Source organism: Ambystoma mexicanum, chromosome 8 (genome assembly GCF_040938575.1).
Source record: "Ambystoma mexicanum isolate Mex_15411 chromosome 8, UKY_AmexF1_1, whole genome shotgun sequence".
Classification (NCBI taxonomy): domain Eukaryota; kingdom Metazoa; phylum Chordata; class Amphibia; order Caudata; family Ambystomatidae; genus Ambystoma; species Ambystoma mexicanum.
The window spans coordinates 971,768,250-972,921,682 of NC_090929.1; the positions used below are offsets into that span (position 1 = coordinate 971,768,250).

Consider the following 1,153,433-nt stretch of genomic DNA (forward strand, 5'->3'; position numbering starts at 1 on the left):
ATGGTTACAAACATTTTAATGTTAGGTTGGGTGTTGTGAACAGTGATGTGAGTACCAAGCAAAGTGTCTGTTCTGCATTTATAAATTCACACATACAATCCTTTTATCAAAGACTGGTTTATCAAATAGAAATCTCTGATCACCGTTCTATTCCTGAAATGCTTTGATGTAATGTAAAGCAGACAGGAACACTCATTGGTGCTATTTGTCCCCATTCCCACTCAGAGAGGTATGTTGAAAGAGTACAATATGAGTGCACCAGACTGTCCATCTTGGAATGATAACCTATCAGAAAATAATTCATATGGTTAGTTTAGTAAACCCCTTTTCGAAACACCCGTGAAGTGTACTGCCCCTTGTGAAATACCGCTGAAGTGATATGAACAGAAGGCCTGCAACACAGTATCAGTTTGCTCTCAGATCCGGGCAGGCTGGCTACACCACAGTGTGCAAATACAGACAGTTGGAAACTGCGTTCAGGCCAGGCCTTCCTTAAGAGGAGGTGACAGAAGAATGATTTACAATGTAATGAAACCAGATTAATGTGTAGAACAATGATTTATTGATATTGAGGAGGGGTTTTGTCGCATGACACACAGGTGTCGTTTGGGAGTGAATTGTGCAAGTCGGAGGTGAGGGAGCATTCTAATGTTTTGCCCTGGGCACCAAGTTGGCTAGAGGCGGTCCTTTCAATGGAACCCTGTTGTCCGTCTGCTCGGCCCCTGCAAAGGAGATGCTGACGTTTGGCAACACTGTAACCAAAGCATTTCTAGTTCCGATGCATTGCCAAAGAACAGTGAATTATTAACATTCGTATATTAAATCCAGCTTTCTAGCGCTTGTGTGGCATGCCACTTTCACGCCTATATTCACCCACTGAGAGGGCCGCGATGCTCGTTATGAACAGCAACCTTAGGGCCCTGCAACAAATGGAAACAAGACAAAATGAGTCTAATTTCCTAATGGGAGGCAATGAATTATCCTCTTCCTGAACTAAGAATCAGTAAGGAGTTTAGATACGAAAAGGGAGACTATGCTTTGCTTTATCCCTGAATAAAGAGCCAGTAAGGAGACACCCAAAGAAGTCTCATTTGAGGCACCAACCATTGTTAGTTACATGAAGGGAGGTGACCATCTAGCTTAAGTCCTGACAAAGACGGTTTACGTTGTTAAACATGGTCATGGTCCATGTACTTGTGTTTGCTCTTTTCACCCTCTAGTTGACCATATGCCACTACTAATAGTCTGTCATTAGGCTGTGTATGTAGTGTATGGTACAACATGTGCACTGTTATATTTAGTATGGTATCTAACATTGTTAATAAGTTACAGGTTTATACAGATATGGTGCTGTAAGTCATTAAGTACCTTTGAGCTTTATATTCTTGTAACTTTGTATTTTCGCACTGTTTGCATTCCTGCAATCGTGTCCATTAATTTTTGTTTCACAGGTGGTTACTTCGTCCACATCTCTGCTTTTTATCCAGGAGGACTCTGCGACTTGCTTGAATATGTATTAAACACATCAATTGTGATAGATATATATATATGGGATACATTACTCACCGTAATCGTATTTCTGATGCTTGTATCTGCTTAGATTCACATGCTGTGCATAGGCCGCCATCTAGTGGAAGCTGCGGAGTATTACAGTTTGTTTTTCGAAACTTGAAAATGGGCGTCGACACAGGCGTGCCAGTAATACTATCCCTAGTGTGACGTCCACTGTACCCAAGATCCCTCACGCGTCTAGGATCCTCAGATTGTATTTTTTCTGACATGAGGAAGCATGAGGAGTAGCGTGAGTACAGATAATCCAAACAGATAGACAGAAAGGTAAGACTACAAGCAATCATGCGCCTTCTCTCGGAGGGGAGGAAGGGTGGGTCGCATGTGAATCTAAGCAGATACAAGCATCAGAAATACGATTACGGTGAGTAATGTATCCCTTCTGAGGCTTGTGGAATCTGCTTAGATCACATGCTGTGCATAGATTAGCGAGCAGTACCAGAAGAAGGAGGTGGGATGTGAGAAGAGTCATGAGCAAACAGGTGTCTTAGAACCGCTTGTCCCACTTGTGTATCTGTCTTGGAATGAGTGTCAATGCAGTAATGCTGAGTAAAAGTGTGAATAGAGCTCCAAGTAGCTGCTTTGCAAATGGTGTCGAGGGGAACATTTGCAATGAAAGCCAGAGTGGCCCCAATGCCTCTAGTAGAGTGGGCTCTTGGCGTAAAAGGCAGAGTTTTTTCAGAAAGAGAGTAACACAGCTGTATACAGTTGATAATCCACTTCGAGATAGCGCCTTTAGAGACGCGATCTCCCTCTCTGCCTGTAGCTACGGAGACAAACAGTTGATCTGTTTTCCTTAGCGGTCTGGTTTATTTACATAGTAGAGGACCGCCCTACGCACATCTAGGGTGTGTAGTTTCACCTCAGCCGAGCTTCGCGGGTTCTGGAAGAAAGCCGGAAGCTCGATGGACTGGTTTACATGGAATTTAGATATAAATTTAGGTGAGAACCTAGGGTGTGTGCGTAAAACCAGTTTGTCTTTGTGGATAGTAAAGAAAGGATCCTGCACTGACAGAGCCTGAATTTCACTGAACCTTCTTATAGAGGTAATGGCTACTAAGAAGGCAGTTTTATAAGTCAGGTGTTTGAGACTACTTTTATGCATGGGTTCGAAAGGGGGGCCCATGAGCTTAGCTAGCACCACATTAAGGTCCCATCCTGGCGGTGGGTTAGAAATAGGAGGGTGAAGTCTCTTTACTCCTTCCATGAAGGCTTTAACTACTGGTACTTTCCACCACGACACCTTGTTATGGGATGTGGTGTAAGCCAAGAGGGCAGCCAGGTGTACTTTCAGAGAGTTAAAAACCAATCCTGCATCCAGCAGGTGGAGCATGTATGTCACAATGTTGGAAGGAGTGCAATCAACTGGGTTGATTTGTTTATTCTGGCACCAAATAACGAATCTCTTCCACTTGTCAAAGTAACAGTGCCTTGTGTTTGGTTTCCTGGATTCTTTTAGGATGTCCATACACCTCTGTGGTAAATTGAGATGTCCAAACTCTATGACCTCAGGAGCCATGCTGCCAGGTTCATTGAGTTGGGTTGCTGGTGCACTGTTTGACCTTGTTGCTGGGACAGTAGGTTGTACCAGGCTGGAAGTTTGATGGGCTCGCACACCGCCATCCTGCGTAGGTGTGGAAACCATGGTTGTCTTGCCCACATGGGAGCAACTAGGATGAGCGTCATCGATTCCTTGTTCATCTTGTACACTACCTCCCTGATGAGAGGAGTTGGTGGAAAAGCGTACGCAAACATCCCTGACCAGTTCATCCACAGGGCGTTCCCTTGGGAGTCTGGCTGGGGGAACCTGGATGCAAATCCTGGGCATTGTTTGTTTTCGCTTGTGGCGAATAAGTCTATAGTGGGGAAACCCCACTGAGAGAAGAGATCTTCTACGATCTCTCTGTGAAGGACCCATTCGTGTTCTTCTGGGAGGGAGTCTCTGCTTAGAGCATCCGCTAGGGAATTGAGCTCCCCTGGAACATGTTGCGATGACAGGAAGATGTTCCGTCTGAGTGCCCATATCCAGATTTTCTGGGCAAGCTTGGACAGATTTGGCGAACGAGTCCCTCCTTGCTTGTTCAGATAGAACATGGCTGTCGTGCTGTCCGTCCGGATCTGCACCGACAAGTTTATTAGATGGGGCTCGAACGCCCGAAGCGCTCTGAATCCTGCCAGAAGCTCTAGCAGGTTGATGTGGTTCTTGGCTACTGAGTGAGACCAGAGACCCTGAGCTGTGTGGTGGAGATGGTGAGCTCCCCACCCAGTCAGGCATGCATCTGTAGTCACCACTGCCTGTACTTCGGGATCGTAAAGGGTTTTCCCCTTGCGAGATTCTCTCTCGTCCACCAGTGTAGGCTCTGTACAAGTGTTGGCGAAACGACCACTAGATCGTCCCACTGACCACTTGCCTGAGACCACTGTTTCACCAACCATTCCTGCATAGGACGCATGCACAGTCGCGCGTGGGGGACCAGGTAAATGCATGACGCCATCATGCCCAGTAACCGCATTGCTTTGCGTACCGTTATTTGTTGACCGGACTGATAATGTGGAATTTGCAGTAGTGTATTCCGAATTCTCTCTTCCGAAGGGAAGGTCAACCCTTTCTGAGTATCTAGGATTTCTCCTAGGAACTGTTTTGAGGTGCTTGGCACTAGGCTTGACTTCTTCTCATTGATTGAGAAGCCTAATTCGTGGAGGAGGTCGATAGTCCTTTGAATGTTTGTCCTGCAAATTCCTGGGGTTTCCCCCGTTATGAGCCAGTCGTCCAGATAAGGGTACACTGGGATTGCCTCCCTGCGTAGGTGTGCAGCCGCCACCGCCAGTACCTTGGTGAATACCCTTGGTGCTGAAGCTATCCCGAAGGGCAGTACCTTGAATTGGTAGTGGCGACTGTCCACTTTGAAGCGCAAGTACTTTCTGTGCGCCGGGAGCATGGAAATATGAAAATAAGCATCTTTCATATCCAAGGTTGCCATGTAATCCCCCTTTTTTAGGAGGGGGATTACCTCTTGTAGCGTGGTCATACGGAATTTTTGGGGCTTGACATACTTGTTGGCAGGCCATAAGTCCAGTACTGGGCGCATTGTCAAATCTTTCTTTGGCACGAGGAAGTAAGTTGAATAGATACCCTTGTTTACCTGGTGTCCTGGGACGAGTTCTATTGCGTCCTTTTCTAGCAGAATGGCAATCTCCTCGAGAAGGATTTTCTGATGTTCTAGGGAGTGTACTCTTTGTCGTGGAGGATGGTTCCGGGGACGCTGCAGTCATTCTATACAATATCCTGTGGACACTGTTGACAGCACCCATCTGTCTGAGGTGATCCCTTCCCAAGCCTGGGTGAAGTTGGAAATGCGTCCCCCTACTGGGGTTGCGTGAGAAGGGACCCTGAACTGAGCGTCACTGCTTTGGTGGAGGCGTGCCACCTCCCTTGTTGGGGCTGCCTCTGCCTCTTCCACGCCCTCTTTTGTTACCCCTGCCGTAACTTTGGGTAGACTGCTGGCTGTTGTTCCACTGTGTACCCTGTCCCTGGGCATAGTTGCCTCTTTGTGAATTTTGGCCGCGTGGGCGACGAAAACTACTATTCCCCCTCTGGTTAGGGGGTTTGTTGGTTAGTTGGCCAAGGGATTTCAGTGTCTCGTATTCGTCCTTGGCGTTTTTCAGTGCGTCTTCGACCGCTTTCCCAAACAATAGATCGGGTTCCACCGGTTTGTCTATTAATGAAGCCTGAGTTTCTGTTTTGAACCCCGACTGCCGTAACCACGCATGTCTTTTGATAACAGTACCTTCTGCTATCAATCTTCCTGCGTTGTCCGCGGCGTCGAAAGTTGCTTTTAATATGCAACCAGACACGGCTCTCCCTTCTGCCGAGATCCGAGCCAATTGGCCCTTTAACGGTTCAGGAGCAGAGGCTATGAGCGCCGCGACCCCTTCCCATTGATGGCAGTTGTAGCTGGCCAACAGGGTGGTGGAGTTAGCAATCCTTGCTTGGTAGGCGGACGTTGAGGACGTTGAGGCTACCTTCCTGCCAAACCCGTAAAGTTTCTTGCTCTCCTTGTCGGGAGGAGCTTCTGATGAAGATAAGGGTGTTCCAGCCCTCTTCCGAGTGTTGGTAACAACTAGGGAGTCTGGTTTAAGATGTCCTCTTATATAGAGAGGGTCAGACTGGGCTGCCCGGAAAAGCTTTTCGACCCTGGGGTTCGGCTCTGGTGAGGCTCTGGTGAGGTTTGGGTTCACCAGGGACGGATCTATTCTACGTTGGATGGATTTAAGGATAGGGATGGTCTGAGCGACCGGCCTCCTCTCTCCCACCAACTCTTCTGCGAAGTCCCTTTCCTCCTGTACACCGTGGGTGTCGATGTGAAAATGTTCTGCCGCGCGAGCGAGAACCTCATTAAGGAGGGGCTGGTTATCGACTGGCGAGTCGGTAACTGGGGCTTCGTTCTCTACCGGGGAATCTACTCTGTAAATTTCCTGCTCATCTTCTCCCTCCTCCTGATCCTCATCATCCACATAGTATTCCGTCCCGGTTTGTTCCTCCATAATTTCAAACTCCTGGTCCCCCTCAGGGAATGGAGTAGAGTAAGGCTGCACCTCGAAGGGTTCAGGTCTTTCGAACCGGGCCTTTTTACTTAGGGGGATAGGATCAGTGGAACCTGAGGGTGTGGCCCCCTGAGGGTCATACGAGAGGAAATGCTCTGGATTCTTGTCGTAGAAATCAGCCAAGGAAGACATCCTTGACATGACCCTGTCTATGTCTTCACTGGACCATTCTTTGGAACAGGGGATGACTTTAGTAGGCAATTTAGGGGACTTATCAAGGGTACCCTTGCTGGATGTTGATCTCTCAGTAGACTTGTATTTGTCTGTCTGCTTAGGGGGGAAGGATGGTCGTACAGGGGTGGAAGAATGTGCTTTCCACTGTTTCCCCCCCCTCCCCGTGCGTGGAAAAATATTTTCCCTGTCCCTTGGAGGCCCCGGAGACTTTCGACGCCTGGCGTCGAGGATCGCCTGGGGGTGGAAGTCGTCTTCGTCATCGAACTTCCGTTAGTCTAGGGAGCGAGGCACTCTTGGCAAGAGTGGATGATTGCCTTGCGTCATGAGGCGATCTCGATCGAGAGCGCCCAGAGGACACCGAGTCGGACCGTTCTATCTGTGCCTCTTTCCGAGAAGTCGACGAGGTTCGGTTGGACTTAGTGTGCTTAGTGTGTGTAGGGTGTGTAGCGCTTGCGTCGCCGGGGGTCTTCCCCATAGCCGCCCTGCTGGACGACCTTCCGAGGTCGGGGACCTGCGCTCGGCTGTCTTTCGACGCCGTAATGCCCTCGCCGTCCGAAAGTATGGCGTCGCTGCCATCGCTGAAGGTGCCCTCCGCTGCCATGGCCGCCTGCCTGGCGTGGTGGGCCCAACGCTTAGTCGAACGGTCCTTAAGTGTCTTAGGTTTAAACCTACTACACGCTCTGCAGTTCGCTTCGGGGTGGTCCCTCGGCAAGCAGAGATTTTACGAGGCGTGCCTGTCGACCCAAGGGTATTTGCGGTTGCACTTGGGGCAGAATTGGAAAGGGGTACCCTCCATACGCACCTAAAGGCAGCGGGCTGGTAAGTGTAGGAAATATATAAGATAAGGTGTACCTATATACCAAGAGTGAAGAGTATGTACCACCCCCCACTCTCCCTACTTGCAGGGCCGAGGCCAGCGGCCTACCAGGCCCGGGCCGAGGCCAGCGGCCTTCCGAGGCCCAGATCCGTCGTGCGGCAGCCGACGGTCGATGTCTTCTCCAGCCGTCGTCGAGTGTCGAGGGTCGACGTTGGGGTGGGGAAGGATGTCAATAACGAATTATACATTTCAATTATTAGCAAAAGTATGGCTAAGGCCAGGGGACTCTGCAAGATGCTTCCGACCAGTATGGTGGAAAAAATCAATCTGAGGATCCTAGACGCGTGAGGGATCTTGGGTACAGTGGACGTCACACTAGGGATAGTATTACTGGCACGCCTGTGTCGACGCCCATTTTCAAGTTTCGAAAAACAAACTGTAATACTCCGCAGCTTCCACTAGATGTCGGCCTATGCACAGCATGTGATCTAAGCAGATTCCACAAGCCTCAGAAATATATATATCTATCAATTGCGATGTATTGTAGTTGTTTCTAGGTTGCTGTCGCTTGCTCAATTTGATGAGTGCGTTGTGATTAAATGTGTTTATGTTTTACATATTCTACTTTGTCATTGTGAGACACCATTCTCTGTTCAATTTAGAAACTGCCCTAAACAGTGAGCATGCCCTTGGCATGGGCTTCACCCTGTCATCAATTAAGGGCTCAGATCACGCGGACAGCACCTCCTAGGAGGGCATCCTGCTTAACTGTGTGCTCAGCAGTGGGTACAACCTTGGCACAGGCTTCACCCTGGCATAAATTAAGTGTTTAGATCATTTAATCTGCCAGTAGCTCCTAGGTCCTAGCGCATCCTTCTCAGCTAGGCGCTCAACAGTTCCCCTTTCATCAGCTCCATGGCTGGCACGAGTATCTGGGTTTGGTGACCTCCAGAAGGGCTTTTAAGTAGGGAAAGCATCAACAGGTGTCTGATGTATTGGATAATCGACCAGTGGCGTTTAATGCCTTAATCGTCATTTGTAATAGGCGGGAGGAGTTGCAACTAGGAGGCCACGTGTGCTGGAAATTAAATACCATGACTTGATGTGCCTAGATGGGCTGTGAGGGGCATTTAAGGGAGTCTGAAGAGGAATATGTGACGGCATGTAGCTGCAGACAGCCTATTGTGGGGTACGTTCTGTGGCTACTCCGTTCAACTGGAGCACAGGCATGGTGATGAAGAGGAAGCCAGTGGACCACTGCTGTAGCTATATTGAAATTTGGAGGGCCCCAGGTCTGAGGGCACTGAGGGGCCCAAAGGACACCCAAGCAGAGATTAGCCTGCACCAGCCACTAGAGCTCATTGTGCTGCCATGAGGTATGTTTGGAGCAGAGCGAATTGAGGGTCTCCATAATGGCAGACTGGAGGAGTTGGTGGGAGGATTTCATTGCTCCAGGAACCAAGTTGTCAAAGAGAGGCAAGACTGCACCACATGAGGCATTATCGAAAAACACATAAAAGACGTTCTTGCATTCATATCAACCATTCAATCCATAACTAATGAGTTGGAGAACTGTTTTGCAGCTGCAGCTTTGCGGGACATCTTCAGCGCAAGGAGCAGGAGGTGCAAAGGGAGGGATTACCATTTGACTTCCTTGACAAAAGTACAGATTAGTGACATGCAGATCCCTGAAAGTAAGGAGATAAGAGAATATGTTCATGTCTATGGGTCTGCTTGACTAGATGTTGAAGGCAAGAGAAACTTATAGGAAAGATTCAAACATCACAATCCTGGCGGCAATGCAACAGTGTTTCCTAGACATTTTTATGAATGGATACAAACCTTTATATTCATTAAGATTTTATCACTCTTTTACGGTACTCCTTTTCCAAGATCAAAATGAGGCACCAATGTTACTGCTCATCAGAGAAATGCTGATACACTACTCGATACCAGTAGAAACGCTTGTGGGTGGGGAGCGGAAGAAAGGTATAATAATGTATGACTGCAATCCATCACGAGAATGTGCTTGTACTGGGATAGACTGGGACACAATAGGTCCGCTCTATGTGCTGCTTCTCATTTTATTGTGGCTGATCTAGCAAAAATTGGAATATTATGAGTCTTTCAAAGGTTATTGAGTATCCACGATTTTGACTCTTCTTCCGAGTGCGGGTTCAATTCTTGCCTCCCTTAGATATTCTCTCCCCGGTTTTTCATGACTATGTTCCTGCTTGTTTTCTTTTTCTTCTTCTCTCATACAATTCTCTTGCTCTGAATTGCCCCCTACTATCTTCTTCCAACCCCCTTCCCCCCGTCCATTGTCTTTCTACCCTATCGGGACAGTTGTGGGTTATGTTTCTTTTTCTAAACTATTATTTGAGTTTTGCTGGACTTCACTTCTAAAATATGGAGGCACATGTGGGGTTATTTTTGTCATTTTTCTCATTGGTTAAAACCAATAAAAACAAATCCCTGAGGATCTACACAGTGGCGTATTGAGGCTTTCTGCTGCCACAGGTCCAAATAAGTGCATGCACTCCTCCAACTTTACTCCAGCTCTGCCAGACTCTGCGCCTTCACATGATACCGCCCCTTCCACAACCTCTGGCCGTGTTGTCCAAACTATGCCCCTTCGCCCCCACGTTGTCCCCCGTTTTGGCCCCATAACATAAGGACGTTTTTAAGGTTGCAGGGCTTAGAAAGTTATTGCTTACTCTCTAGTAATTCAAGTCCGTCATCTTCTATGCTATTTCAGTTGAAAGATTGTTTTCCGATCTCTGCTGCCCAAGATTTGGAGAAGAAAGCGTGTTGTACAGTTGGGTGAACTAGAATTGTTACAGCTAATTGTTTACTTTTGGTTAGGTCCAAAAACAATCTTTTGATAAGAACATAAGCGGTCTGCCAACTGGACACAAGTGAGAGAAGGTTGGAATGAGGAATTTTGGCTTCAATGCTAATATGTGGTTTTTCACAAATTGCCTATTGTCACTCTGAGAAGCACCTCGACTGGTCTGTAATATTAATGCAACATAACTAAATGTCTACACCCGGTGTTGTCAAATAGCAAAGTTCACATTTGAACTATATGCAAATACTACAGGCACATCTTATAAAAATTACGGAATAAAAATAACAACCACCTTTTCATGGTTACAGGTCTGGTGTTAGCAGGGGGCAAAATAGAAATAAGGCAAGTTACCTGCTGCAGCCGATGTACATCCAATCCCTGGTTTGGGTCTATTTGACCTAAAACATTTGACCTAATCACATTTGATCAAATTTATTTGACCTTTTTTCAGTCTAAAATGTAGGGGGGGAGGGGACACCCCCACACAAACCCCCCTCAACCTAATCTATACCCTTACCCACCCCATATATATATATTTAATTTGACAAAAAAAGGTCAAATAAATTCGATCAAATGTTTTAAGTCAATTATGCTAATACCCAATCCCTTGGTCTGGACAACCATTAAAATATGGCATAATCACAAGTGAAATTTGTAAACTCTACTGAGTTGGAGAAGGTTCTTTGAATCCTTCGCTGTGCATTCGTATAGTGCAGTAATGGATAAGGTTGACCCTGAACATTCATGTGTGGTAAGAAACAGCATTCCTCGTAAATGCACAATGCGGTCACCTCTTATAACAAATGAAGTGGTACATACTGTATACATCATTGCTGTTTGTGCAGTTCTAAGTACCCGACACTCCAAGAGTAAAATTGAGCAATGGATCGGGCGTTCCAGCACAATATTACATTTGTGGGTGTGGTTTAGCCTATGGGTCTTGCCAGCTTGCCTTAAAAGGTCTTTTAAAAGTGTTGTTAACTCCGTAGTGTTGGACTGTACAATACATAGGAACATTTTGAGATGTGTGGGTGTAGATATGTGTCTTGCTGTCGTTCGAAGTACTGTTTCACATACAAGTCCTAACCTGTATTTAAAATATGATTAATGTAAAGATTACTTATAAGCAGAGTTATGCACTGTGACACATACTTTGCAGTTGCTTGTCCTGGTAGTACAGAGCGTGCAGCAGAACACATGATAAACCCAGCAGGAAGCCATTTGCCTGCTTAGCACTGAGCAGCTTCTGTAAAGATGGATGAATAGATATCTTTACGGGACACCTTTACAGCTGTGAAACAGTGTGCATCTTTAGCACCGTTTTTGTTCTCACCCATCTATGGCTTTGGGTATCCATTCACAGGCTTCTTGATGCACTTGCACATTCAGATTTACTCTTCACGATTTTAACTTCTCCGATCTCTTTCATGCTTGCACCTTTTAGGCAGCCAACGACCTCCGAAATGTGGTTCCAGGGAGGAAAATGATTGCTTGTTTCTGAACATCATTTTAGTGCCACCTGTGGGGAACTCAGTGCTGGACTTAAGCATAGGCATGCGTTTAATATTGTAAAACGATACATCATTTTAACCTTTACTTTTCTGAAGGGAAAATCCTCATTTTTAAAAAATGCATGTCATGTATTTGAATATAAAAGTGATTGCTTAACACAGTGTATGTGTTTATTGATTAGAAATAACTCCAAGTTAATGTGTAGTGGCACCACTAAAACCAATGAGGTTGTGGCTATTTTGCATATTAAAGAGCATTTTGGGAAGATAAGAATGCCCAAAGAGCTTTATATCGGTCATAAATGTCTGTGAGAGCTGTATGTCAATCACTAAATATCGAAAGCATGATGGGTTTGGTACGCGTTTCCCTTTTTTTTTTTTATTTAAATGTCACCCTAACAATAATGCTTTTGCAAATACCATGTACATATGCAAGTTTGGCCATCAAACACTTTAGCTGTCAGAGTGGAATTAATCACAGGTTTGTCGATCAGCAAGACTAAAACACAATTGGCTTAATATTTAAAAAACGACCAGTAAATTAAAACTAAACTGCTGCAAAATACTGCTCCTTTGGTGATCTGCTGGCCTTGTAGTAAACACGTCTAAGGATATACATTTAAAACCAATGCAAGGGGTCAAAATGTCTTTTTCAGCACTTAAATAGGTGTTAAATTACCCCACTCTTAGCATCCTCTAAATGATTCAAGGATGAATTGGCCGTCAAATAATGTAAACCTGTGCTTTGTAGGTTAAACTAAAAACAGTGGATTCTGGGTGTGCTAAAGATCTTGTCATAAGAGGGAACAACAGGGTTGGTCAAATTAACTACAACAATAAAGCAAATATCAGGTTATGCAAGTGCTGGCATTAGTTTTCAGAAGCGAAAAATAATGTTCATAATCACTGTATGGAGTTCCAATGGGTATTACATATATTGGAAGCTACTAAGACTGCCCAAGTAAAATTGTCAGGGGCTATCATTCTGGGTCATCGCAATTGGTTTGACATTCAAATAAATGAGAGAAAGAAATCCTTGCAGCAATATTTTAAGGCATTGGCAGGTTGCTATCCAACCCTATCAAGGGCCAAACTAAAAAAATAAAACCAAGTTGGGCAGATTGGCATATGGTAGATGGCTTGGATTTCATAAAATGGAATCACTTATTGAGGAAAATCAGGCAATCTTTAAGTATGTTATTAGGGAAGATTTGCGCTCAATCTGGCAAACCGTACATGGTATCAATGACCAGCAGTCAAGCCTGCAAAGTTGCTATGTGTCGAAGAGTGCATGGGTTGAGCATTTGACCTGAACACTTAAGATGACCTTAACACTTAAGAGGGACTCTGGATATATGACATCTAGTGTTGAGAATAATGTGAATGATAATGGGGGGAAAGATCAATTTGACAGAATTGATAGAGATGATCATAGGGAACCTAAACCGCTCTCGAGCTAGTGGTCTGATATCCTATTCAGGTTGTTTGTTCAAATTGCTAAAGGTACTGTGTGTCTGAGTTCCTGGCAGAAGGCTGTCATTGTTCCTGTTTATAATAGAGGCGATCGAGCTAAGCCAGTGAGTTACCGCCCCATAGCTTGCTCTGACTCCTCTGGAAAATGTTTGCCAAACTAATACTGAGGGACCCGACTAGAGGGGCTAAAACTAATAATATACTTAGCCCGTTGCAAACAGGTTTTCGTAAAGGGGGTTCGAACCACCATGAGTGCCTTATCTCTATGTGCCTGCGCTTCAAATATAGGAGGGAAATTTGGGAAATGTGTGCATATTGCAGTCATTGATATTGAGGCCGCATTTGATAATATTGATATTAGCAATCTGTGACACAAACTACAAAAGTGGAAAATTGATAAGGGCTTCTTAAGAATGATTCAGCCATTGTATTCAGATAATACAATTATGGTGCAATTGAATAGGGATGGGGAGTTATCCATCGCCATCCCTGTTGCCAAAGAAGTGTGTCAGGGCCATGCACTGGCAGCCATGGTTTTTAATCTCTACCATGCCGTTTTATGGGCTTAGAGTTAAGAGTGGAAAAGTGATCAACCTAAGTAGAGAGGATTTGAGGGTGACTATGCTGGCATATGCCGATGATTTAATATTGTTGGACTACATGCAGGGTGGTCTACAGAGGGCCCTTGACAGGGTCAAGAGATAGTTGGGTAAAGGGAGCTGTCAATATTTCAAAATCCTTCGTTATGACTTTTACTAAGAAACGTAAAGCAAAATCTTACTCCTGGAGACCAAATGATTTACCGGTTACCAGGGTAAACACAGTAAGTTACCTAGGCTTTTCGATTTCAACTACTTCTTCCACCCAAACTCAAAAAGAAGAAATGAGGGAACAATTATAGCCATGCATCTCTATGATGAAGCTGGTTAAACGTAAGCTGTGTATGGTTCTCCCTGGCACCTCTAATTGAGTTGTACAAACTAAAAAGAACAGCAATTTTATTATATGACTGTGAATAGACCATTTCAAAATCAGAAGTTCCTCGACTCCCTAGAGGGAAACATCTGCAGGGCAGTCTTGGGACTTACGAAGACCACGCCCATCAGTGCAATTTGTCTTTAGTTGGGGTTTATATCTTGGTGGGCCCAGTATATAAAGCGAAGCCTGACATTTTCTATAAACTAACCATGGCAGAGGGGACTAGTCTGGGGTCGCACCTGTATGAATGTCAAACAGATAGGTTGATATCGGTCCCGTTCTTGAAGGTTTGAGGAACGGTGTATGGCCTTTGACGAATTGACAACGATTAAAATAACTGATTCAGATTATGTAAAGAAGAGAAAGATTTGGCAATGGGACAATATTTCGGAATGACAGACCTGGACAGACTGAAGCTGTATAGTGGAAAATAATTATACTATATTCCTATGTCAACTCATGGTCCCACCTCCTCAAATTTCCGTCTCAGAAATTGAGGGACTAGTACTTTAAATTCTGGTTGAACGTCTTACCAACAATGGGAGGTCATTGGGCCCAAGTTGAAATTGCCCAGAACCCTGCAGGGTTGCCGGGCGTGTGGTGACCCGGAAACAGAATCCTTGGATCATTTGGTTCTAAGCTATCCCTCTTTTAGGGAAGATAGGATAACTCTACTGGGCCACTTCATACACTCCAATGATCAAGTAATCACTCCTCCGTCATGGAATAGGCATATGACTACCTCCTGTCAGGGCTTGAAATTGGCTTTATGTAAACTTTTGGAAAAAGTAGTTTTGAAATTGAATCTGATTGTGCAACGGGGGAGAAGGAATGGCGGGCCATTTGGGATTAACTATGTTTTTCATGATGTCATTAATGGTGTAATCAATATGGTTGAGAAACGATGGATTATTATCTATGTTGGATATTGATTTGTGTATGGCCTGCATTCCGATTTAATTGAGATTCATAAATAGTGTAAAAATGTAAACTAAAAATACTTTCTAAATAAAAAAATAAACTCAGATAATTGCAAGCAAAGTAAAAATACTGTTTGTTCTTAAACATGGACGCTTTTGTTTGAGGTAAACTTGGACTTTAGTTCTATTAAATTATAATCATAAGTTTAACAAACTAATCAACCAACACTTAAAAGTCTCATTACATGCTGGAATAATTCTTGCCTAATGTGTTAGAAAGAGGATTCCTGCTAAAATATTTGCTAATTTTGATAATCTTTGAGGGTACAGTAGTACTTTTTATGCATAAATGTGTCATGTTTGCAAGTTTTCTGTGGAAGAAAACAGAAGCATAAATAAAGTTTTCAGAATTGCTAATTATTGAACAATAAATCTCAAATGAGTTTGTGCAAGTATCAACCCAAAAGGCTGGGTCTTCCCATTCATGAACAGTAAGCGCTACGTTCTACTAGTGGTTGCAACGCGATGCCCCATTTCTGAAATAAAATAAAGTACAAGGCAAAGAGATAACTGATTGTAAAAAGAGACTAGAAACAATTTGGTTTTCAGTAAATCAAAAATATATTTTTCACATAAAATGCTCACTTGGATTTTTATTTTTCATATATATATATTTCAATCATTATCAACTTCTAGATGCTAGTAAAGCATTTTAATGCACAATTTAGTATTTATTCATTATGTTTTCTTTCTGACCCAATACCCACATCGCCTTCCCTGTCCCTCCCTCTCTTTTTCTTCATCATACTTTGCATCAATTTCTCAATTCAACTTAGAACCTAAGCCGTGGCATATGAATATTCATCCATGATTCACATTTCCAAAGAAATTTATTTAGATATAATTAATGTTAAAAAAAGTGCTTTTGTGAAAACCTTAATAGTACCTCTCCTGGTTCACCTAACAAAGAGCCTTGATGTAATAAAATATGCTAGTGTCAGAAATGTGGCAGTCAGAGGAGCAAGCATCTGTTGTCATAACGAACATAAAAATTTGCCCACAGTTAACAAACACATTTTTTTAAACAAAGAGAAGGAAATAGTGGTTGAAGGAGACATCATTAAAGTTAATTAATGAAGAGGTGTTTGGTGAACATATTTGTGACTCAGCCATTGCATGTCAAACTTCAAGAAAATAGAGGAAAGTCTGCACATGGGATCCCCGGAACAGTGAGAAGGAGCTTTACTGTCCATAAACCCACTGCATTTAGTGTTCAAAATACAAGGTAGGAGAAGTTAGATTGCAGCTTTATCATCCAGGTTATAATATCCTTTTTAATAGGTATAGAGGTCAAGTCCCAAGATTGATGTCTTGTTACATAGATCCAGTCCCGTGGTAAAGTGGACTTCATCACATGTTGTATGCTCTACTGTGCCTCTCATAACATGCGATAGTGCAAGAGATGTGTAATTCCGTAGTTATGCTCTAGCAGTAAGTAGTTTGTTAAAGTTGGAACCATGAACACAAAAGGTTTTGAGGTGCAGATGTCCATGTTGGTGGGTAAATGCAAACATCCTACTGTGCCCCATTTTCGTTGCAGTAAGATTTATAGTGAGCACACCAGGTGCATATTTGATATCTGGCGTATAGCTGCCGGATTGCTAGTAGTAATATTGCTAGTTTAGGAATTGGAAAGTTTAATAGGTAAATTAAGTGAAAATAAAGTTAGGTAAAAGCAAGGGGAACGTGGATGATGAAAGAGAAAACACGTATTTGTTGAGATTGTTGGCTCATATCAAAGTGTATACATCTTACGAGTCAAGCAGATTGCAACTCAATTTGGTGTGGGCAGTGTTGGAATGTGCTGGCTGATAGACCCCAATCCTGCAATGTTGAGAGAGAAGCCAGGGTAAGTTAGGGAGCATTTGTTTGTAGGCTGAGTAAGTATCCCAGCTGGAACAACTGTTTGCAAAGTCATTACAAGAAGGTGTTGCTCATCCTATCTCATACGTTGAATGCCCAGGCATAGAGGCACTCTTATCCAAAGCACAAATCAAAACCTGGCAAGGTCTAGGACATACTTTCTAAAGCCAGTGTGGCCTCAATGGTGTAGAGAGATAAATCAGTGATATGGGATGCCCAAGTGGGCTATGTTAGCATGCATAGTAGGGAAAAAACAAGAGTTTAAAAGAAAGTAGTTTCTACTTATTAATTATGTGTATGGACTGCATTAGTGTACCCATTGTCGTGCTGGGACAAGAAAACTCTTCTCACCTTTGTGGAAAACATGTTTGTACTTTCAACTAATCTCTAAACGGTACTAATCCTTAAGAATGCAGGTATCCCCTAGTGTTTATAAAAGTTCAAAATCCTACAGCTGCTTATTGGAGCAATCGTCATCTCAGACTATCCAATGGGTTTCGTCCACACCTGTTACTGCTATCAGGAGGAGAGGGCAGCTGCTTAAAGGAATAACAAAAACATGAAATCTCAGACGCTATAGCTAACAGTGACAATTGCAGAGCTGCTTCCGATTGCTAGCTTCCACCCGATGCCCCTGCTCTACAAGGACAGTTCAGCATCAACTGCACATAACGACTATAGCTGTTTACCACGAGTATGGCCTCCAGGATGAAAGATCATCAATGGAAAACCTTATCTACAACCAGTATAGTGTGAAACAAACTATTTGACCAGTAATGAGCCAAAAGCAGCCTGCACCAACCATCTGCTTCCATGATCAGCACACTTTATGTATGTAGCTAAGACCACTTTAGAAAAATGCCTTTCTTCTGCTTACCATTACTCAGACAAAAAAAAATGTTTTACCATGTTTTCAGGGCAGATTACTGGTTTTCAGCCAGGCTCAAATCTTTGAGGCACACATTTAAGAGTGTAGGTTCTGAACATGAGTTAGGCATCATTCTGCATCTCTCTAGATCATTAACATACAACTATATTGGAGTAGAGCTTGTTTCAGAACAATGCAAAACGTGATAAGTTTACAAGCAGTTTTAATTCATGTTTGCTTGATTGCCTTTGAGACAAATGTAGAAGATTAAAATCTCCTATATAAAATAACCTCAATATATGCAAATAGAATGGAGGAGTTTGGTGTTGCAAAGAGCCTGTTTATATTTTGGCATACAATGGTGAGGTATTTATCCAATATAAACAGGGGAACATTTAGAAACATTTTATATTGCACCATGTTAGCAAAACCACTGGTGAAATGTTAGACAGTAATCTTAGCTCATTTTAGGAAGTTAATGCAAGTCTTTGTAAGATGATGATTCTGTCAATTCATTCACTGAGGGATCAAATTGACGTTACCGAGAACACTTAAATGGCAAAACTGACAAGTAGATTTGTGTGCCCATCCTATGTTCACTCTGTGCAGGCTGCATACTGGTGCCCCATAGTAGAATTCTAACCACTTCCTTGGTAATTCAAACACACCCCAGGATATTGTACAGAAGCGTTTGGACAAAATCAGTTATCTAGAAATTGCAACTAGGTATAATGTTTCTTCCAAAATATTAAACCTTTAAATTAGGAATGGATGTAGCCTTGGAGGTTTGCATTGATTTGAAAATTGTACGCTCTAAAAAAAAGAAAAAGCGAAAGACATGGCTTTTTGTGAAATCATTCTCCTCTAAGCAGATCATTTAAGTATTATTAACTGTGGTAACAGTCTCCTTGATTTCTGAGGACCATGGAACTTCTTTATGTTCAGTGGTGAATATAATTTTAAATGGACTTAGCAAGTCTCAGATCACCCCAATGAAGACCAACAGCACGTCATAACATTCTAAAACATCACTTCTAATTTGCAATAACAGACCCGAGATGGAGGTGTAATATGGTGTAAATGTCCAAGACTTAAGGCCAATGAGAACAATGTTTATGCCAATTTTTCCCTTTTTGAAGCTGTATTTGACAAGGCCCAAACATGTTCCTCTTTTTCCATTTATGCATATGGAGCGACTTAAATGAAATTTGTTCAAATGAAGTATGACACAAAACTGGAATTTGGTTAATGCTATTTCACTCAACCATTACCACAGAATGATTTAAAAAGAACATGACTGCGTCCCAAGTTATTCAAATTCCCAGCAGTTTGCATTTCACCTGTGGAATCTGAGTTTCAAGTATTCTGGATACTTTTATTATTTCCTAGCACTAAACTGTTCTTCCATTTACCTTTCAAATACGTAAGGGAACAATTTCTCCGCTTTACCCAGATTGTTTGCCCTGCCATTGCCAACTGTATAAATCTGTAATACTATGATGGCTTCACCTCTCAAAGGATCAGCCAAAACCTCGAATAACACAATAAATGCCAGAAACTGGCCCGGATTACTTTGAAACCATCCTCCTGCTTTTTGAAAATATAAAAAGCAGTAAGATTAGGAATGAAAGAAAATATGTCTGGTCCAGGAAAACATCTGATAAAATAATGTGTGGAAGAAGAAATCCCACAGAACCCTGACTCAATTTAGAAGTTGTTTTTCCTTTAAAACTGTACAATAATTTACAGAGGGGGTTGGGCAGGACCGAGTAACGACTGAATAGATTCATGTTGAAGGTTGTTCTGAGGAGCATTAACAAATTTTAAAGAAAGATAAGTAGAGGCCTGCGTGAACTCCCACACCTATATTTCAAGGCAGAGAAATCCTTTTGACAACGCTTAGAAGATATAAACCATGGTTGGTGGCCCTGTTAAGCATGAAAGAATTAAAGGCATTTTAGAAAACGTAACATGCGTCATTCTACCCACAAAGCGAGCGGTTTCTGTCTGCTTCTGTGAAGCAAAAGCTATTAAAAATCAAAGCATAGACATTCTTCTACCCTTATGACATACTGAAATGAATGCTGGGGACATTTTGCCACATTTTCCTCTGCATTTCTTTTTTTAATGGTGGGGGCAGGCCCCACCTCACTAGCCTTAAAATGAAGGAAAAATGTACCCTAGTCCGGCCTGCCCCATAAAATAAATGTAAGTGTGTGCGTGTGTGTAAACCCTTTTCGTTTTAAAGATTCGGCATTCACACTAACTTTTGCAGGGAGAACCAATATGCACCTATCAGTACAGGGCCAGCCAACATTGATAACAGTTTATAGTGAGAAATACAAAAATAAACCTATGTGCAGTGTTAACACCTTTGAGCCAACAATTTTTCTCTGATAGTTTCCCTTTGAACCGAGATTCTTTTATTGACCAACAAGTCTCAAGTTTTTTTCTAATACATTAGCTCTTCTTGCAAACCATGAGTTTCTGCTCTTTTGAATTTAGAATCCATCTTGGTCTCAAATTTCGATTACAGCCGGTCTGCGATTTGTCTTCGCTTTTGTCATTCAAGCTTCATTTAGCCATCACATGTTCATTGTTTGGATCCGTGGAGGAGACGCAAACATAAGAGAAATGTTTCCCTTAAAACGAGAGCACATGTGTGGTTTCGAATATCCATGCAAACCAAAAGCGCAATTGAAAAATTCCACTAGTTAATACAAACTTACAGGAATGCGTTTCTTCGGTATACTGGAACTCTAACCACAAAATGTTTTAGGCTTGTTTTACGCTTCTGTACGAAAAGGTAATTGTAGAGACAAGGTCCTTTTCCTCTACAGCAGGGAGGCACCATTAATATCCCAAAATATTGAACACAGTATGCTGCTCCGACTGTCACTTGTGGTCTCTGCAAATGAGTGCGACTGTGCCATCCAGCAAATCTTTCATGCTAACAGCTACTATCTCTGAACTAGCCTGGCTTCCGTGAGAATCTGGCACAGCTACTATGAGCTGGGACTCCGCCAAATGGGACTCCTCCAAGGTGATCATCTGCTCTGAAGATTCCACATCCTCTGTCGTGTGAACCGCCTGAAAAAAATTAAGTTATATTCAATTAAATCAAATATTTCCCAAAAAGTATGCTTGCTGATGGGGCTTGGAGACACGGCAAAAGATTAAATACAGTGGATAGTTTATTGTGCTTTTTGTTATGCTGTTGAATGCCAGAAAGCATCAATTACAACTAGCCTTTGCTTTATCATGCCCAGCAACAGGAATGTCTGATTTCACTGAATCCACTTCACCTAAAGGAGAAATCTTCTAATGTTTTTTTCTTCATTTTTTTGATTATGCGGGGGAAGACCCTGCATCCCAACCCCACTCCCTCTACCTTATCCTATCTCCGTACCCCACCTCCATCTATGTTTTAAAATGTACCTACTTACCTAAACATTTCGAAGAAAAAAAGAATTCAAAGATTTCTGAGTAGGTGAAATTGGATTCAGTGAAATCTACGTTATCGCAGAAACAGCAGGCAGATGGTGTTAAAAGCAATACACATGACCCCCCCTTTGTGGTCCCTCTTAAAACTCCTGGATCATCATTTATATGGTTTGTACTCCAGGTTCTAACAGAAAGCAGAACAATGTATTTGTAATAACATGGTCAGGACTCATTGGGCCTCATTACAAATCAGGCGGTCCGGAAATAACGGTGGCAGTAAACGTGCCGCCACCGTTGTTTCCGGACTGCCTGATCCCGACTCCTGCAGGCGGGAGGTGATGTTCCCGCCAGGTTTGACCTGGCGGGTTTAACACCACCCGCCTGCAGGCGGACAAGGAAACACCGGCAGCATTACGAGATGCTGCCGGTGTTTCCATGATCCCCATTCCGATTGAGTCCCATAGGACTCAATGAGAATGGAGATTAACACCATTCCGCCTCCGTGATTCCCGGAAAACCGGGGTTGTAATGCCCCGGTAATTCCGGGAATCATGAAGGCGGAATGGTAATATGAGTCCGGCGGTAACCAGGCGGTTTTACCCCCTCGGTTACCGCCGGACTCGTAATGAGGCCCATTGTGTTTTTTTTTTTTTAAATATAGCACCTGCTATCACACCATTTTTTAGCGCTGCAAATACCAGTTGTTTCTATTATCCAATTAGATGATACTCAATGTCTCTAATTCAGAAAGAAGAAAGGTTGAGTAGGCCCTAACAAAATTGAAACATATGACCTAAGTACTGCTTGACCACAAACAGAGATCTCACGGGGAATACTGAAAGAACTTGAAACAATTGCAATTGAGAGCTTCTCTTAGAAAGCCTATTAATTTGGAATATTCTTAGCATCCTACGTGGACCCTCAATACTGTTAACAGTTGGTGCATCTGTGATCCTCTTTTGGACTATCAAAGCACAGTCAAAAAAGGACATCTTTATTTCTGTTCACGTAGCAATAAAAGGGTTTACAATCTTGGAAGATTAACAGGAATTGTTCGTAGGTAGGTTCCAAAATGAGAAAAGGACCAAAGGCAACTTTGCGCTTACAGTGTTTGTCAAGGAGTTCTCTCCTATGTTTTATTTGTTGGTAATGTGAAGGTACATTCAGTAAATACAAGTAGCACTGTGTCAGTGTCCAACTTCTCCTTGTGACATGATACAATTATAATCGTAGACGTAGTAGTGCATTGGAGAAGGAACAGAACAGCCAACATGTGTTTCGACCTAGAAAAGAAAAGAGGCTAGTAGGTAGAGACATTTCAATGGGTGGGAAAACTATGCATGTGCTCTGGCCCCAGCCCCTCACCCTGATTAAAAGACATCAAAGCACATTTTTTACCAAACAAATAACATGTCGTGTGACTTATTTTAATCTGCTAGGGGGAAATCTTCAGGATTTTTGAACCTTCAGGAGTTCAAGTGAATGTATTCTGTCATGAAAGTCGTCCCTGTTTAATATTCTCATGTTCAGACTTCTGTTTTTTAAAAGCTGGTGCTAGTGTTTCTCTATTGAGATGGGCATGCTGGCCAGTCGAGAACAATTGAACTTACCAACATCTATATAGAAGACATCCCACATACACCTTCTGCTGGGCATCAGTAATTGTCATGCTCGCACCGGTTAGTCCACCCAACTGGACACCCAACATACAAAGTCTGCACAGAAATAACTGTGCACGTGCAGAAGCGAAGTAACAGTTTCTCATGTAGGTTGCCTTTTAAAAGCGAAAATGGCCCTAAGGGAATCCCTTCACACTCTTCGGCGGTCTTCCGACATATCTGACGTTATTAATCCAATATTATATGGTGATGTCAAGTATGGTGTGGAATTACAGTCTGCTGAAACTAAATTTATTTCAGCAGGAAAGGGGCTACACTTTCAAAAAGGGCATCAACCGATTGTTAATCTACAAAAAGCAAACCCCATTTTTGGTTCCATACTGACTAGAAATGTGCCAGTCTACAAATTTGAAGGAATATTCTTGACAACTTCTGGAAGGTGTCCTGCAGAGCACTTATTGCTACGTTGTATACAAAAGAAGATATTCTAAATTTCGTATTGGCGTCTTTTGGAAGAAAAACGGGAATGGACTGGAGGGTAAACAAACTACATTGTTAAATTGCACCTTATGAATCTGGCGGCAGAGCGTGACAGGACTAAACAAAATGTAATGTTGCATCTTGCTAAAAGATAGAATAAGCCATTTGAGCCATGTCACATGCCATAGCGCCACCAAGTAGCCACCACTGGAAGATAACATCCAGTTCATTATCATATGAGCAAAGCACTGTAGGTATGTAAATTAACTAATGTAATCCTCTAACTACAGAAAAATGTCTGTCTTTTACAGGGCAGTGCTGCTTTAAACATAGCTCCTTCAACCCAAGACAGACCGTTCAAGATTACAAAAAACTGCATACCATGTTCACCCTTATTAGTAATAGTCGGTGTAAAGACCGGAGAGGGGCATCTGTAATTCTCACTCTATATGGTCGGGTAAAGTCACAGAAAACCCCAGCCAAAGCTCTCAATTTGGTAGCATTGGACGAGCAGCCAGGCTTAAGCTTTCAGGAGGTGATGCAGGCTGGCCCTAAAGTACAGCGAGTTCCCAAAGCCCCACAAAGTCCACACACTAGGTTAGGTGATAACACCGTTTTTGTATATAAAATAAGATTCAGGACTATATACATACACATTTAAATAACAACACTTTGTACTTGGAAATACTTATTCAAAGAATGGCAAATATATACACTATGTGGTACCACACAATACTTAAATTCAATAACAGATGCACTAACTGCAGACAGTCTTAAATAGGCATGTGAATTCTTAAGTGAAGTGTATCGGTTTAGAATAGGGAAGAAAGACAGGTTAGTTGTGAACCGTGGCAGAATGCTTTCTTTAGACTAGATATACAATTATGTGTGAAGATTCCCTCCCCCACCCCCACCTGGGCAACTTGTAATGGAAAAGTTAGGGAGTAACTTATCTTGTTTTTTACACCCCAGTCCAATAATGTTCAATAACCTTATGCTTTCTTTAAAAGGTTCTACCACCCCAAAGTACCCGAGAGGCAAAAGGAGAACATGATACAAGACAAATATGGGACCCCTGGACAACTCCTTAGGTTAGACAATGCTCTTCCTCGCCCCAGTACCTTTGGTGCCTTGGCAAGCGAAGTGGAAGATTTTCTCGGTTTGACTTGACGATTCCCTCCGAGGATGCACCCCCACCACCCTTGGGAGAAGGAGCCATTGGGATGTTGAGTCCACGAGAAAAATAGAACCAAAGTCTTCATGAAGTGAAGCAGTTTTACTCCTTGTGGTGCTCTCGTTTGGTTGACGATTTCTCTGACTGTAGAAGTCCTGTGACGATGAAACTTGCTGTGGGCTCCTTAAAGGCTTGGCAGATGAGAGTAAGACCCTGGGACCCTTAGATGACTTCTGGCGGTGACGGGTGCCTAGGTCACTTTTCGTGTGGGGTTTTGGAATATCGCTGTCTCCCACCTTTCGGTTCTTTGGTGCTGCAGCTGCAGCATTGACCTCTGGACGGCGTCTGCCGACCTGGGCTCGATCACAGGGGTGGACCTCAGACTCTGACCAAGTCTGGAACCTCGGCACATCGTCATTAGCTTATGGTGGCGGGAACCCACCGGCAGACATTCCTCTGCACTCTGCGACTCTGGACTCATTTCAGTGAGAAAAAGTGGTCAGTGATGATGGCAAGGATGTCCCTTAAAATGTTCTTAGGAAGTTTGGAACTTTCGCAGCTCCGTATGTCCAGCAGCACTGTGCCAGGGTACCCACTCTTCTGGCCGGTAGACAGCAATGGCTTCCAGGGGTCACAAAACACAATTCTGGATACTGGGAGACACCAATGGACTTCTTCTACTCGAGATGTCTGGCCACTCCTCTTCAGGACTCACGGAGACCCCTTCTCCGGACAGCAAGCACACAGGACTGGCTTCCAGGGTACTAACGATGAAGTGTAGCACGTTGCACGATGGTCCCTCGTAGGCGGGTAGAGGTCTCCTTTGCAGGTCCCCTCTGAATCAGTCCTTGGAAGAACACGGCAGCTTTTGGATTGCACAAAGAAAATACAGTAGCATACTTCCCCACCAGCTGGGCTTCAAAGAACAGCTCCTTCTTGCTTCAGCTTCTGAACAAATTGGTAAGTGAGAGGTTCACAGATATACACATCTGTTACCCATTCACTCTGGCTGAGCCAGGTTCAGCCAGCCAATCACGCAGAAGAACAAGTTACTTACCAACTGTAACATTCTTTCAATTGGATGTTCCTCCCACATATTCCTCATCTTAGATATATTAGTATATTCGTATCAGCTTTGCTGCTTCGGAAAAATAATTTCCACCAGGGGGCGCTGTCAATGTCGCAGCGTCGATGTCCCTCGAGGGCTGCCGTCAAGTGTCAACATCATTCCCAGTATAAAGGGCTCGAGCCGCGCCCGTAGGCTTCAGTTCCATTTTTTTTATATACCCAGCTGAGTAGTTGACCAGGCGTTCTTTAGACCTCAAGCTTTCAAGGAATTCAGAGTGCAATTGATGTAAACTATACGGCGGGGTAGGCTGGGAGGGTTGATGAGCAATTTGCCGGAGGAACATCCAATCGAAAGAACGTTACAGTTGTTAAGTAACTTGTTCTTCGAATGGATTGTGTTCTCCCACGTATTCCTCATTTTAGATAGACTCCAAAGCAGTATACATTTGGAGAAGGGAGTACTAGATAATACTAATCATGGACCGTATGAAGAACGGCCTTAGCAAATAGGCCTCCTTGTGATGAGGTGGAATCTAGAGAATAGTGTTTCACAAAAGTGTGCATAGACGACCAGGTGGCTGCTGCATAAATATCTTGCATCAGGACAACCCTCTGGAGGCTGCCCAAGTTGCCATGCCCCTTAGTTGAGTGAACCCTTAGCCCATCTGGAGGCTCCATTCCAGCTAATTTTTAGCATTCGGTAATTGCCAAAATTATCCATCTGGATAATGTCTGTTTCGTTACTGCTAGGCCCAATTTAAGTGCAGTATATCCAACAAAAAGTTGGTCACTTTGCCGAAATTTTTCCAATCTAACGATATAAAAACTGAGTGCCCTTTTGGGGTTCAGTCTGTGTAGTCTTTCTTCCTCCTTACTTGCATGAGGAGGTGGATAAAAAGAAAGCAGAGTGATTTTTTGCGACAGATGAAAGTCAGAAACTATTTTATGCAAAAACGAGGGTTTGACTCCAAGAATAACCTTGTCTTTATGAAAGATGGTGTGAGGAGGCTTACAAGAGAGCCTGCAACTCACTCACCCTGCGGGCTGATATAATTGCCACTAGAAGGATTGTCTTTAAAGTAAGGAGCCTTAGCGGACAAGAGTGCAAGGGCTCAAAAGGAATGCATGTAAGGAACTTTAAAACTAAATTTAAATCCCACACGGGTACCTGAAATGGGACTGGAGGGTACACATTAGTGAGACCTTTCAGGAACTGTACAATCCAAGGCATTTTGAAGTAAGAAACGTCTTCTGAGCAGCGCTTAACAATAGACCGCGCTGCAAGGTATCCTTTTATTATGCCAACCTGAAGCCCCAGATTGGCCAAGTGTAAAAGGAAAGAAAGTACCATAGGTGTATTACATAGGAATGGGTCCACATTCTTGACCTTGCACCAGTTACTGAACTTGTTCCAACGACACTGGTACAAGGATTTTGTTGCTGGCCTTCTTGCCGAAAGCAAAATCTCCATTATGTCATCCTGTAGGTCCCAATCCTTATATCTCTTATATCTCAGCCTCACAGTAACCATGCGTGAAGGCTGAGTTTTTTGACCTCGGCATGGAGAATCTGAGCTTCCACATGCCAGAGGAGATCCGCTCTTTGTCGAAGACGTATTGGAGGGCAGATGGACATGTCCAGAAGGTCCCGGTACCATGTCCTCCTGGCCCAATCCGGGGCAATTAGGATCATGGTTTTCCTGAACTTTCTCAACCTCCTAATTACGTGAGGAATCATGGGCATGGGAGGAAACACGTATGGAAGTGAAAATTCCGAGCCCACTACGAACGCAGGGCACTGTGCTCTGCCTTCTCAAAGCGTCCGCTGCCATGTTCTGCTCTCCGGCTAGGTGAACTGCCGACAAAGAGATTCCTTCTTGTATTGCCCAGAACCAGAGCTGCATTGCCTCTCTGCACAGTGGTAGTGACCCTACGCCTCCTCGCTTGTTGAGGTAGTACATGGCCACTGTGTTGTCCGTCATTATCAGGAAATTCTTTCCCCATACAGAGGGCAGAAAGGCCTCCAGCACTAGTCTGATTGCCCTCAGCTCCAAAAGGTTGATGTGTAGTTTGGACTCCGATGGAGACCAACGACTGCTGATTGTCAGATCGTTGGTGTGAGCTCCCCACCCTGTGAGTGAGGCATCCGTCACTACTGTTATCTCCGGCCATGGTTGCCAAAAAGATTCTCCTTTGAGACTATTGTCCTTACAAGACCACCATAGCAGATCTTGAGCCACTCTGGCCGGAACTTGCAAAAGATCTGACATATTCCCCGAAAATTGGTACCATTGAGTCCTGAGGGCCCATTGAAGGGATCTAATTCTCAATCTAGCTTCTGGCACCAGAAAAATGCAGGATTCCATGAGGCCGAGCAACCTCAGAAAATCGAAGGCCGGCAGATGCTGGGCATTCTGGAATTTTTTACCATCTACAGAATGTGTAGAGCTCTCACCTTGGGAGGCAAGGCATTCCCCGAGGAAGTATCCAGGACTGCTCCGATGAACTTGAGCTTTTGGAATGGTATCATTTGTGACTGCTTGGAATTGAGGGGGAAGCTCAGTCTGTGTAAGAAGTGGCAGGTCATGGTCAGATGTTCCTGGGCCTGTTTGGGTGAACTTGCCCCGATTAACCAGTCGTCCAGGTAAGGGTAGATGTGAATCCCCCCACCCCCTCTCCTGAGACTCGCTGCCACTACAGCCATCAGCTTGGTGAAAACCCTTGGGGCGGAGGTCAGCCCGAATGGCAGAAGTCGAAACTGATAGTGAAAACTGCCAACCGCGATCCTCAGGTACTTCCTGTGCTTGAGATGGATCGGCACATGAAAGTAAGCATCCTGAAGGTCCAATGATACCAACCAATCTTGGAGTTGGAGAGCCTGAAGGATCTGAGAAAGGGTTACCATCTTGAACTTGTCCTTCCTGAGGAACTTGTTCAAGTGACGTAAGTCCAAGATGGGTCTCAATCCTCTGTCCTTCTTTGGGATGAGAAAGTAAGGGGAGTACCAACCCTTGTTCCTCTCTGCTACAGGTACATGTTCTATTGCACCTTTCTGTAGCAGGGTTAAAATCCCCTGCACAAGGAGTGGGTCTGGAATTTTGGCAGAGTTGGCTCCTGGTGGATGGTGCTGAGGCCTTTGTTGAAAAGGAAGGCAGTAACCCGGAGCTAATGTCTCCAGTGCCCAAGCATTTGAAGTAATGCCCCACCATTCTTTCAGATGCTGAGAGATCCTGCTTCCCACTGGGGTCTTGTGGGTCAAAGCCTCAGAGTGGCTTTGCAGCGGCTGCAGCAGCGGCTGAGGGGACAGCTGCCGCGGCTGGGGCTGATTTAGAACTCTTCCCCTTCCACCACAAGGATATTTTCTTTGCTGTCCTCTTTGACTAGCCTGCCCTCTTCCTCTTCCAAATGAGGAGTAGAATCGAAAAAAGGACGACCCCTTCAGGAAGATGAGCCTGAGTAGGAGTGTTGTTGAGGTTGTCGTATGGAGGCGATACTTAGCTGCCGCCTTAGAGGTCTGCAGTTTCTCCAAACTTTCATCCGCCTTGCTGCCAACAACCTCAAGCCATCAAAAGGCATATTGAGTAGTCTGGCCTGCACGTCCAGTGCGAAGCCCAACTTTCTTAGCCACGCAAACCTGCATAGCACTGTGCTAGATACCATGGACCTGCTTATGCTATCAGCAGTGTCTAGTCCTGATTGAAGGCATTCCCCCATAGCCTCCTTTCCATCTTTTACAATTGCGAGGAAAACCTCTCTCTCCTCACCCTCAGGAATGTGTTCAGCCGCTGCAGTAATACAATCCCACACGGTGTATGTGAATCTTGCAAGGGTGCAAGTCACATTTTTTTACTTTAAGGCCATGCTGCTCGAAGAGAAAATCTTGCAAGACCACGCATCAATTCTCTCATCGTCCCTATCTGGGGGAATTGAAGGGTATGCCGATTGTCTAGTGGATGTGGCTGCCTGGACTTCTAAGCTCTCAGGTGTAATTTTTTTATTTGCCGCTGGTCAAGAATCTGGGGTTTCCCTTGCGGCCATAACCTTCTTTTGAAGGGCAGTGTGAACCGGAAGGACAGGATCCTTTTGAGGACCTCCACTGAGAATGTCTGTCATGTCGTCTTACTCATAAACGGGGGAATTTCTATTCCACCCCATGAATTCTACCACCCTATTAATAAGATTCCTATATCCCAAGTCTGCATGGTCAGCAAGGTCGGGTTTATCAATTTCCAATACAGGAGATGTGTCTAGACCACTAGCTGTTTGCAGACATTCCTAGAGGCCAGCCATTTTGGAGTGAGGATCAATTAGTTCCTCAGGAACATCCCGTGTACCATATTTTAGCCCAGCAGGGGAAATCTCCTCTGCAGAAGATTGTTCTTCGTAAATAGAAGCCAAAGACTTGAAAAAGTCTCGTCTAGGCACACAGTGAAAAATGTTACCCATGGATTGTGAAGGCATAGACCTTGGTTTTGACAAAGGCATCGATATTCGTGCCGGAATCGGCGTCAATGGCGTCGACGCAGGCTTCAACACAGTCGAAGGAACTTTGGATGTAAGCGCCGTTGAGAAAGCGGTCAGTGTTGTCCTCGACACGGACGTCGAGGAGACCTTCGACACCAACTTCGATGGCGGTGTGGTACACAACACCATTTTGTCTGGTGTTGCCTCCGGTATATGCACTGGTAGGCCTGTCTTGCTCTTTTTATGAGGTGTCAGAGAGGTTTCTCTCAACGACACCATTGACAATTTTTCACCAGATTCTGAGTGTCTAGTCTCTGACCTCCTTCGGTCACTCTTCGAATGAGCAAGGGCATGGCCTTCACATGATCTCTTCGAGGGGGTCTGGGCCACGTTCTCAAAGATTTGCATCATTGAGGCTCTGAAGGCATTTCCTAAGGGAATCGTGCTTTGATGGACATTCAATAACCCCTGTATCGGACGATGATGAAGAACAAGAGGGAGATCGGTGACACCTCTTCATCACCTTCTTCGAAGAAGATGAAGATTTTCAAGACCGACTCCTCGACCTATATTTCTTCAATTTATGTCAGGATTTTCCACTAGACTCAGAGGACTTTGAGGATTACTCCGCAACCGCCAATTTACCTCTTCATTCCTTGAGAGCTTTGTTGGTCATACCTTGACAGGAACCGCATTTGTAAACTTGATGGTCTGGACCCAAGCACCAGAGGCAAACTCGATGGGGGTCAGTAATAGACATGTTCTTCCTGAATTTCTGGCACTTTTTAAAACGAGTTTTGGAGGTAGAAGGATTTGATGATGAAGACATTGTCGAAAGACTGAAGCACCGTTTTTGTACACACGAAGCAAAAGCTTTGTCGGAAAAACAGAACTGAAGCCAATGGGCGCTTCTCGAGCCCTTTATACCGCGGACGACGTTGACGCTCGACGGCAGCCCTCGAGGGACATCGACGCTGCGACCTCGAGCGCAGCACCCCCTGGTTGACATTGTTTTCCGAAGCAGCAAAGCTGAAGATACGAATATACGAATACATCTAAGATGAGGAATACGTGGGAGGACACAATCCATTCGAAAGGCATTCATGCAGGCAAGCAGCCAATCGGGCTCACAGGCATTCATCTGGCCATTCACTCCACCCAGGCTCCCATAACGAAGAATGTGGATTGGGGTAAATACCCAGACTTTCAGCACACTACACTGCATTCATGTCAGTTTCAGTCAGGGCCGTCTCATTCATTGCGTCACACACACACAGACACCAGACACCAACAACACAGAATGAGTTCACTTCAAACTCCATTCATGCAGGTCCCACCCCTAGGGTGTACCCACAATACAGCCTCTGGGAAGGCTCCAGTCAATCTGACAGGAGGCAACCCCAGAGCCATATATGGAATTTCCACCCAACAGCCAGTCAGGAGGAAGAGAAAAGAGTCAGGGCTTTCCAGGACTTTGGGAAACAAGGTAAAAGGCAATAGAAACCAAGAGGCCACAGGGGACATATTGCCTTCCTGCAGTAATCCATTGATTCCTATGGCAGGGCTTGGGTGTCACAAAATGGAGGACACTCTGAGCCACTGCCAAGGCAGCATGTAGCTGCCACCAGCCCTTACCCTGCACTGTGGGTAACACACAGGTGCCCAAACACACACATAAGGATTACAAGAGTGTACCGCCACCCATGGGTGCCATAAGGATATCCCATGGGTGTTGTTTACCAAAAGGAAAACATGAAGCGCTGCACTGCCAGAGGTCCAGGCTGGATCTAAAACACACAGAAGTGGCAGGACAAGGAGGCCCTGTCCCTCCATAAGGCACTTCCAGCATCACAGCCAGTACGGTATGATCTGGAATACTGGTGACTGGAGCATGCATGAAAAAGATAGTGATTCATGAATGGAAAATTAAAAAGCCAAAACCAAATTTGCTGATATCCCCTTAGCCCCCTCTTTGAATTTCTTTGTTTTGTCGAGATTTGTAAGTGTTCTGTGGCGAATGTCTGTTGAATAAAGGCCATATGATGATGATGATTTCTTATTTTGCCTAACAATGAAAGGGAAATCTGCTGTAGGCTTCAATATGTGAAGCTGACCCACAACATATGGGCTCAGCTGCTCACAGTAAACATATTATGCTCGGAGTGGGAATTTCATACCTCTCACAGGTAGGGAGACGGACTTCCCCAGGTGGATAGGTAGAGGACAGACACTACAGGGAAATCTTTAAAACACAAGGGGAAGACTTAAGTTAAATAACATAGGAGACCCTTTGAAGCGAGACTAACAGGGATGGGCGAGGTCTAGGAAACCAAGATGCCACTACAGGGATGCAAATTGGCCATCTTGATCTGATAGTACATCAATTTGTTTTTAACACCCTGGACTGCCTGCAAACCAAGAATTCTGGTAATGATATTTCAAATGTGGCAAAATCTCACAGATTTGCATTTAACAGAAGGCTTGAAAAAGCACCAATCTCCTGTCAGGATTTGACTATATATCTGGTTGAACCCCCCATTCTTGTGAATATCCTGGAACCATTCTTAAGTATCAACCAGAACTCTTGTTGGACCGACAGCTACTCAATGTCCCTACCACAGCGTGAAGACAAGATTTCCAGGGGAGCTGGCAGCCCCCTCCATAACCACTTCTGGTGACAGGGCAAGTGACTGCTGTAAGGAAAACATTCCTGCCATTGACGATTGCTGGTAACCAGATGGCGTGCCCAGGACTGCACAAGATCCTGCAAGCACTTCTGAAGTAATGACCCTGGACTGGAAAACGGAGGGCAAGCATCTTTTTCCTTCAAAAGGTCCTGGTGTAAAGACCCAAGATGATACCTTTTTAAATGCTGGTTGTTGAACCCAGATTTGTTTGATTTGTGCAGATATAGAAATGCCATTGCGCTGTTGATGCAAACTACTTTCTTGCATCGCCTGTGCTTCGAAGTTTGTTGCGCTGCATTGGGCCGCTTAGAGAATCCAGGTGAGCCACAAAATGGATATCGTTGATCCTGTGCATTTTGGACCAACTCACAGCACCGAACCATAACTACTGAATCACTGCTTATTCAACTTCAAGTCACCAGTCCAGTGTTTGAGCACTACGACTTGAACCACCACCATTACCTGCATCTGGACACTTGAGCAAGCTCCGTGAACCACATGTGAACAGTGCTAAAATCCAGTTGATCTTGCTGCTTCAAGCAAGAACTCAAGCCACTGAAAAAGCACCAAGAACACTGGATTGATTAGAACTGCTGCAAGAGACTAAGGTAGCATCTTACATGTACTAGAAGTCCCTAAAAGGCTTTGAGGTTCTGCCTATCTGGCCTTAACACACTGGGTGTCAAGACTTGATCTTGTCGTGAAGTGTATAGGGGCCTTTGTCCCCAAGCTCCCCAGAGAGAGGTATAAATATACTCTCTGTGCGGTCCTTGAGGCCACAGGTGTGGATGAAGAATTGCTGGAACCACGCTGCGCCGATATCCCAAAGGCCGCTGTAACAAAACCAGGTATTAGCACAGGCAAGCACAGTTAGTATCAACAGGCAGAAACAAAAGGGAGTACCCTTATCAAAAGAAGGATTACCCAATACTGTAATCTGGCCCGGGGATGCTTGTGAGGAGGGAGCGTGAGCAGCAGCTGTAGCCGAACTGAAGAAAAGCCGACCGCACACACCTGAGTGCAAGGAGTAGTTCGTGATTCAAGGACAGTCAATAGGGTTGAGCAGAAGAAGTCCGTGAAACAAGCCGTAGTCCGATGAAGCCGGGAGGACGTGACGACGAGATGACAGTGCCAAGGAATGTCCAATAAGAAGTCACGTGACCCGGAAGTCGGTGTAACCGCCTGACTCTGCCTGACTGTAGTCTCCACGGCAGCTGCCAATGCCAGAAATGAGACAAACTAGGCCGAAAGCGATTGTTCCTTTGCTGTAGAAACTGATCACACAACCCCCGCAACACAAGCGAGTTGCCATTACCAGCTGATGGGGAAGCACTAGCGGGAGTAGTGGAATGACTTAATGAAATGGGAGAAAGTGAGGCTGGGGAACCAATAAGAGGCCGGGTATTGGGCATGACACTGGGCCTTAGAGACAGCTCCGACACCTTTTCCTACCATAAAACACATTCTTAAATTACTTATTTTAAATCTTTTGCAATTTTGTTGTTTTTCCTCCCTCCTGTGATTAATACCAAGAGTCATCAGCATATATATATATACACACACACACACACATTTGCCACAATCTGGCATTTGCTTTACAACAGTGGGATTGTTGTGTTTTGGAGCACTATTATACTATAAGAACCCTGTGCAGGCATATTTTATTTTGGTACCAGAAAGCAATTGTTTGGATGTTTCTGTACTGGATCACGCATCCACAGAGTATAGCCTGCCCGTGGCCCATGCTATCTTTAGAGTCGAAGAAGGCGTACAACTTATTTTCACTTTTATGGCCAGATGATTCTTGCACTAATTGTAATGTAGGGTGTAGTATAGTGTACTATTTCTTGGCAACATTAATAGCCTTGTTACGACATGCAGCCCTTCTTTAAATAGCATTTCAGGAACAGCGATACAGTGTGAAAAATCTTTTTTTGAAATGGACACTCCCCTGTCAGGCTGTTTGGTTTTTGTAACTTGGAAAGCAGGGCAGTTCAGCCCTTTCATCCTCAGAGCTCTTTCAGCAACGACACATCCAAGTATCCATTAGACATTAGAAAACAGATCTTTTGTAGGCTGTTGGGATACTTTCTAGCAACAACATGCAACAGTGTAATCACTCTTGGGACAGTAACCTTTCAGAGGAGAATGAGACTGCTTTCTGTGTAATCAGGTGTTAAATATGCTTCAATTTGACATTAGTAATAACAGCTGAAGGTAAGGCTGTACTTTCTTCAGTGATACACTTTCCATAAGTGAGGTCATGCATAACTGTTAATTTCTATGCATTCTGGGATTTATAGCCCTGCATTTAAACTTTGAAAAGTAAGTCTCAGATTACAAAAAAAAGGCTTGGGTGACCTCTTCTGGCCTGGATTTTAAGAAACGAACAAGGTCTTTAAGGACAACACCCATGTATGGATATGTCTTTGGGCATGTGAGTAGTGACCCTTTAAATCCGTATCTGGACTTCCACCGACTGTATTTTCTCCTTTCTGGTACAGTTAGAATGTTCACTCCCTCCATCAAAAAGCCACCATCTTACATACAGAATGATCCCAATGAGCATGGAAGTACTGGACCTTTAAATGTGAGTCTGGACTTGCACTGTCTTCTACACACACGTAGGATTAGAATCTTGCCACTCTCTATCCACCCCACAGCCACCATTTTGAAGCCTGGATGCTCCCCCCACAAAACTTCGTGCAGCTCCTTACTTCCATCCTGCAATACTGAGCTAAGGGTGGGAGTCTATATCTATTGCTGTCCTGTTTGCCACCAAGAGGCACAAACATGACAAAGCACACAAATACTAACGTACAGATAAAAATCCAGCATTCAGCTCCACTAAGACAACTATTTACATACACATGCATTCTCAAATGCCACTATGCACCAGCACGCACACGTGAAAATAACCTCATCACCACATACCTGACATACTCTCTCACAAGACATGGTTGAAGCCCCACAGCACACCCATCATCCCCGCCATGATCCCATTCACATCACCTCGCCCACCACAGATACCACCCACAAAAAACAGGTGGTGGCATTGCTATCATGTCCAAAGACTCACTCAAATCCCATGCAAACAGAGCAAGACAAAGGCAAGGCAACAGAGCGGGACAAACAAATCAGCTTATGCAAGCCAATAGCTTTCCCTGTTGCTGTGTCAACCAAAAGGTTTACTTCTCAACGCCATTTCTCTTCTCGCTGCTCTTTGCAGCAATGTTTTGGCTACAGGGTGAAATTAAATGCCACCAAAGATATTTAAAAACCGAAATGAACTATTCAGCGTCACCAGTCTGGCTGCTTTTATTTTCTGCCTTCCCAGGTGTGCAAAGCACCCACATGGAGAAAGATTATGACAAATGACTAGGAGGAAGGAGAAAGTGTAGTACAAAGGAGAAGACAATGATAAAGGCGAAGGACCAGGACAAAAAAAAACTGGAAAACGAAAAGTAGTAGGGGAAGTGTTGGGACATAGGAGAAGGACCAGGACAAAGAATAAAGACCGGGGCAAAAATTAAGGACCAGGACAAAAAATGAGGACTATTAAAAAAATCTCAATGAAGGAGAACTATGGTGAAGGATTACAATGAACAAGAAGGACTAAAACAAAGGGCCATGATAAAGGAGAAGGACTATTATAGAGCTGGAGATGGACTAAGGCAAAGGATCAGAGGAGACAGGACACAAACTATTCAGATGGAGCCAATAAATGGAAATAGCTTTTTCAGTTGTAATGTCAATCATATATTGTGCTGGTCAACACCATCTTCTCTTCACAGCAATGGCCACATGTTAACGAAGTGCCACACTATATAAGCCCCAAAAAAATAAAAAAAATAAAGTATGGCGCCATTGGTAAACCTGCATTTATTTTCCCTCATCTCCTGGACTGCGATGCCCCTATATCATTGAGGAAGAGAGTGGAAACAGAGAGGGGGCTTAAAGAACAGGACTGTAATATTCCTCTTTTTTCCATGAGATAATATGTTCGAAAAGCCATCAGGATGGATAGAAAAACTTCTCCCCCAAGCTGTCTCAGTTCCAAACAAACCTATATATACTTGCACACAGTATGTCATTTTATATGGGAAAAATTGTAGCATCAAGTGTGAGGGGTAATTGTGGACAATGAGGGACTCTCGGGAACTGTCATGCCTATTGAACTACTTACAATCATAACAAGCATTGGCAATTTGGGCTCTTGTGTGTAGGCACTGAACTGGGGTAACCGACCTAGCCCTTTAAGATGAGATAGCAATACTTTGAGATGGATGGGGATGCAGAAGATACTCAAACAATAATAAAACTAACCTCAGGAAGTTGGCAAATCACATGTTTTATTAACAATAGTCTAAAACAGGGAGTTACAACAAATAGACGATTTGCTCGATCTTGTCACTCAACAAGTTTCATTAAAAAAGCAGGTGATGTAGTAAAGGCTCGTCATTATTGATGTCATCCTACGTGGCAAACTTTAAAAACCTATTTGGAAAAGTAATAGGCTTAAAGGGAACATCTAGGTATGCGTTCCATACTGGTCAGGGAAAGTGATTGGGTCTTTAACATCAGGTGGAGCAACTAAGCCCCCCACTCATACAGGTCACTATGAATGTCATCAAATACACAACGTCGCATTGGTTACATAAACTATAGGGTTCTCCATTACATGGCCCTCTATAATTGGTTGGCACCCTCGTACCTCACTGTACTTTTCCACATACACCAGCAGCATGCAGGCTGGCCTCCAGGTGCTGGTGGGCTGGTCTTGACCATAGCTTCCCACCATTTAGCCTGTCATCTATCTTCACCCTTGCAATCTACCTGTCAATTAAGGCTTTGAACTTGGCCTCGCAAATGTTCTTTGCTCTGGAGAATGCGAGGGAGTATAGCATACTCTGTCTCCTGGAGTTGGCGTAGCATGTCATGATTATCTATTTTCACTCATCCACGTGACTGAAGACCATGTTTTAGATTTCTGCTGCATTTAAAATACTCTTATTTAATGAACCTCTGACGTCTTTATTGTTCTCATGCCCATCTTCTGGACAGGAGTTTGTTCTTTTCACACATTGTAACTACTGTTTGATCCTTCAGGCCCAGAGCGGCCTTGACTCCTTGGTGTTGGTCTAGCCTCGCCTTTCTTTGATTCACCTCTAATTTAATTGATTTTCAGCTGCGACACACTAGAAAAGTCTTTCCTTTTCTGGGTCCAGCTCTGCTAAAGTGTGAGAATATATATATATATATATATATATATATATATATATATATATATAATATATATATTTTTTTTTTTTCAGTGAAAAAACTTTGTTAAAGGGACGTTATGGTTAAGTTGCACTACGAAAAACCTATGAAATTGAGTAAAAAAACGTTGTTAAAGTGACGTTATGGTTCAAAGTAAAACCGAAACAGTTTTTTCACTGAATTTCATAGGTTTTTAGTAGCGCAACTTAACCATAACGTCCCTTTAACAACGTTTTTTTACTGAATTTCATAGTTTTTTAGTAGCACAACAAACAATAATAACTTTGACTTTATGTACATATAATATGGAACATACTGAACCCTTTCTACTGAATTTGACGTTCCGCAGACATGTTCGGACAACAGTACCACCACCTAAAAACTCTGGGATGGAATGTGTAATAGTTATATCATAACATAGGAACATTTAACAAATTCACAAAACAGAACACATACAAAGTATATGTAGTAATACTTAAAAAATGTAACCCATATATGTAACACACTAACCATGCATTTAAATACAATATGTTTTAAAATGGAATATACCAAAAGAAGATAAAATGGCTTCCACCATAATTACCTCACAGACGCTCCACAACCAACAGCAAGACCAGACGTATACACTACTGATTACATATATCACCAGACATAGTAAGTGCACTTCTTTTTAGTCATATATTTATAAACTTTCTATATTAGAAAAAAAAAACATATTACTTTTTTGTTTTCTCACAGAAATGTGTAGTACTCGCGACTGGCTAGAGGAGCATTTCCCACGAGAGGAAATGTTAGAAGATAGTCCACCTAATGGTACACACTTTACTATATAAACCAATTAATAAATATTATTTTGTATACATTTAACATATACATTTATTTTATTACAGACCATACAAAAATTCCAAGCATCTCACAACAACAATCAGAGGATATCACTCTACAACAGATTAATCAAAAAATGGACGACCTTATGCAAAATTTTATGGATTTGAAAAACTTTGTGGAAAATCATGTGAAACCACCAACAGCACACCATTGTCCAACCTGCACTTGTCCCCCCTCACCCTATCCCACTCAGTTAACCCCAAACCCTGTCTATGGACCAAAGCGTTTCAATGAGCTTTCCTTCCCTTCTTCACCTGATCCCAGTTATCTAGAAATCCCTAATTCTCCTGTTTTTGTTTCCGTTTCTGCCCCACCTTCCCAGTCATAATTATATATATATGATACATTACTCACCGTAATCGTATTTCTGATGCTTGTATCTGCTTAGATTCACATGCTGTGCATAGGCCGACATCTAGTGGAAGCTGCGGAGTATTACAGTTTGTTTTTCGAAACTCGAAAATGGGCGTCGACACAGGTCGTGCCAGTAATACTATCCCTAGTGTGACGTCCACTGTACCCAAGATCCCTCACGCGTCTAGGATCCTCAGATTGTATTTTTTCTGACATGAGGTAGCATGAGGAGTAGCGCGAGTACAGATAATCCAAGCAGATAGACAGAAAGGTAAGACTACAAGCAATCATGCGCCTTCTCTCGGAGGGGAGGAAGGGTGGGTCGCATGTGAATCTAAGCAGATACAAGCATCAGAAATACGATTACGGTGAGTAATGTATCCCTTCTGAGGCTTGTGGAATCTGCTTAGATCACATGCTGTGCATAGATTAGCGAGCAGTACCAGAAGAAGGAGGTGGGATGTGAGAAGGGTCATGAGCAAATAAGTGTCTTAGAACCGCTTGTCCCACTTGTGTATCTGCCTTGGAATGGGTGTCAATGCAGTAATGCTGAGTAAAAGTGTGAATAGAGCTCCAAGTAGCTGCTTTGCAAATGGTGTCAAGGGGTACATTTGCAATGAAAGCCAGAGTGGCCCCAACGCCTCTAGTAGAGTGGGCCCTTGGCGTAAAAGGCAGAGTCTTTTCAGAGAGTGAGTAACACAGCTGGATACAGTTAATAATCCACTTCGAGATGGCACCTTTAGAGACGCGATCCCCCTCTCTGCCTGTAGCTACGGAGACAAACAGTTGATCTGTTTTCCTTAGCGGTCTGGTTTTATTTACATAGTAGAGGACCGCCCTACGCACATCTAGGGTGTGTAGTTTCACCTCAGCCGAGCTTTGCGGGTTCTGGAAGAAAGCTGGAAGCTCGATGGACTGGTTTACATGGAATTTTGATATAAATTTAGGCGAGAACCTAGGGTGTGTGCGTAAAACCAGTTTGTCTTTATGGACAGTAAAGAAGGGATCCTGTACTGACAGAGCCTGAATTTCACTGAGCCTTCTTATAGAAGTAATAGCTACTAAGAAGGCGGTTTTATAAGTCAGGTGTTTGAGACTGCTTTTATGCATGGGTTCGAAAGGGGGGCCCATGAGCTTGGCTAGCACCACATTAAGGTCCCACCCTGGTGGTGGGTTTGAAACAGGAGGGTGAAGTCTCTTTACTCCTTCCATGAAGGCTTTAACTACTGGTACTTTCCACCACGAAACCTTGCTATGGGAAGTGGTGTAAGCCGAGAGGGCTGCCAGGTGTACTTTCAGTGAGTTAAAAACCAATCCTGCATCAGCAGGTGGAGCATGTATGTAACAATAGTGGAAGGAGTGCAATCAACTGGGTTGATTTGTCTACTCTGGCACCAGATAACGAACCTCTTCCACTTGTCAAAGTAACAGTGCCTTGTGTTTGGTTTCCTAGATTCCTTTAGGATGTCCATACACCTCTGTGGTAAATTGAGGTGTCCAAACACTATGACCTCAGGAGCCATGCTGCCAGGTTCATTGAGTTGGGTTGCTGGTGCACTGTTTGACCTTGGTGCTGGGACAGTAGGTTGTACTAGGCTGGAAGTTTGATGGGCTCGCACACCGCCATCCTGCGTAGGTGTGGGAACCACGGTTGTCTTGCCCACCTGGGAGCAACTAGGACGAGCGTCATCGACTCCCTGTTCATCTTGTTCACCACTTTCCTGATGAGGAGTTGGTGGTAAAGCGGACGCAAACATCCCTGACCAGTTCATCCACAGGGCGTTCCCCTGGGAGTCTGGTTGGGGGAACCTGGATGCAAATCCTGGGCATTGTCTGTTTTCGCTTGTGGCGAATAAGTCTATAGTGGGGAAACCCCACTGAGAGAAGAGATCTTCTAAGACCTCTCTGTGAAGAACCCATTCGTGTTCCTCTGGGAGGGAGTCTCTGCTCAGAGCATCCGCAAGGGAATTGAGCTCCCCTGGAACATGTTGTGATGACAGGAAGATGTTCCGTCTGAGTGCCCATATCCAGATTTTCTGGGCAAGCTTGGACAGATTTGGCGAGCGAGTCCCTCCTTGCTTGTTCAGGTAGAACTTGGCTGTAGTGCTGTCCGTCCGGATTTGCACTGACTGGTTTAGTAGGTGGGGCTCGAACGCCTGAAGCGCTCTGAATACTGCCAGAAGCTCTAGCAGGTTGATGTGGTTCTTGGCCACTGAGTGAGACCAGAGACCCTGAGCTGTGTGGTGGAGATGGTGAGCTCCCCACCCCGTCAGACATGCATCTGTAGTGACTACTGCCTGTACTTCGGGATCGTAAAAGGGTTTCCCCTGTGCGATATTTTCTCTTGTCCACCAGTGAAGGCTTTGTACCAGTGTTGGCGAAACGACCACTAGATCGTCCCACTGACCACTTGCCTGAGACCACTGTTTTGCCAACCATTCTTGCATGGGACGCATGCGCAGGCGCGCGTGGGGGACCAGGTAAATGCATGACGCCATCATGCCCAGTAAACGCATTGCTTTGCGTACCGTTATTTGTTGACCGGACTGATAATGCGGAATTTGCAGTAGTATATTCCGAATTCTTTCTTCTGAAGGAAAGGTCAACCCCTCCTGGGTATCCAGGATTGCTCCTAGGAATTGTTTTGAGGTGCTTGGCACCAGGCTTGACTTCTTCTCGTTGATTGAGAAGCCTAACTCGTGGAGGAGGTCGATAGTCCTTTGAATGTTTGTCCTGCAAATTCCTGGGGTTTCCCCCGTTATGAGCCAGTCGTCCAGATAAGGGTACACTGGGATTGCCTCCCTGCGTAGGTGTGCAGCCGCCACCGCCAGTACCTTGGTGAATACCCTTGGTGCTGAAGCTATCCCGAAGGGCAGTACCTTGAATTGGTAGTGCCGACTGTCCACCTTGAAGCGCAAGTACTTTCTGTGCGCTGGGAACATGGAAATATGAAAATAAGCATCTTTCATATCCAAGGTTGCCATGTAATCCCCCTTTTTTAGGAGGGGGATTACCTCTTGTAGGGTGGTCATACAAAAATTTTGGGGCTTGACATACTTGTTGGCAGGCCGTAAGTCCAATACTGGGCGCATTGTCAAGTCTTTCTTTGGCACAAGGAAGTAAGTTGAATAAATACCCTTGTTTACCTGGTGTCCCGGGACGAGTTCTATCGCGTCCTTTTGTAGAAGAATGGTGATCTCCTCGAGGAGAATCTTCTGATGTTCTAAGGAGTGTACTCTTTGTCGTGGAGGATGGTTCCGGGGACGCTGCAGTAGCTCTATACAATATCCCGTGGATACTGTTGACAGCACCCATCTGTCTGATGTGATCCCTTCCCAAGCCTGGGTGAAGTTTGAAATGCGTCCCCCTACTGGGGTTGCGTGAGAAGGGACCCTGAACTGAGCGTCACTGCTTTGGTGGAGGCGTGCCGGCTCCCTTGCTGGGGCTGCCTCTGCCTTTACCATAACCTCTCCTATTCCCTCTGCCGTAACCCTGGGTAGACTGTTGGTTGTTGTTCCACTGTGTACCCTACCCCTGGGAATAGTTCGATCCTCTCTGGGAATTTTGGCCGCGTGGGCGACGAAAATTACTATTCCCTCTCCAGTTAGGGGGTTTATTGGTTAACTGACCAAGGGATTTGAGAGTCTCGTATTCGTCCTTGGCATTTTTCAGTGCGTCTTCGACCGCCTTACCAAACAACAGATCGGCTTCCACCGGTTTGTCTAACAATGATGCCTGTGTTTCTGCCTTAAAACCAGACTGCCGTAACCACGCATGTCTCTTGATAACAGTACCTTCTGCTATCAATCTGCCTGCGTTGTCCGCGGCGTCGAAGGTTGCTTTCAAAATGCAACCAGACACGGCTCTACCCTCTGCGGAAATCCGAGCTAATTGGCCCTTTAACGGTTCAGGAGCAGAGGCTATGAGAGCCGCGACTTCTTCCCACTGATGGCAGTTGTAGCTGGCCAACAGGGTGGTGGAGTTAGCAATCCTTGCTTGATAGGCGGACGTTGAGGCTACCTTCCTGCCGAAACCGTATAGTTTTTTGCTCTCCTTGTCGGGAGGAGCTTCTGACGAAGACAAGGGTGTCCCAGCCCTCTTACGAGTGTTGGTGACAACTAGGGAGTCTGGCTTCAGATGTCCTCTTATATAGAGAGGGTCAGACCGAGCTGCCCTGAAAAGTTTTTCAACCCTGGGATTGACTGCTCTGGTGAGGTTTGGGTTCACCAGGGACGGATCTATTCTCCGCTGAATGGATTTAAGTATAGGGATGGTCTGGGCAACAGGCCTCCTTTCTCCCACTAACTCTTCTGCGAAGTCCCTTTCCCTCCTGTACACCGTGGGTGTCAGTGTGGAAATGTTCTGCTGCGCGAGCGAGAACCTCATTTAGGAGGGGTTGGTTATCGACCGGGGAGTCGGTAACCGGGGCTTCGTTCTCTACCGGGGAATCTACTCTGTATGTTTCCGGGTCATCCTCTTCTTCCTCCTGGTCCTCATCATCCCCATAGTAGGCCGTCCCGGTTTGCTCTTCTATCAACCCAAAATCATGGTCTTCACAAAAGGAATCCTCTCCTTGATACCGTGAGTATGGTCTTGCGTAAGGTTGTACCTCGAAGGGTTCGGACCTCACTGGAGTTTCAAGCCGGGCCTTCTTACTTGGGAGGATAGGATCAGTAGAGCCTGAGGGTGTGGCCCCTTGTGGATCATACGAGAGGAAATGTTCTGGATTTTTATCATAAAAATCAGCCAAAGACATTCTTGACATGACCCTATCTATGTCTTCACTGGACCATTTTTTGGAACTGGGAATGACTCTCTCAGCAAGTCTATGGGATTTATCTTGAGTAGCTTTGCTGGTTGTGGACCTATCAGCAGACCTGGTCTTGTCTGTCTGTTTAGGGGGAGTGGAGTGTTTCACAGGCGTGGAAGAATGTACAGGTAGTTTCTTGTGCTGTTTTCCCCCCTCCCCGTGCGTAGAAAAATGTTTTCCCTGTCCCTTAATGGCTCCAGAGTTTTTCGACGCATGGCGTCGAGGATTGGGAGAGGTGTCCCTGTCCTTCGAGCGTGGGGCCTCGCTGGATGTAATTGCGGGCTCCGACTCCTGAAGCGCGGCCTGGGGGTGGAAGTCGTCTTCGTCTTCCGACGATCGAACTTCTGTTAGCCTAGGGAGCGAGGCACTCTTGGCAAGAGTGGATGATTGCCTGGAGTCATGCGGCGATCTTGATCGAGAGCGCCCAGAGGACACCGAATCGGACCGTTCTGTCTGTGCCTCTTTCCGAGAACTCGACGTCGTCAAGTCTCGGTTGGACTTAGTGTGTTTAGTGTGTGTAGTATGTGAAGCGCTTGTGTCGTCGGGGGTCTTCCCCATAGCCGCCCTGCCGGACGACCTTCCGAGGTCGGGGACCTGCGCTCGGCTGTCTTTCGACGCCGTAATGCCATCACCGTCCGAAAGTACGGCGTCGCTGCCATCGCTGAAGGCGCCCTCCGCTGCCATGGCCGCCTGCCTGGCGTGGTGGGCCCAACGCTTCGAACGGTCCTTAAGTGTCTTAGGTTTAAACCTACTACACGCTCTGCAGTTCGCTTCGGGGTGGTCCCTCGGCAAGCAGAGATTGCACGTGGCGTGCCTGTCGACCCAAGGGTATTTGCTATTGCACTTGGGGCAGAATTGAAAAGGGTTCCCTCCATACGCACCTTGAGGCAGCGGGCTGTTAAGTGTAGGAAATGTATAAGGTGTACCTATATACCAAGAGTGTAGAGTATGTACCACCCCCCACTCTCCCTACTTGCAGGGCCGAGGCCAGCGGCCTACCAGGCCCGGGCCGAGGCCAGCGGCCTTCCGAGGCCCAAATCCGTCGTGCAGCAGCCGACGGTCGATTTCTTCTCCAGCCGGCGTCGAGTGTCGAAGTTCGACATTGGGTGGGAAAGGATGTCAATAGATTATTATTTTAAATTCTAGCAAAAGTATGGCTAAGGCCAGGGGACTCCGCAAAATGCTTCCGACCAGTATGGCGGAAAAAAACAATCTGAGGATCCTAGACGCGTGAGGGATCTTGGGTACAGTGGACGTCACACTAGGGATAGTATTACTGGCACGCCCTGTGTCGACGCCCATTTTCGAGTTTCGAAAAACAAACTGTAATACTCCGCAGCTTCCACTAGATGTCGGCCTATGCACAGCATATGATCTAAGCAGATTCCACAAGCCTCAGAAATATATATATATATATAGTTACTTTTCTTATATTCTGTTGTAATTACTTTCAGTTCTTTGTGATGAAACCAATTTAGGTGTCCACGGACAGCGCGGTTGTTCGGAAATGTTCGTAAAGAAACGAAAATGTAACTGTCCTGAGGACACTACATCTGTCCGTAATGTTCTCATGCAAGTTGAAAATGTTCTAAGAACACTCGTAGTGTCCTGAAATGTTCATAAATAAACGAAAATGGAGGTGTCCTTAAGAACACTATGCCTGGTCGTAGTGTTCGCTAGCAAGCAGAAACTGTTCTAAGAACACTCGTGGTGTCCTGAATTGTTCGTAAATAAACAAAAATGGAGGTGTGCTTGAAACGCTATGTCTGTCTGTATAGTTAGCAAATAAATTAAACTGTGCTAAGAACAAACGGCTGTCCGTAACTGTTCGTTTTACATGTGACGCACTTTTAATTAGTTCAGGACCCGAACACTGTCCGTAGAACATCAACACGCATGCGCAAAACAATGTCCGTACATTGGGTGTCCTGCGGACGGCCGCTACCTTAGCGAACATGCTCACAAAACAATCATGTGACCGCGCCCACGCTCATCTCGTGCTCTAAATGCGGACACTGTTTGTGTCCCCGAACAGTTTAAAAGTACATTTCCAAGTAATCCACAATATTTCTCATTAAAAAATCACCATACCACAAATCCCACATACTAATCCTAACTTTCCACATAGTTTTTGTGACTTTTTGAACCTTTTTTGTTGTTTGATCTGTCTTGCGGACAGCGCGCATGTCCGCGACCCGCACACAAGCACCCCTATATAAGACCACGCCCTAGAGCGCATTCTCATTGTGTTTCTGACTATTCCACAGAGCACACTGCATTTTGCTGCATACTTTGCAGATTTTGAGATTTCCATCTCCAAGCCTATGACATCCATGGCTCGACTATTACCACATGGTGCTACATCTGCCTCAGCACCACCCCCACCCCCTCCACCACCATTTCCCCAAGGGCCTGAAGAGGGGAACAGGAGTGAGGATACAGAGGAGGAAGAAGAGGATGACGAGAATGAGGTAGAGGAAATCCCTACTAGCCGCCCGCGGCGTGATTCTTGGGTGTGGCGCTTGTTTACCGTTCATGGGAATGGTCCTAAGGCTTGTGCGAACCGTGTCACCTGCAACGAGTGCAAAATGGTACTCAGTCGCGGGAGGCATGGTTCGTATAGCTTTGGGACTACGACCATTAAGCGACACCTGAACTCATTCCACACTGGGGCCATTCGCAAGGTTGTACCTTGCAAAGAGCCTAGTAGGTTGATTGCCTCTACTTCATCCTCCGTTTCTGATCCTGTCACCACAAGGAACACCTCTGTGGGACAGCGTCTTCCTCAAGCTGCCTCACAGGCCATACAGAATTCTGATGACCCTTACCTTTCGAGGGTCACAGTTGTATGTATGTACTGTGACACAGTACTCTGTAGGGGGGAGCGACTTAGGAGTGCTTTTGAGACTATCGTCTCAGAGCACGAGAACACCTGCTCACTAACCAAATAAAACCCACTCTACATCTTCCTCTCTCAGCTCGCCCTTTCTTATCCCTGTGGTTGGTGTCCCCCCCCCCTTCACCCTCCTTTTCCCTCCTCTCCTAGAGTGTCGTGTGTAAAAAACCAAAAAAATACAAAATAACAAAAATAAAAAAAAAAATAGGGCTCTTTTCAGAGCCGCCTTTCACAGTTAAAAAATAGAAGTAACGATAAAGAATGCAGGGCCCTTTCTATTTCTTGAAAGTCCGCGGAAATAAAATAAATTGGGGTGCAGCCCTATTGTATCCATTGCCTTTTTCTCTGGGAGGAAGTGGTGGCTCTGAAAAGAGCCTTTGGGAGGTGTTTGTATGTCAAAAATTATAAATACTTAACACTAACTCCTACTTCAAAATAGATGCTGCATTTCTAAAAAAGGTCGCAATGCATTTTGTACATTTCTCAGAAAAATCAGATTGCCAGCATAAGTAAGATGGACTCCATCTCTGCGAAAAATGTATGTACTACGAAACATAATATTTTCATTGTGAAAAGAGAACATGCCAAAATCTCTTAGGAAAGCACAAACAGCCTTATTGACATTACGCCTTGCTTTCTCAATTTGTGGACCACATGAGAAAGAACGAAGCCACATTTGTCCCTGCGCAATCCGTGAAAAAATTACTTTGGAGTTTGGAAACATATCCATGATCTTCTGAAGTCCTTCTTTCATTGCAAATTGCAAAGAAATTCCAGACACATGTCCTAAACTGTTCCCTCCACAATGAATTACAATTATGTCTGGATGTTCCTCTATCTTCAAAGTTGCACCGAGAGGTAGCAAGTCCAGCCACTTCATTCCACGCACTCCATGCCAGTGCACTTCCACATGTGGGAATCCAAGATCTATAGATACTCCACAGCTTTCTGCATGCACCTTCAACCAATGTATCCACGAGTCTCCCAAAATCTACACAATCTGTTTTTTGAAACACTCAGCCATAGCTATCTGTTCTTCTCTCACCAAAAAGAATATCACTGAAAACCTCTCCTAGCACAACACACTCACTAAACTTTACTGACCAATCCCTTGCTACATTCAATCTCATTTGCATGCCTCCCCACCCCAAATTCCCCGGATGTAATACGCGGTGTCCTGGAACTACCTCCATGTCCGCGAACGTATCGTAACATGGACAGCCCTTCTACCATTTCCACTACACTCTCTGTGCCATTCCCTCATTGGATGTAGCTAAGAAATCACATGACCATCCACCAATCAAATCCACGACCTCTACATGTAACTGCATCATCATAGATCAGCACTGCAAATGTACGGTGAATCTCTCGGACTACAAGTCTCATACCATTGGCAACCACGATCTACGAGAAATACTAGACAAATCGCCAAGATTTCTACTTGCAGCTTCGTCCATATCCATATGCATGAACACGAACTACAGGTATGCATATTTTCTATACAGTACATGAACACATTTTCTAACCGACCTTTACCTTGTATAATCTGTAAAATGAATCTACGATCATTTTTTCATTATCCTAAAATGAACCGTGACTTACAAACCTTTATACCGTTTAATTTCTACGTACACACACACATACACACATGCAAATAATGTTAAACTAATCTTTTTCAAATAAAATATATAGACTACATATAATCAAACAAAATTACATGCACACTCTATGATCAAATCTCAAAGAATAATATTTGTACAAACACATATTTGGTTTTACTTTTTTTAGTTTATATAGGACAAGCAGGCTATGACATTCACTCACTATTACGTGGAAAAGCAGGCTATGACATGGACTCACTATTACGTGGAAAAGCTTAGTTGCTGCAATAGTGGTATACAGTGGTACATTTTGAATTTAACAAGACAGTTAGTCATAAAATAGTTTTAATGGTTTTAAGGAAGGCGCTGAGCATTTCAATTTAAAAAATCTATGTCTAAATTAAAAAGAGTGCTATATACAAACCAAATTACTAATTTCTTTCTTTTACAATTGCAGTGAAGACCATTCTCCTGAAAAGAAGCAGCCGAATTGGAACTACAAAGAAATACAAAGAACTACTAAGAAGCAAACTGCTCATTTTAGAAAAAAAGTAAGTAGAATGTCACCATAATATTTGAATTATTACTCACACTGTAAGCTTAATTCATGCTATTTCTGTGCCTAAAAATAGAGATTGTGCACCATTCTGACCAAAAATACCCCCGTCTTAAACAGTGATTTACAACAGTGATTTACTGGCAGAATGGCCCACAAATTCCTATTTTTCGACACACAAATTACCCAACTCAGCTGCTAGAATTTAGATGTTGTAGAAAAAACAACTGTTTTAATTGTATAGCTTTAGATATATTATTTATACTTCTCCACACCACTAGCTTACTTTTTTCTGTCATCTGAACCCCAGTTTAGTAACATATTAATTCAAGAATAGCCATCCCTACTAGTTGTACTTCACAATGCACAATCACACACCATTACATACATCTTTATCACCTTACTCAAACACTCATGCACACACCACACATGCATTGCAGAACACCCCAACCCATACCTTCTGTATTTTTTTCAACAGACCCTAAAGAATGCCTACCAAAAAGCAACTCCGTAGAAAGGGACGCAGAAGTAGAGCAAATGAAAAGAAAAGTCTCCAACATAAACATCCATCTATAGCAGAATTTGTAAAAAAAAGTTTAAACACAACAGCTAATACAGTCATGTAGTGAAACAGAAGAAGTTTCTAGTACAAAAACTTTCCCTCCTCCATCAAAAAGTAAAACAACCCAAAAAACAATTAACAGAAAATCAACTATCACTACAAATAAAACTTCTTCTATAAATCTTGATATAGTACAAAGTAAGCATACCAAGAAAAGTATTTTAGCCAAAATGTTCCGTCACAAAGTCCTTCAAAATCTTATGAAAACAGGAGAGAAACCAGGTTCAAGACTTCAAACCTATCGTAGGAAAGTAATCTTAGAAGTGTTGATAGACAGTGCACTTCTTCTCAAAACAAAGTTATTTATTTTAGTGTTAAACAGAACGAAACCACTAACAAAACTAATAACTAAATTACAATAAAGACTTCTCAATAAACGAAATGTCAACAGAAATAACTTCTTAAATATTTGTGGAGGTGAATGGAGTCACACTACAACCACAGAACCATACTTTAATGAAGAAGCCTACAAACAAAAGCAAACAAATACAATTGCCATACATAGTAGTGGTCGAGGTTATGAAAAAGTTAATAATACCATAATGGAACAAGAAGAACTCCTTACAAATATATGCCCTGAAAACGTAGATTTACCCCTTCATTCAACTGAATCAGAACATCTAGTGTACAAATGGCCATGCACGTCAATGTGTAACATTCCCAAAAAAATGTTCAAGTCTTTACGCCAATTCCTCAATCAATATGTGAAAAGCAAAGACAAAATCAAAATTAAACTACTGCAAAATATGGATGCTTGTCCAATACGCAAGTACACAGGACAACAAGGACATTCCTTGGCCTGCATTACAGGACCTACTTGCAAAATACCCTTCCATGATGTCAAAAGGATATCAACACATCATGCAAGTATAAGAAATCTAGTTTATAAACTGTACTATGCTAAAAGTCCTGCTTTAGTACTAGCCAATTCAAATAACATTCTTCTACATGGTACAGCAAAAGACCTCCTCGAAGAAATCGACTATATCCAGACAAAATATTTTGGAAGTGAAACCCACTTACAAGATTAATTAGCTGTCAACCAACTTCGTAACAATTCTGCACATGGCAACCTTTCACTACAGACATAAAAAAAAGAAATACTAAAATTTGAAAGTACTTCAGCTGAAGTAACAAACCACCTGTGTGTATGTTGCCGCAGAACTTTATATAAAAGTAGCACAAAAACTATAGACCTATCATAAAAAATAGAAGACAATGAAGATTCTAAATGGTTTGAATTAGCTCTCTACCTTATAGCAGAAAACAAATACGGAATAACTGACCCCATAATACTTTGCACTTACTGCACTACAAAACTTGACAACAACCAAACTCCTTCACGTGCTATCACAAATAACTTGGAATTGTATCCACTACCAAAACCCCTTCAACAACTTAATTTATATGAGAGCATCATAATTCAAACAGTGCACCCATTTCAAGCAATAACACGCCTTCAACCAAAAACTGCAAAATTACCTCCCTCTGAATTAGTGAAAGGTATTCGTGGAAAAGTAGTGTATTTACCATTAGATCTAAAAGAAAATGTGCACACTCTCGGAGTGCAACGTCCAATGCAGCAATCATTAATTATCTTGGTAAATGGAGTACCTACAAAAGACAAAAAAAATTGGCAACAACTGGTAGATTTACATAAAGTTAGAGAAGCCCTACAATATCTTAAAGAGAACAATGAATATTACAAAGAAGTTAATATTGAAGAAAACTTGCAAGATACAAGTGAAATAATTGAACAGACAAGAAGCTGGTCAATTTGAGCTCCTAGATCCTGCTACAATATCAAACACTTTAGACCATTATACAATTCATCCATTGCACTCTAATGACACCATAGAAGATGCACCAGAAACGTATCAAATGCGTCAAACAAAAGAATCACCAATCAGCATATGGGAAAAAAGTATAGAAGCACGTGCTTTTCCTCTACTCTTTCCTACTGGCAAAGGAGGAAGATACGATGATAGACCTATTCAAATATCAGCATCAGAATATCGCTCATTACGAATGTATTCTGAAGATCCACATTTTGTTGAAATCTGGGAATACATATTCCACCTGCTCTTTGAAAGTGAACTAGCAACTTATTGTTACGGAGTTGCACACATTAAAATCAGGATCACACTTTCAAAATATGACAGCTACACAATTATTACAAAAGTTCAACAAAAGGATGAGGTTTTACAAGCAAATCTTACAAATCTATTAGCAAATACGCGTGGTACTAAAGAGTACTGGTTTCGGCATCATGGAGATGTACGTTGTATGATCAGAAACCTTGGCCCACCCACTTGGTTTCTTACATTAAGTTGCGCAGAATATGCATGGGAAGATTTACATGCTTTCCTACGCATAACAAACGAAAACAAAACAAACAGTTATACTAACACCTGGAGAACTTTGTTCACAGGATCCTGTTAATGTTTCACGATATTTTCACCATCGCTTCATTGCTATGCTACATTTTATTTGTAACAAAACTGTTCCTCCCCTTGGAGAAGTGCAACACTTCTTTTGGAGAAAAGAATACCAAGCCAGAGGAGCACCACATATCCACATGCTTTTATGGATTAAAGATGCTCCTAAATTTAGTCAAGACAGTGATGCCACTGTTTTACAGTTTATTGAAAAATATGTCACTTGTGAAATTCCATCAGAATCCACAAATAGTGATCTTCATGCAAAAATTTTACAATTCCAAAGACACAAATGTGGCAAATATTGTTGTCGCAAATACAAAAACAAAGGGAAATACTACACCAAATGCCGATTTGGTTTCCCTAGACCAGTTACAAATACAGGTCAAGTGAACAACCTCAAGTCTTCAGTTAGACATAGTGTTAAAGGTAAGTCACCTAAAAATACATATTGCATAAAAAGAAAAGAAGAAGAAAAATATATCAATGATTACAATACAATCATTGCCTACTTATGGAATGCAAACATAGACGTGCAGTACATTTATACAACTCTACTGCAGTTGCACGATATGTCACAGCATACTTAACCAAATCAGAAAAGACAGAGCTCCAAGACCTCTGGAATGACCTGTCATCAGATAAAACAGTGTCTCAGAAATTATACAGCTTGGGCATAAAAATGCTGTCCCATAGAGAATGTGGATCCTATGAAGCAGCTGATCGATTAACTGGTACTGCATTGTATGGTAAATCTGCAAATATAGTATGGCTAAGACTTGGTCCACCTAAATCTAGAAAAAGAGTTCTAAAATCATACGAAGATATAGAAACAATAGCCAAACATGATCCCAACAGCCAAGACATTTTAAAAACAATTTATTGGCCACATACTACCCAAACAGGAGTACCACTTTGGAAACCATGAGTCTATACCACATAGCCCAAAACTACACATACAAAAATAATATAAAACCTGATGAAATAAACCGTACATACAAAGTGACAAACTGTGAAGGCAGCTTAGTAAAACTCCCCAAACCAAATTTAATTAATCATATCAAATTGTCATTAAAGACTCCTCAACATAAAGAAGTATATTACATGTCCCTGCTACAACTCTTTAAACCATGGAAAAAAGAAGAAGAAATACTAGATAACCATCACTCATATGAAGACGCTTTCAAAGCAAATGAAAGCAGTATAACTGATGTAAACATTGCACAGTACAAAACAATGTTGCACAATGAACAGCAACACGAAGAAGAACTCCAGGCCCAACTAGACAATGACACTCCTGACAGTAGTCAACCATCTGTCACAGGATGCCAAGAACCATTGGAAGACCCACTAATAACAAATGAGGCAGAATTAGCTATGATAGAAGTACAAAGCACCATGTGTCAGTATGAAGATAAAGAAGACTTAACTATACTAGAATCAAAGCTAAACAATGAGCAACGTAGCATTTTTCAAGAAGTAACAAAAGAAATTGCACATGGTGTACAACATGAAAACAAAGAATGCACCTGTCAAAATTACAAACCTATACTATTGTATGAGTGAAGCTGGTTCTGGCAAAACATTCCTAATAAAAATCATCAGTAAGTTCCTTCAACAATTCACAAACAACAAACTGTCAGCTATTGTCACTGCCCCCACAGGTTTAGCCGCCTACAACATAGGTGGTGTCACTTTACACCGATTACTACTCCGGCCAGTAGAGCACCAAAACAAATTAGATTATTACAAACTTTCTGCAGAATCTGCAATGGAACTACGCAGGGTATTAAAACAAATGAAAATGCTACTAATAGATGAAGTGAGCATGGTGTCCAACCTAATGTTGGCTTTGATTCACCTCAGATTACAGGAAGTACTCAAAACAAACTATGAAGAGCTCTTTGCAGGAAAACACATTATTGTTTTCGGAGATCTTCTTCAATTGACACCTGTAAAAGGTGAGCCTATTTTTAAAACATTAGGACACAAACGCTGTCGTAAAACTGTTGGCAGCATTGGAAATGTCAACCTTTGGCAACATTTCCAATACAGAGAATTAACACAAAACATGCGCCAATCTGCAGATCTCACTTATGCCAACATCTTAAAAAGTATCAGAGTTGGTATAATTTCTAGAGAAGCAGAAGCAATATTGAAAACCTGGCACATTCATGCACTTTATGGTGATAATACATGTGCTACAGATGTTATGGAACAATTAGCCCACAACAATGTCAATTGTATGGCCTTAATGCCAACTCTTGCAAGCTGTTTCAAATTCAATGAAATCATGTTAAGTAAAGAAATGCAACCAATAATGGAAATTAGCGCCACAGACAAACTAGATGTACATGGAATGACACTACCCATGTGTGACCAAGCCACAGCAAGACTAAACAGTTTAGAAAAATCAATCTCAAACACAGCAGGCTTGGAAAAGATATTAAAATTATCCTTAAACTGCAGAGTAATGCTGAAACGTAACCTTGACGTAGACCAAGGACTAGTTAATGGAGCACTAGGTACAGTTGTTGGCTTTCAAACATACCCACGTGACAACAAAATTCAGTTTGTCATTATTCTCTTTGACAAACTTTCAGAAGTTAAAAGAATGGGATGCTCAACAGCTCGATTCCTTCTCTTCAAAGACATGTATGTACGCAGAGAACAATTTTCTCTAACTCTTGCATACGCAGTCATCATTCATAAATCACAAGGTCTTACCTTAGACAAAGCAATGATAGACATTGGTAACAGTCTTTAAAGAAGGCATGAGCTACGTAGCACTAACACGCTTACGTACACTCTATTTCTTTGATGCAAGTAAAATAAACGCTGATATTCCTTGCATTTTAGAATACAATAGACTTCGTTAACTATACACCCCCCAACTACAAACATATCCTGTTCCACAAAAAGGAAAATGTTTTAAAAGAAAACTAAATCAAACAGAAATGCAACAGGAGGTCACTGCAAATCCTCCAAAAAGAGTAAAAGAAACTAAAACTTCATCAAGTACCACAATCAAAAAAGAATCAATTCGGGAAAGTAAACCAGGTACTTCTTCAAAGAAGGAAACAAACTCCAAAAATAGCAGTCAGATACAGAACTACATGGTCCATTTAAACTCTCAAATATAGTTGGTGTAAGTTGCTACGCAAATGTAGCAATGAATATTCTATTTCAATTACCACCAATTGTTGAGAACATTTACTTACACAGTGCAGACCCATTGTGTTTGCAAATGTTAGTACTTCACAGAAATGCAGCAAACAATCCTGACAACACGTATAGTGTTTATGGAATAAGACAACAATCGGACTACTGTGCTGGAATGGTGAAATTCACTATAAACTCACAGGAAGATCCACAAGAATTTCTAATGTACTTACTACAAGTACTGGAAAACAAAAACATACCTATAAATGAAATCTTCCAGATTTCATACATGCACTCTCTGCAACAATGTGACACAAGAACAAATCCCCAATGACGCTTTGTGTATATATCAATACCTAATTGTGAATCCGTTCCATTTCAGCAACTTGTACAAAATGCAAACCACGGTAGATTATGTTCCACCTGCAATTCAGATAATCGCTCCACGTTAGTAATACAATCACATTGTAAATACGTAATACTAATGCTTCTACGTTACAATGCAGATGGTACCAAAAACAACTGCAAGCTGACTGGATTCACACATGGTCAAATATCACTTGGTAGGAAAACCTTCACAACAATAGGTATCATCTAACACGCAGGAGCCACAACCAACTCAGGATACTACACTGCATATATAAAAAAGAAATGTGGATGGTTTGAATGTAATGATAGTACCATTACTCTAAAGCAGAGATTACCAGCAAATCTTACAAACGCTTATTTAATGTTCTTAAAACCAAAATTTGATAACTAAACTGTACTTAAACCTCAAGTACACTTGTAGTAAAAAAATATAAACTGTCACAATATTCCAAAAGCTATCTAACTGCCCAAAGATGCTACAACAACTAGAATACGCCAATTGGTATCTAACTGTCCCAAAATTTAGAAATATTCAAACAGATAAATTAATACCACGAAATTATATAAAAAAATAAACAGTTAGAATACGACTACTGGTATCTAACTGCTCCAAAACTGTACAATATCCAAACAAATACCTAATATCTTACTGCTCCCAAAAACTGGAACAATCCAATGTATAAAGCATTAGCCAGAAACAACAAGTAAACACTGAAAACAAACAAACAAATAAACTGTAGCATAACAGAAAAAGGTTTTTTTTTAAATCCAACATGGATTTTTTTTTCTCCCACAGACCCAATGATTTTAGCAACAAACACAGAAACTGAGCAAATTGCACAGTACTCTGGTTTGTCATCGACTAAATATGAGGGTAAAAAAAGAAAAAATGTTGATTGTACAATGTAATATAAAATTACGAATACTAACATGCTATTTTCTTTTATCACAGAAATGAACAAGAAAAACATGGACTACCGTTACTAAACCAAATAGTAAGTATAACATCATAAATACAACCATCGCAGCATATCACACCCATACTGGCTTATAACATTGTTCCTTATAAATTTGTTTTTGACCCAAAGTTATAAGCCACTCTGAGTGTGATATGGTGCGGTGCTTCTGGCCAGGGCATACACTCTTGGGTGCATGGCATATGACTATGTCACACCCATAGATTCAAGCATTGCAACCATTTTAATGTCCGCGAACACAAGGAAGGTCCTAGAACACATTCAACTTGCCAGAGGACAATACGGACAGCGTCCTCAGGACACCCCCATTTTCTTTGTGTACGAACATTTCAGTACACCGCGACTGTTCTTAGAACACTTTCAGCTTGCCAACGAACAATACAGACAACGTCTCCAGGACACCCCACAAGTGTTCTTAGCCACTATGAGTGTGATATGCTGCTATACTTGTGGCCAGGGCATAGACTCTTGGGTGCATGGCATATGACTGATATGTAGCGGTGGTTGTGGCCAGGCCATAGAGTGTTGGGTACATGGCCAAATGGCCATGCACCCAACATTCTATACCCTGGCCACAACCACCGCAGCATATGACACCCATAGATTCAAGCATTGCAACCATTTTAATGTCCTCGGACACAACGAAGGTCCTAGAACACATTCAACTTGCCAGAGAACAATACGGACAGCGCCCTCAAGACACCCCCATTTTCTTTGTGTACGAACATTTCAGGACACCGCAAGTGTTCTTAGAACACTTTCAGCTTGCCAACGAACAATACACAGAACGTCTCCAGGACACCCCCAGCTAACATTCCAAGACCCCACAAGTGTTCTTAGAACACTTTCAACTTGACACAGAATCCATTCTGTTTATTTACGAACATTCCAGAACAGCCGTGTTGTCCGCAAACACTCTTACACACCAACACACGCCACTAAATACAATTTATAATTCAAGTTTCACTGCGCTGTCCGAGGTCGGCGGCGAATGCAAGATGGCGGGCGCGACAGAAAATCTGACGCGCATCACGCATCACACCGCCCAATCAGCGAACACGTCGCATGTCCGCGGACATGACGCAAGCCCATGGGCCAATCGGGGTGCTGTCCGTGGAGCGAACAGGGAAGTCCGTCCGCGAAGCGAACACAGATATCACTAATTTTTTTGCCTTACATTTTGGTCATTTTTTAAAAAACTACTGGACGGATTTACACCAAATTTGCAAAAGCATGCTTTCTGGACCAAGCCGCCGCTCCTGCCGCAAATTTGGTGTAAATCCGTCCAGCGGTTCGGGCTGTAGCCGTGCGCAAAATTTTTTCCCATTATGTCTATGGGAAAAAACAAAAGTTTTGGGACCCCCCCTATAACTTTGCCCCCCCTGGACCAAACCTCTCCAAACTTTGCAAAGAAATTCAGAGTGGGCCATATACTTGCAAAGTTTGGTGAGGATTCGTCCAGAGGGAGCGAAGTTATAAGCCACCCAAAAAGTGCTCTTACTATGGAAACACCAACTTAACCATAACTACATGGACGCTACCGCGTCCATATATATATATATATGTGTTTGGCACATGCCGCAATCTATTCACTACATAGCTAGCCTTAAGAATAGTTTGTCTGCTTGAGTTTCTTGCATCTGTACACGTGTAAAAGGACTTCATATCTTCATCGTTTCTGTAGCATAAACATCTTCATCTTGAACTCAAAAGGTTGCTCATCTTGGACACTTTCTCTGCGCCTATAGAATGTTCATGTTCTCCTGCTTCTGTATCTCTTCAGGGTGCATCAGCCCTGCTTGGTGTGACATCACCAATCTTCCCTTTTGCTCATTTCTCCCACTTCTTCAGGAATTTCATTCAGATGACCATCAAACTGTTGTGTATGCAGGTATGGTTTTCTCAATTGGAACCTGGCTTCCAGGATTCCCCTTGGTATTGGTATTTTCAAAGGCACTGCACGTGTCTCACACTCTGGTTCCCACCATATAGGCAACATGAGAGTGGTGCTTGAGGTGTGTGCTCCTTCTCTACACTCCCCCATCTGGGCGATTCATCGACCACCCTCCCATCATCCTTCACATCTAGACATCCTTGTCTGAAGAAATGCTTCTTAGGGACCCATATGTTTATGACTCCCTTCAGGCAAACAGCTGATTGTGCATGCTCATCCTTGTTCCAAGTCATAAGCATGCACTGTCCGCTTCTAATGCAGTAGATCCACTTCCCCACGTACTTCTTGTGGTTCTTGGGTACAGGAACTTCGTCATCTCAGGTTCATGGATGCTGGCCTTCACATAGTCTCTGATCTCTTCATCTGTCAGCTAATTTGGTTTTCCATCCTGATTCAACATCAATCATGATCTTTATTCCTATTGCTTTCTTTGCAGTCTTCCTACATTGTGAGATAGCCAATCTGATTACACAGAATCCAAGCCAAAGCATCACTATCCAGGCTCCAAGGAATTTGAACACATCTGCCATCCACTGTGGAACCCACAAGAAGTGAGCCCAACCATCTATCATCAGCAATGTCTTCTACCATTTGGACGTGTAGCTTCATCAGCATCCCTATGTCCTGTGTCAAGGTGCCATTTCCGTCATCAAGAGATGGTATGAACGTGCAACATGATTCTCCAATTTTGGCACAAACACCTCCATCCATGGCTGTGATCATGCCCAAGACATATCTATTCTGAAGAGTCAATCGCATGGCTCTCAGCTCTTCCTCAATGGCATTGAATCCCTTGATAGTCGTGTTGAATGTAGAAGTTTCCAACTGGTTATCTGTAACCACTTGGTATTCGCTGCAGTCTGGATCCTTGGCATGAAGATTATCGTGAATATCGATGAAGTCTGACTGAATAATCTGTGCTCATACGGAATGGAGTCAAAAGCTTATATTAACTTGGCTGAGAAATAATTATATCTTTTCTTTCGATTCAGGAGCTCAACAGATCTCTTCTTGCTCAAATGAGCATCTGCTTTTGGAAACACCCATGTTCAGATCACTCTTAGGTATCACCAATGCTGGAACATGAACATTCACTATAGAACACAGTCCTCCCCAAACCTTGGGCAGCTTCATATAAGCTCTTGATCCACAAGCACAGTAGTGATCCATTATCACTGCTGCTCCAATGTGCATTCCTGGTGCCTCATAAATCCAACCACAATTCTTATTTTCTCCCAGCTTCCTTTGCACTTTCCAAAGGCACTATCTGCAAAGGCCCACCTTGGTCTTCGACTCAGGTTAATAGTTTAGCAAGCTTTGACCATACTGTTTTACAGTCTTTCCACATTTTCAACAGTTGGCTGGTAATGACCAACCAATACCCAATCTCTACAGATTACCACACCTCCTTCCTAGCCATCTGTTGAGAACTGAACCCCAAATCTGCATTTGTCTCTTTCCTTCCAGCTTCAAATTACTTCTGCTCATTTTCCTTGACTCTCAAGTCTTCGGTTTACTTTCCATCTGATTCCAGCTCCTTTCACTCCAGGCTGTTCATATCTTATCACATGATTTTTGGTATGCGGTCTTAGTCTTGTCTTTGTGTCTTGAACATATTCATCTTCATCTGGTTCCGTCCATTCAGTTGCCCATTTTAGATAGGCTGTTCGGCCCATGAACTGACCTCTTGTTCGACAGAGTGCAATGTGAGAGACAATGTGCCGTCTGGACATCTATTTCAATAGCTATGAACATCTTAGACTTCCAACATACTATAAGGCAGGAGTGCACATACATAGCATTCCTGCTTTGAGGTTCTCGTTCCCACTTCTTTCATGTGCTGATACCACATGTTTCCCAAATGTGCTGTTCTATCCAAGTAATCATTTAAGTCATGATCATCCTCCCTAGTACTTCTCTTAGGTCTACCTCTTGTCTCATGAGCTTTTTTAATCTTTTCATGAAGTATATAAGCATAATTCCTTCTCACAGGGGGAATCATAGGAACATTTTTCAGTGAACTGGTGTCTTTACATGTGCTATTGGTGTAGGGATAGTCAACAAAAGATCTCTTCCTTTGCCTTTCTTTGAGAATCTGTATCTGGCGTTTGGCAACAATATCTAAAAGACTCTTCCCTCCATAAGGATGTCTAGTGACACTTGCCACAGAATCAGGCGCTCTCACATAAGTCACTGGAGTAGGGACAATTACATAAGGTCTCGGTTGTCTTGTAGTTGCCACATCTGTACCCTCCAGCTGCATAGGAAGATACACTGGGACCCTTACTTTATTTGGAGCCACATAATAAACAGTAAGTATTGTGAGTGAGAGAAGAATCACAATGAATAGGATACATGTGTAAATATACCAGTAGGCCCACTTCACACAGAATAGCTTCCTGCACGTCGTGATGGTCTCTCGTTGTTGGCCACGTTAATATTACGGTCTATGTTGCCCATTCCCTATCTTGTTTTTTAAGGAAGGCAAACTGAACTTTAATCAGGCAACATCATAAAATACTCTGGTAGTAGCTGGATCTGCTCCACAAGCAACTGGCTGATTGCAGGAGGATGAACAGGGTTCCTAATGAACACAAAGAAGTTGTCCTTACGTCAAACAAAATGAGGATGCGTTTCCAGTAAATAATAGAAGACCAAAGACGGTAAGTTCTGAATGTCTTCACTCAAAAGCCTCATTCAAGATGCTCTCTGTGTTGCCTCAGAAAATAGATGGACTTCCTCTATAATGTCACGTAGCAATTGATTGATTGCCACTGGATTCCTAGGATCTCTCAGGAAAGTAGGAGGGTCAGTTTGTCTTCCAACAAGATGAGGACGTTCCTCAATCAAGAAATAAAAGACCATTCCAACTAGCCTATTAGCGTTTTCATCACATAGAGGCATTTGTGTTTTCCAAACAGTACTCAGGAAACAGGAGAACTTGCTCTATTATGGCTGTGAGCAATCTCCTCACGATTGGACCATTTTTAGGATCTTGCAGGAACAGATGAACGCCAACAATTCTCCCCACAAGCGCAGGGTATGCACGAAGAATGAAGAGAAAAACAGTGAGAGCGATCCGGTTAACGTTGCCATCAGGCACTACCATGGGTGCCTCCAAAAAGAAACTTGGTGATAAAGGAAGAGGCGAACTGCTCCCTCTTCCAATCACAAAGATGAGTTCTAAGTCTGGCATTTCTTTTCAAGACTTCAATATGTCTTAGTCCAATGTTACATAATGTTTTCCCTACACCTTGTTTAACAGCTCCAAAGAGTGTCCCGGAGGAACCACAGTCCAATGCACTCTTTATCTATCTATTGGACAGTCTCTGCGTCCTTCCTCCTCGTGATCGTTCTAGTCTGTCCGTGCAGTACTTCTTCTCCGTTGCTTGCTTCCGACTGGGGTGGGGGTGAAGGGGACTCTCCGGTGTAGACTTTCACAGCGCTGAGGAATATCCAAGCTCATCTTCCCAGGACTTACTGCCGATGGCGTGACATTTCCACAATGAAAGGTCCATTAAATCGTGGCTCATGCCACTTGCGGGCAAAGTTCCTGATCAACACCCAATCTCCTGGAAAAATCTTTGGCAGCAATTGTTTTTTGTCCGGTTGCTGTATGGTCTTCATCTGTGTTCTGAGCCTGACCCCGTCCATTTGAGCTGCTCTGAAATGGCAGAGACACTTGTAGTCATACACGTTTAGTAGGCATGTAACTAATTTCCTAAAAGTTCTGCTGTCATGTGGGCATCACTTCTAGTTCTTTATGGAGGAGTGAGGGGTGTCCTTATTCACCTCCCTGTCACTATTTCATGGGGTGTAAGATGATGGTCAGAGCCTGGCTGATTCCTCAACGCATATAATGCAAGAGGCAGGCAGTGTAACCATCCCATTTTCAATGTAAGCTTCAGCTTAGCTATCCTTTCCTTAAGCAGGCCGTTGAGATTCTCGCATATTCTGGTGGCCTGTGGGTGATAAACTGAAGATAACTACTGTTTTATACTAAGCAACAAGCTGATTTGCTTGAATACTTTATTTACAAAATGTGGGCCATTATCTGATCTTAATACTTCACATATTCCCCATCTAGGAAATACTTCTCGTACTAAACATTTTGCAGTGGAAGTGATGTCAGGGTGTGTGCAACAACCTGCTTCAATCCACCTTGAAAAGGGACAGATCAATATCTATTACAGATCTGCAACATATCTGAAAAGACCATTAGGTCGCAGGAGAACTCCCCTGACTGTTCGCAGTGTGTGCCCAGCAGTAAACTTTTGACATACGATGCAATTTACTACAAAAAATGCAACATGTTCTAGCAGTTTTGGTACAAACCAGTCCTCTGCAATAGTCGCTGCAAGGCTTTCTCTAGTGACTTGCGCAGGGTAGTGAAGCTGTTCCAATGCCACCCTTAATAAGGCTATAGGCATCACCGATTTGCCACAATCCTTCGGAAGGGGATAAAGAACACCCCCACTGTGTCCACAGGTCGTTCCCATCCTGTGGTGCTTCACCTTGAACCTCCATTAATTGAGTTTGTGAAGTTTTACAACTTTCATCACACTCATCATCACCACCATTCTCTCATTCACATTGGGTGTGTCAAAGCTTATTATTTCCAAAGAATAGGCAGTGCGTTTTGCTTCTTTGTCTGCGGCTTGATTTCCGTGTGAGATAAAGTCTGTTCCTTTAGTGTGCACTGCACACTTGACAATCGCGATGCTTACTGGGAGCTGTAGTGCTCTAATAAGTCTGTCCAATAATGCAGCATGTTGTACTGGAGTACCGTCTGCTCGGAAACCGCCCCTCCTTTTCCAACGTGCTAGCCCTGCGTCTACTGTTGACGTCACGTAGGCAGAGTCACTGTACATGGTTACTTCCTGGTCTGCGTGTTTTCAGAGCGTCACAATCAGCACCACTAATTCTGCAGCCTGTGCTGAAAAGAGAGACGGTAGTCATGCACTTATCAATACTTCGAACTCCCCATTAGCCCGGTGTTTTACCACAGCAGCACCTGTATATCGCTGCCTCTCATTTTGATCAATTTTTGAAGAACCGTCAATAAAGATAATTTTCTCCAGCTGCTAAAGCATTTTCTTTCATCCTCGGGATCTCATAGAATTCCTCATAATTTGAGCAATCATACACATGCTCGTCTTCTGCCAGTTCTGCTATAAACATGGCAGGGTTCACTATTTTGCATCTGACTATTTTTGATTGCTGGATTCGATATGACCACCTCATAAGCAGAAGCCCTTTGAGACATCAAAGTAATTTTAGGTTTCTCCAAAATAGCAAATAAAGCATGCTCAACAAATAACGTCATAGAACAACACACCATCACTATGCTGGCAGCTTTATCACTGGCCAACACGGCAGGTGTCAAAGATTGTTCGCAAGGGAAGTGGCCCCTTATTACTGGACAAAAACAAAAAGGTGATGGCATTGCTCTGGAGACCCCTCCAGACCATCGTTCTTCGCCTGCCAAGCCATCACAGAAGGGAAAAGACCATATGCAAATCAGGCTTGGTTCCACCCCATAAGGGGGAGCCCAGCTCTAACTGCTAGGCCACATCCCCTCTGCACGAGAATCCCAATGTAATATGCTAAAGGCTTGTACCCCAGTGTGGTTCTCTGTGCGAGTACTGCTGTCATGACTGTGCCATTCGTGTGCAAAAACAAAAAGAATTCCTCAGCATAATTGGGAATCCCTAAAACTGGAGCTGTACAAATTGCCTTTTTGCAACTCGACAAATTCCTCCATTTCCTCAGTCCAGACAATCTTTTCCTGCATTGCCTGTGCCCTTTTCAGAGCCTGTAACAGGGATCTTATATATGAACTATAATCAAATACCCATGCTCCAACATGATAACATAATCCAAAAATTGTTGCATGTGCTTTAGCGTGTCCGGCTTTGACGTTTTCAAAATTGCCTCAGCCCTTTCAGGTGTAACATTCTTTCCTTCATGCGAGATAAACTGACCTATATATAACACCTCTTCTTGGCAATACGGCAATTTCTCCTTGTCCACTTAATATCCTTTCTCTGCTAGAATAATCATTAGCTCAACTGAGTCACATCTACACTCTTCCTCTGATGTGCTGCAGACTAAAATGTCATCCACCTATTGCAACACAACACTTGGCAAATCAATAATGCTCAAGTCCATTAGTAAAACTTGAAAATCGATGGGGACTCACAGTACCTATGAGGTAATCTTGTGCTTTTTCACTTAGTATGTCTGAACGTAAATGTCAGATCTTAAGAATCTTTATGCAATGGGATTGAGAAAAACGCATTTTTCAATTCAATCAACTGGGATACTACATAGGATTGTTGCTGGATTATGAACTAGGGGGAACTCGGCCTCTACAATCTGATTAATTGGGCGCATGTCTTGCACTAAACGGCAACCCCCCCCCTTCGATTTTTTCACAGGATACACCGCGGTATTGCATGGTGACTCTGATGTCACTAAGATGCATTGATCCATCATGGCAGACATTGTCTTTAAAATACCCTTGTCTGCCTCTCGAGACATATGTTACTGTTGTGCTTGAGGCAAAATTGCGCCTAACTTCAGTTTAATCTTAGCTTCTCCAACCCCTTTTAATAGGCCTACGTCATAAGGGCCTGTAGTCTATAATGAAACTGGCACTTTTCCATGTCTTCATCAAAAAATGTGGGACGCTGCCGCGCTATCATCATTCTCTGGGGAACTTTGCGTCTTATTGTCCTAATCCAATAAGTGATGTGATACTTCAAATACTACATCGTCATCTGATGGGTGGACTCTAAACATATCAGTGACGTCAGTCAATCTGCAACCCACTCCAATGGCAATCACTGTGTTCCATGTCCTGTCATCAATATCAACTCCTCCAAGCATAGCTAATTCTCCTTGCACTGTAGCTGCTTGTTATTAAGGGAATGACTCACCCCCCCCCTTCCTCGTCCATAGGTATCCTCTGCCTAAATAAAAATTCATCAGGTATTCTCACAGTCTTGCCCACTAAATCAGGTAGCCATGTTAACAAAATGCCTACACCATAGTGAATGACCTCTGGCTCTAACAGCAGCCCTCGTATGGCCATTTGCCCTGCAAATGCCATGATAAATTCACGCACGTTTAAATAATGCATTCCTGGCGTTGAACAACCTATGCCTTCATCAGTAAAATAAATCATCATATTTAACTTTGTCATTAAATCTCTGCCCAGTACATTAACTGGTGTCTGCCTCGAATACAATAATGGCACATACATATCACATATCAAATTCTCCTATAGAAACTGTCAATCTTTCAGTAAAAAGAACTCTACTTGTAGCTCCTGTGAAACTGTAAGCGATATTCAATCAACACTACAGCTAAGTCAATGCCTAGTCTGGGATGCTGAGGAAAACCCTTATTGATGTATTTTTATATCCAGTTCAGTACTCTGGATGACAACCCCTGTATAACACCACCCTCTTAGAATCCCCCTGACCCCACTGAGCCAAGAAGTAGGTTTGTTTTGCCAATTATTAAGGTTTATTTGAAAATGTAAACAATATATATATCACACTTCTATAAATAAATTGATAATGGATATTACACTTGTGAATATGAGCAGTAATCAGCAAGAGGTAACTATGAATAGAAACAGAAGAACAAGGTGGGAAAGAATGCTTTATATGGTTCAAGGAAACGCAAGGTGGAATAAAATGCAGTACAGAAATAACTTATGATTTTAGCAAAAGGTAATATGATCACTTTTTCTTTTGACAATTCACTCCCCCCCCTATGCAATACCAGAAATGGAAGGAGAGCACACAGTCTTCAAGAATCCCAACAAATCACACTTTATAATGCAATACACAGTTCCAGTTCTCCCAGCAAGCTTAGGGAAAACCGGGATGAGTTTTAAACACAGGCAAATTACTTTAATGTGGTTTGCAAGGAAGTGAAAAGGTGCTAAAATTGCTTTTAATTCCCTCTAGAGGTTCAGGGCAGGTGATGGCTACTTTATATTAGTGCAGGCTCACTTTAACAATACTCTATGCATGATTAGCAGATTGGAAACCAATTTTAGCAACGAGAAGCAGAGAAGCAAAAAGCTGCTGATTTCTACAGATGAAGAAATCGGGCCAAATCGCAAATCACGGTAAATTTCGCGAGTGCGTGTCTCGCGATTACGGGAAAAGTATAGGGAGTAGGAAGTCGGTTCTAGGTTCGTTGGAAAGCCTAGATTCTAAGCTTTGTCACTACCCAACTGCAACATGTAAGCGATATTCAATCAACACTACAGCTAACTCAATGCCTAGTCTGGGATGCTGAGGAAAACCCTTATTGATGTATTTTTATATCCAGTTCAGTTTTCTGGATGACAACCCTTGTATAACACCCCCCTCTTAGAATCCCCCTGACCCCACTGAGCCAAGAAGTAGGTTTGTTTTGCAAATTAAAAGGTTTATTTGAGAATTTAAACAATATATATATATCACACTTTATAATAAATTAATATCTGATAGTACCATTAGACATATGATGTTGATCAACAATGGGTAATCTGGCACTAGCACACTTCTTTACAATCAATGAGGAGTTAGTATAGGATGGATAAAGTAGCAAAAATACTTTTATGGTTTCAAGGGAAAAGCAATGAGGAATAAAATGCAGTACAGAAATACTTGATATGATTTTAGCAAAAGATAAGATAATCACTTTTTCTCTGGCAATTCACCCCCCTCCCCTATGCAATGTAAGAAATGGAAGGAGATGGAAAGAGGAGCACACAGTTCTCAGGAATGCAATCAAATACAATACAAAATTCAGTTCCCCCCCAGCAAGCTTAGAGGAAACAGGTAGGAGTTTGAAACACAGGCCCAAAATGCTTTTTAAATGTGATGGCAATGGATGGGAAAATGTGGCAACTGATTTTAATTCCCTCTAGAGATTCAGGGTGAGTGGGAGATGCGCATTGGTATTAGTTCAGGCTCACTTTAGCAATGCTCTATGAGTTATTACCAAGTTGCAAACGGATTTTAACAAAAGAAAGAATGGAGCTGCTATTTTGACAAGTGGAGAAATTGAGCCAAAATCGCAAATCGCGGTAAATTTCGCGAGTGCGTAAATCGTGATTGCGGAAAAAGTATAAGGATTAGGTTCTAGGCTTGTTGGAAAGCTTAGATTGGAAATCTCGTTCCTAGCCCAAACGGTTCCAGAGATACGGGCGATTAAATAAAGGTAGTTTTTCGGATTTCAAGTAAACTCAAAATGACAGGTGACAGCTTGCAGCTGCAGAATTGACAGGTGACAGTTGTGCAGCTTTAAAAATGACAGATGACACCATTTCTAGGAGGCAGTTCTACTTAGTTAAAATAATCTAATCCAAACTATTTTAACCTAAGAGATTGGTGCTGCACAGTTCTGCTAGGTACTCACAATATAAATTTGAACTAGGCCTCGTCACGGATCTGGTCAACACGTCCGGCTGCGGTTCTGTCTGCTCGGCGGGTCAATCGGGCACCGGTTCTGCTCACAGCGATCTGGGTCAGCTCTGCTCTGCTGGTCTAGCCTCTCTGGATTCTGGATGTAACACTGCTTTCTGGGTACTGCTACAGGTTCTTGCAAAAATTCTCGGCAAAACTTCAAACAGCTCGCCCGGCTGTTGAATAGTTTGGTTAGTTTTGAGGCCTGCTGAAGAGGATTCAGCTGGTGGATTCAGGCCTCTCTCAAATTCTGGAGTTGATTTCTGCTACAGGTTCTGGATCTCTGGATGTGAAGTCGTCGGTCAGCATGCTCCGCAGCAAATGGAATTGAATGTCTCTACCTGTCCCAGCAGTCTCTTTTATGTGTTTTGAAAATGGGTGTGTGCCTGGGCCTAGCTAAGCCTGCCCCTCTCTACTTGTCATTGGCCCAATTCTCCCCTCTGCCATGATTGGGGGAACTGAGTTGTGAGTCAGAGTGATGAGGTAGATTTTATGGCCAGAGGGCCCTCCCCTGTCATCTTTATACACAAATCTATATTTGATCCAAATACATATTTCCCAAATACACAGTTGTTTTTACATCACCTACACACATCATATATCACATGAGGTAGGCACTGTTCCGACTCTGGCGTTTCTAGGAGCTTGGGTAAAGAAATGGCAACTTATTTTCGATTTTAGTGGGTTATGCAACATTGGTTTTTCATTAAAAATTATACACATATACACGGCCTGTCCATACATACTCCAGTAAATTCCCATGTCTCTAGCTTAAACACAGAGTCTGTAGTATCAGTAAATAGCGGGGTTTTGCCCCAGAACATCACACAAATTGGAGTTTGGGCTTGAATTGTGGGCAAAGTTTTCATTTTAAGGATCCCCAAATTTCACATTTCTGTCATCTGGTTACCAAGAGTTATCAGTGTTTCTGTAAAATATATATTGGCTTTCAATTCAAAGTACTTCAGTGTTTGAGTCCGCCCCCAAAGTTTGGGGATGACAGTGATCACATGTCTCTCCTGGCTGGCAGATCTTTGTTGACAGGAAACAGTCAAAATCACCATATGCTATTCAAGGGAAAAGGTCTTTTGTGTGGGCTCCAGCAAGCTGAGGTCAACAGACCAGGGGGCCACTTTGCATTTGGTTAGCATGACCATGTGATATCCTGGGCTTTCTGAGGTGAGAAGGTTTCCCAGCCTTTTGGCCTGTTAATCAAATCAGATTGTCTCTGGGAACAGCAGGTGGTTAGATTTTTAATTAACCCACAGTCTTTTGAAGTCCCAATTGTCACAGGAGGCTGATTAGCTTCTGAAGTAGCAGTTCTCCTGTCAGAGTTTAGACTGCTAGCGCCGCCTTGAGTCCAAAGCGGGTACTGCATGCATTTTTTTTGGATCAGTCTTGAATGAATGCATTTCAAACAAGAGATTTTACATGGAAGTATATTATCCAGGTTCAGCACATGGCACTAGTGTGGTTCTGCAGTAAAATAATTTTGCGCCCATAATTTAGCCATATTTGACCTGAAGAAAATGAATTCCCAATAGTTATGGATTGCTTTTGGCAATCAGCATTGCCCCTTTTGCAATGGTTTCAGGCTACTGTGTGTAGCCCAATGGTGGTTTTAGGCAGTGCCCTTCTGTGCCCACAACATAGGCAAAAATAGGTGGCAGCCTATGCTTCATGTTTTCCCTCTGCACTCTCTGGGGAGTTCTGGCCATCATGATGTTTTCCATGCCAGTACTGCACAGTTTTATGGTAGGGCTTGGATGCATGGGTAAAAACATCCCACAAAACCTTGAGCATTCATGGTATTTCCCGATAATGTAAATTTCCCCTCTCGTATACATGAGCGTGTTGCACCCAAGTCTACCAAAAAAGAAAAGGATTTGCCTCCTATAGTGAAGTCAACCCTTGGTTCCTCTTGAGGATTCAGCGTTACAGATAGTACTGAACACATGAAGTTACCCAGTGAGCTGTCCTATTGTGGGTAGATATTTATTCCTCCCTCGACGGTGACACCCCCTATCCTTGGAGTCAGTAACAGCCCAGTGTTTGGGCCCTGTTGTATCTGCATGGGTCTGTGCTGTGACCGATTCATTGGAGCTTGCTGTGGTTGCAAAGCCTGTTGTATTTTCGGTGCTTGTGCTCGCTGCACTGTCTGATTTTGAGCAAACCCGTCCCTACTTTGTTGGCTATTTGCAGGTGGATAAGCGGTCCCCCTCTTGAGAACTGCCCATTCTGCACAAACCCTTGGCTTCCACATGTTCGCGCTATGTGCCCTGTCATTCCACATAACCAACATATAGGAGGGAGTATCCTAATTTGCCCTCCCTGCATGCCCCGATTGTCATTCTACATATCTTGAAACCCACCTTGGTTACTATGTACATTTCCCTGATTATTCTGGAAGCCTCTTCCTCGGAAGCCTCCCCTAACCCTTGGTATAAATCCATTGTTACCTTGGTCAAACTGCCGTTGGTTATTGAACTGCGGCATGCCTGCTGCTTGCTATGATCCTGGCCCTTCTCCACTAGTACATCGCCCCTTCTATGGTGTATTTTGACAATTTCTTCTGGGATCTATGTGATCACTGCGACCACACATAATTGCGATGGCCGAAAATGGCGACTTTCTTTTATTTTATTTTTTTAATTAAACCCCCTTTACACCACATGGATATGCGGTGGGAGAGCCCTGCAGCCCAATCATGTAACTATAAAATCCCATACCCCCCCTACATATATATGTGGTGTAAAGCGGGAATTTCGGCCATCGCAATTGTGAGGGTGTCATTTTGGGCCATTACCTTTCTTCTGCACTAACTTTGCTTCTTCAACTTTCCTAACATCAGATTTTTCTCCTGCACAATCGGCAATAAGGCGCAATGGTCAGCTGTATTTCTGACCATGGTTTTGCCTCCATACCCACCAGTTTCTTGAGCTGTCTCTGCCCTTGATCTGGCAGCCCTTGACATAATATATGGTAAAATGCAGGTACAGATTTGCCCCACGGTTCCCGCGTTTCCAAACTCTGAATGTAAACAAGAGGATCCTCCTCTTCCTGCAACTTTCGTGCCAATATAGCTCCCATATCTGATGTATTTGGATTTGCACTCTAAGCGCTTTCCAGACTTCTGCTCTGCAATTATTAAACAGTGCTCCATTGTGAGCAGTGTTCTCTGCAGTGACACTCGTGTTTCCAGCTCTTGACCAATTGCCAGCTCTCTCCCCAAGGATAGGAGTTTTTTTTACAACTTTTGGCACTTACTGCCTATTGTTGCTGGGTTGCCCTTGTGGCTCCCCTTTTAACTTTCTCTGGCCAACCTTTTGAGAACTGTAGTTCTCACGGGTAGAAAGGATCTTTGGATCCCTTTTACATTTTTATTATTAGGTGAAACCAGCAGCACCCCCAGCCCCGCCCCTCTTATGTGAATTGCTAGGGAGATACAATGTATCCCCATTCTCCTTTAAACTGTAACTTGTATGTTACAGGGACAAGCTTACATTTAATGGCTGGTGCTAGTGAACCTTTTTTATTAATTCGGTGCACCTTTACCGCAGGCTGTTTCCACAGCCCCGGTAAAGGCAACCATGGGTGCTCAATTTTACCAAAATGGCCCGTTTCTTATTTTGCCATATCAGTGTTCCTTGTCCTTTCTTGTTCCTTCCCCTGACATTCAGGGCGGGAACATCCTTTGTTTTAATTTATCTTCGGTGGGAATCCTGTGTAGCCCTTTGTCTTCCAGCCCGACTGTGAGAATCCAGTTCAAACTGGGCAGCTGGCTGTCCTGAAAGGACTGCCAACCCCCCCAAGTTTGAATGTTGCATGGTAGTTTGATTGGCTGGGTTCCTGCATAAAAGTCCGATCCTGGAAGCTGAGGAGGTAGTCGACCACTAACTGAAACCGAAGAGGATGATGAAGAAAAGGCGGCTGAAATGATTTCAAGCGACTGCATAGCCTGCTGTGTAACCAGAGCCTGCTGTTACCCTTCCTTCCAATTGACCTCGAGATCCGAAAACGGACAACCCCGACGCATAGCTTGGTGCGACCTTGCGGGGCTGCAATACCCTGGCACCTCGAGCCATTGTGCGGTGCAGGGTGTTGCGAATTCTGAATCTTGCAGAAACTTTGTTGGCACCCTGCTGGACCTCCAGAAACGTGAATTGAGTCTGAAAAGTGCCTTCACCGGAGTGCTATCCCTTGTAAAATGATGAGAATCTGACCTCTGTGCTCCTGAGAAGGCACCACATCCACATAGCCGCGTCCAATCGTGAAGAAACCCTTGCCTCAAGCCTTCTGTGTCGATCCTTGCTGAAAAAGCCCATCCAGGTTCTCCTGTCTTCTGTCCACCTGACAAGGAATGCAGTGCCTGTGTTTTTGGCTACACATCCTGAAGTCCTCCTGCTGAAAAATATTCTTCTGTGCTGAGGTACTGTGCTGGCTTGAGTTTTTACTTACCTTAAGTCTCTTGGGATTCCTGAGTAGTTTTTGGTGGGGGGGGGGGGTCGGGGGGGGAGGGCTCTGTGATTGGGAGGCCTCTCATCCAGTTCATCCAGACCCACTGCTGGAATCATCCTAGGGCGTCTCCTCCAAAGTCCCTGTGTTAGGAAAGATTTCGTAATTGTAGGTAATTTTCCTTCCATGTGGCAACCCCTAAACTTTTTGCTGTTGTTTTTCACCTTGTTCTCGACTTTGCCAGAGAAGTGCAGCCTTCTGCCGCACTCCTCTGGGCCTTCGCTCCTTTCTTACGGGGAAACTGACATGCCCTTAAGACAGTCAGTACCGGGAAACGCTGTTTTCCGTAGTTTCTTTTATCATGTTGCGGCTTTCGTGCAACATGACACAAGAGGGCACTGTAAGCTAAGTTACAGCTCTCTTGGGTCTCTAGCCTTCTACGGGCCCTAGATACTCGTTTAGGATTGTAACTGATCGGTGCAAGTGATTCACGGACGGGAATGGTGGCAGCGATCGTTTCTTGTGTTTTGAGCTCCTTTTGGCGTTCTAAGCGCGTTTCTCGCGCTTAACCCAAAATGGTGGCCTGGCTCCCAAAATGACCAGACCACGAGGCTCCTTTGTCCTGTCCGCTGACCGTCTTGCTCCCGTCACCTTCCCCAGGTCAAGCCGACCCGGGGCCTTCCTTATTTGGGCATGTACTTTCCCGCGAAACACAGATGCTTTCGCGGGCTTCTACATGTCTTGTGTGTGCCTCCAGGATGTGGGCTGGGATGTCTGGTCCCAATACACATCCTGGGTGCCAGAGAGTCTAGGGTGGTGTGAATGCCTGGGACCACCGTGGTCCGTGATTGGTCCACGAATGGTGTGAGTGTTGATGAGCGGATCTCCCATTGGGTCCCCTCCGTTTTGGCGCGAAGGGAACCGTGGATAAGAGGGGGCTGGAAACACCACTACCATGTCGATCTCCTGAGTTCTCACGAACGAAGGAATACAGGAGCCAAGTATCCTGCAACCAAGAGGCTGAACCGAGGAATCGCTGGTGACCCGCTGAAGGACTTCTCCTCTGCACTGCTGTCGCCTTGTGAAACCCTTTTTACCTTTGATCGAACCAGAAGGCCTGTACTGGTACTTCGACCCTTGGAATAGCGGGAACAGCTATTCTCGGCATCTTCACCATCTCCTGCTCGTAAGCCTTCGGAAGCGTCTCTGGGCCATCCAGTAGACTGACCAGCTTACACGGGAGTCTTGCTCTGTAACCGCCGCCAGGTTGTGTAGTATTTCGTGTCCTTGTCACTCTCGCACGCTTCGTACACTTGGCGTTCCCAGGTCTGAAGTGAGTAGTGTACATTTGGCTCAGATACACAGGGCCGCTCCGTTGCCCGGCTGGTGTAACAAACTGTGCGGGTTTCTTCGATTGGGACGTCTTTTACTCAACTCTGCTGCTGCAAACTCAACACGACGACGAGACGTTCCCTGCTCTTCTGAACCTGCCAGCGACTGAAACGGACGCGGAGAAGCCTGGGGCTGCTTGCATCGGGGACCGGCGAGTAGCATAGCTAGGAACTGGTCGCCCTCCTGCAGGAGCCCATAGCTTTTCCCCGCTGTGTCAAAACAGCACCCTTTTTCGTACTCACACTCTGCTTCTGCCCACAGTGGAGGCTGCGCTTGAGTCGCGGAACTTGTCCTTCTTCATTTATGCACTAAACTGAACTGCCTGATTTCCCTCGAAGAGACTCCCCTTTTGCCCGTTGGCACCAGCGTGTGCAGGTACTTTAGAGCACAAGGCTCCACTCTTCGCAGGGCTCGGACTTCCTTTTAGTTAGGTGCCTCTGAAGGCGAACTGGGTCTAAGCATTATTTCGCACTGCCTGTTTTCCCTCCCTTTTAGGTGGACTACACATTTCGTGCATCTAACGCTTGAGACTTGTTGTATTTGTACATATATTGTATTGGTATGGTATGCGTTGGTTTACTATTGTTATATTGTGATTTTCTCGCTACGGTCATTGTTTTAAAGGCCTTGGAATAAATGTGTATATATTTTTAATATAACAGCTGTTTGGAGTAGTTTGTAAGTGTCCTTGCTTTGTGTGCTCATTGCGGGCTTTCAGTCACCCTCACCCCTCTTGAGACCTAGTCTTGACCGCCGCGATCGCTAACTTGATTGGTCTGGCTCGTCCAGAGGTTACCCTGTTCCAAGTAATTAGGTTGGCCTTCTGAACTTCTGCGCCACCAGGACAGAGTTCAGAAATCCGTCTTAACAAATTGGTGTACAGCGGTGGGATACGACTGAAGGTATCCAGTGTTGCGCACGAACCAAGGCATTTCAGGTTATTCCAACCAGGACACGTAGTGAATTGATGTAGTATAACTTTAAAAAGGCCATAGTCCTATCTAACAGTATGGAAACAAATACCTTGTTAACTTTAAATGCTTCCAAATCAGAAACATTGAAAAAGATATATGCGGAGAGAGGTGTTTCCCCTCAAGGCACGAAATTGGATATGATCCAAAGAATCGTGGCGTGGCAAGAAGCGCAGCTTGACACTATAACTTCCGAGGACAGTGCGGAAGGAGGTGGGGCTGCTCTCACTGGTAGAACCGACGGTTCTGCCGCTGCACTGATCCACCGCGACCACGAGGACAGGGAGGATGAGATGTCTAATGTTTCCTCTGCCAGTGCTGATGGGGAGGCTATGCTTGAATTCAAGAAGCAAGAGCTGCGGTTTAGGCAGCAGGAGCTTGAATTCAGCATAGCCAAACTAAAAATCGAACAGGCAGAAAACCAAAAAGACAGGGATCACCAGTTGGAACTGGCCAACCTTCAGGTTGCAAATGGGTCCAAGGGTCCTGGACATGGGTCTGGGGCCTCCTCTCATCCACGGTTTCCGAAAGATCTGCTCAGTGTGTATGAGGAAAGGAATGACATTATGGACTGGCTGAATGCGTTTGAGTATGCATGCGAAGTTCAACAAGTTGACAATGCTGATAAGATTGCCTGGTTACTCAGCAGACTGCCCCATTCTGGCTGTAGTGCCATTATGGAAATGTGGAAGGCTGAGCGAGCTGATTTCGCAATGTTAAAGCAGACTCTCATTTTAAAGTTTGGGAAGACTCTGGCCCAATATTTGAAACGATTCAGAGAGTATAAGAAAAAGGAAGGTGGTACTTGGGTATCTTATGTCACTGAATCCTTGAAAAACTTAACTGGCTGGGTCGAAGGTTATAAGGTTTCTACCTTCGAAGGCATGATAAATCTCGTCATGCTGGAACACATTTTAGCATCTTCTTCCCCGGAGCTTAAGCAGCATTTGGCCGATTCGAAGGAGATAGATCCTAAGAAGCTGGCCATTGCAGCAGACTTATGGGTGTCACATCGAGTGTCCCATAAGGACAAAACTCATCCTGGTAAGCAGGAGGAAGGAAAAAAGTCCAAAGATAAGGAGGGTGGAGAATCTGATAAATCTTCTTCCCAAAAGGGCCACAAAAAGAAAAATAAGGGTAAGACACAAGAGAACTCACAGGGTAGTGGAGGTCAGCCTCCGAAACAGAACTCTGGTTACAATAAGCCTCCCTATGTAAACCGACCCAATGGATCTTGTTTTGCTTGTGGAGCAACTGACCATGTGAAGGGGGATCCCCGGTGTAAGGTTAGACCTTTGGAGGCCCACTCCGCTAATCTGGCCTTCTCCTCCTACGAGGAAGAAGAGATTACAGGAGCATCCTTCTCCTCAGACTCATTTCCCAGCGGGATAGAGGCTGAAGTAGTTTTAGTTTCCCTGGGTTCCTGGGAGCCTAAAGTCGCAGAGGCTTATGCTAGGATTCCAGATAACACCAAGCACTACTTTAAAGACAGTGTGCTGATCAATGGAGTAGATACTCCAGCTCTTAGGGATAGTGGGTGCAGTCGCACTGTAGTGGATTCTACATTGGTAGATTCAGAGGAAGTTGCCAGAGATACTCTGATGCCCACTAAGTTGGCTGACGGCCCACTCCGTATGTTCCCAGTAATACCTGTAAATCTTACTTTAAATGGTACAGCAGTCAGGATTCCAGTGAGCATTCAGAGAAACGTCCCAGGAAAGGTCTTGTTAGGTAATGATCTCAGAGCTTTAGGGCTCGTAGGAGACACTGCCGAAAGACCCTACACAAGGTCTCAAGCATGGGCAGCATTGGCCAAGACCAATATGCCGCCCCAGCCGAAGGGGAAACCCAAGGCGAAAGGAGTCAACAAGTCAAGACGAGGGAAAGAGAATATTCCCCCGAGCTTGCCTACCACTGCGGTGGAGGAAGTTGGTCAATCGCCCGGCCCTGACGAGCAGGTGGCGATGCCTGAAGTATTTGACCCCAACGACCATCCTGAACTAAAAGACTTGTTAGTTGAAGGAGGTCCTGATAGGGACGAATTCAGTAAAGGCCAACGTGAGTGCCCATCTCTGGAAGGCCTAAGGAGACAGGCCTGCTCCCAGCTTAAGGGTGAACCTCCTGGGACGCATAGGATTTATTGGGAAGGTGGACTCCTGTATAGTGAGCCCACAGAGTCTACAGAAGGAGACCATAGGAGGTTGGTGGTTCCCCTTGCTGTTAGGCCCTTCCTCCTGCCGTTGGCGCATGAAGTTCCCCTTGCTGGTCACCTTGGTATTAAGAGGACCAAGCAAAGGTTATCCATGCACTTCTACTGGCCCAAGATGGGGGTGCAAGTAGAAAGTCACTGCAGGAGTTGTGCCTCCTGCCAGTTATCTGGTAAGGTTGGCGCGACAATCCAAGCTCCGTTGGTACCGCTCCCAGTTGTGGGGGTACCATTTGAAAGGGTAGGGATCGACATCGTTGGTCCCCTTGACCCGCAAACATCCTCGGGCAATAGGTTTATCCTGGTGCTGGTCGACCATGCAACCAGATATCCTGAGGCCATCCCATTGAAAACTGTAACTGCCAAGTCAGTTGCAAAAGCTTTACTTGGCATATTTACTAGGGTTGGCTTCCCTAAAGAAGTTGTGTCGGATCGTGGCAGCAACTTTATGTCGAAGTATATGCAGGCTATGTGGAAAGAATGTGGGGTCACCTACAAGTTCTCTTCTGCATACCACCCCCAGACCAATGGTCTGGTGGAACGTTTCAACAGAACGTTAAAGAGCATGATTGGGGCTCTGGAGGAACCTCAGAGAAGAAAATGGGATCTTCTTTTACCATGCTTACTGTTTGCCTACCGAGAGGTACCACAGGAGGGTGTTGGCTTCAGCCCCTTCGAAATTCTGTTCGGTCATCCTGTACGGGGACCCTTAGCCATCGTCAAAGAGGGATGGGAGATGCCCACTCCCCCTGTTACTACCAACGTAGTTGATTATGTGCTAGGGCTCAGAAAACGGATGGTACTTCTGATGGGCTTGGCTAGTGATAAATTGAAGGCAGGACATCTTTCCTTCTGACTTGCCCTGTGTTGTGGGGCTTGTGCTATGTTAGTAGGGATTGTGTATTAGATTACACTCAGTGTTTAGGGGCTTGTGTTATTTTACTTTAGGGTTTAGGGTTTAGGTAGGGGTTGTGTGTCAGCCTACACCTATTTCAATGTGGTGCAACCCTGATTATATTTAACTTTGCTCCCTTTAGGTTTACTCCTTACTGGCGGCCCCGCCTGCCTGCGCTGCGCGACGCCCAGGAAGCCAGGATAAAGGCTCAGCCCTCGGCGCACCCGCGCCGCGCACCCAGCCAAGTACATGCAAAGTACTGTTGGCTGTTCGCTGTTCGCGGTTTGCGGGGTGCGAGGTGTGGGGGATTAAGGTCTAGCTTCCCTCTCTTAACGCTGCCGTCTCAAAAGGAGGGTCGCGGATATCCTCTGAGTATTGGCCTAGCATTAATTGCTTTGTGTCTCTTTTCTGTTGCTGAACGGGCATCAGCCTTGGCTGTCTGACTGTACGCTGTGTGACGCTCTAAAGTTTAAGGCACTGGGTGTGGCCCCGGTCATGGTGTGAACAACGTGCTCTCTTTTGGTCTTTGAAAGTGGTTCTAGCCAAGGGAGAGTGGCTTTGCAGCTGGTTTGGTTGCGGGATAAACGGTGGGGAATGGGTCCCATCCTAAGAAGTGGGAAATCCGGTTCTGCCTCTAAAGAAACTGCCCCGCAACCGTCCACTATCCCAGATAACGTGCTGCTCCCTCTGTCGTCTCCTTTCAATAATACGACATTTCTCATGAGCGGCCTACAGGAGGAAATGGTGGAGGGGGCAATGTGCGAGGGCAAACTTGAATACGATAACGAGACTGCCCTTTGCTCGCCCAAGCCTCCAATTTCGGCTGGAAAGGTCTTGGCCACATTGAGGTCTTCCTTTTCCTTACAGGAGGCGAATGATATTGTAGGGGAGGAGGGGTTTGGGGTTTGTTCTGGGCAGCCTGTTGATTGTTCTCATCCTCAAATCCAGCAAGGGTTTTCTTGCAACTCGGATACTTCGATCTTGGCCCCCACGATTAATAATAATAAATAATAATTTGGCATTTATATAGCGCTACGAACCCTCAGGTATGAGAGTTAACATGTTAACGAATTGGGTCGAAGAATGCGGCTCTCGTTGGGCCCTTCGTCTCCAGCCGCTTCCTCTTTCCCATTTCGCGAACAAGTACACCTACACCAGCCTCCATTATATAGCTGTGCAAAATCGGGAGGCAACATGAGTAATCTGGTGTTGACGCCATGTAGAGATGTTGTCAGGTTGGCCGCCTGCTCTCATGAGGACCACAAGGCTGGGGTAGCTTCTCCTACGGGCTTTGCTCAATCAGCTAGCGTTAGCCCTTTCGATTCGGGATCAGAGGGTTCTGATCCTGCTGCTACAAAGGGAGAGGGTGGTTTGGCTTCAACCCCGGAGGAGTTACGGCTACCAGCCCATAGCTCTGATCCAGTTAATTTTCCCGTAATTTCAAGTCTACTTAATTTACTGGATAGAGGTCACGAGCTTACGCATTACTCCCTTAGGGAGATGCAGGGTTCGCTTTCCTTAATGAAAGACAAAATGGCAAAAGTGGAAGGCTTTATTATGGCGGAGGAACGATCTAGATCGTCCCACCTGGCCCAAGTAGAAACACTTCTGGAAAGGTTAGCAGTTTCCCACTTCCAGCCTCCCAAAGGAGTTATGACTTTCTCCCAAAGTACTCAAACAGACAGGGTTGTCTCTGTTATAGAAGCTCCACAGAGATTGTACTCCCAGGTGGTGAGTGGTGGAAAGGGTGATAGAGTGGAACAAGTGGGGGTAGACGACATCAACCTGGTTGAGGCTTTGAAACTCCAACATGCACGTCTGTTGCAGATGGAGCAGCTTGTATATAAGCTTGTCGACGTACAGCGTACGCCGGACCTTCAAGGTGGCGAAGGAGAGGCTATTTTGGCGGATGATAGGCAAGCCCCCCCCGCCTGATAGCCCCTCCATTCTGGTGGATTTAGTTAATGCTCAGTCTAGGCCCTCTGACATGGCCGCTATATCGCCATCAGATTTCGAAGACGACCCTGTTGAACACGAGGGTAGGAACTTTGTTTCGCGGAAAGCTAGGAAATCTTTCCTAAGAGCTCAGAAGCGATTGAAACAGACCAAAGCGCGACTTAAGAAAGTTGACATGGCTACCTCCGGCCCTGAAAACGCTTTGGCGACGGAGATGAGGCCATGTCTGAATAATGGGACCTGCCACGACGACTTGGGAATGGCCCTATATGATCTAGACGATGAAAGTAGGCGGCATCTGCAGATTGCTGCCTTGAAGAGCGGAAACACGCAGATTGTGCCTCGCCCCCCGGTAAGGGCAGGCTCTGATAAATTACAACCTAAGCTGCACTGCTTTTTCCCCCAACACTGTCTCTAAAAAAGTGGCTATAGGGTCGTCAGCGGTTAAGTTAGAAGCAGCAATGGCGCCTCTACAAAGTCCCCCTGCTATCCAGGAGATACCTATTACGGTTAAGCCGAATGTTCAGCGGACCTTGGGCCCCGCTGCCTTACAGGAGGGACCTCTTGTGGAGATAAGCAGTTCCGCTAGGCCAACACTTATTACTTCAACTTCAGTGTCGCCGGCGCTTGCTCCTTGTGTTGAAGTTGAGCCCCCCCCCTTTAGTAACTCTGGGAGGGTCTGATCTGGACGCGCCATCTTTTGTGCAAACCCCAAAGGAAATGAAACTAATATTAGGCTGGACTAGTAATCTAGAGATAAATGGGCCTGCTCGTATAAACAGATCCTTCTTAATGAATTCATTTTTTCAAATTCCAGCACTAAGAAATCTTTCATCCAAAGACCTGGATTGGGTCAAACTAGCGACCCACAATAACAACAGAGTACTCTGCAGAGTTCAGTCTCAAATTATTACCAAAATGCTGCTTGAATTTGCTGAAGACTTTCATTCCATTGGTCTTACCCCTAGATTGTTCTATGATATGGATTCTGCATGGGCATTCCTTGAATGGGTCCAACCTCCCCCCCCCAGATTGTCCTAATGCTCTCGTGGGAGACCTGCCCGAGTCACAAGTTAACAAATTATCTATCCAATTGGCGTCGCTTTCCCAAGCCTTAAGTGGGCTAGCCTGGTTAGAACCTTTGATAAAAGCGACTGCCGCCAACATAGAGCCTAATCCAGGCTCATAACTTCCATTCTTGAATGTGGCCTCTTGGAATTGTTGTGGGTTAGGCAATCTCACAGCATGGCACAAGCAAGCTGAGCCTGACAAGAGGCCCGATATTTTGTTTCTTCAAGAAACTATGTCATTAAATGACTTTAGCCTGGATGGCTACTCTTGTTTTTCCGTGGTGGCTGAAAGGCTTACCACAGGTCGCCCCTCAGGAGGCATAGCAGTTCTTATAAATAACAGACTGAAAGCCATAGCTGCTATAGTGGATTTATCGGCCTCTTGTGTGTTAGTAAAATTGACGCTTAAGGGCTGCAAAGATTTGAAAATGCTCTTATTATCCATATATTGGAATCCTAAAGCTGTCCCGCTGGATCTGCTAGTAGAGGATCTGGAACGGATCCTATCTTATGCTGCTAGGGTCTACCCCGACTATGAAATCATGATCGGAGGCGACTTGAATTGCTATTTATACTTAAAGAGCGTAATACGCCCCTTTTCTTGCTGTTCAGCCTATACGCAACAGGCCAAGGACAGAGGGCAGACATTACTAGCTTTTTTCCAATCATGGGGGATATATCCAATTCAATTGGCTTCACATTCCATTCAGTTCTCTTGGCAGCGAGGTTTATCCTCCTCTCTTATTGATTATTTATTCGCCTCTAAAGCATGCTCTGGGCTGCTTGAACCTATACTGATATTAGATCTGGGTATGAGTGATCATCATATGCTGTATTCTCGTTTGCATATAGGGGGTGAATGCTATGCAGCTTCTGCCCCTGCAGCCTTAGTGGCATGTGACAGAAATAATATATCTATAAACTGGCATCCTGCCGTGTGCAGAAAGGTCACATTCTTGGTAAATAGGGACATCTTAGTGAGCTGGGACGCTAGGACGTCTACAGAGAACGGGACTAAAATTAATGAAATAAATGCCAAAATGATCAATATGCATTTGGTAGGCGTGGCGAAAGATCACTTGGGGAAGGCTAAAATTGGGGTCGCCCAGGTTAATGCTTCTCAGGTCGCATGCTTAAAAAAGCAAAGAAACTGCGATCTTCGGCTACTAAGGAAGTGCATTATATGTCAGTTTGAATACATTCGCCAAAAAAACATGATTGTGGCGCATTATAAGCACCAATTAAGCCTGTTGCGTCGGGCAGCCCATATTCTAGCCAACCAATATATGATTGGTCTGTTGTGTAAAAAAAAAGTTCGGGACATATGGGCCATATTAAGAAATCCAACAGGAAAAGTCGATCTTCGCATGGTGGCTGTTATTTTAGGCCCTGAATGGGAGAGGTTCTTTAGTTTAAAATTCTCTCTACCTGATAGGTATACCGAGTCTGAGAGTATTCCCGTGTGCTTGTCCCTTCCGGTGATCTGTCCATGGGGAGTAAAGGATATTATATGGGCAATTGAGCAATTGAATCCATCTAAAGCTGCCGGCCCAGATGGGCTGCCCCCTTGTGTGTTTAAGTCCGACCCTCACTTTTGGGCCAGGTACTTACTTTCATGTTACCAATCAATTTATCATACCGGGATCATTCCGGCATCATGGCTAAGAGCCATTATTATTCCCATACATAAAAAGGGGGTGTTAAGCAATCCTGCGAATTTTAGACCTATTGCTTTGATTGACACAGCGGCGAAAATTTTTACACGACTTATTTTGGTTGACTTAGAAACTCATATAAGAACCCTCAATATTTTGTCCAAAGCTCAGGTAGGTTTTCGTAGGGCTATGGGCACTCAATTAAATGCCTCAATTTTAGCACATTTAAGGAGATCTGTGCAAGGAGAATCAAAGGGCGCCATTTATATGGCTTCCGTGGATCTCACATGTGCCTTCGACAATGTTCTTCGAGCTCGTCTTTGGCAGAAGATGTTGGCTTATGGCATTCCATCCACCTTGGTGGCCCTAATTGCTGCCCTCCACACGAACACCTCATGTCAGATTCGGATCAATGCCAAGGGGCTTCTTTCTGCTAATATTCCTACGAGGATAGGGGTCAAACAGGGATGCAATCTAGCTGCGGTTTTATTCAATCTATATCTCGCAGATATTGAGAATCTCTGTAAAGAGACTAACTCATTTCCCGTAACATTGGGTCCTATGCGATTGCACTGGTTAGCCTTTGCCGATGACATTATCCTATTTGACAGAGTGCCATTCGGTCTCCAGAACAAATTAAATACATTCTACGAATATTGTCTACAGAACAACATGACCGTTAACCCGGCGAAATCCCATATCATGATTTTCACAGCAAAAAAAAAACTGCCTAGATTTAATTTTTCTATCAATCAGCAGCCTATTGTTAGGAAGGATGCGATTATTTATCTGGGTTATCACTTGTCAAATGGGAATTCAATTGTTGGATGGCGGAATTTGTTGAACGCGAAGCTTAGCCCTCTAATGGGCCAAATGCGAATAATTTACGCTAAATACTGCAGCTTTTCTCTTTTGCCCCTCATCCAATTTTACACAATGAAAGTAGAGCCCATTTTGCTTTACACGCTCGATATATGTTTGTTGAAGATGGGGCCCTTGTTAAATTTGATCCAAGGGCGACTCTGGAAGAGCATTTTAGGGTTACCAGGCTATGTACCAAATTCCATCATATTACACGAGTTGGGGCTCTATTCTCTAGCTGACAAATATCTTTGGAGGAAGGTAAATGCTTTTTGCCACCTCCGAATTCACTCTACGAGGAGTTTCAGATAATGTTGGATAAAAACTGCCTGGCATCGGTTCTGGAAGCGAAAGAAGTCATAATGGAGACTCTAACTTCCCTTAATATGACTCTAACAGACTTGACTAATACCCCAATTAAAGTTAAAACTCGATTCTTTCGCAACTCCTGGGCTCAAAACTCTGACAAGGTTGGGGGATACTCTTCCTTTTCGACCTATGCTATGTTTAGACATGCAGTTACTCCAAGGTTGCCCTATATCCTATGTTTTCCTGAAAAAAGAGCTAGACAGACTTATATGCGTTTCCGTTTGGATCTTATCCACACAGGAGCACGTATTCGGTCTTGGGCCGGGTATAGGGAGTTGGCAAGGGGATATGAGTGTCGATTTTGTCTGAATAAGTCTGAAAACGAAACGCTGGAACACCTTTTTATTTACTGTGAATTCTTCACGAAACAAAGGTTATGCTGTCTGGATTCTGTGTTCTTTTCTTATTCGAGTTTTGAAGCCAATTTAGTATGGCTAAGATGCATGCAGGGCTCCTCGAATGCCATTATTTTAGCAACTGTCGGACTTGTTTCATTGATTGAAGAACAGCTGTTACCATTGAATTGTGCAATTTTTAATAGGAAGGGTTTGCCCTTCCCGCATAGGTCATAAGGGATTTGGGCGCTATAACTAGGTTGGTATCTGGGCTTATTGCTGTACTTTACTCTGTTTAGTTGTGTTGCTGAATCTTGACTGATTGTTTGCTGTGTCTTTTGCCTTTGCGCTATCATTCGTAAGGGAGCTTTTGGGTGGAGGGTAGTTTGCTATGATGTATACGCCTACAGTGTATTGTAGGTGTCTCATGATAGCGCTTACAGCGTCTTTGCACATTTAAAGGGTTCTCCCTTAAGGTATTTTAGACGAAATGAAATTTTGGGTGAGGTGATGCAAATTGGTTGTATTTGTTTTATGTATATAAAAGGTTTTAAATGTATTTATATTTATATGATGATCAAATTTTGTAAAGGTGTAAAGTAAATTTACTACCAACACAATAAAAAAAAATAAAAAAAAAAGAAGGCAGGACAAGCGCTGGTTAAACATTGGTACGACCAGAAAGCTTCCCTCATCAACTTTACACCTGGTCAGGAAGTCCTGATCATGAATCCTATAAGGCCTCGAGCTTTACAGGACAAATGGTCAGGCCCTTACACAGTGGTGGAGCCCCTGGGTGAGGTTAACTATTTAGTGGACCTTGGAAGGCCTGGACAGGCTCCAAAAGTGTTTCACGTGAATAGGCTGAAGGCTTTCGTCCCAAGAGTCGAAATCGCAGCACTGCTACTGGCTTCAGATGTTGAGGAAGAGGAGTCTGAACCTCTCCCTGACCTGTTCCAAAGCGGTCCTTCAGATAGCTCCTTTGAGGGTGTCCAAGTGGCCCCTCACCTGACTTCTGATCAGCAGGCTGAGGTGAAAAGTTTGCTTAGGCAGTTTTCCCCCCTGTTTTTACAGTCGCCTGGTTTGACACCTTGGTGCAAACATAACAGACACAGGAGACAGTGTACCTACCAAAAGTAGGGGATACAGGATGTCAGACAAAGTACGGTCTTATATTAAGACCGAGGTCAACAAGATGTTAGACCTTGGGGTGATTGAACCCTCTAGTAGTCCTTGGTCCAGCTCTGTGGTTTTGGTTCCAAAGGCAGGCACTTCTGAATTCAGGTTCTGCGTGGATTAGAGGGCTCTGAATGCTGTCACCAAGACAGATGCACATCCCTTGCCTCGAACAGATGAGCTGGTGGATACTTTGGGTGCCTCCAAGTACCTCAGCACGTTTGACCTCACTGCTGGCTATTGGCAAATAGCTTAAGCAGAACATGCCAAGGAGAAGGCAGCATTTTCTACTCCAGACGGCCTTTACCAATTCCGGGTAATGCCGTTCGGGTTGAAGAATGCACCTGCCACTTTCCAGAGGCTTGTGAATCATGTTTTGAATGGGTTGGACGAATTCTGGCTTGCATATCTGGACGATATAGCAGTTTTCAGTGCCACCTGGGAAGACCATGTGAAACACCTCGGGATTGTGCTCCAGGCTCTTCAGAAAGCACACTTGACCATAAAGGCTAGTAAATGCCAGATTGGACAAGGCTCAGTGGTTTACCTTGGACATGAAGTAGGTGGAGGGAGGATACAGCCTCTACCCAGTAAAGTACAAGCAGTACAAGACTGGCCTACCCCCACTCCACAAACCCAAGTGAGAGCCTTCTTAGGACTCACGGGGTATTACCGCAATTTTGTGGCAGACTATGGCACCATAGCTGCCCCTCTGACTGCCCTCACAACTCCGAAGAAACCCAAGAAGGTAACTTGGACCGACGAGTGTGAGAAGGCCTTCAATGGCTTAAAAGACTCCTTGCGCCAGGCCCCTGTCCTCAGGGCCCCTGATTATCAAAGACCTTTTATCGTGCAGACGGACGCCTCTGACACTGGGATAGGCGCTGTACTATCACAAGTAGATGAGAAGGGTAAGCTGAGGCCCTACCTCTATGGGACCCACTTCACTGTGCAAACTGACCATAAGCCCTTAAAATGGCTAATGAACATGAAGGGGGAGAATCCAAAGTTGCTTAGGTGGTCCATAAGTCTACAAGGCTTCGACTTCACTATTGAGCATAGGCCAGGTGTCCAACATAGCAATGCTGATGGGTTGTCCAGAATGTTTAACCGACCTGAACAAGAGACTCATCCAGGGGTGGATTAGTTCCCCCTGTCCATAGTCTGGGAAGGGCGAGTGTTAGGAAAGATTTCGTAATTGTAGGTAATTTTCCTTCCATGTGGCAACCCCTAAACATTTTGCTGTTGTTTTTCACCTTGTTCTCGACTTTGCCAGAGAAGTGCAGCCTTCTGCCGCACTCCTCTGGGCTTTCGCTCCTTTCTTACGGGGAAACTGACATGCCCTTAAGACAGTCAGTACCGGGAAACGCTGTTTTCCGTAGTTTATTTTATCATGTTGCGGCTTTCGTGCAACATGACACAAGAGGGCACTGTAAGCTAAGTTACAGCTCTTTTGGGTCTCTAGCCTTCTACGGGCCCTAGATACTAGTTTAGGATTGTAACTGATCGGTGCAAGTGATTCACGGACAGGAATGGTGGCAGCGATCGTTTCTTGTGTTTTGAGCTCCTTTTGGCGTTCTAAGCGCGTTTCTCGCGCTTAACCCAAAATGGTGGCCTGGCTCCCAAAATGGCCAGACCACGAGGCTCCTTTGTCCTGTCCGCTGACCGTCTTGCTCCCGTCACCTTCCCCAGGTCGAGCCGACCCGGGGCCTTCCTTATTTGGGCATGTACTTTCCCGCGAAACACAGATGCTTTCGCGGGCTTCTACATGTCTTGTGTGTGCCTCCAGGATGTGGGCTGGGATGTCTGGTCCCAATACACATCCTGGGTGCCAGAGAGTCTAGGGTGGTGTGAATGCCTGGGACCACCGTGGTCCGTGATTGGTCCACGAATGGTGTGAGTGTTGATGAGCGGATCTCCCATTGGGTCCCCTCCGTTTTGGCGCGAAGGGAACCGTGGATAAGAGGGGGCTGGAAACACCACTACCATGTCGATCTCCTGAGTTCTCACGAACGAAGGAATACAGGAGCCAAGTATCCTGCAACCAAGAGGCTGAACCGAGGAATCGCTGGTGACCCGCTGAAGGACTTCTCCTCTGCACTGCTGTCGCCTTGTGAAACCCTTTTTACCTTTGATCGAACCAGAAGGCCTGTACTGGTACTTCGACCCTTGGAATAGCGGGAACAGCTATTCTCGGCATCTTCACCATCTCCTGCTCGTAAGCCTTCGGAAGCGTCTCTGGGCCATCCAGTAGACTGACCAGCTTACACGGGAGCCTTGCTCTGTAACCGCCGCCAGGTTGTGTAGTATTTCGAGTCCTTGTCACTCTCACACGCTTCGTACACTTGGCGTTCCCAGGTCTGAAGTGAGTAGTGTACATTTGGCTCAGATACACACGGCCGCTCTGTTGCCCGGCTGGGGTAACAAACTGTGCAGGTTTCTTCGATTGGGACGTCTTTTACTCAACTCTGCTGCTGCAGACTCAACACGACGACGAGACGTTCCCTGCTCTTCTGAACCTGCCAGCGACTGAAACGGACGCGGAGAAGCCTGGGTCTGCTTGCATCGGGGACCGGCGAGTAGCATAGCTAGGAACTGGTCGCCCTCCTGCAGGAGCCCATAGCTTTTCCCCGCTGTGTCAAAACAGCACCCTTTTCCGTACTCGCGCTCTGCTTCTGCCCACAGTGGAGGCTGCGCTTGAGTCGCGGAACTTGTTCTTCATTTATGCACTAAACTGAACTGCCTGACTTCCCTCGAAGAGACTCCCCTTTTGCCTGTTGGCACCAGCGTGTGCAGGTACTTTTGAGCACAAGGCTCCACTCTTCGCAGGGCTCGGACTTCCTTTTAGTTAGGTGCCTCTGAAGGCGAACTGGGTCTAAGCATTATTTCGCACTGCCTGTTTTCCCTCCCTTTTAGGTGGACTACACATTTCGTGCATCTAACGCTTGAGACTTTTTGTATTTGTTCCGTCTTAACACCCTGGACCCTCAACTAACTCTGAAGTAGAATATTTACTTGTTTGAACAGTCTTCCTCTGGAACTCTGAACTTTGCCTGGAACTGAGCCCTATCTCACTACCTACAGCTGACCCCCTAGACTACTAGGGTCCCTCTTCTGCCTCTGAGAGAAGTAATGTACTAGAATTGGGAAGGGATGGATACTTTAAGGGGCCTGCCTTGAAAAGTAAATCAAGTGTTGAATAGTGTACTTACTTGTAAATGAGTTAGTTGGTAACTTTAATCTCTCAGGGTGAATAGTTACAAAACGTGAGACTCTTTTCCTCCCACTCTTAGGCATTATTTGAGGTAGGTCTTTGACTTTGTATGTGTTTAGGGGCTATGGGGTCTTTTACTCCATAGGGTATCATCTGTTTTTGTATGCGTGTTACACAGCACCCTCAGTGCAGTAACACAGGGGTGTCATAGTGACCCCCAAACATAGACTCCATACCCTGGGACTGACTACGGTCTCCCAGGGCATGTAAAGTCACCATTGGCTTTATTAGTCCAAATTTGTGAACAGAACCAGTACAAACCATCATATTGTGGAAGTACTGGAAGGGGTTAATTAGATTGCCCCTGGGTTTGTTTTCAAGGGGGCACTGTCCAGTCCCCCCTTGTCAAGTTTCTGGCTGGTGGCAGTGGTTATCACTCGAAATATTCCACCGGAATATTTCCTATGGGATTTTCCCATTCTTTTTAAACGCACCACTTTTTGGTGCAATGTTAAAGATACCGCCGGTTTATTTATTTAACCGGTTGGGTATTTTCGCCAGAACTCGGTTTTAAAATGGCGTTTGTGTTAGTCTTTGAAACTGTAACCCAAGTCGAGCCCTTTGATTCCACTATTTTGGCAGGCTTCTCCACAGAAGCCCTCCAAATGGTGCCACTCTGTCTGGGGTCAACAGGATGTGTGGGAGGTGGAATAGGCACCTGGACTGCGTTGCCTCGGCAACTCAAGTCGCACTCTAGTCTGATTGGCCCAGTGGTGAGCCGCCCGGCTCACCACTTAGCATGTTTGAGTGACAGCTAGGCTGTTGAATGGGGATTTTTCTGCATAAAAGCAGGGCTTTGGGGACTGGAACTTCAGAAGTCGCCACAGGACCTAAGAATCCGAAGAGGGAAGAAGCTGAGCCATCTGCAACGACGACACCACCGGTGAAGCCCTGCTGCAACTACCTCACCACTTTCACGATGACAAGAGAAGATCTTCTGCTGGACGAGTCTTCTTCCTTTGAGCTGGTGGGACCAACCAGTTCACCCCTTTCGTCTTCCAAAGACGTCTCTTGGTCGAATCGCCCGTGCCAAGCACCCCGGCGGCCGGATAGCCAAGCTTCACCACTTTGACCGCGAATGAAAGGAACGCACCTTTTATCGACGAACTCCGCGGCTGGTTTCATCCCTGTGCAGTGCAACGACTCCATGTTTCCTCCTCGACGAGATCCTCTCTTCCCCTGGTCGAAACAACGAACTGCAACCACTGCCAGGAACAACTGCCACCGCTGGAGCTTCCTCTCTCTTTAAGGTACTGTGTCCTGCCTGGCCTCCCTTTATGATATGATATAAGGCATTTGTAACGCGCCTATACACAAGTGTTTCAAGGCGCGACGAGGCAGGAAGGAAGGAGAGGAAAGGAAGGATACCTCTGAGGAGGTGTAGCTGGTAGCGTGACTTCTTAGAGACGTCATATGTGAGGAGAGAAAGAGTGTGGAGTCGAAGATGACCCCGAGGTTTTTTGCCTTGCAGGTAGGAGCAGGAAGAGGGCCAAAGGAGGCCGGCCAGAGAGCTGCAGGGAAGGAGGGAGTGGGTGTGCCGATAAGTAAAATCTCAGTCTTACTGGCATTAAGGCAGAGGTCGTTGGCGGCACACCATTCCTGGATAGCAGAAAGACAGTCAGAGATGAGGGAAGGGGAAGAGGAGGCCGAGGGTAGCCTGTAAATGAGCTGGGTATCATCTGCATAGCACTGAAAGTTGGGACAGAGTGCACCGATGCGGTGAGCAAGAAGTGCCAGATACTGGTTGAACAGCCAGGGGGAGAGGTTAGATCCCTGGGGGATACCACAGGTAGAGAAAAAGATGTCAGAGAGGAAGGAACCCAGTTGGACCTGGGAGGGTCGATTGGAGAGGAAGGAGGTCAGCCACGCCAGAGCTTGACCAGTGATACCCAGGTTATCACGGAGACGATTGAGCAGGATGGTGTGGTTGACAGTGTCAAAGGCAGAAGAGAGGTCGAGCAAAATGAGAACACAAGGGGTGTTAGAGTCAAGGTTTGAGAGCAGGTCCTCACGGATGTTCAGGAGAGCAGTTTCCGTGCTTCTGGCAGCTCTGAAGCCAGACTGATGGTCATGAAGACTACCAACAGATTCAGCATGGAGATTAAGCTGGGAGATGGCCAGTTTCTCCAGGAGCTTGCCCAGGAAGGGAGTTATAGAGATTGGGCGATAGTTAGCTGGGCAGGAGGGGTCGGAAGAGGGTTTCTTAAGAAGGGGGTGCACAAGGGAGTGCTTGAGGGGGGATGGGAAGACTCCAGAGGCGAAGAAGTTTTTGCAGAAGTCAGCCAGGGCAGGCGCCAGGGAGTCGATGTGGTGCTTTCTTCGGTTTGTCCAAGGTGACCCTTAAATCCTTGGCTTTCCAACTGGGTTGGCCCCAGACCTAACTTTACCTTCCTGAAGCGCCCCAACCTCTTTTGAACATTCTGAAAGGGGCCCCTAGGGGTCCCTTACGTCTATAGAAACAAGGCAAGTCACCATACACGATAGATACGCCAGACACGAGGTTGTATTCCCAAAGCTAGGGTTTATTGCAAAGCAAATAGTCTCAGTTGGCCAACTCTGTCTCACGCCCCGCGACGTGTATCTTTAGACCTCGAGGGACGCAAGAGAGTGAATTACGTACATCAGTTACATATATACAAAATGCATATCATACAATCAGCTATGACATGTTTAACACCCCCTTTATTGGGTTTCTTTGAACTCGGTGTGATGGACACTTCTGACAATTATGACACCTTCAAATATCTATTCTAGTAACAATATGCAATATGCAATTTGCAAGTGCGGAGGCATCTTTTAGTTGTTGAACAGAACACAGTGCTTCTGTTCTTGGAAGCGAGCTATATACGGGGGAAGAGTCACATTCCAGACCTTGCTATATATGAGGTGCTATTCGTGTCCTGGGAGCCTACACGCTCTACAGGGCTCAGAAAAGGGGGGCCGTAAAAAGAGCATAATCCAAGCTTTTAGCTGCTTTATTCTAACATATTCTACCATATAACGAGACTGGCTGGCAGCTGTGAAATTATTAAATGCCCTGCAGCTCTGCTTCAAGGCTACATTCGGGAGGGAGCCGGGCATTCCTTCCTGGCGCTGCCTACGATGTGTTTCAACAAACTCTTGTTAGCCTTGCGGCCTTGTCCTTTCACTTTCAGTCAACTATGTTCAACAGTCGAGCAGTGTAAGCAGAAAATGTGCTGCGAAGCTATAAGAACAGAAAGCAATGAGCAATTGTTAGAAAACAAAATGGCGATCCTTGTTACATCAAAATGGTCATTCATTGGTAAACTCGGAAACCTATATGTCAATCATATCGTGCATGAGACAGTTGGCCCACGGCCACCAAAATACATTTGCCGTCAATCATGAGAGGTATCAATTTTTCTAGACTGACAAACCCTCCTTTGGCCGTATGCCAAACGTCTCATTCATTCATTGTATTCTCCTCTGATGACGATAAGTCTGAAGTACTTATGTCTGAATTTTGCATGCTATTGTAAGCATTATCTTCATTAATATCTATAGCCATTAATTCTTTCACTGTTTTCATCTCATTTGTGTCTTGGTTAGCCCGGCCATAAGTTTGTTTTCTTCTCGTCATCATATGCATACATCCCTTCTTACATCCCTCAGTTACCTCAGTTCAAACTAACGGTAGGCATTGTATACAACAGCACGTTATGAATATTCCAAACACCATTACTAATATCGAGATCAACTTCCATCCCCAAGAACGCAATATTCCCCAAAACCAGGACTCTATTCCCCAGCCTCCTTCTCCAGTAGGGAGTTTGGAGCTTAGGACATGCATTTTCTTTATCGCTTCAAAAATCCTAGGGGAATAGTCATCTACAAATACACAACACGCTGATCCCACAATCTTGCAAATTCCCCCACGATCAACCAGGATCACATCGAGAGCCATTCTATTTTGCAGCGTCATTAACAAGATTCCTTTTTCTTCCAACGTCATGTTAAATAGTGTATCTGTCATTGTGTTTATGGTATTTTTTATGGTATTTTTTAGTATTCTGGACAGCTGCCTTATGTTATAGGAGTTCACTATTTGGGACAAAAATGGAATGAATGTTTTTGCTACGTCAGTCGCAAAATGCCTTTGCTACTCATTTTGGCTCTAGATCTGGATAGTGTGGCCATGTCTGCTGTTTCTAAGAGGAACACTCCTGGGAACAGTAGACCTAGGTAACATGTACCTCCCCAGTTTCTGGGCAAGCAAGGATATGCTTTCTCTCCACATTTAAAATAAACTGGATATCCCACATATACTGGTTCTATTTCCCATTTTAATACCACTGTATTCATGCATCCAATAAATGTTCCGACTGAATAGGAGCCTTTCTTTTTTAGACAAAAAGAGACAGTTCTTGGGTTATAATTCACCGTGTAAGAAGGGGGAACTGCATCTTTGTTCCTGTCTGTTCGTACACGAAACGTCATCACAGATGTTTTAACTGGTGGGGACAATCTATCTTGTCTATTTTGTCATGTTATTTTTCGCATACTTTTCCTCATAGGCTCTGGGGTCATCACTTGTGCTTTATGGAATATGGAACAACCCACAGGCCTCAATTATTTCCTCAAACTCATTCATGTTTGTTCTGTCTAATTGACCCGTACCACTCTTATTCCATTTCCCATAAAACATTGCACTTAAAGATGCACTACATGCAGAACTTAATGGTAATGGCTGTACATACCAACCTATTACTTTCCCAGCATGCTGCGGTAAACGGGCACATACCCAGCAATTTGTTTTCTTTGGAAATGCATGTGTCATATTCATGATCAATAACAACGTATTGTTTCCATACCCTTCCCTGTGTCTTTCTTCCATTGGGGACAAGGTATAAGTAATCACCTGAACCGGGCTTTCAGTAGTGGATATATTAACTATTGGTAAAAACATTCCTAATGGGTGTATCGATTCCACATACCATAATACTAGGGCTGTCGTTATTGGTGCTACCACACTCATAAAACACATAATTATTGTCAGTGCCAGCATACAATTCTTTTTACCATGCTTTTTTAACCTTACAGTCTTTACAATTTACTCATTCTCAGCAGCGGTGCAGGAGGCTGAAACCGGTCCCGACACGTTTCTCATCGTCCTTCTTCCTTATTAGCGTTCGTCTTGGATATCTCTCTTCGATGCACTTACAAAGGCTTTTAGTGCATTTTAAACCGTGTGATCCTGGGCACATTTTGCTTTGCTCCATTTAAAGTGGGCCTGGCCTATGAACTTTGGCTCTACAGTATATACTGCCTTTATTCCCTTGTTGAGAACGCCTAAAAGTGTTGGGACCTGTTTTATTGCTATGCTCTGCCTTTTTCTCTCCCTTTAACTGAACTATTGGAGTGCCATCAGGTTACGTGCTCACATCTGTTTTAACAAATCGTGGTGTTTTAACTCTGACTTGTCTGATAGTTATCAAGGGAGGTGTGTATACTTTACCTGACTGTGTTTTAACTTGCTTTTGATTTAGAGTGCTAGTATATTGCCTAAAGTGTGTTTTAAATAAATAATTATATACTTTTTATACAAAGCTCTGGTCAGTGTTTGTTTGCTCTACTGTGTTTTAGCCCTATTGTGTATACTCTATATACTGCCCTACTCTTCTTGAGAGAAGTCTGACTGCTCAGCCACAGCTACCAGGTAAATCTGGGTGGTGCAGACTGCTACCAATTGGGTTTACTGCTTACTCCTGTAGTCTTAATCTTTTTGCAGTGTTCCCTAGGGGAACTGCACAGAATTCTGCCTAACACTTGCCATTCTAACAGAAAGTAGATAGATTAACTTACCTGTGAATTGGGCCCCCCTCTTCCAAAAAGTAATGCAGTTGGGTTCACTCTATTATTTCTGTTAGGATAATTGCACAAGTGTCCCCAACTGCGTCTTGCTTCACCTGACTTCTTGTTAGCCTGTCCAGAAAAAGTCTGTCTAGGTCATACTTCCCTTTTAGGTTGCAGGTAGCTCCTTACAAAAGTATATAGGTTTTACTCACTTCCCATAGCTGGATGCCATCCAAAAAAAAAAAATAGTCTGAACTGAAAAGAAACTTTTAATTGAATTTTACACAAAAAGGGTCTTATTAACCTGGTAGAAGAACTGTTATCCAAAACTTAGTTAAAGGTTGATACTGTTCCTAGAATCTATGTTTCAGTAGATCAGAAAAGTATATTGTCCAGTTGAATTACCATGTGATTTCTTGCTGAGCGTCACGGTACCACTGCTAGGGTCTACAACCTTGTATTACTGAAAGAAATCCAAAAGTCACTATTTGTTTCGACTTCTCCAGAACTACAGCGGAGTGCGGTGATCGAGTGTGGTTTGCCGTGAAATCCTTGGCAGTCTTTCTTTGCTGGCACCTGAATTTGGAGGCTGACCTTTGCTGTAGCCCTACCTGCAGTCACCTTAAAATCAGCCTCTGGCGCAATAGCTCACCGCAGAATGCAGTGATCGAGTGTGGTTTGCTGTGGTTCGCCGTCGGAGACAAGGAGTCGTTGTAGAGGTGTCAGTATTAATAGGTATTGAACTTGAAAACCTCCAACTCTCTCCTTTCATTGTTAAGTCCTGTTAGCGCGGGTAAACTTTGAGCCGTGGTTGGTGGGGCTGCCACTGTGCAGCTTTGTGGGTGTTTGGTGGGTGTCGAAATTGCCCTCTGCTAGCTCAGGCAAAAAGCAGCGATGATGGGCTCGTTGTAGCCTTTGAGCTGCCAGCCTTGGTCTGCTCATTTCGATCGAACAGTTATTACCAATGGCAAGGGATTGAAGCAGTGCCTGCGGGCTCATTGAAGCCTTTGAGCTGCTTCATTGGATATATCTAAACAATTTGCGAGTCAATCGCTTGCCCTGCAACATAGGGAAATTAACTGCATCTCCTTATAAGTCACTCCCAAGCTGTCCCGCCTGTACAATCTGAGAAGCAGGGCGCTAGGACATGACCTAAGGGCCCCTGAATCAGATGACACTACATGGCCAGGAACAAATGCAGAAAATCCCATTAAATCTATTTTTAAACCTCACCCCACAGATTGCTACAGGTTTAATCCATCCAAGAGTCTCTTTGTGGTTGACATTCAAGTTCCTGCAGGATCTGGAAATGAAGGAACCAACGGCAAATGGAACTGCAGTTATAACTGTTTCCACACCGAACCATATATCTTTGATGGATGCATTAACAACAACCACTGAATATACCCTCACTGCTACTACTCTAAAAAATACTATATCCGAGTTCTTTCCTACATGAAGGTCTCGCAGTCTGAATGAAGTTTCACAGGTTAAAATTGAGGCGCCTTTCCATTCCTGGAGGAAGGGAGATAATTCAAATATGACCCATTGTGAGAATTCAAAGGGGAGGGGAGAGGAGAGGGAATGCAACATGCCCCCCCCCCTCATATTTCCCTGAGCTCCTCGTTCAAACTTAATGCCATTCCAGGATTTAGGGAGGCCTCAAAAGAGGGAATCCGAAATCTCAAAACGAGAAGAGTAAGGGAGTATTGTCGATCCATCCAACCTAAGGAAACCAAGGAGAGCAATGTACCGACTGATTCAACACCCACGTTGTCTGCTTTGAACTTGCTTTGTATTGACCGCTTTGGTCAAAGTATTCGAGTCTCGAAAAATTAAAGTTCAGCAACACAGGAATTCTTTTAGAAATAACCACATGGATGAAAGTGAAACTACATTGGTAGCTCTAAAATCTGCAATAAACTTTACAATCCAGGACGCCTTGGCAGAGATTAGAACGGACACACAACAGCAATCCGAAAAGCTATCATCTATGCAGGGGCAGTGGGTGGGAGTCAAGGTTGAACTTAATTCACCGAGCGCGACAGTTAGGGAAGAGATCCTAGGTGGCCACTGCTTACATTATACTGGGTGTTCCCTAGATTTTGACAAAGGCCCCCCGGAAGTCAATGTCAATTTTATGGAAGACACACCCCTATCAGCTTCCACCATGGAGGAATTTGTGCGTTTGGTGCAGATCTCAGAGGAAGTTTATTTAAGAAATCAAAACTTAGGCTCCACTCCAACTAAGGCGCAAGCTTCAGTGAAGAAATCAAGTGAGTTAATTCCTAAGCCAAATGAGAAAACCAAAAAGAAGCAGAAAAGACAGCAGAAGGATCAGACCGGGGGCCTGGAGCCCTCAGACATATAGGAAAAGAAAACAAAACACCAAATTAGTAAAAAAAAGACTAGGAAATCTGAGGTCAATCAGTTCATTCGAAAGCTCAAACTAATCCCGCAGAAAAAGGGGCAACAATCAAGACTATTGATAGTGTAGTAGAAGAAGTAACAAAAAACCTGGTTAAAAAAAAGAAAAAAAGGTAAAGAACCAACTTATTCCCAAATCCCCTGCTCTTGAAGCAGAGATTACAGTGATAACCGTGGCAGTACAAACGGAAATACAATGTGAACTTAGAAAGATTGCACCAATTTTCCTAAGATCAACTCTTGAAGTCTGGAAATTTGCCTATAGATTCAAAGGACTTGAACTTTAATAGTACTGATGGCGCAAAGCCTCAGTCAGAAAACAGAAAAGAAAAACTCTTCAGAATCTAACAAAAGGAAATCTGTTCAGCTTCTGTAACTTCTATCGAGCAAAATAAGATCAAATCTGCTGTGACTGCTGGGAATGTAACGGCAGTATTGAAGCAAGGGCTTGCCCACTGTAACTGCTCCCTGAATCAGACGGACCACCACCCTATTTTCCAAATAAAAATCTGCGGTGTGTGCAACAAAGTGTCGGTGCCTAAAGTGTAAATGCAACGGGTGGTAGATGCAAGTTCAAGAATTAAGCTCTTAAACCGCAGCACGATCCTATCAGTATTTAAAGGCGTTTCAGACTTACATTATTTTGCTTCGGTTGATATCGAGTACATTTGATTCCCCTATAATCCATCCACAGATACTGTTGAAGTTGGGGTTAAATCAAGGCTGGGTGTTAATGCAATTTTGGCAGCAAGTATTGAATTATTGGCATTGGGTTATGAAGGTTCCTCTGAGTTGCCCCACAAAGATAACCCTAGTATGAATTTGATAAGGAAAGATAGTCAAACGAGGGGGTCTGATTTATTAAAATTGAGGTGAATCCAAATGTGAGGGCTCTAGTGTTATGTTAAAGGTACTTATATAGTGCACCGTCACCAACGGAATTGGTCCCCAGGCGCTCTGGCGGATCTGTAAACAGGAAGGACGGGTACGGTTAGTCTGGAGGAGGGGAGCAGGAGAGTAGAAGTGATGTGCTGTTGGCAGCTTCAGCTCGGTATACACCGAGTGCTGGGCTTTGGTGCTAGTATCAGATCGGGCGAGACCTCGAGTGCTGTAGGTGATGTTTATGTGTTGTTGATGCGGTGTGGTAAAGTGCGTGTGAATTGCTGGGCGAGAGATGGTTGTGTGGTTTAAGTATGCAGAAGATTGAGAGTTGGGTTAGTAGGGCCTGTGTCCTGATTCAGGTACTTTCTGATTCCGTTAGTTGTATCCCTGTCGGTTTGGTTGATGCCGGTTCCTCTCGGGCCGACTCGCTTTGTTGGTGCTGCGCTGACCCCGCTGTATCATAGTGAGTATTGTTTGATAGGTGCGTCTGAACCTTTCTTCGGGTGTGGGACTGGGTTGGTAATATCTCTATTATCTTGTTATCTGGTGCGACACTGGTCAGTTGAGGTTTTGAAATGGTTCAGGGTGGGAGTGGTGTTGATGTAGCGTTCTAGTGCTTCCGTCTTGGTGAGCCTGTGTATTCAGTCGTTCGTTTCCTCCTGTCGTGAATGTCCTTCCGTTGGTTCATTGGTTTCTGGGGTGGGCATCTTTGGGGATGTTGTTAGTTGTAGTTTTTGTGTGATGGGGCATTGTGCTTCCCGCTGTGTGGTAGGTGGACAGTGTGTAATGATGAAACATTCTGTTTCTTACCTACTGGATTGGGACTCGTGGTGTAGTCCTTCCTTTCCCTCTGTGTCTATTGTCCTTAGGTCTGTGGGAATGGCTATAGTTTAAGGTCACAGTCCTCTTGGTGATTCGTCCTAGTGTTTCTGTCTTTGTCTTGCTATGTATATAGTTTTTGGTCGTATTGCGGTTGTCTCCCAGTTAGTCGTTTAGTATGTTGTAGGATATTTTCCTGAGGGTTTTCCCCCCATTGATTGCTTGGTGTGGATCCGAGTCTCTCTCTATGTTCATAGATGTTTTGGTTGTGTGCGTGCCCCTTTGGCTGGTCTTTCTAGTTACAACGTGAAGAGCCAGGTTTTGAGTAGTTTTCTGAATACTAGGTGGTTTCTTGTGTTACGTATGTACTTCAGAAGGTTGTTCCAGGTTTTGGGGGCTTAGTGAGAGAAGGAGGATCCTCCAAGTTTTCTTATGTTGTAGGGTTTCGGTTCCAGGCGGATGTCAATGCTTGATCTGAGCGTTCTTGTTGGTTGATGAAGATGCAGTTTGTCTCTCAGGAACTCAGCGCCTTCCTTGTGTACCGCTCTGTGTGTGATGCACATTGTTTTGAATTTTATTTGTTTTATTGGTAGCCAATGTATTGCTTTCAGCGCTGGTGTGGTGTGTTCTCTTCGGGGTAGTTTCAGAAGGAGTCTGGCTGCTGCGTTTTGAATGCGTTGTAGTTTTTTTAATAGTCGTTCCGGCATGCCTAAGTAAAGGCTGTTGGCGTAGTCTACTTGTGACATGACTAGGGCGATGATGGTGGTTGTTTTGTTCGCGAACTATAGGAATGGTAGGATCCTCTTTGCCACTCGCAGGAGAAAGAAGCTTTTCTTGAGAAGGGCGTTTACTTGTGGTTCTAGCGTGAGATTAAAGTCTATCAGGACCCCCAGGTTTTTTACAATCGGCGAGGGTGCTGGGGTTGTCCCGAGTTCCCTTGTCCAAGGGATGAAGTGGTTTTCTCCTCCATTTTTTGTGACGATCATTATTTCTGTTTTGCCTGGGTTGATTTTGAGGCAGTTGGAGTTCATCCAGAGGAATACATCCCAGAGGCAGTTTTCTAGCGTCAAGTTTATTTCAGTGTCGTCTTGTATTTTGAAGATTATTTGTGGATCGTCGACGTAGTTGTAGCAGGTGAGGCCGTGGCTTTTTGATGATTCCGTTGAGTAGATACATGTAGATGTTGAATAGTAGCGGGGAGAAGGAGGATCCTTGTGGTACTCCACAGGTTGAAACTCTCGGGCTAGATTTGAAGGGTTTCATCCATACGGTTCCCGTTCTGTTTGGTAGGAAAGATTAAGGCGGTGTCTGTTATTAGCAGTCCTTCTAATCTCGCTATGAGGGTGTCTTGGTTAACTGTGTCGAATGCTGCTGATAGGTCTAGGAGTATCAAGGCAATGCTCTTGTCCGTGTCTGCGTTCATTTTTAGATCACCCCATATTGAGAGTAGAGCTGATTCCGTTCCTCTCATTGGTCTGAAGCCAACTTGTGCTTGGTCTAGTAGGCCGTGCTCTTCTATGAAGTCTTGGGTCGTTTTGTATATGTATGTTTCGAGCAGTTTGGCTGTGTACATGATGTTGGAGATGGGTCTGTAGTTGGCGAGGTCCTCTACTTTTCCTACTGTATCTGAGTAGTGGCCTGATGTATGCAGTTTTGAAGGCTTGTGGTACTTTCCCAGTTGCGGTGGAAAGGTTGAAGACGGTCCTGTGATATTTCAGGGGCGTTCCTTGTTTGAGAATCGATTTGTATATATCTGGTGAGCAGGGGTCTTCAGGAGACCCTGAGTTGTTGCTTTCATTCAACAGTTTGACGAATGTCTCCACTGATATTTCTGGAAAGCCTCGTAGTCTGTTTGGATGTTCCTCCTGGGTGTAGGTGGGGATCATGGTCAGATCAGGCAGTCTGCTTTGTATGGTTTGTTGGATGCTGGTGATTTTGTTTTTGAAGTGGTCGGCAAGGTCATTGCATAGTTTTGTGGATGGAGTTGGTGTGTTGTTACATCCCGGAGGGTTTTTTATTTAGTTTATGATTTTGAAGAGTTCTTTTTGGGCGTTTGACGCTTCGAAGATTCGGTTGTCGTAGTGTTTCCTCTTTGCTTTTTGTATTTCCTTTTTGTATGCGCGGTTGTGTTGTAGGAATTTCAGTTTTTTCGCATCGTCGTTTTGTTTTCTCCAATCTAGTTCTAGTCTTCGGTTTTTCCTTTTCATGGTGCCAAGTAGTGGGGTGAACCATTTTGCCATTGCGCGTTTATGAGAAGGAGTGAAGGGTTCTTCTTTGGCAATGTCGTCTATAGTAGTTATAATCCAAGAAGGCAGCAGGGCTACTTTTTTGTCCAGGTCATCTTCTTCCATGAATGTTTGGTGTGGTTTGCTAAGCTCCAGGAGTTCAATTAAGTTGGAGTTTTTGATGGTTATCCAATTTCTTTTCATGGTGTTCGGTGTTTTGTCCGGTTGACTGTTTGTTGGGGTGGTCATTTTCTTTACAAAGGGGATGATGAGATGGTCGCTCCAGGGTATTTGAATTGGGGGTGCCGTGGTGAGGAGTAGTTTGTTTGCGAATATTGCGTCAAGTGTGTGCCCTGTCGAGTGGGTTGCTCCTTTGATTAGTTGCTGCATGTTTATTGCTGCTAGTTGGCTGGTTAGCGATTTTTGTATGGTCGTGGTTTCTTCTTCCGAGGACTATCAGGTGATTGTGTTTGATGGCTAGGACGGTATCTACGAAGGTTGCATCGTAGGTTGGTGGTCTATATATTACTATGAATTTCAGGTTTGTTTTAGGGCTTACTGTTGCAAGGTTTAGGCCGATTGCATCACTTGATACTGGGGACAACATGGCCAGTGTCTGTCCCCAGCATGCAGGGATCTGTTTCACGAACATGGGGACCTTCAAAAAGAGCACCGGGCCCTGCACCCCGATATTGAAACACGCGGTCTTATCCAGTGCAGTCCATGAAAGGCATTTACATTGGGGGAAGGCATGTTACTGCGAACCCGCAATTCACACATAAATGTTCTTTTTTGGGTTCCCAGACAGGCAGGGGTGGGTGACATATCCAAGCCGTTGTGGGGGTAGGAATGGGGTGATCTGTAAGGAAGCTGGGTGATTTCCACATGGGATGGCACGGCATGACGCGGACCTGTGGCTGGCTCTTCTAGCCCCCTCGTCGCCAGTCTGTGGGAAAAATCCTGGCCTGGAATTTGACCCACCCACCCCCAACCCAACCGCAGTGACATGGCACCTATCTATTACCCCACAGGACGTGTCGCACTCATTCCAGGACCTTGCATCTGGCGGTTAGCGGGGCATCCTCCCCATACACAGTGGAGGAGCTTTTTCTTGCTCTGGTTGTTATTGAAGTGTGGGTGCTCCAGTCTTGGGGGTGCACTTAGGGTGTCTCGTTTTCAACGGTATCGCACACGTGGCTCCTGAATTGGGAAACCAATTTCAAAGTGAGTTTAGCAATAACAAACACCACTCTGACTAATTTTTCCTTTTCTCGTGTATACTTCTTCCTTTTCTTTTTCTATTTCACATAGATACTATATATTTTTATAAGTTTTCCTCTTTTTGCCCCATCAAGAATTCCTCTTCTTAAATTTAAAATAATTAAGTTTACTCTTAAAATGACATAGCTTTAGCTATTTCCTCTTCTTTCCACTTCATTTTTAACTTAAAAACAATTTGCCCAGGACTGCTTGAAAAAAGACTATTTCAGCGCGAGGAAGCCATCGCGCATGCGTGATGAAGTCCTTACGCTGTGCCGCAAACGTGCGGTGACGTAAAACATCACGCGTGCTTTTTGACGCATATATAAAGCGTCAAGATTCACTCTAAATTCATGCGTCCCACAGGAAGCATCAGGCGGACGCAGAGCCTTTAAACTCACCATTAAGGATCAAGGCGGATCTTTTGAGCCCCACAATATATATTTTCCACTTCTATTTTTTCAGGTAAGACTAGATCTCTTGATATATGTTCCCACATGTTTCCTCTAATATGTTAAAATACTTCAATTTAAAAAAAAAAAACAATACTCCCCTCTTACTCCTGCTTTGTTTATTCTTTCTTCCCCTTTCTCTTCACACTCTTTGTCTACTATAGGCAAACTGAACAAAACACAATGGAAAGAAACTGCTAGCTCAGCAAAGAAAAGTGAATTTTAAAATGATTTGGATATTTTCTTCCTAAATTAAGGAGTAACCCCTTTTTTTGATAATGGTAAGCATTTATTTAACCTTGTTTTTATGTGCTTTACCTTTGTTTGTGTGACAAGCGTAATCAACTAGATTTTGCTTTGCAAAATTTCCAAATGCTAACTTTAAATAGATTTCATTTTGTTTGCAGGTACTTTTAAATGAATATGTCTGTCTAAAACCAAAACTCTCCTGAAGATCCGTTATAAACTGAATAGGAATGGCGAAACACGTGTAGAGAGGCAAATTGAGAGATACATTTGATACAGAAATAATAAATACATGAAATAAACTTCAATATGCAATATCTCTTTCTTTCAAGTCCAAACCTAACAAACAAGGAACCAAAATAATTCAAGTTTGCGCAAAAACCATTTCTCCCAAACCTATACCATTTTCAATCAAAAAGGCCTATAATGAGTGCATTGGTTAATATACCAATAGTACTACAAGTCCCTAGTTTTAAAATAGTAAACAAAGGTAGTCCAATCAAAAAAATCAAGTTGTTTTATAGTCGTCAAAACAAAACAACAATGCGGACACGTGTTTCGACCATAACAGGTCTTCATCAGGGCTTAATGTTAGGTCTACACAATTACACATATGAAACCCATAATCGCAACAAGCAAGTGGGCATACCCCACCACAATCAGCATTACAGGGGTCAATTTGTCAAACTAGCAAATAATAAATAAATAATAATTGAAGCACAATAAGTAAAACCTGAACCACATAAATGAACCAAAGTTCATTGTACAAAAAGTAATAACAGAAGGAGACGGTAATTTAAAGAGACTGATTGCCGCACGGCGGCTCCCTTTCATAGCTTCGCGCCACTGGGACGCGGTACCCGATCACGGAAGGCGTGAAGACCCAGCCGTATTTCAATGTACATAAGTTGTCAGGGTGCCGTACCCGTTGTTGGTTATCCATTTGATACTGAAGGGGATTAGGAGGTTTTGATTTTGTGCAGAACAAAAGTAATGTTAATCCTCTATTACGACTTGAGGAGTTGTTTGGATAGAACTGGGTAGTGATTACGTTGCAGCAATTAGTTGCTTTACGCACTTTGGAATCACTTGACATGCAGCGAAGAATCATTACCCGTTTACATTTGTGAGTGCTTTTCGAATAGGATGAGCACTTAGCGCTGTACTTTTGTTATTCTTTAATTTATCTGCAGGTCCAATCAAGCAAAGACCCTGTATGTACAGCGGCTTGCTGCTGAAACACTAATGGGAGTGCAGTGCATCACTTTAATAATACAGTAACAATTTACAGGTAATGGAGGTGATGTTTGGTACTGCATATAATATGACCCAAGCACAGAGTTTGTTTTCTGTTTTCCATCTTATTTCTTGAGAACTCGTGGATTTTGTTTCAATCTGCAGATGTTTGGAGCCTTCAAATATTGTGTTATTCTTTAACCAAGCCTAATGGGGATACAGCGTGAAACTGGCAGGTATATTGTTGTTTTTGTTGGTATTAGAGCAAGCGATGTGGGTGTACTGTCCTATTGGAAGCAACTGGTGGTTTTCTTTATTGCTGTACTTATACAAATGTATCTAGACTGTTCATTAGAACAGTGACCGGTCAGGTCAAGGAGTGCATAGACAGATTGCCATCTGTTGGTGATTAGGATTCGATTTTCCTTCAAAATTACTTTAATTTGATTGGATCTAACAGAGCTAGCATATTTGCTGACAAGCACAGTGTATTTTTGCTAATCGGGTTTGCACTAGATCGCCACTTCACATTCAGAGAGTGAGGTTATTATGAGGTGGTGTAATCAGCATGGCTTTCCTGCATGCAAAATGCTTAATTTGACTTTTGGAAGGTTGTTTAGTATTGTTGGCACAACTATGAAAGCATGCATCAATATTGGGATTACCATATATAAATGTAACTATGTATGACAGCATAACAAACGTAGTGTGTGCGTTATCTGTTCTGTTTTCTCTCTTCCATCCCCCCCCCTTCCTTTGGTATGTTGGTTTGTCTACCTATCCTTATATTAGGACTTTTGTACAATGACCTTTGGTTCATTTATGTGGTTCGGGTTTTACTTATTGTGCTTCAATTGTTTTTTATTTGTTATGTTGCGTTACTTGGCATTTATATAGCGCCTTATGTATTATTGGTATGACTTCAAAGCGATGGTGGGTTGAACGCCCTCGGGAACTGTAGTTCAAGTCATTAGAGAGAAGGAGTGTTGTATGGTGCGTGGGTGCACCAGATGTTTGCAGCTGGTATGGTTGTTGGATGATAGCTGCTTTATAGCGATAGGTGCTGTGTTGATGAAATCAGTTGGATGTGTTCAGCCTGGTGGGTGGACACCTAGACTGGGTTCTGGCTGTGTTAGGCCTGGGGAACGCTTAAGCTTGCCGGAATGTGCTCAGCTAGCTGTGTTTTATTAGGGTGATGAGGTGTTCGTGGGGTTGTGTTCGTATGAGAACAGCTAGGCCAAATTATCAGGGTGTAGCTGTGTTCTAGTTGAATTATGGTGTATAGAAGAGAGTAAGCATAGTGGTGTGAATGGTGGATATCAGTACCAGTGCCTGAGACTGGGCACGTGAGCAGGACAGTGGGGACTTATAGCGACATTCATATATATATAGCGTCAGTTCCATCCACTTCTTCCGTTCCATCCACTGGGTCAGTTTCATCCACTCCGTCTGTTAGATCATTCCATGGGTTCCATCTTTTCCATCCACTCCATCCACACTTCCACCTGTACCAACCATTTTGTCCGCATCTGCCATTTCATCAGTTGCATCCGTGTTACCGTTCCATCCGCACAGCCCTTCCATCAGCGCCTTCCATCCGCAACAACCGTTCCATCAACTCATTAATTTTCATCCACTCCTTCGGTGCCATCCACTCCATCTGTTGCATCCACTCCATCCGTTCCATTCTCATTAGACTGTTCCATCCACTCCGTCCGTTCATCCATTCAGTCCATTCTATCCACACTGCATCCGTTCCATCCAGTCAGTGTGTTCGATACATTTCATACGTTGTATTCACTTCATCCATTCTTCCATCCGCACCGGTCGTACCATCCGCATCAACCGTTCCATCCGCCCCAACCGTTCCATCTGCTCCTTCCGTTTCATCCGCTCCTTCCGTTCCATCTACTCCCATTGTTTCATCCGCTCCCTCCGTTTCATCCGCTCCTTCCGTTCCATCTACTCCCATTGTTTCATCCGCTCCCTCCGTTTCATCCGCTCCTTCCGTTCCATCTACTCCCATTGTTTCATCCGTTCCCTCCGTTCCATCGGTTCAATCCGCTCCTTCTGCTTCATCCGTTCCATTCACTCATTCTGTTACATCCACTCCATCCATTCCAGCCGCTCCATCCGTCCCATCCACTCCACTCCACTCCACTCCATCCACTCATTCCGTTCCAGCCACTCATTCTGTTCCAGCCACTCATTCATTCCGGTCCGTTCCATCCTTTCATTTATTCATTCATTCATTCATTCCGGTCCGTTACATTCATTCGTTCCATCCACTCATTCCGTTCCATCCACTCATTCTGTTCCATTGAGTCCCTGCGTGCTATCGACTCCCTCGGTTCGGTCCACTCACTCGTTCCATTCATTCTCTCCATTCCATCCACCCCGACCGTATCATCCCCTCCCACTGTTTGCTCCCCCTTATCAGTTCTGTCCGCTTTGTGGGAGCACAGTGAGCGGGAATAAGGAGATGAGCGTCCATCCCATCCGTTCAGTCCATCAGCTTCATACCAACCATTGGTTGGGGGCTGAGGATTGACTGTCCGGTCGTTCGTTTCGTGTGCATCATTAAGTGATCATTGGGGTTATGGGAAGAGCCATGTTTTTAGTAGTTTGCAGAATGTTAAGTAGTCTTCGGTGTGTCGTATGCGAGGGGGAAATGAGTTCCAAAGAGTGGGGGCCAAGATTGAGAATGAAGATCCTCCAATCCTGACCGAGTTGGTGGTTGGGTTCACCAAGAGGAGTGCTGAGCTTGATTTTAGGGTGTGGCGAGGTTGGTACGGTTTAAGCTCGTCTTGCAGGTAGGTCGGACCAGTCTTGTGCACAGCTGGGTGACCGATGCAGAGTCTTGAAAGTCACCCTTCGTCCAATTGGGAGCCAGTGCAGAGTTCTGAGAGCCGGAGAGGTGTGGTCTCGTGGGCCCAGTGCTAGTAGTAATTTGGCGGCAGCGTTTTGCGCTCTTTGTAATTTAGTAAAGTGGTATGCCTGGACTCCAAGGTAAAAGGAGTTCGCATAGTCCAGTCTTGGCATTACAATGGACCTAACAGCAGCAACTCTGTTCGGAAATGAGAGGTAGGGAAAAATGCATCTGAGAATCTTGAGATGGTAATCCCAAGATTTGGAGACGTTGATTTGGCGAGAGAGGGATAGGCCTGAATCTAGGGTGCATCCAAGGTTTTTTTTACTGTTGGGGAGGGGGTTGGAGCTTGGGCCATGGATGGGGGCCAGGGTAGGGGGCATGGGAGGAGCTCAGTGTTGCCACACACCATGATTTCAATTTTAGTTGGGTTTAGGAGGCAGTGTTTTGTAGTCATCCAGCGGTATATGTCAAGGAGGCAAGCTGTAAGGTCGGGATGGTTGGGTTTGAGTTGAGGAGTTTCAGGAGGATTTGTGTATCATCCGCATAGTTATAGCACAGGATAGTGTGTGGGCGGATGATTCCAGGGAGGGTGGACATATAGGAGGGCTGATGGACATGCTCCTTGTGGTACTCCAGTATTGACATTGCGCGTGGCCGAGGCAAAAGTGGACAGTTGGGTTATTTGTTTCCTGTTGCTGAGGAAGGAGGCAATCCATTTGAGAGCGGTTCCACGGATTCCTAGGGAGTGGAGGCGATCAAGTAGGATTGAATGGTTGACTGTGTCGAACGCAGCAGAGAGGTCTAGGAGGATTAGTGCAGCACATCCTGCAGAGTCAGCAGTGATCTTAAGATCGTCCCAGATTGAGGCCAGACTGGTCTCTGTTACGTGTCGTGGTCTGAACCCAGATTGGGCGGGATCCAGGAGGTTGTTGGATTCCACAAAGGCGTTTAGTTGGGAGTAAGCAGTTAGATCGATGAGTTTTGCAAGGAATCTGGTGTTCGAGATGGGCGGTAGTTTTTGGGGTCGAGGGGGTCATGGGATTAGTTTTAGGAGAGGTTTGACATGAGCAATTTTGAAGGTGTCAGTGAAGATTCCAGAGGTGAGGGAGTCGTTTAGAATGGTTCTTGCATATTCTCCTGTGCAGGTGGAAGAGAATATTTCTAATTTGCTTGTTAGTGTAGACTTAACATTAAACCCTGATGAAGGCCCGTTATAGGTTGAAACACTTGTTGGCAATGTTGTTTTGAAGATTATCCAACAACTATAATTTTATGATTGGATTACCTTTGTTTACTTTTTTAAACTAAGGAATTGTAATACTATTGGTATATTAACCAACTTACTCATTACAGGCCTTTGATTGTATTTGAGTGTTGAGGAGCACATGGGGTTGAGTCTCACTGGTCATAGTTTTTCATGCATGACCTAGGGCTTAGGTCATTGATTTCAACCATGCTTGCACTCTCTCACCTTTGAAATTTGGAGAGTAAAACATTTTTCTGTGCACCAATTAAAAATTCAGAGGTAGCTCAACACGATAATAGCCCACTGCAATGTGATATTCTTATATTCATTGGTAACTTGTTCAAAAGCAAGTGTGCATAGCAAAAGAAAAATAAAACAGTTTCCTGGTATATTTCACTACTGTAGGTTTATAGTTCCAGCCTAGCAATGTTATGGCTTCTGGTGGTGCGCTGGCCTCTAGAGATTGTGACTTTTTCGGTCGAGTAGATGTATTTTTGTGGCACCTGCTCTGTAGATGATGTAGGCCGTCATGAGCATGAGGCCAGAGCAGCCACATGGGAATGGGGGTGATGTGGTCAAATATATTTAGTCCTTTGAGGAGGCGTACTGTAGCATGCTGAATAGCTTTCAGAGGCGCTAATGTGGCAGCTAGGATTCAAGTAAGACATTGCCACTGATCATGTGGGAGATGACCAGGTATCAGACAACTGTGCTGAAACTCGGGGCAGATTAAATACTTGACTTTGCAGAGCAGTTTAAGCTAGTATCATGCTGTTTGGGTCTTCTTGGCGATTAAGGTTTTGAATGAGAAGTGACAGTCAATAGAAAAAACAGATTTTTCAATAGGTAAGAGCCGAGGTATGAATTCATGGACCTTCCCGTCAGTCAGCCAATTCTGCACTTGAGCACGCTTAGTGGTGTTTCCTAGGAGACAGAATTTGGTTTTGTGAGAGTGAACCTTTGGCAAGAGGATGGCATCCAGGGGGTTCTAGAGGGACAGCCAGTGCTTGAATCAATGGATGTCATTGATGCAACCGATATTTAGATAAAGTTGTGCGTCATCTGTGTATTGGTACAGTCCGATGTCTATGTTAGCTAGGAGTTTCCGCACAGGCTACAAGTAAATGTTGGCGATGACAGGGGATAGGATGGAGCCTTGTGGAGTGCCAGAGATTACTTGCAGGTGCTGAGCTCTGTTGGTGCCCATATGAAGGCCTGGTCTCTGTTGGAGAGGTATGAGGTGAACACTACAAGACTTTTACATTGAAGCCCATGTGTCTGTTGAGAATGTTGAAGAGGGCTTCAGGGGTAACAGAATCAAAAGCAGCAGAGGGGTCAAGGATGAGTAAGCAGTGTTCCGCTTTGTCCTGGATGTATAGTACATCATTGCTAACTTAGATGGTGTGGTGTCTTTCTGCTACATTATGGTGGGAAAACTGGTTGGAGTCCTGTAGGAAACTTTGCTGGGTGATCCTTTCATTCAACTGGATGGGAATGATCTTCCAAATCCCTTTGCCAAGGGAATGAGGTGATAGGTGGCCAGGTCATCGGGTTGAGTGCAGGTTTCTTCAGCACGGCTTGGATCCGTCCTGTTTTCAGTGTAACTGGGAAGTTGTCTTGTGCGACGTTGAAAATTGGCATCATGGCTCCATCTTTGAGGACCATCACAATGAGATGGGGAGAACGTCAACTTATCAACTAAGATCAATTATGTTAAGAAAATGTGGAAAGTGCACGGTCACCCGAAGGTATCATGGCGCTGAGGGGGGGAGAATAGTCTGGCAGTAGCATCTAAAACAGGTAGGTCTTCAGGGCCTTTGTGAACGCAAAATGGTTAGACACATTTTTTAATGGAAGCGGCAGGTCATTCCACAATTGGGCCGCTGCCACCGAAAAGGCCCGGCCTCCAAAGCGAGAGCGGCAGATAGACGAAAACACAACAGGCCAGCCGAAGCCGATCGTAGTGTCCGATTAGGGAGATAGCGGGTGAATTTAGTCCACAAATATTCAGAAACTAGACTGTGCAAGGCCCGATGGACTAGACAGAGTGCCTTGAACTTAATGCGCTGGGCTACAGGCATCCAATGCAAGGAGCGCAAAACTGGCGAGATATGTGCCCCATACGGGGATCACGCTTCCACTCAAGTGGTCAGATTTTGCAGGCGCTGTATCCGCTGGTCAATGCCCTTAGGCTGGGCCAAATAAAGTGAGTTTACAGTAGTCCAGGCGACTCAAGACCATAGCCGCCACCACAGGCGGCCTGAGATTCGGGGGTAAGAAGGGAAGCACCTTTCTCAGTATCTTCAGATGAGAATGGCCAGCTTTTCGCACAGCCGACACTTGGGCATCCATGGAAACAGTAGCAGAAATGACCACTGCTAGATTCATTACTGTAACAACCGGGAAAGGGAGTGGACCCAGAAAAGATGGCCAAAAGGAGAACACCCATAGTGTAGGGTCAGGGGGAGAGTCCACCACCAACACCTCTGTCTTGTCTCCATTTAACTTCAGCAAACTGTGGTTCATCCAATTGCCCACGGCTTACAGGCACTGATGCAAGCACAATGACACCTCAGCCTGCTCAAGATCTAAACAAATCAGGATCATCTGCATATGAGTAGAACCGGATACCGAAGGAGCGGATGAGAGACACAAATGGCCAAATATATATATTAAAAAGAATAGGAGACAAAGCGGAGCCTTGCAGAACCCCACAACCAAGGAGACCGGGACAAGAGAAAAAAGGAGGGAGTGAGAGTATTTGAGTTCTCTCATCTAGAAAAGAGGCAAACCAAGCCAATACTTGACCAGAGATTCCCACCTGAGCTATGCGGGTCAGCAGGGTAGGGTGATCCATGGTATCAAAAGCCACAGATAGATGAAGTAAAATCAGGGCACCAACCCCTCCTGCATCCAGCAGCCTAGCCATATCATCCTGAACTGCCACCAAAACACTCTGTACCATGACCAGGCCTAAAGCCCAACTGAGAGGGGTCAAAAAGTTCGGAGGACTCCATAAATGATTAGATTAGTGGTGAAATCAGGGTTTCCAAGAGTTTAACAAAGAAAGGTAAGGGTGAAATAGGGCGAAAGTTTAAAGAAGTGTAGGGTCTAACAAAGGCTTTTTAAGAAGGGAAATCACTGTCACAACCTTCAGTTCCTCAGGGATAAAACCCATCTGACAGGAAGTATTAACAGCTACTGTGATCTCACTCAGAAGCTCTAGGGAGATATCCTTCATTACTGCCAGAGGAACTGAATCAGACGGGGCCGCTGACTTAAGTGGGCCGCAGAGATCTCAGCCTCTGCAAATTTAGGAAAAAGAGACCACCCTGTGGGTACAGCCAGGCAATTTGGGACTGGCAGTTCCCTGACAGGGGCAGATGCCATTGCTGCCACTGATATACTGGTACAAATGGTCACATTTTTGGTGGTAAAGAACTGAGACAGAGTCACAGAGTTCCTGGGGTGGATTCACCGTAGGCACAAGATTAGTTGTAGATGTCAGTGATTTCACCACGGAAAAAAGTGCTCTGGGTTTACAAAAGGCTTGCTCAATTTTCTGTGTCAATCATGACTTCTTCGCAGCCACAATCGCTGCGGAATAGGCAGCTGCACAGACTTTATATTGAGATCAAAGACAGGGATCATAGAGTTTCCGCCATTTCCGCTCAGCCTGTCTTAGCTCAAGTCGGGTCGATTTAAGCTGTTCAGAAAACTAGGGTTCAGACTGGAGCCCCTGCGGCTGAATTCGCCTTAGGGGGGGCCACCTCGTCAGCTGCGTGAACAGGAAAGCACGGCCCTCGGGGGCCACATCGCATTTGGCTCTGACTGAGGATACAAGGGCCTGAAGATTAGCCGAACGCCAGCTGCACTGCCAGACTCTAGGGGGAAGATTCTTCGGTTTCGTCCGTGCTGCTTTAAGAGTAAAGGTCACACAGTAATGGTCAGACCACAGCATGGGCTCAGCCGGAAGAATAGTTAATTGTACTTTTTTGGCAAAAACCAGGTCAAGCGTATTTCCCAATTTATGAGTAGGTTCTGAGACAAATTGCTGAAGGCCCAAGTCGGCCATGCTGTCAAAAAAAGAGGTCCATTGCTGGAGCCAGAGGACCATTAAATTTCACAACAAGGTGTGCACATTTTATTTGTAACTCAGCCGCTAAGTCTAAAAAGGGTTCGAGGAACCCAGCATACAATCCTGGAGGATGATGAATAATTAAGAAGTGACAGGTGTAATGTGGTGAAATGACATGTCAGCAGTAGCGCTTCCATAGCCATAGAGAATGAAAACACCAGCTGAGTAACCCTTAAATTCGATTAAATTAGATAAAGATCAAAACCACCCCACCCCCAATCTCGGAAGAGGCCCGATCAAGGTGAATAATTTTAAAGTCAGCAGGAATGGCATGGACCAATGCAGGCGCCAAGCACTCATGTAACCAGGTCTCGGCTGAACACAGCAGATCCGGTTTACAATCAAACCAAAGGATGGCGTGCGCTCATATCGAGCGGGTATTAAGAAGCATTGCAGACAGTCCCGTCATGCTCTAAGGCTGAAGGGGCGCCGAATAGGAGCTGGATGGCATACTGAGAGCAGGACAAGATCTGCAACCACATGGAAATTGTGTGTCAGGAGGTGCCAAGTTCAAAAGATCCTGCCTAGAGAAATGTACAGCTCCATCCAGCATGTCCGTAGCACAGATGGGCTTGCCTTTGGCACGCTGTAGGCGTGCCCGCTGCGCCCGTCCACTGCAGCACGTTTATGCAGAGAGAGAGAAGCAGCAGCTGGGCGCACGCGAGCGCAATGATCATAAAAATGGTTGTGGTTGGTAGCTTTCGGGGCTGCAAGAGGGTTGGGTCAGGTCTTCAGGAGTAATTGTCCTGAATTTGACTCTTGACATGTTGCAGGCAGTATGGTTGGGATGTTTGTAGTGTGTTTAGAGTGGTCAATGTGTTGCAATTACTTGGATGATACTGTTGATGGTGTTTCATTTATCAGTGGATTGTGGTACTGCAGGGGAGATGCAGCGCTTTATGGCTGGAATGATAGCTATGCACTTGTTGGATGATTCCATGATGGATGCTCTGTAGCAGTTTGCTTTGGCTATGGTGACGAGTATCCTGCATGTTGATGGAGGGTACTCAGTGTGGTCAGGACATTAGTTTGTGGAATTTTCACCATAACCTTCTTTTCTGCAGATGGTGTGCTTGCTGTGCTTACCAAGTATGGAGGCCTTAGTTTTGTTGAGTCCAGGTTTCAGTGGTGGTCAAGTTTTAGCAGGCTCAGTTAGGGTGTGGTTTAGTGCACTGAGCTTGACATTAATAATGCGCATTGATGTTGACTGGCATGAACATCATGCTTCAAAACTGACTGTCAATCAGAACTAGAGAGGCAAAGAGCTGTATGCTGAACAAAATGACAAGTTACTTCCTTTTGGCCCAAAAATAATTAATTGTTCATCATAAATAGGTCTTTTTCTTTTCATTTGGTTTTTGGGTGCCTCTATGCAATGGAAACCTGTGTGGGTCTTTAATATGTTCATCGCTACCCCCATCTAAAATAGAGCAGATTTTCTTTCCCAACTTACACCACTAAGTCTTTTTCGTTCACAATATGATTTCTTCTACCCCCACTCGGCTCACAGGCTAGGGAATTTCACTTCCACGATAGATCTGCGTTTGTTATGCCCAGTCTTACCGGTGGGGTCACTCGCTTGCAAGATCTGCGCCCCCGAGAACGGCTGCTGCACAACACAATCCATGTCCTCAGGGACTGTAGCAGCTTTCTCCGTTGTCACGGCCCCGGACCATAGTTGGTCACATCGCGCATGTGCGCTGGCTTGGTCCGTTGCCCATGGCAGCACGTCATTCGACGTCCGGCTTCAGATCCCATAGAGAACGCTGGGCACTCAGCTGCTCGCGTTGCAACCTTTTTTGGAGGGGCCGCTAGTGTTCGGATCATCTTGCTCCTGATCCCTTTATCTAGCTCCTTGGTTCTTACTCATGGATCCTGATCTCTTGTCTTTCTCTCCTGCATCTGCAGGTCTCATCATCTTTAATACCTATTTTCCTTGTTATTTTGATCTTGCCTCCTGGGTCAGTCTCCTGTCAATTCTCTCCCCTTTTGGGAGTGTGGGGGGGTCTTTATTACCTTGGGCTTCCCACATCCAGTGCTCTGCGCTACATGGCACCACAATAATCCATGCGTGGTCTTTCCCTTTGGTGTTGGGAGATGGCTCCCGGTTTCTAGCTGTGTTACCATTTACAGTCCAGGGACGGGGGGAGGACGGGAGGTCAGCTTTCCTCACTGCACAACTATGGACCGAGTTAGACGACAGGCTCTCTCCTACCCTGGATCGGCCAAGGGACAGAACAATAGATACACGGTAATCTCAGTGGAGCATTTTTTTGGCAGCGTTCATCTGGTTTGTGTTTGACCGAATTTTTTTTATTGCGGCAAACTGACCGCAATTTATCTGCTCGGGGCCCAATTTAAATGCACATGCATTTTTTGGGGTTTTTGTCCCCCCCCCCCCGACTCCAATTTTAAGGAAGTAGGGGACACCCCTGTACCCCCAAAATTGCAAAATGGAAAACATGGGGAGCCGGGGACACCCCCGTTAGGTCAAATGGGCTAGTACAGTTCTTCTAAGGAGAAGAATGATTTTGCAGTCTTTTACTTTCTATTTTGTTTGATTTCCGTGTATTCTGTTCGAGGGGGTGTACATATTGAGGCACCCTTACCTTGTCGGCGTAATTCACATCAGCTGCCTTTTGAATTTCTAAGCCTTCTTTCTCCCAGTCTTCCAACAATGTGCCAAACTCCATGTCCAAATTACTTCCGATCGGGCAAATGATGGAATCGCATATCAGTTACTAATACAGTTTGATGGCAATTCAGCTTAAGCCTCACTCAGTTTGACTTCCCTTTCTCACTTTTTATATACCATAGGTATACATTTACTGAACTTATTTAAAATTAGTTTTTTAGTAACGTTTTTTTCAACAGTCGTACCAAACTTTGGACAAAAGACTTGCACTAACTGAAGGCACTAGATGAAAGGGCTAGTCAACTAAACACCATCTTCATACAAATCTAAAACATTCCCAGCTTGTGCCTTACTCGAACATCTACAGCACTCTGGAGAGAGACATCCTAAAAGATTAACTTCGATAAGCTTAAATGTTGAAATTCTAGGAATATATGTTATTGTGCTTTTGAAAATGCGATTTGTTCTCTTAGGTAACTGCAAAATACTGAAAATTCCGCAGCGACACCTCTCACGTGTCAAACAGCTTTAAATACAGACACAGACAAAAGAAACGGTTATTTTCTACTGTGATATGACAGATATTCATACACAGTTGTCGCTGTGACAAGTTCATAATACAGATTTCCAAAGAAAAAACTAAAACCTAAAGCATAGAATACACGCTTACCCAAAGCATATACATATTCTATTTAACACATTATGTGTCCGTAAAGGCCAACCAGGGTCATCTTTAATTAATGAAAATGAAAGCTGTTGTACAAAAATGTATGAAAATTAAACACTAAAAAACGGTACTTACACAGGACTAAACACTATATTTATAAAAACACAATGAGACAGTTTGACAAAGCCCTAGGCTACAGGTGCAAAGTGTGGCTTGAATCGAGTGCCCGGATTTAGGTGCTGGCAAACGTTTGATTCAGAATCGGGATTTGTGTGCAGGGAGAAGGACCAGCTTGCAAAGGGTCTACAGCACCCGTGCAGGAATAGCTAAGTGTTGGCCGTGTGAGCGACATCTATTTATGTATTCTGTTACCCGGGACTCAAGGGGTTAACGCTCGGGAGCCCCCTCCGTTGGAAAGGCGGAGTCTGACTGTGCAAGGGGGTTATGGGGCACGTGCGCTGCGAATGCCACTTCCTTTTAGTTGTGAAAGAATAAAGAAGTTCCTCCTATCTCTCCGTGTGTGCGTCCTTCATTTGGGCCTAGATCCCTAGGCAACATTTGGCGACGAGGATCTCTCCCGCGCACCGGAGTCCTCCTCCGACGGCAGTCCGCCTGTGGTGGCCGATCCAGCGAGCCTCCTCCTCCTGCTCCACCTCCGCGCAGCACGGCACTCCGCCGAATCCGCCTTGTCGGACCTCCTCCGTCGGACCTCCGCGACGGCGACCCCGCCCGCGCAAGGACGGGCCTTCTCTCCCAGGGGCCATGAGCACCTCCAACCCGGGGTCCAGCCAAGGCTCGCCTCAACTGCCGCGGGCGGCGAAGTCGATTCAACTACGACTGCCCCCGCCGTTCACTATGACTCCGCAGGCCACCAAAGGCCCCAGATGGACCGACTGGATGGACGATTTTCGACACTTTGTGAGAGGATCCGGCGACGGGGACTCCCCCAATATGAGGGACATTTTCCTTAACCTGGTAGGGGGAGAAATAAAAACGGTCGTTAAGGCCATTCCACCCGCAGACCAGGACACTTTTCCCAAGCTGATCGGCGCGCTGGACAAACTGCTTATTATCGAAGTCAATCGGGACTATGAAAGATACTTGTTCAATCAATGCACCCAACTCCCGCAAGAGACCGTCGACGAATTCATCACACGTCTACGGGTGAAAGGGGCGAACTGCCAATTTGATGCGTTCTCGTTAGAAGAAGCTATCCGGCTGAGGGTGATCGAAGGGTGCCTCTCCCCTGCACTCAAGAAACAGCTCCTCAAGAAACCGCTCACCATGCCCGAGGTCAGTGAACTCGCCCGCATCCACGAGAGGGTGGATGCGCAGGCCTCGGCCATGGGTCACTCCAACAACGCGAAGGTGGGCTCAGGGGAATTTGTGGCCGCCATACTGCCCCCCCGTCAAGGCCCCCAGCCGTATGGACCATCCACTGCCCCGCCGATGTCAACCCCGCGGCTGCAAAGACAGTGCTACCGCTGCGGGATGTCTTTCCCCCACTCAGGGTCCTGTCCAGCCCTGTCCCAGCGATGTACCAACTGCGGAAGAGAAGGACACTTTCACTCCGTCTGCAGGGAGGGCGTCCCATTTCCACCGATGCGGCCCCAGGCGGCCCCCAGAATGCCGTTCCGCCCGCAACCCCTGCAATACAGCCAGCCGAGACCATATCAACAGGGCCTCGGCCAGAGGCGTTACGTTCGTGCGATGGACGAATACCTAGCGGCAGGATATGCCCCTCCGTATGACCAGGCCGAACAGCCCAGACATTTCACGGATGAATACGACAACCCGCCTGCAGAATACAGGCCGGAAACCCTCTGCCATGACGACCAGGCGGCGGCCTACTATGCGCCGCAGGACCACTACGACCAGGATGAGTTCGTAAACCTTATCCTCGACAACAAAGAGGCCAGGGAGGCCCCGCAGATCCCGCTCAAGATGGCGAACTGCCAATTTCAGTTTATGATTGACTCTGGGGCCACAGTGAACATCATGGGCGAACAAGACTACGTCAGGATACCATGCCCGCCACAGCTCAGTCCGTCTCGCTCCAGAATTTTCCAGTGGGGTGCCGCCACCCCGCTCCAAACGTTGGGTCAATTCACCCAGTGCCTTCTCCTGAATGGGCGGCAAGTTGATGCGACCAGTCACGTGATACGGTCCCTCGCCAAAAGCCGATGCCTCCTTAGCTACCTCACGGCGTCGCACCTCGGACTGATTGAAATTCACGTGAATGTGGGTGACGTGATCACTGCCGCAGCGGCCAAACCCGGCCAGGGGTACACGGAAGATGTGATTGCCTACCATCAAACTCAATCGCTCGTCTCACAAGAAGACATCGCGGGGGCCTTCCCCAAGCTCTGCGTGGGGCTAGGAAAACTACGGGGACCCCCAATCCGGCTCCATATTGACCCCAACGTGCGTCCAGTGCCGCAGCATCCCAGAAGGGTCGGATTCCACCTTCAGGAGACAGTTTCGGAGGCGCTCCAGCAACTGCTCCGCGACGACATCATTGAGCCGGCGACGGGTCCGACGCCGTGGGTGTCCCCCCTTGTGGTGGTACCCAAGGAAGGGGGCAAGATCCGTTTGTGCGTGGACATGCGGGTGGCCAACACGGCGATCCAACGGGAACGACACCCGGGACCATGTATTGAGGACATGATTGTGATGCTGAACAGTGCCCAAATGTTCTCTAAACTGGACTTAAATCAGGGATACCATCAGCTGGAGCTCCACCCTGACTCCCGGCCCATAACCACGTTTGCGACACACGATGGACTCTTTAGATACCGGAGGCTGAACTTTGGAATCTCATCTGCCGCTGAGATCTTCCAGGAAACTATACGCCAGATCATCCGACCTATCAAAGGGGCCCTCAATTACAGTGACGATATTCTCGTCTTTGGATCGTCCAAGGAATCCCATGACAGGGCTCTACACGACACCTGCGAGGCCCTTCAGGGTGCCGGCCTCACGCTCAACATATCGAAATGCCGGTTCGGCAAAACAAAACTCAAGTTCTTTGGACATATCTTCTCCAAGGACGGCATGCTGCCTGACCCCGAGAAGGTCGAGACGATCACCAACCTCGCCGAGCCCCGACAAGTGGCGGATGTCCGTTCGTTCCTTGGCATGGCAGGATACTGCGCAAGGTACATCCCCCACTATGCCTCCATCACAGACCCACTGAGGAAACTGCTACAGAAGGAGTCGCCGTTTGAATGGACACAGGCCTGTCAACAGGCTTTTGCGGACATCAAGCAAGCTCTCGCCGAGGCCCATCGCCTCGCATATTTCAACCCACAGTGGCACACCGAGGTGGTAGTCGATGCCAGCCCAGTAGGCCTCGGCGCCATTCTGGCCCAAACCAGTGGCGCAGATGTTAACCCCAGACACGTGATTGCATACGCGAGCCGAGCGCTATCAACGCCTGAACTAGCCTACTCCCAGGCCGAGAAGGAGAGCTTGGCAGCGGTCTGGGCGTGTGAGCATTTTCATAACTTTATAATCGGAAAGAAGTTTACGCTGATCACCGATCATCAGGCGCTTCTCTCATTGTTTGGGAACCCGCATACCAAGATGCCACCGAGGATTGAAAGGTGGGGCATCCGCCTCCAGGAATACGATTACGATATCGTACATCGCCCGGGGGGCGACCTTAACCCCGCCGACTACCTCTCCCGACACCCAGTAGGGGCCCCGCTGGCACGGAAGGGGGACGTTGCGTATGTGCAATATGTGGCGGCTCAGGCGCTGCCCCCGGCACTGTCACTCGAAAGGGTAGCGGCCGCGTCGGCAGCCGATCCGACGACAGCCCTGGCGATCAGCCTCACGACCGCCAACAAGTGGAAAGATCACCACAGAGCCACTCTAGCTCACCCGGGGGTGAACAAGCAAGAAATCGAACGGCTAGCCAGGGTCCATGGTGAACTGGCGGTAAAGGACGATAACATTCTGCTCAGAGGGTGTAGGATCGTCATCCCTGCCACACTCAGGAGCGAGGTGGTTAGCATAGCTCATGAAGGTCACAGGGGAGCCGAGAACACAAAGAAGCAGCTCAGATGCCATGTGTGGTTCCCCCTCCTGGACGCAGCTGTGGACGAGTGGGTGAGGAACTGCCACGCCTGTCAGTGCACAGCCCCTGCAGAACATCCGCCCCCGCTCCAACACACTCAAATACCTGAGCACCCTTGGGAACGAGTAGCCATGGATTTTTACGGGCCCACTGAAGCGGGCGACTATATTCTGCTCTTCGTGGATGAACACTCAAGATTTCCGATTGCCAAGAGAGTCAGCTCCACAGCGTTCTCTCAAGTTGCGGCAACGATAGAAGAGGTCTTCAGTGAGTGGGGGATCCCCAAGTGGGTCAAGTCCGACAACGGACCACCGTTCGGTGGGCACGAATTTGGGACACTGGCAGAGCACCTGGGGTTCAGGCACATGAAGATCACACCACGCCACCCCCAGGCGAATGGAATGGCGGAGCGATTTATGGCATCGATTAAGAAGGCCATTCAGAGGGCACGGCTGGACGCCGTTGATACACACCAAGCCCTATGCCGCCTGTTAAGAGACTACAGAAACACTCCCCATGAGGTCACAAACAAGACGCCTGCTGAGCTCATGTTTAGATATGAAGTGCGAACTCGCATCCCGAGGAGTACGGTGCAGGCTGAGCCGGCCGACCAAGATCTCCTCCAGAGAGATGCGGTGGCAAAAGAGAATGCGAGGCGTCGCACCGATGCTCGAAGAGGAGCGGTACTGCCGGGGCTCCAGGTGGGAGATGAAGTCCTGGTACAGCAGCCGGCAAGCAGGAAGACAGACCCGAGGTTTGCTCCAAGCCCCCTGAGGATTGTTGCCATGAAAGGCACGATGGTGACGGCGGAAGATGAGAACAGGACCGTCACCAGAAACTGTCAACAGTTCAGGCCATATGCAAGGAGAGAGCCCACGGAAGGAGCTCAAAGGGCACTCTCACCGGAACCACTAATGCAGAGGGATGATGAGTGGTTTCCCCCGGAAGGGGACCCCCGGGATGTGGCCCCGAGTGAAGTAATTGAAGAGGAGCCCGATCTGGGGACTCGAGGTGAGAGGCCGAGACGGCTCATAAAGAAGCCGATGAGACTTGTTGAGGAGTGTTAAGTCATGTGTTGAGACACAGGGTGTCAAGTTGATGTTTGGACATATTGTCCGGGGGTAGTGTTACCCGGGACTCAAGGGGTTAACGCTCGGGAGCCCCCTCCGTTGGAAAGGCGGAGTCTGACTGTGCAAGGGGGTTATGGGGCACGTGCGCTGCGAATGCCACTTCCTTTTAGTTGTGAAAGAATAAAGAAGTTCCTCCTATCTCTCCGTGTGTGCGTCCTTCATTTGGGCCTAGATCCCTAGGCAACATATTCAGCAACTGAACCCGGAAGGGTTTGGGGCAGTAGCCCGTTTCGGGGGTGGAAAGATGGAAATGCTCATGCTTTTCATGAGCCCATCCATCTGGAGCTTGTAAACACTGCTAGAGTTCTGGAAAATAACCATACAGGCATTATCCTTTCGCCTGCGTCTGGCCTTTGACAGGAAGTGGACTAGAAGCATGGGAAATGGTCACATGAACGGCTTTACAAAAAAGCCCATCCGTTTGTAAATTAGAGATGGGCTTGAAGTCAATGAGGTATGTGCAGTGGAGTGCAGCAGTCACTCTCCCGGCACACGCTCTACCTGTAGATTCTAGATATGGCATAATTCCACATCAGAAAGGCCACTTTTTGTGGTGAATCAACTAGCCTACTAAAAGTTGGGGTTTGTTCACTTTTGCACGTACATGTCACACAGAAGTAAACAAAAACCTATGCAAATAGGTCCCAATATATTTTACCACATGCCAAAAACGGAGCAATTGTGGAGCACGTTCAACGCAGCGTCAAGCTCTTAAAGTGTTAAATGCAGGCGATATTCAAGTTCTTTAACACTTCATGACCACTTACAGAATTACAGTATTTTCCAAAATGAGATTAGAAATGCAACACACAGATGTTCACCATTGCATACACACCTGCATAGCCTCTCCTTCAGGGGTGGCTACCTCTGGATGCTCGGACTCGTAATGCTTCTGAAGCTGTGTACTGGACGTGAAGAGCTCCCCGCACAGCTGGCAACCAAATGAGTTTTCTGTCTGGCTGAAATGCTCGGTTGCAACGTGGTGCTGCAGAGCACCAGGGAAGCGGAAGGCTTCGGTACAGTACAAACATCGAAATGGCTGTGACCCTGATGGGGCAAAAGAGGAAGACACTGATGGATGACATTTCTTTGGGCAAACACAACAGGTATAACAAGAAATAGAAATCGTCTAGCTTTAAGGTTAGCAGCACGAACTGAAATGACTTATGAACAAGCCAAGAAAACTGAATACCAGGGATGCAAAGCAGGTGAAAAACAGACCAGAAATTGTTTATTATAAAGCAGGACTGCCTTCTTTGGTAGTTGTCTTTGTCAATGCAAAATATAAATATACATTTGACAAGCTGTCGGCACTCGTTAACAAATGCAAGCAAGTAGTTATTACCAAAACAAACATGTACCAGCCCAGTTTCCAAAGAAATTACATTTTGCCTCATGTTTCATTCAACAGTGGGTTAGCCAGAAGCTGCAGTGAACCATGTCCAGCTTCCCCATTTTCCTTGACTATTCAGTGTAAGTAAACGCTTTTAAAGTGAGGCTAGCCTGAAAGGCTGCATTAAGATACAGTATACACACAAGTTTATAAACTTTTCGCCACCAATTTAACATCAACATTGATGTGAACATCAAAAGGGAGGTAGCTACAGAAACCTATTGGAAGGATGGGGTCCTATCTTGGATCTAATTTTCGGTGCAGATGAGACCATCGCAGACTACCCCCATTCCCCACTCTTCTTACACCAGACAGAACACTATACCATGCACCATCCGGCTCGGTCCACAAATCAAACCCCAGTTTCCCCAAAGTCATAACTGGAAATATCTTTCAATTGAACACCTGCTAGAAAGGCCAACAACTTCCCGCTCGAAATAATGCAGATAGACACTATGGCGTCATTCTTCAATGAATGGCTAACCAGAAGACAAGATTAGCCGCTACCTCTGGCAGCTATTCTTGACATTTATCCAAAGGGTACGCCCGAGAACTGAAAGAACAAAAGCAAAAGAAAAGATTCAGGGGCAAATGGCTCCATCATTACCTAGTAGAGAATATAACCTCAGCAGGATTAAAAGATTATATAAAAATATAACTGAAATAAAAAATAAGTAAGCATCAATAAAGTTCAAGCTCATCCAACTTTATTAATAAAGAATAATACAAAATCTTTCAAGAGCTACAGGGAATATTAGAACACCTGAAGTATTGCATGTGCAACAGCATTTCAAAATAATACTTTACTAGTAAGACATCAGCAATTCATGACGAAACCGAGATCAAATTTACAGCTTTCAATTTTACCATAACACGAGACTCCAGATCCCCAGAGAAATGCACACCTCACCATTGCAAAACACTTTTGAACCACTTTTGAACCACTCTACCTTTACAGTGCAGTTCCCTGGTGAATAATGGTACAAAGGTAGGGCACCTGCTGACAACTGTCCACCAAACATCTTTAAGGAATTAGCCAGCCAGTCCCCAGAATTGAGCAGCCTTCAAGCAATCTTTAATCTTGCCCTTACAGCTGGGTCGGTGCCGGAAACCTTTAGGACTGCTTGCCGATTCCCCCTTTTGAAGAAACCCCAATCAGATTTTACAATTTCTATTTGTGCAAACTGTAATACAAGTATGCTTCGTGGAGTGCAACCAGGAAGCTGAAGCAAGGAAAATACAAAAGGTGAGAAGGTAAAAAAGCCAAAGTTCCAGTGGGAGGGCCTAGCCAGTGATTTAAAAGGGTGAGAGCCAGAAGAGGGAAAGTCATAATCAGAGCTCTTAACCATGTAGGGGGTAAGTAGAGGGCAGATGAATAGACCGAGGGATCCAAGCCCCAGTTTGGGGGTTGGAGGGGGGAGGATTATAGCAAGATGAATTTCGGTAATGGTGCATAAATTAAACGTTAGCCACATTTTTGAACTGTAAAATGAATCTCCCTGGGTCTACAACACGTAGGACCCTCTGTAACTCATGCCTACAAGTTTGGAAGCCATCTAGAGCATTCGGATAGGCTCCCAAAGTGTCATTTGACACACTGCCTCCCTTGATATTGAGTTTCCCAATGGCATACATCCCAGGCATCTGCAGCTAGTGGCCAAAAGTAGCCAAACGCAACTTGTTGTTTGGGTCAGAAAGGACCTAGGGCCAGAGCCCCTGCTCATGCCAAGACTGTGCTTGCCCTTTGCCGGACTCCTGCTTCCACACATCCTTCGACTTAGTGACTCTCCATTCCTTACAGAGCTGCCGTTTTCTCTCAGAACCACTCAACATTAATGTTTAAGCTGGTTAACTGTCTTGGTGACTTAAAGTCTGATTCTAGCCCAACGCAGAACTTCAAAGTGCTTCTTCCCCTTCTTTTCTTTCGGCTCACTCCTTTTCTACCAGGAACTCCAACCTCCTCTAACATTCCTCACATTATCTGCTCCTCTACCCCACCTCCTATCACTTTTTTTGCGTGGCTCCTTGAATGCACAATCCCTCTGCAATAAGTCTTGCTTCCTACATCAAACTACTTCAACTGTTATCAGCCTCAGCATTCACTTTTTGCTTTCACAGAAACCTGGACCTCCCCCAATGACTGCTACCTTCTCCCACACTATCCAATTATAATTAATTGTACTTTTATAAATGCGCTTAATGCCAACAAGTGGGTTCTAAGCGCGGGATCAGGATTCAAACCTGTGTTGCGTTGTCTTGCTTCCAAGACAAACGCTTTGCCCCCGAGCTATCCTTCCTTCCCAACCTGTTGGCAAGGGTGATGGTGAGAGTATCCTTATCAAGAAGGCTCTCCCACCTGCTCCCCCTCTGACATCGCCTCTTCCTCTTTTGAATATGTCACTATTCAGCTACCTTTCATATGCCTCTCACTGTTACGCTACATATTGGCACACTGGCCCTCTCCTCCTACCCAGACCTGAACCTTCTTCTCTAGTCACTTCCCATTGCCTTTCGCACTGTCATGCTGGGGGCGTTTAACATTTCCAAGCCCTCAGCAGTTACCCACCTTGAAGTTAACTCCCTCCGATCTGACCACTCCCTCTAGCTACTCGATGACCAGCCTACCCACTCTGGCAGGAACTCTTGACCCGGTCTTTCTATTTACTTTAATCTCCTCCTTTGACTTCTCCATTGACCCCTTCCCCTTTTTGCACTTGAATATCTTGGCCCCTCCATCTTATACGCCCCCTCTCACCTCTTCATTGACCAAGCGAGAATTAATGTAGGACTCTCTTGCCGCTTTTACCATGAGGATGCGAGGACATCTATATTCTCGCCTCTTCCAATAACTGCACCTTTTCTGACTTCCACTATGCATTTATGAATCCCCTTGATCACGCTATCATTCATGTGCATTACCACCCCTGGCGAGGGACAGATTGTTACAAACTATCTGACTGGCCCTCGCCGGGTCGTTAACTGGTCGGGAAGGACTCACCTGGTCCTTCCCTTTCTTCCGCAGCCACCATGGGAAGGGAGAAGGGAGTATGAGTAATCCCTTCTCCCTGTTACATTGTGGATATTTTGTTGGTCTACGTTAAAAAAAAAAAATGTAATGGCCGGCATGGAAAAGGGAGAAGGAACCAAGTGTTCTTCCCGACAGCTTTTTATTTTGCATTTTTTATTCACATCGAGTTGAGAAACTGATTCAACGCTGTTTCTCAACTCGAGAAAAAATTCTATCAGTAGACCGGTATGTCGTTCCGGGGAACTAATAGCAATAGAACACTTGGAGGGGGGCATTACCAGTCTGGTAACACCCGCGGGGCAATGTTAAGCCCTGGCTTTGCACAGGCTTGTAACTATTGCCCCATGGGCATTACCAAACAAGTAATGCCCCGCCCACCTCGAGTTCTATAGCTTCCTTCATATCTGCCTGTTCACAACTCTGGATCACCCTCAAAACAAACATGAGTTGTGACCTGCCCTTCTGGCCCAAATTATGGACCCCCCCACCCTACCCCTAGCGTAGAAAAATGATCTTGCAGTCCTCACCTATGCCCTGTAGTCTGCCAAGCCCTCCTACTTCAGAAACCTAATTGCCTCCCTTCTCAATAACCCCTGTAAACTTCAACCTATCGTTCAACCTTTGCTCACACCTCCCAAGCCAATTACCAGCATTATCATTCGCTTTTATTTGACAATTGTTTCGTACACATACACTGCATTACTATATACAAATTATAACAAGAAACATCTAACAGTGCAGTACAGGTATAGTACAAAAATGGATATCATTCCTGGAATAGAAGCTTGAGATCTAACCATCAACGATATAAAAACAGAGACATCAAAAACAACGTTAGGAAATTGTGTTGTCTTACAAAAATCTTCAGCAAACAATGAAATCCTTACATTAAAATCATTTAGCATAGGTTTCAGGTAAATTTCCTTCCTTCCTTCCAGGCAACCCAGGTCAGGGTTTGTGCCCCCCAGCTGCTCTGTAACTTTGCCAAAAATAAATATCTGAGCCCCCACCGGCCCACGTGCAGCCCGCTCTCCCGCAGCCCAATACAGCGCTCCATTTGCCTTCCCCACCCTCCTCCCAGCCCTCCCACGTCCCCCGATTGGCTAGTCTCCCCTTTCCATGTTGTGTTGTCCCTCCACAGTCCCCGAGTGCGCCTCTTCCTTCCAGACAACCCAGGTCAGTGTGTGTGCCCACCAGCCCCTCTGTAACTTTGCCAAAAATTTGTATCCGATTCCCCCACTAGCCTGTGTGCATACCCGCTCTCCCCCAGCCCAATACAGCACTCCATTCTCCTTCCCCACCTCCCCTGATTGGCTAGTCTCCCCCTTCTGTGTTGTGTTGTCCCTCAACGGTCCCCGAGTGCACCCTTCCTTGCAGTCGACCGAAGTCAGTGTTTGTGCTGCCCAGCTCCACTGTAACTTTGCCAAAAATTAAATATCTGAGCCCCCACCGGCCCGCGTGCAGACCTGCACTCCCCCGGCAGAATCCAGCACTCCATTTCCATCCGCACCCGCATCCCCCGATTGGCTAGATCACAGGCCATAGTTGACGCTCCCAGGCAGCCCTCTGCCCGTTGCAGCCCCTGCAGCTAAGGACCCCAAAGCAAAGGCGTCTCCAACGGAGGTGGCTCAACATCGTGTCTGCAGGTGTCCTCAGGGGAAGCCAGTGGCCAGCTGACAACCAGCAGCAACGAACAAGGTAGGAGAGGCCAGGGTGGGGAGTAGGGCAATCACTCTACTCTGGAAGCCCTGCCGTACAACAAATCCACATACCTTGGAACAATAGTAAGATTATTAGCTTGTGCCTCTGAAATAATACTGTGATTATTAGACTGCACCACACCTCTAGTCGTGTTTAGTCTTGCACTCATACCTAGCTGGGTTTAGTCTTGTACTCATACCTAGCTGTGCTTAGTCTTGTACTCACCTTGCAATGTTAGGCGTAGGCCTCTCTCCCACTATACAGGATTCTCAAATCTAGCTGTGCCTAGTCTTGCACTAAAATCTAGCCGTGTTTAGTCGTGCACCCAAATCTAGCTGTGTTAAGTCTTGTACTCATCCTGCCTTGTTAGGGGTAGGCCTCTCTGCCACTATACAGGCCTCTCAAACCTAGCCGTGTTTAGTCTTGCACCCAAATCTAGCTGCGTTTAGTCTTGTGCCCTAACCTAGCTGCGTTGTCTTTTACTCATCTTACACTGTTAGGTGTAGGCCTCTCCCCCCACTATATAGGATTCTCGAATCTAGCTGTGCTTAGTCTTGTGCTCAAACCCTGTTTAGACTAACCTGACACACATCTGGAGGGGTACAGACTGTGATAGTATCATACAAACCCCCACCAATAACCTCAGAAAACAATATAGACAGCTAGTGAATTGAGTCCTAGACCACCCGACAACCATATGCCCAGTACCCCAACCCCTTCGGACAGCGCTCCCTAGGATACATACCCAACCTACCTGAAGAACAGATAGCACCAATAAAGCACCCAAGCCAACCAGCAACAGACGAATCACCAGTACTGCCCTAGCACAAGACATTACAGACGACCACTTGACCCATTGTCTCGGAACAGAGCACTGAAATGCCCCAGAACATGAATGGGCACAGTGAAAGAACACAAGATCATTCCAGAATGGACATGGACACGCAAATCCAACTTACCCCAGCAGTAGCAGCCTCAAATGCAGGAAACACCCCGCCAAAAACCAATAGGATCAGAACAAACTTTGAAAGAGAAAAATCCATATATCTCACACCATACCTCGCAACAACCCCAGGACCTGGATACCTCAACGACACCACGACATCGAACCATGCGAAGAATAGTCAGAGACAGTCAGGAAAAAGACGAGAGCACCCAAGAAGAGGGTGGGAAAACTCCTACCCCCATTACCTCATACATCACAAGAACAGAAGGGCACCACCAACACCCACGGCACGGCAGAGAAAACGACAAAGTACTAATAACCAACAACCCAACCATTAACCTAACAGACGGATTCAATGAAGAAGCCTTCGCTGATCTTCTACCAATCGGCAGGAATAGGGAAGCACTGCTATTGAACAGCCAAGCTTTCAATCTAGCAGACCGCTTCAATGAAGATGCAGACCTCGCTGATCCTCATCCAATCAACGCCAATACAGATGCACTGCAACCAAACAAGTGCCAACCAAAACAAGGAACTACTAATAAACAAAACCACACCAAAAAGATCCACTGCAAATTAATCAATGCAAGGACAATGTCCAAACATGCCACCGAAATATACGATCTCCTTTGCAACGGAGGGATCGACATCCTATTTGTAACAGAGACATGGCTAGACAACAACTACAAGATCACCCTCAACAACTGCCTGCAAACTTCAAAAGTGTCTAAACAAACAGAAAAACCAGAAGAGGGGTGGGACTGGCAATCATTGACAAGGAACACCTGGCTATCAAATTGGAAGACCCACTAAACATTGATAAATGCAATCACACGCCTGTCAGTAAGCCCCAAAACAAACCTGAAATTCATACTGATATACAGACTACAAACCTACGATGCAACCTTAGTAGACGCCCTCACGGAAGCAATCACGATCCGAGCCATCAAACACAACCATCAGATACTCCTCCGAGATCTCAACATCTGGTTCGCAGAAGAAGCCACAACCACACAACAATCTTTAACCAGCCAACTAGCAGCAACAAATCTACAACAACTAGTCAAAGGAGCAACCCACTCGGCAGGGCATACACTGGATGCAATCTTTGCAAACAAAGAACTCCTTGTCACAGCACCCCCAATTCAAATCCTCTGGAGCAACCACCTCATCATTCCCTTCGTAATCAAAATGACCACTTCAGTAAATGGGCAACAAGACAAACCAACGACCACCATGAAAAGAAACTGGAGAACCATCAAAAACTCCAACCTAATTGAACTCCTGGGGCTCAGCAAACCACAACCAACATTTTTGGAAGAAGCAGACCTTGACAAAAAAGTAGCCCTGCTCCACTCCTGGATTGTAACAACGATCGAAAATATCGCCAAAGAAAAACCTTTCACTCCTTCTCATAAAAGAGCAATGGCAAAATGGTTCACCCCACTACTCAGCACCATGAAAAGAAAAAAACCAAAGACTAGAACTAGATTAGAGAATAGAAAACAACACTGCCAAGAAGCTGAAATTTCTGCAACACAACCGGGCATACAAAAGGGAAATACAAAAAGTGAAGAGGAAACATTACGACAACCGAATCTTCGAAGCACCAAACACCCAAACAGAGCTCTTCAAAATCATAAATGAAATCTAAAATCCACTGGTCTGCAACAACACACCAACTCCTTCGACGAAACTAGGCAATGACCTAGCAGACCACTTAAAAAACAAAATCATCAACATCCAGCGAACCATACAAATCAGAAACTGATCATACTACGATCCCCTCCTACCCTCAGAAGGAACATCCGAACAAACTGCAAAGCTTTGCCGAAATTCCTTTCTGGGGATAATAAGGAATTGCAACCATTGAGGAACAAAAGGACGTTTCTATAAGAATTTGCAGCGTGGGTTAATCTGCCCTGAGCATTTTGGGCCTGTTCAGGTTTCTCCACCAGGCCTACGTGTCATGATGCCCGCTCCCGGGGAGCCGGTACAAGCCCTGCGTCCCCAAAAGCGGTCATCCAGTCCCCAGGGAAGGAACCAGCAGCCTATGGCGCCAGGCTCATTATGGGAGTGCTTGGGTGCACTTACCCGATGCAGACCATGCTGCAGGATCCCGGCCTCCTTGAGGCCTGAAAGGAACTACTTTACCTGTGGGACTAATTTACCATCCGGGTGTGGTCGGGGAAGGATACATACCTGATTGGGGGAAGGATACATATCTGGAACTTCTTCCAAGGCTATTTAAACCCCACCCGAACAGCCACACGTGCTTCGCGTTGTTCTGCATCTAGCAGCTGGACACTCACCGTGTCTGCTCCTGCATCCTGACTTCTGCCACGCCTGCCAGCATCCTGGATCACCTGCAAAGGAAGGGAAGAAGAGAACAGAAGAAGGAAAAGTCCTTACCTGCTAAATCCGCATCCCGGAGACATCTCGCCGACAATCCTGAAAAGGAAGACTTTTATTTAAAAGCTCATCGCGTCGATCGCTGCAGCGCCGCATTCCACTCACCTTTACAGGGCGCCTCCATGTTCAGCAGCGATCATCCGGATTCGCAGTCACGCCCCAGGGCCTAGGGAGAAAAAGACAAGAACAAAAGGTGAGAGAGAGAAGGGAATAAGGAAAGCTAAATCTCCATGTTAAGACTTACCTGTTGATTCATTCCCTCTTCATTTCGGGTCCGCGCCGCATCCTGGCATTTCCGGACCCCGGCCCCTAAGGGGAAAAAGAGACATCAGCGTTAATGAGCGAATGAAAAGACATTACCAAAAAACGCTCATTAAAGATTTACTTGATTTCTACAAGGATTTCACCTCTCATCTCGGGTCGGTGCCTGTTCCCCGGCATTCCGTACCCCGGCCCCTATGGGGAAAAAGACACTAGCATTAGTACATTAATGCATGGACACAAGGGGAACCTCTTATCAAAAAACTTACCTGGAAGCCAAGCAAGTTTGGTTCTCACCAATCCGAAAATCCAGTGAAGTAACTGGATACCAACGCGCCCCTGCATCAGAAGCAGGATGGAGAGCTCGTCCTTCCAGACCCTAAGGTGAGACGCTACGGGGAATCACAGAAGGGTTTCGAGGAGGGTGAGAGGGGAAAGTGGGAGGCCGATTGCATTACCCCGCAGACAGTTAATCCCCTATTTTCGCCTACAGAAGGATACTTCTGCGAGCTAGACAAGCCAGATTTGGGGGCCCGGTCCAGTCCATCTTCCGAACCCTGCGCATCACCTTAGAAGAGGTCACAGCAGCGCGAACCAGGCCAGCGCCTCCGTGGGAGTCAGGTGAGCGTTACACTACGTTTACTGCACAGTCATGTAAGACTGAATGTACCTACCGTAACTATAAAAATAGAGTTGCTTTATATGCGCGCACTAAGTCTATGCATCTATAATTCCTACAATATTGTATTTATGACGGGTTTCTTAACGTGGCTCTCTCCCTCTGGTACATTGCACGTCTGTCTATGGAACTCGGCACACTCTAAAGCTCCTAGGTGGGTGGCAAAGGTTAATTCCTTTCCCAACATTCCCCCTTTCGTTACTTCTACAGTAAAACATTCCTCTGCATGTTTGCGCTCATTTTCCCTCCTCACCGCAGCTTCAAATGAGAGCATTCCCTTTATTGGCATCCATGCCCTACTTACATTTTGCATGCTTTCTCCCGCTTGCAGGAGTATATGTCATAAGAGTAGTTTCTTACCTGTAACTCCATTCCTCCAGCGTTGGTATCTTTCATGGATTCACATGCTGTGAATATTCCCCGTCAGGCTGGGAATCCCTGGTTACTTTGATTTAGTACTTTTCCTATGGAACAATTGTGACACCTTGCTTTTGGTCCCCACCAATAGGACGTTGAGTGTATAGCTCCGCTCCAGCAGCTTCCCCTCAGATTTTAACCACACAGCTGGAGGATAACGCCCTTCCAGAGGATGTTTGCCTGGAGGGGAAGGCTGGAGGGCTCATGTGAATCCATGAAAGATACCAACGTTGTAGGTTACTCCCTTCTCCAGCATTGGATCTTTCATGGATTCATATGCTGTGAATAGATTTTATAGCAGTATACAGGTCTGGAGGAGAAAAACCAGGCAATCAAAGATTAGAAACCTTTGGTTTTTTTTGTGCTCATGCGAGAAGTATACATACGCAAGTACAAGAAACACCCCGGAAGCTGCAGGGATTACCTTACTGGAACAGCCGTTGAAGGACTGCTTGTCCTATCTGCATCTCTTCCACGTGCTTTTGTTTTAGGCAGTAGTGCCTAGTAAATGTATGAGCCAATGCCCATGTTGCCGCCTGGCAAATGTCTTTGATGGGCATTCCTGACCAGAGAGCCTGCGAGGCCGCCATGGCCCTAGTAGAATGTGCCCTGGCTGCAGTGGCCTGTTGGCCTTTGCGTGGCAGAAGGAAATCACCAGGGATATTTGCTATGCATTGCTTTGAGATGGCTTTCTCCTTGTTGGAGGGGCCAAAGGAGATAAAGAGCTGTCTCGCTGCGCTAAATGATTTTGTCCTGTCCAAATAATATTTTAACGCCTCTTTACATCCAGGGAGTGCAATGCTCACTCTGCTGGGGAGGTGTCGTTCTGAAAGAATGTAGGTAGGGTGATGTGTTGCATTCTTCTGAAATTCATATGGTACGTTTGGGATAAAGTGAGGATTGGTGGAGAGGATTACTTTGTCCTTTACAAATCGGAGGTACGTAGGGTCCACCACTAAGGCTTGCAGTTCAGAGACTCGTCTGGAGGACATAATGGCAATTAAGAATTCCATTTTCCAGGTCACAAACTTAATGTGCGTCGAAGATAGTTCAAAAGGGGTTTTCATGAGACTGGCCAGGACTAGATTTAGCTCCAGGACTAGATTTAGACTCCATACCGGTGGAATTATTTTCTTTGGTGGAAAAGTGTGAAAAAGCTCCTTTAGGAAGTGTTTGAGCAGCATGAAGCTTTAGAGAGCAGGTGTTCCCCTTTTTCTGGTGAACCTGAAGATTGCAACCAGGTGTACTTTTATGGAGGAGATCGGAAGATTGGCAGCTTCAGTAGGTGGGGAAGAACCTGTTGTGGTCATATGGCCAGTGGTGGAAGGTTGCATTGCTGTGCACACCATGCACAGAACCTTTTCAATTTCTGGTTGCAGGAATTGTTAGTGAAAGGTGCCCTTGCTGCCGGCAGTATGCGCTGGCAGTCCTGCGGGATGTTTAGGTGGCCAAATTCAGCGTGACCAGGAGCCACACTGTCAGCTTGAGGGAGCCCGGATTGTGATTTAGAATGGCACTGTTCTGCGATAAGAGATTGCCGTGAGACCCCAGATGGATTGGATTATCTGCAGACAGTTGAAGGAGGTCCGAGAAGGTTTGTCTGGGCCAGTCCGGTGCCAACACAATTATCTTGCAATATCATCCGCGGATCATCTGGATTGTCTTCCTGATCAGAGGGAATGGTGGGAATGCATATGCGATGATGCCAATCCATGGAACGAGAATGCGTCCCGTGCGAGATGGGTTGTGGAATCCTGCTTGCAAACTCCTTGCACTGCTTGTTGCTTTGTGTGGCGAAGAGGTTGAGAGGAGGCTGGCCCAACGCTGAGAAAATTCTGCATATTTGGTTGTTGTGCAGTCGCCATTTGTGGATCTGCGTCAAGTCCCTGCTGAGGGTGTCTGCTTGTTTGTTGGTTGTTTATCCCCCAGAAGGTGGAATGCTTGCAACACAATGTTGTTGTGAATGAATCAGTGCCAAATGGTGTGTGCTTCTTGAGACAGGGTGTTTGACCTTGTGCGGCCCCGTTTGCGCATGTAAGACATTGTGGTGGTATTGTCTGTGAGGATTTGCACTATTGAATTCCTGATCAGAGGAAGGAAAGACTTTAGGGGCCAATGGACAGCATGCAGCTCCAGGACATTTATGTTGAGGGTCGATTCTTTCTGGAGTCCACATGCCTTTGACTTGGTGCTTGCCAAGGTGAGCTCCCAACCCGCCAATGAAGCATCAGTGACGATAGTGAGTGGGCTCTACTAGTGGAATGCCTTTCGAGATGTTGTCGAGGATTGCCTACCATTTCGGTGACTATGAGAGGCTTGGGGTGATGTTTTTTTTTGTCCGCCCAGGAACTGTGTGTCTGGGTAGCTAGAAATCTTTGTACTGGTCACATGTTTAATCTGCAATTGGGTATTAGTGCAATGCAGGACGACATGGTCCCCAGTAGAGCCATGTATTTGTGCACCGTGATTTGTTTGTTTGGAGTGAAGTAATTTGTTAGGGTTATTAATTTTTTCACTGGCGGCTGAGGGCTTGATGAAGCCTTATTCCGTGAGAAATTGTGCGCCCAGGAACACCAAACCTTGCAAGATTTGGCATAATTCATTGCAAATCCCAATTGTTGGAGAAGAGCTTCGGTTTGTTTCAGTGAAACAGAGGTTTCTTGATATGTTGGACCTCGAACCAACTAGTCGTCTAGGTATGGGTAGACGTGGTGGCCCTGTTTTCTGAGGAAAGCTGCTACTGGTACTAGGCATTTAGTGAAAGTCCTTGGGGCTGATTTGAGGCCGAATGGAAGGACTCTAAACTGGTAATGACTTTCGCCAACCTTGAATCTGAGATAATGTCAGTGTCTCTGATGTATTGGGAAGTGAATGTGGACGTCTTTCAGGTTTAAAGCCGCCAGATGCTCGTAGGGTTGTACAGCCTTTATGACATCTTGTAGTGACCATTTTGAACTTTTTTCTGTTTTTGTTTAATTTCATAATTCCAAAATTGGACACCACTTCCTGTCCAGCTTCTTTACTACGTAGTATCTTGAGTATACCACTTTTCCCCTCGAAGGAGGAACTCTTTCTATTGCCCGTTTTTTAAAACATTTGGCGTACTTCTTGTAGGAGAATTGGAAAGTGTGGGTGTGACACCGTTACAGGAGGTACGGGTTTCTGCACGTGCTTGAACGCCAACAGGTGGCCGTGCTGGATGGCATCTAGCACCCATCTGTCTTTTGTAATTCCTTGCCACCTGTCGAAATGAAACGCCACATTTCCTCCTACCAGTGTGCCCCTGAGGCAGTCATTGTTGGGCCTTGTTCGGTCTACCTCTTTTGCAGGTGGCTGATCCGCATTTACGTTGTACATGGTGGTAATCCCTGTTGCGCTGTGAGGACTGGTAGTTCCTGCTATATCTCTGGGAGTAGTAGCCGGATCTGCCGTAGTTCTTGTGCCTTGAGGACAAGAACCTGGATGACCTGACGCACCTCGAAAGAAACGAAAAGACCTTCTGCCCTGTAGGATGTTCGTGATCTAGCAGTATCGAAGACTGCTTTCATTGTCTTAAGGGCCTCAAAAATCTTGTCGCTGACAACGTTCTCTCCCTCAAACGGCATGTCGACAACTTTATGTTGTACCTCCTGTCTAAAATCGGTACACTGTAGCCATCCTTGCCTTCTCAGGGCGACACCATTACCAATTTGCTTGTATCCCATCTCTGTGAGATCTACTGCAATGTTGATACTATGGTTTGAGGCCTCCTCACCTTCAAGTACCAGTGTCATGGCTTCTTTTTCGCTGTTGTTCTGGCAAACGCTCCAATATGGGAGCAAACTGGTGCCACATTTCGTGGTTGCAGCGAACCACTATTGCAAGGGCATCGGCCGCTTTAACTGTTGCCCCGATGATGAGCACTTTTTTGCCAAAGGCATCCATTTTCCTGACCTCATTGTCCGGGGGAGAGGCGCATTTGTGTTGTGTACGCACCTTGCGTCCTGCTGACACTACCGACTCTGGAGAGGGCTGTGAGTTTGGACATTTTGGTGTTGTATCCGGTGCCTTAAATTACTCGTTTATTCTCCCTTTTAGGGCCAGTTCAGAGAAAGGATGTGTCAGGGTTCGTAGCCCCTCTTGCCAAACATGATCTAGGATGGGTATAGAAAACACAACCTTTTTGCGCTTACCCATGTGATCAGAAAGGAAACAATTCCAGGCATGCCTTGGATACCATGGCCTGGAAAGCACCGATGTAGTCTGGTGGAGAGGGTTGTGCTGGACTACCCTGTGTATCCTGATCGTCTGTATTCCATATATCGTCTTGGCGGTAGAGGTTGTGTCCCTTGGAACCGTGTCTTGATCTGTATCCTCCCCCTTCTATTCGCGGGCTAGCTCTTCTTGGAGGTGGAGGTCTAGGTGGAGATTGTACTTTGTGTGCCGGTCGTGGACGTTTGGCACAGTCCCTGGACTAATGCCCTTGATCTCTTTCTTCTTGCTGACCTGGTGTATCCTGGTCATTTCTACATAGATGAGTCCCCTGTGGCTGAGGAGGTGGGGAGCCTGGCATTGAATTCTCCTATCAGTGTTTCCAGAGTGGAAAGTACCTGCTCGGAGAGTAGAGATTGCGGGTTCAAAAGGGGATAGGATGGGTCATACCTCCTGTCCCCGATGGTGTACAGGGAACACCAAATGGTACATTATGTAGCCTTAGAGGTGTTTCTTCCCCTCTTGATTGGAGGCGACAGGATGACTTGTCCTGTACATGGGGTTGGACCCTGCATTCTTCGAAATCGGAATGCGTGACCCCTGGGCACTTCTCTCTTGGAGGCTCAAAAACAGATGTTATCTCATGTTGTAAGATTTCATCTGGCATGATTTTGGTGTCGTTTATGGGAGACATGCCTAGAGGAAGTTGCCTGGACTCCACAGGATCCTTTGTTGGAGTTTTTAGTATTCCTTTACTGCAGGATACTATAGTGTCCTGTTGTAGTTGTTGGATAGGTAGTTCTGTATGAGCCGTGGCTTGAGCCGCAGAAGAAATGGTTGAAAGGGTGGGAGCCACAGCCTCACTCCCGGGAGATTTGTGTTTTTTTGTCGTTGACGAGAGGGTAGTCGACGAGTGATGTCACGATTTCGTCATTGATTTTGTGGCCGAAGTATGTATCGTCGACGATTTTGTTGTCTGAGGATGTTGTGTACGATTCTTGTCCAGAGGAGGATCTTGACGATGAGTGGCATTTCTTATTAGAGGACGAAGATGGGGTCTTCCTGGATGGTTTAAAGTTGTGTTTCTCCTTCGTGGGAGAGGATGTTCGCGACGAGCAGGAGGTCAATGGGCGTGAATCCTTATCAGTCTGTTTTGAAAATGTTTGTCAATGGAACTGTCGACAACAGTTTACGATGAGGATGCTTCAATGCTAACCGGTGTCTTTTAAACAGGAGACTGGGGGTGTGATGCAGTCTTATTGTGGCTCGCCAACGATTTTGGCTCACATGTTTCTTTTTGTTACTTCGCAGGCCGTTCTTTCAACCTGGACCTGTGGCTGTCAGAGGGGGTGGTAGCTCTTGCACTCCTTGATGAGCCCGCTTCCGATTCAGAGTATGCTCCTTTCTTAAGCCAACAAATCAGTCTACTGTTTCTGTCTTTGAGGGTTTTCTGAGAAGAACCCTGACAGATTTCACATTTCTCCGGAGAGGCAGTATAAGCAGTCTAAATGCCTGTCACCTTGTAGAGGTTCTTTAGGCCGCAAGTCCCACACGGCCTGAATAAGGATTTTTTTAGGTCCAACGGTCTCCATGTTCTTAAACGACACCGTAGATGAGTCGTCGGTTGCTCCGATTGGAGAATAAAGTTGAAAAATAGATATTTTATGTGGAAAGAAGAGAAGAACTCGAGGAAACCCACCAGCTAGAAAGACAGTGGACATGAGGGGAAGCTGCTGAGGCAGAGCTATACACACTCTACGTCCTATTGGTGGGGACTAAAAGCACCCACAACGACGTTGATGGGATACTGAAGGTGTCAAACCTTTTCCCTAGGAAAAGCACTAAATCAAAGTAATCAGGAATTCACAGCCTGACGATGGGGAATATTCCCAGATGCGTGTGGTAGCAATAAGCATACATAGCAACTACTATTGGTTGTTCATCTACCCACTGCTACTATTAACCGAGTACCAACTATTCGAGTGCTCGGGGTTATGGATATCTTCAAACGCATCCATGCATCATATTTGAGCCTGCGAGCTTGTCTTTTCATCCCATTCATGGCGCAATATATACCTCCTTAGTGATATACTCCTGCTAACAGTGGTGCTACTACTACTATTTGTGCTACACAAGGCTTTTGATAGTGGGAAGCAATATTTCAAACGAGGAGCGATTGCTCTGTGGTACTGTACTTGGCTCCTACAACAAAGCAGCGCCAGTAAAGACAGCAGAGCCAGTGAGTCGGAGAGACCGATACCAAACTAGCTTGTGTTTCAACCAAGTTTGCAAGTGGCAACATTGTAAAGAATTCCAACCAGTGTGTGAAATGCATGTGATGAGCGATGCAAATATAATTGAAGACAAATGAGTGAATGAAATCTGGAAGGACAAGTGAGATATTGTATACAGAGTGGTCCGGTGTCACGTGGGTGCTCATTCGAAAGGTCTTTGTTAGGTATCCAACTGAATGGCAACTGTATTGTAAAACGGAAGTTTGTATCAAAGTGGTCCTGCAATGGGTCAAGCTAAATCCTGTGCACATTCGAAAGTCTTAAGTAAACCAAGGTGAAGGAACAAGTTACTTACCTGTAACTGTTGTTCTCCAGCATGGGTCTGGCATGGATTAACATTCTCATGAATATTCCCAGTCAGGCCGGGAATCCTTGTTAAAAGAAAAAACAGTTTTACTTTCACTTACAAACTGTCTTTCTCCTAAAAACCAACCACTGAGTTCTGGGTCATACTGCCCGAGCCAAGGACTGCCACTCTCCCCAAGCCCCTCCTCTGTCATCCACCTCCAGGATTTTTACAGCACGTTCAAGTGTTTTGCTCTGAGAGCTTTTGTACGTTTTTGCACTTTCTCGTCAAAAAGTTCAATTTTTTGTCAAATGGGGCCTGTGGGCTCTTTCGTTCCTTTGACGGCAAGCAGGGATCCGTTTGTCAGCGTCTTTCATCGCCCCTCAATAGCAAGAATCTTAGAGTCAAACAAAGATTCCAGAAGGTCATCGGGCCTACACCGCACACCGGACCATGTCGGAGGAGAAGGACGGAGGTACTCTCTTCAAGCTTTGCTCCAGCTGCGGATTGGGGAATGTTTGTGGAGGGCAAACACTCCCAGTGTCTCTACTGTCGTTCCAAGGCTTTCGGAGATGGCCACTGCCGTGTCGTTCCCAAGGCGGCACGCAGGCCCCGAAGCAGGATTGAGCAGGCCAGGAGGTCGGGCCCCCAACCATGCACCCTGGTGGGAGGCCAGCTGGCGGGCTTCGTCAGAGAGTGGCAAAAGATCTCTTCCGACCGACGGGTGCTGGACACTCTCGCCCACGAACACACTCTAGAGTTCCAGCAGAAGTGTCCGCGGATACCACCTGTGGCCCGGCAGGAGCAGCACATCCCTCAGCTCCTGCAGAAGTACTTGCCATGTTAAGAAAAGGGGCAATAGAGCTGGTTCCATGTTTCCAGTTGGGAAGCCCTAAAAAAACTGTTGCACTGGGAATCAGTGAAACAACCCAGAGTTCGCCCATACAGTATTATATGACCTTGATATGACACAGGAATCCTTATCTGGCATAATGATGGTAGAAATGTTCAAAGTCTTTCTTAATCAAGGTTGCATTGGCAAATTTGCCTCTTTAAATAAGAATAATACTTTTAATTTGTTTTTCGCACTTGCGAACCAGAATAAAATGTGAACATGACACATCTACATTGAACAATTTCATTATAAAGACAGAGTGCATATTTTGTGAAACATCACTGATTTCTTTCTTTACACACTCAAACTCACCTGAGTGTTTGCATTTCATATGAACCTGAAGAGCAGCAGGAGATGGAAAGATCTGTTGACATTTGTCACATTCAGGGAGTTTCAAATCTGCAATTGAATCCAGTGCAACAGTGAAAAAAGAATGCAACACATTGCCAGATAAAATGTGGCACTAGTTGAAGAGAAGGCACACATTAAACATATATTTATTTGAATTAAAACATAACTTGTAAGAAAATAGGGTTTTGTTCCATTTTAAATTCAGAACAATTTTGGAAAAGAAAACAGACATGGAAACTGGACAAATCATATTTTTAATTACAAGTCATAGGAACATATTTAGTATGCCAGAAAAGGCTAGATAGGGCATTAAAAGCAACTAAGAAAATGTTTTTATAATCTGCTTTAAAATACAAAGACTACACAAATAATTAAGCTTCTTTTCGGTCAAAAAACATTGTTTTTCTAACAGTGCAAGAAATGCAATACAATATCTAATGGTAAAACATATCTCCTACTATTGGGATACCGTGGAGTGCTCTCCGTATGTGACTCTTAATGTGTCTGTGCCACTGTGTTGCGTTTGTATGCCGAGATGTTTTCTACTCTGCTCCTTGCAAGGCCAACATTGCCTTTATTGGTTTAGGGATACTTTGGGTAGTATTTTGTGACACCATTTGTGGCCAAACCCACTGCAACAGAGTAGACCGAGTGATAGAGGGTGAAGGAAGGGGGTGTTGGAAAGCAAAATATATGGGTTGCATTACAACTGGAAACGCTTGTGGCATGAATTGGAAAAAGCACAATTTGTTATTTTAAGTGGCTTTCTGTCATGTAAAACAATGAGCATGGGTTTTACATTAATTGTGCAAATCCGTAGTTGAATTTTAAAGCATGTTCTTTCATTCCAGGTGGTGCGCAGTGTTCTTGCCTTTTTTCACTGCTCAGCACCCACGTGCATCTATGCGTCTGCCAACAGCCATTCCACTGTCAAGTTAACATAAAACACTATCAAATACCACAGTGTTTGAAGACCAATAGAAGGTATCATTTGGTGCTGCAACACACTTATAATAATTGTTATAAGTGTACACACCCCTTTGATGAGGTCGTAGTATTATGTAGGGTAACTGTGCTTCAAGTTCATGAGGTGAATCTGAAAATGGAACTGCACAATGGCCTCAGTCAGTCTTGTTAATTCACTACAATGTGATATGTTTGCAAAAACAAAAGATGAGTAATGTATCTAACAAAACAGACACACACAGCCATGTCCTGCAACTCTTCCATGTCATCTTTAAGATTTAACAGAGCTCCTTATCTTAAAACCTCACATCTAACCCATAATATGACCCAAAACACATTTGAAATGGGAACCCTGGGAGAAAAACTAATTTCTCCATCACACCTAGTGTGTACCTGAATTTGCATGGTAGGTCCTCTATGTGTTCTGTATTATTTAATACAGAACTGACTCAAAGAAGTGGGTGAATGCTTAGTGTTGTATGGATTTTAACCTTCACATCCACCACGTGAAGTGTATGTGGGTAAGATGATATCAGATTAAATGGACTTCCTGAAGACCATGCAAATGGCAGTAGAGCGCTGTACAAATCCCAGTAACGGGTTTGCACTTTGCTAAAACAGTTACACAAGGGGGTAATGAGTAATATGTGCTTATCTGTAGCCATCACAGAGGCATTTAGATCATCCTCAGGTCATTTAGGTGTCTTATTTGCTGTGCAAGCCCTCCACTCTGCCAGAAAGTGGGCCCTTCATGATGCATTATTTCTATATAGGTTTGCCCATAAATATAACTTGCGCTCATGCTTCCAGGGTTAATTGGTCCCTATCTAGCCTACCACCACAAGAATAACAATCAGATGCAGTTCCTTTTCTGGGCATTTCGGTTGTGCATTCAAGAGAGCAACAAGATAACATAATAGCCTTTCCAGGCCATGCAGCAATCTGTCTGCTCGCTTAAAGTGGAAAGGTCCTAGAGCATTGACGGGATTACCCAGTGGTTTACAAGAAAGACTATTGCTTAAATGTTAGGATGAATCAAACCTAGCTCACAGCTTAGTAACTTATGAACCTGACAATGTCGTTCCTTCTCCCCTGGGGGTGGGGAGATGGCTTTCCCATGGAACCAGGGTGGTGCATCCACAGTACAATGTGCCCCGGGAGAGGATCACATGGGGAAGGAAGCCCCCTTTGGGTTTGGCGACAATTATTCTCAGGAGACACCACCAATAAACCCTCCACTAGCAAGTCCCCCACCCCCCTTTACCAAGGGGCAATATGTTCTATTGTCAAAGAAGGACTGCTAATATATTGGACAGAACTGAAAGAACAGCTAAGTACTTTGCAGCTGGTTTTAAAAGAAGTACTGTCAAGAGGTAGATGACAGAGCCCGAGGACCACTTTGGAGAAACATGAGCAGTCTAGCTTCTCTCACAATCGTATTGGTGAAAACAAAAGCAGCAAACTAGCGCTGGAATTGAAAAGGAACTCAGCTGGGACGCAAGAGGAGAACGATCTTCCGAGGAGGAGCTGTGGGAGCCGTGCATTGTGCAAGCTGATGAGTGGAGCTCCGGCACACTGGCCAGGGCTTCGGAGAGTTGAACAGCCCACCCACTTGCAACATGACAGCACATAGGTAAAAGGGGGTGGGCCCTGCCCTTGTGATGCATGCCAGGAGCGGCAATGAGACTGGAGGTGAAGCGGTCATGGAAACGGAAACGCAGGTGTAGCTACAGGCTCCATGTGGTGGACATAGCTACTAAAGATTATCCTGATGCTGTGGGAGTGCAGCCGGGAGTCTGGCAGGCCCCCTCCGGGCATGGGGGCTGTCACAGAAATAACTAAAAGGCACGGGTAATGCAACAGGGATGCGGCCGTCCCACAGAGGCAACGCTAAGAATGGCAATTACCACAGGACCACCCAGCCTTAAGGCTGTGCCGCATGTGGTGAATGGGGCAACGGCAGAGAGGAACAGTGTCTGTGGGTGGGCCAGCACCTCCGAATCAGCAAGTGGGGGCAGGTTCAACCCCCATCCCATCAAGCCATCAAGACTGAAGGTATTGTCATGAGCCCCAAGGTGTGACCGACTGCAGCAGCCACACCTATGTAACTAATGTAAAAGCGTATTAGTGTATGTAAAGTATTTAAATATGTATTTAATATATTTATGCATGTGTGTAAGTTTAGATTTATAAAGTTATTGATGTATGTAGTGGTCAGAGAAGGATGGGTGTAAGCAAGTACCCTGGAGTGAGACAGGAAAGGGAAGTGGCAGCCTACCAAAGTCCACGTATCAATGCGTTGGCTTAGCCATGACTGGTTTTCTAGTAGAATCGAACATGTGTATACAGTAAGATTGGAGAAGAACAAGTTACTTTCTTACCTGGCAACGTTCTTTCGATGGGATGGTCTGACGACGTATTCCATATCTATGACATGTAATCACCACAGCTGTGCTGGTTCGGAAACTTTTTTCGGCGTCTGCGTCCTGCGTCGATGACGTCGATGCGCCGTCGTCGAGGGCCTCCTCCGACGTCCGACGTCATCCGATGTGATAAGTAGGACGCACGACGCCCGTAGCCTCAGTTGTAGTTTTTTCCCCCAGAACGTGTGACACTAGTCAACTGCCAGTCAGACACAAAGCCTTGCGGAACGTAAGCTGCAATCGCAAAAGAAATTCTGCAGCGGGGAAGGCAGGGCGGGAGCGATATGGAATACGTCGTCGGACCATCCCATCGAAAGAACGTTACCAGGTAAGAAAGTAACTTGTTCTTCGAGGGGATTGGGTCCTCCGACGTATTCCATATCTATGACAGACTCCCAAAGCAGTACCAGAGCAAGGAGGAGGGAAAGAATTTAGAATCAAAATTTAGAATAGCCAATCAAATAGCAGAGCAAAGGACCGCCTTGCCAAAGGCCAGATCCTGTGCTCGGATGGAATCGAGGGAATAGTGACGTACAAATGTATGTACTGAAGCCCAGGTGGCTGCATCACAGATGTTGCGAATAGGCACACCCCTCTGCAGGGCAGTAGACGCAGCCATACCCCTGGTAGAATGGGCCCGCAAGCCAGCCGGTGGGTCCTTACCCGCCAAGCGGTAGCACTCCCAGATGGCCAAAATAATCCAGCGAGACAAAGTCTGTTTCGTCACAGCTTGCCCCAAACGCTTTCCAGCGTAACCAATAAAGAGTTGATCGTCCACTCTGACCCGGGACATGCGTGAAACATAAAAGCTTAAAGCTCTCCTAGGATCAAGCCTATGGAGCCTCTCCTCTTCCTTACCAGGATGCGGAGGAGAATAGAATGCCGGAAGAACAACCTTCTGGGCCAAATAAAATTCCGTCACTACCTTCGGAAGAAAAGAAGGACGAACTCTAAGGACAACCCTGTCCTTGTGAAATACAGTGAAGGGTGGCTTAACTGAAAGTGCCTGTAACTCACTCACTCTGCGAGCGGAAGTAACCGCAACTAAAAACACAGTTTTCAGAGTTAACAGCCTCAAAGGGCAAGAATGTAAAGGCTCAAACGGAGCACCCATAAGAAACTTAAGAACAAGGTTTAAATCCCAACCGGGCACCAGGAAAGGTGACGGAGGGAACACATTAGTGAGCCCTTTCAGAAACTGTGAAATTAAAGGGATTTTAAAGTAAGAACACTCTTCAGACGAGCGCTTAAAGATGGACAGCGCCGCCAGGTAACCTTTAATGGTACCCACTTGCAAGCCCCTGTGGGCCAAAGAAAGTAAAAAGGACAGAACCATGGGGATGTCACATGCAAAAGGATCCACATTCTGAACTCTGCACCAGTCGCAGAACTTACGCCAACGGCAACGGTACAGAGACTTTGTTGCTGGCCTTCGGGCCGAAAGCAACACCTCCATCACGTCTTCAGGGAGGTCCCAATCCCTATACCTCAACCTTTCAGAAGCCAAGCGTGAAGGTTGAGGGATCTGACCTCTGGATGGAGAACCTGACCCCCCTCCCGTGAGAGCAGATCGTCTCGGTAGGGAAGACGACGCGGAGGGCAGATGGACAAGTCGAGAAGGTCCGGGTACCACGTCCTCCGAGCCCACGCCGGAGCAATGAGGATCATCCGGGAACCGAACTTCCGTAACCTCCGCAGCACTTGCGGGATGACGGGGACTGGAGGAAACGCGTACAGCAGCGGGAATGACCACTCCACCACGAACGTGTCTCCTAAGGCTCTTTTGGAGGAAATTCCCGCGAGCAAAGCCTTTCGCACTTCCGGTTGACACTGGAGGCGAAGAGATCCACTTGAGGGGTCCCCCAAAGGGCGAAGATCTCCAGGAGAATCTCCTGAGCCAACTCCCACTCGTGAGAGATCGTGCTCTGCCTGCTCAGAGCGTCCGCCGTCACGTTTTCGTCTCCAGCCAGATGAACTGCCGAGATCGAAACTTCCTGCTGGATGGCCCAGAACTCGAGCTGCATCGCCTCCCTGCACAGAGGAAGTGACCCTGCCCTACCCCCCCCCCTTTTTGTTGAGGTAGTGCATGGCCACTGTGTTGTCCGTCAGGATCAGGACACTCTTTCCTGACGGCCCTCAGCTCCAACAGATTGATATGGAGTCTGGACTCCGACGGAGACCAACGACCGCTGACTGTCAGCCCGTTGGCATGAGCTCCCCAACCCGTGAGGGATGCATCCGTCACGATCGTCACCTCTGGCCAGGGAAGCCAAAATGGAGCCCCCTTCATCAAGTTGCCTTCGACGGCCCACCACAGAAGGTCCCGGGCGACCGAGGGCGGCACCTGAACCGGGTCCGACATCCTGCCGGAGGACTGCGACCATTGCGTCTTGAGCGCCCACTGCAAAGATCTCATCCGCAGGCGAGCCTCTGGCACCAGAAGAATGCAGGATGCCATGAGGCCGAGCAACCTCAAGAACTCGAACGCTGGGAGCGTCTGGGCATGCTGAAACTTGTGCACCATCTGCTGAATGTGAAGAGCCCTCACCTGGGGAGGAAAACAACGCCCCAGGGAAGTGTCGAGCACTGCTCCGATGTACTGGAGTCGCTGTGTTAGCGTCAAATGGGACTTCTTTAAATTGAGGGAGAAGCCCAGCCTGTGAAGGGAGTGGCAGGTGACGGACAGATGATCCAGGACTTGCTCGCGAGAGCTCCCCCTGATCAACCAATCGTCCAGGTAGGGGTAGACGTGACCCCCCCCCCCTTGCCTGAGATGCGCTGCCACCACCACCATGAGCTTGGTGAAAACCCTCGGGGCGGAGGTCAATCCGAACGGCAGGACCCGAAATTGAAAGTGCGAGTCGCCAACCGCGAACCTCAGGTACTTCTTGTGCTTGGGCTGGATCGGCACATGGAAGTAAGCATCCTTGAGGTCGAGTGACACCAACCAGTCCTGAAGCTGAAGGGCCTGGAGGACTTGAGAGAGAGTAACCATCTTGAACTTGTCCTTCCTGAGGAGTTTGTTCAAACCGCGCAAGTCCATGATGGGTCTCAATCCCCCGTCTTTCTTCGAAATCAAAAAATAAGGGGAATACCATCCCTTGTTCCTCTCCGCTACAGGCACCAGTTCTATGGCGCCTTTCTCCAGCAGGGCTTGAATTTCCTGCGCAAGGAGCGGATCCGTACTCTGCAAAGAGAGGTTCCCCGGTGGATTGTCGCGAGGCCTGTGCCGAAAGGGAAGACAGTAGCCGTGGGTTATGATCTCCAGAACCCACACATCTGAAGTAATGGCTTGCCACTCTACAAGATGCTGCGCCAGCCTTCCCCCAACCGGCGAACCATGGGACATGGCCTCATGACTGAATGGGAGCGGCTGCGGCGTTACCTGAGGGCAAAGAGGCAACTGCCCGAGCGGCCTTGGCACCACGGGTACCCTGTCGTCCACCTCTGATACCCCTGCGTTGGCCTCTTTGACTACCAGCTCCTCTCACTTTACTGAAGGAGTAATAGCGAAAGGAACCACCCCTCCACTGCTGCCCCCTAGGATGAAAAGGCAGAGGTTGGCGAACTGCAGCGCCCAACGACTTTGCTGCAGCTTTTGAGGTCTGCAACCTCTCAAGGCTCTCGTCAGCCTTGCTGCCAAAAAGGTGTTCACCGTCAAAGGGCATGTTGAGGAGCCGGGACTGCACATCAGGAGCAAACCCCGACTTCCGCAACCAGGCAAACCTGCGTATTACGGTGCTCGCCGCCATGGACCTACTGACGCATTCAGCTAAGTCCAAGCCCGACTGAACGGACTCACACATGGCATCCTTACCATCCTGGACCATAGCAAGGAAACCATCCCGTTCGTCCCCTTCGGGAATATGTTCAGCCGCTAATGCAACACAGTTCCACAGAGTGTGTGTGAAATGAGACAAGGCACAAATGGAGTTGGCCGCCTGAAGCCCCATACCACCAGAAGAAAACACTTTCTTCGCCCAGCCATCAAAACGTTTGTCGTCCCCATCAGGAGGGATGGTAGGGTACGACGCCTGCTTTGCCGGGGCCGTGGCCGCCTGCACCACCAAACTCTCCGGAGTGGGGTGCCTGGTCAAGTAGCAGGGGTCGCTACTGGCTGGACGGTATTTTCGCGACAAGGATCTGCCCACTGCCGGGAGACTCTCCGGAGCAGTCCAAGCCGCCGCCACCCTTCTCTGTAAAGCCATATGGAACGGCAGTACCGGATCAGTTGGGGGACCAACATCAAGGATGTCGGTCAGATCATCCTGCACAAACTCCCCTGGGGGAGCAGACCATCCCAAGTACTCAGAAACCCTAACCATAAGGCGCCGGTACGAGGAATCGGCATGAGAGCCAGGCTCAGGCCTACAAAACTCCACCTCCGGAGAGGTGTCCAGTCCACTGGCATCATGCAGTGACTGTCTGAAATCGTCAAACTGACTATGGCCCGAGACAATTTCATCTGGAACCTGACTAGGAACCAGGCCATCAGAATCCTCATCCGCCTCTGAAATATAGTCCAGGTGGCGAAAAGAAGGCACCCGAGAGTGCTTGCTCTTAACCAGAGCCTTCTTAGGGGGTTCTCCCGTGCCACGGGGTACCTCCGACACGAAAGGCGTTTGATGGCGTCGAGCGAATCGGCGCTGGCGTCGAGAGAACCGGCATCGGCGCCGAGAGGATCGGCGTCGAGGAAATCGGCGTCAACGTCAGATGCAGCGCCTCCAGCATCGGTGACGTCGACACAGCCATCGAAGCCGGAGCCCTGAGCGTGTCCCTCGACGACGGCTTCGACGACTTCCTCGGAGCCGGAGCCTCGAGAAAGCCTGTCGACGCCCTCGACGCCTCAGACATCGATGTCTTCCTCAAAGACCTCACAGGTGCATGCGGTCTCGAACGCGTCGAGGACCGGGTCCTGGAACGGGTACGTCGAGAACGAGTCTCCTTGTCCGAACGGGACCTCTCCCGTGACTCGTGCCAACCACTCTTGCGAGCGGTGTCTCTCGACCTTCCACGACCGACCCCACTCGGAGGCGCGGACGGCTTAGTACCCTGCGACTCAAGAATCGCCAGCATTTTCTTCCCGAAGGAAGCCCATTCCTCTGGCGTCGCACGGCTGGTGGGGTAAGCGACGTGCCGGGCAGAGTCCTCCGAAGAGGACCTGGAAGACGACCGGTGTCGGCGCTTCCGAGAATGCCTCGAAGAGGCTGAGGAGTGGCGAGACCGACTCCTATAAGGAGACCCACGAGACTTCCGACGATGACGCGGAGAGTCACCCCTCGAATCATCCGTCGAAAGCCCCGCAGACTTCGAGTTCCTGGGCTTGGACACCCGACCTACCGACAACTTCTTCTTACGTTCGCGTAAGGCTTTGGATGTGAGCGACTGGCAGTCGATACAGTCATCCGTGTCGTGGGCCTCCCCGAGGCACCAGAGGCAGGCGTCGTGCGAGTCCGTCACCGACATCTTGGACCCACACTCCCCGCACTTCTTGAAACCCGGACGCGGGGTCGAAGACGAAGTAGAAGACATCTTCACACGAAGGATTTTCACAAAACGAACAGGTTCGAAGAACCGAGAAGAACAGAACTCCAAAGAGTCAAGGCGTTAACCGAGATTCACGAAGCAACACGTTCGTGGAAAAAACGGAACTGAGGCTACGGGCGTCGTGCGTCCTACTTATCACATCGGATGACGTCGGACGTCGGAGGAGGCCCTCGACGACGGCGCATCGACGTCAAACAACGCAGGACGCAGACGCCGAAAAAAGTTTCCGAAGCAGCACAGCTGTGGTGATTACATGTCATAGATATGGAATACGTCGGAGGACCCAATCCCCTCGAAGTGCTCTCTTTAGACTTGTGTGACCGCATGAAATGGTCAGGTGCAGTATGAACAAAAGATTGGTTAGAGAACGCAAATGACACAGTGGAAGGGGTGTCAATGCCCCTTAGTGGGACGCATCTGAGGACTCATGTAACACAGTAACCGAAATCTGTTCTCGTGAAAGGGCTAAATGTGAATAAAAGGATGTTTTATTATAGCTGGGAGGAGCCTCAGCTAATCATCTATAAGCTCTAAATGGCCATCCATTCCTATAAACCTTCCTGGGCTGACATGAACTAACTCAAGAAGATAATTATGCCTCTGGAGGTTTGACAGACTTGCACCCTGCAGACCCAATGGCCAGCTGCAGACTCTGGAATAGGAGACCAATAAGATTAGGTCTAGAGTAGAATTGGTTGGCATTCCTGAAGTGCCCCAGAAAAATAGACCGGGCAAGAAAAGCAAGTGTATGGAAAATAAGGGTAAATCCCGGGCTGATTACTTAGTTGAATTGAAAGCAGTGTTCACTCAGCATTCCGGTATCACAAAACCACCAAAACTCCAAGCTAATTTGTGTAGAGCGTTAAAAAACAAAACCTTTCTCGGAATTAGCCATGATAGAGAATCACTGCAGCATGCCAAAAGCAGAATTTAAGAAGACCATAAAAGTAAACTTATGACATTACAGTTACAGAGACTGTAGGGACAGGAAATCTAGGTGGATGGGTTCAGAGGTGTCTTTGAGGGAAAAGGGATAGGGAGGAGAGGAGGAGCACCAACAGGGAATCAACCGGTTCAGTTTGGGGAGTACATAGATTCTATGGCCTGTAACTATTGTAAGCAGGTAGCACCCTTTGGAGAATGAGAGCCCATACAGACCCTGCATGTTAAACCTTCACTTGCTTCTCGACAATCCAAATGTGACAAAATTCACACTGAATAAAACGTCCTAGACCAAACAAGGAGAAGAACAATACTGAGGCACCCCAAGAGAAGACCACACTACACACCCTTTTTACGATTAGATCAGGAAGGGCCATATGTACAGTGCACAGTCGAGGGACAAGCACTCCATTGTTGATAGGTACAGGAGCCAATGCTATCTGACCATGTCAAGAAGAGATGGGGCACCCACTCACCCTGGGGTGGTAGGCTTACCATGTAGGTTCCCAGAGGTGGGGTTCAGGGGTTGGAAGGGCTTCTGCCCCTTCTCTTTGTAGCATTCTTGATAAAAGTTCCACTTTCTCTGGCCCAATACAGACGTTGCAAGATGCGGTCTGTCTCCCTAAGGAAAATACAAGAACTGGCAGGATAAGAGTAAGCAAATGGCCCGAAAGGGGGAATGAGTGGCAGAGACCTCAGCAAGCAGAATGACCGATGTGCAGAGAGCCCTACCGGTGGCAGCTTTTAAGAGCCGAGCACAGAGTGCTCCATACCACAGAACAACGTGGACACCCACAGAAGTGGGTTACCTTTCAACGAGCTGCGGAGCAGTCCGGTTGTGAACCTGGCATCTGTGCACAAATACAGTGTATTTATCCCTTCTTCCCAAGTGGAAGCCACCCCCCTATTGAGACTAGGGAGGTGAGTGTTAAGCAAGACCCCCCACCCCCGCAGTGGTTTGGGCAATAGGGATCTCAGTGAGAGTGACTCCAACCCCCCCCCCCCAGGGGACAATGACTCCCAGTGATTATGATCACACCCCAATCCCGCATTTTCAACCTTTATGTGAGCTAAAGAGGTTGCCAAATTGATAAACGCCTGTTGTGTGTAACTTTAATGCTGACCCAAACTCATTTCAGAAACCCTTTAAAAAAAAAAAAAAACGATCTCCACCTGGAGAAAGGAGAAACCAGCTGATGTACTGATGTAGAGTCAATGAGCTGGGACGGAAATGTGTGGAACGGACATAGCCTTTTGCCACACTGAACCAGCACTGCATGGAGGCGGGACCACAGAGTGTACATGGTGGGTGAGCAGCCTGCAGAACACCACCGAGCCCAAGAGTGCTGACCAAACAAGGTTCCCCACTCGCATCCTGAGAGACGCTGGCAGTAGAAGAGAAACCAGCGATAAGGTTGCTGGCGAAGGAAGCTAGAGAGAGATACACTGGCAACACCATGGATGGCTGCTGACAGAAAACTACAGGACCTAGGTTAGAAAGCCGATGAAGAGGGCTGCACTCCCTTAGTCTAGCTTAACAGCTAGAAGACATTATTTGAATGTTTGTACACTCAGTGTTTTACAGTAAGAAAAGAAGCTACATCAAATACCTGTTACCAGGCCTCCTCCGTCTTCAGTGCCTCCATTGTCGCCAGTGTTTCCCGCAGTGCAGCGGTGGTTAGCTGAGTGAGAAACTCTCGCCCTGCAAGTATGGCTGCAGCTTTTTTTGTTAGCTTTCCTGAGGCTACAAATATGAGTAATTGCAAAGTGGCGTAGTGTGCAAACAGTATGCTTGTACGGGATCTGCCATAAATACGCTTGGCTTGGGAGCGTGAGCCTTGAATCTTAGCTCATAGCCCTTCCACCCTTGCATGCAGTTTGTTAAAGCATATATGGTCTGGGAGTGTGAGCACTGGTCTTCAGCTCATATCCCTTCCACCTTTTTTATGCACCTTCTTAAAATATAGGTGGTTTGGGAGTGTGAGCATGGGAGATTGGCTCAGGCCCTTCCATCTTTTTTTTTTTTGGCCTTACATTTTTGTGTCCTTTCACGGAAGCATTTTATTTGGTTTTCCTGTGCTCCCTCTTTCAGCTCTAACATTCACCATCTCACCACGTCTGATAAAAGTGGGAGTGACGAACACCAACATGTGTGAAATGTGTGAAATGCACCGGAATGAAAATCCAATACATTTTGGATGCAGACATATTGGTGGCCGTACATTTGCCTCTACCCCACTCTCCAGACGGGGTCTATGGCAACCCAGAACCATGGTCCAACTCCGGCTCTGAAATGACTGCACATATTGATGCTCTGGAAGATGCATCCTGCTTTATTAAACAGCAAACCCCAACTCTTAACACAAACAAACTGAGAAAATCCTTTTTCCCCTCAATAGGTGGTCCAGCCTGGACACAATTCGTTGCCTCTAGTATTACCATCTTCATTACTTTCTTTATCAATATCTCAGGGAAATTTGCAAATCCCAATGGGGAAGGTGCCAGACATGGGTGACAATGTGGACTCTGTGGAGATTAGCTTTGTTTACACTCCTCCAGACTATGTAACGAATTCAACTTAGGGTACAGATTCCTTTTTTGATTCTCCGCCTGCATCAGTTCAACCAAGAGGACTCAACAACAACTCCAGGAACAAATTTCAGATGGAATATTCCATCTAATCAAACTTTACTTGAGATAAGTCAACTTTTATGCTTTCTGGTATCTCTTTATGAAAGCCTAAAGGCAGAAGTTAAAGCCAACTCTGTGGACTTGGAATCCCGTTTGTTCAAATTTGATAATTTATTTTATTTGTATTTAGTTCATACAATGAACTTTTACAAAATCAATAAATTCACATATTCATTCTAAAATAACTACAATTCATACATCCATATCTAGCATCATACTTCATACTTAAAATGGAAAAAGGGAACACAAAAATAAGTTAACATACACTTTAAAAAAAAATGTTATTTGGTTTAATTGTATAACAATTTTTACAAAAACAGCCAGTTTAAAGCAAATTTAAAGCAAACGCTTTTTGTCCTCCGTTCCTAGATCAAGCCACTCGGTCCTGAAACTGCTCCAAGGTCATTTGTTTCATAAATGAAGCCACTCCAATCACCCAGTGTGTTTTTTCTCCACTCGTTAATAGGGACCACCAGGTCTCGTCGTCGTTTATTGAGGAAGAGTTCAGTATTGTCCCCAAATATCTGGCTCTTTCCGCCTGTCTTCCTGTACAAGTTAATAACAGGTGTCTACTGGTTTCTACTTTTTCCATGTCGTTACAAAACCGGCATTTGTTCGAGTTTGATTGTCCTCTTATTGCCATTATTTTGTTCATCTTCAACACGTTTAAACGAAATCCGAGAAACAATCTGGCCAAGGTTTTGTCTGGAAATGTTCCCAGGTATCCTCTAACTTCGTTGACTCATTGGGACTGCTTGAAAGTTTTTGATCAAATTGTATGTCTCTGCAGTCTCCAAGGTCTTTATCCATTCCAATTCTTTCAACTTCTTGATAACTTTGTTTGGGTTTGTGATAAGGTTTCTCTTCGGTGGTGTTCAGGTCTACTGAAAATTTGCTGTTTTTCGCTGCCCAGCTTGTCAACATCTGGTTCATACCGCTGTCCATTTCTTTCTTTATTATATCCAGAATTTTTGTTTGGTTGTGGTTGGAGAATGACCTTTCTGTATAGCACCAATGAGTTTCGGGCGTTTGTTGAGTTCATTGGAGTTGATTGGGGTAGGCCAAGGACTCTTCTCCATAAATATCACTCAAGTTTCGGCCATATGTTTCCAGGGATTTGTGGCATTGCTCCTGTGCCATATAGTAAGCTTGTCACCACTTTCGCCTTAAAGAAGTCTATTACCGGAATCAAGGAAAAGCGACTAAATTTCCTGTTTACAACCATTGCTTTCCTAGTCAATGTTTTCAATTTCTTAAATAGCTGATCTTGCATCAATGTTTCCAGTTTGTTGTTGTTTAGCATTACACCTAGATATTTAAAGCAGGTCACTTTCTTTCGCTGTACCATTTTGATGTTTGTTTTTTTTCGTGTTTTTCTCAAAAGCCATGATTTTTGTTTTTGACTTATTGAGTTCAAGGTTATTATTCTTTAAATATTTCAGAAGGTTGTTCAATTGTCTTTGAAGACCGACCGGTGTATAGTCTAAGAGAATGATATTGTCTGCGTAAAGGATTCTCGATATCTTTGAGCCTCCTAATATCGTGGAAAGCTTCTTACATCCTTTTCAGAATCTGCAAAATCGGCTGTATAAGCGTTGTACAGGGCCGGTGCCAGAGAACATCCTTGTTTAACGCCTCGAGCCTGGTCGAAAGCCTGGACGAGGTCGACAAAGGTCATGTATTTCGTGGGTCCACCCTGTAGAACTTTAGCCTTTAAGCTGCTTAGCAGGATGTTCGTTGAGGTTCCTATATTTTTAACGAATCCTGTCTGGAATGGATCGATATAATCTGTGTCGTTCAACCAGGACTGAAAAGCGTCTAAGGCAAAGGAGGCAAAAACTTTGCCAATTACGTCCAGAAGTGCTATGGGCGGTATTGTTGCATGTCTTCTTTAGAGCCTCTTTTAAAGATCGAGATGATTTTTGCTACCTTCCACGACGATGGAATTACTTTGCCCAAATTGCAGTTGTAGAAGTTTTTCCTGATAAGAACCGCCCAATCCGCTGGGTGTTTTAAATCCGCGTTGCTAATCCCGTCTGGACGGGGGCTCTAGAGTTGTTTAGTTTTGTGATTTTGGTCTTGAAGGACTCAGGGTCGCATGGGATTTCCCAGACATCTTCTGTTAAAATATCTTCTTGAGGCGATTGAATTACTCTCGCCGGCAATTGGTATAGTTTTGAAAAATGATCCACCCATTGGGATTCGCCCACGTTGTTTTGGAGATGAAGTAACATACACTAAAATTCATAAAAGATATACATACTAACACCAGCAATTACAATAACCACCCATTATATCTCACACCATACTTATATAAATGCCAGCCTTTCAGCATCTGCTGTAATTATTTTACAGTGTTCAATAAGGATTAACACCAATACCAAGATTTTCTAAAAGTATCCAAACAATGTCATGACTATTAAGAGGAGTCTTTGATGGGCATCACCCAAAAGTTTTTCCAAATAGAACCAAACTTTGTATAGCGCCATGTGGGTGGCTTCACATTCGGTATTTAGACAATAGGTCCAAAACTCAACGGTATTGATGGAGTTGTAGTCATAAGTCGGATGACCCAACGTTGTCATATAAATGAGGCCCAGTTTGGGGCAGTCAGCACATGTTTAGGAGTTTCTGTATAATCAGCCAATTCGCAAACTCTGCAAAATCTACTTTGTTTTGTATTTGCCATTGGCCACCCTGTATAGATCTCACAGGAAGTTGGTGTTTCCTTAGTAGTAGTCTAAACCTTCGAACTGCAGGGTCAGGACAACAGAGTAAATAGCGTTGTGGTTTCATGAATCTATTACAAACTCACTGTTAAATTACAACTCTGCAGATTCTGTAAATGGTCATAATTCTTTATCCAGTCCGACTTATTTAACGACTGAATGCACCTTTCAATGTTTTAAAGTTACGGCAGCATTGACAATTGGGCACCCAACCAAGATTGTCAAACAACTTCCTTTGCAGTTTCATAAACCCACATTCTTTTTTGACGTTGTGTGTTAAACAATAGCTGGCTCCCAATTTTCCAAGCAGTGGACATAGTGCAGATGTTTTCACTTTCAAAAACAACTCACCCCTACGCTTAAGCAACAATGAACTTAAAGACAAGAGTCCCAATTCCAAGCGTATGATTTCGATGGAAGTGGAGGGGGCAGTCGTAACACGCACTGCCAATAAAAAAACTAATGTTTTCAATCAGTCCAAGTCATTAAAGTGCCTCAAGACCATACAGCACTACTGGACAAAACCATTGCTTTTATAAGTTAAGGATTACTCCTAGAGAAAATCCTGCATAGAGGTATATAAACCTTCTCACCATCAGTGATATACGTTTAGCTTTTTGCGTCTCCAGAGTTACCAATTCACGATAACCGTTTGCAGCCGACATTTCAGTCCCAAGATACATATTCAATATCACCCAGTACTTTGGTCATGGGTCATTTCTTGATGTGGCGTGCACTGATTAGCATTGATTATGCCTATTGGCAAGGCTCTGTTACAGTTGTCACAGCATGCAGTGGTGGTGGTAGGTAATCCACAGGGTTTATCTAGCTCGTATCCAAGAACCTCTAATAATTCTGCCTGATTTCTAATGAGACACTGTCATGGGCAACACACAATGAATATTAGCCATCCCGCCATCTCCCACTCGCACCGGTGTATAAAGTCAAAATCACAGGAGTTTAGTATACGGAGGCAGGAACATTTTTCAAAAGTGTTGAGGAGGTTTGGTCTGTTTATGTGCTTCCTTATTCCAGCAATACTATATTTTATGATCAGTGTATGTGCATCTAGGGACGCTTCAGTATTACCCGGACCTCTACCAACAGGGTGCCTAGAATTGAGGCAGGGTATGTCCCCCCCACAATACCCTGCCCCCAGAAGTAACAACTTGGTTCAAAGGGGATGGATATGTAACATTTACTTCCACTGGAGACGCAAATTTGATAATATAAAACTGCATATGGCAGCCAATGAGTTTCTCTTCCAACAGAAATTTTGTCCATTGATGTCAGAGGTTGAGCAAGTGCCTAATGTGGGTAACTTAAGGTGGGGAGATGAGGTTAAGGATGTTAGCTTCTCGGATGAATGTCTGAATATGGGGAAACTTCGAGTGAATGGTTGCGTTATGGAACAACCTCCCATCCAACCCCACAGGAAAAACACATGCCACTCTGGCATTGAGTAAAGAACTTGCATATGGAGCAATATCTTATTCATCTACAGACTTGTCTGATGAAGAGGTAATCTGCTTAACACCAACGCATCCTCCAATTATTGTTAATATTGACTGACACAGAGGATTCCTGTTCTGTTGCACATGTTTGCTCCATACCCATTGTAACTACCAACCTACACGAGAAAAAATCTAATGCAGAAACAAATCAGCAACAAAGGAAAACTAATAATATACCTTCACAAAAGTTCAAGACACTTTATTTCTACCTTTTTGGATCAGCCCCTTGTAAAAGCTGCCTTGTCAAAATCGGATCCAGCTACAATTAGGACAAAATCCACACATGTCAAAATACCAGAGATTAACGTAGTATCCAAATCTACAAATGGGCCCATCAACATTGGACCGGGGAAAACGTGCTTAATGAGGGATGGCAATACCGACAACATGAATATAGTTATCAAACATGGCACAGTTAAATCTTGCTCTGTATTGAGTGGGCCAAGCATGGGGCATGCATCTCAAACTATGAGAATGGTGTTGGGTACAAAACCTGATCGGTCACTTCCCATTGTAGAGGGGGGTGAAGCTAAAATAGCATCCAAAACTAAATCTGAACAAATCTCTTTGTTACAAGGCCAGAGTATCCCTCATTGTTCTTCCCTAGTAAGGACTGGTGCTTCGATGGAGCCTCAATACGCAGAACGTGACCCACAGTTCATCTGAAACTGGGTTACTAAATCAGGTGAACTTTACTACACCAAAAGACAACACTAGCAACATGACATCCCTAAAATCATTTAAACTAGAGCAGCCCGATTTATTAATTGTTTGATGAGTGGGGCTATGGTTAAATTCCAGATGGTGAATGGCGTGTCTATTGACTCAAGCCAGAACTTAGCCATTCAAACTCCATTGGGTCCTGATGTCTTAAGAATGTGTGAGTCACACCGAAAAAAAACACAGCTCGTCGAGTGGGGTTACATTGCAAAAGGGCCAGTTACTCTGACTGGGTTTTCCAACTCGTCTCTGATGCACTGTGATGTGCTAAAAGGCACATGATAGACCACCTCAGTCAACCCATGTGTCTGCTACCTTGCAGATGAAAGACATTGTTTTCTTTAATGGGTTTTCTCTGTGTTGGCAGGTGCAGGTTTTACTAAAAACAAGGAAGAAAACAAGGAACAACTGGACCTTCTCGAGTGGGAACTCTGGAAGCGGATCCAACACATCAGGCTCCAGCAACTCTGAATAACATGGCCACATCCAATACCAACTTTCCAGCAAAACCTTTTTTTCCAAGAGGGCAAGGAAAAGCAAAGAATAAAGGCAGAGGCAACCGCAGGTGCACTGGCAGAATCAGTCACCACGTGTAACCTGCAGCAAAGGCCGTGGCCAAGGTCAGACAGGACCACTAGTCGAATAAACACCCATAATCCAACACAACTTGGGGAGCAAAGACCTGTGACTGAAAGCCTAGTGATGAACCTGTCGCAATACACCCTATCTCCAGAAGAAGGAAACCTATTTGAAAAGGGACTCTCATTTGTACCATCGGCAGACCATGACCCATTTCAGACTCGGATAGAAATAGCTCAACTCATAAGAAAAATCAGACTGAAACAATATTTCGGGCAGATCACCACATGAGGGGAAAAGAGTGCCACCAACCTAAGAGGAAAATCCACCTTTTACCCCCCACCCCATGGCATCTCCCCTAAATCCATCACGTTCGAGAAAGCATTACTGAAGAAACTCTAGGAACTAGAATCCGAGACACTTCCGGGATATAAGAACTTCTCCAAGAAAAATAGACAGGCACTACAATCTCTAGCCAATAATGCAGCCATTACCATCAAGCCTGCTGATAAAGGGGGAGCGATTGTCATCATGGATACTTCAGCGTACAACCAAATGGTCATGGATCTCCTGCGCGACCACTCGAGCTACAGACAACTTGGCACGGACCCTATCGAATCTATCAGACAGTTGATAGTGCCTATCCTAGAAGAAGCCAGCGCTGATGAACTAATCAGCAACAAGGAATATAACTTCCTTAACCCTAAAACCCAGAGGAAGCCAGCCTTCTGCGCACTCCCCAAAACGCACAAAGGGAGAAATCCCCCTTCCGGTAGAGCGATATTGTCCGGGATAGGCTCTATCCTGGAACCACTCTCGCAGTGCGTGGATTTCTTTCTGAAACCAGAAGTCACCAAGATGCGATCTTATCTCAAAGATACAACTGCAGTCCTAGAACTCATCAAGGACCGTCCTTTCGATTCCACCCAGAACCTCCTAGTGACATTAGACATTGAATCACTGTACACAAAAATTCCCCAGATGGCCACATTAAGAGTTATCGACAAGATACTACGAGAGAGAGACCCACCAATGCAAACCCCAGTCACGCTGGTAATGCAACTGGCTGAAATCGCCGTGACCAGGAACTTTTTCATCTACGACATCTACTATGAACAAGTGTCGGGACGGCGATGGGAGCCACTTTCGCCCCAAGCCTCGCCAATCTCTATGTCCCAAACTTTGAAGAAGAAATGATCTACAGCCAACACAAGCGATGGCTAGCCAAAATGGAACTTTGGTCAAGGTATATCGACGACTTTCTCCTGATATTCATAGGCAACGAACCAGATCTGGCTCTCTTCATGGAGTGGCTCAACAATCAAAACCCGTTACTCAATTTCTCAGAAACGCACAGCAAAAGCTCAGTCCACTTTCTAGATCTCACCCTGGAGATAAAAAATGAAACAGTTGTCAGTACAGTACTCAACAAACCCACAGATAGAAATTCATTACTCACCTACGAAAGCTTCCATGCGACAATCCTGAGAAGAAACCTACCTTTTGGACAATTTCTCAGGTATCGGAGAAACTGTACAACACTGCCTGATTACAACCTTCAATCAGCACATTTGGCCACAAAATTGACGAACAGGGGTTACCCGAAACACATAGTCAAACAGGCACGAAAACGAGCCACGAACATTCTGCGAGAAGTCACTTTAGAACACCATGCCAAGCAGAATGAAACTCACGAGAAGATCACAGAGGTCCTAAGTTTCTCGCCACTGACCAACAGAATCAAGAAAGAGGTCCTGAAGTTGTGGCCCATTCTGAATGTTGGCACCCAGAGCATGGATGCCCTGAGGTTTGCCATCAAAAGAAGGAATAACCTTAGCGACTCCCTTGTGCACTCCTACAAAGACACAGAGCCCAAGCTCAACACTCTCTGGGGACAAAACCAAGCGACAGGCCACACCCAGTGTGGTACATGTAGCGCCTGCTCCAGCACTAAGAGATCCACCTCCATCGACATAGGTTGCCACTTCCCGTGGACCCAAAAGACTCTAACCAACTGCAACAGCTGTAACGCGATCTACATCACCACATGTCCATGCAACAAGCGGTATGTGGGCATGATGACACACCCCATCAAAACACATCTTGCGGAACACAGATCGTGCATACGCACAAAGAAAATCACAGCACCCATGGTAGAGCACTTCATAGCGCAGAAACACACCCCGGCAGACTTCACGTGGACAATCATTGAAAGAATGGCAACACCCACAAGGGGAGGGAACATCCACAATCTGCTGTTCAGACGAGAACAGCTATGGATTTTTCGTCTACAGAGAGACAAGTTCGGGCTCAATGAAGCCACCAGTTGGCAAACCTTGGCCATCATCTGATAACATTAACACTTGTTGCTCAGAAGCCATAGCAGCTGAAGGTTGTGTCCTGTGTTTTGTGGACCTGTTGCAACCACCCACGGTGTACCAGTGTGCCCACCGAGGTGCATGGTTCTGCCTGTTGACCATCTCCATCTAAATGAGACCTGCAAATGTGGGGCCTCACGTGTGCATTAACGTTGGAGCATGCGTCCACACTCTGAGTTTGTTAGTTGCCACACATGCCATGTAGACTTTGTCATTACATGCCTCCCCCGGATGGATGTAGTTTCTCCCCTACCTTTGGGGTTCAGGCCACGCGCCTGACTCCAAGATGGCCGCCGGCAATCCCATGCAGAGCGCCCATCTTGAAACCGCAGCCACGTGAAACATGACGCCATGGTTACCATAAACAGTGGTCTTGCGAGCCGCAGCGAAGAAACATCTTGCGCGCGGCCTGCAAGACCATTACTGACTTTCGCAGAAGGTAAGCGCGCTATACTGGCCCGGCGTGCGGCTAGTCACTCCCCCACACGTGGGGTTGAGAGACACGCACGCAGGCTCCTCGCATGAGCGAAGTGATTAAAGTACTGTAGCATACTTGCAAAGATCTGAACTGCAACGCATTGCGCGTGCAGCTCAACAGTGTTAAAGGCTCAATTTAGTTTAAGCTGTAGACAATTGTAATAGTGTTTTCCTTACTCAATGTAATTGAGCATTGAGCTTGACAGTAATTACTATTGTTTGGCCCCTAGGTCCCAGGCTGCCTCACCCCCCGTGGAGAGAGCCATCCCACCACCCGGAGAGGGTAAGCCTTTACCCCTCTCATTGTTAAACGAAAGTAACAATGCAGTGTTTTGTAACATACCTATGATAGAGGTTGTAAAATGGATACTTACCCCTGTCCCATCTCTCACCTCTCCCTCCTGTCATCCCTACAGGGAGAGGCACAGATTTATTGCAGACAACGCTGCTTTTTGTGAATAAAGAAGGCGCACACAGCGGTGCCCTGATGCTAGCCCCGAGGAATGTGGCCTACCCACATAGCACCACAGAAACCGGTCGGCTGTAGAACGACCTGACCTAGTGCAAATTGCCATCCGCACAAGTTCAGGTTGTTCCAAAAAAGGATCCCCACAGTAATAAACCAGGGATCCATTCTAGAAAGAAACCTCTTGAGAGGAACCTATCGAAGAACGTTATCTTCCTTGTTTTTAGTAAAACCTGCACCTGCCAACACAGAAAACCCATTAAAGAAAACAATGTCTTTCATCTGCAAGGCAGCAGACACATGCATAGACTGAGGTGGTCTAGCATGTGCCTTTTAGCATATCACAGTGCATCAGAGACAAGTTGGAAAACCCAGTCAGAGTAACTGGCCCTTTTGCTATCTATCCCCACTAGACAATCTATGTGTTTTTTCAGTGTGACTATGACTTTGGGCAACGCACAGTTGGCAATCCCATAAACAGTCCTTTGTGTTTTGTTAAGAATGTGTGAGCTATATCTTAACCCGACAGAGGGATTTTGCCTAGTGAAAAACACACTTTAGTGGAACATTCATATGCAATATTATTTGAAGGTCTATTGCCTGAAAATAAGGCTGTAATAATTAGACAAAACAATTGTATTGCAGCTACTCTCTGTAATACGGAATCACTCTGAAATTACATTGAATGATTTGCAAAGAGTGTACTTCATAACCCGCTCCAGAACAAGCTCCTCCATTGTCTTTCTCAAATCAAAATTTGTGTTTGAACACATAATGAAGGGAAGGGAGAATTTCAGAGTATTTGGATTTGATATTTCTCAATATGAATGGCCATGTGAGAATAGCACCAAAACTCCTGACATGGGAATTGAGTCTGTTCAGAGGGCTGAAATACAAGGTCTAAGAAACATGATGCATATCTCTGAGCAGACAAGTAATTGATCACGGTTCTTAAAAGCTTCACAGCATAAGTGAATTCCTTGTGTTCCTGACAAATCTTCTACATCAGAGTTTAATTTACTTTCATGGAACACAAGAAGTCATGACCACTTATTAATCAATGCTGAACTTGGATGTAAATTACAAACTTTTACTGATTGCTCTCCAGGAGACCTGGTTGTTGGAACAGATTGTAATGGATGGATCTTTCATGTCAACTTGCCAGGCGATGAGCTTTTGGTCGGCCCTACGGTGGCCTAATTACAGGTGTTTTGTTCTTCCCCTACCATATCAATAACTGGGTCATAGGAGCTGTGTTTTGGAATACTGGCAACCCACATTCAGTATATCAGTAAGGGCTGAATGAGTTTCATGAGCTTAAATGTTTATTGGAATGACAAAATGGGGTATTTGGATTCTATACTGAGCCGTCTTACTAGTTTCCTGTTGAAATGGTATACCAATTTCTGGGGGCCACAGTGCTGGTTGGAGATCTAAACTCTGACTGTATCAACCCAGAATTGCTGGGAGAGGTTGGTATCACAGGAGCCTGGACCTCGAACAAAAGGGGAAATGGCAGGCGGTGGTTGAATTGTTTGGGCTTGGATATTTTGAATGACTGTTTCTCCTCCCCAGCTGCTGTAGCACCTACATGGACAGACAGTAACAAATCCTCTATTTTGGACTATACCTTTGTCAACACATGGATGTATGGACTATGCACAATGTTTATAGTCACATTCACCAATTACAGTGATCATGTAATGCTAGAGGCTGTGTTTGACATTAAAATGGATAATGAATACAAATCCATATGGAAACCCTGTGATGTGGTGGTTAATGAGGCCGATTAAAGGATCTCTTGGAATGCAGGCCTTACTGCCTGGGTAAATTATCATCTATCACACTTCCTGGGTCTCTCGACAGAGGAAGAGAAGTCCATCACCCTTGTCTCTGACAAATTTGGCACCTTTGTTACTTCATTAATGACGATGTCCTGTGCCATAAGTAAAGGTGAGAAGATGAGTAAATTGTCAAAACAAGGTATTATTGATCAATATGCCCATACCTTCTAATGAGGAAATGGTATTGAGAAAAAGTGATGGTCTCAGATCTCAAATGCGCACGTCATCTGAGGAGGCTCAACTGCTCATCCCAAAAATTCACCAGTCCTATAAAAATTGGATGCAAAATTCACGGGCAAAAAGACTTCAGGTTCATTCCGAAGTGATGCTAGAATAGGCCTCTAAAGCATTCCGGAGATTGTTCAACAGCAATGATCTGTCACAATCTAGCATGCAAACTAATGCAGTGACGGCATCAGTATGGGTTGCTCATTTCAAAACGGTTTACTTCGTTAGAGATAACCATGAGTTAGGTACCAAGCGTTTAGCAGGCAATAACTTTAAATGCCTGAACCCGGAAGATTTTGCGCTATGGCCATTTTGCATCTTGGCTCTTTTCGTGCCCGGGTCCCAGTGGTGTGTCTAACTTTTTCATTAGTAATAACCCAAATCTTTGGGCTGATGCGTTATGTCCATTTCAAAACATAGTTATCACTGGTGAGCTTCCATTTTCATGGTCCTCTGCCTTGGTAATACCGATCTACAAAAGAAGTGAGAGAACATGCCCCTAAATTACCAACCAATTGCATTCCAAAATGCAGAAAGCAAGGTATTTGCCTCGATATTACTGAATCATCTTGAGTTGTGGATTGCGGACTCTCAGGTATTTGGCAAACGGGATTCAGCCACCACTTATAAATGTCTCTAAATCGTCATATGGTGAATTGCTTACCTAGCCTGGGGAGGGAAGTATGAATCAATTTGTGTTGCTTCTCTCTATCTTAGCTCTGCGTTTGACACAGTTGATAGCAACAAACTCTGGCTCAAGCTTCAGACCTGGGGTATTCCTCCTGGTCTCCTCAGGCTCATCGTGGGATTTAACTCTGATACCAATATACAAGTTTGCCTCAATCACACTGGTGGTCTTTCTAGAACAATTCTCACTGCATGCAGGGTTAGGCATGGATGGTTCTTGGCCGCCTGCCTATTTAATTTGTATTTAGCCAACACTGATGATTGCTTTAAATCTGCTATATTTGTTTCACCCAAACTGTGTCACCTAAGACCGCAATCCTTGGCGTATGCCGATGATTTCTTATTATTTGATTGTACTGCAGTTGGAGTTCAGTGCCTTATAACCTCTTGTTAGTTATATTGAAGCTAACCCCTTGCGGGTTAATCCTGAAAAGACAAAAGTTATTCAATTTGCCAGATTTAAGATTAAGAGCTCATATCGCTGGGAGATACGAGATGCATAAATACTCCGACTTCCATGACCTATCTAGGTATTGTGATCAACTCAAAGCCTTGTATGGGAAACTTGAGATAGTGGTTTAAGGATCATGCTCATGCTCGTTCTTCCCAATTAGTAAGAGATGATCAAAAATACTGCAAATTCTCTCTGAAACCGGCAATAACATTTTATGAGGGAAAACTTGTGCCAAAGTTACTTTATGGCATTAAAACTTGTGTGATGAAATGCGTATCAGCTCTTGAGGCACTCTTTTGGATAAGAGCACTAAGACTCCCGAAATCTCTGCCAATTGATGCCATAAGGCATGAACTTGGTATAGTCTCATTACAAGCAAGAGCAGAATGGAGAATCCTATTGTTATTCCAGAAGATTTTGGGCCAAATTCACAGAAGTGTTTTATGATGGCAAAACCCCATTGGAAAATGATCTGTGAATAAGGACCTTTGTGCCTGAGGCTGGAAATGCCTTGGAGGGACAGGGCCTCGCTCTCCTTGTTCTGTAGTCCTTTTTCATGGGTGTTCTGTCTGATTTTCTGCCCAGGAGTCCATGTGGGACTCCTGGCAGTGCAGCTCTTCCTCTTTTTGGTTTGGTGTACAGACCCTTGGGATACCTCTATGGCACACATGGGTGGAGGTGCTACCCTGTACCCCTAGTGTATGTTTCTTCGGCACCTGTGTGTGGCCCACAGAGCAGGGTATGGGCTGGTGGCAGCTCCATGCTGAATTTGACAGGTGCTCTCCCTATCCTCCATTTTGGGATACCCAGGCCCTGCCATTGGAATCAGTTGATTCCTGATGGAAGACAAGGTGGCCCGTGGGGCCTCTTGCTTTCTATCGCCTGTTACCTTGTTTTTCCCAAAGTCCTGGGAAGCCCGGACTCTCCCTTCCCCCTGACTTGCTGTTGGGTGGAAGTTCCATATATGGCATTGTTGGGAAGGCCAGGCCAGACTGGCTGGAGCCTTCCCAGTGACTATGTTGTGGGTACGCCCTTGGGATGGGACCTGGGTGAATGGAGTGTGTGACCAATATGGACATCTTGTTATGGGTGTCTGGTTTCTGTATCCTCAGAGGTATTCTTCCTTTCCTCTCCTTCCCCCCAGAAGCTCACTGTCTCCCGAGCTCTGGTTCTCTCTAGGCTGGACTATTGCAACAGCCTCTTTCTAAATCTGCCTGCTTCTACACTCCACCCTCTGCAACTTATTCATAACAAGACTGCAAGACTTGTCCTTGGCCTCAAACCCAGGGATTGTATCACTACAGGACTGAAAACTCTCCGCACTGGCTTCCAGTGGCTGCGAGGATTAAGTTCAAAACTGTCTGCATCGTCCACAAGACCTTCTGGGGCGTGGGGCATCAATACCTTCAACTGTCTCTTCCTAAATATCTTCCTTGGCGAGCTCTTTGCTCATCCACCTCCAACTCCCTCACGGTCAGTCACTTCTCCAAGCAACGAGTTGGTGGTCGATCTCTTTCATCGGCTGGTGCCTCCCTCTGAACAGCCTCCCTGCCTCTTTTAAACTTGAGGAGAACCATCTCCGGTTCCGGAAGTACCTCAAAACCCTTCTCTTCGCTTCTGCCTTTTCACCTCCTCTCCTCTGCTCTGCTGACCTCCTGGCTGTAACCGGAACTGCACTGGCTACCTGGTCACCTTCTGCTCTCAGGCCCAGGTCCCTCCCCCGCCTGCATCACACACCTGCACTGCCCACCTGGCATCCCCCACACTTGGGGACTGTTTCTGTATCCCTACAGTCCCCCTACCAGCCCTTAACACCTGATATACGCACTTACCCTTGCACTTGCCACTTGTTGGCCGTTACTTACTATTGTTATCTTTCTCATGTACTGCACTGTCGCTGCCCCCTTCCCATGCACTTGCGTGATCTGAATGACACCTGGCCTAGTAGGATCGCTGTCCGTCTTCCCTTTGTTCCCCTCCCTTGCCTTGTCGTGCCTTGAAACACTTGTGTATAGGCGTGTTATAAATGCCATATCATATAATATCATGTGACACAAATACTGAGACAGCCCTGCCCGAAACTGTTATGAATACACAGTGTGGAGTGCTGAATGGCTGGCTACTTGTCCCACTACACATTTCTTGTTGCGAGTGTCTGGAGGGAGGAGAATGGCCTGAATGCACTGTGAGCCTGATTGGCTGCCTGCCTGCTGAATGCCCTTCTGAATGATTGGTTGCCCGAGTGTGACCCAGTAGAGTGAATGAGAGACCAAACAGTATATCTGGGGACCTCTCACTTATGGAAATAGTTCAGAAGCTGAAGTCGAAACTGATGCTTAATCTCAAAGCCGAGCCTGAAGAAGAAGGTTGACTGCTGTTACCTTCACCGCAATCCAAAAGCTGCCGTGCCGTTGAAACTTATCAAATAAAGGACCTGGCAAGGAGACCTCTTCCTGAGCTACGAGGGACCATTGTGCACCGCTAACCTTTGCCGAAGCGCTGGGGGAGCGTGGCTAACTAGCCATGGACTAGGACGTGCTTCGTGCTGGGCTCCTGCTGATCCGACATCAATTTGCAGAATTACGCTTTGGAAACTGACACAAGCGCTTAGAAATCAAAGGATCAACCGTCGGAAACACATATGCTGTGGGAATACTGGAGAAGGAGTCAGATGCGCTTGCGGATCACGAGATAATGAGACTTCATTAGGTGCGGCCGTGCGGACACTTTGTTGCCAAGATGGCGGCGAACAAAGGAAGGGCTGGCGAAGTCGAGATACGAAACTGACTTCTATGGATCACACGCAGCGGCTGCAGACGACTGCCTAGGAAAGAGCATTGCGCTCCTCGATGAAACTGTGTTACGAGATTAACATTCCCAGGCAGAATGGCGGTGGTGACTGGATAATGTTGAGACATCGCTAGAAGAGGCTCTGAGAACCGGAGCGGCTTGCATCTGTGTGCATAGGCGGCCGGACTTAGCCGCTCAAGTGAAACGGAGGAAAATAACTGCCGGCAGACAATATCATAAGCTTTCTCTGCGGTGCTCCGGGGACTCGCTGCAAAGATTACTTCGGACTTGATACAATGAAGCAGACGGGAGCGGCTGCATGCGGGGAAGCCGCGCCTGCGATGTGAGACCACGAGATGATAGCAACGGACAGCGGCACTGGGTAGAGCTGTGTGTGCTCACGAGCAGGAAGCCCTTACAATACTGATGGCGGAGGCCTTCCTTGGCGCGGGCTATGCTAAAGACACTGAGAACTGCTGGGCTCTGCAGTACAAGAGCCACCGCAGCCGAAGACATGTGATCCGGGGAGCGGAAGTGCTCGTGGAGGGCACCCCAAGCCGCGGTAGCGGTGAGCTCTTTGGGACGTACTGCACACAGAGAGCTGCTGCCAAGCTGGCATACTTATACCAGACCCACATGTGCAAACAAACAGTTGATTAAGCAGTATAAGTGCAGAGTGTAAGGTTAAAATGCTGCCTTAGAGGGTGGGGATGCCAGTGGAGTGTGACACCAATGTTCTCCTTAAAGCGGCACTTAGTGACACTAAGGGCAAGCATAAATCAATAAGTGAGAGTGCCCAGTACAACCTCAAAGGACGCCCAACCCGGCTTACACTGCTTGAGCCTAGGTAACCTGACCACAGGGGGAGGTGTCGACGAACACGTGTGTCACGAGAATTATGTGAAGAAAATAATACGTGGGAGGCTACAATCCACCCGAAGAACAATTTCATGTGCCATAACAGATGTAGGTTGGTAGACAGAGACCCCACCGACTGGAATAACAACAATACAGCATTGAGCCGGAGCCAGACACGAGTGCAGGGTTGCATTATGTCGGTGAAAGGTCTAAGAGCCAACATCAAACCAACCCACAATGGAGGTCTTCGCAAAAGCGCAGAGGACCCCTACAACATTGGCGCAGAGCACAGCCGCGACTTCTGCGGAAGAAGCCCCAGAAGGAGACAAGCACCAGATCCTGGAGGCTATAACAGAGCTGAGCACTAAATGGGGCGCGGCAATGGCAGACCTACGAACAGCCCTAGAGAACAAAATCGATGCGATGGGAACTGAACTTACCTTGTTAAGGCAAGATGTCAGGGTGCTGGCAGAGAGAACGAGTGGTCTGGAAAGTGCAGTAAAGACCAACACAGATGTCAGCACAAATAATGCAAGGCAAGTTCATGTGCTCAAACAGCAGGTTGCCAACCTTGAAAATCGGGTGGAAGAAGCGGAAGGGAGAACGAGAAGAGATAACATACGGGTGGTCGGCCTCCCGGAGGGGGAGGAGGGCCAAGACCCTACAAACTACATGGAGAACATGATCCTCCAGGTGATAGGAGCAGACAAGCTTTCGCAAGGGTTCACGGTGGAGCGAGCGCACCGCGCCTTAATGAGGAAACCACGACCTGGGGCTCCGCCGAGACCGATTATCGCAAGGATCTTGAATTACAGAGACAGAGAGAAGATCCTGGAATATTTTCGTAAAGGCGGAACAATACAGAGAGCATCCACCAACATTACGATGTACCCAGATTACACAATGTTGGTGCAGAGACAGAGATACAGCTACGTGGCCGTTAAGAGGAGGCTGCGAGCAGCAGGTATCAAGTACATGCTTCTGTACCCGGCGAGGCTCAAGGTGCTACATAAGAGCCGAGCACTTTTCTTTGACACTCCTGAGGAGGTGGTGACGTGGCTGGACCTGCAAGGCTGCCCAGAACAAGAAGTGGACCGTGACCGGCAGGAACAGGACAACTGAAGGACTGGTGCCACGGACATTGAGGGGTTAAGTGGGAGGGTGATCCGGATTATACCAGGAAAGTGGGACCTGTTGAACACTGGGTAGCATTCGGGCCTTGTGCTCGGCATGGACTGGAATATAGTGGGTAAAATGCAATTGGAAGCTGCATAGCGTTAACATAAAAGCGTAATAAACTCGAAAATAGGAGCAACAGGAGGGAAGCAACCCACCCCAAAATACTAATAGTTAAGTGGCCATTAGGGCGACTTCACCCTACCGAGCCCTGGGCATAGGCTTGTGCTGGACAGGGCTAGATGTGGGGGCGCCCGAGATCCAGGAATGGAGCTGGGAAACAGTTGGGGAGGGTGTTGTTGGGGAAGGGATGGGTGGAAGGAGGGCAAGGAGGTGGGAAGTTTGGTGTGTATATGGTTATGGGGAGTTCAAGCTCAAACATGAGCCTACATAGAAGAGCCAAAGGGTTGTATCTGCATTGCGTGAATGGGAGGGATTGGCTGGAAGTAAGGGAGGAAGGTATTAATGAGCTATGGGAGATCTCAAGATAATAACGTGGAATGTCAGGGGATTTAACAGTTATATGAAGAGGAATAAGGTCATGCTGTATTTGAGAAGCCAAAAGATAGATATTGCACTGTTACAGGAGACGCATCGGACGCAGGAGAAGTTGTAGCTAGTTGGGAAACAATGGAAAGGGATTGTGGTGGGTGCGTCATACTCTGCCTATGCTAGGGGAGTGCCTGTCTGGGTGGCGCCACACGTCCTGTTTCAGCTACTACGGCAAGTGGCGGAAGCTGATGGGAGGATGGTTATATTAAGAGGGCTGGTGGAGAATAAAGAGGTATGCATCATAAATACGTATTCCCCCAATCAAAACACGGCGGCATACTTCAGAACTCTGTGCACCAACCTCAGTATGTGTGTGGGCAGTGCGGTTATTTGGGGCGGGGATTTCAATTGTTTAATGAACCCCAAGATAGACAGATCTGATGGCAGGATCGACAAGCCCGCCCCAGCGGCTAAAGCATTGCAGGTGCTACTAGATGATTTTGGCTTGGTAGACGTGTGGGGAACAAAACATCCTAATAGAAAGCAATATTCGCACTACTCAGCTCCGCATCAGCTACACACGAGACTGGATTATGTCTTTGCCACGCCGGATGTAATGACAGATTACTCAAATAGAATATAAGGCTAGGGTCCTCTCGGATCACTCGCCCCTGGTCCTCGGGTGGCAATACAGCCCCCCGAGCGCGCGGATTCCGACATGGCGCCTCCGAGCAGAGGCACTCAAAGATCTGGTCTTTAGAGAGGATATAAGAGATGAGATCACTAACTATTTCGAAGTGAATACTGGTAGAGTTGACTCGGCGGGTACACTATGGAAAGCCTTTAAGTTGGTGATGCGGGGGGTTGCCATAGCTAAGTCAAAGGGCCTGCAGGGTGTTAGGGAGAATTCTCTGTAAAGGCTAATTTCCCAAACCTAGCGAGTCCCCCCAGCAGCTTTGCTGGATTTTTGGGGTTTATTTTTTTTTCTCCTGCTAAGAGAGACTCTTTTCCTCCCACTCTTAGACATGATTTGAGGTGTTCCTTTGACCTTGTATGTGTTCTATGGGCTATGGGGTCCTTTTCCCCATAGGGTTCCATGTGTTTTTGATATGTGGGTTACACAGCACCCTCCGTGCAGTAACCCAGGGGTGTCGTTGCGACCCCCAAACATAGTCTCCATACCCTGGGACTGACTACTGTCTCCAAGGGCATGTAAAGTCACCATTGGCTTTACTAGTCTCAAATTGTGAACAGAACCAGTACAAACCATCATATTGTGGACATACTGGTCGGGGCAATTCGATTGCCCAGGGGTCTGTTGTTCGAGGGGGCACTGTCCAGTCCCCCCCGACTGAGTTTTGGCTGGTGGCAGTGGATACTACTTTTTATATTCGACCGCGAATATATTCCTATGGGATTTTCCCATTGTTCGAGGCTACCACTTTTTAAAATAGCCTCGAACATACCGCCGGTTTATTAAATTAATATAAATTCACTGGTTGGTATTTTTTGCTGAAACTTGGTTCCAAAATGGCGTTTGTGTTCGCTTCTGTGACTCCAACCCAAGTCGAGCCCTTTGTCCCACGTTTTGGCAGGCTTCTCCACGGAAGCCTCCAAAAGTAGTGCCACTCTGTCTGGGTACCACAGGGGGTATAGGAGGGGGTTTAGGCACCCTGGACTGAGTTGCCTCAGCAACTCAAGTCAGACTCTTGTGTGATTGGCCCAAGTGGTGAGCCGCCCGGCTCACCACTTAGCATGTTTGAGTGACAGCTAGGCTGAATGAATGGGGGTTTTCTGCATAAAAGCAGGGCTTTGGGGACTGGAACTTCAGAAATTGCCACAGGACCTAAAGAATCAGAGGAGGGAGAAGCTGAGCTGACCTGCAACGACGACACCACCGGTGGAGCCCTGCTGAACCGTCTCACCACTTTTCCCGACGACAGAGGAGATCTCCAGCCCGGAGAGTCTTCTTCCTTTGACTGGTGGGGATAACCAGTTTGCCCGTCTTTTCGCCTTCCTGGACCATCTCGTAGCCGCCTTGCCCGTGGCAAGCACCCCGGCAACCGGAATACCACAGTTTACCACTACCCCGAAGAAAAGGGTGGCACCTTGTAACCGGGAAACTCCGCAGCTGGTTTCTTCCCTGGCAGTGCAACGACCTTCAGCTTTCCTCCACGTCGAGACCTCCTCTTCCTCTGGACAAAACACCGACTTGCACCCGCTGCCAGGAACTGCCCCCGCTGGATCATTCTTCCCATTTTCAGGTACTGTGTCCCGCCTGGCTTCCCTTGCAACAGATCGTTCGGGGTGACATTAGATCCTTGACTTTCTAACCTGGGTTAGCCTGGGCCTGTTAACTAACTTTTCCTGACTTGATCTCAACCTTTTGTGAACAATTTACAAAGACTCTTTGGGCATAACCCCACTGTGTGATCCTGGACACATTTCGCTTGCTCTCTCTAAGAGTGGGCCTGGCATTTGAACTTCCTTGCTCTCCAGTAGACTTTGCCTAACCTTCCTCACTGTGGTTCTTTGAAAAGTATTGAGATCTGTGTGCTTTCATAACTCTGCCTTTTTCCCTCCATTTTTAAATAACTTATTAGAGTGCCATTTTATGTTAAGCGCTCACCTCTGTCTGAAAATAAGTGGTGTTTCTCACGAAGACTTGTCTAATAAGTAATTAGGGTTGTATGTATATAATAGTGACTGTGTGTTGAATTTACTTACCTCTTTTTCTGCTAGTGTAATTTACAAGTGTGTCTTTAAATAAATAATTATATACCTTTACACCAAACCTCTGGTCAGTGTTTGCTTGTGCTACTGTATCTCTGTACCTATTGTGTATACTCTATATACTGCCTAACTCATCTTGAGAGAAGTCTGACTGCTCAGCCACAGCTACCAGGTAAATCTGGGTGGTACAGACTGCTACCAATTGGGTTTACTGCCAACCACCTGTAGTCCTAAATCTTTTGCAGTGGTCCCTAAGGGAACTGCACAGGTTTCTGCCTAACACAGGGAGGGGTCCTGGCTGACCTACAAAGAGCAGAAGATGAACTAGAAAGAGCATTAGAAAATGGCAGTGTGGATATGGAACTAGTACTTAAATTACAGCAGCAGTGTGCGGAACACTGGGAAAGGCTCTGCAACCTCAATTATAAAAATTATGTAGAGACATCATGCGGGAGGAGATAAAACGGGTAGGCTTTTAGCATGGCTGTACAAGAGCGAAACCCTTAGGCCCCCGATTAGGACAATAACTAGAGAAGATGGTGAGGTAGTGGACACCCAAGAAGGTGTCAACAAGGAATTTGCGGATTATTACAGGGTGCTATACGGGGACAAGGAGGGGGGCAGTCTAGAGGAGCTAACCGAAACACTAGAAGATATAGGACTGCCCAAGATAAGTATGAGGAAAGAGAAGAGCTTGATGCACCAATTACCTTGGAGGAGTTGGAGGAGGTTGTAAGACAGTTGCCCACCAGCAAGACCCCAGGAGCAGATGGGTTCCCTAGTGAATTTTATAAAGTATATAGAGAATAAGTGCTCCCCCCAATGCTTGAAATGCTTAACGAAGCATTTGAGATGGGAAGGTTGCCGGAGTCACTCAGAGAAGCAATCATAATACCGCTCCCTAAACCCAACAAACCAGGGCATAGCTGTGGCTCCTACAGGCTTTTGTCGATGCTGAATCAGGACAGCAAGATATTGACGGCTGTCCTGGCAAGCAGATTGCGAAGAGTAATTGGCAAATTAATCCACCCAGACCAAACGGGCTATGTTCCGAATAGGAATATAACTCACAACCATAGGCGACTCCACCGGGTGGTCGAATGGGCGGGTAGGAATGAAGGCGAAATGGCAATTGTATCTTTAGACGCAGTAAAAGTTTTTGACTCGGTCAAGTGGCCATGGCCGTTGGCGGCCCTGGGAGGATATGGAGTGGGGCCGGGTTACATCAGGTGGGCGAAAATGCTATACAGTGAGCGGCTGGCCAGAGTTCGAACGGGATCAGTGATATCAGAGAGATGGCAACTTAGTAGAGGCACCAGGCAGGGGTGCCCCTGGTCCCCGATGCTTTACATTCTAGCCCTGGAGCCCCTAGCAATATACCTCAGGCAGCAATATGATACGATAGGTATTGAGGTAGGGGGGGGAACAGCACCTAATATCCTTATATGCAGATGATTTGTTATTATACTTGAAATACCCGGAAGAAAATCTTCAATATATTCTGGAAGTGATGGAGAGGTATGCAGGGTTGTCAGGTATAGCGGTGAATCCTCAAAAATCTAGCATATTCCCGCTGTGGAAGAGGGAATATGCTAGGGGACCCCTGTGGAAAGGTTACTGGTGTTACAGATACCATGGGTGGTTAGTTCTTTCCGTTACCTTGGAATAGACATGTATCACACAGCAGAAGAGGAACATAAGCACAACACCGAGATAGCTATTGAGAAAATCCGAAAATGCATGAAGTTTTGGGAGAAGTTATCTCTAGCAATGATGGGACGGGGGGCAATGCTTAAGATGGTGGTCCTACCTAGGCTTCTACATTATTTTAGTAATATCCCACATATGATACCCAAGAAGTTTTTTGCTAAACTGAACAGTATGTGCAGGGACTTCCTATGGCATGGTACCCGGAATAGAGTGGCGCTATGGAAGTTGCAGAACTTCTATGAAAAAGGGGGTATTAAACTGCCTAATTTTGAGGTTTACTATGTAGCAGGTCAACTACAATATGTGGCCAAGTGGCTTTCCAACGAAGCGACCCCTGAACTTAGGTTGTTTGGGCAGGGCTGTACCCCATTTTACTTAAGGGAAATTATATGGTTGCCTGAGTCAGAAATTAAGGAGCGCCCTGGGATGATGATGCTTGGGTGGAAAATGTGGAGTTGGGCATGCCGGATGGTGGAGGACCCATACCCATGCTCCCCGCAGGTACAGCTGGTGGCTCTAGCAGGAGGAGATAAGCAGCTGAGGGTGGTTATCAGAACCTACTGGGAATCGGTGGGGCTGGTAACGTTAGGGGACATGTGGCAAGAGGGGACCATTAGGGATTTTGTAGAACTTGGAGGAGGCGGGACTACATACGGGCCAATATGTTACGTACCATAGGATGGTTCAGAAAATTCGGAAAAAAACGTGGCCTGAAAGTGTTGACAGAGGAACCAGACGTTATTATGGGGGTAATATATGACATATCAGAGGGAGGGCATAACATTTCTAGATTGTATGAGATGGTGATGACTAAGGTTGGGAAGGAATTGACACATTTGAGACTGGTTTGGTAAGCGGAGGTGGGAGCCCCGATGGAAGATGGGATGTGGGAACATGCCCTGGGATATCACAAGAAGGTGTCAAGAAATGCAAGACTAAAACAAATACAGCTGTATATAACGCATAGAGCATACATGACCCCTCTGAGGATATCCAAGTTCGGAAACGCTGGGCGACAGGCGTGCCCTAAGTGCGATATGGAAAACGCTGACATGACACACATGTTTTGGTCATGCCCAGTAATTGAGTGTTTCTGGGGTGAAGTGACACAAAAATTAGTAGAGAAGGGGGTCACGCTTGTCACAGGCACGGCCTGGGCCTGCTTGCTGGGAGGGTTCCTCAGACCACGGAAACTTAAACATTTTGGGAAATTGAAAGATTTGGCATACGTGCTAGCAAAACGGAGGATTGCCATGGGATGGAAGAAGTGCCACAAGCCACTGGTGGAGGTATGGTGGAAAGAGTTGCAGAAATGGGCGGAGGCTGAAACGATGGTATGGCAGGAGGCGAGCGGTATGAGCAGGGAGGGGGAAGTGGGTACCCTGATGGCATGGAAGTTATTAATAGCGGAACTGTTCGGATCTATATCGGACCCAACGGAATCCGAGGGAAGTGAGACCCTGCCACATGTAGCAGATACTGAATGTGAAGTACAAATAGGCTCATAATGGAGGGTGGGACTGGGGGAGCAGTGGCAAAAAAGAAAAAAACGAAAGGGTGTTTTAATGGAACTGTTGTAAATTGCACTGCGTGTTGGGTTTGTTTGTATTGTGGCTTGGTTTAAATAAAATCAATAAAAAAAGGGTTAAAAAAAAAAACCTTTGCCGAAGCACCCTGGAAGTCAGCCTTCAGGACCCCCCCCCCCCCCCCCCGAGGAGAAAGAAGAGAAGCACCAGACAGCCGTACACCAGGGTTCGCAGGTTAGCTATAACCACTGGAGGCCTTTTTAGAGGGAAATAAGACTCACAATCAATATAAGGACTGGGCTTGTATTATATCTTTATTTACAGGTTGCCCATTTGGGGGGATCCTCACACAGAACTGTGTCTAGGTAACAGGGCCAGTATTCTGCCTATTGTTTAACCAACTGCTTCTCCTCCCAATTCTATTGTTGGTTCCCATTATTTACTGATTTGTATGACATTTTAACTGAATACAGTTAATGCATTTTAATGGAATCAAAGAGTAATTGTGGTACCACATAGAAACTGTATATATTTACCATTTTAGATTATCTTGAGCACAAAGTGTGTTACTGTGATTGTGTACATAACTTAAGCCAATTTATAAAAAGAACTGTGTTCTCATTAACATAGTGTGTGGACATTCCTTTGTGGGTGCTTGGGGACTACACTGTGCTTAAGAACCAGCCTGCCTCACCTCCTGAGAGCTTAAGCCTTGGTTGCTCGTCCACAGCTATCCAATAGAGAACCTTGGCTGGGGTGCTATGTGCTTTTAATCTGCCATATAGAGAGCAGGAGTACAGATACCACCCCCCCCTCCAGTCTTTACAGTGTCCAACTCAGGGATCTTTGTTTGTAGATTTAAACAAACTCATTCAGGTTCAAAGTGATGCCTGGTTTTCTTCCATTTCAGAAAGATGTACACTATTCATTTAAATGCCATCAATTGTTCCATTGACAATTTGGTGCATAATCCACAGAAGGTTAAATTATCCCTGTACAATCATGATTGGATTAAAAAAATGGATTCTATGGACTCTTACTCTTCCACTGAATAATTTGTGCACCAACTATAAGAAGTTGGGCGTCTTAGTACCTTTTTTGAGCATTTACCCGGATAAACTAACAAGGGCCATTTTTCTATGATTTCGATGGAACTTGTTGCTCACCAAACAAATTATTGCCAGATATGGATTTTTATCCTCCAAACAGGTTACATGTCGCTTCTGTAATGCACCAGGTTCATTTGAATCTCTTCTGCACTGGGTAACTGAATGCATGCCTTTGGAGAGTGCTCGGCTGCTCCGGTTTGACACATTTCTGTCAACAACTTTGTTGGAACTGAGCAATTATGGCTTTCATGTTTGGCTGGGCAGACAACTTCCATTATAATTGCAGTAGAAGGTTTTTATAGAATCATTCAACCTACAAAACACTGTATAATGGTCCTTTAGATAATGAAATTCTAACTTTCTTTTGTTTTTGTTCTTTATTTTTAAGATTTTAAGATGGGATTTGATCTGTATTCACATGAATGTCATTGTCATTCTATGTGTTGTTTTATTTATTGTATTATTATTAAAGGTTAAATACAGTTATTTCAGGGGCAGTATCAGAGGCTTTCGAGAACACCAATGTCTTTGCTCCTCCTTAGCCCGACCACTCTGATAAATAACCCCTCTCCTTTTCTTCTACTTTCTTAAGCCTGTGTGTTGTGGTTTCCTGAACCCCTTTTCACACTTCCATGCCTTTCACACTTGCTTCCTGCTTTACTGGGCAACTGTGTACACTTGCACCTATTTTTTTGCTCCTGTTCACTTTACTGTGCCTCTTACACTCACTCCTTTTTATCAGTCTCACTTGTACCCTTTTTCTTGCTTTCGGGTTGTTTGCCCCCTGTCTTGCTTTTGGGTCGCTTGCACCCTCTCCGTTTCTTTTGCTTTTCTTGTCTCCGCGCCTCTAGCGCCTATCACTTTTAAAGTTAATTTCTTCTTTTAACTCTGCACGTCTAGCACATTAAACCTTGTTTCTTTCTTCTTTCCATTTGCAACACGCGTTCCTTTAAACTTTCTTTACTTCCATGGCGCTTGCAACGTTTCAATAATGCTCCAGCCACCCGCACGCTAACAAGTTTCTCTCTTCCTTTCTTGTGAAACTCACTGGTAAGCGCAGCGCTGGCAAGCAATCTTCCTCCTGTTGCTTGGTAGAGGACAGGCTCTCACCAACGGCCCCTCTGACACCCTTGGGATCAGAACACGTCCCAATGGAACAAGCAGTTCTTTAAAGACAGGCAGCAGTTTGCAGTCGAGTAGCTCGCTCCGGCTCCTTGGAGACACGGCTCCCTAGCCACGCTGCACCCCCTCTGGCATACCGGGTCAGCGTCTTGGGACTCAAGTTCTTTTCCAGGTTCTCCCAGTCTTCCTCAATGCTTGCTAATGTTGCTTGGCTCCCGTGCTCCACACTGCATTTTCCACTCGTTCTTTCAACTGTGCAGTACCACACATTTTATAGTCCTCAGTGGAGTCAAGTGGCGTCTGGTGTGCACAGTTTGAGAAAAGCGCCTTACCTTGCCTGACTATTAGTGGGACAATTTAAAGGTGTTAGATGGTGGCCGTCACTTTGTATTCCTATGTTGTTTCTGTGGGTAATCCTCATTGCTCCTGATCATGTCTTCTTCCTGCCAGTACTTATTTGAAATGTGGAGGGGGAGATGTGGTATGATTGGAAATACCCCATTAAAACTGAAGGATAGTGAGTTGGTGTATAATTGGGAAAGGGGAGGTTGCGCCCTTGGGTATATTCCTCCAAATCCCCTGTGACCCTCCACTCAGGTGATCCTGCCTTGCTTGTGTCCCCCTACGCCCCCAGGGTCAGGATCCAAAAGAGTTGGCCCCTTCCTGGCCACCTAAATGGAAGATCCTAGGGGAGTAGGTGGGAGAATATCATCAGGTTTCTCAAAGCTGCCATTGGAGAATGACAGGCAGCTGTCAGACGTGAGGGAGACAGCCGCCGCCAGAGTCACAGACCTTCCCTGGAAAGAATACCACTGAGTATCAGGTACGGGGTTTGTTCATGAGAAAGGGAGGTGGGTGGTCAAGCTCTGCAACAAACCCGGGGAAAGACAAGACGCAGGGGCGAAGAAAGAAGGCGAAGCTTATGCGAGTGCTAACCGCTGAACCCATAAAAACCAGGCCGAACATTTAGACTGGACAGAATAAACCGAGGGAAATAACCAAGCAGGGGAAATAACCAAGCAGGGTATACATGAAGGGGCTAAAAGGCCCAGTAAGGAACAAGTTACTTCTGTAACTGTTCTCCAGCATGGGTTTGGCATGGACTCACATGCTCAAGAATATTCCCTGTCAGGCCGGGAATCCTCATTAAAAAAGAAAGCAGTCTTGCTTTAAAAGCTTGCAAACTGCCTTCCTCCCGTTAACCAATCACTGGAGTCTAGTCCATACTGCACCCATCCAATGACGACCGTCTCCCTAAATCCCACCCCCGGCGGCCATCTTCAGATTTGAAAGTATGAGAAGGGACAGTATGAACCCAGAAGAGGGAAAGGAGGAGTTCCATGTGTTAATATCCCCACAAAAATATTGCCATACAAGAATGGTGACATTCTTGCAGCCATATTAACCCATTAAACCTGAAGGGGACACCCCTGCAATCCCCATATTATTTAAAGGGAGCAGGGGACACCCCTGCTACCCCTGGTCCCATTTACCCCAAAAATGATCGCCTATGGACGTGCCCGACAACCATATATATGGCGATATTATTGGTGGGGATAATATTACCTGATACCAAACCAGGGAGGGCTTGCATGTGAATCCATGCCAGACCCATGCTGAACAACAACAGTTACTGGCAAGTAACTTGTTCCTTCTCCAGCATGCGGTCTGGCATGGATTCACATGCTCATGAATACGAATACACAGCACACAACCACCGCAGGTGGCAAGGCTCAACAGAAGTACAACCCCTTACCCCTGGCACAGACTCACCTCAAAGAAACAGGGTGCATAGCCCAGCCTGGCCGGCTCTCAACTCCTCCCTGGAATCCCTGTCGACACAGTACAATTTTGTGAAGGTGTGCGTAGACCTCCACGTAGCGGCCTTGCAAATGTCCAGCAGGGGAACACCAGAGAGAAACACATTAGTTGCTGCAATGGCTCAGGTGGAACGGGCTCTCGGCCTACCTGGAAGAGGTCTGTTGGCCAGACTGATGGTGCATGATGCAGCCAGAGAGCCACCTGGATATGGAAGCCTTCGACAGGGCCTTCCCCTGATTCACAGGTCCAAAATTCACAAAAAGTTGAGACGTCATCTGAAAATCCTTTGTGCGTGCCACAAAGAACTTCATAGCACAAGCAAAATCCAGCATATCCAGCGACCTCAGCGGGCGAAGAAGGATTCAGAAAGATTAATGGAAGGGTTAGTTGAGAAGGAATTCAGAAGGAAACATCTGCATAAAGGTGGGGTGGGTCTGAAGCACCACCCTTGCAGCAAAAAGGACAAGTATGGGTGCTTGCAGGAAAGGGCATGAATCTCCCAACCCGCCTGGCCGAGGGCATGGCCACTAGGAAAGTTGTCTTCCATCAGATAAATATCAGCGGAGCCTGATGCAATGGTTCGAATGGAGGCCCCATGAGTTAAGTAAGAATGACATTAAGCTCACAAGTCGGAGTAGGGGGTCTTCACTGGCGGCAAAAAAATGGAGAGCCCTTTCAGAAACTCCTTGACTAGTCTGTGTGACTACAACGATGGCCTGCCCGCTAGGTGCCCCTTGATGGTGGCATGGGCCTATCCGGCCTTGGCTAAAGACAACCGGTACGGCAGGAGCTAGGAGGCTGTGACTTGCAGGAGGTGTAATCCTTTGCGCCCTGCACCACACCGTGAAGCGGTTCCATTTGTGGCCGTAGCGTGATAGTGTAGTGGATGCCCTAGCCTTGGCCAGGTCCTTTCTACATTCTAGGGGAATGTCATAATGCCCAAACTCTAGAGCTGCAGGAGCCAAGCCATGAGGTTCAGTGATGCTGGGTCGTGATGCAGTATTGTTCAGTCTTTTCTGAAGAGTATGTCGGGAAGAGGAGACAGGCGGAGGGCCGGCACTATCGCCTTGCAGAACAGTTATAGGTACCAGATCTATGGAGGCCACGCTGGGGCGATGAGTATCATCTTGCTGCAACAGCGATTGAGTGGGTTGATCACAAGAAGCAGTAGAGGGATTGGAGGGAATGCGTACAGAAACAGGTCCTCCTATGTGAACGAGAACGCATCTCCCAGGCCCCTGGCTGGGGAAACCTGCTGGCAAAGGCCTAGCACTTCGAGTTTGCTGCCGTTGCAAAAAGCTTGATCCAGGGTCGGCCCACATGCTGAAGAGAAGTGACGTCTGTGCATGCTGGATTTCCCACTTGTGGCAGGATCGCAGGTCCCTGCTGAGGGAGTCCGCAATGGTGTTCCTGATGCCCACCAGATGAAATGGGATGAGAAACATTTCCTGAAGAATGGCCCAGTGCCACAGGGCCCAAGCCTCCAGGGAAAGGTTGGGGGAGCGATTGTCACCCTGCTGCCGGATGTAAAACAGTGGTGGTGTTGCCCATGAAGATTCTCAGCCCCCTGCAGAAGATGTAGGAAAGACTTGAGGGCCCAAAACACAGCCCGCAGCTCCTGAACATGGATGTGTAAAGCCTTCTCTTCCGGAAGCCACAGGCCTTTGGCGTGGGACTGTCTGGTGCGAGCCCCCCCTCCGTCCAGAGAGGTGTCAGTGGTGACCGTAGCCTGCAACAGCGGATCTGAAGGGGGCTCCCTGGGTAAGGTGCTTGCGCAAACCCCACCACTGAATAGCTTGCCTGAAATCCTGGTTGAGGGCAATCTTGTCTGTACATTTGGCCGTAATCTGTAGCCACCTGGCGTCAAGAAATTCCTGCAGAGGTCTCATCTGTAGCCTGCAAAACAAATCAGGTGAAAGCAGCGACTTGATGGTGAGCACTGCCATGGATTGAGCCGTAGCTAGTCGATGCCTCTTTCCCAACATAGCCCCCACTCTCTCTTCCGATGGGAACGCCGGGGACATCATTGTGTTGAGACGGGCACCCAGAAACAGAGCGTTCTGCAATGGCACCACGCAGGACTTTGGATAGTTGATGGAGAATCTGAGTTCCGTCAGAAGGCGTATGGTTTCCCTGATGTGTTGCACAGCCAGGGCCTGAGAGGCGCACCAGATGAGCCAGTCATCCAGGTACGGATAGATGTGTATCCCCCTTAGACATAAGTGTGCTGCAACCAGAGCCAGGCAATTCATGAATACCCCTGCCGCTGATTTCAGGCCAAAGGGCAGAGCCATGAACAGATAGTGGTGTCTGTAAGGAAGGTATGGCAACAACAGTAGACACAGACAATAGATGCAAGTTTCGAAAACCTTTATTTTGTAGTTTGCTAGGGTTGGTGAAATGCCTAACTGGCCACAACTCTAAAACGGGAGTAATCGACCATAAACAAACGATTCCAAGTCATTCTAGTCAAAATAAAAGGTCTATACTTAGAAAACCTAACCTTGCCCTCCTTCTTAAATGACAAATGTGTAAAGGAAATACAAAAAGGAAAAATAGTGTCTTAAAAAAAATGTCAGAATGGCTTGGGTAACAACTCCCTTCCCCATGTTCAGAAGCACATGGTCTCGAGATTTTATAAAAAAGGGTAGGTGGATGGCACAGCGCTAACAGTCTTGCACACTCTGGCTTGCTTGTACAATTTAACAGTTCAGGCTTGTACTTCAAGCTTTCGACAGTCTACTAAATTCTTTAGGTGTCATCCGCCTTACCACAAATATATAGTTCTGCTCTTGGCTTTCACTTTGCCACTATTCAACACAGCCAGGCTCGAGCTTGCCTCACTTTTCACATTCAATTCTACATTTCATCACAGTTCAGCACAGGCGTCCCTCTGCCGAGTTCAAGTGCCTTTCCTTTTTGCTGTCAAAGACTTTCGAAACTGCAAGGCTTTTACATAGACCTCTGCATGAAGACTTCGACCAACTTTCAAACGATTTAACAATCAACAATCGTCACAGCACCAATGCTCTTAGTATTTGTAGTTTTACGTTTGCCCTGTTGGCGGTTTTCAAACTTCATATAGATTGCTTTTCATTCAATCAAATTTTGTTTGTGATCGTGTTACTTTCTTGCCTTAGTTTTCTGCTTTTCATTACTCAGCCCATTTCACAAAGACTTTCGAACATGCGACTCCGCTTTGCAGGACCACTGTGTTACTTTGTATACTTTTCTCCGTTTCAATCATTGTTCTCTTCATTACGCGTTTTATTGGCACAAAAGCATTCTTCAACTCATCTTATATGCCTCCTTCGCTCTTAACACAAACCAGGCTTTTGTTTGCCTTTGATAACTCACTGGTCATGTTAATAGGGCTTCCATCTTCAATGCTTTTCCCGTAGCAGTCAAGGCCGTTACCAACGCCTCCTCTGCTCCTCACCAACTTTGTCATTCACCCGGCAGGGAAGCAGGCTGCCTGGAAGCACTCTGAAGGTTACTCTTTTCCACCCACTCTTTTTCGAATGCCGAACGCTCACAGCTTCTCGAAAGGATGGAATTCTCACCTGGCTCTCTCTCATTCTCTGCAGCAGCCGTTCAGCCCCTTGGTCTTCCAACTTCCATGGCCTAGTTCCCATCAGCCCGGAAAGAGCTGTTCCTTCTTGCAACCAGCCATGTTCAGAGTGTGCCAGTGCGTGGCACCTTTTATCCTGACTGGGAATGTTAACAAGTGGCAGGTGTATGTAATTCGTATAACGTGCCTGACTCTGCCTGATATCAATAGAGGGACAGAGCCATTGCAAGTCAGTAGAGGTAATCCTCCTGGCCTCATTCCTCACCTTCCTCGGTTTAGCAGTGTGTCAATGTGAAGCGAGGAGGAATTGTGGGAGTTGTAGTTTCCCAAAATATTAGCAGGCATAGGGGTTAGATGGGTTAAGGAAAAAGGCGGATACCATGTCTCACCATCAGGTGCTTCAACCCCACTCCCCTAATGATCCTCCCTCGCTTGTCCACCCCAAGAGTCGGGATCCAAAAGCAATGGCCTTTCCCTGGCCACCCGAGTAAGGGATCCCGGGGACTAGGCTGCAAAATACACTCTGGTTTTTCACACGTCCAAGAACCACAAAGCGTAAGAAGATTAGAAGCTTTGGATGTATCGGGATGTGGAAGTAGGCATCCTCTAGATCCAACATCAGCAGGAAATTCCATTCCTTCAGCTGGCCAAGCACTTGCTGCAACGTGACCATCCTAAATATTTTGGGACCCAAGGTATTTGTTGAGGTGGCGCAAGTCCAGTATTGTGTGCCACCCACCCCCTGTCCAACCTGATTTCTTTTAGACCAGAAAATATCTGTAGTACACTCCGGAGCCCCGGAAGGACGGGTTCTATTGCCCTTTTATTTTACATGGCTTGTACTTTCCCTAGCTGCTGGGCCATGTGCAGCTGTGCAGCTTCTTTCTTGTCACGGAGGAGGGCGCGAGGGCACCTGTGCTTGAATTCCAGGGTGTGTTTTTGACGAAGTATGTCCAGCACCCACTCATCAGTGGGTGTGGATGATTTTCCACTCGTTTATGAAGTGCGTCAGATGTCCCCCCCCCACCGAGGTGAGGAAGTGGGGTTCTAGTCCCTGGGTCGGATCACGGCCGCTTGGGCATCTGCGTCCTGCTTTGCAGATGTCGGTGCTTTGCCCCCTCCACCAAAGGAATGCGACTAGCCCCTGTATGCCTCATGGGAGCTGGAGCTGGGGGGGTTGGTGGTGAAAGGTTGATGAGTAGCCCTTAGAGGATCTGCTGAACATCCCTCTAGAGGATCGAAAGGATGAAGACCGTCGCTGTTGCAAGGTCCCCAGCAATCTAGCTCTCTACGTGTCAGTCTTTATAGCTTGCATCTTTTCATCCACCAGCTTGCCAATGATGTTATCCCCATCAAAGGGCATATCTACCACCTTGGACGGGACATCTTGTCCGAAATGTGTGCCCTTCAGCCAGCCTTGACATCTGAGTACCACTCTGTGTCCCATTTGGCAGAAACCCGAGTTTGCGATGTCCAACGCCACCATGATGGCATGGTCTGAGGCCACCTCACCCTCCTGAAACAAAGCAAACGCCTCCGTCGTTTTTGTCATCCGGCAAGAAATCCAGGATCAGGCCCAGCTTAAACCACAACTCCCTGTCATAACGTCAAGGATGGGCAGGGCATTAGCAGCTTTCACTGTTGAGGCACTGATATAGATGACAAGCTTGCCCATCGCGTCCAGCTTCTTCCCCTCAGGGGGGACCATGGATTTGGAAGAGGGTTTTGCTGACTGCTTGCTGGCGGCAGCTGAAACCAGGGAGTTCGGGGACGGCTGCGATACGAGACATTTAGGGGACGAGTCTGGCACCCTGTACTTCTTCTCAAGTCTATCCCGTTTAGCCGGTGTAGAACTCAGTGTTTTCATGAGAGCCAGGCCTTTGTTCCACACATTGTCTATCAGAGAAATAGATGTTAGTCTTCTTGTACGATGCACGTCTCTGGTAAAGAAATCCCTCCTTTTCCTCTGGCACTACGTTTAAAAAAAAAAAAAAAAAACATTTTTATTGGCAAGGCTGCTATATTAAGAATCACATAGGCTTTTCTTTCCCAGAATAGCCTCCTCTGGGACCCTTTGAATATGGGAGCCAAATACACTCCTCATTGCTAAGTTCATTGAGTTCTAAAAGGTCTGTATTCCAGCGCATCCCCACCAAATATGTTCCCAGGTCCCAACTGCGAAGCAATCCCCTCCAGCATAGTTATGATACAAGGGTAGTATTTGTGAAGTTTCTCAGGGGGGCGGGGGGAGATGCCACTGTACCATTACCTTGATCCACATCGTCTTCATCTGAATAGCTTTTGTGAGTTTGGTCAGGACTGTCCATTGTCGAGACCAATGTTCCCCCTCTATAGGAATACCTAGGGTGTTTTCCCATGGTTTCATATAGAGCAATTTCGGATTCCTTGGGCCATCAGAGAATAATTTGTATAGTGCCGCTATAACGTACATGTCCCCTGAATTGGTCATTACATATTTTACGAAAGGGATAAGCTCAATGGTCGCGACAGACTTGATCTGCCGATTCATAAACCAGTGCCTCACCTGCAAGTACCAGAACTGCTTCCCCTCTCCCAAACAGAATTACTGTTTCCACTGGTCATAGGATTTAATGTCTTGGGCCTCCACCATATGCTGCATACTGTAACACCTCGACACTTCCCAGCAGGCGAATGCCCCTCTACTGGCGTAAACTGGGGATTTTTAAAGGTTTTAAAGGGGAGGGGAAGGTTGTCAGGCCTACCTAGATGACCAAAGAGTCCCATGCCCCCCGCCCCCCACAAGGGCTGTAATCTGACTCAAACATATTCTTGAGCCTGTCTTCTTTTTGCGTACCAGAGCACTTCCTCCAGTTCCCTTTCACCGCTCTGCCCAAAACCACCCTAACTGGGGACCTGAGGTAGAAAAGTCAGAAATGAGGTACCCCCTATACCCTCCTATGTTTATGGCCACTAATATCTTCATAGATAACCTTGGCTTTTTGTGGTCCCATATAAAGGCCCCATCTGCTTTTGAAGAGTCCTAAAGAACTTCTGTGGGACAGCTATGGGCAGAGCCTGGAAGTAATACAGCACCTTAGGGAGGTTCGCCATTTTGAGAACCTTAATCCTCCCCAACCATGATATGGATAAGGGGACCAGAGCGCTTGTAACCTGTACTACCAAATACATTATATTCTCTGCTGCCCACCTGCAGGGGTAGAGTTCTTCAGCCCAAGGACCTCTGAAATTGGGATGGTCAGATTTAATAATTCTGACTTGTGGGCATTAATTTTCAATCCTGCCACTACTCCTAACTCTCCCAGCTCCCTCGAGACTGCCGGAAGCGTTGTGTCCGGGTCTGTTATGAAGAGCATATCGTTTGCTAAGGCCACAACTTTGTTCTCTGACTTCGCCCCCAAATCTGATCCCCCTGATGTCTTGGGTTGATCTGAGCCATGATGGTTATGGCTCCAAATGAATCGTGCAAAGTTTAGTCCTCCGAAGGAACAAGTTACTCTCTTACCTGGTAACGTTCTTTCGATGGGATGGTCCGACAACATATTCCATATCTATGACAGTAATCACCACAGCTGTGTTGCTTCGGAAAATCTTCGGCGTCTGCGTCCTGCGTTGATGACGTCGATACGCCGCCCTCGAGGACCTCCTCCGACGGCAGACGTCACTGGATGTTATAAGTAGGACGCATGACGCCTGTAGCCTCAGTTGTAGTTTTTTCCCCCAGAACGTGTGGCACCAGTCTTCTGCCAGTCTGACACACAAAGCCTTGCGGAAACGTAAGCTGTAATCGCATAAGAAATTCTGTAACGGGGAAGGCAGGGAGGGAGCGATATGGAATACGTCATCGGACCATCCCATCGAAAGAACGTTACCAGGTAAGAGAGTAACTTGTTCTTCGAGGGGATTGGGTTCTCCGACGTATTCCATATCTATGACAGACTCCCAAAGCAGTACCAATGCAAGGAGGTGGGAAAAGAATTTAGAAAACAGAAATTTAGAATGCCCAATCAAACTGCGGAGTAAAGGACCGCCTTGCCAAAGGCCAAATCCTGCCCACGGATGGAATCGAGGGAGTAGTGACGTACAAAAGTATGTACAGAAGCCTAGGTGGCTGCATCACAGATGTTACGAATAGGAACCCCCCTCTGTAGGGCAGTAGAGGCAGCCATACCCCTGGTAGAATGGGCCCGTAAGCCGACCGGTGGGTCCTTACCCGCCAAGCGATAACACTCAGCGATAGCCAATATAATCCAACGAGACAAAGTCTGTTTCGTCACAGCTTGTCCCAAACGCTTTCCAGCGTAACCAATGAAGAGTTGATCGTCCACTCTGACCCGGGACATGCGTGAAATATAAAAGCTTAACGTTCTCCTAGGATCAAGCCTATTGAGCCTCTCCTCTTCCTTACCAGGTTGTGGAGGAGGATAAAACGCCAGAAGAACAACCTTCTGGCTTAAATGAAATTCCGACACCACCTTCGGAAGAAAGAAAGGACGAACTCTAAGGACAACCCTGTCCTTATGAAACACAGTGAAGGGTGGCTTAACTGAAAGTGCCTGTAACTCACTCACTCTGCGAGCAGAAGTGACGGCAACCAAAAATACAGTTTTAAGAGTTAACAATCTCAAAGGGCATGAATGCAAAGGCTCAAATGGAGCACCCACCAAAAACTTGAGAACAAGGTTCAAATCCCAACCAGGCACCAGGAAAGGTGACGGAGGGAACACAATAGTGAGCCCTTTCCGAAACTGGGAAATTAAAGGAATTTTAAAATAGGAACACTCTTCAGACGGGCGCTTAAATATGGACAGCGCCGCCAGGTAACCTTTAACGGTACCCACTTGCAGGACCCTGTGGGCCAAAGAAAGCAAAAAAGACAGAACCATGGGAATGTCACATGCAAAAGGATCCACATTCTTAACCCTGCAGTAAAAGGATCCACATTCTTAACCCTGCACCAATCGCTGAACTTACGCCAACGGTACAGGGACTTTGTTGCTGGCCGTCTGGCCGAGAGCAACACCTCCATCACGTCTTCAGGGAGTTCACAATCCATATACCTCAACCTTTCAGAAACCAAGGGTGAAGGTTGAGGGATCTGACCTCTGGATGGAGAACATGACCCCCTCCCGTGAGAGCAGATCGTCTCAGTAGGGAAGACGACGCGGAGGGCAGATGGACAAGTCGAGAAGGTCCGGATACCACGTCCTCCGGGCCCACGCCGGAGCAATGAGGATCATCAGGGAACCGAACCTCCGTAAGCTCCGCAGTACTTGCGGGATGACGGGGACTGGAGGAAACTCGTACAGCAGTGGGAATGACCACGAACCCGTCTCCTAAGGCTTCTTTTAGAGGAAATTCCTGCGAGCAGAACCTCTCGCACTTCCGGTTGAAACTGGAGGCGAAGAGATCCACTTGAGGGGTCCCCCACATGGCGAAGATCTCAGGAGAATCTCCTGAGCCAACTCCCACTCGTGAGAGATCGCGCTCTGCCTGCTCAGAGAGTCTGCCGTCTCGTTTTCGTCTCCGGCCAGATGAGCTGCCGAGATCGAAACTTCCTACTGGATTACCCAGAACCAGAGCTGCATCGCCTCCCTGCACAGAGGAAGTGTCCCTGCCCCCCCCTTTTTGTTGAGGTAGTGCTTGGCCACTGTGTTGTCCGTCCGGATCAGGACATTCTTCCCTCGCACAGTCGGCAGAAAAGCCTTCAGGGCTAGCCTGACGGCCCTCAGCTCCAACAGATTGATATGGAGTCTGGACTCCGACGGAGACCAACGACCGCTGACTGTCAACTCGATGGTATGAGCTCCCCATCCCGTGAGGGATGCGTCCGTCACACAATCGTCACCTCCGGCCAGGGTAGCCAAAATGGAGCCCCCTTCATCAGATTGTCTTCGATGGCCCACCACGGAAGGTCCTGGGTGACCGAGGACGGCACCTGAACAGGGTCCGACATCCTGCCTGAGGACTGAGACCACTGGAGCTTGGTGCCCGTTGCAAAGATCTCATCCGCAACCTGGCCTCTGGCACCAGAAGAATGCAGGATGCCATGAGGCCGAGCAATCTCAAGAACTCGAACGATGGGAGGCTCTGGGCAAGCTGAAACTTGTGCACCATCTGCTGAATGTGATGAGCCCTCACCTGGGGAGGAAAACACTGCCCCAGGGACGTGTCTAGCACTGCTCCGATGTACTGGAGCCTCTGAGTTGGTGTCAGATGGGACTTCTTTAAGTTGAGGGAGAAGCCCAGCTTGTGGAGGGAGTGGCAGGTGACCGACAGATGATCCAGGACTTGCTCGGGAGAACGCGCCCTGATCAACCAATCGTCCAGGTAGGGGTAGACGTGAATCACCCCTTTCCTGAGGTGCGCTGCCACCACTACCATGAGCTTGGTGAAGACCCTCGGGGCAGAGGTCAATCCGGACGGCAGGACAAGAAACTGAAAGTGCGAGTCGCCAACCGCGAACCTCAAGTACTTTTTGTGCTTTGGATGTATCGGCACATGAAAATAAGCGTCCTTGAGGTCGAGAGACACCAACCGGTCCTGAAGTTGAAGGGCCTGGAGGACTTGAGAGAGAGTAACCATCTTGAACTTGTCCTTCCTGAGGAGTTTGTTCAAACCGCGCAAGTCCATGATAGGTCTCAATCCCCCGTCTTTCTTGGAAATCAAAAAATAAGGGGAATACCATCCCTTGTTCCTCTCCGTTACAGGCACCAGTTCTATGGTGCCTTTCTCCAGCAGGGATTGAATTTCCTGCGCAAGGAGCGGATTCGGACTCAAAGAGAGATTCCCCGGTGGATTGTCTTGAGGCCTCTGCCGGAAAGGAAGACAGTAGCCATGGGTTATGATCTCCAGAACCCACACATCTGAAGTAATGGTGCGCCATTCTGCAAGATGCTGGCCAGCCTTCCCCCAACTGGCGAACCATGGGAAATGGCCTCATGACTGAGCTGAAGCGGCGGCGGCGTTGCCTAAGGGCAAAGAAGCAACAGCCCGAGCGGCTTTGGCACCTCGAGTACCTTGTTTTTCACCTCTGGCACTCCTATGGTGGCCCCTTTGACTAGCAGCTCCTCTCGCTTTACCAAAGGAGGAGTAATAACGAAAGGAACCTCCCCTCCATTGCTGTCCCCTAGGACGAAAAGGTTGAGGTTGGCGAAGTGCAGCGCCCAACGACTTCGCTGCAGCTTTGGAGGTCTGCAACCTCTCAAGGCTCTCGTCAGCCTTGCTGCCAAAAAAGATGTTCACCGTCAAAGGGCATGTTGAGGAGCCAGGCCTGCACATCAGGAGCAAACCCCGACTTCCGCAACCACGCAAACCTGCGTATCACGGTGCTCGCTGCCATGGACCAGCTGACGCAATCCGCCATGTCCAAATCCGACTGAACGGCCTCACACATGGCGTCCTTACCATCCTGAACCATGGCAAGGAAACCATCCCGTTCATCCCCTTCGGGAATATGTTCAGCCGCTAAGGAAACAGTTCCACAGAGTGTGCGTGAAACGTGACAAGGCACATATGGAGTTGACCGCCTGAAGCGCCATACCCCCCTGAAGAAAACACTTTCTTTGCCCAGCCGTCAAAACGCTTGTCGTCCCCATCAGGAGGGATGGTAGGATACAACGCCTGCTTTGCCGGGGCCGTAGCCGCCTGCACCACCAAACTCTCCGGGGTGGGGTGCTTGGTCAAGTAGCAAGGCTTGCTACTGGCTGGGTGGTATTTTCACAGCAAAGACTTGCCCACTGCCGGGAGACTCTCTGGAGCAGTCCAAGCCGCCACCACCCTCCTCTGTAGAGCCATATGGAACGGCAGTACCGGATCAGTTGGTGGACCTTGGTCGAGGATATCCGTAAGGTCATCCTGTAGAAAATCCCCTGGAGGAGCAGACCATCCCAAAGACTCGGTGACCCTGGACATAAGGAGCCGGTACGAGGAGTTGGCATGAGTGCCAGGCTCAGGCCTACAAAACTCCACCTCCGGAGAGGTGTCCAGCCCACTGGCATCGTGCAGGGATTGCCGCAGGTCTTCAATTTGGCTATGGCCCGAGAAAATCTCGTCCGGTAGCGTATCCGGAACCATGCCATCATCAGAGCCCTCATCCACCTCCAAAATAAACTCAAGCTGACGGAAAGAAGGTACAGAATGCAGAACAAAGCCATGCTTGGCCTTTACCAGAGCCTTTCTAGGTGGTTCCACCAAGCCCCGGGGAACCCCCGTCGAAACAGCTCCGAAAGGTGTCTAGTGAATCGGCGTCAATGCCGAACGCGGCGCTGACAGCATCGATGGCGCCGACACAGTCCTCAAGGCTGGGGCCCCAGAGTGTGTCCCTCGACAGCCGCGGTGCTGATGTCGTCGACGACTTCTTCGAAGGCGGGGCCTCGAAAGAGTCCGTCGACAACCTCGGTGCCACCGGCATCTACATCTTCCTTGAAGACACTACAGGTTCACACGGTCACGAGCGCGTCGAGGACCGGGACATGTAATGGGCATGCCGAGAACAATTCCCCTTGTCCGAGCGGGACCTCTCCCGCGAATCGTGAGGACCACCCGAGACCGAAGGCGTGCGAGCGGTGTCTCTCGACCAATCACGACCGACCCCACTCAGAGGCGCGGACGGACCAGTGCCCTGTGATTCGAGAATCGCCAACATTTTCTTCCCGAAGGAAGCCCATTCCTCCGGCGTCGCATGCTTGGTGGGGTAAGCGACCTGCCGACAGCCGGAGTCCTCGGCAGAGGACGGGGTAGGTGACCGATGACGGCACTTCCGGGAGTGCCTCGAAGAGGCAGAGGAGTGGCGGGACCAAGACCCACTGGACTTCTGACGACGACGCAGAGAGTCGCCTCTCGAATCGTCCGTCGAAAGCCCCGCAGACCTCGGCTTCCGTGGCTTAGACACCTTACCTACCGATTAACTTCTTCTTGCGCTCCCACAAGGCTTTAGACGTGAGCGACTGGCAGTCGACACAGTCATCCGTGTCATGGGCCTCCCCGAGGGACCAGAGGCAGGCGTTGTGCAGGTCTGTAACCGACATCTTGGACCCACAGTCCCCGCACTTCTTAAAGCCCAGACGAGGTGTGGAAGATGAGGTAGACATCTTCACGAAGAAAGACTTCACAAAACGAAACCGGTTTGAAGAACCGAGAAAGAACAGGACCGCCAAAGAATCAAGGCGCGCCGAGATCTCCGAAGCAAACACGTTCGCAGAAAAAACGGAACTGAGGCTACGGGCGTTGTGCGTCCTACATATAACATCCAGTGACGACGGCCGTCGGAGGAGGTCCTCGAGGGCGGCATATCGACGTCATCGACGCAGGACGCAGAAGATTTTCCAAAGCAGCACAGCTGTGGCGATTACTGTCAAAGATATGGAATACGTCAGAGGACCCAATCCCCTCGAAACATGCATTACTCACCAGAATAGCATATCTGATGATTGTATCTGCTTAGATTCACATGCTGTGCATATAGTCCGACATCTAGTGGAAATCGCAGAGTATTGCATCTTTCTTTCGAAGATCGAAAGGGGACGTCAACATGGGCATGACTAAAACTATCCCTAACTTGACGTGTAGTGTACCCAAAATCCCTCACGGGTCGAGGTACCTCTTGTGTTTTTTGTGCCATGAGGGAGCCTTATAGTCAGTGTGAGCGAGTACAGAGAGAAGGTGTACGAGTTCTATGTTCCTTCTACTCCACATGGGGAGGAAGAGTGGGAGCATCTGAATATATGCAGATGCAGGCATCAGAAATGCTATTACAGTGAGTAGCGAGCAGTACCGAGAGATGGTGGTGGGATGTGTGAAAGAACAGTAGCAAAGATATGTCTTAGCACCACTTGTTCCACCTGAGAATCAGACCTAGAGTATGTATCTAGGCAGTAGTGTTGTGTAAAGGTGTGTACAGAACTCCAGCTTGCTGCCTTGCACATGGAATCTAGGGGAACATTTGCAATGAATGTTATGGTAGCCCCTGTTCCCAGAGTTGAGTGAGCTCTAGGCATGAAGGGTAGATCTCTCTTGGCAAGAGTGTAACACAATGTGATGCAGTTTACGATCCACTTGGAAATTGCTGATTTAGAGACAGTGCCCCTTCTCTACCAGATGCCACTGATACGAAGAACTGGTTTGTTTTCCTTAGTGGCTATGTCCTTTCCAGATAGTAAATTACCGCTCTCCTCACATCTAGTGTGTGGAGGCTTATTTCCGTCACATTAGTGGGGTTTTGGAAAAAGGTGGGTAGTTCTATGGATTGGTTTACATGGAATTTTCAGATAAATGTAGGCGCAAAGCGAGGGTGTGTGCGCAAAACCACCTTATCTTTGTGAATCGTGATGAATGGATCCTGAACTGGGCCTGCAGTTCTCCAACTCTCCTTATAGAGGTGATCACCACCAGGAAGGCAGTCTTGTAGGTGTGTGCTTTAAGGCTAGCCTTGTGCATGGGTTCAAAGGGAGGTCCCATTAGTCTGGTAAGAACAACATTCAGGCCCCACCCGGGAGCTGGTTTGGAAATGGGGGGAGCGGGGTCAAGGTCTCTTTACCCCTGCCATAAAGGCCTTAATTACTGGAATTGTTCACCACAAAACCTTGCTCTGGGACGTGGTGTACGCTGAAAGCACGGCTAAGTGGACTTTAAGAGAATTGAAAACCAGCCCTGAATCTAACAGGCGAGTTAGGTAAAGGACAATATCTTTAGGTGAGCATTCAATAGGATTGATGCCCTTGCCATGACACCAGATGACAAAGCGCTTCCATTTGTTGGAGTAGCAATCCCTGGTGGTAGATTTCTGTGCCTCTCTGAGCAGGTCCATGCATCTTTGAGGGATCTGGAGGGGCCTGAACTCTACAACCTCAGGAGCCAGGCTGCCAAGTTGAGAGTTTGAGGCCATGGATGTAGCGTTTCCCCCAGGCCTTGAGTCAGCATGTTGTACGGGCACGGCATCTTCCTGGGAGGGGAGACTGACAGTGCCATGAAATGGGAGAAATAAGGTTGGCGGGCCCACATGGGGGCACGCAGGAAGCCATCATCCCCAACAGGCGCATAGCTTTGTGTACAGTCACCCGGTGACTGGCTACATAGTGAGGGATCTGGAACAGCAGGTTTTGAAACTTCTTGTTGGAGGGAAAGACAAGGCCATCTTTGGTCCGGATTAGAGCCCCCAGAAACTGGTTGACTTTATTGGGGATAGACTGGATTTTTTCTTCTTGATAGAGAATCCTAGGTTGAAGAAGAAATCTACTGTCTTTTGGGTATTTGTCTGGCATGTTCCATACGAAGCCCCCGTTATGAGAAATTTGTTGAGGTAAGGATAGATTGGAATGGACTGCGGGCGCAGATGAGCAGCCACTACCGCCACTACCTTCGTGAATACCCTTGGTGCTGAGGCAATGCCGAAGGGGAGAACCTTGAACTGATAAGGGGTGTTCTCTATCATGAACCTGAGATACTTTATGTGCGCTGGCAACATTGAAATATGAAAGAATGCATCTTTCATGTCCAATGTGGCCATATAATCCCCCTGCTGTAGCAGTGGGATTACCTCCTGCAGTGTTGTCATCCTGAACTTTTGAGGTTTGACATATTTGTTTGCTGGGCGCAGGTCTAGAAAATGGTGCATGGTGAGATCCTTTTTGGGTACAAGGAAGTACACTGCATAAATACCTTTGTTTACCTGGAGAAGGGGACGACTTCTATGGCAGCCTTTTCCGCAGGACCTAAAATTCTTCTAGCAGTATACGCATGTGTTCTGGTAACAGGCATCTACTTATCGAAATGTGGTATTGAGATGGCCGGAGAAACTCCATGCAGTACCCGTGGGCAGCGGTCTCTCGTATACACTGGTCTGAAGTGATCCGCCTCCCAGGCATGGATCAATGATGACAAGGGACCCCCGACCGGGGAAGCGTGGGAGGGGACCTGAACGGGTGAGTCACTAAGGTGGAGGCCGGGGTGCCTCTAGGAGTAGAGTTCCTGCCTCTACACTTGCCCCTACGAGGGATTCTTTGTTGGTATTGGTTGTTACTAGATGAGCCTTGAGCAGAGGACCAGTGGGTATTCCCTGAGCCATTTTGTCCTTGGGGAGGGCAGGAAAAGGATTAGCCACAAAAGGACTGGCGTGAGTTAGAGCCTCCACGCTGGTGGAAGGGTTTAGCAGTGATCTGGCTAAGAGACCTTTGTGTTGTGTTCTTTCTTTGCCGTCTCCAAGGCATCATCAACAGCCTTCCCAAAAAGGTTGGAGTCCTACACTGGCTTGTCGATCAGAAGCCTGAGTTTCGGGTTTAAAGCCAGAGTTTTTTTTAGTGAGGTCCCCCTGGGCTAGGGTGCGTCCAGCAGTCTCAGCAGAATCCAGAGTGTTCTTCAATATGTTATGGGTTACTTGTCTGCCTTCAGCCACGACAGCCAGCAGGCGTGATCGGGTGGATCTCTGGAACATCTTAAAGACCATCCTGAACTAGGCCCCATTGGGCATCACTAACTTGCCAGGAGAGTGGTATTATTTGCGATCACTGTGGAGTAGGCCGCAGAGGTGGTGACTAGTTTACCCATGGCATAAAGCTTTTTACAGTCTTTGTACGGAGGGTCTCCCGTCAAAGACAGTAGAACCACCGCCCTCTTCCGATTGGTAGTGACCACCAAGCAATTTGGTGTAGCAAGACCCCTTACGTAGAGTGAGTGAGAAGGTGATGGGCAGAATAATTTGAGCGCTTGTGTGAGAGAAGGGGACAGCAAGGATGGGGTCAGCCCCCTCTTTATAGAGTTTAGTAGGGGGATGGCTTGACTCATCGGAGCCTTCTCCTTGACAATATCCTCTATGAAGGCGGAGTCTGGAGCTGCCTCATGTGTTTGGAAATGTGGAAATGATTGTCTTCTCTTTAAAATGGCATTAAACATCTGATCGTCAAACAGGTGACGAATCCCTCTTTGGGGGAGAAGGGGGATCTAGGCAGATGACGTCTGGGGCAGGGGGTATGCGTTGGTGATAGCCAAGGGCCCTGATCCTGATCCCAGTCTCGGTCTTGATCAGCGGTGTCTTGTGCAAAAGGATTAAGGTCTTCATAAGAATCCTCCTGTGTTGGTTCCTCTGGGACATTCAAGGTATCCTCCTGGTGTCCCTGTGCAGATATGGATAATTTCTGCAGTTTGTAAGGAAACGGGCAGGAGTCCTCTTCCCTGGGTCTTTTTGGTGTAATGTACCTGCCCGAAAAGTCAATAAACTGGGACATTTTGGCCATGTATTGCTCAAACCTCTCACTACTCCATAGGTAAGAAGCAGAAGGGTCTGGAGGTGGAAAAGGTTGCTCAGGAGGAGGGGGGGGTTATCCCAATAGGGCCTTAGAGAGGCTGTGGGGCTTCAGAATACTTCTCTCGACGAGAGGAGTGTGCACTAGAGCTCTGTGGCCACCGAAATGATAGCTGGAAGGCTTTCACAAATTTTCAGCGATTGTATTGAAGGTCTCGACGCGCCTGAAGGTGCAGTTGCGGTCGGTGACTCCAGGGTGAACGCCCGTTCCAGAGGGATGCCCAGTTGCATGCCGCAAAAACGGTTGTGTGGAGGGTGCTGAACCGCAAGGTTCTGAAGGTGCTGCAGTAACTTGCCAGACCTGTTGGCGTTGTGCGTGTCTTCGACAATTCCGTCTTAGTAGCCATAGGGGTTGTGTGCTTTTGTACCTACGGTGCGTGGGTGCCCTTGTCGCCGGGGTGTGATCTCCCCATAACAGAGCCGGTGGCCTGTGTCAGGGCCGGGGACGGGCATTTGAGAACCTGCAGGCTCTGCTGAAAGGTCAATGGTTTCCAATTCGGAGCCATGGCTGCCGACTGATTACTCATCCGAAGCGACGGTGCCAAGGGGGAAGGGGAGGCTTTCGCCCATCGTTTAGTCCGCCTGTCTTTCAACATGTTCAGTCGAAAGAGCTTTCAGGCCTTGCACGAGCGCTCGTCATGGTCTCGAAGAAGACACCGATTGCATCAGTGATGGGTGTCCTTCCAAGGAAACTTGCCAATAGACAATGGGCAAACTTTAAAGGGTGTCCTCTCCATAGCAGAGGGTAGTGGCAGCCAGACCAAAAAGAGAAAGAGGGGTAAAAGAAATCCATTCTTGGAGATAAATAAACCCAGGGCCCCTTTCTACCTACTGTAAGGGCCTGGCTGGAGGGCCGAGGCCACGCAGTCGACAGTCGTCGAGCAGTTGTAGAGGTCATTGGTATGATATGATAGGTTATTTATAACGCGGCTAATACCCAGAGGTTTCTAAGCGTGGACCCAGGGATCGAACCTGTGGTGCTCCGTATCGTCTTGCTTCCAAGGCGAGCACGTTGCCTACTGAGCTATCCTCCTGGCAGGAAACCCACGAGGCAGTCGTCGAGAAGATTAGTCAGGAGACTAGACAACCATAGGTTGTGGGGACAAAGTTAGCAATATAAAACTCTTGCGGGCTCTGCACCGGCGACCAACTAGGTTGGAGGAAAAAACTATCTGAGGGACCTCGACACGTGAGGGATTTTAGGTACACTACATGTCACAGATAGTGTTACGGTCACGCCCATGTCGACGTCCCCTTTCGATCTTCGAAAGAAAGATGCACTACTCCACGATTTCCACTAGATGTCGGACTATGTGCACAGAATGTGATTGTAAGCAGATCCACAAGTATCAGAAATACTCTTATCCCCTGGGAGAGGTGGCCAATGATTGCTAGGCGTAAGGTGGGCGAGTGATAGTTGGCCCGGACCATCGGCAGAAACTTCGACCCGAAACCCATGACATCCATTGAGTGGAATAGAAATGACTACTCCATGCGGTCAAATGCCTTCTCAGTGTCTAAGGCGAGCATCATTGCCGGGGTCTTGGTTTTGGCAAGTTTTTCGATTAGATGACGACTTGTCGTAGGTTGTCGAAGGTCTGCCTGTGTCTGATGAACCCGGACTGATCTAGGTTGATTAGCTTGGGGAGTAATTTGTCCAGCCTGGATGCCAATAACTTAGTGTAGATTTTTGCATCCAGATTGATAAGGGCGATAGGGCGGTAAGACACGCACAGAGTGCTATCTTTAACAGGTTTAAGAAGCAACAGTACCTTCGCTGCCTCCATCGTCTGGGTAATTCGCCCAGCCATCCCGAATGAGTTATATAGGGGTACCTGCACGGGGATCAACACCTCCCTGAACGTCTTATAAAAAGATGCCTGGTAACCGTCCTGCCCGGGGCCTTATTGGATGGCAATGAGACTCACTGCCCTCACTTCATCAGCCGAAATATCCCTTTCTAGCTTCTTCCTCTCCCCTGGGGTAATCTTTGTGATGGGGCAGTGGGACGGATATTCACTCTGCGCCTGATCGCGTGGAATTTTAGGGAGAATTCTCTGTTAAGGCTAATTTCCCAAACCTAGTGAGTCCCCCAGCAGCTTTGCTTATTTTTTTTTTTCTCCTGCTAAGAGTGAGACTCTCTTTCTCCCACTCTTGGACATGATTTGAGATATCCTTTGACTTTGTGATGTGTTTTATGGGCTATGGGGTCTTTTACTCCATAGGGTTTCATGTATTTTTGGTAAGTGTGTTACACAGCACCCTCAGTGCAGTAACACAGGGGTGTCGTAGTGACCCCCAAACACAGACTCCATACCCTGGGACGGACTACTGTCTCCCAGGGCATGTAAAGTCACCATTGTCTTTACTAGTCTTAAATTGTGAACAGAACCAGTACAAACCATCATATTGTGGAAGTACTGGTAAGGGTAATTAGATTGCCCCTGGGTCTGTTTTTCGAGGGGGAACTGTGCAGTTCCCCCTCTTCGAGTTTCTGGCTGGTGGCAGTGGTTACCACACGAAATATTCCACCAGAATATTTCCTATGGGATTTTCCCATTCATTTTAAACGCACCACTTTTTGGCGCAATGTTAAAGATACCGCCGGGTTATTTATTCAATATTTATTCCCCGGTTGGGTCTTTTTGCCAGGACTCGGTTTTAAAATGGCGTTTGTGTTCGCCTGTGTAACTCCAACCCAAGTCGAGCCCTTTGTTCCACTTTTTGGCAGGCTTCTCCACAGAAGCCTCCAGAAGTAGTGCCACTCTGTCTGGGTATACAGGATGTATGGGACGGGGGTTTAGGCACCCTGGACTGAGTTGCCTTGGCAACTCAAGTCGCACTCTTGTGTGATTGGCCCAGCGGTGAGCCGCCCGGCTCACCACTTAGCATGTTTGAGTGACAGCTAGTCCTGATGAATGGGGGTTTTCTGCATAAAAGCAGGGCTTTGGGGACTGGAACTTGAGAAGTCGCCATAGGACCAAAGAATCCGAAGAGGGAGAAGCTGAGCCGACCTGCAACGATGACACCACCGGTGGAGCCCTGCTGAACCGTCTCACCACTTCCCAACGACAGAGAAGATCTTCATCCCAGAGAGTCTTCTTCCTCTGAACTGGTGGGGATAACCAGTTTGCCCTCTTTTCGCCTTCCTGGATCGTCTCGTGGTCGAATCACCCATGCCAAGCATCCCGGCGGCCGGATAGCCACGCTTGATCACTACCGCGAATAAAAGGGTAGTACCTTTTAACCGGGAAACTCTGCGGCTGGTTTCTTCCCTGGCAGTGCAACGACCTCCAGCTTTCCTCCACGTCGAGATCTTCTCTTCCCCTGGACGAAGCACCGACTTGCAACCGCTGCCAGGAACAACTGCCCCCACTGGAGCTTTCTCACCATTTCAGGTACTGAGTCCCGCCTGGTCTCCCTTGCAACAGACTGTTCAAGGTGTCACGTAAATCCATGACTTTCTATCCTGGGGTGACTTGGGACCTACTAACTAACTTTTCCTGACTTGATCCAACCCTTTTTGAACTCTTTGCAAAGACTCTTTAAAAGTACTATTCAACTGTGTGATCTTGGACACATTCCGCCTTGCTCTCACCAAGAGTGGGCCTGGCCTAAAACTTTCTTGCTCCTCAGTAGACTCTGCCTTTTCTGACTTGCTCTGGTTCTCCTAAAGTGTTGATATTGTGTATGTTCCTAATTCTGCCTTTTTCCCTCCCTTTTTAATTAACTTATTGGAGTGCCATCTTAGGTTAAGCGCTCACCTCTGTCTGAAAATAAGTGGTGTTTTAACTAAGACTTGTTCAATAAGTGATCAGTGATGTATTTATATTAATAGTGACTGTGTTTGAACTTGCTTGCCATATTAGTGTTAGTGTATTTTACAAAGTGTGTTTTTAAATAATTATATACTTTTATACCCAAGCTCTGGTCAGTGTTTGCTTGTGCTACTGTATTTTGGTACCTATCTTGTATACTCTATATACTGTCTAACTCTTCTTGAGACAAGTCTGGCTGCTCAGCCACAGCTACCAGGTAAATCTGGGTGGTACAGACTGCTACCAATTGGGTTTACTGCCAACACCTGTAGTCTTAAGCCTTTTGCAGTGGTCCCTAAGGGAACTGCACAGGTTTCTGCCTAACACATGGAGTGTCAGAGGAATATAGATTGGAGTAAAACCTTGTGAAAGCAGTTATAATGTCTTCAGATGAGAAACTTACACCACGCCTCTGCCCTGTGATAATTTTTAGAATTGTCCCGGATGCCTCCATTCTCACCTGCCGCGCCAAGAGCCTATCCGCTGTGTTCGCCTTTACATAGAACCTCTGCTGTAGGTAGAGCAAGGATCGCTCAGTTTTCCTGGATTGGAGAACCTACAGCTGTCCCCTGATCTGTCTGTACTCCTTTCAGAGCATATTCCCCCAGTCTTCTTCCATCTTGGCCATAACATGTTCAAGTTTAGTTTCTAACTACCTGTAGCCGGATCGGTTGTTTGTCCCTTTGTATTTATTTGGCAGTAAGCTCTCCCCTCATGGTAGCTTTAAATTTATCCCAAATTCGGTGTTCCTGAATGTTCTCTGATCTATTGGTTTTGAAGAATGCCCCTATTTTCTACTTTAATTCATTGCAGATCACCCTATTTTTGAGAAGGTAGTCCCAACCCTCTCTTCCCAGAGCGTATTGCAAGTGTGTAATGGGCGCATTGGTCCGAGATAGGACCTATGGACGTGGGAATAGAATGTATATCCCTCATCCTCCTCACCCCCCGCTTCGCCCTCCATCAGTCCACAAGGGGCATTTGGGTCATGCATTCCTTCAACTGTACCATGGGGGACCCTTGATTAAGGTAGATACTTGTGCTCCTGTCGGTTTGCGGGTCCCAGGCCAAGTTAACCCCCCCACCAGGATTAAATACCCTGTGGCAAACCTCTCAAATCTGGTCAATACTGTGCGCAAGAAACCATCCTGCCCTGTGTTAGGCACGTAAATCAATGCAAGAGTTTAATTTTAATTGTTTATTTGTAAAGCGCTTATTCACAAGTGAAGTGCTTCAAAGTGCTTCAAGGTGGAAAGGGAACAAGGGATTACAGTCATCGTTCTTAGGCCTTGAAGATTCTGAATGATCTAACAACAATAACTAGCATACTAGTCCAGAGGCTAATGTAAATGTAATGTAAACTAGTGTAAATGCGTGACAAAGAGTGAGGGGAGAAGAGGGTGGGGGGGACAAGGGAAAGGAACATATAGTACAATAAACTACAGTACTAGGCCTGGTGACAATTCCGATTGCTTGATGGTTGGTTGTCCAAAGTGCCTAAGCAGAAATATTACATGCATGACCAAGCTGGGGAGTGGAGGGGGGACAGAGGGAGGACCGGACAGACAGACTTGCTAGGTACATTCAAGGCAGTGCAAATTCCAGAGACAGAAAGTGTGAGGGACGGGGAGGGGGACAAGTGCGCCCAGTCCAGCAGGGGCCAGGGTTAAGTGCAGAGTGGTTGCCCCTTTCAAGGAGCATATTAAAGTAGTGCCAAACAAAGCTCAGAGGTCCGGAGCCAAGCGCAGCCTGGGACCTGTAGGGCTCTGGACCTGCACCAGGTGACCAGTCAGCGAGCTGAGCAGGTTGGGAGGAAAAGAAGGAGGGAAAGAGGCGAGGAGAGAGAATGTGAGGAAGAGAAAAGGAAGTCCTTAGGCCTTAAGGACTTTCTGGAACTTTAGGAGTATCGGCACAAGACGGAGCGAGGCAGGGGGGTGTTCTAGAGGGAGGCACCTGAAGAGGATAAGGATCTACCCCCAAATCTCTGTTTGGAAAAGGTGTTCACCCGCAGAGAGTTGGAGGAGACTGAGCGCAGGGTTCTAGGAGGAGAATATTTGTGAAAGAGAGCATTGTAGATAGTAAGAGACCGGCCCCAGAAAGCCTTTTGGACTATGCAGAGGGAATTGAAATTGATCCTTGCAGCCACGGGGAGCCAGTGGAGGGATTTCAGCGCCGGAGAGATGCAGTCACTGGGCTTGAGGCCAAGGATAAGTCTTGCGGATCTGTTGTGGATAAGTTGAAGGTCAGAGAGAAGAAGTAGGAAGATTTAGAAAGAGACTTGCAGTAGTTCAGTCTGGAGAGAACCAGGGCTCTGGAGACAGTGAGCCGGGGCGGGGGTTGGTGAGAAAAGGTAGAATACCTCTGAGGAGGTGCAGCTGGTAGTGAGATTTTTTTGGACCTGTCCGAGATGTGAGAAGGAGAGAGTAGAGTCGAAGATAACCCCCAGATTCTTTGCCTCACCGTGGATGTGGCCGCAGAACCAAGGGAGGCCAGCCAGAGTGAGAGTGGAAAAGTGGGAGTCCCAATGAGGATGATCTCTGTCTTGGTGGCATTAAGGCAGAGATCATTAGCCACACACCAGGACTGATTTGCAGACAGTCAGGAATGAGCGAATAGGAAGAAGAGGCAGAGGGTAGCCTGAAACCGAGCTGTGGGTCATCCGCATAACACTGAAAGTTGGAGGTGAAGGCAGACATCATGTGGGCCAAAGGGCCATGTAGATGTTAGAAAACCATGGGGATAGATTAGATCCCTGAGGGACACCACAAGTAGAGAGTGATAGCGGAGAGAAAAGACCAAGGTTCCACCTTGGAAGGAATATCAGTGACAAAGGATGCAAGCCACGCCGGGGCCTGATCTGTGATTCCCAGGGTATCACAGATCAGGATGTTGTGGTTTACTGTATCAAAAGCAGAGGAGAGGTCAAGGAGAATGCAGACAGAGGGAGAGTTGGATTCAAGGTTTGCGAGCAGGTCTTTACAGGTGCTCAGAAAAGCAGTTTCCATGCCTCTAGATGCTCAAAAGCCAGACCGATGGTCATGGAGACAGCCAACAGATTTGGTGTGGAGGGTAAACTGAGAGATAGCCAACTTCTCCAGGAGTTCGCCCAGGAAAGGAGTGATGGAGATCAGGTGATAGTTTGCTGGATTAGAAGGGTTGGCAGAAATGCTCAAGAGAAGTGGGGAAAACTCCAGTGACGAAGCAGAGGTTGCAGAGGTCTGCCAGGGCTGGAGCTAAAGAGTCAATGTTGTCCTTGATAGTTTTAGAGGGGCAAGGGGCCACCTGTTTGGAATAGGCTTTCATAGACCGGACTAGAAACCTCTTCAGGTGTGACAGGGGAGAGGGAGGAGAGAAGAGGGGGCGTGGTGGGGTGGCCGAAGGGGGCCCAGGAGATGTTGGTGCATTAGTGGGTGTGCAGGAGATGTCCTGTGTTGGGGCGGTGAAGTGTGCAGCCAAGGCCCCGCAGAGAGCCTAGGTGGGTGCAATAGAGGATGAGGCTGTAGTAGGGTTGGCCAACTCCTTACAGACTTTGAAAAGTTTGGACGGGTTGTTTGCTGCCACAGAGATGCAGGCTTGAAAATGGACTCTTTTCTTGACCTGGATGCAGACTCTATATTGCGTTTAAGGTCCACAAAGTCACAGCCGTACCAAGAGTTGCACTTTTTGGGAGGCTTCAGTCAGACCATCATGATAGGGGCAAGGATGTTGAGAGTATTGGAGAAAGAAAGGTGAAAGTTAGAGAGGGCTGTGTCAGAGTGCGAGTCAGCCGTAGGAGTAGGCGGAGGCAAAGGTACCCACTGACACTTTTTTCATGGGTCGGAAGACCTTGTAGGTGGGAGGCAGAGCAGGGTGTGCCGTGTTAGAGGAGAGGAAAGCTTCAAGTGAGAGGAGAGAAGAGAGTGAGGGATAGAGAGTGGGGTGTCTGTGGAGATGAGAGCATCTAAGGTGTGGCCGGTCGTATGAGTCAGATCAGAGGGTAGAATGGAGAGAGAGAGTTGCAGAAGAGTCAGAGTCGAGATCCCCCAGCAGGAGAGTTGGGAGGAGGAGGAAAGGAGAGAAGATGCTAGGTCAGCCCAATCTTAGAGGGAGAGGGTGGACTGGCCCGGCTGATAGTAGGGGAAAGAGAAAGAGAAAGAGAGGAGAGAGAAGAGACACACTGCAGAACAGGCATTCGAAAGAGGAATAGGCTTGAATGGGAATGGTAGGAACAGGGATCCCCCTCGTGGCCTTTTAAGCCTGGGCTTAGAGAGGATCTTGTAGCCTTCGAGGAGAAGTCGTCAAAACTCGTGACAACGCTGTCCTTAAACCAGGTCTCAGTGAAAGCAAGAACACCAAGGTCCAGGTGTTCAAGGAGGTGGCAGATGTCAAAGGTGTGTTTGACTGCAGAGCGAGAGTTAAGTGTGGCAAAGTGGAGCAGATTGCCATTTTTTAAGGACTTATGGGGGGAGTGCAGAGGCCAGAGGTCCCACCCGTAAGCGGCGTGGGTGTCAAAGAGATAGGGGCAAGAGAAGGCAGAGGGGCCGAAGGGAGTGCAGGCAAGGGAGCCAAGACAGTAATAAATGGCAAGGGTGCCAGAGAAGGAGGGGGCAAGGGAGTCCCAGATGTGCCGGAAGAGGGTGGCAAGGGCAGAGGCTGACAAGGATGTTGGTGTTGAGTGTGTGGGCAAGGGAGCCAGGATAGTATATGAAAGGAGCCATAGTAAGAGTGGAGGTGTGACCAGGGGGCTGGGGTGTGTCAGGTAGGCCATAGGTGCAGTTGTCAAGGGTGCCAGTTAGGAGGTAGGAGGAAAGTTGATGAGGCGAGGGAGGAGCCTATACACATTTTCTTTTAAAAGGAAGTTAGGTTGAGGCCCTTGTACCAAGACGGTACCATTACGATAAACATTTATGATGACCCTGGAGGTCGAGGAGGCAAGAAGGACCTCCCAACGAGTGCCACCATGGATGTGTGAGGGAGTTTAGGGAGAGAGCAGAGCAACACATGAAGAGCCCCATAGGTCGGGGGAAGGAACGATGAAGAGTATGTCGGTGAGAGTCTCTCTGGTGGAAGCACTGATGTAGGTGTCAGCGATAGGAAGGCCTTCGTTGGAGTCAAGTGTGTCCTTCTTAAGTTTCTTCCTGCCCAACTTGGTGACCAGTGAATGGTAGGAGATAGAGAAACAGTTGGAGAAGATAGGAGAGATGGAGAGCGCCATAATGAGGGGGCACGGAACATACCACACTTAACCAGGCGGAGCAGCTGAGGCACACAGGAGGGAGTTAACAAGAGGGCACAAAATTAAACACAATAGGAATGGGAACAAGGAAACACAATAGGAATGGGAAGAAACAGTGGGAGCAAAAGTGAAGGGGTTACAAGGGAACAGGGATAGAAAACCAGAGCAAGTGAGTACGTAGGATTTGAACTAGCGGAACTAGACAAATGTAGGATGAGAGCACACAAACGAAGCATGAAGAAGGCACACCTACATTCGATTTTTTTTTTTTAACTAAGTCCCATTTAAAGCAAGAAGGAAGCGCACCTAAATTCTATTTTTTAAACTAGCAGTCACTATCAGTGCATGAGGAAAAGCACACCAATTCAATTTTTTAAACTGTTACAATCAATGCATGAGGAAATGCACACCTAAAATCGATTTGAGACCGACAGTCACAATACAATTACAGCAAGAAGAAAGGACACCTAAATACAGCACAGCAGTACAGAGGTGTGGGCAAGAGCTCCGGAGGAAGGCATCACATTAAGAGGTAGATCGTCCCTAAAGGGAACATATGTCAACAGAGAAAAGGCAATGAAATGCCTAGGGGGAGGAAGGTAGAGTCAACGAGAGATGAAACAGTCCACTGAGCAACATCAGCACTCACGTGATGGGAGGAGGGATGCCACAGTCCAACGGCGCTAGGATGCAGTGCCCTGCATAATCCATGTCATTGCCAACAGTAACGAAGAGTGGGGCCTATGCCCAGCAAGGCCCGGACATTCCCAGACAGGGCCTTTGGTTGGTGGGCTGGCATCGTAGTTGGCTGGAAAACCAGGCAGGCAGGCCAATCAATGCAGCCTCAAGTTGCAACAAGGTAGGGCTGAGTGAGCTGGTAAACACGTGGCAGCCAAGTTGGAATTGCCACACATTGTGAACAGAAGCCCAAACTGAATGTAATAAGGAACACAACAGTGCGTTCACAAGGATGGTGCAATAAAAACAAATCGCATCTTGATGGTGTGCAGGAGCACTACATTAGAAGCATAAAGTGCCTCACGGAAATCTCAGCACATGTGCGGCCTACCTGATGCAATAAAGATGGTAGGGGTCATGGATGTTCACCGGAGTCTCGTGGTGTTGTGGAGACTCCCAGCAGACCAGAAGATGAGGAGCACAGCCTCTGATGCTGTGATGGAAAAGAAAGGCAGAGAGGGCACAGACAGGGTGGGCCGGTGTTCGCCTGCCGGCTTTGTGGTTGGCTGGAAAAACAGGCAGGCCAATCACTGCAGCCTCAAACTGCAACAAGATAGGACTGAGTGAGCTAGTAAAAAAGAGGAAGCCATGTTGGAAACGCCACACGTAGCTAACAGAAGCCCAAATTAAATGTAATAAGGAACACAACAGTACGCTCACAAGGATGGTGCAATAAAATCAAGTCACCAAGTGAAAGTCACCTGTCCCCATCTGATGGTCACCGCAATGTACCTGCCCTCATTATCCCCCTCAGTAGCCACAATACACAGACCAGGTATCTCCCAAATGGCTGTCAAAACATCCCTGCGTCTTCCCTTGGGCATTGGACTGCATTAAGTGAGCGTAGCCTTTTAATATCAGCTTGTGTTTGTCGCGCTAACTAATATGAGTTTCCTGCAGCACTACAAAGTCTGGATTCCCCCTCCCCAGTAATGGCTCCACCTTCTTCCTTTTGATCGGGAGTAAAGTCCCCTAACATTAAATGAGGTGAGGTGGATCACCTTCCCACTACACGTAGTCATCCCAGGTTGATCTCTCCCCTTGAGCTGGGTGGCCAATGTCTCCCTCCCCTCCCTGCTACACCTCCCCCCTCCCTATCCCCAAATGTCACCCCCCGCCGCCTCTGGTCAGGCTCAACCAAGCTATTCTTTCCCCCCTACTCCCCTGTAGTAATCCAGAGAAAATGCGTGCGGGTCCAACAAGACCCATCAAGATGGTACGCACTGTCTCTCCCTCCCGCAGCACCTCACAGCATATGCCCCTAGCCCAGATGGGACTACCTCCTAGCCATACTTTTTTAAACCTCTTTTTATTAAGTTTCAGTAAGTAAATGTACAGACAGTGAACACCCCCCCCACCCCAACTAACCCATCCCCCAGAAAACTGAGTAGAGTGCATCAAAAAAAACATAAAAGATAACAGTATGTTAGGTATGTCTTAGTTACTTACCTGTTAATGCATTTCTTCAGCATTGGTATCTTGCATAGATTCAAATGCGTGAATATTCCACGTCGTCAAACTGGGAATCCTTGGTGATAAAAACTAATTATTACATTTTTTTAATATACATCCCTTCTCCCCTAAAGAAGGCATGGAAATACTCCATTGTGGCCTATGAGCCATTGTATTGTGTAGTCCCTCCACCTCACTTTGGTCCTTTATGGCGCCAACCAATGAGGTGACAGGGTTTGAGCTCCGCCCCAGTCAGCCATCTTCAGATTTTGAACCGTAGAAACTACAGCATGATGGGTGCTGAGCGTAGGAGCAGCCGCTCAGGGGAGGCGGGTGGGCACATGTGAATCTATGAAATATACCAATGCTGGAGAAATACAGTTACAGGTAAGTAACTAAGACTTCTCCAGCATTGGATATTTCATAGATTCAGATGCTTGAATAGAATACCAAGCAGTTAAAGCATGCCACCATCATATACAAATGTGCATATACAAGCATAGATGCAGAAAAGTTATTTCTGACAAACCTTCACCATGCAGCAACACAACGGTTACCTACTCGGGTAAAGTCGGAAAAGGAGGCTGGTCCTACCTTATGCAAAGAGGTGGCGGAGCACTGCCTGTCCAACTGCAGATTCCTTGTTGGCATCTTCTGCTAGGCAGTAGTGTTTGCCGAACGTGTGCAGAGTGTTCCAGGTAGCGGCTCTGCAGATGTCCTTCAAGGGTACCCCTGCGTGAAACGCTACTGATGCCGCTCTCCCGCTGGTGGAGTGTGCTGAAGGCGGTCTGGAGAGGGGGTCGCCCTTCAATTGGTGACAATGGGTGATGCATAACGAGACCCATCTTGCCAGAATTGCTTGGAGATATGTTGCCCTTTTGTGTGGCCAGCGAAGGCAATGAACAGTCTGTTAGATAAGTGGAACTCCTTAGTTCTCTGCAAGTAGAATTTCAAAACCCTAGTCACATCTAGGGAATGTAAAGCTCTTTCCGCTTCAGAGGTATGGTTCTGGAAGAAAGATGGTAGAACAAAGCGCTCTGTGAGTGTCATTTCCGATAAGACCTTGGGCAGAAACTTTGGGTGTGTCCTCAAAATGACACGGTCTTGAAGAAATAAAGTAAAAGGAGATCTGAAGACAAGGCTTGTAATTCACTGCTCCTCCTGGCCGAAGTCATGGCTATCAAAAAAGCAGTTTTCCTAGAGAAGAATGTTATTTCACATCTGTGAATGGGTTCTAAAGGCGGTTCCGTGAGGGCCGTTAGTATAGTGTTTAGGCTCCAGGAAGGAACTGATGAGGGCGTAGGAGGGTAAGTACGCATCAACCCCTTCAGGAAGATCTTGATGGCTGGAAGAGAGAGTAATGACTGCGCTGCTGGAGTCGTGTATGCCGATATGGCCGACAGGTGAACTTTGATGGAGGATAGGGAGAGATCTGTCGTAGCCAAATGTAATAAATAAGGTAGTATCTGTTCTACCGAAGCTGTAAGTGGGTTAATCGTAGATGTTTCACACCACTTAGAGAAGCGGGTCCATTTCCGCACGTAGGAGATCCTTGTCGCAGGGGCTCTAGAGGCCCTGATTATGTCCCAGCAGTCCGCCGGAAGGTTCAAGTTCATGAGTTTGCGCTGCTCAGGAACCAGGCCTTGAGGGAGAGGCTCGCTGGGTCGTGTTGAAGGATTTTGTGGTCCTGCTGAGTCAAGAGGTACTGATGTGCCTGGAGGTGAATTGGAGGCCACCGGGATCTATGCTGCAGAGTCGGGTACCAGATCTGTTGCGCCCAGTCCGGTGCTATTAGGATCATGATCCTGTACCTTCATTCTGCACAGAACTTTGGCTATGAACAGAATGGGGGGAAAGGCATAAAGGAACTTCCCTGTCCAGTCCAGCGAGAATGCATCTCCTGCTGACTGATGTTCTGGGTACCTTGAGGCGAATATTTGACATTTTCTGTTGACTCTGGTGGCAAAGAGGTCAATCTGTGGATGGCCCCATATGAAGAAAATCAGCTGAACTTCCTTTGTCCGCTAAGACATTGTCCACTCCCGGGAGATGTTCCGCCCTGATCTGGACTTTGTGGTGCAAGGCCCATGAACATAGTAGTTGAGCTTCCTGTGATAAGATCTAACTTTGTGCCCCCTTGCTTGTTTGTGTACTGCGTGGAGGTTGTATTGTCTGTCTGGATGGTCAAGACTTGACCCGCCAATACTGGAAGGAAAGCTTTTAGAGCCCATCGTATCGCCCTGAGCTCTAGGACATTGATGTGGAGCTGTGATTCCTGGTTTGACCAAGCCCCTTTTGTCTGGAGGTCCACCAAGTGCGCTCCCCATCCCGAAAGGGACGCATCGGTCCTTAAGAGAAGAGTAGATGTTGGTGCCTGGAATGGCATCCCTTGGAGCAGGTTTCCTGGAGTATTCCACCATCGAAGTGCCTTGTGCACTGCCGTCGGTATCTAGACTACATCTTCCCATGAACCCATGGCTTGTTTCCATAGGTGGTCCAGGGCCTCCTGGATTGGTCTTGTGCGAAGTCTGCAATTTGGTATGAGAAATATACATGAGGACATCATGCCCAGGAGGGATTTGAAAGAGCGTACCGTGGTCGTCTCTTTTTCTAGGAACAATGATGTCGAACCGAGGATGGCTGTTACTCTGTCTGCCGATGGTCTTACCCTGGGAATGGTGGTGTCGAACTCGGCCCCCAGAAAGAGAACAGGCAGGATTTTATGTTCTTTATTGAAAAACCTAACCCTTTTAGGAGCTTTATCGTTTTCGATACTGCCAATTGAGCTTGACTGTAGAAGCATGCCCTCATCAACCAGTCGTCCAAATATGGAAAGACCTCCGTTCCCAACCTTCTGAGGTTCGCTGCTACAGGCCCCAGACATTTGGTAAATACCCTTGGTGCCGATTGAAGCCAGAAGGGGAGTACACTGAATTGGAAATGTATGTCTCCTATAGCGAACCTGAGGAACTGTCTGTGGGCAGGATGAATTGGAATGTGGAAATATACATCTTCTAAGTCCAGAGTGGCTAGGTAGTCGTTTCTGTTCAGCCATGGTAAGACGCCTTGCAGGAATATCATTTTGAATTTGATGCGTTTGATGTATTTGTTGAGTGCCCTTTAAGTCCAATGTGGGCCTCCATTGACCGGTTTTCTTTTTGATTAGAAAGAAGCGGGAATAGAAACCTTTTCCTTTCTGGGAACAAGGAACTTGCTCTATAGATGCTTTGTGCAGTCATTTTTGAACTTCTGCCATGATGTTCCACAGCATGTGAACATTTGCGAGGGGTGGGGGCGTGGGATGGAGGATGGTCTAGGAATTCTATGGTGTGACCCCTGCGGACCACCTGTAATACCCACTTGTCAGATGTTATGGAATTACAGCATTGAAAAAATTGGCTTACCCTTCCCCCCCACAGGTGTTTGACATAGAGGGGGAAGAATCAAATGGTCAATTTTGTTTGTTCTGGGCTTTACCTTGGGAAGAGCCGTGCATTCCTCTCTGGGAATACCTGTTGGCGGATTGATATCTGTTGCCTTGGAATGTGTTACCTTGTGACTTTTGATCATAGGAGGAGCGTGTATATCCTCGGTCTTTTGACACTGACCCTCCAAAGGGCTGAAAATACCTGCGGTCTTTATATTTATCCTTCAAGGAACTGATGGCTCGAGCTGTATCTGTTTCCGTTTTAATTCCTTTTAGGTGGTCATCTACTTTTTTGCCAAATAAGTCTTGCCCGTCGAAGGGCAAGTCCAAAAGTTGTGCCTGCATCTCAGGCCTGAAATTTGTGGCCTTCATTCATGCCTGTCATCTTAGCAACGTGCCGTGGGCCATTTGTCTGAAACCTGACTCGGACACATCGACAGCAGCGTCGATCATGTGGTCTGAAGTAGCTTCTCTGTCCGCAATAATGGACCTGGCTTCTTCCTGTAAATCTGCTGGTAGATGTTTGGTCAGCTTGGACAGGCGAACCCAAAGTTTGCGGTCAAACCTGGATGTCTAATTGTGAGAGATGCTGAGGAAGACGCCTTTCTACCCATGGCTTCCAGCTTACGACCTTCCTTGTCTGGCGGTGCTGACAGTGGTGATGTGTTGGCTAACTTCTTTCTGGCTGCTACTGTGATGACTGAGTCTGGCTTAGTATGACCCCTTAAACAAAGCGTGCCGAGTCAGGTGCCTTGTACTACTTTTCAGGTCTTGACACTAACGCAGGTGTGGATAAAGGTGTGGCCAGTATCTTCGATATGGTGTTGAGAAGAGGAATGGTGGTAACTGTTCTTCTGCGTTTGTCTCTGTGCTCATAAACCACGGACTTCTTCTCTTCCGATGAAACTTGTACTTTGAACAAGTCCGCAGCTTTACCAATTATAGTATGAAACTATACCAAATTGTCTAGAGGCGACAAATCACCTGGGAAGTCTTTCTTCCTGGGTTTCTCAACGATATAATCCTCCCATTCACTCGGAGCATCAGGCTCCTGCGTAATCTCCCCTTCCTCAGGATCTGAAAAATACCTGAACAGGGTCCTCTTGCCAATCAGATACTGACACAGATGACGGTACTGTAGTTGGATCTCGAACTGGCGATCGAGCTCTATGCAGTGATGCTGGAGAGGGGACTCTTGTCGGTGAAGCACTGAGTGTTCTGCTTCTGGATCTACGTTGACGCTCAGGTGACAGTGCTCTTTTCTGTGGTCTACTCCTGGAAGCGGAGTGTCTGGGTGTGCTATGCCTAGGTGAAGCATCCCTCAGGGGGGTTCTTGGCTCCTTCGGTACAGAAGACCTATTTGTTTGCTCTTGGCGCCTGTTAAATTCCTCGATGATTCTTTGCATCGATGCCATGAGCACCGGGTCATAAGGATCAGCCATGTCCTCTGAATCCGGTTGCCAAGGAGGGCTGTTTTCCTTAGGAATGAGGAAAGGTTGCTCACCAAAAATTTCTGTGTCGAGAACTCCTCATGAAGAATGACGTCCAGGGGTTCCGTCATCTCTTTTAAAAGGCAAATAACAAGAGGGGTCCTGGGAGACTCTCTGCCAGACATGAGTTCGGGTTACAAGAGCCTTGCCCAGAGTCTTTAGCTCACCATCTTTCACAGAGAAGAAATATCCCTGTCCTGCCCTGGGGCAGTCCAGCACCGAAATGCTAGGCAATTCTCCCGTGAACAAGAGTACCAACAGAAACCCCAGTCACGTGTTTCGGTCTGGTTGAACCTCATCAGTAGGGTGTAGCTGTGCCTCTCTAAGAATAGTGAGCAAGAGGACAGTTGTGTTCCAACTGGCTCAGGCGTATCTGAAATTGGAGACGTTGCTCCCAAAGACTTGTGCAGACTGCTCACATTGGATGGTTTATCCGTGATCGTCAGCGAATGGTACTGTGGGTTCTACTTCTTCAGAAGACACAGAAGAATTTTTGGGAGTCGTCGACGGTGGTTTCGTGGATGAAGACTTTTGAAGATGCTTGATCCGTGGACGAGAGTTTCGTCAATAGGTGATGAGCTTCCTTCGTCGACGACCGCTTCGTGGACGATGAATTCGACAACAAGGATTTGGTCGTGGACGATGAGGCTTGGAGTGTTGTCGTAGTTGATAGTGGCTTTGTGGACGGCTTGGTCGTCGGTGAGTCCCTGACCTTGCTGCCGCTCGTGGATGGCTTCTCCGTGGACGACTGCCCCACCGCCCCCTGTTTTTTTAAAACGCCTCCTTACCTTTGGAGGTGTTTTGTTCTTCAGGATGACGTGCCTTGTGGTGTCCCCAGTCCAAGGAAGGCATAGAAGAAGTGGCTTCCAACTTTCTTTTAGTCTTATGAGAGGGCGGGGAACTCCTTTCCACTGAAGAGGCCCTTCTCTTAGAAGTTTGCCTCTCAGATGCTTTAGTAGACGATAAAGGAGCAGTCTCCTGTGTCTGTCTTGCAGGGTTTTGGTGAAGAAAGTCCTGCAAATGTCACATTTGTGGTTGTCATGTGGATATAAGCAGTAAATACAGTGGTCATGTAGATCCTTCATGTAGACCAGTTTCTTCCTGCACCTCGTGCAGTCCCTAAACAGGGAAGGCTTCTTGGCAGACTGAAGCTCAGCCATGCTGTGGCGAACTTTCACTCTATGAAATAGTGCCAAGAAAAACATTTCTCAGAGCCCAAAGACTCAGAATAGAAAGCCGCTAAGAAGGGGAAACCAGTAGAATATATTACAAAAATATAAACTACACACAAAAGGTGAAACAAAAATCGAAAGCTCAGAGAGCTGCAGGATTCCTTCTGTCTGATAGATTGCAGTGAAAAATCTGAAGATGGCTGACTGGGGCAGAGCTTAAACCCTGTCACCTCATTGGCTGGGGCCATAAAGGATCAAAGTGAGGTGGAGGGACTACACAATAGAATGGCTCATAGGCCACAATGGAGTATTTACATGCATTCTCTAGGGGAGAAGGGATGTATATTAAAACATTTTAATAATTATTTTTTATCACCGAGGATTCCCAGTCTGGCGACAGGGAATATTCAAGCATCTGAATCTATGAAAGATCTAATGCTGGAGAATTATACGTTGGTACATTAACAGGATGGTACTTCATGTCGTGCCTATAAGATAGTGTTAGCAATTTTGGCTTCAGAGGGCGAAGCAGACTGGCTCGATCATGCGCAGATACATAACTCTGAAATGTGGACCAATATCCAGTGGTCTGCTGCTGGCCGGTAGGGAGGCCGGGTATTGTGTCTCTCTAAACTCGCACGCAGTCATGAAGGAGAGCCATTCACGGAAATTGGGAGCCGAGGACTCACCCCACCCGACCCCCAAGATTTAGCCACAATGTACCTAGCAACAACAGAGGCCATGCCCACCAGTCGTCTCTCGTCTTACAGCCAGAATCCATAGCCGCCAGTAGCCAGAATTCCGAGGAGTATTGCCACAAGGCCCCCAGCAATAGCCGCTTCAACCACAGACCAGAAGAACATAACCCGAGGGAAAGGCCAAGCGACGTGGAAAAAGTCGCAGTATATTGTGCACATCTGTTACACATAGGTAGCCTTTCAGGATAAAATCTGTGCAGCCGAGCTGGAGAATAATATACCTGATGGATAAACTTGTAATGGTCTATGCGCAGGCAATTATTCAAGGACACAGATTTTGTTTGTTGGGAAATACCCTTCCATTGGGCATCTGAGAAAACCTTTTCCAACCGATTCTGGGCCTGTTAACCAATAGGGGCCTGTGCAGTCATATATCTTTATATAATGTGGATACCAGTGCTTTAGCATTGGGGATGTTGTGATGTGCTGTAACAAAGAGGGGTTTTCAGGGGGGTGCGGGTAGTAAGGCCAGAGAGTTTTAAGCACCTCCCGAAAGGGGAAGTACAAAAACATTGTCACCAAATTCCAATTGCCTCTAGACTTCAGGGCCTCACAGGTGACCAAGCAGCCATCAACCACGAGGTCCCCTACAGAGTGGATCCCAAGGGCCTCGAAGTGTGTACAAAATATCTTCATCACAGGATACAAACAGCACAACGACTTTTGGTCAGGTGCTAGAAAACTGAACGTGCTGCCCACCTATCTCAGAATTTTCCCGAATTGGTTTCTCAGAACACAATACATGCATTTCCAACTAAACATATCGCCTACGCAAGAAGTACTACACAAAAGGAAGAAGCAGATTATGGCTTCACCATGCAGATTATTTCAGAGTAGCAGTGTAACTCAATCATTAAAACGTCTAACACTCACCTGGCCGGCTCTGAGAGACGAGAGAATCTTTTTCTTTGGAGAGATGATTAACAAGGACTCGATAAGGACAGTAGAAAATTGGTGTCATATACTGGTAGAAGGAGAAAAAACTGACATAACCATGGCACTGGTTAAATTTGTGTTGGCCATATTTAAGAAAATAGAAGAATGCGCGAACGTAGAAGAAAGGGGAATATGAAGTACAGGACAATGAGTGGGTTGCCTAAGGATATTGGACTAATGAATAGATTTTTGTATTTTAGTTGACGTTTTAACGTTGTTGTCCTATGTTGTAAACCATTTTGAGCAACAAAATAAAAAATAAATATATATATATATATATATATCTACACTGAAAAACTTTGTTAAAAGGAACGTTATGGTTACAAGTAAAACCGAAAAATCCCTGAAATACGCCAGTTATGGTAAGCTAAGCAACCATAACTCGCGCCACCACCGTGCACTACTAAGACTAACACCCAGGACATCAAAGATGACATCACAAATGTCATTGATGACATCACTGATGACATCACGTGTGAAACACATTTTGATGAAAAGTCCCTACAAGGAGTTGTGTTTATATTGTTGGTAACAAGATGTCGGGGGTGATCGGGAGACCTATCATGAAGTATTTAGTCCATTAAAGAATGTATTTCAAAAAAGGTAGCAGGTGCTCCTCTCCAGAATGAACATGGACTAAATACTTCATGATAGGTCTCCCGATCACCCCCGACATCTTGTTACCAACAATATAAGCACAACTCCTTGTAGGGACTTTTCATCAAAATGTGTTTCACATGTGATGTCATCAGTGATGTCATCAATGACATTTGTGATGTCATCTTTGATGTCCTGGGTGTTAGTCTTAGTAGTGCACGGTGGTGGCGCGAGTTATGGTTGCTTAGCTTACCATAACTGGTGAATTTCAGAGGTTTTTCGGTTTACTTGTAACCATAACTCCCTTTAACAAAGTTTTTTCATTGAATTTCATGGGTTTTTACCAGTGCGTGCTATTTTCCTACAACTTACTAATATCATACTTACCCAATATAGCAATATTTGTGTCCACTTTACAGAGTGTCACCTTAAAACTCTGCCATTTCCCACCTTCTAGAATCATTTTTTAACACTTCTATACATGCTTTGCAACTATTTCAACTAGTTTTGCATCTGTAGACGTCTACGAACATCTGACTTCATTGCAGACCTTCTGGGCAGTGCCACATGACCATACGCTGGCGCGCGGCATGATGATGTGTCCGAGAACCCATCCGCACTTTACGATAAGATCCGTGCTTTGCGGGCAGTTCGGAACTGCATTTTCTACTGATCTAGGGACTTTCAACTTCAAAATTTCCGATGACCAGCTCCAACACCTATTCCTACTCATTATCCATTAACAATCAGTACACAGTACATACTTTTAGCAAAACTGCTATTTATCTTAAAATGGAATCAGCTAATGCCATCCCTCCTCCCCAAGAGCCACCACCACTGCTGTAATCAAGGAGCATGAGAAATACTGCCCCCTACCTTAGAAATAACACACACGCAACATTTTCTCCTGTCCACCTACCCCTCTGAATTAGTGTTTGGTGCCTCTTCCCTCATTTCCTCCCCACCTTTCGTTATTAGCTCTCCTTCCAAAAAAAATAAATACATCCAAAAACTACAAAAGAAATGTTCCTTTAGGAACCACCTTTCACAGTTAAAAAATAGAACTAAAAAGAAAACTTTTAGACTCCATCTACTTTATATTTCTCAGTAAAGTACATAGACTCAAGATTTTCCAACATTTCCATTTGCATTTTGTGTTATGCTAATGGGAATATTGTGACGTTCATCCGTTTCAGGGACTGGAACGGTGGATAACGGCCCGGCAGCCCAAGTTATCACCCCAAGCGAAGCGAGGGCGGATAACAAGGTCTTTGGACTATTATCTCCTAATTCCAGCCCCTGTAATGGGCCAAAGTGGGAACCCGGGGGTGCTAAAAAAAATGTTGCTTCCTACACCGGGATGCCTAAGGGGTCCCGGTGTAGGAAGGAAAATCCTTTTCCAAGATGGCCACCATGGAAAGGGAAGGCGGGGTTCCATACAGGGCCCCTCTTTCCATGGAAGCCTGTAGAAGGCAAAGAGAGAATCCTATGACCTTATTACCACAAGCACATTTTTCTTCCCTTTCAAATCTATCCCAATTTCGAATACCTTTACCACAAAGCCAGTCCCAGGTGGACATGGCCACTTTAACCACATGCGTTTTCCCTCGTGTTAATGGCCAGTAGCCAGATTGTCCGGATCATGACCTTATTCCATGATCCGGACAATCTGTCCACTGCCCATGGCCACAGGCTACACCTCAGTCACCAAAGATAGATCACTACTTTATGTACCTACATTATGACATTATTTTTTGAAAAAAAGTGTCGAATGCATGCACATACAATCGTCATATAACCTAGCCCCTACTTGACAAAATCCATTCAGACTTTACAAAAACATTTATATCTAGATCTAGAATCTTTTTGCAAACCTTTGTGTAGATTCATCAAATGGCACCTTATTTATAAGCCTTTACATTATTTTGGGACCCCCCCTCTAATTTTGCCCCCTCTTGAGAGAATCCCACCAGACCTTGCAAACTCATTCAGAATTAGGTCAGGTATATAATAGCGGAATTTCATGCAGTTTCATTGAGTGGTGCCAAAGTTATATGCCATCCAAAAACTGCCCCCAAAACATCTGAAGTGTGCCTGAACTTCTCAGGACAAATCATGAACATCCGAACTGTTCGCGGACTTCCACGGCGAAAAACAGCCGTTTTTTGGCTTCTTGCAGCCATATCCCATCCCATCCTCATCATCCCTCACCTCCCCAGAGATCATTTGATAAGTTTGACAAGTGCAATGTTGTGTTTTTTAATATGTTTTTACTGCGATGTATGCGGACACCGGCCGCTGTCCACGAATCCAAGATGGCGGGCGTTTCCAAAAATCTGACGCACTTCACGCTTTTCACCATCCAATCAGCAGGCGAATCCGATGTCCACGGACACCATGTTGCCCTTTAAGCCAATCAGAGTTCTGTCCGCAGAGCGAACAGGGAAGTGAGGTATCACTCATTTTTTTGGACCTACTTTTTGGTCATTTTAAAAAAAAAACTACTGGACGGATTTTCACCAAATTAACAAAAGCACGCTTTCGGGACCAAGTCGCTTCCGCAAATTTGGTGAAAATCCGTCCAGCAGTTTGGGCTGTAGGCGCGACAAAAATGTTTTCTTTATTCAGTCTATGGAAAAAAAATAATTTTGGGACCCTCCCTATTACTTTGCCTCCCCGCCCCCCGGACCAAACCTCACCAAACTTTGCAGATAAGTTCAGAGTGGACTATATCCATTTTTTGCAACGTTTGGTTAGGATTCGTCCAGGGAGAGTGAAGTTATAAGCCGCTCACCTCTATTGGCTGTATTTCCTGCCGAATGCTTGCGATTGTGCCATGCCACAGCAGTACCCTGAAGTCCTCAGAGCATAATCACCGTTTCCAGGGAGGCATGGGGGAGGGTGGTGGAGGGAGATCAGCATCAGTATGAATACTGAAGTTGTGAAGCAAGGAAATACAAATACAAATCTTGATATTCCAGCCCACCCAACTCATACGGTGCCGTCAGCACTTTGTTGGAAATTCTAGATTGTTTCCTCACCCATATCAGGCGTATCATCAGTTTATGTACCCTGGACCAGAATTTGGACGTGGGCTACAGTGGGACGTTATTAAAAATGTAGAGGAACTTCGGGAGGGTAACCATTTTAGCCAGGGATATCCGGCCAGCTTGTGACAAGAGAAGAAGGATCCATGATTCAACTCTGCATTCGAGTTTCATTAGAACAGTCATAGTTCTCTTCAAGCAGGTCTAGTGGGGAGGTGGTGATGTGTATACCCAAACATCGAATGCCCAGTGGGCACAACCTGAAATCTGTTCCTACCTCATCTTGGGAGAATACAGGCTCAAGGGCACCACCTTAGATTTGGACCAATTTATCTTCAGGCCACAGACGTACCTGAATTGTTAGATGGCTCTCCCGACTGGAGCAAGGTTTTCCCTAGGGTGCGTGAGGTAAAATAACATGTCATCCGCGTACAGTGATATAATGGACACATAGGAGTGGATCCTGACCCGGGGTGGATATGGTGTTCCCAAAGAAAACATGCAAGAGGTTCAATACGAGGGTAAAGAGGGTTGCCGACAGTCGGCAACCCTGTCTCATGTCCCGGGATGGGATAATATTCTTCATATAGCAGTCGCACCCACCAGAGATAGTACAGGCCCAGAACGGAACATCTGAGGACTTCAAATAGGAAGCCCTTTTCGGCATCCAAGGCAGCCACCCTGATAGGGGTTTCCGGGTTCACATTGTGCATGAGCATGAATAGCCGCCTCCGGTTGTTTTGTGTGGACCTACCTGGGATTAAGCCCGTCTGGTCTGGTAATACCAGCGCAGGCATATACCGGAGGAGCCGATCGGCCATGACTTTGGCTAAAATTGTATTATACATATTGACTAAGGACAGGGGTCTGTATGAGGAGCACTTTATTGGGTCTTTACCCTGTTTCAGCAATACCATTACAATAGCCGTTCTGGTGGATTTGGGTAGAACTCCCTGGGACAATGCTTCATCATACATGCAGAGTAAGTGAGGAATTATTAATTCTGCATACTCTTTGATCCCCGTCCGTCAGTCCGAAAGCCTTCCCGTTGGGGGGAGAAGGATAGTTTTGCGAATTTCCGCCTCTGAGGCAGGTGTATTGAGCTGTTCCCCAAGTGCAGGATCTATCCATCCCAGGGTAACCTGGTCGAAATACTGTGTTATGGAGTCATGTCCTACTTGTAGTTGTGATGAATATAGGCATTTATAGTAGCGAGTGAATATCTCGTTAATTTGCAAGGGGTCCCTGCTTGTGGACCCATCAGAGCATCCAATCTCTCCGATATCCTCCGAGTGGCGTTCCCGTTTATTCGCCCATGCCAATTGCGGCTGGGACGGTCTCCCTCCCCGTGAGTAGTTGCCCTAATTGGGTACCCCAGGAATCTCTCCCCCTGGTCCATAAGGAGATGCATTTCAACACGCTTGAACCCAACAGCCTACAGAGTTGTTGGGGAATCCCCCAACCCCAGTTTCAGTTCCAGATCTTTCAATTCCTTATCTTTACTAGAGATGGATCTGCGGATAGATTTGAGTATCCCACCGAGAAGTGCCTGTTTCGCCTGGGGAGAGCCTGCCATGCTTGTGATCGCCGTGTCTCTGTGGACTTTCATGGACTGATATAAGCTTTTTCTGTTGCTAAGGAGACAAGTCCCGCCCACCAACCCAGAAACATTGACAAATAGGCACCGCCGCGTGCACCAGCGCGCGCCGAGAAGTTCCCGGAAGTGCCTGTTCGCCTGGGGAGAGCCTGCCATGCTTGTGATCACTGTGTCTCTGTGGACTTTCATGGAGAGATTTAAGCTTTTTCTGTTGCTAAGGGTGAGGCATTTAGTACCTGAATACATATACGCATATATACGTCCCAAGTATTCATTAAGTCCCCTAAATATCCACATATATCTCTTTTAGAGACAAGCCCCGCCCACCAACCCGGAAACGTTGACAAATAGGCACCAGCGCGCGCGCACCGAGAAGTGCCCGTTTCACCTGTTTGTCCTGGGGTCCGAGGCTCGGGGCCACGAAATGCTGTTCATGTAATTACGAGCATTGAGTGAGAGAGGTGAGAGAGGTTACAATTGGTCTTCGTCATAGAGGTAGAACGAAAGGTATTGCGATTGAAATATCATTTTGTATCACAGGCTCTGTCGGAGGGCTCGTTTACTTCGCTGCATAGTAGCAGGCGGCAAAAAAGTCCCGTGTTCTCTCTGGTGAATATGTTGCTACAGTAGCACAACGACGGGCACTTTGATAGTGATTTCCGATAATAAGGGCTGTGTTACATGTCCATCACACGTCCAGTAAATCCAGCTTCTGTACAAAGAAGTAAGCAAACTCCCTGTAGGTTGCCGTGGGACTGGAAAAGAAAGCCGGCAAGAAAGGGTTCGGCCGGGAATTCTATTGACTGAGGATTTTGCAAACCATGGTGCTCTTGGCGCATTGCACCTTGCATTTGTTCCCCGAAAAGGTTTGAGTCCGGGAGAAATAAGGGCATTGTGCTATTTTGATATGAAGGACTTTAAACGTGTTGCATTCTACAATGGCACTAAATAAACATCATTTGTAATCTGTGGTGGCAGAAAGGTTTTGATTTTGATTGTTAAATTCTGTTTGGGCGACATAAGTAAGTGAGATATTGTCAGTGTGGATTCTCCAATTTATGCATGCAAAATTAAGCGGATACCTTATAAATGACTCAATTGGGCTAAAAGAAAATGGCGGGAAGGCAAAAATTGTAAAAAAATTAAAACAAAAAAACAAAAAAAAAAACTGCCCCAGGGAGAGGGTGTTGCTGTAAGGGGAGTATGGTGGGAACCCTAAGGAGTGGCACAATACCAACGCAGTGTGGGGCTCATAAAAAAGTGGAGAAGCAAAACACAAGAGGCAAATTGACGAGGCAAAATACAATCATTTCAAGTGGGTCTTTTGTATTTACACAGACAACAAATCCCTTAGTGATAAATCCCCTCCCTACTAAAATGAATGATGAAGATACTAGGGGTGCCCTGGGGGTGGTTGAGATGGACAAATGGGAACTAAGTGGTATAGACTTTCCGCCGCTAACAAATGTAGTTAGTGATCGGATAATGGCACAAATGGAATCATTCAAGAAGACAGATCTTCTTGAACAGACAGCGCAGAAAAGTTTCTTAAGCATGCAAGAAATACCAGTAAGACCTTTGGTACTAAATATGGATGATTCCCTGCCCTCCACACCTCAGCCAGACACGTCCCTCCTGGCCCCAGCAGTAAGTGCGGAGTTAGATAGAAGGGTCAGGCTGTCTATTGGCGCTTCCACCCCTGCGAGGGCTAAGGGAGGTGGACTTGAAAATGTACACCTACACAAATCCACTATTGGAATAATGGAGGAGTATGAGATTCCAAAAAAACATGACCACTATGAGAACAAAATGGGTGAAACAATGGCCTTTTTTGGAGGTGGGGAAATGGGCGATGGCAAGTCAACTCCAAACAAATGTTCTAGCCCAACCAACTCCATTCCCCCTAGGAGTCAAGAGACTGAGGAACTGATGTATACCCAGTCCAGCAAGGAACTAGAAGGGGGCGAAAACATGTCAGAAATAGTATTTTCAGGTCCTAACCAGGATACTTAATCTCCTGGATAAGGGGCACGAAAGGACTCATGGTGAGATACAGGAGTTAAGATACATGATGGTAGAGTGTACAGAAAAAATGAGTAGGCTGGAGGGATTTGTACATGCCTTAAATATGAGCAAAAAAGAAATGTCTACAGACCCCCCCCCCCTAAGAGTAATAAGCTAATGCTTAATAAAGGCTCCCAAACAGAAAAGGAACCTTGTGAGAATGAATGTAATGGGAAAACAATTTGGGAAGATGCAAATGAACTGAAAAGAATGATACTAATGAATCAAGATAAAATGAAAACGGTGGAGCAACAAGTTGAGAGGCTGCGGGGGAAAGCAGAAATAAATACAGCAAATACCACAGAGCAGAAAGTAGGAAAAATGCTGGATAGTCCATCAGCATTACTGAAAGGTGATGGAGGATGAGGATGCCCAAATGCAAGTACAAAATCAGGAAAACGGAGGTGATCGGAATCGGGAAGAAGAGATCCTGTATGTGTATGTCATTTCACGCAGAGAAAAGAAAATGAGAGCAAGGGCCCTGAAGAGAAGAGTCAAGAGTGAGAAGGGGAGTACTGCAATGGAGTCTAAAAAATTGAAAAATCAACCTTCTCCTAAAATGAAAAATACCTCCTCTAACATTAAAGATATATGTAGCTTATCAGTAGAGGGAGGTCAACTAGACTTCACCCAGTTAAATGAAGAAAGCAAAATTGCTTTTGAGGTGAAGGAAATACGGGAAAAACAAGATTAATTCAGGAAGAATGAAATGAACACTATTGTGGGTACCAATCGGAGAACAACAGTAAGGAATATGGAGAAGCCACAAATACCCTATCAGAAGCTATGAATCAAAACGGAAAATGAGCAAAGCTAATTCTAAAAATAAAGGGTCCAAGGCAAATAAAAAAAATGATAATAAAAAAATACAAAAGAAACAGAACGGAAGTAAAGTCGAAATTATTAAAGGAGGAAAGGAGCATTCAGCAATTGTTTGGTGCAAAAAATAAGCAAAAGCCTATAGCAGATAGGGTCCCCGATAAGGTGGAAAAAGCAGAAGAAGTAATAATACCCTGTAAGGCAGTAGATAGCCAAAAATATCTTATTAGCTCTAAACAGCCTGAGGAGACGAAATCAGCGGGAGAGCAGGCTCGTGAGGATACAAATAGTAGTGAGCTGCAAATGACACCTAGTGAAGATATTAAAAAATTGGTACAAGAGGCTCTTATCAAAATTCTGCAGAACCCCACTACTTTGGGATCTACTCCACCATCTGGACCATCGTCATTTGTTCATAAAGGGCTTGAGAGACAACAGCAGAGATTTGTCTCGCAAGGAGTTGTGGAACAAAATAAAAATCAGGAGGAGCAGGGACACGGGGCCCAAATGAATGAAGCCGGTCCTGCTATACGAGAGATCGTACAGAAACAAGGGACGGTTCCGATAAACGGACAGGAAGGTGGGAGGGACCAGGGAGTAGAATGTAAGGACGGGGGGCCAATAGTAAATAAATCTAGAAATGAGGCTAAGGATTTTGAAGACCGGATTAGGGAGATAGCCGAAATGTGGAACATAAAGCAGGGCCATGAACAAGGCAGGGAGTACAATTGTGATAAGGAAGGGAAAAGGGACAATGAGAGAGGGGAGAATAGGGAGGGGGAAACTAGTAGAAACTCAAGGATAGAGGAGCAAGAGCAAACTCTATACACTGCTTGGCCAGAAGATCAAAGAGAATGGAGAGAGCTGAAATTTGTGGATGACCCTAGTGTCATATTAAATTTCATGTTCACAATAGGAGGTCTCTCCTCATTACACAGAGGGCGGATACTCTCCCTGTTCAATGAGATACCCCGGCTCTCCCCAATTACATCAAGTGATATTAAGCTCATTGATTACATACACCCTACACCATACGATTGTGTTAGGATTGTGTTCTACTCAAGAGCCACATATGAACTGGCACTTACGGAAGGAATGGCACTTCAAAGATTTGGGTACGACATAGTAGACTTCAGTCAGGGCTCCGGGAAAAAACAGGGAAGAGAGATGGGAGGATATCCCAGTGAGACGCAAGGGAGGAAACAATCGAGAAGGAGAAAGAAGCTCTACAGCAGAGACTCATTTAAATGAGATGGCTTAGTTAAGGCGGCTTGCATCGACTCTGCAAGAATCAATCTCCAAAATACAAGGCATGAAAGATTCGACCTAGAGTATGGCAAAACTCAGCTTCCTATCATGGAATTCTAGGGGATCGCGAGCCTTGCTATACTCTTATGATACATGTTTAGTGCTCTCTACCTATTCTGTCCTATGCATACAAGAAACGTGGGCGGTTACCCCGATAGTATTGGATGGCTTTACTGTATTTCAGGAACCAGCACAGAAAAAACTAAAGGGGGAGACCTTCGGGGGGTCTCTTAATTGCTTTGAAGAACAATATTGACTTTAAAACCTTAAAATGTTTTAATGTAAGTAAAGGATGCATAGCCACCCTCGTGAAAATACGTTGCAGGAAGCAACCCATACTCCTCTTAATTATAAATATAAACTGGCAACCTGAAGGTGATCTAAAGGCATTTATCGATGCCATAGACACTGTAATACAAGAATGTCAGGATATGAATGAGGAATTACACATAATCAAGTGTGGGGATTATAATTCTGAAATATGTTTGGAAGAAGGTAGAAATGAGTACACGTCTGGTCGGAAAATTGGTGAAAGAGTTGACTTGCGGAAATATCAACAGGGGGACATATGGACCTTCTTCTTGGGAGGTTGGAGCGTGCAAGGAGTAAATGATTTAATGGAAGATTCAATGGACAAAACAACATGGTCTAATGGTAAATGGTCATCCACTATAGATTATATCTTTGTTAGTACCAACATTTTTAATCTTGCCCAGGATTTTGCTTTCATTGGTACAAAGGAGAGTGATCATAAAATGTTAATCATTACATTGTGGGTAGATACGTATGAGGGGGGTGACAAATACTATCACATAAGATTGGAAACAAATACCAATTTGAACAGAATCTCCTGGCATAAAACGAACTTTGAAAAAGTAAACTATTCCAGGCAGATTTTGAAAATAATGTGTACGCCCAAAAAAAAAAAAAAAAAGTACTGTCAAGACTCCTTTGTATATTACATCGAATCTGTAATTAGAGATAAAGCGGGAATCAAATATAAGGTAAAAAGTACGGGAGGGCACAATGAGAACACTTAAGCAGGGAAGAAATCGTGAAGTCTCTGTTTTTGTAGTCATTGTGCAAGCCCTCCTACAATGGAGGAAGTTCAGGAACTTCACGAAATAAAAAATAAATGGAAATCGAAGTTAAGGTGTATGCGCGCAAAGCTCCTTCAGGGAGATGCAGAGGCTATGCTAAGAGCGTTGTACGATGTAAATACCCATAGATTCTGGGAACTGGTTAACAATGGAGGGCAAGCTGAAACAAAATTCTGACAACTTGTGTTAATGCAGAGAAGTGGGAAGAACACTTTAGTAGCCTGTACCAACTGTGGTATGGGTCCCGTTACCAGAGACTGAAGATGCCACATGGAATATTCCCTTTTGTGTTAAAGATATTGAATATATCATTGTGAAAAGCTCTCCATCCAGCGCCTCTGGGCCGAATTTGCTCTGCAACAGGGTTATGAAAGAAAAAGCTAACTTATGGGCCAAAATGCTATTTTTCTTTTTTAAAGACATCATAAAGAAACATCTAATTCCAAATAGCTGGAGAATGTCTTACGTAGTCCCAATTTATAAGAAAGGGGACAGGGCTTTACCGACTAGCTATAGGCTAATAGCCCTTTTGGATGTTGACTCCAAAATATTTGCAAGCCTAGTTTTAGAGCGTATTCGGAACTGGATGGATCTGTGTAATATTCTGTCGCCCTTTCAGTTTGGCTTTAGAAGGAATGTAGGCACAGATGCAGGAGGTCTTTTAATAAATATTATGCAAAGAGCGGCATCGACCCCCGGAAATCTTCCTATCCATTTGGCGTCAATTGATTAAACATCTGCTTTCGAATTTAGTCGATAGATCAATATTGTGGACAAAATTAACACACCTTGGGATGCCTGATTCTCTATTGTCAATTGTATATAACATGCACCAGGACTCTAGAATTAAGATCCGACTTAGTATAGAAGGAAATTTGTCCCAAGAAATAAGGGTTAAAAATGGATTTAGGCAGGGCTGCATATATGCTCCAACTTTATTCAACTTATACTTCTCCGATATAGGAGAGAGTTTCAAAAATGTGATTGTAAATTCACCTAAAGTGGAGGGAACTAAGATCCAGTGGACTGTCTATGCAGATGACGTGACTCTCTACGATCACACTCCCATAGGCGTCCAACGACTTTTAACTGCTTTTAAAGAATATATTATCAAAAATGCACTAAAAATGAATTACTCAAAAACAGCGATTGTTTGTCAAATAAGAAAAAACAAAAAATGAACACTATTTTTAAATCATGAAAAATTACCGACAAGGAACGTAATAAGATATCTAGGCTACCCAGTTTTTGGAAACAAGAACAAGGCAAACTTTAGGGCTTTATTGGAATCGAAAATCACTCCTATGGTTTCTCAACTACGTAAAGTCGACGGAAAATACGGTAAATTGTCTTTATTGCCCTGTATTCGCCTGTATAAAAACAGAATATTGCCTCAACTGTGCCATGGACTAGAACTTGCACCATTATGGTGCCGGATGGAAGTAACTGCATATGAATCCAAAATCGTAAAAACGATGGTACGATGGTACGATGCTTTTTCCGAAATGCGTGCCTTTGGTGGCATTAAGATATGAGCTTGGCTTGCATTCGATCAGAAGCACCATAGAATGGCGCAGAATGGCCCTATTCAGGAAGCTGTTAATTAGCAAAGATACTACTCTATATGATATAATGGGCAGAAGCATTAGGAGTGGCGCTCCTACATCAAAGTACCTCAGGGACATGTTGGAAGAAGCAAATTAAATTCTGGACAAACTAGGGATCCATAGAGATACACATATTACGAACCCAATAAAAATAAAAAAAACCTCTTGCTTCATTCCGATTGAAATTCAACTGTCCAAGAGGTTAAGATGACTCATTTATATAACCATATGGTCTCGCAATACAAAAAAATGGGGGAGCTTGCACCATATTTATTAAAATTTCCCGATAAAACCTGGAGACATGAGTATATGAGATTTTCTTTCAATGTGCTAGATACGGGACAAATAGTAGATATTAGAAGTGGTCAGAGTAAGGGCTATTCCTTTTGTAGATTTTGTAAACAAAAGGAAAATCTGGAGACCTTGGAGCATCTACTGACCAGGTGTAACGGACTTAGGAACTAACGTATTAGTCACTCTAGCATGTATGTACCAAATACAAAATGTGTTGATTTAGATCTCTTGTGGCTTGATATGTTACACAGTAAAAGAATCAAACTACAAATTGCCGTAGTCAGGTTCTTAAAGAACTATTGTTGTCTCTAAATAAAGGGTAAATGGCCTATTTTACAGGGCAAGTAATCAAGCAGTTAGTGCAACTTTTAAGAATGGAAATTATCAAGATTTGTTATACAGGACACTCAGAATTTGGGTAAATGAATTTTATCTTTTTTCTTTTAACTGTACAGTGTTGTAAAAACCGAATTGTAGGTGGTCAATATGAATTTCGTATGGAGGAAAATATGTTATGTAAAACTTGTATTTATTATACTGTTTTTAAACCACAAAAACAAATAAAAATAAATTTAAAAAAGTATCCCACCTTCTCTGGACATACAGCAGCCCCTAATCAACACTTTGAAGGCCTCCCACACTATCCTAGTGGTGGGGAAAGACCCTGCATTGGTCTCAAAATAGGTGTGGATATCCTGCCTGATGTTTTTCCGGAAGAGGGCATCCTCTAGAGCCTGGTCCCTAAAGTGCCAACCCATGCATTTCTGGGGCTCTGGAGGACAGCTGAATAGGATCTTCTATGGGGAGTGGTCTGATAGGGAGCGGGGAAGGATCTGGCCCTCAGTGGGAGGCCGTAGTAAGTTTAATGTGGCCATTACATAGTAATTTCTTGATGAGCTGCCATGCACCCAACGGTATTCGCCTCCGAAATACAGGAAGCAATCCATCGGGAGAGAGTTGCTATCGAGGCCGGCTTTCCTTTCGGGTCTCTGATGGTCACAAAGAGCTTGGAAGAGCTCCTCAGTTTAGATGTTCTGTCCAAATAAAACGTTAGGGCTCATCTGACATCCAAATTATGCAATACCCTCTCGGCATCTGAGGCCAGGTCTGGAAAGAAAACGGTTAAGGAAATAGACTGGTTCAGATGAAAAGCGGATACCACCTTTGGAAGGAAAGAAGGATTGGTCCGGAGGGCAACCTTATCCCTGTGAAAGGTGAGGAATGGATGTTCTACAGACAAGGCCTGAAGCTCGCTTACACGCCTTGCCGAAGTCACGGCAATCAGAAAAGCCATTTTCCACCAAAGGATCTTCAAGTCCACCGTAGCTATGGGCTCAAAAGATTTATGGCATAAGGCAGTGAGGACCACATTCAGTTCCCACTTTGGATGAGGGTTGCACACAGGTGGATAAAGATGCAATAGACCTGCAAAGTGTCTTAAAGACAGGGTTTGTCAATGAAAAAGAGGAAGGGTTTGTGGACAGGTAAGCAGCGATAGCTGACAAATAAGTCCTACAAGACATGTATGCCTGAAGTTGCCAGATGAGAAACCAATGACAGGACCATGTCGATGGTAGCTTCTCTGGGGTCTAGCTGCTTTGCTAAACACCAGTGACAGAAACGGATCCATTTGCTCCTATACTCAGACCTCATTTTCACGAGGTTTTCTAGCCGCCTGGATAATACACATATTATCTGCGGACAAGTTGAAACTTTTCAAAGATTTGAACTCAGGCACCAGGCCGCCCAGCTGAATGATTGCGGGGAGGGGTACACATCTGCTGGTCGCTCTGGTGAAGCAGCTTGGGAATCAGCAGAAGCTTGATCAGTGAGGAGACTGACAGATGCTGAAGCTTCGAAAACCAGAATCTGGCTGGCCACCACAGGGCTATGAACAGGAAAGTGCAATTCGTCAGGTTCCTGAGGTTGCATAGCGCCCAGTGAATCAGAGGAAGAGGCAGGAAGGCGTAGGCGCACATGTTGTGCCACAGAATCTCGACAGCATCCCCCAGGGAAGAAGTTCTGAGCCCGTTGTTGTAACGCTCACCTTGTATCTACAGGGACGCCACCCGACTGGTCTGGACTGCTTCTGGGACCGCTGCGCCTTCCCCGGGGTCTCGCGCTGCCCAGGGCTTGTTCTGGAAGACAGGAGTTTGGTTTTAGCTACAACACCTTCCCTCATAGCCCACCTTCCCTGTGCTCCCCTTGCGACCTCCCTTGGAGCCTTTTTCACCTTTTGTTTCGATAAGGTGCGCTCTCCGTCCTGCCGTGCTGGGCAGGGGCACGTCGGAGCTGGGCACCTTTCCACCGAGTTACTTCACTGGCGTGGCCTGGGAGTCCAGACCGGCTACGATTCCACTCTTGAGGCAAGTCTCTAGTCTGGTTAAGAATGTCCTTAATTGTAGTTGCCCCGGTTGACCTTCACCTTCTTTCTTATTGATGCAGAAGGGATGATGGAGACGTCGAGCTGATAGAGGGCTGAGCTCGAGAAGGTAAGAGAAAGCGCAGGGCGCGGCGCTATGAGCGTCCTTTGAATAAGGCAAACCTGTGCTGTCTTTCCTTGCAGGTTGCCGAAAGATTCCTGGAAGAATGTGGCCTGATGGAAACAGGGCGTTGGGTGGAAGAGGCCCATACGGCGGTAGACTTCCAGGAGAGCTTGGTAAGTAAGCAGAGCCCGAAGGTGATGGAGCAGATGGATGATCACTTACTAATTGTCCTCCTCTTGTCTCTCCTCTCTAGGATGTTGCTGGAGGAAGATAAATTCCAGGGAAGATTCCAGTGGACGGAGGAGCAGGATGCAGAGCAGGTAAGGATGAATAATGAGGTTCTTCTTCTTATCTCGCACATGCAGGCCCAAAGATGCTGCGCAGGACCCAGTGAACGTCACGCTGCAAAGCGCGTGCCTCAACTCGGACATGGTTTAAATAGCCAGCAGGTATCCCAGGTGCCTTAGGGGCGGGCCACGCCCTGGATGCTAGACTGCAGACTGGATGCTAGACTGCAGGCTGCAGTACCCAGTTGATCCTTGTGGGGGCAGCTATGTTGGTCCATTGTCCAATGGAAACTTCACCTCCCATATGAGCCTGGCACCAATGCCGCCAGGACTGGCTCCAGGGTACCCGAGAGGGGCACGATTGGGCCCTTGGGTCTTTGTAGAAATACTGTGGCGAGGGCCAGAGTCACGAATACCCTGATCAGGGTTCAAGGTCGTGACAGTTCTTGGAAGCATAAAGAGGAAGTTTCCTGTTTGATGATATCGCAAAGAGGTCCACTTCTGGAGTGCCCCAATGGTGAAAAAGGTTGGAGAGGATCTCCGTGTTCAGCTCCCGCTCATAGCAGACCACCGCTCGCCGGCTGAGAGAGTCTGCAGTCACATTCAACTGGCCCAGAATGTGCACAGCCAGCAGCCAAACACTGTGCTGAATGGCCCATTCCCAAATCTGAATGGCTAGATCTACAAGGGGAGGTGACCTGGTACCCCCTTGTTTGTTGATGTAAAACACGGATACCGCAATGTCTGTGCGGATGTGGATGACTTTGTTCACAATCAGTGGCTTGAAGGCTTTGAGCGCCAAGAAAATCGCCAGAAGCTCCAGATAAGTTATGTGAAATTGTCTGTCCTGTGGTGACCACAGGTCGAAAAGCTGAAGATGATCCATCGTCGCGCCCCACTCGATAAGGGAGGAGTCTGTCGTAATGGTCGTTTGAGGGGAGGGCTCCTGAAAAGGAGCACCCACCGACAGATTGCTGGAAGATGACACCATAGGAGATCTGTCATCATGCGGGCGGGACCGGAATCATTTTGGTGTCCGGGTCCACTGCCTGAAGCCAGGAACTCCGAAGAGCCACCTGCATGAGACGCATTGTGAGACGAGCAAGGGGAAGAGCAAGCACGCACGAGGCCATGAGGCCTAGAAACCTTTGAAACCACCAGGCCGACATGCTTTGTGACTGAATGAAAACTTGACATGTAGTTAACAGATCCGCCATCCTGTCCACAGTCAGGTACACCCTGCAGTCAATCGTGTTCCAACGGAAACCCAGGAAAATCGGGTCCTGAGAGATCTTCATGGAGGATTTCCGCCAGTTCACCGACAGCCCAAGCCCGAACAGGAGCTGAAGGAGAGACTTAAGATTGCTCGAGACTTTCACTGGACAGGGGCTGCGCAGAAGCCAGTAGTCCAAATATGGATACACATGAATACCGGGTAGCCGTAGAAAAGCTGCGATGACTGACATCTTCGTGAAGACATGCAGCGCTGAGCGAGACCAAAAGGGAGCACTCTGAATTGGAAGTGCTCCTCTCTCAAAGAGAACCGAAGATATTTCCGATGCGGGCTCCAGATCAGGATATGCATATATGCGTCCTGAAGGTCCACAATGCTGAGCCAGTCACCCTTCTGAAGAGAGGACTTTATTTGGCAGGGCGTGATCATCTTGAATTTCTCTTGGGGAAGAGAAAGGTTGAACTGGGAAAGGTCTAGAATGGTGTGCAGGCCAGCCTGGTTGGGTTTGGGCACCGTAAACAGACGAGAGTAGACGCCCTCCCCTCGTTACACTAGGGAAACAGGTTCCAACGCCTTGAGGTCTAGAAGCTTCTGGACCTCGGCTCTGAGGGAGGACGTCCCAGACTGCTGAAAAGGAGGATTGAAGGGTGGGGTAGGGGGGAGGGGCAAGCAGAAGCCTGCCCGAGCGATGGACAAAACCCACCGGTCTTCGGTGATGGTTTGCCATGCCTCCAGGTGAGACTAGATTCGTCCTCCCACCGGAGTCTTGTGCGAGCACCAAAAAATATAATTTTGCAGACTTTTTGGCGGAGAGACTACCTGTCCCTGAAGAGGAGGCTGAAGACAGAAAAACCAACCTCGTTGCTGTCTCCGACGGGCGTTACCTCTCGGCGGATCAGTCCTATGAGACCTGCGGTCTTGGAACCCTCTGAAGCCCGAGGAGGACCGAGACTGGGATCCAGATCTCTGAGGGTTGACTGGGGGCTTCATTAGCAGCGACAGAGACTTGGCAGTTTGCGTGCTCGCCTTAGTCTTTGAAAGCTCGTCATCCGTTGAAGAATGAAACAACTCTTTGCCATCAAAAGGCAGGTCCAGAACTTTATCTTGGACCTCCTTCGAAAATGTTGTTGCATGAAGCCAAGCTTGACGAGAGGTGTCCACCCCCCAACATGAGGCCTCGAGCTAAGGTGTCGACATGGTGCGCAGCAGCCTCCAGCATATCCTGCACCAATACCCTGGCGTCTAACAAACCGCCCTTAAAATATTCCAGCCAGTCCCCAGGAATGAACGGCAAGTCCCTCCAGAGTTTTATATTCGTCGCCGCCAAAATGAGCACCGCGTTAGCCTGACGCAGTTGCAGCGCCGAGTTGGCAAAAACTTTCTTGGCCAAGGAGTTTAGCAACTTGTCTTCCTTGGCCAGAACTTGAGCTGCGGCAGCAGAGGTTGCAGAGGCAGGCTTGGATTGCAGAGTGGCGGCCGCAACCACTGTTGAGGAAGGGAGCGGACATGACGCCAAGGCTACTTCCTCGGAGGTGTGAAGCCTGTAACAGGCGTCAATTCACTTATTTATATGTAGGCCAGTGTGGGGTTTATCCCAGACTTTGCAGGCCTCTGCCAGAACGTCCTTCTTAAGGAAAAGGCTGGTGCGCTCCTATGGAGACAAGGTGAGCGCCCACGAAAGCATCCCTTCCTGCAGGGCAGGTGCCTCAGGTACTGGTATGTCAAGGAGTGACATGCCCAGAACCCGGTTGTGGAATGCTGTGACAGAACGGGGCTGGTCCTCACTATCTTAGTCTGCCTGAGGGTCGTTCAGAAAGTCAGGATCCGCTGGTTACGATGCGACCGGCGTCAAATTGACGTCTCACTCTGCTGGAGTCTTGTCAACCGGAGACAACGGAGGCAGAGGTGGAGGCGGGCCGGGAGGTAGAGGTGGTACCGCTGCCGGAGGGACAGTTGCCGTGAATGGAACTGCCAGGGCAGGATGCGGCGCCAGAGGGCAGATCTCCCTAAAAAGGCCTTTAAAGTACTCCCTCAAGGGATCAGTGTTCATAAGAGTCTGAAACTTCCCGAAAAGGCATCCTCTGCCGAAACGTTAGGAACCGGGATGGGCAGAGGCCATTCATGACGGGCATACCCCCACAAACTTAGTGAGGAAGGCTGCCAAGAGGGCCCGCCACCAACAGGGTCTACATAGACCAGTGGGGCAGAAGCAGGAGGAAGCAAAACCATATGCAGTAGTGACATCCGAGCACGCCAGTCATAGGAAGGGCGGAACGGATTCACATCATCCCATGGACCAGGGTGTCCACCAAAAAGAAGGCTCCCAGCACCCACCGTCAATAGCGTGGGTGTGAGGGAAGAATCAAAAATGGCCACCATAGACCACGCCGGAAGGCTCGCCATTTTGTGAGCATCTGAGGAGAACTGCGTCACGTGTGGGTGAGGCAGGTGACTCCACAGACGGTCAGGGGACTTGATGGAAACTTTAGCCTTGACACAAGGATCATCGGCAGAGCCGGTACTATGGGGCCTGGGATGTTTACTGGACATCCTATCATAACCCTTTGAGTTAGCCTCCAAGAGAGGTACCTCGGCCAAGCTGGTAACAGAGGAGAAACGGCTGGCAACCTCTCCCTGTGCCCCCTCAACAGAACCAGAAACACAGTGAGCGTGGGAAAGTTGAGGAATCCACCTCACAGACAAGACCTTAACAGGTCTCTCAGTTCTGTTGGTACACACTTTAGTCCCGATAAGAGGAACCTAGGAACAGAGTCCGGTCTTTATAGCTCCCCGAGAGGGGCCTCGAACCGTGTTCGGTACAGAAAGCCTCAACTGAGGCCTCAGGGAACACCCTGGTGTCTGTGTGGGAAGCTCCAAACAAGGAGACCTCCGGGCGAACTCTGGTACCCAACGCCTCAGCACGACTAGGCTGTCTATTAGCACCTGATTGGTGAACCTTGGATCGTGATCCGGTATCAGCAGGCCCCTCACGGGAAACCGCGGAGTAAACCCTGGTACGCCTATTAGGCCTGCTAGGCACCTCAGGAGAAACCCTGGTGGCAGAACTTTTAAAGCCTTTCCTGGACCTGGATGTCCCCGCAATGGAGTCCCCGGGCTGGGGGGCCCTGAAAAGTAAGGAACTTGCCGGGAGTCTTTTCTTTCCGTCAAGGAAGAGTTGAAAATGCGATGGAAGAACTCTGGAAGATCTCCTCCCACCGACGAAGACGACGTTGAAGTGCCCGGACCGAAAGGGAATCGCAGTAGAAACACGAGTCCCAACAGTGATCCGGTGTCAGACACTCCAAACAGAGAGAATGGGAATCCGCCCTAGCGAAGCGACGTTGGCAAGAAAAACAAGCGACAAATCCCAAACAATCCGGCATAGACGGAGGAGTACGCGACCGCAGAACCGAAGCAGGAGAGAAGGACAACAGGAAAAGAAAAAGGTCTTCCCAGTGATGCAAGTGCGTCCAGCCCCGACCGCGCGGAGAAAAGGACTGAGGGGAGATGCGCGGGGTGGAGCCAAGGAGGGCTGGGTTATGGACGCGTGCGGTACCCCGCGTAAAAAGAGAAGGACGACACATTTTTCGATTCGATACTTTTTTTACAAAAAGTGCTCCGGTCCCGTCCCACAGGACAGAATGTCCCAAAAGTATGGAGGTAAGGGGATGGGACGTACGAGTAAAAGCTACCCATACCCCCACAACGACTACAGAAACCAGAACATACCGGCCTAAACACCCCCTTCCCCTAGTAACCCAACAGAACCTGAGAACTACAAGCCCTGCAGTTGCTTCGGGAGCGGGGTGCCGTCGGCAGCCGAGCAGCTCAGGCTCCAACCAACCATTATGATTCCTTCCTAGAGTGTTTGAGTTCAGCTATTGAGCCTGATCAATCTTAGCAAGTCTGGTCATGGGACTAAGAGGGACCATGGGAGTGGGATGGTGAGCCAACGTGATCCGGCAACTCCATAGCAAACCGTTCTGCCACCTCCGGTGTGGGACCAGGGGAGTGGGATGGTGAGCCAACATGATCCGGCAACTCCATAGCAAACCGTTCTGCCACCTCCGGTGTCGTGAAGAACGAGGCTTTGCCCATGTGGAGAACACGAAGCTTGGCTGGTTATATCATTGCATATCGAATATTCTTCCGCCTTAGGATATTCTTCACCGTCTGGAAGGTCCTCCGTTGCGCCTGTACCTGAGGACTGAAATTCGGGAATAGTCGGATTGTGACAGACCCCCAACAGAAGTCGCCCTTCTCCATGGCCGCCCTCAGCAGGACATCTGTCGTGGTAGTTGAAAATGCATCCGATAATGCGGGGGTTCAGGGACACCTGGTGGCTGTCTGGATTCCAAGGAGCGGCGCCCTCTCTTAGAGGAACATCTTGGACACTGGGGGGTTGGCCAGCACTTCCATGAGGGTTTTTTCAACAAATTGTTCCATGTTTGTGATAGGGGTGGACTCCAGAATGTCGAGTATGCAAGTATTGTTGCGCCGCAACCTCCCCTAGAGGTAATCATTTTCTGCTGTGATTTTCTTGACAGTTTGTTGTAGGAGGGAGCCTTTCTTTGTAGGCCAGCAACGTTGTCCTCACCCTCGCTAATTCTGTTTTCTGCCTCGGTTATGTGCCCGCATAGTTTATCTATTTGCACTGCGGATATCTCCACGTTGGAAGTCAGGGCATCTATTTTAGTGCCAAGGGAGTCTGTTATTTTTAAGAGCCATCAGTGTTGTTGAGGGCCGCAACATCCAGTTGCTAGGGGCACGGAGCAGGTGTTAAGGAGGCGGTGCCAAAATGACACAAAAGTAAGGAGATCAGCGACAGTACCTTATGATGGCAGCAGACTAGGCGGTGTATTGTTTAGTTCAGGCAGCCCACATGTTTTCAGAGCACACCCCACGCTGCACTAGCGCAAATTACACTACGTGTATTCCAATTATGACAGTCTCCAAGCTGTGCCCGGGCTATCGTGTCTTGTGGTTGTGACTCTGTCACCGGACAGTGTGCAGAGAGTCACGGCCCTGAAGCGGTGAGTCCAGGAGTCCAGTCGGCCAGGAGATGCATGAGATTGAGGACGGAGTGCAGGTCACCAGAAGGTTCTCCAGGCTTTCGCAGACAGACTGCAGGTGCCCAATTGCCAGCAGGGCGCAGAAGCCTGCAGGCAAAAGAGGGAGGCAACAGATGTCCTACAAGTAGCCCTGATGTCAGCAGGCCTCACAGCAGGAGGAAAGGAGGGTCGGACAGTGCCAACAACAATGTCGGGATCCTACACAATGGATGAGGCACAGCCCATGTGGCATATCGCCCCTCTGTGCAGGCAAGCACAGCGCGGCATCCCCCTCGGCAGCTGACGAGCACAGCGAGGGGGCAAGAAGCGGCTGGCCCAGACAGTTCTGTGCAGCGGTGGGCTGGATGTAAAGAGGGCTCCTCATTTCCTTCAGATGGGTGCGTGACAGCGAGAGAGTCCGGCGGCAATGGGACACAGGCGTACCCACTGTTCACTCCCCAGAGGCCGATAGGTGGGCAGCGACCCAGTCGGCCGACAATTCTGCAGGATACTCAGTCCGTTTGGTGCTCCAGTGACAGTGGCTCCCACCTGCGGTCCCAACAGGCAAATAGAGTGCAGGAAGGTGAGGATATTTAGAGGATGGTGTAGCCCCAGCCAGAACTCTTTCAGGTGGTACCCATCTTTAGAATTGCGCACCAGCTCCCCCACCTCCTAGCCATACTTGTGTGATTTGCCTCTCCCCTCAACACAGTGGGACTTTATTAAGGGCCGAGGAAGTCCCCTCCGCAACTGCCCCCTTCGCAGGTAGATTGATTGGACCGCTCTGCGCCCTCTTCTTGTTGCCACTCTCCGGGACCTTGGTCCATTCCCATAGCTTCTGTTTGATGGGCACTCTCGCGGAGTGGCTGCCCCTGGTTGGCGTTGCGTCTTCCTCTATCTTCAAAATCTGCAGGCCTTCTTCACAGGTGGTGATACAGTGTTGCTTCCCTTCCCATGAAACTAACAGTCCAAAAGTAAGGGTCTATTATTATCGCACTTGCGCCCGACCAAAAGCCCTCACCACCAGGCCCCCCATCCTCTTCAGAAGAGTGGATTCTGCCAAGTCCTGGAATTAGTGGAGTTCTGACCTGTTGAACTTTATCGGGCCTGCCTTCCTGGTAGCAGCCAATATCTGCCCTTTCTGCGTGCAATGCTGCAACGCCACTACCACATCTCTGGGCCTAGCACCCGGTTCTCCTCTCTTGGCACCACTCTATGGATATCATCAAACTGTATCCCAGACCAGTCCTCCAAGTCTAGCAGATCTGCGAACACATGTTGCACTGTCTCCCGCAGGTCCTTTTCCGCTACCACTTCTTCCAAGCCTTTTATCCTTATGTTGGTTCCCCTCAAGCGGTTTTCCAGATCTTCACTCTGGATTTCCAGATTGTGTGTGGCCCTCGCTAATTGGTCCACGAGCGCATCAATTTTTGTGGTGTCCCCAGCTATCTCCTGAAAGGTGTTTGCCGCAGCATCAGTCAGCTCCTCGAGGTTTGCTATATCCCCTTTTATTTCCTGCAGACAGTTCTGCCCGCATGCTACTCAGTTGCGACTGAACTGTTTCAGTGATTTGGTGCCAAAGTCTTGAAAACATTGCTTGAGCACCTCCTGAGTGACTGCCTGCCCCCTGATGATGCCCCAAGCCCCTCCGACTCCGATCTCTGGGAGATCCAGGTTCGCCCCCCTGAGCCAGCCTACCCATCCTTCCTCCAGAGCCTCTGCAAAACACTGTCCTGGGCCATTCGAGGACTTGGGCCCAGATCGCATATCCTTTTGTTTGCTTTTTGACATCAGGAGATCAAGCCGTTGTGTCCATGGAGACCCCGTCCCCCTTTCCCAGTGCTATGACTGCGAGTTGCTGGTTTCTTCCTCCCTTGCCCTCTTTGCAAGAGTCCTGGGACCCCTCACCAGTGTGGGAACACCTTGTCCATCCATTGTGGGCCCTTTCTCACTCGCTGCAGCCCAGCACCTATGCGTCCACTGTGGGTGTTCTACTCTCTCCACTGACACCCAGACATCCTTTCCCTGGGCTAGGGTGACTGGCTTCTCCTCTGTTCCCCTTGACACCAGATCTGCACCTCTTCAGCTTGCCTACCTTTGCACCACCATCTTTGGCCCAAGGCGTTTAATGTGATGTTCCTTGCGCAGCCGATCAGCACTGTAGCCCACCTCCACTGCACAGTCAGGCCTGAAGAGCCCATTATGTTCTCAGATCACCCCCCCCCCCCCCCTCCCGCATGTACCAGTCCTGGGAGGGAAGCAGGAGGAGGCACAATGAGTGTGCAGGTATGGGTCTCAATTCTGGCCCCAGAAGGCCCTTCAGCCAAACAACGCCCCTTGATCTTGGAGACTCAGTATATCCCACTGATTCACAGGGCTCCTGGTCTCTCACACTGTGTGGTCAGAGGATCCGACCCTTGCTGCCATTCTTCCTTTCCTGCAGGGAGCAGGGGTTCTCTCCTCACTTCTCTGCTCCTCCCCTCCACCTACAGCCCCGGGTCCACGCCTGGAGACAGATTTAGATTTATGCAGGGGCGTCCGCCCAGCCGCCGCCTCCTGTGCTACTGAGGGTCTAGGCCCGTAAGGGAGTGCGGCTCTACCACTGCGTCTCCCTCGCTTCACCTCGGGTGTGTAAAGCATTCCCCAGCCCTGCTCTTCTTCACCGCCACGGGCAAGGGGCAATCTGCACACACACAGCCTGGGAGCCTCCCCCACCAAGCTCCCTCTCACCACCAGCATGGTGTCCGGACCCCAGGGGAAGCCACCTCCATCAACCACTGTTGCTTGTTACTGCGGCCCACGTGGCTGCACTGGGAGGAAAATTCCTGCCGGCTGCTCGACATCAACCTGCGGCCAACACCCGCTACACAAATTTGCAAGTAGTTCCCCACTGCTTTTCCGATCGCCTTCACCTGCCTGGGGGGAGCTGAATTGCTATATCTTTATAAAATATATTGGGCACCAGGGAGCCAGAGCACATCGATTGTTGGGGAGAATTCCAAGTTCTGTGCAAATTCCCTTCAACCTTAGAGACCCCCCACCTCTTTTGCTAAACTTTAGGACTTTTTAATTTGAACCCTGGAGCGAGTGAGCCCTTTTTCTCACTCCCTCATGTGTTTTGATCTGATATGGATTATGTGTTTCCTTTGTTTTTGGAGTCTGACAAGCTACATAGGCTTCTACTTTTTGCATGCTGACACAGCAGCTTTAGTGCAGTGTCACAGTGAAATACTTTATATTTCTCTTAAGGTTTAAACACCTTTTCTTTGGTGAACTACAGTTCCCAAGAATAGTAAAGTGACAATTACTATACTTACCTTTTCTCTTTGTAGGTCGAGCACACATGTGTAGTGGTGGGGGGTTACTTAGTAGCCCCTTTTCCTACCTACTCATGTAACCATTTTTATGTTACCCTCACTACTTTAAATGGCAGTGGTTTAATGTTCCTACTATTGTGCTCTTCCACCGCAGGCTGAACCCTCAGCTGCAGTATAGGACCCATGTGTGACTATTTTGTCAAAATGGCCCCAGTCTTCTTTTGCTCAATTTTCTGTTTGGGAGGTCTTTCTAAGGTTTTATTCTGTGTGCCAAACCAGGTTTGAGCCCTTTGTTCGTTTTGCCTTTGGTGGGCTTCAGTACTGAATCCCGCCTCTGGCTCCAGTGTGTCTGCAAGGGCAAGAGGTGAGGGAGGTGCCTGAAACTCCCATCCTTAGTCTTCAGGGAAACCTGAATGCACCCAGTCTTGGACAGCCACCCTGCTGTGTGAGTGACAGCTAGGCTGTGCATGAATGGGAGAAACTTGCTTAAAAAGGCGAGGGTTCTTGGGCTGAAGATAGTCGACCACTGGGAAAAAAACCCGACGAAGAAACCGTGAGCGATGCTTGCTGCATCCTCCTGGACTGTTGTACTGACCGTGAAGCTGCTGTGCTGAAACTCCTTTTTCTAATCGACAAGAGAGGCTCGTAGAGACGACTTCTTCCCTTGGGTTAGTGGGACTAACTAACCCTGAGACGAACTTTGCTGTAAGATGTTCCCCGAATGGCTGTACTTCTTTGCTGCAGCAGGAAGAGAGTGCCACGGGTTGAGAAATCCGTAGTCGAGTGCAACGCCTGTAAGCCGGCCAAAAGCTCCAGTAGTCTCCCCAGGACCCTCTAGAAGCAGGACTTTCAGAGCTCGAGTCACCTCACCAGAGTGCAGGACTCAAGGAGTGAAGGAAGCCCAACTGGTCTCCAAGATCCGCGCTGGTGCGGTTTACCGAATACTGAAACCGTGAAGTGCTGCTGATCCGAAAAGAGCCCATAGCTGCCGCCGTCCATTGAATTGCTGCTGCAGAGTCCCTAGATGTCCTCCCTCTTGTCCCCACAACTGAGGCCCAGGAACACAGGATCTGCATTACTGCAACCAGCTGGACCCTCTTCTTCTAACCAAAGGTACTGTTCTGACTTTGTGGTACTTAACTCAATGTCTGTAGCTTGCTCTTCTCAGTTGAGACTTGCAGTAGCTGCTTTTCTAGAGTTGATCTCAGCTCTAACTTTCACAAGTCTAACAGCTTGTGACCTTACAGTGATTTTTCTACTAGAAACTCTCTAACTTTGTGGAAGACGTTTACTATCTAAGAAGTGCCTCAGCTCCAAAGACTTTGCTCTAATCGACTGTACTGTGGCTTTTCTGGCTCCCTGCAGACTTCCATTGACTGATTCTTACTGTCCCTCATAGGTGATGCATTGGTTTTAAACTAATATTGCTGGGACAGATTTTAATCTAGACTTCATTGGAAGCTTTAAAGTGCTCACATGCTCTGAGAACCTGTTTAACCTTTTTCCTTCAACATTTCCTTTCTGCCAACCTCAGAATCTACAAAGTATACAAGTGACATATAAATGCCATTACTGTCCTAGTTCGTGAAGTCACCTCGGGGTGTAGGAAGTGTGTATGAAGCATCTCAAAAGAGTATCAACTTGCTTTGTATTAATTCTGGAGAAGTATTTTGAAGTGCATTTGGATTGTTGCACATTGCCCTTTTTAAAGAATGCTTATTTAAAACTGGCCGTTAAATGAACAAGTTACTTTCTTACCTGGTAACGTTCTTTCGATGGGATGGTCCGGCGACGTATTCCATATCTATGACAGGTAATGTCCACAGCTCTGCTGCTTCGGAAAATCTTTGGCGTCTGTGTCCTGCGTCGATGCGCTGTCCCCGAGGACCTCCTCCGACGGCCAACGTCACCCAATGTGATAAGTAGGACGCACGACGCCCGTAGCCTCAGTTAGTTTTTTCCCAGAATGTGTGCCACCAGTTTTCTGCCAGTCAGACACACAAGGCCTTGCGGAACGCAAGCTGCAATCGCAAAAGAAATTCTGCAGCGGGGAAGGCAGGGAGAGAGCGATATGGAATACGTCGTCGGACCATCCCATCGAAAGAACGTTACCAGGTAAGAAAGTAACTTGTTCTTCGAGGGGATTGGGTCCTCCGGCGTATTCCACATCTATGACAGACTCCCAAAGCAGTACCAAGCAAGGAGGTGGGAAAGAATTTAGAATACAAATTTAGCATGCCCAATCAAATTGCGGAATAGAGAACTGCCTTGCCAAAGGCCATATCTTGCCCTCTGATGGAATCAAGAGAATAGTGACGTACAAAAGTATGTACTGAAGCCCAGATGGCTGCATCACAGATGTGACGAATAGGAACTCCCCTCTGCAGGGCAGTAGACGCAGCCACCCCTCTGGTAGAATGGGCCTGCAAGCCAGCCGGATGGTCCTTACCCGCCAAGCGGTAACACTTGGAGATAGCTAAAATAATCCAACGAGAAAGTCTGTTTCGTCACAGCTTGTCCCAAACGCTTTCCAGCGTAACCAATGAAAAGTTGATCGTCCACTCTGACCCGGAACATGCGCGAGATATAAAAGCTCAACGCTCTCCTAGGATCAAGCCTATGGAGCCTCTCCTCTTCCTTACCAGGATGTGGAGGAAGATAGAACGCCGGAAGAACAACCTTCTGGCTCAAATGAAATTCCGAAACCACCTTCGGAAGAAAAGAAGGACGAACTCTAAGGACAACCCTGTCCTTGTGAAACACAGTGAAGGGTGGCTTAACTGAAAGTGCCTGTAACTCACTCACTCACTCTGCGAGCGGAAGTAACCGCAACTAAAAACACAGTTTTCAGAGTTAACAGCCTCAAAGGACAAGAATGTAAAGGCTCAAACGGAGCACCCATAATAAACTTAAGAACAAGGTTCAAATCCCAACCTGGCACCAAAAAAGGTGACGGAGGGAACACATTAGAGAGCCCTTTCAAAAACTGCGAAATTAAAGGAATCTTAAAATAGGAACACTCTTCAGACGAGCGCTTAAATATGGACAGCGCCGCCAGGTAACCTTTGAAAAGACAAAACCAGGCGAATGTCGCATTCAAAAGGATCCACATTCTGAACTCTGCACCAGTCGCAGAACTTTCTCCAACGGCAACGGTACAGAGACTTAGTTGCCAGCCGCCTGGCCGAGAGCAACACCTCCATCACGTCGTCAGGGAGGTCCCAATCCTTATACCTCAACCTTTCAGAAGCCAAGCGTGAAGATTGAGGGATCTGACCTCTGGATGGAGAACCTGACCCCCCCCTCCCGTTAGAGCAGATCGTCTCGGTAGGGAAGACGACGTGGAGGGCAGATGGACAAGTCTAGAAGGTCCGGGTACCATGTCCTCCGAACCTCCGTAACCTCCGCAACACTTGCGGGATGACAGGGACTGGAGGAAACGCGTACAACAGTGGGAATGACCACTCCACCACGAACGCGTCCCCTAAGGCTCCTTTTGGAGGAAATTCCCGCGAGCAAAATCTTTCGCACTTCCGGTTGACACTGGAAGCGAAGAGATCCACTTGAGGGGTCCCCCAAAGGGCAAAGATCTCCAGGAGAATCTCCTGAGCCACCTCACACTCGTGAGAGATCGTGCTCTGCCTGCTCAGAGCGTCCGCCGTCTCGTTGTCGTCTCCAGCCAGATGAACCGCCGAGATCGAAACTTCCTGCTGGATGGCCCAGAACTCGAGCTGCATCGCCTCCCTGCACAGCGGAAGTGACCCTGCACCCCCCTTTTTGTTGAGGTAGTGCATGGCCACCATGTTGTCCGTCAGAATCAGGACACTTCCCGCGCACAGTCGGCAGAAAAGCCTTCAGGGCTAGCCTAACGGCCCTCAGCTCCAACAGATTGATATGGAGTCTGGACTCCGACAGAGACCAACGACCGCTGACTGTCAGCTCGTTGGCATGAGCTCCCCATCCCATGAGGGATGCATCCGTCACGATCGTCACCTCCGGCCAGGGCAGCCAAAATGGGGCACCCTTCATCAGATTACTCTCGACGGCCCACCACAGAAGGTCCTGGGCTACCGAGGGCGGCACCTGAACAGGGTCCGACAGCCTGCCGGAGGACTGAGACCACTGGAGCTTGAGTGCCCACTGCAAAGATCTCATCCGCAGATGAGCCTCTGGCACCAGAAGAATGCAGGATGCCATGAGGCCGAGCAGTCTCAAGAACTCAGACGCTGGGAGAGTCTGGGCAAACTGAAACTTGTGCACCATCTGCTGAATGTGAAGAGCCCTCACCTGCGGAGGAAAACACTGCCCCAGGGACGTGTCGAGCACTGCACCGATGTACTGGAGCCGCTGCGTTGGTGTCAAATGGGACTTCTTTAAATTGAGGGAGAAGCCCAGCCTGTGAAGGGAGTGGCAGGTGACGGACAGATGATCCAGGACTTGCTCGGGAGAGCTCACCCTGATCAACCAATCTTCCAGGTAGGGGTAGACTTGAATCCCCCTTTCCTGAAATGCGCTGCCTCCACCACCATGAGCTTGGTGAAAACCCTCGGGGCAGAGGTCAATCCGAACGGCAGGACCCGAAACTGAAAGTGCGAGTCACCAACCGCGAACCTCAGGTACTTCTTGTGCTTGGGATGGATCGGCACATGGAAGTAAGCATCCTTGAGGTCGAGAGACACCAACCAGTCCTGAAGTTGAAGGGCCTGGAGGACTTGAGAAAGGGTCACCATCTTGAACTTGTCCTTCCTGAGGAGTTTGTTCAAACCGCGCAAGTCCATAATGGGTCTCAATTCCCAGTCTTTCTTTGAAATCAAAAAATAAGGGGAATACCATCCCTTGTTCCTCTCCGCTACAGGCACCAGTTCTATGGCGCCTTTCTCCAGCAGGGCTTGAATTTCCTGCGCAAGGAGCGGATCCAGACTCTTCAAAGAGATTCCCTGGTGGATTGTCGTGAGGCCTCTGCCGAAAAGGAAGACAGTAGCCGTGGGTTATGATCTCCAGAACCCACACATCCGAAGTAATGGCTTGCCACTCTACAAGATGCTGCGCTACCCTTCCCCCAACTGGCGAACCATGGGACCTGGCCTCATGACTGAGTTGTAGCGGCTGCGGCGTTGTCTGAGGGCAAAGAGGCAACTGCCCGAGCGGCCTTGGCACCTCGAGTACCTTTGTGTCCACCTCTGGCACTCTTATGATGGCCTCTTTGACTGCTAGCTCCTCTCGCTTTACTGAAGGACGAGTAATAGCGAAAGGAGCCTCCCCTCCATTGCTGTCCCCTAGGATGAAAAGGCGGAGGTTGGCGAACTGCAGCGCCCAACGACTTTGCTGCAGCTTGGGAGGTCTGCAACCTCTCAAGGCTCTCGTCAGCCTTGCTGCCAAAAAGGTGTTCACCGTCAAAGGGCATGTTGAGGAGCCGGGACTGCACATCAGGAGCGAACCCAGACTTCCTCAACCACGCAAACCTGCGCATTACGGTGCTCGCCGCCATGGACCGGCTGACACAATCTGCCAAGTCCAAACCTGACTGAACGGCCTCACACATGGCATCTTTGCCATCCTGAACCATAGCAGGGAAACCATCCCGTTCGTCCCCTTCGGGAATATGATCAGCCGCTAATGCAACACAGTTCCACAGAGTGTGTGTGAAACGAGACAAGGCACATATGGAGTTGGCCGCCTGAAGCGCCATACCCCCAGAAGAAAACACTTTCTTCGCCCTGCCGTCAAAACGTTTGTGGTCCCTATCCGGAGGGATGGTAGGATACGACACCTGCTTTGCCGGGGCCATAGCCACCTGCACCACCAAACCCTCTGGGGTGGGGTGCCTAGACAAGTAGCAGGGGTCGCTACTGGCTGGACGGTATTTTCGCGACAAAGATTTGCCCACTGCCGGGAGACTCTCTGGAGCAGTCCAAGCCGCTGCCACCCTTCTCTGCAAAGCCATATGAAAAGGCAAAACCAGTCAGTGGGTTGACCGAGATCAAGGATGTCCGCGAGATCATCCTGAACGAACTCCCCTGGGCGAGCTGACCAACCCAAGTACTCGGTAACCTGAGACATAAGGCTCTGATATGATGAATCGGCATGAGTGCCAGGCTCCGGCCGACAAAACTCCACCTCCGGAGAGGTGTCCAGTCCACTGGCATCATGCAGTGACTGCCTCAGGTCATCAAACTGACTATGGCCCGAGATAAGGTCATCTGGAACCGTAACCGGAACCAGGCCACCATCAGAGCCTTCATCACCCTCTGAAATTCATTCCAGGCGGGGAGAGGAAGACCTCTGCGGACCAAAGCAGTGCCGGATCCTTAGCCATAGCCTTTTTAGGGGCAAATCCCGTGCCACGAGGCCCCTCCGACACCACCGCCTGGAAAGGCGTCGAGGGCGCCGAGCGAGTCGGCGTCGACAGAAAAGGCGTCGACGTCGAGCGAATCAGCGTCGACATCAGCTGCAACGCCTCCAGCATCTGCGGTGTCGACACAGTCCTCGAAGCCGGAACTCCGAGCGTGTCTCTCGACAACCTGGGGGCCGACGGCGTCGATGACCCCCCTCGAAGACGGAACCTCGAGAGAAATCGTCGACGACCTTGGCGCCACAGGCGTCAACGTCTTCTTTGAAGACGGCACAGGATCACGCGGTCTCGAGCGCGTCGAGGACCGGGACCTGGAACGGGCATGGCGAGAACGGCTACCCTTGTCCGAGCGGGACCTCTCCCGCGAGCTGTGCCGACCACCCGAGTCCGAAGGCGTACGGGCGGTGTCTCTCGACCGGTGCCGACCGACCCCGCTCGGAGGTGCAGACGGACCGGAGCCCTGCGATTCCAGAATCGCTAGCATCTGCTTCCCGAAGGAAGCCCATTCCTCCGGTGTCACTTGCATGGAGGGATAAGGAAGGGGACGGGGAAGGCGACCTATGCCGGCGCTTCCTGGAATGCCTAGAAGAGGCGGAGGAGTGGCGAGACCGACTCCTGGAAGGACACCCACCGGACTTCCGACGACGAAGAGAGTCACCCCTCGAGTCATCGGTCGAAAGCCCCGCAGACCTCGACTTCCGGGGCTTAGACACCCGACCTACCGACAGTTTCTTCTTGCATTCCCGCAAGGCCTTCGCAGTGAGTGACTGGCAGTCGACGCAGTCGTCCGTATCGTGGGCCTCCCCGAGGCACCAGAGGGAGGCGTCGTGCGAGTCTGTGACCGACACCTTGGACCCACAGTCCCCGCAGTTCTTGAAGCCCGGAAGCGGGATCGAAGATGAGAAAGACATCGCCACAAACAGGTCTTCACACCAACCGAACAGGTTCAACGAACCGAGAAAAGAAAACAGCAACTCCAACGAGTCGAGGCGTACCGAGATTCACGAAGCGAACACGTTCGCAGAAAAAACGGAACTGAGGCTATGGGCATCGTGCGTCCTACTTATCACATCGGGTGACGTCGGCCATCTGAGGAGGTCCTCGGGGACGGCGCATCGACGTCATCGACGCAGGACGCAGACGCCAAAGATTTTCCGAAGCAGCACAGCTGTGGACATTACCTGTCATAGATATGGAATACGTTGGAGGACCCAATCCCCTCAAAAAATAATTATTTTACTATAAAACCTGGAGTGTAAGTGTTATTTGGATTTTTGTATTCGTGGATTTCATTGCCACAGCTCTACAGCTCATATTTACCCCTCTTGATCCAAGTCTGGATGCTCAGTCACATACCAACTTGTGTAGTACAGACCTATACCAATCGGTGGGTTAACTGATACCAAGAGGACAAGTGTTGTGTAGTCTCCCACAGGGTTACTACATCAATGTCTGCCTAACGGCGAAAACAGTGCTCCCCTTCTCGGCAGCCATCTTGGAGCCTCCCTCAGGCACCAAGTTGAAGAGGGTAGATGCCCTTGCAAGCATGGAGTGGAATAAACCGACCTCATCAGGAGGAGATGCCCTGGGGGTGATCATCGGCACCCAGCGGTTCACCATCCAGAGGCACAAAATTATCAAACTCATGCGTCTCCCTAGTGTCTGTATTCGTGTCCGTTCCAGCATCTGTATGGAGTGGATCCTCTACTGGGACAGCCGGGTTGAGGGTTGGTGTTGGCCGCCTTGGTGTTGGTGTGCTTTGGACCTGCACTTCAATGTCTGCGTCATGGTCTTGGTGAGCTGTGCCTGGGGGGGTCCCCTCTGGGGCTGTGGGAGGAGGGAGCCACTGCTGAATCTCTGACACTAAAGTGAATATCCAGAGACATGTCCCTAGAGGAACCACTGGGGCTGGCACCGATGGAAGGCTAGTGTGTCATATCGGGATCGATGTCTGGTCCTGTTCCACTAGGGGGGGGTGAAGGGGGTCTCAACATCTACCAGGTCGCCCCACCCTGGTCCGAGAAGCAGCCTTCCTGAAAGGATTTTTCGTCAGAACTCGTGTAGATCGCCATGACAGGGTCCTTTGCTACCATATGCGTGGGGAGGAAATCCGTCGGTGGCCATGGCTCCTTCACTCTTCCAGCCTCATTAGGGAAAGAAGAAACGACTGGAGCCTTCACAGACTGGGTAGTCGTGGTGGTCGTAGTCGTGGGCCGGGTAGGCAGTGTAACCCTCAGTGCAGTTTTCACCATTCCTGTGGTCATTGATGGGATCGTCGACTGGGTCATAGATTGGGCAGTTGCGATGGTCGTCATTGGGGAAACCGTCGACGGGGTCCTGGATGCGGTAGACTAAGGTTTCACCGATGGACATTTCTGCTTGTGAGACGATGACGCCGCTGGCGAGGACTTGGACGTAGGTGTCAACGAGAGTCTTGGGGCATCATCCTTGCGAGTGTTTTTCCTACACCTCTTCTATGACGAAGGGCTATGCTTGGAAAGAGTCGGTCTCTCTGATGATGCACCACCCACCAGCAGGCTCACCGTGGATGGTGAAGGCAAAGGGGAGCGTACGTGCTCTGAACTGGGACCGGCAGCCGCGGCGGCCCATGACGGATTGCCAGCATGGCGCTTAGCCTTCCAGTGAAGGAGCATCCTCTGCTGATGTTGACCTCTTCCTAGAGGGAGAATGTTTCAAGGGTAGTCCGGACCTGGAGGGTGCCATAGCGTGCCCGGAGGCCGTGCCTGGAGCCGTCTCTTCCTTCAGCTATGCCACCAACCTGTGGTACTGGTCCCGATTTGCCTTAGTGGGGAAACCTCTGCAGGTCTTGCATTTGTCCTTGTGATCCAGATGCAAACAATAGAGGCACTTTGTGTTCCGGTTTTCCACGTAGATGTTCCTCTAGCCACATCGGTCTCAGAGCTTGAACAGTCTCCTCTTGCACTCTTCTGACATGGCGAGTCACGAAGCAGGCCCCAAATAGGCCTTCCGAACTTGAACACGAAGATCCGACGGTGTAGCGGTCGATCTTCGTCAGCAATGGATACCCAGCGAACGAGAATGTTTTGACAAAAATAGAATAATTTTTTCCCTGTGAAAAATTTGCAAAATAGGAAAATTAGCTCAAAGAGCAACTCGAGAGGACTCCCAGCACTGGTGTGCAGTAAAAATCTGAAGATGGCCGCCGGGGTGGGGCTTAGGGAGACGGTCCTAATTGGATGGGTGCAGAATGACCCAGACTCCAGTGATTGGCTAAGGGGAGAAAGGCAGTTTTCAAGCTTTTAATGCAAGACTGCTTTCTGATTTACTGAGGATTCACGGCCCGACGACTGAGAAGATTCATGAGCATGTAAATTCATGCCAGACCCCATGCTGGAGAAATGTCTGTGACCACGCCAAGATACAGACAACAAGCTGGGCCTGATGTCCAAGAGAGAAAGTTGAATATAGTAAGATTACGGACTACAACCTTGAGAGGAGGTGTAGTTGCCTTCAAAAAGCAAGCTGTCAAGACGTATCCCAAGTATTTGGAAGAGAGTGAAGAAAGTAACCTTTTTTCTGTTTCAGTGAAACTTCTACATTTATAGAAAACTCATAGGAAAAACAGCCGTTCTTAAAAGAATTGAGAAGTACATTGTGTTTTCAAGATTCACCATAAAACCGATTGACATTTGTACTTTTGTAAGAGACAGTTGGCAGAGATCAAAGACAGAAATGTTGTGAACATTTCTTTGCAAGGAACAATTATTTTCAAGAAATGAGTGAGGAGTGGGACAGCTATAAGATCCTAAGCCTAGCAGGTATTTACTCTAGTTATGATTGGGCCACTTAGATGATTTATCGGACTGAGGACAGACCTTTTTGTGTTGACAAAACGTCCTGACTAGCACATTAGTTTTTTCAGTTGTGGATCGGGAGCCATCTTAAGCAGATTTTAATTTTTAAGTTAATACAATTCTGTTTGAATCAGGTCCAGTGGTCCAACTCCTATTTCCGGCACACCACACATCCCATGTACGCCGGAAAGCCTTCACTCAAACTGCAACATTTAAACGGTTTGTTTCTATAGCGGGTCGCCACTGCCGAGACTCAGACCTATGCATCAGAAAGGTGTGTGACTTAAGCCCCCATTTATGCCTTTGCTCACCTGTAACTCCTCCCCAGGGGGGGGCAGTCCAAGTTGGAGATAAGGTCATGGTGTTACTCCCTACCATGCAGAACAAGCTGTCAAGATGGCACAGACCCTTTGTCATCACCAAAGTGTTCTCAAGTCTCACCTACAAAGTACAGACATGGCTGCTCCCTTAAACACTGCACAAACAACTTCTGAGAAGCTAGAAAATAAAAAAAATAAAAACTGTATTGTCATGCCAGACTTCACAAAAAAATAAAAATGCCTCCTCATTGCGGCTGAATGCAGTCTTATCACAACTACAGAATGGGGAAGAGAAGCCAATATTATTTATCAGTAGGAAACTCTTCCCTAAAAAGAAAAGTGTCTGGTGATAAAATGGCCCACCCATAGTCGCCTGTATTATCGGACAGGCCGCTAATTCAAACTTGTTTCAGGGCTGCCTGCTTGGTGTGGATGGTCAGGAACAAGGACAACAACCCTCATATGCTGAGTTGGTTTTAGGACATCCAGCCATATTCCTTGAACATTGAACACTGGACTGAGGCTAAACAACGTGGATTTTCTATCACAGTAACCCCAGCTAGACAGTTGTCCAGGGGAGGAGGAGGACTTGAGAGAAAGGGTGGAGGTGTGACAGTCTGCTATCTGACCCTGTCAAGAGGTGATGGGGACACCTCTTATTCTGAGGTGGCCTGCCAGGGAAGTTCCCAGAGCCTGCCTGCATTCTTGACAAAAGTAACACTTTCTCTTGCCCAATACAGAAACTGAACAATGCTCACCTGTCTGTCTCGCATAGAGAAATAAAATACCTGGCGGGAGAAGAATGAGCAAACGCCTGACCAGGCGGGCAAGAGCCAAAGAATTCAGCAAGCAGGATGACAATTCAAGCAACCTTCTGTCAGTTTGCGGCCTCGCTTTTCCTTTTTGTCCTGTTACAAACGGGTTGTGCCCTTCTCAACATGGCTTCCATAAGGTGCCAAGCGACCGTCCCAAGATGGCAGCAGCTTACTTCCGGTTCCGGTCGTGGTGCCCAGTGACTGCGGCACCAAGCAACATCAACAGAAGAAGCTGTAGTTTCGGTAAGGCTGTGCGTTGCAACTTCTCTCCCCCATTGCCTTGACGTTAGTTTCTTTCCTCTCATGATCCTTGTTCCTGGCTTACTCTCGCTCTCAGTCATCCCTCATTCTGCTCCTGTACTGGATTTTACCTTTCCTTACTTGCCTCCTCTATCTTCTGCTTGCAATAACTCAATGCTCTAACTGTGTCATCAGTTCTACGTGGGATTCATTCTGTGCTGCTAAACACCCTGAAGAACTGCCAAAAACCAACAAGCAAAGATTGTTTTTCCCCCCATTTCAGGCCTTCCCTGAGATGAGGCCACCTTGTCTTCCTGTGTGCAAAGGGGGCAGGGTGGCTTACCGACAGAACAGGCCCTACCTCTTCCCTGAGAGAAAACCACAGAAACCACAGGTAAGGTGCAGACCTGATAGTTTGCAACGCATTGAAAAATAAATGGTGCAGCTACAAGATCTAGTAGCTGCTGTACAGAACTTGTTGATGGAATTTAAACCTTTGAATGAGGAGAATGCCGTCCTAAGAGAAACTATGGGTAATCCAGATGTTTTCCCAGTAGGATCCTTAACAGGCATCACTCCAGTGGAGAAATTTGACAGAGACCCTAAGAAACTCCATGAGTACTTGGATGCTTGCACTGTGTTTTCCTTTTGACAAACCATGTTTCAAACCGATAAAGCCAAAACAGGGATTATGGTCACCCACATGACTTCAAGTGCATTAGCCTGGGCTCCCCCTTTGGTTGTTCGGAATGATCCATTACTAAACAACTAATATGGGTTAATCGCGTCATTAAAGGCTTATTTTGATAGGCCTGATTTGACCTATTCTAAACACAAACAGTTACTGGTTTTCAACAAGGAAATTTGGCCATACTAAGGTATATGACTAGATTTAAGCAATTGGCCATAGAGGCAGCTTGGTCCGAAGAAGCTTATTTTACACTCCAACGTTGAGGGCTGAACGACAAATTGAAAGATGAAATTGCTAGGACCCATCGACCTGCCTCTTTTGAACAATTGCTAGCCTTGGTCCTACAAATAGACTTTCATCTCCAAGAAAGAAAAGCTGAACAAAAGAAAAACAGAGCCTTCTCAACCCGTTCTTCACCTATCACCAGTTCTGAGGTGCCAAATGCATCAACTAGCAATTCTTCAGAACATATGCAAATAGGAGGAGTCAGGGGACTTTTGTCACCTGAGGAAAGGTCTGCGGACGTTCCAAAAGTCTTTGCATGTATTGCGGGTCTTGCTTGCATTTACCACGATCCTGCCCTTTGGTTCCACCCAGAAAACAGGGAAACGTCAGCTCCAACACCTCATAGGGACAGCGGTTCAGGAGGCTGAAAAAAGTCCCTCGGTGGAAGTTTCCTCTGATATTGCACCAACACCTCATACTATGTCATCCATGCTCTTGATACAGGTATCCCATTGGTGAACCTAAGACCAGGTCTGGGAGGTACCAGCTATGAAAGACTCTGGAGCTGCCCGTCTGTATATGGACTGTGTCTGGGCAGCCAGTATGGGCATACCATGTGTCACTAAAAAATATGCCTTACCTGTGGAAGGTCTTAATGGTCGCTCCACTGGAAAGCGGCCCGGTGACTGAGAACACTTGAGTTAACAATGCAGATTGCACAACACAAAGATATGGTTTCTCTCGATCTCAAAGGCTGCTCATCATCCCATCATTCTTGGAATACCATGGTTAACCCTGCACAACCCTTATATTAACTGGACAGCTAGAAACCTTTTTTTTAGTGTCAGAATACTGCATGGAATCTTGCTTATCAGCAGTAAAAAGTCCAATATGGAACAAGTTACTTACCTGTAACTGTTGCTCTCCAGCATGGGTCCGGCATGGATTCACATGCTCATGAATATTCCCTGTCGTCAGCCAGGGAATCCTCAGTAAAAGCAAAACAGTTTCAGTTTCGTTTACAAACTTTCTTTCTCCTATAAACCATCACTGAGTTCTTGGTCTGGCAGCCATCTTCAGATTTGGTCACACGTAAAGTGGAAGTAAAACCAAGAGAAGAGCCGCAGAGGGGCAGGAGGGAGGGGGTCCATGTGAATCCATGCCAAGCCCATGCTGGAGAACAACAATTACAGGTAAGAAACGTGTTCCTTCTACAGCATGGGGTCTGGCATGGATTCACATGCTCATGAATAAAGAATACATAGCAGTACATACATGCATAACCACAAGAGGTGGCAAGGCTCAACAGAAGCAATCTCTTACCTCCTCACCAGTCTCACCTTCAAGCAAACAGGTTGCACAGCACTACTTGACCCACTCTGGACTCCCAGTTGACGCAGTACAATTACGTGAAGGTGTGCATCGACCTCCAAGTACCAGCCCTGCAAATGTCCAGCAGGGGCACACCAGACAGTAACGCCCCTGTAGCAGCGATCGCTCTGATAGAATGTGCTCTCGGACGGCCAGGCAGCGGTCGGCCAACCGGTGATAAGTGATGCAGCTGAAGAGCCACCTGGACATGGAAGCCTTGGACAGGGCCTTCCCATGGTTCACAGGACCAAAGTTAACAAAAAGGGGAGAAATATTCCGGAAACTATTTGTGCGTGTCACATAAAACTTCAGCGCTCGGGCCACATTCAACGAGTGCAAAGTCCTTTCAGCAGGCGACAAAAGAGTGAGAAAAAACACAATTAACACCAAGGGCTTGTTGAGATGAAATTCCGATGGAACCTTGGGCATGAAGGCGGGGTGCGTCAGCAGCACGTGCATGACAGGTGCTGGATCTCACTACTCGTCTTGCAGAGGTGATGGCCACGTGGAACACCGTCTTTCACAACAGAAAATTGAGCAGGGCTGAATGCATAGGTTCAAATGGGGCTACCATGAGCCTAGTCAGTACCACATTGAGTTCCCACGCCGGGGCCGGAGCCTTCACCAGTGGGAACGAGCGGAACAGTCCCTTGATGATTTCCTTAACCAGACGGTGCGACCACAGCAAAAACCGTTCCAGAGACCTGGTGGCTATCTCCCACTACACCAGATGTACCTTGATGGAGGCGTGAGCCAATCCATATTTAGCCAATGACAGTAAATATGGGAGTACTTGAGGGGCCGTAACCTTCAGAGGGTTGATCTTCTGCGAAAGGCACCAAGTCGCAAATCGCTTCCATTTGTGTTCGTAGCACTTCCAAGTAGACGACGCCCTGGCCTTGGCGAGCACTTCCCTGCAGTCTGCCGGAAGATCGTAGCCACCGAAATCGAATGCTGCAGGAGCCAGGCCTTCAGGTTCAGAGACCCCGGGTCGTGGTGCAGAATTGCGCCTCCATCCCTGCCTAGAGGATCCAAGACCACTGGTAGCTTGACTGGAGGGGACGCTGACATGCTGAGAACATCTGGGCACCAGATCCGCCTCGGCCACACTTGTGCGACGAGGCTCATCCTGCACCGGTACTGTAGGAGTTGACTAATGACACGAAGAAGTAACGGCAACGGAGGGAACGCATACAGAAACAGGCCTTCCGAAGGGTATTGGAATGTGTCCCCCATGCTCCCCGGCTGGGGGAATTTGCTGGCGAACTTCCAGCACTTGGTGTTCGTTGCTGTCGCAAACAGGTCGATCTGGGGACTGTCCCACTTGAGGAAAAGGTTGTCCACTTGATCCTGCCAAAGCTCCCACTCGTGACAAGAGCGCAGCTCCCTACCGAGAGAGTTGGCGACGGTGTTCTTTACTCCTGCCAGGTGAAACGGAATGAGGAACATCCCCTGGGTGACGGTCCAGTGCCACAAGTCCATTGCATCTTTGTAGAGCGATGCAGATCTGTTGCCCCTCTGTTTCCGGATGTAAAACACTGTGGTGGTAATGTCTGTGAAAGCCCTCACCACTTTGCCTTGAGGGATGGTAGAAACGACTTGAGGGCCCAAAGCACTGCCCGTAGTACCAGAACGTTGATGTGTAACGTCTTTCCCTCCAGCAGCCACATGCCTCTGGCGTAAAGACGACCGGTGTGGGCGCCCCATCCTTCCAGGAAAGTGTCTGTTGTGACCGTTTCCTGATACGGGGGGCTCTGGAAATCCGTGCCTCCAGTGATATTGGAGCGCACACCCCACCACCTTATCACTCGTCGAGCACAATCTTGTCCAGGAAGCCTCCGGACACCTGGACCCAACGGGCGTCGAGGAATTCCTGTAAAGGGGGCAACAGCAACCTGCAGAGCCGAATCAGGTATATGCATGACGACATCATTCTGAGTAAAGACTTGATGGGCCTCACTGTGGCGACCACGAGTGCTAACAGCTGTTGCACTTTGCCCAAGATGGCCGATATCCTCTCCTCCAACAGTGATACCAGGCAGGACACTTTCAAGCCGGAATCCCAGGAACAGAGTGACCTGCGATGGAGTCAAGCAGGACTGTGCATAATTCGCTGAGAACCCCAGATCCGTAAGCAGTCGGACGGTCTTCACCGCGTGGTTGACATCGATGACCTTTGATCAGGCCCGGATGAGCGAAGTTTGACGGCCGGCCTCCCACTGGGGTGCAGCAATGGGGGCCCGATGTCTTGGCCAGTTCAGTCCTGCTTGGTGGTTGTCGCGCCGCCCTGGGAGCCTTGACAATGATGGCGGCCCCCTCCAAAGCCTTGGAGCGACCCCTGTTGGCCTCGTAGGTCAAGGAACGGGATGGTTGGTGGTACCCTTCAAAGACCTACTAGACTTTTCCCCTGAGAAACGAAGGTACGGCTGATGTTGCAGGGTGCCCAAGACACGTGCCCTCTCCGTGTCGGTCTTGATGGCTGGGAGGGATTTATCGATGGCCTTCCCAAACAGGTTGTCTCCGTTGAACGGCATGTCCAGGACCCTCGCCTGGACCTCCTGCCTGAAGTTGGCTGCCTTGAGTCAAACACAACGACAGAGGCAAACCATGGTGCCCATCTGGCGGAAACCAGTGTCCGCATGTACTCTGCAACATCCTCTGAATATCCAAAACCAGCGTGTGGAGCGACAAGAAGAAATCCTGCGACAAGTTTCTCGAGGACACACGGGGGGAGAGGGTCGCTGGGCCCAGCGCCTAGGTCGTCCCCGTCGACGGTATCTCCTCGACGTTCCCATTGTTGTCACCACCATGGATGGTGTGGATGGAAAGCATATCCTCCTCCGTGCCCTGTCAACCCCCCCCCCCCCCACCTCCTTCTTTGGGTCCTGAGGGGTTGGTCCCGGGCTAAGCTCTGGCATCCTCTTCTCCGGAGTCTTTTCTATAGGCTTGAACGAAGACTCTCGCCTGGAAGGGAGAGACACTCTGGCTGCCGCCGGGGCACCCTGGACGGGGTCCTCCCCTTTTGCCTTCAAAAAGGGAGGCCACCTCCATATCGATAGAGAAGGATGATTTGGCCTGGATCACCTGGGCCTTCACAGGCAGCTCGGACACCTTGTCCTGCTTGGCCTTCTCCTTCACAGGCGGTTCAGACACCTTGCCCTGCTTGGCCTTCTCCGGTGTCTCCCGCAGCCTCCCTGGGGTAGCCGACTTCCTCTTGGATGAAGAGCTGGAGCAGTGGCTGCAGACCGAGGCCGATGAACGCGCCCTGACAGTCCCGGGACCCGCTTGCGTGGCGACTGTTAGGCAGAAACCTGTGCAGTTCCCTTAGGGAACACTGCAAAAGATTTAAGACTACAGGTGTTGGCAGTAAACCCACTTGGTAGCAGTCTGCACCACCCAGATTTACATGGTAGCTGTGGCTGAGCAGTCAGACTTCCCTCAGAAGAGTTAGGCAGTATGCAAAGTATACACAATAGGCACTCAGATACAATAATACAAGCAAACACTGACCAGAGCTTTGGTATCAAAGTATATAATTATTTATTTAAAAACACACAGTTTGAAACACTCCAGCACTCTTATTGTAAAATATTCTAAACACAGTTACTATTGTAATATATACACCCTTTTTCCGTATCGGATAAGTCACAGTAAAACACCACTTATTTTCATACAGAGGTGAGCGCTTAACTAGATTGCTCTCCAATAAGTTTGTGAGAATGGGAGGGGAAAAAGACAGAATATGGAAAGGTACACCACTCTAAGATTCAGGAACACTATTAGCAAGGCAGAAGAGCAAAAGTCACTGGTGAGCCAAATACCAAAGCCTGGGCCCCCTCTTAGAGAGAGCAGAGCACAAATGCGCCCAAGATCACACAGTTACACTAGGCTTAGAAAGTCTTGCAGAGGGTTCAAAAAGAGTTTAGAGAGGCTTAGGAAAGTTTAGCCAGGGTGTCCCAGGCTAACCCAGGTTCGGAAGCCGGGGGCTAAATCTACCCCGTACAGTCGGTAGCAAGGGAAGCCAGGCGGGACATGGTACCTTAAGTGGGAAGGATCCTCCAGCGGTGGCAGTTGTTCCTGGTAGTGGGTGCAAGTTGCGTCGTCGTCCAGGGGAAGAGAAGATCTCGACTTGGAGGAAAGATGAAGGTCGTTGCACTACCAGGGCAGAAACCAGCCGTGGAGTTTTCCGGTTAAAGGTGGTACCTTTGTTTTGCGGTCGTGGTAAAAAGTGGTATCCCGGTTGCCGGGGTGCTTGGCACGGGCAAGGCGGCCACGAGGTACGTCGGGAAAGCGAAAAGACGGTGAAACTGGTTATCCCCACCAGTCAAAGGAAGAAGACTCTCCGGCGGGAGATCTCCTCTGTCGTTGGGAAAAGTGGTGAGGCAGTCCAGCAGGGCTCCACCGGTGGTGGTGTCGTGGCAGGTCGGCTCAGCTTCTCCCTTGTCGGATTCTTAGGTGCTGTGGCGACTTCTGAACCCAAAGCCTGCTTTTATGCAGCAAACCCCCATTCACTCAGCCTAGCTGTCACTCAAACATGCTAAGTGGTGAGGCCAATTAGGATGGAGTGCGACTTGAGTTGCCTAGGCAACTCAGTCCAGGGTGCCTAAATTTCCCTCCACCCCTCCTAAGTACCTCAGACAGAGTGGCACCACTTTGGAGGGCTTCTGTGGAGAAGCCCGCCAAAAAGTGGAACAAAGGGCTCGACTTGGGTTGGAGTCACAGAAGAGAACACAAACGCCATTTTAGAATCAAGTTTTGGCAAAAAATACCAACCGGAGAATTAATATTAAAGGATAGTTCCGGGACTTTTTTTTTTTATTGTCCCTACGGTTCGGCCATGTGTTTTTAAGCATAAATCGGTAGATCGTACAAAACTTTCCTATGGACCTTACCCGACTTTTCGTCCATTAACGCACTCGAAATCAGCCGCCATTTTGTGATAATCCTATCATTTCCCCCCATCGACCTGGCTCTCCTGCGTCTGCGGCACTAAATCATATCCCCCGCCCCTGAAACAGACTTTATCAAAACATTCATATTCCCCGCCTCTATCCGTGACGTGACTGTGCTGCGTAGGCAAACGCACCCAGGCGTCTTCTACGCGACTCCACACAGAACCCGGAAACCAACACAGATCAGCTCACAACACAGCGCGCCACAATTCGGAATATGAAACTGTACTTTTAAATCAAACCGCAAGATTGTAAATGTAAATTTGGTAAAGTACATTTATTTGACATCAAATGTTTATAGAATATTCAGCGATTTGCATTTTTCTTTGCTCTCGATCCAAAATAGTTCGTCTTGAGGCAAGCGATGTTCGTGTGCAGTACACAGGGTGTTGGTTTACGATAAAATAAGCTCTTCGGTCGCACTGATAATCGCATGGCTGTTCCAACAACGAGGCACTAGGCCACCACAACGGTATGTATGTTGCATCTAGCCATTAGTACCGCGTAAGGGCATACTTGTACTTGGCGATCGTCCCATAAAATGGTCAGGGTGGTAACGTTGTTCACGCGGAGAAGCAACTGGCGGTTGTAAAAGCCATCCGGCGGTGTCTGGTACTCGTGACACTGACAATAATGAAGGATGTACCTGTTTTAAAAACATAAAAAATGAAATTAGTCTCACCATCAGATCTTTATTAAAATTATTCATTTTATATATTAGGTCAGGAAATTATTTCATAGCTAGGACAGTGCAACTGGGTATTATACGTCATTTCTAGTAACCCACCCCCTCTCCTCTGCCTTTTTCAGAGCCGCCTGAGCGCCAGTGGACCACTTCGTCACTGATATGATATAATATGGCATTTGCAACGCGCCTATACACAAGTGTTTCAAGGCGTGGCGAGGCAGGGAGGGGGGGGACAAGGAGAAGACAGACAACGATCCTACTAGGCCAGGTGTCATTCAGATCGCACAAGTGTAGGGGGAAGGTAAAAGTGCAAGGGGAAGGGGAGGGGGGAAGTGGAGTACAAGGTAAGTAGCATAAAATAATAAATACATAGGGCCAGCTGGTGGCGAGTGCAAGGTAAGTGCAGAACAAGTGCTGGGAAGGGGGGGCTGTAGGATACTGAGACAGTCCCCCAGTGCAGGGGTTGACAGGGAGGCAGTGCAGGTGGAGAGTGGAAGGGCCCAGGACCGAGGTCGCAGACAGTGGACCAGTTGTAGCAGGGGAGCGGGAGAGAGAAAGCAGAAGCAAAGAGGAAGGTTTTGAGATGCTTCCGTAAAAGGAGATGGTTCTCCTCAAGATAGTGCGCGGTACAAAACAATATGCCACATAGAACGAACAAGTACAACTTAACCCGTCTTTAAAGCTACTGTATAGTAATTAAATTGCGGTATAAACTCATCTAAAGAGTTACTTACATTACATTTGCATTTTCCATTGTGTCTGTGCGTAGGGCAGCCCCGAAATACCACTCCTTCTATGCCGACGTTATTTCTTCTAATGAACGAACATTAAATGGCTTTCGTTTCAGAAATTATAATCATTATCGTTTACGTTATTGCACCACTCCCCCAAAAAGAAGTCTTTCAGGATGGTCCCGGCCTGTCAAGGTCAAATAACAATAGAACCTTATACTGAGTCGTGGACCATTCCGGCACCCGAGCAAAAAATCAAAGCAGCTGACCTTCACTTTGAACGAACACACATTCCTAGTTAGCTACATTCAGTGTAAGGCCATCTCACAGGACTTGAAATTTACACTGCATCTTTGCATTTTGTCTGCGTGCATTTGCAGCCCCAGAGAACCATAAATACGGAGACATTCTATATTTTTTGAAAAATGATTTATATTACGGTTTGGTTTAATTTAATGCGCAAATGAACAAGGTTGGATAGACACATTGCATGTACACTGAGCAATCACTTTTATTTACACATTACATAGCTACACATATTCAATGGGCCTGCGACATGAGGAGACTCCAGAGCAAAGTCACAGGTGACACCCGGGTGGTTCGCACAACTGCACGGTGAAGGGAGGGGCAAGGGTGGAGAGACACATTGCATGTACACTGAGCAATCACTTTTATTTACACATTACATAGATACACATATTCAATGGGCCTGCAACATGAGGAGACTCGAGAGAACAGACAATCAAATTACAATCATTTAAACCGTGATGTGTATTTCTCAATGAGCTCTGCTTTAGGTGGACATGGAACAGAGGCAATGTTGGGTGGCAATGCAGTTGCCCCCTGCACAGGTTCGTTCACAACTCCATGTATGTGCCTATCTAGGACATCAACAATAAGTCTCAATAAACTCATATTGTATATCCTCAAACACTGGTTTGATCACCCATTGTTTACTTCTTTTAGTGAAGGCCTTATTGTAGCGAAGCGTCCCTAAAGTTCCGGTCGTCCTACTTTGTTGACGGCCAACATTATGGTTATGTGCCAAGACCGCTAGAAGAGTCCGATTTATCATGCCCTCCATGCCAAAATGCAATCGTTTTGGCCTGTACTTTAGGCACATATTGTGGAACACCTCCAAATCTCCTGTGTGGCAGAATTCCGTGAGTCCCCTCAAATCTCTTGTTATAGTTTTATCAAATACAATCTTTTCAATGGCTTTGTGAGTGGGTGATGAAGGAATCAACCACTTCTTCTTCCGTGCCTCCTCTGTGGACAAATGGCCATGTTCACAATTGTGGAAATGTTGGTTTGTGGTCCAGCTGTGAACGTTGCTACAGTGTAGCATTACTGACCGCCATTTTTCCAGTAGAATTTCCAACGACCCTCCACATGTTTTTGAGCTCCACCAAAGATGGTTGCTGATTGACTTGGACCACTGTGAAATACCTTGCATATCTTTTTTTTTACCTGCAGCAGACATTTTTTTATTGATTGTTTTTGCAAGATGCCATACGTCAAATTGGTGATTTATATTTTTGTACTCTTCTCTCATTGTCTTGGCAATTGAAACGTGCCTGTCCGTGGCTATCAGGTCGATCACCATTCCCCGCGATTGTAGTTCTTGCAATGATGCTACAAAGCCAACTTTCTCCATGGCCACTGAGGATGTACTTTGTGACACCTGCACGACCACCGAACTCACAATTTTCTTACTTTCCATGTCCTGAAAGTGGTAGGTGCAGTACTTGGCTGAAAATCCTGGGCTGTCGCACTGTCCATCACCGGCTAGCCTGAACCGTTTGCCCGCAAATGTACTATCAATAGACATTTTTTCCATTCTCCAAGCTTCGCTAATGGCTGGAAATAGATAATCGATTTGGTATTTGTAGAACTGAGTTTTCGCAATGAAATGGATTCCCACAAACTGAAAGAAATACTCTAACTTTTTAAAACTTGAACCACTAAAAAGTGCGGCCGTTGCACAAAGTAGATTGCCTGCTGGCAGTTGCCCCAGCATGGGTTGTGCAGACCATGAGAAAGGATGATATTTTGTACAGGTGGCATGTATTTTAAGGTTAGTGCCTCGAATTGCACGAGTCACATTAATCAATGGCTCCCCACACACTTCCCCACCAACCGAATGCCCACATTTCATCCTACTAATAATATCAATCAAACAACTATCGAATACAATGAATTTGGCCTCTTTCCTTATACTGTCACTCTGCATCCCAGCTGGTTCGGCCTGTAACGTTGAGGACATGTCACTCACATGAAAGGTAGAATCGCTGATATCGTCTTCCGCTATGTTCAGTGATATTGATGGTGTTTCATTGTCGTCCACTTCATTCTCTTCCATTGCAACATCTGTTCCTTCTCCGGCGATGGGTGAATAAAACAATTTCTTCAACTTTCTCGCGGTCTTAGTTTTTGCGGGTGTGGATTCTGTGAATTGATCTCCGTCTGCATCCGAACTACCAGGAGGACATTCACTATCAATGGCTGGTGGTGGTATAGCTCCGTTGTCAATCACTTCATATTCTTCCCATTGGCACGATGCATCTCCAGTCTCAAGTCCCTGCCACAAGGTTTGACAAGCAACATCTCTCGTTCGCTTCACTGTCTGTGTAGATCTAGTTCGTACACCCACTCGCAACTAGAGGACAGATTGGAAAAGGGATGTTCAGTTTAAACACAACTTACAGTATTGAACTATTAACAGTGAAAAACAACATAATATAGTGACCAGGACACTAACCTTCTTTTGCTTTCTTTTCTTTGAAACTTTCTTGCCTCGAACTTCAACATCAGGACGCTGTTACTCCGACTCATGTGTGCATGTCTCCACTTCCTCTTCGCTGCAACGACTATATTTTCATGATAAGCACATCCATCACGCACTGACGCTCCATCGACTCCCTGAAACATAGAACTTTCATTAGTATGTATAATAATATTGAAAACACAAAATGTACTTGGGGACCAATACCCACGTACATCTCAATAGCAAAACACGAATGAACGCATTGTGTAGAACATTCAAACGACAATTATTCACGCATTGTTGATCTAGTTAGATGGAACTGTCAAGATCCATACCTCGGGCTCCGCATAGACTTCCATTGATGATATTATTGAAGATGACGCTTCAGCAACTCTCTAAAACACAGTAATTGCATTAGTATGGTTTTCTATTTTGTTAAAAAGAACATAAACTTTGTGCAGGCGTCAACGGCTCATCTAAATAGACCTGCACAAATGATCAGTTGTCTAAAATAAGTAATGGATATCGAAATATGATTCGATTTGCTCGATCGTTGGAAGTGTCACCACCCAGAGATCTGCATCAACTACTAGGGGTGATGTTCTTGTAGAAGAAGCTCTGTCATCTCCCTGAAACATAGTACTTGCGTTAATAAAGAAGGAAGTATAGCGGATGTAATCACGTCATATGATCTCGCTTGATCGAACTGTCAGTATCCATACCTCGAAATGCATAAGAACATCAAGGGACGCTGTAACTGCGGTGCACACTTCTGCAAGCTGTTGCGCCGACCCGTAACTGCATGCTCCCCCTTCTTCTTGGACTAATGCTCCATCGACTCCCTGAAACATAGGACTTTCATTAGTAATGAACACAATATTGAAAAAAGAAGACACATAGGAGGGCGACGACAGAAGGACATATCAATGGCTAAAAACGAAAGAAACATTGTGTGTAACAATCAGGCTACAAGAATGCAAGATCTGATGATCTCCATCGATGGAACTGTCCGGAAACGTACCTCGAGCATCTGAGTGACATCAACGGTTGTCATCAATGCGTTGGACTCCTCAGCATCTCCCTGAAAGACAGTACTTGCATTATTTTGGATAACAATAATTATAACTGAAAACAAAGACTAGAGGACGAGTACTAGGGTGTACCATTAGGTAAAATAATTACACAATAAATTAAAACTATTGATTTACATGCCTAAAACAAGTCAGTGGCAGAATAGCTAAGTAAGATTACCCGATAGGTGCTTGAAGTGGCTGATGACTGCAATAACGATACGGATGGAGAATCTTCCGCCTTCATATTGAGTGGATACATAAATGGGGAAATTGTTAGCTAATGCTACACACTACCGCAAGGCCGAGAGCTAAATCCGTAAACTTGACTCACCAGTGGAGGGATGTGGACGAATAGAGTGGGAATAGCGGTTGAGAGCAATTTTCGCTTCGCTCGCGGTGTGTTCTTCTTTATTAGCAATGATGTGGAGTACATGTCTGAGCTAAAGTGCCTGCTGCAGATGCGGTATCGATCACCCCTCTTGTCCGCAAAGGACTCTACTTTCAAGCTCAGACGGTGGATATCCGCAATATCGGACCCATTCTCTTATCTGATCTATTGTCTTAGGGAAAACATGCATTATAGTACCTTCAGATTCTTTATTGGTCTTTGAAGGGCAACCGCCAATAGAACAGGCAGGCATTGTGGAAAGTTCTGAAAAGTAAAGATCAACAATTCTCTATGAATACCAATGTGTTAAAAAATTAAATGACACATAAAAGGTTCAATGCAAGGTTCGTTTTGGTTCTTGGAACTATACACGTTATTCACAAGCGGATAAGTATTTGAATAACTTTAAAAAAATAGAAAAATAATTTGACTAAACTCAGAACATGTGACTAGTTCCTTGCATGTACTGTCTTAAACGAAAAGAAAACATGGATGCAATTTGATGACTACTAGCAAATAGATATAAATTAAAAAATTGGACGCACAATGATTATGGTACATGGCCTTACCTTGACGAACAAACAGTTAGATGCAGGGATCAGAGTAGTTTCTTGTCGTAGAGCAGGGAGCAGTTCACAGGTTGCAAACTGACGAGTTTGCTCGAAGTGGTCACGGAAGTTCACAGAGACGAAGAGCCGATAACCAGCACCTTCACGGGTTGACTAGCAAAGCGCAAAGAAGTTCTCATTAGAAATATGAAGTGGGTTATAAAGAATTCGAAACAGGGGTGTGTTTGTGAATGAATGACGTGAATATGTCGTGGCATTATGCGGTTTGCAGGGGGGCGTCCAGCGTGAGGGGGGATGCTTGGCAGGAGACACGGGGTCTGGAGGTAGACCTGGGAACAACAACCCATGCACTATAGACCACTTTGAAGTGTACATGGTCTTTGGCACCTCTTGGCCTTTATCGCTCCCTGACAGCTCCACTTGCCAGCGCAAGTACCCCGGTGCGAAATGCCTTTGATAGGGCGGGGGGTGGATTGGGGCGGTGGTCGTGCAGACAAGACACAGGAAGACTCGTGAATGGAGACACACTTATGTGGATTGCAGGGGGGCGTCCAGCGTGAGGGGGGATGCTTGGCAGGAGACACGGGGTCTGGAGGTAGACATGGGAACAACAACCCATGCTCTATAGACCACTTTGAAGTGTACATGGTCTTTGGCACCTCTTGGCCTTTATCGCTCCCTGACAGCTCCACTTGCCAGCGCAAGTACCCCGGTGCGAAATGCCTTTGATAGGGCGGGGGGTGGATTGGGGCGGTGGTCGTGCAGACAAGACACAGGAAGACTCGTGAATGGAGACACAATTATGTGGATTGCAGGAGGGCGTCCAGCGTGAGGGGGGATGCTTGGCAGGAGACACGGGGTCTGGAGGTAGACATGGGAACAACAACCCATGCTCTATAGACCACTTTGAAGTGTACATGGTCTTTGGCACCTCTTGGCCTTTATCGCTCCCTGACAGCTCCACTTGCCAGCGCAAGTACCCCGGTGCGAAATGCCTTTGATAGGGCGGGGGGTGGATTGGGGCGGTGGTCGTGCAGACAAGACTCGTTTGCCGCAGGGCCTCACCAAGGAGAGGCCATCTAACTGCATGTAAGAGGCAGGTTGCAGGATCTAGTACATGGAAGGCAGGGGGGTGAGTTTATAAATACCTCACCCTCCCAGGAGAATATATGGGTGCAGTTCACCCTGGAGACCCTGGATGCCTAGGCAGTTAGTCAGCAGCAGGCTGGCCTGTGGTGGCAAGGCGGCACGGGCCAGAGGGGGTCATCTCTGTACCCGGTGCCCAAAAGGATGATTTATTATGAGCAACCATATTGATTATTTACCTATAACCATGTTTTGTATCAATAAAATCCAACAGCCTTTTATTGCCAACGCTTGAACAAAGTGGTGTGGTAAGTATTTTTGTGGGAGGAGGCAAGGCCGGGAGGCTTGATGCCAACCCGCAAAATTAACATATGTATGTCTGCTGCATATGGGTTCAACGGTTATGTGGTTATGAAGGTGGGCGGCCAGCGTGAGGGAGGATGCTGGCCGGAGACATGTGGTGTGACAAGACAAGGCACAGGAAGACTATTCATTGGAGACACACTAGATTCATTTAAAAAAAAAAACACAACCATTGTTAAAATATATGTTGGGTTTTATTTTAGATCTTAATTTACATTGAACATAATTAATAAACATTACACATTGTAAAGTTCCGGTTGCAGCACATCCAGGGAAAATCCACGGTATTGTCCACTGTCGCTGGGGAAATGTTGTCTAATGGCAAGTACCGCACAGGCAGGTATTACTCTCCGAACGCGGTGTCCGAGCCTCCCGTGAAGCCACCAAGTGAAGCAACGATAGGCCACCAGCCTGTACCACCTGTGAAAAAAAAAAGATGCAAACTGTATTAAAATGACAAAACTTTCTTATAAATGTCGATTCAGGTAAAAAATGTCGTTCTGCTTTGAAAAAAATTCGATCTAGAAATTGCACAATATGGAACCAATTTACATGCGTTCGAATGATATGTAGATGTAATTTTATATGTGGGAGACGACCATGAAATAGTAGTGGCATCACTGACATCACAACCAGAGTATACTTACTCGTTACTCGGATTACGCGGACGAACAGTGCCGCGAAGTTCGTGCATAAGCACCATCATCATCCTCAACACGGTCCGTGAGAGGCAGGCTTCCCTGAACTCTGGCAGCTCGGTGATGCATTGCGGACTTGGCTCGCCTTCCGAAATGTAGGCCAAGCACCCGGAATTTTCATGGCAGCAGCAGTTCTCCTCCTCAGTTGGCATTAGCTTGCACCGATTGCACGTGCACCAGGTGGAGACGCCGTCCATGCGACATGGTCCAGGCTCTTCATCCGTTGACTGGTCCTCCCAACTGCCGTCCGAATCCCCATCGTTTTCGCGTGCTTGCCTTTCCAGTAGTTCCTCCTCGGTGTACTCTGGCTCGTCGTACATATACGGCATTATTGTAGCCATTGTGTGGTAAAGAAAGTAAAATAATTTACAGAGATGGTACAGGTGTTCACAAGGACTAGAAGCGGCGAAGGTAGCTGACCAGAGCACAGAAACGAGTCACAGAATACTCAAAGTAACACAGAGAGAGTAATGGAATCGAAAATCTGCTGCTGTGTGTTGTGAAATGGTGTGTTTATACTTATTGAGGAAAGAGGCGTCCTGCCATTTCCATGGCGACACGTCATTAGCTGAGGCGCAGCGATTGTTGACACAAAACGTGCTTTGGCGTTGGTAAATGGGCGGTACGCGTCTGCTGATGTCAGGCTCAGGGGCGGAGGATTTGATTTAGTGCCGCAAACGCAGGAGAGCCAGGTCGATGGGGGGAAATGATAGGATTTCGAGTGCGTTAATGGACGAAAAGTCGGGTATGGTCCATAGGAAAGTTTTCTACGATCTACCGATTTATGCTTAAAAACACATGGCCGAACCGTAGGGACAATAAAAAAAAAAAGTCCCGGAACTATCCTTTAATTAAATAAACGGCGGTATGTTCGAGGCTACCGTAAATAATTAAATAAAGGTAGTAGCCTAAAACAATGGGAAATCCCATAGGAAAATATTCGCGGTTGAATATAAAAAGTAGTATCCACTGCCACCAGCCAAAACTCGATCAGGGGGGACGGAGACGTGCCCCCTCGACTAACAGACCCTGGGGCAATTGAATTGCCCCAGCCAGTACGTCCACAATATGATGGTTTGTACTGGTTCTGTTCAGAATTTAAGACTAGTAAAGTCAATGGTGACTTTACATGCCCTGGGAGACAGTAGTCAGTCCTAGGGTATGGAGTCTATACTGGGGGTCACTATGACACCCCTGTGTCACTGCACTGAGGGTGCTGTGTAACACACATCACAAAAACAAATGAAGCCCTATGGAGTAAAAGACCCCATAGCCCATTAAACACATCTAGATTAAAAGAAACACACTCAACTCATGCCCAAGAGTGAGGGTAAAAGAGTCTCACTCTTGGCAGGAGAAAAAAATAAACCGCAAAAATCCAGCAAAGCTGCTGGGGGACTCACTAGGTTAGGAAATTCAGCCTAAACAGAGAATTCTCCCTAACAGCGACCCCGACGGAAGCAGACTTGTGGTGCTTGGCCTTGTGTTGGGCCCCCATGGATGGAGCGCCCTCAAAGGACTTAGAAGCCCGCTCAGGTGGGCTGGATCCACAAGAGAGATGCCCCTGTGAATCACCCGGGCTAGAGGCCCTAGTCTTGAACCACGCCGCCAACTAGGCGTGTCGATCCTGCACTGTGCGCTTGGTGAAGCCAGAGCAGATCTCACAATCTTCTTCTTTATGCGCTGAATTGTAGACAATACAGGCACTGGGAATGCTTGTCATCCGAAAAAACATTCTGCAAACCGCAGCTGGTGAACAGCTTGAAGAGTGACTTCTCCGACATGATCCGGCGCGGTGTAGCCATGACGACTTCTGTAAGCTTCCAAGAACACTCGATTTCTGCCCTTGAGGGGCGATGAAAGATGCTGAAGACGGGTCCCCGTTAATCGGAAGAGTAAGCGATGGAGCATACAGGCTCAATTGAACCGAAAACACTTTTCCTAGCAAAAAATGAGAAAAAAAGGCAGAAAGCTCGAAGAGCGAAATGCAAGGACTCAACACTTGAGCATGCTTTAAAAATGGCTGCGGAGGAGGGCCTTAGGTAGAGGGCAGTATCACCCAGACCTCAGTGATTGGTTTATAGGAGAAAGAGAGTTTAGAAATGAAACTGAAATTGTTTTTTCTTTTACCGAGGATTCCCAGCCTGACGCCAGGGAATATTCATGAGCATGTGAATCCATGCCAGGCCACATGCTGGAGAAATGAGAACAAGGACCCTTTACAGGATCCATCTACTCGGGTGTTAGAATTGTGTGTTGTTCCAGCTAAGTAATTGTCATACCTACAGGTATTCCAAAAAGAAACTGCAAAAACCTTGCCACCTCATCGCCCGGAGGATTGTGCCATCGAAGTCCTCCCAGACACCTTGCCGCCTTTCAGTAGGATGTTTATTCTTCTCTCTGTCAGAAAAGGATGCTCTTAGAGCCAACCTGGATGAAAACCTGGCCAACTGACTGATTAGGGACCCTACCTCTTCAGGAGGGGCCTCTTTTCTTTTTGGCTAAAAAGGATACCACAGAACTTCGTCCCTGCATCGATGATCGCAGATTGAATAAAATCACTCAGAAAGACAAGTACCCTCTACCATCGATTCCCGACATCCTAGAGGCCGGCCGTGGTGCATGCATCTTTACCAACTAGACCTCATGGGGGCATAACATTTAATTTTTGTTAAAAGTGGCGATGAGTGGAAACTGCCTTCAGGACTCCATTTGGGCATTTGGAGTACTGTGTTATCCCACTTGGACTCTCCAACGCCCCAGCAGTTTTCCAAAGATTTATGGACCATTTATTTTCTGATCTGTTACAATATTCTGTCATTGCCTACCTGGACAATATTTGGTCTACTAGAAAAACCCTGAAGAACATCAAAGACATTTAGCAGAAGTCCTACATTGACTGGAAGAGAACCAACTAAAAGGCAAAACCTGAGAAACGCTTGTTCGATGCCACCTCAGTCACTTATTTAGGAAATATTTTTTCCTCCAATGGCATTGCGATTGATCCTCGAAAAATACATGCAATACTACATTGGAAAGCTCCTACATCAGTTAAGGGCATACAACAGTTTCTAGGACTGGCAAATGTCTACAGAAAATGTATCCCCATATTTACCTCTAACCTCCCTGCTCAAAAAGAATCATCCTTTTATTTGGGTTAAGGACGTAGAGGGAGCTTTGCAATCCCTCAAACAGGCCTTTACTGAAGCCCTGATTCTAGCTCAGCCTGACATCTGGAAGCAATTTCTAATGGAGACAGACGCCTCTGATAGGGCAGTTGGAGCTGTTCTCAAACAACATCAAGATGACCAAGAAGAGCGTCCAGTCTTATTTTTCTAAAACGTTTCAGATTCTGAAAGAAACTACTCGGTTTTGGAAAAAGACAACAATTACGACTGCATAAACAGTCAACGGGCCCGCTGGGCCCATTTCTTTTCCCAGTACCGTTTCTTGCTGACTTGCATCTCAGGAACAAAAAATGTGGTGGCAGGTGCCTTGTCTCTCTGGGGCCAATTACATGGACCTTGCTTACAACTAGAAACAAATTTTACCAACTACCACCTTTGTTTTGTGCATCGAAAGGGCCTTACACAGAATACAACAGGAACTTCTGAAAAATTCCCCAACACGTTTTCTGTGACAGGTGGCTACAAGTCCGCAGAGACGGGCTGCTCCTTAAAGAAAACCGACTCTTTGTTCCCTTACATTATGTACGTTTTAAAACACTCCTGTTGCAGGTCATAGGGGCGTCAAAACCACTCTTGAAAACATGTCTAGATGATTCTGGTGGCCTGGAATATGAAAGGACATATCAGTATATGTCTACCTGTCCAGTATGTGCTAAAGTCAAAATACCAAGACAATAACCAGTGGGTTCTTTACTTCAAGGAGAAGCCTCAACAAGACCGTGGCAGTTGATCTCGGCTGACTTCATAGTGGAACTACCACCTTCTGATGGAAATACTGTGATTATGGCAATGATAGATCCATTCACCAAGATGGCTCATTTTACCCTGGTGCACAAATCGCCCTTGGCGCCGCAAATGGCCAACATTTTTGTGAAAGAGATCTTCAGGCTACATGGCATACCTGAATGTATCATACGAGGCAGATGCCCACATTATACCTCTAAATTCTGGTCCCCTCTCTCTCTGAACAAAATCGGTATACTGCAGTATCTTCAGGTTATCATATAACGGCCAAACGGAAAGGATTAACCAAACCCTTGTGCAGTACGTACCGTGTTTTGTGTCAGTTACGCAAGATGACTGGCTGCAATTGTTGCTGACCGCTGAATTTTCTTACAATGACTCCTACCACACTTCTATTGGGAGGAGTCCTTTCCAGTGTGCTTATGGCTTCCATCCTAAATGGATACCTGGTGTGTTACCTTCAGACACCGCCTCCCGCTCTATTGAGGCGTTTTTACTTCATCTACAGAAGATTCAGAAGTCGGCAATAGAACATTTTGCCCAGGCCAGAATGAAGATAAAGAAATACGCAGATTGAAAAAGATCAGCCACTGTCGACTACAAACCTGGGGATTAGGTCTGGCTATCGGACTGTAACATGCCTTCTCACCTAACTTCTGAAAAATGTTCTCCATGCTATTTTGGACCTTTTTCCATCCAGAAGGCCATCAATCCCATTGCCTTCCATCTCTTCCTACCCACATCTTGGAAGCGTATCCATCCTATATTCCAATCTTCTCAACTGATATACATTTCTGAGGATACCTTACATCCTACTTACAGTAAACCCCGTCCTGTGTTGAAAGAACAGGAGGAATAGGATCTGTCATTCTATGATGAGCCATGGTAAAGTGCAGTATTTCATTGATTGGAAGGGTTATGCTCCCTGCGATCGCACCCGGGAACTGGTTCGCCGTTTCCATTTTAACCATCCAAATAAGCCTGGTCCCTTGAGGCCTGGATAGGGGCATGATGCCAAATTGCATTTCCTTTTTGTACCATTACAAACTGTTTGCACCTTTCTCAACATGGCTTCCGCAGGTTGCCAAGCAACCTTCCAAGTTGCCCGCCACAAAATTCCGGTTCCGGTCATGACACACAGTGACTGCAGCACCAAGCGCCAAGCAACATCAACAGTACAAGAGGCTCCAAGTTCGGTAAGGCTGTGCGTTGCAACTTCTCTCCCTGTTGCCTTGAAGCTCAGTACTTCCCTCTCATGATCCTTGGTCCTTGTTCCTGCTGTTACTCCTTGTCTACTCTCGCTCTCAGTCATCCTTCTTTGTGCTTCGGTGCTGTAGCTTACCTTTCCTTACCCCCTTTCTTACCTGCCTCCTGTATCTTCTGCTTGCAATCCCGCCTTGCTCTAACCTTATCAGTTCTACGTGGGATGCATTCTGTGCTTTTAAACACCCTGAAGGATTGCCAAAAAGCTACAAGAAGAGGTTTTTTTCCCCATAAGGGATTTTCCCTCTATTTCAGGGCTGCCTTGAGGCAAGGCCACTGTTTCCTTCCTGTGGCCTCAGGGGGCAGGGTGGCTTCCCGACAGGACAGGCACTACCTCTTCCCTGAGAGAAAACCCCAGAAACCTCAGGTAAGGCGCAAACCTGAACACAGGTTCGATCCCCGGGTCCGCGCTTAGAAACCTCTGGGTATTAAGCGCGTTATAAATAACCTATCATATCATACATGCACAGACCCACACCAGCGACTGCATCCAAGAGTTGAGCATATAATTCACCACACTGAAGACACCCACGAGGATGAGACTGTTACCGGGCTGTGCAGTGGTCAGTTTGTGAACCTGGCTTCCCGTGTATGCTGGGAAGCCCCAACAACTAGAACATTAAAATGGTTTGTGGATATAGGGGACCGTTATCGCTGGGACCTGGAAGTCCCATGCCGTATAGCAGGCATGTCCCAACACAAGGGTCAGGCGGAGTCAGGCAATTACACACACCTGACTTCCCTTCCCTTTAACCATAGGGATAAAAGGTGTAGCGCGAAAGTGCACTCCGAGCAAGGTGAAACGCATGAAGAAGCAGTTATTCCAGGACAACAGTTCAAACGGAGGAAAAAGGAAGTGAAACCTGAAAGAACGAGGAGGGAATTGCCCTTGCCCTTTTCAACCTAGACGCACAGAGCATCCGAGAAGGGAAACTTAAGACTGGTAATTGCAGCTGGCGAATGGTGCGAAGGATGTCAGTGGTACATGGAACCCTCCCGCACTGATAGCCAGGGCGGGGAGAAGCGGTTGCCATCGTGGTACCGTCCTTTACTCCACAAGCAGGAGACGCCAACAGAGTTCGGTACAGTCGGTGAGTCGGAAAGTGCTGATAATAAATGGGACTGTGTTGGGCTTAAGGTGTGAAGAGCAACATTGTATGAAGAAAGAAGACTAAAGGATAAAGATCTTTTGTAAGCAAAATGGGTATCAGAGTGGTCTGGCGTCACGTGGGCGCTCATTCGAAGGACTCTGGCTGATGCCTCGCTCCTGAACAAGGAGGATATGTTGGACTGAGAAATCTAAGTGGTCATATGAGGGTCAAGCCCAACCCTTTGTACAGTCGAAAGTCTTCACTTATTGTTGCAACTACAAGTATCAAAAGGCCCTAGCAGAGGCCAGCGTGAGGTGTCGAGGTGGTCATACAAGGGTCGAGCCAAAACCCTTGTACAATCGAACATCCTTGGCACGTTGCAGGACTCTTTGAGGAATATGAAAGTGTAAACCGGATTAAGGGGAATGAATCCCGCATTGTGAGAAAACTAAGTGAACAGTGTTATTTTGGCAAATGTGTACCCGGGTGAGGGATGCCTGCAAATTAGGGTGAAGAGTAATACACCTGTGAACATTGTGACGACAAACGTGAACCTGACTGAGGTTCACAGCGAGTTGTTGGTCTGAGTCCGACTGGGGGAGGCGAAAGTTGGGAGAAGGATCAGAGCCCGGCTGTGGGTGAAGAGTAATCGCCCGATGTGAAGTTTAGCAGAAGGAACTTTTGTTTGATAATGGCATATCATGCCCTCTGAAGCAAGAGACTTTCATGAAAGAGACTTGGAAAAAGAAGTGTAGTGTAGGCTTGCGTTGCATAGGGCTGTGTAAGCCGTGGAATGCTGGTCAGCCTGGAACCATGTGTTCCCTCAGGGTTCCAGGGACTACAGTTGCAGATTCAGGATGGGAGATGCTGCTGGAAAGATGCCTATACTTTGACTCTTCCCATTATTTCCGGCCTATACCCTGTAACCATAATGAAGCACTTACGTTTTGTACTTACCAGCGCCTGCGTCTTCAATGCGTCCTGTCAATTTTCTTGGACTCCGACCCTACAAGAAGGTCCTGATATTGAGAAAAGGAACTGTAACTTTGTGCCGGGGAAGCCCAGGAGTGTGCTGTGCTCTAGAGTCCCACATTGTCCCGTGCTAAAAACGTGGGGAAGGGAGACCCCCGGCCATAACAACCTGACTGATCATTTTTTAAACGCTTCTTTCTTTTCTTGTGAACATTATCCCACACTTTTGTAGCATAGCGGTAAGGATTGGTAATAGTTTTTTTTAGTATAGGCCCCGTTTATTTGACTAGACTGCGCTAGGACAGTATTATTATGTGATGGTCGTAGCTTGCTCCCATCTTAGATTTAGGTTTAGATTAGGTGTTTCTCTCACCCATTTTTACAGTTTAATAAACACCCTTGAACTGTGATCACTTGTGTCTGTCTTACTTTGATACCATGCCTTCCTTACAACCCCCAGCTCACCCAAAGTGTGTCTCAGTGCTCCACCTTTTATAGTGACAGGGAGTGTTAATTGGATTGAGGTGTGGGTGGTTGAAAAGGGAGGCCTGAGCCTGCCTGTCCTTGTTAATGGGACAAGATGGAGATTGCCCATAGGAATCCATGCTACATTGGCCCCTAGAGGCAATCTTCATAGCTCTGCTCCTCTTCTTCTCTTCGTCCCAGTGGTTTTGGAAGAAGGCAATGGGGAGGAAGTATGGGATTTGTAGTTTTCCTGAATGATGGAGAGAAATTTCTTTAAGTTTTTGTCAGGGTGAAGGGGGTACATGTGTGGTTGTAGGTGAATGGGTTTCAGATGATAATGTCCCATAGTGACTGTGGGGGTGTCGGATAGGTATGTAATTCTTCTCCTACACCTCCCTTTAATGTTAATACCTGTTAGAATTGGGGAGTGGGGTCACGGGACAGGATTCATAACAACCTATAAAAAGGTGGAGGAAGTGTCAGGTAGGGGTTGATCGGAAAGGGGGGGAATACCACATTCCTCCTGAGGGCATTCCTCCAACTGTCCCCAAGGACCCCCTGGACAGGTGATCCTCCTGCACTGGCCCACCCATAGGGTCTGGTTCTGAAGGCGATGGCCAGCACAGGCCACCTGAACCCTGAGGTTCATAAGTGAGAAAGCCCTCCGGTTCCTCACAGGCTCCAGTCTGAAAGAGAAACAAAAGGATACAGTCCGAAGAAGGCACCTCACCACTGGCGCTCTGCTATTGACCTGCAGGCTGTAGTAATTTAGCAGTTTCTTCAATATGAATGCATAACATGATCGCAGCCAGAGCCGGGCCCTGTCACAATGACCAGTGGTGAAATCTAGGGGTGCTGGGAGGCAGCACCAGGCAAGTACCACCTGCCGCGTCCGTCCCCACACCTCTTCTGGTCCACTCTGCGTCCTCACCAGCAGTCATGGATGACCGCAGCAGGACCCTCAGTTTGCAGGCTCCAAGGTGGGGCAATTCCTCCTTATTCTTTCTCTCCACAGTGGTCACTTCAATTCACCTGGCCCGTCTCTATCTGGGTGAGAAATGTGCCTTCTACTGGGCCTGCGCTCTTGCCCCAAGTCTCCAACATCCTCCCACAGGAGACCCCCATGTAGGCAGAATGTCAGCTTCAATATGGCTGCAACAGCAATTAGCTGACTGTGCTATATGCCACAGTGTGCCTACCTGGTAAACCAACTTCGTGGCATGCAAAAAAAGTAGGGAAATGAAGGAGTTGTTGGGTTTTCACCAGAGCTCTGCTCCTTCGTGGCCGCATTGATCCAAACCTCCACCAAATTAAAATAAAATAGCCATTCCCGGCATAACATACGCCGTTCTAGCATATCTTAAAGGTCAATATCGGTCGGTAATGCATAGGGTCACTTCTGTCCCCATTCTTAAATATCGAGATTATCACCGATCACTTCCAGGAAGGGGGCGTCAATCCCAGTGACTTATTAATGATCATTGAAAAGGTCAAACGTATAGGTAACAGTCTTCTTTGGAAAGGCCTATTTCTATCAGATGGAATGAGAGGTATGCACGGTATAAGAACAGTATCTAAGTTCCATCGATTACTGGGCCTCTATGAGGTGTCTTTTTAGACACGTAATTGTCAACCCTGTTCCACTGCAGAGAGAGTCCCTGTGATGGCATAAGATTGTGCAGTAGCATAATTACAGCACCTACATTCAGTTTTAGGTCATGAGGAGGCATTCATCCTACAGCGTTTCGCTATTTAGAGATAAACGTTGAGCTGCTAATTAACTGTTCATTGACACTGCAACCCACTGTGCCCTGTGTGAAGAGAAGATGGTGTGGAACGCAGTAACTTGAAATTATTCTGAATATTTGCCATAGTGGCAGGTGAAGATGACCACGTAGAACCGTGCTCATTCTGTTTGTTGAAATGTTAGCTGTTGTTGAATTTGAAGGGCACACAGGTGAAGTTTGCCATTTGAACAGCAGAGGGCAACCTATCACTGATAAATTGCATCAGCTGAGTACAGAAACATACCTAAGCCTTTTATACATATAGAAAGATACAGAAGACATTTCTGCAAACCAATAAAATGAAGCATTCCTGTGCTTTGTTTCTCCCAAATGCCTCCGGCTTTTTAGGTTAGACTGTGCGCCTTACTAAAAACTGTATATTTTCCCCATAGGAAAACCAAAACAAAAAAAGTTTTAAAAGAACACCTTTTTTACACAATCTTTTGAATGGTTGGACGCATTTGCACCAAATATGTATTTTGGGCCCCGGGCCAAAACATTTTTTGTTAGCTGATGCACCCAACGGTTAAAGGTTATTAACCACAGGAGGTTTACAAATCCACTGGCTGAGACTTTTAACTTTAAGTAAAGGGCGACAACTATAGCGCTAGGCACAAAAAATGCATTGGCCATGTAAAAATATAAAAGTAACAACAGAGTCATTCCCCTCCAGGAATACTGCTGCATCATTAAGAGTCACAGCTAAAAAGGAGGGAGGCTCCATTGAAGTCTAATAGAATTTCAGAGACGATGATTTACCCGAGATGCTTGTATATACTACAGCCTCTCATGAAATGTGTATCTAGATGAATATGGAATTATTCCGACCATTTTCTTGAATTAAAAAGGTAGCTAACGGTATACGATTCTGCATATAATGTTCAGAGGAGAATTACCTAGCATTTCGGTGCTGGACAGACCTTGTGGGTGGGACCAGACTGATAAGCAAATGGCTATTTCTCCTCTCTGAAGGGTGCAGTGAGCTAAAACGTGGTTGTAGACCCTCATGAGCGGAAGAAATTCCATAGAACACGGTATTTGACCCATGTACGTTTTCAATCTAAGGGCTACAACCGTCTTGTTTAATACATTCTCTGTTAAGTAAATCCATTTGTGTATTCATAATACACTGGGTTACTGTTCATTCACTGAACAAATAGCTTGGGATGTAGCCTGAAACCAAGAATTTAGCCTTTGCATCTGCTCATTTAAAATTTGGTAACATTCGTTTTTCAGTTAAAGACAGAAATAACTTTTTTTTGTTCGACAAGTAATATTTTGATAATGAAAAAAAATGAAAGAAGCTTGGGTGCCCCACTTGGAAGAACATACAGTCCTGAATTATTCCACCAAGCTTTAGGTTACTTTAAAACGGTAGCTTCCAATGTGATGAAACATTACTAAGATATTGTAATGTACCTAGCTAGTAAAGATGCAATGTAAAAAAAAAAAAATGATACCATGAATTAAAACACCAAATCTACTGCCAGTATTGTATGGAGTTCCAGAAAGACCAGATAAAGAAAAAAAAGAAGAAAAAAACATTGTACCACTACTACCAATTCCTACATAACACTTGTTCACCAGTCTCATTTCAAATCAGTTTGGATGTAGAAGGCGTACATCTGTGGGGGTCAACATTCCTACTCACCTGCATGTTCTGCCTTGACATGTGTCTGAAGGGCTGTGGCGGTGGAAAAGCCTTTGTCGCAAGAGATGCATAGTAGGGAAGTGAACTTCGAGGACCTGCGATTTTGAGCAGCAAAAATATCTGGATGGTGGGTGCGATTGTGATACCATAAACCGGATAATTGCTGAAAGGATGCAAGAAAATTCATGAATAATCTCAGAGAAAAAAAATGGAAAATGCAAGGCTGTGCGAGAAAATACACGTGTGTTAAAATCCCTGAAACCCCACCCCACCGACCCCTCCGTGCCCCCCAAGTCGAAAGAGGTCACTTATGATGTTGCGCACGACACAGAAAAAACAATGGCCTTCTAGATTGCAATCAGATACCAAATGTTGGTTCATATTCTACTCTTCCCATTAAAGGCATCCTTGTGCCAAGCATTGATTTGATGTTGGCTCATATGAGCCAAAAACGAATGTCCTGACGTGTGGAGGGTATCAATGGCAATAGATATACATCCGGTCCACTGCTTTGCCTTTTCGTTACAGCCATTTCCACACTTATAGCAATGCACGTTGTTTGTGGGCACATGCATGCCATTTCATAACCTGTGTCTGACACTTTCGTCTGCCACTTTCTGGCACTTTCGACTGGGCGGTTTGGCTTTCAATCTTTTATGAGAAGTGATCCAGCTGCAGCTTCCACCCTTGCCGTAAAAAGTGACAGCATAAACTGCAAAAATAAAATGGCTCTAGCCACTAGTGGTCATTCCCTCCCGTTCAGGACTCTAAAATAATTAAAGAATTGCACACAATAAGCCTCATAGTTAAACAATACAAACATGTGTAAAAGGAGCAGGAATGTTACTGTGTACATAGAAATTGTGTCTTTATTTTCATGTACCTAATAAAATGTTTAAATACATGTGCACCAGTATTGCTATAATTATTTTGATACTTCTTTCACACTGGAAGCCCTCACTTGGATCTAGGAATCATAAAAAAATGTAATGACCTTCTCAATTCATTACAGATCGGACAGAAACATTGAAAATCTATCACAGAGGAAAGGGCCTTAAAACAATGTCTAGAGCCTCTGTAACCACTCCTCTAGAAGCCGCGAGGGCATACCCTACATATAGATACTATACAAGGCATATAATGGAATTATTGGGGCAATAGACTGCACTTAGCATGTGCTGGCTGGGCAGAGAGCTCATGTGCAGAGTTCTCGTCTTTGGAACAGGATGAACTATGCAAAAAGGGTTTGATACCCCGGTTGGCCCAAATCAGTCCATTAACCCAAGGTCGATAAAATGAGTACCACGAGTGAGTAACAACGGTGACACTGTGAATCAGGGAGAATTTGGTATGAACCACAGTCTAAATCACCAAAGAAGAAACATAAATGTCAGAACCTAGAGGTTTAGGAATAGACCTTACACAAGGTGATTAGATCAAGATGGAACAAGTTACTTACCTGTAACTGTTGTTCTCCAACATGGGTCTGGCATGGATTCACATCCTCATGAATATTCCGTCTTTAGGCTGGGAATCCTCGGTATAGAAAAAAAATCAGAATCAGTTTTGTTTCTGATCTGTCTTTGTTAGTAGTAACCAATCACTGGTCTCTGGGTCATACTGCCCCCAGCCAATGACTGCCCTCTCCCTAAACCCCGCCTCCGGCAGCCATCCTCAGATTTAGTAGCACGTAAAGTGGCAGTATGACCAAGTGAAGAGCCGCAGAGGGGTAGGCGGGAGGGTTTGCATGTGAATCCATGCCAGACCCATGCTGGAGAACAACAGTTACAGGTAAGTAACTTGTTCCTTCTCCAGCATGGGGTCTGGCATGGATTCACATGCTCATGAATAAGAGAATACATAGCAGTACATACATGCACAACCACGGGAGGTGGCAACAGGCTCAACATTAAGCAATACAACAACTCAACATTAAGCAACTCTTACCTCCTCACCAGGCTCACCTTAGGCGAACAGGTTGCGCAGCACTGCTTGGCTGACCCTGGACTCCTCCCTGGAGTCCCGATCGACGCAGTAGAATCTTGTGAAGGTGTGCGTTGACCTCCACGTCGCAGCCCTGCAGATGTCCAGCAGAGGCACACCGGACAGGAACGCCGTGGTAGCAGCGATCGCTCTGGTGGAATGGGCTCTCGGACGGCCGGGCAGCTGTCGATTTGCCAACCGGTGACAGTGCATGATGCAGCCGGACAGCCATCTGGAAATGGAAGTCTTCGAGAGAGCCTTCCCTTGATTCACAGTCCCAAAGTTCACAAACAGCTGTGACGTCTTCCGAAAACTCTTCGTGCGGTCCACGTAGAACCTCAGCACTCTAGCTACATCCAGCGAGTGCAAAGTCCTCTCGGCCGGCGACGAAGGCGACGGGAAGAAAACTGGCAACACCAAGGGCTTGTTGAGGTGGAAGTCCGACGGCACTTTGGGCATAAAGGATGGGTGTGTCCTCAGCACCACCCTCGTTTCATGAAAAGTCAAGTATGGAGGCTTGCAAGATAGGGCCTGATCTCTCCCACTCTTCCTGCAGAGGTGATGGCCACAAGGAAAGCTGTCTTCCATGACAGGAACTTCAAAGGCGCCGAATGCATAGGCTCGAATGGGGCCCCCATGAGCTTGGTCAGCACCACATTAAGCTCCCACGCCGGGGCAGGAGCCTTCACCGGCGGGAATGATCTGAATAGTCCCTTCATGAATTCTTTCACCAGGCGATGAGACCACAAGGACGACCGTCCCGTCGTCCTGGTATATCGGGAGATTGCAGCCAGATGTATTTTGATGGAGGCGTGAGCCAGTCCAGCTTTGGCCAGCGACAGTAGTTACGGCAGTACTTGAGGGGCCGTAATCCGCAGAGGGTTAATCTTCTGTGCACGGCACCAGACAGAGAACCTCTTCCATTTATGTCCGTAGCACTTGAGAGTTGAGGACGCCCTGGCCTTTGCAAGAACCTCTCTGCAGTCGGCCGGGATATTGTACCCTCCAAACTCTAGTGCTGCAGGAGCCAGGCCTGCAAGTTCAGCGACTCCGGGTTGTGGTGAAGAATGGCGCCTCCTTCTCTGGAGAGCAGGTCTGCGTCCGTGGGCAGCTTGACTGGTGGGGACGTTGACAAGTCCAGAAGGTCCGGGAACCAGATCTGTCTCGGCCACGCCGGTGCGACGAGGATCATCCTGCACCGGGACCTCTTGAGCTGGTTGATGAGCCGGAGCAGCAACGGCAGCGGAGGGAACGCATAAAGAAAAAGGCCATCCCAGGGGAACGAGAAAGCATCGCCCATGCTCCTCGGCTGGGGGAACCTGCTGGCGAACCTCCGGCACTTGGAATTCGTCGCCGTCGTGAAGAGATCGATTTGGGGTTCGCCCCATCGTCGGAAGAGTCGATCCACTTGATCCTGGTGTCGTTCCCACTCGTGGCACGAGCGCAGCTCCCTGCTGAGTGAGTCGGCGATCGTGTTTTTTATTCCTGCCAGATGAAGAGGCACCAGAAACATCCCTTGGGCGACGGCCAAATGCCACAGATCCTGGGCTTCCTTGGATAGGGCCGGGGACCGGGTTCCGCCCTGCTTCCGGATGTAGAACATTGTGGTGGTGTTGTCGGTGAAGATCCTCACCACCTTGCCCTTGAGGGATGGAAGAAAGGACCTTGGGGCCCAGAACACCGCGCGGAGCTCCAAGATATTGATGTGGAGAGACTTCTCCTCTGGGAGCCAAAGGCCTCTCGCATGAAGATCTCCAGAGTGTGCTCCCCAACCTTCCAGGGAGGCGTCCGTCGTCACCGTCACCTTGTGAGCTGGGGTCTGAAAGTCTGTGCCCGCCGACAGATGGGAGCGTGTACCCCACCACAGGATCGCCTGACGGAACGTCTCGTTGAGGGATCCTGTCCTTAAAGCTGCCCGTCGACTGGATCCAGTGGGCGTCGAGGAACTCCTGTAAGGGTCGCATCCGAAGCCTGCAAAGGTGCACCAGATAAATGCAGGAGGACATCATCCCGAGAAGGGATTTGATAGATCTTACCCTGGCCATGTCCGTGGCCAGCAGACGCTGCACCTTGCCCAGAATGGTCCTGGTCCTTTCCTCCGACGGCGAGGCCAGCCGCGCCACTGTGTCGAGCTTGGCTCCCAGAAACAGGGCGACTTGCGACGGAACCAGGTGGGATTTTGGAAAGTTGATGGAGAATCCCAGGTCCGTGAGCAGCTGGACGGTCTTCGTAGTGTGCTCCACGGTGAGCTCCCTTGTCCTTGCCCAGATGAGCCAGTCGTCCAGGTAGGGGTAGACGTGGATCCCCTGTAGGCGCAGCCACGCCGCCACCGGTGCAAGGCACTTGGTGAACACCCTGGGTGCCGACTTCAATCCGAACGGGAGGGCCTTGAACTGGTAGTGCCGCCCTTGGACCACGAACTTGAGGAACTTTCGGTGTCTTTTTAGAATGGGGATGTGGAAGTACGCATCCTCCAAGTCCAAAGAAGACAGGAAATCGCCCTCCTCCAGCTGTCCCAGCACATGCTGGAGGGTGACCATACGGAACTTTTGTGCCTTGATATACTTGTTCAGTCATCGTAGGTCCAGGATGGGGCGCCATCCTCCTGTCTTCTTTTTTACGAGGAAGTACCTTGAGTAAACTCTGGAGCCCCGAAGCCTCTTTGGGACGAGCTCGATAGCACCCTTCTTGAGCATCGCCCTTACTTCCAACAGTAGTTGAGGGACGTGATTTTCCTTCCTGGCCACGGGTGGAACGCGAGGGCACTTCTTCTGAAACTCGAGGGCGTGCCCTTGGGCCAGGCCGTCCAGCACCCAACGGTCGGTGGAGATTGACTCCCACACGCTGACGAACCTCGCCAGCCGGCCTCCCACCGGGGTGCTTCGGCAGGGGCCCGACCGCACAGTCGGTTCAATCTTGTTTGGAGGCCGCCTTGCCTCCTTGACCTCCCTGTCGACGACGACGGGCACCACCTGACTTGCCGCGTCCCCTGTAGGCTTCCTGGGACGAAGGTCTTGCCGCTTGGCGGTATGTGGAGGAGCCACCACCGGATCCCTTGGAGGCACCCTGTCTGCCTCCGGAGCTCCGAAAGGACGGCCATCGTTGTTGGAGCACTCCCAGTGCCTGGGCAGTCTCTGTCTGTCTTGATGGCCTGAAGGGACTCATCAACCGCCTTCCCAAACAGGTTGTTCCCGTCGAAGGGCATGTCCAAAACCTTGGTTTGTACGTCCTGGCGGAAATCCGTGGCCTTGAGCCATCCTCGTCGTCTCAAGCAAACGCTGTTGCCCAACTGACGGAAACCGGTGTCGGCGATGTCTGTTGCCACCGTGATGGCGTGGTCCGAAGAAATCTCCCCCTCCTGTAGGATTTCAAGGGCCTCAGCCCTTTTGGCGTCCGGAAGGAACTCTAACAGAGGGGCGATTTTGAACCACAACTCCCTGTCATAGCGGGCTACGATAGCCAGGGCGTTGGCCACCTTGATAGTCGTCGCTGCGGATGAGATGATCCGTTGTCCCATCGAGTCCAACTTCCTGCCCTCGCCGTCCGGCGGGGAAGCTGATGTCGAGGCCGATGCCCCCCCAGCCTTCTTCTTTGCCGCCGCCGAGACGACCGAATCCGGGGTAGGTTGTGCCCGAAGGCACAAGGGGGCCGCGTCGGGGACCCCGTACTTCTTCTCGTACCGGTCCCTCTTTGCCGGCGCCGTGGCAGGGTTCTTGAGGAGGGCGTGCCCCTCATCCCTGATGTCATCAAGAAGCGGTATGGCGAGGACCGTCTTCCTTTTAGCCTCGCGCCATTGGTAAAGGAACCCTTCTTTCTTCTTTTCTTCTGGGCAGAGCTGAAAAAGCTCGGATGCCCTGGAAATCATGGCATGAAAGGATCCAATCTCGTCGGGCGGGGATGCCCGAGCAGGGGGCGACGGGGACACGTCCCGTCGTCGCCTCCGTCGTCATCTGTACCTTTTGTAGCCGTGTCCGTGCCTGTATCATCCCTGTGGGTAGTAGACCGGGGGAAGGCAGAGCAGGCCGCAGAGGTGGGAGAGCTGGCGTAGGATGCGTCGTCCTCCTCTTATGCGGTGGACTCTCCGAAGGTCCTGGCTCCGGTTCCCCCGTCGGGTCTGGCTCAGGTACCTCCGTCGGGGGAAGGGGCAACCTTGTCCTTATCTCTGAGCATAAGGACTGAATCGCTGACAAAATGGCCACCAAGGTGTCCTGCGGCGCCGGAAACGACGGGCGCGAGGGCTCTTGAGGAGCCTTGTCGGCGACACGGTCGCTCTCGTCGTCGCCCTCGTCGGGATCCCTCCCGATGGGCTGGGCCTCTTCCACGACTTCGATGAGCTCTTCTTCAGAGGTCGTGTCCGTATCCACAATGGCCACCAGCCCCTCCCCCACCTTTTCCAACGAGGACTTCGTGGGGGTCTTCTCAATGGGCCTGAAAGACGACTCCCTCAGCGGTGGCAGGGAGACTCTGGGTCCTGAGGGCGCCTCCACAGGCTGAGCCAGGGCCCCGGAGACATCCTCAATCGAGGTCTTAGCAGGGTGAATTAAGGCCATCGCAACCTTCTGGACGCCTGGGGCCTTCACCTTGGGGGGAGGGTCTGAGCCTCGCTCCCCCTCTGCCAGAATCTTCGAGATCGACCGGGGCCTCTCCAGAAGCTTTGCCGGGTTCTCGGACTTCCTCTTACCCGAGCCAGAGCCAGAGCTGGCTCGTGGTTGATGGCGCCAGGGAGGATGCGCCCTGCCTGGCAGCTAAGGAGCCCGACCGTTCGGCGCTCCCGTTGCCCGCGGACATGCGGTGCTTAGCCTTTTGTTGGGCCCCTGTCGCCGGGGCGCCCTCACAGGACTTAGAAGACCGCTCAGACTTCTTTTTCTTCTTCTCGCCTGACGGGCTCTTCCCTTCCAGCCAGTTGGCGAGACGGAGGTGGCGATCCTTCATGGTCCGCTCCGACATTTTCCCACAAAACGCACAGTCCTTCTCCGTGTGCGTCTTGTCCTCATGGAGACAGTAGAGGCATAACGAATGCTCGTCCTCCTTGAAAACATTCTGAAGCTGGCATCCAGGGCAGGTCCTGAACAGCTTCCCGGGCGTCGAGCTTCCTTTCTCCTGGGCCATGTAGGCCTCAGAACTTCTGGAATCCTTCAAAAGCGTAACTCGACGAAATCTTCACCATTAAGGGGCGTAGAAAACTATGAAATGGATCCCCGTTGATCGGATATAGAAACGGTGGAGCTTGAGGCTCTATTTAACCGAAAAATGAGAAAAACCTCCTGAAAAAGCGCGAAAACGCAGCAAAAGCTCGAGAGCTACAGCACGAGGTCTCCCAACACTTGAACGTGTGGTAAAAATCTGAGGATGGCTGCCGGAGGTGGGGCTTAGGGAGAGGGCAGTCATTGGCTGGGGGCTGTCTGACCCAGAGACCAGTGATTGGTTACTACTAAGAAAGACAGATCAGAAACGATACTGATACTGATTTTTTTCTATACTGAGGATTCCTGGCCTGACGACGGGGAATATTCATGAGCATGTGAATCGATGCCAGACCCCATGCTGGAGAATGTCATGTAATTCATGAATTCGGGGCTGAAATTTGCAACCTGTGGCAGCATGTGGCTACAGCGTATATAGGGTGACGATCCCAGGAATACAAAGGAATTATTGGGCATTTGACTCTGAATGTAGAGGGCGATAGCAGAAAGTACACATGTATGGGTATACTTTACATATGTTGACGTACCGCCAAGGACATGTCAAGGATTGCACCATTTGCAAAGTTATGTGCACGGTTTAGGGCATGTGGTGCTGCACCTTTCCACTCACGACCTCGTATGGCAATAGCCGGAAAACCATTGCACTACCTGGCCATAAAATGTAAACGGAATACGAACAAAAGCGGATCAAAGGTTAACTGTGGCAATGAGACTGGTCACTCATATCCTGGAACACCCTGGATTTTTCGCATCTGTTATCACCCACTGGGTTACTCTCCTACATTACTCAGCACACTTGTTTCCTAATACAGGAAACATGGTTAACGTCACCTATCATAATGGACGGTTACACCATTCACCAATCAGTAGCTAAAAAGGGCAAAGGGAGACCCTTGGGGGGGCCTTGTAACAGGCGTGGTACATGGTCTCCCCTCACTCATAATTGTCACCAGGCAACATCTTTTAGCAATAGAGGTGACTACCTCTACAGAAGATAAATACAAGACATTGCTGGTCAACGTATATATCCCCTGGGGGCTCTGCACAGAGAACAACTTTGAGTGAGCTCTTTACAAAGTGGGATGTGGGCAAGGGGAGGAATGTATTATCATAGGAGGTGACCTTAATTGTCATTGTGCCATGGGTGCAGGAACACAAGTGAAAGACTGTTAGGCAAGATTGTGTGCAGTATCCTGTGGAAGACTACAGCAATCTTGACCTCCTGGCAATAGGAACCCAACCTTTGGTATAAGTCTGTACTACATATGTTGGTAGTGTGGCTGAGCAGCCAGGCTTATATCAAGGGGGTCAATGTGAGCTGTAAGGTTGTAACACAGAGTTTCACAGTGACAGTTATTTAAATAAATACTTACACTCAAGGTTTCTTGATTAAACAATTATTAATTTAACAGTCAGTTATATAAGCCTTCTTCAGAAGGGAGCAAAACATGCATCAGTTATAATACACTTTCTGTTTCTCTACATCAGATGATACCCATTGGGGATGGCACACAGCCACTTCCTACACCCTCAGGTGACTTAGATAGCAAGGACACTGTGGACATGGATCAATGGTACATTTAAAGCAATACTGTGTTTGGTGCAAAGGTTAGATTGGGGAATAAACAAAGGTTAACACATTATTCATAAACAGGTAAGTACTTTTTAAACCTTCCAATGTCAAGTAAATGTAACCCTTTCCTGGGAGAAAGGTAAAGGCAGAGTCAGAAGTAAGAAGAATCCCTCAGGGAGCCAGGACAGCCAATGTTAATTGAGCAAAGTCTAGGGGGACTGAAGATCATCTTTGCAGGTAAGTAAATGCCTTGCACAATGTTTTTAGCAAAGTTTGTAGAAATAAGATTCCCTTGAAGGGCCACAAGCTGGGAGGCTTGTGAGGGGCAAAGATGCAAGCAACTCTGCAGTGGCAACCAAGACCAGTCTCAACTGAGAACAAATAAGGCTACACAACAAGAGGTAAGTCTTCTTAGGTTTACAGTACCTTTGGCTAGAAGAAATGGCTCCAGCTGGCTTCCTTTCCTGTACAGCTCTGCAGATCTTAGTGTTCCTGGGCCTCAGTCGTGGGGGCAAGAAAGAGAACGTCTGGGGACTCCTGCACTGCAATGGGAAGGTAGGCGGCAGCAATGGGCAAACTTCAATTCAGCGGGCACTTCGCGGTTTCACCTCCTCGCGTCTGACAGCAAATAGCAACACCGCAGTTCTTGGATACCACTTCAGACTTTCCTCGCATCTGGTGTCCAGCACTCTGTAGGGGTGGCTCAGGTTTGGTCAGTCCTGCTTCAGGAAGTCCGGAGGATCTTCCTGGCGCTCAGGTCCGACTTAAAAGCGATCCACTTGGTTTTGTGTACCTCTCCCTGGCACTTCGGTTCCAGCAGCAGAGCAGTGGAAGTACAGCCAGCTCCGAGAGGATGTCCAAACGAGTTCACTTTGGGGTCGATTGGTCCCACCAACCCAATGGGAGAAGTCGTCTTTGCAGGCCTTCACTAGTCGAAACAAATTCAGAGCTTCAGCACAGCAGCAGGGCTTCACCGGGCAAACCAACGGCCCATGAGTTGCAGCAGACGTCTCTTCAAAGTTCTTCCGATTCCTTCGTCCAGTGGTTGACTCTGCCTTCCATGCCAAAAAGCCTCACCTTTTATGCATGCTTCTCCCAATCATTCCAGCCTAGCTGTCAATCACACAGGAGGGTGGCTGTCCTCTGAGGACAGCCAGCCGGCCAATCACCTTTGGGTGCATTCCTGTAACCAAGGGGATTAAGCACCTCCCTCACTTCCTAACCCTGCCAGACATACTGGAGCCAGAGGCAGGCTTCACCTGTGAATCCCGCCAAAGGCAAAATGAACAAAGGGACCAAACCTGGTTTGGCGGGCAAAGTGAATCTCAAGAAGGACATTTCCGACAAGAAATTGCAAAAAAAATAAGACCGGGCCATTTTGATAAAATGGGCACCCATGGGTGCCTTACTGCAGCTGCGAACGCAGTCTGTGGTAGAAACACACAATGGTAGTAAAAAGTAAACCACTGCCACCGGCCATTAATTGTAGAAAGGGTAACATAAAAATGTTACATGAGAAACTAGACAACGGGGATAATAAGTAACCCCTCCAGCACCCTATGTTAAGGTAGTGTGTGCTGGGTCTAGAAAATCACAAATTGTAAGTAAAGTCAATTTCACTTCACTGTACTTGGAAACAGTAGTTTCACCAAGAGAAGGTATTTAAACCTTTGGGAAATCTAAGATTTCCCTGCGACACTGCACTGAAGGTGCTGTGCATTACAATGCAAAGATGATGCCTATGGAGTTCGTCAGACTCCAAAGTCAAAAGAAACACAGAGTCCAAATCACAGAGAAAATACATGAGAGTGGGAAAAAGGTCTCTCTCTCTCCAGGTTAGAAATTAAAAGTCCAGCAAAAGAGCTCAGGGTCTCTAAGGTAGAGAGGAATTAGCACATTTCTGAGAATTCTCCATAACAAAGACATATCATTCCGCACTAGCATTATGAAGCAAAGCCACTCGGATAATGAGGGGCTATGTTCGCAGAGGTTCTACATGAGTTGGGAACTTGAAATCTTGAATGGGCGCACTAAAAGTGATACTCCTGGGGGGTACATTTGGAAGAGGAGAAGTACTTGTGCAACACTTGATTATGTCTTAGTAAATTGTGAAGCCGCTCTGAGGGTGATAGACCTACATATCAGTGTCAATACATGGAGTGATCACTAGGCCCTTATTTTGAAGCTCAGGGCTTCTTCTGTGCGGGCAAAAGCGCAACCCCCTGGGGACTAAGATTAATCACACTGGTAGTCGCATTAAATGGTCTGAGAATAATATCATCAAAGCCAAGCTTGCCACATTTCATATGAACTCTTCGGTCATGCGGTCTTTCAAGAAATGGACATGGATGGCATTGAGAGATGGATGGTCTCTTTCACCGGCCCACATGCAATGTCTAAAACATACTTGACATGGAGAGCAGAAACATCATTTGATTTACGATAAAAACATTAGAGATGCTAAATGAAAGTTGTGTAGGGACCTGCGCAGGGCAAAACTCACTGCTCCGTCTCGGGGCATACTTGCATGCGATAAAATCAATAAAAAAAAACTAATCGCAATTGGTTCAGATGGAGCCGCAGATATAATAAAGATGCCTTATGGTGACTGCCTTTTGTGGTGGCGATTCCTGCAGCATTTGGTCACTCCTGGGTGAGGCTAAAGGATGTAAGAAACCGGGCATGATTAACCCCATAAACGAGCACACATGGTGGCCTTTTTGTCTAAGCGTAATTGCCCTTTTAGGGCCTCGCCCCCCATTCAGGGAGATGTCTACTTGGAAATTAAGACGTTAAAATCTTCCAGGGCCCCTGGGCCGGACAGTCTGGCCAATGTTGTTATAAGACATAATCCCTATTTTTGGTACACGCGCCTAAAGATACTTTTTGATAAGGTACTCGAGGAGGGAAAGATCTGTCACTTGGCAAACGGCCATCCTTGTGCCCGTTTTAAAAAAGGGAACCCAAGAAATGCCAGTAACTATTGATTACTTTCAATGCTTGACTGTACCGAAAGCTCTTTACTTCATTACTTTTAAAGGAATTACAGAAGTGGGTTGAACATAAGGCATCCTAGATAGATACCACTGTGGATTTCGTCCTGACTACTCTACCTCTAACAATCTGCGTCTCATAAGGCATCCTAGATAGATACCACTGTGGATTTTGTCCTGACTACTCTACCTCTAACAATCTGCGTCTCATGGATTCCCTGTTGACACAAGCTCATGGCCTAAAAAATCCTCCACTTTAAGCTTTGTTTATAGATTTCAAAGCTGCCTTTGACACAGTCAGCAGGGAATTACTTTGGCACAAATTAGAACATATGGGCTGCCCATTGGGGATACTGTACTAGCTTAAATGATTCCATAAGAATAATACAGTCTGTCTGAGAGTTGATGCAAGGGTGTCCATGACCATGCCTATGCCACAGAATTGTGGGGTTAAACAGGGATGTGTTACAGCCCCTTTATTATATAATCTCTATGTCTCTGACCTTTCCCCTTTTCTGAGGCAGAGTAGAGGCTGTTCCACAAAAATTGACAATACTCTTTTTTTTAAAATTTTATTTTATTTAAAGTGCATGAGCCAACATATGACTTTTAACACATTTCATTGGACATATTAAACATAACAGTAAAATCAAGCATTTACATTTTTGAGTAAAAACATGTATCATGGTTCAAGGAAAAAACAAGGAAGAAGGTAAAAGAAATCTAACCAAATAATTTTAACAAAATGAAAATCAAATTGTTACTAACTTCAAGGCAATTAGAACTCTACCCACTTCAATTGATAAAGCCAACTCATTGCCAGAGGATAGTCTAGCCCAGAAATCATTGTTCAACCAAGATTCATCATGAACAAATCTGCCCTGATATTCCAGGTCCCAGAACACTTAGAAAGTAAGTGCTTAGTGGTCCGAACTTCCATAGTTGAGCACCTTTCACATATTGATACAGTACTCCCTTCTTTATCTCTTATGGCTAGTAATTCCAGGGTAGGAAGTAAATTTAGGCGGAATCTCAGAAAAGCCGATCTGAACCAGAAACTAGGGGACTTCTTTAGATAAGCCGGAAGAGACGATAAGGGCTTATCTAACAATGTCAGGGAATTGACAATACTCATTGTACAGTTCTGGCCGATGCGGATGATCTGGTGCTCCTTGACCATACTTTTAGTGGCATACAAAGCATAATAGAGGCCCTATGGCGGTATGCTGAAATGAATGGCCTGGCCATCAATAGGGAGAAGACACAGATCATGCTATTCACTTCAAAGTGCATAGCCAGACCTTGGCTAATGGTACTGGATATTGAAATGCCATATACCAAGCTTTCTAAATATCTGGGGGTTGAATTCGATGCAAGACCGGGCTTCAAAACCTGCTTAGAGTTCTGCACCAGAAAGTCATCACAATTGACATCTCTAATAGACCAATTTGCCAAAAGAAGAACAAGTTACTTACCATATCTGGTAACGTTCTTTCGATGGGATGTTCCTCCGACGTAATCCACATCTATGATGACGGGTAATATCCACAGCTGTGCTGCTTCGGAAAATTTTCGGTAGAGGGTGTCCTGCGTCAATGGCATCGATCCGCTGTCCCTCGAGGGCCTCCGTCGAGGGTCGACGTCACCGGAAGTTATATATAGGACGCACTACGTTTTTCCTAGAACGTGTGGCACCAATCACCTGCCAGTATCACTGCAGATAGCCTTGCGGAAATGTAAGCTGCAATCGCATAGGAAATTCAGCAGAGGGGCAGGTTGGGAGGGCGATGTGGAATACGTAGGAGGAACATCCCATCAAAAGAACATTACCAGATTTGGTAAGTAACTTGTTCTTCGAGGGGATTGTGTCCTCCGACGTATTCCACATCTATGACAGACTCCCAAAGCAGTACCAAATAATGGAGGTGGGAAAATAATTTACAAATTTTGAATATTAGAATGCCCAATCAAATGGCTGAATAAAGGACTGCCTTACCAAAAGCCAAATCCTGACCATGGATGGAGTCCAGGGAATAATGTTTCACAAAAGTATGTACCAAGGCCCATGTGGCTGCTTTGCAAATATTGCGAATAGGAACACCCCTCTGCAGAGCAGTGGAGGCAGCCACAAACCTGGTAGAATGAACCCGTAAGCCTACTGGAGGCTCCTTTCCCGCAAAACAGTAACACTCAGAGATCGTCAAAATGATCCATCTGGTTAAGGTCTGTTTAGAAACAGCCTGACCCAAGCGCCTTCCAGCATAACGAACAAAGAGCCGATCGTCCACTCTGACCCGGGACATCCGTGAGATATAGAAACTCAAATCTCTACTAGGATCCAACCAATGGAGCCTCTCCTCTTCCTTCCCAGGATGTGGAGGAGGATAAAACGCTGGACGAATCACCTTCTGGCTCAAATGGAAGTCCGACACAACCTTCGGAAGAAAAGAAAGCCGCACCCGCAGGACAACCCTATCCTTATGGAAGACAGTAAAGGGTGGCTTGGCGGAAAGTGCCTGCAATTCACTCTGCGTGCGGAAGGGACCGCAACTAAAAACACAGTTTTAAAGGACAACAGTCTCAACGGACAAGAATGTAAGGGCTCAAATGGCGCTCCCATTAGGAACTTTAAAACCAAATTCAAATCCCATCCTGGCACCTGGAAAGGTGACGGTGGAAACACATTAGTTAGCCCTTTTAGAAAGTGCAAAATCAAAGGAATCTTAAAATAAGAACATTCCTCAGACGAGCGCTTAAATATGGACAGCGCCGCCACGTAACCCTTAATGGTACCCGCTTGCAGGCCCTTGTGAGCCAAAGAAAGCAAAAAAGACAAAACCAAAGGAATGAAACATTGGAAAGGATCCACATTCTGTACCATGGACCACTAACAGAACTTTCTCCAACGGCAACGGTACAGGGATTTTGTTGCGGGCCTTCTGGCCGAAAGCAACACCTCCACCACGTCTTCGGGGAGGTCCCAATCCACATATCTCAACCTTTCAGATAACAAGCATGAAGGCTGAGAGACTTGACCTCTGGATGGAGAACCCGACCCCCCTCCTGTGAGAGCAGATCATCTCGGTAGGGAAGACAGCGTGGAGGACAGATGGACATCTCTAGAAGGTCCGGGTACCACGCTCTCCTAGTCCATGCCGGAGTAATGAGGATCATTCGGGAACCGAACCTCTGCAACACTTGCGGAATGACGGGGACTGGAGGAAACGCGTACAGCAGTGGGAAGGACCACTCCACTGTGAACGTGTCCCCTAAGGCTCCTCTTGGGGGAAATTCCCGCAATCAGAATCTCTCACACTTCTGGTTGACACTGGTGGCGAGGAGATCCACTTGTGGGGTTCCCCAAAGGGCAAAGATCTCCAAAAGAACTTCCTGAGGCAGCTCCCACTCGTGAGAGACCGTGCTCTGCCTGCTCAGAGCGTCCGCCGCCGCCGCGTTTTCGTTTCCGGCCAGATGGACTGCGGAGATCGAAATTTCCTGCTGGATGGCCCAGAACCAGAGCTGCATTGCCCCCCCTGCACAACGGGAGTGACCCTGCCCCCCCCTTTTTTGTTGAGGTAGCGCATGGCCACTGTATGGTCCGTCATAATCAGGACATTTTTCCCCCGCACAGACAGATGTTTTCTTTACTGATCAGTTTTCGCTTTCCTCCTTTTCACGTCAGCTCACCCGTCTTGAGCAAACTATTGTTTCACCCCTGCTTTCTTGGTTCAACAATTTGAAAAGGAATTGTGAATGTAAGGAAAAAGAAAATGTCTGGAGTCCTTTGCAAAGCAAATCCCACCTTTCACTCAAAAAGGAAGGGAAGCACTGGGCAAAAAAACAAGCATCTCAAACTTGCAGAAGCTCCGTCAGAAAAGAGCTTGGTCGCACAAGCAGTCTCTTCAGTCATAACTACTCCGTTCATTAAGTCTTTTCTTCCACAGCCCGTTTACAGCCACTTCTGGGAAAGAGAGTATCCATCTTTTCAAACTCAGTTTGGACAGTGTCCGCCACACCTGTTTTTGTCTCTGCTTTCCAAAATTGTTCATAAGGTCTGACAGTTGCACCGGTTGAGGCTGAGAGGGGCATGCAGCAACCCCATAGTGAATACCAAGTGCTGGGTATAAAGAAACTCCTTCTAAACTGTGTCACTACTCACGCTCGTCTTCAGTGAACTAGGGAGGGACCTGTCGTTAACTCCCTACAGCTTTCTGCAGTCTTCATCTCAGACTGCAATGGTCCGGTGGCAAAAGTGTGGGATCAATTCGTATTCATCTTTCCTCCTCTTGTTTCTTTATCTACATCTATGCTATGCACTTGTGCCTTCACCCTTCCATTCACAACAGTTTGGTGTTGGGAGTGCACCATCTCTCATCAGCACCTAAGATCTGTTCTTTTTGCTGAACCACCTACTTATTCTTGTGCCATCCTGACGCTCTCTAACGTACATCATCTTCTCAGCCATTCTTCCACCTCATTTCCACCTTCCACCACATAGAACTTCAATTGCCTTCTTGCTCCACCTCCTTGTCATCATGACTCTCTGCCTCCACCTGATCCGCAAACAATTTCCCCAAACCTCTGGGCACACACTTGTCTTCCTCTTCCTGTTCCTGTTCCTGTTCTTCTTTGTACCTCCTCCTGATCTTTCCCTCCTCACTACCCCCTGTGCTCTATTCTCCTCCACTTTCCCCTCCCTCCAATTCAACTCTTGCTAACAAACATTCCTGCTTTCAGCTTCTCAAGATTCCCGCTTTCCACTATCTTGCTTTTGATCAGTCTACAAAACAGTCTCGAACCCGGGCCCCTTTATTTCCAGGTAGGTCCAGTGATTGACCTGTACTATCGGGATGGTCTTTGCCTGCATTTTTTAGTGGGACCTGTACAGATTGATTAGTTTGGGTAGGAAAATATGAATCTCAGAGCTCAATGTAATCGGGCAGAGATTTGGAGTTGTAGACCCGTGGTTCACAGTATCAGAGACTAGATCTTCTACGTGAATTTACATGTTTCCGGCTACTTAATTGGCACGGCCTACTCTTACATCGTCCCAACTGATGCAGTGCTCTTTTGCATTTTCCCAGCAATCCACAATCAAATCCTTCTCGCTCCTAAGTATCTAGAAGGTATACATAGGATGAGCATGGGGTCGCTCCTGCTCCCAACTAACGTACGTGTCACAATCGATGGTTAGGACTTAGTATGCTTTAATGTTTGTGTGAGGGTTTATCACCACAGCAAAGCCATACCCCATGCCTCCCGCATGTAATTCTGGATCTCTTAAAGGGGTAGTACTGAACAAACTATACCTGGTGTGGTGGGCCTAAGCCAGGGGATTCTCTCATCCACCCCAAGCCCAGCACCAAACTGAGAAGTGAACCACCACACCACCACCCTCCTCCTACCCCCTCCAGCGCCTTGGGTTACAAAATGGCCCTTCTGTTACACCGTGGCGACACTGGTCTCTTTGGCAGCGCCGCCATGTGTACGGAGCGATACGATCCAATACGTCCAAGATGGCCACGGATGTCCGTGCCGTTGTTACAGACAACGCTATAGACGTTGCACGCTCCCCAGAGACCCGAATGGCTGTTCACGTGATCACATATAGTGAAGGAAGTACTGCTACCCGCCGCGTCGCTACTGCTGATTTCGGCGCTCCGTAAGTTCGCTGCTAGGAAATTCTTCCCTTACCTTGTGAATTTCTTGCTCTCCTTAACTGCTACCTATTGACTCTCTTCCATTTTAGACCCCACTCTTCTTTCTCATCTCGGCCCCATTCCGGGTCTGGTTTTTCACCGGCAAGTTATCGCTCCCAACATCCATTCAGGCTGTCTTCAATTTCTGCTTTCCCATCCAAAGTAAGTTAGCGTGTTTTCCCAAACACCGGTTCCTCGCGTTACTTGTTCCCATTTGACTGAAGTTTAACCTCTTTTTCTATAAGGGAGGGTTTATGTTTCTGTTCTTGGACTGCAATATTGGAAACTGGTATCCCCGGTCACTTTCCTGTTCTTTGTAATCTCAGCATAATCCTACAGTAAGTTCCAGCCTGTTACCTCTCCTGAGTCTTTTAGTCTGTCCTTCACTATTGCATACTTATCGGTCTGTTCTGCTCCTGTAGAGAGTTCATCTCCATTACGAGTTGTCAGCTACACCGAAGACCTCTACTACCTCAAGACCTCTTCACCTGTGAGCGACATCGTCCAGGGTTTTCTACCCCAGAGGGTTTCCCTGAGGGTTTTGCTCCTTCCCACACTGGTTCTGTATTGTTCCCGGCGTGGGGGGAGTAGAGCTGTCTGGGGGTACTTTCATTTCAGCATTCGTATCCTCCAAGGGAAGTCGCTGTTAAATCAGGTTAGTGATAATTTCAAGATTGCATGTTGTCAAAGAAGTTACCATCTAACACCTTCCCCAAGTTCGGGCAGGGAACTTTGTCACAGAGGACAGGGACAGATGTTTGATCAGGCATGGGGAATTTATGAAATACATCAATTTGGCAGGATGGATGAGTGCAATTTCCAAGTTGCTCCATAGTGCTTTTGTAGTAATATTAATTTCGTTTATGCAGGATGTAGGATCTGCCTCGATGAAGGTCTCTTGCAGACCCAAAGTTAAAAGTTACTATTGAAGGGGTTGTGAAATTAAGTTTCTCACACACCAACATATAAAACCTGTGTGCAGTTATATGCAATTTTGACTTGTTTACGATTAAGTGAATACATTTTCAGTGGATTTACAAGTTAAAGAGCATGCCCACAAACACATGCAGAACACATGCTAGGCAGATTGCCTACCCTCCAGCAAAGATTGACAGGGCACCTTAATAAAAAAAAACAGTGCAATATTCAAATCTATTAGTTCCAATATGAAAACTAAGCTACCAATGACCAGTAAAAGTGCCTTGAGAAAGTGCAGCAGGTGCAAAAGTGTTGGATCTGTCAAAGTTGTAAAAATAAAAGCAATCCCCCCCCTCCCCCATCACCTCATGAATCCACAGAAAACGAATGGCACAATCTAAAACAAATTACAGTGACCATGCTAACTAAACACGTTTTATTTGTTGGATTGTTTGATACACAATGATGCTAGAATCGGACAAATATTCTCCAAAAGGACAGTGACCAGAGGTGAAGAGGGGGGTCGGTTGGGGTATGGTCCGAGGGTGTAGAACTAGGGGAAGGCAATAAAACACATTCACGGCCGGTACGGCCCAAGCGCTTTTTGTGATGTGATATCACTTGTCAACAAATGGAGAAATCCCTTATTTCCCCCTCAACTGGAGTGCGATGTTTGAATTCTTTGGTGCAAGGGCTTCATAACTGGGGCTACAGAGGATACTGCAGAGGTGGCCATGTCCCCTCTCTGAGGTTCACAGCCTTTTTTCTAGAGATGGGGGAGGTGTAACTGTTGCTTGCCCAAGGGTGCTGGTCCCGTACCGCAGTGGGTATAGGAGGGGGAAAGATCAAAAAATCTAACTTGGTACCAGAGCTGGACAGCAAAGTTCAAGGATTTTGTCATGACCTCACATGGGCGCAATTTCTGGAAGGGAATCATCAGCTTTGGCTCCAAAAAGATTATGTCCAGCAAAAAGCATGACTAGGAATTTTGCCTGAACATCTAGAATTAACCCAGAGGTCCTCATCCAGGAGTTTTTCCTGAGGACTATCAACAGCCGTGGTATGTGTCAAAGAGTCAGCTGTCACGGCCTGACTGTGGGATTTGGTGTTCTGCCTCTACCATCCTGTACCAGGGCGTTGAAGCCCTCCCTCGTGTCAAAGACTGGGAGATTTTCAGCTTCCTCAGATACCAAAGAATATATGGCTGTTAAGATGGATTTCTAGAATCTGGCCTAGTGGACAGATTTTAGGAGGCCACCCTAATTATAGTGAAGAGGGAACTCTGGGAGATTAGCCAAAACCTGAACAAGGTAAAGGTGGAGAGCAGTCAAGGCTATTCTCATGAGATTCCACACAATATAATACACAAGAATACATTTTAGAAAGGAATGTATAAAAATACAAATGTTTATACCAGGTTTTCTACACCCGCAAAAATTAAACTAGCAGGTGATATCACACAATACTCACTAGTAAACATATAAACATATACTATAGGTTCATAAATGCATTAAAAGTCACTTATTCAACAAGCAAGTATGTAAAATACAGTACTGATGGAACCAAGTCACAAGTGCATTTTCCCAACTTCACTAGTCCAATCCATAAGAAGAATGGGGTCTTGTGCCAAAAAGTCAGAGGAGCCACAATGCTGCACGCAGAATTTAGTCTCTGTAGGTACGCTCTAATTTACTTGTGTTGGTGTTAGCTCAAAGAAGATATTCAACAAACTTACTAAGGTAAGTAATTGCGTTCTTATCTTTCAGAAAATACTACGCAGGTTTGACAACCAAAAGGCAGTGGAATGGAAGATTAGGATACAAAGGGACGTATTCACAATGTTAACTTACGGAGGACTGAGGGGGTCAAATGCTTTGCGTTTACTTCCCGACCTGACTCATTATCCAGATGACTTGATGGGTGGTCGTTGGAGGTGGGATTTCAGACCATTACTTCTGGTGAGCGGCGTCTAGGAGCTTTGTGTGCAAAAATTCTCCCAGTCGGGTCCAAATGCAAGATTCAACCCCTGGTGATGAAGAAATGCCTGATTAACTGATTCAGCCCTCTTCAGGAAACTTCACAGGACGGGGAAGGCGAGTTCCAGCAATGGTCACTGCACATAGGTGATGGCAGGCATACTTCAAGTCTCAGCCGAAGAAACTTCGCTAGGAAAGGATCCCTTGAAGCTGGGATGCTGACATTTGGAGGGGAGGCAACTTGTAACACAAGCTAGAGATGATCAAAGTTCAGCAGAATGGTGATGCTTCTGGGGAGGTAGCCCAAAAAAGAGCTCGTCAGTCCCCAGGGTGGTCCACAGACACTTCAGAAGCCTCAGGACAGCTCGATCTTCCAACTAGGCTTGACGCCTTCTCATCATACACGTCCAAGGGTTGAAGCACTGCTCATGGTCTTCGGAAATCATATAGTCCAACAGGGCTTCACCAGCAAGACACGTGGAGTCCCTCGGTTTTCAGTCAACTGTTCCTCTACGAGGGATTCTTGGCTCCAACACTGATCTGAAGAAATTACTGTAGGAGCCCTCCTCTTATCCAAAATGCAGCCTGAAAGCAAGTCCAAGCCCACCAATTGTAAGGATCTGCACCAAAAAGCCAGTAGTTGTCCAATCGGGGACAGCCACTTGTTTCACTCATGCCCCAGACCTAGACTCTCTGGCTCAAAGGATGTGAAATGGGACCAGATGGTCCCACCCCCTTCCTAAGACAAATAGACAGACAGACACCCCTAGCCCACAAAAGCAGCAGGTTGCCCAGGCAAGTGCATGACCTTATATGGGATTTCCTGACAAGACAACGCAGGAAGAAGTCAAACAACAAGCAAGCAACATTTAGTAACCATAAGTAGCAAGAGTGAATGGTCATACTATAAATAATGCAAAAAATGTCTGTTAGGGAGAATTTTCAGAAATGTGGCAATTCCCTTCTACCTTAGAGACCCCCAGCTCTTTTTGATGGACTTTAAGACTTTTAACTTCTATCCTTGAGAGAGGGAGACCTTTTTACAACTCTCTCAGGTATTTTCCTGTGATTTGGACTGTTTCTGACAAACTCCATAGGCTTCATCTTTACATTGTGACACACAGCACCTTCAGTGCAGTGACACAGAGAAGTCTCTTATATTTCCCAAAGGTTTAAATACCTTCCCTTGGTGAAACTACTGTTTTCAAGAGCAGTGAAGTGAAATTGACTTTACTTACATTTTGTAACTCTATAGACCCAGCACACACTATTTTACAATAGAGTGCTGGAGGGGTTACTTAGTATCCCCTTTGTCTAGTGTCTCATAACATTTCTATGTTACCCTTTCTACAATTAATGGCTGGTGGCAGTGGTTTACTTTTTCCTACCATTGTATGTTTCTACCGCGGGCTGCAATTGCAGCTGCAGTAAAGCACCCATGGGTGCCCATTTTCTCAAAATGGCCCGGTCTTCTTTTTACGCCATTTCTTGATGGAAAGGTCTTTTTTGAGATTTAGTCTGGGTGCCAAAACAGGTCTGGTCCCTTTGTTCGTTTTGTCTTTGGCAGGTTTCACTGCTGAAGCCTGCCTCTGGCTCAAGCAAGTCTGGCAAGGCAGAAAGTGAGGGAGGTGCCCGAATCTCCCTGTGCTTAATCCCCTTGGTCATAGGAATGCACCCAAAGGTGATGGGCCGGCTGGCTGTCCTTGGAGGACAGCCACCCTGCTGTGTGAGTGACAGCTAGTCTGCGAATGAAAGGGAGAAACCTGGCTAAAAGGTGAGGCTTTTGGATTGGAAGGCAGAGGCGACCACTGGACGAAGAAATCCGAAGAAAAACTTGGAAGATACGCTTGCTGCAACTCCTGGACCATTGGTTTGCCCGGTGAAGACCTGCTGCGTTGCTGAAGCTCTGAATTTGCCTCGACTAGAGAAGCCCTGCAATGACAACTTCTACCTTTGGGTAGGTAGGACCAATCAACCCCAAAGTGAACTCGTCTGGACATCTTCTCAGAGCTGGCTGTACTTCCACTGCTGCTGGAACTGAAGTGCCAGGGAGAGGAACACCAGATCGAGTGCATCGCTTTTAAGTCGGACCCGAGCGCCAGGAGGATCCTCCGGACTTCCCTGAAGCAGGACTGACCAAGCCTGAGCCACCTCAACAGAGTGCAGGACCCCAGATGCAAGGAAAGTCTGAAGTTGTATCCGAGAACCGTGGTGTTGCTAATTGCTGTCAGATGCAAGGAAGTGCCGCTGAATTGAAGTTTGCCCATTGCTGCCGCCGACCTTCCCATTGCATTGCAGGAGTCCCCAGATGTCCTCCGTCTTGTCCCCATGACTGAGGCCCAGGAACAACGGGATCTGCAGAGCTGTACAGGAAAAGACAGCTGGAACAATTCCTTCTAACCAAAGGTACTGTAAACCTAAGAGGACTTACCTCTTGTTGTGTTGCTTCACTTTTTCTCAGGTGAGACTTGTCTTGGTTGCCACTGCAAGAGTTGCTTGAAGCTTTGCCCTTCACAAGCCTCCCAGCTTGTGGCCCTTCAAGTGAATCTTATTTCTACAAACCTTTCTAAAAAGATTGTGCAAGCCTTTTCACTTACCTGCAAAGAAGATCTTCAGCTCCCCTAGACTTTGCATAACTAACATTGACGGTCCTGGCTCCCTGAGAGACTCTTCTTACCTCCGACTTTGTGCTTTTGCCTTGCCTCCAGGAAAGGGTTAATTTACTTTTCATTGGAAGGTTTAAAAAGCACTTACCAGTTTATTAATTATTTGTTAACCATTGTTTTATTCCTCTATCTAACCCTTTACACCCAAACTCTGATTTATAACTGGTACATTTAGAGCAATACAATGTCCACAGTGTCCTAGCTATTTAAGTCACCTGAGGGTGTAGGGAGTGTCTGTGTGCCATCCCCAATGGGTATCATCTGATTTAGAGAAACAAGAGTGTGTTTTGAAGTGTATTATAATTGTAACATGTTTTGCTCCCTTCTGAAGAAGGCTTATAGAATTGACTGTTAAATTAATAATGGTTTAATCAAGAAACCTTGAGTATAAGTGTTTATTTGAATAACTGTCACTGTGCAACTCTGTGTTACAACCTTACAGCTTACATTGACCCCTCTTGAGATATGCCTGGCTGCTCAGCCACACTACCAACCTGTGTAGTGCAAACTTAGACCAAAGGTTGGGTGCCCTATTGCCAGGAGGACAAGGTTGCTGTAGTCTCCCAAAGGGTACTGTTGCCTAACAGTGGCAAACTAAGAAAACCTACGTGGGATTGTGGTTGGTTCAAGGGGAACATCTAGGTATACTTTCTATAAGGGATTGGATCTCCATAGTCAGGTGGGCAATTTATGCCCTCCCTTAGTGCAAGTCATCTTCAACAGTTATTAGAAAAATGATACATCATTGGCTCTCAATAAGGCCCTTTGTTATACGGCCCTCTACAATTGGTTGGCACGCGTGTACCATTCTGGAACATTCGATTCTGTAGCAGCACATAAACTGGGACCCCAGGTGCTGGTGGGTGGATTTGACCGTACCAACTCACCCCATCAGCCCATCAACTCTCATGCCTTCTGATATTCAGATTGTCTTGGAACTTGGCCTTGTAGTCGCTTTTCTTTTCTGGGAATATAAGGGAGTGTGAGCATGTTCTTATCAAGGTTCAGTGTTAGGCAAGATTGTATGCAGTACCCTGTGGGAGACTGCACCAGCCTTGTCCTCTTGGCAATAGTTAACCCAACCTTTGGTATAAGCATGTACTACACAAGTTGGTAGAGTGACTGACCAGCCAGGCTTATCTCAAGAGGGGCCAATGTGAGATGAAGGGTTGTAACAGAATTTCATAGTGACAAGTACCCAAATAACACTTACACTCAAGGTTTCTTGATGAAACAATTATTTATTAATTTAACAGTCAGTTTGAATAAGCCTTCTTAAGAAGGGAGTAAATATGTAACACTGAAATATACTTAAAAAATACACACACTCAGTTTCAGTAAATCAGTAGATACCCATTTGGGATGGCACTCAGAAACTTCCTACACCCTGAGGTTACTTAAATAACTAGGACACTGTGGGCATTGATATATCACTGGTACAGTTAGAGCAATACTGAGTATGGTGTCAAAAGGAAAAGGTTACGGAATGAAACCATGGCCAACAAGTTTCTTAAACAGGTTAGTACCTTTGAACCCTCCAAGGCAATGCAGAATAACCCTTTCCCAGCTATATAAGTAGAATGTATGACTTTTTGGAGGGATAGTTAAAAGAAAGTCAGAGGTTAGAAGAGTCTTCGGGGAACCAGGACAGCCAATGTCACTTGAGCAAAGTCTAGAAAAGGGAGTAGTTTCTTACCTGTAACTCAATTTCTCCATCATTGGTATCTTTCATGGATTCACATGCTGTGAATATTTCCTGGAAAACTTTGACAGAGTGTCCCATCAACGTCCTTTTTGCGTGCTTTAGGCTGCACCAGTAGGACGTCTAGTATAAATAGCCCTGCCCCCACAGATTCCCTTCATATTTTAACCTCCCAAAATTAGAGGCAAACCGACGCCAAGTGTTGCCTGCAGGGAGACGCCAGCAGGCGATTGTGAATCCATGAAACATACCAACGCGGGAGAAATGGAGTTACAGGTAAGAAACTGCTCCCTTCTCCAGCATTGGATCTTTCATGGATTAGATAACATAGCAGTATGATGACTTGGTGGTGCATGACAGGCAACTAAAATCCCATGCCCCCAGGACACACGAAGCGATATAATGACACAATCTCACCATAAACATGAGAAACGCACCATAAAAACAACCCAAACTCCAGAAGCTGCAGGGCTTACCTTATTGGAACAGGCTTTTGAGGACCGCACATCCCACCTGCACATCCTCCACATGTTTCTGCCCCCGTCTGGTAAAAGCATGCAGCACTGCCCAAAATGCTGCTTGGCAAATGTCTGAGCAGTATGCCTGCCCACAGCGCCGCAGACGACGCCATGAATCTTGTAGAATGGGCCTTAGGCGTGGCCCGGAAAAGCTTGCCAGCCTTCCCGTGGCAAAAGGAAATTGTAGAGGAGACCCAACGGGAAAGGCCTTAGACTGCCCCTTGTTGGATGGACCAAACGCCACAAACTGCTTCCTCGACTTTCTGAAGACTTGAGTCCGGTCGAGATAAAACTTCAACGCCCTCTTAACGTCCAAGGAATGCAGCGCTTTCTCTGGTGTGGCAGCTTTAGCAAATAAAACAGGCAAGGCAACTGTAGTGTTTTTGTGAAACTCCAACAGCACTTTAGGGATAAAGTGCGGGCTAGTAGACAGGAGAACCTTGTCCTTCATGAACCTCATGTACGGCGGGTCGTGACCAGAGCTTGAAGCTCAGAGACCCTCCTGGCCGATGAATTAGCCACCAGAAATGCGACTTTCCACGTGAGGAACTTCATCGTCGCCGTCGAAATTGGTTCAAACGGTGGCTTCATGAGAGCTGAGAGAACCACATTGAGATTCCATACTAGAGCAAACTTCTTCTCTGGGGGAAATGTCCTGAAAAGACCCATTAGGAAGTGCTTGATCAACCTGTCACTGAACAGAGGCATAGAGTTGCCCGTCTCGTGAACCTGGAGATGGCCGCCAGATGGACCTTGACCGAAGACGACAGCCCACCCTTTGCCAGCAGTAGAAGATACGGCAGAAGCTGAGCTGGAGACACCTCCAAAGGCTGCAAGTCCGGTCGTTCTGCGCACCAAGCACAGAACCTGGTCCACTGTCGACTGTATGATACATTGGTAGATGGCGGCCTTGCCGCTGCCAAGATCCGACGGCAATCCTGCAGGATGTCTAAGTGTCCAAATTGGGAGTGGTCAGGAGCCACCCGCAAGACAGAGAACCCGGGTCGTGATGCCACACCCTTCCGTCGTCCTGTGATAGCAGATCCGGCTCTCATCGCAGATGAATCGGATTGTACACCGCAAGGTGAAGCAGATCTGAAAACCAAGTTGGGCGGGGCCGAAACGGGGCTACGAGGCTCACCCTGCACTGAGCCTTGCGTACCATCTGGATCGTTCTCCGGATCAGAGGAAACAGGAAATGCATACGCGAACAGTCCTGTCCATGGGAACAAGTCTGGACGAGCCATCCTGCGGGCATGGCTTGTTTTCCGGGCTGGCAAACAAGTCCAGAAGGGGGGAGACCCCCATTTCCTGAAAACTCTCGCCACCTCAGCATCCTTCAGTTTCCATTCGTGCTGCTGACCTGCGTCCCTGCTGAGAGAATCCGCCTGAACATTCTGCTCTCAGCAGTGATGTGTATATCCTGCACAATGGCCCAATGCCAGACCACCTGGGACTCCCGGGACAGGCGCCATGAGTGCGTGCTGCCCTGCTTCCGCAGGTAAAACATTGTGGTGGTCTTGTCTGTCAGAATGCGGACCACTGTACCCCGAATGAGGCAGAAAAGACTTCAGAGCCCAATGCACAGCCCTTAATTCCAGTTGATGTGTAAGGAGGCTTCCTCGCAAGTCCAAATGCCCTGAACCTGACACTGGTTGAGGTGCGCACACAAACCCACCTGGGACACGTCCGTCACAATCGTGTATCGAAATTCCGGCACCACCAGGGGCATGCCCCTTACAATGTTGTCAGCCTCTTCAAACTCCCGGGAGACGGCCACCTTGTCCAACCAGGAACTGAGGCTCTGCGACCACCTGCCAGCGAGAAACTCCTGTACTGGCCTCATAAACAGACGACAATTCGGGATGAGAGAAATGCAGGACGCTATGCATCTGAGAAGAGACATGTACCCTCGGACCGTGATCGACGTACCTGGCCCCCACAAGGCCGCCCTGGAGACCAGCTTCTGTATCCTTTCAACTTACGGCTTCACCAGATTGAGCTGCGTGTGAAACTGGGCCCCGAGGAAAACCAAGTCCCTGGATGGCGTCAGACAAGATTTCACGAAGTTGATCGAAAAGCCCAGCCGCTGTAACAGGAACATTGCAGCCTGGAGCGACTCCGATGTGCTTCGAGGAGACTCTCCCATGACCAACCAATCGCCCAGGTACGGGTAAACATGATGCCCTTCCCTGCGGAGGAAGGCCGCCACCGGAGCCAGGCACTTTGTGAAGGTCCTGGGAGCGGACTTGAGGCCAAACGGGAGAACCCAAAACTGGTAATGTTCGTCACCAACCATGACATTTTTTAACTTGCGATGTTTGGGAAGCATCGAGATGTGGAAATGGGTGTCCTCGAGGTCCAACAACGCCAATAATTCTCCTGGCTGGACCGAGCGTTTGATGTCCAGTAAAGTCAGCATTCATGAACTTTTGGTGCTGCAGATTCTTGTTCAACGGCCTACGGTCCAGAACAGGGCGCCATTTTCCATTTGGTTTTTTGATAAAAAAATACCAGGAGTACACCCCCGGTCCTTTCTGACAATGGGCAGGTTCGATTGCCCCTTTTTCCAACATCAGACGTACCGCCTGCCGCAAGATTGACAGATGCAGCTGCAACACCGCCACTGGAGGGATAGGGAGTTGTGGGCTCGGAAACTCCAATGAGTGGCCATAAAGTACTGTATCCAGCACCCATCTGTCAGTCGACGTGGCGCGCCACCCTGCCCCCTAGTTGACTGCCGAGATGGCAGTCATTGCTGAGGCTTCGACTGCCGGGCCTTACCACCTGAGGCCGCCGGACCCCTCTTCCATTGTGCTTGAAAGTCTTTGGTCCTCTGTGCAGACTGGAAAGAACGCTGGAACCCTTGGGGAGGAATACCCGGGGCGACCGTAGACCCTGTCACGGGAGCTGAAAACCTGGCATTCCCAGAGGCTCCTTGAAATGTACAAAAGGGGCGAAAAGAGCGTCCACTCTGCAGTGTGCCCAGAGACCTCTCTGTATCAGAGTCTTCCTTCATCCCTTTCAATGCCTCATAAATCTTTGCACCGAACAGTTGCTCCCCTTCACATGGCATGTCAACCACTTTGTGTTGCACCTCGGACTGGAAGTCAGTGCAGCGTAGCAGGCCTGCCGATGGAGCAACACACCATTGTTGATTTGCTTGAACCCTGACTCTGTCGATCCACCGCAATGTTAATGCGGTGGTTGGAGGGTTCCTCCCCCTCCCGAACCAGCAGCATGGCCTCCTTCCTCGGTTGCTCCGGCAGATAATCCAAGAGTGGGGCCAAACGGTGCCACATCGCCCCGTCATAGTGAGCCATACTGGCCAAAGAGTTGGCTGCCTTGACCATCGTAGCCCCAATCAGAAGCACTTTCTTGCCAAATGCATCCAGCTTCTGGGCCTCATTGGCCGGGGGTGTCGCACCCAGTGTGCTGACTTCTCGCCTTCCGACCCGCTGCCACCACCACAGACTCTGGCTGTGGTGCCTTAAACTTTCTTTAAGAGGCCCTTGACTGCCGGCTCTGACAGATGGCGCATCGTGTGCAGCCCCTCCTGCCACACGTGGTCCAAAATGGGGACAGAGAAGACCGCCTTCTGCCACTTCCCCATGTGATCGAACAGAAAACTGTTCTTGCTCTCCTCCTTTGGAGCAATGCCAAACTCCTGACAAGCCTTCGCCATCAGCGCATGAAAAGCGCCAACATCATCCTGTGGAGAGGGCTGAGCCAGGCTGCTCGGGGGATCCACCTCTGGATCGGTATCCCATGTATCCACCCAACTTGGGTTACGCCGTTGACAGAGTGTCCCGCGGAACACTCTCAGGATCCGAATCTACGAGCACCCCTTCTTCTGGATGCGTCATGGGAGGGGTGAAACCCACCGGAGATCCGACCCTCAACTGTGCTGCACCAACTTTGTGCCAGACGACTCCCCGCCGTTCCCCAGCCCCACCTCCGACGTCGGTCCTGTGTGCGCTGCTTCTCAGAGGGGGGTTCCGCCGATCGTTCCCTTGGGAGTAAGGGCGATACCTTCTCCGCTGTAGAACAGCACCTGCCCCCGCAGGTCGACCCAACCTCCGAGCCTGGGTAAGTCCCCTCATTTAGCCAGCAGATCAACCGCTGATTGCGGTTCTTCAGCGAGAAGCCTTGACCAACCTTGCAGTTGTCTGCAGAATGATTGGGATAAAGGCAATAAAGGCAGTCCCCATGCCCATCCCCATCGTAGAAGTTCTTCAGACCGCAGGTCACACACGGCCTACACAACGATATTTTCGGACCCACCGAAGACATACTGAGCCTGGAAGGATAAATTACCAGTGAAAGCATGTGTAGAACACGAAGAGCAATTTCTCAAGAGAAACACGAGGTGATCCCAACAGTTTGGAGACGGTTGAAATCTGAAAGGAAGCCATGGGGGCGGGGCTATTTACACTAGACGTCCTATTGGTGCAGCCTAAAGCACCCAAAAAGGTCATTGACGGGACACTGTGTCGAAGTTTTCCATAGGAAAATGCTATGTAAAGGTTACCGAGGTATCCCAGCCTGACGACAGGAAATATTCACAGAATGTGAATCCATGAAAGATCCAATACTGGAGAAGCTGAAGCACTTCTTGAAGTCTTCAGTCTTGCACAATGTTTTACAGATCTTTGTAGAAAATGAAATCACTGTTGGGCCACAAGCTGTGAGGCTTGTGATGGGCAAAGCTGCAAGCAACTCTGCAAAAGGCAGCAAAGGCAAGTCTCAACTGAGAGCTAGCAATGCTGCACAACAAGAGGTGCGTACCCCTTAGTTTACAGTACCTTAGGTCTGAAGAAATTGGTTCCAGCAGGCTTCTGTTCCTGCTGTAGTATGGCAGATCCTGTTCTTGGGCCTCAGTTGTGGGGACAAGAGGGGCAGCTTCTCTAGACGAGGCGAATTCGGCGCTTCAGCACAACAGCAGGGCTTCACTGGGCAAACCAACAGTCCAGAGTTGCAGCAGGCATCTCTTCCAAGTTCTTCTTCCAATTCCTTCGTCCAGTGGTCGACCCTGCCTTCTGTCCAAAAGACCTCACCTTTATGCAGGTTTCTCTCATTCAGTCGCAGCCTAGCTGTCACTCTCACAGCAGGGTGGCTGTCCTCCAAGGACAGCTAGCCTGCCAATCAGCTTTGGGTGCATTACTGTACCAAGGAGACTAAGCGCAGGGAGTTTCGGGCACATCCCACGCTTCCTGCCCTGCCAGACACTTTGGAGCCATAGGCAGGCTTCAGCAGTGAAACCCGGCAAAGACAAAACGCAGAGTAAACCTCAAGAAGGACCTTTCCAACAAGAAATGGCGAAAAAAGAAGACCGGGGTCATTTTGACAAAATGGGCACCCATGGGTGCTTTACTTCAGCTGCAATTGCAGCCGGTGGTAAAAACACACAATGGTAGGAAAAAGAAAACCATTTCCACCAGCCATTAATTGTAGAAAGGGTAACATGAAAATGTTACATGAAAAAGTAGAGACAGGGGATACTAAGTAACCCCTCCAGTACCCTATGGAAGATAGTGTGTGCTGGGTCTACAATGTTACAAAAAGGTAAGTAAAGTCAATTTCACTTTACTGCTCTTGGAAACAGTTTAACCAAGAGAAGGTATTTAAACCTGTGGGAAATCTAAAATAATTCCATGTGCCACTGCACTGTAGGTTCTGTGTGTCACAATGTAAAAAGATTATGCCTATGTAGTTTGTCAGACTCCAAAGTCCTAACGTCCAGCTGGGGTCTCTGAGATAGAAGGGAATTAGCACATTTCGGAGAACTCTCCTTAACATTCAGGTCTGCATGTTGTGGGATGTATTGACCCACTCGGATATACTATGCGGCATCACTCCACTATCTATGGTGCAAGAAACAGTAAAATGGCGGCAAAACCCTTGGACGTGCCAAAACCGTGTTTTTCAACACACAAAAAGATGGCTGCACAACCTGCCACCCATGGTGCATGTGTGGGGGAACAGAGCACAAGCTGCAGAAAAAGTGCCAGTGGGCTCCATGACGAGCAAACAAAGAGCTGAGGGAGCAGGAGCGCTTTGCAAGTCAAACTCCAAAATTTGCGTGTAAATGACATGTACTTTGCTGCTGAAAACCCCAAAATGCCTGTACATAACACTTCCCAACACTCGAAATCTTGCTTGGCGCTAAAATTAATTTAACCCAATGAAGCACTGTGAATGTACACAGTCCTAAAATGTTAAGAGCAAAACATTTTCTCAGCCAAACTGGATTGCCTGTGAATGACAGTTCCTGTCAAAAATCTGTGTGCAGCCACACTGGGCTACCTGTGAATGACAGCACCTGCCAAATAGGCTCTCCTGATTAAACTCTAAAGTTATCTAAACTAAAAGTCTGCCAGATTAGCAAATATAAAAGGACTGTGGCTGAAAGGAACACAAATTTGTTTGTTTTGATCCCACAGGTTTAAATCTAAGAATGTAATTTACAGGTGTCATCTGATGCAACAAGTTTGCTTTCTGCTGGATTTCAAGTAAAAAGAAAATTTAGGAATAAACTAGCCTGGCTGGGCCTGCCAGAAGTTGAAAAACAGGTTTCCACCCAAGGGGAGGGCATTCCTCTCAGCAGATACTCACTGACATATTATAATTGTGGGATAGGACAGACTTTTGTCTGCAGCCAGGGACTGCACAATAGCAGATTCTCCAGGCCAGGAAATGGACGTGTGAAGAGGTCGTAAACTTGGCTTGCTGAAGAAAATCCCAAGGGAGGGGGCTACTCCTTGAGCTCCTAAGAGAGACAAAAGGCGGACCATTTGCTGCTAAGAATGTGTAACGGACAATTTTTAGAGACTTATAACTCGCTATCAGAAATGGTGAAAAATATCAAAAGGGGAAAGTTGTCACTAATTTTTGGCCCTACATTTCAAAACGTGGGGGAACTATGTAGCATATTCTGAACAGGAATGGCAATATATGTGGTTTTATGGGAACAGTATTTATGCTAGAATTGTTAAACTTTGCACACACATTCCTATGGTAAACATGCATATTTGTGTCAATTTGGAGAAAGTTTGGAAAATGTTTTCATGGAGAAATGGACAAAATGCTGCAAAAAGGCAAAACAAGATCTCACAGCTGTGGGATTTTGAGGAACAGACACTCCATAATATATGTAATCTTTGTATGTGAATTTTGCAGAGGTTACAAATGTATAAATATGTATTTGGGACAAAATTCGATTTTGATACTAGTGGCTAGGGGAGGTTTCTAAGGATTGTAAAAACTAAACCATAAATTTGACATCATCTGTCCTTGAGCCAATCACTCAGATGCAAAGCGGAGATGAGGCTCTGATCCAATCCCAGTTCACAGGGGCAGCTTAGTTAAGCCGGCCCATACACCCATTTTTGTGATGTCATTGGAAAGGATAAAAAGAGACAGCTGACAACACAGACACCCTCTCTTCTGATTCCAGCGAAGCACTCTGATCCTGCATTCAACATCCAGCTTTCAACATCCTTCCAGATCCAGATGCCAAGGACCAGGCCAAGCAATAGCTGAACCATTTTCAGCAAGGCCTCAATCCTCAAACTAATCCTTACAACTGAGTGTAGCGCTGTAGTGTGGGAAAGCATCCTGAAACCAGCATCCTGAAACTATTTGGCTTGCTACCACAAATGCTTGCCTGATGAACTCGCCATCCCGCTGATTTGAATACCCAGAAACAAAAAGGGCAGATCCCGTGCAGTTCCGGTGAGCGGCCTAGCTGACCCTGTCCTGAGACTGATGTGCTGTCCTTCCTTGATAAAACCGGATCCACTGACCAGAATCTTGACGGGCCAAAAATCTTAAATCCCAGTGGATTGTGAGTATTAGCAGGACGCTAGAGAACTATTGTCTACCTTGCATTATCTTGTTCCACTCCAATCTCTGAACTATCCTTACTTTCATAACCAGTAAGAGTGTCAGAATCTTTAGTGCTATTTTATTCTGTCTATATTGCTAAACGTCATTTTCATAGTCATTTTTATTTATGTAACTCTAATCCATAAATCCCACTTCGAGTGTTTGGACTGGCTCCGCCGGGGAACGTGATGGGGATCTGTTACTGAAGTCATGAATCAGTCTCAGAGCTTACTTTGTCCCAACTTGGTTGTCTAGTCTGAACGCTCTAGTCTTGAGTAAAAGCATAAGCCATATTTTCTGATTTTAAACTGAAGTTCTTGTCCAAATTTGTGTCTTTATTTCCAAATAACACCCCTCACTAAAACTTCTATAACTCCCTCAGTTTTTAAGATAGAAATTTCAACTCCCACTTATACTTAACATCCTTAGATGCATCCACAACTCAAAATCGCATTGCGAAACAGTGCGGTTGACCCGTTTTTATCAAAACTTGCATAGTAAAAGTTTGTAGCGAATTACATTTTGAAAAGGTTTTACACGTGTGAATTGCCTTTAAATTATTTCCTACTTGGCCTTTGAGATTCCAAATGTGTTCTTTTGATTAAATCGCTGCTTTTGCTTGCTTGCATCTATTCAAATCGGCTTCCGTAGAAATTTATAATAATTTAAGCATTTTTTACCACATTTAGTGTTTTTGCTTAAGCCAGTTTCACAGCCATGCTGACAGTTGAAAAGTCAAATCCGTTTCTCTCTTGTGTTCTAGGGGGGAAGGTGGGAGTGATATTCTGTTTGATCTGTGTTATTCCCGAGTACCTGCTCTCTCCTCACATCTATTTACATTGCCTATTGGTGGGTTGAGGGGTGTTTCAGGGGGAACATCTAACCATAGTGCTATCTATTCCAAACCAAAAGTATTCTTTTCTTTGCTGCAGTCTTTTGGTGCTCATTACTTGATTCCCAGTGCATTAAAGATATTATTATTGTTCCTGTCACCCCATTGGTGAGTGTTGTTACCTATTAAAAATATATTCTGATTTTAAATTCTAAACAAATAAAATTACCTTTACAACTAGCCTGATTCCTGATTCAGTGTAACCTGGGGGGTATTTTGAGAAGGGTGTGAGATGAGTGGTATATCATTCACAATATTAAACTTTTAGACACAAATAAGTAAGGGTTTCATTTGCGCACTTCATGCTGGTCAAGACTTGGGTGTGTGCCTGATTGAAATCCCTTACAATGTCCACTTCTAGTTCCATCCTGGACTCACGTGACAGGAGACCGTGAATCCGCCCATTTTATAGCATTTAATTTTCTCTAATAAGGAAACTTGGCACTCATGGTGTTCTCTCTTTGCAACTTAACAGGGGATGCCTCAGTGTCTCACATTCACTGTTCTTCAAGGACTGATAACCAGTTTTGGCTGCCTTAGCCTTTGACACAAGGCCAAACAGACTTCCTTTGGTCCATCTTCAAGCTTCAGATTATTTCTTTGATGCGACACACACATAGCTATCAATCTTCCTTTCTGCACGGGTTGAACTTACTAAAGTTGTGACATCGAATATCCAGATTATATATATTTAACACTACTATATGGCTACCCAAATTCGAACTGCATGGGCGATCAAGATCGTTGGAGTTGGGCTGGAGGACATGGCACAAAGCGTGCCGAGTGATGGGAAACCCGACCCCATGTTCCCCACAGGCGATTAGCGGGGGGGGTGAGCAACTAAGGAAAGGGATCCGGAAACATTGGGAGCCGGTAGGCCGAGCGACTCTGGGAGATGTATAGCGGGGGGGGGGGGGGCTCAACTTCCAAACGATAGTGGATGAAACTGGGGTGCATGCGTGGCAATACATTACATATACCAGAATAATTAAACAGGTGAGGAAACCTGGCCCGAAATAGCATTAGCAGAACAACCTGACATCGCCATAGAATCGATGTATGATATCTCAGAGGGAGGGCACGAAATATCCTGAATTTATGGTGATGTCCAGAGTGAGAAGGCAGCTGCTTCAATTTAGACGGGACTGGGAGGAGGAAGCGGGAGAGCCCATGCTGGACGGGCAGTGGGAGAGGGCACAGAGATATCACAAAAAGGTGTCTAGGAATGCAAGGCTGCAACAGATCCAGTTGTATGTCACCCACAGGGCATACATGACCCCCAAAGGATTGCCAGATTCGGGAATAGAGAGGCACAAAAATGCCCCAAATGTGGAGAGGTGAACGCCGGGATGACTCACATGTTCTGGGCGTGCCCAGAGGTGGGGAAATTCAGGGAGGAAATCAGGCTACGATTATCTGAGAAGGGGATCAAGATGGAGGTCGAATCCGTATGGGCATGCATGCTGGGGGGATTCACCAGACCATGCAACCTAAAACATATTTGTAAACTTAAAGACCTGGCCTACATTTTGGCCAAAAGGAGAATAGCCATGGGCTGGAAAGAAGCATTTAAACCCAGAATGGAGTTATGGTGGAATGATCTTCTGAAGTGGGCGAATGCAGAGACAGTGGCATGGTACGAGGCAGCCAGTAGAGGGGAGGAGGAGGTGGGACCCCAGATAGCGTGGAGACAAACGGTGGCCATATTGTCAGGATATCCCAGACTAACTCCAGTGAACAAGAAACGTCCGAGGACAGCGCAGGAGATTAACCTCAAGGGAAAGGATACCCGAGGAACCACAGTGTAAGCTCGAGTTATAGTGTGGGGAGGGGAGGGAGAGAGAGAGATAGGATTGAAGACTATGCAAATATATACGAAAAAGCTTGTAATTGGAAATGTTGGGTGGGATGTTTATGGTTTGTGTGTTGTAAAAATCAATAAAACACATTTAAAAATATATATTTAACACTAATAAAGTAAAGTATTTTCAAGAAAGATACGGTATCCAGATGTTTTTGCCAACAACTATGGAGAGTGGCACTCACCCTGCCTGATGGTCATCAGAGCTTAACACGAATATATATATTATATATATATATATATATATATATATATATATATATATATATATATATATATATTTCAAATAAGAACGGCATCAGAAGAAACTGTTCAGGCGAGCAGCACTCCACATATAAAAGTGTTCCAAATAAGGAGTCATCACGGACAGCCAACAGCAAACACTGCAACACTGGTTGTATGTTATAAAACAACCTTTATTTTTCAAATAGCAGCAGTTAAAAAATCCATTCGAATCTCCCAGAGAGTTTTCTTGCCAGACGGCAGCCTGACGCGTTTCGCCACTACCCAGTGGCTTGTTCACAGTCACTCATCACCCACAGGAAGTTCGTTTTTGTAAAAAACACACACCTCAGTGAAAAACATAGAAAAGGTGACTTTCAGACTCAACATGATGGCTGTTAGCCATTTTGGCTTGGGCTACTAGTTCTCATTACTAATAACGTGGAGTAACTCCTGATTTAACCTGCTCAGTGTGTATTACACAGATAAAACCTGGATTTTAAACCGGAACAATGCAAACACAATTATTAGCCTTTAAATGTAAATGTTTTTTTAAACTAAGCAATTGCATGTTATACAATCCGTAATCGTGAAGGCAATGCCTAGTCGTGGGTGCTACAATATTGTAAGCAAAGTGTTACCGACGTGATTTTGTTCAAAAAAAGAGAAAAGGGAGGTTTGACATATTGCTCCCATTTAGTGTCCAAGAAAATATCCACCAAATCGCTTGTAATAAGTAAATTCATCATTGTTAGTTAATTTTTTTGAAAAAGAGAATATTTTTCAAGTGCATAGGCATGGAACAAACTCTACCCTTAGGCATAGCAAAGATAATATAATGCTTTGGAATCTGCCAAAAAATATTTGCAGACCGAGGTAGTCAATGTATATACGTATCACCATTTCAATGGAGATGTATGTGATTCAAATTAGTATCTCAGTAGGTAAGCAGTGTTGTAAAAATGTAAAGTGCATAGTGCATATCCAATGTATTCAGGGATATTTCAATATACATTGATGTTTGTATATATATATGTATATATATATATATATATATATATATATATAACTGCTTGCAGCCTATTCACTATGTATAGCCACCCTTTACGATTACTTAGTCTGCTTGCTTTACAGCATCTGTCCCGTTATAAAACGGCTTGCATTTTCTGCAGTTCTTCTTCACATGTGCAATCTTCATTCCGCACAAGAAAGTCTTCTCGATTCATTACTTCACCATCAGATTCTTTAAGGACAATGCATTCTCTTCTTTGGTCATCCTTCTCAGTGCATCACGCTCCTTTCTTGTGACATCACCAGCCTCTCCTTTTCACATCTTCACACTTCTTCGGGGTTCTCCCTCAGGTGACCATGATCGCTTTGGGGATACATCATATAACGCTTTCTCAGTGGATACCATGTCTCAAAGGCTCTTCGGATAATAGGCACCATTACTGGCATTGCACATGTGGCAATCTCTGGCTTCCAACATATAGGCAGAATAGGGGCAGGACTTCCTGCAGAGGCATTCAGCTGCTCCTCTTCGGTTTCACCAGTTATTTCTTAGCATCACCTCAAGCTTTGGACCGCTTGCCTTGGCCAATATATTTTCTCTACTCAGGAGGTCTTTGCTCCCTTCCTCTTGTCTTTTTTCTGACCCTTCTCAATTTCTAGAACCCTGCTGCCTCCAATGTGGTCCTACTTCTCTGCTTGCATCTCCAGAAACCTCCTACAGTGCCACCTTTCCTGCAACTCCCACAACCTTCAGGCCCTCCTAAAATGTTAACGCATCTAACAAGATTTTCTATTTTTCCCTACTCCACCTCCAGCCTTTGCCACGCACTCTTTCCCCCTTCCCCAGGAGTGGACGCTCCTGGGTTTTCCCTTCTCCAATGCCTTCCTTTCCATTCTCGGACCACCTTCCTCCCCCTACTCTCCTGCTTAATCTCACCACTTTTTTTGCCCTGTCTCATTGCCCGTCTACAAACACACACCTTCTGATGTAATCCCACGTCCTCTTATAATAGTATCATATTAGGAATTGAAGCAATAAATAGAGGAAGTCCAAATCTACAGAAATAAGCAGAAAACATAGTGAAAATCTGCAGTAATATCGGTTTTACTTCTGTGGAGCTGGACATTACATAGTTATAGAGGAGACATCTGCTGGAACTGCCCAAACATTTCAAATCCTGCAGGCGATTCCTAAAATCTGCAGAGAACTTTGAAAGTCTATGCTTATGATAAATATGCATTTTATGCACAGACAAAAAGACTGCCCCACAGATTTGGACTGTCTATAGTGATACGTATTTCATAAGGTGTAACTGTGCAGGTTTACTGGTCACTAGCTGTTGCCTGTGGCTCCGCACGCGTGGATTTTAAGATTTGGTACAATTCTTTTCAAAAGACATGAGGTTTTTTTGTTGTTAAAAGTGTACGAAATACCATTTAAATTACTTCAAATAATAAGCAATGTTTATTGAAGACGTTAGTCGGGGCATATCAGCTACAAAACAAAGATAGTTGTTCCATTGATGTGCATCCAGAAAGCTTTCCGTGTTGTAATTACAAACAGACAATTAAAATTACATATTTGGCATTTGCAACCTACAAAAGAAATATTTGAGTACTTCTTTGAAAACTACATTAGTGGTTCTCCCTTCAAGTGATAGGATTACCAGAGAGTTAGGTGAGCTCACTCTGGAACAGGCCACTTAAAACTGCCCATGCAAGAAGCAGTCTTCCCTTGGGTCAATCCCTGCTACCTTTATAGTCTGTCCCTGAGACGTTAGGAGCAAGAGATTTGGCATGTAAACTTACTTTATAATGAATATTTAAAATGTCAATTTCTGCTTTTCTACTATCTCTGGTTTATGATATATGGTTATCATTCAAATAAATTCACCCCCCTTTTCACCTCCTTAGTGACAGAATTAACAAAGATATTTCCTTAGTAGGTGCCTATGTCGTGAAAACAATGTATCTTCCAATTTTCACACTCCTAGGTTAAAGGGTTTGAGATGGGTGTTGATAAGTCAGTCAGGACGACTTCTTTTTTTTATATATAGATAGCTTTAGAGTAGGTATTCATTCTAGATCCCACACCCATAACCTGTGTGACTGCCAATGTTTGGCTTCCTTGTGGGCTGCGAGCAGCTGTGTGGGAGGATATAAACTGTAGGGAAGCCATCTTGAAATCAGGCAAACCTGTAGTGGCAGCTGCACGATTCCACCATGGCTCTTTATATTCAGCATTGGTGTGTGGATTTACTTAGACCGCTACTTGCAGATAGTCACAGTTTCAGCTTCCCTTCAAGCATCTGTGAGTGGCTTAGTTGATAGCAATCACACCCATACCTTCATCCTCTAACTGTCTTGCACTCGTGAGGGAAGTTTGTAGTCATCCAAACATACATCATTTTTGGTTGTCTGAATGTTGGTGACCTGACAAAAGTGGCCCTGGGGGATCATCTGTATTCAGCCCCCAGAGTTGGAATCAGAGTGGGTAGGCACCTTGGCCCAAGGGTCCTTGTCACTGTGTCCCTGACCTCAGAGATAGGACTTTGTCAAAGTTACTTGATATTTCTTTTGCTACTTGTCCAGCTATTGTATTGAATGGAAACCTTTGGAATATAGTTAACTATGCTAAATAATACTTTAGAATACATCAATTGGACTCTACAAATGATTTATGGTATCAAGTTTTGTAAAGCACAAACAAATATTCTCAATAACTAATGTACTGCATTGGAAGCTCCATTAATCCACACAAGTCATGTTTGAAGATAATCATTCACTTTTTGATCTATGTTCACTGCTGAACATTATTCTGCATAACATGCGTAAGTGTTTGGAATTCCATGACAGTATTTCACAACAATCATGTTTTCTGGACCCAGAAAGCAGTCTATCATTTTAGCTAGGAAGCTGTATACAATACAAATGTACATGTTACGGTGAGAAGGACATTTACTGTTTTACACTCACCTGATAAGCTTTGTCACAGATTTCACAATTATAAGGCTTGCCGCCAACATGAATGACCATATGGCGCTCAAGCAAAGATGGTGCACTGAATATTTTTCCACATGTGGGACAAGGGTGATATTCCCTGGAGTGGACCTCCTGAATGTGTTTTCGATGTTCATCCAAGGTGGGAAAACTCATTCTGCACTTTTGGCAGTCATATGGATCTTCAATATCTTATGGTACAGTGAATAGTTAGAGAGAAAGAAAAGAAATGTTAAAGAGAAGTAAACGCCTAGAAAAACATTATTTACATAGTTGTTGTAGATCAAGAGATAGGGGGCCTTAGGCCATGTAAGCACTAGAGAACGGAAGCAGGATATACATGGAATAGGCAACATGGTAGCATGGAGAACACCAAATCACTGACTATTGTAATAAGGAGAAATTGCCTTACCATAATTCTTTCTATGGATTCTTCTCCCACAGATTCCTCATCTGACAGATATTCCAAGCAGCGAAGCTGGAGAGAATATCTATCAGATGTGCAATCTGCAGGATTCTGACACTGTTCTGTATCGCACTACACTTGCATTGTTGTAAAAAACCACACGGTGGGGTTAAATGTGGAGAGTGGGCATGTACAGGCTATTTGGGATGACATTGTTTGGAGGAGGAAACAGAGCCACAGAAAGGGACTGAGGTATGTGTGGGTGCGGGGAGGCAGGTGAAGCAAGGTGTAATCCTCCCTTCAAGGAACCTTGAGGCAGGGGGTGGAGGGTGAAGGAGGAACCCCTCCCCTTCCAAGGCACAAGTCGCTGTGGGAACAGGGAGCAAGGGAAAGAGCTCTGCGGTATTTACTGCGCTGGAAATATCTGCATAGTGTGAGAAACCTGAAGGTGTCTCCCTGGCTAGTCCCCAGGGATCTGTCATCCAGGTGGCCAGGACACAGCCATCGCTATTGGATGCTGTTCCTGAGGGTGGACCAGTGAGGGAGGATCACCTGGATGGGGGGTCCTGGCGGAGTGTGAGGGGGACACCGACAGGTGAAACACGGTGTCCCCCTTCTTTCAACAACTTTTCCCCATCCTACCACAAAGGATATTCCAAAACACAACCCTCCCCCTTTTCCGACACAAACACTTTCACACAACACGAAAGACAACGGACTAACACCAGAGCCGTTTACCTGACATGTCCCAATACAAGTGTCAGGCAAAGTCAGGCACTTGACCAAAATCAAACCCACCCGACGGCCCTTTCCCTTCCCCACAGGGATAAAAGGTGGAATATGAGGGCACAGAACGAGGAAGGCAGACCGCACAACGTGAGAGCTAACTCAGCACGGCAGTTCAAGAGGAGGAGAAACAGTGCATATGGAGAGGGTGACAAGGATAGAAGCAGCCTTGCCCTTTCCGACCAAGGCCCGTGAAACCTATGCAGACGGAATCATAAGACCGCGAACCATAGCCAGCCTGCATTGCAGCAGATGTCAACGGTACATGAGACCCTCCTCCGCTGATTACCAAGCCGGGAGCAATACTTGTCTCTGTGGTACCAACCTTGACTCCAAAGAGAAAGAAAGCCAAGTGGTTCCTCATAGCCGGTGAGTCGAGGGGATAATCGATATGAACCCAAACAATGTTGAACGAAAAGTAGCAAACAGCTAATTTGAACTGTGAAAGGCTTAAAGAGCTATTGATGAAAAAGGGGGAAAAAAGAGCAACAGAGGAGTCTGGCACCACGTGGGTGCTCACACAGGAAACTTTGGGCAATTACCCGATAGTATAAACTATTGTCACCAGAAGGCATTGGGAAAAAGCGAAAAGAAGTCAAAGTGGTCATACAGGGTTCTTGTAAAATCCTCTGTACCGTCGAAAGTATTTGACCGACAAATGATTGTGAGGCAAAGGGAAATTAATCCTGCTTGGTGAAATTAGCGCTTGAACAGTGTGGGCAGGCGTGAACTGACCGAGGGATATCCACAATTAACTGTTTTGCAAAAGTTGGCAATAGTGACCCCGTTAGAGAGAAGCCGACAAAAAAGGCGCAAACCCTGAACAACTGTTTAAAAAGACATTAAGATCTGTGAATACAAGAAGTATTTAAAGACCAGTGGAAGTGGAAGTGGATTGTCCCCCTTGGCATTGGGATCCAAGCCGGGCAGAGGGAGATCCAGGGGGTGAAAAGTAATCACCTCAATGCTCATTAGGAAAGGAACTTTGTTTTGTTGAATACATCAGGCCCTCGAAGGCAAGAGACTTTTTATTGAAAAAACGACTTACCATCGAAGAACCTGATATCTGGTACGGAACGGTCGTGTCGTGCTGGGAAAGCTTGAGCGTGTACTGTGATCAGGAAATCCACCTTGTCCCGTGCTCAAAACGCGAGGAAGGTAGCCCCCTGGCAATCATATCCCGACTAATTATATGTGCTCAAAAATAAGCGGGAAGGTCCTGGGAGTCCCTCTGCCAGACATTAGTCCCAATTACGAGAGCCTTACCCAGAGTCTTTAGCTCACTATCTTTCACAGAGGAAACATATCCAAAACATATCAGTCTGAAATGCTGGGCAATTCTCGTCTGAACAAGAGTACCAACAGCAACCCCAGACACGTGTTTCGGTCTGGTTGGACCTCATCAGTAGGGTGGAGCTGTGCCTCTCTACGAATAGTGAGCACTTTTCTTTATTGAAAACCCTATCCCACACTCTTTGTTTAATTAGTTTTAAGGATTTGGCAATAGTTTTTTTGGATGTCCATGATTTCACCACATCCACTTCACCTAAAGGTGAAATATTTAAAAAAAATGTCTTTGAATTTGTTTTTTATTATGCAGGGGGAGACCCCTGCCCTCCCTCCCACTTCCCTCTACCTTATCCTATCCCCTTACTCCACCCACATCTATGTTTTAAAATGTACCCACTTACCTAAACAATGTGATTAAAAATAAATGAAGATTTCGGATTAGGTGAAAAAGGATTCAGTGAAATGTACAGTACTGTTTTTGTATAGGCTTTTTTTACTTTGATAAGACCCCACAAGGACTGCCTTATTTTTCATTGGATGGTCGAAGCTTGCTCCCCTCTGAGATTTATGTTAGGCGGTTTTCCACCCTGCATTTACAGTTTAATAAACACCCTTGAACTGTGATCACTCGTGTGTCTTTACTGTTGCCACCATGAGTTCCTTACAATAGTAAATACACATGTGGCAAAGACAATGAACCTTCAAATTCTTATCAAGAATGGTGGTAAAAGAGAAGGGAAGGTGCGACGCTAGCTTCCGATTAGTTTTATACCTAGAAAATTAACTCACATTTTGTATTGTAACTGAACCATAAAGGTACCATCTGTTCATGACATGGTCGTTTGATAGAAAATCATGAGAGTTCATGTAAACTACGTCACACTGAAAAGAAAAGGGTAATAATAATAATTATAACAATGATAGAAAAATAGCCAGAAACGGCTACTCTTATGTATACATATTTAGGAGTGAACTATGGAGTACAGTGTTTTGGAAACTTGTTCAAGAGGAGCTTGAGTGAGAAAACAAAAGAACTAGAGCTTAATATTAGGCAACCAATAACGTGGTTATTAATTGAAAACGCAGCCAGATAACTAGGGATACATGGATTCACTATACTAGATCTATAATTAAAAGATAAGCAGCTGAAATTATATACTCCCTTTAATCCATCATAAAAGAGACCACACAAAGTATTTTTCCACAAAAGACAGTGCTAAAAATGGTTTACTGTCAAAGATGAAGGTTCACAAAAGTCTGAACGCAAGTTTAAATATGAGCAATTGAATATGGAAGAGAAGAGTCCATAGGTGACAGTCAGGACTTACAAAATATTTGGATAATAACTAGCAATAAGTATTGTTCTAGTAACACAGCAAAGTATTGAATGGAAAAACACTGAATCATTCATGACTACAATGAATTTGATGGGGCAGTTTCCATTCTGCTGCTTTTATTTTTTTTTTATCAACTCCTACGCAAAAAAAAGAAAAAAAGTTGCCCAGCGGTATTCCCAGTGATTAGGATTTATTCACACATTCTTTTCCTTTGTGTATGGCACTATTATTGTTCTCTCTTTAATATACTCACTTGTCACTCTTTATACTGACTTGTTCCTCTTTGATACCACCATGCCCAATAATGGCCATAAGACCTTTTAATAGCAGAATTTAAGACAATTCAACTTCCTTCAATTCCCTTTGTCTTAAAGAATGAATATTAATAGGTACAGCTATTTAGTGGTTCCTCACAGAAACTTTAATCTTTGCAATTGCCTACCAAAAACTTTGTACTGCCCCTAAAATTACAATTCACTTATGCATGCTTTTCAAGCACTGCTTCAAAAAACTAAAATGAATATTTCAATGCAGGAATGCGATACAGTACATGTGTGATATGTATGCAATGCTATGTTGTGCAGGATTAAGGGTAAGGCGACAAGCAGCTGTTAAAACTGGGTTGGCAATGAAGATGATACAAAGAATAAGCTACTTAACTCGAAGCATGACTTTCCAGCAAGTGTGCATTCTGTACAGTTATAGGTTTGATATGAGTCTGTTGAATTTCCAATGTGGAAAAATCGCATATCTGTCATGATTCTTCTGCATCATGTGCATTTACATCATATGTGCAGGGGTACAGCAAGATGTCAATCACTTAAAATATAGAGCAAATATTACTTATCCAGTAATCTAGTGGTTGGTGCAAAGTGTTGCATCTTGTTTTTTTAATTTATCTGTTACAGAATTCCTATCCTAAGTGTACAGGTACCCATGATGCCTCACATGTCGACGTCCTCAGATTGTTTGCTTTTCTGGCATGTGTAAAGTAGTTGGTTGTTTTTGGTCAACACTTGCTTTACTTCTTTTCGGGGAGGATGGGCGAGAGCAACGCATTCCAAGCACAAAAAGAAGATTACTGGGAAAGTAATGTTTACATACTGAATCTTGTGAATCGTCTCAGATTCACATGCTTTGCAAATATTACAAATAAGTACCTGATGCCGATGGAGGGTGAGCTGAAGGAACAGTGTTGAATACATGTTTTAAAACTGCTTGTTCCACCTGAGAATCTGTTCTTGCTTGTGTCTCTACACAATGCTTTGGGAAAGTGTCAACATAATTCCACATTGTAGCTTTACAAATAGCTACTAGTAGTACATTAATGATGAAAACTAGTGTTGCTCTTATGCTACATGTAGAGGAGTGTGCTCTAGTGGTAGAAGGTAGCATTTTGTGTCAGAGTCACATTTTTCTATAGAGCTAACAAACTTGCAATGGTTTCTTTTGTAAGGTGCGGAGAGCAAGTGTCATCACTTCTGGTTTGTGGCTTCACGCCTCCTGCAGCCATTTTTAATCTGTGCCATCAATTCCTGCAGCCATCTTGAATCAGTTTGATCACTTCCTGCGGCAATCTTGGGTTGGTGACTTCACTGCCTGCGACCTTCTCGAGTCAGCTCACTCTCCAGCTGAAGGCCACAAGAGACTGCTCTGGGAACACCAATCAGGAAGTAATCGCATCATCCCAGCAACACCCGGGACAAAATTGGAGACACCAACCATGATGGACTAGGCGATCACGTGAGGCGAGAGTGTGTCATTACTTTTAAACTCCCTAGGAGCGTTTTGAGGGGTTGGTAATGCAAGGCAGACAACTACTTGTAGTTTTCTCAAAATTATATATTTTATTAAAGTATATGTTTGCAAATAAAGCTTTGCTTGCCCTACTATACCAGGGGATTCACTACCTATTCTAGGGAATAATCTCTAGCACGAGAAAACTGGTCCTCACTCTAAACAAGCAACATTCAAATAAAGTAACAAAGCAACACAAAATAATAAACAATAAGTGAACAATATTTGGATGTATTTCACCTTTCCTGGGTAAAATCCAGGTTCCCAGGTTTTAAAGTCAGCTTCAAATGTTCAAAGGAAGAGAAAAGTCTTGAACCAGTTCTTATCAGTTCCAAGTCAAAACAAAAGTACAAACAGAAATGTGGTAATAATTCTCTGGTTTTGGTTTAAAAGATCCTCTTCCAATTGCAGCCAGGTATACAGCACCAATGGTAATTCTGGATCTCTTCTCTTTGAAAAGATTTGCCACAGTTCAAAGGATAAGTATTCAACTTCCTTTACAACTTTACAAATGGTTAGGACTTCTGCAGTACATTTGGTATATTTGTCAGGATGCTTCTCTTTGGTTTGCTGCTTCCCTTTTAACAACCACCAGTCTACTACTGCTACTATGAGAACAGTCAATCTTGTCCCAGAGTATGCCACTTCTTCAAACTACCTCACTCTAACATCCACCGTCAACCTTATACACAACCACAGTTTAGGCCTTTCTACTTCGGTTTTGTATTTCAGAATTTTTAGGCATGCAACAACAAGACACTTTGACCTCTACAGGTAGGCAAGGCGCTCTTCCTTTCTACAAACTCCAAGAAAGGGGAAGCCTCTTTGCCTCTTCGGTCTGTCTGACTGCCATAAGTAACCTGCCTCTACCCACAAGACTGACTTCCTCTCAGCTGCAACAGTCTTCAGCATTACAGGTTATTTCCTTAATATCGTTTACAAGCACCCAGCTCCCCCTCCCCAACTTTACTTGCACCTCTGTTCAGGTATGTACCCAGAAGCAGTAGTGCCACTCTTTCAGCTTCAGGTAACAATGCCACACTTATATCTGAGGCCATTGGATCTTTAACAACTTCACAGACTAGGTCGATGGGCTTAAACAGTACTTGTTTCAATCTGGAAAGGCTTACCCTCTTGGCTTGTGTAATGCTTGTTATCTTCGTCAGTATAACAACTTCTTGAAATAAAGAATGTCAATTCAGATTTACTACAAAGTTTAGTCTTCAAAGGTAAAACATCATTAGGCATACGTAACCACTCTTTAAGGTAGTTCTTTAAAGTTAAAGGGTTGTAAGTAATTGTATTCCTGTAAAATATCAGCAGGATAACTCAAACTTCTCTCTGGAAACACATTTGGCCACACACAGCTTCTTCTGATTCTATATTCGTTTGTAACTCTTATAAGAAGTCAATGTTATGTTTTTGGAATAGTTTCAGCGAGCATTCCATTTTCAATTAAGGACACGCGACCACTCCGATAATAGAAAAAGTATTCAACAATGGATGTAGTGATCTTTACTTCTCACACAAACACCACAGCTTTCACAATTAAAGCATGTGCTACATTTCCATTGTAAAGAGTTAGTTTCAGAACAAAAAACTACTTCTACTCGCTTTTAACTATACACAAGTTACTTTGGAGCTAGATACAGTAACCGGCAAGGCTTATTGAGTGATTTCTGAATGCTGTGCTCACTCACCGGCTTCAGTAACACTGCAGTTGTGGGTTGCTTGGCTTTCCCCGACTTGCTCTGGTTCCTGCATGGTTATGGTTCTGCAAACAGCATCTCGGCTCACATGGGGAAAACTTAAATTCCAGCACGCCTTCCTCTGCAATACAGGGTTTGAGAACACAGGACCCTCTCAGAACTTGCAGGCGGAATCTGCTGTCTCCACGTTCTGGCATCCCTTCTGTGCTTCCATCTCCTCGTGAATTGCCAGCCTTGTGCTTCTGCTCTGCTACTACTGCCAGCCTTCAAACTCCTGGTCCAGCTTCCTCTTCCTCTTCCTCTTCCTCTTCCTCTTCCTCCTCTTCTTCTCCTCTTCTCCTCTTCTCCTTTCCTGCTCCTGACTTTTATGCTTCACAGGTATGGCAATTAGCTTTAGGTGTGAGCCATTAGATTCAATTGCCTGACTCCTTCAACAGCCATTAGGATTAATTTCCCAGACTACTACATCTACATGCTTTTTCAGCCCCCTCCCTCGCCTCAGTTCCTCTCAGATTCTGGGACATGTAGTTCTTTTTAACAAAGATAGGTTTTCTACTTCTTGATTGCTTTTAAGGGTAGATTTCATTCCCTTACTATTTTTAACAGAAGAGCTTTGGGTTTCGATTTGAGAAGGACATTTAGTTGTAGTTACCATAAAGTGTTTTTCTTTTGGTATATATTGCTTTGTTGTTACGTCCTTAGGCTTCACAACATTAGATCGAATAGAAGGCTGAGAGACATTAAAATGAAAATAAGCCATGACCTCTTTTGGCACAGTGGTAAGAATCTCTCTATAAGAGGAAAAATAAAGTGTCTCCTCCCACGGACTCTCCTTACTACCCTGCGCCCTGTTGCCACCCAGGTGAACCTCCAGCAGTACACAATCCCCAGGGTTGGGATCAGGAAGCATCTGCCTTCCCCTGGCCACCTGGGAGGAGACTTTAGGCAGGGTTTTCGAGAGGGATCTGCAGGATTCTTTATAGCGTTCAGCCAGAGGCGTCCCACTTAAGAGCGGTACAGTGAAGGGTGTAGAGCAGCCATCGACCAGCCATTGACCAGCCTCTTTGCCTCTTCACCTATGAGCATTTGTTTTTGCCTTCCCACCTGCTGCACCTGGGAGTACCCCTAGCTTCCCAATTCTCTCTATTGCGGTACTCAACTATAATCCATCCGCTCCTGCTCCTCCTACTCAACTCTCCCAATGCTTTCGCCAATCGCACTACAACGTCTTCCGTTCTTATCCCAATTATTAATTTCACATCTCACTACCCCAACTCTTTCACCTACTTCCAACAAACAAAGCAGATAAGCTAACTTTACCTACTAAGCCTCTCTTCCTTTAGAGACTCAACTGGTCTACTCTTCCTTACTGCAACAACTAAACATTGAGCTCTGAAATGCACAGTCTGTATGCAAAAAAGCTTCCTATATCACTGACTACTTTCACGCCAGCTGTCCTCGCCTAGACTTTCTCGCTATAACTGAAACCTGTATATCTCCATCTGACACAGCCACTCTGGCAGCCCTCCAGGACCCTAAACTATTCTTCATTCACTCTTGTCTGACTGGCAGAGCTGGAGGCGCCTGACACCTACCTTCTTCCTGCTCCAACGCTTCGCATATCTCCAGTGCCACGTCCTCTCCTCCTTTAGAATTCACTATCTCTAGTATTGCTCTGCATCATTTGGTTCACATCTCATTCTATCACCTTCCCGGTCCCACTGGACCCTTCTTTGATGAACTTTTGCAACTTCTTGATTTTCTTTCCACTAAACATCACCTCATTCTCTTAGGTAACTTCAATCTTCCCTCTCCAACCAATACTAAGAAATCTGAACTTCAGTCTTTTCTTAGTGGCCATGCTTTTCACTCTATCCATAACCTCCCAACACCCACAGAGGGTAAATCTTTGGATCTCTCATTCACCTCCACTCCTCTCTAAGCCACTAATACTACTGTCACACCATCCCCCTGTCTGATCACTCCATTGTTTCCACCACCATCTCCTTTCCACCTTCTGACCATTTACCTCACCTATTGCTCAAAGGAATAGTAAACTGTCTGCCATTCCAACCCTTTCAACTTTGACCTACAGTTCTCCCTCTCCTACTTCACACCTGATGCCTCTTCCACCAAACAATGCTAATTCTCTTCTCACTTCCCATTGCTAACTTTCACCACCGAGTCTCAGCATTCACAACCATAGGTCCCCACATTTATATGCTATCTCCAGACATGCATCGGCTGCTGCGCAAATGGAGGCATACCCACTCGCAAGAGGACCTGCAATTCCACCTCTCTGCCCTGAACTATCCGAAGTCCTCTCTTGAGAGTGAAAAGGGAATTCTATCTCGCCCTCGCTGACTCTCACTCCAACCATTCCCCCCAGCTACAGGGCAACCTAATCTCACTCCTCTCATCAAATCTATGACTATCAACTCTGCTCCCAAAGCTAATAACCTAGCTGAAAACGTGGCCACAGAAATAACCAAAATTAGGGACACTGATGACCTTTCTCACACTCCCTCCTCCTACATTCTATACTATGCCTACTCTACCATCATCCTCTGCCTCCATCTCCCACTTTAGTCACACTGATACTGAATAAGTCCTAGCTCTATGGATAACGTATAACCCCTCTTGTGCCCCATCAGACACTCTTGCTCCTCAGCTAGTCAAGCTTATTGTCCCTTTAGTGGCCTCTCATCTCGCTGAATTCTTCAACCTGTCCTACAAGTCTGCTTGCTTTCCCTCTATTTTCAAAACAGCCACAGTCATCCTTCTCCTAAAAAAAGCAAGGGGCTGCCCCAAAACTACTGGCTAACTTCAGTCTGCGCCTTTCCTTCTGAACTACTCTAAAGTGCTTGAAAAGGTTGTGTTCAACCGACTTACCAAATTCGTAGACATTCACAACCTTCGAGACGCCCTAGAAGGAGGCTTCCACTCCTGCCACTCCATGGAAACTGCCCTCATTAAGGTCTCCAACTTAATAGCCACTGCTAAGTACTTCAACCTAGCCTCTAACCCACTTTCCCTTGACCGGTTGGCTGCGTTTGATACTAGTCATTCTGAACTCCTTAGCACTCTCTTCTTGGGATTCTCGATTGAGCCCTTGCCTAGATAGAATCCTACCTGGCACCTTACCAATTCTCTGTCTCCTGGAGCAAAAACGCCTCAACTCACTCCTCTGTTGGTGTTCCACAAGGCTCTGCCTTTGGTCATCTCCTCTTTACACTCTGCACCTCTCTTCTTAGGCCACTTATATCCTCCTTTGGGTTTTCATTCCAACTCTTCACAGACAACTCCCAAATCATCTTCTCTTATCATGAACTCTCCTCTGATCTTTATCAAAATGTCCAACTGTCTCTCTGCCGGTAAATACTGAATAGCTTTGCACTCTCTGATATTAAACTCTACCAATACAGAGGTGCTATTCTTCCCTGCCAAATACCATCTCTCATCTGTTCCTCTGCCTATCCAGTTCCCACCTGACACTCTCCCCCCTACTATTCTTTGGCCAGAAACCTTGGCGTCACCTATGAGCCTTTGCAAGCCTTCTCTACTTTCATCTCCAAAAGTGCAACGGCGGTTCGCCTCAACCTCTTTAATATTAGGAAAATCAGACACTGCCTTCCCTTCAACAACGACAATCATTGCTTAACCACTCTTGTCTTAGCTAAACAGCAATCCTGTTGCAGCATCCTCTTTGGTCTCCCCAACTATCCTTTCTGCCCTCTCGACAAAATCATTAATTTTGCTATCAGGTCTCACTATGTACTCCCTCACTTCCCACCTACTTCCTCGTACTACCAACAGGCTGGATGGCTAACTATGCAAAACCGTGTCAGATTTAGATTTCTTCTCCCGGTTCACAAATCTATCCACAGTAAAGCACTACCATATCTATCCTCCTCTATCCAACTCTACAAGCCCTCTAGTAATCTCTGCTATGCCTCCTCGACAAACTTTCTTATCTACTGCATGTTCTTTTGTGGTGAAAAAAGCATTGTTCCATCTTCTATATATATATATTTATTAAGAGATAGCCTAGTGTCGAGCTGTATGAGCCCCAATACCAATACCATGGCCGACTCCTGGTTGAGTGGTAGAACTCCTGTTTTTTTATAGATGCGCAAAATGTAAGGCATGTGGATGTGCCACTAACACAACCAGTTATGGGCATCCTGTCTTAGCTACGAACATTCAGATCATGACGAGGATCACCTGCAGTACATTGTATGTGGTTTATTTCCTCACTTGTTCCCGTGGAAAGTGGAACGTAGGAAGCATGATCGGAAAACTAAAAGAGCTTAGAGAGGCTCAGCTTCACCTCACTGATGAGGCCCAACAAGGCTGAAACATGTGTATGGGGTTGCTGATAGTACTCTTGTTCAGAGAGGAATTGCCATAGCATTTCGGTGCTGGACTGCCCTTGTGGGCGGGACAAAGACTGATATGCAAATGCATATTTCCCATCTGTGAAGGTACAGTGAGCAAAAAGCAATGGTTGCGAACTCTCAATGTGGTTAATAACCACTGAACAGGTTATCATGCCTTGTTCTTTCGCGAGAGGGGCGCCTGCTACCTTTTTAGTATAAAGTCTATTGACTGAAGAACCAGGCAGACCAGAAGGGTCGATATCGTCGATACATGACAGCTAGGGACAGCTTAGACCAAGCGTTTGAACATTTTGAGGTTGAAGGTAGTCGGATAAGAAAGTTGCACCTAATGTAAAAACGCTCAGCACCTACATGGTCGCCAGCTTGGATACAGGGGCCCCATGTGGAAGCCATTGTAAAGAGTAAAAACTACTATTTAATAGTACTAAGGCAGGTAGCCCCCTTAGTTTCAAAAGACAACCGGACCAAATTAGTCAGGGCTGTAATACTCCTCCGCTTGGACTACTGCAATGCTCTATTGAGTGGTGCTAGTAAAGAAAACATTAAAAAATTGCAGAAGGTCCCAAATGCTGCAGTCTGGTTCATCTATCAAATGGGTTGAAATTAACCCACATCTGCTGCCCGGAGGGAGCTGCATTGGCTCCGAATCTCCGCAAGGATTTCCTTTAAATTATTGACAGTATGTCATAAATGCATCTCTGGACTCGCGCCCAAATACCTTAAAGAAAAGGTAGTTATTCATCACCCGAATATAAATCTTCGATAGGCACAGGCCTGCTACCTTAGGGTTAATCACATTAAAAAGGGCTTGGTGAAATGGTTGTGCATTCCCATTCCTGGCTCCAAGGACCTGTAACGAACTGCAGGAGAGTCTCCGTAAGGAAGAGGATCATCTGGTCTTCAGGAAATTGCTGAAAACCAGATTGTTCAAGTAAAAATATATGTTCTCGGCTTATCCCTTTGCTCTCTTCTCTCTGACAGCACCTGAATGCCTACGTACTTTGGCGCTTTAGAAATGCAATAACATAACACCATAACAACTTGAGTAAAATCCCTGGACCATTTCCTCTTGGGGAACCAATTCTATCGCTCCTAGAAGGAGTTTTTGAATCTCTTCCAAGAGCTCTGGGGATGATTTTTGGAGCTTTGGAGGAGAAGAAGGTGGAGTAGCCAGAAGGGCAAAGCAGTACCCATGTTGAATAATATTTAGAACCCACTCTCTTGAGTAACAGTTTTCCAAAAAGGGAGGATGTTGGAAAGCCTTCCCGCTACCAGGGATTTACGCTCCTGGATGATGGCTGGAGCGGAAGGTAAGTACACGCCTGTGGGAAAGTCAAATAGACTTCTTCTGTTCCTGAACAGAATTGGAGGCAGAGGAGGGGGCCGATTTATTCTTGGGTATATACTTTCTCTTCTTGGAAGAGTAGTACGATTTAGCAGAGTGGAGGAACCACTTGTGTACGTGGTTTAAATAGTTTTACGTTTTGGCGATATGGTTGTTTCACTGAGATGGAGCTGAGAGTTTTAGCTGCTCTGACACTGGCCTTACATTTCTCTAGGACCTCATCTGTAGATGGGTCAAACAATGTTTTGCCATCGAATGGAAGGTCAAGCACCTTCGCCTGGATATCCTGGTGAAGGGAGGAGGCAGACAGATACGCGTGTCTCCGCATGCAGACTGAACTAGTAACTGCCCTAACAGCTGTGTCAGTTAGGTCTTTAACGACTTGAAGCTGTTGCATAGCAGCTTCTCTGCCTTCAGAGGTCCAGAAAGGGAACTCGTCAACGGCTCCCTGAGGTAGCATGTTAGTGAAGCGCTGTAGATTGTCCCAGTTAAGGATATCAAATCCCGCCAGAACTGTAACAGTGTTAACCTGCCTAAGTTGTGAGGTAGAGGTGGTGTGAAACCTCTTACCTTGCATCGCCCATGCTTTTGCATTTTTGTCCAGAACTGAATCTGAAGAAGAAGGGCCTTTATCCTTTGTGCCCAGGGCAGCAGAGACTACCAACGATTAAGCTGGAAAATTTCACATGTGAATGAAGGGTACCTTGTATTTATTATCTAGGGCCTTGGAGGTGTGGGGATCGGGATGAGGTTTTCCCCAACGAGCTAGAGCTTGCTCCGTGACTGACAATTCCATGGGCAGAGGAACCTTAGACTGATTTGATGGCTGTATCCCAAAAACACCAGCCGTTTCCGGACTTCAAGAGCATGCATGGCTTTAGTGACAATATCATGGAACACTTTAGAGGGTGAATGAACTATGTCCTCCTCTGAATCTGAGTCCATGTCCTTAGACATTTTCGGTCTTTTGGGTGGAGGAGCAGGGTCCACATTGTCCACTGGTACCGGTAAATGGTCGGGAGTAGGGTCAACCGGAATCGATCCCTGCGGTAGTACTGGTGACATTCAACACCACCGGTCTAGGCACCTGAATGTTGGTTAGAACCAGTTGGGGTGCAGGTTGTGATGGCCCCAGTGCAGGTTGGCCGAAATCGCAAAATGTGAGTAGTCTGACCTCTCACAGGAGTGCTGAACAATTGTTCTAGTGGAACAGTAAAAAAAATGTTGATGCATCAAAGTCTTCCAAGTCAGAAATTAAAGTTGAATTGTTTTTCTGGATCTCCGGTACCGAGCCTGAGACAGAAGCCACAGGAGATTTCTTCTGTTTGTGTTTTCGCTGAGGATTCGGTACCAGACTAGCTCTTGAATTGGAGTATTTATGCCTTTTATCAGAGGACTTATGAGATTTCCTCGGTACCGAGGAGATGCAAGCTCAACTGCAGTAGTTGAGGATAAAACCTTTTCTTTCGGTACTGAAGTATCAGAAATTTTTGATGTGCAGAAACCGCCTTGGCTTTGTCTGGTACAGGGGAATCGGAATGGACCAAATCAACCCGGAGGCTTGAGTCCCTTTGTACGTACCCTTGCCTGTTCGGTGTACCGAGGCAATCAAGGGTTTTGTAAGTACCGTTGTTATTTTATCCAGAGTAAATAACTCTTCCAGTACCGGGTGGGTCTTCTGTGACCATTTCCCACCTGGAGGTACTAACACTTTCCCAGCTGGAGGTACAAGGGCTTCCCACTTGGAGGTACTTTCTGGTGAATAGGCCAAGGGTTTCCCCCTGAACTGTCTTGTGAATACTCCGGAACTGAGGAGGCAGTCTTCCCTTGGGTACCGACGGCCGGTGCCGAAACTAGTACCTCACTTGAAGGAATATTACTCCTTTTACTGATATCAGCCTCCCTCCTGTTCCGAACAAAGTCCTCAGTCACCTTCGGTACCGGTCCCAGCTCGGACATGGGGCGAAGGCGTGTCCTCAGAGACCTTGCGTGAATTCCACAGCATAAGGAACAAGTTACTTACCTGTAACTGTTGTTCTCCAGCATGGGTCTGGCATGGATTCACATGCTCATGAATATTCCCTGTCGTCAGGCTGGGAATCCTCGGTAAAGAAAAAACCAGTATCAGTTTCGTTTCTGATCTGTCTTTCGTAGTAACAACCAATCACTGGTCTCTGCGTCATACTGACCACAGCCAATGACTGCCCTCTACCTAAGCACCGCCTCTGGCAGCCATCTTCAGATTTGGAAGCACGTGAAGTGGCAGTATGACCAAGTGAAGAGCCACAGAGGGGTAGGCGGGAGGGTTCGCATGTGAATCCATGCCAGACCCATGCTGGAGAACAACAGTTACAGGTAAGTAACTTGTTCCTTCTCCAGCATGGGGTCTGGCATGGATTCACATGCTCATGAATAAAGAATACATAGCAGTACACACATGCACAACCACGGGAGGTGGCAAAGGCTCAACATTAAGCATTGCATCAAACTCAACATTAAGCATCTTACCTCCTCACCAGGCTCACCTCAGGCGAACAGGTTGCGCAGCACTGCTTGGCCGACCCTGGACTCCTCCCTGGAATCCCGATCGACGCAGTAGAACTTCGTGAAGGTGTGCGTCGACCTCCACGTAGCAGCCCTGCATATGTCCAGCAGGGGCACACCAGAAAGGAACGCCGTGGTAGCTGCGATCGCTCTGGTGGAATGGGCTCTCGGACGGCCGGGCAGCGGTCGGTTTGCCAACCGATGACAGTACATGATACAGCCGGAGAGCCATCTGGAAATGGAAGCCTTCGAGAGAGCCTTCCCCTGATTGACAGGTCCAAAGTTCACAAAGAGTTGTGACGTCTTCCGAAAACACTTCGTGCGGTCCACGTAGAACTTCAGCGCTCTAGCCACATCCAGCGAGTGCAAAGTCCTCTCAGCCGGCGACGAAGGCGACGGGAAGAATACAGGCAACACCAAGGGTTCGTTGAGATGGAAGTCCGACGGTACCTTGGGCATGAAGGAGGGGTGCGTCCTGAGCACCACCCTCGTGTCGTGAAAAGTCAAGTACGGGGCCTTGCAGGAAAGGGCCTGGATCTCTCCCACCCGTCGTGCGGAGGTGATGGCCACAAGAAACGCTGTCTTCCACGACAGAAACTTCAACGGGGCCGAGTGCAGAGGCTCGAACGGAGGTCCCATGAGCTTGGTCAGCACCACGTTGAGCTCCCACGCCGGGGCCGGAGCCTTCACCGGCGGGAACGATCTGAACAGTCCCTTCATGAACTCTTTCACCAGACGATGAGACCACAAGGACGTCTGTCCCGTGGTCCTGGTGTATCGGGAGATCGCAGCCAGATGAATCTTGAGGGACGCGTGTGCCAGTCCAGCTTTGGCCAGCGTCAGCAGGTACGGCAGAACTTGGGGAGCCGTAATCCGTAGAGGGTTAATCTTCTGTGCGTGGCACCAGACAGAGAACCTCTTCCATTTGTGTCCGTAGCATTTAAGAGTCGAGGACGCCCTGGCCTTTGCAAGAACCTCTCTGCAGTCGGCCGGTATGTCGTATCCTCCAAACTCTAGCGCTGCAGGAGCCAGGCCTGCAAGTTCAGCGATTTCGGGTCCTGGTGGAGGATGGCGCCTCCTTCCCTGGAGAGCAGATCCGCGTCCACCGGCAGCTTGATTGGCGGGGACGCTGACAAATCCAGAAGGTCCGGGAACCATATCTGCCTCGGCCACGCAGGTGCGACGAGGATCATCCTGCACCGTGACCTCTTGAGCTGGTTGACGAGCCGGATTAGCAGTGGCAAAGGAGGGAACGCGTAGAGGAACAGGCCCTCCCAGGGGAACGAGAAAGCATCGCCCATGCTCCTCGCCTGGGGAAACCTGCTGGCGAACCTCCGGCACTTGGAGTTCGTCGCCGTCGCGAACAGGTCGATCTGGGGAGTGCCCCACCGTCGGAAGAGGCGATCCACTAGATCCTGCCGTAGTTCCCACTCGTGGCACGAGCGCAGCTCCCTGCTGAGTGAGTCGGCGATGGTGTTTTTTATCCCTGCCAGATGAAACGGCACCAGAAACATCCCTTGGGCGACTGCCCAATGCCACAGGTCCTGCGCCTCCTTGGACAGTGCTGGGGACCTGGTTCCGCCCTGTTTTCTGATGTAAAACATGGTGGTGGTGTTGTCGGTAAAGATCCTCACCACCTTGCCCTTGAGGGACGGAAGGAAGGACCTGAGGGCCCAAAACACTGCACGGAGCTCCAGGACGTTGATATGTAAAGATTTCTCCGTCGGGAGCCAAAGGCCCCTTGCGTGTAGATTTTCGGTGTGCGCTCCCCACCCTTCCAGGGAGGCATCCGTGGTCACTGTCTCCTGGTGGGCTGGGGTCTGGAAGTCCATGCCCGCCGTCAGATGCGCGCGGGTGTCCCACCACCGGATCGCTCGTCGGAAACTCTCGTCGAGTGTGATCCTTTCCTCGAAGCTGCCCGTCGTTTGGATCCAGCGCGCGTCCAGGAACTCCTGCAACGGGCGCATCCGGAGCCTGCACATGGGAATGAGTTAGATGCAGGAAGACATCATTCCGAGGAGGGACTTGATGGACCTCACTCACCTTGGCCGCGTCGGCCACCAACATCCGTTGCACCTTGCCCAGGATGGTCCTGGTCCTCTCCTCCGACGGGGAGGCCAGAAGGGACACTGTGTTGAGCCTCGCTCCCAGAAACAGAGCGTCTTGCGCGGGTACCAGGTGGGATTTGGCGTAGTTCACGGAGAATCCCAGGTCCGTGAGAAGTTGGACGGTCCTTGCCGTGTGAACCACGGCGAGCTCCCTCGTCTTGGCTCGGATGAGCCAGTCGTCCAGGTAGGGGTAGACGTGGATCCCCTCGCGGCGCAGCTGCGCCGCCACCGGTGCGAGGCACTTGGTGAACACCCTGGGTGCCGACCGTAGACCGAAGGGGAGGGCTTTGAACTGGTAATGACGCCCTTGGACCACAAACCTGAGGAATTTTCGGTGCCCCTTTAGGATGGGAATATGGAAGTAGGCATCCTCCAAATCCAACGACGACAGGAAGTCTCCTTCCTCCAGCTGACCCAGGACGTGCTGGAGGGTGACCATCCGAAACTTTTGCGCCTTGATGAACTTGTTCAGACGTCGCAGGTCCAGGATGGGGCGCCATCCCCCCGTCTTCTTCTTCACGAGGAAATATCTCGAGTACACTCCGGAGCCCTGAAGCCTCTTTGGGACGAGTTCGATGGCGCCCTTCCTGAGCATCGCCTTTACCTCCAGGAGAAGTTGAGGGACGTGAAGTTCTTTCCTGGCCACGGGGGGGACGCGTGGACACCTTCTTTGAAACTCGAGCGCGTGGCCCCGGGCCAAGGCGTCCAGCACCCAACGGTCGGTGGAGATGGACTCCCACACGCTGACGAAGCTCGCCAGCCGGCCTCCCACCGGGGTGCTTCGGTGGGGGCCCGACCCCACGGTCGGTTCAATCCTGCTTGGACGAGGCTTTGCCGCCTCGACCTCCTTGGCGACGGCGGCGGAGTCCGCCAGACTTGCCTCGTCCTCCGTAGGCCTCCTGAGACGACAAGCGGGCCGCTTGACGGTAGGTGGAGAAACTGCCGCCGGAACCTTTGGAGGCGCCCTTGCCTCCGCTGCTCCGAAAGGGCGTCCGTCGTTGCTGCAGAACTCCCAGGGCCCGGGCCGTCTCAGTGTCCGCTTTAATGGCCTGAAGGGAATCGTCCACTGTTTTGCCAAACAGGTTGTTCCCATCGAAGGGCATGTCCAGGACTCTGGTCTGAACGTCTTGACGGAAGTCCGTAGCCTTGAGCCATCCACGCCGCCTAAGGCAAACGCCGTTGCCCAACTGGCGGAACCCAGTGTCGGCGATCCGTCGCAACGGTAATGGCGTGGTCCGAAGCCACCTCACCTTCCTGCAGGATCTCCAGGGCCTCTGTCCTCTTGTCGTCCGGCAGGAAGTCCAGCAGGGAAGCCAGTTTGTACCAGAGCTCCCTGTCGTAGCGGGCCACGATAGTCAAGGCGTTGGCCGCTTTAATCGTCGTCGCTGCCGACGAGATGACTCTGCGTCCCATAGCGTCCAATTTCTTTCCCTCACCGTCCGGTGGGGAAGTCGATGTGGAGGCCGCACCCCCCCCGCTTTCTTCCTGGCCGCCGCGGAGACGACGGAGTCCGGGGTAGGCTGCGCCCGGAGGCACAGGGGGGCCGTGTCCGGGACCCGGTACTTCTTCTCGTACCGGTCTCTTCTAGCTGGTGTCGTGGAAGGGTTCTTGAGGAGGGTGAGGCCCTCATCCCAAATGTCGTCCAATAGAGGCACTGAGAGGACCGTCTTCCTCTTGGCCTCGCGCCGCTGATAAAGGAAACCTTCCTTCTTCTTCTCCTCAGGGCAGAGTTGAAAAAGCTCGGATGCCCTGGAGATCATGGAGTGGAACGATCCAATCTCGTCGGGCGGAGAAGCCCTGGTGGGAGGCGGCGACGGTACATCCTCGTCGTATACCTCGTCGTCCGTACCCGTCGCTGCCGTGTCAGTCCCCGTATCATCCCCTCGGGTGGACGGGGAGGAGGGCTGGAAGGGGCGCTACGGCTGAAAAGGAGGCGGAGGGTGGATCCTTCTTTTCTTGGTAGGGGGAACACCAGAAGGTCCCGGTTCTGGGTCTCCCGACGGGAGAGGTTCCGTCGGCAACGGTAGTCTCGTCCTTATCTCTGAGCATAAGGACTGTATAGCCAACAAAATGGCCGCCGAGTTGTCTCGCGGCGCTGGCAGAGGGGAATCCGACGGGCGATCAGGGACCCCGTCGGTACCCTCGACGATGTCGTCGTCACCTGTGTCGGGATCCATCCCGACGGGTCGGTCTTCTTCCACGCCGAGGCCGTGGCTTAAGACTTCGACCAGCTCCTCCTCCGAGGTTGAGGCCGAATCTACGACGACGCCCTGCCCCCCCTTTTTCTTCCCCACGGGGGATTTCACGGGGGTCCTATCGATGGGCACAAAAGATGACTCCCTCCGAGGTGGCAGGGAGACTCTGAGCCCCGAGGTCGCCACCACTGGTGTAGCCTGCACAGGCTGAGCCAGGGCCGCCGCGACAGTTTCGATAGAGGGCTTGGCCGGATGGATTAAGGCCTTCACCACCTTAGGTGCGCTCACCGCCTTATCCTTGAGGGGGGGGGACACCGCCTCGCTCCCCCTCCGATGGGGCCTTCGAGCTCGACCGGGGCCTCTCCAGGAGCTTCGCCGGGTGCTCGGCCTTACTCTTACCCGACCCAGAGCGTTGGCTTGTGGTTGATGGTGCCGGGGAGGGTGCGCCCTGCCTGGCGACCGTAGAGCCCGACCGTTCGGCGCTCCCGGTGCCAGCGGACTCGCGGTGCTTGGCCTTATGTTGGACCCCCGTCGCCGGGGCGTCCTCAAAGGACTTAGAAGACCGCTCAGATTTCTTCTTCTTCTTCTCGCCGGACGGGCTCTTCCCTTCTAGCCAGTTGGCGAGACGTTGATGGCGGTCCTTCATGGTCCGCTCCGACATGTTGCCGCAAAACGCACAGTCCTTCTCCACGTGCGTCTTGTCCTCATGTAGGCAGTAGAGACAAAAGGAGTGTTCGTCCTCCTTGAAGACGTTCTGCAGCTGGCATCCAGGGCAGACCCTGAACAGCTTTCCGGGCGTCGAGCTTCCCTTCTCCTGGGCCATGACCGGGCCTGAGAAACTTCTGGAGTCCTCCAAAAGCGTAGCTCGACGAATCTTCACCCTTGAGGGGCGCAGACGAATCCGACACGGGTCCCCGTTGATCGGATAGTGAGTCGGTGGAGCTTGAGGCTCTTTTGACCGAAAAAACGAAGTTTTTGAGAAAAAAAACGTGAAAAAATAGCACTAACGCTCGAGAGCAATAGCACGAGGATCCCAACACATGAACGTGCGGTAAAAATCTGAAGATGGCTGCCAGAGGCGGTGCTTAGGTAGAGGGCAGTCATTGGCTGTGGTCAGTATGACGCAGAGACCAGTGATTGGTTGTTACTACGAAAGACAGATCAGAAACGAAACTGATACTGGTTTTTTCTTTACCGAGGATTCCCAGCCTGACGACGGGGAATATTCATGAGCATGTGAATCCATGCCAGACCCCATGCTGGAGAATATGCAGGTACTCACCGGGTGATGTATACCCAGACAGCGGACGCAGGCATGGTGGGGATCGGTCACTGAAAAATGCTTCCGGCAACGGGTGCACTGCTTGTAGCCTGTCGCATACGGCATGCGTAGAGGGAGGCACCACAAATAGAAAAAATAAAATAAAGAACCAATCACTAGGAAAAAGAGATGGACAGCCAAAGTAACACCCAGAAAAAGGGAGTCGCAGCGTAGCAAAAAGTATTCCGACCCGCTCAGCAGGCGGAAAAACAGGAACTGGGTGTGGACCGTTGGTGACGTGAGGGTAAGGTGTGGGCCCGGGGTGGAGGGACGCATGCATGATGTAGGCCTTTCTCCGTCTTAATCTCAGTGACAGTTACCTTTTTCAGCCAGCTTTTCTGGCATGCCTGTGCATGCAGGCCTTCCCAACCAGTTGGAAGGAGGGAGAGCCAGGACGACAGAGAAATGGCTTTATCTCCCATGGTGCTTTGTAGCAGAGAGGCTTTTCAGAAATGTTTGTTCGCCATGAGAGCGATCATCGCGATATCGGGGAAATGCGAAAACGAAAAGTGCCAAAAAAAGCTATTTGGAGGAGGAAAATCGGTAGAAATTGCATATGGCTAGCGGTGGAAAGTGGGGAAAGAGGACATCATGTGAAGTTGGGGGTGTTCTGTGGAGCCATTTACAGCTCCAACATTTACGCATTATCGGGAAGTGGGGGCACCGGGGGAAATTGGAAACGAAAATGCATGACACGAATTAAAGAAACTGAGTAATGGGAGGGGGCCAGGGAGGTAAACAAATCAACTGAGGTGTGTGGGGGACATAGGGAAAAAGGAGGCACATGGAAAGAGCCTGTGAAGGCCTTTTGAGCGTTACTGCAGTAATTGGAGCGAGATTGCTGCAGTAATTTTCAGGGGATTATCGGGGAGAATGGAAACGGAGTGACAAAAATAAATGGGGAGACATCAGTTGTGATCACATCTACTAGGCAGAGTGACATTAGTTTTTGTGCAAGTGGCCCTCGTCAATGGGCCCCCAAAAAACCTATTGGTGCAACATGTGCAGCGGAAAGGGCTGAAGGCCATGACGAGTGGAGTGTAAAAAAAACTAGCTTATTGAAATATACAGTGGGCATGGCCGAAGGCCGTGCTCACTGGCCAGGTTCGAAGACCATGGTGCAAACATGTAGAGTGGCCACGGCTGAAGGCCATGGCTATGGCCTTTGAATAAACTATGGTATAACAAAACCCTTTCAATTCATTGTAAATACTAAGGGACAATTAAGGTGATCAGATTCAACGCAACATTGACTTTCAGTGGATGTGGGAAATGAGGATCCTCTTCACTCGGCTTCGCTTTGCAAAGCCCATGAGCACAACAGATGGGATTCACAATGACAAAGACCATTAGAGGCTGGCAAGATAGATCAGTGGGTTGAGCGCTCGCTGCGGTAATCTGTGTGGGATCTGAAGGTTGCAGGTTTAAATTCTGGCAAAGGTCCACTCAACCTTTCATCCTTCCTAGGTCGATAAATAACTACAGACTACAGTTGGGTGATATTGTATGTATGTGTTCTATAAAAAGCGCTTAGGCATAAGCGCTATATAAATAACAAATCAGTGGATCTTAGGGGTCATCAACGAGGCATGACCAGTTTAGATGATCAACTCTCCCTCCAATTACACAGTGTAAGCCCACAGTGGGGGGAGGGGTGGAAACCCAGCAGTGTGGCTCTCCTGAGTGGGGCATGGTGTAACATGTACAGTGGCCACGGCTGAAGGCAATGGCTATGGCCTTTGAATAAACTATGGTTTAACAAATCTCTTTAAATTCATTGTAAAAACTTTGGTTAAGAGACACTTAAGGTGATCAGATTTAACGCATTATTAGATGGGATTCCCAATGACAAACAAAATTAGAGGCCGGCAAGATAGATCAGTGGGTTGAGCACTAGCTGCTGTGATGTGTGTGTGATCTGCAGGCCGCAGGTTTGAATCCCGGCAAAGGCCAACTCAACATTTCATCTGTCCTAGGTCGATAAATGAGTACAGACTACGGTTAGGTGATATTTATTGGATGTATGTGTTCTATGAAAAGCGCTTAGGTATAAGAGCTATAAAAATAACAAATCGTTAGATCCTGGGGTCCTCAACGGAGGGAAGCCAAGTTAAGATGATCATCACTTCCCACATCCGCTGAATTTCAAGGGGTTTGTTGTATTAAATATGATCACTTTAACTGTCCCTTAACTAAAGTTTTTCCAATAAATGAATATATATATATGATACATTACTCACCGTAATAGTATTTCTGATGATTGTATCTGCTTAGATTCACATGCTGTGCATATAGTCCGACATTTAGTGGTAATGGCGGAGTATTGCATCTTTTTTTCGAAGATCGTAAGGGACGGCGACATGGGCGTGACTAACACTATCCCTAACATGACGTGTAGTGTAGTGTACCCAAATTCCCTCACACGTAGAGGTCCAACCAGATTGTTTTTTTACCACCAACATAGTTGGTCGATTATGCAGAGCTTGTAAGAGTTTATATAGCTATATCTATTGCCACGGCCAAATATCATTTAGTCAACTTCGACCACCATCTCAATTACTGTATCGTGGGTTTCCTGCCGCAGACGCCTACATCTACAACTGCTCGGCCTTGGCCCTCAGGCCTGGCCTTTACAGTAGGGAGAGTGGGGCCCCATTTTCTTTCTTCTCTCTGAGAATGCATTTCTTTCACCCCTCTCTTTCTCTTCTCGGTCTGGCTGCCGCTAACCTCTGCTATGGAGAGGACTCCTTGTTACACTCACCTGGCTCCCACAGAGGTGTCGATCTGAACTGGACAGCTGCGGCCTCCACCAATGTGACGCGTAGTGCCGAGATGACGGGCTGGACTGGCCCACCTAGCTTCGTTTGCTTGTCCCGTAGGAATATTCTTCTGCAAATGGAGAAAGGGAATTAACCACCCGTGGAGTTGAGCATTAACCCTCCCCCACTCACGCTGTTCTCCCCACTGATCACCTTTGATGTCCCCTCTTATAGTCTCACCCGATGGTTTGGAAAGATGAGCTCTCCATCCTGCATTGAGCGCAGGGGCGCGTTGATGACCAGTTGCTTCACTGGCTCGAAGGAATTGGTGAGTTTCAGAACAATATTGACTCTGAGATTCCCGGCAAGACGCCGCAAGTATGTAGTTCGTAAGAGTTCAAATGTCTGACTTTCACTCTTGTCCGATTCCTTGCAGGTTGCAGCTTGACCCTAGCAAAGAGTTCCTCGTGGCAACCGTTAATATTCAGGTAAGGATTTGTATTATCCAACACAGTTCGATAAAATAATGTCAATATGTAACCTGTTGCTTTCTCCCTTATTCAGGTGCTGAGAGAAAATATGAAGTCTCGAGAAATAATGAAAATCAGATAAGTCTATTGTGGTGAGGGTTTATAGTGTCAGTTTCAAGACACTACGCCGCGACAGGCAAGGCCGAGGAGGAAAAAGCGGCACCTGGAAAGCGGTGGAGCCCGAGCAGAGGAGGGGAGGCTGGGCGTTTGTTGACGTTATTTGGGTTAACAGTTATAACAGTTGGGAAGTTAAGGCAAAGCCCGCAAAGAGAGGAGGAGAGCGGAAGAGGAAATAACAGTTGTCACACACAAAGAATCGGCAAGGAAAACAGATTCAGGGGACAGTACCCACAAACAAAAAGCTGGCGGGAAGCACGAGGCAAGACCGCCCACAACAAAGAGCGGCCAACAGAGAGAGAACCGACCCGAGAGAGAAAACGAACGGACGATTCAAAACTCAACAGCCAGAAGAAGGGACACAGATCCCCGGCAGGAACACACCGAGAGAATAAGACACCGAGCGAGCCCATGGGAAAGAACAGGCCGCAAGCGCTAGTCCCCACAAGGACCGAGATGTCTTAAGAATTGTCACGTGGAATGTCAGGGGGATGAACGCATACGTCAAGAGGCTAAGGATTTATACCTGGTTAAACAAAACAAGGACCCACATTGCACTGTTGCAAGAGACGCACCTGACGGCGGAAAAACAGGCCAAAATAAAGAAAAAATGGGGAGGCCAGATGTATAGTGCAACATACTCCAACTACGCCAGAGGAGTCATAACCTGGGTCGCCCCGGGCGTCCCATTCCAGCTCATCAACCAAGAGAAAGACACGGAAGGGAGAATCCTGGTAGTCCATGGGATGCTAGAAAATCGGGAGATATGCCTCGTGAACACCTATGCCCCTAATCACGACGCTACGGCCTTCTTCAGAACGCTCCCGCCCTGGCTGGCCCCGTACAGGAATGCAACGATGATCTGGGCAGGAAACCATAATTGCACACTGGACCCCCGGCTGGACAGGTCGGATAATAAGCACAAGAGAGCGGCGCCGCCAGCGAGAGCACTACAACAGATACTAGACCAGCTCGGACTCGAGGACGTCTGGAGGAAGGTACATGGGGAAGAGAGAGGATATACGCATTATAGTGCCCCACACAAGACATTCACACGGATAGACTACCTGTTTACGGGCAAGGAGACACTGGGGGAATTCACTGAGGCATACATACATGCGCGAACCCTATCTGACCACGCCCCCCAGACGATCACATGGGCGCACACACACAGGAGAGCCCCTATACCAACATGGAGGTTGAGGGCAGAGGCATTATTGGACGCGGGCTTCCAGGAACACATCCAAAGCGTAATAGAAGACTATTTTGAACATAATGAGGGTAGTGTGGAAAGCACAGGAACGGTCTGGGAGGCCTTCAAGGTGGTAGTCAGAGGGGAGGCGATGGGGAAAATGGGAGGTCTCAGACGAGAAACCCTAGCACAACTAGACGAGTTAGAAAGGAAAATCGAGAAGGCTGAGAGACAAGCGGGGGAGAAGGGGGCGGAACAAGAGAACCTCACCACCCTGCGACAACAGTGCGTGGAGACCTGGGAAAGATTGGGACGACTAGACTACGGGAAATATATACAGAAACTACATGCTGAGGGGGACAAGCCTAGCAGACTCCTGGCCTGGCTAACCAAGCAGGAGACTAAGCGGGAGCCAATTAATGAAATTCAGAACAGCAAAGGAGAGGTGATAAGGTCCCAAGAGGGAATAAACGAGGTGTTCTCGCAGTTTTACGAGGACTTATACTCCAGGGTCCAGGAGGCAGAGGAGGGGGACCTGAAGGAAGCCCTCGCGGAAATTAGACTCCCACAATTGACGGAGGAACAGGCCCAAATATTAGACGCCCCTCTCACTGTAGAGGAACTAACGGAGGTAATCGCCCAGCTCCCGACAGGGAAATCTCCGGGGCCAGATGGGCTCCCGGGGGAATTTTACAAACAATATAAAAATGACATAGCCCCGAGACTGCTAGAAACACTAGAGGAAGCATACGAGAAAGGAAGACTCCCGAGTAGTATGTCAGAATCTATAATAATCCCGATCCTTAAACCGGACAAGCCCCCCCTCGAATGCGGTTCCTATAGACCGATTTCCCTAATAAACCAGGACTCCAAGATCCTGACGGCGGCACTAGCCAACCGCCTGAAAAGAGTGCTACCCACCCTGATCCACACGGACCAGACAGGGTACGTGCCAGAACGGAACACGTCCTGGAACCTGCGCAGACTCCACTATGTTATAGAAAGGACAAACCAGGAGGGAGGGGAGTGTGCTGTAGCCTCACTGGATGCAATCAAAGCATTCGATTCGGTGGGATGGGACTGGCTCCTGGGAACGCTCACCCACTATGGGATTGGACAAGGGTTTACAAGATGGATAGAACTACTATACAAAGACCCGAGAGCGAGAGTCAAGACGGGTAGACAAGTTTCTAGGGAATGGGGCATAGAGCGAGGCACAAAGCAGGGATGCCCCCTGTCCCCAATGTTATATATCCTGGCCCTGGAGCCGTTCGCAGTATTCCTAAGAACAGATTACAAAGACACGGGCATAGAGATAGACGGGGAAACACACCAGATATCCATATACGCAGACGATATACTCCTTTACATACAGAACCCACGCACCCACCTGCAGGACTTACTAGAGGCGCTGCGCGCGTTTGGTAGGTTATCCGGAATAGTGGTCAACAGAGAAAAATCCGTGCTGTTTCCCCTGGCAGGCCTACGCGCAGTGCCGTCAGATCAATTACCCCCTCTGGGCATCACGTGGGCCCCGAACACCTTCAAATACCTAGGAGTGGAGATCTATCACGACACCAGGGAAACACACGCAGGTAACACACAAATAGCTTTAGACAAAATTGAAAAGGCTATGAAATTCTGGCAGACGCTACCGTTGGGCATGATAGGCCGGGCGGCACTACTAAAAATGACAGTCCTACCCCGACTCTTATATTACTTCACGAACATCCCATACAACATACCAAGGCCCTTCTTTAAGCGCCTACACACTATGGCGAGAACCTTCCTATGGGGAGGGGGACGAAACAGGGTGGCACTAAGCACACTACAGAGAAGCTATGAGTGGGGGGGCATCAAACTCCCAGATTTTGAATATTACTATTTGGCAGCACAACTCCAATTCGTGGTGCGATGGCTGGGCGAGGAGACCTCAATAGATGCAATAATTATTGGGCCAGCACTCCGGAGGTATCACCTGAGAGAATTATTATGGGTCAATGCCGCCCAAGCCAAAGACCTACCCAAAATAGCCCAACTAGGCCGAACACTATGGAAAAGAGCCTGGAAGACACAGGGCATACGAGACCCCTGCTCAAGACATATCCCACTGGCGGGGCTGGTGGACACCCGAGTGACCAGCCTGACCACGTACAGGGCACAATGGGAAGACAAAGGTGTGGCCCAAATTGGGGACCTGTGGCGTGACGGACAGTGGGTTGAATTCCAGACCCTGATGGACGAACAAGATGTACACAGGGGCCAATTCATCCTGCACAATAGCCTAGTTCAGACAATAAAGAAGAGGTGGAGCACTATGCCAGAGCCAGAGGACACCGAAGGGGAACTAGAGGCATGGTACGATATATCCGAAGGAGGTCATACGGTGTCCAGACTCTATGAGCAAATACTGGGACACACCAACAAAAAAACACTTACAGCACGGATGAAGTGGGAAGAGGAACTGCAACAACCCTTCGAAGACGAGGAATGGAACAAAGTCCTCATGTACACAAAAAAGGTGTCCAGAAACGCCAGGTTCAGACAACTGCAGATATACATAGTACATAGAGCATATCTAACCCCCAAGAGAATGTCAAAGATGGGAGAAGGACAACCCCGGAGCTGCCCGCGGTGCGGAGACGAACAGGCCGACATGGTGCACATGTTCTGGTCGTGCCCGCAAATAGCAGACTTCTGGAACACGGTGAGAGAAAAGGCGTTGACAGCAGACATACAGATGCCAGCAAGAACGCCAGCAACATACCTATTGGGCCTGTTCCCAAGGGGACACCGGCGGATGACACACGTGGCAAAAATGAAGGATTTAATGACAATACTAGCGAAACGCCGCATAGCGATGGCATGGAACAAGAGCGAAGGCCCCTCGAAGGAAGGATGGTGGGCCGACCTACAAAAATGGGCAATAGCAGAGACGGCAGTCTGGGCGAGAGCTACACAAGGGGGAGAGAGCGACAGTGGAGCCAGACTACAAGCATGGAACTCCCTGGTGCAAGACCGGTTTGGCAGCGGAGGCGAGGACGATACGACTGACATTACCGATCCAGGTGACTCAGGAAACGATGAAATTGAACCGCCCACGTCGGGAGGCACTACATAATTCAGAAGAAGAGAACTAACGGGAGGAGAGAGACGAGGTCGTGACCAGCGCGGACTCTGAACAGTGCAACTCCAACTGGGAAAGACCAGCAAACACATGCAAAGACAAGACCAAGGGAAATTCCCAGGGAAAGGAGGGAGGCCACCGGGAGACTGGCCCCTCCGCTACGAACTTGACAACGGCCGGCGCCGGCCCCGAGGCGGCAACGGACCACGAACATACTGCGGCAGCCTTTGGGGAGAGGGAGGGGGGGAGGAAGGGGGAAAGGAAAATGGGAGGGGGACTTTTGTTTCTGTTTTGTTTGTTCTCTCCCATTCCTTTTATGTTGTAAAACCAATAAAAAGAAGTTAAAAAAAAAAAAAAAAAGTCTATTGTGGTGAGGAGGTTTCCCCTTGTTTGTCCCTTTTTTCCACTTTGCTGTCCTTTTGTTTCCCCTTAGGGGCCGGGATTCGGCGAGGATGCAGTGGAAGCTGCGCCGACCTGTGAAGAGGAATAGTACCCCCGGTGGTAAAATCAGGTAAGTCTATGGGGGGTAACTAATATTGCCTCTGTGTATGTGTACTTCCTTGGCTCACCTTGCTGTTCTGGTCTTCCCCTTAGGTGCCGGAGTGCGACGGGAGCATGCAGAAGGATGCGGTGGAATGTGAAGATGCTGCGAAGGCCGGTGAGTTCAGCGCGGCGCTGCTGTAGGCGAGGCGACGCAAATAAAATAACTGCTTTCTTCCAGCTCGAAGGCGTGATGGATCGGGAATTCAGGTACGGATCAAAGGTATCTCTTGTTCTAACCTTTTCTCCTTCTCTCCCCTTTTTCTAGGAGCTCCGGACTCGAGGTGGGCATGGCAGAAGACTGGATGCAGACTTGCAGGCACGGTGAGCATTATGCTGCTGGAGGCAGAATAACGCGAAGTGTGTGCTGCTCTTCGGGCGTGGTTTAAATAGCCTCCAAAGTAGTCCCAGGTAGGTATTCCTCCACAGCCCCACCTGAGTAAAAAATAAATAGTCCCTTAGGTAAAGTAGTCCCTTCCAAGCCTCCTTTGGCTTGGAGCTCTTGCAGCATGTTCTGCATCAGGTAAGTTTTAATCTATGAGCCTGGTGCCTATGGCGCCAGGACTGACTCTCCATATGAGTCTGGAGCCATAGGCGCCAGGCTGCACCCAAATAGCCCCTAGCAGGGGTTGTTGGGTTTGCTGAGTATAACTTGATGCCTGCTTCCGGGGTTGCTGGACTTGGTCTGGGTCCTCAGGGGTAGGCATCATGACAGCACCCCACCCCCACCCCCAAGGCCCCTCCTAAAGTCGTTCTTCCCTGTGGTTTCGGTTTGTCTGGGAAGTTTCGTTGGAATCTTTTCACCAATCGGGGTGCATGAATGTGGTCACTAGGTTCCCATGATTTTTCCTGTGGTCCGTAACCTTTCCAGTCGAATAAATAAAGTTTTTTACTTCATCAGCTTGGAGTCCAGGATGTTCTTAACTTCAAATTCGGGTTCCCCCGTCTACAAGGATGGGGTCTGGTGGCTTGGTTAGTCTTGTCCCTGGTTGCACTGGCTTCAAAAGTGACACATGAAAGACGGGGTGAATTTGCATATTAGCAGGTAAGTCCAACTTGACAGCCACTGGGTTGATAATGGCCTTAATAGAGTAAGGTCCCAAATATCTGGGGTTAAAGGTCTGTGTTCCCTTTAGAGGGATATTGTTATTGTTATTTTGCACTTATATAGCGCCTTATATACCATTGGTATGGTCTGAAGGCGCTGGTAGGTTGAACGCCCTTGGGAACCGAAGTTCAGATCAGTAGAGAGAGTAGGGAGAGTCAAAAGGTGCGTGTGAGCACCGGATATGTGTGCAGCTTGTGCGGTACACGTGTAATAGCTGCTTCTTATCGGTAGGTGTGGTGGTTGAGAGATCAGGAGAATGTGTTCGTTCTGGCAGGATTTATCCGGAACGGATGTGGCTGCGTTAGGCCTGAGGAAAACGCCTGGCTGGGGATGTGGGACCAGCAGTGTTTACATAGAGTGATGTGGAGTAAGCGGTGGATGTTCGTATGAGAACAGTTATACCGAATGGTGTCATAGTATCTCTGTGTTCTAGTTGAGTGGTGATGTAAGGAGAGAGTAAGCGTGGGGTGTGGCGTGATGGGTTATATGCTCTTTCAGTGTGCAAACTTCTAAAAGCAACTTTCCCAGAGAGGGAACTGGGCGAACTTCTAAGTACAATTTTCCATACAGAGTCTATTGGGAACAGTTCTAAAATCATTTCATCAGAGAGGGTATTGGACTCGTATCCGCAGTCATCCGCCCTCCGCAGCCATCCGCGGCCATCCGCCCTCCGCAGCCGTCCGCCCTCCGCAGCCGTCCGCCCTCCGCAGCCGTCCGCCCTCCGCAGCCGTCCGCCCTCCGCAGCCGTCCGCCCGCCTTTCACGGTCAGCCGCCATCCACACTCATCTTCCAAAGGTATCCGCCCTCCACAGACAGCCGCCCACCACAGACAACCGCCCACCACAGACATCCGCCTTGGACAGTCATCCGCCTTGCACCGTCATCCGCCTTGCACCGTCATCTGCCCTCTATGGTCATCCGCCTTCCACACTCATCTTCCACAGGCATCCGCCCTCCACACACATCTTTCCCAGGCAACCGCTCTCCACAGTCTTCCTCCATCCATACCCCTTTTCCAAAGGCATTCGCCCTCCGCAGTCGTCCGCTTTCCCAGTTATCTGTCTTCCATGGTCATCCGCCCTCCACCGTCATCCGCCCTCCACCGTCATCCGCCCTCCACCGTCATCCGCCCTCCACCGTCATCCGCCCTCCACCGTCATCCGCCCTCCACCGTCATCCGCCTTCCACCGTGATCCGCCCTCCACCGTGATCCGCCCTCCACCGTCATCCGCTCTCCACAGATTACCGCTTTCCAGCGGACATCCGCCTTCCACAGGCATACACCCTCCACAGGCACACACCCTCCGCAGGCACACACCCTCCGCAGTCGTCCGCCCTACCCAGTCGTCCGCCCTCCGCAGTCGTCCGCCCTACCCAGTCGTCCGCCCTACCCAGTCGTCCGCCCTACCCAGTCGTCCGCCCTACCCAGTCGTCCGCCCTCCACGGTCATCCGCCCTCCACGGTCATCCGCCCTCCACGGTCATCCGCCCTCCACGGTCATCCGCCCTCCACGGTCATCCGCCTTCCACAGTCATCCGCCTTCCACAGTCATCCGCCTTCCACAGTCATCCGCCTTCCACAGTCATCCGCCTTCCACAGTCATCCGCCTTCCACAGTCATCCGCCATTCCATAGTCATCCGCCATTCCATAGTCATCCGCCATTCCATAGTCATCCGCCATTCCATAGTCATCTGTCAGCAGCGTTCATCTTCCACGCGCATTCCACTCGTCGGTGCTCAGTCGGTCTCCCACTTCCGGCCTCTCACCCTACACATTCCTGTGCTTTCGACATTCTTCCGCTCTTCCACACCCTGTCGCTCCCCCATTTAGTCGCCGATACTTTTCTCTATTCATTGTGCGCATCTGCTCTAGACGTTCTTCTGCTCTGTATGCTCTCTTCGATCAACAAGCTCTTTCGCTCTGTATGCTCTTCCAATTCTCCACCTTCCTCCACTTTCTACACATAGCCGCTCTTCATACTTGGACCGCTTTCTACAGTCAATTGGTTTACATACTCATCCGTCATCCCCATCGATTATGCTCGTATTATTTATCGGGTCTCTAGACCCAACCGTCTGCCAGACGTACCAGTCAACCGCTTTCATCCTACACATTCATTTATACTTGTCTAGAATCATCTTTATTCATTCGTCCTTCTCAATCATCTGTTCATCACACTCATCGTCTTTCCAAGCTCGTCCATGCTCTATTTTTCTTTTATCAGTGGTCAATTTGTGTTATTGACTTCACTGTTTGCATCTACATTACTCGCTTTCATTTCTTTTCTGAATATTTGATACAATACGTTTTTGCATTTGGTTTTGCTTTGGGTGCTTCACTGGGTCGGTGTTATTTTGATGATGCTAGAACGGAACCGGTAGGTTTTAGGGAAAGAGCCAGGTTTTCAGAAATTTGCGGAAAGCTGTTAGCTCCTCGGTTAGCCTGATGTGGGGTGGGAGAGAGTTCCACAGGGTTGGGGCTAGGGCTGAGAATGATGCTCCGCCCAACCTGACTGAGTTTGTCTTAGGAATTACTAGGAGGCCGGCTGTGCTTGATCTGAGGGTGCGAGTGGGGTGGTAAGCTATTAGTTTTTCTTGAAGATATTGTGGTCCAGTTTTATGTACTGCTCGATGGGTGAGGCATAAGGTTTTGAAAGCTACCCTACGGGCTACTGGTAGCCAGTGGAGAGTCTTGAGGGCTGGGGATACGTGGTCTCTTGGACCAAGCGCAAGTAGCACTTTGGCCGCCGCGTTTTGTGCTCTTTGAAGTTTGTTCATTTGGTAGGCATGGATTCCGAGGTATAGGGGGTTGCCGTAGTCCAGCCGTGAGATGATGATTGATTGTACCGCAGAGACTCTGTTAGGAAATGATAGATATGGAAAGATGCGCCTAAGGTTTTTGAAGTGGTAGTGGCAGGACTTTGAGACATTGTTGACTTGGCGCGAGAGTGTTAGGTCAGAGTCTAGGGTGCATCCAAGATTTTTCACTGTGTTGGAGGGTATCGGTGAGTTGCCCATGGCGGTTGGCCAGGGAAGAGGGTGCGGGAGAAGATCTGGGTTGCCGCACACCATGATTTCTGTTTTGGAGGGGTTTAGCAGGAGGTGGTTTTGGGTCATCAAGCGTTCAATGTTAAGGAGGCAGGATGCCAGGTCAGGTTGTGAGTTAGGATTCGTGTTCAAGAATTTTAGAATCAGTTGTGTGTCATCGGCGTAATTGTAACATAGGATGTTGTGTGCACGAATTATCGGTGGGAGGGTGGTCAGGTAGAGATTGAAGAGGAGGGCAGATAGACACGCTCCTTGTGGGACTCCTGTGTCAACTGGTCGGGCTTGGGAGGTAAAGTTGGAGAGTGTTGTTATTTGGTGCCTGTCCTTGAGGAATGAGGCTATCCATTTGAGGGCGGTTCCACGTATTCCTAGGGAGTGGAGGCGATCAAGGAGTATTGAGTGATTGATCGTGTCAAAGGCGGCTGATAGGTCGAGAAGGATTAGTGCGGCGCATCCCGCGGAGTCAGCAGTCATTTTAAGGTCGTCCCAGATAGAGGTTAGGGTGGTTTCAGTTCCGTGGCAAGTTCTGAAGCCTGATTGGGCGGGGTCTAGGAGTTTGTTGGCTTCAACAAAGGCGTTAAGTTGAGAGTAGGCGGTTCGGTCAATGAGTTTGGCGAGGAACCTGGTGTTTGATATGGGGCGGTAATTTTTGGGCTCAAGCGGGTCGAGCGAGGGTTTTTTAATCAGGGGTTTGACGTGCGCCAATTTGAATGCGTCTGGAAAGGTACCGGAGGAGAGGGAAGCATTTATGATAGATCTTGCGCGTTCTCCTGCACAGGTGGAGGCAAAGATTTCTTTAAGGGTAGTGGCAGGGCATGGGTCCAATGGTGATCCGGATGGTTTGCGGGCAGATAGGAGTTTGAGAAACTGTTCTGTTGTTAATGGACTGAAGGAGTCGAACGTTGGTTGCGTGGAGGGTGTAGCTGATGGGTTGGGTGGTAAGGGCTGAGGATTGTCTAGTGGCTGTAAGAGTGCTAGTTTGGAGGTTAGAGTATTTGTCCTTTCTATAGCAGTGGAGTAGAAGTGGAGAGAGAGTGAGTCACAGAGTGATTGCGATGCGGTCGGGATGGTTGTGTTACAAGCTGGGTTGGTGAATTCGGAGATAATTTTGTGGAGTTCTTTGCTTGGGTTTTTGCAGTTTAGGATTCGGGAGTTGTAGTGGGCCTTTTTTGTTTTCCGGATTTCGGCTTTGTACCGATACAGGTGTCGGGCTAAGGTGGTCTTGCTCTCATGGGTTTTCTCTTTATGCCATTTGCGTTCTAGGTGTTTGTATAGTCGTTTAGTGGTCTTCAGCTCAGGAGTGAACCATCTGGGGAAAGGGCCACGGCGGATTGATGGTTTGCAGGGGGGGGTGAGGCGCATCAGAGATGCGCTAAGCCATGAATCAAGGGCTTCAGGGGTGAGATGGTTGTTGAGAGGGCAGGCTGGTGGTGGAGACTGGAGGAGAACCTCGGCTAGGTCTGGGGTGATTATTAGTTTCTTCCAGCATTTGCCTATGTTCGGAGGTTCGGATACGAGTAGGGGGAGGGGTTCGGGTGAGTGGATGGTGAAAGAGAGAATGTAGTGATCAGACCAGATGATAGGGGTGGGCGGCATTAGCTGAATCAGGTTGTTGGAGCTAAAGATGGCATCGAGAGTGTGTCCTTTATAGTGGGTCGGTCCGTTTATGTGGGGTTGGAGGTTAATTGCATCTAATCCGTCAACCAGGGAGTATGTCATAGGGTTGGTGGGGATGTCGAGCCATATGTTGAAGTCTCCAAGAAGGGTGAGGTTGGGATGGTTTATTTGGAGGGTGGCGATAGAGTCGCACAGGTTATTTGCGAAGTGTCTATCGTAGCCTGGGGGCCTGTAGATTATTAGGAAGTTGTGTGAGAGCGATGGTGATAGGGATAGTTTAACAAGGAGAGATTCGCAGGATGGAATGGAGGGTTGGTTATTGATGATTGAGGCGCGAAAGAGAGATTTGAAGACGAATGCTAGCCCTCCTCCCCTGGACGGACGGTTCAGTGGGATGAGGGAGTAGTTGGGGGGGAAAAGCTTTGTGGGCGATTGGGCCGAAGTCGTCAGAGAGCCAGGTTTCAGTGATGAAAACTAGGTCTGGTTTGTCAGAGGTGAGGAGGTCAAAGATGGAGTGTCTGTTTTTTGCTATTGATCGGGCGTTAAATAGGATGCAGTTCACATCGGCAGTCGGGGATGATCTTGGTGGTGGGGGGTGAGGGTGCAGTGGTGGAGGGTTTGGGTGGGGGAGGGTGGGTTGGGTGATGATGGATGGGAATAGTGGGCGAGCAGAGAGATTGGCAGGCTTCGGGAGGGGTTGGGAGGCTGCGTGTGGTAGGATGATCGGGATTTGGAAGGGGGATTTAAAAGAGGGATGTTGACGGTAAGGGGTTTCAGTTGCAGCTGATGAGAAGTCGAGGGAGAGGGGTTTCAGGTGGGGGGAGGCCGCGGGGGATAGGGGGGATTGCGGGATAGATGTGGTTGGTCGAGATAGGGGGGGCGAGGAGTGCTGTGAGATTGAGGGGAACCAGGAACGTTTCCTCTTTAGTTTCCTTGCTGCGGCTGGTGTGTGGGAGAGAGTGGGGGGGTCGGAGGGTGAGTGAGAGGCAGCTTCGGTTCTTGCTAGGGCTAGCCGTGCAGTTTTTAGGGAGGGGAAGGGGTGAGGTCGAGTGGGGATGGTGGCAGGGGTATAAGGGGAGGGCGGGAGTTGGGTGGTTGCAGGGTGGGGTGAGACAGGTAGGATAGAGGGGGGAGCGGGTATGGGTAATGCTGGTGGGTCAGGGGTGGGGTTCAGAGGATGAGTGGTCTTGGGGTGGGTGGCTCGCCATCGTGCCCCCCTTGCTTGGTGTTTGGAGAGGGGAAGAGCAGGGGGTGCGAGATAGGGTGGGGGGGTTTGGGTGCGGCGGGAGGGGACGGGGGACAGATCGGAGAGTGGGGGTGGTCCATGGGTGGTGTTTCTGACTGATTCTGGTTGAGTGGGAGCGCTCATGATTGGTGTAACTTCTACATGCAACTTTCCTCAGGCTAATGGGCACAATACCTAAATGTGGGAACACAGCTAGATGCAATTGTGAATAATTCTACATGCGACTTTCCTCAGGGAGGCTAATGGGCACAGCACCTAAATGCAATTGGGAACACTTCTAGATGCAACTTTCTTCAGAGAGGCTGATGGGTATAATATCAGATGCAATTGGGATCACTTCTAAATGCAATTTGCCTCAGAGAGGCTATTGGGTGCAACTCCTGAATGCAATTGGGAACACTTCTAAATGCAATTTTCCTTAGAGAGGCTGATGGGTATAATATCAAATGCAATTGGGATTGCTTCTAAATGCAATTTGCCTCAGAGATGCTATTGGGCGCAACTCTTGAGTGCGGTTGGGAACACTTCTAGATGCAACTTTCTTCAGAGAGGCTATTGGGCACAACACCTAAATGCAATTGGGAACAATTCTAGATGTAACTTTCTTCAGAGAGGCTATTGGGCGCAACACCTAAATGCAATTGGGAACGGTTCAAAATGCAATTTTTCTTGGAGAGGCTAATGGGTACAATATCAAATGCTAATGGGCACAATATTAGATGCAATTGGGATCACTTCTAAATGCAATTTGCCTCAGAGAGGCTATTGGGTGCAACTCCTGAATGCAATTGGGAACACTTCTAAATGCAATATTCCTCGGAGAGGCTATTGGGCGCAGCGCGTAAATGTAATTGGGAACACTTCTAAATGCAATTTACCTTGGAGAGGCTAGTGGGCGCAACTCCTGTATGCAATTGGGAGCAGTATTAAATACGGTTGGGCACACTACTGAATGCACTTGATAACACTTCTAAATGCAATTTTTCTCAGAGAGGCTAGTGGGCACAGCACCTAAATGCAATTGGGAACACTTCTAGATGCAACTTTCTTCAGAGAGGCTAGTGGGCACAGCACCTAAATGCAATTGGGAACACTTCTAGATGCAACTTTCTTCAAAGAGGCTATTGGGCGCAACACCTAAATGCAATTGGGAACACTTCTAGATTCAACTTTCTTCAAAGAGGCTATTGGGCGCAACACCTAAATGCAATTGGGAACACTTCTAAATGTAATTTTCCTCAGAGAGGCTATTGGGCGCAACACCTAAATGCAATTGGGAACACTTCTAAATGTAATTTTCCTCAGAGAGGCTAGTGGGGACAGCACCTAAATGCAATTGGGAACACTTCTAGATGCAACTTTCTTCAAAGAGGCTATTGGGCGCAACACCTAGATGCAATTGGGAACACTTCTAGCTGCAACTTTCTTCAAAGAGGCTATTGGGCGCAACAGCAAAATGCAATTGGGAACACTTCTAGATTCAACTTTCTTCAAAGAGGCTATTGGGCGCAACACCTAAATGCAATTGGGAACACTTCTAAATGTAATTTTCCTCAGAGAGGCTATTGGGCGCAACACCTAAATGCAATTGGGAACACTTCTAAATGTAATTTTCCTCAGCGAGGCTAGTGGGCACAGCACCTAAATGCAATTGGGAACACTTCTAGATGCAACTTTCTTCAAAGAGGCACAGCACCTAAATGCAATTGGGAACACTTCTAGATGCAACTTTCTTCAAAGAGGCTATTGGGCGCAACACCTAAATGGAATTGGGAACACTTCTAGATTCAACTTTCTTCAAAGAGGCTATTGGGCGCAACACCTAAATGCAATTGGGAACACTTCTAAATGTAATTTTCCTCAGAGAGGCTAGTGGGGACAGCACCTAAATGCAATTGGGAACACTTCTAGATGCAACTTTCTTCAAAGAGGCTATTGGGCGCAACACCTAGATGCAATTGGGAACACTTCTAGATGCAACTTTCTTCAAAGAGGCTATTGGGCGCAACAGCAAAATGCAATTGGGAACACTTCTAGATTCAACTTTCTTCAAAGAGGCTATTGGGCGCAACACCTAAATGCAATTGGGAACACTTCTAAATGTAATTTTCCTCAGAGAGGCTATTGGGCGCAACACCTAAATGCAATTGGGAACACTTCTAAATGTAATTTTCCTCAGAGAGGCTAGTGGGCACAGCACCTAAATGCAATTGGGAACACTTCTAGATGCAACTTTCTTCAAAGAGGCTATTGGGCGCAACACCTAAATGCAATTGAGAACACTTCTAGATGCAACTTTCTTCAAAGAGGCTATTGGGCGCAACACCTAAATGCAATTGGGAACACTTCTAGATGCAACTTTCTTCAAAGAGGCTATTGGGCGCAACACCTAAATGCAGTTGGGAACACTTCTAGATGCAAGTTTCTTCAAAGAGGCTATTGGGCGCAACACCTAGATGCAATTGGGAACACTTCTAAATGTAATTTTCCTCAGAGAGGCTATTGGGCACAGCACCTAAATGCAATTGGGAACACTTCTAGATGCAACTTTCTTCAAAGAGGCTATTGGGCGCAACACCTAGATGCAATTGGGAACACTTATAGATGCAACTTTCTTCAAAGAGGCTATTGGGCGCAACAGCAAAATGCAATTGGGAACACTTCTAGATTCAACGTTCTTCAAAGAGGCTATTGGGCGCAACACCTAAATGCAATTGGGAACACTTCTAAATGTAATTTTCCTCAGAGAGGCTATTGGGCGCAACACCTAAATGCAATTGGGAACACTTCTAAATGTAATTTTCCTCAGAGAGGCTAGTGGGCACAGCACCTAAATGCAATTGGGAACACTTCTAGATGCAACTTTCTTCAAAGAGGCTATTGGGCGCAACACCTAAATGCAATTGAGAACACTTCTAGATGCAACTTTCTTCAAAGAGGCTATTGGGCGCAACACCTAAATGCAATTGGGAACACTTCTAGATGCAACTTTCTTCAAAGAGGCTATTGGGCGCAACACCTAAATGCAATTGGGAACACTTCTAGATGCAACTTTCTTCAAAGAGGCTATTGGGCGCAACACCTAGATGCAATTGGGAACACTTCTAAATGTAATTTTCCTCAGAGAGGCTATTGGGCACAGCACCTAAATGCAATTGGGAACACTTCTAGATGCAACTTTCTTCAAAGAGGCTATTGGGCGCAACACCTAAATGCAATTGGGAACACTTCTAAATGTTATTTTCCTCAGAGAGGCTATTGGGCACAGCACCTAAATGCAATTGGGAACACTTCTAGATGCAACTTTCTTCAAAGAGGCTATTGGGCGCAACACTTAATGCAATTGGGAACACTTCTATATGTAATTTTCCTCAGAGAGGCTAGTGGGGACAGCACCTAAATGCAATTGGGAACACTTAAGTAAAGTCCCCTGGGTTAGAGTCCGTCCGGCAGTGTCAGCAGAGTCCACTGCATTTTTAAAATTAGTACCCGGCGAGGGTGCAATCAGAATGGAACCAGCATTCTGATTGGCCCTCGCTGGGGCTTTACCTGGCTGAGAATCCCTCGATTCTTGGCCGGGATTCCAGCCGCCTATTCCATGGCAGGGGCGTGGCAACCCCTGAGCCAATGAGGAGGCTTGAAGCAGGGCCAACCCCACTCCGAGCCTCCCCACGGCTGAGAAGCGGCCTTCGTTCCCTGCCGGTGACTGTTTTTTGTTGTATTCCCTTCCCTCCCAGCTCCCTGCCCTCCCCACCCCACTTACCTTCAGCCTGCTTTGTTGTGGCTAACCATACTTGGTCCCCTATCTGGTATTGTGGAGTATCACTTCTATGCCGATCAGCATCTTTCTTGTATTTTTCTTTCACCTTTTTTAAATGTTCAGTTGCTCCCTTAAAGGCTTGTGTAATCATAGCGTGCATATGGTCCACTGCAGGCATTTCTAAGTGTTGGGGTGAGTGAAGGTCTGAGGTGCGAGGATGGTGCCCATATAAGGTATAAAAGGGGCTTTGTCCAGTTCCAGAATGTACTGAATTATTGTATGCATATTCGGCGATCCAAAGAATGTCTTTCCAATTACTCTCAGTCTGATGTAACATACAACGCAGGTATTGTTCGAAAGTCTGGTTGGTCCTTTCCGTTTGACCATCGGTTTGGGGGTGGTGACTGGTCGATAACCTCACATCGATTTGCGCCTATTGACATTTTTTCCAAAAATGTGAAATGAATTGACTGCCCCGGTCAGAGACCAATACGGATGGAAATCCGTGTATGCGAACAATGTTTGAGGAACTCTTTGGCCAGGATTGAAGCTGAAGGTAATCCCTTTAAAGGAATAAAGTGGGCCATCTTGGAAAAAAGATCCACAATGACTAGAATGGTGTTAAATCCATTGCATGGGGGTAGATCAGTAATAAAGTCTAATGGTAAGGTGTGCCATGGTGTAGGCGGAATGTCTAAAGGTTGTAAGAGTCGAGCTGTTTTTTTCTTTTGACTTTTGTTTGCCACAAGACATCACAAATGATTTAATATCTTTTCACTAGGTGGGCCACCAGAATTTTCTCTAAATCTTAGCTCAGTTTTTGCAATACCTGCACCCAAATAGCCCCTAGCAGGGGTTGTTGGGTTTGCCTAGTATAACTTGATGCCTGCTTCCGGGGTTGCTGGACTTGGTCAGTGTCCTCGGGGGTAGGCATCATGACACTCCTTTTAAGTTCTGCCCTTCTTGTAACGGCAAATTTCCCTGTAAAGACACCCATCGCCAATGCAACAAGTGTCTTCCTCGTGACCACGATGAGTGCTCATGTAAGGCCTGTAAACTCTTTTGGCCTAAGACGCTGAAAGACAGGCAGACTAAGCGGCCTATGCTATGTAGGGCGAAAACCTTTCCCCTGCCGGTGCTTCGGGCAAGGAATCAGTCGGCAGCCATAGCTCCGATTTGGAAGCCATCGACCTTTCCGCAGAGCCTACACGCTCCCATGTGCCCGTCCCAGGCCCAGATAGACCGTTGGCACTGTTATGTGAGGTCACAGCCCGGCGACAATGGCACCCACGCGCCACGTATACTTAAGAACACAACTCATAAGGCCTCTTCGACGGGGTCATCGAAGAAGACCTCAAAGCCCACGGTTCGGTGCTCTCCACTGCACCCGCGGCATACGAATGGGCATAAAACTTCCTCTGGAATAGGCAGTTCTCTTAAAACTCCCACTTCCATCGACCTGCCATCCAAAGGCGCTCCAACGCCGAAGGACTTGGGGGGGGGGGGGGGGGCGCCAACAGTGGCAGCACCTACAGGTGTGACAAAACCGTTTACGGCATCAATAGGGCTAACAAAGCTTCACGAGAAGCTTTCGGTTACCGTTTCGGTGGCCGAGCACATCAGAGAGACCCCTTCTCCCTGAGGGGACTATTCTGAGGCACCCCAAGCCTCTTTCTAAGGCATTAGATAAGGGTTCACCCCCTTTTAGGCAGCCCTTGCCTCCCAGACCCTTCAGCTTCCTCAGAATGGACCAGGCAGAGGTGAGGTTTGAAGAGTGTATGGCTAAGATGGCTGAGTTCATCAACTTTCAGACTAGTATGACAGTGCCTTGAAGAGACAAAGGGAAGTGGACTCATGCCCCATCATCTCGAAATCTCAGAAACTTCCCACCCCCGGTGCCCAGTTTTCCTCTTTAGAGGAACCACAGGAACACCATGATATCTTTGGGGATGACCCTGTAGCCCCGGCCCAGGATCCAGAGGGTGGACCGCCTTCCCCTTGATTTCTAAGTAGGATGGCAATTGTCCGTTTTACCAACAGTTCCTTTGTTTCTCTCCCTGATTCACAAGGTTGCTGTTTAGGAAAACATTTCTGCAACAGTCTTTCTTTAACACACATTTCTCCTTGGTTAAGAAAACAGACTTTCTTTGCCATTTCTGGAAGCTTTACAAAGTGCCTGGTATACTCCCCTGCCAGGACTTCTTATGTGATTCAATTGCCTGGTTGCTTTCCCTTGTCAGGACTCGTGTTTCACAGTTTCTCTGTATCGCCAATACTGTATGCATTGCTCTTGGCTTGGTATATATGTTTGCAGTAACGTTTGTTCCAGTTTTGCCCCACACGTCCATTTCATGCATCCATAGCTCATTGGGGTTGGTACTTTGCCTTTTCTGTATTCAAACAATCTTCTTGTAGTTTTAACAATGCTATCACATTCAAATTGCCGTTGGTGCAGTTGGCGGAACACCCCGGTGTCCCCAGAGGCTTTGGGTAGACTCACCAGTTTTCTTCAACGTCTGTGGTCCAGTTCATGCTCCTGTCTCGTGAGGCTTTCAGCCGCTTTCCACACTGGAGTGTGCAGATGTCCTTCTGGCTTCCTTCGCGGCTCTGCGGTCACACACCTGTTTCCCTTGTCCTGAAATGGAGAACGCTGCCTCATCGACCTGCCGAACAGCCAGGGCCTCCCTTACAGCTCCCAGCGTCTCCACGGTACTGCTGTCTCTCGCAGTGTCTCAACTTCTGACTTGGCAGCCCTCTATGCTCGGCCACACCAGTATGTGATTCCAGTGTTCGTGAGCCTCTGCATAGGAGCCAAAATCTTCTCCTGCAATGCACCCCCAGAAGTGCCCTGGCCATTTGGAAATGTCCCGTACACAGGTGATTTGGAAAAACAACTAGACTACACGTTGTGCTTTGAACTCTTGCTGCCTTGTACAAACTCCTTCATCCTCCTCACCTCATACTTAGGTGATTCTGGTAGTTGAATTCTATAGGTGTCATTAGACGCATTATGTTTAAATAGTTATTTTCAGTCATTTTACATAAAGGTACCTCAAAATCAAAAGGTTTTGTGTAGGACGGTCATAGGTGGGCGTTTGACCAGAAAAATATGAAGAGGTTTCTCTAGTTCTTCTAAAAGGACGAACAAGCAGCTGACAATAGGCCATTAAGGTCTTGGGTATTAGAGGGTCTTCCTCATGGGAAAGGGAGAGATACCCCATCCTGTCCAATGAAGTCATGACATCTCCCCAGTAGTCATCTCCTCCCATGTGATACTCCATCAAAGCCGATACCCGCGGTCAGGATCTGGTAGTGGCGGCCGTCCTCTGCTCACATGGGAGGAGGTCATTGCTGAGAAATCTGTGATAACTGCATTCGATTCATCACTTAATAGGAAAGAAAGGAAGGAGTTAGAAACACCATAGACAGCCTTATAAAAATACTGCACTAAACCTTATAATAAAGTCCTTCCTCTCTAGAAAAGATGTGGCCTAGTGCCCTTACAGTCACAGGTCCCAAAACAGAACTTTGGGAAGGCTATGATTCTTTAAAGAAGTTGCAAGTGTCTCAACTTTGAAGAACAATGAAAGTAATGTTCTTGGGAATCCCTCTCCCACTCCAACATCTAAGAGGAAGCACAGAAGGGGAACATTGACCAGAACTCAACCGATCACTGCTAGGCAAAAGAAAATTAGGGCAAGGAATTACTTAATGCCCATTAAACCCTGTAGAGGTAGGAGGGTAAAAACAGTTAGGTTTACTTACTCCATGTACGATTTACTTGAAATTGACGGTCCACAATGCTCTGTGTCTTGGTTTGGTGGAAGAAGGTCCAGGGGTCACGGGTGCAGAGGTCACTTTTGACATCCGGATTTAGGTCCGGCTAGTCTGCGGTTTTGCGCGCAGACAAGAACGTTTCTTGCACTGGACGACTGCGGCATGAAGAAAGGACCACCACATTGTCTGCCACAGAGGACGCCCAGGAAATTACTTCAAAGAAATAGTTCGACCCTTGTTAGGGAGAGAAAGAAGCTGGTCCTCCGTGCTGAAGAGCTGCAGGTAGAAGCTGCTTGTTCTACATGTCAAGGATCTGTGTAGTCCCAAGTCCGAACTTGGGACTGTAACCAATGCAATGAGATAGCCCACAAAGCTATCCTGGAACAGTCCTGGTCAGCCCAGAGGATGGTCCCAGGCCACTTCTGAAAGTTTCTGAGGGCAGGGTGCGCAAGCAGGGATCCAGACTAGTTATTCTCGCAGGTACCTGGGCCCAAGCACAGATGAAGGCCTTCTGGAGATCAGCAAAGGAGCAGGGCTTTGTCAGGACAGTGAAGACAATGCTGGTTGGCTGCAACAACAAATTTAGGGTATTCAAGCAGGATGCTTCTCTTTGCAGCCATTCTTCAGATCGTCTTTGTGGCTAAGACCCCTAACTAAGTCCCCCTTTTATCCAGGATTCGAGCTGAGTCGCCCCATGGCCAACCAATTTGAAAGATCTACACCATTCAAACTGGTAGGGGCTGTACAATCCTGGGCAGCCTCTGGCAACCAGCTGTGCCCAGCAACAGACACTTTGGCATGGATCTGTACTTCGACCAGACAGTCTCAGCCTGCACGTCTGGTGGTGACAAACCCACACAGACTTTGCCAGTGAAAAGTTCAGTGTTAGGCAAGATTGTATGCAGTACCCTGTGGGAGACTGCACTAGCCTTGTCCGCTTGACAATAGTAAGCCCAACCATTGGTATAAGCATATACTACACAAGTTGGTAGAGCGACTGAGCAGCCAGGGTTATCTCAAGAGGGGTCAATGTGAGCTGTAGGGTTGTAACAGAGTTTCACTGTGACAAGTATCCAAATAAACACTTGCACTCAAGGTTTCTTGATTAAACAATTATTTATTAATTTAACAGTCAGTTGAATAAGCCTTCTTTAGAAGGGAGCAAATATGTAACACTTTAAAATATACTTCAGAAATACACACTCAGTTTCAATAAATCAGTCAATGCCCATTTGGGATGGCACACAGACACTTACTACACCCAGAGGTGACTTAACTATGACACTGTGGACATTAATAGATCATTGGCACATTTAGAGCAATACTGAGTTCGGTGTCAAAAGGAAAAGGTTTAGGGAATAAAGCAATGGTTAACAAATATTCTTAAGCAGGGAAATAGTTTTGAACCCCCCAATGCAAAGTAAATTAACCCTTTCCCAGCTACACAAGTTATATAATGTGTGATTTTTTGGAGGGATAGTTAAAGCACAAAGTCAGAGGTTAGAAGAGTATTTCAGGGAGCCAGGACAGCAAATGTCAATTGAGCAAAACTCTAGGTGAGCTGAAGAGCTTCTTGAAGGTAAGTAAAAAGTCTTGCACAATGTTTGAGAAATCTTTGTAGAAAATGAAATCACTGTTTGTCCACAAGCTGGGAGGCTTGTGAGGGACAAAGCTGCAAGCAACTCTGCAAGTCTCAATTGAGCGCTAGCAAGACTACACAACAAGAGTTAAGTACCCCTTAGTTTACAGTACCTTAGGTCTGAAGAAATTGGTTCCAGCTGGCTTCTGTTCCAGTTGTAGTATGGCAGATCCTGCTGTTCCTGGACCTCAGTCATGGGGACAAGAGGCAGGATGTGTGGGGACTTAAGATCAGCAGCACTTCGCGGTTTCAGCTTGTCGCGAATAGCACCACTGCGTTCTCGGATACCTGGTGGGCTTTCATCGGATCTGGGGTCCAGCACTCTTGAGTCACGCTTGGTCAATCCTGCTTCATGGGAGTCCCGAGGATCTTCCTGGAGCTCGGGTTCGACTTAAAGACGACACACTTGATTCTGGTGTTCCTCTCCCTGGCAATCGGTTCCGGCAGCAGCAATGGAGGTACAGCTAGCTCTGAGAGGATTTGCAGATGAGTTCGTCTTGGGGTCGATTTGTCCCCCCAACCCAAGGGGAGACATCATCCTTTGCAGGGCTTCTCTAGTCGAGGTGAATTCGGAGCTTCGGCACTGCAGCAGGGCTTCACCGGGCAAACTAATGGTCGGGAGTTTCAGCAGGCGTCTCTTCCAAGTTCTTGTTTGGATTCCTTTGTCCAGTGGTCGACTCTGCCTTCCAAGCAAAAGACCTCGCCTTTTATGCAAGTTTCTCCCATTAATTCGCAGCCTAGTTGTCACTCACACAGCAGGGTGGTTGTCCTCCAAGGACAGCAAGCCAGCCAATCACCTTTGGGTGCATTCCCGTGACCTAGGAGATGAAGCACAGGGAGTTTCGGGCACCTCCCTCGCTTCCAGCACAGCCAGACACGCTGGAGCCAGAGGTGGGCTTCAGCAGTTAACCCTGCCAAAGACAAAATGAACAAAGGGACCAAACCTGGTTGGCACACACAGTAAATCTCAAGAAGGACCTTTCCAACAAGAAATGGCGCAAAAAGAAGACTGTGGCCATTTTGACAAAATGGCACCCATGGGTGCTTTACTGCAGCTGTAATTGCAGCCCGCGGTAGAAACACACAATGGTGGGGGAAAAAGTAAACCACTGCCACCAGCCATTAATTGTAGAAAAGAGTAACATAAAAATGTTACATGAGAAACTAGACAAAGGGGATGCTAAGTAACAAACAAGTTACTTACCTGTAACTGTTGTTCTCCAGCATGGGTCTGGCATGGATTCACATGCTCATGACTATTCCCCGTGGTCAGGCTGGGAATCCTCGGTAAAGAAAAAAAATCAGTTTCAGTTTCGTTTCTGAACGGTCTTTCTACTAATAACCAATCACTAGTCTCTGGGTCATACTGCCCCCAGCCAATGACTGACCTCTACCTAAGCCCCTCCTCTGGCAGCCATTTTCAGATTTGGTAGCGCGTAAAGTGGCAGTAGGACCAAGAGAAGAGCCGCAGAGGGGTTGGAAGGAGGGTTCGCATGTGAATCCATGCCAGACCCATGCTGGAGAACAATAGTTACAGGTAAGTAACTTGTTCCCTCTCCAGCATGGAGTCTGGCATGGATTCACATGCTCATGAATACAAGAATACATAGCAGTACAAATATGCACAACCACGGGAGGTGGCAAGGCTCAACATTAAGTATCTCTTACCTCCTCACCAGGCTCACCTTCAAGCGAACAGGTTGAGCAGCACTGCTTGGCTGACTCAGGACTCCTCCTCATTGGAATCCCGGTCGACACAGTAGAATTTTGTGAAGGTGTGCGTCGACCTCCACGTAGCTGCCCTGCAGATGTCCAGCAGGGGCACACCAGACAAGGACGACGTAGTAGCAGCGGTCGCTCTGGTCAAATGGGCTCTCGAACGGCTGGGCAACGGTCGGTTTGCCAACCGGTGACAGTGCATGATGCAGCAAGAGAACCATCTGGAAATGGAAGCCTTGGGGAGGGCCTTCCCTTGGTTCACAGGGCCAAAGTTCCCAAACAGCTGTTATGTCTTCCGAAAACTCTTTGTGCGGTCCACGAAGAACTTCAGTGCTCCAGCCACATCCATCAGCGCTCCAGCCACATCCAGCGAGTGCAAAGTCCTCTCAGCCGGCGACGAAGGCGACGGGAAGAACACAGGCAACACCAAAGGCTCGTTGAGATGGAAGTCGGACGGCACCTTGGGCATGAAGGAGGGGTGCGTCCTCAGCACTACCCTAGTTTGGTGGAATGTCAAGTACGGCAGCTTACAAAAGAGGACCTGGATCTCTCCCACTCATCGTGCGGAGGTGATGGCCACAAGAAATGCTGTCTTCCATGATAGGAATTTCAGTGGCGCCAAATGCAAAGGCTCGAATGGCAGGCCCATGAGCCTGGTCAGCACCACACTGAGCTCCCATGCCGTGCCGGAGCCTTCACTGGCGGGAACGAGCGGAAGAATCCTTTATGTACTCCTTAACCAGGCGGTGGGACCACAGCGACGACCGCCCCGGAGTTCTGGTGTAGCGGGAGATCGCTGCCAGATGAATTTTGATGGAGGCTTGAGCCACCCCCCCCCCCCCCTTGGCCAGCGACAGCAAGTGTGGCAGCACTTGAGGGGCCGTAATCCATATGGGGTTGCTCTTCTGTGCACGGCAACAGACAAATCCTCTTCCATTTATGTCCATAGCACTTAAGAGTTGCGGAAGCCCTGGCCTTGGCAAGTACCTCCTTGCAGTCCGCCGGGATGTCGTAGCCTCCGAACTCTAGTGCTGCAGGAGCCAGGCCTGCAGGTTCAGAGATCCTGGGTCGTGATGCAGGATTGCGCCTCCTTCCCTGGGAAGAAGATCTGCTTCCGTCGGTAGCTTGACTGGAGGGGACGCTGACATGTCAAGAAGGTCCGGGAACCATATTTGCCTCGGCCACGCCGGTGCGACGAGGATCATCTGAGTTGACTGATGAGTCGCAGGAGCAACGGCGGGAACCCATAGAAGAACAGGCCGTCCCAGGGGAAGGAGAATACATCCCCCATGCTCCGCAGCTGGGGAAACCTGCTGGCGAACCTCCGGCACTTGGTGTTCGTCGCCATCGCGCAACAGATCGATCTGGGGATTGCCCCATTGTCGGAATAGGAGATCTACTTGATCTTGCCGAAGCTCCCATTCGTGGCAAGAGCGCAGTTCCCTGCTGAGGGAGTCGGCGACAGTGTTCTTCACTCCTGCCAGGTGAAAGGGTACCAGGAACATTCCCTGGGCGACAGCCCAGTGCCACAGATCCTGTGCTTCCTTGGAGAGCGCTGGGGATCTGGTGCCCCCCTGCTTCCGGATGTAGAACATCGTGGTGGTGTTGTCGGTGAAGACCCTTACCACTTTCCCCCTGTGGGATGGAAGGACCCGAGGGCCCAAAACATGGCTCGGAGCTCCGGGACGTTGATGTGCAGTGACCTCTCATCCGGGAGCCAAATGCCTCTTGCATGGAGATCTCTGGTGTGCGCACCCCATCCCTCCAGGGAGGCGTCCGTCACCACCATCACCTGATGCGCTGGGGTCTGGATGGCCATTCCCACCGCGAGATGCGCGCGGGTGCCCCACCACTGGATCGCTTGATGGACAGTCCCGTTGAGGGAGAGCTGGTCTCCGAAGCTTCCTGCCACTTGTATCCACCAGGCGTCTAGGAACTACTGCAGCGGCCGCATCCGCAACCTGCACTGTCGCACGAGGTAGATGCATGACGACATCATGCCGAGCAGGGACTTGATGGACCTCACCCTGGCTATTTCCATGGCCAACAGCCGTTGTACCTCGCCCAGGATGGCCTTGATCCTCTCCTCCGACGGTGAAGCCAGCCACGCCACCGTGTTGAGCCTGGTTCCCAGGAACAGGGTGTCCTGCGATGGCACCAAGCAGGACTTCGCAAAGTTTATCGAGAACCCCAGTTCCGTGAGCAGGCGGACGGTCCTCGCTGTGTGGTTGAAAGCGACTTCCCTTGACTTTGCTCGGATGAGCCAATCATCCAGATAGGGGAAGACGTGGATCCCCTGCAGTCGCAGCCACCGGTGCCAGGCACTTGGTGAAGACCCTTAGCGCTGACTTCAAACCGAAGGGCAGTGCCTTGAACTGATAGTGCCGCCCCTGGACCATGAAGCGTAGAAACCTTCGATGTCCTTTGTGTATGGGGATGTGGAAGTAAGCATCCTCCAGGTCCAGCGACGACAGGCAGTCCCCTTCTTCCAGCTGTCCCAGCACGTGCTGAAGGGTGACCTTCCGGAATTTGGGGGATTTTATGTATTTGTTGAGACGGCGGAGGTCCAGGATAGGCTGCCAGCTCCGGGAAAGTACCACGAGTATGCTCGGAGCCCCAGAGTCTCTTCAGGACGAGTTCTATCGCGCCCTTTTGCCAGCATCGCCCGTACCTCTAGAAGTAGTTGTGGGATGTGGTTTTCTTTCCTGGCCACCAGTGGAAAGTTAGGGCACTTCCTTTGGAACACCAGAGTGTGCCCGGGGCCAGGGCATCCAGCACCCAATGGTCGGAGGAGATGGATTCCCACACGCTGACGAATTTCGCCAGCCGCCCTCCCACCGGGGTGCTCGGGTGGGGGGCCTTATGTAAAGGCCGGTTCAGTCCTGCTTCGCCGACGCCTTGCCACCTTGGGCCCCTTGGCGATGATGTCCACCGGCCTTGTTTGCGGCCTCTGTAGGCTTCCTGCGATGAAGAGCGGGTTGCCTGACGGTACGACAAAGAGCTGCCGCCAAATCCTTTGGAGGCACCTTGAGACTTGCCTCTGAAGGTCTGAAAGGACAGCCGTCACTGATGTAGCATGCCCAAGGCACGGGCTGTCTCGTGTTTGCCTTGATGGCCTGCAGTGACTCGTCCACTGCCTTGCCGAACAGGTTGTACCCGTAGAAGGGCATGTCCAGTACCTGTAATATCTATATTGGTTGTCTGCACTGGAGGCACACTGTGCAGGTAGTGGAATGTCATTAGGTAATCTAGAATCTTATGCGTCATCAAGGTTCTGAATCCTACAGTTTGAATCTTCAGGATGGGAGAGCTTACTGACTGGATGTATCTTGCCTAGCTTCTGTCCCAATCATCTAAGCTTACCCTGGAACTAATAATAAAGCTCATCTACTTTTATACAAATCAGCCTCCAGCATCTTACCCGTTTCTCCAGTAATGCGGATACTACAGTACCCTGGTCTGTACGTCCTGACGGAAGTCGGTGGCCCTACGCCAACCGCGCCGGCAAAGGCAAACACCATTGCACATCTGGCAAAAAGCGGTGTCGGCGATGTCCGTGGCTAACGTGATGGCGTGGTCCAACGCCACCTCACCCTCTTGCAGGATTTCAAGGGCTTGCGCCCTCTTGGCTGGAAGGAAGTCCAGGAGTGCGGCGATATTGAACCACAGCTCCCTATCGTAGCGGCCCACAATAGCGAGAGTGTTGGCCGCTTTAATGGTCGTCGAGGCCGATGAGATGACCCGGCGTCCCATGGCGTCTAGCTTTTTCCCCTCGGCGTCCGGCGGAGAAGTGGCAGTTGATGCCGTAGCCCCTGCCGATTTCTTCTTAGCTGCCGCAGAGACCACGGAGTCCGGGGACGGCTGCGCCCTGAGGCACATGGGCGCGGAGTCTGGGAACCGGTACTTCTTCTCGTACCGGTCTCTCTTCGCAGGGGCCGTGGATGGGTTCTTCAGAAAGAACAGCCCTTCGCCTCAATTGTCATCCAACAGCGGGACTGAGAGGACTGCCTTCCTCTTTGATAAAGGAACCCCTCCATATGTTCTTCAGGGAATAGCTGGAAAAGCTCTGATGCCCTGGTGATCATGGCGTGAAAGGAGCCCATTTCGTCAGGAGGGGAAGCCCGGGGAGGGGGCGATGGGAGTTCTGTTCTGTCGTTGCCACCGTCGTCCGTCCCTGTCGTCTCCGTCTCATCCCTCGCGGAAGGGATGGAGGTGAAGGATGGAAGAGCGGGGGAGGATGGACTCTCCTCCGCTTGGCTGGAGGGCTCCCGGACGGTCCAAGTGCCACTGGATCATCAGCCGGAGGTAAGGGCAATATTGTACTGATCTCTCTGCACAAGGTGTGCAGTGCCAGCAAAATGTCATCTGACCTGTCCATCAGCGGTGGCATCGGTTGCGACGGGAGCGTTGGCAGAGGTGTGGTGTTGAGTTCCTCGTCAATCTGCCGTTCTTCATCGGCTCGACCCTCGCTCTCCATGTCCGCCTCGTCGGGATCCTTCCCGTAGGCCCTGACCTCGACGAACCTCTTGTCGAGGACTGCCTTGAGACCAGACAGCTCGTCCTCGGAGGAGGAAGTAGCTGAGTCCGTTAGTTCTATCGTGCCCCCCCTTCCTTCTCGGCCCGGGGTTTCATAAGGGTCTTTTCGATAGGCTGGAAAGACTATTCCCACTAGGCCTGGAGGTCGTCTCCACTGGGGTCACCTCTGAGGGCTTCGCCAGAGCTGTCACGACTCCCTCAATCGAGGCCTTAGCCAGGTGAATCTGGGCCTTCACGACTTTAGGCGCGTCCGAGGCCTTCACTGTGGGAGGAGGATCACTGCCTCGTTCCCCCTTGGCTTTCTCTGTCAGGGCCGACCGGGGCTTCTCCCCAAGCTTACCCGGGTTGTCAGGCTTCCTCTTCGAGCCAGAGCATTTGCTCGTGGTTGATGGCATCGGCGATGTTGCGCCCGGTCTGGCAGCCGAGGAGCCTGAACCAACTGTGCTCCTGGTGCCCACGGACTCGCAGTGCTTTGCCTTTTCTTGGGCCCCCGTCGCCGCAGCGCCCTCAAAGATTTTACAAGACCGCTCAGATTTCTTATCACCTGTTGCTGGGCTCTTCGCCTCCAGCCAGTTAGCGAGTCGTGTACAACGGTCCTTCGTGGTCCGGACGGACATGTTCTTGCAGAACGCACAGTCCTCCTCCACGTGCGACTTGGAGTGCAGGCAGTAGAGGCACCGGGAGCGCTCATCCTCCTTGAAGACGTTCTGTAGTCCACATCCTGGGCAGATCCTAAACAGCTTGGATCCAACAGGCGTTGATTCTCCTTTGTCCTGGGCCATGGCCACGTGGGGGAGGCCTCAAAGATCTTCCGGAATCCTCCAAGAAGTGAAATTCGATGAAATTCCACCCTTGAGGGGCATAGATATTTCCGAAAGGGTCGCCATTAATCAGAAGATGAATCGGTGGAGCTTGAGGCTCGATTTGACCGAAAAAATAAGAGTAAACTCTTTGAAAAAACACAATACGCAGTAAAAGCTCGAGAGCTAAGCACGAGGACTCCCAACACTTGAACATGCGGTAAAAATCTGAAGATGGCTGCCAGAGGAGGGGCTTAGGTAGAGGGCAGTCATTGGCTGGGGACAGTATGACCCAGAGACCAGTGATTGGTTATTAGTAGAAAGACAGTTCAGAAACAAAACTGAAAATGATTTTTTCTTTACCAAGCATTCCCAGCCTGACGACGGGGAATATTCATGAGCATGTGAATCCATGCCAAACCCCATGCTGGACAACCCCTCCAGCACCCTACTGTAAGATAGTGTGTGCTGGGTCTACAAAGTTACAAATGTAACTAAAGTCAATTTCACTTCGCTGCTCTAACCAAGAGAAGGTATTTAAACATTGGGGAAATCTGGAAGACTTCCCTGTGTCACTGAACTGAAGGTGCTGTGTGACACAAGGTAAAAAGCTGATGCCTATGGACTGCAAAACCAAAAGAAACACAGTGTTCAAATCAATGAAAAATATATGAGAGAGTAGGAAAAAGGTCTCTCTCTCCAGGATAAATTAAAAGTCCTAAAGTCCAGCAAAAAGAGCTGGGGGTCTCTAAAGTAGAAGGGAATTAGCATATTTCTGAATTCTCCCTAACATTCAGCTTTTCCCAACGAAGGGCTTACGATATATGGCAAATACAGCTAGAAGATGGATAAAGTACAGGCAGAAATCTTGTGGCATGGTCAATTGAAAGTTTATGGTAATCTAAAAAGGCATTAAGCGGTAAACTGAGAGAATTAAAAGAAATCTGGACGAAATAGAGCTGGTGCCACCAGCCAGTGTTGGACAACTCTTGCAAGTAACCACAAAAAGGTATGAAAAAGACATTTTTGTGACACAAACTATTCCCACAACACCTTGCTGTTCTACATTGTGAAATTCTCTGTTTTACCCTGCACCCTTCACATTACAGCGTTCTCACGCACTGATAGCCATAGGGACTCATAGGTGCCCCCAAAAAAGATGCAATTAGCAAAGCAAGAAAAGTGAAAAAGGCTTCACTTGCCTCCAAATGTCAGGACAGGTACAGAACAGCATTAACAATTAGGGGGTAGCGTAGATAAAGGAGGAAAAGGGGCAAAAAGAAAATATTTCCCAACGGTTCCTTTCATGAAATTACGATATTGTGATAACACGCCCTTACTTACTGTGGAACGTGCGCAGATGTACGGAAAGACCATTTGCTTGGCTAAACCCTTTTCCACATTCCCTGCAGACATATGGCTTGTCACCAGTGTGCGTTCTTACATGCCGTGTGAGTTCAATTGACTGAGCAAAGACAGCATCGCAGTATTGGCAAGCATACATCTTCCCTGCAAAGGATTAAAATGTAAACGGTTGATGTACATCAAACAGGCATAACAAAAAGCCTAAGAGAATAGCTTAAGAATTACAGAGTATAGTGTGTAGAATCACTATTTCAATTTAGAATTATGATGGGCAACACATTTAGCAGAACTTTACATGAAGACCATAAAAGTAGTCTTGCTTAAACAAGCTATTTAGTCAATGGCGTATTTAGGATTTCTGCTGCCCTAGGCCCATCTGAGTGTATGTGCCACTTCCCTCTCCAATCTCACACCACCCCTGCAGGATTCTGCACCTTCATCAGAATCTGTCCCTTCAACAGACTCTGTCCACCTTGGCCAAACTACACCACCATTTTGGTCTCATTACAACAAATGCTTTTTTAAGGCTGAAAGGATTACAACATTATTGCTTCCACTCTAATTCAAGCCTGGCATCGTCTATGATATGTTAGTTGAGTGTTTCCTTGTCTCTACTGCCCAGGATCAGGAGAAGGCAGTGTGTTCCACAGTTCAATGCACTCAAGGTACTTGTTGACACCTAGCCCTACAGATAAGGGGTGCATTGGCCACTTTTACACCATAAAAATAAGAAAATACTCCCAAAAAATAAAAATAATGAGTAGAAATACTCCCAATAAAAAAATGGGAAGTGGACTGCCCCTGCTTTCACCCAACCAGATCCATGGATGTATTGGAAGAGCAGTTCATGTAGTACCACAGGAAGAAACAACTGGAATTATGGAAGACGTCAAATGTAGCTTTTACATTTTGTTTTTATAATTGACCATTTGAATGGCGCCTATACATCAAGTGTTTTCAGGCGCCACAAGACAAGGTGATGGGGTAGGGGGGGGGGGGACAGGGAGAAAATAACAGCAATGGTCCTACTAGGCCTTGACACATTCGGATCACGCAAGTGCAGTAACAGGAAGTGCAGGGGAAGGGGGAGAAGTGCAGGGAGAGGAGGGGCCAGGGGCTGGGCAAGTGCTAAGGGAGGCCCAGGAGAGTAAGTACTCAACAACCAAGATGGGGGTAAACCAGTGCGAAGGAAGGCGGTGGACCAGACTCATTACGCAAGTCGGGGAACGGTGCCCGAGGGCAAGAGCTGGTAAAATGGGTGAGGGGGATGACTGGCTGAAAGAGGGCCAGGCTACAGTAAGGCTCATGAGGGAACAGGCAACCAGACAGGGTCTGGTGGAAGCTAGCAGGGGAGAGGGAGGAGGAGGAGGAGAAGCTTCCGAAACTTAAGGAGATTCGGCTCCTTAATGGCAGAGATGGGCAGAGATGGGCCGGGAGGCAGTTCCAGAGGGAGGCTCCTGCCAAAGAGAGAGATCTACCCACCACTCTCTGCTTGGAGAAACATCTGACCTGCAGAGAGTTAGAGCTAGAAGACCGAAGGGCTCTGGGAAGGGAGGTATTTAGGGAGAGCGAGTTGGATGTAGCATGGTCCCAGGCCCCAGAAAGGCTTGTGGATGATGCATAGGGTCTAACATTAGATCTGTGCAGTCACAGCCAGCCAGTTGAGAGATTTTAGGGTGGGAGAGATACAGTCCATGTGCTTGAGGCCAAGGATAAGTCTGGCAGTCCTATTCTTTTAATGTGCATGAATAACTAGGTGCAAAGTAGTATTTCTCACAAAATTATTTCTGTTTAACAGTTGAATATATTTTTACTAGTTTATTAAATACTCCCATTGGGAACAGGGCACACGGTTTTACTCCCTAAAAATCAGTTTACTCCAAACTTCCAAAAATAGGGAGTAAAATACTATCTGGAGCACTGTTGACGCCAACTGCCTACTTTCAATTAGGTCAGATAACAATCTTTTAGAGGAAGACATCAGAGCATAAGCTGTCTGCCAACTGGATACAAGTGTGTGTGTATTTGGAAAGAGGAATTTTGTTTTCAATGCTAATATTTGGTTTTTGACGATTTGCCTGCTGTCGCACCTTGAGAAGCCCTTAGATTGGTGTATTATAAGAATGTATCAGGAAGCAAAACTACATTTCTTCATGCGGTCTTGCGAAATGTCAGAATTCACATATGAAATATATGCAAGTGGTTCAGGCATATTTTAAAAAAAAATTATTAAAAAGAACTAAACGTCCTTATGGTTATAGCTCTGGTATTAGCAGTGGGCATAAAGGAAAAAAAGCAATTTAACACCTGCTGCAGCCCATGTATCCCCAATCCCTAGTGCTGGACGACGATTACAAGATGGCAAAAACACAAGTGACATTTGTAAACTATGCCTGGGCTTAAACACCTGAGTGGAGTAAACAGTTGAAGGTTCTTGGAACCTTTGGCTTAGCATTCTCATGGTGGAGTTTTGTATAGGGGCAAACCTGAATGTTCATAGGTGGAAAACAAAAACATTCCACGTAGCTGTGAAGTAAAGGCGGGTTTCAAAACAAATTGAAATGGTACATACTGTTTACATCAATGCTGTTTTTGCCACTGTCCAAAACACCCAACACCCCAAGAGTGAAACTGAGTAATGGGTCGGGCTTTTCAGCACAACATTACCTTTGTGGGTGTGGTTTAGGCTCATGGTCTTGCCAGCTTGCATTTGTGGCAATTTCAACTTTTTGTTAAGTCCTTAGAGTTGGTTAGACTGTACAATGCAAAGGAACATTGTGAGATGTGTGATTTATAGATATAGATTTCCTGCTGTTGTTTAAGGTACTGTTTTTCAGTAAGAGTCATACCATGTATATAAAATATAATTACTGTAAAGTTAATTATAAAAGTAACGTATGTGTTGTGTTGCATGGCATACTTTGCAGTTCTTCTGGTAGTATGGAGTGTGCAGCTGAATGTCATAATAAACCCAGCAGGGATGTAATTTGCCTGCTTAGCACTGGGCAGCTTCTGTAAAAAAAAAACTGAATGGATATCTTGACAGGACCTCCGAGAGCCTTTTCTTTACAGCTGTGAAACCCTTGGCACACAGCTGTTTTCCTCCACCCTTCTATGGCTTTGTGCATCATTTCACAGGCTTCTTAATGAACTTGTGCTTTTAGATGTACTCTTCACTATTTTAACTTCTGTACAATCTCATATTTGCACCTTTTGGGCAGCCACAGACCTCTAATACATGGGGCCAGGGAGGAAAGTAGTGCTTCCTTCGTTCAGAACATCATTCCAGTGCCTACTTTTGGGATCTCTGTACTTGACTTAAGCATAGGTATGCATGTAATATTGTATAATGATGCATAATTTTTAACCTTTACTATTCTGGGGGAAAACCCTATTTATTTTACAATGATTTAAAATGTGCATGTCTTGAGCATTTGAACATAAAAGTGATTGCTTAACACAGTGTATGTATGTGCTAATTACAAAAAACTCGAAAGGTAACAAGGAGTGGCACCAATAAAACCAATGAGGTTCTGGCCGTTATGCATATTAAGGCAAATTCTGGTACCAAAAGAATGACCAAAGAGTTTTATATCGGTCATATACGTCTGTGAGACTTGTATGACTGAATCACTAAATACCTTTTGCACGATGGGTTTGGTACACAATTCCTTTATTTTTTTATTTTTAAACATAAGTCATCCTAGCAATAAAGCTTTCGTAAAAATCAAGCATATATGCACATTTCGCCAGAAAAACTTTGAGGTGCCAGTGTGAAATAACTGCCAACAGCTCCAAATCACAGACACATTGTTGTAGATTGTCCAGAATGAGAAAAAAACTAGATTGGGGGAGTCCACTTGAGGTAAGACTTCATAAAACTATCCATTGGCCTACAGGTCCCCAACTCTTTGTATAAGTCTGTACTACTCAAGGAACTTTGATATAGTGGCAGAGCAGTCAGGCTCATCATAGGAGGAAAATGTAAGCTGTAGGTAAATAATGTAACCAGGAAGTCCAATAGTTCAAAGAAACACAAATAAAATGATTTATTAAAATAAACATCTATTATATTTACACAAGGAAGGTAGATGAAAATTTAGTTCACTTCACCAACACACAAGAATTCTTAATAATAATTTTCCAAGTCCAATGCTTCAATGGTAGTTGCTCGCAGTACAGTTGTAGTTTGACACTAGTGACAGTTCTACCATATTATTGGTACTACCGCGCACTTGCATTAAGACAAAGATATACAGTAATTGTATTTAGTTAGCAAAACCACAACTTTTTTTTTAGGAAGGAAAAAGATTGGTTAATCACACAGCAGCAGAGCTTAACGTTCTAAGGAGACTTTTCTGACAAACTAACAGTATGAAAGTCCAATCCCTAAATAAATGAAAAAATCAGTATGGAACAAGTTACTTACCTTTAACTGTTCTCCAGCATGGGTCTGGCATGGATTCACATGCTCGTGAATATTCCCTGTCGTCAGGCTGGGAATTCTTGGTAAAATAAAATAGAGTTTCAGTTTCGTTTCCAAACTGTCTTTCTCCTACAAGCCAGTCACTGAGCTTTGGGTCATACTGCCCCCAGCCAATGACTGCCCTCTACCTAAATCCCTCCTCTGGCAGCCATCTTCAGATTTGGTAGCATGTAAAGTGGCAGTAGGACCAAGAGAAGAGCCGCAGAGGGGCAGACGGGAGGGTTCGCATGTGAATCCATGCCAGACCCATGCTGGAGAACAACAGTTACAGGTAGGTTACCTGTTCCTTCTCCAGCATGGGGTCTGGCATGGATTCACATGCTCATGAATCCTGGGTCGTGGCGCAGAATTGCGACTCCTTCCCTGGCGAGAAGATCGACAACTGGCAGCTTGACTGGAGGGGACGCCGACATGCTGAGAAGGTCCAGGTACCAGATCTGCCTCGGCCACGCTGGTGCGACAAGGCTCATCCTGCAACAGCACCGTCTGAGTTGATTGATGACTCGAAGAAGCAATGGAGGGAACGCATACAGAAACAGGCCGTCTCGGGGAAATGAGAATGTGTCCCCCCACGCTCCCCGGCTGGGGAAACCTGCTGGCGATCCTGCGGCACTTGAAGTTTGTCACTGTCGCAAACAGATCGTTCTGGGGATTGCCCCATTTGTCGAACAGGTTGTCCACTTGGTCGTGCCGAAGCTCCCACTCGTGGCAGAAGCGTAGCTCCCTGCTGAGAGAGTCGGTGACTGTTCTTTATGCCTGCCAGGTGGAATGGAAAGAGGAACATCCCCTCAACGACGGCCCAGTGCCCAAGTCCTGCGACTCCCTGGAGAGCGCCGGGATCTGGATGTAAAACATTGTGGTGGTATTGTCCGTGAAGACCCTCACCACTTTACCCTTGAGAGAGGGCTGAAACGACTTGAGGGCCCAAAACACCGCCCATAGTTCCAGTATGTTTATGTGCAGTGTTTTTTTATTCCAACAGCCACAGGCATCTGGTGGGAAGACGTCCGGTGTGGGCTTTGCATTCTTCCAGAAATGCATCTGTGGCGGTCTCTTGGTACGGGGGGGCTTTGGAAATCTGTGCCTCCGGCAATATTGGCACGCACGCCCCTCCATCTGATCGCTCGTCAGAACTCCTCGTCGAGCGCGATCCTGTCCGGGAAGCTTCCGGACACCTGGACCCAACGGGCGCCTTGGAACTTCTGGGACTTTATGTATTTGTTTAGCCGTTGTAGGTCGAGAAAGGGCCCCCATCCCCGGTCTTCTTTCTTACGAGGAAGTACTTTGAGTTTACTCCGGAGAACCGGAGTCGCCGTGGAACCAGCTCTATCGCCCCTTTTGTAACATGGCCCGAACCTCCAGCAGCAACTGAGGGATGTGGTTTTCCTGCCGGGCCACCGGCGGTATTCGCTGACACTTCTGTTGGAATTCTAAGGTGTGTCTGTGAGCGAGAGCATCTAGCACCCATCTGTCGCTGGAGATGGTCTCCCACACGCCGACGATGTTCGCCAGCCGGCCTCCCACCAGGGTGCACGGGTGGGGGCCCGAAGTCCCAGCGGGTTCAATCTTGCTTGGGGGTCGACGGGCTGCCTTGTGGTCCCCGACGTCTGCCCCTGAAGACCTTGGAACGACCCCTGTTGGCTTCCTGGGTCAAGGAACTGGAGGGCTGGAAGTAAGAGGATGAGCCCCCCCTGAAGTCCTTCGAGAGCGGATAGACTTCCCTCATGAGGAACAAAAGGACGGTTGTCATTGCTGTAGGGTGCCTAGGGCATGTGCCGTCTCCGTGTCTGCCTTGATGGTATGGAGGGATTTGTCGACAACCTTCTCAAAAAGGTTGTCCCCGCCAAAGGGAATGTCCAAAACCCTTGTCTGGACCTCCTTTCTAAAGTTTGTGGCCTTGAGCCAGCCACGATGGCGAAGACAAACTCCATTTCCCATCTGGCGGAAACCTGTATCTGCGATGTCCAGGGCCACTGTGATGGTGTGGTTTGACGCCTTCTCGCCTTCTTGAAGGATCTCCAGAGCCTCAACCCGCTTGTAATCAGGGAGGAAGTCCAGCAGCAAAGCCAGCTTAAACCACAGCTCCCGGTCGTATCTGGCCACGATCGCGAGGGCGTTGGCAGCCTCGACGGTCGTCGCCGCTGAGTAGCTAACCTTTCTACCCATAGAAACCAACCTCTTCCCCTCGTTATCCGGAGGGGTGGAGGAAGAAGAGGCAGCCGAGCCCGACAATTTCGTCCTGGTGGCCACCGAGTCAGTCGACGGTTAAGACTGCAAGCACTTGTGTGCAGAGTCTGGCACCCTGTACTTCTTCTCCAGCCGGACTATCTTTGCTGGGGCTGTAGAGGGGTTCTTCAGCAAAGCCAGCCCTTCGCCCCAAACATCGTCCAGGAGACGGACCGACAGGAGGGTCTTCCTCTTCACCTCCCGGTGCTGATATAAGAAGCTTCCTTCTTTTCCTCCGGCATGAGCTGGAAATGCTCTGACGCCCAGGCATTGATCGCAATGAAAGATCCCACCTCGACCGGCGGAGAGGCTCTGGGCGGAAGTGACGGGAAATCCCCCATCCCACCCTCATCGTCATCATCATCCGTGCCCGTTGATGCTGTGTCCGACTAAATCTCCCTTGGGGGGAGAGGCAGTGTAGAGGGGGGGGGGGGCGATGGGTGGCATGGAGGCGTAGGATGCCTCTTCTCTTCTTGGCTGGCAGCTCCCCTGGTCCCAATGGGGTGGCCGCTACTGGCGCCGCGGGAGGAGCGGCCAGAGAGGTCGTCGACATCCTCCTCTGTATCTCAGACACCAGCGTTTGGAGGGTCAAGAGGATATCCAGTGAAAGGTATCCAGGCGGTATCTGGGGTGTAGAGGTGCTAGTTTCCATGCCCTTGTCGTCCTGGGCCCCCTAATTGTCGCCTGCATAGATGGTAACCCTGTCGTCGTCCGACCCCCCCACTGGGGCGAGTGCCCAGCGTTTCCTCCGTCGTCATCACCCTCTTGGATGATGTGGACGGAAATGATCTCATCCTCATCAGCCAAAGAAATGTCCGTGCCCTGGAGGCCTTACGCGCCCCCCCCCCTTTTCATCTGGTCCAGAGGGGTCGGTCTCGGACTGAGGTCCGGCATCCTCTTCTCATGGGTTTTCTCAACTGGCTTACTTGAAGACTCCCTCCTAGGAGGAAGAGACACCCTGACTGTCATCAGGGGAACCCTGCGGGTCCGACCCTATGGTCTTTGAAATGACGCCACCACCACCTCGAGGGAGGGTGACAGTTTCACCTAGTGCACCTGGGGCTTTACAGAAAGGCTGGATCCGTTGTCTGCTTTGGCCTTTTCCTTCCTGGCCGTGTCGGACACCTTGTCCTGCTTGGCCTTCGCCGTGGGGCCTAGCCAGAACCCTTGGCCTTCTCTGTCGCGAGTGGGTCAGACACCGCACCCTGTCTGGCCTTCTCCGGATTCTCTCTCAGCTTCGCCAGGGTAGCTGACTTCCTCTTGCAGGACGATCTATTGTGGTGGCTGGAGATAGATTCAGCTGGGGATGATGATGATTGCGCCCTGACCGTTGCGGGACCCACAGTGAAGACCGTGCCGGAGACCTGGTGTAGCGGGCGATAGCCGCCAGATGTACCATGATGGAGGCGTGAGCCAGTCCCGATTTAGCCAATGACAGTAAATATGGGTGTACTTGAGGGGCCGTGATCCTCAGAGGGTTGATATTCTGCGACCGACACCAAGTGGCAAAGTTCTTTCATTTGTGTCCGTAGCACTTCAAAGTAGACAACGCCCTGGCTTTGGCGAACACTTCCCTGCAGTCCACCGGAAGATCGTAGCAACCGAACTCTAATGCTGCAGGAGCCAAGCCTTCATGTTCAGAGACCCCAGGTCGTGGTGCAGAATTGAGCCTCCTTCCCTGGCAAGAAGATCCGCAACCACTGGCAGCTTCACTAAAGGGGACACTGACATACTGAGAAGTTCTGGGTACCAGATCTGCCTTTGCCACGCTGGTGCGACAAGGATCATCCTGCACTGGTACCGTCTGAGTTCACGGATGACTCGAAGTAACGGCAACGAAGGAACGCATACAGAAACAGGCCTTCCCAAGGGAATGAGAATGTGTCCCCCATGCTCCCCGGCTGAGGGAATCTGCTGGCGAACCTCTGGCACTTGGTATTCGTCCCCGTCTCAAACAGGTCCATCTGGGGACTGCCCCACTTGAGGAAAAGGTTGTCCACTTGATCCTGCCGAAGCTCCCACTCGTGGCAAGAGCGCAGCTCCATGCTGAAAGAGTCGGCGATGGTGTTCTTTACTCCTGGCAGGTGAAACGGAAAGAGGAACATCCCCTGGGCAACAGCCCAGTGCCACAAGTCCTGCGCCTCTTTGGAGAGCGCTGCGGATCTGGTGCCCCCCTTTTTCCAGATGTATAACATTGTGGTGGTATTGTCTGTGAAGACCCTCACCACTTTGCCATTGAGGGATGTAGAAACGACTTGAGGGCCCAAAACACTGTCTTAATTCCAGAACGATGATGTGTACCACCTTTTCCTCCGGCAGTCACAGGCCTCTGGCGTGAAGACGTCTGGTGTGCGCTTCCCATGCTTCCAGTGAAGCGTCTGTCGTGACCGTCTTCTTACACTGGGGGCTCTGGAAATCTGTGCCTCTGGAGATATTGGAGCGCACTCCCCACCACCTTATCACTCGACGGAACTCCTCATCTAGCGTGATCCTGTCCTGGAAGCCTCCGGAGATCTGGACCCAACGGGCATCGATGAATTCCTAAAATGGCGCATTCGCAACCTGCAGAGCCGAATCAGGTATATGCATGACGACATCATGTTGAGTAGAGACTTGATGGTCCTCTTCGTAGCGACCCTGAGTGCTAACAGCCGTTGAACTTTTCCCAAGATGGCCGATATCCTCTCCTCCGATGGTGACGCCAGGCAGGACACTGTGCCAAGCCAGGATTCCAGGAACAGAGCGTCCTGCGATGGAGTCAAGCAGGACTTTGCATAATTCACTGAGAATCCCAGATCCGTAAGCAGTCAGATGGTTTTCGCGGTGTAGTCGACGGCAATGTCCTTTGATCTGACCCGGATGAGCCAGTCATCCAGGTAAGAGTACATGTGGATCCCTTGCAGTCGTAGATAGCCCACCACCGGAGCCAGGCACTTGGTGAAGACTCTGGGCGCTGACTTCAGTCCAAAGGGAAGAGCCTTGAACTGGTAATGCTTCCCTTGAACAATGAATCGCAGCGTTTGTCCTGTCGTATCTGGGTGGTACGGCTGTTGTCTGGGTCAACCCATTGCTGGAACAAAGGAGTCATTTACTCTATGACTGTGATGTATTAATCACTGCCATGTCACGTGTCTTTGATACTAGGTACAAGGCTCAGGCTACGGACCTGGAGTTGCTTGCTTTACAACAAGGGGATACATCCTTGTTAGCATTTCTAGCCAAGTTCAATCAACTGGTGGCCGAAACAGGCTGGCCGGAAGATAAGAAGGCTGCCTTGTTTTACAAGGGCCTCTCTGATGGATTGCAGGACGTTTTGGCTAGTGTACCCGTGGTCCCTGCCATGTTTCCGGAACTATTGGATTTGGTTCTCCAAATGGATGCCCGTAGGGTGGAAAGGAAAGGAGAAAAAGAGGACCGCTTCCTGCTCAGCCCGCTGTGGCTCTCCCACCCACAGGCAATAGGGAACCCATGCAGATAGGGGCTATTCGGGGTCCTCTATCTTCTGAAGAAAGAGAACATCGTAACAAAAGCAATTTGTGTTTCCAGTGCGGCTCTTCGGAGCATTTTAGACTTTGCCCTAAAAAACCCAAGAAGCAGGGAAATGCCAGGGCCTGGCAATAGAGGGAGCCCCTATGCCGAGTAACATGAACCAGGGCTCCTGTGTGTCAGTTCCATTTGTCTTGCATGCTTCGCTGGCCTACCCTTCTAGGGAACCGTGGCCCATTAAGGCGGTTCTGGTGTTAGGCAGCATCCAGTGCAGTTCCTTTAGGGAGCACTACACCAGATTAGGACTACAGGTGAGAGCAATAAATGCCCTTTGGTATCAGTCTGTATCACAAAGATTTAGTTGGTAGTTGTGGCTGAGCAGTCCGACTTATCTCAAGAGGGAGATGAGCAGTTGTCAGGGTTTACACACATTAGGCCTACAATACTATGGCACAAGAAAACACTGACCAATGCTTTGTAGTTAAAAGTAGATCTATATTTATTTTATACACTGCTAAGAAAGTACATGTATCACAAGTATCAAGCAAGTTAAATTAAGTCAAGGAAAAATATACACACTCCCTATATGAATTGTAGACCAAGTGAACCAGAGTGAAAACTGAGCAAAATGGCACAGTGAAAACTACCCACAAGGGATCCTCTAACAATTCCTAACAAGGGAGGGAAAGCACAAGTTATTCAGAAATATATCTTATACACCCTAGCAACACCTCCAATCAGTTGTGAACCAGTTCAACACGACAGTGCATCAGTGCAAGCAATACTTAGAATGAAAACTGAGCAAAATGGCATTTCCCAATGATTATGCAGTGGGAAGAAAGAGTGGTAATAAGAAAGGGGAGCACCACACAGTTCGAATGGAGAATCAATCTCGAGAAGGCAGGTCTAACAAATGTGACAAGAGTCAGTAGGCCTGTGCCAGAGTTAGCGGTACAGGGCAAGGGCCCAGGAGCAAAATGTTCTTGTCGCTGCAGTCAAGTCTTTGGTAAACAATATTTGAAGAGGTGGTTGCAAAGGTTGAAAAGACAATGTTAAGAGAGAGAGGCGGCCAACCCAACAGGTTGGTAAAGGATTTAAAACACCTTTAGCACTACCGCGAAGAAAGGGCGGCCTGGGGGAAGAATTTACCTTAAAATGAAGAAGTGGCTCCTGCGGTGGCGGTTGTTCCCGATAGTTCCTGCAGTTTGGGGGATCCAGCAGCGGAAGAGAGGCTCTCGTCGTGGTGGAAGGTTCGAGTTACTGCACTACCCAGGGATGAAACCAGCCGCGGTGCTGCCCGACGAACAAAAGGTACGCTCCTTTAAATAGCGGTCCGGGTGGACTGGTGCCTGGCTATCCGGCCTCCGAGTACAGGGTACGGGAGATTCGACCAAGGCCGGTCCGGGAATGCGATTGGCAAACTGGTTGGCCCCACCAGCTCAAGGGAAGAAGGCTTTTGCAGACGAAGATCTTCTCTCGTCGTGTGGAGAAAAGTGGTGAGACGCTGCAGCAGGGCTTCACCGGTGGATCAGTCGTTGCAGATGTCTTTGGCTTCTCTCCTCTTCGGCTTCATCGTTCCAGTGGCGACGTCTTGCTCTTCCAGTCCTCAGGACCCTGCTTTTATGCAAAAAGATCCCTATTCATACAGCCTAGCTGTCACACACAGTGGAGTGGTCATCTTGGCGGGAGACCCTCCAACCTATCAGGATAGAGTGTGACATGGGTTGCTGAGGCAACCGTGTCCAAGGGTCCCACTCCCCCTCCCACACAATGGACCCACCCCAGACTCAGTGGCGCCGGAAGGAGGGCTGCTGGGCAGAAGCCCGCCAAACGGACGAACAAAGGATCCCCGACCTGGGTTAGGATCGTAGAGAAAGACACGAGAAAGAAGTTATATTAAAGTTCTAGCAAATAAAACCTACCGGAGAAAAGTTAATATTAAAATGCACCGGCGGTATGTTAGAGGCTGTCAGAAAAAGTGGTAGCCTCGAACAATGGGAAAATACCATAGGGAAATATACGCGGTCAAATATTTATGGTAGTAACCACTGCCACCAGCCAGAAACTTTTGAGAGCGGTACTGTAGGGTACACTCTCGAAAATGAACATACGGGAAAAACTATTAACCCCTTCCAGTACCTCCATAGTAAGATGGTTTGTACTGGTTTAGTTCATCGGATTTGACTAGTAAAGTCAATGGGGACTTTACATGCCCTGGGAGACAGTAGTCAGTCCCAGGGTATGGAGTCTATGTTTGGGGGTCGCTACGACACCCCTGTGTCACTGCACTGAGGGTGCTGTGTAACACATGTGAATAAAGATGGTTTCTATGGGGTTGAGAAAATACCATAAGCATTAAACACAAAAAATAGCCTAGAACACACATAGCAAAAATGCCTAAGAGTGGGAAAAAGAGTTTCACTCTTAGCAGGTAAAAGAAACAAACCCTTCAAATCCAGCAAAACTGCTGGGGGACTCTATAGGTAAGGGAAATTAGCCATAGAATGAGAATTCTCTCTAACACCCCCCCCTTCCCCCAGACTAAGGGACAGGAGGACCTAATCCACTCCTGGATGAGTCTCTTACCTCTAGTCGGTTATAAACATCCTAGAGACACCATCAGCATTTTGGTGGCGACATTCTGACCTGTGCTCAACGGTAAAATCAAACCCTTGGAGGCAGATTGACCATCTTAACAGTTTTGGGTTTTCCCCCTTCATTTGCATCAACCATCTCAAGGGTTGGTGGTCTGTTTGAATGATGAAAGTAGATCCATACAAGTATGGTCTAAACTTCTTCAAAGCCCACACAATGGCAAAACATTCTCTCTGAATAGTTGCCCACCTTGTTTCAGGTTCCTTTAGTTTCCTGCTGATGAAGCAAATGGGGTGCTCCCTACCTTTCGCATCCAGTTGCCTGAGTACTGCACCTATACCTATATTGGAAGCATCTGTCTGTACAAGGGTTGGTGGTACTCAGGAGCTCTGAGAACTGGAGCTTAACAAAGGGCTTTCTTCAGGCTTTCAAAGGCCTGATTGCACTCATTCCATTTGACCTTTTTAGGGAATTTAGGGGAAGAGATTACATTCACTGGAGAAGCTATGGATCCATAGTTCTCAATGAAATTCCTGTAATACCCAGTGAGGCCTAGGAAGGCTCTCACCTTGGTTTGAGTAGAAGGGGTTGTCCAATTTTGCACAGCTTCAATCTTGCTGAGCAAAGGCCTTATTTAACCACCTCCTACCCCATGCCCAAGGTAGACCACTTTACTCTGACCAATTTGATATTTGCTTGTCTTTATGGTCAGATGGGCCTGTTGCAGAGCCTGCAAAACATATCCTAGGTGGTCAACATGTTCTTTCCAAGTAGGGCTGAACACTGCAATGTCATCCAAGTATGCCATGCAGAAGTCCTCCGTCCCATTCAGAACCTGATTAACCATCCTTTGGAATGTAGCGGGTGCATTCATTAATCCAAAAGGCATAACCTTAAAGTGGTATAAGCCAACTGGGGTGGAGGATGCAGTTTTCTCCTTGGCATGGTCCGTCAGGGCTATTTGCCAATGGCCTGACGTGAGATCAAATGTGCTGAGGAACTTGGCTGACCCAAGTCTATCCACCAGCTCATCTGTCCTTGGCAAAGGATGGGCATCAGTCTTAGTGACTGCATTTAGAGCTCTATAGTCCACACAGAATCTCAACTCCTTGGATCCTGCTTTTGGTACTAACACAACTGGGCTAGACCATGGACTAGTAGAGGGCTCTATTAACCCGAGATCAAGCATCTTGTTGACCTCTCCTTTGATGTGGGTTCTTACATTTCCTGACATCCTGTAGCCCCTGCTTTTAACAGGTAAACAGTCACCAGTTTGGATATCATGCTGGCCCCAAGTGGTCAAGCCTGGTGTCAGAGAAAACAAGGAGGCAAATTGATTCAACAAAACTTTGCACTCCTCCTGTTGCTCAGGTGTCAGATTAGAAGAGAGATTAACTCCTATTTTCTCGTCCAAAGGTTTGCCTCTGGGGAGGTCAGGTAGAGGTTCACTCTCCTTCACCCCTGGAGGTGAAGCTAGAAGCAAAGCTCCCAGTTCTGGTCTCGAGACATAAGCTTTTAGACGGATGATGTGAAAGACTCTAGGAGCCTCCTTAGGATTGCCTAAGTCCACCAGATAGTTTACCTCTCCAAGTTTTCCCACAACCTTGAAGGGTCCCATCCCTTTGTCCTGCAAGGCCCTCTGATTTGTTGGGACCATAACAAGAACTAGCTGGTCTTGAGCGAACTCAACCATGTTGGCCTTCTGGTCATGCCAATGCTTCACCAGAGCCAGACCTGCTTTCAATTTATCACTTGCCTCAGCCATCATGTGTGACATTCTCCTTCGGAGCCCTATCACATAGTCAATGACTCTGACTGGCGTGGGTGAAGGAGCACTCTCCAAACCCTCCTTGATCACGGCCAATGGACCGCTGACCGGATGGCCATAGTGAAGTTCAAAGGGACTGTAACCCACTTCCCTCATGAGGGACTTCTCTATATACAAAGAGAAGGCATGGCAGTAAAAGATCCCACTTTCTTTTTTAAGAGGGTCTTGTAAAGCTCCTATCATGCTCTTCATGGTTCTGTTAAACCTTTCTACCAACTCATTTGTCTGAGTGTGGTATGCTGTTGAGAACTTGTAGGTAACTCCACAGTTTTTCCACATGGCCTTCATGTAGTGGGACATAAAATTTGACCCCCTGTCGGATATTACCTCCTTAGGAAACCCAACACTGGTAAAAAATAACAAGGAGGGCCTTAGCCACAGCCAGAGCTGTAACAGTACTCATAGGAATTGATTCAGGGAACCTAGTAGCATGGTCTACTACAACAAGTATAAACCTGTTGCCTGAAGAAGTTGGAGGATCAAGGGGACCAACAATGTTGATTCCTACCCTCTCAAATGGTACTCCCACCACAGGGAGAGGCACTAAAAGGTGCCACGTTCTTGGAGCCACTTTTACCAGAGGTTGGCAAGTGTGGCAACTCTTGCAATACTTATCTACCCCAGCCCCCATATTAGGCCAATAAAAGTAGAGAGAGAGCCTTCCCTTGGTCTTCTTGAAGCTCAAGTGACCAGCCAAGGGTATCTCATGGGCTAGTTGCTAGAATTGGAGTTGGTTTGCTTGGGGCACTACAAGTCTTTTGTAGTCCCCAGGGATTGACTCTGTTGGTTCACTATAAAAGAGGCCATCTTCCCAGTGTAACCTATACTTCCCAGGCTCTTGCCCTTCAAGCTGAGAAGCTGCCTGGTGGCGAAGACCTTCCAGAGTTGGACATTCTCTTTGTCCCTTACTGAAGCCTGCCCTTTGGGGTCCACCTTCTGCCAGTAAAGACTGCAGCTCAGGATGGTCCACAGGGTCCAGATCTCAAATGCGTTCCTAGCCTCCTCCTAGGTCTGAATCTTCAGGCTCTAGTTAAACCACACAGGGTTGTACCTCACTCTCAGCCTCAACTGTAAGTAATTTTTGACAACCTAGGAGATTTCCGGGTTGGCAGCACTGGAGTGCTTTCTGCTGGCTTCTTCTTGGAAGTTTTGGGTTTCCCCATTGCTTCTGGTTGCTTTGAAATAGCAGTTAGTAACTCCAGTGGAGTAGGAGTGATTTCTTTTTCTATCATCTCCTCAGGAGAGCCCCTCAAGGTCCTCCCCCTTGCAGGTCTAGTAAGCTCCTGTAATCTCTTACTAGGAGGTCTGGGAGTACTTGAAACTACACCCAGGTCTTTCAGCTCATTGCCCAACAGCACCCTTCCTGGTACTTATGATTGTACACTCACAGGTATACTGACAGTCATTTCATTGCACTGGATGAGCGCTGGTAATTGGGGAAGCATCTGCACAGGCCCTCCAGCTAACTTGATGAGGTGTTCGGGTGCCTTAGCAACATCCTCCACCTTGAAAAAAGATTTGTCCACCAGTTATGCTGGCGCCAGTGTCTCTAATGGTAGGCGTTTCCTGACCATTGACTAGGACACTGGCTTTATAATACCCTTTACTATTAAGAGGGATAGAATTATATACATCTACATTCTGTTGTTCCCACAACCCTAGAGATACTAAAGATGCACTAGCTGAGACTCCAATGGGATCATCAGCTAGTAGTTGAAAGTTTCCACTGGCCATCTGTACTTCCTCCTCTGGAGCGAAGGCTAAGGAGACAGTGTGGACCCCTGAAGGTTTACCCTTACACCTGGGATCCCCTTTCACATGATCAGTAAAGCCACAAACATAACATTTTCCAAATGTCTTTATGAATGGTGGCTTGTTCTGACCCCCTTCTGGCCTGGGACCAGAAGTCTGATTAGGTTTCCCTTGTGGTCTTCCCTTAGAATTTTGTTTGTGGCCCCCTTTGGAATTGGAATTATTTGAATTCTATTTGTTAACCCTGAATCCTTGCGAGTGGCCCTGTTGGTAACCCACAAGTCAGCAGCCATAGCTAGTTTCTTAGAATCAAGTTCTTTTGAATCGGCCAAGTGCTGTCTGAGCTCAGGAGAGCAGGCATCATAGATAGACTCCATCATAACAAGATTTCTCATTCCTTCATAAGTGTTAATTCTGTAACCCTTAATCCATCCTTCTAGGTTCTTCAAACACTCATTCAACCAGGTAGCCCAAGAGGTACTATCATGCTTTTTGGGGGTCCTAAACCTCTTAAGGTACTGGGAAGGAGTCTTCCCAAATCTAGCTATGAAAGCTAGCTTTACACATTCATAATCCATCCAATCCACCACCTCCAACTCCATTACTACATCAGATGCAACAGGAGGGAGCCTAGAGAATAATCAGGGGATCAACTGATTCCCATACATATCCTGGAGCCCATTATTGTATTCAAACATAGCAAACCAATCTAATACATCCAACTTCGGTTCATACATACCCACAATCTCTTTAGGCATCCGGGGTCTTTTTGGACTGGAAGATCTAGAGGATTCGGGGAGAGAAGCATTTTCCAAAGACAATGTCTTCATCTCGAGCTCATGGTTGAGCTCCATTTCTTTGAGCCTTAATTCTTGATGTCTCTGTTCAGTTTGGGCACTAATTCTTTTCAATTCAAGTTCAATTCTCATTTTTTCTAGAGCGATAAATTCAGGACTTAATGTGGGACCTGTTAAAGGTCCAGTAGCTACAGGTTGAGACCTTTGATCAGGTAGAGGGCCAGAGGGGGTGACATTGTTATCCTCCACTTCCTCATCTGTTTCAACAATAGAATCTTCAACATTATCCTCATTACATTTTTCTACATTTGCTTGAGTAGTGGGCACTACAGCACCACTATCCAGACTTTGTTTCTCTAACAGTCTATCAATCATTTCTTGTTTCTTGCCTTTGACAGGAAGACCTTTCTGTCTACACAGATCCCTTAAATAATCAGCAGTATTTTTTTTTTTTTTTATTATTTTGTATTTAATCAATAAAAGATTTTTACAAAAGTCTTTTCTCACTTCGATAACAAGTTCATACAAGAGTACTTTGGACACTGCTAACGGCTGAATTTTTTCTTTCCCAAGTCATTTGCGCAATCTCATCGTCAGACTGGTCAATATCCGTTTTACGGTAAATGTTCCAGGATAGACATTAGATGTTAGAGGTTGACTGGGTTGGCTCGTTTCAGAGCAATATCCAAAAGTTTAGCTGCAGCCCTCGACCATCTGGCTGAGTCACCAGTAATTAGCCGACGCCACCAGTTTCTTCACTTAATGCTGATGGATGAGATAATAGCAGTGCCAAGTACGCCTCTCTTTCTTTGGACATTTCAGGACAGGACGTCAGTAGGTGTCTCACAGTTTCAAGCTGGTCCGGGTTTTCACATAGCCAACATGAAGCTATGGTAGAGTGTGATCTGTGAGCCAAGATTTCTCTTGTATGTAAGGTATTTAACCGAGCTCTCATAAATGTTCCTCTCAATTCCTTCTCAGGGAATTTTTCACAATATCTCAATGGTGTTTTTAGTTTATTGTGTCCCGGCGGGAGATCTTTGAGAAGTTTATATGACATGATTTTTTCATTAGTCAAAATCCAATCTTGCTGCTCTATTTTTTTCTTCACTCTGCCTGGGTTTAATATTAGGAGTTCTTCCGTACAGGCTATCTCTCCCAGTTTGTTTTTTAATTTCTTTACCCAGTCATTTAGAGGTTTACACTTCCCTCTTTGAATTTCTTCTGCTACAGCTTGGAAGATAGGGAGAGAGTCCGGCAAAAGAATTTTTCTGAAGAGTTGCAGCGCACCTTGCTCGACTGTTGATGCAAGAGACATAAGGCTCAGGTCCTGTTGAATCGCCGCCATAGGTGCTGACTTCGGCAGACCCAGCACCGCCTTCCACACAAAGCCTTCCAGCCTCAGCCACAGATCTTGCGGAAGGGTGAGGTTCGCACTCATTCCATATACCAACGCTGGGACTATTTTGGATTTGTAAAATTGAAGCGCTGGCATCCATGAAAACTTTCCAAATGTTTTATACACAGCTTACAATTGCGCTGTCAGATTTCTTGTTTTATCCCACAGGGCCTTCGTGATGGTATTTTCTTTCAGGGAATTATCAATCCACACCCCAATATATTTATATTCTTTCACCACTTCCAGTTTGGTATTTTCCAGGAACCAAGTTGACAAGATTTTGCGTTGGACTGTCGATTTTGTGAGGAGAAGGATTTTAGTTTTCTGCGTGTTTATTTCCAAGTTGTTATCTTTCATGTAAGCAGAGAGATTTGCTAGTTGACGTTGCAAACCTACTTTAGTCTGATCCATCAGGATCAGATCATCCGCATACCATAATCTAGACACCTTTGAAAGACCCACACTTGGCGGGAATGAACAAATGTTTTTTTCAGTATCCTGGAAGTCACTGATGAAAGCAATAAATAGTACCAGGGCCAAGGGGCAACAATGCTTTACCCCACGTTCCATATGGATTATGTTTGACAGGTGGCCTTGCTGACTCAGCCGGACACGCATCGTAGTTTTAGTGTGTAAGGCCATGATAGGATCCAATATTGCCGGCGGGCATTTCTAGGTTCTTAATTTCGCCCAAAGGTTCTCACTATCCACCATGTCAAAGGCCTTCGAGAGGTCGACAAAAGCCAAATGGACTTTCGGGGCACCTGATTTTACCCTTGCTTTTATGATATTAAGAATTAGGATGTTGATTGCCGTCCCTGTACCCTTTTGGAAACCAGTCTGGAAGATGTCTGTCGCGGGGCGACCCTCTTGCCCATTTTTGAAAATGTGAGAGGAGCAAGGACGCAAATATTTTTCCCAGGATGTCCAACAAGGCAATTGGTCTGTAGTTGGACGGGCTTTCTCTGGACCCTTTCTTAAAAATTGGAACAAGTACCGCTTCTGTCCAAGATGCGGGGATCTGTTTTGCTTTGTGGCAGTGGTTAAAGATTTCACTTATCACTGCGGCCCATTCTTCCAGATGTTTTTTGATGTCTATGTTGGTCAGTCCATCGGGGCCTGCCGCTCGTGGAGATTTCAGTTTTGCTATTATTCTTAGGATGTCTCCCACATCTGTCAGAGGAATCCAGTTCCACTAGACGGTTGAATTTACTTATCTACTGATGTTGCAGGCAGCTGAAAGAGGGTGCTGAAGTACGACACCCGGTTTTGTTACGAAACTGCATTGGAGATGGGGGAAGCTCTTTGCCCATTGGTCAATTTTAATAAGTTCCAGAAGTTTCTTGTATTTTTTGAGACCAGGGACTTCTGCATGGATTCGGTGTCGTTTTGATAAAGACACGCCGCGTGATGTCTGATCCAAGATTTGTAGTGGATTGCTTCCTTTCGGTATGCAGACCATGCCTCAGCTTTTTGATGCCCAATTGCAAAATTTTTCAGGTTTCTTGTTTGACGTCTCTTGATTACCACCATCCGATCATAAGTATGGTTGTGTGGAAGTTGTTTACCCTTTGATCCTGAAAAGCACACCCTATGTGGTAACAGTAGGGGCGTATAGTCTGGTCTTTTGACAAATGCAGTAGCTGTTCTGAACTCAGGGTCCACGCTTACCCTGTTCTTTAATGTTTCTGCATTGAGGCGAAGTCGAGTTTGTTGCTTGTTTGTCTCCAGGGTTGCTGCATATAGAAGCCTTTCCAGAAACTGTGCACACCAGGATAGTTGGAGCAAGTTGTGATCACTTTCTAGTGTTTTCAGTACCTTGAAGGACAAAATCAAAGGGATCAGACCTTCAGTTACGAAGATATAATCAAGGGTGGCAAAAGATTCATCTCTTTCCCACGTTGGAATCTGGGGTTTCCGATTTAGTTGCCAGTTCCACTCTTGATGAACAAAGCTCAAGGGGGCTCCGCGTTAGCTGCTATTTCTTTTGACTTTGTCCAAATGTGTCCGCCAGCCAACTCCATGGTCCCTCAAACTTTAGCCTTTTTCTGAGACATTTGATTTTGATTATTCGCCTCCCTTTTGTCTGTGGTGCAATAACTGTCTGTTAAACTCTGCAAAGTTTTTTGATTGTTTCGCTGACGGGTGCTCCGGGCCAGGGTTGATGAGGACTCTGATTTACCACCACCTTTTCTCCTGTAGGAGTCTTCTGGACCATTTTTCGGCGACTGGTGCCAGGTGGTTCGTCTCCTTGGGGAATCTTGCCATCGATTTTGGCTGTAAAGAACTTCCATTCTGGAGATGTAGCGGGACCTTGCCGGGGAAGCCCTCCTCCGAGTATCTTGATCGGATTGCTTTTGTGTGGATTTTGACACTAGGAGCAAATTGAATTCCAATTTGTGTAGGTCTTTAGACACTTCTGTCGGTATTTCCACTAGGGCTTCGTTTCTTATGTGAATGTTTGCTTTTACTCTGTGGTCCCGATGATGTGGCTCTACCAACTCAAAATCGTTGGTCGTCAGATGTTGTAGTTTGCTGATTTTTGCTAGGGTTTTAAGAACCGTTTTTCTATTCAGGACCATGTAGCCTTCTTTAGATGAAATTTGTTCGAGTTTGAAGATTGTGGTTCATGAAAGTTTTCCTTCAAGTTTCTTGGGTCCTTTCGGCAGCCGCAAGCCCGCTGCGTGCCTCCAAAACCTCTGGTTGTCTGGACGGTAGTCACTTTTATTTTCTGTACTAGACGGCCGACTGTGTCTTCGCACACCGGACTCACTTTGAGGTTTCTTTTGTCATTCGTAGCACCCCCAGCACCTTCCTCTCTCCTGAGCCTCCGTTTAGACGCCTCATTTCCTTCCTTCAGTTCTTCAATAACAGTCTGTGTGGTGCCTTTATTGGAGACTACTGGTAATGGTTTGTCTATTGAATGAGGTGATGTTATTATAATTTGGGATTCTTCTAAATTGTCGTAGTGCCGAGTTAGATTCATAAAGTCACTGTTTATCTCAGGTTCTTCAATGTTCTGGTGATCAGGTTTAACAGGTAAAGTAGTTTGGGGACGTTCTGTCACCCTTTTTTTATCCTCTTCTTTTTTCTTTCCATTTAATCCTGCGCCTAGGTCTAACAACAGTGGTTGGGAAGACTTTTCTTTTGTTTGAATAGCTGACTTTGCCGACCTAGGTTTAATTTGTTGGTTGGGTGTTTTGGTTGGTTTACTTTGGTGCTGCTCTAGCCCTATGTGCTCCTTTAAAGTCCTAAATTCCGATTTACCAGGCGTCTGAAGTGATGGAATTTTTGCAAAGATTGGAGCCAAGTCCTTTTGCAGAGGCCCTTCACTGATTTGGGTCGCAGTTGAAAATAAAGATGAAACTTAAGTGACGTGGTGCCTTTCCATCAGCTGGCCTTCCAGTTTGACAATTTTTGCTTCCAGGGATGCTTGCGATTTCGTAGTTTTTGAGTCAAAGGCTGTTAGGAATCCCTCAATGAAGGTCAATTTTGACAACATTGGGGAAGACATCGAGATGTTATCTTGGAGTGCTTCATTGATGGATTCGTAAAGTTTTGCAAAGGGATTTAAGGCGATTGTTATTGTTGACATTATTTGTATCACGTCAGCTTTTTTGTTGGGTGACTCCTTCTGGGCAGGAGCTTATATTTCACTAAGTCTTCTACTTTTGACCAGAGTATACAAACCCTTGTCACCACTATGGACAGAAGTTCTATCTTTGCTTCTTCCATCCGAAAATAGCGATGAATCTTGTGGATGCAGATCTTCTACTTGTCGCACTTTATAGGGGCGCGAAGAATCTTGAGTATGGACTTTGGTCCATGCGAGTTTGTCTTCTGTAGGTCCGGCTACAGATTTTGAAACGAACCGCTCATCCATTGGAGTAATTAAAGGTCGAGGGCCTGGTACCCCCTGCGTCGGGGGTACCACTGATGTTTTTTCAACTTCGTTATTAGATGGTAACTCACTGCTTCTATGGGGGCTGGAAGAAGCCGAAGGATCACAGGCATCTCTGCACGAAGGTCCAGGACTGATGTTTTTGGAATTTCTTCAGTAGTCGTTCCCTTTTGCACTGATAGTCTGGTGTTTAGGTCCGGCCTGGGGTTGAGTTGATCTGTTTTTCTCGCTTTATTTGCCGGATGGGGGTCTTGTACGGCCTCCAGAATCTCTGCGTCGGAAAGCTCTGAATCCTGATCCAGTTTCCTTTTGTGTTGTTTTAAGAAGTATTCTTTTAAGGAAGATGAAATCAGGGGGGTTGGGAAACACTTTGCGCTCCCCTGAGTTTTAAGTCCCACTTTTCTTTGCTTTTTTGTGTATATTTTGTTTGGTGTAGATTTTATTTTTGCCGTTCCTTTTACGTTTGTTTCCTTTACTGCGAGATCAGAGGCCTCGTCATCTGTTTGATAAGAGTCGCTCTGAGCTTTTGTAGAATCTGTTCCCGGGCTTGGATTTAAGTCCTTGAGAATGGCCACCTGCGAAGAGTCCTTAATTTTCTGATCCTGGTTTGCTTTCTCTGCCGGCACTAGTGTGAGGTCTTCGGTGCGGCTTGCTTCCAAAACTTCATCGTCGGAGCTCCTTATGTCATGTATAAGGGACTGCTCTTCTTGATCAGATATTAGTGAATCGGTTGAGGTAGGTCAGGCTTTTCTGAATCAGTATATGGTAGGTCAATATACAGGGCAGGGCAGGGCGAAGTGAAGTGAAGTGAACAGGCCGCCCCTACCCCCCTGGATGACACTGCTGCACCAAATAGCAACAATATAGCAGCCGGCGGCCACACTCAACCAAAAATTCGAGGGGCCGGTCTTCCAAATCTTCCGTTAGCTCCGGTTGTCAGCTCCGGTTGCTGGTTATTCTCGATTCTCGACTCTCGGCTCTCGCCCTTCGTGATAGAGGAAAGGACCTATCGCGCACGTCAAGCCGCACCACGTTCAGGGCTCGCAATCACAGAGCTGAGAACTGGCCGCTTCCGATCAGCAGTATTAGTAAGGAGGGTCTCCTGGCTGTAACTTTCCATAATTTTGACTTTTGTGTAAAGTAAACTTGTTGTGATAGTTAGCCTTGTGGTTATTTGAACCAAAGTACTAGCAGAACTCTGTAAATCCAATACTTTTATCCTCACCGCTGTACACCAGTGTTAGGCAGAATCCAGTGCAGTTCCCTTAGGGAGCACTACACCAGATTAGGACTACAGGTGAGAGCAATAAATCCCCTTTGGTATCAGTCCGTACCACAAAGATTTAGTTGGTAGCTGTGGCTGAGCAGTCAGACTTATCCCAAGAGGGAGATGAGCAGTAGTCAGGGTTTACACATTAGGCCTACAATACTATGGCACAAGAAAACACTGACCAATGCTTTGTAGTTAAAAAGTAGATCTATATTTATTTTATACACTGCTAAGAAAGTACATGTATCACAAGTATAAAGCAAGTTAAATTAAGTCAAGGAAAAATACACACACTCCCTATATGAATTGTAGACCAAGTGAACCAGCGTGAAAACTGAGCAAAATGGCACAGTGAAAACTACACACAAGGGATCCTCTAACAATTCCTAACAAGGGAGGGAAAGCACAAGTTATTCAGAAATAGGTTCTTATATACCCTAGTAACACCTCCAATCAGTTGTGAACCAGTTCAACACGACAGTGCATCAGTGTAAGCAATACTTAGAATGAAAACTGAGCAAAATGGCATTTCACAATGATTATGCAGTGGGAAGAAAGAGTGGTTATAAGAAAGGGGTGCACCACATTGTTCGAATGGAGAATCAATCTCAAGAAGGCAGGTCTAACAAATGTGAACAGAGTCAGTAGGCCTGTGCCAGAGTTAGTGGTACAGGGCAAGGGCCCAGGAGCAAAATGTTGTTATCGCTGCAGTCAAGTCTTTGGTTAACAATATTTGAAGAGGTGGTTGCAAAGGTTGAAAAGACAATGTTAAGAGAGAGGGGCGGCCAACCCAACAGGTAGGTAAAAGATTTAAAACACCTTTAGCACTACCGCGAAGAAAGGGCGGCCTGGCGGAACAATGTACCTTAAAATGAATAAGTGGCTCCTGCGGTGGCGGTTCTTCCTGGTAGTTCCTGCAGTTCGGGGGAACCAGCAGAGGAAGAGAGGCTCTCGTCGTGGAGGAAGGTTCGAGTTATTGCACTACCCAGGGATGAAACCAGCCGCGGTGCTGCCCGACGAATAAAAGGTACACTCCTTTAAATCGCGGTCCGGGTGAACTGGTGCCAGGCTATCCGGTCTCCGAGTACAGGGTACGGGAGATTCGACCAAGGCAGGTCCGCGAATGCAATTGTCCCTTCTGTGACCCTTTCACTCCCTCCTCACCCTTTGTTTCCACACTCTCCTCACCTGAGCTGCTCGAGTCGAAGCTTTCGGAGAACAGGTTTCGTCTGGCGAGGTAGTCTTTCTCCTTTTTTGAAGGTAAATGCTTGTCACAGAGGGAAGCCACAGTGAAATCTGATGGGACAGCAAGCCTGTGGCTCCCTTTCTGGGAACAAGCCAATAAACAAGGGAAAAAGCCAAGCGTCAGAAAAAACCTTTGGAAGGCACTGAGATGATCTTTGTCCGACTCCGAGTGGGAACCTCCGAATTGATGGTGCAGACGAGGAGGAGAAACGGTAACGGGAAGAGGCCCGGATCAAAACAGGGAGGAGGATCCGCAGCAAACGTTGAGCAGGTAGGTGTGGCTCGAGTCCAGTGTTGCCAGGCTGGACACAAGATGCACGGAACACAGGTAAGAGGAGAAAACGATGTAATGGGAAAGACGGGGACTCCGGCGGAAGTAGGGGACTGGAGACGGGGCGAAAGGGAGAGAAAGCAGAAAGAGCGCTGGGCTCCGTGTCTCGGAGGAAGAAAACGCGAGCCGGAAGTAGACCCAGGAACAGCAGAAAAGAGGAGGCACAGAAGGGGATAGAGGAAAAACTTTGTTCAGAGGACGAAGAGAGAGGAGGACAAGAAAACGCTGACGATCCGAGTGGAGAGTCAGCAGCAAGCGTAAACCCGGAAGCTGGGAAAACAATCCAGTGGGGTTGCAACACAGAGTCCGCCAGGAGGAGGAGGAATAAATACTTCCGGAAGGCTGCGCGCTGAGGAAACTGGAACGGCAGCTGGGGCCGTAAGAATAGAGGAAGGACTACAAACCTCTAAACCCATACTGCACACTGTAACGCGGAAGTAACCGCCAGTCTCGGCAACGGCGGATGACAGTATGCCCCCCCTCCACTGTGGAAAAACCCCAGTTTACCAGGGTGTAAGCGGTGGAACCTGGAAAGTAACCGAGGGGCATGTACCTGCGAAGCGGGTTCCTAAGAGTCCTCGGCCTCGGGGTAACTCTTCCAAGACAGTAAGTATTCCAAACGGCCTCTATAATATCTAGAGTCCCGTATGGAGGACACCTCATAATCCTTGTTCCTCTCAGGGAAGAGAACCTGACGGGGAACCGTTCGGCAGTGCGGGTCAGCAATGAAGGGTTTGAGAAGGGAAGAATGAAAAACCGGATGAATGCGACAGAGGGTAGAAGGGAGCTGCAGTCTATAGGTGACAGGATTAATTCTAGAGAGGACAGGGAAAGGACCCAAGAAGCAAGGAGATAGTTTAGAAGGATGTGTCAACCTGGGCAAGAACCTGGTGGACAACCACACCTTGTCGCCTGCCTTCAGTTTCGGGCATTCTTTGCGATGTTTGTCGGCCTGATCCTTATTGTGTCTTCTACTGTTCTCCAGACTTTGCAAAGCGTAGGCCTGAGCTGCTGCAATGTTCTGTATAACTTCTTCTGCTGCTGGAGAGTTGGTGAAACTGGGAACATTAAGCAGGAAAACTTTGGGGTGCACCCCATAGGTGCAGTAGAAAGGGGAAAGGCCCAGAGCAGAATTCTTGGAGTTGTTGTAGGTCATCTCCGCTGTGGGAAGCAGGGAAACCCAATTGTCTTGGTGTTGATTGACATAACACCTCAGATACTGCTCCAAAGTGGCATTGAGGCGTTCGATCTGGCCGTTCGTTTGAGGATGGAATCTCGTGGAAAGGGCTCTTTCAATGCCCAATCTGACACAAAGAGCCTTCCAAAACTTTGAGACGTACTGGCTCCCTCGATCCGAAATAATCTTATCCGGAAGTCCATGTAATTTGAAGACGTCTCTGGCAAAAACTTCAGCCATTCTCGCTGCGCTGGGAAGACCCGGAAGGGGAGAGAAATGTGCCATTTTAGAAAACGTATTCACCGTGACCATTATGCACGTACATGAGTCAGACAATGGAAGATCTGCTATGAAATCCGTGGATATAAGCCCCCATGGTCGAGTGGGGAGTTCCGCTTGAGTCAAGAGTCCAAGGGGTTTGCCTGTAGGGTATTTGGCTCTGGCGCAGGTGGGACATGCTGGTACGTATTCCAACATCTCCTTTCTCAGATTGGGCCAGAGAAACGTTCTTGAGATCAGTTCTATGGCACCTTCCGAGCCTCTGTGGCCTGCAGTGCGTGGATTGTGGCACCAGTTCAATATCTTCTTCCGTAGCAGACCTGCAGGGATGTAAAGTCGATTTTTGTAAAATATCCTGCCATCTTTCTCCTGATAGTGCGAATTGTGATGAAGCGGTAACCGGTAAACTCCGGAATGACCACAGCCTTCACCTCTTGAAGAAAAGAGCTTACTAATACCAGGATCTGATGCCTCTGAAAAAGTGGCTCAGTGTGCTTTGTCGTCTTCTCCCTACTCAAATCCTTGCGGGACAATGCGTCTGCCAAGCGGTTCGAAATTCCGGGAATGTAGGTGATGCGAAAATCATATTGAGAAAACAGATAAGCCCACCGGGACTGTCGGTATTCGAACACTCCATGTCTTGTAACACCCTCAGGTTCTTATGATCTGTCTGAATGGTAAACTGATGTCGCGCCCCCATGAGGAGGTGCCGCCATTCTTCACACGCTAACCTCATAGCCAATAGTTCTTTTTCAAGAACTGAGTAGTTAAGTTGGCTGGGAGAGAGGGTTTTAGACAAGTAAGCTATGGGATGTTCCACTCCATTCACCGCCTGTAATAAAACAGCTCCAATGGCAATGGCACAGGCATCGGTCTCCACGATAAAGGGCAATGTCTGGTCCGGATGCCATAGTATTGGGGCAGAAGAGACCTTCGAGAAGGAAAAAAACTCCTCTCAGCTTTGGTTGTCCAATGAAAAGGAAGAGCACTCTTTTTGAGAAGGCGGGTGATGGGATACACCACCTCAGAAAAGTCTGGTATGAATCGTCTATAGAAGTTGGATAATCCAAGGAATCTTTGTACCTCTCAAACGGAAGTAGGGGGAGGCCAATCAAGAATAGCTTGAACTTTGTTTCGATCCATGGCAATACCCTCCTTCGATAGGATATACCCTAGATATGGTACCGAAGGTACTGCAAAAATGCACTTCTCGGCCTTGACCAATAGTTGGTTACTTTGAAGAATTTCCAAAACCTGAGTGACATGAGGAATATGTTCTTCCATGTTGGGGGAAAAGATAAGAATGTCGTCCAGGTAGATAATTACGGAAATAGTGAGCATGTCGGAAAACATTCTGTCCATAAACCTTTGAAATACCGCGGGTACGTTTACCAGGCCAAATGGCATTACCCGGTATTCGTATAATCCGAATGGACTGCGAAAAGCGGTCTTCCACTCATCACCCTTGTCTATGCGGAGTAGGTGGTATGCATTCCTTAGGTCGAGTTTAGTGAACACTTTAGCCCCTTGGACTGCCTCAATGATATCGGTGATGAGAGGCATCGGGCAGCGATCTCGGATGGTGACTTTATTGAGACCCCTATAATCTATACAAGGCCTAAGCTCATTGGTACCTCTTTTCTTAATGAAGAACAAAGAAGCCCCTGCAGGGGATTTAGAGGGCTGAATGAGGCCATTCTTCAAGTTGGTATCCAGATAACCTCGTAACACTTGTTTCTCTGACAGTGTGAGGGAGAACATTCTTCCAAATGGCACAAGAGCGTTAGTCTCAATATCGATGGTACAGTCCTCTGGTCGATGTGGGGGTGATCTGGCGTGATGATTCTCTCGAAACACCTCTTCAAACCATGAACAGTATCGGGGTAACGCATGCACTCCAGGATGGGCATCCGGAATAATCGTTACCGACTGTAAGCCACACCGATCTTTCAAGGGAAGGCAATTGGTGGCACAGTAGGTGGGAGAGAAGCTCAACTGGTTGTTAGTCCAATCAATACAAGGATTGTGCCTCCGGAGCCAGGGAATCCCAAGAATAATGAGGAAATGGGCTGCTCGTATGATGTCGAATTTCAGCATTTCCATATGATGGTTGATGGTCATGAACAGGTCTTCGGTGGAATGTGTGATTAGACCGGAGGACAAAGGCGATCCGTCCACACCCTCGACCTGCTGGCCTTCTTGACGGGCGATCCGGCGTAGGCCTACTCCGTCAGCCCACAAGGTATCAACGAAGTTGCCCGCAGCTCCGCAGTCCAACAGAGCTAAAGACTACTTGCTTACCCTCCAGTTTGAGGGCCACGGACAGAACCTTGAGTCTCGAATCTTCTTTGGAATCCAAAGCTGAAACTGAAAGAGAAACGTAGGGACGAGAAATAGAACTTGATGACCCTCGGAGGCCTGTCCCTAATGGTGCCGAGGGTAGTCGTTTTCCGAGCTCCTGTTGGGTACCTCCAAGCAGTCCTTCAAGAGATGCTGATCCGAACCACAGTATGCGCATAGTCCTTTTTCTCTCCGTCTTCTCCTTTCTGCTGATGACAAGGGGGCTCTTGTAGCTCCAATTTACATAGGTTCGTCTGAGGACTTTGTAGGAGAGTGTGAAGGGGAAGACTGTGGAAGGGGGTCCGGCAAGAATCCTGAAGTGCGTTGTTTGCGACATTCTGATCTTCTTTTCTGGAGTCTAAACTCTATGTGGAGAGCAGCAGCGAGTACATCAGGAAAAGTGGGTGAACGAGGAGATCTGGCTAGCTCGTCTTTAATCTCCTCCCTCAAGCCCCTCCGAAAGATTGCGTACTGGGCCTGTTCTGGCCAACCAGCCCCAACCGCCAAGGTCTTGAGGAAGAAAAGTAGGATAGGACATCCAAAGAACCCTGTCTGACGTCCAACAGTTCCTCACAAGCTGTATATGATAGCTCAGGTCTTTCGAAGGTCTGCTTAAGCAGGTTCTGGAAACCTGCAAAGTCCTGTAGTATAGCACTGGCACTGGTTACCAATGGAGTTGCCCACGCCAACGCATTCCCTGTCATAATCGAAATTAGGAATCCAACCATAGCCTGGTCAGTAGCGAAAGTGCGGGGCCTGAAAGTGAAATGCACGGTACAAGCCTCCAGAAACTCTTTCACCCTTTTGGGAGAACCGTCAAACTTTCCCAAAGAGAGCGGCATGGGGGGTAATTCAACTGTAGAGAGTTCTCTGGCTGACACCATCTGTTTGAGAAGGGCATTCTCTGTCTTTAATCCTTGTAACTCTACGGACATAGCTTGAAAGGCTTTCCAAAGCTCTTGAACCTATTCTTCCGACGACATCTTGTTATGTTTGGGCATTGCAATCTGTCCCTTCTGTGACCCTTTCACTCCCTCCTCACCCTTTGTTTCCACACTCTCCTCACCTGAGCTGCTCGGGAACAAGCCGATAAACAAGGGAAAAAGCCAAGCGGCAGAAAAAACCATTGGAAGTGTGATGCTGGAAATGTATCAGAGGGACAGGGCCTCTGAATCCTTGTCCTCTTCTGCCTTTTATCGTGTGTTCTGTTATGTTTTCTGCCCAGGAATCCATTTGGGACTCCTGGCAGTGCAGCTCTCTCTTTTGGTTTGGTGAACAGACCCCTGGGATACCCTTATGGCACCCATGGGTGGGGGGGTACAACCCTGTGCCCCTAGTGTATGTTTTTGGGCACCTGTGGGTGGCCCACAGAGCAGGGTATGGGCTGGTGGCAGCTCCATGCTGAATTGGACAGGTGCTCTGGGTGTCCTCCATTTTGGGATACCCAGGCCCTGCCATTGGGATCAGTTGATTCCTGATAGAAACAAGATGGCCCCTGTGGCCTCTTGCTTTCTATTGCCTGTTGTCTTGTTTTCCCAAAGTCCTGGGATGCCCTGACTCTGTCCCTTCCCCCTGACTGGCTGTTGGGTGGAAGTTCCATATATGGTGTTGTTGTGAAGGCCCAGCTAGACTGACTGGAGCCTTCCCAGTGACTGTATGTTGTGGGTACCTCCTGTGGGTGGGACCTGGGTGAATGGAGTGTGTGACCAATATACACTCCTTGTTGTGGTTGTCTGGTTTCTGGCATGAGAGACAAAGACTGAGACAGCCCTGCCCGAAACTGGCCTGAATGCAGTGTGTAGTGTTGAATGGCTGGGTACTTGTCCCAATCCACATTCCTTGTTGTGAGTGTCTGAAAGGGAGGAGTGTGGCCTGAATGCACTGTGTGCCTGATTGGCTGACTGACTGCATGAATGCCCTTCTGTGTGATTGGCTGCTGTGTGTGTGCCAGCAGTGTGGATGAGAGACAGAATAGTATATCTGGGGACCTCTCACCACTGGAAGTTGTTCAGAAGCATTCAGAAGCTGAGTCTCCACTCAAGAGTAACTGGATTTGCTGATCCTCGACGTCCAGCTGGAAGAAGAAGACTTGCTGTGGCATTTGCTTCGACGGAACTGAAGGTTGTCGAAATCGTCGAGGACTGACCCGAGAGAGGACCTGGTAAGGCGCCCTCTTCCCGTGCTCCGAGGGACCATCGAGCACCGCTGAATCTTCGCCGAAGCGCCCTGGAAGTCAGACCCTCGAAAGGCTGCCGACCCGAGACGGGACCGCCGAGGAGATCGAAGTGAAGCACCCGGACATCGACGCTGTCGAAGTCCATTGCCGTCGACCAGGGTTCGCAGGTCTGTGTAACCGCTGGAGGCCCGTCGAAGTTGTGTTGCCCAGCCGTGGGAACCACTTGACGCCGTGCCGCCGACGATCGGAGCCGTCCGCTCCATTGCCTAAGAACATTCAATCGAAGGACTCTCTCGACCGCATCGTCGACCGCTTATCCTGCCGGAGAAAGTCGAGGACGACCAACGCGCCGAGGAGAAACCTGCCGGTGGGTTTCCCGCCACCCGACGACCCCAAAGACTCGGACGACTCGACGCCCTTGCTGGGCTCCCGTCTCTACAATCTTTGCGGTCCAGAACTATTGTCATCGAGGTGCCCCGCACACCTCCGCCTTGCAGGACGCCGACGCCCCGACGCCGACGAGCACCGCTCGGACGGAGCTGCCGCCTCTTCGACAACGTTCGGCCTCGTTCGTCGACGGACGTTCGACGCCCCGTGCCTCCCGCCTGAAAAGGAAGGCATTCAAGAAGGGCCGTCGATTCCCCGTCGCCGAACAGCGAGTCCCTCGACGCTTGTCGACGCCTTTTCGAGGAACTCGACTCCACCAGGTACATTGGGGGGGTAAAAACATTATAGGAGAAAAATAGACTATTGAACAATATCTGGACTGGGCTGGGGTTATATCTCTTTATTTTGCAGGTTGCCCAGGTGGGGGGATCTCCACACAGAACTGTGTCCAGTAGCAAGGGCCAGTATTCTGCCTATTGTTTCAACCCTCTGTTATCTCTCCTCTCTCTATTGCTGGTTTCCTTCTTATTGATCTGTGTGCCATTTCTACAGTATTGTGAATGCACTTTAATGAGGTCTAATATTAGTGGTACCACTTTAGAATTGTAGATATTTACCATTGCTGATTTTCCTGAGCACAAAGTGCGTTATTGTGATAAGTGTACATAACCCTTGAATATTAATTATATAAAGACTGTGTTTTCAGTAATACAGTGTGTGGACATTCCTTTGTGGGGGCTTGGGGATACACTGTACTTAAGAACCAGCCTGCATCACCTCCTGAGAAGCTAGGCCTTGATTGCTCGTCCATCGCTACCGTATTAGAGAATCTTGGCTGGGGTCCTCTGTGCCTCCCCTCTACCATATAGAGAGCAGAAGTACAGACCCCCCCACCGGTCTTCTTTACAAAGCTGGTGGCAGCGGTGGGATGCTTATGGTTTTAAGACTCAGTGTATAACCGTGCCACTTACAAAATATCCGCACTTTTATTAGATTAAGGTTTGGGTGTGTACCAAATAACTGCATTACAAGCAATGGAGGCCATTGCAAATGGTAAATTGACTCGGATGAGCTTAGAGGCTCTCCAGAGTGCTTGTGAAGCCAGGGAGTTAGACTTTGTGGATAAGTCTAGGGCCGAGCTGATAGCTGCCCTGGTGGATTACCAGACTGATGGTGAAACTCTTGAGGAAGGGGGGGATGCAACCAGTGAGGACTCTGCCCCTGGGGTTGTCGCTGAATCTGTTTCTGGGAATGCCACCATTCCTGCTGCCTCTGTTCCAAACCCCAGCAATTCCATGGAACTTGAGTTATTGAGGATGAAGTTAGCCTTTGAATATCGCAAGTTGGAAATAGAAGCTGAGCTTAAGAAAGAGGAGCTGGCACAGCAAGTGGAACTCAAGAATAGGGATCTTGAACTCAGAAATAAGGACCTTGAACTCAAAAGCCAGGACACTGAATGTCAGAGAATCCAGCTAGAGAAAGCCAGAGTGGAGACTTCAGCTAGATCCAGTGAGAGTGTCAGGTCCCCAGCCACCAAGTTTATGAAAGATTTGGTTGGTGTGTTTGTGGAGGGTTCAGATATCCTCCAATGGATTGAAGCGTTTGAAATGGCTTGTGCAATTCATGATGTAGATAAAAGAGATTGGGCTAAGTGTTTGTTAAGCAGAGTGCCTCAAACTGGATATGACTGTATTCTGAAGCTGAGTGTGGAAGAAAGGGGTCAGTATGAGTGTATGAAGTCTGCTTTGATTGCCAAGTTTGGCAAGACACCTGCCCAATACCTTAAAAGGTTCAGGGAATTTAAGAAAAGAGAGAATGTGTCTTGGGTTGACTGGGTGAGTACTGCGCACATGAACATGATGGGGTGGATTGATGGATACAAGGTGAAAACTTTTGTTGAGTTGTCCCACCTCTTGTTTTTTGAGCATTTTTCTGAAGCCTGTTCACCAGAGCTGCGTCAGTATGTGGCTGACCAGAACATTTTGGACCCCTTTAAGCTGGCTAGGTTGGCTGACAAGTGGGTCTCCCACCGGGTGTCCCCTAAGGACTCCAGTGGGAAGGACAAGGACAAAGAAAAGGGGGCCTCTCAGAAAGCTGAGGAGTCCCAAAAGCAGTCACAGTCGGGTAAACCAAAACCTTCCTCTCCTAAGACCCAAAAATCTAGTGGGGATAAGTCCTCTGTGGGTGGGAATAAGAGTAGTGGTCCACCTGCTGCAAAGCAGGCTCCCAGTGGTTCCAGTACCGTACCCCGCACTCCTGGCACTTGTTGGGATTGTGGGGCTCTGGATCACAAAAGGGGTGACCCCAAGTGTAAAGGTAAGGCACTTGGAGTACAGGCTGTCAGCCTGACCTACCCTTACCCCGTGTCTGAGGTGGAGGCCACTGTCCTCCCCTCCTCTACAGGAATCACATTTGGTGCTCCAGTAGAGATTTCCTTAGTGTCCCTTGGGGCCTGGGACCAGTACGCAGAAGTACTGGCGACTATCCCGCAGAACACCCGTAGGTTTTTGAGAAGTGTCCTCTTGAATGGCCAGCCTTCTACTGGTTTGAGAGACACTGGGGCAAGCATGACAGTGGTGGACAGGACCCTGCTCAAGCCAGAGGACTATGTAGGTGCTCCTCTGAGAACCACCAGGTTAGCTGGTGGGCCTCCCAAATTATCGCCTGTAACCCTAGTCACACTCATGATTGGAGACAAGACAGCAAAGCTTCCTGTCCTGGTTCAGGACAATGTCCCTGCTAACATTCTGTTAGGAAACGATCTAGTAGAGTTGGGGTTGATCTCGGATGGTCTTCCCATGACTGCTGCTGCAGTCACTAGGTCACAGGTGACACCGGGTCTGGCTGTGAGTCAGGTATCCGAGCCAAAGGCGAGGCCTAAGGCAAGAAGAAGGAAGACCAAGAAGGCCACCTCTGTGGAGGGAACACCTTCTCTTCCTGCTGTTCCGACAGCACCCAATGGGATCCATGCTCCGGACGGGCTGGGTCCAGCGGAAAACCCAAACTCAACTCCTGTGGGAGAAGAGACAGAAGACTCTCCTGTGGGAGAGGTTCTCAACCCGGAGGATCATCCCGACCTTCAATGCTTGTTAGCTGAAGGGGGACCCTCCCGGGCAGACTTCTGTAAGGGACAGAGAGAGTGCCACTCTCTCGAGGGCCTGAGGAAACAGGCCCTGTCCCAGGCACAAGGTGAAGTGCCTAGGACATTCAAGATTTATTGGGAGGGTGAGCTCCTTGTTAGTGAGCCCACTAAGCCCGAACCTGGTGCCCGCAAGAGGTTGGTGGTACCCCAGGTTTACAGGCCCTTCCTACTGCAGTTGGCGCATGAGGTGCCCTTGGCTGGTCATCTTGGGACCAAGAAGACTAAGCAGAGGCTCTCTGCCCATTTCTACTGGCCACGGATGGGAGTAGAGGTGGAGTCCCACTGCAGGACCTGCCCAACTTGTCAGTTGTCTGGCAAGACTGGAGGCAGGGTCATTGCCCCACTGCAGCCATTACCAGTGGTTGGCACCCCATTTGAGAGGGTGGGCATCGACATCGTCGGTCCCCTTGACCCTCCCACTTCAGGTGGACATCGGTTCATCCTGGTCTTGGTAGATCATGCCACCAGGTACCCTGAGGCAATACCCCTTCGGACTGTTACTGCCAAGGTGGTTGCCAGGGCTCTCCTGGGCATTTTCACCCGTGTTGGATTCCCCAAGGAGGTTGTCTCTGACCGAGGATCCAACTTCATGTCTAGTTACATGAAAACCATGTGGAAAGAGTGCGGGGTAACCTACAAGTTCTCCACCTCTTACCACCCCCAGACCAATGGTCTGGTTGAGAGATTTAACAAAACTCTCAAGGGCATGCTAGGTGCTTTGGAAGAGCCCCTAAGGAGGAAATGGGATCTCCTCCTGCCATGCCTGCTGTTTGCTTACAGAGAGGTACCTCAAGAGGGTGTTGGTTTCAGCCCCTTTGAGTTACTCTTTGGACATCCCGTGAGGGGGCCCCTCGCCTTGATCCGAGAAGGCTTGGAAGCCACCCCTCCAGGTCCCGCCAAGCAAGTGGGGGACTATGTGTTAGGCCTCAGGCGGAGGATGACACAAATGATGGGTCAGGCAACAGCAAATCTCAAGGCCAGCCAGGAATTGAATAAGTACTGGCATGACCTGAAAGCTTCGCAAGTGGATTGGACTCCGGGACAGGAAATCCTTGTGATGGAGCCTACCAAGCCTAGAGCTTTGGCAGACAAGTGGACTGGACCCTTCAGGATCATCTCCAAGATGGGCGAAGTCAATTATCTGGTGGACATGGGAGCCTCTGGGGTAGCCCCCCAGGTATTCCATGTCAACAGGCTCAAGCCTTTCCACAGGCGAGCAGAAGTCTCATGTCTCTTGCTAGCTTCAGGGCAAGAAGAGGATGAGAGTGAGCCCCTTCCTGATTTGCTGCATAGCAACCCTCAGGATGGCTCAGTGGAGGGAGTACAACTCTCTCCCGATTTGACAACAGAGCAGCAGAGGGCCTGCCGGGCTTTGCTCCAGCAGTATGCCCCTCTGTTTTCACTGACACCGGGCCTTACACCGTGGTGTAAGCACGAAATTGACACTGGTGACAGTGTGCCTGTCAAAAGCAGGAGCTATCGTATGTCAGATACCGTCAAAAACCACATCCAGGCTGAGGTCGCCAAGATGTTGGATCTGGGTGTTATTGAACCCTCCACCAGTCCCTGGTCCAGTCCAGTGGTCCTTGTCCCCAAGGCAAGTTCCCCGGCGGGTACCAAGGATTGGAGGTTCTGTGTGGACTACCGAGGAGTCAATGCCGTCACCAAAACTGACGCGCACCCATTGCCCAGGGCTGATGAGCTCGTGGACACTATAGGTGCTGCCAAATTTGTGAGCACCTTTGACCTTACCTCAGGCTATTGGCAAATAGCTCTGACGGACCATGCCAAGGAAAAGACGGCATTCTCCACACCTGAGGGACTCTACCAGTTTAGGGTCATGCCCTTTGGGTTGAAGAATGCCCCTGCCACCTTCCAGAGATTGGTCAACCATGCGCTCAGTGGGCTGGAAGCCTTTTGTGTGGCTTACTTAGACGACATTGCCGTCTACAGTTCCACCTGGGAAGAGCATTTGACACATCTGGATAAGGTGTTGCAGGCCTTGAAAAGGGCTAACCTCACTATCAAGGCCACCAAGTGCCAGATAGCTCAGGGGAAAGTTACCTATCTTGGTCATGAGGTAGGAGGGGGTCAAATCCAACCTCTCTCCAGTAAAGTACAGGACGTACAGAACTGGGAGACTCCCACTACTCAAACCCAGGTGAGAGCCTTTTTGGGCCTCACTGGGTACTATCGCAATTTCATGGCAGACTATGGAACCATAGCTGCACCCCTGACAGCTCTAACTTCACCCAAACAGCCTAGGAAGGTTAATTGGACTGAAGACTGTCAGAGGGCCTTTGATGGCTTGAAAGAAAGTCTGTGTAGGGCACCTGTGTTGAGTGCGCCTGACTACAGCCGACCCTTTATCGTCCAGACGGATGCCTGCGACACCGGAATTGGAGCTGTCTTGTCCCAGTTAGATGACAAAGGGAGAGAACATCCTATCATATTCATCAGTAGACAACTCAAGGGTAGAGAACTTAGGTGGGCTACTGTTGAAAAGGAATGTTTTAGTATAGTTTGGAGCCTTAGGCGTTTTAGGCCCTACCTTACGGGGTCCACCTTCAAGGTCCAAACAGATCATAAGCCCCTGAAGTGGCTTATGCAGATGAAGGGTGAGAATCCGAAATTGCTCAGGTGGTCGATTAGCCTACAAGGGCTAGACTTCACCATAGAGCACAGACCAGGGAAGAGTCACGATAATGCAGATGGCCTTTCCAGAAGGTATGTTGACCGTCTGGATGAGGGTGTCTATCCCGTGGGAGATTAGGCACCCTCCACCTCAGTCTGGGGGGGGCGACTGTGATGCTGGAAATGTATCAGAGGGACAGGGCCTCTGAATCCTTGTCCTCTTCTGCCTTTTATCGTGTGTTCTGTTATGTTTTCTGCCCAGGAATCCATTTGGGACTCCTGGCAGTGCAGCTCTCTCTTTTGGTTTGGTGAACAGACCCCTGGGATACCCTTATGGCACCCATGGGTGGGGGGGTACAACCCTGTGCCCCTAGTGTATGTTTTTGGGCACCTGTGGGTGGCCCACAGAGCAGGGTATGGGCTGGTGGCAGCTCCATGCTGAATTGGACAGGTGCTCTGGGTGTCCTCCATTTTGGGATACCCAGGCCCTGCCATTGGGATCAGTTGATTCCTGATAGAAACAAGATGGCCCCTGTGGCCTCTTGCTTTCTATTGCCTGTTGTCTTGTTTTCCCAAAGTCCTGGGATGCCCTGACTCTGTCCCTTCCCCCTGACTGGCTGTTGGGTGGAAGTTCCATATATGGTGTTGTTGTGAAGGCCCAGCTAGACTGACTGGAGCCTTCCCAGTGACTGTATGTTGTGGGTACCTCCTGTGGGTGGGACCTGGGTGAATGGAGTGTGTGACCAATATACACTCCTTGTTGTGGTTGTCTGGTTTCTGGCATGAGAGACAAAGACTGAGACAGCCCTGCCCGAAACTGGCCTGAATGCAGTGTGTAGTGTTGAATGGCTGGGTACTTGTCCCAATCCACATTCCTTGTTGTGAGTGTCTGAAAGGGAGGAGTGTGGCCTGAATGCACTGTGTGCCTGATTGGCTGACTGACTGCATGAATGCCCTTCTGTGTGATTGGCTGCTGTGTGTGTGCCAGCAGTGTGGATGAGAGACAGAATAGTATATCTGGGGACCTCTCACCACTGGAAGTTGTTCAGAAGCATTCAGAAGCTGAGTCTCCACTCAAGAGTAACTGGATTTGCTGATCCTCGACGTCCAGCTGGAAGAAGAAGACTTGCTGTGGCATTTGCTTCGACGGAACTGAAGGTTGTCGAAATCGTCGAGGACTGACCCGAGAGAGGACCTGGTAAGGCGCCCTCTTCCCGTGCTCCGAGGGACCATCGAGCACCGCTGAATCTTCGCCGAAGCGCCCTGGAAGTCAGACCCTCGAAAGGCTGCCGACCCGAGACGGGACCGCCGAGGAGATCGAAGTGAAGCACCCGGACATCGACGCTGTCGAAGTCCATTGCCGTCGACCAGGGTTCGCAGGTCTGTGTAACCGCTGGAGGCCCGTCGAAGTTGTGTTGCCCAGCCGTGGGAACCACTTGACGCCGTGCCGCCGACGATCGGAGCCGTCCGCTCCATTGCCTAAGAACATTCAATCGAAGGACTCTCTCGACCGCATCGTCGACCGCTTATCCTGCCGGAGAAAGTCGAGGACGACCAACGCGCCGAGGAGAAACCTGCCGGTGGGTTTCCCGCCACCCGACGACCCCAAAGACTCGGACGACTCGACGCCCTTGCTGGGCTCCCGTCTCTACAATCTTTGCGGTCCAGAACTATTGTCATCGAGGTGCCCCGCACACCTCCGCCTTGCAGGACGCCGACGCCCCGACGCCGACGAGCACCGCTCGGACGGAGCTGCCGCCTCTTCGACAACGTTCGGCCTCGTTCGTCGACGGACGTTCGACGCCCCGTGCCTCCCGCCTGAAAAGGAAGGCATTCAAGAAGGGCCGTCGATTCCCCGTCGCCGAACAGCGAGTCCCTCGACGCTTGTCGACGCCTTTTCGAGGAACTCGACTCCACCAGGTACATTGGGGGGGTAAAAACATTATAGGAGAAAAATAGACTATTGAACAATATCTGGACTGGGCTGGGGTTATATCTCTTTATTTTGCAGGTTGCCCAGGTGGGGGGATCTCCACACAGAACTGTGTCCAGTAGCAAGGGCCAGTATTCTGCCTATTGTTTCAACCCTCTGTTATCTCTCCTCTCTCTATTGCTGGTTTCCTTCTTATTGATCTGTGTGCCATTTCTACAGTATTGTGAATGCACTTTAATGAGGTCTAATATTAGTGGTACCACTTTAGAATTGTAGATATTTACCATTGCTGATTTTCCTGAGCACAAAGTGCGTTATTGTGATAAGTGTACATAACCCTTGAATATTAATTATATAAAGACTGTGTTTTCAGTAATACAGTGTGTGGACATTCCTTTGTGGGGGCTTGGGGATACACTGTACTTAAGAACCAGCCTGCATCACCTCCTGAGAAGCTAGGCCTTGATTGCTCGTCCATCGCTACCGTATTAGAGAATCTTGGCTGGGGTCCTCTGTGCCTCCCCTCTACCATATAGAGAGCAGAAGTACAGACCCCCCCACCGGTCTTCTTTACAGGAAGGCACTGAGATGATCTGTGTCCGACTCTGAGTGGGAACCTCCGAAGTGATGGTGCAGACGAGGAGGAGAAACGGTAACAGGAAGAGGCCCGGATCAAAACAGGGAGGAGGATCAGCAGTAAACGGTGAGCAGGTAGGTGTGGCTGAAGTCCAGTGTTGCCAGGATGGACACAAGATGCACGGAACACAAGTAAGAGGAGAAAACGATGTAATGGGAAAGACTGGGACTCCGGCGGGAGTAGGGAACTGGAGACGGGGAGAAAGGGAGAGAAAGCAGAAAGAGCGCTGGGCTCTGTGTCTCAGAGGAAGGAGACTCGAGCCAGAAGGAGAGCCAGGAACAGCAGAAAAGAGGAGGCACAGAAGGGAAAGAGGAAAAACTTTGTTCAGAGGACGAAGACAGAGGAGGACAAGAAAACGCTGACGATCTGAGTGGAGAGTCAGCAGCAAGCGTAAACCCGGAAGCTGGGAAAACAATCCAGTGGGGTTGCAACGCATGGTCCGCCAGGAGGAGGAGGAATAAATACTTCCGGCAGGCTGCGCGCTGAGGAAACTGGAACGACAGCTGGGGCTGTAAGAATAGAGGAAGGACTACAAACCTCTAAACCTATACTGCACACAGTAACACAGAAGTAACCGCCAGTCTCGGTGTCGGCGGATGACAGCGATTGGCAAACTGGTTGGCCGCACCAGCTCAAGGGAATAAGGCTCTTGCAGATGAAGATCTTCTCTCGTGTGGAGAAAAGTGGTGAGACGCTGCAGCAGGGCTTCACCAGTGGTTGAGTCATTGCAGATGTCTTTGGCTTCTCTCCTTTTCGGCTTCTTAGTTCCAATGGCGACGTCTTGCTCTTCCAGTCCTCAGGACCCTGATTTTATGCAAAAGGATCCCCATTCATACAGCCTAGCTGTCACTCATACAGTGGAGTGGTCATCTTGGCGGGAGACCCTCCAACCTATCAGGATAGAGTGCGATATGGGTTGTCGAGGCAACCCTGTCTATGGGTCCTACTCCCCCTCCCACACAATGGACCCACCCCAGACTCAGTGGCGCCGGAAGGAGGGCTTCTGGGCAGAAGCCCGCCAAACGGACGAACAAAGGATCCCTGACCTGGGTTAGGATCGTAGAGAAAGACACGAGAAAGAAGTTATATTAAAGTTCTGGCAAATAAAACCTACCAGAGCAAAGTTAATATTAAAATGCACCGGCGGTATGTTAGAGGCTGTCAGAAAAAGTGGTAGCCTCGAACAATGGGAAAATCCCATAGGGAAATATTCGTGGTCGAATATTTATGGTAGTAACCACTGCCCCAGCCAGAAACTTTTGAGAGAGGTACTGCAGGGTACACTCTCAAAAATGAACATAGGGGAAAAACTATTAACCCCTTCCAGTACCTCCATAGTAAGATGGTTTGTACTGGTTTAGTTCATCGGATTTGACTAGTAAAGTCAATGGGGACTTAACATGCCTTGGGAGACAGTAGTTAGTCCCAGGGTATGGAGTCTATGTTTGGGGGTTGCTACGACACCCCTGTGTCACTGCACTGAGGGTGCTGTGTAACACATGTGAATAAAGATGGTTCCTATGGGGTTGAGAAAATCCCATAAGCATTAAACACAAAAAATAGCCTAGAACACACATAGCAAAAATGCCTAAGAGTGGGAAAAAGAGTCTCACTCTTGGCAGGTAAAAGAAACAAACCCTTCAAATCCAGCAAAGCTGCTGGGGTACTCCATAGGTAAGGGAAATTAGCCATAGATTGAGAATTCTCCCTAACATCTGGATTCCGGGGCAAGACCGAACTACATTGATGCACAATTCGTGCAAGATTGGAGCATCCCAGTTACACCCAAAGAACATCCGGAGCTGGTCAACGCGGTAGATGGACCCACACTGTTATTAGGTTTGGTCACTGAACGCACTATAGCTCTTACTATGACACTAGACACTGGGCATACGGAGGATTAGTTTCGATATCATTGCTGCTCCTCAGTGCAAGGTCATATTGGGATTACCCATGGTTGGTTCTACATAACCATGGGGTGGTGCTGGTGGCCATCCATGCACCGAGACATTGCCTTTCACGTAGCCTCTTTCTCCATATGTACACAAAGCAAAAGCTCCATGACTAAACCAATGGGGTTTCTGCAACCGCTACCAGTTCCGGGGCGTCCATGGTTCATGATCTCTATGGATTTCATCGTTGAACTACCACCGGTCAAGGGTTACGATACGATCTGGGTGGTGGTTGACAACTTTTCAAAGTTAGCCTCGTTTGTCCACTGCAGGGGGCTACCCTCCGCCTCTGCTCTTGCTGATCTCTTCCTGAAAAATGTGTTCCATTTCTTTGGTCTCCCTGATATAATTGTCTCGGATCGGGGAACAGTTCACTTCTCGCTTTTGGAAGCACCTCATGACCACCATAGGTATTGACGATCGGTACTCCAGTGCCTATCATCCACAAACGGATGGACAGACCGAGCGGGTAAACGCCACGTTAGAGCAGTACTTGCACTGCCTCACCTTACAGTACTAGGAAACTTGGTTTTCAGTTCTCGTTCACGCAGAGTTCACCTAGAACAATTGTGTCCACGCTTCTACTGGTTCTACACCTTTTTTTGTTATGTATGGTCAGAACCCGCAAACGCTTCCTTTGGATCTGTCCCTTGAGACAGCAAACTCGGCAGTGCATGTTTGTCTTCATGATCTCTCTACTGTGCATGAGGCGGTGAAAACCCATTTAACGGAGGCACAAAAACGGTCCAACTTGGATGCGGACCAGCACCGGACTGCGGCGCCACTATACCAGCCTGGTGCTAGAATTTGGCTCTCTACCAAGAATCTCCATCTAACTGGTCATATGTCTTTGCTGCCTCGTTTTGTGGGTCCGTACCTAATTCAAGCCATCATTAACCCGGTTACGGTCAGACTGGAATTGCCTTTGTCATGGAAGGTACACCTGGTTTTTCATGTCTCCCTGATTAACCCGTGTGTGGATGGCACTCGACTCATGAATCACCCTCCTCCTCTCAGGATCTAGGGTTCCGAGGAGTAGTAGGTTAACGCAATTCAGGATACCAAGGTCTCTAGGGGTACTCGGATGTTCCTGGTTGACTGGAAGGGTTATGGTCCGGAAGAGCGTACCTGGGAACCTGCTTCGTACATCCATGGCCCATTGCTTTTGTCCCGTTTCCTAGCATCCAGGGGACGGGTGGCGCCATTGGAGGAGGATGCTGTCAGGAAACCACAGTGGTCTAGGGATTCTGGTTCTTTCCCTCGCATCCGGAAAATCACCATCCTCTACGCATGCTATGCACACTCCTTCTAGCATACGGAAACGGCTTGTGCACAAAACTATTAGCACTGCACCAGTGCGTTGCGGTTCATTTCGGGAGCGTTGGGAGTTGCCGTGGAAATGCTGGTGTTCCGTGGGTCACGTTAGACCCGTATGCAACCGGTCACAAGGTTGTTTTCATCTCCTTCATATGATCCACCCATGGTTTTGTTCGCTGCTGAATTTTGTTTCTGCAGCATTTCATACTTGTTCCCCTGATTTCCTGTTCTTGACCTCTGCTACGTTCTATGTTATTCTTGTGCCTAGCCCTTGTTGCCTTGGAAATTATTACCGGTTGCCGAATCTTTGGAACGCTCTCGACCTGTTTTTGCCTCACGATTTCAACCTGGTCTTTCTCGCACATTGCCGGAAACCTCAGAATGCTCTGGACTTGCTTTATCTCCAGCAACTCTGTTCTTGTCACTTACTGCACGTTACTGGACCTGATTCCACAACGAACTCTGTGCTACTAGTACCCCAATTGGTTATTTCCTTGGAGCCTCTCACATTCTGCATCACTGATCCCTCCTTTCGCTCTCAGATTACAAGGACCGTGCCTGTTTCCATCCTACAGTACCAAACTCCCATTGCAATGCCGGTATTCAGTGTTCTGGACTAGAGACTGCCTATTGGAACACTCTTAGGCGTCCTCGTGCCGGAGGGTCTTAGGGTTTTGGAACCTTGCTGTGACTAGAGACTGCATTTCTGGGGCTTCTAGGCGTCCTCGTGCCGGCGGGTGTAAGGAGGACTCTGTTGGATTATCATTTTTGGATATATCAAGACTTCCATTTACCCACTACTGCTCCGCACTACTGGCAAGACTTTTGGTACCTAAATAGTTATTTGTTAACGTCCTGCTAATCATTTGTTTAGGGAGACTCATTTTTGGTTTTTCTTTTTGTGTTGTCCTTGCTCTCAGGATAATGTCCACCTTGATTAAGAACAGAAGAATCTGCTGTTATTTCTGTTGGCTAAGGTATCCATAGTTCCATCTTGTCACCAATTCCACTTGTTGTTATTCTCTTGTAGTATAACTGTGTTTTCCTTTGCTGGTAAGCGGTATCCTGTGGCATTTTCCATCTTTGGGTCAATAGACTCCTCAGTTAGTCCTTACATACTCCTGATAAGTACATTAGTAGAAATAACTCATCGGCTACATGACTGGTTCAACTGCCTGAGCAGAACTACTCATTGGATAGCACAGGGTAGTTCTCACAGTGAAACTTGATACCACTTTTGGGAGAAAGGTGGGACGGAACCTGAAGACGACTTTCTCCTTGAAAGGTGGTAAATGGCGGTTTGCAGGACATAGCCTGCAATTCCCTCACTCTGCGTGCAGATGTAATTTCCTTAAGGAACAAGTTACTTACCTGTAACTATTGTTCTCCAGCATGGGTGTGGCATGGATTCAAATGCTCATGAATATTCCCAGTCGTCAGGCCGGGAATCCTTGCTAAAAGAAAAAACTGTTTCACTTTCAATTACAACTGTATTTCTCCTTTAAACCAATCACTGTCCTCCGGGTCATACTGCACCCATCCAATGACAGTCCTCTCCCCAAGCCCCTCCTCTGGCAGCCATCTTCAGATTTGGTAAGCACATAAAGTGGCATTGTGACCAAGAAGAACCGCAGAGGGGTCATAGGGAGGGTTTGCATGTAAATCCATGCCAGACCAATGCTGGAGAACAATAGTTACAGGTAATTAACTAGTTCCTTCTCCAGCATGGGGTCTGGCATGGATTCACATGCTCATGAATAACAAATACATGTACAACATTACACAACCACGGGAGGCAGCAAGGCTCAAACGAAGCGATTAACTCTTACCTCTAGAACAGACTCACCTGAAGCAAACAAGTTGCGTAGCACTGCTTGGCCGACTCTGGACTCCCTGCCGACACAGTAGAACTTCATGAAGGTGTGCATGGACCTCCACGTAGCTGCTCTGCAGATGTCCAGCAGGGGCAGACCAGACAGGAACGCGGTCATCGCAGCGATCGTTCGGGTGGAGTGGGCTCTCGGACGGCCGGGCAGCGGTCAGTTAGCTTACCGATGACAGTGTGTGATGCAGCCAGAGCACCACACCTTGTGTTGGAAGCTTTGGAAAAGGCCTTCCCATGGTTCACGGGACCAAAGTTCACAAACAGTTGAGAAGTCTTCCGAAAACTCTTTGTACGTGTCACGTAGAACTTCAGGGCACGAATAATATCAAGCGAGTGCAAGGCCATTTCAGCCGGTGACGAAGGGTTCGGGAAAAACACAGGTAACACGAAAGGCTCGATGAGGTGCATTTCCCATGGGACCTTCGGCATTAAAGAGGGGTGGGCCTGCAGCACCACCCTCGATTCGTGCAAAGTTTTGCAGGATAGGGCCTGGATCTCACCCACTTTACTGGCAGAGGTGATGGCCACAAGTAAAGCAGTTTTCAATGAGAGGAACCTGAGAGAGGCCTGCTGCATAGGCTCAAAGGCACTGTTAAGGTGAGAATCACGGGAATGTTGCGTACCTGAATTCCTGGTCGATCTCGACGGGGCAGCCAGGCTGACAAGAAGATTGGGTGACACAAGCAACCAGCCCCTCCTCCACCCTGAATGGGTACAGGGTAGAAGATGGACCGATTCCCAACGCCACAAGCTGGATTCAGTGACGACGGAACTGTGCAAGCACAGGCAGGTGAAGTAGAAGGAGATTATCCTTGAAAAGGCGAAGCTCCGGAGTTCAAAGATGAGAGTTGTTCTCCAGCAACTAGCACGGGATGTCTTGAGAAGTTGAGAGTCCCAAGTAGTGGGAGCGTACTCCCGTAGCTGGCAATGGGTGTTGTGGTGACGAGAGTCCGAAGGTGTGGGAGCCTACTCCCGTAACAGTCACTGGAGGCTGAGGTAATGAGTCCAAAGGTGTGGAAGCTGTACTCCCGTAGCTGGTACTGGAGGCTGTGAAGATGAGAGACCAAAGGTGTGGATTCCGTACTTCCGTAGCTGGTACTGGGGACTGAGATGATGAGAGTCCAAAAAATGGAGAAAGTCCCAAGAGAAGTACTGGAGGGAGCCACAGAGAAATGGCCTGGCCAGGAGGATAGGAGGGAGTAGGCAGGCAGGAAAACCAGGGCTGGCAAGGGAGAGGAACCAGGAAGAGAAGGGAAGCAGACTGGAACCAGGGGGGAGAGACCTGGGAACAACTTGCCCAAGGGGAGACCAAAAGGCAACAGGCAAAAGGAGAAGGGGAGCAGGTCAGGAAACTGGGGAAAAGGCTAAGCTGGCCTAAGCAAGGGTGAGCGAGGACACGATCCGGAACAGAACGCGTTGAGACGCGATCTGCTCCCGACCGCGTCTCTCCCTTTATGGGCCGCCGGCACCTGCGAGGCCCGGAGCGCAAGCCCGATGGTTGCCAGGCGCCGGTGGACCCAGAATGAGGCTTGAGCAGCAAGCTGCTCCAATCCTGGGTGACCGCCCCACGGCGCATGCGCGGGACTGTGACCGCGGTCCCTGACGCACGCGCCGAGGAGCCGCAGCCCATGTCCCCGGAGCTCTCCCCCCGGCGCCTCCCCAAGCGCGAAAGCGCGAATAGAGGCACCAGGGAGGAAGAGCACGAGCAATGAACCCCGGTCTCCCGGTAAGCGTGACACTATACCCCCTCCCAGGAAGGCCCGGAGCCCCAGGTTTCCAGGGAAACCGGTGATAGAACTCGCGCACAAGACGCAGAGCGTGCACATGCCGAGAGGGTTCCCAAGTGCGATCACAGGCCGGGTACCCCTTCCAATCCACCAGGAAATGGAGCACACCCCTGCGATAGCGGGCATCACAGATCTCCTGAACCTCGAATTCTGGAACTCCCTGTACCAGAACAGGGGCCGGACAAGCACCGGCACGACCATAGGGATCTACCACATAGGGCTTCAGGAGGGAAACATGGAAAACAGGATGAACATGCCACGAACGGGGCAGCTGGAGACGAAAAGCTACAGAGGACAGGCGTTTAACAATCCTAAATGGGCCAAAGTACCGAGGAGCCAATTTAACAGGTAGGTTGCGAAGAGGCAGATTCTTAGAGGACAGCCAAACCCTATCCCCAACCTGGAAATCAGGTTCCACCCTCCTCCTACGGTCAGCCTGAACCTTCATATGGTCACGAGCAGCCTTCAAAGAGTTACGTGCCAATTCATGCTGCCGTTGGATAGTTGAAACCAAGGCATCAGCGGAAGGAACCGTACTGGTCGGTGCAGGGTGGAAAGGAAACAACTTGGGATGTTGTCCCATAGAGCAATGAAAGGGGCTGGTCCCAATGGAAGAATAAAAAGAATTATTGTAGGACACCTCAGCTAAATCTAGATAGGTACTCCAATTGGTTTGCGTGGCATTTGCAAAACTACGGAGGTAGGTTTCCAGTGTCTGGTTCGTTCTTTCCGTGAGACCATTGGACTGCGGATGATAACCCGAGCTTAAGGCTATATGGATACCAAGATGACCACAAACTTTACTCCAAAAGGAAGAGAGAAACTGAGCCCCTCGGTCAGAGATGATTTTCTCAGGAAGACCATGTAAACGATAGATTTCGTGTAGAAAAGCTGTGGCCATCTGGACCGCGGTAGGTATCTTCACGAAAGGGATGAAATGGGCATATTTTGTAAAACAGTCCACAACGACCATAATACAAGTGTGCCCTGCAGAGGGAGGAAGGTCGACAATAAAGTCGGTAGCAATTGAGTGCCAAGGGTATGGCGGTAATTCAGTAGGAGAAAGCAACCCCAAAGGATGTTGTCTGGGAACTTTGGATTGAGCACAGATCGAACAGGCCTGTACATATCTCCGAACCTCTCCAGCCCAGCCAGGCCACCAAAATTGTCGTGATAGTAATTCTTGTGTTGCACGAATCCCTCGATGGCCTCCAATGGGGGAATCATGAACACCGTGCAAAACGCCATCATGTATCTCTCCTTCAGGGACGTACAGTCTTTTCCGAAAGAAAAAGAGGCCATGATTTTCAGATATTGAGGGCCGTCGAAGCAAAACTGACCTCCAAGAATCAGACCGGGTGGCGTCCGTTATTGACTGTAAGAGTGGTGATAAGGTCGATAGAAAATGATGAGAAGAGATCAGTGGTTGAATCTGACTGGAGTTGTCTTCTTTCTTTTCTATCTCCAAGGACCGAGACAAGGCATCTGCTCTTAAATTCGAGGACCTGGGGATGTAAGTAATATGAAACACAAACGGAGAAAAGAAGAAGGCCCACCGAGCTTGCCTGGGTGTCCGACATTGCAAGGAGCGCAAATACTGCAGGTTTCGGTGATCAGTACGGACCTCAACCGAGAAGCGGGCTCCCAATAGGTGGTGTCTCCATTCCTCAAACGCTATCTTGATAGCCAACAGTTCCTTCTCAATAACTGCATAATTCCTTTCGCTAGGATTCAACTTGCGAGAGAAGTAAGCCACGGGATGTTCAACCGATGTAGCGGGATCCTTCTGTACAAGTACTGCCCCAACAGCAAAGTCCGAAGCGTCTGCTTCAACAATGAAGGGCAAGTCATCCTGTGGGTGGCGTAGGATCGGAGCGGCCATAAAAGCTGACTTCAAGGCGTCAAAAGCTTGTGTGGCAGAAGAGTCCCATAGGAAAGCAATCTTGCTGCTCGTCAGTCTAGTGAGAGGTGCAGAGATCTCAGAGAAGCGTGGAATGAATTGCCTGTAAAAGTTGGCGAATCCCAAAAAGCGTTGCAAGGACCTTACATCATGAGGCTGTTGCCACTCTTGAATTGCTTGGACTTTCTTGAAATCCATCTCAATACCAGATTGACTTATTACGAAACCTAGGAATTCTATCCTGGATTGATGAAAGGAACACTTCTCCGCCTTAACAAACAGATGATTGTGGAAAAGTCGATTAAGGACCTCTCGTACATGACTTGTGTTCCTCCTTTGATCTGGAAAAGATTAAAATGTCATCCAGATAAATCCAGACTGAGATTCCAATTACGTCGCCAAAGATGTGATCCATGAGCCGTTGGAAAACCGCAGGGGCATTGCACTCGTTCCGCAGGTCCTGTGTGTCTTCCATTTCCAGATCGGAAGGTAGGCGTCTCAATCTGTTAAGGTGAGAATCACGGGAATGTTGCGTACCTGAATTCCTGGTCGATCTCGACGGGGCAGCCAGGCTGACAAGAAGATTGGGTGACACAAGCAACCAGCCCCTCCTCCACCCCGAATGGGTACTGGGTAGAAGATGGACCGATTCCCAACGCCACAAGCTGGATTCAGTGACGACGGAACTGTGCAAGCACAGGCAGGTGAAGTAGAAGGAGATTATCCTTGAAAAGGCGAAGCTCCGGAGTTCAAAGATGAGAGAGTTGTTCTCCAGAAACTAGCACGGGATGTCTTGAGAAGTTGAGAGTCCCAAGTAGTGGGAGCGTACTCCCGTAGCTGGCAATGGGTGTTGTGGTGACGAGAGTCCGAAGGTGTGGGAGCCTACTCCCGTAACAGTCACTGGAGGCTGAGGTAATGAGAGTCCAAAGGTGTGGAAGCTGTACTCCCGTAGCTGGTACTGGAGGCTGTGAAGATGAGACCAAAGGTGTGGATTCCGTACTTCCGTAGCTGGTACTGGGGACTGAGATGATGAGAGTCCAAAAAATGGAGAAAGTCCCAAGAGAAGTACTGGAGGGAGCCACAGAGAAATGGCCTGGCCAGGAGGATAGGAGGGAGTAGGCAGGCAGGAAAACCAGGGCTGGCAAGGGAGAGGAACCAGGAAAAGAAGGGAAGCAGACTGGAACCAGGGGGGAGAGACCTGGGAACAACTTTCCCAAGGGGAGACCAAAAGGCAACAGGCAAAAGGAGAAGGGGAGCAGGTCAGGAAACTGGGGAAAAGGCTAAGCTGGGCTAAGCAAGGGTGAGCGAGGACGTGATCCGGAACAGAACGCGTTGAGACGCGATCTGCTCCCGACCGCGTCTCTCCCTTTATGGGCCGCCGGCGCCTGCGAGGCCTGGAGCGCAAGCCCGATGGTTGCCAGGCGCCGGCAGACCCAGAATGAGGCTTGAGCAGCAAGCTGCTCCAATCCTGGGTGACCGCCCCACGGCGCATGCGCAGGACCGTGACCGCGGTCCCTGACGCACGCGCCGAGGAGCCGCAGCCCATGTCCCCGGAGCTCTCCCCCCGACGCCTCCCCAAGCGCGAAAGCGCGAATAGAGGCGCCAGGGAGGAAGAGCACGAGCAATGAACCCCGGTCTCCCGGTAAGCGTGACAGGCACCCCCGTACCCCACATGATCCTCGTCAGCACCACATGGAGTTCCCACGCCGGGCAGTAGTCTTCACTGGCAGGAAAGATCAAAACAGTCCATTGAGGAACTCCTTGACGAGTCAATGAGACCAAAGTGAAGATCTTCCTGGAGATCTGGTCTAGCGAGAGATAGCCGCCAGATGTACTTTGATGGAGGAGTGCCAGTCCGGCCTTGGCCAAGGATAGCAAGTATGTAAGAATCTGCGGGGCCGTGAAACCCCAGTGAGGTAATCTTCTGAGACTGGCACCACATTGCGAAATGCTTCCATTTGTGACCGTAGCATTCAAAGTCGATGACACCCTGGCCTTGGCAAGGACCTACCTAGAGTCCGCCAGCAACATCCTCCAAACTCTAGGGCTGCAGGAGCCAAGCCCTCAGTTTCAGCGATACAGGGTCGTGGTGAAGGACTGGGCCTCCTTCACTGGTGAGAAGATCCGGAACCACCGGCAGCTTGACCGGAGGAGTCGCTGCCAGCGCTGAGAAGGTCAGGATACCAAATCTGCCTCGGTCATGCTGGGGCGATGAGTATCATCCTGCATTGGCACTGTCTGAGTGCATTGATGACTCATAGCAGTAGAGGAAACAGAGGAAACGCGTATAGGACCAGGCCTTTCCACAGGTAGGAGATCTCGTCCCACAGGCTCCTTGGTTGGTGGAATCTGCTGGCAAACAGATCTGGGGCCCGCCACACTTGACAAAGATGTGGTCCACCTGGTTCTGCCGAAGTTCCCACTCGTGAAGGAGCGCAATTCCCTGTTGAGGGAGTTTGCAATGGTGTTCTGGACTCCCGCCAGGTGAAGAGGAACGAGGAACATCCCCTGTCCAACGGCACAGTGCCACAAGTCCTACGCCTCTTTGGAGAACGCTGGGGATCAAGTGCCCCCCTGCTGCTTGATGTAGAACATTGTGGTGGTGTTGTCTGAAGATCCTCACCAACTTGCCCTTCAGAGACGGAAGTAACGACTTGAGGGCCCAGAACACTGGCCGTAGCTCCAGGACATTTATATGGAGATCCTTCTCTTCTGGCAACCAGCTCTATCGCCCCTTTTCGTAGCATGGTCTGTACCTCCTCCAGGAGCTGGGGGATGTGCTGCTCCTGCTGGCCCACCGGAGAGATCCACGGATACCAGTGTTGAAACTCAAGGGTATGTCCTTGGGCGAGAGAGTCCAGCACCCATCTGTCGGTGGTGATCTTTTCCCACTCGCTGACGAACCTAGTAAGCCGGGCTCCCACCGGGGTGCACCGGTGGGGGCCTGACATCCTGGCCAGTCGAGGGCTGTTTTGGCGCTGGCGTCCTGCCTTGTGGGCGATGGCGCTGGTCTCCTCCACCCTGTGCCTGTGAATGGCCTCTGTAGGCTTCCCGAGTTGTGGATCTTAAAGGTTGGCGGTACAATGAGGAAAAACCTTTTGACAACCTGGTCGACTTCCCTCTGGAGGAGCGAAAGGAAGAGCGGTTCTGCCGGAGGGTGCCCAGGGAACGTACCATCTCTGTATCTGCCTTGGTGACCTGCAGGGACTAGTCAACGACAATCCCAAAAAGGTTAGCTCCATCGAGTCCAGCCCCCTCGCCTGGACCTCCTGGCGGAAATTTGTGTGGCCTTCAAACAGCCCAGACGACAAAGGCTGACACTGTTCCCCATCTGCCGTAACCCTGTGTCGCCAATGCCAAACGCCAATGCGATGGAGTGATTCGATGCTACCTTTCCGTCCCGGAAGAGGACAATCGCCTCCATCCTCTTGTCGGGAAGGAACTCCAGAATCAGGCCCAGTGTGTACCACAGCTCCCTGTCGTACCTGGCTAGGAATGCCAGTGCGTTGGCCATCTTGTTGGTGTACGCCGCAGTGTAAATGACCTTCCTTCCCATGTCGTCCATCTTCTCCCCTTCGCCGTCCGGAGGTACTAAAGACAATGAGGACGGGTTAGCCGACCATTTCCTTGCTGAAACCACCGATTCTGGTGATGGTTGCTACATCATGCACATGGGTGCGGATTTCGGCACCCAGTACTTCTTCACCAGCCTATCCTGTTTGGCCGGAGCCATGCAAGGGTTCTTCAAGAGGGCCAGTCCCTCCTACCACAAGTCGTCCAGAAGGGGCATCACCATGATGGTCTTCCTCTTGGCCTAGCGCCTCACAGGAAACCCTCCTTCTTGGTTTCCTCCGACACAAGCTGGATTAGCTTGGAGCCTTTGTCGACCATGGAATGGAACAAGCCCACCTCACCCGGTGGGGACGGCCTCGGATGCAGGGCCAGTCGCGACAATATTGTTGTCGGCGTGGCCGTATCCGTCCCCCCTGTCCACCAGGGGGGAGGGCGCACAGCACGGATGTGGAGGCTGAAACGGGGGGCATCTAATGACGCTTCCTCTTCTTTGCCAGAAAGCTGATTGGGGGATTGGGGGCGCCCATAGAGACCGGACCCTGTGGCATACTCTTCGGGATCTCCGACATCAAAGTGTGAAGGGTCGACAGGATATCCAGAGATACATCCTCGGCTGAGCTGGCGTGATCGGAACGCTAGGCCGTGTGCAGCTGTTGCCATCGTCGTCCTCCTCCACATCCTCGTGGACCGTGTGTATGGACAGCAAGCAGTAAAAACAAAAAAAACAAAAATGTGATGGCTGGGAGGTTTAGAATAAATCTTAACCTCTGGCACTGCTCTGGGCAACCCTCTAGACCATCGTTCTTCCAAGCTAATCCTCACTGAGGAGGCCCAACAAGGCTGAAACATGTTTGGGGATGCTTGTTGTCTCGTGCAGAAGGGATGTCACCTAGCAGTTCGGGTGGGACCAAGCCTGATTTGTATATGGTTTTTCCCTTCTGTAATGGCTTGGCAGGCGAAGAACGATGGTCTGGAGGGTTGCCAGAGGTTAAGATTCATTCCAAACTACCCTGGAAGGCCCCCCCCTTCTTTCCACCCTGAGGGGGTCTTAGCCGGGCTCAGCGACTGCATCCTCTTCCAACAGACTTTGCCAAAGTCACTGCAGTGGTTTCTCGCCTCAGGCAGGGACACCTTCTGCGCTGTGGGGGTTAACTTATGGGGTCAGCCCCCTTCGCCTTCGTGAGAGCAGCTGCCACCAGGTCTATGGTCAACAAAGACTTCTCCTGAGCCGATTGGGCCTTCTAGGGCAGTTTGGCTGTCTTCACCACCATACCTGGCTTCTCAGGCATCTCCTGCAGCTTAGCCAGGTTGGACGATTTCCTTTTCGAGGAGGAGCTCGGTCGCTGGCTGGCGATTGTGGCAGATGGTGATGTCAATCGCGCCCGGTCCATGGTGGGACCCGCTTGTGCGGCGACCCTGACGGAACCAGACTTGCGGTGTGCTTGGCCTGGTCTTGGGGCCCCATGGATGAGACGGCCTCAAAGCCCTTAGAAGCCTGCTTCTCGGACCGGCCGGTCCTGGGTGAGGCATGACCTTGCTCAGCGCACGGGGCAGAGGCCTTGGCGTTTCAGCCACGCCGCCAGTCTACTGTGCCTATCCTTCATCGTCTTCTTGGAGAAGCCGAGGCAGATCTCTCACTCTTCTTCCTTGTGGTCCAGATGAAGACAGAGGTATTGGAGGTGTTTGTCCACCACAAACACCTTCTGTAGCCGCACTTGGTGTAGCGCCTGAAGAGGGATCTTCCTTCCTTCTCCTCCGTCATGGTCCAGAGGGCAAGAAGTAGGCCCGATGGCCTTCTGGAAACTTCAAAGAAAAACTTCCTTGCCCCTTATGGGGCATTGAAATTCACCAACAACGGATCTCTGCTGTCGGCAGTGGGAGAAAAAGCACACATGCCCTTTTTAGAATAAAAACAACATTGAAGCATGCAGTAAAAATCTGAAGATGGCTACGAAAGGAGAGGCTTAGGGAGCGGACTGTCATTGGATGGGAGCAGTATGACCCAGAGGACAGTGAGGGTTGAAGGAAAAATACACTTTGTAAGAGAAGGTGAACCTTTTCTTTTACCAGGGATTCCCGGTCGGACGGGGAATATTCATGAGCATGTGAATCCATGCCAGCTCCCATGTTGGAGAAGTAAAACGGTCGACAAAGTTAACATTCATAAAGGACAAGAATGAAGTGACTCAAAAGGAGCACACAAGGTATTTCAGAATGAAGTCCAAATCATGAAATCGGAACAAAGGGGACCGGAGGGAACACATCAGTGAGCACTTTCAAGAATTGTACAGTAGGCATTTTGAAATAGAATACCTGCTCAGGTGTGCACTTAAAAATTGATAGCGCTGCCAAGTATCCTTTCACAGTGCCAACCTGGAGCCGCCGATTGGCAAAAATGCTGTAAAAAAAATAAAGAATTAACACCATAGGGGTGTCCCACACGAAAAGGATCTACATTCTTATCTCTGTACCAGCTGCAAAACATATTCCAATGGCAGCGATCCAGAGACTTTGCTACTGGTCTTGTGGACGAAAGCAACAAGTTCATTACATCTTCCGGGAGGTGCCATCTCAATCTTTCAGAAACCAGGGGTCAAAGTTTAGAGTCCTGACCTCTGGATTGAGATCCCGTCCCGCCTCTTGCAAATGGAGGTCCTCTCTTTGCGGAAGACAAATTGGAGGGCAGATGGGCATGTCTAGAAGGTCCGGGTACCATGTCGTCCTGGCCCAATCCAGATCATGGATTTCCCAAACTTACTCAACCTCCTGATGATGTGAGGAATGACAGGGACTGGAGGAAATGAATACAGTAGTGGAAACTCCCAGTCTACTACGAACGCATCCCCTAGCGCTCATCTGAGAAAATCCCTGGAGCATAACAGTTTGCACTTCCTGTTGACATTGGACGCGAACAGATCAACTTGAGGGGTTCCCCAAAGGGTGAAGAGCTAGTTCCCACTCATGGGAGACTGCTGTGCCTGCTCAGAGCATCCACTACAGTTTTCTCCTCTGCGGGCTAGGTGAACTGCTGCATTGCCTCTCTGCACAGTGGCCCTACACCTATTCTCTTGTTGAGGCAGTACACCGTGTTGTCAGTCTTTATCAAGACATTCTTTCCCAGTACAGAGGGCAGAAAGGCTATCAGAGCTAGTTTGATTGCCCTCAGCTCCAAAAGGTTGATGTGTAGTTTGGACTCTGATGGAGACCAACGACCATTGACTGTCAGATTGTTGGCGTGGACTCTCCGACCCGCAAGGGAGGCGTCCATAACTACGGTTATCTCTGGCCATGGTTGCCAGAAAGGTTCCCCTTCCAGAATATTGTCCTCCTAGGCCGACAACAGGAGATCCTGTGTGACCCTGCTCGGAACCTGTGTCACAGGTTTCCCCTTTCTCACCTGTTTTCGTTGTCTGATGACTTCTTTAGGAGGAGGAGTCTTTCGTATGATTCGGGTCTTATACAAGCCCGCTCGGCCGTCCTCGGCTTCCAGTGTTCGTTCAGCTTCGATGTCCGGGATCAAGGGAAAACTCGAGGAAATTCAGAAAAAGGATATGGAGCATGCAGAGGCGGTGCAGGGGTTCCGGGAAGGGCTGGATAAGAAGGAGGAAAGGTAGATTGGAAGAAGGCGTTCCAGGAACCAGGATACAACAGAATAATACAAGGGATAGTACGGAGCCCACGTCCAGTCACAGCTAACAGCAGCGTTGAGACGCGCAGGGCCGCGGGGGTGTGGGCTCTTTATAGAGTATGCTGCGTAGAACGTGAAGACTGGTAAGCAGCGTTCTGAGCTTGCAGCCATGTTGGTAGTATTATGGAGTGTAATCCCCGACGTGTCAGGGACCAGGAGGCCCAGAAAGGGCAAGTTTGATGGTTCATGACAGCATGCCTCCTCCGAAAACCCCTCCCGCCGGGTTTGCCCGGGTGTATGAGATGGAACCTTCTGAGTAACCTGGTGGTATTTAAGTTTGAGATACGTTCCCAAGTGCGTTCACTGGGGGGATATCCTTCCCATTCCACCAGGTACTGGAGTTGGCCACGTCTATATCTGGAATCACAAATTCTGGAGACCTCATACTCCAGTTGGTCATTGACGAGCACTGGGTTAGGCCGGAGGTTATTTCGAGAGGTCCGGACGTATGGCTTTATTAAGGATGTATGAAAGACTGGGTGGATTTTCTTCCAGGAGTCTGGTAATTTGAGTCGAAAGGCCACTGGGTTGATGATTTCCTTTATAGGGAAAGGCCCATAATATCGGGGAGCCAATTTATTTGGTCGTAGATGCCGTGGCAGTAGCTTCGAGGATAGCCATACTTTATCCCCTATTGTGTAGGAAGGGCTCGGTCTTCTTTAGAGTCCGCATACAGCTTGGTCTGGGTCCTGACCTTCTCTAATTGTTCTTTGGCCTCTCTTTGTACATTAATGAGTGTTTCAATCCAGGAGTCGACTGTGGGAACTGGTGTAGGATGTGCAAGGACAGAAGGTAGAACCGAAGGGTGGAATCCTTGGCTACAGAAAAAAAGGCTGGGTTTAACGGCCGAGTGATCCAAATTATTATAAGCGAATTCAGCCACTGGCATTAAAAAGGGACCAATCCTCCTGGACCTTGGTAGTGAAGCAACAGAGATATTGTTCCAAGGTTTGGTTAACACGCTCTGTAGCTCCGTTGGTTTGGGGATGATAACCTGAGGAGAGGGCACGTCGAATTCCTAGTATCCAGCAAAAGTGTTTCCAGAACTGAGAAATGTATTGAGTTCCTCTGTCCGATATGATCTTGGAAGGGAGTCCATGTAGTCGGAATATGTGTTCCAGGAAAATTCCAGCAAGTTCTGACGAGGATGGCAGTTTATACTGGGGTGTAAAATGAGCCATATGAGTGAACAAGTCAATGGTGACCATGATGGTTGTGTATCCCTTGGAAGGTGGTAACTCCACAATGAAGTCTGTAGCTATGAATTCCCAAGGCCTTGTTGGTAGTGGAGGTTGATGTAGTAGACCCGCCGGTCTTTTGTTGTCATGTTTGTTTTGATTACAGACAAGAGCATGCCTGAACGTACAGTTGTACGTCAGCTTTCATTCCGGGCCACCAACATTGCCTTTGTATTAGTCTAAGGGTGTTGGTAATACCACAATGTCTGGAGTAAAGGGTATCGTGACAGAGGTTTATTATCCTTTGTTGTAGTTTTTGTGTTGGAATGACCAAGGCGTTATCTTTGAACAAGTATACATGTTTAGTCTTCAAATCCCACTGGTTCTTGCTCGATTTGTCTTTCCAGAGTTCAGAGGATTGAGTTTGCATGCGAACTTCATCTAGGAGACTGATTGCCTGAGCTACAAATATTGTATGGGGAAACATCTTAGGAAATGTTCGGTCTTCAGGGGGTTCATAGTCAGGATGCCGAGACAGGGCGTCAGTGATTATATTTTGTGTTCCAGGAACATGGTGAATCTGGAACTGCTAATAGGCAAAGAAGAAGGCCTGACGGCTGTTCCTGCATTCCAGGGCCTGTAACACTTGGAGATTTCGATGTTCCGTGCGAACCTGGCGGAATGTTTAGCTCCTAGAAGTAAATGACGCCACTCGGTGGAGGCTTGGCGGATGGCTAGCAGTTCCTTTTCTAAAACCGAGTAATGAGTTTCACTGGGGGTCAATGTCCGTGAAAGATAGGCAATAGGATGTTCCAGTCCGTCATAGAGTTCCTGTTTCAAAACTGCTCCGATGGCATAGTTAGAGGCATCTGTTTCCACTAGGAAGGGTCGATTTATATCAAGTTGAGCCAGGATGGGGGCTTGTGTAAACTCTGTTTTCAAGCGTTGGAAGGCCTTCTCCTGGACTGATGTCCAATGAAAGGGAGTATCTTTCTTCAACAAGGCAATAATCGGTTGAACAATCTCGGAGAAGGATGGTATGAACTTCCGATAGAAATTAGCTAGGCCCAGGAAAGACTGGATCTGTTTTACGGTGGTCGGAGTTGGCCAGGATAGTATGGCCTTCACCTTGGATTGATCCATTCCTATGCCGTCTGGGCTAAGGACAAATCCTAGATAGTGAACAGTGGAAACATGAAAAAGATACTTCTCGGGTTTTGCTAGGAGCTTGTGTTCACAAAGCCGTTGTAATACTGCCTTAACATGTCCTTCATGCTTGAGAGGATCCTTAGAGAATATCAAAATATCGTCCAGGTAGACGATGACGAAAAGAAACAGCAGATCCGAAAACACCCGATCCATAAAGCGTTGGAAGATCGCCGGAGCATTAGCGAGTCCAAAGGCCATGATCAAGTATTCATAATGACCAAAGGGAGTTCTGAAGGCGGTCTTCCATTCGTCTCCTTCCATAATATGGATCAGATGGTAGGCACCCCTGAGATCCAATTTGGTGAATATTACGGCTCCTCTTACGGCTTCCAGGATATCTGAGATCAAGGGTAATGGATAACGATCTTCAAGGGTGCACTGAATTAGACCTCGATAATCAAGACAAGGTTTGAGCTCCTTGGTGTCTTTCTTAGGAACAAAAAATAGTGAAGCTCCGGCTGGAGACTTGGATGGGCGTATGGTGCTGTTTTCTAGGTTAGTATCTAGGTATTCACGAAGGGCCTTTTTCTCGGGTTCAGACAGAATAAACAACCTTCCAAAGGGAATCACAGCTGAAGGTTCAGTTTCAATAGCAGTCTTCCGGCCTATGGGGTGGTAAGGCTTGGACAATAGCAGAAGAGAACACATGTATGTATTCCTGGTAGGCTTCAGGAACCTGGACGAGTTTGCAGACCGTAAGAGGACCTTGCTGGGTTGTTGAACGTTCTTCCGATGGTGTCGGAGAAAGAGCCAGGAGTAGACAATGAGACATGCAAAATTCGGAACCTACGAACAGGGAACCTGCTGTCCAATTGATGTATGGATTGTGTTTTTGTAGCCAGGGCATTCCCAATACCATTGAGTAATGGGCAGATTTTATGATGTCAAGTTTATCTTCTCTCAATGATGGTTTATTGCAAGCTCGATTTCCTTGGTCTGAAGGGTTATAGGTCCAGAAGAGAGGGGCCTCCCATCAATTGCTTCTATGGGTTGCAAGGTGTTCCGGGATTCATAGGGAATATGATGTTTAAGGACCCATTCTTGATCTATGAATATTCCCATGGCCCCACAGTCCACTAATGCCAGAATTGGGTAGGTTTACTTCTTGGATGGCGATAGAAAGGCCTGTAAAATTACCAGAGAGTTTTGTCCAGGAGAGTTCAAGGATGGTATAGATGTGGAGCCTACATCTCTCTCCCGAAACTGAGCTCCATCTAGGATCGGGAGCTGGCGTTTCCCGAACGCCGCGGAGGGCCTATTGGACATTCTCTGACTAAATGCTTGTCCGAGGCACAGTAGATGCATAAGCCAGTATGGATCCTTCGCAACCTTTCTTGGGGGGATATGGGTCCACGGAAGGCCCCTAGTTGCATGGGTTCAGGTTTCGTTTGTAGGAACAGAAGTATATTCGGATTTCGAGGAGGTCTCTAAAGGGTTCTTCTGGAGGGGTGACTTGGTCTTCCTTTTCTCTGCCTTACTTTCCTGGATGCGGAAATTAATCTGTAGAGCAAGATCCATAAGTGCCTGGTAAGAACTTGGACATGCCACCCTGGCTAATGCATCCTTGATATCTTCATTTCGCCCTCTTCGAAAGAGAGTGAAGCAAGCTTCAGGAGGCCAACCTGCTTCTTTAGCCAGTTGCTTGAATCGAGTCACATAAGTGAGCATGTCCTGAGAGCCTTGCTGGAAATCAAGTAAACGTTCTTGAGCACTAAAAGACCTGTTCTGGGCGGTCAAACATGGTTTTAAGTGCTTGAATGAATCCGTCATAATCATCCAAGAGGGCATCTCCGGAATTAACTAATGGTGTGGCCCAGGCTAATGCATTCCCAGAAAGGTGTGAAATAATAAAGCCCACTTTAGCCCTGGGGGTGGAGAAATAATAAGGTTTAAAGGTAAAATGGACCAAACAAGAATCCAGGAATCCACAGAGGGTTTTAGCAGAGCCATCATATTTCTCAACAATGCCGCCCAATAGCACACTGTCTTTTGTGGCAGAGTCGCCAGATAGCACCAATTGCTTTAACGCGGCGTTCTCAGCTTTCTGGTTCTGCACTTCGGTCGTTAGTTCCTGCATGCCGCGCATAAGATCCTGGATGGTCGCCTCCATGTCTGTATCGACTTCGGTCAGGTGGCGTCTCAATCTGTCACAGGTTTCCCCCTTTCTCACCTGTTTTTGTTGTCCGATGACTTCTTTAGGGTGAGTCTTCTTTCGTATGGTTCGGGTCTTATACAAGCCCGCTCGGCCATCCCCGGCTTCCAGTGTTCGTTCAGCTTCGATGTCCGGGATCAAGGGAAAACTCCAGGAAATTCAGAAAAAGGATAGGGAGCACGCAGAGGCGGTGTAGGGTTCCGGGAAGGGCTGGATAAGAAGGAGGAAAGGTAGATTGGAAGAAGGGGTTCCAGGAACCAGGATACAACAGAATGATACAAGGGATAGTACGAAGCACACGTCCCGTCACAGCTAACAGCAGCGTTGAGATGCGCGGGGCCGCGGGGGTGTGGCCTCTTTATAGAGTACACTGCGTAGAACGTGAAGACTGGTGAGCAGCGTCCTGAGCTTGCATCCATGTTGGTAGTATTATGGAGTGTAATCCCCGACATGTCAGGGACCAGGAGGCCCAGAAAGGGCGAGTTCGATGGTTCATGACAACCTGAAGCACGTCCGACAGCCTGTGTAAAGTAACACTGGAGTGGGGTGTCTGCACAGAGGACCCCAGCCAAGATTATCTATTGTTGATAGCAATGGACGAGCAATCAAGGCCTAGCTTCTCAGGAGGTGATGCATGCTGGTTCTTAAGTACAGTGCAGTCCCCAAGCACCCACAAAGGAATGTCCACACACACTATTAGTTAAAACACAGCCTATCACAACAACTCATTTTGTGGTCAGTTATTCTACATTGGCAAATATATACAGTTCTACATGGTACCACAATTACTTTGATTCCATTAAAATGCATCAACTGTACTCAATTCAAATAGCATACAAATCAACACAGCAAAACTGTATCAACCATAGACTTTGGAGGAAGACAAGTTGGTTAGACAATGGGCAGAATACTGGCTCCGATACATACAGTTCTGTATGAGGATTCCCCCCACCTGGGCAACCTGTAAATGAAGATGCACTACAAGCCCAGTCCATATATTGTCTTATTAAAGTCTTATCTTCTTCTATAGTTCTGCAGCCCCAAATGTACCCAGTGTTGGTGAGTTCTTCGTCGGTGAATCGACGGGCCCTTCTTGAGTGCTGTCCATTTCAGGCAAGAGCCACGGGTCGCCGAACTTCCAAGATGAAGAAAAAGGTGAACGGTGGTCGTCGAGGGAGCAGCTTCGATCTTCGCAGTGCTTGTTGACGAAAGCTTGTGAATGTGCTGTGAAGAGGCGTGCGGTGCACCTCGACGAGTGTTCGTTGCCGCAAAGAGTTCTCCCTTTAAACAGCCTATTTCCATAGGTTCTTTACATTTTTAGGACAGATACCCAGTTCCTCTACATGAAAAGCAGATAGGGGGTTGGGGGAGGCGGGAAGGGGGTTGTCTGCTTCCTTTGGGGTCCTCCCTTTCGCTTTCTTCTCTACTTTTAGGGTCAGATCTTTTGGCTCCTATTCTTTCCTTTGGTATCCATTCTTGGATTTCATTTGACCCTCCTTTGTCTACTCCCCGAGGTTGGGATCGGTGAGTAGGTTTGTAATCTTTCCGTTACTCAACTCGATGTATCGAGTGGAAGTGTTTGGCTGCATCCACGGGTTTTGTGCAGTTCCAATGGCCATAGCTAGGGTAGGTCGATTTAATTATGTTATGGTGATTCATACCACGCACCGCTACCACCCATGGGCAGTTTCCAGGCCTTTAGAGTCTGAAAGGACGAGCTCTCCATCCTGCTTCTGATGCAGGGGCGCGTTGATTTCCAGTTACTTCACTGGATCTCGGGTTTGGTGAGTATTCAACTCCGCTTGACTTTTCCGATATGAGGCCGTAAGTATTCAGTTGCAAAAGTTCAAGCCTTAATTGTCCGTTGTCATTTTCTCTATTTCAGATGTAGGATGAAGAATCCGTGTAGAGGAATGGATTCGCCGAAGGTAACTCTGGTGAGTCTTTTTGATGGATGGTTCCCTTAGTGATCTTGCTTTCACCAACTAATGCGTGTGTCTTTTTCCCCTTAGGGGCCGGGGTACGGAAGTGCCAAAGAATCGGCGCCGACCCGAGGTGAGGAAAGATTGTCCCAACAATAATCAGGTAAGTCTTAAGGTGGAAGAATCAGGCCTTCCTCGATCTGTTCCTTCGCTCACCTTTGTTTTGTCTCTTTTTCTCCTTAGGCGCTGAAAGGCGATGGATGGTGCCAATGGTGGCTGAAGAGCCCAAGGGCGCCTCGTGAAGGTGAGTGGAACGCGGCGCTGCAGCGAGCGATGCGATGCGCTTCTAAAAATAATGTCTTTTTCTCAGGATCGTCGGAGTGATGGTTCCGGACTCCGGATGGAGGTAGGTAAAGTTCAATTATTCACCTTTCTTTCCTTTGCTTCCTTTTCAGGTGTTCCAGGTTGCAGGCGGGCGTGGCTGGAGCCAAGATGCAGGAGCAGACACGGTGAGCGTCCAGCTGCTAGATGCAGAACAACGCGAAGCGTGAGCTGCTGTCTGGGCGTGGTTTAAATAGCCCCAAAGTAGTTCCAGGTAAGTATTCTTCCTCAGCCACGCCCGAGTGGTAAAATAGTCCCATAGGTAAAATAGTCCCTTTCAGACCTCAAGGAGGTCTGGATCCGGCAGCATGGTCTGCATCAGGTAAGTCCATCCAAGCACTCCCATAATGAGCCTGGCACCTATGGTGCCAGGACTGATGCCTTCTATGAGCCTGGCGCCAAAGGCGCCAGGACAATGTCCAAAGAGCCCCTATAAGGGGTTGCTGGGTCCCTCCCTGGGGACATCATGTCTGCTTTCGGGGACGCTGGCCCTGAACTGGCTTCCCGGGAGTAGGCATCATGACAGCACTCTCCCCCAAGGCCCCTCCCAAGATTGTTCCTTCCGGGGGTTTTGGTTTGTTTGGGAAGATCCGGTGGAATTTCTTAATTAATCGAGGTGCATGTACATGGTCACTTGGTTCCCACGACCTCTCCTGAGGCCCGTATCCCTTCCAATCGATTAGATAGAAAAGTTTTGACCTTAACATCTTTGAATCTAAAATGTTCTTCACCTCGAATTCAGGTTCTCCATCTATTTGAATGGGTTCTGGAGGCTTGATTAGTCTGGTTCCAGGTTGCACTGGTTTCAAAAGTGACACATGAAAAACAGGGTGAATTCGCATGTTAGCTGGTAAATCAAGTTCAACGGCCGCTGGATTGATTATGGCCATAATGGAGTAAGGCCCCAGATATTTTGGATTAAAAGTTCGAGGTCCCTTGAGCGATAAGTGCCTGGTAGCCAGCCATACTTGGTCCCCAATCTGGTACTGAGGTGCTTCACTCCGATGCAGGTCAGCATTCTTCTTGTATTTTCTCTTGGCTTGTTGTAAATGTGTAGTTGCTTCTTTGAAGGCTTGGGTAATTGTAGAATGCAGATGGTCCACTGCGGGCATTCCGAGGTTCGAGGGTGATGCCCATGTAAAGTATAAAAAGGACTTTGCCCAGTTCCAGAGTGTATCGAATTATTGTATGCATATTCGGCTATCCAAAGAATGTCCAGTTACTTTCAGATTGCTGCAATATACACCGTAAATATTGCTCAGGGGTCTGATTCGTCCTCTCTGTTTGACCATCGGTCTGAGGGTGGTGACTAGTCGATAATCTTACATCGATTTGTGCCAATTGACAACATCTACGCCAAAAGTGGGTAATGAATTGGCTTCCCCGGTCTGAGATTAGTACAGACGGGAATCCATGTAAACGAACAATATTTTCAAGGAATTCTTTGGCTAGAACTGAAGCTGAAGGTAAACCTTTCAATGGAATGAAGTGGGCCATTTTGGAAAATAAATCCACAATAACAAGAATAGTGTTATATCCTGAACAAGGAGGAAAGTCCGTAATAAAATCCAATGACCGGGTGTGCCAAGGTGCTGGCGGAATGTCTAAAGGTTGAAGGAGACCAGCTGGTCTTTTCTTTTGGCCTTTATTTTGGGCGCAAACACCACAGGACATCACAAATCATTTAACATCTTTTCGCCAAGAAGGCCTTTTCTTCCGGCTTGGCAATACCGGGGTGCCCCTCTATTAGTGTATCATGATAACGAGAAATAACAAGCTCTTGTAATTCCTTGTGTGGCAGAAATAAGCGCCCTTGGAAATAAGGTAAATCATTATTTATAGTAAAGTCAGATCCCTTTTGTACCCAATCCTGTAAGTCTGTAGGGTCCAGGAGTTGTTTTACTCTAGCTTGAATGTCTTCAAGCGTTTGTAAAGAAGTCATGCCCAAAATTCTCTGTTCGGGAATTATCGGTACAGGTTCTGAGTTAGTATCAGTTTCTCCCATTCCTATTCGGGATAGAGCGTCCGCTTTGCCATTCTTACAGCCAGGACGGTAGGTGATTACAAAATCGAATTCCGCAAAAAACAAAGCCCAACGGAGCTGTCGAGATGACTGAGCCTTGGCTGTCTTTAAATACTGTAAATTCCGGTGGTCGGTGATCACCGTGATGGTATGTCTAGCGCCAAGTAGATAATGCCGCCAGGCTTTAAAGGCGGATTTAATGGCTAACAGTTCTTTGTCAGAGATTGTGTAGTTAACATCGGGTGCTGAGAATTTTCTGGACCAAAATGCAACGGGATGCAGTTGGTTAGTTTCGGGATCTCTGAGACAGGACAGCTCCCATGGCTAGGCTGGATGCGTCAGTTTCGACGACATAAGGGAGATCTGGGCGCGGGTGCTTCAATACAGGTGCGGAGGTAAATTTAGTTTTTAGTTCCTGAAAGGCCTGCTCGGCTTCTTCAGACCATTCGAAACGTTTATTTTTCCTTAAGAGCGCAGTGATGGGTTGAACAACACGAGAAAATTCCGGGATAAACCTGCGATAAAAATTGGCAAAGCCAAGCATGCTTTGAACACCTTTCACGGAGCTAGGCGATGGCCATTTGAGGATAGCATCCACTTTTCGTGAGTCCATGCGGACTCCTTTGGGTGTCAGGATGAAACCAAGAAACTCGACTTCCGTGGCATGGAAAACACATTTTTCAAGTTTAGCAAATAGTTTGTGTTGGCGCAATTTCTCGAGAACTGCCCTGACATGTTTTCTATGATCAGATTCCGAAGAGGAGTACACAAGAATGTCATCGATATATACGACAACACAAACGTCGATGAGTTCCCGAAAGACATCGTTCATGAAGTATTGGAAGGCAGCCGGTGCATTGCACAATCCGAAAGGCATCACATGGTACTCGAATAGCCCATATTTGGTGCGGAAGGCAGTTTTCCATTCATCGCCTTTCTTTATTCGCACCAGATGGTAGGCCCCCCGGAGATCTAACTTGGTGTATATGCAGGCATCCTTCACCTGGTCAAGGAGTTCAGGGATCAGAGGCAAAGGGTATCGGTTTTTAACAGTTATCTGGTTCAATGCGCGGTAGTCAATACAAGTTCTGAGGTCGCCTTCTTTTTTAGGCACGAAGAATAAAGCCAAGGATGCAGGAGACTTAGACGGGCGAATAAAACCATTGGCTAGGTACTGATCTAGATATTGTCGTAAATGAAGATTCTAGGGTTCGGTAAGGGCATAGATCCTGCTGCAAGGGGGTTGTGCACCGGGCAATAGATCGATCTGGCAATCGTACGACCTGTGAGGCGGTCGAGTGTTGGCCTGTTCCTTTTGGAAGACGTCTTGAAATTCTTGGTATTCTGGCGGTATTTGCTAAATGACAGGGGTTACTGTAGCTAGGCTAATCTTTGGATTTCTTGGATAACACGTTTGTGCACAATCTGGAAAGGTTATCCTCTTTGCTCGCCAGTCAATTCGAGGATTATGTGTTTCCAACCAAGGGATTCCTAGAATTACTTGAAATTGCAGAGCCTTGATTACATTAAACACAATTGCCTCCCGATGTCCGTCTTGACCCAACAATGTCACTTCAGTAGTGGAGTGTGTTACCGGCCCAGAGGCGATTTCGGTTCCATCCACTGTGATGATGACATCCTTACTGGTTTTAGCGCAAAGAGGGAGGTTGATCCTGAAAGCCAATTCACGATCCACATAGTTTCCTATAGCCCCACTATCGATGTATGCCTTAATGGCATGTAACCGCCTAGGCTGCTTCGGATTTACGAGGACCATTGGCATGATGAAATGCGAGGTCAGAGAGTTAGTTTTTAAGCTCGGCAAGCGGACCCCTCCGCTTGTCGGGCGTGGTCGTTTCCCGACTCAGATTCCATCAGGTTCTTATCAGCGACTCCTACCGCCTTCTTAGACGGTTTTATAGGGCAATCTCGTAAAAAGTGTCCAGAAGCCCCACAATAAAGGCATAATTGCATTTGCCGTCTTCGTTCATGCTCTTTTTGCGTTAAAGGTCCTTTAACCCCTCCAATTTGCATAGGTTCAGTAACATCGGCACCCTTGGGGTTAACATGGGTTTTGACCAAAACCCGGGTCTCAAACTTGGACCGACTGTCATGATCTCTGCTTCCAAAAGGTCAGGGTTTTCCCAACTCCCTTGGAAGCAGATCCATAACCCAGGTTCCGAGTGCCAACCAGTCCCAATTGGGACCTTTTGGACCCAGTCCTGGCGCCAGTGGCATCAGGCTCATAAATATGCCCAGTCCCAGCGCTGGAAGCGCCGGGCTCATAATGCTTGGGTGGACTTACCTGCAGCAGACTATGCTGCTTACTTGCCTGCCAGTTGAGCCTCTGATCCTCTTCTGTTTGGAACTACTTTTCCTGTTGGGTGGGGCAAGAGCCACTCCCTAGATTCAGAACACTGGAACTCTTCTGGAAAGCAGGAACTCTTTTCTTACCTAGGCGTGGCTGTGGAAGGAGACACCTAAGCACTACAGGAGGCTATTTAAACCACACCCGATGGATGAATCTTGCTTTGCGTTATTCTGCATCCTCTGCAGCAGAACGCTCATCGTGTCTTCTGCATCTGATCCTGGGCCTAAGGAAAAAGGCTTACCATCCTGAATCCAGTCTTCAGCAACACCTATAAAGACAAGAAAGAACAGGTTAGCATTACGGTCTTCAGTGACAGCTCTTCACTTACCTGGTCCATCGGCTGTCACCAACGCCTCGCGCTGCATTCTGGCATCTGAAAGACAAAGGCTTACCTACTCTTCGTGCGCTCCGGAGGTCTTCACACTGCATTCCGGCATCTGAAAGACAAAAGCTTACCAACTCTTCGCACGCTCCGGAGGCCTTCGGCGCTGCATCCCGCATCTGAAAGACAAAACAAGGTGCGTTTAAAGACATTGGGGAACTTTAATACTCACGTGCCATTACTCCTTTCCACATCTAACCCAGTGGGTATTCCGGCACCCTGCAGCCGCTCCGAACTTGTACCTGCAAAATAAAAAGACAGTTAGAGCGCATCGTGAAGCAGGCAACAAGCGCTTACTTACGTGCTTCCAGGCGCTTCTATTCATCACACGGGCTCCATCTTCAACTCACTCCAGCCCGTCATCCGCCATCGCCGGAACCCTGCAAAACAAGAAACATCATTACTAAAGACTTTAAAGACATTGGAATTACTCGAAACTTACCGTTCGTGCAGTAAACGACGGACAGCAGTCCTCTGAAGTCAAGAGGCCTGCTCCCCTTATCCAGTGAAGAAACTGGTTACAGCACCCTGCCCCGAGGCAGATGGAGAGCACGGTGTTCACTTACCTAAGGTGAGAGCGTTAACCTTTGGGGTTCTACAGGAGAAGAGAAAGGGAAGAAGAGAGAGACATTCAATAACCCAGTTCCTTAATCCCATATTTTCTATCTGTAGACATCTTACCCTTCAAGTCAGACATACAGTGCACAGAGGTCCAGCCCAAAGAGCCAGCCGTGTGTTACACATCACCTTTGAAGATACGGTATACGCCCAGTCAAGACCAGCGCCTCTACGGGAATCAGGTGAGCGTTACACCGACCTGCCTTTCCGTTTTGAAGCCTGTGATCTAATTGGACCACCAAGTCTATATATTCAGAGCAGTCTTGGGGTGGATTTACGACCTGGGCCAGGACATCCTTAAGTTCTCCACGTAGACCTCGATGGAATAACGTGATTCCTTTCTCCTCCGGCCATCCAGTCTCCACAATTAACCTATTGAAGGTCGCGATATAGGCTAAGAGGTCCTGGTTACCCTGTCGTAGGGATAGAAGCTCGTTGTCCAGGGCCTGTCCCTGAGAATGCCGCGCAAAAAGTCTTTCCATGCTTGTCTGGAAGGCTTGAAAGTTCCGAAGAATTGGGTCATCTTGAGTAACCAGTGGAACTGACCAATCCGCAGCACAGCCGCCGAGATATAGTACAAAAGCGACCTTGGTTTGGTCGTTAGGGAAGGCCCCAGGTCTGCAGAGGAAGTGCAATCGGCATTGATTCATGAATACGGCGAACCTTTTGGGGTCCCCGGCAAAACGTTCCGGTGGGGCCAGTGGCATATTTCCAGGTAGATTAATTTGCACGGGGTTATTAGAAACCACTGGGGCGGAATTACCCCCAGAACCTGGTAAGGGAGTTTGACCAGCGTGACCTTGTAATAGCTGTCTGGCAAGATCATCAGTTCGTTCTTTAGATACAATTAACTCTCTCCTGAGGGTATTCGTCTCCTGGCGAGCGGAATGAACTTCAGCCCGTAATTCCCCCAATAGCTGGGCCAGCTGGTCTGTCTCGGAAGTCTCCATAGCGCCCGGGTGGGAAATTGTAGGTAGGCTTTGCGTTCTGTAACGCTCACCTGATTCCCACGGAGGCGCCGATCTGTTCTGGACTGCTATGACCTCTTCTAAGGTGATGCGCAGGACTCGGAAGACGGACTGGACCAGACCCCCAAACCTCGCCTGTCTGGCCCGTAGAAGAATCCTTCTGTAGATGGAAAAGGGGATTAACTGTCTGCTGGATAATGTGTCGGATTCCCCCCCTTCCCCCCCTCACACTCCTCGAACCCCCTCCGTGATTCCCCGTAGAGTCTCACCTTAGAGTCTGAAGGACGAGATCTCCATCCTGCTTCCGATGCAGGGGCGCGTTGATTTCCATTTACTTCACTGGATCTCAGGTTTGGTGAGTATTCAACTCCGCTTGACTTTTCCAATATGAGGCCGTAAGTATTCAGTTGCAAAAGTTCAAGCCTTAATTGTCCGTTGTCCTTTTCTCTATTTCAGATGTAGGATGAAGAATCCGCGTAGAGGAATGGATTCGCCGAAGGTAACTCTGGTGAGTCTTTTTGATGGATGGTTCCCTTAGTGGTCTTGCTTTCACCCACTAATGCGTGTGTCTTTTTCCCCTTAGGGGCAGGGGTACGGAAGTGCCAAAGAAGCGGCGCCGACCCAAGGTGAGGAAAGATTGTCCCAACAATAATCAGGTAAATCTTAAGGTGGAAGAATCAGGCCTTCCTCAATCTGTTCCTTCGCTCACCTTTGTTTTGTCTCTTTTTCTCCTTAGGCGCTGAAAGGCGACGGATGGTGCCAATGGTGGCTGAAGAGCCCGAGGGCGCCTCGTGAAGGTGAGTGGAACGCGGCGCTGCTGCAAGCGATGCGATGCGCTTCTAAAAATAATATCTTTTTCTCAGGATCTTCGGAGTGATGGTTCCGGACTCCGGATGGAGGTAGTAAAGTTCAATTATTCACCTTTCTCTCCTTTCCTTCCTTTTCAGGTGTTCCTGGTTGCAGGCGGGCGTGGCTGGAGCCAGGATGCAGGAGCAGACACGGTGAGCGTCCAGCTGCTAGATGCAGAACAACGCGAAGCATGAGCTGCTGTCTGGGCGTGGTTAAAATACCCCCCAAAGTAGTTCCAGGTAAGGATTCTTCCTCAGCCACGCCCGAGTGGTAAAATAGTCCCATAGGTAAAATAGTCCCTTTCAGACCTCAAGGAGGTCTGGATCCGGCAGCATGGTCTGCATCAGGTAAGTCCATCCAAGCACTCCCATAATGAGCCTGGCGCCTATGGTGCCAGGACTGATGCCTTCTATGAGCCTGGCGCCAAAGGCGCCAGGACAATGTCCAAAGAGCCCCTATAAGGGGTTGCTGGGTCCCTCCCTGGGGACATGAGGTCTGCTTTCGGGGACGCTGGCCCTGAACTGGCTTAACGGGAGTAGGCATCATGACAAGGTCCAGAACCAGGAGAAACTGGCATCTGTGTGTATTGGCTTGCAGATGGTTGGTTGCGTGCACTGGCTTATTGTATCCGTATGGGTAAGGTCCAGGGCCCAGGTTTGTTGTTGTAAGGTTGTGTTACTTGTGTTGGGTGTGTGTTAAGTGTGTAGGTTGGCTAGCCCAGTGGGAGTGTATGGTTTGTGGTGGTGTGTAGGAGGGAACAGGAGTGGGGTGGGATGGTTAGTACATTGGCCCATCTCTAATTCTTCTATGTGGCTAATCTACACAATTCTATATAGTGATACACATGGTTAATTTCATAGTCTAAGTGTGACCTGTGGCTAATCTTCACAATTCTGTCTAGGTGTGACACAAGCTAGCATGACGCACGCTAGTATTCACAAATCTGTCTGGATGTGACGCAAGCCAATTGTAACGCTTACCTGGTCTCCAGATGAGCTGAATGATCCCAGAGCCTGTTGATCTGCGAAAACTGATGCCTTAAGGGTTTTTCCCTGTCATGAAAGAGAAAAAACAAGAAGGGAGGTCCTGTAATTGATAAGGACTGTGAATACTACTAGGACTCTATTCAGTCTTTCACCCAGAAAGAACTTCCCTTTTATTTCCAAGTCCACACTCTCCTCACCTGTATTTTATGTTTAGGGAGCTCTCCATCCTGCTATCACACAGGGCCGCGTAGATGCTGAGGTTCTGAAGACTAAGATGCTGTTGAACTTTGGAAACCTCTGAAGGCAAGTGTCTTAAAATGTAAATGAGTCTCTTAACAGAACCAAGGAGAAATAACAGATGTCTCTGAGGAATAAACGTTTTCTAAGTTGGAGAGAGCTCTCTTACTGACTAATTAATTCTTCTTTCCTTTTGTAGGTTCTCTGAGCTTTAACTGATGAGTTCGGGGTTGCAAGGAATGAATATGAAAACCTTTTCCTGAGGTAAGTTGGCACACTTGCTATAGATGAGGCGCGCAAAACATGGTGGGGTCTTCGGTATCCTGACAAGTGTTTTCACTGTGGTAAGTGTGAGCGCGTAATCGGGAAGAATAAACGCTGCACAGCGCAAGTTCGTCTGGTCTGAAAACGACATCCTCCCACTGTGAAGCACGGTTTTCAACTGTGAGGAAAAAAACTCAATGGGAGCGTTAGGTAGGTATATGCGTAGGAAATTATCTTCACGCTTAATTCTGTAATGTTTGTTTTTTAATGAAGGTACCTTTGTATTGCAGGTCTTCGGAAGCTGAGATAAACCTCGGAATGTTGCTGCGGCTGCGAACAAAGTCTGATGTGACTGAAGAGGAACTGGGACGAAAGAAAATTCTTCTACTAAAAGACTGCGGCAGCGGGAACTTTGGTCAGATAATTCTTGTCTGTGGTCGGTAGATATTCTGTGAGCTTTTCAAGTTAATATTACTTTTCTTTGCTTCTGCAGGTTCTGTGAGCAGAAGCGCCGGTAGCTTTACACCGCCGTCATCGGACTGAACGCGAAATGCGCGCTACTGCAGAGGCGGGGCTTAAATAGCCCACAATGTCCAATGTCTAGTTCTCTGCTCAAACTTATCCATGACCCACAGGGCGGCCATTTTAGGGGTATTGGGATGCTATGAATCCCTATGGAAGTCTATGGTTACTTAATGCTGTGAATTATGAGAATGCCATGTGTGCCAAGCTAACACTAACCTAAAGCCTATGGATCTACACAAAGAATCCCGCCTGGCCTGAACTCCTGAATCTAGACTAGGAACCCTGGATGTGATCATGACAGTTTTCCCCCTTAAGGCCTCTCCTAAGGATGGGCCCTCCGGCCGTGGCGTGGTTAGATGCTTCTGATTAAATCTTTTAAGTAATTGGGGAGCATGAATATTAGTACTGGGTTCCCAAGTTCTGTCCTTCGGACCAAAACCCTTCCAGTCCACTAAGTAAAACAATTTTGTTCTGACAATCTTGGAATCTAAAATTTCTTTCACTTAGAACTCTGGTTCCCCATCTACAATCATGGGTTTGGGAGATTTTTGAAGCCTGGTTCTTGGGTTCATTTATTTTATTAAGGAAATGTGAAATACGGGATGAATTAGCATGTGAGGTGGTAGTGTTAATCTTAACGCTACAGGATTGATGACTGCTTCCACTGAAAACGGGCCCAGAGATCTGGGTTGAAATGTACGCGGCCCCTTAAGAGTAATGCGTTTGAAAGATAGCCACACCTTGTCTCCCACTTGATAGTCTGGAGGATCTCTTCGAAGTTTGTCAGCGAATTTCTTTTGACTCTTTTGCAACAGTTACATGCTCCAACACTGCTTTCTGCACTTGGGAAATGTTCTCATGAAGACTCTGCACCACTGGCACCTCTAAAGGTTCTGGTGGATCAAAAGGCTGAGGTTCGTGGATGGCAACCATTAAGAATGTAAAAAGGAGTATGCCCTGTAGAAGAGTGCTCAGAATTGTTGTAAGCGTACTCTGCTACCCAGAGCACATCCACCCAAGGGTGATCTGTTTGGTGGAGAAGACAGAGGTATTGTTCTAAGGTTTGATTTTGTTCTCGCATTTTGACCATCAGTTTGTGGATGGTGACTGGTACACAAACACACTTCTAATTTAGCCATCTCACAACACCTTTTCCAGAATTGGGATACAAATTGGCTCCCTCTATCAGAGAGATCACTGCTGACGGAAATCCATGAAGACGTACAATGTGTTCCAGAAAAACTTTAGCCAAGACTGATGCAGATGGAAGTCATTTCAAGGCAATAAAATGGGCCATTTTGGAGAATAAATCCATCACCACCAAAATCGTATTATAACCCGAACAAGGGGGTAACTCTGATGAAATCCATTGATATGGTATGCCATGGTGCAGGTGGAATAGGTAAAGGTTGAAGGAGTCCTGCTGGTTTCTGCTTTGAACTTTTATTTTGGGCGCATATGCCGCAGGTTTGGATAAAATCTATGATATCTTTGCGCCAAGTAGGCCACCAAAAAGATCTTTTGATCTAAACTATCGTTTTAGCAATTCCAGAATGACCTTCTAGCATAGCTCCATGATAATCTATGACCTGTGTTTGTAATTCCCTTGTGGGTAAATAAAGACGACCCTGGAAGTATGATAGGCTCTCTTGGAACACTTAGATCCTTTTGACTCCCAGGCCTCTAACTCAGAAGTGGTCATACTAAGCCGAATCTTTGACTTCAGATCTTCTTTAGAAAACCCAGTTACTCCAAGCATCTTCTCTTCCGGAACAATACTCAAGGAATCCTGAATAACTTGAACATCCTCACTCTCCCAGATACGTGATAAGGCATCCGCTTTGCCATTACATACTCCAGGGCGGTAGATTACGACCAAATCGTATTCTGCGAAAAACAATGCCAAACGGAGTTGTCGTGAGGACTGAGCTTTTGCATTGCGTAAATATTGCAGGCTTCTAAGAACTGTGATGGTGTGATGGGCCCCTAATAAATGATGTCTCCATTTTTTAAAAGGCATTTTTTTATTGCGAGTAATTCTTTATCTGTGATAGTGTAATTTAACTCTGCTGCCGAGGATTTTTTAGAACAAAAAGCCACTGGGTGCAATTGTCCGATTTGCAATACTGCTCCAATAGTAGCACTGGAATCGTCGGTCTCTACCACAAATGGTAGTTCTGACTGTGGATGTCTTAACACCAGAGCGGTTGTAAATGTATTCTTTAAAGTCTGGAAAGCCTCTTCTGCTTCCTCAGTCCAAGCGAATATCTTATGCTTTCGTAGTAGTGAAGTTATTGGATGAACTAACTGAGAAAAGCCTGAAACAAAGTGCCGATAAAACTTGGCGAATCCCAGGAAACTTTGGACTCCTTTCACCGATGTGGGGGGTGGCCAAGTTAAAACTGTTCTACTTTTCTATTGTCTATCTGAATTCCCAATGGTGACAAAACGAAACCACTGAAGTTACGTAAAATTAGCATTTTTCAAAAATTGACGTACAACTGATGTTGCCGTACTTCATAAGTACTGCTCTAACATGGGCTATGTGTTCCTGGACAGAGGCTGAATAAATTAAGATGTCATCAATGTACACCATGGCACACACATCTAATAATTTGCGTAAAACATCGTTCATAAAATTCTGAAAAGCAGCTGGGGCATTGCATAAGCCAAAAGGCATCACTTGATACTCGTATAATCCATAGTTCGAACAAAAGGCGGTTTTCCATTCATCACCATCTTAAATTCTCACCAGATGATAAGCTCCCCGAAGATCTAGCTTTGTAAATTACTTTGCATCTTTGACTTGGTCCATGAACACTGGAATGAGTGGAAGTGGGTATCTGTTCTTTGCTGTGATCGGATTTAACACACGATAATCTATGCAAGTGCGAAGGTCTGCCTCATTCTAAGGCACAAAGAACAGAGGAGAGGCTACATGAGACTGATGGCCGAATGCACCCATTTGCAATGTACTTATCCAGATATGTCTTCAAATGTATATTCTCTTGCTCTGTTAAGGCATAGATCCTACTACATGGGGTTTGAGACCCTGGAATAAGGAACAAGTTACTTACCTGTAACTGTTGTTCTCCAGCATGGGGGTCTGGCATGGATTCACATGCTCATGAATATTCCCCGTCGTCAGGCTGGGAATCCTCGGTAAAGAAAAATCAGTATCAGTTTCGTTTCTGATCTGTCTTTCGTAGTAGTAACCAATCACTGATCTCTGCGTCATACTGACCACAGCCAATGACTGCCATCTCCCTAAGCCCCGCCTCTGGCAGCCATCTTCAGATTTGATAGCACGTGAAGAGGCAGTATGACCAAGTGAAGAGCCGCAGAGGGGTAGGCGGGAGGGTTCGCATGTGAATCCATGCCAGACCCATGATGGAGAACAACAGTTACAGGTAAGTAACTTGTTCCTTCTCCAGCATGGGGTCTGGCATGGATTCACATGCTCATGAATAAAAGAATACATAGCAGTGCACATATGCACAACCACGGGAGGTGGCAAAGGCTCAACATTAAGCATTACATCAAAACTCAACATTACATCTTACCTCCTCACCAGGCTCACCTTAGGCAAACAGGTTGCGCAGCACTGCTTGGCCGACCCTGGACTCCTCCCTGGAATCCCGATCGACGCAGTAGAATTTCGTGAAGGTGTGCATCGACCTCCACGTAGCAGCCCTGAAGATGTCCAGCAAGGGCACACCAGATAGGAACGCCGTGGTAGCTGCGATCGCTCTGGTGGAATGGGCTCTCGGACTGCCAGGCAGCGGTCGGTTTGCCAACCGATGGCAGTACATGATACAGCCGGAGAGCCATCTGGAAATGGAAGCCTTCGAGAGAGCCTTCCCCTGATTGACAGGTCCAAAGTTCACAAAAAGTTGTGACGTCTTCCGAAAACACTTTGTGCGGTCCACGTAGAACTTCAGCGCTCTAGCCACATCCAGCAAGTGCAAAGTCCTTTCAGCCGGCGACGAAGGCGACGGGAAGAAAACAGGCAACACCAAGGGTTCGTTGAGGTGGAAGTCCGACGGCACCTTGGGCATGAAGGAGGGGTGCGTCCTGAGCACTACCCTTGTGTCGTGAAAAGTCAAGTACGGGGGCTTGCAGGAAAGGGCCTGGATCTCTCCCACCCGTCGTGCGGAGGTGATGGCCACAAGAAACGCTGTTTTCCACGACAAGAACTTCAACGGAGCCGAGTGCAGAGGCTCGAACGGAGGTCCCATGAGCTTGGTCAGCACCACGTTGAGCTCCCACACCGGGGCCGGGGCCTTCACCGGCGGGAACGATCTGAACAGTCCCTTCATGAATTCTTTCACCAGACGATGAGACCACAAAGTCGACCGTCCCATGGTTCTGGTGTATCGGGAGATCGCAGCAAGATGAACCTTGATGGAAGCGTGCGCCAGTCCAGCCTTGGCCAGCGTCAGCAGGTACGGCAGTACTTGGGGAGCCGTAATCTGTAGAGGGTTAATCTTCTGTGCGTGGCACCAGACAGAGAACCTCTTCCATTTGTGTCCGTAGCATTTAAGAGCGGAGGACGCCCTGGCCTTTGCAAGAACCTCTCTGCATTCAGCCGGTATGTCGTAACCTCCAAACTCTAACGCTGCAGGAGCCAGGCCTGCAAGTTCAGCGACTTCGGGTCGTGATGGAGGATGGCGCCTCCTTCCCTGGAGAGAAGCTCCGCGTCCACTGGCAGTTTGATTGATAAGGACGCTGACAAGTCCAGAAGGTCCGGGAACCATATCTGCCTCGGCCACGCAGGTGCAACGAGGATCATCCTGCACCGTGACCTCTTGAGCTGGTTGATGAGCCAGACAGGCAGCGGCAATGGAGGAAACGCATATAGGAACAGGCCCTCTCAGGGGAACGAGAAAGCATCGCCCATGCTCCTCGGCTGGGGGAAACCTGCTGGCGAACCTCCGGCACTTGGAGCTCGTCGCCGTCGCGAACCGGTCGATCTGGGGTGTGCCCCACCGTCGGAAGAGGCGGTCCACTAGATCCTGTAGTAGTTCCCACTCGTGGCACGAGCGCAGCTCTCTGCTGAGCGAGTCGGCGATGGTGTTTTTTATTCCTGCCAGATGAAACTGCACCAGAAACATCCCTTGGGCGACGGCCCAATGCCACAGATCCTGTGCCTCCTTGGACAGGGCTGGGGATCTGGTACCGCCCTGCTTCCTGATGTAGAACATGGTGGTGGTGTTGTCGGTGAAGATCCTCACCACCTTGCCCTTGAGGGACGGAAGAAAGGACCGGAGGGCCCAAAATACTGCACGGAGTTCCAGGACGTTGATATGGAGGGACCTCTCCACCGGCCGCCAAAGACCCCTCGCGTGCAGGTTTTCTGTGTGCGCTCCCCACCCCTCCAGGGAGGCATCCGTGGTCACTGTCTTCTGGTGGCCCGGGGTCTGGAAGTCCATGCCCGCCGTCAGATGCGCGCGGGTGCCCCACCACCGGATCGCTCGTCGGGAACTCTCGTCGAGTGTGATCCTCTCCTCGAAGCTGCCCGTCGTCTGGATCCAGCACGCGTCCAGGAACTCCTGCAACGGGCGCATCCGGAGCCTGCACAGGCGGATGAGATAAATGCAAGAAGACATCATTCCGAGGAGGGACTTGATGGACCTCACCCTGGCCGCGTCCGCAACCAGCATTCGCTCCACCTTGCCCAAGATGGCCCTCGTCCTTTCCTCCGACGGAGAGGCCAGAAGCGACACTGTGTCGAGCTTCACTCCCAGAAACAGTGCGTCTTGCGCGGGCACCAGGTGGGACTTGGCGTAGTTTATGGAGAATCCCAGGTCCGTGAGTAGTTGGACGGTCCTTGCCGTGTGCTCCACGGCGAGCTCCTTTGTCTTTGCTCGGATGAGCCAGTCGTTCAGGTAGGGGTAGACGTGGATCTCCTCTAGGCGCAGCCGCGCCGCCACCGGTGCGAGGCACTTGGTGAACACCCTGGGTGCCGACCTCAATCCGAAGGGAAGGGCTCTGAACTGGTAGTGACGCCCTTGGACCACGAATCTGAGAAACTTTCGGCGCCCCTTTAGGATGGGTATATGGAAGTAGGCATCCTCCAAATCCAACGATGACAGGAAATCGCCCTCCTCCAGTTGACCCAGGACGTGGTGGAGGGTGACCATCCGGAACTTCTGTGCCTTGATGAATTTGTTCAGTCGTCGTAGGTCCAGGATGGGACGCCATGCTCCCGTCTTCTTCACGAGGAAGTATCTTGAGTAAACTCCGGAGCCCCGAAGCCTCTTTGGGACGAGCTCGATGGCTCCCTTCCTGAGCATCGCCTTTACCTCCAAGAGAAATTGAGGGACGTGATGTTCCTTCCTGGCCACAGGGGGGACGCGTGGGCACCTCTTTAGAAACTCGAGCGCGTGACCCTGAGCCAGGGCGTCCAGCACCCAACGGTCGGTGGAGATGGACTCCCACACGCTGACGAAGCTCGCCAGCCGGCCTCCCACCAGGGTGCTTCGGTGGGGGCCCGACCCCACGGCCGGTTCAGTCCTGCTTCGACGAGGCTCTGCCGCCTTGTCCTCCTTGGCGACGACGGCGGGGTCCGCCCGACTTGCCTCGTCCCCTGTAGGCTTCCTGTGACGACGAACGGGCCGCTTGACGATAGGTGGAAAATCCGCCGCTGGAACCTTTGGAGGCACCATGTTTGCCTCCGCCGCTCTGAAAGGGCGGCCATCGTTGCTGGAGAACACCAAGAGCCCGGGCCGTCTCCGTGCCCGCCTTGATGGCTTGTAGGGAATCGTCCACTGTTTTCCCAAACAGGTTGCTCCCGAACGGCATGTCCAAGACTCTGGTCTGCACGTCCTGACGGAAGTCAGTAGCCTTGAGCCATCCACGCCGCCTAAGGCACACGTTGTTGCCCAACTGGCGAAATCCAGTGTCAGCGATGTCCGTCGCTATCGTAATGGCGTGGTCCGACGCCACTTCTCCTTCCTGCAAGATCTCTAGGGCCTCCGCCTTCTTGTCGTCTGGTAGGAAGTCCAGCAGGGGGGGAGAGTTTGTACCACAACTCCCTGTCGTAGCGGGCTACGATAGCCAAGGCGTTGGCAGCCTTAATCGTCGTCGCTGCCGATGAGATGACTCTGCGTCCCATCGTGTCCAATTTCTTTCCCTCGCCGTCCGGCGGGGATGTTGACGTAGAGGCCGCGCCCCCCCGCTTTCTTCCTGGCCACCGCAGAGACGACCGAGTCCGGGGTCGGCTGTGCCCGAAGGCACAAGGGGGCCGCGTCCGGGACCCGGTACTTCTTTTCGTACCGATCCCTTCTAGCTGGCGTTGTGGATGGGTTCTTGAGGAGGGAGAGACCCTCATCCCAGATATCGTCCAGTAGAGGTGCAGCGAGGACCGTCTTCCTCTTGGTCTTGCGCCGTTGATAAAGGAAACCTTCATTCTTCTCTTCCGGGCAGAGCTGGAAAAGCTCGGATGCCCTGGCGATCATGGCGTGAAACGATCCAATCTCGTCGGGCGGGGAAGCCGGGTGGGAAGTGACGACAGGAGATCCTCGTCGTAAACCTCGTCGTCTGTACCCGTCGCGGCCGTGTCAGTCCACGTATCATCCCCAAGTGTCGTGGACGGGGAGGAGGGCTGAGCAGGGCACGATGGTTGAAAAGGAGGTGGAGGATGAATCCTTCTTCTCTTAAGAGGAGGGTTCCCAGAAGGGCCTGGCTCCGGGTCCCCCGTCGGGAGCGGTTCCTCCCTTGGTGGTAACAGCAGTCTCGTCCGTGCATAAGGACTGTATAGCCAACAAAATGGCCGCCGAGTTGTCTTGCGGAACTGGTTGAGGGGGTTCCGATGGGCGATCAGGAGCCCCATCGGCACCCTCGACGTTCTCGTCATCTCCCACGTCGGGGTCCCTCCCGACAGGATGGTCTTCTTCCACGCCAGCGCCGTGGCCTAAGACTTCGATCAGCTCCTCCTCAGAGGTTGAGGCCGAATCCACGACGACCTCCTGCCCCCCCTTTTTCTTCTCCGTCAGAGGTTTCACGGGGGTCCTGTTGATGGGCATGAAAGAGGACTCCCTCCGCGGTGGCAGGGAGATTCTGGGCCCCGAGGTCGCCACCACTGGTGTAGCCTCCACAGGCTGAGCCAGGGCCGCCGCGACTGTCTCGATAGAGGCCTTGGCCGGATGGATCAAGGCTTTCACCACCTTAGGTGCGCTCACCGCCTTCTCCTTGGGGGGAGGGTCACCACCTCGCTCCCCCTCCGATGGGGCCTTCGAGCACGACCGGGGTCTCTCCAGGAGCTTCGCCGGGTGCTCGGCCTTCCTCTTACCCGAGCCAGAGCATTGGCTCGTGGTTGATGGCGCTGGTGAGGATGCGCCCTGCCTGGCGCCCGTAGAGCCCGACCGTTCGGCGCTCCCGGTGCCAGCGGACTCGCGGTGCCTGGCCTTCTGTTGGACCCCCATCGCCGGGGCGCCCTCAAAGGTCTTAGAAGACCGCTCGGACTTCTTCTTCTTCTTCTTCTCGTCTGACGGGCTCTTCCCTTCCAGCCAGTTGGCAAGACGCTGATGGCGGTCCCTCATGGTCCACTCCGACATATTGCCGCAAAAACGCACAGTCCTTCTCCACGTGCGTCTTGTCTTCATGCAGGCAGTAAAGGCAAAGGGAGGGTTCGTCCTCCTTAAAGACATTCTGAAGCTGGCATCCAGGGCAGACCCTGAACAGCTTTCCGGGCGTCGAGCTTCCTTTCTCCTGGGCCATGCTTGAGATGGGCCTGAGAAACTTCTGGAGTCCTCCAAAAGCGTGGCTCGACGAAATCTTCACCCTTGAGGGGCGTAGAAGAATCCGACATGGGTGCCCGTTGATCGGATAAAGAAACGGTGGAGCTTGAGGCTCTTTTGACCGAAAAAGAGAACATTTTCCTATGAAAAAGCGCGAAAAAAGCACGAACGCTCGAGAGCAATAGCACAAGGATCCCAACACTTGAACGTGCGGTAAAAATCTGAAGATGGCTGCCAGAGGCGGGGCTTAGGGAGATGGCAGTCATTGGCTGTGGTCAGTATGACGCAGAGATCAGTGATTGGTTACTACTACGAAAGAGAGATCAGAAACGAAAGTGATACTGATTTTTCTTTACCGAGGATTCCCAGCCTGACGACGGGGAATATTCATGAGCATGTGAATCCATGCCAGACCCCATGCTGGAGAAAATTAATTCGACAGTCGTAGGGCCGATGTGGCGGCAGCACGTTGTCCTGTGCTTTGATCTGTGGTTTCCATTACGTTCAGGCAGAGTATTGCTCTGCATTCTGTAACGCTTATCTGGACTCCAAAGGAGCGTAATGATCCCAGAGCCTGTTGATCTGCTAAAACTGATGCCTTAAGGGGTTTTCCCTGTCATGAAAGAGGAAAGACCAAGAAGGGCGGTGCTGTAATTGGTGACGACTGAATACTACTAGGAATCTATTCAGTCTTTCACCCAGAAATAACTTCTCTTTTATTTCTAAGTCCACACTCTCCTCACCTGTGTTTTGTGTTTAGGGAGCTCTCCATCCTGCTATTCCACAGGGGCGCATAGATGTTGAGGTTCTGAAGACTAAGATGCTGTTGAACTCTGGAAGCCTCTGAAGGCAAGTGTCTTAAAATGTAAATGAGTCTCTTGACAGAACCAAGGAGAAATAACAGATGTCTCTGAGGAATCAACATATTCTAAGTTGGAGAGATCTCTCTTACTGACTAATTCTTCTTTTCTTTTGTAGGTTCTCAGAGGAAAAATCTTTAACTGATGAGTTTGGGGTTGCAAGGAATGAATATGAAAACCTTTACTTAAGGTAAGTTGGTGGACTTGTTATAGATGAGGCGCGCAAAACATGGTGGGGTATTCGGTCTCCTGACAAGCTGTTTTTACTGTGGTTAGTATGCACGTAGAATCAGGAAGAATAAACGCTGCACAGCGTAAGTTCGTCTGGTCTGAAAACGACATCGTCCCACTGTGAAGCGCGGTTTTCAACTGTGAGGAAAAAACTCAATGGGAGCTTCAGGTACGTATGCGCATAGGAAATTATCTTCACTCTGAATTCTGTAATGTTTGTTTTTTAACTAAGGTACCTTTGTATTGCAGGTCTTCGGAAGCTGAGATAAACCTCGGAATGTTGCTGCAGCTGCGAACAAAGGCTGATGACTGAAGAGGAACTGTGCTGGAAGAAAATTCTTCTACTGGAAGACTGCGGCAGCGGAAACTTCAGTCAGGTAATTCTTGTCTGTGGTCAGTAGGTATTCTGTGAGCTTTTCAAGTTATTAATATTCCTTTTATTTGGTTCCGTGTGTTCTGTGAGCAGAAGCACTGGTAGAGTTACACCGCTGTCAGCGGATCTAACGCAAAGCGTGCGTTACAGCAGAGGTGGGGCTTAAATAGCCCACAATGTCCAATGTCTAGTTCTCTGCTCAAACTTATCCATGACCCACAGGGCGGCCATTTTAGGGGTATTGGGATGCTATTAATCCCTATGAATTGTGAGAATGCCATGTGTGCCAAGCTGACACCCACCTAAAGCCTATTGATCCATACAAAGAATCCCGCCTGGCATGAACTCCTGCATCTAGACTAGGAACCCTGGATGTGATCATGACACTGATTTTCATAGTAGATGCAGTAATACTTTAACTGATGGCTTACAAAGCAATCAGGCTTAGTGGGAGGTATAGCTATTTAAACATGGTAAAGTAGGGCAAAGCAATAACTTTGATCTGGGACACCTGGGTAGATGGCCACAGCAGTAAATGCAGCAACCTTAGACCTGGCGCACCTGGATAGAGGGGAAATAAAACCTAAAGAGGGCACAACAGTCAATGCAATAACTCTTTGATTTGGATAGGGGTGCAACAGTGGATGCAGCAACCAATAACGCCATGCAATAACACTTTGAATCAAGACACCTGGGTAGGGGGCCACAGCAATGCTGCAGAAACCTTAGAACTGGGCCCCAGGAAAGAAGAAAGACCCAATGAGGGGGCTGAAGCATTCAATGGGATAATACTTTGAGATTCTGTGTTGCCAAGACCATTGGTCTAAATGGGAGATATGGCTGACTGCCACAATCTGTCTAAATGCGGGAATGCTGGCTAGCACTGTGTAAATGTGGGATATGGCTAACTTACTTAATCAGGCTAAATGTAAGGTATGGCTAACTTCCACAATCAGGCTAGATGTGAGGTGTGGCTATATTACACAATCGGGCTGAGTGGCAACACAGTTGACAACTCAACAGATTTATTTGGGGTAACAGTTGCTAAATAGAGATCGTAACATGCAGGCTACAAACTAATGGGTGGTGGGGGAAGATCAGATTAGAGAGGACAGCCATTTTAGTGGGGCGCATTGGTTGCTGTGCACCCTGTCCGCACTGTGTCACTGCTGGTGGACGGCTGCTTGCTTCCTGCTTCTCCTGCTGACACCTGCAGACACGGTCTGGAGCTGTTTCTTTGGGAGCTGCCCTTTGCCTCAGGGCCCTTAGCAGCAGGGGGCTGCCGGGCAGGGGACTGCACTGGATGGGTGGTTTAAGGAGCTGCCGGTCCCAATCAGAGGACGGGGGTGGGCTGGGAGGCGGGAGAAGGGGAAAGCAAACTAGGATGCGGCTCGGTGGATGCAGTCAGGGGGCTGTGTCCACCCAAGTTCAAAACAAATGCACAGGCCAAGATGGCTTCAGGGAAACACTCACCAGGGTAAGATGGCTACTCAAGGCGGCCGCAGATGGAAATGCTTGCCGGACCTCGGTCCTGGGAGTACTTTTACAACACAAAACGGAGGTGGCCAATCAGGGGACAGGGGCAGGCTGGGAGGCGGGAGATGGGGAAAGCAAACAAGGAAGCAGCTCGGTGGATGCAGCCAGGGGGCTGTGTGAACCAGAGTTCAAAACAAATGCACAGGCCAGGAAGGCTACAGAGAAACACTCACCAGGGGCAGATGGCTACTCAAGGCGGCCGCAGATGAAAATCCATGCCGGACCTCGGTCCTGGGAGTGCTTTTGCAACACAAGTGGAGCTGGCCAATCAGGGGACGGGGCAGGTTGGGAGGCGGGAGATGGGGAAAGGCCTTTTGCAGAAAGTGAGGTACGGAATTGGTGAACTGTTCGAACAGAATAACTATCAATTCTTCCAGGAATTGGTTATTGATCCAAAGGGATACAGTATTCTTAACACATTCATCCATTCTAAAGGGGTTCGTACAGGATTTAATGTAATGGCCCTTAATTTTCGCCAACAGAAATTACAAGTTTGACCCACTCTCTTCAATAGCCCTTCTTTTATGGATACAAAGGTGGCTCCCTGGGCAAAATGGAGTAGTTGGTAGGCGGTCTGTAGTTCACCCTTCAACAGGGGCCCCAAATAACACCTTTTTAGGTGTTTCTTTCTAACCTAACTGTTCGGCTAATAGTTTGAAAATCAATAAGAAGTTACCTAGATCTTCGCCTTATAGGTATGGTTGAAGTATCTCCTGTGGTAGGAGGGTCTGGCTTGCAACTCGACCAATGTCATCAAGTTTTCTTGAATCCTAGCTTCGGCCTGCATTTGATGGGCTGCCAACTGGCCTATGACAGCTGCTAGGTCGCCCATTTCTTCTGGTGCGGTAAGGGTTCCTTCAGTGTTTTTTTCTGAATCAGAAAAAAAAACAGGCATCAACCTCCTTCGGATAAAGTTTTGAAGTCATCTGATCTTTCTGAGTCTGATTGCACAGAAGGGAATGATTTAGGTAGGTTGGTCTCTAATCCTGATGGCCATGCAATTGATGGTAATTGGGTACCAAAAAAAAAAAGTTTGGGAGTGGGGTATTAGGGCACTAGGTCTAATGAAAATAAAGGCTGCTCAGATTTTCAATATTATTCGATCCTACTTTTGGATATTTTAATGAGAGAGGGGGAGGGTATCTAATAGTACTTGAGTTTTAAAAAATAGGTCTTGTTGACCAGTTTGGATATGTAGTTGAGGGATCAAAACATCTTTAAGAGAGGATATACAATTAGAGTTAGGGGTTCAACGATTCTATTTTCCCCTTCTGGTGGTATGACAATTATCAGCATGGATTCTCAATTTATATCAATTGGATCACATCCCACTCTTGACACCACATGTATGGTATGGAAGGCATGGTATCAACAGTAAGACAGACAAGTGACCACAGTTCAAGGGTGTTTATTGAAAACTCCTGTCTAACCCTAAATCTACAGATGGGGAGCAAGTTACGACCATCAAATAACAATGCAGTCCTAGTGGAGTCTCCTCAAAGTAAAAAGGCCTATACTAAATAACCTATTGCCAAACCTTACCGCTAAATACAAATAGTGTGGGGTAGTGTTCATGAAAAAGAAAGTGTTCACAAAATCATATGTCAGGATGTTCAGGCCGTTGGCCTCTCTTCCCCACATTTTCAGCACGGGACACGGCGGTTCACTCGAGCAAAGCACACACTCTGGCTTCTTCAGCACAATAATACAGTTCCGTTACGAACATCAGGGTCTACTGTACCCAAGTCTCTTTACCTCAAAGTCTCTTGATTCAGAGGGCTTGATGTACCAAAACAAAGTTCATTTTCGTGCAATTCACTCTGGATCTCCCTCAGCTGAGGTCAGATCCCCCTGGTTACAAGGTTCAGACAAAATTCTCGCTCAGGTGTCTCACAGTTCACCCTGGATCCCCCTGAGCTGGGCTCAGATCCTTCCTCTTACACAATTAGTCTCCCTCAGCCGGGATTGGGCCAGTTTCAATTTGCATTAAACTATCAAAGACTTTCGAATGTGCACAGGGTTTAGCTTGACCCGTTGCAGGACCACTTTAATCTTCAATTTCCCTTTTCACAGTTGCCAACCCGTTGGATATCTAACAGAGACCTTCCAATGAGCACCCACGTGGCGCCAGACCACTGTCTACAGTATCTTTCTTGGCTTGCAAAAGTTCAGTCACTCCTGTGGTTTTCTATTATATTCATGTCGCTCGTTACATACTGGGAAGTGTGATGGAAGTCAGATGTGCGTAATGATCAGTAATTGCCTGAAGTTGCCGGACCATTGTATCGGGACACGTCAGGTATATGGCTCGGATGTTAGTCTGTTTTCGTTCACTATGAGCGGTTTGTGAGAAAGTGTTTGTGTCAGGAAGGGGAGGGGACGGGGGTTGTCAAGTTCCTAACTATGCTACCAGGAGAAAAGGTGTAACAGGGAGGGGGATACTGCGTCTCACAAACCGGTGTCCCACTCCCCTAAAACCCCTCATCGAGGTGATCCTCGCGCACTGTTTCAACCCCAGGAACTGGATCCACCTAAATGACAGATCCCAGTGGACTAGTGGGTGAGACACCTTCAGGTTTCTCACAAACTCACTCATGTGTTTACTCTATCTTTTTGGGAACCTTTTGACCCTTTTTGGTTGCGTATACTTGGAGTCAGTCATGCTTTTCTACAAGTTTATGAAATCTGCAATTTATTATTGCAGCACACATCACTTTCTGTGCAGTGTTGCCGAGAGCCCCTTCAGCGTTTATTTTTTATTTGCCTTTATTTTCCTTGGGAGAACCCATGTTCACAAGGCTAGGGGGATAGTTTTTTTATCATACCTCACTTTTCTTTGTGAGATCAGTACACCCAACCTTATGTGGAGTGCTGAGGGGATACTTTGTAATGCTTTTCTCATTTAACTTTCTAGTTACAGTAACAAATCTGAGTGGTTTTTGACAGTGGATGATTTTCTAACAATTTTGTGAAACTTACCTTGCATGCTGTATTCACACCTGCGGTAAGGTACACTTTGTTTTTGTTTTTTTAGATGGCGCTTTAATCTAAAGCGCTTTACAATGAGTATTAATAATGTATGTGAATATGACCAATCGGAATTAGTACTCCGTTATCGACCTCAGAAGGATGAAAAGCTGAGTTGGGCTTGCCGGGATTTGGACCTGCGACCTGCAGATCCAACACAGATCACAGCAACAAGTGTTTAATCCACTGAACCATCTTACCAAAATGGTCCTGGTCTTCTTTGTTTGCCAACTCACAATGATTTGTCCTTTCTTGAGTCTTCTTCTGCAAACCAGGGTTGGGGAGGCAGAGCTTGTTCTTTAGTGTTCACCGTGGTCCCTTTCTGAAACCCACCCGAAGGTGCCAAATGTGTCTGGGAGGACAGGAAACTGGGAGGACACCAAAGGTCCTGGTCCTCCAGTGAGTCTGCTTGGATCCAGTTTAGACTGGGTGCCTGGCTGTCCCTTGGGGGCAGCCCCCACCCAAGTTTGAATGGAAGCATGTACAGTGAATGGCTGGGATCTGCTTGATGCTGAAGCCAGAGTCAACCAATGTAAGATCCATTCCAAAGAAGAATGATGTCTACAGCAACCTCCAAGTGCCCTTCAAGCCATCTAAGCGACTGCTGCTACTCGAGACTTCTTTCGCAAGGGAGAGGGAAGGTCCAGACCAAACAACTTCCTCCCTTAGATTAGTGGGACCAATAAGTCTGAAGAGCACATGCATTTTGGGCTAGCCCTGGGCGAGCTGCGACCCTCACCAGCTGCAAACTACCAACACACTGGGACCTGTGACCCTGGTGTAGTGCACAGTCTTCCAAAGATCGAATCCTCCTGAAACTTTGGTGGTCTCCTTCCGGACCTCCAGAGGGAAGATTACGCTAATTGATGTCCCTGCTTTTGAGTGCTTGACCAAGAGCGAGTTTTTTCTTTCTTAGTTTTTGTTTCTTATTGCCAAGTGTTTTTATTTTACTTACCTTGAATTGCTTCCAGCTTTTCTACAAGTGACCAGTATTACTATTTAGTAATTGTTGGTTGATGAATTGATCATTCTAAAAAGATTTACCATTGCATTGAGCATTGCTACAGCAGAGGTCCTACTGTACATATGTTTTTAATATTTCTACTTACCTGAATTGAAGAAGCGACTTTAACCATGCCTAGGGTATTGAACAAATAGACCTTATTTTTATATAACTACGGAAAAACGGAAACAAGGGAATCTAACCCATGACATAAAATGTATCACACGCATTCTTGAAAAAAATCATGGACTATGCCCTGTTTTGAAAAAGGCTGGAACCAGCCGAAACACGTGTCAGCTTGAGGGCATCAGAAAATAAAATTAAATCATGCTAACCAATTAGGTCTTTGGGCTAACCTTATTTGGCGCAGTCTTGAGAAGCCACTACTGTACACCTTGGGTTGTACCCAATAAAATCAGCTTGGGGAACTTACTTGAAAAATCCTCCTGTACGATTAGGAACGTGTAGCGTCTCATTTTAGGCATAGACGACTTAGACCTTGATGGCATTGAAGGGCAGGCCTTACCATAGGGCATGGAGTTGGTATCAGGGTTGTTGATTGGCACAAAAGGTCCTTGCCCGATGGTTAAGTGAAAATATATATATTTTTTAAAATAGAAAAGAAAAAGGGGTAGGATGCAGAAGAAGTAGCATGTTGCTGTGCATGCCCTTATGACTTGATTTATTCTATTTCATTTTTTAATATTATCTGAATGTTAAAGTGCACTCCACAGTAACAGACAACACATGATTGAGGAGATTGGGGGAGAAGGGAGGCCGATGGGTGCAGAACGTATGGATTATTCTTTTTTCTAAACCGAAGTGCTACCCAAGACATTTTAAAAATAATCCGGACAATAGAAACATAAAAGACTCAATTTCTGAAAACTATAGATGACAAGAAAATAATAATGCATGCTACATTTCTAATAGCTCCTCCTCTGCGATGCTCATACAATAATGAACATTTTACTGGGCTGCAGCACTATTAAAATCATGTACACAACCTAACTTTAAATACATCATAAATACTGCAATTCTCTGATGAGCATGCACTACAATGATTAACTATCATAGCACAGAGGCATTTTAATACAGTTAGGACTGTATTTTAACTGAGCACCGATATTTAGTTTTTTTTACACATGCTTACCTTCAGAGTGCTTCTTTTTAGTGTGGTAGGCTAGGGCAGCAGCCTGAGTAAAGGTCATCTGGCAGTGCTTACACATGTAAGGGCGCTCTCCTGTGTGGAGTCGCTGATGGTTTTTTAGCGTGGAGTTTGCAGCAAACTTGGCACCACACTCATTACAGGAGAAAGGTTTCTCATCAAAGTGTTCTGTCCGTTTATGGTACTGCATTCCTAGAGGAAGTTTGCAAAATGAACTGCAAATTATCATCAAATAAAACAAAAAGGAGGCACATTGTGAGGACTGTGGATTTAACACCCCACCCCCAGATAAATTGAAGGCCGCTAGCTGATGAAGAAATTACTTGCCGGTAATGTTTTTTCTAGGGATTCTTCTACCACAGATTCCTCATCTTGAAAGATCATCCATTCAGTGCCAGCTGCTTGGACAAGTTAGACAGGCGGTATAATACGGCTTCTCATGGTCTCTACGACCTCTGCATGCCTCGACTGTGCCACTTGTCAACTTCGGACATAACTGTCGTGGTACATGTATGTCACAAAGCTCCAATACCTCAGTTACCCACCTTTTCCCCCTTTGTGCTCAACAGCCAAGTGAAGAATTCCAAAATGCAGAATTAAAAAACGAGACACAAAACTATAAAATATACCAACACTCGTTTATTTGGCGATTAACAGGCATAAGAGACAATGTCAAAATAACCAGTGAATGTCTCTGCTTTATTTTTTCTCCACAAAGTGTTCACACATCTCCCCAAGTCTTACAGCAAAAAGAAGAGAAAGAAAAACACTATGAGCAGTGCAAGCCAGATCAGCTTTACCAGTAAGTAATTTCTCCATCAATGGATTACATTCGCCCACAAATTCCTCATCTTGATAGACTCCCAAAGCAATACAAATTCCAAGGAACATGATGAAAGCTTCGACCAATCTCACAAATCAGGCAGCTCTACCTCGGTCCAAATCCAGACAATGTTTGGAAAACATGTGGAGGGATGTCCATGTTGCAGCCGGACAGATCTATTTATCCGGCACTCCCCCACTGGAGCGTAGAGGAAGCCGCCACACTGCAAGTAGAGCGGGTCCCGATACCCAAGAGTTCTTCTCTCCCTGCTTTCTCGGAACATTCAGCAATGCACAAATGATCCAATGAGATAGGGTCTGTTTTATCACCAATTGTTCCATTGTGGATTGGGAATATGTCATGAACAGCCGATTGCCTCATGGAAAGTCAGCACTCCTCGCCACATAAAAACTCACTACCCTCTTGGGGTCGAGTCTATGGAACCCCTCTCCCTCCTTGGAAACCTGAAACCACCTTAGGTAAGAATTATGGTTGGACTTTCATTGAAACCTTCTCTGACTAATATCAGAAAAGGTGGCATACAAGAATGCACCTACAGGTGTGATGGCCACGAAAAAGTAGTCTTCAAAGTGAGCAGCCTAATAGAAGCAGAAGGCAAAGGCTCAAACAGAGCCACCCTTCAAAAATGTGGCAACCACCAGAATGGAGAAAAAGGATGCTTTTTCAAGGGACCTCTTAAACAAGGACAAGTTAGCCAAGAAGCCTTTGACTGTGTGAATTTGCAGACCAGAGAAAGCCAAAGATAAAAAATTCCATTACAGTGGATGCAGGGCATGAAATGTGGTCTGCCCTTAGTCTTCTACAACATGCCTCTAGCATCTCCACCTGCATGAAATATAGACCTTGAGGAAAGCCTGCGTGCAAACCAGCAGCACTTCTAATACCTCCTTAGTCAAATCCCAGTCCCAATATGTCAACCTGTCAAAAACTATGCATGCATATTGACAGACCCTAGGTTCGGGTGGTACACCCAACCTTCCGAATTGGACAGTCGTTCCGGCCTCAGAGGGAGCCAGCAAGGTGAGCAGACAGCCAAAGCCAGAAGATCCAGGTATAACGTTCTTCGACAATTCACGATATGGCCGGAATCGGAGGAAACGCATAGTGGAGGTTGAAGGCTCACTACACCAGAAATGCATCGCCCAATGCCTCACCCAGGGGTGCTATTTCCTCCAACAAAACTGTTTGAATTTTGCATTGCCCTTTGTGGCAAACAGATACACTGATGGGGTTGCCCACAGGGAGGAGATCCCCACAATGACCTCCAGGCATAGCTCCCATTCTTGGGAGGCTGTGCTCTGCCTGCTCACAGTGTCTGCCAACCTGTTCTCCGCCCTGCCAGATGGGCTACCCAGGCGAAGATCCTGTTCTTCAGAAGCTAGAATAACAGCCAGTGACTGAGCACCACCCTCCCCACTGTGTTGTCCATCAAAATCAAGATATTTTTGCCCTTAAGGGATGGTGCAAAAGAAGTTAGTGCTAACCTGATCACTTGCAACTACAGCAGGTGATATGCCAGTAATTTTCCACCGTGAACCAAAGACCAATCACTTGCAGATTCCTGCAGTGAGCGCACCAGCCCTTCAGGGACAAATTTGTGACAACGTGTGCCTCTAGCCAGAAGTGACAAAAGGCATCCCACGCCAGCATCATGCTCTCCCCGTCAGCCTACCAGGTGAGGTCGCTGGCCACAACACTCGATATCCAGAGGATATCCGTCATTTCACCAAAATACTGCAACCACTGACCCTTTAGAAGCCATTGAAGGGATCGCATCTACAGCCTGACCTCTGACACCAGAAAAATACAGGAGGAAGTGGGTCCTGTGCTTAAGACCCAAGCTACTCCTGATTGATGAGACCCAACAAGGCCAAAACATGTTTAAGGATGCTTGTGGTCACATGCAGAAGGGATGTGACCAAACAGTTGTGTCTAGACAGCCCCTTTTGGGGTGGGACCAAGCCTGATTTGCATATGGTCTTTCCCCTTTTGTAATGGCTTGGAAGGCAAAGAATGATGGTCTGGAGGGTTGCCCAGTGCAATGCCAGAGGTTAGGATTAATTCCAAACCTTTCAGACATCACCTTTCTTTTGCAAACGTTAGGAATCGCCATGTGAAAATCGGCATCCTGATGGTCCAGTGACACAAACCAGTGTTGGAGTTGCACATCCAGAGAACCTCCAACCTCAGAGTCCTATGCTTTCTCGGGCACCAGAATTTAGCAGGAGTACCAGACTGGTCCCCTCTCCTTTGCTCCAGAACACCCTTCAATAATAGAGCTTTCAGCTCTTTCTGGAGCTCCAGTTCTGGCTACAGAGGAAGGGATTGTGGTCTGTCCGGTGATCTTTTGAAGGACCCAGGTGTGGAGGGGATTTCCCTCCACCTGTCACAGTGCCCAGAGACTCTTCCTCCAACAGGGGAAACATGTGGGGAGAACTCAAAGTGGATTCGTGGACAACGCTTCCCCGGATGACGAAGCCGACGAAGATTGGCCCTTCAAGGCCTCTATGCCCCCACCGGGAGAAAGAACCTTCTCTGACCTTGCTTCGCCTGTGGAAGTGGACTCTTCCTTACGATAGGGGTAAAGCGCCTGTAGCATCTGGAGCCAAACGAAAAAGATTTTGGTGGGCTGCTGAAAACCGCCAGCCCAAACTACTATGCTGCGAGTTTCAACTACTTGACGCATTCCAATGACTGATCAGCTTTCTGTCTTAAGAGATGCTCTCCATCGAAAGGCCATATCTAGATGTTTGGCCTGTGCGTTCGGGGAGAACCCCAACCCTCTGAGGTATGACTCACTCTGGAGCATATCGACGTTCCCATCAACTAGCCGACACAATCTGTGTCATCTGGACCCCGCTTGGAGGGCTTGGCACGGCACTTCATTGCTGTTGTTGACAAGATTTACAAACTCATCTCTCACCTCCACTGCTGGAAGATAATCCGCCGACTCACATGGCATTAATGGACTTTAGCCCCATACTCCCCGACGTGAAGACTTTTTTCATGACGGCATCAGTCTTTTTCAACTCCCTGTACGTTGGAAGTTTGAGGTTGACGTCACCAACCTTGAGTTCACAGTGGCAGGCATGGACCACCAGTCCTTTGGGGGTCCGATGGGTTGTGAAAAACAGCAAATTGCCACTCGCAAGTTCATACTATTTTGTAAAGTTGGCATCAAGCACCAGCATCGAACATGGGCACTGCCATAAAGCAACGATCGGGTCCAATATGGCTGCTTTGAAAGGTAGGGCTCTCTCGGGGGTGCGATACCTTGTGCAAAATATGAATTAAGTTGTACGACTGTAGAGGCCTGGTGTCACGACTCGAGATACACGTAGACCAAGAATACCTCTGTCCCCAAGCACCAGTCAGATAGTGTATACTCGCTGATCAGTTATTAGGGCCACAGGTGACCGGAACAGGAAGCACCAGGATTACACGTGGCTGCAAGGGAAAGGCAGGTGATGTTATATATGCAGTGGCAAAACTCAGTGTACAAGCAAGGAATATAGAGATAGCATTATAGCACCTACCCCTGGGCTGACTGGTACATGTATACCAGCGGGGTGATGTATTGTTAGATATCCCTCTTACTTGGTGCTGGCCGGTCCCCCTTAGGATGGTGTAGCAGTGCGTGGAATGACAACTTTGGCTGGAGTCTCAAGGCACAGCAAGCGGGGTCGCCCGTAGGCAAAGTCCTATTCTTTGATGTTTAGTCGTACAGGCTTAACCTTTAGTCCTCCCTTGAAGCAGGTAATCACTCAGAACACGAAGCGGACACTATCAGCAATTGTTCGTAGCGGAGAGTGCAAGGTAACCAAATGGGTAGGCAGAAGTCAGTTATGGAAGTGCCGAGGTCCGTAGCTGAGTGAGCAAGACCGCGAGGCGTAGAAGTCCAACAAGGGTAATCCAAAAGAAGTCCAAAGTCTGTAAGCAAAGTTCCTGATAATTCCGGGAATCAAACAAGAGGAAACGCCCTTGCCGCAAACAACAGCTGAGAAGCGTTGGATGCGGCGAGAGGGCGTTGTTTATACTGTTGCCATGGAAGCACGCGGATGCGTTAGTGCTGACGCCCTATGCGAGCGGTGCCGCGTCATGAAGGAACACGCTCTGATTCTCCAAGGTAAACTCCAAAGCGGACCCAGTTGCCATGACAACCGCTTTTGAACGGATCGCAGAGCACACAAGTCCTGGTATGCCTGTTAACCAACGTGTTTGTCCTTGTTGGCGTGCCTAGGTTTAACGTGAAGATTAGGTGTGCATGGACATGTTCCTGATCTCGGTGTGCTGTGTGAATATGACTGAGGCCAGTAGGCTGAGAATGCGTGACACCTGGCAGGAGCACCAAGGACGAGAGCCACAACCACCCTTTCAACCATTTTCCTGTATTGGGCATTAGGGTGAGCATAAGGCAACGCCTGTTGCATCTCAACGTCGGGAGGAGGTGGTGTACAGCCCGCTTTTCTCATGCAATATCGCCTGCCAGTTCTAACAGGTCAGCCTGCTCTGTTAAGAAATCGGGTACATGGTGCAAATCTGCTTCTGCCATGGGCTCCATCCCGAAGGGGATAGGGTCTCCCTTCTTCATCAGAGATGGTTCTCAGATTCAAAGAACCCTAAATTTGACTCTGGCACGTTGCTTCAGTCCGGTATGGGTGGGGCAGACCTGCTGCAAGCTCTCGGCACTGATACCTCGAGGGTCGTCTGCGCTGCTTTCGAGTGAGTCATGGTCGAGGGCACAGGACTTAATGCCGGTGCAACTGGTGCTAATGATACCTGTGTTGTCGAGGCAGAAGCCGTACCCAGCAGGACCTTCTCAAAGAGTTGGGCCATCTGCTGTTTAAAATTTTTCCCACTCCTCCCTCAGGGCTTCCTCGGGTGGGAATGACTTATCCCTTTCCTCCAAACGAAGAGTCACAGTCGTGCCTATGCTTGCACTTCCTCTTTTGTGGGCGGATGTTAGGCAGAAACCTGTGCAGTTCCCTTAGGGAACACTGCAAAAGATTTAAGACTACAGGTGTTGGCAGTAAACCCACTTGGTAGCAGTCTGTACCACCCAGGTTTACCTGGTAGCTGTGGCTGAGCAGTCAGACTTCCCTCAAGAGAGTTAGGCAGTATGCAAAGTATACTCAATAGGCACTCAGATACAATAATACAAGCAAACACTGACCAGAGCTTTGGTATCAAAGTATATAATTATTTATTTAAGAACACACAGTTGAAACACTCCAGCACTCTTATTGTAAAATATTCTAAACACAGTTACTACTATGATATATACACCCCTTTTTCCCTATTAGAAAATCACAGTAAAACACCACTTATTTTCATGCAGAGGTGAGCGCTTAACTAGATTGCACTCTAATAAGTTTGTGAACAAGGGAGGGAAAAAGACAGAATAGGGGGAGGCACACCACTCTACGATTGCAGAACACTTAGCACGGCAGAGAGCGAAAAAGTCACTGGTGAGTCAAAGTCCAAAGGCTGGGCCCACTCTTAGAGGGAGCAGAGCACAAATGCGCCCAAGATCACACAGTTACACTAGGCTTAGAAAGTCTTGCAGAGGGTTCAGAAAAGCGTTGAGAGGTTTAGAAAAGTTTAGCCAAGGTGTCCCAGGCTAACCCAGGTTCGAAAGCCGGGGGCTAAATCTACCCCGTACAGTCGGTAGCAAGGGAAGCCAGGCGGGACACAGTACTTTAAGTGGGAAGGATCCTCCAGCGGTGGCAGTTGTTCCTGGTAGTGGGTGCAAGTTGCGTCGTCGTCCAGGGGAAGAGAAGATCTCGACTTGGAGGAAAGATGAAGGTCGTTGCACTACCAGGGCAGAAACCAGCCGCGGAGTTTTCCGGTTAAAGGTGGTACCTTTGTCTCGCGGTCGTGGTAAAACGTGGTATCCCAGTTGCCGGGGTGCTTGGCACGGGCAAGGCGGCCACGAGATACGTCGGGAAAGCGAAAAGACGGTGAAACTGGTTATCCCCACCAGTCAAAGGAAGAAGACTCTCCGGCGGGAGATCTCCTCTGTCGTTGGGAAAAGTGGTGAGGCAGTCCAGCAGGGCTCCAACGGTGGTGGTGTCGTGGCAGGTCGGCTCAGCTTCTCCCTTGTCGGATTCTTAGGTCCTGTGGCGACTTCTGAAGTTCCAGTCCCCAAAGCCCTGCTTTTATGCAGCAAACCCCCATTCACTCAGCCTAGCTGTTACTCAAACATGCTAACTGGTGAGCCGGCCGGCTCACCACTTGGGCCAATCAGGACGGAGTGCGACTTGAGTTGCCGAGGCAACTCAGTCCAGGGTGCCTAAATTCCCCTCCACCCCTCCTAAGTACCCCAGACAGAGTGGCACCACTTTGGAGGGCTTCTGTGGAGAAGCCCGCCAAAAAGTGGAACAAAGGGCTCGACTTGGGTTGGAGTCACAGAAGAGAACACAAACGCCATTTTAGAATCAAGTTTTGGAAAAAAATACCAACCGGAGAATTAATATTAATTAAATAAACCGGCGGTATGTACGAGGCTACCGTAAATAATTAAATAAAGATAGTAGCCTAAAACAATGGGAAATCCCATAGGAAAATATTCGCGGTTGAAAATAAAAAGTAGTATCCACTGTCACCAGCCAAAACTATCAGGGGAGACGGAGACGTGCCCCCTCGACTAACAGACCCTGGGGCAATCGAATTGCCCCAGCCAGTACGTCCACAATATGATGGTTTGTACTGGTTCTGTTCAGAATTTAAGACTAGTAAAGTCAATGGTGACTTTACATGCCCTGGGAGACAGTAGTCAGTCCCAGGGTATGGAGTCTATACTGGGGGGTCACTATGACACCCCTGTGTCACTGCACTGAGGGTGCTGTGTAACACACATCACAAAAACACATGAAGCCCTATGGAGTAAAAGACCCCATAGCCCATTAAACACTTCTAGATTCAAAGAAACACACTCAAATCATGCCCAAGAGTGAGGGTGAAAAGATTCTCACTCTTGGCAGGAGAAAACAAACCCCAAAAATCCAGCATAGCTGCTGGGGGACTCACTAGGTTAGGAAATTCAGCCTAAATAGAGAATTCTCCCTAACAGCGGAAGAGTGACGAGGTTCACTATAAGCGTGCAATCTCCGTCACCTTTTTACAATGCCTGCTTCTTTATATTTCTACTCGGGCGTAGGCCCTTCAGTGTCGCACCTGAGGATTTGGTGGCCAAATAGACCCCCTTGGAAGTCCCCGGAATATTAAGCACCAACTTCGCCAAGCATCCCCTGAGAGTCTTCGAGTTCATGTACTGACAGGAAACAATTGCTTGGTATCATGCTCCACCCAAAGACACCACACAGATGCTGTGCAGGACCGTGACAGACAGTGCCTGCAATGCGGGACACCAGACAGCAAAAAAGAAATATTTTGCGAAGCAGTGCTCTGAAACAGGTGGTAAAAAGGAACAGAGATATGAGGGCGTACTGATGTTGTACCACTGAATGCCATGGACAAGGCATGCAGAGATGACGCCAAGCACACTATGGCCACCAACGTAATGTTCTGAGCAGCTGGTGCTGAGGGGATGATCAATTAAGATTAGCAATCTGTGGGGAATGCAATCCATTGAAATAACATTCCAAAGTAGGACTCATTGGGCCTCATTTTGAGTCTACTGGTCCGGAATTAAGGGTGCTTCTAGCAACGCACCGGCACCCTTTCCGGACAGGCAGCGGAGAGTTGTCATGGAACTACCAACACCGTTAGCAGTAGTGTAGGAGCTATATGTACAATTGGACTACATTTATCGTGGACTCAACTGTGTTCTAAGGGGCGCAGCGCCAAAAGGAGAGATAGCTGGAGAAGAGAAGTTTACTGCGCCAGGGAGTTTGTCTGGAATGTACTCACTGCATGGTGAGCCTGGGTATGTTGAAGCCATGCCCAGGAAAACAGACAGCAAAGCCCGTCTTACTTTCCTAGGCCCCCAACAGCAATTGGGAGGGGTTGTATGTCAGAAATATGAATTAGCCAATTTTGCAACAACTCCCTGAAAAGCGAGCAAATGTAAAATGAAATTTTCTGCCTGTGTCATGGTTACCAAAACCCTACGCTTGTGCTTTTGTGCAAAGTGCTTAAGGACACACAACCTGTCTTTGTCTTAGCAGTGGTCAGACTTTTAATCCTTTGACAGTGTCATGGTGAGCCAAGGTTTTTAGAAACCATACCCAAGAATATGCAGCGTGCAAAGCCCCTCTACTAAGCACTGAACGGTCAGGTTATGCCTGCCTCTAGCTTTTCCTAAAGCAAAATAGCCTGTGATTGTTTACATCCCTACACATGTAAATCTGCATCATTAAATGGGAAAGGCTGAGCTTGAGTGATTTTGTAAAACATTCTTATTGGTACATATCCATTTTTCATGATCTACAGTATTGCTTTTCTCAATTTTTGTAAAATAAAATATTTGTATTAAGTTTGTAAAATACATTCATTAACCTACTCAACATCTGATCGTTCAATGAAGACACTCCGTGGGTAAACCTTATTAGAATGTATCTAGTGATTGCATCACTACACATGTACTTTAATGAAGGCAGGGGTGAACTGCCATGTGGGGAACTCTAGATATTTCCCAGTGGGCCTCTGCACCCTGGGCCTCTTGTGTGGTAACCTATTTCATTTCCATATTTTCCTCACCAGAAAGGGTTGGGCTTCCTGAAACTCTAATATGGGGGCAACTTTGAAAATTATTTCTAGGGCCTCTTTTGGTTCCGATCCATCACTAAATGAAGTGGCTCATATTGTTTGGTTCCCTCTTATCCCTTTTGCCCTTTATTCCTCCCATTTAATTTTTTATATTTAAACCTCTCCAGTGTTCCCTATAATGAATCTAATTAATCAGTGCTTCCTGTTCTAAAGTGGCTTTCTCTGTATGGAGATCAGGACAGATGACACTGGACTCCATAGTAGAAAGGCACATATCTTTATTTACATAGTTTACAGGTTCCAGCCGTGATGCTGGAAATGCATTGGAGGGACAGGGCCTCCCTGTCCTTGTTCTGTAGTCCTTTTTCATGTGTGTTCTGTACTGTTTTCTGCCCAGGAGTCCATGTGGGACTCCTGGCAATTCAGCTCTTCCTCTTTTTGGTTTGGTGAATTGACCCTTGGGATACCCTTATGGCACCCATGGGTGGGGGTACAACCCTCTATCCCTAGTGTATGTTTTTGGGCACCTGCGTGTGGCCCACAGAGCAAGGTATAGTCTGGTGGCAGCTCCATGCTGAATTTGACAGGTGCTCCGAGTATGCTCCATTTTGGGATACCTAGGCCATGCCATTGGAATCAGTGGATTCCTGACAGGAGACAAGGTGGCCCCTGTGGCCTCTTGATTTCTATTGCCTGTTACTTTGTTTTCCCAAAGTCCTGGGAAGCCCTGAATCTGTCCCTGTCCCCTGACTGGCTGTTGGGTGGAAGTTCCATATATGGTATTGTGGGGAAGTCCAGGCCAGACTGGCTGGAGCCTTCCCAGGTATATTGTGGGTACGCCCTTGGGGTGGGACCTGGGTGAATGGAGTGTGTGACCAATATGCACTTCTTGTTATGGGTGTCTGGTTTCTGGTATGCAACACAATGAATGAGACAGTCCTGCCCGAAACTGGTTTGAATGCAGTGTTTAGTGTTGAATTGCTGGGTACACATTCCTTGTTGCGAGTGTCTGGAGGGAGGAGAATGGCCTGAATGCCCGGTGAGCCCGATTGGCTGTCTGGCTGCATGAATGGCCTTCCGGATGATTGGTTGCTTGAGCGTGACCCAGCAGAGTGAACGAGAGACAAAACTGTATCTGGGACCTCCCACTCATGGAAATCATTCAGAAGCTGAAGTTGAAACTGATGCTTAACTTTGAAGCTCACTGGAAGAAGAATTGCTGCTGCTGTCCTTCGCAAATCTGAAAGCTGCATGACTGTCAAGGAACTGATCCAAGAGAGGACATGGCTAGGAGACCTCTGCCCGAGCTATGAGGGACCATTGCGGACCAGCTGATCTTTGCCAAAGCTCCCCAGACATCAGACCCTCTAAATGCTGCCAACCCGAGAAGGGGACCAACGCGGAATCACAAAGCGAAGCACCCAGACATTGAAGCAGTGCTCCTTTGCCTAAGAGATTTCATTCAAGGACTCCCTTGCTCATCACTGTCACCCGCTTTCATCCTACCGGAGAAAGTCAAGGTCGTCGACAACTGAGGAGAATCCGCCGGGGGGGTTTCCCCAACACCCGAAGACCTTTGAGACCCTGCGAAGCTACCGAAGCCAGCCGTGGTTGAGTGCCGTTCACCACTGCGGTTTCCACTGAGGAGGAGGCGCTTACCCTCCAAAAACCTAGCTGCAACGTTGGGCGTTTGCCGAGTTTTCACTGAGGTTTCACAAACTGACAGTTCATGACGAGGTGGGAGTCGACCATTGTATTCATCCAGAAAGGTACGGCCTCTGGAATCTACTCCATGCCACTGGAAGAATTGCCCGGGGCAGGAGCTCAAACAGAAGTGCCATCAATGATCTTGGCTCACGTGGAAGTGCACCCAAACACCTCTAAAAAAGGTGAGTGTTGGGAGTGAGCTCTTAAACGCCTCAAGCAATGACAGTGACATTGACACTTGTATAGAAGTGGGAGCAGAAGTAGAAATAGCTAAAGATGTAAACTATGGTGAAGATGTATACCCTTACAACAAACAAGTTGAAGTCACTGCAAATATGGCCCAATATATTGACAACCTGAAAGATGCGTCATTGCGCAGGAAGTGGAGGAGGTGTTGAATCTGATGGGTGAGGTGGGATGTGTGCCGCTTTAACAAAACAAACGTAATATCTTTAGCAATATTAAAGGCAGCCCCAGCAGCAACCCCAATTGTAGTAGAATCGACAGACGCCTCCTTTCACACCTGCCTGTAAAGCTAGCCTTACTGTCACCTCTGAAACAGTGTTGAACTACAAGTCTGAAATAACCCAGCAAGCTTACATTGTATCAGACGGCCAACAGCAAAATCGACGAGGCTCGGGGGGGCGTGGCTTGAAGCGCCCGCGATGTGGACGCTTCACTGTAAGCCTCTGTGTGAAGCTCGGAGAGTTGGCATGTAATCCACTGGCTGCAGACAGCGATTTCACCTCAAATCACTGGAAGTGGAAGGGGAGCCCGAGCTGCAGTGGAGAGGAAAACGGCGGAACGCAGAATGACCCAGGAGCAGAGAAATTCCCAGCAAAGTGCTCCCGCCGGACCCGCATCAGGGGTTGCCCAAAACAGCTGCCGTGACACCAGCTGGTGTGGGCCCAAGTCCCGTTGCCCTGTCCATACTGGAACAAGGAGGCGCCGCAACTGTAGAGCAGCGGGCAGCAAACCTGGTGACTGTGGCATCTGAGCTGGAGAAAAATGACCCATGGAACCGGGTGACCCTGCCGCTGTTGTCTGCCTCGATGCCTGGACCACGCTGGATCCATGAAGCAGGGAAGCAGGGTCCCCCCCCCTCAGAGCGGCGGACTGCTATTAGGAGCATGGGTGAGGTGCAACACTGGCTCTGGGAGAGGGAGGCAGAGCTACATCCCTCAGAGCAGGAACGCGGGTCCGGGAACTCCCAGCAAGCTCCCCCACTGTAAAGCCAGCATTACACTTGTGGAGGACCGGAGCCCCAAGGATCCATAAAGAGCTCCCTCTCAAGCCAGCATTACACTTGTGGAGGACCGGAGCCTCAGGAATCCATCAAGAGCTCCCTCACTATTTTGGAGCCACCAGAAGCAAAGCTGGGACCGCACTCCTCGGGAGACCCATAGCTACAGGGACTGTACCCATCTGTCCCTAGGTGAAAAGCGGCCACAGCGGGGCACAGAGGAATCCCGCCATGTGCAGACGACCCCAGCAGCAGCGACAGACGGAAGCGGACTTGCAGTGCTTGGCCTTGTGTTGGGCCCCCACAATTGGGGCGCCCTGAAAGGACTTAGAAGCCTGCTCAGCTTTCCCGGATCCGGGAGAGGTATGCCCCTGGGTGCCACCTGGAGCAGAGACCTTATCCTGCAGCCACGCTTCCAACCGTTGAGGTCGGTCCCTCAACGTGCACTTCGAGAAGCCATGGCAAAACGCACAATCTTCCTCCTTGTGCGTCGGGTGCAGACAATACAGGCACTGGCAATGCTTGTCGTCCATGTATATATTCTGCAAACCGCAGTCGGAGAACAGCTTGAAGAGGGAAGGGTTGTCCTTTTCGTCCAACATGATCCATGCAGTGTAGGCCTGAAGAATCTTCTGGAAGCCCAGGAGGGGTGTTGAAAAATCCGAAAAAACTGGTCCCCGTTAGTCGGAAAGGATGGAGCACACAGGCTTGATTGACCGAAAAATAGAGTTTAACTCTCAAAAAGCAAAAAACGCAGAAAAGGCTCTAAGACCAAAGCACAAGGACACCCAACACTTGAACGTGCAGTAAAAATCTGAAGATGGCTGCCTGAGGATGGGCTTAGGTAGAGGACAGTGATTAGCTGGGGGCAGTTTGACCCAGAGCTCAGTGATTGGTTGATAGGAGAAAGACCGTTCAGAAATGAAACAAACTTTTTTTCTTTTACCAAGGATTCCCAGCCTGACGATGGGGAATTTTCGTGAGCATGAAAATCCATGCTAGACCCCATGCAGGAGGATAACCTATATATGCACCTTTTCATCACACCCATGTGCGCCCCATTCCTTCCAAGGAGCTAAACACAACTACTTACACTTTAGTACACCACCCAGGACACAACTTCATTAACTCTTTCCCCCGCCCCCAAGAACTCCTCCTACATTCATAAATAACCTGGCTTACTAAAAGTACTACAGCATTACCACATATACCCACTAATTTGCTTTTACAATTACAGGAAGGAAGGAAGAAGATTGCCGAAAAAGAGAATACCCTTCACATCCTACAAATTAAGTACATTCATGTACTATGTAACACTTGTGTATATGCGCGTTATAAATGCCATATCATACATTTCTGTAATTGTAACAATATACTTCCACTTTATATTAGCCCAGAGTATTCTTTTCAAAACAAACATTTATTTCACTCCAACTCATTATATTGCACCATTCACACTCTATTCCCATCTAAACACCACCATACAACACCCACTGTTTTCCACAAAACATCATCATGTCCCTACTTATTCAATCCCACCACCATGCCCTTCATCACTAACGCAAGCCCATCACACCTCCTATACAGACGCTTACAACCTTCTCAACCACACCCATTATGCCACTTCACAATAAACCAGCTCTATATTAATCTCTACAATCACACCCAATCACACAGATATACAGTCCACAACTTTCAAACCCAAACTCCCCCCCACCCCCCACAGACAACAAAATGCATACTAAAAAGCAACTCTGTAGAAAAGGAAGGAAAAATAGAGCAGCTAAGAATAAAAGCAAGCCATATAAGTCATCCATTTCTAAAACAATTTATAGATTTTTTTTTAAGTTACTAACCTCAATCAACACTAAACCGGCCCCTCTTCCAAAAACTAAAAGTAAAAAATTAGGTACTAACAAAAGCAGACCTACTAATGACCCTAACACTACACATACCAATGTTAACGTAACCAGAGTAAAACAATCCAAAAGATGTATTCTACAAAAAAGGTTCCACTGTAGAGTTCTTCATAATATTTATAAAAACAGCTAAAAAGTCAGAATCTACCCATAAAAACTATTGCAGGAAACTAATCCTCGAAGCTCTAATTGACAGCGCATTTCTACTAAAGAGAAAATTGTTCATACAATTTTAAACAGAATGAAACTAAACTAACTAAACTAACTAAATGAATCAAATTACTAAAAAAGTACTTTTAAACATGCGCAATGTCAATATAGATACCTTTTTCAAACGTCTGTGAAGGTGAATGGATTCACACAAGCAGCACAGAACCATATTTCAATCAAGAGGCTTGTAAATATGAACAAAAAAAACAATTTCCATAGACAATAATGGTGAGGGCATGAAATGGTAGGAGACACCATTAGGTCATAAGAAACCCTCATAGAAAAAACATCCCCAAAACACTTTCAACCAAATGTTCCTATCGCCCAAACAAACCATCCAGTGTATAAATGGACATGCAGCACAATGTGTAACGTACGCCAACAATCCTTCAAATCTTTACGACAATTCCTACAATCATATGTGAAACTTAAAGACAAAAGTAAAAGGAAAACTTTACAAACCATGGACTTGTCCAGTGGACATTCATTAGCCTGCATTTTAGGAACTGCTTGCAAAAAAACCTTACACCACATCAAAATGTTAGCAACACAACATTCCACTATGCGGAATCTTGTGCATAGACTATACTAAGCAAAAAGTCTTACTCTACAACTGCAAAATTTAAATAACATTCTCCTACATTGAAAAGCCAAAGAACTCCTTTGAGAAATAGAGCACATCCAAAGTAAATTCTTTGGAACTGAAGTTGCCCTACAAAATTCTGTAACTTCAGAAAATATTAGCAAAACACCTCACAAACACCAACCTCCTAACACATACAAAAAAGAAATAGCTAACTTTCAGTACACATCTTCTGAAATACCAGAACAAGCGTGTGTCCGTTGTCGCAGAACTTCACAAAAAAAAGAACAAAAAATAGCAGATATGGCCTACAAAATGGAGGACAATGGGGAATCCCAATGGTTCCAATTAGCTTTATAACAGCAGAAAATAAATACTAAATAACTGACCCCCACAATAGTTTGCATGTACTGCAATACAAAGCTTGACAACAACCAAATGCCATCACGTCCTGTCAATCATAACTTTAAAAAATTCCCACTTCCAAAGGCTCTTCAAAAACAACTTGTATGAGAGCATTATAATCCAAACAGCAGACCCATTTCAAGCTACAATACGCCTTCAACCGAAAACGGCGAAATTGCCTCCATCTGAGTTACTAAAAGGCATCATGTCATAAATCACCAATGTATCAATTGAAAAGGATACGGTAACCAAAAAAGGATAGAATTGGTAGGGCTCTTCCGGATCCTTTTTCACACGAGTTGATTGTAGATAAGTCAAATCAGACCTTCCAAATGATACAACTCTCTGACTGATGAAACAGGCAGAGAGATGGATCACTGGAAAGGGCGTGGGTATTGTATCGGAAGTCAGCCTAGGATAGATAAAGTATCATAAGAAACTGTCCCAAACTCAACTCACTATGATAACACAGTATTAGAATTAATTCAAAACACTGACCTTATGGCAAAAACTGAAGTATTCAACGAAAGTCTCTTGAAGAAAACCAGGAGTTGAACCAACGACAAAGGAGGGGAAGATTAGTAAGGCAGACTTATCCCGAACGGCACGAGGCTCACGCTAGATACGGGGTTGGTGCACCACAGGATAGCGTCCAAAGTACTGTGCACAATCACCTTCCAATAGTTCATGAAATACTTCCTTTCCCACGAAGAACAAAAAATAGAAGTTCACCTGTTACCTGTCACAGGTACCAAAGGTTCAAAGTAGTTCAGAAAACCATGTGCAGGATTGCACGCGACAGTGTACACGCAGACAGAACAGCCGCGCTTGAAGACAGCGTTTCCGCGTGGAGATTTGGCACGCAAACAGGATACACGCAGCCCAGGACAGCCGCGCTTGAAGACAGCGTCCGCATGTGGAGATTTGGCACGCGAACAGGATACACGCAGCCCAGGACAGCCGCGCTTGGAGACAGCGTCCGCGTGGAGATTTGGTACGCGAACAGGATACACGGCTCCAGGAATTAGCGTGTGGAGGAAAACCCGCTACAAAAGGCCAAAGAAGTTGCTGAAAGGAATGCGAGTACGCAGGTCCAGAGTTCAGCTACAAAACGCCAAAAATGAATTAATCAGAAGCAGCGATCGACGTTTCCATGCTGCTTATGTACGTACTGTGACACACGTGACGGAACTAAGTCACGTGAATTTAACGACGTGAAAAATGCAGACGTCGTTTTCCTGGCAATACATCGAACAACCTCCATTTCGAATAGAACGGTCTAGCGGTTCTATGGGCGTAACTCATTTTGTATGGAGAGGTTGTTCCCGGTCCAGAGATATGTCCAGCAGGCATGACACATCAGTGGCAAAGTAGTATATTTGTCAATAAATCTTCAAGAAAATGTAGAAACTCTCAGAGTACAGCGGACAATATATCAATCTTTGATTATTCTAGTTAATGGTGTACAAACAAAAGACAAACAGAGGAAAACTTAAGAGAAATCACACAAATAATTCAAGATTCACCAGCAACTGGCCAATTTGAACATTTAGACCACGTTACTGCAGCCAACATTTTAGACCAGTATATAATTCACCCACTGTGATGCTGGAAATGATGCATGGAAATGCATTGGAGGCACAGGGCCTCCATGTCTTTGTCCTGTACTCTCTTATGTGTGTTCTGTGTTTTCTGCACAGGAGGCCAGTCGGGACCCCTGGCAGTGCAACTCTTCCTCTTTATTGGTTGTGGTGAACAGAGACCCTTGGGATACCCTTCTGGCACCGATGGGTGGAGGTACAACCCTGTACCCCAGTGTATGTTTTTGGGCACCTGTGTGTTGGCCACAGAGCAGGGCATGGGCTGGTGGCAGCTTCATGCTGATGTGACAGGAGCTCAGAGTATCCTCCATTTTGGAATACCCAGGCACTGCCATAGGAATCAGTGGAATCCTGATAGAAGGCAAGATGACCCCTGGGGCCTCTTGGTTTCTTTTGCCTGTTACCTTGTTTTCCAGTCCTGGGAAGCCCTCACTGTCCCTTCCCCTGACCGGCTGTTGGGTGGAAGAACCACTGGCTGGCTGTAGTCTTCCCAGTGACTTTATGCTGTGGGTACACTCTTGGGGTGGGACATTTGTGAAGATAGTGTGTGACGAATATTTATTTTATTTTATTGTTTTTTTATAACACGCCTAATACCGTACCCGAGTTCAGTTTCTCCGCGTGGATCCGAGATGCAAACCTCTGTTGCTCTGCGTGGTCTTGCTTTCAAGACCAGCGCGTACATGAATGCAGTGTAGTGTGCTGAAAGGCTGGGTGCTTGCCCCAATCCACATTCCTTGGTATGAGTGTCTGGGTGGAAGTGAATAACCTAAATGCCTGTGAGCCCGATTGGCTGCCTGCCTGCGTAAATGAACTTCTGTGCGATTGGCTGACTGAGTCTGGTTCAGCCACAGTGAATGACGGACAGATGTGTATATCTGGGGACGTCTCACTTACCAATTTGTTCAGAAGCTGAAGTTGAACCTGGAGCTCATCCTTTAAGTCCAGCTGGAAGAAGATCGCTGCTGCATTTCCTTCAAAGTAATTTAAAAGAGGTTGAGTCTGTCGAGGACTGATCCGAGAGAGGACCTGCCTAGGAGACTTCTTCCCGAGCAATGAGGGACTATTATGCAAAAACTGCTGTTCTTCATTGAGGCACCCTGGAAGACAGTTCTGCGAGTCTGACGTCCTCAGAAGGGGTCCAGCGGTAATACGTTAGAAAGCGCTTGGACATCTAGGCCATCAAAGTTCATTGCCATCGATCTGGGTTCAGAGGTTTTCCGTGATCGCTGGAGGCCAAGTTGAATCGTGCTGCCCAGAAGCGGGAACACCTGGACGCTGTGCTAGTTGATGACCGGAGTCGTGAAACGCTCCACTTTGCCTAAGAACATTGACAAAGGGCTCCTTTGCCATTACCGTCGACCACTTTGTCCTGCCGGAGAAGGAACAAGTTACTTACCTGTAACTGTTGTTCTCCAGCATGGGTCTGGCATGGATTCACATGCTCATGAATATTCCCCGTCGTCAGGCTGGGAATCCACGGTAAAGAAAAATCAGTATCAGTTTTGTTTCTGATCTGTCTTTCGTAGTAGTAACCAATCACTGATCTCTGCGTCATACTGACCAAAGCCAATGACTGCCATCTCCCTAAGCCCCGCCTCTGGCAGCCATCTTCAGATTTGGTAGCATGTGAAGAGGCAGTATGACCAAGTGAAGAGCCGCAGAGGGGTAGGCGGGAGGGTTCGCATGTGAATCCATGCCATACCCATGCTGGAGAACAACAGTTACAGGTAAGTAACTTGTTCCTTCTCCAGCATGGAGTCTGGCATGGATTCACATGCTCATGAATAAAAGAATACATAGCAGTACACACATGCACAACCACGGGAGGTGGCAAAGGCTCAACATTAAGCATTACATCAAAACTCAACATTAAGTAATTCTTACCTCCTCACCAGGCTCACCTTAGGCGAACAGGTTGCGCAGCACTGCTTGGCCGACCCTGGACTCCTCCCTGGAATCCCGATCGACGCAGTAGAATTTCATGAAGGTGTGCGTCGACCTCCACGTAGCAGCCCTGCAGATGTCCAGCAAGGGCACACCAGATAGGAACGCCGTGGTAGCTGTGATCGCTCTGGTGGAATGGGCTCTCGGACGGCCAGGCAGCGGTCGGTTTGCCAACCAATGGCAGTACATGATACAGCCGGAGAGCCATCTGGAAATGGAAGCCTTCGAGAGAGCCTTCCCCTGATTGACAGGTCCAAAGTTCACAAAAAGTTGTGACGTCTTCCGAAAACACTTTGTGCGGTCCACGTAGAACTTCAGCGCTCTAGCCACATCCAGCGAGTGCAAAGTCCTTTCAGCCGGCGACGAAGGCGACGGGAAGAAAACAGGCAACACCAAGGGTTCGTTGAGGTGGAAGTCCGACGGCACCTTGGGCATGAAGGAGGGCTTGCAGGAAAGGGCCTGGATCTCTCCCACCCGTCGTGCGGAGGTGATGGCCACAAGAAACGCTGTTTTCCACGACAAGAACTTCAACGGAGCCGAGTGCAGAGGCTCGAACGGAGGTCCATGAGCTTGGTCAGCACCATGTTGAGCTCCCACGCCGGGGCCGGGGCCTTCACCGGAGGGAACGATCTGAACAGTCCCTTCATGAATTCTTTCACCAGACGATGAGACCACAAAGACGACCGTCCCGTGGTTCTGGTGTATCGGGAGATCGCAGCAAGATGAATCTTGATGGAAGCGTGCGCCAGTCCAGCCTTGGCCAGCGTCAGCAGGTACGGCAGTACTTGGGGAGCCGTAATCCATAGAGGGTTAATCTTCTGTGCGTGGCACCAGACAGAGAACCTCTTCCATTTGTGTCCGTAGCATTTAAGAGTTGAGGACGCCCTGGCCTTTGCAAGAACCTCTCTGCAGTCGGCCGGTATGTCGTAACCTCCAAACTCTAACGCTGTAGGAGCCAGGCCTGCAAGTTCAGCTACTTCGGGTCGTGATGGAGGATGGCGCCTCCTTCCCTGGAGAGAAGATCCGCGTCCACTGGCAGTTTGATTGACGGGGACACTGACAAGTCCAGAAGGTCCGGGAACCATATCTGCCTCGGCCACGCAGGTGCGACGAGGATCATCCTGCACCGTGACCTCTTGAGCTGGTTGATGAGCCGGATCAGCAGCGGCAATGGAGGGAACGCATATAGGTACAGGCCCTCCCAGGGGAATGAGAAAGCATCGCCCATGCTCCTCGGCTGGGGAAACCTTCTGGCGAACCTCCGGCACTTGGAGCTCGTCGCCGTCGCAAACAGGTCGATCTGGGGTGTGCCCCACCGTCGGAAGAGGCGGTCCACTAGATCCTGTCGTAGTTCCCACTCGTGGCACGAGCACAGCTCTCTGCTGAGCGAGTCGGCGATGGTGTTTTTTATTCCTGCCAGATGAAACGGCACCAGAAACATCCCTTGGGCGACGGCCCAATGCCACAGATCCTGTGCCTCCTTGGACAGGGCTGGGGATCTGGTACCGCCCTGCTTCCTGATGTAGGACATGGTGGTGGTGTTGTCGGTGAAGATCCTCACCACCTTGCCCTTGAGGGACGGAAGAAAGGACCTGAGGGCCCAAAACACTGCACGGAGTTCCAGGACGTTAATATGGAGGGACCTCTCCGCCGGCAGCCAAAGACCCCTTGCGTGCAGGTTTTCGGTGTGCGCTCCCCACCCCTCCAGGGAGGCATCCGTGGTCACTGTCTTCTGGTGGCCCGGGGTCTGGAAGTCCATGCCCGCCGTCAGATGCACGCGGGTGCCCCACCACCGGATCGCTCGTCGGAAACTCTCGTCGAGTGTGATCCTCTCCTCGAAGCTGCCCGTCGTCTGGATCCAGCGCGCGTCCAGGAACTCCTGCAATGGGCGCATCCGGAGCCTGCACAGGCAGATGAGATAATGCAAGAAGACATCATTCCGAGGAGGGACTTGATGGACCTCAACCTGGCCGCGTCCGCAACCAGCATCCGCTGCACCTTGCCCAAGATGGCCTCGTCCTTTCCTCCGACGGAGAGGCCAGAAGCGACACTGTCGAGCTTCGCTCCCAGAAACAGTGCGTCCTGCACGGGCACCAGGTGGGACTTGGCGTAGTTTATGGAGAATCCCAGGTCCGTGAGTAGTTGGACGGTCCTTGCGTGTGCTCCACGGCGAGCTCCTTCGTCTTTGCTCGGATGAGCCAGTCGTCCAGGTAGGGGTAGACGTGGATCCCCTCTAGGCGCAGCCGTGCCGCCACCAGTGCGGGGCACTTGGTGAACACCCTGGGTGCTGACCTCAATCCGAAGGGAAGGGCTCTGAACTGGTAGTGACGCCCTTGGACCACGAATCTGAGAAACTTTCGGTGTCCCTTTAGGATGGGGATATGGAAGTAGGCATCCTCCAAATCCAACGACGACAGGAAATCGCCCTCCTCCAGTTCACCCAGGACGTGTTGGGGAACTTCTGTGCCTTGATGAATTTGTTCAGTCGTCGTAGGTCCAGGATGGGACGCCATCCTCCCGTCTTCTTCTTCACGAGGAAGTATCTTGAGTAAACTCCGGAGCCCCGAAGCCTCTTTGGGACGAGCTCGATGGCGCCCTTCCTTAGCATCGCCTCTACCTCCAAGAGAAGTTGAGGGACGTGATGTTCCTTCCTGGCCACAGGGGGACGCGCGGGCACCTCTTTAGAAACTTGAGCGCGTGACCCTGAGCCAGGGCGTCCAGCACCCAACGGTCGGTGGAGATGGACTCCCACACGCTGACAAAGCTCGCCAGCCGGCCTCCCACCGGGGTGCTTCGGTGGGGGCCCGACCCCACGGCCGGTTCAGTCCTGCTTCGACGAGGCTTTGCCGCCTTGTCCTCCTTGGCGACGACGGCGGGGTCCGCCCGACTTGCCTCGTCCCCTGTAGGGTTCCTGTGACGACGAACGGGCCGCTTGACGACAGGTGGAAAATCCGCCGCTGAAAGCTTTGGAGGCACCCTGTTTGCCTCCGCCGCTCCGAAAGGGCGGCCGTCGTTGCTGGAGAACACCAAGAGCCCAGGCCGTCTCCGTGTCCGCCTTGATGGCTTGTAGGGAATCGTCCACTGTTTTCCCAAACAGGTTGCTCCCGTCGAACGGCATGTCCAAGACTCTGGTCTGCACGTCCTGACGGAAGTCAGTAGCCTTGAGCCATCCACGCCGCCTAAGGCACACGCCGTTGCCCAACTGGCGAAATCCAGTGTCAGCGATGACCGTCGCTATCGTAATGGCGTGGTCCGACGCCACTTCTCCTTCCTGCAAGATCTCTAGGGCCTCCGCCCTCTTGTCGTCTGGTAGGAAGTCCAGCAGGGGGGCGAGTTTGTACCACAACTCCCTGTCGTAGCAGGCTACGATAGCCAAGGCTTTGGCAGCCTTAATCATCGTCGCTGCCGATGAGATGACTCTGCGTCCAATCGTGTCCAATTTCTTTCCCTCGCCGTCCGGCGGGGAGGTTGACATAGAGGCAGCGCCCCCCCCCCGCTTTCTTCCTGGCCGCCGCGGAGACGACCGAGTCCGGGGTCGGCTGTGCCCGAAGGCACAAGGGGGCCGCATCCGGGACCCAGTACTTCTTCTCGTACCGATCCCTTCTAGCCGGCGTTGTGGATGGGTTCTTGAGGAGGGAGAGACCCTCATCCCAGATATCGTCCAGTAGAGGTACAGCGAGGACCGTCTTCCTCTTGGTCTTGCGCCGTTGATAAAGGAAACCTTCCTTCTTCTTCTCTTCCGGGCAGAGCTGGAAAAGCTCGGATGCCCTGGTGATCATGGCGTGAAACGATCCAATCTCGTCGGGCGGGGAAGCCCGGGTGGGAGGCGACGACGGGAGATCCTCGTCCTAAACCTTGTCGTCTGTACCCGTCGCGGCCGTGTCAGTCCCCGTATCATTCCCACGTGTCGTGGACGGGGAGGAGGGCTGAGCAGGGCGCGATGGTTGAAAAGGAGGTGGAGGATGAATCCTTCTCTTAAGAGGAGGGCTCCCAGAAGGGCCTGGCTCCGGGTCCCCCGTCGGGAGCGGTTCCTCCGTTGGTGGTAACGGCAGTCTCATCCTTGTATCCGAGCATAAGGACTGTATAGCCAACAAAATGGCCGCCGAGTTGTCTTGCGGCACTGGTTGAGGGGGTTCCGATGGTGATCAGGAGCCCCGTCGGCACCCTCGACGTTCTCGTCGTCTCCCACGTCGGGGTCCCTCCCGACAGGATGGTCTTCTTCCACGCCAGCGCCGTGGCCTAAGTCTTCGATCAGCTCCTCCTCAGAGGTTGAGGCCGAATCCACGACGACCTCCTGCCCCCCCCTTTTTCTTCTCCGGAGATTTCACGGGGGTCCTGTCGATGGGCATGAAAGAGGACTCCCTCCGCGGTGGCAGGGAGATTTTCGGCCCCGAGGTCGCCACCACTGGTGTAGCCTCCACAGGCTGAGCCAGGGCCGCCGCGACTGTCTCAATAGAGGCCTTGGCCGGATGGATCAAGGCTTTCACCACCCTAGGTGCGCTCACCACCTTCTCCTTGGGGGGAGGGTCACCACCTCGCTCCCCCTCCGATGGGGCCTTCGAGCACGACCGGGGTCTCTCCAAGAGCTTCGCAGGGTGCTCGGCCTTCCTCTTTCCCGAGCCAGAGCGTTGGCTCGTGGTTGATGGCGCCGGGGAGGATGCACCCTGCCTGGCGCCCGTAGAGCCCGACCGTTCGGCGCTCCCGGTGCCAGCAGACTCGTGGTGCTTGGCCTTCTGTTGGACCCCCGTCGCCGGGGCGCCCTCAAAGGTCTTAGAAGACCACTCGGACTTCTTCTCGCCTGACGGGCTCTTCCTTTCCAGCCAGTTGGCGAGACGCTGATGGCGGTCCTTCATGGTCCGCTCCGACATATTGCCGCAAAACGCACAGTCCTTCTCCACGTGCGTCTTGTCTTCATGCAGGCAGTAAAGGCAAAGGGAGGGTTCGTCCTCCTTAAAGACATTCTGAAGCTGGCATCCAGGGCAGACCCTGAACAGCTTTACGGGCGTCGAGCTTCCCTTCTCCTGGGCCATGCTCGAGAAGGGCCTGAGAAACATCTGGAGTCCTCCAAAAGCGTGGCTCGACGAAATCTTCACCCTTGAGGGGCGTAGAAGAATCCGACACGGGTCCCCGTTGATCGGATAAAGAAACGGTGGAGCTTGAGGCTCTTTTGACCGAAAAAGAGAACATTTTCCTAAGAAAAAGCGCGAAAAAAGCACCAACGCTCGAGAGCAATAGCACGAGGATCCCAACACTTGAACGTGCGGTAAAAATCTGAAGATGGCTGCCAGAGGCGGGGCTTAGGGAGTTGGCAGTCATTGGCTGTGGTCAGTATGACGCAGAGATCAGTGATTGGTTACTACTACGAAAGACCGATCAGAAACGAAACTGATACTGATTTTTCTTTACCGAGGATTCCCAGCCTGACGACGGGGAATATTCATAAGCATGTGAATCCATGCCAGACCCCATGCTGGAGAAAGTCGAGACCGGCAGCTACAGAGGAAAGTCTGCTGGTGGGTTTCCCGCCACCAGAAGCCTGACAAAGACATCCCGAGGTACGTGCTGCGGCTTATTTGTGGCACCAAACCCTTTGCATCGAGGTGGACCGCACGCCAGGACTTCCCCGATCAATCGTCGAAGAGCACCGCGAAGATCGAAGCTGCAGCATCACTGCAAGTGTTCCACTTTTCCTCTAGGTTCTCAACGCCCGTGGCTCCCGCTTTTTGAAGTGAGTCCATCCTCGAAGGATACAGTAGACGAATCATCAAAGAAACTCTTCGACTTCAGGTACATTGGGGTGTTGAACTCTAACCAAGAAGCAAGGCTTGTTAAGCATTTAAGGACTGTGCTCGTTAATTCTCTTATTACCGGTTGCCCAGGTCGTCGGATCCTTATTCAGAATTGTGTATCTATATCCAAAGAAGGAATTCTGCCGTTGTTTAACTTTTACCTGGCTTCCTTTTTGTCTATGTTGATACACCTTACTGAAAGATGTGTATGCTCCAATAGAACAGTCAGCAGTTGATGCATTTTAAAGCAATCTAACAGTTAAGTTTGGTACCACCTAGCATTGTAAAGATTTGCCAATATAGAATTATCAGAGTACAAAGTGTTATTCAATTGTGTATACATCTCTCAACCTTATTTTTATATAAAGAACAGTGTTGGCACATAACAGTGTGTGGACATTCCTTTGTGGAGGCTTTGGGTCTAACTATACTTAAGAACCAGCCTGCATCACCTCCTGAGAGCTTAAGGCTTGGTTGCTCGTCCATAGGTACCATATAGAGAACCTTGGCGGGGTGTCTCTGTGCTTCTACTCTGCCATATAGAGGGCAGAAGTACAGATAACCCCCTTCAGTCTTTACACCCACTAGAATCCAAAGACAACTTTGAAGATCATGGTCAGACTTCGCCATGAAATTGTGTCGGGCACAAATGAAAAAGTGGCACACAGTTGCAAATGGCTATTCATTCCTTTTGTGACACTGTTTGAATAGTGCCCCTGGGGTTTTATCTTGATAAACGTGATGCAAATTGTGCACTTCAAAGAATATGTATTCAGCAACACTGGTGAAAACTAATAACCACAGTGCAGTAACTCAAACTGGCCCACATTGGGCAAAAAATTGCCCACACGAGCATTTTGCATATTTGGTTTGGCCATAGGCCTATTGCCCTATAGGCCAGTCCGAGCCTGTTGAAGATGCATTAGAAACATATCCAATGCGTCAAGACAAAGGATCCCCAATGAGCATATGAGAAAAAAGTGTAGAAGCACGCTCTTTTCCTCTACTCATTCCTACTGGAAAAGGAGGAAGATATGCTGAAAGGTCCACACAAATTAATGCATCAGAATATCGCTTTTTACGAATCTATTTTGAAGACCAGAGATTCAGACAAAAATGTGGAATAAATGTTCCACCTCTTGTTAGAAAGTGAACTATGTTATGGAGTTGCACACACATTAAAAACAGGCTCAATTTTTTTAAGATGTCCGCTACCCAACTACTTAAAAAAATAAAAGAAAGACTTTCAGTCAAGTATTAAATATCTCTTGTCAAACATGCGTTGTACAAAAGAATACTGATTCTAATGTCACGCTGATGTACGTTGTATACCAAGGAACCTGGGCCCACCCACATGGTTTGTTACTTTAAGCTGTGCAGTGTGCATGGGATGACTTGCACGACCACGCACTGCAAACCAAAATAAAGATTGAATAAATATAAAAACACCAGGCCAATGTTGTTCTCTTGACCCAGTCCATGTATCACAGTACTTTCACCATTGCTTAATTGCCATGCTGCACTTCTTCTGCAATAAACGACCCCTCCGCGGTGCAACTCTTCTTTTGGACAAAAGAATATCAATCTAGAAGAGCACCACACCTACACATGCTTTTGTGGATAAAAGATTCTCTCAAATTTGGCCATGACCGTGATGCCACTGTTCTACAGTTTAGTGAAAAATACATTACCTGCGACATCTCATCAGAAACTAAAGATTGTGGCCTTCGTACACACATTTTAATTTTACACTCCTTAAAAACTTAATTGTGGCAAATACTACCAACGTAAATATAAAAACAAAGGTAAATGTCGCTTTGGCTTCCCTAGACCAGTTTGCAAAAAAGGACAAGTAAATAGCTTAAAGTCTTCTGAGACACAGTGTAAAAGGCAAAGCCCCAAAAACACAAAACATCCAAGTACATCAATGATTACAATGCAATCATTGCCCTCTTGTGGAATGCAATCATAGACATAGAATACATTGCAGACAATTCCACTGCAGTTGCAAGATATGTCACAGCCTATCTCACCAAAGCTTAAAAAAGGTGCTCAAAGACCTCTGGGATGACATCTCATCTGACATAACACTGACAAATTGTACAGCTTTGGTATAAAAATGCCCTCCCATGGAGAATGAGGGTGTTCCGAAGCTGCAGACTGTTCAGGTACAGTCTTGTGGCAAATCTGAACACATTGTCTAGCTAAACCTTGGTCCAGCTTCATCGCGAAAAAGAGTACTAAAATCCTACCAAGAGATAGAAACAATAGCCACAAATGACCCCAACAGCCAGGACATTTAAAAAAACAATTTAACTACCACAAACTACCCAAAAAGAAGTAATGCTTTGGAAAACATGTGCCTGTACCACATAGCCCAAAACTGCACCAACAAAAACAATGTCACACCAGATGAGACAACTGGCAAATATTGAAGGAAGCCTTGTTAAACTTACCAAACCCTGCATAATTAATCATATAAAGTTATCATTTAAATCTCCACAACATACAGAACTTTATTACATGGCCCTACCGCAACCTTTTAAATCTTTGGGAAAAGAAGAAGAATCATTAGGTGACTATGACACATTTGAAGCTAAATTCAAAGGAAATGAAAGAAGTATTACAAATGACAATTTCAAAAAATACAAAGAAATGTTGGACAATGCACACCAACAGGAGGAACAAATTCAAGCTCAACTAGATAAAAACACTCCTGAGGGCAGACAACCTTCCCATACAGGAAGCCAAGAACCACTTGGAGAACTACTAATTCCAAATGTAGCAGAAATGGCCATGACTTCGGTAGAAAATACCATATATCAATCGGCACAATATGAAGAAGAGTTGTCAGTGCTGAAATCCCAACTAAATGATGAACAACTCAGCATTTATCTAGAAGTCAATGAAGAAATTAAACATTGGTAAACATGAAACTAAAACTTGTAGCTGTAAGAATGACAACCCTCTGTTGCTGTATGTAAGTGGTGAAGCTGGTTCTGGTAAAACCAGCTAATCAGCACATTTCTAGAACACTTAATAAACAACCTTTCAGCTGTTCTAACATCCCCCACAGGTTTAGCTGCCTACAACATAGGAGGTGAAACTTTACACCGACTACTGCTCCTTCCAGTAGAATACCAAAACAAATTAGAATACTACAAATTATCAGCAGAAGCTGCGATTGAGGTAGGCAGAATTCTGAAACTAATGAAAGTACTCCTAATAGTTGAAGTAAGCAAGGTTTGCAACCTCATGTTGGCCTTAATTCACCTCAGAATGCAAGTCTTGAAAATGGACCACAAAGAACTGTTTGGAGGAAAACACGTTATTGTTTTCAGAGACCTCCTACAGTTAACACCCGTAAAAGGGCAACCAATTTACCAACCATTAGGACACAACCAATGCCGCAACACACTCAGCAGCATTGGAAATGTAAATTTCTGGCAACATTTTCACTACTGTGAACTAACTCAAAACATGTGTCAGTCTACAGGCCTAACCTATGCTAACATTTTAAAAAGCATTAGAAGGAACAAGTTACTTACCTGTAACTGTTGTTCTCCAGCATGGGTCTGGCATGGATTCACATGCTCATGAATATTCCCCGTCAGGCTGGGAATCTTCGGTAAAAGAAAAAATAAGTTTCATTTCTGGACTGCTTTTCTCCTAACAACCAATCACTGAGCTCTGGGTCATACTGCCCTCAGAGAATGACTGCCCTTTACCTAAGCCCCTAGACAGGTAGCCATCTTCAGATATGTTAGCACGTAGAGTGGCAGAAGAACCAAGAGAAGAGCCGCAGAGGGGTTGGCAAGAGGGTTTGCATGTGAATCCATGCCAAACCCATGCTAGAGAACAGTTACAGGTAAGTAACTTGTTCCTTCTCCAGCATGGGGTCTGGCATGGATTCACATGCTCATGAATAAAGAATACACAGCAGTAAAACATGCACAACCACAGGAGATGGCAACGCTCAACATAAGCGTCTCTTACCTCCTCACCAGGCTCACTTTCAAGTGAACAGATGGCGCAGCACTGCTTGGCCGACTCTTGACTCCTCCCTGGAATCCCTGTCAATGCAGTAGAACTTTGTGAAGGTGTGCGTCGACCTACACGTAGCAGCCCTGCAGATGTCCAGCATGGGCACACCAGACAAGAACGCTGTGGTAGCAGAGATCGTTCTGGGAAAATGGGCTCTCGGAAGGCCAGGCAGCAGTCGGTTTGCCAACCAGTGACAGTAGGTGATGCAGCCGGAGAGCCACCTGGAAATGGAAGCCTTGGACAAGGCATTCACATGATTCACAGGACCAAAGTTCACAAAAAGTTTAGAGGTTTTCCGGAAACACTTTGCTCGGGTCACATAAAACTTGAGCCCTCTAGCCACATCCAGAGAGTGCAAAGTTCTTTCAGCCAGCGACAAAGGCGTCTGAAGAAATACAGGTAACACCAAGGGCTTGTTCAGTTGAAATTCCGATGGAACCTTGGGCACAAAAGAGGGGGTGCTCCGCAGCACCAGCCTTATCTCGTGAAAAGTCAAGACAAGCCGCTTGCATGACAGGGCCTGGATTTCACCTACTCGTCTTGCAGATGTGATGGCCATGAGAAAACCAGTCTTCCACGACAGAAATTTAAGCAGGGCTGAATACATAGGTTCGAATGGGGGCCCCCCCCCCCCATGAGCCTGGTCAGCACCACATTGAGCTCCCACGCCGGGGCCGGAGCCTTCACCGGCGGGAACGAGCGGAACAGTCCTTTGATGAACCCCTTCACCAGACGGTGTGACCACAAGGAACACCGTCCCAGAGATCTGGTGTAGCGGGATGCAGGCATGGGCCAGTCCCGATTTGGTCAATGACAGTAAATATGGAAGCACTTGAGGAGCCATGACCCGCAAGGGGTTAATCTTCTGAGGCTGGTACTTAATCGCAAAAAGCTTTCATATGTGCCCGTAGCATTTCGGAGTAGACAAAGCCCTAGCCTTGGCAAGACCTTCCTTGCAGTCCACCGGGAGATCGTAGCCACCGAATTCTACCGCTGCAGGAGCCAGGCCTTCAGGTTCAGAGACCCTGGAACATGGTGAAGAATGGCGCCTCCTTCCCTGGAGAGAAAATCCACGACCACTGGCAGCTTGACTGGTGGGAACACTGACATGCTGAGAACGCCCGGATACTAGATCTGCCTCGGCAATGCCGGTGCGATGAGGATCATCCGGCACCGTCTGAGTTGACCGATGACTCGAAGTAACAAAGGCAACAGAGGTCATGCATACAGAAAGAGGCCTTCCCAAGGGAATGAGAATGCGTTCCCCATGCTCCCCTGCTGGGAGAAGCTGGTGGCAAATCTCTGGCACTTGGTGTTCGTCGCCATCGCAAACGTCGATCTGGGGATTGCCCCATTTGACAAATAGGTTCCCACTCGTGGCAAGAGCGAAGCTCACTGCTCAGAGAGGCGGCGACCGTGTTCTTTACTCCTGCCAGATGAAACTGAATGAGGACCTTCCTCTTGGCTACGTCCCAGAGCCATAAATCCTGCACCTCTTTGGAGAGCACAAGGGATATGGTGCCCCCTTGGTTCCTGATGTAAAACATTGTGGTGGTAAAGTCTATGAAGACATGCACCACCTTGCCCTTGAGGGACGTCAGGAACGATTTGAGGGCCCAAAACACTGCGCGTAGCTCCAGAATGTTGATGTGCAACGTCTTCACCTCTGGCAGCCACAGGCCTCTGGCGTGAAGACTGCCGGTTTGGGGTTCCCATCATTCCATGGAAGCATCTATCATGATCGTCTCCTGGTGCAGTGGGTCCTGGAAATACGCATCTCCGGTCAGATGAGAACACAAGCCCCACCACCTTATCGCTCGGTGGAAACTCTCGTTGAGTGTAATCCTGTCTTGGAGCTTTCGGGCACCTGGACCCAACGGGCGTCGAAGAAATCCTGCAGCGGGCGCATCCGTAACCTGCAGAGTCGGATGAGGTAAATGCATGACAACATCATGCCAAGCAGAGACTTGATGGCCCTCACCGTGACGATCTTCAGTGCTAGCAGCCGCTGCACCTTGCCCAAGATGGCTGCTATCCTCTCTTCCGACAGCGACGCCAGGCATGACACTGTCGGGATCCAAAGAACAGCGCGTCCTGCGATGGAGTCAAGCAGGACTTTGCATAGTTCACTGAGAACCCCAGATCCATCAGAAGGCCGACGGTCCTCGCTGTGTAGTCAACGGTTACTTCTCTTGAGCTGGCCAAGATAAGCCAGTCATCCAAGTAAGGGTAGACGTGGATCCCCTGCAGTCGTAGATGGGCCACCACCGGCGCCAGGCACTTGATGAAGACTCTGGGTGCCAACTTCAGTCCGAAGGGAAGGAGGGCCTTGAATTGTTAATGTTTCCCTTGAACGACAAAGCGCAGAAATATGTGGGGTCCTTTGTGAATGGGGATGTGGAAGTACGCATCCTCCAGGTCCAACGATAACAAAAAGTCTCCCTCTTCCAGCTGCCTGAGCATGTGTTGAAGAGTAACCATTCAGAACTTCCTGGAATTTCTGTATTTGCTCAGTCGTCACAGGTCAAGGAGGGGCATCCAGCCCCCGGTCATGTTGCGTACGAGGAAGTACCTTGAGTAGACACCGGAGCCACTTTGGGACCAGCTCTATCGCCCATTTCCTTAAAAAAGGGCCGAACTTCCAGCAGCAGCTCAAGGACGTGGTTTTCCTGCCAGGCCACTGGTGGTATTTGGGGACACTTTCATTGGAACTCTAGTGTGTCCATGGGCCAGAGCATCCAGCACCCAACGGACGGTGGAGATGGTCTTTTACACGCTGAAGCAGTTCGCCAGCTGGCCTCCCACAGAGGTGCACGGGTGGGGTCCGACGTCCTGGCCGGTTCATGCCTGCATGGAGGTCGACAGGCTGCCTTGCAGTCCCTGATGGTGACAATGTCCTCCTCGTAAGGCCTTGGAGTGGCCCCTGTTGGTTTACTGGCCTAAGGAGCGGGAGAGTTCATGGTAAGAAGAGGAGCCCCTGCCAAAACCCCTAGAAGATCGGGTAGACTTGCCTCCTGAGGATCGAAAGGACGGTTGTTGTTGCTGTAGTGTGCCCACAGCATGTGCTGTCTTTGTGTCTGCCTTGATGGCCTGTAGGGACGAAGGGCATGTCCAAAATCCTGGACTGGACCTTCTGTCGGAAGTTGGTGAGCTTGAGTCAGCCATGATGGCAAAGGCAAACGCCATTGCCCATCGGGCGGAACCCCGCATCCGCGCTGTCCGTGGCCACCGTGATGGCGTGGTCTGACGCCACTTCGCCCTCTTGAAGAATCTTATCATAGGGAAGGAAGTCCAGTAGAGGTGCGAGTTTAAACCACAGCTCCCGGTCGTAGGGTGGGCGTTAGCAGCCTTGATGGTCGTCGGCGCAGAGTAGACAACTCTCCTACCAATCGCATCCAACTTCTTCCCCTCGTTGTCAGGAGGGGTGGACGTTGCAGAAGACTTCGAGCCTGATGACTTCTTCTTGGCTGCTTCAGAAACCACAGAGTCCGGTGACGGTTGGGCCAGCAAGCACTTAGGCGCAGAGTCCGGCACCCTGTATTTCTTCTCTAGGTGGTCCCTCTTCGCTGGGGCTGTAGAAGGGTTCTTCATAAGCATGATTCCTTCATCCCAAATGTCATCCAGGAGCGGGACTGAAAGGATAGTCTTCCTCTTCGCCTCGCGGCGCTGGTATAAGAAACCCTCCTTCTCCTCTGGCGTGAGCAGGAAAAGCTCAGATGCTCTGGAGATCATCGCATGGAAAGACCCTAACTCATCTGGTGGAGAGGATCTGGGCAGTGGCGACAGGAGGTCCCCATCCCGCCGTGGTCACACGTGCACGTCGTCATGTCTGACCCCCTGCTCACCTGCGTGGGGTGGTGGACAAGGAGGCAAAGGGTAGCATGGAGGCAGCGGGTGCCTCTTCCTCTTTTGCTGGCAGTTCGTTCCCCCGTCAGCGGGGCGGCCGGCACCGGTGCCGCTAAAGGGATGTGGGGGGCGGGTGGCGGAATCCTCCTTTGTATCTCGAATACCAACGTATGATGGGTTGAGAGAATGTCCATTGAAAGGTCTCTAGGTGGCAGCTGAGGAGCAGGGATAGGCAGCTGGGGCGTAGGTGCAGGGTATCCTCGTCGTCGCCGCCCTCGCTGTAGGGAGCGCCTATGACATCTCCCTCATCGCCATTGCCCTCCTGGATGTTCTGGAGGTAAACAAGTTCATCCTCCTCGGCAGAGGAGATGTCTGTGCCCTGGAGGCCCTCATTGCCCGCCCCCCTTTCTTCACATCCAGAGGGGACGCTCTCAGGGAGATGATCGGCATCCTCTTCTCCGGGGTCTTCTCAATGGGCTTAAACAAAGTCTCCCTCCTGGGAGGAAGGGACACCCTTGCTGTCAGAGTGGCGCCCTGTGGGTCCGCGCCTGCGGCCTTCGAAAGGGACGCTACCACCACCTCAATGGAAGGCGCTACCTTTGTCTGGTGTACCTGGGACTTCACGGTCAGGCAGGGCCATTTGTCCTGCTTGGCTTTCATGGTTACCCCAGACACCTTTTCCTGCTTGGCCTTGTCCTTAGGGGTTGGGCCCCTCGCTCCCCTTTGGCCTTATCCGTCGGGGATGGGCCCGACGCCATACCAGGTTTGGTCTTCTCCTTGGTCGTCTCCGGGGCCACCTGCAGCTTGCCCGGGTGATCCGAATTCTTCTTGGATGTAGATCCAGAGCATTGACTGGAGACCGATGCAGCCGGAGATGTCAAACGCGCCATGCCCGTCAGGAGCCCGCTGCAGCGGTGCTCCGATTGGTAGCAGACTCGCGGTGCTTGGCCTTTTGTTGGACCCCCACGGGAGGGGCGCCTTCAAAGGACATAGACGCCCGCTCACCTTTCCCAGTTCCGGGAGAGGAATTTTCTCGGGAACTACCCGGTGCAGAGGCCTTGGTCTGCAGCCATTCTTCCAGCCGTTTATGCCGATCCTTCAACGTGCGCTTCGAGAGTTTGCGCAAAACGCACAATCATCCTCCTTATGCGTTGGGTACAGGCAGTACAGGCACTGGGAATGCTTATCGCCCATGTAAACATTCTGCAATCTGCAGTCGGAGCAAAGTTTGAAAAGGGAAGGGAAATCTGTTTCGTCCGACATGGTCCACGCGATGAAGGCCTGAAGTCTCTTCTGGAAGCTTCCACAAAGAAATTCGACGAAATCCGCCATGGAGGGGCGCTGAAGAATCCAGAAAACAGGTACCCGTTAATCGGAAGGAAGATTGATGGAGCACACAGGCTCGATTGACCGAAAAATAGAGTAAAGTCTTCCAAAAAAAGCAAAATACGCAGTAAAGATTTGAGAGCTAAGCAGGAGGACTCCCAACACTTGAGTAGAGGCTTAGGTAGAGGACAGTCATTGGCTGAGGACAGTATGCCCAGAGCTCAGTGATTGGTTGTTAGGAGAAAGACAGTTCAGAAATTAAACTGAAACTGATTTTTTTCTCTTACCAAGGATTCCCAGCATGACGGCGGGGAATATTCATGAGCATGTGAATCCATGCCAGACCTCATGCTGGACAACTGGTTTGCTTAGTAAATATGCAAAATTCATCTTAAATAGACGCATCCATGAGCTATGTGGGCGAAACACATCTGCTCCTGATGTCATGTAACAATGAACTCAACAAAATATAAAATGCATGTCCTTAATGCCAACCCTTGCAAGTTGTAGTCCATTCAACGAGACAATGTGGAAAAAAAAATGAAATCCATAATGCACATCAGCTGGACAGACAAACCAGAAGTGCATAGCATGTGTCAACAAGCAACAGCACAACGAAAGATCTTAGAAAAATGTACCTCCAACACAGCTGCATTGGAAATTTCTTTAATTTTGTGTCTAAACTGCAGAGTAATTCTAAAACGCAACCTTGACATAGAACAAGGTTTAGTCAATGGAGCAATTGGTACAGTTGTTGGCTTCCTAACATATCCACATTAAAACATTGAGTTTGTCAACATCCACTTTGACAAACGTGCAGAAGTTAAAAAAATTGAAAAGAAGGAAACATGCTATTGTGTGGACAAAGACATGTACGTATGCAGAGAACAATTCTCTCTGTCCCTTGCATATGTCACTATTAACAAATCGCAAAGACTAACCCTATATCACCCATTGACATTGGCAGCACAGTCTTTAAAGAAGGTATGAGTTATGTAGCACTTTCACGTCTCTGTACACTCAATGGTCTAATCCTAGTTCACTTTGATGCAAACAAAGTCAACGCTGACATTCCTCGCATCCTAGAATACAACAGGCTACGTGCACTGTACAAACCCCATCTGGATATGTACCATGTACCTCAAAAAAGAAAACATTTAAAAAGAAAATGAATACAAACAGAATCTTTAACAGATCTTCCAACAATACCACTAAAGAAACAACGACCAACTGCTTCTCCATCAAATAACGCAACCACAAAACTGTCTACTACAAACTGAATTGCATGTCCATCAGAAGTCAGAGACACATATCTCTTCTCCAAAGAAATCTGCAGGCTCATTAAACAATGCAGAGAAAACTCTGGTCCAATTAGCTTCAGGAACACAATGGGAGTAAATTGTTATGCAAATGTAACAATCTTTTCTTCCAATTGCCACCAATTGTTCACAACATTTACTTAAACGGCTCAAACCAGTTGTGTTTGCAAATGCTGGTCGTCCATAGAAATGCAACAAATAATCCCGACATGGCTTACAGTGTCTCAGGTATAAGGCAATGAAATTAAATGAGATTGTATTTATATTGGGCTCATACACAAGTATTTAGTCCACAAGAATTGGACTATTGTGCGGGAATGGTAAGATTTACCATAAACACACAGGAAGATCCTCAAGTATTCCCAATGTACTGGAAACCAAAAAACATCTCCATCAATGAAATGTTCTAGATTTCATACACGTGGAAACCTACATGCACTCTCTGCAACCATGTGCCACAAGAGCACATCCCTAATGAACGGACTGTATATGAATCCATACCAAATTGTGAATCAATTCGATTTCACCAGCTTCTGCAGAATGCAAATCATGGCATAGCATGTCCTTTTTGCAATTCAATCGTTCCAGCATACAAATAAACACAGACAACATTTCATACTAATGCTTTTAAGGTTCAATGCAGATGGTACTAAAAATAACTAAACTCACTAGCTGTACACACGGCCATGAACCTTCAGAACAGTAGGCATAACATCACACTGGTGCCACAACCACTCCACGGCACTATACTGCATATGTCAAAAAAAGAAGCAGTTAGTTTGAATGTAACAACATCTCTGTTACTCCAAAACATAGCAAATCTAATAAATGCCTACTTCATATTCCTTCTACCCAATTTTACCCACTGAACTGTAGTACAGTGAACAGTTCGAATACGCCAAAAGGTATCTAACTACTTCAAAAACACCCTTATTTGGAATGCACTTCAAATACATCATCACAATTCTTGTTAGCAAAATAATTCTTCTAAAGTCTAATGTAGTTAGAATACGCCAACAGATATCTACTTTAAACATTCCCTTAATAACAACACACTTCAAACAAACATACTATCACAAGTACTCACATAATTGTAATATTTTTTTTTTATCCGCTATGGATTGTTTCCCCCCCAATGACCAAATGATTATTTAATGTCAATAAAACAACAGTGTTTCATATACTCATGTTTTACCGAACATACAATTGACTTTATCAGGATTAAAAAAGTAAATATGTATATAAAATTGTATGCAATTAAAGCTTTAAAACTATCCTGCGCTTTAAAACTATCCTGCTTAACAAATTATACAGTTTTCTTTCCACAGAGAAAGAAACAGAGATTCCAGCTTAATTACCGTATGCAACTAAGTAACTGTTCAGTAAGAATTGGTGTAGAAGCACTGTTTGAGACTACACAACACTTATCTGCTTGGTATTAGGTAACCCACCTTTTGGTATAGGTCTGTACTACACAAGTTGGTAGTGTGATTGAGAAGCCAGGCTCATCTCAAGAGGGGTAAATGTGAGCAGTGGAGCTGTAGCAATGAAATTCATAAATACAAGTATCCAAGTAACACTTACATTCAAGGTTTCAGTTATTTAACATCAATTTTTAAATAAGCGTTCTTTAAAAAGGGCAGGATATGTAACAATCAAAAATACTTTAAAATATTGTTCAGAATCCACACAAGTTTGTGCATACTGTTTGGATATGCTTTTTACACAGGGGCGCTGTTGCGCATTGGCCGAGATGGCAGATTCCTTGTGAGCTCTGCAGATACGGGGGGATCACTGCGTAAGAACTAGCTTGCATTGAAGTCTCCCTGCATGGAAATCGAGTCGATCACTGCGTGAAGAGCGCAAGCGCATTTGTGGCGAGGCACAAGCAGCTGGGAAATGCTGTGGGCAGCAATAACGGGATCCAGCATGCCACATGATACACAGCGGTAGATTATATGAGGCGGACCCGGTATGCTGGCGAGCAACTTCTCATTGCTCCGGCCCCAGTTTCCCCGATTGCGTGGGGCACTCAGTGAAGGCAGCGGCTGACCTGACCATAGCGGCTGACCGCTGAACCGGAGGTGGGACTTGGCGTAACTGTGCCCCTGCTCCGAGGTCAGGGCCTGCTACAAGGCCTGTGTTGGGTGCAGCATAGATCCCAGCTGTCCCGGGATGTGAGTGGGGGGGGGTGGGGTATTGCCGGGGAGAGCTGTGGACGCCGGACTGACTGTGCTGGCACCCCCCTCTGCGAAGGGTAGCTGCAGTGAGTGACACTGCAGTCCTGGGCCCCCTGCACTGTGGTGGCGCATATGAGGATTCACGTGTGTGAGCAGCGCGATGCGTGGTAGCCCAGATAAGCTGCGTGCTTACTGTATTGAGGTGCATGGAGGCTCCTCACTAATGGTGCGCATGGATCGTGTGTGCACCACCAATTAAACTTTGGGCCACTGTGATGCAGGCTTGATCTACGGGCCTCCTGTGCACATTGGAACAATGGACCAGATGGGATTTGGACTGCTCCAGCCTGCGCCCCAAACATACAAACATCCAGCTACGGGCTCTCCCTGGGGAGGCCTCAGCAAGGGGATTCTCGCCGAGTGTGAGGAGCGACAGGACAGCCCTGCTGGCAGTTCACTGCATCACAATCTGATGGCCGGCAGGCAACCAGCAGGAAGAACCACGCTGTAGCTATGAGGAAAGTAAATGGGAACGACTGCATGTATAGTGCCACTTCCTTCTTACACCAGTTTAAAACACCAGGATTATGATCCCCACTAAGCAACTGATGCTTTAACAACCCTGAAAATAAGTTATAGTTGGCACTGGCCAATGAAACATTGCTGATGGGGCTCCACTGACTATTAAGCTTTCTCTTCCTTCTGTAGCAACACTGAGCGGCACTAGCTGACGACGCACTGTGGTTGAGCGACGCATAGACCGGCTGGTTCCCACCTTTTTCACACTACTGGAAACATCAGCTACCCTTTATCACAGCTACTCAGGAAGTGGTGGGGCGGAGACGCAACAGAAGTGGAACTCTTATCAGCACCCTGGTTGCTGGCTGGAGTGTCACGGTGACCACAAGTTGTCACATGATGCCTAATGGTGCAGTTCCTAAGAAAAGTGGTACCATTGCTAAGTTAACAAAACCTACACAGAAAGTGGCAGAGATAACCGGCGAAAGTGCTGGTGACCAATTGAAGATTGAAGGAGCCCAGGCCACACCACCTATTGATCTCCAAGGAGTGATGGCCCTGATGCAGCAGGGGATCACCTCCATCAATGATAAACTTGACAGTATTGCAAGTCAATGTCACAACATTTCGCACCCAGTTGGAGAAGGCGACGCAGCGGATCATGGAAGCGTACACATGCATCAGCAGCACAGAAGATGCCATCACAGCGTTAGCGAGTAATGTCACGCCTCTCGCCAAAGATTAGGGCAACATCAAAGCTAAGTGTAAAGATTTGGAGGCGAGGTCGAGACACAATAATATAGGAGTGCCTAAGGATGCTCTGAAAGGCGCGATGGAGACGGCAGTGAAAGAATTATTGAAAGTCCTGTTGGGGGATCCTAGGTGGTCTCCCCTGTGGTTGAGCGGGCGCACAGGGAATTAATGGTGAAGCCGAGACCCGGGGGCTACCCAAGAACAATAATTGCCTGCCTAATGAACTACAGAGACAGAGATCTAGTGTTGAGAGCCTCGCGAGAGAAGCAGGAAATGAATATGGGATCCACTGTGATTAGCATCTTTCCAGACTACACCCTAGTGGTGCAGCAGGAGAGACATACATTTGCAGGTGTCAAGAAGCTCCTACGGGAGCGTGGAGTTTCTTATGCTATGCTATACCCTGCTAGGCTGTGCCTGCAGTTTAAGAACAAGACTTAGTTCATGTTCCCTGATGAGGCCACGTCCTTTGTGGAGGCAAATATTCTGCTCCCTGTGGGGAGGCTGCAGAGGTAACCTGACATGGTGCCATGTAGGAGTCACTCACTCACAATAAGGCAACAAGTATGTGTTGATTGTAAAGTATATTGGTTTTGAAATGCATGCTAAGGAAGGGGAGAAAAGGTATGTTGCTCACACGCGGCCCCCCCCATGAGCTGCGGGCACGGCTGCCCCTTATGCAAGTGCATAATCTAGTAGGGGAGGCCGAGGGGGTACAGGGTTAGGGATTAAATAGAGGGAGTTTTTGTGGATAAATTGGTGTGTAAAAGTTGTAAAAGGCACAGAACCAAGGCAACACACTACGGGCTCAGTAAGGCAAGATGCAAAATAAAGCCATTTATGGTGAATTGGAATAATATCCATGTTTGGAGAGGAGCGGAATTATAGAACATTGCTTAGTTGGAATGTGCGAAGGGTTGGGTATCCCTTGGAAGGCACAGAAAGTTGCTTCATACGCCAAGAGGTTGGGGGTTAAACTTGTATTCTTGCAGGAGATCCACCTGATAGACACTCAAGCGCACAGTGTGGCCCCTGGGCGGGGTGATCAACAAAACTATGTCATACTCTACTAGATCGCGAGGGGTAATGATACTGGTGCATTGGTCTTTACCGTTTGTTTGCCTGGAATCCAAGAGCGACGAATGCGGCAGGTTTGTGTTCATGGTAAATTGAGGGGTATGGAGGTTCTCTTGATAAATGTATATGTACCCAATGTCAACGATTCCTAATTTTATTATGTGCTATTTCAGGAATGCGCCAGGTATTCCACTGCAGCAGTTGTCTGCGGAGGGGACTTCAACACCATATTAGACACACAGTTAGACCGCACCTCAACAATGCCTAGACAATTGACATATGCCACGCGAGCGATGCAATACTCATAGAGGACTTGGGGTTGACAGACGTATGCCGTACGCTTAATGGCACGCAGCGTACATGTACCTTTTATTTATCGGTGCACGACATGCACTCCCGCATCAACCTGTGGCTAGTCTCTCACAAACTGTTGAGCTTAGTGGTTGATTGCATGATACTACCTCGCACCTTATCGGACCATTCCCCAGTATTGATTTCATTAGACCGTCTCGGGAACAAGGTACCCAGGTCACAATGGCGTTTTAAGCCCTCCTCGTTAAAAGACACAGCATTCCGGATCAATATGGCAAAGCATATTGACTGCTACTTTACTATGAATGAAGGGTCGGTGAGTACACATGCCACCCTGTGGCAGGCATTTAAGGTGTATATCAGAGGCATAGCCATGTCCACAGAGTTCAGTGTGCTGTGGGATATTAGAAGGGAAATAGTGAGACACGAAGAGACATTGGTGCAGCTGCAGAAGGGATATATCGATAATCCATCTCCCCAGATAAGATGCAAGATTAAGGAGGCACTAGATAAATATCAAGACATTGCTAATAGGGAGCTACGGTACTTCAATGAACCCGCAGCGGCACAGCGGTATCGGGAACAGGACCGACCCGGGAAATTACTTGCGGAGGCAGCCCGTAATGATAGGGGCAGTTCCTCTATTCAGTGTGTGGCTCGCCCGGATAGTTCGATAGCCAACGCGGTAGATGAGGTGAATTTGGTATTCCATGATTTTTCCAGGGATTTGTACTCCCCAAAGAGTGTGGCCACAGAGCAGGAATACTATCAATATCTCGCCAGGATTCCCACAACGCTTCTATCCGCTGATGCGCGTGCTGCGCAGGAAATGCTGCTAGGCCTGGAAGAAATTAAGACAGCCATTCCCGATCTTCCGAGCGGGAAGGCTCCAGGATCTTATGGACTCGGAGCTGAATTTTACAGGGAATCTGTTGATGTGCTTTCCCCTAGGCTGTTGTCGGTATGGGTATGATATGATAGGATATAATATGGCATTTATAACGCGCATATACACAAGTGTTTCAAGGCGCTACAAGGCAAGGTGTGTGGGGAGGGCAGAGGGAAGACAGACAACAATCTTACTAGGCAAGTGAGATTGAGATCATGCAAGTGCGGGTGGGGGGGTGGGAGGGATGCGATGAGAAAGGGGAAGGGGCAGTGCATTACATAGGATAACAGAAAAATAAATAGAAAAATAAATAAATACAATAAATAAGAAGTGCAGCTAAGTAATGGCAAGTGCAGGGGTAAGTGCAGACATCTGGTGCCAGGTGCTGGTAGGGGGCTGTAGGGATACAGAAACAGCCCCGAGTGCAGGGAGTTGCCAGGGGGGCAGTGCAGGTGTGCAACTGGTGGGGTGGGTACCTGAGCCCGAGAACAGAGGGGAGCCAGGTGGCCAGTACAATTTCAGTTTCAGCCAGGAGTTCAGCAGGGGAACGGAGGAGAGAAAGCAGAAGCAAAGAGGAAGGTCTTGAGGTGCTTCCGGAACTGGAGATGGTTCTCCTCAAGTTTCAGTGAGGCTGTTCCAGAGGGAGGCCCCAGGCGAAGAAAGATCTACCACCAACTCGTTGCTTGGAGAAGCGACTGACCCTGAGGGAGTTGGAGGCGGATGAGCGAAGGGCTCGAGAAAGAAGATATTTAGGAAGAGAGTTGATAGAAGCTTTGACGCTGGGGACTCTGCAGGAGTCCATGCGCGAGTCTATATTATTTTACTGCTCAAGACGGGCAAGCCTCCGGGCGACTGCAGATCGTATCGACCAATGTCTCTAATAAATATTGTCGCAAAAGTGTTCGCTAAGATTTTGGCAACTAGATTGAACGCACTAATGCCACTCATGGTGCATGTGCTCGCTCATATACCGCAGTGTACTCAAGGGGTGGCAATCTCGCTAGACATGTGTAAAGCATTTGACACAGTATACTGGCCATTTCTGTTTAGGGTATTGGATAATTACGGGTTTGGGACAAATTTCCAGAAATGGGTGAAACTCCTATATACACGACCATTCGCTAGGGTTTACGTGAATGGGGTGCTCCATTTATACTAGAAGGCAGCACTAGGCAGGGGTGTCCTCTATCACCCCTGCTATTCGCCTTAGTTATAGAACCTCTGGCAGACCTCATGCGCACTCAAGATAAGCAGGCTGGTATCACTACTGCTGGACGAGTAGAGCTCATTGAGCTATACGCAATGACATACTTATGTATATCTGGGACCCAGCAGAGCACTTGCAGAGGATAATATCTGTAGTTCATGAGTACGGGGACTACTCAGGATATTGCCTGAATAGTAGTAAATTCGAAGTTTTCCTGTTAACTGATACTACACGAGACCCCAGCAACTTGTTCGGTCTACGCTGTTCCCTCTGAACATAAGGTATCTCGGTGTTGAGATTGCGCAAACACCCGCTCTCACCAAATCGCTCAACTACGAAACCTTGGTTTCCAGCATTGGCACTAGACTGGAGCACTGGAAACAGCTTCCTAGTTCAATAACGGGGCGGGTGGGACTAATAACAAGGACTGTACTACCCAATCTTTTCTATGTATTTTGTAATATATCACTATGGCCGGGTAGATCTTTTTCCGACAACATTGCCCAGATGTGCTCTTCATTTGTCTGGTGGGGGAAGATTTGTGTTAAATGGCAGCGACTTACACTACCATATGAGTTGGGGGGGGGGGGGCTACCTGCACCTGATTACGAGTTATATTACTTGACTGCACAGGCATACTACGCAATATATACTGGGTGAAAGGGGGTCCGAAGTCGTTGCATGCATGGTTGGAGAAGCAAGGGACTATATCATCTCTGCTGATACATACAATTATGGGACACATCATCATACCCATCAGCTGGACCCTGTTCAGGCTACACAGGCGGCATGGGCCAGATTAGTTAAGCGCACAAGGAGCACAGTGCTGTACAATGGGACTATGCTGCTTTGGGATATGCCTGTTTTGGGCCCCACACGGTATAGATTACTGGCGTCGCACTGAAGGAAGGCCGGGGGGTTTATCTCCTGGGATTTGGTGAAGGTACATGTTGGTGAAACACTGCTCCACAAACTCCAATATTTTCGACTGCAGTCAGCTATAGCAGCGTTATGGCCTGGGCTACCACAGGAACCTGAAACACACCCGTGCCTTAGCTACGTGCTTTCGCCTAACAGGGAAAACAAAAATCAGTGTGGGCACTATACAAATTGTCACAGATGTCTTGGGGCAGACAGACGGTGTACATGCGAGGGAGATCTTGGCATCAAGCTCTCTGATGCTCATTGGTCTCAAATATGTATGTTGACGAAGCAGGGGTCACGGAATACTAGACATAGATTGATTGATTCAAAATAATCAACAGAATACACCTAACCCCGGCTCGCCTCAAGAAGATGCACCCCTCTTCGGAGGGAAGATGCCCCAGGTGCAGCGCAACAGAGGCGGATATTGTGCATATGTTGTGGGCATGTTATGCATTAACAGAGTTCTGAAAGGCAATTTGTCATGCTATAGACGATATTGTGGGCCAGCCTTCAGACTGGGGGCCTTCAGACTGGGGAACTTCAGTGTGTTTGCTGGGTTATTAAAAAAGCTAAATCCCCTAAACCGAAAATGCATTAACCTAAGTCTTATACTGGTGAAAAGGGCCATGCTGTTGCGCTGGACGTGGAAGGAGGCACCCTTGCATATCAATTGGCTCAATGATACGATCTGGCCAAATGATAAAGAGGAAATGTTTGCTAATCTCCAGGACCCGTCCTGTTGCCCTCGGGACACCTGGGGTGACTTTTGGCGATATCTGGAGTACTGTGATGCAAACAAAGATGAACTGAGCAGTGTTGTAAATGTGCTGTATGTATTTCCATATTTTGTGTTGGCTGTTTGCCATTAACAGTTTATGCTTGTGCCGTTTATTTATTTTTTCTCAAACTCATGTGTTGTAAACTGTGATTCTGTGCATAGAAAATAAAGTTTTTTTTTTTTAAAAAAAAAGAATATGCTTCTTACAGAAATCCTACACCCGGACGCGACTTCATTCACAAGCACGGTAATGGCATTTATATATCACTAGTGATACTTTGCAGATTCTGAAGTTGCAGAAAGGAAATGTTAAAGGAAGGAAAAAGGTTCTCGGGGCATGGGAGTATACTTAAATCTTCCAATGAAGTCTAGACAAACCTTTCGCAGCAATAACAGCCTAAAACAAGTTACCACCTATGAGCGACAGAAATATCAAAGTCAATGGACTAGAAGAGTCTGCAGGGAGCCAGGACAGCCAAAGTCAATTGGAGCACAGTGTATGGAGCTGAGGCACTTCTTAGATAATAAAAGTCTTGCACAAAATTAGAGAGTTTTGTAGAAATCACCTCTAGGGTCACAAGCTGTTAAGTCTGTGAAAAGCAGAGTTAGAACCAATTCTAAAATGTAAGCCAATGCAAATCTCAACTGAGAAAAGCACAGCTCAAAAGACAATGAGTTAAGTACGCCAAGTCTAAACGGTACCTATGGTTTGAAGAAGAGTGGTGAAGCTGGATTCTGTCCTGTTGCAGCAGTGCAGACCCTGGGTTCCTGAGCATCAGTCGTGGGGACAAGAGGGAGGACGTCTGGCGGGCTCCTGCAGCGACGATTTGGAGGTTGGTGTCAGCTATGGGCTCTTTTCGGATCAGCAACACTTTGCAGTTAGAGCGCTCAGTAAACAGCACCACTGCAGATCTCGGATACTGGTTGGGCTTCTTTCACTCCTTGGGTCCTGCACTCTCGTGAGGGGACTCTAGATCGGGTCGTCCTGCTTCTGGAGGGTCCTTAGGAGACTGCTGGAGCTTCTGGCGATTTCAGACGCTGCACTGAACTATGGATTTCTCGACCACTGGCACTCGGTTATTACAGCAGCAAAGAAGCACAGCCAATCGGGAAAGATGGTCCAGCGCAGTTTGTCTAGGGGTTTGTTTGTTTATTTGATAATGCGCTAAAAGCCCTTGGGCAGCTGGGCGCAACAATACAAGCAGACTCGAAACTTAGTTACAGTGCCTGACACAGGCTATTACAAAACAGAGGTAACTTACAACAAATGATATGATATGATATGGTATTTGTAATGCGCCTATACACAAGTGTTTCAAGGCGCGACGAGGCAGGGAGGGGGGGAAACAAGGGGAAGACAGACAAACGATCCTACTAGGCCAGGTGTCATTCAGATCGCGCAAGTGCAGAGGTAAGGGGAAAAGGAGAAAGTGCAGGGGGAGGAGGTGGGGGGGAAAGTGCAATACAAGGTAAGTAGCGTAATAAAATAATAAATAATAATAAAAGGGCCAGCTGGTGGCAAGTGCGAGGTAAGTGCAGAGCAAGTGCTGGGAAGGGGGCTGTAGGGATGCAGTGACAGTCCCACAGTGCAGGGGGAGCCAGGGAGGCAGTGCAAGTGGAGAGTGGCTGGGCCCTGGACCGAGGTCACAGAGTGGCCCAGATGCAGGTTTAGTGCAAACTTCAGTGGGGAGTTTAGCAGGTTTAGCAGGGGAGAGGGAGAGAGAAGGCAGAAGCGAAGAGGAAGGTTTTGAGGTGCTTCCGGAACCGGAGATGGTTCTCCTCAAGTTTCAGGGAGGCAGGAAGGCTGTTCCAGAGGGAGGCCCCTGCTGCGGAGAGAGATCTACCCCCAGCTCGTTGCTTCGAGAAGCGGCTGACCATGAGGGAGTTGGAGACGGATGAGCGAAGGGCTTGTGAAGGCAGATATTTAGGAAGAGAGAGTTGAAGGTATTGTGGCCCCAGGCCCCAGAAGGCCTTGTGGACAATGCAGAGGGTTTTGAACTTAATCCTCGCAGCCACTGGGAGCCAGTGAAGAGATTTCAGTCCTGGAGAGATACGGTCCCTGGGCTTGAGGCCAAGGACAAGTCTCGCAGTTCTGTTCTGGATAAGTTGCAGAGGGCGGAGAGTGGAGGCAGGCAGATTAAGATAGAGGCTGTTACAGTAGTCCAGCCTTGAGAGAACCAGGGCTCGGGAGACAGTGAGCTTCTGGGGGAAGGAGAGGAAGGGAAGAATACCTCTGAGGAGGTGTAGCTGGTAGTGTGACTTCTTAGAGACGTCAGAAATGTGAGGAGAGAAGGAGAGTGTGGAGTCGAAGATGACCCCGAGGTTTTTAGCTTTGCAGGTAGGGGCAGGAAGAGGGCCAAGGGAGGCCGGCCAGAGAGCTGCAGGAAAGCGTAGAAGAATACCATCTTAACATATGTATAACATGATCAGCTAGATAAGGGTGAATATCGTTACACTAGTGGGACTAGTTGGTCCCACTAACCCAAGGGAAGAAATCGTCCATAGCGGAGCTACTCTTGTCGATTAGAAAAAGGAGTTTCAGCACAGCAGAAGGGCTTCACCGGGCAATTCAAAGGTCCAGGAGAATGCAGCAAGCTTCATTCATGGTTTCTTCGTCGAGTGTTTCTACCAGTGGTCGACTCTGCCTCTATTCCCTAAACCCTCACCTTTTAAGCAGGTTTCTCCCATTCATGCAGAGCCTAGGCTGTCAATCACACAGCAGGACGGACAGCCAGCCAGCCAGCCAATCAGGACTGGTTGCATTCAGGCATTCATAGAGACAAACGGGGGAGTTTTGAGAACCTCCCTCACATCCTGCCTTTCCAGGTACACTGGAGCCAGAGGCAGGTTTCAGGGTTGAAGCCCACCAAAGGCAAAACAAACAAAGGGCTCAGACCTGGCTCAACGCGGAGAGTAAAACCCAAGAAAGACCTCATAAAACAGAAAATGGGGAAAAAAGACCACCGGGCCATTTTGACAAAATGGCCGCCCATGGATGCTATACTGCAGCTGAGGATTCAGCCCGGAGTAGAAAAGCACAATGGTAGGAAAATTAAACAACTGCCACCAGTCGTTTAAAGTAGTGAGGGTAACAACCCCCGAGCACTTCACAAAAGATGGTGTGTGCTGGACCTACAAGAGAAAAGGTAATTAAAGTCAATTTTACTTGACTGTTCTTGGGAACGGGAGTTCACACAAGAAAAGGTATTTAAACCTTATGAGAAATTTTAAGGATTTAACAGTGGCATTGCACTGAAGGTGCTGTGTATCATCATACAAAAAGTATTTGCAATGGAGTTTGTCAGACTGCAAAAACAAAGGAAACATATAATCCAAATCAGATCAAAAGACATGAGTGAGAAAAAGGGCTCACTGACTCTAGGGTTAAAAGTCCAGCAAAAGAGCTGGGGGTCTCTAAGGTTGAAGGGAATTAGAACAGAAATGAGAATTGTCCCTAACAGTAACCATACCAAGTTTAAACAAATACATATTCCATAAGTACTATCCTCATTTGTACTACAATAATAAATACCATATACCGTTCAATTACATCATTCCTCCATATTACAAACACGTTATACTCCTGTTAGGCAAGATTCTATGTCAAGACGGAGGCGAGCATTAAGCTCCATCTTCTTTTATTTTTCCACTCTCCAGCAGTTTCAACAAATATAAACTTTTTAAACTTTTCATTTTTAAAATGTAACTTTTTTTTTTAAACAAAAAATTTCAGGTCCCATGAATCCTGTAGTCCCATAGTCTCTAGCCATGTGACCTAGTCCTTCCTGTCCCTTAGTCCTTCCTCTTCTTTTTCTGCTCTCCAAAGAGAAGTACAATCTTTACAGTGCTCCGTGATTTGTGTTTATTATTATTAATAAGGTGATTAATTGTAGACTTTATATGGTTATTTTATACCCCTAGATCGTGCGCGCGCGACGGCGCAGCATTACTTTAATAAATCGTATTAGATTTTGTTTTTCAGAGTGTAAGGAATCTGCGGACCCGTGCCGCACTACTCGGCACTCCAGGGGCCGGCAGATTTCCTCACACAAGGCCCGCGACGCTTCCCGAGCGTCGGAGCGGGTAAACCCCCACCCTTGGAGGGACGGAGCTATCCGCGAGCGGGAAAAGACCTTCTTCCCCGCTCGCGTAGCTTACAGGCAGCCCCTGCCGGGGGAAGCCGCGAGGGGATCCTCTGCGGCACGCCGCGTGGAGGAGCAGCTCCGACACCCACCCTTGTGGAGGCAGAGCCACAGCGAGTATGGCTCGTGAATAGAGAATTCGCCCCTCTATCCTCTACCGAGCGTTTTTGCTCACAAGACAGGCCCCCACCTTTGGGAGGGGAGGAGCTTAGCCCGACGATCCCCGTGAAGGAGAGAGTTCTAATCTAACAGTCGAGCGTTTTACTATTACGGAGCAGCGATTAGCTCCATATATTCAATTATACACGCAAGCCTTGCAGTTTTCAAGCTCCTGAAAGGGTATCGGACCCAAGGGATATAATAAGAATCCCTGGATAGACACAGTCACTGACTGAGTAAATAAGAAGGTGCAGCCTCACAAAGTGAATCAGTGGATGTGCCACTACACCTTTCCAAGGTAGATATAAGGCACCTGTCCGCACAAGAAAATGTCTACTTTTGAGTGGAGTGATGAAGAGGCAGGCTATGAAGACCTAGCCTACAATTTTAAAGAAGTGCTGGGGAATTCACTGTCAGAGGCGGTAGCTCAAGGAGTTTGGCCCCTGCAGGAGAGACTCCAGACCATTGAGTTCTTTTTGTGCGAGAAAAATATAAGCACTGAGGATAGCACGTCCACTAAGATTCCTGCGAAGGGTCCAAAGGGGTGTATCAAGGCCCGGAAGAGCAGAGACTCTTCTGACCCCCCCGGGCCAGATGGAAGGGGCAAGACCAATAACCCCAGAGGCTCCTGACGCTTTCAACAAACTCAGGGAAGCGTTTGAGGAAATCGCAGGTGCCGAGCCTCGAGACCCCCTACCCAGGTGAAGACAATATGGGCAACAGAGAGGAGGATTTCCCTGATGAGGAACCTCAGAAATCCCCGGCATCCTCGCAGGAGGAAGCAGACAATGAAGGGGACGAGGAGAGCCAACCTCCTCCTAAGAAAAGGCTCAGAAAGATGAATAATCTAGAGGATGAAACCTCCGATATGTTCCAACCGGAGGAGATCAGGAACCCCAGATCTTCTGATTGGGTGCCCTCTCCCTCTCCAAGGGTAGCGAAATACATGACGCAGAGGCTGCGGAAAGCATTAGAGAAGGAAGTTAGGCAGAGGATGAGGGCGGAGTGTACGAAACCAGACTTACCAGGAAAGGTGGCAGAAGCTCCGGAACTCGACCCGAAGATGCTTTCTTTCGTCTCCAAGTCTAACAGAGACCCCAGGAAAGGAATAGACCGCTCCTGGAAAAACTCAGGAGAAAGTTCTGGACATAGCCGGGCCATTAGGAAAGATTATGGACCTCGCAGAGCGAGCAAAGGATACTGGGGAGGAAGTGGACCCAGTAGTCCTAGCAAACTGGGCGCAGAGAGCTGTATGCTTATTAGGCAACGCGAATTGCGCAATTTCTTCAGAACGCAGGAGAGGTCTCCTACTTAAGATCGACAACAAATTAGGAGATCTGTCATCTTATGAAGCTGGAGAGGCAGCTCAAGGACTCTTATTCGGCGACACATTTGGCAAGGAAATGGGGAGGTTCGTGGGAACCTTTACCTCATTAGAGAAGGCCCAAGCATCAATGAAAAAGATCTTCCCCGGGAGAGTTTTTGGCGGGACCGGTCGGTTCAGAGGCCGAGCGACCGGTCACTACCAATCGTTCAGAAGGCCTCAAGGAAACAGGAACACCTACTGGGAGAACAGGCAGCCGGATTCATTCTTCCCGTCTAGAGGTCGTTTCCCGAGATGGAGGAGAGGCAGAGGACAGGGAAGAGGACACAACTTCCCCACAGGTGAGAACTTTCGCATACCCCCCGGTTGGGGGGAGGACAGCGCTATTTGGGGAGAACCCAGCGCTCGCTTTCCAGTGACGCCTGGGTCCTGCAGACAGTGAATGGCATGCACATAGACTTCATAGAGACTCCCATTCAGAGTCACATTCCCCGTCCTCTAGCCTCGACCCAAATAGAGAAAAGTCTATTACTCACAGAATTGCAAAAGTTGGCAGAGAAGCAAGCAATAGAGCAATGCGTATCGTCCCCAAAATTTGTGAGCACAATGTTTTTAGTCCACTGTAAAGAGAAAGTAAGGCCAGTGATAAATCTAAAAAACATGAACGGTTGGGTAGTCTACAACCATTTCAAAATGGAAGGGAGGCATCAGCTCAGGGATACACTCAGGCAAGACGATTGGCTAGCGAGGATAGACCTAAAAGATGCATACCTGACGATACCAGTTCACAAAGAGTTTCGCCCTTTCCTAGCGTTCGACTGGGACGGGCAATTATGGCAATTAGCTACGATGCCTTTCGGGCTGGCTTCAGCGCCGTGGGCGGTCACGAAGATCATGAAACCGGTAGCAGCAGCAGCAATCAGGGAGAAAGGGATTCGGATGATTATATATCTAGACGATATCCTGCTGATGGCAAACTGCAAGGAGACTCTCCTTTACCAAGCCAACTGGGTGGTGAAGCTCCTGTCGTCTCTGGGTTTTCTAGTGAATCAGGAGAAGTCGGAATGGAATCCAACCAAGAGGTTAGAATTCCTAGGGTTTATCCTGGATACCAGGACAGCTACTCTAGAGCTTCCCGGCAGGAAGATACGAGACATAAAAAGAGAACTGAGAGCATGTCTCAGCAAAACAGTGATTCCCCCTCCGCACTGTAGCTCGAGTGGTAGGCTTATTAGCAGCTTCGATACAAGCGATCTTCCCAGGCCCGCTTCATTATCGAGCCCTGCAAAGACTAAAAATAAAACATTTACGACAGGGCCTGCATTATCACCACGTAGTTCAGATCGATCAGGAATCCAGGACAGAACTACAGTGGTGGTTAGCAAATATGGAAGCATGGAACTGAAGAGCCATCTTCGGCGACTGTCCAGATCTGATAATAGAGTCAGATGCCAGCCGAGCAGGCTGGGGAGCCCGATGCGGGAATCACCAGACAGGTGGGAGATGGAGCGCGGAAAACTCCAGCTTCACATCAACTGTCTGGAATTGTTAGCCGGATCATTTGCGATCAGGGCTTTCACGAAAGGAAAAGTGAATTCCTGTATTCTGCTGAAGATGGACAATATCTCAGCAGTCAGATACATTAATCATTTAGGAAGGACGAGATCCAGATTGCTGGCAGAGATAGCCAAGGATTTTTGGCACTCCTGCCTGGATTCTGGGACTTCAGTGGTAGCCGAGTACGTGCCAGGTTTGCTGAATGCGATAGCGGACTGGAACTCCAGATACCTCTCGGACTCCAGCGATTGGATGCTGGATCGGGAGACATTCCGACAGCTGGAAGAACTGTGGGGACCGATTCACACAGATCTGTTTGCGTCCAGACTGAACGCACAGAAAGAAAGATTCTTCAGCTGGAGGTTAGACCTAGCAGCAGCAGGGGTGGACGTTTTCCTGCAGGACTGGAGAGAGCAGACTCTCTACGCTTTCCCGCCATTTATAATGATGAGCAGGGTATTAGCGAAAGTGTGCAGAGAAGCAGTGAGCCTCATAGTAGTAGCTCTGATTTGGAAATCGCAAGTTTGGTTTCCGACGCTCATGGAACTGCAAATAGACTATCCAAGACGATTACCGCAAGGAGTGAACTTGCTCACGGACCCAGCTGGGTCATTTCACCCTCTGAGAGTGAAGGGGACGCTGCCGCTGATGGCGTGCAGGATAGCAGGAGACGCTGGAATCTCCCTGGAATTTCGGCGCAGGCTGCAAGCCTCATCGCCGAGTCTTGGGCACCTTCCACCAGAAGGAGCTATGACGCAGCTTGGAATAGATGGTTGACATGGTGCAGAAGGAGAAAGATTCATCCCGTTTCTGCCCCTCTAGTCGAAGTTCTGAATTTCCTAGTGGAATTGTTACAGGATGGTGAGGCTTACAGGACTATAGGAGTCTATAGGTCCGCAATTTCGGCAGGGCATCTGCCGATAGAGGGACTTCCAATAGGAGAGAATATAGTAGTGATCAGACTGCTGAAAGGGATTAGATTCAGGAAACCTCCACAGCCAAGATACGAAACCTTATGGGACGTTTCCATAGTGCTGAGATTTCTCATAGATTGGCCAAACAACAGATATCTGTCTCTGGGACAGTTATCCGGAAAACTAGCTATGCTCCTGTGCATGGTATCTTGCAGGAGAGTAGCAGACGTGAAGAATCTAGAGATCAATAGAAAGACTTTTGGTCCGGAAGGAGTGACATTCAACATAGTTAGAAGGACTAAAACAGACTCTTCATCAATCACTTACCCGTACATGCCAGATCACCCCAAGTGGTGTGTAGCAACATGTATTAAAGAATACAAGTCTAGAACAGCAGAAGTGAGGCCAGCAGGGATAACCCAGCTTTTGATAGCGCGCAGAAAACCACATAAGGGAGTAGCTACTGCCACGATAGCGAGATGGGTTAGAGACATCATGAACCTGGCTGGCATCGACATGTCTAGATTTGGGGCGCACTCAGTTAGAGGAGTGATGGCCTCGAAAGCATTAAGGCAAGGCGCAGAGTTGCAAGACATCATGAAAGCAGCAGATTGGGCTAGCGATTCAACGTTTAGAACGTTCTATTTTAGACCAATTAATACAATAATGGATCCAGTAGTAAGAAGCTTTGAATAAGCTTAATGCTCGCCTCCGTCTTGACATATAATGAAGATTCCCCCTGCTAATAGCGCAGGGAGCTCTTGATTCTATTAAAGACAAGGCGGCGAGCATTACATTCCCGTCCCGAATACACAAGCAGATGCGATGATGAAATGAATGACTTGATGCACGGTTTATAATTAATAAGATTATTCCTTCCAGAATAGGGTGTGAATTCCCCGCCCTAATATGTACATTTTGTTTCCTCCTGGCATTAGGAGACGAGCAAAAGAACAGCTGAAACGATTAAGGGATCGTATTGCCTGTAGCGAGCTCGCAAGTTCAAGTGTGAGAGGCCAATCCAGCATTGAGCAGAAAGTTCGGAACAAGTTGACCAGTTGGTTACACAGTTTGGGAAAGGATTGCAGTTCGAGCAGTCAAGAAGAGGAAGGACTAAGGGACAGGAAGGACTAGGTCACATGGCCAGAGACTATGGGACTACATGATTCATGGGACCTGAAGTTTTATTTTAAATAAATAAATAAAAGTTACATTTTAAAAATGAAAAGTTTACAAAGTTTATATTTGTTGAAACTGCTGGAGAGTGGAAGAATAAAAGAAGATGAAGCTTAATGCTCGCCTCCTTGTCTTTAATAGAATCAAGAGCTCCCTGCGCTATTAGCAGGGGGAATCTTCATTGTATGCAGTACCCTTTGGGTGCACTACAAAAACCTTGACCCCCTGGCAATAGAGAGTATAAGTCTGAACTACACAGGTTGGTAGTGTGGTCGAGAAGCCAGGCTCATCTCAAGAGGGGTCAAAGTGAGCAGTAAGGTTGTGACACAGAGTTTCACAATACATTTTTTCAAATAAACACGTACACTCAAGGTTTCTTGATAAAACAATTATGAACTTTATTTCACAGTCAGTTATATAAGCCTTCTTCAGAAAGGGAGCAACACATGTAACACCTAAATATACTTCAAAACACACTCCGTTTCTCTAAATCAAAATGACACCCATTGGGGATGGCACACAGACACTTCCTACACCCTCGGGTGACTTAAATAGCTAGGACACTGTGGACATTGATTTATCACTGGTACATTCAGAGCAATACTGAGCTAGGTGTAAAAGATAGAATAGAGGAATAAAACAAAGGTTAACAAATGATTCATAAACTGTTAAGCACTTTTAAACACCTTCCAAAGCACAAAGTCAGAGGTAAAGTCTCTCAGGGAGCAATGTTAATTGCACAATGTCAAGGGGGGCTGGAGATCTTCTTTGCAGGTAGGTAAAAAGTCTTGCACAATGTTTGTAGAAAGGTTTGTAGAAAATAGAACACTTGAAGGGCCACAAGCGGGGAGGCTCGAGGGGCAAATCTTTAGCAACTCTGCAAGGTAACCAAGACAGGTCTCAACTGAGAGCAAGTAAGGCTACACAACAAGAGGTAAGTTCTCTTAGACTTTACAGTACCTCTGGTTAGAAGAAATGGTTCCAGCTGGCTTCTGTTCTTGTACAGCTCTGCAGATCCTGTTATTCCTGAGCCTCAGTCATGGGGACAAGAGGGAGGACGTCTGGGGACTCCTGCTCTGCAATGGGACGGTTAGTGGCAGCAATGGGCAAACTTCAATTCAGCGGTTCTTCTGTGTTTCAGATCCTCGCTTTTGACAGCAAATAGCAACGTTGTGGTTCTCGGATACCACTTCAGACTTTCCTTGCTTCTGGGGTCCAGCACTCTGTTGAGGTGGCTCAGGCTTGGTCAGTCCTGCAACAGGGAAGTCCGGAGGATCTTCCTAGCGCTCAGGCCCGACTTAAAAGCAACACACACAATCTGATGTTCCTCTCCCTGTCTCTTCGGTTCCAGCAGCAACAGCAGTGGAAATGCAACCAGATTCGAGAGGATGTCCAGACGGGCTTACTTTGGAATTGATTGGTTCCCACCAACTCAAAGGGAGAAGTCGTCCTTGCAGGGCTTCTCTAGTTGAGGCGAATTTGGAGCTTCAGCACAGCAGCAGGGCTTCACTGGGCAAACCAACGGTCCAGGAGTTGCAGCAGGCGTCTCTTCCAAGTTGTTCTTCGGATTCCTTCGTCCAGTGGTCGACTGCCTTCCAAGCCAAAAAGCCCCGCCTTTTATACAGGTTTCTCCCATTCATTCCAGCCTAGCTGCCAATCACACTGCAGGGTGGCTGTCCTTGCCGGACAGACAGCCGGCCAATCACCTTTGGGTGCATTCCTGTAACCAAGGGGCACCTCACTTCCTGCCCCTGCCAGACATACTGGCGCCAGAGGCGTGCTTCACTTGTGAATCCCGCTAAAGACAAAACGAACAAAGGGACCAGACCTGGTTTGGCATGCAGAATAAATTTATAGAAGGACCATCCTGACAAGAAATGGTAAAAAAAAAGACTAGGGCCATTTTGACGAAATGGGCACCCATGGGTGCCTTACCGTGGCTGCGAACGCTGCCCGTGGTTAAAACACACAATGGTAGTAAAAAGTAAAAACACTGCCACCAGCCATTAATTGAAAGAAGGGTAACATAAAAATGTTACCGGAGAAACTAGACATAGGGGATAAAAAGTAACCCCTACAGCACCCTATATAAGTTAGTGTGTGCATTCAAAGTGTTTTCAAAGTGTTTTTGCTGTTGGGCTGAAGACGGCTGAGGACGACTGCTGTATTGCTGTGGAATTACTTTGAAGTCTGCTTGCTTGGATACGTGTATGGACAAGAGGAATCTTTGATACCTCGTCGGCGGCGAAATGTCACAAGGACTTCCTACGACTGAACTGCAATTACCAAAGTAAATATTGCTAACTGCGCAATTCAAACAGTGGGAGGAGTCCATGGGCTGGGCTTGGTGGGAAGGGGGTTTGGCTGGGCTTCACGAGAACCTGAATGGGAACGTGGCTTGGGCTATTAACGCTGTATTTCTTTCATCAATTAGATCCTTTGTGACCAAAGACCCTGCCTCCCTGAACTCCCAGAATTCCTACAAAACACTGGGTGCACGGGCATCTCGCGTGCGCATTTGAAGTGTTTTCAAACTGTTTTTGCTGTTGCGCTGTTAGGCTGATAGAGTGAGTGGGGAGTAAATCATAATAATTACATCTTTTTTGAACATTTAAGTGTTTAAAAACCTTCCTGGTTCCAAGAAAATTGGTAAACCCGTTCTGAAGTTCTTTGTAGTGAATACTTTTTTTTCCTCTTTCTGAATTTATATAATTTCTTCTTTTTGATTGGTGCTTTTCCACAAACCCCTAAAAACAACCTATATTTGAGTGCAGCGTACAGCTTCATAATGGCTACTCTTTTGAGAAGCAGAAAAGTCTGCGTGTCAATGGCAAAAGTCCCTAACCTCACAGAAACTGATCCGCAGTTAGAACCAATTTCGGACACAGCTAACGTAGTTATTGGACCAATCTTGAATATACGTAGCACAAAAGATTTCCCACCCCTGGGATCCCAGGCCACAATTTTGCCTGATCCAAAAGTGCAGAAGGGGGAGACACTATAGGATGTTGAGTTTGTGTTTATGCATGCCCAAATTCAAGCTCAACTTAAAGCCCCTAGGCGTGACGAAAATGATATTACGCCCCCCTTTTCCAACAACACTTCAGAATTAGCACTGCCCTTTCAAAATAGTTTTCTGAGTGTCCGAGAAGATTTCTCCCAGCTACCAACATATGATACTAGTCCTGGGACTAAAATCAATCCAATAGTGAATGTCTCCATGACGGCCCTGCTGTAAAACTAGAGCTGGGTAGAAAAACCAGAGTATCTCTCGGACCTTCTACCCCCGTTAATGCTGCCAGTAATGGCTCTGACAAAGTACATTTGTTTCACACTCAACCACGAGAAGGAATATTGACGTCTTTCAGGGGATCTGGCCTAAAAAGTAATATTCCATTACCCTCTGCTTCCTTATTTCAATGTGTCCACTCGGATTTGATCCGTAATGTGGAAGATAATCTGCCTTTAGGAGCCACTACTGTTACTATGTCTAGTTCCGTGGTGGAAGATCAGCGGCCCTTTGCGACACAGGAAGCCTCCCCGATTGTTTCAATAACCAGTTCACCACTTAATGCTGAAAATGAAGATCTAGAAAAATCCAGTCCCGTGGTCTCAAGAATACTAAACCTCTTGGATAAGGGACACGAGTTAACACATCTGGAGATCAGAGACCTTAAACACTTATCCTCGGATACTTTAATTAAGGTAAACAAACTGGAGGGCTTCTTGTTGGGAATGGCGGTGGGCCCCGAACCGTGTCGGATAAGGAACTGTCCATGCTCCAAGGGATTATCTCTGACGTCTGACCAGTATACTGATTCTGAGAAGTCGAGTCAACCAATTCCAATAACGCCTGCAGAGCCCAGTTTGGACTTGCCACTAGTAACATCTTATGCCAACGTTCTGCGTTCAAGAAATGGTCGGCCTACCAAGGACACCGAGTATGCTAAAATATTGGAACATCTGATAGCTGTATCTGACAAAGTCTCAAACCTTGAGCTCGGCCTCTCTGAGTTAGCTACTACCATATCCCTTCTATCAGTGCCTGTGGCAAATAGGTTTACCCCTAGAGAGGAGGGGGGCCCCTAACAAATGACTCCCCCGATAGTCCTTCAGCCCTAACTGATTTATTGTTAAACAGTGATGTAGACCTTGAGATATCTGAAACTGTTAGCAATAATACTTCTGGTGAAAATAACACGCATCCAAATGGGATCCATCTTTCACGCATCAGAAACGCCTGGACCAAAAGGACAGGAAAAATATGATGCAAAAAAATAAAAAAATGAAAGAAATCACACAAAAAAAATGTAAATATCTCAACTAACGAAGTTGCCATTTCGGACCTTGCTCAGTTAGATGACGAAAGCCGAAGAGCGTTACAACAAAAAAAAAAACATTTGAATAATAAAAAAAGAATGTCACAATTAAGATATCTCAGAGGGAATCCATCCCTCCCAATAGTATTACGAGCAAGGATCTTGCAAAAGTACTAATTCAAGATAAACCTCCACAAGAACTTAAAGAACCAAAAAAAATCTCAGTTATCTACTTTATATCATATCATATGGTAGAAAAATCCACTACCAGGAAAACTGTCAGGCCCCACAGGGGTGCCTTCCGTTGAGAAGTTTACACCAAGCAGGTCACAACTACCTATTATATCTGGTCACGAGGGACAATTTGCAGATAAGGCCATACCTAGCACATCACATCAATCTAACACTTCAGGATACCAGGGACAATCGGCAGTCATAAATCAATCTCTGATAATTGATGCAAAATTGGAATCTCTGGATTCAAATAGGGACTCATCTAGCTAGATGCATTCAGGAAAGGGAAACTTACAAGAGAAAATAAAAAAATAAAAAATAAATAAATAAAACATAAAAAAAAAAAAAGAAATCGGCGTCCGTCCGAAGAATACCCCTGTAAATCATAATCTTAACATCTTTGACACGGGAACCACAAAATTCTCACAAATCTTATTAAATTTACTTTGATGGAGCTTCTCCCAGGACTACCAAGTCGAGCTGAATTAGGAGCAAATGGTGCGATTCTGTCTAGAAACAAGCAACCAGTGGCTGTATTGAATGCAGGAGAATCCACAAGACTCATTGAGAAACGAATGCCCTAAACCAGACCAATATGCACAGACAGGGATATGGTTGAAGGAGGCTGGGATTTGACCGAGCAAAATGCATTTTCATTAAACCATGAAACCGAGTTAGGGACCAACGCTGTATTACCAAAATACAAGACCACATGAATGATGGTGACTTATGAAATGTCAAACGGCGTAAAATAACTTATCCAGATCTACCTAGTATTCTTTTGTATAATCTTTGTGAAGAGGGGGGCCTTCCTCTCTTCACAGACCCCGCATTTTATCTCTAATGAACAAAATTCCAGGCCTGAGCCAAATTTCTTCTGCCGATATTAAACTCATAGATTTCATACATCCTACAAGATTGGATCATGTGAGGATTGTTTTACAAACTAGAAAGCCATTTGAAGTTATTCTTTGCAAAGCTGAACAGTTTAATCAAAAGGGATATGACATCCTCATTTTCGGCAATGGCTCAGGAAGTACTAGCGTTAGGGACGAGAATCTTAGTAGACAACAAATACATGAGCAAGACTGTACTGACATTAACAACGGGAGAACTGCATTCCAGGTGGAAGAAGAACAAAGTTGGATATGGCTTGCTCTCTCACTTAGGAAATCGATTTCACAAATAAACCCTTGCATCAAAAGCTTTAAGCCCCAAGCTGTTCGAATATATGGGAAATCCTTTCCTGCAACTCCAGAGGCCACAGCAATTTTCTTTCCTCTGTTGATTTGTGTGAAAAATTCAAATCATTGGAGTTCATTTGTAGCCCAGAATCTTGGATGACCTCAAATGTTCAACTTGGTTATGAATGCCATCATCAGCTAGCTAGGAGATGGAACCATGGCAGACCCTCTGGGGGATTCCTAATTGCAATTAAGAAAGAAGCAGGAACCAAAATATTGGAATCTGTACACATTACAACCGGAGCGATGGCCATGATCCTTGAGAGTCACATCAATTTAATTCCCTCTAAGGTTCGAGTAATAAATATTTACTGGAATCCATTTGGTGTGTTGGCAGATTTTATAGCAAGAGTAAATGTTTACCTCACCAACATGAGGTTGAAATTTACTGGATTACAGGTTGTTGTTGCGGGTGATTTTAACGCCGTGATAAACTACGGTCTCGGACTGACTAAAAACTGTGGGGCAATTACGTTGCGCAACAGCGCAACAAATCAGACAATTGAAAGTTCGCCACTTGGTAGTACTTGGAAACAAATCCAAGGCCACATTTGGCAGCACTTATTTGAAAACTGGGGCTTCCATCATGTGAATGCCTTATTTAATACTTCTATTATTGCGCATACATGGTCCAATGGCTTAAAAACGTCATGTATAGATCATGCGTTTTTATCGAACAAACTGCGTGACTGCTGTACGAACTTTCTGGTGGTAGATTCCACCCTTAGCGACCACAGATTTCTTGAACTGGAGTTGATAACAGTATCAAACTATCTTGACAAAGCCAAAATGAAAAACGGCGTTATTGTAAATCACACGGGTAATCGCATTAAAAGGCACGAGGGAAATGTGAGCAAATTAAATGTAACATTTATCCACAAACATCAAATGAATTAATGGGCCAAAAGACAACTTCTGTTCTCTGTGGCCTCTTTTACAGAATATTTGAAATCCAGGATATCATTTTCCATAAAAATTACAGATAGAGCTGTGAGCAAAAACGCTCTCCCTACTATTTTCTGATATAAAGTTGAATCGTCACATGCCTGCCTCATGGAATATCTCGTACATCGTCCCCATTTATAAAAAAGGAGACAGACGGATGCCCTTTAACTATAAGCCCATCGCAATTATGTATGCGTAAAACATAAATCTTCGCAGGGCTAGTGCTTAAACACAAAGTAGAATGGGCAGATCAAAATAATATCTTATCCAGGAGACAGTTTGGCTTTAGGAAAGGTATGGGGACAGAAATGAGAGGCTTAATTTATAACTTATTACTGGAAAAAGCATGTAAGAAAATGGGCCACCCCGATATAACTATCTGCTATCGACCGCTCACTAGCATTTGATAAGGTTGACCGAATATTACTCTGGTCCAAGCTCTTACATCTTGGTCTCCCTCTGGGAATCCTTGCCACCTTTATCCATCTCCACGAGGTGTCTTCAATCCAGGTCAGATTAAATAGCGACGGAACCTTATCCACTCGATAAAAACCTCAAACGGTCTTCGGCAGGTTTGTTTATTCGGGCCGACACTTTTTAATCTCTATGTCGGACTCCGGAAAGATACTAGAGGAAGCATCACTAATTTCTCCCAAGATAGAGGGAAATAAAATAAATTGCTGAGCTTATGCCGATGACTTTTTGCTCATTGACGGTACTCCTATAGGTTTACAACACAAACTTTGCGCCTTCTCAAAGTATATGAAGAAAAATGGTCTAATATTAAATGGAAAAATAAAGAAATAAATAAATAAAAATAAAAAATCGGTTATAATGTTATAATGTGCCTAACAAAACGCAAAAAAAATCTCCACCTTTAAATGGAGTATAAACAATCATATGCTTGTAAGAACCAGATCAATGCGTTATCTGTGATTTCCTGTGTTTGATACTAACAAAATTTATTTGTATAGGAATTGTGTTTTGGAAAGAGCTGTTAATTCTGTATCTCAGATGAAAAAAGTTGCAAATAAGTATTGTAAATATTCCTGGTTTCCCTTACTTAGATTCTACAAGCAAAAAATGATCCCCAAAATTATTTATGACCTTGCGTAATTACCGATTTTTTCTTCTATATTTCTCCATAAACTTGAATGTAAAATTTAGCGAAAGGTTATTCACTATTTACTGAAAAGTGTTCCGCTAACCACATTGAGATACGAACTGGGCCTCCTGTCGATGGACTGTATGGTCAAATGGAGGAGGTTGGCACTGTATAAAAACCTGTTCATGGCTAACCATAACAGTCTCTACGATGAAATAGAGAAACAAATGAAAAAAACTCAGTCTTATTGGTTAATGACCCTACAAATAGATTGTTTAAAAATCTTGGACATTATTGGATCATCACACGCAACCTTGATGTCCAATCCCATTAAAACAAAAAGAGCTCTTCAGTATAAAGATTGGTTATCAACTATTGAGAGTGTGAGAGCATCTAAGATAGATTACCATTTAGTCCCTTAAGGGAAACTGATGGGAAACCCAGAATCATATCTCATAAAATTTCCTGATCATAATTGGCGTATCGCATACCTGAGATTTCATTTTAATATTTTATTGTCTGGAGAAATCCTAGAAATTAGAGAAGGGGAGAAAGGTAAACACATCCCGTCAATCTTGACTTGGTCTGGTGGGAAATGTTACACAGGCAATTGTCACATTTTTAACCTATGTATGTGGGCTGCTGACTCCGCCAGGACTGTTAAACTTTATTGTTTTAAATTGTATGATTTTCTGATTTAAGTATATGGATTTTATAAATACAAATAAATATTTAAAAAAAGATAGTGTGTGTTGGGTCTAGAAAGTTACACAACGTAAGTAAAGTCAATTTCACTTCACTGCTCTTGGAAACTGTAGTTTCACCAACAGAAGGTATCTAAACCTTTGGGAAATCTACGAGACTTCCCTGTGGCGCTGCACTGAAGCTGTAGTGTGACACAATGTAAAGATGATGCCTTTGGAGTTTGACAGACTGCAAAATTAAAAAGAACACAGAAATTAAATCACATTAAAATTACACGAGAGATAGAAAGTCCTGAGTCCAGCAAAAGAGCTAGGGGTCACTAAGGTAGAAGGGAATGAAATTTCTTAGAATTCTCCCTAACAACTCCCACCACATTACCTATAATTACTATACACTTCTGTGGTGGTTGTGACCAGTGGGCAGATTCTTGGGGGCATGACCTGCAGCCATGCCCACAGAATCTTCCCACTGGCCACAACCAACACAATAGAATTTAACAGTATTACCCAAATTGTTCGTTTACAATTGTTCGAATGAACAATTGACCGAATTTAAAGGGTCACAATTGACCGAATACACATATATATATATATATATATTTGGGTGTTGGGGGTTTGGCGTTGGGTGGGGGGTTTCCCCCCACATATATGGTACAATTGACCTTCACAATTCGGTCAATTGTGAAAAGGTCAATTGTCATTCGAACAGTTGTAAAACAAACAATTTGTATACAACCGAATTAACAATACCTGGCAACTCTCACCCACTGCACTGCCATTTTCTGCTCAAATTTCCAGTGCTACGCTGACGACACTCAACTCATTTTCAGGCTGCCCTCTCTACCTCCTCTCCCTCTCTCATCTCCGATTGCCTAACTGCCATTCAAGATTGGTGTGCCGCCAATGATCTTTGTCTGAATGCCAGCAAGACGGAGATCCTCCTCATCGGCACACCTTCACCATCCTTTCCCCTCACTCTCTGGCCGGCCTCCCTTGGCCCTCCTCCTACCCCCACCTGCGAGGCTAAGAACCTCGGGGTCATCTTTGACTCCACCCTTCCCTTCTCCGCCCACATCTCTGAGGTCTCTAAAAAGTCAAATTTCCGACTGCACCTCCTCAGAGGTACTCTGCCTTTCCTCTCCTTCCCCCAGAAGCTCATGGTATCTCAAGCTCTGGTTCTCTCTAGCTACGACTATTGTAACAGCCTCTTTCTAAATCTACCTGCCTCTACTCTCCGCCCTCTGCAACTAATCCAGAACAGAACTGCGAGACTTGGCCTTGGCCTCAAGCCCTGGGAGCGTATCTCTCCAGCTCTGAAATCTCTCCACTGGCTCCCAGTGGATGCAAGGATTCAATTCAAAACCCTCTGCATTGTCCACAAGGCTTTCTGGGGCCTGGGTCCAAAATACCTTCAGTTATCCCTCCGCAAATACCTCCCCTCTCGAGCTCTTCGCTCCTCTATCTCCAACTCACTCAGGTTCAGTCGTTTTTCTAAGAAATGAGCTGGGGGTAGATCTCGGTCTTCGGCTGGGGCCTCCCTCTGGAACAGCCTCCCTGCCACTCTAAAACTTCAGAAGAACCATCTCCGGGTCCGGAAGCACCTCAAGACCTTCCCCTCTTTTCTTCTGCCTTCGCTCCCCCTCTCGCCTGCTGATCTGTTCTCTCTTGGCACTGTGCACCTGACCATCCTCTGTCTTTTGGGCCCAGGTACCTGCTCATCCTGCCACCCTCCCGCACTGCCTCCGGGCCACCCCTTGCACTGGGGTCTATATCTGTACCCATACAGCCCCCCTTTTTCTTCCTGCACTTATCAGACCTACCCTGTCTGCTGCCTTAAACCTAGCATTCGCAAATTACTGGCCGCATTAACACTCTTTGTTGCCTTTATTATTTATTTATTGTTATTTATCCGTTTCTCCTCTGCTTCGCACTTTCCACCTCTCCCCCTTCCATGCACTTTCCCCCTCCCCCCTCTCCCATGCACTTGCGCGTTCTCAATGTCACTGGGCCTAGTAAGATCGCCGTTTTGTTCTCCCTGTTCCCCTCCCTTGCCTTGTCGCGCTCTGAAACACTTGTCTACGAGCACGATAGAAATAAAATATCAAACAAGTACATACAATACACCTTCAAACAAAACTTGCCCTGAACCCCCTGCAATTGAAATAATGTCTGCATGACACCAACATTGACCGCAGACTCTGCAGCATCTGCAAACCCTTTTTTTCACCTATAAAAATAGGTCCATATCATCTTTATTCCTCTCGCCTACCCTTTCCACGCCCTCTTTCAGCAATCAAATAAACCCAAATGATTTTTTCCAAACTGTTAGTTCAGAGTTGCGGCGGACTACTGCGATTTCCATGGACTATCGCGGCAACTGCACGCCCTCTTTTTACCTATAAAAACAGCCCAATATTTTCTTTATTCCGACTCCCCACCCTTTACAGCCCCTCTTTCGACGACCAAATAACTTCAAATGTGTTTTCTAGACTTTTCCCCCCACCGTGGTATCTGCAGACACCGGCGGCTGCCCGCAGATCAAACATGGCGACCGTTTCAAAAAAATCGGACGCACCTCAAGCTTTTCACCATCCAATCAGTGTCTGATGTCTGCGGACCCAACGGCGTCCCCCGATTGGTCCATGGTTGTGTCCGCAGACAGAATAGGGAAGTAGGTCTGCGGATCGGACCCACATATCACATTTGTTTACCTACCTTTTGGCCGTTTTTAAAACTACAAGACGGATTTACACCAAATTTACAAAAGCACACTTTTGGGACCAAGTCGGCGCTCCTGCCGCAAATTTTGTGAAAATCCGTCCAGCAGTTTGGGCTGTAGGCGTGAGCAAAATGTATATTCCATTGAGTCTATGGGGATTTCCACAAATTTGGGGACCCCCCCCCTACAACCGACCCCCCCTACACAAATCGTTCAGAGGGGGGCATATATTTTTTGCAAAGTTGTCCACAGGGGGGGGGGGTGAGTTGTTAGCTGCCCAAAAAGTACTCCGAGTTGAGCAATTTAACCATAACTACAGGGCCGCTACCGCCAGTGAACTTCCAGCAATGGCTACTAGGGATAATAGCATTTCTGATGATTGTATCTGCTTAGATTCACATGCTGTGCATATAGTCCGACATCTAGTGGTAATCGCAGAGTATTGCATCTTTCTTTCGAAGATTGAAAGGGGACGTCGACATGGGCGTAACTGCCACTATCTCCAACGTGACATGCAGTGTACCCAAAATCCCCCACGCGTCGAGGTACCTCTGGTTGTGTTTTTTCTGCCGTGAGGTAGCCTTATAGTCAGCATGAACAGAAGAGAGATGGTGTAAGGGGTCTGTGTTCCTTCTACTCCACAAGACACCAAAGAAGAGCGGTTACCGCTCGGTCGATTCCTCAATAGCTTGGTTCCAACACTCTGTTGGGGGGACTTTGAGGAGGGGAAATCTTGCTTCTGGAGGTCGAGCAGGAGTCACCAAAGTTTCTGGAGGATTCATTTGCAGGGAGATGATGCACTGCAAATGGGTCGGAGGTCCCAGGGTATTGGCGGTTTGCAGCCCAGGAAGGTTGCAGCTCATTATGGGATGGCTTGTTTTGCAGGTCCCCTTAAAGCTGATTGGTCCCACCAGGCAAAGGAGGGAGTCGTCCTCTTCGGACCTCCCCTGATGCATGGAAGGAGGGGGTTGGGCAGCATCAGTTACACAGCAGATCTCTCCGGTCCTCTGGACGTGGCTGTGGACATCTCCCCTCGTCCTCCTCATCGGTTCTTCTGTACAAGTGGTCAGCTTGTCTTCAGGATCCAGCCTTTTATCCACAAACCCAGCCATTCAGCAAAACAGGCACACATAGCCTTGGGGGTGGCAGTCCTTTCAGGACAGCCATCCTCCCAGTTGGAACTGGTTCCAGACAGGCATCCCAGAAGACAAAAGATCAGACATTTCAGACTCCTCCCCTGCATCCTGTCTTCACAGACACAGGAGCCTCAGCGGGCTTTACAAAGGATTCCCGAAGACCAAACTCAAAGGACCTCCCCCACCCTGCACAGCAGAAGGACCAAGAAAGTACAAGCACACAAGAAATGGCAAAAAAAGAATACAGCCACCATTTTGGATCAATGGTCATCTGTGCATTACCCCAGCTGTGAGTACAGCCAGGGAAGGAGAAAATACACAAAGGTCAGTAGAACACATCCACTGCCACTAGCCATTCAGGTATGCTTGCCACTGTAACAGAAATGTTACAGGAGCACAGAGAAGGAGGATAACAATGTAACCCCTCAGGACCCCTGGGGTGTACTGCTCTCTCAAAATGAAAGGTAAGATGGATACAAAATATCCCCCTATCCTTGGAAACATATGTCCCAGCCACAAGGAAAATAAAATGCAAAGGGAAACCCAAAGGGCTCCTCAGTAAGACGGTACAGAAGAACAAGTTACTTCTTACCTGGTAACGTTCTTTCGATGGGATGTTCCTCCGACGTATTCCTTATCTTGATAGATCATCTCCAGCTCGCTGGCCTCGGAAAGAAAATTTCAGTAGAGGGTGCTGCGTGTCGACGTCCCTCGAGCCGATGTCCCTCGACAGCCTCCGTATCGGCGCCGACGTCATCATGCGTATAAATAGACTCGCGCAGCTTCCGTTGCTCAGTTCTATTTTGACATTAAACAGTTGCTTTACATGAATTGGTTATTGACCCTGAAGGAGCGTAAACTGTAACCACAAGGGAAGTTTTACTGAGGGGATGGATGGGAGGGGCGATAAGGAATACGTCGGAGGAACATCCCATCGAAAGAACGTTACCAGGTAAGCAGTAACTTGTTCTTCGAAGGGATTGTGTCCTCCGACGTATTCCTTATCTTGATAGCTCCCATAGCAGTGGCGTGTAACTGGAGGTGGAAGTAAAATTGTCATGTTTCCCTTCAATAATGAACAGAGTGCAACACAGCTTTGCCAAATCTAGTCTCTTGGCTAGAAGAGGAATACAGGTTGTAAAATTTTGTGAAGGTATGTGCAGACGACCATGTGGCAGCCGCACATATGTCTCGAATCGGTACCCCTCTTTGGAGGGCCGAAGAGGCTGCGATACCCCTGGTTGAATGAGCCCAAAGATTTTGAGGAGGCTCTTTCCCTGCCAGTTTGTAACATTCCAGAATGGCCAAAATAATCCATCTGGAAATGGTCTGTTTTGTTATCGATAATCCCAATGTGTGCCCTGAGTAACCTACGAACAGTTGGTCTGCTTGCCTAATCCTAGCAAGTCTGCTGATGTAAAAGCTCAAAGCCCGCCTTGGGTCCAGCCTATGTAGCCTTATTTCCTCTTTCCCCGGATGGGGAGGGGGATAGAATGAAGGTAAGGTAATTTGAGTGATGTGGAATTCAGAAACCACCTTTGGGAGGAAATTAGGCTTCACTTGTAGGACAACTTTGTCTTTATGAAAAATTATATAAGGGGGTTTACAAGAAAGAGTTTGTAATTCGCTCACCTTCCTAGCAGATGTCAATGCCACTAATAAGACAGTTTTAAGGGTGAGAAATCTTAGCGAACAAGAGTGGAGTGGTTCAAAAGGAGTACCCATCAGGAAATTTAGGACTAAATTTAAGTCCCATAAGGGAACTTGGAATGGTCTTGGAGGATAGACATTGGTTAATCCCATCAGTAATGGTATTACTAAGGGTAACTTGAAATACGATGGTTCCTCTGCAGTGCGCTTGAAGATCAATAGCGCTGCGAGATAGCCCTTGATAGTGCCAACCTCAAGGCCCGAATTTGCCAAATAGAGTAGAAAAGATAACACTGTTGGTGTACCACATGAAAAGGGATCGATATTCTTTTCTATATACCAGCTGCAAAATGTGTTCCAATGGCAGCGGTATAAAGCCTTTGTTGCTGGCATTCTGGCCGAAAGCAACACCTCCATGACGTCACCTGGGAGGTCCCATCCTCGTAGCTCAACCTTTCAGATACCAAGCGTGAAGGCTGAGGGTTCTGATGTCTGGATGGAGAATCTGAACTCCCTTCTGCGAGAGAAGATTCTCCTTGAGTGGAAGAAGAATTGGAGGGCAGATGGACATGTCCAGAAGGTTCGGGTACCATGTTCTCCTGGCCCAGTCCGGGGCCATTAGGATCATGGCTTTCCGGAACCTTCTCAACCTCCTGATCATTTGAGGAATGACAGGGACTGGAGGAAACGCGTACAGAAGTGGAAACTCCCAGTCCACTACGAAGGCATCCCCTAGAGCCCCTCTCGGGGGAAATTCCCTTGAACAAAACTGATCGCACTTCCTGTTGATGCTGGTGGCGAACTGATCCACTTGAGGGGTTCCCCAAAGGATGAAGATCTGTTGAAGGACTTCCTGAGCTAGTTCCCACTCGTGGGAGACTGTACTCTGCCTGCTCAGTGCGTCCGCCGTCAAGTTTTTCTCTCCGGCTAAGTGAACTGCCGATAGAGAGATTCCTTCTTGGATTGGCCAAAACCAGAGCTGCATCGCCTCTCTGCACAGAGGCAGTGATCCTACGCCTCCTCCTTTGTTGAGGTAGTGAATGGCCACTGTGTTGTCCGTCATTATCAGGACATTTTTCCCCTGTACAGATGGCAGAAAAGCCTTCAGCGCTAGTCTGATTGACTCAGCTCTAACAGGTTGATATGTAGTCTGGACTCCGATGGAGACCAACGACCGCTGATGGTCAAGTCGTTGGCATGGGCTCCCCACCCTCTGAGTGAGGCATCTGTGACTACTATGATCTCCGGCCATGGTTGCCAAAACAGTTCTCCTTTCAAAATGTTCTCCTGACAGGCCCATCACTGAAGGTCTTGAGCCACCTTGTCCGGAACCTGAAGGAGATCGGTCATTCTCCCTGAGAATTGCGACCACTGAGTTCTTAGTGCCCACTGAAGAGATCTCATTCTCAGGCGAGCCTCTGGCACAAGGAAGATGCAGGATGCCATGAGGCCTAGCAACCTCAAAAAGTCGAAGGCTGGGAGACGTTGGGCATTTTGAAACTTGGTGACCATCTGCAGAATATCTTGAACCCTCACCTCTGATGGCGAGGCTTTTCCCAGGGAAGTGTCCAGGACCGCTCCAATGAACTGGAGTCTCTGTGATGGTATCATCTGTGACTTCTTTAAATTGAGGGAGAAGCCCAGTTTGTGAAGGAAGTGGCAGACATAATCTAGCTGGATCTGAGCTTGTTCCGGAGATACAGCTCTGATCAGCCAATCGTCCAGGTAGGGGTAGACGTGAATCCCGTCCCTCCTTAGACTTGCAGCCACTACCGACATTAGCTTGGTGAAGACCCTCGGGGAGGAGGTCAGCCCAAATGGCAGAACTCGGAATTGATAATGAGAGCCGCCAATTGCGAACCTCAGGTATTTCCTGTGTTTGAGATGGATTGGCACATGGAAATAAGCATCCTGAAGGTCCAGAGATACCAGCCAGTCCTGGAGCTGGAGGGCCTGGAGGATCTGAGAGAGAGTTACCATCTTGAACTTGTCCTTCCTGAGGAACTTGTTCAATTCTCGTAAGTCCAAGATAGGTCTCAGTCCTCCGTCCTTCTTCGGTATTAGGAAGTAGGGGGAGTGCCAGCCCTTGTTCCTCTCCGCTACAGGTACCGGTTCTATGGCACCTTTCTCCAGCACGTCTACAATTTCCTTCAAGAGGAGCGGATCTGGAACTTTCAGAGAGCTGTTCCCCGGTGGATGACTGAGGAATGCGTAGAAAAGGCAGGCAGTAACCTTGGGCAACTGTCTCCAATGCCCAAGCATCTGACGTAATAGCCTGCCATTCCGTCAGATTTTGAGCTAGCCTGTCCCCTACTGGTGTCTTGTGAGGAGAGTCCTCAGAGTGATTTAGAGGCGGCTGATGCAGATGCCGAGGGTAAAGAGGCACCTGCTGCTGCTACGGCTTTTGTATTTTACCCTGTCCACCTCGGGTGAATCTTTTTTGACCTCTTTAAACCGACTGTCCTCTGGTTTTTATTCCGCATTCGGAAAAGGCAAAGGACTTACCTCTCCAAGAGGTTCCTGAGGGACGATACGGCGTTTGACGGATTGCAGCTCCCAGGGATTTTGCTGCTGCTTTGGATGTCTAACTTTTCTAGACCGTCATCTGCCTTCTTACCAAACAAAGAAGAGCCGTCAAAGGGCATATTTAAAAGTCTGGCTTGTACATCTGAAGCAAACCCAGACTTTCGCAACCACGCAAATCTGCGGGTTGTAGTACTTGCTGCCATGGCCCTACTGATACGGTCAGCAGAATCAATGCCAGTTTGAAGAGATTCGCACATTGCGTCTTTACCATCCTTAATGATGTTTAGAAACGCTTCCCTTTCTTCTCCCTCTGGGAGGCAGTCAGCCGCTGATAAAGCACACGCCCAAAATGTGTGGCTGAACCTTGCGAGCATACAAGTAGCGTTAATAGATTTCAATGCCATGCTACATGCAGAAAAGACTTTCTTAGCCATAGAGTCATATCTTTTGTCATCCCTGTCCGGTGGAACAGTAGGGTATGCCGATCTACTGCCTGATGCAGTTGCTGCTTGAACAACCAGACTCTCTGGAGTTGGATGTTAAGACAAAAATTCAGGGTCAGTAGCAGATACCCTATATTTGGCTGATAACTTCTTGTTAACAGCCGGGATAACCTCAGGAGTTTCCAAGTTAGCCAATATCTTTCTTTGTAATGCAGCATGAAATGGAACCACAGGATCCTCCTCTGGGCCGTTAACTAAAATGTCTGTAATGTCATCCTGTTGGAATGCAGGTGAAGGTGTAGACCAACCCATGAATTCTATAATCCTTGCCAATAAAATTCTGTAAGGGGTCTCGGCATGTTCCCCTGGGTCTGGTTTGGCAAATTCTATTTCTGGGAAAGTATCTAACCCACTTGCCTCATGTAAGGATTCTTGAAGGTCCTTTAACCTATTTTCCTCAGAGGTAAATTCCTCTGGTTCAGGTGTTGTAGTTCTCTGCAACCCAAAGGGTCTTTCGTGATCCGAATCCTCCCCTTCTTCATGAATTGAAGACAAAGGTCTGAAATGACCAGACCTTGGAAATGGCTTAAATCCCATTTCCAGAGCAGAAGGAGCCAAATTTGTCATAATTGGTTGAGAAAACGTCGACGACGTGGACATTAAAGGCTTCGAAAACACTGAAAAAGGCATCAAGAAGATCGAAGAGGGCTCGAAGAGCTTGAGAGGATTGGAATCCTACTCGAGGTTGTCGATGACATTCTCAAAGTCGTGTTCGAGGCCCTGGGTATGACCACTGGCTGTGAGGTAGTGACGGCCGTGGGTTTGTTCTTTTTCGGCGTCGAAGACGGCATCAATTCGATCAACCTATGCGTCGATGAGCCCTTCGATAATGGCGTCGATGACGCAGATGTATGCGTCGAAGGGACTTTTGACGATGGCGTCGATGGCACAGTGCCTTTGCTCGAGGGTTTGTGACGCTCTCGAGTAGTTTCTTTCGCTGGGTGCAACGACTCGCGGCGTTTCAATTTTTTGGGTCTTTCACCCAGGGTATCACCCTCAGCTGTCTTCGAGTGGGTCGAAGACGCTAAGCATCCTTTTACGGAATTCCTCCCACTCAGCCTGAGAGCTATGTTTTGTGGGGCAGGTGACTCTTTCCGGGGAAACAGAAGAAGACGAGGAAGGGGATCTTCGACGTCTCTTACTCGAATGCTTGGATCTCAAAGAGTGGTGGGAACTGCTTCGAGACCTAGAACGAGAATGTTTCCTGTGTCGGCGAGGAGACGAATGTCTCGACTCTGCCGAGGAAACTTTCGAAGGAGTTTTAACCGTCTTACCTCTCTCAAGCTTCCCCTTAAGCGCCTTCAAGGCTTTCGCCGTCATAGACATGCAGTCCTCGCACTCCGAACATTGGTGCTCCGATCCCAGGCACCACAAACAGATCCTGTGAGGATCTGTCAACGACATTTCTTTCCACAGTCTTGACATTTTTTGAAGCCGGTCCGTGGAGTCGTCGGTTCGGATGAGGAAGCCATCGAGTAAGAGTTGGTATTCTCGAGGAATAATGAAGAATATATCTGACTAACGAACTGAGCAACGCGATTCCGAGGCCCAAGAAGCGTGGAAAAACAGAACTGAGCAACGGACGCTGCGCAAGTCTATTTATATGCATGATGACGTCGGCACCGATACGGAGGATGTCGAGGGACATTGGCTCGAGGGACGTCGACGCGCAGCGCCCTCTACTGAAAAATGTTTTCCGAGGCCAGCAAGCTGGAGATGATCTATCAAGATAAGGAATATGTCAGAGGACACAATCCCTTCGAAAGTATTGTGCGCTGCAATAGAAAGTTACAGATACCATAAACACTTGGAGGAAAGAATTCTCAGAGAAAAATCACTCAGTAGATGGACCAACAAATCCAGAAGTGCAGCAAAAAGTGCTGGGGGACTCATAGGTGAATGAGATTTGGCAAAACATGAAAAATCAAACTAATACTCGCATTTCTGGATACCAAAGTGAGTGACTCACCTTATATGATGGTGAACACTGTTTTTATTCACACTGCTTTGTTTGTCCAAAACAGAGCATCAGCTATGGAAGGGCAAATAAAACAAAAAATAAAATCCCATTTCAAAAGGGTTTCAGAGAAAGACTCCACTTGAATCTGCATAGGAAATATTTCATCAACAGCAAAAGCTTAACCTATTTTACTAATGTTATATTTACGTACCTGATGGATGGGCAAACTGTTTCCCACATATGTCACAGGTAACCAGCAAACGCTTCCTTCTCCCTCTAGCTGTCCGATCACTATTAGGGTAACTGTGAGATTCCTGCCTGTGCCGCTCAAGCTCCTTTTTAGATGCTTTGACCTCATTGCAGTCCTGGCACTGTACTGGCTTTTCAAGCGCCATCCTACAGCGCTTTATATGCACTTCTAGGCGACAGCGAAAATGGAAGATCTTGTTACAGTATTTACATATGTAATTTTTTTTAGCCCTAATAGCAAGCCTCTTTCCTTCTTTCTTGACAGGAAGACTGTTTTCCTCGACAGACAAAGCTTCATCTTTAGCCATTTCCACAAGCTCTGGGTTAGATTCTTTTTTGTCCAAAGCCTCAACCTCATACTCATTGTTAACCTTCCACTTTCTGATGTTTTCCATTTCACCATCTCCTGCAGTCAGCAATCCTGAAAACAAAAATCACAAAGAAGTATAAAAAAAAGGGAAATGTTGCAATAAATCCTTCACCTCCAAAACATTCATTTTTTTTAAAATCATGCTTTTGGTGAGCCATACACGAATAAAAAAGCAAACGTTTACACCTTTTTGTTAGTGAGTATCAGTTTAGTTAGGTTCTTGAATGTGCAGGACAAGCAAAATCCCTGCACTTCCTATAGACTCTACTTTATAGATCTCCACACAAAATACCTACTTTTGGAGAACGATGCTTCACTCCTTTGTGAAACCAACTTCTGACATGGTCACTGTGGGTGATTTGAATTTATGTTTCCATGCCACACAAAATTGTCTAGATACCTCTGTTAGTATTGCCCTTGGAGATCTTGGATTTGAGCACGTTATTTCTAGTTGAATACATAAGAATGGTCACATCCTAGACTAACTGGCTGTGTAGCCTCTGCATGTCTGTGGGTTGGCCGGAATTTTTTTGTGTCAATGGTCCGTTATACTTTTTACTCTTCCTGCTCCTCAGTTACAGCAGCATGTTTATCCACGAGTTCTAGTGGAAAAACGCAGTTTACAGATGGTGACATCAATCTCTTTCGCTGCATTCATGGAGCCCCCTGATTATGTGTTAGCTTGCTGCTCTTCCCTGGATGTTCTTAAGGATCATTTTTACCATGGCTTATCATTGGCCCTCAACAGAATTGCGCCCTTGAAGTATGTAACTCTTAAATCAGAAACTTACAGTGCTGGTTTAATCAAAGTCTACACAACCTGCCTGCTCAAGAAAATAAAGCATATAGATGCTGGCTAGAGTCTTCGCTTTCTGCTGATAAAGAGTGTTATCTTGCAGTAGTCAGCCACAAGACTCCGATTATTGAGGATAAAAAGGAACATTTTGACTTGTGCATTAGTTCTCTGGGTACCAATTCTAAATAATTATTTAAAGTACTCCGAGAGCTTGAGAAGCCAAATATTAATCCTGAAGAATCTATTGTTGGGGAATAAAACTGGTGTAATAATATGGTTTCATCCCTCAAAGCTGTCATTTCTCTTAAACAGTCCTGTTTACCTGAGCCTGTGTGCCATCCTGCCCCTCTTATTTATTTATTTATTTTTACATTTGTAAAGCGCCACACAGCCCAGAGGCATGGGGGCGCTGTTGCAAGAAAATTACTTAGTTGCAGTGCAGGGAGGGGTAGATCGAGGGTGTTACAGCGAGATCGTATCTACCCCTAGCCTGGGAAAAAGGAAGTTTTGCCTTTACAGATGTTATACAGTTGACCGGGCCCAAATGGGGTTTATACAAACAGCATAGTTTTTATTGCTTTCCTGAAGCCCAGGTGGGATTGGATGACTCTGATCTCGGCGGGTAATAGGTTCCAGTTGGTGGCGGCGAGGACTGGGAAGCTAGCGCCACCTGCTCTGGTTCTGATGCTTTTTGGAATTGCTAGACGGTTAGTGTGGCTAGATCTGGTTGGTCTGTTAGAGGGGGGACCAGAGAATCTGAGCATGGTAGCGCGGTGCTGTGTCGTGTCGACATTTGTGGGTGAGTGCCAGTGATTTGAAAAGGATCCGTTTCTTGACCGGAAGCCAGTGGACGGATTTTCTGGTGGCTGAGATGTGGTCTCTTTTTGAGATTCCCGTGGCTGCTCAGAGGGCATTGCTCTGCACCGTTTGAAGTTTTTTAATGTTTTTGGCTGAAGTGCCTAGTAGGAGTGCATTGCAGCAGTCTAGGCGGGAGCCTATGATAGCTCTTGCAATGGTGAGGGAGTTTTCCTGTGAAAGGAAGGGCCTTGTAGCAGTGATAAGTTTTGAGTGGTAGGCTGCTGCTGAAGAGATTGCGTTGAACAGTCTGTCCATGGTGAGGTTTGAGTCCAGGTAGACTCCAAGGGTTTTGACTGCTTTGGAGACAGATGCGGCAATTGTCGATGAAGGAGTCATATTGGGGCCCCATTTTATTGATTGTGGTTGGTGTCCGATGATGAGTAGCTCTGTTTTTTCGCTGTTGAGGCAGAGCCAGTTTTCAGCCATCCAGGTTTGGATGGTGGAGTAAATTGAGAGGAGGGTTTTTTGGTCGGCTTCGTAGTCTCCGGTGAGAGGGATGAGGACTTAAGTGTCGTCCGCATAGTTGGTGTAGGTGATGCCCATTGCATCGAGGCATTTGAATAATGACCTTGTGAAAAGGTTGTACAGTGTGGGAGATATGCAGGACCCCTGCGGGACACACCACATTCAATTAAATGTGGCTGGGCGCAAGCTGTGTCTGAGAAGACTTTCATTTCTCTGCCCCCAAGAAAGGATGCTATCCAGGCGGTGGCTTCTGCTGAGAAGTTGCCCGCTGTAGAGAGGTGGTGGCAGAGGGTGTCATGATTGACCAGGTCAAATGCCGCCGAGAGGTCGAGTAGAAGTAGGAGAGCTGGTTTGCCCACGTCTCTTAGGTCATCGATTTGGTTCTTAAGGTCCAGTAGTGCTGTTTCTGTGCCATGGTTTAGGCAGAAGCCAGATTGCCGGAGACCAAGTATGTGATGAGCTTCTAGGTAGTTCTGAACTTGGATGTATGCAGCTTTATCCAGGATCTTGAGAAGGAAGGGAACTATTGTGATGGGCCTATAGTTTCCTGGTACCTTGGGGTCTAGTGAAGGTTTTTTCAATAATGGGCGGACCCAGGCTTCTTTGAGGCAGGATGGCACTTGGTTGGATTTGAACGAGGCGTTGATGAAGGCTGTGAAGAATGGTACCAGTGAGGGGGCGCTGTCCTTGATGAGCTGGGCTGGACACGAGTCATCTTTGCAATTGGAGGGTTTGATGGAGTTGAATATGGTTAGGACTTCCTCTTCTGTCATCTCCTGGAACGAGAAGGCTGGGATTCTGGCTGGGGCGGTGTTCTGGTGTAGGTTGGATAGTTGTTGCGATAGGGCTTTTTGGTGACTGATGATTTTGTCTTGAAGAGTATTCAGTTTGTTGAGCATGGCTTCTTGGATGTCGTTACACCATTCTTTGTCTTTATTCACGGGGTTTGAGGGGGGAGTTGGGGACTCCAATTCTCTGAAGATTGTGAAGATTTCCCTGGATCCTGATTTAGCGTTGGCGATCCTGGAATTGAAGGAGTTGGCTTTGGCAGCAATGATGGCGGATTTGTATAGTCTGGCGATGTCTTTAAACGCTTGTCTGGTGGTGTCATTGGGGTTAGTTTGCCAGGCTGTGAGAGCCAATCGTTTTTGTGAGCGTATTTTCAGGAGATCCCGAGTGAGTTTAGCTTTCCTGTGTGCCAAGGGAGCAATGGTGTCTATGGCCTTGGTAATAATGGTGTTGTAGGATGCTCGAGAGTGTAAGGGTTGTTGGAGAAAGGGTGTTTGAGTTCGGGAACCAAGAGGTGGGGAAGGAGTTTTTCCTTGGTTAGTTGCTTGGCGCTCCTGGTAGGGGCAGGCAACAGAGCTTCGTGAGCGGTGGGTGTAGTTCTGGAGTAGTTGATATTGAAGTGGATAATGGAGTGGTCCGACCAGGGAATGGGAGAGATGATGGGCGTCGATACCTGACAGTTGTGTTGGGCAATCCAATCCAGGATGCGGCCTTTGTTGTGTGTTGGTTTTAGCACTTCTTGTTTGAATCCCAGTGTTGCGAGGGCTTTGTTGAACGAAGCGGCATTCCTGTCTGAAGGGTCATTGAGGCTGAGGTTCATGTCATCCAGGAGGATGGACATGGTGGTTTTCTTGAGGTTGTTGCTGATGGTGTGTAGGAGCGCTTCCTGGAATTCTCCCGCTGGTCCTGGTGGGCGGTATGTGAGGTGGGCGGTTATGGTGCAGCTTGGTGAGGGGTTGATTTTGACGAGCATGTAGTCACAACTGTGCGAGGGGTCTCCTTGGATCCTTCTGATGGGGATGGACTCTTTAGCTATCAATGCAACCCCCCCTTTTTGTGTATTGCGGTCTTGCCTGAAAATTGTGCAACCATCGGGCAGGGCAATGGCTAGAGCTGGGCCTGCTGCTTCATGGAGCCATGTTTCGCAAATAAATAGTAGATCAAGGTTGGAGTTGCAGAGGAGGTCGTGGATATCTAAGGCGTGTGCCGGGAGGGAGCTTGCATTGATGAGGGCACATTTGAGTGTTGATGGTTTGCTGGGGGTCAATTCGCTGGCAGTGGTGGGAGCGCACATATCAAGTGGTTCAACAATAGCATCAGTGGCAGCAGCAGAGGCAGTGCTGGGCGCACCTAAATCAAGTGGGTCACACATAGCAGATGGTGTAACTGTAGCAGCAGTGGCCGTGGCTGTGGCATACATAACAGGTGGGTTGGTGTATGCACCACGCCTCGTGTTGCATTCAGTGGTGGCAGTACATAAGGCCATGTTGTGCCTTGCGTTCATATTGCAAGTGGCACTAGCGGATACAGCGGCAGTGGTCTTGCCAGCAGCAGGTACAGTTTTGGCCAAGATGGGGGTAGTGGGTTCCTTAGTGGGGGTTGTTGCTGATAACCGGCGTTCTGCAGGGGGGTATGGTTGATGCCTACTTGGCGTAGCGTGCATGGAGGAGGATACAGGATGGCAGTACAGGGACGGTGACCACCAGAGGATGGCTGGGACATGCAGAGCGGCTGAGGGGAGTGATATCCTCATGCAGAGGCGTTTGTTTCTGCAGAGGTGTGATAGGGGGGCCATGCGGGCGTGCGGGACTGCTGTACGGGCTCGTAGACGTAATAACCTGCTTGTTAGCGGTGCGAGGGACCAATTAATGGGGGGGGGTCTTAGCTTTAGTTGGAACCCACACCTTCGAGCAGCAGAGTAGACGAGAGCTCTGGATGTGGCCTTTTCCCTGGGCCTTCGCCCTGTGGCTTCGCCTGTCGGTGGCCTCCACCTACTTTTAAAGCAGTAGGGGAGGGGCTGGCAGGCTCCATGGGCCTATTGGATGCTCGGGCCGCGGCGGTGATGATGCGGCAGCCATCTCTGTTGATGTTGGTTGCTATGGCAGTGCAGGCGGCCATTTTGGAGAGGCCGAGCTCCTTGTGGTTTGCAGCAAGTGCCGTGGGTGCAGATGCACGGCTGTTGGGGCGAATGCACTCCAGTGCTATTTCGGATGCTGGTGGGGGGGGGATCCTCGGGCCCACAGCTGATCCTTCTCTCGCAGCAGAGCAGACGAGAGCTCTGGATGTGGCCTTTTCCCTGGGCCTTCGCCCTGTGGCTTCTTTGGTCCATAATACCACATTTTCTGGGGTCTCTGAGACTATCGATAGTGATACAGATGTTGAAGCCTACTAATTGTCCAGGAGACCTGTATCCTTAAAAGATTAAGTCATGAGCATCGACTTGTGTCCCCTTTGATTACCAAATTTGTCAATGCTTCTTTTACGTCTGCTTCTGCCTAGTGTGCATCAAACCGGCTTGGATCACTCCACACTTGATCCTAGTTCTCCCACAAGCTATAGCCCCATTATGAATGCTCCCTTTCTAAGAAAAAACTTTATTGTTTGGTTAATCTACAGTTACAGGCTCATCCTCATCTAGATGAATACGAGCTTTTGGGTTCCAGACAGTCCGGTTTTGGAGCTAATCACAGCACCAAATTCGCCTTACTGGACCTTAAATCGAGTATGTCAGAAATTATGGATGTTGGTCATGTATCGCTACTCGTTTTACTAGATAGGTCGGCTGTCTTCAATCTTGTTGATTTTAATATCCTTTTTAATAGAGTCCATGCCAATGCCCCATTTCTAAGTGAAGACCCTCACCACTTTGCCCTTGAGGGACGGTAGAAACAACTTGAGGGCCAAAACACCACCTGTAGTTCCAGTACGTTTATGTGTAGCGTCTTCTCTTCCGCCAGCCAAAGGCCTCTGGCATGGAGACGTATGGTGTGGGCTCCCCAGCCTTCCAGAGACGCATCCGTCGTGACGTTTCCTGGTACAGAGGGCTCTGGAAATCTGTGCCCCTGGCGATATTGGAGCATACGCCCCACCATCTGATCGCTCGTCAGAACTCCTCGTCGAGCGTGATCATGACCTGGAAGCTTCCGGACACCTGGACCCAATGGGCCTACAGGAATTCCTGCAGAGGCTGCATCCGTAACTTGCAGAGTCGAATCAGGTAAATGCAGGACAACATCATGCCGAGCAGCGACTTGATGGTCCTCATCGCGGCGATCTTCAGTGCCAACAGCCGTTGCACCTTGCCCAGGATGGCCGATATCCTTTCCTCCTACGGTGACGCCAGGCACAACACTGTGTTGAGCTTGGATCCCAGGTACAGTACGTCCTGCGATGGAGTTAAGCAGGACTAGAAACCCAGATCCGTCAGCAGACGGACAGTCCGCTCAATGTGTTCGACAGCAATGTCCCTCGACTTGGCCTGGATGTTCCAGTCATCCAGGTAGGGGTAAACATGGATCCCTTGCAGTCGCAGATGGGCTGCCACTGGCACAAGCACTTGGTGAAGACTTTGGGTGCCGACTTCAGCCCGAATGGTAGGGCGTTGAACTGATCATGCTTCCCCTGAATGACAAAGCGCAGAAACTTGGGGTGCCATTTGTGTATGGGGACGTGGAAGTAAGCAACAACAGAAAGTTCCCCCTCCTCCAGCTGGCCGAGCACATTCTGCAGAGTGACCATACGGAACTTCTGGGACTTGATCTATTTGTTGAGTCGCCGTAGGTCGGGAATGGGCCTCCAGCCCCCAGTCTTCTTTCTTACAAGGAAGTATCTTGAGTATACTCTGGAGCCCCCGAGTCGCCTTGGAACCAGCTATATCGCCCCTTTCAGGAAAATGGCCCGAACTTCCAGCAGAAGTTGAGGGATGTGGTTTTCCTGCCGGGCCACCGGTGGTATTCGCTGACACTTTGTTTGATATTCTAAGGTGTGTCCGTGGGAGAGAGCGTCCAGCACCCAATCTGTCGGTGGAGATGGACTCCCACATGGCGTCGTACGCCAGTCGGCATCTCACCGGGGTGCACGGTGGGGGCCCGACGTCCTGCCCGGTTCAATCTTGCTTGGAGGTCGACGGGCCGCCTTGTGATCCCTGACAACGAGGATGTCTGCCCCTGAAGGCCTTGGAGCGACCCCTGTTGGCTTCGTGGGTCGAGGAACGGGAGGGCAGATGGTAAAAAGATGAGCCCCCACCCCAGAACCCTTCGAAGAGCGGATAGACTTCCCTCCTGAGGAACGAAAGGACTGCTGTCGGAGAGGGGCAGTGGAGAGGGGGCAATGGGTGGTATGGAGGCGTAGGATCCCTCCTCCTCTTCTTGGCTGGCAGTTCCCCCGGTGGCAACGGGGTGGCCGGTACTGGTGCCGCGGGAGGAGCAGACGGAGGTGTCACTGTCATCCTCCTCTGTATCTTAAACACCAGCGTGTGTAGTGTTGAGAAGATGTCCAGTGAAAGGTCTCGAGGCGGTATCTGGGGTGTAGGAGTGCTGGGGTCCGGGACCTCGTCGTCCTGGGGCCCTTTGTCTCCTCCATCGACGGTTACCCAGTCATCGCTGCCCCGGTCATGGGGTGAGTCTTCAGCATTTCCCTCATCGTCATTGCCCTCCTGGGTAGTGTGGACAGACGTTCTCTCATCCTCATCAGCCGAATAAATGTCCACACCTTGGAGGCCTTCAACGCCACCCCCGCTTTCGTCGAGTCCAGAGGGGTCGGTCTCGGGCTGAGGTCGGGCATCCTCTTCTCCTGGGTTTTCTCAGTTGGCTTGCTCGAAGCCTCCCTCCTGGGAGGAAGAGACACCCTGGCCGTCGTCGGGGTACCCTGTGGGTTTGCCCCTACAGCCTTCAAAGGCAAAGCCACCACCACCTCGAGGCAGGACGTCTGTCGCATTGTGCACTTGGGCCTTCACTGAGAGGCTGTTTCCCTTGTCCATTTTGGCCTTCTCCTGCTGGGCCTTGTCAGACCGATTGTCTACCTTGGCCTTCTCCGTCGCGGGGCGGGTCGGACACCGCACCCTGCCTGGCCTTCTCCTGCTTGGCCTTCTCCAGATTCTCTCTAAACTTCCTTGGGGTAGTGGACTTCCTCTTGGACGACGATCCAGAGTGGTGGCTGGAGATCGATGCTGATGGAGAGGACGATCGCGCCCCGACGGTCAAGGCATCCGCAGCAGCGGTGACCCCGACGGAAGCGGACTTGGCCTTCCCCCACTGGTGGGACGCCCTCAAAGGACTTAAACGTCCGCTCAGGTTTGCCAGACCCAGGAGAGGCATGCCCCCGAGTGCAACTGGGGTAGAGGCACGCTTCCAGCCGCTGGTGTCAATCCTTCAACGTGCGCTTCGAGAAGCCTTGACAAATCTCCAATCCTCCACCTTATGAGTCGGGTGCAAGCAGTACAAGCACTGGGAATGCTCGTCGGCCATGTACACATTCACCAACTGCAGTCAGAGCAAAGCTTGAAGAGGAAGTGCCGTTGTCCTTCTCGTCTGACCTGATCCACACGGTGTGAAGCCTACAAGAACAACACTCGACGAAAAACAGCCGTTGAGGGGCTCTGAACAAGCCGAAAAACTGATCACCGTTAGTCGGAAAGCTGATCGATGGAGCACAATGGCTCGATTGACTGAAAAATAGAGTTTAACTCTCAAAAAGCCGAACACGCAGCAAAACACTCGAAGAGCGAAGCACGAGGACTCCCAACACTTGAATGAGTGGTCAAAATCAGAAGATGGCTGCCAGAAGAGGGGCTTAGGTAGAGGGCAGTCATTGGCTGGGGGCAGAATGACCCAGAGCTCAGTGATTGGTTTATAGGAGAAAGACAGTTTGGAAACAAAACTGAAACTGTTTATTTTACCGAGGATTCCCAGCCTGACGACAGGGAATATTCATCAGCATGTGAATCCATGCCAGACCCCATGCTGGAGAATAAAAACTACCAACATAGAATACAAATTAAACTGCTGCTGCAAAAATCTGGAATAAACTCTCCATACCAATGCGAACAGAAGCAAACTATGAGGTCTTCAGGAAAAGCCTGAAAAGAACTCTGTTTGAGTAAACCCGTCATCAGATCCTAAAAGCCTATATGTCGTATGTTTTGCGCCCTGATGCCCATGGGCTTTGGCATGGTATAAATAATAATAAAAATTCACGGAAGCCATATCTGGCCAGGCGATAAGCACTGCTAAGGAAGTAGAGAGACTTGGGCACAGTGCAGACGTAGAGTTCAGCCATGTAAATTCTTATCCAACTGATTCAGCCTGTATTTCCGATAACGTGGTATAAACACATGGCCAAGGTAGGGAAGGAAATCACAGGAAAGAGCAGTTACGTCTGTTCTCTCGACCCCTATGCCAGGAGTTCATCCAAGACATTTGTAGCAACTGAAATTCTAAAGGCCAGAGCACAATGCCTCATGCGTTTATCACTCTGCACCACAAGAGGACGGTTCCAAGGAAGACGGGTCACACTAAGATGAAAAATAATAATGTATTTCTTATACAGCGCTACACACCCATAAGTCTCAAAGCGTTTTAATAACAGAAGACATGGATGTCCATAAAGACTTTCCGGTATGAAGATGGTTACATCACGACTCAAGAAATGATGGCCAATTACTGGAGTACAGACAAGACCAAATATGTCACCGAAGGCCTGCAAAAGGGAGAAACAGTGGTAGGGACACAGAAGGAGTTACAGTACCCCAAGACAGGACCAAGGGAGATATTAGGAATGCCAGGATGCTGGGAACCACCGCAGATGCTAGTATATGGACAAGTGTACACAGCAGATGGGCAGAAAGGAGAGATTTGGAGCAAAGCACATGCGCTCCTAACAGTTCCAGTGGAAGTAGTGCAAAGGGAAAAAAACGTGAAGCAAGTGCGAAACTGCCCACATGGGTGAAAAAAACGAAGCAGGGCCCATGCCCATCATACCACTTGAAGGCGCTTCTTTATGTTTCTAGAATGATGGTCCGGTAAAGGTTGGAGAGAATAAGGGATGTAAGCAGATGTCGGAGGTACCAGGCATGAAGGTCGGAAGCGCAGTGCGTATGGAGCACTAGTGGGCCTGCAGGTGGAAAGCATACCTGCAACTGCCATTTGGAATGGATGTGGATTGGGAACAGACAGTTCCAGCCCGACATCCAGCCATAAATACACTGCCGCTTAGCATGGGAAAGCTGCAGCTTTCCCCCCTAACGGCTTACCAAATATAGCAAATTCAGCCCTGCAAAGCCAAGAAAACGCCCAATCAACAAGATGGCCAATGGAAAGGCACATTTCTTGTGGCATGGCCATTTTAGAGTATATGGTACTCTATATAGCATTACGCGCAAAAATGCACTATATAAATCAAAATAAAAACGGCAGGTGTGTATCTGCTGCCACCACCCCCTCCTCCTGGAGACATTATGCAAGTAGCCACACAGTTAAACACAGCAAAGCTACAGCAGGGGTCTGCAACCTGAGACTCTCCTGATGTTTTTAACAGAACTAACATGATATCTTACCACTGACTATGCTGGATAAGGCTGATGGAAGTCGTAGTCCAAAACATCTGGAGAGCCAAAGGTTGAAACTCCTGTTTTACGTACACAAAGTATATCTACTGCACTTCACACTAAGGTGATATGTGAAGGGAAAAGTAAACAGAATTTTACTATGGGGTATAGAGGTCTCAAGCACGTAAAGTCATGGGGACTGATCAGGGGCCTCAAAATAGATAAGTTTAGTCAAGCATGCGAAGTAAGGCTCTACTTTGCTCCAAAAATTAGAACAGATTACAGGTAACAGCAACAAGTTTTTGTGTCCCATTGAGGTCTATGGAGGGAAAGCAGCACACTAGAAAATCATTCCTAACACTGGAGAATAAAACTGAAGAGAACACAAATCAACCAATATTTGGTTTGCCAGAAACATTACTATACACATGTTTGGCAATATTCAAAATAACTTCATTTACAACTAAACTATATTGACTCCCTTCACATTCAGCCATCATTCAAACCATTTGGAAGTTGGGACTACACTTTATTGTGAAATCAAAGTGACACATGCATTAGATTTTATAAGCCTTTTTAGTAATCTAGTGCTTAGTAAGTTCCCTCCTTTGAGTTATTACTTTTGAATTTACTTACAAAGGCAAGTTGAGCCATACTTGCCTTGTTACCCTGGTTGATACGTAACACCTCGTAATAATCCTGGATTTTCCAATTGCAGACTGACACTTGAAGTTCAATTGAGTATGGACCATCAAATCCCATCATGCAATGAGGAAAACAGAGTTGTCACGCACGACACAGGGCAACATAGCAGCCAGGTGGGGACCATTGGATACATCTGCCACTTACAGACTGCTGCAATATCCTCAAAGCCTACAAAATTAACCTTTCCTTTCAATACAATCTTTAAAAGTACTGGTTGGCCTTACCCATTTGCTCCAGCTCCTGCATAAGTGGCTGCACATTTGGGAATGACTCTTGAAGGCTGCAGAGCACATGACAGAACATCAGAGTCGGAATAGACTTCTCCAATATAGCAGACAGAAACTGCTTGGCACACGATGCACTTCGGTCTTCTTTCTCACAAAAAAAAAGAAGCTGAAGAAAGACAAACAGATGGTACAGGTTCATTAAGCTATTAAACCCAGGAGCAAAATGTATGAGATTACAATGGATGCTAGTCTATTAAAGGACACAATCATTTTAACATAATATATTAAAGATGTGCATAAAATTGTGGAATGTGTGTTAAATGAAGATTGTATCTAATCAGTATGCGAAAAACACATAGTAGACCATGAGCCCCAGAATACAATGTAACCACTGAACTGTAATCTCAGGGATCGAAATTAAGAAATGGACAGGAGCTAAAAGCAACTTGTGGGTATCGGGCATCAACCAGTAGGCAGGAGATACCTGTGGACCTCTCAGGTTTCCAGTGGCCATGTGCAAGAAGAGCATCCAGTCCTTTGTTTTTCCACTTTAGATTCTGGCACTTGTCGTTTTTCCTTCCCATATCAAGACAGGAAAACTACAAGTACAGAAATTCCAAGCAAAAACTGGGCTGGATGGCCTTTGCAACCATGGGCATGGTAAACGCGAGAGCTCTGTACCTCTCACGAACTAGCACAGAGCGCACCACAAATCTAATTTGTGCATGAAATTCAAATTCTCAATTTGTTTCCATTATATTTGAATGCCCACTATCCTACATGTGAAATGTATCCTCCTTTGCACACATTCCCAAACATACAGTGTTTGGTAACAGAGACATTAGAGTTCGAGAGATAGGTAAGTGCCTATGCTCCAATTGGTCTGGGGAGTCGAAAGAAGCTAAATAACTCCCATCATTTTCATACCTGGTCATCTTTTAACGAGAAAGCAATTTGCTCACAAGGTCTTTAATAAAACCAACTTTTTCAGTTGAGCCAAACGCCAAAACCTTGATGCAATGTTCTGAATCGTGAGCAATGTGTGAGGGGTCAGAAATGTGAAGCCGGCAACTTCAGAAAGGTTTCACAATTAGCCATTTTATCAACTCACTATCCCCAACATAAAGCAGATTTCCCTGCCTATCCATCTAAAGAAAAACACTAACAAAAGGAATCTGTCCCTCACACTTATACATTCATCAAACTCATGAAGTTATGATATGGCAATTCAGGTTTAACAAAATAACAGTTATGCTTAAACATAAACCTTATAACCAGTTATCCTTGTAGGCAGAGTTGGATCCCTTTCCCAAGGTTTAAGCCAGCATTTTCTATTTAAAAGTTTGAAATAAGAAAGCTCCTTTTAGTAGCCAAGAGCTGCTCTGAATACAATACTAAGTTCTTCTCACTCCAAAAGTCTGCCACTTGGCCTATGGCAAAGTTTCCACAAAACGAATAAGTCTTTGGGCCTCATTACGAGTGCAGATGTAACCCTGCCGGTGCTAGCAGTGGGTTGCCACTGGACTCGTAAAATATTACTGATGCCTGACTTTCCGGTGCCACCGGGAGATTACAAGTCCAGCTGCCCGGGAAGTCAGGCGCCGGTAAACTTAAAGTCCCCATTCCCATAGAGTCCAAGATGACTTTATGGGAGTGGGGACTCTGAAACGCTGGCACCATTGTTAACGATGCCGCCGCTTCCGTGTACAGTCTGCCTGCCGTGGCACAGCGGCCACAGCAGTCAAACACGTAGTTTACTGGTCAGGAAACAAGGGTGCCGGTGAGCTTACCGGCACCCTTGTTTCCGGACTGGTAAACTTGTAATGAGGCCCTTTGTCTTTACACTTATAGTTAATATTTCAACTTCGCTTCTCCTCCTGGAAAAGTAACACTTTGAGGAACAAACACTTTCACAAATCATCATCAACAAACTATGTCAGGATGATTTTTTCCACGTTTCATCAAACACATTAGTGGCCTTCCCACTTTCGTTCCTTCACAACCTTCAACCACACAGCTGTACTTCAATATCTTCTTCCTGGTGCACTAACCTGCCAGGAATACATCTAGAAATCCCTTCCCTTGTATACTCGCCCCCCAGGATAACAACTCCTAACACTACTACAAGTACTATGTGGTAAGGCTTGCTTCAAACTTTTAGAAAAGTCATAGACTTTTAACATTAGAATTCACAACTTCTTCTGTAAGGAAATAATACACATAGGTGTTTATTCCACGGATTGATTTGCCACATGCAATGCAGGTTATGTTCCTCTCCTCCTCGATATCTATCACAAGGAGGGTTATGAAAATGGAAAATCTATGAGTTTTGACTGTGAACCCAAAAATCGCTAAAAGCGGATGGCCTACAGAGTGCTGAAAAACTATTTTGACTTTAGGCACAAACTAATATGCAGTAAAAGTATTTTAGATATGCCTTAGTCCTTCTTTAAAAACATTCCTAAATGTAATGATGCACATGGCATTTCAAGTTTAAAAAAAAATACTTTTATTGGTAGATTTTTTTAAGATAAAGTTTGGATTAATGCCTGTAGGGAATATGGGTTAAACTAGAAACAAAAAGGGGATTTCAGATAAACTTGAAACACGTTGGGACAACAGAAAGCGATGGGCAACTTGCTACAGCAGTCCTTCCCTAGATTATTATGCAAACATTAGAAAATCATTGCCCCTCCTGGGACACCCTATTCTAAAAAGAAAAGTTCCAAACATGTGGTCAACAGAAAATCCAATACTTGTGCCACCCCAAAATTAAAACAATAGTCTTTAAAGAACGACCAAAAAAAGTTAATAAATCCTGCATAAGTCTGCTCGCATTCTATCAACACAAACACAATTGTTATCTGTGAAAAGGCTGTTCTACGGATTACTCTAAACAGCTTCCTTATGCTTTTCTTGCTTTCATAAACTGCAATTGGCCTTTGACAGTTTGCAGCCCTCATACGGTTTCTCCTTCTGCTAGACTGACTTCTTTGGTCTTCCTTGAATGCAATTCACCTGGCCTTTGTTTTTTGTACTTTTTAATTTACAAGTGAAAGGTAATTTTTAAAAGTTCTATTCTGCTAATAGAGAATGTATTTGTAACATTGCAGCTAATCTAGGCAAACACTGCAAATATTGTTCCCTGAAATGTATGACTAACAGAATTGTTTTAAAAAAATGTGCAAACATTCAGGGACGCCTTTGCCTATGGTGTAAAACTGTTGCCTATATGTTAAGATTGATTTCCAAAATCAACCCTGGGTTGGATTTTGGGGGGCAAACTCAAACAAGTTAAGGTAGCAGAGTGGCAAGGTTTAGACTCAGGAAGACAGCTAAAATAAGTCCACACAGAAAACCTCTAATAACTCCAGTTAGACAGGCAAGTACAAAAATATACCATGATGTCTTATGCCTTTAAAATACACACTAAGGAAATGAAACCTGCAAATATTGTCAGAGACCAACTATAAAACAGATGAACAAGTTACTTCTTACCTGGTAACGTTCTTTCGACGGGATGTTCCACCGACGTATTCCTTATCTTTGATAATACGTTTCCAGCTTGCTGGCCTCGTAAATTTTTTCTGGAGAGGGCGCTGCGCGTCGACGTCCGCCGAGTCGATGTCCCTCGACGGCCACCGTATCTGCGCCGACGTCACCATGCCCATAAATAGCCACGCACTGCGTCCGTTGCTCAGTTCCGTTTTGTAGCATAAGAAAAGTCATGCCTGAATTGGTTAGTGACCTTGAAGGAGCGTAAACTGCAACCACAAGGGAAGTTATCACTGCGGGGATGGATGGGAGGGGCGATAAGAAATACGTCGGAGGAACATCCCATCGAAAGAACGTTACCAGGTAAGAAGTAACTTGTTCTTCGAAGGGATTGTGTCCTCCGACGTATTCCTTATCTTTGATAGACTCCCATAGCAGTGGCATGTAATTGGAGGTGATAGTGTTATGTATCCCTTTAGGGAGGGACCGAATGTAATACGGCCTTGCCAAATCTGGTCTCTTGAGCAGTGGAGGAATCCAGATTGTAAAATTTTGTGAATGTATGTGCGGACGACCATATGGCAGCCGCACATATGTCCCGGACCGGTACCCCTCTCTGGAGAGCCGAAGAGGCTGCGATACCCCTGGTTGAATGAGCCCCGAGATTTCGGGGTGGCTCTTTCCCTGCTAGTCTATAACATTCCAGAATGGCCAAAATAATCCACCTGGAGATGGTTTGTTTTGTTATGGGGAGTCCCAACTTGTGACCTGAGTATCCTACACACAGTTGGTCTGCTTGCCTGATCCTAGCCATTCTGCTGATGTAAAAGCTGAGAGCTCGCCTAGGGTCCAGCCTATGTAGCCTTTCCTTCTCTTTCCCCGGATGGAGAGGAGGGTAGAATGAAGGCAAGGTAATTTTCTGAGTAATATGAAATTCAGAAACCACCTTTGGGAGGAAATTAGGCTTCACCTGTAGGACAACTTTGTCCTTGTGGAAGATTGTATGTGGGGGTTTACAGGAGAGAGCTTGTAGCTCACTCACCCTCCTAGCAGATGTTAGTGCTACCAATAGGACAGTTTTAAGCGTGAGAAATCTCAGCGCGCAAGAGTGAAGTGGTTCGATTGGAGTGCCCATTAAGAAGTTTAAGACTAAATTTAAGTCCCATAAGGGAACCTGGAATGGTTTTGGAGGGTAAACATTAGTTAGACCCTTGAGAAATTGTACCACTAGAGGAATTTTGAAATACAATGGTTCCTCTGCAGTGCGCTTGAAGATAGAAAGCGCTGCGAGATAGCCTTTTACAGTGCCAACTTGAAGGCCTGAGTTTGCCAAGTAGAGTAGAAACAATAACACTGTTTGTGTACCACATGAAAAAGGGTCGATATTCTCTTCCCTACACCAGCTGAAAAACTTGTTCCAATGGCAGCGGTATAAAGACTTTGTTGCTGGTCTTCTGGCCGAAAGCAACACCTCCCTGACGTCATCAGGGAGATCCCAATCCTTGTACCTAAACCTTTCAGAAGCCAAGCCTAAAGGTTGAGGGTTCTGGTGTCTGGATGGAGAACCGGACCTCCCTTCTGCGAGAGAAGATTCTCTTTGAGTGGAAGACGGATTGGAGGACAGATGGACATATCTAGAAGGTCCAGGTACTACGTTCTCCTGGCCCAATCCGGGGCAATTAGGATCATGGTTTTCCGGAATCTTCTCAACCCCCTGATCATTTGAGGAATAACAGGGACTGGTGGGAACGCGTAAAGGAGTGGACACTCCCAGTCCACTACGAAAGCATCTCCTAGAGCTCCTCTCGGGGGAAATTCCCTTGAACAGAACAGATCGCACAACCTGTTGGTGCTTGTGGCGAACAGATCCACCTGAGGGGTTCCCCAAAGGGCGAAGATCTCTTGAAGGACTTCCTGAGCTAGCTCCCACTCGTGGGAGACTGCTCTGCCTGCTCAGAGCGTCCGCTGTCAAGTTCTTCTCTCCGGCTAGGTGTGTGGAAATCGAAATAATATTATACCTCCTATCGCATTGTTTGAATGTATGTTGGCCTACGCCAAGTTGTCTAAAAACATTGTGTACATAGATTCCGCGGCAAGGTCTTGACCTTAATGTATTGTGTAAATCGCCATCTTGGATTTAGACGCCATTTTAGGTTCTCTTGTAGTGTGGAAGTCACCCTGAACAACAAAATGGAGGCCGAATGACATTTCGAGTGGGATTCTGGCCGTTGTGACCTCCGCACACATGAATAAGTAATATGCCCGCAGGCCACTTGTTGGGGTCGCGAACTGAGACCTTGTCCTATCCCTGACCTATGTGTAAATGAACAACTATATCAGCGGAACCGATCAAATGCATACATTATGGGATTGACCTGGCAACGAACCCTAGGCCTGGTTCTGAGAATGGTTAACTCGCGAGGGGGTTAGCCAGAGCTGGATAAAAAGTATAAAAACCTGAGTATCCCAATGTACGGTCTCTCACACTAACACAGCGAACTACCGTTGATAGTTCGTTCTGTTACTCTGAGGGCCGAATAGCTATCCGTATGTCAATTGACTTTTGGTAATTGTCGTACCTTTGAATAAAGCGCTTTGTATGTTCTTTGTAACCTGTGTTGGTGTGTTTCCTTTTGGGCTTCCCGGCCTCATATCAATTTTTCTGTCTCCACAGTTGGCGCCCGAACAGGGACCCTCAAGATTGATGCCGGATCATTGAAGGTTGACGCAGACTATCGAACTGGGATCGGACGGTGTGATTCTGCGGGCCCGACCGATCGAGATGCGATACCTCGGCAGCGCTGCACGATCCGATCCTTGGACGATAGTCGTGTGGTCCGACACGGCATCTTGACGAGGGTCCAATTTTGAGACGGGCAGATTTGCCGAAACCACCAAACACAAGGTAAAATTCGTTAGGTAAGTTCTTTGGGAAACCGTACGGTCCTCCTTAGGTTTGGTCAGGTGTAGTCGTGACCCGGCTCTTAATTTAACCCTGACAATTTGAATTTGGCGTATTGTATCTGCAGACACAATTATTGAACCAGGTAACACCAATATTTTGTGAAATGCCTGGGAAATTGTCTAGCTGTTTTAGGGCTCTGTTACGCAGCGATCGACAATCCTTGGAATTTAGCTGCCCGGCACCACAGGAGGGGTCACCGGCGTGTACTATGTACTGTAAGTATGGCATTGGAAGTATAGTATTTAATGATATTTGGCACAGACAGACCAGACATGCCTCCGAATTTCAGTGGCCAATCAACGGTAGTTTTGAGATCCCCCGTATTGAATACTGAGAATCGATCTCGTTAAAGAAAAAGGCTAGACCAGCAGCCTTTGATGTGTTACAGAATTGGAAGAAAGAAGCATTACAGCAGCTTAAAAGTAGGGATAAACATGCACGTCGTCATAAAACAAACGCTGAAAAAGCATTATTATATGATAAAGAAAAACGGTCAGAATCAGTTAAAAATATGGATAGAGCCTTTTCACTTGGGATCCAGAAAACACAAGTTACTTTCTTACCTGGTAACGTTCTTTCGATGGGATGGTCCGACGACGTATTCCATATCTATGACATGTAATCACCACAGCTGTGCTGCTTCGGAAACTTTTTTCGGCGTCTGCGTCCTGCGTCGATGACGTCGATGCGCCGTCGTCGAGGGCCTCCTCCGACGTCATCCGATGTGATAAGTAGGACGCACGACGCCCGTAGCCTCAGTTGTAGTTTTTTCCCCCAGAACGTGTGACACCAGTCAACTGCCAGTCAGACACAAAGCCTTGCGGAACGTAAGCTGCAATCGCAAAAGAAATTCTGCAGCGGGGAAGGCAGGGCGGGAGCGATATGGAATACGTCGTCGGACCATCCCATCGAAAGAACGTTACCAGGTAAGAAAGCAACTTGTTCTTCGAGGGGATTGGGTCCTCCGACATATTCCATATCTATGACAGACTCCCAAAGCAGTACCATAGCAAGGAGGAGGGAAAGAATTTAGAATCAAAATTTAGAATAGCCAATCAAATAGCAGAGCAAAGGACCGCCTTGCCAAAGGCCAGATCCTGTGCACGGATGGAATCGAGGGAATAGTGACGTACAAATGTATGTACTGAAGCCCAGGTGGCTGCATCACAGATGTTGCGAACAGGAACACCCCTCTGCAGGGCAGTAGACGCAGCCATACCCCTGGTAGAATGGGCCCGCAAGCCAGCCGGTGGGTCCTTACCCGCCAAGCGGTAGCACTCCGAGATGGCCAAAATAATCCAGCGAGACAAAGTCTGTTTCGTCACAGCTTGCCCCAAACGCTTTCCAGCGTAACCAATAAAGAGTTGATCGTCCACTCTGACCCGGGACATGCGTGAAACATAAAAGCTTAAAGCTCTCCTAGGATCAAGCCTATGGAGCCTCTCCTCTTCCTTACCAGGATGCGGAGGAGGATAGAATGCCGGAAGAACAACCTTCTGGGCCAAATGAAATTCCGTCACTACCTTCGGAAGAAAAGAAGGACGAACTCTAAGGACAACCCTGTCCTTGTGAAATACAGTGAAGGGTGGCTTAACTGAAAGTGCCTGTAACTCACTCACTCTGCGAGCGGAAGTAACCGCAACTAAAAACAGTTTTCAGAGTTAACAGCCTCAAAGGGCAAGAATGTAAAGGCTCAAACGGAGCACCCATAAGAAACTTAAGAACAAGGTTCAAATCCCAACCGGGCACCAGGAAAGGGGACGGAGGGAATACATTAGTGAGCCCTTTCAGAAACTGAAATCAAAGGGATTTTAAAGTAAGAACAATCTTCAGACGAGCGCTTAAAGATGGACAGCGCCGCCAGGTAACCTTTAATGGTACCCACTTGCAAGCCCCTGTGGGCCAAAGAAAGCAAAAAGGACAGAACCATGGGGATGTCACATGCAAAAGGATCCACATTCATAACTCTGCACCAGTCGCAGAACTTACGCCAACGGCAACGGTACAGAGACTTTGTTGCTGGCCTTCGGGCCGAAAGCAACACCTCCAACACGTCTTCAGGGAGGACCCAATCCCTATACCTCAACCTTTCAAAAGCCAAGCGTGAAGGTTGAGGGATCTGACCTCTGGATGGAGAACCTGACCCCCCTCCCGTGAGAGCAGATCGTCTCGGTAGGGAAGACGACGCGGAGGGCAGATGGACAAGTCGAGAAGGTCCGGGTACCACGTCCTCCGAGCCCACGCCGGAGCAATGAGGATCATCCGGGAACCGAACATCCGTAACCTCCGCAGCACTTGCGGGATGACGGGGACTGGAGGAAACGCGTACAGCAGCGGGAACGACCACTCCACCACGAACGCGTCTCCTAGGGCTCCTTTTGGAGGAAATTCCCGCAAGCAGAACCTTTCGCACTTCCGGTTGACACTGGAGGCGAAGAGATCCACTTGAGGGGTCCCCCAAAGGGCGAAGATCTCCAGGAGAATCTCCTGAGCCAACTCCCACTCGTGAGAGATCGTGCTCTGCCTGCTCAGAGCGTCCGCCGTCACGTTTTCGTCTCCGGCCAGATGAACGGCTGAGATCGAAACTACCTGCTGGATTGCCCAGAACTCGAGCTGCATCGCCTCCCTGCACAGAGGAAGTGACCCTGCCCCCCCCTTTTTGTTGAGGTAGTGCATGGCCACTGTGCTGTCCGTCAGGATCAGGACACTCTTTCCTCGCACAGTCGGCAGAAAAGCCTTCAGGGCTAGCCTGACGGCCCTCAACTCCAACAGATTGATATGGAGTCTGGACTCCGACGGAGACCAACGACCGCTGACTGTCAGCCCGTTGGCATGTGCTCCCCAACCCGTGAGGGATGCATCCATCACGATCGTCACCTCCGGCCAGGGAAGCCAAAATGGAGCCCCCTTCATCAAGTTGCCTTCGACGGCCCACCACCGAAGGTCCCGGGCGACCGAAGGCGGCACCTGAACTGGGTCCGACATCCTGCCGGAGCACTGCGACCATTGCGTCTTGAGCGCCCACTGCAAAGATCTCATCCGCAAGCGAGCCTCGGGCACCAGAAGAATGCAGGATGCCATGAGGCCGAGCAACCTCAAGAACTCGAACGCTGGGAGCGTCTGGGCATGCTGAAACTTGTGCACCATCTGCTGAATGTGAAGAGCCCTCACCTGGGGAGGAAAACACTGCCCCAGGGAAGTGTCGAGCACTGCTCCGATGTACCGGAGCCGCTGTGTTGGCGTCAAATGGGACTTCTTGAAATTGAGGGAGAAGCCCAGCCTGTGAAGGGAGTGGCAGGTGACGGACAGATGATCCAGGACTTGCTCGGGAGAGCACCCCCTGATCAACCAATCGTCCAGGTAGGGTAGACGTGAATCCCCCCTTGCCTGAGATGCGCTGCCACCACCACCATGAGCTTGGTGAAAACCCTCGGGGCGGAGGTCAATCCGAACGGCAGGACCCGAAACTGAAAGTGCGAGTTGCCAACCGCGAACCTCAGGTACTTCTTGTGCTTGGGATGGATCGGCACATGGAAGTAAGCATCCTTGAGGTCGAGTGACACCAACCAGTCCTGAAGCTGAAGGGCCTGGAGGACTTGAGAGAGAGTAACCATCTTGAACTTGTCCTTCCTGAGGAGTTTGTTCAAACCGCACAAGTCCATGATGGGTCTCAAATCCCCCGTCTTTCTTCGAAATCAAAAAATAAGGGGAATACCATCCCTTGTTCCTCTCCGCTACAGGCACCAGTTCTATGGCGCCTTTCTCCAGCAGGGCTTTAATTTCCTGCGCAAGGAGCGGATCCGGACTCTGCAAAGAGAGGTTCCCCGGTGGATTGTCGCGAGGCCTGTGCCGAAAGGGAAGACAGTAGCCGTGGGCTATGATCTCCAGAACCCACACATCTGAAGTAATGGCACGCCACTCTACAAGATGCTGCGCCAGCCTTCCCCCAACCGGCGAACCATGGGACATGGCCTCATGACTGAGAGGGAGAGGCCGCGGCGTTACCTGAGGGCAAAGAGGCAACTGCCCGAGCGGCCTTGGCACCACGGGTACCCTGTCGTCCACCTCTGGTACCCCTACGTTGGCCTCTTTGACTGCCAGCTCCTCTCGCTTTACTGAAGGACGAGTAATAGCGAAAGGAACCACCCCTCCACTGCTGTCCCCTAGGACGAAAAGGCGGAGGTTGGCGAACTGCAGCGCCCAACGACTTAGCTGCAGCTTTCGAGGTCTGCAACCTCTCAAGGCTCTCGTCAGCCTTGCTGCCAAAAAGGTGTTCACCGTCAAAGGGCATGTTGAGGAGCCGAGACTGCACATCAGGAGCAAATCCCGACTTCCGCAACCACGCAAACCTGCGTATCACGGTGCTCGCCGCCATGGACCTACTGACGCATTCAGCTAAGTCCAAACCCGACTGAACGGACTCACACATGGCATCCTTACCATCCTGGACCATAGCAAGGAAACCATCCCGTTCGTCCCCTTCGGGAATATGTTCAGCCGCTAACGCAACACAGTTCCACAGAGTGTGTGTGAAACGAGACAAGGCACAAATGGAGTTGGCCGCCTGAAGCCCCATACCACCAGAAGAAAACACTTTCTTCGCCCAGCCATCAAAACGTTTGTCGTCCCTATCAGGAGGGATGGTAGGGTACGACGCCTGCTTTGCCGGGGCCGTGGCCACCTGCACCACCAAACTCTCCGGAGTGGGGTGCCTGGTCAAGTAGCAGGGGTCGCTACTGGCTGGACGGTATTTTCGCGACAAGGATCTGCCCACCGCCGGGAGACTCTCCGGAGCAGTCCAAGCCGCCGCCACCCTTCTCTGTAAAGCCATATGGAACGGCAGTACCGGATCAGTTGGGGGACCAACATCAAGGATGTCTGTCAGATCATCCTGCACAAACTCCCCTGGGGGAGCAGACCATCCCAAGTACTCAGAAACCCTGGCCATAAGGCGCCGGTACGAGGAGTCGGCATGAGAGCCAGGCTCAGGCCTACAAAACTCCACCTCCGGAGAGGTGTCCAGTCCACTGGCAACATGCAGGGACTGTCTCAAATCATCAAACTGACTCTGGCCCAAGACAATGTCATCTGGAACCCGACTAGGAACCAGGCCATCAGAATCCTCATCCGCCTCTGAAATATAGTCCAGGTGGCGAAAAGAAGGCACCCGAGAGTGCTTGCTCTTAACCAGAGCCTTCCTAGGGGGTTCTCCCGTGCCACGGGGTACCTCCGACACGAAAGGCGTCGATGGCGCCGAGAGGATCGGCGTCGAGGAAATCGGCGTCGACGTCGAGGAAATCGGCGTCGACGTCAGATGCAGCGCCTCCAGCATTGGCGGCGTCGACACAGCCCTCGAGGCCGGAGCCCCGAGCGTGTCCCTCGACGACATGAGCGTCGACGGCTTCAACGACTTCTTTGGAGCCGGAGCCTCGAGAAAGCCTGTCGACGCCCTCGACGCCTCAGACGTCGATGACTTCCTCGAAGACCGCACAGGTGCACACGGTCTCGAACGCGTCGAGGGCCGGGACCTGGAACGGGTACGTCGAGAACGAGCCCCCTTGTCCGAACGGGACCTCTCCCGTGACTCGTGCCGACCACTCTTGCGAGCGGTGTCTCTCGACCTCACACGACCGACCCCACTCGGGGGCGCGGACGGCGCAGTACCCTGCGATTCAAGAATCGCCAGCATTTTCTTCCCGAAGGAAGCCCATTCCTCCGGCGTCGCACGGCTGGTGGGGTAAGCGACGTGCTGGGCAGAGTCCTCCGAAGAGGACCTGGAAGACGACCGGTGTCGGCGCTTCCGAGAATGCCTCGAAGAGGCTGAGGAGTGGCGAGACCGACTCCTAGAAGGAGACCCACGAGACTTCCGACGATGATGCGGAGAGTCACCCCTCGAATCATCCGTCGAAAGCCCCGCAGACTTCGACTTCCTGGGCTTGGACACCCGACCTACCGACAGCTTCTTCTTACGTTCGCGTAAGGCATTGGACGTGAGCGACTGGCAGTCGACACAGTCATCCGTGTCGTGGGCCTCCCCGAGGCACCAGAGGCAGGCGTCGTGCGAGTCCGTCACCGACATCTTGGACCCACACTCCCCGCACTTCTTGAAACCCGGACCCGGGGCCGAAGACGAAGTAGAAGACATCTTCACACGAAGGATATCCACAAAACGAACAGGTTCGAAGAACCGTAGAAGAACAGAACTCAAAAGAGTCGAGGCGTGAACCGAGAATCACGAAGCAACACGTTCGCGGAAAAAACGGAACTGAGGCTGTGGGCGGTGGACGACAATGATGTCGCAGTGTTACAGGTTGAGCCCGTTAAAATAGTCCTGAAACATGGGGTGAAACTGCCACGCATTCCGCAGTATAAAATATCAGTCGAAGGCGAACGTGCTTTGAAATGCATTGTCTCCGATTTTGTACATTGTGGGGTGATCGAGGAGATTACAGGTAGTTTGTGTAACAGTCCGATCTTACCCGTATATAAGAAAGGCGACAATGCAATTCCATACCGGTTTATAATTGATCTTTGTGCTATTAACCGAGTGGTCGCCCCACAATTTCCAATTGTGCCTGATGTGACGACGATATTAACAATGATCCCTGCTATGGCTACGCACTTCAGCGTTGTGGATCTGAAAAACGCCTTCTTTAGTATCCCTATACATAAAGAAAGCAGATCTCTGTTTGCGTTCACCCTGGGGGGACGCTCATTTACATTTACAACGGCACCTCAAGGGTATACTGAAAGTCCCAGTATTTATAGTAGAGCCTTGAAAGAGCAGCTTGACACCCTTGAATTGCCACCTACTTGCACGCTGCTTCAATATGTTGACGATTTGCTTTTGGCTGCAGACTCAGAGTGCTTGTAAAGAAGGCACTGTACTGTTGCTCGTTCATCTAGCTAAAAATGGTCACAAAGCTTTGCTTAAAAAATTTCAATATTGTTGTCAGGAGGTTGCCTATCTAGGCTACCTCCTGTCAAAGGAGGGGAAAGATTGACACCTGAAAGAATAAAACACATTTCTGGCATGTCTGTTCCAAAAACACAGAAGGAAGTCAGAGCCCTGATAGGTATGGCTTCCTACTGTAGGTTGGGGATCCCGAATTTCGCACTACTGATAAAACCGATGTTGGCTTTGACGAAGAAGGGCATTTCTCTGCCACTGCCATGGGAATCGGAACATCAACGATCATTTGAGCTTCTCAAAACTGCGCTATGTTCGGGACCGGTTCTGGGTACTCCAAATTATGACAAGGCCTTTGTGTTGTTTGTGCATGAATGTGATGGATGTGCTTTGGCTGTGTTAACACAGGAACACGGAGGGAAGAATAGGCCGTGCGGCTACTACTCCTCCGCCCTTGATCCTGTCGCATGCGCTTTGCCAAGATGTTTGCGCGCTGTCGCTGCTGCTGCCGCCGCGTTTGTAAAACAGAGTGAGGGAATGGTCCTAGGCCATGATTTGATTTTGATGGTACCTCACTCTGTTGATATTCTATTGAACAAAACTCAAACGCAACACCTCACCTCAGCACGGTTAACAAGGTATGAACTAATTCCGTTTGCCCCTCATATTCAAATTAAGAGGTGTTGTGTTCTTAATCCGGCTGAACTCTTACCTTTCCCGCAAAACACCGTTTGCGGTGACAAGGAATTACATGACTGCCTGTATACCACTGAAAAAGAGACGAAGGGCAGGATAGATCTCATAGATACTCCTTTGGAGAATGCGGAAGGGGAGCTGTTTTGCGATGGCTCCTGCTTCAAACTTTCGAATGGTACATCTACAGCTACTTATGCAGTTACTACATTGAGCAAGGTTGTTGAAACTAAGAGAATTTCGCATAACTCCGCGCAGGCCGCAGAGATTATAGCGTTGACCCGAGCTTGTGAACTTTCCCAAGGGCGAAGAGTCAATATATATACTGATAGCCAGTACGGATTTGGAGTGGCTCACAACTTCGGAAAGCTTTGGTCGGAAAGAGGGTTCCTGACCTCACATGGGACCAAGATTCAGCATGGCCCCTTGATAGTGCAATTACTTTCGGCACTCTCACATCCTAAACAGTTAGCGATCATGAAATGTGCAGCACATCGAAAGGTCATAGATGATGTGGGCAAAGGGAACGCTTTTGTGGATTTGATAGCCAGACAAACGACCACAGACCGTAGCACGGACATGTATGCCTCGAGGGAAATGAGAGATGTTTGCATAATGGATGAAAGTATTGGGTCTGTGCGAGATATTCAGACTGATGCCACGATGGAAGAATCTAAAAAGTGGGCTGAAGGAATGGGGAAACTGGATGACAAAGGGTGTTGGGTGGATACATCCGAAGGGAAATGGTTGCTTCCTGATTCTTATGTATTGGCAATGGTTACGATGGCACACGGTCCTACGCATGTGTGTGCCCAGCAGATCACGAGAATGTTAGAACAGGTTTGGGTGAATGACAAGATTCTGGACACTGCAAAAAGGCATGTCCAGAACTGTATGATCTGCCTGCAGCACAATGTGGGTAAGGGGACAGTGACTCCAAGGGGAAGTTTTGGGCCCCCTTCTGTCCCCTTTGAGGTTATACACTTTGATTTTATTGAAATGGAGCGATGTAATAATCTAAAATATGTTCTTGTAATTATTTGTGCCTTCAGTAAATGGGTCGAGGCTTTCCCCGTCAAAGATGCTACCGCCATGACCACTGCAAAGATTATGGTAAAAGAATTCTTTCCTCGATTTGGGCTCCCGAGGATAATCTGGTCGGATAATGGTCCGCACTTTATCGCAGCAGTAATTTTGCAAATATGTGCAGCCCTATGTATTGAGAAACAATTTCATTCAGCTAGGCATCCTCAAAGTGCTGGGTTGATAGAAAGACACAACGGTATTTTAAAGAATAAACTTGCAAAAAACATGTGCTGATACCAAACTAAAATGGCCAGATGCTTTGCCCATTGTGTTATTAGCTATGCTTACCACACCTCAGACTAGAACTGGGCTTTCTCCATTTGAAGTAGTAATGGGGAGACCTGCTAACATTTGGGGTCTCCCAAAACCTAAAGCCCTGAGTGAGGTGGAAAATGTATTGCTTGTAGACTACTGTAACCAGTTAACTAAAAACCTGTATTTCATCTACCACCAGGTGCATGCTGCTTTACCTGTACGGTTCACGGGCCCAGGACACGATATACAGCCTGGAAGTTGGGTCCTCGTGAAGGCCTACGAGAGGTCTTCCTGTCTCGCGCCTCGCTGGCGGGGACCCCATCAGGTGTTATTGGTCACCAGGACAGCAGTGCGGGTGGCTGGAAAGAAGAACTGGATTCACGCGACGCACGTCAAGAAACTTCCTCACCCGACGCCACACGTTACAGAAGAAGCAGAACCCCTCGCTGATGCTACAGTCTCTGATCTTGGAGTAGCAAACATCGCTGTGAGTGCATCGGAGAAGTTCTCTGAGCCCGTGGAGCTTGGGGAACAGTCCATTTCGTCTACGGACTCTTTTGAAAAATCACTTCCGGAAAACACTGTTTCCGAGCTCTGCGACTTCCGTCGCCACCGACACCGACACGTCGCTTCCCTCAGGAAGTGACGATACCTTGCTTCCGGACCACACAATTTTGGGTACCATCAGGTACAACCTTCGACCAAGGAAAAGAACTACGGCACGAGTTTCGTGCATCTGGAAAAGGAAGTGATTGGAAAATTGGCTTGTTATGAGAAAGTTTTGTTGAACAAAAAGGGATTCTGCTGGCTAGGGTTGGGAAGGACTAAGAAATCACGCGACCGTAGTGTCGCCAGCAACGAACATTGGGGCCGTCGATCGAGAAACTACGATGCCTGCCACCTTCACCGCTGCTCCCCGTACTGAACTTGTAAATAAGGGGGTGACCAAACCGAACAATGAACAATGTGCCTGGGCCCCGAAAACGTACTGTTGTGTTTTGATAATGATTATTGTTATTTTTGCAACTGCTGCTTTGGTATTTCGAAGAAATCTATCCTTTGAAACCTTTATTACCGACCGAGATTGTACCAACTGTTTTGACCCCCTCTGTACACCTTCACACTCTGTCCCCTAGAGACTCCCAACATAGACATTACAGACAATGATGCAGAATCTATGGATGATAATACATGGAGTTATTTTCGAAAGTATTAGGGATGATGTTTAGCACTTGGCATAGGCCAAAAGGAGGGTCTGTGGAAATCGAAATAATATTATACCTCCTATCGCATTGTTTGAATGTATGTTGGCCTACGCCAAGTTGTCTAAAAACATTGTGTACATGGATTCCGCGGCAAGGTCTTGACCTTAATGTATTGTGTAAATCGCCATCTTGGATTTAGACGCCATTTTAGGTTCTCTTGTAGTGTGGAAGTCACCCTGAACAACAAAATGGAGGCCGAATGACATTTCGAGTGGGATTCTGGCCGTTGTGACCTCCGCACACATGAATAAGTAATATGCCCGCAGGCCACTTGTTGGGGTCGCAAACTGAGACCTTGTCCTATCCCTGACCTATGTGTAAATGAACAACTATATCAGCGGAACCGATCAAATGCATACATTATGGGATTGACCTGGCAACGAACCCTAGGCCTGGTTCTGAGAATGGTCAACTCGCGAGGGGGTTGGCCAGAGCTGGATAAAAAGTATAAAAACCCGAGTATCCCAATGTACGGTCTCTCACACTAACACGGCGAACAACCGTTGATAGTTCGTTCTGTTACTCTGAGGGCCGAATAGCTATCCGTATGTCAATTGACTTTTGGTAATTGTTGTACCTTTGGAAAAAGCGCTTTGTATGTTCTTTGTAACCTGTGTTGGTGTGTTTCCTTTTGGGCTTCCCGGCCTCATATCTATTTTTCTGTTTCCACAGGTGGACTGCCAATAGAGAGATTCCTTCTTGGATTGCCCAAAACCAGAGCTGCATCGCCTCTCTGCACAGTGGCAGTGATCCTACGCCTCCTCTTTTGTTGAGGTAGTGCATGGCCATGTGTTGTCCGTCATTATCAGGACATTTCTCCCCTGTACTGATAGCAGGAAAGCTTTCAGCGCTAGTCTGATCGCTCTCAGCTCTAATAGGTTGATGTGTAGTCTGGACTCCGATGGAGACCAACGACCGCTGATCGTCAAGTCGTTGGCATGTGCTCCCCACCCCGTGAGCGAGGCGTCTGACTACTGTTATCTCCGGCCATGGTTGCCAAAACAGTTCTCCTTTCAAGATGTTCTCTGGCTAGGCCCACCATTGAAGGTCGCGGGCTACCTTGTCCGGAATCCAGAGGAGATCGGTCATTCTCCCTGAGAATTGTGACCATTGAGTTCTTAGTGCCCACTGAAGAGATCTCATTCTCAGGCGAGCCTCTGGCACAAGGAAGATGCAGGATGCCATGAGGTCTAGCAACCTCAAAAAGTCGAAGGCTGGGAGACGTTGGGCATTTTGAAACTTGGTGACCATCTGTAGAATATCTTGAGCCCTCACCTCTGGTGGCGAGGCTTTTCCCAGGGAAGTGTCCAGGACCGCTCCAATGAACTGGAGTCTCTGTGATGGTAGCATCTGTGACTTCTTTAAATTGAGGGAGAAGCCCAGTCTGAAGGAAGAGGCAGACATAATCTAGCTGGGTCTGGGCCTGTTCCGAAGATACGGCCCTGATCAGCCAATCGTCCAGGTAGGGGTAGACGTGGATCCCTTCCCTCCTTAGACTCGCCGCCACTACCAACATCAGTTTGGTGAAGACCCTCGGGGCGGAGGTCAGCCCAAATGGCAGAACTCGAAATTGATAATGAGAGTCGCCAATTGCGAACCTCAGGTATTTCCTGTGTTTGAGATGGATTGGCACATGGAAATAAGCATCCTGAAGGTCCAGAGATACCAGCCAGTCCTGGAGCTGGAGGGCCTGAAGGATCTGAGAGAGAGTTACCATCTTGAACTTGTCCTTCCTGAGGAACTTGTTCAATTCTCGTAAGTCCAGGATGGGTCTCAGTCCTCCGTCTTTCTTTGGTATGAGAAAGTAGGGGGGAGTACCAGACCTTGTTCCTGTCCGCTACAGGTACCGGTTCTATGGCACCTTTCTCTAGCAGGTCTATAATTTCCTGCAAGAGGAGCGGATCTGGAACTTTTAGAGAGCTGTTCCCCGGTGGATGACTCTGAGGGATGAGTAGAGAGGGTAGGCAGTAACCGTGGGCAACTGTCTCCAATGCCCAAGCATCTGACGTTATAGCCTGCCATTCCGTCAGATGGTGAGTTAACTTGCCCCCTACAGGTGTAGGGTGTGGGAAGGCCTCAGAGTGGTTTGGGGGCAGCTGATGCAGATGCCGAGGGTAAAGAGGCACCTGCTGCTGCGGTCTTAGTACTTTTGACCCGTCCACCTCGGGTGGATCTCCTTTGGCCTCTTTGAGCCGGCTGTCCTCTGCCTTTCCCGAATGTGGAATAATAGCGAAAGGACTTTCCTCTCCCAGGGGTTCCTGAGGGGCGAAAAGGAGTTTGTCGGATAGCAGCTCCTAAGGATTTTGCTGCTGCTTTAGAAGTCTGCAACTTTTCCAGACTGTCATCAGCCTTTTTCCGGAATAATGAAGAGCCGTCAAAGGGCATATTCAAAAGTCTGGCCTGTACATCAGGGGCAAAGCCCGACTTTCGCAACCACGCATGCCTGCGGATTGTTGTACTTGCCGCCATGGCCCTGCTGATACTGTCAGCGGAATCGATGCCAGTTTGAAGTGATTGGCACATGGCATCTTTGCCATCTTTAATAATGTTAAGGAACGCTTCCTTTTCCTCACCTTCGGGTATGCAGTCAGCTGCTGATGAAGCACACTCCCATAGTGTGTGACTGAACCTGGCGAGCGTACAGGTGGCGTTGATGGACTTCAGCGCCATACTACAGGCAGAGAAGACTTTCTTTGCCATAGAGTCGTACCTCTTGTCATCTCTATACTGTGGGACAGTAGGGTAAGCGGTCCTACTGCTGGATGAAGTTGCCGCTTCAACCACCAGGCTCTCTGGGGTCGGGTGTTTTGACAGGTATTCAGGGTCAGCAGCCGCTACCCTATACTTGGTTGACAATCTTTTATTGACTGCAGGGATCACTTCGGGAGTTTCCCAATTCGATGCAATTTTTCTTTGTAAGGCTGCATGGAAGGGGACCACCGGGTCCTCCTGTGGGCCTTTGTCCAATATATCTGTTAGGTCATCTTCTTGGAAAACAGGTGAAGGCGCAGACCAACCCATAAACTCAATTATTCTTGCCATCAGGGTTCTATATGGTGTTTCGGCATGTTCCCCAGGGTCTGGCTTAACAAATTCCACTTCTGGGGAAGTGTCCAGCCCACTTGCCTCATGTAGTGACTCCTGTAGTTCCTTCAGCCTTCTTTCCTCAGAGGTGAAATCTTCTGCAGTAGGCAGTGTGGTCCTCTGTAATCCGAATGTTTCCTGGTCAGAATTTTCCCCTTCTTCATAAATTGAAGAAAGTCCAGGGTATTCTGACCTCTGAAATGGAGTAAAACCCATTTCTAAGGCAGAAGGAGCCAAACTCGGCGTTATTGGGCGAGAAAACGTCGATGTCGTCGACGCCGATGTAACAGGCTTCGAAGGCGCCGAAAACTGCGTTGAAAAAACTGGAAGGGGTCTCGAAGAACTCGAGAGGATCGGGATCCTACTCGAGGGCATCGACGACAGTCTCGGCATCGTGCAGGAGGCCCTTGAAATCACTGTTGGCTGTGGGGTGGCCTTGGTCCTCTTTCATCGGCGTCGACGATGGCGTCGAGTCGATCGACCGACCGATGCGTCGAGGAACCCTTCGACAATGGCGTCGATGGCGCTGATCCATGCGTCGAAGGAATCCTCGACGACGGTGAAGACGGTGCCTTCTTACCCGATGGCTCATGGCACTCTCGAGTGGAATGTTTCGCCGGGTGCTGCGACTCGCGGCGTTTTGATTTTTTGGGTTTTTCACCCAAGGTATCACCCTCAGCTGTCTTCGAGGGAGTCGAGGCCGCGTTCTAGAAGACGCTTAACATTTTCTTTCTGAATTCCTCCCACTCAGCTTGAGAACTGTGTTTGGTGGGACAGGAGAATCTTTATGGGGACACAGAAGACGACGAGGAATGGGACCTTCAACGTCTCTTTTTTTGAGTGTCTAGATCTCTACGAATGGTGGGAGCTGCTTCGAGATCTAGAATGGGAATGTTTTTGACGGCGAGGAGACTAATGCCTCGACTCAGCCGACAAAACTTTCGAGGAGGTTTTGGCTGACTTACCTCTCGAGCTTCCCCTGGCGCTCCTTCGAGGCTTTCGCCGTCATGGACATTCAGTCCTCACACTCCGAACAATGGTGCTCGGATCCCAAGCACCATAAGCAGACCCTGTGTGGATCCGTTATTGACATTTTTTTACCGCAGTCTCGACATTTCTTGAAGCCGGATCGCTGCGTCGTCGGTTCTGATGAAGAAGCCATCGAGAACGATAAGGAATATTCGTAGTACCAATAGATAGTTAACCTGACTGAACTGAGCAACGACGTTCCGAGGCCCCACGAAGCGCGGAAAAGCGGAACTGAGCAACGGACGCAGCGCGTGGCTATTTATGGGCATGGGGACGTCGGCGCCGATACGGTGGCCGTCGAGGGACATCGACTCGGCGGACGTCGACACGCAGCGCCCTCTACAGAAAAGATTTCCGAGGCCAGCAAGCTGGAAACGTATTATCAAAGATAAGGAATACGTCGGAGGACACAATCCCTTCAAAATATACATTCTTCCTTAGGAGAGGATAGAAATAATTTGATTAAATATCCAGTGTTAGACAGGTGAATAGTCAAAGGCATAAAGTTCAGTAGACATATTTTAGAGTAATCACAAAGCAGTTCCCAAACACTTAGTAAGTCCAGCCCTAAGATAGTTTGGGGCCCTGTGCCCTAAGTCACCAGTTCCAAAATTATACTTTTCAGGAAGGTTTATGTGATTGGACAATGCAGTTGGTTGACTCAAAGTTCAAAGAGTTAAGTAAAGTTCAAGTAAACTCACTCAATTCCAGACACTAGGATAGGTCTAGGAAGGGACCCTTGACCAGGCACCCACATACCAAAGTATGAAAAGAGTGGTTTAGGGACAGATGCCCATGAAACCCTATGGAGAATGAGGGCGGGGGAACAGGTAGGTTATCTTACCCCCAGACTAAGAATTATCCAGAGACCAGTACTGAGGTTCCAGTATCAGTTGGGGAGAAAATGTTCTGTACGTGGTGCCATAGAGGGAGACCCAGGAGTAATGGAGCAGAGACCACTTTTGGATGCAGGATTTAGTTTTGACAGGCCGCGCTGCTTAAATCTCAACTATAGGGATCTTGCAGCTGAATACCCAAAAGAAAAAAAGATAAAGACTGCTGCAGAGCAGGCAACCTCAGGACATCTCCAGGGAGCGAAGAAGATGGATTGCAATAGGAGACAGCACGGTCAGGTGGCGAAATGCAATCTTCAATGAACAAAGGAGGAAGACCGCCACAAATTTTATTGATGCCAGAAGGCTGAAAATGCAGGAATAGGTGTCTTGTAGTACAAGCTGAAGATCCTCCAAGTTCCGATTGCACCCAGGAGGGTGACGGCTCCAGCAATGTATCTAAGGAGAGAGCTGGTCAGGCCACTGGTTCCTCCAAGACACTTCCAAAGGTTCAGAAGGCACAGATTCTCGAGCAAGTGTAGGTTGTTCCCACCAGTACAAGGGTCGAAGCACCAATGAGGGAAGTGTTGCGATCAGGACAGAGGAGCAGGGCCTCAGCAGGACTTTACTGGGGTTGGTGTTGGTCAGCCGCAGGAGTCATTGTCAGGGTAGCCTGAGTGTAGCCGATGAATTCTACCCAACAATGTAACCCTGTGTATGGATTTAAAACACCATACCAAGGGATCTATTATTTGGAAGAATGGACTCAAACACGAACAGCAGACCTAGAGCTGGAAAGGAAAAGGCACGTTAACAATAGCCTTTTTCTCTTATTCAGCAAGACCACTATGTATCCAAACTGGACTAATCTTATTTAAGCTTTTCACTAGGAAAGACGAACACAACACTGGATGGTCGACTTGGGTGGAATCAACCGGTTAGCAATGAGGTATGCCATTCTGGAGCGAGACAAGAAATAAAGATACAAAGTGAGATTTGGTATAACTGAAAAAGGAGAAGAACCAGGAAAGCAATAGGTATTAGATGGACCCTTACCGTGTTCCTGTTGATAATCAGCCTTTGACGTGCAGAGTAGACTAGTGATCACTATTTAGGTAGATCTGGAAGCAACCTCAGGGGACAGAACTATTCCCGCAGAAACCGGAACGCCTAGAGGCCAGGAAGTCACTTGAAGGACCCGACGGAACACGGACGCTCCCAAAACACCCTCCAAGTACCAGGAAGTCTCTAGTCCGTACCGGGATGAAAGGGAGTGAAAGCTTCCGTGCTACCAGGTAGTGATCACAGGTAAGGATCCAATCCAAATGCAGGTTGATGAAATTCCAGGTCAGCAAGGATGTGCAGGTAAGAATGAGAAGTTCGTTAATCAATCCGGGTCAACAACGTGGAGGCAAGAACAAATCCAAAATCGAGCACAGACAGAAATCCTACGAACAGTCTGGGTCGGCAACGTGGAATACAGTAGCAATCCAAAATCGAGAGGAGACAGAAGTCCTTTGAGCAGTCCGGGTCGGCAACGGGGAAGACAGCAGATCAAAGCAGAACACAAAACGGACTCAGAAGAAAACAAGGTAAGAACGGTAGGAGCCACGGAGAGCAGATTCAGGAAGATTCAGAAACAAAGTCCAAGGACAAAGCAAGAGATCAGCAAACGAATAGACCAAACGTAGATATTCTGAAGATATGTATCGTACTTCAGCCAAAATCAGAAGCACGGATTCAGAGTCAATGGGAAGTTTAAATACTCATGAAGTCACATGACAGAACGTGCGCGTGATGACGTACACTTCATTGTTTATAACCTATTTTCCATGGCAACCACAATCGGGCGGTAAACGGCGCACGTTTCTTTAATACAGTAAATCGTTTTGCAAAAGGCCTTACTTGAGGGCGTCTGAATATGTTGGAAGCATTATTAGACCAACTCCGGGAGGAATGTGACGGAAGGGTATGCGAGTCACTAGGTTTCCTGACAGCCATCCTCTGGTCCTCACCAGCTATACTTCTTCGTAGGGATCTTGGCTGCAGTAGTTGCCTTATCCTAGATTCGCTAACATATAACAAAAGACGTTCCCATCAGACTAAAGTTAGAAAATGGTTTAGGAAGCTATCAGTGAATACTCAACTGCTAGCTAAAACAGAATAAATCATTCAATTTATCATATAGACTATATCACAAGTCATACTAAACTTCAGTTGTGCCTATTGTTGAAAGCACATAGCACAAAAAACTCAAATATAGAGAAAATATATATTTATAGAAGTGAACATGAAAATGGCCACTTGTTAACTTCATTAATGAGGGAGTTTACACAGGTAGGTAAACAAATATCGACAAATCTCCACATATATACAAAATACATTCAATTTTGATGGGAAAGAGAAAAAAGGGGGGGACAGAGGGATGAGTAGAGAAGAAGAACAGAACGTAAACAATGAATTGTAACAGAAATATAAAAGCTTAAAGCTCTCCTAGGATCGAGTTTATGGAGCCTCTCCTCTTCCTTACCAGGATGTGGAGGTGGATGAAATGCCGGAAGAACAACCTTCTGGCCTAAAAGAAATTCCGACACCACCTTTGGAAGAAAGGAAGGACGAACTCTAAGGACAACCATGTCCTTCTGAAATACAGTGAAGGGTGGCTTTACTGAAAGTGCCTGTAACTCACTCTGCGAGCGGAAGTGACTGCAACCAAAAATACAGTTTTAAGAGTTAACAGTCTCAAAGGGCATGAATGCAAAGGCTCAAACGGAGCACCCATCAGAAACTTGAGGACAAGGTTAAAATCCCAACCGGGCACCGGAAAGGTGACGGAAGGAACACATTAGTGAGCCCTTTTAGAAACTGAGAATTTAAAGGAATTGTAAATTAAGAACACTCTTCAGAAGAGCGCTTAAATATGGACAGCGCAACCAGGTAACCTTTGATGGTACCCACTTGCAGGCCTCTGTGGGCCAAAGAAATAAAAAAAGACAGAACCATAGGAATGTCACATGAAAAAGGATCCACATTCTTAACCCTGCACCAGTCGCAGAACTTTCTCCAACGGCAACAGTACAGGGACTTTGTTGCGGGCCTTCTGGCCGAAAGCAACACCTCCATCACGTCTTCAGGGAGTTCCCAATCCTTATACCTCAACCTTTCAGAAACCAAGCGTGAAGGTTGAGGGATCTGACCTCTGGATGGAGAACCTGACCCCCCCCCTCCCGTGAGAGCAGATCGTCTCGGTAGGGAAGATGACGTGGAGGGCAGATGGACAAGTCGAGAAGGTCCGGGTACCACGTCCTCCGGGCCCATGCCGGAGCAATGACGATCATCCGTGAACCGAACCTCCGTAACCTCCGCAGCACTTGCGGGATGACGGGGCAGGAGGAAACACGTACAGCAGTGGGAATGACCACTCCACCACAAACGCGTCTCCCAAGGCTCCTCTTGGAGGGAATTCCCAAGAGCAGAACCTTTCTCACTTCCGGTTGACAGTGGAGGCGAAGAGATCCACTTGAGGGGTCCCCCAAAGGACGAAGATCTCCAGGAGAATCTCCTGAGCCAGCTCCCACTCATGAGAGATTGTGCTCTGCCTGCTCAGAGCGTCCGCCGTCTCGTTTTCGTCTCCGGACAGATGAACTGCCGAGATCAAAATTTCCTGCTTGATGGCCCAGAACCAGAGCTGCATCGCCTCCCTGCACAGAGGAAGTGACCCTGCCCCCCCCCTTTTTGTTGAGGTAGTGCATGGCCACTGTGTTGTCCGTCAGAATCAGGACATTCTTTCTTTGCAGTCAGCAGAAAAGCCTTCAGGGCAAGCCTGACGGCCCTCAGCTCCAACAGACTGATATGGAGTCTGGACTCCGACGGAGACCAACGACCGCTGACTGTCAACTCGTTGGCATGAGCTCCTCATCCCGTGAGGGATGCGTCCGTCACGATCATCACCTCCGGCCAGGGTAGCCTACAAAGAGCCCCCTTCATCAGATTGCCTTCGACGGCCCACCACAGAAGGTCCTGGGCGACCGAGGACGGCACCTGAACCGGGTCTGAAATCCTGCCGGAGGACTGAGACCACTGGAGCTTGAGTGCCCATTGCAAAGATCTCATCCGCAACCTGGCCTCTGGCACCAGAAGAATGCAGGATGCCATGAGGCTGAGCAATCTCAAGAACTCGAACGCTGGGAGACTCTGTGCAGGCTGAAACTTGTGCACCATCTGCTGAATTTGACGAGCCCTCACCTGGGGAGGAAAACACAGCCCCAGAGATGTGTCGAGCACTGCTCCGATGTACTGGAGCCTCTGAGTTGGCGTCAAATGGGACTTCTTTAAGTTGAGGGAGAAGCCCAGCTTGTGGAGGGAGTGGCAGGTGACGGACAGATGATCCAGAACTTGCTCGGGAGAGCGCACCCTGATCAACCAATCGTCCAGGTAGGGGTAGACGTGAATCCCCCCTTTCCTGAGATGCACTGCCACCACTACCATGAGCTTGGTGAAGACCCTCGGGCGGAGGTCAATCCGAACGGTAGGACCCGAAACTGAAAGTGCGAGTCGCCAACTGCGAACATCAGGTACTTTTTGTGCTTTGGATTGATCGGCACATGAAAATAAGCGTCCTTGAGGTCGAGAGACACCAACCAGTCCTGAAGTTGAAGGGCCTAGAGGACTTGAGGGAGAGTAACCATCTTGAACTTGTCTTTCCTGAGGAGTTTGTTCAAACCGCGCAAGTCCATGATGGGTCCACTCTACAAGATGCTGCGCCAGCCTTCCCCCAACCGGCGAACCATGGGACATGGCCACACGACTGAGCTGAAGCGACAAAGAGGCAACTGCCTGAGCGGCCTTGGCACCTCGAGTACCTTGTTTTCCACCTCTGGCACTCATATGGTGGCCCCTTTGACTGCCAGCTCCTCTCGCTTTACCAAAGGATGAGTAATAACGAAAGGAACCTCCCCTCCATTGCTGTCCAATAGGACGAAAAGGCGGAGGTTGTCGAACTGTAGAACCCAACGACTTCACTGCAGCTTTAGAGGTCTGCAACCTCTCAAGGCTCTCGTCAGCCTTGCTGCCAAAAAGATGTTCACCGTCAAAGGGCATGTTGAGGAGCCGGGGCTGCACATCAGGAGCAAACCCCAAACTTCCGCAACCACGCAAACCTGCGTATTACGGTGCTTGCTGCCATGGACCGGCTGACGCAATGTGCCATGTCCAAACCCGACTGAACGGCCTCACACATGGCATCCTTGCCATCCTGGACCATAGCAAGGAAACCATCCCGTTCGTCCCCTTCAGGAATATGTTCAGCCGCTAAGGAAACAGTTCCACAGTTCCACAGAGTGTGCGTGAAACGAGACAAGGCATACACGGAGTTGGCCGCCTGAAGCGCAATACCCCCTGAAGAAAACACTTTCTTCGCCCAACCATCAAAACGCTTGTCGTCCCCATCAGAAGGGATGGTAGGATACAACGCCTGCTTTGCTGGGGCTGTAGCTGCCTGCACCACCAAACTCTCCGGAGTGGGGTGCTTGGTAAAGTAGCAGGGGTCGCTACCGGCTGGGCGGAATTTTCGCGGCAAAGACTTTCCCACTGCCGGCAGACTCTCCGCAGCAGTCCAAGCCGGTGCCACCCTCATCTGTAGAGCCATATGGAACGGCAGCACCGGGACAGTTGGTGGACCTTGGTCGAAGATATCCGTAAGGTCATCCTGAAGAAAATCCCCTGGGGGAGCAGACCACGCCAAGTACTCGGTAACCCTAGGCATAAGGCGCCGGTACGAGAAGTCGGCATGAGTGCCAGGCTCAGGTCTACAAAACTCCACCTCCAGAGAGGTGTCCAGACCACTGGCGTTGTGCAGGGACTGACAGAGGTCCTCAATTTGGCTATGGCCCGAGAGAATCTCATCTGGCACCGTATCAGGAACCATGCCATCATCAGAGCCCTCATCCACCTCTGAAATGTACTCAAGCTGGCGGTAAGAGGGCAAAAGCCATGCTTGACCTTGGCCAGAGCCTTTCTAGGGGGTTCCACCGTGCCCTGGGGTACCCCCATCGAAACAGCCTCGAAAGGCGTCGAGTGAATCGGCGTCAACATCGAACGCGGCGCCGACAGCATCGACACAGGCCTCGAGGCCAGAGCCCCGAGCGTGTTCTTCGACAGCCTCAAAAGAGTCAGTCGACAGCCTCGGCGCCACAGGCGACGACTTCTTCCTCGAAGAAATCACAGGTGCACACGGTCTCGAGTGCGTCGAGGACCGGGACCTGGAACAGGCATGCCGAGAACCATTCCCCTTGTCCGAGCGGGACCTTTACCATGAATAGTGCTGACCACCCGAGCCTGAAGGCGTACGAGCAGTTTCTCTTGACCGATCACGACCGACCCCACTCGGAGGTGCAGACGGACCAGTGCCCTGCGATTCAAGAATCGCTAGCATTTTCTTACCGAAGGAAGCCTATTCCTCCGTCGTCGCATGCTTGATGGGATAAGCGACCCGCCGATGGGCGGAGTCCTCGGATGAGGACGGGGAAGGCGACCGATTACGGCACTTCCGGGAGTGCCTCGAAGAGGCAGAGGAGTGGCAGGACCTACTCCGGGACCGAGACGCACTGGATTTCCGACGACGATGCGGAGAGTCGCCTCTCGAATCGTCCGTCGAAAGCCCTGCAGACCTCGACTTCCGTGGCTTGGACACCTTACCTACCGACAGTTTCTTCTTGCGCTCCCGCAAGGCTTTGGACGTAAGCGACTGGCAGTCGACACAATCATCCGTGTCATGGGCCCCCCCAAGGCACCAGAGGTGCGAGTCCGTCACCGACATCTTGGACCCACAGTCCCCGCACTTCTTAAAGCCTGGACACGGGGTGGAAGACGAGGTAGACATCATGAAGGATAACTTCAGAAACGAACAGGTGAGAAGAACCGATGAACAGAAACTCCAAAGAGTCGAGGCGTGCCGAGATCTCCGAAGCGAACACGTTCGCAGAAAAAACGGAACTGAGGCTACGGGCGTTGTGCATCCTACTTATAACATCCAGTGACGTCGCCCATCGGAGGAGGTCCTCGAGGGCGGCGTATCAACGTCATCGACGCAGGACGCAGACGCCGAAAGATTTCCCGAAGCAGCACAGCTGTGGCGATTACTGTCATAGATATGGAATACGTTGGAGGACCCAATCCCCTCAAAGTATATTTTATCTACATATTTGAGTTTTTTGTGCTATGTGCTTTCAACAATAGGCACAACTGAAGTTTAGTATGACTGGTGGTATAGTCTATATGATAAATTGAATGATTTATTCTGTTTTAGCTAGCAGTTGAGTATTCACTGATGGCTTCCTAAGCCATTTTCTAACTTTAGCCTTATGGGAACATCTTTTGTTATATGTTAGCTTTTTGCTCCATTGTGTTCCCGAGGCATTTGGAGATCCTCTCTGTTTATATTATCCTAGATTCGGACTGGAAATTCGCCATAGTCAACCAATGGTAAGGACATGCACTATTCAAACGTGCAGTGGCTATCCAGTAATGGATAGCCACTGGTCACATCTACCCAGCAACACCTGGGCACCAAGATGTGTACTGGGACCAGACAGTCCCAGCCCCCACATCAGAACTTCCACACAAACCACCCTTAAATGCCTTTTGTGGTAAATGCAAAGGAGCACAAATAAAAAGTTTAAAACATTTTAGAAAAATATCTGCTGCCAAACGCCCATCCTAGACATATTGTAAATGCAACCAAAAAGCCACTACAGGAAATGTTATAAGGATAAAAAGTATCTTTCCCACACTTCACTTAAGGGTGACGTCTACAATTCTAATAATACAAGAAATTCACTAAGGGACATTGGGCCTCATTACGGGTCCGGCAGTAACCGCGTTGCCGACTGACCCGTAATGATTGACCTACACCTGACTTCCTGGTAACACCGGGGGATTACAAACCCGGCAGACCGGAAAGTCATTGCCAGGAAATTGTAAGTTCCTATTCCCATAGAGTCCCCTTGGGAGTGGGGACCACGGAAGCACCACCACCGTTAATGGTGCCAGTGCTTCTGTGAATACACGGCAGGTGGCTGCTGTTCCGCCCGGCAGGTTTAGCCTTGCGGGCGGGACGGCACCCGCCCGCATAACTGTAATATGCCAGTCCGGAAACAGTCCTTGTAAGCTTTCTGGCATTGTTTCCGGACCAGCAGGCTCAGAATGAGCCCCTTAGTCTCTCAGTACTAATATTCTTATGGCCCAAGCAGTTTCTCTGTAAGAATGAGCAATACAACAAGGGAAGTAAAGCAGTACACTATACTTACCTCCGAAAAGTCATGTCAGGAGTCAAAGTAAAGCAAAAAGAAAGGGTGTCCCATAGAACATTATGGGAGGAAAGCAGCAAAAAGGGAATCATTCCTAACACTGAGTACAATAGGGATATGTGCAGTCTGTAGGACACTGTACAGAATTGTGCACGCCCACAAGGTGCTTTACCTGCTTGTTTGGTTTTGTGGTTCCCAGGTTCTCCCCATCGCCTGTTAATTTATGATGGGTACTTACCTATGGTAAAGGGCCCACATACAGACAGTGATATTAGGAGAGTCCAGTTTAGAAATTTGCTATTTTTATTTTTTTTTAAAAATATTTTTATTGTGATTTACATCAAAGTACAACGTACACACAGATATAACTGGACCATAACACCGTCCAGGAACTACCCTTCCCTCCCCTCACCTCCCTCCCTCCCTCCCACCGGTGTGACAATAAGTTCTGGGCTGTGTTCAAGACCTCGGAGTTTCGGTTTAAGTAAAAAGGTCCAAAATGCATAGTTTATATGGACACCATTGTAGCATATAATCGCTCTGTAAATGTTCCAGTGGTGTTCCCAAGTTTGTGTGGAATTTCTGGGCTTCTCCCTGTATGTTGTAGGCGACTCTTTCCATGGCTATATATATGACCATACTCTCCTGAGCCAGTCCAAATTGGTCGGAGGGGATTGTTGTTTCCATTTTTGCGCATTTCTGTCCAAGCCGCCGTTAGGAGTCCCATGAAGTTCTTTTTTTGGGATATCGTTAGAGTTCTGTCTTTTGGGTTCCACATCCCACACATCCACACCTCTTGCAAATGTTCGATGCCGTTGAACATGGCTTGCATGTGCGCTTTTACATCTGCCCAGAATTGTGTTAGTTTGGGACAGTACCACCATATATGTCTCCAGTTCCCTATTGAGTTGCATCCCCTCCAGCATTTATTGTGGGTGGTATGATACATTTTATGCAGTCTTTCTTGGGTAAAGTGCCATTGAATCATGACTTTTATCCATGCTTCATTTATTTCGATGGCTTTAGACCAGTTAGGGATGATGTTCCATAAATAGTTCCATTGTAGTTTGGTTATCTCCTTCTCCAAAGTTGCGTTCCATCGTTTCATATATTGCCACTTGACATCTTCCACTGGTGTATTGAGGAATTTGTATGTGGCCGATACGAATTTTTGGGATCCCGAGTTCGTCAATATGTATTTCTCAAATGGGGTCGGTCTCTACTCTCGGCTAATTTAATCCGTGGGGAGGAAAGCCAATGGCAGAGTTGGTCATATTTAAATTTGTCTTTCTGCGTCAAGTTTAGGAGCTCTCTGCATTCTGTGAATGATCTAACTCGGGATCCGATAAACATGTCACCGACTTTCGTGCATTCTGCCTCCTCCCACTTCTGATATGCTCCCCTCTCTAAACCAGGTTGGAATTCCGGATTGTCTATTATGGGCATGAAGGGGGCAGGATCGATTGTTAGAATTTCTTTTTTGGTTGATTTGTTCGATATGTCCAGTGGGGTGCTCATTACTTCGCTGATGCGGACGTTTTGGTGTCTATATTCTGGTTTGGTCCATAGAAGTTTCCAGAGTCGATTCCTGGCCACTGCTCCATCTTGTGCCTCCCAGATCTTTTCAGAGTTGTCAGGGACACTTGCTATTTTTATAACATACTTGGGGCCTCATTACAAGTTTGGTGGTATTTTCGGTAAATCCACCAAATTACCAAACGGATGTACCGTTACTGCCACTTGGTCTGGCATAATTACAGCAGGATTACAAATGGTGGTAGGTGGTGTTGGTCTCCATTTATTGGACTTCATGGGGATTTCGGTAGAATTGCTGCTGGAGGTTTTCCTCCAATTTAACTCCAAACCCATAGTTCAGCGGTGCAGTACTGTGGTGGTAATGCAGTGGTAACTCAGTTACCACTGTATTACCACCATTTTTGGCCACAACGCCAAACTCTTAATGAGGTCCTTGGTATTGTTTTGAAACTGTGCATCATTCATTAAGTACTTATTTTGACGTTATAGATTTCTATGCATGACTTAAAGTACATATTTTCTCAGTGTATCAGTCAAGTGTACAGGTTCCTTGGGATAAGTGATATGTTAAGGCCGAAGACGTGATACCGCTTTTCATGGTTGAACATCATTGATTCAATTTCTGTGATGTCCAGGGAGTCGTGCAGTCCGCCGTCGCTGGCGATTTAAATGGATATCAGGGGGCACAGTGTTTTGCATGTTCAATGTCGATCAAAGTCTTGTTGCCAGATTTGTTTTCCTTTGCAGCTCGTAGCCTTAGTTCAGTGGTAGGAGCTTTCGGTCTATCCTTTATGGTCTTTTTAGGACAACTCAGGAAGCTGTATTTAACAGCATCCATACATGGCTCTACATGGTCATTTATTGATATAGGGATAGTGGGCATGCCAGATGGTATAGTTGTGGAAGGAATGTTCCCAGGTGCGATGTTAGTAGGTTGAGGTAGGAGGCATTCTAAGTTCAAAGCGTGTTGAGTATGTTCGTGGCTCATTCTCGGCGGGTCCTAAGTACAGAGGTTACCTGTATATTTACCGGCCTACATTGCAGTGTGAATTGGTGATTTTCAGCCGTGAACAGTCTCTAGGACCAGTGAGTTCGGGGAGGCTGTATTTGGAAGGCCATTCTGTTTATTCAAACCTTCCGTCTCTCCCTCTTCCATTTTGTTGTTGCTGTTATTTCCATTAAGATTGGCAGGATGTACATATGATGTTTGAAAATACCTAATCACTCGCCTTGCTCGCATTTACAGGTAAGACTGAGTCAGCTTGGAGTTCAATGTTGTGGCCTCCTGAAAGGGCAGTGAACTGGTCGGGCGAAAGAGGTGGTGTGCCCATTGCAGTCTACTTCAACCGTTTCGTTAATGCAGGACTTCAGGACTTGGTGACGCATACGAGGTCGCGGGTAGCTTGGGGGAGCCATTGGAGCCTCCGCCCCACTGGCTCCCCCAAGCTCTGAGGGGCCTAGCGCTGTGGTCCCCCGTCGTGTTTCTTGTTGTGAGTTTTGACGATGATTGTTGGAAGATAGCTTAGGGGGTGTAACTGTCCGGACAGCAACCGCAGAGGCATTGCACTCTTTGCCACAAGCTTGTTTAGTCGTTTAAGACAGTACTCCCGGTTCAGTTTTTGAACGTTGTATACAGGGAGTCTCAGGGGGAAGGGGGGGAAGTTTTTATGAACAGTAAACCCTTGGATATGGTTTGGTCTTTCACTCCCCAGCCCTCCCTGCTTACCCAACATCTTGGAGCAGATGATTCAAGTCCGCAGGCAGGTAGTTACGTGCACTCCATCAAGCCCTCAGTTCTGCCAGCTCCCGCGGAACACTGCAGAACACAGTTGGCCTCCCTTTCCAGCCCTCCAATCACACACATTGAATCCTAACATAGGTTTTTTCTGGCAGCTAATAAAGTTGACCCCAAAACCCACCACACTTTGAGGTACACACTTGAAAGATGTGCAATAGCCTACCTAGGAAGAGGGTCTGGTCTAAATCAGTCCAAACCGCTACAGAGGGTACAGGGTTGAAAAAAGAGTGAGCACAGGTCTGCACAACAGCAATTTAGGCCTTCCTCGTGGGTGCCCAGAATAAGAAAATAACCACAAAAATGGCAGATTTAGACCTTAAAAATACATCATTACCCCAATGGCTATCAAAAAGATACATTGGATTAGTAATACAAGTAAATCTATTTGCCACTGCTCAGTGAAGTGAACACTAAATTACAGCTGCCACCTGCCTACTGCCTAAAACTAATGAAGGGTGATATAAATCATCCATGCAAGTTTATTTTGGAAACGCAAAGTTATTTCCATAACCAGAATAATAACAGGAAAATACAGATAAAAATAATCATATTACATTCCTATGGATTTCATTGAATGTTTCCTGATGATTGGTGCATTCCCCAAAAAAGACAGAAGTGCTCACCAGACACAGAGTGATTCCACCCAAAGAAAGTAAGTTAAAGCAGGTTTATACTGAATGGGCCCGATGCCCCGCAGCAGGTTTAGCGTTTCCCCTCTCGGTCTGGAATAGTCCAGGCAAATAATTTAAAAAAGGGGCCAGATCTTCCCTGGATGCATTACACAAAGCGCAGGATTGGTTGTCAGGATCTCCAGTCCATGCTGACACCACTGCGCGTATAAAAACATAATCAAACATTAACCTGGTTAGAAGTATTCGCTGGGATTGGTTCACAGGCCATAACAAGTAACTTTGTAGGCCAGGTACAATGATAATTGCAAGGCTCTTATTCAAGAGTTCCAGACTCTCAGAGGACTCTATTTTCCGAGACATGCAGATGGACTCTCGCTGTCACAGTTCTTATTTCACTAACCAATAGAATGTCTGGAGGAGGAAACAAACGGACCACATTAACTTCTACATGTTTTGCCTTAACACATCTCAACCAGGGGATTCTCCGATTAGAATCTTTAAAGGACCAGATCCAGCCATGGGACTACCCCCAAAGTTTGAGCCAATGAACAACTTGCTGTACTAAAATGATATCACTGATGAACTCACAACCCAGTTTGAGATGTGCTCCAAAATTAGCGGCTGAACAAGGAAGGCCCAAATCGTTGACTAAGTTATTCACCACCAGCTGGATGGAGTCAACACTGCTGTAGCCCCAAAGTTCCAGACCATACCTGCCGACTGAGACTGCTTTTCCATTGTACGTCTTTAGCACCAAATCAATTGATTTAGCCTTAAACATACCGATAGTATTGGTTACCACGCCCATGGTATGTTCAAATCTAGCAGTTTGTTTGATAACATGGGGGTCAGGACTGACGTTGCAAGAAAATCCGATCCCCAGATAAAACTATGGACTCTTGGGATCTGTGCACTCTTGCAAAACATTGCTTGGAATTGCAGGGTGCGCTACTGTATTGCTCTCCTCTGAAAAGTGCACGGAACTACCATAAATCACCAGTGCAAATATAGAGCAAATACTTCAACCCAAAAACAGACACAATAATTCACAGCCACGTACACTTTAGAAGATAATCAGCTCTTTACGGCTATTTATTCAAAGCTTACAGGTACATAGAAATAACTCATACAACTAACATGGACATAGATCACAGAAAACATAAAGAAGTCAAAGAAAGAAATACATCACCGTGGGCGTAACTTAATGAAACTTCATCTCGCCAGAAGCGGCTGAAAGACCCCGATAACAGCCAGGCCGAGAGCACAACAACCCACAGGAGTGTCGGACCGAAGCGTCCCCCCTCCGACTGAGGTCTTTTTGCTTATCCCGTCTGACCGTTGAGGGTTTCCGCATATATGCCCTCCTCAACAAGGGGTGTCAACTTCTCGAACCTTCTGGCAATGCGCTTGCGCATTGATGGGTGACCGTTGGTTGCCAGCTGGGTCAACCGACAGTAACCTCAAGGAGCAAAGCGCTTCTCTCTCCTAAACGCCCCGGGAAACAATTCCATAGGTCATCTCAAAACCTTGGCGCAGGCATAGCAAACCAAAACAAACTTCGCTATCAGGTACCAGCCGGCACCTGCGGATCTTAGCTTTCCCAGTGCCGTGTCCTTGGCTGGGAAGGCCTGCATTCCAAGCCCATCAGCGAATAACGTTGAAAACATGTTGTTTCGCAAAGCAAGTGTAGCTTTCCACTGAGGCATGGATAAATATCCATTATGGCTCTGAGTGCCCCCAGAATGCACTGCACACCAGCGCCATGTTTTAGCTCAACCATCACAGCTACAACCGGTCATCATGGCTGACTTGAGCATTGACCCAAAGGTCCAGGGCATCCATAAATAAGGTATAATCAGAAAGAAGCCTCTGCAATACTCGAGGGGTAAGCACCAATAAAACAATATCATCCGCGTACACCAGGGGCGGCAGAGGCAGGCTACCCAACCTAGGGACATCTGGGTTGAAGCTCAATAGACAGTTGTACAAATCATTAATATTCAAACAAGAGCAGGGGACCAGGACATAGCCCTGGCACACCCCCAACTCCACTGGAAAAGAAGCAGTGCATCTGCCATTAGCACCAAACATCACACAGGCCTGGATTAAACAGTGCAGTCTAGAAAGGAGATTGAACAGGGCCTGTGGGCAATTCATGGATCTGAGAATGTGCCAAAGCTTAGCGCGATTAACTTTGTCAAACTACATGCTCAGATCCATGAAGGCTAAATAAAGCGCCTCGTCCTTAATAAACACTGAATGAGCCACCACCAAATAAAGGTTCAGAGACTGTTTGGAAGTACTGAGACCAGGTTTGAACCCCAAGTGTACAAGGGAAAGAATATTGAAACCAACTACACAAGCCTCCAACCTTGCTAAAACGGCATTCCCAAAGAGGGAAATAGGCCTATATGAAACCGGTAAAGCCTGCGGCCCTTTCTTGTAAATTGGCTGGATGATGGCGCATAACCAAGACGCTGTAATCATACCCCTTGCACAGATCGCATTGAAGCCCAAAGTCAGAACAGGTGCTATGATGAATCCTACGGATCCCTCACTGTACCCTTCCTAAAGTCTCCTCCAAGGTGGCCAGGGAAAGGCAGGCGCTTCCCGATTCTGACCTTCGGGTGGTGAACTGTGGAAGGATCTCCAACCAAAAAAGTGATGGGTGGAAGGTTTTAAATTAATCTGAACCACTGGCACTGCTCTGGGCAACATTCCACACCACTGTTTTTTTAGCCCGTCTGTGCCATTGCAAAATGGGTCCAACCATAAGCATATCAGTCAGGTACTGCCACAAATGGGAGTAGCCCAGTACAAACTGCTAGACCAGGTCTCCTCTGCACAAACACAAGCAACCCCAGATATGTTTCGGCCTTGTTGCGAGTCTCAAGTTGCAAAACAGTCCTAAAGGTCAGGAAACAGCTCAGTCTGTGACAGAGCTCGAGAAACCTGTTTCTGTGCGTTCCCAAGCCTTCAGGCATCGCAGGCGGGAAACTGTAACCAGTTGCTTTTCACTAGAGAAGCAGTGAAACTGACTGAAGCCAGAAAGAGCTTGCCAGACAATGGAGTGTAACAATTGTACTACTCACGTATACGCTTTGGAATAAGCCTTGGAAGAAGGTTTTTGAACATTATAAATTGCAGAAACAACTTTAACAACGATAATAATGGTTGCGTGTACATAAAAGTCACTAACACAAAGGCTGAGCCTAAGTAAAGCCGCAACAACATTGTATCCTGTCAAACCAACGATTAAACCTCAATATTGTGAATCCAAGAGAAAATAAAGGAACAAGTTACTTACCTGCAAGACATGCATTACTCACCGTAATAGCATTTCTGATGATTTTATCTGCTTAGATTCACATGCTGTGCATATGGTCTGACATCCAGTGGTAACCGCGGAGTACTGCATCTTGTCTTTCGGGGACCAAAAGGGGACGTCGGCATAGGCGTGTCTGTAACACTATCCCTATCGTGACGAGTAGTGTACCCAAAATCCCTCATGCGCAGAGGTCCCTCTGATTGTATTTTTTCTGCCATGAGGGAGCCCACGGCTATTGTGAGCGAGTACATGAAGAGAGAAAGTAGTAAGACGTCTATGTTCATGCCACCCGAGCGGGTAGGTGGGGAGGGCTCATGTGAATCTAAGCAGATACAATCATCAGAAATGCTATTACGGTGAGTAATGCATGTCTTCTGATGCTTGTTAATCTGCTTAGAATCACATGCTGTGAATAGACTAGCGATCAGTACCCGGAGTTGGAGGTGGGTTGTGAGAAGGAACAGTATAGAAAACAGGTCTTAATACTGCTTGCCCACCTGAGAATCAGATCTAGAATGAGTGTCTAGGCAATAGAGTTTTGTAAACGTGTGTACAGGACTCTAGGGGAACATTTGCAATGAATGCAATGGAAGCCCAAGTGCCCCGAGTAGAGTGTGCTCTCAGCCTGAAGGTCAGTTCTCTCTTAGCAAAAGCGTAACACAGTGTGATGCGTTTGACAATCCACCTTGAAATAGCTGATTTAGAGACAGGATCTCCTTCTCTACCAGCTGCCACTCAAACGAAAAACTGGTTTGTCTTCCTCGGTGGTTTGACTGCCCTGCGCACATCTATTGTGTGTATGCTTCTTCCTGTCATGCTAGTGGGATTCTGGAAGAAAGTGGGTAGTTCGATCGATTGGTTCACATAGAACTTCGAGATGAATTTAGGCGCAAATCTGGGATGAGTGCGCAGAACTAACTTATCCTTGTGGACTTTAACAGAAGGGTCTAGAACAGAAAGGGCCTGTAGATTGCTAACCCTTCTAATAGAAGTGATAGCCACTAGGAAGGCCATCTTGTAAGTAAGGTCTTTTAGACTTGCTTTATGCATTGGCTCAAAGGGAGATCCCATGAGCCTGGTTAAAACCACATTTAGATCCCATCCAGGAGCTGGGTGAGAAATGGAGGGATGGATTCTCTTAACCCCTTCCATAAAAGCCTTAATAACCGGTATTTTCCACCACAACACTCTTGTTGTGATGTGGTGTAGGCTGATGTTAGGCAGAAACCTGTGCAGTTCCCTTTGGGAACACTGCAAAAGATTTAGGACTACAGGTGTTAGCAGTAAACCCACTTGGTAGCAGTCTGTACCACCCAGATTTACCTGGTAGCTGTGGCTGAGCAGTCAGACTTCCCACAAGAAGAGTTAGGTAGTTCGCAAAGTATACACAATAGGCACTCAGATACAATAATACAAGCAAACACTGACCAGAGCTTTGGTATCAAAGTATATAATTATTTATTTAAAAACACACTGTTTGAAACACTCCAGCACTCATATTGTAAAACACTCTAAACACAGTTACTATTATAATATATACAACCCTTATTCCTTATCAGATAAGTCTTAGTTAACACCACTTATTTCCAGACAGAGGTGAGCGCTTAACTATAGATGGCACTCCAATAAGTTCATGAAGAAGGGAGGGAAAAGACAGAATATGGAAAGATACACCACTCTAAGATTTAGGAACACTTTTTAGCAAGGCAGAAGAGCAAAAGTCACTTGTGAGCCAAAGTCCATAGGCTGGGCCCACTCTTAGAGAGAGCAGAGCACAAATGCGCCCAAGATCACACAGTTACACTAGGCTTTGAAAGTCTTGCAGAGAGTTCGGAAAGAGTTTAGAGAGGCTCAGAAAAGTTTAGCCAGGGTGTCCCAGGCTAACCCAGGTTTGAAAGCCGGGGGCTAAATCTACCCCGTACAGTCGGTGGCAAGTGAAGCCAGGCAGAACACGGTATCTTAAGTGGGAAGGATCCTCCAGCGGTGGCAGTTGTTCCTGGCAGCAGGTGCAAGTCTCTGCGTCGTCCAGGGGAAGAGAAGATCTCGACTTGGAGGAAAGCTGAAGGTCGTTGCACTGCCATGGAAGAAACCAGCCGCGGAGTTTTCCGGTTAAAAGGTATTACCCTTTATTTCACGGTCGTGGTAAAACATGGTATTCCGGTTGCCGGGGTGCTTGGCACAGGCAAGGCGGCCACGAGATGCGTCAGGAAGGCGAAAAGATGGTGAAACTGGTTATCTCCACCAGTCAAAGGAAGAAGACTCTCCGGCGGGAGATCTCCTCTGTCGTTGGGAAAAGTGGTGAGACGGTCCAGCAGGGCTCCACCGGTGGTGTCGTCGTGGCAGGTCGGCTCAGCTTCTCCCTCGTCGGATTCTTAGGTCCTGTGGCGACTTCTGAAGTTCCAGTCCCCAAAGCCCTGCTTTTATGCAGAAAACCCCCATTCACTCAGCCTAGCTGTCACTCAAACATGCTAAGTGGTGAGCCGGCTAGTTGCCTAGGCAACTCAGTCCAGGGTGCCTAAATCCCCCTCCAACCCTCTTAACTACCCCAGACAGAGTGGCACCACTTTGGAGGGCTTCTGTGGAGAAGCCCACCAAAAAGTGGAACAAAGGGCTCGACTTGGGTTGGAGTCACAGAAGAGAAAACAAACGCCATTTTAGAACCGAGTTTTGGCAAAAAATACCAACCGGAGAATTAATAATAATTAAATAAACTGGTGGTATGTTCGAGGCTATCGTAATTAAATAAATAAAGATAGTAGCCTCGAACAATGGGAAAATCCCATAGAGAAATATTTTCAGTTGAATATAAAAAGTAGTATCCACTGCCACCAGCCAAAACTCGATCAGGGGGGACGGAGACGTGCCCCCTCGACTAACAGACCCCGGGGCAATCGAATTGCCCCAGCCAGTACGTCCACAATATGATGGTTTGTACTGGTTCTGTTCAGAATTCAAGACTAGTAAAGTCAATGGTGACTTTACATGCCCTGGGAGACAGTCAGTCCCAGAGTATGGAGTCTATACTGGGGGGTCACTATGACATCCCTGTGTTACTGCACTGAGGGTGCTGTGTAACACACATCACAAAAACACATGCAGCCCTATGGAGTAAAAGACCCCATAGCCCAATAAACACATCTAGAGTCAAAGGAACACTCTCAAATCATGTCCAAGAGTGAGGGTAAAAGAGTCTCACTCTTCGCAGGAGAAAGAATTAAACCCCAAAAATCCAGCAAAGCTGCTGGGGGGCTCACTAGGTTAGGAAATTCAGCCTAAACAGAGAATTCTCCCTAACAGCTGAGAGAGCAGCAAGGTGAACCTTTAAGGAATTGATACTAGTCCTGCGTCTAACAAATGGGTTAGGTACAGCACAATGTGAGTGGGTGATCAATCGATGGGATTGACGCCCTTGGTATTACACCAGATGACAAAGCGTTTCCATTTACTGGAATAGCAATAGCAGGTGTTCGGTTTCCTAGCTTCCCTGAGAATGTCCATGCAACTATGAGGGAGCTGAAGGTGTCCAAACTCTATGACCTCAGGAGCCAGGCTGCCAAGTTCAGAGTTTGTGGGCATGGGTGTAGGGTCTCCCCCCGTCCTGAGACAACATGTTGTAGGGGCAGGGTAGTTTAGATGAGCGAACCAAGGTTGGCGGGCCCACATGGGGGCTACCAATATCATGGTGACTGTTCCTGGTGCATCTTGTGCACTATCTTGTTGAGTAGGGCAGTCAGGGGCAAAAGCGTAAACAAATTTCCCTGACCATGTTATCCAGAGTCCATTCCCCTTGGAGTACCCTTCTGGGGGTACCTGGAGGTATAGTCTTGTCATTGGGCGTTCTCCCGAGCTGTGAACAGGTCGATCTCTGGGAAGCCCCATTCTGCGACGCCATTCGTATTCTACAGGGAGTGGGAAATCTCTGCTGAGAACGTCTGCCAGAAGATTGAGTTCCCCTGGAACATGTTGGGATAACAGAAACATCTTGTGTTTGAGAGCCCGTATCCAAATGTTTTGGGACAGCTTGGATAGCCCTGGAGTGTGCGTGCCCCCTTGTTTGTTCAGGTAATACATAGCTGTGGTGCCGTTTGTCAGAACCAGCACCGTCTTCCCTTGTAGTTGCGTCTGAAAGGCTTTTAGTGCCTAGAACATGGTGAATAGCTCTAGCAGATTTATATGGTTGGATGCTACTTGTGGGGACCAAACTCCATGCGCTGTCTGCTGAAGCAGGTGAGCCCCCCCCACCCCGTGAGAGATGCCTCTGTCGTGAGAGTGGCTTCCACTGCGGGGTTGGTGAAGGTTTTCCCCTTCAAGAGGTTTTCCCTCGACCACCACTGCAAGAGAGAACGAGGGCTGGCGAGACAACTACCAGATCTTCCCATTGTCCGCTGGCCTGACACCACTGGCTGTTGAGCCACTCTTGCATGGGACGCATGCGCAGCCGCGCGTGTGGAACCAAGTATATGCATGACGCCATCATACATAGCAAGCGCATGGCTTTGCGTACCGTCCCCTCCCGACTGGCTACATATTGAGAGATCTGAAAAAGCATGTTCTGAACCCTCTCGTTGGAGGGGAAGACGAGGTCGTCCTTCGTCCAGATAGGAGCCCCCAGAAATTGTTTTATTTGACTGGGGACTAGACTGGATTTTTTCTTGTTGATAGAAAATCCCAGACTGAACAGAAGGTCTACGGTCTTCAAAAAGCATGTGTCGTAGGGGTCACCTGTTATGAGCCAGTCGTCGAGGTAAGGGTAAACCAGGACAGATAGTTTGCGCCGATGTGCTGCCACTGCTGCCAGGACCTTTGTAAACACCCTTGGCGCCGAGGCGATGCCGAAAGCGAGCACCTTGAATTGGTAATGCCTGTCCTCTATCATGAACCTTAGATATTTCCTGTGCGCTGGCAACATTGAAATATAAAAGTATGCATCTTTCGTGTCCAATGTTGCCATGTGGTCCCCCTGGTTCAACAGTGGGATCACCTCCTGTAGCGTTATTATACGAAACTTGGTTTTATAAATTTTTTCGCTGGGCGCAGGTCTAGAACAGGGCACATGGTGAGGTCCTTTTTGGGTACAAGGAAGTACACTGAATAAATACCCTTGTTTACCTGAAGAATAGGGATGGCTTCTATGGTGTCCTTTCCCAACAGTGCTTCTACCTCTTGATTCAGGATCTGCAGATGGTCCTGTGAGAGGCACTGTGAGCGTGGCGGTCTGAACTGTGGTGGTCGGGCGAATTCCACACAGTACCTGTGGGCGACCGTCTTTATAACCCACTGGTCTGAAGTTATCCCCCCCCCATGCTGCGAGAAAAGATGTTAAACGCCCCCTGACCGGGGTGACATGGGAGGGGACCTGGATCTGTTGGTCATTTCTGACCAGTGGCTGTGGCTCCTCTGGGGTTGGGGCCTCTGCCTCTGCTGCGTCGGTGACCCCTAGGTGGGTAGTTGGAGGGGCTTCCTGATGTTTGTCAAGAGTTCCAGTTTCCTGTGTTGTAGTTTTAATTGGCACTGGACTTCCCTCGAAAGGACCGACGAGAACCGCCTCCCCTTTGGGGGGGAAGGTTTCAGAGTTATTTGTTGTAATGATTTCAGAGTCTCATGCTCTTTCTTGGCAGTCCCCAGAGCATCGTCGACCGCTTTCCCGAAGAGATTGGTCTCTTCTATGGGTTTATTAATAAGGGCGGCCTGTGTTTCAGGCTTGAACTCAGAGTTGCGTAGTCAAGCATGCCTCTTGAGTAGTGTACCCTGGGCTTGGGATCTGCCTGCTGTCTCAGCAGTGTCCAGAGTGTTCTTGATTATATATTCAGATTTACTTGCCTGCCCCTCAGCCACGATGGTGAGAAGTCTGGACTTAGCGCGTTTAGGGGCCTCCTGGAGACCCTCTTGTACGAGGTTCCATTGTGCATCAACATAACTGGCAAGCAGCGTGGTGTTGTTCGCTATGTGTGTGGTGTGTAACACGCTTACCTAAGGCGTACAACTTCTTCGATTCCTTATCCGGAGGTGCCTCCCCCATAACAAGGGGTACCCCTGCTCGTTTCCGGGTGGTAGTGACTACCAAGGAGTCGGGGTGGCGTGGCCTTTAATATATTGAGTCTGTAGGAGCTGGCCAAAATAGTTTTTCCACTCTTGGATTCACTGCCCGGGTTTGAGCTGGCGTGACTAGGAAGGGGGCCAACCTTCTCTTAACAGAGTTTAGGAGGGGAATGGTTTGGCTTGAAGGTGGTTTCTCTTTGAGAAGGTCTTCAACAAAGTCTTGTTCGGGTACAGCCTCCTGGGCGGTGATCTGAAAATGCTCTGCTGCCTTCCTTAAAATGGCATTGAAGGCCATTTGACCGTCCACAGGCGAGGCCTGACGAGCCGGAGTGGTGGGAGGAGAATCCAGGCATAGGACATCAGTGTCCTGATCTTGCATGGGGAGCGCCCATTGCTCAGGCACCCCTTGCTGGGTTTCTTCCCAGTTGTCCATGGCATCTGCCTGGTCATCAGGGTAGTCCTGCAGGAAAGAAGGTTGTCCTTCCTCGTCATAGATGTAATGGTACGTGTCCATTTGGACCACATCTTCATGGTAGGCAGCAGCCGAAGGCTGAGAGTCAAGATTTTCCTGGGAATGTGAAACTGACCCCAAATTAGGGTCTTCACGAGATCTCTTAGGGGAAGGTTGCTCAGAACGTGAGACAATCCTTTCTAGACGGTCCATGCATCCTTCAAATTTCTCCCTGGTCCACTTAGATGAACCAGAAGGGCCCAAAGGTGGAAAAATGTCTTCCTCTCTTTGGCGTTGAAATTTGTCCCCAAGGGTGTTGGATAGAGGCTCCGGACTGTCCTCGTAGGTTTCGCGAGTACTGAGGCACCATGGCGTGTCTTTAGACTTGTCCGCGGCGCGATCCGTGCGTTTCAACGGTATAATAGGCGTTAGCCCAACCGCCAAAGTAACCCTTGCGATACTATCCTCAATCGCCGCCGAATCGGCGTGAGTCAATGGGTCAGCGGTAGATCTACCGCCTACCACGGCATCAGAGGGCCTAGTGGTAGATTTTGCACCTGTGGAAAGGCTAGGTTGTCTAAGAGTAGATTTTGGGCCTACCAAGGCTTAGGGGGCGCCGGATAACCGCACTTACACGTGTAAAACCGATTTAGGGGTAGCACCCTTATTTTTGGAATGCCCAGTCGCAAGACGCTGCTGCGGATGCGGGGAAGGCTGCTGATCCATCAGACCAGAGGAATCTGTTGGAATATTTGCAGCACACCGCTTCTCGTCGTGTAGACAAGAATTACACGTTCTGTGCTAATCTTTCCACGGGTACCTGACCCTACACTCAGAGCAGAACCTAAATGGAGTCCTTTCCATAGCGAAAGGTATAAACAAAGATGACCAGACCTAGAAGCCAAAGAGGGGGAAAGAGGAGAGACATAACGAAAGATATGGCCACTCCAACCCCACTCTCCCTACTGTGTAGGCCGACCTGAGGGCTCAGTCGCCGGATCTTAGATGCCTAACTCCACCGCCGTCGAAACTTCCCGCAGTCTCCATCGAGGTTGTTGAATCTCCATCGAAGTGACTTAAGGGGAAATAACCGACAAAGTCAGTATAAAGATAAACAATGGGGGTCATTCCGAGTCAGGCCGTAGGGGATACCGGGCACCGGTAAGGAGACCAGTGCCGGTAATCCCCTACCGCCCGATTCCGAGGTCCCCTAACAGGAACCGTAAGGGGACCAGGGCGCAAATAACGGGATTGCCATTCGCGACCCCGTTATTTGTGCCCTCCCCATTCCCATTGAGCCCTATCGGGGCTCGAATGGGAATGGGGAATGGTATGTTCAATGGGGACTTACCGGTCCCTCCAGGGTTGGTATGGACTGGTAATTCCCCATTGAACCACACCGAAGTCGGTATCGGTATGGGAGGCAGCCATGGAGCTAATTGCTCCATGGCTACCACCATACTTGGAATAACCCCCAATGTCTCTCTGAAGAGCTCTGCTATAGGGCGACCAGTTATCTGGGTGGAAAAAAACAATCTGATGGACCTCAGCGCGTGAGGGATTTTTGGTACACTACACGTCACGATAGGGATAGTGTTACAGACACGCCTATGCCATCGTCCCCTTTCGGTCCCCGAAAGACAAGATGCAATACTCTGTGGTTACCATTGGATGTCGGACCATATGCACAGCATGTGATTCTGAGCAGATTAACAAGCATCAGAACTGTTCTCCAGCATGGGTATGGCATGGATTCACATGCTCATGAATATTCCCCGTTGTCAGGCTGAGAATCCTCGGTAAAAAAAGAAAACGGTCTGCTTTAACCCATCCAATGACTATTGTCTCCTTAAGCCACACACCTGGTGGCCATCTTCGGTTTCGAAAGCATGTGAGGTGCCAGTATAAACCCAGAAGAGCCACAGCGTGGAAGGAGCAGACCCATGCTGGAGAACAATAGTTACAAGTAAGTAACTTGTTCTTCTCCAGCATGAGGCCTGGCATGGATTCACATGCTCATGAATACGATTAAACAGCAGTACATATATATATATATACATATATATATATATATACACACAACCACAGGAGGTGGCAAGGCTCAACAGAAGTAAAACCACTTAACCCTGGAACAGACACCCCTCAGAACAAACAGATTGCGCTGCACCCGCTGGCTGACTCTGAACTCCTCCCTGGAATCCCTGTCTACGCAGTAGAACTTCGTGAAGGTGTCAGTAGAACTTTGTGAAGGTGTGGTAGACCTCCACGTAGCAGCCCTGCAAATGTCCAGCAGGGGAACCCCAGAGAAACGCTGTTGTTGCAGCGATGGCTCTGGTGGAATGGGCTCTCGGCCGGCCTGTAAGCGGCCTGCTGGCCAGCCGATGACAATGCATGATGCAGCCGGAAAGCCACCTGGATATGGAAGCCTTCGACAGGGCCTTCCCATGATTCACAGGTCCAAAGTTCACAAAGAGTGGGGATATCTTCGAAAAAGCCCTTGTGCAGGCCAAATAGAACTTGAAAGGCATGAGCAACGTCCAGCGTATGCAGTGACCCTTCAGTGGTTGAGGAAGGATTCGGGAAGAAGACTGGAAGCACCAAGGGTTCGTTAAGGTGAAATTCAGATGTAATCTTCGGCATAAAGGTGGGGAGTGTCTGAAACCCCACCCTTGCACACAGGTATGGGCATTTGCAGGAGAGTGCCTGAATCTCCCCGACCCTCCTGGCCAAGGTGATGGCCACCAGAAACGCGGTCTTCCAGGAAAGAAATTTCAATGGAACCTGATGCAATGGCTCGAACGGGGGCCCCATGAGTTTAGGGAGAACGACATTGAGCTATCATGCCGGGGTAGGAGCCTTCACTGGCTGAGCTCTCATGCCGGGTAGGAGCCTTCACTGGTGGAAAAGTCCTAAAGCAGTCTTTCAGAAATTCTTTGCGAGCCTGTGAGACAACAGTGAGGTGATGGTCAGCCCGGTGATCGCATGTACCGGGAAATGGCCGCCAGGTGCACCTTGATGGAGGTGTGGGCCAATCTGGCCTTGGCTACAGACAGCAGGTACAGCAGTAGCCGAGGAGCCGTGACGTGTAGATGGGTAATCTGTGCTCTGCTCCACACAGTGAAACGCTTGCTTTTGTGGCCATAACACGAAAGTGTAGATGATGCTCTAGCCTTGGCCAGGACATTACTGCATTCCAGAGGAATGTCACAATGTCCCAACTCTAGGACTGCAGGAGCCAAGCCGTGAAGTTCAGTGATGCTGGGTCGTTGTGCAATATCCTTCCTTCTACACTTGAAAGGAGGTCAGGAAGAGGAGGCAGCCGAACGGCGCCATCACCATGCAGAACAGTTCCTGGGTACCCGATCTGGCGCAGCAATGCCTGAGCGATCAGTTTCATCTTGCTGTGGCAGTGCTTGAGGGTGTTGTTCACACGAAGCAATAGAGGTATTGGTGGGGAATGCGTACAGGAACAGGTCCTTCCATCTGAACAAAGACCTGGCCCCCCCAGGCTCCCCGGTTGGGGAAACCCGCTGGCGAAGGCTGTCGCAAAGAGGTCGATCTGGGTTCGGCCCGACATGCTAAACAGGTGGGACGTCTGTGCATGCTGGAGCTCCCACTGTTGGCAGGATCGCAGTTCCCTGCGGAGGGAATCCGCGATAGTGTTCTTGATGTCCGCCAGATAAAAAGGGACGAGAAACATGTCATGAAGAATGGCCCAGTGCCACATGGCCTGCACCTCCAAGAAGAGAGTGGGGGAACGGGTACCACCCTGTTTCCGAATGTAGAATATGGTGGGGGTGGTGTTTGTGAATATCCTCGCCACCCGTACCCTCAAAAGGGGTAGGAAAGACTTAAGGGCCCAAAACACGGCCCACAGCTCCAGAACATTGATGTGCAGGTCCTTCTCCTCCGGACGGCAGAGACCTCTGGCGTGGGACTGCCCAGTGTGTGCCCACCACATCCATCCAGAGGCGTCCGTGGTGACCGTAGTCTGGAATGGGGAGCCTGAAACTGGGCCCCTTTTGTGAGATGCTGGTGCATCCCCCCCACCATTGAATGGCCTGCCTTAAGTCAAGGTTGAGGGAAATCTTGTCCATCCACGCACCCGTGACCTGGAGCCACCTGGCATCCAGAACCTCATGCAGAGGTCTCATCTGCGGCCTGCAGAATGGAATCAGGTGAATACAGGACGGCATCATTCCCAACAGCGACTTGATGGAGCGCACCGTCGCAGACTGGGTTGAAGCTAGGCGATGTACCTTCCCCAACATAGCTGCCACCCTCTCCTCTGAGGGAGAACGCCAGAGATGCCACAGTGTAGAGGCGGGTGCCCAGGAACAGCATTCTGCGAGGACACAATGCAGGATTTCGGAAAGCTGATGGAGACTCAGAGAGCAGTCAGAAGTTGTATTGTCTCCTTGGTGTGCTGCACCGCCAGCCCCTGAGAGGGGGACTGGATGAGTCAGTTGTCCAGATATAGATAGACATGAATGCCCTTGAGACGCCGGTGCTCAGTCACCCGGGGCCCGGCACTTTGTGAACAACCTTGGCGCAGATTTGATACCAAAGGACTTGAATTGATAGTGGCATCCCAGAAATGCACAGCGTAAGAACTTCTGATGATTTGGATGTATGGGGACATGGAAGTAGGCATCCTCTAGGTCCAATGTCACCAGGAAATCCCCTTCCTCCAGTTGGCCAAGCACTTGCTGCAACATGACCATCCTGTATTTCTGGGACTTATTTGTTGAGGCGTTGCAAGTCCAATACTGGGTGCCACCCTCCCCACTTCTTGCAGACCAGAAAGTATCTGGAGTACACCGCAGAGGTGCAGAGGGACAGGTTCTGTTGTCCCTTTAACATGGCCTGTACTTTGCGTAACAGCTGGGCCATGTGTAGCTCCTTTCTTGCCATAGGAGAAATCTGAGGGCACCTGTGTTAGAACTCCAGGGTGTGCCCTTGCTGAAGTGTGTTCAGCACCCACTAGTCAGTGGTGATAATCTTCCACTCGTTGATTAAGTGCATCAGACAGCTCTCCCACCCACCGGGGTGCAAAAGTGGGTGTTTGGGCCCTGGGTCAGGTCAGGCTCGCTTGGGTGTTTGCGTCCGGCTTTGCGGACGACATCGATGCTGTGCCCCTCTACCGAAGGTCTGCCACCAGCCCCTGCATATCTCCTGATTCGTGGAGTCAAACGGCTGGCAGTATGAGGTGGATGCATAGCTCTAAGAGGACCTGCCGAACTTCCCCCTTGAGGACCGAAATGACAGACTACCGCTTCTACAAGGTCTGCATCGATCTTGCTGTCTCAGTGTCTGTCTTCATCACCTGCAGCGTCTCGTCTACCGCCTTGCCAAAGAGATTATACCCATTGAAGGGCATATCGACCACCTTGGACTGGACATCAGGTCTAAAATTAGAGGCCGTCAGCCAGCTCTGGCACCCCAGTGCCACTCTGTTTCCCATTTGCCGAAAACCTGAGTCTGCGACATCAATGGCTACCGTGATGGCGTGGTCAAAGGCCACTTTGCCTTCCTGGAAAAGGGCTAAAGCCTCAGTCTTCTTGTCATCAGCTTGAACCACAACTCTGTCATAATAGGCCAGGATGGCCAAGGCATTGGCGACATTACAGTCAACGCAGCGGTATAGATGACCTGCTTTGCCCATTGTGTCCGGCTTGTTCCCTTCCTGTTCAGATGGAACCATGGACTTGGAGGACGGATTTACAGACCGCTTACTGGCTGCGGCCAAAACCGCAGAGTCTGGGGACAGTTGCAATCCAAGGCATTTAGGGTTCGACTCGGGCACCCTGTACTTCTTCTCAAGCCTGGCATGTTTTGCTGGCGTGGAACTTGGTGTTTTCATGAGCACCAGGCTTTCCTCTCAAACATTGTCCAGTAGAGGAATGGACATCACTGTCTTCCTAGCCAATGTGCGTCTATGGTAAATTAATCCTTCCTTTTCCTCAGGCACTTAGTTGAAGAGGGTAGATGCCCTTGAAAGCATGGAGGGGAATGAACCCACCTCATCAGGAGGAGATGCCATGGGGGTATCATCAGCGCCCAGTGGTTCACCGTCAGCAGGTACAAAGTCATCAAACGTATCCGTGTCCTTGGGTCTGTATCCGTGTCCGTCCCAGTAGCCGTATGGTGTGGATCACCTACTGGCAAAGCTGAAGTAGGTGGAGGAGTTGGCCGCCTCAGTATTGGAGGGTACCTATGGGTCCTGTGTCGAGGTCTTGGAGGGCTGTGCCTGGGCGTGCCGCATGTCGGGGCCATGAGGGGTGGGAGCTGCTGCCATATTTCCGACACCAGAGTATGTAGTGAATAAGAATATTCAGTGATCTGTTTTTAGGGCACCTGTTGAGGGACCACCGGGGCCGGCCTTAAAGGGCCTCACTGGCAATGCAGGAGGACTAGCGCGTATTGGAGGTATTGATAGCCGGTACTGTCCCACAGGTGGGTTTTCCATGCCCAATGGGCAGTCTCCGCTCTGTTCTGTGCAACAGCCTTCATTGCGATCGAGTAGAACGCTATGATCTGATCTCTTGAAACCGTAACGCTTACCTGATACCCTGCGGAAGCGTCTGAACTTCGATGTGTGTCCCATACCACTCTCCACCCAAAACCTGTTTAGTAGGATATAAAGACACTGCCGTCTTCAGGGTGAGAGGGGTTGGTAGGCTGGATGTCGGTGATGCAGTATGGCAGCGGAAACCCCCAGAGTGAAGTAGTGTCAGCGGTGGCTGCAGGCTTCCTAAAACCAAAAGCAGAATTACTTCTGAGCCTGCTAATGACTTGTCCTTCCTCCCTCACGTACCCTCGGGGGAAGGCTTGACACACCTGTGATTATGACGGCTATGGTCAAGGGTTCTGTATTTGCACCCGTTGCCAGTTACGTGACTGGCTCTTACTCGCTCAGACCTGCTGCAGCTTGCTAAGTTGCTTGTGGAAAGTAGTTGCCGGAAGTCCTTTTGTACTCATGTTCACGTGTGGGGGTAAACGCTGTCAGACTCTCCTGCTTTATTTCTCTTTGAATTGTCTGTTATACCGTCTTTATAATTCAATCTGTCTATAGCACTGCTGCATCATTTCCCCGTGTAATGGCGCCAAATGTACTTTCTGTTTGTTTTCCTGCAGGCACTGTTGTGGAATGGACATCGGTCTTCGTGGACCAGCTGGAAGGATCCTAAACCAAGCTCCATATGACCATTTCCCTAGTATGTGCACGTTTTTTACAAAGTAGATTAAACAAGTTTCTGCTGGCTCACTGACTTTTCCTTTTTTCCTTATAGGTGCGGATTGGTTCACTGGTGCAGGTCGTGGCAGAATCTGGTCTGGATCCGGGAGGTAAGCGTTAAACTGCTGAGGCAGAAGCAATGTGAAGCAAGGTTGTGGGCTAAGGGCATGGCTTATATAGCCTTGGGTCCCACCCTTGAGAGCTAGAGCACGCTAGAAGCCATTTTGGAAGGCTGATATGCCCTAGGTTATGGAAGGTTGCGAGTGCCAGCAGTGCACCAAGGCAGTCCAGCCTTCCCCAGCACAGCATTGCTTACAGGTGCCCAATGTGGTAGGAGCGCTAACAGAGGCAACAGGGGTCCTGTGAGATGACATGAACCCTGTAATCATGACAGCAACCTCCCTTAGACCAACCAAAGGCCTGTGTAGAAAATCTGTCTGCGGTAACAGCTCCCTTGATCTTTGTACCTCCTTGGGAAAGAGGAAACGACTGGGGCCTTCACAGACTGAGTAGACATGGACGAGGCGGTTGGTGTCGCAGTCATAGTCATGGGCCGAAGAGGCAGCGTAACGCTTGCTGACTATTTTGCCGTGGTCATAGATGTCAAAGAGGACCATGGAGTGCCTTCCTTACGAGGATGTTTCCTCCGTCTAACCTTTGACGAAGGCCCATGCTTGGAAGAGATGGATCTCTCTGAAGATGCACCACCCACCGGCAAGCTGACAGTGGAAGGGGAAGGCGAAAGAGTGAGTGCGCTCGGAACTGAGACCCCTGTCAGCAGTGTCTCCTGTCGACTCTGGTGGCCTTTCTGTGGACCTCCTGTGTAGGAACATCCACGGCCGATCTCGACCTCTTACCTGACAGATTGCTCCAGCTGCCACCCGAACTTGGACGGGCACGTACAGGCACCCCATCCCACGCATTGAGCCCTTTCCTCTTTTAACCACACCACCAACCTGTGGTAACGGTCCTGCTCCGCCTTGGAAGGGAAACCTTTGCAGATTTTGCATCGGCCCTCATCAGGATCAGGATTCAGACAATAAAGGCATTTTGTATGCCAATCTTCCACACAGATGTTCCTCAAGTCCACCGGGAGCAGAGCCTGAATAGACTCCTCTTGCCTTCCTTTGAAATGGCGAGGCGCAAAGTAGGCCTGGAATAGGCCTTCCAAACTTGAAGAAACAAGATCCAACGATGTAGTGGTCAATCTTCACCGACAACAGGTCACCGCTGCCGGCACTGACCAACGATCAGCAAACGAGAATGTTGCAGACAAAACATAAAAAGGACACTTTACCCGTCGAAAAATACACAATTCGAGCCATTCTTTTTGAAGAGCAACTCCAGAGGACTCCCTGCACCAAAATGTGCAGTAAAAATCTGAAGATGGCCTCCGGGGGTGGTGCTTAGGGAGACGATTGTCAAGGGATGGGTGCAGTATGACCCAGTCTCCAGTGATTGGTTAATGAAGGAAAAGCTGTTTTCAAGCTTTTTAAGCAAGACTGCTTTATGCTTTACCTGGCGACAGGGAATATTCATGAGCATGTGAATCAATGCCAGACTCCATGCTGGAGAACTTTTGCTATTAGAAAAAAAGGGGCTAATATCTCTGAAGGTAAAGCTTGTAAATTAATGACTGATGTAAAAGAGTCAATAGTTGGTTATGAATTCACATGGCTGAAGCCAGTAGAGGTTTTGAATAGAAAATACTTAGTTGGTGGCTTTACAAAAGACAAGAACGGCCCTAGAAGAAAGCGGAGGTTAGGAAGAAAAAGAAACATTGCCTGTCTGACAGAATCAAAAGGGCATTGGTATAATCTCATCTTTGCTACAGAATTGTGAAGAGTTGTTTAAAGCGGTTTATAATTGAATAAATGGTCAACTTTAGAAGTATTAGTGGGACTGAGACTTCAGAAGCAGTACAATTGAAGCACTGTGAAACCACATGGTTTAACATTGTAGGAGTTCGGTCTGGCAGGAGAGTGGACCAGATAGAAGTGGAAGTAGAGGACTGGGATTGGACCACTGTGGTAGAAGTTGAAGATACTGCAAAGTTTCTTTGTTTGATGGTGTTGAGAGGAACGCTCTGAAGAGAGCCATTGGTGTTTAAAGTGCTAAGAAAGAAGCACACGGACATTTCTCAAACAGAAGACAACGTTTTTGATTCCTGGTGCTGAGAGAGAAGCACTGAAGATCAGTCTATTTCAACCTATTTGTATTTAAGTTTCAACAGAGATAATCCTGACCAAGAATTCCTTTGGTGCTGTTTAAGGAACTTTGGATGACCTACATTTCCTGGAGAGAGGAATCCTTTCTATGTTGAACTGTGGAGTATTGGGAGTTTTTGCTTCAACATCCTGACTTTGTCAAGAACTGTTGGAACTCTGTTTCAACCCCAGATTTCCTTTCTGTTTTGTGTTCACCCACAGAACGGACTTAAAACGTGGGGAAGAGGAAAGTGGTCAGGTTACAAAGAATTTGAAAGTGAAGTGAATATAAATATTGACATTTTGAATTGCCATATTTTCTTTTTTATGTACAAGTGTGAGGGCCAGAAATGTTATGTTAGAATATTTCCCTTAGATTATACAAGCAGGGAAGTCAGAGTAGGGCAAGTGAGGCGTTTGGTTGACATTCTTAATTTAAAGTGGCATGTGTTGGTAAAATACCTGAAAGTTGTCCACCTCATATTTCTAACCCCTCAGAGTGGCCACAGGTGGGGCTCAGATAGAAATGTCAGCCGGGACATTATCTAGGTCAAGTGCCCCATCTCTGCGATGGCACTTGATGGCTTTTATAATTTTGCCCACAGTGAATTCAATCTTTACTTCATTGGCTACCTCCATGACCCATAGGGGATCCTCAGTATAAGGGTACCCAGGAATTTCTCCACCAGGACCCACACTGTATAGGGAAGAGAAATGGGCCAACCATGGCTGATCAGAGACCGTACCTTCTGTCACATGTGACTTGTATTAAAAATATGGCCTTTGTTCACAATTTCCTAGAAAAGTTTTGGGTCTTTATTAGTGGACGTACAAACCCAATCAGCCCATGCTTCAGCTCCAATTTCCCTTTTTCTTTTGGCAAGAGCCACCTAATAAAAGACCTAGCACCAACAATGTCAAATTTGGAGGCCAGTCGATTCTTTAAGTAAGTCATCTGGATTTTGGCCTTGTGCATTCCGAGTCAAACCAGCCCAGCCTGGCTGGCTGGCCCCTTCCCTCTGCCCGCAACACTGGTAAACGCATCCATTAAATTAGACATTAAAGACATACATTTGGTCGTAATGATGCTTTGGTCGCACAACCCCGCCTACAAAGTTTAAAATTCTCAAAGTTTGGCCTGGACTACTTTCCTCAACAGACTCTCTTGCTCACAGCGCTGCTAGTTCAGCCTCCGCCAGGAGGCATCCAGTGACGCATGCCTAAGATATAGCTGTGGAGATGAGACACGCCTCTAAGGTTTTAGGAACAAGCATAATTGGGAAGTGATCACTACAGATTTTGTCCACCACCTCACATGCCACAACTGAGTCCCAGAATGTAACTGGTACACAGATAAATCAACTTTAGAACTGCCCAGAGCAAAAGAAAAAGTGAGCTTGTCAGGGTAAGGACCATGAACTGTGCGTAACTCCCAATTAATGAGGTAGTGACACAGCCTGAGCCCTTTCGCACATGCTCTGGTATCCATCATAATGGGTGTGGGGATCCCACCCAAGTCATCCTCAGAAACATCATACCAAGTGCTGTCACACCCATCAGCCAGATTGGCATTAAAATCCTACCCCCACAGAAGAAGCATGCTCTGTGAAGCTACCAGAGGCGCAAGACCCTCCATCACAGATGACAAAACAAAAAGGCAATTCCTTGCAAACTGGATATGGGGGCAATTATAAAAATGAACCAACATTAAGTCATTCATGCCATATCTACATATTCTGACCACCTGGAGAAAAGAGTGCAAAGGCTCCAGGGGTAACGATTTGCTCACAAAGGTTGATTTAACAATTACACACAGGTCTCCAGAACTAGGCCGCCTCTTACTTCTCTGGGCCACCACGGAATGAGCAACAAAACCATCCACAGAAACTTCCTCCTTTCACAATGTCTCCTGGAGGAGAATTATGTCCACTTTTTCAAAAAGAATCAAGGTCTCAGGGCTAGCAACCCTAGAGTTGACACCTGCCACATTCCATGACAGGACCACCATAGACTGAACCAGCAGCAGAACCTTAAAAGAGCCATCATGAACATCAGAAGAAGAACATACTGGGCCTGGTCTGTGATGGTCATTCAATATCGTCCCTACCGGTTAGACACCCACAACGATTTGTTAGATACAGTACAGGTTCCAGCTGGGCACCTCCCCCAGCACCCAAACTGTGCATGGACTGTCCCCTGTTGCCCAGTTTCTCTGAGTTTGGGACCTTGGGTTACCGGACTGTGAAACTAGGAACAACCCTGGACCGCTGTGTATAGTCCGGGTATCCATGGCCTTAACAACCCCCACCCCCTCTTTGCTGGATAAAAATGACTCATTGGAACCATCCATGCACAACAATACTTGCCACTTGGAGACACCAGATAGGAATCCTCATATTCTGTAACACAAGGTTGCAGTAAGGTCACCACTATGCAATCACCCTCTGCATACTTATTAGACAGACCCAACCACAGCACCCTACAAGACATTAATATATGGTGGGGGTTTAGGGGTCTTGCAGGAAAGTTAGTGTTAATCCAATGAGTCGCTTTATTGATAAGAGTGTTGCAATCCTCAGAAACACCTGCAGCCTACTGGGAGCGTTTGCAATCGGTCCCACCCTAGGAAGAGCCTCAGGGGAGAGTTGTAGAAAGTTCCGGGCTGAACCCAATACAAAGAAGACACTGTGCCTTTCCCCGTTGTCACAGAGTTACGATCCATTACCTACGTAGACACAGTCATTGGCATAGTCAGGGGTGGATCATTAGCAACATGAATATCCGCTCTAGCCTCCAAGGTATGGTTGACTGCTGCAGCATCTGGTGGCCTTTGCTCCCCAGATGCCCTAATTTGAACATTGGGCACCCCGGATGGGCTACACTTCTGACAACAAACCTGGATGGGAACTACAATCTGCGAAATATCCTTAAGAGACATCATCAGGGCATTTAAAATTAATAACCTATTAAAAACTACAGTGTTAAAATTCATTTAAAAATCCAACTCCAACATTACTTTGAGCAATAACTCTTTGTTGTCCAGAGTGAAATTATTTGAAGCAGGCTTGGGCGGTAACAGACCACCCAAATTACCTACATCCATAGCAGTGCCATCCTGATGTACACGGACAGCACTCATCTTGGGAGCATTTGCAGAATTTGCTAAATTTGCAAGAGCTGCACCACCTAGAGGGAAAATAATCTCAATGCCAGACGGCAGACAAGATGGTGGTATGGGCAAAGGGAGACAGTTCGAAGAACCCATGACACAGGGTACAGAAACTTGCCCTGCGTCAGCTTGCCAATAACACTCATGGTGGGATCAGACTGACCAGACTTGCGAACACTAGCATTCAATATTCAGGACACAGACGATCAAGGCTCCCCCAGGACCATGTTAATTGTTGTAGAAATGGCCCTTGCAACCGTCTTGATCTGCTTCTCTAATTGCCCAGCACCCCTTTCCAAAGAGGAGTCCAGGGTGGCTTGGGGCTCCCCCCCCCCCAACCCCATTTCCTTTTGCTTCTTGGGCACATTGCCACACTTGGCCCCACAGGATATAACAGGACTAGTTGTGACTTTTCTCTTCCCCATGATTCGCCCCCCGGCCAATCCTGGCACAGAGCAACAAAAGAAAGGCCTTTCAAGACTCGGATTAAAAGTTTAATCTTATTAAATACTTTATTTGCACAGAGTTGCAACTGTGGCTTAAATGGCTTAGATGACAAGTTACTTACCACTGGTAACATTCTTTCGACTGGATGTTCCTCCCACGTATTCCTCATCTTTGACGTATGTTGTCCAGCTTCAGCTGTTTGGGAAAAAGATTTAGGCAGAGTGCGCTTTGTAGAGAGACATATAGCACGCGCAGTGCCCTTTGGCCTCAGTTCTGTTTTTCCCCTTTAACAGCAGAGATACCCGCAAAACACAAGAGTGATAGAAATTAAGCTGTAATAGCATGGGAAATTCTACTGAGGGGCAGGACGGGAGGGTGATGAGGAATACGTGGGTGGAACATCCAGTCAAAGAACATTACCAGGGGTAAGTAACTTGTTCTTCAAATGGATTGTGTCCTCCCACATATTCCTCATCTTTGACAGACTCCCACAGCAGTATTAGGTTTGGAGGGAGCAGAATTTTAAATTCCTATTTTCATGGACGGAGTGCAGGACTGCCTTGCCAAAAGTACCATCCTGACCAAGGGAAGATTCCAGGCAATAATGCTTTGTGAATGTGTGGATGGAAGATCACGTAGCTGCTTCACAAATGTTAATTGGTACGTCCCTTTGCAGGGCTGTAGAGGTAGCCATGCCCATGGTGGGATGGGCCATTAAATCTTCAGGAGGGTCTTTCCCTGCCGGCCTGTAACATTCTGAGATTGCCAGAATTATCCATCTGGATAAGGTCTGTTTAGTGGCAGCCTGACCCAGCTTATGTCCTGTATATCAGATGAAAAGTTGGTCATCAATACGTAGTTTAGACATTCTAGATATATAAAAGCTTAACGCTACAAGAGGTTCTAACCTATGTAGTCTTTCCTTCACCTTGCTAGGATGAGGTGGTGGATAGAAAGAAGGTAGAACAATTTTCTAATCTATATGAAAATCCAAAATGATTTTGGGCAAAAATGAAGGTTTGACCCTTAAAACAACCATATCCTTGTGGAAGATAGTAAATGGTGGCTTGGACAAAATTGCCTGCAACTCACTCACTCTACGGGCTGAAGTTAGAGCTACCAATAGAATGGTTTTAAAGGTTAACAACCACAAAGGACATCAGTGTAAAGGTTCAAAGGGTGCACACATTAGGAATTTTAGAACCAGATTTAGGTCCCAAACAGGAACCTGGAAAGGAGATGGGGGGCGAACACATTGGTGAGCCCCTTTAGAAATGGTGTCACCAGTCGACTCTTGAAGTAGGAACATTCCTCTGACAAGCGCTTAAAAATGGACTGCGCCGCCAAGTAGCCTTTAATAGTACCAATCTGGAGCCCCAGATTGGCTAAAGATACAAATAAGGATAAAACATCCAGTGTTTTACATAAAAAAGGATCTACATTCTTTTCCCTGCACCAGTTGCAGAATTTATTCCAACAGTAACGGTACAAAGACTTTGTTGCAGGCCTCCTGGCCGAAAGCAAAACCTCCATTACTTCATCCGGCAGGGCCCATTCCTTATATCTCAGCCTTTCAGAAACCAAGCGTGAAGGTTGAGTGTTTGGACCTCTGAATGGAGAACTCAACCCTCCTCTCGCGAGAGAAGGTCCTCTCTTTGTGGAATACGCATCAGAGGACAGATGGACATGTCCTGGAGCTCCGGGTACCACATCCTCCTGGCCCACTCTGGGGAAATAAGGATCATGCATTTAGCGAACCTTCTCAACCTCCTGATCACATGAGGAATGACAGGGACCGAAGGAAACGCATACAGGAGTGGAAATTCCCAGTCCAATACGAACGTGTCTCCTAGAGCTCCTCTTGGGGGAAATTCCCTGGAGTAATACCATCCACACTTTCAGTTGACCCCGGTCGCGAACAGATCTACTTGAGGGGTTCCCCAAAGGGTGAAGATCTCTTGAAGGACTTTCTGAGCTAGTTCCCACTCGTGGGAGACTGTACTCTGCCTGCTCAGAGCACCCGCTGCTGTGTTCTCCTCTCCGGTTAGGTGAACTGCTGATAAGGAGATTCCTTCTTGAATTGCCCAGTACCAGAGCTGCATTGCCTCTCTGCACAGTGGTAGTGACCCTACACCACCTCTCTTGTTGAGGTAATATATGGCCACTCTGTTGTCTGTCATTATCTGAACATTCTTTCCCCTTACAGATGGCAGAAAGGCATTCAGCGCTAGTATGATTGCCCTCAGCTTCAAAAGATTGATATGTAGTTTGGACTCCAATGGAAACCAACGACCGCTGACTGTCCGGTCGTTGGCATTGGCTCCCCACCCCATGAGTGAGGCGTCGGTCACTACTGTGATCTCCGGCCAGGGTTGCCAAAAAAGTTCTCCCTTCAGAATATTGTCCTTGCAGGTCCACCACAGAAGATACTGTGAGACCCTGGTTGGAATCTGAAGTAGGTCCGACATCTTTCCTGAGAACTGGGACCATTGAGTTCTTAGAGCCCATTGAAAGGATTGCATTCTCAGGCGGACCCGAGCAACCTCAAAAAAATAGAAGGCCGGTAGACTGGGCATTCTGAAACTTGTTAACCATTTGAAGAATGTCTTGAGCCCTCGCCTCAGGTGGCGAGCTCTTTCCCAAGGATGGTCCAGGTCGAGGATTGGCTCACACCACTCTACTTTGTCCTCAAAGAAGTCAAAGAGAAGGAGGCTTCCCCCGAAAGAGTTGCTTGCCCCAGCCAAGAAATCCACTCAGGTCGAGTGGGAAGCCTTATAATTTTTGAAAAGCAAAAACCTAGCCATGCTCCTACTGAGCCTTCGAAAGAACCTGGAAAGGAAAGGTCTTGTCTTCGTCTTGTGCACCCTCGAGCCTGGGAAAAAGGCCTGATTGACATTGTGAGCCTTCAAGGCCTCGATCCGATGTTTCATTGAAGGATCACTCGACATAAGCACAAGTCGAGGTCGTCAACGCCATCGACACCTTCGCCTGCTCAACCCTCGACAATGTCATTGACGCCGAAGACTTCGTCAGCTGCCCCTTTTTTACCAGCTGTGCCGTTGACGCTGTGCGCCCCTCATAAACCAATCTCGCCGATAAAGAAAACCAACTACTACGCTGTCAAAGCCAATTCTGCCAAAATCTATAATTCCTGAGAAACCCTATGTTCCGCTGCCTAGGAAAGACTTTTTTTTAAAGTCTCTTTCTTCAATTTATGAAGAAGAGGGGCAGTCTGATGAAGAGGCCCCATTTGGCCTACAATATTGTACGCCCAATGCACCACAGAATTTCATTACAGAAGAGTCCAGGATGAAGGACCTTTATGAGAATTTGCAGACCGCAAGTCGGGTAGATCCCTCACCTGAACTAGAGTTTGGGAAACCAGAGGCTGGGGAGCATGCGGATGGATCCTACAGGCAGCTCATGTCAAAGATGGTGGAACACATGGGTTGAAGTAGGCCTCCGTAAGTCCCCATTACCATGGGGATGGGGACAATGGCAACACTGGTTCCGTCTATGACAGAGCCAGTGTTTCCATGTCTGCCGGCAAGCGGGTGGTGTTAAACCCGCCAGGTCAGACCTGGCGGGAGTGACACCTCCCGCCTGCAGGACTCTTAATCAGCCGGTCCGGAAAGAACAGTGGCAGCGGTTTTACCACCACCGTTCTTTCTGGACCGGCAGGGTTGGAATGAGGCCAAATTACATTTCTGATAGATTTCAAGGAAAAATATACGACATGCATTACTCACCGTAATAGCATTTCTGATGATTGTATCTGCTTGGATTCACATGCTGTGCATATGGTCCGACATCCACTGGTAACCGCGGAGTATTGCATCTGGTCTTTCGGGGACCGAAAGGGGGCGTCGGCATAGGCGTGTCTGTAACACTACCCTATCGTGACGTGTGTAGTACCCAAAATCCCTCACGTGCCGAGGTCCCTCCAATTGTATTTTTTCTGCCATGAGGGAGCCTAAGGCTATAGTGAGTGAGTACATAAAGAGAAGTAGTAAGACGTCTATGTTCCTTCCACCCCGAGCGGGGAGGTAGGGAGGGCCATGTGAATCTAAGCAGATACAATCATCAGAAATGCTATTACGGTGAGTAATGTATGTTTTCTGATGCTTGTTAATCTGCTTAGAATCACATGCTGTGCATAGACTAGTGAGCAGTACCCGGAGTTGGAGGTGGGTTGTGAGAAGGAACAGTAGAAAAAAGATGTCTTAGTACTGCTTGTCCCACCTGTGAATCACATCTAGAATGAGTGTCTAGGCAGTGTCTAGGAGTGTCTAGGCAATAGTGTTTTGTAAAGGTGTGTACAGAACTCCAGGTTGATGCCCCAGTGCCTCCAGTAGAGACAACATGTTGTACGGGCAGGGCAGCTTGACTTGTGGGGAGACGGACATTTCCATCAGGTGAGCGAACTAGGGTTGGCGGGTCCACATGGGGGCCACCAGTATCATGGTAACTGGTTCCTGGTGCATCTTATTCACAATCTTGTTGAGAAGGGGAGTTGGGGAGGGGGGGGGAAGCGTAGACAAATTTCCCCGACCAAGTTATCCAGAGACCGTTCCCCTTGGATCGGTTCTGGGGGTACTTGGAGGCGTAGTCTTGGCATTGGGCATTCTCCCGAGTAGTGAACAAGTCGATCTCTGGGAAACCCCATTCTGCAAAGACGTTGGACACAATGTCTTTGCGCAGTCGCCATTTGTATTCTTCTGGCAGAGGAGAATCTCTGCTGAGTACGTCTGCCAGAAGATTGAGTTCCCCTGGAACATGTTGGGACAACAAAAACATCTTGTGTTTGAGAGCCCATATCCAAATGTTTTAGGACAGCTTGGATAGCCCTGGAGAATGAGTGCCCCCCTCTGTTTGTTCAGGTAATACATTGCTGTAGTGCTGTCGGTTAGGATCAGCACCGTCTTCCCTTGCAGTTGCCCCTGAAAGGCTTTCAATGCTTTGAACACCGCTAATAGCTCCAGTAAGTTTATATGGTTGGACGCTACTTGAGGGGACCACATTCCATGTGCTGTCTGCTGAAGCAGGTGAGCTTCCCCACCACCCCGTGAGAGATGAGTCTGTCGTGAGAGTGGCTTCCACTGCAGGGGTGGTGAAGGTCTTCCCCTTCAAGATGTTTTCTCTTGACCACCACTGCAGAGAGAGAACAAGGGCTGGCGAGACAACTAACAGATCTTCCCATTGTCCGCTGGCCTGACACCACTGGCTGTTGAGCCACTCTTCCATGGGACGAATGCGCAGCCGCGCGTGGGGAACCAAGTATATACATGCGCCATCATCCCTAGCAAACGCATGGCCTTGCGTACTGTCACCTCCCGACTGGCTACATATTGAGGAATCTGAGAGAGCATGTTCTGAACCCTCTCGCTGGAGGGGAAGACAAGACCGTCTTCCGTCCGAATTAGTGGTCCCAGAAATGGTTTTATTTGGCTGGGGACTAAGCTGGATTTCTTTTCGTTGATTGAAAACCCCAGGCTGAAAAGTAGATGTACTGTTTTTTGGGTGTCGAACGAGTCCCCTGTAATGAGCCAGTCGTCGAGGTAAGGGTAAACTGAGACTGATAGTCTGCCCAGGTGTGCTGCTTCCACTGCCAGGACTTTGGTAAACACCCTTGGCACCGAGGCGATGCTGAAGGAGAGTACCATGAATTGGTAGTGTTTGTCCTGGATCATGAACCTTAGGTATTTTCTGTGCGCTGGCAAAATTGAAATATGAAAGTATGCATCTTTCATGTCCAATGTTGCCATGAAGTCCCCCTGTTTCAGCAATCACCTCCTGCAGTGTTACCATGCAAAACTTCTATTTTTTTTTTAATAGAATTCGGCTTTTATTGAAGTTTTTGAAAATGATGACGTAAATGAAAGAATGATACAAGCGTTTAAATGAATGAAGATATGGTCACAACCTTTCCCCCCCTTCCTCCCACTCCGTCCCCCTTTCCCCCTCCCATTCCCATACCATGGTTCACAGGGTGATGACGCCAGCTGGGTACAACACATTGGGCCTCATTACACGGTAGGCGGTAACCACGGCGCTATTAGCGCCATGGTTGCTGCCGGGATTTTACTGTGTCCGCCTTGGTGGATGGCGGAATTACCGCCCTACTCCAAGGTGAGCGGGGGCGGTAATTCCCCATTCACCAAGGCTCTTCCCCATTCCCATTTTTGCCCCCAATTGCAGTACCGTAATTAGCTCTGAGGTCCCTTTGCTGCACCCTACTTTAACGGCTGGTAAAACCAGTGTGATGAATTGAGGGTAGAGAGTAAGAAAGGCTAATTAAAGAGGGAGGGTGGAACCTGTGGTTGCCCTAGAGCCATTTCCTATTGTGTGGTGTCACATACATTCAGGTACTTTTTTCTAACAAGGGGTGGAATGCTCTTTTTTTTCTGGTTGCCAGGAGACGGCTGAGCTGAGCGAAGAAGAAGCTGGCCGTTATGTGTGGGCCTATTAAGCTGAAACGAAGATAAAATAGTTTGGGGTTTTTGTTAAGAAGCGCCGTTGCGCTAAGTGAGTTTCGTTTTGTGTGAGCGGCTGACCGAGGCTGCAGAAACGTTTCTTCTGCAAGTGAGGGGAAGGTTGCTGGCCGTACGGAGAACTCTCACCGAGAGTAATGAAGAGGGTGCCGGCGGCAGGGCCGTGCCTTTCCCGACTCATCGTGTGAGGATCGCCGGCTTTATTCCGGAAGATCAAAGGAGTGCAGCAGCAGGCGAGTCTCCAACGTGAAGAGGCTCGTCGAGAGAGAGGCGAATCGGATCCCTGGAAGAAGAAAGGGGAGGAGTCAAGTATCGTAGCAAAGAGGAGGAACGGCAGGCAAGGCGGCGTATGACGGCGGTCTATGCTAACAAGGCCACCAGCTGACAACGCTCGAAGGACAATACGGTGAGAAGCTGAAGGAGAAAGGGAGGTAAAGTGAAGCGTTGTCTGGGCCAAAGCAGAGCCACAACTAGTGACTGTTCTTTTATATGTGTGAGAAGAGGAAACGAGGGGGAAGACAATAAAAACAGAAGGAGTCTTCTCATGGGGTGAGGAACGTTTCTGGCCTAGTTAATTTATCAAAGCCTCAAGATTAATACCTTGCCACAGTTGAACTAAAATATCAAGACAGCTGATGGTTTTGAAAGGCAAAATGGGAAAAGTGTTGTCAAGACCCAGTTAAAGGGGAACGTGGTCCAATCTGCTGAACTACATGCCAATAACAGTATTGGTAAACCTCTTCCACTCTTCAGCCTGCAAGAATAGATTTGTCTAAATCCCTACATCTGACCGGATATCTTTGAACAAGACTGTACACATCCAAGATTTCAGAGATCGTCATTCAATTCTAAGATATGGAGAAAGTGCCTTCCTTTCATGAAGAGTCTACTGCCACAAGTATCCTTTTTCCGTGAATAGTTTGTTGAGAACTTCCTTTAAGATATTAAAGTTATACTTCACTTTTTACTGTGTGTGTGATCTCTTATTCCCACAAGGTGACAACCAGCCGTTAAAGTCGGGTCCCGCAAAGGGAACTCGTAAGGCGGTAGGGGTTTACTGGTACTGGTGCTGTTACCAGTACCGGTAAACCCCTACTGCCTACCGTGTAATGAGGCTCATTATCTTAAGACACTTCACGAGCATAAGGTAGCCCCGAAATAGAGGTGCTCAGAATGTAAGGTCCAACATGCAGGAGCTGTGTCTCCCTTGATAACAGATCCCGCCATACTCCCGGGGGGAGTTTCCATACTGCAATGTTTGGATCAGGGAGGCCTTCCGAGATGTTGTTCATTTCTGAAGCTGTCCTGCCATATTTATCGAAAAAAGGAAGCCATAGGCCCTCGATATTGGATTTGGATTCGTCAATCAGGTGAGTTAAGAACTCCATGTCGTAGATGCACGTATTTTCAAAACCCACTCCCCCCTCCCCTGGGGGTCGGGGTGATTTCCATTTTTTGGGCCCAGCAGCATCTGACTGCAAATAGCATAACCTGCAGCATGTGGTCGTGTTTCACCTTTGGATTCCCCTCATCCCCTACACCAAACAACATCAACCAGAGGGATAGTGTTCTCCCAATTCCATCTACCTCTTTTATCCATGACAGGACCGCACTCCAGTAGGTTTGTGCCACTTGACACTTCCACCACATATGTACATAGTCCCCTTTTTCAATGTGACACTTCCAACAGTGGGGGTCGTATCCCTTCCTCATTCTGGCGATTCTCTGTGGAGGGTAGTGCCATCTGTGGATCAGTTTCAGGGCCTGATGGCGGTATTGGGGCGCAGATGTGGAGCGGTTGGCCTGTCTACAGATCTTACTCCATTTCTTTTCAGTTATGGGAGTGCCTAGATCTTTTTCCCATTGCGTCTGAGAAGGTGGGGGGTCCCGCGGGGTGGAGAGCAGCAAGAAGCTATAGAGCCGCGATATAACCCCTTTGGTCCCTGTATGTGTTAGAAGGAATTTCTCGAAGTCAGTTAAATCTCTCCTGAGCGTGTCTCCCCATCTACTCTCAGTAAGGGCGTCCTTGAGCTGCAGGTATCGAAAGGGAGAGAGGTTGGGAAAGCCCAGAGCGTCCTTCAGATCCCCCAGGGATATAAACACCCCCTCCTCCCAGAGCTGTCCGGCTCTACAAAGGCCTGCCTCGTACCATTGTTGGAAGGCTAACGGTTCATGGATCCCTTCCCATAGCAGCGGGGCCCAGATGCAGCTTAGGGGAGAAGGCCATGTTGTGGGCCACCTGAGATAACCACCTTTCCAAATGGACCATAGCACCACCAGGACCAGATGTCTCAGGATCCTTTTTGGGGATAGATGCCTTGGGAACCCATAGCCACTCATCCAATGTGACTGGGGAGAAAAGTGTGTTGTCCAATACCACCCATTGTTTCTTTGGGCCCATAACCAAGTGGTCAACCAGGATTCTCAATAACGATGCTTATAGTATGTGTCTAGATCAGGGTAGTTAACTCCACCCTCGTCTTTGGGCCTTGTGAGAGTGTCGTAGGTGATCCTATGGGATTTTCCGGCCGACAGGTAGCGGAGAAGGGTCCGCTTGGCCTCTAGGAGGAATGGTTTCGGTATCTGAGTTGGCAGCATCTGAAATAAATATGGGGAGGACCACCATTTTGATGGAGTTAAGGCGGGCCATCCACGAGAGGCCGGCTTTTGTCCAGCGCTCCAGGTCCCGCTTGATTGCCAGCCAGAGGGGTGGGTAATTTGCCTTGAAAAGGTCCGCTAAGTCCGATGGTATCTGGATCCCCAGGTGACAGAATCCCTCAGTCTACAGAACGGGAGGTCTTCTATATATTGCCTCTGTGTCTTTGAACTGGCCTGCTGGAAAAGCAACTGATTTGTCTAAATGTACCTTGTAGCCTGCAAGGGACCCATATCTTTCTAAGCTGTTCAACAACTCAGGGACTGATTGAGATGGTTTAGAGAGGTACAAGAGGACATCGTCAGCAAACAGAGTTACTTTATAATTGGCATCCCCTATTTTGACACCCTGGATCTTGTTGTTCCCCCGATCACTATAGCCCAGGCTCCATAACTAATGCGTATACGAGGGGGGACAATGGGCACCCCTGTCTTGTGCCTCTTTCAAGCGGAAAGGGTTCTGATTCATCCACGTTCACCACCACTCATGCGGAAGGATGAGAGTAACGGGCTGCTATCCACCCCCGCCATTTGGGTCCCATCCCCAATGATGATAGAACACCATCCATGAAAGCCCAGCTCACCCTGTCAAAAGCCTTCTCCACGTCTAGAGACAGGAGAAGAGCACCCACCGAATGCACTCCTTTTGAGCTCAGTATGTGAAGGGTTTTGCGCATGCTGTCCACACCCTGTCTGTTCATTACAAACCCAACCTGGTCAGGGTGGATCAGTCGGGGAAGACAGTTTTCCAGGCGTGTTGCCAGAACTCTAGTGAAAATCTTTGCGTCTGTGTTCAGGAGCGAGAAAGGCCTATATGAGCTGCACTCCACGGGGTCCTTGCCGGGCTTAGGAATTACTGTAATCATGGCCTGTAAGAATGTCGGTGTGATGTTTCCACGGTTGTGATTTGGTTAAAGAGTTTGGTTAGTGGTTGTATTAGCACTGATTGGAATTGTTTGTAAAAGTCGGCGGTGTAACCGTCCCCCCCAGGGGTCTTACCTACTTTAAGCCTTTTAATGGCCACCTCCACCTCTTCCTCAGTTATTTCCATTTCAAGTGTCTCCCTTTCTAAGTCTGTGAGCTTAGGTAGGGGGGTGGTCCTCGAGGTATCTTCGGATCTCGTACGGCGATTCATCCTCTTGTTTAGTATAGAGTGCCTTATAGAAGCCCGCAAAGATTCTGCTATATGCTCGGTTTTCGCCTGGGTGTTGCCTACCCCGTCCCTAACCATCTCTATCCGTCTGCCCGCCCTATTTCCCCTCAGCCTGTGTGCCAAGAGAGTTCCAACCTTATCTCCCCTTTCGTAGTATCGCTGCTTTGTGTATCTCATTTTTTTGACCACCTCACCAATTAAGGTTGTTTGTAGGGCTTGTCTCTTCTCTCTCATTTCACCCAGGAGGTTTTCACAGTCTATATTGCCTTTAGTAAGCTGCGCCCTCATAACCCGTAATTCCTCCCGGAGTTTGGATTCCATCAGAGCCCTCTCCAGTTTTTTGCTCGAGCCCTCTGCAATAAGGAGACCCCTGAAGGTGACCTTCGCCGCCTCCCAGACTGTGGCCATAGGGATTTCCCTGGTGTCGTTCGTGACGAAGAAGGCCTCTATCTCTTTGCATAGGAATTCCCTAAACACCTGATCCCTCATGAGTGTGTCGTTACAGCGCCACCTGTATGATTTCCTGGTGGCTTGCAATTGCCATTCCATAACGAGAAGTTCATGGTCGGACCAGGTCACTGATTCAACCGTGGGATTTCCAACCTCCCTCCGCCGATACCAATAGTAAGTCAATTCTAGTATATGTTTGGTGGGGAGGGGAGAACGTATAACCCCCTCCCCCCCGGGGCTTGCCAACATTTTCGCCAGACATCCACCCAATAATATTTTTGTAGAAGGTCCCTCATGGCAAGGTTATCCTTTGTGGGGGCTTTCAGTCCAGCCTCTCTGGCGGACCGCCAATCAAGTCGAGGGTCTGTGATGAGATTAAAATCTCCCCCCAGGATCATGGCCCCCTCCGCCCATTCGTCCATGACTAATAACTTTATGGATAAACTTGATTTGACCGGCGTTCGGTGCGTACAAGGTGGCTAACGTGATACGTGTGCTCTGGGACAGCCCTTTGATCCCAGGAATCTACCCCCGAAGCCTCTTTTTGTCTCGACATCTGTAAAATGCAATGATTTGCCGAGTAGGATGCCCACTCCCTCCTTCTTCGAGGATTTATGCGAGGCCCAGAAGTTACTGCCTACATCCTTACCTTTTATCGTATATTCTGCCCCCCTTCTATAGTGTGTTTCCTGTAGGAAGAGGGCAAGCAGTTTCTTTTTTGCGGAACATGTTACTTGTGAGAGATAGCTTGTTTTGTGAGTTCAGGCCCTTAACGTTGAGCGTACCGATCCGTCCTTCAACCATGATCGTCGCTACTCTTGCCCTGTACAATCTCGGTGAGTAGCCTCGTATATCTGAGCCCCAGTTCCATGGCATGGTGTCCACCTTTCCCTTGTCCCTCCCCCTTCCCTTGTTCCCACTCTCCCCTACCCATTTTGTAAGGCGTTCGCCTCCGTCGCCCGACAAACGTCAGGGTTGGTCAACGAACCACCAGGGCCACTGCCCGGGCCCCGGGAGGGTAATTGGTGCAGAACATACCCTCTGCGTTTCCATTCAAAAACTTTTCCCGTAGTCAGTTGAAATCTAATCACCCTGTGGGACCCCATTCAACTCCCCCCTCCCTGTACCCACGACTAGTATCGTGCCCTCCACCCCCATCCCGGGGCCCATCATGAGTTAACTTTCAATGCAAATCGGGGCAGGTCTCTTCAACCTTGGAGGTTAAGCACAGATACCTTCCGGGGAGACAACACCCCTGTGCCCCTCAATCAGATGGGACCCCTACTTTTCATTTCTCAATTCAACATAAAACTTCGCCAACCGTGGCAACTTCCAAAGGCAACATGCGATCCCCCCCCCAACTTGGTAGTGTCCACAAGGGTCATGTGAGCAGTTGCAATACATAGAATAAAATAACACTTTTCTTTTCTCCCTCCCTCCCTTCTTGTGATCATGTGGGTCCACCACGACCCGCCGGAGGATGTCTAATTTTCTGAAATTTCCGAGTGCCCTTCACTTTATGCTTCCCCTGGCTCAAGGCAGGACCTTGTGGGGCTCGGCTCGGGTCCCTGTCAGTCTCATTCTGCTCCCCCGAAGTTCCCGGGGAGCTCCCAACCAGCTCCTCAATGGCCCTTTGGATATCTTCTTCCGTAACGAGCTGGTGGTTTTCACCTTGCCATTCGAAAGATAGGCAGAATGGGTGTCCCCAGCGGTATCGGACCCCATTCTCCTGTAACCATCTTGTAATTGCCCCGCATTTTTTCCTCATTTGTAGCGTGAAGGCGGACAGGTCCTGGTAGATTGCCACCCTGGAATTGTCATATTGTATATCTCTTAAGGTCCTCGTCCTTTCAAGTATTCTTGCTTTGTCTCTGTAATAGTGAAATCTCGCCAGCACTGAGCGTGGGCCCCTGCCACCTCCACCCGCTCGATGGACCCTGTCAATCAATACAGTTTCCCCCAGAGTCAGTTCCCAAGACAATCCTGATGATCTCCTGCACCTTGCCCTCCAAGCCAGCCTGGGTCTCCCCCTCCACCTCCGTAAAGCCGAGGATTCTCAGGTTACTTCTCAGTTTTCCATGTCCTCAACCTTGAGACGGAGCTCCCCCTCCCGTCGCTGTATCTCTCTGAACTTTACCTCCATCTGTGTTTCCAGGAGGTCTGTTGACGACTGGTTGTTCTCCACCCCCTCGATTCTGTCCTCCAATGTGGAGACTTTGGCGGTAAGTTTGGCTCCCATGTCCGTTCTCATCCCCCTTATTTCATCTAGGATCGTCTGAATGGTACTTTGCATGGTATTCATATCCGGGGCTGCGGTGGATGAGGTGCCGGTCTCCATCTTGGACGTGAATTGGTATTTTGCTAGGGTTTCTTTCCAACTCATGAGGTGTTTCCACACCCTGCTCTCTGTGGTTTCTTAATGTCCTCAGTGGTGTCCCTTGAGGTCCCGACCTCATTCCCTTGCCTCCACCTCAGCCCACGTGTGGTATTGCAAAGTGGGCGAGTCCTGGTGGACTGCGCACTTATGAGGGGTTCCTTCGTGGCGCGGGGCTCAACCTCGGGGTAGCCGGTACACCTTGCTCCTTATATCCTGGAGTACGTCTCTGAGGGCGATGGGTGCTCAGGTGCCCCAAGCTTTGGTCTATCAGGGGCACCAGGCGACCATCTATTTGTGTCACTAGGTTTGGTGCAAGAGACTTCTTCCTGCTTTGGCCCTCCCCTCTCGGTAGCCCTCAGGTATGGTAGTGAAGGGGAAGTGGCTTGGGTGGGTGGTCTGGGCCCCTACCCCCGCTGGTTATTGTTACTCACAATTGCGCCAGTGTGTGTCTGGGGATCCGTCCTGGGGTTGCCCCTTGAGTGGTCAGTGGCCCCACTGTGGGCAAGGGTGTCTCCCTGGAGGGAAGATGGGGGCCGTGAGGCTGGAGGTTATCTTATGGAAGAATGGTGTGTTCTCCGTCGCTGGCAAGCCCTACCTCGATGAGTGATGACCCCCAAGTAATATGCCCTGTGGGGGGGCGGGTGGGCATTCGGCATATCAGAGGGGACCAGGCGCGCTCCCGTGTGTGTGTGGGGGCAGCCTCTGCAAGCTGCGTTGCTCCGGTGACTCAGCGGGCCTCCTGGGACACTTGGTGCAGTTGGGGAAGGAAGGGTAGAGAAGGGGGGGGGGGCTCAGGCGCGCTCCCACGACGGCCCGAGCCAGTGAGAATGATTGCCGGTGGGGGTTCGGGGAGCGAGGTGGTATCAGCGATGTTTGTGGCAGACAGAGCCCAGGAGCCCTCCAGGGACTGTCCCACGTCCTCACCCGCCTCTAACCGCCACGCCGCGCAAGGCCAGCAGGTACCGTATGTCAGGAGGAGCTGGGGCGCGATCCACGAGGGATCACAGCATCATTCGCTGACTCTGCTGGCAAGGCCGCGAGGCGCAGGATCTGCTGGGTGGCCGCGGTGCTGGGATCGCCTGCAGCGGGGTGGGGCTTGGCTCCGTGTCTCCAGCTTCAATGCGATGCAGGCCCAGGAGGAGGAGGGGGAGCGCGAACGCTCCGAATCGATTTTCTCCAGAACCAGGGCGCCCCTGAGGCTCGGGAGAGTGTCTGTGGGGTCCCTGGAAGTTCCGACGGAAGAATTTCTTATTTCACAGCGAGTGTCGTTCCTTTCTCTCGTGATAATCCTCAATCATCCCGGGGCCATGAGGGGAGCAAAACGATCAGGCAGCCATCATGCCTGCGCCCCCTGGTGGCCTCCAACTTCTAGGGTTTTATAAACTTGTTTGCTGGGTGCAGATCTAGAACAGGACGCATGGTGAGATCCTTTTTGGGTACAAGTAAGTAGACTGAATAAATACCCTTGTTTACCTGAAGAATAGGGACGGCTTCTATGGCGTCCTTTCCCAGCAGTGCTTCCACCTCTTGGATCAGGATCTCCAGATGGTCTGGTGAAAGGTGCCGTGAGCGCGGCGGTCTGAACTGTGGAGGTCGGGCAAATTCCACGCAATAACCGTGGGCGACCATCTTTAATACCCACTGGACAGAAGTTATCCCCTCCCATGCCTTGAGAAAAGATGTTAATCGCCCCCTGACCGGGGAGACATGGGAGGGGACTTGGACTTGGTGGTCATTTATGACCAGAGGCAGTGGCTCCTCTGGGGTTGGGGCCTCTGCCTCTACCTTTGCCTCGTTTCTGACCCCTTGAGGGGTAGTAGATAGGGCTTCCAGATGTTTGACTTGTGTTGAAGTTACCCGTGCCGTAGTTGTTTTGACCAGCACGGGATTGCCCTCGAAAGGCCCACCGAGAATTATTACCCCTCTGGGAGGAAGGTTTCTGTGTAATTTGTTTCAAGGACCTTATAGTCTCATGCTCCTTCTTGGCTGTCTGCAAAGCTTCATCCACTGCTTTCCCAAAGAGGTTAGTCTCCTCAATGGGTTTATTAATAAGGGAGGCCTGAGTCTCAGGTCTAAATCCCGATGTACGCAGCCATGCATGTCTTTTCAGAAGAGTCCCTTGTGCAAGAGACCTGCCTGCTTTTTCTGCAGTATCCAGGGTGTTCACCACATTCTGGTTAACCAGTCTACCTTCCAAAACAATGGCGAGAAGCTTTGTCCAGGCGAGTTCAGGAACCTCCTGGAGGCCTTCCTGAAGCAAGTTCCATTGGGCATCAGCATAGCTTGCTAATAGCGTATTATTATTAGCAACCCGAATGGTGTATGCAGCTGCTGATGTGACACGTTTGCCCAGGGCATACAACCTTTTAGACTCCTTGACTGGTGGTGATTCTCCCGTGGCAAGGGGTACCCCTGCCCTCTTTCGAGTGGTAGTTGCTACCAGTGAGTCTGGCGTGCCCTTTGATATACAGAGGGTCGGTAGGAGAAGGCCGAAATAATTTTTTGACTCTCGGGTTCACTGCCCGTGTCTGAGCAGGTGTGACCAATGAGGGAGCTACCCGTCTCTTAATAGAGTTAAGGAGGGGGATGGATTGACTCGCCAGAGGTTTTTCCTTGATAATATCCTCCACAAAATCCTGCTCCGGTACCGCCTCTTGAGTGGCAATTTTGAAGTATTCAGCTGCTTTTTTCAACATGGAGTTGAAAGCCATTGGGTCATCCACAGGGGAGGCTTGGCAGCCGGGGTGGACAGAGGAGAGTCTAGGCACAAAATATCAGTGTCCTGATCTTGCTGTGTCCAAGGGCCTTGACCTTCCTGCTGGGTTTCCTCCCAGTTGTCCATCGTATCCTGTTGATCTTCCTCAGTTTGAGAAAAGAAGCTTCTTCTTCTTCATTATAGATGTCTTTATATGTTTCCATATGGACCACGTCTTCTTGTTGGAAAACATGAGACTGTACTTCTTGAATTTGGGGGTTAGGGTCTACCCGAGCCCTTTTCGGGGAGGATGATCAGAAGAACCAATAAACTGTTCCAGCCGATCCATGTAATCCTTGAATCTTTCCGTGGTCCACTTAAGAGAACCCAAACGGGCCTGCATGAGGAGAAACGATGTTCTCCGCACTGTGGCATCGCGAGGAACCTCTCAAGGTGGCGGAGAGGGGGCTCTGGACTATTTACGTAAGTCTCATCGGAATCGAGGATCAAATCCGTCAAAATCTTTTCTGTGGCTTGGCCCATAACTTTAGGCAGAACCCGAGTAAGGCCCACTGCTGCTGCGATTCTTCCGATGTTACTCTAGATAGTCGCCGAATCGTCGGGGAACAAAGTCTCCGATTTGTCGGCAGTAGACAAACTGTCCATGGCAACAGGAGGCCTACCAGTCGGTTTTCCGGGTAGAGGCCTAGCCGTAGTTTTCGGGCCTACTGAGGCCTTGGAAATAATCGAAGCGTCGGGCTCCCGAACTTCGACACGTGTGGGTTTAGGAGTAGCACCCTTGGTTTGTTGCAATACGCTGCTGCGGATGCGGAGAAGGCTGTGGATCTGAGCAATCCGAGGGAACCGGCAAAGATTTCGGGGGCCCCGCTGGCACTTTCACCTTTTTCGATGAAGGCGTCGAAATTGGCGTAGGGGTTGTGTGTTTAGTGCGATGTGCTTATACGCCCCTGTCACCGGGTGTAGCCCCTGTAGCAAGACCAGAGTCGAGCCTGGAAGGGTCGGGGACGAGCGTGGCGGACCTAGAAGTGTCTGCCTCAAGGTCTATAACATCAGCATTGGACGTTTGGTCATCCGAAGTAGCCCCGTCACTTTCGGCTGGCGTGGAGGTGGGCTCCACGTGAGACATACCGTACAGGGCTTTACACGGTGCTCCGTAAGGGTTTTAGGCCAAAGAAGTTTGCACGCCACACACCGCTTCTCATTGTGCTCTAGAATGAGACAGGCGTTACACGTCCTGTGTTCGTCCTTCCAAGGATATATAACCCTACACTTAGGGCAGAATCTAAAAGGAGTCCTTTCCATAGCAAAAGGGAAGGATGACCAGACCAAAATGGAAAAGAGGGGAAAGGAGGAAAGACATACTAAACAATATGGCCACCCGGACCCCACTCTCCCTACTGTATAGGTCGGCCAGAGGGCCCGACCACGTGGAAAATCCGGCCGCTGGATCTTAGGCGCAGAAAAACACAGCCGTAGACGAATCCCCCGTAGTCTTCGTCGAAGATGTTCTTATTGGCGAAGTGACTTAACGGGGAATAAACTGACAATTCGGTAAAGATAAACAATGTCTCTAGTAAGAGCTCCGCTATAGGGTGACCAGTTATCTGGGTGGAAAAAAACAATCTGAGGGACCTCGGCGCGTGAGGGATTTTGGGTACTACACACATCACGATAGGGATAGTGTTACAGACATGCCTATGCCAACGTCCCCTTTCGGTCCCCGAAAGACAAGATGCAATACCCACGGTTACCACTGGATGTCGGACCATATGCACAGCATGTGATTCTAAGCAGATTAACAAGCATCAGAAACATTGTTATCAGAATGTGTCAGTGTTGAGAGTACATTCACCATAATTGAAATGCAGGGTATGGCTTTAAAAAAAAAAAAAATCTATATAAATTAAAAAGGTAAACTTGTTCCAAAGCTCACTGGACCCCCTTGTGGACCACAACATATCTAGGGGCAGGAAAGTACCCAAGAGGCCATTTCAGATGTCTTCCAGAGTAGGTTCATAGGTATAAAGGGGAAAAGTTAAAGAACCATCCACTTTAATGGAAGCAAGTCTTATTTACGCCACAGGTACGGATTCTTCGAGGAGCAACCCTAGGGAAGGCAAGATGATGTGACAAGGAAGTGTACCAAAAATCAGAGGATGGAACCTAAGACCCCAGAAAAAGTAATAGCAGAACAGGACCACCCCCAGTAGAACTCTATGGGAATTGGAGTTAAGACGTGCCTCCAAGAAATCTCTACGCTGTACCACAGGGACACCAGAGAATGTTTATCTCAAACATTCTACCCTCCTAGGAAACAAACGGTAGGTAATCATAGTGGTAGTTTCAGCAAAAACCGGTTCCAGCAGCATGAAACAAGCCATTGAGTAAACTGCTATTTTCCACAGGATTCGGTTGCAAAGGACTTAAACCCTGGGCCAACTATGATCTTGGCGACTAAGAAGAACAAAGAGTTGGACCTGGACCTGCAAGCCTGAATTGAAGAGTACAGTGAGGACCACCCTCTGCACACCAGCAGCCAAGTGGAGGATCCCAGCGAGATGCAGCAGTAAATGGCAGAGAAAACAGATGGGGAAAGGAGCACTCGACCCAGCAGATGTGGCGAGTCAAGAGTCTTTAGTAAGCCTGCACTGAACCTCCAGTAGCAACAAAAAAACTAATTAGAATATGTCCAAGCAACTTCATTTAGCAAGTGGAAAAAACTGGAACTGGCAGGAAAAGTCCAGGTCAGCAGACTTGCCACTAACAGGTTGAGGGGGAAAAGAAAGCAAAAAACAGAAGGAGAAGGACAAAGCCTAAATAGCCTTGCACAAAGGCACTGGCCAAATGTCAGTCAGCCAATCACAAAAAAAGGCTGGGGACAAAGGGTCAGATGGTTAGTCAGTAGGACTGCCACTTACTTTAGCCACCGTCACAGGAAGTGAGAGGGATAGCCCAAGGACCTACACTGGCCAAAACCAGTTAGGACCATTATGGAGACTAGCACTGTGGGTTCAAAAATAGCTTTTGTTGTCAGAAAGGCAATTTTAGCCTACACTGTGGTCACCTGGACAAAGGAAAGCCCTGAAACACAAAATGGTTGAGGGTAGAAGTTAAAAACCCGGTTGGTACTCCAATGGCTACCAAAAATGTATGTTGGGCTAACAATGCAGTAAAATGGCTTGCACCCCGGTGAAGGCCAACTAAAGTATAGCTGCCAAACTAAAACCTGGGTAGGGTGAAAAACCTACCTTGGGGCAAAAATGGGGAGAGGCACCACTGGTACTGGGCACCTTAGGGGCAACCCAACACCATACATAAGGACGGGGGACTTCAGGAGAAGTTCTTCTGGCCACCAAAAAGGTCAATGAACCACAAAAGACAGGGGGGAAGCAAACAGTTGAGGGCCCCACAAGTGGCCCTATAATACCCAAAATGGAATCTCTGGCTTAACATATTTGAACACATATAATCAATTGGCAGCATCCACTAAATCCAGCCCCATTAACCCCTTAACTGCCAGGCTACTATGCAATTCTATGCAAAAAGGATGAGCATACTCTTGGCACAGGGAGAAATGTCATAGGCAATAATTTACTTCCACCACAACAATCACGCTTTCGGTCAGGTTTCTTTACTGAAACTACACTTCTATCGGTTTCCTTTTCAATTCTTCACGCCCGTCATCTTAAACATTTTGTTAGATTCTTAGTGTTGCATTTGATCGTGCTGTTCATTTCATTTTGCTTTCTATCATCTATGGGGTTTTTCTGGTACCAGTCTTAAAGAAGGTTCCTTTTCTTCTCCCTGTGGTGTTCCTCAGGACTCTGTCCTTGTGACACTTTTTTTCCACTTTTTACACTTCATCTTAAGCTTCCTTAATCTCAGACTTTGGTTTTCAGGTTAATTTTTAGTTGATGACAGATTTAGTTTGAATTTCCTTCCATTATTGATTATTCACCAGTGACTTTCTTCCTTTTTTTCCCTCCGTCTTAATTCAAAGAAAACTGAAAATTCTATTTTTTCCTGCTACTTCTAGGATTTCTTCTCATTTCCTCTTTTTCTATACTTCATCTTCCTATTTCTTACCGGGCTCGTAATTTGGGTCATGTTTAATTCTTCTTTTTCACTGCAGCCTCGGATTGCAGCTGTGGTCCGAACATGTTTTCATCTCTTTAATATTAAATAAATCCACCACCTGCTTACTTCTGCATCAACTAAAGCTTTGCTGCAAACAATGGCTCTCTCTCGTCTTCACTATAGATTCTCTTTATTTAGGTCTCCCGAACTATGCTATTCTCCCAGTTATGTTCCCCATTCTGCTTTCCATGGTTAGGATCCAGTTTGGTGTAGCTTTCTCTTCTCGTCACACCCTATCTTGATCGTCTTAACTGATTGCAGATTCAGCAGCAATTTTAATATCAGTTTCTTTACTCTGTGTTTAAAAGTATCCACGCTCTTTCGCCTCCTTATCTTTATTGTCATGATGCCTACCTCCAAGGAGCCAGGTCCGACCCAGCAACCCCAGAGCAGGCATCATTTCCCCCAGGGGAGTGCCAGGGGAGTGCCAGCGGGCCCAAGCTGGGGCCCTTTGGACGCAGTCCTGGCGCCTTAGGCGCCAGGCTCATGTTTGACCCCTGTCCTGGCGCCTTAGGCGCCAGGCTCATAAAGCTAGACATGTGTTCAAGTGTTTTAATGTGCACTTATCTGATGCAGACCATGCTGCCACATCCAGGCCCTCTTGAGGCCTGAATGGAACTACTTTACCTGTGGGATTACTTTCCACACGGGTGTGGTCGGGGAAGGATACATACCTGATCAGAGTAAGAATGCACACTTGGAACTTCTTCCAAAGCTATTTAAACCACACCCGATCAGCAACTCACGCTTCGCGTTGTTCTGCTCCTCGCAGCTGGACGCTCAACGTGTCAGCTCCTGCTTCTGGACCTCAGCCACGCCGGTCAGAATCCTGGGTCACCTGCAAAGGGAGACAAAAGACCTTACCTGCTAAATCAGCGCCACAGAGACATCACACCGACGATCCTGAAAAGGAAGACAACATTTTAAAGGCATTTCGCTACGATCGCTGCAGCGCTGCATTTCACTCACCTTTCCTGGACGCCACCATCTTCAGCAGCGATCATCCGGATCCACAGCCACTTCCCAGAACCTAGAGAGAAAGACAAGAACAAGGTGAGAGAAGGAAGGGAATAGGAAAAGCTCAGTTTCCTTCTAAGTCTTACCTGTTGGGTCAATCCCATTTCATTTCGGGTCTTGCCGCTTCCAGGCATCCGGACCCCGGCCCCTAAGGGGAAAAAAGACAGACATTGAATGAGCGAATGCAAGACATTACCCGAGCGCTCATCCAGAACTTACCTGCCATTTACTGGAACTGCACGTCTCACTTCGGGTCAGCGCCATATCTCCGGCATTCCGAACCCCGGCCCCTAAGGGGAAAAAGACAATGAACATTATTAATAAGCTAGGACTTTTGGACTTGCAACAGAACTTTTACAGAGCCTTACCTGAATAGTCAAGCTTACCAGAACTCCCATCAATCCTCAATCCAGTGAAGTAACTGGGTTCAACGCGCCCCTGCATCAGAAGCAGGATGGAGAGCTCATCTTTCCTGACCCTAAGGTGAGACTTCACGGGGAATCGTGGAGGGTTGGAAGAGAGTGGGAGGCTTGAGCATAACTCAGTCAGTAGGTAATACTCCCTTTTCACGCACAGGGGAATATTCCTGCGAGCCGGAGAAGCCAGAGTAGAGGGGCCCTTCCTGTCCATCTTCAGAGTCCTGCGCTTCACCATTGAAGAAGCATCAGCACTCGAAGCCAGACCTGCGCCTCCGTGGGAATCAGGTGAGCATTACATTTATTCTCTAATCTCTAATATTCTTCAAGAAGAACAAGTTACTTACCAAACTGGTAACGTTCTTTCGACTAGATGTTCCTCCAATGGGTTCATCATCGGTGACATGTAATGTCCATGTCATAGAGGAATACGTTGGAAGACGCAATCCATTCTAAATATTTGCTCTGCATTACATTTTCTGTTTTCTGTTACTCGTCCCCTCCTGTGCCTCATGTTTTCGCCCTTTCAACTTCTTGCTCCTAAGCTATGGAACTCTATACTTCTTGATATCCATTCCTGTTCTTCCCTTGTCCACCATGTGGGATATTTTGACCCACTCAACTATGCTTCACTACATCACTTTGCTGCATTGGGCAGGAAACAGCACAAAATGGCAGTGCTGACCCCTTTACATGCCAAATTCTTGAAACTGCGTTTTGTCACAACCAGAAAATGGATGCACCACCCATTTCAGGTGGGGTGGAACAGAGTACTCACTGCAGGAGTATGCCAGTGTGCTCCGCAACATTTAACAGAGTGAAAGGAAAGAAGCAGCATTACTTTGCTGTACACCCAAAATGCCTCTTTAAAATGTCATATTTTCAACCTTCAAAGTGCTGTTTGGCGCTAATGTCATCAATTCCTCCTGAACCACCATGATCAAAAAGGCCCTGCAGGGCCCAGGATCATTCTTGAGTTTCAGAGGAACCGGGCCTCATTTGAATGACAGTCCCTATCAAAAGTATCTTTGGAAAAGCAAACCAGGGACTGAGTTTTCATTTTCCACGGGAAACGCAGCTATTTCTTTGCAACAAGTATCAAGAATCAGCTGTCCAGAGCAAGACTCTAAACAGATGCAGGATACATGTATCCATGCTGCAAACAACTCCAGCACTCAAGGAAAGGATTAGAGCTGGTCAAAGTGTGTATTTGCTGCAGAGGAAAACCAAATTTTAAGAAATAAGTTAAATGTGCTTATGCCTGAATGAAGAACAAAACCTCCTATTTTTTAAAGTATATTGTTGTGTAAAGGCTTGATTATTTAAGAAATGTAACAGGATTTGCTACTGTTAAAAATCCACCTATAAACCGTTTTGATTCCTAGGTTTCAGGCAAGATTCAAAATGAGAAAATATAAGTTAAATCCAGGATAAGTTGGTAAACTACATTAAAAAGAAATCTGCTCTGCAAGTTGCTAGCCCTGAGAAAGGGTGACACCTCAAACTGCTGGCACAGGAAAGGCTAATTGATAACTTGGAGGCTTTGAATATCCAGGACAATGCGGTTTTCCAAGTTGCATCAGACATTCGTCTTTGCCCCAGGCTAAGACAATAGCAGGCTAAGACTCTCACACCTTTCAAGTGGGAGGGGCAGGAAACTTCAGTCAAGGGAGAGGCCCCTCATTCTGCTTCAAAGGGATTGACATTTGCTTACACTTGGGAAAAAGAAGAAAAAAAACCTGACAAGTGACATTTGGTGTTTAAAAAGCCTATTTGTAACTGAACTTTAAAGACATTTAACTTTGCCACAACAATGAGCAAAAATATGAAAAATTGTAGTTTTAAATCTAATTTTATGCTCTTTCTGTGAAGACTTGGTAGGCCTCAGTACTGCATAAGGAACAGAAGTTATAAAGAATGACTGATTGCGCCGAAAGTATTAATGTTGGAAATATAACATTGTGTACACATATCCCAGGGGTAATTGCACATCTATGTACAAAATTGGGAAATGTTAGGTTTAATCTTTCATGGTTAAAATTGCCAAAATGTACCAGAAAGCCAAAACCAAGTCCTACAGACTTGGGATTTGGATTGAAATGTGACCCACAAAATATGTAACCTGTGTATCTGATTTTCTCAGAGGTTCTAAATGCATAAATATGTATTTGTGGGAAAGTTAGATTTTGGTGCTAGGGGAGGGTTCTAGACATTGTAAAAGTAACACCATAAATGACATCCTTTTCTGTCATCCAATCAGTGAAAAGCAAGGTGCTAACTGTGCTCTTGCCCAATCCTAGCATTAGGGGTATGGACAGTAAGCCGACCCCTGCCATATACTTTAGTGATGTCATTTGGCAGGATAAATAAGGGAACCTGACAGCACACAGACACAGATTCCCGACTTCTTCCTGATTTTATGCATGGCGTCCTGTTCCTGATTTCTTCATCCTTGATCCCGATTCCCGATTTCATTACAAAACCAAGGCCTATGCATTGCTGAACTCCTTTTTCAAATAGGCCTCAAACTCTAAAAATCCCAAAAACCCAAGGGAAGCATTCTGATCCAGCTGGCTTGCTACTACTAAATGCATGCCTGCTGCAAACTCGCCATCCCACTGATCTCCAGTCTCCAGAAGTGCAGTCCGGTGACCAGATTTGCCGAGCTGACCCTGTTCTACCAGATGTGCCCCGTTGTCATTGGTTAGACCCGATCTGTGTGATGACCCGAATCCTTGACGGTCTAAAATCCTAAATTAAAGTTGACTGTAAGTATTAATAGGAAGCATAGAAAATAATAGCATACCTTGCCTTGTTTTGGTTCTATCCCAATCTCTAAACCATCCTATCCTTACCTTAAGAACTTGTAACATTGTCACAACCATTCTTGAAACCTTGCCTTTGATTATTTGCGCTAGTGCCAACTTCTTGTCTTGTAAAATCCTAAACCCTTAATCCTCCCTAGGATAACCGGACTGGGTCCGCCAGCGCGGGTGCGGCGGTGCTGGGGTTGGTTCCACGGATCAAGCTTACTGTATTTCAATCTGGTAACCTAGCCTGTATGCCCTAATGTAGAGCATAACTATCCTTGTAAAAATTGATTTCCGTTTTCTTTTTCGCGCCTTTATTTTTCCAAAAACGCCTCATTCAACATTGCATAACTGTCAGTTTAATAGCTAGTGCTCTGGAGTATACCTAAGACCCATAGCTACATCCCAACCTAAAAACCGCACTTCGAATCAGTGCATTTTACCAGTTTTTCTTAAAAATCGTTTGGTTAATTTTAGGCATGAATCCGCATTTCTGCAAAGTTTTACACGTGTGATTTTCATTTTAAATTATTTCCAAACTTCTATTCGGATTTAAAGTGTTTACTTTTGCTCAAACTGTAGCTCATGATTGTTAGCATCTTTCCAATGTTGCTCCCATAGAAATGTATACTGAATTAAGGATTTTTGCACACTTTTCATTGTTTTGCTAAGCCATTTTCGAATGTCATTTCAAAAAGTGTAAGATTTCTAAATCCATTTTTCTCTCTTGTTTGGGGAGGGAAGGTTGTATTCTAATTCTGTTTACTGTTCTTTATTCCTGAATGCCGGCTACTTCCTCACATCTTTTTCGAATCGCTTATTTGTGGGTTGAGGAATATTGCAAGGGGGAAATCCTAACTGAAGTGCTATCCTTCCAAACAAGCCAAAAGTGTTATTTTCTTTGGTGTTTTCCTCCTGCGTTACTAAAAGTGAATTTAACTGCCTTACATACCTTCTTATCTGTTATTGTCACGACATTGGTGATTGCTGCTCCCTATTACAAAGTATATGTTTGATTTGAATTTTAAATAAATATTACCTTTACCAACCAGCCTGATTCCTGGTCGATTGTGACCTTGGGTATTTTGAGAAGGGGTGCGATAGAAGTGGTATATCACTCAGAATATTGAACCTATAGACGTAAAAAAAAAAGTGTGCGCTACATACTAGGCTGAGACCAGGGTGTATCGCCTGATTGAAATAATTAACAACCTGATCTTCTGTTGTCCTATAGTCTGCTTTTCCCTGATCCGTCATATGACTGAAGGAACAAGTTACTTACCTGTAACTGTTGTTCTCTAGCATGGGTCTGGCATGGATTCACATGCTCATGAATATTCCCAGTCGTCAGGCCGGGAATCCTCGGTAAAGAAAAAATCAGTATCAGTTTCGTTTCGTTTCCGATCTGTCTTTCTTAGTAGCAACCAATCACTGATCTCTGGGTCATATTGTCCCCAGCCAATGACGGTCTACCTAAACCCCTCCCCTGGCAGCCATCCTCAGATATGGTAGCACATAAAGTGGCAGTATAACCAAGTGAAGAGCCGCAGAGGGGAAGGAGGGAGGGTTCACATGTGAATCCATGCCATACCCATGCTGGAGAACAATAGTTACAGGTAAGTAACTTGTTCCTTCTCCAGCATGGGGTCTGGCATGGATTCACATGCTCATGAATATAAGAATACATAGCAGTATATACATGCACAACCACGGGAGGTGCCAACAGGCTGAACATTAAGCAATACAACAACTCAACATTAAGCAACTCTTACCTCCTCACCAGGCTCACCTTAAGCGAACAGGTTGCTCAGCACTGCTTGGCCGACCCTGGACTCCTCCCTGGAGTCCCGATCGACGCAGTAGAATCTTGTGAAGGTGTGCGTCGACCTCCACGTAGCAGCCCTGCAGATGTCCAGCAGGGGCACACCAGACAGGAACGCCGTGGTAGCAGCGATCGCTCTGGTCGAATGGGCTCTCGGACGGCCGGGCAGTGGTCTGTTTGCCAACCGGTGACAGTGCATGATGCAGCCGGAGAGCCATCTGGAAATGGAAGCCTTCGAGAGAGCCTCCCCTTGATTCACAGGCCCAAAGTTCACAAACAGCTGTGATGTCTTCCGAAAACTCTTTGTGCGGTACACGTAGGGACTTCAGCGCTCTAGCCACATCCAGCGAGTGCAAAGTCCTCTCGGCCGGAGACGAAGGCGACGGGAAGAAAACTGGCAACACCAAGGGCTCGTTGAGGTGGAAGTCCGACGGCACCTTGGGCATAAAGGAGGGGTGCGTCCTCAGCACCACCCTTGTGTCGTGAAAAGCCAAGTATGGGGCCTTGCAAGATAGGTCCTGGATCTCTCCCACTCGTCGTGCGGAGGTGATGGCCACAAGAAATGCTGTCTTCCACGACAGGAACTTCAACGGCGCCGAATGATAGGCTCGAATGGGGCACCCATGAGCCTGGTCAGCACCACGTTGAGCTCCCACGCCAGGGCAGGGGCCTTCCCTTCATAAATTCCTTCACCAGAAGATGAGACCACAAGGACGCCCGTCCTGTAGTTCTGGTGTATCGGGAAATGGCAGCCAGATGTATCTTGATGGAGGCGTGAGCCAGTCCAGCTTTGGCCAGCGACAGTAGGTACGGCAACACTTGAGGGGCTGTAATCCGCAGACGGTTAATCTTCTGTGCACGGCACCAGACAGAACCTCTTCCACTTATGTCCATAGCATTTGAGAGTTGAGGACGCCCTGGCTTTTGCAAGAACCTCTCTGCAGTCAGCCGGAATATCGTATCCTCCAAACTCTAGTGCTGCAGGAGCCAAGCCTGCAAGTTCAGCGTCTCCGGGTCGTGATGGAGATTGGCGCCTCCTTCTCTGGAGAGAAGATCTGCGTCAGTCGCCAGCTTGATAGGTGGGGACGCTGACAAGTCCAGAAGGTCCGGGAACCAGATCGGTCTCGGCCACGCCAGTGCAACGAGGATCATCCTGCACCTGGACCTCTTGAGCTGGTTGATGAGACGGAGCAGCAACGGCAACGGAGAGAACGCGTACAGGAACAGGCCGTCCCAAGGGAACGAGAAAGCATCGCCCATGCTCCTCGGTTGTGCGAACCTGCTGGCGAACCTCTGGCACTTGGAGTTCGTCGCCGTTGCAAACAGGTTGATCTGGGGTTTGCCCCACCGTTGAAAGAGCCGATCCACCTGGTCCTGGTGTAGTTCCCACTCGTGGCACGAGCGCAGCTCCCTGCTGAGTGAGTCGGCGACGGTGTTTTTTATTCCTGCCAGGTGGAAGGGAACCAGAAACATCCCCTGGGCGACGGCCCAGTGCCACAGATCCTGGGCCTTCTTGGGTAGGGCTGCGGATCTGGTGCCTCCCTGCTTCCGGATGTAGAAAATCATGGTGGTGTGGTCGGTGAAGATCCTCACCACTTTGTCCTTGAGGGACGGAAGGAACGATTTGAGCGCCCAGAACACGGCTCGTAGCTCCAGGATGTTGATGTGAAGAGACCTTTCCTCCGGGTGCCAGAGGCCTCTTGCGTGGAGATCTCCGGTGTGGGCCCCCCATCCCTCAAGGGAGGCATCCGTCGTTACCGTCTCCTGATATGCCGGGGCCTGAAAGTCCATGCCTGCCACAAGGTGCGCACAGGCACCCCAGCATAGAATCGCCCGACGGAACTCCTCATCGAGCGGGATCCTGTCTTCGAAGCTGCCCGCCGCTTGAATCCAGTGGGCGTCGAGGAAGTCTTGCAGCAGACGCATCTGAAGTCTGCAAAGGGGCACCAAGTAGATGCATGAGGACATCATTCCGAGGAGGGACTTGATGGACCTCACTCTGGCCACATCCGTGGCTAACAGGCGCTGCACCTTGCCCAAAATGGCCTTCGTCCTTTCTTCTGACGGAGATGCCAATCGCTTCACTGTATCGAGCTTTGCTCCCAGAAACAGTGCCACCTGCGACGGGACCAGATGGGATTTGGGGTAGTTGATGGCGAATCCCAGCTCCATGAGCAGGCGGACGGTCCTCGCTGTGTGTTCGATGGCGAGTTCTCTTGACCTTGCACGGATTAGCCAATCGTCCAGGTAGGGGTAGACGTGGATCCCTTGCAGGCGCAGCCGCGCCGCCACAGGTGCGAGGCACTTGGTGAACACCCTGGGTGCCGACTTTAATCCGAACGGCAGGGCTCTGAATTGGTAGTGACGCCCCTGGACTACGAATCCGAGGAACTTTCTGTGCTCTTTTAGAATGGGGATGTGGAAGTAAGCATCCTCCAGGTCCAGTGACGATAGGAAGTCGCTCTCCTCCAGCTGTCCCAGCACGTGCTGGAGGGTGTCCATCCTGAATTTCTGTGCCTTGATGTACTTGTTCAACCGACGCAGGACCAGGATGGGGCGCCAACCGCCTGTCTTCTTTCTGACGAGGAAGTATCTTGAGTCCCCGGGGCCTCTTGGGGACGAGCTCCATGGCACCCTTCTTGAGCATCGCCCTTACCTCCAACAGCAGTTGAGGGACGTGATTCTCCTTCCTGGCCACGGGAGGAATGCAAGGACACTTCTTTTGAAATTCCAGCGAGTATCCGCGGGCCAGGGTGTCCAGCACCCAACGGTTGGTGGAGATGGACTCCCACACGCTGACAAACTTCGTCAGCCGGCCTCCCACCGGGATGCTTCGGTGGAGGCCCAACGCTACAGCCGGTTCAGTCAAGCGGGAAGAGGCCTTGCCGCCTTGGCCTACTTGCCGACGGCGGTGAGACCCTCCTTGCTTGCCGCGGCCTCTGTAGGCCTCCTGGGACGAAGAGCGGGCCGCCTGGCGGTAAGTAGAAAAGCCACCGCTGGATCCCTTGGAGGCTCCCTGTCTGCCTCCAGCGCTCCGAAAGGGCCGCCATTGCTGAAGGACTCCTAGGGCCCGGGCTGTTTCCGTGTCTGTCTTGATGGCCTGAAGGGACTCATCCACCGTCTTTCCAAACAGGTTGTTGCCGTTGAACGGCATGTCCAACACTCTGGTCTGGACGTCCTGGTGAAAGTCCGTCGCCTTGAGCCATCCTCGTCGTCGAGGCAAACCCCGTTGCCTAGTTGGCGAAATCCGGTATCGGCAATGTCCGTTGCCACCGTTATGGCGTGATCAGACGCCACCTCACCTTCCTGCAGAATCTGTAGGGCCGCCGCCCTATTGTCGTCCGGTAGGAAGTCTAGCAGAGGAGTTATCTTGAACCAAAGCTCCCTGTCGTAACAGGCCACAATCCCTAAGGCATTGGTCGCCTTAATCCTCGTCGCCACCGACGAGATGACTCGTCGTCCCATGGAGTCTAACTTCTTGCCCTCGCTGTCTGTTCTTGGCCACTACCGAGACGACAGAGTCCGGCGTGGGCTGGGCCCTGAGGCACAAGGGGGCGGCATCAGGGACCCGGTACTTCTTCTCGTACCTGTCCCTCTTGGCGGGTGTCGTGGAAGGGTTCTTGAGGATAGCCAGCCCCTCGTCCCAGATGTCGTCGAGCAACAGCACCGCGAGGACCGTCTTTCTCTTGGCCTCTCGTCGTTGGTAAAGAAAACCCTCCTTTTTCTGTTCCTCAGGGCAGAGCTGGAAGAGCTTGGATGCCCTGGCTATCATGACGTGAAAAGAGCCAATTTCGTCTGGCGGAGAGGCCCGAGGGGGGGGGGGGTTGATGTGGGATGTCCGTTGTGTCATCGCCGTCGTCGTCTGTCCCCGTCGCTGTATCCGTCGCCGTATCGTCCCGAGGGTCCGGCGAGGGGGATGAGGGGTCCACAGGCCTCACGGGCACGAAGGGCGGAGCAGGGTGGACCCTCCTCCACTTGTTCGGAGGGCTTCCCGACGGGCCTGGTTCTGGATCCTCCGTCTGGGTCCGTGGTAACCTCATCCTTATCTCAGTACATAAGGATTGGATCGCCAACCAAATGGCTGCCGAGCTATCCTGGGGCTCGGTTAATGGCTGCGACGGACGGGATGGCTGCTCCACTGGGCCCTCGTCGTCGCCATCTTCGATCACATCAGCGGAACCTTCCCCTGGGATCGAACCTTCTCGAACCTCTCGTTGAGGCCTTCCACGGTTTCCACCGGATCCTCCTCATAGGCTGAATCTGAGTCCATAATGGCCACCGCCCCTCCCCTCTTTTTCCGCTGGGGTCTTCACGGGGGTCTTAACGCCCGTCTGGAAAGAGGATTCCCTTTGTGGTGGCAGGGAAACTCTGGGCCCCGAGGCCGCCTCCACTGGCGTAGTCTCTGCCGGCTCCACCAGGGCCGCTGCAACAACCACGATAAAGGCCTTTGCCGGGTGGATCAAGGCCCTCACCACCTTATGTGCGTCCTGGGCCTTTGCTTGTGGGGGGGGGAGGGTCGTCGCCTCGCTCCACCTCGGCTCCCTTCGAGATCGACCGGGGCCTCTCCAGAAGCTTACCCGGGTTCTCGGACTTCCTCTTCCACGAACCAGAGCGCTGGCTCGTGGTTGATCGTGCCGGGGAAGTCGTGCCCTGCCTAGCAGCCGAGGAGCCTGACCTTTCGGCGCTCCCGGTGCCCGCGGACTCACGGTGCTTGGCCTTCTGTTGGACCCCCGTCGCCGGGGCGCCCTCACAGGACTTAGAAGACCGCTCTGACTTTTTCTTCGCCTTCTCACCTGCTGTGCCCTTCTCCAGCCAGGCGGCGAGGCGGGAACAACGATCTTGCTTGGTCCATTCCGACAGGTTCTTGCAGAACGCACAGTCCTTCTCCAAGTGCGTCTTGTCCTAATGAAGGCAGTAGAGGCATCTCGAATGCTCGTCCTCCTTGAAAACATTTTGCAATCCGCATCCTGGGCAGCTCCTGAACAGCTTGGATCCGGGCGTCGAGCTTCCCTTGTCCTGGGTCATGTCCTTTGAGTTAGGCCACAGATCTTCTGGAATCCTCCAAGAAGCGTAACTCGACGAAAACTTCACCCTTGAGGGGCGTAGAAACGGTGGAGCTTGAGGCTCCATTAACCGAAAAAATGAGAAGAATCCCCTGAAAAAAGCGCAAAAACCCAGTAAAAGCTTGAGAGCTAAAACACAAGGACTCCCAACACTTGAACGTGCGGTAAAAATCTGAGGATGGCTGCCAGGGGAGGGGCTTAGGTAGAAGGCAGTCATTGGCTGGGGGCAGTATGACCCAGAGATCAGTGATTGGTTGCTACTAAGAAAGATAGATCAGAAACAAAACTGATACAGTTTTTTTCTTTACCGAGGATTCCCGGCCTGACGACGGGGAATATTCATGAGCATGTGAATCCATGCCAGACCCCATGCTGGAGAATACTCTGATCATGCTGGATTTTCCCTCATCTGTTCAATGTTGATGTACTGTGATTGTTTGATAAAAGCGATATATAATCAACACTAAAATAAATAAATGAGGTTTACATTTCATCTCCTCCCTGGCACCGAGGACCCAAGTGGCTTCCTTCTTTTCTTCCAATTAGTTGGCCCACGCAACCACATTGTAGCTTTCCTTTTCATCACCTAATTACCATAAACAGCGACAAGGTGTAGCAGAACAGTGTCACTTTGTCAGTCATAAAACAGCCAAGCACAAACAGAGCAAAGCAGAACATGACAGAACCAACTACCACTACCAAGTGGTCTTCGAACATACCAGAGCCTCTCCAAGTCTGCAAGGTGGGACAAATAAAACAGTATAAACAGTCAGGACACAGCAATCTAAAATGCTTGTGCAGTCACTGCAATGGCGGGCATTAGTGGCGTCTTTAAAGTAGAATCTTAAAGATTGGAGACTCCCTAAAGAGACCCCTAAACAGAGGGGTTCAATTACTGCAGCACAACCCAGCACGGGGCATAGGACGACCAACTCCTTTTGCCCCCACACCTTAGCTCTATACCTTTAATCCTCTCCTCATATTCTGCTTTCCATGCAGGCTCTGTGCCCCCTCGAACTTAACACAGGAGTGAGCTCAAGCCACACTCCCTTTTCCACGCACCTGTCACGCGATCAATCTGCGCCAATTCAAAGATTACATTGTTTGTAGAATCTAGGGTCCAATCTCTTTAAGGCGGCTTTTCTAGCCATCTCACTCCTCTGGGTACTGTTAACACTCCAGTATCTTTCAACAAGGATTTATATTTTCTCTTTCTTTTGGCCTAAATATTGTCAGAAGGTAGTTACATTTTGTGCTACCCAAATTAGTAAAAAAAAAAAAAAAAAGTACATACCTGACCGGCAAGAACATTGGGCGTCTTTATAAGCATGGAGGTGTATGAGGAAGTACCTCCTGCACAATATAGGTGCGGGAGGTACTTCCTAATACTTTATTCCAGTTCTGTAATATGGCAGTGCGGTAAAAAGTGCTTGTAATTCGGTTATTGAAATTTTTACCTGTACCATTGAGCCGTTCAGTGTATCTAGAGTAATGCTAAACAATACACGGCTTGATAATGCATTACACTGTACCTCTTTTACTGCATCTTTGAGTCCATCTTCTCCTGGAGCTATCCGCTCTAGCACACTGCTTTCTCCAATGGCTTCTCTGATAATCTTGGTGTATTGCAGTAACATTTCTGTTTCGTCTGCTTCTCTTTTGACCACTATTAAAAAATAAATAAAAAATAACCTATTTTTTATTGAATGTCATTTTTCACAGCTGTAGTTAATTATATATAAAATTTATGTTAGTCAGTCTTCAGAATGTTCATGAATGTCATAATGAACTGTATTTTGGGAATAAAGTTGGACATAACACCAATAACCTACCTAAATAACGTATTCCTACCGCACGGGACCCCGGACTCCATGCTAAAAGCACATTCCCTTGTTTTGAAAGGTTGCAAAAACCTTTGCACTGCTACAGCTAGTACCTTAAATAAAATATGTATCTTGTAGTCATGAGTGGACCCCCTTACAGCAATGTCCTTCCATCCAAGCATGCTGGCTCATCCATTTCTCCAAAGGATGTTGCGCTCTCTGCACGCCCTGGTATAAAGTCGGGGGAGAAACTGACTGAAGCACACCTCAACCGGCTTCTGAGCTGCTCTCCAAACTGCATCTTTGCCCCAGGCTGATAATCCCCAAGATCAATAATTAGTGGGACAATCTCCAGGCAAGGGGGAACATGCCCAGGGCTCAATTAAGAAAAGCTCCGACAGGCACCACCCCACTGTAGCTTTTTCTCGGATGTGAGAAACCTGAAGGTGTCTCCCGAACTAGATAGTATATGATATGATACGTGCTAAATACCCGAGGTTTCTAAGCGCAGACCCGTGGATCGAACCTGGGTTGTCTTGCTTCCAAGGCGAGCACGTTACCCCTGGGATATTCTCCCAGGGATCTGTCATCCAGGTGGCCAGGACACAGCCATTGCTATTGGAACCAGTTCCTGGGGTGGACCAGTGAGGGAGGATCGCCTGGATGGAGGGCCCCGGGGAGTGGAACGGGAACAGACGGTTGAGACGCGGTATTCCCCTTCTATTAATCCCTCTTTCGTATCCGACTACATTGGACACTCAACTGCCCCCCTTTCCAATATGAACACTGTTGCACACCAAAAAAGACAACAGATTAACACGAGAGCCATTTACCTGACATGTCCTAATACAAGGGTCAGGCAAAGTCAGGCAATTGACCAGAATCACACACACCAGACAGCCCTTTCCCTTCTGCACAGGGATAAAAGGTGGAGCACAAAAGCACAGGATGAGCAAGGCAGACGGTAAGACGTAAGAGCTAACTCAGCACGACAGTTCAAGAGGAGAAGAAAGAAAGCACAAACCGAAAGGGTGAAAAGGAGAGAAGTGACCTTGCCCATTCCAACCAAGGCCAGTGAAACCGCTGCAGAAGGCATTTTAAGACTCAATAGCCAGGGTGTGTTGCAGCAGATGTCTACAGTACATGAGACCGTCCTCCACCGAGAACCAAGCCGGGGAGAGACGCAGATCTCCATGGTACCAACCTTGACGCGAAGAAGAAAGGCAAGTGGTTCATCACAGCCAGTGAAGCGAGGGGATAATCGATAGGAAACCGAACTGTGTTGAACGAAAGGTAGCCAACAGCTAATTTGAAAGGTTTAAAGATACGATTGATGGAGAAGGGGACAACCCAGTAACAGAGGAGGCCAGCACCACGTGGGTGCTCTAGCAGGAAATTATGGGCGATTGCCCAATGGTAGAAACTACCGTATCCAGAAGCCCTTGGGAAGAGGCAAAAAGAGGTCAAAGTGGTCATACAGGGGTCTTGTAAAATCCTCTGCTCCGTTGAGTCTTTGACCGACAGAATAATGAAAAGCAAAAGGGAGATGAATCTCGCTTGGTGAAACTAGCGCATGAACAGTGTGTTGACAAGAATTGGCAAGAGTGAACCCGAAAGAGAGATGCCAATGGAAAGTGGCAAAGTCTAAAGTCCCACAGAACAGTGTTGACAAGCGTGAACCCGGCAGAGGGGTGCTGACTAGAAGGGGAGAAGCCAATGCCTCAGGAGAACATTTTTGTATTGACAAAAGGTGAACCCATGAAAAGGGAGGTTCACAGTGAATTGTTGAAAAGACATTGTGATAAAATGACAGAGAAGATTGTTCTTGAAATACAAGTCAGGGTGTACCCGGCAGAGGAAAGCCAACATTCAAGAGGGGGCTACGCCCGGAAGAGGAGAAACCCAGGGGTGAAGCCAGCATCACCAAGAAAGGGAAGAACGGTTTAAAAAGACATTAAGATTGCTGAACCAAGAAAAAGCCATAGTGAAGTCGAAGTAGGGCGGCTGGTGTACAAAAGGGGTCCGAACCCGAAGGAGGGAGATCCAGGGGTGGGTACACCCCAAAGGTACATTTGGAAAAGGACTTTCTTTTGTTTAATACTATTTGCAAGGGGTTTAAGCCCCAAAGAGGAGCCCCAGGTGTGAAGCTATTACCCAAAGTATATGTGAAACAGAACGGTTTGTTGAATACATCAGGCCTTCAGAGGCAAGAGACTTTTGTTGAAAGACACTTAACCATCGAAGAAGAACTGTCTGCTCATGCTGGGAAAGCTTGAGCGTGTGCTGTGCTCAGGAGACCCACCTTGTCCTGTGCTGAAAACTTGGGGACGGGAAAGCCCTGGCAATCACATCCTGACTTATTATTTGTGAACACTTCTTTCTTTATTGAATCCCTATGCCACACTCTGGTTCTGTAATTAGTTCTAAGGATTTGGCAATAGTTATTTTTTTGTATAGGCCCTTTTATTTGACATAACGCAACTAGGACTGGCTTATTTTTCATTTGATGTCCGAAGTTTGCTGCCATCTTTGATTTAGGTGAGGCGTTTTTCCACCCTGCATTTATAGTTCAATAAAAACCCTTCAACTGTGATCACTTGTGTCGGTCTTCACTGTTGCCACCATGAGTTCCTTACGCAGACCATCAACAAAATACTCATATGCTATGCTAGGTTAATCTACGGGGACCCACAAAACGTGCAGCCTGCTATTCCAAGAGAGCATTGCTGTTGTTCCTATGAAGTTCCTTATTATGGCGTGCATATTGTCCTCCAATACATCTATCTCAGCAGCCTTGATTCTAGTTGGTTTGTGAAATTCTGCCCACATGTTCATGAATGCAATTCTTCATGACATTCAGTTGAATACCAACATTTTCAACTTTAGTATACAGGATGTCTTGCATCAAATGCATCTCCCACCATCACAGCCTTTGTTGCTGGAGAGTGTTCCAAATCAAAAGAAACTCGCTTCTTAGATCTCCTCGTCGAAGACGAGTGGCGAGAGCCACTTTGGGATCTCAACCTTTTTTCTTCATTCTTGCGTCGAGGAGAATGAACTCCAGACTCGACAGTCGAGGATCGGTCGGCTTTTTTAGTTTTATGACCCACCTGTAATTTCCCCTTCCTCTCTCGCAGTGCTTTCCCACTCATCGCCTGACACTTGCAGGCTTCCGTGTCGTGGTCTTCTCCCAAGCACCACAGGAAAGATCAATGCGGGTCTGTGATGGACATCTTTGAACTGCATTCGTGGCACTTCTTGAACCCCGAGCGAGTGGTAGTTGGGGTTGATGAGGAGATCTTCGATGATTTTCTTACGAAGAACGTAACTGCGTAGCACATAAAAATAACGAGGCGCGCCGAGTCTCCGAAGCAACACATTCTGCGGAAAAAGTGAACTGAGGCTAACGGGCGCCGTGCGTGCTACTTGTACATCCGATGATGTGAGCCTCGACAGAGGCCTTCGAGGGACATCAACTCGACGCTATCGACGCACGGCGGCCCTCTGCCGACAAAAAGTTTCTGAAGCAGCCAAAGCTGGACCTGGATATCAAAGATGAGGAATACGTCAGAGGACACAATCCATTCGAACACTTCTTTCTTTTCTTGAAAACTATTCCACACCCTTTTTGTATTAGTTGTAAGGTTTGGTGATAGGTTTCTTAGTATAGGCCCTTTTATTTGACACCATCACTAGGACTTCCTTATTTTTCACTTGATAGTTGACACTTGCTCCCATTTTAGATTTAGGTTTAGATTAGGCATTCTTCCAACCTGCATACAGCATTCATTGTTAAAAAAAAAACACCCTTGAACCGTGATCACTTGTGCGTCTGTCTTACTTGTTGCCACCATGATTTCCTTACACCTATTTGTATCACTGCCTTCCTTGGGAAGCTCCTGGAAATCCCCCCCCCCCAATTTACCTCACACACTGAACTTGTTGGTGATCTAGACGACCATCAATCTGGATTGCGAGCATCCAGAGGCACAAACTGCTCTTCTGAACACCTTTGAAGAACTGCTTTCATCCCTTGATTCCAATTCTCCAGCTGTGCTCATTCTGCTTGATCTCTCCTCTGCCTTTGACATGGTCAATCACTCTATCCTCATAAAACAACTCCATGATACCCTGGGTATCTCGGATCGGGCACTGGACTGGCTGACTCTCTTTTCCAACAGATCGCCCTAGGTTATTCGGGGCACCTTCTCCTCACCTACCTCCTTTGCTACCTGCTTTGTCACCCAGGGCTCCAACCTTTCCCCCTGGCTCTTTAACACTTACCTTGCTCCGCTGGCATGCACCATTTCCTCCTTCTCCTCCAATTTCCAGTTCTACGCTGACACTCAACTCTTCTTCAAACTTCCTGCTGACTCTTCTTGCTTCTTCCATCATCCCGGACTGCATATCTGGTATCCTGTCCTAGTGCACTTTCAATGATCTCTGCCTCAATGCCAGCAAGACTGAGATCCTTCCGATTGGGACCACTGCTCCCTCTTTCTTCCCCTCACTCAGGCCATCCTGTATGGGCTCTCCCCCTTCCCCATCTGAAGACAGAAACCTTGGAGTCATCTTAGACTCCTCTCTACCGTTCCTCCGTCACATCCAGGACATTGCCAAGAAGTCCAACTTTCAACTGGTCCTTCAAGGGAATTCTCCTTTTCTCACTTTCCCCGAGAAGCTCAATGTAACCGGACCTCTGGTTCTCTCTAGGCTTGACTACTTCAATAGCCTTCTCTTGAATCTACCCTCTTCCTCTCTATGACCCCTCCAGCTAATCCAGAATAGGGTAGCAAAACGTATCCTTGGCCTCAAGCCCAGGGACGACATCTCCCCTGCCCTAAAAATGCACTCGCTCCCGGTTGCTGCACGGATTACATTCAAATCCCTCTGCATCATCCACAAGGCTATCTGGTGCTGGGGACCACGCTATCTGCAACTTGATATTACTAAATATTCTCACTCTAGACCTCTACATTCCTCTGGAACCAACTCTGTGTTTGAAATGTTTTGCTGGCCGGAGGACCGGAGGACGATCTCTTGCTTCTGCAGGCTCCCTCTTGTGGAACACCCTCCACTTTCCTCTTTGTCTTGAGCCGGACCTCCTCAAATTTTGACTGCTTTTCTGGACTTTCCTTTTCACTCCCTCCCTCCCCCCTCCCATCTTCCCTCTGCTAACCTCACAGTCGCTGTGATTGGTGACCAGGGCACATGTGTCCCCGGGGGCTCTGGCATCCAACACCCAATCGCCTCAGCTTTTGCTTAACACATAGCATTTGCCTTGGCACCCGCTGGCCTACACCATTTTAGGCCTGCACTTCCCCGCTTATTGCAGCTCAACACTCCCTCGCACTTACTATTCTTGGCACTTACATCTGCTGCTCACCCACGAGCATGGACCCCCACCACACCCCTCTTCCCTCTCTGCTCTTGCACGTTCTGAATACTCACAAGGCATAGTAGGTTCGTGTTTATCTTCCAGTGTATCTATTCTTTTTCAATCCCATGTTCCTTCCCCGTTGTCATGTGGGCGCTTGGAAACACAAGTTACTTGTTGTATAAACGCCCAGCAAATGCATAATAAATAAAACAATCCATAATTCCATGCAAGCACTAGATGAATGTCATGAATGTCATCTGATTGCATTTGGATTGCTAAATTGAAATGTTAGGTCAAGGGTAGCTAACCTAACTTTTCATTCTGGTGCTCGTAGTTTTTGCATTTTGGAGGAGGTAAATAAAGCTATACAATCGTACATTTTATTTTGCTGATCAGGTATTTATATATTGGTCAGATTGGTTTATAATGTGGTTCATGCACTATTCAAGTCCTCCCTGCAAACAGTGTTATTTGTGTTCTTTAAATTCAAGCATTAACATGCATTTGTATCAACTAGTGATGAATATATGTGGTTAAGTGTCTAACGTCCAGACTCATCTGAAAAGCTAGCTTCATCTCTTAACTTAAGCGTGTGATCCTTACAAAGTGATTTATATGAATAACAGACGAGGAAGTGAAGGGACGGGTTGATTTGACTGATGTTCCGTTAGTAAAGCCTGATGGCATTTTATATGTTGATGGCTCTTGTTTCAAACTACCCGATGGCTCGTCCACCGCAGCTTATGTTATGCTGATGTATACCACACACCACTACCACCCAGGGGCAGTCTTCAGGCGCTCACCTGGCTCTGTAAGAAAGTTGACGGGGTTGGTTAGTGAGGGTAGAGGTCCAGAAACATGTGCGTGCGTTTGCAGATGGGTTCATTGTGTGAACTGGCTTGTTGCATCTGTAAGGGTGAGGCCCAATGCATGGGGTGTTTGTTGTTAATGAGTGTCTGTTATGTTGGGTGTGTGTTTATTTAAGGTTGTGGTTGAACGCATTGGCTTGTGTTTCAGTAAGGGTGCGGTCCAATGCTACTGTTTGTTTTCGGTTATTTTGGTGTGTGTTTTATGGGTTAAATTGGCTGGTATTTAAGGTTATGGCTGCGGGCCCTGGCTTGATTTGTCTGTAGCGGTAAAGTCCAGTGCCTGGAGTGGTTGCTGTAAGCAAGTGTTGGATTGTTTTGGATGTCCGATTGTCTGCAATTTGACTGGCCAATGGGCATGTATAGTACAAGCGAGGTGTGTAGGAGGGGAGCAGGAAAGGGGTAGTTAATACATTGGGCACTCTTAAAGTTCTTGTAGGTGGCTAATTTTTAAAATTCTATCTAAATGTGATGCATGGCTCAGCTTAACAATTTCATTTAAATGTTAAAAACAGTTGTGGAAACCTATAAAAAAAAGAAATCAGCATGCAGCAGCGGCTGAAATTATACCACTAACCAGAGCATGTAAGCTCAGCTCTGGACTTGCAGTGAACATTTACAATGATAGCCAGTATGCATTTGGGGTTGGCCATAAGTTTGGAAGGCTCTGGATGGAACTCAGCCTTCTTACCTCCCATGGAATTAAAATTCAACATGGCAAACCTATTCACAAATTGCTCAATTCACTGGCCTTACCAAACCATCTTGCCATTATAAAATACAGTGCACATAAGAAAATAACTGACCACGTAGGTGTCACGACCCTCACCCAAAGCCCCCTCTGGCAAACCCATTGGCTAGGTGGAGTCAGGACTCGGGCCTCTAGAGCCTGCCGTCCTCTTCAAAAGCCCTCATGGGGCCAGTCCTGGCACCATAGGCGCCAGGCTCATACACCATGAAAAACAATGTGCTTGGGAACTACTTTATTGTATCGTCAGCCAACATGGAGGCATCCACATAGCATGGTTCCTAAGAACCAAGCTATGCGGTCTAGTGTTTTGGGTGTGGTAGCCTAGGGACTACTTTACCTAGACTATTTTGTTGGGGCCATTTAAACCACACCCGAGCAAGACAACACGCTTTGCAGCTTGCAACGTGACGCTCACCGTGTCCAGCTATTCCCTCGAACCTCGGAGAAGCAGAACCTGGAAGGAGACAAAAGGAACATCATTAGCAGCAGCATCATCTTACCTGCAGTCTTCATCTTTAAACACTCGCAGCTACTGAGAACAGCTTCCTCGAATCTGCACGCCTCCCGGACAGAACGACCTGAAAGAGGAAGATAGAGGCAACATTAAAGAAAGCAGTAGAGACATTTACAAATTACGAACTGCTCAAAAGGCTTACCTGGCTGGTCGCCTCTTGGCTGGCACCACTCCGGACATTCCACTCACGCTGAAGAACACCAAGACCTACAAGGAAGGAAAACACAGTTTAGCAAAGGCAAGACTTTGCAGCGCTGCGCATAGCGCTTACTTACCACATCATAGCGCTCTTAATGCGCCATCATTTACCAGCAGGACTCAACCAAGCCAGTTCGCCGCACTGAAGCTCTGCATACGTAAGGGAGAGAAAAAAAGAGATTTTAAACAAAGAAAGGCATGCAGGATAGCAACAAAACTAAAGAACAGAAACAAGACCTACCTGAACAATATCAAACGGGCCAGCGTCAGTGAAGTAACTGGACCACACTCGCCCATGAAAGACAACGCACCCCTGCAAAAAAAGGCAGGACGGAGAGTATGCCTAATTCTACCACAAGGTGAGGCGAGGGCGCCAGAGGGACTGAAATCATACGGGGTGGAGGGAGGATACTTACCCCAGTCGGTCAGTCTTGAACACAGTTCTCCTGTATTTTCAGGCAGAACCTTCCCCGCAGACCACATCAGGGCAAAGCTGAGAAGCATACCAGCGAGTAACCCAGCAGGGTGGCGTCCCTGTGGATACCAGGTGAGCGTAACAGTAGGCAAAGGCAATGCGTTTGCGGACGCAATAGCAAAGACAACTGCCCAAAACACATATTCCCTCACTTGTTTCCTGTCCATGCAAAGAGACCATCCCACTTTTGAAAATAAATTTGACAAAACTCAGTATCCAAGCAGATGCTACCCATCAGGAATTCATACAATGGTAGAGTGATGCAGTTTTTGAGGATGGATGTTGGATGGACATTAGAAACAAGAGGAGATGAATGTGCCAAAACAAATATGTACATATGATATCAGTAACCCATGAGTCGGATGGCATGAACAATTTATTAACACTTTGGAACAACCCAAATATTCGCAAAGCAGCAATAGCGTTTTGTAAAAATATTATATGTGCCATACACAATGTTGGAAAGGCATAAGGAGCACCAAAGGGTCATTTTCGTCCCCAGATTTACCATTCGAGGCACTAGAAATGGACTTTGTAAGATTGCCTACCAGTCAGAAATACAAATATGTTTTGGTAATTGTCTGTATGTACAGTAAATGGGTAAAGGCATTTCCCTTACACTGCATCGAGTACAGCCAAAACCCTTGTTAAGGAATATTTTCCAAGATCTGGTCTGCTCTGCGCAATATGGAGCGAAAATGGTTTTCATTTTGTGAATAAAGCAATGGACCTGGTATGTCAGGCATTGGGCAGAAGGCAAAGGTTTAATGCAATATATCACCCACAGGTGGCAGGTTTAGTAGAACGCTGTAATGCCACACTTAAGAATACATTATCCATAATTTGAGCAAGTAGAAATTTAAGCTGGGTGGATGCCTTACTTTTACTCTGTATGAGCACTATTGCACATTCTGGAGTGGGTTTGTCCCTCCATGAGGTTGTTATGGGCCGCCCAACCAATGTATGGGGTTTGCCTCACCCAAAGACACTGTCTGATGTGTTTTATCCTATGCTTATTGACTATTATGCTTACTGACTATTATAAGGAGTTTACTAAAGAATTGTCCATTATTCATAAATCGGTCAAGGACTGCCTGCCCCAGCCCCTGGAGGGGCAGTACAGTATATGTACCTCTGGTCTGCAACCCAGGTGGAATAGGCCAGTGCAGCTGCTCCTGGCAACACAAGTTTATCGGACATAGAAACTGGATTCAGGCCAGTCATGGGAAGAAAGCACCTCTACACCTCCGGCCACACGAACAGCCTAAGGACGGCTGTGTTGCTTCACCACTTGTCTTTTCTTCTGCAGAAAAGTTTGCTCGGAAAATGTATTTTGGATTGGTTTCTCCAGCTATAGTGTGCCTCAAAGATGACGTAGGACCAACAGAGGGGTCACGCTATACTCTGAGACCAAAAAAACTTTCATGAAACCGTTAATGACAAACTGATTATTTGGGAACACTCCCAGGAAAGAGCAGCTACCCCAGTGGTCAAGATCGCCAACTTTAAAGGACTACCTGGTGGTGAGGTATTTTAGACACTCCAAAAATATATTTGCTGCCTCCACAGATACACTGACCATAGCTCACCATTGTTTTTCTCATGACAAAAGACAATTTCCTACAAAAATGATATATATTACGCACTGACAGAAAATGGTATCACTCGAGATTATGCCATCTTTTTCTTGTTTTTGGATCCTGCTTAGTGCTCTTGTATTATGCAGTATGTATTTGCCCCTTTCGATAAAATCTACACCCGTGCCCTTCTCCTAATGTTACAATGGCAAGTTTACCCCCGGACCAGCATTATCATTTTGAACTAATAAGCAGAAATTCATGTGTTACCCTTTTGCAAAATACACACAAGATGGCTAAATGCGGCAATTGCTACATCTGCCTGCACTTTCCTGCCTGTGTAGAGGAAGGGCTCCCACTGCAACAGTTGCCCCTCCTGTTCTTTGCTTATTTTATGTTTTACATTATATTCCATATAGAAACTATAACTATATTTAAAGGGATTTGCGCTGACGAAGGGGGACAGGCAACTGAGGGTAATCATTAGGACTTATTGGGAGTCGTGGGTCTAGTCACCTTAGGCGACATCTGGCAGGAAGGGGCTATTGCGGAGTTTGGGGAACTTGGGACAACGTCAGGACTGCACGGTGGCCAATATGTCACTTATCACAGGGTAGTACAGGAGATTAGGAGTAGGTGGCATGAAGCCATTTTGGCGGAGGAGCCGGACACCGCCGTCGAGGTGATATACGATACATCAGAGGGTGGGCATGAGGTGTCCAGGTTGTACGAGATGTTGATGACTAAGATCGGGAGGGATCTGGTGCATTTGAGATCAGAATGGGAAACAGAGATGGGAGCCCCGTTGGAGGATGGGATGTGGGAACAGGCTTTGGGATATCACAGGAAGGTGTCGAGAAATGCCAGGTTTAAACAACTGCAGTTGTACATAACGTACAGGTCTTACATGACCCCTCGGAGAATATCAAGGTTCAGAAATGTGGGGCGCCAGGCTTGCCCCAAGTGTGACGAAGAGAATGCAGACAAGATACACATGTTCTGGGCGTGCCCGGTAATTGAAGTCTATTGGGGGGAGGTTGCACAGAAGCTAGCGGAGAAGGGGGTCACGCTCATAATAGACTCGGCCTGGGCCTGCCTGCTGGGGGGGTATCCCAGAGCGCGGAAACGCAAACATGCTGGGAAATTGAAATATCTGGCATACGTGCTCGCGAAACGTAGGATCGCCATGGGATGGAAGGAGTGTCACAGGCCGCGGGTGGAGGTGTGGTGAAAGGACCTACAAAAATGGGCGGAGACTGAAACTGTTGTGTGGCAAGAGGCTAGTAGCACGGGGAGGGGATAAGGAAATAGGCTCCCTCATGGCATGGAAACTGCTGATAGCTGAAATGTTTGGAGCAGTATTGGCCCCAGCAGAATCCGGAAGCAGCGAAGCCCCGACACACGGAACAGATACAGAAGGCGTGGAAAACAAATAGGCTCATAAGGGGGGGGGGGGGGGGGAGTGCAGTGGTTATGTTGTTGAAAGTTTTTATTTATGTTTGTTGTATTGTTGTTTTGTTTGAATAAAATAATTACAAAAAAAACCACTATATTTAAAGGGATAGCCCAGGGAACAGCTAATATATGCCATGCCTCCGGTTCCTCCTCCTCCTCTTTGTATGCTCAGTTATAACAGCAGGTGCCGCGCAAAGAAGCCTGTGAATTGGTCACTCTCCCAAATGCTACTTTCCCTTTGTCAGATGAGTTTACTTCTTTTTTTCTCCCAGGCTGGCCTTGTGACTGAGGCAGCCCTGGTTCTACCTACTACACAGCTATTGGATAATAGCCCTAATTTATTTTCCATCCCTTCTCTGCATCTCCACCTCCAACATAATAAGGGCCATGTGTATTGAGAACAATGGATCTAATTTCATAGGATATAGCGCCAACTGGAACATGGCACTCACCACTACTAGAGATGACACAGATGTTGCCTTTTATGTTGGCGACTCAGTGGATTTCATGAGTGGGCTTAGTGCTTACACTTGGCTACCTCCACAATGGAGTGGCTGTTGCCATTTAGGATTTGTATTTCCAGCCATATCTATTAGACCCCCTGTTGTTGACAACCCTACCAGGCATTGCCGAACTGTCATTCAGGGCATACTGGTGCACAAATATTTGTCAATCAATCCCTGGTCTGGCCCTGCCATAAACTCTACAGATATCCGTTGCCTGGCTAGATTGTTCGAAGCAACCATTAATGACACAACTGAAATATTGAGTAATATCACTGTAGCATTTCAGGTGGTACACCTTGTGGCCCTGCAAAATAGGTTGTTTCAGATAGGATTCTTGCAGAAAAGGAAGGCCTATGCAAAATCCTAGGGGCAGATTGCTGTCTCTATGTGCCCAACACCACCACCTCGGTTTGCAAAGCAATAAAGAAGGTGCATGGCATTGCTGAACAAAGCCACGTGCCCCCTGGCACATGGGATCTTACCAGCTCCTTTTGGTCCATGTGTTCTTTTGGCTGGAAAATTGGTGCCATCCTAATGATGATCTTATTTTTATTAGGGACTTATTTTCTTCTACATGGTCTACCTGTGTGCTGCCAGGCACTTGGCCGGTTGCCCAAAACTCCGGTTTCATCTGTATCAGTTAGCAATGCGTTGATAATGCAAGATGTAGCAATACAAGAAATAATGGCAATTGACATTGGTACCGAGTCTCCCTTCTCTTCCCATCCTGTTTACTAGAACTCGGGCTTATAAGATAACACATAGTATAACAGATGTTCAAAAGGCTGTTTGTGGAAATATACATTCAATGAACACTACTTCTCTTTTCTCTGTCAAAATGTCACATGACAGTCCATCGAAATCCCAAATGACCTCTTTGTGTGGGTTAGGTTGCAGGTACTGCTTCCAAGTTAGGAAATAGCGTGGTCAAAATAGCATGCACAAATACCAGCTGGTACCAGGTTGAGGAAAGAAAAAGAACACCTGTTGAGCCTCCCCTTGCATGTCTATTTGTATTTCACTATTATAATTACTCACCAAACTTTCAGTTCAACCTGTAAGTGAGAGCACTAGCAAAGCACATGTCATCGCCTCTCTCCGCTCGAGTGCTTGGTTTGATGCTAAATGAATCTATCTATGTGACTATCTAATTCAGTGAAGGTGTCTCATTCTTTGTTTATCTTCCAGTCGGGAGAAACTTTCGGAGGGGCTCACAGCTTCACTTTAATTTGCACCTTTTTAGCAACTTGTCCATTTTGCAAGACAGGGACATCATGAGTTACCTGGGATGGTCTCGACCAATGGGGGAAAGGTTATTGTTGCCACAATTTTACAAAGGACTTGAACCAATCAGGGATGGGTACTATCTGCTGACTGTGCTATTAGGTCATCCTTAGAGAGTTCTATTCATCTGGTCACGGGACAAGGTTTGCCCAATAGTGCCCACTAATGTATAGCTATCTTTAGGAGACTAATGATAGTAGCCAATATAATGTTATCAATTTGTATATGCCCGGCAACTGTTGCAAATCTTCAGCTTGAGATTTTACTCTATAAATAATGGAGTCCAAAGTAGGTGTGTTTGAGCGAGAATTGGTTTTTCCTCTCAGACGTGATTGCATGTAATAAAACAGTTTTTCTTGCAATTTCTGCACTCTTTACATATCCTTCGATTGATTGATTGATTGTTTATTATGCGCTTATACACAAGTGTATCAAAGCGCAACCACGCATGGGAGGGGAGGACATAGGGTAGACAAGACACCCGATCTTACAAGGCATGGTCTATTCAGATTATGCAGGTGAACAGAAAAGGAAGTGCATGGGCGTGGGGCGCAATAGGGACAAGTACGCCCAGTCCCGTCAGAACATGGGTTAAATGCAGAGAGATACCACTCTCATGGGGTATAACTGAAGTGCAGCAGTGCTGTGGCAAGTGGAAGGACCGAGGGCAAGTCCAAGAGACTGGCGAGGAAATCTTGGAACCGGTGAGGTTCTGAATGTGCACCAGGCAGCAGAACTGAGCAGAGATAGAGGAGAGAGAGAGCAGAAAGAGGAGTTTAGCAGGGGAAGGGGAGAGAGAAGGAGGAGGCGAAGAGGAAAGTATTGAGGAGTTTCCAGAATTTAAGGAGATCCGGCTCAAGACGGAGAGAGGCAGGGAGGCTGTTCCAGAGGGAGGCACCTACAGATGGTAAAGATCCTGGCTTTTGGAATTCAGGTTTTGGGCACACCTTACATATGGAACAGCAACATTCAACCTGGTAGTGGCTATCCAATCATGGATAGCCGTGTCTACTTCTCTCCTGGGCTTCATGCTGCAGCCATCCCTATTTCCAGAACATCCTTGGAACGTGGATGATATTCTGCTCATAGAACAAGAAGCCTGCTCCTGCATTTTCATTTTTATTGCAAGAATGCAAGATGTGCTGGGACTGCTTCTGTTTTTGTCCACTGAATATCGGCTGCCGCCGCCTGACCGTGGTGTTCTCCCATTGCAACACTCCTCCTTCAGTCCCTGGAGGTGTCCTGAGGTGGTCTGCCATGCAGAAGTCTTCATCTTCATCCATTTGGGTGTTCTACTAGAAGTGGTCTGGAATCAATTCCCAAGAGCCACCAACAGCTCAAAACTAAATCCAGACACCAAAAGTAGCCTCTGCATCCCTGACCACTGGGCCTTCCCTTGACGGGACGAAGCACAGAAGATTGTATCCCCAGTGGATTCCAGAACACCAGCAGCGGTCGCTGAACGGATCACCATCAGGGGGTGGGTTTACGTACCGGTTCCTCCCCCAAAACCTCCTGTCTCCATAGGGTTACATGGGAGTTGGGTCCTGTGCCCAAATCATTCTTTTCAGATTTATGTCGGTGGAGGCCTGGTCTAGGATCCCCTTCCTAGCACTATCCTAAAGACTGGGATTGAGTGATTCTATGTCCCTGAACTTAGTTCTTAAATGTAACTACTAGCATCACAAATCTCTTTCTAAACCAACCTGAAAAGTATCTACTTTGGAACTGGAGAAGTTTGGGCATAAGGCCCCAAATTATCTTACGGTTTGACTTCATAAGAGCTGGGGAAGCTGGTGGTCAGTCATAATTTCGAAAAAATAATGTCGAATGACAAAAATGTCGAAAAAGAAATATGCCGAATTCCGTTTTTTTAATTATATATTTATTTTGGGGTCTGGGAAAAAATGGGTAAAAGAAAAAATAAAAAAATAATAAAAGCCGTGTTGGGGGGGGGACCCCCCATTTCGAAAAAAACCGTATTGAAAAAAAAATTCTACATTTTTTTTCGCCATTTGTTTTTTTTCAGAATAATGACTTTCGACATTATTGTTTTCGAAACTATCACTATAAACCAGGGAAGCTGTTCTATGATTATCTTATTGTGTATGTTCTATTTCAAATGCATCAGAGTACTTACCGGTGTTCTATTGGTCATTGAAACAAATGCTATTCTATTTCTACACAGGGCGAATTTATATAGCATACATTACTTATCGTAATCGTATTTATGATGCTTGTATCTGCTTAGATTCACATGCTATGCATAGTCTGACATCTTGTGTTTGTACTCCCCAGCTGACAACTTCCTGTTTTCTGTTTGTGTGCTTTGTGAGCGCCCTGAGATCTTTGGGCGAGTGGTGCAATATACAAATATTTTAGACAGACACATAATGGTAGTCGCAGAGTATTGCATTTTTTGGGGGAAATTCGAAAAGGGACATCGACTCTACTGTACCCATGGTCCTTCATGTGTTGAGGTCCCTCAGATAGTTTTTTTTCCCACCATCGTAGTCAGTCACCATTTGCAGAGTTTCCTGGCTAATGCCATTTATTATTCAAAGTTATAGAATTCTAGAATTCTATTAGCCATTCCAATCTTCACTCAACCATCGTTTCGACAGCCATTCTTCAACAGCTTTCAACTGACTGCTCCAGTTCCAACCTCCAACAGGAGATCATCAGCTTTCGACGACTGTTGGATTCGGCCTACACCAGGCCCTGGTCTGTGGGTGTGACAATATTTAGCCAAAGGTTTTACTTGCTTAGTGTGTTTTTTCAAGGCCTAATAAACTTTTGCATATTTGTATACTTGTCTGTCTAGGTAGAATTATGGCTGTTGCTCTGTGTGACCGCTCTCAAACCCTTTCTGAAACTAAGCCTTGCTGTTAGGCAGAAACCTATGCAGTTCCCTTAGGGACCACTGCAAAAACGTTTAAGACTACAGGAGTAAGCAGTAAACCCAATTCGTAGCAGTCTGCACCACCCAGATTTACCCGGTAGTTGTGGCTGAGCAGTCAGACTTCTCTCAAGAAGAGTTAGGCAGTATATAGAGTACAATAGGGCTAAAAATACAGTAGAACAAGCAAACACTGACCAGAGCTTTGGTATAAAAGTATATAATTATTTATTTAAAAACACACTTATGAAAATACACTGGCACTAATATATCAAGCAAGTTCAAACACAGTCACTATAAGTATATACACCTCCCTAATTAATTATTCGACAAGTCTAGGTTAAGACACCACTTATTTAGCAAAACAGAGGCGAGCGCGTAACCGTAGATGGCACTCCAATAATTTGTTTAAAAAGGGAGAGAAAAGGCAGAGTAGGAAGATAACACAGTACCAACACTTAAGAAACCACAGCAAGTCAAGAAAGGCAGGGTCTACTGTAGAGCAAAAGGTTCATAGGTCAGGCCCACTCTTGGAGAGAGCAAGGCGGAATGGGCTCAAGATCACACAGTGGAAATGCACTCAAAGTCTCTGCAGAAAAGTCAAAAAGAGGTTGGATCAGTTCAGAAAGGCAAAGTTAGCAGGTCTGAGGTCACTCAGTTAGAAAGTCAAGGATTTACGGGACACCTTGGACAATCTGTTGCAAGGGAGACCAGGCGGGACACAGTACCTGAAATGGTGAGAAAGCTCCAGCGGGGGCAGTTGTTCCTGACAGCGGGTGCAGGTCGTGGCATCAACCAGAGGAAGAGATGATCTCGACGAGGAAGAAAGCTGGAGGTCGTTGCACTGCCAGGGAAGAAACCAGCCACAGAGTTTCCCGATTAAAAGGTACAACCCTTTTATTCGCGGTAGTGGTGAAGCATGGCTATCCGGCCGCCGGGGTGCTTGGCACGGGCGATTCGACCACGAGACGATCCAAGAAGGCGAAAAAGGCGAACTGGTTGGGACCACCAGCTCAAAGGTAAGAAGACTCTCCTGGAAGAAGATCTCCTCTGTCGTCGGGGAAGTGGTGAGTTCGTACAGCAGGGCTCCACTGGTGGTGTCGTCGTTGTAGATGGCTCAGCTTCTCCCCTCTTCGGATTCTTTAGGTCCTGTGGCGACTTCTGAAGTTCCAGTCCCCAAAGCCCTGCTTTTATGCAGAAAAACCCCCATTCATCAGCCTAGCTGTCACTCAAACATGCTTAGTGGTGAGCCGGACGGCCGATCACACAAGAGTGCGACTTGAGTTGCCAAGGCAACTCAGTCCAGGGTGCCTAATCCCCCTCCCACACATCCTGTAGACCCCAGACAGAGTGGCACCATTTGGAACTAAGGGCTCGACTTGGGTTAGAGTTTCAGAGGCGAACAAAAACGCCATTTTAAAACCGAGTCCTGGCAAAAAGACCCAACCGGGGAATAAATATTAAATAAAATAACCCGGCGCTATCTTTAACATTGCACCAAAAAGTGGTGCGTTGGGAAAATCCCATAGGAAATATTCCAGTGGAATATTTAGCGTGGTATCCACTGCCACCAGCCAGAAACTCGACAAGGGGGGGGGGGGGGGACTGGACAGTGCCCCCTTGGAAAACAGACCCAGGGGCAATCGAATTACCCCTACAAGTACTTCCACAATATGATGGTTTGTACTGGTTCTGTTCACAATTTGAGACTAGTAAAGCCAATGGTGACTTTACATGCCCTGGGAGACAGTAGTCAGTCCCAGGGTATAGAGTCTATGTTTGGGGGTCACTATGACACCCCTGTGTTACTGCACTGAGGATGCGGTGTAACACACATACCAAAAACACATGGAGCCCTATGGAGTAAAAGACCCCATAGCCCATAAAACACATTTACAGTCAAAGGACATACTCAAATCATGCCTAAGAGTGGGAGAAAAAGTGTCTCACTCTTAGCAGGAGAAAGAAAAGAAACCCCAAAAATCCAGCAAAGCTGCTGGGGGACTCACTAGGTTTGGGAAATTAGCCTTAACAGAGAATTCTCCTCAACACTTGCCGCTCTGTAACCTTGCCTTAATTGGGATTTACTAAGCTCTCGGCATAATGGGGTGGGCTCCCAAAAATCCTGCCCCCCTGGGCTTTGCCAAGCTACTGTTTTGCAGGGATTTAAACTTTCTTATTGGCAGGTGTTCTGCACCATGTTAAGGTTAGTGGTTGTAGAAGTATCACCAGAGGCTTAACAGAGAACATCAACAGTTTCGCTGATTTTCTCTCCCAGGACAAGAATGACAATGTCTGGAATGGCTCATACAAAGCTGTTGGCTCGTGGCTACAAACAAGGACAACGCAGCTGGCGGCATGCCAATGGGGGCACTTGTACAACGCCAAGCATGGCAGCATAGTAACAAAGTTGCTGAGGCACTGGTGGTTATAATCTCTCCTTTATGATATGATATGGAATTTATAATGCACCTGCACACAAGTGTTTCTAGACGCGACAAGGAGGGGGAAACAAAGGGAGGGCAAAACAACAATCTTACTAGGCCTTGTGTCATTCAGATCGAGCAAGTGCGGGAAAGTGGGAGGGGAGAAGTGCCAAGGTGGGAGAGGAAGGGAGATGTGCAGGTAACTCAATAGGTGAAGTTAGCAGGTGGATCCTAAGTGCAGAGAGAAGGGACTGTAGGATTGCAGGTACAGACCCTCAAGTGCAGGGGGAGCCTGGAGGCAGTGGCAGGACAACTGGACATGCAGGAGCCTGGGCCCGAATTCAGAGGGTAGCCAGGTGACCAAAGCACAGAGCAGTCAGAGACATTAGAAGGGGAGGGGAAGAGAGAGAAAGCGTAAGCGAAAAGTAAGGTCTTGAGTTGCTTCCGGAACTGGAAGTGGTTGTGCTCAAGTTTGAGAGAGGCAGAGAGGCCATTCCAGAGGGAGGCCCCAGCCGAGAAAAGAGATCTGTCCCCAACCCTATGCTTGAAGAAGCATCTGACCCTCAGAGAGTTTGAGGTGGATGAGCGGAGAGCTCAAAAAGGAAGATGTTTAAGAAGAGAATGTTGGTGGTAGTGCAGTCCCACGCCCCAGAAACATTGTGGACAATGCAAAGGATCTTGAACTTGATCCTTTGAGCCACAGGGAGCCAGTGAAGAGATTTCAGAGCTCGAGAGATACGATCCCTGGGGTTGAGGCCAAGGACAAGTATTGCAGTCCTGTACTGGATGAGTTGTGAAGGTCGGAGAGTAGATGCAGGCAGATTTAGAAAGAGGCTATTGCAGTAGTCCAGTCTAGAGAGGACCAGGGCTCTGGAGACAGTGAGCTTCTGGAGGAAAGTGAGAAAAGGAAGAATACCTCAAAGTAGGTGGAGTGGATAGTTTGACTTCTTAGAGATGTCGGAGATGGAAGGAGAGAAGGAGAGGGTTGAGTCGAAGATGACACCAAGGTTCTTAGCCTCACAGGAAGGAGCAGGAAGAGGAGCCAGAGAGAGGAGAAAGGAGGGAGCAGGTGTCCCAATGAGGAGTACCTCAGTCTTACTGACATTCAGGAAGAGATCACTGGTGGTAATCCATTCCTGAATTGTGGCCAGACAGTCTGGTATGAGAGAAGGAGCAGAGGTGGCTGAGGGGAGCCTGAAAGAGAGCTGGGTGTCATCCGCATTACACTGAAAATTGGAACAGAAAGTAGCGATGCAGTGGGCAAGAAGTGCCAGGTAATGTCAGAATCCTGGTCCTCGGATTCGCGACTCTCCTTTTTGCATATTGCGGGTTTCTTCTTTCAGTGCGCAAGTTTCTTTTTCCTGGATGAGCGTGCCTTGTAAAGCTAAGCTCTGGAGTCTTCTGAATCCAGTCTGCTGGGCTTCGGAGAGCGTGGAGGTTTGCGGCTCCAAGTGGCGGTGACGCGAAGGCTCGGGTACGTTCAGTTGTTCCAGGGTCAATCCAGGAAGAGACCAGGATGGAACCAGGATAAGGATACAGGGTAAATGGGTTCCGAATGAGCACTGGGAAGAAGGGGGAACCAGGAAGGAAGGGAATTGGAAACCAGGGTTCACGAAGGAAAAAGGGCTAACACGAGAACACAACTTGCCGGGCGACGAGCAGGCACGCAGAGCGTTGAGACGCACGGAAGCGCGGGGGCGTGACTGTTTTCAAGGGAGCATGAGGTCTGCACCGACAACTAGACCGCTCTAGGACATAGCGTCGGCCATGTTGAAGGTGAACAGGATAAAGTCTATTGACTGAAGGACCAGGAAGACCAGGAGGGTCGATATCGTCGATACATGACAGGTAGTGGATGAAAAGCCAGGGAGAAAGGTTAGACCCCTGGGGAACACCACAAGTAGAGGGATAGAGATAGAAGAGAGTAAAGACCCCCAGTGCACTGGAGGGTCGGTTGGTGAGAAAGGAGGTCAACCAGGCCAGGTCCTGAACAGGGATGCCCTGGTTGTCACGGAGGCGATTCAGCAGGATGACATGGTTGACCGTATCAAAAGCAGAGGATAGATCGAGGAGAATGAGGACAGAAGGAAGATTAGAGAGCAGGTCTTTATGGGTGTTCAGGAGAGCAGTTTCCCTGGTTCTGGCAGCTCTGATGCCAGACTGGTGGTTGTGGAGCCAACTAACAGATCCAGTGTGCAGATTAAGCTGGGAGATGGCCAGCTTTTCTAGGAGTTTGCCAGGAAAGTAGTAACGGAGATCGGGCAATAGTTAGCCAGAGAGGAATGATCAGCAGAGTGCTTCTTAAGAATGGGGTGCACAAAGGATTGCTTATGAGGGAGCAAGGGGGGTTGGGAGTTCCAGTGACAAAGGAGGGATTGCAGGAATCGGCCAAGGCTGCAGCAAGGGTGTCGATGTGGTCCTTGATGGTTCTGGATGAGCAGGGGAGAACCTGCTTTGACAAGACTTTCATAGATCGGACTGGTCTATCCTTAGGGGGTGAACAAGGGAAAGGAGGAGAAAGGAGGAGAAAGGAGGAGGACAAACTGCCACAGACGGGCCAGGAGTGGTAGAGGAGGAGGAGGAGGTGGTGGTGGTAAAGGAAGAGAAGGTGGACAGGATGTCATGAGTTTTAGCAATGAAATGAGAAGCTAAGGCCGTGCAGAGGGCCTCGGAGGGAACAGGAGAGGTAGAGACGGCAGCAGGATTGGCCAGCTCCTTGCATATTTAAGTTCAGCTGAGTTGTTAGATGCTGCAGGGACACGGCTTGGATGTACACTCTTCTTAGAGAGGACAGAGTCTGTACTGCCTTTGAAGCAGGGAGCAGGCCAGTTTGTCACAGGGTGCTCCTGATGCCCTCCACTTCCTCTCAGGCACCCTACACTTGCGTTTAAGGGTAGCAAGGTCAGAATCGTACCAACAGTTGCACTTGGACTTGGGCTTCAAACAGATCCCAATGACAGGGACAAGGACATCTTCTATAGGCCGCGTCGTAGAAATCTCACCTCCGCCCCCACTGCTTTCACCTTGCCTTCCAACAAGGATTTGGAGTCCTGAATAGCAGCCAACAGTTCACTCAGCATGGCCAAGGCCTGTAGTGTGCTCAGACCAGTGTTGTCTTCGCCTGCACCGTGGGTCAGGGAGTCTTTGGGGGTTACCGTGAATGAGTCCATCCTTGCTTGCACTGGCATTTTCTTCCCCATCACTTTTGTCATTGCAGCACCTCTAACTGGTAGTTACTACTCTGCTCCCTACCACTCAGGCCGCTCCCCTACAGGCGATCCGTTGTGGCACTTCCTACTCCTCTCCTCTCCTCTCCCCCCACTCTTCTCGCCCCCTGCTATTGGGGAGACCGCTGCGCCAACGCACATTTCCCTCGGTCTGTCTTTGGCCAACCTCTGCGCCATGTACCGCGCAGAACTCATTCGGACAGGAGGAACATGCCCTCCCTGCTGCTTGTGCACTCTCTATTGTGGCAGTCCCACCGCCTGCCTGCCCCTGGCAAGGGCTGTTGCTTCCTTCCAGACTATGGCACCTTATTTCCACCTCTCAGCTGTGGCGCTCTCTTCTTCCGATGCTCCTGTACACTTTTCCCCCTGTGGGCTTTTGCAGTCTCCAACCTACGGGCTATGGGCCTTCCCCTCACGGCTGCCCCTCAGCCTTCATAGGCTGGCTCCCCGTCGGGGCGGGAGGTGGAGGGGAGGGGTAAGGACGCAGCTCCTGCTTGAAGAACGGACTGGAGCCAAACACTATCACAGCTCCCGCCCCTCCACTGCATACACTGGTGTTGTCTCGTGACCACGTAGGGAGCTCTCTCCAACACCTAGCTCCCACGCGGATCTCGACCTTCTTGCGCCTCACAGTGTCTCTGTTCTGCTACCACACCAGCAATATCAGGCCCCCTCACAGGCTCCCTGCTACCAGTACAGCCCCCTGCTCAAAAGCCACAGTGTCCGCCACGCGCCGCCATCATTCTTCCACCGGTTCCCCACGGATCGGGGCTAAACTCTCTCTTCTGTCGCTGTCACACTCATGGGAAAGACTCCTTACACTCCTCAGCTTTTCCGACGACTATCTTGGCCCAGATGGCTGCAAGCAGAGCAGACTACCTCGCCATCTTGCGCAACAGCACCCCTTCACCCCCTCTGGGCTGGGCTTTTAATGTGTCTAACCCTAAAATGCCACCACACAACTAGTGATGTGGTTGTTCCTCACAATGAGGCTCTTTTCACAAGCAAACATAACTTCCCTAATGAGGTTATACAAGGGTGAAAGAAAGAATGAACTATGCATCATAATGCTACTGGATTCATCAATTTCCACTTATGTACTCTAGTTACTGTTGGTTCCACTTTTGCCTTATTCCCATCATTGTTTTCCTTGCTTGCTCTGACTGAAGACTGGGTCTGCCTACAGATCCTTTTCACGTTGTGAGGTGAGCCTGACACATCTGTGAAAAAACAAACCTTTATCCTAATCAGTAGGCAAATAAGATTACACAGCCACACTATGGGGAGGAAAAAGGACCTGGAGTTCAAGCCCAGAGCTGTAAAAGGGTAGGCTGACCTCAGTACAGGGCTGTGACAAGGAAGTAGTAATCAAAAAGGTACTGGAAGGGTAGATACCTGATTGTGATTTGGGTGAGGGTGAACATGAGTGGCGTCAGCAGGACGAAAAAACAAATGCTGAGGTTAGGCTGTTCTCAGCAGTTAATTCCAAGTATCGGAGTAGAGACAGGAGGAAGTATGGAGAGATTCTTGGCACCCAACCTGCTAATGTGTTAAATGTGAAGTTCCAAAAGCAAGTTCGATGACAGCAATTACATTGCACATGCAAAGCAGACCAGGTATGCATAGTTGAAGCTAAACCACAAAGCGTGTCAATATGTCCAGGTCACAGAGCTGAAGGTTATGATAAAAAAAAAATGTTTTTAACTTGTTTATTTTGATCAGCGCACAGGAAAACATTGCATTACAGATAATTTAGCAACTGCCGCATATTAAGCCATATATTCACATTTCCTTAAGCTTTCCCACCACCCTCTACCCCTGACTGCCTTCCAGTCCTTGCTCCTCTGATGGTTGAACCAGATCCCTGTCCTCTGCCAGTAGGGCGTTCACCACTGAGCGTGGTTTATATGTAAGTGCTGGGTAGCTCTGGTCATAGTCTATCACGGGCCACCAAGTGTTTGTGAAGCGGTGAAGGTGACCCCTGTTTTCCGCCATGATCTTTTCTGCTATGAAGATGTCCCAGAGTTTTAGCCACTACAGAATCATTAGGGGGCCCTCCGGGGATTTCCAAGTTCGAGCCACTGTGATTTTAGTCGCCAGGAGCAGCTGTGTTATGAGGGCCACCTGCTTACCAGATCTTTGATAAATGCCTGGGAATCGGGACTCCTTACAGTATAGGTTCTGGTTCCAGTGGCAGCGTTATCTGGGTAATGTCTGCTATGGTGGCTATGCATTGGGACCAGAGGTTCGCCACCATCGGGCATGTCCACCACATATGTAGGTAGGAGCCCGGAAGGCCGCAGCGGCGCCAACGTAGGGGGTCCAGGGTGTTAGGGAGAATTCTCTCTTTAGGCTGAATTTCCTAACCTAGTGAGTCCCCCAGCAGCTTTGCTGGATTTCTGGAGTTTGTTTTTTTCCTCCTGCCAAGAGTGAGACTCTTTCTCCCACTCTTGGACCCGATTTATGGTATTCCTTTGACTGGTAATGTGTTTTATGGGCTATGGGGTCCTTTACTCCATAGGGTCTCATGTGTTTTTCCTATGTGTGTTACACAGCACCCTCCATGCAGTAACACAGGGGTGTCATAGTGACACCCCACCATAGACTCCATAACCTGGGACTGACTACTGTCTCCCAGGGCATGTAAAGTCACCATTGGCTTTACTAGTCCCAAATTATTAACAGAAACCCGTACAAACCATCATATTTTGGACGTACTGGTCGGGGCAATTCGATTGCCCCGGGGTCTGTTAGTCGAGGGGACACGTCTCCGTCCCCCCTGATCGAGTTTTGGCTGGTGGCAGTGGAAACTAGTTTTTATATTCGACCGCAAATAATATTATTGTTCGAGGCTACCAACTTTATTTAATTCTCATAGCCTCGAACATACCGCCGATTTATTTAATTAATATTAATTCTCCGGTTGGTATTTTTTGCCAAGACTCGATTCTAAAATGGCGTTTGTGTTCCCTTCTGTGACTCCAACCCAAGTCGAGCCCTTTGTTCCACTTTTTGGCGGGCTTCTCCACAGAAGCCTCCAAAAGTGGTGCCACTCTGTCTGGGTACCACAGGGGGTGTGGGAGGGTGTTTAGGCACCCTGAACTGAGTTACCTTTGTAACTCAAGTCGCACTCGTGTGATTGGCCCAAGTGGTGAGCCGGCCGGCTCACCACTTAGCATGTTTGAGTGACAGCTAGGCTGAGTGAATGGGGGTTTTCTGCATAACAGCAGGGCTTTGGGGACTGGAACTTCCAAAGTCGCCACAGGACCTGAGAATCCGACGAGGGGGAAGCTGAGCAGACCTACCACGACGACACCACCGGTGGAGCCCTGCAGAACCGACTCACCACTTCCCGACGACAGAGAAGATCTCCCGGCTGGAGAGGCTTCTTCCCCTGACTGGTGGGCACAACCAGTTTACCTTTCTTTCTTCGCACCCCAGCCCGGGTTGTGGTCAAACTGCTTGTGCCAAGCACCCCGGCAGCCGGATAGCCACTCACCACTGAACCGCGAATCACCGGACCGCTCCTTGTACCTGAGAAACTTTGCGGCTGGTTTCTTCCCTGGCAGTGCAACGGACTCCTGTCTTCCTCCACGACGAGATCCTCTCTTCCCCCGGACGAAGCACCAACTTGCACCCCCTGCCAAGAACAACTGCCCCCGCTGGACCGTTCTCACCACTTTAAGGTACCGTATCCGCCAGGCCTCCCTTTCTAAAGATTGCTACAAGGTAATAATAACCCCTTAACCTTCTGGACTGGGCTGGCCGCCTTGACCCTCTAACTGGTCCCTTTCTTTGGTCCAACTCCTTTTTGAACCTTTACAAGACTTTTGTGCACTGCAACCGTGTGACCTTGGACACATTTCGTTGGGATCCTCTGAAAGTGGACCGGCCTCTTGAACTCTAACTTCACGGTTTTACTTTGATTTCCTCTCTTGTTATGTTCTGATAAAAGTGTTGGGATCTGTTTCAACTTGTTCTCTGCTCTGCTCTCCCTTTTTAAAACGAACTATTAGAGTGCCATCTACGTTAAGCGCTTACAGCCGTCTGAAAATAAGTGGGGCTTTACTTAAGACTCGTCTAATATTCTTTAAGGGAGTGTATATCTTTTAGTGGCCGTGTTTTTGAATTGCTTACTATTAGTGCCTGTGTGTTTTTCTAGATGTGGTTTTAAATAAATAAAATCTCTTTTAAACCAAGCCCAGGTCAGTGTTTACTTGTTCTACTGTGTTCTCTTGACCTATTGTGAATACTCTGTATACTGTCTAACTCTTCTTGAGGGAAGTCTGACTGCTCAGCCACAGCTATCAAGTGAATCTGTGTGGTACAGACTGCTACCAAATGGGTTTACTGCCAAACACCTGTAGTCCTAAATCTTTTGCAGTGGTCCCAGAGGGAACTGCACAGGTTTCTGCCTAACACAGGGACTGGTTGATATGGTGTAGCCAGAGCGGCGGATAGTACCACCTTAACAGGAGTTTATGCGCGTACTCCTGATTGGTAATGCAAAAGGAGGACGAGTGAGTTTGTGACCAAATGTCTGCCCAGGACTGGTCTTGTATCGGGTGTCCTAAGTCCGCTTCCCACTGTGACATATAAGTTGCTTTAGCGACGAGAAGGTTGGTCTGCAATACTCCATATAGCGTTGAGATTAGCCCTCGGCTCGTGGATTTGTCGCTGTCAGCTCGAGGGGATCTAGTTCCCGTGTGGCCGCTAAGCGGGTCTGGGGGTGTGAGCACCAATGTCGAATTTGGGCATATGAGAACCTATCGGTCTCCGTTAGGCAGAAGGCGCTCTTACATTGTTCAAAGGTCAGCGGTTGGTTCCCTTCAAATAACTGACTCGGGGAGTTAAGACCCCCGGCGATCCAGTTTTTAAAGTTCGAGAGACAGGCTCCCGGTGAGAAGGCTGGGTTGTGGAACACTGGGGCAGATGGGCTCAAGTCTCTCGGGATGCCTCTATATTTACGCGCCCAATCCCATGCTCTTAACGTATGTTTAGTTGATACGGTAGCTGGCCATGTCCTTCGCAGGGAGGCTGGCAGATGTAACAGAAAGCGGAGGGGGAGGGGTAATCGAGATTGTTCTATATCTGCCCACTTAGGGCGCCTTGATGCGATGGTCCAAACTCGAGTGTGAGCTATCTGCGCCGCCATCTGGTATTTCTGGAGGTCGGGGACCCCCAGACCTCCCAGGTTTGGGGCGCTCAGCATAGTTCTCTGTGGGATCCGTGACTTTTTGCCTTTCCAGATAAAGCGGAATACCTTCCTATGCAGGCGCTGGAGCGGGAGGCGAGGGATCATGATGGGGAGGGCTGAGCAAGCGTATAGAAATTGTGGAAGGAGGTTCATCTTGCAGGCCGCAATGCGACCCAGTAGCGAAATCTCCTGTGAAAGCCAGCAGTCGAGGTCTCTCTCCAAGCTCTTAAATAGCGGCGGGAAGTTTATCCGGTAGGTATCTTCCGGGTGAGCGGGGATCTGGACCCCGAGGTAAGGGATTGACTTCTTGCTTAATTTGATCGAGCAATGGGATCTGGAGGACTCTGTCTCCTAGTTCCAATCCCACCCTCAAGGCTGTTGACTTTGCAAAGTTAATGGAAAATCCCGAAACCCTTCCGAATCTATGGATTTCTGCTAGAGCGGCTCTCAGTGACTGGGAGGTGTCCGTTATGGTCAGCATCACATCGTCCGCGTACAGAGCGATCTTGGGTTGGGAGGGGCCTACTTAGAGGCCTTTAATTCTGGGGTTAAGGCGGATTCATTGGGCCAGGGGTTCCATAACTAGGGCAAAGAGCAGGGGGCAGAGGGGTATCCCTGTCTGGTACCACATGTTAGAGGGATTGGGCTGGATAGTAGGCCATTAACCCGGAGGAGGGTTTTCAGGGCTTGGTAGTTCGCTAGGACGAGTTTTAGAAAGCAGGGCCCAAAGTGGAAGGATTCTAAGGTGAGTCGGAGGAACGACCAGTCCACTTTATCAAAGGCCTTGGTCGCATCAAAGGCTAGCAAGGCTAATTTTCGCAAGTCCTGTTTAGCAATCTCAATCAAATTGAGGACCCTGCGTATGTTGTCTGCGGTTGCTCTATTCAATATGAATCCCGTCTGGATCTACGATATCCGGGAGTATTCTCACCAGTCGGTTTGCCAGGACCTTCAAGTAGATGTTCGCGTTCAGGTTTAGCAGGGAGATGGGTCTATATGCCGCGCTGTCTCTGGTGTCTTTTCCCGGCTTGAGGGCAAGGACTGATCACTTCTTGCATTGACAGGGTAATAGACCCAGAGATGGCAAAGGAATTGAAGAGTGTCGTCATGGAGGTCAGTAGCTGGGGCTAAAAGATTTTGTAAAATTGGGTCGAGAACCCATCTGGTCCGGGGGCTCTTGGATTCAGACTTAATGGCCGCGTCGACCTCCTCGCATGTGATCGGGGCTTCAAACTCTTCTCTCATCACGGTTGTGAGGTAGGGCTGCGTCTTCCAAGTAGGCTTGCTGCTCTTCGCTGGATCTTGGGGCTGCCGACAGTGTCTGAGGTGGGCCACTGCAATCCGTAGTTTATCACAATCCGCAAACTGAACTCTACCTGGCGGATCACGCAAGCCTAGGATGGTATTCCGCTTCTTGACCCTCACTAATTTCTCCACCAGGAATTGGTTTGCCTTATTACCTTTGGCGTAGTAGCTTTGTTTCGTTTTGGCTAGAAGCTGAGCTGTATCCTCCGCATAGTGGGCCTCCAATTTCTTTCGGGCTGCCTGCAAGGTTCAGTGGGCTCTCGGGGTCCAGCTTCTGGCTTTACACACTGCTTCCGCCTCCTGTACCTTGTCTTCCAGGCCTTGGCGGACTTTTCGCTTTTGTTTATGGTAGGCTGCTCCTTGGGAGAATAAAACACACCTCTCACCACCACCTTCATCGCGTCCCAAGTGTTGGCTGGGGAGGCATCTTCATTTTTGTTTTCCTTAAAAAATTCTTATCGATTTCACCACCACATCTCTTAGTGACATATCTCCCAAGATCGGGTCATAGAGGGACCACCTGCGTCTCGGGGCAGGGTCAGGGTCATGGGCTCTGAGCGTTCGCATTATTGGGGTGTGATCTAAGAGGATTCTGGGACCAATAACCACTCCATCTGTGAATGCTAAGACTTGCGGGGAGGCCAGCAGGAGGCCGATGCGTGAATACGTTCTATGCACATATGAATAGAACAAATAGTCTCAGACCTCAGGATGCAGGACTCTCCAGGTGTCCACCATGTCTAGGGTTCTGAATAATTTGAGTAACGCTGTTTCCAGGCTGAAATCTCTACGAGCCGGAGGGTGAGATTGGTCTTTCAGTGGATCAGGGACTCCGTTTAAATCTCCCCCGATGATAGTCTGGACCTCAGCAAATTGTGGGAGGTCCCCTTCTAGGGCTAGATAGAACTCCTCTTGCTTTTCGTTTGGAGCATAATCCGAAATAAGTGTCACCAGGCTCCAGACGTGGTGGGAGGGGGGGACCCCAACACCGCCAACCGGGCTCAGATGGCGGCGGAGTGTTCCTTCCTCGCAGCAAAGGTTAAGCCTCGGGACACCAGGGAGATGAGGTGGGGAGGAGAGCGGGCTGGGGCGCCCCAGGAAGCAGCCAGGTTGTAGGGCGTAGTGGGAGCCCACCCCCGGGCACCAGCGGGGCCTGGGTCTCACTGGAGCCGTTGTGTCGCCGGTGCAGGCACTCTGGTGAAGGGCGGTAGGGTGGTGCAGGTCAGCTAGAGGCTTTTGGAAGGGCCCCGGAGGAAGGCTAAGGTTCTGCCGCTGATGGTAGGCCTTGAATTGTCCATGGTCTAGGGGATGTGGGCGGAGGCGCCCCAGGAAGCAGTCGGGTTGGAAGGCCTAATAAGATCAGCGCCAAAATAGTGACGGTGCCGCTTGACGCTCTGGGCAGCATCTGCCACCCAAAGGATCCACAGTCCAGGAGCAGTGTGGGGAGACCCGATCAGCAGGCGGCCGTGGGTTAGCCTTCCCTCCCACTGCAAAGGTCACCTCCAGAGCCCCCCCCCTCGGAGTTGCCCCTATGCCCACTGCTCCGCCCCTGTGGCCCTCGCGGGGTGCACCGGGACCAGGGCGCCAACTGGTTGGGGGTGTCCGGGGCTCGGGCGAAGATCCCGCGGCAGGGCTCCCATCCACCGCCTCTCCGCCTCTGAGCTCCGCGGGGTGCACCGTGTCTTAGGCGCACCCCGACCAGGGAAGTCCGGGGTCTGGGCGCAGATCCCACAGCAAGGCTCTCACCTTCTTGGCATCGGGGTTCCCAGGCCGCAGCTGGTGGTGTGCTGGGGGAACCGGGTCACAGCCGGCCCCAGGAGGCTCCGGAGCAGGCCTCCGGAGCTTCGCGCCGGGTCCAGCCCTGGGGTGCCCGCTGGATCAGAGCCCCAGGAGAGGAGATCGCCGCCCCCTCAGCGGGTCCGTCTCTCCCGATCCATGGGCTCTCCCCCTCACTGTCGTCGCTTTGCAGTGGCGGGACCACAGCTCCTCAGGGCCGAACCCCGGCCGTCGCTCCGGATAAGAGGGTGAGGGGGCCTCCTGCCGCCCCGTCCGATGCTCACTCCCGTCCTGCCTCAGGAAGCAGGAGGCTCACCCCCACCACACTGCGGGCACTGCAGGCTCATTCCGGGCTATGTGTCCGTCTTCGGGCCCTTCGAGCGGGGACTCCCTTCACGTCGCTCCCCGTCCGGCGGGATCAACTTTTCCCGTCCGTCATCTTGGAAGCGCCACTCTGGGCCCGAAGGCGCGGGTGAGTTCAGATCGTTCCAGGGCTACTTGGGGGGAGGTAGGAGGGGGGGTGATGAAGCCGCTCTAAACTGCAGCAGGCGCCTCTAACATTCGCATTGCCTGTGATCCGACGATCGCTTCAGTCCGACCTCAGAAGATTGATTTATCGCTGGATGCCGCAGGTGCCAAACGGAGGCCATCAGAAGAGCAGCCACATCGTTGGCGATCCTGGCCACGCCCCACGTTATGATAATTTATATTCCATATTCATTTTCAGAAATCAAAATGAGTGAGAAATTGTGCAAGTGGTTTTGAGTGGCGGTCATGTGGGGGCCAGTCAGATGCATGTTGGATAGATCACCAAATTCATACCAGTGTTGAAACCACAGCTAGCAAATATCAATATTTTAAATAGTATAGCATGTATTAGCATTGTATTGCAGGCATGTTTTATACGTTTTCTCCACAAATAAACATGTGATTGATACCCAACTAGATGATCTTCAAATTGGTAACTTTAGGCTAATGTGCCAAACATAACGCCAACACAAAAAATGCAACGTTTAGTACAACTTCATTAATAAAAGGGTACGCAGGGGGGTGCCTCTAGAGAGTTAGCAAGGATTACAAGTCAACAATAAGAGAAAAACATGCATCATAATTAGGGTCTTTAGATCAGTTAACCAACACCAGTGGCAGATCTTTTCAACAGCTGAATAGGTATAGTAAGGGTTTCCAGATACTGTCCCAAATGTCACATCCGGATGTTCAGAGGCTAGCAACCAGACTGAGACCACGGTTTATAGAACAAATGAAAGCAAATTACTTACCTAACTGAAAGAAGAGCTCTGCCCCAGGCGTCCTTTTGATGTCTTCCAAAAGAGTTGAGGGTATACCTGCGTCTTGAAGTGCTAGGACCAACTGCCAAATAGCCATGGAGGAGAGGGTCTTTTCCTCCAGGACTGCTGAAGCCAAGGCATCAAAAGTGTTTACACATGAATCGGTCTTGACAATTTTTTCTATCACCTTAAAAAAAGATGCATTGGTTTTGTAAGTCCTGTATTCAATTTTAAATAACTTAACACCTACTGAAAGGAGAGACAGACACACACACAGTACTGCATATTCATGACAACGCAACTAAAGTGGGCAGGTTGTGGTATGGATTTAAAAAAAATGCACCTTTACAATGCAAATTAATGTGCGAGTGCTCTGGCAGGATGGACGGGAATGGAGTTACATTTTAATATCAAGCCAGAAAAAACAAGACACCTCTAAAAACAACATGCAATCTGATGAGCGACAGGCTGGCCAAACGGCCTCAAGCAGAATCAACGAGTCGTACAAGAAGAGTACAGAGGTTGCCACTGCTATAAGGACTCTTGGGCACTTGGTGATGTGACATTTTTCCCCAAGTCGATGAGCCACTTCTAACAAATGCAATCTTTGCTTATATAGTTGGGCAAGTAAGCAACAAGTTACTTACCTGTAACTGTTGTTCTCCAGCATGGGTCTGCCATGGATTCACATGCTCAAAAATATTCCCTGTCAGGCTGGGAATCCTCGGTAAAGAAAAAAATCAGTTTCACTTCTGAACTGTCTTTCTCATAACAACCAATCACTGGTCTCTGGGTCATACTGCCCCCAGCCAATGACTGCCCTCTACCTAAGCCCCCCCTCTGGCAGCCATCTTCAGATTTGGTAGCACATACAGTGGTAATAGTGTAAATACTGGAGGGGGGAGGGGAGGTATCTGTACTCCTGCTCTCTATATGGTAGAGGAGAGGCACAGAAGACCCCAGCCAAGATTCTCTATTACGGGAGCAATGGACGACCAATCAAGGCCCAGCTTCTCAGGAGGTGATGCAGGCTGGTTCTTAAGTACAGTGTAGTCCCCAAGCCCCCACAAAGGAATGTCCACACACTATTAGTTAAAACACAGTCTTTATATAGTTACGGTTCAAGGTTATATACACAATCACAATAACTCACTTTGTGCTCATAAATCTACAATGGCAAATATATACAGTTCTAAGTGGTACCACAATTATTATTAGATTAAAGTGCATCAACTGTACTCTGGTTAAATGTCACACAAATCACTTAATGGTCCCTGCTTCTCCATAACCCCTGGCATATGTCCGGAGTCCGTGCGCAGAGTCCAGTCTGCAGCAGTGTGAGCAGGAGAGAGGAGCTGCAGCTATGGTGCACGACTTTCTTTCCAGTGTTTCCAGCGTCTATGTGCCTTTAAGGAAAAAAAAAGCACAATCCCCTTTAAAAACTGCAGAAGAGCGCGGAGCGCGCGCGGAGTCCGTGAGCAGAGTCCAGTCTGCAGCAGTCCGCAGCGGCCAGCAGCGGGACAGAAGTTTAGAGGTAAGAGGCATTCATGGGGGACAATGGGCCACTGACACGGCTCAAGCTAAAACAAGCTCAGAAATCAATGACCCTCATGTCCGGAAACTTTATGGATACGGACTTGCATTTATCCGGGAGGATAGCTCAGCGGCAGCGTGCGCGTCTTGGAAGCAAGACGACACGAAGCAGCAACAGGTTCGATCCCCGGGTCCGCGCTTAGAAACCTCCGGGTGTTTAAGCGCGTTATAAATACGTAACTAAGACAAAAAAACACAATTACGCAACTAAGAAAAACAAACAATTCCTGTAACAGCGCCTCGATGCCTGCGGGCTGTGTGAGCGCTTTATAAATGTAAATAAATAAAATAAAAATTAAATAGTAATCTAGGGAGTGACTCCGAAAACGAAATCGACAGCGCACAAAGGCAGTGTTTATCCCTTGACGTAATTGAAGTTGGAGATGAAAGCTGCGGGCTTGAATTGGCACATCCCGCTATTCCCGCTTTTCTCAACGTACAATGTTTAATGGACACAACTCCTGTTGTGCTAGAGGAGGCGTCTTGCAGACAAACAGTAGCAGCACCGAGCCCTACAGAGGCTTCCACTCATGCAGAGCTCGAATCGGCGTCTGTAATGACCTCCGATAACTTGGCGGCTGACCAGGGTTTAGCCCAGGCTTCGGTTGCGGTCCCCGAGGCAAAAGTTATAGTGAATCCTGATGATGAAATAATCACAATACCACAACAATTATACTTGCGTGACCGAGCTAAGAAAGAAATCGCACGTGTGGCCAGCGCGAGTACTGCTCTCCTGCAAAATGAAATGGTCAGCAAGGAAATGGCATTTGTCGACCATCACCCTGAGCCCACGAACCTGCATAACACTAATGCTAGTAATGCAAGGGATAGCATTATTTCAAGCGCAAGGTTGAGTAATGGGACAAATCACTGGGAACATGACTCAAATAGAGACATTGCTGAAGCATCGGTGATTGAGATAAATGTGGAGGCATTTCAATCTCCCTTTGATGTAACTGATAACGAATTGCTTGCGCTCGAAGTACCGAACACAGCACTAGATCCAAGCTTGCTGAAATCACATTTCCATTGTCTGCCAAACTGCATGCAAACCAACGTCAGGAAAGCACGCCAATACAAAAATCTGCTAACGGTCAGAAGAATATTAACCAAACCAAGACGTCAACTTTTGCATGCAACAGTAACAGCAGAGTGACTAATGGTTTATCCTTATTAAACAGTGGTGACACATCGTCCGGAGTAGTAACCGGAAAACTTATTAATGGAATACAACAGGGTCTCCGCAATGAGTTACCATCAAAGGAGATCGACTTGGCAGCGAGAGAAGCAGCTTGACCAAGAGACTCTTGGCTGATTTCGAGGAAATGAAAGAGATTAGCAGCAAGTTTCTCTCTTGGTACCTCGAGCGACATAAATACAATGGAAATAGCCATTGGGCAAAACAAGGAAGGCGAACCTGAGTGTACTACCAGTGGCAAAATGACAGGCTCAAATCAGAAATCCATCGAGCTGAAGAGCGTTACTGACGGCTTGGACTCAAATCTGGCAAACGAAACGGCGCTAAGCCCAAAAAGTCAAGGAAAGTATCCCTTTACTAAGGCTGACACCAGCTCAAAAACGAAAACCCAGAGAGGTTATGCTCCAAATGTGCACATGCAGCAACGGCGGAAAAGCATCCCAGTAAATAGCAGAAGCGACCAGAGCTTCCCAAGCAAGGAGAATAGCTGCAGTCCGCAAAGCAAAGACCCTGACCAAAAATCGAATTTATCAGTTGCGGCTGCTATACAGATTCACAATAACGTTTTGGCTGCCACATCACTGGCTTTGATACCATTTATAAAGCTATACGCAAGCTTAACCGAATCTTCCCAAAACAACGGAGCAATAATGAGGCACTTAGATGATAAAATAAACAAAATTGAAATGCAATTTGTGGCATTCCAAACAAGACAAGAAGCTGAAAACATGCAGTCTACTGTATACATGAGCAGACATTTCGAGCAGTTGCTGTCGGAACATAAAGGAACCAAACTGCTCCTAGAGGAAACACTGGGCAATATAAAACAAATGCCAATTCAATCACTGGGGAAACGAGCCTCTCCGGTAAATAACACTCTCGGAGGAATAGACGTAGGGATTCAATGCAAAATAGAAGTCGACACTTCTGTAGCAGGTAATCCAAATGACAAAAATAAATCAGTTAATGGGTCTAATCCACACGTTCTCATTGACTTAACAGGAAAAAGTGGAAAAACGACATCTAAGTCAATGACAATTGGTACTGCCCTCGAAGCAAAGGAGATCACTGACAGTTCAAAACTATTATCAGTGATAGGTACTAAAGACCCTATAGCTGAAACCAGCAAAAAGGGTAGCAAGATAAATACTATATCAGACAAGTCTTCTGAGACGCCATCGTGTTCCTCTGCAAAAGCATCATATGGCATATTCAGTTGCCCCGCTAAAAACCTTGAGATCACGGCGAGTAAAGGAAAATTAACTTCATAGTTAATTGGCAATGCAAAGAAAAAGCCAGACAAAAAAAAGAATATTCAGACTTTAACAAAACATAGAAGTAACACAAAGCACTTCATAAGAAATTTGACCACACCTGTGAAAACTAAGTCAGCTGAAAATAAAACACTTGACAGATCAAACAGAAATAATAAAGAGGGAATGAAGAAAAAAAAGCTAGACCAACAAGCAAAGTGATTGCAAACCCAAGAAAGCGGATAAGAATTGAATCTGACTTGAGTTCATCTTCCTCTGGTGATCTAATGGAAGAACTATGCAACTTGTCCACATATTCAGAGGGTGAAGATGAGGATTGTGCCAGAGGATCTGTGGTAGACTGTTCAAACATATCTACTAGCAGTTCAGATTCATTAAGCCAGACTCAACAAGAGAAACCTCCTTTAAGGAAAATAAATTGTCAGAAAAACAAAAAAGGAGAGAGCTGGAAGAAAGAAAGTTCCTCCTATGAGAACCATATTGAACGAAAGAAAGGACCTACGGATTCTAGCTTCAAGCCATCAAATAACTGGCGCTCTGTAATGAACCCGAAACACACAACAGCGCACAGCTGTAATTCTCCCTCAAAATCCCATGAAGTTACTCGAAATGCACCCAAGGCTCTCGCCCAGAAAATTATGATTGAAAACCTATTCAGAAATGAACTGGACGTCAATTTGAACCGTGCAAACATCATGCGTCTACTGCATGCAGTACCAGTGCTACGGACCATAACGTCGGATGACATCCGCATTGTTGAATACTTATCAGAAGATCGAGTAGATATTGTATTACTGCATATCAACTCCCAAGCGGTACGTAACATGCTACTGTCCGCGAAGCAAGATCTCTTGTGCTTAGGGTTTGAGATCTCGCCTTATGACTTAACAATTAAACAAGGTGTAATCGAGACATCGGATTCCAAAAGTGTGAAACACCCTTTAGCTGAGCGACGTGAAGACCTAAGGAGACAGCTAAAAATTGCATCACTGTTATACTCAAAGAAGGGGAATGCTGCAGTCAAGTCAACTAAGCATTAGCTCACAAAAGTGGAAATCGATGCTCCTGTGACTGTGATTTCGTGGAACACTAGGGGCTTCAGTCACTTATATAACAATTTTCCGGTAAATCTAACTGACAACTTTGTAATTTGTCTCCAGGAAACCTGGATGCGTGTGCCACCGGTTAAGGATGGCTATGTAACATTGTTAAATCCTGCAGTGAAAAACAACAAGGGACGCCCATTCTCTGGTCTAATCACCATGATAAAATCAGGAACTAACTGGGAAGTAATTGAAAAAAAATCAATCCCAACAGTTACGTCCAAGGAACATTACTCCAAACCATGAACGTTCACAATAACAAAAAATATCCGTTATTGTTGAACGTGTACTGGAACCCATCAAAAATCTCGGCTGATGCATTCATATCTGCAGTAACGAAAATAATAGATAACTATCAAAGGACCTGCTTAGACATTGCCATTATCTTGTGTGGAGACTTGAACATCTCCTGGTTTGACGAACATAGGATGCTAATTAAAGCTAAATCGAGTGAAAGATGCCTAGGAAATGCAAGAAGATCGCAATGGAGTGAAAAGCTGGAAGCTCGAGACTGTATGATGGTAAATGGACATGTTAAAGGTGATATACCACCGAATCACACCTGGGAAAACATGGGATATAAAAAGACCATAGATTATTTCTGGACATCAAGAAATGTATTTGTAACAATTAACAAATTACAGATCATACCAACTACAAATAGTGATCATTGTCCATTAGTTTTGTCCTGCCCGCTAATGTGCAAAAAGCAACTTGTCAGCAATAGTCAAGCAGTAGAAGTAAATCACGGGCGAAATCGGTTACGGATAAAGGATCATCAAATCATTAAAATGTCAAAGGAAATCCAAGAGATACACAATAATATTGCTGATTCGTTTGACTACATACCGCTGCTTCCTAGTCTGAAAACAGGTTTTTCCAGGAAAAATTGCCAACGCAACACCGAGCATAAGCATAAATGGAGCGTCACCCTAACAAATCAAAAAAGGCTGCTAAAGAAAGACCTAATTAAATTGAAAAAACAGCCTGGACTGAATGCCTGGAGTCTTCTAAAACTGAGAAAACAACGATATCGGAATTGGTTGAAATCCTTTTCCCATCAGAGAGATCAAGAGCGTGGTGAAGAAATCCTGTCAATGATAAAAAAAAACAACTCAAGGGAAATTTGGGGAATCCTGAATAAAGGAACAGTTAATCAAGACGCCCTAATGACAAATGGAGTAACTGAAAATGACTGGGTGGCGCATTATCAAAGGGTTTTCACAGGAATGGAGATGACAAATCTTGCAGAAAGTGGAAACGATGGCACCACCTGGAACATAATTGAGACCTACGAAGACATTCTTATGGCCATATCCAAACTAAAAACATCGAGAGCTGCTGGCCCCGATGGCATCAGTAACACGATGCTAAAAGAACATAGGCATGCGTGGACTTTATCTCTCAATGACCATAATACGTCACGAACTAGCCCTGGAAAGTCTTTATGGAACAGTACTGTGGAAATCCTTGTCATTGTTACGTAAGATGGAAATGCTGAATTTTGAACCAGCCTACAAAATATTGAGACCAGAAGGATTACATCAACACAAAGGCTTGCTCTTAAGATCGTCAGATAAAGTAAAAGCCATCATGCAAAATGCAAACATCTCAATGGACACACTGATATATCGCCCACAAATTGCAAGAATAAAGCTGAAAGAGTGGTTATGGATAGACAACTTAGACACGTACGAAAAAATGCCGACAGCTCTAGACTTAGGTCCGACAAAGAATAAAGTGGATAAAATGCCAAAATATCTGTGCCAATTCCCTTCGAGATACCATAGAGATACATTTCTCAGACTTAGAATGAACATACTGAAAACAAACAAGATGATGGTGATGAGAAAAATGAAGCCTGTCTCTGATGAAGCATGTCGGCATTGTAAAAACCACCTAGAGTCATTAAAACATCTAATAACCGAATGTGTGGCTATAAGTGAGTTGAGATCCATCCATTTGAGCAAATTCAAGCCTGCAAACGATATGATGGAAGATCTGTGGATTTGGATACTGAGCGGAAGCTTGGTACATCTAACCTGCTCAGTGATAAACTTCCTAGACAAGGCCTTAAACTAAAAAGTCAAGAACGTAACAGCAAATTCAAAGTGGGACACAAAAAAAAAAAAAACATTTGTGACGAGTTGTAATAAAAGTTTGTATAATAAAACTAGATGTTACAATAAAAAAAAATCACTTAATAAAGGTAACCAACAATAGATATAGGAGGAAAGCAGTTGGTTAGAACAATTGGCGGAATGCAGGCACCCTTACCTATACACAGTCCTGTGTGGAGATAAAGATATATAACAAGCCCGGGCCATATATTGTTCAATTAGTCTTATTTCCTTCTACAATGTTTCTACCACCCCAATGTACCCGGAATAGCAGAGTTCGACGGGTCGTCGACGGATCCTTCTTGAGCGGCTCCCTTTAAGGCAGGAGCCACGGATCGTCGAGATCCCGTGAAGAAAGTGAACTCAGCGTCGAGGCGGCCGCTTCGTTCCCAGCGGTGCTCGTCGACAACGGAGTGAAGACGATCTGCAAGGAAGAGGCATGCAGGGCACCTCGATGTTGATAGTTCAGGACTGCAAAGAGTTTATAAAGAACTGTCGCCCAGCAAGGATGTCGAGTCGTCTGGCGTTTCTATGGTCTTTGGGTGGCAGGAAATCCATCGGCGGATGCTCCTCAGCACATCGACGACCTGGCCTTCTCCGGCGGGATGCGGTGCATACGAGCGCATCCTTTAATCAAAAGTCTTAGGCAAAAGGAGCGTTGCGGCTTCGGTCGTCGGTGGCACGGCGTCAAGCGGTCCTCGCTTCTGAGCAACACAGCTTCGACAGGCCTCCAGCGGTTATAGCAAACCTGCGAACCCTGGTCGACGACGGTGGACGGAATGTCCGGTGCTTATCTTCGTTCTCCTCGGTGGTCCCCGTCTCCAGTCGACAGCCTGTCGAGGGTCTGACTTCCAGGGAGCTTCAGCGAAGGTTAGCGGTGCTCGATGGTCCCTCGGAGCACAGGAAAAGGGTGCCAAACCATGTCCTCTCTTGGATCAGTCTTAACGGCTCGGCGGCTTTCAGATTTCAGCGAAGGGAGACAGCAGTCAACTTTCTTCTTCAGGCTTGGTTGTCAAGATCAAGTGTCAATTTCAATATCAGTTTCTGAACATAGTTTCTATGTCAGTTTCTACTTCAGCTTCTGAACGGCAGTTTCTACTTCAGCTTCTGAAAGAATTCTAGCAGTGAGAGGCCCCCAGATATTCAAGTTGATCTCTCATTCATTCTGCTGGGTCACACTCGGGCAACCAATCACTCAGAAGGGCATTCAGCAGTCAGTCAGCCAGCCAGCCACTGAGGCATACAGTGCATGCAGGCCATTCTCCTCCCTCTCAGACACTCACAACAAGGAATGTGTATTGGGACAAGTACCCAGCCATTCAAAACTACACACTGCAGTCATTCCAGCTTCGGGCAGGGCTGTCTCAGTCATTGTGTTTCATACTAGAAACACATCCACAAAAAGAAGTGCATATTGGTCACACAATCCATTCACCCAGGTCCTACCCACAGGGTGTACCCACAACATACAGTCACTGGGAAGGCTCAGGCCAGTCTGGCCTGGACTTCACAACACCACCATATATGGAACTTCCACCCAACAGCCAGTCAGGGGGAAGGGACAGAGTCAGGGCTTCCCAGGACTTTGGGAAAACAATCTAACAGGCAATAGAAGGCAAGAGGTCACAGGGGCCTCTTGTTTCCTATCAGGAATCAACTGATAATGGCAGGGCCTGGGTATCCCAAAATGGAGGATAGGCAGAGCACCTGTCAAATTCAGCATGGAGCTGCCACCAGCCCATAACCTGTCTGTGGGTAACACACAGGTGCCCAAAATCATACACTAGTGGCACAGGGCTGTACCCCTACCCTGGGTGCCATAAGGGTATCCCGTTGGGTCTGTACACCAAAACAACCAAAAACAGGAAGAGCTGCACTGGCAGGAGTCCCACATGGACTCCTGGGCAGAAAACAATACAGAACACAAATGAAAAAGGACTACAGGACAAGGACAGGGAGGCCCCGTCCCTCCAATGCATTTCCGGCATCACAAGTAGGACCAAGAGAAGAGCCACAGAGGGGTAGGCGGGAGGGTTCGCATGTGAATCCATGCCAGACCGTTGCTGGAGAACAACAGTTACAGGTAAGTATCTTGTTCCTTCTCGAGCTTGGGGTCTGGCATGGATTCACATACTCATGAATAAAGAATACATAGCAATACACACATGCACAACAACGGGAGGTGACAAGGCTCAACATGAAGCATCTCAACATTACAACATTAAGCATCTCTTAACTCCTCACCAGGCTCACCTTCAAGCTAACAGGTTGCGCAGCACTGCTTCGCCGACTCTGGACTCCTCCCTGGAATCCCCGTCGAAGCAGTAGAACTTCGTGAAGTTGTGCATTGACATCCACGTAGCAGCCCTGCAGATGTCCAGCAGGGGCACACCTGACAGGAACGCCGTAGTTGCAGCGATCATTCTGGTCGAATGGGCTCTCGGACAGCCAGGCAACAGTCGGTTTGCCAACCGATGACAGTGGGGGATGCAGCCGGAGAGCCACCTGGAAATGTAAGCCTTGGACGGGGCCTTCCCAAGGTTCACAGGGCCAAAGTTCACAAAAAGTTGTGACGTCTTCCGGAAACCCTTCGTGCAGTCCACATGCAACTTCAGCGCTCTAGCCACATCCAGCGAGTGCAAAGTCCTTTCAGCCGGCGGCGAAGGTGTCGTAAAAAACACAGGTAACACCAAAGGCTTGTTTAGATGAAAGTCGACGGCACCTTGGGCATGAAGGAGGGGTGCGTCCGTAGCACCACTCTCGTCTCGTGGAATATCAAGCAAGGTGGTTTACAAGATTGGGCCTGGATCTCTCCCACTCATCGTGCGGAGTTGATGGCCACAAGAAGCTCTGTTTTCCACGACAAAAATTTATGTGGCGCAGAATGCATAGATTCAAACGGCGGACCCATGAGCCTAGTCAGCACCACATTGAGCTCCCACGCCGGGGCCGGAGCTTTCACCGGCGGGAACGAACAGAAAAGTCCTTTGATGAACTCCTTGACCAGGCGGTGTGACCATAATGACGACCGTCCCGGAGTCCTGGTGTAGCGGGAGATAGCCGCCAGATGAACCTTGGAGGCATGAGCGAGCCCTGCTTTGGCCAGCGACGGCAAATACGCAGCACCTGCGGAGCCGTAATCTGTAGAGGGTCGATCTTCTTTGTACGGCACCAGACAGAGAACCTCTTCAATTTATGTCCGTAGCATTTCAGTGTGGACGAAGCCCTAGCCTTGGCAAGCACCTTCTTGCAGTCCGCCGTATATCGTATCCTCCGAACTATAGGGCTGCAGGAGCCAGGCCTGCAAGTTCAGCAACCCTGGGTCATGGCGCAGGATCGCACCTCCTTCTCTGGCGAGAAGATATACGGCTGCCGGAAGCTTGACTGGAGGAAACGCTGACAAGTCCAGAAGGTCCAGGTACCATATCTGTCTCAGCCACGCTGGTGCGACGAAGATCATCCTGCACCGGGTCCGACCGAGTTGATTGACTAATCGAAAAAGCAACGGCAATTGAGGGAACGCATACAGAAACAGGCCGTCCCAGGGAAATGAGAATGCGTCCCCCATGCTCCCCGGCTGGGGAAACCTGCTTGTGAACCTCCGGCACTTGGTGTTCGTCGCCGTCGCAAACAGATCGATCTGGGGATTGCCCCATCGACGGGACAGAAGATCCACTTGGTCCTGCCGAAGCTCCCACTCATGGCAAGAGAGCAGCTCCCTGCTAAGGGAGTCTGCAATGGTGTTCTTCACTCCTGCCAGATGAAACAGGGAACATCCCCTAGGCAACGGCCCAGTGCCATAGGTCCTGCGCCTCTCTGTAGAGCGTGGGGGGTGGGGGGATGGGACGAGGATCTGGTGCCTCCCTGCTTCCGGATGTAGAACATCGTGGTGGTGTTGTCCGTGAATACCCCCATCACCTTGACCTTGAGGGACGGAAGGAAAGACTTGGGCCCAAAACCCTGCCCGCAGCTCCAGTACGTTGATGTGCAACAACTTCTCCTCCGGTAGCCAAAGGCCTCTTGCGTGGAGACTTCCGGTGTGCGCGCCCCAACCTTCCAGGGATGTGTCCGTCATGACTGTCTCCTGATGAGGTGGTGTCTAGAAGACTGCGCCCACCAACAAATGCGCGCAGACTCCCCACCACTGTATCGCTTGATGGAAACTCTCGTTGAGAGAGAGATCTTGTCCTCAGAGCTTCCAGAAACCTGAATCCAATGGGCGTCGAGAAACTCAGCCTGCACAGCCGAATGAGGTATATATGCCTTCTCGGCATGATGACGACCTCATACAGAGAAGGGACTTGATGGACCTCACCCTTGCGGGCCAAGGATGGCTGCTATTCTCTCCTCCGACGGAGATGCCAGGCATGACACCGTGTTGAGTCGAGACCCCAGAAACAGTGCGTCTTGCGATGGCACCAAGCAAGATTTTGCTTAGTTCACAGAGAACCCCAGCTCCGTCAGCAGCTGGATGGTTTTTGCATTGTGTGCGACGGCGATCTCCATCGATTTCACCCGGATGAGCCAGTCCAGGTAGGGGTAAACGTGGATCCTGCGTAGACGCAACCGCGCCGCCACTGGCGCCAGGCACTTGGTGAAAACCCTTGCCGCTGTCTTCAATCTGAAGGGGAGGGCCTTTAACTGGTAATGTTGCCCTTGAACCACAAAGCGCAGAAACTTGCGGTGTCCCTTGTGAATGGAGATGTGAAAGTAGGCATCCTCCAAGTCCAGCGACGATAGGAAATCCCCCTCTTCCAGCTGTCCTAGCATTTACTGAGAGTGTCCATCCGCAACTTCTCGGATCTGATGTACTTGTTCAGACGACAGAGTCTACGATGGGCCTCCAACCGCCTGTCCCCAGAGCCTCTTTGGAATGAGCTCCATCGCGCCCTTCTTCAGCATGGCCCGCACCTCCAGCATAAACTTAGGGACGTGGTTTTCCTACCTGGCCACTGGTGGTATGCGCGGACACTGTTGGAATTCCAGTGTGTGTCTGTGGGCCAGAGCGTCCAGCACCCAACTGTCGGTGGAGATGGACTTCCACACGCTGACGAAGTTTGCCAGCCGGCCTCCCACCAGGGTGCGCACGTGGGGGCCTGACGTCACGGCTGGTTCAATCTTACTTCGCTGTGGAGGCGCCGCCTTGGGGACCTTGTTGATGACGGCGACCTCTTCCAGTCTTGCTGCGGCCCCTGTAGGCCTCCTGGGCCGAAGAGCGGGGCGGTTGACGGTAGGACGAAGACCTTCCACCAAAGCCTTTGGAGGAACCTTGGGGTTTACCCCCGGAATTCCGAAAGGACAGCTGTCGCTGCTGACGCGTGCCCAAGTCACGAACCATCTGTGTCCGCCTTGATGGCCTGAAGAAACTCGTCCACGGTTTTGCCAAACAAATTGTCCCCATCGAAGGGCATGTCCAATACCCTTGACTGCACATCCTGGCGAAAGTTAGTAGCCCTTAACCAACCTCGCCGACGAAGGCACACGCTGTTGACCATTTGACAGAACCCTGTGTCAGCAATGTCCATAGCCACTGTGAGGCCATGTCCGATGCCACCTTGCCCTCCTGCAGGATATCCAACGCTCCCGCTCTCTTGTCATCGGGAAGGAAGTCCAGGAGGGGAGCAATTTTAAACCACAGATCCCTGTCGTAGCGCGCCACGATGGCAAGGGCGTTGGCCCCCTTGATGGTCGTCGCAGCTGATGTGATGTCTCGTTGTCCCATGGCGTCCAACTTCTTCCCCTCGCTGTCCAGGGGTGGGAGGTTGTTGCAGCAGCCGAGCCAGAAGATTTCTTCCTCTCCGCCGCGACTACCAAATCCGGGGAAGGCTGGGACCTCAAACACTTGGGTGCAGAGTCCGGCACCCTGTAGTTCTTTTCGTACCGGTCCCTCTTCGCTGGGGCTGAGGACGGGTTCTTCATAAGGGACAGCCCCTCGTCCCAAATGTCATCCAACAGAGGGATCAACAGCACAGTCTTCCCCTTTGCCTCGTGGGGTTGGTACAGGATACCCTCATTCTTCTTTTCCTCGGGGGTCAGCTGAAATGGGTCAGAGGTCCTAGAGATCATGGCATGGAACAAGCCTATCTCATCGGGCGGTGAGGCTCTGGGCGGCGAAGACGGGAGGTCCCCTAACCTGCCGTTGTCGTCCATGCCCGTGCCTGTTCCCATCGTTGCAGTGTCCGGGTCCGTATCCTCCCTCGGTGGAGGGGAGGGGGGGGGGGGCAATGGGTGAAAAGGCAATGGAGGGTGAACTCTCCTCTTCTTGGTAGGGGGCACACCTGATCGCCCTGGTGCAGCGGGATCTTCCGTCGACGGAAGGGGCATCCTCGTCCGAATCTCCGATCACAAGGTGTGGAGTGCCTGGAGAATGTTCACCGAAATGACCACTGGGGGTGGAGGTGGTTGCTGAGGTGGCAGAAGTGGGAGCGACGGAGGCAGCGGTGTAGGGTTCTCAAACTCTTCCACGGCCTGCTCCTCCTAGTCCGTCTATTTGCCACTCTCGACGTCTCCCTCGTCAGGATCCTTCCCGTAGGACTTGGCCTCGACAAACTTCTTGTCCAAAATTGTCCAGGGAGTAGAAAGCTCCTCATCAGAGGAGATATCCATGCCCTGCAGGACTGTCGTGCCCCACCCCCCTTTCTCTGCGACCAGGGGAGAAGGTTTCAGGGAAATGATGGGCCTCGCCTTCTCCGGTGTCTTCTCTATGGGTTGGAAAGACTTTTCCCTCCTGGCAGGCAGGGAAACTCTCGCCTTGGGGTCCGCACCCTGCGAACCCACACCCACGGCCTTCACTAGGGACCCCACCACGCCTTCAATGGAAGGCCTCACTAGGTGAATCTGGGCCTGCATGACCTTGGTCGAGCTAGAGGCCTTCACCTTGGGGGTGGGGGGGGTCACCGCCCCACTCCCCCTTGGCCTTCTCCAACTGGCCCATCCGGGACTTCGCCAGAAGCTTACCTGGGTGGTCAGACTTCCTCTTCATCGAACCGGAGCATTGGCTCCTGGTTGAAGGTGCTGGAGACACTGAGGCCGCCTTGGCCGCCGGGGAGCCTGTCACAATGGCGCTACCGGAGCATGGGGACTTGCAGTGCTTAGCCTTATGTTGGGCCTCTGTCAAGGAGCGCCCTCAAAGGTCTTAAAAGACTGCTCGGTTTTCTTCTTGTGGCTGGGGGAGGCATGCTGCCGACCTCACCCATAGCAGGGGCCTTGGCCTGGAGCAATTCGGTCAAACTGTCACGCCCTCTCACACAACCCATCTCTCACTTCCCCCCTCACACCTGTCTCCCTCATCAGGCGCTTCTCGCCGTCGTATTCTCCATTCACATCAGCGGGGGAAGCACGGCAGGCGGAATAACATGTTGGGCGGACCCGCCGCTTTTCGCCCTTTTCCGTGTTGGCGGTTGCCATGGCGCCTCCTGCACAGCCGGCGACGCCAGGATACCAGGAGGTACCGGCAGCCCCAATCGCTGGCCGCGTTGCGCTCCACGCAACGTGCGCGAGCGGTCACGTGATGCGTCACATGATACCGCTCGCCGCTTCAAAAGAAGCCGGCAAACAAGACTCTTTGCTTCACAGCTACTTCTTCGGAGGACTGCCAGGCGTTACCTTTTGCTTCTTGTTTCTCTCCTTGCCTTGACCTTCACTTGGACCTGCTCTTGGATTACCCTTGGACTCTGGCGTGCTCTCTGATTTCCCGGACATCTGACACCTATTTGTACTCTGGACTTGCTTTTTGGATTGCCCTTCTGTTTTTGCAACCCTCGGATTGCTTCAAGTTTTGCCACGGATCCAGTCTTGCTCCACCGGGTGCTTTCAGGAGTGCCAGCTACATCATCTCAGCCTGCTGTGGGTTCCCCTGCTGTCTGCATAGGTTTCTTACCTATACTCCATCCCTTTTAGGTAAGCTGGTGTCACTGCATCTTGTTTGCTCCTTCTGCCAATTGCCAATTGCCTTTTTGGGTGTTTCCTTGATTATAACCCTTTGCCTTACAGCACTCAGGGGTCCTTCCGGCGTTCCCGGTACCAGGCTGACGACGACACTCCCACCTGTGGCCTCAAAGATTGCTAGGGCAGTATTTTACATTCTGCTCGAACGGTACTTGGGGACAGAGGCATTACATAACTGCACGACCATCAAGTCGGACCCATCAAGTTAGAACACAGACGCCTGCGCCGATCCTTCACGGTGTGGGGGACCATCTCCATGCAAAACACACAGTCTTTCTCCACGTGCATTTGGTCCAAATGTAGGCAATAGAGGCAAAGGGAATGGCCATCGTCCAAGTAATTGTTCCATAGGCCACATCCTGGGCAAACCCTGAACAGAGGTGTTGAGTCTTCCTTCTCCTCAGCCATGTCCACGCAGAGTAGGCCTCGAAGAATCTTCTGGAATCCTAACTCAATGAAATTCAGACCTTGATGGACGCTGGAAAATCCAAAAACGGGTCCCAGTTAATCGGATGATGGGTCGATGGGGCTTGAGGCTCGATTGACCGGAAATGGAGTAAAACTCTGGAAAAAAGTGCAAAACACAGTAAAAAGCCCAAGAGCTAATCACAAGGACTCCCACGACTCGAACATGCAGTAAAAATTTGAAGATGGCTGCCAGAGGAGGGGCTTAGGTAGAGGGCAGTATGACCCAGAGACCAGTCATTGGTTGCTAAGAGAAAGACAATTCAGAAGTGAAACTGAAACTGATTTTTTCTTTACCAAGGATTCCCAGCCTGACAACGGGGCATATTCAGGAGCATGTGAATCCATGCCAGACCCCATGCTGGAGAATAACAAATTTATTGTCCCCTATGTACTCTTCTAAAAACATCCTCTCCCTTCCTTTGCTCCCACAGTACCCTCTCTCGTTCCTTAAACTCTGAAGCACCTGCCAAGCAAAACTGTTCTAATTAAAAAAATACATCTGACATCTATTCATTTTTCCCATTTTCAGGGGCCAGCATCCTGTCCAAAATGATATTCTCCATGTTGTGTCACTAAACAAAACCCACATTGTCCATGTGAGTACCTTTGGACAATAGAATGAGTAAATGCTCTACATTAGCTTTCAGATAAGTCAGATATAAATTAAACATCCCGATATGCCCAATTGTGCTGCAAATCTGAAATAAGCCCTTTCTTACTATGTAGCGCAATAAGATTGAAAATGGAATCAATCACCTAAACCCAATAATCAAAAATGAAAAAGCAATTTCTTTCCAATACATTTAGGAAGAATAACTGGAACCACTTAAAACACATGTTGTCCCAGCTGGACTCTCATGGTAAAGCATTTTCGAAGATTCTTAATTCAGTAATCAAAGGCAGTTATGATTTTATTTTGTCCGAAATGTATTATGTGATAAAAGGAAGATTAGATTAAGTAAAGCTAGAAGGAATTTGGAAACTTAACTGTACAATGTAGGTAGGAAAGATTAACTTAAATGTCCTTTAATGCCTTATATACTGATCCAGAGATAGAGAGGTCTCTTGCACCTACATTCTGAAATTGTATGATTAATTGAATAATTAACATTGCTAATTGACTCCAGCTGCAAGGTAACCTGCTCGTAATATCTTCTGTCTCACCTTAATCTAAGAACTTAATCTTCAAATATGTCCCTTTTTGGTTTTGGCACATCTGGTGGAACTTTAGCACCATCCTATCACAAACACAACCTAATAGACAGAAGACATCAGGGAAATGGTGTTGAGAAGCAGACTATTTGATTGGCATGACGCCTACCAACTATACTAAATGCTTTGCGTTATTGAGTTTTTCTAAAGTCCACTAGGTATGGGACTTTATAAAATAGACCCGTTGGTACACAGAGCTCCAACTACTAGTATACGTCTATACCACTCAAGGTATATGTTAGAGCAGCCAGGCTTATCTTCGAAGGGAGATTGTGAGCTGTAGGTTAGTACAAAGAACTTAAGAGTATACATAGGCCCAAAGAAACACTTACACATGTGTAGCTATATAAAAAGAATAGACACTTTATTTCATATATACACAAAGCAAAGAAAAATCTTCTGATGCGCAAGTACCATTTCAAAGCTAATAGACACTATAAAACCTATGCAACAATTCACATGAGTAAACCACAATGTAACAACTTATGAGCTCAATGAATGCAATTCAAAGTTAAGCAAAACCAATGTTATTGCAAATATTCAGGCAAATATTATGGTAAAGAAATAAATGAACAGCAACAATAGCATGTAGGCACTTTTAAAGACGTGTGATACTTTGAAGAGGACTTATGGTTTAGCAGTCCATCCCTATCTAGGTATAAGTTCTTCGAAGTCAGATTGGAGGGAAAGCAGGTAAGGCACAGCAGCAGAAAAAGCAAAGTTCCAGAGGATTTTTCAATTACAAGTAAGATGCTTTAGCAGGTCAAACCGGCTTCCAGTCAATGTTCCAATAGGATTCTTTGGCACAAGTAAGCAACCAGCTTTTGTTGGTCGAAAAGGGTTCAGGGACTTCCAATGATGCCCCTTGAATGCGCACAAGCATTAGGCCTGGGCAAACGTGTGTGGGCGAATACCCAAAACGGAATCAGCACTCCAGCAACACGACTCTAGTTCTACCCTGAGATCCACAGTACCTTAGGAGCGATCAAGTTGCAGCTGGATACCTTCTGGATGGAGCAGTCGACAGTGGACCTCCAGCAAAGGATTCTTTCTGCTCCAACGCAGATCTGGGGTTTTGGCACCTTTACACAAGCACCAAAGATGAATGCTAACCGCCCAATCGATTCTCCTCGATTTGTCGGTCCTGCACTGTGGCGAGGGGACTTTGAGGAGGGGGATCTTGCCTCTGGAGATCCAGGAGTCCAAGGTTTCGGGAGGATTTGTTTGTGGCAAGATGATGCACCGCAAAGCGGGTCGAGGTCCCAGGGTATTGGTGGTCGACAGTCCAGGAAGGTCGCAGGACATCATTGGATGCTGGTCTTGCAGGTCGCCTTTTATCCAGAATTCCAGCCATTCTAGACACAGGCAGACCCATACCGTGCTAAGGAGGTTGGGGTGGGGTGGGGTGGGGTGGCAGTGCTTGCGAGACAGTCAGCCTCCCAGTTGGAACTGGTTCCAGGCAGGCATCCCAGAACACAAAGGCCAGCTGAGTTTTGGGATCCTCCCCAGCTTCCTGTCCTCACAGACACACTGGTGCCTCAGCGGGCTTCACAAAGGATTCCCACCAAAGACAACTCAAAGAAGGGCCTCCGCCCCCCTGCACAGCAGAAGAAGCAAGAAAGGACAAGAAAAGGCCGAAAAAAAGACTACAGCTCCCATTTAGGGTGACCCTTCTGTGCATTACTGCAACTGTGAGTACGGCCAGGATAGGGTGGGGAAGAAAAATACACAAATGTCGGTAGAACATGTCCACTGCCTCTAGCCATTCAGGAATGCTCATCATTGAAACCAAAAAGTTACAGGAGCAGTGACAAAGGGGATACAGTGGAACCCCTCAGCACTCCACATAAGGTGGGGTGTGCTGATCGCACAAAATAAAAGCTAAGGATAAAAAGTATCCCCCTATCCTTTGGAACAAGTGTTCCCACAAGGAAAAGTACAAAAAAATAAAGAGGGAAGCCCATAGGGCTCCCAGCAACACTCCACAGAAGATGCTGTGTACTGCAAGATACAGGTTCTCAGAATTGGTCTTGCATGGATTCACATGCTCATGAATAGTCCCAGTCGTCAGGCTGGGAATTCTCTGTAAAAAGAAAGCAGTTTAGCTTTAAATTTTAAACTGCTCCTCTCCTCTATAGCCCATCAGTATCTTTTGGGTCATACTGCCCCAGCCAATGACACTCGTCGTCCTAAACTTCAACCTTTGGGGCCATCTTTAGATTTGGTAGCGCACGTAAAGTGGCAGTATGAACCAAGAAGAGCCAGAGAGGGGAGGAAGGGTTTGCATGTGAATCCATGCAAGACCCATGCTGGAGAACATGAGTTACAGGTAAATAACTTGTAGAGGGTTCGAAATTGAGATTCGATGAGCAGGAGCTTAAGCCAGGTCCTGGGTGTCAGGCATCACCCTGTAGGCAGGAGCTACTGCACAGGAACCAGGAGCTATCAGAGTTTCTCGTTTGAATTTTTGTCCATTTTGTATGAACCATTGTGTTTAAATGTGCATTAGATGTGTTCCAATTCTTCTTTATTAACATTCTCAATTACTCAAAGTTAAAGTCATATTTACATGTTTGGAAGGCACCAGTTGGCCCTAGGAGCCAAAAGGTTGCTCCTGGTAGATGTTGGTTTCAAGCTAACCAGGATCTACTATGCTAGAAGCAGAAGCTAAATAGCTCCCAGCTCCCCTCAATTTCGAACCCTGACTGTACCTTCTCCAGCATGGGGTCTTGCATGGATTTACCCGCTTAAGTATAAGATTACACAGTAGTACATAAACAACCACAGGAGGTGGTAAGGCTCACAGAAGCAACACATCCCTGAAACAGACTCATCTCAAACACACAGGTTGTGTAGTGCCGCTTGGCCAACACGGGACTCCTCACTGGAATCCCAGTCGACAGTTTCGTGGAACGGTGGGACAAACTCCGCGTAGCAGTGTTGCAGATGTCGAGCAGGGGAACACCAGAGAGAAACGCGGTCATTGCTGCAATGGCTCTGGTGGAGTGGGCTCAGGGCCAGTCTGAAAGCAGTCTGTTGGCCAGACAATGGCAAGGCATGATAGAGAGAGAGAGAGAGAGAGAGAGAGAGAGAGAGCCACCTGGAGATGAAATCCTTAGACAGGGCCTTCTCATGTGCCACAGATCCAAACTGACAAAAAGCTAGGACGTCTTCCAAAAGTCTTTAGAATGTGCCTAATAGAACTTCAAGGCACAAGCAACGTCCAGCGAATGCAAGAAAACGGGGAGAACCATAGGCTCTTTGAGATGAAAGTCTGACGGAACCTTTGGCATGAAGGTAGGATGTGTTTGCAGAACACTTTAGTAGATTAAAAGGACAGATACGGCTGCTTACAGGAGAGGGCAGAGATGATGGCCACCAGGAAGGTGGTCTCCCACGATAGAAACTTTAAAGGGGCATGATGCATTGGTTCAACCAGAGGCCCCATGAGATTAGACCGGATCATATTCAGTTCCCTAGCCTTCAAGGGCGGGTAAGTCCTTAAGAGACCCCCAAGGAACTCCTTAACAAGCCTGTGAACCACAGGGAGAGAGTGCCCCAAGCCCGTGTGCATAGGGCCGCCATGTGGGCCTTGATAGATGCATGGGCAAGACCAGCCTTGGCAAGCGAGAGTAGGTACAGGAGGAGCTGTGGAGCAGTGATGCGCATTGGCACAATTTTCTATGCCCGCCACTACACTGAAGTGCTTCCACTTGTAGCAAGTCAACAAATGCTAAGGCTGCAGGAGCCAGGCCGTGAGGCTCAGTGACACCAGGTCGTGGTGCAGGATTCATCCTGCTTCTCTGTAGAGGAGGCAGGGACGTGGAGGAAGTTGGATAGCCGGAACCACCGACAGATGGAAAAGGCCAGAGTACCAGATCTGCCTCAGCTGCGGCGCGATGAAGATCATCCTGCAACGGCAGAGTGTGCTGATCACACGCAGCAGAAGCAGAACTGGTGGGAAGGCATACAGGAAGAGCCCCTCCAGGAGAACCAGAAGGCATCCTCAGACTACTCGGCTGATATCTGCTGGCAAATTCCAGACACTTGAGTTGGCAACCAGGGTTAGGAAAGATTTCTCGGAATGCAATTTTCCCTCCATTTTATGGACCCCCCCCCCAAACTTTTTGCTTTTGTTTGGCTATCCGGACCAGACTTTCCAGTGGAGCACAGCCTACAGTTGCGGTCCCCTGGGCATTTGCTCATTTGTTATGGGGAAACTGACACTTCCTTCAGGCTGTCAGTACTGGGAAACTAGATTTCCCTTAGTCTTTTACTTTATTGCCATTTCGTATTAACTTTTTATCAGTGTGCAAAGTACATTACTGTACTCTGCACTGGGGTCCTTTTTGTTTTATGGCCCTAGGCACCCTGTAAAGAATTTTTGGTGAATGTACAAGTATGACGGGGATGGACTGGTGGCAGCAGTTTACTTTTCTGGTATTTTAACTACTTTTTAATCAAACCATACCGCGTTTACCACAGATGGCTCATCACTGTGGCCAGTGCCGAAAATGGTTGTTCCACAGTCTTTTGTTCTGTCCTTTGGCCATCTTTTCCCTTTACCTTCCCCCCAGGTCGAGCTGACCCAGGACATCCTTATTTGGGCTTGCAGCCTCCCGCGGAAACCGAATCTTTCGTGGGTTCCTCCGTGGCACGTGTGCTAGTGCCCAGGAAGAGGGTTGGGACTGTCTGGTCCCAATCCACGCTACTGGTGCCAGGATGTCTGGCAAGCATGAATACATAAGGACCACCGTGGACCATCACTGGAGCATGGCTGGTGTGCATGCATGGGAGCAAATCTTCTATTGTTTGTCCAGATTTGATCATGCACCAAACTTTGGATAAGAGAAGGGGCCCTGCATCCATTTCAGGTCGATCTACAGTGGTTCATCTTGAACTACCGAAGGAGCCAAGAATCCTGTGAGCTGAAGCAGACCCGTGGACACCCCGGAGACTAGCTGGAAAGTTTTGCACCCTAAGCCCGATGTTGTCCCGTCAAATCCTCTGTTTCGTTATCGACCTTAGAAGGCCAGCGAGGGCGCTTCGACCCTTTTGAGTAGTGGAAACAACTACACTTGGCGTACCCCGATTTCCCACCAAAAGAGCCTTCTTGGAAGTGTTCCTGGGCTGTCCAGTAAACTGACCTGCTCTGACCTGCGACATTGCATAGGAGCGCCGCCTTTTCGAGTTTAGGCTTGACACTTTGGAAATCCCTAGATTGTGGTTCCAAATTTCACAGGCCTAGCTATGTGTTGCGAACTAGGAGAGTGCATCACACATCAAGCCTTTGCGGTCACTACCGCACTGCGTTATGGTGATGTTGCTGTGGGTGGCTTTCCCGCTTTCTCTGCTGTGCCCTGGGTACTGCTGCACCAGAATGGTCATCTTCCTCCCTTCGTGGGTGGACTTGTGGCTACAGTCGTGTCATGAACTACGGTCCCATCCCACAGCACCTCAGAGCCGTATCGGAGAGCAAAGGCAGACTTTGCAACCTCAGATGACCGACTAAACTGTCATAGTTTGGTCTGGATTGAAGCAAGGGGTGGTGAGTACTTACATAAACTTATCAGTGGCCCCTGGCTCATCCATTTCTTTTTACACACAAGGGTTCATGGAGATCCCCTTTGGCTAAGAGACTGCGCTCCCCGGTCTGTTCCGAAAGTCGGAAACTGCTCTGTACGCGAGGGAAGACCCTTCCCATGTGATTGGCACTCCTACCTCCTTCAGGCCCCTTACCTAACTGTCCCAGCATCTTGAGAAGGTAATGTCTTCGCTTTACGCATGACCATGCGTTTTTACGCACTGTTGTATTTTGAGCACAAGGCTCCCCACTTCATAGAGCTGGAGTGAATAAGTTAGGGTTTCCATCCTGGAGACTGCCTAATGCTTAAATTGTGTTAACCCTCGTATTTAGGGGAGCCTTGCAGAGCGGATCTCTTTACCCCACTTAGTAAAACCAGATGGATGCAGGAAGACCTCATCCCCAGCAGGAATGTCCAGACTGTTGCAACAGACACTGGACAGCGGTTGGACATTTCCCAGGATGGCCTTCACCCTCTTATCTGAGGGAGTCACCAGGCACGCTAAGTGTTGAGACGGGCGCTTAGAAACAGTGCGTTGCGAGATGGCACTACGCAGGACTTTGGATAGATTATTGCGAATCCTAGCAAAGTCAGATGTCTGTGGTGTGTGTTGGGTTGCCAGTGCGTGGGAGCGAGACAGGATGAGCCAATCGTCCAGGTAAGGGTAGATTTAGAATCCCTTGCATCGTAGATGCGCTGCTACTGGGGCCAAGCATTTGGTGAACACCGTCTGAGCCGACTTCAGGCTCAAGGGAAGGGTCATGAATTGGTAATACCGCCCGTGGACGAGCATGAGTACTCCCAAATCTAGAAACGTGTGGTAAAATTGGAAAATGCCTACCAGAGGTGGAGCTTAGCAGGACGAGTGTCATTGGCTGGGGGTAGTATGACCCAAAGGACACTGATAGACTATAGAGGAGACTAGCAGTTTAAAGTTTAAAGCTAAACTGCTTTTTTTTTTTTTTTTTTTTTTTTTTTACACAGAGGATTCCCAGCCTGATGACTGGGAATATTCATGACCAGCAAATCCATGCAAGACCACATGCTGGAGAACAGAAAATTAGAGATGCCCTAGGAAAGTATGGAGGAAAGCAGGACTCCTTAAAAAAAAAAAAAAAAAATGAATAAGGGTTGCCATGGTCTGAGCAAAGGAATGAGTGAGTGGGGGGTGCGGAAGAGAAGGCTCCCAATCATGCAGGAGAACAGAAAACAAAAAACAGGAGTCCAGCATAAAGTGCTGTGGGGGGGGGGGTCTCACAGGTGGAGAAGATTTGGCATACAAATGAAACGTCTCTTTAACACTTGGGGGCACCACAGATTGTAATGTTTTGTGCCCTGCCACTCACCATGCTTTTTCTTCCACCATGTTTCAGCACATGCACGAGTAAACGCAGGAGCTACAAGGCGCTGTAATTTATAGAGGGAGTCTCAGCCTCTGATCTTGGTCCCTAGTCCCAAATGCCGTGTCCCTGATCTCCAATCCCGTCCTGACCCCCAGTTCCCATTTCAAAGTGCCACATGCCCAGTCCCCATCCCAGAGTGCCAGATAACTAGTCCCATTCCCTGATCCCAGTCTGTGTGCCAGGGTCCCAGCCCCAGTTCCTGTCCCAGGTGCCAGTCGGGGTAGAAATAGCACAAGAGAAGGCAAATAAATCATTAAAGGCTGTATTTAGTGTTTGTAAATTAGCTGGGTGCTATAGAATCCTGCAGCACATCACATAATAATCCAATAGGAAACCACACAGCAAAAGTAGAGACGAGGTCCATTTCCATACAGTTCTGCAGAAATGGACAGAGTAATATGAATGGTGCTCCTTCCAAAAATCTGCCCTCTCCAGCACAGGAACAGCTGTATTTGTATAGGGTGTTAGGCAGTGAGGCTTAAACGGATAAGTCAGCGTGCCCACATGACATAACCACTAAGCCAAGTATTTTCCATTATGTGCAAAAAAGCCTGATCTAGCACCTAGTAGGCACGTGGTTCGTGTTCCAGTTCTAAGGCAGTGTGGCCAGTCTTCAGTGAAGGCACTTGAGTCGTGAAATGGGTGTAACTCCACCCTGTACAGATTTGTATGTAATATTCACATGACCTCAAAACTCTTACGTACGTGCAAACCAATCTGCTTCCTCACCTCGCCACCTAGCTAAATATGGCTGCAGTCGCCATCTCATCTGGCATCATGGCTGCAGCTTTGCTCCGTGAATGGACCATGTGTCACGCTCACCTGATTCCCACGGAGGCGCAGGTCTGGCTTCGAGTGCTGATGCTTCTTCAATGGTGAAGCGCAGGACTCTGAAGATCTGAAGATGGACAGGTAGGGCCCCTCTACACTGGCTTCTCTGGCTCGGAGGAATATTCCCCTGTGCGTGAAAAGGGAGTATTACCTACTGACGGAATAATGCTCAAGCCTTCCACTCCCTTCCAACCCTCCATGATACCCTTCCACGATTCCCTGTGAAGTCTCACCTTAGGGTCTGGAAGGATGAGTTCTCCATCCTGCTTCTGATGCAGGGGCGCGTAGAAACCCATTTACTTCACTGGATTGAGGTTTGATGGAAGTTCAAATAAGCTTGACTATTCAGGTAAGGCGCTGTAAGAGTTCTGTTGCAAGTTCAAAAGTTCAAGCTTAATAATAATGTTCATTGTCTTATTGCAGCAAGCGCTAACACTTATGTCTTTTTCCCCTTAGGGGCCGGGGTTCGGAATGCCGGAGATATGGCACCGACCCGAAGTGAAACGTGCAGTTCCAATAAATGACAGGTAAGTTCTGGATGAGCGTTCGGGTAATGTCTTTGCATTCGCTCATTCAATGTCTTTGTCTTTTTTCCCCATAGGGGCCGGGGTCCGGAATGCCAGGAAGCGGCAGGACCCGAAATGAAATGGGAATGACCCAACAGGTAAGCCTTAGAAGGAAACTGAGCTTTTCCTATTCCCTTCCTTCTCTCACCTTGTGTTCTGGTCTTTCTTTCTCTCTCCAGGCTCTGGGAAGTGGCTGCGGATCCGGATGATCGCTGCTGAAGATGGAGGTGTCAGGAAAGGTGAGTGAAATGCAGCGCTGCAGCGATCGAAGCGAAATGCTTTTAAAATGATGTCTTCCCTTTCAGGATCGTCGGTGTGATGTCTCCACGATACAGCTTTAGCAGGTAAGGTCTTCTTTCTCTCCAATTCTCTCTTATCTCCCTTTGCAGGTGACCCAGGATGCTGACAGGCGTGGCTGAAGTCCAGATGCAGGAGCTGACACGGTGAGCGTCCAGCTGCGAGGAGCAGAACAACGCGAAGCGTGAGTTGCTGATCGGGCGTGGTTTAAATAGCTTTGGAAGAAATTCCAGGTATGTATCCTTCCCCGACCACACCCAGGTGGAAGTAGTCCCACAGGTAAAGTAGTTCCATTCAGGCCTCAAGAGGGCCTGGATGTAGCAGCATGGTCTGCATCAGGTAAGTGCACATTAAAACACTTGAACACATGTCTAGCTTTATGAGCCTGGCGCCAGGACAGGGGTCCAATATGAGCCTGGCGCCTAAGGCGCCAGGACTGTGTCCAAAGGGCCCCAGCTTGGGCCCGCTGGCACTTCCCTGGGGGGAATGATGCCTGCCTCTGGGGTTGCTGGGTCGGACCTGGCTCCTTGGAGGTAGGCATCATGACACCATGTGAAAGCAGAAATAAAATGTGGTTGGTTTTGACAACGCTGAAAGCATAACAAGTGTTAAAACTATGAGATTTCTAGCTCCAATATACTGAAACAACCATCTGAAGCCTAATTGGGAATGTGAACCTGCATCCAGTACTTCTATATTTCTCAACTGCTGGCCTCACTTCGTTGAAGTGAAAGCCAGAATTCTTATTTTGAGGATTCTATGGATTATATTCAGGCTCCCTCAGCTTTTTGCTTCCACCCCACCCTGTGGTCTTTTTTGGCTCAGATATCTTTTTGGTAGCCAGAGGGACTTCAGTGCTCCTGGCTATACCTCACTGTATACCTTGTATAAGGTGTTCGAGAGATGTACCAGTCGTATGCCAAATCCCCTCCACCTGCGAGACCTGCTGGACTTCTGGAACTTTTTCTACTCCTGAATGAGGCAAATCTTTTTCCCCCATTTAATTCTTTTTTGCTCTGACCATGGGAACCCTGTTCTGTGTGTGTTTATTTTATGTGTCATGCATTCCTCCATGCCTTTTAAAGGCATCTGTGTTTCACTTTTGCAGCACCCGATGTTCAGTATTGCTGGGCGCCCTTTGTGGTCTTTTTATATTCTTTTATTTTCCTTAAGAACTACTGTTCTCAAGGTTCGAGGGATTCTTTTTATCCTGCTTAGCTTTTCCTTTTGAGAGATCAGAACACACCACCCCGAGTGGAGAGGGGTTACCTAGTATCTCTCTTTCTCTGCTCCTGGAAAAATTATGTTACAGTAACATGCATACAAATTTGCTTGGTGGCACTGGACATGGTAACCCAACTTCTGTGCTATTTTTGCTCGTAGGCGGTCTTCACAGCTGCAGCTATGCACAGAAGGGTCACCTTTGTTTTAACATGGTGGCGCTTTTCCTTATTTACCACTTCCTGTGTGGTTCTTTTTAGTCCTTTTACTGTCCTGGGTGGGGGAAGACCTGGTTTGAGTTTTGTCTTTGCCTGGAACCCTTTGGGTAGCCAGCCCCGACTCCAGCGTGTCTGCAAGGTAAGGTATCATAGGAGGATCCCGGTACTCCTTTATGCTTTGTCTTCGGATGTGCACGAAAGGAAGCAGTTCCCACTTGGGAGTTGGCTATCCTGATTGGACAGCCACCCACCCCTTTCTGTAAACTGCAGAGAGAGTTTGCAGAGGGTGAGTGTTAGGCAAAGTTTGTATGCAGTACCCTCTGGGAACACTACAAACAACTCTGACTACAGGTATAGGAAACCCAACCTTTGGCATAAGCTTGTACTAAACAGTTTTGGTAGCGTGTTGAGCAGCCAGGCTTATCTCAAGAGGGCTCAATGGGAGCTGTAGGGGAGTTACACAGATTCACAGTGACAAGTTTTCAAATAAACTCTTACACACAAGGTTTCTTGAATAAACAATTAATAATGTATTTATCAGTCGGTTAGCATAAGCCTTCTTCAGAAGGGAGCAAGGTAATAGTACCACACAAATACACTTCAATACTGTACACTCTTAGTTTCTAAATCAGTAGAGACCCTTTTTTGGATGGCCCACAGACACAAACTACACCTTCAGGTGACTTCAATAGCTAGGGTGCTGGGGACACTAATATCTTACTGTTGGCATTTAGAATACTTTTATAAGTTGGTAAAAGGAAAAGGTTAGTAGAACAACAAGAGACCACAAATATTCTTAAGCAGGCAAATACTTTCGGATCCCTTAAGAAGTTATTCAGTACAATAGGCTAAGCCAAAGTCAATGGGCAAAAAGACTTATACAGGATGACGCACTTCTGGAAGGTAAGTAGAAAAATCTTTGCACAATGTTTTAGAGGTCTTTGAAGAAAAGAAGAATCAAATGTAGGGCCACAAGCCGTTAGACTTGTGAGTAGTAGAAGATGCAAGCAACTCTACAGCAAGAGGTAAGTTCTCTCAGACTTTGTACAGTACCTTTCTCCATGCTGAATCTGTTGGCAGTCTTCATGACCATCAGTCTGGCTTCAGAGCTGCCAGAAGCACGGAAACTGCTCTCCTGAACATCCGTGAGGACCTGTTCTCGAACCTTGATTCTAACATTCCTCGTGTTCTCATTTTGCATGATCTCTCTTCTGCCTTTGATACTGTCAACCATACCATCCTGCTCAACCATCTCCGTGATAACCTGGGTATCACTGGTCAGGCTCTGGCGTGGCTGACCTATTTCCTCTCCAATCGACCCTCCAAGGTCCAACTGGGGTCTTTCCTTTCTGACATCTTTTTCTCTACCTGTAGTGTGCCCTAGGGTTCTAACCTCTCCCCCTGGCTCTTCAACCAGTATCTGGCACTTCTCGCCCACCGCATCGCCGCTCTCTGCACCTACTTTCAGTGCTATGCGGATGATACCCAGCTCATTTTCAGGCTACCCTCGGCCTCCTCTTCTCCTTCCCTCATCTCCGACTGTCTTTCTGCTATCCAGGACTGGTGTGCCGCCAATGACCTCTGCCTTAATGCCAGTAAGACTGAGATTCTACTCATCGGCACAACCACTCCCTCCTTCCCTGCTGCTCTCTGGCTGGCCTCTCTTGGCCCTCTTCCTGCTCCTACCTGCAAGGCAAAAAACCTCGGGGTCATCTTCGACTCCACACTCTTTCTCTCCTCACATATCTGACGTCTCTAAGAAGTCACACTACCAGCTACACCTCCTCAGAGGTATCCTTCCTTTCCTCTCCTTCCCCCAGAAGCTCACCGTCTCTAGAGCCCTGGTTCTCTCTAAGCTGGACTACTGTAACAGCCTCTATCTAAATCTGCCTGCCTCTGCTCTCCGCCCTTTGCAACTCATCTAGAACAGGACTGAGACTTGTCCTTGGCCTCAAGCCCAGGGACCGTATCTCGAGGATCAAGTTCAAAACCCTCTGCATTGTCCACAAGGCATTCTGGGGCCTTGGGCCAAAATACCTTCAACTCTCTCTTCCTAAATATCTTCCTTCTCGAGCTCTTCGCTCATCCTCCTCCAACTCCCTCAGTGTCAGCCGCTTCTCCAAAAAACGAGTTGGTGGCAGATCTCTCTCCGCTGCAGGGGCCTCTCTCTGGAACAGCCTTCCTGCCTCCCTGAAACTTGAGGAGAACCATCTCCGGTTCCGGAAGCACCTCAAAACCTTCCTCTTCGCCTCCGCTTTCTCTCCCCTGCTAAAGTTACTGAAACTGCACTGAATCTGCAACTGGGCCACTCGCCGTTCTCGGTCCTTGGCCCAGCCACTCTCCCCTGCACTGCCTCCCTGGCACCCCCTGCACTACGGGACTGTGTCTGTATCCCACAGCCCCCCCTTCCCAGCACTTATCTGCACTTACTCGCGCTGCCACTTGTTGGCCCTTGTTATTTCCTATATGCTATTGACCCTGTAATGCACTTTCCCCCTCTCCCTTTCCCCCTTGCACTTCTCCCGTTCCCCTCTACACTTGCACGATCTGAATGACACCTGGCCTAGTAGGATCGTTGTCTGTCTCCCTTTGTCCCCCCCCCCTTGCCTCGTCGTGCCTTGAAACACTTGTGTATAGGCGTGTTACAAATGCCATATCATATTATCATATCAATTGAAGAAAAAAGTGCAGCAGATTACTTCTGTTCCTGTGCAGCTCTGCAGATCCCACTGTTTCTGGGCCTCAGTCGTGGGGACAAGAGGGAGAACTACTGGGAACTGCTGCACTGCAATGGGACGGTCACTGCTCGCAACCGGCAGTCTTCAAATCAGTGGCTGTTCAGTGTTTCAGCTCCTCGCGTCTACCACAAATAGCAACACCGCGGTTCCTGGCTGTCGAGATGGACTTTCCTTGCTTCAGGGGTCCCGCACTCTGCTGAAGGGCCTCAGGCTCATAGGCTGCTTCCTGGGAGTCTGGAGGATCTTCCTGGAGCTCTAGGCCAGCTTAAAAGCAACGCACACAATCTGGTGTTCCTCTACCTGGCTTTACGGTTTCCAGCAGCAACTCTGTGGAAATTCAACCAGCTCCGAGATGGATGTCCAGGTGGCTTACTTTGAAGTTGATTCGTCCCACCAACTCAAGGGGAGAAGTCGTACTTGCAGGGGCTTGTCTGTCAATACAAATCGGGAGTTTCAGCACAGCAGCAGTGCTTCACCAGGCAAACCAACGGTCCAGGAGTTGCAGCAGGCGTCCTCTTCAAGTTCTTTTTATTCGGTTCCATCATCCAGTGGTTGACGCTGGCTTCCAAGCCAAAAGCCTCGCCTTTAATTCAGTTCTCTCCCATCAATTCCAGCCTAGCTGTCAGTCACCCAGCAGGGTGGCTGTCATTGTCGGACAGTCAGCTGGTCAATCACCACAGAGTGCATTTGGGTCTCCTAGGAGACTAAGCACAGGGAGTTTCGGGCACCTCACTTCCTGCCTACCCCAGACACCCTGGAGCCTACCCCAGACACCCTGGGGTCAGAGGCGGGCTTCACTCGTGAGCCCCGCCAAAGGCAAAGCGAACAATGGGACCAAACCTGGTTTGGCGTGCAGAGTAAATGTCAAGAAGGACCTTTCCACAAAGAAATGGCAAAAAACAAAGACCAGGGCCATTTTGACAAAATGGCACCGATGGGTGCTTTACTGCAGCCGCAAACGCAGCACGCAGTAAATTCACACCACGGTAGTTAAAACAAAACTACTGCCATGAGCCATTCAGTGAGGTAAGGGTAACAAAAATGTTACATGAGAATCTAGACAAAGGGGATACTAGGTAACCCCTCCAGCACCCTATTGTAAGATAGTGTGTGCTGGGTCTAGAAAGTTACAGATGTAAGTAAAGACAATTTCACTTTACTGCTCTGGGAAACAGTAGTTTATCCCAGAGGAGGTATTTAAACCTTTGGAAACCTGAAAGACTTCCCTGTGCCACTGCACTGGAAGTGATGTGAGACACAATGTAAAAGATGACGCCTATGGAGTTTGGCAGACTCCACAACAAAAAGAAACAGTTCAAAATCACATTAAAATACATGTGAGAGTGGGGAAAAACAAAAAAAAGAAGTCCCACTCTCTCCAAGTTATACAAATAAAGTCCTCAAAATCCAGCAAAGTTGCTGGGGGTCTCTAAGGTGGAGGGAATTAGCATATTTCTGAGAATTCTCCCAAACAGTGAGTGTGAATTCCTAATAAAAAGTGGGGGTCCTGAGGCAGAAGGCAAGTCGACCACTGGAACCGAAGATCCAAAGACGACCAGAGATGCCTACAGCCCCTTCCAGTAACTGCAAGAAGACCGCTGCTGTCCTGACCCCATTTTCAAATCTACTGAGTAGCTCCGAAGAGGAGCACTGCTTCCCTTTAGCTGGTGGGACCAAATGGACACAAGACGACCTGCAAGACGAGCCATCCCACGACGTGCTGGGACCTTCCTGGGCTGCAAACCCCTAATACCCTGGGACTTCCGACCATATTGCAGTGCATCATCTTCTTGTGAACGAATCCTCTCAGAACTTTGGTGAGCTCCAGTTGGACCTCCAGAGGCAGGATTCCCCCCCCCCCTCCTCAAAGTCCCCTCACCAAAGTGTAGGACCAAAGAATTCGGGTGCATTGCCTGGGCGGTAAACGTTCATCCTTGTAACCTGTGAAAAGGCACCAAAACTGCAGACTGACATAGGAGCACGAAGAATCCCTTGCTGAGGTCCCTTCTCTTGACTTCTGCTGCGACATTCCTACCACAGTCACTCCTTTCATCACCATGATGGAGACCGGGCCCGCGGCTGCTGCACCGCGAAAGAATCCAGCTGCATCTTCTGCATCACTCCTCCGGTACAGTGTGACTCTTGATAGTACTTACCGTAAGCCATTTTGTTGCTCTTGTGGTGCTGGAGTGCTGATTCTGGTGTTTGGGTGTTCACCCATACTGTTCGTCCAGGCATAATGCTTGTTCCCCTACAGGGAGCCTTTTCAAGGTCCCTGAACCCTTTTTGTCCTGCAAAAGCATCTTACGTATAATTCAAGAATCCGCTGTAATTTTGCATTTTCTTCCGCTGTGACTTACCCGTTTTCCCTCCAATCTGACTTTGAAGTCACCTAGAGAGGGATGACTGCTAAAGTCTTAAGGCCTCTGAAAAGTATTACAAGTCTTTGATCGTATTGAACTGCTATTGCTGGTGCTAATGAACCCTTCTCATTCCTACAACAGAACATTTTCTGAGTTGCTACAACAAGTGATTTTACTTGCCATTGAACCGGGTTCATAATCCAAGATCCCTACTGTTGGTTTACTCGCCTGAAGTATTGCTCGTGTTTATTATGTCGATTAGTTAAAACCTTTGGGTAGTACATACTTAAACTAAGAGTTGGGGCAGGTATACCAAGGGATAGAGAATGCTCGTCCTTTTTGTATAGACTTGCATAATAGCCTGGCACTTAAGGGGTTAAGAAAACTCCCCCAACACTGCTATTACAGCTGGTGGGATAGAGTAGTGTTATGTTACATAGACTCTTGGTTGTACCTGGGTCTAGAGAAGTCATGCACAAGGCTGGTTCTACCTAATATAACTACTAAACAACTGTAACATGGGCAACTTTAAAGCAGAGCCTCTGATCAATCTTGCAGTAGATGCACCTAAAGATGTGTAGAGGCAGAGACCCCAGGTGTAAAGGAAAGAAAAGTGAAGTGATCCAAAGGTTGTTGGATCAAACCATAGTGAGTATGCCTGTAACCCCTATTGCTGAAATAAATATGTGTGAAGAAGATAGGAGTCAAAGTATAACCATTTGTCCTCATCTACCAGTGGGTAAAGAGTCTAATGGGGTGGATGACCAAGGAATGCCTAGCAGTCCCACCCCCCAACCCCATACCTCCACCTCCACCTCTTTCATCCACACCCATACCTTCTCCTAACATGCCAACAGACGTTATTCTGGAAATTGAAAAGGTGAAAACTCCAACTAGAATTCAGAAAGCTGGAGATGCAATCATCAAATCAGGGAAAAGAACTTGAGATCTTTAACTCAGAGAAGGAGATGCAGCCGGAGTATTCAGAGAAGGAGATGCAGCCGGAGTAAGAAATGAAAATATTGTGTCTTAACTCATCTTCTCTTTCAGGGTCCTCTTCACCAGATTCCTCCGGTTCAGGAACGTTTGTCTCTCCAAGAATTTGGTGAGGGTGTACGATGGGAAAACTGATATTCTGAATTTGTTGGCATTCGGGAGAATTCTCATTTCTGTGCTAATTCCCTTCAACCCTAGAGACCCCAAGCACTTTTGCTGGACTTTAGGACTTTTTAATTTTAACCCTGGAGTGAGCCCTTTTTCTCACTCTGTCATGTGTTTTGATCCGATTTGGATCATGCGTTTCCTTCGTTTTTGGGGTCTGACAAACTCCATAGGCATCGACGTCTGTATAGTGACACCCAGCACCTTCAGTGCAGGGTCACAGAGAAATCCTTTAGATTTCTCCAAAGGATCAAATACCTTTTCTTGAGAGAACTACTGTTCCCAAGAACAGTGAAGTGAAATTCACTTTACCTACCTTTTCTCTTTGTAGTCACAGCACACACCATCTTATGTAGAGTGCTTGGGGATTACTTAGTTGCCCCTTTCCCTACTTACTCATGTAAAAAATGTTATGTTACCCTCACTACTTTAAATGGCTGGTGGCAGTGGTTTAATTTTGCTACCATTGTGCTTTTCTACTGCAGGCTGAATCCTCAGCTGCAGTTTAGCATCCATGGGTGACCATTTTGTCAAAATGTCCCCAGTCTTCTTTTTTCGACATTTTAAGTTTGTGAGGTCTTTCTTGGGATTTACTCTGCACGCCAAGCCAGGTTTGACTCCTTTGTTCGTTTTGGCGGGCTTCGGTACTGAAACCCACCTCTGGCACCAGTGTGCATGCGTGGGCAGGAAGTGAGGGAGGTGCCCGAAACTGCCATGTCCTTAGTCTCGAGGGAAATCTGAATGCACCCAGTCCGGATTGGCTGTCTGGCTGGCTGTCCTTGCAGGACAGCCACCCTGCTGTGTGAGTGACCGCTAGGCTGTGCGTGAAAGAGACCTGCTTAAAAGGCGAGGCTTCTTGGACTGAAGACTGAGTCGACCACTGGGAAGAACATCCCGACGAAGAAACCATGAACGAAGCTTGCTGCATCCTCCTGGAACGTTGATCTGCCCAGTGAAGCCCTGCTGCTGTTCTGAATTTCCTTTTTCTGTTCGACAAGAGAAGCCCCGGAAAGGACAACTTCTTCCCTTGAGTTAGTGGGACCAACTAACGCCGAGATGAACTTTGCTGGAACACCTTACCCAACTGGGTGTACTTCTTTTCTGCTGCAGGAACCGAGTGCCAGGGGCAGAGAAATCTGTACTTGAGTGCAACGTCTGTAAGCCGGCCAAGCGCTCCAGGAAGCTCCAGAGGACGCTCCAGAGGACGCTCCAGAAGCAGAACGACCCAAGCTCGAGTCACCTCACCAGAGTGCAGGACTCCAGGAGTGAAGGAAGCCCAACCAGTGTCCAAGGTCTGCAGTGGTTCTATTTATCGAGCGCTGAAACCGCAAAGTGCCGCTCATCCGAAAAGAACCCATAGCTGCCGACCATCAAATTGCTGCTGCAGGTGTCCCCCAGACGTCCTACCTCTTATCCCCACGACTGAGGTTCAGGAACACCGGATCTGCATCGCTGCAACCAGACAGAAGCCAGCTGGACCCTCTTCTTCTAACCAAAGGAACTGTTCCGACTTGGGGTACTGGTAGGGAGAATTCTCAGAAATGTGAGACCCCAGCAACTTTGCTGGATTTTGAGGACTTGGTTTTTTTAACCTGGAGAGAGTGAGGCCTTTTTTCCCCCACTCTATCATGGATTTTAATGTGATTCTGTAAACTGTGTCTTTTGGTTGCAGAGTCTGACAAACTCCATAGGCATCATCTTTTACATTGTGTCACACAGCACCTTCAGTGCAGTGACACAGGTAAGTCTTTCAGATTTACTAAGGTTTAAATACCTTCTCTGGGATAAACTACTGTTTCCCAGAGCAGTAAAGTGAAGTTGACTACTTACGTATGTAACTTTCTAGATCCAGCACACACTATCTTACAATAGTGTGCAAGAGGGGTTACCTAGTATCCCTTTTGTCTAGCTTCTCATGTAACATTTTTATGTTACCCTTTCCTTGATGAATGGCTGGTGGTAGTGGTTTACGTTTTACTACCATTATGGGATTTTACAGCGTGCTGCGTTCTCAGCCACGGTAAACCCCCCCCCCCAATGGGCCGGTCTTTTTTCACCGTTTCTTTGTGGAAAGGTCCTTCTTGACATTTACTCTGCGTGCCAAACCAGGTTTGGTCCCTTTGTTCGCATTGTCTTCGGCAGGCTTCACGAGTGAAACCCGCCTCTGGCTCCAGGGTGTCTGGGGTGAGCAGGAAGTGAGTGCGGTAACCAAAACTTCCTGTGCTTAGTCTCCTACAAGACCCAAATGCACTCTGTAGTGATTGGCCGGCTGACTGTCCGGCAAGGACAGCCACCCTGCTGGGTGACTGACAGCTGGGCTGAAATGAAACGGAGAGAACTGAATAAAAGGTGAGGCTTTTGGCTTGGAAGGCAGAGTCAACCACTGGATGAAGGAATAGAAGAAGAACTTGAAGAGGACGCCTGCTGCAACTCCTGGACCGTTGGTTTGCCCGGTGAAGCCCTGCTGCTGTGCTGGAACTCCAAATTCGTAACGACAAAAAAGCCCCTGCAAGGACAACTTCTCCCATTAAGTTGGTCGGACCAATCAACTCTAAAGTAAGCCACCCGGACATCCTCTCGGAGCTGATCGAATTTCCAGAGTTGCTGCTGGAAACCGGAACACCAGATTGTGTGCATTGCTTTTAAGCTGGCTAAGAGCTCCATGAATATCCTCCAGACTCCCAGGAAGCAGGACTGACCGAGCCTGAGCCCCCTCAACAGAGTGCGGGAGCCCTGAAGCAAGAAAAGCCCATCTCGACAGCCAGGAACTGCAGTGTTGCTATTTGCGGTAGACACAAGGAGCTGAAACACCGAACAGCCACTTGTTTGAAGAGTGCCGGTTGCGAGCGGTGACCGTCCCATTGCAGTGCAGGAGTCCCCAGAAGCCTGCCCTCTTGTCCCCACAACTGAGGCACAGGAACAGTGAGATCTGCAGAGCTGCACAGGAACAGAAGCCATCTGCTGTACTTTTTCTTCAATACCAAGGTACTGTAAAAAGTCAGAGAACTTACCTCTTGCTGTAGAGTTGCTTGCATCTTCTACTACTCACAAGACTAACAGTTTGTGGCCCTACATTGATTCTTCTTTTTCTTCAAAGACGTCTAAAACATTGTGCAAAGACTTTTCTACTTACCTGCAAAGAAGTGCTTCAGCTCATATAGACTTTTGCCCATTGACTTTGGCTTAGCCTGTTCCACTGAATGTCTCTTATTGGGAGATCTGAAAGTATTTGCCTGCTTAAAAATATTTGTGGTCTCTTGTATGTTCTAGTAACGTTTTTCCTTTGACTTATTCTTAAATGATTCTGAATGCAACAGTGATATATTAATGTCCCGAGCACCCTAGCTATTGAAGTCACCTGAGGGTGTAGGTTGTGTTTGTGGGCCATCCCAAAAAGAGTACTTACTGATTCAGAGATATTAAGAGTGTGTATTTTGTGAAGAATATTTGAGTGTTACTGTTATATTGCTCCCTTTTGAAGAATGCTTACTCTAACTGACTGATAGATTAATAATTATTCAAGAAACCTTGTGTGTAAGAGTTTATTTGAATACTTATCTCTGTGAATCTCGGTCTAACTCCCCTACAGCTCACATTAAACCCTTTTAAGATAAGCCTGGCTGCTCAATCACACTACCAACCTGTGTAGTACAGACGTATACCAAAGATTGAGTTCCTATTGCCAGGAGGTCAGGGTTGTTGTAGTGCACCCAAAGGGTACTGCATACAATCCTGCCTAACAGGTACTTACCTCAGTGTCTTTAGCTTGCTCTTCTCTGTTGGGACTTGCAGTAGCTGCTTTTCTAGAGTTGATCTCAGCTCTAACTCTCAGCTTGTGACCTATAGTGATTTTTCTACAACAGACTCTCTAACTTTGTGCAAGACCTTTACTATCTAAGAGGTGCCTCGGCTCCATAGACTTTGCTCCAATTGACATTGGCTGTCCTGGCTCCCTGCAGACTTCTATTCCATTGACTTGTATTCTTACTGTCACTTATAGGTGATGCATTGGTTTTAAACTAATATTGCTGGGAAAGATTTTTTATCTAGACTTCAATGGGAGAATTAAAGTGCTCACATGCTCCAAGAACCTGTTTAACCTTTTCCTACCTTTTAACCTTTCCGTTCTACAAACCTCAGAACTTGCAAAGTATACAAGTGATATATAAATGCCATTACTGTCCTAGTTGGTGAAGTCACCTCAGGGTGTAGGAAGTGTGTATGCAGCATCTCTAAAGAATATCTACTTGCTTTGTGTCCATTCTGAGAAAGTACTTTGAAGTGCATTTGATTGCTACAGCTATTGCCCTTTTTAAAGAATGCTTATTTAAAACTGACCGTTAAATAAATAATGATTGTACTAGAAAACCTTGAGTGTGTTATTTGGATACTTGTATGGTGGATTTCATTGTTACAACTCTACAGTTCACATTGAACCCTCTTGAGATATGCTTGCCTGCTAAGTCAGTCACACTACCAACTTGTGTAGTACAGACCTATACCAATAGATGGGTTTCCTAATACCAATAGGACAAGCCTGGTGTTGTCTCCCACAGGGTTACTACATCAATTCTTGCCTAACAGTTGGGAACTTTTGAATTTACTTGCCATTAGCTGCTGACTTGTGGATAGCCAACATATACCTCTGGGGAGACTCTAGGCAATTGTGGGTTGGAGGGATCGTATCCAGAAACAAACTATAGTGATCCCAACAACACTGCACTGTTTCAGTAAATACCATCTAAATTGAGATGGACAAGTGTAAAATTAATAACACACCTGTCTAAACTGAATAACAAAATCAGCAAGGTTCTAAATCCAAAGAGCGCAACAGATTAGAGAAAGAAATGTTAATGAAATGTATAGCATAAAATCAGTAAAAACACATTTATTAAAGTGGCATGTGCAAGTAATTGAAGTGACTTGATCATAACACCATCAATTAATACATACATAAAAAAACAAAAACAGAACCTAGGCAAGTAGTAGGTTACTGCCCGAAACGTCAGCTTGTTGTACTTTTCTAAGAAGGTCTAGTAATATCACAGCATACTAATATGTGGCTAAAAACATGTGTTAGATTGACGTAACTGCTAAATAATGCAGTACACAATAACCCAACATGTTTTGTTCTTTAACATGTATTTATACAGATAACAGAACTTCTTCAGGGGACCAAATTTTCTTAACGTAAATATACGTTCTCAAATATAATCTCTTTCACCAGAAGCTCTCAACAATAGAAGAAATACATTCCTTAGTCCTGTGGTGTGGAATCTCCTAAGAAACAGTGCAAAAACAGCTCCAATTAATGCAGTAGTACAGTAGTTAGGCACTCCTAAAACAAAATAACTCAAGGAGCACTTGCCACCAGATTTTCCATTTTATCAAAAGCGGCGAGTCAAGCACCATATCATTAACCATATGCCTGTAGCTACAGATCAACAACAACGGTGTAGTGAGTTCACCTACCCATTGTTTACTATAGACTTGCAGATAGACAACAGGGATACTCACAAGGATTCTGTGGCTCCTCACGTAAGAAGAAGGGAAGAAGCATAAGAACGAAGGAAAGGATCACTCCACTAATCCCCAACCAAAAGAGGCCCACGAACATCACAAGCCTAAATTCCCACATAACCTCATAGGGCTAGTTAGCCCGCTGAAGCCAAATCAGAGGTTGGTTGCCAGAAACTCTCATTCCAAATAACCTTTAGCAAATGCGTGGTTTATGGGTTGGGTGACCATGTGAAAGGGGATCCCAAATGGAAGGATAAACCTTCAGGAATCCCATCTGTCTCCTTGGCCTTCACCCAAGGGGGAGACGCTCTTATGACAAGTGCAATCAGCTGAAGAACTCATTGGTGTTCAAGCTAGAGTTTGTGTCACTAGGTCTGTGTGAACAGAATATAGATGTCTATTTATTTAATTGTATGCTTATAAAGCGCGAAAGCCTGCAGGCATCAGGGTGCTAACATAAATGTTATGTTAATAGTACTTTAAGAGAGCACGGTCACCCAAGGGTATCTTGGCACTAAGAGAGGGGGACAGCAGCAGGACATAGTGCTGCTCGGCCTAGAATAAATGAGTTTTAATGGCCTTTCTAAAGGTTAAATACTTAGATGTTTTCTTAATGAATAGCGGGAGGCCATTCCAGAAGGCTGCAGCGGCTACAGAGAATGCCCGGCCACCAATCAGTGTTCGTTTATACCTCAGAAGCACCAAATCGGTCAGCCAAGGCAGAGCGAAGGTCATGGCTAGGGTGATACCGGGTGAACTTATCTTGGAGGTATTCAGCACCCGGACCATGGAGGGTGCGATGAACTATGCACAGTGCCTTGAAATTAATCCATTTATCCGTAAATCATACATATAATGATACAAAGCACAGACAATGAGGTAAACACAGAACATAAAAAATACAATAGCTTAACAATAACAATGATTAAATTAATAGGGCATATGGGCTAACATGAGAAAGCAATGAGCAGCATCAGAGCCAGGAGAACACGAGAGACTATGAGAGATTTCAACATTAGCATATCAATTCAATACAATTCCCAGATTGGTGGAGGACGAAATATGCTGTGAGAATGAGATTCTATTAAAGAACTGAGGTAAACTACTAGAACCGCAGCCCACAATAATGCAATCTGTATGGTCATTGTAGCACCACTTGTCAATCTGGGTTCTACGCAGAACCTTTAGATCTTGAGTTTGCAGAGTTAGGGCCTAATTTGGCATTAAGCTAGGCCAGGATGTTATTCTTCAAGGCCTCCCTAGATTCGAAATGGCTTGGCTCATCAGCATTGATGATGGTAAAGTTCCTAGGATCAAGAGTGAATCTCCTTAGGCTGGGGGTCCCACAATGTTGGCCTTTTCAACTTTTCTTTGCCCAATATCCTTGTGAGGTGGAAGGGTCGCCAAGGAAGATCCCTTAAGAGGCAGCCTGTGGGTTTCTCTCAGAGCCTTATCCCCCCTACCAGGCACCGGGACGGGAATAGCAACCGTCACCTGAGAGGACAGGCCTACTTGCAGGAACTGAGTCTGTTTGACTGCACTGGTGAAGCCCATTCTTTAAGAGGGAGGTTTGTGAGAAGTTTTCCGTTCTTTTTGCCTCTGTGAAATTTAACTTTATCGGATTAACCGAGGGTATGGTCACCATATTGGAGCTTACAGACACCATTCATTTCTGAAAATCTCCTGCATTAGAACAGGCCGTAAGGTCCCGCAACAACTGCTCTTGGAGGGGTCTCCACAACTCTGGAAACCAGAGGTCATCCGTTCCCCTCTGCATGCTTACTACTGGGTTGTATTCTAACTGATCCCCCCCCCCCTTAGGTTTGGCTGAGTTAGCATGAACTGGGTCCCCTTCAACGTGTAGCCTTGTGCGTTATCTGCTTCCTTGATCTCATTGATGTGCCCATTTATCCCTCCTTTATTAACTTGGGAGTTAGCTACCATTGGCTGCAAAGGTGTAAAGGTTAAAGGCAGAGGGCCCACGATATTGTCTACAACATTAGAGTCATTCTTAAACTCTTTCCTGCTAAGCAAGAGTTTGGAACAGACAAGCTTTTCTTGCTGAGCTTCAATCTTCTCTTAGCACTAAGAGCTATGACATCTAATAGGCTGTCCAGTCATTTGGTCGACAGACAAATGGTCGACGCAATTTGGTCGAAAGACAAATGGTCGAATTTTTTATTTATTTATTTATATATTTTTCAGGTTTTCGTTTAGGGAAAAAAAAAAAGGTTTTTTAGCAAAAAAAAGGGGGTTGGGGGGGACTCCCCCCCCCCCCCCCCCAAAAATTAAAAAAAAAAAAAAAAAAAAACCAAATTCGACCATTTGTATTTCGACCAAATTGTGTCGACCATTTGTCCGGTCGACCATTTATTTTCGACCAAATGACCTGTAACCATCTAATAAGCGATTACTGTTCCTGGAAGGTGTCAATAATGGTTGTGTGGAGGTATTCTCCCTGCTCATGGTGCTGGGGGAGGGGAGTTACAAGAAGAACTCAACCCTTGTATGAGGGCTGTTTCCATCCCTGATAATACTAAATAATATTATAAGGACAGTGTACTGACACTGCGGCTAGTGGTGTATGAAAGTTTCTTCAAACCCGAGCATGCAGCTAAGGCATTGAAAAGGCCCACCAAGTTAGGAGGCCCTCTCCGAATGTGTCCCATAAGGTCAGCCATCATTCAGTGCAATGATATGACCGTCAGGATTATTGTCAGTGTTCAGTTTGAAGTGCCTTGTAGGGTACTGTTGGGAAATAGCTTGAATACCCTCAGAGTAGTCTCCAGCACACCAAAGCCCCCATCTCTAAAAAAAATAAATTAAAAAAAAAGGAAACCTACCAGAAAAGCCAGGGAGGTAAGTTTAAGAGACCTCCTCACAGAGACCAAGGAGAAATCCAGAGTCCCAAAAGGAAAGAAGGGCCTCAAGACCAAACCTTCCTCACAGAAAGGTGCTTCAATTAAAGAGGTGAGGCTGAGTTGGTGGAAGAAGAATCCCCTGAAACCACAACCTTTGGGGTTTAATAGCAGCCAGAGGATCAAACGAACAGAAAGACTGCGCTAGGCCGTAATGTGCCGAAATACATTATTCTCATGGAAAGGCACACTGGCAGAATGAATGAAAAGCCAGCCTCCAAACATTAACACAGAATTATAATTGGATTTCTGCAGTTGAAACAAGGAATATGCGAAAAATAAAACCAGACTGCAGAAAGGAACTGGAAAGGCACGTTGCGAGTTGACAGACAAAAAGCCAGCCGTTCATTTTCAGCTGCCACATTAAAAATGCTGTGTGCAAATCAAGAGAAGTAGACTTAGTCAAAAGGGCTTTGCATGCGATTGTCGGAACTTTTGAGGCCTATTTGTAAACACCAACAACCTTGCTGATAAAAGAAAGATGCCTTAGAAATGTGGACTTTCTAGTTTGGATTGAAAGGAATTGTTTTATAGTGTAAATTCCTGGCCTAAGTCCTTCAAGATCATAAAGTGAACATTGATGTCATGAGGAGATTTATTAAAAAAGCTTCACATAAAAAGTAAATGCAACAGATTGAAAAGGCAGTATTTTTATTTCAGATGCAACATTAAAAAGGTCTCATGTGCCCAAGGAAATGAAACCTTCACCAATAAAAGTCTGTTTGAGGCACGACTACGTTTCTATTTCCTGAGAAAGAGTATGTTCCATTAAGGACACTCTGCTGGCCAGCAAGGGTTTTATGAGGCCTGTTCTCTCAGATAAGCAGAAGAAAGGCTAATAGTTGTACTCCACGCTTAAGTCAACAATGAGGCTGCAGTGCCTGGAGCATATTTTTCAAGAGAAGTGAAACATCAAACAAGAAATGAAACTCAGAATCTTATGTCTGTAAATATGTGGCCATAGGTTTATTTTAGGAATGAAATTGTCTCCATTAACTTTGGAATTGTGATACTTACAGAAATGGGACAAGTATCATTTTAAATATTATTACGAGCCAGTGATGGGATTACATTTGTATAAAAAAACGACTTTTGGAAACCCTGTTACAACCTAAAATGTATTTCGAGCTCTCCAGAAAATATTAAGCAGCTGAAAGTTGGGGAGCTTGTGGCTATTTAAATGAAATATCAGCATAGAAAATGTTGTGTTGATAAATGTTATAATTGTTGTGTAAAGTACCAAAGAATTTGCATTTTAACCTGCAACCTCCTTCCGAGACAAGAGTCATCTTAAGACCGGCATGAGTAGAGGAACACTAAAATATATATGCTACATTTATTTGTAAAACAAACATGTTTCTCCTGTATTACTTTCAGCGCAGAACCAGGTGTCAAAAAATGTTATATGAAAACTTGGTGGGTGCGATCATCCTTTCCATCAATTCAACTTCATAACTCCAAGGGGTCTATCCTTAGAGGGGGGCTACACCTTGGGGGAGGAGAAGCAGAGAACTCTCAAAGGAAAATTCAGTGCCAATAAGTTAGCAACTCCCAATTTTAATATGTCAGAGGTGTGGCTGAGAGGGTAAAAAGGCCTTGCACCATGGGGAAGGGGAGGGCTATCTTAAAGTTGTCAGGGGACTTGCCAAAAAAACATCTGTGTTAATCCTGAGAATAACGCCTAAACATTATCTGGGTAGAAGGACTACAAATTGCTGCAGGATTAAATTTGCCTGGGAAGACAGTAATTGGGAAAGTCTAAAAGCTGACTGGGCTCTATTACCAAAGAGAGCCAAATAGAGGGATGAATGCTGTGACTGAAGTACCTGACCAGATTCCTGCGATTCCACAAGAGCAGGATCTGAAATGCTGCAGACGTTCCTGCGCGCCAAACATGGAGAAATCCAATTTAAGTAGCTTGTCCAACAGAACCAAAAGTGTGGGTATTTATTTGATTTAATACCTTCCCCTTAGTTAATGGGTTGGTGTATGGAAGTAGATCCTTAATAAATTTGATAAATAATTAAATTAATTCCCCTATAGCCAAATACCACAGGGTGATTGTGATGCTGGAAATGCATTTAATTCAAGGGTAGTAGACCCTATTGGTCACAACATGGTGTTATTCACTTTCAGAATCACCTAGTTATACCAACCTTGGTTTAAAGTATATCTTGCAAAATATGTGCGATGCTGGAAATGCCTTTTGAAGGGATAGAGCCTCCTAGACCTTGTCCTACCACTTCTGTGTGTGTGTTTTCTATATGTTTTCTGCCACAAAGGTCCAGCCTGGGCCTCTGGCAGTGCAACTCTTAGTGTTTCCTTTTGGTGAACAACACCCATGGGATACCAGTTTGGCACCCATGGGTGGCGCTACACCCTTGTATCCCTTTGCATGCGTTTCTGGACACGTGTGTTGCCCACATATCAGGATATGGGCTGGTGGCAGATACATGCTGACTTGACAGTGGCTCTGCGTGTCCCCCATTTTTGGGACACCCAGGCCCTGCCATAGGAATCAATAGATTCCTGGACAAAGGCTAGATGGCCACTTTAGCCTCTTTGTATCTATTGCCTTTACACTTTGTTTCCCAAAGTCCTGGAAAGCACTGACTGTTCCTTTATCCAGGACTGGCTGTTGGGTGGAAAGACCATATATGGCTCTGAGGCTGCCTCCTGTCAGACTGACTGGAGCCTTCCCAGGGGCTGTGTGTTGTGGGTACACCCCTGGGGTGGGAACTGTATGAATTGAGTATGATGTCAACTCATATTCTGTGTTGTGGGTGTCTGTTTGGATTGGGTGAATGGCCTGAATGCCTGTAAGCCTGATTGGCTGCTAGCCTGCATGAATACACTCGTGTAGGATTGTCTGACTGAGTCCTGCTCAGCCCGAGTGAACGGGGAACGAATGTGTATAACTAAGCACCCCTCACTCACCAATTTGTTCAGAAGCTGAAGCAAGAAGCCCAGCTGGAGGAAGAAATCTGCTGCTGCATTTTCTTCAAATAATCTGAAAGCTGCTGTGTTCTTCCAAGGACTGATCCAAGAAAGGGCCTGGTTAGGGGTTCGTGGGACAAGAGGCTTGAACAGTTTTTTTGGCCTGTGGCCTGTGTTCCAGGTACATGAGACTAAAGTAAAATCAGAAAAAACTGAGATTGTGTATCAAGACTTTGTTTTGTGCCCCAGGGAAGGTGGCGTGTCTAATCATTTAGTGCATATATTAATGGAACGTTTTATTTAATAAATATATATTCTTTCTGCACCCCAGCCAGGTTCTTGCCTCGTTGGTGGCACAGGTGGAGGGATCTACATGGATCTATAAGAGTCAGACCGGTCTAGCTGAAGAAAAATAATCAACATGTTCGATGGCACCTTAATTGGAGGAGAAGAAACTGTCCATGTTAAGGGTGGTCTCACAAAATATCGCTACAAGTGGGGGCTTGTTTGTCAGGATCTAGTTTGCTGTTTTTGACTCTCAACAAGTGCACTGGTGACAGGCTATTAATTGTGGTGCAACCACATTAAGGGTTCAGTAGTGGTATTAGACAAACAGAAAAGGTTTTATCACCTGTACAACTTCTGTGGCCCCCATTTAGGCAGAGAGTAGAGATTTCACAGGGTTTCTTATTCCCCCCCAGGAGTCCTTGTCCCTCAAAGGGAGAGTCAATCCCAGTGACGTCCTGCTTGCCCAAACCTCTAGGGAGGGTCTTGCGTAGCAGGCTCACCCCGCCTAGCATCAGTGGGGGTGGTTCCACCAACGGGGGAAGGGACCAATTCCCTGGAATCATCACAGCTACCAAAACAGTAAAATGGTTTGCTCCTTTGGTGAAGTCAAAAGTAAAGCCTAGCTGTCAGCAACCCACTCCCTAAAACCTGTGTATGGTGATAAAATCAGACCAAGTTAAAAATGGGGTCCCAGAGAGGCACCCCTGGGCCAGGCACCTTAGAGGCGCCCCAATACCATATACCTTAAGTAAGGTATAAAAAGATGTAATGGCAGGGGGACTTCATAGAAGTTCCTCCCGCCACTGGAATGAAAGATGTTCTTTTTGCAACTTTCCCTCCATTGTTTCCTATGGAACCCCATTCTTTTTGCTCCGTTTTTGATGCAGATCCAACTTTTTGACGGCACCCCTTGCTCACTTGTTAGGAGAATCTGATCAGTCCTTCAGACTATCAGTACTGGGAAACGGTTTCCTTTTGGATTTCTTGTATTTTTATATTGCACACAGTATCTTATAATGCAGTACAGTAGGAATACTTTTGTATTAACCTATCTTTTTACATAGAGAATTTTTGGTTACTGTTGTATGCGTCTAAAGACAAGCTAGTAACAGGTTACATTTCCAACATTTTTGCAATATTTTTGGTGTTCACATTTGCATTGACCGCATATAAATACGAAACGTGGTAGTGCCCTAAAATGACAGTACCATAAGATTTTGTCTTTTTTCTTTGGCTATATTGTAGTTTGGCCTTCTTCCTGCCCTCTCAGGTCATGAAAACCTTATAAGGTCATGCTCTTGACCAGGAAGGCGGCCTGATGAGCCTTTGTGTGGCCAAAGGAGGAGTCTGGAACGGTCTAGTCCCAGTCCACATCACTGGTGCCAGAAACTGTGCTACTCTGTCAGATGTGAAACCAGTAATTGTCCCTGATTGGGCAACTGATTGTTTGAATTTTACATATCCTTAGAGTTGGTGGGCTTGGACTTGCCTCCAGCTCAGATTTTAGAGAAGGGTACCACTTCCGAAGAATAGCTGCAGATCTACGGTGGAGTCAAGAATCCCTCAAACAGCAGAGCGTTGATGACCTGAAGACTATTCCTGAAATGGCCCAGCATTCCTTCCAGTGTCCGGCCTGGTATGCCCTGTCTGATCGCCAAAGAGACTGAGCGGGGTCTCAGCACTTGAACTAGTGGGACCGACTAGTATCGATGCCCCCAGCTGTTGAGAGCCTTCGGACGTGTCCCTGGACTGCCCGATAGACTGACCAGCTCTCCCGTGGGCTACCTCACCAGAAACATTGCCGTTCAGTATTGCAGTCCGGACCTTTGGTGGTCACCAGCTTCTGCTACAAATCGCCTTCTTCCCAAATTCCAGCTCATCTTCAAGGGAATCTGCCCTAGAGCAGCATCTGTGACCGCGATTTGAAGGACGCCTGTCATCAACTGAAAACTGTGATAGTCACTGGAATTTGCCGTCCTCCATTCTGTGAAGTGGCCCAAGGAGGCCTGCATCAGATTCTGAATTTCTACGCCGAGAGGGGCTGTGCATCTTGCATCTGCACCCAACCGAAGAATCCTCGAGCCTGCAATTCCTGAGCACCTCTCACCGGACCAAAAGGTGGAAGATGGAGCCACCACCAACCCCCAGATGGTCCACATCGACATCTGGGAGAAATCAGAGTCAGTGGGGTAAGTAAGCAAAAGTGTGCTCATCTGCAACCCACCCCTTGTCCTCCATAGGATAACATTGAGAAAAAAAGTCCCTTTGTCTCCACCTCCATTCCACTCACCTTTGGTCATCGAACCTGGGTCTGCTATCCTGCCGCTGGATTAGCCTTGGGTCTGGAAGAAAGGAGAAAACAAGTTACTTACCTGTAACTACTGTTCTCTGGCACGGATTCACATGCTCAGGAATATGATTAGACAGCAGTACATATACACAACCACAGGAGGTGACAGGGCTCAACAGAAGTAGTACACTTACACACCTCAGGTAAACAGGTTGCGTAGCATCTTTTGGCCGACCCAGGACTCCTACCTGGAATCTCTGTCGACGGAGTAGAATCTCATGAAGGTGTGGGTGGACCTCCACATAGCAGTCCTGCAGATGTCGAGCAGGGGAACACCGGAGAGCAAACGCCATGGTCACTGCAATGGCTCTAGTGGAATGCCCTCGGCCGGCCTGAAGAAATCTGTTAGCCAGACAATGACAGTGCATGATGCAACCGGAGAGCCATCAGGGTATTGTGAGAAACCACAGGGTATCTCACCTTCTAGTCCCCGGGGATCTCTCTCTCAGGTGGCCAGGGTACAGCCATCACCTTTGGATCCAGACCCTGGGGGTGGACCAGTGCGAGAGGATCACCTGGGTGAGGGGTCTTTGGAGTGTGGGGTGAGGCAGCCGATGGTGAGATGCTGTATTCCCCCCTTTTATGTTCAACTAACCCATCTTATTTTTCAGGATTCTCCGAGGTCCCAACTCCCCCTGACCTCCACTTTTACGCAAACACTCGACTGAGGAAGAGGGTGACAGAGTAACAAGACTAACTCTCACACATCGTGCTGGACATGTCCCGATAATCGGGTCAGCGAGAGTCAGGCACTTAACTCAAAGGGCATACACCCGATACCAATTAGCTCTCCTCACACGGATAAAAGGCAGGACCTAGAGACACACTCTGGGCAAGGCAGAATACGAGTACGAGCAGGACCTCCGGGGTGGAGGCAAACCTACTGGAGCAGAGCGATGGACCAAGGGACAAGAGCAGCGGTCCAGAAACCCCAAGACTCCCCTACTGGAGGTTGATGCCCCTGAAAGGCTGCGAAAGACACGTGAAGAAGGTGAGATCCAACATCAGAAGGGTGCATTGTGTTTCAAGGACGCCAGAGACCCTCCGGGGTGAACGGCAGAGTTGGGTAGGCAAGGCCAGGCCTGAGGTACTAACCTTGATTTGTGAATTGGAAATCGTAAAACCAAGAAAGAAACACAACTAGCTGTTAGTTGGCAAGTGACCCGAGAGACCGGTGTGTGTTAAAGAAAGTTTGAAGTAGCAACATCATATCACAAGTGAAGGTTGCACGCGTGGGGATGAGACGTGAAGAAAGGCAAACCTGTGAATGAACTTTGAAGTAAGGACAGCTGTGGAATCAGCGATATTGAGTAACGGAGTGGTACGGCGAAAGGAAGTAGCCCACTCGAAAGTCTCAGTGAAAGGTACAGTGGTTGTAACAAGCAAATGAACTGCAAAAGCGAAGTAAGCAAAATCAACTCCTAAAGAAGGGGAAAGTGAAAGTTCAACCTTTAACTTTGAGTCGAAAGTGGTCCTGCGGAGGTCTGTAAAGAAAGCCACGCACATTTGAAGGTTTTCGACAATCAAAAAATTTTCTGAGCCAGACTGAGGGAGGCCAGAACTGTAATAAGCTTGGGGAAGGGAGCCCCCTTGCAAGTTTTGTTGAGAAAGGTCTGACCCCGACAGAGGGGGACCTACTTAAACCTTTTGTTGAAACATTATTTGGAAAGAGACACTTTAACACGGAAGGTCAGGCAGGCCCCAATCCACGTTTTGGAACTGTTTACCGTGTTGAAAACCCAAGCCAGAGTGCGTCATCCTGCCTACAGGGACTGCCTTACTCTGTGTGGTCTGACATGGGGAGGAGAACTGATTCGGCCACATTTATCATTTTGAACAATGATTTTTCCTTTGCATACATTTCTCCTTTATACACTTGGGCAGGCATTAGGTTTTTGTTAGCATAGGCCATTTTGATTTGACGGACTACACTAGGACTGTTTGGTTTATCATTTGATGATCAAGACTACTACAAATTTAGTTATAAGGCGGAGTAGGAGTTTTCCAACCCAAGAAAACTTCAATAAAGGCTTTAACAAATTGTACCAATTGTGTCAGTGTCATACTTGTGATACCATGCCTCCACTACTGTATGAAAGCCTTAGACAGGGCCTCTTGGGATTCACAGGTCCAAAATTCACAAAGAGTTCGGGCGTGCCACATAAAACTTTACGGCACGACAGCGAATAGAACATCTTTTCTGGGCAGTTTAGAAGGGTTTGGGGAGAAGACTGGCAGCACCAAAAGCTGGTTCAGGTGAAATTCTGAAGGAACGTTCGGCATGAAGGTGGGTTGGGTCTGTAGCACCAACTTTATAGTGTGAAGGACAAGTACGGCTGCTTGTAGGAGAGGGCCTGGATCTCACCGACCTGTCTGGCCGAGGTGCTGGCCATCAGAAAAACGGTCTTCCACGAGAGAAAAATCAGAGGGGCCTGATGCATTGGTTCATATTGGGGCCATATGAGTTTGGTCAAAACCACGTTGAGCTCACTAGCTGGAGCAGGAGCCTTCAACTGGTAGAAAAGTCCTGAAGATAGTGTTTTTGATGCCTGTCAATGAAATGGGATGAGGAACATGTCCTGAAGAATGGCCCAGTGCCACAGGGTCTGCACCTCCAGGGAGAGCACAGGGAGCGCGTCCCACCCAGCTTCCAGATGTGGAACATAGAGGGGGGGTTTGTCTGTGAAGATTCTCACCACCTTCCCTCGCAGCAACGGCAAGAAAGACTGGCGGGCCGAGAAAACTGCCCGGAGCTCAAGGATGTTGATGTGGAGGTCTCTCTCCTCTGGGAGCCAGAGGCCTCTGGCGTGAGACTATCCAGTGTACCACCCCCCCCCCCAAATCCTCCAGGGAGGCATCCGTGGTGAATGTCCCCAGCTACAGAGGGATCTGAAAAAGCTCCTCGTGTGAGATGCCGGAGTGTTCCCCACCATCATGATGCTTGCCGGAAGTTCAGGACGATCTCGTCTGTCCAAGCGCATGTGAACTGCACCAACCGTGCATCCAGAAACTCCTGAAGAGGCCTCATCTGCAGTCTGCAAAAGGGGATGAGGTGGATGCAGGAGGCATTGCAATGTGTTGCTACTCGGAACCGCCAACACCAACCTCAACAAATTACAACCAATACAAAATAAAGCATTAAAGGATAGTTCCGGGACTTTTTTTTTTTATTGTCCCTACGTTTCGGCCATGTGTTTTTAAGCATAAATCGGTAGATCGTAGAAAACTTTCCTATGGACCATACCCGACTTTTCGTGCATTAACGCACTCGAAATCAGCCGCCATTTTGTGATAATCCTATCATTTCCCCCCATCGCCCTGGCGGACCTGCGTTTGCGGCACTAAATCAAATCCCCCGCCCCTGAGCCCGACATCAGCAGACGCATACCGCCCATTTCCCAACGCCAAAGCACGTTTCGTGTCAACAATCGCTGCGCCTCAGCTAATGAAATGTCGCCATGGAAATGGCAGGACGCCTCTTTCCTCAATAAGTATAAACACACCGTTTCACAACACACAGCGGCAGATTTTCGATTCCATTACTCTCTCTGTATTACTTTGAGTATTCTGTGACTAGTTTCTGTGCTCTGGTCAGCTACCTTCGCCGCTTCTAGGCCTTGTGAACACCTGTACCATCTCTGTAAATTATTTTACTTTCTTTACCACACAATGGCTACAATAATGCCGTATATGTACGAGCCCGAGTACACCGAGGAGGAACTACTGGAAAGGCAAGCACGCGAAAACGATGGGGATTCGGACGGCAGTTGGGAGGACCAGTCAACGGATGAAGAGCCTGGACCATGTCGCATGGACGGCGTCTCCACCTGGTGCACGTGCAATCGGTGCGAGCTAATGCCAACTGAGGAGGAGAACTGCTGCTGCCGTGAAAATTCCGGGTGCTTGGCCTACATTTCGGAAGGCGAGCCAAGTCCGCAATGCATCACCGAGCTGCCAGAGTTCAGGGAAGCCTGCCTCTCACGGACCGTGTTGAGGATGATGATGGTGCTTATGCACGAACTTCGCGGCACTGTTCGTCCGCGTAATCCGAGTAACGAGTAAGTATACTCTGGTTGTGATGTCAGTGATGCCACTACTATTTCATGGTCGTCTCCCACATATAAAATTACATCTACATATCATTCGAACGCATGTAAATTGGTTCCATATTGTGCATTTTCTAGATCGAATTTTTTTCAAAGCAGAACGACATTTTTTACCTGAATCGACATTTATAAGAAAGTTTTGTCATTTTAATACAGTTTGCATCTTTCTTTTTCACAGGTGGTACAGGCTGGTGGCCTATCGTTGCTTCACTTGGTGGCTTCACGGGAGGCTCGGACACCGCGTTCGGAGAGTAATACCTGCCTGTGCGGTACTTGCCATTAGACAACATTTCCCCAGCGACAGTGGACAATACCGCGGATTTTCCCTAGATGTGCTGCAACCGGAACTTTATAATGTGTAATGTTTATTATTTATGTTCAATTGAAATTAAGATCTAAAATAAAACACAACATATATTTTAACAATGGTTGTTTTGATTTTTTAAATGAATCTAGTGTGTCTCCATTGAATAGTCTTCCTGTGCCTTGTCTTGTCACACCACATGTCTCCGGCCAGCATCCTCCCTCACGCTGGCCGCCCACCTTCAATCCACATAACCGTTGAACCCATATGCAGCAGACATACATATGTTATTTTGCGGGTTGGCATCAAGCCTCCTGGCCTTGCCTCCTCCCCCAAAAATACTTTCCACACCACTTTGTTCAAGCGTTGGCAATAAAAGGCCGTTGGATTTTATTGATACAAAACATGGTTATAGGTAAATAATCAATATGGTTGATCATAATAAATCATCCTTTTGGGCACCGGGTACAGAGATGACCCCCTCTGGCCCGTGCCGCCTTGCCACCACAGGCCAGCCTGCTGCTGACTAACTGCCTAGGCATCCAGGGTGAACTGCACCCATATATTCTCCTGGGAGGGTGAGGTATTTATAAACTCACCCCCCTGCCTTCCATGTACTAGATCCTGCAGCCTGCCTCTTACATGCAGTTAGATGGCCTCTCCTTGGTGAGGCCCTGCGGCAAACGAGTCTTGTCTGCACGACCACCGCCCCAATCCACCCCCCGCCCTATCAAAGGCAGTTCGCCCCGGGGTACTTGCGCTGGCAAGTGGAGCTGTCAGGGAGCGATAAAGGCCAAGAGGTGCCAAAGACCATGTACACTTCAAAGTGGTCTATAGAGCATGGGTTGTTGTTCCCATGTCTACCTCCAGACCCAGTGTCTCCCTGCAATCCGCATAATGCCACGACATATTCACGTCATTCAGTCACAAACACACCCCTGTTTCGAATTCTTTATAACCCACTTCATATTTCTAATGAGAACTTCTTTGCGCTTTGCTAGTCAACCCGTGACGGTGCTGGTTATCTGCTCTTCGTCTCTGTGAACTTCCGTGACCACTTCGAGCAAACTCGTCAGTTTGCAACCTGTGAACTGCTCCCTGTTCTACGACAAGAAACTACTCTGATCCCTGCATCTAACTGTTTGTTCGTCAAGGTAAGGCCATGTACCACAATCATTTTGCGTCCAATTTTTTAATTTATATCTATTTGCTAGTAGTCATCAAATTGCATCCATGTTTTCTTTTCGTTCAAGACAGTACATGCAAGGAACTAGTCACATGTTCTGAGTTTAGTCAAATACACATTGGTATTCATAGAGAATTGTTGATCTTTACTTTTCAGAACTTTCCACAATGCCTGCCTGTTCCATTGGCGGTTGCCCTTCGAAGACCCATAAAAAATCTGAAGGTACTATAATGCATGTTTTCCCTAAGACAATAGATCAGATAAGAGAATGGGTCCGATATTGCGGATATCCACCGTCTGAGCTTGAAAGTAGAGTCCTAGAAGTCTTTGCGGACAAGAGGGGTGATCGATACCGCATCTGCAGCAGGCACTTTAGCTCAGACATGTACTCCACATCATTGCTAATAAAGAAGAACACACCGCGAGCAAAGCGAAAATTGCTCTCAACCGCTATTCCCACTCTATTCGTCCACATCCCTCCACTGGTGAGTCAAGTTTACGGATTTAGCTCTCGGCCTTGCGGTAGTGTGTAGCATTAGCTAACAATAATTTCCCCATTTATGTATCCACTCAATATGAAGGCGGAAGATTCTCCATCCGTGTCGTTATTGCAGTCATCAGCCACTTCAAGCGCCTATCAGGTAATCTTACTTAGCTATTCTGCCACTGACTTGTTTTAGGCATGTAAATCAATATTTTTAATTTATCGTGTAATTATTTTACCAAATGGTACACCCTAGTACTCGTCCTCTAGTCTTTGTTTTCAGTTATAATTATTGTTATCCAAAATAATGCAAGTACTGTCTTTCAGGGAGCTGCTGAGGAGTCCAACGCATTGACGACAACCGTTGATGTCACTCAGATGCTCGAGGTACGTTTCCGGACAGTTCCATCGATGGAGATCATCAGATCTTGCATTCTTGTAGCGTGATTGTTACACACAATGTTTCTTTAATTTTTAGCCATTGATATGTCCTTCTGTCGTCGCCCTCCTGTGTCTTCTTTTTTCAATATTGTGTTCATTACTAATGAAAGTCCTATGTTTCAGGGAGTCGATGGAGCATTAGTCCAAGAAGACGGGGGAGCATGCAGTTATGGGTCGGCGCAACATCTTGCAGAAGTGTGCACCGCAGTTACAGCGTCCCTTGATGTTCTTATGCATTTCGAGGTATGGATACTGACAGTTCGATCAAGCGAGATCATATGACGTGATTACATCCGCTATACTTCCTTCTTTATTAACGCAAGTACTATGTTTCAGGGAGATGACGGAGCTTCTTCTACAAGAACATCACCCCTAGTAGTTGATGCAGATCTCTGGGTGGTGACACTTCCAACGATCGAGCAAATCGAATCATATTTAGATATCCATTACTTATTTTAGACAACTGATCATTTGTGCAGGTCTATTCAGATGAGCCGTTGACGCCTGCACAAAGTTTATGTTCTTTTTAACAAAATAGAAAACCATACTAATGCAATTACTGTGTTTCAGGGAGTTGCTGAGGCGTCATCTTCAATAATATCATCAATGGAAGTCTATGCAGAGCCCGAGGTATGGATCTTGACAGTTCCATCTAACTAGATCAACAATGCGTGAATAATTGTCGTTTGAATGTTCTACACAATGCGTTCATTCGTGTTTTGCTATTGAGATGTACGTGGGTATTGGTCCCCAAGTACATTTTGTGTTTTCAATATTATTATACATACTAATGAAAGTTCTATGTTTCAGGGAGTCGATGGAGCGTCAGTGCGTGATGGATGTGCTTATCATGAAAATATAGTCGTTGCAGCGCAAGAGGAAGTGGAGACATGCACACACGAGTCGGAGCAACAGCGTCCCGATGTTGAAGTTCGAGGCAAGAAAGTTTCAAAGAAAAGAAAGCAAAAGAAGGTTAGTGTCCTGGTCACTATATTATGTTGTTTTTCACTGTTAATAGTTCAATACTGCAAGTTGTGTTTAAACTGAACATCCCTTTTCCAATCTGTCCTCTAGTTGCGAGTGGGTGTACGAACTAGATCAACACAGACAGTGAAGCGAACGAGAGATGTTGCTTGTCAAACCTTGTGGCAGGGACTTGAGACTGGAGATGCATCGTGCCAATGGGAAGAATATGAAGTGATGGACAACGGATCTATACCACCACCAGCCATTGATAGTGAATGTCCTCCTGGTAGTTCGGATGCAGTCGGAGATCAATTCACAGAATCCACACCCGCAAAAACTAAGACCGCGAGAAAGTTGAAGATATTGTTTTATTCACCCATCGCCGGAGAAGGAACAGATGTTGCAATGGAAGAGAATGAAGTGGACGACAATGAAACACCATCAATATCACTGAACATAGCGGAAGACGATATCAGAGATTCTACCTTTCATGTGAGTGACATGTCCTCAACGTTACAGGCCGAACCAGCTGGGATGCAGAGTGACAGTATAAGGAAAGAGGCCAAATTCATTGTATTCGATAGCTGTTTGATTGATATTATTATTAGGCTGAAATGTGGGCATTGGGTTGGTGGGGAAGTGTGTGGGGAGCCATTGATTAATGTGACTCGTGCAATTCGAGGCACTAACCTTAAAATACATGCCACCTGTACAAAATATCATCCTTTCTCATGGTCTGCACAACCCATGCTGGGGCAACTGCCAGCAGGCAATCTACTTTGTGCAGCGGCCGCACTTTTTAGTGGTTCAAGTTTTAAAAAGTTAGAGTATTTCTTTCAGTTTGTGGGAATCCATTTCATTGCGAAAACTCAGTTCTACAAATACCAAATCGATTATCTATTTCCAGCCATTCGCGAAGCTTGGAGAATGGAAAAAATGTCTATTGAATAGTACATTCGCGGGCAAACGGTTCAGGCTAGCCGGTGATGGACAGTGCGACAGCCCAAGATTTTCAGCCAAGTACTGCGCCTACCACTTTCAGGACATGGAAAGTAAGAAAATTGTGAGTTCGGTGGTCGTGCAGGTGTCACAAAGTACATCCTCAGTGGCCATGGAGAAAGTTGGCTTTGTAGCATCATTGCAAGAACTACAATCGTGGGGAATGGTGATCGACCTGATAGCCACTGACAGACACGTTTCGATTGCCAAGACAATGAGAGAAGAGTACAAAAATATAAATCACCAATTTGACGTATGGCATCTTGCAAAAACAATCAATAAAAAAATGTCGGCTGCAGGTAAAAAAAAAGATATGCAAGGTATTTCACAGTGGTCCAAGTCAATCAGCAACCATCTTTGGTGGAGCTCAAAAACATGTGGAGGGTCGTTGGAAATTCTACTGGAAAAATGGCGGTCAGTAATGCTACACTGTAGCAACGTTCACCGCTGGACCACAAACCAACATTTCCACAATTGTGAACATGGCCATTTGTCCACAGAGGAGGCACGGAAGAAGAAGTGGTTGATTCCTTCATAACCCACTCACAAAGCCATTGAAAAGATTGTATTTGATAAAACTATAACAAGAGATTTGAGGGGACTCACAGAATTCTGCCACACAGGAGATTTGGAGGTGTTCCACAATATGTGCCTAAAGTACAGGCCAAAACGATTGCATTTTGGCATGGAGGGCATGATAAATCGGACTCTTCTAGCGGTCTTGGCACATAACCATAATGTTGGCCGTCAACAAAGTAGGACGACCGGAACTTTAGGGACGCTTCGCTACAATAAGGCCTTCACTAAAAGAAGTAAACAATGGGTGATCAAACCAGTGTTTGAGGATATGCAATATGAGTTTATTGAGAGACTTATTGTAGATGTCCTAGATAGGCACATACATGGAGTTGTGAACGAACCTGTGCAGGGGACAACTGCATTGCCACCCAACATTGCCTCTGTTCCATGTCCACCTAAAGCAGAGCTCATTGAGAAATACACATCACGGTTTAAATGATTGTAATTTGATTGTCTGTTCTCTCGAGTCTCCTCATGTTGCATGTCCATTGAATATGTGTAGCTATGTATTGTGTAAATAAAAGTGATTGCTCAGTGTACATGCAATGTGTCTATCCAACCTTGTTCATTTGCGCATTAAATTAAACCAAACTGTAATATAAATTATTTTTCAAAAAATAAAGAATGTCTCCGTATTTATGGTTCTCTGGGGCTGCAAATGCACGCAGACAAAATGCAAAGTTGGAGTGTAAATTTCAAGTCCTGTGAGATGGCCTTACACTGAATGTAGCTAACTAGGAATGTGTGCTCGTTCAAAGTGAAGGTCAGCTGCTTTGATTTTTGCTCGGGTGCCGGAATGGCCCACGACTCAGTATAAGGTTCTATTGTTATTTGACCTTGACAGGCCGGGACCATCCCGAAAGACTTTTTTGGGGGTGTGGTGCAATAACGTAAACGATAATGAATATAAATTCAGAAACGAAAGCCATTTAATATTCGTTCATTAGAAGAAATAACGTCGGCATAGAAGGAGTGGTATTTCGGGGCTGCCCTACGCACAGACATAATGGAAAATGCAAATGTAATGTAAGTAACTCTTTAGATGAGTTCATACCGCAATTTAATTACTATACAGTAGCTTTAAAGACGGGTTAAGTTGTACTTGTTCGTTATATGTGGCATATTGTTTTGTACCGCGCACTATCTTGAGGAGAACCATCTCCTTTTACGGAAGCACCTCAAAACCTTCCTCTTTGCTTCTGCTTTCTCTCTCCCTCTCCCCTGCTACAACTGGTCCACTGTCTGCGACCTCGGTCCAGGGCCCTTCCACTCTCCACCTGCACTGCCTCCCTGTCAACCCCTGCACTGGGGGACTGTCTCAGTATCCTACAGCCCCCCCTTCCCACCACTTGTTCTGCACTTACCTTGCACTCGCCACCAGCTGGCCCTATGTATTTATTATTTTATGCTACTTACCTTGTACTCCACTTCCCCCCCCTCCCCTTCCCCTTGCACTTTTACCTTCCCCCTACCCCTGCACTTGCGCGATCTGAATGACACCTGGCCTAGTAGGATCCCTGCCTCGCCACGCCTTGAAACACTTGTGTATAGGCGCGTTGCAAATGCCATATTATATCATATCAGTGACGAAGTGGTCCACTGGCGCTCAGGCGGCTCTGAAAAAGGCGGAGGAGAGGGGGTGGGTTACTGGAAATGGCGTATAATACCCAGTTGCACTGTCCTAGCTATGAAATAATTTCCCGACCTAATATATATAATATATAATTTTAATAAAGATCTGATGGTGAGACTAATTTCATTTTTTATGTTTTTAAAACAGGTACATCGTTCATTATTGTCAGTGTCACGAGTACCAGACACCGCCGGATGGCTTTTTCACCCGCCAGTTGCTTCTCCGCGTGAACAACGTTACCACCCTGACCATTTTATGGGACGATCGCCAAGTACAAGTATGCCCTTACGCGGTACTAATGGCTAGATGCAACATACATACCGTTGTGGTGGCCTAGTGCCTCGTTGTTGGAACAGCCATGCAATTATCAGTGCGACCGAAGAGCTTATTTTATCGTACACCAACACCCTGTGTACTGCACGCCTCAAGACGAACTATTTTGGATCGAGAGCAAAGAAAAATGCAAATCGCTGAATATTCTCTAAACATTTGATGTCAAATAAATGTACTTTACCAAATTTACAATCTTGCGGTTTGATTTAAAAGTACAGTTTCATATTCCGAATTGTGGTGCGCTGTGTTGTGAGCTGATCTGTGTTGGTTTCCGGGTTCTGTGTGGAGTCGCGTAGAAGACGCCTGGGCGCGTTTGCCTACGCAGCACAGTCACGTCACGGATAGAAGCGGGGAATATGAATGTTTTGATAAAGTCTGTTTCAGGGGCGGGGGATTTGATTTAGTGCCGCAAACGCAGGTCCACCAGGGTGATGGGGGGAAATGATAGGATTATCACAAAATGGCGGCCGATTTCGAGTGCGTTAATGGACGAAAAGTCGGGTATGGTCCATAGGAAAGTTTTCTACGATCTACCGATTTATGCTTAAAAACACATGGCCGAACCGTAGGGACAATAAAAAAAAAGTCCCGGAACTATCCTTTAAGGGGCGCATTAGGAATGAAAAAAAAAATCAGATCATATCTCCAAGACAAGGGAGAGATTCCCCCTGGTTGCCTATCAAAGCCAGAATTATCTTTAAAAACACTATGCATCTCCTTCAAATGCCACCACAAAAAAGCACCCATCTACCTGAACAATGCCATAGCCAAAAAAGAATCCACGAGATCCCTAAGATCTAACAACCACCTAGTTATGGCAACTCCTCGCTTTAGAAATACCAGAGCTGGGGCTAGTAGCTTCCAATGTCTAGCCCCTAAACATTGGAACTCCCTCCCGCTCAACATCAAAAAAGAGGCATCCTTCCTTGGCTTTAAAAAACTGCTAAAAACTTGGTTATTTAACCAATTCCAATGAAGTCGCACTCCCAGAACTTGTAAATAATGCTGTACTTTTGCTGTGTAATTGATCATTGCAATCCTTCTGTGTTCAACGTTTAAATGTTGCAAGTCTTTCCTGACCATTTACTAACAAGCTGTCTTTAACCTTGCCTTGATACCCCAGGGTCTGAGCGTGTAATAAATGTAATAAATGAAATAAATAAACAGCAACTTGATGGCTCGTACTGTTGCGGATTGTGCCAACAGGTGCTGCATCTTCCCCAGGATGGCCGTCACCCTCTCCTCCGAGGGGGTAGCCAGGGCTGCGACCGTCTGGAGACGGGCGCCCAGGAGCAGAGGGTTCTGCGATGGCTCCACACATGACTTTAGATAATTGATGGAGAATCCAAGCTCCGTCAGAAGACGAATAATCTCTGCTGTGTGCTTGTTTGCCAGTGCGTGAGAGCAGGAGTGGACGAGCCAGTCATCCCGATAAGGGTAGACGTGGATTACCTCGAGACATGGATGCACCACCACTGGTGCTAAGCACTTTGTGAATACCCTGGGCGCTGAATTCAAGCCAAAGAGGAGGGCCTTGTACAGAGTGCCGTCCCTGGACCACAATCCACAGAAACATCAGATGTCTTAGGTGAATGGGGACGTGAAAGTAGGCATCCTCCAGGAAATCCCCTTCTTTCAGCTGGTCGAGCAAGTGCTGCAACGTGACCATCCTAAACTTCTGAGATTTAAAGTACTTCGGAGTATCTGGAGCCATTGCCCTGGTCTCGAAACACAAATCTTAGTACACATATGTACCTAGGCAATGACTGAGTTGAATCATTGCCTTCCTCCACCGGGTATACTCCATGCTCTGAGGCCATGAGATATTTATCTTCAATTACCTGGATCGATTGCGCTAGACTTGTAACCCAAGCACTAATAGCACTTATGTACCAGCACCATGACTTAGTGCAGTGCATATCTGGAGGGGGCAATGATCAAGCTATCAGTCCAGGAAATGATTATCCCGCTTTTCTTTCTCATCTGGAAATCTTTGAGCAGAACTACATACCGAGGGCCTATTGGCACTTTTATCTTTCCTAATCCTACCTATCTGGGAATGTATTTAGCAGAACTACCGACTGCGGGCCGCTCTATCACCTATAATGAAACTATATGATTTGATCCTGATCTGGTTGGCATCGTACTTCCCTCTCTGCAGCTCTCCGCTGCTCGAAGTCCACTACACTATCACCTGCTATAGGTAAAAGCCCTGCGTACACTTGCACTGCTGATGCCACACACCTTAACGCCGCGGTCGCACGCGCTGGCTCCTCCCATATACTACCTACCCCAGCACTGCATGCAGAATGCTGCGCCTTGGAACGAGGCTTCCCAATCCTGCATGCCTGTACCGTCACTGCTTTGCTCCCCTATCTGCTAACGAAGAGGTGGGTCTGCCCTCCCCCAACCTAGCTGAGGATGTGCCACAAGAAAACTGCCCCCCCCCCTGCACAAATCCTAACACCGAGCCACAGTAGGCACCCCTCTCACAACAGCACACTATGTTCAAGGTGCAAGCATGCTCCTACCTGATTTCTGTGACCAGCGGCTCACACACACCAGCGTCCAACAACCGCCTATCTGCAAAAATGTTGCTCTGCCCACTGAACTTACGCCCGCCTCTCAGACAACTTGTGATTCCTTTAACCAGTGAACCGGAAGCAACAGCTTGAGGACCGCTACCCAGGAGCCACTAACGAGCAGAATTAGCTTTTCTCACCCAAAGCTCCATGTCAGCAACACATCAAAAGGTGAGCGTACTCGCATGCCCCGCCGCTGATGACCTCTGCAATTTATTACTCCACTCCGTGCCATGCAATGTTATTCAGAGCTCGACATACATTGCTGCACAAGCCCCAAACATTATGCCTTGTATTGCCATTTCTCCTATTCTGCCATGTATTGACACTGTCACCCCAGAGATTATGCTTTGTACTGCTACTTCACTGAATCTGCCATGTATTGACACTGTCACCCCAGAGATTATGCCTTGTACTGCTACGTCACTGAATCTGCCATGTATTGACACGGTCATCCCAGAGAGGATGCCTTATTTGTCATATACTGACACAGGTGCCTCCGAGACCACCCCTGTCTCAGTCACCGCCACCTCCACTCCCCCTCCCCAATCTGATGCCCCCGTAAAAAGTGCTCTCGTAAACTCCCGCTCCGTATCAGCTCATGCCTTAGACGTTCATGACTTGATTAGTAGCAATAACCGCAACTTACTCTCCCTAAGCGAAACCAGGCTATCCGACTCATCTGGGCCTGCCCTCACCCTCCATTCCAAATGGGTACACAATCAACAGGCAGGATCGCTCAACCCACAGAGGTGGAGGGGTAGCTGTCATCACCAAAGAAACCCTATCTATTAGGGCAATTCAGAAGAACCTCGATCAAAGCTCAGACTACCTTTTGCTTAAACGTATGCTATCTCACAACTGCACCCTTGCATTCCACCTCATCTATCGCCCCACTTCCCCCAGTCCCTCCAGCAACTTCACTTCCAATATGCCCTAACCCACTCTCTCAGACAACTTGAAAAAAAAATGTACAAAATCCTCCTCCTTGGGGACCTTAACCCAGGCCTGAATGACCCCCACGACTCTCACACCAAAGGTCTTAATAAAGCCCTCTCCACTCTGGGGTTCTCCCAAGCCATCTCCAGCCCCACACATACTAAAGGACGCACTCTAGACTGGGTAGCCCACCACAACTGCACCCTCAGCCTCCCAACGATCACACCTATTCCCTGGTCTGATCACCACTCCATTTTATTCAACATCATTACCTCCAAAGGCCCAAAACAGCCCTCCATACTGCTCCCGGCAGCTCTCTCCCACAGCTCCAAGCTGCTCACACATGACAACCTGTCCCAGCACCTGAGGGTGCCCACCCTCCTACCCCCCTTCTCCAACGATCCAGATCATCTCGCCAATGACTTTAAGATGATCGTCACCCAAGCCGTTGACCTAGTGGCACCCCTCACCCTAAAAAAAGCCAAAAAAGTCAAGCACTCTAATGCCTGCTTCACCCAGGATCTCCTACAGATGCATGGGGGGGGGGGGAAAGGGCTGCACTCACCACCTGGATTAATAATCCCACAGAGGCTAACAAAGCCAACTTCAAATCCATCTCTAAACAATACAAAATCGCTATCACCAATGCCAAAGCTTCCTCCTTCAATACAAGAATAGCCAATGCTAAATCTGGTACTAGAGAATCTTCGCCATATTCAGGGAGCTCGAGACCCCCTCCTCCCCTCTGTCACTTATTGTGAAGGACGAAACTTGGTGCAACTCCATCCAGTCCACCATGCTAAATAAATTAGAAACCCTGCAGGACAAAATCCTTGCCCATCAACGTGATTTCACCAAACTGGCGGCCAGTACTCAAGGCAGCCCAGCGCCAGCAAACAGCTCTTGTCAATCCCCCATGTTTGACTTCAAGAAATGAGTGAGACGGAAATCATTATGCACCTCCGTTCCATCAAACGCTCCAATTGCAAATGCGATGCCTGCCCAGCACAAGTCATCAAGGACTGTGCCCCCTCTCTAGCCCCTCATCATCACAGCATTTATCAATGCCTCCATTCAGTCCGGCTACGTCCTTAGGGACTAAATGAAGCGTGGGTTTGTCCGCTTCTTAAAAAGCACTCCCTTTGCCTTTCCATCCCAACTATAGGCCCATCACCACCGTCCCCTTCCTACTAGAAATTCTGGATAAAACAGCCTACCTGCAAATACAAAAATTCCTAGAAGACAACCAGCTCCTAGGGCTTAGACAATCGGGATTCAGGCCATGTCATGGGACCGAAACAGCTCTCCTTGACCTAAAAAAACAGATTGATGACATCAGACGCAGACAAACCTGTGCTCCTTCTGCCTCTGGACCTGTCTGCAGCCTCTGATCTGGTGGACCACAAAACTCTGCCATCATCTCTCCTCAGCAGCCAACTTCTCCACCAGTGCTTGTAACTGGATTGCCTCCTTCCTGGAGGATAGAGCAATGAAGGTTTTCACAGACTCTTCCTGCGCCAAACCCAGCATCATCAATTGCGGGGTTCCGCAAGGCTCATGAACTGCCCCCACCCTCTACAACCTTTTCACAATGCCACTGTTCAAAGTCCTGGACTCCTTGGGCATCTCATATACAAACTATGTGGATGACACCCAGGTGCTTATTCCCCTTTTGGGCGACTACCTGTCCGACCAGAACACACTTGACTCCATCTATTCAACAATCCAATCCTGGATGGCAGAAAACTGCCTTTGTCTCAATAGTGAGAAAACCGAGCTTCTGTTGGTTGGCTCCCCCTCCGCCTTGAGCAAATTGGACAGCCAATCGATAGTCTACCCATCACTGTATCAAAAAGTAAAACCTTAGGCTTCTACCTGGAACCTGACTTGACCATGAACAAGCAGGTTAACGCCATTGCTCCTCCTCAGCCTACCACTCCAAACTCATCAACTCAGTAAGACCATTCCTATCCCAACAAAACTGCCTCACCATAGCCAGGGCTATTATCAGTTCTAGGTTGGATTACTGCAACACCCTACTTGTTGGCACTTCCGCCAAGAATGTGGCCAAGCTTCAAATCGTACAAAACAATGCGCTCAGAGCCGCCACTGGTCTCGCGCGCAGAGATCACATCTCTGATTTCATAAGACGCTTCCAGGCAAGGAAAGGATCATCTTTAAGGCTCTCGCCCTTACCCACAAGTGTCTCCATGACCTGTCCCCCCCCCCCATACCTTGAGCAAATGATAACCAAACCCACCACCCTTCGACCATCCAGAACTCCTTACTCCAACTTGCCATCCGTTCCCAGAACACAAAATGCTTATGCAGGCGGCTCCAGCTTCCCCACAGTGGCCCCCAAACTCCGGAACTCCTTACCCCCTCACATCAGACTAATTGAATCTCACTCCGCCTTTCTCAAGGCCATCAAAACAAGCCTCTTTGTCTAACCACACATGTATATGCATCTCTGCTTCCATGTAACCACTGATCCGGCACTGTAATAAGTCTTTCTCACTGGGCGACTTCTTTGTGACCCTTAATTAAGCCTTCTTAAGTTCTACACAGTGCCTCGATGCCCACTGGCTGCAATGCGCTATACAAATCCCAAAAATAGATAAAATAAATCGTCCAACATACAAAGCCAATAAGCATTGCAGACCCTATAAGACACAGGAAGGGCCTTAGCCTAATAACCCCTAACCCCAAAGGGAGCCACCACCCCCTCAACAGGCACTGGAAGCGCATCAGGAACAGGGTCCCCTAAAATCCATGCAGACACTAAACACACCAATTTGCTCTCTCCTCAGTACCAACAAACAATAGAATGCAGCTATACCCCTCGATTAATTCAGCCTAGCTGCACAAATACTCATACACCTCCGTGATCACCCCAACAGTCTTAAGAACGCAGCTATACTCCACGAAAATCAGCCTAGCTGCACACACAATCCTATTCACAAACTTAGCCATCAGAATGCAGCTAACCAAGTCCATTTGGCCTTGCTGCACACATTCTACTGACATCACACAATCACTGCACCACGCCTAGTACTAGAATGCAGCTACATACCACTTAACCTACTCCAACTGTAAACATACCGAGTGCACCCAAGCACTGTATACTAAACTACTCTACACCGACTTGGACTACGGTCCCCGAGGGCGTTCAAACCACAGTGCTTTGGAATCATACCAATAGTAAAAGGCACTGTACAAACGCCCAATAACTTAACATACTTGTTTAGGCGTCAAGTCCAGGATCGGTTGCCTCCCTCCTGACTTCTTCTGTACTAAGTATCTGGAGTACACTCCAAAGCCCCAGGGGCACAGAGGGACCTGCACTACTGCCCTTTTCCTCAACATGGCCTGAACCTCCTGCAGCAGTGGAGCCATGTACAGTTGCACGGGCACCTGTGTTGGAACTCCAAGGTGTGCCCTTGATGAAGAATGTCCAGCACACATTTGTCCGTGGTGATGGATTTCCACTGGTCGACAAAGTTCGCTAGCTGGCCACCACTAAAGGTGCCAAAGTGGGTGCCCGAGTCCACAGCCGGTTCAGGTCTGCTTGGGCATCTGCATCCTAGCCTGGTGGTGACGACGCAGACCTCCGCTACTGAAGGCTTACAAGTGGCAATTGTAGGCTTCCTGGGTGGTAGAGTGGGTGGGCTGGCGATAGGGTGCAGGGTACCTGCCGACTTCCCTCTCGAGGAACAAAAGGACGATGATCGCCTTTGTGTCCCAAGAGAACGTGCCATCTCTGTGTCGGTCTTAATAGATTGGAGCTTAAAATCCACAGCCTTGCCACACAAATTGTCCACATCGAAAGGCATGTCCACTGTCTTGGACTGCACATCTGCCCTGAAGTCTGTGTCCTTCAGCTAACCTTAGCGACTGAGGGCCACCTCATTGCCCATCTGGAGGAAGTCTGAGTCCACAATATCCAACACTACTGTGATGGCATGGCCAGAGGCCACCTCACCCTCCTAGAACAGGGCCAGGCATTAGCTTTGTCTGGCAGAAAGTCCAAGATTGGCCCAAACTTATATCAGTGCTCCCTGTCATACCGGGCCAGAGTGGCCAGGGCATTGCCAGCCTTGACAATGGAGGCCGTGGAGTAAACTATGCGCTTCCCCACTACATCAAACTTCTTCCCCTCCTGGTCCAGAGACACCATGGCCGAGGACGATGGATTTGACGAGTGCTTCCTGGTGGCGGGAGACACCATGGAGACTGGAGAAGGCTGCGATCTTAAGCACCTGGGGGCAGAGTCCGGGACAATGTACTTTTTCTCCAGCCGGTCTCTCTTGGGGGGAGTGGAACTTGGTGTCTCCAACAAAGCCAACATGACGGTTTTCCGCAAGGACTCCCTGCGTTGGAAAAGAAACCCTTCCTTCTCCTCCGGCACCAAATTGAAAAGAGCAGACGCCCTCAAGATCATGGCATGGAAGGAGCCAACCACGTCCGGAATCAATGCCCTGGCTGGCTCGTCGGCACCAAACGGCTCCCAGTCAGCTGGGACAGTCATCATACTTGTCTGTATGCATTGCTGTAGAATCTGTATCAGTGCCAGGTGGCTCCTCCACCACCAGAGTTAAATGCCTCAGGGGGAAGTGCTGGCTGCACAGGTGCCGGTTGGCGTCTCTGGCAGGGCTAGGCGGTCACTTCGGCACGGCAGGGGTAGGTGGGCGCTTTAGCCTTGGTGGACAAGGCCTGGGTGGACTTCTAGCCAGTAGTCTAGGATGGCTGCGGACTGGGTCCTGCAAAGGAGCAGCTGGCAGCCTCTGCTGTATCTCCCAACACCAAGGCGTGGAGGGTAGTAAGAATGTCCAGCGATGTCCCTAGGTGCTGGGTAAGGTGCAAAAGGAGCAACTGGCCACAGCTCTGGGCTAGCATGCATTGGAGGATCAAATGGCAGATCCAGCGTCCCCCGTGGAGACCCATCACGGTACATAGGGCCAAGGCCTCCCTCGTGGTCCGAATAATAATCCTCTGGCAAGTCGTCATCATCAGAGCTTGTACAGATGTGCAGAGACATCTTCGCCAGCCTGTAGAGAAACTCTGTAGGTGGCAGCAGTTCCCTGGCCCTCCCTAAATCCTTCAGTAAGGAGACCATGGGGGCCGGAGCCTTGACAGGAGCCTCAGCGGTTGTCGAAGGCAGAACAGCCACACAAGGCCGAGGAGGCAGGGCCACCCATTGAGTCGCTTTGTCTTGACCGTAGAAACCACAGTCATACTTGCATCTCCCTTCGACCAAGTAATGCTAGTCGGCAGGGTGGTCAATGGGGTGGATACAGATGCGGTCATCGACGATGTTGTGGTCTTGATGGACAATGAGGCCATTGACAGGGCTGTTGATAGACAGAAGGACTTCTCCTTCGTAGCCTTGCCTGTGGATGAAGATCTATGCTTTCAGGGGGTCAAGGACTTCCTTGTGGAAGGTATCCTCACCCCCTACTGAAAGGCTCACTGTGGATTGAGATGAGACGGGGAAAGGGTCCTTCATGAACTCGGTCCAACAGTCGCGGTGACCCTAGCGGGATCAGAAGCATGAGGGCTTAGTCTTCTTCTGGATCCCCTGGGAAGGGGTGTTCTCAAAGGACCTCAAGCTCTTCTCGCCAGTAGCACGCTCATGGGACCGGCTGGTCCTGGACGAGGCATGACTGTGCCCGGAGCCCTAGTCTGACGCCTCTGCAACTTAAGCCATGCTGCCAACCTGCAATAACAGCCCTTTTCGTCTCTGTCAGAAATCTGCAGGTAATCTCGCTTCCATCATCATTGTGGTCTTGATGCCGTCAATATAGGCACTTGAGGTGCCAATCCTCGACAGACATTCTGCACTCCACATTTCAAGCAGAGTTTGAAGAGACTCCTCTTCTCCTCAGACATTGAGGTGTGCAGTAGTCCCAATCAGATCTTCGCTGACATCGGATCCCCGCTGCAGGTAGTCGATGGAAAAATTTGAAAAAGAAACAACTAATTTATCTGAAAAAACCCAGATAAATAGCAAAATACTCGAAGAGCAAGATGAGGACTCCCAGCACTGAAACGTGCAGTAAAAATCTAAAGTTCGGATACTGGTCTCGTTATTGGTTCCCATCATTTACTGTGCCTCTGTTATTTACTTGCAGTTCTTGATTAAGTTATTTTAGGTTTATTAAGTGAACCTAATGGTAATTGTATATATTTGTAGAATAGTGTGTAGTGTGATAATACTATTTTATAGTTTCCCCATTTTAAATGTGTTCTAAAGGCCTAAAATACATAACTAGTTTTATAACTATCTAAATTGAATATTGTGTGCCATACTGTATGTTCTCATTGTGGGCCTCTAACCCCAGTCTCCTGGGACTAAACCTTGACTGCAAAATCATACATTGTTTGGATTTTGGCTAACCTCTCCGGACTCCCTGTTCATCATAACTAGTGAGAACTCCTAAAAATCTGTCCACAAGGTTGAGGTTCTGCAAATTCATCTCAACAGCGACAAAAAAGAAATAAAAAAAGACGGGAGAAAAGCAAAACGTTGAGGGGTCCCAACAATTTCCCTACAGTCCCCAAAATAGGAATTCTGACTCAACACTGGCCTTATATCACATAATGGCTTTTGTCCCTAGGCCAGGGGTAGAGCCCTTTGCTTTAGGGCCCATCATATTTTATCTCCTTGCCACCTGTACCGTATCTCCTTTTTGTAAAGGTGAATAGCTCATTCTAATTTAAAAATCACTTCATAAAAATGCCATATTATCTAGCAATGCATTTGCTTTCATAATCAAAGAGGCTATTTTGTTTTTACTCATCAGGTCATGTGTCAAGCATGTGGTTGCCTTAACCTTGGTCATGTTAGTAGTAATGATATCAAATGAAACAGTTCAACAAGACGGAACTAGTGTAAGAAAGGCAAGTCTATTACAAAATAAATGTCAAGTAGAGCCGATAAAATAAGTGTTCAGGGCGTACAGTGGGCAGATAATCCAGACAGTTTATGAATGCTCAGACTGGTGAGGCTTAGCGTATGTTTAAAGTTATTAATCTAATATTGACAGGGTACTGAGAGGTACATAATCAGAAAAAAGCAACAGTCAATGAATGACCAGGAACGGTCAACAGCTTGTGGTGCCATCAAAATTCCCCCCCTCGGTCCACGCTTTGCTGTTTCAAAGTGCAGTTGTCCACATTTAAATCCAAAAAGCAATCAAATTGAGGCAGTCCGATAAATGCAATCGCCTGGGGAAACACAGCAATGTCGATCTGCATGGTACACATAAATATTCACTGAGCTTGTAAGGGTAACCGTCGCAGGACTTGCTCGGCTCCAGACGGAACTTTGCCCATCATTCATGCGTACTTTGGGAACCCAGTTGCCTTTTAAAGGTTCCAGAGGGAAGGCTAACTCGCTCCAGCTTCCTCCAGGCCCTAATACTGGCTATTTTCAAGACTGTCCTTTGCCCGTTCCCCTTTTTAATTTAGTAATTGTATGCAGTATTGTTTTGATTTGTTATTAGATTATTTTTTTTGTTTTCCATTTCTTGGCAATAGTGAATTACGTACCTGCAAGAAGGTCTGGAGTTGCCACTGTGTTCATATGCAGTTGTCGGTTTGAAAAGGAGTCTGTTCGGGCCAAACATGTGCTATTTGGAGGTTTTGCGATCCCATTTCATGGGACACCTAAAGTTGTTGGTCCCCCCTCTACCTCCCATTTGGTTTCCAAGATCTTTGACTTTTACTGAACCCCCCCCCCCACGACAAACATTTTAGTATAAGGTCGTATGGTAGCTTGAAAGGCTCCAAAGACAGGCGATGCTTAAAAAGCTAGTACGAACCCCAGCTTTGGATAGGGGTGATTTTATCATACTACATTGGTGTGGGGAGTAGCCTGGTGGCAGCTGTGATTTAATTTAGTGTTGGCTAACCATGGTTGCAAGCGGATTTACCGCATTAGTAGCCCAATATACCTTTTTGGTATCCTTCAGGGTGCTAATGTATTTTATTTTAATGAAGTCCTGTATGCGGCCATTGTTTTTCTGGTTATTTCTCTGTTTTGGGCAACCGTGACACAGCCTAAAATGGCTGTTGAGCACACACGGCTCACAGTGAGCACAGCTTTTCACCCTATAGTGGTTTGTGCTGGTTTCCATCAGCCCCTGGCCTCAGCAATAGCCATAATATATCCTGTGGGAATGGTCCAGGGTGCTTAGCAGTTTTTGGGGCTGACCTAAATGGCAGACTATCAAAAACTTTTTTAAAGCCCCTCTGTCTGACAGGGGCAAGCCCTTGTGTTTATAGACTAAACTAGCGGAGACCCCGTTTCTACACTCAATTCGGTTAGTATTTTTAAGAGTGAGGCAGGTCGGTTTACCTGCTAGAAGACATTCAGTGTTTAAAAGCTGATGCTGCATTTTTAACGATCGATCTGGCCACATTTGCTTTAGTCCGTGTCCTGGGCTTAGCTTTGGTTTAGATGTTTAGCTGCTGGACATCTTACCTGGGCTGTCCGCATCCTCCCCCCCCAATCCTTCTCGTTGGCTTTATAAGGTATCCCATGCTGGGAGAATGCTCTAGCCCATTTTACCTCATTAGTTGTGCGAATGAGTATTGCAAGGTACATAGTCTTGTGTATAGCTACTGGTAAGGCTACATGATATGATCATTTATTTATATCGCGCTCGTACACAAGTGTTTCAGAGCGCGACAAGGCAAGGAAGGGGAACAAGGGAGAACAAAACAACGATCATACTAGACCCAGTGACATCGAGTACGTGCGAGTGCATGGGAAAGGAAAAGGTGCATAAAAGGGGGAGAAGTGAAAAGTGCGGAGCAGAGGAGAAAAGATAAATAAATATAAATAAAAAATAGATAATAAAGGCAATAATCAGTGGTAGTGCAGCCAGCAAGTGGCAAGTGCTGTGTTATATGCAGCAGACTGGGTATGTCGGATAAGTGCAGAAAGAAAAGAAAGGGGGGTGGGGGACTGTATGGGTACAGATACAGTCCCCAGTGCAAGGGGTGGCCGGAGGCAGTGCAGGAGGGTGGCAGGGTGAGCAGGTACCTGGGCCCAGGGGACAGAGGGTGGCCAGGTGCACAGTGCCAAGAGAGAAACAGATCAGTAGGGGCGAGCGGGGGCGAAGGCAGAAGCAAAGAGGAAGGTCTTGAGGTGCTTCCGGAACCGGAGAAGGTTTCCTCAAGTTTCAGAGTGGCAGGGAGGCTGTTCCAAAGCGAGACCCCAGCCGAAGAAAGATCTACACCCAGCTGATTTATTTGAAAAACGACTGACCCTGAGGGAGTTAGAAGTAGAAGTAGAGGAGTGAAGAGCTCGAGAGGGGAGGTATTTGCAGAGGGATAGTTCAAGGTATTTTGGACCCAGGCCCCAAAAAGCCTTGTGGACAATGCACAGGGTTTTGAATTTAATCCTTACATCCACTGGGAGCCAATGAAGGGATTTCAGAGCTGGAGAGATACAATCCCAGGGCTTGAGGCCAAGGACAAGTCTTGCAGTTCTGTTCTGGATTAGTTGTAGAAGGCGGAGAGTAGAGGCAGGTAGATTTAGAAAGAGGCTGTTGCAATAGTCCATCCAGGAGAGAACCAGAGCTTGGGAGACAATGAGCTTCTTGGGGAAGGAGAGGAAAGGCAGAGTACCTTGAAGAAGATGCAGTAGGAAGTTTGACTTTTTAGAAACATCTGAGATGTGTGCGGAGAAGGAAAGTGTGGAGTCAAAGATGACCCTGAGGTTCTTAGCCTCACAGGTAGAGGTAGGAGGAGGGCCAAGGGAGGCCGGCCAGAGAGTGAGGGGAAAGGATGGTGAAGATGTACTGATGAGGAGGATCTCAGTCTTGTTGGTATTTAGACAGAGATAATTGGCGGCACACCAGTCTTGAATGGCAGTTAGGCAATCAGAGATGAGATAAGGAGAAAAGGTGGCCGAAGGTAGCCTGAAAATGAGTCGAGTGTCGTCAGCGTAGCACTGGAAATTAGAACATAAAATGGCAATGCAGTGGCCGAGAGTTGCCAGGTATTGGTTGAAAAGCCAGGGCGAGAGGTTAGACCCCGGGGAACACCACAGGTAGAGAGGGAGATAGATGATAGGAAGGACCCAAGTTGGACCTGGGAGGGTCGGTCAGAGAGGAAAAAGGTCAGCCAGGCCAGACCCTGATCGGTGATACCCAGGTTATCACAGAGACTGTTGAGCAGGGTGATATGGTTGACCATGTCGAAGGCAGAAGAGAGATCGAGTAGAATGAGGACAGAGGGAATGTTCGAGTCAAGGTTGGAGAGCAGATCATCATGGATGTTCAGGAGAGCAGTTTCCGTGCTTCTGGCAGATCTGAAGCCAGACCGATGGTCATGGAGAGAGCCAACAGAATCAGAGTGAACGTTAAGCTGAGAGATGGACAGTTTTTCCAGGAGTTTACCAAGAAAGGGAGTAATGGAAATAGGGCGATAGCTGGGCAAGAAGGGTCGGCTGTGGGTTTCTTGAGAAGAGAATACACAAGGGAGTGCTTCAGAGGGGAGGGGAAGGATCCGGAGGCAAAGGAGAGGTTGCAGAAATCAGCAGGGGTGGAGCAAGGTTATCAATGTGGTCATTGATGGTTTTAGAGTAACAGGGATGAACCTGTTTTGATGAGGCTTTCATAGATTGAAATTGTCTAGCGACCTCATCAGGGGAAAAAGAGGAAAGGATGAGAAAGTTGGTGGGGGGATGGTTGAAGAAGGGTAATCCGGCACAGAGGGGATAGGAGGGAGTCAATATAGGCACTTGACGTGCTGATCCTTGACAGACATTCTGCACTCCACATTTCGAGCAGAGTTTGAAAATACTCCTCTTCTCCTCAGACATTGAGATGTGCAGTAGTCCCAATCAGATCTTCGCCGACAACGGCAAACGGAGCAGAGGGTGGACAGGATGTCCTGGGTTTTTGAGATAAAGTGAGAGGCAAGGGCATTGCAGAGAGCCTGGGAGGCAAGAGGAGGGGTAGAGACTGCAGCAGGGTTGGCCAGCTCCTTGCAGATGTTAAAGAGTTTGGCCGAGTTGTTAGATGCCACAGAGACACTGCCTTGAATGTGGACTCTCCTCTTGGTGCGGACAGTCGGTATGCCTTTGGAGCAGGCAACAGGCCAGTTTGTCAGAGGATGAACAAGAAGCCCTCCATTTCCTCTCAGCCACCCTGCACTTACGTTTAAGTGTAGCTAGGTCGGAGTCATACCATACTTTGGACTTAAAAGCGGATCCTCAAGATAGGGGCAAGAGCATCAAGAGTATCAGAAATAGAAGAGTAGAGAACGGACAGGGCTGTGTCAGGGTGCGAGTCAGCCAGTGGAGGATTGGGGGGGGGGGGGGGGGGGGGAGGGGAGAGAAGGGGACACACGCTTCATGGGCCGGATGTCCGTGAAGGTAGGTGGCAGTGTTGGGGAAGTCTTGGCTTTGGGGGGAATAGAGTGAGAGATCAGAGGAGAGGAGGCAGTGATCACTCCAGGAGGGAGGGGTGGTCCGAGGGCTAGAGAGGAAGGCCAGAGGAGATCCAGACATCAAGTGTCCTGCAGAGTGTTCGGCCAGAGGGGAGGATAGAGAGGGAGAGGGAATCGCAGAGGTCGCAAAAGAACAAAGATGAGGGACAGGGAGAGTCGAGGTGGATGTTGAGGTCACCAAGGAGGAGGAGTTGAGTGGTTGAGGCCAGGAGGGAGGAGGAGAGGTCGGCCCACTCGGAGAGAAAAGAGGTAATTTGACCAGGGGGCCGGTAAAGAGTAGCAACAGTAAGAAAGTGGGAGAGAGAGAGAGAGAGACAGAGAGTGGGGGAGAGAGAGAGAGAGAGAGAGAGAGGGAGGGAGTGGGAGAGAGAGAGAGTGGAAGAGAGAGAGAGTGGAAGAGAGAGAGTGGGAGAGAGAAAGAGAGTGGGAGAGAGAAAGAGAGTGGGAGAGAGAGAGAGAGAGAGAGTGAGAGTGGGAGAGAGAGGATCTGGGTGTCATCTACAAAGTTGGTGTAGGTTACACCCATGGCATCCAGGGTTGCAAAGAGCAATTTGGTATAGGCATTGTACAGTGTGGGGGGGAATAGGCAGGAATCTTGTGGGACACCTGCGGGGACTGGCATAGGGTCGGCCGATTCTTTGCCGATGGATACTCTAGAAGTCCTATCTTCTAAGAATGATTTGATCCAATCAGTGGCATTCTTAGCTAGGTTGAAGTTGTTAGCTAGTGTGTTGCAGAGTTTATCATGGCCGATCAAGTCGAAGGCCGCTGAGAGATCCAGAAGCATTAGTAAGCAGAGTTTACCTGCTTCTGTGGTGGCATCCATTTGGATCTTTTAATCAAGAAGGGCTGTCTCTGTGCTATGGTTGGGGCGGAAACCTGGCGGTCGGTCCCCTAGTAGTTGGTAATGTTCCAGATGGTTTTGTATTTGGGAGTAGGCTATTTTATCAATTATTTTCAGGAGAAATGGGACAGTTGTAATAGGTCGGTAGTTGATAGGTATGGTTGGATCCAAGGTTGTTTTTTTTTTTTTTTTAGAAGGGGTGTCACCCAAGCTTTTTTAATGCTTGTGGGGACTGTGTAAGTGGAGAATGAACCATTAACAAATTCGGTGATGATGGGCGTTAGAGTGGGGGCGCAGAGTTTAACTAGGTGGGAAGGGAATTGGTCTTCTTTACAGTTAGAGGCTTTGAGTTTAGCTATGGTGTCTATCACTTCTTTGTGAGAATTTTGTGTGAATTGAAATGGAGGGCCAAGAGTGTTGTTCATTGTGGTCACTGCGATGGTGGGTGGGGTTTTATCTGCTAGGAGTGTTTTTTTACTATCGATTTTGTTTTGTAGTAGTAGGATTTTGGCTGATAGGGCGTCTTGTATGGTGGTGCACCAGTCTTTACTGGTGTTAGTGGGTGCCGTTTGACAAGGGTTTTCAAGCTCTCTAAGGATGGTGAACAGTTCTTTGCTGTCTGAGGACGCATTAGTAATACGAACGTTAAAGGTATTGGCTTTTTCGGTGATTATCGCCGATTTATATTTTGTATTGGCTTCATCAAAGGCTAATGTTGATTCTGAGGTGTTGTTTTTCTTGTGGAGGTGGTACATGCCAACACGTTTAGAACAACATGAAAACTGATGTGTATATACATGTAGATTAGCACCCTCACTTTCTTATGTAATAGTAGAGAAAGGATTTTAAAAAATAGGACTCACCTCACGCTCTCTGGGAGCGATATTACTGGTTACAGCAAGCCCACTTAGCAATACTTGTGGATCTGTAAGTATTTCGGCCAAATGTTCATGATACTGCATGAGCAACTTATTTCCATATTCTTCTGGGCTTAACTGGGCTGAGGGCAAATAAATGAAAATGCAAGGAAATATTACAGAAAAGCTTAAATACAGTAAAAGCAAAAAAAAGCAATTTCCAATAAAGCGCACGTAAAACTACATGTGCATGGACCATTCTAGACCCACACTTTCTGAAGAAGCTAAATTTTTACGAAAAAGCAGCATTGTCACAAGACAGCAGACTATAATAAAGGAAACCCTTCTTTAATCCTCAGTTACAGCATGAAGGTAAGTACAGTTTATATAAGCAGACCACCCACCTGGCACTACAATGCTGAGATGGATCAACATCCCACTCACCAGCACCAGTCTTGGCATCACACAAGAATTCATATTGTCATACCTAGTGGCAAAGTGGACATATGGTCACATCTTCCTGCCCTTTCCACAAAGAAGAGACTATAGGAAAATACACAGGTGGGTATGCTAATTAAACATATAAACAATCAGGCTCACACTCGCAAAATGAGTAACTGAGCGCTTGCTCAGCATAAAATACCTCTGCTATGCCAACCTTACACATAAAACACCTGAACCTTAATAATTAGACATGGTTCCAAACGCTCCACAACAGTTTGTTCTTCCCAGCACCACACCCACTAGGGAGAAATGCAACAGTCATTCCCTGGAAGCACAATTCACAAAAGATCGACAAAAAAAGAACTCTTACCATCAAGAATTCGTCACAACATTACATTACCTTAATGACCAGACAACTCATGAACAAGCACCACTCACCACACCCTACCATACCCAAAAGGGCACAATAAACCAAACTCTTGACATGTATAGCGACTGTTGGGAAAGGGGCGGCCCATCCCACCCCCCTAAGTGCTTTAGAGTGAGGCGAGATTCATTCAAAGCACTATGATGGGCCAGGGGGGACGGTGGAAGGACCACCTCCCAATATGAAGGACCCCACTTCAATATAATCAAATATAATCAACCCACATGGTGTAGCGCAGGGCGCAAGCAACATTGCTATTTTACGTAGAACGTTAGTAATCATAGGTAAAAGACAAGGCCTGCGCAGCGGATGCAGCATCATTGGGCCCAAATTGGGAGACGGGGGAAATCGAGCCATGCCCGAGCCCCCATGAGGACAGCCCACACCCCCAACCGCCACAACGCCTATTCATTGCTCTAACAGTGTTGCAAAGATGTGCTTTTTTCCTTAAGAGGAATGTGGCCATGATCACAGACTGATGCCTCGTGTGCATGTTATCTCACACTGACCAAAGTATCACCGGGCCCATCACCAGGCGACCACGGGTTATAGCCCATATAACTTACTAAACTTTAAGATCCCTGAATTCCATTGACCACCTACCCCAAAGTAACAAGTCATGAAATGTTCAAAGGGGACAGACAGTGCATATCGTTGAGACAATCGTATGATTTGTATTGCGAGGTGCTGGGAGGGATACATTATAGTTCAAAACAAGGGTGGAGACCTTGGAGCCGGCTAGCGCAGAAGGGAGTGAGTGTAATGTCTGTGAGAAGGTTAGAGAGCCCCAGAACTCCCTTTGTGCCGGTCTTAAGGCCTGCCAGGTACACAGTACAGTGATAAAGTAGCATTGTGATAGGTGTATAGTAAATGTGGTTGACCTTCGACGTGAGAAGACATTCATCACTGCAGCCCCCACGTGATGGAAGACGGACGGACTGGAACCAATGACCTGGCATCTCTTATGGAGCAGGAGGATCCTGTATAGGCACACACAAACCAGCCGCGCGGGTTATTACAGTATAGGTTAACGTCATGAATGACAATGTTTTTCTTTATAATATTCTGCTTACACTACTTTTCAGCAGAACGTTCTTAGCAGCAGAGTTCTTTGCTGTTGCGCACATCTGTGTATGAGATTAAAACTGGTTATCCTTACAAGATCGACTTGGGCCTTTCTTCCCTTGAGGGTTGTATTCTCTCTGAAGTGAGAGTTCAGGGACTTGCCTTCAATTGGTGACCCCGACGCGATTCCAGTGCCCCCCGTATTTGCAGAGGCTTCCGGTCGCTTCTCCAGAAGGAGCCGTGCCCACCTATACCGACCAAATACTAGGGGACCGACCGCCAGGTCCCCAAAAAACACGTGCTCAGAGTGGTTTAGCAGGAGCCATTTTACGAGAAGTCCTCTCTGCTCTTTAAGCAGGGCGTGGCTCCGGGGAGATTTCAGGCCGGTGTTGGAACTCCGTGACGCAGGAGTTTGGGTGAGCACGCACATGTGAGTAGAATCTTGTAAGCGATAACAAGTAGGGGACTGATGTATGGGGAAGTGAGAGGTGTGAAACCGTGGAAAGCGAGGTTGTTAATGTGACGTGGGTGTGGTTTGTGTTACTTCTTATTGTTGTTTGTATTGTAAAGAGATTATTTCGGTAAGGTATTATAAGGTAAGGCAGGGAGCCCCTCCTCGGAAGGGGAGGGGAAGGTGGTACCACAATAAAATAAATTACTTAAAGGAGGAACACGGAAATAAAATAGTGGTCTCATAAGTAGTAGGCCTGGAACAAGTAGTTATTGTTATTTTAGCTTGTTATGTTAGTTGATGTATTTGTGTTTTATTGGATGAAGATCAGGCGCTAGGAGGGGCGGTAACTGTCACAGCGTGGTGTGGCATTGAATGGTTTTGTGGAGAGTGCGCACAAGGAAGGGGGGTAGAAAAGGGTGGGGGTTCCTTTTCTTTTTTGTCGCAAGCAGCGGCAGCATGCGCTGCGCATTAGCAGGGCTTGGCAGGGTCAGTAAGAGATAGACATCGCTAGCATGGGGGAGGACCACCAATAGCGTATATGTTCAAGGAGAGGGGTGTAGGAAGTGGGGCAAAGATGCAGATGCCTCTCATACATAAGGGGGCAGGGAGGACACAGTACTTGCCCTGGCCCCAGATGGATAAAAACAATTTGATTAAGGCTCTCCCGCAGTGCACAACTGTTTGTTTATTGAATTTCTTATGCACACCAGACCCAGAGGTAGCAGGGCGCAGCAAAAGTTATGCAAGGCTTACAAGGATTACATAATAGCAAATGATAACAATTGATGCATGAAATACAAAATATGTAGGGTGCAGAATATACAAGTAGTAGATTTCGGTGGACTGAGGCGAGTAAGTGGATATAGGAGTTTGAAAAGCAAACTGCAGGGGTGCCCCTGGCAATAAGGGACATCAGGAGTTTGATGGTTGCTATAATTGGGGACCAGGCCGGGGATATGTGGATAAAAGCTGGGTTTCCTGGAATAACCCTTGGGGACGATGCACACAATGGAGCAACATAATTAGAGCACAGGTGTGATGCGCTACAAAGGGCTTTTCCAGACACCCCTGATCTACAGTCCCTGATGCAGTGCACAAGGGGGCGATGAGGACCCAGCTAAATTTATTCTCAAATTACAAGAGATGTGGAGAGCTGAAACGGGAGGACTGTGGGATCTTTCAATACCATTTTTCTATTTTATTGTAAAGAGGGGCTTTCCGAAGGAGGTGTGGGTATCGAAACAAAAGGGTGGCCAGAGATACAGAGTAGAATAGTGCACCATTGAAAAAGAATCAAGGAGCAGGAAAGGAAAACAGCCCAAAGACACCAAAAGGAGGAAGCAAAATTGGTACAAAAAAAAAAAAAAAAAAACTGGCAACGGTACTGTTGCCCAGATACTGGTTTCGACGCCAGTACAGGTGGAGGGGACAGAGAGCACCCAGCCGGTCGTGAGCGCCACTACTGCTGCGCTCTGGGCTGAAGGAGGACAAGGACAGTGGGGCGGGGGGGGCAACAGTATCCAGGCCCACAGTGGCAGCAAGGAGGAGTGCAGCAAGGAAGAGTGGACTTCCAAGGAGCAAGAGGAGGGGGATGGGTTTGGACCATCACAATGTGGGAATCGTCTCAGGTGGGGGCATTTTATAATGGAATGCAGGAGCAGGTCTGCAATGGGGTATTCATTTGTGGGTCGCCGCAGTAGGGCAAAGGGCCCCATGGACTAGGTTTTCCTCAACAGGGCCAAGGATACCAAAATCAAGGATATCTACATGGGCAAGCCCAGGCATACAACCAGTAGCCTTAGGTATCTGATAAACAAGTACGGCACCCGCCGCAGAAACACCAGGGCGGTGTGGACCCGGTCAATAGGGTATCAGGCGGCACAACCGTCCCCTCTGGAGGAGCAACAATGATGGGGGGTTAACCCCCTCTTGTTCCCTGGAACAAACACATACCCCGATTAGGATAGCCCACAGAGAGCACTCGCGTGTCCGGTCTGGTCAAAGACCATCCACCCTGAAGAGGAACCTTTGGTGGTGGCGTAGATGGGAAACAAGCAGTTCATAGTTATGGTAGACTCAGGTGCAACAAAATCATTTATCATGGAGGGACATTTTCCATCATCGGGCAAATATCTTGACACGCAGGGATTCTCTGGGGCTATTTCCAAGGTCCCATACATTCAGGAGCTGGATGTAAAAGGTGGAAGGGAAGGTGGTACGGTCTCCCTTACTATATTCCAAAAGTTGCCCTGTTCATTTACTGGGCAGGGATATGCTCAGCAAACTAAATATGACAATATCATTGACAGGGGGGGGCGTGGCTTGGCAGCCATGGAATAGGCTGGGAACCCTGTGAGCTCCATGATCTGACTACTTGATCCGACCAAGAAACGCATATTTTTTTGATCAGCAGCAGCCCAAAAAAGTATGTACAGGCGTGGGAAGGCACAGAGCAGAGCATGAGCAGGGTGGCTGCACGTTTATAGCGGAGGAACAGTCGGATTGATACTTTGCACTGAGAGGCCGGCCGCGAAAGGGACCTCAAAATGGCCGCGGCAGAGAACAAAGATTCCAAGGGGCGCTCCCCTGTGATGGATGAGCTGTCTCTGTTCGACAACAGCAGAGGTGGGTCGCTAGCGGTACGAAATAATTATTACATTGCCTAATTCGGGCGGCTGCAGTGAAAGAGGGTCCCCGACCTGCACAGCCGAGGACCTTGACGAACGGAGGAGGCATACCGATCGAGAGGGCCCGTGTGCACTATTAAGGCGATGAGCGGCTCCCCAACGGCTAGGTACAGCAGTGACAATACTCCCAGTGAGGCATAGGGGAGAGACGCTGGTGAAGTGCCCTGGGAGCGGAGCGCGGATGGTCAAGGGATCAAGCAGGTACCATCGGCCCTTGGGGGATAGCAAGAACCCACCCTTGCTGGGACTTAAGACCACGGGTGAAGGGGCTGACCTATGACTCACAGACACAGCGCTATGTCTAATAAACCCCCAAGACTGAAGGGTAAGCAACCCACATTAGACGAATACACCAAGACGCCGCCCAGCCCAGAGGGAGCCAGGAGCAAAGACAGAGCCCAAGTTGGGAGCAGTGCCACCATGGGCACGAACCAGGAGGTCCTTGATGCGATCGCCGATCTGAAGGTGGCTTGGGAGACCAAGCTTGAACTGGTGGTGACAGAACTAAAAACAGCGATGGAGCTCCAGGTTGGGGCAGTGCAAGAGGACGTGAATCTACTACGGCAATACGTTAGGTCTCTGGCGGAGCGCACGGAGAACCTCGAGAAGGAGATGGGTCCGAACACGGCGGACTGTGCTTCCCACCGGTCGGAGCTTCACGCTCTGGTACAGCGAGTGGGTAATCTGGAGAGTAGAGCGGAGGAGGCGGAAGGAAGAGCCCGGAGGAATAATATCCGTATTGTTGGACTGCCGGAAGGAACAGAAGGCCATAACCCCACGGAGTTCATTGAAACAATGTTGTTACAGGGAATCACTGGAGGAGTGCTATCTCAGGGGTTTGTGGTGGAAAAGGCGCATAGGGCCCTAACGAGAAAACCACCGCCAGGGAGCCCACCTAGTCCAGTGATCGCCAAGATACTTAACTACAGGGATCGAGAAAGGATCCTGGAACACTTTCGCAAAGGTGGGACAATACAAAGAGGGTCGGCAAACATAACGGCTTACTCGGATTATACCCTGATGGTGCAGCAGAGCATAATGAACTTTGGGGCAGTCAAGAGAAGATTGCGAGAAGCGGGGCATAAGTACATGTTGCTGTACCCGGCCAAGCTAAAAGTTTTTCACAAGCACAGAACTTTGTTTTTTGAAACTCCGGAAGAAGCTATGGGATGACTCGACACACAGGGTTGCCTCCAGGAGTCGGACTTTCGGACGGGAGAAGGAGGTGATGCGGATAAGTAATGAGCGAGAGGGGCACCGGGGGGTGTCAGAACTTAAGACTATGGGACTTGATTATAATCACTGAAGCAGCTTGCTAAATGGTGTGATCAGGCTGGGGAAAACACATGATCCGCGAATATTCCGATCATGACTTTGTCAAGGAGCTTTGCAGGACCAACCTTTACATCCACCATTTAGAGTTTAGTTAGGTCGCCGATAGTGCGGTGACACCCTGCTGGGGTCTTGCCCGGGGTACCAGGGTAGGCCCAAACGCGGGGGAGCCTGAGATCCAGGGATGGAGCTGGGCAATTGTTGGGGTGGGGGGTGGGGGGGTGGGGGGTGGGGGTGGGTGGGGGGGGGGGGGGAAGTGTTATGGGTTGAGCCTACACCTCACGGAACACGAGACGAACCATGGAAGACCTTAAGATAGTCACTTGGAACGTCAGGGGGCTCAATAGTTATCTTGAATGGAACAAGGTAATGATGTACCTGCGCAGACAGAAAGTGGATATAGCCCTGTTACAAGAAACTCATTTAACGCAAGATAAACTGGAAGTGATACGAAAAAAGTGGAGAGGGACAATGGTGGGAGCAACATATTCTGCCTATGCAAAAGGGGTAATCACATGGGTGGCCCCACATGTTCCGTTCCAGTTGCTGAGCTCGCTGGTAGAGGCGGATGGTAGGATGGTGATCATGAAAGGGATGGTGGAAAATAGAGAGATCTGCATTGTTAATACTTATGCCCCAAACCAAGATACAGCTGCGTATTTTAGGACCCTGTATAGTAAACTCAGTGGCAGCGTGGGGGGAGCTATATTGGGGGGGGGGGGGGGGGAGATTTCAATTGTGTGTTGAACTCCAACATAGATAGATCAGACACTAAAATAGTTAGACCCACCCCGGCTGCAAAGGCACTGCATGCACTACTGGCGGATTTTGGGCTGACAGATGTGTGGAGAACACGTCATCTGCAGGATAGACAATATTCAACCTAGGCAGCCCCAAAGGGCCTATATACAAGACTGGGCTATGTATTTGTCACACAGGAGTTACTGACCGAAATACCGCAGGCGGAATATAAAGCTAGAGTCCTCTCAGACCACTCGCCACTGCTGCTAGTGTGGCAATACCGACCCCCAAGGGGGAGGATACCCACATGGCGATTGCGTGCAGAAGCGCTTAAAGATAGCGTATTCAGGGAGGATATGCGAGAGGAAATAATAAGTTATTTCGAGATAAATTCTTGGCAGTGTTAAGACAGCGGGCACACTCTGGGAAGCCTTTAAAGTAGTAGTGATGGGAATTGCCATAGCAAAGTCTAAAGGACTGCAGAATGGGATTCTGACCGAATTGCAGGACTCTGAAATGGAACTGGAGAGGGTATTGGAACGGGGCAGCAACACTAAGGCAGATACAGAAATGGCACTGGGCCTGCAGCAGAAATGTGCAGGATATTGGGAGCGATTATGTAATCTTAACTATAAAAAATACATAGAAAGACAACATGCTGGAGGTGACAAACCAGGAAGACTCCTTGCGTGGCTCTACAAAAACGAGACTCCTAGGCCCCCAATCAGAATAGTGAAAGACAATGGCGACATAGTGGATACGCAGGAGGGGTTAATCATGAATTTGCAGAATATTATAGACGCTTGTATGGGGATGAGACGGGGAGCTACAGGGGGGAAATAGGAGACATACTGGAAGATATTAGACTACCCCAAATTAGTGTAGAGGAGAGGGAGGAGCTAGATGCCCCGATCACCCTAGAGGAACTAGAAGAAGTGATGAGACAGCTGCCCACGCGTAAAACCCCGGGAACTGACGGACTCCCAAGCGAATTTTATAATATAAAGCAGAGATTCTCCCCCCACTGCTGGAAATGCTTAATGAAGCATATGAAGTTGGGAGACTACCGGAATCACTGCGCGAAGCCGTTATTATTCCACTCCCCAAGCCCAATAGGCCTGGTAGTGACTGCGGATCCTATAGGCCCCTATCGATGTTGAACCAAGATAGTAAGATTTTAAGAGCGGTTCTAGCAAACAGACAAAAGAAGGTAATCAATAAATTAATACACCCTGATCAAACAGGATATGTCCCAAACAGGAATATCTCAAACAATTTGAGGCGACTCCATCGAGTGGTCGAACATACAGGAGGAGATACTAGCGAAATGGTGATAGTATCACTGGATGCGATCAAGGCATTTGACTCGGTCAAGTGGCCCTGGCTGAAGGCGGCCTTAGCTAATTACGGTATGGGGCCAGGATATCTTCACTGGGTAGAACTTCTATATAGTGCGCCATTAGCGAGAGTGAAGACAGGAACTGTGATCTCTGAAAGGTGGCAACTTGGTAGAGGAACCAAACAGGGATGCCCCTGGTCCCCCATGTTGTATATTCTGGCTTTGGAGCCGCTGGCGATTAATTTAAGGCAGCAATATGACGCAATAGGCATTGTCGTCGGGGAAACATCACATTTAATTTCACTATACGCAGACGATATGTTATTGTATTTGCGCTACCCACAGGAGAATCTGCAGTATGAGTGTCATGATCTCTGCTTCCAAAAGGTCAGGGTTTTCCCAACTCCCTTGGAAGCAGATCCATAACCCAGGTTCCGAGTGCCAACCAGTCCCAATTGGGACCTTTTGGACCCAGTCCTGGCGCCAGTGGCACCAGGCTCATAAATATGCCCAGTCCCAGCGCTGGAAGCGCCGGGCTCATAATGCTTGGGTGGACTTACCTGCAGCAGACCATGCTGCTTACTTGCCTGCCAGTTGAGCCTCTGATCCTCTTCTGTTTGGAACTACTTTTCCTGTTGGGTGGGGCAGGAGCCACTCCCTAGATTCAGAACACTGGAACTCTTCTGGAAAGCAGGAACTCTTTTCTTACCTAGGCGTGGCTGTGGAAGGAGACACCTAAGCACTACAGGAGGCTATTTAAACCACACCCGATGGATGAATCTTGCTTTGCGTTATTCTGCATCCTCTGCAGCAGAACGCTCATCGTGTCTTCTGCATCTGATCCTGGGCCTAAGGAAAAAGGCTTACCATCCTGAATCCAGTCTTCAGCAACACCTATAAAGACAAGAAAGAACAGGTTAGCATTACGGTCTTCAGTGACAGCTCTTCACTTACCTGGTCCATCGGCTGTCACCAACGCCTCGCGCTGCATTCCGGCATCTGAAAGACAAAGGCTTACCTACTCTTCCTGCGCTCCGGAGGTCTTCGGCGCTGCATCCCGCATCTGAAAGACAAAACAAGGTGCGTTTAAAGACATTGGGGAACTTTAATACTCACGTGCCATTACCCCTTTCCACATCTAACCCAGTGGGTATTCCGGCACCCTGCAGCCGCTCCGAACTTGTACCTGCAAAATAAAAAGACAGTTAGAGCGCATCGTGAAGCAGGCAACAAGCGCTTACTTACGATCTTCTAGGCGCTTCTATTCATCACACGGGCTCCATCTTCAACTCACTTCAGCCCGTCATCCGCCATCGCCGGAACCCTGCAAAACAAGAAACATCATTACTAAAGACTTTAAAGACATTAGAATTACTTGAAACTTACCGTTCGTGCAGTAAACGCCGGACAGAAGTCCTCTGAAGTCAAGAGGCCTGCTCCCCTTATCCAGTGAAGAAACTGGTTACAGCACCCTGCCCCGAGGCAGATGGAGAGCACGGCGTTCACTTACCTAAGGTGAGAGCGTTAACCTTTGGGGTTCTACAGGAGAAGAGAAAGAGAAGAAGAGAGACATTCAATAACCCAGTTCCTTAATCCCATTATTTTCTATCTGCAGACATCTTACCCTTCGAGTCAGACATACAGTGCACAGAGGTCCAGCCCAAAGAGCCAGCCGTGTGTTACACATCACCTGTGAAGATACGGTATACGCCCAGTCAAGACCGGCGCCTCTACGGGAATCAGGTGAGCGTTACAATGAGTTAGAAGTGGTGGAGAGGTTTGCAGAACTTTCAAGTATTGCTGTGAACCCCAGTAAATCCTGTGTGTTCCCGCTGGGCAGATATAGGGGGCTCTTGGTGGAGAATTTGCCGGTACTACAGATGCCGTGGGAGGCCACAACCTTTAGATATCTTGGGATAGACATATACCATACAGTAGAAGCCAAACATAAGCTTAGTACAGAAAGAACGGTTCAGAAACTGGAAAACAGCATGAAGTTCTGGGCGAAACTCCCCTTGGCAATGATGGGGCGAGGGGCGATGCTTAAGATGGTGGACTGTTGCATTGCTTTGCGAACATCCCATACTCCATACCCTGGCAATTCTTTATTAGGTTGGACAGCATATGCAGGGAATTCCTATGGCACGGGATGAGGAACAGGGTAGCCCTGTGGAAACTCCAAAATCCGCATGAGAAAGGGGGCATTAAATTACCGAACTGGGAAGTATATTATGTAGCGAGCCAATTGCAACATGTAGCCAAATGGCTCTCTGCGCAGCCTACCTTAGAGCATAGGCTGCATCAAAGAGATTGCACCCCATATTTTCTAAGAGAAATGATATGGTTACCCAAGCGGGAGCTGAGAGGTCGTCCGGGGATGCTGGGCATTGGGTGGGGGATGTGGCAGAGGGCGTGCCGGTTGATGGACAAGCTGGCCTGGTGCTCTTCGCAAATCCCATTGGTTACAATGATGGGAACAGAGAAGCAACTAAGGTTAATGATTAGGAAGTATTGGGAACCGGTAGGAATAGCAACGTTGGGGGATGTGTGGTAAGAAGGGAAAATATTGGAATTTGAGCAGCTGGTGGAACAAACTGGGTTGAGTGCTTGGCAATATATTGCGTATCATGGGATGGTACAATGAATCAAAGATACCTGGTCCGAGGTGGAACTAGCAGAGGAACCGGACACCGCACTAGATACGATATATGCTATAGCGGAAGGGGGGCATGAAACGTCTAGAGTATATGAGATGATGATGACTCAAGTGGGCAAGGAAGTGGTGCAACTTAGACTGGACTGGGAGGAAGAAGTAGGGGACCTGATGCGTGACGGGATGTGGGAAAGGGCTCAAGGGTATCGTAAAAAAGTATTGAGAAATGCTAGGCTGCAACAGATACAGTTGTATATAATTCACAGAGCATACCTGACGCCACTAAAGATAGCCAAATTTAAGAACGCCGGAAGCCAAGTGTCCCCCAAATGTAATGAGGAAAATGCAGGAATGGTACATACGTTCTGGGCATGCCCACTGAGAAATATTGGAGAGACAGCACAGAAAATGGAAGACAAGGGAATCTGTATGAAGGTGGATACTTTGTGGGCTTATTTGTTGGGAGGGTTCCCCAGATCACGGAAGCTTAAAATGTAAGCAAATTGAAAGATCTGGCGTATGTTCTGGCGAAGAGAAGGATTGCGATGGGATGGAAAGTGTGTCACAAGCCCAAAGTGGAGACGTGGTGGAGGACTTGCAGAAGTGGGCGGAGGCAGAAACAGTGGCATGGCAGGAAGCGTGTAGAGGGGAACAAGCGATGATGACTCAATAAGTGTGGCGGAAGAGGACTCCCCACCACAAGAGGTGGAGACTAACAATGGGAGAAAGTAGGCTCGGGAGGGTGGAGGTACGGGAAATACAGTGGGCGAAAATGTAACAATGTATGTGTATTTATGAGGAAGTTATGTACCCACTGTAAGTTGAGTTTGGTATGTTATTTGTGGTTTGAATAAAATTATTTTTAAACAAATAGCATTGACAGATCGTGGTATAGTTTGCTCCACCCCTGGGATATGCGCAGTGAGGGTAAGGCTGGTAATACATACAATGACAAGGGAAGAGGTGGTACGCGGGATCCCCGTGGACCCTGATATGGTCATTTATGGTATAACTCTGCTCTTGGAGGTAGTGCCTCAGATTGCTAAGTAATGTTGATGAGTGCCCACAGATTTAATCTTTCGTCCAGTTGCGTCATCTGACGTGGTGGTGGTGGGAACAATATTGGATTTACAGGGAATGTTGGTCTCTGATAAAAGGGTTGTCGTAACAGGAATAGACGAGGACGTGTGTGAATGGCGCACAGTGCTCTGTAAAGATCCAACTGTACAGTTAATGGAAGTGACGGATGACAAGCTGTTTGAGAACGGTTAGGCAAGATTGTGTGAAGTATCCTTTGGAAGACTACAGCACCCTTGACTTCCTGGCAATAGGAACCAAACCTTTGGTATAAGTCTGTACTACACAGGTTGGTAGTGTGGCTGAGAAGTCAGGCTTATCTCAAGCGGGGTCAATGTGAGCAGTAGGGTTGTAACACAGAGTTTCACAGTAACAGTTATTCAAAAATACACTTACACTCAAGGTTTCTTGATTAAACAATTATTAATTTAACAGTCAGTTATATAAGCCTTCTTCAGAAGTGAGCAAAAACATGTAACACTTAAAGTACACTTTAAAACACACTCTGTTTCTCAAAATCAGATAATACCCATTGGGGATGGCACACAGACACCTCCTACACACTCAGGTGACTTAAATAGCTAGGACAGTGGATATTGATATATCACAGGTACATTTAGAGCAATATTGAGTTTAGTGTAAAGGCTAAGTGAGGGGAACAAAACAAAGGTTAACAAATAATTCATAAACTGGTAAGTACTTTTAAAACCCTCCAATGCAAAGTAAAAGAACCCTTTTCTGGGGGAAATGCAAAAGCACACGGTCAGAGGTAGAAGAGTCTCTCAGGGACCTAGGACAGTCAATGTTAGTTGAACAAAGTCTAGGGGAGCTCAAAATCTTCTTTGCAGGCGAGTAGAAATTTTACACAATGTTTTTAGAAATGTTGGTAGAAATTAGATTCACTTGAACAGCCACAAGCTGGGAGGCTTGTGAGGGACAAAGCTGCAAGGAACTCTGCAATGGCAACCAAAACAAGTCTCCTCTTAGGTTTACAGTACCTGTGCTTAGAAGAAATGGTTCCAGCTAGCTTCTGTTCCTGTGTGGCTAGGCATATCCTGTTCCTGGGCCTCAGTCATAGGGACAAGGGGGGAGGACGTCTGGGGACTCCTGCAACACAATGGGAAGTTTGGCAGCAGCAAAGGTCAAACTTCAATTCAGCAAGCACTTTGCGGTTTCAGCTCCTCGCATCTACAGCAAATAGCAACACCGCGGTTATTCTAACTTTCCTCGCATCTGGGGTCCAGCACTCTTGAGGTGGCTCAAGCTTGGTCAGTCCTGCTTCAGGTAAGTCCAGAGGATCATCCTGGCTCTCGGGTCCGACTTAAAAGTGATGCACTCGATCTGGTGTTCCTCTCCCTGGCACTTCGGTTCCAGCAGCAGAAGTACATCCAGCTTCAAAAGGATGTCCCAACGAGTTCACTTTGGGGTCGATTGGTCCCACCAACCCAAGTGGAGAAGTCGTCCTTGCAGGGCATCTCTCGTTGAAACAAATTTGGTGCTTCAGCACAGCAGCAGAGCTTCACCAGGCAAACCAACGATCCAGGAGTTGCAGCAGGCGTCTCTTCCAAGTTCGGATTCCTTTGTCCAGTCGTTGACTTGGCTTTCCAAGCCAAAAAACCTCACCTTTTATGCCAGTTTCTCCCATTCATTCCAGCCTAAATGTCAATCACACAGCAGGGTGTCTGTCTTTGTCGGACAGCCAGCCTGCCAATCACCTCTGGGTGCATGCCTGTAACCAAGGGGATTAAGCACAGGGAGTTTCGGCACCTCCCTCACTTCCTTCTCCTCCAAGACATACTGGAGCCAGAGGTGGGCTTCACTCGTAAATCCTGCCAAAGACAAAATGAACAAAGGGACCAACAAAAAATGGTGAAAAGACTGAGGCCATATTGACAAAATGGGCACCCATGGGTGCCTTACTACAGCTGGGAACGCAGCCTGCGGTAAAAACACACAATGGTAAACCACTGCTACCAGCCATTAATTGTAGAAAGGGTACCATAAAAAATGTTACATGAGAAACTAGCCAAAGGGGATACTAAGTAACCCCTCCAGCACCTTATGGTAAGATAGTGTGTGCTGGGTCTAGAAAGTAACAAAATGTAAGTAAAGTCAATTTCACTTCACTGATATTGGAAACAGTAGTTTCACCAAGAGAAGGTATTTAAACCTTTGGGAAATCTAAGAGACTTCCCTGTGCCACTGCACTGAAAGTGCTGTGGGTCACAATGTAAAGATGATGCCTACAGAGTTTGTCAGACTCCAAAGCAAAAGAAACACAGAAAACACATAGAATTAAAAGTACCAAGTCCCAAAGTTCAGCAAAAGAGCTCGGGGTCTCTAAATTGGGAGGAATTTAGCACTAACTGATAACTCTCCCCAACAAGAACAATGACAAAAAATGGGGAGAGAATATTAGAGATTAGTGTCTCCTGTGACATAAAGGTACAGTATAGAAGGGTGCAGTGCCCCCTGATGGCAGTAATAACTAACTCCATTTCTTAACGCAAACTTGCATCATGTGCCTTCGCAGTTGTGGACTACAAATCCACACGATGTAGGACTACTGAAAGGTGTGACCCTTGTGCGTATAACACTGAAGCCAGGTGTAGTACTGCCCAAGGGTAAAACAATATTGTCATGGCCACAGGCCCCAGAACACAAAAACCACACCATCTAGTGATGGGGGCAATGGGTCACTTGCCTCACATATGTCCCTTTGTGACCTATAAACACAGGGGCCCTGGCTGGACTCATCAGTCCTGGTGCCAGGCTCATATAGAGATGCGATCAGTAACACTTTATTTCAGTGCAGGAGTGCTTTCACTTTGAGTGCAGGAATGCTTTTATTTTACAAGAACTTTCCAGGAGCTGAAAGCTTTTATTCCAGAGAAAATCCTCATGTGCTGACTCATCGGGTGTTGCAGGCAGGCTGAACCTAGTGGCCGTGGCTTCAGAAGCTCAGATATATAAGCTGCTCCATCCTTAAGGCCGGTGGTTTGCGTTACTGTGCAATCGCGTGCAACATCACACTCACCGCCTGTTGGACCAGTTTACTTACCATTGGAAACCAGGTGTTCTCCTGCATACTCACCTCTAGGAAACCAGTGCTTCATCGCTTCATCTGCAGACTCATCTCCTGACATCCAGTGATCTTGATCCCGACGCCGCAGCAACAAACTCTGCATCCACAACTCGGACCCTGTGAAGAAGAAAGACAAGGTTAGAACATCCGTCCAAGGGCCGCGCCGCATTTGAACCCCGCAAGCCCCCTAGTTAACAATTTACCAGCTACTGTACCATTGCAGCTTCGTTCCTCATTCCCTCCGGCTGTGACCTCGAGCTCCACAGCTTCTGCCGGGCCGGCAACATCACCTGCAAGGGAAGAAAGCAAAAGAGCAAACATCAAAAGTGGAACGGACAGCAATACAAAACAACGAACATTACAATACAACAAAAACAGACAAGGAAAGACAAAGGCAAACAGGAACACTTACCTGAAGTATAATGGCTTAGTCGCAGCAGGACTGGACTACCACGTGCAAGGGACCAGTGAAGGAACTCGGTCCAGATCATACAAGCGCCCCTGCTAGAAGCAGGACGGAGTGCTCACCAAAATGAAACAACAGGTGAGCTTTCCAGGGACAGCGCGTCCCACGGGTACCACGGTTTGGGAGAAGGGGTCTGGAAGGGGATCAGGCGCACAAGCTGGCATACTCACGCCCCCTATTCTCCACGCAGGAGCAGTCCCGAGCAGCATGACCTATTACCACCAGTCACCACATAAGCGCAGAGGGCGAAGTCGGACCCGAACGACCTCACCCCCGGCAGGGCTGCAACCGTGCCCCAACGCCTCCGCAGAGACCAGGTGAGCGTAACAAATATCCATTATCAAGAGAAGCGGAGATGGGTATCAGAAATACAATACAGGCTCTACTGGACATGGGGATCATTGTGCCATCGACGTCTTAGTGTAACAGTGATATACCCGGTCAAAAAATGAACAGGGGGCAACTAGAGAATGATCCAGGGGACCTGCGGCCCCTAAATGACGTGGTACAAAAAGAATTTCCAGTCGTCACCAATCCTGCAACAATTTTATGCAGTAGTCCTAAAGAAGTCACACTTCACTGTAGTGGACTTGAAAAATGAATTCTTCTCGATTCCACAGGACCTCACAGCATGTACACAGGGCCAGATGCGGTTTGAACATACTAGATTACCTAAGGGAAAACTTGAGCATATTTAACAGAATACTGCACACTGATTTAGGGAATATTCAGTACGTGGACGATCCGTTAGTGTACAGGGACAGTGAGCAGCACTGCCGAAGGGATTCCATTACACTCTTACATTTGCTGGCCTACAAGGCGTACAAAGTTGACAAGGCTAAGTTGCAATACTGCCAACAGGAGGTGCTCTATCTGGGACAGTTTATATCAGTAAATGGTAAAAGGATACTACCAGATAGAGCAGAGTCAGTACGCACCCCCCCCAGACACGCGTCAGTTAAAGAAATGCATAAGTTTCTGGGGCTGTGTAACTACTGTCGAGCACGGATCTGAGATTACGCGGCATACATGAGACCGCTTCTGCAGGCCCTTGGGGACGCACAAAAAACAAAAGGATCTTAATTTACAGTGGACTGCGGATATGATCAAACAGTTAGATGACTTAAAGGAAGTCATTAGTTCGGCACCCGTACTGTCCACCCCAGACTACACACAGGAATTTTACTTGTTCTCACATTCATACGGCCAGCTCATGACTGCAGGGTTGACTTTAGCAGCTGCTGCATTTGCAATAGAAAAGAGATCTACTATCGTAATGGGGTACGTTGTATGTGGAACATTCTTCACTTGCCATCCTAGAATAGTCGAAGTCCATCCTGACTACACAGATCTTCAGCGAACACAGAAGTAGACCTCATATCGCAAAGAGCAGGCGCAACTATACAAGAAGCTCAAGCTCAACAGGAACCACTCAGTAATATGCCAATACCTAGAGAGGTGTCTCAACCAGCAATGAGTGGAAACGATTCAAATGTGAGTTCGCTGATAATCATCGACCAGTATGATGGGTCGGAAGATTCGGCCGGGAGGAACCTTTCTTGCGAAGACATAACAGATGATGACTTTGGTAATGCCAATCTAGAAATCTCTTGTGAAGATGTGTCAAATGGTAATTTAGAAGGCTCAGGCAGAGACCAATCTGAAGTTATTGATTTAACCACCGACAACAAGATCTTAATAACGGAGAATACACCTGTTACAACCTCAAGTCAACAAAGACAGGAGAAGAAATCAAATACCAGGCAATTGACACTACCCAATTGTATAGACCCAAGAAGTAAGAAAGCTAGGAATAGACTACAGGTAGAAAAAAATATCAGAATTCGATGAGGGATTGATATTAAATAGAACCAACATATGTTTGTTACACACCATCCCCCAGCTTCATAATTGTTCGAGATCTAAAACTAGTCTAGTTTCTGGAGGAACGCTCTTTAGATATTGTATGGGTTGATCTGCATGATAAATCAGTAATGGAGAAATTCTGATACACACATCTACTGTATCAACTGGGATTACTTTGTAGTAAGTACAAGGAACACCAGACAGAAGATATCGAGTTCACTAGAAGAGTGAAACAAGAACGTGAATGCAATGCAATGCACAAGAACTGATGGAATAAAGGCCTCAGCATCATTTAGTGATGATTAAAAGAAATTTAGGTGCGGGATGGTACAGCAATCACCAGATCGATAATAGATCAAGACCGAATTGCATGAAGCATTTTATATGTAGAGACACAGAATACATAGAAGACGTGAGATCCCAGATGAATACTTCTCAATATTAACCATCAACTACTGAACGAACATGCGAGAAGTCTTTATGTTCATGGAATTTGTGAGGTATTATTCATCTTTTTCAGCAGAATAACCAGAACCTCAATCATTTCCAGATTGTGTGTCTTTAGGAGACATGGCTGGTCCAACAACCAGTCTTTGAAGGCTTCCTCAACTTCTCAAACCCAGCGATACAAGGTCCGTAAGGACGTCCGTCGGCAGGACTCTTGACCTTAATAAAAGTTAGTGTCAATAATTTCCAAATTTGCATCATCAACATGTATCAAAATTACCTGCTTCAGACATCACTCCCTGATCTCGAAGAAAGATAACAGGAATTCGCCCCCATTGCAAAAAAGACGCTGATAATTGTGAACTTGTATTGGAATCCAGTGGCAATAAATGACCAGGTCTTTATAGGACGTCGTCTTTACGGCTATCGACAATGCCACTGGTTGATTTCACCAGACTGAATTCATCATATACGTCGACCTGAATTTGCATCTCTTTGATCAACTATGTGTAAAATTTGACGAATCAAAGCCGACTCCTAGTGCTCAACAATGGACCAATGAAATGGACGACCGTAACTTTCTCACGACCAACCCCCTAAACGGGAAAGGGGAAATACAGCCTACTTGGTCGCGGTGTAGGTCCATAGCGATCATTCATTACATAAATATTTCTCAAGGGATCAAGGAGAAACTTGTTAAAACAGACACTATTTACTCCAATAAGAGTGATCATTGGATGTTAAACATAGTTTGGTCCACGGCAAATCCAGTCAGATCAAAACTGATTCTCCCCCAAGTCGAACTCGATGCAAGACTAACTATACTGCAAATGACTAAAAACCAAACAGGAAGCCTTCCTGAAACCGACGCAGCAAGGGACAAACTAAATTATGAATGGCTTTTAAGTCCGTTTCAACAGAAAACAAATCTCAAGACCAAAGGCAGACCGAAACATACTCACTGATTTAATTTGCAGATTAAATAGAAGAAAACCGAACTGCGTAGGAAGATTAGAGCCATTATAAAGGGCCCTGAAGAAAATAAGCATGAGCTCATCAGGAATGAAAAGCAGCGATATACAAAATTGGACTAAATCTAATAGATCCCTGGCATTTCGACATGATGCAGAAAACCTGCTCGAGGCACTAATGAATAGAAATTCCTGATATCTATGGAATATTCTTAACCAACGCCCCAACAACAGCGATAGACTAATTCCGGATGTGCCAGAATCAACATGGATTAGTTACTTCACGGAGCTATATAAAGCACGAGGTACTAAATCGAATATCGTATCTGAGAAACAATCAACCAAATGGACACTCGATTACAATCAAGAGGATACACTGACACTTATTACCAATTTTAATATGTTCCGCGCACCAGGACCAGAAGGGATATCCAATGCGGTTACAAAACTGAATTCCCAAAAGTGGGTAAAATTGTGCATGCAACTGTTTGACCTGATTGTGGAATTAAATGCCATACCTTGAACATGACAAACAGCAATACTTGTGCTCATTTTTAAGCAGGGTGATGGAAAGAATCCGAATAACTATCGTCCTATAGCCCTGCTAGACCCTTTAGGGAAAATCTTTGCCCCATTCCTCTTGTAAAAGCTAACTATTTGGGAGATGAAGAATAATCGGCAGGCAAAAAGAAACAGGATTCATCAAAAAAGTCCCACTAACATCAACCTATTCTTATTACATTTGCTAAAACAAAAGGCAATAAGAGATAAAATTCAGATATAAGCAGTTTTTGTATACCTGAAACTCGCATTTGATATGTTAATGTTAAAGGACATTTGTACCGCGCATTATCACCACCGAAGTGGTCCCCTGGCGCTCTGGCGGCTCTGAAAAAGGGGAGGGGTGGGGAGGGTGGGTTAGTGGGAAGAAGCTGGAAAAGTGCAAGAGAGCAGTGATGTGCTGTTGGCAGCCTCAGCCCGGTGGGTCCGTTGGCTGTGCTTGGGGTGTTTTATGGTCCGTAGTCGTCATGTGCTGTTGTGCAAGTCTATGTGTGGTTTGTTTGTTGTTGCATTGTTGTGAAGTTTGTGCGGATTGCTGTGTTTTAGGCTTGTGGTTGTGTTTGGTTATAGGTTGGAAGGTGTATGCAGAGGGATAGAACTGTTAGTTGGTTGGTTGGTTAGTTGGCATTCCTGTCCTTGCAATTGTGGGATTCCATCTAGGTGCAGTACATGCTAACAGTCACATTTCTATCTGGATGCGATGCAAGCTAGGTTCAGAATTCTAGTGTGGCGCATGCTAACAATCACATATGCTAACAATCACATTTCTGAAATTCCATCCAAGTGTGGCATATGCCAACAATCCCATTTTTGTCTAGGTTTGGCGGAGACTAAACTTGAGAATTCCCTCCAAGTGTGGCATATGCCAACAATCACATTTCTGTCTAGATGCGACGCTGACTAAACTTGAGAATTCCCTCTAAGTGTGGCATATGCTAACAATCACATTTCTGTCTAGATGCGACGCAAACTAAACTTGAGAATTCCCTCTAAGTGTGGCATATGCTAACAATCAATCACATTTCTATCTAGATGCGACGCAGACTAATCTTTGTGGTTCTCTCGGGTATGGTACTGTCTGACATTATACTGCAGGCAGCGTTTGCTGTCCAGCCATGAATAGGTCTAGGTTGGTGGTCACACATCTCTCTAGTAATGCATGGTGTAAGTCGGTAGCAATCTAGGCCATTGAGAGGCAAGTTCGAGTGGCAGGGGCTTTCTGGAGTAATTGCTCTAACCCCCACCCATGCCAGCACTTAGTTTTGTCAGTGTCTGGTGGCTTCATTGGCTTCCCTGCTGACACCTGCAGACACATCTTGGGACCGCCAATGTGGGAGCCGCCCTTGTCTTTGGGCCCTTAGCCGCAGGGGCTGCCGGGCAGTGGGCTGCCCGGGGAGGGGGGGGGGGGGGGGGGGGGGGGGACAGGTTAGGCCACGGAGGCAACCAGTCACGGGAGGGGGAGGCTGGATGCAGGGAAGGGGGGGTCCGGGGCAACAAGGAGCGCAGGGGGGCTTCTGGCGCAAGATGGAGGCTCACCTAGGCTGGGGGTTGGCGTAGTACTCTCACCTGCTCTGCAGCTCAGGATACTGAGTGCAGGCGGCGAGCGTTGCGGGCCGTGGGCTGGAGGCACCAGGAGGCTTGGGTCCAATCAGGCTGATGGGGCGGGTTGGGAGGCGGGAGGAGGGTGGAGCAGGGAAGTGGATGCAGGGAAGAGGGTCCGGGGCAGTGAGGAGCGCAGGGGGGGGGCTACTGGTGCCAGATGGAGGCTCACCTAGGCTGGGGGGTCAGGCGGAGTATTCTCACCTGCTCTGCAGCTCAGGCGAGCGATATGGTTAATAGACAAGCACTCTGGGACAAACTCAAACCCTGAGAATGACCTTGTGTAATTGTGCAACTCATCAGACTATTATACAATAACACCAGTATTAAAATTCGCATGACGACAGATGGCGTAGTGACTGCGCTGATCAAAACCTGGAATGGGCTGAAACAAGGGTGCCCCTTGGCGGCTACCCTTTTCAACCTTTTTACCTCAGATTTTGACGACTACATGAACATTCCAACTCGTAACCCTCTGAAAATGCCATTCTGTTGCTGCAGATGATATTGTTTTTTGATAAAACTCAACGAGTTTTGCAGATATGCCTTGACCAACTCTAAAGCTATATGAGGTTGAACAAACTAAAAATCAGTACACAAAAAACGAAAATCATGTTGCTAACCAAGAAACGGATAAAGGCTCAATTTACCTGGTTTCTAGAAAACAACAAACTACTGCAAGTTAAAACAGTAAAATACCTTGGCGTATGGATCAACCAGAGTCTGAGGCAGAATGGGCCCAACATCTGAAATCCAAAGCACATGCCCTTTCCAGACAAGGTGCTTACATCCATAAGCAATATGGGCAATTTTTGCTGAAACCAGTAGTAACGTTTTTTTTTTCTTTTTACACAAAAAGTGGTAGCAATTCTAGCATATGGAGGTGAGGCAATGACGAAACCCGACCCGGCAATATGGCAACAGCTGGAAGCTATCTTTTGGCGCAAAGTACTAGCGCTGCCTCCTTCCTTCCCCATGGCACGGATTCGGTATGAAATCGCAACGCAGTCACTGCAATCCATAATAACATGGAAACATCTTGATTTGTACAGAAAATCCAGCGTGAGGATTAAATTCCAGCCATTGAGATCCTTCGCACGAGTTCTGCAGCGATTAACAAGTACGCTTTGAACGAATGGAAAAGTAAAATGGAAGACCAATTTAAGAAGTCAGAGATTGCGATGGAAATGTTGATCTTATGCCGACAGTATGCCAAAAAAGAGAATAATGCTTAACAATTGGATATTTACGTTGCATTTGAAGAGCCAATATCAAATGAACCTAAATTGTGGATCAGAGATGAGGCCGATCAACCAGCTCCCGAAATATCTGAGGATTTTTCCGGATAGGGACATTCGAGATTTATTTCTGCGACTGCGCCTCAATCTGCTTCCGACGCAGGAACTTTTATCAAAAACCAAGCAAATAGCAACCACAGACCTTTTGCAGATTTTGTAAGAGATCAGAAACTATAGAATCCCTCTTTCATGTAATAATGAAATGCAAGGCACGGACCGAAAAGCAACATTTTCTTAATGTGTCCATACATCTCTCAAATTTCTCCCTGGTCCATGAGGATGACCCAGAGGGGTGCAAGGGAGGAAAGGGTTGACCTTCTTCCATGCGAGGTCGAGATTTTTCCCCTAATGTGCCTGACAAAGGTACAGGGCTCTCAACGTAGTCCTGGCAGGGTTCGGGGCACTGTGGTGTGTCCCTCGACACGTCTCTCGGCCGTTCTTTGTGCTTCGCCGCCTCCTTCTACCGCTACCTCAGTCTAACTGCCGAAGTAATCCATGCAATGCTATCAGCAATGGTCGGAGAATCCGGGCGGTCTACCGGCTGAACCAGAGGCTGAGCAGTGGATTTCGACACCACCGGGCCAACCGCAGGCTGAGCGGTTGTTTTCAACGCCATCGGATGAACCGGGGGCTGAGCGGTCAATTTTACCGCCACCCGGGCCAAGCAGCGTCTGCGCGTCCTCCTGGAGCGCCTCGACATCTGTGTGTCTTTTAGTGTTAGCGCCCTTTACTTTGCATTGCCCAGTCGCCGGCCGCTACTGCGGTTGCGGGAAGGCTGCCGATCAGAGGGTCCCGTCGAAGATTGACGGTTCCGTTGGCGCTTTGGAAAGCTTCAACAGTGCCGCAGAAGCAGAACCTTGGGTTGTGTGTTTAGTGTTATGATCGTGTGCGCCGCTGTCGCCGGGTGTTTTCCCAATAGCGTGACTCGCGTCAGGCCTGGTGGTGTCGGGGACGGGCATCGCGGACCAAGAGCAGTCCGCAGTTAAGTCAATGGCTTCTGACATGGAGGCCTGGTCATCGCTAGTTCCGGGGGGGGGGGGGGGGGGGGGGGGAGAACATTTGGTCTGCGACATATCGTAGGCCACCCACCACTTTAAGCGGCGCTCCTTAAGCGTCTTAGGGCGCAGGAGTCTACAGGCCGCGCAACTCGCTTTGTTGTGGTCGAGGGGCAGACAATTGTTGCACCGAGCGTGCTCGTCCTTCCAAGGATATTTGGCCCTGCACGAGGGACAAAATCTAAATTGTGTCTTTTCCATAGCGAAAGACAATTCGAGCGATGACAAAACCCAGGGAGCAGAGAGGGTGAAAGAGGAAAGGCATACTTGTAAAGGATATGTCCACCCCGACCCCTATCCCTACTGTGTAGGCCGGCCAGAAGGCCCAGCCACGTGGATGGCAGCGCCGCCAGGATCAACAGGCGTTGAAAGCCTGCAGCAGTCTTCTGCGTTGTTTCACAGGATTCAACAGTCGAAGTGACTTAACAGGAATAACGACAAAGTCGATAATGACAATAACGCTATCTCTATGTAAGAGCTCTGCATTAGGGCGACCAGTAATCTGGGCGGAAAAAAACAATCTAAGGGACCTCGGCGCGTGAGGGATTTTCGGTACACTACACGTCACGGTAGGGATAGTGTTACAGACACGCCTATGCCGACGTCCCCTTTCGATCCTCGAAAGACAAGATGCAATACTCTGCGGTTACCACTTGATGTCGGACCATATGCACAGAATGTGATTCTAAGCAGATTAACAAGCATCAGAAATAGCGGCTGCTTTCTCTGATGTTCATGGGCTATAATCATGTTCAAAGTTAACAAAAATTGACACTAGTCCCAAGCCCTGAAATAAAACCTGTTTGGTATGGATTCTGCAGTTTTTCATTCGTTAACCATAAGTTAAATTGTCGCAACACCAGGCGGGCAAAGATTTTACCGGGGCAATCAAGCAAAGCTATAGGTCTATAAGAAATTGGATCTGTTCTCTTTCCCTTTCTGAAAAGTGGGATTATTATCGATCTTCTCCATGAGGAAGTGATCGACCCCTTTCGCATAACTTGAGTGAAAATAAGGTCAAGAATCGTTGCCCAAGCTTGTGGATTCCTCTTTATCACGGTGTGATCAAGACCATCTGGTCCGGGGGCTCGGGAGGCGCTCAGTTTTGATATATAAAACAATATATCGGCTCGATTAAATGCTATTATATGATCCTGATTGCTTGCACTGATGTTTAACTGACATTCCGGCAGGGGTGTTTGATAAACCCGCTGATAATATTCAACCCAAGATATTTCCGTGATGGCATTTATTTGAACAGAGGGTTGAGATTTATATGTTACTTCATTTAGCAAGGACCATATTCCTGCAGATGTCTTCGCTGCCATCTATTTTAACATTTGTTCTCCATCCCATTGATATTGCAAGGCCTTTTCCTCGTAGCCAATTTTTACAAACCAATCTCAGATGTTTTGATTGATATGATATTTCTGGTTGGGGGAGATGTTTCAAGTCACGTATGTTTCGCCTCAGGACAGCTTTCCTTTCTTTTAGAGTTCGATCAAATGCATGGAGATGTTTATAGCCACACTGTAGATCACTCATTCTTACTTGTACATATTTCTGCATGTATGTCACATAGCATTTATCTTGATAAATGCACAAGCAGGAAGTCTGAGCTGCTAGAGATCTTTCAAACTCTACAAGAACTGCTTCCGTCCATCTTAGACAGTTTCTCCCATTGTTAGTAGAAAATGACTCCCTATATGACGCATCTGGTTTTCAATCTTGCTGTAACAACCATGATGATATTAAACACAACTGACTGATCACTCAACTCACTCGGAGTTATGACTAGCAATTTTACTATGTCCATAAAACTCTGGTCAGTGTATATGTAATCAATCGTAACCTGTAGGGGCCCTTGTCGCCATATGTGTTGTGATGGTATGTCCCCCTGAATGGCACCGTTGAGCATCACATATTGCCTCTTGGACATTAGATTGCTCCATCAGACTTCAGCATTTTTCTGGTTTCCGGAATTGGGCAACATGTGGGGATTAAATCTCCAAATAAGGTGCAATTTATATTCCTCTCCAGAGCCAAGTTGTCGAAGATTGTTTCAATATAATTAAAAAAGGCAGCAGATGAGCGCTGCCCCAATAGATATTTATTACAGCATTTGTATAGATGTCTTTCTCAATTTTGACAACTTGTATGTATGGAGTAGGCGACTTACATTAGTAAGCATTAAAATTCTTGGATCTTTTCGTGGCTACCAATACACCAGCCATAGGACAACCTCTAGGGCGTGATATAGCTGAAATTGTTATTACGTTGAAGGCATCACATACAGGCTTATCTACTAGCCAAGTATCCTGGAGAATAATAATGTCATTCCTATCCCAGTCACTATCATTTGAGTTGATGGAGTGTCTGAAGCCTTGCGTGTTCCAGGAGACTAGTTGTACTACTTCTTGAGCTGGGAGTGGTTATGCCCACGGCTGAACATCTTGGAGCCGGTTCTGGCCATTCGGTGCAAAATTGGTATTTACATGTGCCATTTTTCCGGTCCACACCATAAACTCATAATTTACACTGTTCATTGCTAATGTTTAAATGGCATGGTCTTGAGTCAAGATGAAACCTAGCTCATCTAAAGACGTTCTCGCTCCCCCCAAGGTGTTTAATACTAAGCCTGATCGAATAAACAGTCGAGCCTTTGTGAGATCAAGGTCATCCAAGAATTCAACAGCATCAATTTCTGATGATGCCATGTCTTTCAAGCTTCAGATTTCCGTGCATATGTTTAGTATACTTGAGCGATTAAAATCATATTTTAAGTAAGGAAGATCTCTGCATTCAATTAATAGACATGACAATTCCTGTACTTTTGTTTGTCTGGTAAGGGCAACAAGCTATTCCTGTTCGCTAAATTCCATGAGGGTGTTTGAATTTTCTGAGTCATCACTTTAATATCCAAAAATGAAGTTAGCTGGGTCTGTAATTTTTGTTGGCCGACTAATGATGAGGAAGGCCCTTTCAGTATGGGATCATAAGGAGGGACTGGCAGATGTCGCACACTATGATACAGGTTATTGTTCGCCATTCCTTGATTGTACGTTATACTGGGCTACCGATTTCCTCTTGGCGCATTTGTTCAGTTGTCATAGTAACAGGTTTTGATGGTGCGATTGATGTCACTTCCTCAGGTACTATACTTTAAGTGTTGAAAACTCGCTAAAGGCCATGAAATGCAGTCGGATAAGCGGGTCTGTGCAGATAATGCAATCAAGTCGTCCAACGGTTTATAATTCAAAATGGACGGAGGTGGCATCACTTGTGCCTAAATGGTCTACAGCTGCATTTCTTTGGGCAGCCTGGGACTTCCTGGTTTCTACTGTTTTACATGGAGTAGTTAAGGCTTTAATAAAACGCCTCCTCTTTGTTTTTATTTTCGTTATCTTTTGGGCTTTTCCCATTCTTTTTATTTTTAGTATTTTCACTACATTTGTTTTTTTTTCTCCTCCAATGCAGATTTAGTTTTAACAAACATGTTAAATGCAGATTGCAACAATATTTTTTCCTGTCCATTCATTATGCATGGGGGAGGATGAGAAAATAAAGTGCCTCCATGTCGTCTCTCATCAACCGTAGATTTTAAAGCGGCTATAGGGAGGGTTTGCTTTATGGGACTATGCAATATTGTAAGTGTTTTCATGTGATTCATACCGTTATTTTGTGTGATGATTTCTTGTACATCACATTCAGTTTGAGTGCATGTAGTAATTTGGCTGCAGTGTCTAAAGATTTCCTATGATTTAGCAGGCACATTTGCGTTATCATGGGCTACAATGGACTCTTTGTAACTAGCTAATTGTGCGAGGATAATCGTTTGATGGTTAACTTTTGGATCCAAAGCCTCGTAATGTCCAAAAAGGCTGTTTTCATTGCAACAAGTGTGTTATTTACTGCAGGTAAGTCTGTTTGTGGAAACTGGGAGTTACATTGATCAGTTATTTATTTTGCACTAGTAGATCTCGAGGCAAGGTTGAAACGACGTGGAGTCCGAGCAATAAATGATGAGTGAGCAGATGACTGATGTACAGAGTGGCCAATTGGTCGGTGATTGGAGTATGGTATGATCACCCGGTGTATTATCCACGGGAATCAACTAGTTTGGTTGCAGTGAGGGCGCCGTTTCAGGGATTCCCTGATTTGGCAACATGTCATTGTCCATTTCGTCATGTAATTGTATTAGGTCACCTGTATTAGAATGGACAAACATTACTTCTTCAGAGTCCGCACAAGTACTATTATTAGAGTTCATAAACTCTGGTGCTTCATCGTCAACCTGTACTGTTATCGTCAAGGCGTTATAGGCTTCTCGTAATTTATGCTGAGCAGCCACTGTACATAGTTCTGGCCTATTATTCCCATGACTCGATTCTGCTCTGCTCCCGCCAGTAGGAAAGGAGTCACAGTGCAAATAGGCTGCCTCAATTATTGTGTCTGAAATTCCCGACCCGATGTCCAATGAAATTGTGGCCTCGGGTATGGATTATTTCAAAGATGTAAACTTATGATTTGCATAAGTGAATTATGAGGTCTGCTTGAATTGGAATTTACGCCTGCAAGTGAGTTTCGAGTGCCGCCAACACTGCAGCAAGTGCGTATTCAAAGAAAGTATGTTGTCAGTCGCTGCAAATAGCATTCATTGTGCAGCGGCTTGTTAGCCAAAGCGGTTTCAATGGTTTCAATTACTTGTTTCTATGGTGGCATACCAGATTTCAAAGAATAACGAGATGAAGTCATGGTAAGAAAATAATTTAAGCAGGTGCAAAACAATGTGTTAAGGTTCGTAAGCATATACGGCTTATACAACAAATACGAGAACAAGTAGAAAGCATACATATAATAGGATAAGTAATTCATATGGCATAAAAGCCTTATATGATGTTACATACAAGCTATATCCTAATGCATAAAATGCAATTCAAAATGAACTTATAGATGTATACGACATGTATCGTAGACTTAACAGAGACACACAGGACTAACATGAACAGAAGGAGGGGAGGGGATAATGCTAGACATAAATGACATTTCAATTTGTGCTTAAACTGTGAAAATGGGGACGTAGCATTATTTTTTTGCATTCTGTGGATGTTACACACAGAGTTCCACCATGTTTTAAAATGTAGACGCTTGAGATCTTTCCAGTTGAAGGTGATAGTTTGGATTGCTATTGCAATTAAAAGGTCAAACAGATTGCATGCATTTCTATCGATTGCAGGCAAACAGCTGTACTGCCAAGGTATAGAAAGGAAAGGCAGAAGTCATGTTGTATATGAAAAATAGACTTGAGCCTCCTCCAAACCATTTCCCAGAACATTTTGACATGGCTATAATCAACAACCATATGTTTGAAAGAGCCTAGAGTACAAAGACAACGGCAACAGTTTTCCTTTTGCGAAATTCCGCCTTTGAAGAGAATTAGTGGAGTGATAAAGGCCCTGTGATGGAAGAAATACAAGGTTTGAAGTAAACTTGCCGAAACAATGGCTTTAGATATATTCCAACATATTTAACACCAAGAGAGCCATGGTTTGGAACACAGGATTCTTTTGTTGACCTTTATCAGGGGATTCATCCAATTATATTAAGATACAAACTGGGAAATTTTAGAAATAGATGGGAATAAATAGGATCTTAGATATACAACAGAAATATGAATACCATTACTGGTAAAAAATCTGTTAACTTTAATATATGGGTAGTCCATAAGGATATGGGGGGGGAAAACCATTGCCCTCTGTAAAAGAAGAAACCAATTAGGGGGTTTCCGATTAGGGGGCGTAAACCACAATTGGACTTGACGTAATACAAACGCCATATGGTATGTTTTGAAGTCTGGAGGGCCAACTCCACTATTCCTTCTAAGAGTTTTAGGTTTGCATAATGAAATTATAAATTTGTATTCCCCCATAGAAATGCAGGAGTCCAGAGATTTAAAGAACTATGTAAGTAAGGAAATAGGGAGCATATATAAAAGTATAATGTACAATTGGAGCAATCATAATTTTGACAGATTCAAGCCTACCCCACCATGATAAAGGGGGTGGAGGGGACATGAACTAGTGAGCTCCTTTACTCTAGCCAAGACATTTGAAATATTTTGTTTAATAATATCCTTAATAGAGGAAGCTATATGGATACCTAGATACTTTTTTTCTTAAACAATTTTGATTGGTTTTTACAACAGTCGATCAACTTTAAACAAAACCTCCAACAATGTGTGTGTGATCCATTAGCATCATATGCACATCATCATGTTTTCCACCCTTCCCCTAACCCCAACTCGAGCCTACTCCATTTTGCCTTCCATTAGTCTTTCATCTGAGGGAACTTCTCCTTCTGCAATCTCAGAAGATCCATGCTCACTTGTGCCCTCCTGGGCAGTCCCATACAATGTGGCTACTAAGTGCCTCCAGGCCATCAGAGTTTCTGTTTCCTCCTCTTCTCCCTATGTACTGCCTCCAGCCATGTTGCAGTTTCCGCTTCAGTCCATTTCTGGAGATCTCTCCACCAAACTTCTACACTTGGCCTACGGCCTGCTTCCCACCCCATGGCAATCCTGCACTTGGCTAGTATGTAGGCCAAGTCCTTAAGCTTACTGATATGTTTCAGTTGGCGCTGTCTAAGAAACCCTCCTACCATACATGCCCACACCGAGTCAACCTTCAACTCAGCCCCCTTTTCGTTTAGTCTGTGGGCAACTTCTCCCCAGAACGTCCCAATTTCCGGACACGCCCAAAACATGTGGGTCATCCCTGCGTTTTCCTCTCCACATTTGGGGCACGTTTGTCGTCCTGCCTCCTTAACCCGTGCTATCCTCTGTGGGGTCATGTATGACCTATGGGTGACATAGTTGTATTTGTTGTAGCCTGGTGTTCCTAGATACTTTTTTGTGGTACCGTTGAACCCGCCCTCATAGTCCATCACTCATGAGTTCCCCAGTTTCCTCTTCCCAATCTCGTCTTAGTTGAGCCACCCTGGACATCAACATCTCGTAGAGTCGAGAGACTTCATGACCTCCCTCCGCTATATAATATATTGTGTCTATAACCATATCAGGTTGATCTTCCAGCTCTGCACAAGACCATGTATTCCTGATTTTCCGGACTAGTCTAGCATAGGTAATGTACTGCCCCACATGCAAGCCTGTCTCCTCTGCCAGCTCCCCAAAATCCCGAACCACTCCATCTTGCCACATGTCTCCCATTGTTGCCACCCCCACTGGTTCCCAGTGCTTGCAGATAGTCCTCAGTTGCTCGTCTCCTCCGGTCAATGCCACTAGCGGCACCTGCGAGGAGCACGGCTCGGGTTTCTCCATAACCCGGCAGGCCTTACGCCACATCTTCCATCCCAACTCAAGCATCCCGGGGCACCCTGCTATCTCAGGATGGGGCAACCATATAATTTCTTTTAGGAAAACCGGGGCACATTCTGCTCTCAGTAGCCTGGACTCTGATGTCGAGTCTTCTGTTAACCATTTGGCCATGTATTGCAGCTGACTAGCCAAGTGATAAATCTCAAAATTGGGTAAGTTTATGCCCCCTTTTCATGCGTGTTTTGTAATTTCCAGAAGGCAATTCTATTCCTAGTTCTGTGCCAGGGGAAGCCTCTACATATGCTTTGGAGTTTAACAAAGAGGCGCTTCGGTATCATATATGGTAGATTCCCAAAGAAATGCAATAGTCTGGGCAATACCACCATCTTCAAAAACTCCCCCCTTCCCATCATGGCCAGGGGAAGCTTAGCCCAAAACTTTATGCTGCTTTCTATATTCCCAACTGCTTTCTCAATGTTATGCTTGTATTGTGTACTACAGTGTGGTAAACTTCAATCCCCAAGTATGTGAACGTGCTAGTCATCCACAGTATTTGCAAAACTGGCAGCTGTTCCTCCTGCATCCCTATGTACCTCCCCAGAGGGAATATGCACGATTTTTGGTGATTGACTGCAATGCCAGAAAGCTCTGCAAATCGCTCCATTGCCTCCAGAATATATTGGAGATTCTCCTCAGAGTATCTCAAGTACAACAACATGTCATCTGCGTATAATGAAATAAGGTGCGATCCCCCTTTCGTGTGGATCCCGATTTCCTCATATTGTTGTCACAGGTATATCGCTAGGGGTTCCAACGCTAGGATATACAGCATCGGGAACCAAGGGCAACCTTGTCTAGTGCCTCTACTAAATTGCCATCTCTCTGAGATTACCGCTCCTGTCTTAACCCTGGATAGAGGTGAACTGTAAAGCAGTCTCACCCACTTGAGGTACCCAGTGCCCATCCCATACTCTCTCAGAGATGCCATCAGCCAGGGCCACTTGGCCGAGTGAAAGGCCTTTACTGCATCCAATGATATGATTGCAATCTCGCTCGAGTCTCCGGCTGTATGTTCTATGACTCAGTCGTCTGAGGTTACCCGATATGTTCCTGCACGGGACATATCCTGACTGGTCTGGGTGTATTCATCTGCTTATAACCTGCTTCATTCTATTTGCCAACACAGCCGTGAGTATTTTGCGGTCTTGGTTTATCATCGACAATGGTCTGTATGACCCACAGTCTGTGCTTGGCTTATTAGGTTTGGGGAGGGGGATGATAATCGCCTTGCTCAGAAATTCTGGCAGTGTTCCAGATTCATATGCCTCGAACATTGCGAGCAGCGGGGTGATCACTTCTATCTTATATCTTTTGTAGAATTCACCATCTGTCCCCGGGGTCTTGCCAGTGGGTAGCTACACCACCACCACTTCCAGTTCTTCTAATGTGATTGCGGCGTCTAGCTCTTCTCTCTCTTCAGTACCTATTTTCGGTAGCCCAATATCTTCTAGTGTTTCCCTTATTTCACCATTGTCATACCCTCCATCTCGGTATAGTCTTTTATAGAATTCAAGGAACTCTCTGTTCACACCCACTATTTGCCCGCTCTCTCCCGTAACTGTTCTTATTGTTGACCTGGGGGTCTCACTTTTATATAGCCACTTTAGCAGTCTACCTGGCTCGTCTCCCTCCGCATGTTGTCTCTCTATATACTTCTTATAGTTTAGGTTACACAATCTCCCCCAGAGTCCTATGCATTTTTGCTGCAATTGGTTTATTGCTTCTGCGTCCTCCCTGGGGTCACTGCCCTCCATCACTGCTTCCAGTTCTGCTTCTGCAGTTCCCTTTGTATACCTCTTTGCAAACCTTTGGATTTGGCTATGGCTGCGCCTCTTATCACCAACTTGAACGCTTCCCATAAAGTCCAAGCTGATCTCACACTCCCCGTGTTCTTTTCAAAGTATTCTAGGATTTCCTCTCTCAGGTCCTCCCTAAATGCCATGTCTTTCAGTGCTTCTGCTCTTAGTCGCCACGTTGGGATCCTTGCTCTTGGAGACAAGTATTGCCGTGTTGTGACTAGAGGTGAATGGTCCCTTGCTTTGTACTCCGATTGCACCATTTCAGCTAATATCTCCTGTGAAGCGAACATATAATCTAATCGTGTGTACAGGTTTTGTGGAGCTGAATAATGGGAGTATTGTCTTTCTTGTGGGTGGTGCAATCTCCACGTCTTCTAGTCGGAATTCTCTTAGCAGGGTCTTTAGGGTCTTGGCAGCCTGGGTGGGCTTGGTTGTTTTCTTGTCTGACCTGTCTATGCTTGGGTCTAATGTACAATTAAAATCGCCCCTCCCCCCCATATCACCGCTCCTCCCAGGTACGGGCTCATCTTCCCGTATAGGGTCTTGAAATAAGCTACTGTGTCTTGATTCGGGGCATATGTATAATGCATATTTCTCTGTTTTCTACTATTCCCCTTATTGCCACCATTCTCCCTTCTCCACCCACTGTGGTTTGTAGCAGTTGAAAGGGGACATGTGGTGCCACCCAGGTAATCACCCCTCTAGCATAGGTTGAGTAAGTTGCGCCTATGGTGGTCCCTTTCCATTTCCTTTTTATCACCTCTAGTTTCTCTTTCGTGAGGTGCGTTTCCTGTATTAGGGCTATGTCTATTTTCTGTCTCCTTAAATACATCATAATCTTGTTCCTTTTCAGGTAACTGTTAAGCTCCCTCACATTCCAGGTGATTATCCTAAGGTCCCCCATTTTTATCTTCTCTGCCTTGTCCCCTCGGTTTCCCTTCTTGGACAGTTGCTTCGGCTCAGACGCACATGTATGTAAGCTCATTCCCTTTACTAATAACTCTACCAAGCCCCCAACTCCCCTCCCTCCCGCGATTAACAGCCTTCCAACTACCCCAACTCCCCCCTCACGCCCTTCCAACTGGTGCCTAGTTCCATCTCTGGATCTCAGGCTATCCCGCATCTAGTCCTACCAATATAACCCATCAGGGGGGTCCACCCTAATGATTTCCTGACTCTACTAACTACTAGGGGTTAGAACGCACGGTCTCCGTTGCTCCCGCATTAACAGCAATGTGCCATTCATCTATTTGTGACGCTCTCTACCAATTACTATCTCAATTCTAATATTTAAACTACTCCCTTGTCACCCACTGTCAATAGCTTCCACCTTCTATATGGCTGTGTTTTCATTTTGTCTACTAGTTTAGCCTCAGACAGATTCTGCTTCCCCCATGCGGTCGCTTGACTTATCTTGTCTGTTCTGGTCTCGATCTCCTGCTTTCGCTGGGCAGCCCCGTGCGTCTAGCCAGTTCACTGTCTCTTCGGGCGACTCAAAGAAGAGCGCTTTTCCTTTATGCAAAACTTTTAGTTACGCCGGGTACAGCAGCATGTATTTAAATCCAGATTCCCGCAGCCGCTTCTTGACCGCCACGTAATGTAGTCTTTGTCTTTGTACCTGCATGGTATAATCCGGATACGCTGTGACGGTCGCCAATGCTCTGTATATCGTTCCGCCTTTGCGGAAATATTCAAGGATCTTCTCTCTGTCTTTGTAGTTCAGAATCTTGGCTATAATTGCTCGGGGAGGAGCTCCTGGTTGGGGCCTCCTGGTCAGAGCCCTGTGCGCTCCCCTCTACCGTGAATCCTTGTGTGAGCTCCCCTGCGCCAATCTCCTGTATCAGCATGTTCTCCATGTAGTTTGTGGGGTCCGTACCTTCTTCCCCTTCCGGCAGGCCTACCACTCGTATCTTGTTGCGGCGTGCTCGCCCTTCTGCTTCCTCAGCTCAGTTTTCCAGGTTTCGCACCTGTTGCTGCAATATATGCACCTCCTCGGCGTTGGATGCGCTGGTCTCCGCATTGGTCTGTACTTTCTTTTCTAGGCCGCTTGTGCGTTCGGCTAGCGCCCTTACATCTTGTCTCAACAAGTTCGCATCCACACTAACCGCATCAATTTTGGTTTCGAGTGCAGCTTTCAACTCTGCTATGGCTTCTAGGATGTGATGGTCGTCTCGTGGCGGTGCAATCCTATCTTGAGTAGCTCCTTTAGCTGGTGCTGATGCCTCTGGTTATTGTGCCTGTGTGGTAAAAATGTCTATTATTGGTTGCTTCCCTTTGGCTTTATTATTTTTGGCCGCCATGTCCCTGCTCTTCCGCTTGCCTTCTCTGCGTTATGTAGTGGTGTCTCTCCTCTGGTGCTTCCTCCTCTCTGGTCGGGGCCTTCTTGCCTGGTAGCGTGTCTGCTAGGTAGTCTGAGTTGTATTACCGTTTCCTCCCGCCACCGGATGGGTGTCGGGTGGGTCAAGTTTCCTCCTCTCTCTTATCTCTGTGTTGAGGCCCTTTGTATAACACTGTGTCTCTTAGCCAATGTGGTGGCTCACTGCAGTGATTATTTGTTCCCATCGGGCCACAGTCATATGTGCTAGACTCCCCTGTGTCTACTGTGGTGGTGACTTATTCTTAACTTCTGTGCACTCCAGACCACCTCTCTCCTACACGACTCCATGGGTTGTTCCTCGGGTGCACAAACCCGGGTCAGATGCCTTTTCCCCCCAGCAGGTGCCTGTTCCTGTGGTACCACTATGCAGTGCAGTGTCCCCACAAGTTTATCTGCGCCCCTTTCGTCCTGGTCTGCCAGTGCCCCATGGGGGTCCGTGCATCCGTTTGTGATTGAAGTTGTTACTGCATCTCTGCAAATGTGGGTTTAGTGGAAGGCTCCGTTAGGGTCCCAATGTGATACTCAGGGCGTTAGTGCGATGTGCTTATTCACTTCCCATCCAGTCGTCTGGGGACCGCCGTCTGCCTGTCAACTCTAGGCTTGCTTCTTATTAGTGTGCCGCGGGTCTCCGTCTTAACCCCAGCTGTTCACTTTCAGTTTGGGACTCAACCTCCAAGTGCGCCCGGCCTGCAGCTCCATTCTATGTGGGTTCGGCCAATGGCAACATGTCTCGCCGCTCTTGCCACTGTTCATGGGGGGATCTCGAGTCCTGATGTGCACGCTGTGCCTTAGGGAGCCGTGTTCCTTCCTCATCAGCTACTCTCGGGCCATTTGGTGACCAACCGGTGTCATAAGCGCTCTGCTACTTTGTTGCCACTTTGCATCTGCCCGCTTCTGTCAGCATTACATTTCTCCGTCTTCACGGCCCGCTGCAATCAAGCGTCTAAGCGCTGCAAAGAAAGCACTTGCACTCCTGCTGCCCTCCTTAGCCCTGTCCTGTTTCAGTGCCTCCGAGTGGCCAGCTGCATTTCGGCACTGTTCTTTGTTTGGTGCCGTCTGCCATCTTTGGTGCAGGACTCACGCCGTATTCTCCCTCGCCGCTGTCTCTCACTTTTAATGTGCTGCTAGATTAGCACATCTCGTGCTCTCTGCATTCCGACAGCCTTCCTTACTTTTATTTCTTCGTTTGGAATGTTTTCAAGGCAGTTGGTGCCAGGATCATTTCCGGATCCGCGGGAGCACCCGAAAAGAGCAGCCTATACCATGGCTGCCAAGCCACGCCTCCCATGGATACCTAGATACTTAATACCTGCGGGACACCATGTAATTCCAGAACTTCAGCAGTGATGCTTGGTACAATGTATGTCTAATGGAAGGATTTCTGATGTATCCGTTTTAAGTTTGTACCCAGAAGCTACAGAAAATTGTGCGATAATGTGAAATGAGTGATGTAAACATAAGTCTGTTATGTTCAGTAACAGTAAAAATTCATCTGCATACGCAGTGGTGTTAATCTGAATAACCCCATATTGAATACCGGTTACATTCTCTTCTTGTCTGATCGCCTCAAGCAAAGGTTCCAGTGCAAGAATAAAGAGAAGCGGGGGGAAGGAAACAGTCTTGGCGACTACCTCTGCGGAGAGAAGAGGAAAAAAAAAGGAGGACATATGACCATTTATAAAAACTGTCGTTTTAGGATTGGAGTACAGTACTTTAACCATAGATCTAAAAAGGATCAGGAATGCCATGCCATTTAAGAGCCTTAAACATGTAATTCCACTCAACCCTATCAAAGGCCTTTTCTGCATCAAGTGCTATAGCCGCATATGTATTAGTAGATTTCCGAAAGATATTAAGGATATTAGTGAAGAGTCGAATATTAGCTGATGATAACCGCTCTCTGACATAGCCGAAGAAAACCATTAAGTCTATTAGCCAGAATTTTAGCAAAGATTTTAAAATCGGTAATAATTAGGGATATGGGTCTATAGTTTTGGGTCAATTCAGGATCTTTGATGGGTTTAGGGAATACAATTAGGATTGCTTCCGAGAAGGACCCTATGGCTCCTTCATTAGAAATAAAGTAAGTATTAAGTTCATTAAGCTTAGGTACCAATAGATCATTAAAGTGAGCAAAGTAGTCAATTGGAAAGCCATCTGGACCGGAGGTTTTACCTTTTTTGAGGTCTTTAATAGCCTTATATATTTCACTCACAAATATGGGAACATTTAATGTTTGGAAGTTAGTGTTTACATACGAGTCATGATGTACATGATGTATATGGTTAAGGAAGTCTGGAGCATGGGTACTATTGGGTGATACTTCAGAGTAATATAGTTTTTGATAGACATTTGAAAAGGCTTGTAAAATTCCTTTGTCAGTAAGGACTCTGTTACCATCATTATCTTTAATCACTGCAATCTTGGCTTTATCCCTTTTCAGTTTGCGATAAGAAGCTAGTGTTTTGCTAGATTTATTAGATAACTGATGCATTTTTTATTTGTATTTTAGAAGATTGGCACATGAATACTGTGTAGCCAAGTTATTATACTGTATTCAATCCCAAAGTAAAATTTCAAAAGAAAATACATTTGATAGATATACAATTGCTTTAGTTACTCTTTCTCCAGAGTGTACAGTACACCCAGATCTAATAATCTTTTGGAATTGAACTTTGGAATTGAATACAGTTTGTTAAAGTAAATTAACTGTACGCATAAATTATGATCCAAAAGTGTTTGTATGAAACTAAATACACAGGAACAGTAAAATTAACATTTCTCATTACAAACTATGTTTATAGTGGCATTATTGCAGTAGTTATAACATATAATTAATATTTTGTTGTACAAATTGGGTGTGCGGGGGACGGGAGAGTTCCACAAAAGTATGGACATCTGCTGTGTTCCATCTTTTAATGCACTCACCCATTAAGCAAAGCAGCCCAATTATATTCAATTCTTTATCAATCTAATGATAGAAATCTTCTTAACTCAAATACTATTGGGCACTAGATTGGAATTTTCAACCCTCCCTAGACTTCCTGGCTAAAACTTTGAAACAATGTTTCACAACTTTGATAGCTGCTAATTTGACACAATCACATTTTTTCATTTTGCACAGAGCCCATCTTAACTCCTGTAAGGATTTTTAAAATCTCTTATACTTGGACATGTCAATCCCAATGGACTGATTTTGTACATTCTATATTTAAATGTGAATGTTTTTTTTCCTTTTGGGCGAAAATATGGAACTGTCTACAGCCAACATTTGTTTAAGAACCATTAAGTTTAGGCAATGTAATGACTTATTTCAGTTAATCCATGTATGATTTCATTGCCTTCACCAAGCTCATTTAACTTTATATAAGATTTTATCCTATTGCCTCGAATTGGAAATCTGCAAAAAAATCTATCCTACAAATTGTGATGGAATTCCATTTGTTCTTTCCATAGAATCGAAAAAAATGTATGCTTTCTCTAATGGAATCCTTTCTAAATTGTATAGCAAATGTTGAAGTGTTTACAAATTACCTGGATCAAAAGTAATAATTGGTCTTTCCTACCCTATGCTTACCCTCTCCTTGCCTACTGTTTCTTTTAGTTTGTCTTGTTTGTCCTCCCTACCCCCCCAGCAAAAGAGTCTTACTAGCTTTTATCATATTGCATATCAATTCAGTTCAATAAGTATAATGCTAACTATTGATTTATGGATAAAGTTTATAGTTCATTTTCATTTACCGCGTTACATAATTCCTGCTTGGTTTTATGATATAATTAAAGTATAAATTAATTATAGATCAAACATGTTAATAACAATTATTTAATGGAAGACCACCAGGGGATGCCGACAGAATGGAACCTTCACATTCCGTCTCCCTTGCACCTCAGCGAGAAATGGAGAAATAATTGTGTTTAAAATGGATATTCTGTCTTATAAGTGATACAGGATATGTGGGAGGCACCCATAGCAAAAACCAACTTCTTCAGTGAACGGAATGCAGAGAAATTAGCTGTCAGCCCAAAGCACCGTGTACTACAGGTAGCACATACCACGCGAGCCGACTTCCTCCTTTGCGCTACCCTAATGAGATTGAGCACTAAACAAGGTGACACAGCCAGTAGTTGCCACCCAACCGTACAAGTGAAAATAGTAGCGGCTATGTCGCTGTTAGGGAGAATTTTCATAAATGCGCCAATTCCCTTCACCTTAGAGACCCCCACCAACTTTGCTGGATTTTGAGGACTTGATTTTTTACCTGGAAAGAGTGTGAGCCTTTTTTCCCACTCTCGTATTTTGATGTGTGTTTGTGTTCTTCGACTTTGGAGTTTTAAGATAACTCCATAGGCATCTTTTCATGTGTGTTACACAGCAGCCTCAGCGCAGTGACACAGGGATGTCTTTTTAGACTTTGCAAAGGTTTAAATACCTGCTCTGGGATAAACTAGTTTCCCAGAGAATGTAAAGTGAAATTGACTTTACTAGTCTTTCCAAAATTCCTAGGCCCGGGATACACCGTCTTACAATGGAGTGCTGGAGGGGTTACATAGTATCCCCTGTGTCCAAATACTCATGTAGCAGTCAAATGCTACCCTTTCCTATTGAAAAGGCTGGTGGCAGTGGTTTTACAACAAACTACCATGATTTTTCCCGACCGCAAACACCAGTAGCTAAATATCATGGGAGCCATGTTTTTCAAAATCGCCCTTTGTTTTGAACGGGTCCCGGTCTTTTTTTGCTGTTTCTTTTTGGAAAGGTCCTTCTAGAGTTTGTCTCTGCGCCACCAATCCAAACGGATGCCGGAGAGGCTGACCAACTTGACTCATACCAACTGACCCCCCACTCAAAAGGACATACAGCCTGCATGTGAAGTCCCCGAACACACTTGAATTCAGGGTGGTTGTCGTACGTAATCTCCCTGGCAAGCCCCTTTCACTACATGACACTTACTTCAGAAGTGATTGCCTAGGCCTGGGCTCGGACAAACACTCTAGACGCAATCTGCCTGGACGCTGGGGATTAGCTCTCTTGCGTGAAGGGCTTGCCCAGAAGTGAAACACTGTTAGGGGAGTTTTCCTAAAGTCCCACTTGGAGGTAAGCTATCCCGGTGGTTTGTAGATCACCAACTCTTGGTATCAGTCTGTACTACTCAGGAACCTTGGTAGAGTGGCACAGCAGTCAGGCTTATCATAAGAGGAAGATGTGAGCTGCAGTTACATACACTGAAGCCAGTTAGTAACTCACACCAAAGAAGCACTTACACAGACATTAATATTAAAATATAGATTATATTTACACCAGAGTCACTGTTACATACTTCCACAATAAACCAACATACATAGGTATACTTTCAGGTACTTCAAAAGGGCACAACTTGGTTGGTAGTTGCTGAACGCTTACAATTGTTACAGGAGTTTGACAGGTCTACCGTATTATCAATAATAACGCGCACCCACAAAGTAACAGTAATTAAATTAAGTTAGCAAAGACATACAAGATAATTATTTTTAGGAAGGAAAATAGTTGGTTAGTGTAATACCAGCAGAGCTTATGGTTCTATAGGCATTCCAAAACGAAACCGAAGCTAAAAAGCTGTTCGAGAAGGTTAAAGTCTTGAAAAACAGCAGAAGACAAAAAGGTCCGGTGGATAGTCTCTAGGATAAAAGATGCAAGAAGATACAACCAACGCTTGAGACCCCCGTTAAAGGACTTGCTAAAAGGGACACAAGCAGCAGCTTGGGTCGGAGGTAAGAGGGGTTTGCCCTGGACACCCATGTGCATTCCAACGCTCTGGAGCGACTTTCTGGAATAAGAAAAGCAATACCTTTTTCTCCCCCACAGTACCTTAGGTTGGAAGAAAACATTTGTGGTAGATGCTCCTCAATGTTGTAGCTGCGGACGAGATCTCTTAATTGCTTGGTCTGATGACGAAAAGCAGGACAATGGACGGGATCTCTCGGCATCAGTCTCTTAGGCAGGACCTCTGGCATGGCTTTCATCAACTTCTTTGGTCACTCTGCGGTTTTGGCACCTTTTCGGCAGCACCAACAGACGACACGATTCGCCCGATCAATCTTCTTTGGTTTCTGCAGTCCTGCACTCTGTTGAGGGTGACTTGTACGAGTTGGTTTGTGTCTCCGGATTGTCCTTGAGGGCTCAGCAAAGATATGGACAAATGTGGCCTTTCCACGACAATGTACCTTAAATGGGTCGCCGGTCTCCAGATATTCGGGTTCTACAGCTCTGGAAAGTCACAGGACCTCGGGAGATGGCTAAATTAAAAGTTGGTCTTGGGACTGGGTGTTCCCACTAGCCAAAGGGAAGGAGTCGTCATCTTTGGTGCTCCTCTCTCGCACAGAAAATGGGGTCAGGACAGCAATGGTCGCTTCCCAGTGTTGCAAAGTGACTGCAGGCGGCTCTGGTCATGTTCTTCTGTTACTTCAGCTTCCGGCGGTAGACTTGCTTTTCACTCCAGAAGTCTTGCCTTTTATACAGTTCCAGCACACTCCTCTCCAATCTCTCACAGCATTTTACAGAAAGGGGCATTTGGCTGTCCAATCACAACAGCCAGAGCCCCCTGTGGGAGCTGGACCTATTCAGGCACTCTGGCAGACAAAGGACAGGGGGGTAGAAAACACCTCCCCTACTTCCTGCCTGCCCAGACACTCTGGAGCCTAGGCGGGGATACCGATGGGGTCAGGACAGCAATGGTCGCTTCCCAGTGTTGCAAAGTGACTGCAGGCGTATAACGCTCCCCTGATTCCCGCAGAGGCGCCGGTCTTGACTGGGTGAATGCCGTATCTTCAAAGGTGATGTGTAACACACGGTTGGCTCTTTGGGCTGGACCTCGGTGCACTGTATGTCTGACTCGAAGAGTAAGATGTCTGCAGATAGAAAATATGGGATTAATGAACTGGGGTTATTGGGTGCCTCTCTCCTCTTCCCTTTCTCTTCTCCTGTAGAACCCCAAATGTTAACGCCCTCACCTTAGGTAAGTGAACGCTGAGCTCTCCATCTGCCTCGGGGCAGGGTGCCGTCACCAGTTTCTTCACTGGATAAGGGTGCAGGCCTCTTGACCTCAGAGGACTGCTGTCCGTCGTTAACTGCACGACCGGTAAGTTCTGGGCACTTCAAATGTCTTAAAAGTCTTTTGTAATGATATCTCTTGTTTTGCAGGGTTCCGGCGATGGCTGATGAGAGTTGCGGATCGAACCCGCGTGAGGAATAGAAGCGCCTGGAAGCACGTAAGTAAGCGCTTGTAGCCGGCTTCACGATGCGCACTAACTCTCCCTTTTATCTTGCAGGTACCAGTTCGGAGCTTTAGAGAAGCTGAAGGGTGCTGGAGTACCCACTGGATTCGGTGTGGAAGGCGTAATGGCACGTGAGTAATAAAGTTGCCCAATGTCTTTAAACGCACCTTCTTTTGCCTTTCAGATGCGGGATGCAGCGCCGAAGGCCTCTGGAGCGTGTAAACAGCTGGTAAGCTTTTGTCTTTCAGATGCCGGAATGCAGTGCGAAGACCTCCGGAGCATGCGAAGATTAGGTAAGCCTTTGTCTTTCAGATGCCGGAATGCAGCGCAAAGCGTTGGTGACAGCCGATGGACCAGGTAAGAGATGCGCTGCCACTGAAGACCGTAGTGCTAACCTGTTCTTTCTTTGTCTTTACAGGTGTTGCTGAAGACTGGATTCCAGGATGGTAAGCCTTTGTTCCCTTAGGCCCAGGATCAGAAGCAGAAGACACGATGAGCGTTCTGCTGCAGAGAATGCAGAATAACACAAAGCAAGATTCATCCATCGGGTGTGGTTTAAATAGCCTCCTGTAGTGCTTAGGTGTCTCCTTCCACAGCCTCGCCTAGGTAAGAAAAGAGTTCCTGCTTTCTAGAAGAGTTCCAGTGTTCTGAACCTAGGGAGTGGCTCCTGCCCCACCCAACAGGAAAAATAGTCCCAAACAGAAGAGGAGCAGGGGCTCAACTGGCAGGTAAGTAAGCAGCATGGTCTGCTGCAGGCAAGTCCACCCAAGCATTATGAGCCCGGCGCTTCCAGCGCTGGGACTGGGCATCTTTTGAGCCTGGTGCCACTGGCGCCAGGACAGGGTCCAAAAGGTCCCAATTGGGACTGGCTGGCACTCGGAACCGGGGTTATGGGTCTGCTTCCAAGGGAGTCGGCAAGTCCTGATCTTTTGGAAGCAGAGATCATGACAAGGCGTCTCTGGTCGTCTTCTTCTTCTGTTACTTCAGCTTCCGGCGGTAGACTTGCTTTTCACTCCAGAAGTCTCGCCTTTTATACAGTTCCAGCACACTCCTCTCCAATCTCTCACAGCATTTTACAGAAAGGGGCATTTGGCTGTCCAATCAGAACAGCCAGAGCCCCCTGTGGGAGCTGGACCTATTCAGGCACTCTGGCAGACAAAGGACAGGGGGGTAGAAAACACCTCCCCTACTTCCTGCTTGCCCAGACACTCTGGAGCCTAGGCGGGGATACCGAAGGGGTTCCTGCAAAAGGACGGACTGACACACACACACGGACACACCTCCCACTCCCAGAATGGTAGAAGAAAAGCTGACAAAGAACAGCCATGCTAGTAATGGCGAAAAAAGAAGGGTTCCAAGTTGGTACTTGGATGCCCTTATTGCGTACCACCGTGGATATGGACATAGCCTGTGGTACCAAAAAAGAAACAATAGTTGGTAGAACACGTCCACGTGTTAAAAAATAATCTTAAAAAAGGAGGACCCCGAGGGTCCCCAGCCACACTGCCCATAAGGAGCAGTGTGCTGCATTAGAAGAATACAGATGCCTTTAAGAGCTATGGAGTACACAGCCTCCATAGTACATGTAGAAAACAAAGTTCCACAAGACAGACCCCAAAAGAATGAATGAGTGGAAAAAGTCCCCATTCATTAAGGATTTAAAGAAAAAGGTCCAGAAGTCCAGCAAAAAGTGCTGGGGTTCCAACTAGGAGAGGGGATGAAGCATGCAAATGATAAATCTCCCTAACAGACATCTTTCATAGATTCACATGCACCCTCCAGCCATCCCTTCAGGTAAAAAGCCACCCCCGGATAAATCGTAAACCAGCATATACTGGGTAGAAACTGATGGGAGGATGCAGGGAAGGAGCTACATACTCGACGTCCCATTGGAGGGGGTCAAAAGCACCAATAAGGAGGGTAGTGGGCTACAAAATAGACAATTGTTAAAAGAAAATAGTGGTTCCAAAAAGAAATCTTAACCAAGGCTGGTTTTAGGTGCGTTTCCCACCAGGTGAAGTTCTGCCAATGTCATAAAAATTAGCGCAATCAAAAAGGATTGTTCATGGAACCTTCTCCACAGGATTCTTGCAATATTTTCAAACAACTTTCAAGGTCTCTGGTTCCTTGGGATTCACTTCTGCAAGCTTCAATTAATTCAAGTTTCAAACAGAATACAACACAGTTCTGCGTAGGCTTCTCAGGGTTCCCTTCCCCAAGCTTAGGCCTTTTTAGGTGGAGTTATGTACCCGTTCCACAGGCAACACCGGGGGTAACGGGCCACGCCCACGTTAACGGCCAGAGCGAAGCGAGGGCCATCAGAGGCGTTGCTTGGTGGGGGGGCGGGGGCTAAGGGGCTATAGCCCTGGGTCTTTAGGTTGCAACCCCAGGTAGAAGCTCAGGGGATACAACCGAAAGACTAGCTAGCCCAGAGTCCCGACAGTCCCAACATTAGCCTAGTCCCTGATCCTTTCCAGAGCTAGCAACACCCTTGAGGGCCATTATCGTGGTTCCAGGGCCATTACTCTCCCCCCGCCCCCGGTGTTGCCCATGGAACTGGTACATGAGGCAATTAGCACCCCAGGTTATGAAAGCGGCAACCCGGGGCGAGTGTCCCGTTGTAGGAAGGGAAATCCTTTACCAACATGGCCACCATGGAGAGGTAAGGCGAGGCTCTGTACGGAGCCTCTCTTCCCTTTCCATGCCGGCCATGTGAAGCTGAGAGGAAGGTGCGGCTGCAGGCGGCCCCTTGCCGCCGCAGCCGAAATAAGGTAAATGGAGGGGCAGGGGGTTATTAAAGAATTAAATTTTTTTAAAAAAACAGGGACGGAGGGTAGGGGGGGGGGTAATGGAGGCGGGGAGAGCTAGCCGTCGGGTGTCTTGGAACGCAGGCTTGTACTGGCAGTTAAAGCCCACGTTCCTAGCCACATGATTGGCCGACTCTCCGGCCCGGGGTGCTAATGTAACAAGTTCAGCTTGTTGGGATTGGTTCTTCGTTAATTACAGTTCTTTCAGGGGCTGAATCAGAGGCTTTTGAGAACGCCCGGCTCTTTGCTCCTTCTTAGCACGACCACTCTGCTCCTTTTCTTCTACTTTCATAAGTCTCTTAACTTTCCTGTGTTGGGGTTTCCTGCCCCCCTTTTCACACTTTCCATGCCTTTCATACTTTCTTCCTGCTTACTGGGCAACTGTGCATACTTGCACCTGTTTCCTGCTCCTTTTCGCTTTACTGTGCCTCTTGGACACCCTTTCCTTTTTATCGTGCATACTCGCATCCTTTTCTTGCTTTCGGGTTACTCACACCCTCTGTTTTTTGCTTTTCTTGTCTCCGTGTCTCTAGCACCTTTCACTTTTAAAGTTAATTTCTCCTTTTAACTCTGTGCATCTAGCGTATTAAACCTTTCTTCCTTTCCGTCTTCTTTTCTGTCGCAAAACTTGCAATACGCTTTCCTTTAAACTTTCTTTACTTTCATGCAGCTTGCAACAATGTTCTAGTTCCGTCCAGCCACCTTCATGCTACCAAGCTTCTCTCTTCCTTTCTTGTGAAGCTCACTGTTAAGTGAGGTACTAGCAAGCCGTTTTACTCCTGTTGCTTTGGTCGAGGTCAGGGTCTCACCACCTGCCCCTCTGCCACCCTTGGGACAGCCAACATCCCAAGGGAAGAAGCAGTTCTTTAAACACGGCCAGCATTTTGCAGTCGAGTACCTCACTCCAGTTCCTTGTAGACCGACTCCCTAGCCATGCTGTACCCCCTCTGTCATACAGGGTCAGCGCCTTGGCACTCCGTTCTTTTCTAGGTTCTCCCGGTCTTCATCAATGCTTCCTTCTGCTGCTTGGCTCCCGTGCTCCACACTGCATGTCCAGCTTGTCCTTTCACCTGTGCAGAACCACAACTTTTATAGTCCTCAGTGGAGTCAGGTGGAGTGAGGTGGAGTGAGGTGGAGTGAGGTGGAGTGAGGTGGAGTGAGGTGGAGTGAGGTGGAGTGAGGTGGAGTGAGGTGGAGTGAGGTGGAGTGAGGTGGAGTCAGGGTGCACAATTGGGGAAAAGTGCCTGACCTTGACTGACTATTAGTGGGACAATTCAAAGATGTTAGATGGCAGGTCTCACTTTGTAGTACTGTGTTGCTATCGGTACTCCAGATTGCTCCTGCTCGCCTCTTCTTTGTCGCAGCGATTTGTAAGGCGGTCTGGTCTTCCTCCAAAGCGGTCCAATATAAGATGCACAATGATAAATGCCATCTAGATGGGAGTCTAACACCTCATACACTGTTCAAAATGTACCCTAATGTTAGCCCCTCTGCTTGAGAAACTGTGGCGCAACATCTACAAACTGGCACACGTGGTGGGAATGTCTCTTGTTTCAGTGTCATTGGAAGGCGGTATTAAGATGGATCAGGGACATCAACTTCATAGAGAGTACCAACAACGCTTCCGATTTTGTTCAGCCTTGAAAAGGCGAGGGATGCTCAATACTGCCCCATATGCAGAGGAATCTGCTTTTGGCGGCAGGGGTGTGCTTTGCTCTCTATTGGAAGAGGGGCCAGCTCCCGACCATTACAGAATAGCTGCAAAAAGCACATGAGCTGTAGGACATGGAACGCTTAACTGCAGTTTTGATGTGGAGGCGAACACGCACATTGACATGGAATGGCTACCGTTCATTGAATACTATAGGTCACACAAGAATAATGACAAACCATGAGTGAGACCAACTATGTAACTCAAATAGGTTTAAATAAGGCCCACCACTCATTATAATGATGCCCGACCGTGGAAACATTTCATTGTTACAGAGTAAAAAACGAAGGCCCACCAGTGTTAACTGTTGAAGTCCCTTGTCCAAGGTTCCCCCGATTCATTATACGTTGTCCTAGTGGGTGTGGAGGGGGCAGGGGGGAGGGGAGGGAGAGGGATAGATTGACAAGAGATTGTATAATAGAAATGTTGTGCTTTGTACTCACCATTGTTTTGTTTATTTGGACCAGTACGCACAAGCTGGATCGGGGTGTAGGACCCGAACAGTGATGTAATTTTTTTTTTTTTTTTTTTTTTTATTTGTATTTAATCCCTTTGGATTTTTACAAAACGAAAGATAAATGTCTGAAGTTCCCCTTCAATATTTTTTTTTTTTTTTTTTTTTTTTTTTTTTTTTCCCTTTTTTTTGATATCTGGTTTCAGGAAGGTCTCGGATCTCAAGGAGAAATTAGGCGAACAGCTGATTAAATCGATCGTCAGGTGTCTTGTTGCGTCGGCGAGAACATGCGTGAAGGGGGCTCTAGTTTGTGGTTGTTTGTGCGATATACTGGCGAAATTTCGAGGCTAAGCTTCCCCGGCACATTTTTGGGTCATGATGTGTTGCATGATGTTTAGCGTGGCCAGGGCCCAACCCTGTTTGTCGCCTGCAATCAACTTGTTCCAACAATTCTCCTCGTCGGTTGCTGTGAAATCGGAGATGCAGTTCTTCAAGTAGATACCCCGGATCTCTCGGGTCTTAGGGCAATTCAACAGCAGATGACGAATTGTTTCCTTTGCTGTTGGCGATTTGCAGTAACGACATTGACTTGTGTTTGATCTGCCTCTTATTGCCAGGATCTCGTTTGTTTCCAAGAGATTTAAACGGATTCTCAGAAAGTAGAGCCGAGCTGCTCTGCTAGGAAAAAGTTTAAGGTATCTTTGCAGTGTATCCTGTTTTTTGAAGAACGATGGCAGATGGCTGGTAAGTTTGTATTTGTTTGCTGATTCTATTGTTTGAATCCAGTCCCACTCTTTGATTTTTTTAGAGGTTTTTACTGGGTTGATAATCAGCTCTTCTTTACAACTGTCAGCTGATTGAAGGAGGGCCAGCATGTTAGATTCCCATCTCAACAGTGAATTACATGTTTTCATTTCCAATTCCTGGTTTATCAGGCGATAAACGTATGGGCTCTCTGGCATAATGCATTTTCTGTATAATAGGACACTATTCAACGCCACCGAGGTACTTAAGGATATCAGACTAAGTTCACGCCTGAGCGGAGCTATCGGTGTCGATTTCGGGAGACCCAGTATTTTCCTCCAGAATAGCGCTTCCAATTTGGGCCACAGTTCTGCCGGTAGATTAGGCATCGCGTCTGTACCATAAGTTACTGTAGGGATAACTTTCTTTTTGTAGAAGTCCCTTACTGGAATTATGGAATAACGACCAAATTTAAGGTCAATTGCCTTTCCCTGGTTCGATAGGTTCTTGACTTTATCAATGAGGGTTTCTTGCATTGATTTGTCTTGCGCCGAGCTGTCTAGTATGACTCCTAGGTACTTGAAACTGTGCACCTTTTCGATTCGGATGGAACCGAGGCAGAAGTTGGACTTTTCTGTTTTTTTGGAGTTTTTTTGAAGCTTCATTGTTTTAGTTTTAGACACGTTGATTTCCAAATTGTTTTCTTCCATGTACCTTTGCAAGTTGTTTAACTGCCGTTGGAGACCTATAGGAGTCTGGTCTAGTAGGATCAAATCGTCGGCGTAGAGTAAACGGCTAATCAAGGTTCCACCCAGTTTAGGTGGGAAGGATCGGATTCGTGTTTCGGAGGTTTGAAAGTCCCCCAGATAAGTCCAGAAGAGCGCAGGGGCGAGGGGACAACCCTGTTTAACGCCTCTCAAAGTTTTTATTTCCTCCGACAGGAGTCCTTGTTGGTTTAGTCTTACTCTCATAGTTGTATCAGAGTATAGGGCTTTGATCGGGTTCAGGATCTCTGGTGGGCATTTCCAGTTGGTAAGTTTCTGGCATAATCTGGCACGGTTCACTTTATCGAAGGCCTGTGTTAAGTCAATAAACGTGATGTATAAATCTGGTTTACCTTCGAATATCTTGCTTTTCAGGATGTTCAGTATCATAATGTTCGCGTTCGTACCCAGATTTTTTTTAAATCCTGTTTGAAAGTGGTCTTGACAGGGGGCGTTGGTGGCCCATCTGAGAAAATGTTGCAGGAGGAGAGATCCAAATAATTTCCCTATCGACAGTGATGTAATTGTTCCTGCTACAAGTTGTAGACCGCTGGTTTAAACTTTAATAAAAACATAGTTTCAACAACAAAAAATAACTGAAAAAAAAAGAATTGAGCAGGAATCCTCAATGGGACCAAGAAATGGTAAAGTTAGGTAAGGTGGAGATCAAATCTTTAACTTGTTGACAAGGAGTTAACAGAATGATTGCCTTTCAACATGGTGACAGGGAATTGCAAAATGAGAAAGTGAATAGTGCGAGTGTGAGAGAGTGTCTGAGTTTTCTCATTCTGAGACCTTTTCCCTCATAAGATGGTGATTTTAATGACATGCGAAACCAGGACCTATTTTTGAAGTGACATACAATATTATGGGCATTTCAAAAAAAAAAATAAAGTCCAATGAAATATTGCTCAAAAGAGTAGGATTGAATATACTTGCATTTAACCAAAGGTTTGGAGTTCGAAACCTGGCATCTTCAGAGCTTTCCAAACACTATAAATTGAATGCGTAAATTCGTATTTCATTAAATATCTGTTTTTCTTTCAACTGAAGATCAATGTTTATTTTTCTGAATTATACCTTCTTCCACTAAATTATGAAGGGTAGGAAGCCAACTGGGGAATTCAGAAAGCTGCACAGTCTTAGAAATTGACAAAGTTTCAAATTTGGGAAGGGGGAAGTTGTATAGATCAGTTAACAATTGCTTACACAATGTTTTTTTATTAAACGCTTTGTGGTGTTATATAAGAATTAAGAAACGTTGGGCACTTTTAACTTTATTGCTTCAAGGCACATCTAGAGAAAGTGTTCGGGAGGCAATAGCATGATCTAAAGGTAAGCAATATCTAGCCAGGAAAGGGAGAAAAGAAATATTAGATCCAGGTCCAATCATTTCCCCTCCCTTCTACAGAGTGTGAGAAGGGAGTGGGGCGAAGAATGAGCAAATGGAAAGGAATATGTAGAAATTTCAAGAACATAGATGCATCCACCACAAAGTGGCAACACCTGAAATATACATGACTTGGACCAAACCCCCATAATTAAAGGCCAATTGAAAATATTTAAGCATTCTCTAACATTAGAACTTCCTCCAGTAAGAGGCAAACTTCTAAGCAACATGAACAGGCACACAGGATTGGAGTTCCGTTCTACATACAAATGGTCATGGGCAAATGCAAAAATGCTTTTAGGAGCTGGCTAAAATTCCTGTTTCCCTGACATCCTATAAGAAAAGTGACAAAAAAAAGGAACGAAAGAAGTCAAAACTGTGCATTGCAAAGCTATATCAAATTATATCTTGAGTTGCAGCTATACAGCTCTCTATAACTAACAAAACACTACCTGCTAAAAAGAAAACGGGAATGTCATGTTAATTATTGTTTTTTACACAACCCATGCATACCTGTTACTTTCCAGTGATACTCCAAAGAATTCAGTAGAAGACCTAGGTCAGGAAAAGCTCCCTTCACAGTCCAGAGAAGCTTTACCAAACTTTCAGCTCTCAGAACCTTTTCATCAGTCACTTTCTTAATTAGGCTTTCCATTGCCTCCTTCGGAGATTTGCCTTCGCAACAGTCTAAAATTACCTATCAGAAAAAGGGGGGAAAAAAGTTATTGACTCTGGTTAATTATGTAGCCCTTATCCCCGCTTGCAAACAAACAGAGGCTCCATCATTTCCTTGGCCCAAATAGTTCATGCAAAGCACAGAAATAATGGAAGCTGTGTACAGACACTGTACGCTTATTCTGCTCTCTTATGCACCCAACGTCTAATCCACGGTACCACTTTTCCCATTATTACCTCTTGTGGCAAACTTACAGAATACTTTTGACAGATCCAATTTCAATGTTTTATTAAGTCAGGTACTCTGGATTGTGGGCTAAATACCTAAAGAAGCCAAGGGACATCTACAGCTAAAAAGTTGGTTCTTACATTTTAAGGCAATTCAGCACAGTCCTCTGACAAGGTCTGTAGAACCACTAACCTAAAGGTGAGGCAGAACACCCATCCCAAAAGGGAAGTCCAACCTTTTAAAAAAAAAATACAAAAAAAAAAAAAAAAAAAAAAAAGAGTAGAGCAGTCAAGGTCAAAACTGGGGAGAAGTAGAAGGCTGACACAAAAGGTACTATTAGTCTAATAGAAAGGACACCACACAAGTTTACTGTAAAATAAGTACTTTAGCAAACAAAACGCAAAGTAAACCTAGTGAATTATCAAAACAGTAAATGTCAACGTCACTTCCCACTCCAATAGTAGGTCCACATTCTAGTGGTAGACCCAATCTGTGTAAAGACATTGGTTGGGAGGAGAAGGGAAATCAGCAATTAAATGCAACTAAAAAGGAATTACATGAACCAAATGCCAAAACTAGCAAATGCACATATCACAGTGAATGAGGGCCTCGACGTGGGAATATGACTTTAAAAATGCATTAGAAATCCCAGGGCATTCCCAATTGTATATGATTTTCTCAATTCGGTATTTCTAGTTCTTTCAATGTTCACTTTTACCCATGTTGGCATTCCATGCACTCATATTTTGTTAGGGGTTGTGTTAGGCAAGAATTGATGTAGTAACCCTGTGAGAAACTACGCAACCCTTTTCCTCTTGGTATTTGGAAACCCACCTATTGGTATAGGTCTGTAATACACAAATTGGTAGCGCGACTGAGCAGCCAGACTTGGCTCAAGAAGGGTAAATGTGAGCTGTACAGCTGTAACAATGAAATCCACCAAAACAAGTATCAAAATAACACACTCAAGGTTTATAGTTAGAATCATTTATTGAATGGTTGTTTTAAAAATAAGAATTCTTTAAAAAGGGCAATGTATGCACCAATCAACTATAAGTTAAGTACTTTCAGAGAATTAACTCAAAGCTAGTAGATGCTCTTTACAGATGCTTCTTACACCATTCCTACACCCTGAGGTGACTTCACTAACGAGGACAGTAATGGCATTTATAGATCACTAATATACTTTGTAAATTCTGAGGTTGGTAGAAAGGAAAGGTTAAAGGAAGGAAAAAGGTTAAACAGGTTCTCAAAGCATGAAAGCACTTTAAATCTTCCAATAAAGTCTAGATAAAAACCTTTCCCAGCAATATTAGTTTAAAAGCAATGTATCATTTATGAGGGACAGTAAGTATCAAAGTCAAATGGAATAGAAGAGGCTGCAGGGAACAAGGACAGCCAAAGTCAATTGGACAAAGTCTATGCAGCTGAGGCACTTCTTAGATAGTAAAAGTCTTGCAAAGTTAGAGAGTTTGTTGAAGAAAAATCACTGTAGGTGTTACTCCCTCCAGTCTTTGCAGGGACCGCTGCCGGGTGTATCTGTACTCCACCTCCCTATATGGCGGAGTTGAGGCACAGAGCACCCCACCCAAGATTCTCTATTGTTGGTAGCAATGGACGAGCAATCAAGGCTTAGCTCTCAGGAGGTGATGCGGGCTGGTTCTTAAGTACAGTGTAGTCCCCAAGCACCCACAAAGGAATGTCCACACACTAGGTTAGTGAAAACACAGTCTTTATATAAATAAGATTCACGTTATATACAAAACACACTTTGTACTTTGGCAATACTATAAATGCAAATATATACAGGTCTATGTGGTACCACTATTTGTATTGATTCATTTAAAATGAGACCACAGTTAACAGCCGCAAATAGCATACGAATCAGATTGTAAGATGAATCAACGATAGACACAGAAAGAAAGCAAGTTCAATCAAGCAAAGGCAGACAATCCCCCGTATACCTAGAGAGTTCTGGGCAAAGATTCCCCCCCACCTGGGCAACCTGTAAATAAAGCATATTTGACAAGCCCAGTCCAATTATGCTAAATATAGTCTCGATTCCTTCTAAAGGTGCCACGACCCCTGGTTTTGTAGAGTTCTTCGGCAAGTCGTTGATGGGCCCTTCTTGAGTGCACTCCCTTTAAAAGGCAGGAGACACGGGTGGTCGAGAGTTGAAGAAAAAAGGTGAACACTGTCGCTTTGGTTCTGGTGGTGCTCATTGACGATCGGACCAAAACGTCCTGCAAGCTGAGGCGTGCGGTGCACCTTGACGACAAGAGTCTGTTGCCGCAAAGAGTTGATGACGAACTTTGGCCCAGCAAGGTCGTCAGGTCATCGGCGTCTGTGGTCTTCGGGTGGCAGGAAACCCACCAGCGGATTCTCCTTGGTCGTCAGCAGCCTTGACTTTCTCCGGCAGGACGAAAGCAGTCGACTAGGATGAGCAAGGGAGTCTTGGGATCAAATGTCTTAGGCAAAGGAGCACTGCTGCTCCGGTCAGCGATGGCGGTCGGCGACGGTGATGGACTTCAATGTCCGGGCGCTCCGATTCGTGATTCCGCAGCGGTACCAGTCTCCGGTCGGCAGCCTTTCGAGGACTGACTTCCACGGCACTTCGGCGAAGGTTAGCTGGTGCACAATGGTCCCTCGTAGCTTGGGGAGAGATCTCATAGCCAGATCCTCTCTTGGATCAGTTCCTTGAAGGCCCAGCAGCTTTCAGATTGGTGAAGGACAACAGCAGCAATTCTTCTTCTTCTAGAGGGATTCAAGTTTAAGCATCAAGTATCAACTTCAGCTTCTGAACGATTTCCATCAGTGAGAGGCCCCCAGATATACTGTTGATCTCCCATTCACTCTGTTGGGTCACATTCAGGCAACCAATCATTCAGAAGGCAATGCATGCAGGCAGGCAGCCAATCAGGCTGACACTGCAGTCAGGCCATTCTACTCCATCCAGACACTCACCACGGAATGTCGATTCGGACAAGCACTCTGCCATTCAGCACTCCACACTGCATTCATACCCGTTTCGGTCTCAGTCATTGTGTCAAACATCAGATGCTAGACACCCATAACAGGAAATGCGTATTTGTCACACACTCCATTCACCCACGTCCCACCCCACGGGCGTAGCCACAACATACAGTCATTGGGAAGGCTCCAGCAAGTCTGGCCTGGATTTCAACACAACACCATATATGGAACTTCCACCCAACAGCCAGTCAGGGGTAAGGGACAGAGTCAGGGCTTCCCGGGACTTTGGGAATACAAGGTAATAGGCAATAGAAAGCAAGAGGCCACAGGGGCCATCTTGTTTCCTATCAGGAATCAACAAATTCCAGTGACAGGACCTGGGTATCCCCAAAATTGAGGATACTCTGAGCACCTATCAAATTCAGCATGGAGCTGCCACCAGACCATACCCTGCTCTGCTCTGTGGGCCACACACAGGTGCCCAAAAACATACACTAGGGGTACAGGGTCGTACTCCCACTCATGGGTGCCATAAGGGTATCCCATGGGTCTGTTCAACAAACCAAAACGAGGAAGAGCCGCACCGCTACGAGTCCCACATGAACTCCTGCGCAGAAAACAAGACAGCACACACATATGATAAAGCAATAAAGAACAAGGATACGGAGGCCCTGTCCCTCCGATGCATTTCCAGCATCACAGTCCCCCAATGTTGTTCATGCTAAACGGCCTACACGGCATCACTATCTGTCATTGCGGCGCATTGCTGCGACTCTCTGGCAGCGTTGGCACTTGCCATGGCAAAGCACTACAGCGGCTCATTGCGCTGCGAAGAAACGAAGTGTATGTCACATGACAAGTCAGCTGACTAGTTTCACTACGGGATTGAGAAGGACCCGCCTCCTTAACAAGGTTTAGAGTCGGCATCTCCCTTCAGAACACTGTTTGTAGCGTTATTCCTGCAGTACGTGTCGAGTACCTTTTCTGATTCCTGAACGTAACCTCTGCTTTCTAAACTGACATCCTCCTGCCTTACATCTCGGCCTCTTGAAACTCTTGCAATTTGAACCAAACTGTTATTGGACTGCCTCCGCTTCACATTCTGCCATTTCCTCTGGTCTACATGTTGCTGAACCTCACCTGTTCCCGGACTTCCGCGTTGTTCTCATTCAACACACATTATCGCCTGTGCACGGAACACCATATCGAGTTTGTGCTGCAACCTGCATACCACTGGTAAGCCTTTGCTACCTTCTCCATTTGTTTCCTTACAAGTGGGGGATATATCCTTTACTTCCAAAAAGGAAGGCATACTCTGTTTCCTCATTGACTATCTGCACAACTCACCGTCCAGCCCTCACTTCTCTATTGCTTTGCCACAAGACTCATCTGCTCCACCAGCCCTCACAGGGATTTTCTCCGAGAGCCTAACTTCCTACAGTGCACTTAAGGACGTTCTGCAGTTAGTGCACCATCCCAGACCTAGTGCAAGCCTTGTGCCGCTCAGGATTAATTTACCTCTACTAACTCCCTTTTTACTATTTTGTCCTGTTGTTGTCGTAGACTTCCTGGATTCAAGGAACTGCTATTTCCCTGTTGTGGTGAGAATTTGCATTAATCTTTTGCCCCTGATAAGTTAGTATTGATTATAGTTGTACTCTTATAGGGCCATACGTCATCCAAGCCATGAAAGTCTTACGCATCAGGTACAGTCAGGGAAGAATTAGTCTTAGTTGCGGTCTCCAATCCTTTCCACCAACGTTAACCTGTTGACTTTCTTCCTACAGCATTGTGGTTTTGCGGTGCCCCTGTTCCCTGTTCTTTAATTTGATCAGCTCCTCTGTCTGTCCATATCATCCAGCAGAGGGGTGTATCATAGTAAAGAGTTCCCTCAAGTTGAGGAGGCCCAGGTTCAGGACAAACCTTGGCTTTGGAAGCCCACGGGATTGCCTTCTTTCATTACTCCTTCAACCACTTTGTGTTCCTTTACTCAATGCCCCGGCCAGAGTGGTGAGTAACATAGGGTCACAAGTGGTTACACTTGTGAAGGTTAGAGCTGAGATCAACTCTAGAAAAGCAGCTACTGCAAGTCTCAACTGAGAGGAGCAAGCTACAGACAGAGAGGTAAGTACTACAAGTCAAAACAGTACCTTTGGGGCGAAGGAGGGTCCAGCTGGCTCCCGTCTGGTTGCAGCGATGCAGATCCTGTGTTCCTGGTCCTCAGTCGTGGGGACAAGAGGGAGGACGTCTGGGGACTCCTGCAGTAGCAAGCCGATGGTCGGCGGCAGCTATGGGCTCTTAAGATGAGCGGCACTTCGAGGTTTCAGCGCTCTGCAAACAGCACCACCGCGGATCTTGGACACCGGTTGGGCATCCTTCACTTCTTGAGACCTGCACTCTGGTGAGGGGACTCGAGCTCTGGTCATCCTGCTTCTGGAGGGTCCTCGGGGTACACCTGGAGCGTTTGGCTGGCTTACAGACGTTGCACTGGACTATGGATTTCTCTATCCCTGGCACTCGGTTCCTGCAGCAGCAGCAAAGAAGTACAGCCAGTTGGGGAAGGTGATCCTGCAGAGTTCGTCTCGGGGTTAGTTGGTCCCACTAACCCAAGAGAAGAACTTGTCCCTTCTGGAGCGTCTCTTGTCGATTAGAAAAAGGAGTTTCAGTCCAGGAGCAGGGCTTCTCCGGGCAGTTCAAGGGTCCAGGAGGATTCAGCAAGCTTCGTTCACGGTATCTTCATCGGGTTGTTCTTCCCAGTGGTCGATTCTGCCTCTAGTCCCAAAACGCTTGCCTTTTAAGCAGGTTTCTCCCATTCATACACAGCCTAGCTGTCACTTGAACAGCAGGGTGGTTGTCCTGCAAGGACAGCCAGCCAATCAGGACTGAGTGCATTCAGGATCCCTAGAGACGATGGACAGGGGAGTTTCAGGCACCTCCCTCACTTCCTACCCTTCCGGACACACTGGAGCCAGAGCTGATTTTCAGTACCGAAGCCTGCCAAAGGCAAAACGTACAAAGGTCTCAACCCTGGCTTGGTGCGCAGAGAAAAACCCAAGAAGACAGGGCCATTTTGACAAAATGGTCACCCATGTGTGCTATATTGCAGCTGAGGATTCAGCCTGCGGTAGAATTAAACCACTGCCACCAGCCATTTAAAGCAGCGAGAGGGAACATAACATGTTTTACATGAGTAGGTAGGAAAGGGGCTACTCAGTAACTCCCCAGCACTCCTCATAAAATGGGGTGTGCTCCACATAAAAAGAGAAAAGGTAAGTAAAGTCAATTTCACTTTACTATTCTTGGGAACAATAGTTCTCACAAGAAGAGGTATTTAAACCTTAGGGGAAAAAAAACACAAATCGAAAAGGATTTCTCTGCGACACTGCAATGAAGGTACTGGGTTGTCACCATACAAAAATTAGATGCTGATGGAGTTTGTCAGACTCCAAAAACAAAGGAAACACATAATCCAAATCAGATCAAAATACATAAAGGGGGAGAGAAAAAGGGCTCACTCACTCCAGGGTTAAAATTTTCAAAAGTCCTAAAGTCCAGCAAAACAGCTAGGGATCTCCAAGGTTGAAGGGAATTAGCACAGAAATGAGAATTCTCTGTAACACGTTGCATTATGCATTTTGCCTTTTTGACTCACAATCTTATTGTTTCTGTCTCTGTGGCTTTACAAAGTTCAAATTGTGTTTGCTGCGGTCACCGAAACTGCCCGGGGTCCCCACTTCGCTTGGGCTAACTCACCGGGGCTCAGTGTGCCGTCTTCGGTCCCGTTCGCATTTACCTAGCACAGCTATGCCACTTGCCTTCCACTCTGGACCGTTTTCACATCCATCCACCTTCTCCTGCGGCTCCGCTCCTGCACGCCTGCGCTGCTTCATCTCGCTGCAGAACACCCAGGAATCATCTTGTGGTTCCTGGCATTTCTGCAGCAATTACTCTTTGCTGGCAAGCCCCTTGACTCCGCCACACCGGCTCGTGCCTCCAGTTTCCACGGGAGATGCAACGTCTTCTCCTGAGCAACTTCTCAATTTGGGTTCCATTTTTAAATATCCCTGCGCACAGGTGCTTTATCAAAACAACTAGCAGGCTCATTGAGCTTTAGGCTCCTGCTACTCTGCATCATTTCCTTCATCCTGCTCGTGTCAGTACTTGGGTGGTTGTGGCAATTGTAGCCCACGGATATCAACTGATGCACACTACTTGGAGAATCTCTCTCAATGATTCTAGATGAAAGATCAGCTCTATATGAAGGGGAATTAGAAATGACAAGGTTTTCTTGGAGCTTTTACTTTTCAGAACATGGATGGGAGTTTGGCTTAAAGGGTGTTGGGGGAAAATGTTTTCCTATTTTCCCTAAGGGGGGCGGGGTGTGGGGACCAGATGTATGGCAATTAGAGAATTGGGTATCAGGAGGTCTTTTCCATGGGAAAATGGGGGATACTGCGTGTCATCCAATGAAGCCATCAATATATAAGAAATGTAGTCGGATTTAGCAACAGTTCGACTAGTGAAACAGTGATTATCAAAATATATCAAATTCGATTAAGTTTTAGTAAATAAAAAACACAACGTAATGTTGAGATGAAGAGTGCATACATGTTAAAAACTGTTCTAAAACAATAGTGTCTTGACAGTTTATCCTTAGTAAGAATATGAGTTATAAATAAAATCAATTACAAAACATCAGATTACATGTCTTCTTTACGCTAGTAACAAGCTTTGTTTTGTTCAGGTAGGGTTCTAGTTAAACAAATACTAGAAGTTTAGACTCAACATGTTTCTGTTCTCGACATTCTTCAGGAGATTGGTCACAGACTATTTTATAGTAAAGAAACGATTTCCTCTTTTAATGAAGATTTCTCCAATTTGTAGCTGGTGGAACTGCTGACAAAATATACGCATAGGATGAGCTAAAAAGGCCACATTTACCATTGACAGTTAAATACGGTTTTGCTATAAAAAAAATAGAGACTAACGAGACTATCATTTTCCATCCATTACACTAGTATAGAACATATGGTAGTGACAACTGGCCATTTTATACATACCATAGGATGAAGGCCTTCCCCGCATCTAGCTACTCAATTCAAGTCACGTACTACTAATTGAGCCGCTCTGCCCAGCCTTGTATACAGGCTGAGAATGAGTCACATAATTATAAGTGAACCCAAACATATCACTATATCTTGGTTTACAACACGAAGTATGTCAAAGGGCCCATGGGTCAAATATAACCCGAAGTGAGATGATCAGGTTGCGCCACATAATTACTACTCCAACTGAAACTTGAATAAGATTATCAGCTGAACTTTCTATCGATATCCAGCCCCTCTCCCCCCCGGACCTAGACGGAATTTGTTGATATTTTGCAATCTTAATAGATCTCTTTATGAAATATGTCATATAACTACAGTTAGGAGATTTTAATTTTTGGACAGAATTAAGCTCAGATAGAGATGTAACTCACCCATTTGACGAATTACAGGATTTTGACCTTACCTTCGTGGTCACATTTATGACATGATAAAGGGCATACATTTAACTACATATTTGCACGTCCTTCCAATGTACAGACCATTTCATCTTTAGCACTCTCTTGGACAGATCATTTTGGTATGATTCCAAGTACCCAGGAAGTGGACATAAAGTAAACCTGCCTCATGTAACCCTCAGACATTGTGTCGATGTTGGACCAAATTCTTTAAATCGGTCTTAGATATGCTGGACGTTAAGGTGCACATGATAAATTCAAGGGAGCAAACAGACCCAAACACCCTACTGGAGAAACTTGATGGCCACATTACAGATAGAATCGCCAAGTTGGCTCTGTTACGCTCACCTGGTCTCTGCAGTGGCGTTGGGGCACGGTTGCAGCCCTCCCAGAACTTGAATCACCCCCTTCAGGCCTCTGCCCCAGTAGAAAAGCTATGAGCGGTGGTACGTGGTGATACTGCTCCTGCGTGAAGATAAGTGTGTGTGAATGGAAGCAGATCTTCAAAGGTAAGTCTGACCTCAGGGGACGGTGAGCGTTACGCTGCTTGCAAGTGCAGAATAACCCGAAGCATCTATCTGTCTTGAGGATCGGGGCAGCTTATATAGCTGAGATTGTGGGCATGCCCATTAGGGCCGGCTTACCAGCCACACCTAGAGAGTGAGCTTGTGCAAAGGCAATCCATTAGCAGCCACACCCAAGAATACACTTGGGGCTGCTTAATGGATGGAATGTTCAAGGCTAATGCATCTGAAGTGCTATGTCCACAATAAAAGTATTTTGGTGTTAAATGGATGTTCTTTTTTACTTTTGTTCATGAGCCTGGCGCCAAAGGCACCAGGACAGTGTCCACCCAGGTCTCCTGTGCATGCGACCCATGCATGCCTGTGCCCCTGTCCCACTGAGACCATGATTGGCTAAGATGTAGAAACAAAAATGGTTGACTCCTGAGCTCAATTCTCAGCATTGGAAAGTGAGAAACTCTTACAGCTCTTAAAGATCAACTAGCCTACAGAAAATAACTTTTATAGGCACAAAATCGATACTGCCCCCAACACTTGGAAACAGATATCCACAGTGGTGAATGAGCTCTGTAATGCTCCGAATGCCCCAGCCACTGCAGAACATGGCAGACCAACTGGCTTTATATTTTACTGAAAAGATTGATAAAATAAGGACAGCTTTCTCTTATCTCGATTCATTCCGGTCAGCATCCAATGGTTGCACATCAGTGGCAGAATGAGCTTGGATGCCGATTATCAAGTCTTTTACCAAACTTGGTCCTGTGGAAATCAATCATCTACGGACTACATCCAACGCTCACCTGTCTTATTCTTGCATGGGCATGGTGGAGTACCTCGATGACCCACCCCACAACACTTCCTCCACCAACCACAGTTAGCACTCAAGGGTGCACCAGCATAGTCAGGACGAAAGAGATCGAGAGAATACAAGAAGACTGATGGTGTGAATAATGCACTCCATTGGCAAGGTACTTCTGGTGTTGGTGTGGTCGTAGGAATGTACACATGTCAGCCATCACCTGTGGCGTTACCCACCACCCACCGTAGCCCGTTACCCATTCATTCTTCCTTCCTGTTACTATTTCAAAAAGTATGTCCAAAAGCTGCTTTCTTCTGCCTTTTTAGTTTAAGGTTCCCGGACGATATCGACAATGTCTTAAGAGAATGAACTCCAAATGTCTTACTTGCGTTCTGTTTTCGCTGTGTACCAATAAGTTGCTCAGTAGAAACATCTTTAATATGCTGTTCTTTCTATTGCAGGTCCCTGTAATGAAGGCGATGGTGTGAGGCCCAAGACCATGATGGGGGATTGAACACGAAATGCACGCAAGATCAACTTGATAAGGGTGTGATGCTCTTAGTGTGAGCTGCAAGTTGATGACCGCTTCTTCCTTACCGGTGTTGGCGTGAGTTCCAGGTCCGTTGTAAAGGCGACGATCAAGAAAATAATTGTCTCTTCAGGTAAGTGGCTAAAGAGAGCCAGGAGGCTCACAGTAGCTGGTGCAGCAATGGACATTAAACGCTGAACACTTACTGGAGGACGGGCCCAGGGGTTATATAACCCTGCCCATCCAAGATGGAGCACGTGATTTTGGAAGTGTGTATTTATATCGCCCTTTACTGATGATTCTTTGCTGGCAGCCATCTTGAATACTGCATCCATCTCCATCCACACACTATAGTTGTCCATCTGTGTGCATCATGTGTCTTTGGGGTACCGTGAACCCAAGGGGCTACATGATGGTTATGTGTGCATGCAGGGCGTGCATAGGGGGCTTTGGTGACACTACAGAGAAAGAATCTGGTTCCCCCCCTTGGACTTCGTTCCGCCTTTGTGCTGAGCACCCCCCCTTGAGTAAAAATAGTGTTGCTGGGCTCCCTAGATGCACATCTGCTTATACTTTCTATTGAAAGCAAACACCAATCTCCCTTTTCGAAGAGCTTTGCACACTCCCCCACCCCCCACCGGACATCCTTCACAGTTTGAAAATTGGAACATCACGAAGGAGATAGGCCCAATATTTGCAAATAATATTGGTACTATTTTTAATTCCTCCCTGTTCCTCTTATATGGAAAAGACCAGTCATCAAATCTTTATTGAAAAAGTGGTCAGAAGACCCCATGGACTTCGAATTATAGACCTACTACCCAACTGCCTTTTCTCTTTAAACAGCTAGAGAGGGCCGTTTCCCCCAACTACAAAAGTGTGTCCAATCAACAAATCTACTGCACAGCCAAGCTGAGCTTTAGGTCAATACACATCACGTTACGTTACTGGTGTCTATTTCAATTCTATACCACCTACGAAGTAAGGCAGATAATGAAACAGGAGCCTTTATTTTATTAAATCTATTGGCACCATTTGATACCGATCATCCCCTATCGGTGCAGAGGCTACTGTAACGCTCACCTGGTATCCACGGGGACGTCACTCAGCCTGTTCTGACCTCTTACGACCTCAAACCCTTCTCTGGAGTCTACTCGACTGGAGACTGGGCCTCGTTTTCTTGGAAAGTGTGCTCTCCGTCCTGCTTTTAGCACAGGGGCGCGTTGATTGATGCAGGCTCGTTGCTGCCTAGTTACTTCACTGACAAGAGTCCGACAGGTAAGTATAATGAGTCTTTTGAACAGTTCTCTAACTTCATTCCTTTCCTTCCTTAGATGATAGCCGGCATCCGGGGATGGCGGCGTGCTGCTGATATGAGTAGCGCTGAAGGTGAGTGAGAGCGCGATGCGACCCTTTTTCATTTGTATTGAACTGAGTTCTTTTTCTGTGTCTTTTAGGTGCCGCGACGTTTTCAGCGTGGATGCCGGTCATGAAGAAGAAATGCGGTGAGTAAGCGCGGTATGCGCCGCCTCTAGATGTTTCCACGCTAACCTGGAGTGTCTTTTCCCTCTTGCATATGGATGAGAAGTTCAGGAGACAGAGTTCCCCCAGAGCGGCTGGGATTCAGGTAAGCGTTTGAAGCTCATACAGTCTTTAAAAATAAGCGAAGATTTGCTGAATGCTTACTAATGCCATTTTTCTGTTCTTTTCCCTTTTCCTTGGGAAGCGGCGTGCGGGATGGGAATGACACCGCCAAAGATGCCCGCAGAACAGAAGAAGCGATGAATGATGGGCAGAAGCGCCGAAAGGTAAGGCTGTTCCTAACGGTGTTCTTGTTCTTGCAGGAGCTGAGCGCAGAAGAAAGATGCAGGCCTACTGGAGACCGATCCGAACACAGTGAGTGTCACGCTGCAGATGCAGAAAACACAAAGCAGGTTTCTCAGCCTGGGCGTGGCTTAAATAGTCTCTGGGTATCCCAGGTGTCTCTGGGCTGAACCACACCCAAAAGGCTAGACTGCACATGCAGTTCTGGGAACCGAAATATGTGGGGGCATCCATCTTGTCCCCATCAATGCACTACAAGTCCAATCCCCAATGTTATCCTATGGGAGTGAGCGAGTCTGGTGCCACAAGCGCCAAGTCGGACTCCAAGTGGGTCTTTGGAGGGATGGAGAGGCCCTTGAGGGCCATGCAGGTGATCGTGGCCTGGCTCCAGCCTGACATCTTGGAGGGATGGGGACATGAGGGGCAGGAATCATGACAGCTACCTAAATTGAGGAATCGGGGGACAGTGCTCAAATGGATTGACTCCTTCCTGCAGGATTTTAACCACCAAATCCAGTTGGGCCCATTTTTTCCTCCCCCCGCACACCCTGGCAGGTGGTGTTCCCCAGGGATCTGCCTTCTCCTCCTTTTTAAAATGCGTCAGCCCCCTGATGGACATGCTCCAGGAAGCAGGTGCGACAGTCTATAATTATGACGACAACATCCAGATTCTAGTAGATCTTACAGAAAATGATGCCCCATCAGACAGAATTAAAAACTGCCTACGGACTCTAAAGGTCTGAATGGATAAAACTGCTTAAAAATGAATCCAGCAAAACAGAAATTCTGGTCATAATACATGGACCTCTTCATGTTGGCTGGAATCTTTTGGCTACTGTCCCAGGCTAAGTGCCAAAGTAAAGAACCTGGGCATTAAGTTGAATAGTAAGCTCACATTGAATTTGCAGATTTCAGCTGTAACAGGATCATGTTACTTCACTTGAAGAAAATAAAACTCACCTCTGTACTTGTCCTTTCCACACCAGGTACTGGTTGAAATCTCTGCTCATCTCTTATCTTGACTTTAGCAATGCCATCTACCTACGGATGCCACACTATATGATCTACAGACTGCAAAGATTGCAGAACACTGCAGCAACATTCTTACTTAAATATAAGAATTTAACCATGTCACTCCAGATTTGCGTTCTTGCCATTGGCCAACGGTGAGGGGCCACATTTATTTTCAAAAGCTTGTGCATTGTTTTGAACAGCCTCCAACACCTGTTGGTAAACCCGCCCTCCGAAAGTTAATACATATATGCAAACACACTCTTCCAGAATAAGATCTGACAGAGGATTAGCCGTAGCTGGCTAGAAGAATAGATTAGGTGAGCGCTACTTCTTAGTCCATACAATTGGACACTGGAACATCTCCACCATAGAGCTACGCAGAGAACCCAATCTTCTACTCTTCTGAATAAAAATTAAGCACAACTTTTTAATCAGTAACACACTCGTATCCTGTCACAGCAACTCCTCTGGTTTCAACTCTAGTTCAAGGCCTTGCATCACAGAAATTGTGCAAGGCGATTGTGTGTTCAATAAAACCACCATATAACATTAAAAAGCAGAATTTGTAAGACAATTATGCCAGTCATTTCCAGTTTACAAGTTTTTTTATAAGAAACATTGGCGAGGTATCCTTTATGACACCCATCTTACTTTATTATATAATACTTAATGGGAGAGCACCGGTTAGATACCTTACGATGTAGGGGATACTTTAGAATAGTTTACATCTTCTCAATTCAATCCCTCCATTTGCTATACTTTTAGAATTGTACCCAACAACTTTAACACCATAGCTTTGATTAGGAAAGTTGGTCTATGCCTAATGTGCATGAAAAAAGAACTACGCAGAGCAGTTTATTGTATGCTTTGAAAATGGTACAGAAGACTAGAAACTCTTATGTTGGACATTATTTCTGGTTGTCAACATTTTCTGAACCTCAGATCGGGATATTGATAAAATTAATGGGCTATTATGAGAAGATAGGCCTGGTTATGAAAAAGCGATCCTTTGGGATAGAGCGGAATTATGTGACACTAATGGATTATGCTGGGTTTACCCAAGTTCTTAAAGGAAAATGTGCACGATAAAATAAGATCGCTAAACAGCTCATCGAAGAAGGGGGTTATGTCCTTAATTGTTTTGATAGATTAGGTGCCAAACTTCCAACACCTTACAAAAACACGCCTATGGAACTTTATCTAGTCCAATAAAAAAATAAAAAAAATTGTATGATTTCTATATGGATGCACACATTTGTGTGAATTGAGGTTGAAATATTTCATGTAAAGCTGAGGATTTAGGGTAGCATTCCTTCAGGTACAGAATGCTGAGTGGGAATCAAATCTTTCATTATCGTGGCTGTTTAATATCTATAAAGGAGATACAAACAATTAGAAAGAATATATTGTTGTAGAGTAATTGGGTACAGAATATAGCCTGGGAATTAAATCTATATAGTGCTAGTTATTTTATATTGGGTGCCAAACCCACAGAGCCGCAAGAAGCAACAAAGAATCATTTTCTGTCGACTGCTGCTGCAAGTTCCCTTCCAGTGACCGTTCTTTCGTCACCACAACCAAGAATCCAGGGACCGGGTCCTCTGCTGCTGCAGGGTAAAGGCGTCTCGTCTGCAAGCTCTTCACTGCTGATGAACTGTGCAACTTTGGGTAATACATACCTAAAGTCTTGTGTCACTCCTCTGTTGCTAGGGTGGTGATTTGTTTGGGAGGTCGCCCAGGTCTAACATTGGAATGTATGTAGGGAGCCTTCTATGAAGACCCAGAACACGTTCCACAAACTCGAAGGTCTGTACTTAATTGGACTAGAAATCCTCGAACTCTGACTTATCCGACATCTGTTCCTATCCTGACCTGCCTACTGTTGGCCACTGGACCATCACTGTCCCCCTTGTGTCTGAGATCTTCTAAGGCCTCTGCTAGAAATGATAACAAGTGTTGCATTAGTGTTGTAACTTTCTCTGAAATATAATAAGTTACAAAGTGTTAGAAAGTTCTTACCTGTGAATTGCTTATTGCCATTCTGAAAACTATACAAAGTTCTTACTTCCCTATGAGTTGCTTATAGACCCTCTGAATTGTGTTTCACTTTTCTAGAAAGTAACCATTGGTATTACTGTATTATTCCTGAAATATAATATGTTTATCAGTGTATTACCAATATGGTTTTACTCACCTTGAATAGCATACTGTCAATCTAAATGTGTAACATTAGGAGTTGCTTACCTTGAACTGCTTACTGCCTTTCTGAAGAAGACAGAGTTTTGCTTACCTTAGAATTGTGTTCAACTCTTCTGAAAAGTAGCATTGGTAGAACTACATATTTGTTATAGAAATAGTGTAGGTTTATGACCAATAAGGTGTTAATCCCCTTGCTCAGTGTATTGCCATTCTAAATGTGTTTCCAGAGGTCTTACCCATGAAGTTCATACTGCCCCTCTGGAAAGTCATTCAAAAGTTCTTGCTTATCTTAGCATTGGGTTCCACTAGTCTGAAAAGGAATATTTGTGCAAGTATCATTCGTGCGAGAAGAACAAGTTACATATGTAGCAAGGTGTCTACTTGTAACAGTGTTGGTATAACTATAGTATTCCTGAAACAGAATAACTAACATAGCTTTATAGGGTCTGCTTACCTTGAATTGCATACTGTCATTCTAAAAGTCTACTAATATGGTTTTACAGCCAACCAGGTTCCATGAAATGCAGGCTGAAACCGCTAAACTCAGCCAGCGTTCCATGGAATTCGCAGGCTGCCGCCCCACCTTCTACAACCAAGGCAGCCATTTTGGATAAGTATTTTCATTCATTTAACAGGTCACGCGTGGCATCCCATTTAATGAATCAAAATTCTTTTTTTTAGCACACAGAATTACCGCTTTGGTAACCCGGGGGCTAATGGCGTTAGCAACCCGTTGCAAGAGCTGAAAATGGGGGGTAACAGCCCAGAGCCCTCGTTAATTACCCTTGCTTCGCTCTGGCTGTTAACTCATGTTAGGGTTAGGTACAATTTTCATAACAATGATAGATCTTCCTGACCTGTGTCAACCCCAGAACTTTTTGCTTTACTGGAGGATTATTTTTCCCTATACCTCAGTGAGTGGCAAACTTTTTCCACACTCGCAGATCCTTTTACTCTTTTTATGGTTGTCATTTTTAAGACTATCCATAGTATCCTTTTAATTTTATCCTCTTTGATAACTTTAGGTATATACCTTTTTATTGTTAAAGGGTTGCCTTCTGGGCTCCCCTTTTACTTTCTCTGGCTAACCTTGTGAGAACTACAGTTCCCAAGGGTAGAAAGGATATTTCTAGTATCCGTTCTACATGGTGTTAAGGGAAACCAGCACACCACACCTTATGTGGAATGCTGGGGAGACTTTCTCATAATTCTGTTACAGGGCCAAACTTACCTTAAATGGCTGGTGGCAGTGAACCATTTTAACAAATGTGGTGCACCTTCACCACAGGCGGTTTCCACAGTCCCGGAAAAGGCACCCATTTTAGCAAGATGTCCCCCATCTCCTTTTTTCACTATTTTAGTGTTCCTTGTCCTTTCTTGTTCCTTCTCCCCTGACCTCCAGGGCGGGAAAGTCCTTTGTGTGATTTAGCGGGATACCTCGGTCAAGCCCGCCCAGGCACCAGAATGTCTGAAGGCAGGAAGCAAGGGAGGAGTCCAAAACTCCACAGCCCTTGGTCTCCCAGCCAGAATGCAAGAATCCAGTTGAAACTGGGATGCTGCCTATCCTGAAAGGACCGCCAACTTCCCCCCGCACCTTAAGTTTGAATGTTGCACGTCTGTTTGATTGGCTGGGTTCCTGCATAAAAGTCTGATCCTGGAAGCTGAAGAGGTAGTCAACCACTGGAGCTGAAATCGAAGAGCAAAATTAAACAACGGCGGTAGCAGCTTCCAGCACCCGGAGAGCCTGCTGTGTTACCGGAGCTTGTTGTAACCCTTCCTTCCAATGGATCTGGGGATCTCAAAAAGGACAACCCCGACCCAGAGCCTGGTGAGATCCACTAGACTTAAGAATACCTGCATTTTGAGCCATCCCACATCGTGTTGCGTTCTTGCAGGGCTGCAATACCCCAATAAACTGCAACCTCAAGCCAATTAGTTTAGTTTATGTATATTGCGCACCAAACCCTTAGGTATCTAGGCACAGTACAGCATAGTAAATACAGTTACAATAGCAGAAATAAAAACATTTACAAGGTTAATAGGCGTTAATTACAAGTGCAGTTCAGATATATACATATTAGCAAGTTAATGCGTTTGTCATGCCTCATTAGAAAAGAGCTAGGTTTTTAAGTTTTTCCTGAATCTGTGGTAGGATGATTCAGCTCTTAGGTCAGTAGGCAAGGAGTTCCAGAGTTTGGCTGATAAAACAGGGAAGCTGCTATCCCCAGCTTTCTGTAACTTGAATCTGGTTATTTTGAGACAATGTAGGTGTTGGGATCTTGTGGGTCGGCCTGATGCGTTCCTGTAGAATTTACAAGCTAGGTATTTAGGAGCTGAGTTGGAAAGGCATTTGTGCGTTGTAGTTAAGGTTTTAAATGCAATTCTGTCTTTGAGCGCCATTGGGTGTTGCGTCTCGCTGGGGATATGTGCTGGGTTCTTGGGATGTAGAACGCCGTTTTTAACACGTTATTTTGTATTATTTGCAAAAAAAATGTATATTGCACTTGCTCGTCCCTAGGTACAAGGCGTTACAATAGTCTATTTTAGACAAAATGAGAGCTCTTCCCAAGGTAGTACAGCTTGCTGTTGACAAGAATGGTTTGCACGCATTGATGATTTTGCACGTGTAAGCCGTGGCAGAGGCTATTGCATTAACTTGACTAGTTGGGGTTAAGGCAGAGTCTAAATAGATTCCCAGAGTTTTCACTTCCTTAGAAACTTTTATGTTGATCCCATCTATATTTAAGGATTTGAACTGGTTGCCTAATTTGTTCAGTCTTGTCTGGGAGCCAATAAGGAGTAGCTCTGGCTTGTCATCTTTAAGACAAAGACCATGTGTAGATATCCATGTTTGGATAACAAGGTAGATTTTGTTGAGCAAAGACGAGTCAGTGGCATAGTCGCCTGTGGTGTGGGTGTCATCTGCATAATTTGTGTAGGGGACACCCAAATTGTAGAGATCATCAGGGGCTTGGTAAAAATATTATAGAGCCTAGGAGAGACACGAACCCTGGGGTACTCCACAGGTGACCGGGGTAGGCTGAGCTGCCGCTGTCGGTGCAAATACCCCAGTGGTTCTGTTGTCCAAAAAGGATTTTATCCAGGCGGTAGCTTTGGGTGAGAACTGGGCTGCTGTTGAGAGGTGATTGCAATATGATTGACTAAATCAAATGCGGCCAATAGGTCTAGTAGAAGGAGCACTAAATTGCCTTCATCTTTTAGTTCGTTCATCTCCATTTTTAGATCTATCAAGGCTAATTCTGTACCATGTTTCGGTCTAAAGCCTGATTGCCTCAGGCCAAGGAGATTGTTAGATTCCAGATGGGCCTGGATTTGTAAGTAGGCTGCCCTATCTAGAATTTTCAGTAAAAAAGGAAGTGTTGCAATTGGTCTAGAGTTAGTGGGAATGTTAGGATCAAGGCTAGCTTTTTTTTTAATAATGGGAGAACTCAGGCATCCTTCAGGTTGGCAGGGAAAATGCTGGTTTCAAAAGATGCATTTATTAGAGTGGTCATGAAAGGCTCTATGTCCTTAGCTGCCTCCTTGATAGTTGTTGCTGGGCAGGTCTCCCCCTGATGGTTTGAGACTGGTTATTATGTCCTCTGCTTCGCGGATGGTGACAGGGGTGAATTGGAAGAGGTTGCAAGCAGTTGCTGATGGAGCTTGAGATATCTGACAGAATTTCACTCCTACAAGCGAAAATCGACAAACGGTGCATTTTGTATATTGGTGCACCAAGTCTTATCTTTGGTGCAAGTTTCAGTGGGAGGAATGTGGGATTCTTACACTCCAAGGATAGTGAATAGCTCTTTAGTATGTGAATTGGCTTTATTGAGTCTGTCATAAATGTCTTTTTGTTTGGTAAATCATAGTTTTGTAGCTTTTAGACATTTTTGAGTTATTCTTATTCAGTGCAGTAGGGTTATTTTTCCAGATTGATTCAGCACTTCTTTTTACACTATGTAAGGCTTTGAGATTTGGTGTGAACCAGGAGTTTAGGTGCGCACAAGGCTTTGCACATTTTTAAATGGGCTATTTTGTCGATAGTTGAATTATATAACCAAACTATAAAGCAAGCTAAGGCTGAGTGGTCCATACTGCTGTTATGGTGATTGGTAATGGGATGTAGTAGAGTTGCACGGTCTTCCGAATCGAGCTGAAACTTGGTGGCATCCTGCAGGACCTCTAGAGACAGTGAATCGAGTCTGAAAAGTTACCTCAGACTGCTGGAGCTTGCAAGTGACAAGAATCGGACCAGCAATAGTCAGTCTTCTTCTGGCTCCTGAAAAGGGTGTCAAAACCATAGAGCCACGTCCAGCTGTGAAGAAACTCTTGCCTGGAGCCTTCTCTGTTGATCACTGCTGCAAAATCCCTTCCAAAGTCCTCGCTTTCATCTTCATGTCAAAGGAATCCATCGACTAGGTTTTTGGCTGAAGATCCTGAAGTCTCCCCTGCTGCAACTCTTCTTCCGGGGTGAGGTACTGTGTTGGCTGGGGTATTTACTTAGCTTAAGCCTTTGTGATTTCTATCAAGCTTTGGGCTGTTCTTGTGATTGGGTGTCCTCCGATAAGAGTTCCTCCAGGCCCAGTGTTGGAATCCTCCTTGGGTATCTGCTCAGAAGTCCCTGGACCCTAACTAACTTTAAAGTGAAATACTTACTTGTTTTAACAGTCTTCCACAGGAACTCCAACTTTTGCCTGCAACAGAACCCTACCTCACCCAGCCTACAGCTGGCTCCTAGATCACTAGGGTCCCTCTTCTGCCCCAAAGTGAACTCATGCAATTAAACAGGAAAGCACTGGCTAAGTAAAGGAATCCGTCTTGAAAAGTATAACAAGTGTTTAAAAGTACTTACTCCACGAATAATGATTATACGCAGGCCCTTGCCTTACTCAAGCTGTTCAGAGAAACGGAGACAGTAGATGCATGGAGAACACAAAATGGCACCTCAAGAGACTACACACATTACTCCAACGTCCATAAGGGATACTCAAGAATTGACCTAATTTTGATCCCGGCATCCTTTACCCTTGTGTCAATAACACGGAAATCCACACACGCATGATCTCCGACCACTCTCCGATCTCTGTGAACCTAGCCATCTCAGGCCAGAAAATCCCCCCCCCCCCCCCCCAAAGGTACTGGAAATTGAATGATTCACTCCTTCTAGACATTAGTATAAGGGCCGAAGTGGAGGACTCATTGAGCAACTACTTCGAAGAGAACAGCACCCCATCAGTATAATCTGGGACGCAATGAAAGCGGTGGTTAGGGGTGTGCTAATAGGGGCCGGGGCGGAACAGCGAAGGATCTCAAACATAGCCACTTCCAAATTAGAAAAAGAAGTATCCCTCCACGAATCACACTGCCCTTGAAATGCACTGCGCCAACCGGACAGCCAAGTCCTTAGCGTATACAAAGCAGTTTTACTATGCCAAAGGAAACAAAGCAAACAGGATATTAGTACAGAAGCTGAGAACGCTCCGTAGTCGGAACAACATACTCAAACTGCGAGGGGGAAATGGAAAACTGCTGTTCTCCCAGTCGGAGAAAATAAACGAACTATTGAGACACCACACATCTATAATGTCCAGCGATCCGTTAAAGCTAGAACATCTACCAGAATACTTGAGCGCACTGCCGCCCCGCAACCCCGCCCAACTGGAACATCTGGAGGTTCCCATTGGAGAGGAAGAAATTATCGAAGACATCAAAGCCCTCAAACCCTCCGCTCCAGGCCCAGATGGCCTAACCGCAATCTTCTACAAAAGATTCGCCAGAGTGCTTCCCCCACAACTATCCGCCTTATTCAACTCTTTCCTATCCACGAGAGCCGTCACAAAATCCATGGCTGAATCAATCACGATCCTGCTTCACAAATCCGGAAAAGACCCCATCCTGCCACATTCCTACCGGCCCATACAATGACGGGAAGATCTTTGCCAAAGTGTTAGCCAGAAGACTGGGCCCGACTCTTCTAAGCCTAATCGACCGTGACCAGACAGGATTTATCCCTGGCACAGGGACCCACGACAACATTCGGCGAGTACTAAACCTAATTGAATGCGCTCACAAATCAAAAACAAAAATGGCAGTAATCTCATTAGATGCCCACAAAGCCTTTGATCGGGTGGACTGGGGATACACATCCATATCACAAGAGGCACTAGACAGGGCTGCCCGCTCTCGCCCCTGGTCTTTGCTCTGTCCATGGAGCCCTTCGCCGCCAGAATCAGACGAAGTGAAGTCATAAAAGGAATTCAGGTGGGAAACCACGAGTGCAAAATCGCACTCTATGCCGATGATGTGATATTAACCATGACGAACCTTCCATCCTCCCTGGGGACACTATGGAAGGAGATCGAGGCGTTCGGTGCCCTATCGGGATTCAAAGTTAACTTAACCAAATCTTCAGCATTACCCATCAATCTATCCCACCTGGACGAGGCCGCGCTCGCACCACTCTCACCAATTCCCTGGGCCAAAGAGGCCATAGAGTACCTCGGAGTCCCGATCACCAGAAATCCAACCAATGTGCTTTTCTGCCACTACAAATCCCATCTCCGGCCATACGAGCACTGCAGAAGAAATTAATGGAATTTGTCTGGGGAGGGAAGAGGCCTAGGATCAACAAACTAATCATGATGAAAGGAAAACCACTAGGAGGAGTGGGTGTCCCTGACCTAGCCGGATACTCGCCAGCGGCTCAACTATCTCACGCATTTGCCTGGGTGCAGGAAGTAGACCCCCTGTTATGGCATCAAATCGAAGAGTCCTGGTGTCCGGTCCCACTACATGACCTCCCACACCTGCCACTACTAAAACCACAAGCCAACTCCGGGCCACTATCTGCCACAACTATCACAACCCAATGCTGGAAAACCGCAGCAAGGAAATGGGGAATCCGCGGCTCCCTGGGACCCATGTCTCCCATCTGGAACAACCCGGAATTCACACCTGGAAACCCACCACGAGACTTCCACGCCTGGATAGCAGGGGGCCTGGCGAAAACTGGCGATTTCATGGAAGAAGGCTCTCCCATCACCTTCGAGAGATGCAAAACAAAATTCGGAGTGGGGGAACGGGAAAGATTCTGATACTCGCAAATTAGGCACTGGATGTCACACAGGACGACTCGGGACAAATGCTCGAGAGAACCAACAGCCCTGGAGCTCACTTTAACATCCCCAACCAACAAAGGCAGCATATCCACCATATACCGGCTCCTGGACAGATCGGACCCAGCAAAGAAAGAAAGATATATGACGGAATGGGAAAAGGATATTGGCCGGGAAATACCAGTAGAAAACTGGGAGCAAGTATGGTCCAGATTACATAAAAGCTCACAATGCGTCACGAATAAGGAAGGAGGCCATAAACTGTGCTACAGATACTACATCACCCCCACCCAAATCCATAAAGCCAACCAGGATTTTCCCGCCACATGTTGGCGAGGCTGCCAAGCCCCCGGATCCCTTTATCACTTAGTATGGACCTGCCCAAAAGCGGAGATATATTGGAAAGAAGTGCTAAAACACATTAAAGAAATCTCTGGCCTCTCAATCCCATGGGACCCAGAAATTGTCCTTCTGGGCGAAACCGGCGATGGAGCATTCCCGATTTCAGGTCATATCTCCCGCCTATGCAACCACCTACTACTAGCCGCGAAGATTGCAATGGCTCGATTATGGAAAGACAAAAACGGCCCCTCGATCGCCCTATGGTGGGCCAAATGCTGGGAAATCGCAGTATCAGAAAGAAATCACAGCAATTCGCTCAGACTCCCTAAATAGAACCCTGAATATATGGAACCCATTCTTAGACTATGCGGCCAGATACCCAACTCTCACCAAGAGGCCTCCACTCACAAGATGGCTCCAATGTAGCCCCCTTTATTGACCCCCGTCTGGACCCCGAACACACCGGAACATATGGGAACATTCACCCAGAACTTTCCCGCCCAACCGCCACAACCATGAACCGCCCACCATCTCCTCCACCCTCCAACTCATAAGAGACTATAAATGCACTGATTAATGTTTAAATTGACATAGACTATCTTGTGAGATCAATAAAATGTTATGAAAAAAAAAAGTTCTTACTTGTGAAAGAATTGGTTGGTAACCAACTCTGAGAGTGAACAGTTACAAAAGTTCTTACTCACCTTGAATGTGTGTTGTGCCATTCTGAAAAGTACATACAAGGTTAAATTACTCACCTGTGAATTGGCTGTGCCTCTTCCCCAAAAGTAATGCTGTTGGCTTCACCTTACCATTTCTATTAGGATATAAATATATGCGTGCCCCAATTGGATGTTGCTTCCCCTAACTTGCTGTTAGCCTCTTTAGAATAAGTCTGCCTTAGGTTATACTCATTGCTGGTAGCTCCTTTAAAATGTATATGGGTTTACTTGCGTTAGCGGTGAGCCATTCTAAAATAAGTTAGAGTTATTGCTTACCTCAATCTGTGTTCCACTGATATGAAAAGCAACTGTAATAGTATATTACACCATTAGATTTTTCCTGCCTAGATCAGCTGGGTGCCATTCTTAAAAAGTGTTCTTTAGGTGTAGCGGACCTTGGTCTGCCTGGAGCAAACCTAAATTAGTGTAAAGAGTTCTTGCTGATCTTAGTCTGTGTTCCACTGAAATGAAAAGCAGCTGTAATCGTATATTACACCAAAAGGTCCTACTCACCTAGTATAACTGTGGGTTATCATAAAGCAGTTATAGTTCTATACTGTTCCTTGAGTCTGTGTTCCGCTATTCATAAAAGAATCCTGGTAACAGGGTTGGTGACTGGCAGGGTCTACTACCCTTGTATTACTGAAAGTAATCAAAAAGTAACTATTGATTTTACTCCCATGAATAGGTGTGGCCTATACTAAGCGTGTATGATAAGGTCCGACTTCCCTAGAATTACTGTTAGGTATTCGGAAGGAGGTTTATGCTTTGATCTGTGTACCTGCAAGCATAGTGTTTTTATAATGTGTTTATGAATCTATGACCAGTACTTACCCCAAGACTTAACTTGGCCTACTAGTATTTATAATAAACCCTTTATTTTGTATAATACTTCTGGTTGTAAGTGTTTCTATGGAACCCTTGGTCTACTACAGGTTATATGTACTTTCCCACATACTTCTCTGCCTCCTAGAATCAGCCTGGTTGCTCTGTCTACACTACCACATCCTCAAATTGTACAGCCTTATACTACGAGTGGAGTCTTGTACGGTCTCATTTGAATGGTTTTACTAAGCCCTTGGGCTTCAGAAAAACTGTCCTAACAATTCAGGCTGCAGGGCCATTTCTTCCCCCCGAACACCCCCTGCCCGACCCCCGTTCCAACCCTTGAAACAGGGTGCCAACGACACATGAATAGCCTGCCATTCTAAAAGTGGTTCACTAGGTTTTACTCACCTTGAACTTCATTACTGCTATTCTAAATAAGGTTTATACTTGGGCTTGCATACTAAGTATAGTGTTGGTTTTTAGAATTGTGTTTATGAATGATAATAGTACTTACATTTCTGAAGAATTCTCGTTTCCTCTGTATATATGAAATGTGTGCTCAAACTGGTACATTACAGTGAGTCCAACGTTATAGGAAAATAACTTCAATCATACACTATGGGAGACATAAAAAGATCCCCCAGAGTAAAAAACTAGGTGCGAGGGGAAAAGAGATTCCCACTCACATAGGGACAAAGTAAAATAATTACGAAGTCCAAGCAAAAAGTTCTGGAGTTGACACAGGTCAGGAAGATTTATCATAAATATGAAAATCTTACCCAACAGCCATGCATTCAGAGACTGGCTTAGGGTTTTTCGACTCCCTCGTTCTTATTTCGCTTTTCTTGAAGGTCATCTTGAACAAAACGTCCTCGCTATTGAACCAATTGTTGAGCAACTTTAGAGATGGGATGCACATAGCAAAAAATCCTTGGCTTAACTATTTTCTAGTCTACTTCGATAAAGAAAGGGTTACCAAACCACTGATGGCTGCATGGCGAGATTTGAAATCTTGAGATAATATAGTGAAAATACTGCAAAATAAATAGAAATGTCCTGGAAATGGCTTGGCCTTACTCACAGGGTTACCGAGCGATATCTATCGATCTTGGCCCACAGCCCTTTCAGATATGTAGTCCTTACCCGAGGGACAGAAGCCTTATAAATTGGACTTGCATTCAATTGTTCATCAGGAAGGTGCAGTACGTTTTTACCCTTTTTGCAAGTTTTGTATTAATGCACCTGAATCCACTTTTCATTCTATTTTTATATGCAGTAATTACTGGGTGCTTAAGAAAAAACACATTAGAACATACAAGGAGTCTTGCAAACCTCTCAATGTGATTGCCTTTTTTAAATATTTGGATTTGTTTAATGTATCTTGTTTTAATCATACATAACTGTTTTATAGATAGAAAATATGAATATACCTATTCTGTCTGACTGAGTCGGCACACAGGGTCCCGATAGCAGATCAGAACCAAGGCGGTCCAGAGGAGGGAATCAGAGGACTCACCAGAGGCAATCGACCAAACAGTTGCACTCAAAAACCTTCATGACAGGACCTTGCAGGGGGCGAGTGATGACCTCACTACCAGAGAAGGTTGGGGAGATGTTCTGGATAGGCAAGCTCAGTACAAGAGCCCTACACCCACAAGGCAAAAGAAGCATACACCACAGGAGCGTCACAGGAACTCCAAAAGGACATCCAGAAAGGCATTCCGAGTTGTTCGAGAAGAATCTGTGGAGTGGTGCCCTTGGTGCCGCAGCCGGAACAGTAGTGGTTTCACAGTCAGAGAACCAAGGTCTGCAGCAGAAGACCCCAACCCCAGAGGGACAGAGAAACAGACCTGGATCTCCAGCAGAGTTCACGGGTACCACCTGAAAGAGTTCAGGTGACTCAAGAAAGCAGATCTAGTAATGAATGCAGGTCATGCTTCAAACAAAAAATTCAATATGGGATGAAAGTACCAATGCTCTACTATAGAGATCAATCATCGAGTAAAGGGTCCAGCAGAGGAGAGCCAGGCCAGGATGATGTGATGCACAATTCCTTGGGCCAAACAGCACAGGTGAGTCCTGATGGCTGAATAACAAAAATGCCTCCTTAACATCTACAGATGTCCCCACTAGATCAGAAAAGCAAAGGAACACTAGATAGACACAGTCCTTATGGTCAGGAAAGAGGCAGAGCTTCTCCAATGGATTTTCTTAGTCCAAAATGATTGTGATGCAGAGCTTCCATCATTATCCTCAGTTCTTTCATCTCGTTCATGGATACTTCTGGATGGAAAACCACAGGTTGACAAAGTTCCTGGTGCGGAGTGTCACCTATTCTGCAAAACCAGATCTCACACTCACACTCTCTCTCTGTCAAATTGAGCAGAAGTGGATTTTAGAGTAATACCAGACGTCCAGCACTTGTAACCACCCTCAGGTAACACCCACACATCCCTTTGTGAGTTTCGGGCCAGAGCTAGTTAGAAGAATTACCCTACATGATAACTGTGGATCTGCGGGAACTCTGCTTTGTTGCCCTTAATTGTGGTAGCAAGGAGTTCATGCAATGAATAACAAAGGCTCTACTTCTGAAGCTTCCAGCAGGACAAGGATTCCTGTGAGCCAAAAACCCTACAACTCGTGCAGCCACTATAGTAAAGTGCACTGTCATGAACCACAATCGGTCTAGTGGTCTGGATCAGTGTCCTGGAACAAAGAAACTAAGAAAGACGTTGGGAGTAGCCTCCACAACTGGAGTCCATAAGTGCCACAGAAATAGAAGAGTCCAGTCCTCACTAAGAAACAGATGGGTTGTATTGGGAAAAATAGTCAGAGCACCAAAAAAAAAATCACAAACTAGATGGGATGCAGAAAAGTGAGCAAAAGCCTACTTTCCTCCTTACTGTTGTTGACAAATTATATTGTAAGGCCATTACTGTACGGTCGATGGGACAATAAATGAAAAGTAAAGGCAGTAATTTCCCAGAGGCCCCTTGCCGAGACAGTCATGCTGCTAACAAGCCATGACCATCAGGAGGGTCGGAATCAAGTGCTGCAGTATAGACTTGGAAATGATTTCTCCATTTGCAATTTTACCTCGATAGTTTCAATGGACCCCTTTTCTTTTTGCTCTATTTTTGAACCTGTTCTGACTTTTTGAAGGAAAATAAAGCCTTCCACTTCATTTCCTTTGCGTTTTGCTCATTTGATATGGGGAAACTGATCAGTCCTTTACAGCATCAGTACTAAAATGCTTCCATTTTGTATTCTGTGACTTAAAGGGATGGTCTAGTAAAAAATTTTATTTCAAAAATAGATAGGCCACATAAAAAAAAATATACTAGCATCCTCCGTTTTAAACCTTCCTATGTAAAATTTTGAGCTATTCAAGCTCAAAATTCGAAAAAGCAAGCACAGGGGCGCAGCCACTTTGTGAAATGGAGGCCCTCCTGTGCTGGCTTTTGCTTTTGCGGCACTAATGAAGGAAAAGCCAGCCAGCTGTAGTAAACAAAGTCTACCGCTGGGTGGCTTTCGCTTCATTAGTGCCGGGACTCGGAGGACGCGGACCGGAGACCAGAGCAGGAAAGCTGCAGCTGAATCTCGGTAAGTGCTATTTATTTTTTTTACAAAAAATAAGCACTAGCTGCGGTTTTTTTCCTAAGTTTTCCGGGCTGGAGGAGCTTTTGTGGCTGTAACTGAAAGCACACCTGTCGTCAATTGTGTGCAGAGACCATCACTGCAACTCACCTTCCACATCCTGTGAAGAGGTCTTGCATTTCTTCAATAACCATGGGTTGCATCTCGCATCTTTACCAGACAGGAAGAATCCTTGCACCTGCAGCTCCTGGCCAAGTCTCACTGGAACTAACAATGGGAATTCCAACCTCCAGCAACCTCCAGACGATCCGCCAAGTTTCTGGGAAATTCAGAGTCAGAGGGGGCAAATAAACGCAGTGCATCTGTCCTCCCATACTCCATAGGACAACATTGGGAGTAAGTCGCTTAACCTTCGATTCCACTGCCTTTTGGTCGTCGTACCTGGGTAGTAACTTCTGGAATACAAAAGAACATTTACTTACCTTTGTAAAATTGTTAGTATTTTGTACCATCACCAATACAAGTAAAATAGAACTTACCTTCAAAGAATCCATTCTGGGAAGAAGAATTGTGGATCCTGTGACTTTAAAGCACAAAGCCCCATTCGTTTTAGGGTTTGAACTGCTTACATTAGGAAATTCACTTGTGATCAGGTACCATCATTGACTGCATCGGATTTACTTACCTGCTTGCTGATAATGCATATATAAACCTATGATGAATATACATATTTAGAACAGAAGTATTGTGTGATAATATTACCTGCTAGTTTTATTTTTCAGTGTGTGTAGAAGGCCTAATATTTTTAACTTGCATTTCGAAATTGAATTATTGTGCATACACATTGAGGGCCCCACTCACACTCTCCTGAGAGTGGCCTAGACTGCTCTCCATCGCTACCTTGATTGGGTTTTGAACTGGGGTGGCCTAAAATCCGTCCACCAAGCAAGAATATACAAATCCATCTTAACACAGATTCACAGTTGCATTTCATTTTACCATTAAAGGCTGCATGCCTTAAAATGCATGGGACCTATTGGCACGTAGTACTACATACAACATCCTAAGTGAGACGGCAGCTCATACTGTTCACAGAAGCAAGATTGACTGAAGTGTTGCTTTTGTGCGCTTTTCTTTTCACGGCTCCTGCTATTAAAAGTTTAGCAAACTAACCTAACTTCAACTAGAGTCGCAAGTCTAATTTTTTCCATCAGCAGGTTAGTGTTCAGAAGCCAGTAAACCTTTTTCAGATTTCAAGGAGGACATCTGAGAACTGAAAATGCCCATGAAATGGAGTACAGTATTCTGTAGGGGAAATATATTGGGAGTGTTAGGCAAGATTGTATGCAGTACCTTGTGGAAGACTGCACCAGCCCTGTCCTCTTGGCAATAGTTAACCGAACCTTTGATTATAAGCATGTACTATACACGTTGGTAGAGTGACTGAGCAGCCAGGGTCATGTCAAGAGGGGTCAATGTGAGCTGTAGGGTTGTAACAGAGTTTCACAGTGACAAGTGTCCAAATAACACTGACACTCAAGGTTTCTAGATTAAACAATTATTTATTAATTTAACAGTCAGTTTGAATAAGCCTTCTTAAGAAAGGGAGCAAATATGTAACACTTAAATATACTTCAAAAATACACACTCAGTTTCAATAAATCACTAGATACCCATTTGGGATGGCACACAGACACTTCCTACACCCTGAGGTGACTTAAATAACTAGCACACTGTGGACATGTATATATCACTGGCACATTTAGAGCAATACTGAGTGTGTTGTCAAAAGGAAAAGGTTAGTGGAGAAAACAATGGTTAACAGGTTTCTCAAACAGGTAAGCACTTTTAAACCCGCCCGCCCCCAATGGGATGTAGATTAACCCCTTCCCAACTACACAAGTTAAGAATGTGTGACTTTTTGGAGGGACAGATCAAAACACAAAGTCAGAGGTTAGAAGAGTCTTCAGGGAGCCAGGACAGCCAATGTCAATTGAGCAAAGTCTAGGGGCGCTGGAGTTCTTCTTGAAGGTAAGTAAAAAGTCTTGCACAATTTTATAGAGAGTTTTTGTTGAAAAAGAAATCACTGTTGGGCCATAAGCTGGGAGGCTTGTGATGGGCAAAGCTGCAAGCAACTCTGCAAAAGGTAACGAAGACAAGCCTCAACTGAGAGCCAGCAATGCTACGCAACAAGAGGTAAGTGCCCCTTAGTTTACAGTACCTTAGGTCTGAAGAAATTGGTTCCAGCTGGCTTCTTGTTCCTGTTGTAGTATGGCAGATTCTGTTGTTCCTGTGCCTCAGTCATGGGGACAAGAGGGAGGACGTCTGGGGACTCCTGCACTAAGATTGGAAGGGTGGCGGCAGCAATGGCCAAACTTCAGATCAGCAGCACTTTGCGGTTTCAGCTTGTCGCAAATAGCACCACTTCGGTTCTCAGAAACCTTGGGATTTGCTTCTGGGGTCCAGCACTCTGTTGTTGTGGCTCAGGCTTCGTTAGGCCTGCTTCAAGGGAGTCCGTAGGATCTTCCTGGAGCTGGGGTCGGACTTAAAAACGATAAACTCGATTCTGGTATTCCTCTCCCTGGCAACCGATTCCCGCAGCAGCAATGGAAGTACAGCCAGCTCAGAGGATTTCCAGATGAGTTCGTCTTTTGGTCCCACCAACCCAAGGGCAGAAGTCGTCCTTCGCAGGGCTTCTCTAGTCGAGGCGAATTTGGAGCTTCAGCACTGCAGCAGGGCTTCACCGGGCAAACCAACTGTCCAGGAGTTGCAGAAAACGTCTCTTCAAAGTTCTTCTCCGGATTCCTTCGTCCAGTGGTCGACTCTGCCTCTTGCCTTTTATTCAGGTTTCTCGCATTCATTCGTAGCCTAGCTGTCACTCACACAGCAGCGTGGCTGTCCTCCAAGGAGAGCCCGCCAGCCAATCACTTTGGGTGCATTCCTGTAACCAAGGAGACCAAGCACAGGGAGTTTTGGGCACCTCTCTCGCTTCCTGCCATGCCAGACACGCTGGAACAAGAGGCGGGCTTCAGCAGTGAACCCTCCCAAAGACAAAACAAAGGGACCAAACCTGGTGTGGCGCGCAGAGTAAATCTCAAGAAGGACCCTTCCAACAAGAAATGGCGAAAAAAGAAGACCAGGGCCATTTTGACAAAATGGGCACCCATGGGTGCTTTACTACAGCTGCATTTGCAGCTCGCAGTAGAAACACACAATGGTAGGAAAAAGTAAACCACTGCCACCAACCATTAATTGTAGAACGGGCAACATAAAAATGTTACATGAGAAGGTAGACAAAAGGGGATACTAAGTAACACCTCCAACACTATGTAAGAAAGCGTGTGCTGGGTCTACAAAGTTCTAAAGTTAAATACAGTCAATTTCACTTTACTGCTCTTGGAAACCGTAGTTTAACCAAGAGAAGGTATTTAAACCTTTGGGAATTTGAAAGACTTCCCTGTGCCACTGCACTGAAGGTGCTGTGTGTCACAATGTAAAAAGATGATGCCTATGGAGTTTGTCAGACTCCCAAAACCAAAAGAAACACAGTGTTAAAATTAAAGAAAAATACGAGAGGGTGGGAAAAAGGTCTCTCTCCCCAGGATAGAAATTAAAAGTCCTAAAGTCCTGAAAAATCAGCTGAGGGTCACTAATGTATTTGGGAATTAGCGCATTTCTGAGAATTCTCTCTAACACTCGACCCCCCCCCCCATCCCACCCTCCCCCAGACTAAGGGCAGGAGCATTTAATCCACTCCTGGATGAATCTCCTAATCCAGTCGGTCATACTTTCTGGAGAGACCATCAGCATTTTGGTGATTACACCCTGGCCTGTGTTCTATGGTGAAATCAAACCCCTGAGGGCGGATTGACCATTTTAACAATTTAGGAGTCTCCCCCTTCATCTGCATTAACCATCTCAAGGGTTGGTGGTCTGTTTGAATTACAAAAATATATCCATACAAGTATGGTCTAGACCTCTTCAAAGACCACACAATTGCAAAACAAAATTTCAATTGTTGCCCACCTTGTTTCACAATCCTTCAGTTTCCTACTGATTAAGCAGATAGGGTGTTTCCTGCCTTTCTCATCCAGCGGACTCAGAACTGCACCTATTCCTGTATTTGAAGCATCTGTTTGTACAATAAAGGATTGGTTGTATTCAGGAGCTCTCAAAACTGGACCTTGACAAAGGGCTTTAAGTCCTTCAAATGCCTTGGTGCACTCCCCATTCCACCTGACCTTCTTGGGGAATCACATTCAAGGGAGAATCTATGGTCCCAAAGTTCTCAATGAAGTTCTAAAAGTAACCAGTGAGACCTAGAAAGGCTCACACTTGTGTTTCAGTAGTAGGGATGGCCCAGCCTTGAACAGTGTGTACCTTGCAAGGCATTGGCCTTATTTCACTTCCTCCTACCTCATGTCCAAGGTAGACCACTTTACTCTGTACGATTGGGGCTGAACACTGCAATGTCATCCAAGTATGCCATGCAGAAGTCCTCCATCCCATTCAGAACATGATTCACCAGCTTCTGGAATGTAGCAGGTGTATTTCTTAGTCCAAAAGGTATAGCCCTGAACTAGTAGAGGCATCCTGGGGTGAAAATGCAGTTTTCACCTTGGCATGGTCTGTCAGAACTATTTGCCAATAGCCCGATGTTAGGTCTGAGGAACTTGGCTGAACCAAGTTTGTCCACCAGCTCATCTGTCCTAGGTAAAGGATGGGCATCAGACGTGGTGACTGCATTAAGAGCTCTATAGTCCACATAGAATCTCAAATCATGGACTTCTAGATGGCTCAATTACCCCGAGATCAAGCATCTTCTTGACCTCTTCCTTTATGTGGGTTCTTACATGGTCCAAAATTCTGTAACCCCTGCTTTTGACAGGGAGACAGTCATCAGTGAGTATATGATGCTGGTCCCAAGGGGTCAAGCCTGGTGTCAGTGAAAAACGGGAGGCAAACGGATTCAACAGAACTTTGCAACAGGAGGAGTGCAAAGTCAGATCAGAAGAGAGATTAACTCCTTTTTTTTTCCATCTAAAGGCTGTCCGCTGAGAAGGTCAGGCAGAGGTTCACTCTCCTACTCTGGTAGCATGATACCTGGTAGCATGGTCTATCACAATCAATATAACTCGGGTTGCCTGAAGATGTGGGAGGTTCTAGGGGACCAAAAATGTCAATCCCTACCCTCTCAAAAGGAACTTTCACTACTGGGAGGGGCACCAAGGGTGCCACAATCGTGGCTTCACTCTTGCCAGAAGTCTTACAAGTGTGACAGCTTCTACAGAATTTATCTACATCAGACCCCATCTTGGGCCAGTACAAATACAGAGAAATCCTTTCCTTGGTCTTCTTAAAACTTAAGTGACCAGCCACAGGAATCTCATGGGCTAACTGTAGAAACGGGGGTCTCACCACCGGAGTCACTACACGTGTACTGTAGTCCCCTGGGGTAGACTCAATAGGCTCACTTTAAAAAAAATGTTTTTATTGGTTTCATAGTCAAACAAATGATTGTTAGTAAGAACAAAGAAAAAAACCTTAGCACAATCCTCCCACAATCCCTCCATATCTAACACAATCAACACATATTTAAAACAAAATAGAACAAAAAAAAGTGTTCAAAAGATAGGAGACTAAAATCATAGATGAACATTCCTCCCTTTACCCTCCAATTCCTGCCCCAATCTATACCTCTGAAGCCATCAACTTATTACCTTTAGTACACCCACTCGTCCCATGATAAAATTCACATCACACGTTCCCGGAATTCCATTTTTTCCATCATCTCCCCAAGTGAGCCATAATATTTCTCCTATTCAGGTTCTGCAGATGATACAAATTCCAACATTTTTTATGACTGCAATTACCAATCCGGTCTGCTCCCCAATCAACACCCATTCCCACCATTCAGCTAGACTAAGGGTTTTCCCCACTGATTTAGGTCCATCTAAGAAGGCACTTCTAATTTTCTTAAGGGGTTCACAAGCGGTTATCAAATGCATAGGAGTTTCTACTGTATCACTGTTTTTACAATACCGGCACTGAGCATTATCAACCCCCAGTGTTTTCCTTAACCATTGCACCTCCTTTGTGTCCAAGATGTTTAAGCGACACCTGAGTAAAACATCTCTGTACCTTGGGTACGGGACCTTTTGCAGATATCTAGGGAGGGAATTAAAACCATTTCCCTCTAAAGTTTGGGGTCTCCTCGATTTGAGACTCGCATTGCTCTATAGTAGTAATCCAGTCCCATACCATAATTTTCCTTTGTACCTTTAATGGGTTCTGAATTAGCACTTCCACCTCTATATCCTTCCCCTTCAAAATGTTTTCGACTTTTAATCTCCAGAGTTCTAGATGTTTATCCTGAGCTCTTATACCTAGATCCAAGATTGCAAAAGGCACCATCAGAGTCTCCATGGCACATTTCCTATAAAGTGCCATAGTCTTCCACGGTGCAATGGATTCCAACGGCTGTAATCTAAGATCATATCTAATTGCACAGGATGGCAGGCTATTGGGGAGTATCAGCACCTTCCTCCAAAACTGGCCCTCTAATTTCTCCCACACCAAGCAGGACAGATGGAGAGTGGATTCTGATCCAGATGTCAAAATTTGAGGCAAAATTTGAGTTGTAGAAAGAAATTATTGCGATCAGTGTACATTTCCCAAATTTACGATGGAAGGCTCTTCCTTGATTAGTTAACGTTAATAACCTGGATCGCAAATACTGGTGGTGCTCCGCCTCATTCCTGCTCCTATTTATCGTCACTCCTAAATATACCATAGATCCCACTGTTTCCAAAGGGATCCCCTCAACCCTCCACTTTCTTTTTGCCTGCCCACCATAGTCTGAATTTTTAATTTGGCTGTATTGACCTTCATGCCGTTCTCTTTTAAATAGAGTTCAAAGGCCCCCAATCTCCTCAGCAACCCTATCGAGGTTAGGTCTAAAAAGACCAGGTCATCCGCAAAGAGAATCCATGGCACCTCCACACCATTAATTTTAAGGGGAAACGCTCTTTGTGAATCTGCCAAATCTGCTATGTAGAGGCAAAATAGCAGGGGTGCCAGAGAACACCCCTGCTTCAACCCACAAAAGGTGTGGATCTTTTGAGAGAGCAACCCCTAGCCGACAGTCAGATTCTAACCGAAGTGTCCATTGCTTCAATCAAGTCCCATGGACATCCCCAGGCCCGTAGGTTAGCCCAAAGTTTCTTCCTACTAACACCATCAAAGGACTGTTTGAGGTCCATGAATGCTAAAAAGGAGGGCTTTGTCCTCCTCAAGGGCCCTTTCATTTAGAAGATTTATGATAAAAAGATTCAGGGCCATGCGCACCCACTTTACGAATTCAGATTGTCTGGGATCCAAGATCCCACTTTTCTCAGCCCAGTTTCTTAGATCCCTTAACAGGACTGTTGCAAAAAGCTTCCCAATTGAGTCCAGTACGGCAATAGGATGGTAGTTTCTAGGCTCTGCCCTATTGCCTTTTTGAAAGATGGGATATATATTAGCCTCCCTCCATGAAGCCGGGATTACATAATGTGAGAGAACATGGTTACTAGCAGTTTCCCCCCATTTCTAGCAGTTTCCCTCCCTAGAGGCACTCAGATTACCCATCATCATGATAGAGTCATGTTCATCAAAAGCAAAATCCCATGATAACAAGGAGGGTTCCCTTTCCTCACCAGTCATCCATCCTGGGTCAGAAAATAAGTTGAAATAATGCTGTATGCTGTATCCAGTCACTCTCCAAAACATAGCCAATGTATTAGCTTGCCAAAAGACACCTCCATTATTAATGAGCTCCCAGACATTTTTAGAATTCTTGGAGCAAACCGCTCTAAGGATGGATTCAGCCTCGCTCTGCGCACGTATTATCTTAGAGCTCTTACACCAATTTCTATAAATTTGTCAGATTTTCCTTGTCCTTTCTGTTTTTTGCTTTAACTCATCTCTCCCAATCTTTTTTATCTCTTTTCTCATCAGTCTTCACCTTCTCACAATCTCTGGATCATACACATTATTCTGAGCCCAATTTGTTTTGATATTAGGATCCCCTTTCCGACAGAACTCCCTTAGGAGTCCAGAGTAATCTATATTGAGGGGATCGAGCCATGTAGCGACCACTGACTTTGTTAACCTCCTGCGGTTTCAATCTTAAATGATTTCCACCACAGCCTAATTCAACCTCTCCCATCTTTTTCATGGCTTCACCCATATTCCACCCCGAGATATATATTGCCAGCAAATCGTGGTCGCTAAATTTCTGTGGCATAATTAGAAATCTCTCGATCTTCTTTCTGAGGTTCTCCGAGACAAAGCAGTAGTCTATACAAGACTCTAGCTCACCACATTTCCATGTCTGGCGAACAGGAAGGTCTCCCTCCGTTTGGGCATTTAACGTGTGCATTACTCTCATCCCCATATTATACATCCACTCCCTCTCTCTTTCCATTTACTCTTCTTTAAAAACCGGCCAGTTTTGTCTAGAAGCTTAATATTTAAGTCTCCACACATCACAATCTTCACCTCATCCCATTCACACATTACTTCATCAATATGGCTTGTTATGGATTCAATACATTGCATCTCTTTCCCCATATTAACTTGCCAATAGATGTTCATTAAAATCAGAGAAGGATAGAAAATATCTGCCTTTTGTTTCAAAAGAAGAATCTGGACGTATGGATTAGGGCATTTCACTTCTACTATAGACCAGCCAGATTCAATCTTAATTAGGGTTAGCAGGCCAGCATAGGGACAGCTCATTATACCCTGGGGCGCTGGATTCTATAGGAGCAAGTATCCTTCACATTGGGGTGATTCCCTTAACAAGGTCTCTTGAAAGACCAGAATGTCAAATCTAAATCCGGGACTTTTTTCACCAAATAGAGATCGAAACCCTCTAGTACTCCAACAACCAATCTTCAAGAGGACAGGTCTCATTTCATCATGAGTCTAACTAGCTCTTGTGCGACTTAGAGCTCCAGCCAACCAAGACCAGGTGCTCCCATTGCTCACGCTACCATCCTGATTCACCATTGCTCCTTCCTTTGATTTTTCTTGATTGGCTATAGTGAACTTTATTGAGGATACGTCCTTCTTTGTCATCACAGTCACTTCTTCATTCCTTTCCTTTGGCAGTTCCATCTTTTCCCTTGCATCCTTTCTTTGAGATCCGACAGTAGGCACATCCTTAATATCCCTAGGAATCATCACCTCTCTCCAATTTGCTTCAATTTGGGCATGGTAGTCACTTATTTCATATCCCAACCGCAAGAACTTCTCTTTAAATGTCAGCACTAGATCTTTCTTGAATTGAGAGATTAAATGAAGTATCACCCAATTGGTCTTTATCCTCTACAAATTCCACAATCTTGTTGTCCCTAGAGGCAAATTTATGAGCTAACAGGATGCAATTCATCAGTCTCAAAACATTCCTTCTTAATACAGGCATATCTGTGCCAGACTCAATTCTTTCCACATAGACTTTTGCACTCATCCGTTCCTTCATATTGGAATGTTCTTTTCTATTATGGATCCTTTTTACACCAACCTTCAGACTCGCATTTATACAGCTCACTTTACTTTTCCTCAATAATGATTGGGACCTTCATAGAGGGAGATTGAATACAGCCATTTCTTTTTTCTTCTAATGTCTTAAACACATTTGGGGCTCTTCCAAAGCCACTTTTCCCTCTGCATTTAACCGTGTCTTTACAGCAGGTTTGGGAGCATTATCCAGCAAGCTCTCCATATTTTCCCATTCAGGATTGCTCACTTGTTTCTAACTTTCATCGTCCTCCACTCTCTCTATTTCTTCAATCAAATCACTCAAGTCCGCGGATATGCCTTCAGAGCCATTTGCTTTTCTCTTAGACAGCATATTTTTTGTTTTCTTCTTAAATTGAAGTGATTTTTTCTCATCATCAGATATTTTAATTATTCCCACCCCCTTTCTTAGATTTGAATACTGAGAAGATATCTTTTCTGATAGATCACTTCTTGGTTTGTCACCCCCAGAGGCTGCCAGGCCAACTTCAGAATCCACATTTACCACTTGCGGGATAGTAGGTTTTCATTTCTCACCCAGTGCTTCACGAGGGGGACTCTTTGTTCGAAATGAGTCCTTAAAGTGCAAGCTCATCCATTGGCAGTCTTGAAGCAAGGCCTCCATCATCAAGGACTTGTCTATAGTTTCTCTCCTCGCAAGATCATATAAATAGATTTTGCCAGGCCACTGAGGTTTCAGCTTCCTTATCCAACCTCCTTTCCGCTCTCGTGGCTAAGGATTCAAGCTCTTATCAACTTGCTGGACAGGCCTGTAATTAGAGCAGATTGATTATGGATTCCCCTCATACAGCTTCGTGAAGGAGCCAACGGTGCCGATAATGACGCCATCACGAGCTGCTGTAGATGCACCTTCTCTACATTCAAAAAGCCATCTCCTCTTCTATTTCTTTTCATAGATCTCCGGTGGTCAGAGGGAGTGCACCGAAGATGCAGGGGAGCCGGTCTCCTCTGGCATTTTAGGACTTTCATCGTCATCATCAGAATCCCAGCTCAGAAGGGCGGATCGGGGATAAGCTTTTACTTTTCCTATATTCCCTCTAGGTGAGAGCCTTCGGCTCCTAGACAAACCCCCATCCAGCATCACATCCATTGTTGACACATGGGTCTGCATCCTTTGACGTAATAGGGTCGTAACCTCTATCTGTTCATCATGACTGTTTACAGATTTTCTATCTTCCATCTCTTGTCTCTCCACGGCTATGTCCGCCTGAGAGAATGACTGATCTAACATTCTTAAACAGTCATTTACCCTTGACAAGCTCAGCCATTGTTGCCAGGCAATTTTCACGGTTAAATCAGCCAAATCATTAGCCAGTTGGTTGGCTAGTCCTTCATTTACACTTGCGCTAACCCCCGAGCATCACTTGGTTACACCCAAAGTAAATAAGGAGTTTAATTCCCCTACAGAGGGAGACCGATCTTGATTGCCCCTATTACAGAGGACAGATTCCAAGGATGGCCTTTTGGGCTCATGCAGGCCATAACCAGCCGAGCTGTCATTCACGGAGTCATAGGCCACTGATAAGTTAGTTGAAGAAATACTCCTTGGCGGAAGGCATTCGCCCCCGACCTCCAGTTGGAGGGCGAACGCTTGAGGGACCTGGACTTCTTCAGTTTCCGTGCCAGGATTTTTCATTTGCAGGCAGAGAGCCTCCTTCCTTAAGATATTTTCCACTTGACTGATGCTGATCACCTGCAGGATCCACTCAGCATTTTTCGCCACTTCCATAAACCCCACTGGCCTGTCGGGTGCCTCCTCCATTCCCCTCCCTAGGAGGCTCTCCCCCCTCTAGGACAAGGAGAGCATCCAGGCTAACCGACTCCTCCACAGCAAGGGTCCGGCAGCCTTCCGATAGAATTTCCAAGCCCAACCCCACCTCCCCCCTCCTTCTTACCTGCTTACCTGCAGCCTTGTTCTTGCACTAGGCAGACTGGAGCTAGAGCTCATTTCCATAACAAACTCTGCGTTGCTTTTACCCACAACCGCTGCACGCCGTAGCGAAGGCGCCCACGCCCCAGCAAACTCCAGACAACTCCACTTGCCTCCACATTGCGGAGGAAGTGCAGTTTTAAGGATAGGAGTTGCCGAGTCCTGGAAGGAGGGTGTGGGGCACAAGGGGCTTACAGGGCTTCCAAAGCTTTAAGGAAACAGCACAGCACCACCACTATAGTAGAAAGCTTGACTTTTCAAATGCCGTCAGTAGTACATAAAAGAATCGCCGCATTAGACACTGTCATACACTCACAGTCTCAGGTCCCCTCAGATCTACACTCCAGGCCCCTGAAATCCCCCACGCTTAAGCCCCATGTAACCTTGCTGCAGCACCAGGGGTCAACTCCACTGACATTATGGCAAAAGGATAAACACCTGCCAAGAGGACTGCAACTAAAACGCTGCGCAGAGTGATATCATCCGCTGCACCATTGGTAGCTACCGTGGTGCCTATCCACACGATCATCAACACCACGTGTCTCTATGGCAACACAATGCGAAAAGAGGCGGATCTTACATGGACTACAATCACGTGACACAACGTCCCTGGCTTGCTCACGCCCGTCTGCTGGTCACGTCTCCATGAGGTCAAGATGCAGAACCCATCCCTTGAAACACGCATCAAGTTCATGTGAACCGCGTTCCATAGCAACGCCATAAAGCAGCGGCTGTTCACGCCAAACCTATGCTTCTCAGCTGTAGGTCTACTCCGAGTTTGGCGTTTCATGCTTGGAATCTGGATTTATGTATTTTTGGTTCTTGACGTCGGAAAACCTTTTCTCGAACTGCCTTTTTGCCTTGCCCTTTCCTGCAGTGTTGCGAAATCGCCTGCATTATACAAATCCTGGCCTCGGACTTGCATAACCGACTGCCTCCGGATTTCCCATTATTGTTCTGGTGACCTGGCTTTGAACTTTGGATTCTTGTTCTCTGAAACCTCGACTTCGAGACTACCTCCTTTCTCAGTGCCATCCGGTCGAGTCTCTTTGACCCTGCCTCTCCCTCACGTGCTTCCAGCTAACAGCTTGTCTGCCTTTGTCTCAGTGTTTACTCCCCGCTGCTGCAGCATAGCTCACTAAGGGAATAGGAACACCACCCTGGTAAAACACTTTTCCTGTTGTCTTGTCCTCCCCGCCTACGGCCTGCATTCCACTTCCTGTAAGGTGGCCCGATTGTTATTCTGTTACTGTTGCACCACACGTGGGTCGTTGAATACATTACCTAACCTGCTCCTTCCTTTGCAGCCACTTGGAGGACCTGGTGTTCGTGTTCCTGCCACCTGTGGCCCTAATGATTGAATAGCAAGTTTCTTGTATGTCGCTGTTGGATACTTAAGGACGGAGGTACACATACTCTACGCGATCCACGTGTCTTGACACACTGGCACAGTCTCTCTTCCAGACAACTCCACTTGCCTCCACCTCACTGTAAAGAAGGCCATCCTCCCAGTACAGCCTACGCTTCCCTGTCTCTTGCACTTCTAGCTTGGAACTGCCTGTTGGCGAAGTGCTTCAAGAGTAGGGCACTCTCTTTGACCTCTGCTGTAGTCTACCCTAGTGTAACGCTCACCTGATTCCCGTAGAGGCGCCGGTCTTGACTGGGCGTATACCGTATCTTCAAAGGTGATGTGTAACACACGGCTGGCTCTTTGGGCTGGACCTCTGTGCACTGTATGTCTGACTCGAAGGGTAAGATGTCTGCAGATAGAAAATATGGGATTAAGGAACTGGGTTACTGAACGTCTCTCTCTTCTTCCCTTTCTCTTCTCCTGTAGAACCCCAAAGGTTAACGCTCTCACCTTAGGTAAGTGAACGCCGTGCTCTCCATCTGCCTCGGGGCAGGGTGCTGTAACCAGTTTCGTCACTGGATAAGGGGAGCAGGCCTTTTGACTTCAGAGGACTGCTGTCCGTCGTTTACTGCACGAACGGTAAGTTTCGAGTAATTCTAATGTCTTTAAAGTCTTTAGTAATGATGTTTCTTGTTTTGCAGGGTTCTGGCGATGGCGGATGACGGGCTGAAGCGAGTTAAAGATGGAGCCCGTGTGATGAATAGAAGCGCCTGGAAGCACGTAAGTAAGCGCTTGTTGCCTGCTTCACGATGCGCTCTAACTGTCTTCTTATTTTACAGGTACAAGTTCGGAGCGGCTGCAGGGTGCCGGAATACCCACTGGGTTAGATGTGGAAAGGAGTAATGGCACGTGAGTATTAAAGTTCCCCAATGTCTTTAAACGCACCTTGTTTTGTCTTTCAGATGCGGGATGCAGCGCCGAAGGCCTCCGGAGCGTGCGAAGAGTTGGTAAGCTTTTGTCTTTCAGATGCCGGAATGCAGTGTGAAGACCTCCGGAGCGCACGAAGAGTAGGTAAGCCTTTGTCTTTCAGATGCCGGAATGCAGCGCGAGGCGTTGGTGACAGCCGATGGACCAGGTAAGTGAAGAGCTGTCACTGAAGACCGTAATGCTAACCTGTTCTTTCTTGTCTTTATAGGTGTTGCTGAAGACTGGATTCAGGATGGTAAGCCTTTTTCCTTAGGCCCAGGATCAGATGCAGAAGACACGATGAGCGTTCGGCTGCAGAGGATGCAGAATAACGCAAAGCAAGATTCATCCATCGGGTGTGGTTTAAATAGCCTCCTGTAGTGCTTAGGTGTCTCCTTCCACAGCCACGCCTAGGTAAGAAAAGAGTTCCTGCTTTCCAGAAGAGTTCCAGTGTTCTGAATCTAGGGAGTGGCTCCTGCCCCACCCAACAGGAAAAGTAGTTCCAAACAGAAGAGGATCAGAGGCTCAACTGGCAGGTGTTAGGCAGAAACCTGTGCAGTTCCCTTGGGGAACACTGCAAAAGATTTAAGACTACAGGTAGAGCAGTAAACCCCTTTGGTAGCAGTCTGTACCACCCAGATTTACCTGGTAGCTGTGGCTGAGCAGTCAGACTTCTCTCAAGAAGAGTTAGGCAGTATGCAAAGTATACACAATATGTACCAAAACACAATAGCACAAGCAAACACTGACCAGAGCTTGGTTTCAAAAGTATATAGTTATTTATTTAAACTACACATAGGTTAAAAACACTCTAGCAAAATATAATAAACACTTCAAACACAGTTATAATGAAAGTAGATTCAATCCTTTCTCCTATCTAGACAACTCTAGGTTAACACCACTTAATTAAAACAGAGGTGAGTGCTTAACGTTAGATGACACTCTAGTAGTTTCCAAGAAAGGGAGAGAAAAAGCAGAAATGGGTTAAACACACCACTCTAAGGTCCAGAACACTTGCAATAGGCTCAAAGAAGCACAAGGTCACAGGTGAGCAAAAGTCACTAGGCAGGGCCCACTCTTAGAGTAGCCGGAGCGAAAATGTGCCCAAGATCACACTGTTAGTTAGAGATTCAAAGTCTTGCAAGGAGTCAAAAAGAGTTTAGAGTGGCTCAGAAAGTTTAGCCAAAGTGTCCCAGGCACTCCCAGGTTCGAAAGCCGGGGACTAAATCTACCCCGTACAGTCGGTGGCAAGGGAAGCCAGGCGGAACACAGTACCTTAAGCGGAAAGGATCCTCCAGCGGGGGCAGTTGTTCCAGGCAGTGACAGCAAGGCTCGACGTCGGTCAGGGGAGAAGAATATCTCGCTGAAGAGCAGAAGAGAAAGGTCGTAGCACTGGCCGGGAAGAAACCAGCCGCGGAGTCCTCCGGTTAAAGGGTTGGTACCGACTTTCGCGGTATGGGGGTAAAGTGTGGTATTCCGGATGCCGGGGTGCTTGGCACAGGCAAGGCGGCCACGAGATACCTCAAAGAACGGAAAGAAGGCGAAAACTGGTTGTCCCCACCAGTCAAGGGAAGGAGCCACTCCGTTAAGAGTTCTCCTCGGTCGTCGGGAAAAAGTGGTGAGACGGTTCAGCAGGGCTCCACCGGGTGGTGTCGTCGAAGCAGGTCGGCTCAGCTCTTCCCTCGTCGGATTCTTGGTCCTGTGGCGACTTCTCAAGTCCCAGTCCCCAAAGCCCTGCTTTTATGCAGCAAGCCCCCATTCACCCAGCCTAGCTGTCACTCAAACATGCTAAGTGGTGAGCCGGGCGGCTCACCACTTGGGCCAATCAGGACGGAGTGCGACTTGAGTTACCAAGGTAACTCAGTCCAGGGTGCCTAAATCCCCCTCCACCCCTCCTAAGTATCCCAGACAGAGTGGCACCACTTTGGAGGGCTTCTGTGGAGAAGCCCGCCAAAAGTGGAACAAAGGGCTCCACTTTGGGTCAGAGTTACAGAGGCGAACACCAACGCCATTTTAGAATCAAGTTTTGGCAAAAAGTCCCAACCGGAGTTATAAAAATAAATATATAAACCGGCGGTATGTTTAAGGCTACCGTAAATAAATAATTAAATGTGTTAGCCTAAAACAATGGGAAATCTCATAGGGAAATATTCGCGGTCGAATATAAAAAGTAGTTTCCACTGCCACCAGCCAAAACTCGATCAGGGGGGACGGAGACGTGCCCCCTCGACTAACAGACCCTGGGGCAATCGAATTGCCCCAGCCAGTACGTCCACAATATGATGGTTTGTACTGGTTCTGTTCAGGATTCAAGACTAGCAAAGTCTTTGGTGACTTTACATGCCCTGGGAGACAGTAGTCAGTCCCAGGGTATGGAGTCTATGTTGGGGAGTCCCTAGGACACCCCTGGGTCACGGCACAGAGGGTGCTGTGTGACCCACATCACAAAAATACATGAGGCCCTATGGAGTAAAAGACCCCATAGCCCATTCAACACAAGGTTTAACCAAGAAAACACACTTCAACATGTCCAAGAGTGAGGGTAAAAGAGTCTCACTCTTGGCAGGAGAAAAAAATAAACCCCAGAAATCCAGCAAAGCTGCTGGGGGACTCACTAGGTAGGGAAATTCAGCCTAAACAGAGAATTCTCCCTAACAGCAGGCAAGTAAGCAGCATGGTCTGCTGCAGGTAAGTCCACCCAAGCATTATGAGCCCGGCGCTTACAGCGCTGGGACTGGGCATATTTATGAGCCTGGTGCCACTGGCGCCAGGACTGGGTCCAAAAGGTCCCAATTGGGACTGGTTGGCACTCGGAACCTGGGTTATGGATCTGCTTCCAAGGGAGTTGGGAAAACCCTGACCTTTTGGAAGCAGAGATCATGACAGTACCCCCCCTCAAGGCCCCTCCCAAACCGGGCTTCTCCGGGGGTTTTGGCTTGTCAGCAAATGTTCGGTGAAATCTTTTGATTAGGCGAGGAGCGTGGACATATTCAGCAGGTTCCCAGGATCTCTCTTGGGGGCCGTAGCCTTTCCAGTCAATTAGGTAAAATAGTTTAGATTTGGAGATCTTGGAGTCCAGAATGCTTTTGACTTCAAACTCGAGTTCTCCATCAACTAGGATAGGTTTTGGAGATTAATTAGTCGGGTTTGAGGTTGCACGGGTTTTAATAGAGAGACGTGGAAGACCGGATGTATCTTCATGTGCGGGGGCAAGTCCAACTTGACCGCTACTGGGTTTACTATGGTAGTGATGGAATAGGGACCAAGGTATCTTGGGTTGAATGTGCGTGGCCCTTTTAGAGGTAGATATTTGGTGGATAACCAGACTTGATCCCCTACTTGATATTGAGGGGCTTCCTTCCGATGTTGATCTGCTCCTTTCTTGTATTGTTCTTTAGCTCTTTGAAGGTGAGAAACAGCTTCCTTAAAGGCTTGGGTGATTGTAGATTGCAGGTAGTCTACTGCTGGTGTTTCAAGATCTTGGAGGGGATCCAACTCCGAGGTTCGAGGGTGACTGCCGTACAAAAGAAAAAACGGGGTTTTCCCAGTTCCCGAATGGACAGTTATTGTAGGCATATTCGGCTATCCAAAGGATGTCTTTCCAAGTTTTTTCAGTTTGTTGCAGCATGCAGCGTAAATACTGTTCCAGAGTTTGATTGGTCCTCTCGGTTTGTCCGTCGGTCTGAGGGTGGTGACTGGTCGATAGTCTCACATCAATTTGAGCCGACCGACAGCAACTTCGCCAAAAATGAGAAATAAATTGACTACCTCGATCCGAAATTAGAACCGAAGGAAAACCGTGCAGTCGGACGATGTTTTCGAGAAATTCTCGGGCCAGAGTTGCTGCTGTTGGCAAGCCTTTGAGCGGAATAAAATGCGCCATCTTGGAGAATAAGTCCACGATTACTAGAATCGTATTGTATCCGGAGCATGGAGGTAGATCGGTGATGAAGTCCATAGAAAGCGTATGCCAAGGGCGAGGTGGGATGTCAATAGGGCGTAAGAGGCCTGCTGGTCTTTCCTTTTGACTCTTGTTTTGGGCGCATACTCCACAGGACATTATAAAGTCTCTGATATCTTTTTTCCAAGACGGCCACCAGAAGTAGCGCTTGATCTTTTCTGAGGTCTTGGCCATACCGGGATGTCCTTCCATTAAAGAATCGTGATAACAAGAGATTACTTTTTTCTGTAAATCTGTGCTGGGTAGGTATAATCGTTCTTGGAAATACAATAAGTTGTCCATTACTGCAAAGTCCTTTCCCTGCAGATGCCAATTCTGTATGTCTGCTGGAGTTACAAGTTGCCTGGCTTTATCCTTAACTTCCTGTATGGATTCTGTGGCGATTACACCCAGAATTCTTTGTTCGGGAACGATTGGTACAGGTTTAGGGTTGATCAAGTGTTCTTCCACTCCCATCCGAGAAAGGGCATCAGCTTTACCGTTCTTTGTACCAGGTCGATAGGTAATTATGAAGTCAAACTCGGCAAAGAATAATGCCCAACGGAGTTGTCTAGAGGATTGGGCTTTTGCGGTTTTCAAATATTGCAGGTTTCGGTGATCCGTAATCACAGTACGGTGTGTCGGGCCCCCAGCAGATAATGCCGCCAAGCCTTAAAGGCAGACTTGATAGCCAGAAGTTCCTTGTCAGTAATCGTGTAATTGACTTCAGGAGGCGAGAATTTGCAGGACCAAAATGCCACGGGATGCAACTGATTGGTTACCGGGTCCTTTTGTGATAGAACTGCCCCCATGGCAAGGCTTGAAGCATCAGTTTCCACGATGTAGGGGAGTTCGGGGCGAGGGTGTTTTAAGATTGGTGCAAAGATAAATTTAGTCTTCAAATCCTGGAAAGCTTGTTCCGCCTCGGTAGACCATTCAAAACGTTTGTTTTTCTTTAACAAGGCAGTGATGGGCTGGACTATTCGAGAGAATTCGGGGATAAACCTGCGGTAAAAGTTAGCGAAGCCTAACATGCTTTGCACACCTTTTACGGAGGATGGTGATGGCCATTTGAGAACTGCATCGACCTTCTTTGAATCCATACGCACTCTGCCAAGTGATAATATGAATCCCAAGAATTCAACTTCAGTCACGTTGAAAACACATTTTTCCAACTTAGCGAAAAGTTTGTGTTGACGCAATCTTTCGAGGACCATTTTCACGTGTTTCCGATGTTCAGATTCCGATGAAGAATAAACGAGGATGTCGTCAATGTAAACAACAACACACACATCTATGAGCTCTCTGAGGACATCGTTCATAAAATATTGAAAGGCGGCCGGGGCATTGCAAAGTCCGAAGGGCATGACCTGATATTCAAATAGCCCATACTTGGTGCGGAAGGCCGTCTTCCATTTATCGCCCTCTTTTACTCGTACCAAGTGGTAAGCTCCTCTAAGATCCAGCTTTGTATATATGCATGCTTTTCTGACTTGGTCCAGGAGTTCAGGGATCAAAGGTAACGGATATCTATTCTTAACGGTGATCTGGTTCAGGGAGCGATAATCTATACAAGTTCTAAGGTCTCCTTCCTTTTTTGGAATAAAGAACAAAGCTGAAGAAGCAGGGGACTTGGAAGGACGAATAAACCCATTTGCCAGGTATTGATCCAGGTATTGTCGAAGGTGAAGGTTATCAGGCTCGGTGAGGGCATAAATTCTACTACAAGGAGGAGTAGATCCAGGTATCAGGTCTATCTGGCAGTCATAAGACCTATGAGGAGGTAGAGAGTTAACCTGATCCTTCCGGAAAACATCTTGGTATTCTAGGTATACGGGCGGTAACTGGGGAGTCTCTGAAGAAATTGCTGCCAGTGCAACACCAGGTGGAGGGTGACAAGTAGAGACACATTCTGGAAACTGGACCGTTCTTGCTCGCCAATCGATCAGAGGATTGCGTTTCTCTAACCAAGGTATTCCTAGAATAATCTGAAACTGAGGGGCCTTGATCACATCGAACACGATCTTCTCATGGTGTCCATCTTGACTTACTAGCGTCACCTCTTGAGTGGTATGCGTTACTGGCCCGGAGGCTATCTCCGTACCATCCACCGTAGTAATGACGTCCTTTACAGCCTTGGGACAAAGAGTTAGATTCATCCTCAAAACCATTTCATGATCCACATAATTGCCGATGGCACCGCTGTCGACGTAAGCTTCAATTGCATGTAATCAATCCGGATTATCAGGGCTAATGAGGACCATAGGTATCACGAAATGCGAGGTCACGGAACTGGTTTTCACGCTCGGCAAGAGGACCTCTATTCTTGTCGGGCGAGGTCGTTTCCCTGCTCAGAGTTTGTAACTTTGGTAACTGCAGCTCCTACTGCCTTCTTGGCAGGTTTCACCGGACAGTCTCGAAGAAAGTGCCCTGAGTTTCCGCAATAGAGGCATAATTGCAACTGTTTTCTCCTTTCCCGCTCCTTTTGTGTTAGAGGACCTTTCAGACCCCCTATTTGCATGGGTTCCCCGGAGTCTACTCCTTTGGAAGGAGTTGGCGGTTTGGAAAATACTCGAGCATCAAACTTGGAACGATCGGCCTTCCTGTTCTGCAGTCTGTGATCTATTTGAACGACTAAGTCTATATAGTCCGAACAGTCTTGCGGGGGATTCACTACTTGGGCTAACACATCTTTGAGCTCTCCACGTAGACCTCTATAAAACAGCGTAATCCTTTTGTCCTCAGGCCATTGAGTTTCCACTATCAGTCTGTTGAAAGACGCAATATAAGCCAAAAGGTCTTGATTACCTTGTCGCAACGAAAGAAGCTCATTGTCCAAGGCCTGCCCCTGTGAATGTCTTGCGAACAGTTTTTCCATACTGAGCTGAAAAGCTTGAAAATCATGGAGGACCGGATCATCTTGATTTACTAGAGGGATCGACCAGTCTGCCGCATTGCCACTAAGGTACGAAAGCACGAAAGCTACTTTAGCTTGATCAGTTGGAAAGGCTGCTGGCCGGCATAAGAAATGCAACCGGCACTGATTGATAAATACTGCAAACCTCTTTGGGTCACCAGAAAATCGGGCGGAGCCAGAGGTACATTCCCAGGTAGGTTGATCTGCACTGGATTCATAGAGGATGTAGAAGGAAGATTTCCCGCAGATGCGGGTAACGGGGTCTGTCCGGTTTGTGACTGTAGCAATTGTCTAGCGAGATCATCTGTTCGCTCCTTGGAAATAATCAGTTCCCTTCTTAGAGCGTTCGTTTCCTGACGGGCTGCATGCACTTCTGCCCTTAGTTCCCCAAGTAACTGGGCTAGCTGGTCGGTATCCGAGGTTTCCATAGCGCCTGGACGGGAGTTTTGTGGTAGGCTTTGCGTTCTGTAACGCTCACCTGATTCCCGTAGAGGCGCCGGTCTTGACTGGGCGTATACCGTATCTTCAAAGGTGATGTGTAACACACGGCTGGCTCTTTGGGCTGGACCTCTGTGCACTGTATGTCTGACTCGAAGGGTAAGATGTCTGCAGATAGAAAATATGGGATTAAGGAACTGGGTTATTGAATGTCTCTGTCTCTCTCTTCTTCCCTTTCTCTTCTCCTGTAGAACCCCAAAGGTTAACGCTCTCACCTTAGGTAAGTGAACGCCGTGCTCTCCATCTGCCTCGGGGCAGGGTGCTGTAACCAGTTTCTTCACTGGATAAGGGGAGCAGGCCTCTTGACTTCAGAGGACTGCTGTCCGGCGTTTACTGCACGAACGGTAAGTTTCGAGTAATTCTAATGTCTTTAAAGTCTTTTGTAATGATGTTTCTTGTTTTGCAGGGTTCTGGCGATGGCGGATGACGGGCTGAAGTGAGTTGAAGATGGAGCCCGTGTGATGAATAGAAGCGCCTGGAAGCACGTAAGTAAGCGCTTGTTGCCTGCTTCACGATGCGCTCTGTCTTTTTATTTTACAGGTACAAGTTCGGAGCGGCTGCAGGGTGCTGGAATACCCACTGGGTTAGATGTGGAAAGGAGTAATGGCACGTGAGTATTAAAGTTCCCCAATGTCTTTAAACGCACCTTGTTTTGTCTTTCAGATGCGGGATGCAGCGCCGAAGGCCTCCGGAGCGTGCGAAGAGTTGGTAAGCTTTTGTCTTTCAGATGCCGGAATGCAGTGTGAAGACCTCCGGAGCGCACGAAGAGTAGGTAAGCCTTTGTCTTTCAGATGCCGGAATGCAGCGCGAGGCGTTGGTGACAGCCGATGGACCAGGTAAGTGAAGAGCTGTCACTGAAGACCGTAATGCTAACCTGTTCTTTCTTGTCTTTATAGGTGTTGCTGAAGACTGGATTCAGGATGGTAAGCCTTTTTCCTTAGGCCCAGGATCAGATGCAGAAGACACGATGAGCGTTCTGCTGCAGAGGATGCAGAATAACGCAAAGCAAGATTCATCCATCGGGTGTGGTTTAAATAGCCTCCTGTAGTGCTTAGGTGTCTCCTTCCACAGCCACGCCTAGGTAAGAAAAGAGTTCCTGCTTTCCAGAAGAGTTCCAGTGTTCTGAATCTAGGGAGTGGCTCCTGCCCCACCCAACAGGAAAAGTAGTTCCAAACAGAAGAGGACCAGAGGCTCAACTGGCAGGCAAGTAAGCAGTATGGTCTGCTGCAGGTAAGTCCACCCAAGCATTATGAGCCCGGCGCTTCCAGCGCTGGGACTGGGCATATTTATGAGCCTGGTGCCACTGGCGCCAGGACTGGGTCCAAAAGGTCCCAATTGGGACTGGTTGGCACTCGGAACCTGGGTTATGGATCTGCTTCCAAGGGAGTTGGGAAAACCCTGACCTTTTGGAAGCAGAGATCATGACACCTAGGGGGTCCACCTTCTGCAAGCAAAGTCTGCAGCTCCTCAGGATGGTCTTTAGGATCTAGATCTCCAACACAGGGAAGGACTTCTTCCAGCTCCGTTTCACCAGTAGCTGATTCACCATTTCCTGGTTGTTCCTCACAATCAGCCTCAGCTGGTGGAGTGGTCACAGGTGTGACCTTGGACTGCCCTATCAGGGATGTCCTTGTCCTTTGAACAGGGGTGACACTTTTCTTATTTCCTCGAGATCTTCTCCTTTTTTGTCCTGGAATTAGAAGGGTGTCCTTCCTGTGGACTGGAAGTTATAGGTACCTCTGTAACTTGCCACTGAGCGTCATCTAAAGATGCCACTCTAGCCTATTGGCCTAAATAGTCTGCTCCCGCTTCCTTTTACTGAGAGGCCTGGGGCTGCTTGATACAACTCCAAGAGTTTTTAAGTCATTCCCCAACAGGACTCTCCCACGCACCTCACTCTGTACACTGACAGGTATGCTTACAGTCATGTTGTTGCAATGGATGAGAGCTGGTAGTCTAGGAATCATCTGGAGTGGGCCTCCAGTGAGTTTAGTGGGAGCCTTAGGTGTCTTAGCAACATTCTCGGGCTTTAAGAAAGTTTCATCCACTACTGTAATGCTGCCCCCAGTGTCTAATGGAAGGGTTCTCCTGTCCATTTACAAGTACACGGTCCTTGTAGTATTCTTTGGTGTTGTCTGAATAGAGTTATACACATTTACATTCTGCTGTTCCCACAGACCCAGGGACACTAAATAAACGCTGGCTGAGACTCCCATAAGGTCTTCAGCCAATAGTTGAATAGCCAATACCACTTGCCATATGAACTTCTTCCTCAGGGATGAAGGCTAAGGAGGCAGTGTGGACGCCTGAAGGTTTACCCTTGCATCTGAAATTCCCCTTCACATGGTTAGTTGACCCACAAGCATAACATTTACCAAATGTTTTGTGGAATGGGGGCATCTGCTGACCTCCCTCTGGTTTAGCACCAGAGGTTTCACTAGATCGACCTGGTTTCCCATGGTGTTTACCCTTTTTCTGTTTGCGGCCAATTTTTGGGTGGTTGGAATTTGAATTCTCCTTTCCATCTTTCTTGTGCTGCTTCCCCTCACCCTTTTTGTGAGTGGTCCCAGAATCCTTGTGAGTGACCCTGATGGCAACCCACCAGTCAGCAGCCTTTGCTAATTTTTTGGAATCAATCTCTTTTGAGTCAGCCAGGTGCTGTCTCAGCTCTGGAGAGCAGGCATCAAAAATAGACTAACAAAAACAGAGTTCTCATTCCTTCAAAGGAGTTCACTCTGCAACCCTTAAACCATCAATCTACGTTTTTCAAACATTCACACACCCAGGTAGCCCAAGGGGTACCATCAGTCTTTTTGAGGGGCCTAAGCCCCTTAAGCTACTGGGAATGAGTTTCCCCAAATCTGGCTATCAAGGCCAGCTTCACATTCTCATGCTCCCATCTTTCAAGTTCACCCACCTCCATTACAGCAGCAGTTGCAACCTGGGGAAGTCTAAACAAAAGCCAAGGAATCAATTGATTCCATGTGAGACCCTACATCCCACGATTGTATTCAAAGGCACCCAACCAATCCAAAATCTCAATTTTCACATCATACATACTCACTGCTTCTTTAGGCAGGCAAGGCCTCTTGGGACTGGAAGACGTAGAGGACTCTGGGGTGGAAACATTTTCAAGAGACAATCTTTTCATTTCAAGAAACACTTGAAACACTTGTGTATAGGCGCGTTACAAATACCATATCATATCATATCATATCAAGAGCATGTTGCATTTCCAATTCCCGGAGCTTGATGTCCTGATGTTCGGCTTCAGCCTGAGCGTGCAACCTTTTAAATTCCAATTCAAGTCTCATTCTTTCAAGAGACACGTATTCTGGACTCAGTGATGGACCTTGTGGAGTCCCAGTGGGCATGGTTTGAGGCAAAAGGGCAGGCTGAGGCAAAGAGGGGCTCCAATCCTGGGACTCCCTCTGCCTCCTCTGACTCTAAGACATTAGAGTTAGACTGAATTATCATCCTCATTATCAATGTACACATGTCCTTGGTTAGTAGGCGTTACAGGCCTACTACCCAAACTTTGGTGATTCAACAATCTTGCAATAAACTCATTTTTCTTTCCTTTTACAGTAAGATCACTGACTTTACACATTTCTTTCAGTTGATCTACTGTCAAAATGATCAGGGCTTCCTGACTGAAGTTATCCATATTTGGCATGTTACAACTGCTGTTCTGATGGAGCGTTGCCTTGTGGGGGTTTATTTGAACACACGCAAAGCAAAGTACTCAATGTAACAGCTTTACAATAGATTCTCACCGTCTGCCACCAGTGTTAGGCAAGATTGTATGCAGTACCGTGTGGGAGACTGCACCAGCCCTGTCATCTTGGCAATAGTTGATCCAACATTTGGTAGAAGCATGTACTACACAGGTTGGTAGAGTGACTGAGCAGCCAGGCTTATCTCAAGAGGGGTAATGTGAGCTGTAGGGTTGCAACAGAATCACAGTGAAAGGTATTCAAATAACACTTACACTTTAAGTCAGTTTGAATAAGCCTTCTCTAGAAGGGAGCAAATATGTAACACTTAAATATACATCAGAAATACACTCAGTTTCAATAAATTAGTAGGTTCCCATTTGCAATGGCACACAGACACTTCGTACACCCTGAGGGGACTTAAATAAATAGGACATTTATATATCACTGGTACATTGAGAGCAAAACTGAGTTTGGTGTCAAAAGGAAAAGGTTAGTGGAGAAAACAATAGTTAACAAGTTTCTCAAACAGGTAAGCACTTTTAAATCCCCCAATGCAATGTAGATTAACCCTTTCCCAGCTACCAAAGTTAAAAATGTGGGCCTTTTTGGAGGGACAGATCAAAGCACAAAACCAGAGGTTAGAAGAGTCTGCAGGGAGTCAGGACAGCCAATGTCAATTGAGCAAAGTATATGGGAGCTGGAGTTCTTCTTGAAGGTAAGTAAAAAGTCTTGCACAATGTTATAGGGCGTTTTTATTGAAAAATAAATCACTGTTGGCCCACAAGCTGGGAGGCTTGTGATGGGCAAAGCTGCAAGCAACTCTGCAAAAGGTAACAAAGACAAGCCTCAACTGAGAGCTAGCAATGCTATGCAACAAGAGGTAAGTACCTCTTAGTTTACAGTACCTTAGGTCTGAACAAATTGGTTCCAGCTGGTTTCTGTTCCTGTTGTAGTATGGCAGATCCTGTTGTTCCTCGGCCTCAGTGGAGACAAGAGGGAGGATGCCTGGTGACTCCTGCACTACGATTCGGTCGGCGGCAGCAATGGGCAAACTTCAGATCAGCAGCACTTCGCAGTTTCAACTTTTCGGTTTCAACTTCTCGCGAATAGCACCACCGCGATTCTCAGATACCTTGTGGGTTTTCCTTGCTTCTGGGGTCCAGCACTCTGTTGAGGTGGCTCAGGCTTAGTTAGTCCTGCTTCGAGGCAGTCCGGAGGATCTTCCTGGAGCTCGGGGCGGACTTAAAAATGATACACTCGATTCTGGTGTTCCTGATTCTGGTGTTCCTCTCCCTGTCAATCTGTTTCTACAGCAACAATGGATGTATAGCCAGCTCTGAGAGGATTGCCAGATGAGTTTGTCTTGGGGTCGATTGGTCCCACCAACTCAAGGGCAGAAGTTGTCCTTTGCAGGGCTTCTTTAGTAGAGGCATAATGGGAGCTTCAGCACTGCAGCAGGGCTTCACCGGGCAAAACGGTCCAGGAGTTGCAGCAAGCGTTTCTTCTAAGTTATTCTTCTGATTCTTGCATCCAGTGGTCGACTCTGCCTTCTGTCTAAAAGACCTCACACAACAGGGGGTCTGTCCTCGAAGGACAGCCAGCCAGCCAGCCAGCCAGCCAGCCAGCCAGCCAGCCAGCCAGCCAGCCAGGCAATCACCTTTGGGAGCATTCGTCTAACCAAGAAGACTAAGCACAGGGAGTTTCGGGCACCTCCCTCGCTTCCTGCCCTGCCAGACACACTGGAGCCAGAGGCGGGGATCAGCAGTGAACCCCACCAAAGACAAAACGAAAAAAGGAACCAAGTCTGGTTTGGCGTGCACAGCAAATCTCAAGAAGAACCTTTACAACAAGAAATGGCGAAAAAAGAAGACCCCGGCCATTTTGACAAAATGGGAACCCATGGGTGGTTTACTGCAGCTGCAATTGCAGCCCACGGTAGAAAGACACAATTGGAGGAAAATGTAAACCACTGCCACCAGCCATTAATTGTAGAAACGGTAACATAACAATGTTACATGAGAAAGTAGACAAAACGGGGATACAAAGTAACCCCTCCAACACTACGTAAGATAGTGTGTGCTGGGTCTACAAAGTTACAAAAGGTAAGTAAAGTCAATTTCACTTTACTGCTTTTGGAAACAGTAGTTTAACCAAGAGAAGGTATTTAAGCATTTGGGAATTCTGAAAGACTTCCTGTGCCACTGCACTGAAGGTGCTGTGTGTTACAATGTAAAAAGATGACTATGGAGTTTGTCAGACTCCAAAACCAAAAGAAAGTGTTCAAATGAAAGAAAAATACATGCGAGAGGGGAAAAAGGTCTCGATCTCTCCAGGATAGAAATTAAAAGTCCTAAAGTCCAGCACCCATTTCTCCTACAGGACAACACCCACACAACAACTCTACGTGTAAACACTGCTGAAATATACAGTAAAACACTTAACCTGATGCTTAAAATATCCTCCTCCATGGGTGCGCTTTCCCACTTGTATGGTGGTAGATGGCAGAACGCATGAGGTAAACCTTGACAGATCCGATTGCTGGATTTCTGTAATGGGAAATCTAGTGTCAGAAACTCACTCAGCTCAGTGTTCATCTTCGGACCAATGATCTTCGGCATTGCTGTAGCTCACAAGTTGCAGTAAGGGAGCAAGTCCATTCCAGCTCCTAGGCGCTTTAAGGTGAGACGAGCCCCATTGAAAGAACTATAATCCTAAAAGTCCCCATGCGATCAGAATATTGTATGCAATTGAGACATAGTGCACTCATACAAGCGAAAGCCATTTGTTTAGCCATAGGTAAAGCATAGGGCCTGCACGGCCATGCAGAATTTAGTGCGTTAAACGCAGACCGCAAGCCTGAAGGGGACATCTGGATAGGCCCAAGCACTGATGGGACCCACGCCGCCAATTTCCACAGAAACCTTTCTTTGTTTTAAGATTGTTGTTTTAAGATTGTTGCTTTAAGATTGCTGTTCTAAAAAGGAATGTGCCGTGCAAGACCAGGAGACAGAACTGGGTGCCTTGGTGTACGTGTTTTCACAAACAGACCGGAGCAGGCCTCCAACCCACACCCAGCCAATTACAAGGTATAGCCCCTACAACTGCTCTAGTCCTGTGACCCCTGAATTCCAAGATACCAGTTGACCCCAGACCACCGACCATAAACCAATGAACCATAAAGATCTAAGATCATGGTCATCCCAGCGTTATTTATAATGACATGATGTGTATTGTGAGCTACAGGGAGGGATAAATTATAGTTCAAAAGCGAGGGTGGAAACCTTGGGTGCGGATGAAGCGATCGGGAATGAGTGAAGGATGTGTGGGCCAGTCCCTGAACCTGCAAAGTGCACTGTATAATTATAGAGTAGCAGTTTTCACAAATGTAGCTAATTGTTTCTTCTGCCTTGGTTCCATGGAGACGATGAGCCCAGCAGAACCCACGTGATGAAGAGGGACGGACTGGGCTGCGTCCAATGACCTGGCATCCCCTATGGAGAAGGCAGACCATGTACAGGGTTGCCCAACCAGCCACGCAGGTTTCCACTGTATACGATTATGTCACCTATGACGCTGTGTCTCCTTATAAGATCCTGCTTGTACACTTTTTCGGAAGAACGTTCTCGTGCAGCAGAGTTCTTTGCTGGTGTTTTTCTGTTTTTTGGAAATAACACTGGTTACCTTTGCAATCGCATCCTGGGCCTTTTTCCCTAGCGGGTTGTATTTTTTTTGGTGTGAGCGTAAAGGGGTGTGCCTTCACAGTGTACAACAAAGAACTGTACAGTTGTCTTCAAAACTGGTTTAATTTAATAGAATACAGCGGGAGGAAGGCACACAAGGCACGTACAAGTCTGGAGTTTGTTTTATATAGTTTTAATAAAGTATTTAAAAAAATGCTTGGAGTCTTAATCAGGGTCGCTAGTTATGTTGCATTTTAGCTAGGTAAGTAGGTAGGTACTTCCCAATTAACATCTTGAAAAAGTACAGAGGCGTTTGTGGGCACACTGTAGGAGGTTTACATTTTTTTTTAATCAATGTGGCGGCCTCATCATCAAACCCAAAAATAAAAAGGAAATACATTTTTAAAAAGGCAACTCAAAACAGTAGCGTCATTATAATATTCAAACGTGTAATGTTGTAAGGGAGTTGCTATGACCCGAAACCCGCAATGGAAAAAATCAAAGCAATTAAAAAAGGCAGAGTGCATTTCAATAAATTCAATAAAGAAAGGATCTAAACATCAGCATTTGATGTCAGTTTTCCAAACCTAGGCACTTGAAGGCCTACATTTAGCGGTCAAATCAGCGATCTGGATCCATCACGCCATAAGAATAATTGCTAGCCAAAAGCATAAGGAACAAGTTACTTATCTGTAACTGTTGTTCTCCAGCATGGGTCTGGCATGGATTCACATGCTCATGAATATTCCCAGTCGTCAGGCTGGGAATCCTCGGTAAAAGAAAAACCAGTTTCAGTTTCGTTTCCAAACGGTTTTTCTCCTATAAACCAATAACTGAGCTCTGGGTCATACTTCCCGAGCCAATGACTGCCCTCTACCAAAGGCAGCCATCTTCAGATTTGGTAGCACGTAAAGTGGCAGTAGGGCCAAGAGAAGAGCCGCAGAAGGGCAGGCGGGAGGGTTTGCATGTGAATCCATGCCAGATCCATGCTGGAAAACAACAGTTACATGCATGTAAGTAACTTGTTCCTTCTCCAGCATGGGTTCTGGCATGCTCATGAATAAAGAATACATAGCTGCACACACATGCACAACTAAGGGAGGTGGCAAGGCTCAACAAAAGCAATCTCCTACCTCCTACCAGGCTCACCTTCAAGCAAACCGGCTGCGCAGCACTGCTTGGCAGACTCTGGACTCCTCCCTGGAATCCCTGTCGACACATTTGAATCTCATAAAGGTGTGCATCGACCTTCACGTAGCAGCCCTGCAGATGTCCAGCAGGGACACACCAGGAACGCCATAGTAGCAGCGATCGCTCTGGTAGAATGGGCTCTCGGACGGCCAGGCTGCGGTCGCTTTGCCAACCGGTGACAGTGAGTGATAGAGCCAGTGAGCCACCTGGAAATGGAAGCCTTGGACAGGGCCTTCCCATGGTTCACAGGACCAAAGTTCACAAAAAGCTGAGAACTCTTGGTGTGGGCCACATAGAATTTCAGTGCTCTAGCCACATCCAGCAAGTGCAAAGTCCTTTCCACTAAGTCCTGCATTCACAACACCAGAATCAGTGAGGTCAGTGTCAACATCAAGGAGCTTTTAAAAATCTTCAAACAACTTGAATCTCCAGCACCGCCTCCTCCTCTCCCCCTCGCCCCGTGCTGTTGGCTTCCCCAGGGACAAATTCTGGTGCACAACTGTCCAATCAGCACTGACAAACACAATCACCAAGCTGAGAAACAAAGCTGCCCTCAAGAAATACATTGCTATTCAATAAAGATGCCTCTCCTATTCTCCCTAAAGAATTCCCTCCCGTCAACCCCCGCTCCACTTTGCCCAAGTTTCTCCCTCCGATGTCCACTCAATCATCCAACACCTAAAACCATCAAACTGCAAGCGTGACCTATGCCCATCCCATGGCATCAAAATGTGCACTGAACCCCTGCCCCCCTCCCCCATCATCTACAAATTCATAAATACCTTTTTTGAAACTAGTTCTGTCCCCCTAGCCATTAAGAAAGTCTGGGTCACCTCCTTACTCAAGAAACCCTCCTTTTACCCCACCCACCCTACCAACTATCGCCCCATTACCACGATACCTTCCCTCCTCAAAATTGTAGACTGCACTTCATACACCTAACTCCAAGCTCACCTGGAAAAGCACGGTCTTCTTGGCACTCGTTAATCTGGTTTCAGACCTAGACACAGTACGGAGGCTGCCCTCCTCGACCTCAAGATCCTGCTCAATGGTATTCGTGATGCCGGTGAACTCGCCATCCTCCTCCTAGACACCTCTGCGGCCTTTGATCTCGTCGATCATGGCATTCTGTGTCAGCACCTCACCAATAAATTGAATTTCTCCAGAGAAGTTGCCAGTTGATCAAATCCTTTCTCAGCGAGCGCGCCTCTAGGGTCTTCACCGGCTCGGATACTGCCGACCCCATCCCTGTGCTTTCCGGTGTTCCTCAAGGATCCTGCAGCTCACCCTTATCTTGGACCCGCTTCCAGGTGTACCCTTCGTGCTGCATGGCACCTACTATCCACATATTGCGGCTTAGTCCTTCTGCAACGCTATGACTCTAGGTAAACCCCATTGATCAACTGCATCCTCTGAAAATGCCTTCCCAATCTCTACTGTGAATTTTGCATTTAGGTGAACGCTTCACGGCTCTATTGCACCAGTTTTGCACATGGCATTTTTAGCCTAGTGTGATTTTTTGAATTTAGGCAAACCCTTCACTGCGTTATTGCACCTACTTTGCACATGCCATTTTTATCCACTGTGATTTTCAAATCTAGGCGAACCCTTTACTGTTCAATTTGCATCTCTTTGCACGCACAGTGCGACCCTTGATTTATAGGTGAACTACTACGGCTCAACTGCATTTGATTTGACATGCTACTTTTAGGTGAACCCTTTAGCCCACTGCATATATTTGCTCAGGTCATTCTTTTGCCTCTTTTAGCCTTTGTTGGGACTGGTGCATTTAGGTGCCTCCTATGCTATGTATTTTAGTCATTGTTTGATTGCCACATCTAGGTGCCCTTACCCATTGCATTTTAGCCTTTGTCGTGATTGGTGCATTTGGGTGCCTCCTATGCTATGCATTTTAGTCATTGTTCGATTGCCACATCAAGGCTATGCTTGATCTCAAATCTACACTTACTAGCATAGCTGACAAAAACCAAGCTGCTCTGCTCATGCTATTGGACCTCTCCGCAGCCTTTGACCTAGTTGATCACAGCTTACTAGTGTCAAGGCTCGGAGAGGTCACCAACTGCTCTGCAATTGCATCCAAATGGATCACCTCCTTTCTGGGTCCTAGAACGGTAAGGGTCTGTGTGGGTGATAAACAATCTTCCCTTATCTCTCAGACATGTGGCGCCCCTCAGGGCTCCTGTCTGTCGCCGCTGCTCTTCAACTTTTACATCCGGCCCCTTCTCGATCTTTTGAACAAACTAGGAGTGCAATATACAAACTACGCCGATGACACTCCGGTTGTTATTCAGTTGAGTGGCTCATACAGTAGTGACTCTGTAACCATTAACCGAATATATAAAGCCATACAAGATTGGATGGCTTGTAATTCCCTGGCCCTTAATGACAAAAAGACCGAACTCCTTATTGTGGCATCTAAAAACACCCGGGCAAAATTGGATCCTAACTACCCCTCTTTTCATATTGCCAACAACACCATCACAGTTCAAAAGAAAGTCAAGACCTTGGGAGTAGTTCTTGATGAGGTACTCTCCATGAAACCTCATATTTCCAGCATAAAATCTAGTTGTAGTATATTAAACAAGAGAATCAGATATATTCGACCATTCATATCGGAAGAGAACTGTGCTCTATTGTCCACTGCATTGATAAATTCAAGATTGGACTACTGTAACAGCCTCCTGGCGGGCACCACAGCCTCTAATATTCAATCCTTACAAGTGGCACAGAACAATCCTTTGCGTAACATCTTCAATCAGTCACGTCGCACACACATCTCTACTTTTAGGAAAAGACTCCACTGGCTACCCGTTAAACACCGCATAACGTATAAGATGCTTACTACGACCCATAAATGCCTCAGGTTGGGCTGCTAAAACTATCTGTCATCCCGTATAGGCATCAAACCCAACGTGAGGAACCTTCGTTCTGCTTTGGCGGTCACTCTCAATTATCCCAAATTCAGGACAGCCAAATTTGGAGGCACAACACTGGGTGCTCAGGGTCCCCTTTTGTGAAACACGCTTCCAGCAGGTATACGGCAGATCCAGAGTTACACCGCGTTCAAATGTGCCGTCAAGACTCACTTATTCAACTTGGAATAGCGTCCTGACTCATTTCTCCTCTTCCACTTTGTTTGTCCTCGTCTTGTTTTGTTCTATGTGCGCCCTGAGGCCTACGGGCATGTTGGCACGTTACAAAAATTAAAATAAATAAGGTGCCCTTACCCATTGCATTTTAGCGTTTATTGGGACTTGTGCCTATTCATGCCTTACAGATTTGTGCCCCTACTAGTGAATGGCATCTAAATTGCATAGATTCTGCCACATTTGGTAAAATGTACCTAGCCATCTTACCTACATGTTCTTAGTCATATAGTTATCCGATACTTAGTAACTTAGACTGCCTGAAATCTTAGTCTGCTCACACCAAGTGGCACTGCTAGTCACCAGGGATAGCTTTGCACTATGTCAATCTTACTCAATATCTATACTATAATGGTCATGGCCACGCTTTATGCCCCCAGTACCCAGAAGTGCCATACCGAAGTCCCCCCATGCAAGTCAGTTCTCGCGCCTCCTCTCCCACCCATCACTCTCAAGGTACTCAACTACTCTGGCCATACCAGTCCCATACACCAGGCCATGCCAGGCCAACTAGCCTATACCTCTCAGCCTATTCCAACTCACGAGAGAAACCTCAAATTACACACCAGACTCAAACTCTATGAACCACTTCGAAGATCCCTTCCCGCTATAAAGCGTACAATGAAAGGCCAACATACCAAGATATGTAATGGTCCCAATCCCCCTCACTCCCTACCAGTGAACATAAATATCCAAACTTTCAAACTCAAGACAAATTCTAACTCAGCAAATACTGCCCTAACTAAAATGGACCCTGAAGGACATTCCTTTAAGGGAGCACTCCTTAATGTAAGATCCCTAGTGGCACACGCCATCGACCTAGCTGACCTAATTATAGAAGCCAATCCAGACTTTATTGCTATAACTGAGACCTGGTTACACAATGCAGCAGGTCCATCACTCATGTTGGCCATTCCCGACGGTTACACCATATCCAGGCAGGACCGAGAAGGCTCCCGTGGAGGTGGAATCGCCATTATATCCAAAATAAACCTATCATTACAATTAGCCCCTGCCACAACCATGCAATCTTGTGAAACTCTCACTGCGAAAATCCCCATAAACAATACCCAAACTATCTATTCACCTAATTTACAGACCACCGGGTGCACTTGGAACCTTCGAGGAGGATCTGCACAGCCTTCTGTCCAACAATACCAAAACTACCTCACAATTGCTGGTACTAGGGGACTTTAACCTTGGCTTCAATGACCAAGCAGATGCTCATGCATCTAACTATTGCCAATACCTTTACCACCTTAGGACTAACCCAAAAAGTCAACACCCCTACCCATGTGAAGGGCAGAATACTTGACTGGATCGCTGATTCCAACTGCTCAGCCATAGTCTCCTCTATTACGCACCTATCCTGGACAGACCGCTCCCTGGTGTCCTTTAACCTACTAACCACTAAACCACCCATTCCTGTCCTACAGGTGGCTCCACCCTGCCCCACAAGAAACAAAAAGAATATTACAGTGGATAAGATTATTCCCCTGATCCTTCCAACCTTAAATGCACTGCCAGACAACCTCGACCCTAGTGCATTGGTCAACGAATACAATAATATCATGCGTACTACTATGGACAAAGTCGCCCCACTCAAAATGCGAACAAGCAAACCCAAGGCACATTTAAACAAGTGGTTCACACCAGAACTTAAAGCCCTGCGCTTAACCAAAAGAAAATGCGAATCAGACTCGAAACTCTGTCCAACTGAGGAGAACAAAGTTAACTTAACTAACATCTCTCGGCACTACAAAAATGAAATCTGCCTAGCAAAGCGTAAGTCTTACAATGCTCGCATTGCAAACTCTAACTCAAGAATGAAGGAACTCTTCTCCATCCTGAAAGAACTTGAGTCTCCCATTGCCACACCAGATACCTGTATTAAGGACCAGACCTGGTGTACAGATATCCAAACTGCCCTAGCAAATACAATTACCACGCTGCAAAACAAAATCCAACTAAAAAGAAGAATCCTTAAACCACATAAAAAAATCGGCACTCAATAACACCACCAACGACCATACCAACAAATTCTCCTTCACTACAACCACCACCTTAGAGGTAGAGAAAACTATCCTTTACCCCAAACCTTCAAATTGCAAAGGTGACATCTGCCCAGCACAACTAATAAAAGACGCTCTCCAGAGACCTCTCACCGTTCATTTCCAAACTGATAAACGCCTCTTTCGCCAAAGGTAACATCCCGGCTAATCTAAAACAATCATGGGTGCTCCCGCTTCTCAAGAAGCAGACTCTAGACCCCCTCACCCCACCAACTATCGGCCCATTACTACGGTACCTTTCTTACTGAAAATACTAGACAAGGTTGCCTACACACAAATTCAAAGACACCTTGAATTACATAATCTATTGGGATCTAGACAATCTGGTTTCCGTCCACTCCATGGAACCGAAACTGCCCTCATTGATTTAAAGACCCAAATAGATGAACTGAGAGACCAAGGTAAGAAAGCACTCCTCCTTCTGCTTGATCTCTCAGCTGCTTTCGATCTAGTGGACCACAAGGTCCTTTGCAAACACTTGGACATTGCTGCACACTTCTCCACCCATGCCACTAAATGGATTGAATCCTTTTTGAGCGAGAGAACAATGAGAGTCTTCTCCCCTTCGGCAGCAGCCGACCCTTCACCAATCACGTGCGGAGTCCCTCAAGGCTCTTGTGTCTCACCGACCCTATACAACACTAAACCCCTCTTCGATGATGTGGACCTTCTAGGTATCACCTACACTAATTATGCAGATGATACACAGATTCTCCTCCTGCTTTCTGGGGATCACAGTAAGGACAGGGAGTTGGTGAATAGGGTGTACCTTATTATTCAGGCATGGATGGCATCCCAAGGCCTCTGCCTGAATGATAAGACCGAGCTGGTTATCCTGGGCACGCAGGCAAATATCAACAAGTTAGGCAAGGACTACTCCATGTTTAACATAGATGGCAATAGCATTAAGGTTTCGAGAGAAGTAAAAACACTAGGTTTCTATCTTGATTCCACTAGGTCTTTCACTAAACAAGTTAACTCCTTAGCTTCCACTACAGTTTATATGTGTAAACTAATAAGAGCAGGTAAACCCTTCTTATCTAACGATAGTTGCATGATCCTAGCAAGAGCATTAATATTATCCCAACTTGATTATTGTAATGCCCTTTACAGTGGTGCTAACAAAACTATCACCAAAAGGCTACAAATCTTACAAAACAATGCCCTCAGAGCTGCTCTAGGCATAAATAAAAAGGGAACATATCTCCTCTATCAGACACCAATACAAATGGCTCTCCACCGACAATAAGATCCATCTAAAAATGATCTCCTTGACGCACAAAGCCCTCAATAACGCTGCTCCCAGCTACCTGATGGACAAAATAAAAAGAAAAATCTCCAGTAGGCCTACAAGAACTCCCAACGCCAACTGCTTGGTAATTCCTAGATTTAAACCTGCTAAAAATGGCGGCACCAGTTTCCCGTGCTAGCCGCTAAATGGTGGAATGCCCTGCCACACAACTTGAGAACAGACCAACCTTTGTCACACTTTAGAATGAATCTTATCAAACACCTCAATGATAACAATATGTAATGCACTGCTAGACACTTGTGTTATGCGACTTTATCTGAATGTATATATGTATTATTAGAGATATCGCAAATGTAAATAATTATAGTAACATTGTATATAACTGACCGTCTCGCTTTATAGCAATGCCTCTATCTCTTGATCAGATCTGCTTCCTGCTAAGTCTGTACATACCTATCTCTCTAGCACTGTAAATTATGTAACATTGTAATTCTTTGTAACACTGTAATTCTATGTAACATTGTAATTCTTTGTAACACTGTAAGCTTTGCATATTCTCTTCACTGCGCCCGGTTACCCTTGGGTCTGGCGCGCATTACAAATAAATAAACTAAACTAAACCCACCTTGTACAATAAGTACATAAAACCCCTTTCTGACCACCTCGACAATCTTGGGATCCCTTACACAAACCTTGCAGATGACTGAAATCTTGCCAAAACTCACTGGGAAAGACGCCACTGATTCAACTAACATCTACAACATCAATCAGGCCTGGATGCCTGAACATATCTGCCTGAATGACGACAAAACAGAGCTCTGCATTGTAGGATCCCCACACCGACTCAAACGCCTGGACCCAGGGTTTGCATCATTCTCCACAGATGGTAATCGTACCATCACCTTGAGCCATGTGAAAACCCTTGGCATCTACTTAGATGCAGAACTATCTATGTACAAACATGTTGAGGCCCTTGCCGTCTCAGCAGCTTACACCACCATGCTGATCAACCTCAGCGGAACATTCCTATCCACTGATAACTACCTCACCCTTGCCAGGGCCATCATTGGCAGCAAATCGGATTATAGTAGAGCCATTCTTTCAGGCACTTCTTCCAATCTATCCAAAATTCAGTTGATGCACAACAATGTCCTTCGAGCGGTCTGGGGCCTAAAGCCCTCAACCACATTTCACAAGCTAGACAGGAGGCCCACTGGCTGCCAATCAAAGCCTGCATCGAGTTCAAGGTTGTATCTATAACACACAGTTGCATCCACAAGGTATTAGCCTATCTGACTGTGGCAAACTGACCGAATGACCAATTTGTAACTTTTGTTTTTAATAACACGTTTTATTATTATTTCCATAACAATATACAACATACAAAATGCAAACCCTCTCCCCCACCCACTCACCTCCCGTCCCTCCCGCCACTTTGTCCGGACCGTATAGTTCGCATTGTCACTTCTTGCGTCCACAACTGCATGGCCAAACACTGCATCATTGTTCACACCACTTTACTCCCACTCGTTTCAACCCATTGTCTCTCAGTCCACTTCCTCCTCCCCCCACTTCCCCCAGATCTTGGCAGCTTTGGCTGGGCACCCCCGTGCAGTATATATTCTATGTTCTTTCGCTGCACAGATGTCCTTTTCGGCAGCCCACTGGGCCAGGGTCGGAGAATCCGGGGCGCCCCATTTTTGCGCTATGTCCCGCTTGATTAAACCCAGTGCATTAGATAAGAAGATTCTCTCCCACTTATTCAGATCATTTTCTTCCGGGACCCTAACAGCAGCTTCGCAGGTGCCAGTGCTACTGTGCGGCCCAAGACCCTGGACAGTCTACAACATTGCGTCCAGAAGGTTTGTATCCGAGGACATTCCCAGATCAAATGGAAGAAGGTGCCCTCCTCCTCTCTGCATCTCAGACAGTTGGGGTCCGAGGCTCGTCCCCGTCCGAACAGGGCAACTCGAGGATAATCGACTCGGTGTAGTATCTTAAGTTGGACCAGTCTGATTTTGGAGTCCATAGCTATCTTGCGTGGGTGCATGAGTACGTGGATCCAGTCTTCCGGTTCTATGTGGCCCATGTCCCTTTCCCATTTGGTCTTAAGGCTGGCCAGTTCTGGTGTGGTGAATGCGTTTATAACTTTGTACAAGATCGACGTGACTTTAGTGGGAATGAATTGTGGAAGAAGGTTGCGTTCCAGAGGGGGGCATTCCGGTGCTCCGGTGAGTGGCGGCCTGTGACCATTAAGGGCGTGCCTGAATTGCAGGTAACGGAAACGCTCATTTTCGGGGATTCCAAATTTTTGTTGGTGCCTCAAATGAGAGAATGGCACCATCCAACATTACATCACCGACTGTGTTAAGCCCTGCCGCCATCCAGAGGGTCTTCATAGCAAGTTCCCGCACTTCAGTAAGCATATAATTATGCCATAGCGGTTGCGCTAAGGTTAGTCTGTTCCCCCAGCCAATGTGTGTATGCGCCTGCCTCCAGATAACTGCGGCATGTGCGGAGGTGGTTTGCGGAGGGGTTCTGGTATAGTATGGCAAGGGGCGGGGTGTCCTGTGCAATGGACATCATCGCCCTGATATGTGGGAGGTCTTGGGCTCCGTGGAGCAGGTCGTTCACCACTTGTAACTGGGTGGCCCAATAATAGGATCGAAGGTGTGGCACTCCAATGCCCCCTCTCAAATGGACCTCTGCAGCGTTAACGCGATACGGGGTGCCCACCCTGCCATATCAACCTCCTCAGGAGGCGTTCCATTCGGACGAATTCTGAATCTGGTATTGCGTGTGGTGCGCTCTGTAGTACGTATATGAACCGTGGAAGTGCCAACATCTTAAAAAGAGCTGCTCTGCCCATTATCGTGAGGGGAAGAAGCTTCCAGTGTCTCACATCCTCAGCAAAGCGGTCGATTAGTGGGTGTAAATTGCGGGGCACGTAGGCCGAGAGGCTACCAGAAACCCATATGCCCAAATATCTGAATCCCTCCCTCTCCACTCGATAGGGAGTGCCCCATGGGATTGCTCGGTCTCCTCCTTTAACTGAAAAGGAGGACTGACTTGCCCCAGTTCACCTTCAGACCGCTAAACTCTCCAAAGGCTATCAGCATCCGGGTCACTATCGGGCGTGTATGTTCTGGGTCGCTCAGGTAGAGCAATAGGTCGTCCGCATAGAGGGAAACCCCATCTTCCTGCCCCTCCGTCCATCGGAATCCCTGCCATGTGATGACCTGTCGAAGCCATAGTGCCAGTGGTTCAATTGCCAGCGCAAAGAGGAGGGGATAACGGGCAGCCTTGCCTCGTGCCTCTGCCTAATGGGAAGGTTTTGGAGGACCAGCCGTTTATCCTGACCTCCACCTGTGGTTCCTCGTATAGAATCTGGACCCATTCAATAAAGGTTTCTCCAATCCCCATGCGTCGCATCGTCGCCCACAGACTACATTGAATCAAATGCCTTTCGAAATTGATTGCCAGAAAGGCGAGTGGCAGTTAGAGAATTGGGGGGCGTTCAAGTAATAAATGGAGTCGGCGTAAATTCATTCTAGTCGACCTGTGTGGCATAAAGCCACACTGGTCTGGATGAATCAAGGAGGATATAACCGACTGGAGTCTGGTGGCCAGCACTTTAGCAAGAATTTTGTCTTCGTTAAGTGATATCGGTCTGTATGATGCACATAGCTCAGGGGGTTTCCCCTTGCTTGGGGATTACCACGATACTGGCCTTTCTAAGGTCCCACCTTTGGCTGCGAGGAACATATTGTGGAGGGGTGTTGCCATCTTATCACTGCCCAGTCTTTTCCAAGTCTCAACCGGGAATCCATTAGGACCCGGTGTCTTCCCAGATCGTAGCTGGGCTATGGCCTCTGTTATCTCGGCCTCCTCTAGGTCTTCATCAAGGAAAGGTTCTTTGTTGCTCCGATATTTGTGGGATCACGATTTCGTCCAGGAATGACGAGTCTGTTGGGGTCCTGTACAGATTGGCATAGAACTCGGCAAATGCTTCTGCTATATCCAAGTCCGTTTGGGCCGGGCTGTTCCCATTGTCAACGATCTTTCGGACATACCTATGCCCCTCCTCACGTTTCTCCAACTAGGCCAATAACTTGCCCGCCTTGTCCCCGCACTCAAGAGTCTGGTCCTTGATTCCCTCTGTGCCTGTTTTGCATCGTCTGGTGCCGTGTTGTGAAGGGATTCCCTGGCCTTATCAAAGAGCAATGTGTTTCTGGGGAGGCGTCTAGCACGTATTTAGTGTCCCATTTTTCCACTTCCCCTCTGCCTCTGTCACTTTGCTAAAGTGCTCTTTCCGTCTATTACTCGTCCAGGCGATTGACTCCCCTCTGAGCAATGCTTTATGTGCTTCTCATAGTGTGATAGGGTCCTCTACGGAACCTGCGTTTATTTCAAAGTATTCATCTGATTTCTCGGTGATGAACTCTACAAATTCGGGGAGGCCGAGATAATAGTTGTTGAGTCTCCACGTCCTGGGAGGTTGTGGTCTATTCGTACGGATCACCTTCTCAAGGGGGTGTGGGGGGGGGGGGGGGGGGAAGTGATCTGAGATGCCTCTGGGGAGCAGTTCTGCTTTAATGACTCTACACGCCTCAGGGGCTGGGAGAAAAAAATAGTCTAACCTAGAAAGGGATGCGTGGGCCCCCGAGTGGAAGGAGAAGCCCTGTTCTGCGGGGTTTAGTTCCCTCCATACATCACTTAGGCCTAGCGCCGATGAAAAGGTGGCCAGTCTGGTGGGTATATTGGGGGTTGCGGTTCCAAATGTGAGTTCGATCACGGGTGTTGCAAAGCACATCATTAAAATCTCCTCCCAGGAGCCACAAGTCTGGGTGGTGCTTAGCTAGTATGGTGGTCACCTCTCCCAGCAGTCCTTCCCCTAATCCGGGCGGGGAGTATATGGCTAGTGTTTCCCCTCCAAAGGGTGCCCTGCACCAACACGACTCGGCCATTGGGATCTTGTTCCACCCCGCTCAGTTCAAATGGGAGTCGTTTGTGTAGGAGTATCAGGACACCCCGGGAGCCCATGCTATACCCAGTGTGGAACGCCAAACGATAATTAGTTCTGCGGAAGAACTGGCAGGTGGAGCCTGCCAGGTGGGTTTCAGTGAGGAGGTCCACGTCGGGGGAACGTCTATTCAGGAATTGGACTACAAGGCGTTGTTTAATGCTTGATCCCATGCCATTTACATTCCATGTGAGGAACGAGAGGTTTAAGGCCATCTGGAGTTTTTAGTGGGTTTTGTTCGGCCGTTATATGTCAGTGGTGCACTGTGTTGAGGGATTTATTATAACGGAGTGGTGTCGTGTGCAATGAGTATTTGGTGCGTTTGCCATCGGGAACATAGCGATCACTCGGAGCAGCAGTGATTGGCGGTCTCATGAGTGGCGGTAAAACTGATATAAGCATGTCAGCATGTTTATGGACACCCTATTAGTGTGTCCATAAACATCTCCCCTTGCCCCCCACCCTATACTCCACCCCAACCTGAAGTATCCGTCACCCGAACATGCTGGCGCTGGGGAACTGGCGCTACAGCTTGATTAACTAAAACTCTCCTAACTCAGTCGCTCCCGGTACATACTGCCCGTATAGGTACCGGGGGTGGGGGGGGGGTTCATTAGCAGCCAGCATGGCCGCCGATGTCGAAGTGTGGTGGCAGGTACAGCGTTGGTGAGGCCCATGGCAGGGGAGGTGGTAGTCCACCCTAGTTCAGCTGGTAAGTAGTTGCCATGCCTTGCTAACTTCTAGTGCATGTCTGGCCTCATTATTCTGCGTTTCCTTCCAGCTTTGGCATTTCTTTTGGGATGGGCTGTCTCGGGGGGCAGGGGGCGGGGTCTTTCCTGGCATGGTCTGTTCCGTGGTCTGTTCCCAGGGGGTGGCACTGACCAGTCCCCGTCAATGAGAGTTTCAGCCCATTTCAATGCTTCTTGCGGGTCAGTGAAATGGACGGTGGTGACCTGGTGTTGTATCCTGAGGTGGGCCGGGAAAAGCAGCCCATACTTCACATTCATCGAGTGTAGCTTCCATTTAAGGTGTTCAAATGATTGTCTGGCCCGTTGAACCTCTCAAGTGTAGCCTGGGAAGAAAGCGATCTTGCTGCCATTGTACATGATCGATCCCTTTGTGCGGGCCATCTGTAGTATTGCATCCCGATCACGGTAATTCAATAGTTTGGCTATGACCGTTCTTGGGGACAATCCAGGGATTGGTCTACCCGCTCGGATCCTGTGCGTTCGCTCGATGTTGAAGAACTTTGAGAGGGTTCTAGGCGCGAAAAGATCAGCCAGCCATTGTTCCAAGAAGAGCTCCATACTGGGTGCCTCTGTATTTTCTGGAAGGCCCAGTATGCGGATGTTGCTTCTGTGTGATCTGCCCTCACTCTTGTCCACTCGTGCTTCCAGTGTTTTAAGGTGCGTTAGCGCCTGTGATAGTTGCTGCCGTACCCCACCGAGTCTGTCCTCCACTCCGGAAACCTGATTTGCCACTTCTTCCGTACGTGCTGAGAATCTTTGAAGATCATGATGGAGGAAGGACACCTCTGCCGAGATGCCGACCATCTTTTTCTCCATCGAGGAGTGGGAATTGGCGATGGCTGCCATCACGTCCTTCAATGTCAGGGAGTCATTTGGTGGTGTCGGGGTCTGTTGCGTTCCCGCATCCGTAGGTGTGGCAGAGGAGCTCGTGGCATACTAGTCCATAGTGCTCTGTGTTGTGTTTTCTTGCTTTTATTCTTGCCCATCTCTGCATCCGGCGGTGCACCCATTCTGGCGCAGCAAGGCGAGACAAGAGGGCAAAGGATGTGTCGCCTGCGCCTCTGGGATGCCCACAGGTTTGAATATCCCAGTGTTCCTTTCACGGTGATCAAATGCCAAGCGTTGGTTACCTTATGGAGGTTGATGTCTCAGGGTATTTATGGATCTTCCCGACCCTCCAATGATGCGTGGTGGGGGGAGGAGGGGAGCCGCGGCCTGTGTCTCGTCTGGTTTCCCTTTGCCACGAGGTCGACCACTGTCATTCACCGGTGGGATGAGGCAGTTCTGAACTGGGGCACCCCGTGCCGCTTTGCCACTGGGGCACGTTGGAGTGCTCTGGGGTATTCCCCTTTGGGCAAGTCCGATATAGGTTGTCCTCTCCACCTGGCGGTCCTGGGATGTTGTCTTCCATTCCCAGGTATTTCTATCCCATTTATGGTGTCACTGGGTTACACTGAGGGGTATGTCCTCGCCAGTGGCTGGTCGCAACGCTGCTGTCCACCTTATTAGTGCCCTTTGGGTTTGTTGGAGGGGAAGTTAGATATGCACTCCATCGGGGCAGCAGCCGCAGGGCGTAGGCACCACAATGCGGCGCAGGTCCGTCACAGTGGTTGATCAGTGCACTGATCGGGGCAGTCCAGTTATTGGTCAAGGTGATCCCTCTTCACATGTGCATTTAGTCAGGGTATAGAAGCTCCTATGCACATCCAGGGGGGGCCTGCCTGGAGCGGGGAGAAACAGTATCCTCCCACGTGAAGGCAGGGCCACAGGTCAACACCTCGGGAGGTCTGCCTCTCGCTTTGCAGGCTTATCCCAGGGATCTCGCAGGTCCCATGGCCGCCAACAGTGTTTCGACGGGATCAGGCCCCTAGTAGAGATGCTGAAAGCGGCAATATAGATTTACATGCGTACCCATTCAGTGCCGCGGGCAGGGGGCTAGTACATCCTCGAACGCGGCAGCGGCATGGGGATGTCCAGTGACAGGGCCGTTTGTTCTTTAACTGTCCACTGTCCCCCTTTCTGGGACAGCGTTGGTGTTATTTTGGGGTGGGGGGTATGTTCAGGGCTCCCCCGGGGGACTCCAACCCCTATTGGCGTCCTCTGCCTCCAGGGTCCGCTCTGTGCGCCTCTGCACCAGTTGTCAGCTCGTTCAAGGGTCTATTTTTATGCAGCCCGTACCTGCCCACTGGCGCCCCGCCGCTGCCCAGGGGCACAGTCAGCCCTCGCCAGCCAACTGGTGGATCCTGCTTGGTAGTCCAGTTCGGCAGCCGCCCAGGTTCCGGGCACAATCCAGTCCGCACCGGACACTGTATCCCCGATGGGGAGGCCAATTTTCCAGGAGTGGGAGCCGACAAAACCGGAGCACAGCTTGGGGAGGCCTCTCCATCACTTCCCCGGCTCGTTTCGCCAGGCGGTGCGAGCTTCGTACCCAGAGACCCCGCGGCAGCCGCCTCGACGGTTCGATTGTGCAGTCGGGGTCTGTTCCGCAGAAGGTCTTTTCAGCAGGGCGGGCTTGTCCTCCAGCAGTCCTCTCACCTGGGCGCTCGGCAGTGCTGCTGTCCGGGGTCCCCTCATGTTGCCTCTCTCTGCCATATGAGATGTGTACACCAGGTTCGTTAGCTCTCGTGGTTGGAGAGGTTCACGCTGCATCCACGGTCCTGCAGCGTGTCGGAGAAACAGGCTCTCTGTGTTGCTGAGGTCTAGGTGCATCTCAGGGGACCCGGTTTGTAGGTGATGTTTCCCGTCCTTTGGCAATGAGTTTCGGGCTGGATCACAGTCAGCACAATTGCAACGGTCCGGATTTCACTGCCGGTGCCTCTTGTCAGTCGCTTCCTTCGGTGGGTCGCCAGATAGGATATTTGTTCAGGATTTCATCGGCGGCCAGCAGAGCTCATGAGGCTCATGTCCTCCTCGCTCGCACGCTGGCCACGCCCCCCAACCGAATAACCAATTTGACTGAATATTATATCGGTTATTTGGCCTTCTGGCCAATTTGACCGCATATATTGCTACATGCCACAGGGGTTCCGGGGGTGTCCCCCGCTATTCAGGGTTGTCATGTAGCATTATTGGAGGTGCGAGGGTGTCCCCTGCTTCCTTAAAATTGGAGACAGGGGACAAAAAAAATAAAAAAAAAATACGCATATGCATTTAAATTGGGCACAACCAAATTGATTTACGGTCAGTTTGCCACGGTCATACCCAAACCATCAACAATGTTGGACCTGCTTTACTCAACCAGCACATCTCCAAAAGATAGAAACCTCGCTGCCTGCCCTCTTCAGCCACCCTGACTTTATCCATTCCTAGATTCACCAGGAAAAGAGGAGGAAAGGCCAGTTTCACTCTCGTAGCTCCCACCGAATGGAAGGCCATCCACCTCTCCATCCAAGAAAAACCATCCTACTGAATCTGCAGAAAAAAAAAAAAAGACTCAAAATGTGGCTGTTTAACAAATACTATATGGGGTAGGGGAGAGATGTGCACCATTATTTAATAACAAATACTCATCCAGCAGAAGGCTGAGTCACCTGAGGGCCCAGCAATGAGCTCATTCCAGTAGGCATTCCTTCATTCTGCTCGAATTCACAGTAGGCAGAAGCATCAAAGTGGCAGGCAGAAGCATCACTCTCGGGCAGTGCTCCAGGTAAGATTTTGAGGTGGGAGAATTTAACTCCTTTTTAAACTTTGAAAGAAAATTCTATTAAAAAGGAGTAAAAATGAGTTTTTCCTCCAAAAAAGAGTCGAAGTTTATGAAAAACCAGCTAACACACCGAAAAAGTTGGAAATCATTATGCTGCAGCGGTCCACATTAGAACAGAAAAGTAGATGCCTCTCAATTTAACTGATAAATCACAGTGTGCAATGGAACAAACTCCCTCTCAACAATGGGGCAGATGAGCGCCAACACTGAGCTTTCTCTGCATGAAAAAAATGGGTACAACAGAAGCATACACCTTTTAATGCTTCGCTTGCGCAGAACAGGCCATCTTGAGTAAGAGCCGATCAGGCTTCCCTCACGCTAACAGAAGAAGCAAATTGGGGTTCAAAAATGTATGCCAACATTTACAACAGGTGGATTGAATCTGTGCAAGTTAAGGTTAGAAGAAATCTACACAGAACAGATAAGGAATGGGTTTATACAACAAATGCAATGTAGGCTTAAGAAGTGCACCCTCCCCTCCTACTATAGAAAAGGTATGCCATGGGCCTCGGTATAGCATTCGTTCCTCATATGTAACAGGAATGTATGGGTCTCAACAGTACAAGATTACCATTGAGAAGTCATTCACAGCAGTAGAGATTCCACTCGCGTAGAGAAGAAACTGCATAGGACGGAACAGTGCAAGCACTCCCACGTGGAACAAGTAAATGAAGGGCATCAGAAATGGAACAAGTAAATGAAGGCCATCAGAAATGCAAGCTACACTCACATAGAACGGAAACAGCATAGGCCTAGCAGTCCAAAATACCCTCACAAAGCACTTGCCCAGCATGGGGGGTAAGTGAGCAAAGCTCTCCTCACAAAGAATAGGAATAACAAAGCAGTGGGAGCATTACCCACATTGAACAGGAACAGTTTATTTTTACTGATCATTTGGTAAGGTGCTTTGTACAACAGAATTGTGTTTCAAAGTGCCACAAGGCTAAAAGGGAAGGGAACAGGGGAAATAGCAGTGGCAAGAAAACAAAAAGTAAAAATATAATATATATATATATATATATATATATATATATACACATATACACACAGTCGTGGTCCTACTAGGCCTTGTAGCATTCAGCTGTGCAAGTGCATTGAAGAGAAGTGCAGGGGAGGGGTATGGGAAGGCAAGAGCAGAGCAGTGGGCAGGTGCTGAAGGAGGGCCCAAGAGGGAAGTGCAAAGGGGAGCCAGGAGGATCACCTCAGGTTAAGTGGTAGTAAAGGCCGCTCTAAAGAGTGGTATGTGGAGCTACCGGAGGGGGAGGTGAGGTGCTGCTAATGACTGGGAGGAAGGTCCCGAGATCCTGTGAGGATCAGGCCACCGGTCGGAGTGGGGTGATTAGCAAGGAAGGGAAGGAGGGAAAGAGTTAACGAAGAGAAGAGCTTTGAGCAGTTCCCGGAAAAGGCGGTCCGGCTCAAATCTGAGAGGGGCAAGGAGGCTGCTCCAAAGGGAGGCATCACCCGCAGAGAGATCTGCACCACACTCTCTGCTTAGAGAAGCATTTGACAGAGTTGAAATTAGAGGAGGGTAGGGCTCTAGCAGAGAGTATTTAGGGAGGAAGAGTTAGAGGTAGAATGGTCCCAAGCCACAGAAGGCCTTGTGGATGATGCAGAGGGTCTTGAATTTGATCCTTGCAACCACCGAGAGCCAGTGGAGAGATTTTAGGGCCGGAGAGATACGGTCCCTGGCCATGAGGCCAAGGATAAATCTGGCAGCCTTATTCTGGATTAGCTGGAGGGGCGAGGAGAGAGGGAGATTGAGAAAGAGGATGTTTCAGTAGTCCAGCCTGGAAAGGACCAGAGCTCTGGAGACATTGAGCTTCTGAGGGAAGGTGAGAAAAGAAAGAATGCCTCTGAGAAGGTGGAGCTGGAAGTGGGACTTTTTGGTAAGGTCCAGGATGTGAGGAGTGAAGGAGAGACCAGAGTCGAAGAGGACTCCAAGGTTTGTGGCCTCACAAGATGGTGGAGGTAGAGTGCCCAAACAGAGTGGCCAAAGGGTAGGAGGAAAAGGGAGCGCAGGTGTCCCGGTGAGGAGGATCTCAGTCTTACTGGCATTGAGACAGATAGTTTGCTGAACACCATGCCTGAATGGCGGACAGACAGTCGAGGATGAGAGAGGAGGAACAGGGGGGAAGTAGAGGGCGGTTTGAAGGAAAGCTGTGCGTCATCACCATAACACTGTAAATGAGGATAGGAGGAGGGGATCAGGTGGGCAAGAGGGGTGAGATAGATATTGAAGAGCCAAGGCGATAGGATAGAGCCCTGGGGTACACCATAGGTAGAGAGGGTGGTGGAGGATGATAAAGGGCCCAATTGCAGCTGGGAAGGGCGGTTAGTGAGGAAAGAGGTCAGCCAGTTAACTGTCTCTGCAGAGCAAGTCTTTTATGGATATAACTAATATAGCATTGATGGCTACTAGTATGCCAAGACTAGCCCTGCTTCCGGAATCACAAAGAAATACACATAGTAGGAATTTAGTAAACCGTAATTAGAAGGACTTCAACCTTAGAACAACAAATGATTTGTGTACCATTTACAAGCTAAACTATAGCAAGCCCACTTCCTAAAGCATGTTGCAGAAGGTGATGTTAACATTACAGCAGGATAAGTCACTCAATATACCTTTCATTTTTCCTCTAGAAAGGTCTGCACATATGATGTATTCTGCATATATTTTAATTTTTAAGACACAAACATAGCCACTTACAGTAAAGCAAACATCACTTGTACTATGTGTTTTGAAGTTTGATAGAATTGTCTGTTTATGATTACTGAAAGCCCCCCCCCCCCCCCACACGCCATTTACTGGCATTAGTAGTGCTTAATGGTTTGCGAGTGTTGTGATACGATCGCACAGAGAGGCAAGTTCTCAATGCTTAAATCTACATTGTGTCACATCATCAAATGTTGGCTGGCCAGAGTAAGCCTTAGATCCTTCAGAAGTCAATGAACAAATCGACTGAGCTATTCTTCATGAAGCACTTTATAGAAATGTAAATACCCATTTTGATTACAAATACAGGGACAGGTTTTGCTGAGTTTCCATTTAATTTGTAAATGCAACCATTTCAGTGTTATCTTTTTTTTAGTTATTTATTGCGCATTTGTAAGGCACTTATACATCAAGTAAATTGTGTTTCAAAGTGCCCACGGGGCAATGGGGAAGGAACATGGGAAAGAAAAGCAACTATAACAATGAAAGATAGAAGCTGAGCTACTAGGCCTTGTGAGCATTCAGAACGTGCAAGTGCAGAGAGAGAAGGGGTGAGGAAGTGGGGGGGGGGGCTAAGTGCTAGGTGTACCAAAGAGGGAAGTGCTGGAAGTAAGCAGCTGTTAAGTGACTCAAGAGTGGTCAGCTGACAATAAATAAGTGCAGGCCTGTGGTGGCATAGGCCTGTGGTGGCATAGGCCAGTGGGTGCCAAGGCAAGCGCTGGGAGCGGGCAGAGGCTGAATTGGGTGCGGCAGGCCAGGATCCAGGAGGACACATAAGGGCCCTGGTCGCCAATCTCAGCAACTGTGGGGTTTAGCAGAGGAGGGAAAAAGGGAAGGAGGAGGTGAAAAGGAAGGTCTTGAGGAGCTTCCGGAATTTGAGGAGATCCGGCTCAAGGCTAAGAGGAAGGGGGAGGCTGTTCCATAGGAGGGACAATGCAGAGGAAAGATTGGCCACCAGCTCGTCTCCTGGAACATCTTACTCATCTATTTTCTTACCCCTTCCCAGAATGGTTGCAACACGCAACAGTCCCAACCAACATGTAACCAATTCCCCACCACCCTACATCCCCTCCAACATTGATCCAATGTCGAGGGAAACATTGCATGAATTCTTTTGGGCATGTAATGCCATTGTAGAAGCACTTTAACACACATCTCCCTCACTTGAAGATTTGCGTTAGCTTCGGAATAGCTCCACAAAGGTACCCCCCCATTGTCTCCCTGAGATGTCCTCCCTAGAGTTTTTTCCACATGTATTCATATATTTCCATTGTACTTCCTCTTCATGATCGTTCAAGTATCTATAAAGAAAAGGTCTTGAGCCTGTATGGGTCGTTATATACCCTTCAAATGGTGTAAACTGTCTTGTAGATGCCCCTTTAATAATTGGGTCATCAGCCAACACTTCAGTTGGCGGTATCCAAACCGATCTCTCTCTGTTAGCCCTACATCCCCAATACATTCCTCAAAGGTCCTTAAAGTCTGTCCCCGATAGATGCCCTGTATCTTCAGGCACCCCACCCCCTTCTATGCCTTAAAAGCTCCTTTTTCCATCCCCGGCGGAAAGTCTGGATTTCCAAACATCGGGTGAAATGGGGAGGGGTTCACCGTTAATGCCCCCCGCTGAGTCCCATGCCTCCACCCCCACTACAACTATTTCACTAATCCTAATATTGGGGTGTCTATGTTTTTTGTTCAACAACATGAGTCCCGAGAGGGATGTTTCCGCTACCTCCCTATCCTGTCTGGCCCAGATCTGATGTTAATTTTCCGTTAACCATTCCTTTATAAACCGTAACTGCGCCGCCTCAAAATATCGATGAAAAGCTAAGCCCCCTCGATTCCTTGGGGCCGTTTACTGTGGACATCACCAGCATGTTTTTTTTCCCCCCATATGTAGGACGATATGGTTTTAGTAAGGGATCTAAAGAAGGCCTTTGGGATCCTAATAAGCAATGCCTGGAACTAATAAACAAGTCTTGACAGTACCACCATCTTTATCGCCACAATTCGTCCCCACCATGAGATTGTTAGGGGAATCCATTTCATGAGATCCATTTTGATCCTATTGAGCAGTGGCAGATAATTTGCCCTGTACATTTGCCCTAACGTATTCTTAAGAGTTGCGCCAAGATATGCAATTCCCTTTTCCGCTATCTAAGTGCATTCGGGTGCCCAACCTTTCCAGTGAGTCTGGGTTTACAGTTAAATTCAAAATGTCCAACTTCTGCCTGCTAATCTTTAACCCCAACACCATCCCGAAAGCTTCCAATTCCTTCATGAGTGCCTGCGATGAATTTTCTGGGTCTGATAATGCCACCAATATATCATCGGCAAACGCTATTTTGTAAGGTGCCTCTCCTGCCATTAGTATTCCTTTTATTTGGTCCACCTTCCAAATCCTCGCCAATAGGGGTTCTAAATATATGGCATATATAGTATTGGGACAACGGGCAACCCTATTTAGTGCCCCTTCCCAAAGTCACCCTCTTTGATATTGTGCCATTTAGCGTGATACGAATAGTTGGTGTATTATAATTTGCCTGCACCATCTGAATACACCATGTACCAAACCCCATATGTTTCAGTGTGCGGAACAAAAAAAGACCACTCGACCGTGTCGAATACCTTTTCCGCATCTAGGGACACTAGCATTGCTGGGTCTTGAGCCATGCAGCCCTCCAGATAAGGTGTATAAGGCCTTTTTACGCACATAAACCTTGTAAATACGGCCCTTTTAATTCGTCCTTGCATACAGCTTACACAGGCTATTTATATCAGCACCCCCTTAAATCTTGGAGGTCACTGGAGACAGGGTGGCCAGCAGGAGCTTGCAAACCCACTCTTTACTTTAGCATTTGACTCAGTTCCTTGAAAGAAGCAACTGGGATAAGTGCTGGTCTATTTTTAACACTCTGTTAATAAGTCTAACAAGATAATACTTTCTGAATTGTAGAAGGGAATGTGTTTTGTTCACTTTGTTCAACTGCCAGCATTTTGTAGGTTAATGTTATTGAAGCATTTTGAATCATGATCATGCTTTTCACATTGCTTTAGGACACTATGTAGTATTGTGTAAAATGAAAATGGTCTTAAACTAGCGCTGCATTTCTGCTTCATTTTCCTCCATTCTGATCAGCTTTAATACAGGCAGCCCAGTTTCAGCATCACAGGCATTTCATACTTTCTTTTCTTTTGATCACAGAAGCACATCAATTGCGTTTGATGTCTCGAAGTTTTAGAAGAGGCTCCCAACAAGCGGTTGTATGGCATTTGTGAGAAGGAAAAGCTTTTGGTGTCCTATATGAAGATGTGTTTTATTTAGTCTTAAGATTGTATGTATATGTGTCGTGTGCATGTGCATGCATGAAAGGGCACGGTAAATAGTTTGTTGCCTTGGAGAACAAGTAATAGGTGGGCATGTAGTCTGAACTTTACTTTAATTCCCTTTCTGACCACCCACCCACCGCAAGTGGGTATAACGGATGCAGGTAGAGGCAGGGCTGTATATATTTTCAGTGGCACAGATTGTACCAATACCTCTGAACAGGACTTCTGTACATTCAGGCAAAGTAGCTTAATTTATCAGCAGAGCTGCTATACGAATGTCATGGCACAGTGCCAATTATTCACAGCAGGGCTGATTGCATCATGCCCACATTTCTCAGCAGGACTGCTATGTTTTGGGACAGTACCTGAATTTCTTAAAAGAGCTGCTGTAATGACAAAGCAGGAACATCTGTTGGCATTTTCTGGAGCGAGCTAAAGTACTGAGCAAGAACAGTGTCTGAGCTCTTCCCACCGGTTTCACTACAAAATTCCTGAATTCCATTACTACGATGAGAAAAGCTTGCATAGAAAACAAAATGTCCCCCAAAGAATAGAGGGGTAGGGGCGTTAGGTAGGTGTAGGAGTATTTAATAAATGGGCGGGTGTGGAGGGGGTGTACTGCGAGCAGCCCCCCCCCCCCCCCGATTTAAAAAAACAGAAAATGTGTCATTTTACATGCCGGATTTTCGGCCTCGTAGTAAAAAAATGTGGTATTTTCACGTAGATCTTTCCCACCACCCTCATGAGCTGGTGTGATGCATACTGGCGGACATTGTGAGAAGATGGCAATGCTGTCATATACTTCAATCACTTCTACTCTGCCTTACGCTTTTCAAAACTTCAGCTTCCCCCATGTCACATTACCGAATCCCACTACCAAAAATCTAGCACATTTAACCCCTCATTATGAATCTACTGCCTCATAAAGGATAGTCCAAAAGAGGCCGCAAGAACAAAACGTATTAGACAATCCAAAACAGGAATTCGAGCAACAGAAGAGAGAAAGGAAACAGAGGTAAATAATAGGACACACACGCACACAATAGGAGTGAGGGATAGAAGCAGTGCAAAAGAGACATATAGAGACAGTAAAATAAGAAAACACAGATCAACAGCAGACGGGGAAACCTGGAAATAGAAAATCCTGATTAGAGAAAGGCAGGCCAATAACATAAGAGGCAATACAAGTAGCAACCACAACAGAGAAAATGAAAAAACAGATGTAGCCAGAGTAATGACATGAGAGAGGAAGAGGGGTTATATCAACTGATACAAAACAATTTAGGAGGGAAGCAGCAATAGTAGAATGCAGAGATGGAAGAGGAAGAGTGACAGAGCAACAGACCTCAAAACGTGGCATAGCAAGAGGCAGAACATCAGAAAGTGAGATACCGGGGAAACCGTAGCAAAGGGAAGGAGAGATGGAGCAAAAACAAGTGGCTGTCAAGCAGGTATTGGCAGGCAGCAACAGTAGGCCCGAGAGGCAGAGAAGTGATGGTAGTAGAGTGAGTGTCTTGGTTTAGGATGTAACCAGCTGGTATCTGTGGTAGTTCTTAACAGAGTTTTGGTGTCCAATGAAGATGAAGCTGGGTAGTACGCATCTACAAGTTTTTTGTCACTAATGTTTTCGAACACAGTTCTAATTTTACGCACAAATTGGAGAGTTGGAAGACACTTTTTTACTCTCTTGCGAAGGAAGAAACTCATTTTTACTCTTGAAATTGGATTTACTCTCCATTCTAAAATCTGGTTGTAAAATACTCTGACGCCAAAATCCTATCTGGAGCACTGGGGCCATGACAGTCTTCTCAATTAGATGGCAGTTCCTACGGGTGTTATCTCAATGTTTGTCTAGATGGTATGAACACCGATTGATCCTGTCCAATTAATTTTGGAAGCAAATGCGTTCATCTATATGCTAGGATGTTCATACACAGTTTCGCATCCAGGTTTATCAGCGGTATTGGGCGATATGAGCCTGGGGATGTGGGATCCTTACCTTGTTTAAGAAACACTACCATTTTAGCTTTGTTCATCGATTGTGTAATGGAACCCTGCATTTTATAATGTGTTAACTAGTTTTGTAAACTTAGGAGCTAGGATATTCATATAGGGTTTATAAAACCAGTCTGGGTATGCATCCGGCCCCGGGGTCTTGTTCTTTGGAAGCATTCTAATAGCCTTTCTCACCTCTTCCTTATGGATTTCCTCCTCTATAGCCTTGATTTCCTCCTCCGTAATTTGCGATAAGCCCTGCAAATTACTCCTCCTGTCTGTCTCCCAGGAGGTCATCTGATGTGTAAAAGACTTGATCGTATTCCCTAAAAACTTCCCACATGTCCTCATTCGTTGTCCTAGCCTGTCCCACACTTTTACAAAGCTTCAAAATCACCTTGGTGCACCGCTTTTCTTTCAATTGCCTGGCTAAGTGTCTATCTGCTTTATTGGCCTTCACATAATGCCATGGTTTTAAATCTATCAGGGCACCCTCTGCCTGCTTCGTTTGGAACATCTCTAATTGACCCTGAACATGTTGTAGTGCCCTTAATTTATTATTCAGATTCTTAGACATGTACCCTTGTAGGTCTCTCAGTTTCCCCTCTTATTCTTTACACCCACTGTCGTTTCCGTTTATCCCTCCCTGCTTTGCTAGCCATCAGGTGTCCCCCCCCCCCCATTACCACCTTAAATGCATCCCAAACCATTTCCATAGACTATTTCCCAGTCATTTTCCTCAAAATACTGCGCCATCATATCACTAATTAACTTGGCTTGGACCGGATCAGACAATAGTTATGTGGGAAACCTCCACTTCCATAGTCCTCCCCCTTTATTTCCCAGATTGTCATCACTATTGGGGCGTGATCAGGCAACGATATTGATCCCAATTCTACATCTTTCACCTTCGCCACTAGTCCTGTGCAGGCCCAAATATAATCAAGCCTAGACAGGGAGGAATGTACCCAAGAGTAATATGTGAATCCCTGCACTTGCCCTTTTACTGCTCTCCAAATATCATGTAGGGGCAACGTTGTCATTTTCCGTCTAATTGCCTTGGATGGGGCCTGCGCTCCCAGAATAGTTTTTACTCCTATCCTGCAGTGGCTCCGAGGCTATAATGAGATCCTGCAAAAATAATTTCCCGCTTAGTGAAATCTTCAACCCTCGACAACACCCCCCTCAAGAACCCATCTAGTCCCGTATTTGGAGCGTACACCGAGGCCAAAGTAACCTTTTGGCCTCCAAGGATAATATTCAATAAAAGATACCACCCTTCTTTGTCCGACGGACTCTTACACCTGTGCCCAAAACCTATTGTGCATTGCTACCAACACCCCTGCCTTCTTTTCCCCTGCAATAGCTTGATAAAGTTGGGAATACCCTCGTATTTGCAGTTTCCATTTATCAGTTTCTTGGCAGATAAGAATATCCATATTTTGCAGCTGCAAAACTTTCCATTTTTTCCTCTTAACAGGGGTATTAATTCCCCCTTACATTGTACGTTAACACTTTGAGGGCCTGCATCTTAGTCGCCATCCACCCTTTGCCCCCCTTGTCCTTAATCCAATGCCATCGATTCTCCCCTTCTGGCAACCCCCTCCCCTCCACCCAGTCCCCCACTAACAACAATAACCCCCAACTTTGAACTACCCACCGCCCCTTGAGGAGGGCCCAGGATCCTAGTTCCACTCAGACGAAATGCCTGCTGCGCCTGGCCTTCATACAATCCCAGGGATAACATTGTGCTGAATACTAAACACCACTTTGAATTCCAAGCTCTCCAATCCCCCTGGGCGGCAATCATGACAATGTGTATAAGTCTTACCCCTTCACAGGGGTTCATCTTCTGTCCTCTTTCCCCTTCTACTCTTGTTCACCTCACCAAAGTGTATTTTGATCTGGATCCGATGTTTCTTTAATGTCTTGTGTGCCCCTTTGCCTTTCATCAATACGGTTTTCCATTCACACGACTTCTTGTAGCCCCCATCTCCTCTCCATTGTTCACCTCGACTATCTGCATTTTCCCCTTGCAGGTTCAAGATCAGTTCACCTTCCTCCCAGGTCGTAATTCTATGTTGGCGTCCTTCCCAGGAAAAGTGTAAACCAAAAAGGGATGTGTCCATTTATACCAGACTTGCTTTTACGCCATGGATTTTACCACCAGGCCCATTTATCTCCGCTTTAGAAGTGTGGATTGAGCAATATCTTGATGTAATTGTACTGCTTTGCCATTAATTCGCACTTGGCCAGCTGTCCTCGCCTTCTGTAGAATCTGCCATTTCTTACAGTACGATGTTATTGCCACCAGGACATTCCTTGGTCGTGAGCCTGGCTCCACAGCTCTCCGTGGGCCTACTCGATATAAGCAATCCAACGGCACCGTGTCTTCGGAGCTATCTGCCAATAAATCTACAAACAGTTGTTGGATTGATCCCTTCAAGTCCATATCCTCCACTGACTCAGAAAGATTCTTTATCCAGATATTCGATCTCTGTAAGCGGTTTTCAAGATCCTCAAACTGAATCGCCAAGTTATCTGACAGACGAGACAGATGTTCCAAAGCTTCATCACTCTTCTGCGTATCCTCCTCCAAATTTTGAACAACCTTTTCCAATGTCCTCGCTTCTACCTTGTTCATATCCATCTTTAGCTCTTATGCCGACTGCTTCATTTCCTTTTTTAGAGTCTCAAACTGGGTTTAAAAGGAGGCCATGCGCTGCTCCTTCGCCTTGGGGCTTGCACGTCCTTCACTTCCCCAGGGCTGCAGAGATCACATTGAATTTGCCTCATGTGCTCCATTGCTCCCCTCCAAATTCTGCAGACACTCAAATGGCACGAGTAATCTGCCTCCCTTAGCCACGCTGCCTTGTTTGCTGATATTGCGGCCCGGTGAGGGGAGAGAGACACGCACGTCCTCCACCAGCCACCATTTTGAAATCTAGGATTTCTTTTTTAAGCTTGTAATGGCTGTTGCACTGGTGTGAGAGTCCGGTTTTGAATGTTTCAAGTGTAGTCTTGAAGATATGAAAGAGGCTGTGACCCCCGTCACTGGTGTAATGACAATGACTCACCATTAAGAAAGGGCCATTCTGCAGCAGACCATTTAAAGTACCATGTACCACATTAACTCCATGTTAAGGTTTAATGGACGTTTAAACAAGACATTTCCAGATAATCCATGCCCCAGATAAGGTTTTAAAGGTGGGGAGGATTTTAGACACTAACAAAATTAAATATTTAGAGAAAAATATATTTCCCCAGCAAGCGTGCAAATATTATGCGACAAGCAACCAGAGCATTATTTAATTTAAAAATGAATAGAACACATAACAAAAAAAACGTTGTATAGCAAAGATGTCTGGCTTCAAATAAAAGTATTAAATTTGTGGAAATAGTTCTACAAATGAATGTGTTGAACAAAACGCACTGATGCAAAGGGGTAGGAAACATGCACACAATACAGGAACTCCGAAAAATACTTTTGTGCAATGCAAGCATGCATTCACTTAAAGAGCATCTTCTGCTTGTTAAAAGGATACTCGCAAAATGTAACTTACTAAATTCTCATTACTGCAAAAATCCTAAAATGTTCAGAAAATAAACATGCATGCAAAATTCCCCTCTATAGACAACACAGCAGCAGATGAACAGAAAGAAACAATTTCTCATCTCACTGTGTACGTCGACAGGCTCAGAGCACACAGCAACATGTTTGAACTGCTCTATCATGGCCTGCAGTTTCGCCCTGGCAGATAAGAATCAAATCAGGTTTTATGGTTTCTGTCAAGTCACCAGCCCTTTGCTGTGCCCTCTGCTATCAACTGGTGCGTAAATGGTACACATAGAAAGATAAAAGGTGTGGTATTTGCAAGATTTTAAAACACTACAAGGCCTGGTATGACACTTATCTGGAGGCCTGCTCACGGGTAGAAGTGTTCTAATCATGCAAGTACAAAGTATCAACTGGTTCACTGCAAGGGAATTTTTAAGAATTTCATCTGGGTATGGCTGGTGGTCAGCAGGGCACAAAGCCACCCTTTCAATTCATATAGGAGGTATATATAAATATATACTTGCTAAAGCACCAAAGTGATTGGCATGTAACTTGCAGTCATGCAGTAAAGCGGTCTGCACAAACAGCCATCAGTCTTTTTCAGACAAGTACAATACATGCTACAATGCAAGTAAATTGACAATATTGAAAACAAACATGCAAACTGAAAACTTGTAGCGAGTTGAATACAAGAAAAGCATGGGTCAACCAAAAACACCAAGAGATTAATAGTAAATGTGCAGACTCATCACAAAACATGTATTCAAATTATTGTTTACCTTCTTCTCCTGGCTGATGAAGAACCCATTATCTGCTGTATCTAAGCATTCTAGAATAGGACTTAGCTCTGTAATGGTCTGTAGAAGGTCATCCTTGTTTTCCAGAAGGAGACAAAACAAGGCTTTATCGCCCTCCTGGCTTCCTATGAATCATACATTAGGACATATGCATTAAAATAGTTCCATAAAAAAATTAAAAAAAAGTACAGAAAGTTATTTTGCTGCATTCTATGAACAAGAACAAAAAATAAATGGGAGAAATCATTTTGTAAAAAAGACATGCCTATCGTCTCTCAGCAAAATAAATTAAAAGAGTCAACGTACTTGTAAAGGCAGCTTCTCAGTCATTGGTATTTTCCTCATGTAGGCTATTCACAATGGTTGAGCTAGAACTGTTGGTATGGGAAATCTATTAGTGCAAACACTCCATGCCGAGGTTGGTGGAGAAGACCAAAGTGTTAGACTAGATTTCACAGGGCAGCCTGCCTGTTGTATTTGTTGTAGCAACAGAATCCACACAAGATCGCTTACTATAAATGTTTGTAGATCAGCAAGATGCACCATAAATAATAATGCTACCAAGAGGAGGAGCAGTTATCTTTGGAAAAATGGGTTCTATATGTGGAAAGAGAATTTTTTCATAACCCGGTTTTATGCAATCGGCAATTCGCCTTTCAATATACTGTGTAGTCAGGGACAGGAAACAAATCATCTGTCAGATTGCATAACTTAAGTTTTACCTGGCATCTAACCAAAGGACTTCTTAAAGTCAATGGTGGAATGGGTGTGTGTGTCGGGTTGTGCGTTTTAATGATCGCTCTGCTAGATTATCAAACACTTGTGAACATGCTGATTCTTTTAGGTATACAGCTGATAAAATAGTATGCAGCAGCAGAGTTCCAAATTGCCAGGAGCCCCAAGATATTTAGCGAATGCTGTAGCCTATATGAGGCTGGTTCGCTTGCTACCAGGAGATACTTTTGACTTATGGGCCCACTGGTGCTAGACAAATGTACCTGCTAGGACAGTTTTTCTGAAGTCCAACTAAGGGCTTAGTAAATCCATTAAACTGAGACAGTACAAGCCTCCACTCTCAGTATAAGTCTGTACCACATGAGTATATGGTAGCATAGACAGCGCATAAAGGTTTATCTTTAGGAGGGAAAGAGGGCTGTAGAATCAGTACAAAGACATTTTAATACACATATGGTCCAAATAAACACTAAACACTTATGTCTGCACTCACACTGCCCTTGCCCCCAGCTGGCCGTTCTTTATTTATTGTATGTTATTATTTTATTATCCCCATGTACTGCACCCCCCCTCTAACCCCTGCACTTTTCTTTTCCCCCTTCCGTTGCACTTGCGTGATCGGAATGACACCTGGCCTAGCAAGATCGTTGTCTGTCTTCACTCTGTTGCCCCTCCCTTGCCTCGTCGCGCATTGAAACACAACTGTGTATGAGCACTTTATAAATGTCATATCACAGCATATATTGTAGAAAATGTTTTTTTAAATACAAGTAGGCCCAGATAAATCTAGATATAAGTACTATTACAGATCATATAAACACATTATAAAAGACACAACATTATGCTTTAAAGTACACGGACCAAAGCATAGACCTTATTTAGAAAATGAATAGTATTCTAGGTAAGTCAAACCTTATCATAGACATTCAGTATAGGGCACGCCTATTCAAGGGGAGGTAAACCATAAGCTGCTTTCAGATTACTTTACAGTAATTTAAGGGTAGTAGACCCTGTCAGTTATGCAGTGTTCGGGAGAATTTTCATTTCTGTGCTAATTTCCTCCCACCTTAGAGACGCCCAGCTCTTTGGCTGCACTTAGGACTTCTACATTTTGACTTCTGAGCGCCGGGTGGGACCTTTTTCCCACTCCCTCATGTGTTTTTCCCTGACCAGGATTTTATGTTTTCACTGACAAACTCCAAAGGCATCTGCTTTTTGTATAGCGACACACAGCACCCATACTTCCATTTTGAAAGGGAGCATGCAATTCAATGGACTAGTTAACATGGAACTTCGAAATGTACTTTGGTGAGAAGCGTGGCTGTGTTCTTAAGAAAACCTTGTTTTTATGAATTGTGACAAAAGATTCTGACATAGATAAAGCTGTGAGATCTTTGAGGATTGCTTTGTGCATCGGCTCAAAGGTTGAACACATGAGTTTAACAACTTTCAAATCCCAACCTGGAGGTGGGTTTGCGATTGGAGGATAAAGTAGTTTTACACCTTTCATCAAGGATTTAATGACTGGAACCTTCCACCATGATAACTTGCTTTGGGATGTTGTACATGCTGAAAGTACAGCTAGATGGACTTTTAATGAGTTAAAGACTAAACCAGAGTGCAGCAAGTATAATAGGTAGTGCACTATTATGGATGGTGTACATTCAAAAAGGGTTGAGGTTTGACCTTCTATACCACATCACAAACCTTTTCCATTTGTTAAAGTAGCAGTGACATGCGTTTGGGTTATGGGCCTCTTAATATCTACAGGTATTTGTCAGGCAAATTAAGGTGTCCAAACTCTAGGACCACAAGAGCCATGCTGCCAATTGGTTGTTTAAGAATGGGGCTTTAGGGTTTGTCCCCAGTTCTGTAAAAAGCATGCTGTACGCAAATGTTAGTTTCATTGGCGGACAAACGGACATCTTGAGGAGGTGGGAGAACCACGTCTGACATGCCCACATTGGAAATATTAGAATCATTGTTAATCGTTCCTGGTGCAACCTGTGGATTACTCTATTAAAGAGTGGGGTTGGAGGAAAAGCAAATATGCAAATATCCATAAACAACTGACCCACAGCACATTCCTCTAGGAATCCTCTGCAGGAACCTAGACAGGTAATTTAAGCTTTTTGCATTTTTTTTTGTGGCAAACAGTTCCAAGTCTGGATGCCCCCAACATGTAAGGTTCGAGTGCAACTCTCACTTGTGATCGGAGCGTTGATTTGAGTTTCTACTTCGTGTGCCTTCTAGGCAGTTGTGTTCCCCTGGAACATGTTGCGATTGGAGATAAACCTCTCTTGAGGCTGCATTTTCATATTGTTTGCGCCAGTGTGGATAGACTTTGGGAATGAGTGGCACCCTGTTTGTTAATGTAAAACATGGCAATTGTGCTGTCTGTTATAATCAGCACGCTCTTTCTCACTAATTGATGTTGGAATGCTTGTTAAGATTTGTAAACTGCTTGCAATTCCAGAACTTTGATGCGCGTCTTGGAGAGTGTGCATGACCACCTGCCTTGTGCTGTCTGGTGGAGACAATGGACTCACCACCCTGAAAGTGACAAGTCTGTTGCAATTGTAAGGTGTGCTGGCAGTTGACAAATGGGTCTCCCCGCAACATGTTCTCTTTTTTCCACCACTGTAGTGCCATAACCACTTTTTGTGAAACTTCCACTATTGCTTCAATAACCAGTCCTATAGAGGGAGGAATATGCAACCTTGCGTTTGGCATGATGGAGATGCATGATGCCATCATGCCTTGCTGTTTTCTGCTGACCAGCTGTATAATAAGGGATTTGTTGTTTTTTGAACCCTCTCCTTGGAGTGCAAGGCTAATGTGTCCTTGGTATGAATTACAGCCCCTAGGAAAAAATTTTGTTGGCTGGGAACTAGGATTAATTTCTTTTCGTCGATTGAAAAACCCAGTTGATTTATTGCTTTCTGCGTATTTAGCCGGCATACTTAATGAGTTTTGCCTGTCATTAGTCCGTCGTCCAGATAATAGTACACTGGAATACTGTATCAGCCTATTTGTTTTGCTACCACTGCCAGTACCCTTTGTAAAAACACATAGGGAGGAGGTGATCCTGAAGGGAAGCACCTTGAATTGGTAATGTGTATGACCCACCTTTAACTTTAGATATTTTTGATGCGCTAGCAGCATTGAAATACGCAAGTATGCATCTTTCATGTCGAGTGTTGCCATAAAGTCTCCTTTTTTTTTTTTAATTTTTTTTTAACAATAGGATTAATTCTTGTAGTGTTGTCATTCTGAACTTTGTGGTTTGACACAACGGTTTGCTGGTCTCAGGTCTAGCAATGGGTATTTTGTTTTTCTTTGGATCAAGGAAGTACACAAAATAAAAACCCTAGTTTACTTCCGACGGTGGGATGAGTTCTGTTGGGGTGGTAAGGAAATGTCCCCACGATCAAGAGGGGTTCATGTTGCGTGCACCATATTTGTGACTGGGGGTGCGGCGGGTGCAATATTACAATTTCACATGTATCCAGTGTAGTTAATTGTGAATGGGATATGATACATTAGTGTTAACGTTTTGGTTAATGTTGATACATATTAGATTGTACGCACGTATAAAGATAAAATACTGAAACCACAACATGAAATATAAATATGATTCAGAGATAGGGCCTCGTCACGATTTGAGCGGTAATGCCAGCAGTATTACCGCTGGCGGTATTAGCCCTACCGCCAAACCCCCCGGCGCTATTAGCGCCGGATCACGGGTTTGGCGGTAATGGAATTCCCCATTCCCCACTGAGCCCATTCGGGAATGCCCCATTCCCCATTGAGCTCAACAGGGAATTTTCGGGCTCTTACCGCCGGCGGATTTCCCGCCGGCGGTAATAGCGCAAATTTTCGGCGGATTTCCCCCCAGCTCAGAGCTGTGGAGAAATCCGCCAAAGCCCTGATTTGGCGGACTCCTAAATCCGGCAGTAATAGCGCGACCGCCGGATTTAAGGGTTACCGCCAAACTCATGATGAGGCCCATAATGTGCTATGAATTGCCCAGAAAAAGACAATGAGGAGTTTTTATAATGGGTATGTGAGAAAGGGGCCTGTCCTGATGAACCCACTGTAAAGGAAGGAACAAGTTACTTACCTGTAACTATTGTTCTCCAGCGTGGGCCTGGCATGGATTCACATGCTCATGAATAAAGTATACATAGCAGTACAACATTACAAAACTACAGGAGGTGGCAAGGCTCAACAGAAGGGAACAGGCTAACCTTCAAGGGAACAGGTTGCGTAGCACTGACTGACCGACCGACCCTGGACTCATCCCTGGAATCCCTGTCTACGCAGAGGAATCTCATGAAGGTGTGTGTGGACCTCCACGTAGCAGCCCTGCATATGTCCAGCAGCAGCACACCAGACAGGAACGCCGTTGTTGCAGCGATCGCTCTGGTGGAATGGGCTCTCGGACGGCCGGGCAGCGGTAGGTTTGCCAACCGATGACAGTGTGTGATACAGCTGGAGAGCCACCTGGAGAAGGAAGCCTTGGACAAAGCCTTCACATGATTTCAAAGGACCAAAGTTCACGAATAGCTGAGATGTCTTCCGGAAACTCTTTGTGCGTGCCACATAGAACTTCAGAGCACGCGCCACATCCAGCAAGTGGAAAGTCCTTTCAGCCGGTGACAAAGGTTTCGGAAAGAACACAGGAAACACCAAAGGCTTGTTGAGAAGGAATTTCGACGGAACCTTTGGCATGAAGGAGGGGTACGTCCGCAGCAGCACCCTTGTGTCATGAAAAGTCAGATAAGGCGGTTTGCAGGATAGGTCCTGGATCTCACCCACCCTCCTGGCAGAGGTGATGGCCACGCGGAAAGCTGTTTTCCATGAGAGGATCTTGAGAGGGGCCGATGCATAGGCTCGAAGCCCCCTCCCCCCCCAATGACCCTCGTCAGTACCACGTTGAGTTCCCACACCATGGCGGGCACAGTCACCGACGGGAACAATCGAAACAGTTCTTTGAGGAACTCCTTGATGAAATGGTGGGTCCAAACAGAAGACCGTCCCCGAGACCTGGTGTAGCAGGAGATAGCCGCCAGATGCACCTTGATAGAGACGTGAGTCAGCCCCGCCTTGGCCAAGGACAACAAGTACAGAAGAATCTGCGGGGCCATGACCTTCAAGAGGGTTGATCTTGTGCGACTGACAACACGTAGCGAAACGCTTCCACTTGTGCCCGTAGCACTTAAGTTGATGACACCCTGGCCATGGCAAGAACCTCCCTACAGTCCGCCGGCAACTTGTACCCTCTGAACCATAAGGCTGCAGGAGCCAAGCATTCAGGTTCAGCGATCCTGGGTCGTGATGCAGGATTGCCCTCCTTCTCTGGTGAGCAGATCTGCGACCACTGGCAGCTTGACTGGAGGCGACGTTGACATGCTGAGAAGGTCCGGGTACCAAATCTGCCTCGGCCACACCGGGGCGACAAGGATCATCCTGCATCAGCACTGTTTGAGTTGATTGATGACTCGCAGCAGGAGAGGCAACGGGGGGGGGGAATGCGTACAGGAAGGGGCCTTCCCACGGGAAGGAAAACGCATCCCTCATGCTCCTCGGCTAATGTAAACTGCTGGAAAATTTCTGGCATTTGAAATTCGTCGCCGTCGCAAAAAGATCGATCTAATTAAGATAACTGCTACCAATGAGAATATAGTCATTGGAGATAGATCGGAGTTTTGTCCAATCATATGTGGGCGGCGGAATGTAATAAAATATATGGCAGTGTTTTAACTGTTGAAAAATTGTATATAATGTGTCAACTTATGTGGTTCAGGGAGACTTGGGTTAGTATGAATCCACAGCGTCATCTAGCTCTTCCCTGGACGATTGTACATTAAACTTGCTTATCGTACAAAATGTGCACTTGTTCCTCAGGTGGTGGGCCCACTTTGGGTTAAGGGGATTATGGGCCCACCCGTATAGTTCTATAGCTCCCTTTTGAAGTAGCGTTTCTAATTCCTCTTGCAGGATCCTTTGTTGTTCTAATGGAATTTTCCTGTGTCTAAGCATATGATACTACGGCTGTTCTTGGATACAGTAAAATACAGGTATTGCATGTAGTTCCAACACCCACTTGTCTGATGTGATCCCTTCCCAAATGTGGGTGAATTTTGTTATGCAACCCCCCCTACTGGGGGGTAGTGGAGGGGACCTAAAAGTTAGTCATTGTTTTGAGGATGTTGCCGAACCCCCTTCCTCTGGCTCGTCCCCTGTGAAATGGTCTAGGGAAAGAGGGCAGAGTGCTCGCCCTAGTCCTTGGGTGCTGAACCATGTCGATGTACCTGTGCCAGTGGTCTTCAGTAGATTCAGCAACAAAAAAAATAGAGCAGTTGGACTGCGATCCCCTTTGAAAAGGATCATTTGAAATTTGTTTTAATGTCCGTTTCGTAATCTTTAGCAACTTCCAGTGTGTTATCAACTGCTTTCCCAAACGAGACGTTTTCTAAGGGCATATTAAAGTTGCATGTGATTCTACCCTGAAACCTGCATTGATTAGGGTTCCCTCTGCAAACAACCTACCCATTGATTCTGCTGCGTCTATGGCATGACAACTGCATTAGCAATTTGCTTACCCCCTGTTAATGTCTTCAGCATTTCTGATTTAAGGGGCTCTGGGGCTTTATTAACAAGCTCCTCCATGTTGTCCAACTGGACTTTATTAAAACTAGCCAAAAGAGCTGCATTGTTGGCTATCCGCATTTGTTAGCTGAAGTAGCTACTTTCTTGCCGAAAGCAAATACGTTTTTGCTTTCCTTTACAGGAGGTGCCTCAGACGTCACCAATGGTGTTTCTGCCCCTTCACGCTTTGTAGTTACAACTAGGGAATCTGCCTTTAAATGAGCCCCTGATGAACAGGGGATCTGTAAGGGCTGGCTTAAACCTTACAGATCCATGGATTAACATGCTTCGTTAACATTGGTGAAGCTAAAGATGAGTCTATAAGTCTGAAGCGATGTGTACTGGCCAACTTTTGTTAACAATATCATCCACAAAATCTGTGTCCTCATCCAACCCCTGTTTTGGAGTTACAATGTGCTGCTTTTTTAAGTAAATTATTATATTGGAGATTGTCATCCATTGTCGATGACGAAGCTGGAATCGATATCCGGTGAGGGAACAGGAAGGTCCTCTAGATCCGTACCTGTATTGTCCTCTGCAAAATCATTGTTGTCTGCATCACTAAATCTCTCGATTTCCACTGGTTACTCATATGGCCCGTGGGGTTCAGTCCTTAATCTTTTGCAGAAGTCTCTTCTTCCCAGGAGAATTCAATGGTTTCAATGGGTGTAAAATGTCATAAAGGAGGCAACTTTTTCCATAGTGAACTAAATCGGTCCCTGGTCCATCCCCCTGACCCACCTGTAGATGAGTCCAATGGTGGAAAGAGACCCTCTTCTTCTAGGCCCTCCTGCACCTGCGAATGAGCATCCCTTTTCCTTTTGTATCAGTGATAGTAAAAGTACTGCGTGTTAATTTCATCTTTTCAACATGCGTCAAAATTGATAATTTTGGCGCCTTGGATTTGGTTTTATATGCATCTCGAACATCCTTACAGGTGTAGACGGTTGGCATAGACTTAGTCTTTGGAACATTTGTCGAGTGCGTTAAACTCGAAGATGTCTTTGCTACGCCAACCCCATAGGAGCTGAGGGAACGTTCTCCGCTGCAGATTGCCATTTTTGACAGATGTCTCGAAAGTGAATTTGGAGGTAAAGTGGTTGGATTTGCTCAGCGGCCCTACAAGATGCACCAAAACATGTCCATGTATGCCTTTACTGAGTGTAGCCTTGTTGCCAGGACGAACCTCCATAGCACCGCAAGGCATCTGTTCGGAGCTGGGGACCAGCACCCGGAAACCTTCCATTTCCCAATCAGAAATATCTTTGACATCCAAAGAGATGTTGATGCGGTCCTGTTTCGGCTTGGATTCCTCTGCACCGGCAGAGTATTCAGACGATGCCTCAGCTTGCATTACAAAGGCTGCGCAGTATTTTTATTGCCAATCTTTTTTGACTTGACGAGCATAAACCACCAGCATCCGTCTTCCTGGTGGTCTATAGGGAGTCAATTGCACACCTTGTGCGTGTGCGTGGCCTTCCATGGAATTCTTTTGTTAACCATGGGACAGAATTTGAAAGGTGCATTTTCCATGACAAAAGCTGGTGGCCAGCGAGATAATTATTAAAAGTGCAATGTGTCGACTAGCCTAAACTAAGGCGTGCAAGTGTCGTCACTCACATACCATAGTGTGTAGGCAGAAACCTGTAGCTGTATGCCATTAAACGCTGATGTCCACTGCTGTTGCACAGCGGCTGCAGTTTGAGTGCCAGATATAAAATAAATGAATGACAGTGAAAGATTTTACAAGAAATGTAATTAAATTAACAATTGAAACACAAGCATATGCAATAGTACAGCAAACTCTGCGAAGTGCAACCAACCCGATGGCGGGAAAAATAGAAAACAGAGGACCTCGGCGCGTGAAGGATCATGGTTACAGTACACATCATGGTAGGGATAGTATTACAGACACCCAGTCGATGTTGCTTTTCGAAATCAAAAACAAAATTATGTAATGCTCGGCACCAACCACTACACGTCGGCCTATGCAAAGCTTGTGATTCTAAGCAGATCCACAAGCCTCAGAAATGTTGCTGCGTGACTAGTCTGGTACTTAAGTGCAGACAGGTTACCCATTTCTTACTGTGGCATAACATTTGCTGGACATCAATGAGCAAGCAAACATAAGTGTTATTAAGTATTTAGACTGGCCTACATTTTGCTTATCGTGGCATGGCATTTTTAACAGCAAAGTTAACAGTAGTATGTATTTACGTGGGGCTACGACCTGGCAGAGTCAGCCTGGACATTTTTTTGAATAGTTGGATTACTGGCATTATGCGCAAAGCTAACATGATTATGTTTGTATATGGGAATAATGGTATATGTTGGTGTAGCCAGCATAAACATGTTTTTATACCGCCACATATTGTGTGCAAAGGCATCATAAAAATGCACTGGGAAATGCTCTTGTGCACTGTTGACTTGCATCTTTTGGAATTTTGGATTGGAGTTGCCCTACAAATCCAAATGCAAACTGTCCGGCATTTTGCACAATATTTATTGCTTAAAACCATTATTCAAAAGATTTGCTTGGTAGGGGGTTGGTCCTGGCTCCCTCACTACGCTTGGTCACTCTGACATACTTGAAGGAAATTTGTATGCCCCCTCCAATTAAAATATTCACCAGTCGCCACTGGGTGAGTGGCTGGTGGGTTAATGGGTATTAATGGGATTTGGAGGAGGGACATTTTCTTACATTTATTACTGCCATTTTTGGGCAAAGACAACAGGATCGATTTTACTACCTGCAGAAAGGTTTGGGTGGGGGTTTATAACACAATGGTGCAGGCAGACTGGACATTTTCTCTCTGTGGCATTGCATTTTGTACTCAACGTAACAGTTTGAAATTGCTGGGTGCTATTTAACTCCTGCTCCGAGCACAGGAGATCCGGGTTAGCTTGACACCAACAGCTACCAGGAGCTATGTTTGCCTCCTAAGGCAAATTGGTGCCATACTAATATACCATGTGGCATTAACTTTCTGAATCTGCGAATGCATACATCAAAAAAGAAGAGACATCAGGAAGCCAAACAAAAAGTAGTTCGTTTTCCAAAGTGGACAAAAAGTTAAAGTTTGTATCTCATGTAAATGTTAGATTTGCGCCACAGTATATATCAAGTCCGGATTCTCTAGGTGTAGCTCCTGCCCACTAGGTGATACCCAAGAGCTAGATTTGGCTTCTGCTCATGAAAGGTTAAATTCGACCACTGCATAGGATGCATGACCAATATGTATGTTCTTACATGGGGATAGACGGGGCACTTGTGCAGTAAGCAAAACAGTTTCCTTCCTGTGGCATTGCACGTTTTGTGGTAAGGGCAAAGTCAACACGATTAATATTCGCACATGGTGGTGTGGGAGTTGGGCAAGCATTTGTGCAGCCAGCGATAACAGGTCTTCCTGTGGCAGGGGATCCTACTGCTATTAAGGGCAAAGCCAGCAAGAGAACACTTGTACATAGGCATACTGGCATAAACAAAAGAGGTAAAGGTTGGAAGGTTTAGAATTCATCTTAACCTTTGGCATCGCTCTAGGCAACACTCCAGACCATCATTCTTTACCTGCCAAGCCATTACAGAATGGGCAAAGACCATATTCAAATCAGGCTTGGTCCCAGACAAGCATGAACATATTTTCTTATGGTATCCTTACTGTACGTAATATTACTGACCATGCACAGAGTTGGCTGGTACATCTGGGTGCCAGGAGCCAGGCAGAGACCTCCTGTTTCTACACTATGTGAAATATTTAAGGTCTGATTAAAACACATACTTGCATCTTTCCCCTAGTGCAATGAGTGGTGCACCCCTGCAGCTTCATGATCATGCACTGTTAGGGAGAATTTTCATTTTAGTGTCCAATTCCTCCCTCCTTAGAGACCCACAGCTCTTTTTGCTGGACTTTGGGACTTTTTAATGTTTAACCTCGGAGTGAGTGAGCCCTTTTTCTCTCTCATCCAGGTGTTTGGGTTTGATTTGAACACTGCGTTTCATTTGGTTTTGGAGTCTGACAAACTTCATAGGCATCATCTTTTTACATTGTGTCACACAGCACCTTCAGTGCGGTGACACAGGGACGTCTTCCAGATTTCGCCAAGGTTTAAATACCTTCTCTTGGTTAAACTACTATTTCCAAGAGCAGTGAAGTGAAATTGACTACTTACATTTTGTAACTTTCTAGACCCAGCACACACTATCTTACAATAGGGTGCATGCGGGCAGGGGGCAGGTTACTTAGTGTCCCCTTTGTCTAGTTTCTCATGTAACATTTTTATGTTACCCTTTCTACAGTTAATGGCGGGTGGCTGTGGTTTACTTTTTTCTACCATTGAGTGTTTCTACCGTGGGCTGCAATTGCAGCTGCAGTAAAGCACCCATGGGTGCCCATTTGTTTACTCCCTTTGTCTGTTTTGACTTTGGCGGGATTCACTGGTGAAGCCCGCCTCTGGCTCCACTGCGTCTGGTAGGGCAGGAAGTGAAGGAGGTACCCGAAACTCCCTGTGCTTAATCCCCTTGGTTACAGGAATGCACCCAATAGGTGATTGGCTGGCTGGCTAGCTAGCTAGCCTTTGAGGGCAGCCACCCTACTGTGTGAGTGACAGATAGGCTGCGAATGAATGGGAGAAACCTGCATAAAACGCAAGGCTTTTGGCTGGAAGGCAGAGTCGACCACTGGACGAACGAATCCAAATATGAACTTGGAACAGACGCTTGCTGCAACTCCTGGACTGTTGGTTTGCCCGGTGAAGCCCTGCTGCATTGCTGAAGATCCAAATTCAACTAGAGAAGCCCTGCAAGGGCCAACTTCTCCCCTTGGGTTGGTGGGACCAATCAACCCCAAAGCGAACTCGTCTGGACATCCCCTCTGAGCTGGCTGTACTTCCATTGCTGCTGCAGGAACCGATTGCCAGGGAGAGGACACCAGAATCGAGTGTCTCGTTTTTCAAATATTTTATTTTAAATATGTTTATTTTTTTAAACATGGCAGGGTGGTAGCAATACATGTTTTTGTTAAAGAATGTTATACATCATGTTAAAATCTTATTCCCCCCCCCCTCCCCTTCTCCCTTGCAATTGTCGGACTTGGCTGGGCGTCGGGTATCCAGGTTTTTCACCCCTGCTCCTGGGGTGTACCCCCATCGTCCAGGACCCTCGGGCCAGTTGGGGTTTATAGGTCAGGTCTGGGAAGTCCCGGTTGTAGTCAAGTATTGGGCCCCAAACATTTCGAAAGCAGTGGAGGAGACCCCGCCCTGGCTGCAGTCACCTTCTCCACGATGAATACAGCCCATATTTTCACCCACCAAAAGGGACAGGAGAGGACCATCCACAGATTTCCATGAACGGGTGACCACTATTCTTCCTGCCAGGAGGCATTGAGACAGTAACTTAGCTTTGGCTCCGGACTGTGGATATATCCCTGGGACAGGGGCACCCAGGAGAACAGCGTTGTCTGGGTGACCTCAAACTTTGGACCTTTGGGCAGGTCCACCACATGTGAAAAATGGACCCTAGCTGACCACATCGTCTCCAGCAAGCCAGGTCAAGTGTATGGTTCATATGGTGGAACCTCAGGGGGAGGTGGGGGTAGGACCAGTGCAGCAAGATTTTGTAGGCGCATTCTCTGTTGGTGATGCAGGCGTATGATGAGTGGGCGCAGATCCAACTGTCCACCCAAGATTGGTCCTCCATAGGGTGGCCTAGGTCTGCCTCCCATTGGGCCATGGATCGAGTTTTAAGGTAAGAAAGTCTTTCTGGAGGCGTTTGTATAAGGTAGAGATCTTGCCTCGGGTCAGGAGATCTTTAAGGGTCAGCTCTAGGGCCATAGGGGGGCGAGTTGCTGCTTTTGGTGGGTTTGAGGGGTTTGAGGGTGGGAGCACCAATGACGTAGCTGGATGTAGGTGAATCTATCCTTTTCCTGAAGCCAGAAAGTTTCCTTGCATTGTTCGAAGGTACAAGGCAATCCCCCTTCGAAAAGCTGTCCAAAGTCTCTAGGCCCCCTGCAATCCAGGTTTTGAAGTTAAGGGGGGTCACCCCAGGTGAAAAAGCCGGGTTCAGGAACACCGGAGATGAGGGGCTGAGTCCTCTTGGGATCCCCTTCTGTTTCAAGGCTCTGTCCCAGGCGTTTAGTGTGTTTGGTGGATGACAGTAGTCCCAGCCATTGTCGCTGCATCGGGGGTGAAATGTGCGGGAGAAAGCGTAGGGGGGGAGAGGTAGGCGCGATTGTTCCAGCTCCACCCACCTGGGGCGATTAGTGAGTGTCTGCCATGCCTGGATATACGCCAATTGTGCTGCCATCCGATATCCCTGTAGGTCTGGGACCCCTAGACCGCCAAGTCTTGCATTATCCAGCATCGTTCCTTTGGGAATCCTGGCTTTTTTCCTGCTCCAAATAAATTGTAGCATTTTCCTCTGCAGGCCGCGAAGGGCTGGTGTCAGGATCATGACTGGGAGGGATGAGCATGCATACAGGAATATGGGGAGCAGGCAGTAATCCGGCCCATTAATGATATTTCTTGGGAAGCCCAGCGCTTCAGGTCGATTTCCAGTTCTTTAAAGAGGGGGGGGGGGGGGAATTCACGTGGTAAATGTCTTGGATTGGCCGGAACCTGAATTCCCAGATGAGTGATAGCCTTCGTCTTCCATTGAATAGGGCACATTGGGATCAAGGCTTCCCGTTCCACTGGGGCTATCCCTATCCCTACGGCCGCTGACTTGTCAAAGTTGATGGAGAAACGGATTACCCTTCCATAGCGGTTTATTACGGCTAGAGCATGTGTCAGTGAGGAACAGGCTTCTGAGATGGTGAGTTAGACGTTGTCTGCGTATAGGGCAAGTTTATGTTGCGAGGGGCCGACTCAGGGGCCCTTGATAAGGTTATTCAGCCTGATTCTTTGGGCAAAAGGTTCCATTATGATTAATTCAAATAGAAGTGGAGATAACGGGCATCCTTGTCTAGTTCCACATGATAGAGGGATTGGAGTGAAGAGAGTGCCATTGATCTTAAGGAGGGTTTTGGGCGACTTCTAGTTAGCCAGGACCATGGTTCGGAACTCTGGCCCAAACCCGAAGGCCTCCAAGGTGAGTCTCATGAAGGTCCAGTCCACCTTGTCAAACGCTTTAGTTGCGTCGAGGGCCATAAGTACTAGTCCCTGGGAGTCCTGGGAGGCCGAGTCCACCAGGTTCAAAGCTCTACGAATGTGATCGTTTGTAGATCTATTCTTAATAAACCCAGTTTGATCGGGATGGATTATATCAGGCAGTATATGGAATAGGCATGTCGCTAGGATCTTGGCATCGACATTCAGCAGGGCAATTGGTCTGTAGGAAGCAGGATTCCTTGGGTCCCCTCCCGGTTTAGGTAGGACGACGGTAATTGATTCTTGCATGGAGGGGGTTATAACCCCGGTGTCCCTGAAGGAATTAAAGAGCTTTGCTAGTGGAGCGAGCAGCTGGGGCTTAAAGATCTTATAAAATCTGGTGGAGTAGCCATCAGGGCCAGGGACTCGGGATTTGAGGGACTTTATAGCTTCTTCTACCTCCTCACCTGAGATTGGAGCGTCCAAGATGTCTCGGGCTGAGTCTCGCAGTCGGGGGAGTGCTGCTTTCTGTAAATATTTTATTTGCTCCTTCAGTTTTCGTGCTGGTGTGGTCATCACCTGTGCCAGGTGGTCTGCTGCCAACCTGTTCGGTGTATTGTATTCTGCCCCGCGGGTCCCGTAGTCCAGTGATTGTGTTGCACCTTTTCGCCTTGGCAAGTTTAGCCACCAATAGTTTGTTTGCTTTATTGCTCTTTGCGTAGTAATACTGCCTGGCTTTCGCTAATAGGTGTGGTGTGTGTTCGGCGTAGTGGGCCTCAATCCTTTTCTGCACTGTACGAATAGCTCGTTGTGTCTTTGGGGACCAACCTTTCTCGTTGTGAGTCTTCTCTGCTTTCTGGAGTTCAACCTCGAGGATCAGGCGGGTTTGTTGTTGTTGGAAAGCTACTCCCTGGGCTATAAACTCCCCACGTATTACCGCTTTCATAGCGTCCCAGGTGTTAGCAGGTGAAGTATCTTCGCTAGGGTTTTCTTTAAAGAAGTTCTTGATTGACGTTGCCATCGAGTCTCTTAGCGGCATCTCGTTGAGTATTGGGTCGTACAGCGTGCATCTGCGTTGAGCGGTGGGATATGGCTCATGTACTCTAATCTCCAGGGTCACCACGGCGTGGTCGGATAGGATCCTTGAGCCTATGGTTACATCGTTGGCGTATGCAAGCATTTGCTGGGATGCCAGGAGGAGGTCTATTCTGGAGAATGTCCTATGGACATAGGAATAAAAGGAGAAGTCTCTTTCTGAGGGGTGAATTATCCGCCATGAGTCCACCACCTCTAGGGATCTAAATAGGTGTAGAAGTGCCAGTACAAAAGTAAAGTCTCCAGAGGTGGGCAGGTGTGATTTATCCTTCGCGGGATCTGGGACTCCATTGAAGTCGTCTCCAATTACTATCTGGCCCTATAGAAAGGGGGAGAAGAGTGGAGCTCAGCGCCTCATAGAAAGCAGCTTGACCTGTATTTTCGGCGTATACTGCGACAAAGGAAAATAGCTGTCCCAACAGTAGGCATTTCACTGCTGTGAATCGGCCGTCCAGGCCGTCCAGGCAAAGTTTTGTGTACAATTCCTGGGGGTTTAGTCCTTTCCTGAAAAGAATCGCTGTGCCCCCTTTTTCAGTGCCTCCAGAGGCAAAGAATTGCTTCAGAAAAAGTGCTGCAAGCGTAGATGCCCAAAGTCTGCTGACAGGAGGTGCGTTTCCTGAATCATGGCTACCGCTGCATTTTCGTCTTGGAGCTTTTGCAAGATTGATTGCGTTTTGAGGGAGAGTTTAATCCTTTGACGTTCAGGGAAACAAATCTTAGAATGTGGTGTTCCTGGATGGGAGGTGAGGCTGCTGCAGGATTCAGATGGCGGAATGAGATGGGTGTGAATCAGTCAACATTTTGGAGAGTCCACTTGCCATCCTGCACTTGAAGTCTTTGCTTGGACCTCCAACGGGAGGGCCAAGATGTAACTGGGGGGTGGAGGTGTGGGGGGCAATTTTGTGGATCTGGCACCACCCCTGACCAACAGGGCCAAACAACTATTTTCAGCCAACATGGTTAGAACCAAGAACAAACTTAGTGGAACATTCCAAGGACTCATAGGTGGATTGTGCCTTGGAAATGGGCATGGGCTGTGGGGTGGGGGGGGGGGGGGGACACTGCAGTGGCTGTAAAGGTTCATCAGCGTTTTTTGTAGGTGGCGAAGCTCCATTGGGTGAAAGGAATGTTCTTGGCCCAGAGGAAGAGCGAGTTGCGCCGGATAAGGCTATAGGTGGAAAAGGAACCGCTGGGAATATGTCTCCGGCTTCAAATTATTTGGGATTTTTAACGTTTCAGCCTATATGTTCCACTTCCGTGCTGGATCATTTCTTGGCCCTCGACCAGGAGTTCTGCTTTGTTTTTAGTGGAGAAGTGGGGTCTTCATCAATGGCGTTTTCCGAGGCTGAGGTTGAGGGGCTCTCGTGCTGATTGAGTGCATGATCTTCTCCGCATCCTCAGGGTGGCTGATTTTCCTTAGGGTGCCCTTGTAGATGAACTGTAGGGCCGTCGGGAAAAGCCATCTATATCGAATCTGTTGGTCCTGTAGGAAAAGAGTCAGGGGCCGGTAGGACCTTTTTTGGAGAGTGAAAAGAGATAAATCTTAGTAAATCTGAAGGGGAGAGCCCTGAAAGGTTAATTCATCCCTAGTGCGAGTGATCGATGAAATAGCTTATTTTGTGGTGAACAAGTGCACCCTGGTTATGACATCAGAAGGTGGGGGTGGTGGGGTGGGAGGGTTGGGGGAGGGGGGAAAGAGTCTGTTTCTACCCCGTGGTGCGGGTGCAACCTGTGGGTGCAGTGTAGGAGGAGCCGAGATTTGTCTAGCTGTGGAAGCAATGATTGAAAGAAGTCACCCATGCATTCCGCCAGGTTCTTGTCTGGGACGGATGTTGGAATTCCTCAAATTCAGAGGTTATTGCATCAAGCTCAGTTTTCAAGGTCTTCCTCCTTGAATTCTAGGATTTCGCATTTATCTTGTAGAATCCTAATCGAGCGTTGAATTTCATCTAAGGTGGCCGAGTGGTCCTGAGCATGGTCTTCGACCTCTCCCAATCCCTGTTCAGTCAGTCACCCTTTGGGCGGTGCGTTCTAATTTTGTGGTAAGTTCGGTCGTAAAAGACCTGAATTCAGATTTAATGTCAGCCATGAACGCCAGGATGTCGTCTCTGGTTGCGGGGGTCCCCTTGTCTTCCGAGGCTTTCTGCGGGGTATAGATAGGGGGGGGGGGGGGTCCTGTTTCTTACTTTTGTCAGCCGATAATAACATTGTAGCAATGTCCGGGTTCTTACTGGACTTCAGTTGTTTAGCCATGGTGTCCTTTATGCATAGAGGGTGAGGTGCAGCAACTTCCGGAAAAGATGGGGCGGTTAGGCTATTGTTCCAGTTACGATTGGAGGTGCTTCGCTGCTTTACAGCTCTACCAACCTAGGGCAATGGTATTTCGTTGGCGTAGTTAATGGGGTTGCTGGTGGAGAGGTTCCTCGCTTCTTCAAGTCGTGGGTGATGACGAGGCAGATGGAGGGGGAGGCTGATGTAGGGGCCTGGGCGCCCCAGGAAATCATTCGAAGAGGGAGGGTGGCGGGAGAGCTGCTGTGTCGGCGAGGCAGGGAGAAGTATTGATACCAAATAGAGCTTCCCATAGTTTGTGTGCGCTGGTCTTACTTTACTTAATAAAGTATTCCGGTATTACTTAATAAAGTAAGAGGTGAAACACCTCTTGATGATTTTGAGGCAGGGCTCCATGGTGTGTTGGGTTAATAGGGTCCCTAGAGTGGGACTCGAGCAGATTCAATCCCCAGCCTTTGGCCTACTTGTAGTATGCTGATGGAGACAAGTACAAGGAGGGTTCCTCTCAATCCTCCTTAATTAGTGTCTTTAGTTCCCCTCCCGTCAAGATCCTTCCAGCGAGGCTGAGGTTGGCCGTTGGAGGGCTCTTCTGCGGGCTGAGGGCCGCCGAGTCAAGCTAAATCAAGGAGGCCCCGGCTCCTGTGTCCCGTGTTGCGGATTCTTGAGCCAGGAGCGTGGGTGGGGTGAACTACCCTGCCAATGGTGCCTTGAGATGGCCGGGGAGCCCCAGAGACGGGAGCCAGATATAGAGGGCGGCGCAGGTAACCAACACATGAGGGGGGGGGGGAAGCTAGAGTACCCCGATCTTATTGTTCCCCTTGGGGGTTCATGGGAGCTTCTCGGCCCTCCTCCGGTGAGGTCCGCAAAGTCAGGGCCGCCTTACCGTCAAGAGTTGAGCTCCCCTCCCAGGAGGAGCAGGGGTTAGAGATGCAGCGAGAGCCCAGATGGGATCGGCGAGCAGTTTTCGGTGAGCCGTTGGTGACACCTGGGGGGGTGGAGGGGGCTCATCTGTTGAGGTCCGTTGGCGTTATGTTTGCTGGGACAGGAGCGCCCTCCCGATCGCCCGTTGTTCGTGTCTTGCTTGCAGAGGCGCCTCTAGAGCTCTCGGTTGAGCACCCCAACTCGGGGTTGCGGGATTTCGAGACGGAGCGGCAGGACGCAGCTAGGAAGTCCCATGGCTCTCCGGTATGTAGCAAGCCGGATTCTTCAGAGTGGGGCGAAGTTCGGGGGGGGGGCCTGATGGTGGAGCGCCACGGGGTGGCTCAAAGAGGCCAGAGTATCACCTGCTTTCCATCTTTCCCCCAGATGTCCTAGAGTGTCGCGGTCCCACCCGCCATCTTGGAACATACGTAGCATGTGGGAGAAGGGCCGCAGGATGAGTCTAGCTTGTATTCCGCCTTCCCAAGAACGTAGGTTCTCGGAAATTGATCAGCGGAAGCCCCTGGTCTTCATATGTTGCCACAGGCGATTCATTTATGCGACGATACGCTGGAACCATATTAAAATGCAAAAGGCAGCGGGTATCCCACAGAGGCCATCAGGAGAGTGACCACTTCGTCAGCGCTCCAGGCCACGCCCAGAGTGTCTCATTTTTAAGTCAGACCCGAGCAACAGGAAGATCCTCCGGACTCCCACGAAGCAGGACTGACCAAGCCCGAGCCACCTCAAGAGAGTGCTGGACCCCAGATGCGAGGAAAGTCCATAAGATATCCGAGAACCGCAGTGGCGCTTTTCGCGAGAAGCTGAAACTGCGACGTTCTGCTGATCTGAAGTTTGCCCATGGTTGCCGCCGACCTTCAATTCGTAGTGCAGGAGTCCCGAGACGTCCTCCCTCTTGTCACCACGACATAGACCCAGGAACAACAGTATCTGCAGACCTACACAGGAACAGAAGCCAGCTGGGACCAGTTTCTTCAGACCTAAGGTACTGTAAAACTAAGGGTACTTAACTCTTGTAGTGTAGCCTTGCTAGCTCTCAGTTGAGACTTGTCTTGGTTGCTTTTGCAGAGTTGCTTGCAGCTTTGCCCCTCGCAAGCCTCCCAGCTTGTGGCCTACAGCGATTTCATTTTCTATAAAGACTTCTAAAACATTGTGCAAGACTTTTTACCTACCTGCACGAAGTGCTTAAACTCACCTAGACATTTGCTCCATTAACATTGGCTGTCCTGGCTCCCTGAAAGACTCTTCTTACCTCTGACTTTGTGCTTTAACTGTCCCTCAAGAAAGAGTTCATTTACTTTGCATTGGAGGGTTCAAAAAGTACTCAACTGCTTAAGAATATTTGTTAACCATTGTTTTATTCCCTAAAACCTTTTCTTTGACACCAAACTCTGTATTGCTCTAAACGTGCCAGTAATATATAAATGTTCACAGTGTCCTAGTTATTTAAGTCACCTCAGGGTGTAGGAAGTATGCATGCCATCCCAAATGTGTAGCTACGGATTTAAAGAAACGGAAAGTGTGTATTTTTAAGTATTTTATTGTGTTACATATTTTGCTCCCTTCTAAGGAAGGCTTATTCAACTGACTGTTAAATTAATATGTAATTGTTTAATCAAGAAACCTTAAGTGTAAGTGTTTATTTGGATACTTGCCACTGTGAATCTCTATGTTATAACCCTACAGCTCACATTGCCCCTCTTGAAAAAAGCCTGGCTACTCAGTCACTCTACCAACTTGTTTAGTACATGCTTATACAAAAGGTTGGATTAACTATTGCCAAGAGGACAAAGCTGGTGCAGTCTCCCACAGGGTACTGCATACAATTTTGACTAACATGTACATTCTACAAGCGTGGTGGTGCAGGCCGGCCTGGAGTGTGGCACAGCCTGTGCTCGGTCGCGAGCGAAGCTAGGGAGGTGGGGAGGGGGGGGGAGTTTAACTGAGCATTGCTTTTGCTTTCATGGGGCGCCTCACAAATTGTTATGCCACTGAAAAGAACACTCCCAAAAAGCAGTTATAAATAAATAAAAATCAGACCACCAGCAGATCCGTCGGGGATCCCATTGAAAAAGATGGAAAAACTACAACAAGAAAAAATATATTTTCCTAACAACTAGCTACCACATTGAGCCCATTTGTGCTTCCTACAGGGGAATTTTGACTAATTCTTCAAACTCCCCCAAAGTAGCCAAAACCTAGTTACTTAACTTGATCTCTTTTGGACAAACGTTCTTGGGTTAGGGTTGGGCTCAAAATTTAGTTAGTGGGTACCAGTGCTGCCCTATAACTTTATAAAGCCAGCTGATAACTTATTTATTTCAGGCCTCCACTCCCACTGTTGGTCATTGAGAATGTAAAATGGCCTTAATTCTGAGAGCAGTTCACATTCCAACGTGACATTCTATTTTTAATATTTTAATAATGCATACATCATAGGAATGTGACTCTGCCCCCACAGTGCTATGGTTCTAGGTCTAAATATGGTTTTGCTATTATTCACAGGCACATTTAGCATTTAGGTTAAGTATCCAACAGGACTGATTAACAGCAACCAGGAGCCAACACTTTGTATTTAAAGAGTGTCGTGGAATGTTAATTGGCTTCACTACACTACCAAAAGAAAAGAAAAAGTCTTACCCTACTCGAAACATCAGTAGATATATGGTCTTTCTGAGAAAAATATTTAATAGATAATGAAGCAATAAAGCTGTGCGGGTGGTGGATGGGACTGGAAAGACAACGCTGATAATGGAAACACGAAATGTGCTTCTATATTAATCTGGAAAAACCTTTATGCCACTGAAGTTGAAAGGAGAAGCAATAAGGAAGGAAGGTGGATTAGTGTCAACATAGATCGTGTAGGACAAAATTACACTATGTTTATTTATCAAAGAAAAACTTCAACCTGGTTCAAGAAAGACATCTAAAAGAAACTGGATTGAAGGCAACTGCACTCGAAGGGTATTTGAGGAGAATTCAATACAGTACTTCAACATAACTTAGATCGGAGTTCAAATGTGCTTCCAACATATTAAGGAGGAGAAATAGGTTATCCATTAGGTCAACATATGGCCTGGTAGACATATGACCTCTGCATAACACCACAACATTCGACTCTACAGACTACTCGGCTAGACACACACCCTATTCTATTCTGATAAATAGACAATCCATGATAAAACAATCACAGCTTTAGGTAAAATATACATTGCCAACCATGACCCCTTAGAACGTTCTTCATTACAAGGATCTAGACCTTTGGCTCCTAAAAGAGAAGGTAGAAGAAATAATGGAAAGAAATTACCAACTGCCTGCAAGACAAACACTGAAGCGTTATATCCACAAGCAATCTGGGGGCAAATGAAAGCTTACCTACGAGATATGTACACAAGAGGAAGAACAAAAAAAAAAAAACAGCAACAAAAAAGGGGGAATAGAACCCGTAAAGCGCATTTTTAAAACACAGAATGGCGAATAAATATAACACTGAAATTCTCTACCCATAGATTAGAAATCAATAAGATGAAATAAGAGCTCAGTAAACGCACTCAAAAGTTAGAGGTCTACTTCTCTGGAAACAAAAATATTGAGAAGGCGAAGAAAAATGTAGTAAACTCTTGGTACAGACTGAAAGAAGCTGAGGCAGACAATTGTTCCCCTTTGGTCTGACCAATTTATTTTGATGGTTAGAAGGACTTTTGGTGAAGGCCCCTGCCACTACATACTGTGGTAAGTCAGCATCAGGAGACAGACAAGGTGGCATCATTTATTTTGAAACTCAAAACTTACGCGGTCCCTAAATATATTGACCTAATCTAAAAAAAAAGAAAACGGAGTGATCGTCAGGATGTCTTCCATAATAACACAAGTCCACCGTTCAGAAACCTATTGTGGTCTGACTTCTATCCCCATCACGTGATCGAAAGAAAATAATCTAATTCTTAAAAAGGTACAAAGGGTCGTTGCCCAAACAAAGGAATGGTGTCTGGTTTCTGACACCACCGTAATGTCTCTTTCTCCAAAGACAAGGGGTTCCTTGCCCTGTTGCAGAGTTCCATTCATGACACCAGGTTTCTATTAAGGATTATCCCCTTCTATGGGAAGAAGTCCCAGTCCCTGGTTAGTCTATTTCTCTCTGACACTTCCACTCAGTCTTAGGCCTTGGGTGCTTTCGGTAGTTCACCCCACCTTGGGGTCTGGATTCTTTCACCCCACTTTGGGGTATGAATAACGCCTCACATTGGAGTCTGCATTTTCACTCTGCCTTGCGGGTCGGTCTCTCATCCTGCGTTGGGGCCCTTCTGCCCACCACCCAGTTCCCTGGAGCAACCGCATACCTCCTGTTTTAGCGGTTCTCCTCCAGGCGGGTGTTTTCAGAGGGTGACGTGGCTTCTCTTCCCCAGCTTTCTCGTCGGCATCTGCATGGTTTGGAGCCTTGGCTCCCTTCTTGCTGTGGTTTTGTAGGGTTTCTGCATCCGTTTCTCATCACAGCAGTTCTTTCCTGCTGGTGGGTCATCCTCCACTCAAAGCTCTGAGACCGGGACTTTCCATTTAGTCTCCCGGGAGGGTCACTGCGCGTTTCGCAGGTTTGTTCCCACCAGGGTTCTGCACGTTGGGCATTTGCTTCCGGTCTCCTGCCACACATCCCAGGAGGAGGTTTCCCAGCCTCTGCTGCTCGGCACGTGGCTCTCCACGCTTCCCTCAAAGCAGATTGCAGCTTTATTTTTGACACAAAAAAGGAGTTGCGTCTGTTCTCTAGTCTTTCTATAGCTGGGAATGGAGCCAGAAATGGCTCAGAAACCACACCAGTAATTTGCGTTTACAATTGCCAGTTATCACAGAGGTTATCTCCCATAAAGTTTATTAGGGATTGGTTATCCTCCTTTCTCCCAAGAAGCCACCTAGGGATTGCCTATACTCTAAGGGACGCAAGGTGGCAGGGGGTGTCACCCCCCCCCCCCATTGGGATACATCTTGTCCTGTCCCAAAGGGGTTAAGCTTAGCAGGCTCACCTCCCTAGTCCAAAAGGGTGTGTGCACCCTTGGAGAGAGGGGACAAATTCCCTGGATTCGTCACAATCCCTTTTTCACTCTTTGAAAGTGCAGAGGAGTATATAGTTTTTGGCTGCCGATAAGGCTTCAGGTCCAGAGGTGCTTGCTAAGTATCCTCTTTTTGCCATAGAGCGATCATATCACTCTAAATTGGTTTTAGAGGATAGGCTGTTGGCAGGTAATATTTAGTTAAAGGTCTCGGCCCAATCCCTTTATGGTAGCCATTAGTGTAATAACAGGCTTTTGGCAATTTCATTTTAGGGGCTTAATTTGTTCAGGAAAGTAAGAGGTTGCCCTATATAGGGGCCTGATCTAGTTTAGGCCAATTTCATCACTTGGAAGGCCACTGAACTTCCTGCAGGGGCGGGGCTTGGTCTTTGACAGCTTCTGGGGCCTACCGAATTGGCGGACCAAAAACAAAACCTTGGTTTTAAATTTCCTAATGGGATTGGTATGCTGTCAACAGCCAGCTCCACTGAGTGAATGTACCTATAGCGCAAGCTTTGTTCTTGCAATCTGCTCTGCCAGATTTTTGCACAGTGAGTGAGACAATTTAGCTACTTGTAGGAATCGGGTGTAGAAATACACTGTAGCAAGTTTTGATGCATGGTCTGACATTACTGGTGGGACTGGGGACTCTTGTCTGTGCTCCGGTTCGCATTTTCGGTTGCTGTGTGTCCTTCATGGGTCTTCCTCTTTCTGCTCGCTAAAGCCTGCCATACTGGGACCGGTTTTTGGTCTGTTTTACCACCATTTACCACTAGGGTCTCTCGCCTTTGTGCTTGAAGCTGGTAGTAGAGTTGCCCCAGCCAGGCAGTAGACAAAAATTCAACCATGCCTGGCTATCAGGAAGGCTACATACAAAGATTACATCACAAAGAACAATTTCCACAGGCAGAACAATTAAAGTGCAGACCAAATTATGATGGCACAAAAAAGCATAACTGGGCACCACCATATGGCCATAGCATGAAACTTAAATAAATACATCAACTATCTCAGAAAGAATGACAGATCCGACATACTCTACAAACATTTAACTAAACAAAACCTTACCTCCCAAGATAGAAGAGCAATAAGAAACTTTCAAACAGACAAGGAACTTATAATAAAACCAGCAGTCAAGAGCGGCGCTGTTTTGGTCATGGAGGGCCAGAAACGCTAAGGGGAGGCCTACAGACAACTTCATCAAACCAGGAACTGTCCGATAACCTACCATTGAGTACAAGAACTCATTAAGTCCATGCCAAGCAGTGTTGTGGAACAACTCCCAACACCAAACAATCCAACCCACTGGACATTCTATGTGATCTCATAACTCTAGGGTTAACATGTTAATGGAAACCATAACTGGACATATTGAATACAAAACTCAACGTGCACTTGACGTTGCCATTGCTGAGCTGTGGATCTTTGGAGAACTGAAGTGGCAAGTCACGTTTTATGCCTGGCTAGTAGACAGCAAGTTGAACTATTTACCCCTGCTGAATCCATCCTAAAACCTCTGGTGATGGGCACAAAAAGCTTGGTAGAGGACACAACACAGGTAATGGGGAATATTTGAAAGGCAGCACATGTACCACTGAATGAACGCCTGGCCACATTGGATGTCACCACAATTCATTTCAAATTTCCACATAATATGTAAAAGCTGCATGCCAGAGATTCCTTCAAAACACAACCAGCAATACAGACACCCCAGTCAGGGCCATAATCGATCTCATGAGATGCATCCTGGCACACAACAATTTCTGCTTCAGCGGAAGTTATTTCCTACAAAAAATACTGGAATGGTTAGGGGTAAATAAAAAAGAAAGACTTCAATATGTAAAACAAAAGAGGTGACGGCTGGAATGTTTAGAAGGTGAATCTTAACCTCTGGCATTGCTCTGGGCAACGCTCCAGACCATCGTTCTTCGCCTGCCAAAGCATTACAGAAGGGAAAAGACCATATGCAAATCAGGCTTGGCCTCAGCCCTAAAGGGGTAGTCCAGCCCGAACTGCAAGGTCACATCCCTTCTGCACGAGACCACAAGCATCCCCAGACGTGTCTGACGTGTCTGGGGATGCTTGTGTTTCCGAGCAGAGGGGACCTGGCCTAGCAGTTCGGGTTGGGCTGCTACCATTGGTGGCAGTACCTGACTGATTTGAATATGGCTGGATCCCTTTTGCAATGGCGCAGACGGGCTATAAAACGGTGGTGTGGAAGGTTGCCCAGAGCAATGCCAGTGGTACAGATTCCTTCAAAACCTTCCACCCATCACTTTTGTGGTCAAAGTTTGTCTCACTATGTGAGAGAGGGTATGCCTAGATGCGGGTCCCTTGCTCGCTGCACCATAGGGAACCAAGCTGCACCTCACTGAGGAGGTCCAACAAGGCAGAAAAATGTCTGGGGTTGCTTGTGTTTCTGTGCAGAGGGGACCTGGCCTAGCAGTTCGAGCTGGGCTGCTACCATTGGTGTCAGTACCTGACTGATTTGAATATGGCTGGACCCCGTTTGCAATGGCGCAGACGGGCTAAAAACGGTGGTGTGGAAGGTTGCCCAGAGCAATGCCAGTGGTACAGATTCATTCAAAACCTTCCACCCATCACTTTTGTGGTCACACCTCAATATGTAAACCTGTTCATGGCAGGCCTAGAACAGCATTTCTTACAACAACAGAAATTCCCTTAAACAAGTCCATCAACCCCTAAATGGTTTCCACCATTGCATTAAATTTACCATGGAGTACTCTGAGAAAAGCACACTTTTCCTGGACACCACCATTTCTGTTGGAAGCAAAGGTCACTTAGAAACAGTTCTGCAGGAAACCAACAGAGAGGAACAAAATACCTGCCCAGGAAAGTTTCCATTCAAGTAATATAAAACCATAAATATCTAGAGCCAGGCCAACATATATGCCCAAACAAGCAGACCAGGAACCATCAATTTGCCACACTCTGTCCCGCCCATACTTTCCGCAAAGGAGCCAACCAGCCAGACAAATGACCGGGGAATTTGATGGGGCACTGAAAATATCCAATAGAAACAGTGAAACCACAGCACATGCATCACTAAGACCATTGAACAAAATTATGAATAACCTACAATCAATATTTAACAGGGATGAGGAACTGAGTGACATTGTCAAGCAAACCCCTTTGATTGCTAACAAGTAAGCCAAAAATCTAGTGAGCTCCCTCACCAGAAGCAGATTTCTACCCGAGAAAGTACAAATAAAACAGAAAATCACCTTGCAATGTTTGCAGATGCAATACCTGCACACACATCTGCACTGAACCCGTCCTACCAACCTCAAAGAACAGATATAAGTAGACAAAATTGCAAATCCTCCAATGCAAGAAATGTCCAGAAGGAAAGTAGTTGAGTCTTGCCAGGAACTATGTGAAAAAATTAACGTGCATAGATAAATTATTGAACTGTAAAACAAATGCCTTTCCAGTCTCTCAACACTTCACGCAAGACAGGTACTTGCTGCAGGACCTTTCAGTGATTATACGAAAGGAAGGTGGCCTCTTAAATACCACACAATGAAGAACGTGGGAGTTAAAGTATTTAAAGATTCTCAACCGTAAACATGCTGGTCTGAACATAGATATAGGATGTATGACACTATGGAGAACTTTGATCTTGGGACTTGCAAGGCAACCGCACAGACAGTGCCAGAAGACAACCTGCCATCGCCACCTCCAGGATATAACTTTTGGGACACAATGTTTCAGAATCCTGAAATAGTCTGACACTAGCAGCAAGAATAGTTTGACTTCTGAGCAGAAACTACTGTTAGCCAATATTGAGCAAGATGCATGCTCAGCTAAAAGCTAACCATTCGAATACAAAACACAAACTCTTTTCTCCAAACTGTATCCTTGAAGCTTACATGTTTAAATGTCTGTACAACGTTATCACTTTTGCTTTTATACTGCGTTTCACTTACTAGACACGTCATGTTGAAGTATTTTGACACATTACATGCAATGCATCGGGAGAAAAATGTGGCCCTGCTTAAAAAGTATTTTCCTGGAGTGGAGAACTATTAATAAATGGTAGTATGTGTTAGTTTCTGTCTTCCCAAATGTGTTGCCCTGGAGATAGCGGGGCCTTCCAGGACTGAAGTCTTTCAATATTTACCTGCAGCAAATGGAGTTCATTTAAAGGGAGAGACTCTCTTTTTAGAGTATTGCATTAGAGAATAGAAATGGAGAAAGGGCATATGAAAAGGGACACAAAGCTTGTAGGTGGTGTCGGGTATTTGCCACCCATTGACTGCCCACGGCCAAGGGCATGCCAATCCCTACAGCCATTCCCAGCCTATTCCCGACTCACTGAAATACCTCCTCATGGGAAGTCTTTGAGCTTGCTTTAACCTGTACCATCAAACTTTGCACTGGAAGTGCCTGCCAGTGTTTCTCAAATTAGTCTTCTGAGAGTTAATGACTTAATTGAAGTTGTAAACACGCTACTGGTGTAATACAAAAAAGTGTTAACCAAGCACTGTGCGCGTCCTTCACCAAAGTCCTGTTAAAACAGGCATTAGCAAAGCCAACAGTTTTGGCTTGTGTACAAGTATTAGGCACTGCTAATAGATGGCCAGGTACTCGTACCATTCTACACCTGCTACCATCAATGGCCAGTTACTACCACACAGGAGTGCCTGCCAAGTGCCCTTCCCATACCTACACAAAAGCTGAAATTGTTGGAATTGTCAATGCTCGTTTTTTCATTTCCGGTATAAAAGATGGGTACAGGTTTGTGTGCGTTTTCTTTCTATGCTCAGGTTATCCTGTCACCATCTGATACAGAAACCGAAGGGACTTTGAAAGCTTACGCATCTACCATCTAAGAACAATATGTCAGCTGGTTCAATGAAAAAAGGCATACCAACTTGGATTTTGTTAGATTTTTAACTGGACTAACACCGCATCAAACCTTTTCTCTGCACATACTCTATTGACACTTGTGTAAGCAGGGCTGCATATACCCCCACAAACGGAGGTGCTGATCTGGCACCCTTTTGATTCTACAACATGCCATGACCCTTTAGCGGACTCATTAGCCTAATTACTGCTGAGGAAGTGGCAGTCTATGTCCTGCGTTAGACCTCGGGGTTGCTCAAGATGTCGATTACCACGTCCTTGCCACACTAGTAATTGCAGATGAGACAATAGGAAGAAATTGTTCAGGACAAGAAAGTGGTTAACAAAAATAAAAAAAAGGAAAACGCAGCCCTCACCCCTAAAAACTAAAAATACATATATCCTAGAAGAGCCCTTTGAACCTAAATAATATGTTGTTATGCCACTAATAACAGCACTTAAGGAGTTCCTGGGTGCCCCCCCACTCCCCCAGTATCTCTATAACCAAAGAAAGTAGTTTTACTCTTGTGCATGAATCACGAGTCACAAGTGAGGGAACTACCTCACAAAATGTAAAGGATAATCAAACAAGCAATCAAACAGGTCAAGGGCTTGCTTGGCAAGTGCATTTCTTGCTCAAGTCAGAAACTTTAGTGTGGTCAATATGGAAAACCAGAACATACAGAAGTCAGATTGGGGAACACCACCTTATTCCTAAATGTGCTGGGCCTTGAAAAGATTACAACAAAAATAATAAACTCCTTTGAAAATGTCAGCAGACATCAAGGGAAGCTGTGGTCGACCTGCTCCCGCGTTCGTTGCTGTGTCATCTCCTGTCGCCGCCCGTCTGTGGTGCCTCCCGTTGGAACACTCCTACCTCAATCCTGGAAGGCATCATGAGGTGGTTTGAGTCACAGAAGTCATCTTTCATTGTTTGGGTCTTCTACAAGAAGCGGACTAGAATATATCCCTGTGCACTGCGACTGACCGAAACTAAATGCCAAAAGTGACCTCTTCACCCGCAACCCTTGTGCCTCCCTCAATCCATCTTTGGGACTCACTTAACTGTACAGACATATTGACCATTTGCCCTTAAAATGGCTGCTGAACATGAAGGGAGAGAATCCTAAATTGCTCAGGTGGTCCAAAATCCTTCCAAGGATTTTACTTCACTATTGAGCATAGGTCAGGTACCAAACATAGCAATGCTGATTGGCTATTCAGGATGTATAAAAGGACAGGTAGCCCTACATATAAGGGGTGTATTGGCCACTTTTACTCCCAAAGAATAACCAAATACTCCCAAAAATTATAATAGGGAGTAAAAATACTACCAACAAAATAAATAGGAAACAGACGCATGAAACCTTTTCGCCCTGCTTTTACCCACACAGCTCCATGGATATGTTTCGACCAGTAGTGCACGTATTAACACTGGAAGAAGCTATTACTTCCTGATCTGAAGTAGTAAACGCATCTTTTAATATACATGATTAGCGCGGTGGAAAAAAATAATCATACAAAAAACATTACTGTTTTCCAGTTAAAATCTATTTTTACCCGCTTATAAAATACTCCCATTGGGAACTGGGCTTACATTTTTACTCCCTTAAATAACATATTACTCCCAACTTGAAAACCTCCAAATATCACCTGAAGCACTGCAGATAGGAACAGGACACTCACCCAGGAGTGTATTAGATCCCCTTGTCCTTAGTCTGGGGGCAGGGGGACGTTGGTTAATAGGAAAGATTTTCGTACATTTCACTCCATAGAACACCTTTCTTTTTGCTTGTTTTGAATCGTGTCTTGACTTTTGGAGGTCAATACACATCCTTATTTTATTTATTAAGTGTATTACAGTTTATATAAAACATTCCATACAATAACATATATCACACATTTCGATCAATACACTAATAGCACTATCATAATTAAATATTTAGCACTATTCTCCAACTTCATTAGCTTCTACAAATATACCTTTTGCACATTTATCATACAAATGACACATTATAAAGTTACACATTTTAGTCGTTCACACGTGTTCAACAGATAATGCTACAGCACAGTACATACATAATGAAGAAAAAAAAAAATCACAAAAAACTGTGCAAAGTACAAGGTGCAAAAATGTAAGGTGCAAAATATGCAGTATACCTGAGATTAGTGCAAACAATAGCAGTTGTACAAAGTCATGCATAATTGTGCAAAATTACAAAGCAATGCCCAACGGCACAAATCTATGCCATCATCCAAACAGTTTACTACATACTTTACTTACACCTTTCCTACACTTTAAGTTTAATTCAGGGAATCTCTGGTGTATCCACAATCATTACTCTCCCCCTATTTGAGTGTGCACTTTGTCTGATATCAGTAGCATTTATTCATTAGTCTTCATCAATGGTGCCCTGGATGCCAATGCAATGTAATAGCTCCTGGATCCTAAACCATAGGACAATAATTACCTTTATGCTTTACGTCCCTTGCCTGTTTTGCTCATTCTTGTGTGGGAAACTAGACTGTCAGTACTGAGAGACTATGGGCCTCATTATAAATATGGCGGTCCAGAATGAGTGGTGCCGGTATTACTGTACCAGCACCATTTTCCGGACCGGCACATTCAGAGTTGCTAATGTAAAAACATGCTTACCGCAGAGTGAACCCACGGCACCACCGCATCCGGCAGCACCGTGACCGTAAAGTCGCCGGGCGTGCATGAATTACTGGCATGGCGTTAGTACGGGAACATTCAGAGTACTGCCTACACAGAAAAACTGCCATAAAAATGCTGGTGGCAAAGTGAATACTGCGCCTGTAATACCTGCACCACGGACCAGGCATTAAACAGTGCCAGGTGAGCAGCAACAGGCCCCAGGTGTCCAAAATCAGCCCAGATGCACACCATTGACCACTGGGAATGTACCAAAGTACTACACCCAACACACCTCCCAATACAACCATGCGGACAGCCGCTGTAGCAGCAATTAGGGTGGGGAACCTGCAAGGAGGCATTGAGGATGAAGCAGCAGAGGCAGAGGAGGTGGTCGGAGGCGCAGGAAACCAATAAGGAACCAGTTGGCCATGCACAACATCAATGGCCAACAGGTAGGACACAGCATCAGGGCCACGCCCTGGAACCTAATCTACCCCCCCCCCCTTCCGCCAAGCCAAATCCGCACCCTGTACCGGCTTGATAGGGGGGCCATTACATTAATTGTCAGCCTTATTCAGGACATCAGCAGCCTGATAAATATGTACAGACTGCAACATCCTCCCCTTGCTGGAGGTAGTGTTGGTAACTGCACTTCCTGGCAAACAGCACATACCAACACACCGTGGATGAGCTGCACGGGCTGTCAGCCTTGTTCTCAAGATTCCTGTTCCAGGTCCTGGATGCACTGCTGCGCCATGTGGCAGGCCACATCGCCCTTCCCTGAACCCCTGCCCAGGTTAAGGACACCAAAGTGGCTTTGCATGCCCTGGCAGTCATGCCCAATTGCATCGGTGCGTTAGATTGCACAGATGTGGTGCTGGTGGCCAGACATGCCATTGAGGCAGTGTATCGAAACCAGAAACAATTCCAATCCCTCAATGTGCAGATGGTCTGTGACGCTGAACACCTCATCACCCATTGTTGCGCCTGGTTTCCGGGATCCACCCACGACTAAATAGTACTACAGAACTCCATGTTGCCAGGGTACATGGCACGGCAGAGCGGGGAGTGCACCTGGCTGTTGGGTGAGTAGAATGGTGTAACGCTCACCTGATTCTCGCAGAGGCGCCGGTCTTGACTGGGCGACTACCGTATCTTCAAAGGTGATGTGTAGCACCCGGTTGGCTCTTTGGGCTGGACCTCTGTGCACTGTATGCCTGACGTGTAGAGTAAGATGTCTGCAGATAGAAAATATGGGGTTAATGAACTGGGGTTATTGGGGTGTCCCTATCTCTTTCCTCTTCTCCTCTCCTGTAGACCCCCAAAGGTTAACGCTCTCACCTTAGGTAAGTGAATGCCGAGCTCTCCATCTGCCTCGGGGCAGGGTGCTGTAACCAGTTTCTTCACTGGATAGGTAGCGCAGGCCTCTTGACTTCAGAGGACTGCTGTCCGTCGTTTACTGCACGAACGGTAAGTTTCGAGTCATTCAAATGTCTTTAAAGTCTTTAGTAATGATGTCTCTTGTTTTGCAGGGTTCCGGCGATGGCGGATGACGGGCTGAAGTGAGTTGAAGATGGAGCCTGTGTGATGAATAGAAGCGCCTGGAAGCACGTAAGTAAGCGCTTGTTGCCTGCTTCACTATGCGCTCTGTCTTTTTATTTTGCAGGTACGAGTTCGGAGCGGCTGCAGGGTGCCGGAATACCCACTGGATTAGATGTGGAAAGGAGTAATGGCACGTGAGTATTAAGTTCCCCAATGTCTTTAAACGCCCTTGTTTTGTCTTTCAGATGCCGGAATGCAGTGTGAAGACCTCCGGAGCGCACGAAGAGTAGGTAAGCCTTTGCCTTTCAGAGGCCGGAATGCTAACCTGTTCTTTCTTGTCTTTATAGGTGTTGCTGAAGACTGGATTCAGGATGGTAAGCCTTTTTCCTTAGGCCCAGGACCGGATGCAGAAGACACGATGAGCGTTCTGCTGCAGAGGTTGCAGAATAACGCAAAGCAAGATTCATCCACCGGGTGTGGTTTAAATAGCCTCCTGTAGTGCTTAGGTGTCTCCTTCCACAGCCACGCCTAAGTAAGAAAAGAGTTCCTGGTAAGAAAAGAGTTCCTGCCTTCCAGAAGAGTTCCAGTGTTCTGAATCTAGGGAGTGGCTCCAGCCCCACCCAACAGGAAAAGTAGTTCCAAACAGAAGAGGATCAGAGGCTCAACTGGCAGGCAAGTAAGCAGCATGGTCTGCTGAAGGTAAGTCCACCCAAGCATTATGAGCCCGGCGCTTCCAGCGCTGGGACTGGGCATATTTATGAGCCTGGTGCCACTGGCGCCAGGACTGGGTCCAAAAGGTCCCAATTGGGACTGGTTGGCACTCGGAACCTGGGTTATGGATCTGCTTCCAAGGGAGTTGGGAAAACCCTGACCCTTTGGAAGCAGAGATCATGACAAATGGCCAATGCATGACCTCTGTTTAGTGGGGGGTAGATGCAGTCAGCAGAGCATGTGCCAAATGCAATCTAACACACACAAATTGCATCCCTGATTTCAAAGGCATGGAACACATGTACTAAATGGACATACGGATCACACCAAATTCCTATCATTTTGAAGTCATAGAGGCAACTCATGTGCACATTCCCCACCGCCTGCATCACAGACAAGCCAACTGAATGCAATCCTACACACCACCAGCAGGTAGCCAGTCACAGGAGCACATACTCATATGCATGTGACATGTATGTGAACCTGAATGTGGCACACAGGAATGAATGGCAGTGATGAGCAAATTACAACTCATTAACGGACACCGTATTGGCTGACGCAATGGGCAAAGAAGACGGGCATTAAGGCATAGGCCAACATGGCAAGGTGTGAGAAAATTAACAAAACACCCAGCCAACAACCCTGCATAGGGACCAAGGCAATTGTCGCCATGACTAGCGACAACCGCCCATCCCTTACAACTGTTCAGCAAGCACCAAGTGCACATTACAGTGCATACACCCACCTCAAACAGTACCCAATTCTGACAATGAATGACAACCACACCCATGCTGCAACATGTGTGATCAATGATAACCGTATCACTGCACACATGTACCCATATCCCAAATCAATGTACATCAGTGTACCATCATGCTAAAAATTGTACCTGTGATGGCAGAAATGCAAATTGACATATGAGCACTCAGAAGATGTAGAATGGCATGGTGAAGCAAGCAATACACAACATGCACGAACAATGCAGTGGAATTGGGCATCAATATGTGAGAGACATCAAAGGGAACACGCCCCATTAGCCACCCCAGGATTCCTGTTCTGCCCGACTCCAGACATCTTGCATGCACCTCACTTACCGGTGCCACAGGGCCATTATAGGTTGCTGTGGCTCAGGAAGCCAGGTGCTGGTAAAATGCAAGTCCCCCTTACCATGGAGGGGCACAGTACGCAATGGGGATATGGGCATGGGAGGATTGGCACAGTTTTAAACATTGCTGGTGCTCCCAAAAGCACAATGCCTACCGGGGCAGCAGCGCACAGCAGTGTCAGGCCTCTTGGGCGCTGCGGGTGCAGTAGGCAGATTGTTAGCACCGTACCAGATCCAAGGCTCCTACTAGGCAGCCACACACCCTTGTTTCCATAACATCAAAAGTACACATAGCAGCATTCAAGACCATTGCAATGTATGACAGTAGACAGTGAGCACGCAGAACAGTCTCAGATCAAATGAGTGACCAACCATTTGAATAGGGTTATGGCATTACATGTGACATTGCACCATCACTAAGGTCATCTGTGCCATGTGCTAGGTCTTGTGCTAAGTAAACGTGGGAAATGGGTAAATGCACACTTCACTGACATGAAATTGGCACCGCAATGATTCCATCCCCCTTCCGTCACTCCCATGCAGGTGAAGCCGGATACCCCCCCCATTCCATGGCTGACGACAAACGTCAGAAGGCCACAGGACATGCATGAAGAGCTCTACAACCATGCACATATCCGTACACAGGGCACTATAGAACGGACATTTGGACTGCTCAAAGCAAGGTTACGCTGCCTCAGCAGTTCTCGCAGTGCCCTCATGTATAGCCCCATAAAGTTGGGCAAGATTGTCCTGACCTGTGCAACATTGCACAATATGTGTATTAGACGCAACATTGCACTGGCCCCGGACATAAACCCTGCTGAGGAGGAGGATGATGATGATGATGATGATGATGATGGGGAAGACGAGGATGATGGGATGCCATTGCAACCCCGCCGGGAGGCCATGGATGGACAACATGCACGTGATGCACCGATACACAACTTCTTTTGAACACTAGTCAAAACTCATGGTGCACAACCCATGGAACGTACTTTTGAGCACATAAAATTAAACACTTTATACTCACACAAAAAACAGAATGTCCAGTCGTGATTTATATGCAGACCCAAAAGTGGATTGTACATGAAGTATTGTAACAGCAGGTGGCCCATTACACCCTCCCCATCTATCACTCCCAACTATCACCCCCCCAACTTTCCCTCCACCTCCCCAACTATCCCCCCCATCCCCAACGTTCCACCCACCTCCCCAAATAGTCACACGCGGTGCAAGTGTACAATGGGCATGTGTGATCCTTGCCATGTGCATGGTTACACCCTACTTGCGCCCACGCTTAGCAGCATGTGTGGACTTGTGTGCCGTGCCAGACAGGTGCATGGATTGCCTACTAGGGCTGCCTGGTTAGGAGCTTGCAAGCGGGGATGTCTGGTTGGGAGCTTACAGGAGTGGAGCTTGTGTGGAGGCCAACGGTGTGTGGTCATTGGTGGTTCGGCCCATGCATGCCTGGAGGGCCAGTGCCATTGTCTAAGCTATTGTGGACTAGACGCTATTCCCCTCACAGACCCTCCTGGCCATATGTACAGTGGCTGCAGTTGACCGGCCAAGTACACAGGCACAAAGATGTCCAATGGCCTGGTTGCTTTCCCTCATGAAACAGGACTCCTCCAAGTGCTGCTGCACCAGGGCAGTGCAGGTGTCCCGACGCTCCTCCATGCGTCTGAGATGTGCATTCATTTCCCTGATAGAGGGGTAGGGTGAGCACTGGGGGCTTGATAGGCCCATGGGGCTGAACGGCTCCCCCACATCCTGGGGTGTGATCCGTGCCATCCCCCCCCCCCCCCCCGTGTCCAGTGTCTCCCGCTGCATCCCCATCACTGGTGTCAGTGCCATGGTAGTCGGGCTGCTGGGGTGGTGCCCATCCCCATGCCGTTGCCACTTGCATGTGCTTGTGCCACAGTGGCTACTGACAGGTGGTCCGTGGCAGCTGGGGTGTCTTCCACAGGGGCTGCCTGTTGCAGGCACAGCTGGGGTGTACCCACTGCCGGATGTACTGTCACAGGAAGTTGACGGGCATTGTGATGTCTGCCTTAAACGTCTGGTGCCCCTCGATGCATCTGGTTGGCCGTTGTACGTGTGCCTGTGGGTCAATGAAAGGCAGGATGCAAGTGATCTGCTTGTCTAACAATTGACAAGTTACATGCAACATGGTGATCATGCAGCATTACATTGTGGGGGCATTGGGATGTGATGAGAGGGGTGTTGAGGAGGGTGTTTGGGAGGGTGTTTGGGGGTGCGTGCCTGGAGTCGATGTGTGACCCGGTTGCATGCCAGTATGTGTGTGGGGTTTTCGTGGTAGGGCTGGCAGGGCCATGTAAGGGACATGCACTGACTATTGGATGGGTGCCCATGTGTGCGTGAGAGCTACCAGTGTTGTGTTGTGGTGGCAGCATGGCAGGCATAAATGCAGTACTCGCCGCCGTAGTGCACAGTGTCTGCGTCATGGATTATGTTTTTTCACTTGGCAGTACAGGCTGCCTATGAGTTGGTCATCAGTGCTCTCAGGTGCTGGTTATTGGGAGGGGGGCCTGGGTGCTTGGTCAAGGACGTACCCATGGTGTCCATGCAGGGGTGTATGGGTGTTCCTGCAGGGGATGGGTGTGATGCAGTGTGCAGGTGACACTGGGCCTCATTACGGGTCCAGCGGTAACCCTGCTGGTGCTACCGGTGGGTTTCCACCGAATCCATAAAAAATGACTGGCACCCGACTTCCTGGTGCCGCCAGGTTATTACAAGTCAGGTGGCCGGGAAGTCAGGCGCCAGAAATTGTTAATCCCCATTCCCTTAGAGTCCAATAGGACTCTATGGGAGTGGGGACACGGAAGCACCGGCACAGTTGTTAATGGTGCCGGTGCTTCCATGGCAACTCAGACTGCCAGGTCTGCAGCACCTGCCGGGGACAGGCCTGTTGGGTGCTGCAGCCCTGGCAGCAGTGTAATGGGATATCTTCATGTGTGTGCCGGTCCAGTGACATGTGTGCCGGTGTACTTACAGGGACCCTCGTTTCGGTACCCCCACCCACTCAGGATGTGAGCCACTATGTGGTGCCTTGTCATGTGGTTGGGTATGGGGCATGCATAGGAGGCAGTGCATGTGACTTGCATTGCGCCACATTGACTAGATGGGGGTGGGGCATGCTAGTGCTGGGTATGGCTGATTTGGGCAATGCTATGGCCATTTCAGTGCAGTGGTGGTACGGGTGGGCAGCTGTGCGGTTTACATATGGGCACTTTGTGTACTCACCAGCCTCAACAGGTGTTGCGGCTCCCGCCTCCGCTGAACTGACGCCCTCAATCCCCTCCATGTGCAGCACGGTGTGCAGTCATAATGTCGACATCAATAATGTCGACAGTCAAAATGTCGACAAATTAATGTCGAAAATCAATAATGTCGACATACAAAAATGTCGACATTTTACATTAATGTCGACATTTTTTCGAAATGTTGTATAAATAAATAAATATATATTTATTGTTGTGTTGTATGTGTTGAGTATGAGGGGTGGGGGGTGGCAGGGGGTATTGGGTGAGAGGGGTTGGGGGGACATCCCCATAGTAAATGATATTCTTTTTATTTATTTGTTTATTTATTTATTGAATAATAAATAAATAAATAAATATATAATTACTATGTGTTGGGAATGAGGGTGAGAGGGTGGTTGGGGGGGGTGTGGGGGGGTGTCAGGGGGGTGTTGGGTGAGGGGGGGTTGGGGGGGGGACCCCCCCCATAGTAAATTAGACTCTTTTTGGTTATTTATTTATTGAAAAAATAAATAAATAAATAAATAAATAATTAGATTGTGTTGAGTATGAGGGGTGAGAGGGTGGTTAGGGGGTGTGGTGGGGTGGCAGGGGGGTGTTGGGTGAGGGGGGGTTGGGGGGGGACCCCCCCATAGTAAATGATACTTTTTGTTGGTTATTTATTTATTGAAAAAATAAATAAATAAATAAATAATTAGAATGTGTTGCATATGAGGGGTGGGAGGGTGGTGGTGTGGGGTGTGGGGGGGTTGCAGGAGGGTGTTGGGTGAGGTGTTGATAGTGTTAAGGGTTTATAGTCATATTGTCGAAAAAAAAATGTCGACTTTTTTTTCGACATTATGACTTTTTACATTAAAAGTATAGAATGTCGACATTATTATTTTCGACATTATTTTTTCGACATTTTTGTCTGTCGACATTTTTTTGTCGACATTATGACTATAAACCGTGCAGCACACTGCTGCATTTCTCCGCCCAGGATAGCAGCTTGATGGGGGGAGGATGGTCCACCACCTGCACCTGTGCAGTGCCTGAGGTCTGCAGCAAGGAGGTTGTGCACCCTCAGACGCAGGTCGTCCCAATGATTGGGACAGTCCTCGACACTGCGTGGTGTCACCCCCACAGCAGTCACCTTCTGTGCAACTTCCTTCCATTGTCCCTTCCTCCGGAGCTGCGTGCTGCGGCACTGGTCGGCAGAAATACCTCCCCAGCATACTCCACAATTGATATTTTATTTCTATTGCGCTCGTAGCCAAGTGTTTCAGAGCGCGACAAGGCAAGGGAGGGGAACAGGGGAGAGCACAACAGCGATCTTACCAAGCCCAGTGTCATTGAAAACACGCAAGTGCATAGAAGGGGGGAGAAGTGGAAGTGCGAAGCAGAGAAGAAACAGGTAAATAATAATAAAGGCAACAAACAGTGGTAGTGCAGCCAACAATTAGCAAGTGCTAGGTTTAAGGCAGCAGACAGGGTAGGTCTGGTAAGTGCAGGCAGAAAAAGGGGGGGGCTGTATGGGTACAGATACAGACCCCAGTGCAAGGTGTGGCCCGGAGGCAGTGCGGGAGGGTGGCAGGGTGAGCAGGTACCTGGGCCAGGTGCACAGTGCCAAGAGAGAACAGATCAGCAGGGGAGAGAGGGATCGAAGGCAGAAGAAAAGAGGAAGGTCTTGAGGTGCTTCAGGAACTGGCAATGGTTCTCCTTAAGTTTTAGAGTGGCAGTGAGGCTGTTCAAGAGAGGCCCCAGCCGAAGACAGCTTGTTTCTTTGAAAAACGTCTGACCCTGAGGGAGTTAGAGGTAGAGGAGTGAAGAGCTCGAGAGGTGAGGCATTTGCGGAGGGATAGCTAAAGGTATTTTGGACCCAGGCCACAGAAAGCCTTGTGGACAATGCAGAGGGTTGAATTTAATCCTTGCATCCACTGGGAGCCAATGGAGAGATTTCAGAGCTGGAGAGATACGATCCCAGGGCTTGAGGCCAAGGAAAAGTCTTGCAGTCCTGCTCTTGATTAGTCGCAGAGGGCAGAGAGTAGAGGCAGGTAGATTTAGAAAGAGGCTGTTACACTAGTCCAACCTAGAGAGAGCCAGAGCTTGGGATACCATGAGCTTCTGGGGGAAGGAGAGGAAAGGCAGAGTACCTCCGAGGAGGTGCAGTATCAAGTTTGACTTTTTAGAGACCTCAGATGTGGGCGTAGAAGGAAAGGGTGGAGTCAAAAGATGACACCGAGGTTCTTAGCCTCGCAGGTGGGGGTAGGAGGAGGGCCAAGGGAATCCCGCCAGAGAGTGAGGGGAAAGGATGGTGAAGGTGTGCCGATGAGGAGGATCTCCGTCTTGCTGGCATTCAAACAAAGATCATTTGCAACACACCAATCTTCAATGGCAAAAAGAGATTAGAGAAGGAGAGGAGGTGGCCGAGGGCAGCTTGAAAATGAGTTGAGTGCTGTCAGCATAGCACTGAAAATTTGAGCAGAAAATGGCAATGCAGTGGGCGAGAGTTGCCAGGTATTGGTTGAAAAGCCAGGGCGAGAGGTTAGACCCCTGGGGAACACCACAGGTAGAGAGGATGATAGAGGATAGGAAGGACCAAGGTTGGACATGGGAGGGTCGATCAGAGAGGAAAGAGGTCAGCCAGGCCAGAGCCTGATCAGTGATACCCAGGTTTTCACGGAGACGGTTGAGCAGGATGGTATGGTTGACCATGTCGAAGGCAGAAGAGAGATTGAGGAGGATGAGGACAGAGGGAATGTTAGAGTCAAGGTTAGAGAGCAGATCTTCACGATGTTCAGGAGAGAGGTGTCTGTGCTTCTGGCAGCTCTGAAGCCAGACTGGTGGTCATGGAGACAGCCAACTTTTCCAGGAGTTTGCCCAGAAAGGGAGTAATGGAAATTGGGCGATAGTTAGCTGGACAAGAAGGATCAGCTGCGTGTTTCTTGAAAAGAGGATGCACAAGGGTGTGCTTCAGAGGGGAGGGGAAGGATCCTGAGGCAAAGGGGTGGTTCCACAAATCAGCAAGGGCCGGAGCGAGGGTGTCATTGTGGTCCTTGATGGTTTTAGAGGAACAGGGATGTCAAGCATGTTGAGCTCAGCCTCACCAAAGCATGGCTTGCACTGGCGGGTTTGCGGGATCCTTGCTGTCATGTTCCTTGATTGGTTCAGGCACTCAGAAGGGGTGGATGGCTTCCAGCACAGTTAGATTGCAGTGGATTGTGATTTTTGTAATGGCTGCCGGCCTCTTTCCGGTTACAGAGATCACGTTAGCATTGGCAAGTAGTTTTTATAAAGGGCAGTACCATTTGCATGATTCTCTACCTTGCGGGCAAGTATGGGGATGTTAGAAACTGCAAATACTTTGTTTGCAGTAAATGGCAAATACAATTTTCACTGTGCATGCTTGACTGCATTGCAGCAAATATGAAGTGTGCTTATGGCGACATGCACCACTTTACAAAAAGCACTGGTGAATATTTTGTCAACCATCACCTTTGGGTGCGTGCATTTCTCTTAGGTCGAGTATGTAAACTAAGGAACTCGCCCCGCAGGAATAGTGTGATTTTTAAGAATTTGCCAGGCCAGTTATAGAATGGCATGTTAGTTACTTTGACAATGTGCTCAAGACAAGCTTGTGCCAGCAGGGATATTTTTACTGTTTGTTTCATTTTACTTGTGCACTTCTTGCATTTACTGCAAAAAGGGTGGCTAGGTCCCTAATATGGCCGTGCCACAAGGATTTTTGCTTTTTCTTTGACCATATTGTGCTTTGGCTTTCTTCCTGCCTGCTCAGGTCAAGAAATGCCTTAAACTGAAATCCCTTTTCTGAGGAAAGCTGTGGCTTTCAAAGCCTAAGGGGATTTGTCTGTGTGAGCCAGTGTAGGGGGCTGGGACTGTAGTCCCAATCCTCATCCTTTGGTACCGGATAATCTGTTGCCGGGCAGATGTGATGATCTGTCGATTGGATAACTCCAGGCTATTTGAATGGTGCAGATCCTTACCATTGGTGGGCTTTGGCTTGCTCCCAGCCTGAATCTTGGATAAAAGGAGGGCTCCTGCAACTGTTCAGCAGATCAAAAGAGCAACACACACTAACAACCTGAAGACGATCTCTGCAGCTAACAAGCATCAGCTGCATTGTTGTCCTGGTGAAGCCTTCCCCCTCTGCCTGATTAATAAGACTACCTGCAAACCCTTTACTGGTAGGAACAACTAGTCCCTGATAGAGGATCAGTGCCTTCTAAGCCTCTGAAAGTGTCCTTGGACCAATCAGTCGACTGAACAGCTTTCTTCTGGGCTACCTCGCAACAGCCTTCACCGTTCCGAGCAGAGCCCTGGAGAGTTGGAGATCTACAGCTTGCGCCACATGTCACCTGCTCCTGCATTTACAGACATGTCACATCAAGGGAAGCTGTGCTCGGCCTGCTCCTGTGTTGGCCATTGTGTGATCGCTTGACCATGGTGACTTCCGTTGGAACACTATCAGTTCTGTGAGGTGGTCGGAGGTGGTCTGCTCTGCAGAGGTCTTCATCTTTCCTCATTTGAGCCTTCTGGCTGACTGGAGCCAGATCCTGTGCAGCATGACTAATGGAGCCTAAATTATGACGCTTAAAGTGACCTCTGAACCTACGATCCATGCACCTCCCTCAAATGGACCAAGGACTGGATAGTGTGTCCCCAATGGATTCCGGAACACCTACAGGGGTCTCTGGAAGACTCAGTCAGAGGGGAAAGTTAACAGGCCTGTTTGTTTACTCCAATGTAAACATATGGGGACCAGGGGGAAAATTCCTGACCCCAACTCACTGCGACCTGCCCTTTGGTGGAAGAACCTGGGATAAGGATCCTTCCCTAGGCTTACCCTAGTGTATTGGACCTGTACTTTGGACTTCTCTGCATTAATCATAACCACTAGCAATGCTATTCCTATAATAACCTACCCGAAGAGGTATACTTTTTAGAACCGATGGCTTTGGGGCACAAGGCCCCAAACCATCTTAAGGTTGCAGGAAGCTACCTGTGTTGATTCTAAAGATTTCTGCCTATTTCCTCAGCATCGGACTACTCCCCTGTATTGCACTGGTGATTGATTCACATGCAATTCAAGTTCTCCTAAGGGTGAATATATGTTTTATAAGGTTTTGTGAGAATACCTAGCGGTGATTTTTATATGGTGACTGTGTAACTAAAGGCCTAATGAATAATTGCATTTTCATACACTATGGCCCTCATGAGTGTACCAGTCTGGGAAACTGGTCAGTAAAACGGCCGGTAATACTGGATCTGCCATTTTTCCCAGACCGGCACACTCCGACCTCACCAGTAGGGGCAGTGAACTACTGGCAGGCTTGATCCGACAGGAGTTCAGGCCCGCACCGGCAAATAATTGCCCCCCCCCCATCAACAGCACCGCTGGTACCGGTGCCGGTGATAGGAGCAAGCCCATTCCATGCACTACATCCAACTCTCTTCCAAAATACCTTCCTTCTCGAGGAGGTCTTTCGGTAAAAAGTCAAGGGCACTTCCCTCCTTGCAATCCTCTTGGGTCTACCAATAGTTTATTTTAAAGTTATTCAATCTAGATTTTCTAATCACAAAAAAAAAAAGTAAGAAGCGTGGGTGAAACAAAACTGGAGAGCTAATTATTTGAGCAGATGTAATCATGCTAGATTACAATAGTCATACCCATGGAAATTAGAGGCTTAAAGAAGGAAAACATATGAACAGCAAACCAAAGTATTTATTTATGCGTTCTTGTATAGCGCTCAGCAGCCCGAAGGCATCGTGGCGCTTGTTACAGGAAAGGACTTTGTTACAGCTCATACAAAAAAATAAATTTTTACATTTGGGAAAATACATACAGGAAGATGGTACAAGAATGGTGAGGAGGCGGAAGCAAGGTGGTACTTGTTACAGGGGAAGACACAGTTGTAGACAAAAGAATTGATAATTGCAGTGAAACATAATATACAGTGATGGACAATGCGGTAGTGGGGCAGGAGGCTGAGGGGTGTTTAGTTAAAGAGAGGTTTTTAGGTTCTTGCGGAATGCCTTTAGGGAGGTTTCTGCTCCGAGGGTGGTGGGAAGCTTATTCCAGAGTTTAGCAGCTATGTATGAGAATCCTAACTCACCTGCTTTAGCCCTGTTGGCGTGGGGGGTGACTAGGAGGTTGGAATAAAGAGTGTGTGGGGCGTGTGGAGGTAACTCTAGTGATTGTGTCCGACAGGTATGAGGCGGCTGTGCGTGAGAGGCATTTGTGTGTGAGAGTAAGGATTTTGAAAGTGATGCAGTCTTTTACAGGGAGCCAGTGTGCTGCTTTTCTTACTTTTATTATATCAGTCTTGTCCTATTGCTCTGCTTCAGCTACACCGTTCCTTAATCAGGATTCTTTCATGGCAATACTTCTCAAATAAATCAAGTACATTGGCCTTTGACGACAATAATATGCACCATAAAAAATGTTCACTGTACAAAAGTCAAAACTATTTATATCATGGTTTGTTATGGATTACGTTTAAAAAATCTTGGCTTCCATTTTCTGTTGGCGACGATCACTACTAAAAGGTGTGACGAGGCCTGTCCCTGGGACTCATAAGGGGAAGGCGGGAGCTGAACCCCAACACTCCGGACGTTGTCTGAGCAAGTGCAGGCAAGTGCAGGTAGGCCCTCTCCGACCCCTCCAGGCCTGTGTTGATGGCAGCACTGGTTCCGCAATGTGGAACAAGAGCAATGGCGCCCGCAGGTCATGCTGCAACCAGCAGGACAGTTTGCCAGAGCACGGGCAACACAAGAGGATGTCTTGCCATGTAGGCCAGCCAATGCTCAAGCTGCCGTCACACAGGGAAGCAGCGTGTACGGCTTTTTAACGGGCAGAGAGGAGGGGAAGAGCCAGCACAAGGGCTGCCGCGGGCAATGCCTGGAACCAGCACAAAGGAGCGCAGCTCCAGCAGGGGTGTCTCTGCTGGATGCCGTGTTCATGAACCACCAGTGCAACACCAGGGGTTAATAAACAAAGGCCTCCACGAAGGTCAGGTTAATAAAAAAACCTGACTAAATCACCAGGATGTTCCTATGGAGCAAAGATCTGCAACTTCAGGATAGCTCGGGACAACAGTCCCCTGCAGATTATTCTGCACATGTCAGAAGCACAGTAACACCACATGGAGAAGGAGGCAGGATTCCCAGCACTTATGTAGCCTCCCCAAGCCCTTCCCCTGTCACACCACCTTGAGCAAAGTGATTGGCAGGGAGGGATGGCCAATCCTGGGAGGGGGAGCTATTTAAGTGGTGACCAGTTTAGAGTGGGTTGTAGTTGGTGAGGCAGGAGGTGGAGAAGGACGTTTGAGAGACCAGATAAGATGCAGAAGGTGTGTGGAGGTTATTAGAGAGGGGTCTGTGGAGTTTGTGCAACGGTGTGAGGAATGAGTGCAGTAGAAGTAAAGAGGAGGTGGCAGTAGTTGTAAGTGGTGGTAGCAATGGAAGAGTAGTGGTCTTGAGAAGTGCTAGCAGTAGGGGGGTAGTAGTGGTGGTGGTAGTAGAGTATGTTAGTGAGCAGAAAAAGGGGAGAAGTAGTGGTAGAAGAGAAGTAGCAGTGGTATTAGGAGAGGAGAAATAGTAGAAGAGGAAGTGGCAGTAGTTGAGGCACTAGTGGAATGGGAGAGGTGGTAGTAGCAGCAGAGAGGTAGTAGTGGTAAGAAGATAGAGTAGTAGGAAGGAGGTTGTCGTGGTAATATAGGAGGTAGTAATAAGGCGGTACTTGGAGATGGTAGCATTAGCAAGTAGAGGTGTAGAAAGAGGGGGCAGTGAGAAGAGGAAAGAGGTAACAAAGGGTGAAGGAAGGTAGGAAGGCAGAGAGGAACACCGGAAGGATAGTAAAGTGGTCAGGAGGACAACATCTTGGGAACTGTGTAGGAGAGGGTCAGGTGTGACTGGGCATGTGAGCGGAGAAAGGGACACTGAGTGAAAAGAGGCACCATCTATATACTCACTAGAAAACTAAGCAGGGCTACTATAGGGACAGTGAAAAGGCCTCTAGGGAGGCAGGTAGCCATCACTTAGGGAGATCACTGCAGCATTAGAAAGGAAACAGACAAGTGTCACCTGGTCTCTGTATGGACACCTTGGTTGGGAGGAGGGATAGACCGGGGAAGAAAGACTAGAGAAAGGGACAGCCCTAGTGCCAAATTCCCCTAAGATCCCGGTTGTCCCTGAGAATCTGACAAAGTTTGCCATGAAAGGACCATGGGTAAGTTCCTCCAGGAATGGCGACACTCTTTAGAAAAAACCTACTGTTAGAACTGGCCAGTCTACTTTTGTTGCATAGTAGAACTTGAACGGTTGAAAAAAAACCTTTTAAATTAACAGTCCGACAGACAATATTGAAGCCAAAACATTTCAGACCTTGCAGGGTCCTTCGTCAGGGCAATCACTGTAGAAATAAAAATAATAAAAAGAGAAGAGATGATCCTTAGGATACAAGGTTCATCACGATAGTTCCAGGAAGAGCAAAGATTAGAGAAAATGTTTTAAAAGAAGCCAGGTCTGTAATAATGAAGACCACCAGTAAGAAACCACCAATGTAGAATCCAAAGTAGAAGGCTTATCCTATGAAACAATTCCAAAAAAAGGGTATGAAAGAAAAATGAAAAATGCAAAACCAAATACAAAAACAAGATGTTGTGCCAATGTAGTTCCAAGTAGACAAATGAATAAACACAAGTCTTACGTTGTGTTTGAAGTAGAATGTGGAACCAAAATAGTCACTCCATCACTGAGGTCAATGGAGGAAAAGAGGAACGCCTCAAAAAAAAAAGAAAATGAAAAAAATAATTAATGTAATGATGCACCATAAGGAATTATGGTAGAGTTCAAATGGACCAAAAAGCACAGTCAATAATATGTACCCACCCAAGGGGTTGTAGAGCCCAAGATCATGGTTGGTCATGAGACTCTCTGACAAAAAACCCAAAAGCCAAACTGTTTGCATTGAGAAAATAAAACACCCTTGGACAGAGTGGCTATTTGTGGCGGGACATGTCACAAAAGGTTAAAGGGACTGTGTTAAATGGTGAAAGGCTCAAGGCAGAAGTTTAAAATTATTTATCTTGCATGATAACCTGTGTAGCTAGTGTCAACCCTATTTATTTCCAGTATCCTGTATCCAAGAGATTTGAGGAAATGCTGGAATTGTGTCCTAGTTTAGTCATCTTTTACAGCACTTCCCCTGCATAACCCACCTCCAGTTTGCTCATTCAAGGATATGGACCTCCGTGATTAGACAGTAGCTACTGCACCAAAACAGAGCTTGCTAAATAACCCTTCCTAAGCACTACTAAAATACAGCACCTTCAAAGAATTTCTGAAAGACAGACCCGACATCCAGTAACCCCAAAGAAACTTTCAAATCACAACAGCTATTCACTTGCTTCTACCACAAAATACATCATATTTGAAACAAAATCTGTTGTTGGTTTCCCAGGATTTTCTGCTGTGGAATGGATATTGGATGCAATAAAAAGGATGTAGAGGTCTGGGGAATGAATAAAGAATGTGACTGCAAAAGCATACTACTTACTTGCAATTGAGGAGTCCTCTGAAACGTTGCCTTTTCTAGTGCTGTGTCTTACCTGCTTTACCTCCAATCTGACTCTGAAGAACTCACTGCTAGATAGGGATGGACTGCTTAAGCCGTAAGGCCCCTGAAAAGTATTACAACTATTGAAATGCTATTGTTGGTGTTGAATAACCCTTTTTATTCCTACAACAGAACATTTTCTGAGCTGCTAGAACAATTGATTTTAATTACCATAATTCCCTGCTATTGGTTTACTCATCTGAAGTATTGGTTATGTTTTCTATTGTGTTGATTAGTTAATAGTACTTACTTACCTGAATATAACTTTACTTTGTGTATATAAAATATCTACTTTACTACAACTACAAGTGGGTACGAGTTTTGTTTGGGTCAATGTATTTTCTAAGTTCATTGTATTTACCTACAGCTCACACCTCCCTCCTAAAATAAGCCTAGCTGCTCTGCCATACTACCAAAACCTTGTGTAGTACAGCCGTATACTAGAAGTTGGGGCCTGTATACCAAGGGATAGTTTTCTGAAGTCCCCATACATCCCAGTTAGACTTTAGGAAAAAATAAACTAACAGACAAAATGTACCTTTGCGCTTTCCTTTCTTCCGTACTGCATCAGATACCATAAAGAAGCCATTGCAGGTCTAAAACTGTGTACATTTAGCAAAGATTCCTTCATCACTCACCCGGCTATTTGTGAATATGTTCTTCTTTTTCCCCTGTTTATGAATGATGTAAGTGCTAGTGGACAATAACATGTAATAAAGAAAGTTTACTTTTGACAAATGTGTTTTCCTAAAGAACATGTCACATTTTCGAATGCCATTTTTATGATCCACATTGAAGCATATTTCTTTGAAGGGATAATTCGAATGGTTTCTGTGTTGAGAACAAAACAGTCCATGATCATGCAAGAAAAATACAGGATATGTATTACTAAAATCAACAATTCCAATTTAAATAGTTCATTAAAAAAAAAAAAGAAAAAAAGAACTAAAGAAAAAAGTTGTCTCCAGTGGGAACACATTTTTGTTTACCTTGTTTAATAAATCTTCCTTTTTTCAATGGAGGTTCCACTTCCTCGTCCATGTCTTCTGCTTTGTCACCAATACCTGTGATACATTTTGAGACTGCAGGAGCAACCAATTCTTCACTGGTTAATTTACAAACTGAATGGGTTTGCTGCTGCAGGACTTTAGTTTGAGTTATTTCAGTATGGCTGGCATCCTCACCGTCCTGCTTGGAAGTGGAATCAAGTTTGTCTGAATCTGTGAATGTATGTGGTTCCTTCATGTTGACTCCTGCTTTATCGTAGGCAGCTGCAACCAGTGATTTCAAATGGGGGGATACTCTTTCCACTTCTTCTGAATTTGCTACAGTCCCCAGGAAGTTTTCAATTAGTGGATGCTCTGTAGATTTTGGAGTGGTTAAAGGGGAACCCGATTCCACTGTGACAGCTACAATCGCAGACGGCAATACATCAGACACTGACCTTGAAATATATTTTTGTGGGGCAGTTTCTGTGGGCGCCATGTCAGTCTTCTCCTCAAACGGTGCCGGGAAGGGGGTTAGTTTAGAGGTTGCTGTACCAATATCTGGCTCTGAGGTTTGAGAGACAGTCGGTTTTTCCGAAAGTGTCAGGCCAGTCATCACCTGGGAGTTTTCAGGGCCATGTCCCACTTCAGTGAGTGCCAAGCCAGACACTGCCTCAAAGTGTGTTGGGCTAGACGATGCTTCAAGTGCAGAGGCAGCCAATATCTCAGAGTGTGCCTTGCCAGCCACTGCCACAGAGGTTGCTGAACTAGTAACTACCTCAAAGGACTTCAGCATAGTCCCTGCCTCAGAGGTGGCCATGTCAATCTTGGCATTGACATTTGCTAGACTTGTTGCAGCGTTGGAGTGTGTTTTTTCTGAAATTGCTGTTCCTGAAGTATCAAAAGAAGCTTTCTTTCCAAAGTTCTCAGTCACTACCATCATGTCAGCAGCTTCTGGATTGGTCGCTTCAACAGTCAAATGAGAAGCTTCTTCTGTAGCTATCAAAGTTGTCAAAGGCTGCGATTGTACTCTACATGAAAGAACCGGCATATTGTCAGATTCAGAAGGGGTCTTTGCTTCATCACCAATTATAGAATCTTGGGGTGTTCGAGGCATAGCTTTTGTAAGTGCACTTGGTAACCGAACAGAATAATCCATCATCATCTGGCTTTGAGTTGAGCGTTTCATTAGGTCAGTAAGTAATTTCTTACAACTGACAGCCACATCAAACATTTGCAGGGCATCTGCGACTGAGATTACCTTAGTAAAGTTATGCTTGCCCGGTGGAAGCTTACCAGTGTACACAATTTCTAGTAGGATAGTAAACTCTTCTGCTGTCACAACAGAAGAATCTATTGATATGGTGTCTGTGTCATCTAACAAGGATCTGAAAAGCAGACTAGCAGCAGCCAGGATGAGTTTGTGCGCCCGAAAGTGCATGTTGCCAATGAAAATTGTGCAGTCGCAGAACTGCTGTTCTTTGCATAACGTGTACAGCTGTAGCAACAGCTGTCTGTTATAGTTGGGCAACTCCATAACTTCTTTAGGCTAATGAGCTTTTCTTTCTTGACAGCCTCTTCACACTTCCAGGCTGTTTCTTCAACTACAAATTAAAAAGAAAGAAAATTAACAAAAATATTGTAATGGCAAACTACAATTAGCAAGTTTAGAATAGTTTATATTTTGTCCTTGGAATGCAGAGGGCACATCTTTTACACAGGATCTAGTGAAGAAAGGGAGTACAGAACATATCGGGCATCAGACTGAATGGGTACACAGTTAAGAGCATTCATATTACAGGGCAAAGGTGGTAAAGGGATTCAAATCGAAAACGGGTCTCCTTCTGCCGTGGGCTAGTTTATAGCAGATACATAATTTCTTAATGTTGTGCTTGAATCTAGGGTTGTGGAGTCGAAGGTTAAGTGGAACGGAATTCTAGCACATGGGCAAAGACAGAGCATTCGGCAAACGGCCACCCTCCCACTCACTTGTTTTTTTTTTAAACTGGCTAACGGTCTGTTTTTGTTGGCGGATCAGTGGCCTGGCAAGATTGTATAGTTTCAGGAACGGGGTCAAATGTATTTAGGTCCCTTGTCCTGGAGTCCTGTATTTTATATGTGCGTTTTCTTTCGCGAGTAGTCATTTCCTCGAGTATGCAAACACAATTGATTCTGTGCGCTGAGAACCAGATAGAATAAAAAATCAAGCTTCATAAAACTGTAGCGGAGTGCACGACAAATAACGGAATACGAAATGGCATGGAGAAACTAGAAGTTTGCCCTTTACATTCTGCAACAAGATCAAGTTGTTTTGCATAAAGGACAGGGGGTTCAACAGATTGATTCTTAAATCCAGAAAGAAATCTTTTGTCTTGAAGGCCCAAAAGAAAACCATGCTCGAACGCTCAGGATAAGCATATCTCACCAGAAGGGCCAAAACACAACGTGTCGATCAAGAACAGACTAGATTTAGTGCCCTTTCCACAAAGGACAATCATTTTCCTTTCCACACCAATTCACACCTGCACATTATAGATCAGTTAGAAGACCATGAGAAGGGCTAGAGTAGGTTGCAAGATCTTTCTGACATCCTCTGCCTTATGTACTGGGTGTGCTAGGTGTGGATCTGATGATTTTAAAATGTGTTGAATTGTCCTTGAGGATTCGGTGGATTTAAGCTATATAATCTTTTTTTCTTTTTTAAACCCATCACATCGTACTAACCGCTGGGCACAAATTGTGTTGTCTATGTTTGTTGAATTGATGTCTAAAGATGTTATCTATATTTATACAGGCACATTTTATGTTAGAGTTTGCTTGAAAACAATTATGAAAAAGATTAAATACAAAAATATATTTGATAGTAAAAAACACTCTGATGTCAATGCAGATGACTTGCGAAGCATCTAGCTGGTACGATGTACAATTCTGAACGGTGTCAGTGCAAAAGGAAGGCGTAACCAGTATCCTCTTAGGTATTGAGTCCTGTGCATTAGGCAAATGGATTTGCGAGAGATTTTGCCTTCAATTAACAGTCATTTGCAAGCATGGCTGACAAAGGAAAGGTGGTCAAAAGGTTGGAGTCCTAGTATCGGGCGTTTTACCAGATGTTGCATGAGATGAAGTTGACGGCTATTTGCTTCATCGATTCATAGGTAGAGGACATCACACTAGTGAAAATCAGATAGGAATTAGGAATTGGTCAGCTTAACGTTGTTAAACATCGCCAGTAGTGGTTCAACATTAGAAGTGGTACACTTTTTTTGTCTTCAAGATAAGTATCATTATTCGTTAACTTTTTTTTAAAATGTAATTATTAACCGTCTTTGTTACTACATATGCATGATCATATACAACATCATATATTAGATAGTTGGAACAAAACAACTAACCCCCCTCTAATGCGCAACCCGACTCCCCACCTGCCCCAATTTGTAAGCATTGCCTTCCTGTCCTGTCCAAACCCATCGTCCCAGTGTATGTCGCACTGCAGTGCCCTCCAACCTCCATATTTCTGCACAACCAGCCCCATTCAAGGTGGTCTAGATGCTGCTGGTGCATTATCAATGAGCGCGAATATAGTCTGTGTTAGCACATTCCAAGATGTAACATCCACACTCCTTGAGTCCTCGGTACACTGCCCTATGCCAGACCACAGTCTCAGCCAGCGCCCACCTCTGCAAATCATTCCATCTTCCCTCCACTTTAGGGCCCTCTGCAGACGTACAAGTCATCGCAATTTTGCGTTTGGCCAGCATGTACACAAGGTCCTTCATTTTAGCAATGTGCTTTGACCCTGCTTGCGCGGCAACAGACATGTCTCCGGAGACCATATATCGAAGTCTATCCCTCCACGAGACACCTTGTTTGCAATTTCTGCCCAGTACCCCTGTATTTTCCAGCAGGACCAGAACATGCGCAACATGCCTCCATTTTCATCCATGCATCTGGGGCAATATGGTCTATCCGCTCCCTTAAACCCGGGAGCTCTTGCAGGGCGTCAAGTATGCTCTGTGGGGTATGTACAGCTGTAGGAGTTTTAGCCTAGCATTTCTATAGACATGTTTTGGGTATGGCATTACCTTTGCCCATTCAGTATTCAAGAAAGACCGACCTAGGTCTGTCTCCCACTTAGTCCGTACTACGTCCAGAGCAAGCATGTTGTCCAGGAGCAGTTCGTAGAGTCTGGACACAACGTGTCCTCCCTCGAACAGATCACATATTGATTCAAGCCCAGTATTTCCTTTGAAGCCCTCCCAGAGTTCCAGCCACCTCCATTCCAGTGTGCGTGGCAGGCTCATGTGCAACAGAAATTGCCCCCTGTGTATACAGATTGCTCTGCTAACGTCTTTCAGTCTCAGTTTCCCCTCTTGAAGCAGGTCACCCACAGTGACCACTCTGTTGCCTTCCCAATGTCTACTGATTCCCAATACACCTTGCAGTGGACCAGCCAGTATGGCAATCAAAAGGGATCTCCGGGGGGAAAAGGGGTCCGCCACACTCAACACTCGCCAAGCCCTGCGCCACAATTCCTTGCCTAGTGTCAAAACAGTGAGTGGGCTGAACAAGATGTCACCCCTATACCCATAAAATCTACTTCAAATAGTGCCCTACAGCGGGATGTAAGAGTGCAGTATCCAGCGTTGGTTCATCTGCCATCCAGCCACTGCAATTGTCCGGGTAGGAAATTTAATTCAAAGGAATCCCTTAAACATAGTGTCCAATTTGTGAAATAACTTGTATGTTATGTTATATGGTACATTCACAAAGTAGTATAATAGCCGGGAGAGAAGCACCATCTTTAAGAGCGCTGCCCTACCCATCATCGATAAAGGAAGCTTACCCCAAAAGTCCATTGGCTTTGCCACTCTGTCTAGGGCGCCTTGCGTATTTCGCTCGTGCTCAGTCTTGACATCATGACGGACGTCAACGCCCAAGTATTGGAAGGTGTCGGTGGGCCACCTTAATTCCACAGCTGGAGGTTGCTCTCCTCCCCGCTTCCTAAGACCGGCCAGCGGGAACAGACATGATTTTTCATGACTAATGGTAATGCCTGAGAGTTCAGCTAAACGGTCCAGAGCATCTAGCATGTATTGCAGATTGACCTCTGGCTGTCGCACATAGAGTTGCATATCGTCTGCATACATGGAAATCGCGTGTCACTCCATTTATTTGGATGCCTGCATCTGCATATTCTTCCCTGAGGAACGCTGAAATGGTTTCAATCGTGAGAATAAAAAGCATCAGGGACAGCAGACACCCCTGCCTGGTGCCTTTTTTAAGCTCCCATCCTGCTGAGATGTATCGGCCTGTATTTACCCTGGTCCTAGGTGCAATGAACACCATTTAACCCACACTAGGTATTCCTGCCCAATGCCAAACCGTTGGATAGTGGCATACAGCCAGTCCCACCAGACGTAGTCAAACGCTTTAATAGCGTCCAGTGACTCCACTGCATACTGATCTCCCAGGGACATAGTCTTATCAATTATGTGGTGTAGGTGTCGCAAGTTCCAGGAGGGGTTCCTACCTGGGGCATTGGGAGTCTGATACACTCAGATCGGCAATCACACCCCTCAACCTGTTGGCCAGCAAAGCAGTGAGTATTTTGCTGTCCCGATTTAGCATGGACATGGTGTATAGGAGCCAGATTCCATCTGGGGCTTATTTAGTTTGGGTATAGGTATTATGATGGACTCCCTCAAACTTAGGGGAAGCACACCCACCTCATTTGTTTCTCAAGGAGCATCTGGACCAGTTCATCCGCAAACTCCTCATAGAATTTGCTCTGCAGGCCATCCGCTCAAGGAGTCTTGCCAGTATGCAATGTTCGAATCGTAGCCTACAACTCTTCATCGGGCCTCTAACTTCTACCGCTTCTCTACTCCAGCGAGGCAACTTAATCAGGGACAAGGCCTCCTCTAGATCAGAGTACCCGGCAGGGTCATTCTCCGAGTACATAGAAATATATCTGAGAAAGGGGTCATTAGCCTCTGAGGGGCTCCTGAGATATTGGAGGAGTCAAGTCCGCGGCCACGGTCCTCCCCACCCAGATGCAAGGGCATACTCCATGTGGTGAGGGCGTCTCCCTTCAGTAGACAAACTCACTCCCAAACACCCCTCTCCCCAACAATAGCCCAGCATGCCGAGGTGCCTTTGCTTCTCGCACTCAACCTGCTAACAGCACCCCAAGCAGCGGCTGGATACTGTCCAACTAGTAACCTAAAAGGTACAGTTCAACCGCGGGGTGGGCGGGCGAATTTGGGTCTCGCCAGATGCATCTCTGCAAGGCAGACCCACGGAGCGGAGGCACAAAAAAATGTTGCCGATATTTGCACTCCCGCTTTCTGAAGAACTCACTGTTGCCATACAACGCAGCATCCAAAAAGTACCTCAACAGCTCCTCATGAGGCTGCCATAATGTATATCTCCCTCCATGTGTTGCCTAAATCGTGTAGCTTGTTGCTACATTTCCGTTGTCATTCCTTGTGCTCAGGAGTGTGTTCAAATAGGTTCTTGTCTCTCTCAGTGCCTGTTCCTCTGTGGTGTTGCTACTCCGCCAGTGGGGCAATTTCGTCATGTCCATGCATGCATGTGCCTCTTCAGAACTATCAAAGAAGAGGGACTGGCCTTTATGTACACCTTGAGTTGAGCCAGGTAAACAAGCATGTACTTCAGTCCGGCCCACCGGAGATGCTCTTTCGTGGGACCAAACTGAGCTTTGCGCCTTTGGACTTTAAGTGTGTAGTCTGGGAATACAGCCAGTTTATCCGACGCTCTTTGGATCATGCCCCATCTCTCAAGAACTCCAGGATCTTCTCAATCTTTATAATTCTTGATTCTGGCAATGATTGGTCTCTGGCACGACCTGGGCGGGGGCTTCTTGCTTAAGGATCTATGAGCTCACTCTACTGTAAAGCCTTGCGTGAGCGCCCTGGGCCCACTTCTTGTAAAAGCAGGTTCTCTACATACATGGTGGGGTCAGAGCACTCTGCCCCCCTCTGGCAAGCCAAGTATTTGTACATTATTTCATCTGGCCCTGCCCTCTGCAGCTTCGGCTCGGTTTTTCAGCACTCTCACCTTCAGATTCAGTTCCTTGACATCTGCCTGTGGGTTCTGGATACTTGCTGTGTTGTCATCCACTTTCTTTTCAATCTGTCCCGTCCTATCAGCTAGGGCGCGGACGTCTTGACGAAGCAGTCCCACGTGTATCATGACAGCATCAATTTTAGACTCCAGGTATGTTTGCAGGGCAGCAACAGCCAACAGGACCTCCTGCTCACCCCTGCTCTGCTGTGCTGGGGACTCAGACACCGGTCCAGTCTTGTGTCCAGGTGGAGATATTGCCTTATACTCCCAGCTGCAGGTGTAGGCCCCTATCGTGGTCCGTTTGCCATTCCCTCGTCCGGACCAACCAGGCATAAGCCCAGCAAGTGCTGCAATCGTGTACCAGTGTGCAATCTCCTCCACAGCAGCTCCACAGCACCCAAGCAACAGGGGCACACCTCAGCCGCTCCTGGCAGGAATATAGGGCTGCCGAGGAACCATGTTGGTGCAGCGACTCTCAGCGACAGTCGTCCTCCGCCCCACTTCCTGGCGCTGCCCTCTGCTCTGTTATTATCTCCCAATGTCCATCACCTGGCAGGACTTCAGGGTCACACACTGTCTCCGCTGCAGAATTCCCCTGTTTACCATCTCTCGCACACTGCCTCTCAGCTGGGGAGAACCACAGTGCACCACTTCAGCCTAACACAGCATCGCCGTTGAGGCTTCCCTCTTCTTCAATTAGGATTTTGTTGTCCCTTTAGTATCTTCCTGCAATCGGAGACTGGTTTGCAGGACTGCCCCCCCACCCCCCAAAGACTTCTCACCTGGGCCTGCTCTCCCAGACTACACTACCAGGCACGGTTGCAGGCTGCTCCTTCACTCCTTTGTTGTTGATCGTGGCCGCCAGCGCCGGGGAGCCGATTTTTCTGCTCCCTCCCCCCCCCCCCCCCCCCCCCAAGTGCTGTTCTGAGCCGGCCAGTGCTCCGAGAAGCAGCGCCAAGGAAACCCGCCAGGCACCTTCGCTGCCTCAACCACTTCTTTTGCACATGAGAGCTTGTCCCTGCTCAACCGCTCTTTACTGAAAGTTTCTCGCTCAGTCCCCCATCTCAGCACACACAGCGGCCGCCATCTTACATACGGTCCTAGTTGGACTGGCATTTGCTCCTCCTCAATCTGCCGCACTATCTTTCGGTGTGCAAGCATTCTTTTCCTGCTCACCACCGGGCGTGGCAACTCCACCACCCGTTTCCAGTGTCCAATGACGATTTCAGCTACGGTGTGGGCAGATCATTATCGGCAGAAGCGCTGAGGGCCACTTCACTGCTTGCTACCGGCCACACCCCCCCCCCCCAGTAGCAGTACACTCCTTATGTACAATATTTATGCGAATGTGAAGTTGAACGTGTGATTTGTGCAGGATTTCACTTATTTGTGGTGTGAAAAAAAAGATGTGTGCATTAGGACACCCAGGTTTTTTACTTGGTGAGAAGTGATTTGCCCCTTCCATGTGCAATCAAGTAATTAAAAGGTAGTTTCAGGGACCCTATGCAGAAAATGAGAATTTTTCTGATTGGCTAGTATTTAGGCAAACGTTTTTTATGATGCCGAGAGAGTTTGTAAAGCGTGGGTGGATGCAGTTTGCAGTCAATGTTGAAGGAAGTTTGCATGTTGTCTGCATATATTTGGAAGTAGTTCAAGAAGGGGTAGTGTGGGTCAGTGAGAGGCTTCATTTGTACATTTATCATCCACAGCAAGAAAGGGCTACCAATATTTCTAATATTGTACCTCCTATGGTGAAATTGCTTAGTTGGACTTTGTTTGATCTGCTCCTGAAGAAGGACAGCATCCAATTGCTCCTTAGGACTGTAGTTATGGAGGATGTTGTGATCCAACATGTCAGAGGTTCCTGGTAAGTCTAGTAAGATATTTTCCTGTGCTTTCAGGGGGTGTTCTTTCATCAACAAATGGGCGGTTCCAGTGCTGCTTTGTGATGGGAAGCCGGATTGATGTTCGCAAATATCCACTGAACCCCCCCACTCCCCTAATCTCAAACCAACCATTGACAAAGAATGGTGTAAAAGAATATGTGCGTACGTAAGGGGCATAAAAAAAGTGAAAGAAAAGGGAGGCGAAGTGGCTAAGAGGTGCACAAGGGCAGAGAAGAAGGGCTGGGAAAGGTATAAAAGGGTCATTAGAGCTCATTCTCAATAAAAGCCCATTTGAATTGAATTTAGGATCCATAATTCATGAAACTTTAACCTCACTGAATTTGATGATTTGGGTAGTGGCAATCTTTTCCATTATTTTGGCCATGTAAGGGATGTTAGTGAGAGTCTATAGTTCAACAGAACGGATGGGTCAAATTTGTTTTTTAGAAGTGTGGCGTTTGTGGATTGATATGGCGTCAGCGGTAAAGAAAGCATTGTAAATACTAGAAATTTTGAGGCCCACATTGCTCCGCTGACATTTTTAAGGAACTGGCAACTCTGGCGCTGTCCTTTGGTAGGATGGGGTTAAGTGCTTACATTGTTTTGCTCAAGATGGTTATGAGAGTGGTGTTTCTGCTGCCCATTTTTTGAGTACTGATGGTAATTTGTATGTCTTCTGACTATTAGGTTAGTCATTTGTTGCATTTGATTGTTTATTTACAATACATTTAATACCAATGAGTGGTTTCTAAACACGGGATCAGGATGAGTGTTGCATTGCTAAGATTCAGGATACTGAGCTCTCTCAATATTTTGAAGGCTTTGGCTGCTTGGCGTTTGGCTCAGTAGATAAGATTTCTGCAGTACCATTTTCTTGTATATTTTGGAGTAGCCATAAGCGCACATCTATTTGAAATATACTTTTGTCCTGCTTTATTAGGGATTTGTGCCATTTACATCGTGTGTTTCGGGCCTTTCTTTTAAATTAAACTCACCATTGAGCCACGTAGTTTCTCTTGATGGGTATTTTTTGATTTTTAACTCGGGGATAATAGTGCTAATAATTCTGTTTAAGACACTGTAGCCATTTTGTTGGTTGGTCTTTATCAATGATTTCCTGTATTGATCATTTCCTTTTACGATTCTAAATTTGCCTTATTTTGATTGTTGGTGCCCAAGGCCATGTGGTGATTATTTTTGTGTTTGTCAATGGTCATTTAAGGGCTGGTAATCAGATGGTCGTCTCAACATAGTACCAGTCTGTGGATTGAGGTGTTGATGGGGCGGTTTATGGAAAATATAATGTCCTAAGTGGATCCATTTTTATTTTTGAAGTTACTGATCCACTTGCTGAAACCTAAATTAATAATGGTGTTGAGGGGGGCATTTGCTGCTTTGTTTTCAGAGTTTAGCCAAAGACAGGTGGCTACAGGATCAGAAAGTTGTTTGACTGAAGACGGTCACAGTTTATGTACAGAGGAGTGTGTGGGAATGATTTGTTGTTGGGCTTTTGTCTGCATAAATGAAGGATACGAGACCTCAGATGCTTCGATATTCCATTTACTACTTGGATTGTGTAGCCCGGTAAGAGGAGTTTGTCCCATGCAACCATGCTGTTCCCCTTAAACGAGGTTTCATTGTTACATTAATTGAATACTATATTTATCAATAGCATGTTAAATGTGGGCCTTTATTGTTATAGCTTTGGAATTATTGATGTCCAGCTATATTGTTAATTAGATTGTTTATGTTAAGCACAGGTAGACCAGTGGTGTAGGTAGTGTTAATTTTATTTTCAAATTTGTTTATTGGCATTTAACATAACTGGGTGACACATGTCAAATCATATATTGCATACAATGCGCAGCCGTTAGTGTTATATAATGGTTAACGAAAGACAAAAAAAAGGGGGGGAAAAGAAGGAGAGAGAGAAGAGAGGAGGGAGGGCAAACAAAAATTGCAAACGATAACGTGGTAACATGAACTGTCTCCTTGTCTAATCTTCATCATCCAGGTTCAGGGTCTTCAGCGGGCGTGTTGTGAGGTAGGGGGGTGGGGGGTTGCCTAAGTTTAGCCATTGCATTGGGTGTTCAGGGGCCACCCCAGCGGGTTTCTGTGTGCCGGCAGTCCAATGTGATCCACTCAATATATGCTCATGGGGGTTTATCGTCTGAGGGGTAGATTATAGTGCTGATCTCCCTCCATGCCTCCAGGGTGGCGCTTGACTCGTCGGTTGATCTAGTGACGCTGTCCTCCCATGCCCTTGTCTGTGCGTTAACCCATCTTACAAGTTTGTTATACCAGGCGTTATTGTCTGGGTCCTGCTGGTTTTTTCAAGGACATGGCGATGTGTCTTTTTGCCACTATGCACAGCAAGTCCATTAATTTCACCTGATGTTTAAGTTTGGCCGGTCTGGGGTATGTCCCTAGGAGGCATTCCTCAGGAGATCATCTGTAGCTGGAAGTGCACGCTTTCTCGGAAGTCTGCTTCACTTTAGCCCATAAGGATTGTACTGTGTTGCATTCCCAAAACATGTGTATGAGGTCTGCCCTGTCCGTTTTGCACCATGGGCAGTTAGGGTTCGCTTGTCCATTGAATGCCATTAGCCTGTCTGGGGTTAGATATGTCCGATGCAGGACATTTAATTGTATAAGGGGAAATCTGTGATTTCTGGACACGGCCTTGGGAAATGCTAGCGCCCTGTCCCATTCTCCATCCGACAGTTCTCGGCCAGTGTCCGCTTCCCACTTGTTTTTCAGCGTCCCTCCTTTCGGGTTAGGATTATCATTGAGGTGTCTGTATATTTGGGAGACCAGTTTCTGTCCAAGTTATACAGTAGGGTAGTGAAAGCATCAGACTCGGGTTCTTCTGGCCAGGTGCCCCACTTATGTCGAGCTAGTTCACGTATCTTACGGTAACACAAGTAATGACTAGTGGGTATCCCATGTCCTGCAGTGAGCTAAACTCTCTGAAGGAGCCCTCGCCATATAGGTCTCCCCACATGTAAACCCCTTTCTTCTCCCAGGCCCTGAGGTGTAGCAGGTCAGAGTTTGTTTTACATAGGTCCCAGATCATTGGTATTTCCGGGGAGTAGCCAGATTTGTTTCCCCAGAGTGGCTATGAAGGGTGCGTTTCTCAGTAGGTGACTTGGCGCCCAAATAAGTTCTTTTAGTTGCAGTGGAGAGATCAGGGACTGTAGCAAGGGGGTCTCAGATGTGGTCTCGTCGGCCAACCATTTGGACACAAAGCTAAGTTGAGCTGCTAAATAGTATTTCTCGAAATGCAGGAGTTGAATTCCTCCTTGGGCATATGGCAAGACTAATGTGGAATGTGCTATTTTACGCCTACCCTGCCTCCAGATGAATTCTCGAATTATGGGTTCTTAATGAAATATTGTACATTTTGGAATCTATACAGGAGCCTGGGGAGGATTATCATTTTAGTTATCGAGACTCTCCCCATTGGTGACAGTGGGAGTTTTGCCCAAAAGGCCATTGATCTGCGTAACTTGGGTATTACAGCTATTGTGTTATGTTCATGCATTAATTGAGGGGTGTGCATAATCTGAATACCTAGGTAGCGAAACTTGGCGGTCTGCCAGTGTATCCCCAACGGTGGGAGCTCCTTCGCGCTTCTGTCTTTAAGGCCTGCTAGTAGGAATAAGCAGGACTTTACTCTGTTAAATTGTATGCCTGATACTTTGGAAAAATTGTCTAGGACTTCCAGCATGGTTGGGACTTTGAGATGTGGGTCTCTAACGTACAGTAGAACATCATCCGCATAGAGGGAGATGATGTGATCGATTTCTCCTATTCTTATTTCGGCATCAAATAATTGCTTCTGGAAGTAAATAGCAATGGGTTCCAGCCCCAGAATGTAAAGCATGGGAGATAGCGGGCAGCCTTGCCGGGTGCCTCTGCATATGTCCCAAACTTCTGATACGTGTCTCCCAGTCTTTACTCTTGCTCGTGGTTTGGTGTACAGTATGCAGACCCACCTAATGAATCTCGGGCCAAATCCAAATTCCTTCAGGACCGCAAGCAGCCACTCCCAGAATATGGAGTCGAACGCCTTAATGGCATCAAGTGATAGCAGGGCATAGGATTCAGTGCTTGTGTCTGTTTGTTGGAGGATGTCTTGAAGTCTGCGTAAATTCATGGTCGTGTTCCTGCCTGGCACAAACCCGCATTGGTCCATGTGCACAACATCCCCTATCAGCCTGGACAACCTCTGAGCTAGGATTGTGGTCAGCAGTTTGACATCGTAATTAAGCATGGCTAACGGGCGATATGAATCACAATGCTCAGCCGGCTTGTTCTGTTTGAGGACTGGGATCACTAGGGTTTCCCTCATGCTGTTAGGTAAAATGCCTCGTTCATATATTTCTTGGAAAACCTCATGCAAAAGTGGTATCAGGGAGGGGCCATAGGTTTTGTAAAATTCTGCGGGTAACCCTTCGCTCCCGGGGGCCTTACATGTGGCTTGCAACTTAATTGCTTCGGCGATGTCTTCTGTTGTAATCTCAGCCTCTAGGGCCACGGCTTGTGCTGAAGAGAGTCTAGGCAACCCGATCTACTCCAAGGTGTCTGATATCTGGTCCGCGGGAACTACAATTTCGTGTGAGTATAGTTGTGTATATTAGTTTTAAAAGGTCTCATTTATGTCCTGTTGGGTCTGAAGTGTATTGCCCTGTGCGTCATGAATCATGGTGATAGTGTGCCGGGGATGTTCCCTTCTGCAGAGCCAGGCCAAGAGCCTGCTGGGTCTATCCGCCTCTACATGCGCCCTGTTCGTTCGAGCGACGCAATCAAACTTAGCAAGTCTGTCCCAAGAGCTCGAGCATTCCTCCCGGAGCGCCCTGAGCCTGTCTTCATGCCGCTGTGGGTCTGTGGGGTCGCTACTAAGCCTCTCTATCTCTGTTTCTCCCTGGGCCAGTTCCTCCCGTAGTAATCTTCTGATGCCACCCGCTTTTGCCATGATCTCGCCCCTGGTCACTATCTTTAGGGCCTCCCATACTGTGCTTACATGATCTACGCTTCCCTTATTGAGTTCTATGTAGTCGTCGATCACATCTTGTAGTTCATCTCTGAATGCTTGGTCTCTCAGGGACTCTACTGGCATTTGCCACATAGGGATAGGAGATCTGGGACCGGTGTGGTTCCATTCTACTGTTAAGGGGGAGTGGTCTGAGATAGTTCTCCCTAGGTATTCTGCTCCTCCCATCTGGGGTAGGTGTTCTCTGCCTATAAAGATGTAATCTAGCCTCATGTGGAGGTCATGTGGGGATGAGTAGTACGAGTAGTTTCGGGTTTGGGGGTGGAGTTCCCTCCATATATCGGCCAGGTCTAATCTATCAATCAGCGTGTTTAGCGCGGTCGTGGCAGCCATTGTGGCGGTGGGTGGTGGTAATGATCTATCCAGTGTGAGGTTGCGCACGCAGTTGAAATCAACTCCCCAGATGAAGAAACTATGTCTATAGTGCGTGTTCTTAGCGTACATGGAGGCCAGGTGGGCCGTGATGTTGTTATTAGGGAAGTACGAGTTCACTATGCATAGCTCTTGTTGTTCAATGTGTCCCTGTAGTATCACATATCTACCTTCTGGGTCGCTCACAAACTTAGATAGTCGGAAAGGGCGTTGGGGGTGAATCCAGGTATATACCCCTCTAGCATATTTCGAATAGGCTGTTCCAAACCCCTGCCCGCCCCAGTGTTCCTGCAGTTTGGCCATGGTTTCCGCTGTACAGTGCGTTGCTTGTAAAAGCGCTATTCCCACCTTTTTCCTGAGCAGATATGACTTGATCCTGTTCCTACGGAGGTAAGTGCTGAGGCCCCTAACATTCCATGTCATTATTTTTATTCTTCCGGCCATGGTGTTTTAGGGTGGATTTTGCCAGTTTCCCTGTCCCGGAGGGGGGGTTGCCCACATTGTAACTCCCTCTCCCGCCCACATTCCCGCTTCTGTTCCAGTGTAGTCTGGAGACTTACCAACTTTCGTAACTTTCATTCGGGTGAATGAATAAAGCAAAACGTTTAACAGTGAACTGCCCCCAGCAGTTGCTTCCAACTTGCAGCGCTCGGGGGCTCCCGAGCCTTCTAGGCCACTCCAGGCCTTTCGACGCGGGTAGTGTGCAGGCATTTGACCCGCACTGTCCTCATGGGGGTGGGTCAGCGGTGTACTTGCTTGTGGTTCTTTGTGCTCCTGCCCTACATTGCTGTATCATTTTCTGAAACGGCCCCTTGCGTTGTTCAAATAACCATCTTGACTCTAGTATGGGGCCTTGTAATGGCGTTCGTGTTCTTAATGCTTGTTTCTCTTTTATCTGTTTTGCTGTGATTCCTCTCCGTTCTCCGCTAAGTTATTGTGCTCGAGCCACATGTTTGCCGCCGCCGGGGTCTCCAAGAAAGTTGCCTTTCCCTTATACAGAACTTTGAGGCGAGATGGGTGGAGTAGCATGTATTTGAGGTTGAGCGTTCGAAGCCTGGCTTTCACTGGAATGAAGGAGTTTCTGGCTCTCTGGACCGCGGGAGTATAGTCGGGGTATATGACTATTCTGGAGTCTTGCCTCCTGATCTCCCCGCCTTCTCTGGAATGCCGTAGTATCGTTTCTCTGTCGCGAAAATATAGAATTTTCGCTATTATGGGACGTGAGTGTGAGCCTGGCGGGGGGCGCTTTTGAAGTGATCTATGGGCGCGCTCCACTGAGAACCCTTGTGATAGTTTTCCCGCCCCTATTTCTTGTAGGAGCAATGTCTCTATAAAGTCTGTCTGGTCTGGGCCCTCCATGTCTTCAGGAACCCCCAAAATCCTAATGTTGTTGCGCCGAGCGCGTCCCTTCTGCTCCAAGTCCACTACCTTTGCCTTCAAGTCGGAAGTACTTGCTACATTGTCGTGCAGGGTGGCTTTGCTCGTATTTACTCTCTCAGTTAGGTTACGGGCATCCTGACGCATAAGCTGCATATCCGCCCTCATTTCCTCTATTTTGGTTTCAATAGAGGTGCGTAGTGCTGCAATAGCTTGGAGGACTAGTGTATCTTTGGGTTCTGTTTCCGGTTGTGGTGGCATTGCATTGGGTGTGGGCTCTTGTTGCTGCAGCTGTTTGGGCCTAACCGTCGTGTAAGAGTCCATTGTTGTTGTTAATTTTGTCTTGTTTTTTGGTGGTGACATCTCCAGTGTGCTGTCCCTACCGCTCAGCAGGTGGTTATTATAGTTCAGCTCAATGAATGCCGCCGTCTAGGCAGTCTATTATGCGCAGTTCAATTGCAACCCTAGACCACCTCTAGCACCATGCTATGCCGTTCCAAGGTGCGTGGTCAGTTTTCAGCGTTGTGTAGGAACGGGGGGCCCTTAGTGAAACCCGCTGGTCCCTAGGCCATGCCAATAATCAACAGCCCCCTGGGTCCCACACGTGCGATCGTCCTCTTTGTGTGGTCCTCCGCCCACGCCAGAGACAAGTTTCTTTTTAAGGTGTGCCAGGTTGCCTCCAGCGCGCCTTAGTTGGCAGGGCCCTATTTAGTTCTCAGGACCCCTTCCACGTATGGAATTATGGCAGCTTGTCCATTACTTGGGCTGCCTCCCTGGAGCTGCAGTGTGCCCCGGCGTAGCAAGCCCTGCTCCGCGCGAGAGTCCCAGGCCGCTCCTCCCTCCTTCCAAAGGCGGGCGTCTTTACCTTTGTAGGTCCTGTCGCGGGGCCGCGCAGCTGCTGGTGACTTCGCTGCCTCCCCCCACCGGCCAGGGGCTCCGTCGGACAGCGAAGAGAAAGGGGGAGGTCCACGGCCGCAGTGTCCCGTCTCCTTTCCTGCCGCGGGTCGCACCTCAGTTCCGGCTCCCTGGTGCCTCGAGGCGTCGCCGTCCGGTTATTGGGGGCTAAGACAAAGCCGTCGCCCCAGCGCAGTCCGTGTGTGGAGAGGGACCAGCGTGGGTGGTTCCCCGCTGGCTCGTTGGGCTCGCGTTGTTCCGGATCAGAGTCCGCTGGGCGCCGCCATCTTGGGTGGTCAAGGGGCGCCTCTTCCCCGGCCTCGTTCAGGGCCAGCTGGCTTCCGATTTCTCCTGAAAGTGGGGTCCGATCACGGGGGAGAGGTTCCCCTTTCAGCTGAAGTTATTTTCGAAAAGAGTATAGCTGTATTTACAGCGCGATTCCGCTCGTGTCAGGATCTCGGGCAGGAGCTCCTCGGATTCACGGCTTTACAGCATGCGCGCTGGCCACACCCCCGGTGTAGGTAGGAAGGTCCCGGTGCTGGATGAAGATGCTGATGGCTTGCGTATAAGGGGTCCGTATGAAAAGGCTAGGGATTGTATTTGCTAGGCTGTGTAGCAAAGATTGCTTACCTTGCAACATAATCGTGCAATTTTTGTATAAATTGATTGTTAGTTCCTTGCATTGCGGGTGACTGTGCGTTATCTGCCCTCAGACTTCCCCTTTAGTGGTGTCGTCTGTGGGTATAGTAGTTCTATATCACCGACACTGTTTTTTTACAACAGGTGTTTTTACGAAGAGTGTTTGCTGAAAAAACGAATCAAAGTTTTAAAAAATATTTTGGGGGTGATCCCCTTAAGCCCCCCATCCTCTACCTATTTTTTTTATATTCCCCGACCCGCCCCCCCAACCCTTTATATGCCCTTTCCCACCTCAAACAAATTTCTAAGAGTTTTTTCAGCAAAAACCCTTCGTAAAAGCGGGCGTCGATGAAAGGACGCCGTACCGGGTATAGCGACTCAGGAGCCACCTAGCCCCCTGGCAACAAAAGTTGCCTTGCTACTGCCATGTGCATAATAATGTTATTGGCCACACACAATGGTGGCTGGAATATTTGAGGGCAAGGGGCCAGGCGCTACTCATGTCTAGGTTAGCTTTAAGATTTCATTAAAAACCTTACATCAACTAGTGAAGTTTACATCACGCTGCTGCAGCAACCACAATCCTTTAAGCATTAGTGGTGGCCTGAGAGTCTGTGCCGCAGGATACACTTCGAGATGGTTGGGGGGTGCCCTCAGCAGGGTTTGCAGGGGGGCGTCCTCATTTTGTATTACGCCACTGGTAAGCACACATTTAACAGTGCTGTATGAAAAGATGTGTACTATAAGGGCATATTGATAAAGAGATCATGGGTTGCAACATACAAGAACATTTCCATGTGCCGATCAAAGCAGAATTGCTCTGAGAATCTTACTACATTTCAGAGAAATTACAAGGAGTGTTAGGCCTTGAAAAGAGGCTGAGAATTGAGGCATCGCTGGTCTCCGTTCGGGAGCAGGACCAATCTGGAATTAGGGTGTCAAGTAAAGTGTTAAGCGTTGCCATGCCTACTGGAACTATGGTTGTGGCAAGGGATTATGTGGTGTTGTACTTTTGCCAGCCTCCCTTCACCAATCCACTGTGATGTACTCCCTGACTAGCATGTTATTCACTGTAGCGAGTGCTGGTCATGTGACAAGTCATGGACCAATCAAGGGCCTTCATTTGCAGTCTCAGGGAAGATGGCTCTATGGGAAGTAGGCAGGCTCAATGGTAGAAAGGGCTTTCTTTGTAGATGAAAGGCAGGTTCCTTCAAAGCCACACCACTGGGACTAAAAGAGGACATGCAACAGTCATCCCCCAAAACACTTTTTTACGAGCGGCTTTCAGGGTGGGCTTTTCACAACTCATGGACCAATCAGGGCCAGCACCTGCAGTCTCAGAGTGGATAGCGCTTTGGGAGGTGGATGGACTGTTGTGGCAAAAGGCTTTCTTTATGAGAGACCGTGAGATAAGATGGAGGAAATTTAACAAATTCAGCTCCAAAGCACATTTCCAAAACCAGCACTTGGCATATGAGATTAGGTGTGTTCGAGATCATTTATACTTCACAATTACAAAGTGATTTCCTGTGTAATGTGGGCAATAGAAGATATGAATTATTACCAGCTGCATTTGACTATGATGAAAAAGTTGAATAGCTCATTGCAGAGATCCATGTCAAACTCTTAGACAAGGAGTAGTACCATCCCTTGAAGGAAAGTCATCAAATTAGTACCTGTGGGTATAAAGGCTGGTCTCAACACATGGATGTTCCAAGTTTTCAATAAACCTGTACTTAAGCACATTATGCTATTCCTATTGCAATATGTACCATTAAAACTACACAGCATTCTCTATTTCCACAGTCCAAGAAAAATTGCAACAGTGCAAGATCCCTAGGAGCTGGTGGGACAAATAAGTTAGTCAGGAAAGTCAGACAAAAGCCAATGTGAAATCAACCCCAGGCATCCTTTCACAAAGAATCCAAAGACGCACGTGGCAATGTTTCTAAGCGACAAAGTAGCATCCAGATTATTCCAAGACAGTTTGCACTTTTGTCGAGGAGGGAGGAGGGCAAGGAAGAAGAAGAAAGTAGACACAAGCACACAAGGTAGGAAGCAACCACTTGCTTACACCACTGTATAATGGTTGCAATTCATGTTGTTCCACATTTGGAAGAAGTAATGTTTTTATTATTATCTTGTGTGGGCTGGCGACAGAGCCCCAGTCCCCGATACCCAGTGGGAACAAGGAGAAGAAACCGCTATAGTATACAGCCAAAGGTTCCCTCCATACACTCAAATCCACCAACGTAAGAAATAAAGCATTGACCAGGCCCGGATGGGAAAAAATTCGGAGTCCCTAGTGAGCAGGGAAGTAAATGTCTTTCTTCTGCCCCAATGCAAATAGAAATCTTTTCAACCATGATTCATGCTTCCATAGAATACAGAAGTCACATGCTGCAATCTAAAACAGACTCACGTTTCACACAAAGGAAAAATAAACAAACAGCCCATTCTCAACTCCAGTTAACGTTGAAGGTGATATAAAGTTGCAATTTCTATGTGAAGAAAAAGTTCCAAATGCTCCAGACTGCTTCCCAGGCTTACCATAGTGTTTTCCGATTTGTAATTCAGATGCTAGGTAAGTTAAAGGGCCCAGGGTACAGCAGGCAATGGATACAGCGCTTGCAGAGAAGGGAAGGGCTCCTCATACATACCCAGGACATTACAAAAATCTGAACCCAAAGCAGGTTTAAGCCTACGTCCTTTAATCCTATATGATGCGAAGCACATTATCCAACCAGAAAACAGTCAAGCCCACACTGTCCAGATGCAACCAATATACTTTTTTATACTGTATTGCTTTTACAGAAACAGATAACAAAAAGTAACAACATTGGAGCATCCAAAGAAACCACAAAGTATATCATAATTGACTCAACAGAGTAAACCATCGGAATCAGATATACCATATAGAGGACAGTCAAACAGCATGCCCCATCAGTCGATCGGTCCGGGTTGGACAGAAAATATTGCATAGATGGCCCCCAGACATTCGGGGCGGGCATGAAGCAGTATAGTGCATATAAACGCTGTTTCAAGGTCATAAGAGTAGGCCACGTCTTCTAGCCTTGTCATCAACTAGGCCTCTAGGCCTTTCCACCAAGCGAGGGCCACCCTTCTGCAAGCCTGTGCCAGAAGCAGTCCGATTGCATTCTTGTACATCCCAGCAGGGCCACCAGTGGGTCCACCCTCCTCGCCCCACCTGTACTCTCACAATGAGAGAGACCTTTGCTAGAACTTCTCCCCAGAACGTAGCTATGGGCGGGCATACCCAGGCTAGGTACATAAAATTGTGCAGAGCTGACTGTTAGGTTTAGAAGATTTACTGTTTGTCATATTCATATTGCATATCTTGGTATAAATGCTCATACTGTGGTATATACTTTCATGTCTATTATCTTGCAGTTCATGTTTTGCTAATCTGTTTATTAAGAATCTCTGACTTACATTATGAGGTCAGGGGCTTCGGTTCTATGAATGTTTACTTTGGTGTGGGAGTTCTGGAATGGGTTGAGTTACAGTTGAGAGAGCGGCCAGGAAAGCAGTGCCTGCTGTTACATGACTTATACTTAATAAATCATCTTTATTAATAATTTGCTGCCTCCGCCTTCATTCAACACTGACCAGACATCGTGCACACTCATCTGACGTTCCGGGTCAATACCCCTGTAGTTTGGCTGGGGTGTAGTACGTTCGATGTATGGAGTTGAAATGTATTGGCTTGAGTCTAGTATTCAAGGAGACCCTTTTTGGTGCAAAATATATTTCCAGTCTTCCCCCTGAATGTCCTCCCTAAGCATTCTACCCCGCCCCCCTCCCATTGCTATCTGGGAGCATCCCACCCCCATGAGATTTTCGGACATTAAGCACTTGTATATTTGGGCGACGGGACAACCTTCGCTCTAAGCCTTTATATTATGTAATAAAGAGCAAATGGGTGGTTCGTCTGGGAAGGAGAGGAGTCGTGCCTGCAACTCATTTCTTATCTAGAAATAAATGAAATCAAGGGGAGTGGAGACACCCCTGTCCTGAATTGTTCTACATACAGAAATGTCACACCAGGAAAGTAATCCAAGCGTATCAATGTCGATTTTGGCAGCTAGTTGTAAATACAACCTGGCACTCATAATCCCCATTCCGGCTACATGCCTGGCTGGTATCAATGGCTAGTACAAGGTCCCGATGCCAAATTGCACAAAATCTAGATACAAGGTTCCCCATACCCGGCTTTGGTTTACAGCTTCTTTATATCACTATCCTCAGTAGATCGGGGGTCACTAGCGCCTTATCAGCATGCATAAGCGGTCTAATAAATTGACAGTTCACACATTTATATCTTGGTGGTGGGTCCCAGACCCTTCTTGTTTCCTTGTAGGTTGCAGCTGATATACCTGGTTCACTAACCGGCCACATATTCTCTTGGTTCCATTTAATTAAGCCAGTTTCTATTCATACATGGGTGCCAGTCTCCGGTTCTTGGGTGGCCGCGCTCTTGCCGCTGCCCCAAACGTCCCTGGTACCTCTGGGTTCGTTATTGGGTACTCTCTAACCGTACAGAGTGCCCCTGCAGCCCGTTCGGTCTCCCGTATTCCCACTCTCTCTCGCGAGGTCCTCTCTGGCTGCTGCGGCTTTGCAGCGGTGAAGGAAGGGTGCCTGGAGGCTCTCCCCATGACCGCAAGGTTCGGTGGTTTGCTTCCACCTGGCTTCCATTCCTCCAGCTCTCTAGTGTTCCGTTCAGCGATCTCCACTCTGCTCAATTCTGAACGTCTTCCAGGCTTGCGGCTCCTCCTGTGAGGGTCTAACAAACATCAGCCCCCATTTCCTCCGGGCTGGTCTTACTTGTTCCATGTTGTCTAGACCGTTCATGTTGGTTCTGTGGGGGCATTCTGCTTTGCTCTGCACATCTTCCTCATCTCAGTGTCTCTCAGGGAGGTTACCTTTATATTTCCTTCACTCTTCCTAGTCACAGTATTTCTTGAGGAGGTTGGAGTATTGATCCAACTTCACACATAGAAGAATAGGGGTAGATGAAAGTGAGAGGAAAAGAGTTCTGAACCCATCCTCTCACCCTTTTCCCCACTAACCCCCTCACCCCACATTTTTGCTTAGCCACGCAAGCACCTGGAGCCTGCACCTGCTTGGTAGTGATGCGGTACAAATCAACTTAACATAACCTAATGCCAGTAATGATACTTTAAGAAAACATGCCCACCATGGCTCTGCCCCACACTCCTGTTGGCTTTGCCTTTTAAAATGCCTTGTCACAGCAAGAAAACATGTCCAAACTGGCTGCACAATGCAGGCGAGTCTAGATGCGTAAAAATTCTCATCATGTTTGCTTTACCCTGGATACCCAGTGAAAAAAGCCACGCCACAGTAAGAAATGGCTTGACTGGCTGCCCTAAATGCCAGTCTAGACACATAATAACACTCATCATGCTTGCTTTGTCATAGAATCCCAGTAAAATAAACGTCATGCCACAGCAAAGAATGACTAGACTGGGTGCCCCAAAATGCCATTGCAGCCACATAAACGAACATATCATCCTTTCTATAAAAAGGAAACAAAAAACTGCATTTTGCACTGGCATCTACGATGTATACCCATTAAAAAGTGCATCGTGATTGGGATTCCAAGATTGCTGCCGGGGGAAGAGCAGTGTGATGATGGGGCTCTCACCCCAAGGGGCCAAAGACAATAAAGATAGATTAAAAGAGCCTTCCCCAGGCAGGGATTTATCAATGTAGGCTGCGGTGGTGGTGTGCAACAGCTCGGATCACTGGGGGACTTTGGGAGAGGCGGGTGTGCGGCCTTCGTCTCCAGTGTCTGAGGGGCACTGTGCCCGTGGCTGGTGCAGGCCAAGCTGAGAGACATGCTCATAGACAGCGAGCAAGAAGAAACACTCAGGGAGACCCAGGGCGGCGGAGGATCCAGTGCGGATGCGAGGCGGGGTGGCGGAAAGCATCCGCTGTTGGACGGCAGGGGGATCCCATCAAGAAGGAGCTGCCTGCGATATTGGAGGCCCACTGGGCTGGATTCGTGAAGCAGGGGCTCCCCTGCTGGCGAGTACCAGTGGGAAGATAGAGGCTGGACCAAGCTGCCCCTGCACCAGAGATCAGGAGGATCCTGAGGGGCCATATCCGTAGCCCACTGCTGAGAGCTGCACAGCAGAGAAGAGCACCCGGAGGGGATGCAGAGCGAAAGTCAAGAGGCAGGAAGACAGCGACCTTGAGGGGCTGGATTACCCCCCCCCCCTTACCCCTCTCTCACCCACCCTCCTCTTGGGGGAGAACCATCACAGGTCAGTGTGTGCCCTGGCCCAAGGAAAGGGTGCAAGCAGGAAGAGGCTGGCCAGTGCAGGAAGTGATCAGCAGGTAGTGATCACCAGCTTTGAGAAGAGCGACGGTGAGGAGTGGGGGAACGTGGCGGGAGGGCCCCTGCCCAAGCTTTGAAGCCAGCACTTTGCAGAGAAGAGCAGGAGAGGCCCTGTAGTGTTGAGGTACATTTTGGAGCTGCATACAGTGCCTCAGCCAATCCACCCCCATCCAGACCACACGTAGGGGAAAGTGACTGGTGGGGCCATAGCCTCCCCGGGACAATCCTGAGGCCGAATAGAGGGCTAAAGATTCCATCTACATCCGTGGTGGGCAAGGAAGAATAAGGGAGAGACCATTTGGTTGGGTTCAGGGCAGAGTGATCCTGGTACCAAGGCCAGGAAGAGGGTCATTTGAAACTAGAGAAGGACAAACAGTGGCTCACCTGCGCACCGTTAGAGGGAAGTTCCAACCCCCCTACACAGTCAAGGGCAGACCCACAATGCGGCAGAGGTTCCAACACCCTGAAAAAATGGCTAGAGGAGGTCCTAAGGATGCAAAACAATATCAGGTAGAAGAGGCGGAGGAAGTGCTTCGCCCTTCCACCCCCCCCCCCATCAGACCTGCCTGCGCACTAACAAGGGGAAGAGCATGCAAGCTACCCCCTAGTCTGAAGAAACCACAGGAGGGCAATCTGCAGAGACTCTGGCGCAGAGACATCGAGGTACTGGCTGGGGGAGACCAGGGGCCCCGGTATGGAGAGGATTTGGGAGCGCTGGTAGGCACTACAAAAGATTAAATGGTCACCCAGGAGGTCCTTTGCCAATGCCTTCAGGATTTTGTGGACAAGATAGCGAACACCATTCAGTCACAGTTGAGCATGATGCGAGTGGAACTGTCCCAATCGTTGCAAAAGGTGAAAGGGGAACATAACGGAACTAGAGGAGCGGACTGATGCAGCAGAGAGCACCATACAAGAGGTCGCAGGGGACACAAGTAAGATCGACGAGATGGTAGAGCAATTAGCAAGGGTCACGCAGAACCTCGAGACCCATAGCGAAGACCTTGAAAACCGCTCGAGAAGATATAACTTAAAAATAAAGTGCATTGCTGAGGCGGTGGCGGGCAAGAATCTACGCACAATGGCGCAGTAAGTGTTCGCCGACCTGCTGGAGGTGGAAGACTGGTCGGGGATAAAGCTGGAACGCATACACAGAGTAGGGCCAGAGAGGGGAGAGCCTATAGTGGTGGGCTTACACGAGTACAGGCAGAAGGAGAAGGGGCTGTCAGGAGGGCCAGATCAATCAGCTATAATGGCTCGGAACTTCAGCTATTCCAGGACCTAGCCCAGACCACCTTTGTGGACCCAGTGGTGTGCGCCCTAATGCGAGCAGACATATGCTATAAATTGACTTTTCCCTTTGGACTACTGTCCGATTCGGAGGGGAAACAGCATTGGGTAACCACCTGCAAGGAAGGTACGAGGGTATTGAAGATTGAGGACGAAGGGTCACCAAGGCAAGAACAAAGACTGGCAAGAGTACCGGTCAATAGGTAAATGTGAGTGGACTTAGTTTTTCGACAAGGGGCTAAATTAAACAGCGCCCAAGGGGTCTGCTTTACCCCCCCCCCCGCGCAGAGTGGAAGGTGCCAACACGCCCATCAACACTGGAGTGCCACGCTGATGGAAAAGGGGAGGTTACAGGAAGGAATGTTGTAGTCCGCCTGAGGGAGATAGTTAGGGGAAAGGAACCAGGGGAGAGGTGGGTGGTCAGGATGTCTTGGTTCATCTACATGGGTCTAGGGGGACCTGCACAGGTTTACTATGGGTTGTTACAAGGGCTCAATTACAGACATGATGGGTCGGGGGAAACTAGAGGCTGGTGTAGCCTGCCAAGATGGGGGTGGGAGGGTGAAGGGGATTTGGGGAGGATCCAACGGCAGCCACTCACTAGCGCGAGCCACGCGGTAAGAAGACCATGGGAAAGGGAGAAGTGCTTCAGGTGACCGCCCTAAACGTCAGGGGGTCTTAATTCCCTGGTTAAGAGAAGGAATGTGGAACAATTCTTGGGGCAGGGGAAGTTGTGGGAATTGTAGCACTCCAAGAGACGCACGTTTGCAGGTGAGACAGGCATAAAATTCAAAGGGTACTGCATCTGTTCCAATCGAACGCCCCTGGGAAGACGGGGTTGGGGGGTGTAATCGCCATTTGGGACATCCCAGGCTTCCAGGTCATAGCTACAGAGGGGGACACAGAGGGTATCTGGCGCCATCCTTCCAATGGGAGAGGGGGACATATACAGTGGCAGCAATCTACACCCCCAATACGGGGCAAGATGGGTTCTTGCGGGGGGACACCGACCAAATTGGAGACGTTTGACAAAGAGCAGATAATATTGGTAGATGACTTTAATCTGGCCTGGGATCCAAGAGAAGACAGGAGCGCAAGGGTGTTCCACAACACATGGCCCAATTGGCATTGGTAGATCAATGGAGGGAACGGAGGGGGGCTACACATATTCCTGCATTCATAGATCCTTCTCATGGATAGATTACTCATGGATTTTTAGGTCACTATTGGGTAGTGTCGTGGGGTAGAGCTAGGGGTGATTGCCCCGTCAGACAATGCACACATAGCGATTACCTTAAATATGGGGCAGAACAAACCAGGCCTATCGAGGTGCAAGTTCCCTAGCCACATGCTGAAGGATGGAGTCCTATGTGAGGACATAAAGAATAAAATATTGGATTACTTTGCACTTAACGCAACAGAGGGTGTAAAGGACCAGGCAGTGTCGAACGTGTTTAAGGCTACATTAAGGGGGGAGCTCATCGTGATGAAGTGCCAGAGGGACAAAAAACTAGGACTCTTACAGGAGGAACTGGAAGCTAAACAAACAAATAATGGGTCAAATGGCAACAAAATAAAACGCTGCGAGTATGCTGCAAATGGAATATCAGCTGATTAGGGGCCAATAAGATGTTTTGCAGACTAGAGCTGCAGAGTGTTCATTGCTCTACCTCCAAAAGAGGTATTATGTCAAAACCACTAAGGCAGATCGCCTGTCAGCGAGGTCGATTAGGAAAAAAGAAGCATCAAGGACAATCCTTAAAATAAAGGTGGAGGGGCAAGAAAGCACTGCTCTACAGGAAATCATTTCGGTCTTCACAGAATCAGGTCTTCTACACAGAGGGAGCCCAAATGGAATACCTGTCCCGGTGCCCTCTCCCTAAGATCCCGCCTCAAGAATGGGAAGAACTTGAGGGAGACATTACTCCCAAAGTAGTAAGGGCGGCTATAGCTGCCTTGCCATCAGGAAAGAATCCAGGCGCGGGCAGCTTTCGAGAGTCCTGCTACAAAACCTTTAGAGAGGCACTGATACTGCGCTTAGTCCAGCTCTTCAACTTTTTTGAGGGGGTAGGGAGGCCAGGGTGCATCACCTCGACAATGGAAGAAGCCAAGGATGTGCTGCTCCAAAAGCCGGGTAAGGATGTCACTAAGCGGTTCTGGCGTCACGCCTGGATAAGCTCCTCCCCAAACTGTTTGATCCCAACCAGACAGGATTGACTACACATAGGCAGACCTTGGATAACATTTGGTGGGTCGGTCATCGGATTGAAAAAGTAAATAAATCTAGAACCCCTGCACTTATACTAGCGTTGGATGCTGAGAAGGCATTCAACCAGGTCGAATGGCCATTCATCTTCCATACCATGGAGGTTATGGGATTTGGTTCTAAATTCCTTTCAATCGTAAGAGCCAACTACCGAACTCCCTCTTTGCACCTGGCAATCAACAGGCAACTTTCCCATAGATCACGGTCTGACGAGGCACTAAGCACGGTTGCCTGCTCTCCATGCTCTGATGCCTCATCCACCTGGAGCCACTCTTGGCCAGAATTAGGGCCTCCCCGAATATTAGGGGGATTCCCTTGGCGGGGAGGAGTTTAGAGTCGCAGCGTTTGCTGATGACATGCTCCTGTTGGTCAGAGAACAAGAAACCTCATTTGCAGGGATCTTAGAGGAACTTTTATTTGAGGAGGTGGCAGGGTTAAAAATAAATGCCCACAAGTCAGAGTTATTAAACTTGACAGCCCCCTCAGAAAAGCCCTCAGAAAACGTTCAGGAATTGCGGGGTATAGTACCCTATAGATGGGCAGAAACCAGCATTAGATATTTGGGAGTCCAGATTGCTGGTTCTCGGGGTGCCCTTTATCATGCCAACTACACGCCTTTAGCGTAAAAGCTGCACCACCTGCGGACGGAATGGGTGCCCTTATCCATATCCTGGATGCGGAGGATAAATGCCCTTAAAAATTGAGATTTTGACAAACCTGTACTATTTCACGGCCCTGCCAGCGAGGGTTCCCCAAGGTTACTTCAGGACCATTCAAAACATGTGGGGTATTTTATCTGGAACCGCAAGAAAACCAAGGTAGCTATGCAGATGCTAATGTCTCCCAGAAGGGAGGGCTTCCTTGCGGCTCAAATCAGAGTGAGCCGGGATTGGTTCAGGGGCGACTGCGGGAAGTTCTGGGTGTTGAATGGACAAAGTAGTGGTGAGCTCGCCGCTGGACGAGGTCTTGTGGCGACCCAAGAGGGATAGACATGCAAACATGTACCATAGCAGGATAGGGGCCCTAGCGGTATGAGCTGGTGCGGGGGGTGAACTTGACCACCCTCCCCTCCCCACAGACGTCGATGTTTAGGAATCCCCAGTTCACACTGGGTATGGAAAGAGGCACCTTCAATGTGTGGAGGCGGCAAGGTGCAGCAAACTATGGTCTCGGGTCAGACCGAAAAACAGGGTGGAGGCCACGCCGTAAAGCCTGGTTCTCGCTCCTAATTGGAGCTAAATTCGTTCCTTTGTGTTAAATCAAACACTTTATAATGTATTCAAGCATTCTTTTCGTTCACATTCACTTTTTGTTTGAAAATACATATAGAACGCCCAAATATTTGGGAGTGTTCAGAATGAATTTCGAAACATCTCTGAGTTTTGCAAAACAACTGTTTTAATCACACATTCTTTTCAAGGCGAAATAAAAGGGGACTCCTGCTCTTTTGTATCTGAGCTATTGCCAATGCATTTCGGTGCTTAGCACCATCTTCAGGGCTATATTTTTACAATTCACAACATTCAGTTGTAAATCAACATTACATGTACCAATAGACATTTCATATCAATAACATCAAATATACATACCACCATTTTGAAACACATTGCGATTGGCGTACCGGTTCGCAGTGAAACAAAAGAAAGAATGACAGTATTGCCAGTTTCCCTGTCTGGTGACTCAAATTAATTTAGACAACCCCTGTTACTTTAAACCCTACATGAAGAGTTACTTTAGCCTTTGAGTTCAGTATCTTCTTCACCTATATCATTACGAGTGAGGTGGGAATCTCCCTGCAACAATAATAGTATGGATCACCAAGCGTGTGCTTGTGTACCATTCTTTCCCGTATTTACCATAGTCCTGATTGTCCTTACCTCTCAAGCTCATCTGGATGGCTGTGAGTCACTGCAAAACGAACGTGCGCAATCTCTTGTTTTTAATTGGTTGCCATGGTGACCTGGGCGCTGTCCATAGGTCGGAAATGGACGGGTGATCACCATGGCACCCGTATCAGCATTCGGGCAGATTCTTAATTGTTAAGGTTTCGCATCATGCCGTTTCTAAAATAATTATGTAACAGTGCGTCTCATATCTAATGGACCCCTGTTGGTCTTATGTTTGCCTAATGTTGCAATATCGTTTCAAATCACGCAGTGCGATCATGTAGCGTTACTGGAAATGTCAGTTCCTAAATCGTGCCTGCATTTTCTGGGCAGCTGAGATGGACAGAGATTATTGTGAGAATGAAATCAATTACTCATTGCTAAATTGCATGATTGTCCGTATCTGTAGAGGGGACATCGGGCGCTCGGTTCCCCTATTCTGACCCTTACAATGTGTACAGTGCGACTGTATACCAGATGATAACAGAACCCAAAGTGTGGAATACGAAACCCGTATGTCAATTTACTCTCGATTAGCATTATGTGGTGACTCTAAAGCCACCCTCCATATGCACATGAACTTTCATGTTCTGCATATCCCAATGTTACCATTCCTTTCATAGTACATCCTTAATGATTACAAAAACAATGGTATAATTTACATATGGATAGATATGATCCTGCATACACCAAAATTTGTTTGCCGATTTAAAATTCAATCATTAAAAGTATACTTGTGGGCCATATTGACAAATAGCATTTTAAACAGCATTTTCAAAAACATCTTCACAGAAAACAAGCATAGTCTATCTCCTCATTTAGTCCTTTCGGAGATAATGTTCCTAATTTATCAATCCAGAAGGATTCCCTCTGGTCTAGTCTTCGTTGGACATTCATGTGTGGATCTCTTTTCTTAATGACTTCAAATATTTGGAATTTAATCTGCGCTAGATTATGCTTCTTTATGTCCCAGTGTCGTGCCACTGCAGAGTTTTTATTGTGATTCTGTATACATGAACGATGCTCATTCCATCTTATCTTGAGCATTTGCTGGAATAGATTATATTATTTGTTGCACATGTTCGGAAGTGACAAGAGTTTTATTTTTTCTCCAGTGTGTGGATGGTTGACTATACTCCCCCTTTGTACATATCCACAATTACTACAATTTAAACAGGGGTGTGCTCCAGTCCTCATAGTGTCTTTTTTAATGTTCAAGCTTCTAGTTTTCACTAGTTTGTCCTTAAGATTTTGGCTCCTCTGGTAAGCAAAGGTGGGTAATTCTTTAAATAGCAGCTCAAATCTTTCATCCAATGCCAACACGTTCCAGTTCTTTTTTATTATACTTTTAATCCGTTTGCCTTGTTTAGAGTATTTTGATACGAATACCATAGGAGGTGTTTTCTCAATTTTCTGTTTTGGATTTAGTAGTTCTTCTCTCTTTTGACTCTCCAATCTTGTCTCGGCTTCTTCAATCTCTGTTTTAGTATAGCCACGATTCACCCAGTGTCGCTATTGCTTCTTCATAGTCTCTAGGGTCACTCACAATTATTTTCACTCTTAGCATTTGGCTGTATGGTAAGTTTTTTATTAGACTGGGTTGATGGAAATTGAGTTTGTCTAAGATGTTGTTTCTGTCCATTGGTTTTTGGTATACATTGGTTTTGTAGCCAGTAGTACTACTACTGATGTTCACATCCAGAAAATGTATCGATTCTTTGGAGAATTCAAATGTAAATTGAATACGTTGGTCTATGCTATTCAGATATTGTAGAAATCTTTGTAGGTCTTATTCTGTGTCCTTCCAGATACCAAAAATATCGCTGATATATCGGATCCAAAGTCCAATTTTTTCTTTCCAACCTTCATGTCTCAAAACATGGTCTACCTCAAATTTGTGGATGAATGCATTAGAATATGATGGTGCGATGGTGGCACCAGCTGTTTGTAGGAAAAACTCATCATCATACTGAAAGTAGGAGTTCTCACCTATAAATTCTAGTAGTGCCATAATGAATTCTTTCTGAGCTGGGATCTCCTCTTCTTGAAGCAACAGCCATTCCATTGCCGCTCTCCCTTGGTCGTGCGGGATTGATGTATAGAGGCTCTTTAAATCTATGATGAAAAGGATGTTATTCGCAGCATACTGTGTCTTTAAAGTACTTGAAAAAATGTGTCGTATCTTTTACATATGTGCTCGTTTTCTGTATTAGTGGTTGCATGAAGTAATCTATGTAAACTCCCAATGGTTGTAGTATGCTGTTTGTGCTAGCGACTATGGGTCTACCTGGTGGGTTTATCAGGTCTTTATGCACCTTTGGCATGTGTAAAAAACGTGGGATCTTTGGAAAATTATTTCTTAGAGATTTTCTGGTATGATGGTTTATCCATCTTAGATCTTCAGCCTTTGCTAGCAATTCCACCAGATTATGTTTGATCTCACTGGTTGGATCTGCATTTAACCTTGCGTACGTGTTGGGGGTCACTTAACTGTCTTCTACATTCAGCATTGTAATTCACTGTGTCTAATATCACCAATTATCCTCCTTTGTCTGCTGACCTAATTGTCAGTTGTTCATCTCCATAAAGTTTCTTTATAAGTTCCAACTGGTGAGGTTTCATGTCGCCATATCCTTTAGATTTAAAATTGATCTTTTCAAGGTATTTGATGGTCTGTTTTTGAAAGATTTCAATTGATGGCACATTAATAGGTGGGATAAATCCGCTTTTACCTCTGAATTCTCTGAATCCATCTTCTGTTTGTTTCATTTTCGATACTTACAGTTCATTGAAGAACACTTTCAACTTTATTTTTCTTACTAGTTTGAAAAGTTCTACCCGCGTATCAAAGAGGGAACTGCTGTAAGTAGGCACAAAAACCCCTTATGTAATGTTTTGATTTCCTGCTGTTAGTCTTCTCGAGGGTAAGTTCAAAACTAGACTTTTCTCTGTTTGAGTCTTGTCTGCGGTCCTTCCTTTTGTTTTCCTCTTCCCCCTCCTTGTTCTCTTTGTCCTCTTTCTAAAAAAGGGGTACTTGGTGAGCTTCTTGGTTACCCGTTACCATGGGGAAGCGGGGCGCGAGGCGCGTCCCTGACGGCCATTTCCGGCCTATGGACGGCGCCCAGGTCACCATCGCAACCAAAAAAAACAAGAGATTGCGTGCATTCGTTTTGCAGCGACTCGAAGCGGAGGAGCAGACCAGATGAGCTTGAGAGGTAAGGACAACCAGGATTATGGTAAATACGGGAAAGAAGAGTACATAGGCACACGCTTAGTGATCCATACTACTATTGTTGCAGGGAGATTCCCACCTCACTCGTAATGATACAGGCATAGAAGATACTGAACTCAAAGGCCAAGGTAACTCTTCATGTAGGGTTTAAAGTAACATGGGTTGTCTACATTAATTTGAGTCACCAGACGGGGAAACTGACAATACTGTCGTTCTCTTTCTTTTGTTTCACTACGAACCGGAACGCGAATCACAATGTGTTTCAAAATGGTGGTATGTACATTTGATGTTATTGATATGAAATGTCTATTGGTACATGTAATGTTGATTTAAAACTGAATGTTGTGATTTAAAATTGAATGTTGTGAATTGTAAAAATATAGCCCTGAAGATGGTGCTAAGCACCGAAATGCATTGGTAATAGCTCAGATACAAAAGAGCAGGGGTCCCCTTTTTTTGCCTTAAAAAGAATGTGTGATTAAAACAGTTTTACAAAACTCACAGAGAAGTTGCAAAATTCATTCAGAACATTCCCAAATATTTGAGCGTTATATATGTATATTTTCTCAGCAAACAAAAAGTGAATGAACGAAAAGAATGCTTGAACACATTATAAAGTGTTTGATTTAACACGAACAAACAAATTTAGCTCCAATTAGGAGCAAGGAGTGAGCACCATGCTTTACGGGGTGGCCTCCACCCTGTTTTTCGCTTTGGCAATATTAAATATAGCTCTGGTGTCATTGGGCTATTTTGAACTTGGGGACTCCCTGTATAAATATAAACTTATAAAAAAACACAACAACATGTGAGAAAAGTTTTGCAGAAAAAAAGCACATAAAAGAAAAACGTGGTGCCCACCTCTTCTCCACATCTTATGTTCTCGGATCAGGACATTAAATCGTTTGCACAGTGAAAGCAGGACTTCGAGCTGGATGAGTGGGAGAGGTATAACTACTCTTAATTGAGGCACTGGCTTACGAACCCAATGGTCAGGTCAGCGACCACCAGGGATTTCACGCCCTTTGAACGGTTCGTAACGATACACACGTGGACAGGCATTTTGTAGGAGGGTTACATGGGATTATAGCAGAAGGGGCAAGTAGACAGGCATGGCACTATATAGAGCAGTGGGAAACTGCCATTGGGCAGCCGCTGAAGGGGGAATTTTGTAATCCGTTATGGGCAGATAGCCCCAAGCTCCTGCAGGGCATCCAGATTCAGAAGATGTGGGTTAAGATAATGGTCCAATGGCATCTCACTTCAGAAAAACGACAAACATTCTAACCAACGGCATCAGCGCTCTGCTGTAGGAGATGTGGGGAACTGGGATTGTGGAAGCATATCTGGTGGGAATGCCCAGTCCTAAAGCCTTATTGGGACATGACCTATGCAGCAATGAATAGTATTTTTTGGGGGTCAGATGCCAGACAACACAAGGATGGCCATCCTGGGAATGGGCGGGGTTCTGGAAAATCTACCCTCAAAAGCAAGACATACATCATCCTGATAATGGCAACAACGCTTGTGGTGGCAGACAAATGGAAACAAAAAGCTGCCCACACAGAACACGAATGGGTTAGTAAAATCTGGAACTTTGTGGCATGAAAGTGGGTTACCTGTTCTATTCAAGGGGATAACTAAAGGTTTCTTTCAGGCTGGGACACTGTCCTGCATCCTGAGGAAAATGAGATGGCTGGTGTGAGTACTCGGTCCTCTTGGGGAGGGCGCCTTCACAGGAAGCTGGGAGGAGATATGGCTGAAGTTTCTAGGGGAGACAAAGACTATGAGGGGGGGGGGGTTCTCAAATGGTGCAAGGGCCCATACAACGGCTGGCGAGAGAGCTAGCCACTCACAGAAACTTGGGACCAGGATACATCTACATCGTTTATGGACTCAGGGGTGGGGGGGATGCGGGCGGCACTGGGTGCGTTATTGGTTACATGTGTAGGGATCAAGGGGGAAGAGGGGAGAAGGTGGGGGCGTGAAGGATGGGCGGGGGGGAGGGGGGTTACATCTGTCCTTACTGTTGCAAATACCAATAAAATACCTTTTTCAAAAGTGCATTATTATTGTGCTGCCCTCACCGGCCAAATTCAGCTCCCTGGCCCAGCACGAACGCACCCACATTATTTGACTCAACATTCACTCGCTTATTCCCACACTGCATTCACTCACTCATTGCGTGAGGGGATCATAAGTGACCTACCCATACATTTTACATCCCCCGCACCTGTTCCAAATAGGCAGAGGGAAATGTTTTTCCCCCCTGTGCTTTGAAAAGTGCACCTCTTTAAAAAACAAAAAGGGAATGACTTGCAAATGCCCAAAAACCTCTTTCCTCCCTCTGCCTTGCGCAGTTGTGCATTCGGTGGTTAAAGAGCACCTCAATGATGTGCACAACTTTGATGCACTCATTGAAATGTCCTTTGTGCACCGTTCACCACCTTTTTGGCGCAAGTGTAGTGAATGAGCATCCCATCAGTTACACCAAACACGTTTTGAAAATCATAGCACGATGGGTTATCCCTACTGATCACTTCTTTACGCTGCATGTTCATTTCAGAGAGTGTGGTTCAAAGTGTCAGAGGTGAATTAGGAATGGAAAAGGACACACGAGAAGAAAAGGGTGCATTGGGTTTTTTACTGTTTGTGCAAACCCCTGCTTTGCTCATGAGCAGGTATTATGTTAAATATCATTAGTTGCAGAGCATATACTGTGACTGGAATCGTTAGCCCCAGAGTACGTACTGTGCAGAGCAGGGGTTGTATTTGTAGTTATAAGGCCCAGGGCAGGTATTCTGTTATATGTAACGAATTAGGAGGTACTGTCATCGGTATCCCAGATCCGGTACTGTGTCTGTAATTATTTGCCCGAAGGCAGGTATTGATGTAGCTGATGAGCAGGTACGACGTACTATATCGGAAGACATTAGCTACAGAGCGATGCCCTCGGGCAGCTGGGCGCTTTATAAATCCAAAATAAATAAATAGAGCCAGAGGATGTGATGGGCCTTTACCATCAGCGCTAGATAAGGTAGTGCTTGCCGATATTCACGGGGGTGTTTTTGCTGTGTCTTCAGCCATTAGAACTAGAACAGACACTGTGCCTGCAGTTATAAACAGAAGGGTAATTAGACCTAGGGAAAGTACCGGATCTGCAGCCATTAGCCCTGGGGAATCATTACTCTCAGAGTAGACATTGGAACTAGAGACAGTGGCACGTCTGCAGTCATTATCCGGCGCAATATAATAGAGCCTCGATGTCTATGGGCTGCAGTGCGCTCTACAAACGTAAAAAATAAAAATAAAATATAGCCACTTACCCCAGGCCACGCTCTGTGTAGTAGCTGCACAGCAGTTACTGCGTCTGTGCGCATTCCAGACCCTAAACTGTACTACTGTACGTGAGCTTCAGAGCAGCTACTATGTCTACAATACTGTCAACAACAGGCTGCCATGTGTAATTTCAAAACCGGATGTTTAGAAAATCACGTACTTACAATGTTCGATTTCAACATTTGTGAAGTACAATACAACGAATTAAAGCTTCAAAGTGCATTTCCAGATGTTGCCAAAGGGCCCCTCTTACCAATACAACAAAGGGGTGAGAACGTCTAAGTTAGTGGATACTAAAAGAAATGCATATAAACATCACTACGACAGCTGGATCGCGTGCACTCACCTGATACTGCCTGGAATCAGGAAGTGAGTGTTTCGTAAACGGAGGCCTTATATTGCTTTAATTATCAATCGCACGTTTAAAGTCCGTATGAGACCCGATTGCCTAGCGTCTTTGATTAAAAGTTTGCCGACAGTTTCTAAAATGCCTTTACAGCGTCATGACGTTATACACGTGTTTCTGTTAAATCGGCTCGACGTCAGCACGTTGTCCTACGGGATGGTAGATAATCACAGATGAAGGAGCGCTCCATGGCGTGTACGAGCAGGTATTTATTTGTTATTATGTATTTTTAAGGCGCTTATATAACACATCTCGTTAGTGTTTCGAAACGCCAGGTATATTTAGGTTCCGATGGGTTTGTTTTTCCTATTTTGATTTTGGTTGCAGCAACAGCGGATCTTTGTGTGTCTTGGTGGCTGGAATTATTCCCATCTCCGGCTCCCCCGCCCCCAAACAGAAGTGATGTATGCTCGTGCCATGCACGTCCAGGGAATTTCAGGGCAGATTCGCTGCCATTATCAAGTCGGATTGTACGACATGTTTCTTCAACCTTATCTGTACAACACGGCTTTCACTGTTCAAACGGCAGTGAGCTCACCCAGTTGGAAATTAAGCCCCATGTCCTTCCCATTGTTACTGCTCCTGAATGCTTGCTTCTTTTTCTGCAATGCTAGGAAGGCAAGAAGTTCCCTTGGCATAATTTTTGTAACTACTGCCTTTACGATTGAGCTGTACCGGCCAGTCGGGCCAGAGTCTGTTTGTACCACAACATACATGCCAACATTCTGAGGCACCTAGGAGGGAGATTTCACGGGAGAATTCGGGAGAAATTAATTTCCCCATAGGCATGCATTGGGGCTAGAATTATTTTAGGTGGGAGAACGTATTCATTTCCCTGCGTTGTCTCACTGAAATACTTTTTTTGCCTCACCTAACTGTGCATGACGAGCCACCGCACCCCCCCCTCCCCCATGCACATGCTCAGTCAGTGCGACGTGATGGGGTGTGGCCATGAAACAGGAAATAAACGCAGCCTGGATGTGGGCTTTCCTGCATTTGGATTGTACATCCAGGCTGTGTTGTCGCTTCCTACTGGTGCCACAAGTGTCTTCTTTTCTGGTGAGGGATGCTGCTTCTCGGCTTAGTCCCCCATCCCCCACAGCAGTTGGAAGGGGTGCCGGGAAGCAAGCGTTACAGGCTTTTACCAGTCCCTCTGCTTCCCTCTCCCCCTGTGGACACTTAAAGGCAAACGCGTGGGGAGATGAGGCGAGCCAGGGGTATGATCACTAGAATGCTGGTCTCTCCTGTGCCCTTGGGGGCCACAGGGGAGAGGAGGCGAGCGGGGATGGAAGCATGCACTGCTGGTGTTGTATGCTATTCGGATCCCTCCTGGCAGATTGCTGTGCTCCAGCAATCTGCCATGGGGGGCCCAGATATCATATAACACCTGCGCCCCCCCCCTGCTTTGGCTGCCCCTCTGCCTCGGTAATGACAGTGGGAGTCAATGGGTTTCCACTACCTGTCTATGTCCTAAAGTCTATAACACAAGATAGACAGTAGTTTCACTATCCCCTATTGTCCACTTTTGTAACCCTACAGGGATCGGGACACAAGCCGGAACACCCATGGGTAACCCGAAGAATCTCTCCAACCCTCAAGATGTGGAGACTTTTGAAGAAATCCCATTGTTATCGAGAATGCAAGATACTCCATCCTGAAGAAGGCGGCTAGTTATTAGTACCGCTGAAACCGGTTGACAAATTTAAGAGTTGAAGGGCTGATGACCCTAACTCCGAGACCCTACATACGCCTGAGAAGAGGGCTCCAGCAATTAAAACATCTTTTTAACTTTATCTAACAGTAGAAGTTAACTTACTGACTGATTGTTTTTGACCATTTGGTCAAAGCAGTTTTAACTATAAGACACATAGACTGGGGGCGGTAATATTAAAAAGAAAACCAACCTCCATGAAATGTGCACCTAATCACCTAGATTGAGGAAAGTAGTGCGAGAGTTGAGGGCAAGGATCTCTACACCTTTTGTAGGCGGAACACCATCGCCAACCAGGGATGGTTGTACCACACTATGGGTGCAGGAGGTATTCACACACAGGGCTAGAGAGCTACTGATGGGAACTTAGACCCAGGAATTTGTTTTAACTAAACAATTACTGTCTGCCCTTCTGCCTCATCACCCCTCTGGTCTATGGACGGCTCTGGCTGGGTCTGAGATCCGGCATCAGATGTCTGGCCGGATCTCGGGACCCGGCCTGCCACAGCCATGACCAGGCTTTACCAAGCCCGCAGCTTTGCAGAGGGAAGCTTAGTGCTCGGTGACCTAATCTTTGCGGTGTTCCTTTCCCCAGCCGTCACTCGCGCATTTCCTGGCTCTGTTTGCTCATCCCATTTGTTTTCTTCTGGCCTGAAAGGGACACCACAGGAATCAATGGGCCATGAACATCACTGTGGCGGGGAGGGTTTACTGGTGAAAGCAGGCATTCTACATGCTGGACACATTGTTGTTCAAATATGCATTTTACACGTTCATAGGAGAAAAAGTAATTTCAAAACTCAAATACTGCTGAAACTCGCTTTCACTGGTTTTCTTTGAGTTTTTATTTTTCGTAGCACCACACCAATACTGTGTAATTTGTGTGCCCTTTTGCTTTGTGTTTTATCACGGGTTATATTTATAAAGATGTTATGTCTATCAAACTAGTTAATCACAAATAAATGCCTCCGTTGTGCTGACAGCAGTTTATTAGGAAATTAAACTGGGTTCATGGGTGCAACTTTTGGTTTTCACTACAGTGGCAGAAATGCCCCAACCCATTGCCGAGCCCATGCCTTGGTCAAAACACATTTTATAGCACTTACAAGTTTTGTTGTTTTGGTTAAGTTCAACCTTAAACATATTAAAAGACACAACAACCATATATTAATACGCATAATTATATATTTTGCATATATAACGTCTCAAACGGTCTGTCAACCTGCTGAGCTACCCCGGTAGCCATCTACTATAGAGCGAGTCTATGCATCCTTTAATGTATTAAATCACTGCATTACCAACAGTAATTTGTGTGCACCACTGTTTGATTTTAAAGTGTGGGTGTCAGGCCTTCGCCTGCATGGGGCACCGTATGTTGCAGAGAAGCCAGGTGCCCTCGTGTCTGGCATAGTCTGCTGCTACTTCAGCAGTGTCACCGAACTGCAGTGCAAGCTAAATGGCTATTACTCGATGTTTCCAAAAGTTTGCTCGGTGCGTTAAGCACTACCTTGTTGGATTCTATGTAAGCTATGCAGATGAATGATTGGAATGCCAGCAGGCTGGACTTCTCAACTATTCTAGGCAGGGAATAGAAAGGGTAACATATAACAAGGTGATGCACTTTCTCTTGCTCTATCATTTTTTGTCTCTGTGACTGAGTATGAGTCACTATATACTCCGATTGCACTCTGTTCAGTCTGCCAGCTGGGGTGGACTGGCCTATCGGGAACTTTGTAGATTTCCTGGTAGGACCCTGCACCCTAGGTCCATTTTGTGTGCGTAAGGGGGGGATGTGCACTGACTGACATAGTGTGCAAATATTGGTTCAGTCAATCTGCTATATTTTTTTTATTATACTTTTTCAGTTGCAGTAACACAAATTGGCTCCATCATCCCATCTAGGACAGCAAAGTCTCCAGCAGCAGTGGCACCATTAAAAAATCCTGACATCTGTAGTAGGACTTGTGGACGGTAGGAAAGCAGTTTTTTTTGCTGTGGGTGATGGCGTAATTTTAAAGGTACAGAAGAGTCACAATCTGGGATTTGAAACCTATTTTGAGGCTATTCCTTTCTCATTTTCAGTTTGGGGCGGTACTGAAAGTTCCCGCCTGTGGGAGTTGCATTTACAGTGCACTGTGTACTCTCTCCTGGATTCCCAGCGTTGGGTCCTGCTTACTAGCTGATGCCTAACGCCCAAGAGCGGTTTTAACCCCTGCTTATCTAATCTTAATATTGAAATCCCTGGTAGACCCATGTATCCATGACTAACTTTTTGTTTTCATTGCAGCAGCATCGCTCCAAGCGCCGGTGTGTCAACCTAACCACCTGTGTCCCAGCAAGAAAATGCAGTTAAGCACTTGACCCAGCCACGCAGGCTTGGGATTTCTTTTCCCTATCTACCATTGGTTGAGTAGAAGTGCTGGGTTTATTTCGGCCCTGTGCAACGTGCATCCAGTTGTGGTTTTCGCCGCCAATCTGTGGCCTAGTCCAGGCCACACTTAAAAATGAGCTGGAGCTTTGCGATCTGGACAGGGAGTCTTCTGAGACTTGTATCAATGTGTGTGTGTTTTTTAAATCCAACCAGTATTTCTGACCCATTTTTGTGCAGTTTTTTTCCCCTCCACAGCTTTTCAGATGGTTCCTTTTGAGTCTTTGCATGTGGTGTTTGCCATTGTTTCTTCAATCTTGCGGGGGGACTTAAAGGAAAAAAAAATCCCAGCCATTTTACATAGTTAGTTTTTAAATCTTTGCGTGTTGTGATTGCCATTTTAAATCTTTTGAGGCATTTTTAATTTTTGAAAACTTGAAATGGTTTCTAAAAAAAACTTGACATGCACTAAAGTGGGGGTTTGCAATGTTTTCAGATTCAGGCTCCTTTTTTAGATGGATCGTTGGTACTAAGTGAAAAGATCTTTTTCACTGTACCGATTGGGAGCGGGGGGAGGTTTGATTTAGAAAGACAACTCCGTGACCACACAGAGCGGTCTTTCTAAATCGAACTGTCATAATTGACAAACCCCTGCTGCACCCAAGTGTGCACAGAGACTGGCAGACGCTGTGATCCCCAGCAGAGTTGTTGCAGGAAGCGGAGGTGAGTTTTGAACTGTGTGGGGAGGATACGTGTGTTGATGTGGGGTCGGGGTGGTGGGTGGGGGCAAGTATGTGATAGTTCTGCATTTTAAAGCCAATACAAAAACGGCTGGAAAAAATCTGTCTCTTTTTTGTGTTCAGGTGATAAAATGCAGAAATATCACAGAACCGGATCGTTTTCTAGTGCCCAAAGATGGTAGGAATCTCAAACAAAAACCAGGAGGATGGTGGAAACAGACAAAAGAAATGCAAAAACACAGGCATAAGATTTCTCTTATTTGGACTTTGGGTTCACATGGGTCACAGTTGCTGGAGAAGTTAAGCTGCAGTGTGTGGTCTGTTGCGCTACATTAGCAAGCCTGAAGCCAACACAATTAAGGTGGCATTTGGAAACAAAACATTCTGATTTAGCAAAAAAGACCAGGGATTTCTTTGTACAGCAGCTGCAAGGCATACAAAAGCAAAAAGGCACTTAAAAATGTGGCCTCAGTACATGCAACTGCTTTGGAAGCTGCTTACCACATTATCTGGCCAAAAACCTTTTACAGATGCTGAGAAAATAATTCTGCTAACAATTCTCGCTGTACAAACCGGGTAATTTTTGGGACGTGCAGCAGAGAAATGCTAAGTATCCCTATATCTGACACCACAATTTCCTGCTGCATCGCTGCCCTCTGATATCAGTACAGAATTGATATTGCGCTTGAAACAGTCAGTTTGCCCTACGGTGGGGTGAGGCCACGAACATTTTGTTGCTTATGTGAGGTGCTGCCATGGAAAATAAATATTGGAGGATTCTTTATTTTGTAAACTAATTCAGGGCAGAGCAACTACATCTATAGTGTTTGACATGTTAACTACTTCTTAAATTCCCACTGCATAAAGTGGGAGGCGTGTGTTGGTATTTTGTATGGATGGTGCTCCTTCAATGTGTGATGCTAGAGCTGGGTTAAAAGCAAAAGTGTTGACAGTAGCTCCACATATATTGTGGACACTGCGTAATACACCGGGAAGCTTTGCCTGTGTGCAATATGGGCAATGGACTGTCAGAGGTGCTGACTTCTGTTGTAAACATTGTACATTTTATTAAGATGCACCCCACAAGAGCCCGTCTGCCACATTATGTGCAGAAATGGGAGCTGAACATGTTGCTTTGTTGTTTCACACGGAGGTCAGTCTCCAGATGAAAGGTTCTAAGTCGCGTTTAGGAACTCGGGAACATTCTCCTGCGATTAGACCAGACGAAAGAGCCTGTGTGTTATTCACACTGGCTTGTATTGTTGGCTTACTATGGTGACATCTTTGAAAAGCTACATTTTCTGAACCTCTCCCTGCAAGGCACAGAAACCTCTTTGTCTGTGAATGCAGAAATATCAGCACTAAAGAAGAAGCTGGAGCTTTGGCAGAGGAGGGTTGATGTCTGCATTGCGATGTGTTTCCATTATTAGCAGATGTTCTTGAGGAGACGAGTATTATCTTTCATGTGTTGCTGGATTACTAGGAAACCATCTCAGAACCTGTCTTAAAATACTTTCTAGGGGACAATTGTAACCTCAATAAGTGGTTCAGCCTTTCCTAGTAGACGTAGGTGCCCACCTCCTAATACACCGCCAGGTGGAACTAATGGATCTTCAAAGTGACTGCCTACTGGAGAGCCAATTCAAAAAACTGTCTTTGGGTGGATTTTGGCAAAATGCAGAGTTTCCAACTTTATCCAAATGTGCAATCCATGTACTGTTACCTTTTCAGCACCTCGTACCTTTGCAAAATTGGATTCTCAGCATTTGCCGCCCTAAAGACTAAATATATCTTTTGGAGCTGCAAGAAAACCTGTGGTTGGCTGTTGCAAAAATTGAACCCAATAGTGACAGGCTGGCTCATTAAAGGCAGGCCCACCCTTCACAAATAAATATTGAACACCATCTTTAGTCAAGTCCTCTGTAGCAAAACGTTCTGAATGCTGTGTTTACAAATATTTGCCCTCTAATATAATTGAATTATTGCAAGCAATGATAAGAATTTGATGTTAGGCACCCACAATCTCCATTTGGGGCACCATTCTACACCAGCAGGCAATAACAGTTAGCAACCGATAAACATTTTGGAGTCCATGTATATAGGGGCCCAAGTCAGGTACATTTTTCTTAGGGGGGGGGCTAAGGGTCAAAAAGTTTGAAGACCATTGCTCTAGAGAGAATATCTTGTTAGCAAGAATTCTTTTTTTTTTTTAAAAGGCTAAAAACCTAATTGCTAACTTGCTGGCACAGCTATATTTTGAAAGCTAGTTTGGAAGAGCACTTGGACCCTCCCTGGTCCCTGGTGGGCAGTGGATGTGTGGACTTGAACGGCAGAAGCTTAACGTACTAAACAAACCTTTGCAAAATCCCTGGTTGCTTTTTTACTTTTTTTTAAAGTGTTGCATCATTATCCACATGCTTGCGGTGCCCTTGTGTTCAGCGTTGCTATGTGTATGGTACGGTGCATATACAACTTGTACACATGACCGCACTGTCAGTGGGTACGAGCAAAATCATTCCAGTGATGTACTTTGAAGGAAAGAGTTGCACAGGCCCAGTGATACTCAAGATTTGAGTCGGTTGTCTGAACATTGCAGTTTCGTGTAGCCCCTATGAGAATTCGTATAAAGGGCACAGTGCTTGTAATTTTCAATAATTTGCCCAGACAGCTACATGTCGGTACACAGACGCCGGCTGGCATAGATTTCCCTTGTGTGGGGATTGTTGATGTGTGGCTCGTGGGAAGCGTGTGACCGTTTCAGCAGCTTCAATATTGCTTAATTCTGAATATTGCTTAATTCTGAAGCAGGGTGGCAAGTGGCAACGTTTTGTTTGGCTGGCATGAAGTCTGGCTAAGTTTTGAAGTGTGTGGCAGACTGAGCCTCTGTGTGGTACGGGGTGTGCTGCACACACCGCCAGGTGTAGTCTCATGCTGGGGATGGTTGAAATGCCCTGATGAATGCGCTTTTTGATTCCTGCTTCTGGTGGCACAGGGTGCTTTGGGCTTTACTTTACAAAACCTCCAAATTTGATTTGCTGTTGTGATTCTGCGCACAGAGAATGGTTGCAGATATTGGCCATCCAAGCTCTCGTTAAGAAGGGAGAGAAAAAGGCTCTTCTAACCAACAGTAGGCAGGTGCCCCTCATCTATTTATTTCTCTTAACAATGCCTGTGACCTGATTGTTGCTTTCACTTAAGCCTTTGAATACCAGCCAACTAAAAAGTGGCATCCATTAATTATCCAGCTACTGAATTTGCGTAAAGGAGAGTCTGCCCCCCCCCCCTCCCAATTCTATCTTGTTAAAGCTGGGGAAGATTGTGTATGTGCGTCGGTTTGAGATGTGTAATGTAAAAAAGTGTACAGTACAGGTACTCTGTTCTCAAGTTAATGTCTAAGCAGCCCTAAAGAGCTTCTGTAAAGCTGCCCCCCATGAAAAGCAAACTGTCTGGCATTCAAATACTGTCATTTTGTATTGTAATGCTTTTGAGTATTGTTTTTTGACTGCTGGAAGTTACGGATGCCATACCATAAAGGCATAGCTGTTGTATTGCTTTTACACAATTAATTTTAAAGAACATATAGAGGGCTTGTTTACCCCCGTTTTCTATTGCCTTTTCAGATCACAGTAGGGCTAGTTGTGCCAGCCTTTGGACAGTGTTATAATTCCCTCCATGACTCGTGCTCCCCTCCATCTATGTTTAGTTTATGTTCAACACTTTGGGGAAATCGCTACATGATTTAATATATAAAAATGTAAGCTTCAGAGACTCGGGATTACTGCATGTTCTAGTTATACCTATGTCACTTTATATAGGTTGATGAGGTTCCTGGAGGGTTTTTATTACCCCTTCAATGCTTTGTTTTTTCGAACCATTTCCCCATAGCAGGTAATTGAAGATAGTTTGCCTGTAATCAATCTTTATTGAATGCTTGCTAGGGCTACTGATCACTGTCATTAATTTTTGGAAATATATTTTTTGATCGTTGTTCATGATGATCTGGGGTGAATGCATTTTATGGTGGTGGTTGTTTTTGAAAATTATTTATTTACTTTTTTGTCTCTAATGATGGGACCAGTTCATTCTCGTTGGATGTTGTTGAGCTTTGAACTATTTTCTTGCTTTTCTGGATTTTTCAGCAGCCTTGTGTATTAGAGGACTGGCGTGGTAGCAGGAGTTTTCTGACTTGGGCGTGAAAGGAGTGCTGTTAATTGCTTTGGTATTTGAAAGTGGGAGGTCACATTATTCCTTTAAGGCAGTGGTCTTAAAGCCTTTTTATGCTGAGCTCTTAACCCCACCCCCCATTGCGTAAATATAGAGTTTCCGGCCCCCCGCCACAACGGCTGTTCTTTTCTATTAATCCTTCAAGCACCACACCGATGGGCATTCTTTGGGCCCCCCAGTTTGAAGGTCAGCATACAGAGGCCCCGTTTTTGCGATTCCTTCCCTTCCCCTTTCTAGTTCCACACTATGACTGTTCTACTGATCAGTCTGATTGCTTTCAAACCGTTGCCAAGTAGGGGATAAATGCTTCTACTGCCTGCCCCTCGCTGGCTTTAACGCTGTTACTGCTTCAATGCCCCCACAATGTTCTGCGTGAATAGGTCCATGCCTTACTCAGATAGGTGCACCTTACCCTCTAAGTAATAAGCTATCTACATGTATCAGGCCATGGCGCATGTGTGAGAAACCATGCCTCTGCAAAATGTACTCATGGCTTTTACTTTTTTGCAGGATTTTTCCACTGCTCCAGTGATGCATAATTTATGGCACAGTAGTGCTGCTTATGAGGAGGGGGAGGGGGTTCTGACCCTTCCGGAGGTTAGTGCTTGGCTCATGCCTGCTAAGCTATAATATAAAATGTTTGTTTCCCCCAGTAAAGATCACTTTGGTCATGGGTTCTGTCCCTGCATACTCGGCTATTTCTGGTCCCTATCATTTCCTGTACATGTTGCTATCTGCAAGCTGGGACTCTCTATATAAGAAAGTGAAACAGGTGCTTGTCCTTACAAAATGACCCTGCAGCATCTTAGGTACAAGAGCTCTGCAGTTAAGAACATATTCCTCTCCAGATCACCCACCTCTAATTATATTAGCGAGTAGATGCAACTAGTTGAAGCTACAATGGGTGAAAGTCTTGGAGGAAGTTACCAAGCACCAAGAGGCGCTTCACTCACAAATCGGGATACGTCAGGCAGGAACATCCATAGCAAGCCCACTATAAATTAATTGTTTTGGGTACACACATGGTTCACAAATACTTGGAGCATACTAAATTTAGTTTTTTTATTTCTTCTGTTAGGCAATAACTCAAATCATGGTACTCCTTTTTAATGTGCTTCTCTTGATTCTGAATTTGAGCCTTTGGCAATTCCTGGTGAAGTTAATTGTAAATGGCGGATATAGGGTCTTGATGAAAGTGGAAGAGAAATACGTGAAGAAAAGCATTTCAAGACTAGTGCTTTTCTAGTCAGCAGGTAAGCATTGTTTTTTTATTTTTATAAATTTAGATCTCTTTGATGTTTAGGGGAGGAGGTACATGTGTCCCTACGCAGAGGCATTCCCCTTTTTCACACATAAACATGAGTGCTGCACAATGTCTACCACTTTTACAGCATCTCCTTCCTCTAGAGTAACTCTCTAAAGTATAGATGGTGTACATGATTTCTCTTATTGGCAAAGTGCTATGGGTTGAACGCCCTTGGGCTGTAGTCCAGTTCAGAGTATGTGTGCAGCTACAATGAGATGTGGGTAGCTGCATGGGGAACGAGGAAAGCACCAAGGTGTGCAAGAATAAACAGAAATCCAAGGGGATGGATAGGATAGCGCTTAAGGAGATTCACATACCCCAGTGTACAGCTCATGCAAAAAAAAGTTTGTTGTATTGATAGTCACATTTTGAAGTTTCAACTTGCCTTTTTCATACCCACAGCCAAGTAACAGTTTATTAAGACACAGAAAACATTTGACGAATATTGTGATGCAGAGGGATTCATTGAGGCCTTAAAAAGTAAGGCAGAGGAGAGAAAAAGCAGCTACTGATGGAATCTGGGAAGCGCTGGAAAACCTGTTGCGAGAACTACAAGAAAAAGATGCAGTGAAAAGAACAAGAGAATTATATTGTAAAAGCTGATGGGTGCAGACTATTCCCAAACGTATTAATGGCTGTTCACAAACGCTGGTATACGTAAGTCTGTTGGCAAGGATGGCTAGTGTTCTTCATTCCTCCTACATCCCTTCCTCAGAACCCGCCTCTGTTACTTCACCTGGGCAATTGAAAGGCACAGCAGTAAAATCGGCAGATGTCTCTATGTAATGTTGCAGTTCCCAAAGATGTAGCTGCGCAACGACTACAAAATATTGGACTATAAAGTAAATCAATTGTCTGCTACAAATGTTTTGTCGGCAGATCTAATTTGACAAGCTCAACTCTATCACCACGTCTTTTCAACAGTGTGTCCTTGTTACAGTATGACTGCCAAGTCTGTTTGGACAGTGAAGTGACACCTACACGTTCCCACACGCATGCTCAATAATTCAGATTATGGTCTTTAAAAGCAATGGAATTGGGACATCCCCACAACTGAGTTTGGTTGCTATGCCAGCCCCTGCTACTAATCGACAATGTAATTGTAGCTCACAAGCTGCTATCTGTAACTGAAGACTCAAGTGCTCGTGTGTAGAACTATATAGTTGATCTAGTGAATTTGTAGGTTGGTGCCAACTTGTAAATTGTACATGTTTTTGTGCTGTTGATGTCTGTTAGGGGTCGGCTAGTATTTCCTTGGGTGTGGCGAATGGTTGAACTAATTTCTAGCTGCTCATAGTAATATTGGGTGAAGTGATCGGCAGTCTGTCATGCAGGTAGACCTTTAACGGATTCTGTTTAGGTCACTGAAAGTGTGTATTTTAGTGCAGTGATTTGTAGTTGTGAGTTTATTGGGTGCAATACTATGTTTGCTAGAGGTGAGAACTGAAATGAGGGAGTTTACAGGTTGGTTTGTGACATTGTGGGGGTGGATTTGTAGTTTTATAAATCTGTGAACTTAGTTAATGACATTTGAGTGCTCTAGCCTAGAAGGCAAAGATGGAAAGTAACGGCTGCAAATCCCCTTGCGGTTTTACAGTACACTAATTAAGTCTAACTAGACTCACCCTATAGTAATACCACATGTCTTGCACACAAGGAATCAAAACCCTTTTCCTAAATCGTTTGGAAGCAACATGAAATAACTCCTCCTGAAGTTGTCTGCAATAATCATTCACAATTCCAATCCCATCCTAAAGTCACAGGGTCATCCTGGAGTGATCCCCCACCCATCCTGAAGTTATGGGGTCATTCTGGAGTAATCCCTCACCCATCGTGAAGTTGTCATGGGGTCCCTCTGGAGTAATCCCCCTCCCCCACCACCCATCCTGAAGTCTTGGGGATCACCCTGGAGTAATCCCTGCCCATCCGAAAGTTATAATGGGGTCATCCTGGAGCAATACAAGATAATTACTGGAAGTAATCAGATCTCAACCTGGAGTAGTTTCTGTGATCACTCGAGTCATCACAGCTAAATATTTTTGGCCTATACACATAATTCAGGATGGTTTTGGATGATCTCACTGAAATAACCATGGGTGACTCTAGGATGGTGTCCCTGGATGACTTCAGAATGATTCCAGGAAGATCTTCCTTTTTGACTTGGGAGGGGCCTGTGCTGCTTTAGATTTCAAAACACGGAGCCTGTGATTCATTTAACTGTGAAACTGCACTCTTATGTTGTTGGCTAGAGCATGCCGAAAGGTGCTAATGAATGCGATTGCAGGATGTGCATTAATTCTGCTCGTACTCTATGAATCCAATGACCGTGGACCCCCCACCCCCCTCTGCTGCGGGGCCCTGTGCTACTGTATATTCAAAACTGGACTTCTCTCCGGTGCTGTTTCCATGACAGTGAGAAAACATTTACTTTCTCGATCGACAAAATGACGCTTGCAAACATTTCACATTAATACAAATTAAAATTCTTCACCACAGCGCCGCCATATTAGCTAAAACACCGTACCTGCAAAGCAACTCCCTAGCACATCGTTTCTTTCTTCCAATGCTGTTAAGTAGTCTAATACTTCAATCCTCTTTAATGGTACAGTTACGACAGCCTAATAGTTCCGTACTTCATCACTTTCCTCTTCTCCTTATGTGTACTGCAACCAGCGCAGTCTTTTCAAAACTCCCAAGTTCCATCACTGATAAATGCTCTCTCCTTCCTTGTGTGTCATCACGCCTCCAGGTGCACTGAAGGCCTTTACTTAAATGCTTTACTTCTTCTAATGCTTGAAGCAGGGAAAATGGTGCTGGGCGCAATTGCATGCATTCCGGCCAAACGGCTGCATTAGAACGCATAAGCTTCGCCTTGCGCGTGCCAACAGCAGCCCCCTGGGACCCAAATCAATGGATCCAGAACTGCTCCGCTGCTCCAGTGCTCTCACATAGGACTTTTCAAAGCTCTGACATTTTCCCCCAGCAAGACTGGATCTCCATTCAGGGGCCGGCTCCCTGCAATAAGGAGAGGACTACATGTCCCAGGATCCTGCTTGGCTAATGCAACGGCGCTCATTCGCCACAAACTTGCAACTGCTGCAGTGGGGCCTCTGGTAACTGCAGTCCTCCACCAACTCCTGCTCCTGTGTTGCCACATTTTCAGAGCCACTCTCCATTGAGTGACATCTCCACGGGGCAAAAAGGGACCTGCAAGGTCAAAGGCGGCTACCTTTCTAAATCTGCAGTTTCACCAAGACAGTATTAGAAGTCCTCTCCAGTGGCCTGTATAACTTTGAGCTTCTTATTCTCTGTGGGTTCTTGGACTTCGTCACCAAAATGAAGTGTCATCATACTTCAGGAAAGTCATGCTGGAGGCAAGGATAAGGCTAGAGGTACAAAAGGAAACTCTGTTTATTATGTTACAGGGTAAAGAGAAGGTGGCAAACAGGAGAGCAGTAAATATGCATCCACCCAGGTCTAGCTCCCATCCTGAAAGTCCCTTCAACTGCTAAACCTAGAACCTACATGCAGTAGAAGTTCCATCTCACATGTAGCATTCTAATAGAGGGGATAGCAGTCAGCATTGACCATACTACAATTGTCATGGTTCTTCAGGACACAACACAACGAAAAGAAAACCTACTGAATTATGTCACATAAGGTTGCTGATGAACCAGGCTTTAGGGGATAACAAGAGAACAACCATTCATGCGTCTGTCTTGTTAGGTTATCTGAAAGTTGGTCAATTGCCCCATACCCTCAGTCATATTACACGATGCTGGTTCCCATTAACTGAGATCATATTTCGTATCTCCATGTAAATGTATCAATGCAGGATCCACTAGCAGCCTGCAGAGCAAACTAATTCAAATTGATAAAAGCAACAAAGCGAATGAAGAGTACATCAACAATGAGCAATATGAGGGGAATAAAAGCAATCATCCACCAACGATTCTACCTGTGGATCTGAGTACCGTATTTATCTTTTGGTGGAAATGCTCAGGTCATAATCTGACAGCATGCGTGCCGCTGTGCAGCCCTGTTTACACAATGTGCATCCATAAGCACTTGTCCGGCCCCTTGTAGCCTGCTCACGTGTACGAATCTTACTGCAATCTAGGATGAACGTTCCTTCTTTGTAAAGACCCTGTAAGCGCTGGTGCTTGTGCTTCCTTACACCAATCATGCCATAGTTAGTTTAATAACTTGGCGACGCGTTACGTTTATGTCCAAGTTGCATGTCAACAGCCCAGTGGAACACAAATAATTCTGTGCGCCATGTTGGACGAGTGAACGGACACAGTATATTCCTAATCAATCCATTGATGTTATCAAGCCCCCTGATCTAATAGCAGGTTACAAATGTCACATATCAGTATTCCCAATATTTGGGATGCTCTAGTTGTTACCTTCAACCACCTGTGTCAGTTTGTGGTACTATATTTATAGGCTAACCATAATAAATATGTTTATTTATAAACAAAATCTTCTTGTCTATTTGCTAACACAGGTCCCGGTGTTCTGAGAGAAAGCTGTGTATTAAAATATGAGACTGGCACCGAGGAAGCCGTTGATGTAAAGCTTTCTCTCAGAATAATAAACAGTGTTTTATCTATACCTACAAAGTAATGAATATCCTATTGTCCAGATGTTGTCCAGCAGGTGAAGATATGCAGCTTCGCAGTCCGTGGTCCCGCATCTATGAGTTTATGAGCCACCCTTGTGCATCTCACCCATCCTCCTGATTGAGGGGCTTTAACACGCCATATAAGACTTCCAACATTAGAATTGTGATCTGCGTTGTCCTGGGACACACACGTGTAGGACTTGCCTCACCCATCCCTGTAAGGAACACTCAGACACAGGTCTTTACGTATTGGGCTCCTGGCGTGTTGCGGGACCACCCCCTTTATTTGTTACGTGTGACGGCAGAATGTTGCCGTCACGCCAAGTGACTACATCACATTCCTCCTTTTTCATAACAATGAAAATACAGCTTTTCAAAATATAGTCAGTGTAAACAGGACAAACTTAAACATGGTAACATTCCAAACTGGGTTGGTCCCAACGTGGGCAGCACTAGGTGACTTGCTTTGGCACGGGTGCTTTCAAACCTAGTCACCCATTATATAGGCTCGGAATCGTGCCGGGCACCTTCTGCTCTCTCTGCGGGGATATCGTCCTCTGGCTGGTTCCTGCATGTCATCTCCTTCTACCACGCCTGGTGTAGATACTGCATCCTCTGCACTACCTTCTGGTGTTTGCTCCACACCACTGGCTCCTGTCAGGGGACCTTTTCCCCTCTCGTTCTCTTAGTCCCTCTTTTCCGCCAAACCTTTGAAAAATACTGGAATTACCAGTCACATTCCCCCTTTGATTGGCGGCAGTCACCATGGAGCCTTTGACCTGGACCACCCCCAAGGGGGAGGGCTTGTAGGTGAGGGATAACTTCCCTTCAGGGTGACGATTACGCACCAGTACGGTGTCCCCTACAACTATGTCTGGTGGCTTGAGATGCCGTCAGAGGTTTTCCTCATTGTTATGTATCCTCAGACGTTCTATTGTCGTCAGTGGTCCCCGGAGGCCATCTCGCCGTCTCTGGGAGGAGTCCTCGGGGACACCTCTTGAAAAGTGCCTCTGCAGGGGCCACACCCATGGACCGGTGAGGTGTTGCTCTGAACTCCCTCAGGAATTGGAGTTATGCGGAACACTTCATTAAATGTTTTCATAAAACGTTCAGCCTCTCCATTGGTCCGGGGCCAGACGGGTGTGACTCTCCGGTGTGTGATCCCACAGTCTGCCATGAACTCAGCAAAGTTCTCCCCTTGAAATGGCAGCCTGTTGTCCGAGCATATGATCCTCGGGAAGCCGTGTTGCAAACATCTTCTCCATGACTTGCACCACCTGGTCAAATGACGTGGAGTCCACTAGCTTGACCTCGGGGTATCGAGACCATTGGTCTATCATCGCTAGAAAATGTATCCCCCTATCCGTGGACCCACTGACTGCGTGGACAATGTCCCACAGCGGATCACTACTGGGGCATTCGCTTGACATCAGATGCAACTGGCGACATGTTCATCCACTTTTGCCACTGGGCCCGGAAACAACCTTTAGTCGTAGCCTTGACTTTGTCTTGGCCGTTCCCTGATGGCCACAGTGTGCCAGCTCCATAACCCTTCCCACTAGTGCTTGCAGGATCACTAGCTGGTGTCCTCTTAAGATCAATCCTTCCATTGCCGACAGATCATGTCTCATGCACCACAGCTGCTCCAGGTCCTGCTGCGCCTCTCTACTCTTGGGGTTGGACAGTACGTTCTTCCATCCGCCACTAATCATAGCCGCACGGACCACCTGAAAACATTTGTCCCCATTCGAGGCGTCTGCCACCTCCCGAACGGTGAGCACAACTGGTTTGGCGGCCTCCACTGCCAAGCGAACATGTTCTTCGACCGCTACTGTTGCTGTGTCTTCTTGCTCCCCTCTGTCCCTCGGATGGCGTGAGAGGTAGTCAGCTGGGTTGTGGGCTGTATGTATGGTATGTCAGAACCACCCCATACTCCATCAGGGCCAGCATCCATCATTCGATCCTTGGCGGCGCCTTCAAAGAGGACCCCGACATGATGGGAAGCAGTGGTTTGTGGTCAGTCACTACCGTAACTGGTTTGGCCAAAATGTAGATCGAAAATGTCGCCATCCCCATTGGACAGCCATGGCTTCTCTCTCGATTTGGGAGTAGCGTTGTTCTGTTTTGGTGAGCACCTTGCTGGCATACGCAATCGGTCTCATCTGTCTTTGCACATCCTGTTGCGATAGCACTGCTCCCAGTCCGACTGAGCTGGCGTCGATGATGATGTCTGGCTCCTTCGTCGGGTCGAAAAAACGCCATTGATTCCTTCCCCGTGAGTGCCATTTTGATGGTTTCGAAAGGCATCCTGCTCTTTGGCGGTCAATTCCCAAACTTTGTCCTTTCTGGTCATCATCCTGAGGGGCTCAGAGAGGCTCGCCAGGTTTGGTATAAAGCGACCGCAATATGTCACCATCCCTAGGAAGCTGCTGACTTCAGATGCGTTCCCTGGTGGTTTTGCCTCCTGAATGTCATGAATATTCTGCGGGTCCGGGGAGATTCCCTTCTCATGGAAAATTAATCCAAAGAATTCTATGCTATCTTTCAGGAACTCGCACTTCTCACGATGTAAAGCGAGTCCAAGGGTCTGGATTCTGTCCAGAGTCTTTTCGAGGCGAGCCATGTGCGTAGACCAGAATGTTATTTCTGAGATTGATGACCCCTTCGAGACCTGCCAAGGCTCCCGTATGACATTCTGAAATACTTCAGCAGCTGTGGAGGAGACCCCAAAGCTTAAACGTTTGTATTGGTAAAGGCCTTGGTGGGTCGTGAAGGTGGTAATATAACTCTAGTTCGGGTGGAGCTCTAGCTGATGGTACCTGGACCGCAGATCTAACTTTTAAAACACCCTTGCAACTTGCAGTTCTCCCTCCATGTCATCGGGAGTTGGAGTGATGACATGGAGGTTCATGCTTAATGACCACATTAGGAAGCCTCATGTTGACACAAATTTGTACCAGCCTTTGTTGCTTTGGCTTGTTTGCCTCCACGATGGGGGGGGGGGGGAAGACACTCATGAGGTGGCACCTTCCACCTTTTCTATGTTGTCCAATTCCACCAGTTGTTGGAGATGAAAAGGGATTCAACAGTGTTTCAGTGCAGTTGGGCATACCGTCTCGTCAATGTGCAGCTTGATGGGCTCATCCTGTATTTTGCTAATGCCCTCGGACACTGCCCTAAACCTTTCAAGGACCTAATTTATGTCTTCGGCATAAACGATAAAAGCAAAATGTACTATACCAAAGGTCTCTGCCGCCACCCAGCTCAGTAGAGAGTGAGTGCTTATGTTTGTGATGAAAAACTTGACCCAAATTTCTTTCCCTTCGTGGGCCGCTTTGGTAACGATCATGCCTTTAAGAGGTATTGGTTGGGTACTGCCAAATGTGAATATTTTCGGCCAGGCTTTCAAAAGCGCTGTATGCCCGGGAGTACTAGTGTCTTTGTTCCATTCACAGATACTGTGCGTATGGGCTGTCTCTTCCTCCTCTTCTTTATGGAGTCTGTACTTGAGATGAAAAATATATCTTCTTCCTCTTCTGCCGGATCATGGCTCGGTGCTACTTGCTCGACAACCCCGACCTGCCTCTGTCGTCGTGCAGTGTCACTGGGTGTCTTGCTGGGCCCTCTGAGAATAGTCACTGGCGTGGGAGTTTTGCACACCCGTGCAAAATGACCTGCTGCTCCGCAGTATCCGCACACTCTTCCCTTTTGCTGGGCATTCCCCTGCGTGCGGAAGGTCATAGCCACATTTGGGGCAGGACAGCAGTGTTTCAGTTCTCCTCGTGGGCCATCTAGGTCTTGACAGACCAGCACTTTGCGGGCGCCCTATTGCTTATGTGTCCTCCACTTTCAGCAAACAAATCGCAGCGTCCATCTTTGTTGCGCTGCTCTCTGCTAGCTCATATGATCGGGCCATTTCCAAAATGCAGGCCAACGACAGACCAGGCTCATGCAGCACTTGTCAGCGCAGCTTCTCCGAAGCGCACCCTTGTATCAATTGGTTTCTCACCATACCGTCCTCATTCTCCCATTCAAACGTACTTGCCAGGGGACAGAGCCTGCCATAGACCTGGGCCAGGGATTCCTCCTCCTTCTGTTTCTCGCTGCACATAACTAACCTGTCATAGTCTTGATTAGCTAGTGGCAAGAAGTGTTCTTTGAGGCTGTCTTTTGCTGCCTGATAGGAGTTGTCGATGCAAGTGAGAGACTTGAAGACTGTAAACCTGTGGCCCAGCAGGGTATATGGGGGTTGCAATCTTGGCCTCATCCGTTTTACTGGTCGCTCTGAAATACATGTCTAACTTTTCTATCCAGAGCAACCATTTCTGTCCCAGCTTCAAGGGATTGCCTGAAGTGTCAAATTCCGGCATCAGGGCCAGTGTCCCTTGTTGGCGTGGTGTCCTTCTCGCCCGAGGGGGCCTTGCTGCATTCTGACCAGCTCCTTGGAGGTCATCCTTGTGGCTCATGGTTGCAAACTGCAAAGGCACCCTCTTTGCGAAAGAAGGCCGCAATTTGGACCCACTGGTGCACTTCTGGGACTTCTGTCGCTGTCGCACTCTGTCCCTTGCAGGGGACCACACCCTGCTGTGAGGCACTTCAGTGTGGCAGACAAATTGTTGATTGCATACCAAAGTAGAAAACATAGGAGAAAAGAGAGGGGAAAAAAAATCTGTGTGTGTAAGGGCCCTTGTGGGTTTTGAAAATTGCCCACACGGTACACAAGCACTCCACGTGTGGAGCCGTTGGGACTTCAAAATGGCGGATTAGGTTGCCAGAGATGTAATTAGCATCTGAGCACCTTGCCCTTGCCCAGCTGCATCCTTGTTGCCAATATTGTGGTCTGCGTTGCTCCGGGACCCCCGTGTGTATGCCTTGCTCCACCTGTGGAAATCGAAATAATATTATACCTCCTATCGCATTGTTTGAATGTATGTTGGCCTACGCCAAGTTGTCTAAAAAACATTGTGTAAATAGATTCTGCGGCAAGGTCTTGACCTTAACGTATTGTGTAAATCGCCATCTTGGATTTAGCCGCCATTTTAGGTTCTCTTGTAGTGTGGAAGTCACCCTGAACAACAAAATGGAGGCCGAATGACATTTCGAGTGGGATTCTGGCCGTTGTGACCTCCGCACACATGAATAAGTAATATGCCTGCAGGCCACTTGTTGGGGTCGCAAACTGAGACCTTGTCCTATCCCTGACCTATGTGTAAATGAACAACTGTATCAGCGGAACTGATCAAAAATGCATACATTATGGGATTGACCTGGCAACGAACCCTAGGCCTGGTTCTGAGAATGGTTAACCCGCGAGGGGGTTGGCCAGAGCTGGATAAAAAGTATAAAAACCTGAGTATCCCAATGTACGGTCTCACACTAACACGGTGAACTACCGTTGATAGTTCGTTCTGTTACTCTGAGGGCCGAATAGCTATCCATATGTCAATTGGCTTTTGGTAATTGTTGTACCTTTTGAATAAAGCGCTTTGTATGTTCTTTGTAACCTGTGTTGGTGTGTTTCCTTGGGCTTCCCGGCCTCATATCAATTTTTCTGTTTCCACAGTTGGCGTCCGAATAGGGACCCTCAAGATTGATGCCGGATCATTGAAGGTTGACGCAGACTATCGAACTGGGATCGGACGGTGTGATTCTGCGGGCCCGACCGATCGAGACGTGATACCTTGGCAGCGCTGCACGATCCGATCCTTGGACGATAGTCGTGTGGTCTGACACGGCATCTTGACGAGGGTCCAATTTTGAGGCGGGCAGATTTGCCGAAACCACCAAACGCAAGGTAAAATTAGTTAGGTAAGTTCTTTGGTAAACCGTACGGTCCTCCTTAGGTTTGGTCAGGTGTAGTCGTGACCCGGCTCTTAATTTAACCCTGACAATTTGAATTTGGCGTATTGTATCTGCAGACATAATTATTGAACCAGGTAACACCAATTTTTTGTGAAATGCCTGGGAAATTGTCTAGCTGTTTTAAGGCTCTGTTCCGCAGCGATCGACAATCCTTGGAATTTAGCCGCCCGGCACCACAGGAGGGGTCGCCGGCGTGTACTTTGTACTGTAAGTATGGCATTGGAAGTATAGTATTTAATGATATTTGGCACAGACAGACCAGACATGCCTCCGAATTTCAGTGGCCAATCAACGGTACTTTTGAGATCCCCCGTATTGAATACTTAGAATCAATCTTGTTAAAGAAAAAGGTTAGACCAGCAGCCTTTGATGTGTTACAAAATTGGAAGAAAGAAGCATCGCAGCAGCTTAAAAGTAGGGATAAACATGCACGTCGTCATAAAACAAACGCTGAAAAAGCATTATTATATGATAAAGAAAAGCGGTCAGAATCAGTTAAAAATATGGATAGAGCCTTTTCACTCGGGATCCAGAAAATTTACCCCTCTAAAGATTTCCATGATTCTGAGGAATTTATTGAGAAGTTATTAAATGAACGCAGGCCCGATGCCTTAGCGCCACCTCCGTATGCCCCTATTTTGGGCGCTCTGCCCGTTCCTGTTGTCGCTCCTATTGTTATTCCTGTCCCCCCTATACAACCTATTGTTCCTAGTACTTTGGTCGTTGTTCCTCCGCCTATTGCACCGCCTCTTCCCTCTGCACCGAAAGTTGCACCTTTGTTAAATTTACCTATGCCTCTGCTCCCGAGTGGCCCTATATTGATTGAAGTTGATCAAGGTGCAGGGTCAAAAATTGTGACTCGTAGTACTGTTTTTGCAGATAAGAAACAGGAATTGTTTGCATGGGCTAAGCATTGCATGGAGAAAGGTGATGAAGCTAATGTTTTTTCTACATTATCTAATTTGAATAGTTTTCCCGAGAAAAATGTTTTTATCGAAGGTTTGGGGACTCATTTGTGCGTGATGTGGGGTAGATTACAAAATTCGGATCTTCCACAAGGGGTGAGAGATCTGAATGCTTTGGCACTTTCGAGGGACACCGAGCAGAAAGTATATGGACATGTTGAAAGATTGTTTGAGTTCAGAAAAGACGTTGAAATAGCACGAGATGAGGATGATGAAGACGATAGAATATATGTACAGAAACGGTTCCTTCCATGCCGTAGAGCGGCACCTGAGGAAGTACGAATTTGTACCAAAGATGCGGTTCGATGGATCGCAGATTCATCGATACCGCCAGACGAAGTGTATGACACGTATAGTCAGTATACAGTAGAAATGCAAAGAAAGGTAATTCAGGTGATGGTACAGCACCTCCAAGAGGAATGTGTAAGGAAGAGGGTTAGTTGCCCCATAGAATTATTGGGGATTTGTAAAAGGGCTTTTTCGCCCGACACTTCTACAGCTGCCTTAGCGCTCGACCTGGCTCTATTGCTTAGTAAGCGGCCGGAGGTACCTATATCTCAGTTGCCTGTGAGAGAGGTTCCTCTGACCTTTGTCCCGAAAATTGAGATCCCCGCCAACGCTGGGACTGGTGCCCCCGCTGTGGATATCCCTGCACATTATGTATCGCAATTTGTTCACGTCCCGTTTTCACGACAGGAAGTGAACACAATTAGACAATCAGTTCCCGATATTAGGAAAAACCCGACGGGGTTTTACAAAGAAATAGAGTCTGTTTTACAGTCCTCCGTGTTCACCTTGAGTGACATTGACTTGTTATTCCCTGTATTCCTGCCCGTAGATGTATGGAAACAGGTTCGGACAATAGATGATGTGCCGGGGCTGGGAGATACGTGGGCAAATATGATTAGAATCGATGGAGAAAGACCAGCTGGTGAGAAACCACCACAGGTAATACTTACTTTACTTGATAGGATTGTCGCTAAACTAAAAACTATAATTCCAGAGAAGAGGATTATTTGGGACAAGCTTACGGCTTGTGTCCAAGTGAAACCTGAAGGCGCCACCGATTTTTTAATAGATTCGAGCAGGTATTTTCTGACTTCAGTGGACAGGATTTAGGTACAGAGTCGGGGAAGAGGTTGTTCGTGGACAAATTTGTACGTGGATTGTTACCTGACATCCAGTCACAAATTATGTCCTCTGAGAGCGCTTGGCAGGCAAAATCTCAATCTGAGGTTTTGCACATGGCTCAGTATTATGAGAACCGTGTTAATAATGAGAAGGAGAAAATTGAAAAGAGAAAGTGAGATTTGAAAACCAAAGTATTATTGCAGCAAATTATTAGAAACCCCAGAGGGGGTACAACAGACTAGAGGTCAGTACGCCCCAAAAGGAAATACTCCTTTTAGTCCTGTGAATATTAATCAATGTGCTTATTGCCGCCAGGAAGGTCATTGGCGAGCACAGTGCCCCGTCCTTCGCCAGAGGTCAAGCAGTGCGTTTGGGGGTATGGGTAGACGACCTAGGGGCCGCCCTGGAGCAGGGGGCCCTGATAGAGGTCAGCTTTTACAAGATTCTCAGCAACCTTTTTCGCAGGAAAATCAGATCTCGAGTATGGACTTGAGAAACATATTTGATCACCCTTCTGCTGCCTAACTTTCTGAAGAGCTTCCTTCTGATGAGGCTCTGTTTTATTAGGATTGCCCGAAGCAGGGTTTGGAACCTTCGCCTATTCCCGTTAATCAAAAAGGCCCCTACGTTGAATTATTAGTAGGGAATAGGAAACACCAGTTTTTGATTGACACTGGAGCACAGAAGTGCTCCATTGATCATTCTCGGGTCCCAAACATCCCACTGTCAGGGCAAACAAATGTTTCCGTAGGGTTTTCTGGTATACCAACTGTTTGTCCGGTTTCTACGCCGGTATCCGTTTCTTTGGGTCCCTTTATGGACCATTGTCCTTTTCTTCTCACTTCGAACTGTGGAGAGAATTTGCTGGGGTTGAATTTGTTAAAGAAATTGAACGCAGTGATTCATTGTTCTTCGGATGGAGTACGGCTAACGGTTTCACCTCAGCAACTTCCTAACTCTCAGTTCTTGATTCGACCTTTACCTCCCAAGTTTAGCATTGTCCCGGAATGTTTGTGGGTGGTGGACGACAATGATGTTGGAGTATTACAGATTGAGCCCGTTAAAATAGTTCTGAAACATGGGGTGAAACTGCCACGCATTCCGCAGTATAAAATATCAGTCGAAGGCGAGCGTGCTTTGAAATGCATTGTCTCCGATTTTGTACATCGTGGGGTGATCGAGGAGATTACAGGTAGTTTGTGTAACAGTCCGATCTTACCCGTATATAAGAAAGGCGACAATGCAATTCCATACCGGTTTATAATCGATCTTCGTGCTATTAACCGAGTGGTCGCCCCACAATTTCCAATTGTGCCTGATGTGACGACTATATTAACAATGATCCCTGCTACGGCTACGCACTTCAGCGTTGTGGATCTGAAAAACGCCTTCTTTAGTATCCCTATACATAAAGAAAGCAGATATCTGTTTGCGTTCACCTTGGGGGGACGCTCATTTACATTTACAAGGGCACCTCAAGGGTATACTGAAAGTCCTAGTATTTATAGTAGAGCCTTGAAAGAGCAGCTCGACACCCTTGAATTGCCACCTACTTGCACGCTGCTTCAATATGTTGACGATTTACTTTTGGCTGCAGACTCTGAGAGTGCCTGTAAAGAAGGCACTATACTGTTGCTTGTTCATCTAGCTAAAAATGGTCACAAAGCTTTGCTTAAAAAATTTCAATATTGTTGTCAGGAGGTTGCCTATCTAGGCTACCTCCTGTCAAAGGAGGGAGAAGATTGACACCTGAAAGAATAAAACACATTTCTGGCATGTCTGTTCCAAATTCACAGAAGGAAGTCGGAGCCCTGATAGGTATGGCTTCTTACTGTAGGTTGTGGATCCCGAATTTCGCACTAGTGATAAAACCGATGTTGGCTTTGACGAAGAAGGGCATTTCTCTGCCACTGCCATGGGAATCGGAACATCAACGATCATTTGAGCTTCTCAAAACCGCGCTATGTTCGGCACCGGTTCTGGGTACTCCAAATTATGACAAGGCCTTTGTGTTGTTTGTGCATGAATGTGATGGATGTGCTTTGGCTGTGTTGACACAGGAACACGGAGGGAAGAATAGGCCGTGCGGCTACTACTCCTCCGCCCTTGATCCTGTCGCATGCGCTTTGCCAAGATGTTTGCGTGCTGTCGCTGCTGCTGCCGCGTCTGTAAAACACAGTGAGGGAATGGTCCTAGGCCATGATTTAATTTTGATGGTACCTCACTCTGTTGATATTCTATTGAACAAAACTCAAATGCAACACCTCACCTCAGCACGGTTAACTAGGTATGAACTAATTCTGTTTGCCTCTCATATTCAAATTAAGAGGTGTTGTGTTCTTAATCCGGCTGAACTCTTACCTTTCCCGCAAAACACTGTTTGCGGTGACGAAGAATTACATGACTGCCTGTATACCACTGAACAAGAAACGAAGGGCAGGATAGATCTCATAGATACTCCTTTGGAGAATGCGGAAGGGGAGCTGTTTTGCGATGGCTCCTGCTTCAAACTTTCGAATGGTACATCTACAGCTGCTTATACAGTTACTACATTGAGCAAAGTTGTCGAAACTAAGAGAATTTCGCATAACTCCGCGCAGGCCGCAGAGATTATAGCGTTGACCCGAGCTTGTGAACTTTCCCAAGGGCGAAGAGTCAATATATATACTGATAGCCAGTACGCATTTGGGGTGGCTCACAACTTCGGAAAACTTTGGTCGGAAAGAGGGTTCCTGACCTCACATGGGACCAAGATTCAGCATGGCCCCTTGATAGTGCAATTACTTTCGGCACTCTCACTCCCTAAACAGTTAGCGATCATGAAATGTGCAGCACATCGCAAGGTCATAGATGATGTGTTTCAAAGGGAACGCTTTTGCGGATTTGATAGCCAGACAAACGGCCACAGACCTTAACACGGACATGTATGCCTCAAGGGAAATGAGAGATGCTTGCATAATGGATGAGGGTATTGGGTCTGTGCGAGATATTCAAACTGATGCCACAATGGAAGAATCTAGAAAGTGGGCTGAGGGAATGGGGAAACTGGATGACAAAGGGTGTTGGGTGGATATGTCCGAAGGGAAATGGTTGCTTCCTGATTTTTATGTATTGGCAATGGTTACGATGGCACACGGTCCTACGCATGTGTGTGCCCAGCAGATCACGAGAATGTTAGAACAGGTTTGGGTGAATGACAAGATTCTGGACACTGCAAAGAGGCAGGTCCAGAACTGTATGATCTGCCTGCAGCACAATGTGGGTAAGGGGACAGTGACTCCAAGGGGAAGTTTTGGGCCCCCTTCTTTCCCCTTTGAGGTTATACACTTTGATTTTATTGAAATGGAGCGATGTAATAATCTAAAATATGTTCTTGTAATTATTTGTGCCTTCAGTAAATGGGTCGAGGCTTTCCCCGTCAAAGATGCTACCGCCATGACCACTGCAAAGATTATGGTAAAAGAATTCTTTCCTCGATTTGGGCTCCCGAGGATAATCTGGTCGGATAATGGTCCTCACTTTATCGCAGCAGTAATTTTGCAAATATGTGCAGCCCTATGTATTGAGAAACGATTTCATTCAGCTAGGCATCCTCAAAGTGCTGGGTTGGTAGAAAGACACAACGGTATTTTAAAGAATAAACTTGCAAAAACATGTGCTGATACCAAACTAAAATGGCCAGACGCTTTGCCCATTGTGTTATTAGCTATGCGTACCACGCCTCAGACTAGAACTGGGCTTTCTCCATTGAAGTAGTAATGGGGAGACCTGCTAACATTTGGGGTCTCCCGAAACCTAAAGCCCTGAGGGAGGTGGAAAATGTATTGCTTGTAGACTGCTGTAACCAGTTAACTAAGAACCTGTATTTCATTTATCACCAGGTATATTCTGCTTTACCTGTACGGTTCACGGGCCCAGGACACGATATACAGCCTGGAAGTTGGGTCCTCGTGAAGGCCTACGAGAGGTCTTCCTGTCTCGCGTCTCGCTGGCGGGGACCCCATCAGGTGTTATTGGTCACCAGGACAGCAGTGCGGGTGGCTGGAAAGAAGAACTGGATTCACGCGACGCACGTCAAGAAACTTCCTCACCCGACGCCACATGCTACAGAAGAAGCAGAACCCCTCGCTGATGCTACAGTCTCTGATCTTGGAGTAGCAAACATCGCTGTGAGTGCGTCGGAGAAGTTCTCTGAGCCTGAGGAGCTTGGGGAACAGTCCATTTCGTCTCCGCACTCTCTTGAAAAATCACTTCCGGGAAACACTGTTTCGAGCTCTGCGACTTCTGTCGCCACCGACACGTCGCTTCCCTCAGGAAGTGACGATACTTTGCTTCCGGACCAGACAATTTTGGGTACCATCAGGTACAACCTTCGACCAAGGAAATAGAACTACGGCACAAGTTTCGTGCCTCTGGAAAAAAGGAAGTGATTGGAAAATTGTCTTGTTATAAGAAAGTTTTGTTGAACAAAAGGGATTCTGCTGGCTAGGGTTGGGAAGGACTAAGAAATCATGCGACCGTAGTGTCGCCAGCAACGAACATTGGGGCCGTCGATCGAGAAACTACGATGCCTGCCACCTTCACCGCTGCTCCCCGTACTGAACTTGTAAATAAGGGGGTGACCAAATCGAACAATGAACAATGTGCCTGGGCCCCGAAAACGTACTGTTGTGTTTTGATAATGATTATTGTTATTTTTGCAACTGCTGCTGTAGGACTTTGGTATTTCGAAGAAAATCTATCCTTTGAAACCTTTATTACCGACCGAGATCGTACCAAATGTTTTGACTCCGTCTGTACACCTTCACACTCTGTCCCCTAGAGACTCCCAACATAGTCAAAAGTATTAGGAATGATGTTTAGCACTTGGCATAGGCCAAAAGGAGGGTCTGTGGAAATTGAAATAATATTATACCTCCTGTCGCATTGTTTGAATGTATGTTGGCCTACGCCAAGTTGTCTAAAAAACATTGTGTAAATAGATTCCGCGGCAAGGTCTTGACCTTAACGTATTGTGTAAATCGCCATCTTGGATTTAGCCGCCATTTTAGGTTCTCTTGTAGTGTGGAAGTCACCCTGAACAACAAAATGGAGGCCGAATGACATTTCGAGTGGGATTCTGGCCGTTGTGACCTCCGCACACATGAATAAGTAATATGCCTGCAGGCCACTTGTTGGGGTCGCGAACTGAGACGTTGTCCTATCCCTGACCTATGTGTAAATGAACAACTGTATCAGCGGAACTGATCAAAAATGCATACATTATGGGATTGACCTGGCAACGAACCCTAGGCCTGGTTCTGAGAATGGTTAACCCGCGAGGGGGTTGGCCAGAGCTGGATAAAAAGTATAAAAACCCGAGTATCCCAATGTACGGTCTCTCACACTAACGTGGCAAACTACCGTTGATAGTTTGTTCTGTTACTCTGAGGGCCGAATAGCTATCCGTATGTCAATTGACTTTTGGTAATTGTTGTACCTTTGAATAAAGCGCTTTGTATGTTCTTTGTAACCTGTGTTGGTGTGTTTCCTTGGGCTTCCCGGCCTCATATCAATTTTTCTGTTTCCACACACCCGTCCCAGAAGGAACACTCAGACACAGGTCTTCACGTATCAGGCTCCCGAAGGGCACTGGCATGTTGCGGGACCGCCCCCTTTATTTGTTAAAACGTGCGACGGCAGAATGTTGCCGTTGCGCCACTTGACTACATCACAATTGGGTTTTACACTTTTTTGGTCAAATGTTATATTCAAGAGAGCGCGAACAGTAATTTCAACGAAATACGTCCTTGTCATGCACAGTCACATATTCCTTAAATAAATCAAAAATGCAACCTTTCAAATACAATTTTCCATCAAAGAGGCACAAATAGAAAGAACCACAAAGAGCAATACGTATGGAAAGTCAGTGGGTACAAGGTGTGTATGTGACAGACAGCAGATGGAACACGACAGAGCACACTGATACAACAAGCATTAGCAATGCCAACAGTTTGGGCTTTTGTTTAGGCATGGGAAAGGCATTTGCCAGGGACAGTCGTATTGGTATTAACTGGCCATTGATAGTTGCAGGTGTGAAATGGTGCAAATTCCTGGGCATCTTAACAGTGCCCGGCAAGTTACTAATATTATACACAGGCCAAAACTGTTGGTTTTGCCAATGCTTGTTCTCGGCAGCCCTTCAATTAAAGAAATGCAGAGCGCTTACAAATTAAGTGGCTGAGTGCAGACCTGGCTATGATGTTTTTATTATGCCAGTAGTGTGTTTACAGCACCAATTAAGTCTCCGATAACTGCTTTGAAAAATCGCTGGCAGGCGCTTGAGCAACAAGTTTGATGGTAAAGCTTGAGTAAAGCCAGCTCAAACAGTTCCAACGAGGAGGAGTTTTGGGCGGGAGGGGTAGAATGGCCATGGGCAGTGAATGGGTGGGCAAATAGCCAAACAACATTTTCAAGCTGTGTGCCCAACATCTACAAGCTGTGTGTCTCTCCTCAAATGTCGACACCTAAAGGGTTTCTGTCAAAGAGGCTGGTACCTTAAAAGTAAGTACTGGGACGAAGAAAAAGGACGCAGAGGTAATGTGCCTGAAAGGTATGTGTCGAAATGTGCATTTGTACACCTAACATTGACTTCCTTGAATAAAGCACATAGTCTTGTTCATACTAGTTAACAAGATACTGTATTATTCTTCATAAAGCATCTATGCTGCTTTGTCACCTGGCTGGTGTGCATAGTGTAGTTTGCTCCTTAGGCAGGAGAGCCCCATGGGAGCAACCTCTCTGCCTGCCGCTGTGAATGTGTTTGGTTTTTTTAAAATTCTTTTTTTTTCTGTGCAGCTTCCTGCGACACCCACACACTCCTACCGCACCACAAGCGGCGTGCCCTTGTGTCGTGGGACAGAGCGATGCGGGCAACACAGAGCACACCACTACATTAAGCTGTGCAGAAACATGGACACAGCAGGCGTACATGTTGTGCTTCTCACCCCTTAAAACATCTGCAGGAAACAAGCCCTCAATTCAGAACATGAGTGGGACACTGCTTTGGTGCATGAGTGCAGCAGGCAACTTATGTTGTCTCCCTTTTACAATGGCCGGGATCACAGACCCTGAGTCAGGAGATATATGAGATGTTGTGCTGCTGCAATGTGCCCCCCTTCTCTCCTGCTTGTCCTTTGGTCTCAAGTCCTTAGTTCAGAAAATGTGCTTGAGTTGAGTACTGTACTGATATATTCATCTTCTGTGCAGGTCAATACAGGAGCCCTGTATTTTTCGGTGAGTAGGATTGATACAGCCTTCCCTTCGAAGCCCCACTGCCACAAGCTTAAAGCATGTTAGCTGCTTCTAGTACAGTTCTTGGTGTAATCCCCATGTGTAACAAAGTCTGCCATACCAGATGATATTCTTAGAAAATGGAACAGTCCCTATTTTATCAACCTCACAGCTGTGGAAGCTGTCAATATTTTCAGCGCATTAAGGCTTCATTAGAATATGTTTCATCATGAAAATATTTGAAATAAATAAAATAAAAATATTACCTACTCCTGCTCACATGAAGATCACTGTAGCAGGTGTATTAATCCTCTCCACAGCAATATTACCAGTCCAGCTAGTTTATATGCAGTGTTTTTAAGAAGGGGATGCATGCAGAAGTGTGCCCCAGTGATTGGTGGTGTTCCAGATGCAGGGATTATACTTATGACATGTGTTTATCCGCACCATGATGATTTTCAGGATGCCACATTGGGCTCTGGAATGGTAAGTGCTTGTCTTTATCTCTATCGCTCTCTCTCCCTTACATAATCTAAATTTAATCTTGCCACTTCAATAATACATCTTGACCATTAACCTCCTATAATTGTAAGGTCTTTGATAGACCCTGAAAGTATAAAAGGCTCAGTCTAGAGGTGATCCTCAAATCTCTGTGGTGGGGACTCAACCCAGGGAGCAACCTTACTGGCTCAACACTGGCTTTTTTATGGGGAGTAAAGCACTGGTTACAAAGATGTTAAATTGTCTCTGGTATAGACCTACTAGTGCTGTAAGGGCAATAATGAATTACAAAACAATGTTTGTGGGCGGGACCTGAGAAGTGTCTGCTGTGTGGCCGAAGAAGCGCAAGTAACCAATAGACCTTTCAAAAAGCTGTGGCCCACGTATAGGAATGGGCTTAATACTTGAGGTCAGATTTTCTATCTATTTATACAAACTATACCTGGCATAAAAGGAGGAACACTTTATAAACAAGCATTGGAAAATCCAAACGATTTGCAAAAGTGAACTGCTTCTGTCATGCAGGCCTCCTCTCAGGTCCAAGGCAGACTGAGGAGGAAGCCTGCATGGCTATAGTTGGCTATGGTCTGCAATCGCCGACCATGATCGGCGATGCTTGACAATGGTTGCCAATGATTGGGGATAGTGTGCCATGGTTGGCAACGGTTGACTTGGGGAGAGGCAGCAGTGGTTGGTTTGGAGGATGGCGAAAGTCAGCAATGGCCGACTGTTTGGCAATGGTTGCCTGCTGTCTAATACTAATATGAATAATACCAAATTCAAAACCTTTTCACTGCAGCTAACCGAGACAAAAGACAGTTCAGCCAAACAAAAGCCAGACTCTATATCTGCCTCTGCCAACTGATATCTCCTAGTCATCATTTAGGGCATTCATTTTGGGTCACATGTAGAGGGGAATTAAACCACCACACCATGGAGTCAAAACTTTAAAAAGTGAACATATTTACTCAGTACTAAAAACATTTTACTAAAATAAAGTCAAATAAATAAATGAGGGTGTTTATGTCTGTGGCAGAGATACACTTGTATCCTACGGGTCAGAATTTCCCCTTTCCCAGTTAAATTGCACAAAGAGTTAATAGGCCAGCTCTGCTGTGTCTGTAATATGCACTGCAGATAACTACCTTTCTAAACAACGAAAGAGCAGTGGCCTCTTCAGCCGACCCACAAAAAACTGAAAAATATATTATGATGTGCTCCTCATAAAAAAACAGATGCCTCTTCTTGGAAAGGCAGGTGGCTCGTTTCCACAAAAAAGGTGGTTCTTTCTACCAGCACTCTGATTAAACCATTTTGCTGTTAACATGTATCAAAATCGGATCATTTTGATGTTTCTGTCCCTGCGGGTATTGAGGAAGAGCCGGCCTTCGGCACAAGCGACCTGGGCGGTTGGCCAGTGGCCACATTAAGATAATTTATGTGAGGCACCCTAGCCTCTGCTACACCAGCATGGAGGAGCCTTTAAAAAGCTCCTTTGTACTGGTGCATCCGAGGCTGATGCGCCTCATGTAAATTAAAAGGCTCCACTGCTTGTCGGCAGCAGCAGCGTCCAACTTAAGTGAAAAGGTCCTCTAACCTGGGAGGACTTTTCACTTAAGTTGGGCTCTGCTGCTTCCCAGCATGGCAGAGCAGCTTTTTAAAGGGTACGGATACCGCGCCAGCTCGGGGACTCTTTCAAGGGCTCCCCCAAGCTGGCGCGGTGAAGGCATCCTATTTAAATAAAAAGCTGCTGCTGGCACTGGGTACTCCAGCATGGGAGGGGGACATTTTTCATTTAAATAGGGAACTGCTGCTACACCAGAATGGGGCAGCCTTTGAAATACTGCCCCGTGCTGCTGTGGCAGCAGCAAGCTGTATAAGTGGTAATCTTCCCGGTCTGACACAGCAGCTTGGAGCTTTTCATTTAAATAGGGCACTGCTGCTTCACCAGCACGGGGTAGCCTTTAAAAGGCTTCCCGAGCTGGTGTGGCAGTGATGCTCTATCACCTACTAGATACAGAGGGATTCCCTGGTGCAGACCGGGTTTACAGCCGTGCATCTACCTCATGGGGTAGAGCTTGGTGAGGTGCACGCTGCAAGGGTCTTGAACCGAACTGGGACTAGCTTGTACTTCCGAGACCTGTTTCAGAAGCAGAAGACGCTGCTCTGGTATTTGTGCAAGTGAGTGGGAGCTGTGCGTGAGCAATGCAGCAGCTTCACTCGAGCGCTGAAGGGGGACACATTGAAACAATCAGTGAGGGATCCTAGCATTCTGTGTCCCAAATCGAGTGTGTTTGGGTTGTAGCTGAAGACTGTGATGGGAGTCAGACCTAGTTCTCCACTGTCAAACCCTCGGAGGAAGCCGCTCCCTGGAGTTATGATCAAGCTCTGTGGGACAACTTGTCAACTAACTGCCAATTACCCCTAGTTTTGGCAGAGCCTCTGTCTTTTGTGCTTGCCCAAATACAATTCCCTGTCACACTTTCCCTTCAACATAAAATGCATACAGTGGTCACTCAGTGGCCTACTAAAGCTTGCACCCGATGCCTATTCACTCGCCCTCTGCCTTTTTCTATCTGCCCCCTCATCCACAAACCTTCCTGACAAGAGTTAATATCTGCCAACTAGATATGTGGCACCACACGTAGGTAACAGCGGTATGGGTCTATAGGAGGCACAAATAGTGGGGTCTTTCTTGGGCTTCAGGATTAGCATAATCGTGGCTTTCACCATAGGAGGAGGGAGGGAGCCTTGCTGTAAAGCTTCTTGGCATACTTGTAACAAATGCAGGGCCACTTTAGGACCACATTCTTTAAAAAATGCAGCCGTTGGACCATCTGATACTTGGGCTTTGGCAATGGGAAGCACTGCAATGGCATTCATTATATCATTTGCCATGATTTGGGCATTTTGGAGTATAGGGTACTCTGATTTAGCTTGCGCATTGGCATATCGCGTAGGTATGCTTTGAATTCCATTGTGAGTTGGGTATCCCTCCTAGAATACAGTGTCTTGCAATAAGTATGAAACGTATTCACTATGTCACTCAGAACTGACATGAGTGTCCCTTCATCTTTCAATATGGTTACTATGTTGGTAGGCCCTCGTTCAGAATGCAACAGTTGGGCTAGTAGGTGGCCATGTCTTCCTTCCTCTCCATATTTGCTTGTCTGTATCTGGGCAGAAACTAATTTCACCTCCTGGTCTGCCAGTGATTTGATTCTGGAATGGGTCCAATGTAACTTTTATGGATGGGAGCAGGATGTTATTGTCGGACCTGATCCATTTCAATCTCAAGTCGTCTGATTTCTATCTCGAGTTCCGTCAAACTCCTCCTTATGGTCATATTGACTCCATTCTCTATGCCTATACTACACGAAGATACATCTTGAATGTCTCCCAGATAGTAGACATCAAGGGGACCAAGCTGATACTAGTTTAAAAAAAGGTGTTAATGACTGCCTTGATGTCACTTCCAAACGCTACATCTGAGAGTGCATGTGATTTAATACGCCAGAGAAGATGCACAATCACATTATCTTCAAGAAGAAATGTCCACAATAACAGGGGCTGTTCTGATAGAGTTCTAGGGAGGAGAGCATACTCACAAGACCTATGTAACAGGCCAGTCCCGATTAGATACATTCAATCCGTGAGTGCATATCATGGACCTAAGTGTAATATGAATATTCTCCATCATATGGATGGAGGGTCCTTCACAGGTCTAAAAGCTCAAAATCTTCCATGCTCTTGTGAGTGTCCTGTACAAACAGTGAAATAATGCTAGGAGCCCTGCTGGATCTCCGTAGGGAGGTGCTTAAAATGGTGTTGAAATCTCTGGCCATAAAATAACTGGGTATGAAGATATTTAACACATTTACTGAGCAGGAGATTATGAAATGTAGGGTAATCAATATTCGAGGCGTTTCTACTGACAATTGTCAAGTTAGTTTGGGCATGTCATGGGTAATATGTTACAATGGTCTCTGCATGCACCGATGGAAGCAGATTGCTGCTGCATGTTTGTATTCCCCCAAGATGGCATTTTGCAGCAGTTGCAGTGTTCCACTCTTTGCCAGCATGCTCTTGAGGCTGACTCTGCCCCCTGGAGCAGATGAAGAATTTCAGGAACCACAAACAGAGCAGCATTGTGTTGCTACTCCTCATGGCAAACGCCCTTTGAGCTCGCTTTAGAACAAACCTTGTCTTATTGTGCATTTTCTTGCCTTATCTCTGATTCTGATTCCCTCTTTGTTCCCTTTGTAGCCCTGGACCGCTCTCCCTGCCCGCATCTCTGCTGTTCCTCGTTTACAGATTTCTGTGGTTACGCCCACTCTGGTAATAGCACTGTCTTTCCACTGTCCGATTCACCATTACTCATGTCGGTCCCTTGTAACCTGTTTCCATTTCTCTCTCAGCATCCACACCTCATTCAGCCACACTTGCACAAATTGCAGTACCTTCTGAACCCATATACGCCCTCTCTGCTTCCTCGGAATTGAGGGTTGTTGCTGGTTACCTAAAGGGCACGCCCCAGCCACCGCGCATACAGCGCTCACTTCAGACACACAGGGTAGGCGTATATCCATGTCCGATCTCCTGTCTAAGACCCAGCCACTTCCTAACTGCTTATTTAACATACAGGCTCTTTCAGTGCTGCAAGTCTTGTCTGGTCACAGACGGCGACGTCTTCCATACACGAGTACAGTGACTTCTTATCCACACAGTGAGGCAAACACTTGCTCTCCTTGCTATAACTGCTAGCATATCTCTTCTGATAAATCTATTCATCCTTTCTTTGTATATTTCCACAGTGCCATTCTTCCGCCTCCAGTGACCAACCCACCTCCTTTCCATCAGTCTACTGAGAGATCGTAGACCAAGGAGAAGATCCAAGGTTTGCTTCCCCAGAGGGTTTCCCTCGAAGCCCAACTCTCTCCTGGCACAATTTTACTAAGAGAGAGTAGGGTGACCCATTTCTTCATACTGCAGCCTCTGATCCAGGTTATGATATGATATGATAGTTTATTTGCATCGCGCTCGTACACAAGTGTTTCAGAGAGCGAGAAGGCAAGGGAGGGGAGCAGGGGAGAATACAAAGATCTTACTAGGCCCAGTGACAATGAGAACGCGCAAGGGAAAGGGGAACAGTGCATGGAAGGGGGAGAGTTCAAAGTGCAGAGCAGAGGAGAACAGATACATAATAATAATAAATACAAATAAATGGATAATGGAGGCAATAAACAGTGGTAGTGCAGCCAGCAAGTGGCAAGTGCTGTGTTTACGGCAGCAGAACTGGGTAAGTCTGATAAGTGCAGAAAAAAGAAGACAATGGGGAGTGGAGGGGAGCTGTATGGGCTCAGATACAGTCCCCAGTGCAAAGGGTTGCCAGGATGCAGTGCGGGAGGGTGGCAGGGTGAGCAGGTACCTGGGCCCAGGGGACAGAGGGTGGCAGGTGCACAGTGCCAAGAGAGAGCAGATCAGCAGGGGACAGGGGCAGCAAAGGCAGGAGCAAAGAGAAAGGTCTTGAGGTGCTTCCGGAACAGGAGATGGTTCTCCTCGGGTTTTAGAGTGGCAGGGAGGCTGTTCCAGAGGGAGGCCCCAGCCGAAGACAGAGATCTACCCCCAGCTAGTTTCTTTGAAAAACGATTGACCCTGAGGGAGTTAGAGGTAGAGGAGCCAATGGAGAGATTTCAGAGCTGGAGAGATACGATCCCATGGCTTGAGGCTAAGGACAAGTCTTGCCGTCCTGTTCTAGATTAGTTGCAGAGGGCAGAGAGTAGAGGCAGCTAGATTTAGAAAGAGGCTGTTACAATAGTTCAACCTAGAGAGAACCAGAGCTTGGGAGACAGTGAGCTTCTGGGGGAAGGAGAGGAAAGGCAGAGTACCTCTGAGGAGGTGCAGTAGGAAGTTTGACTTTTTAGAGACCTCAGAGACATGGCGAAGAAGGAAAGTGTGGAGTCAAAGATGACCCGGAGGTTCTTAGCCTTGCAGGTAGGGGTAGGAGGAGGGCCAAGAGAGAGAGGAAAGGATGGTGAAGGTGTGCTGATGAGGAGGATCTCCGTCTTGCTGGCATTCAGACAAAGATCATTGGCGGCACACCAATCTTGAATGGCAGTAAGGCAATCAGAGATGAGAGAGGTAGAGGAGGTGGCTGAGTGCAGCCTGAAATGGGTTGAGTGTCATCAGCGTAGCACTGGAAATTTGAGCAGAAAATGGCAATGCAGTGAGCGAGAGTTGCCAGGTATTGGCTGAAAAGCCTGGGTGAGAGGTTAGACCCCTGAGGAACACCACAGGTAGAGATGAAGAAAGATGATAGAAAGGACCTCAGTTGGACCTGGGAGGGTCGATCAGAGAGGAAGGAGGTCAGCAAGAACGTAGCCTGATCAATGATACCCAGGTTATCACAGAGACGGTTGAGCAGGAGGGTATGGTTGACCGTGTCGAAGGCAGAAGAGAGATCGAGTAGGATGAGGACAGAGGGAGTGTTAGAGTCAAGGTTGGAGAGTAGATCTTCACAGATGTTCAGGAGAGCAGTTTCCGTGCTTCTGGCCGCTCTGAAGCCAGACTGGTGGTCATGGAGACAACCAATCAAATCAGAATGAAGGTTAAACTGAGAGATGGTCAGCTTTTCCAGGAGTTTGCCCAGAAAGGGAGTAATGGAGATTGGGCGATAGTTAGCCAGACAGGAAGGATCAGCTGTGGGTTTCTTGAGAAGAGGATGCACAAGGGAGAGCTTCAGAGGGGAGGGGGAAAGATCCAGAGGCAGTGATCCTGAGGTTAGTGAGATTGTTGCATGTACCGTGGTGTGTTTTCACCAATTGACACAGTAGCATCACAGTTAGCAATGCCCTTTTTGCCAGCATGGATCAGATGCAGCAGTTAGTTGCCGCCGTCCAATCTTTGACGGCTGAGGTTCAAACTTTAAAACAAGAGAATGCTGTTGTGAGACAGCAGATGGTCCGTTCACCTCAAAGTTCAGAGTTGCCTCCTGGCCCACTCCCAGGAGGGAGATTTGATGGGAATCCTCACAAATTAAAAGAATTTCTTGAGGCATGTATGGTACAGTTTGCATTTAAAACAACCTTTTTTCCCCACAGATCGAGACAAGGTGGGTCACATGATTTCCCAGCTGACGGGGTCTGCTTTGGCATGGGCCACTCCGTTGGTCACTACCAATAATCCCATCCTCGATTCTTATCCTTCATTTGTGCATAGTCTTAAGACTATGTTCGAATGACAGGAGAAAACAGTTGCTTCCCAAGAACACCTACTGGACTTTAAGCAGGGGAGTCAAGATCTGTTAGCATACATCACTCGTTTCAAGCAAATGTCCGCTGACACTGCATGGCCAGATAATGCCCTGATAACACTTTTTTGTAGAGGTCTCTCAGAGGAACTAAAAGATGAGGTCTCCCGGGTACCTCGATCTGTGTATCTAGTGGAAATGATAACCCTGGTCATGCAATTTGATTATTGCATGCAAGAAATGGCATTCAAAGAGAAGGAAGAGAGGACATTGCCAAGTGCTTCCTGAGCCATACTTGAACCTTGGCAGAACTTTACATCCGGGCAAGTGCAGTCCTGTTGCCCCTCCAAGATAACCTGGGAAAAGCCAGTGCCCGACCATAGGGGGAACCACAGCCCGGGAGGAATCCTCAGGTTCCCCATTGACCCGCCTTGCATTATACAGTACGGATACCCTGCAGTCACCCATGGTAGTTCTTTGAGTCTCCTTCTCGTGGGGAAATTCTCAGGTTCTCAATGTTCCGGCTTTGGTAGATGGCGGAGCAGCAGGCAATTTTATTGATGCCTAATGGGCCCTCAGTAATGGCATTCCCCGCTCATCTAAGTCTATTTCCATCCCGGTAGAAAATGTTGACGGGAAGCCGCTGAGTTCGGGTCCGATCATTGAACAAACTCTCCCACTTCAGATGGGAATAGCGATTCACAGGGAAGACATTTTGTTGGACATTATCAAGACAGCACACTATCCAGTCATTCTAGGGTTGCCCTGGTTAAGGGTACCTAACCCTTCTGTGAATTGGACAGCAGGTACCATTTTCTTGGGTTTGGAACATTGTTTGTTACATTGCCTCTCCCAGGGAGCTGTAGAATTTCATGCCCCCTCGATTTCTAACAAACTACCTACTAAACCCACCATACTCAATCAGATACAGGGAATACCCGAACCCTACAGGATACATCAGGAAGTCTTTTCAACGTCAGAATATTCCGAGCTGCCTCCCCATCGCAGGGATGACTGCGCGATAAATCTCATTCCCGGCCAACCCCTGCCATTTGGGACGATGTACTTCCTGTCTGCCAGAGAAAAGGAAGTCCTAAAGGAGTACCCCCCAAGTCAATCTTCGGAATGAGTTGATAACCGAATCCACTTCGCCCGCCGGAGCATCCCTTGTCTTCATCCCCAAGAAAAAGTCAGATGAACTAAGGCCCTGCATTGACTTTCGAGGACTCAATAAAATCACCTTTCCCGGCCAGTACCCCATGACCCTCATCCCTGACCTTCTGGAGGCGGTCAAAGGCTCTAAAATATACACTAAATTGGATCTCCGGCGTGCCTATAATCTTATCCTGGTAAAATCCGGGGACGAGTGGACGACAGCCTTTCGCATGCCCTTTCGGCACTATGAGTACAGGGTCATGCCCTTTGGGTTATCCAACTGCCCCGACGATATTCCAACGTTTCATGGACCACCTATTTGTGGACATTTTACTGCATTACGTCATAGTATATTTAGACGACATCTTGAGCTTCTCTTCATTAGCAGATGAACATGTACATAACGTTCAAGAGGTCCTGAGTCGGCTAAAAGAAAACCATTTGTTCTGCAAATTGGAGTCGGGTCTCCTATTTGGAATATGTCTTGTCAGCGGAAGGGGTCCTGCGAGATCCTCCGGATTCCATTCACAGCCCGTCTTTCCCAAGGCCTTGTATATCAATGCCATTACAGATATTCTACACACCTCCATACCAAATGTCCAAAGATCCTCACCAAGTACAGTCTTACTAAGGAGCAGGCATGTTATTTCAAGGATCAGTGTATCTTTCTCCCCACCATGTCCCCCCCGGAAAAAAGTCCTCTGAATGTGTCATGACTCAGGGCTGGCAGACAGAGGAATCTCCAACACAACAGAACTCATTCAAAGGCATTTTTGGTGGCCGCCTTTGATGAAGGACGTTCGGGAATACGCGTCATCCTGTACAGTATGTCTTCAGACCAAGATACCCTGTATGCCTCCCAAGGGTAACCTAACAAGAATGCCTTTACCGAACAAGCCGTGGCAAATCAACTCCTCAGACTTCATAGTAGACCTGCCTCCTTCACAAGGTTATACTACAGTAATGGCAACCGTCAATTCCTTTACAAAACTGGCTTGCTTTCTCCCATTGCCAGGAATTCCTTTGGCCGCCCAGATGGCGGGTGTTTTCATTGAACACATTTACTCTCAACATGAGTTTCCTGAGACTATCATTTCCGACAGAGTCTCAATACACCTCCCGCTATTGGAAGCATGTCTGTTCCATCCTGAACATCAAACACGCCCTTATCTCAGCATTCCATCTGCAATCAAACGGCCAGACAGAGAGACTCAATCAGACTCTTGAGGGGTACCTCCAACGTTACATCTCTGCGACGCAGGACAACTGGTCAGACCTCTCCCTCTTGTGCAATTTGCGTATAATAATTCTTCACATGCTTCGCTCCAGTCTAGTCTTTTCCATTGCACCTGCGGTTTGTACCCTACTTGTTTTTCTACTCATGTACCGTCCGCCACACTGTTCACGGATGTCAATGGTCTGGTGGACAAGATTCAACAGGGCCACAAGAAGGCACAGGTCGCCTTACAGGCTTACCAGAATCGGATCAAACACTTTGCGGACCGTCACAGAAACCTAGCACCCACTATCAGCATTGGTGGTAAAGTGTGGTTGGCTTCCCACTTCCTGCCTCGCCATTTAGTTCCCTCAAAACCTTCACCTCAATATTTTGGCCCTTTTTTGGTATTAGGACAAAGGGGTGAGGGTGCCTATCATCTGTGTTTAACCTCGTCTTGGTCCAGAATACATCCCGTGTTCCATGTCTCCCAACTGAAATGGGATGTACGGGATCGGTTCCATCGAGGAGGATGTATTAGACCCTCTCCTGTCTCTACCATCACTGGGCCTGAATTTTAAGTATCTGGTATCTGAATTTTAAGTATCTGGTATCTGTGACTCAAGGTATCATAGGGGGTCCCTACAATATCTGGTCAATTGGAAGTGGTGCTCCCCCGCTGAGTGGACATGGGAACCCGCTCTGTGGAGCACGCCTCTCATCTGGCCCAGCGGTTTCATGCATGCCATCCGGGCAAACCAGGTGGCGTACCCCTTTGGAGGGGGTATACTATCATTGGTAATAGGTCACTTTGGTCTCTGTGGCACCAATGGAAGCGGATTGGTGCTGCATGTTTGTATTCCCCCAAGATGGTGTCCTGCAGCATTTGCAGTGTTCCACTCTTTGTCAGAACGCTCATGAGGCTGATTCTGCCCCCTGGAGCAGATGAAGGATTTCTAGGAACCACGAACAGAGCAGTGTTGCGTTGCTACTCATCATGGCAAACCCTCCGTTGAGTTTGCTTTAGAACAAACCTTGTCTTACTGTGTATTTCCTTGCCTTGTATCTGATTCTGATTCCCTCTTTGTTCCCTTCGTAGCCCTGGACCGCTCTCGCTGCCCGCGTCTCTGCTATTCCTCATTTACAGATTTTCATGGTTACACCCACTCTGGTACAAGCACTGTCTTTCCACTGTCCGATTCACTATTACTCCCGTCGGTCCCTTCTAACCTGTTTCCATTTCTCTCTCAGCATCCACACCTCATTCAGCTGCACTCGCACAAATTGCGGTACCTACCGGAACCGTATACGCCCTCTCTGCTTCCTCAGAATCAAAGCTTGTTCACAGCACGCACTTCAGACACACAGGATAGGTGCATATCCAAGACTGATCTCGTGTCTAAGACCCAGCCACTTCCTAACTGACTATTTAACATACAGACTCTCTCAGGGCTGCAAGTCTTACTAGTCACAGGGGTGGTCGGTCAAAAGGCCGAAAAAAAATCTCGAATAACAAAAATCCCGAAAATAAAGGCCGAAAAAAAAAATATTTAATTTTTTTTTTTATATATATGTATTTTTTGGGTCAGGTAAGTAAAAAAAAGGGTTAAAATAAAAAAAAAATAGAAAAAAAGAGGGTTTGGGGGGAACCCCCCCATTTTGAAAAAAAAACGTCATAAAAAAAAATTCGATATTTTTTTTTCGCCCTTTTTTTTCGAGATTTTTTTTTTCGAGATTTATTAATTCGGTATTATGACCATAAACCGTCACAGGCGGCGACGTCTTCCATACATGAGTACTGTGACTTCTTGTCCACACAGCCAAGCAAATTCATAAAGGTAAATATGTAACTGCTTACATATCTCCTCAGATAAATCTATTAATCCTTTCTTTGTATATTCCAGAGTACCATTCTTCTGCCTCCAGTGACCAACTCACCTCCTTTCCATCAGTCTACTGAGAGATCATGGACCAAGGAGAAGATTCAAGGGGTTTCTTCCCCAGAGGATTTCCCTGGAAGCCCAACTCTCTCCTGGCACAATTTCACTAAGAGAGAGTAGGGTGACCAGGAGGATTCTCATTTCTTCATACTGCAGCCAGGTTAGTGAGATTGTTGCATGTACCTTGGTGTGTTTTCACCAATTGCCACAGTAGCATCACAGGGCAAGTGTGCCTGTAACTATCACATAACAGCCCTCTGGATCTTGCTCATGACTATGCACTTTTAATCTAAGGGACTTATGAATTAAGGTGAGGACTCCATGCAAATTAGGAGAAAAGGATGTATACAATCTGAAGCACCCCTAGAGTTTAGCAAAGGACTCATTATCCAGACCTGAGAGGAGTGTTTATTGCAGTATGATTATTTTTGCCCCGTGACGTCCACAGTAGCCTGTGAGCCTTTATAGAGTTATTGAGACCCCTAACATTCGAGCTTAATAATAAACATACACCTGGGAGGGGGGGGGTTGGGGTTTCTCATTGGAGGTGGTTTAGTCAGGGCCACAGTGCAAAGTTAGTTGCACTAAAGAGAATGCATGTTGTGGATAACCTTGTGCTGTGAATTAATTTTAAGTTTCGCCTTGACCTCTGGGTGCCGAGCCCCTACCTCCCCAACCCCATTGCCCGACCACAACGCTCCGTGATTATGCCAACCCATGCCATCAAACAAAGCCAAACATCAAACCTTGTCACTCATTCATTCACCCCCACTTTTGGGGTCTGGGGGACAAGCTCCAGAAACGACGATTTTTGTCAAAAATTGACTTAGACAGTATATCATTAAGCATATGCTGGGGGACGATACCCGATTAGGCATCCTTGTGATAGAGTCAAAGTTGCGATGAAAGAGGAGAGTTCAACCTTTATATTTTGTGGTCATAGGCGACATTGTTTATTCAAGTTACATTATTCAATGATATCCTTCCGTCGAGGAATTGAAGCTGCATTTCCATATTCTACTCTTAGATCTTGCTCAACTCGGGAGGTCTGGTATTTTAAAAGGCTGGGAGGGAGTCCAGAAAAAGTGTGCTTCCTTTTGGGCCAGTTAACAAGTGTGTTTTATTGTTGTGAATGATATAAAGCTTGGACTGGCACAATATTGCATATTTCAAGCCTTTGACCCTCCATTTGAATTTTACAGGGGGGATGATAGTCGGGCCGTTTGGATATAGGATGAAAAATCTGGGTAAAAGGAGATTCTAGCTTCTTGATATTTTAGTTTGCCTAATTTGCGGCTCGTGTAGAATCAGATCTTGATGTCTATAGTTCAACCATCTGACACTCACTGGGTGGGGATTTTGACCAGGTGGAGCATTTGGACCGACTGCTCAGTGTGACCGCTCCACCAAGAACTGTGTAGATAGTGGGGGGGGTCACAGAGCAAGTGCCTAATGAACGTCTCCATAAAGATTTCCATGTTAAGGATTAAGGATTTCAATCAGGCAATACAACCGGGTCTCGCCTAGCATGTAAAGCACAGATGAAATACTTATTTATTGTGTCTATAGGTTCAATATTCTGAGTGATATACCACTCATATCACACCCTTCTCAAATTCCCCCAGGTCACAGGGGACCAGGAATCAGGCTAGTTTGTAAAGGTAAATATTTATTTAATATTCATATGGGGCAACAAACACCAATGTTGCGATAATACAAATCAGAAAATAAGTAAGGCAATTGAATTCACTTTTGAACAGCACAGAAGATAAAACACAGGAAAAAGACAGTTTTGGTTTATGAACAGATAGCGCTTAGGTTAACATTTCCCCCTGCAAAGTTCTTAATTCACACATGAGCAATTCTACACAGATGTAAGTGAGCAGCAGTTATTCAGGAATGTACAACAGAATACAGTGTTGGAATATTATCTGCCCTCCCCAAACGAGAGAAAACGTTTTTGGAACTTGGACATTTTTAAAAACTGACAGTTGGAAATGGCTTTGTGAACAATGAAAAGTGTGCAAAAATGTTTAAATTGATAAAAATTCCTATCAGAGCCACACTAAACAGGTCCTAACAGACATGAGCTACAAGATAAACAACAGTACACACTTTAGATCGGAATGGAAGTTAAGAAACACTTTGAATGGAAAAAGACACGTGTAAAACCTTTGCAAAATGCGAATCCGCGTCCAAATTTCACTATGCAAATTCTTAATATAAACGGGTAAAATATGGTGTTCTGCAAGGTAATTGTGGATGTAGCTACAGATCCTATGTTTAACTGAGAGTTGAAATTAGGTTTCTAGCTATAAAATTGAAGAAGGTATGGAAGTATTAGTGAGAGGCGTTTTTGAAAAAAATAGAAAAGAGAAAAGTAGAAATTTGGTTTTAAAAATGACAGATTGGTTTTATTAAACTATATTAATGACTAAGAAAAAGAGAATGCCACCCGTGACTCTCCACAGTTACGCACGACCGATTGTAACTCTTCACATGTGATACTCTGTTTTCCGTTCTGTATGGGAATTAATTTATTTAATCCAAATCACTAATGGGTTATGGTTTTGTAAAACAAATGAGAAAAATCAGCGCAAGAATGGTTCTGACAATATTAGAGGTTCTGAAGTTAAAGACGGGATGGTTTAAGATTGGGATAGGACAAGGTAAATATATACTATGGGTTACTATGATTCCTGTTCATACTTACAGTCCACTGTAATTAAGATTGGACCGTCAGGGTTCTGGTCATCACGGGTCGGGTCTACCAGCAGCAGGGCACCTCTGGCGGGATAGTCAGCTGGGCGGTTCTGGTCAATTGGACTAGCACCTCGACTGGATTTGGATTGGATTGGCCCTTCTGGTCACTGGACACAGTAGATTAGCGTGATGGCGAGTTTCAGCAGGCAAGCATGACGGTAGCAAGCCAGACTGGATCAGAAATATTCTTTCCTGAAGTTTAGGATGGTTGGATTTGGGCCTAGCTGAAGAAAGTTCAGCAAATGCTGGGCCTGGATTTTACAAAGTAGTCTGGATCAGGACAAGATGAAGAGTCAGGAACAAGATGAAGAAGTCAGGAACAAAACGTTGCGCGGAAATCAGGAGGTAGTCAGGAATCCGTGTGTGTCTGTCTGTGGTGAAGTTCCTATATTTATCATGGCAAGTGACATCACAAAGTTTATGGTAGGGGCAGAATTTCAAACCACACCCCCACAGCTGTGAGTGGTCAAAGGCACTTGCCTTGTTCTGGTTGGCAGTCAGAAAAGAGCTGTCATCTTTATGATGTGATTTGGGAACTCCCAAATTGATTTGAACCACAATTTAACTTTCCCAAAAATGCACATTCCTATAATTATGCCCTCTAATAAAATCGGACACATATATTACATAGTTTGTGGGTTATCCTGGCATCTAACCCTCATCTCAGTGAGAGCTGTCTTTGTCATTCTGTGGAATTTTGTCAATTTTAATCATAACGGTTTGGCCTAACAATTTCTAATTCAATAGATATCTGGGCGATTCCCCCTAGATCATGGGTATACAATATTATATTTGCAGCATCAATAGTTTTGCTCCAATTATTATTTTCATGTAACTTTGGTAGGTTCACACACGTCTTCAAAGAAAGGGCATAAAATTAGATTTACAACTACCAATTTTTAGATTTGCCCTCCTTCTTGTTGCAAAGTTAAAGAGTTTCAAAACATAATCACAAATAGGTATTTAAACACCAAGAGTTCTGGTCAGTTTTTTTTACTTTCATTCAACTGGCAACAGCTGTCACATTCCTTTGATCAGGGTGGGGTCCAGAGGGAAGTTTCCTGCCCCTCGTTTGAAGGGATCAGTATGCAGCCTGCCGTTGTCCTTGGCTCCGCCAAAGACGAATGTCTAATGAGGTCTTTGTTCTAAATATGCAAGAACCTCCAGCATCACTTAAGCCTTTCTGGTAGCAGCAGCGTGTCAACATGAAGTGTCATCTTTCCCAGGCTGGGCACTGTCCAATCAGAATTAACCAGGTAACTCCAACTGGGTTACTTTAAAGTTCCTCTAAATCTTTCATTTAAAACATATAAAAATGAACATAGTTTATAGGGGATTTTGACAATTAAAGGAATTAAGCCCTTCACAAAACATGCTTTTAAACAGACGTATTTTGCAATTTCTTCATGGAAAAAGCACATTTAAAGGTAGTCTTTTACATCAGAGTTTCCTTTGCAGCATACACATCTATTCAGCACCATTTCTTTCCTTGAGTGCTGGAATTTGTTTGCTGTCTGGAAGTAAGTATTCAGCCTTTGCTTGGAGTTTTCTCTGCATAGCTGAAATTGTTATATGTTGCCACTTTTAGTCACATTTCCCCTGTGGAACTGAAAGAAATGTTGTTGGGTTGCCTTTTTCATGAAATACATTTCTTAGCTGCTGTCCGTTAGGGAGGCCCGGTTTCTCTGAGCCACCTGCAGGATCTGTGATTTCAGTACACTTTTAATTTCAATGGTTCACTGAAAAATGAATGAATCTAGCGCCAAAACAGCACTTTGAAGGTTGCAATTGATTGGGGAAGCTGCATTTTAAAAGGCATTTTCGATGATTAGCCCACTTCTGTGGCCTTGCTTCATGTTACATGTAACAGCACCCACTGGCATTCTCCTGCAGTGAGTTCTGTTCTCACCCCAACTTTGAATGTGTGTGGCAGGGGTATGTAGCCTTTTGTGACTGTGCCCCATGCGCAGTTTTGCAGATTTTTGCACGCACAGGGTTAGCGCATCCATTTTTGGCTGTTTCTTTCCCCATTGGTAAAGGGGGCAGTGGGGCGCATCGGCATGGGTAACAATATCCCACAACTCGCAGAAAGAGATACAGGTATGTTGACCACCCGTACATTATTCCTTCTTGACCTCGCCTCAAGATCTTCATTCTTGGCTTGGATCCTGTTCACCTCCTGTGCAGTGCCCTTATGACGTTGCTCACCTCTGAATTGCTGTCTTTCAGGATCCCTACTCGATGCTCCACCTCAGATATTCGTCCCCTTTCCTTCTCAATCCTTTGTTGAATTTGCTGTTAAGTGAGTCAAGCCCAATTTAATTTGGGTAAGGATGATGCACAGTTCATACTGGTGGCCCAGCTGTGCATCAGGGGTGGATTGGGAACCAAAAGATGCCCTGGAATTCATTTTCAAAGTAGCCCCATATTACACATTTTCAGCAAGCCAACCCTTTTCCTATGAGAACATTTAGAAATAAAATAGGTGCAGAGGCCTACCGGGAAATCTACTGCAGCCTCAGGCATCACGGATTCGAAGACCACCACTGAGCCTTCTGTCTAGGTGCAGCGGGGAGGTCTTTATTTGAAAAGGACAATTTCGATTGTTTCTTGTTGCCCATGGCCATGTGAAAGATTAGGCCTGGTGGCTTCCATGACCTACATAGGGTTAAGCTCTTTTGATCTCTTCTGGCGTGTTACCCTTAGGGCAGCAGCATTTTAAATGGGACCACGCATGCACAACAATCCCAGCCACTTTGCGTATATGGGTGAGATGTTGGGGCTAACTAGTTGGGAGTGCGGGCTGGGAGCAGTTCCGGCCGTGGTGTGGCACCCCAACTGGAGGTTGATTGCATGGAAGGGATTGTGACGAATCGCGAGATTCAGTCACTTCACCCAAGGGGGGGAGCCTTTCCATGTGAAGCTAGGAAGGTGAGTGTCATGATCTCTGCTTCCAAAAGGTCAGGGTTTTCCCAACTCCCTTGGAAGCAGATCCATAACCCAGGTTCCGAGTGCCAACCAGTCCCAATTGGGACCTTTTGGACCCAGTCCTGGCGCCAGTGGCACCAGGCTCATAAATATGCCCAGTCCCAGCGCTGGAAGCGCCGGGCTCATAATGCTTGGGTGGACTTACCTGCAGCAGACCATGCTGCTTACTTGCCTGCCAGTTGAGCCTCTGATCCTCTTCTGTTTGGAACTACTTTTCCTGTTGGGTGGGGCAGGAGCCACTCCCTAGATTCCGAACACTGGAACTCTTCTGGAAAGCAGGAACTCTTTTCTTACCTAGGCGTGGCTGTGGAAGGAGACACCTAAGCACTACAGGAGGCTATTTAAACCACACCCGATGGATGAATCTTGCTTTGCGTTATTCTGCATCCTCTGCAGCAGAACACTCATCGTGTCTTCTGCATCTGATCCTGGGCCTAAGGAAAAAGGCTTACCATCCTGAATCCAGTCTTCAGCAACACCTATAAAGACAAGAAAGAACAGGTTAGCATTACGGTCTTCAGTGACAGCTCTTCACTTACCTGGTCCATCGGCTGTCACCAACGCCTCGCGCTGCATTCCGGCATCTGAAAGACAAAGGCTTACCTACTCTTCGTGCGCTCCAGGGGTCTTCACACTGCGTTCCGGCATCTGAAAGACAAAAGCTTACCAACTCTTCGCACGCTCCGGAGGCCTTTGGCGCTGCATCCCGCATCTGAAAGACAAAACAAGGTGCGTTTAAAGACATTGGGGAACTTTAATACTCACGTGCCATTACTCCTTTCCACATCTAACCCAGTGGGTATTCCGGCACCCTGCAGCCGCTCCGAACTTGTACCTGCAAAATAAAAAGACAGTTAGAGCGCATCGTGAAGCAGGCAACAAGCGCTTACTTACGTGCTTCCAGGCGCTTCTATTCATCACACGGCTCCATCTTCAACTCACTTCAGCCCGTCATCCGCCATCGCCGGAACCCTGCAAAACAAGAAACATCATTACTAAAGACTTTAAAGACATTAGAATTACTTGAAACTTACCGTTCGTGCAGTAAACGACGGACAGCAGTCCTCTGAAGTCAAGAGGCCTGCTCCCCTTATCCAGTGAATAAACTGGTTACAGCACCCTGCCCCGAGGCAGATGGAGAGCACGGCGTTCACTTACCTAAGGTGAGAGCGTTAACCTTTTGGGTTCTACAGGAGAAGAGAAAGGGAAGAAGAGAGAGACATTCAATAACCCAGTTCCTTAATCCCATATTTTCTATCTGCAGACATCTTACCCTTCGAGTCAGACATACAGTGCACAGAGGTCCAGCCCAAAGAGCCAGCCGTGTGTTACACATCACCTTTGAAGATACGGTATACGCCCAGTCAAGACCGGCGCCTCTACGGGAATCAGGTGAGCGTTACAGAACGCAAAGCCTACCACAAAACTCCCGTCCAGGCGCTATGGAAACCTCGGATACCGACCAGCTAGCCCAGTTACTTGGGGAACTAAGGGCAGAAGTGCATGCAGCCCGTCAGGAAACGAACGCTCTAAGAAGGGAACTGATTATTTCCAAGGAGCGAACAGATGATCTCGCTAGACAATTGCTACAGTCACAAGGCGGACAGACCCTGTTACCCGCATCTGGGGGAAATCTTCCTTCTACATCCTCTATGAATCCAGTGCAGATCAACCTACCTGGGAATGTACCTCTGGCTCCGCCCGAACGATTTTCTGGTGACCCAAAGAGGTTTGCAGTATTTATCAATCAGTTCCGGTTGCATTTCTTATGCCGGCCAGCAGCCTTTCCAACTGATCAAGCTAAAGTAGCTTTCGTGCTTTCGTACCTTAGTGGCAATGCGGCAGACTGGTCGATCCCTCTAGTAAATCAAGATGATCCGGTCCTCCATGATTTTCAAGCTTTTCAGCTCAGTATGGAAAAACTGTTCGCAAGACATTCACAGGGGCAGGCCTTGGACAATGAGCTTCTTTCGTTGCGACAAGGTAATCAAGACCTTTTGGCTTATATTGCGTCTTTCAACAGACTGATAGTGGAAACTCAATGGCCTGAGGACAAAAGGATTACGCTGTTTTATAGAGGTCTACGTGGAGAGCTCAAAGATGTGTTAGCCCAAGTAGTGAATCCCCCACAAGATTGTTCGGACTATATAGACTTAGTCGTTCAAATAGATCACAGACTGCAGAACAGGAAGGCCGATCGTTCCAAGTTTGATGCTCGAGTATTTTCCAAACCGCCAACTCCTTCCAAAGGAGTAGACTCCGGGGAACCCATGCAAATAGGGGGTCTGAAAGGTCCTCTAACACAAAAGGAGCGGGAAAGGAGAAAACAGTTGCAATTATGCCTCTATTGCGGAAACTCAGGGCACTTTCTTCGAGACTGTCCGGTGAAACCTGCCAAGAAGGCAGTAGGAGCTGCAGTTACCAAAGTTACAAACTCTGAGCAGGGAAACGACCTCGCCCGACAAGAATAGAGGTCCTCTTGCCGAGCGTGAAAACCAGTTCCGTGACCTCGCATTTCGTGATACCTATGGTCCTCATTAGCCCTGATAATCCGGATCGATTACATGCAATTGAAGCTTACGTCGACAGCGGTGCCATCGGCAATTATGTGGATCATGAAATGGTTTTGAGGATGAATCTAACTCTTTGTCCCAAGGCTGTAAAGGACGTCATTACTACGGTGGATGGTACGGAGATAGCCTCCGGGCCAGTAATGCATACCACTCAAGAGGTGACGCTAGTAAGTCAAGATGGACACCATGAGAAGATCGTGTTCGATGTGATCAAGGCCCCTCAGTTTCAGATTATTCTAGGAATACCTTGGTTAGAGAAACACAATCCTCTGATCGATTGGCGAGCAAGAACGGTCCAGTTTCCAGAATGTGTCTCTACTTGTCACCCTCCACCTGGTGTTGCACTGGCAGCAATTTCTTCAGAGACTCCCCAGTTACCTCCCGAATACCTAGAATACCAAGATGTTTTCCGGAAGGATCAGGCTAACTCTCTACCTCCTCATAGGTCTTATGACTGCCAGATAGACCTGATACCTGGATCTACTCCTCCTTGTAGTAGAATTTATGCCCTCACCGAGCCTGAGAACCTTCACCTTCGACAATACCTGGATCAATACCTGGCAAATGGGTTTATTCGTCCTTCCAAGTCCCCTGCTTCTTCAGCTTTGTTCTTCGTTCCAAAAAAGGAAGGAGACCTTAGAACTTGTATAGATTATCGCTCCCTGAACCAGATCACCGTTAAGAATAGATATCCGTTACCTTTGATCCCTGAACTCCTGGACCAAGTCAGAAAAGCATGCATATATACAAAGCTGGATCTTAGAGGAGCTTACCACTTGGTACGAGTAAAAGAGGGCGATGAATGGAAGACGGCCTTCCGCACCAAGTATGGGCTATTTGAATATCAGGTCATGCCCTTCGGACTTTGCAATGCCCCGGCCGCCTTTCAATATTTTATGAACGATGTCCTCAGAGAGCTCATAGATGTGTGTGTTGTTGTTTACATTGACGACATCCTAGTTTATTCTTCATCGGAATCTGAACATCGGAAACACGTGAAAATGGTCCTCGAAAGATTGCGTCAACACAAACTTTTCGCTAAGTTGGAAAAATGTGTTTTCAACGTGACTGAAGTTGAATTCTTGGGATTCATATTATCACCTGGCGGAGTGCGTATGGATTCAAAGAAGGTTGATGCAGTTCTCAAATGGCCATCACCATCCTCCGTAAAAGGTGTGCAAAGCATGTTAGGCTTCGCTAACTTTTACCGCAGGTTTATCCCCGAATTCTCTCGAATAGTCCAGCCCATCACTGCCTTGTTAAAGAAAAACAAACGTTTTGAATGGTCTACCGAGGTGGAACAAGCTTTCCAGGATTTGAAGACTAAATTTATCTCTGCACCAATCTTAAAACACCCTCGCCCCGAACTCCCCTACCTCGTGGAAACTGATGCTTCAAGCCTTGCCATGGGGGCAGTTCTATCACAAAAGGACCCGGTAACCAATCAGTTGCATCCCGTGGCATTTTGGTCCCGCAAATTCTCGCCTCCTGAAATCAATTACACGATTACTGACAAGGAACTTCTGGCTATCAAGTCTGCCTTTAAGGCTTGGCGGCATTATCTGCTGGGGGCCCGACACACCGTTACTGTGATTACGGATCACCGAAACCTGCAATATTTGAAAACCGCAAAAGCCCAATCCTCTAGACAACTCCGTTGGGCATTATTCTTTGCCGAGTTTGACTTCATAATTACCTATCGACCTGGTACAAAGAACGGTAAAGCTGATGCCCTTTCTCGGATGGGAGTGGAAGAACACTTGATCAACCCTAAACCTGTACCAATCATTCCCGAACAAAGAATTCTGGGTGTAATCGCCACAGAATCCATAGAGGAAGTTAAGGATAAAGCCAGGCAACTTGTAACTCCAGCAGACATACAGAATTGGCATCTGCAGGGAAAGGACTTTGCAGTAAAGGACAACTTATTGTATTTCCAAGAACGATTATACCTACCCAGCACAGATTTACAGAAAAAAGTAATCTCTTGTTATCACGATTCTTTAATGGAAGGACATCCCGGTATGGCCAAGACCTCAGAAAAGATCAAGCGCTACTTCTGGTGGCCGTCTTGGAAAAAAGATATCAGAGACTTTATAATGTCCTGTGGAGTATGCGCACAAAACAAGAGTCAAAAGGAAAGACCAGCAGGCCTCTTACGCCCTATTGACATCCCACCTCGCCCTTGGCATACGCTTTCTATGGACTTCATCACCGATCTACCTCCATGCTCCGGATACAATACGATTCTAGTAATCGTGGACTTATTCTCCAAGATGGCGCATTTCATTCCGCTCAAAGGCTTGCCAACAGCAGCAACTCTGGCCCGAGAATTTCTCGAAAACATCGTCCGACTGCACGGTTTTCCTTCGGTTCTAATTTCGGATCGAGGTAGTCAATTTATTTCTCATTTTTGGCGAAGTTGCTGTCGGTCGGCTCAAATTGATGTGAGACTATCGACCAGTCACCACCCTCAGACCGACGGACAAACCGAGAGGACCAATCAAACTCTGGAACAGTATTTACGCTGCATGCTGCAACAAACTGAAAAAACTTGGAAAGACATCCTTTGGATAGCCGAATATGCCTACAATAACTCTGTCCATTCGGGAACTGGGAAAACCCCGTTTTTTTTTGTACGGCAGTCACCCACGAACCTCGGAGTTGGATCCCCTCCAAGATCTTGAAACACCAGCAGTAGACTACCTGCATTCTACAATCACCCAAGCCTTTAAGGAAGCTGTTTCTCACCTTCAAAGGGCTAAAGAACAATACAAGAAAGGAGCAGATCAACATCGGAAGGAAGCCCCTCAATATCAAGTAGGGGATCAAGTCTGGTTATCCACCAAATATCTACCTCTAAAAGGGCCACGCACATTCAACCCAAGATACCTTGGTCCCTATTCCATCACTACCATAGTAAACCCAGTAGCGGTCAAGTTGGACTTGCCCCCGCACATGAAGATACATCCGGTCTTCCACGTCTCTCTATTAAAACCCGTGGAACCTCAAACCCGACTAACTAAATCTCCAAAACCTATCCTAGTTGATGGAGAACTCGAGTTTGAAGTCAAAAGCATTTTGGACTCCAAGATCTCCAAATCTAAACTATTTTACCTAATTGACTGGAAAGGCTACGGCCCCCAAGAGAGATCCTGGGAACCTGCTGAATATGTCCACGCTCCTCGCCTAATCAAAAGATTTCACCGAACATTCCCGGAGAAGCCCGGTTTGGGAGGGGCCTTGAGGGGGGGTACTGTCATGATCTCTGCTTCCAAAAGGTCAGGGTTTTCCCAACTCCCTTGGAAGCAGATCCATAACCCAGGTTCTGAGTGCCAACCAGTCCCAATTGGGACCTTTTGGACCCAGTCCTGGCGCCAGTGGCACCAGGCTCATAAATATGCCCAGTCCCAGCGCTGGAAGCGCCGGGCTCATAATGCTTGGGTGGACTTACCTGCAGCAGACCATGCTGCTTACTTGCCTGCCAGTTGAGCCTCTGATCCTCTTCTGTTTGGAACTACTTTTCCTGTTGGGTGGGGCAGGAGCCACTCCCTAGATTCAGAACACTGGAACTCTTCTGGAAAGCAGGAACTCTTTTCTTACCTAGGCGTGGCTGTGGAAGGAGACACCTAAGCACTACAGGAGGCTATTTAAACCACACCCGATGGATGAATCTTGCTTTGCGTTATTCTGCATCCTCTGCAGCAGAACACTCATCGTGTCTTCTGCATCTGATCCTGGGCCTAAGGAAAAAGGCTTACCATCCTGAATCCAGTCTTCAGCAACACCTATAAAGACAAGAAAGAACAGGTTAGCATTACGGTCTTCAGTGACAGCTCTTCACTTACCTGGTCCATTGGCTGTCACCAACGCCTCGCGCTGCATTCCGGCATCTGAAAGACAAAGGCTTACCTACTCTTCGTGCGCTCCGGAGGTCTTCACACTGCATTCCGGCATCTGAAAGACAAAAGCTTACCAACTCTTTGCACGCTCCGGAGGCCTTTGGCGCTGCATCCCGCATCTGAAAGACAAAACAAGGTGCATTTAAAGACATTGGGGAACTTTAATACTCACGTGCCATTACTCCTTTCCACATCTAACCCAGTGGGTATTCCGGCACCCTGCAGCCGCTCTGAACTTGTACCTGCAAAATAAAAAGACAGTTAGAGCGCATCGTGAAGCAGGCAACAAGCGCTTACTTACGTGCTTCCAGGCGCTTCTATTCATCACACGGGCTCCATCTTCAACTCACTTCAGCCCGTCATCCGCCATCGCCGGAACCCTGCAAAACAAGAAACATCATTACTAAAGACTTTAAAGACATTAGAATTACTCGAAACTTACCGTTCGTGCAGTAAACGACGGACAGCAGTCCTCTGAAGTCAAGAGGCCTGCTCCCCTTATCCAGTGAAGAAACTGGTTACAGCACCCTGCCCCGAGGCAGATGGAGAGCACGGCGTTCACTTACCTAAGGTGAGAGCGTTAACCTTTGGGGTTCTACAGGAGAAGAGAAAGGGAAGAAGAGAGAGACATTCAATAACCCAGTTCCTTAATCCCATATTTTCTATCTGCAGACATCTTACCCTTCGAGTCAGACATACAGTGCACAGAGGTCCAGCCCAAAGAGCCAGCCGTGTGTTACACATCACCTTTGAAGATACGGTATACGCCCAGTCAAGACCGGCGCCTCTACGGGAATCAGGTGAGCGTTACAGTGAGCCCGCTACGTGATACCCTCACTAGGGGTAGAGGCAAGCGGGACTTCATCGGGAGAGACTTCCCCCCCTTGGGGATAAGGACTCCCATTCCACCAAGGAACTCTCTGAGTTAATCACTCTGGAGCCATCAACAGCCACAAGGCTTAAGAAGGGCCAAGAAGATCAAACCACTGTTTGTTAGTGTGACCTAAGGTGTATGAATCAACCGTAAGAAATAAATGGTATTGGTACTGTGAAGAAGAAGAATGAAGGAGCAATGCCGATCACTCTACTCTCTAGAATGGACAATACTGTGAAGAAGAAGAATGAGCAAGTGATGCCAATCAATCAGTGGAAAGAGAAAAGGACTATAATCCTCCGCTGTGTGGGGACCAGCCAATTGACATAAAAAGGTAAAAAAGGACTCCTATTGGAGTCCTCGCTGAGAAGGAAAAACCCATAAGCTTCAAACCTGTGTTGAAGTCACAGCTGATCCAATCCAGGAGGTCCTGTGTCCCGTGAAGGCAACCAGCTGGTGTGGGAGGGAAGCACCGGGAGCGCTGAGAGCAGGAGAAGCAAGGGTAAGGAAACCCCAATGAAGAGAGCCAGTTGTGAATGGTGGCATGACCCTAGAAGGGTGGACTGTGCAGTTTGCTAACTGCACCGAGACTGCTACGACTTGGGCACTGCGAAGCAGATGCCCAGGAACCAAGTGAGTCGAAGAGAACAGGGAAGCCGTCCTGACCAGAAGAAGAGTTTCCAGCCTGTGAGCAGATCTGGTGACGCCAAACCCCCTGGAGAGAAGGTAACGGGGATGGCGGGAGACCCTGGAGGGATTTTGATGCTGTCGAGCCACTGAATCATACTCGTTCAAGTAATACTGAGGTGAGAAGACTAAGTGTGGATCAATACTGGCGCAACCATACTTGTCCCACTAATAGTGACATAAGAAGGTCAAGATGTGGATCATTACTGGCACAACCATACCCATCCCAGTAATATTGAGGTGAGAAGGTCAAGTGTGTAATATTACTGGTACAGTCCCACCCGTCCCAGTAATAAAGAAAAGTGGAAATTAAAGGTGAACGTTTACTCGACCAAGCATACTCGTGCCAGTAAACTTAAAGGAGAAGAATTGAGTAAGAATCATTATTGGCATACTCATACTCGTTTCAGTGACAGCAGGAAGTATAAACCAAGTGATTATATGTGTCGGAAGAAACATAGACTTTGTGACAAGAGAGAGTGGCAAGAAACAGAGAAGGTGGACAAGAGTGTTGTTGGCTGGCCAGCCAGGAAAGGAATTGGGCACTATATCCATAGGGCATAAAGAATATATTGAATGAAGAGGAAGAGGAAAGCCCAGTGTTAAACTTAGTGTTCAAGTCAAACTTTATGAACTGATGAAAGTAGTGATGAGAAACTACTTAAAGATTGACTATTGTAGGGAATTTTGCTAAGAGCAGAAAGAGTTGGAATACCGTGTTCCAGAACTTTATGAACTGATTAAAGTAGTGACTAGAAACTACATAAAGATTAACTATTGAAGTGACCTTTGCTAAGAGTATTGTACAGGAGAAGGGAGTCTATACCTGGGGCTCGATCAATACCCTTGAACGACTGGCGAGCCTGTAAGTCCCCACCCTTGACATAGGACGTGCAGGGCATCCTTGCTTATGCCTTTTATAGTCTCTATGTCAAGATCCATGATTGTTACCAAATACTTAGCAGTGTCTAAATGTTGCCTGCAACAGTACTTTTATCGGTGGGTGACTAAGCTGTGTGCAATACTCCAACTAGATCTGACCGTCTGCCACCAATATGATGAATCAACCTCTGGGGCACCAGTGGTCCAGGGGTGAATATCGTTTTTTAAACCATCAATCAGCCTCACACCTCTTTTACACCAGAAGGGATCTGAACAGTACGGAATAACAAGCTTTTTTATAAACCTCCTTGTCCAGTTTTGGTAACGTGGATGGGATGGTAGGCTTCTCTCCGAAAAGGTTGTGAATCGTTGGTTAGTTTCAACACAATGAAAATACAAATATTACCCAATGATAAAAGGGACTGTCCAGTCAAGGATGTATCAAAAATATCTACTTTATTTAAATCCTAACAGAACGTTCTAGCAACACTACAAAATACAAACCACTCTGTAAAGGAATGCAGAGGACAGACAGTTTCAAAGAAGGAAAAGGGATGCACTCTGGATACTAACAGGAGGGTAGTCGGTCTGGTTAATAATCACAACAGTTTAAGGTTGCTTGGCTGCAGCTGTCATGGTCATGAAGTCAAGGGTACAGACCTGTAGGGGTCGCATGAACAGGAGACCTGGGTGGACACTGTCCTGGCACCTTTGGCGCCAAGCTCATGAACAAAAGTAAACAAGAACCTCCATTTAATAACAAAAGACTTTTATTATGGACATAGCACTTCAGATGCATTAAATGCATTAACCTTGAACATTCCATCCATTAAGCAGCCCCAAGTGTATTCTTGGGTGTGGCTGCTAATGGATTGCCTTTGCATGTGCTCACTCTCTAGGAGTGGCAGGATGTGGCTGGTTAAACAGCCCTAATGGGCGTGCCCACGATCTCAGCTATATAAGCTGCCCCGATCCTCAAGACAGACGCTTTGCGTTATTCTGCTCTTGCAAGCAGCGTAATGCTCACCGTCGCCTGAGGTCAGACTTACATTTGGAGATCATGCTTCCTGGACATCCTGCTTCCTGCCAGCACACTTACCAACTGGGGCAAGCTGTTCTTACATGTACATCTCTTCAGCGAACCAGGTATTCATCTTTACACTTTCCGGAACGCCGAAATCTTCATCTCGGCACCGTAGCACGACACGCTCCATCGTCGTCAGGAGCACCTGCAAGGAAAAAACAGAAGACAAGGTTAGACATCGAAAAAACTGTCAGTTTAAGGTTGCGCTTCACCATACTTTACGCTTTCCCTTAAACCATTGCTTACCTGCGGTCGAGCATTGCGGTTGCATCCATCTTCCATCCGGCCACGTCTCGCGTCTCACAGCTGCATTGAGGCCGCATTTCCATCTAAGGGAAGAAAACAGAAGAGAGAGATTATTGCGGGCATAAATAGGAGCAACATCTACAGACACTAAAGAGAACGAACAGCATCACAAGAGCTCAAGAAAGACTTACCAATCATAAGGAAAAGCATAGTCGCAGCTGGACTGGACTAATCCTTATCAGGCATCAGTGAAGGAACTAGATCCCAATCGACGCGCCCCTGCCAGAAGTAGCAGGACGGAGAGCTTATCTTCCATAATTCACAGGTGAGCTTTATGGTCCGGCGTATGCTCACAGAACCGTACTTTGGGGTGACGGGTTCGAGAGATGCAACAATCACAGATTGATGCACTCACACCCTCTTATCTCCACGCAGGAGCAGTATCACCATGTACCACCGCTCACAGCTTTTCTACTGGGGGAGAGGCCTGAGGGGGTGATTCAAGTTCAGAGAGGGCTGCAACTGTGCCCCAACGCCTCCGCAGAGAGCAGGTGAGCGTAACACCGAGTTGGGTCATTTCATCCTCTGAGAGTGAAAGGGACTCTCCTGCTAATGGAGTGCAAGATAGCAAGAGATGCTGGGCCCTACCAGCCATTTCAGTGCAGACTGCACGACTCATCGCAGAATCATGGGCTCGAAGGAGCTATGACGCAGCTTGGGGTAGATGGTTGTGATGGTGCAAAAGGAGACATTTTCATCCCGTTTCTGCCCCTATAGTGGCGATCTTGAACTTACTAGCAGAACTGCTGCAGGATGGGAAAGCATTTAGGACAATAGGGGTGTACAGGTCCACCATATCAGCGGGACACTTACCCATCGAGGGTATTCCTGTGGGAGAGAACGCGGCAAACAAAGACTTGTTCCACATCGATATCTTACCCCTACTTGCACGACCACCCCAAGCGGTTCATGGCAGCATGCATAAGAGAGTACAAAATTAGAACAGCAGAGATGCAAGCGGTAGGGACCATGCAATTGCTAATAGCACATACAAAATTGCATAAAGCAGTTGCAACAGCTACCTTAGCCAGATGGGTGCACAAAGTGATGCAGTTAGCAGGAGAAGATCTGTCTAAGTTTGGGGCGCATTCCGTGAAAGGAGCAAAGGCCTCGAAAGCACTAGCGCAAGGAGCTGGGCTGCAAGACATTCTGCAAGCGACCGACTGGGCGTACGATAGCACGTTTAGGACTTTTTACTTTAAGCCTGTGCAATCAGTAGCATCGACAGTGATAAGAAGCTTTAAACAAGCATAATGCTTGCCTCCGGTCTTGACATCGAATCAAGAGCGCAGGGAGTCTTGATTCTATTAAGGACAAGGAGGGGAGCATTACTTTCCCACCCAAGATACACAGGAGAGATGATATACTTCTAATGTCTACTAATTATTGATTCCAATGTGAATAGGGCAGTGTATCCGCCTCCCTAATGCATTCCTTGTATCTTGTTAGGAGATGACCACAAGAGCGGTTGAGCCGTGCTAACGAGAGTGCAAGCTAAAGAGAGCAACAAAATTCGCCAAACTCAATCAGAGAGCAGCAGACCAGCCCAGCGGAAGGGACAAAACTCTGTGGTTCTACGAGTTGAGAGTTCAGTTACAAAGTTATAGTGTAGTTTAGAGCATTCACGAAGAAGAGGAAGGAAGGAACATGAAGGACTATGGTCATGTGACAGGGCACGAAATGGACTACAGAAAGGACTTGGTTTAACAGGAATTGTAGTTTTAAAAAAAGGAAACTTTGGAAAGTTGGAAATGTTTGATTTTGTTGAAACTGCTGGAGAAAGGAATAAATGAGAAGTTGAAGCATGATGCTCGCCTCCTTGTCTTTAATAGAATCAAGACTCCCTGCGCTATTAGCAGGGGTAATCTTCCTTCTACTCCATGTCCCCTCTTCAAATGTAGTGCCCAGGTCACTTTCCCATTCTAGTTTGATGTGGAATTCACTCTCACCGCGCTGAGTGAACAATGTTCCATATAGGGCAGACACCATCCCCACACTGCCTGGTAGTTCATACATTCTAGTCATGAATGCGTTTGTTTCTGGCTCTGCCAGAAAGGTTGGCCAATAATGACTGGTTCTTTTAGATAATGTGGCATATCTAAGAAACTGTCCCGGTGCTAGGCCATATCTTTCTACCATTTCCGGAAACTGCATCCATTTCCCTTCTTCAAACACATCTCCACAAGTTGCAATTCCTTTATCTTCCCATCTCAGCAGACTGGTCCTCCTATTCTTATCCAGGGCTGACAAGTGCTGCATCAACAGGATATTTGGCAAAAATGGGTGTTTCACCCCTAATCTGCGAAGCTTGCAGGCCCATGTCTATCGATCCAGTGTCAGTAGCATGGGCCCTTACTAATGCCTTTCTAGTTCTACCCACAATATTTATTTCGTATAATGTGGGTGAATCAATCACGAAAATTAAATTTGTCTCCCGATTCTCCTCCTCAGCTAGCCAGTTCAACACATATTGTAGTTGCTCCGTGTAATAGTATAATTTGAAGTGAGGGGCCTGTAGTCCCCCTTTCCCTCCACTATATTGCCTCCGCAGTGTAGTTAAAGCTAGCTTCCCCCTGGGGTTTTACCCAGATCAGCTCTCTTACCTTAGCATGTAGTGCTACAAAATGTTTACACGGCAACTCAAAAAACACATTCACATAGAAATGGAGCATCTGTGGCAGGAGTACCATCTTTATCAAGGTTATCCTTCCCATCAGGGAGAGAGGCACTTTTTTCCAGAGTTCCAGTGCTGAGTCCAACCTTTGCTGTGTCCTTTCTGTGTTTTGGATCTACGTATCCGCATCTCATGGTGTATTTCAATTCCCATGTATCTAAAGGAGTCTTGCCCAGCACAGCTGTGTTTCTGCCTCTGCTAATCCCGCTCTTTGTGGCGCAGTCCTGCTAGCAGAAACAAGCATGACTTTGCACAGTTAATGTGGATGCCTGACAGCTCTCCAAAATTCTCCACCACCTCCAAAATGTATTGCAAGTTCACCTCTGGGTTGCTGATGTATATAAGGACGTTGTCTGCATACATCGAAATCAAGTGGCAACTCTCACCTATTGTGATAGCTGCAGCTTTGAATTCTCATCTCAAATATGCTGTGAGTGACTCTATTGCCAGCACAAACAGCTCAGGTGAGGGCAGGCACCCTTGGTGTGTTCCTGACTTAATTTGCCACTCCTTCGAGATATTACGTCCGTCCTAACCCTGGCCTCCGGATTGGTTTATAATAGACGGATCCACTTAAGACACCCATTGCCCAAGCCAAATTTCTGCAGCACAACAAATAGTCAATCCCACCTCACCAAATCAAATGACTTAATTGCATCCGATGGCACCACTGCATATTCTTCATTCCGATTGGCCATGTGGGAAATTGCATTCTACAGTCTCCTCAAATTATGGGATGTATTTCTGTTCTGTATGTATCTCGTCTGGACGGGGTGTATTAACTACGGGAGTACAGTCTGCAGTTGTCCGGCCAATATCAAACTTTTAGTATCTACATTTAACATTGAAAGGGGTCTATAAGACACACACTCCATCTAGTCTTTTCCCGCCTTCAAGATTGGCACAATTACCACCTCTCTCATGGATATCAGGAGTTGTCCGGCCTCATAGAAGGCATTCAGGGTTTGCAGCAATTTGTCAACCAGCGTTGACTTATATGTTTTATTGAACTCCGCTGGGAGTCCATCGCTGGCCGCAGTTTGTTTAGCCAGCTGTGATATGGCTACCAATATCTCCCGCTCTGTCAATTGTGCGTCTAGGTCCTCTCTCTGGATTGTGATATTCTAGGGAGGTCAATATATTGAAGAGTGTATTCCAGATTGTTCTGCTGGACTTGCTTCACTCTCCCATACAGCTTTTCACAATATTCAGTAAAGACATTATTAATCTCAGTACCTGCCATCCACCTCTCCCCACAACCATCTTTTATTTCTACTATGTTCGTCCTTGGATTTTATCGCTTCGGAAGCTAAGCCAGCAGTCTACCAGGCTTGTCCCATTGTGCATGTAGTTTTTGGGAGTACTCCTCATAATCATGTTTCCCCAATCCATCCTAAGCTTCAGCGCATCCCTGTCTCAAGGACACCAGGTCAGGTTCAATAACTGTTCCAAATCTCAGTGCTTTTTCTGCCTCCTCAATCTGTCTCTCAATGCTCTAGAGGGATTTGTTCAGTGCGGCCCTAACCCCTGCAGAGACCAATATGCATTCCCCCTGAATCACCACCTTAAAGGCATCCCATAAGACCCTCTAATTGGGAACACTGTGTTAATTCTCCTTAAAGCACCTGCTCACAGCTTCCCCAACTAATTTCCTATAAGCCAAATCAGTCAGGGCCTCCTCCCATAACTTTCAGGTAGGTATGTATGGCCTGCTTTCTCACCACAAAAGCATAGCAATCAAGGGGGCCTGGTCAGATATGGTTCTCCCCAAGTATTGTGGACTAACAAACTTCTTTGGGTGCCTGTCACCTGTTAATAAAAAATCAATCCTTGTATGTACCTTGTGTGGGGGGAATAGAAAGAAACCCCCTTAGTTATAGGTTATAATCCATCTCTATCTCCCTCAAGTTAAGTGTCTACACCAGTGTTCCTAGCGGCCTTCTGATCTATCTCTCTGTGGGTCCAGCTTGCAATTAAAATCTGCCCCAAATCCACAGCGTGTCTCTGTAGCCAGCTATACCCTCAAATATTGATTCAAAAAATGTTTGACATGTCTATATTAGGTGCATATGTATTTAAGAGGCAAATCAGTTTCCCTTCCATCACCCCCTTTACCAATATCAGCCTACCTTCCTGTGCTCTGATCACTCTCTCTACCGTAAAAGGTATTCCATTAGTTATCTATATGAACACCCCCCTCACGTATGTCAAATATGTTGCCTCATAGCCCATTCCTCCCCATCCCCGAATCATAGCCTCCTGTCTGCTCCTATCTAGATGTGTCTACTGCAGCAGTGCAACACTAATCTTCTGTTTGAGGTATTTATTTACTGTATTCCTCTTAACATACCAATTCAGACCTGTAATGACCTTTAATTCAACCCCCAAATCTCTGTAGTTTGTAAATATTCACAATATCATGTTCTCTCCCCATCTTTATTCACACCCCACCGCATATTGACCTCCCAGCAGATTCATCTTTAATCTGCAGCAGTTTCTGTAATGTACTCCTTCCCCAGAAAAAACAGACATAACACATTTCCCCATTCCTTACTGAACTGAAACAATAAACTCCCTCTCAATAACAGCTTGCTTTTTCGAGATAGTGTAACGCTCACCTGATTCCCACGGAGGCGCAGGTCCGGCTTCAGGTGCTGATGCTTCTTCAATGGTGAGGCGCAGGACTCTGAAGATGGACAGGAAGGGCCCCTCTACTCTGGCTTCTCTGGCTCGCAGGAATATTCCCCTGTGCGTGAAAAGGGAGTATTACCTACTGACTGAGTTATGCTCAAGCCTCCCACTCTCTTCCAACCCTCCACGATACCCTTCCACGATTCCCCGTGAAGTCTCACCTTAGGGTCAGGAAGGATGAGCTCTCCATCCTGCTTCTGATGCAGGGGCGCGTTGAAGCCCAGTTTTCTTCACTGGATTGAGGATTGATGGGAGTTCAGGTAAGCTTGACTATTCAGGTAAGGCGCTGTAAAAGTTGTACTGCAAGTTCAAAAGTCCAAGCTTAAAAATAATGTTCATTGTCTTGTTGCAGCAAGCGCTAATGCTTATGTCTTTTTCCCCTTAGGGGCCGTGGTTCGGAATGCCGGAGATATGGCGCCGACCCGAAGTGAAACGTGCAGTTCCAGTAAATGACAGGTAAGTTCTGGATGAGCGCTCGGGTAATGTCTTTGCATTCGCTCATTCAATGTCTTTGTCTTTTTTCCCCATAGGGGCCGGGGTCCGGAAAATGCCTGGAAGCGGCAAGACCCGAAATGAAATGGGAATGACCCAACAGGTAAGTCTTAGAAGGAAACTGAGCTTTTCCTATTCCTTTCCTTCTCTCACCTTGTTCTTATCTTTTTCTCTCTAGGCTCTGGGAAGTGGCTGTGGATCCAGATGATCGCTGATGAAGATTGAGGCGTCCAGGATAGGTGAGAGAAATGCAGCGCTGCAGCGATCGTAGCGAAAGGCTTTTAAAAATGATGTCTTCCTTTTCAGGATCGTCGGTGTGAAGTCTCCGTGGTGCTGATTTAGCAGGTAAGGTCTTTTGTCTCCCTTTGCAGATGACCCAGGATACTGACAGGCGTGGCTGAGGACCAGATGCAGGAGCTGACACGGTGAGCGTCCAGCTGCAAGGAGCAGAACATCGCGAAGCGTGAGTTGCTGATCGGGTGTGGTTTAAATAGCTTTGGAAGAAGTTCCAGATATGTATCCTTCCACCGATCAGGTATGTATCCTTCCCCGACCACACCCGGGTGGAAAGTAGTCCCACAGGTAAAGTAGTTCCATTCAGGCCTCAAGAGGGCCTGGATGTAGCAGCATGGTCTGCATCAGGTAAGTGCACATTAAAACACTTGAACACATGTCTAGTTTTATGAGCCTGGCGCCTCAGGCGCCAGGACAGGGGTCCAACATGAGCCTGGCGCCTAAGGCGCCAGGACTGCGTCCAAAGGGCCCCAGCTTGGGCCCGCTGGCACTCCCCTGGGGGAAATGATGCCTGCCTCTGGGGTTGCTGGGTCAGACCTGGCTCCTTGGAGGTAGGCATCATGACAGTACCCCCCCCCCCCTCAAGGCCCCTTCCAAGGTTCTTTCCTCCGGGGGTTTTGGCTTGTTCGGAAATCTCTGGTGAAACCTTTGTACTAATCGAGGTGCGTGGACATGGTTACTAGGCTCCCACGATCTCTCCTGAGGTCCATATCCCTTCCAGTCAACAAGATAGAAGAGTTTCGACTTTACCACCTTGGAGTCTAAAATGTCTTTAACTTCGAATTCTAATTCCCCTTCAATTTGAACTGGATCTGGAGGCTTGGACAATCGGGTTCCTGGTTGTACTGGCTTCAAAAGTGATGCATGAAAAACTGGATGAATACGCATGTTGGACGGTAGATCCAGTTTAAAGGCCACTGGGTTGATTATAGCCTTGATGGGATATGGTCCTATGAATCTGGGATTGAAGGTACGCGGGCCCTTGAGGGGTAAATGTTTAGTTGCTAGCCATACCTGGTCTCCTACTTGGTAAGGAGGAGGTTTACTTTGGTGCATATCAGCGTTTTCTTTATACTTTTTCTTGGCTTGCTGTAAATGACTTGCAGCTTCTTTGAAGGCTCGGGTTATTGTGGAATGCAGATGATTTACTGCGGGAATTTCCAGGGTCAGAGGTGGATCTAGGTCAGAGGTCCGAGGATGGTGACCATACAAAGTATAAAAAGGGGTTTGTCCGGTTCCAGAATGCACTGAGTTGTTGTATGCATATTCTGCGATCCAAAGTATGTCTTTCCAATTCAACTCAGATTGGTGTAACATGCACCGAAGATATTGCTCGAGAGTCTGATTGGTTCTCTCGGTTTGTCCGTCGGTCTGGGGGTGGTGGCTGGTGGATAACCGCACATCTATTTGTGCTAATCGGCAACACTTCTTCCAAAAATGGGAGATAAATTGACTTCCACGATCCGAGACTAATACGTAAGGGAAACCATGTATGCGAACTATATTCTCCAGGAATTCCTTGGCCAAGGTGGAAGCTGAAGGCAAACCTTTTAAAGGGATAAAGTGGGCCATTTTGGAGAATAGGTCCACAATTACAAGGATTGTGTTGTAACCAGCACAAGGAGGCAGGTTGGTTATAAAGTCCATTGACAGGGTGTGCCATGGTGCCGGTGAAATATCCAACGGTTGAAGTAGGCCGGCTGGCCTTTTCTTTTGAGCTTTGTTTTGGGCGCAAATTCCGCAAGACAGAACAAAAGACTTTATGTCTTTTCTCCAAGAAGGCCACCAGAAGTGGCGTTTGATTTTTTCCTCCGTTTTAGCGATACCAGGGTGTCCTTCCATTAAAGATTCATGATGATGGGCAATAACAAGTTCTTGCAATTCTTTACTTGGCAGAAACAACCGCTCCTGGAAGTAGGGTAAGTCATCCTTAACGGTGTAATGAGGACCCTTTTTACTCCATTCCAGTAAGGTTGAAGAGTCTAGAAGTTGTTTTACTTGCGTTTGGATGTCCTCAATAGTTTGCAAAGAAGTTAAGCCTAAGATTCTTTGCTCAGGTATGATGGGCACAGGTTCTAAGCTCGAATTAGGTTCTTCCATGCCAATCCGAGATAAGGCGTCCGCTTTTCCATTCTTGCAGCCAGGGCGATAGGTAATTACAAAATCAAATTCCGCAAAGAATAGAGCCCATCGGAGTTGTCGTGAAGATTGAGCTTTGGCCGTCTTTAAATACTGTAAATTTCTGTGGTCCGTCATTACGGTGATGGTATGTCTTGCCCCGAGAAGGTAGTGACGCCAAGCCTTGAAAGCAGATTTGATGGGCAGTAACTCTTTATCGGTAATTGCGTAGTTGATTTCAGGAGGAGAAAATTTTCTGGACCAAAAGGCCACTGGGTGTAGTTGGTTAGTTTTTGGGTCTCTTTGCGACAGGACAGCTCCCATGGCCGAACTGGATGCGTCGGTTTCCACAATGTAGGGAGATCTGGGTGCGGGTGCTTCAATACAGGTGCAGAGGTGAATTTGGTTTTCAGGTCCTGAAAGGCTTGTTCGGCCTCAAGAGTCCATTCGAAGCGTTTGTTTTTCTTTAGGAGAGCTGTGATGGGTTGGACTGTTCGGGAAAATTCCGGGATGAATCTTCGATAGAAATTGGCAAAGCCGAGCATGCTCTGAACTCCCTTCACCGAGCTAGGAGATGGCCATTTGAGGATGGCGTCCACCTTTCGCGAGTCCATTCGGACTCCTTGAGGTGTCAGGATGAATCCAAGAAACTCAACTTCTGTGGTATGAAAAATGCATTTTTCGAGTTTTGCAAATAGTCTATGCTGGCGCAATTTCTCAAGAACTGCCCTAACATGTTTTCTGTGCTCAGATTCTGAAGAAGAGTACACCAGGATGTCGTCAATGTAAACAATGACACAGACATCGATACGTTCCCGAAGAACATCATTCATAAAGTACTGAAAGGCGGCAGGTGCATTGCACAAACCGAAGGGCATCACTTGATATTCGAAGAGCCCAAACTTGGTGCGGAATGCAGTCTTCCATTCGTCGCCTTCTTTTATACGCACCAGGTGATAAGCTCCTCGGAGATCTAACTTGGTGTACACACAAGCGTCTTTCACCTAGTCGATAAGCTCAGGGATCAAGGGCAGAGGATAACGATTCTTAATCGTTATTTGATTTAGGGCGCGGTAGTCTATACACGTTCTAAGGTCGCCCTCTTTTTTCGGCACGAAGAACAGAGCTGAAGAGACAGGAGACTTGGACGGGCGAATAAAACCATTGGCTAGGTACTGATCTAAATACTGACGCAAATGCAGGTTCTCAGGTTCCGTAAGAGCATAAATCCTACTACAAGGTAGTTGAGCATTGGGTACCAGATCGATTTGGCAATCATAAGACCGATGGGGAGGTAACGTGTTAGCATGTTCTTTCTGAAAAACGTCTTGGAATTCTTGGTATTCTGACGGTAACTGTACAGGGGTGGAAGTTGCTGAGGCTAGACCCATAGCTGGATTTCTTGGATAACAAGTTGGTTCACAATCAGGAAAACTTATCTTCTTTGCTCGCCAGTCAATTCGGGGATTATGTGTTTCTAACCAAGGAATTCCAAGAATTACTTGAAATTGTGGGGCCTTGATCACATCAAACACGATTGCTTCCCGATGTCCATCCTGACCCACCAGTGTCACTTCAACAGTGGAATGCGTTACAGGCCCTGAGGCTATTTCGGTTCCATCTACTGTAGTAATGACATCTTGGGTTACTTTCGGGCGGAGAGGAAGCTTAATCATGGAAGCCAATTCACGGTCTATGTAATTTCCAATAGCTCCACTGTCGATGTATGCTTTTATAGCATGCAACTGCTGAGGCTGTTTTGGGTCCACGAGCACCATTGGCATGACAAAATGCGAGGTCAAAGAGTTAGTTTTCAAGCTCGGCAAGCGGACCCCTACGCTTGTCGGGCTAGGTCGTTTCCCGAATCAGGTGTCAATAATTCGTTATCAGTAGCTCCAACCACCTTCTTAGGTGGTTTAACTGGACAATTTCGAAGAAAGTGACCGGAAGTCCCGCAATACAGACAAAGTTGCATTTGCCGCCTTCTCTCTCGTTCTTTCTGCGTTAATGGTCCTTTAACACCACCGATTTGCATAGGTTCGGATACGTCGGTACTCTTGGAGTTAGCGTAGGTTTTGATTGGTATTCGGGTTTCGTACTTGAACCGATCTGCTTTTCTATTTTGAAGTCTGTGATCAAGTTGGACCACCAAGTCTATGTAGTCTGCGCAGACCTGGGGTGGGTTTACTATCTGAGCTAGAACATCCTTAAGTTCTCCGCGCAGGCCTCGATGAAACAATGTGATCCTTTTGTTTTCTGGCCATCCAGTTTCCACAACCAGTCTGTTAAAGGTGGCAATGTAGGGCAGAAGATCCTGATTACCTTGTCGTAAGGATAGCAGTTCGTTATCAAGGGCCTGTCCTTGAGAGTGTCGAGCGAACAATCTTTCCATGCTGGCCTGGAAGCCCTGAAAATTCTGGAGAATGGGATCATCCTGATTTACCAATGGAATAGACCAATCGGCAGCACTGCCACTAAGCTAAGATAGTATAAAGGCTACCTTGGTCTGGTCGTTAGGGAAGGCTCCGGGTCTGCATAGAAAGTGTAAACGACATTGGTTCATAAAGACGGCATATTTCTTGGGATCCCCCGCAAAACGTTCAGGCGGGGCCAAAGGCATGTGTCCAGGTAGATTGATTTGTACCGGGTTATTCAAACCCATTGATGTGGGAATGTCTCCGGAATTAGGTAAAGGAGTGTGCCCTACCTGGGCCTGTAATAACCTTTTGGCTAGGTCATCTGTTCTTTCCTTGGATAGGATCAGTTCTCTTTTGAGAGCGTTAGTCTCCTGGCAGGCTGAGTGCACCTCTGCCCGTAATTCCCCCAAAAGCTGGGCCAGCTGGTCAGTCTCAGAAGTCTTCATAGCGCCTGGGTGGGAAATTGTGGGTAGGCTTCGCGTTCTGTAACGCTCACCTGATTCCCACGGAGGCGCAGGTCCGGCTTCAGGTGCTGATGCTTCTTCAATGGTGAAGCGCAGGACTCTGAAGATGGACAGGAAGGGCCCCTCTACTCTGGCTTCTCTGGCTCGCAGGAATATTCCCCTGTGCGTGAAAAGGGAGTATTACCTACTGACTGAGTTATGCTCAAGCCTCCCACTCTCTTCCAACCCTCCACGATACCCTTCCACGATTCCCCGTGAAGTCTCACCTTAGGGTCAGGAAGGATGAGCTCTCCATCCTGCTTCTGATGCAGGGGCGCGTTGAAGCCCAGTTTTCTTCATTGGATTGAGGATTGATGGGAGTTCAGGTAAGCTTGACTATTCAGGTAAGGCACTGTAAAAGTTGTACTGCAAGTTCAAAAGTCCAAGCTTAAAAATAATGTTCATTGTTTTGTTGCAGCAAGCGCTAATGCTTATGTCTTTTTCCCCTTAGGGGCCGGGGTTCGGAATGCCGGAGATATGGCGCAGACCCGAAGTGAAACGTGCATTTCCAGTAAATGACAGGTAAGTTCTGGATGAGCGCTTGGGTAATGTCTTTGCATTTGCTCATTCAATGTCTTTGTCTTTTTTCCCCATAGGGGCCGGGGTCCGGAAAATGCCTGGAAGCGGCAAGACCCGAAATGAAATGGGAATGACCCAACAGGTAAGTCTTAGAAGGAAACTGAGCTTTTCCTATTCCTTTCCTTCTCTCAGCTTGTTCTTGTCTTTTTCTCTCTAGGCTCTGGGAAGTGGCTGTGGATCCAGATGATCGCTGATGAAGATTGAGGCGTCCAGGATAGGTGAGAGAAATGCAGCGCTGCAGCGATCGTAGCGAAATGCTTTTAAAAATGATGTCTTCCTTTTCAGGATCGTCGGTGTGAAGTCTCCGTGGTGCTGATTTAGCAGGTAAGGTCTTTTGTCTCCCTTTGCAGGTGACCCAGGATACTGACAGGCTTGGCTGAGGACCAGATGCAGGAGCTGACACGGTGAGCGTCCAGCTGCGAGGAGCAGAACAATGCGAAGCGTGAGTTGCTGATCGGGTGTGGTTTAAATAGCTTTGGAAGAAGTTCCAAGTGTGTATCCTTCCACTGATCAGGTATGTATCCTCCCCGACCACACCCGGGTGGAAAGTAGTCCCACAGGTAAAGTAGTTCCATTCAGGCCTCAAGAGGGCCTGGATGTAGCAGCATGGTCTGCATCAGGTAAGTGCACATTAAAACACTTGAACACATGTCTAGCTCTATGAGCCTGGCGCCTCAGGCGCCAGGACAGGGGTCCAACATGAGCCTGGCGCCTAAGGCGCCAGGACTGCGTCCAAAGGGCCCCAGCTTGGGCCCGCTGGCACTCCCCTGGGGGAAATGATGCCTGCCTCTGGGGTTGCTGGGTCGGACCTGGCTCCTTGGAGGTAGGCATCATGACAGATAGCACCAGGGCGTCACCCTGGATCTTGCACAAAGAGCTCTCCCCCAGTGCCAGACCGGGTCCTCAGCCAGTGTACTACCCATCTGCTCAGGGCAGTATAGTGTCTCAGCAGTGAATCAAGTTCAGGGGTGAATACCCTCACAGTAGAAGGCGATTCTCCAGCCCTCGGCACCGGGTAAGGAGTAGTTAACCCAGTGGTTCACTATCAATTTCCTGCACCTTTTCCTGAGGTTTAAGATGTTCTGCATACGCCCAGTCTTGGAAGCCTGTCTCCCCGTCTTCCGCTCGTGTATCCCAGGCACCACAGCAAGTGTCCTTCTAATCTATTGCACCCCTCGTTGCATCCTCCAGTGCCATTTGTACGTTTTACTGATCCAGCCAGTTATTTGTCATTTCAGCATTGTCAATTAACCACAACATTTATACAGAACTTTAAGCTTTGTAGGGTATAGCAGTATATATTGTAGCTGTTGTTGACAAAGCCTGGTTTTAATGAGACATACTACCCTATGTTGGTTGTGCACTTGAGAAGTGTAGTCTGGATAGATGGCCAGGGTCAAGTTCCGTCTCTTGATCCTCCCTCCTTGTCTTGAGAATCACATTATACTCCCCTTGTCTTTATAATTAAGTATCTTGTCAATCAATGCTCTGTGCAGTCTCTCAACTGTGAATCCCTGCAAGAGCCTCCCAGGGCCTATCTCTTGTAACAGCAGATTTTCAATGAAGTCTGTTCAATTCCCTCCTTTCTCACATTCCTGCAAACCTAGGATCCTGATGTTATTCCTTCTTGCTCGCCCTTCCTCATTGTCAACTCTATCTTCCAATGCGCTGTCTTCTGTAGCAAGAACTCAAACTGTTGTCTCAGCTTGCCTGTCTGTGACACTGTTTCCAAAATGTTTACCTCCAACACTATCACCTTCTCAGCCAGCATATGTAGATCCTGGTGAAGTAGGGAAACAACTACCTTAACCTCGTGAATCATATGCTCAAGTGAAGACCTGAGATCCGCTATAGTGCCAAGGTTTGTGTTTGCATTCTCCTGTTACCTGCCACCGCATTCCACAGCTACAGCACCCGTGGCGGTCAGCTCTGGGACCAGGATCTCGGTGTGCGCCGCACTCCAGATGCATCAGCGGTGTCTTGTAAATCATCTTCCATCTGATGACTGAGAGTTTTCCACGCCATTCCAGGATCACTCCTCTCTCACAGTGGAGGCCACTTATTCCAGTATGCCTCACACCTCCAGAAACCATAGTCAGGATGATATCTTTTTTTGTTTTAAACTTTATTTATAATTTCAAGAAACAAGTAACAAATAGTAGAATGAGTACAATGTAGCTCACTGCAACGCAAAAGAAATCATAGCAAAAAGCATATTGAGAACTACAATTCAACAAAATTAACACATAACAGAAACAACCCCTCTCCAAAACAAAACAAAAAACAAAACGAAACACAAAAAAGAAAAAAACACACAATAATTAAAACCAATTGTGCACAATCACATAACTAAAAACCACATCAAAATCAGCAGCCAGAATCACCCATACAAGTCATTAAAAGGTGTCCAGATATTAGCATAGTCTTCAGAGCATTCTCTTTTCTTATGCATCTCCTTCTCATAAGTGGACAGTATAATCCACTCACTCAACTAAGTTTCAATGTGTGACTTTTCCTCATTTTGTAACTTTTAGTATTTGTTTCTGAGCAACTACCAAAGCTTTGACCGTCCACATCCTCAAATGAAGGTTTGCTCCCTTGCTACACCCACTCAACCACAGTAACGTATGTTTGGGGCATTTCAAAACATCTGTATTCACATCCAATTTAATTCGGTCAGGGACTTCTCATGTGCAACAAAGTGCTCCCTCAATCCCCACACCCCAAGCAACAATCAGTGTCCTGCAGGCCTATCAAACATTTTTTCTCTGGAGTCCAGTACAACCTACATAACATGTTCTGCCGGATCAGTGTCAATTTAAGATCCAACTTCATCAAGGATGCCTCTTTAGTCCCCCTTTCCCACTCAGACTGTGACAACTCACAATTCAACTCAGCAGACCACTTAGACCTCAAAGGCTACCAACCAACATCAACTTCTGACCGAACGGGCATGGGTTCAAGAAAAGTCCACACCATCCTAGGTGGGCTGTCATAGATCCTAAAGAGCCCCGCTCTGGCCCATTAACTAAAGGGACATTAGACACACCCACCCTTTGCCACAATAAGGACTTCAATACTTCAAACCTCTGTCTATACCTTCCAGGCAGCCCACACTGCCCCCGCAATCTCTCAAAACTAACAATCCGATCCACTTCAAAAAGATCACCCATACACATTATACCCTTCAACACCCAGCTCTTTCAAAATAATATTTTGTTATTCGGCTGAAGAGCTGGATTGTTCCACAAGGAAACCTCCTTATGTAACCAAACAATATGCTCCTTCTCTTTCAACCATGCAAGCAGCGTATCACTCGTCATCGGTATAGTGGGCAAAGAAATCATAGATTGTGGCATCTTACACATAGAATAAAAAATTGCAAGCCGGAAGGGAGATACTGCATAAGCCTCCATAGCCACCCAGATCGGTGCGTTTGCATCATTCCGTAAAGTACAATGCTGCCCCTACAATATTTACCCAGATCTGTTTTAGCGCCTTATGTCAAATATGGAGTTTTAGATATTCGTGATGATTTAACTGCAGGATTTTCATGAATTTCCTGGGCTGCTGGGCCGGAGCTCACCCCCTCATGTCCTCACTGCAAACATGCTGTCCACTCCCTCCCACCCCCAATTGACAGTTGCTTATGAGTGGTTCCATGGTGATCAATCTCTCCCGCATATTGGTCTTGAGATTTCTTGGTTCATGAAGGGAGACCTGTGTTGTATAGGTCCTGGTTCAACGCTGCAAAGGGGGGGGGCGCATGTATCAGTTGCACAAGTAACGTGGTGATGTCAAGAGTACCGTGGTGGGTAACATCGGGGGTGGGGACATCATTGAACGTGGCGCTGCTTGCATAGAGTAACATCAAAGCAGGCAGAGGGTGAGATGTCCCATATGGAATTTAATGGGGGGTGGGTGCTTTCGGTGTAGTATGGGGTATTGTATAGAGTAGGCACCAGGTGGGGTTGCAAGATGCTAGAGAGGGTATGTGATAGGGGGGCTTTTGAGCTAATATGTGAACAATCGAGAAGCAATTCTTTTTGAAGGACGAGGAAGCAATAAACGGGGAAATGTTTTGGTGTCCCTAGGGTACAACATTGTACAGTGTCCTCGAAAATGTCCACAGGCACACCGTTGGTCCGACTCAGTGTGACTGTCTCACCCCTTGCCATCTCAAGCAATTTTGTCCACTGGACATTGCTAACTGTTAGGTAAGATTTTCATAGTAATGATAAATCTTCATGACCTGTGTCAACCCCAGAACTTTTTTGCTTTACTGGTGGATTCTTTTTCCTCATAGCTCAGTGAGCGAGAACCTTTTTCCACACTCAGAGTCTTTTCCTCTTTTTATGGGTGTCATTTTCTAGACATTCTATAGTGTCTTTTAATTCTATCCTCTTTGACAGCTTTTGGCACATACAGCCTATTCTTGCTGGATTGCCCTTTGGGCTCCCGTTTTAACTTTCTCTGGCTAAACCTTAAGAGAACTACAGTTCCCAACGGTAGAAAGGATCTTTGGATCCCATTTACATTTTATTTGGTGAAACCAGCACACCCCACCTTATGTGGAGTGCTGGGGAGATTACAATGTATCCCCTTTCACACTAAAACTTTAACAATTCTGTTACAGGGACAAGCTCACCTTTAATGGCTGGTGGCAGTGATACCTTTTATTAATTTGGTGCACCTTTACCGCGGGCTGTGTGCCGAAATGACCCCGGTCTTGTTTTTTCGCCATTTTTGTGTTTCTTGACTTTTCTTCTTCCTTCCTCTGACATCCAGGGTGGGAAATTCCTTTGTGTGATTTTTATCTTCGAGTCCAAAACTCTACATCCCTTTGTCTTCCTCCATGCCTGAATGGGGACAAAACCCAATGGGGGGCTGGGACAACCAGACCACCCCTTGTTGTAAAATGCATGGTGAGAATGCAGAAGTTGTGCTGTAGTTCCTGTTAAATTCTCAGAACCTGAAAGCTGAAGACAAGTGCACCACTTGAACCAAAGAGGATGATGAAGGAAAAGTGGCTGAGACGATTTCCAGCAACCAGAGAGCCTGTTGTGTAACTGGAGCATGCTGTAGCCCTTCCTTTCAATTGACCTGGGAACTCAGAAAACAATGACCCTGACCCAGATCCTAGTGAGACCGACTGAACTCAAGAGGACCTGCATTTTGAGCCATCGCACACCATGCTGCGACCTTGCAGGGCTGCAATAACCCAATACCATGGGGCCTCAAGCCATTGTGCGATGCATGGTCTTTCAAATTCCGAATCTCGCTGAAACTTTGTGGGCATCCTGCTGGATCTCCAGACATGCGAATCAAGTCCAAAAAGTTCCCCCACCAGAGTGCTGAACCTTTGTAACCATGAGAATCTGACCAGCGATATTCTGTCTCCTTCTGTGCTCCTGAAAAAGGCGCCAAATCCACAGACCCACATTCAGCCATGAGGAAAACCTTGCTTAGCGCCTTCCCCTTTGATCCCTGCTGCACAATCCATTCCAAGATCCTGTTTTCAGTCACCACGACTAGAAATCCACCAACCAGGTTTTTGGCTGCAGATCCTGAAGTCCTTCTGCTAAGAACATCTTCTTCTGTGCTGAGGTACTGTGCTGGCTAGGATATTTACTTACCTTAATTCTGTTGTGATTCCAGTGTAGTTTTAGGGTGTTTTCTATGATTGGGAGGCCTCTTATCCAGTTCACTCAGGCTCACTGCTGGAATCAGCCTAGGGTATCTTCTGTGAAGCTCCTGGACCCTCAACTAGCTCTAAAATAAAATACTCACCTGTATGAACAGTCTTCTTTAGGAACTCTGACATTTGCCACTTAAGAACATATCCTGACACTGCCTTTTGGGCAGTAGACCCTAGGGACCCCCCTTCTGACTCTGAGAACACTCATGCTCCACGAATAATGGAAAGACTTTTAAAGGATTGGGTCTTTTGCCCAGAAAAGAGAATACGTGTTTAAAAGTTACTTACTTGTAAAAGAGTTGGTTGGCAACTAACTCTGAGAGTGAACAGTTACAAAAGTTATTACTTACCTTAGAAATATTCTGCCTTTCTGAAAAGTAGATATAAGGTAATATTACTCACTTGTGATGTGGTTGTGCCTCTTCCCAAATCTAATGCTGTTGGTTTCACTTGACTATTCCTGTCAGGATAAATATATGAGTGTTTCCCAACTGGGTCTCGCTTCCCCTGACATGCTGTTAGCCTATCCAGAATAAGTCTGCACTAGGCTTTACCTACCTAGAATAACGTTGAGTCGTTCATAAAGTGTAACATTGGATTTTTCTTTCGCTGGTCTGTTTTAGACCGACACAAAAAGAGTCTTAGGTTTACACCTGCTTTTAAGTTGCTTTTAGTTCCTGTAAAAAAGTGTATAGGTTTTACTTACCTTGAGTATAACTGTGTTATCCTAAAATAAGTTAGTAATTGCTTCCCTTAGTCTGTGAACTGAAAAGCAACTGTAATTGAATATTACACCCCAAGGTCCAACTCCCCTAGAATAACTGTGTTATCCTGAATCAGAGTTATAGGTTATTACTGTATCTAGAATAAGTGTTCCACTATTCACAAAACATATATTGTCCAGTTGACAGATTATGTGATTTGTTGCTGAGCCTCACGGTACAACTGTTAGAGTCTACTACCCTGGTCTTGTATTACTGAAAGTTACCATTGGTTTTACTCCCCAAGAATAGATGTGTCCTATACTGAATGTGTTTAAAAAAGTTTGACTTCCCTAGAACTACTGCAAGGTGTTCCAAATAGGGTTTAATGCTTTGGTCTGTGTACCTTCAAGAATTGTTTTGTGTTTTTTCTAATGTTTTTAGGACTTTGACCAGTACTTACCCCAAGACTTAACTTGGCCTAATTGTATTTAAAATAAACCTTTATTTTTGTATAATACTTCTGGTTGTCAGTGCTTCTATTGATTCATTTTTGTGTTATAGATTCTTTGTACCTGTCTACAGCCCTCTCTTCCTCCTAAGATACGCCAGGCTGCTCTGTCTATGCTACCATGAACTCAGCTGGTACAGCCTTATACTAAGAGTGGAGTCTTGTACTGTCTCAGTTGAATGGTTTTGATGAAGTTTGGTAGAGCTTCAGAAAAGCTGTTCTAACACTAACCATTGGGAAGCTAGTGTTTTTTGACCGATCAGCACAATCACGTAATAGAGGAATGGTGCGGGAAGGTTTGTGACATCACGAGGGGTGTTATGTAAGTGTGGACAAAAGTGTATCACCCAATTAGGATTACTCAACATAATTTGGATACATGGGACTGACATAGTCCCACCAATGAGCTCCTGTTACCTGCATTAACAATGTAACTAAAATGTTGTATGGTCATTTGGCAAACTGTGTATAAAGTGTTCAGCCGCAGTGGGCAGCGTTAACACCTCATTTCATGCAGTTCAGTTCCATGGGGCTGTCTGAACCGTGCTTCCCAGCTGTTTGGGACCAATACATTTGCGTTACTTCTTGCGTGGTGTACGCTGTTTCTTTTGGATTACTTTTTTTCTCCATGGAGTGACTTTTTGGCGGAGGGCACGGTACATTGTGGACGCTCCAGTAAGATCCTCAGTTCCCTCTGTGAGCTGAGGCCACTGTTGTTACATTCCTGGAAGCATAGGCAGGCAGGCAGAAACCAGTTCCAAGTGCACTAACGAGGAGGCCCTGCAGATGCTGAGTTCACTAAGGTCTGCTGGTCCTGAGCGCCGTCCGCGCTCAGGTGGAAGTGCAGGCCATGGGGGAAAATCTCAGCACCGAGAGGACTTGAGGATCTCTAGAGCACAGGCTTGCACCCTTGCATGAATGCACAGCGCTGTGCATGTGCGCACGTGGCAGGGGTTTTATGGTGTATAGGAGGCATCCTACAGCATCAGTCGTACATATTAGTTCCACCCCTCCGATAGGGAGAGGGTGTGTGGCAGGCACAGATGCAGTAGCACAGAGCAGTGTGTAAACTTTGGCAGACTTCCATTAGATGGGAGTGGTGCGTAGTGAAGGCGATTGCATAGTTGTGTCATCCTTTAGGAGGATTGTATTGTGAGAAAGTAAACGCTGATTTATTGGTGTGGAGCGTGCGCAGTAGATTAGAAATATTGTGGTATATAGTATTGGCCGAGGTGGAAGGGCTGGCGCAAGAGTGTTGCTCTAAATAGTAGTGCTCAGTGGATTGTTGAAGTAGCTTAGTGGCCGGAGGAGGAGGAGGAGGGGCCAGGTAATTGTTTATTAACTATAGAGTAGCCAGTAGTTAGAATTGTGTGCGCCTGTGGAGAGGTCCATTAGGTTTGATAAAGAATAACTGGGTGGGCCGGTGGTGAGGGCCAGTGAGTTTGATAAGAATAATAGGGCGGGCCTGTGGAAAAGGTCATTCAATGTTGTTTTGGTGTGATTGATGTGAATAGAATGCGTAAACGTGTGAGGGGAGGGAAGTGTCGAGTGAGGGTATAAGGGCTGTATTGGGTATCATTTCTTTAATATTTGGGATTTGTGTAAGTAACAAATTGTGATTGAGTTTTTATATATACATAGTTGGGAGGGAAGCTAAATTGCACCAGAATAAGGGGAGGCAACTCTCAACTGTGGTAAGTGAGTCGGAAATAACTATCGGGTAGAGGATGGAGTTGTGACGATGTTTCTTCCCTTGTGCCTTCCTCCCCCACCTGCACACTCTCCTCACCTGAACTGTTGGTGTCGTCAGCTTCTTGAAGGCGTCGCCGGGAATGGTAGTCCCTTTCTTTTTGTTGGATTTACGTGCTTGTCACAGAGAGAAGCCACAGTGACCGCTGGGGAACAGCTGTCCTGTGGCTCCCCTTCCGGAACCAAGCCGGAGTAAGGGAAAAAACCCAAGAGGGAAAATAAACCTTGACTGAATGTGTACACTGGATGATGTCGATGTCCCAAAGCGTGGTAGCTGGATGCGGCAAGATGTTGCAAGGAGCTGACAACAGGTAGGCGACAGGAGTTAAAGTCAATACTGAAGTAGATGCCGCCTGGTTGTGCAGAAGTAGATGAACTCCTCTGTTGTACAGAAATCCACTGGGGCAGAGAGAGGGAAAAGAAAACAGGGCACGAGAACCCAGAAATGGAAAACAGAGAGCAGGTAAGAGAAAGATGTCACGAGGACGAGGGAAGAGGAAAGAGCGCGGGGTTGGACAAGGTAAAACCCCAGAGGAGAAAATATAGAGAAAAGAAAGAAAATAAAGCGCACGCAGGGCGCCGAGAGCCGAGGAGCAGAAACAGAGAGAAGAACTGGAGAAGCACTAAGCTCACAGGAGCGTAAGGAAAAACGCCAGCCGATCTGAAGAGAGCTGCCAGACGTCAGGAGCGAGGAAAGCCGGAACAGGAAGCATCCGGCGAGGGGTTGCAATGCAACGTACTGCCGGGGAGCGGAGATTAAATACCGCCGGCAGTGCTGCGTATGAGCTAATGGAGCCGCGGATGTGGACACAAATAAGGGACATCTAAGTTCAGGGGTCACTTCGTCGGAAAGCCAATTGGCCACATATTGTAGTTGACTCGCTACATAGTAGACCTAAAAAAAGGGCAGTTTGATACCCCCCCTTTCATAGAGGTTCTGCAACTTCCATAGCGCTACTCTATTCCGGGTACCATGCCATAGGAAGTCCCTGCACACACTGTTCAGTTTAGCAAAAAACATCTTGGGTACCATATGTGGGATATTACTAAAATAATGTAAAAGCCTAGGTAGGACCACCATCTTAAGTATTGCCCCCCGTCCCATCATTGCTTTTGGGCAACTTCTCCCAAAACTTCATGCATTTCCGGATCTTCTCAACAGCTACCTCTGTGTTGTGCTTATGTTCCTCTTCTGCCGTGTGATACACATCTATACCAAGGTAACGGAAAGAACTAGTCACCCATTGTATCTGTAATACCGGCAACCTTTCCTCGGGGGTCCCCTTATAGCTACCTGGCAGGAATATACTAGATTTTTGAGGATTCACCGCTATGCCGGACAACCCCGCATACTTCTCCATCACATCCAGGATATATTGAAGGTTTTCTTCCGGGTATTTCAAGTATAGTAACAATTCATCCGCATATAAGGATATTAGGTGCCTCTCCCCCCCAACCTCAATACCTATCGTATCATATTGTTGCCTGAGGTATATCGCTAGGGGCTCCAGGGCTGGAATGTAAAGCATAAGGGACCAGGGACACCCCTGCCTGGTGCCTCTACTAAGCTGCCATCTCTCGGATATCACTGATCCCGTTCGAACTCTGGCTAGCGGCTAGCTGTATAGCATTTTCGCCCACCTGACATAACCCGACCCTAATCCGTATCCTTCCAGGGACGCCAGCAGCCATGGCCACTTAACGGAGTCAAAAGCTTTTACTGCGTCTGGGGATACAATCGCCATTTCGCCTTCATTCCTTTCCTATCCGCCCATTCGATCACCCGGTGGAGTTGCCTATGGTTGTGGGTTATATTCCTATTTGGGACATAGCCCGTTTGGTCTGGGTGGATTAATTTGCTAATTACTCTTTGCAATCTGTTTGCCAGGACAGCCGTCAATATCTTGCTGTCCTGGTTCAGCATCGACAAAGGCCTGTAGGAGCTACAGCTATACCCCGGTTTGTTGGGTGTATTATAATCGCTTCTCTGAGTGACTCCGGCAACCTCCCCATCTCAAACGCTTCGTTAAGCATTTCTAGCATTGGGGGGAGCACTTCTTCTCTATATACTTTATAAAATTTGCTAGGGAACCCATCTGCTCCTGGGGTCTTACTGGTGGGCAACTGCCTCACAACCTCCTCCAACTCCTCCAAGGTAATTGGTGCATCAAGCTCTTCTCTTTCCTCATCACTTATCTTGGGCAGTCCTATATCTTCTAGTGTTTCAGTTATCTCCTCCCGACTGCCCCTCTCCTTGTCCCCGTATAGCACTTTATAATAATCCGCAAATTCCTTGTTGACTCCTTCTTGAGTGTCTACTACCTCGCCATCTTCTCTAGTTATTGTCCTAATCGGGGGTCTAGGGGTTTCGCTCTTCTACAGCCATGCTAAAAGCCTACCCGTTTTATCCTCTCCCGTCTGTTGTCTTTCTACATACTTTTTATAATTGAGGTTACAGAGCCTTTCCCAGTGTTCCGCACACTGCTGCTGTAGTTTGAGTCCTAGCTCCGTGTCCACACTGCTGTTTTCTAATGTTCTTTCTAGTTCATCTTCTACTATTTGTAGGTCAGCCAGAACCCCACCTTGCAGGCCCTTACGTATTTATGATGCATACCTCTTTATTCTCCACCAGCCCTCTCAATATAACCGTCCTTCCGTCAGTTTCTGCCACTTCCTGTAGTAGCTGAAACGGGACGTGCGACGCCACCCAGACAAGCACTCCCCTAGCGTAAGCAGAGTACGACAAACCCACCACAACCCCTTTCCATTTTTTCACCAACTAGCTCCAGCTTCTCCCGCGTCAGATGCGTCTCCGGTAAGAGTGCAATATCTATCTATTGTCTTTTCAAATACAGCATGAACTTATTCCTCTTCATATAACTGTTAAGTCCCCTGACATTCCACGTTAATATCTTGAGATCTCCCATAGCGCATTGATATCTTCCTCCCCCATTTCCAATCGAACCCTCCCGGTCATGCTGTGCAGATACAACCCTTCAGCTCTTCCATGTAGGCTCATGTTTGAACTTAAACTCCCCATAACTATGTACACCCCAAACCTCCCACCTCCCTTCCCTCCCCCCACCCATCCCTTCTCCAACAACACCCGCCCCAACTGTTGCCCAGCTCCATCCCTGGATCTCAGGCGCCCCAACATGTAGCCCTGTCCAGCACACACTTATGCTCAGGGCTCAGTAGGGTGAAGTCGCCCTAATGGCCACTTAACTATTAGTATTTCGGGGGTGGGTTGCTTCCATCCTGTTGCTCCTATTTCCAAATTTAGTATGCATTGTGTTAACCCTATGCAGCTTCCAATTACATTTTGCCCACTATATTCCAGTCCATGCCAAGCACAAGGCCCGAATGTTATCCAGTGTTTCACCGGTCTCGCTCCCCAGTATAATCTAGTACCCCCTCCCACTTACCCCCTCAATGTCCGTGGCACCAGTTCTTCAGTCGTCCTGTTCCTGCCGGTCACGGTCCACATCTTGCTCCGGGCAGCCTTGCAGATCCAGCCACGTTACCACCTCCTCAGGAGCGTAAAAAAAAGCGCCCTGCTCTTGTGTAGCACCTTCAGCTTTGCCGGGTACAGAAGCATGTACTTGATGCCTGCTGCTCGCAGCCTCCTCTTGACGGCCACGTAGCTGTATCTCTGTCTCTGTACCAGCATCGTGTGATCCGGGTATACTGTAATGTTGGCGGATGCTTTCTGTATTGTTCCGCCTTTACGACAATATTCCAGGATCTTCTCCCTGTCTCTATAGTTCAAGATCCTCGCGATGATGGGTCTCGGCAGAGCCCCAGGTCGTGGTTTCCTCATTAAGGCATGGTGCGCCCACTCCACCGTGAATCCCTGCGAAAGCTTGTCTGCTCCTATTTCTTGTAGGATCATGTTTTCCACGTAGTTGGTAGGGTCTTGGCCCTCTTCCCCCTCTGGCAGGCCGACCACCCGTATGTTATTTCTTCTCGCTCTTCCTTCCGCTCCTTCCACCCGATTTTCAAGGTTGGCAACCTGCTGCTTGAGCACATGAACTTCTTTTGATTTATTTGTGCTGACATCAGTATTGGTCTTTACGGCACTTTCCAGCCCACTTGTTCTCTCAGCCAGCCCCCTGACATCTTGCCGTAACAGGGTAAGTTCAGTTCCTTCCGCATCAATTCTGCTCTCCAGGGCTGTCCGCAAGTCCGCCATTGCCGCGACCCATTTAGTGCTCAGCTCCGCTATAGCCTCTAGGATCTAGAGCTTATCTCCTTCTTGGGCTTCTTCCACAGTAGTCGCAGCCGTGCTCCGCTCCGATGTTGTAGGGGTCCTCTGCGTTTTCGCGAAGACCTCAATTGTGGGTTGTTTGGTCTTGGCTCTCAGACTTTTCACTGACATAATGCCACTTTGCCCACGCGTCTGGCTCCGGCTCGGTGCTGTTTAGTTGTTATTTGAGTCGTTGGGGTCTCTGTATACCAACCTACACCTATTGTGGCACATGAAATTGTTATTCGGGTGGATTGTAACTTCCCACGTCACAATTTCCTCTCAGTGTCCGTGCCTATTATCAGCAGGGTGCTGGCTTCTACATCACTGATGCTTCTTTCTGGTCTCTGTGCCTATCTGAGGCTGGTGGTACATGCATGGTGCGTATACCCACTTGCTGCGTCTGCAGGCCGCAATGGTTGGTCTAAGCAGCATGTGCGTCCCAATCCTTACGAGGCCGCTTCACAGTCCATCAGTGTAATCCTTTGTTCAGGATCGGTCGCCATTTTGTTTCGGACGGTGACGTTCTCGCTTGTTTTGTCCGTAGTTGCTCTTCTACTCCTCGGTGCAGCTTCGGGATGTAATCCCTGCGTGCCCGTTGCTTACAACCAATTGTGGGTATGTTGTCATTCCTCTTGTCCGTTCCGTGTGTACATCGTCCCGGTTCAGTGGGAGCGCCGAGGACGTGCCGCCTATCTCATGGCCAGGAGGCCTGACACTGCATGCGTCCCCTCGTCAGCCCGGGCTATTCTAGAGCTTCTCTCAGGTAGTCGGCCGCTCACTGTTCCATCAGCTGCTGCACGCCTGCAGCCCATTCACTACCCACCTGGCACCCGATTTCAAGTGCCGCTGAGGGTCTCTTTGTGTTGGCGCGCCGCCATCTTGCTATAAATTACGCCGCTCCTGGATCAGGACGCAAAGTAGCCTAACTCCCGCTGCTGTGTCCACCTTCTCCCGCCGATACGCTCATCTGCTGCCTGAGGTATTCACGCAGATACGGTATCTTTTTCCTGCAGGAATCATCCGTCAATACATGCGCTTGCTTCGGATCAATAAGTCGGATCACAGAGCTCCAAGGAATCGCAGCCTACTCCATGGCTGCTTGGCCACACCCCGCAAGGGACTAAATACCTTTACCTCTATTTCGCCAACTCCATCGCGGAAACATCCGCCATTTGCGGTTTCGCCCGTGACAGCGGATGACAGTGTGCCCCCCTTAGATCTCAACCACCCCAGCTTCCCTGGGTGTGTGCGATGGAATCGGGCAAGTAACCGAGGGGCATGCACTTGGGAAGCCGGTTCCCAGGAGTCCTCCGGCTCCGGGTAACCCTTCCACGACAGAAGGTATTCTAAACGGCCTCGGTAAAACCTGGAATCTCTGATGGCTGAGACCTCGTATTCTTCCAGGTCTGGTGTGGGGGTTAAAGAATGTCGAGACTGAGTCCTGTGATAAGAATCTGGGAAGTAAGGTTTGAGAAGGGAGGAGTGAAAGACAGGGTGAATGCGTTGAAGAGAGGGGGAAAGCCGAAGGCGATAGGTCACAGGATTTATCCTTGAGAGAATCGGGAAAGGACCCAGAAACCGAGGGGGCAGTTTAGAAGGTCGTGTCCATCTTGATAGTAATTTAATGGACAGCCAGACCTTGTCGCCCGGCACCCATTCAGGACATTTCTTGCGATGTCTGTCTGCTTCTCTCTTATTCTGTTGCCTGCTGGTTTCCAGGCATCGCAAAGCTGTGTTCTGAGCCTCATGAATACTTCTTATAACCTCCTCTGCTGCTGAGGAATTGGAGAAACCGGGCACATCGGATATCAAGAACCGTGGGTGCACACCGTAAGTACAGAAAAATGGTGAGAGACCGGTGGCTGAATGCTTTGAGTTGTTGTATGAGAACTCTGCCTTGGGGAGTAGAGAGACCCAGGTGTCTTGATGTTGAGAGATGAAACACCTTAGGTATTGTTCTAGTGTGGCATTAAGTCTTTCTGTCTGGCCATTGGTTTGTGGATGGAAACCTGAAGAAGGAGCCCTCTTTACTCCCAATTGGTTGCATAAAGCTGTCCAGAACTTGGAGATGTACTGACAACTCCGATCTGAGATAATCTTGTCGGGCAAGCCATGTAGATTGAACATGTCGCGTGCAAAGGTCTCAGCCATCTTGGTTGCTGTGGGGAGTCCCGCAAGGGGGGAAAAATGTGCCAACTTGGAAAACGCATGCACTGTTACCATGATGCAGGTACATGAATCGGATACTGGAAGATCCACAATAAAGTCAGTGGAGATGAGCCACCACGGGTGAGTCAGTATTTTCACCTGATTGAGTAGGCCGAGGGGTTTGCCCGATGCATATTTGGCTCTGGCACAGACCGGACAAGTCTTGACATATTGAAACACCTCTTTTCTTATTCCTGGCCAAAAAAAAGACCTTGATAGGAGTTCTAGAATATTGTATCCGCCTCTATGACCCGCCAAGCGCGAGTCATGAGCCCAACTCAGAACCTTTTTACAGAGAGGTCCTTCTGGGATAAATAACCTCTTTTTATAGAACACCCAGCCGTCTTTAAGTTGGAAGTGAGAATTAGAATCTGAGGAAATTTGCTGTACGTCTTTCACTGTAGCGGTCTTTACAACCTGAAGAAAGGAACCCACTATAGCCAGGATTTGATTCCTGTAGAACATGGGCTCAGCCTTGATCAACGCTCTTTCTTTATGAGAGTCCTTGCGAGACAATGCATCGGCCAGCCTGTTCAGCAAACCCAGGATGTATGTGATTTAGAAATCGTACTGCGAGAAAAGGTAGGCCCATCTCGCTTGCCTAGAATTGGAACATTCCATGTCCTGTAAGGCCTTTAGGTTTTTGTGGTCAGTGCGGATTAGGAATTTATGACGGGCCCCCATGAGGAGGTGCCGCCATTCTTCAAATGCCAGTTTCATGGCGAGCAATTCTTTTTCCAGGACCGAATAGTTCAGTTGACTGGGTGAGAGTTTTAGACAGGTAGGCCACTGGGTGTTCCACCCCCTGAATGGTCTGTAACAGTACGGCCCCAATAGCTATGGCTGAAGCGTCTGTTTCCAGGATAAATGGTAGGGTCTGGTCTGGATGTTGTCAAATTGAGCCAGTGCAGAAAAGGCTCTTGAGATGACTGAAGCTTTTTTCCGCTTCAGCGGACCAGAAGAACGGGAGAGCATCCTTCTTGAGCAGACGAGTTATGGGGTATACTACCTCCGAGAAATTTGCTATGAACCTCCGGTAGTAATTTGAAAGTCCTAGGAACTGCTGGACCTCCCTGACAGAGGTAGGGGCTGGCCAATCCAGAATGGCGTGGACTTTGTCTTGGTCCATGGCGATCCCTTCATTCGACAGGACATACCCCAAGGAGTGCACAGTAGGGACAGCAAATCTGCACTTCTCCACCTTAACCAGTAGATTGTTCTTTTGGAGGCGGTCTAACACCTGTCTGACATGTTCGATGTGCAACTTCATGTTGGGAGAGAAAACCAATATGTCATCCAGGTAAATGATGACTGACATTGAGAGCATGTCAGAGAACATTCTGTCCATAAATCTCTGAAAGGCGGCTGGTGCATTCACCAAACCAAACGGCATCACTCGATACTCATATAAGCTGAAGGGAGTGCGAAAGGCCGTCTTCCACTCATCCCCTCTAGATATACGAAGTAGATGGTACGCATTCCGGGGATCGAGCTTGATGAATACTCTGGCTCCTTGCACTGCTTCGATAATGTCTGAGATGAGCGGTATGGGATATCGATCCTGTATGGTCACCCTATTTAAGCCCCTGTAATCAATACAGGGATGAAGCTGCGTGGTGTCTCTTTTCTTGATGAAAAATAGGGGAGCTCCGGCAGGCGATTTAGATGGTTGAATGAGCCCGTTCTCCAGATTCAAATCCAAGTACTCCTGCAGCACTTGCCTTTCGGTCTGGGTGAGAGAGAACATCCTTCCGAAGGGAACTAGAGCATTGGGTTCCAGGCCAATGGAACAGTCCTCTGCCCGATGAGGCGGCAGCTCGGCATGGAGGCATTCTGGAAACACCTCTGAAAAAACGCAACAATAGCTGGAAAGTGCGTGGATACCAACGTGATTCTCTGTGAAGACTTTCACTGGTTGTAAGTCCTTCCGGTCTTCCAAAGTGAAACAGTTGGTAGTACAATACGGGGAAGTGAAACTCAGCTGGTTCTCAGTCCAGTCTATCTGCAGGTTGTGTTTACGAAGCCAGGTGATACCTAAGATGATGGGGAAGTGGGCCGCTCTGGTGATGTCGAAATACAAAACCTCTGTGTGATGTTGTATCGTTAGTGAGAGCTCCTCTGTGGTATGGCTAATGAGACCAGAGGACAATGGCGAACCATCCACTCCTTCAACCTTCTGACCTTCTTTCTGGGCAACTCAGCGAAGGCCCACCTTGTCCGCCCACAGGGTGTCTACAAAATTACCCGCTGCTCCACAATCTAGCAGAGCCAGGGTCTTCACTCTTCTGCCCCATCATAAGTCTGGAGTCTTCCTTAGTTTCGGGAGAAGAGACAGAAGGGGAGACATAGGGACGATGAGGAAATCTTGGAGACCCCCAGTTGCTTGTCCCTACTCGCGCCGAGGGTGCCCGTTTCCCAAGCTCTTGTTTGGCAATTCGTTGCATCCCTTGAGGAGGTGTTGGTCTGAACCACAATATGCACACAGGCCCTTCTCCCGTCTTCGATGTCTTTCTGCGGCAGACAAGGGTGCTCTGGTGGCCCCGATCTGCATTGGTTCTTCAGGAGGAGTGGCAGCCGAGCGGTTGGGAGGAGAGTGTGAAAGGGGGTCCGAAGAGTAGCCTCGTTGTTTGCAGCGTTCCGCCCTTCTCTCCTGGTGACGATACTCGATATAGAGAGCAGCAGCAAGCAGATCCGAAAAAGTAGGAGAACAAGGGCATCTGGCTAGTTCGTCTTTGATCTCCTCCTTCAAACCTCTCCTAAAGATAGCGTCTTGGGCTGTTTCTGGCCAACCAGCCCCAGCAGCCAACGTCTTGAATGAGGAAATATATGACAGAACGTCAAGGGAGCCTTGTTTGACATCCAATAAGTCCTCACAGGCGGTGAAGGACAATTCTGGCCGTTCGAAAGTCTGTTTAAGCAAATGTTGGAACCCGGCAAAATCCTGAAGGATGGGATTTCCACTGGTCACCAATGGAGTGGCCCAGGACAGCGCATTTCCAGTCCTATTGGAGATTAGGAATCCCACCTTGGCGTGGTCCGAAACAAAAGTACGAGGTCTGAAGGTGAAGTAAACCATGCAGGCTTCCAGAAATTCCTTCACTTTTTTGGGAGAGCCGTCGAATTTCCCCAACGAAAGTGCCATAGGTGGTAATTCCGGGGAGGTAGGTTCCCTGGCAGACACCATCTGTTTGAGAAGTGCGTTCTCCGTCTTGACCCCCTATAACTCCTGGGACAGGCTTGAAAGGCCTTCCATAACTCTTGGACCTGCTCTTCAACAGACATCTTTGGACTTGGTGGCGTTGCAAACTGTGACAATGTTTCTTCCCTTGTGCCTTCCTCCCCCACCTGCACACTCTCCTCACCTGAACTGTTGGTGTCGTCAGCTTCTTGAAGGCGTCGCCGGGAAAGGTAGTCCCTTTCTTTTTTTGGATGTACATGCTTCTCACGGAGAGAAGCCACAGTGACCGCTGGGGAACAGCTGTCCTGTGGCTCCCCTTCCGGAACCAAGCCGGAGTAAGGGAAAAAATCCAAGAGGGAAAAAAACCCTTGACTGGATGTGAACTCTGGACGATGTCGATGTCCCAAAGTGAGGTAGCTGGATGCGGCAAGATGTTGCAAGGAGCCGACAACAGGTAGGCGACAGGAGTTAAAGTCAATACTGAAGTAGATGCTGCCTGGTTGTGCAGAAGTAGATGAACTCCTCCGTTGTACAGAAATCCACGGGGGCAGAGAGCAGAGAGAGGGAAAAGAAAACAGGGCACGAGAACCCGGAAATGGAAAACAGAGAGCAGGTAAGAGAAAGATGTCACGAGGACAAGGGAAGAGGAGAGAGCGCGGGGTTGGACAAGGTAAAACCCCGGAGGAGAAAATATAGAGAAAAGAAAGAAAATGAAGTGCACGGCAAGGCGCCGAGAGCCGAGGAGCAGAAACAGAGAGAAGAACTGGAGAAGCACTAAGCTCACAGGAGCATAAGGAAAAACGCTACCCGATCTGAAGAGAGCTGCCAGACGTCAGAAGCGAGGAAACCCGGAACAGGAAGCATCCGGCGAGGGGTTGCAACGCAACGTACTGCCGGGGGGGCGGAGATTAAATACCGCCGGCAGCGCTGCGTATGAGCTAATGGAGCCACGGATGTGGTCACAAAGAAGGGACTAAATCCCTTTACCTCTATTTCGCCAACTCCATTGCGGAAACATCCGCCATTCGCGGTTTCGTCTGTGACGGCAGATTACAGGTGTCTAGTGGGATAATTGATACACCCATGGATCCTTTATGTACTAAATTGCCCCAGTATCACAATTAAATATTAAAATATCACTTCCAGTGGGTGCAGGACACCGCTTGGCAGTACTTTCGAGTATGATCAGGAGAAGGAACGTTCAATGGTGAGACCATAGAAAACATGTTCTCCTATTTGTTGGTGATATATAAAGGCGCCAAATTAAAGGGTAGGCAAACTATTTTAAGCCTATGGAAGCTCTATGAAGAGAAAAAAGAGGAAGTTGGAGTCACTACTATGGAGAGAACATCCGTCAGTAACAAGAAGTACTTGGCAGACACAGAAAAAAGTGCGCGGTGGCAGTTAGAAACTGTGTTTAAAGCAGCTGAAATTGTGATAGAGATGGAGGTCTGAAAAAAGGATGAGGAGCAAGGGGAGGCAGGAACACCAGGTGGCTGGACGTCTGGGAACATTATGTGTAAATTAATTAACGAAACCCTGGAAGAGGAGGAGGAGAGCTCCGTTGAGTCCAAAGCGGACCCAAAGGACACTGATGAGGATGGAGAAGCAGAGTCTAGCAGGGGGGAGATATGGGGAGATATGGGGAAATATGGGATGATGAGCGATGGGATGAAGACAAAGAGAAGGAAAGGGAAGAGAGAAGACGGAAGAAAGAAAGACAAAGAGAGAGGGAGAAAGAAAGGGAGACAGATTGGGGGAGTAGCAGGGACTGGTCCCAGATCCTATGAAATATGATAGGTAGGATGGCGGTAGCTACTACTGCAAAAAGGTGGGGCTTTAGGAGGGATCATTAAGAAGGACTGTTTAAACACCATGGGCCTCATTATGACTCTGGCGGTAGCCGTGCCGGTAAATATGGCATGGCTGCTGCCGGAGTCATTTTTATTCCAGCACCCGCCAATGTGGACTTACCGGGGCATTACAGCCATGGCGGTCCCGGTAATTCCCCATTGCCGGGCGCAGGAAAAAATTACTCCCATTCCCATTTGAGTCCCATTGGACTCAATGGGAATGGGGAGGACGGTAGCACCGGCACCATTTGTAATGGTGCCGGTGCTACCGTCAAGGTCTGCGAGTGGGTGCTGTTCCGCCTGCCAGGTCAGCGGAAAGGCACCTGCTCGCAGAACCCGGAGTATGCCAGTCCGGTAACAATGGTGCTGGTAGCTTACCGGCACCATTGTTAATGGACCGGCATACTCGTAATGAGGCCCCATGTGTCCAATGACACCCGTGGACCCCAACTCCCAGAATCACCCAAATACTGGGACGAGGAGGATGAAGGAGTTTGTACAGGGTATCAAGAGCTTGAAGCACAACATGCAGCCTAATTGTTTTTCCAAATGACCTGTGCTTGGGACATTTAGAGATGGCAACCACACTACTGAAAGAAGCAGTGCAGGCAAAGATGTCCGCTCGTATGCAGAGGCTTGTCAGCGCGAGAAACACATATCGGTGTGGTGGAGCCGAGAAGACCCCTAGGATTGAAGGAGAAAGGCATTGCATGAGCAGAAAGTGCCATGGAGATGCTGGGAAACGCAAGAGAGCTCCTGGGCGCATGGCAGCTCAAAGAGGCAGCGTTCTCCAGACTGGGACCAGACGGGAAGCAGGTATGTGACTGCAGAGTCACTAAGGAAGCTGAAAGGACATATGTGCACTCCAGAATGGAAAGCAAGTGAAAGAGCTTCACTGCATAAGCACAAAATATACGTGGAGATGCTAGAGAGAACCAGTGAGTGTACCCAAAGCTAGTGGCAACCCTGGGGCATTCCGGTGACCGTGTCAACGACAATTTGAATGTGATATCATTGCTAAGAATACAATAAGTTTGTTTGAATACATAAAAGGCAAAGTACAAAATCAAACTCCAATAAGAAGTTTGTTTGAATGGAGAAAAGGCAAAGTACAGATTCAAACCCCAGTGAGCAACAGATGCTTAAGATGCAAGTGTGGGGTAAATTCTGAGCGAACATTACCGCAGACAAATATACAAAACCAAGAACAACACATACAATTTTTGTGATACAGAGGAACTGTGAACCATATAAGAATTCCTGGCAACCGAGGACTATCAGGCAATTGAAACATGTAAGAAGTCCTGGCAAAGGAATAATACCAGGCAAATGAAATGCATAAGTCCGGGCAAAGGAAAGATACCCGGCAATTTAAATGTATAAGAAGTCCTGTCAGGGGAGTATACTAGGCAGTGAAATCACAAGGGAAGTCCTGGCCAGAGAGTACACCAGGAAGTTGGAATTGAATAAGGAATGCTGGCAGGAGAGTGTACCAGGAAGTTGAAATTGCAAAAAGAGTCCTGGCAGCGGAGTATGCCAGGCGATTTGCAAAGCTACCAGAAATAATAAAGAAGGACAGCGTTTCCTAAACAAAGGAGAAGCTTGTGTTAAAGAAAGACTGTTACAGAACTTGTGGCCTAAACATGAACCTTGTGAATCAAGGAGAGACACAAAGGAACTGTTAGAAAAAGAGACAATTGCCATTCTACTTAAGAATCCAGGGTAAGGGAAACACCCTGTGGATCCTATGTCTTTCACCTTAGAGAACATTTTTGTTGAAGCTATCCATATTTTCATTTGTGAAAACGCTATTTGCCAATATCAGGTTGAAGACATTTCCTTGCACCTTTCATTTTTTTGTTTATAGTGTGAAGGTCAGGATACGACATTTTAGACATAAGGACAGCTTTTCAGATACTGACATCCTAATACAGACAGATCCTTAGTTTTTGATTTTTAGGTAAGGAAACTCCTCTTTAGAATAGGGTGATAGAGGCATTTTCCCAACCCATTTATTAATTAATAAAAGTATGTTGCCACAAAATGACAACCTCGTGTCTCACTCTCATTGCTGGCTCCTCACACAATCCACACAGATAACAGCAGCAGTAGGGCCAAGGGGGGCCACAGGTATATGTTCATCCCAAGCAGCCATAGGAGCAGCCTATAAAAGCACAGATACAGCCTCCTCAAGCACAAATGCCACCACTGCAGGTGCAGGTGCCCTTTAAGCAGACAATGTAACCTGTAAGGCCCGCAGTTGCCCTGACACTACAGGTAAACACACAGCAGCAGACAACAGTACCACAGAACGCCTTACAGGCTCAAGCACAAATATACATGCTGGGAGACAACACATTGCTTGCCCAGAATACAGTACCACATTATACGGTAGTGACAGTTCTTGGAAGTAAACCAAAACCTAGACCATGGGAGACTTCCGTGGTGCCACTTCATCCATAGCAGAGAACCTGCTTACATTCAAACATTTATTGGCTGGTCAAGCAAACTTATTATGGTCATAACACATTGTTATAACAAATTTCAACAAAAGATGCTCAAAATCCAAAGTAAAACTGAAGAAAGTTTCATTCAAGAGGCAAAATGAGGTCAATATATTCCATTGTCCAATGCATTTTGGACCCTTATAGGTCCTTCCTCAGGGGCCTTTACATCACAGAACATCGGGTAACATCAAATCAAAAATGTGAGAAAAAGAAACATTGAACAGACCTATAAGAGAAATTAAAAGTCAAAAGAGGAGAGAACCAAAGAAACCAATTAGTGAGATGAAAAACTAATGCGATAATATTAATAAGTCTTACAAATATAAGAAAAAATGTAAGAAAAAATTCAGCGCGCTACCTTGACCTCTGATCTGAATGTTCAACAAGAGTAAAAATTCAAATAAGCTGTATTCTCCTAAAATAAATCACATAACATGAAAATGTGTGTTGTAGCATTTATGATATATAATACCCAACAATGGGCCTCATTCTGACCCTGCCGGTATCCTGGCGGTAGAGCCACCAGGATACCGGCAAATGTGGATACCGTTTCCGACACCCAGTCCAGCGGCATTGCCCTAGCATTACCAGTTCCGGCTGAGCAGTGTTGATCCCCAATCATGGAGTCACATAGGACTCCATGAGGGGATTTGCTGTCTTTACTGCCACCGGAATTGCCGGTTGCGGTAACAAGGGCTTTTTTGGGTGGTAGGGCACCTGGCTTACCTCCAGCATTCAGAATTCAGCATTCAGCTGGAGGTAACCCAGGTGCCCCACCGGTACTCCCGTAGTCGGGCGGTCTTGTAAAGTGATGGTAGAGAGCCCGAGAGCACGTGTATTCCACTTAGATTGAGGGCGGCAAGGATGCAAGCAGCTTAACGGGTGAATCTCAAGTGTGCTCAGCAGCCGAAGCAAAACAGGAAGTGAAACTAACATATGTTTTGGAGGAATTACGGACTTGTCAGAAACAATAGAAACAAGGCGGTGTGCGGCACAGTGTGTCTAGTGAGGACTGAGGACAGACCTCTGTGCATTTCGTTCCGGATTCCAGCGATCCCTGTGACAGTCTGTTTACCATTTCCACAAAGACTCTTCAAAATCACTGCGCACGCGCGGAGCGCGGCGCGGTGTGCGGCACAGTGTGTCTAGTGTCCAGTGGCCTAAGGCCGAAGAGCGAAAAAACGGAGACAGACAAACGGAGCCAAACGGAGCCTGAAGCAAAGAGCGGTGAGCAGCAACCAAAGCTTTTCCCTCCCCCTTTCCCCCTCCCTCCTTCCCTCCTCTCGCCTCTCCTCCCTTTCTCGCTCCTTCTCTTTTTATCCCCCTATCTCTTTCCCGTTTCCCTCTGCCCCCTTCCCTTTTCCCCCTTTCTTTCTTTCTCCTTCTTTTTCCCTACTTCTAGTCCCTTCCTGCACCCTTTCTCTGCTGTCTCTCCCGCCACTCCGCTCCGGGGACACCTGTGAAACAAGACACTAAGGCACTGGAAATATCCCGATCCTACGCAAGTCTCGCTTAAAGACTTTCCGCCTTACTTGAGCGTCCACAACCCCCGTTCGCGTTTCATTTCGGCTATCCAAAAATATCAAAAAAGGAATGGCGCCGCTCTCACCGACAGAAGTGGAGGCCGGGAGGTGGATGCGCAGCGACAAAACACAGTTAGATCATGGCCACAGGGTGGCCAGTGCTACGCTAGAACACAACAGCAGCATGCCAAATGCCTCGCAAGAGGGGCTAGAGGGGCAGTCTTCAGATGCTTTTCCACTGACCTCAGGAGTAAAAAACACAAGCATCATGACCCCAGCGAATCCTACAGCCACTGTAAGGGGGCTGAAAACTGGAGACCAAATAGATCTAAACGTGCCACCCGAGACCTCCCTGCAAAAAGCGACCGTAAATAAACAGAAAGGCTATCTAAACCTGGAAAGAACAAAAGGCCCTGCCCCTGCCCCTTCCACGGATTCCACACAAACGCCCCGCCAGCGTACCGCCTCGGTGAATGACACCAGGCCTGAAGCTGTTGGAGGACGGCCTCGGCTGGGGTCTGCATGGCTAGGGTCTCTTCAGGTGGAAGGAGACATGGGGCAACCCACGCACCAACGGCATCTTACACCAATGCCGAGTGAAGACATGAGGAAAGGCTCGGTAGGCACAGGTGAAAAAGATGCCCTAGTCCAGAGCGGAGAGGGGGGAGGCTTGGCAATGGCCATTGTACATAACAGTGTCAGAAAAAGGGCCCCAATCGCGGCGGCCAAAGACAGAAACATGCTGGACAAAGACAGAAAAAAGCAGACCATTTCGCCGTCGGAAAGGCCTCCCTCCCCGAAGACACTCGAAAACGAAGAACGAGAGGAGCCAGGGCCGGGGGACGACGCAGATGACTCCGTCTTCATAGAGTCAATGTCGGATGGCGGAAACATATCCAGCCAAGACCCATCAGCAGATGAAATAAAAGCCCAAAGAATTCAACTAGAAAAAGTACAACAAGAAAAAGAAGATCTCTTACAAGAGTCAAGGGCCAGAAATCCAGAGAACAAAGGGCCCAGGGATCAAATTGTAAATTGTGAGATGACGGTGTCATCTGATCAGTCTACATCACAGGACGAACAACATAAACAACTTAGAGATACAACTATAAGGAAAAAAATCTTTAAAAAAACCAAGAAGGCTGGAGGCAAAGCCAGGGCAGGGAATGATATGCCACCTAAAAAGAAAGGCCGGAAAGCAGGCCCTCAAGCGGGTGAAGTTTCGAAAAGACAAGATATAGTGTTACTCTCAGCTTCCTTGAGGGATTACTTTATAAAACAAACAAAGCAAAAACAAGCCACAGACCAAGAATTGTCAGACGCTGAAATTCTGGCGGCTATCCGAGAGCCTCCCTCACCGTGTAAAGCCCAGAAAATTGATCAGCCACAGGAAAAATCATTACCAAGAGTCAAATGGCACGCTCGTACTTCACCAAACAGAACGCATAATATTGAAGTCGTGAAAGGAAAGCCCCCGGCAGAAATGAGTGCGAAGGACCTTATGACATCAGAGAAAAATGCAGAACAATTAAACATCCTAAGGACAAATGCCGAATGCATTAGTGAGCCAAGTGGGGAGACACCTCACTCAGGAGATTCAAAACAAAAAGACAATACTCAAATAATAAAAACGGTAACAGACCATCAAACGTCAGACCCATCAAATGTAGTCAGTGAAGGCCCACACAGCTTATTGAGCAAAAAAGACACTTTAGACCAACCCGAATGCCAAGCACCCGCAGCCATGGCAAATCAAGAGACTCAGACAAGACTAAAACCAAGCGAAAGACAGTCCTACGTCGAAGATCAAGCGGCGCGGACGAGATCGCATAGCCAGGCACATAGTAACACATCATGGGCGGAATCTTCAACCAGCTTACAAGGCGTGATTGCAGGAGGGGACAAAAGATTCTCTGAAAAATTCAATCAGCTCCATAACGAAAAAGAACTCTACACACCAACCAGAAACAGGAGGCCAAGTGACATCCTGGCAGGGTTTGAGAAAGAAACACCCTCAGAAAAGAAAAAAAAGGCTGACTTACTATCAATCATGTCAGCCTTTTCAATAGCGCTCAACCCCTTCAGCAAACTGTATGAGGCGATTCATGAGGCCCTAAAGGACAACACGTCCATGATCACCTCACTTAAGGATAAATTGACCTTTATAGAAGGATACCTAACAGCAGTAGAAAGGAACTCAAACACCATACAAAAGAGCCTCGAAACCAAACTAACGAATTTCGAAAACAAGCTGCTCAATATGGATCGACAAACCAGGCAGACACTAGCAATGACCTCTCAAAGTACTCAAACGGAAGAGATGGCCAGAGTCACAGAAGTGGCTCCGATTTTCACGAAAGCCCGTGTCAAATTACCAAGAGATGTGCCGGATCAGAGTCGAGCCTTACAGACAAAAAACATGAGGAAACAGGCAATGGAGAGCCCCCTCCTGTGTGTTCCTCCAAAGAGTCTCCCAGACACTCGAGTGACAGCATCCCTCACCTCCGCGGTGGACCCCCCCGTCGACAGATCCGACAGAGCCATTCCCAGCAAAGAAAAGCGCCAGGCGACCACAGTGGGAAATCACTCACAGCAAGATCGCCCCGAAACCGCGCAAAGGTCCCCCACGCTGATCCACGCCCTCGATTCATCTAACTCTTCTGACGACTCGGCCTGCGCTGAAGAGGAAATCTCAAGCCCGCAGCAACCAAGAATAACTACCCCGCCGGCTTGCGTTAGGACGCGATCTGGAGCAAGGAGGGTTACACATGTGGAGGCTCCAAGCGACCAGGGTAGATCTCGCTCGAGCACCCCCACCACTGGCTTGGAGGTTATCCAAACCTTAAAGAAAATGGAAGAGAAGCCAGTCCCTAAAAAAGAGACAGACCGTCGCGATGAACGGATCCCTAATCGCGAGCATAGAAAATATAGGATTAATTCCTATAAAAAAGACCACGGTCGATCAAAACCGGCCGAAAAAAAACTCCTAAAACTCGAAGGGACATCGCTATTTAAATTAGAGCAATCTTCATCTAAAGATAGATACATGGTCCTAAATAGAAGGACAGTCTTAAAAATCACAGCAAAAATTGACAAATTGCGGCATCTATCCACAAGGGACCTGGTTCTGGTGGAACCCTACCACAAAGACCATAAAGCTAAAGCATATCTACACATAAGGTCGAAAGCCCTGCATGAATGGCCCCTTGAAATAGCAAAAGAGCTACAGTGTTTAGGCCTAAAATTAGAAAAACTAAAGGAAAATGAAGATACGACAGGCTCTCAAAGATACGCCCCCTCGAAATTTGCTAATAGAAAGGAGGAGTTGGACGCTGGCCAAGTCAGAGAAGAAAGCGGGAATGGGGAAGACTACCCCCGGAAACGGGACAGAAATCATCACATACCACTTACTACGCCAAGGCGACGAGTGGAAAGCTCGCGTAACGCCTATATAAAGAGGGACCAGGCGTCAGAGATCAAACCAGCTCAATCCCCTTCCACGTCAACCAAACCTTGGAAATGGATTGCAGACACGTTTGGCCGTAAGAAGAAGGCCTAGCAATCAATCCATGACGCCGTCAATAACAAGATCCAGGTAATGATCCCAGACCAATTTAAGGAAAAGACCTCACTTCAGATGGCGTCGTGGAATACAAGAGGATTCAGCCACCTAACTAAGCCCAGCGATGTAAAATTGAACCGCTTCGACCTAATTTGCCTGCAAGAAACATGGCTAACAGAGAAACCTACTCTCGAGGGCTACAGTATCGAAGTTTCGCCAGCTCAGAGACCCGCATCAGGAAGACCCTCTGGAGGGTTGTTAACAGCAATCCGGTTAGGCTCAGGAATCTCACCTAAGATCAAAATCTGTGAAAAATATGGTATGCTGGCAACCCTAACAAAGTGGAATCCCCAGGCTCAAGGGAAAAATGTCCAGATGAGCCCTGATCTGGTCATAATAAACCTTTATTGGAATCCCGAGAAAACAGCTACGAAAACATTCTGTGAGCAAGTTGCAACAACAATAGACGAAATTAGAGTAAACTTCGATACCCCCAACATAATCCTTTGTGGGGATCTCAATGCAAAATGTGGAACCCAATCGATAGGCAACACGATGGCAGTAGCATTGAGGAAAAGGGACAAAAGAGGTCAAGCATGGATGGACTTGATGAAATCGAGACAATTTCACAACGTCGCCTCTCTCCAAGAACTCGAAGTGCAGATACCAACCTGGGAGAGAGCGCCGGCAGCGGCAAATCTCGACTACATCTTTGTTACAGAAGGTTTGATTCCATACTTTGTGGAATTCCAAGTGGAAAGAACCAGAGAAAGTGACCACAACCTTCTATTTCTGTCGTGGAGGGGGGAAACCAAAGAGCGATCATTTTATCCCTTTGTAATTGGTGTCAACACGCAACAAAATCGAATTCGGCTGACCTCCGGCAACATAAACATATTGGAGAACAAGCTTCGCAAAAACCACATGGAGATAAACAGCGCTAGGGAAGCGTCTCAACCTGAATATGTCTCTTTACTGATACCCCACAAAGTAAGCTTTGGGGGAAAGAATGGAACTCAACCCATACACAAACACACGTTTAATGCAACATTGGTCGAAAAACGTAAAGACCTTACAAAATTGAAAAGAGCGGCAAAAAAAAGCAACACCAAAGAAGCCTGGGCAAAACATCAAGAAGGGAAAGTAAAGTACAAAGCATGGCTTAAGCAAGAACGACAAAATCTCTATCAGAACGATGCAGAAGCAATGATGAAAGTCTGTGTGTCCAAGAACAATCGTGACTTCTGGTCACTACTCAAAACCGTTAATGGACAGAAACCAAATCAGATCTTGTGTGACGTCACAGAACAGCAGTGGATCACCCATTTCGCGAAATTATACGCACTTCCGACCTCTGGCACCCTCTGCTCTATGCAAAACCAACCCCCAAAGGAGGAAAACGGGGGCTGGGCGGATATCACCAGTCTAGACGAGATTCTAAAGGCAATCAGAAGCTTGAAACAATCCAGGGCCCCCGGCCCAGACGGTCTATCTAACATAAATCTGAAACAACACCCTGAAGCATGGGCGAGGGTGATTAAAGAACTGTTCGAACAGTGTGTACATCAAAAACAGATACCGACTAACTGGACAGAGGCTGTACTTGTTCCCATCTACAAAAAGGGACCAAGAAACATACCATCCAATTACAGGCCCATAGTCCTATTAGACATTATTGGAAAAATCTTTGCGTCACTGATACTCACCCTCTTTAAGAAATGGGCTAAGAACTCGCCGGCTACTGACACTTTTCAGACAGGCTTCCAAAAAGGAGCGGGAACAGGAATCAATCTTCTGATCCTTAATACAATCAAAGCAAAGGTGAAGGAAGGCGCCCCCAATGTCCATATGGCCATGATCGACCTATCTCAGGCATTTGACATGGTGGATCGTCAAAAACTTTGGTCGAAATTAACAAACTGGGAATGTCCAAAAGAGATCTTGGATCCTATCATGTCCCTCCACACGAAGACTTCTCTAAGAATTCGATTATGCCAACAAGGAACACTCTCAGACAAGATTGAAACCAAGAGAGGAGTGAAGCAAGGCTGCCCGTTGGCTCCAGCTCTATTCATAGCCTTCATTGGCGATTTCCAAACCACCGAGGAGCTCGTGCGAGCCTTCCCACCTAAGTTGGGAGAAGTCAAAATTTCAAGGCTATGGTACGCGGACGATCTAATTCTGTTGGACCAGACTGCCATAGGCCTCCAAAGACAGTTAGCTAATCTGTCAGTATACATGGAGAGCAATAATCTAAAGATAAACACTACAAAAACCAAAATTATGTCATTCTGCAAACATACAAGAGGAGTTCAGCAATCTCACTCCTGGTTTTTGGAGAAGTCAAAAATTGAGGCAGTAAAAGAATTTAAATATCTGGGTGTGCAGTTAGACAACTCCACTAAAGACACTGCCTTGCAGCACACACTATGGGAAAAAACTCGAAGACTCACAGCTCAAACCCGTGCTGTAGACAAGAAATTCGGAAAATTCTCCTGGATACCGGCAGTGCAGTACTACAAATCCAAAGTAGTCCCAGCTTTAACTTACGGCATGGCGTCAAATTTACACCTACCACCTGAAATTTGGGCGAAGTTGGAAGGTCACATATGGAGATCAGTGTTATCCTTACCAAATTCCGCCCCCATAGCTGCCATACGGAGAGACCTGGGCTTACCTTCTCTAGCCTCAGTGATATTACAAGGTGCCGTCCTACTGTACAGAAAAATTCTGTTACCCAGCTCGTTGCCGATATTTCGCATTATGGAAGCGGAAATTGTAAAAAAGTCTTGTAAACCCTTATGTGATTGGGAAAGAAAGATTCTTGAAAGCCTAGAAGAAGTGGCCTGTTCAACAAAAACGCTCCTGAGCAACCCGGGAAAAGTAAAGAAAAAACTGGAAAATCAAGACTGGATACGCACTACGGAAAAAATTCTTTGCTATAAATCATTAAAACATCTGCCACCTACTACAAATCGTCTAAAAGTCCCTCTGAACTATTGCGAGAAATTTCCAGAGAAGAACCTGAGAAAAATTTTCATGAGAGCCAGGCTGAACTTATTGAATACAAATGAAATTATGGCTATCAGAAGTCCAGGAACCAATGCGCATTGCCGGCTCTGCGCTGATCATGCCAAAATAGAAACAATCCGACACCTGCTCTTGTTTTGTCCAGCTTTAGCAGGAGAAAGAAAAACGTACTTAGCACCACTCACTTCAGATCTGACAATAATGGATGAAGAGACCTTGTGGTTCCGTCTGATCGCAGGAGATTCTCCAAGATGGGCTAGGTCGACAGCCAAATTCTTGGAGGGAGTGTTAAAGAAAATCAACCCTCCGACGACAGCGCCCTCTGATAGTAGTACAAGAGAAACCACAGCCAGAGCAAAGCCCGGTGTGGACTAGCATGACACATCGAGAGTGGTGTCCTAAGTACAAGTACAAAACTTAAAGCAAAACTCCAAGCATAGCGAAGCATCTTTTGTTAAAACCAATAGGTTAAAGCAATAAAGGAAAAAAAAAAAAAAGATGGTATCCTCGGATACCAGCACCATTTTATCAGACCGCCCAACTCAGAATGAGGCCAAATGTGCTGTTATATCAATGCAGTACACCAATGATACTCGCCATGTCACTAATAACAAATCCATTAAATGTGCCCCTATTTAGAAGCAGTAGTCATTTTTTATAAACTCCAATGCCTTTCATTTGTAGTTCCAGCATTGCTAGCACCTTGAAACACCATTTGCTGTACAGGCACATTATAAATACCCAATGAATCAAACAGTTGTGTACCTAACAGCTCTAATGTATTCCATTTATGCTGATAATCATCTGCTTTTAAATTCATACATATATGCAGCCTTCAAACTCCCAATATTTCTAACCATATACCCCTCGCAAGATTGTTAACTGTGCCGATTATGACTCTGCTCCCATTCATATTTACATTCCATTTAAGTAAATGGTGTCTATTCACATGTTCGTAATTACATATTTTCTGTAATATATGGACCAAAAATTAAAGAAAGATAATGAAGTGTCCGCAAAGATATTCCCAAAGAATCTATACCTCTTGCAAAGGTGTTAATCGCGCACATATTTGCCCATTTGTATCTGCATCTGTGTGAAAAAGGAAATGGGTCACTGTGCATACAGGTTTGAAGAAATAATTTTAACACTTAGAAGAAGGTGTGACAGTTACTCTAAATGGTTTCATCAGCCGTCTAACCGGGCAAGAATGTGCAGGCAAAACGGTGCGAATTGTGTTCTTGGAAGTAACACACTTGCATTCTCAGGATGAGGCCAACATGCCCATAGGCCAGCTCACAGAGAGCATGTGTGTGCCCAATCCTTTCAGTAACTGAAAACCCTGATGAGGAACCCGAAGTAGAAGTGAAGATTGGCAAAAAGAATTTTCATTTTTGGTCAACACAGCAGCCACCAAATCCAGTATTAAAGAGGGTATCTTTCCCCTGTTGGACAAAGTAATGGACACACAAGGATTTTCTGGGGCCATTATAACAGCTCCTATCATGGAGGATTTACCACTCACAATAGGCACCCAGCAAATAGTAGTGGCCTATTACATTCAAAAGGCACCCCTACCAACATATTAGGAAGAGATATAATCAGTAAATTAAATACGACAAATTAATTTTCGGACAAGGCATAGTATGCTCGACACTCTGTATCTTTTATGAGCTGGTCACAGCCATCATGCAAGCATTTTGCGCACACTGCACTTTATGCGGATCCCAACGTAACACAGATGCATTGCTTTATGGGGTACAAGTATTGCTAGGATGGGTGCCCAGAATGAAAGACATGGTATTTCGGTTGGCCACAGAATTGTTGTTCAGGCCAGCAGTAAACAAAAATATAGTATCAGAAACAACACTCATGATATATTTAGAAGCAGCACTCATGAGGAAGGACATGGTAATAGTGTGTGGGACAGATGAAGACGGTACACAGTGGCGCACAGTCCTCTGTATTGATCCGACACTATGACTAACAGACTTGACTGATGATCAGCTGTTATCAGAGGACGAAGAGGAGGGGGAAATGGTATTTCAGATATGCATCCCATGTCAGGTTGACATAGAGGAGAGACAGGTGCCCCACAGCATGCAGGTAGTGAGCAAGACATCAACTCATTTGTGGGAAGATTTGGAAAAAGTACCAGAGGTACTATGGACTAGTGGCCCCCATGATGTAGGGTTGTTGAAGGGAGTTGGGGCAGTTTGCAGAAACATGAAGGAAGGGTCACTATTGTCCTGGGTTAAACAGTACCCACTATCACATGAAGCAGACAAGGCTATGTATGACACACTCCTTGCACAGGGCATAATAAAATGTCAGAATCCCCATGTAATACAGCCATCTACCCTGTCAAGAAATCAAAAGGTGGACATTGGAGATTCATTCAAGATCTCCACCCCTTGAACAGGGTAGTAGAGGCAGAGATTCCACTCGAACTAAACCGAGCCACAATATTATGTAATATACCTACAGAAGCGACATGCTTTACAGTCTTTGATTTGAAGAATGCAGGTTCCAACATACTCATTTACCGCAAGTCACCTAGTGTGTTCAATAGGGTGATTCAGATGGACCTAAGCAACTTGCAAATGCCCAGCAGAGTCATCCAGTACATGGGCGACCTCCTAGTGCGCAGCACAACAAGGACCACTACCGCGAACATGATATTAAACAGTGCCTGCTGAACTGAATCAGGGCACAGGTGCACCAAATCAGCCCAGCTGGACCCAGCAGCACACTGGGAGCCTACAAAAGTGCCACACCCAGCCCAACACAACACAGAACCATGCAGGCAGCAGCTCTAGTAGCCCTTGGACTGGGCCTACTCAACCAACAGGCAGCACTGCACATGATGGCAGTAATGGTCCAGAGGAGGAGGCGGAGGCAGAGGAGGCGCAGGCGCCAACCAGCCAACCCTGCACCTATGGCAAACCCCATTGTCCAGCCAGCACAACCCTGCAGGCAGCCTGCAATACCACGCATCAGGGCCTCACCCTGGAACCTTACCCCAGGACAGATCCACACACTATACTGGCTGGACCGTCCAACAATCCTGTACATCACTGCCATGATTGAGGACAACATCAGCAGCCACATAGACACCCCCACCGCAATCCCCCCCCCTCCTGAAGGTTGTGTCTGTGCTGCATTACCTTGGCACTGGCACCTATCAACACACGGTCGGTGAGCTGCACGGCATATCACAACCCTGGTACTGGATGCCCTGTTGCGCCATGTGTCGGAACACATAGCCCTACCCCGTACCCTCCCTGAGGTCATTGCCACCAAGTTGGCCTTCCATGCCATAGCAGGCATGCCAAATTGCATGGGTGCAGTTGACTGCACCCACATTGAGCTGACAGTACCACGTGCAATTGAGATGGTGTTCCGCAATAGGAAACAGTATCACTCGTTGAATGTACAGATGGTATGTGATGCCACGATACTGATTACACACTGCTGCGCACGTTTCCCAGGCTCAACCCATGACTCGATGGTACTGCAGACTTCGACGTTGCCACGGTACATGGAACGCTATGCTGGACAAAGCACATGGCTATTAGGTGAGTACAGCTGACAATTCTCCGACCCTGTTGAAGTGGTGTGTGTGTCTCCAGGCCAATGAGCAATGTGAGTGTGCCGCTGTGACCGCACATGCATCACCCCCCCTGCCATCAACCAAATAAACAGCGGATCCCAAACATCACAAAGGAAGACATGACAGGTCAACACAGTGTGCCCGTACACACCCTGCCACATGACACACACAGTCGATACTGTTGCTGTCCCATACACTTTGTGCCACTGCAAACACCCACCCACAAATGGAACACTGCCCTCCCAATGCACATGATGCCTGTAAATGAGACGTCCTGCATTAACTACCTCATTACAGTGGAGTGACTCTGCCATGTGTGCACATCACTGCACTATGCCATACTCACAATCAAATGACACCCGCAGGGCAGAGTACACATGCATGTAAATGTGTAGGTCAATATCCATTTGGCTACATCCACTGTGATGGCCAATAAACACTTCCAACCACTGCATGGCACACATGCATGAATGAACAATGATACAAGATAGCACAGCATCAGACGAAGACATGATACCACAAACACTGACATGTCCCCCCATCTACATCCCATGTAGGTGATGCTGGATATGCACTCACACCATGGATGATGACACCTGTACGGAGACCAAGGAACAGGCATGAAGAGGCGTACATAGGGCACATGTCCGCACACGTGGAATGATTGAGAGGACATTCGGACTGCTGAAGGCCCGGTTTCGCTGTTTGAGCAGATCAGGCGGATCACTGCTGTACAGCCCAGTGAAGACGGGTAAAATCACGCTCGTATGTGCCATGATGCACAATCTCTGCCTGCGCAGGAACATCCCAATGCCCCCAGACGCAGATAAAGAAGATAGGAATGGAGATGGGGATGGAGATGGGGATGGAGATGGAGATGGGGATGGGGATGGGATGGCACCACCTCCCCCTGGGGGTCCACTTGATGGCCAAAGAGCACGGGATGAACTGATTCGCATTTACTTTTGAGAAACAGCACATTCACAGAAATGCATGGACATGGTGATGACAATAAATGATTTGTTGTACTGCAAATGAAATGATAGATGTCCACACATGTATGTTTTGATTTCAAATGATGATATATTGATGAATTAACAACAGGGAAGGAGGTGCAATGGTTAGGGAAGCTGTACACCCGTGCCCACCCACCACCCAAACGTACCCACCCCCACCCAGGCCCCAACGTTCAAACACCCAAAACAACCTCCCCCACCACCAAAACGTACCCACCCCCACCCAGGCCCCAATGTTCAAACACCCAAAACAACCTCAGCCACCACCCAAACGTACCCACCCCTCACACCCTTCTAGTCCACGCGTGTCCTGCAGTGCCCCACACACATGCCATCACTTCCGTGTGCGCTTCTGTGCCTGTGCATCCTTGCCCGAGAGCCCCGTTAGCCGACTCAAGCGCCTCCTTGGACTGGCAGTAGTGGAGCTGGATGGGGTGGTGGTATTGGATGGCACAGAATCATGTATAGATGGCCTACGTGCAATATTTGCCTGTTGCCCAATCAAAATGGACTCTATGAGCCTGGAAGTGTTGTCATTACCCTCCCGCACATGGCGTGCCAAGGTGACAATAGTGCTGGCAAAGCGTCCAATGGACCTTGATAGGCGACGCACTGACGTGCTGTAGCACTCCCTCTGCAGCCTAGATTCCTCGAGCTGCCTCTCCACCAGCTGGGTGAGGGTAGCCTGCTGCTCCTCCATCCGCTGCATGCGGGACTTAAGCTCTCCCATAGATGGGGTGGGTGACCTCATGGGACTTCGGAGTGATGTGGGGCTAAACTCCAGCTGATGGAAGGATCCGAGGTCATCAAATGTGGGCATCTCCCCCTGTGGCCCAGTATCAGAGTGCTCTGCTGGGGCACTGTTGTCACTACAGGCCGCCTCCTCTGCAGTGCAGCTGCCTTCTGTGATGGTTTGGGTGGGCATGATGGGTTCCCGTGGCACCTGGGTTGCCTCAGGCAGCGTGGAGACGCTGGGGATGTTGGTGGTGGTGGCCGGCACATTAGTTGCAGTTGGTACTGGGGGCAGAGATGCCGAACTGCTGGCAGCATCCTCTCGTGCAGGGGCCGTGGCTTGGACACGTGCCGGTGCAGATTGCCTGGCCTGTTGTGCAGTATCACTGTCACTTGATACGGCTGTGGGGACACTGAGGACATGCAATTAGTGTTGTGGTAGTGGCTGATGGGTGCATCACATGCATCATACAGGTTGATCATTCAATAGTGTTAGTTACATGCATCTGATTGTTGGGGGTATGCATTGTTGTGATATTGGTTGCCATACGGATCATGATGGGCCCTTTGGCCCAGTCATGCACTGCTTGGAGGGGCAGGGGGGTTGTTAATGGGTCCTTTGGCCCAATCATGCACTCCTGGGGGGGGTTGTTTATGGGTCCTTTGGCCCAGTCATGCACTGCTGGTGGAGGGGGTTGTTTATGGGTCCTTTGGCCCAGTCATGCCATCAACATATTCTCATGTGGCATTCAAGTTTCACCACTTACCAGCATCTGCGGGTGGGCTCACTCCTTCCCCAGCCACCCCGATCCCATGGATGCCCTCAAGGTGGAGGACACTGCTGCAACGCTCCTCCCATGCTTGCAGCCTCAGTGGGGAAGGGGGTCCTCCACCTGTCCCACTGCTGCGTTGGCAGTGTGTGGAGATCAGGTTCCGAACCCTCAGCCTGAGGTCATTCCACCGCTTGTGGCAGTCCTTGACGCTCCTCACAGTCACGCCCACAGCGGTGCACTTGTGTGCTGCTTCTGCCCACACTGCCTTCCTCCGCTGCTGTGTGGCACGCCGTTGATCGGCACTGAACAGCATCTCTGCATGCTCCACTATATGCTCCACCAGAACAGTTCGCTCCACCTCACTAAAGCGCTGTTTGCGCTGCCTCTGAGCTGGAATCCTGGCAGACATGCTGGTGGTCCCTTTTGCCTTCTCACAGTGTGGATTCTGCTTGTGCTGACTCTGGATGGCAATGGATTGTGCTTTATATGATGGCCACCTCTCTGTTTCCTGTTTTGGCGATCATGGTATTTCCGGTTCCGTGTCCATGGCGACGGAGGCGGACACGGGTTTTGCGCTACTTGTGGCAGCGCTATGTCCATTTCCGTGGCTTTTTCCGTGATGGCGGTAACAACGTTTCCGTGTCCGTGTGGTGCGCGTGACCGACAGCACGTAATCGGACGGTCTTTCCGCAACCTTGCGGACACGGAAACTTTGTTACCGCCGTCACTGAATCACCGCGGTCCAAACCTGACAGGTTGTAATGAGGCCCCATGTCTTGCTTTTGATGCAAATGTCAGCTATGGGAATCAGGGACTCTAGTTCTTTTAGTATGATGAATAATTCCTTCATACTCTAATTGGATTTGGCAATACGTTCGTTATAGGAGTTCCATTTTGACAGGCAAATTTCATTTTTGTATTGCATGGAAATTGTAGTTAGCCTGGCTTTATTCTCATTGGAAGGGCATAATTGTTGTATTCATGGACCAGTGTACCAGGGTCTAGGTGGTCAGATAATGAGTTTAACGTAGGGAGAATGGAGGGGATCACTTTGTCCACTGTGATATTCTTTTTATTTCTAGTTGGGCAGGGTGGGGCCGTTTGAGGAGCCATAGGAGGTGGTATGGTAGTTGTTAATGTGAAAGACACAAGGGAATGGTCTGTCCACAGTTACGGCGTGATGGAGATGCTGGTGGCCGTGCAATTATGATCGGCTACCCAGTCTAAGGTTCTCCCTTTAATATGGGTGAACAAAAATGTGTTGATTTATTGTGACAGTCCTAATGCAGTAGCGTTATTGGCTATTTCAAGGGCATGCTTGTCCGCTGGATCGTTGAAGCCTAGATTGAAGTCACCTAGTAATAGTAGTTGGGTCGTTGTTTGTGGTTGTTGACTAATATGCTATGCATATCCTCCTCAAATGTCCCAAGAGTACCAGGTGGTCTGTAGATTAAATGGATAGTAAGTGACTGGGAGTTAGTCAGAGGAAGTTTAGCAGTGAGGATTTCACATGATTGCATAGTTTGTTATCATGAAGTAGAATTTCAGGTATGGGCTTAGATGAGGTTGCCATTACACTATTCGGCACAGGCAGCTGAACTGACAGCCCTGATAATGGCTGTTAATATGTCAGAGGGGTATGTAGTGAATATATTGTCAGATTTAGCCTACTTGACATCCATGGTGCATTCGGGATTGCCCCACTGGGAAAGGAGTGGGTTCCGCAGGAACAGCGGCTCTCCCGTACGACATGCACAGTTATGGTTCCGGTTAATGAAGGTACTTCCCATCCCAGCAGAACTGGCTATAAAAAAATGCACCTCTGATACTAGTGGCACAGATTTAGTTTTACGAGGCAACGATAAGGCCGACTCCACAACAAACAAAGCAAAATATTTACCATTGCACACAACACGGTTCATGTCTTCTAAAGGGGATGAAGTACCTTTGATGGCATTGCTGCAAAGACAGCACCCTACACACGTGGAGCCATTTAATGCATTGCCCATTGTCCAAGTGATTGAGTTGCAGGGAGGGGGACCCCAACAAGAACAGTAGTTATTGAAAAAGAGGGGTTGCTCACTGTCACCTACAGACTTGGTGTGGAGACAGAACAGTATGGGGAAGCCAGTAAAGACACAAAGGCTGCTCCACACAGCCCTGGATCAGCTGCATTACCCAGCACATGTGTCAAAATAGCATTTAGCTTCTGCAGAAATAAACTAACAATGGTTTGTACCTAACATACAAGAACAGGTTACTGAGTTTGTAAATAACTGTGTAACATGCCAAAAATACACAGCAGGCCACACACCTAGAACTATTAAGGCAACATTAACATGCCCGAAGGGGTCCTTCCGGCATTGACATATTGACTATGTAGATATGCAGGATCGATGTACTTCTTATAGGTATATGATTGTCATGGCATGACCTTTCACGTTGGCTTGAGGCTGGCACATATGCTCATAATGATGCAAAATCTGCTGACAGATTTTTGATCTGTGAAGTATTGCTGAGGTGGAGGGGTATGTGATGTGTTGAGGTCACGTAGTGGACAACATTTTTCCAATTATCTTTTCAAGGAATTAACATCCCTCCTCTGCATCAAGCACAAACTGTGTTCTCTGTACCATCCTCAAGCAAACAGACTTGTTGGGTGCCTTAATGGCCTGCTTAAAGAGTGCTTTACCAAGCTGTCAACAAAACTCAGCAAGAATTGGCTCTATTGTCTTCCACTTGCTTTATTTGCACTTCACAATTCCCCTGGCGCGGATCATCCTTTGACTCTGCGCAAAATTGTCACTGGCAGGAGAATGCATGCGCCTCTAACTCCTGCCCATACAATTTCAGATGCTAACAGCTCTGTCCAACTCCTTGGTGATGAGTCTAAAGTATATTTGATGAGCTAACAAAATCTCTCACCTGCATCTCACGCCTGGTGCGACCATGACAAGGCAGGCCTGCCGACCCAGCATCAAGCAAAGACACTCCAACTGCACAAGAAAAATAGACATTGGCAGTACAGCCAGGGATGTTGCTAGGTCTAGAAAACATCTGGGGCTACTCTCATGTTGGGACTGTCGGGACTCAGGGCTAATTAGCCTTTTGGTTGTAGCGCTTGAGCTTCTATCCGGGGCTACAAACAAAAGACCTGGGGCGATAGCTCCCCACCCAAGGCCACCGCTAGGGACACCTCTGAGTACATCCTCCCCTTTTTCCTGGCAAAAAGGTCCTCATCAGGAATTTACAAGGTCTTGGAAAGAGCAATGTTTTACCAGACCCTTCACTGTAAGGTACTGCACCCCAGCAGCGGTGAAGTTAGCAGAGAGCCACCCATGGATCCATCTTTCAGACGTCCGCCAGCACAAGACTGGCACTCCCCCTGCAGGGGAGGAAAGGGGGCCAGCTGATGGGAAGTATTCAGCAACTGTCCATTACATTTTTCTCTTCCTTTCGCCTGTATAGAAAACCTCTGAGCGGGCTGAACGAGTTGCACCAAGTGGAGGGAAGGACACTGTTTAAGATATGTTTTTGTAGTGTGTGTGAGGGGGCAGTAATTCGAGACAGACAAGTAGATAGTTTTCTCACAATTAGCCATTTTATTGAACAGTAAGCGTGAGACAAACGCCTAACTCTCCCTAGCCTAACAAACCAAAAGCTAAAGAAAACCGACTTACTAACCAAACTTCTCTGGCCCTCACACTTATGCATACAACAAACTCATAAAAGGGGTTATCTGGATGTTCAAACGTCACAACATAAGATTTAAGTGCACATAATGAAATTATAAACATAAATCCCTATATCCAGGGTTGAATCCCCTTCCCCTGGATCAGTTCAGAATATTTCCAATTGAAAGTCAAAAGTAAACAAGTTCTTTCAGTTGCCTAGTTCCATTCAAAGTATAGCACACACGTCTGTTCCTTCCAGAGTTTCTTCACTTGCCATTGCAGTTATCTTATTGCCTAATATATTTTCTCAATCTTCAAGACAATATTTAAAGTGTCTACAAACTGCTGTTTGATTAACCAAAACGACTTCTTTAAATGCAAACATCCACTTCCCCTCTGCTCTGCCAACCTTACTACTTTTACTTATAAGGCCTGTGTAAGTCTAATGCTTGGAGCCCTAAGGCGCTTGTCCTAAAACTGTGGATTCACCCCCTTTGCAGTCCTGCTGACCTTGGTGTAACCTTTGTTGACCTCTGTAACTAGCTTCGTCTGCCAACTGTGAATTGCCTACTTATATTTATTCGACGCTGACATGTTGACCTATGTGTAACCCTTGCAAACAAGAAAGTTGTCTACTGTCTCTTTGTTTATGTTCCCATAACAATCAATTATGTTCAAGCGCCAAGATACCTCAGTGTTAGGTGCGCTCTTCAAATAATAAACTAAACTAAACTAAACACAATTTTGTCAGGATGGTTTTACAATAGTTCCACAAAGCACACCATCTGATGTACTCTTTAGTTCTGTTGCAACCTCCTACCACACTGCAGTACTTCAACTTCTTCCTGGTCCAATCGCCTGCCAGGACCAACCACTAAGTTTCCCTTTCCTGGTCTACTCACCTGACAGGACAAATCTCCTACAACTACTATCAGTACCTTGTGGTGAGGCTTGCTCAAAACCTCCACACTTTAATCCTTGCTGGGAAAGTTACATCAGCAACTGCTTCATGCATTGCCAATATTTTTCGCACTGGTTCACTTGCTCCTGGTAATGCAGATTACACACCTCTGCCCATTACAATCATTACAAGGAGGGGGTTGGTTCTGCCAACTTTATTTTCCTTTGCCTGCCTTGTTTTGGTGTAGGCAATACTTGTTACAATCTCCTTCTAACAGTACTCTTCCTTTCTGTATAACACCTTCACCTCTCTTGAATATTGTTCCCTTTAGCTTTGGTTTTGGCGGTTACAATATTCTGTTTCACTTTGTTTAAACAAATGTTTCTTTTCACAATTGTTAAGTATTGCCCCCTTGTGGCTTTGACAATGGTGGTTACAAACTATTACCCCCTCTTGGCTTGGAAAATGAGCAATGGTTATCTTCACTCTTCCTCTTAAAGCAAGAATTGACCCCAATTTGCCTAAGTTCATTAACTCGGTATTCAAAATCTTTCTTATCATCTGTTCAGTATTTAAAATCATTATGTTGTATCAGCAGGCGGGTTAGGAGCTCCCTGGGGTCACCTAGGCAAGGCCAACTCACCGGTCTGCTTAAGCGTCTCCTACAAACCTGCTGTCTGTATTCCTGCCTCTGGTGGGGAAACCCTTGCTCTTGACAGCTCCGGTTAGATTTTCGTCTCTCGCGGCTTCTGCATATGGAGCTGCTCCCGCTCCAAGTATGCTCTGGTGAACGCCACACACTGGAGTAGTACTCGGGATGGGGAGAGGCACTCTCTCTCTCTAGGCAGCCTGTTTCTTTACTGCTTCCCGCTGCGCACTGTCTGTACTTTACAGGACTCTTCACTTCTGCCACAGCTGCACCACAGGGTCCCGCTTTCACATCAGCGGCAACCTTCTCTCCTGCACTGCATTCAAGCGGCTGCTTCTGTTGCCTCTCACAACTCCTCCTTCTGATGGCCTGCACCTGAAGGGGCTTTAAATATTTGAAAGTACCGCTCAGATGTGGGTCATCAGAACCAATAGACTGTATATTGCAGTTCTGCACATTTGTGCCCCTCTTCCTCGTCCCAATCCTTAGGGCATCATGGGACTTGAAGTCCCTGATGTTCTCAGTTCGTTTAATTCCAGGATTTTCAAGTTTACCATAGGCCATCAATAGGGTATGATCGCTAGGGAAGTTATTTATGGTATTCTCTCATTCTGTCTGACCTGAACCTCCCCCCATGTGATCCTCCCACATAATACCTCCCCCAGGGTCTGGATCAGGTAGCGGCTGCCTTTCCCTGACCACATGAGAAGGGTTCCAGGCCATGGTTTCTGGGATGGTCATCTCTGACTTATCACATACAGGGTTTTCTGTTTATTTGATTTTTAGTTGAAAGGGGACAGTTTGTCCCTAGTAGGTGTAATAATGGAGGAGTATGCACCAAACGAGATGTATTTAATTCTTAAATGATCAAAGATTGTATTAGGGGAAGTCATAGCACACCGTTGGGCAATATATGGTGTGATGAAATGAGGCAGGTGTGCTCTCTCAATCCACATGTCATTGGGGCGCCCAAGCTCTTTCTCCCTCAGGAAGTGTCAGTTGAAGAGGGGGTGTATTTGATGTACTTATTGTGTAAAACAAGGGGCTTGTTTCAGGGACACTTGGTTAATATCCAATGGATAGATGAGGGGGAGGAAGTATATGTAGACAATTATATTAAACTCACGAGAATGGGGGAAAAAGAGGTCACAAACACATCATACTAGAATATGTCACAGAAGGGGCAAGAAAGGGGGAACAGCTGTTCACAACCTGCAGCAGATTAAAATGTCACAATGAGACAGGGCACAACATTATGTGGTGCCTGTTAGGTTCCATTTTCATTTATATGCCAAATCACTTTCACGTGCGAGACCCTCAGCTCTTTTTGCTGGACTTGTGGGTTATTTATCTATGTGCCTTTTACTCTTTTTTATAGGTGTCATTTTTCTGACTTCATACTTTATTTCTGAATGTATCTTTCCTATAACCTTTTGGGCATCTACATTTTATTGTTGCAGCACGCATCACCTTCTGTGCAGTGCTGCTGGGTTGCCCCTTGGGCTTCCCTTTTTATTTCCTCTTGACTTACCTTGCAGAACCCATGTTCTCAAGGGTAGAGAGGAATTTGTATCACCTTTACATTTTATATTGTGAGACCAGCACACCCCACCTTATGTAGAGTGCTGGGGAGATACATGGTATCCGCTTTCCCACTGCTCCTGTAAGATTTCTGCTACAGTAATAAGCTTACTATTATGGCTGGTGGCAGTGGACATACTCTACTGACTTTTATGTGATTTTTACTCACAGGCTGTCAAACCAGCCGCACTAATGCACAGAAGGCATACCATTCTGCTATAATGGTGGGTTCTTTTTTTTCGCCATTTTTAGTGTGCTTGTCCTTTCTTGGTGCTTCTTCTGCCATCCTGGGTGGGAGATGTCCTCATTGGGAACCCTTTGTATTGCCTGCCGATGCTCCAGAGTGCCTATGAAGACAGAAAGTGAGGGAGGAGTCTGAAACTCTGCTCACCTTTGTTTTCTGGTGTGCCTGAGAGAATCCAGTCCCCCCTGGGGGGGTTGGCTGCCCTGAATGAACAGTCACCCACCCCTTTCTGTAAACTGGAGGGAGCGTTTGCAAAGGATGAGTGTGGGTTCCTGTATATCGAGCCTTGATCTGGAAGCTGAAGACAAGTCGACACTGGAACAGAAGATCCAATGAAGAAGAAGAGGAGAAGACTGCTGTAGCTACTTCCTGTGACTGGAGATGTCTGCTGTGTAACTGCTGCTTTTGCTGACCCCTTCTTTGAAGCGACAGAGGAATCAAGAAGATGATGACTACAACGCATAGACTGAAGGGACCAATCATTTTTAAGAAGACATACATTTTGAGCCATCCCATGATGAGTTGTGACCATTCTGGGCTGCAAACCGCCAATACCCTGTGATCTGGAGCCTGAGTGCTGTGCAATGTCTTCCAAAGAACGAATGCTGCTGAGACTTTGGTGGACTCCTGCCGGACATTCAGAGACAGGATTCCACTCCTTGAAGTCCCTTTACCAGTGTGTTGGACAGTGATAGTGAGGCAAATCCGATCAGCGACGACCGTTCTTCATCTGGTACCTTGAAAAGGGTGCCAAAATCAGAGAACTACGCGAATCAATGAACAATCCTTTTTCGGGAGAGTTTTCTGTCAACTGCTGCTGCAAGTTCCCATCCAGTGTCCTATCTTTCATCACCACGCCAAGAATCCAGAGAGCGGGTCCTGTGCTGCTGCATCATGGAGGCACCCAGCTGCAAGCTCTTCTTCACTGCTGAGGTACTGTGTGGCTGAGGGCAATACTTAGCTAAAGTCTTGTGCCGCCCATGTGGGGCTAGGGTGGTGATTTGCATGTTTGGTAGTTTGCCCATACCATTCGCCCAGGCCTAATGCTGGAAGGCCTTTGCTAACACTGTTGTGAAGCAGGTGAGTGAAGCCACGTTATGACCCTCCTGGGCCCGTTATTTGCCACCTCGTGCTCCAGATTGATCTCCAAGCCCCCTTTGTGCCCCTTCATAGCCCGGGATCCTCATCCCTGCGTCCATTTCCTTATCCCGCCCTCCTCCATTCTCTCAGCCCACCCCCGCAACGTGATTGGTCCGAGTTATCCTCGGTTCTTGAGGCCTTTAGCCTGCTTTGCTGCCCGCTTCCATTGCTAACACTGTTGTGAAGCAGGTGAGAGAACCCACGTTCTGACCCTCCTGGGCCTGTTATTTGCCACCTCACGCTCCGGATTGAGCTCCAATCCTCCTTTGTACCCCTTCATAGCCCCAGATCATCATACCTGCGTCCACTTCATTATCCCACCCTCTTCCCGCCTCCCAACCTGCACCTGCAACATGATTGATCCGACCGCTGCTCTTAACTGAGCTTCCCAGGACAGCCCTCTGCCCGTGCAGCCCTAAGGGCCCTGAGGCAAAGGGCAGCTCCCACAGAGGTGGCTCCAGATGGTGTCTGCAGGTGTCAGCAGCGGAGGCCAGTAGCTAGCCATCAACCAGCATCGACCATTAAGGTAGGAGTGGCCTGGGTGAGGAATAGAACATTCACTCTTCCTTGGAAACCCTGCCATATAGCACCTTTACCTTCACTAGAATAATACTGTGATTATTAGCCTGTGCCACGCTGGAATAGTGTTCTGATTTTTGGTGTGCTCCGCACCCTCACACACTCAGTGACAGGTCTGTGAGTCGCCTCTAGATAGTGGCACACTTGAATAGTATTGCTGATTTGTAGCCACTGAGATAACACTATGGTTATTGGCCGTTTGTATATTTCATTGTAAAACCTAGGCCTTCTACCACCATACAGAGCTAGGTGTGTTTTGCTCTGGTGTTTAAACTACATTGGGAAAGTATTTAAATTGCATCGGGAATGTATTTAAACTGTATTGTGATACCTTGTCTTCTCCCACACTATACAGGACTTGCAGACCTAGGTGTGTTTTTCTCCCGTACCTAAATTGCATTGAATGCTCTTGCCGGTTTTGTCCAATTGTCTACTTTTGTCTCATCTCTCTCTGTCTCGTCTGCTTGCTCCCCTCTCTGTGTACTTCCCTAGTGCCCCCCACCGCCCACTCCCACCCCCTTTCCGCTTCCCTCCTCTCCCCACCCACTCTATGGTGCTCTCTGTCTCTCCTATCTTTAAAAAAAAAAAATTAAACTCTTTGTTAGATTTTCAACTCTTAAAAACAATATCACATAATTCCAATAAAATATTACAAAAAGCATTCAACAATTAAAGCTTCTAATTAACTCCTATTATATATTATGTTAACAGAACCACTCTATGTGAAATAAAACATAATAATGCATTACTAAAAGCACTCACTAACATACACTAAACACCACAAAAGACAACATAAACAGAGAAATGAGAGAAAAAGAACGTGGAAAAAAGAAGAAGAGAATGAAAGGAAAAGAAAAGAAAAAAAACACACAGGGGGGAATGAGAGTAAACTTAACTGTTCTCACCTTCCCTTTACCCACCTCTAGAGATCATATGAAGAGATCAGCCATAAAGTGTTTCAAACGGTCCCCATACCATCATGTAATCCTCCTCTCTTCCTTTATTCTTCATTGAGACCTTATCATATTCCGATAATACCTGTATTTCCACCAGCCATTCGTCAATATTAGGTTTCTTCCTTATTTTCCAAATCCGAAGAATTAGCTTAATTGCTACCATCACGGCCCTGTCAATCCAGAAATTATGCTTTTTTGTGTTCTCACATCTATCCTTATGCGAAAGCAAGATGATGTTTGCCGCAGTTTTTTGCAAACTAATTCCAAAAATTAAATCTATTCTATCAACCACATCCCTCCAAAAGTCTCATACCCTAGGACAATCCCATAATAAATTAATAAGAGTACCTCTATCTGTACAACAACTCCAACATATCTCATCTAAGCTCAAGTTCAACCGGAACATCTTAACTGGTGTCCAATATAATCTTCCAATACATTTTTGTCTAATCAGACGCAAACTCATATCTTTCCCTTAGTTCATACTAACTGCTTCTCTATCGACTAGCCTGCTCTCCTCACTAAATCTGGTAGGAAGGTGTTTAAAAAGTACATCCTGGTCTCCAACCCAGGCCCCCCTTTCGCTGACACCTATACCAGTGCTTCCTCCAGGCAAACCCTCACCAACCTCCTCTTTGTCGTACCCTTGCCAGACCTATGGACTCTCCATATGGTCTCTGTGCTTTCTCCTTTCTCTTCTTCTCCCATTAATCATGGCACCCGGTGGGAGGCTCTCCTAGCCTCCTTCCACTCCTCTAAGGTCATCATTAACGTTTACTTGAATGGTACAGTCTTGGTCCAAGGTCCTCAGGCCAACCTCCCCCTTTTTGATAGAAGCTTCCCGGGCCTCATCAATTTCCTTTCTTCTCCTGCTGTCCCCTCTCTTCCCTCCACAGCTTCTCGCTACTCCTCTCTCCTGGAGTAATCACTTTCTCCTTTCCTCCCAGCTCACTCTCTCCACCCCTCAGGCCAAGCCAACTCCAGCATTGCCACCTACCATCTCAGTTATCCGACCCATGAAGCGTGTGTCAGTTGAGGCTTTCGCCACCACTTTCTCACCCCCCCCCTTTGGCTGACTCACACTCTGACACAGCATTTTCTATGCTCCACTCTGCTATATCTGATACTCTTGATGTTCTTGCCCCTGTCATGTGGATCCGCTTGAAGCCTAAAGCCAAGTAGAACTCCTGGTACGACTCAGACCTCGTCACTCTTAAACGCAAGTGCAGTGGCTGAGAGGAAATGGCGTGCTTCCTGTACATCCTCTGACAAACTGACCTGCCGCCTGCTCCAAAGGCAATACCGGCTCTCTGTTCGAACTAAGAAGAGAGCCTTCAACCAAGCACACGTCTCTGTGGCATCCAACAACTCTGCCGAACTCTTTAAAATCTGCAAGGAGCTGTCCAAGCCTGCTGCAGTCTCTACCTCTCCTGTCCCCTCCCAGGGCCTCTGCACTTCCCAGGCTTCTCATTTCATCTCTAAAACTCAGGACATCCTGTCCTTTCTCTTGTCCTCTCCCTCTTCCTCTCCTCCTCCTCCCTCCCCCTACTCCCCGCTTTTCCTCTGGCCCTTCTGTGGCCACCTCTCCTCCCCCCTTCTCTGCCTTTCCCCTGTTGTCCCCAGGTGAGGTTTCTAGACAAGTCTGATCTCTGAAAGTCTCATAAAAATAGATTCTCTGCTGTTCCTTTAAAACCATCAAGGACCACATTGACACCCTGGCTCCTGCTTTGGCTGACTTCTGCAAACACCCCTTCGCCACAGGAGTCTTCCCTTCGCCCCTGAAGCACTCCCTTGTGCACCCTCTTCTTAAGAAACTCTCAGCTGACCCCTCCTTCCCGACTAACTACCACCCTATCTCCATCCCTCCTTTCCTGGGCAAACTCCTGAAAAATCTGTCCATCTCTCAGCTTAATCTTCACACTGAATCGGTTTATTGTCTCTATGACCATCAGTCTGGCTTTAGAGTTGCCAGAAGCACGGAAACTGCACTCCTGAACATCTGTGAAGACCTGCTCTCCAACCTTGATTCCAATACCCCCTGTGTCCTCATCTTACTTGATCTCTCTTCTGCCTTTGACACAGTCAAACATGCCATCCTGCTCAACCGTCTCTGTGATAACCTGGGTATCACCGATCAGGCCCTGGCTTGGCTGACCTCTTTCCTCTCTGACCGACCCTCCCAGATCCAACTCGGGTCCTTCCTCTCCTCTGTCTCTATCTCTACCTGTGGTGTTCCCCAGGGGTCTATCCTCTCTCCCTGGCTGTTCAACCAATACCTGGCACTTCTTGCTCACCGCATTGCTGTTCTCTGCCCCAACTTTCAGTGCTATGTGGATGACTCTCAGTTCATTTTCAGGCTCCCTTCCGACCACCTCTTTTCCTTCTCTCATCTCTGACTGTCTGCTATCCAGGAGTGGTCTCCCACCAATGATCTCTGCCTTAATACCAGTAAGACTGAGATTCTCCTCATTGGCACACCTGCTCCCTCCTTTCCTGTCACTCTCTGGCCGGCCTCTCTTGGCCCTCTTCCTGCTCCCACCTGTGAGGCTAAAAACTTTGTGGTCATCTTCGACTCCACACTCTTCTTCTCTCCTCACATCTCTGATGTCTCTAAGAAGTCACACTACCAGCTGCACCTCCTCAGAGGTATTCTTCCTTTCCTCTCCTTCCCCCAGAAGCTCACTGTCTCCAGAGCTCTGGTTCTCTCTAGGCTGGGCTACTGCAACAGCCTTTTTCTAAATCTGCCTGCTTCTACTCTCCGCCCTCTGCAACTCATCCAGAACAGGACGGCGAGACTTGTCCTTGGCCTCAAGCCCAGGGATCGTATCTCTCCAGTACTGAAATCTCTGCACTGGCTCCCAGTGGCTGCGAGGATTAAGTTCAAAACCCTTTGCATTGTCCACAAGGCCTTCTGGGCCCTCGGGCCTCAATACCTTCAACTCTCTCTCCCTAAATATCTTCCTTCTCAAGCTCTTCGCTCATCCTCCTCCAACTCCGCCAGGGTCAGCCGCTTCTCCAAGCAACGAGTTGGTGGTAGATCTCTAGCTCCGGCTGGGGCCTCCCTGAAACTTGAGGAGAACCATCTCTGGTTCCGGAAGCACCTCTTTGCTTCTGCATTTTCTCCCCCTTTCCCCTGCTGAACTCATGACTGAAACTGCACTGGTCACCTGGCTACTCTCTGATCTCGGGCCCAGGTCCCTTCCCCCGCCATTTGCACACCTGCACTGCCTCCCAGGCAACACCTGTACTTGGGGGCTGATTCTGTATCCATAAAAAGTCCCCTACCAGCTCCTGACACTTGATGCCTGCACTTACCCCTGCACTTGCCACATGCTGGCCGCACTTTTTACCTATTGTTCTTATTTATTTTACTGTTGATCCTATGTGTTGCACTGCCCCTTTCCCCCTTCTCCCCTGCACTTTTCCCTTTCCTCCCTCCGCTGCACTTGCTCGATCTCAATGTCACCTTGCCTAGTAATATTGTTGTCTTTGTCTTCCCTCTGTTCCCCCTCCGTTTGCCTAGTCACGCCTTGAAACACTTGTGTATAGGCGCGTTATAAATGCCATGTCATGTCATATCATATGATAACGCATCTAGGTAGCCTTCTATGAAGTCCCTGAACACTTTCTACTAACTCTAAAGGCGGTACTTACTTGTTGCAGGTGAAATCCTCTGGAACTCTGATTTTCCTGCATCTGAGCTTATCCTGGCCTGCCCATTGTTGGCCACTGGACCGCCAGTGTCCCTCTTCTGCCTCTGAGATCGCTCATGTCTTAGAATAGGGAAGGACTTTTAAAGTATAAGGCCTCTTACTAGAAAATAGAACAAGTGTTGATAAGTACTTACTTGCTAATGTTAGTGCTGTAACTTATCTCTGAAACAGAATAAGTTACACAGTTCTTACTTAACTATGAATTGCTTACTGCCATTCTTAAAAGTATACAAAGTAATTTTATCTTTGAATTGTGTTCACTATTCTAGAAAGTAATGTAGTTGGTATTACTGTATTATTCCTGAAACTGAATAAGTGTAACAGTGTATTACCAATAGGGTTTTACTCACCTTGAATAGGATACTGCCATTCTAAATGTGTAACATTAGGTTCTTACTTATCGTGAACTGCTTACTACCTTTCTGAAAAAAGTCTTATGGAGTTCTTGCTTACCTTTGAATTGTGTTCCACTTTTCTGAAAAGTAACATTGGTTTAACTACATATTCCTGAAATAGAATAACTGTAAGTGTAATTCACTGTGTGTGAATTGTGTCTAGATTGTGTGGAAAAACTGCCACAATTTGAAAAGTATTATTTTGATTGTATTTGGCCATCTTTATTATTCAGAGCACTCCGCCTAGCATCCCTGCTCATTGGCCGTTACTCACCTCTGTTGTGCTCGTATACCATGTGATTAGGCTAACTTTGTAGTTCTGTTAAATGTTAAAGGTATTTATATTGTGCACCGTCACCAATGGAGTTGGTTCCCAGGCGCTCTGGCGGATCTGTAAAACAAGAAAGCAGGTGGGGGTGGGTTAGTCAGGAGAAGAGGGAGTAGGAGAGTGAGAGAGGTGGTGTGCTGTTGGCGGCTTCAGTTCAGTATACAGCGTGCGCTGAGCTTTGGCGTAAGTATTGGACCGGGGCGAGACCTCGTGTGCTGTTGGTGCTGTTTATGTGTTGTTAGTTTGTTGTTCATGCGGTGTGGTGAAGTGTGTGCGGTTTGCTGGGTGAGAGTAGGTTTTGTGAATTTTTGGGTGAGTTAGGTATGCAGAGATTTGAAGGTAGGGTTAGTGGGTGAGAATCCTGGTTGTGGCACATCTTGTTCAACTACACTTCGAACTACACCTCCCATCTTTACAGCAGCACATTAACAAGTCGTAGACGTGTTAGCGTCGGTAAGTTTTTTGCTAGGTCGGTTTTTCACCGGTTCTTATCTGGTTCGCGGAGGGGAGCGGAGCAGCCAGTGATCCAGGTAATTTGCTGCCCATGTGTAACTCTTGAGGCACTACCCGGGCCAGCCCTGCAAACGGGTAGTATGTCCCAAACAGTTCCGGTTTCGTTAGGCGGAAAAACGAAAAGGGCCACTATCCTATTGAAATACATGAAAATTGACCTTCCTCCCTGCACGGACACTAGCCCAGCGTATGTTTCTTTGCCGCATAAGGTCCTAGACAATAGTATGATGACTCTTGGTTTGGACAGTGACTGCCAAACTAAGCCTGTCAGTAACATCCACAACCACTCTGTTATTAGCTATGGATCTGATAATACAGCACAGGACTCCTTGAGGACCATTCATACTCATTACATACGGCCTCAGGTAGCTTTAGATAGCTCATGTGTGAAAGAAATTGACAACTCGCTGATTACCGATACTAATGGTATAATTTGCACCCCTCGCAATTTCCCCCAACAGATCTAAAATGAGCAAGATCCGCTTGCTGCACTAGTTGGCTGTGACCAGTTCTTGGCCAAAGTCCCAATCAAAACTCTCAAATGTACCCTCTCAATACTCGCTCAATACTCGCTCTTTATTCAAACACTCCACAGAAGTAGGAGATTTCATTATAGACCCAAAAATGGACATCTGTGCCATTACAGAAATGTGGCTGCATGGAGCCGCTGGTCCTGCACTGACTTTAGCCCTTCCAGCTGGGTATAATATCCTCAAAGTTGACCATTCTGTTGGTAAGGGTGAGGTAGTAGCACTGATCTATCAAGCCTCCCCCCAAATACATCAAATAGAGATTGCAAATGTAGTTAATTGTGAAGCATTACTGGGTAAACTATCTGTTGACCATAATACCACAGTCAACATCATTGTGATATATCGCCCCCCCCAAACAATATTCCAGAATTCCTCTTTCATCTCAGTAACCTGATTCTACCTCTTTTAAAACCTTCGTCTAAAGTTATCATTGTAGGAGATTTAAATCTTGGCTCTGATGATACTGCTGACCCCTTGACAAATACCATTAAGGCCAAGCTTGCTGACCTTGGTATCTGCCAGCACATTGATAAAATAACCCATATCAAGGGCAGAATTCTGGACTGGGTGGCAACCTATAATGCCATTATGAATACCATTGTGATCACCCAGTGTCCTTGGTCAGACCACAAATTCATCCAATTCAATCTCCCGTGTTTATCACTGCCAACTAGAACAAAAGGGTAGATGTTTAGGGTGAAATGTAGAAACTTCTGCAAGTTATCCCCTACATCAATGATGCTGCACTCTGCGGCCATTTTAGGGAATCTTGCTAAGTATAACACTGTTTGAGAAACTTGAAGGTGTCTCACCCGCTAGCCCCGGGGATCTTTCACCCAGGTGGCCAGGACACGGCCATCGCTTTTGGATCCAGTTCCTGGGGGTGGACCAGTGCGGGAGGATCTGTTGGATGAGGGGTCTTCAAGGAGTAGATGTGGGACACCGGATGGTGAGACACTGTAATCCCCTTCCCCGCAACACCTTTTCCCCATCCTACCAGGTAGGATGCCTAGAAACTCAACCCCCCTTTTCCCGACACAAACACTTTCTCACAGATAGCTCACCTTGAGTGGCAACAGACTAACACTAGAGCCGTATACCTTACATGTCCCAATACAATGGTCAGTCAAGGTCAGGCAATTACTGATCATTACACACACCTGACTTACATCACACTTCCCCACACAGATAAAAGGCAGAGCATGAAAGCACACCCTGAGCAAGGTAAAGCACATGAGGAAACAGCAGTTCCAAGATGGCAGTTTAATATGAGGAGAAAGACGGCGAGACCAGAGAGGGTTGCAAGGAGGGAAGTGCCCTTGACCTTCTCAGACCGTTACTTTCGCAATCCTTGGAAAGTAAGAAACCTAAGACCAGGAACTAAAGCTGACCAAACCTGCATTGTGTGTCGGAGGTACCCGGGGCTCTCCCGTGTTGATAACCAAGGCCGGGAGGAGCGTTTCTCACTGTGGTACTGTCCTTGGCTCCTACAACAAAGCAGCACCAGTAAAGACAGCACAGCCGGTGAGTCGGAGAGACTGATACCAAACCAACATTGTATGAAGAAATCTTAAGAGAACAGTGTGTGAAACGTGCATGACGAGCGACACAAATGTCATTGAAAACCAAAGAAGTAACTGAACTTTGGGAGGTCATGAAAAATACCGTAGACAGAGTGGTCTGGCACTACGTGGCTGCTCATTCGAAAGTCTCTGTTTTGTATCCAACTGATGCTAAGTGTTATAAAGGGTATTTTGAGAATGAAGCGGTCCTGCAATGGGTCATGGTAAACCCTGTGGACATTCGAAAGTCTTCAAAAAATGTATGGGAACTGCAATTGGTCTGAGCCCGGCTGAGAGAGACTGATTGGGAAAAGGAAGGACCTGAGTCCAGCTGAGGGGGATCCAGGGTGAACAGGGAGTCACCCGAGAAAGAATATTCTCGGAACATTGTAAAAAGGGGGATCTGAGCCCGGAAGAGGGGGATCCACAGTAACCATTGTGATATAAAAGGGGTCTGAGCCCAGCTGAGGGGGATCCAGGGTAAACCACATGAATTAAACACTTGTAAGAAGAAAATAACTTTGGTTCTTGCTTTTGTACATCAGGCCCTCTGAATCAAGAAACCTTTGAGAAGTAAAGAGACTTGGACACAGAAGCTCCTGATGCAGTTAATGGAACTGTATCCTCGTGCAATAGACGCCAGAGTGTGTGCTAGGCTCAAGTGAACCACCTTGCCCTGTGTTAAAACATGGGGAAGGGAAGCCAACGGCCCGAACATCCTGACATATCGTTTTGTGAACACTGCTTTCTTTTTCATGAACACTACACCACACTATTTGTTATTAGCAGTAAGAATTGGCAATAGGTTTTTTAGTATAGGCCATTTTATTTTGACAAGACTCCACTAGGACTGCATTATTATTATTTGATGGTCGTAGCTTGCTCCCATCTGTAGATTTAGGCTTAAATATGCGTTTATCACACCCTTGGGAAAGTTCAATAAACACCTTTGAACTGTGGTCACTTGTGTCTGTCTTACTGTTGATACCAGGCCTTCCTTACAACTGCCACTGACATAGCTGAGGTCTATCAAAATATGATGACTAATACAGTGAATTGTCTTGCCCTAGATAAAACCAGGCTGGTAAAGAAGCACGTTTCCAAAGTCTGGTATTCCGCTGATATCCAGAAATTGAAAATCAACAAAAGAAGAGCTTTACAATGGTGGAAACAGACCAAGTCAGTTGATGACAAAGCCTAATACGCTACAGCTGTGAAGGCCCATAAAACCGTCATTTGCGATGCTAAATAAACGGCCTACGGCAAAAGAATTGCCGGTGCAGCATTCAACTCCAGAAACTCCAAAGAACTCTTTAAAAACACTTAGAGAGCTGGAAGATCCCTACCCTGTTCCATCCCCAGTCACTAAAGACAGAAAATGGTTCATATGCATCCAGGATGCCATGGTGAGTAAAATTGAAAAAGTAAATGTAGACATTGTGCCCAAACCTAGTACCCTGGATAGAACTAGTGCAAATAGGGAAACTTTAAGACCTCATTTTACATTACCCCTGCTTAAGTTCAGGGCTTTTACAGAGTCTGAAAATTTAACAGTATTAGAGAAACTGAAATACACAAATGGCAAGGGATACATCTGCCCTGCAACTATTGTCAAATACTTTGCTCCTCAGCTGGCGCTACTGATTACTAAATTTGTGAACACCTCCTTCCAGGAAAACTTTGGTCACCCTCCATGAAGTATGCGTGGATTTCCCCCCAGTTTAAAAAGCCATCTCTTGACCCTGGTACTTTGGGTTACTACCGTCCTATCACCAACATTCCCTTTCTGTTGAAAATCCTACACAGGGGCCCACTTACAGATTCAAGACTTTCTAGGTACACATGACATACTAGGTCTGAAGCAGTCAGGCTTCAAGAGTGCCCACAGCAGAGTCCACATTGCTGGACCTTAAGGCAAACATCTTGCACTTCTGTGCACTCCTGATGCTTTTGGATTTTTTCAGCTGCTTTTGACTAAGTGTACCACTACAATACTTCTGTCCAGACTATGTAATTCAGCCTCCTTCTTTACTGATGCAGTTAACTACATAAAATCCTTTCGGTCTCATCGCAAAGCAAAGGTCTATCATGAGGAAGCTATGGCAGAGGATTGTTTGGTGACATGTGGAGTCCCTCAGGGGTCCTGCATGTCTCCTACTCTAGTTAACATCTTTACACTGCCCCTCTTTGAAATGTTATATGCAGAAGGCGTAGTGTATGCCACCTACGAGAATGATATATAGGGCTGCATCACGTCTTCAGTGGTAACGCTTAAAACTGTCTCGAATGGATTTACTGCCGCAATTATAGCTTTGCTGAATCACAAGTCGGTGCAAATATCGCTGACTGTGTTACAGCCGACGGAAATACAGCCGGCAGAATTACAGGTCTTTATACGGCGGGATTAGCGCTGAAATCCGGCGCTAATACCACCAAAAACATAGCACAGTTACCTCCAGCCTCCAGGTGGAGGTAAATGCATACAGGTGCCGCAAATGAAGCCACAGGTTAACCCGATTCACTCGGTCTACATGAGGCACATGCCTTCCCCCAAACATAGTTCCCAATACCATGCTGCCACTAGCCATTGCGAGATCGGACATACAGCTGCTCATGCTGCGTCTGGAACTACAGAGGCAGGAAAACCAGCCCAGGGCACAGGGTGCAGAGAGCAGGAAGAGGAGCAGGAGGAGGAGGTGGAGGAGCAGGAGGAGGAGCAGGAGGAGGAGGAGGAGGAGGATAGGTCAATTAAGGCAAGCACCCATAACAAGGCTCAGACCCTCACCATGGACCCTCATGAACAGTCAGCTGGCAACCCTGTACCGCCTCAACAGGGACACCATAAGTGAACTGCTCACCACAATCCAGGGGGACATAGAGAGCAGGATTAACATTAGGACAGTTGTGCCCACACTGCTAAAGCTAGTGTCTGTTCTGCAATTCCTAGGAACTGGCATCGTCCAGCATTCCGTGGCCATGCTGCACGGCATTTCACAGCCAACATTTTGTTCCATGCTAGTCCAGGTGCTGGAAGCCCTTCTGTGCCATGTTTCATTGTACATCTTACTGCCCACCACCCCAGAACAGGTGCACACCATGAAGGCACAATTCCATGCCGTTGCACACTTGCCAAATGACATTGCAGCCCTGGTCTTCACCCATGTGAAGCTGGTGGCCCCCCAGGCACACAACAGGAAGCACTGAACATGCAGGTGACCTGCGATCCCAACCTGTACATCACACACTACTGTGGCCGCTACCCTGGATCCACCCACGATGCCATGGTTCTACGCAGCAATACACTGCCTGGATACATGGAGAGGCACAGAGGACAACGGATGTGGATAGTGGGTGAGTAAAAGTGACATCACACAGTACATAAAGGTGCTGCAATGCAGTCAACCATATTGGGGGAGGGTTGCATGGGCACAGCAGCAGAATGCATGCCCTGACAAGGCAATGTACATGTTGGACCTGCCCTCATCCTGCGCTAATGACACTGAACACCTCACAGACCAAGTACATGCTGGACGTATCTCTATGAATACGCACATGCACATTAACAGTAAGGACTACCAAGACACACATGAATACAGGTACCACAATGCAACATGATAGATCCATTATCAATGTTACACTATGTGCAACATGACAACCCACACCAATGACCGTGGCAGTTCCACAGCCAAGTACCCATGTACACTCTGCCATCAATGTAGAGACGCTGCCAGCAGAAACCTATGGAGGCCCGAGAAACCATCCATCAGGGCACATGCACGAGAGCAACATACAGGCACAAGACAGCCACCATGTCATCTTGACAAGACAACTATAGTCCTTGAAGATAAGATTACATCTTCTTCAAGATAACAGGGTGCATGTGGTATGACTACAATGCACGAACCGCTAGATACAGCATGCACATGCAGTGAAATCAATACATGCCATGCAATTAAGCCCCATATGCATGCAAATTATACCTGTTTCCCTGATGCAGTGAATGGCAACACCTATACAATACAGTGTGACTGATGGCTCTGATCTTTCACTTGTAGGAGACTCCGGATACTCGCAGCTGCCTTGGCTCATGACACCTGTGCAGGATCCATAGGCACCACAGGAGTTGGCCTGCAACCGGGTCTGTATTGAGCGTACCTTTGGCCTCCTGAAGGCCTGTTTCTGCTGCCTTGACAGTACTGGAGGGGCACTAATGTATAGTCCAGAAAAAGTTGGGAAAGTTGGTGTGTGCCATGCTGCACAATATCTGCCTCCATAGGAATGTCCCTCTACCCCCTGATGTGGACATACGACCCGCTGAGGATAAGGACACACTGCCTGTTGCAGAGGCATCTGTACTTATTTGCCAAGATGACATCAGAGCTGGATGAGTGGTTCGCCAGGGACTGATGGACTATTTTTTCTGATGATCTAACTTTTCACATACCATGCACCACTGTATTAACTCATAAATGTATGATTAAACACATGGACACAATGAGAAATGTCCTGACATTGATTTAGTTGAACAAAGGTATAATATGGTAGTGGACAAACTATCCCCTCCTCCCATACCCCTCAACACCACCCCAACACACTAACCCTCTCACCCCTCAACACCACCCCCACACCCACAGTGCCTAACTACTGTACAGAGTCACTTAAGTGGCATCTTCCCCTTCAAGGCTTCCCCCAGCGACTTACGGCCCAGAATGCACTCTGAGTGGCACCTTGGTGTGCTGGGCAAGAAACCCTCTGCTGGTGCTGCCAGACTAGATTGAACTGACCATGGCCCCTGAATGTTTCGCATAGTTAGTTCCATGTTTTGAAACATGGTCTCGGCAAAGGCAGAGATGCACTCGTAGCAGCTGCCTGTGCCCGGTTGTGCTACATGCATCACACAATCTGGCGTGTGGCACCCTGGATGCAGTCCCCGGATGGCTTGGAGGTGGAAGGAGTGTGTGTTTGCGATTGCCTCCATTTGGACCTGGCGCTTTTCTATAGTGTCCAGCCTCAGCATGATGGTGTGGTCAGGGGTGAGCGGGGGAATGCATTGTGGGCTGTGGGGAGAGCTTGGGCTGAAACATGGAGACCCATACGAGGGGGTGTCCATGACTTCCTCTGATGACTGGACCTGCTGGCCATGTTGCATGCTGTCTTGGCTAGGTGATGCACGGGCGCCCTGTTCCTGTCAGGTATCTTCCACATAGGCTTCAGCACGTCTGCCAGCAGCTGTGTCACCCGTCACAGGCAATTTGTCTTGATGTTGGGGTGTTGGGGTGCAGATGGAGTAGTGATCCCTGGGGCACTTTAGGGTGGGCGCAGGGCCTGTGCTGGCACCAGCAGGCCTAGTTTTGCTGGGACCTGGTGTGACATGCTGTCCTTTGTGCTTGCCCATCCCTTCCGATGACCCATCAGGGGTTGTTGTACATCTTGATGCCCTGGAGGCCCCAGTCAGCGATGGCCCTATCCCCTCATCCTCCTCTACCTCATCCTGAGCAGCTGAGAGACTGTGGGCAGACACATCACATGCTGTCAGGCATTGTGCGTTCCTGCATTGGCATGCAAGTCACACATACTATTACTCAGACACCCGCCATTTGTCCAGAAATGTATGGATATGCACGGTCCATTGTAAGTTGCCACATCAAGGTGGGTCTGTTTGCAGCGGAGTGTGTCTGACCTACAGCCCGGTGCCCTTCAGCCCTTGTGCCAAGGCAGCCTGTACATCCAGGCAGAGTCAACCATGCCTGCAAGTGGCTCTGCATGGTCATGCATTTTGTGAGTCGTACTCCTATGGACATGTGCTGGCATACAGTCCCAGCCTTTGCTTTTGCAGCACATGGGGTGTTTGTATATGCTCATGCACCCCGCCCCCCGGCACCACACACCTGGGGCGAGTGGAATTAGTTGCATTGTCCAGGGCACTGACATGGCTCCATGGGACACTGCTGTGGAGCCAGCAGCGGTGCTCAATTTGGTTTGGTGACTGACTCACTGCACCCATGCAGGTGCAGGGTGTCACACACTGTCTTATGGCTTGGCTGCCATACCAGCACGGGGCTGCCTTACATGACTAGGAACAGGCTGGTTTGACAGCCACACTGTGTTGTGATTACTTGCACACTGCACTCCTGCTGGCATGGCCAGCGCCAGCAGGGGAGTCGGGTGCATTGCACTTCGACAGTGTGCATGCCACACCTTCACACTCCACACCAGCTCAGGGGTGCATTTAGTGGCCTCCCCAAAGGCTGTTGTGGTGGGGGGGCTGATATGGCACCCCAGCTGTTCACCCTGACTGCCCGGCCCTGATGCTGGGCCTTCTGGCATCTGTCCCTGTCCATTGGCCCTAAGGGACACTTTCTTTGGTTGGCCATTTGCACTGTGCATTGTTGGGGGTTGGGGTGTGTGCATGTGACTCACCTCCTACCTCTTGGCTGCTGGCATGGCCTCCGCTCTGCCAATTCCCTCAATCCCCTCCATGTTGAGGATGGGGCTTGCATTCTCCTCCCACAGTGTGAAGGCAAGGGGCTCGATGGTGCCACCTACTGTGGCCATGGCCTCCTGCCTGTGTTGAGAGAGGCAGACCCACACTCTGACCTGAAGGTCATTCCACCATTTCCAGCAGTCTTCGGCATCCCAAGGGACCATGCCTAGTGGTGTCACCTTCCGGCTTATTGATCGCCAGATTGCAGTCTTCTGCTGCCCAGATGATTTCTCGTGCCTGCCTCCTTACAATTGCTTGCAATGGCCAACCACCTCATCTGTGAGGTCTTGTAGCTTCCCCTCACTGAGTTTTGGCTTCCAAAGCTGGTGTTTGGGCACCATCGATCTGGTCCTCTCTTGTGACATGATTCCTGTGACTTTTGGGTCCGGATGGCTACAGGAAGTGGGGGATTCAGGGTGGATTCTGTTTTTCAATATGGTCACTGCCATGCTTCCCATTCTGGCCGATGACGCTATTTCAGCCCGTGCTATTAGCATCGATTGGCCGGCAGTAATGGTAATTCCGCCGGGTTTCAGCGGTTTTACAGCCAGAGTGCCCTGTTTTGGTGCTAATTCTGCCGGGCGAAATTACCGTTGCTGTCAGAGTGGTCTGTGCATTCACAACACGTTGTGATCAGGCGCTAATTCCACCATATGCCACGGCAGTAACAGTAATTCCGCCCGACTCCTGATGAGTTCTTCAGTGTCTTATTACACTATCAGGTAATCATAGTAAGGGCGCCATCACAATCAACACCATCTATAATCTTATTCAAATTTGGATGGTAGATCACGGGTTGGCACTGAACAATGCTAAGACTGAGCTCGTGATCACTGGCACCGCACCCCAACTATATAAACTGGATGCCGCGTACTAGTTCCTTCAGATTACAGGTTGTACTATTGCTACTTTGCCCAAAGTCAAGACACTGGGAGTAATTTTAGACCAGGAGCTTAAAAAGAAGGTACATGTCAACAGCCTAGTTTCTGCCAGTTTATATTATCTTAAATTACTCGCACAATTGAGACCCTTCCTTAACTCTGCCAACTGTGCTACTCTCGCTTGGGCAGTCATTGGGGCACGACTTGATTATTGTGCCAGCCTTCTTCAGGGTATTAGTAAGGGAGAAATCACTTGCTCACAGGTTATTCAAGGCACCGAAGTTCGCATTGTTGAGGGTTTACGCTGATCTGCCTATGTGTCTGCTGCTAGCAGGTCCCTACACTGGCTACCCATCGATAGGCGAATCACTTTTCGGACATTGAGTATCACACACAACTCCCTTTATGGAAAAAAGTTCTAGTTATCTATCTAGCAGACTCTGTTGGCCTCCCAATCGGAGAACGCTCTGATCGAATAACTCTAGCCTTTTGCAAATGCCAAAGCCCAAAATGTCTCTTGTGGCCGAGGGATCTTTTCCATACACTGCCCCAAGATGCTCGAACGCCCTACCACCAGAACTAAGAACATGTTCTTCTCTTATAGGCTTCAATCGTGGTCTGAAAAATGTCTTATTTTGCTAATCTTCCCCCCATTCAGCTGGGGTGGAAAATGCGAACATGCTGAGCCATCTGACATGAGTGCAGCGCCAAAGACTGGTCATGTAAATATGAATGAGGATTGCAGACTGCAGTACACACCTTCTTATGAGAAGGAGCCAAACAAGCAGGAGCGGTGACTGTCAAGACCTTGAACCCTTTGAGCCGTCCTTGTGCCTCACCCACTTGTGCCGGGGTCTACTTACAAAATCTGACCTAGTGCTGAGTTGGCGCGTGAAATTCTACCTGAGGACTTATCAGCTGTGCTTTTGTCTGCCTTTAGCAGGAGCGGTGTCTGTCAAGCCCTTGAGCCCTTTGAGCCATTCCTCAGCTATGCCCACTTGTGATGGGGCCTACATACAAATGCTCACCACTGCAAAAGTGACGCATCTCTGTTACCCGATCACATGTTGCTCAGAGTCATGGAGGCTCCACAGAGCTACAGACAGCAATCCATTGACTACAGTGCAACTTCTATCTCCACCAATGAGGGACCTCAGATATCAACTGTGAGTCCTCATGCCACTCTTAAAGTTAAACATGCAGAAAATGTGTATAACCTGAAAGATAGAAAGGATAAAGTCACGTCCAATATGCATAATTGTAAACATTCTATTGACACATTGCAAGCCACTAATAATACAATCGCCACTTACTTCTCAAAACGACGTAAGGGACCTTCACTACCAACCTCTTGGAGAAGGACATACAAACTAATCTGGCATGACTTGGTATAGCAAAACGGCTGGAAGGTTTTGAGGTTTTGAATATATTCTAACCACGGGCACAGCTCTGGACATCCCTCTAGACCATTGTATTTCACCCTGCCAAGCCATTACCAAAGGCAAAAGACCATATGAAAATCAGGCTTGGTCCCACACCAAAAGGGGCAGCCCAGCCCAAACTGCTATCACTTCCCTTCTGCACGAGACCACAAGCATCCCCAGACATGTTTCGGCCTTGTTGGGAGTCATCAGTGAGGAGTAGCTTGGGTCTCTAGGCCCAGCGGGCTCGGGACCCACGTCTGGGCATACCTGTCCCATTCGGGGTGACTAAAGCAAAACCAAAAGTTGTGGTTGGAAGCTTTTGAATAAATCCTAATAATGGGCACAGTTCTGGCCAATCCTCCAGACCATTGTTACAGAAGAGGAAAGACCATATGAAAACCAGGCTTGGTCCCACTCCAAAAGGAGCAGTCCAGCCCAAACTGCTAGATCACAGCCCTTCTGCAGGAGACCACAAGCATCCCTACCATATTGCTGAGGGTCCTTGACTAAGGCGCAGTTGCTGGAGTGGGAATGTGACCCTCCAGTGCTGAAGACAACATCTCGTCTGTCCTTTTACAGAGCAGGGCTCCAATTAATCCATCAGGGTGCCCAAATCAGACCCTAGTGACCTAAACGCTTGAATATGTGTTTTAGAAAGACAGGCAATCTCAGGAGACTGCTTGTGTGTGGATACAACTGTGACTTGCGAGAAAATGTCTAGCAAACCATGTGCCACTGAGAATGACAAACAGAATCTAGGGGAAGGCACCCTAGCTGCTACAACTAACCTCTATTACTGTAGCAATAAGCCCTGAGACGGCGGGCCAATACCGCCCCAGGTAATGTCCCCGGGGTCCATAGTTACAGGCCTGAGTGTAGCGAGGGCCTTAAGGAGGCTACGGGGCATTACCGCGGGCGGTATTGGCCTGCCGTCTCGGGGCTTATTGCCATTAGTACCCGTTAGACCGGGGTACTAATTGCATTTATTTCTGTTCCGAAACGCTGCTGCGTTTCGGAACAGAAACAAAAAAAAAAATCTAATAAAATGGCCGCCGGGAAAGGAAAAACGTAGTCCGTTTTCCCTTTCCATGGTGGCCATCGGGAGCGGATGCGCTGGGAACAGAAGTGTTCCCATCGCATTCGCTCCTGAGAAAAAGAAGAAAAAAAGAAGGTAAGTGGGGTTGGGGGAGGCGGGGACGGGAATGGCTTGCAAGGGAGGGAGGGTGGAGGAAGGCAGCATCCAGCCTTGGGGAGGCTCGGATCGGGGATTTCCCCGTTTCAAGCCTCCTCATTGGCTAAGGGGCTGCCACGCCCACCGCTGGGAAGAAATGCAGGCACGTAAGTGCTTCCACAGGATTACACCGTGGTATGGCTTGGAAACGAGTCAATCACGTTAAGTGTATCCTGTGGACGCAAGTCCGCTGGGTACTAATGTTATAAAGAGGATCTGCAGATCCTTACGTCCTTAAGTTACATGAGAGGAACCCACTGGCTCCCACCACCCAGGCTACTTATCTCCAACTGCCTGGGTTGGTACGCCAGCACACAAGCATTCCCTCACGCATACAACAATATTCTCACCTTCCAACATTCCCTCTGACGTTATTTGTATTTTGTATTTATTATTGTTTTATATAGCGCCTTAATCCAAGGCGCTTTACAGTTAACAACAAAACACATCAAATATAGAACAGTAGAATTAGTAACAGTAAACATGAATCAAGCCATAAAATCGGTATGTAGAACAGTTTGCATATGAGGGACAGGAGAGTAGGGGGGTGGGGAAGGAAGGAGAAGGAAAGAGTAATGAGTGACGTGAGCTATAGAGAGAGAGGAGAGCTTAGGAGAGACGGGAAAAAGTAAAGAGAAAGAGAACAGGGAGAAGGGAACTAGGAAGGTGAAAGGAGAGAGGGGGGAAATGTCAAGGAGGGGAGTTAAGAAGAAGTGATTTCAGTGAGGAGCGGAAGGAGGAATAGGCGGAGGAGGAGTGGATAGAAAGAGGTAGGGAGTTCCAGTGTAAGGTGGCAAGGAGCTGAAAGGAGCCGAAACAAGAAGAGGCACAAGGTGGTGGGGGAACAGAAAGTAAGAAGAGATCAGCAGATCGAAGGGCGCGAGAGGGGGTATAGAGTGAGAGGAGAGAGGAGAGGTAAGGAGGGGCAAGGTCATGAAGGGATTTAAAGACAAGACAAAGGAAATGAAATTTAAGTTGGGAGTGGAAAGAAAGCCATCCTAGGTCAGAGAGTGAGTTGGAGATGGCGTCATGGGGAGAGAGTAGACAAAGGGTGCGGATGGCAGAGTGGTAGAGGGATTTGAAGGGAGCAAGATGGGAAGCGGGGAGACCGAAGAAGAGAGAAGAACAATAGAAAAGGCGAGAAAAGATGAGGGAGGAGATTAAAAGTTTGGTAGCATGGAAGGTGAGAGAGGGCCGGACTTTACGGATGTTAAAGAGATGATAGTGACAAGCCCGAGAAGTGAGGGCGATATGATGAGAAAAGGAAAGGGAAGAGTCAAAGTAAATGCCTAGATTACGAGCATGCTTGAAAATAGGAAGATTAGAAGGGGGAAAATGGATAGAAGGAGGGGGGATGGAGAGGGTAGGGTGTTAGAAGGGCAGAACAAGACTTCAGTCTTGTCGGTGTTAAGAGAGAGATAGTGAGATGACATCCAGTCATTAATGGCAGTAAGACAGGAAGAGAGGTTGAGATGTAAATCTGAGGTGAAGGAAGAAAAGGAGAGGAATAGCTGGGTGTCATCAGTGGAGAAATGGTGAGAAAACCCAAAGGAGGAGATGATGGGGGCAAGGAGTGAGGTGTAAAGAGAGAATAAGAAGGGTCCGAGAACAGAGCCTTGGGGGACCACATATTTGAGAGGGAAGGTAGTAGAGGTTCGTCCGCCCCAAGAGATGGCGAAAGAGCGGTGGGAGAGGTAAGAGGATAGAGCCTTTGAATCCAAGGGAGGAAAGAGTGTTGAGAAGCATTTCAGTTATGCATTACATAAAAAAACACACACACACACACACACACACACACACACACACACACACACACACACACACACACACACACACACACACACACACACACACACACACACACACACACACACACACACACACACACACACACACACACACACACACACACACACACACACACACACACACACACACACACACACACACACACACACACACACACACACACACACACACACACACACACACACACACACACACACACACACACACACACACACACACACACACACACACACACACACACACACTGAATCCAGTGGAGGCATCTTTTTAAAAAAAAATGTATTGTGTATCCTTGGTTAAAAAATAAACCTTAGACACTTTTATTTATAAACATAAGAGAAATCCAGAATGCCAAAGTTAAAATGCAATATACAAAATATAATTTCGAAGGGATTGTGTCCTCCGACGTATTCCTCATCTAAGATATATCCTTCCAGCTCTGCTGGCCTCGGAAAATTTTTTCTAGAGCGCGCTGCGCGTCGACGTCCCTCGAGTCGATGTCCTTCGACAGCCGCCGTATCGACGCTCGACATCATCCTGCCTATAAAGGCCGCGCGCAGCGTCCGTTGCTCAGTTCCGTTTTTCCGCGCTACTCGGTGCCTCGGAATACCGTTGCTCAGTTCTTAGTCAGATAATCCTATTTACCTCGAGTTATTCGATCCGTACTCGATGGCTTCCTCGTCGGAACCGACAACTCCTCGATCCGGCTTCAAAAAATGTCGAGATTGTGGGAAAAAGATGTCGTTGACCGATCCTCACAGAATTTGGCTGTGGTGCTTGGGAGCCGAACACCATTGTTCGGAGTGCGAGGACTGTATGTCCATGACAGCTAAGGCCCTGAAGGAGCGTAGGGGGAAGCTGGAGAAAGGTAAGACTTTTAAAGCTTCTTCTTCGTCGACGAAGTCGAGACATTCGTCTCCTCGTCACCATTCGCGCTCCAGGTCTCGGAGTGGGTCTCATCACTCCTCGAGATCGAAGCACTCGAAGAGGAGACGTCGAAGATCCCCTTCTCCGTCTTCCTCTTCCTCTGTTTCGCCAAAAAGAATCCCTTGCCCCACGAAACATAGTTCCCGGGCTGAATTGGAGGAATTCAGAAAAAATATGATGAGCGTCTTCGAGAAAGCGGCCTCGACCCCCTCGAAGACTGCCGAGAGCGATGCTCTGGTCGAAAGACCCGAAGGTCAAAAACGCCGCGAGTCGCAGTACCCGGCGAAAGAAACCTCTCGAGCGCGTCTCGAACCCTCGAGTAGGACTATGACCTCCAAACCTTTCTCGAAGGTTCCGTCGACGCCGTCGACGAAGGTTCCGTCGACGTCGAGGTCGATGTCTTCGACGCCGTTGTCGAAGGGACCTTCGACACACGGGTCTGTCGACTCGACGCCGGCCTCGACACCGGCGTCGACGCCGAGAAAAGTCACGGTGACCACACATCCAGTGACGATCCCCAGGCCCTCGACGTCGATGGCGTCGATATTGTCGAGTAGAATTCCAATTCTGTTGAGGTCCTCGAGGCCTCCACCTCTGTTTTCGACGCCACGCTCGAAGCCTTCGACGTCGGCGTCGACGACATCGACGTTTTCGAGGCCAATAATGACAAGTTCGGCACCCTCTGCCTTGGAAATGGGATTTACTCCCTTTATGAGTTCAGAACAATTGAGAACTATATCCTCAATTTTAGAAGAGGGTGATTTGTCTGAACAAGACACATTTGAGTTACAGGGACCTGTAACCCCAGTTAGAGAGGAATTTTCCTCTGAAGAGCGCAGATTAAAGGATCTTCATGATTCTTTACATGAGGCAAGTGGGTTAGACACTTCCCCTGAGGTGGATTTTGTTAAGCCAGACCCGGGGGAGCATGCTGAAGCCCCCTACAGAGCCTTAATGGCCAGGATTACAGAGTTCATGGGGTGGTCTACACCTTCACAATCTTTCCAGCAAGATGACCTCACGGATATTCTTGACAAAGGCCCACAAGAGGATCCAGTGGTGCCCTTTCATAAAGCTCTTCAGAGAAAGATCATGACAAACTGGGAAACCCCAGATGTAATACCAGCAGTAAATAAAAAACTGTCTGCAAAGTACAGGGTATCTTCCACAGACCCAGAGTTCTTGTCTAAGCATCCATCCCCAGAAAGTCTGGTGGTACAAGCAGCATCCTCTACCGATGTCAAGACGGCTTATCCTACAGTCCCACAGGACAGGGACGATAAAAAATATGATGCTATGGCAAAGAAAGTCTTTTCAGCATGTAGCATGGCGTTAAAGTCTGTTAATGCTACTTGCACCCTTGCTAGGTTCAGCCATACACTTTGGGAGTGTGCTTCTACAGCGGCTGACTGCATCCCGGAGGGAGAAGAAAGGGATGCGTTCCTGAATATTATACAGGACGGTAAAGACGCTATGTGCGAATCCCTCCAGACGGGCATTGATTCGGCTGACAGTATCAGCAGAGCAATGGCGGCAAGTACATCAACCAGGAGGTTCGCTTGGTTGAGAAAGTCGGGTTTTGCCCCAGATGTGCAAGCCAGGCTCTTGAACATGCCATTTGATGGCTCTTCTTTGTTCGGGAAAAAGGCGGATGACAGTTTAGAGAAACTGCAAACTTCAAAAGCAGCAGCAAAATCCCTAGGAGCTGCAATCCGTCAGACTCCTTTTCGTCCCACAGGAACCTCTGCGAGGGACAAGTCCTTTCGCTTCTACTCCGCATTCGGAAGAGGTAGAGGACGACCGGCTCAAAGGGGTCAAAGAAGAACTACCCGAGGTGGACGGGGTAGATATTCTAAAGCCGCAGCAACAGCAGGTGCCTCTTTACCATCGGCATCTGCATCAGCCGCCCCAAAACCACTCTGAGGACTCCCCTCACAGGACACCTGTAGGAGGCAGGTTGACTCAACATCTGACGGTATGGCAGGCTATCACGTCAGATGCTTGGGCATTGGAAACAGTCGCCCAAGGTTACTGCCTGCCTTTCCTACGTATACCTCAGAGTCATCCACCGGGGATCAGCTCTCAGAAAGCTCCAGATCCGCTCCTCTTGCAGGAAATTTTGGACCTGCTAGAGAAAGGTGCCATAGAACCGGTACCTGTAGCGGAGAGGAACAAGGGCTGGTACTCCCCTTACTTTCTCATTCCGAAGAAAGACGGAGGACTGAGACCCATCTTGGACTTGCGAGAATTGAACAAATTCCTCAGGAAAGACAAATTCAAGATGGTCACTCTTTCTCAGATCCTCCAGGCCCTTCAGTTTCAGGACTGGTTGGTATCTCTGGACCTTCAGGACGCTTATTTCCATGTGTCTATCCATCTCAAACACAGGAAATACCTGAGGTTCGCAATTGGCAACTCTCACTATCAATTTCGAGTACTGCCATTTGGGCTGACCTCCACCCCGAGGGTCTTCACCAAGTTAATGTCGGTAGTGGCTGCAAGTCTAAGGAGGGAAGGGATTCATGTCTACCCCTACCTGGACGATTGGCTGATCAGGGCTGTTTCTCCGGAACAAGCTCAGATCCAGCTAAATCATGTGTGCTACTCCCTTCACAAACTGGGCTTCTCCCTCAATTTAAAGAAGTCTCAAATGATACCATCGCAGAGACTCCAGTTCATAGGAGCGATCCTGGATACTTCCCTGGGAAAAGCCTCGCCACCAGAGGTGAGGGCTCAAGATATTCTACAGATGGTTACCAAGTTCCAACATGCCCAACGTCTCCCAGCCTTCGACTTTTTGAGGTTGCTAGGCCTCATGGCATCCTGCATTTTCCTTGTGCCAGAGGCTCGCCTGAGAATGAGATCCCTCCAGTGGGCACTGAGGACTCAGTGGTCACAATTCTCAGGTAGAATGACAGATCTTCTTCAGGTTCCCGGCAAGGTGGCTCGAGACCTTCAGTGGTGGGCCTGTCAGGAGAACATTCTGAAAGGAGAACAGTTTTGGCAACCCTGGCCGGAGATAACAGTAGTCACGGATGCCTCACTCACGGGGTGGGGAGCCCACGCCAACGACTTGACCATCAGCGGTCGTTGGTCTCCATCGGAGTCCAGACTACACATCAACCTGTTAGAGCTGAGAGCCATCAGACTTGCGTTGAAGGCTTTTCTGCCAGCTGTACAAGGGAAGAACGTCCTGATAATGACGGACAACACGGTGGCCATGCATTACCTCAACAAAAGAGGAGGCGTAGGATCACTACCCCTGTGCAGAGAGGCGATGCAGCTCTGGTTTTGGGCAATCCAAGAAGGAATCTCTCTATCGGCAGTTCACCTAGCCGGAGAGAAGAACTTGACAGCGGACGCTCTGAGCAGGCAGAACACAGTCTCCCACGAGTGGGAGCTAGCTCAGGAAGTCCTTCAAGAGATCTTCGCCCTTTGGGGAACCCCTCAGGTAGATCTGTTCGCCACCAGCCTAAACAGGAAATGCGACCTGTTCTGCTCAAGGGAATTTCCTCCGAGAGGAGCTCTGGGAGACGCGTTCATAGTGGACTGGGAGTTTCCGCTTCTGTACGCGTTCCCACCGGTCCCTGTCATTCCTCAAATGATCAGGAGGTTGAGAAGATTCCGGCGAACCATGATCCTAATTGCCCCGGATTGGGCCAGGAGAACGTGGTACCCGGACCTTCTAGACTTGTCCATCTGCCCTCCAATTCGACTTCCTCTCAGAGAGAACCTACTCTCACAGAAGGGAGGTCAGGTTCTCCATCCAGACATCAAAACCCTCAACCTTCACGCTTGGCTTCTGAACGGCTGAGGTACAAGGATTGGGACCTCCCTGATGATGTTATGGAGGTGTTGCTTTCGGCAAGGAGGCCAGCAACAAAGTCTTTATACCGCTGCCGTTGGAACAGATTTTGCAGCTGGTGTAGAGAACAGAATATCGACCCATTTTCATGTGTTACACCAATGGTTTTGTCCTTCCTACTATATTTGGCAAATTCAGGCCTTCAAGTTGGCACCATTAAGGGCTATCTCGCAGCGCTATCTATCTTTAAGCGTACTGCGGAGGAACCATCCTATTTCAAATTACCCTTGGTAATACAGTTTCTAAAGGGGTTAACCAATGTTTATCCCCCAAGACCATTCCAAGTTCCCCTATGGGATTTAAACTTAGTACTAACTTTCCTGATGGGTACACCTTTCGAACCTCTCCATTCTTGTTCGTTAAGATTCCTTACCCTTAAGACTGTTTTATTAATATCACTTACATCTGCTAGAAGGGTGAGCGAATTACAAGCTCTTTCTTGTAAACCCCCTCATACAATCTTTCACAAAGACAAAGTTGTCCTGCAAGTGAAGCCTAATTTCCTCCCAAAGGTAGTTTCTGAATTCCATATCTCTCAGAAGATTACCCTACCATCTTTCTATCCTCCTCCTCACCCGGGGAAAGAGGAAGAGAGGTTACACAGACTAGACCCTAGGAGGGTTTTAAGTTTTTACATTAGTAGACTAGCCAGGATAAGACAGGCAGACCAGCTGTTTGTAGGTTACGCAGGTCACAAGCTGGGGCTACCAATAACTAAGCAGACCATTTCCAGATGGATCATTCTAGCCATTCTGGAATGTTATAAACTGGCAGGGAAAGAGCCCCCTCAAAACCTTAGGGCTCATTCGACCAGAGGTATTGCAGCTGCATCGGCCCTCAAAAGAGGCGTGCCGATTAAAGACATATGTGCGGCCGCTACATGGTCGTCTATCCATACCTTTACACGTTTTTACAATCTGGATTCCTCCTCTAGTCAAGAGACTAGGTTTGGAAGGGCTGTACTGCATTCTATTCATCAATAGAAGACAGCGTGAAGTCAGTACTCCCTCCTCCGAATATAGAATACTGCTATGGGAGCCTATCTAAGATGAGGAATACGTCGGAGGACACAATCCCTTCGAAGAACAAGTTACTTCTTACCTTGTAACGTTCTTTCGACGGGATGTTCCTCCGACGTATTCCTCATCGACCCTCCCATCCATCCCCGCAGTTCTACTTCCCTTGTTGTTGCAGCTTACGCTCCTTCAGGGTGATTAGTCTAGTCCAGACAGTTATACTGTGGGCTACAAAACGGAACTGAGCAACGGACGCTGCGCGCGGCCTTTATAGGCAGGATGACGTCGAGCGTCGATACGGCGGCTGTCGAAGGACATCGACTCGAGGGACGTCGACGCGCAGCGCCCTCTAGAAAAAATTTTCCGAGGCCAGCAGAGCTGAAAGGATATATCTAAGATGAGGAATACGTCGGAGGAACATCCCGTCGAAAGAACGTTACAAGGTAAGAAGTAACTTGTTCATCGATAAAAAATGACCATAGGTTAAAATTCATTGCTGAAACCTAGTCAACGTTCGTCATAAAACCTTATACAACTTTCATTTGTTACATATATCCCAATTTCATAGAAGCACAAGGATCAGTGAAAGTCAGAGATGCAATTGTTAATACATTTCCAAATATAAAACACAGCGGCCATAATTACAACAGATTCCGCACCCATGATGGTACTCCAGAATAGGTCCACCCTTCTCTGTTCTTTTTTCATGGGGGATCTTTTTCCACCTCCCTGTATGCTCCAACATAAAATAAGAGGTAAGTAATGAATTTACGAATCGGAATGGGGCAATACTTTACCAGGTAGCTGTTAGGATGGAGCTCCCTGAATGCTTGCTTACAGTATTCCACATACATTGATTTAGCTGCTAAAGAGTCCAAATTATTAGAGACAGCCAGGCGTTTGTTTTGCTTTTTTAATGCTATTAGCCAATTAGGGTGTTCTCTTAATTCTTCCGGTGACACATTTATCTTTCTCATATGTGCTATTGCAGTTTGCCTCAGCCCCTGTAGGAATGTGTTACTATCTAACCGGGCCAAATGGCAATAGAGGGAATGCAAGGATTCTGCCGCTAGGTGGATAGAAATATAGAGTTGGCACTGTTGAGTAAGCCAATCCATTATCAACGATTGTAAGCCCAACTCACATCTGAGGGCTTGCACCGGAACTGATTGGGGGACTTCTAGAATTGACCTGAGTATTTGACCTTCCAGTATGTTAAGCCATGTTATCTTATTTTCAGGGAGGATGGCCAGGCCATAAAGTATAGCTGGACCACTACTTTTGCCAAATATGGCTACTTGGCCCTCAAGGTTGTTACCGCCCTTTGTCCGCATGATCTTTTTATAAACAAGCCATTTTTTCATTGCCTTGGAAGTCACAATGTTGCGATAATAATTCCAGGTGGGTGATTTACATAAGTGGAAACCCAGATAAATATATTTATCCACCACTTCCAGGGAAATTCCATTCAGATACCATTTGTAATTGGCTGATTTGTGTTGATTATCTAATATCATTATTTTGGTTTTTCCAATGTTTATCTTTAAGTTATTCATCTGGGAGCACTTTTCAATAGCTAAAATGGAGCGCTGGAGACAAATGTCCATTTTGTCCAGTAGAATTGCATCAGTGGCATAGCTCAGCCATTGTATCTTTATGGGGCCAAGCTTGGGTGGGAATCTTCGCGCAGAGATAACCTCCCTCATGTTGCTCACATACAAATGTTATACTAGGGGTGCAAGTGCAACTTTGTCTCACACCTACATTAGTTTGAATGTCACTGGTTGTCACCCCTTCATCGTTTAGTCGAATAGCAACACGGTTCTCAGAGTACAAAAGAGGGATAAACCATGTTGACAATAATCAATGAAACATATGCATAATTCTTCATTGCACGATTTTCTATTCCTCTCAGCAATGAGATATTCAAGAATACTCATATTATACAAAGTATTAAAACCACTTCCAAATCCTGATTGACAAGGAGAAAGGCACCCCACTTCTATGGGCCATTTTGTCGCCTTCAATAGGATACTGGAAAAAATATTCTGACTTGCATCAAGCATCGCCAGGAGATGATAATTATGAGGTTCAGTACGAGAGCCCTTTTTAAAAACTGAAATTAGGATGGCCCTCTTCCATGACTGTGGGATTTTGCCCTCATCTAAAGTTTTGGTAAACAATTATTCCAGAATATGGGCCCAGAAACGCGCATTTGACTTAAGTATGACATTTGCCATTGAGTCTGGACCGGGGGCACGTGAGTTTTTTTAAAGATTTGATGATTAATAAGATGTTTTCGCAACCAAAATCTGAGTTGAACTTAGGGCAGGGTTCATTCTCAAAGTGGATCTTGTCCTGGCTGGCACATCATAAAACATGCTACTAATAGTCACTTGCTGTACTGACTCGCCAATCGGGCATAGTTCAATCATAGAGAAGTTGTTTAAAAATCTTCGTGTCATTCCCCAGAACCTTTTGTCGTCCCCCGTTCTGATGAGTATATAAAGGGCAAGCCAGTTGGCCGATTTCAGTGATGCGCTATGATTTTTTACCAATTTTTGTACTTTGTTTTCATCACAGTCTTAAGCTGTTTTGTATCTGATCCCGAGATGCTGTTATTTTTATCGACAGCTCTTCGGAGCTTTCACAGTTTATTATTTTCTGCTAGTATCGTGGGATCAAAGACATTTTCGTGTTGTTTCAAGCACTTATATGCTTTTGGAAATATCTGTACTTGTGAATTGAGCCAGTTCATAAATAGCTGTAAGTCCCAGTCATTATTTCTAAGCCAATTGGCCGAGGATGCCTTATGGTTATTTATCAAATTGCTCATTTTAAGAATACTCTTGTCATACTAAGAGATACGATTTCCTGTGGAATTGACATTAACTTGGTCATTAGTTTTTTTCATCCTATATGGATTCTGGAGTATAATAGTCCATGTCATAACCGAATGGTCACTTAGTGCAGTGAAAGTGATCTCAAAGTTATTACAAACCTCTAATGTCCCTCTATCAATAAACACGTAGTTGAGACAAGACCAGCTGGTGCCATTTTTCCAGGTTTGATAACTTGTGCCATCGCCATGCAAGGTCCTATTAAGACAGACCAAATCATTCTCGAAGAATAGCCTAGCCCAAGAACCGCCCCTATCCTTGACAGTGGTCAGGGGTTCGCCAGCCTGATCCTTGTTAACAAGATCACATTCGTCAATCAATCTTGGAGCATTCATGTCATCGGCTACAATAACCCTCTCAGCAGGATGTTTTTCATACCAATTGTTTAGTACATTCTGCACCGTAATAATGTCCTCTATATACCCCAGTGTACCTGGAGGAGAATATACATTTACAATCAGTGTTAAAAAATGTCATGACCTCAGGCCAACAATGGCTGTAAGCACTGATTTGGAAGCCACTTCTGCCATAAACGAATCCAGATCCATATAGGTTTTTGCACCTTTACTAATCCCACCCGAAGGACACCCTTGTTTACCCCTACAGCGTAAAATGAGATTATGGTGTATCCGTGGACAAGGAGATCATCAATCAGCCAAGTCTCTTGTAGTAAGAATATATCACTCAGTTTGATGATCTCCTTTCCTTGCGGATGGGAGAGAAAGGACCTATGCCCTCTGGTATTCCAGCAAACAAAAGACAACTTCTCAATGTCAAGGGCAGTTCAGGCATTTTTCATTGTTCGCACGTAGCCAACACATGTTGCTTGCAAGGTAGTTGGTTTGGACACAGACAGATTATTTCTTCCAGTGAACGTTTTCTCCCCTTCCTTCCTTCCCATGCTCAGACAGACTGTCCATTTTAAATCCATTTCAGCTAATTAATTCGAACAAAAGTTTAATAGTGACACAATTGCCGGTGTTTTAAATTTTATGAAGGCCCAATTTCCCCACTATAATATCAAGGCAGTTCCACGCGACTGATAATGTGTGAAGTAATAGTAGCCACTTCTGGATTTTTCCCCCATAGGTTGAGTAATCTTCATCGGTTTAAAAAAGGACTGTCCTGCTTCGGGTGCAGTTCTTCAATCTTGACCATTGGATCAAATCCTACAAATTAATTCTAACTTTTCCTACCGTCATTGGTCAGTTGAGTGTGGGAGACCCCTTGGTCAGGGAATTCAGGATCCATCCCCACTGTGATATTTGTCTTTAGTTGTGGGCTTACTTTGGCAATCTCCCTGTAGGGCTTTCCCTTACTGCTTTTGGCACCAACATTTCCTGTGATCGGTTGCTAAAGGATGATCCGCAATAGACCTGCTTCAATCATGCACTAACTCTACAGGAGTGTGAGTAGCCTTTGGTGATTTTTTTGCCTGAGGGGTCATTCGTAGGGTGCACCCATTTATCCATGGGGCCTCTCAATTGCACCTTTCTGCGTATCCCATTGCCCAGATCGTTAGAAAATGACACCGTTTGAGCCCCCTTAGTTCTATTTGGGTTTTCCGTTAGACCGTGTATCTTGTTATCATCCGGGTTATTGCTGGTTTCAATCCGTAAAAGAATGGAGGTCAGGAGTTTTATCAGGCTCAACTTTCTGTTTGTTTTTTGGATCTTAGGGGAACTGTTGAGTAGTGAGATTTCATTGCAAAGTGCCTATAACGCGTCTTCCTCGTTTTCTGCCGTGATCCTCCAAGAATTGTTATTTATGGAGTTTACAGACTCAGTCTCGTGTGTGACCGGGAGTGGGTCTTCGGTTTCTCCCACATTGGCGCCCTTGGGGATGATCTTGGGAAACCTGAGGAGCCCTTGTCTCTTGCAGTGTATCAGTACCCATGGCTTTAGCTAGGCTACTGTTTTCTACTGAACCTTGATGATTAATTATTTTGGAGACAGTTAACTTTATGGCCAGCTGGTCACTAGATATGTTCGTACATAATGCCATAAGCATATCCACTCTGATCACCAAGGAGGTCAATATAGAAGAGAGTTCTGACTGTGCCGTTGGCGAGGACGGCAATGCTCTACTTCTGTTTGTCTCCTGCAAAATGTCACTAGCTGTTGTTTTCACTGCGCATGATACCAGTGCCTCCAGGTTTCCACAGGGGAGGATAGAGGGCCTAACAAGTTCCTCTTTATTTTGTAGTATAAATTTAGCAATGATCCGTTATTGTCCAATCCTCCAGAGTTATTGAAATTAGACAAGTCAAAGTTAGTTACTTGTTCGATCTCAGATGTCCCTGATAATGGGAAGTCAATTGTGTTTGAGGCTTTATCAACTTCTTGTGGAGGAATGAGAGATGTAGGAACTACTTTGGAAAAGAAAAATGGGATCTTAGGATGTGCAGCAACATTCTTAGGGGGATGGTAATCTCTTGCGCTCTTATTTGCTCGAGGCACCCCTTTGATAGCACCTTTCTTTCCTGATGGGCTGCAAGCTCTTTTTCCCAGCTTCACAACTGCACTGTGAGGCTGCTTACCTTATGCCTGCGTCTTCATCATTGGCCAGTTTAGCAGACTAGAGTTAATAAAGGCCGGTTTGTATTGCCACTATGTTTTAATTCTGAGGGGTATCCATGCCAGCAAGTCGGTAGTTCAGTCTCCTAGGAGGAGATTTCTAAATGGATCTCTCCTCCACAAGGTTTAGAAGGCAAGAAGATAAGCTGTAAAGGGTCTTCAGGGAGTGTCAGGTGGTGTGTGAGGGAGTACAGAACTGCTTTTACTGTTTACAATCGTGATTTCACATGCAGCCTGGCACCCTAGCCTACGGTAGGAGAAGCCATTGTGCCCCCAACTACAATAAGGATGTAACACAAATAAAATGCTAGATGAAGGCAGCTGTGATGGAGTGTGGCTTTAGCAGCAGGGTGATTCAAAAAAGAGGGGGCACACCCTACACCATCCAACGGACAAAACAGGGAAACAGAGAAGAAAAAAAGCCCAGAAGGATAAGCCGCTTAAGTGTTCACCACGGAAATAGAATTGAACCTGTTAAATGCAGGGTGCTTATTGCACTCACTGCAGGGATGGGTTGTCACAAGACCATGGGGTATTGGAAACCGCACCTTCAGGGCATGCACAATGATAGATATGGGAGGAAAACGGCAGTTACCTGTGTGTTGCACCGAGGCAGCCTGGAGCAGTAGGCAAGTGCCTGGACCACCTCTCTTCAGACTCCAATAGCACAGGAGAAAGAGAGAGGGTAACGAGGAGATCAGCAAAGGCCGCCGTGCATATGGCCACAGTCCAAACTTGGGGGGTCGCCATAGGACACGGTCGGATAATGGTCACTCTCCCGTCCATGACACCTCCACTCCGCAAATCAATGTGCAACACTACTTAACCCCTTGCAGCTAGCAGCTTGCTGCTTCACATTAGTTAGAAAAAAGGAACTAGCGACGTGTTCAAGAATGTCTGTCAAGCCGCACCACGAAGTAGCCACTTCCGACAGACCCTGCTGGAGTGGTCACAGTGGAGTCATCACTCTTTCCCCGGCGGTGACCTCCTCACATGTGGCCAGGAGAAGGCAGCTGCTACCTGATCCTGACCCTTTGGGTGGTTATATGAGGTAGGATCACATGGGACGAGACAACTACTGGGGAGTTATAGTGACTTCGTTGGAGAAGGTGCAGTATTACCCCCTTTCCCATGAAGAAGACCATCTGACAACCAAGACCTTAATGGCCTATTGTCAGTTAACGGTTCCTCGCTAGAAAAAGTCAAGAAACCTCTTCTCTAAACTACTTTGGTTGGAACCCCAACTTTCACCCAAATACCCACAATCCACACATAGCACCTTTTGTTTCCAACATGCCATTATGTGGAATCCCTCAGAAAGACCTTGGGGGAGTTAAAATTCCAATACCAAAAAAAGAAATGGATTTTAAACAGACCAGGGGGAGTCTGTATTAGGGTGAGCCAAACCTCCCAATGTCTCAACATCTTTGAAATGTTCCTCTCCACAGAAAGGAAGTCCTGAGACCAATACGAGTGTTATTTTACATTTCAAAGAAATTAAATTCCCTGAGTTCAAAAAGAAACTTCTCAGCCACCCTATTCCCTTGGGTTCCTCATTATCTTCCCTTGGGTAATCCATATGTAAACTGAAGCCTGAATTAAGAAGCAAGGAAGAGGAGACCATGCCTCTGAGACTTTCTTGTAGGCCCAAGGCCTAGGGAACCCCTAAGAAACCCATGATAGAGACATACAATCAAAGACTTTCTTGGCAGAAGAAGGAGGTGATGATGAATCAGATCCCTCATGGGAAGAATGTGCATTCTATATAAACTGCCGTGCCCTAAAATAGGACTGTTACTTCTGTGGAACCTTAGGAACCACGAACCATTGTCCAACCCATAGGTCAGAGAACTCTAAATGACTATCAGCGCAGGAATTAGAGCAGGGAATCAAATTACATACCAGATTTTCCTATACAAGCATTATATATGCCCAGTCTAGGGAAACAATAACTTAGGAGAAAGGGGAAAGTCAGGAAGAACTCTATCTATAGAATATTTACTGTCCTAAAAGAAAAGACCATTTGGGCCCAATTAGATACAGGAAGTAGGGGATGCACAATAAAAAAAAGTCTTGCTTCCCCAGGGATGAAAGCAAACCAGGAAAGAGAAAGTACGTTGTATTAATGGCCATGTTGAAGAACACCGTCAAACATAAATCCCTATCGCCAACCTGGGAAGATCATTTTATCTGGTGGTGAAGGTAATTCCCGACCTACCAGTCTGATTTATTATAGGAAGTGATGTTCCCTAATTTGACCAATGGGTGTCACCAGTGGCACAAATAAGACTCAGAACACATGAGAACGCTGCCATTCCAAGACTACCAGAAGAAGAACTAATAGGCACTGACTTCCCCAACTACCAAACCATCCAAAAGAACACAAAAACTACAATCTCTCCCTTATTTCCCAATTTGCTCATGGAAGGAAGAGAGGTTTTCTTCAGAAGGTCTGTTTGGAGGAGGGAAATCCAACCTAAGAAACATCTTCCGTCTATGAGGGAAACTACTAATTATCCTCTAAAGGATAGCCCTCGAGTGGGAAGCTGGGACTTTAGGGGAAGGGTATTTGATGAATCCAGTAGAGTCATCACTGTTTCCCTGGTGGTGACCTCCTCCCATGTGACCAGGGGAAGGCAGCTGCTATGATCCTGACCCTGGGGGCGATTATATGAGGGAGGATCACATGGGAGGAGACAGCTACCGGCGAGATATGACGACTTCGCTGGAGAAGACATGGGGGCACATCACGAGTTCGGCGGTAACCCTTAAATCCGGCGGAAACCGTATTAGCGCCACCAATACCGCTCCAATGGATCACCACTGTAAATCCTGCCGGCGCTATTACAGATGGTGGTAGTACAGCCGGCTGTAATAGCGCTGGCTGTAATAGCGCTGGCACCCAAACGCGCTATTACAGAGCCATCACAAGTCCGGCGTTGTTGCTATTAGCACCAGAAAACCGGCGGTAAAACCACTGAAAATACCCATTGCCAAATGATGGAGGTAAAAGAACACATGAGACAGCAATAAGGGCCCAGTTGAAAACAATGCACACCATAGGCCTACAAAGGACCCACCCATACACAACACACCCACACAACACCATTACACCATCAGGAGCAGGGAGGAGACAGCAATAAGGGCCCAGGTGAAAACAATGCACACCAGAGGCCTACAAAGGACCCACCCATACACAACACACCCACACAACACCATTACACCATTAGGAGCAGGGAGGAGACAGCAATAAGGGCCCAGGTGAAAACAATGCACACCAGAAGCCTACAAAGGACCCACCCATGCACAACACACCCTTCCCCAAAAAAAAAACCATGTTGCCATTTGGAGCCGGGAGCCTTGATGTGGACATCTACTTGCTCCGCCTGGAGCTACAGAGGCCTGCCAACCAGCCCAGGGACCTGGGAGCACAGGGGGTGGTGGGGATGAGGAGAAGGAGGAGGAGACCAGCACCAGCAAGGCGGCCAGCCATCCACAGGCCCTGACTGATGGGCAGCTGGTGACCGAGTACAGGCTGGACACGGCAACCATCAACCAGTTGCTGGGCACAATCCAGGCTGACATAGGCAGCCGTATAGCCATCAGCACTGATGTTCCCCCACTTGTGAAGCTCGTGTCCGTTCTACAGTACCTCGGGACTGGCAGCTACCAACACACCGTTGCCATGATGCATGGCATGGCCCAGTCCACCTTCAGTGCCGTGCTGGGACAGATGCTGGATGCACTGCTGCTCCATGTCAATGAGCACATTGCATTGCCAGCCACACAGGCACAGGCCAACCAGCTCAAGGCCCAGTTCCATGCCGTTGCCCAAGTCTCGAACGTCATAGCAGCCCTGGACTGCACACATGTAGCACTAGTAGCACCCTGGGAACATGAGGCAGCCTACAGGAACCGTAAGAATTACCATTCCATCAACGTACAGATGACGTGTAGATCTGACCTAACCTTTACCCACTGCTGCGCACACTACCCATGATCCACGCACAACTCCATGGTCCTGCCAACAGTACCCTGCCAGCCTACATGGAGAAGCACCGAGGCCAAAACACATGGATATTGGGTGAGTACAATTCTAGACTGAAATGCATGCCAAATAATCTCTGTTGGGGGGAGGGGGCATGCACAGAGGAATCCCTGCATGCCAGCATGAGACACAGGCAGCACTAGCACCGCAACATTTCCATGCATGTGCCTCACACGTGAAACCTTGCACACGTTCAACACAGCAGAACACACCCAGTCTGAATGGCACACACTTGTGAAACCACAGCCACATATGGAAGCCCAACTACCACAAAGCATCTTGTGTGTGTCGCAGTGCTTCTCTTCACCCTTACACAGAAGAGATATCCCACCCTGGTCCCCAGTCATGCCAAAGCCACTATACACGAGTAGTTGGAGTCATGACAATGACCATCCATGAGATACTGACCCCTGATTGGCCAATCACATGCCTGGCAAAATATACATGATTGTGCCAAGTAGCAAACGCAACACCAGCCATAGCAAATGCCACGACACATGGCCTAACAACATGTGGCCTGAACATGCAGATATAAGGGTACCCTCATCCAGTAATAAGAGACAGAGTACTGTGGCATTTAGACAAAGGGGTGGTGCATGCAGTAAGTAGTCCATTGATTAAATGTTGCACCTTGCACAGCACACACCACAATTAAAGTAACTATATGGAAAATAGCGTACCTGTACTACATGAGTGTGTCACACATACGCATTCACATATTAATTGATACACTGCTGCATGTAAACCTCAGCCCATGCATGTCCCAGAAGGCGAAGGATGTAGCCCAACATTGCACTGAACCTTTTCAACACATACTTAATTCTGCTGCCAATGTCACTGATGACTGAGCCTTGTACACCCACTGAACCAACCTTGCCTTAATGTCTGCATTCACCCCCCTACAGGTGATTCTGGATACCTGCAGTACACATGGCTCATGAACCCTGTGCGTCATCCACACATTCCAGCTGAGCTGGCAAACAACATTGAATGTAGGTGTACACGCATCTGTGTGGAAAGTGCATTTGGACTGCTGAAGGGACACTTCTGGTGCCTAGACCGTACAGGAGGGGCATTGATGTATGCACCCCAAGAAAGTTGGCAAAATCGTACTTACCTGTGCCACACTGCATAATATTTGCTGTCGCAGGCATGTGCCACTGCCCCCGATGCTGATGTGCAGCCACCTGGGGATGGGAGTGATGATGAAAATGTGCCCGAAGCCGGGGCACATGTACACAGGGATGGGGTGAGGGAGGGGAGGTTGGCCAGACAGGCCTTGATTGACAACTATTTTTGATCTGGTGGATGGGTACATGTATGACATATTACTTGTAAAATAAAGAGCACTTTCACACAATCATGAATGTCCATGCTTTGTATGCATTATGAACAGAATTTATTATTAGTTTAACAATCCCCCCTTCCCCCTGTGATTGGCACTCACATAGCTCGCATACTCTTTGTCCAAATCCTGTCAGGACCAATGTACAGCCCTCCACCACTCTACAGGTGCGCACCTTATCACATGCCATGGTCTTGGCAGCATTGTGTATGGCACGGCTTATTGCCTTGATGTGGCGGTTGTGCTCAACAGACATGGCCTCAATTCTCAGCTGTCGCGCCTCCATCACATCCAGCCGCCCCATTACAACAGGTACGGTGGCGATGGGTCTGTCAGGTGTGCTGTTGATTGGACTGACAGGTCTGCGCGGGGAGGCAGGGGAGCTGTTGGGGGACATGGCGGCATCTATGATGGGGCTGCTGTAGTTGGAGGGGGTGCCCTCAGGAGAACCATAGGAAGGTGTGTCCACATCAGGCATGGGTGTGCGGGCACGACGTACACGCACAAGTACATGGGGAGTGTGTGCTTCCACTGACACCTGACCCAGGCTCCCTTGGGGTGTGTCCATATCATGTGTGACACTGTGGCTGGGTGAGGACACCAGTGCAGTGTGTCGTAACGCAGTGGTTGTGTGGCCCTCATTCGAGTTAAACCCACTGGTGGCTCCCTCCATATCCTGAATGCCTGTGGTGGCTCCCGGTGTTTGTGGCGGTGATGCCCTGCGGCCTTGTGGATGTTGCGCTGGTTTGAGTGGGCTCTGGTGGGGTGACCTAGGATGTGTCCTGCGTCTTTCCTTCTCATGCTGGTCCCTGTGCAGAGGCTGATGGCACTGGTTGATGCACGTCGGGACCTGCGGCTGGATGTGGATGTGTGTTCACCATTATCATTGCCCTGCGATGATCGCTGCGTGCCTGCGGGGTACATAGGGTGTTGTATGAGTTGAGGGCAGCTTACATTTGTATCATGCATTTCATACCTTACAGTGGGTTAGGGCACAGTTTTGATCATGCTAGCCCATTGCATATTACTCAGTCCCCATGTTGTGATTGGTGGAACGTGCAACAGGGGAGGGACACTGCTTGGACATGTTGGTGTGACATCTTCAGATGTCTGTTGTGAATGCACAGCTCCCATGTCACTGTGCTGGGGGGGCTTTGATACACACCCATACATCATGTTGCCGTGCCATGCCCATAAATGCCTTTCTCTTGGGGCTTAGGTTGATACATTTTCGGTACTTAGGATACCAGGGGGTGCTAGGGTACGGTGGTACGAGGGGGCACTAATGGGTTGTTGCATTGCGTCACACACTTGCAAACACATACTGGGATTGGAGGGGTTGGCCTAACATGATTATGCAGTTTTCAGGGGGGGAACCCACCTGCAGCCTCCTGGGTACCAGTGCCTGCCTCCACTCCGCTGACTCCCTCAATTGTGCCCATGTCAATCAGGGTGGTCATGTGCTCCTCCCAGGGTGTCAACTCGGCTGGTGGTTGTGCTGGCCCTCCTCCAGTTGCCATGCTCTCGCTCCTGTGCTGGACCAGGAGAGCACTGACACAGACTTGCAAGTCATTCAGCCGCTTGCGGCAATCCTCCCCATCCCTGGGCACATGGCCCACCGTGGATACCTTCTAGCTCACTTGTCTCCAGATCTGTGCTCGCTGGTGTGCACTTGTCCTGCGCTGCTGGGAGCCATAGAGCTCTTTTTGATGTCCCAAAACCTCCTCAACAAGAATGGCAAGCTCCTGGTCTGTGAACTTGGGTTTTCTCACCCTGTCCAAGGCTGACTTGCCCCTGGTACATTCATGTGACATTTTCCAAGCTTTCGAGGAGTGGATGGCTTACAGGGGCTGCGATTTTTCGGTGGATTGTGATTTCCAAGATGGCTGCCACTTTATGTCCCGTTACGGCAGTGATGCGTTTCCTGCGTCGCTAATAGTGCACACAACTAGCGCCGCGGCTCAGCGGTAGCGCAATGTGCGCTGGATTTACGGGTTCATCGCCACTTTTTCCGCCGGGCGCTATTTGTGTTAACGCTATGGCCGTGTGCGCGTGCCCACCGACTCATGATCCGCCAGACAGCGTGGCATTAGCGCAAATGGCGCTCGACAGAAAATACGCCAGAATACAGCCCAACTTGTGATGAGGCCCTAAGACATTTAATATTATCGTGAACTGGGACTAATTAATAATTACATTTTTGATAGATTTTTACTCACCTTATTTAAATGAAGAAACCAAGAATACACTATGGAATATGATAATGATTGGAACTGACTCTTATATCATACATACTGCTATGTTTTAATGAGCTATTAATGTTTGGGATGATTCACTAGATTACGTCACTTCTCCCCAGGGGAGTCCTTCCCTATGAGGCTAGTGAGTTGAGGATGCTACCCAATAATCCCCCTAGGGGTGGTAAAAAGTAGGAGGACCTCCTAGGGAGATACTCCCCTCATGGGGGTAAGGACTCCGATTTGGTCAAAGACCTCCCTAAGCCTTTGCCCCCTGAAGACTTACCCTTATTGACTCCTTCCCTTTCACAACTAGAGTCTAATACTGTATGTTATTGTGAGGTTTTCACTGTCCTGTCCGTAAAGCTTAATAGGACTGAGAAGAACCCATGAAGCATGCAGATTAACAATGGAAGGAATCAACAAAGAACAGTGACGAGGTGGCCATGGGGAGACATAAAGATTGCTTTAGAGACATTGGCGGCAACCACTGAAGCTATGCAATGGCGGGCCAAGCTATATAAAGAAAACATCAAAGAAGGACTAGGAAGATTCGGGAGCAGGTTGAGCAAGGAAGGAAGCTGCAGTACACCCTGTAAGATGTGGGAAGTTCAAACCCATGCTGCTCAAATTGCTGAGACGCAGTTGGTCTCAGAATAAGAAGCAGGGAAGAGCCCTGTGAGCTGGAGGCAAACCGACTCGCTGCAGAAGCTTGGAGAGTCTAGCGGTGGCATGACCTTGTTGAGCTGGAGCGGCCAGTCAATACAACACGCTGATACCGCTGCGGCAGAGACTCCATTGAGTCACAAAGATCAAAGAAGAGGAACGCTGGAAAACGCAGTGAACGTGTGTGAAGCAAAGAGCGACCTGAGACCTCAGGAAGAACCGGCAGCGCTCCCTCATGAAGAAACAGGTAACAGGAGTTGTGGGAAAGCTGGGTTGAGTCCAGGGAATCTAGAGAGACCAGCATTATTCAGGAGTGAACTCCCTCATCACAGTAGTGATACCCAAAGAAGCAAGAGTCAGGTATTCCACTTTTCCTTGTTTAGAGAAAGATGTATGTACTAGGTTTAGCAAATGATGGCATTTCAATATGATTGATGAGATGATGGTAGAAGGAAAGATCTTTGTTGAATACAAGGCCCAAATTCTTTACCTTCTCTGTTTATGTGGCCATGTGACTTAGCTCACTAGGCCAGAGGTCTTGCCTTGATTCAAGCAAAGTTGGCTCTCGCTCATCTTTTTATGAATACCTGACAGGCAAGCGGAAATGCATTTGGCATTGGTGTTGCAGCAGACTTCCAGATTGAATTAGTTCTGGGTATGATCTGCACATTTTGAGTCTCTCTATGCACTTTCTATGTGAACTAAGCAAGCACTAAGGTGACTAGTGGAAGGGTATACTTAGTGGTACCCTGGCTTCTGCGACTATTACCTTTACCAATACCAAGCACAGTTATCCACTATTTGTCTTTAAATACATTTTGGGCATATTGGATTACTCAAAGAGAACAGTTGGTATCCTTCTGACCTCAACTAAAACGTTTGTCCACATCGAATGGAGTTGTCGAACAGAGCATCCTCTATATAATTTTGGCGACTTTGCCAAACCAATCGCTTACTACGGTTTCTTACACTGAAAAATAACAAAGTACTTTTAAACATATTGTTTCAGATATCAAAATATATTAGCCATAAAAAAACACAACCGATATGCAACAACGATCAGTGAATCTGAGATCACACTGTGACAAATACATTTAAAGAAAATCTCTATACGTCTATTTAATGCACTGAAGTTTGGCGGCAATTCTATTGGTTGCAGCCAGTGCTTTATTTGGGATGAGAAGTGGGTGGGGCTGGAACAGGTGGGGGTGCCCTAATAGATGGGGTGGCATGAAGAGTGTTGGGTGTGACCTAAAGTGGGGCAAGTGGCATAGGCCCTAAACAATACATCATGAGGACCTGAAAACATATATTTTGGAACAATAAGTATGCTTGCGAAGAATGGTAGCCTAAAGCAAACTGATGACAGAAAGCCTCTCTGAAAGAGCGAAAGAGGTGGTATTTGCAAAAGTACACTTCCTATTGAATTGTGTATTTAGCTTGTTGCCACGTTTAAATAGGATGCCCTTGTAAAGTGTATGTAAATGTGCGCGCATCTGAGAATTTGTTTTTCAACAAAGCAATAGAACTGTAACATCAAATACCATTTTGAAGCTCCTTTTCAGTATAGGTTCTTTTAAATACTAAAAACAAGGGCCGAGACTATGGAATGTGAACACCTGTAAAAGAGATGATTTTGCAACATTCCAAGAAATACAGCAGGCCACAGAATGTGTATTGACATGATCTGAGTGTTTTGTTCTAAGGCCCAAGTACCTGAAATATGTTATCAACATAAGAACCCAGCCTGGGACCCAAAATGTCCATTCACACAATTTTGAAGCTTAAAAAGAAATGGATTTGTTAACAATTCCTTATAATTTGGATATTACAACAAACCAAGGCTGTTTTTAAATGTTGACCTACCTAGGGTCAAAATATAATGTTTATTCAAAACACAAATTCAGATAAAATGACAAAAAATACAAAGAAATACAATACAATTTTACATTCATGAACAAAAAGTTACATGAATTAAATAATCAGATGTGTCCAAAACAATTATTCAAAAAACTACACAAGAGGACATGCAAAATTGTTAGCTCAACCATAATGCTAATGTATACATGTGTTATAAATGGAGACCCAACATGTTTCTCTCGCCATCGCTCATTTGCTCGAAATTCTTTAGGGGTAGTCCAATGCAATTTCTATCCACGGGGTGGAATCATATCTGGGTAAATCCACATCAGGTAATCGAAACATCTTCGTCTAGTGTGTGGACACCACCATACAATTTTCTTTGTTCCACTGACTACAACATGAAACAAAAAAGACCAAATGACTACAATATGACCCCTATATAGTGTGTCAAAATTCACAAGACACCATGTATGTGTGTATTTATCACTTTATCCCTTCAAAAAATGCCTACATGTATCAATTGCTAATCAGGAAGGTAACAAATCACGATGAATCCTGAATAACACCATTAATGTGTCTTATTCCAGAGAGATCCCTAGTCGTCCCAAAGTATTTGCAATCAATATCTGCAACACATTAAAAACAAGGTTTGTACTCAGGACCTCTCTTCAAGATCTCACCAATGTCCCACAACACCACTATTAACGTGTTGAACCTTTTCATAAATTCTCATGTAAAAGGGTGTGTGTATGGTGACCATTTGTAAAGACTGGAGGGGGTATCTGTGCTCCTGCCCTCTATATGGCAGAGTAGAAGAATATAGCACCCCAGCCAAGATTCTCTATATGGTAGAATGGACTAGCAACCAAGGCTTAAGCTCTCAGGAAGCGAAGCATGCTAGTTCTTAAGTAGAGTGTAGTCCTCAAGCCCCCCACAAAGGAATGTCCACACACTATGTTATGTGCTAACACAGTTCTTTATTTAAATAAGGTTCAAGGTATAGTCATCAATTAATAACACACTTTGTACTCTGGCAATTCAAATATGGCAAATATGTACAATGTCTATGTGGTACCACACTTGGCTATTGACTCCTTTAATATGCATCAACTGCTGACAGTTATAATGCCATACAAATAATGGAGCAATGTGTAACAGCATAAGTCATAGGAGTGAAGACAATTTGGGTTAAACAATGGCAGAATGCTGACGCCAGCTAAATAGATGCAGTTCTCTGTGAGGATCCCCTCACCTGGGCAACCTGTAATAAAGAGTATTAACAAGACCAGTCCATTCATGTTTAAGTAGTCTTGTTTTCTGGTTAAAATGTTCAACTACCCCAATCTACCTGAGTTAGAAGAGTTTCGTCGACGGTTCATCAACAGATCCCTCGAGAGTAAACTCCCTTTAAAGTAGAAGCCACAGGGCGTCGAGATTACTCGAAGAAATGTGAACACTGTCGTCGAGACAGCAGCTTCGATCTTCGCGGTGCTCTTTGACCATAGGTCTTGGAAGTCCTGTGAAGATGAGGTGTGTGGTGCACTTCGATGCAAAGAGTTGGGTGCCGCAAAGAAGACTCTCTGAAGAACATAGGCCCAGCAGCGGGTGTTGGGTGTCGGCATCGGCGTGGACGATCGGGACTCGACCACGGCTGGATATCGGATCTTCACTTGTCGGCATCTTTGTGGACTTCAGGTGGCGGGAAACCTACCGGCACACTTTCCTCAGTCATCGACGACCTCGACTTTCTCTGGCAGGACAAAGCGGTCGACTGTGATGGCAAGGGAGCACTTTGTTCAATGTTCTTAAGCAAAGGTGGAGCGTTGCGGCCCCAGTCGTCAAGCAGCACAGCATAAAGCTGTCCCCATTTCTGGGCAACACGACTCGACTGGCTCCCAGTGGTTACGGAAATCCTCCGAACCCCAGTCAACAGCAATGGACTTTGATGGCCTTGATGTCCTGGTGCTTTACTTCAAGATTTCTCAGCGGACCCCATCTCCGGTCGACAGCCTTTCGGGACTGGCTTACAGGGTGCCTCAACAAAGATCAGCTTCTGCACAATGTTCTCTCGTAGCTTGGGGTGAGATCTCCTTGCTAGGTCCTCTCTTGGATCAGTCCTCGACAGACTCGTCAGCTTTTAGATTGGGTCAAAGGAAAGCAGCAGCAATTCTTCTTCTTCCAGCTGGGCTTCAAGGATAAGCAGCTTCAAGTTTTAACTTCAGCTTCTGAACAAATTGGAAAGTGAGAGGTCCCCAGATATACACATCTGTCCATCATTCACTCTGCTGAGCCAATCTCCATCACCCAATCAGCCAGAAGGGCACTCATGCAGGCAGGCAGCCAATCAGGCTCACAGGCATTCAGGCTATTCACTTCCACCCAGACACCCATAACAAGGAATGCGGATTGGGGTATGCACCAAGCCTTTCAGCACTCCACACTGCATTCTTGTCAGTTTCAGGCAGGGCTGTCTCATTCATTGTGTCATGCACACAAAAACCAGTCACCCATAACATAGGATACATATTGGTCACACACTCTTTTCATACAGGTCCAACCCCACGGGTGTACCCACAACATGCAGTCACTGGGAAGGCTCAATCCAGTCTGGCCTGAACTTTCCCACAATACCATATGTGGTTCTTCCACCCAACAGCCAGTCAGAGGAAGGGACAGAGTCAGGGCTTCCCAGGACTTTGGGAAAAAACAAGGTAACAGGTAATAGAAACCAAGAGGCCACAGGAGCCATCTTGCCTTATGTCAGGAATCCACTGATTCTTATGGCAGGTCCTGGGTATCCCAAAATGGATGATACTTAGAGCACCTGTCATATTCAGCATGGTGCTGCCACCAGCCCATACCCCACTATGTGGGCCACACAAAGGTGCCCAAAACCATATACTAGGGGAACAGGATTGTACTCCCAACCATGGGCGCCATAAGGGTAACCCAAGGGTCTTTGTTCACCATAACAAAAACGAGGACGAGCTGCACTGGCAGGAGTCCCAACTGGACTCCTGTGCAGAAAACATCACAGAACACACATGACACAACGCATTTCCAGCATCACAACCATCACCACACCAGCTGAAACCTTGTGCACAAACCCATGACAAGACAGAACAACAATTATGTCCCAAAACGTGTGCAAAAACCTATGTTAGTATCTGAAAAACCAGTGACAATACACTGCTGGAACAGCAGCTATCTCCCAAACATTATTATTATATGAGGCTTACCATAGTCCGGGATGTAATAAATGAGGTCAGCCCAATATACCCCAAGTATCCTGCTTTGATTTTGTCACCTGAAATGTTACAAATGCAATGCCAAATTGCACATTTAGAATGCCTCCATGTAACTCAAACAGTAAACAACATTGAAAAAAAAACATGGATTCCCAGCTCATCTGATCATTACAGATCAATGTGCTGATAACGGAGCCCAGAGAACAATCCACTCGTAACCAAATGAGTAAAACTTAGATGTAGAAGAAAAGAGTCATATGAACGCATGTCATAACCTTTGTGCAGGCATATGGTAGAAACCGAGATATGGACTAAAAACAATGTTAAGCTAAAAAAGACACCGAAACGCCCGCTATATTAAAATGGGCGAGCGCACTTGCTGAGCCATATCAAAGATGTAACACTATTGCCTGCATAATACCATACACAATGTATGGCAGCCTCACGAACGGCAAGCCCAATTATTCAACATGCCTTGTGACAGAGTAAAATTACAACATGTTGATACACGACATCTCAACGAGGGAACAGTCACCACAAATTTGTAATGAATTCATCTGCAGGCTAAAGTCAGCAACTTCACCCTTGCAACACGAACAGGAAAATAGCATATGTACATTTTTTAATCACAAGTTTAATCTTGCAGAAATCTGTGATCCAAACTTTGCTCGACACAAAATAAATTGCATTTTGTAACTACAAGTGATATTTACAAAATCTTGTAAAAATGTACACATCATGATACATAAAGATTAGGAGAAAAAGGACAAAAATACGTACCTCCTCCGAATATTCCCACAGTGCAATTGTTGACGCATCGTATTGTGCGCAACGATATACAGAATCTGATCATGCTTATTGTATTAATCTCACATGTTCAGATCCACAATAAGGGCACACAAAACAAATGTACACCTTTTCATGATGAGTGGGAGTACCCCACCCATCTTGTCATGAGGCTGATAGAAACCACACCGCTTTGACAAGATCTGGGTGGAGTTAAACAATATATATTTGACTGCTCATAGGAATATTATCATTATGGAATATGGGGAGATGAATATTAAATATTCTGTAACCAATGGAAATGGGAGTGCAGAACTAATACCATTTTGAAGGACTGACCGCAGGCAGCCTGGAGAGATTAGCCCTTACAGAGGCAGATAAACAGAGCAAGTACTTTGCTGGGTGTTGCAGCTACAGAGAAAGGGCCCGGGCTGCCTTTGTAAAAAATAAGATGCTACATTTAAAAAGGCAAATAAAAACCCCAATGGAGCTCAAAACTATCCCTATAGAATAACCAGGATAACCGCTGTACTACAGGTTTCATATTGAGGTGGTAGATTGTTCTCCAGCAAACGACTGGAGATAAATTCACTGCATTACTACCAAACAATTGGCAAAATCAGCAGAATTACCACAAGCAGAATGACCACCAGTGGTAGTTCTGCCAACATCCCCATGGAGTTCAAGGACTCCAAAAAATGGAGACGTACACAGTCTACCACCACTTGTAATCTGGCAGTAAATTGGCCGGACCAATTGGCAGCAACGCTAATTCCATTTGGCGGTAGTCTAGCAGAATTACTACCAAACTACCGCCAAACTGGTCATGATCCCCAATATATTTTGTGTTTATGGATTCAGATTAAAAAACGTATTGCATTTTGGTGCCACTTTAATGCAGAATGGCCTTTGTAAATAGAATTCCCATTTAAAATATAATCTGTGGTTGAATCTGGTGTAGAGTCATGCTTGAAAGAGGCATGCACCGGAGGAGAAATTCCGCCTCCTTTAGTGAGAATCCACAAGTCTGGAGATAACTTCAAACAGGTTCAAGATACCCTTACTGTTCAGGATGATGCCTGCATGGGGGAATGAGAGTTACTAATGACCGCAATACACAATTAATATAAATTAAACATTGCAGCGAGGGCAGGTAGACATTAACCCAGTGGATGAGAACGTTAATGAGGTATCTCACATTGACCCCGGAAGGCATGATACTTTGCATTTTGGTCCTGACGAAGGTGACATCACTGAAATTGGTCGACCATCATACAGATATCCTTTCACTATGACAAATGGATACTGTATAAAAGGATTTTTTTTCTTTTTAATTGTTTGGCCTAATACTATGCACATTGTATGAAGTGCTGCATGGCACACCAGCTACACACTCAGTGGAGGGCGGATTAAAGTAACAAGAAATCCCTTCCCAAATTTAACTAGGGCTAGCTCACTATCTTAGGTTTCATTTAATTTTTACTGTTTCTTGTCACTCACTCCCATTTGGCGTCACTCAGGGAGCAGCGGAGACACCCCTTCTTTTAACAAAAAGTGAGTATCAAGATAACGTGTAATCCATATATTTGTCTGGGTAGATTACAGCATTTGTATACTAAGTCACCTCCCTTTTTCATATGTTTCAGTAATGGTTTAGTAGAGGGCTATTTCTCTGTTCTATCCCTCTTAGATAGGCGGCCTACTAGCTCTGACTAGGGGTAGTCATCTGTTAGGGACGGGCTAGTTCTTCTCGAGGGAAAGAAATAGTGTAGTTTAGGCACATGAGAAGGGATGTTATCTGCACACCGTTGTGTGTTATTTGAGTCACGCAGGCCATAATGTTGTCGCGAAACACGGTTGCTTAATGTGATATTGTGTACTAAAGCAGCTGGGGGCGGCCTAGACATAAATTATATGTTTACACAATGGAAATGAGTATAGGGAATTAGTTCTATTCAATACGAATTGTGTAAAATGTTATAAAATCTGCAGTGCATTATCTTTGAATGCACACACATACTCATGTGTAATGTGGCAGGACAAATTGGGGATTGACAGTGTACGTGTAACTGGATAATATCATATCAACCCTAAAGAAACAAAAAGGGTGAAAACTATGGGCAGGCCCATTAAAAGCTGTGCATACATACATAGTTTGACAGTTACACACAAACACACGCACACGCACACACAGACTGAAAGCAGTGCACAAACACGTGTATTTAAAGATGCATACATAACTGTATTCAAAGTCACACACACATAAAAATGGAAAGTAGCACACTTATGTTTAGTGAAGGACTTGCACGTGTGTATTAAGAGTGCAAGAATATTTTAAAGGACTATTTTTCTGGTACATACCTTGAGGAGCCAGATGCAAGCTGCCCATTGTCTACATAAAAATGACCTGCCCACAGTCAATACATTCACAACTCCACACTTATATAGGGTAGATGAGTTAAAGTAATATTTGTTTGAAACATTATGTGTTCAAGTAATTTCTCTGATACCAGACTTGTCTTGATACTGGAGAAAAACAGGTATTCAGAAAAGTGGTTTGAAACGTTTCCATATAAAAATGCATAGTATTGTTGCATGTTGACATGCTATCATTGAAGAATTCTGTTGTCTAGGTAGATGTAGAAGACATGTTTAAGATGCTGAGTATTTTTATAGTACAATATATATATATATATACTTAGAATTGAGCGTGAATGACTATCAATATGAAGATTCATATAGGCTGTGCATAGATGAAAATTAAATCGGGGTGTCGCACCAGCTGAATCCATAAATAAAATCAATATATTCCAACATCTTATATATAAATCTCACCCTGGTATGGTTTGTAAATACATTGTTGACTGTAAATAACTCCCGGTCTCTCAGTGTACAAACAATTCATTCAGTGAGTAAAAGGCCCTACTTCTTTAAATGTTTCTCTTTTGAGAAAGAGGAGGGGCGAAAATCACCAACATGGGATTCTATTTCCTTTGCTTAAAATCAAAGAGCATTCAGGGAGCATAAAAATGAGCATACATTTTTATATTTGAGAAACACGTGTGTGAATGTGATTCAAGCAGGAAACTCCTCCGAGCGCATAACACACACTGGACTTGCTGCTGATTTCATTTGTCCTGACATTCACCCTAAAAGGAAGACGTTTGCAAACAATGAGCCATAGACTCATCTAGTCACTGTACACATTTGTATGTGAAATGTGCGATCCACACTGTTGTATGGTGGACAGCCATACTTCTAGTTTCGCTAACTGCTTTCCTTTCACTGCTTGTACATGATTGCCATGGGCCTAAATGTGCACCTTTTATAATAGTTTGTTGACTACTTTTATTTATTTTGCATTTTTAAAGTGCTCACACAGCCCGCGGGCTTCGAGGCACTGTTGCAGAAATTGTTTTTTTTGTTGGGTAATTGTTTTTTTGTCTTAGTTGCGTATTTATAACCTGCTTAAATACCCAGAGGTTTCTAAGCTCGGACCCAGGGATCGAACATGTGTTGCTTCGTGTCGTCTTGCTTCCAAGACGAGCACGTTGCTGCTGAGCTATCCTCCCGGGACTACTGTAAAGTACCTTGTCCTGCTTTCAAAAGTGTAACAGCCCCTAATGAAGTTCCTTTCACTCTTTGTAAATAATTGTTCCTGCATTCAAATGCCTAAATGTGTTCACCTGCAAACAGTCAGTTGTAAATCGCTTGTTCCTAAGGGCGTGCATAGGTGAAATCACTTTGGATGGTTATCAGTGAGGGGACTTCAGCATTCCCGGGCTTGGGAGGAATTTTGAAGACTACTATGACTCTGCTCCAGCTATGCCAGCACACTTCAAGCCTTGCTAATACTCCAAAGGCTACTTGAGCACATTTCCAACAAATGAAAGGGTTCAGCATTCAGAGTTGCTTGGATAGAATAGTGTAGCAATCCTGCCGCAGCCGAGGGGCGTACATGGCCGATAATGGCTTGCCAGCTCGAGCCGAGGGAGGCCTGAGCGAAACGAAGGTTCAGCATGGTCTGCGGACTGTTACCGGACTATTCGCCTCCCGGCTCAGACATGATTTCTATTCCCACCCTTGGGTTTGTCGGTGGTGCAAATATATTCTTTTCTTGGGCGATGGGCTCTGCGCTATTGTACAAGCCCAATCTCCTGAGAAAAAAAGTGTAATAAAAGAGAGCTGCCACCATAGGAAAAGGGACTTAGTCCTTTTTCCATTTCCTTGGTGGTGGTCCTGGGCAGGAGGAGCACCAGGACCGGAGCACAAAGCTCCAGTCCAGCATGAAAGTAGGTTGGGGGAAGGGTTCTAATGTCATTTCGGTGGGAGGGTGTGGATGTGGGAAGGCAAAAGTGAGGGGATCCCTGTTGCCATCTCCACAATCAAGATGGCACCACCTGGGGAAGGGCCTCTTGTGGCTGGAAAGAGCGGGTGGAAGACACTGGGCCTCATTACGAATTTGGCGGTAGCCATGGAGCTGTTAGCTCCATGGCTGCTGCCAAACTGGGCTCCTTTACCGGGTTCCCAGAATGGGGAATTACCGGGCCTTTCTGAGTTCAGAGGGCCCAGTAATTCCTCCCTCTGGGGGCCCAGACCTTCCCCATTCCCATCTCAGCCCCCATAGGGCTCAATGGGAATGGGAGAGGGAGCTAACAATGGGCCGATTACGACAGACCCGTTGTTAGCTCCCTCTTCCCCTCACGGGACCCGGTAAGGACGCCTGGTTTTACCAGGCGTCCTTACCGGGTCCCGAGAAGGGACCTCGTAATTTCGCAGGACGGTTTTAACGGGTCCCCCTCCATTCGCAGAGCCTGTTAACACATACCGGGAAGGTCGCAATGAGGCCCACTGTATTCTCACCCGCTCTTCCAGCCATTCGATTGGCTGAGCGCCATTCCCCAGGTACGAAAGTAACTTGGTGAATGGATACTGGCAGATGTGAAGGAATCATGAAGGACACAAACGACGGATTCCATGTTAATAAAAAAACCCAATTTTATTATCAAAAATATATGGTTTGGAGGAAAGCCTAACTTGCCCTGTGCTAAGGTGGGATACTGTACCTAAATAAAACTAAAGAAAGTCTGAGTCAAAGAGTTCAACTTAGAAATATGTCTGTGTTCAAACCCTATACTTTCCCTCACAACTATAACTATACAATGTGTAGGGATGTCAGCAACCAAAAAGAAAACAGTGTATATTATAAAGGTCTGAGCTTGTTCCAGCTAGTAGCATCCTTTCAGCTCCCTTCCCCAAGTGTAAAATAATTCCACCCAATAAAAGTTTCAGAATTTCCTTTTAGGATGACATAGTCTTATTCAAGTCTCGGGGGGGGGGGGGAGGGGGGAGTTCCTTTTCACAAGTGAGGACTCGAGAGTTCCTCTTCCCCAAGTTCCAAGTCACATAATTCACGTTATCTTGAAATTAAATGTTCTTGGTTAGGATTTAGGGTTCACTTCCCCAAGTTCCAAAATATACAGTTCAAGCAACCTTGAAGTAGAAGCTCCTGATCAGAACTCAGGGTTCCATTCCCCAACTTCCAAGTGACACCATTCAAATAAAATGTTCTTGTCTTCACAGTTCAAGTTAAGGTTATTTTCAAATATTAGTTCAGACAAGTTGTAGCTTTCATACAAGTTGGAAAAAGGCACTGTGTATCAGGCTTCAGTGGCCTTTGTTTGCCCGTTCTTTTAAATGGTTTAGCATACTATGGTTTGTTGAAACATACCTTCATTGCAATACTTTAGTATGTGAAGATTTGACATATGTATGATATGTAAACTTCTTTTCTTCTTTTTAGATTCCAATTATATTATCTCTAATTGATAGCAAGATTTTGGTTCATTTCTGTATTCAATAATGATGTTTCTTACTTGTCGGTTATTTCGCTTTAAAGGCAGTTATGTAGTTGTTCAATTCACTTTAATTCAAGAGTTACATTTATGGAGACCTTCGACAACGTGTTATTTGCTACACGTGACCATTTCGATACAAAGTATTGCCTCTTTGTTTAATAATTGACAAATGAAATGATCAGAAACTTTTGAAAACGTGATAATCAGCAGCACGTGACCACTCTGATACTTACAGGCCGATTCATGGAATAATTAGCGCGGCGCAAGTGGGCAAAAACGTGCGAATCGCAGTGGAATAGCGAAAATCGCAGTGCAAGTGCGAAAATCGCACCAAAAGCAGCGCACATCGATTCATGGAAGGCCGTGCGCGAGAAAACCAGCGGATGTGCGATAAAAAAGTGCGCGGCGCACGTTGGCGCACAGGCCATCTAACAGCGTGCGCCAGGTCACAGCGAAAATCGCACAGGTCACAGCGAAATTCGCACATAGCGCGGCGCACGCAACAAAAGTAGGCGGAACACGGGCGTAACACTCGGAATGGGGAACAACTTGCCAAAACGTGGGCGTCACGGGGGAAGTACAGGGCACAAGTGCGCGGAACGCCCACACGCTCGCGTACAACACGTATTCATGGAATAGAATAGGGCAAAAAAGCGCACGCTCAAACCAGCGCACAGGCACAAACACGACCGCCACAAGAAAGCAGGCGGTAGCGTCTCTGCGGCTGTAAGAAATGTGCGCCAAAAGGTGCGCCAACAAATAGCACCTATATACTGCCATGATGAATGTCTTATACTGTGGCCCTCCAGGACAAATGACGTGCAAAGGGGTACCCACAAACACGGACACCCGCTGACAAAAAATACGTGTGCGTGTATACCTGGGTGCGCGGGAAGTCTCACACGTGATTTGGCCGGGTACGTGGATTTCAGGGGTGCGCGGGAAGTTCCACACGCGATTTCAGCAAGGTATGTGTATTTCAGGGGTGCGCGGGAAGTCCCACACGCGATTTCAGCAGGGTACATGTATTTCAGGGGTGCGCGGGAAGTTCCACACACGATTGGCCCAGTGCGAGCAGGGTACGTGTATTTCAGGGGTGCACGGGAAGTTCCACACACGATTGGCCCAGTGCGAGCAGGGTACGTGAATTTCAGGGGTGCGCGGGAAGTTCCACACATGATTGGCCCAGTGCGAGCAGGGTACGTGTATTTCAGGGGTGCGCGGGAAGTTCCACACGCGATTTCAGCAGGGTATGTGTATTTCAGGGGTGCGCGGGAAGTTCCACACGCGATTTCAGCAAGGTATGTGTATTTCAGGGGTGCGCGGGAAGTTCCACACGCGATTTCAGCAGGGTACGTGTATTTCAGGGGTGCGCGGGAAGTTCCACACACGAATGGCCCAGTGCGAGCAGGGTACGTGTATTTCAGGGGTGCGCGGGAAGTTACACACGCGATTTCAGCAAGGTATGTGTATTTCAGGGGTGCGCGGGAAGTTCCACACGCGATTTCAGCAGGGTACGTGTATTTCAGGGGTGCGCGGGAAGTTCCACACGCGATTTCAGCAGGGTATGTGTATTTCAGGGGTTCTGGGGAGTACCACACGTGAATTGGCCGTGTGGGCCCTCCCAGGTGTACGCTCCACAACCTCCACGGACCCTGCAGCCAGCCCACACCACGGGGGACTACCCTGCACCCCTGCCCATGTCCCGCAGGCAGCCCATTCACCATGGGCATGCCCCCCAGCCAACCCACATGTCACCTTGCACTACTGATCAACAATGCATGTCTCCCACCACCCCCACCCCCCAGCAGTGCAGGGGCAGCCTCCACCAGGCCCCCACTCATGTCCCCCTGCACCCCCACCCCCCAGCATTCAGGGTCACCCTCCACCAGGCCCCCACTCATGTCTCCCACCACCCCCACCCCCCGGCAGTGCAGGGTCACCCTCCACCAGGCCCCCACTCATGTCTCCCACCACCCCCACCCCCCTGCCACCATGGGCATCCTCCACCAGGCCCCCACTCATGTCTCCCACCACCCCCACCCCCCTGCCACCATGGGCATCCTCCACCAGGCCCCCACTCATGTCTACCACCACCCCCACCCCCCAGCAGTGCAGGGGCAGCCTCCACCAGGCCCCCACTCATGTCCCCCTGCACCCCCACCCCCCAGCATCCAGGATCACCCTACACCAGGCCCCCACTCATGTCTCCCACCACCCCCACCCCCCGGCAGTGCAGGGTCACCCTCCACCAGGCCCCCACTCATGTCTCCCACCACCCCCACCCCCCTGCCACCATGGGCATCCTCCACCAGGCCCCCACTCATGTCTCCCACCACCCCCACCCCCCTGCCACCATGGGCATCCTCCACCAGGCCCCCACTCATGTCTCCCACCACCCCCACCTCCCTGCCACCATGGGCATCCTCCACCAGGCCCCCACTCATGTCCCCCTGCACCCACCCCCCCAGCAGTGCAGGGGCAGCCTCCACCAGGCCCCCACTCATGTCCCCCTGCACCCACACCCCCCAGCCACCAGGGGCAGCCTCCACCAGGCCCCCACTCATGTCCCCCTGCACCCACACCCCCCAGCCACCAGGGGCAGCCTCCACCAGGCCCCCACTCATGTCCCCCTGCACCCCCACCCCCCAGCATCCAGGGTCACCCACCACCAGGCCCCCACTCATGTCCCCCTGCACCCCCACCCCCCAGCAGTGCAGGGGCATCCTCCACCAGGCCCCCACTCATGTCTCCCACCACCCCCACCCCCCAGCAGTGCAGGGGCAGCCTCCACCAGGCCCCCACTCATGTCCCCCTGCACCCCCACCCCCCAGCATCCAGGATCACCCTACACCAGGCCCCCACTCATGTCTCCCACCACCCCCACCCCCCTGCCACCATGGGCAGCCTCCACCAGGCCCCCACTCATGTCCCCCCGCACCCTCACCCCCCAGCAGTGCAGGGGCAGCCTCCACCAGGCCCCCACTAATGTCCCCCTGCACCCACACCCCCCAGCCACCAGGGGCAGCCTCCACCAGGCCCCCACTCATGTCCCCCTGCACCCACACCCCCAGCCACCAGGGGCAGCCTCCACCAGGCCCCCACTCATGTCCCCCTGCACCCCCACCCCCCAGCATCCAGGATCACCCTCCACCAGGCCCCCACTCATGTCCCCCTGCACCCCCACCCCCCAGCAGTGCAGGGGCATCCGCCACCAGGCCCCCACTCATGTCTCCCACCACCCCCCTGCCACCATGGGCAGCCTCCACCAGGCCCCTACTCATGTCTACCACCACCCCCACCCCCCAGCAGTGCAGGGGCAGCCTCCACCAGGCCCCCACTCATGTCCCCCTGCACCCCCACCCCCCAGCAGTGCAGGGGCATCCTCCACCAGGCCCCCACTCATGTCTCCCACCACCCCCACCCCCCTGCCACCATGGGCAGCCTCCACCAGGCCCCCACTCATGTCTCCCACCACCCCCACCCCCCTGCCACCATGGGCAGCCTCCACCAGGCCCCCACTCATGTCTCCCCGCAACCCCACCCCCCAGCAGTGCAGGGGCAGCCTCCACCAGGCCCCCACTCATGTCCCCCTGCACCCACACCCCCCAGCCACCAGGGGCAGCTTCCACCAGGCCCCCACTCATGTCCACCTGCACCGACACCCCCCAGCCACCAGGGGCAGCCTCCACCAGGCCCCCACTCATGTCCCCCTGCACCCCCACCCCCCAGCATCCAGGGTCACCCTCCACCAGGCCCCCACTCATGTCCCCCTGCACCCCCACCCCCCAGCAGTGCAGGGGCATCCTCCACCAGGCCCCCACTCATGTCTCCCACCACCCCCCTGCCACCATGGGCAGCCTCCACCAGGCCCCCACTCATGTCTCCCACCACCCCCACCTCCCTGCCACCATGGGCATTCTCCACCAGGCCCCCACTCATGTCCCCTGCACCCCCACCCCCCAGCAGTGCAGGGGCAGCCTCCACCAGGCCCCCACTCATGTGAATATTCTGGCCCTGACTATCCTCCTCCTCCTTTGGTAGGCCACGGCCACTGCTGCTAGGAACGGTATGTTCATCCTGGGTCTGAGCTAGTTATTTTGTTAGCGCGCAAATGAATGCATTGCGCGTGTTGTAGGCGAGCGTGTGACCCGCGCACCCCTGAAATCCAGTGCACAGTCCAATAGCGTGTGGAAATTGCCGCGCACACCGGGATACAGGTGCGCTGACGTACTCGCGTGTGTAAGTGTCCGCGCACACCTGATATACACGTACATAGGCCAATCACGTGTACGCGCACTTTTGTCCAATTACACGCGATGAGACTCTGACGTGCTGTCCAATTACACGCGATGAGACTCTGACGTGCTGTCCAATTACACGCGATGAGACTCTGACGTGCAGTCTTTCCACGTGTGCTCTGTCATCACGTGCTGTGTGGGAAACACCCGTGCGGCTCACGTCACAGACGCGCTTACGCGCTGAGGGCCTTTGGTCCAATAGAATCGCGTATGCGTGCTGACGCGCTTACGCGCCAAGGGCCTTTCCTCGGTTTTCACGCTGACGTGCAGGATTTTCACGTGCCAAATCACTCTGTACCAAGCTGGCCACGCGTAAGCACACGGAAGACCACGCTCCTGCCCAGAAGGCCGAACTACTGCCCCCCAGAGCCCCGAGCACGCTCCCACCTGCCATCTGCTGCTGCCTGACTGCCTGCTGCCCACGTGCACTGCCATTTGCTGCCTGCACATCAGCCAGGGGTGCTGTTGCTGTGACCACCCCTGCTGGAACCAAAGACTCCCGACTGGAATTCCATCGCTCCACAGCCCAGCCCCAGGACCCAGTTGCCCACCCACTCCTGCCTCTGGGGTTGTCATGTCGGGGCAAACACCATCTGTGACCACTGACAACCCCCGGCCAGAGAGGCAGAGGGGCACCAGCTTCAGTGCCACCGAAGTTGGTGTCCTGGTGGAGCAAGTCCTGGGGCAGTATGATGCCCTCTTCGGAAGTTCCCGCGCCGACAAGGAAGGACGGACTTGGATCTGGACTGACATCGTGACTGCCATCAACGCGGAGGGGGTGGCAGTCCGGGACTTACAACATGTCAGGAAGCGCTGGGAGGACTTCAGGTCCAGGACCCTGAACAAGGCCCGGCGCCTCTTGAAGGCACCGGATGCCAAGGGGCGCCGGGGCCACTTGTCGGAAGAACATATGGGGGTCCTGGAACACATATCCCCAGCGCTCCACGTCCAGGTCCTAGAGAAGCAGACCCGTCTGGAGTCGAGCGGTGAGTGTACATGCATCCTGATTGTGAGCAGTGCGTGTGGTGATCATTCGCCATTGTGCCGGTTGCACATCTGTTTGTATGGGGTTGAGTATGGGTGGGGGTGTACAGGGCCGTGGGGCTGACACATGCGAGGGCTGTAATGTGTGAGACATCGATGGTGCTTGTGTGTGTGGGCTTGCATGGCAAATGCAGTTGTGCGTGCACACATGTTTGGATGAATGTGAATGTAAGTAGACATGTTCGTGATGTCAGGCATGTATGTTGTTTTTGCCTGCATGTATGAGCAATGTGTACATGTGCATGTGTGTGTATTTGTCAAGGGTGCAACAGTGATGCAACATGGATGCATGTGACAGCGGTATGTGGAAGCCTGATTGGCAGATGTGACATGGATGCCTGTCTGAACAGTGCGACACTTGGCAGAGGTGTAGACATGCATGCAAGTGTGGTGGTGTGTGTACATGTGTGGTGCACTTCCTGTGTTGCATGTGATTTCTGGCTCCCCTTTGGCTGCTGATGCTGTTGTATGTGTAGGGATGGTGGTGGCAGTTGCGATATGGCTGTGGTATGGCTCATGTGTGCCAGTTGCAATGACATGTGTGTTGGGGATTGTGATGACATGTCTGAGGTTTGCCAATGCCACTCATGTGCAACTGTCATGCGTGTATGTGTCCATTGTACAGTGCCCTGATGCCTGTGTTTTGTTTCTCCCTGTCTGCAGCGTCAACTGATGAAGAGGGCGGAGAAGGTGCTGTGGAGCACAGCGGCGGGGATCCGACCGCCAGCCGGAGACGCAAGGCCCGGCTCCCCTCCCATGTTGTCATCTCGTCGGGGAGTGAGGAGTCCGGTGCCGTGTCCCAGGCCGCAGCTGCCGGGGGGAGGTCCAAGAGGCGGAGGTTGCAGTTGGACTCCTCGGCAGCAGAAGGGGCAGCTGGGACCCCACAGGGCCCAACAGGGGAAGATGGCACGGAGTCATCCAGGTTGGTGGGGGGTTTGGTGGAGGAGGGGGCCGCGCAAGCACCAGAGACGGGGTCTGGAGGTGGGGATCCCACTGGTGCTAGTGGTGCAGTGCAGGACCAGGGACAGGAGACAGCACAGGCGGCCGCGGAGGTGCCTGTGTGCAATCCTGTCCCCGATCCTGTCCCTGCATCATCTTGCACCAGCAGGGATGCCTACGTCCAGACCCGTTTTCAGGCAGGGGATGAGCTGACGTCAACTGGCCTTCCTCTGCCTGCGGACGTGGCCATCCAGGTCCGGGTTGAGCCTGTCCTGGCTGGTGTGGCGTTGCGTCAACGGGCCATGCGAGGTGACCTGCAGTCTTTTCATGGAGAGACTGCACGTCATCTCGAATGGCTCGTTGACCACGTCAGCCTGCTGGGACAGGTCACCCAGGCGGGATTCCTCCGTCTGATGGGGCTTGCTCCGACCCCCTCCTCAACTGGACCCCCTACGTGCCAGTCGTCCTCTGTGCCATCTTCCCACCCATCAGTCACCTGGGTGCCCTGTGGAGCTGCCTCTGACGGTGCGGCCAGGCTGGTGGAGGAGGCATCCCTCCCACAGTCGGGAGTCGGAGGTCCAGCAGGGGTGGCCACATCAACAAGTGCACTCCAGCCGGCGGAGGATGTGCAGGCAGCAGGAGGCAATGCACGGGCAGAGGCAGAGCAGCAGCAGCAGCAACATGGTGGGAGACATGCAGGCTCGGGGCTTTCGACATCGGAGGGGCAGGCATCGGCCGGAGGGCAGGGGGACCCAGGACAGAGAGTGTCTTCCGTGTGGCAGCGGTTGGGCCACGCCATAGGTGCGGAGCGGCGGCGGGCGGAAGAGGCGCGGCTCACAATGGTCAGGGCGGAGAACTCCATGCGGAGGGCCCTGAGGCGGGCCGAGTGCCTCGAGGCAATCCGCAGGGGGTTGGAGGAGGACACAGCGTCGTCCCTGCGGACCCTCAGGGCCATGGAACTGGACCGCCTCCGGGACATCGAACAGGAGTTCGATGATGCCCTGGCCCGGGACACCACGGAGTGAGCCGCTGGACTAGCCAGCCGCCTTTGTATATAGTTCTTTAGTTTTAGGTTTCCTTTCTTTCTTATTATGATTTGGAGTCGACGGACACTGCTCCACTTTTTGTATATAGTTGATTTTTAGGTAGGTTTTTTAGTAGGTTTCCTTTGTTCAGTTGGGCTCATGGACCCTTGGTAGTTTTTTATACGGACATGCATGTTTTTTTTTCTCATTCACATTGTAGTTTGATTTCTTTCTTTAGCATTTTTAATTTTTTTCAATACAATTTTGTTTGCATACTTCACTGTGTGGTATCATCTCATTGGTTTCATGCATGTCATGTTGTGTGTTTTCCCATTCAATTGCAACCATTGTGTGTGACGGACATGGGTTCATTAGCTTCATGAACATTGGGGGTGTAACATGTGATTTCCATTTCCATGTGGGTGAATGGGTGACTTGGTAGGGCTTTTTGGCTGTGGAGGCTGTCCATTACGCACATGATTGGGGATTGTGGAGCACCTGGTGGAGGCTGCCCCTGCACTGCTGGGGGGTGGGGGTGCAGGGGGACATGAGTGGGGGCCTGGTGGAGGCTGCCCATGGTGGCAGGGGGGTGGGGGTGGTGGGAGACATGAGTGGGGGCCTGGTGGAGGCTGCCCATGGTGGCAGGGGGGTGGGGGTGGTGGGAGACATGAGTGGGGGCCTGGTGTAGGGTGACCCTGGATGCTGGGGGGTGGGGGTGCAGGGGGACATGAGTGGGGGCCTGGTGGAGGCTGCCCCTGCACTGCTGGGGGGTGGGGGAGGTGGTAGACATGAGTGGGGGCCTGGTGGAGGCTGCCCATGGTGGCAGGGGGGTGGGGGTGGTGGGAGACATGAGTGGGGGCCTGGTGGAGGATGCCCCTGCACTGCTGGGGGGTGGGGGTGCAGGGGGACATGAGTGGGGGCCTGGTGGAGGCTGCCCCTGCACTGCTGGGGGGTGTGGGTGCAGGGGGACATGAGTGGGGGCCTGGTGGAGGCTGCCCCTGGTGGCTGGGGGGTGTGGGTGCAGGGGGACATGAGTGGGGGCCTGGTGGAGGCTGCCCCTGCACTGCTGGGGGGTGGAGGTGCGGGGGGACATGAGTGGGGGCCTGGTGGAGGCTGCCCATGGTGGCAGGGGGGTGGGGGTGGTGGGAGACATGAGTGGGGGCCTGGTGTAGGGTGACCCTGGATGCTGGGGGGTGGGGGTGCAGGGGGACATGAGTGGGGGCCTGGTGGAGGCTGCCCCTGCACTGCTGGGGGGTGGGGGTGGTGGGAGACATGAGTGGGGGCCTGGTGGAGGATGCCCATGGTGGCAGGGGGGTGGGGGTGGTGGGAGACATGAGTGGGGGCCTGGTGGAGGGTGACCCTGGATGCTGGGGGGTGGGGGTGCAGGGGGACATGAGTGGGGGCCTGGTGGAGGCTGCCCATGGTGGCAGGGGGGTGGGGGTGGTGGGAGACATGAGTGGGGGCCTGGTGGAGGCTGCCCCTGCACTGCTGGGCGGTGGGGGTGGTGGGAGACATGAGTGGGGGCCTGGTGGAGGATGCCCATGGTGGCAGGGGGGTGGGGGTGGTGGGAGACATGAGTGGGGGCCTGGTGGAGGATGCCCATGGTGGCAGGGGTGTGGGGGTGGTGGGAGACATGAGTGGGGGCCTGGTGGAGGATGCCCATGGTGGCAGGGGGTTGGAGGTGGTGGGAGACATGAGTGGGGGCCTGGTGGAGGATGCCCATGGTGGCAGGGGTGTGGGGGTGGTGGGAGACATGAGTGGGGGCCTGGTGGAGGGTGACCCTGCACTGCCGGGGGGTGGGGGTGGTGGGAGACATGAGTGGGGGCCTGGTGGAGGATGCCCATGGTGGCAGGGGGGTGGGGGTGGTGGGAGACATGAGTGGGGGCCTGGTGGAGGATGCCCATGGTGGCAGGGGTGTGGGGGTGGTGGGAGACATGAGTGGGGGCCTGGTGGAGGGTGACCCTGCACTGCCGGGGGGTGGGGGTGGTGGGAGACATGAGTGGGGGCCTGGTGGAGGGTGACCCTGCACTGCCGGGGGGTGGGGGTGGTGGGAGACATGAGTGGGGGCCTGGTGGAGGGTGACCCTGGATGCTGGGGGGTGAGGGTGCAGGGGGACATGAGTGGGGGCCTGGTGGAGGCTGCCCCTGCACTGCTGGGGGGTGGGGGTGGTGGGAGACATGCATTGTTGATCAGTAGTGCAAGGTGACATGTGGGTTGGCTGGGGGGCATGCCCATGGTGAATGGGCTGCCTGCGGGACATGGGCAGGGGTGCAGGGTAGTCCCCCGTGGTGTGGGCTGCCTGCAGGGGCCGTGGAGGTTGTGGAGGGTACACCTGGGAGGACCCACACGGCCAATTCACATGTAGTACTCCCCAGAACCCCTGAAATACACGTACCCTGCTGAAATCGCGTGTGGAACTTCCCGCGCACCCCTGAAATACACGTACCCTGCTGAAATCGCGTGTGGAACTTCCCACGCACCCCTGAAATACACATACCTTGGAAATCGCGTGTGTAACTTCCCGCGCACCCCTGAAATACACGTACCCTGCTCGCACTGGGCCAATCATGTGTGTAACTTCCCGCGCACCCCTGAAATACACGTACCCTGCTCGCACTGGGCCAATCGTGTGTGGAACTTCCCGCGCACCCCTGAAATTCACGTACCCTGCTCGCACTGGGCCAATCGTGTGTGGAACTTCCCATGCACCCCTGAAATACACGTACCCTGCTCGCACTGGGCCAATCGTGTGTGGAACTTCCCGCGCACCCCTGAAATACACGTACCCTGCTCGCACTGGGCCAATCGTGTGTGGAACTTCCCGCGCACCCCTGAAATACACGTACCCTGCTCGGACTGGGACAATCGCGTGTGCAACTTCCCGCGCACCCCTGAAATACACGTACCCTGCTCGCACTGGGACAATCGCGTGTGCAACTTCCCGCGCACCCCTGAAATACACGTACCCTGCTCGCACTGGGACTATCGCGTGTGGAACTTCCCACGCACCCCTGAAATACACGTACCCTGCTCGCACTGGGACTATCGCGTGTGGAACTTGCCGCGCACCCCTGAAATACACGTACCCTGCTGCAATCGCGTATGCAACTTCCCGCGCACCCCTGAAATACACGTTCCCCGCTTGGCGTTTGCTGTTTGGCAGCCCGGTGAACTGGTCCAGGGTTCGCGCAGCCCTTTGCGATGATTTAGCGATTTTGATGGCTTTTCCTTGCGCGAGGGCTTTCTTGGGGGCGTTACTGGCGCTGCTGCAGGGTCGCTGCGATTCTCTGCGCCACGGCTGCTTTGGGAGCCTGAAATCCATGAATACGCTGTGCGCAGAAATCGGTTTTAGCGCACGTGCCTGGCGCAGACAATCGCACGCGGACACTCTGCGCCAGCCGCTTGCGACACTTTTCTGCGAATTTCTATGAATTACCCTCAAAGTATTCAGGAAAATGTTCAAAGACGATTATTGACACACACACGCACAAGTTTCCTCAATCATCAGAAACTCACTGGTCTCTTTGAAAGTTACTGTTGCAGCACAGATCACACGACCTTCCTCCTTTAGTGTCAGGGCTCCAGTTTCTGCCCCTCCGGCACTCCTGGGGTGGTCCTCCACCAAAGGGTAATGAGTATGCTGAGCCACTAAAAGGCACCCTACCAAATGTAAGGTCTCTAGGCGCATACACCATTGATATGCACCACCTTCACTAAGAACACCAATTAGATTTCCTAGCAGTGACCGAAACACGACTCCACCAGCCTCTGGTCCCCTCCTCATACTAGCAATCCCAGACAAATACACCATTCTCAGGGTAGACAGACACAAGGCCACAGGGGAAGGCGAAGCAATCGTTGCTAAACCCTACCTACAATTTCAAGAATGCAAAACAGAGACACTAACAGGATACAAACTCCTTTCTCTCAAATTAGCTACTGATCCCAAAACCACCATTAATTTCCTAATAGTGTATAGAGCCCCTAACTCAGCTAATCACCCTGACATTGACCTACCGCTACTAATCACTCTACTCCTCACACCCAAAACAAAATATATCTTATTAGGAGACATTAATCTGGGATTCAATTATACAGTAGACCATAAAGCCATGCCCTTCACAATGCATTCCAAGAAATGCAATTCACCAAATTGGTCAACACTCCAACCCACTCTAAAGGTAGAATCCTAGACTAGATCCTAACTCTGAATACCACAACCACCCTTGGAAGAGATCCTACAGTTATCCTGGACTGATCACTACCTAATTTGGTTTAACATAATCTTGACCAATGACCCAGTCTCTCCACCCACCCCTTTTATCACTATCATGGTCAGAAATTCACGCAAACTCACCCCGGAAACTCTGCCCCGATCCTAAATACATTACACAATGTACTACCCACAGTTGGCATTACCCCCGACAGCATTTCGCTCCACTACCACAATTTCCTGAGTATAGCCATTGATGAAGTAGCCCCAATGAGATCCAAACTGCCTAGACTCAAATGCAGCAACCATTGGTACAATGATGAACTCATTGAGCTTAGAAGGAAAGAAAGAGCCCTATAATATCTTACCAGAAAAAAACCCTCCAGTGAAATTAAAAAAGAACTCCTAGCAATTTCCAAAACCTATAAACTCGCAGTGATCACCTACAAAGCAAGCTCCCTGAACCTTAGCAATGCTGCCTCTAATAGTAAAGAACTGTTCACAATCATTAGAGAACTTGACACTCCACCCCACCCCCCAGCCCAGCAATAGCAAGGAAAGCCTGGTGTATCACCATCCAGGACGCTCTAGCTTCCAAAATAACTACTCTCCAAAATAAAATTGCAATGCAAAGAAAGCCTCTAGCACTCACTGCTGAGCTCACCCCCATGCCACTGTCAGATGCCCTGGAAACAATACCCCAATTTAGTTTCAATACAGTAACCCTAACCCAGGTACTGAACACCACAGCCTCACGTAAACCCTCCAATTGCAAAGGCAATAACTTCCCAGCCAAACTAGTCAAAGCCTGTGACCCCATAGTAACCACTACCATCACTAACTTCATCAATGCTTTGTTCACTACTAATTCCATCCCAGCTAATATCAAAGAAGCGTGGGTAACCCCCCCCTCCTCAAAAAACCCTCCCTGGACCCCACCATTGCTACTAACTATAGACCTATCACGACAGTTCCCTTTCTGCTCAAAGTAATAGACAAAATTGCGTATACACAAGTCCAATCCCACCTGCAAAACAATCACTTACTAGGAGATAGGCATTCCGGCTTCCATCCCAGGCATAGCACTGAGACAGCCCTATTGGATCTGAAGAATCAGATGGATGCAATTAGAGAATCAGGAAACCTATGTATCCTCCTACTGCTTGACCTATCGGTGGTATTTGATTTAGTGGACCACAACAAACTATGCCTAACACTAGCAAATAACTTCCACTTCTCAAAAGATGTTACATCCTGGATTAAATCATTTCTCTCAGATCGAACTTCTAGAGTAGCGATTGGTGATGAAGCAGTAGATCCCATAGCTGTCCCCCTGGGCGTCCCGCAAGGCTCATGCCTCTCCTCAACCCTCTACAATGCCTCTACAATTCTTACACAAAACTTCTTTTTGCAGCCTTATACTGTATGGGAGTTTTATATACCAACTTTGCGGATGACACCCAAATACTCATCCCCATTACAGGCAATCTAGAATAGGACACCATATGTTTCAACAAAATCTATTCCCTCATCCAGAACTGGATGGCAACAAACAGGCTCTGCCTTAATGGAGAAAAAACAGAGATTCTCATAGTAGGTGCCCCCGCCCTGCTAAATAAGTTACATCCAGAGTATACCTCCATTGTCATAGACGGCATACCAAGTAACATATCAAACCAAGTCAAAACCCTAGGTGTATACCTCGAGTCCAGCCTCACCATGTGCAAACATATAAAAACACTCTCCTCATCCACGGCTTACACAGCCAAACATATTGCGCTAAGTCATTCTTTACTCACACACCAAAATTGCTTAACGCTCGCTAGAGCCCTCCTCCTGGCCAAGATCGACTACTGCAATATACTACTGTTAGGTACCTCCAAAGAAAACACAAACAAAATGCAACTTTTACAAAATAAGGTTCTTAGAGTAGTGCTAGGTATGAACAAAAGAGACCACATTACTCATCACAGGAGAGAAGCACACTGGCTGCCCATACAAGCAAGAATACTCCATATAACTGTTACCATCACACACAAATGTGTGACCGCAACTACCCCAACTTACCTCAATCAATGCCTTACACTCAAAACAACAGCAAGAACACTTAGATCCACCTCCAACAGGCATCTTCATGTCCCCAGATTCAAGAACACCAGAACAGGCAACTCAAGTTTCTCTATAGCTGCACCCAGAATTTGAAACTCACTCCCCACCAACATCTTTAATGAGCCTGCCCTCCCTCCCACAATTCAAGAAGTCATTAAAAAATGTAGCTTTTTAATAAATACTAACTGCACTGTTGCATTTTGTTTCACCATGTATCCTATACCGGTTGGACCAGAAATCTTGTAAATATATTCACTCAGAAGTTATGTAAACTAAGCTCACCATTCTATTTATTCATACTCTGTAATCTAGCGTGGAGACCAGAAACTTTGTAAACATGACTGTAATCATCACCAAGCACTTCTACTTTTTTTTATTGTTTTTTTTTAATTTAAAGTGCATTAGCCACAATTTGACTTTTAACACATTTCACAGACAAACTATTACATAAGCAGTAAAAACAAACCTTTACAGTTTTTAAGTACACATATCTCATAATAAAAGAAAAATAAGGAAAAATCAAGATAAAAAGACAAGATGAAACAAAAAAAAAATCTAACAACCAAATTTTTTACAAAAAGGAAATCAAGTTGTTATTAGCTTCCATTCCTTTAAAACTCTACCCACATCAATTGATAAAGCCATCTCATTGCCCGACGATAACCTCGCCCAGAAATCATCAGAATTTAAATGAGACTCATTATGAACAAATCTGCCAAAGGAACTAGCCCTGACACTCCAAGTCCCTGGGCACTAAGAAAGTAAATGCTTAGTGGTCTGAACTTCCATAGTTAAGCATCTATCACAGATTGGAGCAGTACCCCTTCTTTATCCCTTATAGCAAGCAATTCCAGGGTAGGGAGTAGATTTAAACGAAATCTCAAGAAAGCAGATCTAAACCAAAAGCTAGGAGACTTCTTAAGATATGCCGGAAGGAACGATAAACGCTTATCTAAGAGTGTGAGGGAAGCTGATCTTTTAGTTCCCCGCATCTCCTCTATTGTATGAATCCAATCAGCCAGTTTCAATTTTTTCTTCACTATTAAAGGGTTCTGTAGGAGGGACTCAACATCAGAATCACAACGGGACAATAATTCCAAACATATTGATTCTAACCTACATAGAAAAACGTTATTGCCATGTACCCGCTCTACATCAGAATCTTCGAAAAGTGAATTCTTAGGGGGATCAAGAATTGACCTATAAAGAGTAAGCCACTTCCAGGCTAGCCATGATCTGAGTGAGGACAGACCAAACTCATATCGTAGGGAGACGATCGGAACACAATCAGGGAGCCCCAAGGTGCGTTTCCAAATCTTTGATTTGAGAACATCCCAGTCTAAGTCAAAGGCTAGAGAATTGTAGTCCATGCCATATAGAATAATGGGAACTACCTTCCCGATATAGAATCTTATTAGGGGAATGATGGTAAATCTGCCAAACTTAGAATGGATTTTTTTCATCTGGGATCCCAACTTGATCAATTTTAAATCCATAGAAGCCATCAGATTAAACCTAGATGGGAAGAATCTTAATTCTGCTCCCAAATAGGTTAATTCAGAGACAACCTCTACCAGAGAGTGGTCTAACTTCCAACTCAAATTCTTCACTATTTTATTAGGCCTCCTGAATACAAGAATCTTAGATTTTGAGGGATTTATTCTTAATTTATTAATCCTGGCATAAGATTCTAAAGCACTTAGCAGGCGCTGCAGCCCCACTTGAGAGTAGTCCAACACTACTATATCATCGGCATAAGCTAGCCAATTAATTTTGGCATTACCGATGGAGGGAGATATCAACCCAATGTTCTGTAGCCAATCAGCTAGGTCCGTCATAAAAAGGATGAAAAGCAAGGGAGCCAATAAACAACCTTGGTGGACCCCTCTAGTTATCCTGATTTGGTCAGAGAGGAAACCGGACCTACCCAGTCTAACCCGCATATGATTGTTAGAATGCAACTCTATGAAAATAGAGAGTAAGCCAGCGAGTATATCCCAGGCCACTAATTTTCCCCATAAAAGATTTCTATCAACCATATCAAAGGCCTGTGATAAGTCAATCCATAATCCAAACAGAGGAGGGCCTCCCTTAGTGAAGGACTTCGCAGCTAAGCAGCTCAAGACTAACCCATTCAGTGACGTCGACAGACCCTTTCTAAATCCAGATTGCTGCTTCAGAATAATTCCCTTCGTTTTTGCCCAGAGTTCCAACTCCCCTAGAACAATGCCCGCCATTTTTTTACTATCGCCGTCTAGGAGAGAGATGGGGCGATAATTAGAAGCCAATAGCCTATCTCCCTTCTTATAAATAGGAATGACTATTGAGAGTCTCCACGAATCAGGGATTCTCCTCCGGGCGATAATATTATCAAAAATGGCTTTAAGGACCTTCGCCCATGTTTCTGGATCCGATTTAAAGATCGAGTTACTTAAGCCATTCGGTCCAGAAGATCTGGACGCTGAAGATTTTTTAGCACTTCTACTATGTAACCAAGAAGTTTGTAAGTGTTCATGTAACCATAAGTCTGAAAGTATTCTTGTAAAACTACACGCGATATCCTTGGGTTTGGGCGTACAATCAAATGCAATAAATAATGAGTAAATAAAGGAAAGGGGCAGCCTCCTGGCCAGACTGCTACAGGGAGTCCTAGCTCCCAAACCACGTTGTTTGGTTCTCTGCTGCAGACACTAACCTCCTGGTCCTTCTTCAGTTGTTTCCCTGTGCCATTGAGCAAGGCTCCATTTATACACCTGCAGCCCCTTGATAGGCTGCAGGTGAGGATGATGGTGAGGATGATTTCCCAGCCTTGCCTGACCACAATTAAAGAGGCATGCCTGACCATTACTGCTCTTAGACGGCAGCCTCCTCGTCCCAGCACTAGAGTGGTAAAAGAGCATAGTCTTCATTGCTCTTAGTTATCTGTTCTTCGTCTCAGTACTGTCAACTGTCAATGGTCGGGAAATGAGAGAAACAGGCTTACAAAAGTCCATAAAAGCTGGGGAGGGGTTGGATAGATTGTCACTAGGCAAAGGGGGATACCATGTCTTGACCAAGGGCACCCCACTCCCAGTTCCCAAGGACCCTCCACCCAGGTGATTCTCCCTTGCTTCTCCGCCCCCAGTGTCATGATCCAATAGAGATGGCGTTTCCCTGGCCACTGCTGCAGAGGATCCAAGGGGTCTAGCAGTTAAAATACCCTCAGATTTCTCACACAGACTTAACAGGCATTTTGAAGCTGAACACAAATCACATATTGGCCAAACCTGGGAGTGTCTCGGACAGGTGGAGCACACTAAAATATTACATGCTGAGACTAAATTAATTTCATAAAGGTTGTCATTGCACCTAAAGTTAAGTACAATCTCTCGATGCTCCTTCTACCCATCCTAGGTGGGACTATCCTGGAACTGACTAAAAGATAGGACCTTTTTTTTGGACAAGAAATATGCTCAGACAACTACAACTCCCACAAGCAATGGATACATGTGCCTACTGCACTTTGAGAAATACCACCTTCTATATAGCCCACAACATCTATGTAAGTGGATTGCAGATGAGGAGTGCAACTGGTTTCAAGTGGATATGGGTGGGGCTGGACAATTGTCTACGAAGGAGCGGCCCCATCCTGAAAGAAAGCAAACGAGTACCAGGATAACCATCCAAGGATCATGTAACAATTCTACTGAGCATAACGAACCAATTATATAACAATCCAAAAGGATGTTCCATTCTAAAAAGGCTTAAAGATAAACTCTTATGATCCAGCCAACTCTGAAGGAACAGTGAACAAACCAATTTGTGGATCATTACATGGTATACGAGGTATTGTTATTCAACAATCATACTTATGTAGATGTTATGTACCAGAGGAATAGAAGTAATTATCAAACAAAATAAAGAATAATTATAGACTATCCAAAACATATGGACAATAGCTCATTGTGAAGAATCTTTATAGACTGAAATATTTGTGGACATTAGGTCATTGTGATGAAACATGTAGATAACAGAGAATAACGTGTTTAAACAATTGTGAAGGAAAATGTGTAAATAATAACAAACAAACCAAGAATTGTTGATGTGTGCAAGGTGAATTTGCTAGTTCAGTAATCCTGGATAATCAGCTCATAACTTGTGTGTAGAGTACTGTGCCTTGTGAAAGCCCAGATACGGGAGAAACATAGGCACATGCCTCCAATTGGATAATGTTGGCACCGATGTTCATTAAAATAGATTATGAATAATTGTGGAAATAAAACATAAATTGTTTCTTTTATTAAATGGATAATTTGGATGATTTATTTTATAGAAATACCAGAGCACTGGCACAGTATACTCACTATTACACACACTGTTACTTGAAGCATGGTCTCGAGTTCTGGACAGGTAATTAACAGAAGAACAGTGGCTAACTTGATGTGCAAACATGACAATTTGCTCCATAGACTTGGGTGCAAGGGCATACAGCTGAGAATACTACGTGCTTATTGGAGAACCACCAAAATGTTAAAGAAGGGATTACGACAGACAGACCTGCTTGGTTGAGAACATGCACCTGGAAAGTTGCTTTATATGCTCTGAAGTTGACAGAAAGTCCAACCATTTTGGGAAAGTGGATATAAGGCAATACAAGATTCACACATCCCTGGTGCCTGTGATGTTGTTGTACTTGGGTTTGAGCGAGGTTAAGTAATGTTCTGCTCTGAAACACTTGTGTACGAGTGTGATACAAATAACATAATCAATCAATCTACCCACAAAGAATGGGGCAGAAGGTCATGACACAGGCCAGTAAATTAACACAGCATGTCTGGTAATACCCTCACTAAAGGATTTGCACGGTGAGATCTGAACCACACCCATCGAAGTCGGTGACGAAGTCTCAAGTGGTTTGGTCAGCTTTTACCGACTATGCTGGCTAGCTTATTCTAGATTCCTCTGCTGCTGCTTATGCCTGTACAGAATTAGAAACATTCAGTTCATCTTGCATACTGTTTTGCTTTAAGGACTGTGGCCCAGTTCCAGGTAGACATCATTGAGTAGGCTGGTGGTCAGGTGACCAGGCCCTGCCACTCAGTTGTGCCACCCACTTCCAGTTTTCGCGCCTTCCAAGCCTGTACTTAAGTACTGTAGGCTAGTTGCAGGCAGACAGCATTGAGTAGGCTGCTGGTCACGTGACCGGGCCATGCCACTCAGTTGATACGCCCAACGCCTATTTAATCAGTCCTCCTTAGGCGTCCTCATCACCAACGTCCTCTGCAAAGGACGTGCAATGACAAGGACCTCACCTGTTTGTGCCTGTTTGGTCCTGATAGGGCCATGGGCCTGACCTGCTATAAGCCATCTACAAAGTAATCGCTACTACTGCTACTCACCAAAAGACATCACCATGTGTCTTCTCCCTCCACAGGCCATCCCCACTCTCATTAGGGTTCGAATGGCCAAGTGCCCTGGGAATCCCTGGCAAGCTATCCTAGCAAACTGCATCAATATTGCCCTTGACCCCATCCAACACCCACGGACCACATGCACATGCCCTCTTATGTTTATCAGTATGTTGATGCCCTGTTCATCACTGAAATATGGTTTACCCCATCCTCCCCACATGTTTTCGACATCCTCCTACCCCAAGGCTACTGCATCCAACATGCCGACCAGCCAGGAAGGGCAGAAAGCAAAGTGGTAATCATCCACAGCAGCGATTGGCCATGCTCCTTCATCCCTTCTCCCAGAACAAGCTCATTTGAATCCCTCGCCTGCCAGTTCCCTCTATCGCACAAGGATTCCATCACCTTTCACTTCATCTACAGACCACCTCACAGGAGAGACTCTTTCATTGCAGACATCTCGAACTTACTCTCCTCTGTCAAATTAGCGCATGCTAATGATGTCTTTCTCAGTGATTTTAACGTCCTCCAGTCACAGGCTAACAACTACACTCGAAGCACTCTTTTTGCACTGACTGCTTCAATGGAACTTAAGCAAATTGTGCTCTCCTCCATGCACAACAAAGGCAACACCTAAACTTTGTCTTCACATCATCACCCTGCATCACCTGTGCAGACCCTATACCACTTGACTGGTCTGACCATGCGGCCATCCCATTATCAGTCACCCACTTGACTACATCTCTCAAAGGTCAGGCTAAACGCCCCCTCACTCAATGCGACTCTTTCAAAACCTTCCTGGTCAATGAGCTACATGCATATTTTTTTAAGACTTCTCCACTACAGTGAATGCCTCGGGCCTCCTGGAATTATTCAGCAACTCTGCTATGAGACTATTGGTGTAACGCTCACCTGATTCCCACAGAGGGGCCGACCTGTTCTGGACTGCTATGACCTCTTCTAAGGTGATGCGCAGGACTCTGAAGACGGACTGGACCGGACCCCCAAACCTCGCCTGTCTGGTGGGCGAAGGAGAATCCTTCTGTAGATGGAAAAAGGGATCCCTTCTCACACTCCTCGAACCCCCTCTGCGATTCCCCGTAGAGTCTCACCTTAGAGTCTGAAAGGACAAGCTCTCCATCCTGCTTCCGATGCAGGGGCGCGCTGATTTCCAGTTACTTCACTGGATCTCGGGTTTGGTGAATATTCAACTCCGCTTGACTTTTCCGATATGAGGCCGTAAGTATTCAGTTGCAAAAGTTCAAGCCTTAATTGTCCTTTTCTCTATTTCAGATGCAGGATGAAGAATCCGCGTAGAGGAATGGATTCGCCGAAGGTAAACTCTGGTGAGTCTTTTTGATGGATGGTTCCCTTAGTTATCTTGCTTTCACCCACTAATGCGTGTGTCTTTTTCCCCTTTGGGGCCGGGGTACGGAAGTGCCAAAGAAGCGGCGCCGACCCGAGGTGAGGAAAGATTGTCCCAACAATAATCAAGTAAGTCTTAAGGTGGAAGAATCAGGCCTTCCTCAATCTGTTCCTTCACTCAACTTTGTTTTGTTTCTTTTTCTCCTTAGGCGCTGAAAGGCGACAGATGTGCCAATGGTCGCCGAAGAGCCCGAGGGCGCCTTGTGAAGGTGAGTGGAACGCGGCGCTGCAGCGAGCGATGCGATGCGCTTCTAAAAATAATGTCTTTTCTCAGGATCGTCGGAGTGATCGTTCCGGACTCCAGTTGGAGGTAGGTAAAGTTCAATTATTTACCTTTCTCTCCTTTCCTTCCTTTTCAGGTGTTCCAGGTTGCAGGCGGGCGTGGCTGGAGCCAGGATGCAGGAGCAGACACGGTGAGTGTCCAGCTGCTAGATGCAGAACAACGCGAAGCATGAGCTGCTGTCTGGGCGTGGTTTAAATAGCCCCCAAAGTAGTTCCAGGTAAGTATTCTTCCTCAGCCACACCCGAGCGGTAAAATAGTCCCATAGGTAAAATAGTCCCTTTCAGACCTCAAGGAGGTCTGGATCCGGCAGCATGGTCTGCATCAGGTAAGTCCATCCAAGCACTCCCATAATGAGCCTGGCGCCTATGGTGCCAGGACTGATGCCTTCTATGAGCCTGGCGCCAAAGGCGCCAGGACAATGTCCAAAGAGCCCCTATAAGGGGTTGCTGGGTCCCTCCCTGGGGACATGATGTCTGCTTTCGGGGACGCTGGCCCTGAACTGGCTTCCCGGGAGTAGGCACTCTCCCCCAAGGCCCCTCCCAAGATTGTTGCCTCCGGGGGTTTCGGTTTGTTTGGGAAGATCCGGTGGAATTTCTTAATTAATCGAGGTGCATGTACATGGTCACTGGGTTCCCATGACCTCTCCTGAGGCCCGAATCCCTTCCAATCGATTAGATAGAAAAGTTTTGACCTTAACATCTTTGAATCTAAAATGTTCTTCACCTCGAATTCAGGTTCTCCATCTATTTGAATGGGTTCTGGAGGCTTGATTAGTCTGGTTCCAGGTTGCACTGGTTTCAAAAGTGACACTTGAAAAACAGGGTGAATTCTCATGTTAGCTGGTAAATCAAGTTTAACGGCCGCTGGATTGATTATGGCCGTAATGGAGTAAGGCCCCAGATATTTTGGATTAAAAGTTCGAGGTCCCTTGAGCGATAAGTGCCTGGTAGCCAGCCATACTTGGTCCCCAATCTGGTACTAAGGTGCTTCACTCCGATGCAGGTCAGCATTCTTCTTGTATTTTCTCTTGGCTTGTTGTAAATGTGTAGTTGCTTCTTTGAAGGCTTGGGTAATTGTAGAATGCAGATGGTCCACTGCGGGCATTCCGAGCCCTTGAGGCGAGTCGAGGTCTGAGGTTCGAGAGGGATGCCCATATAAAGTATAAAAAGGACTTTGCCCAGTTCCAGAGTGTAATGAATTATTATATACATAATCGGCTATCCAAAGAATGTCTTTCTAGTTACTTTAAGATTGTTGCAACATACACCGTAAATATTGCTCAAGGGTCTGATTCGTCCTCTCTGTTTGACCATCGGTCTGAGGGTGGTGACTAGTCGATAATCTTTCATCGATTTGTGCCAATTGGCAACATCTACGCCAAAAGTGTGAAATGAATTGGCTTCCCCGGTCTGAGATTAGTACAGACGGGAATCCATGTAAACGAACAATATTTTCAAGGAATTCTTTGGCTAGAACTGAAGCTGAAGGTAAACCTTTAAATGGAATGAAGTGGGCCATTTTGGAAAATAAACCCACAATAACAAGAATAGTGTTATATCCCGAACAAGGAGGTAAGTCCGTAATAAAATCCAATGACAG

The 1,153,433-nt window shown here is 47.3% G+C and overlaps 1 protein-coding gene and 1 long non-coding RNA gene across 4 annotated transcripts; one reads left to right on the forward strand and one right to left on the reverse strand.

Moving 5' to 3' along the window:
• Positions 1-15,495: 15,495 nt before the first annotated feature.
• On the reverse strand, positions 15,496-964,189 carry ZBTB40 (zinc finger and BTB domain containing 40). 2 transcript variants are annotated; one of them, XM_069610881.1, is made up of 16 exons: positions 964,117-964,189; positions 928,066-929,666; positions 879,439-879,581; positions 792,957-793,140; positions 742,193-742,329; positions 667,151-667,346; positions 635,744-635,877; positions 546,337-546,505; positions 534,549-535,007; positions 461,911-462,117; positions 372,778-372,942; positions 318,657-318,871; positions 278,576-278,738; positions 139,547-139,633; positions 121,567-121,778; positions 15,496-20,779 (listed from the first exon to the last, which is right to left on the reverse strand). In XM_069610881.1, exons 2-16 carry the CDS (start codon positions 929,597-929,599, stop codon positions 20,585-20,587), a joined length of 4,200 nt encoding a protein of 1,399 aa, XP_069466982.1. In that variant the 5' UTR covers positions 929,600-929,666; positions 964,117-964,189; the 3' UTR covers positions 15,496-20,584. The 2 variants fall into 2 exon arrangements, with proteins under 2 accessions (XP_069466982.1, XP_069466981.1); XM_069610880.1 differs by lacking the exon at positions 964,117-964,189 and adding an exon at positions 963,758-964,064.
• Positions 964,190-964,319: 130 nt separating this feature from the next.
• Positions 964,320-969,008, forward strand: LOC138472614 (uncharacterized). 2 transcript variants are annotated; one of them, XR_011268649.1, is made up of 3 exons: positions 964,320-964,381; positions 967,753-967,858; positions 968,175-969,008. It is a non-coding gene; the product is annotated as an uncharacterized lncRNA (long non-coding RNA). The 2 variants fall into 2 exon arrangements; XR_011268648.1 differs by having other exon boundaries at positions 968,178-969,008.
• The last annotated feature ends 184,425 nt before the right edge of the window (positions 969,009-1,153,433 follow it).

What these genes read in the sequence shown, in the direction of transcription:
- ZBTB40 (XM_069610881.1), bottom strand. Translation starts at nt 929,599, where the DNA reads ATGGAGTTGCCCAACTATAACAGACAGCTGTTGCTACAGCTGTACACG. An exon ending in AGGAAGATTTATTAAACAAG is followed by an intron (nt 879,582 to 928,065) that starts GTAAACAAAAAT and finishes TATGATTCATAG; the next exon opens with GAAGCCAGGAGGGCGATAAA. An exon ending in GTATCACTGGAAAGTAACAG is followed by an intron (nt 742,330 to 792,956) that starts GTATGCATGGGT and finishes ATTTGCCCTCAG; the next exon opens with CCCAGTTAAGCCCAGAAGAA.